Source organism: Homo sapiens, chromosome 20 (assembly GCF_000001405.40).
Source record: "Homo sapiens chromosome 20, GRCh38.p14 Primary Assembly".
Classification (NCBI taxonomy): Eukaryota; Metazoa; Chordata; class Mammalia; order Primates; family Hominidae; genus Homo; species Homo sapiens.
In genome coordinates, this window is record NC_000020.11 from 59,102,272 (window position 1) to 60,134,608 (window position 1,032,337).

At 45.2% G+C, this 1,032,337-nt stretch overlaps 7 protein-coding genes, 3 long non-coding RNA genes and 3 pseudogenes across 64 annotated transcripts, besides 40 other annotated features; 8 read left to right on the plus strand and 5 right to left on the minus strand.

Moving 5' to 3' along the window:
• Positions 3,792-4,293: an enhancer, noted in NCBI's record as "NANOG hESC enhancer chr20:57681118-57681619 (GRCh37/hg19 assembly coordinates)". NCBI's record gives its function as "activates a minimal SCP1, AML or CMV promoter by ChIP-STARR-seq in primed H9 embryonic stem cells {active_cell/tissue: H9 hESC(primed)}" and the evidence as "EXISTENCE:reporter gene assay evidence [ECO:0000049][PMID:30033119]".
• MRPS16P2 (mitochondrial ribosomal protein S16 pseudogene 2) lies at positions 10,804-11,661 on the plus strand (annotated as a pseudogene).
• Positions 19,756-20,305: an enhancer, noted in NCBI's record as "OCT4-NANOG hESC enhancer chr20:57697082-57697631 (GRCh37/hg19 assembly coordinates)". NCBI's record gives its function as "activates a minimal SCP1, AML or CMV promoter by ChIP-STARR-seq in naive H9 embryonic stem cells {active_cell/tissue: H9 hESC(naive)}" and the evidence as "EXISTENCE:reporter gene assay evidence [ECO:0000049][PMID:30033119]".
• On the plus strand, positions 21,117-156,842 carry ZNF831 (zinc finger protein 831). Of its 12 annotated transcripts, none has more exons than XM_047439881.1 (8): positions 21,117-21,234; positions 43,960-44,103; positions 57,119-58,624; positions 88,713-92,486; positions 93,598-93,734; positions 104,634-104,785; positions 150,707-150,867; positions 151,627-156,842. In XM_047439881.1, exons 4-8 carry the CDS (start codon positions 88,749-88,751, stop codon positions 152,470-152,472), a joined length of 5,034 nt encoding a protein of 1,677 aa, XP_047295837.1. In that variant the 5' UTR covers positions 21,117-21,234; positions 43,960-44,103; positions 57,119-58,624; positions 88,713-88,748; the 3' UTR covers positions 152,473-156,842. The 12 variants fall into 12 exon arrangements, with proteins under 12 accessions (XP_047295837.1, NP_001371283.1, XP_047295836.1 ...); NM_001384354.1 differs by having other exon boundaries at positions 57,381-58,624; XM_047439880.1 differs by lacking the exon at positions 21,117-21,234 and having other exon boundaries at positions 43,769-44,103.
• Positions 47,641-47,863: a silencer, noted in NCBI's record as "fragment chr20:57724967-57725189 (GRCh37/hg19 assembly coordinates)". NCBI's record gives its function as "represses an EF-1alpha promoter that drives an FKBP-Casp9 reporter gene in an ReSE screen in HepG2 liver carcinoma cells {active_cell/tissue: HepG2}" and the evidence as "EXISTENCE:reporter gene assay evidence [ECO:0000049][PMID:32094911]".
• Positions 57,075-57,900: an enhancer, noted in NCBI's record as "H3K4me1 hESC enhancer chr20:57734401-57735226 (GRCh37/hg19 assembly coordinates)". NCBI's record gives its function as "activates a minimal SCP1, AML or CMV promoter by ChIP-STARR-seq in naive H9 embryonic stem cells {active_cell/tissue: H9 hESC(naive)}" and the evidence as "EXISTENCE:reporter gene assay evidence [ECO:0000049][PMID:30033119]".
• Positions 93,288-94,487: an enhancer, noted in NCBI's record as "CDK7 strongly-dependent group 2 enhancer chr20:57770614-57771813 (GRCh37/hg19 assembly coordinates)". NCBI's record gives its function as "activates an origin of replication core promoter dependent on BRD2, BRD4, P300/CBP, MED14 and CDK7 cofactors, with strong dependence on CDK7, by STARR-seq in HCT116 cells {active_cell/tissue: HCT116}" and the evidence as "EXISTENCE:reporter gene assay evidence [ECO:0000049][PMID:35650434]".
• Positions 120,321-120,390: a silencer, noted in NCBI's record as "silent region_13089". NCBI's record gives its function as "represses an Ori minimal core promoter by ATAC-STARR-seq in GM12878 lymphoblastoid cells {active_cell/tissue: GM12878}" and the evidence as "EXISTENCE:reporter gene assay evidence [ECO:0000049][PMID:35858748]".
• EDN3 (endothelin 3) lies at positions 198,340-223,721 on the plus strand. Of its 10 annotated transcripts, XR_936513.3 has the most exons (6): positions 198,340-198,593; positions 199,139-199,451; positions 218,746-218,922; positions 220,101-220,181; positions 221,395-221,452; positions 222,060-223,721. XR_936513.3 is itself a non-coding variant. In XM_011528655.3 (5 exons), the coding sequence occupies exons 1-5, from the start codon at positions 198,542-198,544 to the stop codon at positions 222,186-222,188; spliced, it is 735 nt and encodes a 244-aa protein (XP_011526957.1). In that variant the 5' UTR covers positions 198,340-198,541; the 3' UTR covers positions 222,189-223,721. The 10 variants fall into 10 exon arrangements, 9 of the variants coding, with proteins under 9 accessions (XP_011526957.1, NP_001411290.1, NP_001411292.1 ...); XM_011528655.3 differs by lacking the exon at positions 221,395-221,452 and having other exon boundaries at positions 220,087-220,146; positions 222,056-223,721; NM_001424361.1 differs by lacking the exon at positions 221,395-221,452 and having other exon boundaries at positions 220,087-220,146.
• Positions 215,678-216,178: an enhancer, noted in NCBI's record as "H3K4me1 hESC enhancer chr20:57893004-57893504 (GRCh37/hg19 assembly coordinates)". NCBI's record gives its function as "activates a minimal SCP1, AML or CMV promoter by ChIP-STARR-seq in primed H9 embryonic stem cells {active_cell/tissue: H9 hESC(primed)}" and the evidence as "EXISTENCE:reporter gene assay evidence [ECO:0000049][PMID:30033119]".
• Positions 216,723-217,017: a silencer, noted in NCBI's record as "tiled region #9189; K562 Repressive non-DNase unmatched - State 22:ReprW". NCBI's record gives its function as "represses a minimal TATA promoter and a strong SV40 promoter by Sharpr-MPRA in K562 cells {active_cell/tissue: K562}" and the evidence as "EXISTENCE:reporter gene assay evidence [ECO:0000049][PMID:27701403]".
• Positions 273,593-274,094: an enhancer, noted in NCBI's record as "H3K4me1 hESC enhancer chr20:57950919-57951420 (GRCh37/hg19 assembly coordinates)". NCBI's record gives its function as "activates a minimal SCP1, AML or CMV promoter by ChIP-STARR-seq in naive H9 embryonic stem cells {active_cell/tissue: H9 hESC(naive)}" and the evidence as "EXISTENCE:reporter gene assay evidence [ECO:0000049][PMID:30033119]".
• Positions 302,164-302,664: an enhancer, noted in NCBI's record as "H3K4me1 hESC enhancer chr20:57979490-57979990 (GRCh37/hg19 assembly coordinates)". NCBI's record gives its function as "activates a minimal SCP1, AML or CMV promoter by ChIP-STARR-seq in primed H9 embryonic stem cells {active_cell/tissue: H9 hESC(primed)}" and the evidence as "EXISTENCE:reporter gene assay evidence [ECO:0000049][PMID:30033119]".
• Positions 335,879-336,434: an enhancer, noted in NCBI's record as "NANOG hESC enhancer chr20:58013205-58013760 (GRCh37/hg19 assembly coordinates)". NCBI's record gives its function as "activates a minimal SCP1, AML or CMV promoter by ChIP-STARR-seq in naive H9 embryonic stem cells {active_cell/tissue: H9 hESC(naive)}" and the evidence as "EXISTENCE:reporter gene assay evidence [ECO:0000049][PMID:30033119]".
• On the minus strand, positions 358,348-358,566 carry PIEZO1P1 (piezo type mechanosensitive ion channel component 1 pseudogene 1; annotated as a pseudogene).
• Positions 373,679-373,840: a silencer, noted in NCBI's record as "fragment chr20:58051005-58051166 (GRCh37/hg19 assembly coordinates)". NCBI's record gives its function as "represses an EF-1alpha promoter that drives an FKBP-Casp9 reporter gene in an ReSE screen in K562 erythroleukemia cells {active_cell/tissue: K562}" and the evidence as "EXISTENCE:reporter gene assay evidence [ECO:0000049][PMID:32094911]".
• Positions 393,637-394,137: an enhancer, noted in NCBI's record as "H3K4me1 hESC enhancer chr20:58070963-58071463 (GRCh37/hg19 assembly coordinates)". NCBI's record gives its function as "activates a minimal SCP1, AML or CMV promoter by ChIP-STARR-seq in naive H9 embryonic stem cells {active_cell/tissue: H9 hESC(naive)}" and the evidence as "EXISTENCE:reporter gene assay evidence [ECO:0000049][PMID:30033119]".
• Positions 393,875-393,924: an enhancer, noted in NCBI's record as "active region_18188". NCBI's record gives its function as "activates an Ori minimal core promoter by ATAC-STARR-seq in GM12878 lymphoblastoid cells {active_cell/tissue: GM12878}" and the evidence as "EXISTENCE:reporter gene assay evidence [ECO:0000049][PMID:35858748]".
• Positions 412,030-412,866: an enhancer, noted in NCBI's record as "H3K4me1 hESC enhancer chr20:58089356-58090192 (GRCh37/hg19 assembly coordinates)". NCBI's record gives its function as "activates a minimal SCP1, AML or CMV promoter by ChIP-STARR-seq in naive H9 embryonic stem cells {active_cell/tissue: H9 hESC(naive)}" and the evidence as "EXISTENCE:reporter gene assay evidence [ECO:0000049][PMID:30033119]".
• Positions 412,867-413,702: an enhancer, noted in NCBI's record as "H3K4me1 hESC enhancer chr20:58090193-58091028 (GRCh37/hg19 assembly coordinates)". NCBI's record gives its function as "activates a minimal SCP1, AML or CMV promoter by ChIP-STARR-seq in naive H9 embryonic stem cells {active_cell/tissue: H9 hESC(naive)}" and the evidence as "EXISTENCE:reporter gene assay evidence [ECO:0000049][PMID:30033119]".
• Positions 455,691-455,896: a silencer, noted in NCBI's record as "fragment chr20:58133017-58133222 (GRCh37/hg19 assembly coordinates)". NCBI's record gives its function as "represses an EF-1alpha promoter that drives an FKBP-Casp9 reporter gene in an ReSE screen in phorbol 12-myristate 13-acetate-treated (for megakaryocytic differentiation) K562 erythroleukemia cells {active_cell/tissue: K562(+PMA)}" and the evidence as "EXISTENCE:reporter gene assay evidence [ECO:0000049][PMID:32094911]".
• Positions 465,677-466,511: an enhancer, noted in NCBI's record as "H3K4me1 hESC enhancer chr20:58143003-58143837 (GRCh37/hg19 assembly coordinates)". NCBI's record gives its function as "activates a minimal SCP1, AML or CMV promoter by ChIP-STARR-seq in naive and primed H9 embryonic stem cells {active_cell/tissue: H9 hESC(naive and primed)}" and the evidence as "EXISTENCE:reporter gene assay evidence [ECO:0000049][PMID:30033119]".
• Positions 469,819-470,360: an enhancer, noted in NCBI's record as "H3K4me1 hESC enhancer chr20:58147145-58147686 (GRCh37/hg19 assembly coordinates)". NCBI's record gives its function as "activates a minimal SCP1, AML or CMV promoter by ChIP-STARR-seq in naive H9 embryonic stem cells {active_cell/tissue: H9 hESC(naive)}" and the evidence as "EXISTENCE:reporter gene assay evidence [ECO:0000049][PMID:30033119]".
• PHACTR3 (phosphatase and actin regulator 3) lies at positions 475,238-745,440 on the plus strand. Of its 13 annotated transcripts, none has more exons than NM_001199505.1 (13): positions 475,238-475,346; positions 640,836-640,997; positions 645,487-645,564; positions 652,911-653,093; positions 664,915-665,124; positions 671,008-671,182; positions 671,972-672,219; positions 703,770-703,923; positions 734,234-734,289; positions 738,098-738,159; positions 739,124-739,264; positions 742,918-742,994; positions 744,844-745,440. In NM_001199505.1, the coding sequence occupies exons 1-13, from the start codon at positions 475,238-475,240 to the stop codon at positions 744,857-744,859; spliced, it is 1,671 nt and encodes a 556-aa protein (NP_001186434.1). In that variant the 3' UTR covers positions 744,860-745,440. The 13 variants fall into 13 exon arrangements, with proteins under 13 accessions (NP_001186434.1, XP_016883117.1, XP_016883115.1 ...); XM_017027626.3 differs by lacking the exon at positions 475,238-475,346 and adding an exon at positions 476,840-477,182; XM_011528525.3 differs by lacking the exon at positions 475,238-475,346 and adding an exon at positions 481,246-481,417.
• Positions 501,890-502,090: a silencer, noted in NCBI's record as "peak4290 fragment used in MPRA reporter construct". NCBI's record gives its function as "represses an SCP1 promoter by STARR-seq MPRAs in K562 erythroleukemia cells {active_cell/tissue: K562}" and the evidence as "EXISTENCE:reporter gene assay evidence [ECO:0000049][PMID:32103011]".
• On the minus strand, positions 524,193-526,018 carry PHACTR3-AS1 (PHACTR3 antisense RNA 1). Its single transcript, NR_040513.1, has 2 exons — positions 525,827-526,018; positions 524,193-524,678 (listed from the first exon to the last, which is right to left on the minus strand). It is a non-coding gene; the product is annotated as a PHACTR3 antisense RNA 1 (long non-coding RNA).
• Positions 620,479-620,528: an enhancer, noted in NCBI's record as "active region_18189". NCBI's record gives its function as "activates an Ori minimal core promoter by ATAC-STARR-seq in GM12878 lymphoblastoid cells {active_cell/tissue: GM12878}" and the evidence as "EXISTENCE:reporter gene assay evidence [ECO:0000049][PMID:35858748]".
• Positions 641,919-641,988: an enhancer, noted in NCBI's record as "active region_18190". NCBI's record gives its function as "activates an Ori minimal core promoter by ATAC-STARR-seq in GM12878 lymphoblastoid cells {active_cell/tissue: GM12878}" and the evidence as "EXISTENCE:reporter gene assay evidence [ECO:0000049][PMID:35858748]".
• Positions 648,333-648,834: an enhancer, noted in NCBI's record as "H3K4me1 hESC enhancer chr20:58325659-58326160 (GRCh37/hg19 assembly coordinates)". NCBI's record gives its function as "activates a minimal SCP1, AML or CMV promoter by ChIP-STARR-seq in naive H9 embryonic stem cells {active_cell/tissue: H9 hESC(naive)}" and the evidence as "EXISTENCE:reporter gene assay evidence [ECO:0000049][PMID:30033119]".
• Positions 650,057-650,386: an enhancer, noted in NCBI's record as "active region_18191". NCBI's record gives its function as "activates an Ori minimal core promoter by ATAC-STARR-seq in GM12878 lymphoblastoid cells {active_cell/tissue: GM12878}" and the evidence as "EXISTENCE:reporter gene assay evidence [ECO:0000049][PMID:35858748]".
• Positions 667,795-668,994: an enhancer, noted in NCBI's record as "CDK7 strongly-dependent group 2 enhancer chr20:58345121-58346320 (GRCh37/hg19 assembly coordinates)". NCBI's record gives its function as "activates an origin of replication core promoter dependent on BRD2, BRD4, P300/CBP, MED14 and CDK7 cofactors, with strong dependence on CDK7, by STARR-seq in HCT116 cells {active_cell/tissue: HCT116}" and the evidence as "EXISTENCE:reporter gene assay evidence [ECO:0000049][PMID:35650434]".
• On the minus strand, positions 750,396-750,457 carry RNU7-141P (RNA, U7 small nuclear 141 pseudogene; annotated as a pseudogene).
• On the minus strand, positions 761,300-831,366 carry SYCP2 (synaptonemal complex protein 2). Of its 12 annotated transcripts, none has more exons than XM_011528490.4 (45): positions 831,298-831,366; positions 829,791-829,883; positions 820,119-820,188; positions 819,039-819,179; positions 818,088-818,216; positions 817,222-817,326; positions 816,887-816,911; positions 814,215-814,300; positions 813,194-813,279; positions 812,894-812,928; positions 811,838-811,980; positions 811,704-811,756; positions 810,102-810,147; positions 809,479-809,574; positions 805,093-805,153; positions 799,391-799,539; positions 798,473-798,547; positions 797,867-798,013; positions 794,158-794,257; positions 793,166-793,326; positions 791,253-791,322; positions 790,871-790,928; positions 790,297-790,430; positions 789,719-790,155; positions 784,436-784,563; positions 783,657-783,693; positions 779,824-779,894; positions 779,674-779,731; positions 779,166-779,221; positions 778,695-778,752; positions 778,032-778,200; positions 775,737-775,774; positions 775,114-775,284; positions 773,000-773,198; positions 771,585-771,790; positions 767,527-767,712; positions 766,564-766,654; positions 766,142-766,297; positions 765,440-765,576; positions 764,224-764,318; positions 764,022-764,121; positions 763,536-763,594; positions 763,302-763,380; positions 763,117-763,173; positions 761,300-762,117 (listed from the first exon to the last, which is right to left on the minus strand). In XM_011528490.4, exons 3-45 carry the CDS (start codon positions 820,140-820,142, stop codon positions 762,040-762,042), a joined length of 4,590 nt encoding a protein of 1,529 aa, XP_011526792.1. In that variant the 5' UTR covers positions 820,143-820,188; positions 829,791-829,883; positions 831,298-831,366; the 3' UTR covers positions 761,300-762,039. The 12 variants fall into 12 exon arrangements, with proteins under 12 accessions (XP_011526792.1, NP_055073.2, XP_016883076.1 ...); NM_014258.4 differs by having other exon boundaries at positions 819,039-819,182; XM_017027587.2 differs by having other exon boundaries at positions 820,098-820,188.
• Positions 831,508-846,409, plus strand: FAM217B (family with sequence similarity 217 member B). Of its 3 annotated transcripts, NM_001190826.2 has the most exons (5): positions 831,508-831,582; positions 835,719-835,841; positions 839,927-840,038; positions 840,156-840,241; positions 841,669-846,409. In NM_001190826.2, the coding sequence occupies exon 5, from the start codon at positions 841,673-841,675 to the stop codon at positions 842,822-842,824; it is 1,152 nt and encodes a 383-aa protein (NP_001177755.1). In that variant the 5' UTR covers positions 831,508-831,582; positions 835,719-835,841; positions 839,927-840,038; positions 840,156-840,241; positions 841,669-841,672; the 3' UTR covers positions 842,825-846,409. The 3 variants fall into 3 exon arrangements, with proteins under 3 accessions (NP_001177755.1, NP_071389.1, NP_001177756.1); NM_022106.3 differs by lacking the exons at positions 831,508-831,582; positions 835,719-835,841 and adding an exon at positions 838,118-838,264; NM_001190827.2 differs by lacking the exons at positions 831,508-831,582; positions 835,719-835,841 and adding an exon at positions 838,118-838,264 and having other exon boundaries at positions 842,125-846,409.
• Positions 831,657-832,056: a silencer, noted in NCBI's record as "silent region_13090". NCBI's record gives its function as "represses an Ori minimal core promoter by ATAC-STARR-seq in GM12878 lymphoblastoid cells {active_cell/tissue: GM12878}" and the evidence as "EXISTENCE:reporter gene assay evidence [ECO:0000049][PMID:35858748]".
• On the minus strand, positions 834,392-838,034 carry PPP1R3D (protein phosphatase 1 regulatory subunit 3D). The gene has a single exon (NM_006242.4). The coding sequence runs from the start codon at positions 837,658-837,660 to the stop codon at positions 836,761-836,763; it is 900 nt and encodes a 299-aa protein (NP_006233.1). The 5' UTR covers positions 837,661-838,034; the 3' UTR covers positions 834,392-836,760.
• Positions 837,496-837,625: a silencer, noted in NCBI's record as "silent region_13091". NCBI's record gives its function as "represses an Ori minimal core promoter by ATAC-STARR-seq in GM12878 lymphoblastoid cells {active_cell/tissue: GM12878}" and the evidence as "EXISTENCE:reporter gene assay evidence [ECO:0000049][PMID:35858748]".
• Positions 837,923-838,217: an enhancer, noted in NCBI's record as "tiled region #25; K562 Activating DNase unmatched - State 1:Tss". NCBI's record gives its function as "activates a minimal TATA promoter and a strong SV40 promoter by Sharpr-MPRA in K562 cells {active_cell/tissue: K562}" and the evidence as "EXISTENCE:reporter gene assay evidence [ECO:0000049][PMID:27701403]".
• Positions 837,923-838,355: a biological region, named in NCBI's record as "Sharpr-MPRA regulatory region 25".
• Positions 837,976-838,355: a silencer, noted in NCBI's record as "silent region_13092". NCBI's record gives its function as "represses an Ori minimal core promoter by ATAC-STARR-seq in GM12878 lymphoblastoid cells {active_cell/tissue: GM12878}" and the evidence as "EXISTENCE:reporter gene assay evidence [ECO:0000049][PMID:35858748]".
• Positions 852,193-852,694: an enhancer, noted in NCBI's record as "H3K27ac hESC enhancer chr20:58529519-58530020 (GRCh37/hg19 assembly coordinates)". NCBI's record gives its function as "activates a minimal SCP1, AML or CMV promoter by ChIP-STARR-seq in primed H9 embryonic stem cells {active_cell/tissue: H9 hESC(primed)}" and the evidence as "EXISTENCE:reporter gene assay evidence [ECO:0000049][PMID:30033119]".
• Positions 856,152-933,663, plus strand: CDH26 (cadherin 26). Of its 5 annotated transcripts, none has more exons than NR_145482.2 (18): positions 856,152-856,524; positions 866,696-866,752; positions 867,793-867,915; positions 869,691-869,852; positions 880,652-880,799; positions 882,368-882,534; positions 882,730-882,858; positions 885,182-885,367; positions 886,633-886,892; positions 890,107-890,249; positions 891,979-892,218; positions 893,562-893,783; positions 894,360-894,490; positions 897,315-897,392; positions 899,072-899,319; positions 900,542-900,595; positions 904,442-904,516; positions 910,256-912,258. NR_145482.2 is itself a non-coding variant. In NM_177980.4 (18 exons), exons 1-18 carry the CDS (start codon positions 856,456-856,458, stop codon positions 910,457-910,459), a joined length of 2,499 nt encoding a protein of 832 aa, NP_817089.1. In that variant the 5' UTR covers positions 856,152-856,455; the 3' UTR covers positions 910,460-912,258. The 5 variants fall into 5 exon arrangements, 4 of the variants coding, with proteins under 4 accessions (NP_817089.1, XP_011527272.1, NP_068582.2 ...); NM_177980.4 differs by having other exon boundaries at positions 867,811-867,915; positions 899,072-899,140; XM_011528970.4 differs by lacking the exons at positions 856,152-856,524; positions 866,696-866,752; positions 867,793-867,915; ... (3 more) ...; positions 882,730-882,858; positions 910,256-912,258 and adding exons at positions 883,725-883,903; positions 928,960-929,155; positions 931,215-933,663 and having other exon boundaries at positions 899,072-899,140.
• Positions 891,961-892,493: an enhancer, noted in NCBI's record as "NANOG-H3K27ac hESC enhancer chr20:58569287-58569819 (GRCh37/hg19 assembly coordinates)". NCBI's record gives its function as "activates a minimal SCP1, AML or CMV promoter by ChIP-STARR-seq in naive H9 embryonic stem cells {active_cell/tissue: H9 hESC(naive)}" and the evidence as "EXISTENCE:reporter gene assay evidence [ECO:0000049][PMID:30033119]".
• Positions 934,239-934,740: an enhancer, noted in NCBI's record as "H3K4me1 hESC enhancer chr20:58611565-58612066 (GRCh37/hg19 assembly coordinates)". NCBI's record gives its function as "activates a minimal SCP1, AML or CMV promoter by ChIP-STARR-seq in primed H9 embryonic stem cells {active_cell/tissue: H9 hESC(primed)}" and the evidence as "EXISTENCE:reporter gene assay evidence [ECO:0000049][PMID:30033119]".
• Positions 934,741-935,240: an enhancer, noted in NCBI's record as "H3K4me1 hESC enhancer chr20:58612067-58612566 (GRCh37/hg19 assembly coordinates)". NCBI's record gives its function as "activates a minimal SCP1, AML or CMV promoter by ChIP-STARR-seq in primed H9 embryonic stem cells {active_cell/tissue: H9 hESC(primed)}" and the evidence as "EXISTENCE:reporter gene assay evidence [ECO:0000049][PMID:30033119]".
• On the plus strand, positions 953,654-970,682 carry LINC02910 (long intergenic non-protein coding RNA 2910). Of its 4 annotated transcripts, none has more exons than NR_161291.1 (4): positions 953,654-953,737; positions 956,636-956,715; positions 967,562-967,772; positions 968,326-970,682. It is a non-coding gene; the product is annotated as a long intergenic non-protein coding RNA 2910 (long non-coding RNA). The 4 variants fall into 4 exon arrangements; NR_161293.1 differs by having other exon boundaries at positions 968,717-970,682; NR_161292.1 differs by lacking the exon at positions 956,636-956,715.
• Positions 955,342-955,391: an enhancer, noted in NCBI's record as "active region_18192". NCBI's record gives its function as "activates an Ori minimal core promoter by ATAC-STARR-seq in GM12878 lymphoblastoid cells {active_cell/tissue: GM12878}" and the evidence as "EXISTENCE:reporter gene assay evidence [ECO:0000049][PMID:35858748]".
• Positions 955,402-955,581: an enhancer, noted in NCBI's record as "active region_18193". NCBI's record gives its function as "activates an Ori minimal core promoter by ATAC-STARR-seq in GM12878 lymphoblastoid cells {active_cell/tissue: GM12878}" and the evidence as "EXISTENCE:reporter gene assay evidence [ECO:0000049][PMID:35858748]".
• Positions 955,677-956,478: an enhancer, noted in NCBI's record as "NANOG-H3K27ac-H3K4me1 hESC enhancer chr20:58633003-58633804 (GRCh37/hg19 assembly coordinates)". NCBI's record gives its function as "activates a minimal SCP1, AML or CMV promoter by ChIP-STARR-seq in naive H9 embryonic stem cells {active_cell/tissue: H9 hESC(naive)}" and the evidence as "EXISTENCE:reporter gene assay evidence [ECO:0000049][PMID:30033119]".
• Positions 956,185-956,434: an enhancer, noted in NCBI's record as "active region_18194". NCBI's record gives its function as "activates an Ori minimal core promoter by ATAC-STARR-seq in GM12878 lymphoblastoid cells {active_cell/tissue: GM12878}" and the evidence as "EXISTENCE:reporter gene assay evidence [ECO:0000049][PMID:35858748]".
• A 14,732-nt stretch (positions 970,683-985,414) lies between the features above and the next one.
• Positions 985,415-999,116, plus strand: LOC729296 (uncharacterized). 3 transcript variants are annotated; one of them, NR_109917.1, is made up of 5 exons: positions 985,415-985,729; positions 986,326-986,450; positions 996,658-996,798; positions 997,900-997,948; positions 998,824-999,116. It is a non-coding gene; the product is annotated as an uncharacterized LOC729296 (long non-coding RNA). The 3 variants fall into 3 exon arrangements; NR_109916.1 differs by having other exon boundaries at positions 996,658-996,692; positions 998,488-999,116; NR_109918.1 differs by having other exon boundaries at positions 996,658-996,692; positions 998,821-999,116.
• Positions 1,000,227-1,000,382: a silencer, noted in NCBI's record as "fragment chr20:58677553-58677708 (GRCh37/hg19 assembly coordinates)". NCBI's record gives its function as "represses an EF-1alpha promoter that drives an FKBP-Casp9 reporter gene in an ReSE screen in HepG2 liver carcinoma cells {active_cell/tissue: HepG2}" and the evidence as "EXISTENCE:reporter gene assay evidence [ECO:0000049][PMID:32094911]".
• Positions 1,008,926-1,009,465: an enhancer, noted in NCBI's record as "H3K4me1 hESC enhancer chr20:58686253-58686792 (GRCh37/hg19 assembly coordinates)". NCBI's record gives its function as "activates a minimal SCP1, AML or CMV promoter by ChIP-STARR-seq in primed H9 embryonic stem cells {active_cell/tissue: H9 hESC(primed)}" and the evidence as "EXISTENCE:reporter gene assay evidence [ECO:0000049][PMID:30033119]".

A 1,032,337-nucleotide genomic window follows, 5' to 3' on the forward strand; every position in this document is an offset into this window, starting at 1 on the left:
GACTAGAGCCAGTTGGAGTTGGGTGTTTCCCTTCTCCCACGTGGAAGGCTAGAGTTGGCTGGAGTTGGTTATATCCCTTCCCGCAGGTCAGTTAGGCTCTGATAAGACCCTAGCTTGTTAGGCTCTGGTTAAATAGTTTCTCTTGAGGGCAGACCTTGTTAAGAAGAACATAATGCTCTAGAGTATTTTAAATGTTTACTTTTTTCCTTCCCCTGATGGAAACATAAGGGGATTTTTCTCCACTCTTGACTGTGAGAAACTGGTCCAGCTCTTGGAGGTAAAACTCATAAAAGTTTGGGTCCTTCTGGAGTTCTTTACTCTCAGACTTGTCTACACTGAGTCTCTAGCAATTTGTCACATACAGTTCAGGATTTCTAGTATTGGTTCCCATGGTAGAGGTTTCTGCTTATAGGTATCTGCTCCAATAGGTTGACATTTCTGTATCTGCCTGTCTGACTCCCCAGTTTTGAGGGCAGCACTTTGCTCTTTCACCTCACTTCTCTTATGGATCTAAGAGTTTGATTTTTCAGTTTGTCCAGCTTTGTATTTGTTGTTAGCTTGAAAGTTGTCACTCCAACCTCCTTACATCTTCTGCAATAAGGCTACAGAATGAAGTAACACAAGGCTCCTTCCTGCTGGGAGTTTCCTGTTGTGTAAAGAACCCAAAGAAGTAAACCATGATTACCCTGCAGTACAATATTGACCATGGCCAGTGTGTGGAAAACCAGTTGCCTCTGTCGGTACCAGAGCCTGATTCTGTAGGTTCAAATCCTTGTTGTACCACTTAATGTCTTTGTGGTCTTGGTCATGTGATTTAACCTGTCTAAGCCGTGGTTTCCTCCTCTGTAAAATGAGGATATTCATAGTTCCAGTTTCCTTGTGGGGATTACATGAGTTATCAAATGTAATGTGCTTAGCTCAATGCTTCATGAATCATCACTACTTGAAAAACCGTGATGGTGTTGTTGTTGTTATCAGTATACTCACGGTGTTAGGGAGAAAGAGAAGGGTACACCTAACTCTGAAGTTTTATAGAGGAGGTGATGTCTGAGAAGTGTTTTGAAGAATGAGTAGGAGTTTACCAGGAAGGTAAGGAAGAGAGTGTTCTGGGCAGAGGAAATGTTGCTGTGATTGTCATACTCATGGAAAGCAGACTGACATGTTTGGGAGCTATAGTCTAATCGGATTCAACATTGAATGAATATCTCTTCTGTGCCAGGCATGCTTCTAGATACTCAGATACAGTGGGGGAAACAGGCCTGGTGTCTGCTGACACTGCACTTAGATTTTAGTGAAGAGACAGTCAATGAACCAAGAAGCATAAGATACTTAAAATTTTAGGTAGTGATACATACTGTTTGCATAAATTTCCCTGGAAGCCCATTTTAATAAAATAGGGAGGTGGAGAGCTTATCAAGTAAAAGAACTCCCTAAACATTCTCTTGTCCAAAGGGAAGGGTGTGTGTGGTAGAGGATAGCAGTTGCAGTGAAAGAGCAGTGACGGGTGATGAAATCAGGGAGGAAGGAAGGCATCTCCCATAGGCATGAAGAAGCTTTCATAGGCAAAGATGTTGTCACTCTTAACTGTAGGTCAGTGATCCCCAAGCTTCTGTCTTTCATACATTTTTACCATATTTGCAGAAATTAAAATCTTCCCATTCAATTATTTATTTAAAGTTTCTATTTAAATTCACCTTTTAGCATTTAGAAAATAAATGCATGTATTTTCAGAAGGAAGCATTGTAGTATAGCTGTAAATGGAAGACCAGGCTTACCTGCCATGAAAGTAGCAATTGGAAAAATTAAAATTAAAAATGTTTATCTGTGCACTACCCAAAACCATCTTGAGTGGCACCTTTGGTGCACTCCTTGCATGCTTGGTCAATGATGAGGTGCTGGGGAGTCACAGAAAATGTTCAATAGAGAAGCAACGTGACTTTTGTTAGCCAATGGAGTCAGGGTGGAGAGGAGTTAGCAAGACATCAGGGATGCTGTCGCAGGTCGTGCCCCCAACTAAGGAAGTGTCAGGAGACAAAGCAAGACAGACAGATACAAAACATGCCTTGAGGTAGAATGGGATGGGGTGGAGGGGATGATGGAGAGGAACGAACCAAAGAAAATATCCAGATTTTTGGCTTTGGTATGAAGAAGCAAGTGTTTTCGTTTCTGTGTCATTTGAACTGTCTAAGGCAACATTACTGGCACCTGGGCTGATGAACAAACTTTGGAAGTTAAAGGGTGTTAGACCTAGAGCCGTGGGCTTCCATTCCAGGAGTGAGCCAAATATATTCATCCTGGGATAGGGCCCTCCCACTTCCTCTTCCTAAATGAATTATTTATATTCCAAAGGGCCTTAAGACATTGGGGAGCAAAGGGTTCTCTGTCTCTTTCTCTCTCAGGATGGGAGAGGTCCATAAGCTGTCATGTATAAGCTCCTAGATTCATAATTTTGGGGTTCTTCTCCTGCCATACAGATCCTGTCCATGAAGGGTGACAGCTGGTTCTCAGTGGGTCCCTGTAGGACACGGGGCACGGGAAATCAGCACAGTTACTGCTGTGAGTAGTCAGTTTGAGCTCTGCTCTAGGAACCCAAGTTTGCACTCAGGATAAAAATGAGTAACTATAGATATTAAAAACTTTTCAGGTAGCAAGTGACAGACCTCCCAACCTCTATAGATACAGAACTTCAGAGGTTTAAAAGCAATTTCCCGTGATGACCTCATTTGACCTTCTCGAAAGTTCAGAGCCAGCTGGGCAGACATGGGGCTCTTTTCAGATGGGGAACTTGAGGCTGAGAGGGGAAGGGATTTGCTAAAGGTTAGGCTGCTTGTACATAACAGAGCTGGCTTCTTCTAAGTCAGTGGTCCTCCATGGGGCTGATTCTGCCCTCCAGGGCACATCTGGCAATGTCTAGGGACATTTTTGGTTGTCACAGCTTTGGAGAGGATGTCATAGGCATTCAGGGAATGAAGGTCAGGGATGCTGCCGAACACCCTGCAGTGCATGGGATGGCCCCACAACAAATGTCCACTTTGCCAAGGTCGAGAGACAGTTCCAGAGACTTCCTGCCCCAGTCTTGTGCCTTTCTGTTACAGGGCAGCAGCCTCTCCTTTCTGCAACATCCACTTGGTCTTGATGAAAAATGAAACCAACCTGCCAATCATGTCTTACCGAAGTTACCTGCGGTGATGAATATAATAATTTTGAACTTTTCTTTAGCATATAAATAATCCCTGCCTTTATTATAATATTCTGCAGGATAATGTCTAACTCAGTCCTAACCAAGAGCATTATATTTGTATGTGTTTTCTTCAGGAGGCTATTATAATGAAATAAAAAGGCAGCAAAGCTCACTGGGAAAACAGCAGGCTGGGGCTGCCCTTGCGTTGGAAAGTGCTTAGGGGAGGGAAGGTTCATTCTTCTCTCACCAGCCTCCCACTGCCCTTCCCAGGGGACTCTCTGATGTGGAAAGCCCTAGAGTTCTCCAGCATTCTTCCCCGGGGCATCATGGCTCTGGCCATTCCTGTGATCCTGTCCTTCCATGCACAGCTCTTGGCAGGCCTCTTGACTTAGCCACGTGATCCCAACTGGGTGAAGGTGGATGTCCTTTGGCCCACACTTGTGGCTGCCAGGATATAGGTTTGGTGCAGAGATTTAATTTTTGGAGAGCTGAGAACTCGAAACTGGTGGATGGACATGGCTTCTTGGATGGCTGGCTTATCAAGAGCAGCTGGCCATTTATGATTTGTTAAGGGCTTTTGCTCTCTCCTGGCCTCAGCTTCTCTCTGGATCTTATCACAAACCTGTTATAGTTTCATTTGATTTGTTTCTTCGTTTATTTTTTTCCTCCCTTTTTGGTTATTGTTATTTTCCTGGGGTTTTGAGGATCAGACTGAGCAGGGTGAGGGAGCCAAGTTACCGCTTGGAAACCTCAGAGACAGCGAGATCAGATTTCAGGTCTAAGGTGAATTTGCTGTGGCCCAGAATATTCACTCTCTTTGTCTAGCAGCTCAATTCCCTAATTGCCCTAATTGCAGTGAGCTTCTTTTTATCTGCAGGTCAACAGGGATACCTCAGTGATGCATTTGACTTCTTAGGAGGTAAGATCAGCCCCCCACCCATCCCTTATTCTGAAGAGGAGGATGTTTTCCTTGAGTTCAAACCCTAGAGCCACATTCTACATCATAATTCCTTCTACACCATAATTCAACTCAATTCACAAAACAGGGATCCAGCTTCTGCTTTGAAAGTTCCCATGCTTACCATTAAGGACAAAACCACAATGGGCAAATGTGGAATCTTGGTTCTGGATTCTCCCTGCCCTGGGATGAAGAAAGGCATGGCGGTTGGCTGGAGAGCGCTGAGCCTCCCAGTTGAAGAGTTAGGGCCCTGCCAGTGACTATCCCACCCTCCCCTGTCTGATCCTTGCTGTCCTCTCTGGCTCTCATCCCTCTTCAACATGTCTTTTCCATCCTGTGCCACCATCTGAACACCTTGGTCGAATGCATCAGGCTACTGTCTGAATCTGGGACTCTGCACACACAGCATCTTCTGCCCAAGACATGTTCTCTTCTCTGGTCATTGACGTGACTCTTACTCATCTGTCGGGTGGGTGTCTGTTAGGGACTCAGCTGATTGCGTGTCACAGAAGATCCAAATAGGAGAAACTTCAGCAAGATAGGGGTTGACTTTTTTCTCTCGCAAAAAGAAGTCTGAGGGTAGACAGTTGAGGATGGTGTGCAGACACCTGGTCCAAGGGCTTTGCAACATTCCTGACCTTTCCCCCGCCTTTCTGTGTTGCAAGATGTCCGCTGCGGCTCCAACCATCAAGTTTTGGACTCAGGCAGGAAGAAGAGGAAAGGTAGGGGGCAAACCCGCAAGGACCACAAGCGTCTTTTAAGGAGGTTACCTTGAGGTCCATCCACCTGGCCGCTGCTGCTTACCTCTCATCTGCCAGAACTGTGGCACAGCTCTGCAGGGAGAGCTGGGAAATGTAGTTTTTCCTTTTTCAGCTGAGCACATAGTCCTTTCTTCCTCCCATTACTCTAAATATGGTTCTGCAAAGTATATTCAGAGAAGTGGAGCTTCTCATGTCCCATTCATGGCATTTTGTAAAATAGATTTTTATGACTTTACTACCTTTTAAAAAATAAATGGAGCATATTGTACATCCTTTTCTCCATCTTGCTTGTCTTTGCCTCACAATATATCCAGAAGAGTTCTCCCAACATGGTTGTGTTATTTTACATCCCCACCAGCAATATGTGGGAGGTGTACTTGGCCCACATCTTAGCCAGTATTTACTGCTGTCATTTTTTTTTTTTTTTTTTTTTTGAGACAGACTCTCGCTCTGTCGCCCAGGCAGGCGTGCAGTGGCACAATCCTGGCTCACTACAACCTCTGCCTCCCGGGTTCCAGTGATTCTCCCGCTTCAGCCTCCCGAGTAGTTCGGATGATAGGCGTGCGCCCCCATGCCTGGCTAATTTTTGTATTTTTTAGTGGAGATGGGGTTTCATCATGTTGGTTAGGCTGGTGTCGAACTCATGGCCTCAAGTGATCCGCCTGCCTTGGCCTCCCAAAGTGCTGGGATTACAGGCATGAGCCTCCATGCCCAGCCAGTGCTGTCAATTTTTAAAATTGTATTCACTCTAGTGTCTATAAAATTGTATAACACTGTGGTTTTAATTTTTATTTTCCTGTAACCTAATGATGTTGAGCACATTTTGATGTACTTTTTGACCATTCATGTACTTCCTTTTGTGAAGGTTCTGTTCGAGACATTTACCTATTTTTATTGGGCTGTCTTTTTATTACAAATTCATAATAATCCCTTAATTGTTCCTGAATCAGACAGGTATAGTATAGACATTTTCTATGAGTCTATGACTTGCCTATTCATTTTCTTACTGATGTCTTTTGAAGGATTGATATTTTAAATTATGATTAAATGTATCAGTTTTTCTTTAAAAAAATGTGGTCTGTTAAAGAAGGAGCTGTATTCATTTCCCAGGGCATCCCTAACAAATGGCCACAAACTGGGAGGCTTAGAACAACGGAAATGGTTTCCTTTGCAGTTCTGGAGGCTGGAAGTCTGAAATCAAGGTGTAGGCAGGGCTGTGCTCCCTCTGAAGGCTGTGGGGAAGGGTCTGCTCCAGACCTGTCTCCCAGCTGCTGGAGGCTGCCAGCAACACCTGCTGCTCCTGTGCTTACGGCTGTGCCACTCCAATCTCTGCCTCCATTGGCACCTGACCCTCTCCCCTGTGTGTCTTGTATCTTCTCTTCTGATAAGGATGCAAATCATATTAGATTAGGGCCTCCCCTACTTCTATGTAACCTTAACTAATTACATCTGCAATAACCCTCTTTCCAAATAAGGTCACATTCTGAGGTTCCAGGAAGAACATGAATTTTGGAGGGGCACTATCCAACCAAACATAGATATCAAGGCGAATGGCTAGGAAATTAACTGTCTCTTTATAAGGTTTCAGCTTAGCTTGTGAGCACTGAAAGCATCCCCTCCTTCACAGCATAGTAGCTAAATGGTAGTTGCCTGCTTCCTTGTCTGAATTCCTCGTGTGTCAGAGGGCAGGGAACTCTTACTTTGTTCCTCTCCCTGACCCCTGACTTTAAGTAACAGAAATCCTTAAATTGGCTGAAATTGTAAGGGAATTTATCTTCTTGGCCAACAGGAAGTCCATAGGTGGGTCAGCTCCAGGCTTCGGAGTTAGGGCCTTAGCTTTGCTCATGCCCTCCAGGATGTGTTAGCTTCAACTTCGGTCAGGAAGCAAGATGGCAGCTTCCATTTCAGATAAGCATTTGTAGAGGGGATATTTCCCAGACTTCCCCAGCCATGTCAGGCTAGGTCACATGTCCTTTTGTCAACCAGTTGCTGGTAAGGCCTGGCTTGGACTAATTACTTAGGGGTCACCTGACGTTGGGGATTCAATCAACAAGACCCTTTCCCTGTATGAATGACTATATTCTTGTTGCACTGTTGAGCCTGGGACACTGCTGTGCCCATGGTGGCTTCTTGATTGTGTGGTGACCTTGAAGGCTCCAAAGGCCCTGCTCAAAGCCCTAGAGGCATTTTGCAGGATCATGCGAACCAATGGAAACACGTTTTCCTTTGGCTTGGGCCAGCATCTCCTCATGACCACAGCTCCATGCCAGTACTCCTGGAGGTCAGTTGAGGGGACAACTTGATGTTCTTTCTTGGCAGGAACCAACTTTCTTTCTTGGAAAGTTACATGTTCCTGAGCTGGAGCTTCACAACTGCTCTGAGGTCAGGGTTGTGGGTGAACAGGCTCCACTGGGCTCTGAGTGAGTGTGGCTTGGCCTGGAATTAAGTCAGGGACAGACATCTGCCCCCATTAACTCAGGATTTTGGCTTTGACTGGTTAGCCGAGGAAGGGGTGTGGAGGACTGGAGATGACCAGTGATTTTTGCAAGCCAAGAAACTGCAGGACAAGGTCAGTCTTTATTTAGACCTATTTCTGCAGGAATAAAGAAGGTGGTGATGGTGTTTCTACTTCTAAAATAAGAGCAGAGTGAGTAAATTCTCTTTGGGGAACACTTAGCCATTGACCTATTACTTCCCTACCTGAACCTTTTCAGCCAGCTGAGGGGGGTGAGATGTTGATCCCAATTGCATGTCAGGGGTGTCTGCCTTTCCCTTGCTTAGAACAGCCCCCTTATTCATCTGGGCCCTCCTCGTTTTGTGATGAAAGATTCAAAAATTAGGAAAAAAAATGATGCTGGAAATTATAGCTAAATGTACAAAGCACTTACTATGTGGTCAAGGCTATATGTGGGATATCTCATTTACTCTTGACAGAAAATACTAGCACGAAGTAGATAGTCCTATAATTCCCCATTTTACAGTTGCTGTACTCAAAGATGAGAAAGGTAACGTCACCTGCTCAGAACCCTATAGCTGGGACATGGTGGGGTCAGGATTTGAACTCAGGTCTTACTGATTCTAAAGTCTGAGCTGTTGCCTCCCAAAAGCCAGCTGCCATTCTTTTGTCACCTCTCTAATTTCTCCAAATAGTGAATTTTCATGGGAAAATGGGAATAGTTCTTCCCACTGGCATCCTTTAGTTCAACCATAGCTAAGTAATAAAAATGTGCATTTTTCTCATAAGACACAACAACTCTTAATGTATTATGTGTAAGAGAGAAAGGTAGGAAATGACCAAATGTCCATCAATAGTGGACAAGCTGAGTAAACTATGGTAAATCCAAACAGTAGGGTACTATACAGTTGTAAAAAAAAGTGATGAATATCTTCATATATTTATATGGAGTAGCTTCCAGTGTATATCGTTAATTGGGAAAAAACCTGGTGTAGGATAGCATTAATAGTAGTCTCCTTTTGTGTAACGAGGGGAGAACATATATATATTCTATTCTCTATGTAAGAATATGTTTTATTCTTTTAAATATATATTAGAATACATTTTAAATATATACTTAATATATAAATATATATTTATAAATATTTAATATATTTAAATAAATAATATTTAAAACATTAAATATATTTTAAATACATTAATATATTACAATATATTTTAAAATATGAATGTATATAAAGAATTTTTATAAAAGAATGAAAAGATAAACCAAAAAATTACTTAACATGGATACCTAGATGGGGGGAGGAAATTGGGTGAAGGAGGCAGACATGAAAGAGACATGTGAGAAGGTACCTCATTTTATAGAATTGGCTTTGGAGCCCTGTACATATTTCACATAGTTAAACATGAAAATTAAAAAATAGCAACACTTAAAAATTGAAAACAAATTGTAATAAGTGAATCTAGGTGAATGTTAAAATGGTGCTCAATTGCACACACAAAAAATTATTTCAAATGACTTTTAAACACAGTATTTGAACTGTTTATCCCTGGGAGAATAATCCTTAAGACCAAGGGAACTGTAAAAAAAAATCTTAACTAGTATTCAAAAGCCTTATTTTAAGTAATAATATTGGCATTGCTGTTTTGAAACTATTATATGATAATGTAGGTTAAAGTAAGTGGAAATTATGTTAATAACTTTAGGAACCAAATTTTCAGTATAAAAGTAAATATATGTACATATAAAATCCAAAGATGTTCAATAAAGCCCTAAAATCTTAAAATTTAAATAAAATGTATCAGTATAAATTCATGAGTTACCTTTCCCTTTCTAAAACAACAACAACAAAAGCCCCTTACATATTTCTTTTTTTTTTTTTTTTTAACTTGTCACTGATGAAGCTCAGACAATCCTTTACGTATTTTTTAACTCTGTCCATGGAAAAGTCCTGGAAATGACTAACCCAGTAGTGTTTAGCAATCACATGTCCAGATTATGGTCTCTAAATATCATTTTCCACAAAATGAACCAGAGTTCCTTAGAGAAATAGCCAGTTCCAGGTCTGGAGCAGGACCTATGCAAGTTGGACATGTGAATTTTTGTTCTGCCAGAAAGCAAGAAAGCTATAAAAGATTAATGGAATCATGTCAAAAGGAAGTAGGAGCTAACACCATGGGCTTCCACTGGCAAAGAGGGGTCAACTTGAACAATAAAAAAGAATAATGATTGCAATTGTTTGAAGCAAATCAATTATTGCCAAAGTGATAATGAGAAAACAACTCTTTGGTTGCTCCTGAACATTGATAAGGCACTAACTTATTCTGAAAATTTATAAGCAAAGAAATAAGCTTTTATACTGCCTTATTGTGCCAACTGTATTTTGTGGTAAAAAGGTGATGAGGGAAAGTTCTTTGTAAAATAAATGAAGGAGGCCGGGTGTGGTGGCTCACAGCTGTAATCCCAGCACTTTGGGAGGCTGAGGTGAGCTGATCACTTGAGTCCAGGAGTTCTAGACCAGTCTGGGCAATATGGCAAAACCCTGTCTCTACAAAAAATACAAAAAGGAGCTGGGTGTGGTGGCATGCACCTGTAGTCCCAGCTACTCAGGAGGCTGACGTGGGAGGATCACCTGAGGCCAGGAGGTTGAGGCTGCAGTGGGCTGTGATTGCACCACTGCACTTCAGCCTGGTTTGGAGTGAGACCAGCCTGGCTGGAGTGAAACAGAGTGAGACCCTGTTTCAAAAAACAAGAGGAAGAAGAAGGAATAGTAGAATTATCACTGTTTGCTATCCCTAATGAAATAACACATCTAGGCAACAATCCTGGATGCTGCTGAAACCATTAGCTACAAAGCCAGTGGAGAGAATGGGGAGATCTAAGGGGGATGAACCAGGCTAACAGCACTTAAACCCACTTATCAATCTTAGCATCATTAGAAGTGAGGTATTCCAACATTACGCACCTCCTGATGGGATACAATAGTAAGTACGCAGCACCGCGTATATTCTTAAAGAAACTTGAACTTGAATCTAGCTTGAATCTCTCTAGTGCTTACTACCAGTCTTCAGAAATGTGGGGAATAGGAGAACAAGTGAAATGGCACTACAAGGAAGCAACCAGCTAAATTCAGAATGTGAAACTTGCTACAGGAGAAATGACCTAAGGTGGGGAAGGAGAGTCTCTAGATTAAAAAAAAAAAATGTAAGAGACATATTCAATCAACTGCAATATGTGTACCATGTCTGTATCTTGATTTGAGGAAATTAACTGTAAAAAGAAACTTTTGAGACACTTAGAAAAATGTTTCTTTTCCTGGATGTTAGAAGATATTCTTGCTAATTTTGTTAGGTGTGATAGAAGCATTGTGGTTATGTAAAAAGTATCTTCAATTGATAGAGATGTAATCTAACAGTAATGATGGTTAAAATAATACACTATCTGGTTGAGGCTTTCGGGCTTGGATGGCTGGGTGGTGCAGCCTAGTGTCCACCTGCAGCTGCCTTCTGTGTCAGTCCTCTGCCCCGCCAAGGCTGTAGAGCTTGTCCATGCGGGTAGCAGGATGCTCCAAGGAGCTGCGCACTGGCCACACCATGGTCCACCTCACTACTCCCCTCTGCAAGGCCTATTACAGGGGCCACTTAACGATCTGCCTTGCCCTGGGTGGCTGCACCAACCAGCCCTTCTACCGCATTGTGGCTGCTCACAGGTGTCCCAGGGATGGCCGTTTTGTAGAGCAGCTGGGCTCCTATGATCCATTGCCCAACAGTCATAGAGAAAAACTTGCTGTCCTCAAACTGGACTGGATCCATCATTGGATTGGCTGTGGGGCCCACCTCTCTAAGCCTATGGAAAAGCTAGTGGGTCTTGCTGGGTTTTTCCCTGTGCATCCTATGATGATCAGAAGTGCCGTGAGACTATGAAGGAAATGGGCACCTGAAGTCCTCTTAGCTTCTCAGAAAACAGATGCAGAGGCTACAGATACAGAGGCTACAGGAACACAAGTGAGCTGACTTCAGTGAGCATAGCAGTGAGAACAGGGTCAAGGTCCTCTTAAAATACTGTGCAGAGATCTTAATTTTGTTAGATTCAGAGGTCAATAAATGGAGTGTCCTGAGTCACCCTTGCTCTTCTGGCCTGGCCCGCACAGGGCCCAGGGAGAGATTTGTTCTTGTGTGACACAAGGCAGGGGCTAGGTATTAATTAGATTTTTGGACTTTGTCTTGGGAAAGACAGTGGCTACGGGAGGATTGGACTTTTGAGTTGGGCTCTGGGTCTCTTGGACACTTTACAATCTGCTGGGGTTTCCAATATTTACTGCTTCAAAGCCCCCAGCCAGACTGTTCATGTTCATATCTTCCATATCTTCATGTTCATCCCACAAGCGCAAGAACAGTTACCTTTCTTATTGATTTTGTAATTGGAGATTTATATTGTCTTGCTTAACACATATGATCAAATATACAAAAGGTAGATTTGTTGTGAAAATTGCTTTTTGGTTGTAATAACCTACCTTTTAAGAATGAGAAAGTGCTGGGCTTAAGGGAATTCAGAATGAATCAAGACTGAACCATTCAAATGTGGCTGCATTTTCTGCATGTATCATAGATGGGATCCTTCTGAGAATACTGGAATAGGGAATTATGACACCAAGCTAATTCAGCTGTGAACCTTATTCTTGTACTTTTCTTTCTTGCTGGTAATTTTATGGAGCAGGTAGAGAAAGCTGCTGTATGTTAGGATAAACTGTATACCAATAATTTTGATGACCTATGGTGAGTGATACATTTTACTTCTTGTATCTTTTCCTTCCTCCCTTGATGCCAGTAATTTATAAGGGGTCTGTATAGTTCGAATGTATTTGAATAACTTCAGTATACTTTAGCTCTACTTTTTGATTTGACTCAAAGAACCATCCATTGGTCTCAAGTATTCCATGTGTTTTAAAAGCCTGAAGTCAGTGAGATAAAATTCAACATCAAGAATTTGAAGTAAAGTAACTTGAAAGAATGTAAAGAAAACATACGGACAGTGGCTTATGCCTTTAATCTCAGCACTTTGGAAGGCTGAGGAAGAAGGATTGCTGGAAGCCAGAGTTCAAGACCAGCCTGGGCAACCAGCAAGACCCCACTTCTACAAAATATTTTAAAAAATTAGCTGAGCATGGTGGTGCTTGCCTGTAGTTCCAGGTACTCAGGGGGCTGAGGCAGTAAGAACACTTGAGCCCAGGAGGCCTGGGTGACAGAGTAAGACCCTGTCTCAAAAAAAAAAAAAAAAGAAAAGAAAAAAGAAAAAAAAAGAGAAAACATTAGGTAGTATTAGGTATTTGGCTAGAGCATAATAATTAATTTGATTTCCTGGTTTTCAAAAATTTGAATTGCAATAAAAGGATATTTCAATGTGCTAAAAAGTAATAATAATACACTGTCTTGGATTTGCTATAAAACAATCCAGAAAAGAGTGGGTAGATAAATGAGGTGGCAAAATACTAAAACAATCACTGAAGCTGGGTGGTAGGTACATGGGGATTTGTTCTATTGTTTTCTCAACTTTGGTATATGTGTGATCATTTGCATAATAGGTCTTATTATTAAATTTTATTTTATTATTAAGATAAACTAAAATAGTGTTTTATAATTAGACAATTTGTGGCTCATTTTAATAATTCCTTGATTGCAGGTTTTGATGCACAAAAATGTTTGGTTTACTTTGCTCTAAGACTTGGCCCAGATCTCACCACCTCCCTGAAATGAAGGGCCTTCCCTGACTGCCCTCCTCAGAAAGAATCTCCTTGCTCTGAAGTTCCAGGAAGATCCTGGTCCTTGTGTCATTCTAGTATGTATCCAGTATAGCCTGGTACCATCAGCTGGCTTTTTGTGCCCTAAGGTCAGGACTTTGAAATCCAGCAGTCCTGGGTTTGACGCCCGAGTCCGCTGCTTATTGCTTGTGTGACGTTAGAGACATTCTTTAGCCTTGGTTGTTTCTCTGCAGATGGACATGGGATAGTGGTTGTTGTCAAGGACAATGAGTAGTAGGTGTCATCTCTTCCTCTAAAATGTCAGGGTTGGTGTTGCAGGTTGCATTGTGCCTCATAACTTCATATGTTCAAGCCCTAACCCCCAGTACCTTAGAATGTGCCCTTATTTGGAAATGAGACCACTGCACATGTGCTAAGTTAAGATTATCCTGGAGTAGGGTGGGCTGTGATCCATATGACTGGTGTCCATCCATGTACGGGGGGAAATTTGGACCCAGTTAGGTATACAGGGAAAATCTCATGTGAACAGGAAGGCGGCTGTCCATAAGCCACGGAGTGAGGCTTGGCATGAATCCTCCCCTCACAGTCCTCAGAAGGAACTGACCCTGCCAATGCCCTGATTTTGGAGGCCTTGGTCTGGAGGCCTATGAGATGATGCGTTTCTACTGTTTCAGCTGCCCAGTTTGTGGAACTTTGTTATGGCAGACCTAGAAAACTCACAGAGATGGGGTCCCTGTCTTTGTGTTCCCTTCAGCACCTGCTCAGTGCCTTCTTCTCATCCCAAAGGGAGGCCACAGCCGTTGTTCAGGATGTTGATGTCACTGATGACAAGGAAGAGCTTCAGAACTGGGCTGTGAGCCCCCATTGCTGCGCTCCTGTCTGGGGTTCTCAGCTTGGCCACTCCTTTTTTGTCTGTCAGTATTACTCATGCATTAGGGTCAGCTCCCTCTCGCCCCTCACTCCATGTGTTCACGTACACACAGACACCATGCATGCACTCATACACAGGTACACATACCACACATGTACTCTCACACATGTACACACACACCATGCATGTACTGTCATATATGTACACATATACACACCATGCATGTACTCTCACACACACATACAGTCTCACCATGCATGTACTCACACATGTACACAGTCTTTATGCATGTACTCTCACATACACATACACACCATACATGTACTCTCACACACATACACAGTCTCACCACATATGTACTTTCGTACACATGTAAACATACACAACATATATGTACTCTCACACACATGCACACAGACTCACCAAACATGTACTCTTACACACACGTACACATACACACCATACATGTACTCATAGCCTCACCACACGTATACTGTCACACACATGTAAACACACACCATGCGTGTACTCATGTACATCTGCAGACCATACATGTACTCTCACACATACACATCATACATGCATGTGCACACACAGGTACAATGCATGCCATGCATGTACTCACATACATGTACACACATGCATACCATACATGTACTCATGTACACACATACATATGTACACACATACACATGATTTTGTTTCTACTGCTCTAGAGCAACAATCTTGAACTATTTGCTAGAATGCTCCTGACCTAGTAAAATCTCAGGAAAGGCCGACAAGTCCTTACAAGTTATAGAGAAATGATGTATTAACCTATTGGCCTAAACAAAATTCTGTGAGCCCAGTTGTACAAATGTCTGGAAGGTTAGGTCTGTGTGAGTTAATTCTGAGAAAAAAATGAATTCCTGGATTGTAGAAATTGATGTTACAGAGCTTGGGGCTGGTTGGGAGTGGAAGTCCCAGGAATGTCATCTCCGGGGGCTCCAGATGGTTCCATTTCTCCAAGGGCCCTGACCCTGTGTCATTGCTGTGTTCAGCCACCAAGGGGTGACTTTGACTTGGCAGAGTTCTTTGTGGTGGCTTTGGCAGCAGTGGTTCTAACAAATTCAGCCTGATGGTTTGAGGGAGCTCCAGTTCCTGGGTCCATTCTAACTTCCTAACTTTGCAAATTCCTGGAGTGGCCTAACTAACTAAAGGAACCACTCCTAACTACAAATGAGACCTCAAGAACAGGAAGGGGTGCAGAAACCCAGCTCCAGGGTAATGGTGAGCAGGTCAGCACAGGGGTCTTCAATGCCTGTGTACGTGGTTTTTGGCCAGTGGCCACAATCTCATCCCTGAAAGTTTTGGGAGACCAGTTTATGTTACCTTGAAGAACTAGGGATTTCTTGTAACTATGGAAACATAAATCTCGGGATTAAAGAGTCAGAGAGAAAACTGCTATTGTTGCCTTGACAACCCATAAAACCCCAAGTCTTTGTGGTTAGGAGTAGAGATAATGTACCTTCAATCTTTTAAGCTAATTTACTTGTGGGAAGAAGTGGAAGTGGGCTTGGGCACCCTGTGGAAGCAGATGCTGCCCTGACTGGGTGTGTGTGTGTGGGTCTTCCCAGGCCCACCCTGCCGAGTGGCAGGTTTCAAATTCTGCCTAATAAATGGCCAAGATGTCCTGGAGAGTCTGTACCAAAGGACTGGCTCTCATGTTCCAAGGAGGCCCTTGTTTCTTGACTCTGTGGGTCTGTAAATGGAATGACTTCCATTCCTGTATTGCAGAAGTTATGTTTTGAGCTGTTTTTGGAGGGGATGTGGCTACCTGAAGGGAGCCGAAATCTTTTGTTACTGGGACAGATACTCAAAAGCTCTTTCCCTCTCCAAGTTCCTGCCCCTCACTTTTTGTAAGAAAGGCTGGGAATTTAAGGTGTGCAGCTTCAGATGAAACTAAGGGTTCTGAATGCATGGCACAGCTTCTGCACCTGAGGCACTGTCACCCTTGAACCTGCTGATAAATGCCCATAAGCACTCAGAGCTCGGGGCCACATTTAGGTTTCATTTCTATGTTCCATCAAGAGATTATTTTTTCTTCCTTAATATCCTCAGCGGATATTGTGCCTCAACGTGGCACAAAAATTTCTGAGTTGATGTCCAGATGAAATTTGCATGGAGAGTGTCCTCATGGCAACTCTGGGGAACCAGCGAGAGGCTTCCTGTTCCAACTAGAGAACAATGACATCGCGTCTTCTTGAGGCTGAATTGCCAACTCTCTTTGTTGGGGAAGATAGCAGTGATAGATGAAAGGAAAATTGGAGGAAAGGCTTTTTCAAAATCATTACATTGCCAAGTGTGGGATTTTGGATCCCTATTCAGTGGAGAGAACATTGAGTAAAATGAGAAAACAGCACACACAGAAATGCCTGTGATGTGGCTGATGAGAGGAGCAGGTGGAGCAGTTCCTACCCACCCTACCACTATCCTGGCCCTGTCTCCACAAGAGGTACCTTTCAATAGTTATCCAAATGTATTACATTCGGATGACGTGTTCAGACACCTGAAGAAGTTAACCAAATGGCCACTCCTCTTTGATGTGCTGAGGGTTGGTCTTCTAGCCCGACCCTAGCTTTCTCCCCATGATCTGAGAAAATGGCTTCCCCCTCTCAGGGATACTTCAGGAAAGCTCAGTGTGGAGAATTCGGGATTACACAAATTTATCAATCCAAGGACTCGTCATTAAAACACTGAAGGAGGCTTTTAGGGGAGATTTCACTGATTCAGCAGTTATTGGCTGCAACCTGCTCTGTTGGAAACACAGTGTTGGGGATGTGGCCAGGGACAACGCCGGTCCCCATCCTGGGGGAGCTTCAGCTTGGAAAGTAAATATCTTGACTGTGCTACAACCGTGATTTAATTCCCAAATGTGGACATTTCACGAATGTGTTATAAGATGTGAAGTGTACCTTTATCACAGAACAAACAAGAAGAAGCCAACGAAGCCCGTGGGGCTACAGAGCTTTAAACTAGATTAAAAGCAATTATTTACTGAAATAGCCAATAACACACTCCCTGACCTACAAGGTGTCCGAGCCTCCTTTTCTTTTATCGGTTCAATTTCTTCATATTAAATGTGGACAAACACGGAGCATTGTCATGGAAAATCAGCACACTGGTGAATTAGAAAATGATCTGAAAGCACTAAAAGTGCAGGCGATGAATCCATTTTGACATGTTGCTTTCCTGTTGACTTTCCAGCCATTGAATTTGCTGCTGATCTGAAGTATATTTCATAAAAAGCTGCTTCACTAATAATGATCAGACAAGGATTTCTCTTATTAAGTCTTGGATAACAAGGGAAGCTGTGTACGGGTTATTCTGGGTGATTTCTAACTGCTGTTTTTCACACATGAATGAGATTACATACATAAATTAATCATCACTGCCCCTGATGCATTTTGCAAGTTACCTTAAAAACTCATTTTAAAAAAGCATGCAGAAAGTCTCATCCATCATCCCCATCTGTTGCTTTTTCCCTCCATGGCCTGGCATGGCTTCACACTGTGATATTCTTTTTTTGCTTCTGTTTAAAACAACCACCTTTAAAAAATAAGTTTTCAAACTAGGGATTAGGGAATTGATTACGTGGTGACATGGTGCTCCTTACATTTCAAGAAGTGGGAGGAAAGCGGGAATTTTAAAGCGGATGAATCACCGGGGGATTAGAGGGAGCCACAGCACCTAGAGATGTAAGCGTTCGTAGTGGATTGCATGGCTTGTTCTGAAACACTTATGCTTCTGCTCTTTGAAGGCCAAATGGTGGAGAATAACTTACTTAGCTGATGCACGGAGAGCAAAAAGAGGGATGATGGGTGACAGGGTGCAGATCGGTAAAGGAGCAGACGGGTCCTCCTCTGACAAGTGGGTCAACCTTCTCCTTGCTTCTGAGGGAAATGCTAGGGAGGAGATACCTCAGGCTCTGGCTCAGTCCTTCCTGGGTCTTTTCCTGCTGGAGCCAAGTGCATATAGAATGGTTTTCAAGTTCCCAAGTGGAAATGTCATGTTGTCCAAGAAGCTGTTATGCACAAGACATTTCTTTTTCACAGTCATCCATTCCCTAGTTTGTTTTCCAAGAGCCCAGTAGATACTGGATAAAATTGTAGATGCTGGGGTCTCTGTGAGGGACCAAGACATCCTATGAATGAAGTGGTATTTGGAACAATATTGCTGCTGATCAGAGGGTCCAAGGGAGATGTAGGTGCCGACGTCACTGAGATCCTGATCTGGCCACGTTTGAACGAACTATTTAAGCCCGACCTCACTTCCTCAAGTTCCTAAATTCCTCTTGACAACAAACAAGCCAGTCTGGGTTGAGTTTCTGTCACTACCAAAAAGATCTTGGCTAACAGGAAGTGAACTTTGGTTAAGTGAGAGCAGCTCCTGGCATGTGGTTAGGACACATTTGAGGGTCATTGTGGTTTTTACTGTCACTGTGGTAATTCCCCAGGGGCGGTGACCCTCCACCTTTCACCATTCCGGAGCACAGCCTCCTTCACCAGCCTCAGGAAAGAAGCAGGCTCCTGCAGCAAAGTGGAAAGCTGCTCCTGCTTTCCTGGTCTAGGATCAGGACAGCTGAAAGTTCCAGGTTTTGTTTTTAGAAATAGTTTTGATCAAATCCTGAAATTTTCCAGGAGTTCACAGTTGGAAGAGGTTTCACCTGATAAGAAATCACTCCATTCCTCATGCTAAAGAAGTGACTGCTGATGCACTGTGGATTTTTGCTTCTCGGCGAGTGGTGGCTGGGGGAGGACTACAGAGTCATCTGTTGTTTTTGGATGTCTAGCACTCAGTGTCCCTTTTTCTGGTGACAGCATCTCTCTTTTCCCCTGGGGACCCATGGTATTCTCAATCTGTGAGGTTCAGGTGGACTGACCAACATGCATAGACGGAAGCTGTGCTACAGCTCACACCTGCGTCATCCCGAGGAGGAAGAGCACTTTCCAGAGGGAGCAGGGAGAGGTTTGAGAATTCTGAGGGTTCCATGTCATCTCTGCTAAGATTGCTTATTGGCTGTTGAGGCTCCATTCACATGTATGTAGTGCCTGAATATTTCCACAACAAATGTGGAAGGATGATGTGATAGATTGTTTGTAAAAATGGCCACGATTCTCCATCCCTCCTCTCTCATTCTCTTTGCAATGTGACCTTTCTGCCATCCTCCCCACCCCCATCAAGAAGTGAGGTCCACTTCTTTACCCCTTGAATCTAGCCTGGCTTGGGGCTTGCTTTGGCCAATGGAATATGGTGGAAGAGATGCTGAGCTTGTCCCAAGCCCAGGCCTCAAGCGCCCTTGTGGCTTCTGTCTGCTCACACTCTCCCTCCCTTGTCCCTGCCTCAGCAGCCTACTGCCTCTGTGTGGAAAAGCCTGGTATAGCTTAGTGAAGAATGGGGACCATGTGGAGGAGAGCCCGATTGTCCTGGATGAGTCCCTCCTGATCCAGCCTACAGCCAGATGCCCCCCAAACACGTGATGGAGCTCAGTCAGGTGAGCATGAGCAAGCCCAGCTGAGACCAGAAGAACCACCCAGCTGACCTCTACAGCAATGATAAATACTTTTCAGATTAAGCCACTAACTTCTGGGGTTATTTGTTACACAGCAAAAGCTAACTGTTACAGACGTCATCAGTTAGGCTTATTAGGTACTAAATTGGTAGCTGTGGTAAAAAATTGTCTAAACATAATTTAACTCCACACATCCCAGGAAGCTTTGGAAGGTCACTGACTTTGAAAGCGCAAGGTATTCTTGTTGCCATGGATACCCCCATTGAGACATTAGAGTGCAAAGAGAGAAACCTAGTGTTGCCTTGACAACAGGTTTGCAAATCCGAGTCTGGTAAAGCAAAAGACTACAAAGAACAGGAAGAATCAGGAGGAGGGGGAAATTAGCCTAAAGAAGCTTCCCTTCTCCCAGCAAAACAACAACTTGCCTCCATGCAGTTTGAGAGTCTGTTAGAAGAAGCACTGCCTGAATGGGGAGCTATAAAGTGAACAACAGGAAGCCCTTCTCTTTTCATGGCCCATCTCCACAGCAGGAGAAAAGTCTCACAGCCAGGGAGCAGCATGCGGCACTGTCACTAAGTGCCTCCTTCAAGAGTTCACAATTTGCTCTCAGCCAAGCTTCATTCCAAGAATGAGAGTTTGCTCAAGCTGGAAGGGGTCTGAACAGCATCGAGTCCCTTACTCATCCTCTCCATCAGCTGGGAGGGAAGCTGAGGTCCTGAGAGGGAAGAGGGCTGCTCGCAGTCAGTCTAATGTGCCATTAGGATTTTAGTCTAGTCTAGTGGGTAAGCATTCAGGGCCCGGAGTCAGACAGACCTGAGTACAAGTCCTAGTGACACCATTTACTAGCTGTGTGACATTCTGCAAACCAGCTGACCTCGTAAACTCTTTCTGTAAGATGAGGATCTCACTAATGTCAGCCTCAGAGGGTGGTGAGAACTCAGTGAACTAATGCATGAGAAGCACTTACACAGTGTCTAACCTGCAATGAGCTTGCAATAAATTGCGTGTTATTCTTTCTACTATGATCATGTCACTCTGCCTCTACTCTTCAGACTCATTGAAGTAGTACCAAGGAGGCTCAACTGGATCCAGAATCTCCCTCGGGAGGCTTGGTGGTCCATTTTCAGATGCCCTGTGTCATTTTCTGTATCATACAATTGGATGTCACAGTTTCTAATTTTCAAAGCCATTGCATTTTCTATTTCCTCTTCCCTACAGCTTGGCTGGGCAGGCAGGTGGGGCAACACTAGCTTCATTTTTTTTTTTTTCACTTTGTCAGGGAGGAAATTGAACCCCGGGGAGGTTTGACGATCTGCCCAAAGTCCCTGGGAAGTTTCCGGCCGTTCTAGGGCTAAAGCTCAGCTCTCTCGACTGCATCTCCTTCCCACCCCCATGTGGCTACCCCCATAGAATGGCGCATCCACGTAGATGGCCCAGATGTTGGGTTTAAGGGAGAGAGAGAAAGGAAGTTTGGGGCATCTGTTTATGAGAGAAAATCGTCAGCCGTGCGTGGAAATCTTATGCATAGCAAATAAATGATGGGCAAATACCCACTTGCATATTCAGAGGCACATTTCAGATGTGAACATCCTGTCTCACCAAAACAACCCCAGCTAAGAAGTTCCGTCGGGGGTGGAGGACTTTTTCCAAGCCTTTGTTTCTGTGGAGTCTCTGTGCATGGCCTGCTGTGATGAGGTAGGGGTTGACCCAGAAGTCTAAGGAGGCCACCACCCCGTAGGAAAGAGGAGCCAGCAGACAGCAGCGCCGGGGGTTATTGGGGACCCCCAAATGGGGAAAGGTAGGGGTGTAGACAAAATCAGCAGCCCTGTCTGTATTTGACAAGCAGGGCAAGGAGGAAGAAAGCTCAAGGAGAGCGATGTGGAGGTGACTCGATGACAGGGTCAGTGCAGGTGAGGGGAGTGGGCTACCCATTAATTCCCAGGAGCATGGTGGTCTTCCCAGCCCAGCCACACAGCTGCTAAGGGATCTTGCTTTCTGAGGAGTGTCTCTAATCGGGGCATTTGATTTACAGCAGCATTTCTGGGCTCCAATCAGGCATCTCATCCACAGAACATAAACCAGATTAAGAAGCTCTCTGAAGCATATTTGAAGTCAGTGACAGTTGAAAGGATATTAAAGTTTTGACTTCAAACTAGCTTAGCCAGGGCACACGGAGCAGGCAATACAGGTCTTCCTCCTGCCAGGAGAACCTTTACCATTCCCCGTGAAGGTCAGGATTGTTGGTTCAGGTGCGGGGACAAGGTGGGGTGGACTCCTACGCAAAATAATCTGTGTTGGTGGCAATGTCAGGTGATCCTCCAGCAGCTCAGGAAAAATAAACTCTTCCTATGGCCGTTTCTTTTCCCTCGGTTCTGAACGGGAGGAGGACACTGGGATGCCTGTTTGTGTTCTATGACTCTAGCCTCTAGGGTCATTCCTCAGGCCCCATTGCCAAAGAAAAATCATGGCTGTGTTGGTGGTCTCATCTGGCCTCATATTACCATAGGCTGGCTGGAAGCACAGCTGGGTACAGAGTCTGATTTTGAACAAAACTGTCACCTCTTTTGTCCCTTGGCAACATCCCTCAGTGCCACATAAGGTTTGTTTTTGTGTACCTGATTCACCATCTGTCTCAGGGTTAGCAATCCAAGTTCTGAAATCATCTGGGCTTCACAAGCATGATTAGCTGTTGATCTGGCTTCTGTTGACTCTAAACCCCGGGTTGGGGGATTACAGATGTACCTAAGCAGCCTGTGCAGTGGGGCCAGACGCCTCCGTGGGTACAGCATGTCCAGGATCGTTGCTGTCTGTTGCTGGGCTCACCACCCCAGCAAGGAGGAGGTCACGCAAGGGAACACAGAGCTTGTAGTCAGAAAACAGGGGTGCTTGTCAGGTCACCTCTCTGAACCTCAGATCTCTCTCGTGTAAGGGGCTGGCCCCTTCGAGAGGCTCAGTGTGGAATAAAATGGCTCTTATCGCAGTGGGCTTGGCAGCCCGCCACTCCTCATCTTTGCTGGTGGAACCTCTAGTTGGTTTCGGTGTCCACCCTCCTCCACGCTGGGAGTGTGTTCAGGATGAGGATCCCATCCCCGTGCACGGGGTCAAGTCTGATTGGAGGCGATCATTTCTGGCTGTCACATTCCTTAGACCAGGGCTCAGTCTAGAGCGAGCAAGTATTTTAGGCCTGGCCAGTGAGGCAAAGATAATGCCTGCTGGGGCCTTCTGAAAAAAATTTCCTTAAAAAGAGGCTCAAAGAAGAGAGATGTCTCTTTTCTTTGGCTGGACGTTATTAGGACTAGATGTGATGCCTGTGACTACGTGAACCATCTTGTGAATGTGACAGCCTGGGGACAGAGCTTGCACACTGGGGATGCAAGATCAGGGAGATATTAATAGAAAGGACGTGGGTCACTGCTAGGAGCTGTGGCTCTTGCGCACTCGCCATCCCTGGCCTCACCCTGCTGTAGAACTTCTTGATACGTGAAATAATACAAAGTCCTTATTGTTTCAACAATTCAGAAGTGCTGGCTTCTGTGACTTGCAGATCAGTTCACCCTAAATGCCCTGCTCCTCCAAGTGGCCCCAGCATCATCAGCATGGGGAGCTTGTGGGAAATGCAGACTCTGAGGCTCTCCCCACCCCCCCGCAGCATCACCCTCTGTTCCTTAGTGAGATCCCCAGGCACTTCGTGTGCATACTGACGTCTGAGAAGCTCCGCCGATGGGTTTACTTTTTGTCCAACGTGTTCTGTGGAGGAGGACTTGGGTTTTGACAATACTGGGTTCAATTTTTTCTCGAGACAGAGTAGGAGGTGTTAGCTATGCAGATTTTGAAATCTCAGCTGTGTCAAGGAATTGGGGAAAAGCTCAGGGAGGAAGGTGGAGGGCCTAGCTGGTCTCTAAAATAAAATTATGAGAGAGTTGTTTATTAGTTTCTGCTTTACCCAACCATTTTTCATTGACTCGTGTTTGGGTACCACATCGATTTTAATCTAAAGCCGTGACTACAGTAAAATCTCATTAATTCAGGCCTCACCAATTTTGAAGTGATAATTTAAATGGAGGCTGGGCTGGCTGGCGTGAGAGCAGGATTGAGAGCAAACTGTTCTGAAGGACTTGGGCCCACCAGGTGGGTGCAACGAGATGCTTCCAATTATAAACGACCCTTGGTGTGTTTGAGTTCAGCAGGAGCCACACTTGGAAATCAATCCATCAACAAAGAGTTATTGAGTGTCCCTTATGCAAACGTCCCCGGCTGGCAGAACACACTTGGTTAGAAGTTACTTTTAATCATTACCCATGCTGGAAGTATCAGATTTCTTTAGGAAATGCCATTTCTTAAGCAGCCTGTGTTCCTATCCTAGGCCACCTTCCCCACGTGTGCCAGAGCACTTTGCTCTTGAACAGCCCCCTCTCTCTCCCCCGTGTCAATTCCTCTTTACCCTCCAAGGTGTTTATAACTTGCTGTAGGAACTCTTGGATTGTAAAATAACATGAAGTCCCTATTGTTTCAGCCATTCAGAAGTGCTGGCTTCTGTGACTTGCAGATTAGTGCACCCTAAATGCCCTGCTCCTCCAAGTGGTCCCAGCAGTGTCACTGTGGGGAGCTTGTGGGAAATGCAGACTCTGAGGCTCTGTTCCTTAACAAGATACCCAGGTACTGGGTGTGCACACTGAAGTTTGTTTCTATCCTTTTAGAAAGAGCTCTCTGATCTTGATTCTATACTCTCCTCCAGCCACACCCTATTTTCCTGCTTCCCTTTGTCTCCTCTAAGAGTTGCCTGCTCCCGTCTCCAGCTGTCCTCCATTTTCATTCAAACACACTGAAATTCAGCTTCCATGGCGCCCCGTTTCCATATGCATGCATGGCCTGAGGCCACGCACTCATAGTCTCTCCTCTCCGCTTGCTGTCCGCATCAGCCACCTTGCACATGCTTGGTCACTCTCCTTTTCTGGAAAGACTTTCTTGCTTGTCCTCTAGGACAAACTCTTGATTCTCTGTGAAGCTCATGGGTCACTCTGGCTCCGTCGTCTTTGTGGCTTCTCCTCTTCTGAGCTCTGGGTGTTGGGCTGCAGGACCCGTTCCTCCCTCTCTCCTGGGTAAGTGGTGGAGAGTGTGGCTTTGAGCGCCTGTTGGAATGCCGATGGGCTCCATGTTTATATTTCTGCCTGGGTTGCTGCCCCACCCAACTGGTCCCCTCACTGCCCCACTGCCCCTACCTACCTCATGACTTCTCGTCTGAAGGGGTTCATCCCAGGAGGTTTGCTTCTTGGGTAAATTTCAACTCCATTCTTCCTTGGGCCCCGGGCAAAACTCTCGGAGGATCCTTTCTCTGTCTCACACCTTACATCTAATCCACCAGCAAGTCCCCTTGGGCCTGCCTTTGAAGCATAGTCTGAATCTGGCCATTTGTCGCACCTCCATCACTGTCTCTTGAGTCCACGTCACCATTCCATTTCCCCTGATCATAGACCATCCACTTCTCATGGCTCCCCGGCCCTGTCATCTCACCCTAGAGGCTTTTCTTTGCCAGGTAATCCGTGGGATCCTGTGAAAACCTCAGTCAGGTCATGCTGCTCTCTGGTCAGATCTTCCTATGGCCTCCCTCTCACTTGGGGTAAAGTCCCACGTCCTTCCCGTGGCCTCGAGGGCCTGCACCTTCCTGTTCCCAGCCAGCCCCACGGGGCTCCCTGCTCTTCCTCCATTGCCACAAATGCGTGTTTCAGCCCAGATGGTTGACACGTGCTTTCCTCGATTTCCATGACTGGTTTCCCTCCGACGGGCTCACTCCTACTTTATTTGATCTCTACTCAAAGGTCTCCTACTTTATTTTCCAGCGTGATGGTTTTGCCACCTTGCCTGTGAGATATTTATGTGTTTCCTGCCTGTGACTCCTTCTGGAATGGAGGAGCTTCAAGGGCAGGGCCTGGGTTGTTTTGGTTCCTGTAGCACCCTCCACCCCCAGGAAGCATTTCTCAAATGAGCAAGTATGCCTGCCCGTGGAACTTTTCTGAATTTGGGCTGAACTTTTCTGGCCTAGACAAAAGAGGAGGACTTTGGAGAGGATGCAGAGTGGAGCCTTCCATTCTTCCCTGGTGAGCTCTCAGGGCAGTGCCCATATGGTGTGCCAAGCCTAGGAGACACTCCTTCGCTGTAGCCAGCCTGGCACTGGCTGGATGCTGGGCTGCCTATCCTGGGGGCCGTGGCCCAGTGTGAGGCGTTTGCAACCGTGCGTGTGCAGCACATGTGCGTGCCCACACATGTGGGGTGTGGTCTGCATCCAGAAGCAGACATTTATGTAAATTTTCATTTATGTAAGCACATAAATGAAAAGATGATCACAGATTGTGACAAATGCCACAAAGAAAATAAATAGGGTAATGCAATAGTCACAGTGAGGAGGGATACTAATTAGGTGTTTTTTAAAAAATCAGGTATAATTACATATGGTAAAATGTACAGACCAGGTGTTTACTTTGATGAGCAGTGGCCAGCGTGCATACTCCTGTCCCTGCAAGGGTATGGAACACTTCCTCTTCCATCTGTCTTCCCTGCTGTCCCTCCCCAGTCATTCCTAGAAGGGACCCCTAGATGACTGGCCAGGGAAGGCCTCTCTGAAGAGGTAGCATCTGAATTGAGCCCTGAAGGAATAGGAGGAGGTGGCCACAGGAGACCTGGGGGACAGTGCCCAGATGGAGGATGGTCCAGGAGGCAGCATGGCAGAGAGGAGTGGCTGAGACAGAGCCGCAGTGTGAGCTGGCTGGTGGGCAGACCACGTTGGCCCTTGCCAGCTAGGGGGATGCACCTGGCCTTTATTCTCCATGAGATGGTAGCCACTTGTTGGGGGGCTGGGGATGGCAGAGGCAGTGTGACCAGGTCAGAGGTGGTGGTGGCTCAGGCCGGGGAAGTGGTAAGAAATGGATGTACTTTAAAACACTTTTTATTTTGAAATTATTTATTTATTTATTTGAGATGGAGTCTCGCTCTGTCCCCCAGGCTGGAGTGCAGTGGTGCAATCTTGGCTCACTGCAACCTCCACCTCCCGGGTTCAAGCTATTCTCCTGCCTCAGCCTCCTGAGTAGCTGGTATTATAGGCGCCCGCCACCACACCTGGCTAATTTTTGTATTTTTGGTAGAGACGGGGTTTCACCCGTTGTTGGCCAGGCTAGTCTCGAACTCCTGACCTCAGGTGATCCGCCAGCCTTGGCCTCCCAAAGTGCTGGGATTATAGGCATGAGCCACCGTGCCTGGCCTATTTTGAAATAATTTTAGACTCACAGGAAGTTACAAACGTGGTGCAGAGTTTTCCCGTGGTTCCTACACCTCTCTTCTACTGATAGCACCTTATGGAAGCACAGTGCCTTATTCAGCTGTCATCAGTTTTTGCATGCATTTGTGTGTGTGTATGTTGTGTATGTATGTGTGTGCATGTGCATGTGTGTATGTGTGTGTTGTGTGTGTGTATCTAGTTCTGTGCCGTTTTATCACCTGTGTAGATGCATGGAACCCCCAACGCTAACAAGACACAGAACTGGGCCTGGTGTGGTGGCTCACGCCTATAATCCCAGCACTTTGGGAGGCTGAGGCGGGTGGATCACCTGAGGTCAGGAGTTTGAGACCAGCCTGGCCAACATGATGAAACCCTCTACTAAAAATATAAAAATTAGCAGAATGTGGTGGCGGGCGCCTGTAATCCTAGCTACTCAGGAGGCTGAGGCAGGAGAATTGCTTGAATCCGGGAGGCAGAAGTTGCAGTGAGCCGAGATCACGCCACTGCACTCCAGCCTGGGTGACAGAGTGAGTCTCTGGCTCAAACAGACAAACAAACAAACAACACAGAACTGTGTAGCCCCGTGAAGTTGCTGCCTGTGTGGCCCCTTCATGGTCGTAGCCCACCTCCCTAACCTCTGGCCAGCACTCATTGGTTCTCCACCTCTGTAATTTCGTCATTTGGAGAATGCTATACATTGACTCACACGGTGTGCAGGATTGGCCTTTTTCATTTCACTCAGCACAAAGTCCCTGAGATTCCTGTATGTTATTGGTGCATCCCATGCTCGTTCCTCCTTCTGGCTGAGTAGAACTCCATGGGGGGCTTACCTATCCACCTGTTGAAGGACATTTATACCATTTATCCTATTAACTAGACTCAGACCATATGCAGACTTCAGGATTCCTGATGGACGTTGGACCAGAGCCAGCAGCCCTTGGGTTGGGTGTGGTTAGAGCAGAAATGAACCACCTGGCCTTGGTTTCCTCATTTGTAAGATGGGCATAAGAACAGTACTTCCCACACAGCCTTGACGATGGGATTCAGGGAGCTAGGAAGGGCCTGGCACTTGGTAAGAAGCTGACCAACATTTGCTGTTATTAAAGAGACAGGGCCATTAATATGCTTGGAGGAGAGAAGGTTCTCTTGGGTGGGTGTCGTGAGAGGCATAGCATTTAAGCCGGGCCTGGAAGCACATTACTGGCTTCAGCATCGTGTTCCTTTTCTCCCTGTGTTTTTCCAGCAAGATGTGAACTGTCGTAGCCATTGGAAGGTGTGAGGGTTTGCAAAGTGTGAAAGGGCCCCTAAGTTTCCAGGGTGCACTGAACTGCTGGCATCCGGCCTGGCACTCTGAGCAAACAGACACCTGATGGTTCTCTCTTCACCCTACACATTGCTGGGGCGAGGCCCAGAAAAAGAAGTTTGAGGCGTTTGGCTTCCCTCCCCTCCTAATGAGCAAGACAGGCTGTGTGAACATGTCCTGTGGATGTGGGTGCACCTTGGGGCTTCTAAACGCCAAAGGCACTTTGGAAAGGCAAGGTGCTCTGTCTGGTGGCGCTTGATGGTGATGTTGGAAGCTGCTGGTAATGTGATTAATCCAAATTTGAGTCCCAGAGATGAAAAATGCCCCAAACTCACCCTGGGTATGGACACATCTGTGCCTTTGGTGTTTAATGGATATTCTGAATGGTTCTTGGGTGGGAGGTCTGGGAGTTGGGGACAGTTTTCTAGCCTCTGCTTTCAGGACTCAGGAACCTAGTGTCTGGGTGGGGCGCTTGGCCCTGACACTTTCTGCCAGTGGGACTTTGACAATGGCTGAGCTCTGTGAGCCCCTGTTTCCTCATCTGAAAGGAGGGCTAGTAATCCTCTTATCACAGCTGGTTGTGAGGCCTGAGTAAATGGGCGTGGAAGCATGTGGTGCATGGTAGGTGCTCAGTAAACATGAGATGTGTCTCGCTCAGTAAACATGAGATGTGTCTGAATCCATCTCCCTTTGAAACACTCTTTTGTGGGCAAGGTTGAAGGAAATGCTAGACTCCCAGCATTAACCTTCCAGCATCCATCTTGGGTCTTGGGACCACTTCTTGGTCTGGAGTTGGAAAAGGCGTCCTCTCTGCCCCTTCCTTTCATATGTTTGAAAACAGCTTTGTGGTCATCAGTACCCAAGTCACCATTTCTGTACTTCACGTTCATCTCCAGCTCACATTCTGATGTCCTCGGAGGACAGGAACCACACTCCTAATAAAGGATTCCTACTAATAGTCAGCTCCCGCACTAAAGCCAGGGTCCTGGTCCAGGTGTGATAGCCTTCATGTGTGTCAGCTCAGGGGGTCCTTGGGAGAGCTTCTCATGGTGGGTGTCATCACCTCTGACTTGACAGAGGGGAGGTGGAATTCCTTACTTACTGATACATGCCAGTGTGTCTGGCTCCAGAAGTCTTGGCCTCGAGGGGTTTCTTGCTGCCTACTCTGCCCTGCACCCCATGGTGGTCCTTTCCCGTTTGTCTTCCACTCTACAGACCCCAGCCCCGTGCAGGTGTCCCTCTGAGCACCGGGATCCTTAAGGAGTGGCCTGGGCTAGAGCAAGGAGGCCTGCTCCTTGGCACATTTTTAAGGGAGTAAGGGATTGAGTGGGTGATGGGTACAGCCCCAGGGAGGTGTGAAGCAGCACCTGCAGGCATGGCAGGGACCGCCTTGTGAGCCCTTGTCTCCAGGGCGTGAGACAGATTTATCTCTATCCATCCAGGCATGGCCAGGTCTTTAGAGTGCTGGCATTCTTTGTGCCTCATTAAATTGCTCTTTTCTTCTTAAAATGAAAACTGTTTTCATTGTACTTTTTTTCATTATAAAAATGGTACATGATCACTGTAAAGAATTCAAAGCACACAGGAAAGCATAAAGATAAAAATTAAAATCCCTCCAGTTCTCTCCACATAGGGGTAACATTCTGGATGCCTCTTCTTTGGTGTCTCACTGTGCACAGCACACATACACCCCATTGTATGAGAAATTTCACACAAGTGGGAACATTGTCCTGTGCTGTTCTGTAACTTGCTGTTTTTTTTCTGCACAATAATATGATAGAGTCATCTTTGTGAGTTAAAAAATAAAAACTGTAGCATTCTATCAGCATTTTAAATGACTGCCTTGCATTTCAGCGATGTCCCATAATTTAGTTGCTCAAGTTTCTTCTTGTTGGAGGTTTAACTCTTTTTTTTTTTTTTTTTGGCCATTGTCTGACTTCAGTAAACTGTCTTGTATATGCCTATAGTGAATGTGTTTGATTATGTTGTCAGGAAAAATTTTCTAGACGATTAATCGCTGTGCCCATATTGCCAAGCTGGTCTCCAGAAAGTTTACTATTTCACATGCCCATCAACAGGGCTGGAGGAGGCCTCTTCCCTGCAGCCTTGCCAAGCCCAGCTTTGGCAATATCTCACCTTCTTCTCAGTCTGGTGGATAAAAAATGACATCTCATCTTCACCTGCTTTTCTTTTGATGATCAGAGAGGTGAAGTATCTCTTCATAGGCTCCTTGGACATTGGCATGGCTTCTGGAAATGTCTTTGCCTATTTTTTTTTCAATTGGGCACCTTGTCTTTTTCATACTTTTTTGTAATCACCAGATTGCTACACTGGTGAATTAACTTGAATCCTCAGCAAACTTTCAACTTCATCTCAAGCACCCCTCAGCTGGAAGAAGGTGAGCTGGTCAGGGCTGAAGGCCGCTTCTCCAGCCTTGCTGGCCCGGGTGAGCTGTGCCAAGAGCCAGCTGGGCTGAGGCTCCACTCTGCTGAGGCTCCCAAGGCCTGACAGTGGCCCATTACACTGCTGACCACAGCTGGAAGCTTCTCAACTGACCTGTTAGGGTATGTTCAACCTCTGGTCCTGCATGACGTCCGTAGGATCACTTTGGGCAGTTGCTATGCTCCGGTCCTGCATGACGTCCGTAGGATCACTTTGGGCAGTTGCTATGCTCCGGTCCTGCATGACGTCCGTAGGATCACTTTGGGCAGTTGCTATGCTCTGGTCCTGCATGACGTCCGTAGGATCACTTTGGGCAGTTGCTATGCTCCGGTCCTGCATGACGTCCGTAGGATCACTTTGGGCAGTTGCTATGCTCCGGTCCTGCATGACGTCCGTAGGATCACTTTGGGCAGTTGCTATGCTCCGGTCCTGCATGACGTCCATAGGATCACTTTGGGCAGTTGCTATGCTCTGGTCCTGCATGACGTCCGTAGGATCACTTTGGGCAGTTGCTATGCTCTGGTCCTGCATGACGTCCATAGGATCACTTTGGGCAGTTGCTATGCTTGTTTTTCCAGTAGGAAAACACACCTCCCCCGTCAAGTTCTTATCCAAACTCAATTTTTGTGATAATTTAAAGCAATGTATATGAATGCAGGTCTGTCCATAGGCATCTCCATGCAGAACCAGATGGCCCTGCCCATGGGCAGAACAAGTGGCCCCGTGTGTGCCTCAATTTGACAGTTGCCAAGGAGGAAAAGGGAATAGAAAGCATGGATTTTGGGTTATGGGTGTAGGGCTGGGGACACAACAAGCAGCAGATAAAGGCTGGTTGACCAAGTGAGGAAGAAGCACATGCTGGAGTCCAGGGGTCAGAGACTCAAGAGCTCATCTCCCTGCATTCTGTCATTTTCCAGCTTGGAAACAGACACTCAGAGAAGGGAGGCAGCTCAGCGGCAAGGACGAGCCCTGGAGCAAGAGTGCATGCCTCCCCCTGGCTCTCTGCTCCTTTAGGCCCTACTTGACTTCCATGCTGCTCACTCTCAGGTCCCAGAGAAGAGCGCATCATTGCCATCAAGTGCAGGTCACTGGTCAGCAGTGCCGTGGGATAAGACGATGATAAGCACATGCCTTCTGGGCTTGGCCCATGGTGGGGCTGCTGCTCTTTGGGGCCCTGATATGGGAACACCTCACAGCTCAGATGCTCCTCCTTGGTTCCCAGCAGATGTCTTGGGCATGTTTCTGGGTCAGCTTCCTGCTGGCTTCTCAGTGGCATTGAGGACCACCCCAGAACCCTCTAATGTGGACTATCATGCCCAGAATCTTGCTGAATGGTGGACAGAAAGCAGTGGCTGTAGCAGCCAGCAGATCCCCTGCTCCCCTCCTGCTCTCCCTCCCTACCAAAGAGGACTCGAAGTAGCAGAACCCAGGCCCAAAGCAGTCCCTCTATCCACGGTGATCTTGTGTCCTTGTTCGGTTATTTTCTTGTCTCTTGTCTGTATTTCCTTATGGGGACTGTGCCATCCTGCTCATCACTGTCACCCAGCACCAAGGACAGTGCCTGACATGTAGAACGTCATTGATTGCTGAATAAATGAGGAACAAGGAGACTGAAGGGAAAACAGCTGCATGGGTCTTTCTTTATCCGCTTTTCTCTCTTGACCTTTAAGCAGATGGAAACTGTGGGCTTTCTCTTTAGTCTACTCTGAGAAGCTACAGGTGAGATACTGGACCTCTCAGAGACCTGAGAAGGACAAGAGAAACCCAGCGGTCCCACCATGGGCCAAGCCAGAAGGCATGTGTTTATTGTCGTCTTGGCTCAAGACACTGTTCTCACATGCTTGGCTCCCCATAGACTGGCTGCGTGGTCCTTCTGTTCCCAACCTCTCTGTGCTCATCTGGGATGGGAGCGTCTGTAGTCTTCCTCACAGAGCCCTGGAGCCACATGGGTTGGGGTGGAATCTCAACTTTGCTTCTTACTAACCGTACAATCTTGGGGAAGTCATTCGATCTCTTTGTGCCTCAGGTTCCTCTTATAAATGAGACTAATGAAAGCACCTGGCTTAGAGGGTTGTGGTGAGGATTGAGGAATACCATGCATGACAGGTATCCACCTCCACTGGCCCCTTCCCCTCCAAGATGGAAAAAAAACCATCTGCATGGCAGCAGGAACATTGATTACTGGTTCCTCTACACCAGCTACCCCAGCAGTCCTCTTTCAGCCTCTCGGTAGCTCTAAGGAATAACGACTATTATTATTCTTGTTGACCCATAAGGAAAATAAGCCACAGAGAAGGGACTCACACAAGATCACTGGGCTCATGTTCTACTGTTGCTGTAGAAAATTACTACAAATTTAGCAGCTTGAAGCAACACCCATTTATTATCTCACAATCTGTTTGTCAGAGGTCCAGGAATAGCATGTCTCAGCTGGTTCCCTGCTCTGAGTCTTACAAAGGTAAAATCAAGAAGTTGGCAGAGCTGGGTGTGGCAACTCATGCCTGGAATCCCAGCACTTTGGAGGCGAGATTGGGAGGATCACTTGAGCCCAGCAGTTTGAGATCAGCCTTGGCAACATAGTAAGCCTCCATCTCTACACAAAATAATAAAAAAAAAATCCAGGCAGCTGGGCGCAGTGGCTCACGCCTGTAATCCCAGCACTTTGGGAGGCCGAGGCGGGCAGATCATGAGGTCAAGAGATCGAGACCATCCTGGCTAACGTGATGAAACCCTGTCTCTACTAAAAATACAAAAAATTAGCCAGGCGTGGTGGCGGGTGCCTGTAGTCCCAGCTACTCAGGAGGCTGAGGCAGGAGAATGGTGTGAACCCGGGGGGCGGAGCTGGCAGTGAGCCGAGACTGTGCCACTGCACTCCAGCCTGGGTGACAGAGCGAGACTCCATCTCAAAAAAAAATAATAATAATAATCCAGGCATGATGGTGCATGCCTGTGATCCCAGTTATTAGGTTGGTGCAAAAGTAATTGCGGTTTTTGCCATGACTTTCAGTGGCCACAGTTACTTTTGCACCAACCCAATACTTGGGAGGCTGAGGTGGGAGGATTGCTTGAACCCAGGAATTTGAGGCTGCAGTGATCCATGATGGCACCACTGCACTTCAGCTTGGGCAACGGAGCAAGACCCTGTCTCAAAAAAAGTCAGTAGGCTGTGTTCCTTACTGGAAGCCCTGGGGAAGAATCCACTTCCAAGCTTATTCAGCTTGTCATCAGAATTGAATTCCACGTGGTTGGGGGACTGAGGTCCCTGTTTTCTTACTAACTGTGGACTGAATACATTGTCAAGGTCTAGAGGCTGCCTCATTCCTTGGCTCATGGCCCCCTTCAAGGCCAGCATAGGCTGTCAAGTCCTTCTCATGCTTCGAGTCTCTCTTCCTTCCCCTCCTGCCTCATCTCCTACCCTCTGCTGCTGCTTCATTGCCCTGCCTTTCTCTTCTGCTTTTAAGGGTTCATGTGATTACTTCAGCCCCAACTTTATAATTGAGAGTATTTTTCCTATCTTAAAGTGAGCTAATTTGTAACCTTAATTCCATCTGCAAAGTCCTTTTGCAGCGGTACCTAGATTAAAGTTTGATTGAATAACCAGGGGATGTGGTTAGAATTCTGCCTTCCACATTACCCAGAAAGTAAATGGTGGGACAGGACACCAGCTCTGTCCTGAGATCCTGGAGCTCAAGATACCCTCTGACACCCAACTGTTGCTGCACCTGCATGTTCATGTTTAAACCTGCCATGATCCTTTGCGGTAGATACTGTAGCTCCCTCTTGATTGCAGTCCAAAACCTCCCCCCTCCTCTGAGCTTTCATCCTGATATTTGGCTCATTCTAGGATAAAATGTTGGAATTTGGCCATATTCTTTTCTTCCTCACCAGACTCCAGATTTCTGTAAGGCAACATAGCAGAGGCTACAAGTTGTCCCCCAAAATCTTTTTTCCTTTCTATCTCATAGCAACAGATCCCCCAGGTTTTATCTGGGCACGTGGTTACCCGGAATAGAAATAAAACTTTCTACCTTCTCTTGCAGCTAGGGATGGCCTGATGACTAAATTCTGGTGAAAGAGCTGTGATCAGGAAAGAGTTATGCAGTTTTCATGTCCCAACCTTAAAGGGAAGGGGTGCATCCACCTTCCACCCCTTTGTTCCTCCTGGAATAAGCTGGTGAAGCACCTTGGACTATGTGGGCAAGGGCATTTGTTAGGGAGAAAGAGCAACCAGTTAGAAGGAGCCTGGGTCTTTGACTTTGTGGATCCATCACCCACCTCTGGACTGTCTGTGTTGTGATTATTATACAGAAGAAAAATAAACATTCATCTTGCTTAAGCCACTGTTATTTGGGGTCTCTATTACAAAACCCAAACTTTCATCCCAAGACAGGCAAAATCCAGATTTTTTAGAAGTTATATGCACTAATATGCCTTTAATATGCTTCCAATACATCTTTTTTTTTTTTTTGTGATCAATGAAGCGCTGTATACAAGATGAAAAATACCTTGCCTTTCTCACTACATTTTGTGTAATCAGTCTCTATTTCTGTTCACCAATGATGTCAGGTTGGAGAACAGGGAGTGCCAAGATGTTACTTGACATCTCTGGGTCCTCAGAGGTGGTCAACTTCAAACTCAGACCTTTTTAGGTTCTCTTGGTGGCTCAAACTTTATGGGGTTATCAAAGCTGGAGTCTGCATCAGCTCTCTGCCCCTGGAAGAGTTTCCTTTAATTCCGTAGAAGTTGAGCTGACACAGGGTTAGGGATTCTTGTGTGGAATGGAAGTTGCAAAGCCAGAGTCAACCTGCAGTTTTTAACCTTTGGTTTATGGCAGTATCATGAACATGGCCACATCCTGGCAGAAGCTCCAGGCAGGTGGGAGTGGTGCCAGCAGAGCATTTATAGCAACCAGCACTGGGTGGAGGGACCTGGCAGTGCCCATGTGTTCCCTGGGGCACAGCTGTGTTATTCTAAGATAGGCCTACTCTGACCCTGTGTCACATCCTAAGCCCTTCATTTCAATTCCTGTGTCATTTCTGCACCCACCCCCCAATTCCAAGACTGTGGCCCCTTCCTCACTTGCTATCCCAGAGAAAATTGCTAAGTTCCTTTGGACTTCATGCATTGGTTACCTGCTTTCAGAAATGCATTATTTCCCAAATCCCAAACACCAGGTGTTAAATGTGTATGAATTACTTGACATATTTAATTGCAGGATTAATGCTGAGACACAGTAATGTATTTAGGGACACATTAGATGTATTATTTTAAAACTGTGATTAACACCGATTTTGGAGCATTTTGGAAGACTAATTAAATGATTGAAAACCACATTCTGGCATTGCAATGTTTGTTCAACAAAAACATTTGTGGAAATTAGGTGTAATTCAACCACCTCATTATACAATTAGTTGTTTAATTCTGTCTGCAGGCGTTTGAGGTCATAATCAGGATGAAGCTGTGGCTTCTGGGGCATGACTGGGCTTTAGGATGGGTCTCCCCGCTTTCCATGGTGCTGACAGGCTCCTCACTTTCAGGGTGCTGAGTGGCTCCCCATGTTTTATGGTGCTGTCTTCCCCTGCCACTAGTCTCTTCTGCCATCCTTCAGTCTCGCTGGCCCCCGTCCCCTGATCACTGTGCTTGTTTGCACCTCACTGCACTCTTGCTTGCTCTCTGCTCTGCCTGTGAGGTCATTGTTACTGTTGTTCAACAAATATTTTTGGTTTTTCTCACAAGCACATAATAGATTATGCTCCATTCCCACACCCCCTCAAAGTTAGGTCTCCCTAGTAACTAAGGCGATGTGGGCAGAGGGACACGTGCCATTTCTGGGCAAAAGCTTTTAGAACCCTGTGGAAGTTACACCTTTTCTTTTCCTTTGCCATGGCAACTGGAGATTGTCCAGACAGCAGCTTCTCCATCAATCTGGGGTCTTGAAGTTACCTGCTTATGGACCTGAAGTATAAAGCAGAAACAAACGTTTATTGTTTTAGGCCACTGGGACTTGGAGTGGCTTGATTCTGCAGCATGATCTAACTGGCCCTGATGGACACAGCCAGTGGATGTTCCCTTGGATTTTTCCTTGATCTTTACTCTCTTATTTTTCAGACTGTTCGCAAATCCCCTCCTCAGAGAGGTCCTCTCCGTCCATTTCCCCAGAGCCACTTTCAATTCTGTTTCCTTCTCTTTTTTTTTTGACAGCGGTTACTGCCTTCTGACATTATTTTATTTACATTTATAAATAACGTGACAATTTATAAATAAAGTGTTTCTCTATCTCTGTAATTTTGTCATTTGGAGAATGTTATACGTTGAATCATACAGTGTGCGGGACTGTTATTTTCTGCTTAGGCCTTGAGGTTCATCCAACTTGCTGGGTATAACAGTGGTTCCTTCCTTTTTATTGTTGAATAGTATTTCTATGGTGTGGATGTACTATGGTTTATTTAATCATTTACCTGTTGAAGGGCATTTATTTATATCTATAAATACAGTCCACTTACTGTATTTCATTATCTCTGAGATGGAAACTTGAAATAAAAATAATTTTTATTTTCCATTCTTGTTTCTGTTTTTCTGTTTTTACTCCACCCAGCCCCCCTAAAGTTTTTAACATGATTGCTTTTCTGAAATCAGGATGGCTCTTAGAGTCCACAGTGTGCTATTCAGGCCATGACACAGGTGAATTACCTGTGCAGGTGTGAACAACCAAATGACCAGTGAACACATGTAACTAATACTCAACTGACCAGCATCAGTGCACTGGAAAAGAATCCGAGATTGGACAATGGAGCCCTCTTTTAACCCCTATGAATGTCATGGATGTGGGGACAGACTGGAGGACTGGAGCAAGTCAAATATGTTTAGTGACATTGCTGAAGTCAGAACCGAAGCAGAAAAACTGTATATAATTTTAAAGAGTCCTCAAAGCCCAGCACTCTTGACTTTCAATCTTTTTATGGATTCTTTGAAGAAATGCCGTATAATCAGTGCTCGTGGATGAATGCACAGAGGATGATAGAGCATGGAAAAACCCCAAACATTGATGAGTCTGAATTGAACAGTGATTCAGAAGAATTGGACTCAGTGTAAAGTAGTTTGAGGAATAACAACCAAGTTATTTCACTTGTATTTTCATTTTTATGTATGCACAATAGTAATATGTGATAAAAATCTGTCTAATTAAGTCTCAAAGAACTCTTACAATAAGTAAAATTAAAAATTCTAAATGATAAGAATGCATTGTGTCATGGTTTAATTGGCAGTGTATTTTTCTTTCACAGGGGAACAAAAAATAATGGTGCTTCTTGCAATTGTGTTTCTCAGAGGTGATGAAATGTGGTATTTCTTTCAGAGACTGCCCTTATCACAAAGACATCTGCTGTGTCATTCAGTTCAATTTTAGTTGAGTTTAACAAGGCCTCTGGCCATTTAGAAAGCTGGCTCATTTGGACTCAGAGGCTACCGTGATTTTAAATTTGACCAGATACCTGGACTGGAGAAGAGCTAGAGTTTTGTTTCTAGCAAATCCATTGGGTGCCTAAGGTAGGCTGGCCAGAGAGTCTGCTCCTGGTTGAGACTGGGCCCTCCACCCCATGGGAACAGTAAACCACAGAACTTAGGCACCATCACAATTTTTTTCTGCATTCATAAATCACCTGACTACTATTAATATTCTTCATTTCTGAAGTCTTTTATTTTTCGATAATTATAGATCCACAGGAAGTTGCAAAAATAGTACAGAGAGGTCCCAGGGACCTTTCACCCAGTTTCCTCCAATGCTAACGTCTTATTTAACTATAGAAATTGCCAAACTTTTCAGAGTGACTGTCCCATTTTACATTCACATCAGCAACTGGGTCTGGGTGACCCAGTTTCTCCACATCTTTGCCAGCATTTGGTGTTGTCATTTTTAATTTTAGCCATTTTGATAAGTGTGCAGTGATATCTTATCATGGTTTTACTTTTTCATTTACCATTGAGTTTGGAAAGTTCTTTATAATATTCTGTCTGGATATTGGCCCTTTGTCAGATATGTGGTTTGTGCAGGGTCTTTTGCAGAGCAATAGTTTTAAATTTTATTTATTTATTTATTGTGGCATCTCACTCTGTCATCCAGGCTGGAGTGCAGTGGCACGATCTCAGCTCACTGCAACCTCTTCCTCCCAGGTTCAAGCAATTCTTCTGCCTCAGCCTCCCGAGTAGCTAGGATTATAGGTGCGCACCACCACACCTGGCTAATTTTTGTATTTTTAGTAGAGACGAGGTTTCACCATGTTGGCCAGGCTGGTCTTGAACTCCTGACCTCAAATAATCTGCCCACCTTGGCCTCCCAAAGTGTTGGGATTACAGGCATGAGCCATGGCACCCAGCCAGTTTTTAATTTTAATAAAGTCTAATTTATTGATTTTTTTTCTTTTATTGATTGTGTTTTTTTGTGTGACATCTAAGAAGTCTACTTTGATCTTGGGTCTCAAAGTTTTTCTCCAATTTTTTTCTCTAAAAGTTTTATAGTTTTACATGTAAATCTATGATCCATTTTGAATTACTTTTTGTATAAGGTGTGAGGTGTAGAATAGATTTTTCTTTTCTTTCTTTCATTTTTGCCTACAGAGTCCATTTGCTCCAGCACCGTTTGTTGAAAAGATTATCCTTACTCCGTTAAAATTGCTTTTGCACCTTTGTCAAAATCAGTCAAGCATATTTGTGTGGGTCTATTTCTGGGATCTTTATTCTGTTCTATTGATTTAGGTGTTTTTCTCCATTACCATGGCCCTCTCTGGATTACTGTTGCCATAGAGTGAGTCTTAAAATCAGGTAATGTGATTCCTCCAACTTTATTCTCCTTTTCAAAATACTTGAGCTATTCTAGTTCCTTTGCCTTTCCATGTAAATTTTAGAACAAAATTAATGATTTTCTTTAAATTGATGGTTACAACTTTATTTAAAAGGAAAACACATAAGTTTGCTATGTCAGCTAGAGCTGTACTGTCAAAGTCAGTTAAAATAAAAATATAACAATTATAGTTTAAAAAACTATCTGTGAACCCTGTGAAATGATCCCATGAACCCCCAGATTGGCCTGGACCCTCGTCTCCCAGCACCCCTGTGTTGGGAAGAGCACTCTGTGGTGAACGGCTGGCTCTACGTGTCTGGGGAAACTCACATGGCTTGGCCGCCTCATTCCGAGCTGGCTTAGTGGTGTCTGTGTGGCCCCACAGCAATCCTCTATGGATGGCTTGCGGCTAATGTATTGACCGAGAGGGCAAGCTCTGCCCAACTGTGAGGCTCCATATGGACTAAGTGAACCAATCAGATCCTCCCTCAACACAGTTGAGTGATGGGTAGTAGAGAGTCAGTAGTTGGCAGGGGGAATAGGGTGGAAGCTATGAAGGAGCAGAGCCATGAAGGAGTGAGGCATGAAGGAATCAGTAGACTCCCATGGAAAGAGTAACTGATTCCTCATGGTGGGAAGCACTTGAGCTGGGAGCCGTACTTCCTTTGGTCTGCCAGCAGCCTGGGAAGGATGGGAAACTAGCCAATGGGCACTGGAGCTGTCCTAGGTCCTGAACAGCCTTCTTTCCTCCGTGAAAGGCCTGAATCTGGTTTGTGTTCTCTTCTTCCCCAATACCCCCTACCCCCACATTTAAGGTAGTGTTTCCAAAGCTTGGGATTCGTAGCCGTGGAAGAGCACAAGATGACGTTAGGGTGCGCAGAACCTGGGATTAAATAACAACACATCACAGAATCAGCAAGCTACCCCCTTTCCAGTGATCTCAGCGGAATAGGTTGTTAACACCTGGTCCTTCCTAATCCCTTTTAACAAAGAGAGGTGGCCTTGGCTTTACAGCATTTGATGAGGAATGCCTCTAGCAAAAATTTCATAGTGCTTTTCTGTTTTCATTATGGTTTTTGACAGTAATTTGCCTACTCATATTTTCAGTGCCTAGCACATTGTAGAGGTTCAAACTCTCAGCCATTGAATTAATTTGATTATTTTTCATTATTCTTTGATTTTTGTCTTTTTAACCTCAACTGACTATGAACTCCTTGAAGTCAGGGACTGTGCTTTTTATTTTTATTTTTTTTAGACCACGGTCTCACTCTGTTGCCCAGGCTGGAGTGCAGTGGCACGATCATAACTCACTGCAACCTCGACCACCACCTAGGCTAAAGGGATCCTCCTGCCACAGCCTCCAGAGTAGCTGGCACCACAGATGTGCACTACCACACCTGGCTAACTTTTTAATTTTTGTAGAGATGGGGTCTCGCTCTGTTGCTCAAGCTGGACTTCAACTTCTGGCCTCAAATGATTCTCCCACCTTGGCCTCCCAAAGTGCTTAGATTACAGGTGTGAGCCACTGCACCTGGCCCTGCTTTTGTTTTTTATTTGCCATTTTGCTCCTAGGGCCTAGAAAAGTGCTCAAATACACAACCATTGCTTGTTCTGGTGAGTAAGTAGGCAGGTGGAGAAGACACAGGAAAGTTGAGTCTAACAGGCTGGGCTTGGTCTCCATGCTGATACCCAGAGGTAGCTGATGGAACTGGCTAGTGTGAGTCCCGTTCAGAGTCTATGTCAGAAACTTAGCTGGTCGTCCCTTCCTTGAAAGCCTTATTGGAAGAACAGTGAGCTGTGTACTTGTTCTTCACACAAGCCTCTCTCCCTTCCCTCCTGGGCTGGGCCTTGCCTTCACTCCAGCCATGGCAGGCCTGGCCCTACCTGGCTCTTCAGAGCTCTCACCCACCTGGGACTTCTCTGCCGTGGAAGAAAAAACCATGTCCTGGGCCTGTGGAATTGGAATTGCACCTTCGGGGTCCTTCTGGGGAGGAGGATGGGTTTCCTGATCAGAACATGGCCAGATTTTCTTCTTAAAGGCTGGATGGTTGGCCCGAGGATCAGTCTGAACTTTAACTTCACTTTCTCCTTTTCTTGGCCTCTAATAATTCAGTGTGTGCTGAGGATTGTATTGCAAGTCTGGCCAAGGATTTCTTTAAAAGAAAATCCCCAACCAGGCTGGACACATTACTGTTGTCAGCATGACCGTTAGCCTCCTTCAGAGTGAAGGTCAACAAATAATTTTCAGCTTTGTTTAAAGCCACTTTAATGGATTCTATAAAATGCTCTAATTACCAGTGATTATCCGCTGAGTGCTCGCAAGCTTTTTAAAGCTTTTCTGTGCCCATTTAACTCTGTTCACACAGAGTTCAAGTTGTCTGATGTACTTAAGCAAGAGGAGGCATTTTGTTTCTTTCTATTTCTTTTTTTTAAAATCATGTAATTTGGAGTGTTTTTAAGGCAGGCTAGCTTTCTCTTTTTTTCATCTGAAGCAGAGTTTTTACTCTGCTTTCCATCTGTTTCCATCTTGTCACCCAACAAGAAATTAAATGCCATTTAAATGATATGACAGTCGCTTCCTTACCACACACAGTAGAACATAACTGCCTTCAATGTGCACAGGATTCTCACAGGTGTCGTCTCAGTTGAGCCCCAAAGAAGGAGGCTGGAGGGGTTGCTGAGGCTGGGATTCCTCACCTTCTGCACTCCTGACATGGAAGCCTTGATCAGTTCTCTGTGGTGGAGGCGTCCTGGGCATTGTAGGGTGCTTAGCAGCATCCTTGGCTTCTACCCGCTAGAGGCCTAGCACCCTGCCCTAGTTATGACAATTAAAAATGTCCTCAGACATTACCCAATGTCCCCAGAGGGGAAAAAAAAATCACTGTTGGTTGAGAACAGTTGACTTAACCCATTTTCATATGAGGAGATGGTGACGGGAAGGGCTTGCCCGAGGCCCTACAGTTGGCGTGCTGTGGAGGGTCTGTCAGCCTCTTCTGTTGCTGCACTGATGACTCATAGAAACCCTCAAACCCAGCAGAGGCACCATTCTTTCCTCTCCTACCCCCTGTGTCAACCTCCCTGCCTCTCGTCCTGGTAGAGTCACTGCCAACATAAGTGCGTCTTTTCAGCAAATGTGTCTTCTGGAGTTGATGTGTTTCAGGCTTCTGTTCTTCTGCCTCCTAAGTTTCATGTCCTAGAGGACATCTCATTTAATTTTTATAGTGTCCAGAAGACTGTCTGGAGGGCTCTTGGGCAGGGAGGGCCTGTGAATTTGTCCCACAGTGCTTGTTCCTGTTACCTGGCCACAGGCTGCCCCCATGCACGGGCAGGAGCAGTGAGGAGTAGACCTGCTGGGGTGGGAGGGAAGATGTACTGACAGTGACCCACAGTTCTGAGAAATTATCTGTGGATGGTCCGGTTCACGCTCTGTTCATGAACCACAGCCACAGTCTCATGTTCATTGATAACCATGTGTGGCACCTTGGTTAATTCCCAGCTGATAGTGTCCTTAGATGGTGAACTTTGACCGGACCCTTTCCCCACATGTATCCTTTCTGGCCCAATCTTGCTCTCTGGCTAAAATAATTGACTTGGGTCACGTTACCATTGGGCTGAGGGACGGAAGATTGTGTGTGTGTTTGTGTGTGTCATTGTCTTTGTTAAGGGAGAGGAGGGGTCGGTCCTTTAAGGTCTTACCCTTTTTGAAAATGTTGGATTAAACAAAGTAAAACAAGATTCTTTATTGCAGGACTTCTCAGAGCCTTTACCTGGTAATGTGCTCTATGATTATTCCAGAGCAATACAGGATGCAACATTTCCCAAAGTCATTTGACCACAAGACCTCTTTTCTTTTCATGGAGTATCACATTCCACTGTGTGCATGATGTTCTGTGGGAAAAGTGTCACCTAGATGTGAAAGGACACCTCACCCCACTTTGTGTTTGGCCATTTCTAAGGTGGCTTTGAAACTAGGAAGGATGAAAGAATGTCAGATATGGAAGCCCACACCCTCTTTTGGTTTGGTGGCTCTCAGTGGCTGGATTCTGAGCAAGACCCTGGAGGAGAGAAAATCCTTCTCACATGACTGGACATTCCCAAAGCTGGGGGAGTTGGTCTGGAAGACCTGATTTCCCTGTCCATGTGAGTGGCCGTGGGAGTGGTATGGTCGGAAAAGAGGGGACCAAGGGAGCCCAGACAGAGAAATGCCCACCCTCACCCTCCTCCTCCTCAACTGAAGAGGAGAGGTGCAAGGGGAAAGAGTGCAGGAAGAGAAAGGAGAACAGAAGTTTCCATTTGTACCGGATGGTTTTGTTTTTTTATCTGTTTGCAAATGTTCAGTGTAATGGTTTGAAACCCAGCCGTGTAGCTGCCGCCGCCCACACACAGAGCTGCCGTGGCACTGAGCTTCAGCAGGCAAACCATATCACCAGCGTCGGCCATTAAACCCGAGCCCACACCAGGGCAGGCTGCACACCTACCCCCGGTGTCCCTCTGCCACCCCCGCCGCCCCAGCAACCCCGACACCCACCACCCTCCACACACACAATTTTTCTTTTTTTAAATTTCCAGCAGTCGGTTTTTCTCTAGAGAAGGCATAAAGAGAAGCAGAGGCAGAGATGGGACGAGCAGGGAGAATGCTCCTGCCTCATCGGAGCCACCGGTTTTCGGGAGAGAGCGGCAGCCCCCACCTGCCTGTGGACTGAGCACTTAAAGGTGAGAGAGGACTTTGTGATTTCTTTGTGCACCTGGAGTTCTGGGATGCAAGGCCAGATGAAGGGATCTTAATCATTGAGCCTGGTCTGTTGCCTCCCGAGTGATTCTATCAGGCAAGCATGATGGATGATTCCTTCCAAGCACACGCAGTTATCTCTGACACGAGCCCCACTCAGGTCCCCTTGAGATCTCTTGAACCAAGGGGCTTCTAGCCCCTCCTCCTCACCTTTCAGCACAGCCTTGTAAACCTCAGATGTGGATGAAGGTGCCGTCCTGCCTTTGACTTGACCTGTTGATTTCCAACCGGGGCTGCTGGCCCTTCCTCTCTAGAGTGAGTAGTGACTCACACTTTTGGGGCCCTATGAAATGGTCCTCCATCCAAGGGGCTTTGGGAAGCCTGTTTCCCTGGTGGCCCCAAGCCCAGTAACCAAAAGCAATCAGACCCAGCTGTCCAGCTAATTTTTTTAAAATAGGCTTCCTTCCTAGTAGAAATCAACAAAGTCTAAAATAGAAGGGACTCTAATAGGAAATGAAGCTGCAGAGTTCTGTGTGGAATGCAACAGGCAGGGACCTCGGCATGGAAAATACTAAGTGCAGATTACATGGCTGACAACCATGGGAGCAGGAGAAGGAGTAATCTCCTTGCTTATCGAGCATGTCTCTGGGTCGGAGGGGAGCTGAGTGGGGACATCGCTTCTGGAAGGTTTAGACCTTTCACCAAGAAGGAGAGGAAAAAGGAAGAACAACAAAGATGGAGAAAAGGGGGAAAAGAGGCCGTAATGTAATGTACATGTAGAAGAGAAGCAGACAAAAAGCTCCAAATTCTGTGCAGTCAGGGGATGAATCAGTTAGTAAAGATCTATTTTTAGTTTCCAAGATCTGCTGTTACATTTTGCCTGGCATTAATTAATGTCACAGGCATGTTCCATGCACAGGCTCTGAAGGGCCCTCGCGTGTCACTCTAGCTGGAGGTACCAGCCCTTCTTAATGGGAGCTCTCCAGTCCTTTGGGGTCTGGTCTCTGACACAAACATGTGTCCAGAATGTTCTGCTCTCTGACCTTGTCCCCTCTGGGTGTATCCGTTAATCTCCTCACTCTGGCCCTTGGATGTCTGGCCAGTGGCCAAGGGAGAATTGCAATTGTTATACTTTGTTTTTTAAAAGGAAAGGCTGTACAAGCTGAAATTGGGAAAAGGCAAAGATGTTGGATCATGGCTTAGAATTTAAAGAAAAGGCTTTGAGGGCAGCTCTCCTACCACAAGGAAGAATGAGGCCCCCCTCATCTCCAAACAAGGCTGATTTTGACTAATCAGATATCATAACTGGAGAACATCTTCCAATATAGTTTAGGCAAAGTGTAATATGTTAGCAAGAACTAATGATATGACTGGGGTTGATCAGATGTTGGCTGAAGTTGTGTGTGAGACTAATTATCTCCAAAAAACCTGTTCATATTTCAGAGGCGAGGCTGTAAATCTGAAGAGCAGCTGAAATGCAGGCATGATTGTACGCATGAAGCCTTGCTTTCTGAGGTGGTAAAAGGGGGGATTACAGGCCAGAATGAAAAACCCAAGGCCACGTGGCAGCACACTGTTGGGACAGCTGTTTTTGTACATTTGCACCAATTATTAGATCAATAAGAAAGTATGACTACATCATGGACCCTAATTAGAAGAGACGTCCCTTATACTCTCTGAAATGCTTGAGAATGTTCTCCTACTAACCTAGAGCCTGATGGGGCCATTGACGCTAATTGTTAAGTGCCGTTGGTCAAGGCCAATGCATAGTCTTCGTTTAGTTCCTAAGTCATTTGTGGTCGGCCCATCCAAGACAGGGACACGGACAATCTCATCAGAGTAGGCTGGGAGGGTTTCCATGATGGAATGGGGCTGGCCTCTCTGTTGAGGGGGGATATCCAAGGGGTGCACATGAGCTCTGAGGACCAGTGGCAAAGTCCCTGTTCAGTCCTTGGGAAGCATCACCACTGCTACATTTCTGATGTTCTGAAGATGGGTTAGAACAGAGCGGCCGGGCGCGGTGGCTCACGCCTGTAATCCCAGCACTTTGGGAGGCCGAGACGGGCAGATCACGAGGTCAGGAGATCGAGACCATCCTGGCTAACACGGTGAAACCCCGTCTCTACTAAAAATACAAAAATTAGCCGGGCATGGTGGCGCGCGCCTGTAGTCCCAGCTACACGGGAGGCTGAGGCAGGAGAATGGCGTGAACCCGGGAGGTGGAGCTTGCAGTGAGTCGAGATCGCGCCACTGCACTCCAGCCTGGGCGACAGAGCGAAACTCCGTCTCAAAAAAAAAAAAAAAAAAAAAAAAAAAAAAAAAAAAAAAAAAAAAGAACAGAGCGTGAGAGCAAGCAGGGTGCTGACTCTGGGTCTCATGTCTTGAGGCTCAATTCCATCCTGTCACCCAGCCAGGAGATTCAGAGGTCCTGCAGCCTCCTACCTCAGACCCACATACCTGGTGTGAGTTCTGCCCTCCTGACCACAACACCCCTGCACCTTGGACACAGCTTACCACATCCTTCCCCAGAGCATCTTGTGCCTTGGAGAGCAGGTGCAGTTGCAGCGTTCTGGGCTGCGGGCACTCGAGTTCAGCCCTGGCCAGAGGCTGTGAGGGGCAGAGCCAGGGGATGGTGTCTCCATTGGTAACGAGGGTCTCCATCCCTTCCAGGCTGGCCGTGTCTGTGGCCACAGATGAATAGGATGGGTGCCCATCTTGATGGGTCAGACAAGGTAAGGGCTCTCAGACCCCATCCTCTGTTTGAGATCAGACCAGAGGTGCCATCAGAAAATCAACTGAAGATTAACCAGCTTCCTCTGGTGCTCAAAACCTAGACTCCCTTTGCTGCTTTGCAATTTCTTTCTGTGTGTGGAGGTCTGATAAGCCAGACGAGATGAAGGGATGTTAATCCTTGGGCCCAGTCTCAATGGCAAACTTCCAATTAAAGAAGATGTGACTGTGGCCTGGGGCTGTGCCAAAGAAGGGCTTTGCTTATGTCTCTTTGTCTAATCTCTGTAATGGCCCCATGTGGTTGGCGCCTTCCCCAATACCATTTTATGGAGGAAGAAACGGAGTCTTATACATTTCATTTTACTTTTTGCATTGTATCTTAAAGATATAAAACTTTAACCTTATACTCCATAATATATCTATTGATCTTACTATAAAATAAGATCTCCCTCCTCCAAAAAAAATCGTGAAGGAAAAGGGTTCCCTCCTGAGTGAGCGCCAAAAGCCTGGGCTTGGCCTGTCGGAGAGAGAGGCTGCAGAGCCCCTGTATGGAGAGCAGACACCATCCACAGGGCCCCCAACACATGTTTCATGCCTGAGCCTTGTCCCTGTGATGTTGACACTGTGTGGATGGCGGGGCTGGAACTTGCCCTGAGGGCCCCAGGGAATCCGGCAAGGCCCAGTCTCCACTGCCTTTTTCTGTGGAATGTTCCAGCTGGCCGGTGTGCACAGGGAAATCTGAGCCGAGGCCCTGAGGGGGGCTGTCGTCCCACACAGGGCTAAGGCTCTCCAGGGAGCCTCAATGGCTGGACCCCCATCCAACGCCAGCGCCAGCCCCCTTTGCCCCGCCATGGCCCGCCTTTTCCTCTGTGACCTGCTACGGGCCTCACATCCTGAGAGGAGCCCTAGAAACGGGCTCTGTTGATAAAAACACACATACCCTTTGCCACAGGAAACGTGGCCTCACGTTCACAATGGTAACCACCAGGCTCCTCACAGAAACCAAAGAGGAACAGATTTTAGATTTTTACCTCAATTAGGAAACACATGTTCTCTCTCTCTCCTTCCCTCCCTCTCTCCTCTCAGCAAGTCTCAATTTTCCTCACATGCAACCTCTGCCCTCCCTATCCTAGATTGGGAAGCTGCACATTTAGGAAACAGAGACCGTGTTCCTTTGAGTTTAGGTAAAAACTGTGAGAAAACAGGATATAAGTCGTAATGGAAACCAGTGGACCTCGGGTCACAGGTAGGGTTGTCAGATAAAATACAGGATGCCCAGTTAAAATGGGAATTTCAGGTGAACAATGAATACTTTGTTAGTATAAGCGTGTCCCAAAGCCTGCACAGGATATACTTAAACTAAAATATTTATTATTTCTTCGAAATTCAAATTTAAGTAGGCAATCCTGTATTTTTATAGATCATCTATGAATAGTAACCATAGCATAGGGGACCCACCGTATGAGACTCAGAACCATCATCTGGGAGGAACGTTGAGGCAAACTTCTCCATCCAGATTAATTCCTGACCTTCTGAGAATAACAAACAGCCCACTATGCTGTGGCCAGTACTCCGCGCCAGCACACGCTGTCATTTTGTGGGCAAGGAGCTCTCCTTGAGTCTGCCCAACGGAGGTGTGTAGTGATTTGTTGTCCAGGAGAGAAACAGAGGCTCAGGGAGGTTGGTGTGGCGCACCCGAACGCTCAGTCAGCTCCTGGCCTGTCTCTCTGCATAGTACTCGCTGGCTGTGGGCGGGCGGGCCGTGCCAGCTTCAGAGGAGCAGTAATAACAGGTTAGCTTGGAAGTTCTCCTTGCAGAGATGGGAACGGCTGTGTCAACCATGCAAATTATATACAAATACACTTGGCCCGCCTGCCCAGATGGGAGACCCATGAGCACAGCCTCCAGCCGTCCATGGGTTTCCGATAGTGCAGGGGTACCGGGCTGATAGCGGCTGGGTCTCTGGAGAGGCCCATGTTCCCGGTACATGTGGGCTGGGACACATGCACACACTTACTTTCCTGGTGTGGATGAAGATGCGAGGGGGCTAGCATGGAGGTGGATGCCTAAGGCTGGAGGGGGTGTGTTGATGTGTGCATGACCTGCCACCCTGATCTGTGTATTCCCAGCAAGCCACATGGCTTCTGTCTCCTGGGATAACCCTTCCTGAGGCTCCAGCACCCATCTCTGGACAGAAGGAAATGGCCCTTTCCCTGGGCACCCTCCTGCTGAGATGCCACAGGACTGCAGACCTTTGAGGAGAATAATCCTAACCACAGTGATGCTACTGTGAGCGTTGACCAGGTGTTTATGATACACCCGACCCTGTGCTAGCATCTTGTGCTTAATTCTCCCATGTGCCTGGGGCTCTTGTTGCCCTGACTTGACAGATGAAAACCTCGAGGCTTAGAAAGGTAAAATAACTTGGCCACAACTGGTGAGATACCGAGCCAAGATTCCACCTGAGTTCTGCAGGCCGGTCAGGTGAATCGCTGCCAGGTGAATGAGGGATGGCTTTCAACACCAGCTCCTGGGCGTGGACTTTCTGAAGAGAGCACTGTTTTGAAAAGTCCTTTATGGAGATTTGTAGTAGTTTTAGCTAAGATTGTTTTGTATTTGCGCTCTTAGAGTTAGTAGGTTTGCCTCAAATACTGGTGCCGGCTGAGCCCCATGTATTGGAGATGTTCTCCACGAGGGAACGCTGAACCTTCGGGAGACCCATAGGAGGTGGCTGCCCAGCCCCTCTGTCTAGCGATGCTGCAAGGGGAAGGTGTACACCAAAGGCAGGGCTTGATTGAATGGTTGAACATGCTGGTGTGGGGGCCATATAGCCTCAGCCACAGGTTGTCTTTGCCAGTCTCTGGCTGAGTGGTTTGGGGCGAGCTGCCTCACCACTATCAACCTCCTTTCCTCATCTGTTAAGTAATATTTGTAATGACAGCACCTCCCTCACACCCCAGCTTGGAGGTTTCACTAGTCTGTTGCCTGATCAATCATAATAGTTATTAGTCATTGCTGTTTGCCAGGTACCAGCTTAGGTGCTAGAAAGAGCTAGTAATGAGAAAAAAAGTACAGCGCTCACTTTTGAAGATCTTAGGAGTCCAGAGAGCTAAGCTAAATCCACTACAATGTAAGACAGGCATAAATTCACCTAAAAGTGTCACAGGGACTCTGCTGCTGAGGTTCGGGAGTGGGAGATCACCACTTACAGGGGGTTGGGGGTTTCCAGAGGCCTTGGTTGAGGAGGCAGCGAGTAGGTGGACAGGTGGATTTTGGGTTTGTGGATCAAGAGAAGGAAGGGAATTCCTGGCTGAGGAACAGCATAAGCAAAGTGTGGAGGAGAGCCTGGGGGCCTTTGGTTTGATTGGAGGGTGCACGCATCCATCCGTGCATGCCGGGGCAGTGGGCTTGGAGCTGGCGAATAGGGTACAAAGTCCCTGCTCTTTTGGGGATTGCAACGTTAAGCAAGTAATGATACATTTAATTTTTTAATTGCAGCTGTGATGAACTCTGGGGAATCTGAGCTGCTCAGGGAGCAGGTGCCCGAGGCTTCCCTGAGGGCATAAGTGAAGCTTGAGTAGGAGGCAGTAGGGAATGGAAAGAGCACTTCAGGCCTTGAGTACAGCTCCCTTGGGGCCCCTGACATGGGCCAGCATCCAAGGAGCCAAAAGGCCAGTATGTGGCTGTGCTGCAGGCAACCAGAAGTGGGGCTTGGGAAGTGGCTGAGGAAGTGGGCAGAGGCTGGCCTACATGGGCCCTGCTAGGTGGAGGACATTACTTTGTTCCAAGAGTGACGAGGCTACTACAAGGTTTTAGCTAGAGTGGGGATGTGTGGGTGGACTTCTGTGTTTAAAAAAGATCCCTCTGCTGGTGGTGGAGAAGGCTTTGCATGTAGCAGGGGTGAAGGTGAAGGGAGGAAACTGGACTTTGGCCAGCTCTGGACTGTACAACTTGACCAAAATCCCACTTTGCCATCGCCACCATCCTCAGTCCAACAGACTCAACAACTCACTCTTTCCCACCTGAGCAGTGTCTCATACAGTCCCTGTTCCTGAGCTCAGCACCCACCTGATTTTCCCACCACCCTTGCTGCCGAGCACACGTGCATTGGCCCCCAGCCCGCATGCTCTGTGTTCTTCCCAACAGAGCCAAATCCTGTGGAACTGGACCCGGAGAGAACAGGAAGGAGTCAACAAGATCTTAAGCCTGCTCCAGACCCCTTGCCTGACTTTTGAGAAGGTCAGGGCCCGATTTCTGTTTGTCCCTCCTCCCTGGGCTGGGCGCATCTTCCTGGGACAGCCTCCCCCTGGGAGCGGAAGGCTTGGCAGGAGCAGTGGATTGCCTCATTGAGGGAGTGAGTGCCAAGGCACACAGGGCCAAGCGCTTATTCGTGCTGGAAGCTGCCCTGGCAGCCTGGGTGCCCCGCTGCCAAGAGCTGATTGGAAGGCTGGACGGACATGTTCAATGGTTCCGGGGGCTCACCAGCACACCCTATGAAGGGCAAATGTGGTTGGGGGCTGGTGACCCCATCAAGCTGAACTCCAGGAGGTCAAGGACAGGGCAGGAGGAGGCTTTGGCCAGCATAGTCTTGGAGAGGGAATTACTGTCCTGCTACTTTGTACTGTAGCAAACTCTTTGAAAAAGCCACAAGCAATTTTTGCTCTCCCAAAATAGCTGAGAGATTCCATTGGACAATTGCTTACCAAGTACCTAATTGGAGCTGGGCTAAGAAAGAGAAATTTTCATCTACTCCTTCAAGGAGCACATGGTCTGATGAGAAAGCCTGACGTATAAACCAGTCATTACAGGGCATTGTCCTGTTCAGGTGGTGAGGAGTGACTATGGTGGCACAGGACCCTAGAGGTGGTGGAGACTCCTGCAGCCTGGTGGGTTGGTCATGCTTCACAGAGGATGCTAGAAAGAGCTAGTCATAAAAAAAGTGCAGCTCTCACTTTTGAAGATCTTAGAGTCCAGAGAGCTAAGCTAAATCCACTACAATGTGAGACGAGCCAAGATTCACCTAAAAGTGTCACAGGGACCCTGCTGCTGAGGTTTGGCAGTGGGGAGATCACTTCTTGCAGTGGGTTGGGAGAGCCAGATTTGGTTTTCCCATGTAGGATTGGGGAAAGACATACATGCAGAGACTAAGTGCTTCTCCAAGAATGCACACATGCTCATTCACAAGTGTTAGTAACCCACGTAGAAGGTACACATAACCGTGTTGGGACAGGACCCAGGTGGTGCGGTCCCAGAGCAGTGAGCAGAAAGCACCATGAGAACTCAAGCTCTCTGCTCGAACCCTGTGAAGCCGAAGCGGTCTCTACCCCAATCCCCTGCGATTGGTACCTCCTTTTCCTTCCACTTTCCTCCCATCCTGCAGCAACTCCAGTGTCCCTCTTCTTCAGACTCCATGAGGAGTTCCTCCTTTTGCATTGCCCTTGCTGCTTCTCTTAATGACTTTCTCTCGGAGACAAGTCCTATGCCACTTGGAACAAAACTTCTCCTGTGGCCTAAGCTCTATGTCATCTGTCCCCGGCATGCTGCCTGGCTTCTCTCCTCGCTCTGCCCACTTTGTGGGGACCCTGACAACTCATGAGCCTTCTGCTGGTTTCTGCATTGCAGGGAAGAGTGCCCATTTAGCGCCTTGGCACTCACCGCACCGTCTTTTGCCCTTTGCCCTCAGATGTGCCTGGGGCTGAATCTTTCTTATCTCCCAGGTCTGTCTTCATAGACGGCCTCCTACCCCTCCCCTGTGACTCATCATACCACTCTATTCCTTTTCCTTCATTGTGATTTTCTCTAAAATCACTTCACTCATGTACATATTTTCCTATTTATACCCGTCTCTCACACTGAAATGTCAGTCCCATGACGGCAAGGGGGCCGCTTTCTTATTCTCCCCTGATCTTACAGCCGTGAATGAAACTTGGGATGTGCTGGGGAGTCAGTCAGTATTTGCTGGACAAGTAACTTGAATACAGTTTCCCTGACACCTGGGAGGGATAATGTCTTCCTCTTTCATAGCTTTTTTTTCATTACAATCTGCCTGTTTGGCTTTTGTCATTGTTTCCCAGTTATCTTGATTATACATCATACAAAAGACTATAGAACAGTCTAGTAAAGGCAAAACCTCTCAGAAGTAGGAGGAAGGGAAGGAAGAGATTGGACAAAGTCAGAACACTTGTTAGCAGGCAGGAAAGCAGGCAAGGCTGGGCACATGAATGCACTAATATTTTTGTCTGTGTGCAGCTGTGTCTCTGTCTGCACATACATGCCTAGAGCACCCTGATGTGAATGGGAGCAGCTGGGATTTGGTGTTTTGGGTGACTGGCTGGGCTCTGGTGAGAGGTGGGTTTGTTCCCATCTTGCTCATTAGCTGGTCAACTTTTCTTGCTCTGTGATCTTTAGAATGAGGGGGTAGCAAATTGGTTTTAGCTCAGGTGCTAAATCTTACTGGGAATGATTGCCTTGGAAGTCCAGGTAAAGCTGGCTTCCGCTGCCCAGCGCAGCAGGGAGGAGTGCTGGGGCCAGGCCGCACTGTCTACCCTGAGTGTAGGAAGGAGAGAAGGGGCACCGTATTGTGATGTGGCTGCATTAGATAATCCCTGAAGCACTGTTGGCTCTAAAATTCCAAAAGTCTCCCCTCCTTTGGGAATGGTAAGAGATGGGTTGGAGACCCTGAGTGAAAGGAACAATTCTCCTCCTCTGGGAAGACTTCATCTTCAGAGTCTGGCCTTGAGACACGTGCCAGAAAGCCCCTCCTAGAGAGGAAGGAGTAGGGTCCACCCAAAGGTACATGATGAGTTGTGTGCTCCCCCTCATGCTCAACCGAAGACTAAAGAGGAAGAAGTAGGGTCCACCTAAAGGGTACATGATGAGTTGTGTGCTCCCCCTCATGCTCAACCGAAGACTGAAATTCCCAGCGCTTAGAAGCAAGTCCCGTAAAAAGCTGTATGTATTTAACATACACTGTATGACTTTAGGGATAAGTATGCACCTGTGAGACCATCAGCACCATTAAGGCCGTAGACATATTCACCTCCCAAAGTTTCCTCTCGCCTCCTTTATTATTATCTGTGGCCAGAAAACATAACCTATGATCTACTGTCTTAGAAAATTTTAAGTACGTGGGCTGACTGCAATGGCTCCCGCCTGTAATCCCAGGGAGGCTGAGGCGAGCGGATCACCTGAGGTCAGGAGTCTGAGACCAGCCTGGCCAACGTGGTGAAACCTTGTCTCTACTAAAATAGAAAAAATTAGCCAGGCTTGGTGGTGGGAGCCTGTAAACCCAGCTACTCGGGAGGCTGAGGCAGGAGAATGGCTTGAACCCAGGAGGTGGAGGTTGCAGTAAGCCGAGATTGCACCACTGCACTCCAGCCTGGGCGACAGGGTGAGACTCTGTCTCAAAAATAAATAAATAAATAAATAATAGAAAAGAAAGAAAATGTTAAATAGGCAAAACGGACACTCTGCTGTGTACTAGGCCTCCAGAACTTAGCCATCTCGCATAACTGAAACTTTGTAGCCTTTGACCCTCACCTTCCCCATTTCTCCTCCCCTACTCCCTGGTGATCACCGCTGGACTCTCCGCTTCTATAAGTTTGACTGTTTTAGATTCCACATAGAAGTGACATCAGATAGTATTTTTCTTTCTCTGCCTGGCTTATTTCACTGAGAATAACGTCCTCTGGGCCCCTCTGTGTTGTTGCAAAGGCAGAATTCTTAAAAGGTGGAATAAACATCTCAACTAAATATTTTTTTAAAAAGAAGAAAGAACTTTAAAACCATTCTTTAAAATTTTATTTTAATTTTTTACTTTTTATGGGCACATGGTAGGTGTATATATTTATGGGATACGTGGGATATTTGGATACAGGCATGCAGTGTTTAATAACCACATCAGGGTAAATGGTGCATCCATCACCTCAAGCATTTATCATCTCTTTGTGTTATAAACATTCTGATTATACTCTTTTAATTTTTAAATGTGCTATAAATTATTGTTGACTGTAGTCATCCTGTTGTGCTATCAAATTCTAGCTTATTCATTCTAACTATAGTTTTGTACCCATTAACCATCCCCACTTTCCCGCCCACTCCCCTACCCTCTTATCTCTGTGAGTTCAATTGTTTTAATTTTTACCTCCCACAAATGAGCGAGAAAGAAGAAAACAAAATTAAAAACTAAAATGAAAACAAGTCCTACTGAAAGTGTGGGGGCGGATCCGTGTGCTAAGGGAAGAGGGAAATGAGGCTAGGCTCACTCTTTCCTCCGGCTGTGGATGGGATTCTGAACTCTGGCTTGGGAGGCGAATTGGGTGGCTTATCATTTGAGAGCCCTGCCACCTTCCAAAAAGGATTTGAGGGGACTTACAGTGAGAACATACTCAGAGGATAGACAGTGAGAAATAAAACCAGAGTGAAAGGTCATAGGCCACCAAAAGGAAGAGAAAACCAAACCCTGGGAAGGGCCAGGGTCTCTCAGACCAGGACTTGGATTCAAGGAACAGTCATCATTTGGTTTCATAAGGACAAAGGATTCTTGGCTTGGAGAAGAGTTGGCAGAGGCTAATATACAAATCTGTGTTTAAATCTGTTTATTGAAATGTTTAAACATATTGTTTTTGTAAATACATCCAACAGACACTGATTAGCCAGCCCCCCAAGTGATGGGTGTGGCAGGGTCCCAGCCCTGCCATTTTGTTCCCCATCTGGGCCAGTAAACTCTTCCCTTTAAAAAAACAAATAAGAAAGCAAACTCCTTACATAAGAAACTTCTGGGGCTGCAAGGAGGGGGAACCAGCTTTTCTTGTTGTAGCTGAAATATAAACATTTTTTCTTTCTGGTCCTGAAAAATTAATCTACAAAAACAGTGGGTGACACCAAAGAAATCACTTCAGGTGCTGGAAATGATTTCATTTTCTCACTCTATGATTAAAAGTCGGTAGCCAAGTGCTCAGGAGCCACATCACATCTTCCTAAGCAGGAATGTACCACACCCTGCTCTCCTCTGGCTTTGCTTCTGTTCCTCAGGCGCTTTCATTATCTGTGATGCAGTGAGACTGGCCCGTGGCGACAGGGAGCTGCAGAAGGCGATTACTCCGGGGGAGCATTGGGCACTGAGAGGTTGTGTGCCTTTCCCCCAGGACCCAACAGTCACAGCCTGGCGTGCGCAGGAAGCCAGCTTGATGGAGCCATCTCCGTCAATGTGACGGGAGCATTTCCAGAAAGGGTCCAGGGGGCATTTATTTCCAAACAGTCTGTGCTGCACAGGGAGAGGGGACGAGGCAACAGGTCAGCAGAGGTGAGGGGAGGACAGGATGCAGGGAACTTGTTTGTGGGTCAGGAGGACATTGTCTTGGCAAAGTTCTGCCCACTCTGTGCCCACTGAACCACAGGTGATGGTGACGTGGATTGTCTGTTTTCTCTTTCTCACTTAGCCTTCCCTGGAGGAGTTTGGGCTGGAGAGATCAACCCAAACCCAGGCCATCCCTTTTGTTCAAAGTATCAGACCATTCAGACCTGCAGTCAGCCCATTTCCCAAAGGCTGGTATGCACCCCCTGGGGACACTTTTGTTTGGTTTTTAACTTTTTACCTCATTTATTTGACATTAGGAGGGACTTTTTCTTTTTAATAAACTTTTTATTTTGGAATCGTTTGAGATGTACAGAAAAGCTGCACAGTTAGCACAGAAATTCCCACATCCCTTCAGCCAGTGAACCCCCACCCCGCAGCATCTTACATGCGCACGGGGCATTTGTCATGACTAAGAAACGCAGGTGGGTACATTCCTATGAAGTAAACTCCAGACTTTATGTGCACGTCACCAGTCTGTCAACTGATGTCTCTTTCTGTTCCAGGATCCAAGCCAGGGTGGGTGGTGATTTTTCATATAACTTTTTTCAAGTGCCATAATTATGGAGTTATTTTAATGAATATTACAAAAAATATCACATCAATTATTATAGCTTGGGACAAATTAAATGATAAAAGCAAGTCAATTTGAAGAGGTGTGTTATGAAAATAAATACAGATGACTTGTGGTACAGCCCTTTACTTCACAGACCCACCAAGAAGCTCAGGCTTGCTTAACACCAAGCAAATCCCTAACAAAGTCCTGGTGGGGCTGAGATAAGGACTAGCAACCCAGTACCCCTTCCATGGCCCAACAGCGCCCCTCTCCCTGTTTGGATGCTGCAGAAGGGAGGAAGGAGGTGGAGAGGAGAGGAACTCTCAGTGGGAATAAAGTTTCCTTTTCAATTATTCAGCTGATCCTTGACCCCCATTACCATGGATAATCAAAAACGGGGTGGATGCATCATGCCTTAAATAAAAACATCGCTGAGGTGGCCCTGAGGATGTGCAAGCAGATAATTGCATGGGGTGTTCATCCAATGACACTCCAGGGGGAGGTACTTTCCTATATGCACGGAGATGAGAGCGGTGGCCCTCAGCACAATGTCGCACATCTGAGGAGTGTTACTTCCTGAGGGGGGCTCCTCAGGTTCAGCTTCCTGTTCCCTCGCACAGGGCTGGTGATGATCAACCTCTTCTGACAATGGAGAGAGCATGCGGTGGATGTTAGGGGAACCAAACCCCAAGAGGGAACCAGCTTCAGTGGAAAGCGGAGTGCGTGCCTCCCCGAGGCAGGGCATTGCTGAGCCCCAGAGAGGAGCCCTGGGTTCCGCTGCCTCCCCCACAGGACAAGGCATGACAGCACCTGCATTGGAATATAGACTGTGCTTTGGAGCCTTTGGCATCAGCTTCCACCTGGTGCGTAAGTCTGTGGTCTCTCCAGCAAGTTCAGGGAAGTGAGGGAGTCGCAGTTCTCTGTCATTCAGCAGGTGTGGACTGAGGGCTGGCTCTGTGCCAGGCCCTGTGCTGGATGCTGGGTTCCATTGTGAGGCCAGGCACAGCCAAGGCAGAGACGAACATTCCTACAGTCGCTCACGACACCAAGCTCCACAGACCAGAGAATGGACGGATCCACAGGAACGAAAGACAGGCTGTCAGGTGCCCAGCCCTGGGGAGACTCCAGAAGAGGAGAGAGGACCACCCATCATGGCTGACCTTGGGAGGACTTGGGTCTTCACAAATTGTGTTCCTTGGTATATATAAGAGGGTTAAAATAGACACAAGAAATATCCATCTATTCCCATTCATTTATTTGACACATACTCTTGGGGCCATGAGTTCAATTCCCAGAAGAGGATCATGATGGTGGGGGGAGGAAGGATGTGGCGAGGGGCCGTGCAGGAGCCCAGGGGGCTTGTCTCATGGACGCTCTTGATCGAATTCCTCTGAGGCCCCAGAGGTGCTCCTTCATCCCCAGCTTGCTTGTGAGGCTGCGTTGGCTCCCCAAGGCCGAGTTTCCTGCTGAGACCCAGCCACACACTTAGCCCTGAGTGTACCAGGTGGCTCCACTCAGAGCGCTGCTCCAGCCCCTCTCCCTGGGGCTTCCTGCCACGTGACTGCACATTTGGGGTCTGGAGAAGGGCCCAGGGACTGAACTGCAAAGGTGAAGGGTGTCCCTGCTCCTCCTGACCACAGCTTCTGGACTGGCATGTGTGTCTGATGGTGCAAGACCAGAGGGGCATGGCCAATGAGAGAGTTATTCTTTCTACCCGTGAGTCTCCCTCGGACACACAGGATTTCTCATGTCTCCTCCTGGTTTTGCTGCTTTTTTTTTTTTTTTCTAGCTGCATGAGGTAGTTTTGTTTGAAAGAATAGTCAATGCAGACTGCAGTTTTCCGAATGAGGCTTGCTCTTGGCAAGTGAGTGAGATATCTTTGTGTTTGTTTGTTTCCTTCAGAAAAAAGGGCCTGAGAAAGCAAGTTAACAATTCTTTGGAAATGATTTTTCTTTTTCTTTGGTGACTGTTGCCACATGCTTAGTTCATTGGTTATTGGTTGCATGCTCTGGAGAGTCTATCTGTACCATGGTGCTTAGAAAAATTAGAATGGGAGTGATGGATTTATTTGTTATATTGAATTGATATAACTCACATACCATGCAATTCACCCTTTTAAAGTGTCGGATTCAGTGGCTTCTAGTATATTCACAAGGTTGTGCAACCATCACTGTGATCTAATTCCAGAACATTTTCAACACCCCCAAAGAAACCCCATACATTACAGTCACTCTCACTGTCTTTGTTTTTTTTTGTTTTTTTTTGAGATGGAGTCCCGCTCTGTAGTCCGGGCTGGAGTGCAGTGGCATGATCTCAGCTTGCTGCAACCTCTGGCTCCTGGGTTCAAGCTATTATCCTGCCTCAGCCTCCTGAGTACCTGGGACTACAGGTGTGCACCACCACACCCGGCTAATTTTTTGTATTTTTAGTAGAAATGGGGTTTCACCATGTTGGCCAGGCTAGTCTCAAACTCCTGGCCTCAAGTGATCCGCCTGCCTTGGCCTCCCAAAGTGCTGGGATTACAGGCATGGGATTACATGTTGCTGCATGGATACATGATTTTATTATTTTTATGGCTTTGTATATTCCGTGGTGTATATATGCCACTTTTTCTTCATCCAGTCTACCGTTGACAGGCACCCAGGTTGATTCCATGCCTTTGCTATTTGTGAATAGTGCTGTGATAAACATACGAGTGCAGGTGTCTTTTTGGTAGAATGATTTATCTTCCTTTGGGTAGATACCCAGTAATGAGATTGCTGGGTCGAATGGTAGTTCTACTTTTAGTCCTTTAAGAAATATCCAAACTGTTTTCCACAGGGGTTGAACTAATTTACATTCCCACCAACAATGTGTGAGTGTTCCCTTTTTTTTCTGCAACCTCACCAACATCTGTTATTTTTTGACTTTTTAGTCATAGCCATTCTGACTGCTGTGAGATGGTATCTCATTGTGGTTTTGATTTGCATTTCTCTGATAATCAGAGATGATGAGCATTTTTAAAATATGCTTGTTGGCTGCTTGCATGTCTTCTTTTGAGAAGTGTCTCTTCATGACCTTTGCTCACTTTTTAATGGTTTTGTTGTTGTTTGTTTAAGTTCCTTATAGATTCTGAATATTAGACCTCTGTTGGCTGCATAGTTTGCAAATCGTTTCTCCCATTCCATAGGTTGTCTGTTTACATTGTTGATTATTTCTTTTGCTACATAGAAACACTTTGGTTTAATTAGGTACCAGTTGTCAATATTTATTTTTGTTGCATTTGCTTTTGAGGACTTAGTCTTAAATTCTTTGTCTAGGCTGACATTCAGAAGAGTATTTCCTTGGTTTTCTTGTAGGATTTTTATAGTTTGAAGTCTTACATTTAAGTATTTAATTCATTTTGGGTTAATTTTTGTATATATTGAGAGGTAAGAGTCCAGTTTCATTCTGGAATTAGAGTGGCACTAATCACTCTATTCAACATTCTTCTGCATATGGTTAGCTAGTTTCCCCAGCACCATTTATTGAATAGGGGGTCCTTTCTTTCACTGTTTATTTTTGTTGACTTTGTTGAAAATCAGTTGGTTTTAGGTGTGCAGCTTTATTTCTGGGTTCTCTATTCTGTTCCATTGGTCTGTGTGTCTATTTTTATACCAATACCATGCTGTGTTGGTTATTGTGGCCTTGTAGTATAGTTTGAAGTCAGATAATGTGATGCCTCTGGCTTTGTTATTTTTGCTTAGGATTGCTTTGGCTATTCGGGCTCCTTTTTGGTTCCATATGAATTCTGGAATAGTTTTTTTCTAATTCTGTGAAAAATGACATTGGTAATTTGATAGGAATAGTGTTGAATTGCTTTGAGCAGTATGGACATTTTAATGATATTGAGTCTTATAATCCATGAGCATGGAGTGTTTTATCATTTGTTTGTTTTCTTTCAGTAGTATTTTGTAGTTCTCCTTGTAGAGATCTTTCACCTCCTTGGTTAGATGTATTCCTAGGTGTGTGTGTGTGTGTGTGTGTGTGTGTGTGTGTGTGTTGCTATTGTAAATGGGATTGTGTTCTTGATTTGGCTCTCGGCTTGAACATTACTGGTGTATAGAAATGCTACTGATTTTTGTACATTGATTTTTGTATCCTTAAACTACTGAAGTCATTCATTGGGTCTAGGAGTCTTTTGGTGGCAACTTTAGGGTTTTCTAGATATAGAATCATATCATCAGTGAAGAGAGATAACTTGACTTCCTCTTTTCCTATTTGGATGCCTTTTATTTCTTTCTCTTGCCTGATTGCTCTGGCTAGGATTTTCAGTACTATGTTGAATAGAGTGATCAGTGCCATATCTTAAAAATAAAACCTAATTCAAACAAATCCATGTTGAACAAAATATCACCATTTTACATAAAGACAGCATCGCAGAAATCTTTCACTGGGACCTCCCACCATAGTCAATTGCAGTGGAAATGCTCATTCTGGGCCCTCAGGAACCTCTGGGGTTACATGTGGAGGTTCTGCAAACACTTGTTCCATCCACATCTCCAGGAAAACGACCACCTAGGCTCTAATTCTTAAACTTGCCTGCACAGAACAACCTCATCTCTAATGCAATGTTTTTTTGCACACCTACATTTCTGGGCAGCAAGCTCTTTATAGGTTGTTAGGTCAATAGTAACAATTACTAAAGAGCTGAGCGGTGGCTCTTTTTTTTTTTTTTTCGTGTCTGCTTCTATCTCTTCCTGTTTTCTAAGGGTTGCTACCGTGACGTTAGGTAATGTATAGGAAATAATTTACTTCCTATTTCTGGGCCATACCAAGTTTTATCTCTGCTTGAGTCTCTTCCAGGTTGCTTGAAATGGTGCTTTTCTCAGTTAAACGTGGACTTGACATAAAGGCCAAGCCACAGGAGGCTGCCCTCTTTTATTTTATTTTATTTTCTAAGGCTCAGGGAGCATCTCTCCGTTCTCTGAGATGCTGCCTGCAGAGTAGGAACTGGGAGAGAACACTAAAATGCCCTCTCAGCAAAGAGTAGCGAGCTCCCTACAGAGAGTGAGAGCACGGGCTCTTGAGCTCATCTCTTCTCTGTGGGGCCAGCCCAGTGGTCCTTTCTGGACCTGTGGGTGTCTTCTCTGGGCAACCAGATCATTGTGTTTGAATCAGAGCATCATTGGCTGAAAACACTCCACTGTTTATAAAGGTATGTAACATGCTCCATGACATAAGCATATATAAAATGTCAGTTAAAAAAAAACTCTTTTACTCTATGTTCTTAATGATATATTTATCTTCAAGCACGCAGTTAAAGGGAAAATGCTACGTAAAACTGTGTGTGACCCAGTTCAAGTAATTCTCTCATGTGCTTAATACTGCTGTTGCTTTTGTCAAAATATTTACTACAATTCAAAATGGCTGTCAGAAACCAGGTCCACAATCCATGTTCTACTAAACAGAAAAACATTTATAAGAAAATTTATTGCTTTATAAACTGTTTTTTTTCCCAGTGATGAACCTAATTAAACTGAAAGTGTGAATTGGTTAGAACATATTAGCCCAAGTATGTGTGGTATATATATACACATATATATGTATGTTTTATTAGGCCAAGTTTTTTATTTGTATATAATATAATTGAAATATCAAGGTATTTGATAGAGCTACTATTTATAGCAATTCTACTGATCAGCCACCCAAGGGTAGCATTTTTCAATGAGATTTACAAGGGCCAATAGTCCATGTATTTATACACATATCTGACTTCCCAGTATCCAAAATAGCAAAGAGCTGGAGGCTATCTCAGATCAGCCATGGAAGCCATGCTCTGAGAGGTAACGTGTTTCTCCTTTCCCGTAGCAAATCTTTCTGTAAGAATGAAACCAGAGATGTTATCTACCAAAATGCAACGAGGGACAGGATGCAACTTAGAAAAATGGTAACATTAGCTGACTGGGAAAAACAGAATCAACGTCAGGGCCAGTTTAAAATAATATGCCTTTTAACCACCCTCGCTTTATTGCCCCAGCTAAGAGCAAGTATTTAGGACCATAGGCTAATATTAATCAGAGAGAACACTTAGGTTCTGTGGCAATGTTGGGGTCTGTGAGATTTGCTTCCTTAGCTGTGCTTCCGCTGGGAAGCTGGGGAGGGTTGGTCCTGAAGGAGGAGTGCCATGTGAGCAGGGTTACCCAAAAGCACCTGCCTAGGGGAAATGGGCTCACTATCAGGCGCCGTGGAGTTACCAGCTAGAGAGACTTTTCTCCTGGTAGAGACCATGAACATCATGTAAGCAGAGAACCAAGACTGTAAAAGGGAGGTAGGGTAGGCTGTTTGGTTAGGGGAGTGGGGCAGGAACAGACACAGGGAGAGTCTACCACGTCTGGACAAATCACATCTATGGTTTTATCCAATCCTTTGAACAAATGAACATGAGCCCCACTTTTCAGATAAGGAAAACACAGCATGGAGAGTTTAAGTGACTTATTCCAGGTTACAGGGTTTATAGGTAGCAGAGCAAAGGTTCAAAGACAGGTCTTATCTCCAGGGTCTGGGAACTTTACCCACCATGCTGCCTGTCTGGGTGTGGCATGGCAGGGAAGGCTGAGTTATGCTGGAAGGTCACACTCAGGGATTTCTGCAGAGTGACTTTGGGGCATAGGTAGGAAGCTTGTTCTCAGTACTGGCTTGTTACCAAGTGAGAGATCTTTGTATGTTTTCATTGCTTTCCTTGTAGTTCCTTTTTTTTTCTTCTTTTTTTCTTTTTTGGAGCTGTAATCTCGCTCTGTCACCCAGGTTGGAGTGCAGTGGCATGATCAGCTCACTACAACCTCTACCTTCTGGGTTAAAGCGATTCTTCTGCCTCAGCCTCCTGAGTAGCTGGGATTATAGGTGCTCACCACCACAACTGGCTAATTTTTTTGTATTTTTAGTAGAGAAGGGGTTTCGCCATTTTGGCTAGGCTGGTCTCTAACGCTTGACCTCAGGTGATCTATCTGCCTCGGCCTCCCAAAGTGCTGAGATTACAGGCGTGAGCTACCACACCCAGCCCCTTGTAGTTTCTTTATGATCACTTTGTATTCATAGCAATGTTGGAGCTTTTCCAGATATGGTAAATGGTAGTGATGTCAATTTTCCTTTGAATATATAAGGGTACATAAGAAAAAGTGAGTTGATATAAAGAAAATGAAAGGAAAATGGTCTGTGCAGAGTCGGTGTTTCTCCAAGGGTAGGCTGTGGTACTCGTGGCTAGGGTCGGTTCTAGATACACTATGGATGCTGCAGTAAATAACATTGACTCACACACTGGGAAGGTTGTTCCTGTTTTGATTCTATTTACGTATTTATTACTTTCATAAATTAGCCTCTTTGTTTTGAGAACATTGCAGATTCACCTGCAGTTGTAAGAAAAAAATACAGAGAGATCCCATGTGTTTTTTACCCAGTTTCCTCCAATAGCAACATCTTGCAAATCACAATCAAAATATTGACAGTGATATAGTCAAGATACAGAACATTTCTGTCACCGCAAGGATGCGTCGTGGACACCCCAAATCCCTCCTGCTCTCCTCCTCTCTCTCTCCCCCCCAACCCCTTAACCCCAAGCAATCACTAGTCTGTCCTCCAGTTTTATAATTTGTCATTTCAAGAATGTTATATGAATGGAATCATTCAGTGTGGTGTGTAGCCTTTGGGGACTGACTTTTTTCATTCAGCATAATTCTCTAGAGATTCATCCAAATGTTTCATGTGTCAACGGTATGCTTCTTTTTATTGCTCAGTAGTGTTCTGTGATATGGATGTACCACAGTTGGTTTAAATATTCATTGTTGAAGGGCATCTGGGCTGATGCCAATTTTTGACTATTACAAATAAAGCTTTAGAAACATTCATGTACAAGCTTTTGTGTGAACGTAAGTTTTCATTGTGAAATAAATGCCCAGGAGTGCAGTTGCTGGGTTGAATAATAGTCCCATGTTTGATTTGTTAAGAAATGGCCACCCTTTTTTCCAGAATGGCTGTGCCACTTCACATCCACACCGAAATGGATCCTGGCAACGTGGGCAGTGTTTCCAGATCCTCGCCAGCATTTGCTGTTTCACTATTTTTTATTCTAGCCATTCTGACAGGTGTGAAGTGATATTTTATTGTGGCTTTAATTTATATTTCCCAGGTGGCTAAAGATGTTGAACACCTTTTCGTGTGCTTATCTGCTGGCTGTATACCGTTTTTGGTGATAACTTGCTTCATGTGTTTGCACACTTTCTAATTGGATTGTTGTTGGTTTTTTTTTAACTGTTAAATTTTCATAGTTCTGTATAGATTTTAAATATAAGTCCCTTGTCAGATATGTTGTTTGTGAATACTTTCTCCAGATCTGTAGCTAGTTTTTTATTCTCTTATTATAAGCAGGGGTTTGCACAGAGCAAAAAAAAAAAAATTAACTTCGATGAGGTCCATTTTATTATATTTTCCTTTTATGGCTCATACTTTTTGTTTCAAGTCTAGGAACTCTTTCCCACTTTAGAAGTCCTAAAGATTTTCTCCTGTGCTTTTTTTCCCCTAAGCTTTTACAGTTTTATATTTCACATTTAAGACTGTTTTAAATATTTTGAGTTAATTTCTATATAAGTAAGATGTGAGGTTTAGGTCAAGGTTTTTTTTTTCTTTTTTCTTTTGCCTGCGGAAGTCAATTGTTTCAGCATCATTTGTTGAAACATCTACACTCTCTCTACAGAACTGCTTTCAACCTTTGTCAAAAAATCAGTTGGCTGAGGCAGGAGAATTGCTTGAACCCAGGAGGCAGAGGTTGCACTGAGCTGAGATCGTGCCACTGCACTCCAGCCTGGGTGACAGAGCAAGACTCCATCTCAAAAGAAAAAAAAATCAGTTGGGTATATTTGTGCAGATTGATTTATGTTTTTTTTTTTAATTATTTTGTTCTACTCATGTCTGTGTCTATTCTGACAATACAGTCTTGATTACTTTGGCTATATAATAAGTTATCAAGTTAGGTAGACTGATTCTTTACACTTTATTATCTTTCTTCAAACTTGTTTGAGTTATTCCAGTTCTTTTGCCTTTCTATATAAATTTTAGAATAATCTTGTCTATGCCCACAAAAATATCTTACTAGGGTTTTGATAGGAATTGCATTAAACCTGTATATCAATTTAGGGAGAATTGACATTTTTACTATGTTGAATCTTCCAATGCATGAACACAATATGCCTCTTTATTATTTAGACTTTATTTGAGTTAGTTCATCAGTGTTTTGTAGTTTTCAGTGCGTAAGTCTTGTACATGTTTTATTAGATTTACAACTACATATTTCGTTTTTCATTTAATTTTGGTTTTCAACCATTCATAGCTAGTATATAGAAATGTAATTGACTTTTGTGTGTTGATCTTGTATCCTGTGTCCTTGCTGCACTCACTTATTAGTGCGAGGAGGTTTTTTTTTTTTTTTTTTTGTAGATTCTTTGAGAATTTGTATGTAGACAATAATCTCATCTGCAAGTAGGGATAGTTTTATTTTTTCATTTCCTGCTTGCAAGTCTTTCCTTTCCCTGTATTTTGTATTTCTTTCTTGCTTTATTTTACTGGCTAAAACTTTCAGTCATCTTCTGAATGAGAGTGATGAGAGTGGACATCTTTCTTTTTCCTGATCTTAGGGAGAAAACATTCAGTTTTTCACCGTTAAGTATAATGTAAACTTTGGTGTTTTGTAGATGCTTTTAATCACATTAAGAGATTTCCGTCTATTTCTATTTTCCAACGAGATTTTATTATGAATGGGTGTTGAATTTTGTCAAAAGCGTTTTCTACATCAATTGATATAATTATGTGATTTTTCTTTTTACCCTGTTAATATGGTGGATTATACTGAATGCATTCCTGGAATCCTTGTTCAAGGTGTATAATTTTTTTCTTATCACAGAATTCTATTTGCTGATATTTTGGGAGAGGTTTTGAGTCTGTGTTCATGAGGGATATTCGTCTGTAGTTGTCTTTTCATGCTGTCTTTGTCTAGTTTGGTCGCAGGGTAATACCTAGGTGCTTAAAATTAACTGGGAAGTGTTATTTCCTTTTCTGTTTTCCGGATAAAGTTGCGTCGAATTTGTGTTAATTCTTCTTTTAAAGTTAGAATTCTCCACATCAGGGCCTGGAGACTTCTTAGCAGGGAGCTTCAAAATTGCAAATTCAATCTGATAAATAGTTATAGTGTGATTCTCATGTGATTCAAATGATCTGTTTCCCATTAGGTGGATCATGGTAGTTTGCGCTTTTTGAGGAATTGGTCCACTTCATCTAAGTCATCAAATTTATGTGAGCTGAGTTATTTACGGTATTCCCTTAAGGTCATTTTAATGTCTGCAGGGTCTGTAGTGATAGCCCATTTTCCTTCCTGACATTGATAGTTTGTGTCTTCTCTCATTTGTCCTTTGTCAGTTTTTGTAGAGATTCTAAAGACCAATTTTAGGCTGGGCACAGTGGCTCATGCCTATAATCCCAGCACTTTGGGAGGCTGAGATGGGTGGATCACTTGAGGCCAGGAGTTCGAAACCAGCCTGGCCAACGTGGTGAAATCCTGTCTCTACTAAAAATACAAAAATTAGCCCGGTGTGGTGGTGCGCACCTGTAATCCCAGCATGTTGCAAGCTGAGGCAGGAGGATCAGTTGAGGTCAGGAGTTTGAGACCAGCCTGGCCAACATGATGAAACCCTATCTCTACTAAAAATACAAAAATTAGCCGGGCATGATGGCAGACACCTGTAATCCCAGCTACTCGGGAGGCTGAGGCAGGAGAATGTTTTGAACCCAGGAGGCAGAGGTTGCAGTGAGCCAAGATCATGCCACTTCACTCTAGCCTGGGCAATAGAGCAAGACTCTGTCTCAAAAAAAAAAGGTGAATTTTATTAATCTTGTCCAAGAAAAAGCTCTTTCTTTCATTGATTTTCTCTATTATTTTTCTGTTTTGATTTGACCTATTTCTTCTCCTACCTTTATTATCTCCTTTCTTCCGCTTGCTCTGGATTTATTATGCTTTCCTTTTACTACAGTCAAGTGGGAGTCTAGAGTCTTGATTTGAAACCCTCCCTCTTTTTCTTTTTCTTTTTAAACAATTAATAGCAGTTTATTTTAAAACATTTTTGTGGGTACATAGTAGGTGTATATATTTGTGGGGTACATGAAATGTTTTGATACAGGCATGCAGTGTGAAATCATCACACTGTGGGAAATGCTCCTCTTTTCTAATGTAAACATTTAGTGCTATAAATTTCCCTCCCAGCACTGCTTTAGCTATGTGCCACAAATTTTGAGATGTATTTTTGTTTTCACACGTCAGTGTATTTTTTGATTACCCTGGGGGCTTCCTCTTTGACCCATGGATTATTTAGAACTGTGTGCCATTTTGTTTTCAAGTATATGAAGCTGTCCTGTTATCTTTCTGTTGTTGATTCATAGTTTGATTCCGTTGTCGTCAGAGAACATGCTTTGTATGATTTTAATTCTTTAAATTTGTTGAGGTTGATTTTATGGCCTGGAATGTGGTCTATCTTGATGTAGCAGTCTGGGTCCAATCAGGAAGTAGGAGCCATACAATAGGCTAAATGAGAGAAGCTGATGATAAGAATTACTAACTATAATGAAGAGGGACTATAAGACATAAGGGAACTCCATGTGGCACCCTAGGATTGAGATTCAGCTTCTCAACTGAAAGAGACAGCTTCCATTTCTCCCAGCAAGGACACACGTGGAAGGAGTCAGACCTCCCTGGAAGAGATGTGATTTGCCCACTGGATAGCAGAGGAGTTGGCTGGCTTAGCAAGACTGAAGCTTATCTGGAGTTGCTGGGCAAACAATGGGCAACTTTCTGGAGTACAGGTGGGAGGTGGCAGGCAATCTACAACCAGAGACGTGGGTGTGTTATGGGAGTCTGGCACTAGTGGGACAGAAGTCTCCAGAGCTCCCAGAAAGACAGTGTGCCGGCTGTGTGGTTGCAGAAGGAGCAGATCCATGTGAACCCCCCAGCCACAGGCAGGCTGTGCAACAGCTTTGGTTTTTATGTTGTGGGGGCTGCAGACAGATTACTGCTGGGCTGAGGCTGCAAGGTTGCAGAGGGAGTGAGTCCTGGGGCCTGTGGCTGGGAGGGGGAACTCCATGGCATGTCCTCATACCCACACCACTGGCCCTCTCGTGGGCCCCTCCTGGAAACTGCAGGAAGCCTCTTCCTCCTGCAATGACCCTCCAACATCCTCTGTTGGAAAAACTTAGCACTGTGTCCACTTTAAAGGAGAAAATCTTTAAAAGTTTGCATCCCTTATCATACAGCATGTATTGAATGGCATTTTTTGGAGCTGAGAGGCAATAAATTTCTATCTGGCACAGTCTATCCCTTTGCCTGTGCAGCCCCATGTGTACCCTTTACATGCATGTGAACTTTCTTACAACAGAATGGCTCTGTATTTCCACCTAACAAGATACATCCATGCTTCTAGCAAGTGAAGAGGTTCTCACTTGTTCGAAATGAGCAGATGCAGTCATTGTACTCAGCACAGGCTGTATCAATTGCTCTTCAAATTCAGTCAAGCTCTCACTGAATATTCTGTTCCCTAAAGCCTAAATTGTAAAGTTAACTTCCAATAACTCATATATAAAAATTTAAAACATGAAGTAGGAGAAAGAAGTAGAGAATGATTAGTAAAGATAAAATAAAACTCATTCATATAACACACATAGAGACCATACACAAACCCCCTCCAGTCCTCGTTTATATAATTGATCATGAAGTTGTAGTTCATATCTGTGACTTTCTTCTTCCACCACCCATTCCACATCTTCCTTGACCTCAGCTGCCCTGGGTTCTTTACCTCTTGGAATATCTACTAACTCCTGAAAAGTATGAGTATGTACTTTTCTCCCAAATTGCAGTTGTTCCACTATGTGGCAACAGGTCCCTTTGAGAAGGCATAAAGAAAGATTTACAGTGTATCCTTTTGGCAATAGTAGAGTGTCCTTTTCAAGGGGACCTGGCTTTCCCTTCAATCAAGGGCCTGTAGGTCTGCAAACTGCCTTAGTTCTGAAAACTGGGTAAAGGGCCGTGAGTCTCCATTTGATGACTGAGTCACGTTACTTGCCACCACACTTAGGACTTTTCCTATGATTTCCTATGATATCATAGTAGACTGACTGGTCTTTCCCTCCGAGGGACAACGTGATCAGTTAGTTACTGCTAAGATCTCTGCGAGCCAAAGAATTCGGATTCCTGCCATTCCCTGTTGCTCCCGTGGCACGCTCACCTTCTCTTTGGCAATGAAGTGATGCCACTTGGTCCTCTGCTATTCTGGGACCCCCCAACAACCACAGTGAAATGAGGGAGCCTGTCTCAATAGTGGTGTCCCCTACAGCTCTTCCTGGCCTGGAAAAAGAGCAACCACAGATCTTTTCGGGGATGCGGATGCTCCCCTCATTAATGCATTTCTCAGCGCCCTCCTGAAGAGGGGCCTTCTGGGTCTTCTTGAGGCATGCCGCTGGGAGAGTTGGAGGTTGCCTGTGATACACCCGGCCCAGCAGGCATATTTCCCATAGTCTTTAGAGCCCCTCCTCTGTGTCATGCCAGGGAAGCTCCAGCATTCCGGCCTCACTAAATGCAGGTCACCATCATTTCCAGATTTCAGTCAACCAACCTAGGAAGCTGTTAAAGCCACATCCAGCTGCACAACTAATACACTAAATTGAGACTCTCTGGTAAGTGCACTCCTGTCAATGAATTTGGTCCAATGGCTGGTGGTGTTTTCTGCCCTCCTTGGTATAAACCCACAGAATCCATTTGCACACACATGTTCCCTAGGATTCTGCTGACATATTAGCCAGGGCGTTCAGCTCTTCTGGTGTGTGAGCCATTTCCTTCTGGGTCATAGTGAGCACCTGTCTCCTTGGGCCATGCTGAGATTTGACTCAGTTAAATCTAGTTAAGTCTAGAGGGAGCAGGGGCTTGTTGTGGTGGGTTCTGAGAAGGATCAGTATTCCCTTTCAAGGCATCTACCCTAAGTGAAGGCATCATAAGGTTTTCCAGCTCAGGAAGTCTGGCCTCTGTGGACAGTGGAGGGGAAGCTGCTGCCACTTGTACGGGAGGCTCAGAATGACCTGGAGGTCAATGTTGTCAGTTTCTCTAGGTCCAACAAGATGTCCTCACCTCGAGTTTTAGGATCCCCTTTTTTCCTGATTAGTGCCCAAATTTTCACATGAGAAGCTTGGCATGACTGTGAATTCAACTGCCATTTTAATTCAGTAACTTGCACCATTAATTTTTTTGTTTGATTTTCAGCAACATCAGCCCTGTGGCTACAAAAATGAGACATTCTTTGAGGGCTGTCATGGAGGCTGTGTGATCCTCAGATCATGACTCAAGGTGGGAATTAATGGACCTGAGCTTGTCATTTTCTCTCTGTAAGTGCTCAAGGACGCGAAAAGAAATCCATTTCATACCACATCCCTTATGGTCATCATTCCTGCCATACAGCAGGAGCAGAAGCCACTTGAGCTTCCAAGGCACATGTTCTAAATTGGCACTTTGCCGCAATTGACCACAGGTGATGGCTTTATTAATTGTGATGCTTTTGTACCTCACAGGTTACAAGAGTCACATTTCTCATTGTCAAGGAGCTCAACACTGTGCTCACATCCAAAAGCACAACCACACTAGTCCCTAAATCCCATCATTAGGGATCTCTTGGGACCATTCCCAGAGACAATTCTGTAGACTTCTGTGCCCAGTCAGAAGACAGAAACCACCCAGTGGGTTATGCAGGGGAAACTTGGCGTAGGAATGATTAGTTACAATGAAAGAGTGACTATTAGGTACAAGGAAACTCTATAGGGTACCCTAAGATTGAGGGAGAGTACTCAAGAAACAACACACTTGGAAGGCATTCAGGTCTCATTGGAGAAGCTGTGATTTTAGCCACCAGAAAGCAGAGAAGTTGGCTGATTCAGCTAGACTTGAGATTGTGTGGAGTTGCTAGGCAAACAGCTGACAACCCTCTGGGGTGCTGCTGGATAGCAGACCATGCACAAGCAGAGATGTGGGCATGCATCTGGGAGCCTGGGCACAGCAGGACAGAAGGCTTTGGAGCTTGTGGCATGCATAGAGGAAGTGGGGCTTGCAGAGGAAACGGCCACTGTGTGTGGACTCCTGGCCACGGGAGGCTAGCTGGCTTTACGCGGCTTTAGTTTCCCTGTCTGGAAGGCTGCAGATGGATTATCCCTGATCCAAGGCTGTAGGCTGCACAGGGAGCACTTTTGCAGCCTGCGGTTCAGGCTGGTTCTCTCAGATACCACCGCATAATGGTTGCTCTAGGTATTACATTTTATATATATGGAACTTATCATAGTCTGCTGGTGTCGTTATTTTACCAGTTGGAGTGAAGAGTAGAAATCTCACCTCCATTTATGCCCTCACATTTAGAATTATCTTAAATATTTCCTTTACATACATTTAGAACCATATCAGACAGTGTTATAATTTTTGTTTCAGCCACCAAACATGATTAAGAAAACTTGCTCGGGAGTGTTGGCTCATGCCTGTAATCCCAGGACTTTGGGATGCCAAGGCAGGAGGATTGCTTGAGCCCAGGAGGTTGAGGCTGCAGTGATCCATGTACGCACCACTGATCAATGTATGTGCACTCCAGCCTGGGTGACAAAGCAAGACCCTGTCTCAAAAACAAAAAAAACAAAAAACAAAACAAACAAAAAAACACCCCAAAACAAAAAAGAAAAACTCAAAAGGGAATGTTTTTACCCACTTTTTTACTGTTTCCATTGTTCTTTTTTCCTTCCTGATGTTCCAAGTTTCTCTTTTTGTTACATCCTTTCTGTTTAGAGAACTTTCATTCTTTGAGGGTGGGCCTGCTGGTGACAGATTCTATTTGTTTTCATTTATTTGCGAATATCTTGATTTCCCCTTCATTCCAGGAGGATATTTTCACCGGATATAAAATTTTGGGCTGACACTTCCTTTCCATCAGCTCTTGAAAAATGTGATACCCTTTTCTACTTGCCTCCAAGTTTCTGATGAGAACCTGCTTTCATTAGAATTGTTTTTTCTGTAGCTAAGGCATTGTTTCTCACTTGCTTCTTTCAATATTTTTTATCTTTAGAGTTCAGGAGTTTGACTATGACGTGCTTTGGTGTGGATTTCTTTGGGTTTATCCTGGTGGTGGGGGTGGGGGTGGGTGGTTCTCTCAGCTTCCTGAACTTGTAGCTTTATGTCTTCTGCCAAATTGAAGCTCCTGAACATTATTTGAGCACTTTTTAAGCTCATCTTCTTTCTCTTCTCCTTCCCAGGCTCTGATGATAGGAATATTAGACCTTTTGTTAGTGCCATGGGTCCCTGAGGCTGTTCATTTTTTTTTTATTTTTTTTAATTTTCATCCTGTTTTCTCTCTGTTGCTCAGATTGGGTAATTTCCATTGTCCTATCTTCAAGTTCACCGATTCTTTTTTTCTGTCCTGTCCATTTTGCTGTTGAGGGCATCCACTGAGTTTTTACATTTTTGATTATAGTATTTTTCATTTCTATTATTTCCATGTAGTTCTTCTTTTATCTTCTATGTCTTTGCTGGGGCTTTCTATGTTTCCTTTGTTTCAAGCATATTTGTAAGTGTTCATGGGAACATTTTCATGATGGCTGCTTCATAGCTGTCAGGGAATCCCAGCACCTCTTGCATATTGGTGTTGGCATCTGTGCATTGTCTTTTTCCTTTCAGTTTGAGGTCTTCTTGGTTCGTGGTATGACAAATGATTTTTAATTGAGACTTGGACATTTTGGGCATTATGGTATGAGAGTCTGGGTTTAGTGACCCTTCTGTGTTAGCTGGCTTCCTTTGCTACTGCTCTGACTGGGGAAGAGATGAGTGGAAGTTGAGGTTCCCTACTCAGCCTCTGTTGGTACTCATTGGGAAGGCCCTGTTACCTCCTGGGAAGGATAGTAGCACTGGCTTTCTGCCAGGCCTTTACTGACATTTCCCTGTCTGGAAGAGCTAGGAATGCCTTATTATTGCCTCCCACAGAAAGAGGGAGTGGATTAACACACTGTGGCACACCCACACCGTAAAACAGGACTTGGCAAGGAAAAGGAATGAATGATTGGAGCACACAACAGCTTGGATGGCTCTCAAAGGTATTGTCCTGAATGAAAGAAGCTGGACCAAAAAAGCCGCATAATATGTGGTTGCATTTATAGGACATTCTGGAAAAGACAAACTTATAGGGACAGAAAACAGATCTGTGGTTGCCAGAGGCTGGAGGTGGAGGAAGGGATTGACCAGAGAGGGAGGCATGATTTGGGGATGTGATGGCCTTCTTGATTATGTTGGTTGTTACACGACTGTATTTACTTGTCAAAATTCACAGAACTGTACACTAAAGAGGGTGCATTTTACTGTATGTAAATTGTACCTTAATTAAAAAAATACATCCCATTGAGAGATGGAGAAATTTGAGGAACATGATCTCTTGCCACCTGTCAGTCTGCAGCCATAGAATCATGTTGGGTCCTAACTGACATACCTTTTCTGAGTAACCCCCCTAGACCCACTGTAACACGCATGTGTATTTCGCTTTAGTGCGTACATTATGTCCATTTATAAAGAGTGCCTATCCATACCTTGTAGTTCTGACATGGGCAGTTTAAGAGGTAGGGTTAACTCATATAATATTCTGAATCACGTCAGTATTTGGGACGCTTCTTCCTACCCTTTATTTGAATTCAGCACTGCATCTGTTTGCTATTTTCCTGGATAATTATTGTAATTATATAAAAGAATAACCATCATCAATACAATATTCTGAATTCATTATTTCACATCCTAAACAAATCTGTTGATAGCCTGCTAGGCAATCACGAATCGTGGTGCTATGTAACATTTTATTTTGTGTTCTAAGCCACGAGGAATCAAGATAAACCTCCAACACAGCCAGGCCCATACTGGAAAGATCTGCCCTTGGCACACAACAGCCAGCAGAGGTCACCTTCCAAGTGGCCCTCAGTGGTGGAAGGAGAGCAGTTCTGGATGGCAGTTCTCATCCTTGTGCTGGCCTTGTCTTCTGTCCAGCAATAAAGCTTTAGGCTTTGCTTTCTCCATTTGCCGTGGAGGAGAGTAACAGTCACAGCAGTAATCAAGACAGGCGTCTTGTCATTTAATTAAGCATGGCATCCCTAGTATCCATAATTTCAGGTCATTAGGTACCCAGACATTGTTCTCTCCATTTTGCAGATGAGGAAACAAAAGCCCAGGGAAATAGTATACTTGCCCAGAAAGAATTTAAAAAAATATTGTTGAGCAGGCTAGCGTCTGTGGGTGCAGTTCCTCTGATTCAGTGTGTCATGCCGCAAACATGCCAGGCACATTCCCACCTCAGGGCCTTTGCACTGGCTGTTTGCATCCATTGGCCTTTGCATTGCAGGAAACACTCTTACCCCAGGTACCAGCATGGCTCATTCCACCACTAGGTTCCCATGTTAAAACCAGGCAAGTCTAGGACAAACTAGGACGAGTTGGTATACAGTAGACCAGTAAATGAAAGAGCTTGTGTTATGGAGCTGACATTCTTGTTAGGGATGCTCACCTGGCCCATCTCATTTAAAATTGCACTCTTCCCTCACTGGCTGGACGAGGACGGTCTCTCCTGGGATTGCTTGGCTCAGCTCCACATGGTCGCTCATCCTCCTGGGAGCTCATCTGGGCTTGTTCTCATGGCAGAAGCAGAGCAGAAGCGTGCAAGCTTCTTGGGACCTAGGCACACCATCCCTAATGTGACACGATGTTGCCTGGAGTTGAGGAGTGGAGAAAAAGTCTCCAGATCTTGATGGGAGGAGTAGCAAAGTGCCCTTGCAGAAGCCACAGAAACAGAAAGGTGTGAAGAAGCGAGGCTGTTTTTCCGATCTGCTCACAGTACTTCTCAGTACCTCCAACTCAGCCAGTTTTTCTTTTGGTTTTGAATTTTGTCTTATTTCCTGGTTTAATCAACAGATGCGGCGAGAAGCTTGTATTTTTGGCACATGTTGTACCAAAAATACTGGAAACACTGGAGTCGTGTTTAGCAGTAGCTGTGAGGGCCATGTGGGGCTGAGCCTGCTTGAGGGAACCAGGGCTTCAAGCCCCCTCCTTTCACTTGGGCATTATGAGTTGACAGCTAGGAGCATTACCAAGTGGTGGAAATTGTTATTTTCTTATGCAGCCTGTGAGGTTGAATTCAAGTGAATTAAATTTGCACGTTAAGGGACTCTGCTGTATAAACCTTTGGGAATTTCTGAGAAGTAGACCAGAACAGCATGGTTTGGCTCAAGTAAGTGAGGAACCTCTTCAGAGGAGTTTCACATAAAAATGCCTTCCCTTTTTCTCAAATGTGATAATTTAAGTCAGGCCATTTCTTTATAGTCTTATCTAAGGCTATAATTCATTCACTCAACCAATATTTATTGAACACCTGCTATGTGCCAGGTAGTATACAGGGCCCTGGGCCATCCTGGGTCAGTGATGGATACTATGCAGTCATTCAGTATAATGGTTCAGAAAGAGTCTCATGCCTTGAAAAAAATGTATTAATAACTCACTCTACAACTTGGATATACTAAAAGAAAATATTCCTTTACTTTTCCATAGCTGATCGGATCTTCTCTAAGATCAGTGGGAGTGGAAGAAAAAACATGTATTTATTGATTCCATTAGGCTTTTACTTTGGCCAGGCATGTTTACAGTTCATTTGAGTATCACATGATGCCATGGGGGAGGTGTCAATATTTTTCCATTTTACAAACAAGAAAACCGAGTCCTAGGGAGGCTGTGCAGCTCATCTGAGTCACAGGACTTGGAAATGCATGGTGGGATTTGGGTCGTCCTCCAGAGCCCGCTCTCTTTTAAACACTCTATCAAATAAACACCCAGTCTCCTTATGTCCCCATATGTCGTGTCCTTTTACCCATCCTCCACCCCCAGCATGAAGGACTTGAAGGGCGGGGGGTCCACCCTGGAGCCCTCATTACAGAGCACCTCTTCCCACTAGTTGTCCCCACCCTGGCACACTGTGAGCTCCACGACAGACTCTGTTCATATCATGGGAGGACCACAGTGGCTCAGGACAGTGCAGCCCTGGGGCACCCACTGCCCGACCGTGCCTCACACCAGGTCACACATGGACAGCCTGTGAAGACGACTCTTTATAGAGTCCATCAATGGGAAGTTGGGGGATAGCCCTGGTGTTACCCCCGCTTGTACCTGCTCCTCTCTGGTTGAAGCCTGACCCTCCCACTTGCCTTCCTCCTCCGCACCCATCCGCTTCTCACTACAGTCCAGCGAAGGGCAGAGCTTCCTTTCACATCCTGGATTTGTTTCCTGAGCCTGCAGTAACAAATGACCACACACTGGGGGGCTCACAGCAACAGAATGGATTTTCTCACAGTGCAGGAGACCAGCGGCCTGAAATCAAGGCATCCTTGATTTTTAGAGGGAGGGGCCACCCTCCCTCTAAAGCTCTGGGTGGGAGAGGGCAAGGGAGGGTCCTTCCTGGCCTCTTTCAGTTCCTGGTGGCTCCAGGCATTCCCTGGCTTGTGGCTGGATTTTGCCCCATCTCTGCCTCCGTCCTCGCGTGGGTCTTCGCATGGCCTACCCCCTGGGTCCCTGCATCCTCTCCTTTTCTTATAAGGACACCATCAGTCACTGGATTTAGGGACCCCACTAAATCCAGTGTGATACCATTTTGAGATCCTTAACTTAATGATATCTGCAAAGACCCTATTTCCAAATAAGGTCCCAATCGCAGGTAGTAGGGGCAGGACTTGGATGCTATTTTGGAGAATACGATTCAACCCACCATGCTTCCCTTACATAAAGCTGCCCTCACCTATCAGGCAGCTAGGCCCATATCTTTGCTGTGCCACTGTTAGAGGGGCATCTTCTCTACAGGAGAGTTGTGGGCACAGGTCCTCCCTCCTTGGAGCGTGAAATATTAAACAAAGAGTGAAGGTAATTTTGAAAAACTCTTCACTCTCATAAACAATATCTGGCTTTCTAGACGATCATTTTATTTTATTTTATTTTGAGACAGAGTGTCACTCTCACCCAGGCTGGAGTGCAGTGGTGTGATCCTAGCTCACCGTAGCCTCAACCTCCTCAGTTCAAGCGGTTTTCCCACCTCAACCTCCTGAGTAGCTGGGACCACAGGCGTGTACCACCATGCCTGCCTAATTATTTATTTTTTGTAGAGATGGGGGTCTCACTATGTTGCCCAGGCTGGTCTCAAGCTCCCAGGCTCAAGCACAGATGATCATCTTATGAGAAATCTTTTTTATTTTTTATTTTACTTTAAAAGTTCTGGGATACATGTGCAGAACGTGCAGGCTTGTTACATAGGTATACATGTGCCATGGTGGTTTGCTACACACATCAACTTGTCATCTAGGTTTTAAGCCCTGCATGCGTTAGATATTTGTCCTAATGGTCTCCCTCCCCTTCCCCCCCGGCAACCCCACGACAGGCTCTGGTGTGTGATGTTCCCCTCCCTGTGTACATGTGTTCTCATTGTTCAACTCCCACTTATGAGTGAGAACATGCAGTGTTTGGTTTTCTGTTCCTGTGTTAGTTTGCTGAGAATGATGGCTTCCAGCTTCATCCATGTCCCTGCAAAGGACATGAACTCATTCTTTTTTATGGCTGCATACTATTCCATGGTGTATATGTGCCACATTTTCTTTATCCAGTCTATCACTGATGGGCATTTGGGTTGGTTCCAAGTCTTTGCTATTGTAAATAGTGCTGCAATAAACATATGTGTGAATGTATCTTTATAGTAGAATGATTTATAATCCTTTGGGTATATACCCAGTCATGGGATCGCTGGGTCAAATGGTATTTCTGGTTCCAGATCCTTGAGGAATCGCCACATTGTCTTCCACAATGGTTGAACTAATTTACACTCCCACCAACAGTGTAAAAGCATTCCTATTTCTCCACAGCCTTGTCAGCATGTGTTGTTTCCTGACTTTTTAATAATTGCCATTCTAACTGGCACGAGATGGTATCTCATTGTGGTTTTGATTTGCATTTCTCTAATGACCAGTGATGATGATCTTTTTTTCATATGTTTGTTGGCCGCATAAATTGTTTTCTTTTGAGAAGTATCTGTTCATATCCTTCGCCCACTTTTTGATGGGGTTGTTTTCCTCTTGTAAATTTGTCTAAGTTCCTTGTAGATTCTAGATATTAGACCTTTGTCAGATGAGTAGCTTGCAAAAATTTTCTCCCATTCTGTAGGTTGCCTGTTCACCCTGATGATAGCTTCTGTTGTTGTGCAGAAGCTCTTTAGTTTGATTAGATCCCATTTGTCAATTTTGGCTTTTGTTGCAATTGCTTTTGGTGTTTTAGTCATAAAGTCTTTGCCCATGCCTGTGTCCTGAATGGTATTGCCTAGGTTTTCTTCTAGGGTTTTTATGGTTTTGGGTTTTACATTTAAGTCTTTAATCCATCTTAATTTTTGTATAATGTGTAAGGAAGGGGTCCAGTTTCTGCTTTTTGCATATGGCTAGCCAGTTTTCCCAGCACCATTTAATAAATAGGGAATCCTTTCCCCATTGCTTATTTTTGTCAGGTTTGTCGAAGATCAGATGGTTGTAGATGTGTGGTGTTATTTCTGAGGTCTCTGTTCTGTTCCCTTGGTCTATATATCTGTTTTGGTACCAGTACCATGCTGTTTTGGTTACTGTAGCCTTGTAGTATAGTTTTTCTCATTCTGTGAAGAAAGTCACTGGTAGCTTGATGGGAATAACATTGAATCTATAAATTACTTTGGGCAGTATGGCCATCTTCATGATATTAATTTTTCCTTTCCATGAGCATGGAATGTTTTTCCATTTGTTTGTGTCCTCTCCTATTTCCTTGAGCAGTGGTTTGTAGTTCTCCTTGAAGAGGTCCTTTATGCCAATCTTATTCTGCATGCCAGCCCAGGCTTCCCTGTTCTCTCTGTCTTTCTTCACTGGAAGGAATATACTTCTCAACTCCTTGATCTTGGGTGAATCCCTCCATCTCTCAGCGCCTTATTCCTCTTGTTAGATTAATAACAGCACCTCCCTGCTGCGTGGATTAGATGGCTTAGGGCATGTGTAGACCTTGGGCCTGTGGCCTGGACATGGTGTCACATAAAGGTCAGCTCCCTGTGCTGTGAACCTGCAAAGCTTAGGCAGAAGATGTCTCAGGCAGATCAAGGTAATACTGATGGGCTTGGGAAAAAGAAAAAGAGAAAATTAGCTGAATAATTTTCAGCAGATTTTTCCCATTTTGCATTATGCTGTGATCAGTGCTTATAGGTAGCATCTGTTTAATCCTCGTTATCCACATTTTACAAATGAAAATCCTGAGGTTAGGGAACTTGCTGAGCTTCACAGGGAGGGGGTAAGTGGCAAAACCAGAACTCAAACCCAGGCTTTTTTCTTCTTCCACCAAGAAGACAGGGGACGGGGATGGCTGAGCGCAGCTGGCAGGCCCTCCCTCTTGCCAAAGCCAACCTGACATCAAGCTTCTCCTTCCACACATCTGCAACCGATTGACCATCTACAGGGAAACCACGTAATTTGTGTATGAAAATTAGGCAATTGCAGGGGACACTCCTCTCCTCCAACTTGCCTAAGCTTTCTGCACACTGTGTGTTTGTTTGTAAACTCTCTTCTGGCCTGCTCCTTTATCATAATTGTTTAGGCAAAACATATTTTGTCACTAAACAGAATGAATTTGGGTGAAGTCATAGTGGGAACTAACATGTGTTTGGCCCTGACAGGAAGTGGGCAGCCTCCCCTGCTTTTAGGGAGGCGTTGTTTCTAACCAGCTATTCTCACCCTCAGAGACCCTTCCAGACCCTTCTAGAATCTGACAAAAGTTAGGGCTGCTCTTGCTCTCTGGGAACATTCACCTGCGCACATAAGGTAAGTTGTAATTTCCCTTTGGGTCCTGGCTGGCCTAGATGCACATTCAAGTGGGTGGGCGACTGAGAGGGGTTTCAATGTGGGGCCATTTACCAAGTGTGGGCCTGGTTCTGGGAAGTTGGGGCACCTGAGGGCTGGCAGCAGTGGGGGAGTGTTACCCACTCCAGGCATGAGAGGCCAACGTGGGAACCGTGGTTGGACCTAGAGAGGGCCACCTAACGAAAGTCTGTCCCTGAGTAGAGGGACAAAGGCCACCTTGGAGCCAGGCCTGACCTTACCCTCCTGCCTGGACTTGCCAGCACCTCCCTTTGGGCAAGCCTAGCTGGGTGCTAGTGGACTAGGGAGCATGTTGCTGCAGCCTTGCAGGTACAGGGTCTACACCAAGGGTGTATCAGGTGAAGACTGTAAGTTAGGCAGGTGCTTTTCAAAGTAGAGGACCATACCACTCAGGTGTGCGAGAGCATGCATGGTGGCCTACAGATACATATTTGAAAAATTTTAATAGGTATTTATGTTAATGGTTCGTAGGGAAAATTGATCTTCTCTTTTTGGTGATGATTGATTCAGTATCCCCACCGCCCGCTTTTATGCCCAATTATTACAAGTATTTATTTCTTTTGGCCCCCTCGTTCCTGCAGTAGGCAAAACATGACATCATGGTTTATACCTTGCATTTCTTGGCTGATGAGGATAACTATCTTTTCACATCTCTTTTAAAAAACTGTTTTGATTTAAAACAATTTTCGAAGTTAATAGACAATTTTTAAGAGTAGTTTTAGGTTTGCAGAAAAATGAGGAGAAAGTACAGAGACCTCCCATCCACCTCTTTCAGCCTGTGTCCCCACTGTTTTCCCTGTTGTGAGCATCTTGCAAATGAGGGTGGTGCATTGGTTGCAACTGGTGAACCCACTGAGAGACACCAAAGTCCATAGTCTACACTAGGGTTCTCTCTTGGTATTGCATGTTCCATGAGTTTTGACAAATGTATAGTGGCAAGTATTTGGTATTACAGGATCAGAACAATCCCTTTCACTCCACCCACCTCTTCATCCCCTCCTCCCCCAACCCCTGGCAACCCCTGACCTTTTCACTGTCTCCATAGTTTTGCCTTTTCCAGAAGGTCATACAGTTGGAACCACACAAGACAAAGTCTTTTCAGATTGGCTTCTTTCACTTAGGAACATGCATTTAAGTTTCCTCTCTGTCTTTCTGTGGCTTGCCAGCTTATTTGCTAGCTTATTTCTTTTTATCGATGAATAATATTCCATTGTCTGGATGTGTGTTTACTGATGTTTACTGAAGGACATCTTGCTCACGTCCAGGTTTTTGCAATTACAATGCTGATGTTTACATCAGTGTGCAGGTTTTTGTGTGAATGTCAGTTTTCAACTCACTGGGCAATGATATAGTTCCTCTTCCTCCCTCCCCCCTTTTTTTTTACTTTCTGAAAATTGCGATACAACATACATAAAATATAACACTTTCACCATTGTGAAGCATACAGTTCAGTGGCATGAAGTGCATTCACATTGCATGCATCCCTTTTAAAGCAATGGTGTTCTAGGCATGAGGCTCTACACAGGTAGGGTGGGGACTGAGTAACAGCGTAAGTGGTCCCCATACGTGGCGGAGTGGGTGATGGTGGTCCAGGATGAACGGAAGTTTGGGAAACTTGTAACTACACCAGCCATCTTAGTACCCAAGTTCTATCTGCTAAACGTATCCAATATGCTTCTCCATGGCCTTCTCTTTCGGGGCCCTAAATGTAAATTCTAAAAACCTACTTATGGCATTTTCATGTTCTCTCTTTGCCCAGGCTCATTTGTGGTTTGCTTTTGCAAAGGAGGGCTTGGGAAATTGTCACTTCTTCTCTTCAAGTTTCTCCCACCTCTTTGTTCCCCTCTCCTCCATAAAGCTGCACATTTGCGCCAAAAGATATAACTGTTTGTGGGGGGGAATTGGGAGGAGGTGGGGAGCTGCACACGCGGCAGATGAGGGATGCGCCAAGTTCCCTGCGTGTGGGAGCCTGGGGATGGCAACAGGGTGAGGGCTTGGCATTCAGTCCAGGTGACCAAGGGGCTGTCCCGGACCCTTCCCTCGCTCAAAGAGGTAAGCCTTCTAGCGAGCTGCTTTCCCAGCCCCGGCCCCCAGCTTCCCCATCAGTCCAATGGGGACAATAGGACTTGCCATCTCCTTGATTCAGAGTGAGCAAAATTATCTGCAGCTTTTTGAGGTTTTCCTGAGAAAAGCGTCATCTCCCTCGAGGAAGGTGTTAGTCAGCTGTCATCTTGCCAGCAGGGATCAGCTGTTACTCAAAGGCGTCAATTTCGCAGTGATCACAGAACAGGCTGCAGAGAGCACAAAATGATCATCGTGGCAGGTGTGTCGGAAACATAGCGCTCTTTTCCTGGCATTTCTACTTTGAAGCCCCAAGCCTCCCACCCTATGAGAGTCAGTTCTGGGCTCCTTTTCCTCCTCCCCCTACCCCCAGGTTGGGCTAAAGTTTTTGGGGGGCACATGATACTCAGCCCTCAGCTCCCCAGGCAGGCCCCCACTGAGACACCCCTCGGGTGACAACCCCCTCAATTTGGCCCCATTTTCCCAGTCACTTCAGGGCCTTTCTGGGTGCTCTGAAATTCGTCCTGCAGCGAGAGCTCTGCGTGTGCCTCGTCCTCCTGCCTGGACGCACACTCCGGGCTGTTGATGCTCTGTGTCCTGGCACCCCTCTTTCCAGACTGCCCTGGGGAATGGAGCAGGAATTGCCACTGAGGCAGGAGCTGGACGGACTTATTTCTCCCTTCCTCCCTTCCGTGACCTCCCCACCCATGACCATTATAACCGGGGGATCAGGACAGGAGGCTTGTACTCATCCAGTTTCCTTAGGGTTTGGGGCTTTTGGAATTAAAACGCCTTTACTGAGTTTCTGCCACAGGAAGACAGAAGCCCTGCTCACCTATTCTCCGACTCAGCATTTAAGAGCCAACTGCAGGCAGTGCTTCTGTGTCTGATGGCTCCCTGTGGCCACAGAGCCTACCCCGTGCATTCATGCGTGCAGCTGGAAATGCCAGGACATGGCTGCTCCCACAGGCAGTCCCGATGCAGGCAGCTCACTTGCCCCTGGGGTGCATGTTCTACATGATCTCCTGGTGTCCCCCAGTGGGATTAAGCTCCAGTCACCCACAGTGGGGACTTGCTGGACATTTTGTAGCCTCCTTCACCCCCAGCCTTCCCATTTCCTTACAAGTGTTTCCTGGGATCACCTCCCAAATAAAATACTTGGGAATGGAATCCTTTTCTCAGGAACCCACCCCGAGACAGCATCCCTTGCTAGAGGCGATGCATGGAGACTGCTGAGCTGACGGATGGGGGAAGAGACAAGGGTAGGAGGAAGACAGGGTGGGGGAGGAACCGGTAGTTAATAGTTCAAAATATTATGGCGTATAATTGAAAACTGAAATAAATGGAGCGCTTACTCTGTGCTGGGCACAGCACTTGGTGTTTTCACATAACTTATTTCATCTGAACCTCCTGGTGGCTCTGCCCCAATGCCACTGTTCTTAGAGATGAGGAAACAGTCTCAGGGCCACCCTCTAGCAAGATGGTTAAGCAGAGACAGAAATTCAGGCCTACTGGTCTCCTGGGGAGGTTCCTGAAATTCTCAGCTAGTAGAAAGGTTGCAGCGTCTTGAGGTAAGCCTTTATCTTCCATTCCTATTAGCTCTTATCCGTTCTGGCAGCTACCTGTTAATCTCTAAAGATTCCTGCCTTTACATCTTTCCTTAAACAATTAGAACGTCTCAGATTGTTTTGAAGCCAGGGGCTCTTGCAGATGGCCTAGTGTGGTGAGGTTCATAATGAGACCAGAGGTTTAGGAGAGGGACAGAGAGTGGGTGCAATGGTCTTCTGGGTCCTCCCTTCTGCTCAGTGATGTGCTGGTAAATGTTGAGACTGGCTTTCAGGATGAAAAAAAAAAAAAAGGACTGACTTGTAGCATTTGCTGATTTTTGTGGTGTCAGTGCTTCCACTGTGGCCAGTTCAAGCTGTGAACATGATGCTACTGATGCTGAGGTTGGGAAGAGCCAGAGGTGTGACGTTCCACACTGCCAGGAAGCGTTCCCACCACACCAGCACATCCCACATAAATGGCCCCAAGATCCCTGAGAATGGAAGATGCCATAGAATCCTTAGCAGTGGTGAGCTCTGAGTATGTAGGAGCTGGTGTGAACTGGATGTTTCTTCCCCCCAGCTCCAAATCTACATGTAAAATCCTCACTCCCCATGTGATGGTATTAGGAGGTGGGTCCTTTGGGAGGTGGTCAGGTCATGACGTGGAGCCCTCATGAGTGGAATGAGTGCCTTATAAAGGGGACCCCAGAGAGCTCCACTGGTCTTTCCGTGATGTGAGGGGGCAGCAAGAAGACGGCCATCTAGGTACCAGGATGCAGGCCCTCACCAGGCACTGAACCTGTCTTGGACTTAAACTTGATCTTGAACTTCCCGTCTCCAGAGCTGTGTGAAATAAATATTTGTCATTTAAGCCACCCAATCTAGGGTATTTTTGTTATAGCAGCCCAAAGTACTTTTAAAAAATTGAGTACCTTTGCTCAATGAAGACAATACTTTAAAAAAAAAATTGAGACAGTACCTGTTTACAATTGAGGTAAAATTCACATAACATTAAATTCACCATTTTAACTATTTGAAAGTGAACAATTCTATGGCACTTAGTACATTCATAGTTTTACAAACTACCACCTCTGTCTGGTTCCAGAACATTTTCATCACCCCAGAAGGAAACGTTGTACCCAGTTAAAGCCTCATTCCCCATTCTCCCCCTCCTCTGGCAACCACTATAATTTGTTTTCTGTTTCCGTGAGTTTGTCTATTCCAGTTTCTTCATACAAATGCAATTATAAAACACGTGATATTTTGTGTCTGGCTTCTTTCATGCAGCATGACGTTTTCAAGGTGCATCCATGTTGTAGCATGTGCAAGCACTTTGTTGCTTTTTATGGCTGATTACGATTCTACGGTACTGTATATTGCCGTTTGTCTATCCACTCATCAGCTGATGGACATTTCTGTCATTTCTCTCTTTTGACTATTTTGAATAAAGCTACTGTGAACATGCACGTACAAATTTTTGTTTGAATACCTGTTTTCAATTCTTTGGGGTATATACCTAGACGTAGAATTGCTGGATCCTATGGTAATACATGTTTAACTTTTTGAGGAACTACCCAGTTGTTTTTAAAGTGGCTGCATCATTTTATATCCCCACCAGTCGTGTTTATGGGTTCTAAATTCTCCACATCCTCACCAACACTTGTTATTTTATTGCTTATTAGTTTATTATTATTATTTACCATAGCCATGGTTGGTGTGAAGTCCTATCTCATTGTGGTTTTGATTTACATTTTCCTAATAGCTGATGGGATGAAGCATCTTTTTATGTGCTTTTTGGGCATTTGGAGAAAAAAAATCTATTCAAGTCCTCTGCTCATTTTTAAATTGGGTTGTTACAAAAATTATCTGGGTGTGGTGGTGCACGCCTGTAGTCCCAGCTACTCAGGCGGCTGAGGCATGAGAATCGCTTGAACACGGGAGGCGGAGGTTGCAGTGAGCTGAGATCATGCCACTGCATTCCAGCCTGGGCGACAGAGTGAGACTCCATCTCAATAAATAAATAAATAAATAAATAAATAAATTGGGTTGTCTTTTGTTATTGCATTGTAAGAGTTCTTTGTATATTCTGGATATATCATGCATATAATTTGCAAATATTTTCTCCCATTCCGTGGACTGTTTTTTCACTTTCTTGAAAGTATCCTTTGATGAACCAAAGTTTTAGATTTTGAAGTCAAATTTATTTTTCTTTTGCTGCATGTACTTTTGGTGTCATATTTTAAAATCCATTGCAGCCGGGTGTGGTGGCTCATGCCTATAATCCCAGCACTTTGGGAGGCTGAGGCCAGTGGATCACCCGAAGTCAGGAGTTCGAGACCAGCCTGGTCAACATGGTGAAACCTGGTCTCTACTAAAAATACAAAAATTAGCTGGGCATGGTGGCGCACACCTGTAATCCCAGCTACTCAGGAGGCCGAGGCAAGAGAATAGCTTGAATCCAGGAGGCAGAGGTTGCAGTGAGCTGAGATCGCACCACTGCACTCCAGCCTGGGCAACACAGCAGGACGCCATCTCAAAAAAAAAATAAAAAAATAAAAAAATAAAAAAATCCATTGCTAAATCCAAAAAAGTCATGAGGTTTTAATCCTTTGTCTTCTAAGAGTTTTATAACTTTAGTGCTTACATTTGAGACTGTAATCAATTTTAAGTTATCCAGTTGTCATTTATTTGTTTTTAACATTATTTGATTGTAAGTTTATGTAACGTATCTTTTAATTAGGGCTGTGTTTCACAGCTGGCTTGCGCAATTTTTGAAAATTTAACAATCAGCTCTCTTGAGCCAGTATGAGTGGTATGAGCCAGCTCAATGTGCTGCTACTTCTATGTTTTTTATTATTTTTAAATTTTTATTTATATATTTTTTGAGACAGAGTTTCACTTTCTCACCCAGGCTGGAGTGCAGTGGTGCGATATTGGCTCACTGGAACCTCCACCTCCAGGATTCTAGCAATTCTCCTGCCGTATCCTCCTGAGTAGCTGGGATTACAGGCTCCTGCCACCATGCCCGGCTAATTTTGTATTTTTAGTAGAGACGGGGTTTCACCGTGTTGGACAGGCTGGTCTTGAACTCCTGACCTCAGGTGATCCGCCCGCCTCGGCCTCCCAAAGTGCTGGGATTACAGGCGTGAGCCACCATGTCCAGCTGTGCTACTACTTCCGCCACACCCTGCTTAGAACCCCTTACTGCTAACGGCTGGAATGTGGTTGTTTTCTTGGGGAACGGAGCTGGGGATGGGTGAAATGTGCTTATGGAGCTCCTTGGTGATGGGTATCTGTGGAAAAAGGATCTGGGGACCCCTGATTCTCTAGTCACAGGCCTGTCCAGAATTTCCTTCTTGCATCTGGCTTTTCCTTTGTGATGTGAAGAGCATAGCTGGACCTCTCTTGCTCCCTCCCCTAGGATTTGCCAAGCTACTCCTCCTGGCTTAGAGGGAACCAGTTTTGTCCTAACTCAGTCTGGAGGGGCTTTGGAAGCCCCACCTTTGAGCAGAGACCTAAGTCTTGTCTTGAGGCTGAGGAAGTGCTCCTTTTCCTAGTGGTGTCACCAGATCAAATACAGGATGCCCAGCCACATTGGAATTTCAGATAAGCAGCGCTCAGTGTTTCCGTATAAGCATGGCACGTGTGAGATTTGGGACATACTTATACCAAAAGTAATTCTCATGCAATATTTGGGACATACTCCCACTAAAGAACTATGCATTGTTTATCAAATTTAACTGGGAGTCTTGGATTTTTGTTTGATAAATCTGGCAAGCCTTTCCTTGCGTCAGTTTTTTTTCTTGCTGTCTTCATCCTGCAGCAGAGACTCAGAACCTCAGAGTGGGAAGGCCCTGATTCCTTGCCCATTTTGCAGATCTGGAAACAGTCCCAGAGAAGAAAAGGGATTTGTGCAAGTGCACGGAATCACTGTGAACTTCGAGGACCTTGAACAAGCTGCATGACTTTTTCATGAAGTCAGCACACTTTCTGAGTGTCTCTGCATGTGGCACTGTGCTGGTGCCAGGGGATGATGGTGGCAAACCTGCCATGGACCTGTGCAGATGGCATGTTAAATAAGAGACAGGATTCAGACAGATCTGGGTCCAAATCCCGCTTTGCCACATGTCAGCTTGCATGACAAGTTACTTCGCTGTCTGAGCCTCAGCTTTCCCTTTTGGATGAGAGTACCTTCCTCTCGCTTGGGATGAGAGTACATTCCTTAGGGGATTGTCAGGCTTCCGTTGGGTGATGAAGTGCTTGGTGCAGGGTAGGCAAGATTTACTGCATGAGGAGAGAGGAGAGGTGCCCATGGTAAAGTTTGGTTGTTGTCTGCAGGTTTTCCAGCATTGTGGGCCATCCAGATGATGCGGAATGGAGGTTCCAGAACCCACCTGCCCTGCCCCTCCTGCGAGGGACCAGCCAGCTCCCACTCCTGGCCCTCCAGGGGCCCCAGGTGGCCAGGCCTCACCTCACCTGACCCTGGGCCCTGTCCTTCTGCCGCCAGAGCAGGGCCTGGCCCCCCCCACTGTGTTCCTGAAGGCCCTGCCCATCCCACTGTACCACACGGTGCCTCCCGGGGGCCTCCAGCCCCGCGCCCCGCTAGTGACGGGCAGCCTAGATGGGGGCAACGTGCCCTTCATACTCAGCCCTGTGCTGCAGCCTGAAGGGCCTGGCCCCACCCAGGTGGGGAAGCCGGCGGCCCCTACGCTGACGGTGAACATCGTGGGCACTCTGCCTGTCCTGTCGCCGGGCCTGGGCCCCACGCTGGGCAGCCCAGGCAAGGTGCGGAATGCGGGCAAGTACCTGTGTCCGCACTGTGGTCGCGACTGCCTGAAGCCCAGTGTTCTAGAGAAGCACATCCGGTCCCACACGGGTGAGAGGCCCTTCCCGTGTGCCACCTGCGGCATCGCCTTTAAGACCCAGAGCAATCTCTACAAGCACAGGCGGACGCAGACGCACCTCAACAACTCCCGGCTGTCCTCAGAGTCCGAGGGCGCCGGGGGCGGCCTCCTGGAGGAAGGGGACAAGGCCGGAGAGCCCCCCAGACCAGAGGGCAGGGGCGAGAGCAGGTGCCAGGGGATGCACGAAGGCGCCTCGGAGAGACCCCTTTCTCCGGGTGCCCACGTGCCCCTACTTGCCAAGAACCTGGATGTGAGGACCGAAGCTGCTCCCTGTCCAGGGTCCGCATTTGCCGACAGAGAGGCTCCTTGGGACTCTGCCCCCATGGCGTCACCTGGGCTCCCAGCGGCCAGCACACAACCCTGGCGTAAGTTGCCAGAGCAGAAGTCGCCGACCGCCGGGAAGCCGTGCGCCCTGCAGCGGCAGCAGGCGACGGCAGCGGAGAAGCCCTGGGATGCCAAGGCCCCCGAGGGCCGGCTGCGGAAGTGTGAGAGCACCGACTCGGGGTACCTGTCGCGCTCCGACAGCGCGGAGCAGCCGCATGCGCCCTGCAGCCCCCTGCACAGCCTTTCGGAGCACAGCGCCGAGTCCGAGGGGGAGGGCGGCCCGGGCCCGGGGCCAGGGGTCGCAGGGGCCGAGCCCGGGGCGCGAGAAGCCGGCCTGGAGCTGGAGAAGAAGCGGCTGGAGGAGCGCATCGCCCAGCTCATCTCCCACAACCAGGCGGTGGTGGACGATGCCCAGCTGGACAACGTGCGGCCCCGGAAGACCGGGCTGTCCAAACAGGGCAGCATCGACCTGCCCACGCCCTACACCTACAAGGACTCCTTCCACTTTGACATCCGCGCGCTGGAGCCAGGCCGTAGGAGGGCCCCGGGCCCCGTGCGCTCCACCTGGACGCCCCCAGACAAGTCTCGGCCCCTCTTCTTCCACTCCGTCCCCACTCAGCTCTCCACCACCGTGGAATGTGTCCCCGTCACCAGGAGCAACTCGCTGCCCTTCGTCGAGGGCTCCAGGACGTGGCTGGAGCCCAGGGAGCCCCGGGACCCCTGGTCCAGGACGCAGAAGCCTCTGAGCCCCAGGCCCGGCCCAGCCCGCCTGGGCTGCCGCTCGGGACTAAGCTCGACTGACGTTCCCAGTGGGCATCCCCGGGCCCTGGTCAGACAGGCCGCGGTGGAGGACCTGCCAGGCACCCCCATTGGCGATGCCCTGGTGCCCGCAGAGGACACAGACGCAAAGAGAACTGCTGCGCGGGAGGCCATGGCCGGCAAGGGCAGAGCGGGCGGCAGGAAGTGCGGCCAGAGAAGGCTGAAGATGTTCTCCCAGGAGAAGTGGCAGGTGTACGGGGATGAGACGTTCAAAAGGATCTACCAGAAAATGAAAGCCAGTCCCCATGGAGGCAAGAAAGCCAGGGAGGTGGGAATGGGCAGTGGGGCAGAACTGGGCTTTCCTCTGCAGAAAGAGGCAGCAGGGAGCTCAGGCACAGTCCCCACCCAAGACAGGAGGACCCCTGTCCATGAGGACATATCCGCAGGGGCAACGCCAGAGCCTTGGGGAAATCCACCAGCCCTGGAGGCCTCCTTGGTGACTGAACCCACTAAGCATGGGGAGACGGTGGCCAGGAGAGGAGACAGTGACCGACCCAGGGTGGAAGAGGCTGTGTCATCCCCTGCACTGGGTGGCAGAGACAGTCCCTGTTCAGGCAGTAGGAGCCCCCTGGTCTCTCCAAATGGGAGGCTGGAACTGGGGTGGCAGATGCCCCCAGCACCTGGCCCCCTCAAAGGGGGTGATGTAGAGGCTCCCAGGCCAGTTTGGCCGGACCCCAAGCTGGAAGGAGGTGCCCGAGGTGTGGGGGATGTTCAGGAGACCTGCCTGTGGGCCCAGACTGTCCTGAGATGGCCCAGCAGGGGCTCAGGGGAGGACAAGCTCCCCTCAGAGAGGAAGAAGCTGAAAGTGGAGGACCTGCACAGCTGGAAGCAACCAGAGCCTGTGAGCGCAGAGACCCCAGGTGGGCCCACGCAGCCTGCCTCTTTGTCATCCCAGAAGCAGGATGCCGATCCCGGGGAGGTGCCAGGGGGCTCAAAGGAGAGTGCCAGGCAGGTGGGCGAGCCTCTGGAGTCCTCTGGAGCCTCCTTGGCTGCTGCTTCTGTTGCCCTGAAGAGGGTGGGGCCAAGGGACAAGGCTACCCCACTGCATCCTGCAGCCCCAGCCCCCGCAGAGCACCCCTCGCTGGCCACCCCACCTCAGGCTCCTAGAGTGCTCTCTGCCCTGGCAGATAATGCCTTTTCCCCCAAGTACCTCCTCAGGTTACCTCAGGCAGAGACCCCCTTACCACTGCCCATTCCCTGGGGACCAAGGCACAGCCAGGACTCTCTCTGCAGCAGTGGGTGGCCTGAAGAACGGGCATCATTTGTTGGGTCAGGACTGGGGACCCCTCTTTCTCCCAGCCCAGCCTCAGGCCCCTCCCCAGGTGAGGCGGACAGCATCCTGGAGGACCCCAGCTGTTCCAGGCCACAGGATGGGAGAAAAGGGGCACAGTTGGGGGGGGACAAGGGGGACAGGATGGCCACTAGCAGGCCAGCAGCCAGGGAGTTGCCCATCTCAGCACCAGGGGCTCCCAGGGAGGCTACCTCCTCCCCGCCCACTCCAACGTGTGAGGCACACTTAGTTCAGGACATGGAGGGTGACAGCCACCGTATCCATCGCCTCTGCATGGGCAGCACTTTGGCAAGGGCCAGGCTCTCTGGGGATGTCCTGAATCCCTGGGTACCCAACTGGGAGCTGGGGGAGCCTCCTGGGAATGCCCCAGAAGATCCTTCTTCAGGGCCCCTGGTGGGCCCCGACCCGTGTTCCCCCCTCCAGCCTGGCTCCTTCCTCACTGCCCTCACTCGGCCTCAGGGTGTGCCCCCAGGCTGGCCAGAGCTGGCCTTGTCTTCCCACTCAGGGACGTCCCGGAGCCACAGCACCCGCAGTCCCCACAGCACCCAAAACCCCTTTCCCTCACTGAAGGCTGAGCCGCGGCTCACGTGGTGTTGCCTGAGCCGCAGTGTCCCTCTGCCCGCGGAGCAGAAGGCAAAGGCGGCATCTGTGTACTTGGCGGTGCACTTTCCTGGTAGCAGCCTCCGAGATGAGGGTCCCAATGGCCCTCCTGGGAGCAATGGAGGATGGACCTGGACAAGCCCTGGAGAAGGAGGGCCGGCGCAGATGTCCAAGGTAAAGCTGGGCTTTGCCCCAGGGCCCGGGGTTGAGAGAGCATGTTGTTATCCCGTAAGACCTCTCATGAGGGAAGGAAGTCTGAAGCCGTCCCATGTAGCATCTGCTGTTCACTGCTTGCTTGTTCCTGAGGGAGGCTGGGGATACCACATAGACAGCAGGAAGGAATAAAGGCCCAAATGCAAACCAAAACAGAGTTGCGGAAAACATAAATTCCAAAGGAAAGAATTACTGTACTCAAGACATGAGGTGAGATAGTCTTCATAACCAAATGTAAAATTTAACTGAGCTTCCTGGTAACAGAAGCAAAAAGTAAAATGAAACACTCCATCAGAGAGGTGAGCTCTCTGGATCATTCTAAGATTATAAGCCAGAGACTCCCAATAATTGAGAGAGTCTTTATACTGGGGATTCTGGAGAAGGAATTACTGTTGATTGGACTCAGCCCTCTCTCTGAGGTTCCTGGGGGCAGAGAGAAAAGGGGGAAATGTGGTGGATGCTCACAGGTGTTCTCACTTGGTGAAGAAATGATAATGCAGAGCTCCACCTTGAGAGGGGGTTCACGCACCTGGTTGTGATGACTGAGGGCTTAGTCCTGCTCTGGAGTGGCTTGGGCCGCGGCCACTGAGGACGGTCCTGGAGGCTCAGCAGTCATTTAACCTTTGTGGACAGTGACAAAGGCCCGGAGACCAGAGTCTTGCAGGCTGTTCGGCTTTCCCTAGGTGGAACCCAAAGTTGTGGGGAGTGCTGTTTTCATCTTGAGAGTAGCGGGTTAGTCAGTAGGGCCCCAGGGGTGTGGGGGCTCCCGGGGAGGTGGATTTAGGGGATAGTAAAGGGGCTGGTCACCGTGTTTCTTTGGCCTCCAGTTAACACCGATGGCATAGGCTTTCCTCTGCGGATCAAGCCCAGGCGGGGTTTCAGGAGGTTCTGTCCAGGAACGCTCTGCCGTTGCCTGGTTGAACTTCTCAGGGGCTCAGCCCGTTTAGCAATGCAGTATTTCCGTTTTGATTTCTGAAGACAGGCATCTTGTCTGCAGAGCGAGAACCCTTTGGAGTTTTCTTCATCATGAGGACTTTGAGTAATGTGATGCCAACATGCTTGGTGTTTTCAGTTCTCCTACCCAACAGTCCCAGGGGTGATGCCCCAGCACCAGGTGTCTGAGCCAGAATGGAAGAAAGGCCTGCCTTGGAGGGCAAAGATGTCTCGTGGGAACAGCAAGCAGAGAAAACTGAAGATCAACCCTAAAAGGTAGGATGAGTGGCCACCTCTGTCATTTCCACAAAACCCCAAGAAGAATTTACTATGGGATTTGAAAGGTATCCGTGTGCTCCAGAGAAAGAGTTCCTGTTTCCTAGGGTTTAGAGCTTCATGATTAAAGGACTGAATTTGTTTCCCACCCCTTGCAACTCACCGCCTGTGTATTTTTTGATGGCACCTTTCTAAGGCCAGGAATCCAGCAAATCTTTGAAATAACTGGGTTGAAAACACATCCATTCAACTTAAGTCTGGAAGAGAGAGAGCCTGTTAATTATTTACAGCTTTTATTGTGTTTTTAATTATGCAAGCAATGAATGTCCTTTGCAGAAAAATTTGACAATACAGATGAGCAAAGAGAAGACAATAAAACATCCTAGTAATCTCGCCACGCAGAGATAATCACCGTGAACATTCAGGAGTGTGCCCTTCTAGACTTTTCTTTGCGGTATGTGTTTGCACATATCCACCCCCAACAAACAGGAGGCCCTGTGGATTTTCCTGCCACTCTTTCATTGTGCCTTTCTTGGATTGTCTTTCTCCTTTGCTTAAAACCCTTCAGGCTGCCCGTTGCATACAAGTTGAAAAGCGAATTCTCTAACCCCTGCCCTCTTTCTACCCTCATTTTCCCTGTGATCTCCTCCTCTCCTGCTCGCCCTCCACCCTCATCCCATTCTCTAATCCACATTCTAATCCCAGATCCCTGAAGCATTTATACTCCACACCTCAGTTGTCAACCTGTCAACATTCTCCCCCAGACTGTCAGTCCTTTTTTTTCTTTTTTGAGACTGAGTCTGACTCTGTTGCCCAGGCTGGAGTGCAGTGGCGTGATCTCGGCTCACTGTAACCTCTGCCTTGGGGGTTCAAGCGATTTGCCTGCTCAGCCTCCTGAGTAGCTGGGATTACAGGCATGGGCCACCACGCCCAGCTATTTTTTTTTTTTTTTTGTATTTTTAGTAGAGACGGGGTTTTGCCATGTTGCCCAGGCTGGTCTCAAACTCCTGGCCTCAAGCGATCCTCTCGTCTTGGCCTCCCAAAGTGCTGGGATTATAGGCGGTGAGCCACTGCACTGTCAGTAATTTATCCAAAGCCTGGATATTCTTCAAGGGGCGATCCAAATTCCTAACTTTCCCCTGTAGCTGCTCAGACCCTCAGTGGCTAGAGATGGCCTCTTCTCTTTTGGTTCCCCCTCCTGCCCTGCCTCTATCAATGGTCTGCCGGGACCATGTGTCCAGAGCTAACATTATGGGGCACTTGCTGTGTGCCAGACTTTCCCTAATCGCTTTCTGGCATGCATTGTTTCAGGAGATCCCACAAGGTACTGCCCATGATGTGGATGGTATTATTAGCCCCATTTTTCTCATGAGGAAATGGAGACACAGAGAGCTTAGATAACCTACCCAAGGACCCAGATTTGAACCAGCCGGTCTCCTTCCATAGCCTGTGTGCCAGCTAGTCGCTTGTCTTGGTGCACCCCAGCCTGTCCTGGGCACGCTAGCGGCCTGGCATTTTCTAGATTTTTCTTGCAATGCTTGAGATTTTGCATTTCTGACACAGCCAGGTGATGGTGCTGGCGTGGCCCCCAGAGCAGGCTTGGGGGAGTGGGGCTTTCCTTTCCAGCGTCCCTCCTTTCTCATGGATCACTCAGGGTCCTGAGACAGAAGCCTGACTCAAGGTAGTCTGAACAAAACAAGGCCTCCCTGCCTGTGTAATGGGGCCTCTAAGCCTCATCATCAGCCCTGGCCCAAACTTGGTGGTGTGGGAAGGACAGTCTTCCAAAGGAAAATTCGAGTGCTGCTCTTGGAGGAAAGGGGAATGCATGCCATCCAGACGGAGGAGCTGCATGCGGGGCTCTGGGAAACAAGGGACATCGGCTAGTGGTTGTGGTCCTCCTCAGTATCTCACCAATAAGGAGGAAGTGCTCAGTTACATGTGACTGATAGTTGATGAGCCTGAAGCCTCCAGGCATCATTGGAAAGATGTGGGGAGAGGGAAGAGGATGGGTTGCCTCATTAACAGCTCCCACTTTCCCAAGACTTCAGCTTGACTAATTCGAAAATATTTACCATGTACCTGCTGTGTGCCTGGTGCCCACACCTGGAGGTGGCCGAGGAAACTTTCTTAATCCAGGGTGAGGGTCCCAGACTGGAGCCCAGGAGGCTTGGAGATATCACTCCAGGACACCTTGCAAACCCACTAGCAGCTCTTGGGCCAAACACAGTGCATGTAAGACCCTTATTAGGCCAGTGCTCTAAAACTTTTGGCACTTAGCAGCCACATAATTAGATGTAAAGATTTCTCATAAAAATCTGGATTTCTAACTTTTCTTGAAATATGGGAAGCTCTGAAGACACTGGGCCTGCCTCCTTACATGGCAACAGCCAGATGGAGATGAGCAGTGGCCACCCCTTGTGGGTAAGAGCTGTGTTCCCTGCTGCGCTCTCTAGCTCACCTCTCCCTAATGTCTTACCCTCGGCCAGCCTCTCTCAGTTATGCTCTCTGCCTGGCCCCCATAGCATTTGAGTTTGCAAATTTTGGCCTTACTAGCTGGCCTTGTGGAACTAGACGGCCTCTCCACTCAACAAATCACGACAAGAGCCCATGGATGGGCACAGGAAGGGGCAGGGGCATTGCAGAACAGGGAGGAGTCTGAACAAGGACTTAGAGCTCTAACCAAGAGCTCCTGGCTGGGTCAAATGAGGAGGAAGCTGTTGAGCTTTTTATATGCACAAACGTTTATTGGTTGATAGTGATTTGTTTATCATTGGTCCTTTTGTTGGCTCATGACTGTCTTTTGAGTTAATTCCAGCTTCAAGGCCTTTGCACCTGCTAGTCCCTCTACCTCCATCTGCACACTCCTCCTCTTGCTCCTCACATGGCTGGCTCCCCTGTCTCAGAAAAAGCATCAGCACCATGAGGGCATGGATATCTAGGCATGGACGTCTTTGAGGGGAGGTATTACTCTGCCTACCACACTGTTTATCCAACCACCCACACACATATGTTTGTAGATATTTATCTGTCCATCTGCCCACCCACCCACCCACCCATCAACTTACATATCTATCTATCTATCTATCTATCTATCTATCTATCTATCTATCTATCTATCTATCTATCTATCACGTAACCCTTGTGTTCTCTCCTCAAGAAGGAAGCCTACTTCTTGATTCATTTTCCCACTTTAATTTCAGTTGTCTTAATGTTCTACAGAAAATGAAATACTGTAGCAGAGATTGCTCTATAGTCCTTAGCTCACAGAGAATGATACAGTTCTCTTCTAAGTAAAATATTACCTTAAATGTTATATAACAATATATAGAAAAGAAAAATTTAAAAGATTATTATGTTGTTTTATGTATTTGGCACAAATCATATCAATCTGTGTTTTCATACTTTGCAAATCACCAATAATATATAATATTGTTTGGTGTCTTTAAAGTACACATAAAAGTATCATAGTTATTTATCATTTATCATTCTTCAGCTTGATTTTTAAGGTCAACATTGTGTTTTTGAAGATCTCATCGTGTCAGGACATACTGATCAAATTCATTCATTCTGATTGCTGTAGAGTGTCTCATCCATGAGTAAGAGTTTGCCCTTCATTCATATGCTTCCTAATATTTGTTGTTATCAGATTTTTTAAGTGATGAATATAATTTATAGGATTCTATATATATCCTAGATTTGTATGTATTATTTGCCTGTTATATATACTGCAAATATGTTTCCAAGTCTATTACTTGTCTTTTTAAGCCCCTTTATTTATATGTACCCACATAATTGCCCATCTCTTGTCTTTTCATTTGTTTCTGCATGTCAGATCTTCCTTCTGGGATTATTTTCTTCTACCTAAATCATATTCTTTAGAATTTCCTTTATTAGAGAAGGAAATTCTCTTAGTTTTTATTACTCTGCAAATATATTTATTTCATCATTGTTGTTGAAAAATAGTTTGCTGGGTACACAATTCTAGGTTGACTGTTATTTTCTCAGCACATCAAAGCTACCATTGCACTATCTGTCAGCTTCCATTTTGTGGTAAAGAAAGCCAGCTGTTAGACTACTCATCTGTCTTTTGAAAGTCTTTTATCTCTGGCTACCTTTAAGATCTTCTTTTATCCTTTGGTGTTCCATAGTTTTACTTTGATGTATATAGATGTATGTTGCTTTTTATTTGTTCCATTAGGAATCCACAGGGCTATTTTGATTTGTGGATTGGTGTCTCTCTGTAAAAAATTCTTAGCCATCATTCTCCAAATATTGCCTCTGTCCTGTTCCCTCTCCTTCCTTTCTGAAATACTGAAATAATATATATTAGTCCTTTTCTATCTTTCATGTCTTTTAATACTTTTAATAACCTTGTTTCTCTGTGCTATAATCTGGATACTTTGTTCAAATCTGTCTTTAAAATTTTACCAGTTTTTAAATCTACTATTTTTTGTAAAGCTTTATTAAAGTATAATTAAATTTTAATAAATTGCACATATTTAAAACATACAATTAAATAAATTTTGACATATATATATACCTGTGAAACAATATAACCAGGATCATGAACATATCTGTCAAGCCCAAAAGTTTCCTCCTATCCTTTTGTAATTCCTCCCTTCTGCCCGTCCTGAAGTCCTTCCATCCCCAGGTAACCGCTGATGTGCTTTCTGTCACATAGGATAGTTTGCCTTTTCTAGAATTTTATAGAAACAGAATCATACAATATATGCTCTCTTTTTTTTGCCTGGCTTTATTCACTCAGTATTACTATTTTGAGGTTCATCCATGTTGTGTTTATCAAGAACACATTCCTTCTTATTGCTAACTAGTATGCCATTGAGTGAGTATGTCACAATTTGTATACATGTTCACTTGTTGATAGACATTTGGTTTGTTTCAGTTTGGGGCTATTACAAATAAAATGACTATAAATATTCATATGCAAACCTTTGTATGGACATATGCTTTAAATTATCTTGGGAAAATACCTAGAGGTGAAAAGCCTGGATCATATGGTAGATGTATTATTAACTTTTAAAGAAGCTGCCAAATTGTTTTCCAAAGTGGTTGTATTATTTTACATCTCCACTATCAGAGTATGAGAGTTCCATTTCTCTACATTATTGCCAACACTTGGTATGGTAATTTTTTTTAGTTTTAGTCATTTGAATAGTTATGTAGTGGTATCTCTTTATAGCTTGAATTTGCATTTCCCTAACAAGTGATGATATTCAGCATCTTTTTTTGTGTGCTTATTTAGCATTTGTATATCTTCTCTGGCGAAGTGTCTCTTCAAATCTTTTGCGCATCAAAAATGGGTTGTTTTCTTATTGAGTTTTGAGAATTTTTTTAATATACTCTGATTATAAGTTCCTTATCGGAGATGTGATTTGTAACTATTTTCTTTCAATCTATGGCTTATCTTTCTATTCTTTTAGTAGCATCTTTTAAAAAGCAACTGTCTTTCACTTTGATGATATTTAATTTACCTTTTTTTGTTATGTTTTTAGTGTCATAGTTTAAAAAAGTGTGTCTAAACAGAGCTTCAAAGCTTTTCTTCTAAATTTTTCTCTAAAGTTTTATACTTTTAAGTTTTATATTTAGGTCTATAATTCATTTTCACTTAGTGTTTACATATGGTGTGATGTATGGATCGAAGTTCTTATTTTTGTGTGTGGATATCTTATCTAGTTGTTCCAGCATCATTTGTTGATCTATTTGTCTATTTCAATGCAAATACCACACTGACTTGATTACGCCGCTTGACTCTGAGACTTATTATAAAGCTAAAGTATTCCAAAGAGTGTGGTTTTTGCATCAAAATGGATACAAAGATCAATGGAGCAAAATAGAGAATACAGAAATAGACCATGCTGTGGTCAATTGATTTTTCATACAGGCTCAAAGGAAATTCAGCGGAAAAAGTATAGTCTTTTCAACAAATGGTTCCAGACCTGGAAAATTTCTCCATCAATAAGTTGAGGTGTCATCAGGCTTACCTCATCTGTTTCTCTTCTTTCATGGATCACTGCCTTTATTGCTCAATGTCCAATGCCCTGAACACTATTGTTTTGTATCTTTATTCAGTTTTTTACTTGGGATGGTAAATCTGGTTACTTTTGCAAAGTCTTGGTCAGAAGTCCCTGGCCTATTGCAGTGCCTCCTAGTTGATCTCCCCTACTTTTATTGGTCTGCTAAAGTTTAAGTTCAATTGTTGATGTGAATTATATTTTATTTCCAAAAAGTTTTATTTAATTATTTTTTTAATTTGCTTGATCATTTTATAGTCTCTTGCACTTGACTCTTATTTTCAACCTTTTTTTTTTTTTTTAAAAAAAAAAACACATCTAATGTTTTGCATCTGACAATGACAACCTATGAAGTCTTGGCACATCTGACTCTGTTTTATATATTTGCTCTCACATATGTTAACTTATTTCCTTGTTTGTGTTAAAATTTTTGACTGTGAGTTGATATTTTTGGAACTTTGAGATGTGGGTTGAAGGTGGATTCCTCCAATAAATATTTGTTTTGCTTCCACTGGGTGCCTGGGGGTGCTCGTTTGTTTGTTGTTATGTTCCCCGGGCAGGTGGTGGGGTAGGGAGTATTTATTTCTAATTCACCCACATACTGAGAGTATGCCTTTCAGAGGTCTCAGCTTTATGCAGGAAAGGAGGTTGGGTCTTCCATGTGCCTCTCACTGAAGAACATTCTGGGCTTTGAGTCCTGTACCCTCAGCTGCACCAGAGCATGAAAATAGGAAGGTCATCCTCATCTGGTTTGGCAGATTCCTCAAAGTGAAAGCAATCTCACTTTTCCAGGGCGCAGCTCTCACTTGGTTTTTGCCTTTGAACTATTTCTTATCTTTTAATCAGAACATACGTAAATTTAAATATAAGTTTAAAAAATGTTTACATTTTACGCTGCATTTTTAATTGTTTTCAGTATAAGGATAAATTTGGTGGTAATCAGTCAGAGTATTGAGTCCACTGTGCTGTTGGAAATGGAGTTCTTATTTTTTAACCTTGATAATGATGGTTTTTTCATTAAGAATTTGTAAATTTTGATGTAGTCAAATGGGGCTGTCTTTTCATGACTTTTTGGTATATCTAAGAAATCTTTCTTTACTCTCAATTTCCTACTTTCAAAAATATGCAGATATGTTATCTTATGTTTTCTTCTTGTATGAATTCATATATATAGAAGGATTTATTTTTATTTTTGTTTATAAAGACAACTATGGACCACGGGTTAAATATGGTTTTTAACTTATTTTAACCATGAGCAACGCATTATTTATATACATATATATTTGATCGACAGGGTCTCACTATGTTGCCCAGGCTGCAGGGCAGTGGCTATTCACAGGTGTGATCATAGCACACCACAGCCTCACACTCCTGGCCTCAGTGGTCTTCCTGCCTCAGCTTCTGGAGTAGCTGGGAGTACAGGCATGCACCACCATGCCTGGCTTGGTTTTTATATTTTTAAAAGCTTATCCATATAAAAACAGAAGAAGAATACGTGGCACAGATTGTCTGTGGCATACAAAGTCTAAAATATTTATTAGCTGGACCTTTGCATAAAAATCAAGCAGACCCCTGCATTAATCCACTTTTGCCCACTTACATGTTAAATTTTAGCTTCCCGTTTATACTTGAAGTTTTTTTCAGGGCCTTTCATTCTGCTTTCATTCATCTCTATGTTTTTTGCCAACTGCAAATACCACACTGTAATGAAAATGGTTGTTTTCATTAACAAAACTACATGAGTTAAAGAAGAGAGATTAGAAAATGCAGGATCCACTTCCAGAGTGGAAATGGAAAAACGCAGAAAATTCATACTCAGAAGCCTAATTGCCCTGACATTAACTAGAGGCATAGAGATCCGGAGCACTCACAAAATACCTCCCTGCCTTGCCCAAAGCAAGCGCGGGATCATGGAATTAGATTTTATTGATTAATTTATAACTGTGTACTGTGCTGTATGAAGCATGAAACATTCAGAGACTTGTTCCTAGGAAGCTTCCAACAAATGGAACAATGAATTGTGAAGCCCCAAGTGAATGGAAATGAGCGAGGAGAAGATTGCAGGTTGTATGGGAGAAGGGCACTCTATAAAACCCTAAAATATACATTAGTCGTTGAAGGGGAGAGTGGAGAAGAAAAAAATCCTGGGCTTTGAGAATGCAATTCTATTAGCAGATAGTGTTTTTCCTTATGGAGCGGATGTTTATCTGTCTAAGCCATGTGTCTATTCACTTTAGTCATCACACAATTTACTTATTCAATGAGATAGCACTCTCAGTAATGAGAGCACAATCTCTGCAGTGAGGTAAAGACAAAGACCTACAGATGTGGCCCTGAGTCCACGTGGCCTCTGCTGCATGTGACCCCCACCACATGTGGCTGAGACTCTTTGTCACGTTGGCCACAGCCCCAGAGCTTTGACAGCAGTCCCAGGTCCTGCTTAGCAGGATACAGAGGCTCTGCCATCCACACCTCCACTGCTCTTCTCTTTGCTTTGTTCTTCTCTGTGGGGTCAAGAGAGGAAAGTGAGGGAAATAGCACGTCAGATCTCATAGTTTCGCCCCAGAAAGGAATGTGTGTGGAGTGGGCTGTGTACACCTGCAAGAGCCACTCCTTGGGTCTACTGTCCTTCCCTGAGAGAGCCTGACAAAGGTGGCAAGGGGGTGACGAGTGTATCACCCTCACAGCCGGGTGCGGAGGTGCAGCCTGACGAAAGTGTCCTGGATGGGGCCCCAACAGCACTGGCCACACCTTGAGGGGACTTGCATGGCTGGTGATGGAGATGAGCTTGCAAAACCTTCCTAAGCCAGGATGCTGCTTCTCCAGGAGGGGCTGCACACAGAACGTTTTGGGAGAACCAGGAGAGAGAGAAACGTACCCTGCCCATGACTAAACTAAACAGTCCTTTGAAGACATTGCCAAGGTCCACTTGGGCTGTTCTCGAAGGCAAAAAGTTTGAAATTCCACCTTGATGAAGTGCGAATTCAGAGGCGGGGCCTTTCCTAGCTCTCTCCTTGTTATTTTGCGTGAGGAGAAAGACCCCCGCTTGCTAATTTTCTGAAAGTAAAACCTCCCTGCAGTTCAAACTGTGCCGTTCTTAACACCTGCAAGTGTGTGGCAGCCACCCACTGACTTGCGCAAAGGTGACCCAGCAGCAGGTGGAAGAAGAATTCTCTCCATGTGCCACCCCTTCCTTCCTCCCTTTGTCTCTGCACTTTGAAATCTCTCTCCACCCAGGCCCTGCAGGATTTGGTTCAGGGGTTTGTCGCTCCCCACCCTGGCTCAGATAGCTCTTTCAGGAACCTGTGTTCTTGACAACTGCTTCAAAGAACAAACCAGCCACCACTGCCTCCCCCACCAAACTAACCTCCCCTCCCCCCAGCCGGGGAATGACAGCTCCTGCCCCAGACAGGGGAGGCAATCATGCCCAGTTGAGGGGAGCTTCTCCCAAACACAGAGGCCGGAAAAGATGAACAAAATGTCACTTTCTCATTGTTGCTGCCAGGAAAAACCAGTGCCCAAGAGGATACTGCATTCTGTAGATCTTATTTAAAATTTTGTGAGCGGCCCTGGTGATTAGGGGACTGCGGCTGGATCTTGGCGGTGGCTCAGATAAATGAGAAAGGAAAATAGCCGGTTCTGAGGAGCACTGTGGAGTAGAAATATTGTAAACTGAGGCTTGTAAAGGGAAGGGATTACTTGTGGCTTGACCAGGCAGTTAGAAGCAGTGCAAAGATCTTCTAAAAGAGCTTAAGGCATATTGCAGGCCTGGCTCTTCGTCTCATTCTTTTGCCTATATAATGGGGGTGCTATACTAGGTTGATGGCCTGTTTGTGGTTGCACATTCCTATTAGTAAAATAATTTGTAGCCTGCACCTATTAAATGTGTATTTGTTCATTTACAAATTATACATATATTCTGCTCTATGACATGAAACAATAGAAACAAGAAAGGACATGAAACAATAGAAATAAGAAAGACTAGATGAAAATAAATGTAAATAGAAGCTCTAGTGTTTTTCTTTCTCTACTGTCATCATGCCTTCCCTCTGAGATGTAAATACTTCGTGTTGAAGACAAATAAATCAGATGATCTGGTAGGGCTCCTCCAGATGGAAGGTCTATGAAGAATGTTGTCCAATATGGTGGTCACAAATAAGAAAGACTAGATGAAAATAAATATAAATAGAAGCTCTAGTGTTTTTCTTTCTCTACCCTCATCACATCCCTCTGAGATGTGAATACTTTGTTTTGAAGACAAATACATCTTATTTGAAGAAAATTTATTTGAAGACAAATAAATCAGATGATCCAGTAGGGCTCCTCCAGATGGAAGGTCTATGAAGAATGCTGTCCAGTACAGTGGTCACTAGCCACACGTGGCTATTTAAATTCATTAAAGTGAAATACAATTTAAGACTCAGTTTCTCAGACACACTAACTACATTTCAAATGCACAATAGCTACATGGGCCTAATGGCTGCTGTATTTGTCAATGCAGATTACAGAACATTTCCATCATTGAAGAATAAACTGTTGGACAGTCTGTGAAGCAAGTAGTCAAGACCACGTAGCTTAAAACCTAATTGCAGCAACTATCCTTGACTAAGCCCTTGCTATGACTAAGCATCCTGGGAAGCATTTTGTGACCACCTCATTTAGTTCCTACAACAACCTCTGAAGCTAGGCGCATTATCCTGGGGAGGTGGGGGATGAGGTATGGAGGGATCAGGAGTTGCTCAGAGCTGACCAGCTAGTTAGAGGTTGAGCCCCGTGTTCTCCTGGGCACCCCACAGTGACTTTCCAGATTTTTCCAGGCATGTGCTCTCCAGGCTGGTTACTGCAAGCATGCTTCTCTCTTCTACAGGTACAAAGGGAATTTCTTGCAGAGCTGTGTTCAGCTGAGAGCCAGTAGACTTCGCACACCAACCTGGGTGCGAAGAAGAAGCCGCCACCCTCCCGCACTTGAGGGACTGAAGCCATGCAGGACCCCTGGGCAGACCTCTTCAGAAATAGCAGGTAATGCTCTCTTTGGAGGTGCATCCAGACTGGGCACTCGAAGGCACCCGCCCAAGGCATAGACACTGGGGATTTGGGATGGGCAGGAGTCAGCCCCAAGTGCCACAGGGGTCAGGCCCAAAAGGGAGAGTAACAGAGGCATGACGTCTATGAGACAATCAAAGTGACCCTAAACTAGTGGGGAGGGCATGTGGTAGAAGACGGAGAATTCAATATTGAGAAGTCACCAATATCCTTGAGTACTGGCCACCTGTGCCAAGCTCTGAACCAGGTGCAGGTTCCCTCCAGGACCCAGGAGAACATGAATCACAGCTCTTGGTGCCTCTAGTTTCACTATTTCTAAAAAGAAAGCTCACTCAGTTCTCTCTGCAGGGTCATTGTAAAGCTAAAGTGGGTCTGTGGATGGGCTTAAGAGCCCATGTGAAATAGAAAGATGAGTAGTTATGTGAGGCTGCAGGGTACATTGCTTACATGTGAAGTGGTAAGAGGCACACTCTTCACCATGCTTGGAAATAAATAAAAGGCGAACTAAGTGGGGCTGCTTCCTGGAAAAATGGCTATTTTAAGCTGCAATCACTGGGCAACCGGGGCAAATGGCTCAACTTCTCTGGATCTCAATTTCCTCTTCCTTTCTCCCCTCTCCCCAGCATTAAGGAGCTCAGCCTTAGCCTTGCTTGATTGTTGATTGGGAAAAATGAATACCCTGTGGGAAATGCTGCAGGGTCCCATCTGGCCAGCAGTGCCTGAATTACCATCCTTCTGTGGTTCATTGTTGTCTGTTTGGCTCAAGAGCTAACCCTTGGCTCTGTCTCATGCCTGAGGTCTTTGGCCCTGGGGGATCCTTTGCTGGGGCAACTCTGCCTCCACCTTTGTGTAGCTCCAGTGCCCCCTACAGGCAGATGGCACTTGAGTGCTCTCCCCACACCTCTGCTCCCCAACCCCCAGAGCCTTCCAGGGTAGGCAAGGACATGGAGTAGTCTTGTTTCCCAGAGAGAATTTAAATCCAGGCAAGAATTCATCTTACAGTTGGGGCCAGTTGTTGAAGAAGAAAGGTTGTTTTTGTTAAGGAAGGTCAAGGGTCAAGCCCCATGTGGGAGAGGCTGGGATGCAGGGGGTTGGGTAGGTGGAAATTCCATCAAGAAGCTGGCTCTGAGCTCTCTTCCTCATCTGTGGCTCTCAACCTCACCTCCATCTCCCTCCTCTGTATCCAGCGAAATTGCCCATTGGGCTGTGCTTGATACTGCCACGCCCCATGGAGGGCATCTCAGGGCTAAATGCTGGTCTGTACCACCAGGACAAGAGGATGTCTCCCCCATGCAAAGGCCAGGGGACCATGCAACTCTCTGCTTTCTCGTTGGGCCGTCCTGTGACAGGCACAGGTGCCATCGATATCACCTCTGTGCTCTCCAGGTGCCCTGTGGATGCCCCTCGTCTCTCCTTAAGAGTTTTCCAATGTATAACCCACAGCTGGGAATCCAGGTCCAGCCCAGCACCCTCTGAAGTGCCAACTCAGGGTACCTGGGAATTGTGCACAGAATTGTGTGTGTGTGGGTGACTTCCAGAGGCATGGGAACTCCAAGTACGAAGTGAGCCTCGGGGGTCATGGTACTTGCTGGCTGACTCCTCGTTCCCTGTTCCCATGGACTCTTCCCTCACTTTTGCCCCCATCAGCTCCAGTTCTTGAATTTTCCTTTATGGGGTAGAGCTTGGATGGAACCCCTGCTGAGACGCTGGCAGAGAGCTGGTAGCCCCCGCTACCTGGGAGGTTCTGATGGTCACTGGTGGAATCCAACAGAATCAGCCAGAGCTCTGCCAGTTGCCCCCATGGAGGAGCTTACCACCAGCTCTCTTCCCAGCACCTTAAGGACAGCCAAATGGAGCTGCTCCTGGAACTCCCCGTCAGCCTCCCTGCTTAGCTCCCCAGGCACTGGACTCGGCACTGTGACAGGGAGGGGAACTAAGGTGACCCCTGGTCTCGATAAATGTGGTACAGGACAAAGACAGACAGACTGACCCACTGTCCACCCCTTAGCTCAGATGCCACCGGGAACGACATTGGCAGATCTGTTTGCTTCCCCGGGACATCTCGTGTCTGTCTGTCTAGGATGTCGACGGTCTGTCAGTGTGAGATTCAAGGTGCAGCAATGCCTTGCAGACTCCAGCATGGATGACCAAGTATCATCATATGCTCAGCATTATAAACACATGTGCATGACAGTTAGCACATACTGAGTGCCCATGAGTGTGCATGTGGGTAATGAGTGTTTTCTTGTTGTTCAGCAGAGGACGAGGTCATCTCATTAGTGTTGGGGGAGGAAGACAAAAAGGAGGCTCTTTCTGGAAAGATGGGGGTTCTTTTGGAAATCTGGATGTAGGGAGAACAGACAGAGACTTTCTGGACTGGGGATTGAGTGGATAAAGTCTCAGGGTCAAGAAGAGGGAACATGGGGAGTTCAGATAGAGTGTAGGTGGGCTGGGCACATGCTGGGCCCCCAGAAGATGTGGGACAGCCATTGATGACAGTGTCTCCACTTGGGTGTCACCTGTATCAGTTTCCTAGGGTTGTTGTAAGAAATTGCCACAAAGGTGGTGGCTTTGAACAGTAAAACTGGATTCTCTCCCAGTTTTGGAGGCCAAGAGAGGCTGATGCTCCCTCTGGACTTTCTAGGGGTGATCCTTCCTGGCCTCTTTTGGCTTCTGGGGCCTCCAGCTATTTCCTGCTATTTCCTTGGTTTGTTGCCTCATCTACGTCTTGTGGCCTCTGCCTACATCTTCATGTGGACTTCTCCCTGTGTCACTGTGGGTCATATCTTCTTCTGTCTTTCTCTTATAAAGACACTTGTCTTTGGATTTAGGAGCCTCACTAAACGTGGGCTTATCTCATTTCAAGATCCTTAATTTGATTACTGCTTCTGAGACCCTTTTTCTAACTCAGGTCATACCCATCCACAGGTTCCATGGACTAGGACCTCAGGGCCACTATTCAACCATCCTTACAGGTTTTATCCTATCTGTGAACCAACAGAAGTGGCCTTAAAATGTGTTTGTAAACAAAAAAGGCAGGGACACACACGGACACTCAGTGCACAATAATGCACATCATCTGGGCTCTCATTGTTTGTAAATCATTTTTGCAGGAAAGTTCTATTATAAACCTAATACAATTAAAACAGAATTGCCCCGGCCACTGCCAGCAGGACATGCTCCACACTTGGGGGAACAGTTGTCCAAGTGACCACGGGTAGCCTCGATGCTGATAGCTATGGGGCCCACTGGCTTCCCTTCAGGAAGAAAGCCCAGTGGCCGGCGGGATGGGGCTCCGCGGAGCCGCCATATGTGAGGATTGTGTTTGTTGGAGCTGAAATCCGTCTGTGGCCTGACTTGTCTGGCTCACACGCTGGCCCTGAGCATGAGGCTGTGTCAGCTGCAGCAGGGACACCTGCTCCTCTCTCCCCCTCCACAGGGGACACAGTTCCCAACGTGTTCCATGGAAGTTGGCACCCCTGCCTCATCTGCAGCTTATCCTGCATGCTCATGGTGACCCTGGGGGCCTCAGTGAGCAGAGAGCCCAGAATGAAAAGCCCTTTCACCCCTTCTTCCCTTCAGCCTCAGGGAAGGGTCCTGCACGCTCACCCCATGGACTAATGGAGGAGTCCCAGAGATCCTGAGCTCCCTCCATGTGGGGGAAATCCCACTTCCATAAACATCCTGTTTCAACATCAGCATTTCATTGCTTTCTTCACACCTAAATCCCAAGAGCAAACTGGGGGCACCAATGAATGGTGAATAAAACCAAATCCCCCCGTCTCTACTAAAAATACAAAAAATTAGCCGGGCGCGGTGGCGGGCGCCTGTAGTCCCAGCTACTCGGGAGGCTGAGGCAGGAGAATGGCGTGAACCCGGGAGGCGGAGCTTGCAGTGAGCCGAGATTGCGCCACTGCAGTCCGCAGTCCGGCCTGGGCGACAGAGCGAGACTCCGTCTCAAAAAAAAAGAAAAAAAAAAAAAAAACAAATCCAAGGAGAAAAAAAAATTCAGAAACAAAACCTGAATATAGATCTAAGAAACAAGTGGCTTTCCATAGCTCAGATTCCTGCTGGGAACACAGCTCCACCACCCCATCCCCTTACATAGGTAATAAGGCCCCAGCAACAGCCTGGAATGGTGACAAATATCTATGCTTTCATGTTTGTTATTTGAGCATCCAGTTGAACCAGGGGCCTAGGTCCCTGGCTCCCATTTTCAAAGGCCCTCCTCTCCAGCAATTAGGAAGGACATGGAGAATGTCCACTGCAGGGCAGCTGTGAGCTGCAGGATGTGGTAGAAGCCCTAGCCCAGAGAATATCAATCACTGCCTGCTCCTTATTGAAGTGTCAGAGAGGGAACCGGGAAGGCTAGTAGGGCAAACCAGCAAGCTGGGGTTGACAGATCATGATGGACACCATGGAGTTGGAGGGTGGAAGAATGCTTTAAAATAAATACCACTGGAAATCAAAGGGGCACAGGGGTTTTATTACCAGCACTTGCCAATACCAATATTTCACAGTAGAGTGACAGGCACTCTGAGGGCACTGGGTGTTTGAAGACAAAGCACTGTCACTTCAAAGGAACCCAGAGTTGAGCCTGGCGGTCCACCACTTATAAACAACTTTCTCGGGTCTCCTTTGACCTGGCGCGTCCTGGATGGAGAGATCAGAGCTGCGTCCTCGGTGAGGGAGCTGACCTTGTGTGTGTGTGTGTGTGTGTGTGTGTGTTTGCTCGTGAGTGTGCCTGTGTTTTTTTCTTTCTGAGGAGAGATGACCTGTTTTCCATGGCAGGACAATGATGGGGTAATCTGTTTTGGGTGACCCAAAGGGCTGTAACTTGGGGAAACTTGGTAGAATCCAACAAAGAAATTGAGAATGACCTTTGTGTAGGTGGAGGTGGGTGGGATTTCTCAATTTAAAGGCAGAGAAAAACTTTAGATACTAATCCTTTTAGGCCAGCTAGAATCAGCAAAACATTCAGAAATAAGAAGTCATGAATACTTGTGTCCAGGGACTGAAATAAGATGTGATAACTGATAATTTTGTCTTCTTTATTTTTTGGAGACACTTCCTGTCAATAACTTGGGAGGATGATGGAGAGAGAGTTTTTTAAAAAAATATTTTTAAAAAAGATGTTTAATTTCCCTCTCTCCTAAACTATTCCAAAAGCATGGTTCTAATCATTTGAATTAACAGATGGCTTGGCAGTGAAGTCATCTGTAAGCAGAAGGCCAGAGGAGTTATGAAGGATAAAGACCTACCGTGTAAGATTGTACATCGATTGGAGTCTGTGAGACTGCCCGGACAACTGAGTCTTTTTTCCCTAATCCTAAATCCGGTAGTCCATTCCATCCAAGTTTCCAGCTAGTGGGTGCAGGAAACTTGAAATTTCTTTTTAAATATCAACTAAGGTGTATTTCCCAGGCACCCCAGGCTGAGTGTGACTAAGAATGGACAGAAGTTTTGCCGTTTTAAAGAACATCCTTCCTCATTGCATTTGCTTTAGGATCAGGGCTGAGGGGTGCACTTAATCTCATAGACTGGGGCTGTCTCATTGAAGGGATTGGTAAGAAAGTTCTTAGATATCAAGTCATTGATGTACCAGGGAAAACAGGCATCTACCTTATAATCCAGATGTTCTTTATGGAGCACTCCAGTCATAAGGTTGGCTGGTTAGGTGGGAACATGAGAACTTTCCCTAATAGACTGACTGCTGGTAAATTTAGACCCCATTCAATTCTCTCTCTCCTTGCCTACCATCACATCCATCCATGCCCTTCAGATTAATTTTCGCAATATCATGGAAATTGATTGCTAAGTGAAATTGCAAATTGTGCTCAAGATGTTGCATTTTGTGAAACTGATAGAAAAGACCATTGGCAGCCTGCTGATTCACACCCATTGGCAGAATCAGACTAGGTGACAAATGAACAAGAGAAAAGTGACAAAGATGATAACTCTAGGAGAGTGACTTGAATATCAGAGGCTTAAGAGAAGTCTTTGGAAAGATTGATAAAGCTCTATAATATTTTTTTGGGGGTGGGAGTCCTTCTTGATGACCTAGCAATTAAAGTAAATGCGAGGTAAATAGTCCATTGGTCTACCCTACAATTTTATGTAAAAATGTATGTCCTCATCAATACTTGACTACGTTTTGTTGATTTTTAACAATTAGCTCATAGTTTGCCATTATAACCTCCAAAATGGAGGTTTATTTTTATTTTATCGTTGTGGGCATATTAGCTTATTTTCACAACTTTTGGTTTTGTCGTTTTTCCAGATAAATTCTCAAAGTCCTTAATACTATTCACTGTGAAATTGTGGTATTGCGAATTAATTGTGAATGAATTCATTTTAGGTGGCCTTTCCCCTGTAGCAATGATCTCAACTAAAGAAGACCTTGTTTACCAAGCTGCTAGGTCATCTCCTCCATGTTTGCATCCAGGGGCCTAGCAATGTAGCCGGTCCTCAATAAAGTTTGTTGAATGAACAATTTAACAAACATAAGTTTCTTTACCTTGAGGTTCCTGAAGCTTAGTTTCAGGTGAAAGCACCAGCAAAGACCAGCCCCCAAATCTTTGAGCATGAACAAGAGCGAGCATGCCACTTGGAGTCTTGGTTTCTGATTGTGCGTTGTGTCAAAAATGGAAAAATCCAGTGGGTTACCAGTGGGATGGCAGTGGAGTAACCGCAAAATTCAACTCTATGGAATCACCATTTTCAACCTTAGGGGTCATCTTATGTCACCTCCGTTTTATGGATGGAAGCTCTGGGGAGGTAAAAGTAGTAACCGAACTGCGAATGTCCTTTCCATGCCTTTTAACCTGACGTCCTCTCTCTCCCACACTACAGTGGGGCCATGTTGTAAAGGCTGGTGAGGTTTGTTTCCAAAGCTGGCCCCCAAGGCACAATCCCTATTGTCAAAATTATCTTTGAGAATCCTGCAAATCTATCATAAGGGTACGATTTGTTTATACAACTCTGAACAGAAATTCTCGTGCACAATATGCGTGAGGACTGCTGAGATGAAAGAAGGAAAGAAAAAAGGCCATCCATCCATGCAGGCAGCTTTGAAGATAAACAGCAAATCCTCCCACTGAAGAGAGGTTAGAAAAATTCCCACGTGTCCCTGCTTCACTGCATGGTGTGTGCCATTTGGTTTTAGCATTAAGCCTCTAAAACTGCTGTGACATCTTAATGGATTGAGTTGTTATGGTGAGGATTAAGCAAGATAGTGGAGTTGTGTCTTCTTGGGTCAGGGAAGGGTGAGCTTCAACAGTCAGGGTGTAGGTTAAATGCATGTGTGATGGGACTGTGCTGCCGTTTCATTTCTCACTTGGAATGCCTTTCTTACTCTAGCATAGGAACTGGGGGGCAGTTTTCCACTGGACAGCTACTCCATGTCATCTTGAGTCAGCTGGTGCCACTCAGTCAAAGACCGTCCCTTCTAGCCCAAGGAGAAATTCACAGCAAATCATGTCTTGAAAATGCTCTTCCCACTATTTTCCCAGTTAGAGTCTCACTTAGGAAGACAAGCTTCGCATGTATGTGTGTGTGTCTGCACATGTGCTCACATGCTCTTGTGTCAGTTTTCCATTAGAAAAAGCAATTGAAAATTACACATCCATATGAAGGGTGATGCCACCTAAGCAAAAGCTGCCGAAGATTCTCTGTTGTGGTTACACAATTTCTGATGAGGTCACTGATCTGAAATGATTATTATTCAGAATGTAGGGAGGTAGGGGGATGAAGGCAACGTCATTGATTTTGTTTGTATTTCAACTGGGACATCCTGTTCTCTGTGATCCTAATGCCCATCAACATACAGCCTTATTATCATTCTCCTAATATGACAGTTATTGACCCTTGGGCTGCAAAAAATAATCTCATAAATAGATTTTCCCTGTTTTTATATTTATCTGCACATCTCTTTCTAGCCGATGACATATCAGCTTTGTAAAAAATTATTATTATTGAAAACCTCTGTGCTAAAAGTTCCATTAACTGAGACCTGTTCTATTTACTCGAATGCTTGGGTACATTAAAACATTCCGTGGTATAAAGAGTGCTCTTATATATTTCCTTAGAAACACATTTTGCGGAACTGAATGGAGAACATTGATGTGGTTGAGGTTAATTATTTGGGCTTTTGCTGGGCACATTGGAAGTCGTGCCGCTTCTCCTGGTACACAGACTAAAATTGGAACAGTGAAGAGGAGCTGAGCATGGCCCTGTGCCCAGATGACACATCTGAAGTCTTATTGATTGAGGGAGATGTTTTATTGAACGATAAGAACTACATTGAGTTTATGGTTTTGCAATTTCCTGCAGCTGGCATGGTTTATAACAGTAAACACAGCAAGGTTCAGGGCTATATTTCCAATGGAGATTTTAGAAAACTCTCTCAATAACTAAACTCAGGAGGCACTTTCGATTTAGGAAGCTCATATGCATTTATTCCCTTGGACACACTTGTGATGAGTGACTTTTATCCTCTTTTGGCAGATGGAGAAACTGAGGCTTAGAGAGTTGTCCAGTGACTTGCCCAGAGGCACCCAGATGATTGATCTGGGGATCAGCACTGAGGCCTAAATTGAAATCATCTAGGTGCCACCTTCAGAACTTTTGTTGCATCTACATGTCACCTATGTGATTCTTTACTTATTTTTTCTCCTAGGTGCACTTACAAAAAAACTTAAGTCCAATTATTTCAAGAGAAGCTGTTTATCGATACTGAAAATGAAAAGTTAATATTATGTGCCATTAAGGGAACATGGCAAAAATATAAACCCTACAATGTTTTTGGTAAATAAGTTCTAGCCAGAATCTGTTGTGAGCTGAAGTCCATGAGCCCTAGGAATACCCCTTCTGCTAAAAAGAGATTTGGAAGTGTTAGGGAAGCATTCAAGATGCATTAGCACCTAGTCGAGACTTTCTTCTCTCCTTAATCAGAAGATTAAAAGAGAATAGAAGAGAGAACAGCTTCATCATTGTGCAATTCAGTTTTATTTAACTTTTTGCTTATCAATCACCTAAAATAACCACCAACCCCCACACCCTTCCCTGGGCCCCTCTCTTGGAGAGCCATACCCCCTTTTTTTCTGTCAGTAGGATCCTCATTGGCTTGCATTGTCTCATCTAGAATTTTCTCAATTTTTGTAAGGCTTTGACCTGTATGGATTTAAACCACTGAACCAATTCAGCAGAATTGACTGCAGAGGCCATGGGCAACATTCTGCAAAGACCCTCCTGGAAGAGCCTTCCCTTCTCTGCTTCACTGGGCTAGGGTGAGAGGCACTTGCCAAGAGTTTCGGAGGCAGCCTGAATCCCTGCATTTCTTATTGATTGATTGACTGAGATGGAGTTTCACTCTGTCGCCCAGGCTGGAGTGCAGTGGCGTGATCTCGGCTCACTGCAACCTCTGGCTCCCGGAAACCCTGCATTTCTAAGATTCTGGGACACTGATTGGGAGCCCATGGTGGGCATGCTGCCTGTGCCAGGAGGAAGTGGTACACACATGATAGAGAGATGGCCAGTGTGCCAGGGTGAGTGGGGGACAGGCACATGTGCAGTGGGGGCTCACAGGATGGAATGCGTGATAGACAGATGGCTAGTGTGCCAGGTGCATGGGGGACGGGCGCAGGTACAGTGGAGGCTCACAGGACAGGGCATCACCTGCAGGACTTCTCAGGCCTCAGTCGGGGCCTGAAATTTTTTTCCTGAGAACAACAGGATTATGCAGATAATCCCATTTAGGTTTTCTAAAGATCACTCTAGACACAGAGTGGAGCAAGAATTGGGGTAAATAGAGTGGGTATGAGGTGACTGATTAGAAGACCACTGACAGGTGGGGCACTTTTGTTCTTAAAAAAAAAAAACTTGGCAAAAGTGATGCTCCACCTAGAGGGGCAAAAAAGTTAATTATTAGTTTTTAATTACACGTGTAATCATGAATAATACTTAACACATAAAAATGCAATAGATAAGGCTGATGTTCAGTTTCACCACTACCCCATCCCAATACCATCCTCAGGTAAAATGACAGTTTGGAGTCTGGAGTACATCTGACAGATCTTCATCTCTGTGTGTGTGTGTGTGTGTGTGTGTGTGTGTGTAACACAGCAGCAGCACACTGCACATCTCATTGCACAACTTGCTCTTTTTACTCAAAAATGTTTTGTGGTTCCACACTGTGAAAACATGTAGCTCTGTCTCAACTTCCTGAGCAGGGACAGAGTCCCTCTGGGTGGGAATACTCTTATTTATGAAGCCATTCTCCTATTAACGAAGAGTTTGGTCATCACCAGTGTTTCACACTTGCATCATGCTCCTTGGACACACTGTTTATATCTCCTTAGCCCAGGCAGGGTTTGCTCTAGGGAATAACCAAGAAGAGAAATTGCTGGGTCTTTGAGTGTTGTGTTGCACATTTTTAATAGCCATTTTCAAATTGCTTCCCAGTTTATACCCCTACCAGTAGCATATTAAATACCTCTCTTTTCCTCCAGTTTATAAAACTTTTTCTTCTTTTCCCCTTGGATGAGTAAAAGATGCTACCTTCTATGCCTGTGGATGGGAGGGCCTTTCCAGCCCTCCTTGATTCTCACTAGGGGTCTGTTATCCATTCTGTCCGTGGAAGGCTGGCATTCTCTAGTAGAAAAAAAGAACATGGAGGGACGATAAGACTCGTTTATTTATTTATTTATTTTTTTAAATCACAGAGAAGTAAGTTTCTCTTGACCAGATGTTATGTCCACTGGGCACAATTTGATATTCTCACCAAATATTAATAGATGTGTTCCTCAGCAGAGGCACGATGGATCAGCCTGCTCTGGGGGGACTCTGTCACTGCAAAGGACATCAAGGCCTTCCTCTGTGCCCAGCCAATTCATTAGACCCAGTTAGCAATTTGCAAAAGAGATGAGTTGATCTGCAGGCTGCCAAGCCCCAGTGTTACTCAGCTACCTCCCAGAAAGCTCAGAGAAGCCCTGGCCTCCCAGGAGCCTGAGAGAGCAAATAGTAATATGTGAGGCTTTAGGCAGAGGCTGAGCAGAGTCATCATTCCTCATTATAAACAGAAGCCAGAGAGATGAATTTCTCAGCCCTTCCTGGGTTAGGGTGGGATTTGGGGCCATAGTCCAGACTCCCGGGATAAAATGAGAAGGCTCACAAAGCTGGGGCTCCCAATATGAGAGCAGTGTTTCTTTTTTCAAGCTTTTATTATTCCCAAACAGATTCCCTGGTTATCTTATTTTGAAATGTTGCTACTGGAGGCAGAACTTTAAACTCTGCATGCCTGTATTAGGAGGGACTCTTTGAGGTGTGAGGAAAAGAGGCTTGATTCAAATTGGCTTAGACAAACAAACAGAACCCAATTCATTATCTCACAGAACAGAGAGAATTGCTTCAAGCTCAGCTGGGTTCAGAGGCTCTGCAGGTGGGTGTGTTCGTCTCTCTCCATCTCTGGGCAGCTCTGGTCCTGCCCAGCTGTTCCATGCTTGTGTTAGCGTGACTGTTTTTTTTTTTTATATATATAACTGAGTCCCTAAACTCAATCTAACTGGCCTGGTTTGGTCATGTGGCTGTCCTTGACCCTGTCACTGGGGATGTTGAGCGGCCAGGTATGGGTCCTGCACCTGTCCATGTACTGAGGGTTGGGTTGGGGCCATCTTTTTGCTACAGCCATTAAGAGGAGGCCAAGGAGGGCAGATCACCTGTGGTCACGAGTTCAAGACCAGCCTGGGCAACATGGTGAAACCCCCTCTCTACTAAAAATATAAAAATTAGCCGGGTGTAGTGGCATGCACCTGTAGTCCCAGCTACTTGGGAGGCTGAGGTAAGAAAATTGCTTGAACCCAGGAGGTGGAGGTTGCAGTGAGCCAAGATCGCGCTACTACACTCCAGCCTAGGTGACAGAGTGAGACTCTGTCTCAAAATAAAAAATACAAAATAAAAAGAGTAAATGAGAGATGGTTCCCCCTAAAGAAGTGGGGGTCAGGCAAGTAATCACAGCAGATGTCCCCTCTTCCTCCATGCAGACATGGGGAAACCATCTTACTCATGGCTTAATGCAATTAGGTATGCATTTGTGAGCCACTGAGTGTCTTTTGAAGCCCCATGAGAGGAGAGGAACAGAAGATGGCTTGAGCCCTCACCTCAAGGAGGTTAGGAACCGGTTGGTGGACCAAGACACCTTTGTGAGACAGATGAGAGTCACGTGGCCTGAGGGTCCCAGGTAATTACTGGGGCCTGTTCTGTGCCAGGCAATGTGTGGGAGCAGGAAGAGAGGCAAACAAGAACATGACATGGCCCTTGTCCTTAGGGAGAGCCCAGTGTGGCAAGGGGAGCCGGCACAGACTGGTAAACAAGTCATTACAAATGCAGTGCGGTGAGCTCGCTGATATGATTAAGCTTCCAAATGAGGGATCCTGACAAGGCCTGCTGGAGCGGAGAGGGGAGAGTGTGCTAGCATAAACAGGAGCATAGCAGGGGGTGGGGCATGCTTCCGACGCTCACCCCAAAGGCTTCTCCATTCGGCCCCCCACTGCAGAAAGGAATGTCAGCAGGGCATGTGGGAGAACCGAAGGCCGTCACTCTTTATCATGCCTTCTTTCATCCCTCGATCATAAAGAATTTTTGCCATATACTCTAAACTGCTGGGAATGGAGCACTTAACTACTATGTACTTATTTATCTAAAATGCTAAGTGTTTCCCTTAGCAATCACTAATAGATTCCTGTAGAAACGGAGTGCCATGATTAGAATTCTGATGTCTGTGCCGACAGAAGGTGGGAAGGCAACAATAGGTAGTGCACTAATGATGGGTTCAGTGGGCAGGTGGGTGGGTAGGACGATATAGTCATTGAAGGAGAAGGTTGAAATATGGGCATTTTAAAGATAAATATGTGTTTATGTTAAAAGTTGAGAGAGAGAAAAGAGGAGAGGGAGGGAGAGAAACTCTCATACCTTCAATCCCACACCTGAAATGGGGACGGTTCTGCTTTTGAAAGACTTTCTGAAAACCGTTCTCATATTTGAGTTGGAAGACCCCCTTCTCAGCAGAGGGCCACAAATGAATCCTGAGTTTTGTTCTGGAATTTTCCTATGCAACGTGCTGGAACCAGTAGCCAAATAGAATCAGTGGATGAGGCAGGAAGAAAAATGAGGATCTCAGGGATGGAACTCAACAGGCTACAAATGGGACACAAAAGGCAAGACTCACTCTCAACAAAATCACGGAGGCACCAGGTGCGCCTTGCGGGGTCTGTTTCCCCGACACCCACCTGCTGCCTGGTCTTCACAAGGGGCCAGGCCCTTTTGGTTTGGAGGCAGATGAGCCTGTAGGATTAATTCTAACTAAGGTGTGAGTGGAACCTAGGGGAGAAGTAACTTTAGGGGCTACAGAGAGAAACCTTCAGTGACACTGACTCATAATGGGAAGGTGATTCTCCTCTCAACTCCCTCTCCAGCCTCTTGATCATGCCATGGAGAAAGTCTTGTTTTGATTCCATCTTTAACACTTGCCTAAACCCCTTCCTAACCTCCCTTTTAATCAGAGAGAAAGAGGTTAGGTCTCAACATCTAGCTAGAATTTGAGAACACAATTCTGTTTTTATTGTTTTTTTTAAAGAAGAATCTGCTCCTTCTGATGCCAGACACTCCAAAGTCTCCTCAACCACCTTACTCCATTAACCTTGGAAAGCCTAACGTTTCCCTTTCTCTCTCAGCCTCCTTTGAGGCCAAGGCTGGTACAGGATAAATAATTTTGCTTTCTGGATTTAGAGGAATTGGTTTGAGTCTTGACTTTTACTAGTTCTTTGGGCAAAATTTGTTCCTTCTCATTGTCTCAGGTCCTCATCTGTAGAATGGGGCTGGAGTTTCTGAGTCCATAATTCATTTAATCTGGTGCCCAAGAACCCCATGAAGCCTGTCCAGGAATACCTGACTCATTTGCCCTTGAGATTGAGGAGAGGCTCAAGTTACATGAGACAGTGACTGTGAAAGTGCTGTGTGAACTACAAAGGACTTTACAGTGTGTGGTTATCATGGCTGGGAGGTGGCAGGGGTGAGCATACACTGAATTTTCCCCCCAGGTCTGGACAAGACGTCTTCAAGCCAAAGGAGGGAGGCAGTGAATGGTGCAGGTCCATACTTTCCCCAGCAGGGAGCTCGTAGGGATTCGGGAGTACATTCTGGGCCCTTGAGTTTGTGCTACATGCATGCCTATGGTGCTCTTCCTGCCGGGGTGAGACTTGCCCTCCAGGTTGAGAAAATGACGAAACTGGAATAATCCTCCAAGCTCCAACTCGTCCCAGAGGCCTCCCTGGCAATACTGTGCTCTTGTAGGGACCCCATCGTCCTCTAGGTAAATAGTTCACACTGGCCCTCACCCCACTGCTGGCTGCTGGCAGGGAGCATGGGGAATCTGCTCCAAAAACAACCATTGCTTCCTGCAGTAGCATTTTGAGAGTTTCCTCCAAATGTTTTTCCTCATCTAATTTTCAGTATGGCCCCGTGGGGTCAGGAGGTGATGTGTGGCCAGCCCTGTCCTAATTAGGAGTCTTGCCCAAGTTCATACGTTGAGGAAAAGAAATGCAAGCTCAGTTCCAAGGTTTTTCCCTTGCTAAAACTCTTAAAATTTTGGCTTGCTTATTTCCTTAACTTCCAAAGGACATGAACAAGTGATTTTTGTACCACCCTCCACATAGACATTAGCGATCATTTTCAGTCATTTTCAGCTTTCCGGTTTTGCTAGGAGGCACCTGGCGTGCCGGGAACGGACAAAAGCCATTTTTCTAAGTACTAGCGTTTGAAATTATTAAGTGTTCGTTAAGCACCCCCGGGTGCAAAGCACTCTCAGAGATGTTTATTTCTCAATTTTCCATAATTTCCTTATTTTTTTTCCCCTACCTAAAGGCAGATTGAAAAATGAACTCAGTGCATTGGAGTCTGAATCATAGTTAATGTGCGACGCCCCCTCCCTTAACTGCGCTGTTTTCTTTCTGCCTCCTCCTGTCTCCCAGCTTATCAATCTGATAAAGTTCTTTTTAACCCCTACTCAGGGGCTGTAACTTTTGCTTTATTCCCACGGGCATGGCAGGAAGCGATCAACGCAGAGCCCCGAACCCCACTCGCCCCACGGGCTGGGCTGAGCTGGGCTGGGGGTCGAGCTCAGCGAAGCCTCGGGAAGGCTGCAGGGTGCCCGGGCGGGCGGCGGGGTGGGTGCGGACCCCTGGCTGGGCGCTCCCGAGACCCCCCTACCCTGGTGGGTGGGCGCCCGGGGGCCTGGAGAGCCGCCTAGCCACGTGGATGCTTCTGGAAGAACACAAAGCCCGGGCCCCCTCCGCCCCCGCCGGCGCCAAGCCTCAATCTTGCAGGAGCAGAGAAGAAAGGCTCTGTTTTTCTCTCTCTCTTTTTTTTTTTTTGTGTGACAACAACCTCACATAACCTCAAAAGTTACCCATGAATTTACCAAAACTTTTTATGAAACTATTTTAACCTCTGGTGGGGGTTAAAAAACAAGCCTTGTGAATTTATTACCCGGAAGAAAGCGCAGAGGGCTGGGATTTACAGCAAAGCCGCCTTCCAAGCTCCGCGGGGGCCCCCTAGCGCCCATCGCGGGCACCGCCGAAGCCCGGCTCCCTCCTCGCTCCGCGGCGCAGCACGGCCTGGAGTCCGGTCTGGGAGGGAGGCGGGCGGACCCCAGACTCGTGCAATCAGGGGCACCTGCTCTGAACACCAGGGACCTGGCGGTACAAATTTATTTTATGTTCGTAGGGGTTTCCGTGGTAGAACCAAGGGAGCAGGCTGAAGCCGAAGGAAGGGAGAGCAGGGTTTTGATCCTAGTTCCTTGGCTTCTGCAAATCGGCTGGGACCCCCCGCTGAGCAAGCGACTGTCGTCACGGCCCCCGCACCAGACGACCCCAGCCTGTGGATGATGTTTCACTGCCCTCACATAAACGCCACCCAGAAATGCAAGAGTAAGAATGTTCACGAAGAGGGGAGGCAGGAGCCCCAGCTGATAACAGGAGGAGGCAGGAAGGGGGCCTTGGAGGAGGTCAGAGGGGGGACATTATTTCAGTTTCCCAGGACCAGGGTGAGAGATGGGGGTGAAAGAAGAAAAAGGACAAAACGAGGTGCCGAAGGCTCTATTGGGTGCTCTCTGTCCGCAGGGATGTAAAGCAGAATCCAGGATTCTGCCGCAAAATGCAGGCTCCCAATCGCTGCACGGTGACCAGGACTCCCGGACCCTTCGCTTGCCAAGTGTGTGCGATGGTTCCTTCCTCTCCAGCTTGCAGACACACTGGTTCTCTTTCAGAACTAGCCATGTTTTTTAAAAGCACATGGAAAAATGTTAATAAGCAAACGTTTTAACAGAGAGATGCAGGAGGAACGAGCCGGCAGCAGCCTCCCAGCAGAGGCAGCGGTGCTCCAGCGGCTACGGGAACGGGCCTCGGAGGAAAGCACTCGGGCTCGCTGCCGAGTTTCACCACCTGTAGTCATGTCATCCTAGGGACGTGTCTCAGCTCTTCTGTGCCTCGGTTTCCCCATCTGTAAAATGGGGGTGATAGTAACACTACACAAAATATATCTAGAATTTGAAAGAGTGCTTTGAATCATATAACCTTGGCTGTTGTGTGGTGAGGCCAGCTGGCTGGTATTCATCTAGCTCTACGGGGAAGGCAGAACCCAGATTTCACGTTAAATAAAATCTCTCAATTTTTACAGGGTGCTAATTTAAACACACATACACGCACGGACGTGCACTTGCACACATACCCCATCTGGGCCCAAATACAGTCAGCTAGTTTGAGACCTTTACTTCAAAGGCTGCCAGGAGGCCACGGGACAGGAGGGAGGAAGGAAGGAGTCATCTCTCCCTGTCATCCACCACCCCCACATCCAGGCCACTGGAGCCAAACACTGAAACCGGTGTGGCCAGCGCTCTTTTGGGGGTGGATGGATTACGGGGAAACACGTCCTTCTTTTCCGTTCCCCCTGGGAGAATATAGCAGGGCACCCACTTTGAGTACCCTCGCACCAGGAGGCCTTCAGAAGCCACCTTGGAAATGTGATGGTGCGTGGCGGGTGGGGGGACTTCCTCTTGTTCCTGGAGACCTGCTTCCCCTCCCAACAAGTGCGTGCTCTGCACGCCCGGCTTCTCACCAGCCCAGGTACCTCGCCGCCTGGGTGCTTTGAGGTGCCCATGGGCTTCTCATCCGTGGTTTGGTAGCATCCTCTTCCAAGCTGACTTCTCATGTATTCCAGGAGGCCAACACTCTCCTGCACCCTAGGGCAGAAGAGCACTGGGTGGGGGGGCGCCTCTTCTGCCTCGTCCCATCCCAGCCTTCTTTTGTTCCCTCCTGATGGCTTACCCTGATGCCCTGATCATCTGATATACTCTAATTGCCCCATTGCCTTGACGAATCCGACTGTTCTTTGCACTTCATCCAGCCCTGCTAGCTTCACTCCTTCAAGCATCCATGCATTCAGTAGCTGTTTGCTGGGCAACTGCTAGGCATTAGACATTGTTTCTTGAGAGGCAAATCAGGCACATTCCTCTGACTTTCGATTGTTTCTTAAAATGTTGAGGTTTTACAGTTGAACAGAGAAGGTTTAATAGTCGTTCAATCTAATCGAGAAAGCAACAACAGGAATTACTTGCTACAGTGATTCCAAAAGGGCAGCCCAGAGAGAATACTGAGAACCAAAGACATGTATTCTCATTCATCTTTGTCCAAACAAATTAAATATGTTATTGATTTTTAAAAGTCCCTGCATGAATGGTTGAAAAGTAATTGGTTTTGTATGTTTTAATATGAAAACAATATTTTTAAAAATTGCTTCCTGGATTTGTAGGGTTTTTAAATTTTGTGATTTTTTTTTTTCCTTTTTCATTCTGTAGAGTAGAATACTGCATGCTTTTAACTGGTGGGGGAAAAGCTCTTTATTAGTCTTTTCATTAGTCTATATCTGTTGTGTTCCATTGTGTTTAATTTCAATTAATCTGGATTCATTTAAGTAATATTCCATTATAGGTTCAATGCATGTATATTTTTTTTAACTTAAGAAATGGGGAACATTTTTTGGTCAATTTTAAGTAACTCTGCATTAAAGCTAAGAAAACCCACTTAACGTGGTTTACTCTGGAAGTCTCCTTGAAGAAGAAGTTGTTCTTTTTTATTTTGTTAGGTTTTGTGTTTACCTTTCCCAATCTCGCCTTGGATTTTCCACGGCTGGTTTAGCAAGACTTGCTTTGGTCCTGACAGCTCAAGTCTTTCAGTGCTTCTGAGGACGCAGGGCATATTTCTTCTTTGCTTCCAGTTTCACTACTCAATAAATTTGTGGAGTCACCAAGCAGTCATCTGTGTAGTTTGATAAGGCAGAAAATGATGATTTCTCTATTATTTTGCTTAGAAGGATGAGAAACTAGATTAATCAACGTCTGTTGGAAATGCCTCTTTATAGAAAAGACTGGCTTCTTTCATCAGAGTCATGATCTGTGGCTCATATGCAGACACATTAGATGGTTTTCCAGGGGACAGGAGCAGACGATCAAACTCTGAATTTTAAGTCTGTCATTAGATGACGTGAGGTAAACTTTAGTCAACCTTTATTATGGTTAGGAGGGTGGTGGGGGCCAGCAGGCCTCCATGGAGTTCACCCATCTCATTCTCTGGGGCATCAGGGAAATCGTGCAATGTCTGTAAGAGTTAGGAGAATGGTGTGGGTTACCATTCTTGGTAGAAAGAGACTAAAACCCAGCTCAAAAAGGTTTAAGCACAAAAGGGAATTTGTTTGCTCATGTGATGAAAGAGCCCAGGGTAGCTCCAGCTGGATCCAGGGATGTAAACAATGTGACCAGGTCTCTGTTGATCCCTCTTCAAATCAGAGTAGACGTTCCTTTGGGTTGCCTTCATCCCTAGGCACATGGTGGCCTCATGGCCCTGGCTTATATTATACCTACTTTCTGTTCAAAATCCCATCATCAGTGTGGGTCTTATGCCTGGCCCCGAACCTTCTACTTGGCCAGGTGGGTGGAATATGCTCACTCCAAGAGATGAAAAGGAGTGGTCATAAGTCACCCAGCTTATATTGAGGAGGGATGTTCTCTAAAGGAGAACTGAGGTGGGGCATGGCTGCTGAACACACAGCACAGATGTCGATCACAACCTGACCTGCTTCCTAATGGGTAGAGGTGCTCAGTGAGTTGCTTGGCCAGCAAGCTGCCTTCTCCATGTTTTGTGCTACAAGTGATGTTGGTAGTGGATGCTGTTGGTGTCCTGTCTAGAACCCCTCTCCACCAGGCCAGGCCTCCACCCATTCCCATCTTTTTCTTACCCCTCCCTGCTTCCCTTATTCCCTCCACATTTTTCTTGAGAGTACCCCTTTAATAAAGCACTTTCACAAGAGCCCAAGTTATATGTAAATCATGAAATGCAGCTCTTTCTCGTTCATGCCCGATATAAGGCTATCACCTATTTTCTCAACACAAAGACTGAAAATTTTGGGGCCAACCCGAAATATATAAAGATGTAGAAGAAAAAGGCAAATTTCTACTGTAGTTTATTAATCTAGTTGCCTCTGTCCCTTTAAATCATGTGTTACATAAAATCTTAGTTTGGGGACATTATGTTTTCTGCTCACATTTTGCAAAGCAATTCTAGCTGAACTTGTAGCATGCATCTTTGATAATGTCTTTGTCATCATCACCAGAGCCACTTGTTTGAGTCATCTAATGGAGTTTTCAGAGCGTAGCATTTCACTTTCATCCCAGCTCTTTGAGATTTAGTCCTTTTAGAATCCAAGTACAATGTCATAATAGAAATCTATCCATAGCCATAAGCACCCATTCACCTGACATTAGGACAGTCACTTTCATTTCTCCCGTAGGTGCCTATTTGCAATTTCCAGCAAATAAACATGTTCTCTTTTACTTTTTAAATCAGTCTTTAAGAGACTTGTTTACAATAGCATCCAGTGCTCGCTTATAATTGTATCCCAAATGCTCAAGAATAATGACTAAATTTGTGTTAAAGGTTCCCCTTCCGTCACCTTTTTCTAAACCAATTTTCTCAGATGATGTCTATAAGTGACCCAGACCAGCACTGAATGGCGTCATTTCAGGCTAATGTATCTTCCCAAACAGTATTATGTAATTCAAAATGAAGTAATTGAGAGAGTTCTCTGTAAAATGGGAGCCTTTGTATGAATTTGATTTTTAAGGGAACTATTTTCTGAGATAAATTTTGGAGGAAAAATCTCTTACACTGAGACATATCTGCTCCTTAGTGTCATAGGTGCTCTGAGATCTCATTAGAGGGATTGAAATGGGACCAACTCCACTTGCTTGACTCAGATGTAACATTTGGAAAGTAAAATAACATTTGGCTGGATATGGAGAAATGCCTTCTTTATTTTAATACAAACAGAAGTAGAAAAAGACCTAGTATCTAATTGGAGGATCCAGTCATACAGGGATATTTGGGAGCAACTCTATCTTCTCATGCATTATTTTAAACAAGCATTTGTTTTAACTTTCATTGTTTTGAATACCCTCAAACTTCAGTTATATTGATTCCTCATCCATATTATAATTGGTTTCCATTGTCTTATATTATGTAATAAGAATAGTAGTAGGAATAGTCTTAGCTAACACCATCATAAACACCTCAGTGGGGTTTATGTTTCTGATGGATCAGTCACTATTATGGGCCCATTTTTTTTCTCTTTTTGAAAAAAATACAAGCGCCATAATGATAGTCACTTTAAAGATGAAAAAACATGCATAGAGAAGTTAAGTGACTTTACTGGAGGTTACAGGAAAAGCAAGAGCTATGAATCTAGGAAGTTTGACTCCAGACCCTTGTTAGGAAACACTGGGCTTTCCATTTCAACCACATAGGTTATAGTGATAATTGCAAATAAATATTCAGAAAAAATTTTCATAAAAATATGCATATTAATCATCATAAATATATAACATATGCATGTTATATATCAAAGGGACCATAGGCATATTTGTAACACAGCAGTATCTGCTTTCTATCAAATGTATGTTTACCTGTGATGTAAGTTAGATATTGTTGTGTAGCAAACCACGCTAAAACTCAGTGTCTCGTGGCAACATGTGTTTATTACTGCTCATGGATCTCTGAGTCACCTAGGTATTGGCTGGTTTGAGCCAGGCTCAGCTGATCTTGCTGGGTTTGCTCATTCATCTGTGGAGCCAGCTGGGGGAAATGCTGGCAGGTTGATGGGAAATTGGCTGGTCTAGGATGGCCTCACTCACAGACATGGAAGTTAGTTGGCTGCTGACAGCCAACTAACTTCCATGCTGCCAACCAACTTCCATGCTGCCAACCAACTTCCATGCTGCCAACCAACTTCCATACTTGTGAGTGATGCCATTCTAGACCAGCCAGTGGGTGTAGAAGACCAGCCAATGGGAACATCCTAGGCCTAGTGAGGCCATCCTAGACCAGCCAACGGGGGTGAAAGAACTTTATGTCTTCCATCCTCCCACGAAGGCTGGGCATGGTGACAGAGAGAGGAGAGAGAGAGGGCAAGCGAGTGAGCACAGCAGCACAAAGGGCTCTTTAAAAAGTGATATATATTAGTTGCACATTTTTTGCAGTCCATGTGATATTTTGATACCTGCATACAATGTGTAATGACCAAGTCAGGGAAATTGGGATTTCCATCACCTCAAATGTTTATCTTTTCTTTGTGTTGGGAACATTATAAATCTTCTAGCTATTTTGAAATATACAGTAAATTGTCATGTAATTTGAATTTCATTACTGTACTATCAAATACTAGATTTTATTCTTTCTGACTATATTTTTTGTACGCCTTCACAAGTTTTTCTTTATCTGCCCCTCTCCTTCCCTTCCCAGCCTCTGTTAACCACCATTCTACTCTCTACCTCTGTGAGATCTACTTCTTTAGTCTCACGTGAGTGAGAACATGTGATGTTTTTCTTTCTGTGCCTGACTTATTTCACTTAACATAATGACCTCCAGTTCTATCCATGTGGCTGCAAATGATAGAATTGTATTCCTTTTTAATGGCTGAATAATATTCCATTGTGTATACATACCACATTTTCTTTATCCATTCATCCAGGTATGGGCTCTTAGGTTGATTCCACATCTTGGCTGTTGTGAATAGCGTGGCAGTAAACATGGGAGTGCAACTATCTCTTTGGTATAATGATTTCCCTTCTTTTGGCTAAACACCTAGCAGTGCAAGGCCCTTGAGACCTAGATTGGGAACTGGCATGGCATCACCTCTGTTGCATTCTGCTGGCCAAGGAGAGTCACAAGACCAGCTGAGATCTGAGGCATGGGAAAATCAGCCCCACCTCCTGATGGTCCTGATGGGAGACCCTGAAAATCACATTGCATAGGGCATGAATACGGGGAGTGGTGAAGAATGGAAGCTCTTTTTCCCCAAGCAGTCAACCATACCTTCTACTTTAGGCATGTGTAGCAATTTAGAACACATTTGCTAGAAACTTTTAATAAACAAGTGATTTATTTTTCCATATAACAAGGCGTCTGGGTATAGGTGGTCTGGTTACTATAGCTGGTCCAGGATATTACCATTGACCTAGGACCTTTCTCTGTTCCTGCCCCACCCACCCCTACTCTTTTCATTTAATTTTTTGGGTGGCATGATCGCAGCAGCAGGGTGAGGCACCATGCTTGTGTTTCAGGCAGGGGGGAAGGAAAGAACCTGAAGCCCTAAGGGGTATGCCTTTCAAAAGCTCTCTGGAGGGCTTCCAGCAATTCCTCTGTACAGCTCATTGTCTAGAACTGGGTCACAAGACTAGCCTGGCTTTGGGGAATGCTGGAGAAAGAATATTCTAGAGGGGCACTAAACATCACTGGAGTCTTACTGGTGAGAAAGAAAGGGGAGAATGAGGGTAGGTTGACATCTCACAGTGTCTTCCCCCAGCATGTAATACTAGTTTTCCATCTGAGACAATAATATAAAATTAATTTTTAAAATAATCTTATTTAAGTGAAAAAAGGAATTCATTAAACACTTGAATGTAATTACTAGTCTAAATCATACGTTGGCAAACTTTTGCTGTAAAAGACCAGATAATTAAATTTTTTTTGTCTCTGCTAGCCATGCTGTCCTGTCGCAACTATTCAATACCATTGTGGGGAGAAAACAGCTACAGACAAAAATGTAAACAAATGGAACCCCACCTCTACTAAAAATACAAAAATTAGCTGGGCATGGTGGCGGGTGCCTGTAATCCCAGCCACTTAGTAGGCTGAGGTAGGAGGATCGCTTGAACCCAGGAGATGGAGGTTGCAGTGAGCTGATATCAAGCCAGTACACTCCAGCCTGGATGACAGAACAACAGAGTGAGACTCTGTCTCACAAAAATAAATAAATAAATAAATAAATAGAAATAAACAAATGGACATGGCTGTGTTTCAATAAAACTTTATTTAAAGATAAATGGACATGGCTGCATTTCAATAAAACTTTATTTACATAAACAGAATGCAAAAGAGATTTGGCCTGTAGGCTATAGTTTGCTGATGCCTGGTCCAGATAATTTGCAGATATAACAAAACAATGAAGGCTTAATATTTGGTGGTTGACAGACATAGCAAATTTACCAAGGAGATATGGGGATAGCCAAAGTTTAGGAACTAGGCTAAAGTTTAGAGCTCACACTGTAACCTTTCACATTACCATGGTATTAAGTACAATACAGTTTTGGCACTCTCATGAAGACTGAAAATGCCAATGAGTTTAAATAGATACATAAAGTTTGTTTCTCTCACAAATAACCACCGGGTGAGAGCAGTCTGGGTCTATTATGGAAGCTCCATTGTGTGCTGGAGGCCAGGTTTCTTCTGTCCTGTTCCTCTGCTCTCTTCACCATAGGTTTTCCCCTTATTTTTTTGTGGTCAAGGATGGCTGCTCCAGCTCCTGCCATTAGATCGGCATTCCAGCTGAAAGAAAGAAGAAAAGAGGAAGGAGAGAGTACCTACTTCCCTGTAAGGACATGCGGTGGATATTGCATGTATCACTGCCTCTCATATCGCTTTAGCCAGAAATGAGTTACCCGGTCATACTTAGCTGTAAGGAAACCTGGGAAATGTAGTTTTCAGCAGAACAACAATGTACTGTAGCTGGAAAATAGGTTCTTATTACTGAGGAAAAGGATCAGAAATAGGCAACTTGCATGCTCTGCCACATGAGCTAGAGATCTAGATAAGGTGAAAGTCCACATGTGTTTTTCCTTAGAAAGACTAATTTCAGTTTGTCTTCATGCCAGAATGACATTTTCCAGGCACCACTTTCAGGCTAAGATTTCCCTTATGCTTCAACCATTAGTCTCTCGAGGCAGTAGTAAAATCTTATTCATTATTGTGCTCCCCAGCACGGTGTAAAAAGTCAAGTTAAAAAAAAATGACAGACTTTTAAATTCTAGTTAGAGAAGAACGTCTTTTTGCTTGTTTGTCTGAAGAAAGTAAGTGATACTGTTTCAAGAGTCTTATGCCTAAGCACCCATGTTCCATGTTCATGTTTATGAGCCTGGAGATGCACACTGCTCTCAATTTCTTCCGCTTTCAAACATTTCTGTTTGAAACCTCTCTGCACTTTCTCCCCACTGTCCGCCCCTTGCCGTTTGTAAAAGAAGGAGCAAGGTCTCCCCTTTGTCAAGGCAGCTATGGGTGCTGCACCTGGGGAGGTTAGTTTTCTTCCTTGTCACTTCCAGTCAGTTATGGCTGCTTTTCCACTATTGCCCACTGAAGAATTCTCAAATTATATGGTGAGCTACGGTAATAACAGAAGTAAAAACACCTTGCTGTGATTTACACAGAACAAGGCGTGAGAGATTGTCACCACTGCATGAAGTGTCCCATTATTTGTATATATTTTGCTGTTCCTTCCCAGTGGACCCCACTGATCACTGAGGGAGATCTTATGGATAGACCCGTACACCCTTCCAGAAAGTTAATAGTGTATGTAACGAGAGAAGAGAAACTCTGGCACAAGGAATACACAAACCTGGGTTGGCTCTCACTTTCCGTTACAGCAACACTCCCTGCTGAAACAGGGCTGAAATGTATGGACACCTTTAATCCATTTCTTCTTGGAAATACCTTCAAAATTCATATTTAGCTTTTAAAGGGAACTACCTTTTTAAAGAAGAAAAAAACCGCTTGATAAGTGCAAACTGACATTAAATGGAGTTTAAAAAATGATCAGGGTTTTAAAATATGATTATAATCAGTGAGAATAGTGGAGCAGAGTCAAATCATTATTGATCTCGCTCATGGGGGTAGGAGGAAAGAACTGCTGTGAATTAATCAGAAAAGGAGATTTTCCGTAAAGCCTGTCCATCTGTGAATTCTCCCCAGAGTCCGCCTCAGCCCTGGGACCCCCGAGACACTGGGCACTTAGTTAACCCTTTGATAGACCTTCCAACAGGATCTACAATCATATTAAAGGAGAAAACATCTCTGTGCAGGGATTGTATTTGAGATTTTGAAGTGGAAAAATAGTCAATGGTATAAGTTTTGGAGTCAGACTAGTTTTCATTCATTAATTTCAGTAGCTATCTCATGAGCATCTATTTTGTACCCCACACAGTGTTTTAGGTGTTGGAAAAACTGATGATCATGGCAGATGACTCTTGGAGCTGATATCCCAGCTAGTGGGAGATGAGCCACGGACCACAGATGAGTGAATCAGATAACAACATACAATGATGTCATAAAGACAGCACTAACAGGAATAACAGCCCCACATTTTTGGAGCACTACGTTTCAGATCCTAAACTCGGTGCTTGTAGTATCAACTCATTTAACTTTCTCCATCTTTGTTGCAGGAAGTTCTGGGATTCCTCTCATTTTATAGGTGAGGACCCTGAGGCACACACACACACACACACACACACACACACACACACACACACACACACATAGAGAGAGAGAGACAGACAGAGACAGAGACAGACAGACAGACTTGCCCCAGGTTACATGGCTTGGTGTTGGCAGAGGCAGGATTTAAACCCAGCAACTGGCTCTGAGGTCCAGGTTCTTAGCGGTTGCATTGTTACCTGCCTCTGCATGAAGTTGAGAGTCATCATTGTTTTTACAACCCAGAGGCTCAGGAGCTGTTGTCTCTTCCCTTCCCATTCAGTACTGGGCACAGGACAGTGGCTGGCGCAGTGAGCTCACCCAAATCATGGCCAAGGTGCACCATTTTGGCCTAGGTTCTTCTCCCAACATTTGCCTTTGGGTCCCTCCTGGTGTGGTGGGGGAAAAAATCTGAGTAGCAAGAACACAGGTGGCCTGAGAATGAAGGGGAACTCAATAGGGTCTGTTTCCCCACTGGACAATAGTAAAGCCAAAACGCAAAGCAAATGACAGACCAACAAACACACACAAGAAAAAACCTCAGTCTTATCAGGAAACAGCAAAGAATTGAGATTCTGTGAAAGCCAAAGCCTCCATAAATGATTATTTCAGTGGAAGGAGAGTAAACAAGTGGCCATCCAACCTCTTCTCCATCCAAAATACCTTGCATTCAATAAATATGGAAGTATCATGTCCCCTTTAGGGGACTGTGGCCATTTGAAAGTTTTATTTTTCAGACCTACATCACTCCTCTGCTTTATCCCAAACACATGACAGGAATCAGGACAAGAACCTTAAAGAATTTTCTCAAGCCCTCTCTAATTTTCTTGGGGATCAGAGCTAACAACTCTGATCTGACAATTGCATGCCTGCTGTTGAGGAGTTGATCCTAGGGTGGGTCACGCATGCATGTGCACACAGGCATGCAGCCACCCTCATCCCCACCTACTCGAAAGGAATAGAAGAGAAAACAACCCCGATGGGCCATCCTCTCCTGTCTGCTTCTTCTACTTCTGATGATGAGCAGCTTTTTCTACTATGGGCTTTTAGGTTCCTTTCTAAGAAGAGAAGTCAGCCAGGGCTCATGGTGGGCCACCTTGGGGTAGCCACAGAACGTAGAGGGGTGCAGTGCTGTTGGCAGGTGGGGCTTGTCTTTAAGGAACAGCCTCACCTTGCTGCACATGCTTTCATGAGAGTTTCATTCCTTGGTTCTTCCTGTCTTTGCAGAGTTGTTGGATTGGTTGTCATGGTTGGTATTAAGAACTGCTTCATAATAAGCAATAAACATCTTCCAAACTAGAGTTTAGAACAATATCCAGGGCCATCTTGATGGGTGTGTGACCAAGGTCCCATGCTCAGTTTGATGCTCCCCTGTGTGGGCCTGAAATTCTTAATAATGTTGAGTAAAGGCCCTCCATTTTCATTTGCATTGGGCTCTGCCCGTTAGATAGTTTGTCCTGACAGTACAATACCCCAAATACTGTTAAAGAAAGTGGCTTGAAATGAGAGAACTGAAAAAATAATGTGTTGATTTCACGGCCTATCAGGGAAGGAATGATACCCTGACGGTAACATCCTAGAGGAAGAGCTGTATTGTCCAAGTCCCAGAGAATAAGGGAGACAGTGTAGACTTCCAGAAGGGTTTTAGAGACAGTCTAGGTTTTGAGACACTCAACGCGACAGAAGTGAAAGATCCCCCCTGCAAACACAAATCCCTTCCCCAAGAGAAAGGAGTTTTCATGATCCTTTGAAGAGCACCTAAGGAATTGGGCAGTTGTTGTTTTTAATAAACTTTTAATTTTATAACAGTTTTAAATGTACAGAAAAGTTGTAAAGATACTACAGGGAAGTCCCATAAACTCTGCACCTAGTTTCCCCTATTATTAACATCTTATATTCGTATGGCACATTTTTTACAATTAATGACCCATTAACTATTGACCCATTATTGTTACCTAAATTCACCGTTTGTTGAGATTCCCCTGGTTTTTCCCTAATGCCCTCTTCTTGCCATTCAGGGTCCCGCATGACATTTTGTCATCGTGGCTCCTAAGGCTCCTCTCAGCCCCGGCTCTCAGTCACTGTCCTTATTTTTATGGCACTTTGGAGGACTGGTCAGGTGCCTTGTAGGATGTCCCTCTACTGGGATAGGTCTGATATTTTCCTCATGATGAGTCTGGGGCTGTGGGTGTTGAGGAGGAAGACCACAGGGATGAAGTGCCATTTTCATCGTGCCACAGCCAGGGTCCCCGCTGCCAACATGATGTTTCCCTGTTGTGATGCTGACCTCGAGCACCCGGCCACAGTCATTTTCTGCTTCTCTTGGGAGACTTTTGACCCACAGGGGTTCTGCTTTTCTCTGCCAAAAGTATCTGGTACCTGCCTCATCTCTCTGCTGCTGCATGCGTTTCCTTTCGTTGTAACCTCTGCCCCCTGCCCCCAGGAGTTTCCCCACTCACCCCACTTATGTTTCCTGTGATGCAGGGTGCAATTAGTGTTTCCAGAGCAGAGTTAACCTAGGCCCTTATCAGAGCTGCTGTGTGAGACTAAGTTCATTATAGTCTTTACCCAAACCAGAACTTTATTGGAGACATAAATTACTTTTATTTTCATTGAAAATATTTGAGATGAACTATATTAGAATCCTCGCTGAGAAAATATACCCTGGACCTATAATCAGTGGAGAGGTGCTACCTATAAAAAAAAGAAAAAAGAACCGTAGGGTAGACTTTTGCACTGACACCTATTTTATATTTTATTATTTGCCCTGTACTATTTCGTCAACTTCCATCCCCTCTCCTGGTATTTATTAGCAGATGGGCATAGCTTTCTCCCCCTCAGAGAACCTTCAAAAGAGTGAAGCACATGGCAGATTCTCTCCCAGTGAGCAAAAGGCCAGCTGATGCTCAGTGCTGAAAGACAGACAGCCTTGGGTCCTCACATGTAGGGGAGAAATATTTCCAAGGTAAATAGACTAATAATTTTTAAGATAGAATTTTTGAAGGTTGCTTTTGCATAGTGAGGTTAAAAATGTCTCAGACAGGAAGGATAGAGGATACCAATTTTTCACCCTGGACCTCTGTCAGTCCCTTGCCTTCTGTTGATGTACTGTGGCCTCCCAAGTGTGTCTGACATCCTCGTAAATTCATTCTTCCTTCCTGTTCTGTTCGAGATCCCTCCAAAGTCAGGAGACACTGGTGATGTGGCTGCATCTTTCTCTGCCTCTGTGCAGCCAGGTGAGGAACAAAAAGCACAGGATGTCTGTCCATCCCTGCCTAGCCAACGAGTCTCTTGGGCCAAACATGCCCTTTTGTCCTCTTATATTTCATCTCTCTCCTCTCCCAGGTACAGAGGACAAATGAATATAGAAGGGTCTTCCTGGCTTGCTTGATTTCTCCCTTTGAAGAGCTTTCACCTTAAGGGCCGATTCCTCTCCTCTGCATGAGGGGCCATTTTCTTTTATCCTTTTTTTGTTTTTGTTTTTTGTTTTTTTGAGACAGAGTCTCACTGTGTTGCCCACTCTGGAGTGCAGTGGTGCAGTCTATAGGCATGCACCACCACGCTTGGCTAGTTTTTTGCTTTTTTTTTTTTTTTTTCAGAGGTGGGGTTGCACCATGTTGTCCAGTCTGGTCTCTAACTCTTGGGCTCAAGTGATCCCCCTTCCCAAAGTGCTGGGATTGCAGGCATGAACCACCCACCATGCCTGGCTTAGGGCCATTTTCTTATGAGCCCTTTGCCTTCAAGTGGATGACAAAGATGTTTTTTGTGGAAAAAAGTCAACTCCTGCCCTTCTCTGAAGTCCATGCTATTGACAACTTTAATAATAAAAGCCAAAGTTTATGCTCTTTTTCTCCCCCATCCCAGCTTAAGACAAGAAGAAAAAGATTTTCCCCCCGTTTTTTTCTTCCTTTTAAAATTGAGGGAGAAGTTATGAGCATAACAAAACTCTCATCTAGAAAATGTTCCCGAACCTGCAATTACTGGAGTGTGGCCACCTCATCCGGAACTCCAGGACGCATTTCCACATAATGTCCCTTTTAAAGGTTATTATCTACATCATGCCATTTCTGTTGCCCTCATCTTTTCCCAGTCTCATTTCTTAGAGGCTACCTAAGGTTTCTCACCCAGAAAGAACCTTCATAATAATGAACTATACCTAATAAGCCTTTCCTAGTTAGGGGGCCATTTGGGGAAGAAAATGGATAGAGTGGGAGAAGTACTTTTGAGATGAGATGGACTAATGATTTTTCAAAGTAGATTTTTAGAAGGTTATTTTTCATGGTGGTAATAAAAACTTCCTAAGAGGATAGCAGGGCTGTGGGATGCTGGTTTTCTCCACAGACCTATCCCTGTCTTACCTTTTGCTTGTGAGCTTTTTATTTTGAGACAGGGTCTCGCTCTGTCACCCAGGCTGGAGTGCAGTGGCGCGATCTCAGCTCACTACAACCTCTGCCTCCCAGGTTCAAGCGATTCTCCTGCCTCAGCCTCCCAAGTAGCTGGAATTACAGGTGCCCTCCACCACACCCGGCTAATTTTTCTATTTTTAGTAGAGACGCGGTTTCACCATGTTGGCCAGGCTGGTCTCGAGCTCTTGACCTCAGGTGATGCATCCCAGGTGTTGGGATTATGGGCGTGAGCCACTGTGAGCTTTGTCTGCTGAGTTTCGGGAGCTCATGGAAGTTATTCTCCTTTGAGGGCTGTCAGGACCATTTCCATGCTTGGGATATTTGTGAGGTGCTCCCCCCATGAAGATGTCTTTATTGATGATAATTACTCATCCCAAAACATAGCCCGCAGCCATCCTTGGATGTACAGCTTGTAGTGCTGTAGTGCCTGGAGCTGGGAGGAGGTGCTGACTGCCAGGACTGACGTCTTCAGACTGATTCGTCTAAGCTCGGCCAGCCCCTGCCCTGCTTCCTCTTCCACCTCCCTAAAGTTGGATGGCCAGATTTTGCAAATAAAAATACAGAACTCCCAGAATACGTAATTTTTTTTTAGCATAAGTATGTCCTGAACATTGCATAAGACATATTTATGCTAAAAATGATTTGTTGTTCACCTGAAACTCATATGGAACCAGTCATCCATATTTTATCTGCCAACCCTTCCCTAAGGCAAAGCGGTAGAGACCTCGGACCCTCGTCCTTTCTGGCATATTCCTCTCTGGGGGACTTCATCTGCTTGAAAATTTCCCAAATCTGATTTTTTCTTCTTAATCCTGATCAGTTTGGGCATTCCTGTTCATCCCTGCTCAGTCGGCCTGGGGCCTTTCTCACAGCTGGGTTGATTTCTGGGCCTTCTGTTTTTCAAACACTAAACTGGTTACCTCTGAAGAGCTGGGAAGCTGGTTCCCATCCACCAAGTGTCCTGACCCCCCAGTTTCCTCTGGAATCAGTGCATCTCGATTTCTCTCTCTCTTCCTCTCTACTTCTCATGTGGTCTCTGCCCACCCCTCTGCCTGGGGTTGCTTGGCTTAGGTAAGGCCTGGCCTTTTCAAGACCTGGGGCACTTTAGCCAAACACCCTGACCAGAGGAGAGGAGCAGCCAGTCGCCTAGATTGTCCAACCTTGACTTTGCCACAAAGGAAAGGCCACATTTGCTTTCTTTGTTTTCAAAGCTAATACATGGAAGAAGAAGGCTTAACTTTCTTTTCTCTTTGAGATTCGTGAGGGAGACAGCATCAAAGCTGCACCCTTCTGGCTTAGAAAATACACCCAGAAGCTATAATGAGCACCAAGATGAGATCTTATATACAGGGTACATTTCTATGCTAAAACTATTTTAAATTTTATTATCCACCTCATGCTATTTCATCTCCTCTCGTCCTCTCCCCCTTGTATCTATTAGAGCCTGGGTATGGATTTCTTTCCCTGAGATAAGTTTCATAATCACGAAGCATACTTGACAGTCACACACAGCAGACGCAGGGCCGGAAGAGGTTCAGCAAGGAAAATGGTAGCTGTGTTTTCCTCTCTATGAGAGAAATATTGGAATATTGGAGGTAAAATGGATGAATACATTCCCCCAAATAGAAGTTTTGAAGGTTGCTTTTGCATAGAGAAGTTGAAGACTCCATGAAGTGATAGAAAGCATGTAGATATGACAATTATTTTTCTTTTGTTCCCCTCACCCAGCATCCTTTGGGGTACAGGCCCACTTCCCATTTTTCTTCCCCTTTCTCCACATTGACTTTTTTTTTCTTTAATAAATTTTTATGATGGCCTGAGTGAGAAAACCAAACCAAACCCATTCCCAGCGCTTCCAGCCCTCAGGTTTTGTTGGATGTTCATGCAATTTTCTCATTATTTTTCTGTCAGTGTTCATAGAAACAGTGTAAACTACTTGATTTCAAAACCATTATGTTAGTTTACTGCATTATCATTTAAGCTGTGTATTCTTTTGTGATTTGAATTTAGTCATAACATATTTTAAAAGATAAGCCAAGAAGATTTCTCGAATACATTTTTGATGACAACTGCTTACGGTTCAAGTTTCCCCCCTTCTTTCATCTTTTATGTGACTTTCATTTTACATCCTTGATTTAGTTATTCTTTCTTTCTGTAAACACTTTTTTTTTTTTTTTTTTGAGATAGAGTCTCGCTCTGTCGCCCAGGCTGGAGTATAGTGACCTTGGCTCACTGCAACCTCTTCCTCCTGGGTTCAAGCGATTCTCCTGCCTCAGCCTCCCGAGTAGCTGGGATTACAGGCGCGCGCCACCACGCCTGGCTAGTTTTTGTATTTTTCGTAGAGACAGCGTTTCACCATGTTGGCCAGGCTGGTCTTGAACTCCTGACCTCAGGCGATCCGCCCACCTTGGCCTCCCAGAGTGCTGGGATTACAGGCGTGAGCCACCGCACCCGGCCATCTGTAAGCATTTTAAGCAGACCTTGTGACTTCTATTGAGAGAAGATTCTGGGGCAGCACAGTCTTACTTCTCCAGTTTTGTCTCACTCAAGAAAATACCCAGGTAGACAGCCCTGTGCTATGGTGAACTGGTTCCTCCAGCCCCCACCCCTGCCTAAGACCACCCCCAGGGGAGGATTCAGGGAAGTGGAAGCGTGGAAGACTCTAAAGATTACCTTCTCTCCCCTTGGGGAAGGTTTGTGTATTTTTTATTCTGTTCTTCTCACCCCCACCCCCACCTACCCCCACAGTCCCCCAGCTGCTGTCTATCCTCTGTGCGGAATTGTGTGCCTGCCACAAGATTCCCCTCCTGCGGCATTCTCCACCCCTTCTGCAGTTGGAATTTTCTGGATGCTTGACATTGTTTACACTCTTCTTCGGACAAGGGTTAAAGGCTACCTCCCATTTTCTGTCAGATCATAGATGTCCTTTCCTCTATTGCTTTAGAATTGCCAAAGAGACTCCTTTTGTGAGTGGTAGAATAGAATCCTTCAGGAAAGATGTAAAGGCTTTTTCTACACCTCAAAAATGGACTTTCTAGGCAGTTCTAATAATACATCAATTGCTGCTCTTTTAAAAACATCTAGAAATGAGATTTACTGATTGATTTGGTTGGTTTGAAAATTATTTCTAGGGGCCGGGCGCGGTGGCTCACTCCTGTAATCCCAGCACTTTGGGAGGCTGAGGCGGGCGGATCACGAGGTCAGGAGATGGAGACCATCCTGGCTAACACGGTGAAACCCCGTCTCTACTAAAAATACAAAAAAATTAGCCGGGCGTGGTGGCGGGCGCCTGTAGTCCCAGCTACTCCGGAGGCTGAGGCAGGAGAATGGCGTGAACCCGGGAGGCGGAGCTTGCAGTGAGCCAAGATGGCGCCACTGCACTCCAGCCTGGGCGACAGAGCGAGCCTCCGTCTCAAAAAATAAATAAATAAATAAATAAATAAAAATATTTCTAGGGAAATACTCTTCCTTTTTATTCCCTCTCTTTCCTAAATGTTGCTTTTGTCGTCCTACCTGTATTTTCAGGTAAGCTTTTGGGTTTGTGTGTAACTGAGCTTGTAAATTTTTAATGCATTTTAACCAGACTGAAGAAATTTACAGGAAGATAGAGATGCTACTGTGCGTCTAGGAGATAGTTTCTGAGGTAAAAAAGAAAAAAAAGTCCTATAATTAAAGTTTTATATTGTAAAATAATTTCTACAGCTGGTGTGAGGACAAAGGAGAGACTTCTTAGAATTCTGTAAGAATTTGGCCCCTCTCTTCCTATTATTCCTCCATTCCTCTTTGCTACCCCACGTCTCAGCTTCCAAGTTACATGCGACCTTGAGGTTCAAGTCTCCATGATCTCTTCATAGCAGAGCAGAGCTAAGTCTTGATATTTTATTCCTTGCTTTGGTCTAAAAGAACTCATAACCGGCCCCCTCTATTTTTTTTTAATCAGAACCCACAGAAACCATTGAGAGGCTTTTGCTGAAAAAAAAAAATGCCACTTGAGCTGCATTGCTAAGGGTTGCAGTTCCCGAAGTACTCTCTCTTTTGAGGTGGAAATCTTGAGAAAAGAAGCCAAGTTGAAAGTATTTCGGTGACCCCACAGTCCACCCGGTTGAGCTGCTTTTATTACAAACTTTTATACGTTTATAAGAAACATATATAAGAAAACTTTTGTAAGAAACGTTTATAAGAAAATGACACTTGTAAAATAAGCCAGAAAGCGTAGATTCTTGAGTAAATTTCTGTATGTGAAAGTTTTTAAAGAGTATTTTGGGCAATGTTTATTTCTTTCCTCTTTATCTCAGTCCTCTTGTCTTAAACAGTATTGAAGAAATGCTGTTGAATTTGGTACCTGAATAGGATTTTATATTACTGAAATATTCAAATTGACTGTTCCTTTAGTATTGTTTAGAAGAAATATCTGGGTGAAAGGAAGTTTTCTGCTTTCCAAATGCTTCACTTTCCTCTACGCCACAAAAAATAAGAGAACTGAAAGAGAAGAAAGAAAAGTACAATCGCCTAAGTACTCCACGAGATGGAATATCTAAACACGTTATGAAAACAGAACAATATTCCCCCATCGTCTTTTGCTGGTTTTCTTGTCGAATTAAGTTTTACTCGTCTGAAGTCTTGGTTTGAGCGAAGCCCTAAATGCTCCTTCAATATTTGTTGCTTCACAAAGGCTGGACTTAGAATGTTTTCTTTCCTAAGGTGATTAGAAAACCAAAATTGATGACGCCAACTCTAATATTTTCTTTCTTGTTTCTGTTTCTAGTTTGACAAGAGCCCATTTTTCCCCCCTCAGGATTAATGAAGGAGAGAAGGGGAGATCTTTCTTCCCAGCTATTATTATTGAAATGGATCAATTTCTCCTTTTTAAGGATGCAAATCTTGAGGAAAAATGAGCTCTCTCCAATACCTTAATTATATTTCAAGAAATGGGCTGTTGTTTATGAACTCATCCAGTATTGAGAAACATTGAAAATAATCATTCAAACAGTAGATACTCTTGATTTCAATTTTGGCATCATATATTTCAGAAGGTATTTTCACTAATTATATTTTTTCTCCTCATATATCCTTTTGCTGTCTAAATTTTAGATACACACTTGTGGTCTAGGCACAAATATTAACGATTGATTTTAAATATGACTTTCCGCTAAATATTGTTTGGAAAAAGAAAAACAAATCTCTAAATGGGAAATCTTAAATTGATTACCTTTTATCAAAGAAATAAGAGAAATGAGTACCACTAAGAAAAGTAATTTCTGAAATAAAATGTATGATTACTTTAGAAGAGACAAACTTTCAAAAAATTGCACTAGGAAAGAGAAGTACCCTGGTATGGGTTGCTAGATTTTGATAAATGTATTTTTCTGCTCTTTCGATGAGTCCTTCAGCCACATCTCTCTGAGGAACCAGGGCTGAGGCTTCATCACCAAGTCAACCCTCCTTAGATGGTTTTGTGAGGTGGCATTTTAGCGATTCCTCAGGCTGGTCACCTCAGACTCTCAAAGCAGATGAAGCGCCCTGGTGGTGTGGAGATGGGATGATTCATAACCCATCTCCTCTGTGGCATTTACCACAATACCAATCATTGTGTAATTCTGTCCTATTTTGTTTTATCTTCAGCTACGTGTATACTACAACAAGTACATAGAATAGAGCTTCTTAATTATTAGCAATAAACCTGTATTTAACTCCAGGGCAAGGCAGGGCAGGGGATGAGGGAGACCTCTATTCTTTCCCGTTGTCTTATTTACTTTCCCTCTTAATGGAATCTTTTCTTTTGAATTCAGCACATACCTAAGGTTTTAAGTGATTGAAATATTTTAACTGGATTTTTTTCCCCCACTAACATAGTTTAGGAAAATTCCTCTGAGGCTGAAGTTATCAACGCAGCTGCCTTTCATTGAAAAAATAGAAAAGCAAAGAAAACTGCTCAGACAGGTACTTTTAGAGGTAAAAGGTTTACCTAATCACGTTGAAGAGGTCGAATAGCTAAGTATTATGTGAGGATGGTGACGTAATTCTCTGAAATCAAGTAGATGAGAGTTATTTCTTCTTTTTATCCTTTGCACTTGTGTTACTCTGCCATAAGTAGACAGAGGGAGGTGGGAGGAGACACCCTTGGTGTTTGTTGTGCCCCATCTCTCTGTCACAAATCGCCTCAAAATGTTTTCCCAAGGAGAAACAAAATGGCAGCCTGAACCCTAGGACTCCCTCATCCACTCACTCCCTCCTTGTTTCTCTGACTAGAACTAATGGCTCTGTACCATTATTTTTCCTGTAAGAATTAATAGGGAGATATTCTTTTCCTAAAGCCATTAGTTAAGTAATATTGCTTACAGAATTGCTGAAACAGGATAACATCTCCTTCCCCAGAGTGTAAATCTTAAGAAATGATGAGGCAATTGCTTAAACACATCAATTATATCCCAAAACCTGAACTTTTCTCTCTACAATTTTCATTTAGAGTTAAGAAAGTTTGAAATTAATGATCCATAAAGTAGATTCTCCTGATTCAATTTTGGCACTGAAGAATGCAAATAATATTAACAATTTTTTTTTCCCTTCATTTAGTTTTCTTTCTTCCTCACAATTTATCCTCTCTTTATTTTAGCGCATTCTCTTCTTGTCTGGGCATGATTAAAGTTTTGACTTACCAAAAGATTTTAAGCATACTTTCCCCACTAAAAATGTTTTTTTGGAGAAAATGGTAAGTGAAGTGTTCTTCAACTGATTGCCTTTCATCAAAGAAAGAGAAGACGAATGAGAACCATAGAGAAAAGTGGTTTCTGGGAAAAAAAACAGATTTAAAACTATTACTGAGAGAGGCAAAGTTTCAAAAAAAATAGGATAGTACAGAAATACTCTAGATTTGGCTAGAGGTGGAAAAAATATATTTTTCTCTTCCTTTCATGAATCTCTCAGTTTTTCTGTGCCTGAAAAACTAAATTTTAGTTACTGGTGTGTGAGGATTTATCTCTGTCTTTCAGCAACCTGTTCTGATCTTCTGGTAAGAGGACTGATTTGACTTTTAGTTTTGCCTGAGCATATTCAGGTATAATACACTTTGGGGGTTTTCCTCATTATTTTGAGTTTGAATTTTAGAACCAATATGATTATGTGTCTCTTATTTTTCTTTCCAACTGATAACGCAATATCATGTTTGTTGCAAAAAAGAAAGTAGCATTGACTTATCCAAGGAAAGCCTGACAACTTCCAGCCACACTGCCCCTGAGGCCATCAGAGTTAGGTTGGCACACATCCTTCTACATCTTTCTCCACTCATAAACAAATACAGACAGACACCTTTTGTTGTTGTTTTTTACACAAAGGCTCATACCAGATGTAGTAATCGCCAATTCTTTTCTTCTTAATATGTTTTGTATATAACTCTAGGCCGATACGTATATAGATTGTTTTAATAGTGGCATACAATCCCCTAGTTTGGATGTACTACTATTTATCTGTTCATCCCTTCCTTTATTGATGGATGTTTATGTTGATGCCTATTGTTTTTCCTACCACAACTATTGCTGCAGTACACATTCTTGCCTGATTTCCCAAAGAGCAATTGCTGGATCAATGGTTTTATACTTACTTATTTCACCTTATAAGATACCACCAAATTACTTTTCAAAAACGGACTTACTCTCCCATCAATATTTTTAACAGTATTTTTAAAAAGAAACTTTGCTTCAGCAAGAGAGCAAACAAAGCCACGGTGAAGCTTTGCTATCAGAGTGGGCGGCGCATGTGAGTTTCTTAAATAACAAGAGGTCACCACCAAGCGGCCTCTCATTCAAATTCAGGCCACAGATGTGTTGGGTAGCACAATGCTACTGTCGTTTTGAAAACTAATTAGTTATGAATGTTTGAAAGCATGTGAAATACAGATTTTGATTTTTCTCCTGAAAAACAAACAGATCTGGTGAGCTGGACCCTCCGGCCTTCATTGTCTCAGTTGGCTGGAGCTAGGGGTCAGCCGCCCCTGGGGCCTGGGCTTGCTGTTTGGCCATCCCCAGGCAGGCACCCGAATTAGCAATTTGTCTGGCTCCTGTAGCATTTGAGTTTGTGATCTTTGGTTTAAACTAGGGTTTCTCAACCTGGGCACTGCTGACATTTGGCGACACTCCATTATTTGTTGCAGTGTGGGATGTGTAGCAGGGTTGCTGGTCTCCACCCACAACATGCCAGGAGCATCCCCTCCACTCCGAGTCAGGACCACCCAAAATTTCTCCAGACATCACCCTTGCTTCGGAACCACTGGTTTTTAACAAACCCACAAAATGCATTTTCCTCAGTCAATTTTGAAATAAACTTTTCAAAGACTGTTCCTGGGCAGTTTTCATTATTTCATTTGATGAAGGAACACTGTTGAATTCTGTACACGACCAAGCTTTAAAGTCACTGAAATGTTTCAAATCAGCCCCATTCACTGAATTTGGAGAAAGTATCTGAGAGGAAAAAGTGATCAAAACACGTTCATCTCAGGAACAGAAATGGAGAGACAACGGTGATTACATATGGTTTCTGAAGTAAAACCTTTACCTAATTACACACACATAAAAGATACAATTTCTAAATACTGTATGAAGAGGGTTGAATACATCTCTGGCACAAAGGTAGACATTGGCTTTGTTCACTTTGGTTTTCTTCGGTGGTTTCTTTTGTTTGTTCATCACGGGCCTGGGCCAGCTCACCTCTCCCTCCGCAGTCTGTCTCCTTGCGCTCACATAATCCTCCTCTGAAGGGATTTCTGAGGTATTTGGAGCCAGCAAGAGGCCAGGGATGGGTCTGGGGGTCTCTCCAGAGCCCTCTTCTCTCTCTGTGCCTTCACTCTCCTTCTCTGACAGGACTTCCGACATCTTTTCTCATTAGAATTAATGGAGAACTATCCCCAAAGCTATGAAGTCATAGTGCTCTGAAATTGCTGAAACAGAATAATTTCTCCTTCATTCTAGGGTGTAAATCTTGAGGAAAGATGAGAAGCTGTTTCAGGTATATCGATAATGTCCCAGGGAAGAGACCCACATAGACAATTTTCATTTAGCAACAAGAAACTTTTAAAAGAATGTTACACAAAGTATATCAGCCAGTTTCTGTTTTGGCTTTCAATCTTTCAAATGGCATTTTCTTTTTTATTGTCTTTTTTCCTTCTCTAATTTCATAATCCTATTTTCACTCTGTATTTTAAGGGCACACACTTGATGTCTGGACATGACAGAATTTTTAAAGCAAAATTTTAAACACCGCTTTGCACTGAATTCAGGATTTCTGTGAGGGGAGGGTGGTTATCTTGATTGCCTTTCATCAGAGAAATAGAAAAGAGATGAAAATTACTAAGAAAAATGGTTGTTGAAGTAAAAGATTAGTTTATGATTACTTAGAGGCAAACTTTCAAAAGATTGCATTAGGATAGTGCAGAAATACCCGAGGCTGTACTTGATAAATCCATCTTTCTGGTCCTCTCCCCCAACCCTCCCTGCCTGTGCAGCTGAAGTCGGAGCTGCTTCTCACTGCTCACCGCCCACTGACTTCTGATTATTTTTTGATTGGCATTGACATCCAACGTCTCCCATTCTCTCTGCCTGAGAGGAATAAAACCTCTTTCTTCCATCATTTTTAGCCATTTTTTTCGTAAAGAGGCTTCATAAACAAAAAATGTAATAGGATTGCAGAAACAAATGAATTTACTGTCAAAGAAACTTTAGCATAACGTCAGGTATGCAACAGAGACTTAAAGAAAATTGGTTGAATAATTACATGTATAGATGATTCAGACTTAGAAAGCCATCCAGGACAGGGGTGATGTCAGATGATTTACTGTGTGCATAGTTTTGCTCTTTTCCATAGATACAGGTTGGGTTGGGGTCCTATTTCATGGCCACCCAGCACCTTCGTGCTTTTTCTTTCATGCTATTTACTATATTTGCTTGGTGAATTTTTTATATAATTATTTGCTTACTGAATTTCTCCCCCGTTGAACTATAATTATCATGTGGGTGTGTCTGCCTCGTTTTCCACAGAACAAATGCCCTGTGTTTAGCACAGTTCTTGGCACGGTTGTTGGTTGTGCTTGGTGCTCAGTAAATATTTAGGCTCAATAACATAGGCTCGAAAACAGGCTTAAAAATATTTGAATAAATAACTGTCCACAAAGTTATTACTTTTAGAGATCTGCCCAGCTTTCTATAAGTAATTGCTAGCACATTGTGGATCTGTTAATTCCCGGGATGCTTCTAAACAATTTAATCACAGATTAATTAATAGTCTAGGAAATTACTCCTATATTCTTGTTTATATTTGCAGCTTGCTTAGAAGGTTGATTTTATAGACTCATTTTTAACCCTTTTTTTAAATAATAATTCAGTCTTTGGAATCCACATTCATGGAGTTTTGGTGTATTGGGACAAACCAAAAGAAATATATCAAATTACTTACATTTTTAGTTAATGATATTTGAGCAGTGCGTTTATAGCATTTTAATAAGGCCTAGACATTAGGCAGCTGGAAGAAGATTTGGCATTAAAGATGTCTACAGTTATGTTGTAAGTTTCATCATGTTGTTTATTTATTTCATTTTCTTTCTAAGTATTTTACAGTTTCCTGTAGCCTTTTCAAGATGGCCACATTTAAAATTGCTGTAACACTTTAAGTGGCCTCTTCCTCTAAATGCAGTCTGGCAATTATTTCTGAGGGAAGTTATTAAAAACACAGCCTTTAATCAGGGAAAGAACAGCACGGCACAGAGAGCTGTGATGAGAGATGGTCTCTCTAATAAGAGTCCCATAATTGTGTAAGAGCGATCGAATTTCTGAAGATGGCATTAAGACAGTGGAGTTTGTAATTTCTGAGGATGTAGGAAGTGATTCATACAGTGTGATGCTGAAGCCTCAATGGAATCACATTCTGTGATTTAAAATTTGGCCAGGGAACTACTTCCTTTTTGAAAAGGGCCATTCATTTAAAAGCAAGTTAGTGTCCTTCCTCAATAATCCAAATCAGTTTAACACACTTCAGTGACATTATTTGAGCATTTTTCACAATTATTAAAGATAATTCACTTTTCTCTGTAGACTGCAGGGTCAAAAACAAATTAGATCAGTGGATTTTCTTCCTTTACTTTCATAGATGAGTCAGAAGTTATTGGTCAAATGTGCACATGACCTTTCTACTTAAGCTTAAAAACCAAAACAACCTGTTGGGAAGACATTTGGCCAATCTGATTATTTTCTCTACACTAATTGGTTTTACTTCTTCATTGAATTGAATGAATTGCATGGTTGTTTTGTCACTGTGGGGACAGAGCTTAATTCACTTAGAGTGAGCACTTGTGCTTGGTGAACGATGAGGCTAAGGAAATGCATATCATCACCATTAATTTTTGATAATTTTTCATGGGTGAGAATGAAAACATATCTTGAATCCACCCCTTTTTTCCCTTTCTATTTCTGGTGCCCTAGTCAAGCCATCTCATCTGGCCCCTGGATTATCCTAGTAAGCTTGTAACTGTTTTTCCCACCTCTCCTCACCTCTCTCCCGAGTTTGGCTTCAAAATTTAAACTTCTTACCACAGTCACTTGTACCCCACAAGATCTGAGTCCTTGTTGACTTCCCCACCATCATCTTGCCCCTGCCCCTGCATTCACGACTGTCCTTCCACATTGGCCCCCCATGGGTCTCTTGCTCCCGCAAGCTGCTTTCCCCTTTAAGGTCTCTGTATTGTTCCTTCTTTTGTCTAGAATATCCTTTGTGGACTTGTTCTTTCTCACTCTGAAGGTCTCATTTCTGATGTCGCCTTTCTGAGAAGTCTTCCTTGACTATATAAAACAGTCCTCCCTGGCTACTCTTTGGATTAAGCCCCCTCATTACTCTCTTTACTACCCCCTGCTTATCATGAGTCTGTAGTATGCTCCCCTCCATTTCTCATTAGTGTCTGGAATAGCCTCCTGTTAATTGTTACTGCCTGTAATACTCTCATTTTCACTCTCGGTAATATCCCCGTCCTCGATTTATTTCCTTTGCGACCCCATCACAATAGGCGTCTGCTTCCTTGTCTTTGCTTCTCTTTCCCCATTACAGTAGAAGCTCTTGAGGGCCAGCGTCACCTTTGTTTTGTTCTTCTCAGACTCTTCAAGGTGGAGCATGGTGCCTGGGTCATTGAAGGGGCCCAGGATGTGGTTGTTGAACAGGTGAATGGAGTACCAAAAGCCTGGTTCTGTGCCATTAGATTACCTGAGTACACGGGAGGGTCAAGAAAGATTGTGTGGAAGAAAAAAGCATTGCTATCTTTCCCAAACTGTGCACTTCTCTACGGATTTTCAAAGTTGATTTGCTCAGGATTAGCACACTTGGTAATCTAGTAACTTACCCCTTGAGATATAAGAAGTGGAACTGTTCTTTTGGTTTAAGATGGAGGATGGAACACATTTATTTACCTCAGCTTTTCTCTAACAACCAACAAGAGGTTAGTAATTAAAGGTGTTTTTAATATATAAGCTCACAAGGAGAAACGACTTGGAGAAGAAATGATGCCACCAGTTTGAAAACTGGAGTGCAGAGTCTGAATGGGAACTGATGTAGCTGACCCCAAGGAATGGAATCCTGATTTAACAGTGAGAAGACTCCCCACAACTCAGACATTCATGGTACCAGGTGTGGCTGAAAACAAGATTGATTGAAAGACTAAGAAGCAATCAGACTTCATTCCCACTCCGTTTCTACTTCTCAGAGCTTGGTAACTTCCCTCACCCTTGGAGAAGACTAGGGGCTTAGTCTCTGGACAGCATACAAAATGCTGGGGGACACTTGGCATAATTAGTTCAGCAGGGGAGTGAGGGGACTAGATTGAAAATGGGGTTTGAGCAAATGTGAATACTGCATATGAGCCCCCAGAATCTCTTCTCTAATTTTGACTCCAGAATGCCGGCAGCCTGGCTTCTATTTTCCAGTCAGGAGACCCGAGGACTCTTCTTGTAGAAGCTGACCAGTACACGTGGAGACCTGCAGATAACTACTTCAGGGTTCCCACTGAAACAGGGCAACCACATAACCTAACAGTAGGGCCCATGGTTGACAGATTGCACTTGTAAAGAACACCAAGTCAGCTTTTTTGTGCCCATTTCCTAAACATAAGCAGCGAAGATTGCTGTATTTCTCAGGAAAGCCACCAACCTAAAGAGAGAAATAAAAACAAACCAATGGAAACAAAGGAACTTGGAAGAGGGACTATGTAGGGGGAGGCAAACTTCAACAACGACAACAACAACAACCCATTATTAACATTGCCGGGGGTAAAAGAGAGGATGTTAGAGCTATGAAGTAAGAACAGGATGCTATAAAAAAAGAACATGGGAAAGAACTCTTAGAAATTAAAAGCATAATAGCAGAAATAGAAACTCATTGGAATATAAAGTTGAGGAAATTCCCCCAAAAGTGAAGCAAAAAGACCAAGAAACAGAACATCACAGCGAAAAGATAAGAAAAATAGAAGATTATACTAGGAGATCCAATAACCCAATAAGGGCAATTCTAGAAAGAGAGAGAAGACAAAACAGAAGGGAAAAAAAATCAGAAATAACAGGTAAGTTCAAGAGTTATATTGTACAACATGGTAACTATAGTTAATGACAATGTTTTGTATTCTTAAAAATTGCTGAGAGTATAAGTGTTCTTGCCAAAAAAAGATAAGCCTATGGGCTAATACATATGTTATTAATAATCTAATTTAGCCAACCTACAATGTGTGTATATTTCAAAACAATGCATTGTACATGAGGAAGGAAAAGGAAAAAAGAAAAACAGAACCACATTTTTCTAAAACCTGAGGACATGATTCAGATTGAAAGAATTGATTGAGTGCCCAGCCAATGAATGAAGATCGACCCAGGCTGTGGTGACACCAGAAATAAAGAAGAGCCTCGGGGATTCCAGAGAACGACATACAAAAAGATTTCATCCAAAGGACCATGAATCATAAATCATATTGTCTCCAGACTTTTCAACAACTGGAACGCAATAGAGCCGTGTCTGCAACCCCAAAGGGAAATGATTTCCGATTTTGAATGTCATACCCAGCCAAGCTGCCAATGACATCTAAAGAGTTATACTTCATGTACCCTTTCTCATGAAACTACTAGAAGTTTTGTGTTAGGAAAGCAGGAGTGTAAACCAAGAAAAAAGAAGTTGTAGAGGTTCAGGAACCAGGAAAGAGGCGAAGAGAATCAGCACAGCGGGGATGAAGGGAGACCCCAGGGGCACAGCCATGCTGCAGAGAAACATGGTCCACTTGGAGCAAATCAGAAAGTTTCAAGGAAACATTTCTCACAGAATGAAATGAAACCTCAGACAATTGGAGAGGTGGTTGGAAAATGATTTTAGAAATGAGTCCATAGAAAACTCAGCAAAATTTTTAAAAAGCAAAATCGTCATTAATCCCAGGGAAAGCAGTTTTCACAAGAAAGGCAACGTAATCGTAGTATACTACAAGATTCAGTGCTGACAGGTATTCTCCTAAACATACTAATATAAACATGGAATATTCGCCTAAATGAAAACAGGCCATAGGGGTTAGAGAACTGTTGAGAAGATAGAGAGGTGGAATGTGTGCTTGTGTGGGGGGTCATGAAGTTTGAAGAGGAGGAGAGCTGGAAGAAGAGGGAAACCCTCCTCTCTCCCCATGAGAAGTCACAGCTACTACTTCCACAAAATGTAGTTCTATAACAATGTTATCAGACATGAAGGAGCTAAAAGTCAAAAGACTCCCGAATGGGAAAAGATGGATGGGTTGGCAGGGGTTGCAGTTTTTCTTAATACACAGTTAGGCTTGACTTTTCAGACTGCACATGTGTACCTTTCATCAAAATAAAAGCAAATTTAAAAGTGGGTCTAGTGCTTCTTCTCTAGTGACACAGTCGTTTTAAGATATTTCTCTGATCTCATATCATGATGGAACCTGCCCTCTCTGAAATTTTGTGATCCTTTTGACTGGTATGCCAGGTCATCAGTGCGGGTGAAGGATGAAGGAAAGACAGGTATGAGAAGTGCTGTTTTGTGGATATTGTCAGGGCCCTTCTTTCCTTCCACAATCACAACAATAACCACCACAACAAAACAACAGCATCACAAAAGCCAACCTCATCCCTTGCTGCCCAGCACTCTAGTGGGAATTAAGACCTGGTTTATATTTCTGGGTTCCCACCATGCATCGAGTGAAACGTCTATTCTGACTACTTGGTAGTATGTCAGAGAATTCAAGCTGATCTAAAATTTACCTAAACAGACATGACCAGGAATACAACTCTGATGAGAAGAAGCAACATGAAATATAGATATATTTTATGATATGTATCATTCAGGGGTTTTTCTACTTTGAGAATTGGTTTTGCCATTTCCTTCCTTCATAGAGTGGATATATTTTATTTGACCAAATGTGAATTGGTTGGAGATAAATTGAGTTCTTGCACACACCCTGTGAGATGAGGGTTAATGAGCTCAGAGGCGATCAAGAAGTCATGGACAACCTCCCAGGAAATTACTCTTTGCTAATTTTATAATTCCAGTCATATGTAAATGTGCCTCTCCCCTTGCAGGTCTGAATCTGCAAGAGGAGCCATCTTGTGCCACCTCAGAATCACCTCCTTGTTGTGGGAAGGAAGAGAAGAAGGAAGGTGACTGCAGACAAACCTTAGGAACCCTCTCTCTTGGTACAAGTTCAAGAATTGTCAGGGAAATGGACAAACGAACTGTGAAGGTGGGCATGATGATTTTGAGCTGCCTCTACCTATTCCTGGTCTAGATGTATAGCCCTGCTTGTTCTTGCTGCTCTTGTTCAGTGTGGCAGAACTTGCTCGGATCACCTTATGAAGATTCGTGGCACAGAAAGCCCATTAAGACAAACAAATAACTCAAAACATTCTGTATCGAATGAGTAGCTTTGGTAGTGCAAACATTGGGATGATTTCTGATGGTTTCTTTAAAAAAAACCCCAAGTATGTTATTACTGCACACCTGAATAGAGAGATGGCTGACAGATGCCACTGCAACATGAAGCCCCCCCAGACAGACTGTGGGGCTGCGTGTTGAAAACCACTAAAATATGTATCCAGACCACATTTGGAAAAACACTCATCCGGAAAAAACCAAAAAACCAAAAAACCCTTCAATACACAGTCCTATAAAATAGTACATCCGCTTCATGAGCGGTAGTGACTTAAAAAAGGAAGCTGAGAACTGGTAAGATAATTGAGTGGTTTTGTTTTTCACAAAGCCAGATAAAAGCACAGGACGTCAGCAACCTATTTTGTATCAATCAGGAGCTTTATTCGAGTTAATGCACCAATTAGTTATTAATGGAAACTTATTGAGGGCGTCATATTGAAGTTCACCCTTGGTAAAGAATCATTAAGACCTCAAGACCTGTTTTCATTGAGGACCACGTTTCTGACCACATTTTTCTTTGTACCAATTAACCTCCCCCCCCACTTTTTTTTTCCTTTGCACTTTGTTGCAGGATATTTCTCCATCTGCTGGTGAGCATGGTGACTGTACTACTCACAGCACTGCTGCCACATCAGGATTATCTCTGCAATCTGACACCTGCCTGGCAGTGGTTAATGACGTGCCTCTACCCCCTGGCAAAGGTCTTGACCTTGGGTTGCTGGAGACTCAGCTGCTGGCCTCCCAGGATTCAGTCTCAACAGATCCCAAACCATACATCTTCTCAGATGCTCAAAGGCCTTCTTCCTTTGGGTCCAAAGGAACTTTTCCCCACCATGACATTGCTACCTCTGTGGCTGCCGTTTGTATTTCTCTGCCAGTGAGAACAGATCACATAGCCCAGGAAATTCACAGTGCTGAATCACGAGACCACAGCCAGACTGCAGGGAGGACTCTGACATCAAGCTCCCCAGACAGCAAAGTCACAGAAGAGGGCAGAGCACAGACCCTCTTGCCAGGGAGACCTTCATCTGGACAAAGAATTTCAGATTCGGTTCCACTGGAGTCAACTGAAAAAACTCATCTTGAAATACCAGCTTCAGGACCAAGTTCAGCTAGTTCACACCACAAGGAAGGGAGACACAAGACGTTTTTTCCTTCCAGAGGCCAGTATGGGTGTGGGGAAATGACTGTCCCCTGCCCCTCTTTAGGAAGTGACGGTAGGAAACGTCAGGTATCTGGATTAATCACTCGGAAAGATTCTGTGGTTCCTTCTAAGCCAGAGCAGCCCATAGAAATTCCTGAAGCCCCTTCTAAATCCCTCAAGAAGAGGAGTCTGGAAGGAATGAGAAAGCAAACTCGAGTAGAGTTCAGTGACACCAGCAGCGACGATGAAGACCGATTAGTTATAGAAATATGAAGCTTCCAGAGAAACATGGTGTCTGGTCAAAAAGACTGTTGACGCTTCACAAGTAAATGTTGTCAGGCTGGCGGAAGAACTAAACTCTATCTGTGAAACACCTACAGATTAGGAAAGCCATTTTGAGTTATTTACAAGCCAACTCCAACCAACTTCTGACCCCCAACTCAGCCGCAGCGTTCCCCAGCTCCCCTTGGGAGTGCTCTGCTCATCTTCAAATGGTGCCAGGCAGGGCAGACATGGCAAGGAAGCAAACTCTGCAAATGGTCAACGTGCACAGTGACTGGGCCTTGACTCCCAGCCTCGTCTTCTGCACCTGTCCCCCACTGCCTCTCTGCAATCAAATGGCACTAACCAAGAAAGCCACCATCAACACATTTCTCCACAAGTGGACCCCACACAGTCGAGGCAACTGGCTTTCTCCATTAGTAAACTGAGGATTTGCTTCCAAGGTGGAGAGCACACTTGGGATAATTGGAGTAGCTTGACAAAGAGACGGGGGTGTGAACTGGGCACAAAGATACTTCTGTTCATTTTGGAGACAAAATTCAGATACATTAAAAAACTGAAGCTTGTTCAGAGTAATTCACGTCCTTGGTGGAGTTGTAAATACACTTCAAAATGCCTATGATCCGGTGACATGCTGATTACTTTTAAATGTTGCACAAATGGTCAATGCTTATTTATGGTCAGATGATGCAAGCACATGCTCTTGTGCCTGGTGCGTTTGCTGTGGAGATCTCTGAGACTGTCGGTTTTTCTAGTTCTTGCAAAGGAACGGTGTTAAAAGTTAATAGAACTGTCTCTCTGTAATGAGTCATTTTTTGAGAGGGAAAAATTCACTTATTTTCCTCTGATTCTTCTTGTCATATTGTGCTCTGAGCAATTTCAATTAGAGGGTTACATTTTAGTAATCTGTACAGCTTCAACTGATGCCTGCTCGTCGTGACGGGAGCCTTTTAGATTTCCTTCAGAAGCTTCAAGGATACAAAACTAATTGGAGTTTTGACGCTGTTTTACATCTCGGTAATTTTATTTTCGGGGCTTAGTGTTACTTTGCTGTCAAATTAAATCAGCCTCTGTATTGTGCACGTCAGAACTGCACAGAGAAAATTCCCCAGTATTCCAAGCCGGTGCGCCCCTGTGCAGAAGAAAACAGATCTACGTCAGCCAGCCCGGGGGGCAAAGCCTCAGTTCCACTGCCTTCCTCTCCCTCTCCTTCCACGGGAGAGGAGAAACTTAAAGAGGTTTACATTGCTGCATTTCAATAAAATTTTATACTTGCTTTTGGTATGATTTTGTACAATTTGAAATTTGTAGCTGAGCTCTTTTGGTGTAACTTTGATGTAATGATGTTCATATGACATCTTGTACTTCAGAGACACAGCAGCAATGCAGAGCATCTCACACATGTGAATACACTTCAGTCAGTCTGTGCCTGTGACTAAGTATGGTCAAATTTCAAGTATCTTCATGTGAATTTTCCAATTTTGGTGTTTTTCATAGAAAACTTCAATGCCAGACCAGCTTCCCTGGTTACTTAGCATATATTTGTGACCATTTCATATGCACTCATAAATATCCAAGGATTTCAGGCCCAGCCAAGAAAAACATAAGAAGGGAGGTAAAAAGGATGTTGGACATTGACTTAGTGTACTTTTTAAACCCAACAAAAGCGATGTGGTGATTATCTCCCTTTTCGAAGGATTCATGCCACTGTAATGAGAGAGGCAGTGTAGGCAAATGGTCTGAGCCTTGGATGGAGATTGAAGTCCTGACTTTAGCTGGGAAATCTTGGTTAAGAGTCTTTCTGTACCTTAGTTTCCCTAAGTGAGAATAAGAGAGTTGGACAAGACGAATGTATCTCCAGGTTCCAATTTTTCTGAGAATGGTTGATAGAGAAGCTGCTCTCTCCTTAAAATGCATGGACTCAATGGCTTGAAGATATTCCCCATGGGGAACCATTGCCACGGAGGCCTTGCATGCAAGAAGTTTGGGTGGGGACAGTGAGGAACTGAAACACAAGCACCTTCCACCAATTATTGCTGTGAAGAACCTGAGCCTGAAGAAGCTCCATCTAATTTTTTCCCCAGAGTTCCAGATTTTAGGGTGCAATCATCCAGCCTATACATGTGGCTCATAGTTCAAAAAATTAAAAGCAAAACCAGAACTCTCCAGTAGGAATGGAGAAAACCTATCTGTAGGCTGAACTGGCTCCTTTGTCTTAGGAGGCACTGGTCAGGGGAAAAAAGCTGTCTTCCAGACCCCTCCTTTCTGGGTGGCTACTGTGGAATCAACGGGGTCACTGGCTGTAAATCAGTAAGTCATAGCTCCAAACAGCACCAACTTCAGGATGATGGTGGAAGCTCTGTCCCTATAGGAGCCACCGTTGCCAGCTGTCACATCCCAACCTAGGTCAAATATGGCGGAATATTGATTTCGTCTCTAACTCCCTGTATCTCTTACAAAGGTAAAGCAGGTAGCGAAGCCACCTTGCTTCCCTGGTCTTTGCCTAGTGGCTGGCAATGTTTACAAGTGTACCTTACTTTATATCAACATGAATTTGTGAAAAAGCTGTATGTCAATGGATTTTTTAAAAATTAAAAATGTATTTTGAATGACCCTAAGGGAGCTGGCTCTTTAAAAGCATCCTAAGGTAAAGATTTTTTTTAAATGAAGAATCTTTTTATAAAGCAATGAACAATCTCTGATTTTATAAATCTTAATTTTCCTATGGGTTTTCTTAAAGTGAAATACAATTATAAGAATACATTTTAAGGGTAACATTAACAACCTAGAACCCAGTTTGGGTTACTAAAAATAAAATGTCAGTATTATCAATTGATAACTACCACAGTTTTATACTCTGCAAGTGTGTACTGCATGATGGTTAAGGAAAAACAAATTTATTTTAGAACAAAGCAAACCAGAGTTTAAAGATCAGGGATTTCCTTCTTTCCCCAGTGCTAATTTTCCCAGTGTTAATTTTATTATATCTTTAGGTAAGGGTCTTAACCAACTGATGCCTCAGTTTCTTCCACAGAGAATAGTTAGAGGGATGCTGTCATGAACTAAGGGAAGGGCACTGAATTTTTTTTTGCCAATATCAAAAGTGACATTTCCCCATGATGTTCAAGACTCACCAGGTTTCTCTCTCCACCTGTACCTACACCCAGCTAGATCTTGTCGTTAAAGATGTATGGAGGGAAGAGGTTTCAATCCTTCCCTCCTTGGCAACCTACATTGTTAAGTGACTCAAAGTCATGTGATTTTTGGTGGACAACTGGAATCCTCCTTCTTGTAAAACACATTGAAAAACAGCTCATCTCTCCTGTTAGGCTTAACCCTTGAGATTTGAGACAAAGCTAATAATCCCCTTTGGTTCACATCTCACAGTAACCAGGAGAACCTATGGTTCATTTGCCAAGTGATTAAAAAAAAAGATGGAGGAGGGTGTCTCTGAATTTTAATGGAAACACTGCCAATAGCATGGTGGGTAACCTAGGGCAAGACAGACTTTTTCTTCCTGAAATCACTCTTCTAAAGCTGAGACCGGAAGAGGAACCTTGCAGAAGTGCACTGTGACCACAGTTCTTGGCATGAAAGATAAACAATTTGCAGTCTCATGCCAAAAAGTATTTCCTTGCATTTACATTCATTACTTAGAATGATCACATTATTCATTTTTTTCCCCAGCACAGAAATTTGCATTTTGCACAGAATTTGCCTGGTGCAGCAGATCTTTATAGTTATGGAAACTGTCATCATTATCGGAATGTGCTGCTGCTCAACTCCCCAGACATAATTTAATATGGTGAGGAGAATATGACCTGCCTGGCTCTATGGGTGATCATATTTCTACTGCTGCAGCAAGCTGGGCTTGTGTATTTTTCCTCACTTCAGTTGTTCTTCCCATAGTTCATGTAGGGAGGCACTTTGGCTTTTGAAACACTACATTTCTCAATATTTAAGCACAATTTATTGTCCTTATTTTTCAGAACCCATTAAATATAAGGGTCAGAACCTAGAAAATCTTATGTGCTGGATTTCTACCCTGTATGATTCTTTTCATCCATGCTTTGCACTTACGTAGGAATATACATAATTTGGTCTGAAGAAGTATAGGAACAGTTGAGCACATTACTTCACCACTGGAAGAATAGGAACCAGGGAAAAACATCAGCCTCTGCCACTTGGAGCACTAGAGGATGACGGAATGTCTTGTATATGCGGTCAACTGTTCAGGATTTACTACTCAATTGGTTGTTCACAATCAGGGAAATGATTGGCTTCTTGGTTGTTTGTTGAACTTTCTTTCTTTATATGGTTAAATTATTTTGTTTTGATAAAAATAAAACTTAAAATGCAAATGTCTCACGTGATTTGTTAACATTTTAACCAAAACCCCTGCAAATCATATGCTTTATGAATTGGACATCTGATTATTCCTAATCATTGACCCAATGCCTCGTTGGCCGTATTGGTATCCCATTCCACTCAACAAAGGGATTAGGTCATGTCAAATGATCTCACTTTCTTGTGGTGCTTCCTTTTCACACATAGCTCGTTTGTCATTATCTGCCATATTTTATAGTCTGTAACTTAGGAATCTGGTTTTAGATTCTTAAATGTAGCGAAACTCTGAAGCCACAGGAGGGCACGAACCACAGTGCAATAATCCAGAATCTTTTCCCCTTGGATTTGATGTTTTCTGGACATTTAGCATTATTCATTAACAGAGAAAACATCCTTAAATCAAAATCATAGCTTCTTATGAAGGTGATTTATGTACTCCTTGCAAGAATAAGTAGACTTACTTTTACAGCCCAACACAATGTTATTAGTCTATTTACATACCTCTTGAAGACACTTGAAGTCAGTGGGGCACAATTCATTGGAGGGAAAAGTGGGATCGAGGATATGGAAGGAACAGGTATACTAATTGATGGCAGTTAATAGCTTTTTTCCCCAAACTCATCAAACTGTAATCGCCGTTATTATAATTAATCTATTTGTTCCAAACTTCAGTCATTTGAGAACCATCTTAATGCTTTTTGCCATATGTATCAAGATGCCACATGTGGGTATATTTTTTACTTAATACTTTTATTTAAATTATCTCTGTGTTAAAGAAGCAATTATTGCCCTAAGCAATAATGTCTATGAAAACTTGTTGAATTTTCGAGTTAAGTATATTTTCAAATATGCATTAAATGTAGTAAAACTATTAAAAATTGTTCATGTGCCAGTTAAATACCATCTTCATATTACCAGTGGTCTACCCAGTGCACTTGGGGAAACATCGAGCTAACCTAAACAGTATGTTTGCTGTTAGGTTTTCTAGTTATTCTGGCTTCTATGAAGCAGAGCTCTGTCTCCATTTTTTCTCCAAGACAATAGAACTGGTGACCACAAACAGAATTGTGGGATTATTGGGTAAGTTTCTTTGGTCAAACTGTAGAGTTAAATAACTGACATTTCAAATCAAAGGATTTTGGTCTCAAAGGAATAATCACATAATGTTTTGTTGCATAAATATGTTTTTTGTTTGTTTGTTTGTTTTGGTGTTTTGAGTGTTGGCTGATTAGTCGGTGAGTACAGAATGATGTATAGGAATGCATAGTTAGGAATTCATGCCCAACCAGAAGCACCGACATAAGTTCTGCTGAAATAACTGCTTCCATACTTCTAAATGTGAGGGAAATGGATTTGGCTGTACTAAGAACCACAGAGAGCAACTTTTTAAGTCTCCTTAGTGTCAGCTTGTTGATCTTTGGGCTGTGTATGCAGAAAGAATTGCTCAGTGGCATCTGTGACCTTTGTTTCCAGCGGTGACAGACACAGTCTGCCTTCAGTTTCCTTCAGTTTCTGCCAGAGGCAAATTCAACAGCCTCTACCATTGAGCATCTTGGGATTAGTCCATGGCCATTTCAGCCCAGAAATAGGTGAATTATTTTTCCGTGTGAGGTATGAGTGAATGGATATCTCATTCCTATTGGGAATGAGAGGTTTGTACCTGCAGCACCTGGGAAAGAGTGGCCCAGTTCTGTCTGTGGCCACAGAGATCTGGTTGCCTTCTGTGTGTATATTGTGTGCAATGGGGTATTAATGCAGCATGATTGAGGCTTCTTGGCTCCATCATACATGAAAGGCCAGATATCTAGCCTTGCTTTTTCTACATGATGTGTAAACCACAAATGCGAATACTCTAGTTGGACATATTTGCCTGAAGGAACCCTCCTTACATACATACACACACACACACACACACACACACACACACACACACACACACTGAACATATTGAAAACTTCCTCAAAAGTCCTCCCCTTGTTAAAATAACTGGGTGGACTAGGGCCGATGAGTTAGGAAATGAGATGACTATGTATATGGCCCAAAAGGGAGCTCCCTGGAGGCAGAGCCCATGGTGTCTTTATCTTGGTTTTCTTAGCTGCTGGAAGAGTGCCTGGCTCATAGCAGGCATTAGTGCACTTTTGCTGAGTAAACAAATGAAAATGGCTCACCGAGAGTAAATAGGGAAGAAAGAAAGAGTCTAAGATAAATAATATAGCCCAACCCCTTCCTTCTTTTTTTTTTTTTTTTTTTTTTGAGATGGAGTCTCACTCTGTTGCCCCAGACTGGAGTGCAGTGGTGTGATCTTGGCTCACTGCAACCTCCACCTCCCTGGTTCAAGCAATTCTTCTGCCTCAACCTCCCAAGTAGCTGAGATTACAGGTGCACGCCACCACACCGGGCTAATTTTTGTATTTTCAGTAGAGACGGGGTTTCACCATGTCCTTAAACCAAAATCATAGCTTCTTATGAAGGTGATTTATGTACTCCTTGCAGGAATAGGTAGACTTACAGCCCAACACAATATTATTAGTCTATTTACATACCTCTTGAAGACACTTGAAGTCAGTGGGGCACAATTCGTTGGAGGGAAAAGTGGGATTGAGGATACGGAAGGAACAGATTTACTAATTGATGGCTCTTAATAGCTTTTTTTCCAAACTCATCAAACTGTAATCGCCATTATTATAATTAATCTATTTGTTCCAAACTTCAGTCATTTGAGAACCATCTTAATGCTTTTTGCCCTATGCATCAAGATGCCACATGTGGGTATGTTATTTACTTAATACTTTTATTTAAGTTATCTCTGTTAAAGAAGCAATTATTGCTCTAAGCAATAATGTCTATGAAAACTTGCTGAATTTTCGAGTTATTTTCAAATATGCATTAAAATGTAGTAAAACTATCAAAAATTGTTCATGTGCCAGTTAAATATCATCTTCAAATTACCAGTGGTCTACCCAGTGCACTCGGGGAACCATCAAGCTAACCTAAACGGTGTATTTGCTGTTAGGTTCCCTAGTTATTCTAGCTCCTGTTAAGCAGAGCTCTGTCTCCATTTTTTCTCCAAGACAATAGAACTAATGACCACAGATGGAATTGTGGGTTTCTTGGATAAGTTTCTTTGGTCAAACTGTACAGTTAAATAATTGACATTTCAAATCAAAGGATTTTGGTCTCAAAGGAATAATCACATAATGTTTCGGCCAGGTTGGTCTTGAACTCCTGACCTGAAGTGATGCATCCACCTCGGCCTCCCAAGGTGCTGGGATTACAGGCGTGAGCCACCACACCTGGCCGCAACCCCTTTCTTTATGAAGATCCATCTCATTATCAGAGATGAACAATGGCATTATTGATCCATTTCAGAATTTAGCAACTATTTCCCATTACTTACTCCATCTTGTTAATTCAGCCAATAGTTGTTGAGTGCTTAAGTCTGTAGTAGGCACATGAGGACACAGGAGTGAAAAAGACATACAGGATCCATGGAGCTTTTATCTGGGGGCCGGGGAGGAAGTGTCATTTCAGGAGTCAGGCAGACACGTATGTAAACTACATAATATCAGATGGTGCTAAGGGTGAAGAACGTGAAGGGAATGTTAGAAAGTGTATCTTTACCCTAATTCAAAACAATGCAAATAAAATGTTTAAAAATTGTCCTCAGTAGAGAAGAAGAAATCATTCTGTGCCTTAAGATGTGGCTCCTCCTCTGTTTCATGCCAGCAGCCTCATTTCTCCTTACGTGGAGCACAGAAGCTTGAAAGATGCTTCCCATTAGTCTTGTGCTTATAGTTTTTATTATCCTCCTGGTAGCTTCAATCCATGTCAGTGTCTTCTCTACCTGAGCATCGTAACTTGGGACTACTTTTGCTAAAAGGTAATTTCCAGGCACCTCAGCACAAAGGAAATGAAGGCATCTTTGATCCCACATAGCAAAGAAACCCAGGTCGACACTATTTCAGACCTAACTTCCTTGGGAGGAAACATCAAATATTTGATGACTGATGTTGTCATTCCCAAATTCTTTTTCTCAAGAAAGATTAAGATATCATGCTTTAAGGCAGTGGTTCTCAGAGGGGGCAATTTTATTTCCCAGGCATCTGTATGCAGAGGGCAGGGATTCTGCTCAACGTCCTGCAGTGCGTAACACAAGGCAGTTCCCATAACAAAGATGTATCCAGTCTATAGTGCCAGAGGTGCTGAGGTTGAGAAGCTCTGGTCTCAGGAGTTAGGGTGACAGTGTAGTGCTGGCCCCAGAAACAGCTCAGCCCTCATGCTGACGATGAGACTGGAGTGGAGAGAAAGACGTACCCTGGCAGGACCAGAGGCAGAGTCCAGGGCCCACAGTCCGGTATTTCTTCACAGCTGCATTAGGACATGTTTCTAGAGCCTACACACAGCAGGACATTAACTGATGAAAATTTAAACCCCAAAATCATCCCCCTGCCCTGCTCCATTCCACCTCGAGGAGAAAGAGCCAGGAGAAAGGATGACACGTCTATGGGAATAGATGCTGTTTATTGCTTTACCATCCCCAAGCACACTTGAACACTGAGTAGACACTAAGGAAATATTTACATAGGGAAGGATAGGATTTTGCTGTGAAAGTAGATGCAACCCAAACGCTCTACAAACTTCTATAGCCAACTGGAATGAAAAAGAATGAACACCAATGCTGGGCATCAAGTTGAGAAAATCGAGAGTATCGGTTTGCTCCTTCTTCCTTTTAGGGGAAATCAAGGACCAGAGGGTTTTGCCCAAGCTTGAGTGAGAGGCAAAGTGGTGACTGACACCAGGACTTCACCCCTAAACTCCAACATTTTTGCCATGACACCACCACCTTCTGCTTCCAAAATTTTCCATTATGCTCTACTGTCTTTCCTAGAAGTGGAAAGAAGGACATTTTTGTCAAGATTTTCTGCATCAGGGTTTGAAAATTTTGATGACTTTTTGGTTAACTGAAAATTACCCAGAAAATCAAATTATCTAGACTGCTCATCCCCCAAATGTTCTAGTTAATCAAGGTTTGATTGTGTTTGTTTTGCAAAAAGAAAACTTCTCTCCTAAGACATTTAGACTCAAATAGATGTGCCCGGTGCTTATGTGGTCTCATAATTTATGCACTTGAGTTGCTGTTCCGTGGGCAATTTGGCAGGGATCACAGGCATAGACAAAGAAGATGTTAACAGCAAAAAAGACATCACCAGAAAGCCTTTGGAAGACAAACACTTCACATCTTCAATTACAAGACAACCTGATGCAGAAAGAGACTAAATTAATTTAAAAACCTCCTGCACAAAGAAAATAATGGAAAAATACATCACAAGTAGTTATCCCTTTTGTGCTAAAAACAAGTGATTCGGAGAAAATAACTGCATGGGGCTGAATGTGTTAGTCTTATAATCTTCTAGTTTTAAATTCTTAGGGGAGAAACAGAGAATAAGAAAAAAGAAGCTTTCATTGTTGCAACAAACATTTATTGGATATTTAGTGTATTGCCAGGCACCAGGCTACACTTTCTGTGACTTTTTCTACTCTTAAAATTTCTTTCAATCATGTGAAAGAAACTTCTAGATGTCTCATTACTGATTCCAACAGTGGCTCTAGAAAGGCCATTTTTTTCTGAGGTTTTTGCAAAAACTGTTTTGGCTCAACTTAGAAGTGCAGCTGGGAATATCACTTGGTGTTATTCCCCCTGGGAGCCTGAGTTCTCTGCGACTGGTTTATCCTAAGGTTTGGGGGCCACCCATTTGCAAGGAGAGGGCCTTAGATTACTAGAGATTATGAATATTTCAGGTTGAGTTCTCTGGGAAGTAGGCTCTGAAATGGAGCTCGGTGTGCCAGGGGTTTATTAGGGAGTTACCATGGACAACCACATCTGTGTAGAGGAGGAGGAAATGGATACAGGCAACAGCAGCCTTGGCCAACCCATGGGATGCTCTGCAGCTAGAATGGGCCTTTAAAGTTGGCTAGACCAGGACTTTAGACTCCTGCATTCATCAGTCACTGGATGTGGGCTGCCTGGGGCTACCTGAGAAAGTTGTGACCTTGAGGGAGGCAGCTCTTTGCAACTGAAGCAATCTCTGAAGGGACAGATTGCTGAAGGCTGCTTGCTGACAATCTTTCACTAAAGGGGCTCTGGGTGGCATATCATAGCATTCACTACTGTGAGGCTCCATTGAGAACTGACCTGCCTTCCTTCCCTCCTTCCTTCCTTCTTTCCTTCTTTCCTTCCTTCCTTCCTTCCTTCCTTCCTTTCCTCCTTCCTTTCTTCCTCCCTCCCTCCCTCTTTTCCTTGCTTCTTTTCTTACTTTCTTTCCTCCATTCTTCCTTTCTTCCTTCCTCCCTTCATTCCTTCCCTCCTTCTTTCCTTCCTTCCATTCTCCCTCCCTCCTTTTCTTCCTTATTTTCTTCCTTTCTTTCCTCCACTCTTCCTTTCTTCCTTCCTTCCTCCCTTCATTCCTTCTCTCCTTCTTTCCTTCCTTCCCTTCTCCTTTCTTCCTTCCTTCCTTCCTTCCTCCCTCCCTTCCCTCCTTCTTTCTTCCTTCCTTCCTTCTTTCTTTTGTTCCATCCATGCATCCAACATGTATTTATTTTGTGTCTGCCATCTGCCAGGCACAACCTGATGGAGAAGATGTCATTAAACAAAATATTATACATTATTTATTTACAACTTGATGCATACTAGAAAGAGACCACACCAAGTGAGATGAGAGAAGATAATTGGGGGAACCAGGAACCAACAGAATCAGGGAATGTTTAGGCTGAACTCTGAGGAATGAATTAGGATGAAAAAGAAATGGGTTTTCCAGGTGGAGGGAGCTTTGAGTTGGAGGAATTGGCAGCACAATGGGGGTGGCCCAGGGATAGTGGGGAGGGGAGAGAAGGAAGAGATGAGACAAGATCTGGGGATTGCACAGGCAGAGCTCAGGAGTTTCATCCTAAACACTGGGACCAAAAAATCTATACTGTGTCTGGAGATCTAGGAATGAGGTTCTGCTGGGACCAGAAAGCTAGAAGTTAGTTTAAAATTGAAATGCACGCTCCTACCTACAAGGTTTATATTATTCTTGAAAATGGGAGCTAACTAAAATTAAAATAGCTTCATTCAGTGTGAGCTGCACAATATTCCACACAGACTCATTGGGTTTTTGTCTCAGTATCCCATTTTCCTGAGCTTTGTAATTCTCAAACCTCATCTCCATGGAATAATCCAAACTGTGAAATGAAACACTTACAGGGCCAGTCAACCACAAGATTTGAGAACTGCAGTCCATTAACCCTTGGATGAAGGAGTAGATGACTTGAATCATCTTGTAATTTTTGCCTTCCTGTAGGTGAAAAGATAAAAAAAGTCTCAAGACCACATCCAGATGAGTCCAAATACCTGCTGAAAACTGTTGGGTCTATGGAATTTACAGAGAAAGAAGTTTCTCTTCTGACTTACTTAGAAACAGAATTTTATTTTTTCTTATTTTTTTCAAATAGATAAGATGGTAAATTTTATGTTATATGAATATATGTGAATGTATATGAACATATATATAATATATATTTTACCATTTTATCCACTCTTAAGCATATAGTTCAGTGATATTAAGTATATTCATATCATTGCAAAACCATCCATCTCCAGAACTCTTTTCATCCTGCAAAACTGAAGCTTTGTAATCATTTAAACAACTCCCCAATCCGTCCTTTCAGGAAGAGTTGACCTCCCTCTCCTTTCAGGAAGGAGGGGTTGGGGAGTTGTTTAAATTATTTCCCTGGAAACCCCTATTCTACTTTCTGTCACTAAGAATTTGACAACTCTACTCCCTCATGTAAATGGCATCATATAGAATTTGTCTTTTTGTGACTGGATTATTTCACTTAACATAATGTTCTCAAGGTTCATCCATGTTGTAGCATATGTCAGAACTTCCTCTCTTTTAAAAATTGAATAATATACCATTGTGTGTATATACTGCATTTTACCATTCATCTGTTGATGGACAATTGGGTTGATCTTCATTTTCATGATTGTGAGTAATGCTGTGAACATGGATGTACAAATATCTTTTCACTTTCAATCTATTTGTGTCTTTGGATCTAAAGTGAGTCTTTTGTAGGCAACATGTAGATAGATCATGTTTTTAATGCACTTTGTCAATCTCTTTGATTGGAATGTTTATCCATTTACATTTAAAGTAATTACCAATAAAATCTACCATTTTGTGATTTGTTTTCTATATGCCTTATAGCTTTTTTTGTCCCTGATTTCCTGCATTACTATCTCTTTTGTGTTGAGGTATATATATATATATATATATATATATATGTATATATATTTTATACAGAGGGTCTCCCTCTGTTACCCGGGCTAGAATGCAGTGGTGCAATCATAACTCATTACAGCCTCAATCTCCTGGGCTCAAGCTATCTTCTCACCTCAGCCTCCTGAGTAGCTGGTACCCCAGGCATGTACCACCACACCCACCTATTTTTTTATTTAATTTTTTTTTTTGTACTGGAAGTGTCTCCCTGTGTTGCCCAGGCTGGTCTCGAGCTCCTCTTGCCTTGGCCTCAAAGTGCTGGGATTACAGGCTGGAGCCACTGCACCCCACCTGTGTTGGTTTTTTGCAGTGAAATGTTTTAATTCCCTTCTTATTTTCTATTTTTTTTTTTTAAATTTCTGTTTCCAACTTTTACTTCAGATTCAGGCGATACATGTGCAGGTTTGTTACATGAGTAAATTGTGTGTCATGGGGGTTTGGTGTACAGATTATTTTGTCACCCAGGTAATGAGCAGAGTACTTGATAGGTAGTTTTTTGATTTGCACCCTCCTTCCACTCTCCACTCTCAAGTAAACCCTGGTGTCTATTGTTCCTTTTTTTGTGTCCGTGTGGACTCAGTGTTTAGCTCCCACTTATAAGTGAGAGCATGTAGTATTTGGTTTTCTGTTTCTGTGTTAATTTGCTTAGGGTAATGGCCTCCAGCTCCACCTGTATTGCCGCAAAGGACATGATTTCACTCTTTTCTACAGCTGTGTAGTATTTCATGGTGTATATGTACCACATATTTTTTATCCAGTCTACTGTTGATGGGCATCTAGGTTGATTCCATGTCTTTGCTACTGTGATTCATGCTGTGATGAACATATGCATGCATGTGTCTTTATGGTGGAATGATTTATATTCCTTTGGGTATACACCCAGTAGTGGGATTGCTGGGTCAAGTGGTAGTTTTGTTTTAAGTTCTTTGAGAAATTTCCAGACTGTTTGAGGAAGAGAATTTAAAGGACTTGGGATCTGATACAATTTTAGAAACTTTGATTCATATTTGGTGTTTCTCCCTGCCACTCTCTACTCCCATCTTGTTGTCTCTCACTCGCTGTTCATTCCGAGAGAACAGTGGAGGAACATTTGAAAAACACACCTCTTCCGTCTTGAGGAAGAACAGGCTGTAACGACTTTGCAACCTTGCTTGGGCTTCACTCGGAACTCCTCACCTGCTTGGGCTGCTTTATTTTGTTCATCAGTTGCGGTCCTTATTTAACATAAAGTTTGAAAAGCTTAAACTTTTCAATTAGTAGCTGAGCTCTCCCCCATAGAGATCATCCAGTTAAAAACCCAATTCCTGGGTTGGTGTCTACGAGTTGTCTTTTATTTGGTTCTTATGAAAAAGGTCCATATCCAAGAAGGAGCACATCAGGGAAAAGCACCTCAAAATGTCCTGTCCTGAAAGTGTCTTCAGAAGATAACATTTCAGGCTTGGAGCCTGGGAACAGAAGGTGCCTATTGGTCTTTAATTAAGGAAACTGTTGCAAATGAAGGGCATTTAACATCTTAAACCACCAGTGGCTCAAAGGCAGCATGAAGCCCGTGGGTAACAAAGATGCATTTGTTGTCCCAGCTGTCCTGGTACCTGCATTGGCCTATACAGCTGACCTACAGCTAAATGCTTCCCAGCAGGGCAGATTATAAGTGATCTTGGACTCCCTGGGCTGTGACAACTCAATTTTCACAAGTGGCAAAGAAAGTCAAGCCACCGTCCCCTCCCGTGCAACACATCTGCCACAATAACAGAGCTGGAGAGGAAGCAGTCCTCTGTCAAGAGAGACCCCTAGACATGGGGACATGCAAGGAATGCTGAAGAATCAGAATGGCATTGTGCAGATTTCATTACTATTTTATCTGGGGGAGAAAGAGCCTATAAGGAGCAGGAAAGAAAACCCCTACAGATTGTGCTCTGATTTTATAACCAGATTGTTGGAAATTACTGACAGATTGAATAAAATAATATGCTTTGGAGCAGGAGGGAACATAAAGGTGGAAATTTAATTGACTTCTATCCTAAACCTAGGAGCTAGGGGGTAGGGGAAGGTATATTATTAATCACCACTGTGGTCACGCCTGGTGGTTTCATGTGCAGTGAGAGGAAATGTAGCTTTCAATTACATACATATGAATTTCAAATGACTACCTGGTGCACCAGAGAGGAGAAAGCGTGCAGACCAGGAGCTGTACCCCATGTGTGTATGCACTTGAGCAGAACCACACTACCCTGTAAAAAATGCAATTAGAGAACGGGGGGGTGAGTGCCATGGGTGGGGGGTAAAGCCGTAATCTGTGAGGGCCCCACCTTATCTGTTCTCTTTGAAGCACATGTTCTTTTTCTTCCTGCAAAGTGCTTGCAATAGCCCTGGCCTGAATGGATTTCAGATCTGCCTTGAATATGAAATACCTCTGGATGCATTCAACCATTTTCTACCCTGAAAGTCAGAGGGACAAAAGGTGGATTGTGTGTGGCCTTAAATGATATTTCAGGAGTTCACTAAATGTCAAGATAAGATTAGGGGTAGCCTAGGAAGGGAATTCTCCTAATTAATGGGAATTCTTTAGCATACAGTGTTGCAAGATCCTCCTTTGTTAAGCTTCCAGAGTTTTTTCCTCTAGTGTTCAAACAAAAGACAAGATTTTTGTGTTGGGGTTGTTGTAAGAATTATTGAGGTTTTTCTTTAACAAGAAATACTTTTACTTTCACGGAGAAGAGACCCCCCCCCCCAAAATTAAAAAAAAAAAAACTTTGTCTTGCTTGTTTGCGTATTGAATAGCTACTGTGAGTCCAGCCTGTGCTGGACATCGGAGTCCTAGAGGTCAATAAAGACATGTCCCCGGTCTCAGAAAGTGTATTTCAGTCCCAGTGTAGGCACAAAATAAGGTCTGCTGAATTATATTGCCTAAGCTGGAACTCTAGCACGTTCATTGATTCATTCAACAAACCTTTCAAAGGCCTCATATAGGCAGACTAATAGTCAACTAGCCACCAGATTAAAAAAAAAAAGGATTGAATTAGAATCAATTCTATCACCGGATTAAAAAAAAGGATTGAATTAGAATCAATTCTATCTGTGACTAAACACGCAGGCTTTTTACTCAGACAGACCTGGACTTGAGTTTGGCTCTGCTGTGAATCTGTTTGGCTTTGCAATTTCTCCATGCCTCAGTTTTTCCTTCTATACAATGGGGACAGGAAGAACCATCTCCCAGGTTTATTGCATTAAATGAAATACTAATGCCTACTGTTTAGTACTGTTCTGAGTGCTTTGCATCTACTGTTAAATATGAATGACTTATTTCCTCAGCTGCTTCTGATTGAACCTGGAGTGTTTATTCATGATTTGGGGGCATACGGCTCTCGGATACCTTAAAAGTGATTGAGAACCTCAAAGAGTTCCTGTTACACAGTCTCTATTACAAAATAGCTACCCATATTTATTGTATTATAAATTAAAATGGAAAGCAGTTGAAACCACTTGTTAATTCATTAAAATATAACAATAATAAACCCATTACATGTTTTAAAATAAAAAACATTTTTCAGAACAAGGATTTAGTAAAAACAGGGCATTGTTTTCCACGTTCTGCATATCTTCTTTCATGTCTGTTGTAAATCACATTTCATGTAGTCTCTCAAAAACTCCGCGGTGAGCTTCTAAGAGAATCTGAGTATAAAGGGCCAATATCTTAGCATTATTGTGACGATCATGAGCCAAACTCCCCGACAGGGTCTGGGGGACCTCAGGTCACACCTTGAGCAGCCCTGTATTAAGTCACTTGCTCCTCAACACAACCTTCCAGGGTAAGTGCTATTTTCATTCCCATTTCATAGATGAGGAAATAAAGGCACAAACGTTTAAGGAGCTTGCCCAAGGCTACGTCACTAAGAGTAGCAGAGCTGGCGTTGAGACCCAGCTGCTTGTCCTCAGGGTCTGTGTCCCCACCACCACACCATGGTTCACGCAGAGAACCCAGAACAGTGCTGGCCGCAGGAGGCTCTAGGCCAACGTGAGCAGCTGGACGTCCTTCTGTGATGAAGGTGATATCACCCCATTCTCCGATGGTCAGTTCACTTCCTACCGAAAGCACTGGCATAGCTCTTTGAAATCCATGTACAGGGCTTTGGAAATAGCCACTCATAATCTGAACATTTCTTCGATTGCCTGAGTGTTCGTTCTAAAGCATCTACAGGGCCTGCAGCCACTCACAGAGGAAGACTATGTCTGTCTGATCACCTAGAAACCATTAGAATCCCCCGGCTATCAGGGCAGCTCTCCTCACCTTGTGGTGAGGCCAAACCATCATGCACGTTTGCAGACAACAAAGAAAGCGGGTACATTGAAGGGAGAATGTGGAAAATATAACTTCAGCGTAGACCTCTCCTGCTTTATCTCATGTGACCAAAAAGGTTGGGAGTTGATTGAAATGACTTGCATCTGGGACTACACCAGGAGGCCGAGCAGACACAGGAGTGTTTCTCACTCTTAAAAAAAAAGTCCATATACCATTTACTCTTTTCAGCTCAAAATACTCCACAGACTTTGCAACTTACCTCTTCCCATTTGCCCTTTAAAAAGGGAGTGGGGGGAGAGAAAAGGGAGAAGTGGGGGAAAGCCACATTAGAATTCATGGGAAGAAATGAGATTGTTTTTAAGACACAGGCACCTGGATTTCTTTGTTTAATTAGCATCAGTGAATTATTAATTCAGCGCAAAAAAGCATAGCTCTTTGTCATATAAAAAATCATCAATACCACAAGAGACCCTCACAAACCAGGATGATGATAACTTACTTATATTTGCACAGTGCTTTGCAATTTACAAGGCCCTGTTCTGTACTTCACGGATTTAACTCTGTTAACTGTGTGGAATGGAGTTTTTGCCCGGGCTGGAGCCAGCAGGACAGTACAGAGATTTTACTTCCTCACCATCACGCCCCAAATTATGGAGAAACACTCCAGATTTAATCAGAAGTGCCTGGGACAAGAAGTCATTAATATTCAACAATTTTTAAAATTGCATTCCCAAACTATGTCAAACTTTTTGAGAATTCACCTTGAAGAATCAAGAGGTGCAGGCCCAGCTCTGGGGAGTGATCCAAGCAGGGTCTTCTGTGAGCTTCGTTCTTTTCCTTAATTGGATGGAGCTATTCACTACGGTGAGGTGACCCATCTGTTCTGATTTGCTTAGGACTTCCCCACTTTTAGCACTGAAAGTCCAGTGTCCTGGGATCCCCCACTTCCAAGTCCCAGGCAAACCAGGATGATTGGTCATCCTACGTGCGACAAATGCCTGAAAGCATCGCATACTCCGAGTCTACACCCCTCTTTTCTTCATCTCCGTGGTTTTTCTCCTGGCAGAGTTGCTTGGAGCTTCACATTTGACAAGTGCATTTGGTTTTGCTGGCCAGGGCTGGCCTTACAGCCTAACCCAGGACCCGTGCACCTCCAGTCTTCATTTCCCAGCTCTGTCAGAGCAGTGGGGCACACTCATCCTCTTTGGGGGATATCCCCTTAGTGTGTCAGTCCCTACCAGAGCCAAGGGGCAGTAGAGGCTCTTGTTCCTCCTCTGCCTCCCTGTGGCAATGGCTCAACCGCCTGTCTTTGCTTGGCCAATCTTATACTGTCAGTGAGGACTTGGAATCTTGGGAGTGACAGGTAAAGACTTTGGGACCACTGGAGCCTGCTCGTGACATGAAGGTGGAGTTCTGAGTGTACAGCAGAAGAGCCGGCTGCGGGGCCCAGATTCGTGGTCTCTGTGGCGACTCAGCTTCCCTGGAACTGGCTTGCTTTCTGAGTCCAATGCACGAACATTTTTGTCAGTTCTGTGAGCTCATTGATGTCCTGCTGATCCATTCCTTCAATGCTTAAGCAAGTCGGAGTCAGTTCTGATGGCTGCAACTTAGAACCCTGCCAGCTATGCTGGGTCAAGAATGGTAATATTATCCGTCTCCACCAACTAGTTTTATCTATCAATTTATCTATCCACCCATCTATCCATCCAACCAGTCATCCATCCTTCTATCCCTATTAATATCCTACTCCAGTCCCTTTTCCCTCTGCCCCACTGACCACCATACAGATGCGTTAATCATTTGTTTTCATTTTTGCAAAATGTGTATTATTGCTTTGTATGCATATACACATAGATATACAAATATTAAGTGTATCTCTTGATGGACCTCACATATGTCTATACTCACAGCCACCAACAAGATCAGGATACAGAAGACATCCAGTACCCAGAAAGGTCTCTCATGCCCCATCAGTACATTACTATCTCCCCCATCCAGAAGTAACCACTTTCTGACGTCTATCACCATAAATAAATTATGGGCATGTATTTTTTATGTACATACATGGTCTTGTTATATATCTTGCCTGTTTCTTCATATTTTTCAAGCCTTATGTTGTTAAAACCCGATGTGTTGCTAGGTTTTCACCTTGGCAACTCCTGACTTCTAACTCATGTGTACTACTCAGCAGGCAAGCTTCACCTGCTTAGCCTCGTCCATCCCCCAAGCTGCCTCCACGGCTGGTCATGGCGTTGTGGTCATCTCCGGAGTCCTCATGCGTGGGAGTCTGCTGGATTTCTCAGTTTGCCGACACTCCAGAAGGTCAAGTTTTAAACCTGGGAGATGTGGGGGAGGGAGATTAATGGGTGAGCCTTTTTTTTGTATTACGTCCTTGATGTGTTTGCTGAATCTTCAGTACCTCCCAGACAAGGGTGGTGTGGCCACATTCTGGATATAGAATGCTCCTCCCAGCCTTCTATCTGATGCATGGCGCCTGCCACTTCCTCTTAGGCGTGCTGCAGGATGACACTAGTGAGCCACAAGAAGGTCAAGTGTGTTCACTGGTCCTTCCTGTGAGGGGCTGCTCATCCTTCCTGACACAAAGCAGCTTAGAAATCCTAAGAAAAGTAAAGAAAGCCGCAGAGAGGAAACAAAAGTGAGGGAGAGTAAAGCCAAGTTTGCGTGTAAAATCTTTCATGTTTTCTCATTATGTGTCTTCTGGCTGGGAACATGGTTCTCACAGCCCAGGAGGGCACAACTTGCTTTTATTTGGCTTCAGAGGCATCCAGTTTGTGAAAGTTTATGGGAGCATTGCAGAAATGTGTTTTCTCTGTGGAGCCAAAAGTTTGTGGACAAAATAGACCAAAAGACAAAGACCGTGGAAGTGTCTGACCCACCCCAATGGAGCCGACTTGCTTAGGAAACAGAAAATCCTTCTCATCCTGTGCAATTTTAGGAAGATCAGGAAGGCTGTACTGAGGAGGATTTCAGAGCTGAAGCTGATACAAAAAGAAAATAAATGAATGAAAGAAAATAATCACTGTCATCTGAGTACAGCATGAAAAATATCAACATGACCCTGATTTCATAACTCAAACCAGATGAAAAAAAAACTTCACACCCAACCCCATACCAATTCCTCTGATTTCTTTCTTTTTTTTTGGTTTCTTGAGACAGAGTCTCACTCTGTCTCCCAGGCTGGAGTGCAGTGGTGTGTCTCGGCTCACTGCAACCTCCGCTTCCCGAGTTCAAGAATTCTCCTGCTTCAGCCTCCCAAGTAGCTGGGATTACAGGCACCTGCCACCATGCCCAGCTAATTTTTGTATGTTTAGTAGAGACAGGGTTTCGCCATGTTGGCCAGGCTGGTCTCTAGCTCCTGACCTCAAGTGATCCACCCATGTCAGCCTCCCAAAGTGCTGGGATTACAGGTGCGAGCCACCGCGCCTGGCCAATTCCTCTGATTTCTAATCAATTTCTGTGGAGGTGGCATTTACAGAGTTCATGGGGATGGAGGGGACTGTGACAGTGCAACCAGCTCCAAGGCACACAGCTGCCAGGAGGGACAGTGGGGGTGATGGGCCCGGGCTCCAGAGTTAGGCAGGAAGGGAGCCGAGTCTGTATTTTTCCATGTATCATCTACGTGATTTTGGGAAAATTACCTACCTTCCCAGACCTTCAATTCTACATCTGTAAAATGGGGTTATAATTGCAGGTCCTTCACAGAGTTAAACACTCATGAAATTCTAGAAGCAAAGAGGCATCAGAGAGCCTGACACGCTGAGGTGCCCACTGAATGTGAGCTCTGTGTTCACAGGACAAGCTACAAAGTCCCAGTGCGGAGTGACCACGGAAACCCTGGGTCAAGGTGAGTGATGCTGGAGCCACTTGAGGTCTGTCCCCAGGGAGGTACTGCACATTTTCCCTTTCAGGTAATATGGCCATCCACTTCTAGACACTTGTCCTACAGAAACAAGCACGCGGAGACTTTTGTAGGAGGATGCAGCACTGTTTGTAACAGTGACTGAGTGGGAATAACCTAAACGTCCATCCAAAAGTCAGTGTTAGATAAGCCATTGTGTGTTCATTCAATGGATACTCTGCAGTGTCCAAAAGAACAAGTAAACCCATAAGTATGGCACGGAAGGGTGACTGGGTCCAAAAATAAAAGTGTATACAAGTATTAATGAGATGTCTGCATTTTTTTTTTTGAGACAAAGTCTTGCTCTATTGCCCAGAGGCTGGAGTGCAGTGGCGCCATCACAGCTCACTGCAGCCTCGACCTCCTAGGCTCAAGTGATCCTCCCACCTCAGCCTCCTGAGTGGCTGGGACCACAGGTGTGCACCACCATGCCCAGCTAATTAAAAAAATTTTTTTTTTGTAGGGATGGAGTCTTGCTATGTTGCCCAGGCTGGTCTCAAACTCCTAGGCTCAAGTGATCCTTCCACCTCATCCTCCCAAATTGTTGGGATTACAGGTGTGAGCCACTGTGCCCGGCCCAGATATTTGCATTTTTGTAGAAATAAGGAAGAAACAATACTGTGTTTAAGTTGAGTATAGAAGAACATAGTGAGAAGAATGTTTATCAAGCAGCTGGTGGTGATTTTCTGGGAAGAAGGTGGTATCCTAAGTAACATGGTCATGTAATTGGTCCACATGGGGTACTTTGGGAAATGAAAGAGGCAGGCACTTCGCTAAAGCTGTGCGATGGGTACTGACCTGCAGCCACGCAGGCAATCTGGGAGACATCATGGAGGACTTACCCTTTGTTCGCAGAGCACTCAGGACTCTTGTTTGTTAGTGGCAAATCCAAGTCAAATATGCTTGGTTCATATTCCCTTTCCCTGAGTCCAGCATTCACTGGGACTGTGAATAAGCTGGGACTGGACAGGGGAGGTGGGACCTTTTTTATGAGAACCTCAGAGATGAGAGCCAGCTCATGGGGGATGCAGTGTTGACCAAGTTGCTGTGGGAGGCAGGGAGAACAGATGTTGGGAAGGTCAAACACAGAGACGTCTGCCTTGCAGTCCACTGTGTATCTGGATAGCATGCGAATGTATAAGGCTGAATGTTATGGGGAAATCTAGCTGGTAGAGGTGAGCACTGGGACAAAGGGGACCTTTCGTGAAGTCCCTGTGTGTGATGCCGGAGGCATCTGAGGACTTGGGGAACCCTCCCCCCCGCCCACTATGAGAAATGCAACAGCATTATCAAAGAGAGGAGAAGAAAGGGAGGAAGATGGGCCAGGGATCTTGAAAGGATGTGGTTTTTTCCCTGCACTGGGTGTGCGAAGGAACTGTGCTTGAAGGGCCAGCAGTGGGAATGTGTGAGCATGTGGTGCCCTGGATAGTTTGCTTTCCTTGATTGGAAGCAGCTGTGGGCCTTTGACTTTTGAGAGGGACAGAAAGTTTGGTGTCTTTATGGTGTTAGAGGTTATGCCCGAAGATTTCCTGCCTTCTGGGCCCCACTGAATTGGAACCATTTTTCATCCCACTCAGACATCCAAGACTTACAGGGTTCTAAAGAAGTCCCCGAATGCCCCTCTAAATCAATCTCCAGACGTTTTCTCCCTGGGAGTGTTCAAACGATTCAATTATGGTGTGAAACTTTCATAGCCAGACCTCACAAGCTCCTTCCCTCTCTCCCCTCCCAGCGATTTGGGTCACTCATGATTCTGAGCAGAGAAACTATCCCTTGGAAATCTTTCATGATCTAATTCTCAGGGGCCCTGGTGTAAACAGGAGCCTTAAAGCAGGGTCCCAGAAGATACTAGAATGATCATCAGCTTAGGAGACAATGATTCTGAACTCACCTGGACCGTTTCCTTACCTGTCAATTGGGAAAAACAATAGTAGCTGCCTTAGAAGGTTATTTTTTCTTTTTTTTAACAAATGTTTTTACTTAAATACATTTTTAATTTTAAAGTCACTTTAGAGTTACAGAAAAGTTGCAAAGAAAGTACAGGGAGTTCCTGTAAGCCTCTCACACAGGTTCTTCTCTTGTTGTATATATGTCATCTTACATTTCTGTAGTGCGTCTGCCACAGCTGCAAAGCTAACATCGGCACATTACTATTAACTGAACTCCATGGCTAATTCAAACTGCACTCATTTTTTCCTAATGTCCCTCTCTGGTCCAGGGTCCCATCCAGGACACCACCTTACATTTAGTTTTCTTCTTAGGCCTTTTTGATCTGTGACAATTTTCTCAGACTTGTCTTGGTCTTGATGACGTTGACAGTTGTTTGTTTGTTTGTTTGTTTGTTTGTTTGTTTTTGAGGTGGAGTGTTGCTCTGTTGCCTGGGCTGGAGTGCAGTGGTGTGATCTTGGCTCACTGCAACTTCTGCCTCCCGGGCTCAAGCTATTCTCCTGGCTCAGCCTCCCGAGTAACTGGCATTACGGACACCTGCCACCACGCCTGGCTAATTTTTGTATTTTTAGTAGAGACAGGGTTTCTCCATGGTGGCCAGGCTGGTCTCAAACTCCTGACCTCAAGTCATCTACCTGCCTTGGCCTCCCAAAGTGCTGGGATTCAGATGTGAGCCACTGTGCCCGGCCTACATTGACAGTTTTAAAAGGTATAGTCAGGTGTTTTGTGGAATGTCCCTCAATTTGGGTTTTTGCAAGATGTTTTCCTCGTATTAGACTGAGCTTATTGATTTTGGGGAGGAAGATGTCAGAAGGGAAGTGTGCTTCTCATTAGCCTATCAGAGGTCCAGGCTGTCAATGGTAATGTTGGCCTTGATCATATAGGATTATATTGAGAATTCAGTGACATCACCCAAGTAAGGTGCTTAGGGCACACAGCAAACCCATGGTTAGACAAATGGGTTGAGTGAGTGGTTATTGAGGATTTTGACTTTGTCAGGTAATGTGTCGATTTCAGACAAAGAAGAATCAGACCTGATTCCTGTCTTCAAGGACCCTTCGGCCTGAGGTGTCGATGCATCCTTCATCTCCCATCCAGTGACCTTGATCACCTTTGCTTTGTTCAGCTGCTTTCCAGCGGTCACTTCCTGCTTGGAGTTAGGGCTATAGCTGTTGGCAACTGGGGTGTGTAGAAAACCAGAAAGCGAAGAACTGTGGCAATTTCTGGCTGGGGATGAAAAGCCCAGTAAACAAAGGGACAGAGTCTTTCAGAGAGTGATGGCTCAGCACGCAGCGGGGAAAGTGAACCACAAGAAGGGAGGAGATTCTCAGGGGAGCAATGTGGCCCAAACAGACATCTGCTGTGGATCTTTTAAGACCTTCCTATGTAATGTGGCAGGATCCCACCAAACGCCAATTCTTGGTTTTCTTGTATGGACAATGAGGACAGTGACATTTGACTGGCTTTTCTCAGAAAGTTCTACTCAACCTAAGTTGATGTCCAAGACCTTTGGGTACACACAGGTGCAAAGCCAAAGCCCCAGCCCTCAAGAAGCTCACAGTCTCAGAATGTTGCAAGGCTCCAAAGGCCCAACGTATGGCCATGGAAGTCCCGCGGCCACTGAGTGGCTGGCTGTGCAGAACGAGGAAAAACCTCCTTCATTTTTTACAAGAAATAGGTGCTTTTTAAAGGACAAGCCTCCAACCAAGCCAACAACATGGTCAGCGTGTCTCCTCAGAACTCCTATGAATCATGTCCTCATGCTTTTCCATTGAAATCTCTTAGGAAACAGCTCAGCAATTTGCTTCAATTCTGCAAATTTCATACTTTCAAAGAAGGCATCTAAAGAATTCCTGATGCTTGTTTTGTTGGGTTCTTTTGCTCCAATGAACTTCTGGTTGAAGTCCAATGGTTTCTGTGGCTGAGGAAGAAGCAGTGATGTGTATGTGTGCACATTGCCTTTTGCTCTTTTCAATGATTGGAACATATTTAGTCACACCCTTCTAATCAGTAAAGAGCCCACAGCACATTTAGGGCTGTAGGTGAACCACGGAGACAGGGAAAACCAGTTTTGTTTTTTTTACTTTTGAGGAAAAGTGGAAGATGCTAGCTTAGCACTACGCTTGGCCTGATCTCTTAGGACTTATAGATGCTCCAAATCTTACCAAAGAGCCTCTCAGCACTGTGCTGCCCAGCAGGGCTGTATGCAACATCTCCAAGTGGCACCATATTGCACAGTGCATGTGCTCAAGCTCCAGAAGTTTTAAATTTATGCTGTTTACAAATTGCATTTATGTTAGCCACTGTTTTCCATGGAAAAGTTCAAACCCCAGAGGAACATTAAACAGTCTTACAGCAAATCTACAAGATAATAGAAAATCAGAGGGCTCTACGCTCTTTTTTCCTCCTCCTCCATTGATGAGAAACACAAGTTCTGCTTGGAGAAGGCAGATGGCCTCAAAAGGATAACACACATGAAAAGGTGCAAACCTGAGCTTTCATTTGTAGACATGTTGGTGCATCTGAACAGAATCCATGTGTGGAACCAGGTATACTTAACTCATTAAAGGTTCCTGCCATGCGTATTAGTTACTAGGGCCAATGGATTCCCCGTTCTGTCTGAGCTTATGAGTTGGGTTTTGTCCTTTGTAAGCCACGGTCTCCTCTGAGTATTATACACAGTGCTTGGCGTAGAAAGGGTTGCTCAGGAAGGTTTGTTGTCTGGCCCGCTGAATGCTCTAAAATGCACAGTCCACTGGACAAGGGTTTTCCAACCTTGGCATATTGACATCAGGGCCAGATCTTTCTTTATAGGGGCTGTCCTGTGTGTTGCAGGATGGTGAGCCGGGTCCCTGGGCTCTACCCTTTAGATCGCAGCAGCCAGCAACACTCCCTCCATATTAGTTGTGACCATCAAAAATGTTTGCAGACATTGGTAAGCGTTCCCTGGGGGTCAAATCATCCCCAGCTGAGTACCACTGATGTACATAAATCTACAATTCTAATTTTGAATGATTTATTGACCATCTTCTATAAAAAAGATTGGATTGGATGAGAACACCAAAACATGAAATAAGATGAAATGAAAGTCAAGATTTTGCTGCCCGAACTACTTATGATTTAGAAGAGATTTGCCATCCTCAAATGCTGAAGTGGAGCCAAGCCATGTGCATTCCAGGGGCTTCTGGGAGATAAATTGGTTTCACTCATCCAAAGCCATCAGTCACCATTCACCCACTTTTCTGTTTGGAGTTATTTAATTTCTTCTTGAATGCTTCCCATCTTGCTCAAATTTGCACCCTGTCTCTGTCCTTCTCTCTCTTCAAAATGAAGGAGGTTGAAGTAGGTAGAAGTTTGCTCATCACCCTAATCGCACTTATTTATTTAGAACAGCAAAATCCTCTCGAGATGACGAATTTGCTTTCTGCCAAAGTTATGCAGCTGACTGTTTATAACAGATCCTGTAATTAATTGGATTTTGTCACTAGAATGCATGCTTTTTTCCCTTTGCTTTGCAGGTGTGAAAATCTCAGAAATGGCCTTGCAAGGTTGTAGCTTCCAGCCACGTTAGCCAGAGGGGACCAGACCTTCATCACCTTCATTTTTTAATTGGCTTTTGATGTTGGACATAATTTCTTAATGACACAGCCATCTCCTCTGTTGAATCTGCACAGCTTTGAATGTTCATTACGCTACAAAGTTGGTCTCAGCTTATTTTGGAATTATTGTTTCTCCAAGCTTACTTAGACAACCTCTGGCCTCCTTTTTGGGTTATGTAATTATTTCCTCATGCAGCCCATAGCTTGCTTCCCCACATGTCTAAGGCTACTGCTAACCATGAGATCTTATTCATAACTCTATTGTGAGACAGAACAAAGGCACCCAGTCTACATAACCTCACCAGAGGTAAAAAGCAACTCTATCCTTACCCAGCCTTTCCCACAAGGCTTTTCTGTTTGCCAGAAGTGTCGGCATTCTTGACTCCATTGGGGAAATGTACCTATAGCAAAAAACAAATCTAAAAATCGCATAACTGACTGCACTCGTTCTATTTTGTCTTAAATTTTATTAACCCTGCTTTGCCCAGAATTTTTTTAATCTCTTGAGGTAAGTTTCCAATCATCTCTCCTCCCTCCTTCCTACCCCGAACACACAAACTTTGGGGATAAGGGAAGGAGGGCTGTATCAAGAGAAAATGTCAGGCAACAAGAGGAGGTGATCATCTATCCCTCAGTGCCACATACAAAGACTGATTTTAAATTAATTAGCCAATGCAGGAAAACAGCAACAACAACAAAATCCCCAGCAAGATCAATTGCTCAATATGCCCTGTTTTTAAACTGATTTGATCAAATCAGTGGTTGATCTGAGGTCCTGCTTAGACGAACCCATGTAAACATACATTACAAAACAGATTTTTCAAGGAAATCTAAGGGGCTGATACACAATAAATATTTAAGTTAAACCCCAAACTGTGTAAATAGTAAATAATTTTGTTTCCTGTCACTCACAGCTCTCTGGAACAGTTTACTATTTAATGTATCTGAACATCAAAAGAATCCCTTAACTTGAAATATTTTCCAAAAAGTCATTAAATAACATATTTCTTCCAAACAAAACCCAAGCTGGAATGGAAACCCTCACACATATACCTATTGGTTAATTAAGGTTAGGATTCCCTCAAGAGAAAAGAGCTGGTCAAAAGAGGTTGGTTCTGTCCAAAGACAAGTTTAAACATTATAATTCAGGTGACCCCAAAGGAAAGGAGAGGACCTGCTAGAGGACTCTCAGTCAGAAGTTGGCACAGATGTTTTTTCTTCTGCTGCAGGTGTGAAACGGAATGGTAGTATCTGCTTACCTTTGTGCAGAGACCATTCCTCCCAGGACATCAGCCTCTATGCATCTATTGAACCAACACGACCCAAGTTTGCGATGTTCCTCCCAGAGAAAGAAAGAGTTCAGTCTGTAACAAAGTGGCGTAGTTTGATCCTTGGGGTCATAGCCCCACTGCGGCACCTCGGCTTCGCATTTGCGCAGAGAGGATGCTGGCAATCTGATACAGGACTTAAATGCAAAATGAATGCCACCTTGGGGTTTGTGCCCTTCCATTTCATAATCATGTGACCTTTATTTCCTTTCTTTTCTGTTGACAATTTTTTCTAAGAGATTTGGAGCATCTCTTTCGCTTGAAATTTTTATGACCTTTAAAACTCCTGCCTCCATTCTCCCTAAGACTGCCTTCAGAAAAGCTGCAGCTGATCCCAGCACATGACTCACACAGCATCTACCTGTCACATTCCAAGTGCCTCGCTGTGTCGTGGGCATCAAGTGGCAAAATGAACAAAGATCGAATGTCAGGAGGCCCTATCCAGGGTCACATGCTTGGCCGCACTTCCCCTTTCAAGAGCTGGTGGGAGAAAGATTTTGAGCAGGGTCACCGAAGACAGGTATGCTCTGTAGGAGAGCAAAGAGAAGGAAGAAATGCTTTGCCTTAATGACTTTTTCAAAGACTCAGGATTTCCCTGGATGCCTTTCTGGCTTTGAACTAAAGTGCTCTGAAAGATCAACTTGCTTGGCTATATTGCCCTTGGTAACTTTTCTTGGGGAAGACAGGAAGCTTCCCCACTACCCTTTTTTTAAAGAAAAGTATTTTTTAAATTGTGGAAGCCAGGCGGGAAGCCAGCCTCCTGAGTAGCTGGGATTACAGGGACGCACCACCACACTCAGCTATTTTTTTATATTTTTAGTAAAGACAGGGTTTCACTATGTTGGCCAGACTGATCTGAACTCCTGACCTCGTGATCTGCCCGTCTTGGCCTCCCAAAGTGCTGGGATTACAGGCATGAGCCACCCTGCCCGGCTGTCATTATTCTATTTTTAGTCTTCTGAGGAGCTGCCATACTGTTTTTCACAGCAGCTGTACCATTTGCATTTTCACCAGTGGTGCTCAAGTGTACCGATTTCTCCATATCCTCACCAACACTGGTTACTTTCTGTTATTTTGATAATAGCCATCCTAATGGGTGTGAAGTGGTATCTCATTGTGGTTTTGATCTGTTTTTCCCTAATAAGGAGTGATGTTGAGCGTCTGGTCCTGTGCTTATTGGCCATTAGTACATACTCTTTGGAGAAAAGTCTTCAAATCCTTTGCCATATTTTAATTGAGTTTGCTTTTTTGTTGTTGCATTTTGGTTTTTTACATATTCTGGATGTTAATCCCTTAAGAGATAAGCAATTTGCAAATACTTTCTTCCAGTCTGTGGGCTGCCTTATTACTCTGTTGATGGGTCCTCTGATGCACAAGTTTTTAATTTTGATGAAGTCCAATTTGCCTATTTTTTCTTTTGTTGTCTGTGCCTTTGGTGTCAATAAATCATTGCTAAATCCTTTGTCATGGATTTAGCATGGAAAAAGCTTTCTCCATATGTTGTCTTCTAAGAGTTTCAGAATTGTAGCTCCTACATTTAGGTCTTTGGTCAATTTTGAGCTAATTTTTGTATGTGGTGTTAGCTAAGGGTCCACTTTTATTCTTTTGAATGTGGATATCCTGTTTTTCCAGGACCATTTGTTGAAAAGATTGTCTTTTCCTCTATTGAATGGGTTGGCATCCTTGTTGAAAATCAATTTCACATATATTTGATGGTTTATTCTTGGGCATGCCCTCAGGAACTTTTACTGTATTCATGCATTCTTTCTTTGAATTTGCCATATTTTTGTGTTATCCATGTTCTCTGTGCCTGTCTCACTGTTCCACCAGATTACAAACTTCTTGAGAATGGTTTCTAGATTGTTTTCACTAGTTTGTGTGTTGCCATTGCCTAGTGGCTTTATTTATTTACTGGGGCTAATCTGATCAATGTAGTCAGGCTGGCTATATTAGCATAAATGACCTGGCAAGTGGGTTTGCATTGATCCCCATTTGAAGCTTGCCCATCCTGAGCACGTTGTAGGACGATTATGAGTATTCTAATGATTTTGCTCTACCAGCCTCCTTCTCTAGCCAGTGAGCATCTTGGCAGTGCCTGGCCCATTGCTCACTTCTTAATAAGTGTTTTGAGCAAACAGATAAGCCCGTGGATAAATAGCTGTTGAGAATGTGGAGTAGCCACTGGAGTCTGCTACACTCATCGGGGGAGCGTGGCCCAGAGGGGTTGAATCACAGGTGGATTCTCCTTTTCAGTCCCCTTTTCTGGATCTTCTTTCTCTTTCTGGATCTAAACTTTGGATCACCTCAGGTCTCAGCCTCAGATCTCTTCTCCATCCACATTTATTTCCAGGCTAAGCTTATCCTGAAGCTTTAAATGCAATCCATTTGCTGACAACTGCTGAGTCCAAATCTCCAGACCCACCCTCTCTCGTAAGACTAGTGAAGCCACTGAGCCCTTCTGAGCCAGTGTCCTCATCTGCAAACAAGGGATACTATGATCTTCCTTGCTGCTGTGTATTATAGATACTGTGTGCCAATGCCGGGCACCTAGAAGTGGTCAGCATTATTTCAGTTTATCTTATTAAGAGTCAGCTGTAGGAAGCCCCTAAAGACTACTTATATTATCAGATATTCCACAATAAAGAACATTTGGAAAAAATTAAAACAAGAGTTAAAATGTGGAAATCTGCATGCATGGCAGGCAGCTGAAAGCCACCCTAGACTCCTCAAAGTGTGGAGGGTGTATACTGTTTGTACTTTTCCATGTTAATCTGTTTTCCCAAAGGGTTTGTTTTGTTTTGTTTTGAGGCAGAGTTTCACTCTTGTTGCCCAGGCTGGAGTGCAATGGCACGATCTTGGCTCACCACAACCTCCACCTCCCGGGTTCAAGTGATTCTCCTGCCTCAGCCTCCCGAGTACCTGGGATTACAGGCATGCACCACCATGCATGGCTAATTTTTGTATTTTTAGTAGATATGGGGTTTCTCCATGTGGGTCAGGCTGGTCTTGAACTCCTGACCTCAGGTGATCCGCCTGCCTCAGCCTCCCAAACTGCCGGGACTACAGGTGTCAGCCACTGTGCCCGGTCCTCCCAAAGGGTTTTAGTTTGTCGATTCCTTTTGTCTTCAACCAGTTGAGAGCAGCCATATCAACAGAGGCCAGAGTGATTTCAAACTGAAAATGACTGTGGTGTTGAGCTATAGGCCTGGTGATGCTGCAGAGCAGGAGAGCCCCAAAATTGGGGCTTAGCCCTGGAGGGTTCTTGGCTTAGCCCAGGAAAGACTTTAAGGGTGAGCCAGTGGTGTTCAACAACAGCTTTGATTGAAGGGGCCGTGCACAGCAGTGGCAGAGGGACTGCACCTTGTAGAGCAGGGCTCCCCCATAGGCAGTGAGCTTAGAGCAACAGCTCAGAGTTCTGTGGTCATAGTTATACTCACTTTTAATTATATGCAAATTAAGGGGTAGATTATGTAGAAATTTCTAGGAAAGGGTGGCAACTTCTAGATCACTGGGTTGCTGTCACGGAAAGGGCGATAACTTTCAGGTGCTGCCAAGGCAATGGTAAACTGACATGGCACATTGCTGGGCATGTCTTACGGAAAGCAGCTTCTACCCTGTCCCTGTTTTAGTTAGTTCTCAATTTGGTCTGGTGTCCAAGCCCCACCTCCACAGTGGAGTCCCATCTCCTACCTCAGTGAAAAATGAGTGGGTTATGTAACCAACGCCCGGAGTCCATTTGCTGGGCTGGTGGTAGTGGGTTGGGGTGGTCCAGCCAAGAAAAGTGTGTCTAAAGAATGAAGGTGGGATGGGGCAGAGGGCCCAGCAGCTGGGGGAAGGCCCTCTCAGCATGCTGGGTTATGGGGAAGGCCTCCAAGAATAACTCTTTTCCTCTTTTTATCCCCAGAACTCTTCTATGGGAAATGGCGCTTTGAGTTTGAAGTAGAGATGAAGGTTGGAATAGAAACTAGTTGAGCACTAAAGGAAAGGCTTTTGAGATATGACCTTATCTTGCATGTAGGGGCTGCCTACTCTCTAGCTGCAAGGACTATGGGGTATGAAGAATTCCCTTCACTCACACAGAACTTCCTACATTTTAAAGAACTTCCACATCTTTCCCTCTTACCAAGTTGCCCACCAAAATCCTAGAAGGCATTTTGATTCCTTTTCATCAGTATTCTCCTGCCTCTAAACTTCAATTTGTGCAAAATCCAGTTGGTTCTGCCCCCAAAATATTTTCTGAATCTCAGCTGACCACAATGCTTTTTTCCCTATCACTATAACCCCAGGTTAAGCCATCTCCTATTGGCCTACACAAGCATCCCACCCAGTTTCCTGGCTTTTATCCTAGATCAGTACAACCCATTCTCTATATGCAGCTAGAGGGCCCAGAGGGCAGAGCTGAGAGTCACAGCAGGTGGGGCCTGGGCCTGGAGGATGGAGCTAAGAACCAAAGAGGCAGAACCTAGCCTAGACAAGGGAGTGGAAAACCACAGAGTGCTGTTCCCAAGTCCTTGCAACTTCTTGAAATTTGTCCTGCTGCATCTCTAATTTGGTTGGGGTAAGTGACCCCTTTACTTAGTACAATTTCTCCCTTGTGGATTGGAAATGTCTACCCTATCCTATCATTGTATTTTGCCTGTCCTGCCACAGTATTTTGGAAGCAGGTAGCTTGCTTTCTAGGTTCACAGAGGCACAGATGAAGAGGAATTTTGTCTGAGGATGGACCGTACAAAATGTCTCACCCATACTGATTTAGATGAAGACATTTGGCACTTTTGACCTGATGATATTTAGATGAGATTTTGGACATAGAGTTGATGCTGTAATGAGTTGAGCTGGTGGGGATGGGATGTTTTGCACATGGGACAAATATGCATTTTTGGGAGCCAGAGAGCAGACTCTAGTGGACTGAAGTGTGGTCTCCCACAAGATATCCACAGGTTCCACCTGGAATCTGTGAATGTGAGCTTATTTGAAAGAAAGGATCTTTGTGGATGTAATTACACTAAGCAATGAGATCATTCTGGATAGGAGTGGGACCTAAATCCAATGAAAAATGTTCTTAGAAGAAAAGAGAAAGAGAAAGGATGGGGAGGAGCAGGCCACGTGAGGATGGTGGCAGAAATTAGAGTTATGCTGCCCTCAACCTGGAACCACTAGAACCTGAAAGAGGCCAGGAAGGCTTCTCCCCTGGAGTCTCTAGAGCAAGTGCAGCCCTGCCGACACCCTGATTTCATATTGACTGTGAGAGAATACATTTCTGTTTAAATGCAGCAATTTTGTGACAGTATGTTATAGCAGCCATGCTAACACACTCCCTGTCAGCCTAGGAAGGGTTGTCAAATGTCAAGCTTGATTCCAGCCCTGCCTGGGGCTTCGCACTTGCAGTCTCCTTTGCCTGGAATACCTTTTCCTCAGGGATGTAAATGCCTGGCTCCCTCCCATCCTTGGGACCTGCTCAAACCTCAACCACCTTTGAGGCCTTCACAGACCACCCATTGTAAACGGCCCCCCCTAGTTACTCGATGTGGCCTCACCCTGTCCAATCCCTTTATGGAAACTTTCAGAGTCTGTAGTTTTGTTCTACCATGTTATTTACCTGTTTATTGCCTCTATTCCCCAACCAGAACCATAAGCATCACAAGGGCTGGGATCTTGTTCCCTGGTGCCAAAAACAGTACCTGGCTCACAGATGGTCTTTAGTAAATTTGCTGATGGAATGAAAGCAGGGAAGACCTCCTTCTTTGCAGAGCGCATCTTGCCTTACCTTTGTGTACAGAGGAAGAAATGGGCTGAAAACCATCAGCAAGACTGGGACAAAGCTCACACTCTCCCCTCCACCACCCTGGGGGCCCCTGGGTTCTTGCAGGGCCTCTGCTCCGTCACTGGGCTCTATTCTTTCCTTTTCCGGCTGTGGACTTTTTTCTAGGGACCCAGGGTCCCATCTTGCTTTGTCCCTGGCTCTCCTGTGCCCCTGTCACCCACCACTGCCCTGGACTCTTGACTGTAGGGTCCAATGAGGTCCTGCAGGTGTTATTTGCCCCTCCCCCAATTCTGGCCTCAGTCTTGTTCTTCCTTCTTTCCTCCTCTCCAGGGGCAGGCTCCCTCAGGGTCCAGATCACCTTTGTCAGCTTCACAAAGTCATGGTATCAAGGGCCTGTGTTCTCTCCAGGTCTGTGTAGCTCTGTGTTGGGTGGGCCATTGCCAGGCCCCTGTGTGGAACCCACAGGTAAATGAATGAATGAGTCAACAGGACCAAACCTGCAAATAGCTCAGCTATTCACAAAGCATGTGTGATGCTTGGAAGTCATGTAAAGTTATGACCCATTGACCTTCCACCTCCTGGGGAATCCCCAAGTCTAGCCAGGAGGTTGGGGAGCCCTCAGGCCTCTACAGAAACCAGAGACATTTCGGCTGGCCCCAGTAGCTCCACGGGCTTGTAGCTGCCTTACAGGTGGTGTGCCTTGCTTCTGAACAAAGACCCAGAGGCAATGGAGGGGAGGGGTGGCCGGAGAAAGCCTCATAACATGAGGCAGCATTGCCATAGGGTCCTTTGATCCCACCTGCATGCTCCCAGCCTCTGCTCCCAAGGTGGTGCCCTTGTTAAGTTGGCTTCAGGTGGTGACAGGCACACAGATCCCCAAGGCAGGGGATTCCTGCTTTCTCCTCTAGAGAAGGGGCTGGGTTCATTTCTATTTGAAAGAAACCCCATCTGTTAGAGGACATCTTGACACCAACCACTCCTTGTTCACATGCTTGCAGATGTTTGCTCAGTTCAGCAAACTCATTTGATGAGCTTCAGTTGGGTGCCAACACCTGCCAGATACTGCAAGAAGCTGAGGACATGAAGGTGTTGATGGCATGTACCTGAAATCGAGGGGCTCCCCTGTCGTCAGCGGGATGTGCCAGGGCAAGGACATGCTACCACAGAGAAGGGAGTGCAAGACAGCGATGAAATGCCTGGCATTGGCATCAGATAGACCTCAATTATGGCCCTCACACCCCCATTTACGTAGCTTTATGACCCGAGTCCAGGTACTTAATTTGTCCAGACCTCAGTTCCCCAGATGGCGACAAGGGATTGTAAGAGTACCTATCCAATGGTTGACATGAAGATAAAATGAGATCAGATATGGAAGAGCTTAGTGTGGTGCCTGGCACATAGTGGAGACTCAAGAAATTGTGGCTTTTAAACACAATAATGGGTTATGGTTCATCTACAGATTTGCAGAAACCCACCTCCGGTGTTTTCTATCTGGCCATGTGGAAGGTAAACTGCATCCTGCCTGTGCTTGCGTCACACTCAGGAATCACTGCGTGGAAAGCTCCTCCTAAGATGTCCTTCAAGAGCCAAAGTAGAATTCTCAGCTGAGAGACGGACTGTTGCTAGAGCTGCCTCCAGACTGTCTCTCGGTCTCCTTGCAGCAGACATGATACAAAGTTTTTCACTTTACAAATAATTCCTCTACTTTGCAAAAGGAGTGATTTTTTGCAAACTAGGGTTGCTTTAGAGTCAACCTCTAGTAGTGCCTGACAGCTTCTGTTGCTCTGTAGTGAACAAGGAGCTCTTGTTGGGGGAAGGAGGCTTCGTTGGGCGATGGGAACAGAGGGGTGGTGGCAGCGCTTCACCACTTCACTGGGGCAGCAGCCAGGCAGCACTCAGGTAGCCCTTTGGAACGTGGGCCACACCCTCAACTGTGATCACCCAGGTCCTGGTGAGACCTGCCTGGCCTTTGCCAGAGTGGAGGGACACTGGCTGGAAATCCTCAGGCCTGAAGCTGAGTCCTGCCTCAGAAGCAGCCCCACCAGCCAGCCAGATGCTGGCAGCTGCTCTCCCACTGGCTGCCCAGACCTGCCCTCCTATGTAACGGGATGTTCCCTCTTACCTGTTCTCTTCTTCACCTCTCAGCACTGGAGCACTTCCTCAGGGACCAAGGTTGCATTGCCCTGTTCTAACACCTTGGACTTGTCCTTCCAGCCACTGTCACATTTGTCATTTTACTTTGGCCAGACAAATGTTGCCTCCCTGCTAAAATATAAACTCCTAGAGGGTAGGGGCAAGGCCTGTCAGCATTGTGCCTGATACCGAGGAGGTATTCAAGTGTTTGCTGGATGCATAAACATGGAACAGAACTAGGGCCAGCCACTCAACCAGTCAGGTGGAGCGGGGTTGGGGAGGGTGGGTCCCCAAATATTTTTATCACTGTGGTCATTGTAACAAAAATAATAACAGCTTATTTTTGTACAGTTATTAGGATGTGCATATTATCATACACATGTATCTCACTTAAGGTCCTCCCAATCAGGATCTTAGCGAGCTAGCTAGTATCATTATGGTGATTATTTTTCCAAGGAGGAAACTAAGCAATATGCTCACAGCGAATACTTTGAGTGGCATCTGAACCCAAGCTGTGATGCACAGGCCCTTGCCACCAGCTACCCTGCAGGCAAGCTCAAGAGTGGAGCCTGAGATAATGTTATAAGGTGCATGGACATGACACTGATACTAAATCGCATAATGACAAGGCTGCTGCCTCCTTCTGTTCCAATCCCGACTGCCCCAGGACAGCCTCCCTTTGATGAAAGCATATTTTTAACACCTCCCCAACACAGAAAGAGAAGGCCAGCCAGGAACTCCACAGCCCACAGTCATATCTTGTTAGAATGTTAATGATGGAGTTCTGTGCTTTCATTATATGTATTTTTATTTTTGTGAGACAGGTTCTCACTCTATTGCTCAGGCTGGAGCGGCAGTCACTCATCTTTTGTGGGCTTAACTGCCATCATATGCCTGACTTTAGCGTCTGGCATGAATTAATCCCTTATTCATGCTATTGAGGAAAAGGCAGATATGGGCTTAGAATTTTCCTATTATGAGCCTCACCAGGCATCTCATTCCTTCTGGGCTGATTTGGTCCTGATGGCCACAGCAGGGAGTGGGGACAGCTGGTCTAGCAGGGTAGCTAAGCTACATATGGAGAAGACTGGAGAACTAGGGCAGAAGAGGAAACCAAGGGTAACCTCTCTAGAACACTTGATATATAACCAGCTCTGGTAACATATATGCAGTACGGCCATATTTTAACCTACTTTATGTGTTTAATTTCCATAAAAACAACCACCCCAGTGGTGATGACAATAACCAACACTAACATGTTTTATCAATTAGAAAGTATTGTTGTTCCAAGTGAAAGATAGATGGAAATGGGCTTAGAACATAGGGATTGGGGTGCCCGGATGCATGTCTCGTTCAGGTGAGGCGTGATGCAGTGCCTCCGACGATGCCACTGCAGGCCTGATCCCCTCCAGGCTCTGGTCCGTCTTCCACGGCTTCGCCTTCAACCCGAGGCTCTCCAGTGGGGCAGATGGCATCTCTTTCCTGGAAGCTCCAACCAACGTTGCTGATGAGTCACTGGCTCTGACTGGGTGACATGCACATGCCTGTTTAAACACCTGTCCAGAGGGTGAGGCATGCTGTTCGGACTTTGGAGTCAAAAAGACCTGGGTTAAAATCGTGATTCCCACCATTCTCCCCACCCCTTGCCTACCTGCCTGGCTCTGGCAAGCCACCTCCCCTTCTGAGTCTCGGTTTCTGCATTCGGAAAGTGGGGATAACGGCAGCACTCACACAGTGGAGCTGTGAAGATGAAACAAGAGAATGCGGGGAGGGCAGCGAGCACCTCTGTGGAGCATCTACCACCTGTCAGGCCCCAGCCTAGGTACTGGGACCACAGCGGTGGACAAGGAGATGGTGACCTGCAGCTTCTAGCAATGTCGCAGGGGTGACAGACACTCTCCACATCAGCCCAGAAACAGGATCAGAGAAAGTGGTATCTTCAGAAATGCTGAAGTATGCTCTAAGGAGAAGTCCTGGGTCTTCTCCGGAGCATCAGCAATGGGTGACTCAACCTAGCCTGAGAGGTCAGAGTTTTCCCCAAGAAGCTGTCCTTGACCTGTAATCTGAAAAGAGAGTTGATGGTGCAGCGGAGCATCCCTCATAGGGTCGCCGTATTGCTCCTCCCAGAACCCAGGAAGTCCATTCCTACCGTGTACTTCCACCTGTGTGGAACACTTCCCATGACTGCGTGGGTTCGCCTCTTTGAGTCTCTGCTCAAATTTCCTCTTCACTCCAGTCAAAATGGTGCCAGTTTCTTCACGCTACACATCTTTCTCTGCCCTTCCCATTACTGTCTCTTTCATCAAGCCCAATGTCATATTAGTTAATTCTTTGTTTTGTCTTAGTTCTTGGAGGCATCTCATGGAGGCACCATCTTGTTCCCAGGGGTAATCTTAGTACTTAGAAAAAGTGTCTGACTCCCAGTAGGTGCTTAATAAGTAGTTGAATGAATAAAGGGACAAACACAGAACCCTTTTACATGACTTTCATAGTGATGTGAGTTGCGACATCTCAGTAACTAAGAGTTTAATTCTAAGGTTTTTTTTTTCTTTTTTTTTTTTTTTAAAGCCAAATGATTCCCATTTCCTCCCCAATCCATCAGCACGTTCCGGCAGGAGATTTTGCTCTCTCGGAGTCCTACGTCTCTGAGAAGGTACCAGGTCAAATCCTGCCCCCCCTGCATTTCTGAATCTGAATTATGACTTCCGGGCTTGATTGTGTTACTCTTTTGTTTAACTGTGTCCTGCTAAAGTGGTTTGAGCTCATTAAAAACACAATTGTGAAATTTCTTTCAGAAGAAAATGCGTCTGTGCCCTAGCTTGAGAAGTTCTGTGAAGTCCATTCCTTATTTTAGGTTTTGAAAGTTCCAGAATCCGGCAGCCAGCTTAGATTTCTGTTCTTCCTTCCCCCACCCGCAGTGGCTTCTCCTCCGTCCCATTGGTTTTTGCTGCCCTCTCACCGTTCATTTCCTTACTTCTCTTTCAAGTTTGAACTGTTCCCAGGTGTGAGGGAGGAGGAAAAGTAGGTGACATACTAGGAATGCAGAACCTTCAATATCTTTTTTTTCTCTAGCGCTGGGGACAGAAGTTTAAATAGTTTCATGTAAGGAAAAAAAGCTAGCTGTTTTTTTTTGTGGGGGGGTGGACCCACAAGCCTCAACAACAATGAATCACCTGCACTCTATAAATTCCTCTATTTTTAACCACTGCTTTTGATGTTTAAGAGTGGCAACTTAGGTTTGGAGCCCAACTTCATGTTCAGCTCAGCCAGCATCTACAAATGGATTTCTCAGGACCACGACAGCACTTTAGGCTGTTGTAGGACTTCATTTCCTGCTTGTGGTAGATTGCAAATAGCCCCAATTCTTCACACCTCTCTTACTACACCCTTTGCCATGGTGTGCCCTCCTGAGTCACAACAGCTTGGCCATGGGACTTGGTTTGGCCATTGGGATGTTCATGGAGCCAACAGAGGCTTGCATGGGGCCCGTGTGTTAAGCTTTCATCTCTGGAGCCCCTTCTCCTGCTATGAGAAGGACATACCTGGCTGGCCTGCTGGAGGAAAAGAGACTTGGGGAGTAGAGGTGAGTAATTCTCATTGTCTCAGTCAAGGTCAACCCGGATCCTCCAGCAGCTATCCCCAGACAAACGACTGAGTCCAGCAGGGGGTCTAGGCAGTCCACAGAGCTGCCTAGCCACTGGATGCTTTGCTGACCATCATTGCAGTTTGAGGAACACTTGTAATGCACATTACGTGGCAATGGATAACTCATACACCATCCTCAAAGGACTTCCAATCTGGTGAGAGGCAAAAGTTTGCACATAACCATAATTACTAAAACTACTATCACTGCTGGGTAACATTTATCCAATGCTTATTTATTTTGCTCCAGGTCCTATATTCAATGCTTCACTGTCATTTAATCTGTGCGACAACGCTTATCCTCAGTTCACAGATGAGGAAATTGAGTCTCAAAGAGGTGCAGTGACTTGCCCAAGGTCACACAGCTAGGCAAGGGGGATGTCAGTATTTTGATCCAGGTCTGTTTGACTTCAAAGCCCATGAGTGAGGCCATTATGCTTTCCTGCAAGTCTAAATGTTTGAGCAGCTACAGGAGGATCTCAACATATTATTTTTTTAAACAGGCAAATCAGGTTGCTAGAAGGGGCAGCATTTGATCTGGGACTTAAAGTGGCTTTGGTCAGGATTTCATGCAATGAGGTGAGAATGAAGGAGTGCTTATGTGAATATTTTTATTCTGCAAACAGATCAAGGTATTTGGCAGCTGCTGGAAAGTTTTCCACATCCAGTGATTGGCTGCATTTGGTGGACACAGGGACTCATCACTATATGAACTTTAAAGGGATACAGCTTGTGAAAAATTCCTCTGATAAAAGTCAAGGCTACTTCAAGGTAATTAAAACACACAGGTGTGTTTGTGGCATGTTGACTTAACTTATTCAAAAGCATCTCTCCCATGTATCTGCTGAGATGCTTGAAATTCCCAACTTTGGCTGAGGCATTGAAGGCTCCAGTTAAAGTACACACATGTTGTTTGAGATAAGTTGAGACTGTGTGTGTGTGTGTGTGTGTGTGTGTGTGTGTGCGTGCATGCGGTCTGGGTCAGGGCTCCTGGGAGGGATGGGAAAGGTATGAGTTAGAGGCATTGCTGAAATAAAACAAATACCAAAATGCAAGAGATTCCAAAAACAAATCGACTTCCTTTACCTTTTTCCCCCAAGGGCTGGGTGCTGTTGAGAGATGGAATCTGTGCCCTTCCATCAGGAAGTGGTCTGTCTATGGGTATGAGGCTCCAGGTTAGCATTGCATTGGATGGTTGTATAATGTGCTGCTTCGGGGTCCAAATGGCCACTCTTTCTCTCTTCCCTGCATGGTTTCTACTCCCACCAGAGATGGTTTTGAACGAGCACTTATGTCTTGCCTGCTAGAACTGTGAAATTTCAGACTTTCTAGAAAAAAACTAAGCATTTATTTCAGTAGCTCTTCTCATTCCCTGACCAATGAACCAACATAGCCATTCTGCTGCTGGTTCTGGAGACAATTACCATGAGCAGCATCCATGTTCTTTACAGCCTACTCCACTCTCACAGTAAGTTGAGACAAAACACATCGGGATGCTTTTGACTGCGAGTGGAAGAAACCTAACTTGAACTGGTGTCAGCAAAGATGGAGATGTCTTGGCTGATGTAGGTGAAAGGTCCAAGGAGCCATGTTGGGTCCAGGGCTTATGACTTAGCCTTGATTCCCTACTTCTACTTTCTACTTTCTACCGATTACTCTGTGTTGGCACCATTCCCGGAGAGACTTTTCACCTCATGATGACAAGTACTGCTGGCACCAGCAAGCTTTCATCTGATTTTCTCAGCGGCTCCCCAGAAAAACAGAAGAGCCTCTTTTCAAAGTCCCAGAACTGAATCTCCTGGGTCCTGAGCAGCCAGGCTTGGCTCATGGGCCTATCTCTGGACAAATCACTATATTTAAAGTTGTATTAATTTCTTATTGCTGCTGCAACAAATCATCATGAACTTAATGGTTTAAAACAATACCAATTGATTATCTTATAGTTCTGGAGGTCAGCAGTCTAAAAATAGGTTGGAAGGGCTATGTGCCTTCTGGAGGCTGAAGGAAAGAATTCATTCCCTTGCCTTTTCCATTTTCTAGACATTGCCTGTGTTCCTCTGCTCATAGCCTTGTACCAGCCCAACTTCTGTTTCCATTGTCACAGCTTCTCTGACGCTGACCCTCCCCCTCCCTCTTAAAAGAACATTTTTAAAAATTACATTGCCCACCGCCCCCCACCCCCGATAATCCAGGGTCATCTCCCATCTCAATGTCTTTAATCACACCCTTAAAATCCCTTTTGCCATGTTAGTTGACATATTCACAGGTTCTGAGGATTAGGACATGGACATCTTTGGGGATACCATTATTCTTCCTATCTCAAAGATGATGTATGGTCTGATTAGTTAATCCATAGTCACAAGCCTGGCCCTGGAGCGTCCCCTGAAACCACTTGGACAGAGAAGGGGAGGGGTGGTTCCCCAGGGGAAGATGTGGTCCATTACCAGACCTGGAGGGATGGGGATGCTGGCAGGGCAACAACAGCAAATGTCCACAGCAGAAAACACAGGAAAAAACTTCAGGACTCTTTTGAACAAGTTTTGTTGCTTTTGGGATCACCCGATTTCTCTTAGGCTTTGAACACATTTTATTGATAGCACTAAAGTTCAGAATGCATTGTGATCATTTTATTTCACGGAGAATATTATACACAGTGTACCTCATTTGTAAAGCAAGGGATTTGGAGCCTGGCACTTCCTCCAGTGCATCTTAGAATGAACCACGTGCCAGTGAGGGAAGACACAGCTAAGAGTTGGACAACATGGAAAAGCACTTAATTACTTGGTTTTTGAGTAAGTCCAGAGTTCCTGCTGCTGTGGGTGGGTGGGGAGAAGAAATTCCAGCATGATGGAAAACTACATAATGTATTATGTTACTCTCCCTTAAATCCCTTAAATTAAAGGAAAAACAATCTTCAAAGAATCATAAAGCACATAAAGAGACAACTTGAGGGGATGCTTATCTGAGATAAATTGCAACATTCTTAATGGCTGGGTTTTGAATCAAAATGTAAGTGGTAAGGACTCAAAGTATCAGTCGCACATCTGCTGACTTGGAAAAAGTTGAGGAAAAATAAACACAATGACCAAGCCGTGCACTTGGCCGAGCCCCAGCAGTGTCCTGATACATGACTTCTCCTAGGGGCACATTGGATGCTGAGGCAGTGAAGGAGGATCAAGGAATATTGGCAGACGTCTGCGGAGAAGAATGCCTATTCATTCGTGTCCTCTGTAGAGGTCATCATTCCTTTACATGACCTTCCATCAGAGATTATGGAATGGAAACTAGACAGATGGAGAGGCAGTGAGTTGTCAATGATACACAGAAGAAAATGGGAACCATTAAAACCTTGGGTATGAGTTCCAGAGGCAGCGCTGCTTAAGCATTATGAACTCTGTCCCTGGAATCATGTGGAGTCAAATTTGAATCCTGATAGACTGCCACTTAATAGATGCATGGTTGTAGGCTGGTTACTTTGACCTTTTCGAGCCTTAGTTTTTTAATCTGTGAGATGGGGATAATGTTAGCATAAATTTTGTTGAGTTGTCACAAGGGCAAAACAATGATGGAAACCACCAGCTTGCCATTGAGTTACATGAATTGTATATTTCCTTTGCACATTTCTTAGCCTGGAACCCAGAAGGCTTTGTGATCTTGCCAAGTCTCCAAGCCGGCTTTACAATGAATTACTTCATATTGTAATTGAGGTTACCTTTACTTGACTTAAGTGTATTAATTTAGAAAGGAATTTTATGTCAATCACTACCATGCACAGTAAGCCCGATTCCACAGCCTGACAAAGGCTCCAAGCCTATGGCCTGCTATCCCTTTGTACAAGCCTATGGCCTGCTACATTCCTTTTGTATCCCTTTGTTCAAAAATCCCTTTGTACAGCTCTCTCTCTGTTCGAGAGCTGTTAAAGACACATCGAGTCATTGCCCTGGCCATCGTCAGAAGCCAGAAGAACAGTAGGAAAGGGAGCTCTTTCGCTTGAGAGCTGGTGTTGGCGAGTGTCACTGCAGGCTGCTGCCTCAAATCATGGCGCCCGGCTTGCTTTAGGGACCAAGGACAATGCTGCCTCCTCTGATCATCCAGCTGAACACACTGTCTTCTTCTCTTAGCTCTGTGCGGCGTTTTATGTTCTCAGCATCCTGGATCCTTGGCGATCTATTTCTGAACTTCCTTACCTCAACTAGAGTAGAAGACCCAGAGGGCAGGGCCAGCTCCATCCTGGTATTTGGCTAGCACCTCCTGGTGCCTGAGAGGCTCATCCAGGGTTTGTTGATTTTTAGTCCCAGTGAAGACAAGTGGTGGTCGGCTTCAAGCTACTGAAGGCCATAGACCCAGAGAGTGGTCTAAGCAGCCATGATACCTCCTGTGTCTGAACATGGTACCCGGAAACCTCCTCCTACTCCTTTTCTCCTTTTAGCTGATTAGTATATTTTCTATTCCTCCAGCCATCCCCCAATCCAAGAACTTTTTATTTTGTTGAAGATGGAAATTTTAATTCCAAAGAGATAGTAATTATTATGGTCTGAATATTTGTCCTCTCCAGATTTATCTGTTGAAATCCTATCCATGAAGGTGATGATGTCAGGAGGTGGGGCCCTTGAGGGGTGATTAAGTCATGAGGGTTGCAGCCCTCATGAATGGGGTTGGTGTCCTTAGAAAAGAGACCCCCAGAGAGCTGCCTTGACCCTTCCACAACTGAGGATGCAGTGAGAAGTCACCATCCATGATCAGAAATCGAGCCCTTATTAAACACCGAATCTACCAGCACCTTGATCTTGGTTTTCCAGACCCCAAAAATGTGAAAAATAAAACTCTGCGGTTTATCAGCCACCCAGCTTATGGCGTTTTGTTATAGTAGCCCCAACAAACAAAGATAATACTAAAATGATCCAAATTCTAGCCCAGCAGGAACAGAAGATATTGTGAGTCTTGGGTTTTTCTTATTTTCAAAGCATCAAGTGCAAAAACAAACAAATAAACACTTGGATTCAAGGGCTAGGCAGGATGGGATGGGAGTGGGGGGATGGAGAACTTCAGCATCAGCTTCAGTGCTGGAAGCTTGAGTGCTACTCTAGTTACTGCAGCTCTGTACCAATTTACCCAGAGTTTAGTGCTGTAAAACAACCATTTATTATGCTCATGGATTGTGTGGGTGGGAAGTTCGGACAGGGTACAGCGGGACAGCTATTCCTCAGTTGGAAGTCTTGAGGGCTGGGAGCTCAAATCATCGGAAGGCACATTCACTCAGGTCAGTGGCTGACACTGGTGGTCGGCTGGGAGGCCTCGGTTTCTCTCCACGTAGGTTTCTCCAGGTGATCTCTCCAGGTGGGCTTGTTAGGGCTTCCTCCTGGTACAGCAGCTGTGTTCAGAGGACAGGTGTCCTGAGCTATCAAGCCAGGGGGATGTTGTAGCACTCTTTTGGACTGTCCTCAGAAACTGCTCTGGTCACTTCAGCTGCTTTCTAGTTTTCAGAAGCTGGTCGTTAAGGCTAGTAGAGGGCAGGACCCAATTCAACCCCATTTTTTAGAGATGAGGTCTCGCTATGTTGCCCAGGCTGGTCTTGAACTCCCAGGCTCAAGCAATCCATCCACCTTGGCCTCTCAAAGAGCTGGAATTACAGATGTGAAGCACTGCCCCTCCCCCAACCCCATCTGTTATGAAAGGAGGGTCCTTTGACCACAAGTGCCCTGAGAAGTCAGGAGGACTTCCCAGTCTCAGACATTTTTATCTGAGCTGGAGATGGGGACAGCCTCCCACACACAGGACTTGGAAGGCTATGAAGGAAGTAGGGGGCTCTCTTGGGAGGTCATTTCCCTTGGTAGGGACGGTTGTGTGAATGAACTTGGCCTTTAGGGAGAGGAGCCCGACTCTCACCTGAAGCCACCCAACCTGTGCAGATGGCTGAGGAAGCCCTGGACACCACAGGACCGCTAACCCAGGATCTTTGTTGACTTTGCTCCCAGGCCACTGCCCCACACGCAGGCTCTGAACTCCTGGGAGAGGTAGGGAGCCAGCCCGAGGCGTGAGTCAAGAGTGTAAAGTACACCGAGTTCCTTGGCAAGCAGGCTCTTCAAGGGGAAGGTGTCACTCGGGGAACAATGAGAAATGTGTCTTTCCCTCAGCCCCTGATAGAAAAGATAACACCCCTTGAGCACAGCCTTTTCTCATCTGTTCTTGCTCTTGGATGGGGGGCTGCTACTCCGGAGCGGCGAACTGGCGGGCGGGGGTGCGCCTGTGAGTGTGAGCGCGCGTGTGCGTGTGTGCGCGCGCTCTCGTGGCCTTCCGGCAGCTGGCAGCTGTCCCGGCCCCCACCCCACCCTACCCCACCCCACCCAGCCGCGCCACGCCACGCCGCCCCCGCCCCTCGCTGTCCTGGGTGCGCCTCGGGCCGCTGCGCTCCTGGCCAGCTCCCCCCAGCGCCTGGGAGGCGACCCCCAGTGCGCCCGGGTTCAAAGGCCCGGCGAGGCAGTTCCAGCCCCTCTGGGGGGCGGGGAGGCGACGGGGGTGGTGCAGAAGCCAGAAAAGCCCGAGCCACAGCCGGCCAGCTCCGCGCAGGGATGGGCAGCGCGCTCTGAAAGTTTATGACCGCCGCAGCCAACTCCTGGCCGGAGCTGGAGACGCAGCGAGCGATCGGCCGGCCTCGAACCCCCACAGCTGGAGGGCGAGGCCAGCTGTACCCGGCCCCAGTGCCCTTTCGCGGCCACAAGCGGCCGTCCTCCTGGTCCGGTGCTCCGGCGCCTGATCTAGGTTCATGGAGCCGGGGCTGTGGCTCCTTTTCGGGCTCACAGTGACCTCCGCCGCAGGTAAGCGCACGGGGCGGCGCGCCTCTCCTGGCGCGAGCGCACACAAAAGGACCCAGGGCGGGGGACCCGAGGCGCGGAGAAGATGTGCGTCGCGGGGAGCAAACTCTTGCCTGGGCTCTGCACTCGTGAAGACGCCTGGGGGAGGGCTGGGGAGCAGAAGCGGCGCGCAACGACTACCCGCACGGGCTCCGGGAGTTGCAGCCCGCGCACTGGCTGGAGACCTGCTGCCTGGGCCGACTTGGTCAATTTTTCATGAAACTGGGGACTTTTCAGAAAGTTTGCGAACTATTCAGAGGCTGTGCCAAACCCTGGCAAAGTTTGCAGAAAGTATGCAAAATGCATGCAAGTTTTCAACGGGTGCAGATAGCTTGCAAGCTTTTCACAGAGTGTGCAGATAGCTTGGAAACTTTTCAGAAACTGCGCAGAGCTTTGGAAACTTTGCAGACATTTTGCTTGCTCCACCCCCCTCCTCAGGTGTTTGGGGGTGGCGGGTGTTGAGGGGTCTGCACACTCAGCTTAGGAGCCCCTCAATCTGCCTTCTGCAGGATTCGTGCCTTGCTCCCAGTCTGGGGATGCTGGCAGGCGCGGCGTGTCCCAGGCCCCCACTGCAGCCAGATCTGAGGGGGACTGTGAAGAGACTGTGGCTGGCCCTGGCGAGGAGACTGTGGCTGGCCCTGGCGAGGGGACTGTGGCCCCGACAGCACTGCAGGGTCCAAGCCCTGGAAGCCCTGGGCAGGAGCAGGCGGCCGAGGGGGCCCCTGAGCACCACCGATCCAGGCGCTGCACGTGCTTCACCTACAAGGACAAGGAGTGTGTCTACTATTGCCACCTGGACATCATTTGGATCAACACTCCCGAGTAAGTCAGCCTTTTGTGGTGAGGAACGTGGCTCCCGGACCAGGCCCACATCTGCTCATTCCCAGGAGGACCTCACTCCACCCCAGCCCCGCTCAGTTAGCCCAGAGCCTGCCCTGGCACAGCCTTTAGCTCTTGCTGGGGCCTCTTGCCAGCCCAGGTCTCTTCTGCAGGTCAGGGGTGTGACCCACATCCCCCCTGAGGGCCTGGCCCAAGAGAAACTCAATCCTGAGTTTGATCCTGTGGAAGGAGGAGCCCTCCCTCTGAATGAAGTGAACTGACCAGGGGGATTAGATACCTGAGATGTCTCTCTGAGCCTCTTTTCTGAGATAGAGAAAGCCCCGAAAGTTTATCTCATTCCCCAGGGGCCAAGGGGGCTCATACTCACTGTTGACCCCACCAGGATCCAAGGGGTTTAAAATTCCTTGAAAGCATCCTGGTCTCCAGGGAGTCTAAGGGTGGGTTTAGCTGAGCCTGACAGAACCTGCACAGTCCACTCGGGGTAGAATTCCCCTGGGATGGGCTCCCTTCCTTCCTGTGGGCCCCCCTGGATGCCAAGGCAGGGTGAATTCACATCAGCTCGTCCTTGGGCCTTCCACAGGCTGGCTCCAGTCACCCACTGCCATGGTCACAGAGGGCCTTCCCTTCTCTCCTGCAGTCCTTAGAAACTCTCTTACCCTAGGGCCTAGACAGCACCATCCTGAATTTGTCTTGGGGTTCGTCCAGTGGGGAAGTCAGCCTTCTCCTGGGGCCATGTGGAGAGAGTGTGGCTCTGACAGGGGGAGGCTTTGATGACTCCCAGTGTTCAGGGAACCCCTCCTGCAGGCACATCATCTTGCAGGCCATACAGAGGGCTTGACCTTGCCTGGGTCACCAACTCTCTGGCATTGGCTTCCCCATCTCTAAGATCTGGGACTTGGATCAGACACCTCTAAGTTCTGTTCCCTGGGTGTTCATGGGATCTCTTGGGACTCTTGCTTGTACCCTATTAGGGATTCTTAGCTGAGAACTCAGAGATGGTTGTGAATGCAAGCCCCTGGAAGCCTGGAAAGGCACCTTTGCCACCGTGTCCCGGAGCCGTCTTGATTCAGGTTCCTCACGGTCACCTTTATCCCCAAGCCCCATAACCTCTGAGCCCTTGGTAGCAGCTTTCATGGGGCTCACTTACCTACCTTGTGTCATCGGCACCTCAAAAATGAAGTGCAGACGAGGGTAGTAAACCTGAGGGGTGGAATGTCTTTCAGACCAGGGGACAAGACCTCTAATCACATCCATGATAGATCTGGAACATCACCCCACCATGCTTGAAGGGCAGGCAGGGGCTTCACATTGAGCCAGCAGGACACGTGCACAAAGTCCTGCACTCAGAAAGACTCTGGCTCGGCTTAAAGTCCTGCTGTCACTGTCTTGAAATCCTTAATACTTTCTGAACAAAGAGCTGCACATTTGCATTTTCTCCTGGGTCCCATAAATTCTGTAGCTGGTCGTGATACCCTGATTTGCTGGCTGGGCTGTGTCCACCTAGAGGATGGGAGGTGCCTCCCTGTTTCTTTCCCTTTGTGGGGAAGATAGAAGCTGTGAGTGTTGGGCCATCATCAATTGCCTCTTATCCTCAGATAGCGAGGGGAGTCACCTTTCCTTGTAGCCCCTGCACCTTGGCACTGCCCTTTCTGATTCTTATCCTGCATCATTGTGCTCTGATCAAATTCACTTCATAGAATGGAGGGCACTGGGCAGTCACCAGGAACCGAGTTCTTGTCTTGGCCAGAATCCCCAGCTGTGAATCTAGAAGGAGAAAGAAGAAAGCTAATGGAATTACAGACAGGAACCTGGGGTGGTGGGCAGGTGGGAGAGGATTTGGAAACCATCTCTTTCATTCGTTGCCTGTTTACCAAACCCCGGAGCACTGGCTGGGGAGGAAGTGATGACTTGAGACATGTCTGAGAGTCTCAACCAACACCCTGTGATCTGTTTAAAATTCTGTCTCATGCATCCTGCGATCTGTTTGAAGTCCTGTCTCATGATTTCGAGTTTGTCCTGAAATGAAGCTGTGGCTCTCTGACTTTTTCCAGGACAGCCAACTTGATAACTTTCCCCCTGAAGTGTGATTTACCTCTTCCCTTCCTTCCCGACACTGGTTCAATTTAAACATGATGAAAGAAGGATTAAATCTGGTGTTTGGGCATCCCCTGAGCTACTTGGGAAACAAAAACGACAATAGCCAGACTTGAGCATTTTGAAATTAGACAGGTAAAATAATTTTTATGAGGCAGAACTTCCCAAATGGCCTCCTTCCCTCCCTTCCTGCCTCCCTCCTTTCTTTCTTACCCTCCAAACTTCCTCCTGCCCTCCCTCCCTCTCCCCCTCCCTTCTTTCCCTCTTTCCTTTCCCTTCTTTTCCCTCCCTCCTTCCCTTCCTTCCTGAAACTCTGTAGATGTGTAGATAGGTCTGTTGTCATCTTTAAAATATCTCAGGCAAGACTGCAATTTGAGAAAATGGGCTGTGGTGACAGGGAACAGGAGTGATGGGGAGGAATCTAAAAAATCACTGAATTGAGCAAAAGAGGCACTGGAAGTGAGGGACACAGTCTTTTCTAGTGGTTCTGTCTCCCCATTAGATCACAACCCCACCTGTCACATGTTCCCCTCTCCTGCTGTCACGCCCTCTTCATTCATGGACTGGTCTCCCTCTCCAAACTTCTCCACCAGGTGTGATTTCTCCCTGTCCCAGCGGCAGCTGTTCTGGGCACGAGAAGGAGCCTTGATTCTTGTGCCTCAGTCAGGGGTCTTGAACTTTGGGTGCTTTTCACCTTTCAGAGCCTTTCCTCCCATGGCGCATCCAGCTGCGTGAAGACAGAATCAACACTCCTAGTTGATCTTTGATGGAAATTGCTCTGAGTACGGTCATTTTTGCTCCCTTCGAGGATCTGAGATGCTGCAGGAGTCATATTGGGAGTTACTACCGAGACCCGCTTTGCATCTCCTCAAGGGAAGTTAACTGTCTAGTTCAGGCTCAAGAGACTAGTTGGTCTCTTAAGTCTCTTTTGGAAAGAAGGTCTGAGATTCCTCGGCTGTCCCTTTAGCCCTCCTGCTTTTTTCCCCTCCTTAGTCCTTCCAGACCCGAGCTTGGTCGGCCCTTTCTGTTAGCACCCAGCATGGCATGGATGCTCAGGAAATGCTGGTTGACTTTTGGCTAAGTCCTGCCACCTGGGTACTCTGGCTCATCTTTGCTGTTGCTGAGCCCCTAAATCTCCAGTGCCTTCTCCCACACAGGAGGCCTCTTTCTCCAGGTGCCTGGCTGCTCTTCAGGGGCCTGCACATCCCTGTAGACAGGGGTGGGCAAGAGAGTTTTTCTTGGGGATGTTGCCCATAACTTCTGTGATATCTTCCCAAAAGTCCATCGCCCCAAAGAGGAACCAAATTTATACTTACCCTGTCAAGGCTGCTGGGATCACAGTTCATCAATGGGATAGCATGATTTCCATTAGCCTTTCCTTGGCTGTCCCCCACAGTCCCCAAGCCATCCCACCACTGCCAACAAAATCAAAGTCCCAAATCAGAGAAAAACATATCCCATCCTATTGTCATGGATAAGTTGCCAAGAATAAGATAGTAAGGGGACAGGTGGTGAACAAGGGGTCCGTGTGCTGATGTCCTTGTACACTGCGGCTGTCCTCTATGAGCAGACTGAAGAAACAGATACCAGGTAGCTGGGGCCTGTAGGAGTCAGGGTTCTCTAGAGAGACAGAACCAACAGGGTGTGTGCATGTCTGCAGATTATGCATATATCAGAAGTGCGGTTGCCAAAGGAAATATTTGGTTGCTCTTGGGGGCCATGGACTTTTATGGAGGATAAACAGAAGTTATGGGCAATGTCCCTCCAGAGATATATATATGGAGAGAGACAAAGAGCAATTTTCAGAATTTGGCTTACATGATTGTGGGGGCTGGCAGGCCAGAAATCTGCATGCCACCAGGCTGAAAATTCCCGAGGGAGTTGATGTCAAGGAGGTCTGGAAGCAGAATTCTTTTCTGTTCGGGAACCTGTCTTTTCTGTGAAGGCCCTCAACAGATTGGATGAGGCCCACTACATTTTGGAGGGTCAGCTGCTTTGCTCAAAGTCTACTGATTTAAATGTTAATCACATATCAAAAATACCTTCAGGGCAACATCTAGGCTGCTGTTTGACTAAACAACTGGGCACAGTATCCTAGCCAAGTTGACACCTAAAGTGACCCATAACGGGGATGTCAGCTCGAACCACATTTCATGGCGGACCAGCCCCTCAGAGCCTGGCTGAAGACTGAAAACCTGTTTATCCAATGGCTGACTGAGCTGTGAAGCACCCAGCAAAGAGCCCCACTGTGCTCCTCCCCGCCCCATGAGCTGAGGGATCCTGCCATCTGTTCATCCCTCTAAGGACATCTGAGGGAGGCATTGTGATGCTGGATGGTGACTGTGTTTTCCAAACCAAAATCTGACACACATGGGCTGGCAGATAGGAATGTAGTTATGAAAAGAACAGGGCAGGATGTTGGGAATCATGATCATGGTGGAAAATTTGGGATTTGCAGTCCCGACTTGTGGAGAAGACTCCAGAACCCAGAAGTGCTGCCCTTGAGTCCTGGCCATGACTATCTGTGTGGCCTTGAGCCAGGAGGTGCTGTTGCCTCTCTGTGACCCTCTGGAAGGTGCAGACATCAGCCGCTCCAGGACAGTGAGCTGCCAAGTCTCTCCTAATCCCAACAGTCTGATCAGCTCCTATCAAGATGCCCAGGCCGGCTTCCCAGGCTGCCCTGGATCAAGCCACACTAAACTTAATCCAGCAGGAATGCCATTTCTTTTGAGTTTTTTTCTCCCCTAAATGCATAAAGAGTAAAAAAAAAAAAAAAAAAAAAAAAGCATTAACAAAACATTTAAACTTGTATTTTAATGTATTCTACCACAAAAGGGCAGCATCACAGATTCTGGCTTTGCCTTCTGTGTTCTTCAAGAAAGGCATCTTGGCATGGTCTCAAGAAGAGATATTCCAAATTTTAGAACATCCCAATAGAACGGTTGGATCTGGAACCCCAACTTCCTGCACATGAGGAGCCAGCTGAGCACCAGAATGTGATTTTGGGATCCCGATAAAAGTCACCCTGGGCCAGGCGCGGTGGCTCACACCTATAAACCCAACACTTTGGGAGGCTGAGGTGGGCAGATCACTTGAAGTCAGGAGTTTGAGATGAGCCTGGCCAACATGGTGAAACCCCGTCTGTACTAAAAATACAAAAAATAGCCAGGCATGGTGGCATGTGCCTGTAGTCCCAGCTACTGGAGAGGCTGAAGCAGGAGAATCACTTGAACCCAGGAGGTGGAGGTTGCAGTGAGCAGAGATCACGCCACTGCACTCCAGCCTGGGTGACAGACCAAGATTCCATCTCAAAAAAACAAAAGTCACCCTGACCTGTGAGCCACACCTGGCAGTATCATTGTTGGACATGTGGCCATATGAGGCAGAGGGCCAGTCTTTCTGCCATCATGGTTTTGGAAAGGGGTCATGAATAGTCTGCTACTAATCATGGATGGTGAGGATGGCTGACCATGACTGTGACCTCATGTCATCTCATGGGATCAGCTTGACAGCCCCATTAGTTGGATGCTATTGTCCCTGTAGTTTACAGGAAGAAGCTGAGCCCAGGAGGCGGAGTCAGTTGGCCAAGGTTGCAGAGCTTGTGAGTAGGGACTGGGCTGCCAGCCCAGAAGTTTGGCCCTGAAGCCTGCCCTGTAAGCCTCCTCCTGTGTGCATGTTCCCAACATGGGCTTCTTAGGTGACTAATATGCCATCTTAGATGACTCCTGCTTTCGTTCATTTAATATGTTTTCCCAGAGTGCCTCACCTGGGTCAGTATTGAATGGGGCTCTGGGACCCAAGAATGAATAAAAGACATGGTTCCCCATCCGTGACTGATTAAGGGTGGTTTTGTTCTTTTTGAGACAGTGTCTCATTCTGTCGCCCAGGCTGAAGTGCAGTGATGCAATCATAGGTCACTGCAACTTTGAACTCCTGGGCTCAATCGAATCTCCCACCTCAGCCTCCCGAGTAGCTGGAACCACAGGTGCGTGTCACCATGCCTAGCTAATTTAGTAATTTTTTTTTTTTTTTGTAGAGATCGGGTCTTGTTACATTGTTAGGGCTGGGGTTTTGTTCTTTTTGATAGTGATGATTCATATATATAATTCTATGTAATCATATATTTACCCTTTTGCAAGATTATTTTTATTAACATATGTTAACACATGGGCAAAACCCAAATCCTTGGTCCATCACAAGTCCTAAATTTTATTCTGGAAATGTAGCCTTGGCTTGCATAGAAGCATGTGATTTTCCTTTAGCCTACCAGAGCCCTTGGTGGTTTCTCTGTGGGTAAGAGGGGCTGGTTGAGTGTGCACTCCAAGCAAACCAGAAGGTTTGTCCTGATGTCAGAGATGCTGGGACAGAGGGGGCTGAGTCTAGGCGAGAGGGCGAGGGACCCCCAGGCCATGAGTCTCATTCCTGGTGCAGGATTTTTCTTTTCTTGGCTGCTGCTCTGTGCCTTGTTCTGTCTTCTTGCTTCTTGGTGTGGTTACGGGAGCAGGGCAGACATAGGAGGTGGGACTGCTCAAATCCATCTCTTCTTGCAGATCCAGCTTCACACTTTGGTTTAGAGACTCCTGGGGTTTAGAGAGGAATGGGGCCTGGGGCCCACTCATCCAAATTGTCACGTGGAGGAGGAACAGATCCCTTTGTAGGGGTTAAGAGCTCAAACTGTGGGCTCGAATGCCTGGGCTGAAATCTGGATCTGCCACTTAGGAGATGTCACCTCTGAGACCTTCAGTGTCCCCATCTAGAGAGTGGGGGAATAGATAGCACTCTATGAGGAAAGATGTTTTCAGGATGACACAAGAAAGTACACAGGGCGTGGTTAGCACAGCGCCTACAATCTAGTAAACACTCAACGTCTTGAAGATGGTGGCCACAATGATAACAACACAACCTCCAGCCCTGCAGAAGCCCTTCCTGGGCCAAAACCAGTCCTCCTGCCATATCCAATCCTGTGATTGGAGGATGCTGGCTGGTGAGTAGAAAGTCCTTGCTCAAGTTCTGCTGGGGTCCACCTCTTTGGACCTTCTGACTCTGATCTTAGCTCCTGGAGTGCCCCGGAGCAAACCTGTCCACCCTGTCCCCTGCAGGACGGTCTGTTAGCCTCAATTAGCAGAAAGCTTACAGACTCTGGGAAAAGGTGTGCCTGGCTGTCTGCTGTTGCTGATAAGCAGCCTGATAAAGACTCTGTGGTCAAAGGTTGCTGGGCTGGGCTGAGATTCAGTCCCGCCCTTCCAGCCCCTCCTTTCTGCTTTCTATTGCTTCCCTCTCCCCTTGGTAAATCACTGAAAGTTTTCAGTAATGGGGCATGGCGCTCTTTGCGGGCACCCGTCTGGGGCTGTGTCTGTGAAATAGGAGGTAGGGGTGGTGATTGGGGTGATTAGGGTCTCAGTTCAGGAGAACAGGAATGATCTGTTTACCTCTTTGTTAAACACCTATGCTGAGAGCTCTGTGAGGCATCTGTGGCTCTCATGTCCTTGGTACGTCCAGCAGAGTAGATATAATGCCTTGTAATTTGCAGCTGAGGACCCCATGGGGCACCAGTAGCCTCACTTCTGACTTCACCCAGCATTGCCCAGGACCTGAAGTGGGTGTCACCAACTGGGAGTCACCAGGAAGCAATCGAGGAAATCCCACAGACATCTATTTAGAAAACATCATTTCATGATGTGCTTTTGAGACGGGCATGTGAAAGAAGAGGGTGTTGGCCAGATTAAAAGGGACCCTGAGCTTGAGGTTCTGACTGATCATGGTTTCAGGAGGTTTTTCCCCTCACATAACCATTTCTATCTCTTCCTTAGAAATTAGCACACTTTTGGGTACCAGTTTTGAGTTGGAGTGGCATATTTCTTAGAACACTGGACGGCAAGATACTTCTTTAAAATTGGGGAGACTTAGGGCTAAGTTTCGCAGTTTGTTGGAAAGGTCAGTCCTACGAGGACTTTTCTGTTGGGGATGCACAGGTAGAAAGCCCGTTTTCTGCCCCAGAGTCAGCAGGAAGTGTGAGTGGTCCAGGAACAAAAACAGACTTGGTGGAATGCAACTAATCTCCACTTGGGAGACAGAGGGACTTGAGGCTGGAAGGCAGTTTGATTTGTAGCAAGAAAACTTGGTACAAAGAGGTTGTGACCCTGTGTGACCCCGAGGGAGAATTTGGATTTGTGCTAGATGAAAGGGCCATTACAGTGAGGAACTTGGCCTTCAATCTGAAGGCACATGAAAGGCTCTGATGTGTCTGGTCATGTTTGTTCCTGCAAGAATTTAAAACAAAGGAAGCTGGGAGGCAAACAATGCTTCTGCTTTATAATTCCAGTTCCAAACCTCAGAGGGGGAGCTGTAAAGGGTGACCCTGTCTACGGCACCACCCCGCGTTCCAGTGTATTGGAAGTGGATGGTCTCTGTTTTGCATGAGAAAGTGACCTGGTCTCCTTCCTTGTCATGTTTCAGTTGAAACAGAGTTCCTCAAAATTGGAAATGCACACACACATACACACAGACTTTTGCCCACTTTGGAATAGAAATTAATTGCACTCGGAAAATAAATTGCAGAGCATGGCTGAGTACAGACAGCCACATGTGAATGAATTGTTTGTCCGCATAGTTTTGGGGGCTTCGGAATCCTGGCTCACCCACCAAACCTCCCAAGAATAGACAGACAGGATGAGGCATCAGCTCTCTTTCTCATCTGCCCCACCTCAGAGTCTTAGGAGGGCCAAGAGCTTTGGGAGACCTTGGGGACATTCACAGGCTTGGAAGCACTGGCCTCTTCTTCTTTTGTGGCCTCCTCAGGGCAGACTTGGTGGGAGCTCTTAATAAACAGTAACTCAGGAACAGAACAGTCAGGGAGGCCTGGTCCCTGGCCCAGTAATTGAAAAACCAGAAACAGCTTCATTTCATATGCATTGATGACAAAAGTACCGACAGACGCAACCAAAAACATGACTGGCCCGCTGGTGGACAGTTTCGCCCCACAACTTGGGGAGCGCAAATTGCTTTGCCGAGAGTCAGAAGCAACTACATGAGACAGCAGAGGTCCATGTAACTTTTCTGGATTTTTAGGAATCTGATTTCCATGGGTCTCTTGCAGGGCTGAGAATAGACTGGGGTGAGTGAGGCACTCCCTCATGTACAAACTTTCAGGAGGCACCAGAAAGTAGGAAAAAACAAGTAAAATGTAATGCACTATTTTCAGAAAGCCAAAATGAGTGCAAAAAAAAATTCATAATCGACCAAATATTGTTTTTAGTAAAGGCAGGATCCAGCCCTGAGCTTGCTCCACTTACCTCACCTGCCTCACCCTAATCCCAGCCCTGGCATCTTGCTTGAGGATAAAGCCTGTGTCTCTAATAGAGACTCAGTAGTTTGAGGTAAGTGATAAATCTATTGGAGCTATTACTGGAAAGGGGTCCCGATCCAGACCCCAAGAGAGGGTTCTTGCACCTCGAGCAAGAAAGAATTCAAGGCAAGTCCATAGAGTAAAGCGAAAGCAAATGTATTAGAGAAGTAAAGAAACAAAAGAATGGCTGCTCCATAGAGCAGTGGTATGGGCTGCTTGATTGAGTATACTTACAGTTATTTTTCGATCCTATGCTAAACAAGGGGTGGGTTATTCATGAATTCCTGGAACTGAGGTTCCCCCTTCCTAGACCATATAGGGTGACTTCCTGATGTTGCCATGGCATTTGTAAACTGTCATGGCGCTGGTGGGAGTGTCTTTTAGTGGCTAATGCATTATAATTAGCATATAATGAGCAGTGAGGACAACAGAAGGTCACTTGGGTTGCCATCTTGGTTTTGGTGGATTTTGGCCATGTTTTTTTTTTTTTTCCACGTCCTGTTTTATTAGTGGGAGTCTTTGTGAGCAATGTCTTGTGTGGACCTCCCGTCTCATCCAATGAGTAAGAATGCCTCACCTTCTGGCAATGCAGCCTCATTCTACCCAGCCCCTATTCAAGATAGAGTTGCTCTGGTTCGAACACCTCTGACAGAGCTACCAAAAGGGCATTACACAAGGACACAGACAATTAGGTTAGGTGGAAGATGAGCGTATCTTTACGGTCATTGTGATGGTAAGCATAAGTCTTGCTCATGAAGATCTTTTCCATCCTTAACCTGGTATCTCCTGAAAATTAGCAAGAGTGTCTTCTCTTGCTTTCTTTAAATTATTCAAAGCATGTATCATGGTGTCGGCATTTTTTTTAATCCCTTTGCACATAACCCCATCCTTATGAAAATACTTGCTCCCTGTTTTCCCTCTTCTCTTTCCACTGCTGGGAACTATTTTGAGCCCTGTCTGTCTGCAGCTTTGCATAAAGTTATAATGAGGCTGGGCCAGGCAGCCATGGATTTCTCATGCCTACATTCGGCCTGGAATTCAGAAGGGTCACTGGGGGCTGGGGAGAGAAACTCTAGCCTAACTCGTTTGATGCATTTTGGTTGTACCAGATGGAGGGAAACTGCTAATCTGTAGGATTCCATAGACGGCTTAATTCCCCAAGTTTTGGAGGAGTTTGTTTCTCTAATTTTTTTTTTAGCCATAAGTCTTGAAAATCCTGCACCACATAACAAAAACCAGAGGTATTTTTCTGTTGTTCTCCTTTCCTTTGACCCCCTGGTGCTTCCTCCAAGTATCCTTAAGTGTGCAGGTGCCTGTGTTAGGGGAGGAATAGGTCTATGGTCCAATGAGCTGATGAGATGATAAATGCTGCGACTTTGAGATTCTTTTTAATCTCAGCCTTATGGTAATAGGCCATGGAAGAGTGTAAACAGTTTGGGCTAAGGCTTTCTAAATACAGTTGATGAGATCCTGGGAACCACTTATCTTGGGTGGAGTGGAGCACCTCACTTTGAGTTTGGTGTTAGCGCTGGGGCAAAGGTCTAAGGCCTTCTCCAGTGATTGTGCTATTTAAGGATGTTCAAGGGATGGTGAGGGCCTTTGGAAACATCTGAGTGGAGTTTGGAGCCAGAGGGACCCTGGAGAGACCCAGCCAGCCCTTTTGTTTCTCAGGGCCAGAAGGAAGGTGCCCACCTTTCCTGTGAATGAGTCATCCTTGGGACTAGAAGCCTGGGTCTTCCAGCTTAGTAAAGCCTCTGTTTTGCTCTGGTACCTTACCCATCTACGCAGCCTAGTTTGTCCACCAAGGTGCTGATGTGGCCTGCAGGAGTTATTGCCAAGACATAATTCTTCCACTTCAAGTAATCTAGAGGCCACAAGTAATCTAGAAGGTTTTCTAGGAAAACCCCTCAAAGACCAGCTGATGAAGGACAAAATAAGTAGAGATCCATTGAGTCAGCCAAGAATGTCATATGTTTGGGACACTGGGTAGGGCTGTGCAGTGATGGCTCATTTGGACCCTATTCATTCATTCGTTTAACAGGTATTTATTATTGAGATATTGGGACTTGATTTTGAGCCAGACATGGTGTCAGCTGCCCTGGATGGAGAGGTGAATGGGGCAGACACAACCAGTGGCTCCGGCTGGACAAGGTCCTGCTGTTGCTGAGCCAGGGGGTTGTGCCTGGGCCAGACACCATCTCTTAAATGAAACGAAGGAACTGGCCCTCATTCTTAGATCTGATTGGTAGGGGATAATGCTCAGTATTCTTTTTGAAAATGTATGTGATACTGTTAAAATTCTCAAACAGCCAAGTCCTGGGTAAATCCAAAGGTTTTTTGAGGGGGAAAGGAGGGGGATAGAGTAATTTTTTAAAAAGGCAACAATTAACCCACAGCACATTGCTCACTGCTTTTGGTATTTCCAAATATTCTAGAATCATGGGCTCTTTCTGAGGGCTGCGGGAGATGGACTTCCCACCTTGTGGGGTGGTGGGATGAACGGTCTGCCTTGGGTCCTCCCAACTTTAAGCCGTGAGAATTTTCTGCAGCAGAAGGAAAGCTATGAATTGCCGGTTCACTGTTCTGATGTTTAGGAAGCATAAGCTTTGTATAATATTCTTTAGAACCAGAAAGCGCCTGTGTGTGTTCTCTGCTTATATAATGAGGTCACTGAGGAGCTATGTTTCCTGGCCTATTTTCTTTCCTGGAAGTTGGAAGGGCACCCCATGGGCTGTCTGGCATAAGGCCTGGCCCACAGCAGACTTTCATAAGCATTTGATGAGCGGGCAAGGAATAAGTTCAGTAGAGGACGAAACTTCTGAGGTGGTCAAATGAGCGTCCGGGGGTGGGCTCTGAGCCTCCTGGGAAGGAAGGGATGGCATGCCTGCCTCCACCTGCTGAAGGACAGACAGTGGGCAGCGGGCACACCTGGGGGAAAGGAGGGGCATAGCCTGCTTCCACCTGTGGAGGACAGACATTTCACAGTGCACACACTTGGGGGAAAGGACTCCAGCCAGCTTACTGTGCTGGGTTTGTCCTGATTCTGAACATGCTTTTCTGTGTGTTGTCGCAGTGAAGAAAATTTTTCCTTGTCCTCAACAGCTGGGGAGACTACAAGCCTTCCTCTTATACCCAAGAGTCTGTGGTTGCCATCTCATGAAAGTGAGGTCCAGGATCAGCCAGAGTTCACTGGTCACAAGCAACAGAAACCTAGTCTAGCTGGCAAAGCACAGGAGGAGTTTATTGGAAGGACACGGGAAAGCTCACAGACTGGAGGCAAGAAGAAGCCCTAGGCTCTGAAAGGAGAGGTGTTAGGACAGGATTGGGGGTCTAGGGGTGCACCAAATGGACAAGGAGGGGCGGGGCTGCTTGGCAAATTGTAGCTCCAGAGTGTTTTCTGATCTCGAGTTGCCCCTCTTAGGAGTCTTGGGAGAGAGTGGGTCCTATTGGCCCAGTTTAGGTCTCCTGACCAGTCCTCAGGCAGTGGTAGGTGAGGCCCATCAATTGACTGCCCCCCAGAGACCTCACACAATGGAAGGCGGATAATTCTCCAAAGAGAAGGTGGCAGACTGGATCCTAGGAGACAAAAATAACCAATGCTGGCCTCGGGCTCCAGAGAATTCCCTGCTTCTCAGTCCTTGGAGTGCAGGTGCTCCTGTTCCTGGTCCTATCCCTCCCCTTTGTCTCCATGTGTTGTGCGTAGCAGTGTCTGCTGGATGTTTGCTGAAGCAAAGGGTCACTTTCATGGGCCTTTGAATAGTCAGCCACTTCCACACCAGAGATTGCATATGTAGGTGTGCTGGAGGGCATTTTGTTTTTTCTAAGGGTATTTGGATTAATCTTTCTATTTCACCCTGTCTTAGTCATTAGAGCCACGTTCTGACTGGTTCAGATTACAGATGGTAAATAAAGGTGATTGACATTTTCCTCCCTGCCCAGGCAGACATTTCTAAGCTTGGGAGAGTTGATGAGTGGTGCCTTCTAGGGAATGTAATAAAGTCTGAAATTGAGCTGTAGTTAGAAAGCATGCGAGGGTCTAGAAGTTGTTTCTCCAGGGAATGGCAGGAGGTAGTATCCAATGACTGCTGGTGCCTGGCAGCTGGGGGCTGCCTCCTGACTGTCTGCCAGTGGGAAACAGTTGTTTCTCCTCCTCTTGGCCACAGGACAAGTCACAGAGCCATGCTTTCTGTACAATATGTCCCCTGGGCCAAAAGGCAATATTGCCTCTGCTTTCCCAGTTCAGAAGGAAAAATGTGAACCGAGGAAGCAGATCATCAACTTGACATGTATCCTAAGTGTGACATGAACATGTTCTATTTGTTGGGGAGACACTCAAGTCACCAGCTGGGCTTTTTAAATGAAAACAACACCTCTATTTAAATGAAACAACGCCTCTATCTGTAAAGAGGAAAATAGTATCAGGTACTCATTTTGTTCATGTGTCATCTGACCTATCTGCCTTCGCTTTATGGAATAAACCACTAGACTAGGAGTTGTAAACTCAGATGCTCCTGAGGGCCAGACACATAAAAAAGATGAGCGAAGGGGGCCAGGTATAAAACTACTGAAAATGGTGGGGACTGGGGCAGAATGGAGGGTTTACGCCCAGTCTCTGAGATCATTACCCGGCTGCCATGCTGGAATATGAGGTTGGTATTAGCACAACTTCCAATTCTTCAAGAAAAGCTGGAAATCGGGATGTTTATGTGAAATTTCCGGATTTAACAAAAAACACTATGGTTCACGCCTGTAATCCCAGCACTTTGGGAGGGTGAGGGGGTGGATCACGAGGTCAAACGACTGAGACCATTCTGGCCAACATGGTGAAACCCTGTCTCTACTAAAAATACAAAAAAATTAGCTGGGTGTGGTGGTGTGTGCCTGTAGTCCCAGCTGCTTGGGAGGGTGAGGCACGAGAATCGCTCAAACCCAGGAGGCGGAGGTTGCAGTGAGCCAAGATTGCGCCACTGCACTCCAGCCTGGCGACAGAGTGAGACTCTGTCTCAAAACGAAAACAAAAACAAAACACTGTTGACTGAAAAAAGCTGACAAAAATGCCAATTTGCTGACCTCAGTACTGGATTAAAAGTGTATGTGTGCAGGGCAGGGCCCCGCCCCTTGTCTGTCTTTACATAAGTTTTACCCGGAGTCTAGTCCAGCGCCTGCATGTTGAAAAGCAGTTGGCAAATATTTGTTGAATGCTATTCAGTTGTGGGGGGTGGAATAAAAACTGGGTTTTCAATAGGGAATGACAGTTTGATAAGCTTTCCTAAGAATTTAGAATCTGGTCAGTGGGAATATCTGTGTCTCTTCTTTAAACTTCAGATATACAGGCCAGTCTCCTGATCAGAAAGATGGAGAGTGTTAATTCATTCATGAAAAGGCAACACGGAACTTAAAAACAGAATCTTTAAAACAAAAGTCAGCTTTCCTTATTTAAAAACTTCTTGTAGAGAGAAATAAAGCGTTTTCAGTGTGGTGTTGCAGATGAAGAATGAATATGAGAGATTGGGGAATTTAATATTTAATAACACTTATACATGATGTTTGGGAAAACGTGACAAATAAGAAACATTTGATAAAAAAGACTCTGTTGTCACCACACCAATCAAATAATGAATGTTCTGAATACATAAGTTGAGTGATAATTTATTGGATGAACACACACAACACCAGAGATTGCGTATGTAAGTGTGCTGGAGGGCATTTTGTTTTTTCTAAGGATATTTGGATTAATCTTCTCACCTGCTTTTCTTTTGCATGGAGCTTTGTTTTATAACTGAGACATGAACAGATGGAAGAGCTGCCTACTTGTATAAAGGATTGTATTCTGAAAACCCCGTTGTATTATAGAGCGGTAGGCCCCAGCCACTGGGCAGGGCATGCTGGTCAAAGGTTCTCCGCCAATTTCACTTCACGTTCATGGTCCACCGTTAGGTCTTTCCTGTTCACTACTCAGTAAACAGCCAGCGATGAAGCAGGCCACAAATGAAATATGAATGCTCATGAGATATGAGTACGTTATCACTACTGAAATAGAAGTGCTCATGAGCTGGTAATCTGGCGTCAGAGCTCGGTGAGAAGGTGGTGTCGAATGAGGTGACCTGTGGCCTTGGGCTCCTTATTACCCTTCTTTATTGCTAAGTCAAACATCTCAAATGCCAAGCTTAGTAGGTGGGACTTTTCTGATACAACTCACTTGACCTCCCAGACCAGATAAATAACAATAGTAGCTACTGTTTGCTTATGGCACTTTGCTAAGTATTTTCCATGCAGTATCTCCTTTGCTTTGTCCAGCCACACTTTTGTCGACCAGGAAGTTGTTGAGAGGGTGAAGTGATCATCATGTAACATAAGAGCAGTATTACCAGGTCATGTGTCTCTGTGTGTACCTTGCACATACCTGTACCTACTGGCCTTTTTTCCTTTACCTGTTTTCGTAGTCCAACAGCATATAACTCCTGAAGGCATGGACACATAGGGATGTGCCTTTCTGTGTCCCTGTGACACTTACATTGATACCACGTATATAGTGGATGCTGAAGAATGTTGGAGATTCTTTCAGTGATTTTTGTGGTTATTGAACTCTTTAGGGTGAAAAGAATCCTGTCTCGCCAGACTAGAATGATCTCACCATGAATTACCAGTTGCTCAATCAATAATCTGTTCGCCTGGCCTTGTGTGAGGCCCATGGTGGGTAAAAAAGAAGTAAAAGACCTGCCCTCTCTTTTGAGGATCCAGTAATCTGCCTTTAGACTTGGGTAAGAAACACTGCAACTCTGGGCCCTGTGGGTTAGAGGACTGCCTCTGACGCCACTCTGGCCATGCCTCCCACCCCACTGTAAGAGTCTGGGACTCAAAGCCATATGCTCCCTCTTCAAGACCATGTTCCAGGTATTCAGGGGCTGGAATTCCCTACTCACGCATCCCCAAGACCACTTCCAGGGCCTGACACTTGGGGATGAGCAGGGCTCCAGGTACATATCTCCAGGCCTGCAGGGTGACAGCTGCTTACAGGATGTAGGGTGGAAGGAGCTTGGAGGAAGCAGCCTGGGGCATGCACGGGGAGTGCTTGAAGCCAGCGCTGGTGTGGGATGGCGCAGGATAGCAGAGAAGGTACTGGGCCTCCACCACATGTCGATACGGAGTGGCCAGGAGCCCAGGATTCTAAATTAAAAGCTGGACCTGCAAGGCAGCATTTGGAAGCCACATTTGTCCAGATACAGGAGATAACACTTTTTCGTTTCAGGGCTTATCAGATCGATTGAAACCTTTAAATGATTAGCCCTGTGGGAGGTGGGCCTCCATCGCGAACTCTCATTCCAGACTCTACAATGTCAGCGGCAGGCTCTGCTGGGCCGTCAGCTTCCCTCACCTCCGCACGGGTCGGTCAGCAGACTGCACACCCGGAAGGCCCAGGCCTTGGTGGAGGGGTTTCTGTGCCTCAAGGCTGTAGGGCAGGGGAGGGGGCCGTGCCTCTCTAAACTGCCAGAGCCTGTTTGCACACCAGCACTTTACCGCGCTTGGCGGCCGGGGAAGTGCTAAGCCTGTCTTCATTAACAAATACCATGTTGCCTTGTTTCCTTACTTAAAACACTTTGGAGTGTTTTGGCTCAAGTTGAGGGGCTCTACATGTGCAAATGCATAATCAGCTGACAGCAGTTTCAAAATTGCAGGTCTCACTATTGATGGAGAAATGGGAGCGTTGTTATTCCTTGTGTGTAATTTTCTCCAAGAAATGGGGGGATTGATTTAATGTCAACACTCAGAGATTTAATGTGGCCCTGTTACTGGAAAAATACACCTTTGCCAAACTCTGCCTCAAAACAATGTCTACATTGTCTTGCTGCACTCCCTACCCCCATTTCCCATTCCTGAGAAAAAACGGGCTTGAAGGAGGGTTCAGCTCAATACAGGGCTGGATCCTGCCCTCTGTCTCCGTTTCCTGAGCACAGATGGCTCATCAGCGGGGCCTGTCTCTGCCTGGAGGGATCCCACCACCTCTGTTTCTGAGGAACTTGGGTGGGAGGGAGTTAGTGGGGAGAACAAGAGTCAACGAACAGGGTGGGGTCAGTTTTAGGCTCTTGTGTTCAACCCAGCAGGGAGGCGGGGGCGGGGGACTCCCTCCAAGCCTTAGGTCACTATGGGGCTTCCTGGCCCAATTTGCCCTCACTGTCGCAAAAAGGCTTTATGGTGTGTGTTTCAAATGAAAAGAAATTCAATTTGATTTTATTTTGAAAATGCAGCGAGGGGCTGGGCATGGTGGCTCACACCTGTAATCCAGCACTTTGGGAGGCCGAGGCAGGCGGATCACAAGGTCAAGAGATGGAGACCATCCTGGCTAACACAGTGAAACCCTGTCTCTACTAAAAATACAAATAATAACAATAATAATAATTAGCCGGGCGTGGTGGCACATGCCTGTAGTCCCAGCTACTTGGGAGGCTAAGGCAGGAGAATTGCTTGAATCGGGGAGGCAGAGGTTGCAGTGAGCCGAGATCGTGCCATTGCACTCCAGCCTGGGCGACAAGAGCGAGACTCTGTCTCAAAAAAAAAAAAAAAAGAAAAAAAAGAAAAAAAGAAAAGAAAAGAAAAAAGAAAATGCAGAGGGGATGTCAGGACTCCCTTTGAAGTGGATAATTGGTACTACTCAGTGGGGTTCATGGAAACCAAGGTGGTTCATCTCTGGGGACTAGCAAGAAAACCAATGTTTATTGGAAAAGTGGCTTTGGCCACATGTTTCTTCTAGCTATTAGTAATTTGTTCCTCAAATCAAGCTAGTAAGTTAAGGATCTGCTTTCAACTTCTTCCCGCTGAACTGCCTGGCAGGCACCCCCTTTTTCTCTGGCAAGTGATGATTTGGATGTGCACACTCACTAGAACCAGCTTCCACGGGTTTTGCTCTGAACCACACCATCACACTCCTCCTGCCAACGCCAACCATAAACGAAATTGGTCAATGGTTTCAAGCCTTCTTCATCACGCGGCTCTTCTGAGGCTGGTTCCACTTTCAGCTGCATGGCCAGGCCCTCACCCGCCTCTCAGAGGTCACGGAGTGTTCCTTCTGATGTTTGTCTCTTTGAGGAAGCAACTTTCAAAGGCCGGGATGCATCTCTAATGACTGTAATTGCATTTCCCATCTTCTCATTAGCACAAACTGCTGTGCACATGGAAGAAATTCAGTCAGAAACCTCAGGTCTGGCCTCAGGCTGCGGGGTAGGCAGGTGATCTGATCAGGGCGAAGACCCAGACCAGCACGTAGGTTGCCCCACATGCCCTTGGCACAGGAAGAAAAGCCTCTGGAACAGGTGCTATGGTTGTCTTTAATTCTTTCTCGGCTTTCCATGGAATGAGGAGGAGGCCCAGATGGTACTTCCAGAGCCGAGGAGCAGAACCCGGCCCGGAGGAGCTAGGCCGGCCGTGGTTTGGTCTTGAAGAGAATGAAAGCCCACCCATGTTCACAGATCGCAGAGCCCCAGGGCGTTCAGGCCACACCTGCAGCTGGTGCCTTGGGTGAGGCTAAGGGGCTCACAAGTGCAGGCACACATGCCCAGACGCCTGCTGGGCTCCAAGAGTGCTGGCTGCTGCCCAGCTACCCAGACCCTCCATGTCCTTCCATGCCCTCAGCCCCAACTCTCTTCCTGGGGGTTGTGGAGGGCAGGGGGTGCACAGTTCACTCCAGAACCTTCCTAAGACCCAGAGCTGTAGTGGGGAGGGTTGTGAACACCAGTTTCTGAGACCTTTTCAGCCAGGCGGTGGTTCTCGCTCCACACCCTTGGGGGCCCCTGAGCAGGGAGGCCTGGGTGTGCTCACCTAACATTACCCTGTGCTTTGCAGACAGACGGTGCCCTATGGACTGTCCAACTACAGAGGAAGCTTCCGGGGCAAGAGGTCTGCGGGGCCACTTCCAGGGAATCTGCAGCTCTCACATCGGCCACACTTGCGCTGCGCTTGTGTGGGGAGATATGACAAGGCCTGCCTGCACTTTTGCACCCAAACTCTGGACGTCAGCAGGTATGACACCTCCTCCAGTTTCACTCATTTGCAGATATGCATCAACCCTCGGCAAGGCCAGGCCAGGGGCTTCTCAAAGGAGGGTGTAGGATAGTTCAGTCACATCCTGACCTACTGTCGTCCTGTGGGCCAGAGAAAGGAGGTGCTGAGCCCAGAAAAGACCCAGGTCCTCAGCATCAGGAGGGCAGGAGATGCAGCGTCCCCACCCCCTTGCTGCCTTTTGGAACAGAAGCTTCACAGTGGCCGTGGCTACATCTGGTTTCCAGACATATGTTTTTCTGGCCTGCACAGCACTTTGTGAAAATCTGAATAAGTTGCCAACACTTAAAAGATTGAAGAATTAACCCCTGCCAAATGCGTATTTTTAGCCTTCTCGAAAATAGCCCATGATAAGAGTGCAAAAGGCTTATTGGGAGGGGGGGGAACCCAGCACGTAGGACCATCTGGTCTCAGAGCCCCCCTTCTCTTTGGCCACCCTCAGCTGGAACTGAGTGGGGGCATCTCACGTTTGAGTAGGATGTGCAATATCCATTTACCTGTTACCAATTTATCTTACTTTGTAGCCCCTGGAGGCCCCCAAGTTTGAGACCCTGTGGTCTGTCCTGGCTGCCTTAGGGAAGCTTGCAAATCACGTTGAATGGAACCAACAGGCAGACTCCATGTTTGACCCAGGGGCTTTGAGCTGGTATTCACATAACAGGTATTCCTGTTAATGCTCCTTACTCCATCTTTTTCTTAACTTCGGGCCAAGATTCATGAACCCAGTGAGGCAGATTGGCCCTTTCAAAACCCTTCCTGGAGCAGGCGTAGGTGAGCTGCCCTGATGCACACAAAAGACACATAGGCAGGGGTGAGCTCCCAACACCCCAACAAGGCAGACGGTAGCGCTCAGGACCCCAGGATCTGCCGTCTGTGAAACCCAGTGTGAACTGCATGGTTTTTCCCCCCTTCTGGGCTTTTAAACATCCGATGAATAAGTGAGTGGTGAGTATATTCTGTACTTTGGTAGAAATCCACCCACCGAGTGCTCAGCCTTCAGAAACTGTGCCTGAGACGCAGTCCTTGGGGAACGCACTAATGTGCTCATTGGTGGGGAAGAGGAAGTCATAATTTGACACCGAAAAACCAGCCACAGGGAAAGGCAGGTTGATTGATTAAAACCAGCTCTCTCCCCACAGTAATTCAAGGACGGCAGAAAAAACAGACAAAGAAGAGGAAGGGAAGGTGAGAGGTGCCAACAGAGGCCTGTGTCAAAGGAGGTGAAGATGTGACGTGTCATTCCTTCGGGGGTGGGTGGAGGGTGTTTTGAGGGGATGGCATCTGGTCTGGTCCAGTGGGAACCCCAGATCTCATGGGATGCTGCACCCACAAGCAATGGTGCCTTTGGTGGACCGTTTCTGGGGGCAGAGCGGGCTGAAGCTGTGGACAGCTGCTGTCACTTGTCGGTCCCTGGCCACCCTGCTCTGTGTCCTGGGAGCCAGCCCTTGCATCCCTTGTAGCTCTGGGCAGTGATGTCCTGCCTGGATTTCACCTGGCCTGGACAAAGCTAGTCAACCACCGCTCTCAGAGGCCCTGTAGGCTGCTCTGCCCAGACCCACACTTCGCCTCTGCTTCCTTAGCAACATGTGGTCTTTCTCGTCAAAAAAATCATTTATTCTTTTCAGCAGCTGATTCTGGGCAGAGGTGAATTACAGCAGCTTGACAGCAGGGTCCCTTGGTTCTCCAGTTCATTGTATTATTTTTTTTAACCCACTTGTCTTTTTTGTATGAGAGATCCTGAGGGTTTCCTGCAGTCAAACTGGGTTTATTTGTCATTCTATCAATCAGAAGTCATTATTAATGACTCCGCAGCTCATCTGCAATGGGATGGTAATTTATGTTCATAATAATAGCCTGGAGGTGGCTTGGGTTTCTACAGAGACTGATCGAGGGAAGATGAAACCATGCTCAGTATACAGGAGCTTTCCAAATTGGTGGCAGATCGCTTCTAGTCTAGTCCAGAGAGGGATCTGTCAGCAACCATAATAAAAATGGAGCGGGAGGAGGAGGGCCGAGGCGGAAGAGACAGAGCCCGGGAGAGCATGAGTCAGACCCAGATGGTCCCACTTTGCCTCTTCATTCTTTTTCCTCTTTTTCTCTTCCTCACCCCAAACCAAAGCTCCTCTCAGCGAGGGCGGGATGTAATTAAACCCATCCATCCATTGCATCATTTATTCATTCGCTTATGCATTCGTTCAGCAAAGACTTGTTGGGCACCTGCTACGGGCTGGGCACCATTCTCGATGCTGGGGACATAGCAGGAACAAGGCATAGGATCTCTTTTATAGAGCTTAACTAGTGGGGATGCAGACAGCAAACATGTACAATTTAAAGTGAGATTGCAAAGAATAACAGAAAGACACGGCAAGGGTAGGAAGCGTGGGGTGGTTGCAGTTTGAGATGGGGTTGACGTGGCCTCATCTTTCTCACCAGGTGACCTGAAGGAAGGCTGGGAGGAGCCATAGGGATGAGTGAGGGAAAGGGATTTCAGGTAGGGGAACCGGTGAGTGCAAACGCCCTAGAGTGTGCTCAGGGAACGGCCAGAAGGGAGCCCTATATAGGAGAAGCACACCGGTCCTTTTGCTGTTGTGGTGATTATTACTGTTCTATGTCACATGTTCAAAAGATGCAATTGGTGGTGCAGATGTCCCAGCAGGGCCTGGAAAAGTGGTTCTTCCAGGTCTCTATGAGTCATGTAAAGCTCTAGTAAGAAGCTTTACTTGGGAAGAAAAAGTCTCTTATTAAGCCAATGTTCTTGCTTTCTTGCAAGATTCAAGTTAGTAATTCCCAGATTCACATTCTCAGAGTGGAAGCTGTCACCATCCTTAGCTTGTGGTAATCAAAGATGGGGCCAGGCTGCGGGAGGGCCCCTAGCAGCCTTGTCTGCTGGTGTTATTCTTTTCACACTTTTCCAGTCTGGTGGTAGGCTCGGAAATTGCTGAGAAGCACTGGGAAGAGGGTACATACAGTTCCAATCAGGGAACAGGCTGGAGAGGCAGTGGGAAGACGTTCCCTTTTTCAGCTTCACAGAACTACAGAGCTACACTTTCATAACATACCTTTCTTTTTTTTTCTTTTGCCCCCTTTCCCCAAGACAGGTTGAAGTCAAGGACCAACAAAGCAAGCAGGCTTTAGACCTCCACCATCCAAAGCTCATGCCCGGCAGTGGACTCGCCCTCGCTCCATCTACCTGCCCCCGCTGCCTCTTTCAGGAAGGAGCCCCTTAGGAGGACAGGCCTGCAGCATCCTGGTCTCGGGAGGCTTCTGTCATTGCTCACACACAGTTCAGATTTCCACCTCTTTATAGACAAGAAGTGAATTTGCCTGGGGCAGAACACCCACCCAAAGAGTCCCCACTTAACAATACCCCCCCCCCACGGCAAGAATGCCCAAATCCGAATGACCCCAGTTTTCCTAATGAGTAAAATGATCCCAGATGTGCCCCAGAGCATGACGCCTGCAGCTCCGGTTTCATGCAGGAAATTGGTTTTGGAGAGTTTTGGCAAGTTGGAAAGCCACTTACTGGCTTTTGACATGACTTCTCTTGGAGAATAAGTGGACTCCAAGCTAACTCTTTGCAAATGTAAACACATGTCCATCTTGTAATAAATGCAAAATGCCCGTGCAGCAGAAGCATGCGACTTTCATATCCTTGCCTAGAATAGGCTGCATGGTGTATGTCAGTGAGGGCCACGAGGCGTCGGCTTTAGACACAGATCATAGCTCTACAGGAGTTTATGAATTTGAAGCTTATGGGATTTTGGCAGAGAAATTTTCAGCTGTGCTTGATACCCACCAAAAGAATGTATCTCGAAAGAATGAAGGAAGAAGAAAAAAGGATCCTTGATGTTTGTGACAAGAAAATGAGAAAGTTAGTATCTGCAATACAGAGCTTGTTCCTGTTCAGTGACTGACCCTCTGTATTCTGTATAGACACCAGGCCGATACACAGTGGAGTTCCCAGGCCTTGTTTGCAGGAAGCCGACTGTAAAGACAGCCCCAGCTCAAGGCTATTAGGTTGAATATTTGCTTTCATGAGTAAATGTGGATCTTTGGGGAATGGCTTCAAAATAAGTCACGAACACAAATTCTTTGTAAATTATGTAAATTCCTGTTTATATAAATTGGCAACAACTTATACCGTCTGACAGTTCAAAATCTCTTTCAGCTGCGCTCTTCCCACCGAGCCGAGCTTACTGTGAGTGTGGAGATGTTATCCCACCATGTAAAGTCGCCTGCGCAGGGGAGGGCTGCCCATCTCCCCAACCCAGTCACAGAGAGATAGGAAACGGCATTTGAGTGGGTGTCCAGGGCCCCGTAGAGAGACATTTAAGATGGTGTATGACAGAGCATTGGCCTTGACCAAATGTTAAATCCTCTGTGTGTATTTCATAAGTTATTACAGGTATAAAAGTGATGACCTATCATGAGGAAATGAAAGTGGCTGATTTGCTGGTAGGATTTTGTACAGTTTAGAGAAGCGATTATTTATTGTGAAACTGTTCTCCACTCCAACTCCTTTATGTGGATCTGTTCAAAGTAGTCACTGTATATACGTATAGAGAGGTAGATAGGTAGGTAGATTTTAAATTGCATTCTGAATACAAACTCATACTCCTTAGAGCTTGAATTACATTTTTAAAATGCATATGTGCTGTTTGGCACCGTGGCAAGATGGTATCAGAGAGAAACCCATCAATTGCTCAAATACTCAGAAAGTACTGTCAAAAGCCTAATAAAAAACCTAAAGTTTGCTCTGATTTGTGGGTTTTTTTCCTCACTGTCTTTATGTGCGGGGTTGCGCATCAACTTTTCATGGACCTCTGGAGAGGACGGGAAGAAGTTGTGGTTTGGGAAGTGGAATCCATCTAAAGTCAGTTATGGAGCTAGATGAGGGGCTGCCTGAATATTAAGGAAGAAGTGGGGTTTGGGGACCGTTCCAAGAAGATAAAACATTCACAGCAGTCAGGAAGAGAGAAACCTGGGGAGAGAGCTGGTTCTTCCCCTAGGCCATTGTGCCTTCCTAGCAATAGGGAGGCTTCCTTGTGGCCCTGCCAAAGATGCCTGTGCAGCCCAGGATTCTAGGGAGAGGGCACTGCTGGGGGGCTCAGGATTCTATGGAGAGCACTGCTGGAGGGCTCAGGATTCCAGGGAGAGGGCACTGCTGGGGGGCTCAGGATTCTACGGAGAGCACTGCTGGAGGGCTGAGGATTCTAGGGAGAGCACTGCTGGGGGGCTCAGGATTCTAGAGAGAGGGCACTGCTGGGGGGCTCAGGATTCTAGGGAGAGCACTGCTGGGGGGCTCAGGATTCTAGGGAGAGGGCACTGATGGGTGGCTCAGGATTTTACGGGGAGAGCACTGCTGGGGCGCTCAGGATTCTAGGGGGAGAGCACTGCTGGGGGGCTCAGGAGTCTATGGAAAGCACTGCTGGGGGGCTCAGGATTCTAGGGAGAGCACTGCTGGGGGGCTGAGGATTCTAGGGAGAGGGCACTGCTGGGGGGCTCAGGATTCTAGAGAGAGGGCACTGCTGGGGGCTCAGGATTCTAGGGAGAGCACTGCTGGGGGGCTCAGGATTCTAGGGAGAGGGCACTGATGGGTGGCTCAGGATTTTAGGGGGAGAGCACTGCTGGGGCGCTCAGGATTCTAGGGGGAGAGCACTGCTGGGGGCTCAGGATTCTATGGAAAGCACTGCTGGGGGGCTCAGGATTCTAGGGAGAGGGCACTGCGAGGGAGCTCGATTCTAGGAGAGGGCACTGCTGGGGGGGCTAAGGATTCTAGAGACAGGGCACTGCTGGGGGCTCAGGATTCTAGTGAGAGGGCACTGCTGGGGGCTCAGGATTCTAGGGAAAGGGTGTGGCTGCTGAGTTCTTGATAACCAGAAGACAGCAATGATCACACCTGCAAGTCTTTAAAGCTTATAAGACGTCTTGGGGGATTGGGGATGTTCGGAAAGAGTGGGGTTTCCTTCATTTTCTTTCTTACTTCCTTTCCTACCTTCTCCACCTGCCTTTTGAATAAAGAATCAGAGACCGTGGGAGGCAGGGAATTGGACAAAGACAGGCCCAGCCAAAGAGCAAAGAGAAATCCAAGAAGAGGAGTAGGTTTGAGTTTGATGGCTACCTGATCTGAGAAAACCCAGGAGCCTCTTGTTTTAATTAAAGTCATCTTAGAGAGTTTTGACTTTGATGGACTGAGAGCGTTGGGTTTTTTCTGCAGGATGTGGGGCAGCACACAGCAGGAGCTGCAGCGTTCACTCGAGGCACTAACAGGTCCTGGAGTCCAGGAGCTGCCCAGGTGCCACGGAGGCCCCAGGCAGAGGAGGACAGCCAAGGACTTCCAGGAGTCATGGGCAGTCCGAGGCCCAGACGTGGCAGGCTTTTCTGGCATCTGGGTGGAGGAATGAAGGAGCAGTCTATGGATTTATGAGCAGGATTGGCTATGGAAACTGTAGGGCCCCTGGCTTAGAAGGAGTAAGAACTTCAGATCGTGCATTAAACCACGGGCGTCCAGCCCTTCTGAGCCCGGGATCCTGTTCACCTGTGAAGGTTGCCTCAGCTGAAGCCCAGCAAAAAAAGGCTGTGGAGTCTGGAGACCTGGATTTGACACCATGTCCTTTAGGGAAACCAGCTTTAAACTCTCCCAGCCTCAGTTTCTTTCTTTTACCTTTTCTTCTTTTTTCTATGTGTTTGTCTATCTGCGAATATCTTTATTTTGAAATTTATAAATGATAGTTTTTCTGGGGAGAGAATTTTAAGTTGACAGTAGTAGCCCCTTAGATGGAGGATGTTATTTCATTGTCTTTTGAGGTCAGTTATTGCTGGTTAGAAATTTTCTCTGAGACAAATCATAGGTTAATTTCTGGTGGCTTTAATGTTTTTCTCTTTATCCTAGACATTCTGCAGTTTCAGTATAAGGTGTCCAGGCAGAGATTTCCATTCAATTTATACCAGATAGAATTGGTTTGACTTTTCAGTTGAAGGGCCTCTTTCCTCCACTTGTTTCTGGAAGACTTAGTGTCCTCCTCCAACGTTGCCACTCCACTGTTCTCTGGCATCTCTGGAGTGCCTGTTTAAACTACTTGAAGTGCCTATTTTCTCCATTTCTCCTTTGCCTGAATATTTTGATATTTTCTTTTTTCCCCTATTTTTGAGTCTGAGTTTAGTATTGAAAACCCGGGACTGTCATTAGAGACAGTTGTGGGTTATCGAGGGGTTACATTTCTCCGGGAAGCTTGTTCCTGTCAGTCAATCCACGGTGTTTCCTAGGATCTCTCCTTGCACAAGGTGTGTGTGAGGAGCCCAGGACACACAAGAATAAGTCTCCAATTTGTTCGAAGTATATGCAATTGTTTTAAGCCCTCAACGTAATTCCATGATGTCTGTATTATTTGTGTCCTCATTTTATGGATTATGAGGAAAACCGGGGCACAGAGGGGTTACCAGCCTATGGCCACATAGCTAGAAATTGGTCCTCACCTGAACACATTGTGCCTACCTGTACTACTGTATAATTAGTTAATGGCAGCTGAGGGTGAGGAATGAAGGCTCAGAATAATTTTATGGAGAAGGTATTTTTAATTAAAACATTGAGCAAGTAAAACTCTTTGATTGAAAAATTGAAACTATTAAAACATTCTACGTAGGGACTTCTTGCCCCCTCCCTGTCCTGTCCTCCCTGCCTCACCTCCACCCCCAGAAAACCACTGTCATGACTGTCTGGAGTACCTTTTCATCTGCATTGTGTGAGTAGGAGCAAACAGGAACATGTAGTCTTGCTTCTCACTACTTTTCCACACAAGTTAGCATATAACACTTCTCACTACTTTCTCACACAAGTTGGCCTATAACACTGTCTTCCTCTGACACCACCTTTGCCACCGAGGGTGTGGGTTTTTTTCCTGACACCAAATACATGTTGTTTTCCCACACCAGTTATCCAATTCTACAACACCAACCGAGTGTCCAACAACTGAACCCAATTCTGACTTTATCTATGTGGAGTTAGCATCAGAGCCAGCAAGCTAAGGTCTCAATCCTGCAAGATTGCCCCTACTTCAGACACCAGCCACACAAGTGGGGTTTCCAGCAGATCCACATTTCTTCCCAGCCTACTACAAATTTGGGGGTTCCATAATCTAAGCTATACCCCCATGTTTGAGAACTCATCAGAACAATTCCCAGAACTCAGGGAAGTACTGTGCATACAACTTCAGCTTTCCTATAAAGGGTGTGACCCAGGAACAGCCCCATGGAAAACAGGCAAAGAATGAAGCCCTGGGAGAGGAGGTTTCCACGCTCCAGTACATCCATGGGTTGGCCATCGTCGAAGCTCCCTGAACTTACTTAAGGCTTCTTATGGCGGTTTCATTACCTAGGCCTGATTGATTAAATCATTGGCCATTGGTGACTGAACTCAAGCCAGAGGTCAGGGTATGGAACAGAAAGTCCAAGGGCAGGGGGAGAGCTTTGTCCCCAGTTACTCCTGTGTAAGTGCTGGCTCCATTGTGATTGGGCCAGCGTGGGTACTGTGTCCATCCTGAGCTAATCAATGGGCTTGAAGGTTACCATGTAAGGAGTGGCCTAGGCTCTCATACTCAGCTTTTGGACCCAAAGGAAGTTTGGATGCTTTTTCCAGAGGAAGGGAAAATGGATAATGAGCAGCAAAACCCATCAAGGGCCATTGGGAGGTACCTGGTAACCCAAGAGCCTTGACTAGGACAGTGTGCCTGTCTAGAATTAACGCAGATTAAATGCTTCTTCCAAGAGAAGCCATGGATGGTTTCCATCAGTATCCAGCCTCCAATATGAAATGCATCTCAACAGGCTTATCAGATACTTCTTTCCAACCATATGTGTTGTCCATGTTTCTCACTAGAGAAGACCTGGTGACATCTTCCTTTATTTCTCTCTGTAACCTGTGGTCCAGCAGACAGCCTAATGTTATAAGTAGGGGAAAGAGATGATTTTTTTTTTTTTTTGAGATGGAGTCTCGCTCTGTCACCCAGGCTGGAGTGCAGTGGCGCTATCTCAGCTCACTGCAAGCTCTGCCTCCCAGGTTCACGCCGTTCTCCTGCCTCAGCCTCCTGAGTAGCTGGGACTACAGGTGCCCGCCACCTCGCCCGGCGAATTTTTTGTATTTTTAGTAGAGACGGGGTTTCACCGTGTTAGCCAGGATGGTCTCAATCTCCCGACCTCATGATCTGCCCGCCTCAGCCTCCCAAAGTGCTGGGATTACAGGCATGAGTCCCCACACCTGGCCGAAAGAGATGATTTAATGGGAAAATTGCATTCTGTTTTTGAAAGTGTCAGAGGAGACTTGCTCCCAAATCACAATGCAATGACAAGCCAGCGGCCAGTGAGCGAGTGACATCATGACAGGGATGCCCAAGGAATTATTATCACAACCATATCCCAGTCATACCTGAGGTCAGAGTATCTGGAGTTCAAAAATTCAACCTTAAATATCTTAAATGTGCATTCACTTGGTTGCTAGGATCAAAAACCAGGGGACCCTTCTTCCTGGTAATTAATTGATTAACCTTGGGACCTGGAATCAGGGATCCCTACTTATAGGTATAGGTTTCAGATAAGGAAACATCAGTCTGCATTGGAATTGCTATTGGACATTCTCCAAAGTGATTTAATAACAGAGGCACTTCCTAGTGGCTCAGGCAGCTTCAGATATGACTTGAGTTTAGAACTGTGGTGGATGAGCCTTTTCTCTTGGCAAATACTAAGTCAGCATTAAAAAAAAAGAAAAAGAAAAAAGCCAGTTCTTAAGAATCTCCTATTTCCCAAGCACTTAAGTCAAAGTGAGGGTAACTCCTTCACAGGGCTATGAGGCCTTCCGTGATCTGGCCCTTGTTCATCTCTGCAGGCTCATGGCACCCGAGTGCTCCTGAAACTCCAGCCACAAGAGGCTCCTTGCAGCTGCCGGAATTCCTGTCCACCTTGTGACCTTCAGTTAGATTGTTTTTCTGCCTAGAACGCTCTTCTTTCTTCTCCTCCTACCTCCACATCCCCTGGCTAGCATAGATTCCATCCCCTCCTGGTCTGGGTCCAGCCCCTCCATGGCTCTGTGTTTGATAGCACTTATCACAGGATAGCATGGCAGGCCATCGCCCACTGTCCAGTCTCAAAGCCGAGCCACACAGAAGCACAGTCCAGGCACCAAAAGGTGACGTGAGGGCTCTACTTAATCTCCCACATGCTGCAAAGAGAGAGATGAAGATGATCCATGCTTGGTAAAATTTTCCCGTTTTCTCTCTTGCTTGCTTCCTTCACCCCTGCAGCTGCTCCCCCCTCTCTCTCGACACCTCTTTAACCATGTCTTGCAGAATCCTACCGGAGAGCCTCTTGTCCTCAGCTCTTTTCCCCAGTTCTACCTCCCAGAGGGTCTGGAGAGCTGGCCCAGTGTGTAGAGATCCTCTGGGGTGGTGGGGAGGGTGAGGCAGTAGAAAACAAAGCCAAAGGGAGAGGAAGGCCCAAGGCTGGAGACCTCGTGGTTAATTTGTAAATAGTTTATCTTCTGCATACTTATTTTGTCACTTTAAAACATAACTTATCCCCTCTGTTCGTCTCCCCTGGGAGGGTAGAGTTGATGTCTGTTGTGTTTGCTGCTGTAATCTTAGTACTTAGACAAGTACTTAGCACTTGATTGCACTCCGTAAACATTTGTTGAGTGAAGGAAGACACAAAGATAAGCACCACATGGTCTGTGCCTTGAGGGACTCACAGTCTAGTGAAAAGGCAAGCAAACAAACAGACCGATGTCGGCCCAGGAGCTCAGGGACTGACAGAGTGCAACGGAACCCAAGGGGAAGCAGGTCCCTGCTGGATCGGCGCAGTGTAGACACCTGCTACCTGACAAGGCTCTCCTGTCTGGGGACGTAGGCTCTAGGAGCCACCACATGTGTTCATCAAAAGGCATGCTGGTGTTTCTTGATTCAGATCAGTACTAATTGTCTCCTCAGGGGAACTCGCAGTTCTCATTTTCTCAGCAATCGGGTGCAATGAGCCTGCAGAAGAAGCTTTTCCAGAGCTGTTGTAAGACTTCTGCAGGCCCTGGGCGCAGTCATTTTCAGAGGTTTCAGGCCACGGCACGGCGATGCCATGAAAACGCGGATGCATCCCATGCTAGGTAATTATCGGAGGACTGTAAGATTTTCCAAAATGTTTACCATATTTCCTGGGAAAATTATGTGGAATTGGGCTCAGTAAAAGTGACAAAGAAAAAAATATATATATATATAGGCTGAATCTTGCTCTGTTGCCAAGGTTGGAATACAGTGGTGTGATTTCAGCTCACTGCAACCTCCACCTCCCAGGTTCAAGTGATTCTCCTGCCTCAGCCCCCACGAGTAGCTGGGATTACAGGTGTGCGCCATCACGCCAGGCCAATTTCTGTAATTTTAGTAGAGACGGAGTTTCACCATGTTGGCCAGGCTGGTCTCAAACTCCTGACCTGAAGTGATCCGCCCACCTCGGCCTCCTAAAGTGCTGGGATTACCGGTGTGAGCCACCACGTCCGGCTGACAAAGATAATAATAATTTGAATTTTCTTATGATTTTTAAATTTTTTGATTTCATTAAAAAGAAGTTATTTATTTTGCTTGTGAGCACAAAATTATACGTAATTCATATGGTTACATATTAATAGAGTCACAGTTGACTAGTTGACATAATGTTTTGTTTTGAAGGCATGTAATGAGGCAGTTATCAGTTTTATTTTGCAAGGTTGTTTTTGTTTTCACCTTGCTTTGCTTTGTTTTGTATTTTGGAGCCAATGGATTCTATTTGTTTCGGCCCTCAGATACAGGCCCTTGGAAGGCTCCTAAGCCATAGCTTTGTTACTGTTAGGAATTGTCTGAGGCTAAAGCAGCTCTGGGCTGCCGTATGGTTCTTTTCTGTGTGGGTCCAAGTGTTGCCTAAATTCAAATGATCAATCAAGAGAGAAAGCAAAATGCTTGATGTTTTGTTAGCTTTGTGTCAGTGAGCTATTGCTTTACAGCAGATCACCCCAAAATTTAGTGGCTTAAAAAATAATCTCCCTCCCACCACTCCCCCATAAATGAGTGTTTCTGCTCATCTGGGCTGAGCTGGGCTGATCTTGACTGGGCTAGCTGGTGCATCTGCCGTCAGCTGGTAGCTTGACCTGGGACTGGCTGGTCTGGTGTGGCCCTGGCTGGGGTGACTTGGCTCTGCTCCACATAGTCACTCATCTGCAGGGTAGCCTGGTTTGTCCTCATGGGTAGCCTGGCTTGCCCCCACAGTGGGGGTGAGGGGCCCAGCGGGGGAGAAAAGTGTTACGTTCAGAGACTTGGGTCTCCAAGGCCTGGCTCCTTTATGTTCTATTATTTGAAGCAAGTCAAAAAGCAGCCCAGATTCAAGCTGCATGGGAATAAACTCTACCTCTTGATAGCAGGGGCCATAAAATCACATTACAAAGGGTGTGGATGTAGAACGAGGGGGAGAATTGGAGTTATATCTTCGTCACAGCTGACTAGCAAATCTATGATTTATTTGTGTTTCAATATTACAAGGAAATGTTTAGCCCTCACAGAAAATATTCCTTTGCTATATTCAAATCCTGTCTGTTCTATACAACGTAATCGATGTTACCTTGATCTATGTCAAATGGCAATGATGCAAAATGCACATTTGCTAAAATGCTCTTTTACCACATGGAGCGGCGTGGCATCAATGTGCGCACCCTGGCCCTCGTGTTTTATCAGAAGCCTCGAAGGCTGGCGAGTGAGAGCTCGGGCTCCAGGCTCTGTAACTCTGGTTTTCCCCAGTTGTTTTCTAGGTGTTGTTTGAGTAACTAAGTTAGCCTCTCTGAGCTCTAATACTTTTGTGACCTGGAGAGAGCAAGGTTACCTTCCTCACGGAGTCGTCGTGCGCATTGAATGCACATCAAGCGCTTGGCACAGGGCCAGACAGGTTGATAAATGTTTGCTCTTATTGAGCTCAGAATCAAGTCTGTGTTCAGGGAAAGTTTGTTGAATGAATCAATTAATGATGCAAGCCCAGCTTTTCCAAGGGCAGAGAATCTGTGAGGAAAAGAAAGCATAGAAATGTATGCACCCTTTTGGGGTCTCTTTCAGAAGAAAACTGCTTCCTCATCTCCTGTCTTATGTTGAGTGCCTGTGTTGTTATATAGCTAACAGGTGAATAACCAAGACAATTGAAGGATGGGAAGAGGGCTTTTTCTCAGATCTCTAAAATGCTTTTCTTCCCCTGTTAGAATACTAAAGCCATGATGACAGCAAAGGGTGACAGAATATGATTGGAGGAGTCCCAAGCTCTTTTTGATCCAGGCTTGGATGGGGCTGGGGGAAAGCTCCTCTTCTGATGGACAGTCATTGCTGGAAGACAGATGGGACATAATTGTGGGGGCCCCTGTGGGAGAGGTTTGAAATGTCTCAGGGAAAGACGGGACTGTGAAGGGATCCCCTGAGGACACTGGTAACATTTGCAGTGGGACACTTTGGCTCACAAGGAAGCTTCTGGGCATGGGAATTTCAGAGCCCAGATGGTGGGAAAATCCTCAAAAAACCTTGGGATTTGGGTCTCTGCAGCTGGGCAGCAGCTGTGGGCCTGGAATTAGCGCCAACCACAGGTGGTACCACCTGTTCCAGTGACCACATGTTTCCCACCCTCGTCACGGAGGCCCAGCCATTTCTCCCTCAGAGTTTTGGGAAATGTGGAAGAAGAATGGGAGGAGACCATTTGTTGAAAGGATTAGGGAGATGGGTGTTCAGCCTGGAAGCCTCCCAGAGGCTCAGGGTTAGTTACCAAAAAAGCCCAGAACAGCAGAATTTGTGCTGTTTTCCCTGATGCCTCAATTAAATCATCCTCTGACGTCACATTTTCTGCACCTGCAGGGTTTGCGGTCAACACATGGTAATGTGGGCTCCATAAATTTAGAGTGTATAATTGTTCTGACACGGCATGGATTGGAGCTTCTTTCTGAATTATCTATGAAAAAGCAAATTAAGAGCATAATCCTGACTGCATGGGATGTGCCCAGCCTTCTAACAGGAACAAACTCTTTCCTGGCCTTTTCAAAGTATCTGTTACTATGTAATAAATTAATAGGGTAATTACAAATGGTTCTTTTCCAGGTCTACCAGATTTCTGATGGACCATATTCTCTTAGTTCTTATTGTACTTGAAGTAATACTTAAGGTCACACACGGTAGCACTTTAAAGTAGCTAATTACAACTGTTTCCTTTATGATGCACATGGAAAAACTTCTTCACCTGCGATGAAACTGAATAGCTGTTAAGGCTCGTGTCTAGATTCAGGCAGCTTTGTTTTCTACCCCAGCTGGCCTGGTTGGTTCCTTAATTTCTCTGAGCCTCACTTTTTCTGCCTGTAAAACGGGAATGATCATATACCCAAGGCCTCCTGCCAACAGTCAGCACCAATGTGCCAGGTGGACCACTGGAGGACTGCAGCCTCATGAAAGATCCCAAGCTAGAGCCACCCAGCTAAGCCTCTCTAGATTTCTTGGCCTGCAGAAACTTTTAAGATAATACATGCTTTTGTATTCTAAGTAAATTAATACTACTTATAATGGTACTGACATATAGGATTACCGAGGAAGACATTCATCAGCGAAGAGCAAGTACTGAGTACGGTCTTAGCATAAGTATGCGTACATGGTAAAGGTAGGAAGTTTTACACTAATGTTTGAAAGGAAAATGTAGATAAAATGTACATGCTCACAAATGGGAATTGAGGTAGGGTTGCCAAATTTCACAAATAGAAATCCAGGAAACCCAGTTACATTTACATTTCAGTTGAACAATACATAAAATGTTAGTAGAAGTATGTTCCGTGTAATAATGGGATAGTCACTGAAAAATTATCACGACTTACCCAAAGTTCAAATTTAACTGTGTTCTGTATTTTATCTAGTAATCTAGATCGAGGCGACTTACTTCCTCATGATCCAATGGGCATCTGTCTCTGATGTGGTTCATCTCTTTATTCCCTAATTGAAAAAATATAAATTTTTTAATACTAACATGAATTTTGGCATTTTTTAAAAACCTGGCAATAATACAGAGGAATTGACATTCTCACAGCATACCAGTAGAAGTGTAAGTTGGAATTGGTTATTATATAAACAGTTTGTCAAAATGATTGAAGAACTTGAAAATGTTCATACCCCAAGTTTTGATTACAAAGATATTTACCATAATGTTACTTAAAAATCACAAAATACCCGGAAAAAACCCATTGCTTAAATGATAGTAATAATCTGACATATTTCTCTACATTTGCCAGCAAAAATCAAGACATCCTCTGAAGACTGTCCATGAAGATTTTGTTGGAGTGAGAAAAAATAAGCAATAAAAATGTAGTCTTCTTGTTTGGCTATAGTCTGGCCTGGAATGGATATTTTGGAAGTGACTCCTCACGTGCAGGAAGGACTCTTAGGCCGTATGTGTGGGCCTCTCCGAAGTTCAAAGCTGATTTATAGAGCATCAGCGCTGACTCCTTGACAGAGAGTCTGCGGGTCAGAGGAACTTGAAGTCAGAATGTGAGACTGAAGTCTCAGGAACACACAGAATTCATATCAAGTTCCTTTTACACATAACTTGTTAAGAAGAGCATGTTTGCCTAAAGTGGGGTGCTCCTCACAGATTCTGGGAGTACAGAAGAGCTCAGGAAATGCTGGGGACAGAGTGGAGGCTGCGCTGGGAGGACCCTGGTGTGGTTTCAATATCAGCTTGGTGCCAGGTTCTCTGTAGCACCTTCTTTCTCTGTGAAAGTGGCCAACTGTTGCTGAATCCTGGAATGTTGGATGGGCGAACGGGAGCCTGACCAAGCCCAGGCTGGAATTCACAGCCTGATTCTGGGAACTGATGGGTTATTGATTCCCTGTGGCATTGACTTACATGAGCTGATACCCCTTGGCCATTGGTTGGGGGCTCAAAGAGTTTAGGGCGAGGGTACCTAAGAGGACAGAGAAGATGGAGGAGTACAGCATGCAGTTCATCCCTTCCCTGTCCACCGCTGTGGTGTGATTTCAGCCACTGAGGTTGATTGAGGTGGACTGTGAGCTCCTCCCTCCAGCTAGGCAGACATGGGGCCTACAGGAGGCAGACAGGTGTCAGGCTTAGGAGAGGGCTCTGTGGTTCCTTCTGCTGCAAACCCTGGCGCAGCTTCAGGGCCAACTTACCCGCTTGGCACAGTGAGCACAGGGCCTAGGGCCCATGAAACTTTTAGGGTCCTATGAAAATGTTTTAATTTCTTTTTTTTTTTGAGACGGAGTCTCGCTCTGTCGCCCAGGCCGGACTGCGGACTGCAGTGGCGCAATCTCGGCTCACTGCAAGCTCCGCTTCCCGGGTTCACGCCATTCTCCTGCCTCAGCCTCCCGAGTAGCTGGGACTACAGGCGCCCGCCACCGCGCCCGGCTAATTTTTTTCTGTATTTTTAGTAGAGACGGGGTTTAATTTCTTTTTTTTTCCTTCTTTCTTTCTTTCTTTTTCTTTCTTTCTTTCTTTTTTTGAGACAGAGTATTGCTCTGTTACCCAGGCTGGAGTGCAGTGGTGCCATCTCGGCTCACTGCAACCTCTGCCTCCTGGGTTCAAGTGATCTCCTGCCTCAGCCTCCCGAGTAGCTGGGATTACAGGCATGTGCCACCATGCCCAGCTAATTTTTGTATTTTTAGTAGAGACAGGGTTTCTCCATGTTGGCCAGGCTGGTCTTGAATTCTTAACCTCAGGAGATCCGCCCACCTCAGCCTCCCAAAGTACCGGGATTACAGGCATGAGCCACTGCGCCTGGCCGAAAATGTTTTAATTTCTTTTAAAATCAGATGAAAAAGTGAACATTGTAATAATACTGAATATGGATCTCCTCCATAATGTGATGGGCTATGTGACCTTGGGCAACTTACTTTGCCTCTCTGGGCCCCTGTTTGGCTGTCTGTAGTTAAACGGACCACCTCATCTCTGGGACTTCAAAAGAGGAGAGGACGGTCAGCAGGGGTGGCCTGCTCAGAAGGGCCATACTTTGTCCCCAACATCCCTCAACAACCCCAAGGGCAATGCCACCCCAGACCTCACTGCCAGGCCTTCCAGAGTCCAATAAACTCATGTCCCATGACCACAGCTTGTTCCCTTGATCTATGTGCACCTGGGGATGCTGGTGGCTGGGAGGTGAGTTCATGAGGCCTCAGATCCGCCCTTGAAGTCAGTACTGACATTCACCCATTCTTCAGACGAGGACATAGAGGCCTGGGAAGAGTCAGCAAGGACAGAAGCTGGGTTCACAGCCCCCCAGGCCAGCTCCAGAGGCCTCAATCTTCACCAGCAATGTGCCTCTGGGCTTGAGAAGATTGGACAGGAAGAACACAGGAAGCTCCAAGAAAAAAGAACTGAAACTGCACCAAGAGTCAATGATCTGCTGCCTCCTCAGACGTGCAGCAATCTGACAACATCCATCAAAATTAAAAGCGCGTGCACCCTTGACTTCACAATGGCCTTCTAGGAATTTACCCTCCCAACGCACTAGTGCACGTGTCTAAGATACAAGGTTCTGCCGTAGCAGAACTGCTTACGGCAATGAGTTTATGGCTGCCCACACCCCCAGCCTCAAGTGAGGAGGCTCCAACTCCACAGCAGGTTGGCAGGGGCTGAGCTGTGCCCCTCCACTCAATGGAAATATTTCCTGGACCAAAACGGAACTGCACCAGGGACCAAGACAGACAGGACCTCCTCCACCCCGTGGAAGGTAACATGGAGAGAGGTCCCAGTGGATCCACCAAAGAAAAGGAATGTCCATCTTATCTTTCACCTAGAGTGGGATCCAGTGCAAACCAGCACACACAGGAGGATCCACTGTAGTTGCTGGAATGTAAGATGGACATACCGTGTGTGTATGTATGGGAAACTTCTGGAAAATGCAATGTTGGGGTGAAGGAGGTAGGAGGCTTTTTCTTCCTATTCTTATGTCCTTCAGTCATGGTTCATTTGGTTTTGCACTCTCATGAGCATATATTATTTTATACTTAAAAAAAAGGGATTGCATTTCAAAACTTCCATGACCAGCTCCGAAGTCAGTGGGTCAGAGGGAATTCCCTGCTCACTCCTGGAACAGACCCATCCAGCCCCCTGCCACCTTCCTGGGCTCTGCAGGAACCACATTCACGCCAAGTTTGGAAGCAGCTGGGTTATGTGCTCTTTACACCAGTGCTGCTGGACATAGACTTGGGAATCCTTTTTATGGAGGAGAGGGACAAGGAAGGCAGAAGCGCCTGGGGCCCAAGCATGTTACCTTCTCAGCAACCGCTGTACTCTGCACATTTGTTTTCTTGTGGAAGTTCTGGAAGAAGGTGGAGGAGGCTTGTCCTGAAAAGGCTGGTGGGGCCAGAGGATGGCCAGTGGACCTGCTATCTGCACTCCTCGAGATGGCCATGGGGAGCCCCAGAGATTCTACCCATGTGGGTGGGGGTAGGAGCAGCAAGTTAGGTCTGGTAAATGTTAACCCTCCTTTAGTTGCACATGCAGGCTGGGATCATTCAGAAGAGACTTTAGTATTTGGAAGCAGTGTTAATCCACCACTAGCAAGAGCCAGCCCTCACCCCACACATGCATGGCACCATCTTTGCCGGCACTGCCTGCAGAGGCCTAAGTGCTCTGGGCTGGAAACTTGGCCCCACTCCTCTGAATGACCAAGGCAAGTTCTTTGATCACTGCCTCAGTATCCCCATTTGCACTGTAGGGATAGTGATAACACTTTCTCATGGGATGGTTGTGAGAACTAAATGAGATAATGCATTATATGTTCTTAGAATAATGTGTGCTAGGCACATGTTATCAATAAAAATAATGAGAAGGAGACAAAAAGAAGGGGATCTGCCTTGCAATCTTTTCATGTGTCTGCTATGAAACAATGTCACATCCATCATGATGGGCAGCCCCATTGTGTGGAGCATAAGTCACTTTGGGGCCTTTCCAAATCTCAACGGGGATGCAAGCTGGCTGGAGAAGGACTCTCTGGGTTACTGAGACATGCCCTGTGTCAGACTGGGTGGCCCAGAGATGTCATCTTTGCAAAGAATGGTGTGTTGCAAGAGAAGAGATGGGACGCTGATGAGCAGGGAGGGTGTCAGGGTTCAGCTATGTGGGGACAAGCTCACTGTGTAGCAAAACAACATCTGCACCCAGCATGGGGAGACTGAGGGTGTTTGCTAGGGAGCAGCTGGGGAGATGGATCCTGATGAAAAGGAAGTCTTCCAGCCAGTCCTTCAGACAGCTCCGAAGGACACCGGAGCCAAGAGGGCCTTGTGGTAACAATTTTGCAGAGCCAATGGAGCACGGCCCTGGTGCTCTGGGGTTGATCCTCGCTTTCTAGAAGCTGATCCTACGGGTAGCGGCATCCAGGAAGCCTTCTGCAGCGTGGTCAAAGCACTAAGAGATGAGAAGCTATTGCAAGAGCCCTAGGGGGCTAATCCATTCTAGAGACCACAGCACATGTGGCGATTAAGCCTGCAGGCCTAGAGGAGGGGCGTTGGGTGCAAACCCTGGCTCCTAACCAAAAGGCTTTTTGACTTGAGGCAAGTAATTCAACCTGTCTGTGCCTTGTTTCCTTCTCTGCAGTTCTTGTGAGGGTTCGATGATATGATAAGGGTTTTAAAAGCAGGTGCAAGCTCCCTGTGATCATTCTTTTGCCTCAGTATCCCGGCAGGCATTGAGAAGGCTGCTTGGAGGAAGGAGCCTTTGAGTAGGGCCTCAAAGGATGAGGAGGTGTACCCCAAGACGGAGGGGCGTTGAGACAGAGGGAAAGCATGTATGCAGTCCCATGGCTAGGATTTGGGGGTGGAGTGTGTTTGAGAGTGTGAGTGTGTGCATCTGTGTGAGTTTGTGCGTGTGAATGTGAGTATGAGTATGTGTGTCTGTGTGTGCATGTGTGTGAGTGTGCATGCATGTGTGTGCTTGTATGAGTGTGAGAGTATATGTGTATGTGTTTGAGTCTGTGTGCTTGTGTGTGTGTGCATGTGAGTGTATGTGTGTTTGTATGTGGCCTGTGTGTATGTGTGTGTGCTTATATGAGTGTATATGAGTGTGTGCTGTGTGAGTGTGCATGTGTATGAGTGTGCGTGTGCTGTGAGTGTGCATGTGTGTGTGGGTGGGTATGCATGTGTGAGTGTATATGAGTGTGTGCTGTGTGAGTGTGCATGTGTATGAGTGTGCGTGTGCTGTGAGTGTGCATGTGTGTGTGGGTGGGTATGCATGTGTGAGTGTATATGAGTGTGTGCTGTGTGAGTGTGCATTGTGTGAGTGTGTGTGTGACTGTGTGGGTGGGTATGCATGTGTGAGTGTATAAGTGTATGTGCTTGTGTGTGCATGTGTGTATGGGGGTGTGACTGTAGGCATGTGTAGTGTGTGAGTGTGTATGTGCTTCGTGTGCTTGTGTGAGTGTATATGAGTGAGTGCATGCTTGTGTGAGTGTGCATGAGGGGGTGTGTAGGAATGTGTGAGTGTATGAGTGTGTATGTGCTTGTGTGAGTGTGTGTGCATGTGAGTGTGCATGTGTATGAATGTGTGTGCATGCATGTGTGTGTCTGTTGCTAAGGGAGAGGACTTAGCATTAGTGAGCAGCAGGAGACGAAAGGGGAAGCAAGTTTGGGGTTCATGCAGTCATGTGACAGGCTCTGGGGCTTCCTCTGCAGGCCTTAGGGAACAAGCCTGGTTTGGAAGCACTGAGGCTGAGGTGGTGGTGACAGGCCCTCACTTGGTTTCACCCTGGGGGTGTAGGTGGGCACAGGAACAATAGCTGAGCAAGCAAGAGGGGACAGAGGCTGCATGCAGGGCCTGAGCCACCTAGAAGGAGGCTGCTTTCCCAGCCCGGCCCTCCCGCAGCGCCTGTGTGCTCATAGGAAAATCCTCCTCCCGAGAGATTTATGGCTGGCGGCTGCGACAGCTCTCGTGTCCTTTGCAGGGGGAGCTTGGCTACTCCTGCCTTGGGCTTAGGCAGAGCGCAGTTCTCTCTCAGAAAGTCTAGAGCCTCGCAGCTGAGCAGAGCTTTGGGGCAGCCCCAGGTTGCTCTGTGAAACAAGGTGCCACCAGGCAGCCAAGGTGACAAGGGGCCCGCCATCTGACAGGGTGGCTTGGATTTGGAGGAGGTCACTGGACGTCCGTGCGGATGGCCCGGGGCCCTGGCGTGTGTCCTCCTCTCATCTGCACCTGGTCCTTGCCCCAGCAGCTGAGTGTGTTGTTGGGGAAGGAAATGAGAACAAGGAGTGCCCTCCTGGGGATGCCGTGAGGGTGGCGCAGCATCTGCTTTGCACTGGGCCCATGTCGCTCCTTTGCCAGGTATGTGAGCTGGCTCAGCCCTGTGGGGAGCAGACACTTGGGCATGTGCTTGGAGACATGGCTTTTGACACTCGCCGTCCTTTACTGAGCTCTGCGCACTGGCCCTGGGCTGTGCACTCAGCTCGCCTTGTCCCACTGAACCTCACCACATTCCCCTGGGGAAGGGACGGTCGCTGACTCCCTTCTGCAGATGTGGGAACTGGGGAAAGTAGTAAAATTCAGGAGGAAGTGGGCGAGGCTGACTTGGACTTTGGACCTTTGTCTTGAGAGTCCACAAGCTTGGCCTTGTCGCCATTTCTTTGGGCAAGGGTTTCTCAGCCTCAGCACTCCTGACATTTTGTGCAGATCGTCCTCTGTGGTGGGGCCATCCTGTGCATTGCGGGGTGTTCAGCAGCATCCCTGGCCTCAACCCACTACATGCCAGTAGGTCCCTCCAGGTGTGACAACCAAAGATGTCACCTTGAGGGCAGGTGTGACAACCAAAGATGTCACCTTGAGGGCAGGTGTCACAACCAAAGATGTCACCTTGAGGGCACAGTCACTTCTGGCTGAGACCCACTGCTTTAGGGAAAGGCTAAGATGACCTCGAAATGTCACCACCTTCCCCTTTTCCTCCAACCCCAGCCCTAGTGCCAACCCTCTCTGCTTTCCTAACCTGCTGACAGTGAGCTCTCAGATTCTGTCGCCTGCATGAGGGTGAGCCTCCATCAGCCTGGAGAGACAGTCCTGGAAGTGGACACTTCTGCCTGCCTTTCTGGTCACTGGTGCTGCCTTGAGCAGAGTGCCTGTGAGTTTTGGGGGATTGGAACGAGCCTTCAGCACCTCCCCGTGCCACTCTAGCAAGCCTTGGGTCACACTCAGGCTAAGTTGTCTGAGGGATTGAGAGGGTGACAAGATCCCAGGGATGTTGAAAGTTGTCTGTAGAACACTAGTGAGAGCATGGGGACGTTGGCGCCCCAACACTCTGCCGGCAGAAGTCAGAACAAAGCCTCCTGTCATTGGGAGCTGGGGCCCAGACTTGAAGCTCATGTGTTCTTTGATCCAGCTGTTCACCTCTGGGAAGAATCCCACAGAAGTGTAGGCATGTCTGCTGAAGGCTCTTCATTCCAGCCACTGTGTGACAGTGTGAGGAAGAGGAAATGAGTGCTGAACAGCAAAAATACAAAAAAGAAAAGCCAATGGCTGCTGTACAGATGACGATAGACTGGTTACCAGTCTCTATGGTTTTCCTCTCTCCCTGTAGCTGTAAAATTAGCAATGTGACTTCGTGGCATCTCCCATCGAGAAGTGCAGACCTTGAATACAGGCTGGTCTGGGGCTTGCTCTGGTCAAGGGGCAGAATGAATGACAGTCAGCCTAAAATGAATGACAGCCAGCCTAGAATGAATGACAGCCAGCCTAAAATGAATGATAGCCAGCCTAGAGTTCCACACATCGGGAGACTTGCTTGATTCTGAGCTCTCAAAACCCTGTCTAGCCACCATGAGAACAAGCCTGGACTGGGCTGCAGAGGGTGAGAAACCAGGAGGAGGAGAACCCAGCTGTCCCAGTCAAGGCCAATCTCGTCTGCTGACAGCCAGCCAAACCCCAAACACAAGAGAGAGCCCAGCCAAGTACAGCAGAGTTGTACATCTGAACTACACCTGACCACAGATGAGTAAGTCCAGAGAGTCTAGAAGAACCACCCTGCTTACCCCCAGACTCACAAACAATCATCAGTGTGTCTTGTTTCATAACATTAAGTTTGGGGCTTGTTTGTTACGCAGCAAAAGCAGACTGATAAACAGTGAATAGATCAAGGCTCAGATGGAAGAGCTGGTTTGCTTGAAGTCACATTACTAGTTGATCTTGGATCCAGAGTGTAGACCCTGGCCCTAGTGGAGTCAGTTCCCGTAATAACATAACCAGAGTCAATAAGGGGTTTAATGAAACAACCTTAAAAAACTTCCGGTAGAAATAAGCTTCACGTCATGACTGCACGTGGCCCAGAATCTCTGCAGTGGCCCTCAGCTTCTAGGCTGAGCAGCAAGAGAACATCTGGGCATGTTTATAGCTCAGACTCTATTTCTTAGCGCTTTGTGGGGGTTCCTGGCTCATGGAAATGAACATCTTGGGCTGCACTGAGGCAAGAGAAATGCAATAGAGGCAAGGATTCCAAAAACAGCTCTAATACAAGTAACAGCAAAGCTCCCTTCATGGAACACACGGCTGGGAGGACCTCGCCATTCTGGAAAGGCAAGGCTCAGTGGGGGAGATGTGAATGCTCTTCCCTGATTTGGGGGCTTGGTCCTAGGGAGCCAAGGCTGTGCATCACGAACGGAGGCCTTGGGGGAAGGTGGGCAGTGGAGTAGCAGCTTGGACTCAGTGCCATCCTGCAGAACTTCTTTGATCTCAGCTTTCCCTTGGTAACATAGGGGTAATAATTGTCCTTCCCCATTAGGCAAAGAAGCAAGAGAACAGTGTTCCTGAAAGAAAAAAGGCTGTGCAGAAAACTGTAGCATACTTGTCAAGTCTGTGCACTTTAGGTCAGGTATGGTTCTTGCCTCTTAAGAACCGTGTCAACCTGGATAAGTTGCTTAACTTTTGGAACCTTGTTTTTGTCATTGTAAAAGGGAGGGAGCATTTGACCATGAGAATACAAGGACAGTGATCATGGACGGAGGCCATGGTAAGCTTCTTCCCCAGATTCCCCTACCCTAGTGCTTTAGCCCGGGACCTGTCATGTTATAGGCTCTGGATAAATCATGGCTGAATTCACTGAAAAAAATAGTCACCATTCACTGAATACCTACTACATGCCATGTAGTTTATAAAGGAAAGAGGTTTAATTGACTCAGAGTTCAGCATGGCTGGAGAGGCCTCAGGAGACTTAACAATCATGGCAGAAGGGGAAGCAAATATGTTCTTCTTCACATGGCAGCAGGAAGAGAAGTGAGAGCGAAGTGAAGGGGGAAGCCCCTTGTGAAACCATCAGATCTCAATTACTTTTACCATACGGGGGAGACTACCCCCATGATTTAATTATCTCTACCTGGCCCTGCCCTTGACACATGGGGATTATTACAATTCAAGATGAGATTTGGGTGGAGACACAGCCAAACCATATCACAGACCAAGTAGGATATGCATACACATATAATGAACTGGCTCCCATGACTGTGAGAGCTGGCATGTCTGACCTCTGCAGGGCAGGCCAGTAAGCTGGAAACTGAGGTAGCAATTCTATGTCACAGTCTCAAGGCAGAATTCCTTCTTATTTAGGAAACCTCAGTTTTTGCTCTTAGCTCCTTCAACTGATTGGCTGAGGATCATCCCCATTATTGAGGGTAACCTCCTTAAAGTCAACTGATTGCAAAGGTGAGTCATTTCTACAAGTATCTTCACTGCAACATTTCAATGAGTGTTTGGCCAAACAACTGGCACCATAGCCTGGCTGCCAGATTCTGGTTTGTGCTGCTGGGTGACAGCCAAGACCACCTATACTCCTTCTCTGCATAGGTGTGCAGAGAAGGAGCAGGTTTGGGGGGCCATTATCACACACCTCATATTCTAAAGGCAGGCTGTTTCCACACCATGACACTGTTTCCACAAATGTGCTTTATAAGCAGCTTACTTTGTGGCTGGTGATTCCCTTCTGGGGGAAAATTGCCTCCTCTCCCTCATTCTTTCAAGATTGATCAAGACCAGATGTGTGTGTGTGTGTGTGTGTGTGTGTGGTGGGGGCAGTGAAGGGTGACTGGATAAAGATGTGAATTTAGACCCCAGCTCCATTCCAGAGCCAACCAAATTGTAATTCACTCTCAGCTTTTCCTAATATTAGGTTTGTGCCAAAGCAATTGCGGTTTTTGCCATTAAAGTAATGCCGGTAAAGTAATGGCAAAAATGGCAATTGCTTTTGCACCAACCTAATAGAATAGAGTCAAATGCAAAATCCCACGCCAGTAGCAAACGGTCCCTCGCTGCTCTCCCAGTCTCCCTGGGCAGCGGGACCCACAAGCACAGCCCTCTCCTCCTGTATGCCATTCTGTGGGATTCTGGAAAGTCCAAAGGGATGATCTAGGGCAAAGAATCACCCATGGCCCGGCACCACGAGGGCCGGAATAGTACATGCCTGAGGCCTGGGTCCAGGACTTGCTTCCAAAATTGCACTCAAGGCTCTCTTGCCTTTGGGATAAAAGACCAATTCTCTGATAAGGCTTGTGATATTGATTTTTAAAAAGTCAAAAGAAGAATATTTTTTTGATACAAATAATGATATGAAATTCAAATTCTGGTGTCCACAAATAAAGTTTTATTGGAACACATTCATGCCTGTTCATCTGCCAATTGTCTGTGGCTGCTTTCTTGACACAATGGCAGAGTTGAGTAGTTTTAATAACCATGTGACTCACAAAGTCTAAGATACATACTACATGGCCTTTTACGGAAAGATTTCCTGTTCCCCTACCCCCGTTTAGAATTGTGCAGCCTTCCCTGCTGGTTATTAAATAACCACCACCCTGAGCTCCCAAAAGCCCACTTCTAACCCTCCCCAGGAACCTTCGGGACCTCTCCCAATCTATGGATAAAGCTTGTCTGTCTGGAGAGCTCTGGAACCCTGTGAGAGCCTACGCACGTGTTGTTCTCATTGATGGTGCCCACTTTGTATCTGTGCATTGTAGTTTGAGTCCCATCCCTGATTTTCTCACTGCTCCTTCAAAGATGCTTCCTCCCTGCCTCAGAGTCTTAGCCCATGCTGTTACTTGTGCCTGGGATGTGCTTCCCTACATCTCCACCACCATGCACCAAGTCTGCAAATTCCTTCTCATCCTCAGATCTTGTCTGAAGTATCAAGAGGGCCTCTTGTCCTCCAACATTAGGTCTGGTCCTTCATTACACACTTTGGAGGAAGGTCACTGTGCAGCCACACTTAAGAAGTAGCCGGTCATCCTCCATCTCCCCGAGGGCACAGTATCTACATAAACTATTTGGAATTCTTCTGCCTGGGAGATTTATCTCTGTTCTCGAATTTATTTACTTAGTCAATCATTTATTTAATCAGTGTGGTCTCATGGATATTTATTTTTACTTTGGGTTACAATTCAATAACATTTTATGTATTTTATTGCACAAATTGTCCCAGCTTTGGGCACGGGGAGCTCTTTCAGCTGGCTCCTGTGTCCCTTTGACATAGTCTCATCGTTGTTAGTGGGATCTTTATTACTTGCTTTACCATTTCCTTACTTTCTGGCACTATAAGACACCCCAAGGTCATCTTGTATCAGTCCTACAAGAAGCTACTTTCCCAAGGGTCCTTTGTTCCTTTTACTGGACAATGATATTAGAAACCAAGATCTGGGTACAGGTGGGCTCATTGCTATAGGGATGCTGTTGCTTGTAGACTATCTCAGCTGACAGAGTAAGGGGATCCGATTGTGCATATTAACCCATGTATATGCACAGATCTATAAATATTTTTATTTGGAACCACCTGTATCCATGTAAAGCTCAACGTGAGTTCACACTAATGTCTCCAACTCTAATCCATCACCACATGGATCATTTGGCCTCCACCCCTTGCTTATCTCACTCCAGTGGTGAAAAGCTGGTGTTCACCATCTTCTGTCCATTTACTTCATTATTCAGTTGCCAGGGACATGGATATTAGTAACAGAATTATTCAATGGTGCCTCTCTTGACCCTGTGGGAAGCAACCTTATCAGCTCGAGTCAAGTGCTTCTGTACAGTTCCTTTTGTCTTTAGTGTTACTGACTTCACTCATTTCCAAAGTTACTAAAGTCAGTACCTTTCCTTTTCTGTGGGGTTGTCTCAAACATTTGCAATGCATTTAGATTGTTTGGTCACATTGTGCCCTTCCTTTTGGGATGAGGGATTCTTTTCATGAGTTAAGCACTGGGGCTCTGGCTTTCTAGAGAAGGGGCATGGAAAGTCTGTGTGGGGTACTTAGCAGAGGAGAGAAGGAGGATGACAGCACCCTTGATGGTGACACTACCTCACTAGCCCCCTGGCCTGGATTTAAAGTTTGGATGGTGAGAGGTTTTAAGGCCACAAACAAAGGACATTGATTTCCACAGGGATTTTGCAAGACTCTGGGCTCAAGCAGCCCCATTTTTGTGCCCAGGTGATAAATTATGACCACAAGTTGGGGAGAGGAATCCATCCTAACTCTTGGTTTTCTAGGGTTTGTGGAACTGGGGTTACTGGAAGGCAGCTCCTTTGGCAGATGCATCTATCACCCTGGCCAACATCGAGAGTCCCTTGGGCAGCTCCTGGAGAGGGAAGACACTGAGATGCACAAGAGGTGGCAGAGACAGAAGGGCCGATCAGGGAGGGTCCTTTGAGAGGACTGAAGCTGGCAGGCTCCAGGGTCATCCAGACATACTTGGGGCCTCTGTAAGGGGCTAGATTGGGTCCTGGGTAGGTACTGAGGTTCATAACCAGCATCACGTCTCAACACAAATGTTCATCTGCCCCCATGGGTGTCTACTATAGGTTGATGAGGCACAGGAGAGTGGAGGGGGTTTGGACCAGAGCTGTTCTTATTCCTGCTCTGCTGCCTGCTAGCCCTGTGGCCTTGAGCCAAGCATGTAACTCCTTCAAGCATTAATTTGCTCATCTTTAAAGTACGGAGAAATAATAATCATAGTACCTGCCTTAAAGAGTTGTGGTGAGGATCAATAAATTAATTCATTTCATTAGAACAGTGATTGGCACATAGTAAGGGCCCTGCGGAATGACAAAAATAGTGATATTGATGATGATAATGATAATAGTGATGGATGATGATTATGGTGATAATTGGTGATGATGAAGATGATATTGATGGTGATAATGATAATGATGGGTGATGATTATGGTGGTGATTGGTGATGATGATTATGACAATGATAATGGTGATGATTGATGTTGATAATGAAGATGATGATAATGGTGATTAATGATAACAGTGATGATGATGATGATAATGATGGTGAGGATGATGGTGGGGATGATAATGAGGAAATGATGGATGATGACTATGGTGATGATTGATGATGATGGTAACAATGAGGATGATTGATGCTGATAATGAAGATGATGATGGTGATGATAATGATAATTAATGATGATGGTGATGATGACCATCATCACCTCAGGCTATTGGGGCCTATGATATTGGGGTTACATTTGGAAGAAATTCATGATTTTCACCTTGGGAGTATTTATTTGACTCACATGCTATTGCTGAGTGGGCCAGGAAGCATGTGCAGAACTGGAAATTGAGAACTTGAAGTTTGGTTTTGGTCAAGTTCCCCAGAAGCAGCCCCTAAAATGAAGGTCTGTGCATAAGTGATTCATTAAAGGGGCACTCCCCCAAAAAACTGGTCAGGTAGAGATAGAAGGTACAGAGAGAAACTGGAGAGGGAAGGGGAAGAGACCAAGGAAAGGTGAGGCTTCACCTGAGTCCCAGCTTCAGCCTGAGCCTGTGGGGAGCTCTGGATCATAAATCTTATCTTGAGGTTCGTCTTGCTCAAGACAAAGGAGCTGGGCTTCTGCATTTCTGCGTCAATCTACCCTCGGCTGTGACCTGCCCTGGGGGATGAGGGTTTGAGAAACCAGACTCCCAGGCACTCCTGGCCCTCAGTCCAAGTGAGCCATTCCAGTAGCACAGGCATCATCCTCTAAAGAAGACTGACACTGTGAGCTGTTAGAAGCAAACACACAGAAGCCGGGTGGTGGCGGGTGGGGAGGGGACACACATTAGGGAGATCAGAGGCATGCGGGTGGAGCACTGATGTGTCTGTGCACCACGGAGTTCACATCTACTCTTCCAGTAATGGCATGTGATCTCGAGCAAGACGCTTCATATAGTCACTCACTCAAATGTTTTCAGGTACTGACTCCAAGCCAAGCACAGTGGATGGGACTCCTTGGAAGCTGAATGTCCAGCATGTGCATCTGACTGACTGACAGCTGTCACCTGTGTGACACTGGGGAACCGCCTGGAGCCCTGGGTCCTCCCCCTCACAAGAGAACCTGTTGGAATATTCCAGGAAGTGATTTTGTTTAGACAGGTAACCCTGAGCCTACTCTAAATTCATTTGAAAAAGTGAATCTTCACACACTTTGGTATTTCTTGAGTGACATTTTCTTGAACCTCACCACACAGTTACACCAAGTTTACCGTAGGACTCTGGTCCAGGAAGCCTTGGCTCCCCCATCTGTAAAGCTCAGGGCTTAGATGAGGAGATCATCAAAGCTGCTTCTAGCACTGACTTTCTAGGACACCAAGTTAAAACAAACATGAGTCAAGCAGTTGATTAACCCCAGGTTCTATTTTTCCATTTGAACACTGAAGGTTTTTCCTAGTGGATCTTAAAAACAAACTCCGGAAGGGCCTTTTACCTTTTCCAGGGATAATGTCGTAATCTAAACAAATATGTAAGAAGCAAAAAACAGAAATGGTGAGATGAGAATTTAATGTAGCGTGCTTGAGGCCCTGGATGATTTATCACTGTCCTCGCAGACTGCACAGCCTCACAATGGGTTCGTGAATGTGTCTCTCCTCTCCTCCCCCAAGGATCTTAGGCCAAGCAGGCCCCTTTAACGGAGAAACCATTTAACATGCCAGAAAAAGTATGGGTCTGTGGGCCACCCAGGAGGCAACCCAGCCCTTGAAGATGTCAGCGAAGACACAGAGACTCAGAGAAGGGCAACTTCAGAGTTGGCCTTTGGTTCTTTTATAGGAATTCCTCCCCGCAGGCTGCCCTTTCAGGGTGTGATAGTGTGGACAAATCCACTGGACCAGGTCACTGTTTTACAGCTATCGGGGTGACCCTGAGCCAATCAAAGCAAAGTACATAAGCATCATGGCAGTGGAGTCCAAGAACCATCTGGGTCATCCCCACACCCACCCCTGTCCCTGCCCCACCATGTTGATTCTCATCTTAAACTCATCCGTTGCATCTTGCGCTGCTTCATAACCTTACCCAGTGGCAGATCATAAACCAGTGACTCATGTGCTTGTATATTTAGTGCCCATCTCCTTCCCCATGAGACTTTAACTTCTTGGGATAGTGATTCATTCAGTACATAGAGAGATGAGGGCTCTGGGAAGGTTTCCAGGAGACAGTCTTCGTGGGACCTGGGGTCGTGTTACTTCACATCTTCTCATCTGTGAAGTGGGGCTAATAATAGTCCCCAACTCAGAGATGTTCTTACTATTTTTATTTTAGAGATGAGGAATTTGCACTCTAAAATGTGATAACCACCCATCTGAATTATTGCCAAGTCATCAAGTTATCCATTAATCATCCATCTATCCATCAATTTATCTTTTCTCCCTCCCTCCCTTCCCTCCATCCAGCCGTCAAACCATCCATCCATCCATCCATCCATCCATCCATCCATCCATCCATCCAACAATCACTAAGTATTTTATGAGGGAAGTCGGTGTATGAGGCTCTTGGGAACACAATAGTGATCGCTTCAGGAGATCCTTAGCTAATATAGTGGGAAAAGAAAATCAAATAAATACCTATATTCCAACCCAGTCGGATTAAGGGTGCTAACAGAGGATTTTGGAGCCCAGGACAGGGAGGGGCCTATTGTCCTGAGCTGGCTAAAGGGAAACAGGCAGGAGAAGCAAATTGGGTGAGTCTCATGTGCCAGATCGTGGAGTTGGACCCAACTTGTTAGCCCAAGGAAACTGTAGTGCAGGACATAGAAAGTGAAACTAAGTTTTAAGAGTGAAAAAGAAACAAAGAAACACGCCTGTAATTCCAGCACTTTGGGAGGCCAAGGCAGGAGAATTGCTTGAGCCCAGGAGTTCAAGACCAGCCTGGGCATCCTAGCAAGATCTGGTCTCAAAAAAATAAAAAAATCAACCAAGCAAAGGTGGTGCCTGCCTGTAGTCCTAGCTACTTGGAAGGCTGAGGTGGGAGGACTGTTCGAGCTCAGGATATTTGAGGCTGCAGTGAACTCTGATCAAACCACTGCACTCCAGCCTCGGCAACAGAACAAGACCCTGTTTCCCAAAAATTAAAAGATGAAAAAGTGATTTTACCTTCCTCTGAAACTGCAGCAACTCTTCATGATCCTGAGGGCTTGGGAGAGTTTAAACTTGCTTTATCTAATGGGGCATGGCTATAACAACATGGGCACGACTCTGGAAATCTTTCATCTGAAGCGATGCAGACACTGCCTCCTTCCTTTCAAGGCAGAGCTTTATGCACCTGGGTCTTGACATCGGTGTGGAATCTCAGAGGAACCTGGGGCTGATATCACTGGAATTAATCTGAGTAATTAGTAATTAGTTCCCAGGAGATGGCAGAGCTGATAACATCTTTCTTGGTGGTGGAATTTTTCCCTCTTGCCCTGTCCCAGAGCACAGTTCATCCTGCACCCCTGAATGGCTCTATTTCTTTCCAGTGATGGTTCACAGACTTTCGGGGTCTCCCGCCCTAATCATGACGTGCCCTCCTCTGCTCCCCTTGGGGTTGGCCTCCCCTGATAGTGTGACAGGTTATTTCTTTAGTCATTCAAGCTGGTTTTCCTCATATTTTTGCTTGCCCCATTTCCGGCAGCTCACTGGGCCCCTCTGTGTCCCTGCAGCTTTAGGCAGCTGTGTTACAGGCGTCCAGGTGGAAGCCACCTGCCGGAACTTCTTCCCTTCCCGAAAAACAAGCCCGTAATGAATTGGCTGTGTGCATTTCACAGTTTTCACATAAAACCCAGGATTCCTGACTTCTCCCAAGGAACTGGGCAGTCTGGTCCTGTGTCTCCACCTGGCAACAATGGGCTGGAGCTGGGGACCAACTGCCGCCTTCAGGAGGCATGTTCCTGCCTGCTTGCCACTCTCCCCACCCAGCTGTGGGCATATACAGAACTAAAGTGGGGTGTCCTGGAGGAGAGGGGGAGGGGGAAGGGGAAGGGAAGGGCAAGGAGCAATTCGGCAGAGATAGGAAAAAGATGGGGACGGTGCAAGGCCATTCATTCCTCACTCGGGGACCATGACGGGCCACATGAGAGAGGTCAGATGCTTGTAGGAGCAGTATCAGCCTGGTCTCAACAATGGGGCAACGGGCACCTCTCTGGTGAGCCGTGTGGACAGGTGGACCCAGCCATAAGGACCTCTCCTATGCTTTGGGGCTGGCTTGGACCTCAGCACAGCCCTGGGGGAGTCCCACAGTGCCATCCAGCTGGCATATGGACACGTGGAGGTGAATTTCGTCCATGGGGAGAAGTAGGAGCCTGGCTAGTTCTTGCCCCTCTTGAGATGTGGCCTGAGATTCTCCCTAGCTATGAGGAGCTTGACAGCCTGGGGAACAGGCCCTTTTCCCCTGCTCTGGATCGCCCAGGCTCTGCGCCTGGCAGCCATGGCTTCATTTATTGATCAAGGTGGCAGCAATTTTCTCATCACAGAATCTAACCCAGTGCACGCCCCTGGTGTGTGTGTGTCTTCTGCTTGCTGTCAGTGACAGGTGAGGCCTGGGGTGGTGGATGGGGCCAGAAAGGATGGAAGCCTGGGGAGGAGACGGTTCCCAACCCTCATGCGGCTTTCCTCCACTATTCCTCTGGGCCGACTGGGCTTCATGGAACTCTCGCGGCTGCCCCACTTGATGGATGAGGACACCAGGTCTGAGAACTTCCCAGGTCACAGGGCAGGGATTCAGACCCTAGGCCAGGCCTGAATCGTGCCCACTTTAGAACAGGGTGGCCTTGTTGCTGGGCATTTTCTGCAGTGCCATTGTGCCTCATTTGCCTTGTGTACACGGGGCCGACCGGTCATGCCTGCGTGCGTGCACCCAGCAGGGCCCCGCAAAGTCCTACCTGCTTTTCTGTCTGCCTGGAGTGCGCACCCTCCACTCTCAGCTTACCACTTATTGCCTCATCCTAAATACCCCCTTTAGGCTTTTTGTTTTGCTCTTTTAGATGAAGAAAACTTTGAAATTAAAATGCAAAATCGGATCTTTGCCTTTTGTGATAAAAGCCCATTTCCTCCTCAATCAAGCACAATTATACAAAGGTATTCATTGCATCACCTGGTAAAGCTGAGATCAATATGAACAGGCTGGGTTTTGGCTTCCGTAACTCCCAGCACCAAGCCTGGGGGCTGTCAGGAGCCTGAGGCTTCCTGGTTTCAGGTGCAGCCACTCTAGTGCAGGAGGCAGGCCTTCCTCGTGACTCCTCCTAGGAAGATGGGCCCCACCTGCTGTGTTTCCAGTCACGTAGTTGCTGCGGCGGGTGGGTCTCCTCCCAGTGGACAGTCACCCCAGAGAGCACAGACCCCAGCACTCCCAGGCCTGGCACCTCCAAGGGGCCAAGTGAATAAAGTAAATGAGACGGGTGAACACGGCTCCACGGGCGTTAAGGCCATGGGCTCCCACGCTGCACGACTTTAGTCCTGCCTCTCCTCGCTCTATGACCTTGGGCGGCAGCCACGGAACTCACGGAGCCTCAGCTTGCTCATCTCAAAAGTGGACGCGACCACGCAGCCTCTTCCCGTGGGGCTGAGGTGAGCACTCAGTGGAATGATCACCGTGCCTCAGGCAGGACAAGAGCCACGGGGACTGTGGCTATTTCTAATATCCTTAGTAGTAGTAGTATTAATGGTGCACAGGAGTGGGGACAGCGGGAGTTCTCAAGGGACCCTCCTTGTCACGGATGTTATCGCTGGGACTTGGGGATGGCTTCAAGAGCCACAGGAACATTCACCAAGTAACTGCTGGGATCCAGGAAAGCAAGAGGGAGATGCCGCTGGGCCTTTCCAATGACCTCTGCCTGTCTCCCCCACCACACTCAGCTACTGTGGAAGTTGGGAGTTTGAGCTGGGCCAGGCTTCCTCTTCTCTGCTTACCGTTGTCTTTGTGATGAATGCAACCCTCTCTGTCTCTCTCCCCATCTCCCCTCTCTCCCCTCTCTCCCTCTCTCTCACTCCCTCTCCCTCTCTCCCTCTCCCTCCCTCTCTCCCTCTCTGCCTCTCTCCCTCTCCCCTCTCTTCCTCTCCCCCTCCCCTCTCTTCCTCTCCCCCTCCCCTCTCTTCCTCTCCCCCTCTCCCCCTTTCCCCCTCTCCCTCTCCCCCTCTCCCCTCTCTCCCTCTGTCCCCCTCCCTCCTCTCCCTATCTCCCCCCTCCCTCCTCTCTCCCTCCCTCCTCTGTCCCTCTCCTCCTCCCTCCTCTGTCCCTCTCCCCCCTCCTCTCTCCCTCTCCCCCCCTCCTCTCTCCCTCTCCCCCCTCCTCTCTCCCTCTCCCCCCTCTTCTCTCCCTCTCCCCCCCCTCTCTTCTCCTCTCCTCTTTTCCTCTCCTCTCTCCTCCTCCCCGACTCCCCTCTCTCCTTCTCCCCTCTCTTTTCCTCCCCTCTTTTCCTCCCCTCTCATTTCCTCCCCTCTCTTCTCCTCCCCCCTTTTCCTCCACTCTCTTTTCTTCCCCTATCTTTCCCTCCCCTCTTTTTCTCTCCTCTCTCCCCCACTCCCATCTCTCCCTCTCCCCCTCTTCTTCTTCCACTCTCTTCCCTCCCTCTCCCCTCTCTCCCATCTGTCTCTCCTCTGTCCCCTCTCTATCCTCTCTCTCTCCCCTCTCTCCTCTCTCTCCCCTCTGTCCTGTCCTGTCTCTTCTCTCTCCGTTTCCTCCTGCTCATAGGAACCAGGGCTCACATTCTAAGGAACTAAAGGCCATGAAGAAATACCAGGGGGTTTCCTCCAGAGGGTGGAGGTTGGCCCCTGTGGCTGCCACGTGGTGTCCTGGGGGTGGGCTTGGAGTTGCTCTGTGAAGATCCAGGGGACCTGCATCTGGGGTTACTTATGGCACAGTGCTAGAATTCTAGAGGGGAGCCCTCTGGGCACTCCTCCAAGGCCACATCCCAGACGTGGTGGGAGCTGCAGGGTCAGGTCATCGATGGTGTATTTCACGCTAACCAGATGTGGGCGGGCATGTGCCCTCCAGCAGATCCTTCAGAAGGAAGGAAGGAAGCTGTCACTGGGCCTTCCCAAGGCAAGCCCAGGCTTTCTCACACACCATCTCAGTCAGTCCTCATCCCATCCTGGTGGAGGGATCAGGATATCGTTTCTTCATTGTGTTGTGGGGGCAAAGGCGTAGCCCATCATGCAGGTTGCTGGGGTGCCCCACAGGGGCAAGGCACAGAGAGGGCTTAGCAGACAGCCAGGCATGCAGTGACACTCAAAATGGCAGCTGTTTCCATCCCAGTATTCAAATAAGGAAGTAGAGGCCCTGAGAAGTTAAGGGCAAACAAGGTCCTGGAGAACTGGAGTCAAGGAACGTGTCCCCAAGGGAGTGCCAGTAAGCACTGGCAGTGTGGCAGTGCTGGAAACAGGACAGGAAACACCACCTGCAGTGGTGTCAGTGCAGCCCGGGATCCTATACTGCAGCCCCAGGAAGCTGCTCAACGTCTGCAGCTCCTTGGCAGCCCTCTCTTCCATCTGGCCCTGGCTGTTTGCCTGTGCTGGGCACCATTTTGCTTCTGGCACTGCAGTGGAGGTGGGGCGGGAGGCAGGGCAAGGGTGTTCACCAGGAGCTCTGGTTGCACTAGGGAAACCCTTCTCCTTCCCACTGCTCCTTCACTGAGCTGAGCCCTGTGGGGAGAGTGTGTGTGTGTGGTGTTTTTTTTCTGTTTTTTTTTTTTTGGAGACAGGCCCAGGCTGGAGTGCAGTGGTGTGATCTCGGCTCACTGCCACCTCTGCCTCCTGGGTTCAAGCGGTTCTCCTGCCTCAGCCTCCCGAGTAGCTGGGATTACAGGCATGCGCCACCACACTTGGCTAATTTTTTTATGTTTAGTGGAGACGGGGTTTCAGCATGTTGGCCAGGCTGGTCCTGAACTCTGGCTTCAAGTGATCTTCCTGCCTCGGCCTCCCAAAGTGCTGGGATTACAGGTGTGAGCCACTGCGCCCGGCCCCATCTGATGTGTTCATCACCAGATTCCCCAAATCCAGTCCAGTACCTGACACTCAGCAGGAAATTTATTAGAGTTGAGGAATGAATGACTGAATGGGCTGACATGTCAGAGTCACTCTGTCCTTCCCTCCAGGGCATGAGCTTGTAGAAGACAAAGCCATGACACAGCCTCCTGGAGACAGAATTCACTGGCTCAAGCAGAGCAACTTTGTTGAGGAGACAAAGCTTGGCATGGAATGGGCACCTGGTGGCCCAAGAAGGCTGAGTGAGGGGTGCAGTAGGCAGCCTGGATGCCGTGGCAAGCTTTGGGTGTTTTCTAAGCACAGAGGGACATTCCTACTAGAGCTGCACAAGTCTCAGCCCAAGCAGGAGTGTCCCCTGGCTGTTAGAAAGCCAGAGCTTTGGGAGAGCATGGCCTCTGAGTGTCAAGGCCCATGGGGATGTGACTCTACCAGGCTTCAAGCAGAACCCCAGGAGAGGATGGAGGCAGAAAGGCTATCTGCCTGGGAAAGTGATGGCCTCTTCATTCCCTCACCAAAGTCCCATTTTTTAAAAAAGTTAAAAATTGATGGACAAAATATTGAACATGCAGACTTGGCAGCAGAGGGATAAACACAGGTGCACTTTGTCACAGTGACAGAGTCAATGGGCATTCATTTCTAACACGGCAAGCATCATTTGAATGAAGACAGCAGCCATCAGTTAAATAAATAGTTATGCTGTCCTAAGCTTGAGTGCTAGCTAGGCTCAGAGCACGGACTTGGGGCTCACTGACTGGCATCTGTCAGCTTCTGAACTTGGTCCTGGTGTGGTTCCCTCAGAGCCCAGGGAGGTCGGGCAGGGGGTCTGTTCCAGGAGTGAGCAGGGAATTCCCTCTGATCCACTGACTTCAGAGCTGGTCATGGAAGTTTTGAAATGCAATCCCTTTTTTTTAAGTATAAAATAATATATGCTCATGAGAGTGCAAAACCAAATGAACCATGACTGAAGGACATAAGAATAGGAAGAAAAAGCCTCCTACCTCCTTCATCCCAACATTGCATTTTCCAGAAGTTTCCCATACATACACACACGGTATGTCCATCTTACATTCCAGCAACTACAGTGGATCCTCCTGTGTGTGCTGGTTTGCACTGGATCCCACTCTAGGTGAAAGATAAGATGGACATTCCTTTTCTCTGGTGGATCCACTGGGACCTCTCTCCATGTTACCTTCCACGGGGTGGAGGAGGTCCTGTCTGTCTTGGTCCCTGGTGCAGTTCCGTTTTGGTCCAGGAAATATTTCCATTGAGTGGAGGGGCACAGCTCAGCCCCTGCCAACCTGCTGTGGAGTTGGAGCCTCCTCACTTGAGGCTGGGGGTGTGGGCGGCCATAAACTCATTGCCGTAAGCAGTTCTGCTACGGCAGAACCTTGTATCTTAGACACGTGCACTAGTGCGTTGGGAGGGTAAATTCCTAGAAGGCCATTGTGAAGTCAAGGGTGCACGCGCTTTTAATTTTGATGGATGTTGTCAGATTGCTGCACGTCTGAGGAGGCAGCAGATCATTGACTCTTGGTGCAGTTTCAGTTCTTTTTTCTTGGAGCTTCCTGTGTTCTTCCTGTCCAATCTTCTCAAGCCCAGAGGCACATTGCTGGTGAAGATTGAGGCCTCTGGAGCTGGCCTGAGGGGCTGTGAACCCAGCTTCTGTCCTTGCTGACTCTTCCCAGGCCTCTGTGTCCTCGTCTGAAGAATGGGTGAATGACAGTACTGACTTCAAGGGCGGATCTGAGGCCTCATGAACTCACCTCCCAGCCACCAGCATCCCCAGGTGCACATAGATCAAGGGAACAAGCTGTGGTCATGGGACACGAGTTTGTTGGACTCTGGAAGGCCTGGCAGTGAGGTCTGGGGTGGCATTGCCCTTGGAGTTGTTGAGGGACATTGGGGATGAAGTATGGCCCTTCTGAGCAGGCCACCCCTGCTGACCGTCCTCTCCTCTTTTGAAGTCCCAGAGATGGGGGATCTGTTTATTACAGACAGGCAAACAGAGGCCTACAGAGGTGAAGCAACTTGCCCAAAGTCACACAGCTGCTTACATTACAGAAGAAATGCCACTCTGCTTTTTACTTTAAGCACAAAATTTGTTTCTCCTTGCATGTAATAACCTTGCTGTGGCTCTGATTCTTCACGGTCTGGGTTTGAATTCTCATCTGCTGATTTCTGACTGTGGGCAAATTCCTTTACCTGTCTGTGCCTGCAGATCTCTGAGATGAAAGCGGAGATGGGCGAGCTCACTCACAAGCAGGGCCGCGCTGGTGTCAGCACCTTGGGCAGCCTCAGTCCTTCCTCTTGGATCCGGCACTGGCAGGGCACCAGTGCGAAGAGGGCTGCCTGTTCAACTCCCACTGAAGCTACAGGTGAGTCCAGGCCTCGGTGCAATGCATGCTCTTGTGATGGCCCCGGAGCCAAGCAATTTTATCATCGTCTTGTAACTCATCCACTACATCTGACCTTTGGATTCACAGAATAATTAATGGGGCACTTTGGGTGGCGCTTGAAGTGTCAAGTTTTTAATTAATGTGCCGGACTGAATATACTTAGCTGGACCATTCTGCCCAGTCCATCCAATTACCCAGACTCATTATGCAACTCGATTGCGTTTTCCATTACTCAGTGGCTTTGCTAAATGGGAATCTATGCTGCAGACAGACAGCCCAGCGCTGATATTGATTAGAGAGCACAGTTTATTACCCAGTGGAGGCAATGCTTGGGGTTGTAAATCTCTTGCTGGACACAGCTTTTCTGCAGCCTCCAGGTGGGAGACGGAATTGTATTTGGATGAAGCATTTCAGCCATCGACCCTCCTTCCAAACTTCCTCTGTGTCCTGCCCTTTGTTTAATGGAATTGCCTTTCCCTCGCCAACTCCCCCCTGTAAATACACTCAGGGACTCCTCGTGCTTTAATAGCTAACATGGATGCATGGTATTTTTCACCTTTCCCCGAGCTCCAGAATGACACAAAGCATTGAGCTTGCCAGGGAGCATTATAGCAGGATCAGCCACAGGGGAGGATGCTGAGCCTTCTTTGTTCTCGCTGGATTTAGGATGGATCTTGTGCCAGACCCACCTTGTCTTGCTCTGCAGTGGCCTCCAGCCCTTGGTGAGAGAGGGAGGCAGCAGTCAGTTGGCGGTCGAAACTTGTGTTTAAGGTTGTGATTATAATTCCAAGTGGAGAAACACTCCTCTCCCCACTGTATCAAGGGTACTGTTTCATACTCGATAACCTCCTTCCACTCCTATTGCCCCTTCAGCATTGCTTCAATGTGTTTTCCTAATCTGTGGCACAGGCTGCAGCAGGGAAAAGAAAGAGAAAGAGTACAGGCTGGCGTGATGGTTGGGCCGTGTCCCTCCACTGTGTCAAAGCTGATGAACACCTATTCCATGCCGGGCACCGCACATTTGCCATCTCCAGTCCTCAGAAAGCCTAGGAAGCACGTGTTTGGGTTTGTTTTTTTTTTTAAATCTTCTAGTTTAGATTATTTCATATTCACAAAAGAGTTGCAAAAATAGTATAGAGAATTCTCATAGACCTCCACGCCCAGCTTTCCCTTGTGTTAACACTAAAGTAAGTGTTTTAATCAGCAATCTGTGGAAAAGAAAGCTGAGGCTCAGAGAGGTTAAGGAACTTCCACTAGGTCACACAGCCATGGTGGGATTGGAGCCCAGATCTGTGTTTAGCTTTGCCTGGGTCATCCTGTAAGCATGAATGACTATCTGCCAAAGGACTTAAAAAGAAGGAGCGGGTGCTTATCCGCAATCACAAAATTCAAGAACAGAGCTGTAGGTGTCCGCAAAAGGGAGATGTCTGATGCCCAAGCCCAGAAATCAAGCCAGAACCTCATTTATGTTCAAGATGGATGTTGCTTTGCAAAGGCACAGAGGAGATTTGAATTCCTAAGGGGTAAGAGGGAAAACAAGAAGAATTTGAGCACAACACTGACCAGCAGACCGCACGCTTCCTCCCTCATTTAGACTTGGGTAGTCTTGTTTCATGGACCCCAAACTGCCTGAAGGACCGGCTTCCAACCCACCTTGCCAGAGCCAATCAGCAATCAGCACGTCTAATTGGGCTGGTGTTGACACTCCTGTTGGCAATGTAATAGTGCAATTAGCAACAATTAACCTTGAGAATAAATGAACCATCACAAAAGAAAAGTTTTGCTTTTGCCAAGCTCGACAGACACCCTTTCAACAAACACCATTCTGATTCTCTGGACACTCCTAATGAGAAAAGGAGCTGCTGGGGGTTTAAACAAATAGAGTGATAGATCACAAATAAATCCTATTTATTAAGCACACATGGATGCCAGGCTTGGCGGTAAGCACTCAACATTGACTTAGCTCCCTAAATTCCCTCTAAAAACTTGTGAAATCAGTGCTGTTTTTATGCCTTTAAAAAACCCCAACATTTTAATTTTGAAATAACGACAGATACACAGGAAATTACAAACATAGTAGAGGGGTCCCATGTATCCTTTCCCCAGGTTCCCCCAGTGGTGACACCTTATGTGATTGTAGATTATCAAAAGCAAGATATTAGCATTGGTTCAAGCTACAGCTCTTTTTCCGATTTCACCGTTTTCCATGCACTATTTGTATATGTGTGTGTTGTTCTATGCAGTGTTGTCAGTATTATTATCCCCTTTTCATAAATGAGGGAACCAAATCGTAGAAAGGGGTAAGGGACTTGCCTAGGTGACCACACAGAGCTGCATGAAGGTCAAACTCCAAAGCTGCACCCCTGCCTGCCTCTCTAGGTTTTCAAACACCCCTATCCTTTGGGAATGTGATTAATATGGGAGAGACTTCACTTGTGGACGAAGTTAGCCCTTAAACTACACTTACAGCTGGTGGTAAAAATGTTGTCTTGCTAATTTATCTCTTCTAAAGATGATATACAAAGGGCAGAGTGCTCTTTCATGCTCACATTCGCTCTCCTGCTGCGTGTGTGTGTGTGTGTGTGTGTGTGTGTGTGTGTGTGTGTATCTGTATCTCACAGAGTGCCTTCCTGTGTGTGGACCCTGATGGAATGGGATGAGTGGGGAGTCACTGTGACTTCCAGTCTGGTAATGTGGGCAGAAAACACGTGGCTGCCTGACCTGGGACAGCCGGGGCAGGAGAGATCTACTGACAAATGGAAGCCCACCTCCCACCACGTACAGGGTGGGGGGCACCAGAAGGCCCCAACACACCGAAGGGAAAGCTCTGTGACTCTTTACATCCGATGGCTTCAAATTAATAACAAATTGCAAAACTAAGGCACACTGGGGATTTGGCTTTGTTCTTGGAGCTGTTAAGAATGTAAAAGGTCATCGAGCTACAATAAATAATGAAATGTGCCTGTTTTGTGCTTGGGAGACGGGATTTTTTTAGGGGGGAGGGGTTGCTTTAATGGCTCTGGGGAGGGTCCTGAAATCATCCCGCTTCCCTCTGGGTGGCAGTGGTGGTGGAAATTTACTGCAAGTTAAATTTTTAAAAAATCAATAGCATTTCAGATGATTGCGAATTAGGGGCTATTTGCTGAGGCTTAAGGGGATTAAGGTTAAAGCCTGAAGATGATCAATGGGTAATTACCACAAAGCAGTGGGGTGAGGGAATGGAGCATGTCTGTGGTCTTGGGGTCAGGGCCTACAGGAATGAAGAACGCAGCCCCAACAGGACCCCTTTTAACATCCACAGCGTGCAGTATGTCTGCACATGTCAGACCTGAATGAGCCGGGCTCAGATGCATTGGGAAAGCCATTTGCTAGGTCGTTCACCCTTGAGGGTGCCCACCCTTCGCCCTTTCTCCTCACCACCCTCGCGGATACCCCCACCCACCACGGAGGAAATGCTCTCCATTCAGACTTGGAGCACACAAAGGCCGAGGCGCGGACCTGCTGTTCCTTTCATGCCAATCAGTCCTGGGGTTGTAATGACTACAATTTTCTGATTTGAAGTCAAAACCAAATGGCCCAGAAGAGTGATTCAGACTCCACGTGGCCCTCTTCCTGAGAAGAAGAAGCACAAATGGATTTTTCTTTCTTAAGCCCAATTGTGTGCTGCTCATCGACCCCTCATCATTTCTGAGCTCTATTTTCTTCCCTCCTGCTTGAGGCACAATTAACGGAGGCCCAGAAAGTTTTTTGCTTCCTGTGTCTTGGCTTTGTGGGTATAGCTTGGCCTTGGTGCTGAGAAAATGCCGAGGAGCCCAAAGCCCTGGAGTTGCCTTGGGAGAGTCGCTCACCCTTCTGGGCCTCAGGATGGAGGGTCCAGGGGCTACAGAGCTGTCAGCCTATGCCCTGAGCTGGGACTCTGTGGAAATGTGGGTAGCCCAGTCTGCCCAGGGTGACTGACTCAGACTCTCCAGGGGTCATTGACTCTTTGGGTCAAACATCTGCTCTTCACCATGTGAATTTTAAAGTGTAAACCAGCTGGGCACAGTGGCTCACACCTGTAATCCCAGCACTTCGGAAGGCCAAGGCGAGTGGATCACTTGTCAGGCGTTTGAGACCAGCCCGGCCAACGTGGCAAAACCCTGTCTCTACTAAAAATATAAAAATTAGCCAGGCATGGTAGCATGTGCCTGTAATCCCAGCTACTCAGGAGGCTGAGGCAGGAGAAACGCTTAAACCCGGGAGGCAGAGGTTGCAGTGAGCTGAGATTGCACCGCTGTACTCCAGCCTGGGCAACAGAGCAAGACTCTGTCTCAATATAAATAGATAAACAAACAAAAACAAACAAAATAAAGTGTAAACTGGCTCAGAATTCCCCAGCAGCTCCCCCAACTCAGAGTGAAACCCAGAGTTGGGACTTTGGCCGCAGGATCCTCCTCCGTCTTCGTCCGCATGCCAGGCTAGTCTTTCCCAGACTCTGCTAAGTCACCCTGGCCTTCTTTCAGCCTGTGCTACTCTCACGGGAGTGGCTGCCCCAGGGCCTTTGCCTATCCTGTTTGTGCTGCCTGGATGCTCTCATCCGTCCATGCTCAACCCCATGGTCCTCTTCAATTCCCAGGCCTGCCATCACCTCCCCGGGCCGTCATGTGCGAGGCAGCCCCTGGTCTCCCTCCTATAGTATCACTTACTTGAGTTTCTGTGCAGCCCTTATCTCAGCCTGAAGTTTTATTCTTTTTGTTTGTTTACCTGCTTACGAACTGCCTGCTGCACCAGGATGTGCTCTTCCAGCCCTGCATCTCCACACCGAGCCCCTGGCCTGGCACGGAGTAGGTCACGTGAGTGCATGAATGCATGAGAGGCAGTGCTGTGGAGCCCGCTCAGCAGTGACACTTTGTGAGTCTGGGTTCAGCTCTCTGGAGCTGCTCATTTTACACATGAGGGAGCAGAGGTCCTGGCAGGCTGATCCTAAAGTGAGTGATCCTCCCATAGCTATTAGTGGAGTCCTCAGGCTGCCCTTGTCCACGCTGGGGGCACCTCCAGGCAGCTTTGGATTTGAAAAGAAGGTAGCTGGTGCCATGAGGCTTCTGAGTTCAGCCAAAGGGCCCTCTGGGGCAATGGGACAACCTGGCCTTGTCCAGAACTGAGGCCCCGGAAGCGAGGGGTTGAAACTGGTGCCATGAGCTCAGTTCTTTCAGCTAAAGCTGTGCATGTTCCCAAGACAGAAAAGGTCAGAGACAATGCAGTTATTCTGGGGCCATGGAACTCTGCCTGGTGCTTTCCAGGCTCTTAAACGTGTCCATTTAATCCTTCATTAAGACCTGTCCATCAGCTCATCTCTGTGCATTTAAAATATTTCACAATCACTTCCCCCCTCTGACAGGGGCCTGACTCTGGAAACTGAATTCAACCTGCCCCTACCCCGCACTCCCAGTATGGGGTCCTGGCCCAATAGAGCCAGCCAAGGCCTTGCGGTGTAAGTCTCGGCTGCTGCCTCCGTGTTGGGTGCGTCCAGTCCACTGGGATATATGGCTCCTATTGGAGGTGAGCTGTCCGGGTCTCTGTAAATCTGTTCCCTTCTCTTCCCCCACCATCAGGGACATAAGGCAGAGAAAATGCCAGACATGGACATGGGACATGGACACTTTGATCTATGTACTCATTTTCTTGTGCTCCAAACTTTTCCCTTTATTTGACTTCAGAGGTGACCACTGAGCCAGTTGCTTGCAGTCCATTCAGAAGCCCTTTCCATCAGCTTCCAGGCACAAGTGTACCCTTCACCTCCAAGAGCGGGCAGAGCCCTGTTAGAGGGTGGTCGGGGCAAAGCCAAAGGCCCAGGCACACCGCAACCCCCCCGCCGCCACAGCCGGAACTGGCACGTCGGAGGCACTGAGGCCCAGGGGCCTGTGCCCTGTGCTGCACCCCGCCTACCTGCCGCAATGCTGGGAGACAGCAAACAGGAACCACTTGAGGGGCCATCAGCCGCTGCTGATGCGAATCAAAGAGCACGCGGTCCCCAGCCCAGGGCGGAAGCACGCTGGCCACCCATTAGTTGTTATGGAAACTCATTACCCCAAGAGGTTGTTCAGCTGAAAATATAAACAATTTCCCGAAAGGTTTTAGCAAAATTCATGGGTGACAGCCGTAATGGCACTATTAAGGGAGAGGAGGATGTTCTCTCCTGCAGCTGTGGGTTGCGGCCTGCCTTGTGTCAGGGGCACCTGCTCTCCCATGTCTTTCCACTGCCACCCACCCAGTGGCATGAGGCCAGACACGCGGCAGGTCCTCCTCAAGCCTCGTGAGTCCTCCTGTCGGGGGCTACTCCACGTCACTCAGACACTGTCCTACACTGGGGAGAGAGAAATCCCAAGGCAATGTGCCTCTTCTGGGCTCCCTGAGCAAATCCCTCTTACAAAGCTGGGTGCAGAAAAATATCACCTACAATGATGGCGAGTTATGACAATTAGAATAGCTATGTACTATCAGCAATGATTATTATTACATGGTATTATTTCATTATTGTGATCAATTATATTACTTGTAATTATTAATAAAAACATCAAGTATCATTATGTTCCAGGCCACTTGTGTTTTAAGTGCTGTAATTCTGGTCACAGGCATATAAGGCAGGTAGTATTACCATCTCATTTTAGAAATGGCAAACTGTTGTTACTGAAAGAGACCCTGTGCCAAGCAGGAATTTTAAGTTTCCTGAAAGTTCTGTTCCTCTCTTCATTCTCTCCCTCTCACCCTCTCTCACTTTCATCCAGCATTCATTCCACAAATTCTTATTGATTCTACCATGTGCTACATACTGTTCTAGACACAGAGTGGCAGTACACATGCCTGTGCTTCCACTACTGTGTTTTTACTTGGCTTCTTCTACTCACCTGTCAGAACCTAGACGTCATTTCTCCCAGCTAGCCTTTTTGGGACTTGCTAGTTGGGGTTAGGGGCTTTTTGATGCTTCTACAGATTCTGAACTTCCTTCATCTCCATACTGGGAGTTCTATGACAGTTGCTTACTTGTATCTGTCTCTTCCTCTAGACTGGGAACCCTTTGCCTCCTGGGACTGTTTTTTGTCTATGTTTTCAGGGCTCAGCACAAAATAGGTACTGAATTTTTGTTGGATTTTATCACTAGGAAAATAGTTCCAAGAAGGCCAGGTCTGTCTTTTCTACCCTTATATCCACTAGAAGTGTCTAGTCTATAGTGCTTGCAAAATATATATTTGTATGATGGATAAATGGATAGATGGATGGATAGATGGATGAATGGTTGATTGGATGGGTGGTTAAGTGGATGAATGGATTAATGTCTGGATAAATAAAATGTTGGTTACTAGAAGGTTGGGTGATTGAATGGTTGGATAGATATTCGGATGTTGGACAGATGGACTGATGGATGGATGGATGGATGGATGGACATATGGGTGGATGGTCAGATATATGGTTGGATGGATAAATGGAAAGTTGTTAGGATAGAGGTTTGGATGACTGGGTAGATAATTGAATATTGAATTGATAAATGAGTAGCAGATGGTTGTTGTCTGAGGTCAGTTTCCCTGGGCAACAGATTCTGAGCTGGTGTTTTACGTGCAGAAAAATTGCTGAGATGTGCCTTCAGGATCAACACCTATGGAAGAGTGAACAAAGAATGATCAGGCAGCAAGAGGAGTCAAACTGAGACAGAGTTGCAACCTCTGCCGATCCCATGGGGAGCTCTGGAGCTGGGATAGCCATTCAAGTTGTCTTGTCTTGAGGCAAGGAGTCTGTCTTTATAGCTCTCATTATCAGTCATTGGGTGCACACTGTCCCTGGGGGAAAGGCCTGATTAGGGATGAAGCATCTTTTTCAGCCAAGGGCAATGCCTGGAGAGGGACTCAGTTGAGAGCTCTCACATTTTAACACTTGCAGCAGCTGGGAGACTGAGGGCTTCTGTCCAACAGGCCCAAAAGGCAGGCCCCAGGTCATGCACCAGAGCATCCACTACGCTTCACCCTTCTGATTCACTTACTTGGCTCCTCCAGGATTCAACCATATGCCTAACACCAGGCATTCAACAACCATATGCCTAACACCAGAACTCCTTTTCTGAAGAGTCCTTAGTATAATGTGATATATGCGGGATCCTGTACTGTCAGATCAAATACTGTGTTAGCATTCAGAGTGTAGGGCTCGCTGAGGCACAGTAAAGGCAAACCCATATCCTGAATATGTTAACCCCAATCAAGAGAAATTGCTGCCCTTTTGAAGGTGGAAAGTGTCCTGTGGAATCAACTTGCCACCAAGTAGCTGGTTGGTGGTGTTCTCAAGGGCATATTAGAAGCTAAAGGGCATATTAGAAGCTCTGTGTGTGTCTCCCCAGATGATTGAGCCACTATACTGATATGGGTAGATTTTTGTAGGATGGATATTTGGTGGTAGCAGTAGCTAGATCAACCTTGGTAAGTGGGGAGTTCATGCTGTTGGGCTCATGTGTAGCTTCTACCTGTGCTACCATAGCTATTCCATTAATGAACTCATGGTGCCATCAACAGTAGCTGATGACAAATGCTAGCTGATGTCAGCTGGCCTACTCATTGTGTCTACTTGGCTGTCTAGTGGCTTCCAAGATAGATGCTCTAGTGGCTTCCAAGATAGATGCTCTCTATCCTGAACATATAGTACAACAATCTTAGCACTGTATGACAACTTTCACGGGTCCTTCCAGAAGCCTCTTTTTCAGACCTCCTTGTCCCAAATGTTTAAGTCTTTGTTCTCAAGACCTCTGACTGACAAGTCAAGCTATTTACCTCAGCCCCTGAGTCCATGTATATTCTTACATTGAACTACTGTTTTTTTCAAACAAAAATGGATGGCCAGGTGCACTGCCCAAAGCTGTGCAGTTTTGCTGTACCTTTGGGAATATTTTCTTTCACTGCTGTCTTTCAGGGTCACTTCTGAGTGGTGATATGGTGCACCTGGTATCTGTTTTTGGTTTTCACTCACATGCGATTAACCCACTCATGAACCAAACTCAGGATTTTTTCTCATTTTTCAGCTCATCATAAAGGAACCACCCCCGTCTTCAGCTGGCAATGCTTTGAGCAAAGGGAGAGGGGCTGGTGCCACCATGGTAGATGACAAGGGAGTCTAGACTTCCTCCTGCTCCTGGGGCTTACATGTGCCCCCTGCTCCTGCTTGTGCTTGATCCTCGAAGTACCACTTCCATCTTGAATACATTGTTCCTGGATCTTCCTGACTTTATGACTTGATGGATCTAAGAGAACCCAACTTACTGTGGGTAGTTCTGCCTGAGGGTCACTTGATGATCCATAGTCAGGCTCCACATCTCCACCAGGGCTGAGGAGGTCACCAGGAGCTCTTCTTAAAATGGTCAACAATTCTCTATTGCAGTTGGCCTTGCTCCAGCACCCAAGTGGGCCTACACTGTGACTCTCTTACTAGGATTTGCCATGCCATCTTTTCCTGTTGCTGACACCTCTAGTATAATAAGTTCAGCTGGGTCATATGATCTGAGCAGCAGGGCCACTTATGCTGCAGCCTTGACCTGCTGCACAGCTTTTTTCTGCTTTGATCCCCACTGGAATGGGCAGCCTTGTGTACCACTCACTAAATTAGTTGGAGTAGTTTTCCAAAGTATGGAACATGCATCTTCAGGTCCCACAGAGGTCTTCCAGTGTTATCCTTTCATCTTTGTGGTAAAAAGTATGAGATGCAATAATTTGTTTTTTATTTGGAGAGGATGTGCTGTTATGCCCCCAGATGACTGGACCACTCTACTGGACCACTGTACTGACATGGCTGGACCTTTGTAGAGGTCAGGCTCTCCCATCCTTTGGAACACATGTGCCTTCCCAAGAGTTCCAACTTGCCGTTTCTTGCTCATCCAGTCCAATTAGCATGATATGTCAGATATCACGGAACCAATGTGATGTTCAGTGGAATATCCCTATAATCCAGGTTCCTTCAGAAGGACAGAGAACAGGAGAATTAATATAGTGCTCAGGCAAGACTGTAAATGTACCCTGTTGTCCATGCCAAGTGAATGACAAACTATTTTTGATCTTCCTTCTTGATGGGGATGAATGCATTCAACAAATTAATGACTACATCTCCCTCTGATCCTCTTGCTTAATATAATATGTACTGTTTCAATTTGGCAATGCCCAGCAGTAAAATTTGAAACTGGGTTCCCAGGTGAAATAAGACTTCTTGAGCCTAAGCTATAGTGTCCCTTGAAACTCTTCCAGAGCTCTGCATTGGGAGGTATTAGACGCTTGCCCAGGTAATAATAAAGTTTGCCTCATCCTCATTTTAATGGTATTCTTTGTATGTGTAGGTCCCCTTCAGGAGCCTTGCTGGGAAGGGGTAGTGGGGCCAAGCTGGGATATGGATAGACCATGGCTATTATGCCATCAAAACCGCATTCAAATTAATGAAAATTTTGCACAAATCTAATAGTCACCCTACTTCTCATCAACTTGCTACTGAGAGCCTTTCATGTACTTAGAGATACAAGGCAAGGGACTGGCCATTTAGCTGGGGAGTATAAACAGTGCATGACACAGGCTTTCCAAGGAGGCAGGGCAAAGTAGACCGGAGAGTCCTGAAGCTTCCCTGGAGGGAGAGTGACTTAGGCGAGGAGAGAGCCTGGCCACCCCTGACAAGGAGTCAGGAACGGTAATGCCTTATTTAAAGAATCATGCCTAATCTATAATAAGTAATATAATAACTGACAACAATAATAAATGTGACATTTATTGACAAGTACACAAAACCCATTGGTGTCTATTATAAATTTCACCCTCAAAACAACCCTTCATTCATTCAGTAATACAACAATTATTTTTCAGACACTGAGGGTACGATGGTAAGCAAAATGATACGATTTCTGCCTTCATATGGCTCCCCATTCAAGGGAGCATGTGGGGACAGAGAATAAAGTCAGCCAATAAATAAACATGATAATTTCAGATAGCAGCTAGTGCTATGAAGAGAATAGAACAAGAGAATAAACAAGATGATGCGGCTGAGGGGTACTTGCCTGGATGGGGGGTGCTTCAGATGGGAGGTTAACGAAGCCTCCCCAAGGGAGTGACAGTTGTGTTGGGACTAGAGCAACATACAGTTCGTGCAGAAGCATGTTGCTGGAGGAGGAACAAATGCAAGGGCCTTGAGGCAAGCATGCTCTGGGATGTTTGAGGAGGCCAGGGGAGGCCCCTGTGGCTACAGCACAGCCTATAAGAAAGGTGGCTGGGAACACTGATGCTCAGATCATGTCTGGGGATAGACAATCCGACTCCCAATTCAGGATGAGTCTTCGACACTCAAGAAGGAGAAAGGAAGGCCGGGCCACACTGAATACATGTCCAAGAGTCAATTAGTCCCTGTGTTTAAAGATCATAACCTCTCTTGCTCCCACATTCACACCAGGAGGAAGCGGTGACACATGCTGTCCCTTGTCCTGGAGGAGACCCTGCACCACCAGTCCTGTGTCTGCGACTCCCAGAACCGGATGGCCCAGGCGCTGTGTCCACGTAGCCCTTCGTGTATTGTATTGGGCCTCTTCAGTCACTGCTAGATTTTCCAGTATTGACCAACAGAATCTTCCCATTGGCTCGTTTCTTGGAAGAATGAGAAAGAGATGGGAAGAGGGGGAGAGAGCCTAGCTCCCCACATGCAGGTCTCTTTCCTTCCTCTCTCCCTGACCTCTTCCATGCGTGCTTCCGATATCCCCATGTTGAGAAGACAAACCACAGATAAAGTAGCCTCTCCTGGCCCACAGCCAGGGGCGTGGGTGCCTCCGTCCTGTGTGTGCAGACAGCTGAACAACCAGATTGTGACCTTGGCCTGGACTTCCTCAGCTGGCTGGAGATGAACTTGTTTTCAGAACTGTGAAACTTGACATCCTTTATCCCGATACCTTCAACTCCCAAGTTTGCTTGGCCAAAACAAGCCATATCTGCTTAATCTTTGGGGCTCTTTCTCATGGAAAAGGAGGCTGCTGCTTTGGCCATTTCCAAAGGCCCAGTGTCCACAGAGCCTTTCAGCACCACAGTCACCCCTTTGGACCCCAGGGGGGAGTATCCTGCTGTCATTTCAGTCACATTTTTAGACAATGAAACTAGATGGTGAGGAAGGGCCACTCTGTGCTGGCGCTCAGGCGAATTCAGGAGGGGAGCAGCCTGCGTCACTGCCCCAGGGACTGCTGGTTAGCCCAGGACTGGAGACCCATTACATTCCCAATTAGAGGCTCTGCCACTGAGCAGGTGCCTTCAGCTTCAACCCAGAGAGGAGCCCTGCTCTGCCCTGGAGGGGCCTAAGAAGCTTACATTATTTACAGTCACAGTTCACCTTTTATTGTTGATGTTGGTGCTTCCATTTGGTGTCAGAAATTTGCACGTTAAGGACTTTCTAAAGTGGGGGTTTTCTTTGGGCATGGGGTTGTGGGGAGCTACTGCCTCGTGCCCCCAATTTCACTGGGTCCCACTTTCCTTACAGCCTTCTCTCATCCTCTTCTTCCATGCATTTTAATTTAAGTTTGTATTTAGGGTCAGCATTTTGAAAGAAGAGTTAGCATCATTTTTAATTTTTAGCATCACGAATCTAATTTACTTGTTCCATGAGTTAATAGTGTTGGCTGCTTGAAGAGCACATGCCTTCTCTGTGAATTCGGCAGCTCCATCTGGGGTGATGGCGAGGGATGAGACCACTTTGCTGGGCCAGCCAGGGCCGGCCTGGGCTGGGCTGTGGCTCATTCAGGCTTTGGTTTAAGATTGAAGTTGGGGCTAGAGCTGAAGACGCCACCAAGGTCTGAGGTAGAGCCACACTTGGCCTCTATTACATGGCAGGGTTATTCCCATTCACAGGGTGGCACCCTTCTGCTCTGTCGGCTTTCCCAAGCACATGGATTTTTAAAAATATCAAGAAAGGAAAATAATAACAACCTATGGTACTGACAAAGTAGGAGGAGGGTGTTGAATTAGAGGCAAAGAAGGAGACCCAGAACTTCAGAAACCCAAGCACCTGCTAGAAACTTCATGGCGTCAGGACAAACAGAATGATTCCAGAGCCATCTGTCTCTACCCTCCCCCCATCCTCCTACTTGACACTTTAGGAGCCTTACTTGAGTGATAAGGATATTTTACCACAGCATTTTTACTTGGGCAACATACTTTATTGTTTAGTTCCAGGGAGAAAAATGGTCGATAGATTGATGAAGGCAAAATGACCTTGTTGTTGAGCAAAACCCTCCAGATCTCATCACCTTCAGTAGCACTGCCTTCACCTAAATGCTAGTGACCTTATTGTAATTGATTTACACAGGCTCTCCCCAGTGTGTTTGCATTGCATGTGGCATTTGACATTTCACAACTTGGCCTCTCAAAACTGGGATCCAGGATCAGCATGCACACTTCCAAAGCAGACAGTAAACATTCGTTAGAGCTTGCTCTTGAGCTGACATGGTGAGATCATACACAGCATCCTTAGTTGATGGAGTAAAAATGCTAATCAGGAAGAGTGTATGCCCCAGGAGACTCATAAAACAGGTTGCCAATAGGGTATGAATCAATCAGTCAATCAATCCATATTATTAAGCATTCTGTGGCCCCATTCCATCCTTCTCCCCAAATCAGTTCAGCTCTGGGAACTCAAATTCAGGAGCAGATTTCAAAAACGTTGAGAATCAACCAGGTGTTATGAGATGAGCTCACATCAAATGGTAAACAGTTCAAGGAATTGTACTATGGAAGGAGGCAGACAGAGCTTGGACAGAGACATGAGTAGAGATTTCTGGAGAAAAGCAGATGGAGGATTTGCATAGTTGGAGGGAAGTGGGCCGGCGGGCAATGACGATGGAGGCGACATGCTGAGTGGTTGCCTGGCTCAACCACTCTTCACTGTTTGAGCTTCACGGGTTCTACTCAGCCACTCTGGAGCCTCACCATTCTCCCTGCATGATGGAGCTAGTGACCCCATCTCTCAGGGCTACAGCGAGGTTCTAACAGGCAAAAGAGGTGAGACTTCTTTGTGAATTTTTCAGGAAAGAGGAGGAGATGCCTCCTCCTCCTCCTTGGGGGTTGGGGGCAGGAGTGGGGCTCACTCCTGTAATCCCAGTACTTAGGGAACCAGAGGTGGGAGGATCACTTGAGTCCAGGAGTTCAAGACCAGCTTGGGCAACCCCCAAGCTGGCAAGACCCCATTTTCAGGAAGAAAAAAAAAGTGTTGTGGGGTAGGAGTTGTGGTGGGGTAGGGGGCAGAACAAGCAAACTTTCAGTGATGGGAATGGGCAGCAAGGTCAAGACCAACTCCAACAAACTCCACAGAGGTGTTTGTGTTCTGGCTCTGGAGGGCTCAGCCCCTGCTAGGGCACAGCCAGCACATCCAGCTTCTTGAGCAATTAAGCCATTTCATCAATCACCTGAGAGCTGTTCCTTACACCAGACTACCAGGCAGGCTCCAGGGTACCTTTTGCCCCCATAAACAAAATTCCATCACTGATAACACAGACTCTCCTCTGCCTCGATATATTGCTCCAACAGGAATTCCAAGGCTGAGAAATGGCATGTATAACTTTCTCCTTATTAGGCAATAAAACATCCAGAAGTGTGAATGTATACAGAACAATTCCATGCATGTCAACCACATCTTCAGAATAGCTCTAAACTATTCTCAGCTTCCTTTTTCCTGCAAATGGTTTAAAGGATGCACTTTTTAAGTCCATACACTTGAAAGATAGAAGGACCCTGCCAGTGGGGTCTTTGCATGCAGAGGGAATACAATTGAAATTTCAGAGACATTGATAAAGAAGCTGGGTAAAAATCTGGCCTTGGGAAATGTGAAGTTCTTTCCCCACTTTTTTGTTTGTTTGAGGTATATTTACATTCAATAGAATACTCAAATTATAAGTTTACGGTTTTATAAATTCTATGTATATACTCATGTAATCACCATCCCAATCAAGATGTGTGGTGTTTTATCACTCCAGAAAGTTCCCTTGTCCCCTCCTCCTCCAGGTGATATCACACCACCTCAACCCTGGCTACTCAGAGGCAAACAATATTCTGATTTCTTTACTACAGGTTAATTTTGCCTGTTCTAGAACTTCATATGGGTGGGATGATGCAGATGTACTCGTTCATGCCTGGGTCTGTCACTCCACCTAAGGCTCTAAGAATCATCTGTGTTGTATTAGCAAGTGGTTATGTCTTCCTTTCTCCCACCCACCTGCCCTTTTTCTCTCCCCTTCCCTTCCCTTCTCTTCTTCCATTCTTCCCTTCCCTTCTTTTCCCTTCCATCCTTCTTTCCTTCTTTCCTTCTCTCTCTTTCTTCCCTTCTTTCTTTTGTTCTTTCTTTCTTTCCTTTCTCTCTTTCTTTTCTTTCTGCAGAATCTCAGTCTGCTGCCCAGGCTGGAGTGCAGTAGCACAATCATGGCTCACTGCAGCCTCAACCTCCTGGATTCAAGTGATCCTCCTGCCTCATCCTCCTGAATAGCTGGGACCACAACAGCTGTGCAGCACCATGCCCAGCTAATTAAAAAAAATTTTTTTTAGAGATGGGGTCTCACTATGTTGCCCAGGCTGGTCTCAAACTCCTGGGCTCAAGCAATCTTTCTACCTCAGCCTCCCAAAGTGATGGGATTACAGGTGTGACCCATTGTGCTTGGCCTGTTATTTTTTTTCTCGCTAGCATTTTATTGTATGAACATCCCTGAATCTGTTTACCATCCTGCTATTGAGGAATATGTGGGTTGTTCGCAGTTTGAGGCTGCTATGAATTAAACCATCAGGAATTTGTGCATATGTTCTGATTTCTCTTGGATAAACTCCTAGGAGTGGAATTGCTGGGCTGCACAATGATTACTGTATAGATTTTATTAAAAACAGAAAGCTCCAACGTGGTTGTGCCATTTCCCATGACTCTCAGCAGCTTCTGAGAGTTCCTGTTGCTCCAGATCCTTGCCAAGGCTTGGTTTCAATGGTCTTTTTAATTCTTGTCATTCTTATGTGAATGTAATGGTGTGGCATTGTGGTTTAATTTATGAAACAAAGGATAGTATTGTATTATGATTAAGCTTGGTTGCTTTCACCTGGGATACTCTATGGACAAAGTCAAAAAACAGCTGGTGGCTCCATGAGTTGGGATGAGTGGGGAGCTGCTAGCAGGGGTCTCAGTACACACAGCAGAGGTCACCTTAGAAAGAGAAGTGCCGCCAGGGAGGGCAGGGCCATGTGCCACTCAGAATAGCCCTCGTGGGAAGTCCTAGCCCCTCAAAGCCCTCAGTTTCTGGATTAAGCAGTCCGGTTAGGGATCAAGCAAGGACAAGGGGAGGTAGCAGGTCCTCTGTTCTCCAGGTTGACTCCTTTGTCTCCATTGAACCACGTGTCAGGATTGCAAAGGCCTTGCCTCACAGGGCCCACAGCCAAGCCCCACAGCTGACTCCCAAGGGCCTGGAGTCTCCATTCAGGTGTGTGTTGCAGGGATCTGCTCAGGCAAGTCGGCTGGGCCAGGCCACTTGCTGCTGGCTAAGATGGCCACCACCTGGCAAGAAGAGCCTCAGCCGGGCATGGGGAAAGGTTATAGTGATTGATGCAAGATCGATTTATTTCCCCACTGCCCAGTGCAAGGTCAATCCTGATAGACAGCCCTGAGCCACAGGGGGGCCACCCCTCGACCTCAATATCTCACTCCTTAAAAATCCCAAAGCGCAGGGAAAGGTCAGCTTGCTGGTCTTGGCCTCGTTCACAGCAGCTCCCTGGCACGCTGCCAGAGCTCTGCAAATCATGTCGTGGGTTCCTTTTGCCCCCTGCCTGTTTCTTACTCTCTCAGGCTCCCATGAGGGACATTTCAAGCCAACTCACTCATAATACATTTTAGAATGATGAGGAGGGTGACAATAGTGATGGCGATGATGATGACCATTTCTCGATTGCTTGCACAATGCTAGACTGACTCCATCATTTAAGTATCACAGCCACCAAGTTTGAAATCAGATCTCCAAACTACAGTGGAGAAGTGGAGCTAGTAGCTGAGAAACTTGCCTAAGATCACATTGAACATTGTCTGCAAAGGAGATCAGGGGAGCATTCTGTGAATGTCCTCAGTGATGGACGGCCTGGACGCGAGATGAAACGGGCAGAACAGTGAAGACATAACAAACAATCCTGGAGTGTGGTCGAGAAGTCACCAGGAGAGCTCTAAGTCCAGCAAAGAGGAGCAGGAAGCGTCTGTGGAGCAGCTGAGACCATGTGCTTCCTGGAACAGATGAGGCCTTGCAATCCTCAGATCTGCTTCTGACCTTTAAAAGTAAAACCATGTCAGACACCTCAGCTGTCTGAGTGTACTCACATGTAGGCAAAGAAAATCACCCCCGGCTGCTTCCACAAGGGCAGCTGGCAAAGCAACCACCATTCCCTGTGTGCTGTCCAAGACCCAAGCCTCCTGCACACTGAACTCTCGGCAGCTTCGTGAGACCAGGATTCTCCCTATTTGACAGATGAAGAAACCGAGACTTGGTCACCAGTAGGCATGAAGTGGTAGAGTTGGCCCTCAAGCCAGGCCTGTCTGATTTTGAAGGCCATGATCAACTTGGCATGCTATATTATGCCATGTCAATGTGTGAATAAATGTGTTACGTGAGATGTGCAAGCATATGCTAACAGCTTCAAAAAATAGCAAAAGAGAGACACCAAAATCCATTTCTATCCTTTCCTGGTTCTCCCGTCCCCCTTCTCAGAGACAATAGATAATAATCTTTTGAACATCATTCTAGGGATATTCCATTCATACACATATTCTATGCATAATTTTGCATAATGACCCTCTTACTCTTTATGCAAATAAGTACATATAATGTGCATTTTTTTTTCTGTACCTTGCTTTTCTCAATTAACAGGGTGTTTGACAAACAGTTCAGCATGAGTGCAGATGGACTTGACTCATTCTCAGTGATGTCCTGTAGCTTTGTATGGGTGAACCCCAATTTACAGAGCCATTACCCTTTTACTCTGCATCTATAGTGTTCTTCTCATATCTTTGGGCAAGTGTGAGAATGTTTGTGGGATGAATTCCTTGACAAGGAGTTGCCAAGTCAAAGGGCACACCCCTTTTTAGTCTAGAGGGATGCTGCTGACAGCTCTGCATGAGTTGCTCTTTCTACTCCCATCAGCAATGTTCAAGGGCATCGAGTTTCTCATGCAGAGCAATCACAGGGTGTTGTCTGACTCTGTAACGGAGCCAATCTGATAGACACCTCATCTGCATCGCTCTTATTATAAGTGAGGCTGGGAAACTCTTCATAGACTTTCAAAGCCAACTGTAATTTCCTTCCTTGTGATGTGGCTGTTCCCATCCTTCATCAGACACTCTTGGTGTCCTCTATCCTACTCTGTAAAGCTCCTTGCAAGAGGGCGATGGGTAGCGGGCTGGGGGTGGAGGCCATTGAGGGCTGCAGGAGTCTTGGACTCTAAGACCAGCAATGCATTTACCTCTCCATTAATCTTGTTCAAGACATTTGATCACTTCGGAGTGTGGTTTCCTTCTGAAAGGGGTTTAGATCAGAATAATGCTAAAAATCTATGGATCTCTAGTTATTGCACAGACAGTTGTGGCTGGCAGTTTATTATCTACTCAGAAGGAAATGGATCTGAGCTTCAGAAGAAAGAATTTAATTTAGATACTGTGGACAACTTCCTGATGTCTCAGGATATTAAACTCTGGAATGAATGATGATAATCTGGGGTAGAATATCTTTGTAATACAAAGAACTTTGAAAACAAGATGACTCATTTGTCCTAACTGGAAAAGTTTCCTTCTGGCCCTGAAGGAAACCCCTGGCTGGGGGTTTGAAGCCAGTGTGTACACAGGGGTCTTTGAGGGCCTTAGTGTGTGGTGGGCTTCATGTTCTTGTAGTTGGGTGCCAAGTTTATTGGCAGTGTTTGGCCCAATTACCTGTTTGATCCTGGAGTTCATGAGTTATCTAATTTCATGATTCAAGTCATTACACATGTTAGGAGCAGACACATTGTCAGTTTTAACTTAATTCCTAAAATTAGCATTATTGAAAAAGTGAACTGCAAGGGGAACTCCTGATTTTAATCAATAGTTCAAGTGAGCATGGTTAAAGAATGTCAAAATTCAGCAAAAGCATCCAGAGCCTCCACAACAATGACCTCTGTCAGACATTTGAGGCCACAAAGTGTTTGGGATAAGTGAGTTGTCCAGTGAGGGGAAGCAGAAACTGCTCTGAGCACTGAAACTTCTTTCCTTTTGATGGACATCATTGCCGGATACTTCGCATAGTTTCTTGCCTTAGTGAACAGAACATACTCAGCATCGTTTTGCCTTTTCTTAATAACTCAAGGTCCTATTAATAACATCCAATAGTAATTCAGGCAACTGACCCTGACCTCTCTGGTTTTGCAGAGCTCTCGAATACTAGCATTTGGGGGAAATTAAAATTGTCCAATTTGGCCTCCTTAACGTAGGGGAGCACTTTTTAGTAACCCAAAAAAGAGCCTAAAGAACTTACATTGACAGGTCTTTAGTGTCTGGGAGACCCTGGACACTGGAGCCAGCTGTACAGTGGGAGTCTTCGTTAGCTAACCACCACCTCCTCAACAACTGCCCTTTTGCCTTCTAATCTTTACCAAGTGCCCACCAAGCACCTACCATGCCCAGGCACTGTTCTCCCTGCTGAGGAGTCAGTGATATGCCAGGAAGCAGATGTGGTTCCTGCCCTCAGGAAGCTTGAAATCTATTGTGGTGACAGGTATCCAACAGAGGCCACCACAACTACACCTACAAGCATAGGTTGTTACATGCATGACCAAGGAACTATGTGGGGTCCCAGAAAAAAGAAGAGCAGGTGATGGTGGCAGGGAACCTGATCTTTGTTCTGGTTTCATAGATGTTTTACCAGGACATAGTTTCCCATGATTAGGGGGTAAATTGCAGTTCTGCTCTTCCTGATCATGTGAACATGGATGATTTAAAAGTCCCACCCAGAGCCTCCCACCGGCGGAAGCTCCGTGCTGGGAAAGAGCAGCAGAAGTGGGTCTCTGAGTGCTTTGCATGGAGTAACAGGTTCTTGAGCACACTGGAAGCTCCCAGAACATCACTGCATTGTGGGGAGAACCCAGGACTGTCCAGTGGGAACATAGAGCCTCCAACACCCACTTCATCCTCAGAGCTCTGCAGGGACAGGGGAGGGATCAGGGCCAAGATCCCCCAGGCACAACCTCATCCCCTTTCCAGGACCTTTATTTTGTGCTACAATTATAGGAAGGGAAAGACTAAAGGAAGAATCTGGTCATTAAACAGAGGGGTGATTTCAGGCCCTTGGAGCAAGAACGGTGCAAAGAATCTCTTTAGACTTGGAGGGAAGATTGGTTCCCTGCAATCCAGAGATAGAGGTATGTGGGTCAACTGTCCCAGAGTCCTGTTCTTATGTGTCCCGAGAGAACCTGCAAAAGGAGATGCGGCTCAGGGCTAACATGTGGTACAGGACCCTCAGGGAGCGGGGGAGGAAACAGGCCAGAGTGACCGCAAACAGCTAGCAGGCTATAGGAACCTGAGAAGGGAGCAACGCCAACAAGGTACGATGGGAATATGGAATATGGGGAGAGATTAGAGAAAGTCCTGGAGAAGACAATTCCCAGGTCCAGATCGGCTTCCAAGGCCTTCTTGGTGTCTATCTTACAATTACAGAAGAAGCCCCATTTATGAAGTGCCTACTGCATGTTGGCACCGTGCTAAGGGTTTCCAATACAGCCACAACCTGGGTCAGGTCTACACACCACTGGTGGGAGATTTCTGATGGATTGTGGGCAGGTATTTTTTGTTTTCATAGCTATGGGTTTACGGACCTTGGTAGGTATTAGAAAATGTTTTATTGCTCATGCAGTCTGGGATTTCACGGTCATTATTGACTAGGAGTGGGTTAAATTCTATAAAGTAAGTCCACCTAGAGTTGATTTAGAGAAAACAGTCTTGCAAGTGGTAGTCTGGGTAGGATGAAGAAGGGGCTGAAATCATAAAGGAGCATGCCAGTGGCTGTGTTTGGGAGACATTGAGCCTGCGTGAGGTTGAATAGCATCCTTCGGAGTGCACGGCTGTGAAGAGGCTGTGGGTTCCCATCCCAGGTCTGGCTGGGTCCAGAGCTGGAGCTGAGGGTGCCTGGGCTTTTCTTCCTGCTCAAGGTGTTGGCCCTGGGTACTCAGTGAGGAGACAAAGCCAGCCCACCCCTGTGCCTCAGCCCCTCTGGACCTCACCTTCACCCTTCTCTGCTCCCTGGACACCACAGTGCAGCTGAGACAAGGCAGCCTCAGGGGCACACACCCTGTGTCACCGGGTGGGTGGACAGAGCCCAAGAAGAGCCTGGAAGCACAGCTCATTCTTTGAGTGGAAAGGGTAGCAGGCAGGTTGAAGGGCAGTTCAGAGCATGAGCTTTGGCGGCAGGACTGGGATTCAGTTTCAGGTCTGGCTGCTCCTAACCCGGTGGTCTCTGGCCAGTCCTGCCACATTCCCGAGCTCCAGGCCCCCCTTTTATAAAATAGGGCAAGTTATGTGCTCCCTGGGCTGCCTTGGAGGTCAAATGGAGTCAAGGGGTTGCCCTGTGCCCCAGCCTCAGAGCAGTGTCTGCAGGGCCCCAGAAAAATAATCCCTTCCCCACCAATCGCTGGCTGATGGCCCCTGCCCGCCTTTTCCTTGGATGAGGACCTGGAAACTGGAAAGGGCCAGGTTTTTGTCAGCCCTTTGGTTTTGGGCAGTGCCTGGCACCAGAAAGACATTCTTGGGACAGGCGACAGGCCAAGGCTCTGAGGAGTGACCCTCACTGTGGGGTGAGCCCTAGGGATGGGTGCCCAGGAAGGGGCAGAGCCGAGGAAGGAAGGCAAGGCAGCAGGGCCAAGGGAGAAAGCTGCTGCGCCCCAGGCAGGACAGAGGCCAGCCGCTGGGAGAGCAGGGCTTCCCACCCCTGCCCAGGCAGGAAAGGGACCTCTGCTCCCTGGCATCTCCTCTGTCCTGTGCAGGAAGCTGGGAGGGCCAGGGCCCGGCAGGCAGTCATCACCGCCTCATTCCTGCTTCACCCCGAGTCTGACAGGTGAGGACCCCATCACTTTCCCCGGGAAGATGAGCCCGCTAATAACCAAGTTCAATAAGAGAATCAATTAACATGCCTAGTAGCAGAGCTGCTTACCCTGCCTCTTCCTGGCAGGTGCCTGCTAGGGTCAGATGCAGCCCATAATTACAGCGTCAGGTTTGCAGCCTTTTTCATGGTAATTTGTATATGTATATATATGTCTGTGTATATATAAATATATAAAGTGTGGTTAAAATGGATGCTGAGCAGAGGTCCGGGGTACTGGCAAAGACGGACGCGTTTAATTTCCTGCATGCTTGCTCTGGCTTGAAAGCCTGCAGCTGTGTGGCTGCTGTTTCGGAGCGAAAAACACACTGTTCTAGGAAACCACCTTCTCCGTGATTTATCAACCAGCGTTGTGGGAGCCAAATTAGTTGTTGATTGTTCTATCGAGTAACTCAACTTCGGCATTGAAGGATCTGGCGCAGGGAGGTTGGAGGTTTGACGACCAGCGGCTTTCTCAGAAGTAGTCCTTTCTGGAAGCAGAGCCCATGCACAGGGGAACCGGCCGATGGGCTAGAAACCCGGGCTGCAGAAACCATTAGCTTATGTTTCTAGAGAGAGCCTTGCGGCTGTCTCTCAAATGTCTGCAGCTCCGGTGGCCCCCCAGGGTGCCTTACTGGGCTGCGGGCCTGGGCTGTGCTTGTGTCTGCCTGTGGGCATCTGTCTACACAGCTCTGCCAGGCATCTGGAACTCTCTCTGGCATCCTCCCTCTGCAACCCAGGCCAATTTGAGAATCTGGCCTCACCCCTGTCGATGTTTCTCCTGCCCCTGTGCCCCTACCACAGGTGGGGCGGATGGGAAGGCACAAGGGGGTTTTCCAAGGCTGGAAACGGGGCCATGATAATTCAGGAGGTGGCTCCACTCCAGATGTCTCTGGCCATCTTGCTGTTTGGTGCGCCTATCCCGCTCTCAGGCCACACTCGCCCTGCCTAGTCTCCAGGCCTCTTCCTCAGGCTGTGCCCACTATTCAAGGTATTCCCCCTCCAGGCCTGAAACCCCCACTGCTCAGGACCCAGCTCCCAGCCCACCTCCTCTGGGAAGCCCTCTTTGAGGGGGTTCTAGGCTGGGACTGTTATGACCTCCCACTGGCACGTTGGCTTGGCTCCTGGTACCTCCTGTGTCCCCATGTGGTGAGAGACAGGTGGCAGCCTCCCCACATGTGTGTGTGCATCTCCTGAGGTGCTGAGCGCATGGGAGGAGGGGAAGCAAGCTCACCGACGCTGGGAAACCTGTCCTCCAGGCCGCCTGGTTAGAGTTTGCGGGGCAGGTGCAGCCCCAAGGCCCGTGTCTCTCAAGTGAGGTCTCCCAGCTCCCAAAGTCGTTTTCTCCTGAGGAACCATGCTAAAAATGCTGGTTCCAGGGCCCTGACAGAACCATGCTCTCAGGAGCCAGCACTCAGGGTGCCTGGGCTTTTTCTTAGAAGAGGTCTGGGATCTATTTCTGAAATAAGCTCTCTCAGAGAAATCTGACAGGTGCAGAATTTCAGAGCTACAAGCTGAGACAATGGCAGGGGCCTCCAGTAGCCGCCTGTCTCTGGGGCCCCTGGCCCACATGAGGCCCCTCAGGCCCGCACACGGTCTCCCTCCAGCTCACATGGCTCCACACACAGTCCCTCTGGCTCACACACAGTCCCTCTGACCCACACACGGTCCCACTGGCCCACACACCTCTCTTGGCTGCTGAGGTTTTGTGCTTCCACCAAGCCAGGGGACTGTTCTGTGGCCCTGGAACCACCGTGAAAGCAAACAACCCTCGGCTGTGTTGGGAGACAGCTCCAGCTCCTCCATCCTCAAATGTGAGAGCTGATGATTGGGGTGGAGGAGGAGGTGAGTGGGGAGGGGGTGGGGGAGAAGGAGGTGATGGGGAAGAGATGAGTGGGCAGGAGGTGAGCAGGGAGGAGGTGAGCAGGGATGAGTGGAGGAAGGAGGTGATAGGGAGGAGGTGAGTGGGCAGGAGGTGAGCAGGGAGAAGATGAGCAGGGGGGTGGTGAGCGGGGAGGAGGTGGAGGGGAAGGAAGTGATGGGGGAGGAGGTGGGGGGAAGGAGGTGATGGGGAGGAGGTGAATGGGCAGGAGGTGACTGGGGAGGAGGTGAGCAGGGAGGAGGTGAGCAGGGAGGAGGTGAGTGGAGTGGGGATGGGAGTGGAGTGGCGGGAAGGAAGTGATAGGGAGGAGATGAGTGGGCAGGAGGTGAGCAGAGAGGAGATGAGTAGAGCAGGGATGAGTAGGGGAAGGAGGTGATAGGAGGTGAGTGGGCAGGAGGTGAGCAGGGAGGAGGCGAGCAGGGAGGAGGTAGAGGGGAAGGAAGTGATGGGGAGGAGGTGAGGGGGGAAAGAGGTGGCGGGGGAAGGAGGTGATGGGGAGGAGGTGAGTGGGGAGGAAGGTGGGGGGAAGGAGGTGATAGGGAGGATGTGGGGGAGGTGGGGGGGAAGGAGGTGAGGCAGAGGAGGGGAGTGGGGAGGGAGATGAGTAAGGAAGTGATGGGGAGAGGGTGAGTGGGGAAGTGGTGAGAGGGGAGGAGGTGAGGGGGCAAGGGAGGCGATGCGGAGGAAGGAGGTGATGGGAAGGAGGTGAGTGTGTAGGAGGTAAGCAGGGAGGAAGTGGGGGGGAAGGAGGTGATGGGGAGGAGGTGAGTGTGTAGGAGGTAAGCAGGGAGGAAGTGGGGGGGAAGGAGGTGATGGGGAGGAGGTGAGTGTGTAGGAGGTAAGCAGGGAGGAAGTGGGGGGGAAGGAGGTGATGGGGAGGAGGTGAGTGTGTAGGAGGTAAGCAGGGAGGAAGTGGGGGGGAAGGAGGTGATGGGAAGGAGGTGAGTGTGTAGGAGGTAAGCAGGGAGGAAGTGGGGGGGAAGGAGGTGATGGGGAGGAGGTGAGTGTGTAGGAGGTAAGCAGGGAGGAAGTGGGGGGGAAGGAGGTGATGGGGAGGAGGTGAGTGTGTAGGAGGTAAGCAGGGAGGAAGTGGGGGGGAAGGAGGTGATGGGGAGGAGGTGAGTGTGTAGGAGGTAAGCAGGGAGGAAGTGGGGGGGAAGGAGGTGATGGGGAGGAGGTGAGTGTGTAGGAGGTAAGCAGGGAGGAAGTGGGGGGGAAGGAGGTGATGGGGAGGAGGTGAGAGGGGAGGAGCTGAGTGGGGAAGGAGGTAATGAGGACAAGGTGAGGGGAAAGGAGGTAAGGGAGGGGAAGGGGAGGGAAGGAGCTGAGCGGGGCAGAGCATGTCTCCTCTCTTTAAGCATCCTCTGTATTCTGCAGAGGCCAAGCAGTCTGGATGTTGGCCTTCCTCAGTGGCCCATGAAATAACTTTGCTCCCCAGATTCTGAGCATGGGTTAGAACACCAAGCCCCTGAGCAGCCCCATCTCTGGGCTAGGGCAGGGAGGGCAGGGTCCCCTTTCAGCCTCACACCTGGGATGCACTCGTAGGAACCCGCCAGGTGTTCTGCTCAACTTAAGGTCTCAAACACCAGCCCAGGGCATTGCCACCTTCCCACAGTCATGGTGATGACGAGCTTGGAGTCCTGCAGATGTCAAGGAGGGACAGGGCTGCACCCCTCACCCTAGCATCACTCCTAGGTCTGCAGGCCACAGAGGGTGGTGCTGGATTCGGTGGAGAAATGTGCATTTGCACTGGCTGTGCTCTTTACCGTGCACCTCTGGGCAAGTCCTCCTAGGGCCAATGGGAGGAATCGCAGAGGCTTAGACATGCAGCTGTCTTCACCGCATTCCTTCCTGCTCCCTCTGCTGTGACAGGCTGCTTCCTGCCTGGGAGCTTTGAGTTCAGAAAGCTGTGAGCTGTTTTCAATTCAAGGGGCAGGTTCTCTCTCTCTCTAAGGGTCCCTGTAGACATAGGAGGGAGGGCTGGGGGTGAGTTCAGTAGGGAGGCTTCAGACAAAACCCAAAGAGATGAGCTAGTTTCCTTCCTAGTTAGCCTAGGTGGCCAGCGCCCTGTGGCCACTCGAGCACGTGTCTCTCCTCGTCTGCTCCAGCATGGGGCTGAGACTCCTGTTCCAGGATTGGGGCTGTCGCTGGTCTCGCGTTCCTTCTTCTTGAAACTCAGACAACCCACCCCAACCTGACCTTTGGACGTGCAGGGCATCTGCTCAGAACAGGTTGTCCTCTTAGCCTATTGTTCAACCTTGCCTGGTTGTCCCAAACCTTGAGCCAATCTCTGTAGCCTCAAAGAATCTTAGACTTGGGAGGGAGGGTGGCCCGGAGGACCTCATGTCCTGCATTTGGGGACACAGACACAATCACGGCCTAATTAGACACAACTTGGCTCCCCTTCCATAAAGCTTGTTCCGTTTCACTTCCACCTGTGCTATTTTCATGTTTGTTTCTAAATAAATTCACCTCTTAAAAACATTAAATAGATTTCTTTACGCAGGGTCAGAAGTGGGAAATCATTACTCCTTGCCGTATTTAATAGACGGTAACTGAAAAACAGAAACCAAGTGTTACTAGCTGGAGACCCTTGCCTGAAGAGGATTCCGAGCCTGAGTCCAGCTTTGTTCACAAGGAAGGTTGTGAGTGTTCAGGGCCTGTGGATATATTAGACAGAGATTTTTCCTGTCATCGTAATGCCACGCTTTAGCAAATTCTGACCAAGTGCAGCCCTTCAAACTCCAGGGGGGAAACTGAGACACCAGGTAGAGAAAGGAGAGACACCAGGTCAAAGGGGAGTCTGATAGCTGGGCTCAGACACCAGCTGGAGCTCTTCTCCACACCTTTCCATTTCACTCACCCCCTCCCTCTGTGCCTCAGTTTCCCTCCTCTCCATTAGTCCAGGCTCAATAGCCATACAGGTGGCAGTGGTGGGGATCAGGTGTCAGAGAGGAGCAGCAAGCTCTGTCTCAGCTCCATGGTGGTCATTGGGGGCCCTCCAGTCCTCTCCCTTTGGCTGATGATGGCTGTCTCCACGTGTCAGCCACAGCAACCCTGTCCCCAGACACTAGCTGCTGTTGGAAGAGAAACATGCAAATTCCATCCATTCTCCTCAAACACAAAAGGGAATGTTTAAACTGGAGCCAGTCAGGGGTCGGGGGTGGAGGGAGTGGCCTCCATGAGGAATGCATGATAAATCCTCTCGCCTGGCTTCTTGGCTACATGAACAGTTTTATTTTTTCTCCCAACCCCTCCCAATTGTCCTCATGTTGGGCACTGTTTTGTGTGCCAGAAGGACAGGGAGAAGGACAGATGATGGCCCCACCGTCCATCACAATTCTGGCAACGCAGAAGGCCTAGAGAGGAGGCTCGGGGGGGCTGGGGTGCAGGGCTCCAGGGTTTGTGGGGAAAGCTGTTTGGGAGTCACCACAACATCCATCATCAGCTGTCATGTGCATGCTGTTCCACCTCTCTGTTTATTTTCTGAGCATCTCCAAGAGCCTGGGACACCAGGACAGGGCATGGCGGGAGGAGATGTTTGTGTTTCTCCAAAGAGAGCTTACCGTCTTGTGAGGTAGCAAGAGAAAATGCTGAGGAGGTGCTGATCATCAGGTGGGAGCTCCCTGTTTTGGTTCAAGAGGGGCCATAACAAAGGGTACAGTTAACTGCAGCTGTGTAGTGACAGGATAAGGAAGTTTCCTTCTTTCCTTACAAAGACAGACTAGGCAACAACGCGAGACCCCGTCTCTACAAGAAAATAAAATAAAATAAATTAGCCGGGTGTGGTGGTGCATGCCTGTTGTCACATCTGAGGCTGAGGCAGAAGGATGGCTGGAACCCAGGAGTTCGGGGCTGCAGTGAGCTATAATGGCACCACTGCACTCCAGCCTGGGTGACAGAGTGAGACCCTGTCTCTAAAAAACAAAACGAAGAAAGAAATGCCCAAATGTCTCACCCCCTGCACATTTTTAGAGTGCTTCTCAGTTTTTCACTGCCAACTTGGTGTCCCTAATGGGTCTTGGCAGTAGGGATGGAAAGAAGGGGTGTGGGAAGTCAGTAAGAGAAGATAAATTGCCCCAAAGTTATTAATTCCATTAGTTCATAGGGCCATACCCCTTTCCTTTCTCTCCTGAGCGGCACTTCAGCTCGGAAGGTACAGGTAATCCCTTAAGTGCTTCATCAAAGAGAATAAAGAACATGGAGCAATCACTCCTTGGCTGAGATATTAAAAGAATAAATTCAGGTTGGGTGCACCACCTTGGTTGTCAAAGAGAGGCCATATATCACACCTAAAGGACATTCACCAGTGTCAAAAAGAACGAGCTGTCTTTCTCCCCAAGGGAAAATTGCCTGTGGTGGAGGGAGATTCATTCAACTGGGTTTTTGCAAGTCAGGTCAAGAAGAGGAGGGTGCGACCAGGTTGATCACATCTGAAATATGATTGGCAGACAGCTAAGTGACCTCGGTGAGAAGGGAAGTAAATTACCTTTTGGTTTCAGGTTTTCTGAAAAGCTGTGAGCCAGGCCCTTTGGCACAAAGTACATGCTAGGGGGTCACCTCCATCATGGGGAGCATCATCTGGGGCTGCTGGGGTGGTCAGGACCCTCACAGGGATGCCCCTACCTGCTCAGAGAGCTGCTGGCTGGCCCAGAATGGGCGCTGGATGCTGCAGATGCAGTTGTCAACACAGATGTCCGTCATCAACGCCTGCCTGCCCTGGAAGCGAGGTTGGCAGGAGCAGCTTAGGGTCTGACCTAGGCCTTCCCTGGGAAACCTACCTTCATCCCAGCTCTGGTCTGCATTTTCCACAACAACCAGAGACCCTTTCCAAACACAGCTGGGAGGCCAGGCATGGTGGCTCATGCCTATAATCCCAGCACTTTGGGAGGCCAAAGTGGGTGGATCCTTTGAGCCCAAGTGTTCGAGAGCAGCCTGGACAACATGGCAAAACCCCATCTCTATAAAAAAATAAATAAATAAAATTAGCTGGGCATGGAGGTGTGTGCCTGTAGTCCCAGCTACTAGGAAGGCTGAAGCAGGAAGATCATTTGAGCCTGGGAGGCGGAGGTTGTAGTGAGCCAAGATTGTGCCATTGCATTCCAGCCTGGGTGACAGAGTGAGATCTGCCTCAAAAATAAAAATAAAAACACGACTGGGCCATATCACGCCTTTGCTTGAAATCTCTCCCATGGCCCGTGACTTTTCTTAGGGATAAAATTCAAGTGAACTGTGAATGAGTTATAACCCCAATACTATACCATTGCCCCAGGAGTCTCCCACAAGACAGAAGACAGCTCTAGGAGTTTCCTGGGGGCTGCTGTACCAAGTGACTACAAACTGAGTGGCTTATAACAAGAGAAATGTGTTCTCTCACCATTCCAGAGGCCAGAAATCCAAAATCAAGGCGTCAACAGGGCCAAGCGCCTTCTGAAGCCTCCAGGAGAGGCTCCTTCCTGGCCTCTTCCAGCTTCTGGTGGCTCTGGGTGTCCTTGGCTGGTGGCCGCATCCTCCCATCTCTGCCTCCATCCTCTGCCTCCGTCCTCACGTGGCCTTCTCCTCTTCTCTGTGTGTCAGGCCTCACTCTGCCTCTCTCCTGCAAGGATGGCTGTCATTGGATTTAGGGTCTGGCAGGATAATCCAGGGTGATCTCATCACAAGATTCTTCACTTAATCACATCCACAAGGACATTTTCCCCATAAGGTCACAATAACAGATTCTAGGGATTATGATGTGGACACATCTTTTGGGGGTTACCATTCAACCCATAATAGTAGCTGGTTGTTTAAAGCTGGGGTCCCCAGGAAGCAGACCCTAGACAAGGCTTTGAGGGCAAGCAGCCGCTCTGGGAGGCAATCCCAGGTAACAGCCCTAAGACCCCGAGAAAGCGGTAGAGAGGAAAGAGTGAAGTAATGCTCTCAGCGCATCACAGCAGCGAGTGACCCAGGCTGGTTCTCACCAGGGGGCTCTGGGAGATGGTGCCGGGCAGGCTGTGGGGCAAGGAAACTGGGGTCTCATTCAACTCCCACCATCCTTGGCTCAGGGCTGCTTCTGGGCATGAGAACTCCATGGTGCCTCCAGTTATGGGAGATCCCAGAGGAGAGTCGCTGGTGTTCACAGAAGGACATTGTTGGAATGTTCTGGAACTGAGTGCCAAGGGCATATGGGCACGTACAGCAGCATCCCTGACCCCAGTCCTGGCGAACTCCCCTTTCTTTCTTCCTCCGGGCTCCAATGTCACAGGATGCTGCAGAAGCCCGTGTGGGCAGGACCCAGCCCAGATCCTCAGGGCTTCCCTGGGACCCCACACGATTCCTCTCCATTCATAAGCTCCCCCTCCCAGCCTCTGCCTCCTCCAGCCTCCTGGATGGATCTAGGTGGTCTCCGATTGGTGTGCTCGGGACACCATATTAGTGGAGGGAGGGAGGTTTAGATCCTGCTGGGGACAGGGAGAGACAGAGGCCGATGGTGGTCAGAGGGGCCATTTGCTGTTGCCTCCTCCCCCTGAAGGTGCCAGGGCTAGAGGTAGCTGGAACATCACCTGGGCTTCAGGTAGTGGTGTGGCCTCAGCCTTCCAACCCCAAACCAGATATGCCTTTTCCCCTGAGCTGACAGTGGGAAAGTTGGCTCGGACCCAGAGGATGGAGTCCCGTCTGTGTGAACACAGCAAGCAGAGATACCTGCGGCCCTGGAGGCAGCTTGGTCCAGGAAGCAGAAGCCTGGGCTACACATGGTATGAACAGTGATCTGCATTTCATTAACTCTGCCCCCAGGCTATTGGCTGCCACCAAGTTTGCTGTCCTGGTGAGGAGCAGGCAAGGGGTACAGAGATGGGAAGCAGGGCCCCGTCTGGCATTTTTACCAGGGGTGACGCTGCTTCTTCACTGAGCCAAAGTAGAAACTGGGCAGCAGAAGGAAACGGTTCTCCCTAAATAACCTTGGGCAGCTCCTGAGCTGGGTACGTGGCTCTCCGATGCCACATCTGTTCTTCCTGCTTCCAGCAAAGACTCCAGCCCTGCTTTCCATCTGCGACCTTCAGAATGGGCTTGACTCCCCACCTGGAACCACAGTGGGTGCAGGACCCAGGCTGGGTAAATCAGAGTCAGCCATGGGTCAGAGATGGACACATGGCCCAATCAGGCCACTGAGTGTCAAGCCCTGGGCTCCTGGCAGAATCTGTGCAGAAGAATCTCTCTCTTTCCTCTGGCCGCTAACATAGGCGACACAAGCCTGGAGCTCTTGTGGCCCCTGTGGCCTCCTGAGCAGAGCTGGGCTGGGAATGAGGCCTCAGAGAGGGCACTGGAGCCGGGAGGTGGAGAGACAGGGGTCTGATGATATTCAGCAGCCAGATCCAGATGTGAAGCCCAGCCTCTCCTCCGGGACTTTCCGGTTACATGAGCCAACAGATTTGCCTGCTTCGAGTTGAGTTTCTGTCACTTGCAACCTAATGAGTCCTGACTATGGCAGTTACTTAACCTCTCTGAGCCTCAGTTTCTGAGTCTATAAAATGGGAATAAAAGTGGTACTTTATATGGTTGTTCTTACATACGATGCTCTGAGGATGTAGTTTGTGAGAAGGCAGTGGGAATGCAGTAAGTTTAATCAAGGTTTGTTGAGTGAGGGAAATTCAGGAAACTTCTGTCAGTCACTTTAGCCAATTTGAAGCTCTCCCTTTTTTGTGCAAAGACAAACTACAGCTTACTCAACTGGTACTAATTTATCTAGGTTCAGCATTTGATTTTATTGGGCCTTGGATTTTCATCTATTTTGTGTCTATCTCATTGCTCCAAACTAGTACAAGCTCCTGAATTGCCAGGGCCACTTCTTATTCCTCCTGGGATGATCAGGTTGGGCGGGCCAGGGTGCTGCTTTAAAAGTCAGATTTTGCTTCTTTAGTCTTCCCTATTGTTAATGAACAGTTTTTGGATGTCACTTTGTGCCTAGCTTGTTCTAAGTGTTTATGTTAGTTAAGGGTTTTCTGTGTCTATAGAAGGAAAAATTCAAACTGAGTTAAGCCCAAACTAGACTTTGTTGGCTCACATAGCTGAAAGGCCCCGGGGTAGCTGCCTTCAGGCCTGGCTGGACCTAGTAGTTCCAGTGTCATCACAGGACTCTAAGAACTGTCATGGCTCTGCTTTTTTATGTGCTGGTGCCAAGACTATCTGTTCCTGGTGGATCCCAGCAGCCCCAGACTCATGGGAAAAAATGACCATGTCTTTCCCTTGGTCACTCTAACAAAAGTCTCAGAAGTAGCCCTGATTGGACAATCTGGGTCACATGCCCATCTGTCAATCAATCACTGTGGTCAGGATTATGCTGACTGACTGAGGGCTGAGTTGCAAGCCCCACCCCCTGCCCTGCTCAACTACAAGGACCAAGAAGGGGAATGAATTCCTCTGGGAACATCAGCATGCAGCTACTAGAAGAAAGGCTAATGGATGCCGAGCCACCTCTGTGGCCCTTGTCACTCAAATACTAACAAGTTGCAGAAGTAGGTACCATTACATGTTGCATATGAGGACAGATGAGGCACAGGGAGGGTAAGGGACCTGCCCAGTGGCACACAGTTGATCAATTGATAAGAAGACTCCAACCCAACTACAAGGTTCTTTGTAATGACCTCAAAAAGAATTTTTGCTGTTGTTTCTCTGCTTTCCTCTGTTTGTGATTCCCTCACACCAGCACAGTGCAAGACACACAGTAGGCCTGAAAACACTGCTCATTTGAGTCCATGGATGCCTCTTTCTGGTGTTTGTGTGATTGTTTACTCCTCAGGGTTTCCAATGACTACAGAGTACGGCCAACAGCAAAACACACCAATTTTTACTGCAAATTAGTTTTTGAATAAATGATATATAAGTTTATGCATCCTAATTAACCAAAAATTATTTATTACAGCAATTAAAATAAAGTTGTGTAAATGACTGCAATTTTAAGTTCTTGACAAAGCAATAAAGTCCATTACTATTTCTTGCCCTGCCGAGGCTCCTGGAAATCCTGCCAGCTGCTCAGCTGTCCCGCCCCCCGTGAAGATTGCAAGGAGCAGAGTCAGAGAATTTATTGAGCTGGGTCCCCTGGGGAACTGACTTCAGGCTGGAGGCCCTCAGGCAACAATCAGCATCTTCTGACTTAGTAATGCCAGGGAGGGTATTAGAAACCACTAGACTCCTCAGCCACCCAGACACAAAGATACAAGGTGGGGTGATGTGCATGTCTCTCTTCAGGACAGCCCAGAACAGCCAAGTCCGTTCTGCCTCTAACTCTCCTTCCCCTTTTGCTTTGTCCTGTGACTTGCTGGGACCAACCTGAAATGCCCCCTCTTCCCAAACCAACATTTATCCATCCATCCATCTAGTCATCCATCCGTCTAGTCATCCATCCGTCATCCTTCATCCATCCATTCATCCTTTCTTCCATCCATCCATCCATCCATCCTTCCATCCATCCATCGTTCCACCCACCCAATCATTCATCCATTTATCACCCATCCATCCATCCATCTGTCATCCATCTAATCATCTATCCTTCATCTACTCATCTGTCCACCCATCTCTCCAATCATCCATTCACCTAATTGTCCATACATCCTTCCACCCATTCATTCAGTCATCCATTTATCCATCCAATAATTAATCTAATTATCACAATTCATCCATCCATCCATCCATCCATCCATCCATGTTACCATCAATGTACCATACCCCAGGTGCATGTTTCCCATTTAAGTGTCCTTGGGGGCATAGTGACTACTGCAAAACTCCAAAGAGAGCTGTCAGCCATGGGCTCAGCCAGGGATCCTGGGGAGTGCCAGGAAAATTCCCCTGGGAAACACCAATTGTTGTCCCATCCCTAGCCCTACAAGTATTCTGGGGGAGGCTGAGAATGAGTAGATTCCTTTTCTCTATGTGGAGAGGAAGAATGCAGGCAGGAGAATGGCATAGAAGAAATGAAAGGCATTTTAAAGAATTTTGGGGCCATAATCCAAGGAAGTAAAACTGGTGTGGAGCCTGCTTCTCATCATTTTCCAGTGGAGGGGAGCACGAAGCATGGTTGGATTTCGCAGATATTGGATGGGACATACTTGTATTAAAAAGTATGTTGTTTATTTGAAATTCAAATTTATTTCTCTTCTTTTATTCTTTCTTTAGCATGATCTGACAACCATAAGCTTGCAGACCCACCTGGGTTCTGCCTCTTGTGAACAGGTAACCTTCGGTGAGTCACTCTGACACTTGGTGAGCCTCTCTGACACTCACCTTTCTCACCTATAAAATGGGGATAACAATAAATACCTCGGGGAGTGTAACCAAAATTGCCCACCACTGGGACCACATAGGTGGTGGATTGTGTAGAACAGAAACATGAAGGGCTCACCAGGAATTCCAGGTCTGTAGACTGCAGGACAGAGGCCTCAGCCAGAAGTGCTCAGAATCCAAGTTCGACAATGCTCCGCCAGTCACAGGAAACATCTGTGGGGCAACTGTGGTCCCTAGGCTGCTATTTTGTAAGCTCCCATTTTTCTAGGGCTGTCCAAAGGATGACATAGGATAACATGGTGATATATGAACCCCAAAGGTTCGGCGCACCGAGCCGGCATTGCACAAATGGCAGCTCCAGGGCTCTCGGGGCAGAGATCAACTCTATTGTTTTCAGCCCCTTCTCTTGCTCCCAATGCTCCCCCCTGCTCTCTCTCTTTTCAGGACCTCCCCTCTCCCCTACCTCATCTGTTGCAGCAACTCCTGCATCTACAGATGTCCACTGACTGCTTCCAAACCCTACAGCTCTTCACATATGGGAGAAAAAGACTTGGCAGTTTCTTAAGGGATACTCACAAAAGACCATGTTGAGACTTGGGTTTTGGAATGAGACAAACTTGAACATGGACTTGACCACTAACTCTTTCAGCAACTCATTCTGTGCCAGTGGGCAGCTCATTCAGCACCTTCGCATGCAGTGCCTGTGAAATAAGTACTGAAATGAGGTGAAATAAATACTGAAATGAAATAAGTGTGAAATAAGGTCTGGAGCTCCGAGAGCTGTGGCCAGTGCTCCATAAATGCCAACAGTGACCAGCAGGACCAGCAGTACTACATGATTCTCAGAGCCACAAGGGCCCTCAGAGCGGACTTCCTCTAGCACAGTACTCATTGGAGGAGAGCTGGCTTGATTTGCAGCTTTCTCTAGCTCTTAGCTTCTGGGAAACAAGAGGTCAGAACAGGGTGACTGCTTGCTCACCCTGTGTGTAAGAAATTTTACAAGAATGGGAACTCCATTGCAGACTTGTTGCTTGTTTCAAAACATTCATCCATCTACGGTTTTTCAGGATGCTGACTTTAATCCACTATAAATGTGTCAGTCAAAATCCTTTTAGTTGCAGGTGATAAAATTACCAGCTCTGAGTAACTAAAAGATGGGGGTTGACTAATTGTGTACAACAAGCAGCCTGGAGAAGGGGAGTAACCCGGGGCTCCTGTGTTTTGCATGTTTCTGCCTTGCCATCTTCACAGTCACAAGAAGGTTGCCATAGCTCCAGGCATCATGTGCTTACACCATAGTATCCTACACAAGAAAGAAGGAGGTACAAGCCAAAGATCTTTCTCTTTATAAATCTCTCTTTATTCTTGGGGATAAGCTCTTCCAGAAGCTTCCTAGCAGATTTTCTTCTGCAGTTCAGTGTTGGGAAGTAGGTCACACACCCATCCCTACACCAAAAACAAAGAAAAATAAGATGGCAGTGGCTTAGACCGATTTGCACTTTCTGTGATTGCTGCACAAAATCAGTGTTCTAGTCACAGGAACAATGGAGGAATGACTACTGAGTGGACGGTCAGTATTTCTGCCATTTGTAATAATAATGCAGATAAAAGTAGCTTCCATTTGCGGAGGACTTACTATGAGCAAGTCATCCGGTTAAAGGCTTGACTGAATGACATTAGTTTCTCACGATAGCCCCATTTTGATCATACAAGAACCCACTGTTCTTGTTCCCATTTTCAAGGGAGGCAAGTGCATTCTGTGGGGCACCTGGTGCTGGCTGTCCCTGAAGCTGTCCCTGGTGCTGGCTGTCCCTGAAGTTATCCCTGATGCGTGTCCCATCAGTCAGCCGAGGGTGGAACAAAAACTATGAAGCCACCAATGACCCCACGCTCCCCCTCCACTTCCCAGATTCCATGCATCCTTGCTCAGGTCTGGCAGGAGAAGCCAAGAATAGACCCTGCCTTGCTGGTGCCCAGCAGCAGCTGCAGGAGGAGGCATGGGTCTGCCCTCTAACTCAATTGCATGTTTCGACCATGTTGCAACATTCCAGGCCAAAGGCAGTGATTTCTAATCAACAGGATTGTGTCCTTGGTCCAGGCCTTTCTGGAGCACTTAAAGTGACTGGTGACAACTGTTTCTGTGGGTCCTCTTTCAGTCTTCATTCATGTGGGACATTTTGACTGGGGAATGGTTTTATGCCTTGGGCCTCAAAAACGTTCCAGGCGTTTTGGTCACAGGAAAGTGACCGCCAGAAAAGAGGTGGGGACAACTGAGACTCATGTGAGTCTGATGGAAACTTGGGGGGAACAACGTGTTAGTACTTGGACCTATTTCTGAGCAATGGAGAGGAAGCACGCAAACACACTTGTAAGGCACCTACACCATGCCGGGTCTGTGCAAGGCAGGGAGCTGAGCAGTGGCCACTCACCTGCTTGGGCCTCCCTTCTAAAGCTGCAGCCTGTCCACTTCTCTCTGTTGGCGGAAGGCAGAAAAACCTCTCTCTCTCCATTTCTTTCTGTCTCTCCATCTCTGTCTTTCAGTCTCTGCCTTGCTGTTTCTGCCTTTCTCTGTCTCTGTTCTCTGTGTCTCTTTGTCTCTGTCTCTGTCTTTCTGTTTTTCTCTGTGTCTCTGTCTCTGTGTCTATTTCGGTCTTTGTGTCTGTCTCTTTTTTCCATCTCTCTTTGTCATCTGTCCTTCTCTCTGTCTCTGTTTCTGTCTTTGTCTCTGTTTCTCTGTCTGTGTCCATCTCTGCCTCTCTATCTCTTTTTTATCTCTCTTTATCTTTCTGCCTCTATCTCTTTCTCTATTTCTCTCTCTGTGTTTTTCTTTTATCTCTGTTTTTCTGTCTGTGTCTGTCTTTCTCCCTGTCTCTGTCTCTGTGTTTCTTCTGTGTCTCTCTGTCTCCGCCTCCTTATTTCTGTCTCTGTCTCTTTCCATCTCTCTCAATCTCTGTGTTTCTTTTTTATCTCTGTCTCTCTTTCACAGCATGCACACACACACACACACACACACACAGGTGGGTCTTTAGGCAGAAATGATTCTTTTTATTTAACCAAGAATGAATTGGGCTGAAACACACACATTTTTGCCATTTTCAGTTTATCAAAAAGTATATGTACATATGTGTGTGTGAGTGTGTATGCATATGTGAGTGCCTCTCTAGATAAAGTGCTTCTCCCCCTCCCTACCTTCTGCCTCTGGGTAGAACACACTGATTTCTAAATAGCACCAGGAGACCCACACACTCTGACCTGCCTGGTCTGCAGGGCCAGACTTGCAGGTAGCTGTGTCTGTACAGACACAGCTGTATGTGTGTGTGAGGCCCAATCCTCTCTCTCTAGCAGAATGAGGAGATGTATCTTTTTTTTCAGGATGGAAAACTACTGCTCTCTGAGCCGTGCTCTCCTGTGTGGGTAGAAAGATGCCTCTCTATCAGGACCAGCTCTAGGCCGCGCGGCCTCTGTTTTATTTGCTAAGGATCTGCCTTCTGAAATGCAAAATCATCTTTGTTTATTTGGGTTGGTTTGTTCCTCCCTGCAATGAGAAAAAAATATATAGTCTTTATGCACACAGAAAAACATATCTCCTCTCTGTCTCACACTCTCTTTGATACACACACACACCACACATGCGCGTGCGCGCACGCGCGCGCACACACACACACACATTTTCCCTTCTTTCACTATGTGCCACTGGGAAAACAAACCCTTCATTCCTCGTTATTCCACACACGTAGAATAATGTGTGTGTCTCCAGGCAGAAAGTCAGAAAGTCTTTTCTCTCAATCCCTTTCCTTTTGGCCCCCCATTCTTACACATGGTGCACACACACACGCACACACACACACACGCACTCACAGGCTCCATCACTGGAAAAACTGTCTCCCTTCTTTCACTAAAGATGCACCACCCAAAAAGCCAGCACTTGATCTAGATGCAGATCTGATTGAGCCAAACTTGTGTGCACACACTCTCTCACGCACATGGATGCACACACACACTCTCACACACTTTCCTGCATGCTGAGAAATGAATCCCTGAAGAAGGGAAGTGTGTGTGTGTGTGTGTGTGTGTGTGGTGTGTGTGTGTTTGTCAAAAATTATTCTGTCTCAGAGAGTGGGTCTCTGAAGTCTTTATTACTGGATGGAAATACTGGCTCCTTTGAGAAAGTTTGTACTAGGGAGAAAAACATACGCATAAATTCTGTCTGTTGAAGAGGAAAATTGTGTGTGTGAGTGTGTAGAAGGTAAATGTCCTTTCTGTGTTGGTTTGTTTCTCTCTGCAATGAGAAAAAATGTTTTTATCCATGAAGAGAAAGTGTCCCCTTTTCCCCCCACACCCCCTCCACATGCACGCACATGTGTACACACACACACATTTTCCCTTCTCTCACTGAATATGTGCCACTGGTGAAACAGACTCTATTTCTCAGTATGCAGAATAAAGTATGTGTGTGTCTCCAGGCAGAAAATCAGAAAGTCTTTTAATCTCTTCCTTTCTCTTTCTCTCTCTCTCTCTCTCTCAGAAAAGTCTCTCTCTGAAGGTTTCTGACACTTGGCAAATAGGCACCTCCCCCACCACCGGACAGAAAAACTCAGTCATGCTGTGACAGCAGGAAGATTTTGTGTGTGTGTGTGTGTGTGTGTGTGTGTCCACGTGCATGCAGGAAGATGTCTGTGTCTTGTTCTGTCTGTGTCTCTGAAAGCAGACATGCAGCAAGTCTCTCTCTCTCATCCTTACACACACACACACATTTCACAGGCTCTATCCCTAGGGAAAAATCCCTCACATCTCCCTTTTCTCAGTAAAGATGCACCACCCAGAAAGACAGCACTCGATCGGATCTGCGTTTGGACTGGCAGAAAGCTGCCTAGCAGGAGTCTCTGGGGGTCTCTCTCACTAGCTCCTCATCACCAGCAGCAGCGACGCCATCCCCAGCTAAGCAATCCCCTTGGAGAAAGCCCCTGACCACAGCCCCCGCCTTTCCACCTCGGAGACTCGTGTGTGTCTGGGTATGGGCAGCAGAGAGTCGCTGTCTGTGAGTTGTTTGCTCTTCCCGAGGGCAGGAAAATCTGTATCAGGCAGAAAAATCTGTTTTGAAAACACGCATGCACATTCATGCACACAACACACATACGTACCACACACATACCACATGCATGCACACACAGGCAAAATGTCTTTCCTTCCTTCAGGAAAGGTGCACCCCTGGAAAGCCCAGGCACTCTTTCTCAGTTTCCAGAAACCTGCCGGCATTGCTTGTCTTCAGAGACAACGTGTCTGTCAATGAGGAAAGTCTCTCTCGGAGGCCCTTATCTCTAGGAGAGAAAAACACACAATGAGAGAAACTCACTCTCCCTCTTCCCACACTCAGAAATCCGTGTGTGTGTATGCACTGCGCAGGAAAAACAAGCAAAACAAACCAAAACCAAACCTCTGTGCTCTGGCCCGTGATCTCTCCGTACACAGGAGAACGTGTGTGCCATTTTCCAGGCAGAAAAAACGATTTTGGACACGTGCAAGCTCACTCGGATACGCACACACTCATGCAGAAAGGCCTCAGTTTGCACCAGAAAAACAAGCTCTATTTCCTCTTGGTACCTGGCCCTCAGAACAGTCTGTGTGCACCTCCAGATAGAAAATGTTTTTTCCCTTTCACTCAGAAAAGGCTCCATCCTAAGCTACCTGTAATGAGGCAGAAACGACCTCCACCATTAGTAAAAGGCGCAACTGAGTAACTCACACGCACATGTTACTCTTTCCACACTGAGAGAATCCTGCATGTGTGCCTGCTTGTGCAAAAAACCAAAACGTGTCTGGTTTGAGGCTTTCTGTGAGCTCAAAGAGACCTATCTTTTTCCAGATAGAAAAAAAACCCTGTCTTTCCAACACACACACACACACACACGCACACACACACACACACACGAATACACGGCACTTGGGACAGAAATGTCCCCCTTGCCGGCCCCAGGGTGCACCGCCTCCAGCACACGATGCTCATTCCCTGCAGTTCTTGGCTCATGAGCAATTGCCAATTTGTGTCTGTCTTCAGGCACAAGACATTCTCTCACCCAGAAAGGGCCCCCAAGAAAACACAATTCAGATAACACACACATACACACACACACACACACACACACCTTTCTCCAATTCTCACTAAGGCTTCACCACCTAGAACATGATTTCTCAGTTCTTGGAATATTTTGTGTCTGTTTACGGGCAGAAAATGATCTGTCTCACTCAAATGTCTGTCCCTGAAGCTGCCCTCTACTCTCTCCCGCACCAGAGAAAAGCCCACTCACACTCGCCCGCCCTTTTCACACTGAGCAAAGTCTGTGTGTGTGCACCTGCACACACTCTCATGTACGTGGCCAAAAAAATGTCCGTTGGTTCATCTCTTTCTGCAAACAAATGTGTCTTTTTCTAGGTAGAAAAATCACACACACACACACACACACACACACACACACACACACACACACACGTGTTTCCCCTTCTCTCAATAACTTTGCACCACCTGAAAGGTCATTATCCAATTCTTGGCTCTTGAGAAATCCTTTATCTCCAGTTAGAAAATACTGTTGCTCCCTGAGAAATGTCTAAAGTGCTCTGTCACTAGGCTGAACAACCTGCCGTGCCCTCCCCTGCACACACACACACTCACACCAGTCAGCAGGCGCGCACACACTCACAACCAGAAGAGCACTGTGTGCACGTCAGTACACATCCTGTCAGCCTTTCCATGTCTGCGCACACACACACACACGCGCGTGCGTAGGCAGAAACCTTCCCCCTGCCCATCAAGTGTCACCACTTAAAAATCACTTCTTTTTCTTCTAATTCTCAGCTTATGAAAATCTGTGTGTGTGTGTCTCCAGACAGAAAATGATTTTTTTTCCTCCTAAATTGCTTCCTCCAGAGCACTTTCTCACTGGGAGAAATGATTCCCCTCCCCAAGAAAAACACTTTAGAGAAGACGATCACTCCCACTCTGACTTCCTTTTCATATTGGAAAATTGTGTGTGTGTGTGTGAGAAAAACTGTTCCCTTTTGGTCTGTTTTTTTTTTTTGCAAGCCAAAAAACCACGTATCTTTTTTTTCCAGGCAGAAAAACTACTGTCTGTTTTTCTGTCTATCTCTCTCTTATATACACAGATGTACACACATGTGCACACACACACACACACACGCAGAATGTCTTTGTTTTCTAAGTATTTACCATCTGAAATAACCAGCACTTTCCAATCCCCAGCCCTCAGAAAAATATGTTTCCAGGTAGAAAATATTCTCTGTCTCTCAGAAAAGTCTCTCTCTAAAGGTTTGTCACTGGGCAGAAATCTCTCTTTCTCTCTCACATACACACACACAACAAGAAGGAAAATGTGTGTTTGTGGTTGTGGTTGTGTGTTTGTTTTTGTGTGTGTGTGTTTGTGGGTACAAGCCGATGAAAGTCTCTCCATGTTGAGCTGCCTCCCTGCAAGCAAAAAAATACATGTTCTTTTTTTTCCAGAAAGAAAAAATACGCCAACACACACACACACACACACACACACACACACACACACACACAGACATGTGGCTCTTCTCTATGTACTACCTGAAAAACAAGCAAACAAACACTATTTCTGGGCTTGCAGAAAATTATGTGCTTGCTTGTTTCCAGGCAAATAACAATATTCTTAATCTTCACTCAGAAAAGTCACTTTTCAAAACTCACTGGGCAGAAATACATTCTTCCCTAAAAAATAACAACCTACTCTCACCGTCTTTCCACACTTAGAAAAGTGTGTGTGTGTGTTTGTGTGCACGTGTGTAGTGGGAAAAAAACCCTCACTTTGTTAGTCTATCTCTTCCTGCAGGCAGAAAAATATACGCATCTTTTTCTCTGCGGGAAAACATGTACGTGAGGTGCACTGGCACACACACACACACACACACACACACACAATCTCAGGCAGAATGTCTGTTTTCTCACTAAGTATGCACCACCTGAAATACCAACACTTTTGAAATTCTCGGCTCACAGAAATACATGTGTCTCCAGGCAGAAAATGTTCTTTTTCCCTCTCAGAAAAGTCTCTCTCTAAAGCTTTTCATCACCGGGCAACATAACTCCCCTCTCCCCAAGAAAGCACACACAAAATATGAAAAACACACGTTGGAAAAGAAGAAAACTCTGTGTGCATTCATAGGTGTGTGGTTATAAGCAAAAATGTCTCTCTGTGTGGATTTGTCTCCCTGTAAGCAGAAAAATACGTATGTGATTTTTCCAAGTGGGAACAAAATTCTTCTCTTTCTCTCACTGTCTTTCCCTCTCACTGTCTCCCCTCTCTCTCTCTCACACACACAGTACAGACACACACGCGCGCGCACACACACACACACACACACACACACACGTCTCTTCACCGGGCTCCCCTGCTAAGCAAATATGTCTCCCATTCTCTAGGGAAGTGTGTGTGCACCACTTGAAAAACACTATTTTGTAGCTTGCAGAAAATTATGTATACGTGTATGTTACAGGCAGAAAATGCCCTCCCTCTTTTTTTCTTTCTCTTCTTCTTTCTCTCTTTCCCTCTTGGAAACGTTTCCCCTGCCACAGCCAAGAAACACACACCACATTAGGAAAACATAAGTACCTGCTCACTCCCCAGGTAGCACATGTTACGGGTGTGTGCACACGGCCCTGCCTGTTGCTCTGTCTCTCCCCGCACACAGGAAAACACGTGCTTGTGTGTGCTTTCTCCAAGAAGAAAAATCAATCTTTCTCTCTCTCTGCCTCTGTCTCTCTCTCCCTCTGGTGGAAAAATCATAGTTTATTGCTTTTTCCCACCAGCAGAAATATCTCCTACCTTAACCCCTTACAGGGGCTGGGGACCTGCACGCACTCGCCCTGCAAATCTGAAAACCCGGCGCTCTCCCTCCTGCTCTTTAGAAAAAGGGGCATGGGTCACTGTCACCCATTTTCTTATCACGAGAAGAGAGTGCCTGTGTTATTCTCTCTTTAGCTAGGAGAGCTCTCTGTCTTTGTCACACGCACCCCCTTTCCATGTCTGAAAAGGGTGTTTGTGTCACTGTCTGGGCCCAATGTCACTGTCCATTTACTCTGCACCCTGGGCAGGCAGTGCCTTTCACTAGGAAAGAAGGAAGTTTCTCCCACTGCTCCGTCCCCAGGGTCCTCTCAGGGACCTTCCCCCTGTCCCCGCACCTAGTCCAGGTGGGAACCGGTCTCCCCTTGCAGGGAGGCGCTCTGTCTTCTCCCGGGCCTGGATACACAGGTGTCGCAGCAGGAGTTCAATGTACCCCGTGACGCCCTCGCGGCCAGACGCCCCTGCCCAGAAAGAGGGGACCCTCCACTTCACTGAACCCAGCCCGTGCCAGGCCCCCGAGGACACCGGGCCACAGTCTCCTAGGATGCTCCCAGGCCTGGAGCGGGGCAGGGTATCTCGGTGCCAGGCAAGTTGGTCCCCAACGAGCCACCCCAGCGGGGGTCCCTCCTCCAGTCCCCTGAATCCCTTGTCTCTGGGACCACGTCTCATCTAGGCTCAATCAGGGGCGATGACAACAACCATGACTTTGCCCCAGGAACCTGAGTGGGGGGCACGGGGCCCGAGGAAGAAGGGGCCAGCGGGCTGTTCCCCACGCTGCACCCCCACTCTGGCGCAGCGAAGTCTGCAGATCTCTGGGCCCCGGCGCTGCCGAAGCCTCCCCCACGCGCCGCGCTCACTCGCTGCACAACAGCGCCACCACGAGGCCGCGGGCGGAACTGCCGGCAGCACAGCGGTCGCACCCCCCGGGCCCCCCGCCGGCTGTGCGGATCCCGAATCCCTGCTTGGCTCGGAGCTGCCAGGTCTAAGCCGACCCTCAGAGACGCACGCCCCTGACCCACTGGGCAGCTGTGGTGTCTTTGTATACAATGTTCCCTTCCTTTCTCCTCTTCTCGTAGATGTTCAGATTCCAAGGGACTTTTCCAGAAGCTTCCAGAAAACTTTCCTTTTAGGGGCCCAAGAGACCTTGATTTCAGGGACACAGTGAACCCCACTTAGGACCCCAAGAAAAGGGACTTGTCTCCAATCTCCTGTCCTAGAATGTGCAGACTTAGGGGGCTCTCCTGTACTCCTGGGTCCCGCACATCTGTCCAGCCCCGCCTCGTTCACCAGAGGCAGCAGAGACAGGCTGAGCACACAGACGTGGGCTCAACTCTCTGCCCATCCACTCACTGTCTGGGGAACTTGAACAACTCACGTTGCCTTTCTGTGCCTCAGTTTCCCCATCTGGAACTGGTCTAAAAGAACACCCCCCGGTAGAGCTTCTGGGAAGATCACATGAAGTATGAAGCTTTGAGAGCTTTTGTACCCGACAGGCTCTCAGGAGGCAGCAGTCCAAACGGTGGAGGGATCATTATGACTAAGCAGGCACAGCTCCCAGCCGAGGGGGAGCTGGATCTCCCTGGCATCGACCACCCCAGGATGGTTATGGGATAAATACCTCTGCAGACGTTCAAGTGGAGAGGCTCAGGAGGATGCCGGGAATGTCTGCTGTTGCTGGGTGGGGAATTCAAATGATTTGTGTTCACTGTATCCCAGCTAAGAAGTTCTGGGCCGGGGCAATCTTTCTGATGCCCTCTTGTCTCCTGTTAACAAGGATTAGCTCAGCAGTATAGACAGGACCATAAAATATACCACCTTAGCCAGATCCTGGGGAGGCCACTAATGGAGCCACACTGGGCCAGGTCCACGGGGGCCTCTCAGTCACAGCTGGGAGATGAGGCAAAGCCACCGTCGTCCTCACCTGCCCATCCACCATCCCGGTGAGGTCAGTGCTCAAAACCTGTCTTTATCCCAGTCCGGTCTCACAGGGAGTATTTGTGCTGCTTTAAAGCCCTTCCCGGTGTCCTACTTACTTCTCCCTCTCAACCCGCCGGCTGAGATAGGCTAAAGAGAACATCGTTTCTTCAACAGATGTTTATTGAGGACCTGTTATATTTCGGGAGCCGTGCTGGCCGCTAGGGACACAGCCTGAACAAGATAGGTCCCTCTTCTCTCAGGGAACTGACATTCTGGTGGAGAGAGGACAAAAACCATGTATTAATAAGTAAACAAGACAATTTCAGAAGACAAAGGCTGTGAATGAAGCAAAATAGGATAGACAGTAATTGGAGAGGGCTCCTTTACACAAGGGGCGGGGGGCGGGGATAAGAAGAAGGAGCTGGCTGAGTGCAGAACAGCAGGAAGGGTATTCTAGGCAGAGTGAATAGCAGGTTGAGGCCCGGGGTCAGGGGAGAATGAGCTCTGCCCGTTTGAGGAATGGCAGGAAGGGCCCTGGGGCAGGTGCGCAGTGGTCAGGGAAGCGGCCAGAGCTGGCTTGTGCTGGATGCAAAGAGAAGGTAAGGGATTGGAGTACTTAATAAATATTTGTCAAGTGAGTGAATGCATAATTTGATCTATCCATGTACAGTTGACCAGGTGGCGAAGGTTTGCCGAGTCAGCTTCTGTCCATTTTCTCTACTTAGTGGTGTCAGCTCTCAAAGACTTCTTGCTTCAGAGCCCCTCTCCGTGCTCCTGTGAGGGTGGGGATGAACCCTGAAAAGCCGTCTCCTTGTGGGCATTGCTGTTGTGTTCTCAGCATTCTTGCACGTTGACTTAAAGCTATTCAAACTCCTTATGAGCATCTGAGGGAGAGGAGCTGGATCCACACTCTGGACTCTTGACTCCAACTTTGAAATAAAATATTTAAACAGCCCATCTCATGATATTCAAAACAATAGTCTGAAAAGTATTCTGCAATAGTCATTGAAACAAAATGCCTAATTCCCAAATTACCAGTCTACAGAGTTCCCAAGGAAGAAGCGTGGATGTGAAACAGCTGCAGACTCCGTTGTTTCCTGGATGGCCCGAAACAGTTGTTCTCACTCAGTTTCACTTGAGAATCACTTTCAAGGAGGAGACTTTTTCAATTTGCCATAAATCTTACCATGTTTATTTTTAGAAGTTTCAGCTCCGTGATAATTTGCAAATGAGAAATGTTTAGAACCCATGTTGAACTGAACTTCCCCAAGAGGAGACTGGATTACATTAGATGAAATGGAAATAGAAGTCAAATTTTGGGGAACACTGACGTCCTTGCCATGAAACCATCCATTGTGGATGTGCCCTCATTGTGGAACCTCACCTGCAATGTTTATGTGCTGGAAATAGAATTATATCAGCCATTCACACTTTAGTCTAAACATGAGGCACTTGTTCCTGCTCTCCATCATGAATCCATGTGAATCCTAAAAAATAAGATATCTTTTGTCCCAATTTCACAGTGGACCAATGGAGGAGCAGTGGATGTGTAGCCACCGAAGTCTCAAGATGGCTTTGGAGGTTCTGGGTGATGATGGGGGCTCCAGGGTTTCTAAGAATCTTTGAGAAGTCCACACTTGGGAGCTGGAAAGCCATCCAGAGCAAGGCAAGTGTTGATCCTCACAAACAAGAATTTCCCAAAGTTGCGAAAGAAGCCCTGCTGAGGAAGCAGGAGTACTAAGCTTGAGTCTTGGCTCCCGCTCTCCCTGTGTGACAACAGCCAAGCTCTAGGCCCATAGAGGAAAGAGTCTGAATCCCCAATCCAAACCTTTCACTTCTCAGCTAGGAAACGGGGGCTTACTGAAAGAGGGCACTGCCAGGTTGCCAGTGCAAAAGTTGTCCTTTCTGAGCCTCAGTGTAAACCCACAGGGGGTGTCTTCCTCACAGTCACGTGAGCAGGCCAAGCCTTCCTTCTGACTCCCAAGTCATCTGTGGACAGAGACAGCTGGAGAAACGGTTTCCTAGAGCACTAGCAAGCCTCTAGCTGGACATACCTCCATTGAGTTTCATCAGAAACGGGTAAACCTGGGTGCAGAGTTGCATAAACTTAGGCAGGTGCATCCAGATCCCAGAGCCTTATTCCTGGATGTAAGGTTTCTTGCGAGGTGTGGCTTCTCTGCTTGCTGCAATCCAAGGAGTGAAAATGTATTTTGTATCTTCTCCTCAAGAAGAGAAGAAAATAACGAAAGAAGGAAAAACAATAAAAGAAGGGTAAAAAGAGGAGAGGCAAATTGAGCTACGTTGGGTTTATCTCAGTCATAAAATGAGGGATGACTTCCGTAAAGTTCATATTCTTTCTGCCTCTTGTCCAACTGTTTAAGCAATTATTGAGTGTCTCCTATGTTCTGGGGGCTATGCTGCAGCCTGAGGTTACAAAGAGTGGCAGGACCTGGCTGTGTCTTCAGTAAACCCCTACTTTCTACACTCAAGTTAGGGAGATAATGTCAAGGAGTTTAGCTTTTGCTTACTTGTTTCTTTTCTTTTTTTCTTTTTCCCTTTTCCATTTCCCTAGGCCTGTTTCTGTACCTTGCTCTTTCCTTCCTAGCTCTGCTCTCTCCATCCCTCTTTGACCACCACGTACAGTAATACTTTTATTCACTGAGTGTATTACGTTGAGTTTTATCTCACATGTCCTTTACTTTAGAAATGAATGACTCTGATTCATGGAACCTCTCTCCACACACAGGATTCATTTGCTTTTTTTGGCGTGTGGGACTCTGGATGGAAAAAATTTCTTGTCCTTGAATTCAGGAGCACTTCTATCATGCCTCCTATAATAAGATTGAAAGTTCTATTGGCCACATTTTTGGAGGACTGATTTTAGTCATAAACATATAGGTTCAGCAAGACACCCAGAAAAGTAGGATGTTTTTTTCAGGGCTCCTAGGCTAGTGCTCGGGTGAGAACACAAGTTGTTTAGATTCGGGGGCATTATGGTGCTCAAAGTTGACTTTAAATGAATGATAGAGTGACAGTAGCTTGCTGAAAGGTTTGGTGATTGGAAAAGGTCTTTCTAGCTTCACCTTTCTCAAGCAGTGTGAAATATGCATGGCAAGTCTTATTTTCTATTTAGGCAAATCCATCCCTTTGCTGTCGATAAGAACGAAACCAAAAAAGGTCACAATTTTTCACTGTCAACAAGAAACAAAGAGCAAATGAATTAGGGCTGCAGCCTGGAAAACAGGAGCCAGGGTGGGAAAAACAAGAAAACGAGAGCTGGCCCTCATGTATTGCTTCCTGGTCCCCATGGGCCTATTGAGGACCCCCTGCCCTGCCCCCAGAGGTGAGGCCTTCTCATTTTTCATATCTTTGTGACCTTCAAGCATTGTTTCTTTGAAAGGAAGGGGGGCAAAGGAAGCAGGGATAAAATAGAAGATGGAGGCCCCCCACGAGAAGAGGAAAACCAGAATTGCACTCACCCAAGGAACCACAATCTGTATTTCTTGAGCAGATTTCCTTGAAACACGTTTATTTTATTTATGTATTCGTTTGTTTATTTTTTTGAGGCAGAGTCTTGCTGTGTCACCCAGGCTGGAGTGCAGGGGTGCGATCTCGGCTCACTGCAACCTCCGCCTCCCGGATTCAAGTGAATCTCCTGTCTCAGCCTCCTGGGTAGCTGGGATTACAGACATGCGCCACCACACCTGGCTAATTTTGTATTTTTAGTAGAGATGGGGTTTCACCATGTCGGTCAGGCTGTTCTTGAACTCCTGACCTCAAGTCATCCACCTGCCTCAGCCTCCCAAAGTGCTGGGATTACAGGCGTGAGCCACTGCGCCTGGCCTTGACACACATTTATAACAAACTGGAGTATTTTCCATGCTCCATGACGTGCTTAATAGGCATCTTTAAAAATGGCGATGCAGGAAGTTCACTCACACAACAAACAACCCTATATTTTGCAGCTGAATTCTCCTCTGCGCTTCATCAGGCATAACTCACTGTGGGGGAGCACATTCAGATGGCAAGAAGAGATTTCCCAGACCCTGTTGACTGCTAGGTACCTGCTAGGTACATGCGGTCTAAGTCCTCATTAGCATGGGAAGTTTGGGAGCAACAGGCAGAACTTTCTCTGATCGTGCACACCGTGAGGAGGACCAAGCAGACATAGGAGGAAACAAGAAGTGGATGCATGGTCTCCTCACCTTGGAAGCAACAAGCAACTCAGCCACATGATAAACCAGGAAGGAAAATGTCTGACTGATAATAGGTGACAGAATGAATCAAGGGAGGAAGGTCCCTTTGGGTCGGGGTCCCCAATCCCCGGGCCATTGACCTATACTGGTCCCTGATGTGTTAGGAACCAGGCTGCACAGCAGGAGGTGAGTGGCAGCGGAGCGGGTATTACTGCCTGAGCTCTGCCTCCTGTCGGATCCGCAGTAGCATTAGATTCTCATAGGAGAACGAACCCTATTGTAAACTGCATAGGCGAGGGATCTAGGCTGCACACTCCTTATGAGAATCTAATGCCTGATGATCTGTCACTGTCTCCCATCATCCCCAGATGGGACCATCTAGTTGCAGGAAAACTAGCTCAGGGCTCCCACTGATTCTACATCATGGTGAGTTGGAGAATTATTTCATTATATATTACAATGTAATAATAATAGAAATAAAGTGCTCAATAAATATAATGCACTTGAATCATCCAGAAAGCATCCCCCTCCACAGTCTGGGGAAAAAGTGTCTTTCATGAAACCAGTCCCTGGTGCCAAAAAGGTTGAGGACTGCTGCTTTGGGTTATAAACCCCAAATGGCACCTGTATGAAACGATAGGGAGGTTTATATTATTAGTAATATTAATTTTTATTTCATAAACAGTTGTCATCGAGATATAGCCATTATTAATTTTTTTAAAAAAAACTTGACATCTATTTTCAAGTTCTTTTAATGAGGTTACTGCAGAAAAAATGAGGAATAGACAGAGATGGGGTAAGGGGCAGACAGAGGAGAGAGAGAGAGAGAGACACTTTGGAAAGTAGATTTAAGCTAGGTGATGGGTTGGTAGGTGCAGCAAACCACCATGTCACACGTTTACCTATGTAACAAACCTGCATGTCCTGCACTTATATCCTGGAACCTAAAATAAAATAAAATTTAAAAAAAGAAAGTAGTTTTAAAAGGCAGCTGTTTGAGAGGCAATGAGAGTCTCTGTTGAGAGTGAGAAAAAATTGCCAAGAAATTCATGTTGGCTCAGCAAGTAAACTACCCCTGAAGAAGCTGATTAATGTTTAATTTCCACCCACCCCAGTGTTCGGGCTCTGGGGACTGAAGGAGGCCACCCGAGATAAGCATGCAGGGCCCCCTCATGAGAGACACACCATCTCCAGCTGTCACTCTATTACCCCATTTCATGGATTCACTTTGAAATTACGATGGGAAGTTGATGCCTCGAAGTGTCTGCCTTTTGGACACCAACTTCCTCTTGTGTCTGGAGCCATCAGGTACACATTCACTGTTGCCCGGATCAAGGGCCTCTCCTTGGGCCCTGGCCCCAGGGCCAGAGCTGCACCAGCGCTCTCAGCTCCCCCAAGCCCCCTACGCCCACCTTCCACCGCATGGGAACACAGCCAGCATTGCCAGATCTTTTGACTTTTCCAGAGAAGCTGCAGATGACAAATTGTAGCTCCATCTGGGGCTTCATAATTCAACTCCTAAGTTGCATTGCCAAAGGGTGGCAAATGCCACGGCCCTCTTCTGGAAGGGCCCACGTCTTTGCCCACAGACAGTATTTACCAAACATGCCGACGTAGCCTCCTAAGCAGATGTGAGGGCCGTCTGGCCCAGCCAGGTGTCTTCTCCCACCCTCTCCTCCCTTGCCGGCCTCCTCCTTCCCGTCCTTGTCGCCAGGCTGTAGCTGGCCTCGGGCCCCATCTCCAGTTGCCATTTCAGACCCTTTCCGTTGAGGGATTTCTGGGCCCGTTGAGGTATTTCTAGGCCCCGTTGCCTCCAACATTTCTTCTTCCAAGGCCATGTAGAGAATGGCTTGGTGTTTCTAATTAGGGGAGCATTTTGTTCCTGGGTTTTTGTTATTGCAGAAGGAATTTCCATTGCACTTAGAATGGCAGAGACTTTGCACAGTGTCATTGTGTGCCCTCGGGCGGAAGCCGGGCCTTGTTAAGGAGACGCCAGTGTTTCTGCAGTGCCATCACCAGGCCCAGAACAAGGGCGTCCTCAGCTTCCCAGAAGAGGCCAGTAAGTGTCAGGAAAGAACGTCCCTCCCCCTGAATGTGAACTAGCCGGAGAGAGAACAGGGCCGGTGGCGCACAGCCCCTGGCAGATCATCCGAAACCTGACGTCTGCTGAGGGGGAACAACTTTGCCCTGGGCACCTGGGAAAAATGAGAGCATAGCCTGCCACCTGGCACTGTGACCGTCAGACACGGTGGACACCGAGCAAAAATAAGGGTCCCGGGAACAGCTGGGGCTGTGCAACTCCACCACCATCTGGAAGTAGCGAGCCATGGGCCCTGCGGAGTGGGAGGAGCAGCAGGGAGCTTTCGAGTCTCGTCCATCTTCTGAGCGAGGCCTCCTTTGCACTTCAATTCTGAGAACATTTTCTAAAAGCACCTCCCGTGCGAGGTACTGTTGTGAGGGTTTTGCGTGTATTCACCTATGGAATCCCCGTGAACACCTTTCCAGGTAGGGCAGGGGTGTCTGACGATGTCTAGAGACATCTTTGGTTGTCACAGCTGGAGGGAGTTGCTGGCCTCTGGGGACAGAGGTTGAGGATCCCTGAGGCAGATATTGGTATCATTAGCCCCATTTTACAGATGGAAAGACTGACAGAGAGAGATTCAGGGCCCCACTTAGGGGCACCCGGGACTCTCTGTGCAGGAACCTCTGCTTCTCCGTGGCCCACTGTGTGCCCCACTGACCTGGGTGCATCCCTGCCAGCCCCCACACTCATCTCTCCACCTGGGCAGAGACCATCCTGTTGAATGCTCGAGAGATCCCTTGTAAGAAGGCTGCATGCACAGCACACGGTGTTGGGACCTCTTGGTTCCCCGAATTAAATGATTTGGGAGAACTTTCCAAAGCAGCAGTCAGAGAAAACCCCACCCTACCGATTCGGTGTCGGGGGAGCACGGGCCAAACTCAATAGAGGCTTTTTGTCTAAACCTCACACTCTTGGATCATAAAAAGAACATCTGCATTTTCATATATTTTAACGTTTAATAATCCAAGAAGTGTGAATAATAAACACTTGGATAGGGCCGATTTCTTCCCTTCTCCCACCAGACAGGACTCGGTCAGAAGCTTCCAGATGCTGGAGCTCTCATGACCGTGCCAGGGACCTCTTTCAAGAAGGAGGAATGGCACCGAGGAGCCCAGCAGGGCGTCTAGCTGCTTCGCAGAGTAAGGCACAGATGGCAAAATTTCATGCCAGGTTACCAAGGGTGCTGTAGGTTTCATAATTGCAAGAGTCTGTTTTTTTTCCCTTGATCCTGCTATGTTGGGCAGTGACCACCATCTGTTAAATACCTTGCAAAAAGCCTTCTCAACAGCTGGGCCATTCTGTACATTTCATCTCTGCCTGGAAGGAGGAGGGAGAAACAGCCTCATCAGTAAACACCAGCAAGCCACCAGCTGCTACCACCGTGTCCTGCAAGAGTCCGACCCCAAATTCCTCTCCCTGGAGCCCCTCCTTCCTGAAGCCCCTTTCAGAGGGATAGAATGTTTTCTTTACCAGTTAGCACTCAGGAGTAAAGTGCCTGGGAACACAAATGAAAGGGTTACTCTCTTTGCAGCATTTTGCTGACTTGCTAAGGTGCATGAAGATAGACCCCACTCATTTTTAAACAAAAGGGAGAAATGGACTCCTCTCATACAGGCAAGATCTGGGGCCACAATCCTGTTTTCAGCACTTGGCTTACACCCTAAACTGTGATAAACAGTTCTTTTGTCCTCAAAATTCAGATGAGATTGAATCTCTTCCTGCAACGCAGTTCACCTGCAGCCTGGGAAAGTGTTCTAGTGCCATCTTGAGCTGCTTTGTGGAAGGGACCCGAATGATCCAGAAACTGCTGGACCTTGTTTGCAAGGCTGTCACCCAAGGCATCAAGCTGCTGTCTGTCTCCAGGTTTCCAGACCCTTGGCATCTACTCCCCTTTGAATTCTCAGGTGACCTTATTGACCCCACATCAAGTGGGAATGCGCTGAGACCTTTGGAGGTGGCCGTTTGAGAGAAGCCAGCCACGCTCACCTCCCTCCTCCCACCCTCCCTGAGGCCCTGGAGGCACGACTCACTCTAGCAAAGGAGGTAGCCCCTGATGGGAGCAGGCAGAATTAACTCAGGGGTCAGCCCTGGCCCTGCCCTCTTTGAGCTCTTCAAACATCATTTAACAGCAATTAGGTAATTGGGGAAGGTAGATTTCCTGAGAATTAGTCCAGGATTGGGGTTAAGAGGCCTTGTATGTGGAATAGAAGGGAAATGGCCAGGCAGAGACTTCTTGTGAACAAAAGCTGTCCCTTCTACTCTGTTTTCCTTCCAGCTAATCAGCCACCCACACTCCATCTCCAAGTCACTGCCTGGGAGCTTTCAGCATCTTGTATGGGCCTCACATTGTCCAGGCCCAGGTGCCCCACTCAGCAGGGCTCCAGTTTCAGCAGCCCCAGGCAGAGTTCTGTCTAATTTATGCAATTCCGTTTAACACGGCAGAACCCAGGGCGAGTGGGGCCTCTGCAGCCTGTCCTTGGCCAGCTCCCACACCTGCAGTGCCTCAGTGCGCCCAGGGTACCCCGAGTCCCTTATAGAGGCTGGCACATCCTCATTGCATGCCACTCTCTGCCCTTGCCCCACACATGGGAAACCAGGGTGTTTTCCGGATGCTGCTGTAAGATAATGCCAAGAGACTCCTCTCAAAGCTTTCCTCGAAGGAGCAGGGTGATCTGTGTCTTGGGTAAAAGTAAGCATATTCTGTGGTGCTCTGATTAGGGTAGGATTAAAGTTTTTATTTTGTTTATTTTACATGGCATTTATTAAACATTGCTTTATAATGAAGAATAATACTCATATGGCACTGGTTCACAACCAAGGGAGGTGGTTTGCCCTCCAGAAAACACGTGGCAACATCGGGAGACATTTTTGGTTGTCACAATTGGGTGGGAAGTTGGGTGCTCCTGGCATCTAGTGGATATAGGCCCAGGACGCTGCTAAACACCGTCCAATGCATGGGACAGCCCCCTACAACAGAGTCACCTGGCCTGTAGGGCCAGTAGCGCTGAAGTCAAGATCTGACCTGACATGCAGCAAATTGTGAGAATCTTAAGTGTGTATGTCAGTGTGTTTTTACATATAGATACTCTGGGTTAGTTTCCTAATGCTGCTGTTAAAAATTACAAACTTAGTGGCTTGAAGCAACACAAATGTATTTGTTGTTAGTTCTGGCGTCAGAAGTCTTAAAATCAAGGTGTCAGCAGGAGTGCATGCCTGCAGAGGCTTTAGGGATGAATCTGTTTCCCTGCCTTTTCCAGGATCCAGGGGCCACCTGCATTCCTTGGCTCATGGTCCCATCCTCCATCTTCCAAGCCAGCAGTGTAGCATCCTTAAATGCTCCTCTCTCTCTGATCCTCCTGTGTCCATCTTATAAGGCTCCTTGTGATGACATTGGGCCCACCCGGATAATCCAGGAGGATCTCCCCATATCAAGATCCTTAACCTAATCACATCTGAAAAGTCCCTGTTGTCATGTAAGGTGACATGCCTACAGGTTCAGGGTTTAGATTTAAGACATGGACATCTTTGGGGCTGTTATTCAGCCCTCCACATAGACTCCAATCAAAGTGAACAGTACGTCTGTGATCCAGAGGCTCCTGTGTGCCTCCTTTCCACCAGAACCTCCCCAGCACCATTCTGACCTGTATCACCATAGAACACTTTGCCTGTTCTTAGGGTGAATGATTTTTAAAAACAAATCTCTCTTTATTAAAGCCTACATTTGAAACATTAATACAATTATGAAGAGATCCCACCATTGGATCGCTAGAAAGCTACAGAGAAATTCTTAAGCTGAACATTCAAACCCAGGTTAGAAACAACCAGAACTTAATTAGAGTGAGACGTGGTTATTTTACAGCGAGACAGATTCACATTAATCATGGGATGGGAGGGCCGGGGAAGGAGGAATGAGAGATGAGATGTACATTCCAGTAATTAAATATGTTCTCAGAGGAGCAAACCGTGGCGGAATTGCAAAGATGCTTAACGTAGCTTTCTAAGCCACTGGCGCCAGTGTACAAATTGTCCTCTGGGTGAGGAGCACGGAGATTCGGCTACTCCATGGGTCTAGAATGTTAGGTTTGATGATGGCCAATTGCACTTCATCCAACAAATACTGCAGTGGGACTTATTGCCAATCCCCAAGGTTCAGGGAGTAGGGGGTCAGGGCCGGAATGTGAAAGTGACCAGACCTAGGCATTATCGGAGCTCACTATCTGTGGAGAGAGGTGGTCACCTAAATGGTGTGTGATACGTCATGCTTGGTGCCAGAGCTTCGGGCTGGGAGGGCAGGGGCATCTGTGAGGGCCATAGGAGAGAAGCAGAGCTGGGCACCCCAGGGAGAGGCGCGGGTGGGCACATGCGGCCCCACCATGAAGAGCCCCGTGTGCCTGGCAAGTAGTTGGCAAGGCCTGTGCTTGGTGGGTTCTGAGCAGGCTCCTACTGTTCTAGACCAAAGCAGGAAAGTTGAAGGCCCACTAGGAGGTAAAATACAATGCCTGATAGGAGAGGGTGGTGCCTGAACTGGAGAAGTCACAGGATGGAGAGAGCAGGTGGAGATGGATTCAGAGGGTTGGGGAATGATTGCATTCTGCAGAGCCAGTGAGGCCCATGGCTGGGATGTTGGGGTGATGGTGATCCAGACAAGAGCTACTCACAGGGAAGTGGAAGGGACAGCGATGAATCTTGCTTCAAAGCACATTCCCTAGGATTGGGTTTTTTAGAGCAGTTTTACATTTAGGGAAAAATTGAACAGAAAGCACAGAGAGTTCCCACACATGCCCCATACCCCTCCCCCAATAATCCTATTTTCATTAACATCTTGCCTTAGCATGCTACACTTGTTACAGTTGATGAACCAATATTGATGCATTATTATCAGTTAAAGTTCATAAGAGGGTTGACTCTTGGTGGTGTACATTCTATGGGTTTTGACAAATGTATAATGTCACGTGCCCTCAATTACAGGATCATACAGAGTCATTTCACTGCCCTAAACATCTCCTGAGCTCCACCTGTTCGTCCCTCCCTCCCCCTTGAACTCCTAACAACCACCGATCTTTTGACGTCTCTATAGTTTTGAATTTTCCAGAATGTCATCTAGTTGGACTCACACAGCATGTGGACTTTTCAAACTGGCTTCTTTTACTTAGCAAGAGGTGTTTTTTTTTTGTTTTTTTTTTTTTATGGAGTCTCACTCTGTCACCCAGGCTGGAGTGCAGTGGCACGATCTTGGCTCACTGCAACCTCCACCTCCCAGCTTCAAACAATTTCCCTGCCTCAGCTTCCTGAGTAGCTGGGATTACAGATGCATGCCACCATGCCCTGCTAATTTTTGTATTTTTAGTAGAGACGGGGTTTCACCCTGTTGGCCAGGTTGGTCTCAAGCTCCCAACCTCAGATGATCCACCTGTCTCAGCCTCCCAAAGTGCTGGGATTACAGGTGTGAGTCACTGCGCCAGGCCAGCAAGATGCTTTTACGGTTCCGTGTATGTCTTTCTGTGGATTGCTGTGTCTTTGAATTTTCAAGGTGCTGTGTTAGTATGATGGTTGTGAAGCCTGAGATGAGAAGAAGCCATGAGACACCAGATAAAGCCATCAGAGGAGCAATGTTTTGCCAACCAATGGCTCAGAGCCCACCCTGTCCCCACCCTGCCACTAGGAACCCTTGCCCAGTTCTAGAGGAGGCAAAATCATGGATGTGTCACTGGCTAATGTCCTTGTCCAAGAGTGACACAAAGGCAGGTAGAGTTTCCCGGAAGACCATGTTACCTGCCTTCATGGGCAGAATAAATTTCTCCTTTACCTATCTAGAGAGTCTTACCCAGGCAGCTCAGAGACCCCTGTGCTCAGGCTGCTCCTGGTGGGGTGAGGGGTAGATGGCAAACACCCAGCCGAGGGTCCTGTCTCCCCTCCCCGTGAGACCCCAGGGCCCCACCATCTGGGGCACGCTGGCTGCTTTCCCTGCCCAGCATGTCCAGCGGGCTGCCTTGATGAGCTCACCCTGGAACATACAGAGCCTCTTCACATGTTTTTCTTTTTCTCTTCTTATTAAAACAATAATAGCTTGACTACAAAACTATTAATCTGGCAGTAAATTATGGGAAATTTATTGCTATGGTTGTTTTTCAAAAATTGGCCATATTATCCCAGAGGAGGTACAATTAAACATTGAAGAATAAAAGTCACAAATGATTTGGACGGCGCCTCTTGTCTGAAGGTTTCAGAGACCGCCTATCCTTTTTCCATCAAATGCTCTGCAGATGGCCTCAGATGCTGAGACGTGGCAGAACTCAGTCCAAGGATAACCATGAAGTTGTCCATGGAATGATTGCGCCTCATTCCTTGCTGTTCCCTGTTGCTCTTGCAGCCTCCTGTTTGTGTTTCAGAGCATGCTTATTGTGTGGTAGGAACTAGGAGCCAACAGGGTTCCTAAAGGTAGCTTGATCTTGACCAGCGGGCTTCCAGTACAGTCAAGATATTGCCAGAACCGCCAGGAATTGGGTAACTGATGAGAGAAGAGAAGAAAATCTTGTAAATAGAAATGCCGAAGATGGTGAGAAAATGAGAGAAAGAATGACAGTGTAGGTTAAAGAGGGTCCCAATGACAGAATCCTCCCAAAATATGTTCAAAGAGGGAAAAGTACACTTGGATTCTGGAGAAGAGGGTTCTTTACTGTGCCTGGGGTCGTGGTAGTCATAGCAATCTGGGACAGGGTGTCTACATATTTGGGGCCCTGGGATCGTGCAGAATCATGGAGAGTATAATCCCAAATAAAGGCGCTGGACAACACCACTTGTAGATTTCAGGGAAGGAGAGAGATGGCAGCCACTGGTGTGGTCCAGTGCAAAGAGTGGCTGAAGGTCTTAGGTAGGGGAGATGCTCCCCAAAAGAGCAGGCACTGGGGAGGAGTGTCCTGTGGTTGTAGCCAAGGTGAAGTGGAGACAAGTTTGAGTAGATGCTGGGGGTCTTGAAAGCCACCCAGAGAATGTCATTTGTTCATTCCTTCCACCCACATCCACTGGGCACCCACTATATGCCAAGCACTGTGCAGGGCAGAGAGCAAACCCTGCCTTGGGCCATTCAGGCTTTGTTCTGTAGGCAGAGCCATGGAGAGCTGATGAGTGACGGAGGGCCAAGGTGACTCTGGGTTCTAGAGAGACGCTCCAGGCACACTTCTTCCCTTCACCCGGTCATGTTTCCTGACCTCACATCTGGTGTTATCTTTGTGGGGAAGAATTCTTCGTCTCCCTGTCTCATCCCAACTCAGGATGGGTTCCTTGGAGTAGGCGTGGAGACCGTCTATCCAGACCATCCCCTGGATGGACCTTGATTTGTGCAGGAGGGGCTCCATGAACATCCTAGCCCCATGAGCCTGCTTTGGACGTCTGCAGATCCAGGTTAGAGTCCAGGCTTTGCCTCCAGCTCCCCCCATGACAGAGCAAGTCATTTAGTGCCCTGGATTCTAACAGTAGCAGCAGCAGCAGCAGCAGCTCTCACCAGGGCAGTGTTCAGACTCATTCATTCCTTTCTCTTTCATCGCTGGGTCAGCCCCCTGCTCACGATCACCTTTGAAGTGGACACTATTAATATTCTTGTTTTACAGAGGAGGAAACTGAAGACTCAAGAGGTGAAAGAAGTCACTTGCCCCATGGCCACCCAGCCGATGTCACAGATGGGGCTTAGATCTGGGGTTGTCAAGTCCTGCAGCCTTGCACCACCTCAACTAAAGGGTTGGCATGTGCTGGGTGAAATGCCAGTTCGGAGTCTGTGACCGTCCTCTCCCGTTTGACATGACTCGGGATGACACTGCAGACGGAATGAAAAGCCCCACCTGGCTGGCTTTCACATCATGCTCTTCCCTGGTAGCTTCCCAGCCCTGGAGAGCCACAAACAGCGAAACTGTGAGAGAAAGAGGTTGGCATGGCTATTCCACCACTCTTTCTGTCCTACGTGATTCACTTCTCTCTTGCCCTTCCTAAGCCAGAGCCAGGCCTGTAACTGGAAAGTGGCATCTCCTTAGTTTTTGACACTGGGATAACTATTCTGGCAAGTTTATTTCTCTGTGAGTTTACTTTTCATCCTGATCTATCCAGTTGGTCTATAAGGACTCTGAGAGGAGCAGCTGACAGAGAAACAAGAGGAGGGAGGCAGGGCCTGGGGTTCTGGAAGGAGATGGTCGCAGTGGTGGGACAGGAAGATTTTAGTCTGCCCATCGAGGCTGTGACATGTTCCAGCTCTCTGCTTTTCTAGCATTAGGTTGTGATTAGCCTTGTGGTGAGTCCACCTGGGTCTTTCTGGAAGGTTGCTGTCCTTCCTGCTTGGGCTATGTATCCAGGATCCTTGGAAGAAACTGTTCTGGTCAGCTGTGAGGAAAGGGACATATCCTAGGCTTTTTCTGCTCGTGGTCACCCCCAGACAGCCCCAGCTTCTTCAAGAAGCCTTCAGAGCAGCGAGAAATCATGCAGGAAAACACCTCCTCCCAGCTGTTGGGAAGCCCGGCATTCTATACGAGGATTTGTTTCATTTTTTGGATGTTGGTAGAAATACGTAAAACGATGCTCGTAAAAGGCTGGGAAGACGGCTGGACTGCACAGCCGGCCGGGACCGCAATGAAATTAAAAATAAACAAGGACAAATGGTGGGAAATTATTGCAAAAATATTTTCTCCGAATTGAGGAGGGCAGTAGGGAGATGAGAAGAAGTAACTTATTGGAGGTTGGGGAAAGGGCAGGACTTGCTTTAATAAACATCTTACAAGAAAGCCAAGGAGCGTCTTTCTTGGATCCATAACAAGTCGTGCACTCAACATGCTCCAGGAATACGGCCTAGTGGAATTAACGAAGGAATCTGCGTCCTGTCAACATGTGGTAGCAGGCACTAACGAGCTCACACCCTAAAACGAAGCAGATGGGGCTTTGTTGGAAGAAAAAGCCTTACATTAGGTTTCAGAGGTATTATAGGATAATGATAATAACACCTATTTTCTGCTTTGTCCAAAGCTTCCCCATCTTTGTCAATCGGACAGCATCATGAGGATCCTCAGCCACGCTTGATGGACAGGAAGCTGGTGGCTCAGCTGTGAGGCTTATAGGCCTGCCCAGGTAGACGGGGTGGGAACAGGTGCCGAACCAAGGCTTCCTTCCCTGAGATCCCTTCCAGAAGAAGTAGCTTTTCTGTGACTTCTACATGACAATTCCTTGTTCCTATTCTCCTCTGGAGTTTGAAAACCAGGGCCAGATATGTTCCATAGGATGCCAAAGTGATCCCTCCCTCCCTACCTCCCTACCTCCAGCTCCTTCCTTCCTTCTTCTCTTCCTTCCTTCCTTCCCCCCTTCCTTCCTTGCACTGAATTAGTTGCATTTGAAAATGGAGAGAATTCATGTTACAATCCAGATACACAGCTTCTCTGGAAAAGTTAAATCTGTCAACAATGGCTGTGGTGCTCATAGTAAGACATGGCTGGATAGAGCAGGTGCTTTTCCATTGACAGTCAACCCCAGCCCACATCCATCCTCATTTCCTCCTGCCTGCCGCTCTAAGGTGTTGGAGTCTGTAACCTCAGATTCTTGGCCAGAACCCACCTATAACCCACCTATCTGGGGCAAGCACTCTGCCAAATCTTCAAGGCAAATGAAGAAACAGAGATGGAGAGAATGATCTGGATAACTAAAGGGGGAAGTTTTAGTTCTTGCCAGAATTTGGTGGACAATATGCAATGATGTCCACATTCAAGTTCAAGCTCATCACATTCCCACCAAGTCCTCCACAGCTTGAATTTACATGAAACAACTTAAGAGTTTATGGGTGTAGTTCCAATCCAGCTAGACTATGTCAAGTTCAGCTCACCTGTTTGGTTATGTTAAGGGTCTTTTAAAAATATCAGTGGAAACTAAATGCTCATCAATAAAGGACTGGCTAAATGAGATATTGCATAGAGGGAACTCTAATTCGCAGTTAAGATGAATGAACTGCAGCTCTGTTGATATAAATTTAAACACACACACAAAATGATGTTCTATAATGGGAGCTGGCAAAGTACCATCCGGTGCTCGTTTTTGTAAATAAAGTTTTATTGGCACACATCCATACCCATTTGTTTACATATCGTATGTGGCTGCTTTCACACACAGTGGCAGAGCTGAGTAGCTGCAACAGAGACCATATGGTCCGCAAAGCTGAAAATGTTTCTCAGTGGGCCATTTACAGAAAAATATTTGCTCTCCACTACCCTGTGTTATTTGGACTACATACGTACATATGTATGTATATATACACATTATATATACATATGTATGTGTGTGTATACACACACAGAGAGATATTTAAGTTCATGGCAGAGGTTGATTTTGAGTGGTGGTCCAAAGTTAGATCATAAATAGCATCAACTTTTCTTGATCTGAAAATTCTATTTCTCTAGTTTAAAATAATACTTGGAACAATATGAAGAAATGTTAACAGCTGTCAAATTTCAGTTAAGGATTCACAGGTGTTTGTTTTATTATCTTTTAACTTTTCTGTGTTTAAAATGTTTTAAATAAAAAATTATTTCATAGAACAAAAAAGTTTTAGGACTGGAACAATTACATCTAAATTATAAAATTCTTAGAGTGACGTTTATAATTACATGTTTAAAATGATCTACCATAGGGATCTTCTTAACTATTCGGTGTATTATCCCTAGTTTTAGTCTACATTATATGGGAAGACAGGATTTCTTTTTCAGATTTTCTTATACGTGTATATTTTACAAATTCTCTTCTATATCTTTATAAATAGTTTCTAGGTACAACCGACAAATTATCTTAATTCAGGCACCAATTTTCCCTCGTGGTCCTGTTTCACTTGCCCTCAACACAGAAGCAACTAATAGGCCCATCCAAGAACAACAGTCAGTTATGCAACCAGTGCCTTCCAGCATGTAAATAACCCCGTCTAGAAATCCAGGAAAAATAACCAGCCCTGAGTCTCGTCTCACTTACTCAAATCACATGGACAATTTACGTCCATGAATTGGAATTTCAATTTGATCTCAGAGTTTACTTGCGGGGGCCAAGGCACATTATAGTGGGGAGGAAAGGGAGCTGCTGAAGCTAAGAAGAACTGGAATTAAAGTCATGCAAAGCAGATGCCGGGACTAGTGGGTGCCAATGCAAGGCAGGTGCTGGGTGGGGCCAGGTGACTTGGGAAGAGTGGGCTCCCCAACCTGGGCCAGCCTTTGGGCAGCTTAGGGGACAGTGGCCGAGCAGCGGGATCTGGGGTCGGCAGTTGCTCCATCTCCAGCTCTTTCAAGGAATTGAGCGTGGAGTCTGGCAATTTCAACAGAGTATATCTTCTTCTATACCTGAATGAAGGATTATTCTCAAACTGCTGGGCAGCCAAGTGGGTGTCTTTCGAAAACAGACTTCTGGAATTTCCCAGACTTCTTGCAAATAATCCACAGTACTTTGTTGGGGTGGAAAAACCTGAATTTCTTCCTACTATGTCTGGAATATATACAGTAAAGTCTTTATGACTTGACAGGGTGTGCCTGGCCGGGAAGACCTCTGCTCTTGGCCAGGCTGTGTGGCAATGAACTCGGTGATCTGGGGAGATTGGGCCCCTCCAGGGGTCTCTGCCTGAGGGGTGGGGGGGCTGGGAGTGTCAGGGGCCCCAGCCTTTGTCCTTAGATTTCCTACAAGTCAGATGATCTTGGACGTGGTTTGTGATCACTGCAGATGTTGCCAGGTTGGCTGCCAGCTTCTGAGAGGCCTGGATGGAGAATGAAGGAGACAGGGAGAATGAGCAACTGGCTCTGAGACCCAGAGCGGGGCAGGAGGGGCCCCTTTCCCTGTGTGGGTGTGGCCTCCAACCGGGGGCCCTATGAAGGCCTCTCCCAAGACTCTCTGCAGCCGTATAGTTCCATGACCTCACAGCCATCTAGCCTGGCTGGGAGTGTTCATTCGTCTGGCAGCATGAAGTGTCCTTCTCCAGTTCTAATCTGTCTGCAAAGTCCTCAGAACCCAGCTTTCCACACCATCCCCCAGACCCGTCACAGCTGCCTGCCCAATCCCCCACAGAGAAGTCTTCAGGAGAAGGGACTCGGGTCAGACATAAACCTGGGCTCGAGTCCTGCCTGCCACTTGCTAGCTCGGTGACCTCAACAAGTACTCAACTTCTCCAAAGCACACATTCATCACCCAGGAAACAGGGATGATCTCAGTTACCGCCTTCTAGGGGTGTGACAAAGACTCAGGGACATGAGGACCAGAGTTCTGGGCCCATGGCTGGCCTGTAGCACTCAACCTAGGATGCCTCCTGAGACCAGAGATGGTTCCAGTCCTTCTCTACTGGGGAGAGGCACTTTTGCTGATGCCCTCTGTTGGCCTCTGCAGAGCCCCCCTTAGCCTCTGCCCTTCCCAACCGGGGAGGCTGCCAGGCACAGGCAAGGTCAGGGTCCCGGCCTTCCCTACCGACCCCAGCTGACAGGGGTGAGTTCCAACACCACAGCCTACCTGGGGGTCCTGGCCGGTGGCACGGCTCCCTCCTCCCTCCCCCAGTCTCGTAGACAATTCCCTTTTCACCCAGGGACCCTCTCTTGCACGCCCCGCATGGCTCCGCTCACTCATATGTGGAGCCTTCCTCTGTGCTGACACCGTCCTATGGGCTGGAAATGGCATTGGCCAAGGAGGCCGGGATGTTAAGGAGAAGGCATTTGGGGGGAGGACCACAGAAGGAATGGAAAGGGCGTGCAGGCAGGGGTTAGGACCTCAGCTGAAATAGCACAGGACAGTGTCGGGGTGGCTAGGCCATGCTTCAGGCAGGCTGCTCAGGGAAGGCTGTCTGGGGAGGAGGGGGCGCGCGGGCTTAAACCTGGCTGGGCAGAAGGAGGCACCTGGCCAGGAAAGGAGGGCATGGGTTTCGGGCCTGGGGAACAGCCGCTGCGAAGACCCAGTGGAGGGTTGGGGAGGGGGTGTGGGCAAGCCCAGGTCAGGTCCCTGAATTTTGGGGGAGGAGTCAGGATCCACCACTAAGCGGCCAGAGTGCTGGGGGTTGTTGGAAGGTCTGAGTTCCACTTTAGAAAGCTCACCCCACCCCCCCAACTGGGTGGAGAATGACCTGCAGTGGGAGGGGGAGAGTAAGAGGGGAGAGAGGGTGATGGCTTGGTCCGGGGTGGGAGACCTGGAAGGAAGGAGACGGACCGCATGACTCAAGTCCAGGAATGAGTCTGCACTCAGTCTCTCCTGCCCTTTACTATGGGGCACGCTTTCTCATTTCAGCTCAGGCTAAATTAAACTAATTTAGCTTCATGGAACCTAAGAATGAATGGATGGCCCAGTGACCCCAAAGTGGCTGAAATAAGAGAATCAAAAAGCCCTCTGCACCGAGGGCATAATGGAAGATGCTTCTGGGCCCCAACCTGCTCAGTCACAGCTGGGTTGTAATAAATGAACACATTTGGGAACTCTGTTGTATTTCGCTTCGTCAAAACGAAACAATGGAATGTGCCACCCTGGTTCCTATTGAAAGGCACCCTGGCCCCCAGAACTGCTCTGAATACCTAGGACTGTATTATCAGGATTTCTCAGAAATCTCTTCCAAACACAGCTGCCGCTCTTTAGGGAATGGTTGACTTTAATTATTGAGAATTACTTTAAGATTCATGTTTTTCCTCATGTTACTGAAAAGTAATCATTGTAATAATGAAGACCACATGTGTCCTGGGTCTAATTATTAAATCATTATATTGTTATATCATTCCTATTAGTTGCTTTGGCGAAAGGGTCAAATGAAAAAAGTCAGGGCATTCTTTTTTATGTCGACATTTTATTTTCTATCAATACAATTCGCTCCAGCCCGAGACATGGCAGAATGGGACGTGAGCTGGCCTGCATGGGGGCTCGGCTTTGGCCTTCATGGCGGTTGGGTCCGGAGGGAGGTGAGCAGTGCCCTTGACTGATGCACTGTCCGTCGCTGCTGGACTAGGGCTGGGACTGGGCCCCAGAGCCAGGGTCTCCAGCGCTGGCAAGGGGGAGCTGCTGGGTCCTTCCTTTCGCTGGGCCTTCTCCTTGGATCCATTGGCCCCTGTAGGTACTGCTGTCCGGCCTTCCTGCTTTCCCCAAAGTCCTCAAAAAGTGTTTGGGCTCTAAAAGATAAAAACAAAACAGCGAAAGTAGAATGAGTAAATGTTTGAGTACACATCTAGAAGTTTCGATGACTTCAAGTATAGTAAACTGTAGTCGCTTTCCTCGTAATAAAGTGTAAGTCATCAGAATAAAATGAGCAAAACAGATGTATCTTAAAATGCAAACTAAAACATTATAAGAAAATGGTAAGGACAAATTACAGTAATTTGTGACTTTGCATGTGAGTAAAATCCTGAATAATCGAGAAAGAAAGATGATCAAAATCTTTTCAGAGATTCTTGCAGCAAAAAAAAAATCTCATGTGACCTGGTAAGAGTTGTTGCAGGGCTCGGTGTGGCCAGACCCAAGAGGCCCTGCAGCACCTGTCATGGGGGACTCGTGCTCTGTGTCACGTAGTAGCTGCTCAATAATTCCTCCTGGAGGGGATTGCTGATGGAGTCCTTGCTTTTCCCTGGAAACAGTGGATTGTCAAGCTCCAGACAGAGGAAACTTAATTTGATTTTGTCCCCTGAGTCAGTACTGATTAAGGCTATCATAAAGTAAATTGGCTGAGTTGGGGCCCGTTTCAGGAGGAGCTGGAGTTGCTCTGCAGCCCAGCCTGGTTCTGAGGGCCCCAGGTGGTGGAGTCTGCAGCAATGGAGGAGGGGAGATGGGCACTCTGTATTAACCCAGCTGCAGGCGAGAGGGTTTAGGGGGGGATATGTGAGCCTCCAGGGTTGCAAGTCTGCCCTGCCCTTTGCTCAGACCAACACGTCTGAGTTGCCATGCATTCGAAGAGTGGGTGCCATGGTTCCCAGCAGACATGTGGCTCAGGACTTGGCCAGATATGCCTGGGTACCCCATGTACCTGGCCTATGCCGGTACCTCATGTGTGAGCTCTGTGACCCTGCATGGGGATCTCCCATCTCTGAGTCTCTTCATCTCTGTAGTTACTGTGAGGAATTCAATGTGTGCTAAATGCCCAGAAGCGTGTCCAGCACACCTTTTATGATAGGGCATGTCGGTGCACGTGGCACTGCACAGCTGGTTTCCCATCTCCTCTGCTGGGGGACGGGGCTGAGTCAGTTACCTTTGCCAGCATGTTTCCAGCACTCAGCAAAGAGTGTGGCACAGAGTAACCTCTCAGAGGTGGTTTGCTGAATGAGCACACCAACCCTTAGCTCATGTGACCCCCAAATCCCAGCTCAGGATGGAAAAGGCAAATTGGGAGCGGGGCCAGAGCTAGGAGAGGTACAGGATGGAGAGAAGTTGCTGGGAAGGGAGGCCGAGGTAAGGCCGGGCCGGTGAAAATGGGAACATGTTACTCAACCTCTGCCATGCTGGGGCCTGGGGAAAAGGATGCCTGCAGCTTTATGGAGGATGGGAGGGAGCTGGCTGTAGTTGTGTGAGGGCCCTTGGGACTGTAAAGCTGGAGAAACCTGAGGAGGGTTGTCAAAGGTGTGTTGGCCTGCTGCCATTAGATTACTTTGGTTGCAAGTAATGGAAAACCAAACTCAAGTTGACTTAAACAATTAAGGCAAGTTATTGGTTCCTGTAAAGCCTGAAAAGTCCCAAAGTGGATCTAACTTCAGTTTAGCTAGATCCAAGGACACACAGCAGTGGCACCAAGGACCCACTTTCTTTCAATCTTGTTGTTCAACCTCTTATAAAGTCAGCCAGGGCATTTGCATGTTGTCCCAACATTTGTCACTTGCAAATGGCTCTCTCTACTGCACAGGACATCATAGGAAAATCCCAGAGCAAGAGGGATGGGACTGAGTCCTGGTGCTGAGACTCTGGGGAGGGACAGACTACTTTGTGATTACTCAAAAGGCGAGGAGGGGTGATGAAATAAGCCATTTCTAAACTGTGCTTCCCAGACCTCAGGGTCATCCCAGAGGAAGGGGCTGAAGGGAAAGGGAAGGAGATGGGTGAGCTTCCAATTCACTCAGAAGGGCTCCTCTTTTATCCACCTTCCATGAAGGAGTTCAGACACAGAAAGGCTCAGGTGTAAGCCTGAAACTCACCAAACGAGCTGGTCCGAAGCACATTTTACTTTGAGTGCTCACTGTGTGCTCTGTTGAGTGTATTAATGGCTTCATAGCAACCCAGGAAGTGGATGCTATTACAACCCTCCCTTTATCTATGAGAAAGTGGAGGCCCAGTTAGCTAGTGGTAAAGCCAGAAAATCTGACTCCAAAGCCTGTGGGACAAACCCATCTCTCCACCGAGCCATCTTCTGTACACAGCCACCCTTTTAAACACAGATGCAGTAATGCACACAGTAGGTGTTCAGCAAGTGTTTCCTGACTGAATGACTGACTGCAGGTCTGCCTGGGTCCATGGCTCATGCTCTTTGTACACTTCATTTCTCTCAAGTAGGACAATGTTTAGCATTCCTCCAAAGAACCCTGCTGTCATCTTTGGGAGTTAAGAAGTTCAGTTCTTCCCTGTTTTTGTAATTACAGGATGACCCCAGGTCCATTTTCCAGGAATTCTTTGAATTGAGAGGGACCAAACTATGAAGGAATGCTGATGAGCCTTAGAATTGGTTTCTGTCTGCGTCCCACTTCTTGCAAACCCCTAGTTATTAAACACTGTAATTCTTGCATCTATAGGAGCCCTTTCCCCAATTAGTAAATAGATATGCCTGACTGCAGTCACTTGACTTGGCTGACTCATTCATTCCTTTACTCACTTATTCACTCATTCCTTCACTCACTCATTCACTCATTCCCTCACTCATTCATTCCTTCACTCATTCATTCATTCATTCACCCATTCACATATTCACTTATTCATTCACTCACTCATTCACTCATTTATTCACTCACTTACTCATTTATTCACTCACTTATTCCCTCACTCATTCACTCATTCCTTCACTCATTCATTCATTCCTTCACTCATTCACCCACTCATTCATTCATTCCTTCACTCATTCATTCTCCCATTCACTTATTCATTCATTCACTAAGTCATTCATTCATTCACCCATTCACTAATTTATTCCCTCATTCACTAATTTATTCCCTCATTCACTAATTTATTCCCTCATTCAGTCACTGACTGACTCATTCATTCAATCACTCATTCACACAGACATTCATTCATTCACTCACTCAATATATTCATTCTCTCACTCAGGCATTCATTCACTCAGTCACTCATTCATTCACCCCCTCATGTATTCAGATATTTTATAGAGCAGCTCCACATGTTCATTACAGTTGTGGGCACTGTAGAACATGATGTTGAACAAGGTAGGTCCCTGTTGTCATAGAACTAAATGCCCACAGGGGGCACTGGACCTGCAGACAAATAAGCAATGCTAACGGTGGCACCAGAAGAGGGTGAGGGGTGCCCTGGCAGTAGTTCCAGCAGGACCTGCCTTTCTGGGCATCACAGGAAGAGATCGCCCTGTGGAGGAAAGGAGTTACCGAGGAAAGGAGTTACCAAGGCAAGGGGAGTGAGGTTGGAGGGAATGGAGAGAAGTGTTCATGTTCCAGGCAGAGGGTACAACAGGGGCAAAGGGCAGCTGGACGTGGGTTCCAGAAACGGAAAGCAGCAGTGAAGTGGGAACATGGGAGGGAGCCAAGGGAGCGCAGGATCCTTGCCATAGTGTCAGTGCTGCGGTATCGCGAGCCATCTCCAATTGCTTCTCTCATGCTTGGACGTGTAACTCTTGCATTCCTGAGAGCTGCAAGCCCTACAGGAACTGAAGGTAGGTCATCCCCCTCAGGAATGCTGCAAAGAGCAGGAGCATGGCCCTGGGGAAAGGAGGCTCCCACAAGACCCACTTGGGTACCAGTCGGGGGACCCAGGCCCCCATCACGTCCCAACAGCCCCACAGACCTGTCCCTCTGGAAAAGCAATGGTTTGGCGAAGTGTCAACAGCATAGCCCAGGAAGATTCTGGAGATACCTAAATTAAAGCAGCATGAGTGTAGGGGAGCCCCTGTTTCTCAAAGCCGGGGGTGCCAAATGTTATGGTGGAAGCATCTGGAAGCTATGGATTGAGGCACAAGAGCAAAAATGAGATGAATTCAGTGCAGTCCAGACTCTCCTGTCTCCTGCCCACAACCCCCAGGGCGCTCAGTGGAGACGGACCCCCGCAGGTCCTTGAAAAGCAAGGAGTGGCTCAATAAGTAGGTTGATTTGCATTTAATAGGGGCACAAATTGCAACAACAACTAACCGTGGTGACAAGCAATTATATTCGGCTGAAATTAAAAATGAAAGTAAAAGAAGGAACACATAAGAAATTCAGCCATTTCCTTCTTGGTCATGGGGATAGAGGGAGGATGACAGACAGAGCTCTGGCTCACAAGAACTCACACTTGGTTGAATTCAAGGCTGTCACCGTCCTGAAATTCTTAGCGATGTTGAACAACGGGGCCAACACATGATGCGGCTGGGCCCAAATACAGAATCTGGCTGCCATATCTGGTTTGTGCCTCCATGAAATTGTCCTTCCCTCTGTCATACAAATGTATTCCATCCTATTTCTCAGATGATTTTGTGGCAGCATTTTCTTTTTTTTTCTTATTTACCCAGCCTTTTAAAGTATGGTATAGCATGTGATCAGCAAAGTTTACAAATCGTATGAGATGACTTTTTAATATATGGTCCAACTCTTGTAAAAGTATTAAAACTTCCGTCCCCCACAGAAGGTTCCTGGCACATATTTGGAGTCACCTGGCCAGGAATCCACCAACCTGATCACTATCACCATGGGTACATTTTGTGGCACTATTTCACCTCAGAAAGATTTTCTTTTCTTTTTTTCTTCTTTTTCTTTCTTTCTTTTCTTTTTTTTTTTTTTTTTTGGAGACTGAGTCTCACTCTGTCTCCAGGCTGGAGTGCAGTGGCGTGATCTCAGCTCACTGCAACCTCCGCCTCCTGGATTCAAATGATTCTCCTGCCTCAGCTTCCCGAGTAGCTGGGATTACAAGTGCCTGCCACCACGCCCAGCTAATTTTTTGTATTTTTAGTAGAGATGGGGTTTCGCCATGTTGGCCAGGCTGGTCTCGAACTTGTGATCTGCCTGCCTTGGCCTCCCAAAGCACTGAGATTACAGGCATGAGCCACCGTGCCTGGTCAAAGATTTTCTTATCTTTTTTTTTTTTTTTTTTTTTTTTTGGCAGATTCACTCTTGTAGCCCAGGCTGGAGTGCAGTGGCATGATCTCAGCTCACTGCAGCCTTTGCCTCCCAGGTTCAAGTGATTCTCCTGCCTTAGCCTCCTGAGTAGCTGGGACTATAGATGCCCGCCACCACGCCTGACTAATTTTTGTAGTTTTAGTAAAGACGGCCAGGCTGGTCTCGAACTCCTGACCTCAGGTGATCCACCTGTCTCGCCCTCCCAAAGTGCTGGGATTATGGCATGAGCCACTGTGCCCGGCCAAGATTGTTTTATATAATTTCCCAACTACTCTTGTGGGTTATTCAGGCCCCTGGGAATCCAGGAAATCCTAAGGGGAGAAATAAAACATAGAACTTCAAGTAACTCTCACTATGGCAAAAGCACCTAAAGTTGAAAGATGTTCTAAGTCTTTCAAATAATGTAAGACATAATTCCATTTTGGAGGTGCATTTCTGCAATGAGATTCTTGGGTCTTTTAGGCGGTGCTTTCAGGGATCTGGAATCATATATTTTGAGATGATAGATTATCTTAAATTATCTTAATTGTTTCATTAACATGAACTTGATATAAAGTAGCCTCTTGAAGTGCATTGTAAGGAGGGAAAAGAGATTAATAACCTAATCAAGCATTTGGAAACAACTGACATGCCTCATGGAGAGAGTACTCTAAAAATTTCATTTAAAAATGTAATTATATTGATTGGAAAGATGGATTTCTTTGTTTCAGAGAGCAGATCTTATAGTTTGAGAGCATTTAGCTGAATTGATAGAATTATATTTAAAATGCTATCTTCTTAATTGCATCAAAACGTAATTTTCAGGCTTTTACTGCAGAAAGAGTTGGGTTTCTGGAGCCTTCTGCCCTTTTAATGTTGATTTCAGGTGACCACTGGTGTTCCTGGGAAAAAGAAACATAAAAACAAAAGGATTTATATTTACGGTATTTTAGTTCAGAGCCAACCTTGTGGTAGGGAAGGTGGCTGTGACCTTTGTAGGTGGCGGTGCAGGTGTGAGGGGATAAGGAGGGGGCGCTCTGCCAAAGCTCTTTAAGGAATGCACCCCAACTCTGGGTCCTCGGTGACCTCAACCTTCCTCCCTGGATGCTGCCTTTTCTTTCTGGAGTAAGACCTTGGCATATTTTTAAAAATCTTCTTGGCAGTGTCAGATTTTCGTTATTTGAGGAAGGTTGCATTTTTCGAAAGAAGTCGTTTGGAGCTAAGACTAGGTCATGATACGCAGGGAAATATCACTCTGAGATAATATTCCAGACAATGAGTCAAGTCCCCAAAGCCAAGGCTGATCTTCTCACATGGCTTCAAAAGCCCCTGGACTTTCGTCCTGAGGGTCCCCTTCCTCCGGGCCATGCACGCATGAAGATGTTCAAGCACCTTTTTGCAAATAGCTGCATAAACAAACAAGGAAACAAACTAGAAAACTACCTAAATGCCTCGGATTGGGCCTTGCGGAGGCTCCTGCCACCTGTGCCCCACAAGAGATTTTCACTATAAAGACACTGAGAGATATGAAAACATTTCTGAGAGAATGTCGGGTTGGGGGATCCCAAGAATCAAACTGTAAGTACACACGACAGCTGCAAAAATAAAAAGAGCTGCTGTGTCAGGGTGTTGGGATTGGGGGACTTTTCCTCTTGTTTTCACCTAAAACTGTGTCTTAATGAAAACCAAAATCCAAAGAACAAAGAGAAGCATGTAAAAAGTTCTATAAAAAGCAGGCTCCTGTGCAATGTATTTCTGAAGGAGAAATGACAAAGTTTGGGCCGGTGATGCTGTCTTTAGATGCTGTCTCAGAATATATCATAATCTCTTAAGGTAACCTTGGCTGGAGAAGACACTGTGTGTTTGGAAGCGTATGTTTCCTTACATTACTTACTAATAGTAATAAATAGCATTTGTGGAGTTTACAGAAAATATTCCTGCAAAATAACTCACCCCATCCAGTGCAACCCAGAGAGGCTATTGCTCCTATCTCTACATGACAGGGGGGGATAAGGGATGCTGGGAAGGCCCTAGATGATGTTACTGAGGGTTCACAGCAACAGGATGGGACCCCAAGTAAGTAGCCTGTCTCCCCATCTGAGGCCTCATTCAGGGGGAAAAGGACTTGAGAAGATACCAGTCTGTTCGTTTTTTTTTTTTTTTTTTTTTTTGAGACGGAGTCTCGCTCTGTCGCCCAGGCTGGAGTGCAGTGGCACAATCTCGGCTCACTGCAACCTTCGCCTCCCGGGTTCAAGCGATTCTCCTGCCTCAGCCTCCCGAATAGCTGGGATTACAGGCACGCGCCACCATGCCCAGCTAATTTTTGTATTTTTAGTAGAGACGGGGTTTCACCATGTTGGCCAGGATGGTCTCGATCTCATGACCTCGTGATCCGCCCGCCTCGGCCTCCCAAAGTGCTGGAATTACAGGCGTGAGCCACCAGATACCAGTCTGTTCTATCCTCTGACACAGGGAGGCTCTCTTGTCTACACTCCCTCCCCATAGGTTTCCCAATTTTGTTCAAAATTGGTTTCACTCAATCCCCATGGCATCCCTCAAAATGCCTGCTGACTATTTGACCGGACTACCTCTTGCAGGTAGGAGACGAAATCCCAATTTGAAGTCAGGAGATCACAAACTCAAATTCCTACAGGAGTCAGAGCTAGGGATGACAGTCCCTGTTCTCATATTAAATACATAGGAATCCTCTTTACTCTCTCATAGAAAGGTCTATTCCCTAATTTTTTACTCAAAACATGAAACTCTTTTGATTTATCTGTTCCCATTATTTACAAAGCCTGAGATAAAGAGAGATATTCATCTAATTTAAGAAAAGCACCATGCAACCAACTGATAATTGGCAAGAAAAAATAGACTCAGGGAAACAATAGAGAATGGTGGGGATTGTGGCAAAATTGGAGTGTTCACATTTTATCCAAAGGGAGCTCAGTTACAACTGATAGCTGCCATGTGAAAAAGAAGACCCTATGTTGTTATGTTTTCCTATTTTCAAGAAGAAGCTGGAGACCCAAATATGAGAAATTTCGCAATTTTGAAGTATATTGAAAGAGAGAGTCTCATTTTGAAGAATTTCAAGAAATTATATCAGTTAAGTGTCTTGGTTTGGGTTTCCCCAGAAACAGACCATGAGACAAGGACTCAAAGACAAATGGTCTATTTGGGAGACAATCTCAGGAAATACCCCTGGGAGAGTGGGAAGGGAGAGTCGGGGAGGAGAAGAAGAACAGATATGCTCTCGAACAGTAACTTCTGGAAGCAGCAAAGGTTCAGATTGGTCAGAGATGGTATAGAACAGTGCTTTCCAAATGGTCTATGGTGAAAGATTTGTTTCTGTTGCCAAGCCATGGAGGGTTGATATTTTTGTAAAATAAGAAATGGGAACAGGCCGGGCATGGTGGCTCACACCTGTAATCCCAGCACTTTGGGAGGCCAAGGCGGGAGGATCACAAGGTCGGGAGTTTGAGACCAGCCTGGCCAATATGGTGAAATCCCGTCTCTGCTAAAATACAAAAATTAGCCGAGTGTGGTGGCAGGTGTCTGTGGTGCCAGCTACTTGGGAGGCTGAGGCAGGAGAATTGCTTGAACCCAGGAGGCGGAGGTTGCAGTGAGCCGAGACCATGCCACTCCACTCTAGCCTGGGTGACAGAGCGAGATTCTGTCCCCCGCTCCCCGTCAAAAAAAAAAAAAAAAAAAGGAACAAAGCCATAGAAAATATAAGCCCCATTTAAAAATTATTAATTTGCTTCAACAGTTGTAAATTAATGTTCCAAACTGCTGTAAAAATTTCTAAATGCTTGTGCTCAATTTCAGTACTTAGCCCATCACAGGCTGGTAATAAACAGCTGAGAAAACCAGCCCACACTGATGCGGACCCATGCTTGGAGTACTGGGACGGGTGCAGATAGCTCATGACTATCCCATCTGAGGGTGGAGGAACCTGGGATATTTATCCACCCCGTCCTGCTTGCACACGATTAGGGGCTGTTTCCAGGGGCAATTCCATGTGTGCTAGGTAGGCCGGGGGTTCCTGCAGCCAAACAGCCCCGCAGTTGAGAGTTGCGAGGAATGCTGGAAGCAGCCTTTCGGGGTAGAGGTGAGTGCTAAGGGAATGTGGACGGGGCGGCAACAGCAACTGCTAACTGAAAGTCTTGATTCCTCTCAGCTCCATCGCCATGGTTCTCAAAGTGTGGCACCTGGGCTGGTAGTGCCAGCATCACCTGGGAACTTGTTAGAAACGCAAATTCACAGGCCCCACTCCAGACCTACCAAAGCAGAACCTGTGAGGGTGGAAGCCCAACCATGTGGATTTTGACAAGCCTCCCAGAGAATTCTAATATATGCTCAAGTTTGAGAACCACAGCTCGATTGCATTTTAAAGCAATTAGGCCAAGGGGAAATATCCTTGTTCTTACATAAAACCAAGATGACCTTAACTAGCATTGGCTCCTTTCTTTCAACAGGCTCAAAGTGAACTCATTTTCATAAGAATTGCATTGTTTAAATAAATATGAAGTTTAAACTGTATATATCCTGTCCCATGCCAATAAGTCCAATGCATACAAATCACTTTAAAATCCACCCATGGAGATCTGTACTCAGTGATGTTGCTAGAATCACTCCTCTGTTAGATATCAATAGTGGCAGATGATAAACTCTCTTCTGCAATGTGACACCTTCTTTACTAATAGACCATTACGCTGTCTGAATCAGAGTTTCACTGATTAAACAGGAAATGCCATCTGTAGAGTCTGGTATCCTTCCAGGGTCTGCAAAGGTTGGGACCAGATAAAAAATAAAAAGCCTTTTCTTTGCTCAACTTTTAAAACAATTATTCTTATTTTTCAAGGCGTATTCATATAAACAAAGAGAGCCTGGTCATAACCTATGAAATAGGCCAAATAATAGTAGGGATGTCAGTATTCTGGGGACAAGGAAACAGCAGCAGGATGAGGAGGGACTTGCCGGGTGCATGTGTTTGCTGAGGGTGGGGTCCCACCTCCCCACCTCTTCACCTCCTTCCCCACCCCTTCCCCACCTGGTGCTGTTTATTTCCTTTAACAAGAACCAGAACTTGGATGGTTCTGCTCAAACACAGCAGCTCTGACACCCCTAGAAAGGCTGGGAAACATGGAGGTTCTGTTTAGCTTTCTGTCCCTGCTGTCGTGAAATAGCCCCTCGTGAATGAAATTCTGCGCACAGCGTCACCACCCAGCGGAGCGTCACCTGCTCTAGGCCTCACCTCCCAGGTGGTCAGGGTTTGTTGATACCTTGGTGTCGCCAATGAGTCTGATGAAGACAGAAGGTTTTCATTAAGTAGATAATTGCTCCTGAGAATAGAAATGCAAACGGAAGCACAACAAATGTGCTTTGCTATTTGTAGACATTTGTCAAGTTTAAGAGAATGGGCCACATTAATTTGAAGGTTTAATTTCTTGGCATTTGTGGCTGTCTCTGTTAAAGTGGTTCTCATCTGGGGTGATTTTGGCCTCCCCCCGCCCCCCACTGTGGGTACATTGGAAAATGTCTGGGGACGTTTTTGGTTGTCACAAGCAGGGGGTGGGGAGGTTGCTGATATTGAGTGGATGGGGATCAGGGATGCTGCTATACATCCTGCAATGCACAGACCTTCACCACAGAGAATGAGCTGACCCAGGCTAAGAAATGCTGCTCACATGTATACATATGTAACAAACCTGCACATTGTGCACATGTACCCTAAAACTTAAAGTATAATAATTTAAAAAAAGACAGAAATTCTGCTCTATGGCTTTAAGCCAGTACAATTTTTCACAATCAATCATAATAAACCAAACACACTAGAAAAATAGAAGAAGTTGGGGGGAGGGATTTTTAGCATTAAAAGTACAGATTTGCTATAAGTGAAGCTGGATGTCTTGGTTTTGTCCCTCTTTGCCTTAGGAAGGGTTATGCCCACTGAGAGTTCATTAGTTAGTATTTTTCGGGTCTATTTTAGGCAACCAACCAACCAATTTATTTTTTTTAATGAAAGTTTAAACCCTCACCTTGGGCGAACTGTATCGAAATATGGATTAGGTGTGCACAGGCTTTTCCTGCTTTGGCCAGCCACTGGCCTGAAGAAAATGCTAACCTTTCTCACTCGAACAGTTCAGCTGCCTTTGATGGATTTTTATTGAGTGTCTACTCTGTTAGCCACCACAGAGTTACTGTTAGGTTGGGGGGAACTGGGAGAGAAGAGGTTCAGGCCAAGTAAAAAGTACAATGTCAGAAGGAGACCAGCGAGGAGCTAATAGGGGTGAGACTCAGAGGAGCTGAGGAGGGAGAGAAAGGGAGAGGCAGGGTCAGGAAGGTCTTCCATGAGCCCCGGCCCCCAAGAACACCAGGTTTCTACCAAGGCACAACTACTCCAAAGCCCTAGAGAAAATTCTCTGAAGTCACATGTGGTAGAAATTTCACTGGAATTCAGAAGTGGGTCTATTTGGTTTCCTTCTTTCTACTCCTTCATCCTTCTACCTGCTTTCCCAAACACTGGCACCAAGAAGAAAACAAAAGTCTCCGATGCACAAGCTCCCTAGAGCCCAGAAGCAGGTCTTCCAGTTTCTTAACTGGAGACATAAAGGCAATCATGCCTGCCTCCTTCCTCCTGTAGAAATGAATACATTTTGGTAAACTATTTGAAGATGCACAGGAAGACGCAATCATTCCCAGCTGAAATGGACCATTGCAGACTCACCTCATGAAACACATCTCATCTGCCCCCTCTCATAATCGGATTATTAGTGTGAAAATGGAGCCCACGTGCCCGGTTAGGGATATACAATAATGTTAATAATATTTATGATGTCTAGAGGGCCTTCCTTTGGTCTGGTGGTTGGGAAAGGGGTTGGAGTGGTTCTAACATAATCTTCACAACAGAAGCCTGGGTCCCACCAAGAGAAGATGCCCTGAGACAGACGCTGTCCTGAGAGTCCATGAAGGAATGACGCTCCTTTCCAGTACTAGGCAGACCCAGTAACTCCTACTTCCAAGCATGTGACTGGGACAGCCCCATTTTCCAAGGAGCTGGTGTGATGGTTTTTGACCTGATAGTGGTGACTTGGTTCCAGTTGTTTCCTGAATGTTTTTACAGAAATAACCAATGTATTTCCGGTGCAGTGTTCTATCTTAGCTGACAAAACAAGAGGTGAGGCTCAGCCTGGAGTGATTCCATTAAACCGGATGGGCACAAGATACGGGCCAATCTGGTTACCGTCCTGGAAGAGATTTCATCTAGAGGCGGCTAAACAGGAAATTGGAATTTCTCTCCTCTCAAATGATTCATTATCGCTACAGCATCTTAATAAAACAGACAAGGGGTCAGTAATTCGAGCTCGGTAATTAAGTGGAAAAAGAACAGCTTAGTACAACGGTTGAGCACCGTAATAGATTCTGACATATAAATGAAGGGAAGGGGAGTGGGGATGACAAGGTAGATGAGATATTAGACAGCTGGCCCTGAGCTTGTCATTTTCCAGTTGGTGCAGAACGGGGCTTTGTTCAGGTAAAATGGCTTTTGTTGGCCGGGGCCACTGTTGCGGCCTTTGACAGGCGGCCCAGGCAATTTCATTTATCCAGATTATAAGACAATTAAATGAAAATGAAATGTTTGTGTATTTCCATTTCTTTTAATACTGGCAAATGCAAAGTTTCCTAAGAAGCTTGCCTGGAAAAAGAAATTCATCTCGGCTTTCAAAGTGGGTGGAGTGGAGAAGTAAAATTCCTTCTGTGATTTTGGGGCCTATACGAGGAAGAAGGAATTTCACAGGAAAATGGAAAGAAAGAAAAAAAAAAAAAACACCTCCAGCTGTCATCTTCACTGTGCTTATCTCTTGCCTAATTATAAGATTGAGAGACCATTGCCCCAGGCAGTGCAGGGCTTGGTTTAAGAAAGAGAGCTGTAAGGATGCTTGGTTTACCTAAACAATAGGCTTTGTCAAATACCTATGGAGCGGGTGAGCTGTCATTCCAGGAGCTGGTTTTCCAGCACTCTGAACTGTCTTGTGCCTTCCAGCAGCCCTGCTCTGTAATTAAACAGCCAACCTGGAGATTAGGGGCTCCCGTGAAGGGATTCATTGCAGGTACCGCACATGTCTGTAGCTAGAACCCAGTTTTATGGACCTTCTGGTTGTCAAGTTTTGCTCTCATTTTCCCTTTCCTCTTCAGAGATAATCACACAAACAATTTCATTTGTCTTTCATGCAGAGAGAGAAATAGCAGGTTTAACAGTCCTGAACACCCATCTATGGTTATCTCAGTGTTCTTTATCTCTGAGTCAGGGGAATTTTCTACCTGTTGACATTCATGTCTTCCTGAATGCCCTGGCGACTCCTGTTCTCAGGGCCACCCAGCGCCACTGCCACGACTTCCAACAGATGGTTGTTTCTTCCTATACCTCTGTCCTGGCCCCAGCTGTCCAGCCAGGTCCTTTTTCCCTTCCAGGGTTGGAAAGTACTTCTGCCTGCAATTTTCCAAGCCTTGAGCATGTTAATCAGTTGCTCCAGATCTGCTGGTTGAATTTTAGGCCACCAGCACAGAGCACAATGGCTGGACTCAGGTGTCAGATGCCCAAAGAGGGGCAGGGGCTGCGAGAACCTGGCGTGGTACAGCACAGTGAAAATATCGAGTGCCAGTCAGGTCTCGCGGCCTAGGCACTTGCTTTACAACAAGCTAATTATTTTATCGGTTTCCTCTGCATGTGGCAAAGGACGGTGGAGCTGCAGGAAGCACTTCGATTCTTCTGTTCTATCAAGGTTCAAGTTGATGCACAGAAACGGGAAACCCACCAGGACTCTCTCCTTCTTAGACAGGGAAGGGATGAGAGTCTCGTAAATGGAGTCCTGGTCAAACTCTGGCTTACCATGGCCCACTGGGCCCCGAGACTCCCCAGGGTCACTGCCTGGTCTGGTCCGGGTGCATATTTTGGGCTGCCATGCCCGGCAGGTGGAGCCATCCCACATCAGCTCTGTGTTCTGTGTAAGAGCACTCTCAGTGGGGAAGGTCAAGTGTTCCCTCAGCAGCTTCAGCCTCTCTGGTCCAGATATCCCATCTCAGGAGGCAGGTCGTGATGAGTACCAACCTTAAAAATCTAAAAGATTCAGGGATGAGGGTCCGCTTCATATCTCTGTGTGCTTCACCTATCTAGCCCCTGCAGAAAGGGACTGAGTCCTGCAGGATGACCATAGACCACCATAAGCTCGCCCAGGTAGTATAGTATCCCTGACTCAGTTTCTGTGCCTGGGGCGTTACTCTTGCGAGAACAAATGAATTTGGCCTTCGGTACGTGGTCTGCAGTCACTGATGGAGCCAATGAGTTCTTTTCAATCCCAATCAGAAAAGAAGACCGGAAATAGTCCGCATTATCCTGAGATGGACAACAGTATGCCTTTACAGTTTTACCCATAAGTTTGCCAGTTAACCATCCTGCCCTCTGTCATAATAAAAATCCGGGCCATTAGGTTATCCCTAGGATATCACCTTGATCTGTCACGCTGATGACATGATCTTGATCAGGCCAGAAAAGCAAAAGGTGGTGGCTGACATGCTGCGGCCCTTGGAAAGCCACACACGCACACGCTTCAGAGGGTTGGAGATAAACCTTATGAACATACAGGGGCCTGTTACATCCCTAAAACTTTTACGGGTCCGGTGGTCAGAGGCATGCCAAAACATTATCATCAAAGTAAAAGACAGAGAACAGCATCTCTGTCTGCACCTAGTAAGAACCGACTCGGCCAGGCACAGTAGTTCATGCCTGTAATCCCAGCACTTTGGGAGGCTGAGGTGGGAGGATCACCTGAGGTCAGGAGTTTGAGACCAGCCTGGCCAGCATGGGGAAACCCATCTCTACTAAAAATACAAAACTTATCCGGGCACGGTGGCAGGTGCCTGTAATCCCAGCTACTCAGCTGGCTGAGGCAGGAGAATCGCTTGAACACGGGAGGCGGAGGTTGCAGTGAGCTGAGATCGTACCATTGCCCTCCAGCCTGGGCGACAGAGTGAAACTCCATCTCAAAAAGAAAAAAAAAAAACAAAAAAAAAAAAACGGATTCCTGGTGTGCCTTGGTAGAGGTGGAATGCCCAACCATGGGACACCGTGTGACTAGGAACACCATGTGACTAGAGGTCAGAGGTCATGCCTGCCCATCCTGGGGTGTGTTCTGTCCTCACTGAGTCATGAGGTTGAGTGGGCCCAGCAGTGGTCCATCATAAAACGGAGGTGTCACAGGATAAAGTGCAAGCAGGACCACAGGCTACCAGCAAGCCTCATGAGCAGGTGGCTCAAAGCCCCTTGCCTCTGCCTCTGCTGTGCCACTCCCATTTTCTAATGAAAGTCCCCTAGATCCCCCTTTGAGGGAGGCCTTGCTGCCTGGCTGCCGGCAGGGCAGTCTGTAGAGAGCCTTGAGCTGACATTTCCTCCAGGGTCGGCCTCAGCTGTGGAGAGCTGCACCCCCTAGTCTCTCCTTTCTGGGAGCCAATGACATGAGGTGACTAGGCGAGGCCTGGCCATGTCAGACTGACGAGGATCACCCTGACCACCATGCGGTGTCTCATGCACTTCGCTGGATGCGCCAGGGTGTTGGGGGCCTGCATAGTTCACCTCTTCCCTTTGCCCAAGGCTGCCACCACCCTCCTCCTTTAACAAGTGCTGATCTTGGATCATCATCTCCCACTTCACATTCCTCTTCAGCATCTGCTTCTGGAAAACAACCTTCCCAGAGACCCAGCAATAGATCAGTGATGTAAATCTCCACAAATGTTCTCCTTGCTCAAATAACAGGTCTGTGTAGCTGAATCGTTTGGTGAGATGGTTTCATTTCCAGGCTGGTGATGGCTCTGCCATCTGCAATACTTGGGTTCCAAGGGTATCCTGCTCATTTCTCTGCCAGTCCATGCGGGTAGGGGTGGAGAATGTGAAAAGGAGACGCATCTGCTTCTTAAATGCTTTGGCCTCAAAGTGACATACTGCACAGGGCCACATTCACTGCACAGGGGGTGGGGCAGCCCTGGTTGGGTGCCACCTGCTGCCCACATGGTCTCCCCTTGGTCTCATGTGGGTCCTGGCAGAAGCTGACATTGATGCTAGCAAGTGAATGTAAGCTGTATGTTTGGGAGACGATCCTAGGAAACACTAGGAGAGGATGGAGAATGACAAGGAGGGAGGGAGAAGACCCATAACAGGTGTGTTTTCAAGCAAGTTGCCACCTTGTACAAGCAGAGCTCACACCAGCATAACTCGGGGAGGAGGCAGGGTAGACCATGCCTGAAGTCAGCCCACCAGGAAGGAGGTAACCGCATCACCCACCGACCCTCTGCTCGTGGTCACTTGAGGCTGACCCCAGCAGCATCAACTCTCTGGTCCTTTGGGTGTTCTCTGTGTGGAGAGTGGCAGTGACTCAGCCGGCAGCCCTCAGCCTGTGGGTGCAAGTGCAGGGAGGAAACCGCCGCATCAGCCTCGCACCCTTAGTATGGAAGGGAAGATAAATTTTGGTGGACAGTTAGCCCAATATTACCTACTTAATATTGTTCTTCGAAGGTACTCACTTAAAAATGGATTTACTTTTTGAAGTATTTGGGCTCCTTCCTTCCCTGCCTCCCTCCCTCCTTCTCTTCCTTCCTCCCTCCTTCCCTCCCTCCCTCCTTCCTTCCTTCCTTCCTTTCTTCCTTCCTTCCCCACCCCGTTCCTCCTTCCCTTTCTCCCCACTCCTTCCCTTCCCTCCCTCCCTCCCTTCCTTCCTTCCTTCTTCCTTCCTTTCAAAGCACTATGTTCCAGGCACTGTGCCAACTACCCAGATTGTAGCAGTGCAGGAGGCTCAGGACCAGCCCTCAGAAATTCCTGTTTGATACAGAATGACAGAAGAGTTAGGTTGAAGCCAATGGTAAATTCCATAGAACTGAGGGGATACCCATGACCTTTCCGTGAATTTTTTAAATACACATTTTATTTGTAAACAAGGCATCTCCAAATACTGTTTTTTGTTGTTGTTGTCATTCAGGAAAAATGCACACGTGCAAGTGGAAATGATCTCTGTGTTCATGTGCGTCTGTGAATACGTGCCTGTGCCTGTGTGTGCCCGTGCATGTGTGTCTGTGGTGTGGTGACACTGTGGTCCTGGGGAGCCCTGCACATCAAAGGGCCACTGGAGGAGTGGTTCGCTTTGCCTTTGAAGAGACTTTCTGCCTCTTGAATGCAAACACAGCCTATCCACCTTTCCTCCAACTTTAATAATAGTTTTGTGAAAGCCCCAGGGACTCTTTGCCTTGCCTAACCTTCAAACCAGATTTACAGTCAAGGAATGTTAGACATGAATTAATTACCCCACTAAATACAAGCAAGACACAAGTGCACATAAAGGGGAAGAGAGAGCTCCTTATCTTCCGTACAGAAAAGATTACCAGAAAATGCTGCTGCATGATTCCTCCTGCCGTCTCACCTCCAATGCATTGGGAAGCCACCTGCTCCGAGTCATTTTCTAAGGAGAATCCCTCCCTCCCCCGACTCCCCCTCAGCTCCAGATCCACAACCCTGCATCCAGGCATGGATCCCTCACTTTCAAGGAGGCAGAGGGGCAAAACCCCTGTCTTTTCTATTCTGGGATGAGGTTTTAATTGCCTCTTGTTGCAGATGTGATTTTTCTGCTATTAGTTCTACCTTCTGAGAAGGTAAATGCTTTGTGTTGTGTTACAGCTGCTGTGCATTTTGTCTTTTAAATTGACTTTCATTTGCCTCAGCTGTGATTTCACCAACTCCATCAGTGCCATCTCTGGAAACTTCTCAGGGAAATAATAAAAAAGTTCAAAACAAACAGACAATGAAAAACCAAACAGCTCTTTATTGCCAATCTTCCTGTGAACTGGCATGACTTGGGATGCCTTGGGTATATAGGATTAAAAAAAAAAAGAGAATGTTAATTGCTCCCTTTTCAATTTGACTTGAAACTTATATGATAAAAGTATTTCACTTGAAACTTACATGATAGATAAAAACACTTTAAATACACACACACACACACACACACACACACACACACACACACAGAGAGAGAGAGAGAGAAATTGGTACCAAATCTTCTTCACATCAAACTGCACTTTCGAAGTTCTGCTTGTAAATAAATGCTAGAAAAGTAACTTCACAGCTGAGGGCAATGTTATGACAATTCTGTAGACTTGGCCCCTTTAGAATGAAAGTTTCAAGATGTGACAAAAAAAAAATGGTGATGGGTAGGGGAGAAAAAAAAGGCCCCTGGAGCCACAGTTTATTCAATATATTGAATCCAGATTTCATAAACCACAAAAATGTCACCCCAGAGAGCCTATGCAGAAATGTGTTTTCTTCAGAACTTCTAAAGTGGAAACTGAAATATACAATGAAGACAATTAGATGAAATTTGGAAAATGTCAAACCTAGGAGACCTAGGACAGCTTTAGTCTGGGACAGCTCAGAAGGGGATTCATGCCTGTATACATGGGTTGGAGCGGGGTGGTGTTCCTAAATGAAGGACTGCAACTGCCCGGAATGACAGGATCCAGAAGTATTTGAATCAATTAAGTCGGGGAGAGCAGAACTTTTTTGAAATTCTGCAACGTTGCTTTGTAGGTTTTTAAAAAATCAAATCTTGATAATTCCATGTCCAGGTGACCCTGACTGTGCTAGGAGGCTTTGCCTTCCAATTCCCCGTGCCAAGGTCAGTCTTGTGGGATGTTTGCAGCCACAAGGGAGGGAATAGCGGTTTGTAAAGTTTGGCCTGGACACAAATCAGGAGGGAGACCCTCCATGGGCATGCATTTGGAAATTCAGGCTGACCCAACCTAGTTGGGGGTGGGCGAGCCCAGGGCAGAAGAGAATGGGTGGTGTGGGGAAAGGCCCAGGGGTCAGCAGCCTGGCTCCAGACCATGTCTTCCTTCCTCTCTCACTACGGTTCCTTCAACTTCTTGGAGTCTATTTATTTGCCTTCACTATAAATGGGGAAACGATGGCCGCTTTTCCAGCTTGTGGTGAGGTTTACAGAGCAAGCCTGTGCAGTGAGCTTTTTAAGAAATTGGTTTGCTTGGTGATTACTGTGGACCTTTGAATAACCCCTCATTCTCCAACACCTAGAATCACTTGTCTCTTGTGTATTGACCAGGTCACTTCTAGAAGGCAGCGTTTTCATGAGCCACCCTAAGCATTGCTGAGGTTGACGGGGGGCATGGCTGTTGATTCCCGTGCTGAGCACCACACAGGGAGTAACTTAGGGAATCCTCACTGCAAAACAGGGAGCGTGCTGTCTTCAAGTTTTGAGTGAAGAAACTAAGTCACAAAGAAGTTGGAAGACCACACCTCGAGAAAGGGGTCTGTCTCCGTTGTGCACCATCATGCCCGACTCTGTGGTCCCCACAGTAGCTGCCAGCCCTAGGAGCTACTTACACGTAAATGAACTAACATTTAATTTAAAATTCCATTCCTTCATCACAACAGCCACATTTCAAGTGCTCAAAAGCCACACAAAGCCCATGGCTCCCATACTGGTTAGCGCTGATGTGGACCATCTCCATCACTGCGGAAAGTTCCACGGAACTGCACGAGTCCTTCCATTTAAATCCCAACCCAGGGACAGAGGGCTTATAAAACAGGGTAAATTTGGTAGTGATTATTCACGTGTGAAAAAAGAATTGTAGACTCCCAAAAGGAGTTGCCCAAATGACTTCTGTTAACCAGAGGATTGAAAAGTCTATTTCCAGATCATTAACTGCTTGACAGAAGAGGCTGTTCAGGGAGAGGGGAGAGAATTGGTGATGAGGCTCTGGAGAACATCTTCGAATATTGGGAGATGCTTTTTCATGACAAGGGTCCAAAATGCAGATGGAGCAGAGTCCTCCTCTGAAGGGGACACCCTCAGGCCAGCAGGTTCCAGGTCACCTCCTCAGCATTTTCCTCCGACTGGAATTCAGCTGCAAAAATGGGATGCCCAGCCTCACAGAGCAGGTCAATAGTGAGTCTGGAATGTTCCATCTGTAGACTCCCACCTCTCTCCCCACTTGGCTTCTGGTCCTGGCTTGACCACCAACTTGCTGTGTGACCTTGAGCCTTTGACTTTCTATGCCTCCACCTCCCCATCTGTAGATGAGAAGGCTGGGTAGCCCTGCAGCACCCTACACATCCCCTTCCATGCCTTTTCTCGGTCACTCATTATTTGTGTGAGGTGAGGGCAGAGCTCAGAGCATGAACAAGACAGCATGACCCACTCATCCCACGCTGTTGACAACATGACCCACTCATTCAATGCTGTTGAGATGCCTACCTGTCCTCCAAGTTCTCCAAGCCGGCCAAGTGTGAGGTGCTTGTGGGTGAATGATAACCTGGGTGAGCCACTGAGTTCGCCTTAGGGTTCAGTGTCCCTGGGAGTAGAGTAGGAGCCAGGGATTCTTGTTTAAGAAGAAATGCTCTCAGGAGCCACCTGTAGGGGAATGAAAGAGAGGGCTGGAAAAAGAGCCAATCAAAGAGGTGGGTTCAGGAGGATCCACTCAGCCCCACCCCATAGCAAAGTCTGGAGCCTGGGTTGCTCCTCAAAGTCTCTCCACTCCTGAGTCCCAGAGGCGAGAGACCTAGGCTGGTAGACTCCCCCTATCAGGCAGTCACTGACTCTGCTCATTCATTCACTCCATATCTCAATATTCCCCACCCCTGTAGAGGAGGAGATACAGCTTCTCAGGCACCCCCAGGCGAGGTGGCTTCCACTGGCCAATAGCAGTCTTCCAAAGATTGGTGCCTGTGTGAGCCATGAGTTGTTGTGGGGAGGGAGCGAGTGTATCAGGCACGTAATGGGGCTTTGGGCAGACACCCATAGCTTCCCCTACACAGTTCTAGCATCTTTGTTTTCACAATTATTCTATTGTTGAAAGGCAAGGAAAGGGCATTTGATTTCTGTTTGAACTTCTCTCAGTCCAGGTTCTTGCTTTTGCTTTGCCTTTTTTCAAGTAGAGGTACATTTTCATTCCTTCCACTGTTTATTGCGGTCCCTCAAATAGCAGTTATATCTCCTCCCCGGGAAGAAATGAAACCATCTGGTTTTGTCCCCAGCTAGCTGTGCCATGATAAATGACAGCTCAAAGGTTTCAGCCAGCACAGAGCACAGTGGAAAGTCGCCTCATTAACAAAGTGTATCATTGCATGTTCTGGAACAATCCATCTCAAAGGGGCCTGCATTAATTAGGAATATTTTCATTCAGCATGAGGCTGTGGTAGAACATTTGGCCGAATGGAAACAGGAAAGACATACCCAATTGCCCAGTTCACCAACATGTTTTGCAAAGCCTTGGTATTTAAATGTCTCTAAATAGACATTGCATTTGGCTTGATGCAACCTCCCCATTTAAGATTCCCATTTAAAACTTTTGCCTTATACATGTGATACTTTTCTCATTAGTCAAAGTGTTTCCTTCTAACAAGGTAAGGTGGTCGGGGAGGTTGAAAAGAATTCTTTTCTTGCCAGACCAGAAAGAAAGGAAATGTTTTGAAAGACTTACTGTTTTTTGTTTTGTTTTGTTTTGTTTTGTTTTGTTTTGTTTTTGAGACGGAGTCTTGCTCTGTCACCAGGCTGGAGTTCGGTGGCACAATCTCGGCTCACTGCCACCTCCGCCTCCTGGGTTCAAGTGATTCTCCTGCCTCAGACTCCCGAGTAGCCGGGACTACAGGCACGCATCACCACGCCCAGCTATTGAAAGACTTACTCTTACCTTTTATGATACACTAGGCTTGTGTCTGTGTCTCAACAGCTGAGAGAAGCCTCTGGCTTCAGCTTATGCATCTTCAAAGCCTCAGATGTCTCAATGCCCTGGAAGTAGCCAAATTAAATCTGACAATGATTAGGAGAGTAAGAATGTTACAGTACATGCTCTTCCTTGTAAAAGGCCGGAATTAGGTCTGGGTTGCCCCTGGCTTCCCGTTTGTAGCACAGATAGATTGGAAGTGGTGTTGGAAACAGCTCAGTAGGTAGACCATGAGTTGGGAGTTCGGATGGACCTGAATTCAAAATCCCAGTGCTGCCACTTATTGGCTGTGGATTTTGGATAATTCATTTAAACTCTAAGCCTCAATTTCCTCCTCTGTAAAATGGGAAAAATAATATAAATCTTATAGCATTGCTATGACAATTAAGTGTACAGAGTAAATGCCTAATACACATTAGCTATCATTATTGTTAATGACAATATACTGGCCTAAGGTTCCCATAGGGCTCAAAGGCAAAGTCCTTGAAGAAGGGTCCTCCTTCCTGGAGGGAGTTTATTTCACATGTATTTTCTGGAGCTTTCTTATCAGAGGGTATTGACATTTCAGTTTCTGGTCTTCACCTCAGAGAAGAGAGTGTGGGTGGGAAGACCCCTCTTGGGAGCTGGGCTTGTCTTGACTCCTACTTGGGGGAATTTCATACTAAGTAAGAGAGGTCAGCTTTCTTTATGGAAACTCAGCCTTCTCCCTGGACTGGGCAGCTCAGAACAACACAGGCTGCAAGAGAGCTTTTGTGTCTTTCTCCGGAAGGCAACAAGGCTAAGAATGTAAGAGTGTAGGTCAGTTGGTGACCTCAGAGCTCAGAATTCTAGTGGACTCTGATGGTCCTGCTGATAAGAAATAATGAAAAAAAAATTCTAGAGATAAGGGTTAAAGAAGATTCCCACGCCAATCACTTTCCCTCCCAATTACGGAAGAGAAAGACGTAGAATATAATATCATAAGATTTAGAAGATGACAAAATAACCTTGCCTTTTCTCCTCCTTGGGTGAAATTTCTTCCATTTTTGGACCCATTTCTACTTCGCTTACCAGCTCACATATGTCTGCATGAGTTTAATTAGGATGAAACATCCATGATTCAGCACACTCTTTGGCAAATGAGGGAAATAAGCACAGAAATAAAGACAGGAAACTACACTTGCATGCAAGTCTTGATCACCTGGGATTCATGGCAAATCTTCCCCTGGGGCTCTCAAGGCTGCGTAGGATACAGATTTAAAGAGGGAAGCAGGAGATGGCCTGGAGGGGGTGGCGAGGCTCTGGTGGTGAGGCTCCCTGCCTGGAGAGAGAACACAGAAGTTCCTAGGAGGGAGAAGTTCCTCGTACTGCCCTGCTTACCACTGTCGTTTTTTTGCAAGAAGGAAAAGGCATTTAAAAGTGCTTTGAGACAGTCCTGTAATGGATCAAACAATTAAATTCAACATGTGTCTCTTTAGCTCAGATATTTTGTTGAAACGTAATGAGCGTTCGCCTCTTATTGTAAATGAAATATTCCTCAAGGCTGCCGTAATTTGGAGAAGGGGATTCATGAGGAGCTTTTCAGCTTAGCCAGGCACAGGGTGGCAAGTGACTGTCAGGGAAACTAACTCAGCAGAGGTCTGAGCAGATTGTAGGGACTCAGAGGACGGACTCAGGGCATGGGGTGAAACAGAGGAGGCGCCGTGAGAATTTGTGAATGTAGGAAGACCGCATGGGAAGGCGGCCTTTTTAATTTGCCTGTTTCCTAACCAGATCCTTTCCTTCCCTTGGAGTTAGGAATTTTTTAGAGGATTCTGAAATGAATCAAGGCATACTATTAGAATGATACCATCTACAGGACACGGATGCCCTTGCTTCTCTGAGTGTGGAGGGAAGACACTCTTGGTGCTTCTTATCACTCATTTCTGGCTTCTTTGGAGAGAGCCTAAGAGTTGTTCCCATCTCCTGTGAGCAAAGGAGGCTACGTGTCTGGGTGAAGCTGTAGAAGCCCCCAGGCTCAGAATTACAGAAGCAGGGGTTCTCTATGGCATCCCACGGGAAAATGACTCATGACAAAGCCATTTCCAGACACAGAGCTATACACGTTTCTCATTCTTACCGTTAATATTCATGTTTTATTGAAAAGAAAAGTGAAAAACAGATTGTTCTTTTTCCTCCAAGAAGGACCCCGTTTTTGTCTATGAAGGCATGAGACGTTTATAGAACTTCCTGGGAGGTCCCCTGAAATAAATCCTGGACAACAAAGCCATTAAAAAATGGAGTCAATGATATAATTTTAAAAGCAACATGTGCACCAGGCGTGGTGGCTCACGCCTGTAATCCCAGCACTTTAGGAGGCTGAGGCGGGCGGATCACAAGGTCAGGAGATCGAGACACTCCTGGACAACATGGTGAAACCCTGTCTCTACTAACAATACAAAAATTAGCTGGGCCTGGTGGCAAGTGCCTGTAATCCCAGCTACTCGGGAGGCTGAGGCAGGGGAGTCGCTTGAACCCAGGAGTGGGAGGTTTCAGTGAGCCAAGATCGTGCCTCTGCACTCCAGTGTGGTGACAGAGCGAGACTCCATCTAAAAAACAACAACAACAACAAACAAACATGTAATACCCACAAAATGGAAACAAAGGAGATTTTGCTCTCAGATAAACAGATGTCCAATGTACATGTTTATCTATGAGGGTTCATGCAATAAACAAATAGCAGAACACTTGTTCACTCACCTAGAAGCTGACATGTGTTGAGCATCTACTGCGTGTCAAGTCCTTGCTGAGTTCCAGGGATGTGGCTGTGAGGGAGACACCTTGACCTTCTCAGAGCTCACAGCACAGCGCTGAGGAGAAGGATGATGAAGTGAGGTGCCCATGTGCCAAGAGAGGAATAAAAAGGAATGGGTGGTGGGTTCTTTGGGGTGCAGGGGAAGGGGTTTGGAGAGACTCAGAACTGGGGAGAAGCTTGAATTGGATGGAGAAGGAGTCTCCCCTTCTGGGCAGAGCAAGCAGCACAGACGCATGGCCACATTGGACGTGGGGAAGGGATGCCAGGTCAACCCTGTGTGGGAGCAGAAGGATGGAAGAGCTGGGACAAACTCACGAGGAGCCTTGGAAACCATGCTGGAACTTTAGGCTTCACTATGGAGGCAGCAAGCGGTTAACGAAGCCCATAAACTCATGTAGAATGTGAGCTGTTCTTCATTTTTTAGTGTTCACTCCAGGCGGGGCAAAAATTGGACCAGAAAGGGAAGAGACCAGGCCCTGGGAAGTCAGATAGAGGCTTTAGCAAGAGACAGTTGCCAAGATGAAACTGGCCCAGATGAAACTCCCTGATTTCCTGACTTTGACACATGTCAGCACACATCTCTCATCTTCTAATGAGAGGCAACAGAAGAGAGGTGCAGGGAAGGGGCATCTCCCCATCAGCAGCATTTCTGACCCCACCCTATCTGGGAAATCCAGAGAAATAGCATGGGAAGTGGAGAGGGGGGGATGAGGCCTCTCTACATGGAGGAAACCCAGGAAGAGAGGGCCTGGAATCCCTTCTCTCCATCCTCTGGGATTGGCTCTCTGGAAATGAAGAGAAGGGTGAAGAAGCCCTGGTGTGATTTCTCAGGGGATGAGCTGCAAGAATAGGTAGGATCCCTGCAAGACCAGTGTTGATAGTGGAGATGGAGGTCTTAGGAAAATCATTTCATCGCCCTGGATAGAGTGGCTGCCTGTAATGAACATGACGCTCTTCAATTCACACTGAATAAATTAATTGATGGAGAGCACATGGCAGGATGCATACATTCCTCATTGATATGCGTCATTGGAAACCAAGAACTAATATGGAAAAAGATTGTGTGAGCATCTTCAGCAGCCCCCAGGTAATCATGAGGCACGAGCAAATCCAGAGGTAGCCTTAGGAAACGTTCTAATCCCCTTTCCCCTTGCTGCTGCTGCTGCTTCTACTTTAATTTTAAAAAGTTATTGATGGCCTGGCTCAAAAATCCCTGCTTTTCTATTCAAGCAGCTTTCTTGAAGTTTGGAAAATAGAAAATACTCTCCTGGGTATAAAGAACACACATTTCAAGAGTGAGTAACCTGGCGAAGTGAGATTAAAAAGTTGGCCGTAGATACCACAGTTGTCAGACACGGTGTTTTATTATCCAGGTTCTTAAAAGTAAGTGCTAAGTAAAGGTTTCTTCCACCAGTATGCACAGAGGACTATTAGCTTGCTCTCAGATTCAGTCTTCTGGCGCTTCTTAGACATCGCCTCCAACACCTGCTCAGCTGAATACCTGATATTGCTTTTTTCCCTCTCTCCACCTTCTCTCTCCCCGAGCAATCAAAGCCCAAACAAACACTTGTCATTTGCCCTCTGACATAGCTAAGATTTAAAATGTCAACAATATCTGAAATATAAAACAAATCCACTGCTTCTAAAACAACAACCACAAAAAGCACTAATAGTTACAGAGTGTCCCTGTCAGTCCCTATTTATGAGACACTAAAGCATTCCCACCACAGACGTGGACCCTGGGGCAGCTGGGGAATGGGAGAAGCTATGCCATGATATAGGGTGACGGATGATGGAATGACACTTAGAAGTTGAGTGTTTTTTGAATTTCATAGGAAATGATGATTGCTCTTGGCATGGAGACACTTGGATCTCCTTTCTCTCCCGAGGATATAGTTATCCTCAGACTGAGCTGGAGCAAACATTCAGCCAGGGATAAATTTATGACTTTAGCTCATACAAGATGTGATACATTTGCACATAGCCAATTAGCATTGGGCTTCTCAAGCGGATGTCCAGATTCACCCTTGGGTCCTCAAAAAACTTCCAAAAGACAGCTGGATGTGAAGCTGGAATGCCCCAGTTGGAAAAAGCCTCCACTATTTATTGGCTCTATTATTCAGAGGGCAAGCTAAGCCATCTTGAGGCCTCACTTTCCTCATTTACAGAAGGAATTAACACGGTTTACATGTGGTGTCAAGATCACACGAAAGCATGAACATGCAAGTTTCCAGCATGGTGTCCAGCCTTCCTGTCTCTCTCCAGACCTCCCTTTCTTATTTGTTCACTCATCCATCCATCCATCATGGACTCCCGGTCATATACCAGACACCATGCTGTCACTGGGCACAGAGCTGTCAACAAGAGAGATTGTCTCTGGCCATGTGCAACTCACAGACTGAAGAGGAGAGAGAACTTTTCCAGACTTTGCTGGGAAGAGAGCAAAGCAGCGATGCTTCAGAGAGCACTGGGCAGGAGAGCCGGAAGTAGTCAAGGCCGGCCGCTGTGGGGTGGGAGAGAGGGGACAGTAGTGTTAACACCCCTGCAAGGGCATCTTTTTGAGCACCCCATCTGTACCAGACACCCTGCCAGCCTCTGAAAACAACATTGATTAAAAAGAACATCCCTGGCTGCCACCCTCATGAAGTTCACGATCTAGTGGGGGATATGGCTGTTACCCAAAGAATCACACAAAGAAGTAGAAAATGATGAGATTGGTGTGGGCAAAAGGAGGGGCTCGGTGCCAAGACGGCCTATGTTAGGGGGATTTGGCCCATTAAAGGGTCTGGGAACATGGCCCTGAAGCAACTGTGTTCGAGCTGAGCCCTAAAGGTGGAGTACGGCCAGGGCAGAGGGAACTACTAGGCCAGGAGTGCCTGGGGTGTAGGGCAGTGGAGTGCCTGGGGTGTAGGGCAGTGAAGGCCCTGAAAGGAGGCCGAGGGCAGGGTGCAGCTGGAGGAGGTGCAGGTGTAGGAGAGCCTTGTGGGAAAGCCTGGCCAGGCTGGCTGCCCAGGACTGGGCCAGGCTAACAACGCAGCATGGTTCTGCAGATCGCAGGAGGCGGCCCGGGTGCCAAGCAGCGCATGAGTGACCCGAGCATCGGGGGAGGTGCATCTGCCCTCAGAAGGCAGGCAGAGTCGTTCTCTAGTCTCTTTTGCTCCGTTTCCCATCTTACCCCTCCTTGTCTTCCCTGGGTCGGGAAGGACCGAAGGGGGCCCAGCCCAGCGAGTTGGGAGCCCAAGTTGGAGGTGACTTCCACCTTAGTTTGCTGCCCTAAAGGTACTGCCCCCGGGATTCCCTTCCAGGGGCATCTTATGTATGTGACTGTGTTCTGCTCCTTCCTGGTCACCTCAGTGGTACCGCACTGCAGACACTGGAGTACATTTTACTGATGGCAGGACAACCTAGGTTGAAAATTAGTTTTTGCAGCAATGTTTATAAAGTAAAAGATTGAAAACCCTGTGTCATGTCCATCAGTAGGGAATGGGTTGAACAGCTCACAGCAGGACTCCTTAACTCTGGCATTATTGACATTTGGGGGGTGGGGAATTCCCTGTGGTGTGGCCTGTCCTGTGCATTGCAGGATATTTAGTAGCATCCTGGAGGGCAGAATCACCCCCCAGTTAAGAACCACTGGATTAAGATTCATATACGCTATTGTCTTGTTGCTCAGCTCAAGAAAAGAAGGGAGGGTCCCTTTTCTGATTAGGAATCCCAAGCAGACCCAGCATGAGCAGCCCTCCCTTGAAGCCAGCAGCTCAGTGTGAAGAGCTCCCAGACAGCCCTTGTCAGGCCTGGGGACAGAGGAGGGTGAGGACTTGAAAAATCACCAGCAGAGAGTAGAAATGGAAACCACCTGTGCACAGTTTTCCTCTATGCGGGCTGGCTCTGCAGCTGCAATAAGAAACATCGAGAAAAGCTGATGAAGTGGGGAAAAGGATCCAGAACAGATGTGTTTCCTGTACACATTTCAAATGTGCCGGGCAGAGGCCGGCGGAGGCCCTATGGGACGCAGAGAGGCCCTGCTGTGTTGAGGTCCCAGCTGCCATTTTGCCTGCCTTCTTGGGCTCCAGGATGTTGGCCTCAGGCTCCCCGCTGACCAACCCTGTTTGGGGTTAAGTGAACACCGCTGGACAGACGTCAAGTCATGAGAAAAACTCCATCCTGAGAGTCATCTTAAGCTTCTTGGGATTTCAGTATGCCCAATTGATTCCAGCTGGTGTCAAATCAGCATATTTTGCCTAATTACATTCATTTTTGCAGGTGGTCGCCATCGGTTTCATTTACAAGAACTCAGAGTAGCCCCAAGAAATGAACTAGATAGCTGGCAGAGCAGTCCACAGTGGGGAAAAAGTCTGTTTTTGTGAACACTGAATTGACATATGCTTTTCCATAAACCCAGGCTTGCAAGGAGTCGTGCTCATGGCCTCCTTGTCTACTTTCCATCCCTCAGTCTCTCTCTCTTTTTAAGGCATAAATGTGAAAAGAAAACAAATCTCTCCTCTCCTATCTTCCCCGGCCCGACTCAGGGATTTGAACGCTGCTCATTGCTGGCCCAGCTGAACCAGGGGGCCCAGACCTTAGCCTCCTTTGGAAGACTGCCATGTAAATCAGTGGCCTACACCAAGTTTTCTCAGTAATGTGAGTCCTTCCTTTCCCTAAAAATGGGAAATGGGGCCTCCACAGGTCATCAAAAATGTGGCTTAAGCCTGGTGTGGTGGCTCATGTCTGTAATCCCAGCACTTTGGGAGGCTGAGTGGGTGGATCACCTGAGGTCAGGAGTTCGAGACCAGCCTGGCCAACATGGTAAAACCCCATCTCTACTAAAAATACAAAATTAGTTGGGCATGGTGGCACATGTCTGCAATCCCAGCTACTTGGGAGGCTGAGGCAGGAGAATCGGTTGAACCTGGGAGATGGAGGTTGCAGTGAGCTGAGATGGCACCACTGCACTCCAGCCTGGGCGACAGAGTGAGACTCCGTCTCAAAAAAAAAAAAAGAAAAAAGAAAAAAAAAGAAAAAGAAAAAATGTGGCATAAAAACAGAACATCTGGCCAGAGATCATTGTTTAATGGAATCCTCTCCAAGGGTTCTCTCTCTTGCAGACCCGTCCAGGGCATTTCAGAGAGAAGAGCCTCGAAGCCCAGCCCGGAGAGGCAGACCAGAAACAACTGAAAGCAGGCCGGGGAAGATAGGAGAGGAGAGATGTGTTTTCTTTTCGTATTTAGGCCTTAAGATCCAGCCCATGTCAGCCTATCTCCTCCCCAATTGCGGGAGTCAGACACATGTCCCCCGGAACAGAACAAGGTGTGCAGCTGGGGAGGAGACGTGCCACTGTCTAGCTTGGGGCCCACCTGCCATGTAGCTCCCAAATAACATAGTGAAGTGGTTAAAGGGCACTTGTTCTGGAGCCAAGTGGACCCAGGTCCAAATGACAGCTTTCTGACTGACTTTCACTCACTTACCTGGGACCTTAGGCAAGTGACTGGTAGCACTGAGGTCCTGCAACATGTGGGCAACCCTATCTCCCCCGGGGGTGACTGTGAGATCAGAGGAAATGTGTGCAAAGCACTAGCACAGGGTGAGGCTTTGGCACACAGTGCACTGGGCTGGCTGTGATACATGGTAGCTGGCACAAGGTCAGGTCTCAGACTGCTGCAAGTATTACAGGGCAGTGAGACATTGTAGCCATTGCAGTTATCATCAATATTCCCTAGCTCTGATAATTCTCTCTCCTCACCCCAACCTGTGGGAGTATAGAAAATGGGTACTAGCAGGAAAAAAAGCCCAGGGTTTGGCAGGATTCAGGCCATTTCAGGGCTGTTTATGGACAGAAACTTCTCAGTCTTTGGATCACGGCAAGGAAATTTTTTTCCAAATCCTTGGGTAGCTCATTTGTGAGGCAACAGCACCCTCTCTGGTCGGAAAGCAGCATTTTCTCTAGAATTTTCTCTGGGGGCTTCAGGGCACCTACACCCAAAAAGTGAACAGGTGTGTAAATGAGTGTGGTGTGGTCTTTATCCAAGGAGGTCAGGGCAACCTCAGCATCTCCCCCTTATCTGTGGGCGACTGCATCCATTTCTTCCCCCTCATTCTTCCCAGCTTTCATTGCTTCTGAACTGCTGACAGTGGGGACAGTGGGGACAGTGGGGAGGGAAGTATCTGTGTCTGAGGAGCCCGCAGTACCCCCTCTCAGGCTTAGCCACACTGGCTGCCTGCTCCAGTTCCACCCTCGGGGCCAGCACTTACTCGGCATATCCGAGTTTTGGTTTGTCCTGGCCTTTTACAGTCCTGGGAACTGTGACTGGACCTCCACTCACACTGACCTCTCCCCAGCACCCTTCTCCACCACCACTACAGAAACTTGCATGCTATTTGGTTTGGAAAATTCCAGAAGGCCCGACTCTCCTGTGGGTCTGTGTCACCCCTGACCAAGTCCCAGCTCTGAGGTCTCAGGCAGGCCAAGCTGCCTCTCTGAGCTCCTAGAGCCTCAGCCCCGGAGGGGCAGTGGTGGGGCATTCACAAAGTAATCTGTGGTCATACCTGGCTCCAGCAAGCCCACAGGCTGTGCCTGCCATGCCGACACGCCCCTTCACACTGCCAGCAAGTGGCTGCGTGGTCCTGTCTCGGGGGCTTCCCCCACCTGTGGTCCGGGTGTTGTCCCATTCAGCCTTGTGACATCTCTGCGAGCTCCCCTTCTCGTTGCCAACCTACCCTGAGAGATGCAGCTCAGAGAGAGGAGCGGGCCCAGCCTGCTGGGGGTGTCCCTCCAGTCTAGAGCGAGACTCTCACCCAGGCCCCCCATGGCCCAACAGAACCCTGGGGGCTTCCAGGCCCCACACCCGCTGCTCCTCACGACCCCTTTTCTCTGTCTCCATGGAAGCTTGGAGATACAAGTTGGAGAGAACAAAAGCTCGGGGGCCCTTCCCGGCCACTCCCAGCCCGGCTCCCTGGGCCTCCGCCCGCGGGCTGACAGCACAGAGAAGCTTCAGGAGCGGTTCAGCTTTGCTCTCACCTGCTCTCTTGAGCAATCTGTGATGGCTGTCAGAGAAACGCCTGCTTTAATTAGTTCTTCACTGATTACTATTAAGTGGCACGTTATGTAATTATCCCAGGGCAGGCCCCAAATGGAGTCTATTTCAAGCAGTTACCTGAATTTTGTGAATGAAAATTATGGTGATTCCATCTCGACTACACCACCCGGCACCCAATCAACACATATAGTGGCAAACCCAATAACCCTCCAACGGGCGGTGAACAATGCCATGGCTCCTGCGTCCAGGCTGCCTGGCAGCTCACGGGATGCTCACAATGGCCCTGACAAGTGTTTGTCTCACAGGTTGGAAAACTGAGGTTCAGAAAGAGTGGGTAATTTGCCAAAGTCACACAGCTGGGAAGTCACACAGCTGGGACTGGAGCTCAGGCAGTCCAGCTCCAGAGTCCCAGCTCCTAACCTCTATGCAGTTTAGTTAGTGACTACAACTGCTGTTTATTTAGTGGCTTATGTTGTTAGTTAACCACAGAGATAGATGATTTGTACGCATCATCTTTCCTAATCCTCACTACCAAGTGGAGGTGGTATTATGCCCATCGTACAGATACAGAAACTGAGGCACAGAAAGATCTAGCTAGCTGGAAGTGGCAGAGATGGTTTTCTATGGCTTGACAAGCCTCTTAGCACGTACTCTTAGCTAGGAGGCAGTACTGTGGAAAGGTTTGCCTTTGTCCAGAAATAGAAAGTGTAAGACCCCATCAGAGCTAATGCTCATTCAGCACCTGCTCCGTCCAGGCACTTCCCTTGGATCATTCAATGCCCACATCACCTTTGTGGGATTGGTCCAATTATTATCCCCCCTTTCACAGATGAGGAAACTGAGGGTAAGAGGAACTGGGGGAAAGACTTTGTGAAGGTTCCACAGCTGGTGTGTAGCAGAACCAGGACATAAGGTTGCTAAAACCACAGCCTAAGCTCTTAGCTGTCACTCTATCAGTTACCAGGATTAATATCACCACACACGGCCTGACCTCTGTTTAGGAATGTGCTTTGGCCAGAAAATGAATTCTAAATTATTGTTCCTTCAGGATGGGCAGTAGGGTACTAAGAACACACTACTTCTTCACTGGCCTTTGCTCTGAGAAGAGGGATGTGCTGGACATGTAGTTGCCTGGGACTGGGGCGCTGGGAGGTGATTGGCTCATGGAACTGGTGGTAAGAAAACCCAGGATGTACATTTTTTTTTTTTTGAAACAGAGTCTCTCTCTGTCGCCTAGGCTGGAGTGCAGTGGTGTGATCTTGGCTCACTGCAACCTCTGTCTCCTGGGTTCAAGCAATTCTCCTGCCTCAGCCTCCCGAGTAGCAGGGATTACGGGCACCCCCCACCATGCCTGGCTAATGTTTGTCTTTTTAGTAGAGATGGGGTTTCACCGTGTTGGCCAGGCTGGTCTTGAACTCCTGACTTCAAATGATCTACCCTCCTTGGCTTCCCAAAGTGCTAGCATTACAGGTGTGAACCACCGCACCCAGCCCAAAATGCAAATTCTTATTGCTTTCCCCGAGTCTGCTGGCAATCCTGTCCTTCTTTCTAGACTCCCATCCTTCATCTTTCATATCTTAGGTCCTCTGCCTACTCCTCCAGCGACACCTCCCCAGAGGACAGAGGCTTTTGCATTTGTGGAGAAACCCCTCTATTTCCTTGTCTGCTCAGCATCTAGGCACCCTTCACTGGTAGCAGCAACTTATTCCACCTCGGGGAAGAGCCCACACTCACTCTCAGTCCACATGACTGCCATGGGGTTTACCCTTCCTCCTCCCTGACCTAGTGGGTAAGCATGTGACTCAGCCTGGCCAATCAGAGTCACAGTCATTTGGTTAGTGATGGGCATGTGACCAAATTCAGGCCAGTGAGATCAGGTCTGGGAATTTTGCTGAGATTATTGGGAAGGTTCTCCTTTTCTCCTGCTGGGATGGCAGTCTGGAACTGCTTTTCTGCAAGGCCTGAGAAAGAAGCTGTGGTTATAGTCTTCAAGATGTCCCCTCATGAGTCTCACCTCCTAGTATTCATGTCCTTATGTAGTCCCCTCCCACCTTGGATAAGGCTGGCCTGTGTTACCATAGAAGGTTGCAGGAATGACGGAGTGTGACTTTCAGGCTAGTTCATTAAAGACTTGCAGCCTTTACCCTGATGTCTTGGATCTCTCTGTCTGTCTGGGAAAACCCTGTGGCCATGTTGGGAGGTCACTCAAGCAGCTGTGTGGCGATATCCACATGGAAAGGAACTGGGGCCTCCTGCCAATAGCCATGGGAGTGAGCCCTTTTGGAAACAGATTCCTCAGCTCCAGCAAAATCTTTAGATAACTGCAGGCCTGGTTACTATCTTGACTACAGTCTCATAAGAAACCTCAAACCACTACACCACTTCTAAACTCCTGACCCACAAACACTGTGAGATAATACATGTTTATTGTTGTTTTAGGCAGCTCAATTTTGTGGTTATTTGTTGCAAAGCATTAGGTAGCAAATACAGACACAAATACAGAACACAGCACTGAGAGGTGGAGAATGAATGTCAGATTCCTCATATTTCAACCACCTAGATCCAGCCATGCCTCAAGTCAGCACGCTTTGGTTTGCCGGTTACATGAGCCAACCATTCCTCCTTTGGCTCAAGCCAGTGTGGATTTCTTTGCAACTAAAGAGCCCTCGCCAATACAGAGGTTGTCACGAAAATGTGTGCCCCAGGAGCCAAGAAAAATCTCAACCACCAGATCCCAGGAAGGGCAGGAACCACAGGAGAGGACTTGGGGGTGGAGGCAGCAGGTGGTGGAGGCCCTTTACTCTAATGTCTGCCTGAGGACGCCGCAGCCCTTGCTGCAGGACCTTCCTCCTCACTCACAGTCTCACCCCCTTTACACTAATGTCTGCCTGAGGATGCCACAGCCCCTGCTGCAGGACCTCCTTCCTCCTCACACACAGCCTCACCCGGATTCCCATCTTCTCCTTGTCCTTCTCCTCCCTGACTCACGCTTCCTGCTTTCTTGTTGTTCCAGCTTCTTTGTGGCTTCACCTTCACCTTCGCCACAGGCTCCCCTACACTCAGGCTTCTCCGGGGGTTCAGCCTATAGGGACCCTCAGCAGGAGCTCAGCCAGGGAGAAGAGACTGAGGTTGGTTGTTTATCCCCCTGGTCCCCCCAAATAAGGATCTAAGTGTCAATGGCAGCCCTCTGCTAGCCCTCAGGTCACTGGTGCTGACATCAGATTCCAGTAAGCATTCCTTCCTTTTGCCCCATCTGGCACGAAGGTGGTCATGTCCTCCCACCTGATCTGGGCACACACAATTTTTCTTTCCAATTATATAAATAAAACATTTGTAATTTTAAAAACTCTACAGTTTGCATGGGGGAGGGCAGGGACTATAGCACCAATCAGGCCGTGGGGACACAGTGTCCTCTGACAGCAGCATCAGGGTTCAGGCAGGCCGGGAGGACATATCAGAGCTGGTGGCCTTGGACGGGGCAGCAGCTCCTCCAGCCTGAGGAGTGCCACCCCCTGTGTGGCCGTGCTGCCCAGCAGGCCGGCTCCCTTCCCTCTAGGGTGCCAGCAGCAGCTCCTACTCCTCACGAGTCCACTTGATCATGGTCTCCAGTGAGCGATAGAGGAAGATGAGCTTGGCAGACAGCTCCTCCTCCAGCTCCAGCTCATGGGTCTCGCACGCCAGGAAGATGTCCTGGCAGAGCTTGAGGATGTGGTCCCTGCATGGCAGCTCCTCCAGTGTGATGGAGTGTGAGATCTCGCTGAAGAAGCTGCACATGGACTTGCCCGTGACCAGTGTGACCCCCTCGGCCCACACCTTTATAAACTGTCCCTGTTCTCAATTCCCCTCCATTTTCACCATCTCCTGCCCATGCCCTGGCTGATACAGTGATCGACTGTCGTTGTCATATCTGTTTTGCAGGGGAGGAAGCTAAGGCACAGAGAAGTGAAGCAACTATGCATTGTCACACAGCGAGAAAGTGGCAGAGCCAGGGTAGCCAGGCAGTGTGAGTCCAGAGCTTTTCAGCTGTGTTCCAAAGGCAATGTAGTGACAGGCTTTGATCCATGGTTTAGAACAAAGGCTCGGGTTAAGGTGGGGATGCTGGGCTGCAGGGAAAGACCCTGGCATCTGGAACTAAAAGGCTGTGGCCATCATCCAGGTCTGAGATGAGGCAGTGGGGTGCAAAGGAAGAGCAGTGGACACCACACTGGCAGAACATGGTGGAGGGGTCCGAGATGGGGCCTGGGCTTGTGATGTGGGTGACTCGGGCGATGGTGATACCCTCCCCTTCGACGGGAACAGATATGGAGGTGCTGGTACAGCTCATGGCTCTGAGGGCTGGGTTTTGAGATGCACAGAGCATCTTGGAGTCAGCCTTGGCTTCAGCTCCTGGGAAACAGGATGCAGACCCCCCTCAAGCTCATGGACTTTCTTCATCCACCCCCTGAAAGCTGGCAGCATCTGTGGCTCCCATCGTGGTCGTGGGCTGTGTCTGATCCTGAAGGCTGGGCTTCAGCCTGCCCTCCACCCCCACACGCATCTGACAGCCTATTTTGCGTTAACACCGAGATGCGTCAATGGGAAGCTCAATGCAAGCCCCTGCTGGGAGCCTTAACAGTTTCCAGCTAACTAACCGTGCCTCATGTACGTTTAAAATAGTTTTTGCTATTACTGCAAGGCCCGCAAATCAATTTCTTAGTCACAGAGTCTGCTTCATCTCCCAGCACAGGTGAGTTGAAGCAGGATGCTCATTAAAAGAAACAACGGGGTGTAAACGCAAGCGCAGTGGATGGGAGCCCCAGGGAGGGTGGGTCGGCGCTGCTGGCAAATGTTCAAGATCAACCTGAGACACGTGGTCCCCAGGGAGGTGCAGAGTGCACCGTCCCATACGCAGAGCCGGACACCGCCCCAGGCCCTTCTCCTTTGCCATCTCCCTGCCTTCCCACACTGCCAAGGTGGCAAGGGCGCCTGTGTCCCCATCCTACAGAAGGAAACATGGAGGAATTAGAAGTGGAGCCACTCCAGCCAGGCAGCATTTTGAATATTCCTTGAGCACCTACTGTGTGCTTGGTTCCATGCTAGAAGCTTGGGCCACAACGGGGAAATAAGACCACAGTGTCACTGCTCATGGGGCACTGGCATGCAGATGGGGAGACAATCAATACCAAAACAAAGAAGGAGACAGCCCAGAGTGTTAATGCTCTGGAAAAAAATAACAAAACAAGTCAATGTGATATTAAAAATCTCTGGGAGGGAGCGGGGGGTGCATGTCAAAGACGGTCTGAGGCCCAAGTCCCCAGAGTGAGTGCCTCACGAGGGTCTGGGAGGAGCCTCTCAGGCAGAGGGCAAAGCACGTGCAAAGGTGCTGAGGAAGGAACAAGCTGAGGCATGAACAGGAGGGCACGGCGGGCCAGGCTCTGTGCACCGTGCTGAGGGACGTGAGTGAACTGAGTGTGCTGAGATGGCACAAGCCAGAGGAGAACAGGGTGCTGCTTTTCAAAGCCCAGGCATCTTCACCACTGTGGGCCAGGTTCCTAGGTTCCAGGGCTCAAAACGTGGACGTATCTTTTGGGAGGCCACTATCCACCCCCCACAAAATGGATATGAACATGTGTAGAGATGCAGACACTGATATGGATATGGGTGCAGATAGAGATGTGCATACAGATGTAGCTAAATGTACAGTGACCTCGTGACATTGTAATTGATGATGATTGAAGATTTATCATGAATGATAATGACAAAGGCAGCCAAAGATGCCATCTGGGCCAGTCGTGGTGGCTCATGTCTGTAATTCCAGCACTTTGGGAGGCCAAGGCAGGAGGATCACCTGAGGTCAGGAGTTTGAGACCAACCTGGACAACATAGCAAGACCCCATCTCTACAAAAAAGTAAAAAATTAGCTGGGCATGGTGGTGTGTGCCTGGACTCTCAGCTATTCAGGAGGCTAAGGTGAGGGGATTGTTTGAGTCCAGGAGTTTGAGGCTGCAGTGAGCTAGGATTACACCACTGCACTCCAGCCTGGATGACAGAGCACGACTGTCTCAAAAAACAAAAGAACAAGCCATCTTCACAGATCCCATTTCTTATGGAAACTGATGCCCAAAGCAGCCTCACCACAAGCATCTTTCCCATGGAGCCAAATCGAGTGTGTCTTCTTTGCCCCTAATCCAGAGAAGAGTGGTTGTGTTAGCATCCACTGTTGCCTGTTGCCTCCGAAGGCCAGGCCTGGAGATGGCCTTCTGGTTGAGAAAGGTCCTGGTTTTATTTTTTGCAGATGGGGAAACAAGACTGGGAGAGATCACCATTGATTTCATAAATGTTTATTGAGTATCTATTACATTCCTGGCCCTAAAGATACAAGAGTAAATGAGAAAGATGAAGTCCCTCTCCTTGAAGTAACTTGTTCAAGGTCGCACAGCTACCAAGGGTCTAGGCTGGGATTTGCATTAGGTCAGCCTAATCTCAGAGCCATTGTTCTCTCTCCTAGGGCCACCTGGCCATGATCAGGGACCTCTCAAAAGCCAGGGGATTTTTAGCAAGAAATCTCCAGGCAGGGACATGGCAGTTCACACCTGTCTGGGATTCAGAGTCCCAGAGTCAGCCCGTGCAAGACTAGTCTCATTGGGAGGGGTGTGTCTTCCACCTTGGGAGCTTGGCCACTCCCAGCTCAGGCCCCATTTGGTGTCCCCCACCCCCAGCACTAGTGGAGGCACCTGGTCCTCCCTCTACCTGAGGAGGTGGCCCTTGGACTGGCTAGTGTTTGTTGTCTGGCCTCTTTATTGCCTCGTGATATGGTTACACTCTGTGTCCCCACCCAGATCTCATCTTGAATTGTAATCCCCATAATCCCCACATGTCAAGGAAGAGAGTAGGTGAAGGTAATTGAGTCATGGGGCAGCTTTCCCCATGCTGTTCTCATGATAGTGAGTGAGTTCTTATGAGATCTGATGGTTTTATAAGGGGCTCTTCCCCCTTCAACCTGTACTTCTCCTTCCTGCTGCCTTGTGAAGAAGGTGCCTTGCTTCCCCTTTGCCTTCTGCCACGATTGCAAGTTTCCTGAGGCTTCCCCAGCCATGCTGAACTGTGAGTCAATTAAACCTCTTTCCCTTATAAATTACCTAGTCTTGGGCAGTTCTTTATAGCAGGGGAAAATGGACTAATACACCCAGAGCTGGCCTCTGCCATGAACCCTTCCTGTGATCTTCCCTCTACAACTATTCTGGTATCATCTTGTCCTGGAGGTCTCTCCTAACCCATCACCGATTGCTCTTGTGCCACCCTCTGCAGATCCATGTCTCAGACCATCATCTGGGACTGTCCATCTGTCTCCCCTTCCAGACTGGGAGCTCCTCAAGGGCCAGCTTTAATTGTACCCAAGTCCCAGTATCTGGCCCTGGGGCAGATCAACAGCAACACCTTGTGACCCCTAGGCATGGCCTTGAGACCAGCCAAACCAGCCACCTGCAGCTTCTTCACAGAGGCCATGCTCCCCATGGCCTCTGGAAGTGCACAGGATCTCTCTGTTCTTTCCGTTTCTTAGATGCATGGTTCTGAGCATGCATTTACTTTTGTGACTCCTCAGTTAATGTCTGGCTTCCCAAAAGCCATGTAAATATCATGACAGGTGCAATGGTAGCCTAGTTCACATCTATATCCATTGGGCCAAAGGTAGTGCCTGGCATACAATATGCATCTGATATGGCTTGGTTCTGTGTCCCCACCCAAATCTTGTGTTGAATTGTAATTCCCAGTATTGGAGGGAGGACCTGGTGGGGGTGATTGAAACATTGGGAGACTTCCCCCTTGCTGTTCTCATGATAGAGTTCTCAGAAGATTTGGTTGTTTGAAAGTGTGTAGCCTCTCCCCCTGTGCTCTCTTGTGCTCTCCCTTTCTCTCTCTCTCTCTCCTGCCTTGCCCTGGCCATGTGAAGACCATGCCTGCTTCCTCCTCACCTTCTGCCATGACTGTCAGTTTCCTGAGGCCTCCCCAGAAGCAGAAGCCTATACAGCCCACAGAACTATGAGCCGGTTAAACCTCTTTTCTTTATAAAGTACCCAGTTTCAGGTATTCCTTTATAGCAGTGTGTGGAGGGACTAATACAGCATCCAATAAATATCTGTTGCTTGGTTGAACGAATGAAGGAATGAAAGAAAAGATGACACCCTGGTGTCTTAGTGGACCTCTGAATGAAGGCCAGCTTACTCCACAGGGGTCTGTGCTCAAACCATGTGGGAATTTCAAAGAACACCTTCTTCTGCTGTTCCAAATCCACCTTCTCCAGACCTGGAAGACCCTGGGACCCCAGAGCCCTGGTGTGACTGTCTCAGCCTAGGTTGTCCTTAGCCCTCTACCCCTGGCTCTTGTATTACCCCGCTGACTTTATCTTCTGGAACTCAACCCCACACTGGGCCCAGCATGATGGCCCTGCTCCCTTCCTCTGTCTCCCTCCTCCTTCTTCCTCCTTCTGCCCCATCTGACACAGCCCAGGGCCTTCAAGGTTCCTATCTGCTTTGCCAGCAAGGCCTGCCCAGCTTCTTCTCTGCCACTAAAGGGGTGCTGGGACCCGGTGTCCCCAAGTCTCCCATCCTCTACAGCCCCCACCCACCTGTGCTTTGGCAGGAGATGAGCCTTGAGTGCTCAAAAGTCACATGTCCCCCAAATCCCCAGGGTTTCAAGGAAGGGACCTTACAGCCTCCCTGTGCCAAGGCCAACATCTCACAAGAATACCCGGTTCCCGAGGCCGAGGCTGGGGTCCCAGGAGATGTGTTGCAGTTTTGTTTTTTGTTTTTATTTAACCCATAAATATTCCAATACATGGCACTAAAAAATAAGAAATCTGCCAAATAAGGGTGGTCACACATGTTACTATTAACAGCTAAAATATTAAAAATTATTAATATCATGAAATATCCAATCAGTATTTAAGTTTTGAATTGTTATTTTATCTATATGTTTGAAAGAGGATATATAATAGGTCTATACGTTGCCATGGATTCACCGAAATAGATCAAAACTCATCCAATATGTTTACATTTAGGAGTTCATAGTGACACTATCGGTCACTGCTGGAGGATGTCAGGGAACCAACTTATGATTTTGAAAAGTGATCAATGAAGAGAAAGAAGGAGGATTTGACCTGTCTTCCCCATGAAGGCCATCCGAGCCCCTGCGCTCCTGACTAGTCAGTCCTCGGAGGGGGCGGGAGTGGGTTTTGGGGACCCGAGGCTGACACCCTACTCCAAGCAGTCCTGGTCATCTTCGCATGGCTTCATCAGGCTGTGGTGCACCCTGACCTCTGCCCTCCAGGGGAGGAGAAGAAATCTTCCTCCTCAGTCAATAGGGCCGCCCCCGTTCTATCCTCGCTTATGGATTCATCTCTCAGGGCAGCTGCAGAATTTGCACGCCCGGGGCCACGTGAAAATGCCTGCCCCCTTCCTCCCAAAGTATGAAGATTTTGAAGACAGGACAGCAGAGCATTAAACTAAGCATGGGCTGTCTGAGCACAGCAGGCTGCACAACCACGGGGGCTGCCCACCCCGCACAACCTGCAGGCCTCATCTCCTGGGGGGTAAGGACTGGCAACATCAAGAGAAAGGAGGGGAAGGGGCTGGGATGAAGAGGCTGCCCAGGCCTATTTTACAGGCCACATGGGAAGGAAGAGAAGCCATCTCCAGAGACCTCATGAAGAACCAATCGCCAAAGCCAGAAACCAGACAAGAGCTAAGAGAGCCCAGAAAGAAAATTCAAAAAGCCAACATCAGAGCCGTAACCTTTCCTCTGTCACCAAAGTGTCTGCTCTTGGCCCTGGCTGGTGCCAAAATGTCACCACTCAGAGTTGCAGCTTCAGACCCAAGCGGCTGGGGCTGCAGGGGCAGGAGGGGGCCTGGGTGCCAGCCCAGCCCTCACCAGGTCCCCAAGCCCTTCACACCAGCTGCAACAGTGAGAATGAGGATGTTTGTGACATTGCCAGATGAGATGGTAACTAACGGCCCTGCCAGGCCCCAGGGATGCAGGGCAGGCTCCATGCAGCAGATGTTCTGTGATTACGAGGAAATTGAGGCAGGCGGAGGTTCCTGAGTCCAGAGGCTCTCCACCTCTGGCAGGCTGAGCCCAGCCTCCTTAAGGATGCAGCTCTGCTTGCACCAGGGAAGGGGAATGGGGAGGGAAGAGGGATGATCTTGTTGGGAGCAGGCAGTCTACAAAGAGCCCCACGCATCTGCTTCCAATTCATGACAACCTGGCTCTATTGTTGTTGTTTATTTTCCTTAAATGAAGTTAATAGTTTTAAAATTTGCCATATGTTGGCTTCGGTTAAGTTCTTTGCAGTGGTTTATGTAACCCAAGTGTGAGGGCCAAGGCCTGCAAGCCCCTGGAGTTGACTCTGACCACCTGGCCTGTGTCACACCCTGAGGTGCGTGTGTCTGAGGGAAGTGGGTAGGGTCCCCATAAAAAAAACTGAGGGGCCATTTCCAAGGAACGAAAACACAGGCCAGTGGGCAATAGTCCCACCCAAGGACAGAGGAGGGCTTGAAGAAATGCAGACGGCTGGGCCATCCTGGGGCTCTCTTGGTCCCAGTGTAGCCTGGGAATCTGCATTTTAAAACCTCCCCAGGGGATTCTAATGAGCAGTGAGAGAACTGCTGCCCCACCCTACCTCTGAGAGAGGCTGGAAGGACAAAGGGCTTACAAATTCTGCTATTATGCTGATAACAGTAATAGCAATTATTATTATTTTCAGTGAGAAAACTGCGGGCTCAGGGAAGTCACCTGGTACAGCCAATCTGGATGGAGGGCCCTGGCTTCTGCCATGCCAAAGCCTGTGCCTTGGAATCTATTTTAACTTAGCCAAAGTAAGAATATTTGCATGATTTCTGTTCTAGTCCATAATCAGCAGTCACTTGATGTTTTTTGTTTTTCAAGCAGTAGGCAGTTCACAGGGCTGAAAGAATTGGGAGGTGAATTATAAACTTTCTGCTTGAAGTGTTCCCAAATTCCAGACTCTGGAGCAATCGAGGGAGCCCTTCACAGCTGAACAGGAAACCCTGGCAATGGGGGCACAGAGGCAAAGGGCAGGGCCCTCCTTGGCACTGCAGCAGTTAGCCTGGGGAGAGGCTGAGAGGCAGGCGCATGACAGGGCATGGATCTCTCGGGGGTCACGGCCGAGTGCTCCTGGACTGGGAAAGGACAAGAGGGAAGATACCATGACCTTCAACAGGGGGCCTGAGGCCACCTGTAAGTTCTTTCATAAAGAACAGCCTTGAACTTCTGCAGGGAGGCAGGGAAGGGAAAATCAGGCCTCCTGGAGGCAGGAGGAGAGGGCCCCAGGTCTTGGCTGTTGGTACTGCCAGTAGCTCCCCTTCGTCTCTCTGTCTTTCTGTGTTCCCTTGACACCTGTCACCTTGTGCCTGTGGCAGAGCATGCGTCTGAATCAGTGCGAGGGTTTGTTCAAACACAGCGTGCTGGCCTCGCCCCTGAGGATCTGATTTAGGAGATCTGGGGAGGGGGAGAACTTGCATTTCCAACATGTTCCCAGGTGAGGTGGATGCTGCTGGTCCAGGGGCCACACCTGAAGCGCTTCTGTCTCAATTGATGTTCTCGGCAGTTCTCTGAGGGCGGAGGAAGAGACCAAAGCTTAGAGCTGAGAGCTAACATGCCTGAGGCCACACAACTAGCAACTGACAGATGCAGGATTCGAACTCAAGCTCAGAGATCCTGGAGCCCACTAACCACAAGGTACCCTCTTCTCACTTTAAACTTTCCCCCTAGACAGTCTGAGTCAGGGCAGCCTCTTTGGAGACAGGGGCTGGAACTTGACTGCACATTGGAGCCCCTGAGAAGCTTCTAAAATTTCCAGTGCTGGGGCTGCCTCCAGACCACTGAAATCTGAGTCCCTGGGGTGGCGCCCACCAGGTTGGCAGGACTTCTTTACGTTTCCAGGTGATTTCACGGCACAGGGGCTATATTTGGGACTCTGGGCTTCGGGAGATCCAGAGTGGCCTTAGCAGCAAGTCTGGGGTGGGGTGGGTGCTGCAGGTGGCAGGCACCTGCATGGTCAGCTGCACCCTGGAGGGGGCCCTGGGTGACCCAGGAAAGGGTGACTGTCCTCCCTGGAGGCAGTCGGGGAGAGGCCTTGACTGGGGTTGTCAGGTAAAATACAGAGTATCCAGGTAAACTTAAATTTCAAATGAACAGAGAATAATTTCTTTAGTATGCCCTAAATATTACTTGGGACATACTTAAAATTAAAACAATTATCTTAAATTCCAACTGAACTGAGCATCCTGGATTGTATCTGCTCAATGTAGGGGCAGAGGTCCCAGCCCCCAGCACCAGCAGCTGAAGGTGTATTCTCATTCATTTGATCAAGCGTTAGGAGCCGTGGTGTGTGGCAGGGCAGGGAGACTGGATCTCTGCTCAGCAGGCCCAGGCTGAGGGGCAGGTGAGATGGAGGCCCAGGGACCCTCTGCAACCTACAGCCCCAGCTGTTACTCTTGCATGGTGGAGTTCCAGCCCTGCTGGGCAGATGTGTTTCTTTCCATTTTTCTGTGAGGACTGCAGCCCTGGGTTTACTTGGGGAAAGAGGCCTCCGTGCGGGACCGGGGGTGGGGATTCTAAACAATGGGGAGAGTAGAGAGCGCCCTCTCCCCAGCAGGCTGTTCGAAGGCCCCATGCAAGGCGCTTGGACCCTCCCCTCTAAATGCCAGCGCCTTCCAATGCAGCAGCCGCTGGTGGTCGCTGTGGAGGACAGGGCCGGGCCTACCGGGAGGCCATTGATCAATGGGGCCGCTCCCGTTCCATCCTTGCTTCCGGGTGCAGCTCTCGCCTGTTGCAAGATTACGCTTCTGCTTGGGTTCTTTGTTTGATTTTTATTGACTTTGTCCCTTCTTTTGTGTTGTGGCATCACCTTGTATCTTCCGTTGCTGCGGTAACAAGTCACCGTAAACTTAGCCGTTTCAAACAACAGGGCCTTGTTATCTCACAGTGCTGTAGCCAGGAGTCCAGGTGGGCGCAGGGAGGTCCCAGCCTCGTGCCTCACAAGGTTGAGCGGGCAGTGTCGGCGGGGCGGAGCTGCTTCCTGTAGGCTCTGAAGCAGAACCCTGCCCCGCTCACTTGGTGGTCGGCTGAATCCAGTTCCTTGGGCTTACAGGGCTGAGGTTCCCAATCCTCGATGGCCGTGAGCCCCGGCTGTTCTGCGCTCCTGGGGCCTGCCGCGTTTCTGCCTGAACTCTCCACACTGCCCCTCCAGCAACAGCAGGTCAAGCCCTCCTCACGCTTCGAATCCCTCCGCCTGCAGCTGGAGAATGTTTTCTGCTTTTAAGGGCTCATGGGATTAGACTGGGCCACCCAGATAACCCAGGATCATCCTTTCTTGTATTGTCAAGAACCCTAATCACATCTGCGAAGTCCCCTGTGCCACTAGTAGGGTAACACAGTCATGGTTCTGGGGATTAGGGGGTGGCATCCCGAGGGGGCCGTTCTGCTCACCACAAACCGCCCTATATAGCACAGGGTGGCCATCCCTAGTGGGCTGCTAGATGGATCTTGCCCTGTGGGCACACTCCTGCCACGCCAGGCTAGGACGAAGGTCCCTCCAGGCCCCAGCAGACTCCCTGTGCGCCTGGCCTTGGAGTGCGTGTCCCGCGTGTGTCCTGTGCCGGTTCCCGCCTTGCCTCCTTACCGACGCGCCTCCCTTCTGGCCTCCAATCCCCACGGCGGCACTGTGGCCGCAAACGGGTCCACCAGGTAACCTCGTGGTTTTTCTTTTCAATGCACAAGTAAAATGTCTCCCCACCGTCTCATCAATCTGAGGGACAGGAGTAATCAACACAGAACTGTGCTGCAGGTAAGGCCGGGGTCTGGGCCCCAGGATGCCCGTTTATCCCTAGCCCACACTCAGGGCTATTGTGGGATAAAAAGAGAAGGGAACTGAATGGGGGAGGTGAAGGGAAGGAGAGGAGTCTGGTCGGAGGGGCAGAGGTTGATCCCTCCTGACATGGTGTTAGGGGTGCACTGGGGCCTAGAAAGTGCCCTTGCAAATGCACTGTGGGACAGGAACACTCTGGGGGGTGGTGTGTGTTGGGATGTGCAAGTGTGCAGGGGTGGGGTGTGTCCAGGAGTGCCGGGAAGCAGCAGCTGCAGTGAGGGCCCATTTCCTGCACTGTCGTGTTGGAGGGGGCACGGGACAGCCCGCCTGAGCTGGCTACCCCAGCGAGTTAGTGGAATCCCTTCTTTGATTGTGTTTGTTGGCTTCACCTGTTCATGGGCTCCTGGCTGAGAGAGGACACACCTAGGATATTCACAAGCCCCAGAGCACTTCTGAACACCTGTGAGAGATGCTCAAGGGATGAATGCTTGGGCCTTTAGGGTACCTTGAGCTGGAGATGGGGCTGGGGGCAGATGCCATAATGGTCTTCTGCTCCCTTCTAGGTACAGCCAATTAATGACAACACTTGTTCCTGCAGAACAGATCCAGCTTCATGATCTTTTAGAAGAGAGTTCTAAAATCAAATCCTTTACCTCCCAGCCTGATTACTCTTCAGTCAACAGAAACTTACCAAGCACCTTTTTTGTGTGTGCCAGGCACTGTTCCAGGCACTGGGATAGTGTGAGATCCCTTTCTCCCACCCCACACCCCACAGGACAGAGGTTCTTGACCCCCACCTACACATCAGAATCCACCAGGAAGCTTTACAAAATTCCCGGAGAGATTCTGATGTCATTGATCTTGGGGGTACAGCTTGTTAAAAGCTGCCCAGTTGATTTGAATGTTCAGCTAAATTTGAAACTGCTACACCCCAGGACATCTGATTAATTACACCCACAGCCTTCAAACCCAGCCCAGTTCCACTTAAAAAGTTTTTCAAAGATGCATAGAGCATGACTGAGGATTCTAGATAGGAAAAGGAGAAATTTTAGGCTATTAAAGTGCCTATTACAATTACACTTTAACATCGATATAGAGAAGCTTTGTCATTAAAACAGTTTTTTAAGGTTATTGTGTGAATGAGAACACTAAAATCGAAAATTTAAAAATACCTGCTGTTCCCTGCCATCCTCCTGGAAAACTTCCAAGCAGCCCCAAGTGTCTGTAAAGACTCCTTTGTGAAATGTCTATTCAGATGAGCCGCCGGGTCCCTATTGTAAAGCCAAACTGTTCCTGTTTTTCCTGCTGTTGTCACTGTCGCTCTGGCCCATGCAACACCACCCCCCGACCGACAGGGAGGGCAGGAGCCACAGCCCGGGCAACTCCTCGAGGGGAGGGATCTTTGTTTTGTTCACTGAGGTAGTCCCAAGACCCACTGCAGGATGAGCGCTTGGCAGGTGTTCCTTGTGAGTGAAGATCTCTAACAGTCAGCGGATACAGTAGGTGTGCTGCACCCTCACACCTCTTGCTCCTGCCAGCATTGCTAATGAATCAATCACGACCATCCTTCCCTTAAGCCTGGATGCAGTCCTGTAGCTCTCAACCCCACAATCCAGGGACCAGCAAAGGCATCACACAAATTCAGATGATGTCCTTCTATTTCCAACCCACATCCAGTCTGACCTACAGTCAGAATTCTCTCCTCCCTTCCTTTCTTCATTCATTCATCCCTCCCTCACTAAGGGCACACAGCTAGCAGGCCATTAGATCAGCAGTCCCCAACCTTTTTGGCACCAGGGAACAGTCTCCTGAAAGACAATTTTTCCATAGACAGTGGGAAGTGGGGTAAGGGGGATGCAGGGGTGGTTTTGGGATGAAACGGCTCCACCTCAGATCATCAGGCATTAGATTCTCATAAGGAGTACACAACCTAGATCCCTTGTGTCACACGTGTCCTGTGAAGAGACAACCAAACAGGCTTTGTGTGAGCAATAAAGCTTTTTTAATCACCTGGGTGCAGGCAGGCTGAGTCCGAAAAGAGAGTCAGCGAAGGGAGATAGGGGTGGGGCCGTTTTATAGGATTTGAGTAGGTAGTGGAAAATTACAGTCAAAGAGGGTTGTTCTCTGGTGGGCAGGGGCGGGGCGGGGGCGGGGGGTCACAAGGTGCTCAGTGGGGGGCTTCTGAGCCAGGAGAAGGAATTTCACAAGGTAGTGTCATCAGTTAAGGCAGGAACTGGCCATTTTCACTTCTTCTGTGATTCTTCACTAGCTTCAGGCCATCTGGATGTATACGTGCAGATCACAGGGGATATGATGGCTTAGCTTGGGCTCAGAGGCCTGATAACTTGCACGTGCAGTTCACAGCAGTGTTCACGCTTCCGTGAGAATCTAATGCCACTGCTGATCTAATAGGAGGCCGAGCCCAGGCGGTAATGCTCACTCATCTCCAGCTGTGTGTCCCGTTTCCTAACCCCCACACGGCCTGGGGGTTGGGGACCCCTGGGTTAGATCACATACAGCTTTGTAGACCATCTAAAGACATTTACTTTTACCTGAGTGGTGTGGAGATACACAAAGACCAACCAAAGGAGAACAAGCTAAGGCAATTTATTCAGAGCTTGCTATAGCTAGGGGATCACCACCATCACATTGGTTTGGCAGAGACTCAAAGGCAGGCAGGGGAGTGGAGACAAGGGAAAGCTTCACGTGTGCCCTGATTGGAGGCTGTGCGCACAAGGAAGCTGAGACAGCTAACTAGAAGGCCATGCGTCTCCTGTGATTGACTAGGGATGCGTATTTGGCTTTCTCTGGTTGGTCCTAAGTTGCAACTGGGGACAGAAATTAGGGAAGCTGTCGGCTATTAGTCAAGTCCTAAAATCAGTTGGGGACTGATTGTTACCTGGGTTATTGTTTGACTTCCTAGATTATCTGCTAGAGATAATGATTCGACTTTCTACAAGTCTGACTTGTATGTAGTAGCCTGGCTTCCTGCACCAGTTGCCACCAATTATGGGCCAGAGTTTTGTATTTACATATGGTCAGGCCATGGTCCATTTGTATATTCAGTATCTCAGTGAGATGGAGCAAGAGGGTTGTTTTTCCTTAAAATATGTATTGAAATGTAATTCACATATACAATTCACCCACCTAAAGTGTACAATTCAGGGTTTTCTAGTATATTCACAGTTGTGTTGCCATCATACAATTTAATTTTAGAACATTTTTATCCTTCCCCGAAAGAAATCACATGTGTTAGAGTCACTCCTGCCTCCCTGCTGTGCCAGGCCTAAGCAACCACGAATCTACCTTCTGTCTCCATAGATACTTATTCTGGACTTTTCGTATGAATGGAATCATAAGCAAAAGCTTGATTTTCCATTGAAACAGCAGAGCCCTTAACTGCCCCCTCCCTGCCCATGGACGGTCTCTATCCTTGCCTGGAAGTGCCTTATGACAAACAGCTTCTGTTTACAGCGTCCAGTTCTCTGAGTTGTAATGCATGTACCCACCTATGTAACAAATAATGCACCTATAACCACCACCACAGTCAGAAGAACAAACATTTCCATCTCCTCCAAAATATTTCCTCTTGCCTTTTTGAGGCAGACAATGATACGCTTTTTGTCACTATAGATAAATTTTGTTTTTTCTTGATTTTTCACGCAAGTGGAATTATATGGACTTTTGATGTCTGCCTTCTTTCACCCTGAAAAGTGTTTTTTGAGATCCATTCATGTTTTGAGTGTATCTGTAACTGGTTAGCTTTTTATTGCTGAGCTGTGTTCTGTATGGAGATATGGGTACTTATTCACTCATCTGTTGATGGTCTGGTTTTCAACTATGAATTCAATTTCTTAGTTGATATAAACCTCACCTATTGATCTCTACTTTCCTTTGTTTCCAGTTTGGGCTATTATAAATAAAGTTGTTGTGAACATTCATGTGCTTTTTTTTTTTTTTTTTTTTTTTGAGACGGAATCTCATCCTGTCGCCCAGGCTGGAGTGCAGTGGCACGATCTCAGCTCGCTGCAACCTCCGCCTCCCGGATTCACGCCATTCTATTGCTTCAGCCTCCTGAGTAGCTGGGGCCACAGGCACCCACCACCACTCCCGGCTAATTTTTTTGTATTTTTAGTAGAGACGGGGTTTCACCGTGTTAGCCAGGATGGTCTCGATCCCCTGACCTAGTAATCCACCCACCTCAGCCTCCCAAAATGCTGGGATGACAGGCGTGAGCCACCGTGCCTGGCTGCTTATCTTTTTTGTTGACTTATGCTTCATTTTTCTTGTGACAACACTTAAACGAAGCCTCATGAAAATTAAAAACTTATTCATTTTTTATTTGTGGTCCGTGTATTTTGGATCAGATCTAAGACCTATGCTAAAGAGGTGATAAAGAAAAGCTTCAGCTGAATTAAATTTAAAATAGTTTAATTGAGCAATGAATGATTTGTGAATCAGGCACCTCCAGAATCACAGCAGATTCACACGGACTCCCGCAGGCAGGTGGTAGAAGAAGATTTATAGACAGAAAAAGGGAAATGACATCCAGAAATCGGCACTGAGGTACAGAAACAGCTGGGTTGGTTACAGGTTGGCGTTTGCCTTATTTGAACACAGTTTGAACACTCAGCACTCTATGAGTGGTTGAAGTATGGCTGCTGGGATTGGCCAAGACTCAGTTATTGTTACAGGCACATACTCCTAATTTAGGTTGTCAATCTTGTCTGACTATTAAGCTGGGTTACAGTTCACCCACAAGGACTCAAATATAGAAATCCAAAGTCCTTCTCAGGCCATATTTAGTTTGCTTTAACAGAGGTAAAGATGTTCTCCTTGGTTTCTTTTATTTATTTATTTTGAGACAGGGTCTCGCTCTGTCATCACGCAGCTGCAGCGGTGCGATCTCAACTCACTGCAACCTCTACCTCCTGAGTTCAAGTGATTCTCATGTCTCAGCCTCCCAAGTAGCTGGGATCCACAGCTGTGTGCCACCAGGCCTGGCTAATTTTTTTTGTGTGTGTGTTTTTAGTAGAGACAGCGTTTCACCAGGTTGGCCAGGCTGGTCTTGAACTCCTGGCTGCGAGCAATAAACCCACCTTGGCCTCCCAAAGTATTGGGATTACAGGCGAGAGCCATCGCGCCTGGCCCTTGGTTTCTTTTAGACACTTGGTAACATTGGCTTTTATATTTAGGTCTATGGTCAAATTTGAGTTTATTTCTCCATAGATTTTATGGTAAGGGGCCAAGTTTCCATTTTTTTTATATGAATATTCAGTTTTTCCAGCTCTGATTTTCTAAAAGATTATCCTTCCCTATGGAATTCCCTTTGTTCCTTACAAAAAATCAGTTGACCATGTATGTAAGGATCTAGTTCTGAGCTCACACTTCTAGTCCTTTGATCTATTTGTCTGTCTTCATTGCAATACCGCATTGTCTTGATTACTGCCTTTCAAAAACTGGTGAAGTCAGGTAGTTTAAGTTCACCCATTTGTTCTTGTGTTTCAAAGTTGTTTTGCCTATTCTAGGTCTTTTGTATTTCCACATAAATTTTAGACTTAGCTTATTACATTTACAAAAAGAGTCTGCTGAGGTTTGGATTGGGGTTGCTTTAAATCTACAGATAAATATCAAGTCTTTAATCTATTGTGAAAAGAAAATAAATCTCAGGACCCCAAAATCACTGAGCCCAAGGGAAAAGTCAAGGTGGGAACTGCCTCCCATTCTATACCCAATTAAAAGTTCCAGTAGACTTTTTTGGTAAAAATTAGCCATGGTGATAGATTTATTTATTAGGTACTAAAACTGATATAGAGCTTTTCTCTAAATATAGTAAAGCCTCTGATTCCCTGGAGTTTTCTAACATACACCAATCATGTTACCTTTGTGGTACGGTTTCCAACTATGAAAGATAGAAAAGCTACATACCTCCCTCACAGTTTGCCCACAAGGAAATTCCTTGTGGAGGAAAGACAGACAGAACTCAGTCATCCCTCTGCTCAGGTGAGACAAATCCATATCTGATTGTTTCCTTTGCCCTGTTGTTTCACTAAGCCAGACTAAGGCATAAGTGACTATTCCTAAATAGTCTAAATTGTGCATTCATTCATTTAGTGCGTTCACTGCATACACTAAATTGTGCATTCAGCGAAAGCTTAATCAGAAACTCAAAGGAATGCAACCGGTTGCATACCTATGACCTGGAAGCCCCCTCCTCACTTCAAGTTGTCCTGCCTTTGCGGACCAAACTGATGTACATCTTATATATATTGATTGATGGCTCATGTTTGCCTAAAATGTATAAAACCAAGCTGTGCCCTGATCACCTTGGGCACATGTATGTCATCAGGGCCTCCTGACACTGTGTCTTGGGCACATCCTAACCTTGGCAAAATAAACTTTCTGAATTGATTGAGACCTGTCTCAGATACTTCTAGGTTTACACTATGAGAAAGGTCTCTCTCTCTCTGCACTTATTGAGGCCTTTAAAAATTTCTCTCAACAAGGTTTTATAGTTTTCAATGTATTGATCTTAAATCCATTCTGTTCAATTTATCACTATTCCATGCTTTTTGATGCTATTGAAAATATTTTAAAATTTCTTTTTTCAATCGTTTGCTAATATATAGAAATACAGGTCAGGTGTGGTGGCCTATGCCTATAATCCCAGCACTTTGGGAGGCCGAGGCAGGCAGATCACGAGGTCAGGAGTTCAAGACCAGCCTGACCAATATGGTGAAACCCCATCTCTACTAAAAAATGCAAAGATTAGCTGGGTGTGGTGGCGTGCGCCTGTAGTCCCAGCTACTCAGGAGGCTGAGGCAGGAGAATTGCTTGAACCTGGGAGGCGGAGGTTGCAGTGAGCCAAGATCACGCCACTGTACTCCAGCCTGGATGATAGAGTGAGACTATTTCAAAAAAAAAAAAAAAAAAACACAGCTAAGAAATATAACTGGTTTTGTATATTGATTCAAACCAATCCCAATCAAAGTTCCAGTAGATTTTTTGGTAAAAAATAGCCATGGTGATAGACTTATTTATTAGTTACTAAAACTGATGTGGAGTTTTTCTCTAAATATAATAGAGCCTCTGATTCTCTGGAGTCTTCTAACATACACCAATCATGTTACCTTTGTGGTATGGTTTTCAACTATGAATTCAATTTCTTAGATGATATAAACCGATCTCTATTTTCCTTTAATCAGTGTTGGTAACTTTTTGCCTTTCAAGAAATGTCTTCATTTCATCTAATTTTTCAAATTTATTGACATACAATTGTTTCCACATTTCCTGACCGTCTCTTTGATGTCTATGATATCTGCAATGCTGTCTCTTTTTCATTCCTGATACTGGTAATTGGTGTGTTATCTTTTTCATGATCAGTCTACAAATAGCTAAAGATTTACCACCTTTATTGATCTTTTCAAATAACTATTTTTTGGTTAATTGGTTTCTCTCTTTTTTTAGGTTTTCTATTTTTCTTGATTTCCACTGTTATTGTTATTATTTCTTTCCGTTTACTTACTTTGGGTTTAATTTATTTGTTTTAGTAAAATGTACATGACATAAAATTCATCATGTTAACTATTTTTAAGTGTGTAGCTCTGGTAGTAAGCTGCATAGCTGTGGCACTAAGTACATCCATACTAGTGTGCGGTCAGCCCCACCATCCACCTCCAGAACTTTTTCATCGTCCCCAACTGAAACGCTGTCCCCATTAAACAATAACTTCCCATTTTCCCTCCCCACAACCCCTGGCAACCGCCATTCTCCTGAGTCTGACTACTTTAGGACTTCATATGAATGGAATAATATAGCATTTGTTCTTTTGTGACGGGCTTATTTCACTTAGCCTAACATCTTCAAGGTTCATCCATGTAGCATGTGTCAGAGCTTCCTTTCTTATGAAGTCTGAGTAGATACCACATTGTGATTATTCATTCATTCAGTGATGGACACCCGGGTTCTTTCCACATTTTAACTGTCATGAATGATGCTGCTATGAACATGGGTGTGCAAATATCTACTCAAGTCCCTGCTTTCACCTCTTTTGGGTATATATCCAAAAGTGGAATTGATAGATCATATGGTAACATTCTACGTTTAATATTTTGAGGACTCACCGTTCATTTTCCACAGCAACGACGCCATTTTATATCCTGCCAGCAATGCACAAGCGTTCCAATTTCTCTGCAATGCACAAGTGTTCCAATTGCTCCGCCTCCTCGCTAATGGTTTTCTGTTTTGTTGTTGTTGTTTTTATAATAGCCGCCCCAACGGGCGTGCAGCTGTCTCATTGTGGTGGGTTTGATTTAATTTTAATTTTTGTAGCTTCTGAGAAGTAGAAGATTAAGATGGTATTCTTCACCAGAGTACTTTGCTACTCCATTTTACTGAGGTTCAATTTCACCAAAGATTTGGAAAAGTAATCCTTTGATTAAAACAAATGATTGTATCATTTAATAGTCACAAACCTTAAGTGTGTTTTACGGGAATGCAAGCACTTCAAAAAATTGCTTAAGTCAAACTACTTCAAGGCCACCTCTTCTAGTGTTTTAAAGAGCTGGTTAGCACAGCCACACACCACATGGGGAAGTTCTGGCTGATGGCGGACCATGCATATGACGATGGTGCCATAAGATTATAATACTGTATTTCCATTGTACCTTTTCTATGTTGAGCTATGTCTAGATACACAGATTCTCACCATTGTCTGACAGTTGCCTACCCTATTCAGTACAGTCCCATGTTGTATAGGTTTGTAGCCTCGGAGCAATGGGCTCTACCATGCAGCCCAGGTGTATAGTAGGCTGTACCATCTAGGTTTGTGTGAATATGCTCTACGATGCTCACACAATGACAAAATGACCTAACAATGCATTTCGCAGAATGTGTCCTCATCATGAAGCAATGCCTGACTGCAATGTCTTATCAGAGCTGATGGTTACATTTTCAGGAATTTCGTAAGCTACTTGTTAACCACAGCCATTATTAAAAATTAAATAACAAAGTTATAGTTAAATTATATTTAAAATGCAAATAATTACTTAAAAGTCATCACTTCCTAATTAGTTAACTACATTTTACAGTGATCTATTCTAATTATCTGTGCCTACTGTATCAGCTTGGTGGGAATCCTGTGAGACACTGTGCTCACCTCTCCCCAATGCTGGCTGTTTTCTTTCTTTCTTTCTTTCTTTCTTTCTTTCTTTCTTTCTTTCTTTCTTTCTTTCTTTCTTTCTTTCTTTCTTTTCTTTCTTTCTTTTTCTTTCTTTCTCTTTCTTTCTTTCTTTCTTTTTCTTGCTTTCTTGCTTTCTTGCTTTTTTTTTTTTTTTTCCAGAATCTCACTCTGCCACCCAGGTTGGAGTGCAGTCGTGTCATCTGGGCTCACTGCGACCTCCGCCTCCCAGTTCAAGCAATTCTGTCTCAGCCTCCCGAGTAGCTGGGACTACAGGCAAACACCACTAGACAAACGCCACCACACCCGGCTAGTTGTATTTTTAGTAGAGACAGGGTTTCATCATGTTGGTCAGGCTGGTCTCGAACTCCTGACCTCAGGTGATCCACCCACCTCGGCCTCCCAAAATGCTGGGATTACAGGCGTGAGCCACTGCGCCCGGCCACCAACGCTGTTTTCGGTAGTGACATGTGAGGATCTTACAGGCAGCTGTGCAGGGGGCTTTACGCTATGGAAATCAGTCCTTGATATATGGTTTTGTTGATCGTCTAGACTTTTTGTGATTTTTTCATCACAATAGTGATGGAAAATGTTAAGAATGGAGATTACCTTAAATGCATGGTCTATCTGTGGCTGTTGTATTGCGAATGGTATCAAAAAGTTTGAGGAAATATTCTTCCAGCATTTGAAAACTTGTCTAATTTAGCAAGACAGTTGCTCCCATCATTATCAAATGAGTGAAATTGAGACATGTCTTTGTTATTTCACTTTTGTCTTAGTAATTGACGGATATGAAAATATCAACCAAATGTTCAGGTTGGAACTATAATTGTTTGTCAATGATACAAGCCAGTTTCTTTGCTGAATTGGATATCATTCAAGCATTTATTCACAGCGTGATAATGTCACTCTATTGTTGGTGATAGAATTTTAAGAGCTGATAATGGACTTTGCAAGAAATAGAAAGTTATGCTGAAGTTATAGGTGTGTGAAACTTACAATAGAGCATTGTAAGTCTTATTGTCTATGGGTTCTGTGCTACACACCCTTCGTATCAGTGGTATGTAGACCAAGCACACATGTGTATGCATATGTGCGCATATTTTTATTTTCTGAAAAGCCATCTGTTGACATTCACCAGCACGTTACCACCCCAACCCCGCCAGGGCTCACAGGAAGTCCTCAGCTTTGAGTGTCTCTGGGAAGGGATAGGAGAAAATGTGGAAAACCACAGCCCTGAGGTTTGTGGCGGCCACGGGGGAACCTGAGCAGCTACAACTGTGTTTCGTAAACCTGTGCCAATTGTACCTGCAGGAAACTGGTTATTTAGGATGGCTAGCACGTGAGTCCTTAGAGGACTCGGCTTAAAAAACACCGATTTCAGAATCTAAAGCTGAGACTGCAAAGGGTTTCCATTGTGAATGAACACCAACAACAGAGGTTTTCTGCAACCCTTTTAAAAGATATGACGACGGCAAAAAAAAACCCCACAGATTAAATAGCTCGTGGTCACTCCCTCCAGAAAAGCCTACCCATCCTCAGGGGTCCAAGTGGCCGGTGTGGGCAACACCAAACCACGTGGTTTGCAATAGGCATGAGGTCAACACAGGCTCAGGAAAAGGAGGGGGGGGCAGCGCTTCAGATTCCATACTGTTCCCAGCATTTTCATCATCACTCCTCTGCTGCACCCACCCTTCCCTGCTCCAGCCCACATATGCAGCCTCCCCCTAAACCACCCGGGAAGGACAATGGCCGCCCTTCCTGTAGATCAGCCTCAGCTTACAGAGGGTCCCTGGGATCTAGGCTGACCACTGGTCCCAGTTTGCCTGGTCCTTCACCGGCTTTAGCACTGAGTGCCCCAGGTGTCGCTGTGTTTGTTCCTTATTGTTGCTGTAATAAATGTAGTGGTTTCAAACAACACAGATTCATCCTCTTGTAGTTCTGGACTTCAGAAGTCCTCAAATCAGGCTTAAATCTTGGTGTCAGAGGACTGTATTTCATCTGAAAGCTTTAGAGGATAATTTGCTTCCTTGCCTTTTCTAGTTTCTGGAAATCTCCTGGTTTCCTGGGGTCTGGGTCTCTTCCTCCATCTTCAAAGCCAGTGACCTAGCATCTTCCAGTCTCTCTCTGACTCTGGCCCTCCTGCTAGCTCTTGCAGGGATCCTTGTGATTATAAACTGAATCACAGGATAACCTCCCCATCTCAAGACCATTGACTCAATCCCATCTGCAAAGTCCCTTTTGCCATGTAAGGTCACACATTCATAGGTTCTGGGGATTAGGATGAGGACATCTAGGGGCGCCAACTGCACCCCAGAAGCCCCTCAGTCCTGGGCAAACCAGCATGGCTGGTCACCCTGCTAGGGTCCTGAAGGCTCATTAAAGCATAGCCTAGAAGCAGGATGCAACCCTCATCCTGCTGTGGCCAGTTGACAAGTACGCCAGAGGCTGGGGGGGATGATTTACATCCAAACCTGGGGAATGCCTGTATCTTTCCGCCCCAGATAGGGCCAGGATGATTCATCTCAACCCAGTGGTGTGCCCTTGTGAAAATTAATTAACCTTTTTGGACCACAATGGCCTCTATCAAATGACAGTAATAAAGCTTCACCTTGTGCGTTGGCGTGAGATGGAGTGGGAGGGGGTGTGCAGCCCCTCACGAGGCATATAAAGGAGCCTCGATAACTGGGAGCTCGTGTTTTAATCAAAGCCCCATTGTCACGGGTTTATTCACATCCTCTTCTCATTTCAAAGAGGGTTCCTTGGGCTCACAATGGCTCATCAGTTAGAGTGGCAGGATCGGAACTGCAGTTTGGAGGAGGAAAGAAAAGGACAGGCTGGGAAATGAACAGGAAGTGAGAACAGGAGCAGGGCCCAGGCGGGGCTGGTGCACAGGACGTCACCCCCAGGCTGGGATGCGCCCGGGGCTACAGGATACACGCTGGGCCCGGAGCCTACACCTGGGCCACTGACTCCCAGGGATCCGAGTCTGTGTGCTGGGCCTTATGTAAAACCACAGGGCAAACCAGGGCATCTCTTCATTAAGGATGAAAAACTTATTTATGAAAAACTTATTTATATTAAAAGATGCAACCTTTAGGACATTATACTAAGTGAAATATGCCAATCACAAAAAAACCAAGACTGTATGAATCCACTTCTACGATGTCCCTAGAGGAGTCAGTTCAGGGACAGAAAGTGGAATGGGGGTTCCAGGGGCTGGGGAGAAAGTGGGAAGGGGGACTTATTAACATGTTCAATGGGGACAGACTTTCAGTTTTGCAAGATGAAACAGTTCTGCAGCTGGAGGGCGGTGATTTGTGCATGGACTTAACACCACAGAAGTGTACGTGTGACAATTGTTAAGGTGGCCGATGTTAACTGAGGAGAGCTGGTGGCCGTGGTGCCCTCCCAGGTGATTGCCTCTGTAATAGTGCTGCTGTGCTGTAAGTAGGGTGACCAACTCATCCTGGTCTGCCCAGGACTTCCCCAGTTCCAGTTGGAACATCTCTTGTCCCAGGACATCCTCAGTCCTGGGCAAGCTTGGAGGGTGGTCACCCTGCTTGTGAGGCACATGCACGTGCCGTCCTCTGATGGGGCAGGGCTGCCCCTGAGGCCCAGGGTTCTCAGCCCTGACTGTGCCAGAGAACTCACCAGGAAGATTCTGGAAACACAGGTGCTAATTTAGCCCCGAACCTAGGGAGCCTGATTTAATAGCTCTGCAGAAGGGCCTGGGCTGCTTTTTCACTTTAAAAAAATATGCTTCTTGGCTGGGCGTAGTGGCTCACACCTGTAATCCCAGCACTTTGAGAAGCCGAAGCGGGCGGATCATGAGGTCAAGAGATCGAGACCATTCTGGCCAACATGGTGAAACCCCGTCTCTACTAAAAATACAAAAACAAAAAAACCCAAAAAATTAGATGGGCATTGTGGTGCTCGCCTGTAGACCCAGCTACTTGGGAGGCTGAGGCAGGAGAATCGCTTGAACCCGGGAGGTGGAGGTTGTAGTGAGCCGAGATCATGCCACTGCACTCCAGCCTGGCGACCAAGTGAGACTGTCTCAAAAAAAAAAAAAAAAAAGCTTCTCTGCAGCCAGAGAATCAATTTCCTAAGTGGAAGTGTGGGAAGGAGCGGCTGCTGGGCCACTGCCCTCGGCTCTTGTCAGATGTCACCAGTTGACCACCAGTGTCTTGGATGAGGCTCGTGGTCTGCCCCATGTAGGGTAGCCCTGGGTGAGATGGGCCTGTGGGGTGAAGCTGGAAGCTGGTGACTACCCTCCAGGCCAGTGTGTTCACCCATCCTTTGGGGCTCACTCACGTCCCAGACCCAAGGCAGTGTGAATGCATCGCCCAGTCGCAGGCATGTTCTCTTCCATCTGGGGGATCTGGATGAGGCCTCAGAGTGAGCAGGGAACTGGCATGACCCTGGTCTGGGATTGGTGGGACAAGTGGCAATTCTCTCCTTGTCGAGGCCTCCTGGACAGAGGTCACTCACCCACAGGGCACTCAGCCATGTGTGGAGGGCAGAAGCCAGCACAGCTGGTGTGTCTTCCCATTCAAAAATTTGGAAAAGAAAAACACTGGTTCTCTAACTTTGAAAGAAGCAGCCTCATATCGGGGAATGCAGTTTTAAATCTCATTTTTTTTTAAGTGAAGTAGAAAATAAAATACATGTATTTCAATCCCAGGAAAATGCTTAACCAATCTTCACGTCTCCACTAATACGGCATCTTTCTCTAATGAATAAAAAAAATATATCTTTGCCAAAGGAAAACGTTACGATTACTTTTTATATGAACAAACTAGTTGTACTTAATAAAGACAATACTATTTGACAATTTAACTTTTGAAAATTTATTAACCACACACGCACACATATATATTTTAAACTATCAGCATTTACTATGTGATTTGTTCACAAAAGATAAATTCAGCAAAAGAATGAAAAAGAAACAGACAAACCCCACTGGCAGGCATTCGCCCTGCACTCGGGACCTGTTGCTGTGCCTGGCTCCGGGCCGCTGTCTCTGCCCATCTTACAAGACTGTGCATGGACCCCCTGAAACCCCTTGTAATCCACTAGCAGCCACTAGAAGGAGACGCCATCATTTCTGAGCTTCACCATGGCTGGGAGAAGAAGCACAGCAGCTGCTCGGATGTTGAATAATTTCTGGTTCTCTTTTTTTTTGAGACGGAGTCTTGCTCTGTTGCCCAGGCTGCAGTGCAGTGGCGTGATCTGGGCTTATTGCAACCTCTGCCTCCCGGGTTCAAGTGATTCTCCTGCCTCAGCCTCCCAAGTAGCTGGGATTACAGGCGTCCATCACCACACATGGCTAATTTTTGTATTTTTAGTAGAGACAGGTTGGCCAGGCTGGTCTTGAACTCCTGACCTCAGGTGATCTGCCCACATCGGCCTCCCAAAGTGCTGGGATTACAGGCATGAACCACTGCACCCGACCAATTTCTGGTTATCTTTAAGAAAAAATTAATATTGTTGTTGTAATTGTCTTCTTGCTCCTCAGTCCCACCAATTTGCTGTCTCCACCATATTTCAGGGGCTCTGAAACGATAGCCCCCATTACTTTCTCCCCTTGAGAAGGGCTACCTCTTCCCTCACCAATGGTCCCATACCTGATTGCTTGTTGGAAGTTCCTGGGATGCTCTGAGGACATGCTGCTGACTGGGAGTCACCGCCAGGGATTTGGATGTCATCGGATGGGGATGAACCTGTGCTCAAGGGTGATTTGAAACCTCAGGCGAGTCTGATGATTGACCGAGTGTGAGATACCTGTGCCTGGACAAACATTTGCACACATCAGGGCTGGTTCATTTGCACCCCCAAACACTCAGCCTAGTTTTGCCTGTTATTTTTAAACTTTATATAAATGGGATGTGTCTGTTTAGGATGCAGTCAACACTGTGATGTCATTCATAGTGCGCCTGGTCTGTAGCAGGGGTTGGCAGACCTTTTTGGTAGAGGGCCACATGGCAAATGTTTGAGGCTTTGCGAGCCACCTGTCATCTCTGCTGCACAGTTTGCTTTCTTTCTTTTCTTTTCTTTTTCTTTTTTTTTTTTTACTTTTATAATCCTTTAACTATCCTTAGTTTGAAAGCTATGCAAAAGCAGGCCCCAGGCTGTAGCATGTGTTGACTTCCTGCTCTAGTTGATTCATTATCATGGTATATTTCCATTTTATGAATATACAAATTTATTCTACTGTTGAAGGATATTGGGGCTGTTGGCAGATTTGGCTGTTATGAAAAATGCTGTTATGGGCAGCATGGAGCATGTCTCTTGGGATACAGTTGTGTGTGTCTGCTGGGTACATACCTAGGGATAGAACTGCTGGATCGTAGGGTTATGGTATCTCCACCTTTAGGGGATAAGGCCACACAGTCTCCTGACATGTTCATAGCAATTCACACTCCCACCTGTGTGTATCAGAATTCCAGTTGCTCCACACCCAACTCGTGGCCTGCCATATTTCCAATTTCAATATTGCTAATGGGTATATAATGTTTATTATCTCATTCTGGTTTTCGTTGGCATTTCTCTGATTTCATTTGCATTACCATGTGATTTGTTCACAAAAGATAAATTCAGCAAAAGAATGAAAAAGAAACAGACAAACCCCTCTGGCAGGCATTCGCCCTGCACTCGGGACCTGTTGCTGTGCCTGGCTCCGGGCCGCTGTCTCTGCCCATCTTACAAGACTGTGCATGGACCCCCTGAAACCCCTTGTAATCCACTATACTAATAAGGTTAAGTATATTTACATAAGTGTATTGGCTCCTTAGAGATCTTTTATAAATCACCTGGTCAAGTCTCTAGCAAAGCCTCCACCCCTTCTTTTCAGCTTGCTTATTTATTTATTTATTTATTTATTTTTAGTAGAGATGGGGTTTCACGGTGTTAGCCAGGATAGCCTCGATCTCCTGACCTCGTGATCGGCCCATCTGGGCCTCCCAAAGTGCTGGGATTACAGGCGTGAACCACCGTGCCCGGCTGCTCTGTTAATTTTTAATCAATGGTTTATAGTAGTCATCGCACATTTTGAGTGTGAGCTTGTCATCATTTACATGTGTTCCAAATATCTTCTCTCACTCTAGACCTCACGTTGTACCCTCTCAATGCTTCCTGTGAATGATCAGAAGTTCCTAATTCACGTAGAAAACTTTATCAATCTCTTTCTTCTCTGCTTAGTGCTTTTTGCATCCTGACTTTTAGAAACCCTTTCCTACTTTAAGGTCATGAAGAATGTCTCCTATATTAGCTTTTAGAAACTTTGTTTTAGTTTACAGAGTGTGTCTCTTGGTGCACTTGTCCACACCTTTTTGCTGGAATTGATGTTCGCCTATGGTGTGAAGCAGTGCTGGAGATTTGTTTTTCTTTTTAATGTGAATATCCAATTGGGATGGCACCATTTATGGAGAAGAAGATCATTACTGGCAGCTTTCAGTATCACTCTTATTATAAATCATGTGTCCATACATGTGTGGGTTTGTTTCTGGTTTCTCTTTTTTCTTCCGTGGACCCGTTTATTTCTCACATCAATACGACACTGTCTGAATTCCTGCAGCCTTATCATTAGTCTCAGGGTCCAGCACAGCAGCCCTCCTCCATGATTGTTCTTTTTCATAAATGATTTGACCATTCATGGCTCTCTGCATGCCATACACTGGAGTCAGCTTGCCCATGATCATGTTACTGGAGAAAAATTGTCTTTATTTCTACCTTTTCTTATTCCATATTGATTTACTGTGTGTTTGTTCCCTGGCTAGCACCCCCAGGACAGTGTTGAACAGAAATGGTGATAATTTGGGCATTCTTGTCTCATTCCCAATGTCAAAAGGAAAGCTTTCAAATATTTCATGCACAAATGCAGTGATTGCTCTAAACTTGTTTCTGTGTGTGTTCGTGTGTCTGTGTGTGTGTGTGTGTGTGTGTCCACTCTTTATTACATAAAGATTTCTTTCTATTCTTAGTTTTCTAAGGATTTTTATGATGACCAGATTTTTATTTGCATCAAAAGTTTTTCTACTTTATTGAAAGAATCATGTGATTTTTCCCCCCGAAAATGTGGTGAAGTCTGTGAATTTAATTTTCAGATGGTATGCCAGCCTTGTATTCCTGGAATAAACCAACAGGTGTGTATGTAACACAACTGCATTTATTTAAATGGAACATTTGTTTGATTTCATATAAAACAAGTTTCTCAAAGAAATCCTGCCAGCACAGCAGTGTATGTATTGATTAAGAGTCCTGGTTTAGGAGATGCACTTCCGGAGTTCAAGCCCTGGCTCTGTGTTTCATTAGTTCTATTTTTTAAAGCCATAAGGAAGAGTCCTTAACCTCATTGTGCCTCAGCCTACCCACCCTGGTAACATCAGGATAATAGCCGTATCTATATCACAGGACCGTTGTTAGAATGGAAAGCAATCATTCATGTAAAATGCATAGGCCCGTGCTTGGACAGTGTGAGCCCCGTGCACAACCATTAGTGATGTCTGTGTCCTTGGAAGAGGCACCACTTCATCCTGCAGCCAAGACCACCCCAAGGTTTGGCGATTTGCCAGGGATTTGCTAGGGATCTACTCAGCATACAGTGATACTCACAGCTATGATTTATTACAGCAAAAGGATGCAGAGCACAATCAGCAAAGGGAAAATGTGCATGAAGTAAAAGTCTGGGTTTTGTTGGGGGCTGGTGCTGTAGGCATGCTCTTAGCACATACCAAATTTCCGAGTCCCAGGAGGAAAGCAGGTATCCAGCATATACCATACTGTTTGCATAAAGAAGTTGGGTGCAGTGAGCCAGTCTTAGCAGTTAATGGTGGGGACTCTTCTGAAATCCAAGTCCCCAGGTACCAGCCAAAGGCCTACCTTGCAAGCAGGCCTTTTTAAGCACAGCCGTGTAGGCCTGCTGTGTTGACTTTTCCACACGGTGTGATAGTCTCCTTTCATGTATCATTGGATTCAGGTCATTGTGTCTCCTTTCATGTATCATTGGATTCAGGTCATTGTGTCTCCTTTCATATATCATCGGATTCAGATTATTGTGTCTGTGGTTCTGGTATCTCTGTTGCTAAGTGAGATTCAGCCATCTTGAAGGTCTGTGTCAGGCTTTAGTGCCCATGTTACGCTGACCTCATCAAACACGGCAGGAAACAGTCCTTTTTAATTCTCTCCAAAGGCGTAGGCAATATTGGCATTATTTCCTCTTGCTGAACTTGGTAAACTTCATTAGTGATGCCACCTGGGGCTAGGATTTTCTTTTTAGAAAGAGTGTAGGAGTATTCACATTTTTCATTCTTTTTGAGTCCGTTTTAATAACATATGTGTATTTAAAAAAATTGTTCATTATCAAAGTGTTCAAGCTTCTTAGCAGAAAGTTTTTCATAATATGCTCTCATCTTTTTAATATCTGTATGATAAAAATGTTCTAATTTTTATTCCTGATATTGGATATTTGTGCTTTCTCTCTCTCTGATTGATGCCTGATGTCTGCTACTTCTCTAGGTTTTAATTCACAATATTTTGGTTTTTAAAATGTGATTTAATAGATTTTTTTCTGACTTTTTACCTCTGCTACTTATCACTGGTATGACTGTGGGTAGATTACATAAATGCTTTGGGCCTTTCTGATCACTGTTATAAAATAAGGGCAGTGACTTCTACATGAGGCTCTTGTGTCGGATCTATGAGAGAATGAATGGAATGTACCTAACGTGATGCTGGGTAGACCTTCAACAAAGGCAAGCTGTAATTGTTTTAAAGCTGGCTAAAGGCCGGGCATGGTGGCTCAAGCCTGTAATCCCAGCACTTCGAAAGGCCGAGGTGGGTGGATCACCTGAGGTCAGGAGTTTGAGACCAGCCTGGCCAACATGAAACGCCATCTCTACTAAAAATACAAAAATTAGCCAGGTGTGGCAGCGCATGCCTGTAGTCCCAGCTACTCAGTGGCTGAGGCAGAATTGTTTGAACCCGGGAGGCAGAGGTTGCAGTGAGCCAAGGTCGCACCACTGCACTCCAGCCTGGGCAACAAGAGTGAAACCCCGTCTCAAAAAATAAAAAATAAAAAATAAAGCTGGCTAAATTGGAATCATAGGAAAATATATAATACAGCAACAGAACAAAAATTAGAGGTGGGGATAAAAAATTAAAAATGAAGCAAAGGAAAAAAATAGAAAGTACCATAAACAGAAACCATGAATGAGAAATACATACTTGCTAGAAGCGACCACTGATTTGCTTATAAACTCATTCTCGTCAACCTGGAGTTTGTCCTGTAGGGAACCCCGGGCCGCGTGCCAAGGGCTGAGAAAGCTGCAGGATGAAGTGGTGCCTCTTCCAAGGACACAGACATCACTAATGGTTGTGCACGGGGCTCACACTGTCCAAGCACGGGCCTATGCATTTTACATGAATGATTGCTTTTCATTCTAACAACGGTCCTGTGATATAGATACGGCTATTATCCTGATGTTACCAGGGTGGGTAGGCTGAGGCACAATGAGGTTAAGGACTCTTCCTTATGGCTTTAAAAAATAGAACTAATGAAACACAGAGCCAGGGCTTGAACTCCGGAAGTGCATCTCCTAAACCAGGGCTCTTAATCAATACATACACTGCTGTGCTGGCAGGATTTCTTTGAGAAACTTGTTTTATATGAAATCAAACAAATGTTCCATTTAAATAAATGCAGTTGTGTTATTTAGTGGGATACAAGCTCTGAATGCATTTTGAAGAAATAACAAAAATGTTGGGACTTCGCACCACTCCATGGTGCGTTCCCTCTGCGCATCCCAGACTTCCCGCAGGAGCTCGGCTTTTTCCCTGTGCCTCTGGGACACTGAGGTGGAGAATGTGGATGGAGAAAGCCGTCCGTTTTCTCTCAGTCATTATGGCACAGTCGGATCCATTCCATCAGCATTTCCCCAACTTGAGCCGATTTTCTTTTAGAGAAAAAGAAGCTGCAAAGAGCTCTAAGTCTGTTTGAGGACCCTGTAGGCTGAAAACTGCGGATTTAAAAATCTCAAGTTTTAGAGGATGAAAATATCTTTCAATTTTATTTCCTTTTTATTTATTTATTTATTTTGAGACAGAATCTCGCTCTGTCACCCAGGCTGGAGTGCAGTGGTGCAATCTCGGCTCACTGCAAGCTCTGCCTCCCGGGTTCACACCATTCTCCTGCCTCAGCCTCCCAAGTAGCTGGGACTACAGGCGTTTGCCACCACGCCTAGCTAATTTTTTTTTTTTTTTTTTTTTTTTTTGGTATTTTTAGCAGAGATAGGGTTTCACCGTGTTAGCCAAGATGGTCTCGATCTCCTGACCTTGTGTTCCACCCGCCTTGGCCTCCCAAAGTGCTAGGATTACAGCCATGAGCCACTGCACCCAGCCTCAATTTTAAATTAATAATTCAACAGAGCAGATTTATCTTTCAACTTGTTACAAACAAAACAAAACAAAAACTTTTGAAAAATTACCACTGAAAAGAACCCAGAAAAAGAGAAAACATATCATGAAACAAAGCTCTGGCCTAGATCTCCCACGCATCCCCATGGGTCTGCAGTCACCAACAACACTGGGATGGCTGATGGGTTGTGTTCTTCAGGATAAAGCAAAACTATTGCTTAGGAGTATAGCCATGCTGTCCCTAGTCAAGGCTGCCTTTGTTCACCTTTTTAGCCGGCAACTCTCCAGCGCCCAATGCACAGCCCTCTCTGGAAGTCCGAATGGATTGGATGGCATTGTCTATCTAGAGCGGGATGTGGGTCCCAGCACAGCCACTCCCTCCCCATCTCCCCAACCCATCTACCCAGCAGACCTGAAGGAAACCCCACCGACTCCATTGTGTTCTCCTTGTAGACAGAGCCTGTTTCCCTCCCCAACTACACAAAGGACTCAGATTTCCACCCTGGTCTCTGTCTGGCCTGCTGGCGAAGGTGTCTGGACCAAGTGCAACTCAGCCAGCCATGGGAGCTCCTGGCTATGAATGGACCTTTCTACTGTCCACTTCCTCTCAGAGGGCGATGGACACCCACAGTGGGTGTTGTTGGGTGGGCTCAACCCTCACACCATCCCTGCCGATGATGGTCCCTTATACACAGGAGCTCCTGTTTCATCAAATTGCTGTTGTGATGTGTTTGTTACATTCTCTCCCTCCATTCAGAGACGGACTCAGAGGCTTGCCTCGGACATAAACTCAAAAGACAGGGTAAGTGAGAAAGTGAGACAACAGGAATGAACTCAAGGGTGAGGAACCCAGGCAGCTTGGGAGGAGGTGAGAGTACAAATCACCTTCTCTCCTCCCCGGGTCCTGTCATCCCTGGTCCCTGCCAAAGGCGGGTGGACCTCACACTGGGCTCTGAGCCTGTGCTTTCCAGAGCGGGGGCCCAATTACCCTTGGCTCCTGGCTGTGGACTGGGATAATATAAAGCCCCTGGCACATCTTCTACCTTGAAAACTTAGAAAATAAAAAAGACCATTATTTCATACCCCAAAAGACATGCATAAATAGGGAGAAAAACATCAAATTTTAATTAACTTTAAAGCTCAAGGAGAAAAAAAAGTGATCGAAATTGAATGCTTTCATCCTATCACTCCAAACTCAGCAGGGTACATGGGGACCTTCTATTTGTTCAACTCTGGAAGAATTTGATAGAAAAATTGGTGAAGACTTGCTGTAGCTCCTCTTTCAGCTGTTAGAAACCTAATCACATCCATGGCCGGGTGCGTGGCTCACGCCTATAATCCCAGCACTTTGGGAGGCCGAGGGGAGCAGATCACCTGAGGTCAGGGGTTTGAGACCAGCCTGGCCAACATGGTGAAACCCCGTCTCCACTAAAAATACAAAAAAATTAGCCAGGCATGGTGGTGTGCACCTGTAGTCCCAGCTACTTGGGAGGCTGAGGCACAAGAATTGCTTGAAACTGGGAGGCGGAGGTTGCGGTGAGCCGAGATCACACCACTGCACTCCAGCCTGGGTGACAGAGCAAGCAAGACTCTATCTAAAAAAAAAAAAAAGAAACATAATCACATCCACAATTCACAGTGCAAAGCAATTACACGGCAGCACGACTATTCTGGACATTTCTGGATGTTAGTATCTTTGCTGTTGATATTCTCCTTCTTCTTGTTCTCAAACCAGCTCCATGCTGCTCCATGCCAGCGCCTTGCCCGCCTTCTTCCCTCGCTCCCTCCCACATTCTATCCTCTGAAATTCCATGATTCTGCCGTTCCCTATGCCAGAGGAGGCTGTCTCATTAGACCAGTGGTTCTCCAATCTGGCCACTCAGGAACCTCATGTGGGGTGTGTTTGAGAATATACTCATGTTGCCAGAGATCCTGACCTAAGTGAATGGAATGGGGCTGAGCATCAGATTATTTAAAGGTCTGCAGGTGGTTCTGAGGTACAGCCTGTTAAAAAGCTGCTGTCCAAGACCCATGTGTGTGGAAGGAATGGCTGGTGGACCCGCCACCCCTCCAGGAGGTCTCTGTACCAGAAGGAAGCGTCTTAGGGTGAATGCTGTACTGCGGCAGCTGGTACCACCGGGGTCCCGCGCACTGTGGGCTGACTCACCATGCCCCACCCTTGATGAATTATTTGCCAGTTCAGATATGGTCATCCATGAACCAAAATCTGGACTAGGCAAAGTCTAATACAAGGCTACTGTCTCCTACACTCAAATATCCAGAGAGTGGTGTCTTAAGCTCTCATATGTTAAGTTTGGGGAATTGGTCTTCTTCCCTCTGGAAATCTAGATAAGACACAAAGTGAGCATTACTCTGAGGATACCTTGCCCTGGGAAGTTTGGAGATTGATGATGTTTCTAATGGCTGAGAAAAGGGCTTGGAGATTGGGGACCACGGGGACAGACAGGTCTCATCCAGGCAGCTCCTGGGGCATCACTCCAACCAGGCTCTGGCTTTCAGGGTCCGAGAAACCCAGCCCAGGGCAAGCCCTCTCCCTGGGGGAAACAGCTCAGAGCCCTCAGCACCACCATGCAGAAGCAGTTTTTCTTGCTCCTGGGGAAGAGGCCTGGGGGCTTTCCTCTCAAGTGCTTACCCTCCACCTGGCTACCTCCAACCAAACAGCAATTCCCTCCTCATTCAGAAAGTTTAGAACTTTCTCCCAGCTTCTTTGAATGGCGCTTTCTTTGCATCCATCCTCTTCAGGCCCTCCGCTTTCACATATGGGCTCCCCCTTTGTCCGAGTCCTGTGTTGGGGTACAGATATACCCACAGATGGCATGAGCCACTGTTCAAATAATGGACCATCCAATCTGTCGTGACACTACTGTGTGACAGCCCTCAGACACCGCTGTGTGTACATGTCTCTAGAAGCACAGGGGTGAGGCCGCTTCTCACATTTTATAGGACAAGGCACGGAGATAGGAAGGCATAAAAGGAGAATTTTAAAAAATTACCTGCACTGAGATCTTGAACCCCCAAGAACCCAGTGCTCCCCAATTGCTGTGTCCCTCGACACAGAGAGGGTGAGGGATCATGACCTGGGAGGTGCTTGTGGTATGGGGGGATCGTTGTGCACCCCTGCTCACCCACCAGCCTGGGCAGCTGCAGGGACACCAGGCCTTTGGAGGGGACTGCCGTCTCCGAATTCAGCACGCGGGTCGTGGAGGCCTGCGTGTCCTCTGTGTACACGAATGCTCTTCTCCCGCAATCATTTCCTGACCTCATTTAGACGGGCGTGACTCACTCTCCTCAAAACACGCAATCCCCTTCCTCCTCTGGGAACTCTGGATCTGCCGGGAAGCGCTGCCAACTGGACTCTAAAGAAGAGGAGTGGCCAGGTGCAGTGGCTCACGCCTGTAATCCCAGCACTTTAGGAGGCCGAGGCAGATGGATCACTTGAGGTCAGGAGTTCGAGACCAGCCTGGCCAACATGGTGAAACCCCCGTCTCTACTAAAAATACAAAAATCAGCTGGGCGTGGTGGTGCATGCCTGTAATCCCAGCTGCTCGGGAGGCTGAGGCAGGAGAATCTCTTGAACCTGGGAGGTGGAGATTGCAGTGAGCTGAGATTGCGCCACTGCACTCCAGCCTGGGCAACACAGTGAGACTCCCTCTCCAAAAAAAAAAAAAAAAAAGAAGTGACCACTTCCCGACATCACATGGGCCTGTGGTTTAGTCTTTGGGTTGAAATAGTGCATCTTCCTCAGTGTGGATGATGATGGCTGCCTCTGGCGTTGGAGGCCTGCTGAGTTCCTGCACTGATCCTGACCTCCTGCTCCACCCACACAGCAGCCCTGTGTCCCGTGGTGCCCAAGAGGGGACCGAGCTCCCACACCAAGGCGCTGCGCTGGGTGGCAGTGTCACGGAGTGGACATGATCCAAGGACTTAAAGGAATACTTTGTATCCACGTGCAAATACAGCTGTAATATTTTTGTAGAATACCAAATTCAAATTTATTTTTCTTAGGGAAAAGAGTATTCCAGAGGAACTGGGGTTTACATTCAGGCCACCTCAGTCTCTCTCCTTTTCCCTGCCCATGATGTCCTCACAGGTGGGGTCCCCTCAGTCCCCTCTGACCCAGGAGGTCTTTGGGGGCGATGTGCGAAGGAACAGTGTTCAGCTTTGTCTCAGCACTAAGAGAAAGGGAGATGATGAAAACTAGCCCCTGGTTACACTGCGTGCTCGCCAAGCCCCAGGGCTGTCCTCACACTCGCTTCTCAACTTGGGGTGATTCTGCCCCCCTAGGGGACAACTGGCAGCGTCTGGAGACATTTTTGGTTATCACACAAGGTGGGCGCGCCCCTGGCATCTATCGAGTGGAGATGGGGTGCTGTGAGACACCCTGCAGTGCACGAGGTGACCCCCACCACAGAGGGTCACCAGCCCACCCTGGCAATATTGTCGAGGCTGAGGAGCTCTTCCTGTGGCTGCTGAAACGACCACACATTGGGTGCTTGAAAGCAGCAGAGAAGTACTCTCCCTTCTAGAAATCTGAAATCAAGGTCTGAAATCAAGGTCCGTGCGCCCTCTGGTGGCGCCAGGGGAGAAGCTGTCCCTGGCTGCTCCAGCTTCTGCCAGCTGCCGGTTCCTCAGGGGTGCCGTCCTCACTCCAGTCTCCAGGACCCACATCTTCAGGTCTGTCTCTGCTTCAGCTTCACCCTCTCCTCTGTATGTGCCAAGTCTCCCTCTGCCTCCTTCGGATAAGGATACCCATGGCCGCATCCCGGCCCAGGGATAATCTTTCCTCTTTCAGATCTTAACTTCATCCCATCTGCAAAGTTGCTTTTTACCTGTAAGTTCACATTTACAGTTTCCAGAGATTAGGGCATGAATATCTTTTGGTGGGGGGTATTGTTATTCAGCCAACCACACATATATTGACAAAATCCCCACAGCACTCTATAAGGTAAGCGCCTAATAATGGCCCCACATTACAGATGGGATAACTGAGGCACACACAGGTTAAGTCACCCACTCCGTGCTGGGGCTGGGATGGAACCTGGGCTACGGGATCTGGAATTCACCCTGAGTTTCTGCTCAGCTCTGACTGCCTTGGTGGACACAGAGTGGCAATGCAGCTCCTCAAACTCAAGCAACTTCACTTTCTCATGGAGACAGCACTCAAACCCTCAGGACAGATGTGAAGATCCCAGTGTGAAAGACTCGGATTTAAGAATCGCGATCATTAAATCAGGAAGATGTCTTTCCATTCGGATTTTGCAGGATGACTGTGCTTTTATATTTGTTAAGATAATGTAAAACTTCTCATTGATATGAATTTTTAAAAATATGTGACTTGTTGGGAATTTTCCTCCGGAGTGCTGTGCACACTGTCTTGGATCTGAAGGTGGGTTAGTTTGCCGGAGCTGCTGTAACAAAGCACCATGAATGAGGTGGCATAGAACAGTGGAAATCCATGGTCCCACAGTGCCAGAAGCTGGCAGTGTAGAATCAAGGTGTCGGCATAGTTGGCACCTTCCGAAGCCTCGAGGAAGGATCCGTTCCAGCTTCTCCAGCATCTGGTGTCCCCAGGTGTCCCCTGGCTTGTGGCAGCCATCCCCATGTTCCCATGGCATTCTCTCTGGATCGGCACAATATCTTCTCTCCATGCATCTAAGTCCAAGTTTCCCCCTTTTATAAGGACCCCAGTCATATGGATTAGGGGCCTTATCTCAGGTATGACCTTATCTTGCCTAATTGCAACTGCAAAGGTTCTATTTCCAAATAAGGTCACTTTCTAAGGTACTCGGGGTTTCAGAACTTCAATGTAGAAATTTGGGGGGACCACAATTCAACTCATTGCAACAGAATTCTATATTAAACATTCTTCAGACAAGTTTTACTATGTCTATATAATAAAAGAAAGTGTTTTAAGAGAGGTGCAACTTCTCTATGCTTACTACTTTTGTTTTTATTAATATTATCATTACTTGTTGTTTCATGTCTGAACCCCTTTGGTCCTGCAACAGACCCGGCTGCCCTGGTGCCTGTGGCCTCAGCCACTGTCATCCTCAAGTCCTGGCTGTGGGTGACCATTTAGTACAGGCCATTGAAGCCTGTGTCCACATCCTCCAGCCACAGATCCTCAGGAACACACTCATTGTTGAATGAATTGGGTTTATTACTCATTGCGGTGAGGGAAATGCTTGCTATAGAGAACCACAGGGCTTCTCGGTAAAAGGGTGCTATTAAAACCTACTACATCAGTTATTTGCCTGGGGATGGGGAAGTAGGGGCTTTCAGGGTTGGCATGTGAGATGGGAGAAAGTGTCCTTCAGATCTCTGCTCCAGATATAATCTGACCTGGGGTCAGACCATGCTGGATCAATGACGTGGGACAGCTGCATGACCACTCATCAATTAATTAAACTTTCTGACCACAATGTGCTCAATCAAGTAAGAATAGGCCGGGCCCGGTGGCTCTTGCCCGTAATCCCAGCACTTTTGGAGGCCAAGGTGGGCAGATCACCTGAGGTCAGGAGTTCGAGACCAGCCTGGCTAAAATGGTGAAACCCCAGCTCTACTAAAAATACAAAAATTAGCTGGGCATGGTGGCAGGTGCCTGTAATCCCAGCTACTTGGGAGGCTGAGGCAGGAGGATCACTTGAACCTGGGAGGCAGAGGTTGCAGTGAGCTGACTGTGCCATTGCACTCCAGCGTGGGCAACAAGAGTGAAACTCTGTCTCAAAAAAAAAATGAGAATTTTAGCATGTACCTTGCAGGACTGAGTGGGAGAGAGCATGTGAAGTGCCCACAATGGCCCCCCAATTAATGGGAGCTCCTATTTAATCAGATCACCACTGTTGAGTATGTATTCATACACCTTCTAGTCTCCATGAGACTTTCATGGGTCGCAGTGACACACAGAACAGAGCAGAGCAACAGAAAAGTGCATGTGTTGGGACGTGAAATGGGCAGGGGTGAAGCTGGAGCATGGACCGCCTGCCCTCTGACCTGGGCACATGCAGAAGGGCTGCCTCTTGGGTTCAAGCCCTGGATGAAGGTTGCTCACCCTCAGGGGTCCTTGTCCATGTGCTGGAACTATGTGAAGTTTAAGGGCAGAACTGGTGTTTCCTATATCTTACAATTAGACCATTAAACATGTCATCATTTTACTCATCACAAATATGTCTAACTTAGGGAAACTAAAATATAAGGATTTTGAAAGATAAAGCAATATAATTCAAAGGCATTTAGGCAATGGACCAAATCCCTTAATCTTAAGAGCCTGACTTCTGCAGGGACCCGGAGCATCTCTTCCAATAAAGGTGATAGACAAAGAACTGGAAAAGTTGGGCTGTCATCTTTGTAGCATCTACCAGAGAGAAATACAGTTGCTTCCCATGACTGACAATTGTCTCTGAGTTAAAAACAAAGTGATTGTCCAGCAGCAAAACCATCCCTGTTTATATTTTTATTGGTAATGTTGCTACTATTTTGATTTCCTCTTCAGTTCAACTGAATTGGGCACCATTCCCTGCTTGTCCACACTTTACAATTAGCCAGGCAGTCTTTAAAAATATCCAATACCAAGAAGCTCTCTTCCTGCTTAGGCTGTAGAAAGTCACAAGAGATTGTTGCTCCCACCTTAACCTGAATAATCTATGAAATTATAAGTGTTTTGAGCCCATCTGAAAGCGGAGGCTACAAGGCAACCTAGGGAAGTAGATTCCAGGAAGTGACAAGCCCCTCTGAAGACAGAGTACATACACACTGTCTTACCTTGGGCACAGATGGAAGGAATAGGTGATCACCCTAAAAGTGCTAGGGGAAAACAGGTGAAATTGTAGCAACTCTTAAAGGCTGCTGACACAGGCTAGCATGACAGTTTGGAACACCCGGGAAGCCTAGACTCAAGGGGTTCCACACCCTCTTGTTAGCTCTTTTCCCTGGATCTCTGCTAGATGCTGCTGAGAAAGATCAAGAGCAGGGCAGGAAACAGAGCCTTATGAGGGGCTGCAAGAACAAAGCCCAACTGTTTCTCCAACTCTCCTCTCTCATGACACTATAGCCTCAAGATGCAGAAGAGCTGGAAAGCTCCCTACTCACTCTTCTAAAGCAAAGATCTATTGCCTTGAGGGGAGAGGGGAGTGTGGAAAATAGATCAATGGAACATTTCCAACTGAAACACAAAGAAGAAATTAAAAAAAAAACAAAAAACATAAAAGAGCATTCAAGAACTCCAAGACAATAACCAATGATCTAAAATATCTGTAACTGGAGTCCAGGAAAGGGAAGACAGAGAGAACAAGGAAGAAGATATATTTAGAAACTTCTCAGCAATGACCTCTTCAGCATTAATAAAATACAACAAACTGCAAATCCCAAAAAGCCAGAGAACACAAAGCAGGATATATGCAAAAGAAAATACACCTTGATGTATCACAGTCAAGCTTATAAGAAGTGAAGATAAAGAGATCTTAAAGACATCCAGAGAATGAAGAACATTACATACAGAAGGACAAAGATATCAATTACAACAGACTTCTCATCAGAAGCTATGTGAGCCCAAGACAATGGAACAATATTTTTAATACTGAAAGAAAGAAAAACCCCTATCAGTGTAGAATTCTACATTCAGTGAAAATATCTTTCAATAATGAAAATGAAATAGACTTTTTCAGAGAAATGAAAGCTTAGGAAAAATGTGACCTGTGTACTGCACTGAAGAAATATTCATGTTCTATGTTCTTCAAGAAGAAGGAAAATGATATGAGTTGGAAATTTGTATCTACACAAACAAAATAAATGATACAGTAAACATATAAGATACCTCCAAAAGGTATGGAAAAGTAGAAAATATTTGACTGTCTAAAGCAAAAATAGTAAAAATATTGTGTGGCCTATAACATACATACAAATAAAGTTTAGAACAAAGGAAAGGCAGCACAAAAAATGGGAGGGAATGTACATACAATGTGGTAAGGCTCTTACCCTATCTGGGAAGTGGTATAACATTATTTGAAGGTAGGCAATGGTAAGTTAAAAATGTATATTATAAACCCTAGGGTAACCACTACAAATTGAAACAGTGAGGTGTAATTGATTACTTCAAATAGGACATTTTTTAAAAGATAAGAGACATAAATCTAACCACATTGATAATACATTAAGTGACAATAACCTAAATACTCCAATTAAAAGGCAAAAAGCAAGACTCAACTATTTTCTCTCTACAAGAAATTTACTTTAGCTATAGAACTGTTAAAAGTAAAAGGATGAAAAAAGACCTACCGTGAGAACATTACTCAAAAGAAAGCAGGACTGACTATATTAACATCAAGCAGTGTAGATTTCAGAACAAAGAACATCAGGAACAAAAAGGGACATGGCAAATGTTAAAGGAGGCAATTCATTGAGAAGATGTAACAATCCTAAATCTGTATACACCAAATAAAAGAGCTTCCAATTACATAAGGCAAACATTGAAAGAACTGAAAGGAGAAATGGACAAAACCAAAATGTTTTGAGTCGAGTAAAGGCAAATCCAACCACGTGGCTGATGCACGCTGTCCCTGCCACCCGTTTCTGTCTCAACTCTCTCCTCCACAACCTAGAGTTTCCACCAGCCCAGGGCCCCATGTGACATCAAGGGATTATGTCAAGTTTTGGAAGAAAACGAGGGCAGCTTTCTGCAGGATAATAATAATAGCAGATATTTCTGGTGTCCTTGCACTGTGCCAGCTATTATTATGTCCTTTGCTTGAATTTCCTCATTTCATCTTCAAAACAATCCTGTGTGTTCAATCCTATTTACCACAGTTTTACAGATGACGAGACTGCAGCACCAAGAAGTTAAGGAATGAGCCCAAATTGCCAGGAAGACAGAGGAGCTTAACTGCTGGACAGGGCTACACTGCCCTTCTTTTTTTTTTTTTTTTTTTTTTGAGACGGAGTCTCACTCTGTCGCCCAGGCTGGAGTGCAGTGGCGCGATCTCGGCTCACTGCAAGCTCCGCCTCCCGGGTTCATGCCATTCTCCTGCCTCAGCCTCCCCAGTAGCTGGGACTACAGGTGCCCGCCAACATGCCCGGTTAATTTTTTGTATTTTTAGTAGAGATAGGCTCTCACCGTGTTAGCCAGGATGGTCTCGATCTCCTGACCTCGTGATCCGCCTGCCTCGGCCTCCCAAAGTGCTGGGATTACAGGCGTGAGCCACCGTGCCCGGCAATGCCCTTTTTTTTGTGAAAATATACAGAAAGGTGATATTTTCAATGTTAAATGCATAAATGTTAAAATAAATGTATCATTTCGTAGAATACAAATCTGATGGCATTTTTAAGAAAAATTATGAACATCCTCTTAGGAGAAAGCAAGAAATCTAGGAACACCAAGGATCCTGTCTTGCTCACCTCAGGCTCCCTGAGAGAAGATGCAGCCTTCTGGGCCTTCAGGAAGATTTCTGGAGCAAAGTGTGAGGGATTCAAAGCAATTCCAATGATAAACTCTAAAGTTCTAGTGTCAAAAGTCGTCTTTCAATTGTGATTTTACATTGCAATGGAGTTTTACATTTTACATTGCAATATAAGTTTTAAACATTTTCTTGTGGAATGGCTACATGGTGCATTTCCCAGGGTCTGCAGACTCCTATGAAGAAATACTGAGATACGTGGCCAGGCACAGTGGCTCACACCTGTAATCCCAGTGCTTTGGGAAGCCGAGATGGGCGGATTGCTTGAGCCCAGGAGTTCCAGACTAGACTGGGCAACATGGCGAAACTCCACCTCTACAAAAAATAAAAATAAAATATTGAGATAAGAGATTCAAGTAAGATAAGATTGTTTGCTTATTGGAAAATAAGCAAACAAATGTTTAGAAGCACAAACTCCCCACATCAGCATCCTTACTTTTATTGTATATGGCTGCTGTTGTTTTCTCTATTTGTCCCAGGTCACTCCCTTGCTCTGCCTGGTCCTAATGGGCAGGACAGTGTCTGTCCACTTAGAGCAGAGGCTGTTGATGTGACATCCTTCCACCGTTCTCTCCTTTTTGGCCCTCATCAGTGATATGATCAATCATCATCTTCCCACCCACTGGGCGGAGTCCTGCCCTCCAAGCTTGCACTCCCTATTTGTCCTCCAAAGCTAGATGATGCTCTTCTATTCCCATGCTCCTATCTGGTATGATCTGATCAAACATTTCATAGCACAGGTGTGTGATTTGTATAAATTAATGAACCTTTCCAGACCTCTGTGTCTTTTATCAAATAAGAGAAACACTCCTATTATTCAAGATCTAACAGGAGCGCGAGAAGACTTCCTGCAGTCCCTGGCACATAATAGCCCCCGTACAAATGCAAGCTCATGTTTAATCAAATCACCTTTTTTTTTTTTTTTTTGCGTGTTTCAGGCTCACTCTTCATTCAAAGAGGGTTCAGAGACACACAGTAGCACATAAATTAGAACAGCACAACAGAGATTTGGAAAGAGTGAGAAAGGAGAGACAAAGGGAATGAAAACCAGGGTCAGGTTTTCCATGAAATGGACCGGAGGTGAGGCTGGGGTACAGAACGTCCACCGTGCAGCCCCGAGCACTAGCCAGAGGGGCTGGGCTGCCTGGGCTCCAAGATCCTGCCTTGGACACTGTGCACACGTCCAAGCATGTCCCCGGGGTTCTTGGCCACATTCTGGGCTTATGTAAAGTTACAAGACAGACCTGATGCACCTTATACCTCAAAGCTCCTAAACTTAAAAATGTAGCCTGGCGTGGTGGCTCATGCCTGTAATCCCAGCATTTTGGGAGGCTGAGGCTGGCGGATCACGAGGTCAGGAGATCGAGACCATCCTGGCGAGCACCATGAAACCCCGTCTCTAGTGAAAATACAAAAAAAAATTAGTCGGGCATGGTGGCAGGCGCCTATAGTCCCAGCTACTCAGGAGGCTGAGGCAGCAGAATGGCATGAACCCAGGGGGTGGAGCTTGTAGTGAGCGGAGATCACGTCACTGCACTCCAGCCTAGGTGACAGAGCGAGACTCCGTCTCAAAAAAATATATATATACATGAATAAATATCTTCTATATCTGTATATCAGTTTTTGTATTCAAAGTAGCAGGCATATAATAGGGAGTAAAATATTAGTGCCCCTTACAACTTAAGGCACAAGAAGAACAATTCTAAGAAACCTAATTCCTGCACCCCAACCTTGATCCTGTGAACCAGGCCTCTGAGAGTTCCTGGTAGTTTTCCTCTGTCCCCCTTAGAAGGTCTCTGGAGGGACTTGGGGGAATTCTATGGTGACCATGCTTCTTGGGGGTATGCTGACTGGAGGAGTCAGTGCCTAGAAGTGAACACAACTGGTGGGAAGCGTTCCCCTTCCTGTTTATTTCTGTACCAGCTTGTCACCTCTGTTATTGTGCCCCTCTTCTCCTTCTCATCCACTCCACAGTTTTGATGCCATTTTGTGCCCTAACCCTCACCACCCCCGGCTGTGTTCCAGCCTCTAGGAGACAATCAATGGTTCTTTCCTCTAGAAAATAATAATGCAACCATGGTGGTGTGTCTGAATTATATGGTATGTGCAGGAGGTGCTTTTAAAATATGTTGATACTTAGAACCCTTCCCTAGCGATTCTTATTTAATTGTGCTGGTGTTAACTGGTATAGACTTTTAAAAAAATCAACCCGATTGATTCTATTTTATAGCTTGGGTCAAGAAATACTATCCCAGAGCAAAATAGACACAATAAGCAGCTTGTATACCACCTCCCTCTTGCAAGACAGACATCTCTAATCAATCACTGTGCTTGGCAGAATTCTAAGATGAGCCCCATGATCTCTGTCCCTTGGTGTTATACCTTGAATAATCTCCTTCCCTTCAGTCTGTGGAGAACTGGTGACTTGCTTCTGGTCAACAGAACATGGCAAAGGTGATGCGCTGTCATTCCCTTCATAAGGTTACGTTATTTTCAGGCGGGAAAGAGACTCCCCAGCTGGCCTTGAAGAAGCAAGCAGCCATGTTGTGAGCTGCTTCCCAAGCAAGTCACAGGGCAGAGAGCTGCAGGCACCTCTAGGGACCTGAGGGCTGACCACCTGTAAGCAACTGGAGTCCTCAGCCGCACAACCAAAGGGACATAAATTCTGCTGATCATCATGTCAGTGAGCCTGGAAGTGGATTCTTCCCTAGTTGAGTCTCCAGTTGAGAACTCAGCCCAGTGAGGCCTTGGTTGCATGCCAGTGAGACCCTAAGCAAAGAACCCAATGAAGTTGTGCCCAGACCCCTGACCCATGGAATCTGTGAGATAATAAATGAGTGTTGTTTTAAGCTGTTAGATTTGTGGCAATTTGTTATACAGCATACTATATGGATACAGTAATGAACGTCATCACCTAGGACAGGAGGAGGCCCTGCAGTCTTTAGCACTCCAGTCCAAGAAGCTATGACCACTAGCTAAATGTGGCCTCTGAGATGAAATCTGTTGAAATTTGTATTAGTTTCCCATTGTTGCTATAACAAATTACTGCAAACTGAGTGGCTTAAACAATACGCATGTATTATCTTACAATTCTGGAGGTCAGAAGCTTGAAATGGGCCTCAAAGGGCTGAAATCAATGTTGGCCGAGCTGTAGTCCTTTCTGGAGGCCCTAGAGGAGAACCTATTTTCTTGCTTTTTCCAGCTCCTGGAGGCTCCTCACAGTCCTAGGCTCATGGCCCCTTCCTCCATCCTCAAAGCTGGCAATGGCAGGCCATGTCTCCCTCAAACCACATCACATCACTCTGACATTGCTGCCTCTTCTGTCTCTCTCTTCACTTTTGAAGACCCTTGTGACTGGCTACATTGACCCAACTGATAATCCAGGATACTTCTCCTGTCTTAAGGCTTAATTAATTCCCCTTTGCTATGTAACTGAACATACTCAAGGATTTCAGAGATTAGGACACGGACTTTTGGGGTGCCTTCTGCAGCACCCCAACCCTGAATAAAGAATGTACTCATCATCCCCCTTTCACTGCATAACCCCTGCCCCCAGAGGGCTTGGCCTGCAGCTTTATGCCTGTTGTCCTGGCATAATCATTAGCAGCGCCTCACTTCTCCAAAATGTCTATAAACTGTATAGTCCACCCTTTTTGAGTACTAGAAGTTCTCAATATAGCCAATGATTCCTTAATGACATCAATATCCAGTTAATGCTGCATTCCTCTGATGGTTCCAAGTGATTTTTTTAATTTTCAAATCAGGACCCAAATAAGCTTTCATCCCAATTTGTTGATATGTTTCTACAGTCTCTTAATCTGTAATCAATAATCCCTTTCAATATGTTGTGAACAAAAGTTCTCTGAAAAAGAATTTGGAGGAAAGAGACTTTATCTTAGTGAATAGTTTGCAAACCAGGGAGTCACAACCTTCCGGGTAAAATGAAAGATGCTTTACAGAGAACAAAGGGAGGGTTGGCTTTTATAGAGAAAGTTCTCAATCAGGTCCATTTATGTAAAAGAAGGATTCAAACTAGCTTAGTTCTGATTCGTCAACACAGCTGAGTTCTGATTGGCCAATATAACTGAGCTCTCATTGGTCAAGCCAGGTGGGCTCTGATTAGTTGGCTGGGGTTAGCTCTGAAAGTCACAAAGTAAAACAGAGGTGTGGGTTTTGGGGGAACTTGGAGTACACGTGTGGCCTCTACTGAGCAAATGACTGCCTGGCTCTATTTTAAATGTAGGCCCAGTTAGCCACTCAAGATCCTCTTGAAGGACTGGCTCTTTCAGGTTCACATTTGTTCACACTTGATTTTAACAAAATCAGATCATTTGTCCAGAAAGTTTCCCACATCTGGACTTTGCTAACCACACACTGTGTGGTTTTGTGTTTGTTTGTTTGTTTGTTTTTGAGATGGAGTTTCCCTCTTGTTGCCCAGGCTGGAGTGCAATGGTGTGATCTTGGCTCACTGCAACCTCCACCTCCCAGGTTCAAGCGATTCTCCTGCCTCAGCCTCCCAAGTAGCTGGGATTACAGGTGCCCACCGCCACACCTGGCTTTTTTTTGTGCGTGTGTATTTTTAGTAGGACAGGGTTTCACCATGTTGGCCAGGCTGGTCTCGAACTCCTGACCTCAAGTGATCCCCCCACCTTGGCCTCCCAAAGTGCTGGGATTACAGGCGTGAGCCACTATGCCCGGTGCCCTCCCATGTGGTTTTTAAACACACACTTTCCTTCTCTTCCTCTTCCTCTGTTTTTTTTTTTTTTTTTTTTTTTTTTAAATAAAGTCTCACTGTGTTGCCCAGGCTGGAGTGCAGTGGCACGATCCTGGCTCACTGCAGCCTCCGCCTCCCAGGTTCCAGCAATTCTCCTGCCTCGGCCTCCCGAGTAGCTGGGATTACAGGCATGCACCACTATGCCCAGCTAATTTTTGTATTTTTAATAGAGATGGGATTTCACCATGTTGGCCAGGCTGGTCTCGAACTCCTGACCTCAGGTGATCCACCTGCCTCGGCCTCTCAAAGTGCTGGGATTACAGGTGTAAGCCACTGTGCCCGGCTGACTTTTAAACACATTCTTCTGTTCTCTGTATTTCCATATTTCCTGTAAATGGATAGCTATGCCCAGAGGCTAGATTATGTTCAAGTTTGATTAGTTTTTTTTTTTTTTGGAAGTGGGGAAACAAAAGTACTTCCTAGGAGGAGTGATCTACACCCATCGGGAGCATATCCTGCCTGTCTCTCCTTTTCTGATGTTTGGAGCCATATACAGCTACTGCCTAAATCTGTTAACTTAATCAGGGGTCACAACATAGCAATATTTTAATTCTATCAATTCTTCACTTATTACTTGGAGCTATAATGCTTTTATAAAGATACATTTTTCTTCACTGTTTGGTTATCATGTGGTATAGTTTGTATAAGAAAAGCAGGAAGATGATTGAACCTTTTTTTTTTTAAATCAATTTCCAAAATATTGAGTTGGATCCTTAAAACATGATCAATGAGGTTTTTTTTAGTAAAATTATGGTTTTTTAATTTAAACATTGTATGTGTGTCTCCATTCATGGCAGTTATCACTGTTAGTGGTTGCTTACCTTAGCCTGTCTTTGGTGGGATTTATCCAAGTTGACACCTGGGTCTCTCAGATACCACCTTAGTAGGCTTTGATAATGTCCTCACTTCCTGTTATGATAAAATGCTCCAAGATTATCTGGAACATTTCTTGCCTGAGACAAATAATCAGTTATTTCTCTAAGGAATCCTGGTTCCTTTTAGAGAAAAATGAAGTAGCGACCACAATCTATGTGCTGGGAGTATGCATTGCTACTGCAGTGGTCATTGTTTCTAGGCCTTGTCAGAGGATAAAACTAGGAAATATATATATATATATATATGATAAAATATATCCTGAGTTTATACTGATCCTTTATAATTAGATTCAGAATTCTTGGGACTTACTGAACCTCATTGATCTCACGTCTGCATCTTCTTCCTCCTACTCTAAAGACTTCAGCGGCCAGTGGCAAAGTAATTATCCCATTGCTTTCTCCTGCAATCTACCCAAGACACTGCCACAATGGAACACAGCATTACCAGCAAAATCAGTGTCACTAAAATCAGTTTAGGTTTTTTTTTCATGTTCTTTTTGATTTAACTTACTAGGAACATACAGTCAAATATCTGTGTTTTAAAGTCAACCGGGAGAGTCCCTATGTCTGGCTATTCTACCAACGATACAGTGTTAAGTTTAGTTGTTTCAGCTTGACTGCAATTATTAGGGATTGCTTTTAAAAAATGTATATAATTTCATTACTATTTATGAATTAATCTTATATAATTAGAACTGATTTTACATAATTATGTCAAAATATTTGCATGGCTCTAGAGTCATGTTTACTGACAGGATATACCCTGAGCAGTCCGGCTCCCATTCCTGCCCCTTCTACACTGGTCCTTGACTCTTTCTGCAAGTAGATATATTTTAAACATTTTTGGTTTATTCTTCCTTTTAAAAAGATAGGACGGGTGCGGTGGCTCACGCCTGTAATCCCAGCACTTTGGGAGGCCGAGGCGGGTGGATCACGAGGTCAGGAGATCGAGACCATCCTGGCTAACATGGTGAAACCCCATCTCTACTAAAAATACAAAAAAATTAGCTGGGTGTGGTGGCAGGCACCTGTAGTCCCAGCTATTCAGGAGGCTGAGGCAGGCGAATGGCGTGAACCCGGGAGGTGGAGCTTGCAGTGAGCCAAGATTGTGCCACTGCACTCCAGCCTGGGAGACAGAGTGAGACTCCATCTCAAAGATAGGCAAGTGTGTTTCTGTCTTAGTCTGTTCAGCCTGCTATCACAGAATATCGTAGACTAGGTGGCTTATAAACAACAGAAATGTATTTCTCAGAGTACTGAGCTGGGAAGTCTGAGGTCAAGGCACTGGCAGACTCAGGGTCTGATGAGGGCCACTTCCTCATTCATAGATGGCTGTCTTGTCACGTGGTGAAAGGGGCAAGAGAGCTCTCTGGTGTCTCTTTTCCAAGGGCACTAATTCCATTCATGAGGGATCTGCCCTCTTGGCCTCATCATCTCCCACCTCCAAATACAATCACATTGGAGATTAGGTTTTAAATAGAAAGTTTAGAGCGGCACAAACTTCAATGTGTAGCAACACGTGCGCGCACACACACACACACACACACATATTTATATCCCACCTTCTTAGATAAATAGAATGTCATATGGCCGGGTGTGGTGGCTCATGCCTGTAATCTCAGCACTTTGGGAGGCCGAGGCAGGTGGATCACCTGAGGTCAGGAGTTCAAGACAAGCCTGACCAACTTGGTGAAACACTGTCTCTACTAAAAGTACAAAAATTAGCTGGGTGTGGTGGTGCATGCCTGTAATCCCAGCTACTCGGGAGGCTGAGGCAGGAGAATCCCTTGAACTCAGGAGGCGGAGGTTACAGTGAGCCGAAATCATACCATTGTTCTCCAGCCTGGGCAACAAGAGTAAAACTCAGTCTCAAAAAAAAAAAAAATACCATACATACTTTCTCCCACTTGGCATTTTTCAATGAATAACACTGGAGTCACTCCATAGCTATATGTAAAAACACTCATTCCTTTTTCTGCTGAATGATCCTCCATTGTGTGGGTGTACCATAGTATATTCAACCAGTCCCCTCTTCATGGGCATTTAAATTGTTTCCAGGTATTGCCAAAAAAAGAAAGCTGCAGCGATTAGCCTTATACAAATACCTTTTTATATTTTTGCCCATGAATCTTTAGAATGAACTCTTAGAAGTGGGATTGTTCGGTTAAAGGATAAAATGAATATACCATTTTTTCTTTAAAAAAATGTCGGCAGGGTGCAGTGGCTCACACCTGTAAGCCCAGCACTTTGGGAGGCCAAGGCAGGAGGATCACTTGAAGCCAGGAGTTCAAGACCAGCCTGGGCAACATAGGGAAACCCTGTCTCTACAAATATAATAAAAAATTAGTGGAGCGTGAGGATATGTACCTGTAGTACCAGCTACTCAGGAGGCTGAGGTGAGAGGATCACTTGGGCCCAGGAGGTTGAGGCTGCAGTGAGCCATGATTGTGCTACTGCATTCCAGCCTGGGTGACAGAGCAAGATGCTGTCTCAAAAAAAAAAAAAAAATAGAAATGCTTTCTCATTCTATTTTTCTTTCCCACCAGTGATGTATAGGAATGTCTGTTTCACAGTGTTTTCAACAGAGAATGAAGTCCAACTTTTGGATATGAGACAAATGGACTAAAGAGAAATGGTATATTAATTTTAATCAGGATTTCTCTTCTTCTGAACAAGCTTGGGCCACATTGTTTATTGAGGGCCATTTGCAATTTTTGGTGCCTATTCTTAAGCTCCTTCTGTTGTATAACCATCATCCTTCTCCCCTGCATATACTATTTCACCCCCAGTGCAGACCTGTCATCTAGGTGTTGGGATGACTCACATGCTGGATTCGGGTAGTTGCTTCCTTGGGCTGCAACTTAAACCTTCCCTGTGTATTCTGCAGCTTGTAGAGATATGTAGATCAGAAGTTTATTAGAGGCAACTCACTTTGGTTTTGTTTTTTGTTTTTTAAAGTCTGAGGCACAGCAATAGCATTTATTTAATTCATATTATTCTATAGGTAATTTTAATGACATTTTTCAGTGGCTCACACCTGTAATCCCAGCACTTTGGGAGGCTGAGGCGGGCAGATCACGAGGTCAGGAGATCGAGACCATCCTGGCTAACACAGTGAAACCCCGTCTCTACTAAAAATACAAAAAAATTAGCCGGGCATGGTGGTAGGTGCCTGTAGTCCCAGCTACTTGGGAGGCTGAGGCAGGAGAATGGCGTGAACCCGGGAAGCGGAGTTTGCTGTGAGTCGAGATCTTGCCACTGCACTCCAGCCTGGGTGACAGAATGAGACTCCGTCTCAAAAAAAAAAAAAAAAAAAGAAAGTTGTCATTCATAAATCTTGAAGTGTGAAGAACTAATTGTCCCTAATCATTAAATATTAGTGATTATTACCAGATCTATTTATTTTTTAATTAAATTTTTTTTTATTTCCATAGGTTATTGGGGAAAAGGTGGTGTTTGGTTACATAAGTAAGTTCTTTAGTGGCGATGTGTGAGATTTTGGTGCACCCATCGCCCCAGCAGTATACACTGCACCCTGCACCCTATTTGTAGTCTTTAATCCCTCACCCCCTTCCCACCCTTTCCCCCTGAGTCCTCCAAGTCCACTGTGTCATTCTTAAGCCTTTGCATCCTGATAGCCTAGCGCCTACTTAGGAGTGAGAACATATAATAGTTGGTTTTCCATCCCTGAGTTACTTCACATAGAATAACAGTCTCCAGTCTTATCAAGGTCTCTGTGAATGCCATTCGTTCGTTCCTTTCGATAGCTGAGTAGTATTCCATTATATATATATATATATATATGTGTTTCTTTATCCACTTGTTGATTGATAGGCATTTGTGTTGGTTACACGTTTTTGCAATTGCAAATTGTGCTGCTATAAACATGCGTGTGCGAGTATCTTTTTTGGATAATGACTTGTTTTCCTCTGGGTAGATGGCCAGCAGTGGGATTGCTGGATCAAATGGTAGATCTACTTTTAGTTCTTTAAGGAACCTCCGCATTGTTTTCCATAGTGGTTGTGCTAGTTTACTTTCCCACCAGCGGCGTAGAAGTGTTCCCTGTTCACCGCATCCATGCCACTTTGTAGGGCATCTTTCCTAGGTGGGCTTTGCCCCACAGGGCGTGTGGCTACGTCATTTCACCTTCAGTGATGCTGAACATGAGCAGTTGGTTCGCACATTGGTGGCCTGGGCCTGATGGAGCCAGTGTCATGGTCCCACCAACATTTCACTTCCACAATTGAGCATCCATTGATAACTCTCACCTAGATCTGTCATTCTCTTTGAAATCATTAGCCAGCATTCTCTCTTACCACCAATTTGGTTACCCTGAGATTTTCATATAGGAAAGTCCAGATAAATATCTTATTCTTTCTTGTTATTTATCATTTTTCAGAATAATGCAATGAAGGATAGTATTTAGAGGGTAAAATCTGGGTGTTAGGTGTGTGCTCACTTTAAAATACTGCCAAGTTGTATTTTTCTAAAGCATTTTAGTAGACAGAGAATGAAGAAAATATCAAAAAATATCAATTTAACCTCATAATATTTTTTAAAATATTTCTATATTTAAAATATTGATATGTTGATATTAATTGATATTTTCAAGTTCAACTGTAAGATTATAAGGTATTCCTCAATTTCTTTAACATTTTCACTTCTTTTCTCTTTAGGCTGAAAATCTTGGTTCCTAACAACATTAATATAATCACTTGCTTGATCCTGTAACTGTTTCAAAATAACCATGCCAATCATAACTCATTTTAAAATTTTTAGGTGTTTTCCTTTTTAGAATACGTCCTATTAGGCATAGCTCACAAAAACTGTGTTTTTAAAGTCAGTTGAACCCGTGATACTTTCCATGTGGTGATGCTACCACCAGTCTGATAGAATTTTAGATTCATTTGTTTCTTTTTGTTTTCAAATTTCAGATTGCTTTTCTACTACCCATATTTAATATTGCTTTGTAGTTATACAAAAACATGTACATGGTTCCAAAACCAACGTTATATAAAAATTACATTCAGAGAAGTTTGCATCCTCCCTGTGTCCTCCACTCCAATCCATCGCTCTGCCACAATTCGCCATTTACTAGATTTTGGCTGGTCTTTCCACTGCTTATTTTCATGATGCAAGGGACTAAGTAAATCCATTTATATTTCTCTTTTGCATGATTCCTTTTATATTTTTCCAGTATTTCTTTGGAGAGAGTCTTAGAAGTAAGATCAATTGGCAAAGAATAAATGCGCATGGAATTTTCCGGTGAGTTGCCAAGTTCCACTCTATTAGGGATTTGCATTCTCACCAGACGGATAAAAGACTGACTGTTTCTACACAGTGTGCAATCCAAGTACTGAGATTTTTTCAATTTAATAAGTGGCCATTTTAAGTTGTATTTCTCATATTATTAATAAAGATGAGCATGTTTCCATACAATTGAGGGCCATTTACATTTCTTTTCTTGTGGATTCTTTGTTTATATCTTTTGCTTGATTTGAAAAATTTGATTTTTGCTCGAATTCTTCTTTGCTTATGGCTGTTTTCTGTATAATACAAATATAATGATTTTGACATTGTTCCATGTTTTATATATTAACATTTTCTTTATTTTTATAGCTGAGTAGATTTGGACATGCCACAATTTGTTTGCTTGCTAGTGGTTGGAGATTTGAATTGCTTCCAATTTGGGGCTATTAGGAATAATTCTGAACACAAGTAATTCATATACCCTTGTAAGTGTGTGTGTGTGTGTCTACGTAAGTCTTCATTTCTCCTGGGTAAGCACCTAGCAGTAGAATCACGGGGTGGGTGACTAATCCATGTCTGACTGTAAAAGGTGATCAATGAATGAATGACTGTATAAGGTGATCAATGCCTGTTTGACTGTACAAGATACTGCCATGCTATTTCCAAGGGACTACACCATTTTGCATTCTCATCAACAATGTAATGGATCTATTATTAATTTTCATAGAGTAACACAAACATATTTGCGAATTAAGTTTTGATTTCCCACACAGTATAATATCTCTATCTGTCTACACTGAATAAGCACATATGTATCTCCTGCATAAACCAAAGCTTTTTTCAATCCTCAACACATTTGAAGAGTGCAAAGTGGTCACAAGACCCCACTATTAGGAACTTCTCTTTCAGAGCAGCATTTAGAGATGGAAGGTGTCTGTTTTCTAGCAGCCGCGAGGGGTACCCATGATCACTTCTGCGTTTCTCTAACTGAGCAAAGTTCATTTTAAAGGACACAAATCCTCAAAGACCCCCAGAACACGTCCCAGGACACCACTTGAAAAGCACCAATTCAAGAATATAAAATTCTGGACTATAAAAATCTCTTTCAGTGGTGCATTAGCACTGCTACAGTGCGATTTTGTCATTAGATGCTAAAGCTGTTTTATTGGTTTTTTTTGTTGGTTTTTTTGTTTGTTTTGTTTTGAGATGGAGTTTCGCTCTTGTTGCCCAGGCTGGAGTGTAATGGTGCAATCTCAGCTCACTGCAACCTCTGCCTCCCGGGTTCAAGCAATTCTCCTGCCTCAGCCTCCCAAGTAGCTGGAATTACAGGCATGCACCACCACACCCAGCTAATTTTTTATTTTTGTTTTCTGATAGAGATGGGGTTTCACCATGTTGGTCAGACTGGTCTCTAAGTCCTGACCTCAGGTGATTTGCCCGTCTTGGCCTCCCAAAGCACTGGGATTGCAGGCGTGAGCCACCACTCCTGGCCTAAAGCTGTTTTTTATTGTTGCTGTTTTATATTTTTCATCACAAACTGCAAAAGTAAAAATTTTCTACTGCCCCTCCTATCCCCAATATTCCCCCATGTCCCCAATGGATGTGAAAATGCAAATTACAGAAATGCAAACTTGCACAATTCAGCATCCCTAAGGTAAAAACAGACTAATTGTTCTGGAGCAACACAGCCTGTCCATACTTGCTGCAGGTCACAGCCCTCAACCCTGCTGTGTGGCAGGCAGCCCCTCCTGCACTAGGAGAGGCTGGGAGACCTCTATCTGCAGCCCATGCATTAGTCATCCAGGACTCCACCTGGACGAGGGCAGTTCCTGAGCTGTGCAGCCTGGGCCCTCCCTGTGCGCCTGTGCTCTTGCAAATGGAGAGGGTGGCTCTGCCTGCAGCACGGGTACCATCCAAGGCCAGGGCCAGGGCCAGAGTGCACAGTGGGGAGTCCTCAAAGCAGGTGAGGACCTGAAGTATATGGGCTGCAGGGCAGGCAAACCCCGAAACTGGGGCTTAGCCTGAAAAGGTCTGGCTTTACCCAGGAAAGAATTCAGGGCTGAGCTGGAGGCGTAGTGCTAAGCTCTGTGACTGCTCCTACACAGCAGGTCTACCCACCAGGCAGTGTGTGGAAAGCAGCAGCTGTGGGGCAGTGGTGCCGCCATATTTATACCCACTTTTAATTACATGCAAAGTAAGGGGCGGGTTATTTAGAAATTTCTAGAAAAAGGGTGATAACGTCCAAGTGTTGCCATGGCAACGGTAAACTGTCATTGTGCTGGTGGGCGAGTCTCATGCAAATGAGCTTTTGCCTGTTCCATGTTTCAGCCAGTCTTCACTCTGGTTGGGAGTCAAGTCCCGCCTCCTATATCGCATTCATACTCAGCAGCTTTAGGCGCTGAGTTGGATAGAGGGCGACAGAAGCTCAGAGCAGCACACACACTAGGGCAGAGGTGCAGAGAGGTGCGGTGCAGAGGGGCTGGGTGGTGGGTGAGGGGGATCTGGGCAGGAAGTTGTTCCCGCCAGGCTAGAGCGCAGGTCACCCAGGGTCCCGGCTCCACCCGGGTGGGCGCTGCAGGCTCTGAGCCGTGGCTCAGTCCGAGGGTCACTCACCCACCTCAGGGGAACTGGACGAGCCCCAGGTGACAGGAAGCTCTGTGCACACCTGGTGCCTGGCCAACCTGTAACATTTGAACATTTCAATATCCATTTCTATTTTTTTAAAACAAGCATCACCTTCTGTCAGCCATTAATATAGAATCACTATGGAGCGATGACTACATAACATTTCCACGACTTTTGGAAAGTTCCCATGAGTTTGGAAAGAGCCACCCAAGGAATCTCCTCTCCCGAGTTTGCAGCCCGCGCCTTCTGCCGGGCGTTTGGCGCATTTCTTCCAGAGAATACGGATCCGAATTATTCCAGAGGAGCCTCGGCCGCAGTCTCTCCAGCCGCCGCCAGAGGGAAACCTGATCCCATGCAGGATTCCTAGGGGCTCCCAGAGAAGCCCTAGGCTGTGCTGCTGCCTGCTGGTTCTGGGAATGGGTGAGCCTTGGGAGAGCAAAGAGAATAGAAAGTAATTCTCCATGTGTCTTCCTCCAGCTCCAATCTAGTTTAAAACCATCCCCCTATAGCCTGCTTTTTTTCCTTAAAGAATCTTCAAGCAAATCCCAGACTTTGTATGGCTTCACTTGTAAATAATTAAGTATATCTCCCCTCAAGAAAAGACTTCTTACATACTTTACGTAAACAACTTTTCCATCCTCAAACCTCACAAAATTGCCGTCAATCCCCTGCTATCATATGATGACCAGTTTTCAGCTTTTACGGCTTCTTGGAGATCTCGTAAATGCCTCCTGGCAACCGATTTGCTCAAACTCATTTCCAGACAAGACCGGTTACCAAAACACCAGGGATCCCTCTAGGACCTGATGCTCAGGGCACAGGAAGCCAATCGCTGAGACCATGGGTATTGCCAGGGAAGAAGGCTTGAAGCAGGTGCTATAGGCAAGGAGATGGGCGCTCAGTCTCAAGTCCATCTTCCCGACAGACTAAAATTAGGGTTTTATATTGTAGGGAAGAAATGTAACAATGTGTGGGAAAACAGGAACTCGGAAGGAGCCCGGAAGCAATCATGATAAATGAGGGGCCTGGCAGCATCTCCTCCTATGGACATGGTGATCTGGCGAGTTTCAGTTCTTAATACTTTTTGAGAGGCCTGGAGTCCTTTACTGAGGAAGGAACTCAGATAAAACAAATGTAAGTTTCAAGCTTTAAGACCAGAAGGGTCAATTTCTATGTGTGTATTTATATATATCTGTCTATGGGCCGGGCGCGGTGGCTCAGGCCTGTAATCCCAGCACTTTGGGAGGCTGAGACGTGCGGATCACGAGGTCAGGAGATCGAGACTATCCTGGCTAACACGGTGAAACCCCATCTCTACTAAAAAAAATACAAAAAATTAGCCAGGCTTGGTGGCAGGCACCTGTAGTCCCAGTTACTCGGGAGGTCGAGGTAGGAGAATGGTGTGAACCCGGGAGGCAGAGCTTGCAGTGAGCTGAGATCATGCCATAGCACTCCAGCCTGGGCGACAGAGCGAGACTCCGTCTCAAAAACAAACAAACAAAAAACTGTCTGTGGGACTACTGGGTTGCCTTCAGACCTATACATTTATGTTTGTTGGATAATATATTTCTAAAGAGTTTTTTACGTACGGGGTTCCTTCCTTCCTTTGTTTTCTTTCTTTCTTTTTTCTTTTTTTTTGACAGAGTCTTCCTGTGTTCCTTGGGCTCCCAGGCTGGTGTGTGGTGATGTGATCTCAGCTTGCTGCAACCTCCACTTCCCAGGCTCAAGTGATCCTTCCACCATAACCTCCCCAATAGCTGGGACTACAGGCGCACACCAACATGCATGGCTAATTTTAGTAGTTTTTGTAGAGACAGGGGTTAACCATGTTGCCCAGGCTGGTCTTGAACTCCTGGGCTCAAGGGATCCGCTCACCTCAGCCTCCCAAACTGCTGGAATTACAGGCATGGGCCACCTCGCCTTGCCCCTTCCTTTCTTCATTGCTGTTTGTTTGCTCATTTGTTAGCTGTTGGGGTTTTTGTGTTATTTTGTTTTCAGTATGACATTTATTTGGTGAGGACATTTCACACTTACGTTAGAGGGCACCTGGCTGTGAGATAACCGCCCCAACACCCCTGTATTCCTGGGAACTGGTCCTCATCAGCGCCAGGTTGGGTCCTCTGGGAAAGCCTGCAGATGGATCAGGGGTGCATTCCTGTTGCTCCACCCAGAGGCAGGAGGGTCAGGCTGTGTCTCTCTGGGCTGCTGTGATTGTCAGTGCAGTCGGATCCTTCATCATCTGTTCACCGTCCATGTTGCTGCTCATGGGGTGAGCAGCCATTCATGAACATTGCCAAGTTCCTTCCTTCCTTTCACAAGAAATTGCAAAATGGTGACGTTCTATTTGTACCATTCCTTCAGTATTTGTAAGCCAGATTCTTCTATTTATAATAACAGGAAGAACGTTTCCTCATCAATATTTGGTTTTTCTGGTATATGGTTTGGATAGGAAAGGCGGGATCAATGCTTTTCATTCCTTCAAGCTGCATCATAAAAAGGTGGTGTTCGAGCATTTTGAAAGCCCTTTTTAAAATTACAAACTCACATTCTTTTCTAAAATTGATGTGTTTCAGTCACCTGCCACCGTCATTCTTCTGGATGGTCCATGCCCTCACTCAGGCCAGGGGAGCCTCTCCAGGTCAGCTCCTGCACCCTCAGGCCAGCACCCCAGAGGTAGAGAGTGTCCTTGCCTCCTGGTCGACAAGATGCTCCTGGCTTAGCTTATGCATTTACTGCCCCAGAGTGGAATCAGCCCTTTCTTCCAGGAGACCTGGTCCAGATCTGTGGGTTCAGTGAGGGTGGAATAGAGACAGTGAGGCACCCCCAGCCCGAAGCACCTGGCAGAGAACAGACTGCTACAAACAGATGATCATACATTAATCAAATTGCCGTCGTTACACACTCACTCAAACTCCTTCCTGCACAGAAAAGGCTTCAGAGCCTCACCATGGTCCCTGAATTTCAGCAGCAGAACAGAGATTTGCAGTGGGTGAGACAGGGAAGGCACAGAGGGTGAAACAAGAATCTGGGCAGGAAGGGGTCCCAGGTGTGAGGCTGCTGCGTGGCCTGCCAGCTCCAGTCCCAGGCCCTCTTGTGGGTCCCTGAGTCCCAGTACCTCTGACTGGGCTGTCACCACCAGGGCCCTTGGCTGGGTGCTGGCCACCTGTGAGGCCACGGATGAACCTTGGGCTCTCCTCACTTGTAGTAGGAAAATAATTGGAACACCACTGTTCTTCCCAATACCCAAATCCACATCCATACAGTTGAGAAGAAAACTTCCATTTCTAAGGGTGAAGTAAAGGACCGTGGATAGATGTTGGATTGCACCATACAGGGGGCTGCCCTCCTCTTCCTTTGCAGCATCCTCACTAGCCTCCCGCATTCTCAGTGGGATTGTGTCTCAATGTTGGAGAGCTCTGGAGGACATTTTGTCCAGCAAGCGCCAAGGGAAAATATAATTTAGGGAATTATCAATGCCCATGAGAATCATGAAAGATAAGCAACAGTGCTGCCCAGGACAGCCACAATTCCTGCTGGATTGTGACTGTAATTGACATTCTTATCACAGGTCTCCATCACAGCTAGCTGTCATCACTGGCATTGTCCTGCTGTGTTCTAGAATCTACACAATGCATCTGCCTTGCCCCTCAAGCCCTCATTCTACCCTAAAGCTCACCATCCAACAACCAGCATCTGTGTGAGGCCAATGCTCAGCCAAATCCACAGGCTGTGCAGTCTCAGCCTCCAGAGCTCTGCCCAGGGCACTGTCCAGCAGCCCCAGACACCTCAGCCCCAGGTGCATCTGAGCCCTCCCTCACGCTCATCACACAGCAACACCAAGCCACCTCCAACCTCTCTCCCCAGAGCCCTTGGGAAGACTCATGACCTTCCAAGTTGCACTGCAAGGGATTAGAGTGGCATCTTAATGAACCCTTTTGCTCTCTTGCACCTAGACACCTAGATGTAATTTTACACTCCAGGGCTTGTCTCCCTGGAAACACAGGTGTGATTGAGGCAAGAGCCAGCTCAGGGCAGGGAGTGCCAGAGAAACTCACACACAGGTGTTTCAGCACTGACCCAAGGCTCAGTCCTGGCCTCTCAAATTGCTGTCTGTCCCTCTGGTGGTTACCAGAAGAATTGCAGGGCTTCTGCTTTTACACCCGAGGCTCTTAAAGGGAGAAGAACCTGCAGCAGGTTCCCTGAAGGGCTGTGCAGGGGACCAGAGAGGCTTGGCTGGCAGAATATTGATGGTGCAAGCCCCTTGATCACTGACGGTGCCCCTTGTAAATGCATAAAAATGATGAAGCATTTGTGTTTTGCCTTGGGCTCAATTCTCAGCTTTTGTTTTAATATAAAAGCAATCAATTTCTCCCTGAAATCTAGTAAAATGTCCTAGGAAAATGTATGATTTTTATGTGAGAGCTGCACTAACACCCAGCCCTCAGCTCAGGACCCTGTGATGACAGAGGCTGGCCTGGAAAGGATACAGCTGGGCTGGGAGCAGGTGTTTGCCCACCTGAGCCCTTGTCCCACTTCCAGATCCTGCCTGATTTTCCCTGTTAGAATGGCTATGATCAAAAAGACATAAGAAAAGAGTTGATGATGATATGGCAAAAATGGAACCCTTGGACTCTGCTAGTGAGAGTGTCAATTGGTATAGCTATTATGGAAAATATGAATTTTCCTCAAAAAATTAAAACCAGAACTACCATATTATTCAGCAATCCTCCTTCTGGTATATATCCAAAGGAAATGAAGTCACAATGTGAAAGAGATATCTGCACTCCCATGTTCATTGCAACATTATTCACAACAGCCAACACATGAAAAGAACCTATGTGTTTACCCACTGATGAGTGGATCAAGGAAATGCGGTAGACATATATGACATGGAATACTATTCAAACTCAATAGAGACATCCTGACCTTTACAATAACATGGATGAACTTAGAAGACATTATACTAAGTGAAATAAGCCAGGCAAAGGAAGAAAAATACTGCGCATTCTTCCTTATATGTGGAATGTAAAAATGCTGAAGTCGGGCTGGGCGTGGTGGCTCACACCTGTAATCCCAGCACGTTCAGAGGCCGAGGCGGTTGGATCACGAGGTCAAGAGATCGAGACCATCCTGGCCAACATGGTGAAACCCTGTCTCTACTAAAAATACAAAGAAATTAGCCAGGCATGGTGGCAGGCGCCTATAGTCCCAGCTACTCGGGAGGCTGAGGCAGGAGAATCACTTGAACCTGGGAGGCGGAGGTTGCGGTGAGCCGAGATGGCGCCACTGCACTCCAGCCTGGTGAGAGAGCGAGACTCTGTCAAAAAAAAAAAAAAATGCTGAAGTCATAGAAGCAGAGAGTAGAATGGTGGTAGCCAGGGGCAGGGTTGAGGGCAATGGGGAGATGTTAGTCAAAGGATACAAACCTTTAAACAGGAGAATTAATATCTGGAGATCTGTCACACAGCATAGTGACTACTGTTGATAAAATGTAATGCATACTTAAAATTGCCAAGACAGCAGATCTTCAGATCACCACACACAAAAATAAGTATGCAAGCTGATGGATGTGTTAATTAGCCTAATTTAATCATCACATAATGTGTACACATATCAATACACCACCAATACATACGATTTCTATTTGTCAACCAAACCTTCATAAGGCTGAATACAAAAGGAAAGTGGGGCCAGGTGTGGTGGCTCATGTACGTTGGGAGACTGAGGAGGGCAGATCATCTGAGGTCAGGAGTTTGAGACCAGCCTGGCCAACATGGTTAAACCTTGTTTCTACAAAAAATACAAAAATTTGGCCAGGCGCGGTGGCTCATGCCTGTAATCCCAGCACTTTGGGAGGCCGAGGCAGGGGGATCACGAGGTCAGGAGATTGAGACCATCCTAGTTAACACAGTGAAACCCTGCCTCTACTGAAAATACAAAAAGTTAGCCGGGCCTGGTGGCATGCACCTGTAGTCCCAGCTACGTGGGAGGCTGAGGCAGGAGAAACACTTCAACTCAGGAGGCAGAGGTTGCAGTGAGCTGAGATCGCGTCACTGCACTCCAGCCTGGGTGACAGAGCGAGACTCCATGTCAAAAAAAAAAAAAAAAATTAGCTGGGCATGGTGGCGGGTGCCTGTAATCCTAGCTACTTGAGAAACTGAGGCAGGAGAATCACTTGAACCTGGAAGGCGGAGTTTGCATGCAGTGAGCTGAGACCGCACCATTGCACTCCAGCCTGGGCAACAAGCGTGAAAGTCCATATGAAAAAAAAAAAAAAAAGGAGAGAGAGAGAGAGAGAAAGAAAGAAAGGGAAAGAAAGCAGGCTGGGTGTGGTGGCTCACACCTGTAACCCCAGCTTTGGGAGGCCAAGGTGGGTAGATCACTTGAGGCCAGGAGTTTAAGATCAGCCCAGCCAACATGGCGAAACCCCGTCTCCACTAAAAATACAAAAAAAATTAGCCAGGCCTGGTGGCATACGCCTGTAATCTCAGCTACTCGGGAGGCTGAGGCATGAAAATTACTTGAGCCTGGGGGGTGGAGGTTGCAGTAAGCTGAGATTGTGCCACTGCACTCCAGCCTGGTTAACAGAGGGAGACTCTGTCTAAAAAAAAAAAAAAGATAAAGTGGGCTTGGGTTAGTTGTAAATGTATACTGAAAACTCTAGGGCAACCACTTTTTAAAAGTTAAATTAAGAAGTATAACTGATATGCTAAGACATGAGGGAGAATGAAATAATATTAAATGATAAAATCATAAATGGCTGAAAAGGGGTGGAAGACACAATAGAAACAAAACACAAGGGCTACAAATAGAAAACCGTAACAAATATGGAAGAATTTAATCTATCTCTATAAATAATCATTTGAACATCAATGGTCTAAATGCACCAAGTAAAAGCCTGGGATTTTCAGAGTGGATCAAAAAATAAGACCCAACTATATGTTGTCTCCAAGAGACCCACCTTAAAAATAAAGAGGCATATAAGTTGAAAGTAAATGCATGGAGAAACATATACCATACTAATGCTAATCCAAACAAACTAGAAGTAGCTATGTTAATTTCAGATGGAGTTGACTTCAAAGCAAGGAAATGTATTAGGGATATAGAAGAGCATTGTATAATACTAAGAGGTCAATTCTGCAAGAAGACATAATTTTTAAAGTGTATGTGCTGAAAATAGTGTGTCAAATTACATAAGGCAAAAAGGGATAGAACTGTAAGGAGAAATAGATGAATCAATTGTTTTAGTTGGAGACCTCAACACCCCTCTATTGGAAATAGACAGAACCAGCAGGCAGAAAATCAGAAAGGATATAGTTGAACTCAATACCACTGTCTACACTGCCTAAAACTGCCATCTATAGACTACTTCAACCACAGCAGAATACAAATGCTCCTCAAGTTCATATGAAACATTCACCAAGATTGGCTACGTTCTGGGATGGTAAAATTTACCTTAAGGTATATAAAGGAATAGAAATCATGTAATGTCTGCTCTCAGATCTTAATTAAACTAAAACCAATGACAGAAAGATAACTGGAAAATATCAAAATTTACAGAGATTAAGCAACACACTTCTAAACAATACATGGGTCAAAAGAAACATCTGAAGAAAAACTTAATATTTTGAAAGAAGTTAAAATGAGAACACAACTTATGAAAATGTGTGGGATTCAGTGAAAGCAGTGATTAAAGGGAAATATATAAAATTGAATGTGTTTATTAGAAAAAAGAAAGGTCTAGGCTGGGCATGGTGGCTCACGCCTGTAATGCCAGCACTTTGGGAGGCCAAGGCAGGTGGATCACGAGGTCAGGAGATCGAGACCATCCTGGCTAACACGGTGAAACCCTGTCTACTAAAAATACAAAAAAGTAGCCGAGCGTGGCAGCGGGCGTCTGTAGTCCCAGCTACTTGGGAGGCTGAAGCAGGAGAATCGCTTGAATCTGGGAGGTGGAGCTTGCAGTGAGCCGAGATCACGCCACTGCACTCCAGCCTGGTTATGAAGTGAGACTCCATCTGAAAAAAAAAAAAAGAAAGAAAAAGAAAAAAGAAAGGTCTAAAACCAGTTATCAAAGGTTCCACCTTAGGAAGCTAGAAAAAGAAGAGCAAATTAAATCTAAAGTAAGTAGAAGAAAAGGTCTAATAAAAATTAGAGCAGAAATCAATAAAATTGGAAACAGGAAGTCAACAGAATCAATGAAACCAAACACCAATTATTTGTAAGGATCAATAAAATTAATAAGCCTCTGGCCAGTGTAACTAAGAAAAAAATAGGGAGGACAAATGAGTAATATCAGAAATGAAAGTGGGAACATCCTAAGTGCCCATAGATATTAAAAGGATAATCAAGGCATCCAATGAATAACTCTATGCCTACAAACTTAAAACCTGGATGAAATACACCAATTACTTGAAAAGAAAATATGCCAAGACTCTCACAAGAAACAGACAATTGGAATAAGTTTATATCTATTAAAGAAATTGAGTAAATAGTAACTTTCCAAAACAGAAAGCAGCAGGCTGAGATAAATTCACTGGTGAATTCTACCAAACATTTAGAGAAGAAATTATACCAATTCTCCACAGTTTCTTCCAGAAGATAGAAGGGGGAGATAATATTTCCTAAGTCATTCTATGAAGCCAACAACACTCTAAAACCAAGACCAGACATGATAAGAAAACTACAGACCACCATCTCTTGTGAACATGGATGTAAACATTTTCACAAAAATCAGCAAATTGAATCCAACATGTATAAAAATAATTTTATACCATGACCAAGGGGGATTTATGCCAAATACACAAGGCTGGTTTGGTATTAGGAAATCAATTGATGTAATCCATTACATAATGAAGGTTAAAAAAAAAAAAGAAAAAATCACATGATTCTATCAATAGATGCAGACAATGTATTTGACAAAATCCAATTTATGATTAAAAAACTCGCAGTAAACTAGGAATATAGGAAAACTTCCTCAACTCGATAAATGTATCTATAAAAAAACCCGACAGCTAACATCACCTATAATAATGAGAAACTTGAAACCTTCCCTCTAGGATCTGGAACATGGCATGGATGCCCTCTCTCAACATGCCTTATCAATATTGCACTGGAAGTCATAAAGAATACAATAAGAGAAGAAAAAATGTGTACTGATTGATAAGGAAGAAATAAGACTGTTTGCAGATGACTTGATTGTCTATATAGAAAATTCAAAAGACTCAACATAAAGTTTTCTGGAACTAATAAGTGATCCTAGCAAGGTTGTAGGATGCGAGGTTAACATACAGAAGTCAATCATTTTCCTTCACAGTGGCACTGAACAAGTGGAATCTGAAATTAAAAACACAATACTGTGTTTATTAGCACCCCGCAAAATGACATATCTAGGTGTAAATCTAAATGGAATCTCAGTGCCACAGTTATTTTTCTGTTTAGAAAAAAAGTGTTATGAAGGAAAATGATGTATGCCCCAACTACAGTGGATGGTGAAAGACGCAAGGTGAGGAGGAAAAAGCAAACAAGTTGAGGAAAACCAGTTATCATTTTTAATTTTAAATATCATACCCACCCATTTCTACCATTCCTGAGTCGGTCAACATTTCTGTAATTTGAAAAACATAGGCCTGGGTGTGATTTCATCTGTCTTTGGCATTTATCCTACCTGGTGCTCTCTGAGCTTCTTGGATCTATGGTTTCATGTCTGACATTAATTTGGGGAAATCCACAGTTATAACTGTTTCCAATGTTTCTTCTGTTCCTTTTTCTACTTCTTCCCCTTTTGGGATTCCCAGGAGGCATTTACGAGATCTCCAAGAAGCTGTAAAAGCTGAAAACTGTCGTCATATGATAGCAGGGTATTGACGGCAATTTTGTGAGGTGTGAGGATGGTACAGTTGTTACTTAATGTATTGAAGAAGCACTTTCTGGAGGGGAGTCATATTGAATTATTTGCAAGCGAAGCCATGCAAAGTCTGGGATTTGCTTGAAGATACTTTAGGAAAAAAAGCAGGCTATAGGGGGATGGTTTTAAACCAGATTGGCCAAATGCTGAGCACTGTTGGAGCTGGAGGGGGACGCATGGAGGATCACTTTTCTCTCTGTTTTCCCAAGGCTCACCCATTCCCAGAACCAGCAGGCAGTGCTTGCTCTGGGAGCCCCCTAGGAATCGCGCACGGGATCAGGTTTCCCTCTAGCGGCGGCTGGAGAGACTGCGGCCGAGGCGCTGTAATAATTTGGATCCGTATTCTCTGGAAGAAATGCGCCCGATGTCCGGCCGAAGGCGCGGGCTGCGGACGAGGGAGAGGGTAGTCTTTGGTGGCTCTTTCCAGACTCGTGGAAACTTTCCAAAAGTCATGGAAATTTTACATATTCATCGCTCCATAGTGATTCTATATTAATGGCTGACAGGGGGATGCTTGTTTTAAAAAGATAGAAATGGATATTGAAATGTTCAGATGTTCCAGGTAAACCATGCACCAGGTGTACACTAAGCCTCCTGTCGCCTGGGTCCAGCCCAGTCCCCCAAAGTGGGTGAGTGACCCTCGGACTGAGCCGGGGCTCGGAGCCTGCAACGCCCACCCGGGTGGAGCCGGGACTATGGGCGACCATCGCTCCAGCCTGGCAGGGGGTTGCTTCCTGCCCAGACCCCCCTCACCCACGTCCAGCCCTGTTGCTGGACACACGTGCTCTAGTTTATGTGCCATTTTGATCCTTTGTTGCCCTCTGTGAGAAGAAAGGAGCCTGGACAAGCGTCTAAAGCTTCTGGGTGTGAATAGATACCCACGCACTTCAGGCCTTACCTGAGTCCAGGTCGCCTCGCTATGCACGCCCTGGCCCTCTCCCAGGATGGCGCCCGCGCTGCAGGCAGAGCCACCGTCTCCATCTGCGAGAGCGCACAGGTGCGCAGGGAGGGCCCAGGCTACACAGCTCAGGAGCTGTCCTCATCCAGGTGGGGTCCAGCCTGGGGTCCGCCCAGTCGGGGATGAGCTCATGGACTGCAGGTGGAGGTCCCAGGGCCCCTCCTAGAGTCCTCCCTCCACGGAGGGTCTGCCTGCTGAGGGTCAGAACTGAGGGCTGTGGCCTTTATCTGGTGTAGACAGGCTGTGTTGCTGCAGAGCAATCAGTCTGTTTTGATCTTATGGATACTGAATTGCACAACTCAGCATTTCTGTAATTTGCATTTTCACACCCACTGGGGACAGCGAGAGTGCTGGGGATGGGAAGGGTGTGGAAAAATTTCACTTTTGCAGCTTTTGATGAAAAAGGTAAAACAATCAGCATTAACAACAGCTTTAGCAGCCTAATGACAAAACCCTGCTATTTCAATGCTAATGCACCATTAAAATAGATTGTCATAGTCCAGAATTTTATATTCTTAGCTTGATGTGTTTCAATGAGTAGGCTGGGACATGTTCAGGGGGTCTTTGTGGATTTGTGTCTTTAAAAATGAACTCTGTTCAGAGAAACGCAGAAGAGATCAGGGCTTCCCCCTTGTGGCTGCTAGAAAACAGACACCTTCCATTTCTAAATGCTGCTCTGAAACAGGGGGGTCTAATAGTGGGGTCTTGTGACCGCTTTGCTCTCTTCAAATGTGTTGAGGATCCACAAAAGCTTTGGTTTATGCAGCAGGTACATATGTGCTTATATGCTGCAGATAGATAGTGCTTATACATATGTGCTTATATACTGTAGATATTATATTATGTTGGAAATCAAAACTTAATTTCCAGATATGTTTGTATTACTCTTCGAAAATTAATAATAGACCCATTACATTGCTGATGAGAATGCAAAATGGTGCAGTCCCTTGGAAATAGCGCAGCAGCACCTTATACAGCCAGACATGAATTGATTGCCTTATACAGTCAGACAGGCATCGATCACCTTTTACAGTCAGACATGCACTGGTCACCCACCCAGTGGGTGATCCAGTGGGATCTACAGCTACTGATATGGAAGGGGGGCAGGGCAGTGCTGGGAATGGAAGGGCATGGTCCCTGGCTAGAGCTCCACCCCTGGGTCTGTGCTCCCAGACCTAGGTGAGGACGGGCACTCCTGCCTTCACGCTCAAATGTTGCATTTCCCAAAATCACCCTGGCCCATTACACCCCCATACTGTGCCTATAAAAACCCCAAGACCCTAGCAAGCAGACACACAAGTAGCTGGAAATCAAGAGGAACACATTGGTGGCAGAACACACAAGTGGCTGGACGTCGAGGGGAGCATGTGGCAGAAGAGCACGCTGACAGACGTGGGCAGGCTGGCAGGGCATCCACCCGTGGAATGATGTGGAGTTTGGCCAGGGTGGTCAGAGGAGAGCCCAGGCCGCTGAGTGGCCCAACTCCAGGGGAAAACCACACCCTTCTGTCTCCCCCATCTGCTGGGAGCTGCTTCCACTCAGTAAAACTTTGCACTCATTCTCCAAGCCCACGCGTCCTCCGATTCTTCTGGTACACCAAGGCAAGAACCCCAGGATACAGAAAGCCCTCTGTTCTTGCGATAAGGCAGAGGGAACTGAGCTAACACAAGCCACCTACAGGTGGCTAAACTAAAAGAGCACCCTGTAACATACGCCCACTGGGGCTTCAGCTGTAAACATTCACCCCTAGACAGTGTTGTGGGGTCGGACCCCACAGCCTGCGGTCTGCATGTTCCCCCTAGAGGTCTGAGCAGCGGGGCACTGAAGAAGCCAGCCACACCCCCATGGCCCGCCCTGTGAGGGGGATAAGGGAACTTTTCCTGTTTCACTAGGTGCTTACCCAGGAGAAATGAAGACATACATAGACGCACACACAGACACAGTCTTACAAGGGCATACAAATTCTTTATGTTCAGCATTATTCCTAATAGCCCCAAATTGGAAGCAATTCAAATCTCCATCCATTAGCGAGCAAACAAATTGTGGCATGTCTCAATCTACCCAGCTATAAAAAAATTTTAAAAATGTTAATACATGCAACATGAAACAATCTCAAAGTCATTATGTCTGTAATATATAGAAAATGGCTATAATCAAAGAAGAATTCAAGCAAAAACCAAATTTTTCAAATCAAGTAAAAGATATAAACAAAGAATTCAGAGAAAATGAAATGCGAATGGCCCATAATCATATAAAAGAGGCTCAGCTTCAAAGAACTACAAAGTAGAGAAATACAAATTTAAACACAACATACCAAAAACTGCAAAAAAAAAGCAGTACTAAGAGAGAAGTTTATAGCAGTCAGCATCTAAACTGAAAAAGAATAGAGAAAACAATGATACACCACAACCATGCGGAATTTATCCCAGGGATGCAAGACTGGTTCAGCTTTCAAAATCGTAATGCAATCCATCACACCAAAAGGTTAATGGAGAAAAATCACATGATCATATTAATAAATGCAGGAAGAAAGCACTGGACAAAATCCAACATCCATTCATAATAATAAAAAGAATTCCCAGCACGCCAGGAATAGAGGACTTCCTCCTCAACTGGAAAAAGGATAGCCATAAACAAGTATAGCTAACATCATAGCTAATGGTGAAAAACTGGAAGTTTTGTGAGAAGGTAAAAAATAAAGCAAGAATGTTCTCTCACCACCCTTTTCTAACATTGTACTGGAAGCTCTAGCTAATGCAATATAACAGCACAAGAACACAGAAAGTACACTAATTGGGGAGAAAGAAAAAAAACTGTCTGTTTGTAGAGGACATTATTGTCCTTGGAGAAGATACAAGAGTCTATAAAAATATCCTGTAATGAATAAGCCGTTATAGCAGTTACAGGATTCAAGGTTAATGTAAAAAACAAAACCAAACAAAAACAAAAACAAAAAAATGGCAATTGCTTTTCTAAATACCTAGGTATGAATCTAACAAAATATATACAAGATCTTTATGGGGAAAACTATTAAACTGTGTTAAAAGAAATGAAAGAACTAAATAAATGGAGAGATATTTCCTGTTTATGAATAGGAAGACTCGATAGTGTCAGGATGTGAGTTTTTCCTAAGTTGGTCTATAGATTCAATGCAATGGCAGTCAAAAGCACAGCCAGTTATTTTGAAGACAATGGCCAATTGATTCTAAAGAGGCAAAGGACTACAATACCTAACACAATATTTTAGAAGGACAAAGGTGACAACTGATACTACCTAACTTCAAGATAAGATATAAAGCTACAGTAACCAAGACAGTGTGGTAGTGGCAAAAGAATAAGCAGATAGACAAATGGAGCAGAATAGAGAGCCCAGAAATGTGTAAACATAAATATTGTCAACTGATCTTTGATGAAGGAGAAAAGGCAATAAAATAGATAGTCTTTTTTTTTTGAGACGGAGTTTCACTCTTTTTGCCCAGGCTGGAGTGCAATGGCGCGATCTTGGCTCACTGCAACCTCTGCCTTCTGGGTTCAAGTGATTCTCCTGCCTCAGCCTCCCAAGTAGCTGGGATTACAGGCACCCGCCACCATGCCTGGCTAATTTTTTGTATTTTTAGTAGAGACGGGGTTTCACCATTTTGGCCAGGATGGTTTCAAACTCCTGACCTCAGGTGATCTACCTACCTCGGCGTCCCAAAGTGTTGGGATTACAGGCGTGAGCCACCATACCCGGCCAAGATAGTCTTTTTCAACAAGGTGCTGGAACAACTGGACATCCACATACGAAAAATAAATTTACACACAGACCTTTCACAAAAATTAACTCAAAATGCATTACAGACTTAAATGTAAAATGCAAAACTGTGAAACTCCTAGATGATGATATTGGCAAAAATCTAGATTATCTTGAGTTTGGCAAGAACTTTTTTAGCTATAACACCATAGGCATGATCTATGCAAGAAAAATTGAGATTCTGGACTTTATTAAAATTAAAAACTTCTGTGAAACACATTGTCAAGAGAATGAAAAGACAAGCTACAGTCTGGGGCAAAATAGTTGCAAAAGACATATAAAGGACCATCAACCAAAATACACAAAAAGATTCTTAAAACTCAACAATAAGGAAACAAACAACCTTATTTTTTTTCTTTTAAAGCCAAGACCTTAACAGACACCTCACCAAAGAAGATCTACAGATCGCAGATAAGGATTTGAAAAAGTCCTCCGCATCATATGTCATCAGGGAAAAGAAATTAAAACAACAATGAGATACCACTACACGCCTTCTAGAATTGCCAAAATCCAGAACATGGACACCACTACATACTGGAAAAAATATGGAGCAAGAGGAACTCTCATTCATTGCGGCTGGGAATGCAAAACGGTGCAGCCACTTTGGAAGACAGTTTGGTGATTTCTTACTAAACTACATAAACCCTTACCATATGATTCAGCAATCACACTCTTTGGCATTTACTCAAAGGAGTTAAATACATACTTTCACACAAAAAACCTGCACACGGATGTTTGTTATGGCTTTATTCATAAGTGCTAAAACTGGAGAGCAACCAAGCTGTCCTGCAGCAGATAAACTGTAGTACACCCAGAAAATGGAATATTATTCAGGGCTAAAAATAAATGGAACCATTTAGCCATGAAAAGACATGGAGGAATGTTACATGCATATTACTAAGCGGAAGGAGGAAATCTGAAAAGGCTAGATATAGTATAAGTCCAACATTCTGAAATTCTGGAAAAGACAAAACTGTGGAGACTTTTATACCTTTCATAACAATTAACTCAAAATGGGTTACAGATTTCAATGTAAAACACAAAACTATAAAACTCCTAGATGATGGTATCGTCAAAAATCTAGATTATCTTGAATTTAGTGAGAATGTTCTATACCCAGTTAATTGAGGGCTTTTTATCATAAAGTAAAAAGATCAGTGGAGGCAACGGGTTGGAAGAAAAGAGGGATGATGAATAGACAGAGCACAGAGGGTTTCTAAGGCAGTGAAAATATTCCGTATGATACTGTAATGGTGGATACATGTCATTATACATTTGTCCATATCCACAGAGGTACAACACAAAGAGTAAATCCTAATGTAGAGTGGGCTTTGGGTGATAATCATGGGTCAGTTTTAACAATTCGCCTCCAGTGGGCGATGTTGATAATGGGGGAGGCTGTGCATGTGTTGGGGCAGGGGACATCTCGAATATCTCTGTGCCTTCTGCTCAATTTTGCTGTGAACCTAAAACTGCTCAAGAAGTAGTCTTTAAAAAGACAAACAAATAAAATCATACTTTCTCCCAGATTTTAGGGGTATGTTTGATTATTTTTATACTAAAACAAGAACAGAGATATTGAGTTAACAAAATTCAATTTTTTTAAAAAATTTATTTATTTACTTTTTTTTATTTTATTATTATACTTTAAGTTTTAGGGTACATGTGCACAATGTGCAGGTTAGTTACATATGTATACATGTGCCATGCTGGTGCGCTGCACCCACTAACTCGTCATCTAGCTTTAGGTATATCTCCCAGTGCTATCCCTCCCCCCTCCCGCCACCCCACAACAGTCCCCAGAGTGTGATGTTCCCCTTCCTGTGTCCATGTGTTCTCATTGTTCAATTCCCACCTATGAGTGAGAATATGTGGTGTTTGGTTTTTTGTTCTTGTGATAGTTTACTGAGAATGATGATTTCCAATTTCATCCATGTCCCTGCAAAGGACACGAACTCATCATTTTTTATGGCTGCATAGTATTCCATGGTGTATATGTGCCACATTTTCTTAATCCAGTCTATCATTGTTGGACATTTGGGTTGGTTCCAAGTCTTTGCTATTGTGAATAATGCCGCAATAGACATACGTGTGCATGTGTCTTTATAGCAGCATGATTTATAGTCCTTTGGGTATATACCCAGTAATGGGATGGCTGGGTCAAATGGTATTTCTAGTTCTAGATCCCTGAGGAATCGCCACACTGACTTCCACAATGGTTGAACTAGTTTACAGTTCCACCAACAGTGTAAAAGTGTTCCTATTTCTCCACATCCTCTCCAGCACCTGTTGTTTCCTGATTTTTTAATGATTGCCATTCTAACTGGTGTTGGTATCTCATTGTGGTTTTGATTTGCATTTCTCTGATGGCCAGTGATGGTGAGCATTTTTTCATGTATTTTTTGGCTGCATAAATGTCTTCTTTTGAGAAGTGTCTGTTCATGTCCTTCGCCCACTTTTTGATGGGGTTGTTTGTTTTTTTCTTGTAAATTTGTTGGAGTTCATTGTAGATTCTGGATATTAGCCCTTTGTCAGATGAGTAGGTTGTGAAAATTTTCTCCCATTTTGTAGGTTGCCTGTTCACTCTGATGGTAGTTTCTTTTGCTGTGCAGAAGCTCTTTAGTTTAATTAGATCCCATTTGTCAATTTTGGCTTTGGTTGCCATTGCTTTTGGTGTTTTAGACATGAAGTCCTTGCCCATGTCTATGTCCTGAATGGTAAAGCCTAGGTTTTCTTCTAGGGTTTTTATGGTTTTAGGTCTAACATTTAAGTCTTTAATCCATCTTGAATTGATTTTTGTATAAGGTGTAAGGAAGGGATCCAGTTTCAGCTTTCTACATATGGCTAGCCAGTTTTCCCAGCACCATTTATTAAATAGGGAATCCTTTCCCCATTGCTTGTTTTCCTCAGGTTTGTCAAAGATCAGATAGTTGTAGATATGCGGCGTTATTTCTGAGGGCTCTGTTCTGTTCCATTGGTCTATATCTCTGTTTTGGTACCAGTACCATGCTGTTTTGGTTACTGTAGCCTTGTAGTATAGTTTGAAGTCAGGTAGTGTGATGCCTCCAGCTTTGTTCTTTTGGCTTAGGATTGACTTGGCGATGTGGGCTCTTTTTTGGTTCCATATGAACTTTAAAGTAGTTTTTTCCAATTCTGTGAAGAAAGTCATTGGTAGCTTGATGGGGAGGACATTGAATCTGTAAATTACCTTGGGCAGTATGGCCATTTTCACGATATTGATTCTTCCTACCCATGAGCATGGAATGTTCTTCCATTTGTTTGTATCCTCTTTTATTTCCTTGAGCAGTGGTTTGTAGTTCTCCTTGAAGAGGTCCTTCACATCCCTTGTAAGTTGGATTCCTAGGTATTTTATTCTCTTTGAAGCAATTGTGAACGGGAGTTCACTCATGATTTGGCTCTCTGTTTGTCTGTTGTTGGTGTATAAGAATGCTTGTGATTTTTGTACATTGATTTTTATCCTGAGACTTTGCTGAAGTTGCTTATCAGCTTAAGGAGATTTTGGGCTGAGACAATGGGGTTTTCTAGATATACAATCATGTCATCTGCAAACAGGGACAATTTGACTTCCTCTTTTCCTAATTGAATACCCTTTATTTCCTTCTCCTGCCTAATTGCCCTGGCCAGAAATTCCAACACTATGTTGAATAGGAGTGGTGAGAGAGGGCATCCCTGTCTCGTGCCAGTTTTCAAAGGGAATGCTTCCAGTTTTTGCCCATTCAGTATGATATTGGCTGTGGGTTTGTCATAGATAGCTCTTATTATTTTGAAATACATCCCATCAATTCCTAATTTATTGAGAGTTTTTAGCATGAAGGGTTGTTGAATTTTGTCAAAGGCCTTTTCTGCATCTATTGAGATAATCATGTGGTTTTTGTCTTTGGTTCTGTTTATATGCTGGATTACATTTATTGATTTGCGTATATTGAACCCGCCTTGCATCCCAGGGATGAAGCCCACTTGATCATGGTGGATAAGCTTTTTGATGTGCTGCTGGATTTGGTTTGCCAGTATTTTATTTAGGATTTTTGCATCAATGTTCATCAAGGATATTGGTCTAAAATTCTCTTTTTTGGTTGTGTCTCTGCCCGGCTTTGGTATCAGGATGATGCTGGCCTCATAAAATGAGTTAGGGAGGATTCCCTCTTTTTCTATTGATTGGAATAGTTTCAGAAGGAATGGTACCAGTTCCTCCTTGTACCTCTGGTAGAATTCAGCTGTGAATCCATCTGGTCCTGGACTCTTTTTGGTTGGTAAGCTATTGATTATTGCCACAATTTCAGATCCTGTTATTGGTCTATTCAGAGATTCAACTTCTTCCTGGTTTAGTCTTGGGAGAGTGTATGTGTCAAGGAATTTATCCATTTCTTCTAGATTTTCTAGTTTATTTGCGTAGAGGTGTTTGTAGTATTCTCTGATGGTAGTTTGTATTTCTGTGGGATCAGTGGTGATATCCCCTTTATCATTTTTTATTGCGTCTATTTGATTCTTCTCTCTTTTTTCTTTATTAGTCTTGCTAGCGGTTTATCAATTTTGTTGATCCTTTCAAAAAACCAGCTCCTGGATTCATTACTTTTTTGAAGGGTTTTTGTGTCTCTATTTCCTTCAGTTCTGCTCTGATTTTAGTTATTTCTTGCCTTCTGCTAGCTTTTGAATGTGTTTGCTCTTGCTTTTCTAGTTCTTTTAATTGTGATGTTAGGGTGTCAATTTTGGATCTTTCCTGCTTTCTCTTGTGGGCATTTAGTGCTATAAATTTCCCTTTACACACTGCTTTGAATGTGTCCCAGAGATTCTGGTATGTTGTGTCTTTGTTCTCGTTGGTTTCAAAGAACATCTTTATTTCTGCCTTCATTTCGTTATGTACCCAGTAGTCATTCAGGAGCAGGCTGTTCAGTTTCCATGTAGTCGAGTGGTTTTGAGTGAGATTCTTAATCCTGAGTTCTAGTTTGATTGCACTGTGGTCTGAGAGATAGTTTGTTATAATTTCTGTTCTTTTACATTTGCTGAGGAGAGCTTTACTTCCAAGTATGTGGTCAATTTTGGAATAGGTGTGGTGTGGTGCTGAAAAAAATGTATAGTCCGTTGATTTGGGGTGGAGAGTTCTGTAGATGTCTATTAGGTCCGCTTGGTGCAGAGCTGAGTTCAATTCTTGGGTATCCTTGTTGACTTTCTGTCTCGTTGATCTGCCTAATGTTGACAGTGGGGTGTTAAAGTCTCCCATTATTAATGTGTGGGAGTCTAAGTCTCTTTGTAGGTCACTCAGGACTTGCTTTATGAATCTGGGTGCTCCTGTATTGGGTGCATATATATTTAGGATAGTTAGCTCTTCTTGTTGAATTGATCCCTTTACCATTATGTAATGGCCTTCTTTGTCTCTTTTGATCTTTGTTGGTTTAAAGTCTGTTTTATCAGAGACTAGGATTGCAACCCCTGCCTTTTTTTGTTTTCCATTTGCTTGGTAGATCTTTCTCCATCCTTTTATTTTGAGCCTATGTGTGCCTCTGCACATGAGATGGGTTTCCTGAATACAGCACACTGATGGGTCTTGACTCTTTATCCAATTTGCCAGTCTTTGTCTTTTAATTGGAGCATTTAGTCCATTTACATTTAAAGTTAATATTGTTATGTGTGAATTTGATCCTGTCATTGTGATGTTAGCTGGTTATTTTGCTCATTAGTTGATGCAGTTTCTTCCTAGTCTCGATAGGCTTTACATTTTGGCATGATTTTGCAGTGGCTGGTACCGGTTGTTCCTTTCCATGTTTAGTGCTTCCTTCAGGAGCTCTTTTAGGGCAGGCCTGGTGGTGACAAAATCTCTCAGCATTTGCTTGTCTGTAAAGTATTTTATTTCTCCTTCACTTATGAAGCTTGGTTTGGCTGGATATGAAATTCTGGGTTGAAAATTCTTTTCTTTAAGAATGTTGAATATTGGCCCCCACTCTCTTCTGGCTTGTAGAGTTTCTGCCGAGAGATCTGCTGTTAGTCTGATGGGCTTCTTTTTGAGGGTAACCCTACCTTTCTCTCTGGCTGCCCTTAACATTTTTTCCTTCATTTCAACTTTGGTGAATCTGACAATTATGTGTCTTGGAGTTGCTCTTCTCGAGGAGTATCTTCGTGGCATTCTCTGTATTTCCTGAATCTGAATGTTGGCCTGCCTTGCTAGATTGGGGAAGTTCTCCTGGATAATATCCTGCAGAGTGTTTTCCAACTTGGTTCCATTCTCCCCGTCACTTTCAGGTACACCAATCAGATGTAGATTTGGTCTTTTCACATAGTCCCATATTTCTTGGAGGCTTTGCTCGTTTCTTTTTATTCTTTTTTCTCTAAACTTCCCTTCTCGCTTCATTTCATTCATTTCATCTTTCATCGCTGATACCCTTTCTTCCAGTTGATCGCATTGGCTCCTGAGGCTTCTGCATTCTTCACGTAGTTCTCGAGCCTTGGTTTTCAGCTCCTTCAGCTCCTTTAAGCACTTCTCTGTATTGGTTATTCTAGTTATACATTCTTCTAAATGTTTTTCAAAGTTTTCAACTTCCTTGCCTTTGGTTTGAATGTCCTCCTGTAGCTAGGAGTAATTTGATCGTCTGAAGACTTCTTCTCTTAGCTCGTCAAAGTCATTCTCAGTCCAGCTTTGTTCTGTTGCTGGTGAGGAGCTGCGTTCCTTTGGAGGAGGAGAGGCGCTCTGCTTTTTAGAGTTTCCAGTTTTTCTGCTCTGTTTTTTCCCCATCTTTGTGGTTTATCTACTTTTGGTCTTTGATGATGGTGATGTACAGATGGGTTTTTGGTGTGGATGTCCTTTCTGTTTGTTAGTTTTCCTTCTAACAGACAGGACCCTCAGCTGCAGGTCTGTTGGAGTACGCGGCCGTGTGAGGTGTCAGTGTGCCCCTGCTGGGGGGTGCCTCCCAGTTAGGCTGCTCAGGGGTCAGGGGTCAGGGACCCACTTGAGGAGGCAGTCTGCTGGTTCTCAGATCTCCAGCTGCATGCTGGGAGAACCACTGCTCTCTTCAAAGCTGTCAGACAGGGACATTTAAGTCTGCAGAGGTTACTGCTGTCTTTTTGTTTGTCTGTGTCCTGCCCCCAGAGGTGGAGCCTACAGATGCAGGCAGGCCTCCTTGAGCTGTGGTGGGCTCCACCCAGTTTGAGCTTCCCGGCTGCTTTGTTTACCTAAGCAAGCCTGGGCAATGGCGGGCGCCCCTCCCCCAGCCTCGCTACCACCTTGCAGTTTGATCTCAGACTGCTGTGCTAGCAATCAGCGAGACTCCGTGGGCGTAGGACCCTCTGAGCCAGGTGCGGGATATAATCTCCTGGTGCCCTGTTTTTTAAGCCCGTCGGAAAAGCGCAGTATTTGGGTGGGAGTGACCCGATTTTCCAGGTGCCATCTGTCACCCCTTTCTTTGACTAGGAAAGGGAACTCCCTGACCCCTTGTGCTTCCCAAGTGAGGCAATGCCTCGCCCTGCTTCGGCTCGCGCACGGTGCGCGCACCCACTGACCTGCGCCCGCTGTCTGGCACTCCCTAGTGAGATGAACCCGGTACCTCAGATGGAAATGCAGAAATCACCCGTCTTCTGCATCACTCACGCTGGGAGCTGTAGACCGGAGCTGTTCCTATTCGGCCATCTTGGCTCCTCCCCTCCAAAATTCAAATTTTTAAAAGAATAAGAGGCATCAGGCTAGGTGCGGTGGCTCATGCGTGTAATCCCAGCACTTTCGGAGGCTAAGTCAGGCAGATCACTTAGCCCAGGAGTTCAAGGTTAGCCTGGGCAACATGGTGAGACCCCATCTCTAAAAAAAAATATGAAAAATTAGTCAGGTTTGGTGGTGCAGTACTGGTAGCGCCAGCTACTCAGTGGGCTGAGGTGGGAAGATCACCTGAGCCCAGGAGGTTGAGGCTGTAGTAAGCTGTGATTGTGCCACTGAATTCCAGCCTGGGCAACAGAGTGATATCCTGTATCAAAAAAAGTGGTACCAAAATATTATTGGTCGCATTATTAATATTTGATTATAATGTTGCATCATACTAATATATAACTACCTACCTTCCTTGCCACATCTCTTCAGGGAATCTGTTAAGTTTTCTCTTTTTATAGGATTTACATATAGGTCTTATATTTAAGTGTTTAGTTCATTTTCATTTGATTTTTGTATATGGTGAGAAACTGGAGTCTACTTTTATCCTTCTGCACATGGATATTCAGTTTTCCCAGCACCATTTGTTGAAGAGACTGTCTTTTCCCCATTATATGTTCTTGGCACATTTGTCAAAAATAAGTTGGCTGTTGCATGGATTTATACCTGGGTTATTAATTTTGTCCTATTAGTCAATCTGTCTGTTTTAATGCCAGTACCATGCTAATTTGGTTACTATAGCTGTGTAGTATATTTTGAAGTCAGGTAATGTGATGTGTCTGGCTTTGTTCTTTTTGCTCAGAATTACTTTGTATACTCAGGGTCATTTGTGATTCCATATATATTTTAAGATTGTTTTTCCTATTTCTGTGAAGAAAGTCATTGGCATATTGATAAGGATTGCATCAAACCTGTATTGTCATTATAACAATATCAGTTCTTCCAATCCATAAGCATGGAATATCTTTCCATTTTTTTGTGTCCTCTTCATTTTCTTTCATCAGAGTTTTATAGTTTTCCTTGTTTAGATCTTTCAGTTCTTTGGTTTAATTGATTCCATCATTTTATATTCTTTGTAGCTATGGTAAGTGGGATTGCTTTCTTGATTTCCTTTTGAGATTTTTTGCTATTGGTCTATATATACTAGTGATTTTTGTATGTTGATTTTGTATTCTGCAACTCTACTGAACTTGTTTATCAGCAGTAATAGTTTTTTGGTGGAGTCTTTATGTTTTTTTAAATATAAGATCATGCCATCTGCAAACAAGGCTAATTTTACTTCGTCCTGTCCATTTGGATGCCCTTTATTTTTTTCTTTTCCCTGATTTCTCTGTCCAGATCTTCCAGTATTATGTTAAATAACAGTGATGAAAGTGGGCATCCTTGTCTTGCTCCAGTTCTTAAAGAAAAGACTTCCAGTTTTTACCAGTTCAATATGATGTTGGCTGTGGGTTTGTCATGTATGGCCTTTCTTGTTTTGAGGTATGTCCCTTCTATGCCCAGTTTTTTGAGGGTTTTTTAAATCATAAAGGAGCATTGAATTTTATCAACTGCTTTTTCAGCATCTATTGAAATAGTCATATGATTTTCGTTCTTGGTTCTATTAATGTGATTTGTCATGTTTATTAACTTTTGTATGTTGAACCATTCTTGTGTCCCTGGGATGAGTCCAAATTGATCAAGATGAATGATCTTTTTAATGTGTTGTTGGATTCAGTTTGCTAGTATTTTGTTGAAGATTTTTGCATCCATATTTATCAATGATATTGGTCTGTAGTTTTCTTTTTTGTTATCATAGTGTCCTTGTCTGATTTTGGTATCAGGGTAATGTTGGCCTCATAGAATGAGTTTAGAAGTATTTCCTCCTCGTCAGTGTTTTGAAGAGTTTGAGTAGAATTGGTACCAATTCTTTATTAAATGTTTGGTAGAAATCAGCAGAGAAGCCCTCAGGTTCCAGGCTTTTATTTGATGGGAAACTTTTTATACAGCTTCAATCATGTTACTTGTTACTGATTTGTTGAGGTTTTCTATTTCTTCATGCCTCAATCTTTGTAGGTTGCATGTGTCCAGGAATTGATCCATTTCTTACAGATTTTCCAAATTGTTGGTGTATAGTTGTTCATAATAGTCTCTAATGATTCTTTGCATTTCTGTGGTCTCAGTTGTTATGTCTCATTTCTTGTTTCTTATTTTATTTAGTTGGGTCTTCTCTCTTTTTTTCTTAGTTAATTGGGCAAAAAAACTAGGTTTGTTGATTTTGTTTTTCTTTGCAAAAACCAACTTTTCACTTGTTGATCTTCCGTATTGTTATTTTAGTGTCAATTTCATTTAATTTTGCTCTGATTTTTATTAGTTCTTTCTTTCTACTCATTTTAGGTTGGTTTGTTCTTGATTTTCTAGTTTTTTTTAGCACATCATTAGCCTGTTTATTTGAAGTATTTTGTTTGTGATATAGGTATTTATTGCTATAAACTTCCATCTTAGTGCTGTTTTTGCTGTATCCCATAGGTTTTGGTATGTTGTGTTTCAATTTTCAGTTGTTTCAAAATATTTCTAAATTTTCTTCTTCATTTTTGTATTGACTCATTGGTTATTCAGGAGGATGTTGTCTAGTTTCCATGTGTTTGTATATTTTTCAAGGTTCTTCTTTTTATTGATTTCTAGTTTTATTCCACTGTGGTCTGAAAAGATACTTGATATGGTTTCAACTTTTTTGAATTTGTTGAGATTTGTTTTGTTGCCTAAGATATGGTTTATTTTGGAGAATGTTTCATGTGCTGAGGAAAGGAATATATATCCCACAGCAGTTGAGTGAAATGTTCTGCAAATGTTAGTTAGGCCTATTTGGTCTACTGTGTAGTTTACCTTCAATGTTTCTTTGTTGGTTTTCTGTCCATTACTCAGAGTCAGGTATTGTAGTCCCCTACTATTATTGTATTGTAGTCTACCTCTCCCTTTAGATTTAGTAATGTTTGCTTTATATACTTGAGAGCTCCAGTGTTGGGTGCATAGGTATTTATAATTATTATATCCTCTTGCTGAATTTACTCTTTTATCATCATATAGTGTACCTTCTTTGTCCCTCTTTAAAGTTATTGACTTGTAGTCTATTAAATCTGATATAAGCATAGTCACTCCAGTTCTTTTCTGATTTCCATTGCATGGAATATCTTTTTCCATCCCTTCATGTTCAATCTATATGTGTCTGTATAAGTGAGTGGGTTCTTGTAGGCAGCATATAGTTAGGTCTTGTTTCTTGATCCATTCAGCCATTTGATGTTTCTTAATTGGAGGGTTGAGTTCATGTATATTCAGTGTTATTATTGATAAGTAAGGATGTACTACCGCCATTTTGTTGCCTGTTTCCTCATTGTTTTGTAACTCTTCATTTTTGTACTCTCTTTCTTTGTTGTTATGTGTTTTAATGTGTATGTTTTAACTTGTTGCTTTTTATTGTTAGTGTATCTATTACAAAACAGATCTTATGGATATAACAATTTATTTTAAAGAGATGACAACTTATCCTAGATCACAAAGAATAAAAACAAATAAAAAATTTTAAAAACCTCTACACTTTAGTTCCACCCCCTTACCCCAATATTTAGACTTTTGGTTGTCTCAATATAAATATTTGATATATGTACGGGTTGATGTAACTATCATTATTTTTGATAGATTTGTCTTTTAGGCTTTATACTAGAGTTATGAGTGGGTTATATACCTCAATTACGGTATTATTCTGGGGTTGTCTGTGTACTAAAACCTACTTTTACCAGTAGGTTTTAGATCTGCAAATACATATATACTTTTTTGCACTTCAGTATTTTTCTTCTTTCATACTGAAGAACTTTCTTTAGCATTTCTTGTAAGACAGATCTGGTAATGGTGAGCTCTCTCAGCTTTGGTTAATCTGGAATACACTTTATCTCTCTTTAATATTTGAAGGATAACTTTACTGGATGTAGTATTCCTGGATCACAAAGGTTTGTCTTTCTTTCCTTTCCTTTCCTTTCCTTTCCTTTCCTTTTCTTTCAACACTTTGAAAATGTTATCCTACTTCCTCCTGGTCTATATGATTTCCATTGAGAAGTCTCTTGCCAGGCAAATCGGAGCTCCTTCTTATGTTATTTGGTTCATATCTCTTGCTGCTTTTAGGATCCTTTCTTTGACCTTAACCTTTGAGAATTTGATTATTATATGCCTTGGCTTGGTCCTATTTGAGTCAAACCTGCCCTTCCTGTACCTGGATATTTATCTCCTTCTCAAGTTTTGAGAAGTTTTCTGTTATTTCTGTGAGTCAGCTTTCCACTGCTTGCTCTTGCTCAACTCCCTCTTGAACATTAATAATTGTTAGGTGTGATTTTTTTGAAGTAATTTTCAATATCTTGTAGATGATCTTCATTCCTTTGCATTCTTTTTTATTTTTTTCTCTTTTCTCTTCTGACTGTGTATTTTCTTTCTTTCTTTTTTTTTTTTTTTTTTTTGAGATGGAGTCTCACTCTGTCGCCTAGGCTAGAGGGCAGTGGCTCAATCTCGGCTCACTGCAAGCTCTGCCTCAATGCAAGTTCATGCCATTCTCCTGCCTCAGCCTCCCAAGTAGCTGGGACCACAGGCACCGGCCACCACGCCCAGCTAATTTTTTGTATTTTTAGTGGAGATGGGGTTTCACCGTGTTAGCCAGGATGGTCTTGATCTCCTGACCTCATGATCTGCCCGCCTTGGCTGCCCAAAGTGCTGGGATTACAGGCATGAGCCACCGCGCCCAGCCCTGACTGTGTATTTTCAGATAGCCTGTCTTTGAGCTCACTGATTATTTCCTCTGCTTGATTTGTTCTGAATTTTCAGTTCAGAAAATGTATTCCTCAGTTCCACGATGTCTGTGTTTCTTAAAATTTCAATATCTTTATTAAATTTATATTATAAATTTCTAAGTTGCTTTTCTGTGTCATATTGGAGATCACAGAGTTTCTTTAAGACTTCCACTTTGAATTATTGGTCAGGGAGCTCGTGTATTTTCATCTAGCTAGGACCAATCACTAGTTCTTTGCTTTGTCTGTTTGGGGAGGTCATATTTCCTGTTCACTGTTGTTTCTTGTGGATGAATGCCAATGTCTTTGCATTGAAGGATTAATTATTTATTCCAGTCTTCTCTGTCTGATTTGTTTTCTTTTTCATTGAATATGTTTGCTGAAATATTCTTTGTAATTTATAATTATTTCTTTTTTCTATTACCACTGTTGTTTGCACAGTATATCTTTTTCCATTCTTAACTTTCAACCTATATTTTGAGATAAAAGTAGGCTTTTGGCCAGGCACGGTGGCTCAAGCCTGTAATCTCAGCATTTTGGGAGGCTGAGGCTGGTGGATCATGAGGTCAGAGATCGAGACCATCCTGGCTAACACGGTGAAACCCCGTCTCTCCTAAAAATACAAAAAATTAGCCCTGCGTGGTGGCGGGCACCTGTAGTCCCAGCTACTCGGGAGGCTGAGTCAGAATGTCGTGAACCTGGGAGGTGGAGCTTGCAGTGAGCTGAGATGGCACCACTGCATTTCAGCTTGCAGAGGGAGACTCCGTCTCAAAAAAAAAAAAAAGTATGTTTTTTATATACAGTATAAAATGTGTTAAACAAAAATTATGGGAGGCTATTGTTTTGGACTGAGCTTCCGCACTAGGCCCTAATAGACCAGACCAAATCAAACCAAAACAGAGTCACTCATGCTGAATGACACGTGATCAAAATGACACTTTGAGGAAGCAGGTATTATAGAGCCTCAGACCAGTTTTTCCTAAAACCAGGAGCTTCTGGTCTACCTCAGTCAGTGTAATAAAGAAGTCACTTCTCCTTTAACTTTTACCAAAAAAAGTAAGTTGAAGTAACCTGACATTAGCCAATCAGCTTTTTATTCCTGACATTAGCCAATCAGCTTTTTATTCCCCCTATTGTTCCGTTTCCTTGTTCCCACCTATTGTCCCGTGGGAGCTTTGATTCTATTTTGTAGAATGGAGGCTGCCCTTATTTATGAATTGAAAATAAAAACAACTTTAAATTTGTAATTTTGTCTTTTGACAAGTTGAATCTTATTTTTAATCCAGTCCAACAATCTCTGGCTTTTGGTTGGACTGTTAAATCTATTCACATTTAATGTTGTTAGTAATAGAGTTGGATTTCCAACTGCTATTTTACTTTCTGTTCTTTCTCTCTCCCTCAGTTTACTTGTTCCTGTATACGTTCTTCTTTTGCATTAAGTGAATATTTTCTAGGGTAACATTTTAATTTCTTTAATGATTTAGCTATTTTTTTAGTAGTTGCTCTAGGGTCTGCAACGTACATCTTAACTCGTCAGCATAGATTTATACTAACATAATTCCAGTGGGATATAAAAAATTTACTCCTCTATAGTTCAATTCCTTCACCCAAGTTTTGCATTACTTTGTTATGTATATTATTTCTAAAGATGTTACAAACTCGGCAATGCATTGTTGTCATTATTTTTATAATTTCATGTCTTTTAAATAATCTCAGAGAAGAGAGAAGAGCTAGTATATATTTATAGAGTTTGCTCTATTATTATTCTTATTGGCCATTTTGGATTCTCTTCATTTCTCCTGTGGATTCAACCTCCTCTACGGCATCATTACTCAAGACAGCTTTGTTTTCCGTCTCCTCCTTTGTGTTGTTATTGTCACATAGATTACATTTTTATATATGATAAACCTAAAGTGTAATGAGATGCATATTGTTCTACATGATTGCTTGCTAAATCAGTCAAGTGAAAAAAGGAGGAGAAATATGCAATTACACTGTCTTGTACAATTATCTACATAATTACCTTAATCAGTGCTCTTGTTTTCTTAATGTAATTTTGATTTCATACTTGGTCTCACTTGCTTTTAGTCTGAAGAACATCTTTTAGTATTTTCTTATGGCAAGTCTGCTAGGAGGAAATTATCTTAGTGTTTATCTTAGAATACATTTATTTTTATTTCAGAGAGATTTTTCCAAACATGATATTTTATTGTTGACAACTTTTGCCCCCCTAGCATTTCGAATTTGTTATTCCACTTCCTTCTGGCATTGATTTTCTTGTTCTGATGGGAATTCCACTGTTATCCTTATTGAGGGGACCTCGTATGGGATGAGTCATTTCTCCCCACTACTTTTACAGTTTGTTTTGGTCTTTATTCGACATTTTGATGATAAAGTGTGTGGATCATCTTGTGTTTACCCTATTTGGATTTTTTTGTGTTCCAGGATGTGTATATTAATTTTTTCAGGTTTTACATGAACTGTTCTATTTTAGCTTAAAATAATAGTAAAATAATTTTCAACCACCAAGCTATTAGAGGGGCAAAATGAAATACATAGAATTCTTGATTAGTTTTTTAAATGACAAGAATGAAGATAATACAAGTAGGGCAAGAGGGAAACCAATGGTAAGATGATAAAAATAAACCCAAATACATATCAAAATATATTTAATATAAATAGAAAAATTATCCAGTTAAAAGACAAACATTGCTAGACTGGACCGAAAGAAATAAAACAACATAAAACTAAACAAAGTGCTTTCTGCTTTCAAGGTCCATTAGGAAAGAATGAACATGAACTCTTGGAAAACATAGACCAAATATTAACCAAAAAAGAAAGTTGGCTTATTTATACTAATACTGTATATCAGACAGAGTACAGTTTAAATTATGATACATTACTACAGGTAAAGGATCATTTCATAATGTCAATAGGGTCAATCTACCAGGAAGGTATAACAACATAAACGTTTATGTACCTAATAATATAGGTTCAAAATATGCAAAATGAAAAGCTCCTGCAAGGTTCCCCAAGGAAGTTATCACAAAGTTACCTCATTGCTGATGAGCGGGTGGGGTATTGTTGAGCAGATGGAAAAGGGGCAAGTGCTTTGTCACAAAAAGGAGCTGGATTAGGGCCAGATAACTCAATAGAGATAAGCTGATTTTGTCTTTGATTAAGAAAAAAGTTAAGTGGAAGGGCTGGTGTCTGTTAAAAATTGAATGTACAGTGTGGATAAACAGAGAGTGTCCTGATAAAATATCCAACTTCACAGATGATGAAGATTTCTTCCAGGTGGCAAAATGCATGCAATTCTACGAGGCAATTCTGCTGTAAGCCAATTAAAAGATGGCAGGGGAGTCTTGGTTACATTTTCGCATTAAGGAAATAAGTAATCCTGACTCTACATATTCAATGATAACTATGAGCAATCAGTAACAAAACAATAAAGAGCCATTGTGTATTGTTACCACAGACATTGGCTTGATCTGCCGCCACAACTGAAAAAGCCAACAACATCTGGCCAAGCACCATAATGAAGTCAATTTTAGAAACAAAGTGAGAAATATAAGCTTGTATAAAACCATGATACAGCTGAATGCTAAGTTCTGCACATGCTTTCCATCACCATACATCCAGGGACAAAGAAGACAAAGAAGACCCAAGGACAAAGAGCTGTAACAATTTAGGGAATATTATAAAAGACTTTACTTAAAAACAATTGGACTCTTTAGTCTGCACAGGTTAAGAGAATAGGGTGGAATCTGTAAAACTATGGATGTTGTAATTAGGAAAAATCCAGACTCCATTCAATCCTGGTACATGGAGTAGTTTCCTGTGGCTGCCAAATTACCACAAAATTAGTGGCTTAACCACAATAAAAATATATTGTCTTTGAGTTCTGTAGGAGAGGAGCATGGGTCTCATGAGGCTAAAATCAAGGTATCAGCAGGGCTGGTTCCTTCTGGAGGCTCAGAAGAGCATTTTTTCCTGAATTTTTTAGTTTCCAGAGGCTGCCTCTGCACCTTGGCTCATGGCCCCTTGGCCATCTTTGGCTAGCAGCAGCAGGTTGAGATCTCACATGGTCTTACCCTCACCTCTCCTGCCTGTCTCTTCTACTTTTGATTGCACTGGGCCAACACAGATAATCCAGGACATTCTCCTCAGTTTAAGTTTGGCTGATCAGAGACCTTAATTCTATTTACAACCTTAATTCTCCTTGGCATATAACATGACTATTCATACCTTCTTAGGATTAGAATGTGGATATCTTTGTTGGCGGGGATTATCCTGCTCATCACAATATACAAAGGTAATGAGTAATAATACCCTGAGGTCTGAAAGTAGCAGTGTGGTTTTTTTTTTAAGGACAAATAAAGGAGGTACAATTTTTTCAGCAGGTGATACTGGCTGAAAATATACTTAGCTTAAAAACTTCACGGATGATAAATGCTTGACAGATCAGCAAAGGATGCCAGAGATTCTGGGGATGCATTCTTAAAATTTTATGCTTTATTTTTCTCATTTACAAGAATCATATAAATATTTAAATAGAAATAAGAAAAATGGTGGGAAGAGTCAAGATGGCTGACTAGGTGCAGCCAGGAAGAGCTTATTCTATGGAGAGACCAGACCATCAAGAAGACTGCCACACTCTGAGCAGATCTTTGGGAGGAAGGCATTGAGAGCGGACAGAGGGAGGACACAGCCTCTGGGCTGAATGGGAAGGAAACCGCGAACCTTGCATGGGGTTGCCAAGCACGAGGACTAGTTCCTGGCCCCAAGCAGCTCCTGGGGAAGGGGCAAGTTAAATGGGCATCAAGTGGTCCACTCCTGCCACAGACCTCCAGAAGCCTACCTGCAGGAGAACCCATGACCTACATGGACATTAGAGCTGGCAAGGAGAGCTGCTTGGAGAGTTGCTAGGAACAGCACTTCCGCCTGTGTGAAGCCCAGAGGATTTGGCACGGGAACGTCTGCAGTGGAGCAAGCCCAAGGGTGCGCATCTTGGAAGGCTCACCGTGCTTCTCTAGCTGGCTTGGGTCTTTGTCGATTGTCAGACCTGGACAGAATATCTTTCCAGTGGGACAGGGCCAGTCTGATCTGAGCACGCCTCTGCCTGCCAGCCTCTCCAGGGTTCCTGCGTGGCTGCACCTACATCTAGCACAGCCTGAGATGCCCAATCGGTGCACTTGCCACTGGCTACTGCCATAGCTCCTTTACCCGCAGACCCCACCTAACAATCAGAGAACTTCTACAAACAGGCCACTGCCAGCATGCAGCAACCTGCAGCCCTACCCACTGCTTTGTCAGGGCACACTCACCCACAGCCTCCCCCAACTGCTTTGCTGAAGTTCTCATGCATGGACCACACCATTCTACAGCGATCAGTGTGAGCACATGGACCACACGGCACCACAGCTCTGCTCTGCTTTTGAGACGCAAAAATCATACAAAAGATCAACAAATCCAAAGGTTGCTTTTTTGAAAGATAAATAAGATTGATTGACTGCTGGCTAGACTAATGAAGAAAAAAGAGAGATACTCCAGACAAACACAATCAGAAATGACAAAGCAGACATTACCACCAACCCCACAGAAATACCAAAGATGCTCAGAAACTATTCTGAACACCTCTATGCACACAAATCTGAAAACGTAGAAGAATTAAATAAATTCCTAGAAACATACAACCTCCCAAGATTGAACCAAGAAGAAATTGAAGCCCTGAACAGATCAATATAGAATTCTAAAACTGAATCAGCATTTTGGGAGGCCAAGGAGGGTGGATCACTTGAGGTCAGGAGTTCGAGAACAACCTGGCCAACATGGTGAAACCCCATCTCTACCAAAAATACAAAAATTAGCCGGGCATGGTGGCACGCACCTGTAGTCCCAGTTACTTGGGAGGCTGAGGCAGGAAAATCACTTAAACTTGGGAGGCGGAGGTTGCAGTGAGCTGAGATTGTGCCACTGCACTCCAGCCTGGGTGACACAGTGCGACTCTGTCTCAAAAAAATAAAAATATAAATATAAATATAAAAAAAAGAAAAAGAGTAAAATTGAATCAGTAATAAAAAAAATCTACCAACCAGAAAAAGCCCTGGACCAGATGGATTCATAGCTGAATTCTACCAGATGTATAAAGAAGAGCTGGTACCAATCCTACTGAAAGTATTCTGAAAAACTGAGGAGAAGGGATTCCTCCCTAGCTCATTCTATGAGGCCAGCATCATTCTGATACCAAAACCTGGCAAAGGCACAACAAAAAAGAAAACTTCGGGCCAATATCCCTGATGAACAGAGGTGCAAAAATCCTCAAAAAATACTAGCAAACAAAATCCAGCAGCACATCAAAAAGCTAATCCACCACTATCAAGTAGGCTTTATTCCTGGGATGCAAGGTTGGTTCAACATACACAAATCAATCAATAAGTGTGATCAATCACATAAACAGAACTAAAAACGAAAGCCTCATGATCATCTCAGAAGATGCAGAAAAGGCTTTCAATGAAATTCAACATGCTTCATGTTAAAAACCCTCAACAGACTAGGTATTGAAGGAACATACCTCAAAATAATAATAAGAGCCATCTATGACAAACTATGAGAACAGGACAAGGATGCCCATTCGCATCACTGCTATTCAACGTAGTACTGGAATTCCTAGCCATTGTAATCAGGCAAGAGAAAAAAACAAAAGGCATCCAAATAGGAGGAGAGGGAGTCAAACTGTCTCTCTTCACAGATGATATGATTCTATACCTAGAAAACCCCATAGTCTCTGCCCAAAGAATCATGGATATGATAAACAACTTCAGCAAAGTTTTAGGATATAAAATCAATGTACAAAAATCAGTAGCATTTCTATATATGAATAATGTCCAAGCTGAGAGCCAAATCAAGAATACAATCCCATTCACAATAGCCCCCAAAGGAATAAAATACCTAGGATTACAGCTAACCAGGAAGGTGAAAGAGAATTGAATGCAAACACTGCAAAGAAATCAGCAATGACACGAACAAATGGAAAAATATTCCATGGCTCATGGACTGGAAGAATTAATATTGTTAAAATGGTCATGAGGCCCAAAGCAATTTACAGATTCAGTGCTAGTTCTATCAAACTACTGATGACATTTTTTACAGAATTAGAAAAAAACTATCCTCAAATTCACATGGAACCAAAATGAGCCCAAATAAGCAATAAAATCTTAAGCAAGAAGAACAAAGCTAGAGGTGTCACACTACCTGACTTCAAATTATACTACAAGGCTACAGTAACTGAAACGGCATGGTAGTGGTACAAAAACAGACATGTAGAGCAATGGATCAGGTTATATAACCCAGAAATAAAGCTGCATATCCACAACCATCTGATCTTTGACAAAGCTGACCAAAAAAAAAAAAAAGTAATGGAGAAAGGGCTCCTTATTCAATAAAAGGTGCTGGGATAACTGGTTGGCCACATGCTGAAGATTAAAACTGGACTCCTTCCTTACACCATATACAAAAATCAACTCAAGATGCATTAAAGACTTAAATGTAAAACCGAAAATGATAAAAACCTTAGAAGAAAACTTAGGAGATATTGTTCTGGACTTAGACCCTGGCAAAGCTTTCAAGACAGACTCAAACATCAATTGCAACAAAACCAAAAACTGACAAGTGGGACCTAAATAGACTAAGGAGCTTCTGCACAGGAAAAGAAACTATCAACAGAATAAACAGAGAACCTGCAGAATGGGAGAAAATATTTGCAAACTGTGCATCCGACACAAATCTAATACCCAGAATCTGTAAGAAACTTAAATCAACAAGCCTAAAACAAATGGCCCCATTAAAAAATGGTCAAAGGACATGAACAGATAATTCTCAAAAGAAAACATACATATGGCCATCAGGCATATGAAAAAATGCTCAACATTAGTAATTATTAGAGAATTGCAAATCAAAACCACAATAAGATACCATCTCACACCTGTCAGAATGGCTATTATTGAAAGTCAAAAAATAACAGATGTTAGTGAGGTTGTGGAGAAATGGAGACACTTATACACTGCTGGTGGGAACGTAAATTAGTTCAGCCACTGTGGGAAGCAGTTTGGAGATGTCCCAAAGAACTTAAAACACAACTACCATTTAACCCAGCAATCTCATTAGTGGATATATACCCAAAGGAATAGAAATCATTCTACCATAAAGACATATGCACGCATACATTCATTGCAGCATGATTCACAATAGTAACAACGTGGAATCAACCTGCATGCCCATCAGTGGTGGAGTGGATAAAGAAAATGTGGTACAATGCACCATGGAATACTATGCAGCCATGAGAAGAATGAAATCATGTCCTTTGCAGCAACATGAATGGAGGTGAAGGCCATTATCCTAAGTGAATTGACGCAGGAACAGAAAACCGAATACTCCATGTTCTCACTTACAAGTGGGAGCTAAACATTGACTACACATGGACACAGAGAAGGGAACAATAGACACTGGGACCTACTGGAGGGTGGAGGAGGGGAGGGTGAGGATCAGAAAACTATCATCGGGTACTATGCATATTACCTGGGTGATGAAATAACCTGTACATCAAACCCCTTTGTCACACAATTTACCCATGTAACAAACCTACACATGTACCCCCTGAACCTAAAACAAAAATTGAAAAGAAAAATAAGAAAAGGAAAACATTCCACCATGAATACTTACTTCAGTTTTTAATGTTGCTTTGAATCTTTTCCATATACAGACTTTTTTTTTTTTTTTTTTTTGAGACAGAGTCTTACCCTGTCACCCAGGCTGGAATGCAGTGGCACGATCTTGGCTCACTGCAACCTCCGCCTCCCGGGTTCAAGCGATTCTCCTACCTCAGCCTCCTGAGTCCCTGGGACTACAGGTGTGCGCCACCATGCCCAGCTAATTATTGTATTTTTTTTTTTAGTAGAGATGGGGTTTCACTGTACCAGGACAAGCCACAGACAAAACTCCTCAGACACTGAGTTAAAGAAGGAAGGGGTTTATTTGGCCGGGGGCATCAGCAAGGCTCCTGTCTCAAGAGCCAAGCTCCTCTAGTGAGCAATTCCTGTCCTTTTTAAGGGCTCACAACTCTAAGGGGGTGCATGTGAGTGAGTCATGATCGATTGAGCAAGTTGGGGGTACGTGACTGGGGGCTGCATGCCCCAGTAATTAGATCGGAACAAAACAGGACAGGGATTTTCATGGTGCTTTTCTATGCAATGTCTATAATCTATAGATAACATAACCGATTAGGTCAGGGTCGATCTTTAACTCCCAGGCCCAGGGTGCGACACCGGGCTGTCTGCTTGTGAATTTCATTTCTGCCTTTTAGTTTTTACTTTTTCTTTCTTTGGAGGCAGAAATTGGGCATAAGACAATATGAAGGTGGTCTCCTCCCTTACTCCCCCTTTTGAGACTCTCACTTAATAGTGGGAGTTCTCACTTTCATTTTTACTACCCATGTCTTCTTGCAAGACAGATCGATAGTGATTCATATAGTACACTTGTGCTGAAGGATTTTGGTGAACTAAGGTAGCGATGAAGCTTTTTATCATTTGAAGAAGTACAGGTAGCAAACAAGGGAGCAGTAAGTAGGTTCTTATTACTATTATAACTCTTATTATAAGAGTTTTAAATCCTCTTAGCGCTGGGAACTGTTTTGTAAACAGGGCCCTAGGATCAAATCTATGCCACACTTGCACGGGCACATGTGCCAGTTTTGTCATATCTCTAACTATGTCTTCAACTACTTGCCTTTGATTATCTATGTGTAGGCAGCAATTAGTAAGGTTAAATTTCCTACAGACTTCTCCTTCAGCCGCTAGCAGAGCTAATCTATTTTGATAGATAGGATTTCTTATCTGAGTTTCTTGCCAGACCAGAATAGTCAAGGCTCTGCCAGTTTTATTAGTGATTATTTTTAAGACAGCTTGTAATCATATGATTCAGTTGATCATGTAAATGGGGGTCCGGTATCTTTACGAGCCATCTTGTGCCTAAGTAGCAGGCCTATAACATCATATGATTCTCTCAGGGGGCCATTTATCATTTTTCTAATTTCCTATAGCTATGCTTTTCTTTTCACAGGAAGTACAGACAGGGAAGCCTAGGAGTTCGCCTGTTTTTATGGGCAATAGGAAGAAAGATGGTTTAATAGTGCTAATAACACAACTACCTGCCTACTGGTCAGGTAATTTGGCATAAGCTCTATGCCTACATATTCAGTATAATCCAGTGGGGGCTGTCCAGGCTCAGTGGGACTCTGGGTGGGTCCACACGGTTTGCAACTTTGGAAATTTACTGAATGGATTTCTCTCTGTGTGACTTGAACTCCACCAAGTGACTGTTTTTGTGGTACTATTATACAGTTTCTGTCCTAGACAACTAAGTCGTCCTACAGGGTGAATGAATTCTTTTCCTTCTCTAGCTATGCAATATTGTCTAATAATTGAGGATTTTAGGACTTAGAAACTATCAGGGTGATTTTTTTGAGTCCAGAATTCATCAGGAACTGGATCTGTAGGTACTAATTCTCGGGCTTCCTATGGCCATTGATCTCTTATTATAGTTTCTTCATATACATAACATTGAAGTGACATTGAGAGACTGGGCTACATACTCAGCTAATTGCAAAAACAAATTTCTTGTTTTTCCTGGAATTTCTGGTACTGGCACATTTAGTTCATCATAGAAAGTTTGAAACACCAGCTCAGGAGAACGTTTGTAAACTTCTCCTCGAACTAAGATATTTACCCAAGGATCCAGTCCGGCCTCGTCACTTCCTAAGGTCACATGCTCCTCTTTCTTCCAGCGAGGATCAAGGGGATTGGTTATTACTAGCTCTAAGGGGTTACATTGTCCTTTAGTACAGGAAGGGCCACTTTTTCCTTTCTGAAGGTGGCCTGGATCTTTTTCATTTTTTTGTTTTATCTAAGTGGCCTAAATGACACAAGACCAGTATTTACATTTATTTCTACACAGTCTTAATTTATGACAGATGTACTTATTTTCTGCCATATAGCCTCTTTTCTAATTAAGAAAACTATAACTTATTCTTAATTATTACTATTAATGACAGCACAAGCATCAAATTTTAAGGTGACTTGTTTGGGCACCTTTTTTTCTTTTGTTTTGGTTAACACGTTACCGTATCGTTTATGAGCCTTCACCAGTCCTTAGTCTTTAATATTATTTTAAAAACTGTGGCCATGGGAGGCTCAGATGGGTCACAACACACATCAGGTTGGTCATTTCCTAGGCTACATACTTTGTATAGAATAACATTATATAAACAAGTTCTTTTTAGAGTTCCAGTATACTTAAAATAACTATAAAACAATAGGACTGTAGCAACTTTTTGTCCTACCTCAGTGACTTGATGTATACACTGGGAACAGGCTTCAGTCTGAGGAAGGACAGTTGAAGTCTTTACTGTACAAGTCCAAATTTTAAGGAAAATGAGTCCTGCGATGAGTTTTCTTATGCTTCGGCCGTGCGTGGACCAGTCAGCTTCTGGGTGTGACTGGAGCAGGGCTTCTCATCTTCTTCAGAGTCATTTTGCAGGGGTCGGTGAAGCTGCTCCTGTCCATGTACCACTCACAGTCTACTGATGTTTAAGGATGGTCTCTGGAGGTTGGGCCTGCTAGAATAAACTGAGTCTAACACCTCTACACAGTTATGTTCAACTGGGCTCTCTGATACCAGGAGCAAGGTGGTGGGGCTTAGGGTGTTGCAAACTTCAATGGTTATGTGGGGATTTTCACATAGCAAGCTTTGGTACTTGGTTAATCTAGCATTTGTTAACTAATGATGTCTTTTGGTAGTCATTAAAGTTACTACATGGGGGGGCCTTTATATTTAGGTTTTGCCTAAGTGTTAGTTTATCTGCTTCTTGTGCTAACAGGGTCGTTGCTGCTAGGGCCTTTAGACCTGGGGGCCAGCCTTTGGAAACCTTGTCTAGTTGTTTTGAGAGATAGGCCACTGGCCTTGGCCAGGGCCTTACAGTCTGGGTTAAAACTCTAACTGCTATTTTTTCTCTTTCTGACACATAGATTGTAAAGAGTTTTGTCAGGTCAGGTAGCCTCAGGGCTGGGGCCGACATGAGTTTTTCTTTTAACTCATGAAAACCTTGTTGCTGTTGGTTGTAATAGATGTAGTTTATCTAATCTATATTTTTATTAACTGTCACCTACTAAAATATTGACTTAAATCCTGCAGCTATTTGATTTCAAGCTTTAAATTGATCTGGTATTCCTCGTGAGACTCCAATTGCGTCTAAATAGACATGAGAGTCGAAAGACTTATAAGGGGCTTCTCTCGCTTTACGATGTCTTATTTTTTTTTCCTTCTGGTTGATGAAATGCCAGGGTGAAAGGGATAGCCAACTGGACTAAAATACAAGTGCTACTCCAGTTATTCGGCAGAGTGCCCAGTAAAGGTCTACCATTGATACTACTACACATCCACTCAGGGATGAACAAGGGCTGACTGACTGATAAGCTCTTGAAAATTCTTAAGCTCACTGCATCCTTTCAGGTCTCTAAGGAACACTAAGTTTCCTCGTTGTCATAAGAGACACAAAGTGAACTTAGTGTTGGGAGACGGAGGCTGGATGGCCCTCGGGGGCTGACCCGCAGGGTGCCGGACTTCGGGATATAGCAGAGAGAACTTGGCATGACTTATTACTCCAGGCTGTAGAATCCTGGAAAAGAGCTACTATGCAGCCTATGCCTGGTCGACTGGAGGACCACCTTAGTGGAAGGGGGACAATCAGGGCCTCTGGCCTGCCATGTGCACAAGCATAACAATTGCTTTTGTTTAACGTGCAGGTGGAATGTTTGATCTATTTTAACCAGCCATTTGCATCTTGGTATCCTGTCTTAATTGCTAAAGTTTGTTTTAAGTCTTTAACTTCTATGATCTTCTAGTAAAATGAATGTATGGTTTTAGGAAATTACAAAAACTGGTTGGGGCAGTCCATCCTTGCTCTTTAGTGGTCTACAGAACGTTGGACTAACTGTGGCATGAAAGCTCTACATCGGGGGGCAAGATTCCTGGTTGGCACTGGGGTCTTTATTGAAATCTCCCTGGATTAAATGGTCCTAGTTTACTAACGCCCAGTCTGAGGAGAGTCAGGAGGGACAGATGTAAGTTTCTGAAGTAGAGAGCTGTCTTTGACTAGGCAAGTCCTCACAGGGTATAACAAGGCAAACATTAAATGCAGTAGTTTGAGGCGGCGAAATTGACTTGGTTATGTTAATAACTAGATGGTTAGCAACAGAACAAGGAAAGAAAAAAGAGTAATAGAATAGATGAAAAGAGTTAAATTTTTCTTAGCTTTAGTTTGGTAGGGTTTTCCCCTGGGACTATGGCCTACAACTCTGGAGGGGGTGGCGTTTTCTTGACTCGGGTGTAATAAGTCCATTCTTTTTTTTTTTTTCTTTGCTGTGTGAACAGCGGTCTTGGTGGTTAGCAGCACAAGGTAAGGTCCTTCCCAGGCTGGCTCGAGTTTTTCTTCTTTCTACCTTTTGATGAGAACGTGATCTTCAGGCTGGTGCTGGTTTACTGGAAATTCTAGGGGTGGTACATGTGCTAAAAGACTTTTAGTTTTTGAGAGAAAAGAAAGTGGAAGATAAACTAAGTATATAATTTCTAAGAAATTGACCGTTTGTTTTAAATGTGGGGACCTTGGTGGTGGACTTTATAGTCCTTAGTGCCTTTTTACTGAAAGATTTCCTTTAGCACCTATTTTTATTAGTTTTTAGACTAAAGAAAGCCAAATACTATTTTACATTTAACAATGCTTCTCGTATGATTTTTATACCAGATAAGCTAAATTTTATCTTTATATTAGTGTGTTACTAATGTTAAACTTAATTTTAATAAAACCTTGTAGACATATTTATCTAATTTTTAATTTTGGCTAGAAGGTAAGATTTTATTTACAGGCAATTTTTTTGACATGCCTCAACTTTCTGACTTATTACAAATATTTCTTTCTTTAAATAACCAGTTAATTTATTTCAGGACAAGAATTTATTATATAATACTCTTTTTATGTAAACTCTGCCTCCCCTTTTTTATTTTTTTCTTTTTTTTTTTTTTCCGAAGATGATAACCATTCTTTTCTAAAGTGAACTTTTTTTTTATGTCTGTGGACTAGACTGTCTAAGGCCACAAGATTAGAAGTTACTATAATACACGTTACACTGTTAACTTTTAGCAAACTTTACTTTTGTTGAAAACCTTGTAAATTTGGGATTTTATTTATCCTTTGATATTAATAAGACCTTGTTTTGTCCAAATTAGAATTGGTATAGATGGCTTTTTTTTTTTTTATCAATTACCTGAGAGGAACCATCAATCGTCCTGTCCGGAAGGGAGTTCCTCCTAGGTCTGGTCAGACCTTTGTATGGTAATTAAGATTTAGATCCCCTGTTAGGAAACCTGCTGGGTTAAGGGAATTTTCAGTGGTTAATGTTAAATCACCTTTCTTTCTTTCTCTTTTTGACTTTGTCTCTCTCTCTCTTTGACTTTCCTTTTGCCTCTGTCTCTTTCTCTCTCTCTCTGCCTCTCTCTCTCTCTCTCCTTGACTCCTTCTTTGTCTATCTCTTCCTCTCTGTCTCTTTCCTTTCTCTCTCTCTGCTGCTCTTTCATTGCCTCTGCCAGCCATTTATGCTGCTGTTCTCTCAACCACTGTGTGTTGGGGGCAGGGGGTCTAAAACCAGCTGTAACCAAGTGTCTATGTACGGGAGCTGGTCTGGGTTCCCTGGCTTACAGGGAACCTTGTGCCATACCTTTGAAACAGGGGACCTGTCCAGGCTTCCTTCTAAAGGCCAACCTACCTCTAATGCTGGACAGTCTATCTTACACAAAGTTTTTAAGTTTTCCTTGTGTCATAGTACTCCATAGTCTCTCTTAAATCGCCCCCCCGACCTTTTTTTTTTTTTTTGAAAATTTTCAACATAGTTCCTAGAGGGGTGGGCTTACTTTGTGCCTCACCTATGTTTCCTCGAGACAAAACATCACGCTCACACCACACACACACCACAAAACAATGGGTAAAAAAGGCACACACGCACTTTCGTAGTTTACACCAAACCAAAATCAAAACCAAAATCAGAGTATCCAGAAATCTAAGCCAGGTCAAAACCAAAACCAAAATATCAAGCAATCCAAGTCAAGTCAAAAACAAAAACCAAAGTGCCGGTACAGGCACGCCATGGGTGATCAGGCCACGCTTCCACTCAAGTGGCGTGGGCAAGTTCCCAAGACCAGTCCTGTCAAGCAATTCAAACCAAGTCAAAACCAAAACCAAAACCAAAGTGCCGATAAAAGGCATGCCGTGGGTGATCAGGCCACGCTTCCACTCAAATGGAGTGGGCAAGTTCCTAAGACTGGTCCTGTCAAGCAATTCAAACCAAGTCAAAACCAAAACTAAAACTAAAGTGTCGATAAAGGCACGCCATGGGTGATCAGGCCACACTTCCACTCAAACAGAGTGGGCAAGTTTCAAAGACTAGTCTTACCAAGTTTTAGATGTCCAGACTCCAAGTGCCCATTCCTTCCTGGTGTTAGCCACTGCGTTGATCCTCCACGGGGGCCTGCCACACACTGCTCTGGCGAGGCGTCCACCGGGGCAAATGCCTATCTGGGAGTGCTCTCAGGATCCGCGTCGCTCAGGCTGGCCGGAGTCCCCCGCAGGGATGTTCCACAGGGCAGACTTCAGCCGCCTAAGGAGCTGCCTCGACCATCCACCAATCACCTCGCTTCCCGGTCAGGGAACCAAGAAATGTAGCAGGACAAGCCACAGACAAAACTCCTCAGACACCGAGTTAAAGAAGGAAGGGGTTTATTCGGCCGGGGGCATCAGCAAGACTCCTGTCTCAAGAGCCGAGCTCCTCGAGTGAGCAATTCCTGTGCTTTTTAAGGGCTCACAACTCTAAGGGGAGTGCACGTGATGAGTCGTGATCGATCGAGCAAGCAGGGGGTACGTGACTGGGGGCTGCATGCGCCGGTTATTAGATTGGAACAAAACAGGATAGGGATTTTCACAGTGCTTTTCTATACAATGTCTGTAATCTATAGATAATATAACCAATTAGGTCAGGGGTTGATTTTTAACTACCAGGCCCAGGGTGTGGTGCCGGGCTGTCTGCTTGTGGATTTCATTTCTGCCTTTTAGTTTTTACTTTTTCTTTCTTTGGAGGCAGAAATTGGGCATAAGATAATATGAGGGGCGGTCTCCTCCCTTATCACCATGTTGGCCAGGATGGTCTCAATCTCTTCACCTCATGATCTGCCCACCTTGGCCTCCCAAAGTGCTAGGATTATAGGCGTGAGCTACTGCAACCAGCCTACAAACATCATTTTTATATCTATACACAGAATAAATACATGCTCACTTCCTTTTTCTCCTCATGTATGAAACAAGCATTTTCTGTTACTCCCAAAGTGTTGTGATTAAATTTTTAAGTGTGTGCTGGCTGTTAGCTGCAGGGAGGATGTGAGCAGAGAGTGAAGCCGTGGCCCGAAGTGTCCACAGGTGTGTGCACAAAGCCTGGTGGTGTGCATGGGATGGGGTCTGGAAGGGCGTGGGGCAGGGACAAGGCTGGGCTGGCCTGGGCCACCATGTCCTGGCAGGGAACTGAGAGGTCTCTGGGAATTGCGAGGTCTCTGAGTACTGTAAAGGCCAGCATGGCCTGGCAGATTGTCAGGAGGGTAAGTGGGTCAAAGGAGGAGGACAGAACATATGGCATTTGGCTGTGTGTGAGCCAGATCTAGAAGTAACATGTAGACTCTCGTATGTGGGCCTCTATTGGACCCTTGTCCCAGGTCCAGCATGTACCAGGTCAGCCCTCAGATGGAAGGGGCCTGCTGTGGGAGGAGTGCAGGGGAAGGGGGCCGCGCTCCGCTCCTGCGCAGAGCCCTGGGGTGGCCTAAGCCCCGGGGAGAAGGCACATGGTGTGACTGTCAGCATTCAGGATGGAAAGTCCAAGGCCCATAGGCAGTTGTTTCCCCCAAAGCTTGGGATGGATGGGAAGCAGCAGCGGAGCCTTGTATCTGGCAGGTACATCCCGGAAGGCAGTTTGGAGACCAGATGAGGTAGAGGATGCGAGGGCCATCCTGGATGCCTCGGCTCTGCAAATACCCTGAATAGACATGACCTGGAGGTGTTGGATTCTGTCTCGGCCCTCCCAGCAGGAAAGGGACTTAGAAGAGAAGCAATCTTGATTCATAATAACCATGTCCTTTTTCTTGTATATCTGGTTTGTGAACTGAGGTTCGTGTCCACTGAGGCTCTTGTTCCCTCCCTTCCTCCAGCTGGGTCATGACCTTAGCTCTTTGACCCCTTGGCTTAGGGAGGCCTGGGGTTGGCCTGAGCAATGAAACCCCTTGCTAGAGTTGGCTCAAGGAGCCGGCACGGCCATCAACCTCACTGTGGGTTGGTTTGGACCCCACCCCATTGTTCCCCAAGGTGGAATGCAGGTGCCTTTCAGTGACGGGTAAAACACAGCAAAGCGGCAGAAATTTTAGGTGAGAGGGAAAGGTGAGGCCAAGGAACGGAAAGAGAGGACGGGGGTGTGGCATTGGCCCCCCAGGACTCATAACATGATGAAGCTTCCAGATGTAGCAAATAAAAATATAGGGCGCCCAGTTAAATTTGAAGTTCAGATAAAGAATGAACATTTTTTAGTATAAGTCAGTCCAAATATTTGCATAGGATATATACTGAAAAGTTATTTATTAGGTACCTAAAGTTCAGATTTCACTGGGTGCCCTGTGTTTTATCTGGTGACCCTACACAATCAAGTCCTCTCCACTTCCTTAGAGAAGGGCCAGGAACTGAGCTCTCAGAACCTCCTGGCCAGGCACCAGAGTGTCACCAAAGGTCCCCTGAGGGGCTCAGGAACAACATGGGGCGTTTTATCCCTGTAGAGGGTAAAACAAAACGGTGTTTTATATTTTTAAAAACATGGTTATATTTTGGACGAATATATGAAATTAAAGTGAAATTTAAAATATAATGCAATTTATAAAATAGTTTTATCACACTCCTCACCTATATCCCAGGCATCTGTAGTCCTCTTCTTTGGGGAATATCTGAGATTCTCAGTTGAAACACTTGGGGTGGCCACTAGAGGGAGGCTTACAGACTTCACAATTCACAGCTTCCCCACTACGAAAAAGTTTTTTCAGGGTAGTACAAGTAATTCACGTGCTACTATTTTGTTGTCCTTTCTTTTCTGATAAATGTTATTGTCTTTCTCCTCCTTGGTGTCTTTCTTCTCCCCTTCAGCTACTCTGAATTCTGTGTCCTTTTTTTAACCCATTCAAATATCCCTGCTGTGTAGCTACTTAAGGTCCCACTCTGAGACCCCCTGGCCCAGCAGTGGGTTGCTTGCTCCATAATGACAAGGGCTGCCATTTTGTGAGCTTTCGCCGTGTGTCAGGCATGGGGCTATCAGCTTGGCATGTGGTATCCATCAAGAAACAGTACCTGGGCCAAGTGTTTACCCCACAGGGCATTTAAGGCAGGGGACTGGCTAGTGGGGGTGGCATGGCTGTGAGCCAAACCCAGGGACGCAGAGAAGCAGCAAGCTGCCACACCTCAGCTGGAGGGACAGAGGGTGGAGGTGGGGTGGTGGGAACCTGGGGCCAGGTCACTGGATGGAGGCTGCTTCCTGCACTGCTGAAGATGCTGTGTAGGGCAGAACAAGGGTGGTAGGGGAACATCCCGGCCTCCTGCCAGGGCCTTCAGGAGCAGCTGATGCAGGAAAGGCAGCCCCGCCCCCTTGCCATCCAGAACAGAACAGGGGAGACAAGAAAGGGCGTGAGGACACGATGCCCTGGAGCCAGCACACATGCCTCATCTTGTTGAAGTGTGCTCATTTTACAGCCAGGGAATCTGAGGTTCAGAGAGTTTAAGTGGCTGAACTGCAGTTGCACAGCTTGTCAGAAGCAGAGCTAGGATTTGAACCAAGAAGCCTGCCTGAGGAATCCATGCTCTTGAGGACTGCCATATAACAGAAGAGACAGTTCTGGTATGGCCAAGTTCACTTTTGCCCTCAGCCTTTGCAGACATCACTAATCAATCAGAGCCTGGGTCCTAGTGAGCCTTGAGGCAGGTTTGCAATATGGATGGTGCCATCCTGGCAGACATGACTCACCAAAAGTGTTCATCCCACACAGAATCGACAGTGTCAGGCAAGATTCACTTGCAAGAAATAGAAACCATGTCCCAGTTCTGCACAGAATGGGAGTTACTACAGGGGCTTAGGTGCTCACAGAAGTACTGGAAGGGCTGGAGGAAGAGACTCTAGGAGGACAGCTCAGAAGTTGTCCCCCAGGCCGAAATCGTCCTACCTCTGCCTCAAGCAAGAAAAGGCAGTGCCAGGAGGTTCCCACTGGCATCGTTTACCTCTAGCACCTGTGCTGCAGTCCAGGGACAGGAACCACCACAGCTGCCACTCAGCACTTGTCCATCACAGACCCCAGGATGCTGTGGGGGAACCAGCATCTCCAGCAGCAGCTACAGGCGGTAGAAAACAGAAAGTGGAAGAGAGGTTCTGGGGGCCAGGCAGGTGGGAACAAGGAGTTATTGCTTAATGATGAGGGGCTAATGAAAAAGTTCTGGAGGTGGATGGTGGGGATGGTTGTACAACACTGCAAATGTACTTAATGCCAATGCATTGTACTCTTAAAATGGTTAAAATGGCACATTTTATGTTGTATATATTTTACCACAAAAAATTTCAGAAAAGAATGAAAAAAAATCTAAAAACATAACCACCTCACATCCATTAGGATGGCTATCATAAAAACAAGACAGGACAAAATAAGTGCTGATGAGGACATGGAGAAATTGGAACCCTTGTGCACTGTTGGTGGGAACGTAAAATGGTGCCATCGCTATGAAAAATGATGCATCCTCAAAATAACCAGAAATAGAATTACCATAGCCTCCGGCAGTTCTGCCTCTGGGTACATACCTGAAAGAACCGAAGGCAGAGACTCCAACAGATATTTGTACACACGTGTTCAGAGCAGCATTATTCACAATAGCCCAAAGGTGGAGGCAGCCCAAGAGTCTATGGATGGATAGACAGAGCAAATGTGGCCTGTACACACAACAGAATACGATTCAGCTTTAAAACGGAAGGGTATTGTGACACAGGCTACACCGTGGGTGAAACTTGAGGACATTACGCTAAGTAAAATAAGCCAGATGCGAAAGGACAAATACTGTGTGATTCCACTCATAAGAAGTCCCTTGCATAGTCAAGTTCTCATAGAGACAGAAAGTTCCAGGGTGGTTGCCGGGGGCTGGGAGGAGGGAGAATGATGGGTAGAGTTTCCGTTTTGCAAGATGAAAACAGTTCTGGAAATGATGGTGGTGATGGTTGCATGATGTAAATATTCTTACCACTGCTGAACTATATTCCTAAAAATGGTTAAGATGGTAAATTTTATGTGTATTTCACCACATTTTTTAAAAGAAAGTAAACCAGAAGAAGATGAACAGGAGGAGGAGAGATGAAGGAGAAGGCGAAGGATGGGGAAACCCAGGGTGGGACAGATATAGAAAGCAGATGAATGAGACAGGGTGCTGACCACCCCCCATGCCAAGGGAAGCCCCCATCTTGGCTCCCCCATCAGGGGAAGCCCCCATCAATATTGCCATCAATATTGATGGCAGCATCAATATTGTGACCCAGCCTCAGGGCTCACTGGGACCCAGGCTCTGGTTGATTAGCAATGTCTGCAAAGGCTGAGGGTGAAGGTGAACTTGGCCATGCAGAAGCTGCCCCTTCTGTTATATGGCTGCTGTCAAGAGCATGGATCCTGCAGGTCCAGGAGGCCCTGGAATGAAAGAGAGCATTTGTGAGGATAAGGAACGAAAGAAATCAGGTTTTTTAAATGTTAAAGCTGTTAGGAAAAACTGTGGAAGACTTACTGGGAATGATTGCAATGGAGAACTAGGGTTCCAGTCCCGCATCTGGGTTATCTGATTCGGTGGGGTTTCTGTGCCTTTGACTGTCTCTGAGCTATTTCGCAGCTCTGTACATGGTAGAAATGGATGGAGTGCAAATTATCCTGGGTTCATAGAAAGGTGGATGAGTCTTGGCTGGTGGAGGTACACTGGGCCCCTCTCCGGAAGCTCATTTTGCACTTTCACTGAGCGAATTCATGTCAGCATTCCTGACTGGCTGCCCTTTGGATTCTCCTTTGAACTGGTTTTTAATACCTTATTGGATTCCTCATTAGTTAGTGAGTACAAAAAAAACAGATCTTTGACACATGTTCATTTTATAGATGTTTGAAAGTCATCATTTTACCTTTTAAAAAGTTTCACATTAGCAGAATCATAAAGGATGGAGAATAGAATAGACCGGAAGATTCACACGCATGCTGAGATCCACCAAGGTCTTCAGAACCTGGGAGGACTTCACCCCACTCAGATGGCGACCCCAAGAGTGACATGGGGGAGGCAGAGTTTCAGCCTCTGTCTTCACAAGTAATTTGATGAAAAATGACAGGCTCACACTATGACCCGTCTGCAGACCTGAGAGGGAGCTGATCGGCCCATTGAGGAGATGGTTGGAGTCAGGGCGCGCTTGAGTTCCCCGGTCTCAGGAAGCTGGAGAGCTGGGCTGGGCCCAGCAGAGACTGCCATGGGCTGGGGCCAGAGGGGCCTATGGCACCAAGAGACAATGCGGACGGCTCCTTCCCTCTGTCCCCTGCCCAGGCCCACAGCTCTGGACTTCGACCACCACTCAGATGAAGAGGATGAGTCCAAGGAACACCCCGGGCATGGGGGGAAAGCAGCGTCCGCCCCCAGGCCAAGGGCAGAGCCAGCCTCCCCTGCCTGCCCTGATGCAGCATGTGGAATCATAGCCTCTTACCACAGCCACGGAGAGAAAAGGGTGGACAGGGAGGGGGACGCAGCGAGACACAGAGAATATAGAGCATGATCAGACATGCCAGAGAGACAGAGACAGACAGAGACAGAGAGACAGAGACAGACAGAGAGAGACAGACAGAGGGAGACAGACAGACAGAGACAGACAGAGAGACAGTGACAGAGAGACGGAAACAGACAGAGGGAGACAGAGACAGAGATAGATGGAGAGACAGAGACAGACAGAGAGACAGAGACAGAGAGACAGAGACGGAGACAGAGAGACAGAGACAGAGAGACAGAGACAGACAGAGGGAGACAGAAAGACAGAGACAGAGACAGACAGAGACAGAGGGAGACAGAGACAGATGGAGAGACAGAGACAGACAGAGGGAGACAGACGGAGGGACAGAGACAGACAGAGGGAGACAGACAGAGACAGAGACACAGAGACAGAGGGACAGAGACAGACAGGGAGACAGAGACAGAGAGACAGAGGGACAGACAGACAGAGACAGATGGAGAGACAGACAGACAGAGGGAGACAGACAGAGACAGAGACAAACAAAGGGACAGACAGAAACAGAGAGACAGAGACAGACAGAGGGAGACAGAGACAGAGATAGAGACAGACGGAGAGACAGAGACAGAGACAGATGGAGAGACAAGGACAGACAGATACAGGCTGAGACAGAGACAGAGAGAGACAAACAGGCTGAGACAGAGAGACAGAGTCAGACAGAGACAGAGACATACAGGCTGAGACAGAGACAAACAGAAACAAAAACAGACAAGGAACAAAGTCTGCAAAGATGCAGACAGAGACATGCAGAGGGACAAAGATACAGAGACTGAGACATTCAGAGGGACCGAGACATAGGGACAGAGAGATATAGAACAAAGTCCAGAGGGACAGAGACACAGGGACAGAAAGATATGGAACAAAATTTGAAGAGACAGAGACATACAGAAAGAGCTGGAGACACAGAGACAGAGACATACGGAACAATGTCCAAAGAGAGACAGAGGGACAGCCAGAGACATTCAGAAGGACAGAGACACAGAGACAGAGAGATATGGAGCAAAATCCAGAGAGACAGAGACATAGGGAGAAACACAGACAGTGAGATATGGAACAAAGTCCGGAGAGAGACACATAGACACAGAGACAGAGATGTATGGAATAAAGTCTAGAGAGATGCAGAGATCTGCAGAGAGAAAGGGGGAGGGAAATATGGAGCAAAGTCCAGAGACACACACACACAGATACTTAGAGAGAGACAAAGCAAGAGGCAGAGACTTCGAGACAGAGAGATGGACAAGGAGAGGCAACAAATGAGACAAACCTGCTCGCCCAGCAGGGGCCACCTGTCACATGATTGTCCAGGTCCCATGCCATGGGGCCAGGCCAGGCTGGTGCCTGATGGAGCCTCCCACCCTCCTCAGTGGGCATCATCCCCCGTAGGGCCTGTGTGAGGTTGGTGCCAGGCTGTGGTCCTGTGTCCAGCTCAGCACTGGGCACATGTGCAGGCTGGAGAGGGGCTCTGAACGACTAAGACCTTCCCTTGGCGATTTGCTGTTAGCCATTCACTTACACCCAGGGAGGCTTGATCACCCAAACCAGGAAACTTTAGAGAGGGAAAGGAGTGTGGTTAACAGTCATCCCTGGACAGCAAAGCATGCAAAGGGGCTGTCCCAGCGAACGGGAATGTGCAGTCCCAGGGCTGACGACTGTCCCTGTTCCAAAGTGGGTCCCATCACAGGAGTCCAAGCATAGGCAGGCCCTGGCTTGTGGGCTGCCATCGGTCACGCTGGCCATGGCCATGTTGACCACCCCTGAGGGACACAGCTGCTTGGGAGGGGAAGTGATAATTTTTAACCTGGGTTGTTTAAATATGAATACAAAGAGGGCTGAGCGCAACACTCTCATGACCTTAAAAGATGAAACAAGAACTTTAAGAAATTCCATCTTTGTTTCCCACTGCTTCAAGCTGCGCTGTGGTCCATCTGAGGGCAGTCTCTTCCATCTTCCTCCTGAGTCTAGGAGCCCCTGGCAGAGACATCTCGAACTCTTGTAACTTTTCTGGCAACCACAGGCGGACACCTGATCAACGCCATGAGTCAGATATTCCATTTAAAGAGCAACATAAATTGTAGAAGAGAACAGTGATTCCCTGTTGTATTGCTGTCAGTGTCAGAGGTGAGCGTGATGAGGTCTTTGCCACCGTCGGGGACTCTGTCCCCTCCTCCCTGCTGCACCCCGGCACCGACCGTCCTAGGCCCTCAACACGCATTCGTCAGATCCACTTGACTCAGCCTTTGACTCCTGGCTACCATGGAACTGACACAAGACTGATGTCGTGTTTTAGGTCAGGGGTCAGAACTGTGACCTGTGGGCCAAGTCCAGTCACCAGTCTTATAAAGTTTTATTGGAACACAGCCACGCCCATTTGTTTACATATTATCTGGGGCTGCTTTGGCACTATAGGGGCAGCGGCCTCGTGGCCTGCAAAGCCTGAAATATTTGCTATGTGGCCTTTACAGGACAAGTTTGCCACCCACCCATGAACCAGATGCTAATGAATGGCGTCCTCCCCCTGCCTGGACGAGGAGCTGGTGCGACTCTGACCACTGCCAGCCCTGCCCTGGCCAGACTCACCGATCCATCGCCCCTTCTCCATGTTCCCCAGGGCAGTGTGGCTCCTTGGTGGGAACCTGCCTAGGGGGAGGGACCCATTTGCTATCAGGACTCATTCCTCAGCTGTGATCTTCTATGACAGGTCTCAGGCTGGTGTCAGCGATGGGGACCCACTGCAGAAACACCCTGGGCTGGGCTCAGGGACGGCGTGCAGCAGGTACTCTGTAATCCATGTGTGTTTCTGGCCCTGGGGACTTGGGTCCCGGGCACCCTCTCCTGGCTGTGCAGCAGGGGTCCTGGCCCAGAAGGAGGCCCAGCAGCTCTGAGGATCCAAGCCCCAGATTTCTTGCCAAGCCCCTCAGGCAGGTCTCCCCTGTCTGCAGGGCCTCTGAGCCCTAACTGCTCTCACTCTGCGCGGGCCGGGGGTCCCAGCCCTCATCAGCTCTCCAGGTTCTCTACTTCTCTGCCATCCCTTCCCCACAGCTTCCCTTCCCAATGTCATCTCTGTGCCCTGCTTCTTTGGATTAATGCCTCACCGGGGCCACTTGGCTGTCAACATTCATTTGACAAACAGAGTTGAGCGCCTGCTGTGTGCCAGGTGCCCTGCTGGGCTCGGGGGCTCAGTGGGAATAAGATGCAGCCACTGTCTTCCTCGAGATCTGAGCTCACTGCAGGGGCAGGTGAGCCAGTGGCTGCAGTGCAGCGTGTGTGTGAGAGAGTGTGTATGAGTGTGAGAGTGAGTGTGTGAGTGTGCGTGTGCATGTGAGTGTGTGACTGTGTGAGTGAGAGTGTGTGAGTGTGCGTGTGCATGTGTGTGACTGTGAGAGTGAGTGTGTGTGAGACTGCATGTGTGAGTGTGTGAGCATGTGTGTGTGTAGAGTGTGCATGTGAGTGTGTGTGACTGTACATTGCGTGTGAGTGTGTGTGTGTGTGTAGAGTGGGGGTGGGGCTGAAAGCTCCAGAACGAGAGGACCCAGGGGAGGGGAGGAGGGATAGGGCATCTGTGGCGAAGGCACAGCACACCTGAGGCTGGGCAGGTGGGCGGGGCCTGCCATGGCTCCTCACTGAGGTTTTGGAGCCTCTCTGCCTCATAACTGTTGTCTCGGCCTCTGCTGTGACTTTGAGCTCTATGGGGGCTCAGCCCTCACCTGAAGTGCCTTGCCACTCCTTGCTGCCCAGGCATCCCGGAGGAACTGCTGTGGACCCTGCTCTGTGCCCAGGTGGAGGAGGGTCAGGGGAGTCAGGGCCCACTGGGGTAAATCTTCATCCAACAGGAGACGGGAGGATGCCGCCTCCCATCAAATCCTCCTCCTTTCCCGCCTCCAGATGGGCCATCCTCAGGGAGTCGCCATACACAGGGTGGCTCATGTCTCAGTTTGCCTGGGACAATCCCAGGTTATACCTGTCACCTTGGTGTCATTAACAGCGAGTGTCCCAGATGATGAGATGAAGGATGTGTTCACCCTGCACCCTCATGTGTGCCCCTGACATCCAGCAACTGGTTTGCCGTGAAGTGGTGGCTGCCTCTTCCCTCCCTTCCTCTGGCTCCTGGCCCACACTCCCTAGCCCCAGAGGGTCACCTGTGTCTGGGCCTCAGGCTCTGTTTCTCGGGAACTGAGGCCGGAGCCTTTGAAGGTGTGAGGAACGGGAGTGTCGCAAGCACGTCTGGGTTCTAGGGACAGACCAGTTTCAACTCACGGAAGGACACCCACAGGGAGCTGTGATGCAGAAATCAAGGGAGAATAATTGGCCCAGACTGCTGGGGAGGGGCTTTCTGAGGAGTGGACATATAGGGAGATTTGGGGAAAGAATTGGCAGGAGAGGGGGCCATGAGTCGTCCAGGCAGGGGGTGGCACAGGCAGAGTCTCCGGTAGAAACGGCTGAATTCCAAGATTTGGGGAAATCCCAGAAAGAATTCCTGCCCCTCTGTTTCTTCTCAGCCCAAATCCTGTAGAGCCCCTTGTCAGTGGCAGATAAAGTGGGGAAGCAAATCCTAGGAAAGGCGTCCAGGTAAAACAACGGAAGAAAGGCCATAAGAAGCACTGCACTACCGGGACCATTTCATCCACCCGCACTTTGCCATGAAAGACTCCATCCATGGGGCGGGGAAGCACCCTCTGATCACTGCAGCTGCAGCGGGGAGAGCAAGAAGGACACACACTGAGGGAGAAACTGGAACAGAAACAGAGAGAGGAGAGAACAGAGAGAGTCAGAAACAGAAACCAAAGCTGATGGAAACAAAGGCAGCAGGAGAGAGGGAGTGGGGAGAGAGAGAGAGAATGGATGGACAGATGGATGAATGGATGGATGGATGGATGGATGCATGGAGGATAGATAGATCAGAGATGAATGGATGATGGATGGATGAGTAGATGGGTGGGTAAGTGGATGGACGGATGGATGATGGGTAGAGGATGGATAGATCAAGGATGAATGGATGATGGTTGGATGGAAGATGGATGGAAGGATGCTGGATGGATGGATAATGGATGGGAAATAGATGATGGACGGACGATGGGCAGATTCCAGCAAGCACCCTTATCTTGCTGTATCAGTTGTAAGGGAACTGGTTCACAGCATTGGCTTCTGGGGCCCCATGACCTCCTGTTTCTTTCCCTACCCAACCCCTGCCTTCTTCTCACACAAGTTGTAAGGTGTAGAGCCTGTTCCCAAACCAAACACTGCAGCTTTCTTGACTCAGTGTTCTTCCTGTAAGATTTTTTCTCCCCCCAACTTCCAGAGTTGCTTGCTGGGGTGGGAAGGGTTGACAGATTACTTCTAAGCATCTGGCACACGGTAGACCCTCAACCAGGTGGCTGTATTGATGACTTTTTTTTTAATTGAGATATAATTTATGTAGTCTAAATTCACCATTTTAAAGCATACAATTCAGTGGTTTTTAGTATATTCACAAGGCTGTGTAACTATCATATACTATCTGATTCCACAGCATTTTCACCACCCCATAAAGAAAACCATTAAGCAGTCACTCCCCATCCTCCCCTTCCCCAGCCCTTGGCAACCATTAAGCTACTTTATGTTTCTTTGGATTGGCGCTTTCTGCACATTTCATGTAAGTGGTGTCATTCACGATATAGACTTTTATGATTTTTTTTTCACTTAGCACAATCTTTCCAAGGTTTATCTGTGTTGTAGTGTGGATCAGTACATCATTCCTTTTTATTGTCAAATAATATTCCATTGTATGGGTATACATCCGGCCCTCCAAATTTGCTGATTCCACATCCGTGGAATTCAACCAACTGCAGATTGAAAATATTTTTGAAAGAAAGGGATGGAGTATCTGTACTGAACATGTACAGACTCTTTTTTCTTGTCATTATTTTATAAACAATACAGCATAATGACTATTTACATTGTATCAGGTATTATAAGTAATCCAGAGATGATTTAAAGCAAGCTTGTCCAAAGGGCAGCCCGTGGGCCACATGTGACCCAGGACAGCTTTGAATGCAGCCCAACACAAATTCATAAACTTCCCTAAAACATTATGAAAGGTTTTTTTTTTCAATTTCTTTTTAGCTCATCAGATATCGTTAGTGTATTTTGTGTATGGCCCAAGACCATTCTTCTTCCAATGCGGTCCAGGGAAGCCAAAAGATTGGATATCCCTGATTTAATGGATACAAGAGGATGTATGTAGCTTATAAGCAAGTAGTACACTATTTCATATAAAGAAATTGAGCATCTGTGGATTTTGGTATCCCTGGGTGTTCTGTAATCAACCCCCCATGGGTACTGAGGGACTAGGGTACTACCCCTGACTTTTTCATTAGCTGACAGATATTTGAGTTGCTTCCACTTTTTGACTATTATGGTGAATGCTGCTATGAACAGCCATGCACTTGCTTTTCTGGGGAAAAATATTTCCAGTTCTCTTGAGTACATACCTGGAAGTGGAATTGCTCGGTCATATGGCAACTTGATGTTTAGCTTTTCGAGGAATTGCTAGACTGTTTCCCAAGGCAGCTGCACCATTTTACATGCTGACGATTTGTTTTTAACAATTTATGGATAGTCCCACAATGTGTCAAAGACGGTTCAAAGCAGCTTAGACCCACACCTGAATTCAGCAGGTGACTGTCAGAGAAGTGAGAAGCATCGGGGCAAGGACGGGGAATTGGGACAGGACCAGGGAGTGGGGAGAGCAGAGTCCTGCCCGGCACAGGCCATAGCTCTTCACAGGAGGCTCTGGGCCATGCTGCAGGGTGGGTACCCTGGGGTGCTCGGAAGTGGCCCTTGAAGCCCCTGGGTACACACCGTGCATCTTCCAGAGCATTGATTTTTACTTAACTGTTTGGTGAGAAAGTGATGTGTATGAAAAGAATATAGACACATGTTGACTAGAATGAAAAACTGGATGAATTTTAGAAAGCTCAAAGGGATCCAGCACCTGCATGCCTCCGCTGCAGGCTCCTTTGACCACAGCCCCCACATCAGAGAACCCCTAGCAGGGGCACCTCCCACCCACCAGAATTGGGGAGAGTTGGGCAGGCTCGCCTGCACCCGTCCTAGTGGCCACTAGAGGGCGTCTGGATCCTCCCTGGGTTGCAGATTCCAGGAAATAAATACCCAAGGTTTCTGCCCGCTTCTCCCCAGTGCTGCCGGCAGAGCTGATCCAGAAACCCACCCCGGGCTTCCCAGGGGGAAGTGGACCGCTCAGACTCCTAACTTCAGTCAGCACGCTGACGAAGGAGAGAGCGGTTGAGAATCCTACAGCTGGAGGCAGAGCTCCGCCGAGGGTCTGGCCTTGCAAGGCGTCTCCCACAGCCCGGGGGACCTTGGACCTGTGTCCCCTCCTACAAGATGCTGAGAAGCCCAGGGTTAGGGGTCCCTGAGGCAGGGTGGAAACGCTGCCAGGACAAGCCCAGCCCACAGTCCACAGCGCCTGCCCCAGAAAAAACAGCCGTCGCTCCTGGATATCTGCCACGTGACTCAAAGAGGATTTAAGGCAGTTTAGAGCGATTCACAAAATTCAGCAGCAGCTGCGACCTCGGGGACCCAGAGAGACGGGGATGACGCAAGGAGAAAGGAACAAGAGCAGGGATGCGGGATGGAGCCTGGGATGAGGGGATGCAGGCCGCTCACGGAGAATTCTTCTGGGGTCAGGCCCAGGTCTGGGTGTCTTGCGTCCTGGGGCCCCCGGGGTGCAGCCCAGGGGCTGCTTAGAGGGGCTGAGTGTCTTCTCCTCTAGGGTCAGTGCCCCTGGAAGATTTGGAGGGAAAATTTGTGTGTGTGGAGAGAAGGCAAACGTGTCATTGATTTTTATTATAAAAGAAAAGACTGTACTGCACTGTACTGGAATGATAATGATGAAGAAGATGGGATCATTCCAGTCACTCTGAGTAACTTACAGTGGCTTTTTTTAAAAGGAGGATTTCTTTCCTTTATTTTAGTTTATTTTTTAATTATGTGTTTATGATTTTTAGTGATGGGGTTTTGCTCTGCTGCCCAGGCTGAAGTGCAGTGGCATGTCATGGCTCACTGCAGCCTCAAACTCCTGGGCTCGAGCAATCCTCCTGAGTAGCTGGGACCACAGCCTTGCGCCACCAAACCCAACTACTTTTTAAATTTTTTGTAGAGATGAGGTCTCGCTATGTTGCCCAGACTGGTCTTGAACTCCTGGCTTCAAGCGAGTTGAAGCTTGAAGCCTCCTGAGCAGCTGGGGTTATAGGCATAAGCCACCCTTTCCTTTTTTTTAAAAAAAAATAATTATTTGAGGTGATATTTGTGTAATACCAAATTAGCCCTTTTAAAGTGAACAATTCAGTGGCATTTAGGACATTCACAATGCTGTGCGCCCACTACTTCTACCTGTTCCAAACCATTTTCATCATTTTATGGTAAAACCTCATCTTTGTGGTGCCTTTTAGATCTTTCTTTATTAATTATTTATTGAGCATCTACCATGAACCGAAGTCTGTGTGGTACTGGGGATTTTGAATGGTGATTACACACAGTCTCTGCCCTCAGTGATAGCCAGCCTTTACCCCAACATGTTCTTTAAGTGTTCTAGCTCTTAGAAGCAGAGTCCTCATTTCCTCCCAGACAGCAGAAAGATTGGTAACTATGTAGCACCCATGCCCCACTCTGCTGGCCCTTGCCCTTATCAGACATTGCCAATCAATTGCAGCACTCTTACTGATCCTTGAGGCAGCCTAGTGACCCTGTGGAGCTCAGGTACATTGCCAACCAACACTGAGAAAGCTTTGGGTCATTCCGAGCTGTGATGTTGTACACACAGAGGTCTGTATCATATATACATACACTGGGTTCCATGAACTCAAGTCTCACTTGTCCACAAGTTGCAGGGCAACCGGGTTTTATAGGCTTACAGGAAATCACCCCTAGTCCTCACTCCATGCCTGCAGGGAAAACGTTGTGAAGGTATCCTAGCTGGTTCCTGCGGGTCATAAGGATGCTGAAGAAACTCCCAGCATAGACAGATACAGTGAACCTGGCAAGTCACTGCTGTTGGGTTGGTGTGTGTCCAGGGAGGTCACTCACAGCCATGACCTGCTACGGAATTTGCCAGGGGTCTAATGCAAATGAAAGTACAGTTCCCTTATTCAAAAATTATGAAGAGCTGCAAGGTGGTGGTGGTAGGGCGGGAAGCCAAGTCTGGGCCCTTTTGAGCCTGGGGCCCTGTGCCTGTCCAGGCAGCTCTCATCGCAGTCATTCTGGCCATTTACCCCCACTCGGGCTCTGCATGAGGAGCTGGCCTGGCCTGGAAGCGCAGTGTCGTGGAGAGCCTGGTGTCTGCTCTGCCCCAAGCTCTCCCCCTTTCTAGGCAGCTGCACCAAAGCAGCTTTTGGAGAACCTCCTCTCCCCAGGCCTCAGCAGAGGAGGTTCAGGTGAGCTGATCCTACCCCACTTCCATCCTCCTCCGTGCCACCAGCCTGGCTAACCCGTAGTTCCCATCCCTTAGTGACGAGGACCAGTTCAGAGTTGGGGAGAGGTGCTGTGAGGAGGTCCAAGCAAACTCGGCTTGGTGCTTTCTCTGGAGCTCCAAGGAAGGAGGTGGCCCCTTGAAGCTTTGGTAGTGGAACTCTCGGATTCAGCCATGTCTGTCACCACCCCTCCTCCTGGTCTCTCCAGTGGCCAAGGGGTACCTTTTCTGCTCCAGCCAGAAGGACTTGGATTTCAGCCCATTGGAACTGAAAGAGTCCCTGGAGTGAGTGGGGCTCAAACGTGGGGCTAGGTGGCTTAGCCAAGTGGATGCCCCACTGCACGTGGCTGCAGGAAAGACCAATACCCCTTGTCCCTCATGGCCCTTGCTGTGTCCTAGACTTCAGCCCTACAGCCGAGGGGGATCCTCTCAGCAGGACTCCTGCTGGTCTGTGTTCCCATGGCCCAGACCAACCCATGGACATTCAGGACACCCTGGAGGGTCCTCACAAAGAAGGGATGTTACCCACAGGGCTGGCCCTGAGGGTCCTGCTGGGCCCAAGGGAGCAGCTGATGGGGTGGCCTTCAGCCCTTCTGGATTCCTTGCAGGGGCTGGGCCTGGCCAGCCTGTCCTCTGCCCTAGAAGCACCCAGGGGTGATGTGGCTCTGGTGAAGCGCACAGGTCCTGGAGTCCAGTTACGAGGCCTGGAGCTTGGCTTGTCCTAATATTAGCAGCAGGGCCTCGGGGAGCCTCTGAGAGCTTCAGTTTTCTTAGGGATAATGAATAATGCTGTCTTTAGATTTTTGTGAAGATGAACTGGGATAAAGCAGATGGAGTGTTTAGCACAGGTCCTGGCGCATCGGAAGTGTTTAGTGAGGATGAATGATTAGGCTTCATCTTCCCCTCTGCATCCTCTTCTGAAGAAACCTGCTCAGAGTTCAAAAGGCCCAACCCAGGCCACACCTAAGGAGGCCAACAGTGTCTGCTGGCCTCAGACGGGGTTAGTCAGCGTCCTTGGTAGTGTGTACTTGAGAGGGCTGCCATGTGAAGCCCCATTCTGTAGGTCACCAATAGATCCATGTGCAAACAGATCAGGGGCCACGAAGGCTCTGGCCCGTGGACAGGCGGCAGGGCCGGCAGAAAGAGAGACCTTTCCTAGCACACCTCGAATTTGTCTTCATGCTAACATTTCTGTCTCCTAACTCTTTCCTCCAGTGACCTCTTCCCCACCAAGGCTAGGGAGAAAAGGAAATGGCAAGGAGGGTGGGACTGAAAATTCCAGTCCTCCATAGGGCTGCCTTCGGGCACAGCTGGAACCAGCTGCTCACACGGACAATGCCAGCAGCCCCTGATACCTCCCTGTCCAGGCTCCTCCCTCTTCTGTGTTCTTTTGATTCTGAGCCATGTAATGGCCCTGGACGTTCAGACCATCCTTCTCAGGACTAGTGGATAACATGGGCTTCTCTCTCCCAGTCCAGCAAAGTCCCAAATGTGTGCCTCTGTGAACCAACTTTTCTGGCCCAGCCCCTGAGGTCAGGTGGATGATCTATGCTGGTTGGTTGGACTAGGTCATGAGCCCTCCCCTGGAATTAGGGAGGGGCCCTGGGTCCACAGAGTGGGGAAGGAGGCTTCCAGCAGGAAATGGAAATGCTATTCCCAGCAGAGTGGGACAAAGCCTGCAAAACACATGGTCCCTGAGTGACCAGGACCAATGCCTGTCCTCTCAAATTCCAGCCCAGTGTGGGGCAGGGCAGATGGGTGGACAAATCATCTCAATGGGATGCAGTGTATGGCCAACAGAGTGTGCACCCAGTGCAGGGGGCCTGCGGAAGGGAGAGCCAAAGGCCTGGGGAAGACAGGCAGGGAGACTGAAGGATTAAAGTCTTCAGAAAAGAGGCAAACACTTAAGCCAGGTCTTGAAGGTTGGGTAGGAGTTCACCAGGGCAAACCAATGAGCTGGGCACAGAGCTAGGAAGCACCGCAACACTGGCCAGGTGTTGAATCCAGACGCTGCACCTTTCTCACTTTCTAGGCAAGTAACTTCACTTCTCTGAGCCTCAGTTTCCTCCTCTAGAAAGGAGGGCATGATGATAGTGCCTCTCTCCAGGAGCTGATGGAGGAGCAAACAGGATGAAGTAGGAGGGGATTGGAGCAGTGGACTCAGTTTCATCTTTCATGGAGCTTGCATTTTCTCATCCATAAAGTGGGCACAGTAACAGCGCCCTCCTCAGTGAGTTTTCTAAAGGTTCAGGGAATGTATGCTCAGCGCAGTGCCACCACGTGCTGGCTGCCGACTGTTACCACCGTTAAGCAGTTCTGAAGATGAGGCTGAGAAGTCTGGGCGGGAGACGCGGGAAGCAGGCAGGCTGCCAGGGAGGAGGCAGGTGGCTGGGAGGCCTGGCTACATCCCAATCCCAGCACTGCCCTGGCCGCTGTGTGGCCCACTGATTGCACCTGCTGGGGGAGCCGCTGGGGGATGGAACGGGGGTTCCTAGTCCCTCAGCAGAGTGCACTTTGAAAGCCTTCAGTGGTGGAGGAGGGGAGTGGTGTTCCTTTGGGGCTCTGAGGACCTGAGTGTCAGGAGGAAGGTTACCCGGAACTCTGCTGGGGACGTGGCTGTGTGGGTGCTGATGGGGACCCTGAGTCCATCTCAGGCCAGGATCCTGCCTCAAGGGCAGGGCTGTGGCTACAAAAACCCCAAAGTCAGTAGAGGCTGCTGAGGCCTCTGGAGAGTCACCCCAACCCCTTCAGGCCCAGGTGCTGGTGGGTGGACGGGCGTTTTGTGAGAGGGCGCTGGGAGGGTCAGAGGACGGGGCCGGCACAGTTCTAGTTCTGGAGCTGGTTGGTGGTTACAAAGGTGTCCCCCAGGCAGCACTCATTAAGCTAAATACGAATGTTTTGTTTCATAGCAAAAAAGGTAAATATATGGGGTTTATTCGAAAGGCAGCAGTGCCTCCCACCGCCCTTACATTAAAGGCAGCCAAGGAGTCTCCAACTTAGGGAGCGCCAGGCCCGGCTCAGTCTCGGCCCATCCCACTTCAGCCCCAGCCCATTTTACACACCAGACCACTGAGGCTCAGAGAGGCCAAGCGACTCGCCCGCCGCCCCACAGCGGCTCCAGCGCTGCTGCCTGTTTACAGCGCGGGGAACCGGCGGCTACACCTCCCGCCCGGCTGTCCCTTTAACGTTTCTAGGGCATCCCTGGAAGGCCCGGGCACGGCGCTGAGGTCTCCGCTCCCGCTCCCGCTCGCCCGGGCGAGGCTGCGGCTCCGGGCGGGTCAAGGTCGCAGCGGAGCCCCTCGGAGCCCCCGCCCGGCGGAGAGGCCGGCCTCGCGTGGCGGCGCCGCCCCCGGCCCTGGTCCCGGTCCCGCCCCGCCGGCGCCTCCCCGCGGCCCCGGCTCCGCTCCGCGGCCCTCCGGCGGGATGCGTGGCCGTGGCGGGGGGCGCGCCCGCTGTCCTGCGCCCCTGCGCTCGCTGCTGGGCGCCTTCGGGGCCCGGGACGCTGCCGCCGCCGCCCGAGATCCTGCGCAAGGTAAGCGCGCGCTGCGGGGAGGGGACGCGGGACGTGGGGCCCGGGGTGCCCGCCGGGCACGAGGCGCTGGGGGACGACTCCTCCTGAATCCCTTGCCCTTGGCCGTTGCGGGTGGCCGGGAGGCCCGCTGCGCCCCCAGCCACAGAGGTGGGCGCCCCGGGTCTCGGGCTTACCGCCCCCCTCCTCCCCCTCGCAGCAAAGTCACCAGAGTCTCTCCCTAAACAAGGGCAGTGTCCGCAGGGTCAGAAGCGCTGGCGTTGGGGTCGACAGTCTGGGGTTTGGAATTCCCCTCTGCCCGCTGTATGAGCCTGTGCGCATGGCGTTTGACCTTGCTGCGCCTCAGTTTCTGCATCTGTGAAATGGGGGATACCTGTGTCTTGGGGGCAGCAGTTGGGATCGTATGGACAGCGCTGGCCACCCAAGGGAGGGCTCTGTGCTTGATCGCCCTTCTTCCCCAGGGAGGGCCATGGGCCTCCACCCACGTGGGACTGGCCCCTCGCCCCCTGCTGGGCAGACACCTGACCCTGGAGAGGGTCCAGCTGCAGTTCAAGGGATGGGATCTAGGAAGAGGGGCCTGAGGAATCCAGAAAATGGCCAGGGCCCCAGCTGGGCCAGGGAAGAGGAGTTGAGGACGGGGAGTGGCCTCAGGCCTCCTGGTGACAAGGCTAGAGTTTTGCCTGTGCTCAGTGGCCATGGGTGCATGAGTACCAGGTGTCCAGCAGGCAGAGCCCGGAGTGGGGTGGAGGAGAGCTAGGCCAGTGTTTCCGCACTGGCCCTTGGTGAGGATACCGGGGGCACTTATTACAGATTGTTCCAGGGGCCCCACCCAGGCCTGCCCCTTGCAATCTCCTGGGAGAATCTGTGTTTTTAACCAAAGCACCAGGAAACTCTGGTTTAGATCCATCCGTGGTTCTTTTCAGTGCCTCGAAACGGGTTGATCCTGCCTTCCCTTGAAGACATTTCTGGTTGTCACACCTGGGGGAACGCCACTGGCACCCAGTGGGCAGAAGCCGGGGACACTGCTAAGCATCCCGCACTGCCAGGAGCCCTCCTTCCCCACGAGGCGGTCATGGTGTAGTCCACAGGCTAGTGCTGGGGTTGGGAAACCCTGAGATACAGGGATACATGGAGTCACAAAGTCAAGAAAGGAGGACATGGGGATTTGGGGGACACTTGAGAGCCCGCTATCTGCCAGGCCTTCTGTGGTGCCCTTGGAGGAGAAGCTCGTGGCAGAAGCTGAGCTCAGGCACAGAGGATGGGCAGCTGAATCCACTCATCAGGAATATTGAGCCCCTACTGAGCGCCAGTCCCAGTGCTGAGCTCCCAGGGTGGAGTCGGGAGAGGGAGATGAGGCCCCTCTAGGGTGCTCCCCTCTAATGGGGCAGAAGCCCCTCCCCCAGTGCCTGCACAGAGTAAGTGCCCACAAGTGTCAGTGCCCTCCCCTAAAGCACCCCTGTTTTTGGCAGTGCATGAGTACTAAGAACAGTGGGGCATATTCTGGGTTGGATTTTGGGAAAGGGCGTTCCCAGTCCTAACCTTCGGCAGCTTGGCAGTGTGTTCAGGGCCACCAGGAGCCCATGTTCTGCCTGCAGTAATTACGCAACTCCTCACCTGTTCCTTGTGCTCCTCAGTCGCTGGGCATTTTTAAAATAGTTCTGCGGCCTCTGTCTAGGCCTTGATGGATGGATGGCAGGGCTCAGCCACTGCTGACCCACTTTCCCCAAGGAGAAAGCGGAATATTTTGTCAGTGGGTCAGCAAATGATTATTCATCATTGAAAATGCTTCAGGCACTGATCTAGATGCTGGGATGCTGCGGGGAGCAGGGAGGCCCTGAGGTGAGAATTCACTTGATGGCACTGGGGAATAGGAGGGTCCTTGAGGCTGGAAGCCCATCAGCTAGGGGACTGGAGGGAGCTGAGTTTGGGGAGGTGGCCCATGGGCCTTGGCCTCCATCAGAAGTCCCTAGGGGTTCTACATGTGCAACCCGAGGCCAATGGCAGGTTCTAGGCTGAAGAATTGCATGTCCCTCTGTGTCTGAGAGAAAGCTCCTCATGGCTGCTGTGTGGCCGCAGGTTTATTTGGAGGCTATGGCAGCAGAGTTGCCAGCTGCTTGGAGGACAGGAGGGTCCATCAGAGACGGAGAAAGTGGGAAGCACTGGGGGCTGATAGGACCTGCTCATGACTTGGGTACCCCAAATCCAGGATGCCCTGTAGGTTTGGGGTCTGAGCACTGGGTGGATGGTGGTGCTGTTTATGGGGGTGTGGAAGGCTTGGTCGGGGAGGAGGGAGACTGGCCGGAGGCTTCTGCAGTGCATTCCTTCACTTTCCGTGGGAGAGGGGAGGTCTGGGAGAGGAAGCGCGCATTCCGTGCTGACCATGGTGATTTGGAGGGGCTGTTTACACTGGGCCATTGCACGTCTGAGTCTGGAGCTTGGGGCGGTGGTTGTTCTGGAGGCTCCAATCTGAGATTCATCAGAATGGGGCTGGCACTTAAAGGAGGTCACTTGGGAGGGGGCTGAGGCAGAGAGTGTGGCTGGGTTTCTTGGTTTCAATGTTGCATTTCAATGTTGAGTCAGATAGGACCCCAGTGCAAATGCCAAGTTTTGGGTTGGAGCAAGGGTCCCGGCACCCAAGGAAGAACCAGGCTGTGTGCCCACAACTCTTTGGGCACTGTGATGCCAGACCTCAAGAAGGTCCCTTTGACTTCATTCCTTTTGGAACCAGGAGGATCTGTCCAGCTGCCACCTGAAGCTCAGCTTCCATGATTTGTGTGGCTACTTCCCGGAGCTTGCTTGGGAATCTTAACTCTCACCCTTAAAGGGATAATGTGCTATTTCTGGGGCCAGGGCTGCATTAATTTAGGAACAAATTAACCACTCATTCTTCCAGACTTCGAAGTCTGATTTCGAAGTGCTGACTCGTAGTGGGTTATTTCTGCACTAAATGAGTTTTTTTTTTTTCCTTTAAAATTTTTGTTTGAAGGGAAAGGCGTGATCAATGATATCATGACATGTCCCAGCTGATGCTCATTAAAAGTTGTGGCTTTAGGGGCTGCAAAAGACAGTTTGAAATTTAATGCCTTGTTTCCTGGCTCAGCTCAGAGTCGGGGCTGGGCAAGGCTCCCTGGAGGCTATAACTCTGAAGACCCAGATTGGGTCTGGAGTTGCCCAATTCTTTTGAAATCTTAATGACAACCAGCTGGACTTAGCAGGCTTTTCTGGTAGCAAGTGACTGAAATGGACTAGACACACAGAAGCAAAAGGGCCATCTGTTAATTCAGGAAACTGGGCGTCTGTAGCTCCAGCTAGCCTCTCCTTGTCTGTCCCAGACTCAGGGTGGGTCATATAGCTGGCCCTTGAACCACTTACTGGAGTGAGGGAGTGGGGAGGACTGGACGGCTGAGACCTAGCTGTCTCCTCCGGTCCAGAAATGGAGCTGGCATCCCCGCCATAGCCAGCCTGAGACTTCCAGTAGGAAATCAGGAGGATCGCAGAAGGACATGGGTACTGGGGGTCACAAACGCCAGCATGGCAGTGCAAGAACCCCACAGCTGTGCCCACCTGACCTGCAAAACCTGCCGTGCATTGCAAATCACACTGCAGCCTTCAGTTTTCTTTCCTGTGACCAATGGGTGCTTGGAGGCAAAAGGCAGAGTCATGATGTCCCGGCAGCTCGAGAAGGCCCTGGGAGAGGTGTGACCTGGCTACACATCTTCGTTTCTCTCCTTTCCCCCCAGGGTGCTCAGGGCACACCTGTGAGAGCCAAGCACCTCCCCACAGCCAGTGGCCCCTCAGGTCTGCTTCTCCTTCACCTGCTCCAAGCCTCACATTTTTCTCACCACTTAGTCCAAATCCCCACGCAGCTGTCACCCCATTACTTTAAGGACTGCTGTCTGCTGGTGAACTTTGCTGATGACTAAGTTGATCGCTCCGTTTTTGTTTGAAGGGAAAGGAGTGATCCCCAATCTTTAGAAATGGCCTAGGCTGGACGTGGTGGCTCACGCCTGTAATCCAAACACTATGGGAGGCTGAGGCCAGCAGATCACGAGGTCAGGAGATCGAGACCATCCTGGCTAACACGGTGAAATCCCGTCTCTACTAAAAATGCAAAAAATTAGCTGGGAGTGGTGGCAGGTGCCTGTAGTCCCAGCTACTTGGGAGGCTGAGGCAGGAGAAAGGCGTGAACCCGGTAGGCGGAGCTTGCAGTGAGACGACATTGCTCCACTGCACTCCAGCCTGGGTGACAAAGCGAGACTCCGTCTCAAAAAAAAAAAAAAAAGTCCTAGCCTGTAGTTGGGACTCCATAAATATTTTATGGGATGAATGGATAATGTGGTCTCCAGCTCAGGGGATAAGTTTTTCTGGAAAAAAAATTACTCACTCAAACACATACACGTATATATTTAATTACACTAGTATGTCATGAATACATCCTCCAAGTGAGCAATTGAAAACATTGCAAATAAGGCTCAAATCCCTCTGGAACATGAATCCTCCCCCCGCCCGCCACCTTTCGCCCTTCCCCAGGGAAGCCACTGTTACCATTCATGGCATTTCCCACCAAACTTTCTTGACATAAGCATGTGCTTTTTAAAGAAATGGCATCACACAGCACTTCTCGCTGTGAAGCTGTTTTCACTCTGCAGTGTATCTTGGAGATTTATCTGGCTTCATAGGTTCTGTCTAATTGCTTTAGAATATTCCATGGCTGTTTTCGCCTTTCTGCTACCGATGGCCATGGAGGTCCCTCTCAGATCCTGTCACAGGCTGTGCTGCAGGGGACAACCTGCGTGAGGCACTGAGCACGTCTGTACAAGTGTTTCTCTATAAGGCACATCCGAAGAATGGAACTCCTGGGGCTTAGGATGAGTGCATTTTAAATTTAAGCTGCTATTGCCAGACTGTTTCCCAAAGTGGCTGTGTCACTCCCAACAGCAGTGTCGGAGGTACCCGTTTCTCTCGCCAGCACTTGATACATTCACATTCTGAAATTTTGCCAATCCTCCAGAGAAGTGAAAATTACATTGTTCAATTTGCATTGCCTTGATTGCTTGAGAGTTTTTCTTATGTGACTTGGCCATTTGGATTTCACTCTCTGAGCGTTGCCTCTTCATTTACTTTTTGCCCTCTTTTTCCAGGGGGGTCGTTCGTGTGTTTCCGAGTGGTTTGTGAGCGCCGTCGATCTGATCTGGAACCCGATCCTCCGCTGGCTGCAAATATTCGTGTCCTGTCTGTTGTGTGTCTTTTCACTTTGTTTATGGTGTCCTTGGTTGATAGAAGCTTTTAGTTCTGATGTGGTAAAATGTATCCAGCTTTTTTTTTGTTTTTGCTTTTTGTGTCTTAAGAAACCCTCTTCTGCCTCGAGTTTAGAGTGAACAGTTTTTCTCAGTGTGGCAGGGAGGGTCCTGGTTTTAGCTCTGAAAGTCCTGCATCCTGAGAAGTCCTCAGCCGGGGGCATACCAGGATGGCTGCTCAAAAACACATCCCTCTGCGTCTCCTTTTGAGGCTTGTATAGCTTTTTCTTTGCATTTATTTTTCTTATCTACTATAACGTGTGTGAAAGAACAGTATGAGGTAGAATGCAGGGTTTTAATAAGGATTACAGGAGTCACTGGGTTTAACCCAGGGATCTGTTGATTCTGGTGGGGATTCCTAGCCCTGAGGGAGCAGAGGGAGGAAAGGTGGTCTGGGGGTGGGGACAGATCCAGTCAATTTACTTTACCCCTAACTGTGAAGTGGACCATGGCTTCCAAACCAAAACTCAGAGCAGATTTTGGGCAAAAATTGGTCTGATCTGGTAGCCTACATGGTTTTATTAATACGATTGACAATTGGCTGTACATTTCCCAAGCAGGGACCAGCTGTGTGGAGAAATTTGGATGCTCCTTCTCGCAGCCTGGCTGCTTTCCCAGGGCCGGCCCCAGGAGGGAGGCTCCCCGCGTGCCCGCCTACGCAAGCAGCCTCGGACTGACTCCCAACAACCCCAGGGTGCTGGCTTTCCCGGAACCCTCCTCTGATTCGGGATTTCTACCAGACTTCGGTAGCGGTTTATTTTAAGGAAAACAACAACGGTACACTTCCCTTGCATAGGACTCCTAGCCTGGGCCGGGGCTGGCTGGGATGAGGGGATGGGAGGACCGGGGGTCTGGCCCAGGGTTTGCGTTGTGGGCTTTGCATTGGGCAGGGGGAGTTGCCCTTTGGAAGCTGGTGACCTTGTGGCCTAGATGACCTGGAGCAATGTCGATTTTGCGTGATTACAGTATTTTCAGGAAAGCTACTTAGGTGCACCAGTCACCAGGGACGGTTCACGCGTGGACATGTGGAAGGCCTTTCCTGGAGGGAATTCAGCAGCTCTTGGGCCTCACACTACGAAGTGGGCCAGACCGGTGGGCTCGCTATGGAAGGTTCCTGCACCAGGCATTTTAGTGACAAACTGTGGGTCAAAGGAAACACAAGTGAGCGCGTGGGCAAGAAGGTGTCGTACTGGTGCCCGTGTGTGCAACGGGGCAGCCCTGACTCAGTGCCTCAGTGCCTCAGTGCCTTGGGTGGTGCCCTTAAGGACAAGTGTGTGTGAACGTGCATGAGAGTGTGAGGATGTACATGAGTGCGTGTGCCTGTGTGTGCCTGATTGTGTGTGTGTATGCATGTGTTTGTGAGGCCGTGCAAGAGTGTGTACGTGCCTGTGTGTGACTGTGTGTGTGAGGGTGTGAAGCTGTGATGAGTGCATGTGCCTGTGTGTGCGTGATTGTGTGTGTGCGTGTGAGGGTTGAGGCTGTGCAGGAGTGTGCGTGCCTGTGTGTGTATGCATGTGTGTGAGGGTGTGAAGCCGTGCAGGAGTGTGTGTGAAGGTGTGCGTGAGTGTGTATATGAGCAAGTGTGTGCATGAATATTACATGCATGAGTGTGTGCATGCACAAGTGTGTGCATGAGTGTGTACGTGCATGAGTGTATGTGTGCATGTATATATGGATGCGATCTCCCTCAACCTAGTGTGCCAGCCTCAGCACAGCCCTGCTCTGACCAGAGGCTTAGGAGGTCCTCCAGCTCCCAGCCCCTAACACTCCATCTAAGCCAGGCCTCCACCTTCACTCCCCGGCCTTCACCCGTGCTGCTCCTTCTGACGGAAGGCTCCTGGCCTCCCGTGGAGTGTACCCATCTGTCAAGGCCCAGCAGCGAGACCTCGTCTGTGAAGCCTCTCACCCCCTATTCCGGGGGGATCTTTTCCCCCTGTAAGCTCTTATTGTCCAAATCTCTTCTTCATATAAGGACACCAGTCAGATTGGATTGCCCAGCCCCCACCCCCTCAGCAGCCTCATTTTAATGTAATCACCCCTTTAAAAAACGCCTTCTCCAAATATTGCATTCTGAGACACTGGGGATCAAAACTTCAACATATACATATTAGGGGGAGTACAGTTCAGCCCCTGACAGCTTGGCTGGGAACGTGAGCGGGGCCTCGGGTCCTTTCCACTCGGGCTTTTGCATAGGCAGCTTGAGGTGGAGAAGTGAGCAACCCGAGAGAAACAGACTCAAGTTCTGTCACCGCTTATGATCTGGCTTTGGACATCACAGTCCCACTTCTGCCTTAGAATCGGCCTTCCCTGACTCGGGGTCGGCATGAACCCACCTCTCAGTGGGAGGGTGCAAAGCCACGTTGCAAGAAGAACATATGAGGTTGGAGGTGATGTTGTGGCCATTTTTGGGGAAAATCCCCCAAAATGTGACTGCACTGGGAGGGACTCTCAGATGCTTGTGCCTGGTTTCTGGCAGATTTCGACCCAGGCACGTTTTTCTTTGCTGGGTGTGCTTTGCCTGCTGCTGCTATAAATCACAGTTGTGAGTACAGCTACAGCCGAGTCCTGTGAGTCCTCTAGTGAATCACTCAAACTGGGGGTGGTCCTGGGGACCCCCAGCACAGTAATCACCCTGTTCACTCTCTTGTTAATGATCCATCTGCTCCACCAAAGGTAAACCCAGGGCAGCAGTGACTGGCGCATTTTTGTGTGCAGGGCATGCACTCCGTGCCTGGCACCTAGCAGGTGTGCTGTAAGCTCTGTGTCCAATGGAGAGCATGATGGGGAGGCGATGGTGGGGAGGTGGGGTTGGTGGCAGGGAGGCCTCCTCTCCTCACCCGCGTGCAGAGGCCCTTGCGGCTCACAGGAGTTCCTTTAAGTACTGTCGCTCTGACATTGAGCTTTTCACCTCTCCCTAAAGGAAAGCCATTTAGCAAAAAGAATCTCCTAATTTAGCAACATTATCTCTGTCAAGTTACAGGAAGTGGGCATGTGGCCTCTTTGCGTGAGTCTCTCAGCGGTGGAAGCTGGCTCTTCCTCCTGAAAACATGTCGTATTTTTAGACCGTCTTGAATGATTTACACACCTTTTCTACAAGCAGACCTGGAGATGGGAATGCGCAGGCCTGCCCGGACATCTTCTCCAATACCCACCCTATGTGTTCGTGCTGTCACCTGACAGGTGCCCTTGGTAGCCCTTCTCCATCCAAGCCTCCCTCCAGGTGGCCTGCCCTGGCCTGCTCTGTGGTCATTCTGCCTCCTGGAGGCCGGCACAGACTTCCTGCCTCCTGCACATTGCACATTTGGACCTAAGTTCATTGCCACTCCCCCAGAGGGCAAACACTAAAAATAGACTCTTCACTGGATGAGGTTTCTAATATAAGCTAAGGACTGTGTCTCTCCACTTACGAGTGTCCGAAACAGCTGTATGAACTGCACATTCTCCGTCTTCCATGACTAAATCCCCTTAACGACCCTAATTCACTCTAATTCCAGTAACAAGGACGCTCCAGCACTGGAGGCTTGGTGCATGTTCGATTTCTATTTTTATTTTAATGGCTTTGCTATCTGTGCCTTTTCCTATAATCCATGACAAATCATGATAAATTAACTCCATTTTTTTTTTTACTGTTTGGTTAAACATTGGGATGATAAAAAATAAGGCGATATTCCTCTTATTTGTAGATTACTGTGATTTCTGACCTAGAGTATTGTGGTCACGGGTGAAAGTGCAGAATATTGTACACTGATCATTTGCGTTTGCTTGGGAGTCACTGCAGTGGGGGATTGGAGAGGAGCCACTCTGCAGTCACTGGACAGTGATAGTCACACCAGCCAGGTCCTGTCCTCAGTCCTGCTCACTCATCTACACATCTCTGTGGGAGATGAGCTCCACTTGGTGGGACCCCATTTGACAGGTGAGGAAAACCGAGGCTGAAAGGGACAGAGTAACGTGCCCAAGGTCACAGCTGCTGAGCCGAATTTGAGCCTGGACAGTCTGCTGGATTCTTGGTCGTTCTGTGATCCTGTCTCTCATGAACCTGGATTTATATTATATCCCATTGGTTCTGGAAAGTGTCTGACAGCAGGTCAATGCTTGTTGTTACTGCCTGCTTTGGAAGCCCTTAAAAGATGCCCCAACTCTGGCTGTCCTTGTGGGGTGCCTGTCTTGGAAATGAGCAGGCTGCTGACTGAAAAGAGCCTTTCCCTGTAGGTGGGATGTGGTGCCCCACAGGTGGGACCCCGTGTGCCCTACAGGTGGACACTGGGATGGTTCTCTCCACCTGTCCTCATCTGTGGCTTCTTCCCTTTGTTAGAGTCTTGAGTTGATGTTGGATATGAGCGCACCTTTCTTCCGAGGATCGTCTAAGCAGGGTGGAGGAGATGCAGGTTGCACAGAGGTGGGAGAAGGACCCTTGGGGCCAGGAGGCAGATGTGGGGTGTCCCCAGCTCTGCCCCGAGTCCCAGTGTGACCTTGTACATGTTCACCCTTCTCTGAGCCTGGCTTTCCTCGTGGATGGAGTGTAATTCTGAAACCCAGTGTTCATGGCTGGTCAGGAGGATCACAGGAGAGATGTCTATTGCTGCCAGAACAATTTACCACCAACTCAGCAGCTAAAGCATCACCGATTTATTGCCACACACAGCCTGTGGGTCAGGGGTGCAGGTGGGCTTACCTGCTTCCCTCTCTGGGTCTCAGCAGCGCTGTGCTGTTTGCCAGATGCTCTGGGAGAGAATTCACTTCCTGCTCGTTCTGGTGGTTGTCAGAATTCAGTTCCTTGAGGCTGTAGGACTGAGGTCCCTATTTTCTTGCTGGCTGTCAGCTGGAGCTGGGGCTGGAGCCGGGGCTGGGGCTGGGGCTGGGGCCTGGGCCCGGGTCATTTTGGTTCTCAGCTGTAGAGGCCACTGCCTTCCCTGGCTCACGTCTACCTTCAAGGCCAGCAAGGGTGGCTGAATCCTCTCAGCCTTCAAATCTCTCCTCCCTCCCTTCCACCCTGTCCACTCCTGCCTTCCCCTCTGCTTCCTGAGTGATTCCATGAGGCCCATCGGGTCTTCCAGGTTCATCTCCATATCTTCAGGTCTCCTGATTATAACCCTGATCCCAGCTGCAAAGGCCTTCACATTGGTGCCTGCATTGGTGCTTGATCAGGTCACCGGGGGTCGGGAGTCCTGAGGGAATGAATGGCTCTCAAATTCTGCTGTCCTTACTGTGGGTAAGTGGCTGAGGGCTGCTTGGAGGAACCTCACAGTAAAACAGACAACCTCTCACTTAAACAGCACATAAACTCATATGTGAGGCTCTGATTTGTAGCAGTAATAGTGCACAGGAAGTTTTTTCATTTATTACAGATTTAGCTGCAGGGTGCTTTTGATAAAAAGACCCGGTTGAATATAGTTAAAACAAATCTGGGATCCGCCCCCTTGCTGAGCATTTCTGTCGCCCCTGTCCCAGTCCAGGCTGCCCCATCTCTCCCTGTCCGATGCAGCAGCCCCGTCCCCCTGGTCCCTGGGGCCATCTCTGCTGTCGTCCACTTTATCCTCTATCTGGCGGCCCCAACACCCTTCCAGGAGAGGTCAATCTGCTCTCAGCTCTTCCTGGCTGAAGACCCTCCTGGGTTTCCTGTTTCTCCCAGGATAAAATCCACGCTTCTACTCATGCTGGGGCAAGAGGCCCTTTGAGTCCTGAGGCCTGTCCCCATCCTCAGCCTCCCGCCATCTTCCCGGTACTGCCCCACCCCTCACCCCTGGCTGCTTCTCAGCCCCTCCAGCTGCCCTGTGCTTGCTAGTCTTGCCCTACCACCTCCCACCCCCGCTCCCTGGCCTCCATGCCTGGCACAGGCCCTGTGCTCAGTGAATACTGGTTGAATGAGTGGACACGTGAATTAACGAATGAGAGACTCAAATGATCAAATATAAAGCAGGGCCTGTGTCTCAGGGACACTCCTCCAGCCTGGCAAGTCTGTGGTCTTCAGGCCCGTTGCCGAATGAAGGGTCTACTTCCCATCTTTGCTGTGAGTCCCAGGTTTCCAGGGGAGCAGGAAGTGCTAATGTTCTAATGTCTGCACCTTCACTTCCAGCTGCTGATGGCCCCCCAGGCCCATCCCCAGGAACAGGGAGGCTCCCTTTATGCCACAGTGTATAGACTCACAGGTCCCCCAAAGTAGCAATTGAAAAGAACCAGCAGGGTCCGTGACCGCAAACTGCAGCCTGAAGTACCAGGGTAATCTTTGTTACACCCCAAGTTGCGGGACGGCAGAGCCCTCTGCCAAATAGAGAAGTGAATGTTATTCTCCCGTGGGCTTTGGAAGACCCTTGCACTATTATTAATATCTCAGGGCGAAGGCCGGTGAGGGCGCCAGAATTTAATTGCCTAAATAATTGCTTTCCCCAAATGCGAAATCCCGATGGACCCACCAGCTTCAGTGTGCGCATGGGTTTTAATGAATGGTGGGCGCCGAGAGATCACAGCTTCTGTGCAAACACGGACGGCCGTTACTATTTATAGGTTTGTACAGGTTGATTCTTGGGATCATCATTGCTACGGCTGCAGAACGTAAGATCTATTTTTAAAGCACTACCTATAAGCCTAGTGCTATGGATTTTCTGTAATTTATAGCTCGGGCTACGAGACTGCTTTTGAATGGTTACTCTGTAAAGTACTTAATCTACAGTTGCTGCGACGGGGTGCTGGTGGCATGAATCTGTGCTGTGGTGAGTCCGTAAGCCCAGCTCCACGGACTCTGCTGGGAAAAGAAACAACTCTCTTAAGTATATAAATCCAGTAAACATAGGAAACGTCCACATTGAACTGGCAGAAGGAGAACATGTTTGGGTGACAAGGGGCATTATTTAAACATGAAAGATCTTCCTTTAAAAGTGAAAGAAAAGAAGTAAACACTAATAGTGTGCACAACAGTGCCAATTCTAGAAGAGGGTATGGATTTGCTCTTTTATTTATTATTAACATTCTAACGATCCAAGTATTTCATGATCTCCGCCTCCTGGCAAAAATGAAAGCATTTTGAGTAGGGAGCTCAGACAGCCGCCGTCGTGGAGTCTAGGCTCTTCCCTCCGCTTCTGTAGGCAGCTGTTTCACCACGGAGGGCAGAGATGCCCAGAACATCCGCCCTGTGCTTCCATAGTCATATGTGTCTGTGGGAAATATATGGTACTGGTGAGTGTGTGCACTCACGTGTGCATGTGTGTGCGTGCTTGTGAGTGTGTGCTCCATGAGTGATTATGGCATTGTTATGTTATGTACTAACCCAGGAAATAAGAGCTCCAATGATGTTAGACTACAAAGATCTTTTGCAGTACAAGGAAGCCGCTGAGTGCTATTCCCTAGTGTGGATATACCGTAGGGCAGCCATTCTGCTTTGAGGGACATTTAGGTTGTTTCCACTTGATCGGCCTCATGCATACCTTCCTGTGTTTGGGGTTTCTCTGGAGTAGATGACAAGAACTGGATGAGCTGGGACAGGACATTTTCTATTTGGGCAGATGCAGCCAGTCATCCTGGTTGCCGGTTTCAGTCCCACCCAGCATTCGTGGTGCCTGTTTCACCACATCTTCACCAGCACTTGGTGTTAGACTTTCAACTTTGCCTGTTTGTTTGTTTATTCTTTTCTTCACTGGGGTCAGGGGCTAAAGCCTGGTGGTTAAGAAGGAGGCCTGAGGGGACAGATCCACGCCAGCCCTCCTGCTCCCTGGATCTGTGGCCTCAAGGAGCTCTACTGGTTCCTGTCTTAGACTTTTTGGGCTACAACAACAAAATATCTTAGATGGATAATTTAGAAACAGCAGAAATTTATTGCTCACTGTTCTGCAGCCTGCGAAGTCCAAGATCAAGGGGCCGGCAGATTTGCTGTCTGGTGAGTGCCGGTTCCTCAGAGATGGTTCCTTGCTGCTACATCCTCACAAGCAAAAGGTGTGCACAGGGGCTCCCTGGACCCTCTTTTATAAGGCACTTATCATTGATGAGGGTGGGGCCCTCATGACCTAATCACCATCATCTCTGAGCGCTGCGCTGTCCTGTGCAGGACCCATGTCCCATATGTGGCTGTTGAAATTTATTTTAATGTTAAATGAACTAAAATGAGATGAAATTAAAAATTCAGGTCCTCTGCAGCATGCACCACATTTTAAGCACTCTCAACACTTGTGGCTTCCATGATGGGCAGTGCCACGTACATCATCTTCATTCTCGTAGAATATTCTAGCGCATGGTGCAGCGCCAGGGATGAGGCAGCCTCCCCAGCAATTTGCACCAGCCCCAGCCTGCCCTTGACAGGGCTCTGGCCATTCTCGTCCCTCGCACGGACACATCTCATCCTCTCCGAAGGCACCTGCTCCTCCCTCCAGGCTGAGCCATCAGAGTCCCTCCCACGGGGCCCCAGTGCTTCAGTTCCCCACTTCCAGTGGCTCCCGTCAGCATCCACTTCACAGGTCTCCACCCGGGCAAGGCTCCTCACTCATCTCCCAGCTCTGGCCTTGGCCTCCACATCTTCCTGAGTGACACCATGCGGGGAACTTGGTGGGTATTTTAGGGTACAGATGAGGAAACTGAGGCCTCAGGAAGACAGCTGAGGTGTTTTTGGGTGAGGTGGACCAGGGACCGCTTTGTGGCACCAGCAACTCCAGCTCCTCATCATGGGGGCCAGGGCAAATTCCTTTCTTTAGGGGATTCTGCCTTCTTTTTCCCACAGTGCAGTGCCACTGGGGGAGATCTCATGGCTGGTCTCACCCGTTGAGACCCATTGAGATCCATTGAGACTCCATTTCTGCAAAGCTCTCCAGACCCTTCGCCCATGGCCTTGGGAAAACTGTGAATGTTAAAGGGCCAAGAGTGTCACCGCAGAAACCATGTGGCTCCCCGCAGCAGGGCCAAGGCGTCTGTTACTTTATTTTGTGTTGTTTTTCTATAAAGTGATAGATATATATGGTAAAAATATAAAGAATACAGTAGGATGTAAGGCAAAAATCAGCTTCTCTCGCCCCTCAACTCTCCAGGCCTCTGGGTCTTCTCTGGCTGCTCCCAGAGAAGTGCCGTGGCTCTAAGAGGTCACCAGTGTTGCCTCTGAATCCTTCTGGAAAGTCTACATAAAACTTTTGTGCACGGCTTTTGAAATACACATACACACACACAGACACAACATTCCCATTCTGTGTATGCTCCCGCACACCTTGATATTTCTATTAACAGTGTATCACAGCAGCTGCTGTCTATCAGCCTACAAATGTCTTCCAAGCAGAACCCATCTCAGGGCCTTTGTGTGTGCTGTTTCCCACGCCTGGCATGCTCTTTCCTTAGAGAGCCCTGTGCCTATGGCTGCTTCCCTTATTCCACTCCGGCCTTTGCACCAGTATTTCTAAACCATGACCTTTCTTTCTAAGACCAGTGTTAGGTTCACAGCAAAACTGAGAGGAAGGTACAGGAATATTCCATAGACCCCCGTCCCAACATACATAGCTCCACACATTATCAACATCCCCCACCAGAGCAGTACATCTGTTACAACTGATGCACCTACATGGACGCAGGAAGATCACCCACAGTCCCTGGTTTACATTAGGGTGCATTCTTCGTGATGTACATTCACTCATTCTTTAGACCAATTCATTCATTTTTTTAAAGACAAAATGACTAAATTTTCAGACCGATTTATAATGACACCTACCCCTCATTATAGTATCATACAGATACTGCCCTACAAATCCTCTGTGCTCTGCCTAGTCATTCCTCTCTTCCTTCTCTGCAACCCCTGGCATCCACTCATCTTTTTATTGTCTCCATAATTTTGCCTTTTTCAAGAACAGCGTAGAGTTGGAATCACACAGTGTGTGGCCTTTTCAGATTGGTTTCTTTCACTGAGCAATATGCATTTACATTTCCTCCATATAATTTCTTGGCTTTATAGTTCATTTTTTTTTGTACTGAATAATATTCCAATGTCTGGATCTACCATAGTTTGTTTGTCTACTCACCTGCTGAAGGACATCTTGGTTGCTTCCAAATTTTGACAATTATGAATAAAGTTGCTATAAGAATCCATGTACAGGTTTTTGTGTAGACATGAGTTTTCGACTTCTTTGTGTAAATACCAAGGAAGGCAATGTCTGGATCGTGTGGTAAGAGAATTTTTAGTTTTGTAAGAAACCACAAAGCTGTCTTCCAAAGTAGCTGCACCATTTTGCATTCTCAGCAGCAGTGAATGTGAATGAGAGTTCCTGTTGCTCCACATTCTCGTCAGCATTTGGTATTGTCAGTGTTCTGGACTTTGGCCATTCTGATGGGTGTGCAGTGGTCTCTCATTGTGGTTTCAGTTTGCATTTCTCTAATGGCATAATGTTTGGAGCATCTTCTCATGTACTACTTAGCATCTGTAGGTTATTTTGATGGGTGATCTATTCAGGCTTTTGGCCCATTTTCAAATCAAATTGTTCATTCTCTTGTTGTTGAGTTTCAAGAGTTCTCTGTATATTTTGGATAACAGTCCTTTTTTAGGTGTCTTTTACAAATATTTTCTCCCAGTCTTCAGCTTCTCTTTTCAATCTCTTGACAGTGTCTGTACAAAGTAGACTTTTTTTTTTAATGAAGTCCAGTATATCAATTATTTCTTTCAAGGATGATGCCATAATATTGCATCTAAAATGTCCTCACAAAACCTAAGGTTTTCTAGACTTTTCTCCTGTGTTATCTTCTAGGAGTTTTACAGTTTTATATTTTACATTTAGTTCTATGATATATTTTGAATTAATTTTTGTGAAGGGTGTAAGGCTTATGTCTAGATTCAGTTGCTTTTTTGCATGTGGATATCCACTTGTTTGAGAACATTTGTTGAAAAGACTTTCTTTTCTCCATTATATTGTCTTGGATCCTTTGTCAAAAATCAGTTGACTATATTTATGTGGATCAATTCCTGAGCTCCCTATTCAATTCCACTGATTTATTTGGCTGTTTTTCTGCCAGTATCACACTGTCTTGATTAATGTAGCTTTATAGTAAGTCTTAAAGTCGGGAATGCCAGTCTTCCAACTTTGTTCTTCTCCTTCAACAGCGTGTTGGGGATGCTAGGCCTTTTGCCTCTCCATATAAACCTTAGATTCAGTTTGTGAATAGTCACAACTGATTTTGACTGAGATTGCATTGAATTTACGGGTCAAATAGAGAAGAACTGACATCTTGACAATATCCATGAACATGGATTCTCTCTCCATTTATTTGGTTCTTTGATTTCTTTCATCAGAGTTTTGTCATTTTCCTCAAATCTTATACATATTTTGTTAGGTGTATACCTAGGTATTTTATTTTTGGGGGTGACTTGCTCATTGCTGGTTTATAGAAAGAGATTAACTTCTGTGTGTTATCCTTGTATCTTGCAACCTTGCTATAATAATTTATTAGTTTCAGGAGGCTTTTTGGTCGAGTTTTTTTTTTTTTATTTTCTACATAGATTTTCATGTCATTTGTGAACAAAGACAGTTTTATTTCTTCCTTCCTAATCTAGGTACTTTTTATTTTTCCTTTTCCTGTCTTATGGCATTAGTTGAACTTGAACAATGTTGAACAGACACACAATGTTGAAAACCTGTCTGAGTTTTGTCAGATTGTGTCTTTCAAGGAGTCGGTTCATTTCATCTAGGTCATCAAATTTGTGGACATAGAATTGTTCAGAGTATTCTGTCATTATCCTTTTAATGTTCATGGGATCTGCAATGTGTGTTCCCTCTTTCACTTCTGCTATTAGTAACTTGTGTCCTCTCACTTATTTTCTTAGTTAAGCTGGCTACAGACTTAACAATTTTATTGATGTTTTTCAAAGTACCAGCTTTTGGTTTCATTGATTTTCTTTATTGATTTTCTATTTTGAATTTCATTGAGTTATGCTCTAATTTTTTATTAATTTTGTATCTGCTTGCTTTGGATTTAATTTGCTCTTCTTTTTCTAGTTTACTAAGGTAGAACCTTAGATAACTGATTTTAGATCTTTCTTCTTTTCTAGGATATACCTTCAGTGTTATAAATTTCACTCTAAACATTGTTCTCACAGCACCCACGAATTTTGATAAGTTGTGTTTTATTTTTGTTTAGTCCAAAATATTTTAAAATTTCACTCGAGATTTCTTCTTTGACCTATGTGGCACATGAGGTGTGTTATTCAATCTCCACATTTTGAGATTTTCCAGTTATCTTTTTGTTACTAATTTCTAGTTTAATTTCACTGTGGCCTGAGAGCAGATATTGTATAATTTCTTTTAAATTTGTTAATGTGCCGGGCGTGGTGGCTCACACCTGTAATACCAGCACTTTGGGAGGCCGAGACGGGTGGATCACGAGGTCAGGAGTTCGAGACCAGCCTGTCCAATATGGTGAAACCCCATCTCTACTAAAAAATACAAAACTTAGCCCGGCATGGTGGTGCACGCCTGTAGTCCCGGCGAATCGGGCGGTTGAGGCAGGAGAATGGCTTGAACCTGGGAGGCAGAGGTTGCAGTGAGCCGAGATTGCGCCACTGCACTCCAGCCTCTCAAAATAAAAACAAAAATAGTAAATAAATAAATAATTTGTTAATGTGAATTTTGTGTCCCAGAATGTGGTCTATCCTGGTGAATATTTCATGTGAGCTTGAGAAGAATGGGTATTCTACTGTTGTTGGAGGAAGTGGTTTATAGATGTCTGTTACATCCAGTTGATTGATGGTGCTGTTGAGTTCAACTCTGTCGTTACTGATTTTCTGCTTGATGGGTCTGTTCGTTTCTGATAGACGGGTATTGCGGTCACCAACTTTAATCATGCATTCATCCATTTTTTTCTTTGAAGTTCTGTCAATTTTTACCTCATGTATTTTGACGTCTGTCATTAGGTGTGTACGCGTTAAGGATTATTATGTCTTTTTGGAGAATTGACTCCTTTATCGTTATGTAATGCCCTTTGTTGTCCCTGGTAGCTTCTCTTGCTCTGAAGTCTGCTCTGCCTTTCTTCTTTACTTTTATTTTTTTACTCTTAATTGTAAGATACCTGTTGAAAAGTGCACATACCATAAACGTTCATCTTGATGAATTTTCACCAAGTGAACACACCTCTGTAGGCAGAACGCAGTTCAAGAAGCAGAATATAACCTGGATCCCAAAGCCGCCTCGTGTCCTCTCTTAACAAAACCCCTCCTCCATGGGTAGCTATTCTCTGCAGTCTAACATCATCAAGTAGTGTTGTCTGGTTTTTATTTTTCTTTGTTTTCTTTTTTCGGACAGAGCTCACTCTGTTGCCCAGGCTGGAGTGCAGTGGCATGATCTTGGATCACTGCAACCTCCACCTCCTAGATTCAAGCGATTCTCCTGGCTCAGTCTCCCAAGTAAATTACTACAGGCACACAGCATCATGCCTGGCTAATTTTTGTGTGTGTATATTTTTAGTAGAGACAGGCTTTCACCATGTTGACCAGGCTGGTCTTGAACTTCGGACCTCAAGAGATCTGTCCACCTTGGCCTCCCAGAGTGCTGGGTTTATAGGCATGAGCCACCATGCCTGGCCCTGGTACTGAACCTTCTGTAAATGGAATAAGATAGAACACAGTCTTCTTTAACAGAATATTGTGATACCTACCCAGGTTTTTGTCTGGTTAATTTCACTGTTGTATGGTATTTCATTTTGTGAATGTAGCTCAATTTAATGCCTGCTCAAATTCTTAGGTTAAAAATTTCAAAAACATTTTATTGTCTGATAACTATCTTTGATTTGGATGAGTTATTCTGCGTGTAACACCTCTGGACATTGGCATGCATAGCTTGTGTGTCTGCTCAGCAAATTCCTCTGTGTCCTTCCAAGCTCTGCTCAGCAGGGCGGTGGTGTATTTTTGCATCTGTTTTGTGTACTGCTGGATTGCCAGTGCCTGGTGCATAGCAGGTACTCAACAAATATAGGTCACGTGCAGGCACCAGTGAAAGGCCATTTCCTGGAGCTTCCCTGAGCTTCCCAGCCTGGCCAGTGGCTTCATACACTACTACCTCTCCATGCTGTGATGGTGTTGGACACGGCTTACCCCCTCACCATGCAGACTGGGCCAAGCCATCCCGTGCCTGACAGCACACAGGACAGGGCCTGGCATGGAGTCAGTGTTTGGTGCATGTTTGTTGAGCAAATGTCTGCTTTGTAAGCCGGGGTTGCTGGTAGAGATTTTGGTGGGTTGGGGAGGCCAGAGGGATGAGCTGGAGCTGGTATTATGGAAAGAATGTAGGAGCCCTTTTCTGTCCTGTTGGTAACCCTTGTTAGATACCCTGTCTGAGCCTCAACTTCATTGTTTGTAAGAAAGAGGATGATTATTCCAACCTCACAAGATTATAAATCAATGCATGTGAGGTCCTTGGTAAGCTCTAGGCTCTATAAAAGTGCTGTCAGCATTAATCTTGTTACCTCCTCCTCTTCCTTTCATACTTCCTCCTCCTTTATCATCATCATCAAGTCAGTGACTTTTCGGGGGACCCAACAAAAGCATGAGGTTCCTGCCTGTGTGAGTTGGGGTATATATGATGCAATAACAGCCTGAGCTCTGGAGCTGAGGACATGGGATCCAGTCCTGGCTTTGCAGGTTTGTGACCTGGGGCAAGTACTTAAGAACTTTGCCTCTCATTTTCCTCATTGGCTAAATGGGAAAATCACAGTTCTACCTGATTTGGGTAGTTTCAGCCTTAGCCATGGCAATCATTGTAAAGTTTTTAGAACAATGGCTGGCACATGGTAAGAGCTAAGTGTTAAGTAAATGAAAACCCTACTATCAGAGGCCTATGCCAGCAGGATGTTTGGTCCCTTTATAAGAGATCAGGAGGGAGACAGGTGCAAGGTCTTTCTCTGCTGTTAGCGTTTCATCCTCCTGTGTGTTGCTGCAGGGTCACAGGCTGGCTGCTGCTGTTCCAGGCCCCACAGGCACTCCAGAGCAGGAAGCAGGAATGCAGTCAGGACTGCAAACTGCACCTGCAATGGTGACAAATGCTTTTTCTGTAAGTGGCTCTCTCTGTCTATCAGCAATCTTTCCCAGAGGCCCCAGAAGCCTGTTCCTCTCCTTTCATTAGCTAGAGTCGGAGCATGCAGTATCTGTCACTGTGTGGGGGGACCCAGGATGGAGGAAAAGTCACCTGGAGGTCTATAGCTTTGTGCTGACAACATACAAGATGGGTCAGTGGCCCATGACACAAGAGTGCAGGGGCCAGTGGGGCTGCTTTCTGCCTTCCCTGTCGAAAGCCTCCCTGCCCCGGGTTGTGTTTCTCTGCTCTGGGTTCTGTCTTCTATCTCTGCTGCCTCATAGATAGGCCCCTCTCCCAGTCACCTGGATGTGCTGGGGGCACGGAAGGAGAATATCAAAGGGCAGGTGGTCTCTCTCAAGGAACTTTTTGTTCTGCTAATGGTGAAAGCGTATTGAGGGCTTCTGTGTGCTGTGTCAAATGCCCACACCCTGTAAGGTAGGTTATCTTCTTCTCACTTACACACGGAGGCTCAGCGGGGCCACACAGTCAGAAAATGTTGGGACCTGATCTTGTGCCTGGGTCTGTGGCTCCTGCCCTAGACAGCTTGAGTGGACTTGACCCCAAGGAGGGCTAGGCATATCTCCAGGAAGCCATGGGATGCCCACACCACATTTTTTCAGGGCGACTCTAGCTACCAGTGCCTTTCAGGGCAGAGGCCATGAATGGTGAAATCAGGGATTTGGTTCTGGAAGAGCTGGGTGTGTTGTTTTTAAAAAGCCTTGGTTGGCATTGCATTGAGCACCACTCTGGGTAGTCTCTGGTCACAGCTCTAGGTAGAGAGTCCCTCAGGGATGTGGTCAAAGGTGCAGGAAGTGAAGTTCAAGGCTACGTCGTCAAGCCAGGTCCAAGGACCATTCCCACCCGCCACTACTTCAGGTGTTGTTTTTCCAGGTGACCAGCAGAGGGCGCGGCTGCCCACCTGACGAACCTGGCCTGTGTCAGAGTGGTGGTTTTGCCTTCATCTTTCCTTGGGTCCTGGAACTCCCACACTGGTGTTTTGCCTTCTTGTTTCTCTTTAGATGGTTCCCTATGAGTTTAGCCTGAGATCGTGGCTTGAGCAGTTCTTCTTAAGCATTTGAAGTTTGCTGAATGAGTTATTTTTACATTAAGCATGAAGAAGAGTTCCCTGGAGCCCCAGAGAAGAAACTAGATTGTCCTGGGGGACTGAGGCAGCAGAGGGAGCATGAGCCCCTCAGTCCCACAAAGCCCGGAGCCAGCTTGGCCGTGGGGAGGCTGAGCCTTCACTCCTGGAGCAGGGCAGTTGCCTGGCTAGGCTCCGCCGTGCACATTCATTCATTTATTCATCAATGGATATGTATGTACTGGGAGACTACGACCTCCCAGGCACATTCTTGGGTGAACAAACACAACAAAAATCCCCGTGCCTGTGAAGCCGACATTGCCACCATCCAGGTCCTTGGCCCATCAGCTCCCCAGGGAACTTCAAGGCTCCCAGGGCCTTAGGAGAGCAGTTGGTAGCATAAGAAGACGGCGGAATTGAGCTAACCGTCTAAGTGCCCGCAAGAAGTAGCCTCAGGCCAGTGGTTGGTTTCAGTTTACAACCCCATTGTGATGGGCAGCAGACTCTTCCACATCACCCCAAAGGCTGCTTGTCAAACGGGGCTCCTCCTCTTTGCTGCCTCCTCCCTCCCTGATCTGATCCTCCCCACCCAGGAGATAGCATCACACCCACCCTGTTGTCAGTATCAGATTTGCTGGTAACCTCAATTCTACCCCCCTCATAAATAGTTAACTAGAAAACAAAACAAAACAAAACAAAACAAACCCTGGAGGTATCCTTGACTTCTCTCTCTAGTCCCCCGTAGCTCATCCATCACAAACCTGTGGGAGCCACCTTCAGAGAACACCGAGTCCAGCCTGCTGGGTGCCTCTGCCTATTCCTGCTGGGCCAGGCTGCTGCTACCACTCACCAGGATGATTTCCAGCCTCCTGGTCCATCCTGCTGCTTCCTCCCTTGCCCCACATGTCCCTTCTCTGACAGCAGCCAGAAGGATGCTCTGGAGACCCACCACTGCCTCAGTGGCTTTCCACCATCCTTGGAACAAAATCAGGCTCTTCCTGAGGTCCATGAGATGTTGCATGGTCTGGGTCATCCCCTCTTTGTGGCTGCAGATCCTTGCTCTGGCCTCTTTGCAGGGACTTCAGGGCTCCATGCTGCTCCCACCTCATGGTCTTCGCTCAGGCTGTTCCCTCTGCCCGGGGCGCCCTTCCTCCCTTGCATGTCCAGTTGGCTTCCATTTGCCCTTGCACTTCCAGAGCATCACTTCTTCAAACCAGGCTCCCTCTCTGCTCCAGATGAGGCATGCTGCACTCTGTACTCATTGAAATTAATTGATCCTTTGATTCATATTAGTCAATCTTGTCTTCTGTGCTAGACCTCAAGCTCCACAAAGCCAATGTGCAATCATGTCTCATTCATGGTGGTATTCCTGGCAAAGTGACTGTTTGGGCACAGAATAGATTCTTAGGAAATATTGGATGGTTGGATGCATCCATTGGTCTGTACCTGCTTTAAGAATGAGACCAACTTGGGAGGTGTGTGGGGGTGGAATTGGTCTTGGGGTACCATTCCTCACCACTCCCTAATGAGCAGGGGTGCCTCATACATGCGCTGTGTGTTGGAGGGGTTCTGCCATCCCTGAGCCACCTTTGCAGTGATGTGCTCCCTGGCTGCCCCTGGGCAGAGGAAACTGCCTTTGCCTTTGCGGTTTTGTGAGTTTTGAAAGGGACTTGGGCAATTTGGACTGACTCTGTCCCATCTTTGTGGTTCTTCAGGGAGCAGTGTTGGGTTATCGGGGCTGCCCTGAGTCAGGAAATGGCTTTGGGTTTTCGGATCAAGGAGATCAAGGGGCAGAAGGGGGGTCCTTCGATGAGCTTCTATCTGATCTAGAATCTGGGTGGAGACAGGGAGGGTTTCAGTGTTGATTATGCCCACCAGGGCAAGAGGCAGAACCCAATCCTCCAAATTCAAAGCTCAGCCTAGTGCCTCTACATGCTTTTTTTTTTTTTTTAAAGCTTTATTGAAAGAATTTACATATCATTAAGTTCACGCATTTAAAGTATAAAATTCAGTGGTTTTTAGTATATTTACAGAGTTATGAAACCATCACCATAATCTAATTTTAGAACATTAAGAACATTTCTAGAACTCAAAAAAGAAACGGTACCCATTAGCAGTCAGCCCCTCTCTTCTCCCACTCCCCATCCTCGGCGTCCACAGATCTGCTTTCTGATTGGATGGACATTGCATATAACTGGGTTCATGTGGCACGTGGCCTTCTGCCACTGGCTTCTTTTACTTGCATAATGTTTTCCAGGTTCATCTGCATGTGATTGTGGCACATGTCAGTACGTCCCTCCTTTTCATGGCTGCATATTATCCTACAGTTAGGATGGACCACATTTTATTTACCCATTTATCAGTCCATGGACATTTAGGTTGTTCGTAATTTTTTGGCCATTATGAAGCTTTGTTCATTCCAATAGGGTTTCTGCAATGGCCTTCCAAATCCACCCCTTGCCAGGGATCTTGTTCAGGAGGGACAATTGGTGACTTTCACAAAAACCTGTTGTGGGCCCTCAAGGCTGGAAACCCTCCTCCAAACAGGTGCCTTTCACACACCTTGGGGACCAGATCCTCACAGGGCTCAAGCCAGTCATGGTCTGGAGATGACCGACTTTGAAGTCCAAAGTCTCTCCGGCAGGCAATTTACCCGGAGACCTTATTATCTTCTATTGGTCAGTAGAGGTGGGATTGCTAACTTTTTTTAAATTTAAAACTATTTTTAGTATGGAACATCTCAAAGCCAAAGAATAATATAAGGAAAAGCTCCAGCTCTACCTACCTTTAACAAACCACAGTGCTTTGCTAAAATATATACTTCTAAGAAATAAAACTTGGTTGCATCTCATCTTCTGCTTCCCCACTCCATGTGGGCTCCTGAGCTCAAATGCCAAGTCTTATCCTTTTATATGTTTTTAACCCTCATCCATACACAGTTTGGTGGAGTAGGTGAATGGGTGCTGCTGTGTAGACCATCTGAAGGGACTAGGGATAATTTTTGGTGGTGCACGGACAAGGCAGGAACATTGGCTTAGATAGAAAGTTCCTTCCATTCTTTGTCCTTATGGTAACATTAAGGAGGATGTCTCTATTCGGTGCCTGCCTGGCTGAACTCCTCTCTCACCCTTGGGCCCTTTTTAACCACACAGGAGACAGCTCAGGCCAAGAGTGGACTCAGGTATTGAGTTAGTGCCGTGGTCCCCCCCACCAATGCCAGCCAGCGAGGCTGTGCTCCATCAGTCCTATTGAAGGCTTCCTTTAACATGCATGTCGGCCCGGTGTGGAGGTGCACACTGTACTCCCAAGTACTAGGAAGGCTGAGGTGGGATGATTGTTTGAGCCCAGGAGTTTGAGGCTGTAGTGCACTATGATTGCCCCCGTGAATAGCCACTGCACTCCAGCCTGGAAAACAGAGCAAAACTCTTTCAAAAAAAAAAAAAAAAGAGAGAGAGAGAGAAAAGAAAAAATATGTTTAAGTGCAAAGAGTTGATTTAAAGACAAATCTTAAGGGATGGAAGGATAGGTTTTAAATAGGGAAGGCTAAAAATCATAGGGATGGTTGGCAAATGACAGACAGCTGGAGACCTCTGGTGTGATCTTTCTCCTCCCCCCCACCTATAGCCAGTCTCTGGGCTCTATCCCTTCCTGCCCATCCCCACCATTTCTGCACCTGCCGTGGCTGGGTCAGCTGCAGGCTTCCTTCCAATGGAACTGAACTGTCTCAGGTGTTCACTCACCCAGACTCGGAAGGGGCCCAAGGCATGGTTGGGGGCAAGGATTCAGAAACCTTCCCATGGGGCCAGTACTCAGTGTGTCAGGACAGCCCCTGGGGACTTGGAGTGGGAGGTGTTGAAGACCCACTTGGAGAGACCCTGGGCCAAGAGCATTGGCTGTGGCCCAGCTCTTCCACGTGCTGGCTTGTAACCTGGGCAAGAGTGCTCACCTCTTGAAGTTGCCTTCATCTCAAAAGTGGAGACCACAGTAGCTCTCACCTACCAGGGCAGTTGTAGGAAGGAATGAGGTCCCCATGCAAAATGCTCAGTCCAAGGCTGGCAGGCCACTTCACCATCCAGCCAGCACATTTTTATGTGGATAAAACGTATCTATTCCTAGCAGTTTCCCACCAGTTTCCTCTTTGTTTCCTGATCTTAATTGCCAACTGTAATTAAATGATTATTTGGGCATCTTATTAGTGTGTTGGTGACCATTCTCGGCTTCACCCTCCCCCTTTCCCGGAAGACTCAAGGAGTTGGGGCGTCTCTGTGTTTGTGCACTGCTAGGTCCCTAATGCCTGGTGTGGTGCCTGGCACACACTCGACTCTGCACACAGTCTGAATGAATGAATGAGTCCTTTCTTTAGAGGTGACTGATGCTGCTGAAATAACTGCTGCTAAGAGCCCAAAGCTCTGTGTGGAGTGAACATCCACTTTATTCCCCCTCCCCACCACCACCCCGCTCAGTTCTGTCCTTGGCGCTTAACCGGGATTTCGTCCACACTGCCAGCGCTCACACTGCACTCCCAGGCCCTGCTGTAGGTGCTAATCTGATGGGGGCAGCCTTAGGGAGGGCTCTGTCCCCAGCAGGAGGACCCTTGGTGAGCGACTCTCCCCGCTTGCCCCCACCCCTTCCAGCACCTGCAAAGGGGGCTTAGAGCGGGGCTGCCCCATGGGGTTGAGAAATTGAAATGGGGGTGTCCTCCCCCAGGTGTCTCTGTGGTCCTTGAATCCTGGTGTCTGTTGAAATGCCTCCTCCTCTGGGCACCTTCCAGGACCAGGCCAGGTGACACCACCATTCCACCCCCGTCTCTACCCCTTTCCTGGACTTTCTTCCTTCCCTGCCCTGGCTGGGGAAGCAGCGGCTGCCTGCCTGTGTTCACCCCACACCACCGCTGGGGTTGTGAGAATCGCTCCTTAGCACCCTGGAGGACACCTCTGTGAGTGGCAGCCCTGGGGGGTGTCGCCTCCCTTGCCTGGCCCCTCAGGTTCCTAAGGGCGTCTGAGGAAAAGCCTCATTGGAAAGCGCCCGTGCCCTCCTCCCTCTCCCCCGCCCCCCCGCCCCCCGGCAGGGAGGAGGGTTCGGAGCGAGGGTTCGGAGGGTCCGGGGTGCCCTAGCAGGCCCAGGCCAGGTGGTTGCGGGGAGGAAGCCTCAGGTCGCTCCCCTCCGGTGCCGGGGTGGGCGCGTCGGGACCCACTGGCCTCCCAGTCCCAGGAGAGGAAGGACCAGGGAAACCAGCTGTCTGCAGCTGCTGGGGAAATTAGGGGCTCTCAGGGTTCCCTTTCCTCCGGGAGGGGAGGAAACGGGACTAGGAAGCTTTCCTGTTTCTAGAGCACGGCTTGGTGGGGTGGGCGGCTCCTAACCCGGGGTCCAGCCCCTCCTCCCCCACCCCGGCGCGCGGTCCAGGTATGTGCGACCCCTCCCAGTGGCCACGCGCCTTCTCACGCCCCTCTCCCGTGACGTCATGCTCCTCTCGCGCGGCATGATGGGAGAATCCTAATGTTTTCCAACAGATGCTCCAAGAACAGCTTTCAGATTAAAGCAATTGCAAGAGCAAAGATTCTTCCTTTTCCCTTTTTTCCTGGGGGGGTGGGGGGTGGGGTGGGGGGAGGGAGCGCCCCCAGACATTCCAGGACATCACCCCCTGCCCCAAGCACGCAATAAACACTGACAAGAAAAAGTTTTTATTTCCTGGTTCAACTTTTTTTTTTTTCCCTGGAATATAGACTGAAGAATGGGAATAAACACGAATAAATAACAAAGCGAGGCCGCGCACGCCGGGATGCGCCTGGCTGCAGCCGGCGAGGCTATTGTCTCCCCGCCCTGAAGCCAGCCCCGGCGTCTTTCTCCAGCTCGTTTCCTTTCCCGGCCTTTTTTTTTTTTTTTTTTTTTTAATTTTCTTTTTTAAAAAGACGCCCCCTCCAGCCCCCTCGCCGGTGACCTTGGCCGCCTCGGATGCTCTGATTCCACGCGGCTCGCTCTAACTTGCCCCCGCGCCGGCCGGGCCCATGGCCGCGTCGGAGGACGGGAGCGGCTGCCTCGTGTCGCGGGGCCGCTCGCAGAGTGACCCCAGCGTCCTCACCGACTCCTCGGCCACCTCCTCCGCGGACGCCGGGGAGAACCCAGGTAACGGGCTGGGCGGGGGCGGCGGGCGGGTCGGGGAGGCCCGAGGCAGGTGGCGCTGAGAGCAGGACCCCGCGAGGCTCCGCGCCCCGCCTGCATTCGGGGAGCCGCGGCAGGAACCCGCGCTCGGCCCCGCGGTTCCTATCCCCAGTCTCGCAGGGCTGGGGCGCCTCGGAGCCCTTTGTCCATAAAAGAGCTGATTTCCTGGGTAGAGCCGGGCGCTGCAGCTTCCCCTCCTCTCCGGCTGGTGAGCTCTGCCGTCCCCTCGAAGGAGGCTTCCTTTCCTCGGGTGCTGACCGGCTGGGGGAAGAGAGGCAGACCCGTGGCCGCCTCCGCCCAGCGCCGGTTCTGGGCCATTCCCTCCCTCCCCACTGCCGGGCCCCAGCTCCGGACGTCCCCGCTTGGGCATCTGCTCCTGGAAGGCAGCGCTCCGCAGCTGAGGCCACCGCGCTGAGGGCTTCCACCAGGCGCCTGACTCCAGCGGGGCCTGGCGCACCTGGGCGCGCTAGCCCCCGGACAGGTGTGCTGGGCAGAGCCGCCGGCAGGGAGACGAAGGGCGTGCGCCAGGACAGAGCCCGGTTTCGTGACAGCGTGTGGACTCCGTCCACTCTTCCACCCCCATGGCAGCGTTGATTGTTTAGGTGATAAACCGGTCACAAAGGCGTCTATAGGGCTTGATTGATTACTTTCCAGAGAGGAAGAAAGGCCTAATAAAGCGGGGGGGGAGGTGGGGGGGGGGGTGGGCTGTGTGCGCCTGTCACCATGGAGACGCAGGAAGCAAAGTGATCATTAAAACCTCTCTCCACCAGAAGGCAATTTTCACTTCACAGGGAGAAGTCTGGGCTTCTGAAATGTAGGGTTCAAAAAAAGAATCAAAGCTGGTGTTTTGGTATCAAGCCACAGGACTCAGTTTTGTATCTTAGAGAAGCACAATTCCTTCGTAGATTCTGTTTTGATAACAAGTTGCTTCGCCTGCCTTTGAAGACTTATTCTCTCTAAATGCAACGACCCCAGATGGGGACTTGATGATGTTAAATGGTGGGCATCAGAATCCCTGGGGCCCGGGTGAAGGCTGGCTTTGTGGGGAGGGATTCCTGCACTGGAACACACCAGAGCTTCCCGATAAACTGCCTAGAGGACTCATTACAGGCAGCTGTGTGGGCACTGGATCCCTCCCCCCCCCATTTGAAAATTTAAACAATAAACCCGGGCAAGTATTGGAAGATTTCTTTGTTAAGACTATTGACACTGTGTCACTTGGTCAAACTAAGGTACCGGCCTGAATAAATCTCTGACTTTTCTTTATCTGGGAGGGCAGGTTAATTTCCTTAGAGTTTCAAGCAGAGGCTGCCATGGCCGACCCTTAAGGTTTTAATTAATCCTTTTACTAGGAATGGGGGATTCAGCCTTCAGCACTCCATGATGGATTGCCTTTCTCTGGGTTGGAGAGGCGCATCCACAACTGTTCCAATCATGGAAGTTGAGTGGCTTCTCATGAGAATCCTTCTAAGCTCCCTTTGTCTCCCTGGCAGTAAGAGGAAGCAAACTTGAAATGGAAATTATGGAGGACTTGGCTTTTTGGCTGTATGTGAGTTTATGCCTCTGTGGGTGGGAGCGGAGGGTTGGGCAGGTGGTGCCGGTCCATGAGAGAAGGAGGAGGAAGGGCTGGGATGCCTGTGATTAAGTTATGCGTGGGAGGGCACAGGCTTGAGCTCTCCTCTGGTGCAACTGGTCTAAATGGGACCCAGAGAACAGGTGTCAGAGGTGAAAAGTCTAAAATATGTGCAATTCTGTGAGCAGTAGAACCTTACTAAAAAGCACCAAGCAATTAAGTATTTATGGATTGTGTGAAGCAGATTGTGTTTCTGTTCTGGCAGAAAGAGAATCAGAATCATCAAGTTGGAGGGAACTTGGGAACTTGATGGAGGAAGGGCGGGCTCAGGGAGTATTTTCTGTAAGCACCTTGCCTGGCTGGCCTGGTGTGTGCCTGCATACTTCTTTTGATGGTGGACTCAGTTCTTCCTGATGTAGTGCATACTTGTCTTTGGGCAGATCTGTTTAAGAATTCTTTTTCCAATGGTTCCAAAGGGTCTGGTACCCATCAGTCCTGATGGGATCTTCTCCTGCTGGGTGTTACTCAGGGCTTTCAGAGAGCCTGGGGTTTTAGGTATTGAAACAACCTCAGTCACTTCTTGGAAAGTCTAGGCCCTTCACCTGCTCTTCCTAGATAGCCTCCCTTATTTGTCCACCTGCTGCTCTAATGTGAGACTCCTGAAAATTGAACCTGAAGCTCCAGCTGTGGAATAACCTCACACAGAGTTAAGAAGCAGAGCTGTCTCCTCCCATCTAAATTCTATAATTTAATGAAAGAGTCCAAGGTTGCGTTCACCCTTTCCCCTGCAAAGGCATTTTTAATGCATCAGTATTTGCAAAGACTCAAAGCATTCTTCAAAAGGTGAGCTATGTTTTGACACCTCTTTCTCCCATTTTCCAGAGGTTACCCCTGCTGGGAATTGAGGGGCATCCTTTGGACTTTTCCTAATGTTTTATATACTTGTGTTGCTTGGAAAATGGCATATGGGAATGTGCTGGACTCATGGCTCTTCCATGAGTGGTTCTGCTCCACACTGGGTCTCGGAGATCTTGCCTCATTGCAATATCCATCTCCCTTTCCCTTTTAACACCCACACAGGATGCCAAGAAACAATTTTTCAGTTTAGCCATTGGATATTTGTATTGTTTCCAGTTTTTACCCACTACAGACAACACAGCTGTAATTACCTGGGCACAAACTGCCTTGTACTCACCTGAGAATTTCCTCTAGGGTGGGTGTGTGCCAGCTCTTGGGATGTTGAGGCCACAGGGGACCCACATATTTTATTTTAATGATATTGCACTCTCCTAGAAAATGTACGAATTCACACTTTCCGTAATCTATGAGAGTGCCCTTTCTCCAAACCCTTGCCAACACCTGAGATCATCAATCTATTTTTCTCTAGCATGAAGGGTGACAAATGGTTTCTTGTTGTGTTAATTTGCAGTTCCCTGATTGCTAGTGAGCATGAGTGTCTTTTTGTGGCCTTATTAGTTCATTAAATCTCCCATGGCCGGGTCTGTGGCCATGGACTGTGTGGCGGGGATGAAATATTTCCCCTAGGCCTGACCTTCCCGCCACTTTCACCACTGCTTCGTTAATGGGCCCGTCTGTATCTACACAATGTGCCTCTCTATAAATCCGCACTCTACACCCGTGAGCATGGTTAGGTGTTCTTCCAAAATAGAAATTTAATCAAAGGTAAGGAAGCATCCCCTGATCTTTCCTCCTTCAGAGGAGCTCATGGTCACAAGGGGTTTTGCTTCCTTTTCTTCCATCTGCTCTCAGGCTCTGGGACTAGGCTTCTGCCCGCTCCACATCCTGGGGCCAGCCCCTGGCATCGGCCCCAGCACGATGGTGGCCTCCTTCTTGTCGGGTCCCAGGCTGCCTCCTGGGCCTTCCTCAACATGATCCCATCACTGCTCCTCACCAGCCATCCCCTGTCCCTTGGCTGTCGCTGCCTTGCTCTGTCCTGGCTCCATGCCTCTCCAGCTCCTTTCTCCAACTCTCTGGCTCTGAGCTCCAGACCTCTGTGTTCTGCCCGGTCCTTCCAGTCCTTCAGACCTGTTCCCCACCCCAGGGAACTCTGATCTCATTTCTGATTTGCTCCTGGCACTCTTCAACACCTGGGGTTCTTGTCAGTTTCATTCTCTGTGGACTGTCCCTTCTAGACTGGGAGCCTCTTGAGGACAGGGGGCTTGACCATCACCTGAAGTGCTGCACCCCTGAGCTCAGCACAGAGCTCAGATGCAGGAGACTTTCAGTAAGCATTTGTAGGACGAATGGGCACAAGCCCCAGGCGCTGGTGTCTCAACCTATGTGGCGGTGCCTGGCCAGGCAACTGGCCACTCCTGCCAGCTGGATGGGGCCAGAGAGTGCTTGGAGGGAGAGCAAAGAGGAGCCAGCAGCTGCATCCTTCTGCAGGGCCGGGTCCAGGTCTGCTTTACTGCCTGGAGAGGGAGACCCTCTCAGAGCATCCTCTCCTGTCATGAGCTACAGACGGATGCACAGACACATTCCCCAGGCCCTGGGCTCAGGGCATCCCATGCTGGCCCCTTCCTCTTTTATGCCACTCTGCCAGCAGACAGGTGTGGGCTTGTGCTGATGGCCACTTCCTTCATCACCTGTGCACCCTCATCACCCACACACCGTCAACACCAGGCTCTGTTCTTGACACCTCCCTCTCCCAAGGTCACAGGTCTGCCAGACACGGGCCTCCTGGAGCCCACCCCACTTGTTTCAGGTCTCCCACCCCCACCCCCACCCTCACCCCCACCAGGGTTTAGCTCCTACCTTCCCTTTCCTGGACAACCTCAACACTGAGTCTTGGTTCTCTTCCTCTTACCGGTTTTCCTGCAGAACAGGAAGTTTCCAAAATGCAAATGTGGTCTAGTCTCTCCTTTGCCTCAAACCCTCTAATGCTGCCCCCTTCCTGGGCGTGGGAGAGGGCGGAGGCAAGAGCCTCTTTTGTCTGTACCATGGCTCTTTCTAGCTTCCTTCCTCGAATGTTCTCTTATTCTGGAGTCCTGGGTTCTGAGGATCTCCCTCTGGCTCCTTGTAGAGTGTCTACATGGCTTAATTAGTAGTAGAACTATGCAGTAATTACCTTGTCAGCTTCTTCAGGGTTATTAAAAACATAAAAGCTAGATGCTTAAAAAATACTGAGTTTAAGAACTCAGAGCTTTTTTTTGATTATGAAAGCATTGCCTGTTCATTATAGAAAATGGATGCTTTAAAATTCCTTTTCCTAGCTGGGCATGGTGGTCACACCTGTAATCCCAGCAGTTTGAGAGGCCTAGGTGGGCAGATTGCTTGAGCCCAGGAGTTTGAGACCAGCCTAGGCAACACAGTGAAACCCTGTCTCTATAAAAAATACAAAAAGTTAGCTGGTTGTGATGGTGTGCTCCTGTCGTCCCAGCTACTTGGGGGGCTGAGCCGGGAGGATCGCTTGAGCTGGGGAAGCAGAGGTTGCATGGAGCTGACATCATGCCTCTGCACTCCAACCTGCGTGACAGAGGTAGACCCTGTCTCCAAAGAAACAAAATTCCTGTTCTCTGCCCCCTTCTCACCCTAACACCACACAGAAGCCAATGACAATGGACCCCTTTGTCTTTAGGATCTGCCAGGTACCTGGCGAAGCTGTCAGCATTGGAACAACAGACATGAGGAAGTCAGGCCCAGGGGCACCGTCCAGCCTCACCTGCCTTCCTCATGGTCACAGGAACCTGTTTTCAGTACCTCACTTGGTACTCCTGGAGATGATCTCATTTGTTTATTAGACAAACTTGTTTATGGTCTGTCCAATACAGTAGCCACTAACTACATGTGGCAATTTGAATCTGAATAAAATAAAATAAATTAAGATTCTGTTTCCTCAGTTGTAGCCACATTTCAAGTGTGCGGGAGCCCCATGCAGCTGTGGCTGCCATACTGGATAGTGCAGATCTAGAACATTCCTTCCTTGCAGACAGCTTTGTTGGACGGTGCTGCTTGGATTGTAAGCTCCCTGAGGGCAGGGCCTTGCCTGTGGTCCTTTTGGCTGTGTCACCAGTGCTAGCACTGTGCTAACACTTGGTAGTTCCCCAATGAATGCTGACAGAATGGATGTGCCAGAGTGACTGGTGTGGTCTTGAGCTCTCCTGCGGGAAGGGACCCTCAGCCTCCCTAGTCTCATCATCTCATCCTCTGAAAGGGAGGGTACCCAGCAGAGATAATTTCCTATCCACACAGAACTCATTTATTTCAATTTAGTGAGCTTTCCCAGAGCACCTGCAATGCAGCACACTTGGCCCTTGCCAGAAGGGCCTCTTTGGACAAGAGAACAATGAGATGCAAAGAGATTCTTTCCCTGGGGCTAAATAAATGTGTCCAAGTCCTGGCTCAGCCATGGATAAGCTGTGTGACTTTGGGCAAGTCACTTTACCTCTCTGAATCTCAGTTTCCTTTAATGTAAAATGGTAGGCATTATTGTCCTTAAGTTCAGAATGAGTGAGGATAACTGAGCTGTTGTCTTTAACAATGAGTAAATTTTGAGACACAGCTTTAGGAGGCAGACACCTCCCCAAACATTCTCCAATCCCCTTGAGGTAATTCCATCTTCTGTTAACAAAGTCATGGTGGCAGTGACCACAGTGATGTATACAGCAGGGAGCGGGAGGAGGCGCAGCCTGCAGGTGGACCCCAGCCCTTCTGTGTGCCTGGCTGAGCTGGTCAGCCTCTCTGAGTTCTGTGAAATGTGAGTTAGAGCAGGACTGATCTGGCTAGGGGCCAGGCAGGAGTCATGGGACCGTGTCCCTCAGTGACGCAGAACAGCTTCAGGCACCAGGGCCATTCTCAGCAAATGGTGGAGGAAGGAGGAGGAGGAGGAGGATGTGGTTCCTGCTCTGATTCTGGATTTTGGGCCCCTGGCTCTAAAAGGCTCCTCCCCTACACTTTCCCACTCTCACCTTTTGTGGAGGCTGTGTCTCCCCTACCCCTGCCTCCCTCTCCGGCCCCAGGTCCACCCAGCCTCGGATGTTGTTCCCCGGCTCCCTTCCTGGCTCCCCAGCTTGTGAATGGAAATCTCCTAGGGTCCCCCACCTTCACAAGTTATTCCCTCTGGTCTGGTAATTTTGGGATAGCACACTGGTTGTCTTGAAATGCGATTTGAATGTGTATTTTGCGGGGATTGTTTTACTCTGATGAGTTTGTTTCCTTTGCAAGTATATCTTCAGGGAAGGTGCTTTTTAGGGGAGGGTGGCTGTCTGGAATGACACAGGTGAGCCTTGTTAATGCTAGTCCTGTCGCATGGCCAAAGCGTGCCGGAGGGGACGGTGCAGGTAGTGGGTGTGTCCTGGGCCCTCCCCAGAGCTTTAGCCAGGGCAGCATATATGGGAGGATATGAAATGTCACAGGAACAGAGGCAAAAAGAAAAAGTTTGAAAAAAACTAGTATATTAGTTTGAGACCTTTTCTTATTGAATTTGAGAGCTGGGTTCTATTCCATGCACTAGAAAACTCTTTAACACAGGGCACCAAACTGCAGCGTCTGCAGGGCCGGGACTTCCGCTGTGGGAGGGTCAGGGTGTGTGCCTGCTGGGGCGGAGCTGCTTCTTGCCCTGTGGAAATGTGGGCCCAGGTTGGTGAGACCATCTTCATCTTTTTTTTTTTTTTTTCCAGGACAGTGTCTCACTCTGTCGCCCAGGCTGGAGTGCAGTGACGCCATCTCGGCTCACTGTGACCTCTGCCTGCCTGGTTCAAGCAATTCTTGCCTGCTGGGTTCAAGCAATTCTCCTGCCTCAGCCTCCCGAGTGGCTGGGACTACAGGTGCGCGCCACCATGCCCAACTAATTTTTTCTGCATTTAGTAGAGATGGGGATTCACTATGCTGACCAGGCTGGTCTTGAACTCTTGACCTTGTGATCCGCCCACTTTGGCCTCCCAAAGTGCTGGGATTACAGGCGTAAGCCACCGCGCCTGGCTGACCATCCTGTTTTAAGAGTGACACTGGGAATCCAGATTTTTATATGACATGTTGTGTTAGGATTTTGTGTTGCTATAAAGAAATACCTGAGACTGGGTAATTTATAAAGAAAAGAGGTTTAATTGGCTCATGCTTCTGAGGGCTGTGCGGGAAGCGTGGTGCCAGCATCTGCTCCTGGTCAGGCCTCAGGAGGCTTCCAATTATGGCAGAAGGCAAAGGGGGAGCCAGCACATCACACAGTGAGAGTGGAAGCAAGAGAGGGATGAGGAAGGGAGGTGCCAGGCTTTTTTAAACAACCAGATCTTTTATGAACTATCAGAACGAGAACTCCCTCAGCACCAAGCCATTCATGAGGAATCCGCCCCCATGATTCAAACACCTCCCACCCAGCCCCACCTCCAACATTAGGGATTCCATTTCAACATGAGATTTGGAGGGGACAAATATTCAAACCCTATCGGATATGATTTTTAAATATTGACAAGTTTATCTATTAGGGATTGGGTTGACTTTATGTAATAGAAAACCTAAATAACACTGGCTTAAAGAAGATAAAGGTTTTCCTTCCACCAGAAGTCCAGACAGCATGATGGCGTCCCTGTCGTAGGGTGGGACGTTCAGTGAATTTCATACTGAATTCTGGTTGCAACATGGTTGCTTCACCTCCAGCAACAAGTACATTTTCTAGGCAGGACAAAGAGGGTAGGGAGAGGCACAGGGGTGTCCACCTGCCGAGTTTGACATTGCCTTCTTGGGAGCACTGCCCAGTGACACCCACTTATACCTCCTTGGTCTTAGGACATCAAAAGGCTACTCCCAGCTGCCAGGGAGCCTGGGAAGTGTAGCTTTTTCTTTTTGTTTGTTTGTTTGTTTGCTTAAGATAGGTGTATTGCTACTCTAACAAGAGCAGGTTCCGCGGAAGGGGAGGGTGAGAATGACTATCAGGTAGTGAACTACAGTCTCTGCCATATCAACTTTATAAAAGCACAATGTGATCAAAACAAAACATGTCTGGGAGCTGCATGTGGCCTGTAGTTGCCCTTTCAAACCTCAGATAGAAAGAATCTCATGGGAAGACTGAAGCAGTTTTTATGTTTTGTGCCATTACTAAGAAATTAAAGGTTGGACTAAGATATGTGATCCAAGCCTAAACATTATGTCCATTCAAATTTTATTTAACAATATCCAGGGAACAAGATAGGCAGGGTCACTGTTCCTCACAGAGCCAATCATCTGGTCAGCGATCAACGGCTGGAGTGAAAATGTGCTTATTGTCAACTCTTGTTATAAAAGGAGCCATCATACTTCCTTTTATTGAATAGTCCTCTAAACCCTTGAGGTAGGGCCAGAAAGCTAGCGAGGCTGAGTAACCGGCCCATGGTCACATTTATATAAAGGGGAAGCTTAAAGAGGATCTTGAATCCAAGTGAGTCTGAGGCCTGGCCCATCCCTATCTGCACCACCCAGCTTCTGCCTCCCTCATCCTGCAACTTACTGGAAAGCGGTCCTCTGTCCTTTACATGGAATAGATATGTGTGTTTCACCCCCATTCCTGGCTCCAGCCATCTAGCTGACAGACGTATACATACCTGTAGTCACAAAAGCACACAGAGGCAGATGTACTCTTTCATTTCCCAGTTCATTTAACCAGAATGGCCACTGGGACAAGATTTATGTATTGAAAGTCAGGCAAGGCGATGGCAGAGAATCAGCTGTCTGTAGAGTTGTTGAAGGTCCCGTCTTTAATGGGCTGGGACTCGTGTTCCTGTTTGTTAAAGCAAGTCGGTTGGATGGGTAGCTTGGCAACGCACCTTATCTAATGGTCACGACATCTGTAGACTTTGACGTTGATTAGTTGGCAGCCACGAAATGGATCAGCCCTGCACTGAGAAGACGGGAGCTGTGGCTATACGACCTAAGAAGTGTGTTTATTATACATACTATGCTCCTGTTTGTAATACAACCCTTTTAAAAAGTCACCATTGGTCTTGCAATACTCTTCCTAATGAGTTGTATTGTTATGGCATTACTTTTTGGTTCAATTATCTCTTGAAAGTTTGTATCCATATATAGAAAAAATTGTTGCCTTATTGTAATCACTAGCTCTGGAGTTTCAATGAAGTCAGGAAGATATGCCAAAAATGATCTTTCTGCTTCCCTTTGGCAGGAAGGCATTGTCTTAGGCAGCGTTACTCCTGGGGTGACTCTGCGTTTCTTGAGTCACGTGAGTCAAATGGTTGCTGACTTTGGCACGTTTATTGGCCGGGTTTTTTGTGCAAAGCTTCTGAGATCTGATGACCTCCACGGTGTCAGGACTGTCTTGTCACCTGTTTTTCGGGGATCTGCCTGGCCCCTACCCCACATTCTTTATTTTCCTGTTATTCTCTATATACAACCAGAGATACAGGTTTTCCATCAAGAGGGGGCCTATAGAAGTGTTCTTTCCAATCAAGCTTATTTACATAAAAAAGAACATGACTTGAAAATAGTAATAATGTAGTGGTGGTAATACACAGAAATATGCGAAGAAACCATGAAGGTAGTGCTTGGAAGACACAGGCATGCCAAAAACCACAAAGCTGGTGTACAGGTTTCAGTGAAATGGGGAAATGCTGTTATAAATTTTCATCTTGGTCTTGTGGCCCGGCCATGATTACTTACCTATTTGCTGACGCATTAAGCACTACAGTGTGCATGGAGCATGGTGTGAGGGTATGCAAAGGGGCATCGTGCATCCGGGAAGCTCATGGTCTGGCTAGGGGCATAACATTTTGACAAGTAAAATGACAGGGCACATATGTAATAAGTGCCAGGCCTCTCAAACTTGTCCCCTTCTGTGCTGTATCCCATTCATTCTCTGCCAGGTATCACAGGCTTCTGCAAAAGCATTCTCCAGACCTCCGTGGCCCTACAGCATTGAGCTTTCAGTCCTTGGGTTTCTGAAGGTTGGCAGGGTCGAAGGTCCAGGCTGGCTCTTCTCCGTGCATCTCTTATCCTTCTTGGACCTGCAGTCTAAACCAGCCATGTTAGTCTTGTGTAGTGGTGAAGATACATGGGACCTCTTAGGGCCTAGGCTGGAAACCTTCACTTATGCTGATTCTGTTAGCCTATTGGCCAACTTCAGGTCAAAGAGAGGGAAATACACTTGACCCCTTTGGTTGGGGGAGCAGGAAAGTCATATGTAGATACAGGAGAGGTGGAGAATTGGGGCCAGTCTTGTAATCCACACATTAGGCTTATTTCCCTATGTAGTCTGTGGGCTCCTGGAGTCAGAATCACCTTGGAATCTCCTGCCACCTCTGATAAGGTGATGCCTTGACATTGGATGCCAACAGACAAGGTCTGTGGGGTGCTTGCAGATGTGTGGTCTCTGGTGTCAGACTGCCTGGGTTCACTGTGTGGCTTTGGAAGATCTACCTAACATCTCTGATCCACAGTTTTCCCATCTGCAGAATGAGGATTACTTTACTTATATTAATACCCCCTTAGACGAGCAGTTATGATGCTGAGATGAGATGAATTCTGTAAAGCGTTTAGCACAGTTCCTGGGACACAGGAAGATCCTGGTCACCATGAGCTAGCATTCGCCTCCTCCTATCACTGTGGAGAAGTTTTCACCAAAGGCCATGTCTTGGTGGATAAGAGCAGGAGGTTCTGATCTGGTGCAGTTTTGAGGCTCCCAGATGCCCTTGTCTTCCTTTGGGCCTCAAGATGCAGGAGGGAGGGCTTTCCTGGTCTGAGCTGCTGGGTGAAATCAGGCATCCCTCTAGAACTTCCTCCCTTCACCCTGTACTGCCCTGGAGCTGGTTCAGGAGACTGCTGGCATGCACCGGGAAGCTCCGCTCAAGGCGTTGCCCCCTGATTTCCTAGTGGGGGAGCTGGCTTGAGGCAGTCAGAATACTGAGTTGGGTAAAAGACCCAGGGTCAGAGGCTGAGTCTCATTCCAGCTGGGACGTGAGGCTGTGGCTGCGCTGAGCTGACCACCAGCCCCTGGGTTCCTTAGGGTTGCCTCTGGGCTCAGGAAGGAAACTGCATGTAGACACTGAGCTAAGGGAGCACTAGCTGTTTGCTTTGGTTAGTTCTTTCCCCTAATCCTTGCAAGTAGCTGGTTCTGCTTTGATGTGAAATAACAAAAGATTTAGGGAGAATTTATAATTTAGCTCATTTTTTTTTAATGGGAAGGGTGAGTTTTGGAGCACATTTAATACCATGCCATGTGGGGTAAGCTCAGAGCGTTGCCTGCACTCTCATTCACCTGGGCTGGCTTTCCCCGCTCGCTTCCCCGTTGGGAGTCTAATACAGCCTGCCTTTTCCTTAAGATCATTACTTCAAACAGTGTTGACATTTTAATGTGATTATTTTCCTGTAATATTTTTCCAGCCCTTTTCTACTTGGGGAGTATATTTGCATCCTTTTTCTTTAGGGATTTGTGTTGTTCCAGCTCCATCCTGGTCTGTAGAATAGAGCTATGCTCATAGTAGGTGCATGGTAAATATTGATTGACTCTTGGGTACGTGATAGTGACGTCTAGCACCCCTCCTCATACCTATTCCCATGTTCCCATAAAAAAATTAAAATCGAGGGAGAAAAACCCAAAAAAAACAACAATAAACAAAGAGTTCCATGATGGCTTCAGGTTAAATAGTCTCACCCTGTTGGAAATTCCTGGAGCAAATGAGCAAGCCAGTGGGCAGGAGCCCGAGTGTGAGTTCTCAGGAATATACATCACTGAAAGTGAGCCCACACATTTGTTAATGATTGGTCTCTGTGTGGTGTTAAAAAATTAACTAATAACAATTTATTCCAGAGGATATTAGTGTAGAGCAGCTATTTTCTTATAGGAAAAGAGGGATTCCAGTCATTTTTTTTTTTCTGTTTTGTTGAACTGATGTTTGCATCTTGCCTGGTGAAATCTTTAGCAAGGAGGAGGTGGAAGTTGTTCACTTTAGCACCCAGGGGCTCAGCTAACATTTCGTGGGGCTGACATTCTGGGTGCCTGTGCTAGGTGTGGAAGGAGAATTAAGCGGCTTCTGTCCACAATTGAGAGTCTGAGTAGAAAAAAGAGGCATAGCTCACGGCACGTGTCATTTCTCCCTTCGTCCCTCCTTCCATCCCTCCCTCTGTCCTTCTTCTTTCTCCTTCCCTTCCAGCAAATTTAGTGCCTATGATAATGTCAGGGGTGAGGCTGGGCTTGGGGAATAGCGCAGCAAACCGACCTGTTGCCTCATCCTCGTGGTAGATCGTCTGGTGAGTGATGGGCTTGGATCACATCAGCTCATAGGCGAATGCCCCATCCAGCTGTGGGGAGGCTGCCCTGGAGCCCTGCGGGCTTGTGGAGGGGTTGGCATATCTGGGGATCTGAGGGAAGGGTCCAGGGGAGGGCACTTGAGTTAGAGCCAAAAGGTGGCTTCGAATTAACTAGCCCAGCAGGAAAGGGAAAGGTATGCTAGGCCGAGAGATTGGCAGTGCAAAGGCCAGGTGGTGGGGGCAGCTTCGGCTGGAGCCAGAGGCAAGAGAGAAGCAGGAGTATGGCGGGATGGGGCTGCAGGGGAGCTGGGAGCCAGACGGTTGGGGCCTCCTGGACTGGGGAGGAGCTTGTCTGCCATGAGGGAACCATGGGATGTCTGAAGAGAGGGATGTGAGTGTGTGTGTGCGTGAGTGTGTGTGACAGAGACCAAGAGACAGTGTGATCGGGCACATTTCCAAGCCGTCACTCTGGCTGGCCACCCCGGGTGGAAATGGGTCCCAGGAAGGCAGCAGAGTGAGACCAGGGAAGAGGGTGTGGCAGCCACAGATGGTGGGGCCTGGGCTGGGGTTTGCAGAGCTCATTCAGAAAAGGGGCTGGGACTACATTGCCCGGAGGAAGATCTGTGCAGGAGAGGAGGCTCAATCTCAGCTTGGAAGGGAAGGGCAGGAGAGGGAAGGGAAGGGTATGTGCCATGAGGCACCTACGTGGTGTCTGGGCACCCCATGGTGCAGCCAAAGGCTCCTCCCAGGATCCTCATGCAGGAGCCCTGAAGGCTGTGCAAGAGGTGCTGTCTCACCCTGAGCAGGGCCGAGAGCCTGAGAGGTGCTGTCTCACCCTGAGCAGGGCCGAGAGCCTGAGAGGTGCTGTCTCACCCTGAGCAGGGCCGAGAGCCTGAGAGGTGCTGTCTCACCCTGAGCAGGGCTGAGAGCCTGGAACTGTTTAGAGAGAGTCTGGGGCAGTGCAGGATACTCGGAGAGATTGCCTGGGGTGCCCTAGGATGGACTGTGTTTTCTTCTTTATACATGAGAAGCTGGAAAATGGGAGTTGGACGTGGATTCCGTGGGCAAAGGTTCTTTTCCTGGCACAGTGGAGCAGGGATGCTGGCAGGGGTGGATGCTCACTACCTCCTGTGTGCTTTTCCTACTGTGAGCAAATGTGGAAGGGAGAATTGCTATATGAAGACCCTCCATGACCCATATCCTGTATAGCCCCCTCCCCTGAGTGTGGCAGGAACCAGTGACTGTGACAGGTTTCGCCTGCATGCCTAGGCTATCTTATATGCACAGGAGACTTTAAGAAAGTATAAGCCTTGGTGGCCCTGCCCTAATCAGGGAAGCCCTAAAGGGGACAAAATTCTTCCTGGAGATTGAGACTGGAAGCACAGGATGGAAGCGGGGGATGCTGGTTTGAAGATGGAGGGGACTATGTGGAAGGGAATGTGAGTGACCTCTAGGAGCTGAGAGTGGCCCCTGCTGATGGTCAACAGAGAGATAGGGATCTTAGTGCCATAGCTGCAGGGATCTGACTCTTGCTAACACCCTGAGTGAGCACGGAAGTAGAGTTTCCCCTTGAGGGAAGATGAGAAGGCACCCCACTGCTACACTGATTTCAGCCTTTCGGACCCCGAGCAGATGAGAAGGCACCTGGGCTGACACACCGATTTCAGCCTTTGAGACCCCAAGCAGAGGACCCAGTCCTGCCATGTCCTGACTTCTGACTTACGGAACTAGGAGCTAATAAGTGGGTGTTATTTGAAGCCAGTAAGCTTATGGTTTTGTGTTATGCAGCAATAGAAAACTAATACGGGGAGGGAAGTTTATTGCTTCCATATTACAGGGGAAAGCCTCAGGTTCAGAGAGGTGAAGGGATCGTCCTGGTCACCTGGCTACCCTGGCGGAGCTGAGAAGCAAAGCTGTGTGGCCAGACTCTGATGCTCCTGCTGTGTGCTGCCTCGGTTTCCTGATCTGCGAAATGGGCTGGTCATGGCATTGTCCTGAGGCCGCAGGAGGAGTGGCCTGGAGGCTGTGCCAGCTGTGAAAGTGTCAGGGCCCTTGTGACTGTTTTCACCCTCCCTGTTGGCACACAGGACCTGGAGGGGTGCCCCTCCGAGGCCCTCCCTGGCTTCTCACACTCACCCTAAACCCGGTGTGTTTCCATGGTTACTGGTGGCTTTACTAGTGTGACTCTCAAGCTGGCCCCATAGCCACTCCTTTTTATGTGTATTTCTAATTTCCTTTAGAGCATTTTTAAACTTTTCGCTTTGAAATATTTTAGACATCTAAAAATGTCACAAAATAGTAAAAAAATAACTCCTGCGTACCTTTCACCTATATTCCCCAAATAACATCCCACTTAACTACAGTAAGTCATCAAAAAGAAGAAATTAGCTTTGGTACAATACAATTAACTCATCTACCAACCTTATCTGAATTGAGTCCATTTTTCTGCTAACATGCTTTTCTATCCTGTGATCCACCCAGGATCCCACGTGGCACGCGGCCAGCATGTCTCCTTAGCGTCCGCCAATGTGGAACAGTTCCTTAGTGTCTTCATAGCCTGATGCCTTTGAAGAGTGCTTTCAGTTATTTTGTAGACTGTCCCTAAATGAGGGGTTGTCTGATGTTTCCTTCTTTTTAAATCGAGTATATGCGTTTTTGGCACAAATCCCCCATAAGCGATGTCGCTGGAGATCCCTAGGTCAGTTGGACCAATCCTGGTGATGTTGACTGTGGTTGCTCAGCCAGGTGCCTCTGCTCTAAAGTTAACACTTTCTTCCTCTTTGTAATTCGTCAGCGTTTTGTGGGAAACCTTGAGACTGTCAGACATCGTTTCTCATCACACCCTTTCCCACCCTGGGAATCCTCGCCTGCCAGTTGTCACCATGGTGCGTGTTCAGGGGTGGCTGTCTTTCCGTCATTTCTCTTAAATGTATTAGTGAGTTCCATTACTCACTAATAAGGGAAAGCTTCCCCCACGCTCCCATGTATTTATTCACCTGTTTACTTACACTAGTGTGGACGCCTGCATGTATGTTTATCCTGTGGAGTAGAGTCCACTGCTGTCATCTTCTTGTTGCTGGAACTGTCCCAGACGTGGCCACTGGGAGCTCCTTCGAGTCGGTGTCTGTGCCAGTGGAGTGCTCCCATCATTGTCTGAGCTCTTTCTTGCTTTCTGGCAGCATAAGACGCTCCAGGCCCCCAGGGCCTCGCCTCTGCTGAGGTGCTTGCTGTGCAGGATTTGGGAAGGTGCTCTCAGGGGCTGTGGGCTCCCATGCCTGCTTCCGCCTCATCCTTGCAGACCCCTGTGCAGGTAGGTTATTTGTAGGTGAGCACCCCAGTGCACATAGACTGATGTAGCCGGGTTCCCCAGGGAGCAGGTGGCAGAGTTGGGGCTTGCCCAGACTCCTGCTCTTGCCCTGTGGAAGGACCTATGAGTCGGACCCCACACAGGGATTAGGTGGGGCCATGCTGGGCAGCCCATGTCAGCCTGGCACATCTTGGGGACTGTCCACAGTGTCAGGGCTGGGAGCATGGTCTTGGCACATGTAACATGCCCCGTTTCTCTCTTTCTTCTGGGGTTCAGGCATATTTCTGGTCCATGATAAGATCTTTGCCTCCTTCCTGTCTTTCTTGCCCTCGTGGATGGCCCAGAATCCTTTGTAGATTTCCCACAGTGGCCTTTCCCAGGCAGGCACTGGCTGGCAGTGGCAGTCTAGACTTCCTGCCTGCCTCAGTGGCCTTCCCTGAAGGAGCTGTACAAAAGTGACAGGGAGCACAGGCCACTGGCCCCTGGGGAGGTGTGGGGCATGGTGAGCCACGTCCACCACATACTGTGTGCCAAGCTGGAAAAGAGTTTGGGGGTGCAGAGGACAAAGGAAGGGAGGTCACCTCTACAGAATCACATGGCACTTAATTTGTCTTTCCTCTTCCCTACCCACTCCCCTCCTTTCTTCCCAGAGACAAGAGGCAGCTCCTGGGAGAAGGCACAGCCTCTGAGACTCACAAGCAGATCTTTTAAGGTCAACTTTGCCATCTGTCTTTTAGGCAATAACCTTCACTACAGCTTTTTCTGCTTATTTTTGTCGAAAGTCATTGGGAGAATGAGTCATTGCGTGTGTATGCCTGTGTGTTTGTGCATATATATATGTGTGTGTATGTGCATGTACAAGTATGTGTTTGTGTGTGCAGGTGTGCACGTGTGGGTACTTCCCCTGATTTTTTTTTTTTTGTGACATAACTTCCCCTCATTTTTTTGAAAGGCTGAAAGGGACTCAGGGTCAAGGCCATGGTGCATCCCTCCTGCAGGGAGCTGGAGCTGGGTGCCTGGAAGCTGGCCTTTGGGTCAGGCTTCAGCCTCAGCCGTACTGACTGTGCCTGGCCAACCTCTGTCAGTCCCTTCATCAGGCCATGCTTTAAGGTCCTCCTCTATAAACTGGGGGCAATGCTAGTTCCTACTCCTGGGGTGGGTATGAGTTCCAGATGAGGCACGTGACCTTTGCAGGATTTTAACATTACAGTGACATAACTGTAATTTACCTACTGGTAAATGCTCTGTTCATGTCAGTTAGTAGAATAGAAAGTGCTGGCCCTGCTGACACAGCAGCCATCTCCTGGTTTGCGATGGACACTATCTCAGGAGGAGGCTGCCGTGTGCCTGCTGCGAGGGGTGCTCCCTGTTTGCTAGGGAGGCCCAGAGACTGCCCCGGCACCTCGCTGCACACAGAGAGGCCGTGTGTGTCTCTTGACCCTTCAGCTCCACACTGGGAATGAGGGAGACCAGGGGTTAGAGATGCCTCGGGACCTGAGCCGGGCACCAGCTCCCATCTGTCCATCTGTCCTGGGCTGCTGGGGGAGCCGGCTCTGGCCAGGACTGATGATTCCTGGCACCCACCAGGAGATGCACATCCTGCTTGAAAGCTGTGAACTGCTATCCAGAGTGTCTGGGCTTATCCTGTTGGAGCAAAACCCCTGGGCTAATATGTAATCCCATTGTGAAATGTATTTCAAGGAGGGCTTCTACAAGGATTCTAATTTTACAGCAGCTTTAACCAAAAAAAAAAAAAAAAAAAACCCAAATCTTCAGCAAACACTCAGAACCATGGTTCCTGTATGATGTATAGCTTTCAAAAACACTCCCCCACCCCTTGGAAATATAGGCAGGGAAGGGAAAATAAATGTTTTTTTGTGGGAGGCAGGAGCATTATTGAAAAAAACTCAACAGGCTTTTTAAAACTGGAAAAGTAGAACGCGCGCATGTTGAAAAATTCCAGGGCGGCTGGAGACAGGATGGGGTGGGGCAGGTATGTCGGCTCCGCATGGATCAGGCTTGGTCCAGCCCGTGTTATGACCTTCCAGCTGTCTGCTTCTCCTCTTTGGCCTCAGTTTCCTCATCTATAAAATGGGAACTATAGTATTGTACGCACCATGCAGCTGTTGTGGGGGTTAAATGATATGATCTGTCACATTCCTGTTACATGTATGTATTCAACAAACATCGACTGTCTTTTTCATTAGTGAAAACCAGGTCTCTCTGGCTGTGCACCCGTCTCTCGTCCCACGACAGCTGCTGATGGCTTTCTTGTGTACGCTCTCAGGAAATTTCTATGCATTCTTTTCTTCTTCGTTTGTTTGTAATATGAAGGGAAACACGCTAGCCCCTGTTCTGTGCCTGGCTTTTCCCTCTTAAAACTGCATCTGTGGGATGTAGATATGAAGTTTGAAGGATACGTGGGAATGGACCAGATGAAGGTGGGGTGGGGATGGTGACCACTGTCCCTGGCAGAGGAACAGCGGATGTGGTGGCCATGTGGTGGGAGGGGCACCGTGTGAGCATGGGCTGAACGGCTGGTGCGTGGGGATGGGGAGGTGGCTTGGGCCTGCCACGCGGGACAGGGAAGACCAGGTTGAGGGTTTTTGTCTGTATCCTATGGAGTGATGGAGACCTGCTGACACTTATGGAGCAGAGGGTGACCCACTGATCTGGGACTCGGAAAGGTCACCCCACTTCTGCTTTGGTGCCCATGGGCGTTGTGTAGAGAAGGTGTCCTGTTTTGGTTTCCCAAGAGAGGAAATGGACCTGCTGGCAGGAGAAGTGGGGGAGAGTGGTTGGGAGCTGCTGGTGTGTCGCCTCTCGATTTGGAGGGTGGGGACATAAGAGTGGGAAATGGCTGGGGCAGTGTCTCTAGAGGGTGGCTTTCTTCGATGTGAGCCTGGAAGTTGGTGAAAATTGCCCCTCTTTTGGTGCTCTCATGGGTGTTTGGATATTTTGATCCCCAGGTCATCTTTCAAGCCAAGTACAGCATGCACCAACCCCTCCGTGGCTGCATCCTACAGCCCCTGATCCACTGGTGGACTGCTCCACACCTGCTCCCTGTTGGGGTCTCTGTCCTCCTGGGTGATCTTCTAGAGCAGGAGTCTCAAGCTTTAGGGTATATGAGACTCGCCGGGGGTCTTGTCTATGCAGCATGCTGGGTCCCTTCCCAGAGCTCCTGACTTGACGCATCTGCCATGAAGCCAGTATGAACATGCATTTTTAGCAAGATCTCAGGTGCCGCTGATGCTGCTGATCTGAGGACACCCTGCTCTGGAGACTAGAAACATCTCTGGCCTGGTCTCCCTCCCATGCTGCTCCTGTGTAGCCTGCAGGAGACACCTCCTGGCAGCCGGGTGTGCAGGCTGGTCCAGCGCAGCCACCTCAGTCCCTACCGGAGTGGTCTCTGGCAACTCGGGTACCATTCTCTGGGCCTACCCAAGGAACATATTACAGGGGCTGGAGCTGACCTGCTGGAGCCCCCTAACTCAGTCTGATGGAAAGAAGACTTAAAAAAAAACTTGTGATGTTAATTTAAATTTTACAGAAAAATTGTGAAGCTAGTACAAAGACTTTATGTAAACCTGCACCCTGGTTCCCTTTCACTCTTATAGTAGATTTGTATCACTAATGAACCACTCTTGAAACATTATTATTAACTCAAGTTCATACTTTATTCCAACATCCTTAGTATTTTTCTAATGCCCTTTTTCCATCCCAGGATGCCATCCAGATCCCGCATGACATCTGGACATCATGTACCTTCAGGCTGTCTTGCTGTGACGCCTTTTCTGACTTTGCTTGTTCTTAGTGACCTTAGCAGTTTTGAGGAGCACCTGTAGGGTGTTCTGTAGAATGTCCTTCAATCCAGAACTTCTTTTTAAATTCCTCTTCTGCTTGCGGGGCATCTTGAGTCATGGAAATAGATTCTCATTTGTTTTCTTTGTAAATTCTGCCTAGAGCCAGGGTCTGCAGAGATCTCTCTGGAATCTGATAGCTAGAGGCCTCAGTTGACCCTGAGGCAGGCCCCATTCCTGTTAGAGAAGGTGCGTGGAACTGGTGTGGTTGGGAGGAGTGGTTGAGAATGGTCTCTGTGGGCACGGGGTTTGCCCGGCAGGCAGCTGCCCAGTACGGCTGCCTGTGTGGCTGATGTCATGTTCTCATCCCATCTGATGCACTCTCCGCAAGTCACTTTCAGAAACTGGAAGATCCCACTTAATTCTGCTCTGGAATATATTTAGAAATCTATTCATGGCCCTCTCCCAAAGCTGATGTTAAAATTAAGAGATATCATTTGTAGGATGTCATGGCTGTGCAGGAGGAACATGCTGATGTCTCCCTGGCCGCCTTTGGTTTCTTCTCTTGCTTAGGGATTTGCCCAACTCCCATTGCCCATCTGAGCCCAGCTTTCCCCCTCTGAGCCCAGTTTTCCTCCTCTCACCCCAATGTCAGAGTGGGCACATCCTCCCTGCGGAGGCATGCAGGCTTTTCCTCTGCATGCACCGTCTCTGTCTTGCGTGACAGCCCGGGGCTGTTTCTCACCCTTGTTACGCTGGGGTTCTTGGCTGAGAGCTCCTGGGCAGGGGCTGACTTTGAGATGAGGCTTCTCTGTTCGTTTCTGGCTGGTTCTAGATCTGGGTGGCATTTGGAGGGTGCACCGCTTGTATCTGTGACCGAATACCTCAGGGTTTGTGGTGAGGGACGTGGAGATTTCTGTGCTGCAAGAGATCTTAGTGCTTCTATTGTGCTGGGGAGAGGCCAGCCCATCTTGGGGTACCAGGGCTGGACCAAACTTTAGAGGGGGTCTGACCCAGGTGTTCAGAGCCAGAAATATTATTTGCAATCCTCTGCAGGGAATTTAAAAATGAAACCATTCTGAACTCTCCCTCCAGAATTCATGGTCGTCAGCCATTCAACAAATATTTACTGGACACCTGTTTTAAGCCTGTCACCGTTTTTTGAGTATGCATATAGCTATATATGGCAGGTTGCAGTGACGACTCATGTCTCTGCCTTCATGGAATGAGTAGTCTCGTGGGATGAGGGGAAACAGACAGCATAGAAATAGATGTATGATGGGACTCTAGGTGGTTATAGATGCCTGGAGTGATGATAAAGTGAGGCTGGAGGAATGAGACTGGCAGGGAGGAGAGCCCAACTGTCTGTGATAGATGGTCAGAGAGGACCTCAGAGCAGGGCATCTGTGCAGAGACCAGGCAAAGTGAGGGAGCTGGTCATGTGACTACCCTCGAGAAGAGCACTAGGGCAGCAGGAACAGCAGGTGCAATGGCCCTGCAGCAGGCATGTGCTTGGGTGTGGTAGGAACAAGGAGACCAGTGAGGCTGAGTGAGTGATGGAAAGGGGCAAGTTTTTGATGCCCACAATGCCAAGAGGTGGCCAGGGGAGGATCCCAGGGAGGTGCCGAGGCCTGGGGGAAGACTTGGGCTTTATTTTCAGAGCTGCCCGTTGAAGATTTGAATGGCTGCAGAGTGAGATGAGATTGTGCTGGAGGATTCGAAGGTCATTTAGTCAGAGATGCTGGTGGTTTGGAGCAGGTTGTTCACAGCAGATGTTCTTTGTGCCTGCATCACAATTCCTTGGACCAGCTCTGCCTTGGTCTTCAGCTGTGGCTTCAATCAACCAGCATGTTGGGTGATGAGCGCTGTATTGGAGCAGGTGGCTACACTTTCAGGAATGCTGCAAGCTGGCTGCAGTGGGAAGTATTTACACCATGGCAATTGGCAAATGTACATATCAGCTCCCTTATACCACCCAAACACTTTCCAGCACAGCACAGCCATGAGCCCAGTGCTGTGGATATTCTCCCAAGCATCAAAGTGCAGCCAGGACATGAGGGGAGCTAATGTCTGAAGGACAATCCTCAGCTGACGAAATGGGAGTAAACATCCCAGGCATGCATCCTTTAGGTGGGTGCTTCTTGGAGCTTTCAGAGAATGCAACCTTGCTGCCTACAGCTGTGACCCTGGAAATGCACGTGTGTGGGTTTGCCCTTCCTCCCTCCCTCACTCTCATTGCTCCCTTGCTTCTGCTTCCTGAGATACCTCCCAAATAAGCTACCTTCACCTAAGCCCGCCTGCAGCTCTGCTTTTAGGAGAATCCAATTAAGATGGTGGTAGAGCTAGATGTGGTGTGAGAGGGATCAGATGGCTGGGATGAGACAGAAGAGTCCTGGATGACTCCAAGCGTTCCAGCCTGAGCAGCTGGAAGGATGGAGAGGTTCTGGCGGCAATGGGGAGGAACCATTGAGATGAGCAGGATGGGGGTTGGGCAAATCAATGCTCTGTTCAGCTGTGGACAGGTTCTGTTTGAGAGACCTATCAGATCCCCAGGTGGAAATTGTACCTGGAGTTAGGGAGAGGTGTGTGGTTGGATAGAGATATCTGGGACTGGACAACACTGATTAGGTCAGGTGCCCACCTGCATCTGTGATTCAGTTGTGCCCTCCTGCTTAGGAAGCGTCTGTGTATCTATGTATGTATCTATCATCCATCTATTTATCATTTATCTCTCTTTTTTATTTATCTCTCAATATATCTATCATCTATAAATATATGTATATTCTAGCATCTAGTCATCAATCATTTATCTATTTTTATTTATGTATCAATATATCTATAATCTATTTTTCAATATATCTATAATCTGTCATCCATCTGCTAATCGATCATCTACCATTATCTATCAATCTGTGTATCTATCGTCTCTCTCTCTGTCCATCCATCCATCCATCTATCCAGGCAGTGCTTGCTTCCTTCTGCCCCCTCCTTAGCCCATCCCTGCCCAGGAAAATTCTCGTCCCTGCTCAAATGCCTTCAGTGACAGGAAACTCACCAACCTCTTAAGGCTTCGGCATGGAAGTTTCCAACTCATGTGGCCACTCCAGAATGCTGTCCTCCAGGGACTGTGTTTCTCTCTCATGTCCTCCTCCCAAGATTTATTTACACTCCTCACTTGCCAGGAGAGAGTACTTGGGAGCTCCGAGCCATGCGTGTTCCCTGGCAGGGTCGCCTGTGTGCTGGGGAAGAATGGGCCCAGTCATGGGGTGGAGACGCCCCCCAGCTGCAGCCCTGGCTCCCGAGCAGAGGCGGCTTTGTGCTTCTCGGGGACAAGGGTTGCCATTGAGGCAGGCCAGGGATGCTGTGCAAGCTAGCGATGGCTGCAGGCTGAAATCGGGCATTTCACAGAGAGCAAGCACTGCACTGTCCCCGCAGCCTGCACGTGAATGGAGGCTTTGGCCCTCGGAGTGCAGCCGTGCATGGGGCCACGTGCAGGCATTTCTGGCTCCTGGCTCCCAGGGAGAGAGGCGAGCCCTGTTCTCTCCCCGAGTTCTGTTTGACAAAATTCACAAAAACACAAAGAAACAAAAAGTACGGGAGAGGATCAGTTCATTCTCCTGACTCCTGGTTGGTCTCAAGACCTCCCCTGTTGCCTGTGCTCTGGAAGATTCCCCATAGTACCTACTAGGTGGGCCAGAGAAGGATGGATTTGTGGGACCCTGGAAGGCTGGGAAGAGGACTGAGAAGCCACAGCCCTGCGCTGGGAAGAGCCACGGAGGTTAGATCTTGTTTTTTGTTTGTTTTTAATACAATTGTTCACACTTTCTAAACTTTTTTGAAATAATTTTAGACTCACGTGGGGGTTGCAGAGCTTCCCTCAATGACAGCATCCACCTTTCCATGGTTCACTGGTTGGCACCAGGAGGTGGACATTGGTACAGTGAGGTTAACTAAACCAACTAAACCAGAGGCCTTAGCGAATTCCACCAGGTTTTGCAAGCACTTTTGCTGTTTTTTCAGTGAATAATTGAATGAAATTTTATCACACCTATAGCTTCACGACAACCAGGTGAGACTTGACTTTTAAATAATGAGGCGCCAGGCCCCTTGGCTCCTGAAGTGGCATGGGCGACGTGTGTGGATGCTGACTGGATGCCCACCTGCTTCCTTTTCTCTACGTTGTGCCCCCACCATGCTCCAGTGGCAGGGGCAGCCTCCTCCTGGCCCCCAGGCCTCTGCTTCTCTGGTGCCTGTGGAGGCTCAAGCCTTTACCCCACCTCCCTTCTTCCCAGGAAGGCCCTGGCTGCCTGAGAAGGCCCAGCCTTCCCCTTCTCCCTCCGCTGTTCTGGCTGAGCTCATCTCCTGTGGCTGCCCTAGCATGTGCTGCAGACTGGGGGATTCCACAGCAGAAACCTACTCTCTCGCAGTGCTGGAGGCTGGAGGTCTGAGATCAAGGTGCCAGCAGGGCGGGTTCCTTCTGAGGGCTGTGAGGGCAGGACCCGTCCCAGGACTCTCTCTGTGGCTGTGAGTGGCCGCCTTCTCCCTGGTTCTCTTCACATGATCATCCTGCCCTTCCAGGGTATGAGCTCCATGCCTGTCCCCAGAAGATCTGGAGGCTTCCATCTTCTGCTCCTTATCAGACAATGGAGCGGAATAAACACGGTTGCCTCTCTGGAATTGGAGCTTAGTGCTCATGAAATAAAATTCTCTTAATCTCACAATTGTCCTCAATACAGTTGCAGTGGGTGGCACCGAATGAGTGTCGTGCTTGTCAAGACAGCCACTGTGGCCTTCCGTCTTCCCACTGACTGATGGCAAGTCACTAGAAGGAAGCACCCAACTCCCCGTGATGGCATTAAATGACACCCGTGGGTGTGGCTGTAGACCAGGGGTTCTAGGCAGCCAAGGGGGTTCCATGCAGCCAAAGGAAAGAAGAAACTTTCCTGCAGAATGCATGAATATAGGGCCAGGTCCTAAAGCCCAGCCCACGGGCAAGTGTGTCCTGGTGGTTGCCACTTTCCAGTCAACTGATTAGTGTCAATCATGACACTGATTTCCTGGCAATGTGTGAGATGATTTTAGGTGGTAAATGAACTATTAATTTTATAAAGAACGTTCATATCAGGTATATGTCTGTTTAATTTTTCTTTTTTCTTTTTTTTGAGATGGAGTCTCACTCTGTCCCCCAGGCTGGAGTGCAGTGGTATGGTCTTGGCTCACTGCAACCTCTGCCTCCCAGGTTCAAGTGATTCTCCTGCCTCAGCCTCCCGAGTAGCTGGGATTACAGGTGCCCACCACCACACCTGGCTAATTTTTATATTTTTAGTAGAGACAGGGTTTCACCCTGTTGGCTAGGCTGGTCTTAAACTCCTAACCTCAGGTGATCCGCCCGCCTAGGCCTCCCAAAGTGCTGGGATTACAGGCTTGAGCCACCGTTCCCAGCCTGTTTAATTTTTCATTAGAAAAATATTGCATTTCCATTAAAGTAGACGTCAAGTTTTCATTTTAAACTTTCTTAAGAAAACATTATATTCATTTTAGACCAAGTGGTTCTATTAGAGCAACATCCATAAGAGTGGTGACGTGTGAGTGAAGTTGGGGAGACACCGGGTGGTGCAGTTACCCAGCACCATCTAGAGGAAGTACCACTGGGGTGGGCGGTTACCTGGCACCATCTAGAGGAAGTGCCACTGGGTGGGGGTCCCTTCACAGAGGCAGGGTCCAGTCCCGGCCACCCTCAAGGAGCTTGTACTGTCGAAGTGGGGAGGGGGACATGAGAAATGTTGACTCAGGGGCAGAGGGTTCTTAGGCTTATCAAGGAAGCTCTAGGATTCTCGGTGTTCTAGGGGATTCGAGGAGGAAAGTTACACCTGATGGGTAGACAGGGGTGGTTGGAGGGATTTGGTAAAACGTTCATGAAGAAGGGGTGGGTCTGTGGGGTTTCTGGAGTTGAAGTGACCACCACCAGGGATGCTGGCATGTGGAGCTAGCTTCATGGCTGTTAGCTGTCATTGTGGAATGGAAGTTAAAGTGTGCGTTGAGCAGGGCTGAAAGAGGCATAGACCTCCCATACTGGGAGAGAAGCCATGCTCAGGGAAGAATGCCCAGAGGCTAAAAGTCAGGGTCAGATGCCCATCTTAGGGGCCCTTGGTTGCCATAATTATCAAGGCAAGGTCCTTGGATAAAGTCTGGTCCGGTGCCTCTGAAACTTCTATGTGCATACATGTCACTGGGAGTCTGGTTAAAATGTGGATTCTGACGCTTGGGTAGGGCCTGAAACTCTGCATTTTTAATGAGCTCCTGGGGGATGCTGCTCCTCAGATGCCCCGCTCTTCTGTCCCCTAGCCCCCAGCAACAGCAAACACTTAGTGCCTGCCTTTCTGCAGGGACAGGGGAGGGAGGTTTGTTTGCAGTGACAGTTTTTGGGTAGCTATGGAGGGAGGAGAGAGGTAGGACTTTGTCTTGGTCCAGTTTACAGGGGCCTTGACAGAGGCAGGAGGGGTGGGCAGGAGTTGCCAACTTTTATATTTTGGTCAACTAGGGATGTTTAAAAACAACAATGAAGAAAAACCCGAACATCCTTGGTTTCACAACAGTATAATAATAACACTATTAACACCAGTATTTCCCAAAAGAAATGGAATTTCAAATCCAAAGAGTCAGGAAGGCCATATACTCCAACAGAAGACAGTCTTTTCAAGGACACAGAGCCAGCCCCCAAAACACCTCACTGCATTGTCCTCATTTTTCAAAGGACTTGGGAAACATCACCCCAGGCTGGCATGGATGACTGGGCTGAGGCTTGGGGGCTGCGGCTGTATGAACGGGAATGCCTGTGGTCCTCAGAGCTGAGGTCTGTGTTCCCAGAAGCCCCTGTAGAGTGGCATCTGGCCCCGGCCTGTGGTAGCCTCTGTCCTTTCCCAGGAGAGAGGTTGCCAGGGCCTGAGCAAACACTGACCTGGAGTGTCCCTGCTTCTGAACCTGCCTCCCTATCGTCCTCACCTTGTGGTGTACGGGACGTGTGGGGACTGTATCATCTGGGCTGTGGCTGGCGGCCTCTCGTCTAATGCTACCACATGCCCTTCATAGGCCATGATGAGCCATGGCAGTGCTGACTGTGTTCTACCACTGCTCCAGGTTCCTGAGATGCTCACATCCTGGGATGTGCTGGGGTTGAGCACCAAAGCTAGGGGAGGTCCTAGTAGCCCACTCCTGTTCCTCAGTCCCCTTGCGTCTGGCTGGGAAAAGGTGCACCTCCTCCGTCTCTGTCCACGTGGAATTGACCATCATCCTGCACAGTCTCTGCCCCTGGTAATTGGTTCTCAGATGGGCTCATGACTCAGGCTTCACGAATGAGAATCTGTTCTAGGACTTCAGTTGAAGCGCTTGGAAAGAGTTGTTTTCCCTCCACAAGAAGTCACAGAGCTGGTCGGCTGTGGGCTTGGAGTGCTGGTGGCCATTTTCCCCAACCCAGCTGGAGCCTGAGAATGGAACTAGCCCAAAGGAAAGCTGAGCAAAGACAATTTTGAAGGTTGATTTCCCGATGGCATTATTTGCATCCCTGGATCCAGCGTGTGTGAAGCTGGCGCACCCCCGGGCTTCTCAGTTAAACACTTCCTCCCTTTCAGGCTTCAGCAGCTTTGATTGGGCTTCTGCCATTTCTGATTATTACAGGGACTTAGAGGAAGGAAATGGCTTTGCCCAGATCACAGGGCTCATGAAAGTGCCCAGGCTGGAATGCAAATGCCCACCTACTTCCCCTCACATCACTCTCCCTCACCTGCTTTAAGTGCATGCCCAGTCCCAGGGAGATCTTCCCATCACTCTTTGGGGATTCTGCCTCACTGAAAGCTCTTGAAGCTGCTTCAAAGTGGAGTATCATGGTGTTTCCCGGGAGGGTGGTTGCCGGGTGCTGAGAAAGACTGGCCTGCAGTGCTCTTGCTTTTGCACTTCCGTCCCCCACCTTGATCCTGGGGTGCACGGGGGCAGGAAGGAGAGGAGTGTGGGAGTTGATGGGGAGATGAGAGGAGACATCTACCCATGGCCTCTGCTTCTGGGAGGACCTGTCACACTCCCAGTGACACAGCGTGTGCTAGAGATTAGGCTTTTCTCGTGAAAGTAGGGTTTTGAAATATAAATCATTCTATAAAGACATATGCATACGTGTGTTTATTGCAGCACTATTAACAATAGCAAAGACATGGAAACAACCCAAATGCCCATCAATGATAGATTGGATAAAGAAAACGTGGTACATATACACCATGGAATACTATGCAGCCATAAAAAGGAATGAGATCATGTCCTTTGTGGGGACACGGATGAAGGTGGAAGCCATCATCCTCAGCAAACTAACACAGGAACAGAAAACCAAATACCACATGCTCTCACTTATAAGTGGGAGTTGAACATTGAGAACACATGGTCACAGAGAGGGGAACAACCCACACCAGGGCCTGTTGAGTGGTGGGGGTGAGGGGAGGGATCTTAGAGGACAGGTCAATAGGTGCAGCAAGCCACCATGGCACATGTATACCTATGTAACAAACCTGCACGTTCTGCATATGTATCCCGCTTTTCTTTTGTTTTTGTTTTTAGAAGAAATAAAAGAAAATAGAAGCTCACTTGCCTGGATACTTTAATATTGCCTGGGTTTTTGTGTTGTGGAGGGCTCTGTAAGTCATGGAAAAGGTATTCTCAGGAGCTGCTAATGACATATTTAATTTTAATAATGAGTCACCCATGCCCACAATTTATTACCTCCTGTGGCTCTGGACTCTGGTTCTTTGAGTGGTATAATAGGGCGGAGGTTAATGGATAACACAATTAATTATTTAGGAGGTTCTTACAAAGCCAAAGACTTTGTAACAGATTAACTAATAGGTTCCTAACTTCATTATCATTTTGATTTTTCCAAAGAATATTTTCTCCCAAACCACTCAACTGTATAACATTACTGGGAAATGTCTAATTTTTACACGATTCCTCTGCTCAGTTTAAATACTAATGTTCTGCTTACTCCGTCACTGTTCAGCGCCCAGCTTTCGGTCTTCACCTTATTGCCTGGGAGATAGATATAATGGATTCAGATGTTATGAGCCCTGGAAGGGTTTGTAACATAAGGCAGTATTTTAATGCTTTAGGGGCTGGAAATATTTAAGGCAATATTTTAATTCTCATGAGGGACGAAGTGTTGTGGTTGCAAGTGCAGCCTCTGAAATCAGGCGGAGCTGGGTGTGAATCCCAGCCTCTGCACTTAGGTTGGTTACATCACCTCTCCAACTCCGTTCCCTCCTTCATAAAATGGGCACACTAGTAGTATTAACCTGGTTGCATTGCAGTGAAGATTCAATGAGAAAATGCAGGTAAAACACTTAATGTGGTGTCCAGCACAGAGTAACAGGTTAGGAGTGTTGGCCGTGAACGGTGGTGATGGTCATCTAATCACAGCATGGAATGAGGAGGAGCAAGCCCTCACCCTGGCCTGCTGCTCCTTTGTTGATGAAATGCCTGTGGTTGTTTTCACACCGCAGCAACAGAATTGAGCATTTTCCCAGAAAAATTTCCCGGTCTAAACTGTTTACTCTCTGGCCCTTCATAGAAAAAGAATCGCTGCTCCCTGCCCTCAAGGCAGCCTCCTGTGCTTTTATCTTCTCGGGTCTCCTTTCAGAGGCCTCATTATAGGTGAGCGCCATCCAGCAGAACGTCCTGTGATGATGGAAATGGTCTAGGTCTGCGCCATGCCGCCCGGGATTGCGCCGCTGGCCGCAGATGGTTGCTGAACACTCGAAATGTGGCTCATGCAACCTCAGAATGGAATTTTTAAATTTTACTTAGCTGTAATTGATTTAAATTTAAATAGCCACCTGTGGCTAATGGCAACCACATCGGGCAGTGCAGTGACACCACACCGGCTCAGAGTAGAGAACCAGTCACCTCCATTCTAGCATCCTTTCTGAGAGTGCCGGGTGGAGGGTGCTGGCTTTGGCTGAAATAAAGGAAAGGGAGAAGGCTGCTCCTTGCATTTTCTTTTTCTGTTCTTTTTTCTTTCTTTCTTTCTCTCTCTTTCTTTCTTTCTTTCTTTCTTTCTTTCTTTCTTTCTTTCTTTCTTTTTCTTTCTTTCTTTCTTTCCTTTCTTTCTTTCTTTCTTTCTTTCTCTTTCTTTCTTTCCTTCCTTCCTTCCTTCTTTCTTTCTTTCTTTTTTTTTTTTTTTGAGATAGAGTTTTGCTCTTGTTGCCCAGGCTGGAGTGCAATGGCGCAATCTCGGCTCACTGCAACCTCCACCTCCCAGGTACAAGCAATTCTTTTGTCTCAGCATCCCAATAGTTGGGATTACGGGCGTGCACCACCACACTCGGCTAATTTTTTTGTATTTATTAGAGACGGGGTTTCACCATGTTAGTCAGGCTGGTCGTGAACTCCTGACCTCAGGTGATCCATCTGCCTCAGCCTCCCAAAGTGCTGGGATTACAGGCATGTGCCATCGTGCCCGGCCTGCTCCTTGCTTTTTATTATGTTTTTGCTGATTCAAAGCATCTGTAAATATAAAAATTGAACTTACTCTTTTGTGTGAACTATTTGGTAAACATTCACAAGCATGAAGAAGGAAGTTAAGATGTCTTAATCCCATGCTGTAGAGATAAAGGATTTTGGGCAGTACATTTGCTGTCACTTTCAAATATTTGTATGGCGCGTAAGAGGGGAGTCATAATGTCTGCATGGGGTGTGCCCCCACTTTTCTGCTGGGACAGGGACTACACAAAGCTTCATATTATCCTGATTAATGGCTGCAGGGTGCTCGGTGTGCAGTGGCCTCTCTGGGCAGGTCTCCGGGCTGCACACAGTTGGGGACTGTTTTAAGCTGCTCAGTGATGAGTGTCCTTGCTGTGAAGTATTTCTGTGTTTTTCATGTTTGTCCAGAGTGGCCACGAGGTCCTCCTAAGAGACTTTGATCAATGTATGTTTCTACAGAAAATGTTAGAAGCTGCTGCTCCTTCACATTAGCTAATGCTGGATCTTGCCCATCTTTCTTCCTTGTGCCAATCTGCTGGCGAAAAATTGCTTGTCTATATTTTCATCACTTTTATGTATTTATTTTTTTAAAAAAGACATGTTCCCAGAAGTCACTGCTTGGAAATATCTCTGGTCATTTCTCTTGCTTCTTTTAGTTTCTGGGTGAGGCCAGTGGTTATAAGCCAGTTCCTGAGTCTTTGGACAGTTTAATGGGGGCATGGATCAGGTCGCAGATAGCAGACTTTGATAGCACTTTGATTCAATGAGGGCCTACTATGAGCTTTGCAGGTTTTATCTCATTCAATATTCATAACCACCTGAGGAGCTGGGTGCTATTTATCCCCATTTTACAGGTGAAGAAACTGAGAACTCTCTCAAGTCCTGGTGGATGAGGGACATAGTCTGGATTTGAACAGAGCATGTGGCCACCTGAGCTCACACTCCTGGTCAGCACACCATGGGAGGCATGGGGAGGGGAAGGGGTGTGGGAGATGGCCAGGAAGACCTGGTCTGGATCGGGGCTCTGCTTACTGGCTGTGAGGCTCTGGACAAAGTTATGTGACCTCTCAGAGCCTAAATTTCCCCAGCTCTCAAATGGATATCAGGATATTTACCTTGAGGTTGTTGTAAATAGAAATGGAGATGTGTATGAAGGCCCTGGCATAATTCCTATACTTCACTGATGCTTGATAAATGATGGCTGTTTTCTGTACTATTAGCAATGATTATTAATACAGTGATGAAAAATACAGAGCAAAGATGATAAACAGAAAGTGTCTAGAAGATAGTTGCTACCTGAGAGTTAGCTATTGTTTATTCTGTTAATGTGTTACAGTGTAGGTATTTCTACATTCAGTAACATCATAAGCAAAGAAGACTTTGCTTGCCAAGGGCCCTATTGAAAGCCCTCGATGGGTACAGGCTGTTATCTCACCAACACAGACTCTGATCCAAGGTGACCAGGAGAATTTTAGAATGATCTAGGCAAGGAAATTGCCGTGCTTCCAAAGCAACCTGCTCCTCAGGCTCCCTGTGGGGCTGTCTGCCCCAGCTTGCCACACCTCTGCAGGTTTGTGGCTTTGTTTCCTGTATGGGGTCTGAAGGTGAGCAGTACCTTTGTTTCCTGTATGGGGTCTGTTCTGTGTTCAGAAGCAGGACTCAGGGCTGCTGGAGCTGGAGCTGGAGCCTCTGAGTCCTCAGGGTTCTCCACAGCTCTCCTGACCAGCTCTGCTAGAGCGATGTCTCTGGCAGATGCCTTTTCCCTGTTGCCCTGTGGTCTGGCCTTTCTGCTGTAGGTTAAAGAAATCACAGTGTGGGCAGGTGGCCTAGTCTGTAAGTGTGTCCTCTAGTGACCTTTGTTTTACCTCTAGCCATGCTTGCTGTTTGTCCTTTCTTGGGATTACATAGTTGGCCAGGCCAAAACATCTTAGCTCACATGAAATCCAAGTTCACAGCTGGTAAAAATGCCACAGATTAAATGCTCCATAGAAATTCATGTCTATAATGGATGCATTTCTCCTGGGAATTCACTCCTTAAATAGGATGACCTTGTCATTGACTCCTGTCCCTACCCTCAACCCTAACGTGAACAAATATGAAATGATCCTTAACCAACCAACATGCTAGAATAAAGACACAAAGCATTAAAAAAAAAAAAAAAACCAACAAACAATGAGGAGGGAGGAGTAATTCTTTTGGCAAAACTTGATTCCCTATTGTGGTTGATGTGGCTGCATTCTTTTTGCTCGTTGAGAAGTTGCTAGAAGACAGGGTCAGTGGTGGTTCTATGAGGGTGGCTACCATTTTTCTTGAGGGACTGCTTTTATCTGCCAAGCACATAGTTCTTTACATACTTTATCTTCCTGAAGCCTCATGAGAGCTCTAAGAGATTCCCATTATTATTATCCCCATTTTGAGCATGAGGAAACTAAAGCTCAGGGAAGTATGGGAATAGAAAACTACATGGCCAGGGTCTGAATCCAGGCTGTTTTGCTGCTGGCCCCAAGGTCTTAGCCCCAGTGCATACTATTAAATGCTGCCTGAGTTCCTTGACACCTGCACCACTACCCCTCCTTCCACCAACCAGGTGGGGTTCACTGGTATAAGCTGTCTTAGCATGTTGAAAGTGCTCTTGTAGTACTTAGAAACACTGTCATTTAACTGCTATTTAGGTTCTTAGTAGTTGTAGCTATGTTAGATGGATGGGCCAAGCCATAGCCTTGTGAGGACAGGGACAGTATCCAGTTTGTTATCCATCCCTTATCTATGCCTTATACACAGTAGAGTCTCCATAAGTGCTGGGTGGATGGATGGGTGGGTTGGTGGTGGATGGATGGATGGATGGATGGGCAGGTGGGTGGGTGGATGAATGGATGATGGATGATGGCTAAGTAGATATATGAGTGGATAGGTAGATGGGTGGATGGATGGATGGATGGATGGATAGATTGATTGGTAGATGGGTGGATGGATTGATGGATGATTGCTAGGTAGATATATGAGTGGATAGGTGGGTGGGTGGGTGCGTGAGTGGATGGATGGATGGAGATTGATAGATGGATAGGTGGATGGATTGGAGAATGGGTGGATGGGTGGGTGAATGGATTGACGGATGATGGCTAGGTAGATATACCAGTGGATAGGTGGGTGGAGGGATGGGTGGGTGGATGGATGGATGGATAAATGGGGATGGATAGATGGATGGATGGATGGGTAGATGGACGGATGGATAAATGGAGATGGATAGATGGATGGATGGACGAATGGATGGGTAGATGGATGGATGGGTTGATGATGGCTAGGTAGATATATGAGTGGATAGGTGGGTGGGTGGGTGAGTGGATGGGTGGATGGATGGAGATTGATAGATGGATAGGAGGATGGATTGGAGAATGGGTGGATGGGTGGGTGAATGGATTGATGGATGACGGCTAGGTAGACATACCAGTGGATAGGTGGGTGGGTGGATGGGTGGGGTGGATGGACAGATGGATAAATGGAGATGGATAGATGGATGGATGGATGGATGGATGGATGGATGGATGGATGGGTAGACGGATGTATGGGTTGATGATGGCTAGGTAGATATATGAGTGGGTAGGTGGGTGGGTGGGTCTGTGGATGGATGGATGAGTGGGTAGAAATCCAGGCAGCTGGAAGGACAGTGGTGGAAGGACAGGTATTTGGAAGGACAGTCATTTGAAGAGGAAACAAAGACATAGTATTTGAGGGGGGAATTATCTGCACAGCCCCCAATTTGCTGACATTAGCTCCTGGAGAAAGGAGCACCTGCAGGATGAGCATTTCCCACCTGTCTGTTCTTTTCTCTTGGCCAAGAGGACCTCACAGCAATGCTCTGGTTACAGTCAGGGGAAGGCTGTACTGACCACACAAAGTTCCAAGAGGGGACAAGCATGGTGTGACCTCCAGCCAACTTGACTCTCTCATCTTCTCCCCACGTTCCTACCTTGGACCTCTTCTGGGCTGGCCGATTGAAAGAGAATATTCATAAAGCTGACTTTGAGGAGTGTTTTGGGAGGCAGGCACAAAGATTATTGGTATTGAGTCCCAGTTCTATAACTTACTAGCTGTGTGGCTTTGGGCAAGTTAATCCCTCTCTCTGAGCTTCAGTTCCCATCCTGATGCCAACCTTGGGTACTGCTGAGGGAGGAGGGGAGAAGGGGGATGGATGCACATGAATGGAAGGCAGTAGCAGTTGTTAATTCCCCTTATCTGACTTTCCATTTTACTACCTTCATTTCTTTTCTCTTAGACTCTTGGAAGAGATGTACTGTGCTGGGATATAAATTTTTGAAACCTGTTCTCTTTCCTCTTCCATGTTCTCCGTGATAATGCAGGAAAAAAACTCGCAAACCTGGCCATGATGCCCCTAGGCCGACAGAGGCTTTCCTAGTTCCAATTCTGGCATTGTAAGAGAGAGCTCTATGGAATAGCAAAAAACAGGCACACTTCATCCTGTGCATGCTGGGGTTGAGGCTGTGAGGTGTGCAACAGGACAGTAGAGCATAGCAGATGGGTTGATGAGCTGTGATCTGGATTCAGACCTACTTGTCTCAGACCCTGGGTCAGCCCGTCAGCAGCTGAGCAATATTGGGAAAGATTCTTAACCTTGGATGGTTGGTAGGATCAAGTACAGTCAGTGTAGAAATGCTTAGCTCACCACATGGACTCAGGACATGTCAACTCTCCCTGCTTTGGCTATAATTACTATCCTACTGTCAAGGAACTTTCTCTCTAGTTGGGCTAGGTCATGTGCGCAGAAGGGTTGGAGGACAAGGTGTTGAAGAAAGATTTCTCCAAAGATCCTGGTTGGATGTGAGCTGGATAGAGCAAGGCTGGAGAGTGCAGATGCCCCTGGGGCCAGGCGGTCTTCAACCAGTCTTGGTGAGAAATAGTAGCTCGACTCAGCTTTGGGGTGCAGAGACACTGGGGAGGGGCGGGGACTGTAGCAACCTAAAGTGCTCCTGCCCTGCCTGCAGAGGATGATCTGCACAGCCCTGCTCATTATGATGACATGGGCATGTGCGTGACTGTCAGCTCTTTGGTTTTCAAGAGAATTTGGAAGTCTAGGTTTCCATGCATCAAACCAGTAGTAGAGAAGGCAACCATGGGGAGAACCTAAGTCTTGTTTCTAGAGAGATCATAGGGTTGTAAATTTTACCTTGCATCTCAGAGAAGGGCAGTGCTATTTTAGATTAGGGAGGTTGCAAAGGTGATGAACTCCAAGAACACTGACAAATACCATTATCATTGCAAAAGAATCTTAAATGTGTCTTTGAAAAGCAAGCATTTGGCTTCTAAGTTGTAAAAATGGACCAAAAATGAAGCAGTAGAGTAGGGACTCATAACCAAGTTTATGCCATTATTGTTACAGGTTTCTTTTACTGTGTTTCTCTCTATATATATGCACATCTATATAAATATAGATACATAGATATATGGGGAGAAGATATAGATAGAGATAATGTATGCATATATATACATATTATATTTGTCTGGGTTCTCCAGAGGAACACCATCAATAGGATATAGAGATTTATCTATTGCCTATCTATTCATCTATTTATCTATCTACCAATCCATCCATCCATCCACCTCTGTTCATCTATCCATCCATTATCGTATCTATCATCTATCCATTCATCCATCCATGTATGTATGCATGTATGTATGTCTCTCTCTCTCTATCATTTTCATCCATTCATCCATTGTCTGTCTATCTGTCTATCTAGATGTATTAGAAGGAATTGGCCTATGTGTTGTGGAGTCTAAAAAGTCCCAGCAGTCAGCAAGCTGAAGACCTGAGAGAGCCAATGGTGTAGTTCTAGTGCGAGTTTGAAGGCCTGAGAAACAGGAGAGCTAATGGTGTAAATTTCAGTCTGAGTCTGCAGAAGACTGATGATTCAGCTCGAAGACAGATAGAGAGAATTCTTTCTTATTCCGTCTTCCTGCTCTATTCAGTCCCTCAATGGATTGGATGAGGCCCACTCATGCTAGGGAAGGCCATCTGCTTTACCCAGCCTATTGATTCAAATGTCAGTCTCATCCAGAAACTCCCTCATGGGCACCCAAAATAATGTTTCACCAAATGTGTGGGCACCCTCAGGCCCAGTCAAGTTGACACATTAAAGGAACCATCCCATGCATATCTATAGATTGTGTGTGTATGTACATTTGTGTATATATAATATATAATTATCCTGTTAAGGATGTCTCACAGCCTTGAGGCAGAGATTAATTGTGACCTGGTGGTTTCCAATGTTTCTGTATATACAAATAAATTATGCAGCAATGATACCCTAGTCTCATTTTATTAATTGCTCTTCTATTAGTCTGTTTAAAGTCAATTAAACCTCCCAAGGCCCCTCACGGAGGAACCTCTCACAAAATCAGTCTCTGTCACTTAGGAATCCTGAGTGGATGTCACATGGCTGTCCTAGCTCCTGGGGAGGGTGCAGACAACATCTCTGTTGGAACTCCTGGGTCTGTGGGTGATCATTGGCTTGCATTTTGTAGTGGCATGGCCCGTGGAGGTCCGGATGTAGAGAAGGCAGCCTTTCTGCAGAGCGTTAGAATTTGGGAAGAAGTGGTCAGGATTAGAGAGGAAAAAAAAGACTTAGACATGGACAAGGATGCCACCCCAGCTTACCCTTCCTCTAGTTTCCTGGACTTTTGCAGGGTTCGGTGGATAATTAGTTATTTGCTTGCTTGGTTGGTATCTGTTCACTTTTATTTCTTTTAGACTTTTTTTTTTTCTGATTAGAACAAAAATTATATTTATTATTGAAAATTCAGAATACATAGGAGATTATCAAGAACATCAAAAGCATTCACAAATCCCCCCACCCCCACCCCAGAGATAACCCCTGTGGCTACTTTTGTGTGTGTTCCTCCAGTACTTTTCCTATAGAAACATTTTTCCCGTGTCGGGATTGTTCAGCCTATATCCTTTATTAAATTAATACATCAGAAGCTTTTCTCCACACTGCTTAGGACACTTGGGACCAAATGCTCCAGAATAGGAATTTGCCACCATTTATTTTCCCATTCTGCTTTCATTGGAAACTGAGTCTGGCTTGAGGCTTTTGTTTGCTTCTTTCTTGCTATAGTAATTGGGATGGACTTAAGGCTGCCTGCCTTTTTGTGTACATCTCTGATTATTTCTTTAGGCTAAATTCCTAGAAGCTGGAACCCGGGGCAGAAGGAATGAAGATTGGAAACCCTTGGTGCATGACAGCAACTTGCTGTCCTGCCAACATTGGGGCGTTTGCCTACAGAAAGAGCTCTCTGGTTGAATCAAAGAATTTTAAGAATTTAATTCTTCTTCTTGTTTTTTGTTTGTTTGTTTGTTTGTTTTTGAGACAGAGTCTCACTCTGTCGCCCAGGCTGGAGTGCAGTGGCACGATCTTGGCTCACTGCAAGCACCACCTCCCAGGTTCACACCATTCTCCTGCCTCAGCTTCCTGAGTAGCTGGGACTACAGGTGCCCGCCACCATGCCCAGCTAATTTTTTGTATTTTTAGTAGAGACGGGGTTTCACCATGTTAGCCAGGATGGTCTCGATCTCATGACCTTGTGATCCGCCCGCCTCGGCCTCCCAAAGTGCTGGGATTACAGGCGTGAGCCACTGCGCCGGCCTAATTCTTCTTTTAAAAGTTGGGGATCAGAGTAAGGTGAGAAGGTATCCTGCACAGCATCAATGCACACAGCGCACATTAAATGAGTGCTATTCCACTTCATTTGTAGTATTTTTTTTCCCATTTGTAGGAACTACTTTTGTGCCTGACTTCCTTGTTCCTTTAAATGAGCCTTAAGGAAGTAGTGTTGGGGGAATTCAACACACACAGAGCAGTTGGTCTTTATTATGATTTTAAGCATCTTGTTTTCATGTGAGCACCCCAACTTTGCCTTTTGCTAAATTTTGCAACAAGTTTTGAGTAATTCTGCACAAAACAGTGCCCTTGCTCCAGGAGGAGAACAGACATTTGCTCGTTCTTCACAGGATAATTAGACTCTAAAATTAGAAGTCAAACACTGCATGTTAAAATGCATCTGGATAAAATCCCAGTGGGAGAATTAATCCTTCTTGGCAGTGCAGGGGAACTTGGGTGCACGCCTGATGGAGCGGCGAGAAGCTGAGAGGGAGTGAGGCAGCCCCTCTGTGTGGAGTGTTCAGGGCAAATGCACGGGTGCTGGTGACGCAGTCCCTTTACTTGTCTAAAAGTATTGGATTCTAAGTGAAAAGGGGGGTGGGGATAGAAGGCCTTCTGCCTCGCCTCCTGTAGTCACAGTTTGGATATCCTGTGAAAGTAGCACTTAGGCAGGCATTCGGTCCTGCTTGGCGTTGTTTGGTGGACTTGTTAGAGAACACTACTGACTGTGTTTGAGGAAGGAGGTGGAGCAGAGGGCTCAGGGCTTAAGCGGCATCTCCTCAAGGGCAGCAAGAGACCTGGAACGTTCCAGAGTAACCCCTGCCTGCATCCGTCGGACTTGCCAATACACACTGAGAAACTGCTAAAGGTTATGGATGCAATGGAGGCTTCTGGTATAGTGGGGAGGAAAAGCCTCCATTATGAAGTCAAAGGCCATTGCGTGCCTGCAGTGTGCGACAAGAGCTAGTGGTTGCAGCACCCTGATGGGCAGAAGCTTCCCTCACAGAGCTATGGTGATGGAGAAGGCAGCTGCAAATCAAGTCATTACCAGCAAGGTTATAAAATTATTTGATTGCATTTCGAAGTGAAAAACAGTTTTGAATTAACTTCTATTTGTTGTGATATAAACAACAGATATAAAAAGATATAAAAGGAAATAAACAGTGACCATGACATTGGTTGTTCAGTTTCAACACTATCTTCGGGTTCCCTGGTCCTTGTCCTCCCTCATTCGCCTCCCCCACCACTGAATTGTAGACTCCAACAGGGGGCGGGAGCTGAGTTTGTTTTTGCTCCCAGCTGGGACTCCAGGGTCTAGCACTGGCCTGGTGCTTAGCAGCCTGTAGCAAGTATGTGTTGAATGGGCAAATGTATCCTTTGGCGGTACGAGACAGAAGCTGGTGGTCCTGTGCTGCCTGTGGCCAGAGCACTTCCAGCATACGGGGCCAGGACACATTTGCCCTGGTGTCCCAGGTTGCTCCAGGCACAGGCTGCACCTCCTGGGGGCTCTCCCTGCACCAGCCTGGTGGTTCTCTGTCGCTTCTCCTGCACCCTGCGCCTTCCCTTTGTGTCACATCCCTACCTCATCGCTACTCATTTGTTGGCCAGTGTTTTTTTTAGAGGATCTCTTTTTATAAAATTTCAGTTTTTATTTTAGGTTCTGGAGGTACATGTGCAGGTTTGTTACCAGGGCACATCGCCTGATGCTGAGGCTGGGGCTTCTGTTCATTCTGTCACCCAGATAGTAAACATAGGGCCTGACAGCACGTTTTTCAGCCCTTGTCCCCCTCCTTCGCTCCCTCCCTTTCTCTTTCGGAGTCCCCTGTGTCTGTTGTTCTGTATGTTTGTGTGTACTCAAGATTTAGCTCCCACTCATGAGTGAGAATAGGCAGTATTTGGTTTTCTATTTCTGCGTTAATTCACTCAGGATAGTGGCCTCCAGCTGCATCCATGTTGCTGCAAAGGATATGATTTTGTTCTTTTTTATGTTAGCAGATCTTTTTTTTTTTTTTTTTTTTTACCCACTCTCTGATTCTCCATGCATCATGAGTCCCCCAAAGGCAGGGCTGGGTTAACCTCCCTGGGCCCAGAGAACAGGTGCTCAGTATTTTTAGAATGAACAAAAGTTCTCTTGTGGAATCATGAGGGAGGTGGAGGGAGGAAGGAAGGAGGGAAGACCTCTGCCCTGGCTCTTTCTCCTGCCTGAAACAGCCTCCCTCAGATCCCAGCCTGTGGCGCCTTTCTCGTCACGTGTGTGTCCGCCCCACACTGCCCTCCCTGGCCTCGGAGGCTAAAGCGCTGGCCCCTGCCAGCCTGGACCTCTCCTCGTCCTGCTTGATTTGATTCTGAGCGTGCTCATCACCATCTGGACATATGTTATTCACGCACAATTAAATGTTGCTTATATTGCATATAAAACATAAATTTATATAATGATATACATGTACATATGTGTGTGTGGCGTGTGTGTGTGTGCATATCCCTGTCGACACCACCAGAATATGTTTTAATGAAACCGTCATGTTTTAATGAAAACAGAAAGCCTTCTGTTTCATGTCGTGACGCTGGAATGAAAACAGTCTCTCCCAGCATCTAGCTCAGTGCCTGGCACATCATGAAAGCTTAATAAATACGGCTAGAATTAATGAATGAGTTTCTTTCCCCTCCCCTGTCCTGTATTTTTAATAAGGCTGTTGAGCCTGGGGCCTCTGCCCTCTGCTGGTCACTATCATCACACAGCCTCACTCAGGAGGCCCCTGGCCCCGTTCTGCCTGGAGTGTTGGCAGGTGGCAAGGGTTGTAAGCTCCTGCCCAGTCCCGTGGGCAGTTCTAGGATCTTACCCCCAGCCCCTGCGATTCTGAGGGGACGTGTCAGTCATTCAGCCTCCAGCCAGTCCCTGGGGATGTCTGAGGGAGGAAGTAAGGCTCAAGTCCCCTGAAGTGGGCAGCTCCTGTCATCCACAGCTGCTGCTTGTTAGTGGGAGCCCTGGGGCCCTGGGTAAATGTCCTGCCAGAGCTGGGCTCACTCTGGCCTCCTTTGTATACCTGGGGGCAAGGTTTAGCTATTCAGCAAGGGCTGTTTTAAAAAATTGGGTTGGTTCTGGATATTATAATACCTTTTTATAAAAGACCACGAAGAAAACTACATTTTCTTGGTGACTTTTACAATAGGAGCAAGTTAAATTTTCTTTCTTCACTGAGTTGTCATTGTTGCCTTTTTTTTAAAATCAGTTTTTCCCTGTCAAAAGAAAGTACCTTACCATGTGATCTACTGAAATATAGGAGTTACACTGAACGAAGTGAAAATGAAGCTTGTTTGTCAGTCCTTCCTGCTGACTTTCTCAATCTGGGCCCAGTGTACCCTGGGAGGCACAGCCAGAGCCCAGGGAGTGAATCCGATTGTTCAGTAGATGCAGTTCCCCAGTTCAGGCCCTGCAACTACCAGTCCAGGCCTGGAGGGGAGCATGCATCCCCCAGGAACATGACTCGGAGCTGGAATCTGACTAGGCATAGGAGTTAATTGGGCCTGAGGCAGGGAGGGTGCTGGGAAGAACATTCTAGGGAGAGCAGACAGCATGTATGCATGCACACATGTTCTGTGGCAGAAGACTGTGTGAGTGTTTGGGGAGGTATGAGTGACTCTGAAAGGGTTTTTCCCAGTGGAGCACAAAGATGCCCGTGTTGTGGGAGGAAGCCCAAGGTGGGACCAGGCAGGGCTCATTAAAGGGATTTTTGTCTTTAAATGAAGAGCACCAGGAAAGCCTCTGAGGATTTTAAACATGGTGGTTGCAGTCGGGCAGATCAGCTTGGCAAAGATTTGATGACTAGGGTATTAGTCTGTTCTCATGCTGCTAATACAGACATATCTAGGACTGGGTAATTTATAAAGGAAAGAAGTTTAATGGACTCCACAGTTCCACATGGCTGGGGAGGCCTCACAATCATGGCGGAAGGCAAAGGAGAAGCAAAGGCATGTCTTACATGGCAGCAGGCAAGAGAGAGCTTGTGCAGGGAAACTCCCATTTATAAAACCATCCAATATCGTGAGACTTACTACCATGAAAACAGTAGGGGGGAACCACCCACATGATTCAATTATCTCCATCTGGCCCCACCCTTGACATGTGGAGATTATTACAATTCAAGGTGAGATTTGGGTGGGGACACAGCCAAACCATATCAACTAGCATGGAGAGGCCAGTGTGGAGTTTAGGGTACCAGGTGGAAGGCCCCCTGAGGTTGGGGAGGGTGGTGCAGGGCAGCAGGTGGCAGCCAGGCCCTTGGAGGTCCATTGGCAGGACTGAGCAGCAGGGTGTTGGAGTGACATGCAGGTGGGGGTACAGTCCTCTTCATTCTTATTCACATCTTTTCTGTTGATCCCTTTCCATCTCTTTCCCCACTAGTTTCCTGTGTTCTTTTGATCCACAAGCTCCACATTTCCTGAAAGAAATGAATGCCATTATTATCACATACAGCCACACACACACCCTGTACAAACTCATCTCCCACAACGCCCAACTCCCTAACATGGTTGCCTAAATCAGAATTAAGCTCCCTGGATTCAGGTCCCAGTCCCACCCTTAATGTGCTTGTGAATCTCAATGAGGTGCTTGGCCTTTCTTGGCTGGGTTTCCTCATCTGTGAAATGGGGGATTTTGCACTGTTTTATTTTTCTACTTTTTGCCAGCCTTGCAACTTTCCATAGGACTTTGCTTCATCTAGACTGTTGGTGTAGGAAAACATCCTTTTGGTTAATGGATAGATGTTATAGGCTAGGTGCCTTCCCTCCAGGAGGTTCCTCATCTTATTAGTGAAGATTCTGTAGTTGCATATGGCTTTAGTTGCTGTTGAGAAACCTACCCAGACTGGCTTCACCATCAAAGGTATTTATTGACTGACACCGTTTTGTGATTAGTCCAGGGGGAGTTTGGCTTCAGGCCCATTGACCACAGGGTCTAATTATACTGTTCACCATTGCTTCTCGTCCCTCTCACTGCCTGGTTCTCTGCTGGCCTGCTGTGAGGCCACATTTCCTTCTCCTCTGTTCCCCCAGGCTCCAGCCATTTTGAGGAAGGAGGTGAGTTTCTCTTTCCTATTAGTGAAGAATACCAAAGCTGTAGGAATCATATCTTACTGGCCTGGAGGTGGTCAGCTTCTTTAAAATCACATGGCCTGATTGGGCAAGGGGTAGGTCCCTTGAGGGAAATCAAGGTGCTGAACCAGAAAAGGTGGTGATGGCAATTGGGTAGGAAAAAATAAGTCCATCTCAGAGTCTTTAAAAAACATCTTTAAAATCTCCTCGTGATTTCTTAATCAGCAAGAGGGTGGCTTAATCTGTTTATCCCAGAGGCCAGGGATGGAGGGTCAGGGAGGGGTTGACCTTCTGGGGCTGATGATAGCATTTGTTTTTCTTCCCAGTCCAGGCTTACGCTGACCTTGGTACTTAAGGCAGGGCCTGTCCTTTCCTCTGCTCAGCAACATCCATCACTGCCATGTCCTTTTGGCACTAATTAAAGAGGACACACTTGGATTAGGAAAATGATGGATTGGGTTGATGTGATTTGATGTGAGGTGGAGTGAATAAGTGACAAGCTCGCCCTTAGAGAAACCACCTCGGAGTAGCCACAGGCAGCCTGTGTCCCCCATAGGAGGGACTGGGACAGCTTGGCAACCACCTACCCCAGAACACCTGCTAGGAGGAGAGAGTCCTGTTGTTCCGGCTTGGGAATGTCTGTGTTTACATGATGAGGCTGGGAATATAGGCATCGAAGCATCAGTTTCCTTTGCTCCATCTAGATCAGCGTTGTTGATGGATGAGTATGGTAAAGAGTTGGATGATTTTCCCCCAGAGTTTCCATGCTGGACAATTGTTTATTTACTTGAGCTAATTACTGAAATTTTTTTCCATGACTTGGCCTAATATAAAAAAAGACACTAATGAGAGTGAGGTTTTATGGTAAGCAAATTGAAAAGCAAATAGCAAATAACTCATCTATGAAATAGTTATAAGAAAAGTTATTATGGTAATGGTTAGGGCAAAACAACTCTATTTAATTCTTGATGCTTATGGAGATTCCAGCCAAGATATGTGTATTTTCCTTAAAAAGATTTCTTTAAAGCATGTGTCTTAATTTAATCCTGTTATACACAGGCACATCTATTAATGAAGTAAATTCAACAAAGAGTTAATTATAAATAGCAGCAACATGTTTTCTTTCTTTAAATATTGTATATATTTCATGTTGTAACTCGGGGGATAAATTATACTAGGTGGATTTTGTGGTAATATAAAGGACGGTTGGAATTTTATTGAGTATTTACTTTTATTTGGTTTTGAAGAAGAGCTTCTCCATACCTCAGACTATCAAAAATCATTCTGTTAGAGTCACAGAAATTCCAATTAAGAGCTTAGATGCCAATACAGACTGATTATTTTGAAGACTTTTTTCAGTTCATGACTCAGTTAATATTCAGTGGTGTATTTTCTGTAGTTTAAAAGTATCACTGATAAGTTGGGAGTATGCCTTCCATATGAGATACAAATTGTCCCTAACCACTCAATCAATGTTTACTTTACATGTTAAAAATAAGAAACTAAGACCTCATAATGTGGTTTTAAAGGTTCCTGTTTTTTGCCCTGAAGGTCCAAAGGTAAATTTGGCACATTTGTCAAAATATAGATGAATAATTTATAGATGTGCATCCATTTTATTTTTATAAGTATGGAAATAGATATAAAGGGATTTGCTGGAAGAATTTCTTTTGGCAAATGAGCAAAAAATTTAACTATAAAGAATGAAATACTAGGCTCTAGATATAAAATAATATTCACAATGCAATACAAAATGTGCAGGCATTTTTGGTCATATTTTCTATGACAGGTTTCTTAGAAATCTGTGTTTCTACTATGAAACACATGAAACAAAGAAATATTTATACATCAGCAGAACTATAAATTCAAAAATTCAGAGAAAATTCCAAATGGGTGTGATGTTGATACTTGCATTTTTCTCTAAAATTAATAAGGTATGTGTGTATATATCTGCATATACCTATGATTCATGTAAAGGGTTGCAGATACAAAGATTCTAAGTTCATAGGTATAAGAATAAATATATGAAGCTGTATCCTGTCTTTTGCATTATATTGATTGTTCTCGTTGGGGGGAGGGCGTTAATTTTAAAAAGTCAAGTGAAAGTAAATTTTCCCATCAAAGGAAGGCACTATTGCTTTCAAACATCATCATATTCAATACAAATTAAAACAATGAACTACTGTATCTACCCATCAGACTAGCAAAAATCAAAGCATATAACAATGGCAAGTGTTGCCAAAGGATGGAGACCTGCTGATGTTAGTGTAAATGGGTGTGACCGCTTTGGAGAGCAATATGACCTATCCCGTTGAGCTGGGGACACTATGACTCAGCAATGCTTCTCCAGGCCTTTTCCCTGGAGAAAATCACATTTGTAAGTGGCAAGAGAATTATCCAGGAATGTTTTCCAATGCGTTGATAGCAAAAAAAAAAAAAAAAAAAAAGTCTCAGGGGTTGGGGGTGGTGGGACAGACCGTTGATAGTGGAATGAGAAATCGTAAACAAGAAGGATCTACCCAGAAGTTGCCCTAGTTGTTACCTCTGCAGTGTGGCAGGGTTGGGGGCTATGATAGGGCTTCTGAGGTGACTGTGGAGGCTTACATTTGATCTATAATGTTTTGTTTTTTTCTTGTGTCTTTTAACAAAAAGAAAACCTGATTTAAGCAAGATGTCAAGATGTTAATCTTTGTTAATTCTGGCTGTTGAATGCATGAATGTTGTGTGTGTGTGTGTTGAAACTGTTAAAAAAAAATCATCTTTGGGTTGACCATGGTGGTGTACACCTGTAATCCCAGCACTTTAGGAGGCCAAGGTGGGAGAATCATTTGAATCAGGAGTTCGAGGCTGCAGTGAGCTATGATTGCACCACTGCCCTTCAGCCTGGGTGAGAGTGAGACTTTGTCTAAAGTAAAAAATGTAAATGAATAAATACATCCTCCCATTACATTACATTTTCTAAAGTAGCGTAACTTTTCATGTCAGAAACTAGAATAAATTAAGTCACTGAATCATGTAGTAAATTATGAACTATTGCCTCTATAGTTGGTTGCCAAAATGGCCTGCCAGTGTCTATTAATCAATATAAAATATAAAAATAGAACATTTAAAAATTAAAGCATCATGTTATATTGCCATTACCAGCTAGCCATATGAACCTTATGGAAGGAAATCTGGCTATATTTAGCAAAATTACATAAATAGTCCCCCTTTGGACCAGTAATCCCACTTCTAGGAATCTATCCCAAAATATCTTGGCAAATGGTAAAATAGCACACAGGCAATGGTATTTGTTTTGCCATTATTCATTATAGCAAAGTGTTGGAAACAATGCACATATCACGAAGAGTGGACTGGCTGGATAAATAATGGCATAGCCAGACAAAGGGGTATCGGAAGACAATAAAAGAAATGAGCGTGTTCTCTCTACTCACATGGAAGTCATCTCCAGGATATATCATAGTATTCATTAGTCAGAGTTTTCCAGAGAAACCCAACCAACAGGATCTTTTTGGTAGGTAGGTAGGTAGGTAGGTAGGTAGGTAGGTAGGTAGGTAGGTAGGTAGATAGACGGATAGATATGGAGATACATACAGATATAAAAGGAGATTTATTATGAGGAATTGACTCAAGTGATTATGAAGGCTGAGAAGTTCTACAATCTGCTGTCTGCAAGATGGAGCTCCAGGAAAGCTGATGGTGTAATTCTAGTCTGAGTCTGAAGGCCTGAGAACCAGGGGAACTGGTAATGTAACTTCCAGTCTAAGGGCAGGAGAAGGTCCCTATGCTAGCTCAAGCAGGCAGACAGGAAGGAAAAAAGGCTGACTTCCTCCTTTATCTACCTTTTTGTTCTATTCAGGCCTCTATCAGGTCGGATGTTGCTCACTCACATGAGGGAAGGCATGTGCTTTACTGAGTTCACCAATTCAAATGCTAGTCTCTGATAGATGTGGTGGCTCACACCTGTAATCCCAGCACTTTGGGGTGGGGGCACCTAGCAGGGAGGATCACTTGAGGCCAGGAGTTCCAGACTAGCCTGGGAAACATAACAAGACCCCATCTCTGAAAAACAAAAGTAAAAAATTAGCTGGGCATGGTGGCACACACTTGTCTGTAGTGCCAGCTACTCAGGAGGCTGAGGCAGGAGGATCCATTGAGCCCTAAAGTTCAAGGCTGTAGTGAGGTATGATTGCACTTTGTGCCACTGCACTCCAGCCTGGGCAACAGAGTGAGACCTTATCTCTTAAAATAAAAAATGCTAATCTCATCAAAATTAGCATTAATCTACTCTATAATTTCCATTAGATTCTTTTAAATAATTAGATAATTTCTGTCTCTTTATTGACATTATCTGTCATCATACCTTCTCTTTCCTCTTTAAGAGTGTACATTTTTTCATCGAGATTAGCATTTTTTAAGATCTGGAAATACCCTTGTAGACACGTCCACAATCCATAATATCATTTAATCTGGAAACCTGTGGCCAGATTGACACATAAAATTAACATCACAATCATTGAGTGAAAAAAAAATCGGGATATTTTTATAGAATACTGCCTTTCATGTAAAAAAGAGATGTGTTCACGTGTGCATTTTCATGTGTGTGTGTACTTAGATTGTTTAAAATAAATGCTGGGAGTAAAAAGCGAGCACTAACGGTTGCCTATAGTGGAGGAAGTAACAGAGGGGAGGGCAGAAATAGAAGTGAGACTTCTATGAGTGTACTTTGTTATATGATTCTGAATTTTAAAGTGTGTAAATATTTTTACATATTCAAAAAATTAAAAGGGAAAATATTCTTATAATTGAAGACAGATGGAAATAATTGAACCTAACTATATATCAAGTTGGTAGCTTAACCCGAGAAAGTAATTTTTTTTTTTTTTTTGAGATGGAGTCTTGCTCTGGCACCCAGGCTGGAGTGCAGTGGCACCATCTCTGCTCACTGCAACCTTCGCCTCCCGGGTTCAAGCGATTTTCCTGTCTCAGCCTTCTAAGTAGCTGGGATTAGAGGTGCTTGCCACCATGCCTGGTTAATTTTTGTAATTTTAATAGAGACGGGGTTTCACTATGTTGGTCAGGCTGGTCTCGAACTCCTGATCCTGTGATCCACCTGCCTTGGCCTCCCAAAAGTGCTAGGATTACAGGCGTGAGCCACTGCACTCGGCTGTGAGAAAGTAATTTCTTTAAGTAACACTAAAACCCAGTATTTTAACTGTATATCCATAGTGGGGTGGAATTTAAGGATGCTAGCATATGTAAATAAAAAGAATCATATATTTCATGATTAGTGTTATTATTAGCTGTAATATGGATGTTATTATTTTGAAATTATAGGACTAACTTGGAGAAAGCAATTAAGCAATATGTTAATGTTGTTATGAATCAAGATTCTTATTATGAAAGAAAAGAGATAAGGTATAATATTTTTTAAAGTTATCTGAAATCCTAAAATCTTACATTTAAATTAGAAATATTAATATTCATGATATTCTTTGCTCTTAAAATATCTATTTCATAACTCTGTCTACTGAAAAAGCCTAAAAGCAGTGAAAACCCTATAGCAACGAACGCTTTCTACACCCAGATTTTGTGTACTAAATACCATTCCCCACTAAAACGAAGCAGAGTTCCTTGGAGAAGTGACTGCTTCCTGGTCTAGGATACTTTATTATGCCAGAAAGCAAATAAGCTATCAAAGGTTAATGAGATGATTGCAAAAGAATTGAATGATTTTCTGCTGGCTAAGAGGAATTGCTTAATACATTTCCAACAGGATAATGACTAGAATTGATTGAAACACATCAGAATTATAAAAATCTGTGCCTTCAGATGGTACTTCAAAAAATAATTGGTCACCGTTGTATATTGCTAGAACACCAGCTCTCTATTCTGAAAGTTGCTAAAAAAGGAATAAGAAACAAGCTTTTATTCTGCCTTCCTGTTTTATTTATATTTCAGGGTAACCAAATAGCTGATGATTGAACGTCTTCTTTATAGAAAAATTTTAATTAATAAATGCAAAAGGAAAGAATGAGAAAATTACCATTTGACAACCCAAATGAAATAACAGGTGTAGGCAATTATTATCAATAGGTGTTAACAGCATTAGGTAACTATCAATGGGGAATTTTATAATGGATAAATCAGGCTGATATAACCTGAATGTACTGATCTCATTTTACCTCTCTAAAGGTAGGACAACCAGAAGTTATATGCCTCCTAATATGTAATTGGAAATATAAACCACTGCCTCTAAAGGATTCTTTCCTAAAAAATTAAGCCTGAATGTGACCAAGCTTTTAAATTTTACTACCAGTTTTCAGGAAATATGGAGGCTAAAGGAACGTGTTAACAAATTGACCAGCTTCTCAAATAAAATATGGAAAAGTCACATCACTCCAGAAATTTTCCCAGTTTACTCTTCGAGCCAATTCCTCCTTAGCTCACAGAGACAATTACTTTCCATAGATCTGTCACCATAGATTATCACATAAGTGCAGTCATACAGTTGGCATTTGTGTGTGTGTGTCTGGATTCCTTCACTGAACATAATATTTTAGAAATTCATTCAGTGTGTGTATGTGTGTGTGTGTATGTGTTGGTTTCTTTGTTTTATTGAGTACTTCATTGCATGAATATCCCATAATTTGTCCAGTCTCTCGTTGCATATTTGTGTTTTTTCCATTTTCTGGCTGATGTAAATAAAGCTTCTGTGAGGATTCTTGTACAAGTCCTTTTGCGGATCTATGTTTTTATTTTAATTGTGTAAATTATAAAAGTGAAATTGCTGGAACATAGGGTAGGTTTATGTTTAAAAAGAACTTCCAAATAGTTCTAAGTGGCATGAGTTCTAGTTGCTTCACACCTTTTTCAAAAGTGAGTGTTATCTTTCATTTAATTTTCCCAGTCAGGCTGATATGAAATGGTATCTCATTATGGTTTTTAAATTTTTTTATATATAGCTTTATTGAGATACAATTCACATACTATACACTTCACACTTTTGAAATGTAAACTTTAATTGTTTTAAATATCTTTCCAGAGTTGTGCAACTATCATCACAATTGGTAGTCTTTGGCTTTCTAGGAGTTTGTCCATTTCATCTGAGTTACTAATTTATTGGCATGCAGTTATTTATAGTATTCCCTTATAATTTATTTCTGTGATATTGGTAGTGTTGGCCCCTTTTACACTCTTGATTTTAGTAATTTGAGTCTTCTCTCTCTCTTCTTTATCAGTCTAGCTAAAGATTTATAAGTTTATTGATCCTTCAAAGAACCAACTCTTTATTTTATTGATTTTCTCTGTTGTTTTTCTATTCTCTATTTCATTAATTTCTGCCCTAGCCTTTAATTCCTTCCTTCTGAATGTTCCAGGCTTAGTTTGTTCTTCTTTTTCTACTCTTTTCGAGTGGAGGATTTGGCTTTTATTTTGAGATTTTTCTTTTAAATATAGGAATTTAGAGCTATAGGCTTCTATTTAAGCATTTCTGTGACTCTGTTTCATAAATTTTGCTTCATTGTTTCTTCATTTTCATTCATCTCAAAGTACTTTCTAATCTCACTCATGATTTATTCTTTGACTCATTGGTTATTTAGGGCCATATTGTTTAATTTCCATATGTTTGTGAATCCCCTAAGTTTCTTTCTGTTATTGCTTTCTAATTTCATTCCATTGTGGTCAGAAATTATACTTTTTATGATTTCAATTATTTTGAATTTATTGTGGTTTGTTTTATGGCCCAGCCTATGATCTGTCCTGGAGAATGTCCCATGTGCATTTGAGAATGTGTATTCTGCTGTTTCTGGGTAAAGTGTTCTATAGATGTCTGTCATATGGTATATAGTTCATTTATACTGTTGTTCATCTTTTCTTTTTTCTCCTTAATCTTCTGCCCACTTATTCTATTCATGAGTGAAAGTGGGATATTGAAGTCTCCGATTTTTATTATTGAGTTATTTTCCCTTTAACTCTATCAATATTTGCTTCATATATTTTGGGGGTCTTATATTAGGTACATATATATTTATCATTTTTATGCCTCCCTGATGGATTGACTCTTTCATCACTGTTTCACCATCATCTCTCTATATCTATATCTCTAGTTTTAGAGTAGCTTTATCTGATATTGGAATAGCCACTCTAGCTTTTGTATGATTGCTGTTTGCATGCTATATCTTTTTCCATTCTTTACTTCAAACTGTTTGTATCTTTGAATCTAAAGTGTTTTCTCTTGTAGCTAGCATATAGTAGTATCAGATTTTTATTCAGTCTGACAGTCTTTACTTTTGTTGGATTGTCTAATCCATTCACATTTATTGTTATAATGGATATAGTTAGATTTGCATCTACCATTTTATTTTTCATTTTCTATATCTCTCATGCCTTTTTTGTTCCTCTATTTTTCCTTTACTGCTTTATTTGGCCTTAAATGAGTATTTTTAGTGTAACATTTTAATTTCTTTAATCATTTTTTAAAAATTTATTTTCTTAGTGGTTGCTGTGGGGATTACCATATACATCTTAACTTATCAGAATTCTTCAGATTCATACTAACTTAATTTCAGTTAGATATAGAAACATTACTCCTGAATAGCATGATTTTTTCTTCTACCTCATTTTTGCGCTATAATTTTATACATATTACATCTATATGCTACAAACTTTACAATACATTGTTACAATTAATTATTACTTTATATGAATTTATGTCTTTCAAGGAAGCTGAGAAAATAAAGAGCAAGTGCTCATTTACAGAGTCTGTTATCTTAACCTTTTAATTTACCATTTCCGGTTCTCTTCATTTGTTCTTGTGGATTCAAGTTACTGTCTTGTGTCATTTTCTTACTCCAATTCATCTTTGCTCCCATATACTTCCTTTGCGTTATTGTCAAACATTTTACATTTCTGTATGTTATAGGCACAATGATAGAAGTGTGTTGTGTGTGTGTGTGTGTGTGTGTGTGTTTGTGTGTTATTTTATGCAATTGTTTATTAAATCAGTGAACAGAATAAAGCAGAGGAAATATGCATTCAGGCTGTCTTTCATAATTACATCATTACCTTTACTGGAGCTCCTTGTTTTGTGTGTGTGTAAATTTGAATTACTGTTTGGTGTCACTTGATTTCAGCCTCAAAACTTTCCTAGCTTTTCTTATATGGCAGATCTTTTAGCAATACATTATCCTATTTTATTTATCTATGAATGTCTTGAATTCACTTTCATTTTTGAAAGATACTTTTGCTGGGCATAACATTCTTGGTTAACAGTTGTTTTATTTTCTCCTTCAGCACTTTGAATATATTTCATCCCACTGCCTTTTGGACTCCATTACTTCTGATAGAAGTCTGCTGTTAATCCTATTGAGGCATCCTTGCAGTGACTAGTCAGTTTTCTCTTGCTATTTTCATGATTTTTCTCTTTGTTGTTTCTCAACATTTTGATTTTTATGTGCTTGGGTGCAGGTCTCTTTGCATTTATACTATTTAGAATTTGTTGAGTACCTGGGATGTATAGATTAGGGTTTTTTCGCACTAAATTTGGTAGGCTTTAGCCATTATTTCTTTGAAAAAAATTTCTGCTTCTTTTTCACTCTTCTCTTATTCTGGTACTCCCATTATACATATGTTGGTCCACTTAATGGTGTCTACAATTTACTAAGCCTATGTTCATTTTACTTCATTCTTTCCCTCTGCTCTTCAGATTGAATAATCTCTGACTGTCTTCAAGTTCAATGATTCTTTTTTCTACCAATTCAACAAAGCCACTGTTGATCCCCTCTAGTGAATTTTGAACTTTAATTATTATAATTTTCTACTGTATAATTTACATTAGATTATTTTAAATAATTTCTATCTCTTTATTGACATTATCTATTTGCCAACATACCTTCTCTTTCCTCTTTAACAGTGTACATATTTATAATATTTTGGACATATTTATAATAGTTACTTTGAAATCTTTCTAAGTCTGACACCTGGGCCCTTTCATAGGCAGCTTCTTTTGAATGCTTTTTTTTAAATGTATTTGTTGCACTTTCCTGTGTTTTTATACATACTAGATTTTTTTCAAAGCTGGACGTTTTAGTAGATAATATATTTTAGCAACTCTGGATACTTGTTTTCTTTTCCTCTGAGCTTGCCATTGTTGTTTGTTTATGTGTTTTGTGACAGGAATAGGCTATTTTAGTGTTTATTTCTACCCACAGTGTGGAGCCTTTGGTGTTACTTTTCTGACGCTGCAGCCTTGGGAGTGTGCACAGTCACCTTGAGATGATAGTAGTTTTAGCATGTGTCTCTTTGACTTCTCTCTTCTGCCTCCTTCCTTAATCTCCCTGTTAATCTGTCTGCCTCTGTTGGTATCATACCAAGCTATTAGGCTCCACTAACTGCCAAATTATTGCTCCATTATTTTTGACAATGTCCAGGGCGCATGCATTCCTCTACAACCTGATCCAGTTAAATTTGAACCCCTTTGCAAAGGTATTTTTTGAGGTCAGTCTTTGAGGTTTGACCAAGAGGGCTCTTCTTAGCTGTCTTGCTCTGATCCTCTCTGATAAACTATCTGGCCTACAATTTAGCTTGTTGCCATCATGGAGCTGTCAGCCTTCTATACCTGTTTTCATGCTTACTTGTCTTTTTTTTTTTTTTTTCTCTGCCTATTCTGTCATTAAGACCATCTAATGAATGTTTTAAATGATAATATATTTTTCATTATAGCATTTCCATTTGGATATCTATTGCAGTTTCCATGTGGTTCATTTTAAAAATCTCTTCATACATGTTTACCTTTCACACACTATTTTTAAAAACTGCTATCACGATTATTTCAAAGTTGTGTGATAATTTCAATAGCTGGGCTATTTATGAATCTTCTTCTATTGTCTGTTTCCTCTTTTTGATCACAAATCAAATGTTCTTGCTTCTTCAGGCATCATAGTTTATACTACATGTCAGGCATTCTGTGTCAAATAACAGCACATTCTTTTTCTTTCCACTTATCAGAGTTGGAACACTGAGTCAGTCGTACCTGTAGATCAGCTGGGTCTGGGACTTTTTTTTTTTTTTTTTTTTTTTGAGACAGTCTCGCTCTGTCACCAGGCTGGAGTCCAGTTGTGCAATCTCAGCTGACTGCAACCTCTGCCTCCTGGATTCAAGTGATTCTCCTGCCTCAGCCTCCCAAGTAGCTGGGACTACAGGCACGCACCACCATGCCCAGCTACTTTTTGTATTTTTAGTAGAGACAGGGTTTCACCATATTGGCTAGGATGATCTGGATCTCTTGACCTCATGATTTGCCTGCCTCAGCCTCCCAAAGTGCTGGGATTACAGGTGTGAGCCACCGCAACTGGCCGGGTCTGGAGCTTTTTGTAGCTTTAGTTTCATTCCATGTATTACCAGCTTCGAGTGCTTAGAGGGAAGGGTCAGGATTTTTCCCTTACCATAGCTTAGGCTCTGAGCACTGAGTGGTTTCTTTGTACTTTATATCTGCAGTACTAGCTTTCTGAACCTTGGAGTGCTTTGACCATGCCACAGCCCGGCCAGCAGATGCAGGGGTCACAGAGAGCTACGTTTGTTTTCTAGTCCCACTGGAGTGCTCCCTCTGCCCTGCTACTCAGACTTTGTAGGGCATCTGTCCTGCCCTCAGTAAAGACTTGCAATGCCCTGGAGAGGTTTCTCCCAGCTGTCTTCCCTGCCCCCAGCCTTCAATAATTGAATGTCCGGAGTTCCCAGGATAGATTTCTCTTGAGTTTCCTCCTTAGCCCCCCACTTTCAGAGGACACTGCCTTTTACTTAGGTGAGGCCCCACATATCTCTGGGGTTCTTGCAGGTTTCTTGCTTTACCTCCAGGAAGACCTGTACAAAACAGTATCCAGTGGTTAAAAACTCACTCTGGGCTGGGCGCAGTGGCTCACGCCTGTAATCCCAGCACTTTGGGAGGCTGAGGTGGGCAGATCACGAGGTCAGAAGATCGAGATCATCCTGGCTAACATGGTGAAACCCCGTCTCTACTAAAAATACAAAAAATTAGCCGGGCATGGTGGCGGATGCCTGTAGTCCCAGCTACTCTGGAGGCTGAGGCAGGAGAATGGCGTGAATCCGGGAGGCGGAGCTTGCAGTGAGCCGAGATTGCGCCACTGCACTCCAGCCTGGGGGACAGCGAGACTCCGTCTCAAAAAACAAACAAACAAACAAAAAACTCACTCTGTGGCTTGGGCTTCTTCACATTCTAATCTGTCATCTGGCCACCAGAATTTCATTAAAGTATCAGCAAGTTTCTCCTTCCTCCAATCTATGGCAATTCCCTGTTATTGCACTACTGTCAGGGGTGAAAGCAGTCAGCTGGCAAATGCCTTAAATAGTGTTTTCTATCACTTCATCTCCATAATCTGGATTTCATACAAAAGTTAGTCATATATAAACACTGAGTATCTACAGCAAGAACATCATTCTCTTGGAGAGCCAGAAAGTGAGTTGTTTTATGAAACATTTCTAATTTAGTCAATTTTCCAAAAATAGGGAAATTATACAATAGTCATTGCCTTTGCCTATGAAAAGTAGAAAGAAGGGAAATCAGGAGACCATTGCTTCATCTGTGGGAAACACTTTCTATTTGTCCTTACATATATTCTTTGTTTTTCCATAATTCTGAGGGATAAGGAAGAGAATGTGGCAGCCTGAATGTCTGTTTGACTGTATCTCTTCACACTGTGATTCTCATTTTCCTAATGTCTGTTTCAGAATTTTAAAGTGGGCAGTGGATTATGCCAGTTTCTAGATCCTCCTATTACCTTCCAGGGAAAGGAAAATTGGATTCGATTCTAGGGGCATGATTAGCAGAAGGGCACGCCCGGGTACCGTGACTTTGTTCTGAATTAAGGAAGTTTGAGTAAGAGAAAGCACTTTTTCCTGCTGGACTGGGCTGCTTGTTGATGGCTGTGCCGTTAGGAGTGTGGAGCAGGATGGTGTTTCAGACAGAGGTCCTGAGCAGGAGAGAGCAGGATGTATGGACCAACGACAGGCCCATGAGTCTGGAAGGTGGGGAAGGGGGGAGCATGCACGTTGCTAATGGAGAGAGCACGTCTCAGAGGCTGCATCCTGGCGGCTTTGTGGTCATTTGTTATAACAGCCCTAGGAGACTCACATACTCTCCTTCACCCTCTCACAGCCATTCCCTGTGAGAACCAGACAGAGTGGCTGAGTTCATCCTGATACTCAATGGACAATGGACAGGACCCCCTTTTTAGGACTTGGTTCTTCAGCCCCATGGCACAATGTGTACCAGCAAATGGGTTTGGCCAGGTCCTCTTAAACAAGCTTCAAAATTGTCCAACTTGGACTTCCACAGGGCTTCTTTCTGTGGCCAGAGATGCCAATACATGTGATTTTCTGCATGCATGTGGTCTTGGCTCCTTGGACTCCAGGTTGGCCACGCAGCGACAGACCTGCCTCTCGGTGGGAGTTCTCAGGAAGTCAAATCAGATGGAAACCTGATCTGTGTGCACGACTGGCTTCGGCAGTTAGGTGGTGTGAAAAATGAAATTTCTACTGGCTTCTCTTGTCCACAGGGTGACCGCTAGTGGCAGGGCTGCTTGCTGCGGCTCCTAATCTCCTTGTGGGATGCCTTGGGTTGGATCAGTTTCTCTTGGCCCCTGTGAAAGGAACTCGCGGTGGAATATTGTATTCGGTGCTGCACAGGAGACCCCATTTAGAGACAGGAAACTTGTGCTTGAAGGGCACTCTTTGTGCAGCTACAGACGATTCATTCATTCCTTCATTTATTCTGTCACCCCAAATCTGTCTGCATCTACTGTGTTCCAGGCACCGCACAGGGCACTAGGATTCTGGTGGTGAACAAGAGGCCGGTCTCACCCTCAAAGGCATGTAGTCTTGAGAGACACAGACACTAGACAAGGAATGACACATGGGTGTATGTGAAGATGCTTAGGATATGGTGGGGGCATTTAGCAGGGAGATTTGACCCAGCTTGGGGTGGGGTGGGGGACACAGAGGCGGATTCTATGAGGAAGCAGCCTTTACCCTGAGACCTGCAGTGGGGGAGCATTCCCTAGATGAGGAATGAGAGGTGGAGAGGAATGTGGAGCAGGATGGTGTTTCAGACAGGGGTCCTGAGCAGGAGAGAGCAGGATGTATGGACCAACGAAAGGCCCATGAGTCTGGAAGGTGGGGAAGGGGGAAGCATGCACGTTGCTAATGGAGACAGCACGTCTCAGAGGCTGCATCCTGGTGGCTTTGTAGCTTTGTGAAGAAAGTGGGATTTTATCCTTAAAACGAAAGGGAAGAAGTTGGAGCTGTTAAGTAGGGAGTGACATGATTTGATTGCTTTTTTAAGAGAGCCCTCTGGAGGAAAAGGGGCTGGAGGGGGCAGGGGGTACAGGGCACGGTGGCCGTTTCTGCAATCGCTGAGGCAGGAGGTGCTGGGGGCCAGTCCTGGGCTGGAAATGGGGAGTGGGTGAGGGAACTGGACTAACCCAGAGTGTTGCATGAGGTGACATTCATGCCACATGGTGACGGACTTCACAGGGAGGGTGAAGGAGAGTATGTGAGTCTCCTAGGGCTGCTATAACAAATGACCACAAACTGGGGGGCTTTAAACCATGGAGATGTGTTCCCTCGCAGTTCACGGCTCTGCAGGCCAGAGGTCTGAAGTCAAGGCATCAGTAGGGCTGAAACCTGCCCTTGAAAGTTTCTGGGGCAGGATGCCCCTGGGCCTCTCTAGCGTCTGGGGGCTGCAAGCCCTGCTTGGCTGCAGCCGTGTCACCGCAGCCTCTGGGCGCCTTCACGTGGCCTTTACTGTGCATGTCTCTGCACATCCTCTCCTCCTCTTAGAATGACACAGTCATTGGGTTTAGGACCCACCATAGGCTAGCATGGTCTCATTTTAACGAATGACATCTGCAAAAATCCTACTTCTAGGCAAGGTTCTGGGTAGACATGAATCTTGGCAGGGGAACTATTCAACCTGCTACAGAGAGGGAGGCGGATTTGCTAAGGATGGCTCCGGCTGGCTGTAGCAACTGGGTGGAGACGTGGAGGACAGACCGACGCCAGCAGAAGGACATCAGGGCCACTGAACCAGAAACACACATGGACGTGTGAGTAAGTGAGGTGACCAGACCTAGTGAGGCCCCCAGTTCTTTTCAGGTTTTTTGTTTGTTTTTAACAAATGAGACTGAAAATGTTTCGGTTCACTCTTACTTAGTGAAAGCCGTTCTTGTGAAGCTGACATGTAGTCCAGCGACAGTGACTCAGGTTAGTAAGGGTGTGTGCTTTTCATGGCGTGTCGACACCAAGCCCTCACGCAGAGCAGGCTGACTGACGATGCCGCGTGCAGGAGGTTCCCTGGCTCTGGGGCCGGCTGACCTGGGCTGTCACCTCAGTGCTGCTGCTTTCGAGCTGTGTGGCCTTGAGGAGGGTTCTGGGCTTCTCTGAGCTGAAGTTATTTCCTTGTGCAACGGAGATGAAAACACTTGGGAACAAGGCTGTGGAAAGACTTATAGCATGGTTGCACGTGCTTGGCAAAGAACCAGTCTGTTTAGCTTGCTTGTTTATTTTACTGAAGGCATTATGTATAACGATTATATTGTATATTCTACCAAACATACCAACAAGAGTGTCCAAGATGTTGATGCATATTGAAACGTCCATGTTACTCTTTAGCATAATTTATTGACAACTGCTTGTTTTCTTGTGATTCTCCCTTTTTCCTAAACACTTATGAGAGAAAAGCCACACTTAACTGTAAGTTCTTACTTATTAAGGATAGTCTTTATTTAGTAGACTGGGAAAGTGGTGGTAGATGGATAAGTAATTAACAAATGGATAAGAAAAATAGTAGGCTTCCCCACAGGAAGGAGATAAGGCTGTGAACAATCCACAAAAGGAGTGAGTGTAAGGACTTTTTAATTTTGAGAGATATTGGATACATAGTTGTTATCTTTCTGTTTTCAAATTCCCCCAGCAACCCACCTCCATGGCCATATCCTTGTTCCTTGCATCAAGCAGAATGGCTCTTCCTCCAAAGTGAACCTTGGGCAGCCTACTCTGGTTACAGTCCTGCCTGCCACCGCCTCCTTGTGACCTTGTCCTCCCGCCCTCCTGGAGGCTCCTCCAGGGCTGCTTCTCGTAGCCGTTTCCTGGTGTGGCTTCAGCCACTTGCTGACCCTGTCTGGGTCCCCAGGATCATGCTTGGCTTCACTCCCCATTGGACCACAGCCTTGACCTTCTCCTACACCTCCCTTCCCAACTCCAGACATCCCCCTCCTGATCCCGGGAGCCAGTGCCTCACTGCTGGCAGAAATCACATAACCAAGCTTCAATACATTTTCCACAGCCTTGGCAAAGGCCAAAGGGCTGCTTGCCAATCCTTTTGTGTATCTCAGTGTGGCAAAGTTGTTAAGACCGTGGTTCAAGTCTCACCTCCACCCCTCACTGGAGGCACCATACGTCTTCTGCCAACCTGCCAGATGCCGCCTTTCACAAGTCAGCCCCTGAAATCTGACATTGTCTGTGAAGCCTTCTGTCTGATTCATCAGACGAAAGTGAATACCCGTGCGGTATCCATTGCGGGCTGGGTGCAGGATTCTCCTGGACCTTTCTGTGATCTCAACCCTCTCGCTGGAATTAGGCACTTGCTCTTGTCTCCTTCCCTAATAGTATACTATGCTTACTTTGCACCTGATTTATTTGGTTTTATTTTATAATCAAATCAAATAATTTATTCCAAGTAGTCTAAATTGAAGTTTTATTTTCAAAACTACAGGCATAAGCAGTCTTTCAGTAGAATACCCACTGTAGAAAAACTTCCTTAACGGTTCCCCTTGTGTTGCAGATTTTCAAGGCTTCACCATTTTCAGTGTGATTACTAATATAGCAGGAAATCCTTCAAGTATGTGGCTCTCTCTCTACCTAGGATTCTTTCTCCAGGACAGATTCTCAGACACGAATGTCTGCAGTTAAATGCCCTGTGCTTCTTGAGAAATGATGCAGAATTGCCATTTGGAAGGGTCGTGCTGACTTGTGATGCCACCAAAGATACTCAAAGGTGTTTGATTTCACTGCACCTCTGTGAGAATTGGGAAATGGGACAGAACATCATCTGGGGATACTTAAAGAACCCGAAGGTCCTTAGCACCTTGCTCAAGCCAAGTAAAATGAATTTTTCATATTACGATTTTTTTTTTCCAGCAGATTTTAAGCTATCTACTTGGGGGCAGAAATAAGAAAAAGCAGATGGTAGGGGCAATGAGGTTGTGGTGGAGTTCGAGGGAGTGATTGAATCTTGGGTGCTGGTTGGAAATACTGCCCATGGGGGTCTGGGTTGAATTGGATGGAAACAACACTTGGAGAAGCCTGCAGAGGGGCTGAGAGGGGAGGGAGAGCCTGTGTGGACTGGAGGCTCAGGAGATGAAGGGCGAGAGGATTGGGTGCACGCTGGGACTCAGAGGCTTACATTCTTATGTGTGGGGAGTACAGAACCCGCCACAAGCTAACTCTATGTTGGCCATGTTTATGGTTATCAGAAGTGGGGTTGGCGTTGAGGACATCAAAGCTTCATGATGCCAGGGGACTGCAAGAGTCCCCTCCGTGGGCATTGGGCAACCCAGGAGATGGCTAAGGAGACTGAAGCCAGCTGCTGGGCACTAGTGGTTTGAGTGAGGAGGAAGAGACCAGAGAGGACTGGGGCCCAGGGGCTGGGACTTAGTGGTGGAGGGGGCTGTGAAGGTCTGTCCAGCTTCCATCTGCCTGTTGTGCATGCCTTGCAGGGAGGCATGGCGGCCTGAGCTCTCTCCTCACTTGGACTTTCTGTGGCTGAGGCAGAAATAAACAGAGATGGACATCAATATGCTGGTGTGTGAAGGCACCCCATGGGGTTAGCTCCAGGCAGACCTAGGCATTGTGTCCTGCCATCTCCTCCCTGCGCCACATCTCCTGTTCAGCTCTATGCAAGCCACGGCCCCACATGCCCTGTGAGTCTGCCCTCTCCCACCCTGCCTAAACCAGGCCACTGGTCTATTTTACAGAAAGATAGGGTTGGACATAGCATCAGGGGTCACTTGAAAGTCACAGGGCTGGAATGTCAGGTGGATTCAGGGCCTGGGGCCACCATTCTGTGACAGCTGAGCTGTGGGCACATTGAGCTGTGGGCAGGTGGAGCAGAAGGAGCTCAATTTCAGAGGAAGAGAGAGACAGAGACAGAGGTAGAGAGAGAGAGACAAAGAGAGACAGAGACAGAGAGACAGGGAGAGAGAGAAAGGAAGAGAAAGATGGAGAGAGACAGAGACAGAGGAAGAAAGAGAGAGAGAGACAAAGACAGAGAGATAGAGAAACAGGGAGAGAGAGAGAGATAGAAAGAGAGTGACATTTAGAGAGACAGAGAGAGGGAGAGAGACCTGATTTCCACATGCAGACTGAAGCAGGGGCGGGAGCCCACTCCCGGAGAGGAAGGGGACATGCAGGGCAGGCTCGCGGTCCAGGTCCTGAGATCCAGAGAAGTCCCATCACGCCCCTTCTGATCAAACTGGTCTGAGTGGGCTTCTGGTCCTTACACGGTGTAATCTTTAAAACAGTAACTGTTATTATTATCACATGAAACTGCAGCACTTCCCTTTCATTACCTTTGAGGGTCGTTTATTGACCAACAGAGAGACCCATGCTTGGGGAGCAACGTCCAAGGTGCCCAGCAGAGGCACAGCAGTGCTGACAGTCCTGACAAGTAACGTGGGACACAGACCACCTGGAGATCTCAGCCTGGAGGTGCCTCAGTTGCTCAGGGTGATGAGATTCTATTTTAAGTTCCCAGGTTGTCATTTAAACCTCTCTCTTCTGTCTTGGGATGGGCTAATGGTGAGATGAGGTGATCGCAGGGCATGAGGCAGGGGAGGTTGAGGTAATAACATCAGAAGTAAAAGTAAAAAATCAACCAACCCTCTAGCCCAGTGGGCGTGGCTGGCCCAATGAGCTGTGGGGCTCCCACAATAGGAGTATAAGCAGCAGGCCCTGCCACCTGGGCTGCTTTGCCACAGGGCATTTGCTCCAGTGTACTCTGCCTCCCAACTAGCCCGTCTCATTGTCTCATTTATTGACTTCTCCCACTTGCCTTTTCATGCATGTGACTTGAAGACCCTTGGTCTAAGCTGTGAATCCTGAACACATGAGGCCTTGTGATAGATGCCCCTAAACATCACAGGAAACAAAGCAGGGACACCCTCGCCATGTAAATTCAGCTTTTCTGATTACAAGACAGAAGGGATTTTTCTGACTTTCCCCTGTCTCCAGAAATTCATGCAGAATCCTGATTTCATCACAACTCACCAGATTTTCCTTCCAGGCCAGCCTGCCTCTGGGGCTTAGGTTTTAGACCAGAGCGGGTGGAAATACAGAGGTGGCTCCATTGCCAAGGAAGTCCTGAAAGGCTTCCTGTCCTGCTTCCTTTCTCTTGTGCTGTGGATGGCCTTTCTGTCTAAGCAGATGTGTGTCACGAGAAGGGGCAGGTGTGTGTGATGGCCATTCAGGCACTGCTCATGCTTCCGAGTTAAAACCTCCTACTTAATCACTGGCTGGAAATAAGCAGTGAATTCTGCAGGGCGAGCCACAAGGGCAGTGCTAGGAAAGTCGCTGTCCTTCCTAGAACCACAGTTGCTTTTGTTAGTTTTGTAAAGGTGAGTGTATACACCTGTACCGAGGCAGAGGTGGGCATGTACACCTGTACACAGATAGAGGTGGGCACATACACCTGTACGGACTTAGAGGTGGGCACATACACCTGTATGGGGTTAGAGATGGACACGTATGCCTGTACGGGCTTAGAGGTGGGCACATACACCTGTACGGGGTTAGAGGTGGGCACGTACGCCTGTACAGGGTTAGAGGTGGACATGTATGCCTGTACATGGTTAGAGGTGGGCACATACTCCTGTATGGGGTTAGAGGTGGGCACGTACACCTGTACGGGGTTAGAGGTGGACATATACGCCTGTACATGGTTAGAGGTGGGCACGTACGCCTGTATGGGCTTAGAGGTGGGCACGTACACCCGTACGGGGTTAGAGGTGGACATGTACACCTGTACATAGGCTCCAGGCTCTTCCTCCTGCAACAGTGAGCTGCCTCGTTTGGGTCATTGGCCTTTCTCACAGTTTGCAGGGGTTGTGCAGATACAGCTCCTTGCTCAGATGTCATTTCAATTTGTTTCCTGGGAACAAAGCTCTCCACCATTTAAGATACATCTCTTTTCTCTATGGGACCCTTTGTCCATATTAGGCCAGGTCCTCTCAAAGCTCCTTCCAGTTAGGCAGTTCAGGAAATGACATGTGCCTTAGATGACAATTCAACAGAACAATTCAATGCCTAAGTTTTTAAAAAATTATTACTTACTTATGAGCCAGAGTTTCTTTCTTGTTGCCTAGGCTGGAGTGCAATGGCATGATCTCGGCTCACTGCAACTCCGCCTCCTGGGTTCAAGAGGTTCTCCTGCCTCAGCCTCCCAAGTAGCTGGAACTACAGGTGCCCGTCACCACACACAGCTAATTTTTTTATTTTATTTTATTTTATTTTATTTTATTTTATTTTATTTTATTTTGTATTTTTAGTAGAGACAGGGTTTCACCATGTCGGCCAGGCTGGTCTTGAACTCCTGACCTTAAATGATCCTCCCACCTTGGCCTCCCAAAGTGTTGGGATTACAGGTGTGAACCACTGCGCCCGGCCCAAAGCCTAAGTTTTAGTATAAGACTGATGTGTCTTCAGATGCTGCCTCTGCCATTTGCATGCTGTGTGACTTCAGCCTGGCAGCTCAACCTATCTGAGCCTCAGTTTCTGCAGCTGTAAAATGGGGACCAGAACTGTCTCTACTCCCTAGGGTTGGAGGGAGAGCCCTCAGTGTGACCCCCGGTGTGGAGTAGGGAGGGTTTCAGCACTGAGGAGTTTTCTCAGCATTCCCTGTCTCAAGACTGTGTTAACTACTGAAGATGGGGTCAATTACTGACCCCTGGGGACTTAAAATAATCAGTGCCGCTTTTCCTCATTGCCTAATTTATTATACTCAAGAAGTGGCCTCCAAATGAGGAAAACCTGATCCATGGCCAAGCTGCCTTGAAAGTTTTCTTTCAATTCTTTTGGTAACAGCTGTATTGAGAGATAATTCACATATCGTGCAGCTCACCCATTGGCAGTGTACTGTTCAATGGTTTTGAGTATGTGAGCAGTGTTTTGCAACCATCATTGTGGTGAAATTTAGAATATTTTCTTCTCCTCTAAAGAGAACCCTGTGTCCATTAGGAATCACTTCCATTTTCCTTTCCCCCGGCCCCTGGCCACCTGTAACCCGCTTTCTGTTTCTTTAGATTTGCCTATTCTGGACACTTCATAGAAATGGAATCACATGACATGTGGCGGTTATGACTGGCTTCCTTCATTTGGCATCATGTTTTCGAAGCTCATCCGTGTTGTAGCATGTGTCAGCCCTCCATTCCTTTTTATGACAGAATGATATTCCACTGTCTGGATACATCACACTTTGTTTCCCCATTCATCAATTGAGGGACGTTTGTGTTGTTTCTATTAATTGTTTTAACCTAAATTGCCTTTCACAACGTTCTTGTTTTGATGTAACTGTCTGCTTATCAATTGTAGAGTTCATTAATTCATCTCTCTATGTGCCCAGTGAATATTTATTGAGTGCCCAGTAAGTCTTGGGTGCTGTGCAAGGCATTTTGATGAATCTGTGAACTAGGCAGGTAAGACTCTTGCCATCACGGAAGGTCCCATTCTAGTGGGGGCCATTTAGGTGCTGCTCTTTCTTCTGATCTTTAGTGGATGACCAACAACAAATAGCTATTAATACACACCATGATGTCGGTGATGACGAATGTGGTGGGAAATGGAGCTGCCTACAGGGAAGAAGGAGTGATGGGTGCTGTTTCAGATGTGGGCACTGGGAAGATGTCTCTCTGGGCAGGGCAATGGGTGCAGAGCCATGGATTTCACTGGTCTGGGTCAAGTTCAGAAATGGGTGGACTATGATGAACCTCTGAAGACCTGGAGATGGGGCCACCTTTTGAGGCAGAAACCTCTCTTTTGTCCTGTGAGAAGTCTGACTTGGCCTCACAGGGTGCAGTCGTCCCCTGCCCTGGACAAGCTCATGTGAATGGCCAGAGTGTGGACACACATCCACCAACCTGCATTCTCAATTACGTGGAAGCCTCCATGTTCTCTCTGCATTTGACCTTCTCTGGAGGGTAAATGAGGACAGGCATCTGCCGGGGGTGGGGGGGGGGGGCAGGCACTTTTACTGTTTCCATCCTGCAAGGTCCGGGGAGACCCCAGGCTTTTCTGTCGTTAAGGTGTCCTAGAGGGAGCATTCAAGCTTATGTTTGTTGGACCTGTGACAGCACGTGGTGCTTGTGTTTACAGCCTGCTCCATGTTCCATCTTCTACTGCACTTGGCTATTTACAGGTCCATAGACCCAGATGGTGCTGTGGTTTCTGTCTCCAGAACGCCTCCCCAGTCCGGCACTTATTCCCACTCTCACTGCCATCTCCTGGGCGTTGCTCACCAGCACCTTAAATGTTCTTGCCACTTCTCCTCTGCAATCTCGTACTTTCTGCTCCCAGACCAAGGGCTAGAGGCATGCTTTCTGTGCTCATGTGCGCATGCTTTCTCAGCAACCTTGTGAGGCTGCCCCACCCCCTCCACAGCTCCTCCCTGGTCCAATGGGAGAGAGCATTTGGTTTCAGAGAGAACCATGTGGTTCTCCTTCTGTTTATTCTGAGCTTTTTTTTCTTCATTTAGCATCAATTCCTGTCATGGAAAATCACAGGAGCCAACTGAAGGGGGATTTCCAGAATATTTGGCCTTCCTTGGGCCTTGGTGAAGTGGCTTCCTTGGCCTGGGCAAGTGGGGCTGTGAGCATCTGTACATTCACAAGAAGGCTGGGGGTGCGGCTCCATGCTGGGTGAGCCTCCTCTCTCCTTGCCGGGGAAGGGCTAGAGTAAGAGTCGGTTTCTCCAAAGTGATGATGCATTCTTTCTCTTATGGGTCTGGCTTGGAAGCCACAGAATTCAAAGGCAGTGCTGGGAGGTGGCTTAGCCCTCCTCTGCTTTAGTTGGTGGAAAGGAAAGGTAGAAACCTGAGGTCAAAAACAGGTGGCCCGTGGGCCTAGGTCAGCCTGCAGACTTGGTTGGTTTGAACACAGTGTTTGTGTGTTTCATTGAACCAACATTTAAATGTAGGGAGATTTCACACCAATATCTGGATTTTCTTTCTGGCTTGGCTTGAAATACTCAGAGCTCGGGTACTGCTGGCTATTGCCAGGCTAGAGGGTTCATGAGGATGGAATTGTCCAGCTGTGATATTGGCTGTCTCCGGGGCCTGCACCATGCCTGGTAGATGAGGTCCATCCACTTAATGAAGGAACGGACTGGCCATGGCTCTTGCCAGGCTGCGTGGCTGCTGCCTGCTCCAGGCAGGACCTGCCTTCTCCAGTTAGGCCAAGTCCTTGACTACCCACGTGGAGAATCCACACCTGGTTCACCTCACCTACTTACCTGTGTATCCAGCCTGGCCTCTCTAGGACATCTGCATCTGGTCCTTGGGAGCAACCGTAGGCATGAGGAATGTGCTGAAAGGGATCCTCCTTTATTCTGAAATGTGGCCCATCAGGCCTCAGCTAGAGATTCTTCCCTAAGGAAGTCTGGAGTCCCGTGGCTGTAACCACAGCTTTCAGAAGCGGTTCTCAAATGTGGGCAGTTTGGGCACCGTCTGGAGGCATTTTCAGTTGTCGCAGCTGGGAGGCATGGTGCCACTGGCATCTCATGGGCAGAGGCCAGGGATACTGCTAAGTACCCCCACAGTGCCCAGGACGGCCCCCGCCACAGAGCATCATTTAGCTTCAAATGTCAGTATTGCTGAGGCTGCGCATCCCTGCGTTGGAGTCACAGTGCCCTGAGTCCCTGTCCCAATGCTGCACTTGCCCTTGACCTTCCTGCCTCCTCGAACCTCAGTTTCCCATCTCTAAAGTGGAGTGATCCTCACATGCACCTCTCTCAGCTAGATGGAGAGGAAACGCCATGGCCTGCATGTAGAATCACACTCAGTGGTCGGGGTTGCAGCTCTGATATTTGGGGAGGCCCTAGCCATGGGGGCTAGGATCTGGGCTGTGGAATCCACCTGTGTGACTATGGGTGGGTCGTATGTCCTCCTGAGCCTCAGTTTCCTCATCTGGGCATCAAGAGAGGAATAGGGCAGCCTCTAAGGATGTGAGGATTAAATGGTTTAATGTCTGCACTCGGCACATGGAACCTGATAAACGTGCGTGAGCAGCGCCATCCTGACTCAGCGGTGTGGTTCTGGGGTCTCCTGAGACACCACTGTGTGCCCGACACCCAGCTTGCGGCCTCCTTCCCTCCACCATCTCTCTCCTCATCCACGAGTCAGGTTAATCCTCCCCCTTGACCCCACACACCGCAGCAAAGTTTTAGGAAGTTGCCTGTGGTTGCCCTTTGGTGTATGGACTCCAGGGTGGCTCCTGTGGAGGTGGGAAGAGCCTTGGGGGCTTCCAGGCAAGAGAGGTGAGTGGGGCTTAGCCTAGGCTGTGGTGGTGGGGTTGGTGAAGAGGGAAGGAATTGGAGAGAGGCCCTGGACACAGAGCCCAGAGGAGTTGCCTGCAGGTTGGATGTGTCTGTTACGGTGAGCTGCAAGCAATCTGAGGGCAGGAGGGTACCTCATCTCCCTCAGCGTCTCTCTAGTGTGTGAGGCTGTGTAGTTTGTGGATTTGAATAGACTTGGAGCTTTTGGGGCATCTTCCTGGGACAACCTCAATTTATTTGGCATCTTCTCAGAGTTTATCTGTGGGCATGGCAGGAGTGACCCCAGACTGGGTTCAGCCCTCTCTTCCTGGCTGAGCCTCTTTGGGTCTTAGTCTGCTCATCTGTAGAATGGGAATAGAATCCTTCACTCTGTGGCCTGTTGTTTTAAGTTTTCAATAAGACCTGGTATTGGAAGCCCCCATCAAAGTGAGGAGCTCATGAAGCACAGGCGTTGGGCACCAGATGCAGGATCTCTTCCTGATGGCCGAGCAATGTGGCGCTAAGCGGGGTGTCTGCGGTTCGCCCCGCCCAGGTCAGCAGCACGACAAGGGGCAGGCCTTGGATTCTCTTAGACCTGCTCACAGCCTGGGCTTCTGGGGCCCTGAATGTGGCCAGTGCTCAGGTGGTTGGGAGCTGGCCTGGCAGCACCTGGGGCTCCCAAACACAAGGGAAGACAGGCAGCTGGGATGGTGACCCTGGGGACCCTGCTATCCTGTGGAGGCCCCAGGATTCCGACTTGTACCCGGGCTTGCTTGGTGCTGTCTTGGGACTGTCTCTGGGCTGGGACAGTGAGCTCTTGGATGGGCCCTCGGCTGTCAGTGCCTCAGAGCTGCAGAAGGTCAGAGCCAGGCCTGGGGTGGACCAAGTGGTATCTACACCCCTCCCAAATGTGTCCGAACTGGGTAGTTTTGTGCAGCTCACTCTGCCTCTCTGAGCCTTGGTTTCCTCACCTGACCTGCACAGTGGAAGAGGAGAAGAGCCTGACAGGAAGGCCGGATCAAGCTGGTAGGGTTTCAGTGCAGGCCCTGGCAGAGCAGCCCCGAAGCTTGGGAAGGCCAGGAAATCCCGCGCTGGTCTCCAGACCTGCCTGCCCGAGGAGTCGAGCTTCTGATGAAATTCAGCTGAGATTTCGGTTTTTTGTGCTCTGTACCCTGACAAGGGGCAGGAATCGGGAGCCAGCCTCGGCTGTCAGTGTCCTGGGCTGGTTCCCTCCCACCTCCCGCTTAAAGGTGTCATTAGCAAGGGCAAGACGTCTTCTAACAGGTGGAAACAACTTGTCAAGACAGCCTGTGGCTGCTGCGTTTAGAGACCCAGAGACCCTGAATGTGGACTAACGCCCCCAGAATGTTCAGAATTAATGTGCTGCCCCAGGCAGTGCTGGGGCGGGGGGCATGGCTCTGACTCCTGCCCTTGGGTTTGCCCCACTCTGCCCTCTTCCCCTTCTCCTGTTCCTTCCCCTTCTCCTGTTCCTCCTTCTCCTGTTCCTTCCCCTTCTCCTGTCCCCCCTTCTCCTGTTCCTTCCCCTTCTCCTGTCCTCTCTTCTCCTGTTCCCCCTTGTTCTCGTTCCCCTTCTCCTGTTCCCCCTTCTCCTGTCCCCGCTTCTTCTGTCTCCCCTTCTGTTCCCTCCTTCTCCTATTCCCCGCTTCTCCTGTTCCCCCCTTCTCCTGTCCCCGCTTCTCCTGTTCCCCCCTTCTCCTGTCCCCGCTTCTCCTGTTCCTCTCCCTTCTCCTGTTCCCCACTTCTCCTCTTCCCACCTTCTCCTGTTCCTGCCTTCTCCTGTCCCCCCTTCTCCTGTTCCCCCTCCTCCTGTTCCCCCCTTCTCTGGTTCCCTCCTTCTCCTGTTCCCCCTCCTTCTGTTTCCCCCCTTCTCCTCTTCCCACCTTCTCCTGTCCCCCACTTCTCCTGTTTCTGCCTTCTCCTGCCTTCTCCTGTTGCCCCTTCTCCTGTCCCCCGCTTCTCCTGTCTCTGCCTTCTCCTGCCTTCTCCTATCCCCCCTTCTACTGTCCCCCCACTTCTCCTGTTCCTCCCCCTTCTCCTGTTCCTCCCCTTCTGTTCCCCCCTCTCCTGTTCCCCCTTCTCCTGTTCCTCCCCATTCTCCTCCCTGTTCCTCCCCCTTCTCCTCCCTGTTCCTCCTTTTCCCCCTCTCTTTTCCTCCCCTTCCTATTCTTTTCCCTCTTCCCTTCCCCCTCCTCCCCTCCACTTACCCCTCTCCCTCCCTATTCTTTTCCCTCTTCCCTTCCCCCTCCTCCCCTCCACTTACCCCTCTCCCTCCCTGTCCTTCTCCCTCTTCCCAGCTAATTGTATTGAGGCTGTACCTTGTGATAGGAACTTTGGGTAGCTCTCTTAGCTCATATCACACCATCCCTGGGGAAGGGTACCCCATTGTACAGGTGGGTACACAGAAGAGGGGAGAGATGCCCCCACTACAATGTGCTGGGAGCAGAATTTGGACCTGGATCTGAGTCCAGCTCCTCCATCCCCTGCAGGAAGGATCTGGGCTCTTGGGGTGTCAGGGGGCAACTACCTCTTCATAGCAAAGCTTCATTCGTTAAGTTCCTGGTTCTGGGCTATTGTCCCTGTCTCCGAGGATCAGAGAGGTGAAGTCCCCTGCCTGGGTTCAGATGGTTATGGAGTAGGGGTCCTGGTTCAGACCCATGGCTGTCTTTCTTGCCAGCAGCACTTCTTTCTTTGGGGTGATTTTTCCCCCAGGGGACACTGCAGTGCCTGGAGACATTCTGGTTGTTATAACTGGGGTGGAGGGTGCTTCTGGCCTCTGGCATGTAGCTGTCAGGGATGCGGCTAAACCTCCTGCAATGCACAGCACAGCCCCCACCACAGAGAATTGTGTGGTCCCAAATGTCACCAGTGCTGAGGCTGAGAAACCCTGCACCAGGCCCCTCCCCAGCTGACCCTATGTTCCTGCAACTAAGCCAGCAGTAGACATACCTGCAGCAGCAGGTGTTGGTGCTACAGGTGACCCTAGGTCCTCGACCTCCCCATCTGTCTGCCACCTGGGCCTGGGCCTGGGCCCGGAATAAAAGGTGCACCAAGGGTCCCTGGCTTCAGCATTTTTTGTTTTCAGGTTGCATATCAGACTCCTTCTTGCCTCCTGAGGTCCCTTGGGACTTGGCTCCAGGCAGCCTCCCTGATCTAAGACTTCAGCAGCCGCCTCAGGACTCTGCATGGCCAAGGTCCCCTCTGCCCCAGGTCACCAAGGTCATTGTGGTAGGGAAGGAGAAGAGAGGGCCCTAAGAAAAACTCCAGTCCCACTAGTTCCTGGAACTTGCCTAAGGCCAGGAGAAGTTGCTGCCATCGTGGGTTCTGTATATGGGATTCAGGACTTTGGTTCAGGTGGTTTCTGCCAGGCTCTGGCCAGATGCCAGCCTAGGCAGTGTCCTGGCAGTGCTGAGTGACACGTCTCGGGCACAGAGAGGAGTGGGCGCCTGGCCCTGAGCAGAGGGGAGGCTTGTTGGGGGCCAGCACTTGATCCACTGAGCCGGACCCTCAGACCCTGGGTTGCCCTCCTCACCCCCACCCCCACCTCATCTCTGCTTCCTGCAACATCTATATTTAAAAATGTTGACAGATAATAATGGTGTTCAGCCCCAAAATGCAGACAGGAGCTTCCTGACAATTGCAGTGCTGCGCCGGGTTGGAGGTTTTCTCAGGGAGCGGAGCGAGTCCCCAGGAGCAAGTGAGAGTGCCAGGGCTGTGAGGGCTCTTTGCCAATCTTGACCTTTCAGGGAGATTTGAGAGAAAGACTCCAGAAGCCCGCGGGGAGAGCAGGGGTTCTGGGGAAGATAAAGCCCTTCATCCAGGATCCCTCTGTGACCATAAGGTGAGTTGCTTTGCCCCACATCTCTGGTGAGGCAGAGGGCAGGGACTCTGCTTAGGGAGCAGGCTTCTTAAAGGCAAAGGGTTTGCAAATTCTAGCAGCAGCAGGGCCCTAAGAGAATGGCTTTTTTTTTTTGTTCTTGAATCGGATGACTGCATTTGGAGTCTGGGGTGAGGGGTGGGGGCTGCCCCTCTTGGAGCCACAGATGGGTCATTTTTATGTATCAAGGGAGTCAGACCAGGATCAGCCCTGGGTTTCTGGCACAGAGTCCAGAAAGAGTCACGAAGGTCTTTTGTTTGCATGTGAATGGTATTTTAACCTATTACTTCTGGGCTAAAAATAAAAATTCCCCTCAGATGCCTTTTTGTCTGTAGATTGTAAGATCGTTTCCAGGAAATAATAGATTGTCATTGATGTGCGTTTTGACTGCATGGTGTCCTATTCTTAAGCCAGGTTTTATAAAAATTCAAAGTAGAGGAGGTTTCCCACAGTGGAGATTGAAGCCTTCATTTAGTGTCAGGAACATATGCTCCACTATCAGGAGTCATTGTCCTTCCGGGATCTCCACCACTGAACCCTGGGTGGGAGTGTGGGAGTGGGTGAGGGAGAAGGCACACTTGGCTTTTGTGTGGTTTTACATTTGGTATCATTTGTGGACTTTTGGTTCTGAAAAATGGTTTGCAAGTGAAGTTGGATGTCTGGAGTTGGGGCCCAAGAAGGCGATGGAGAAGTGAATTCTAATTCACAGTTAATATGGGTCATGGTTAAGTTCTTGGAAGCAACATTGGTTTCCAAAGGTGCCTGCTGCGTTTTTAAGCTGCAAGGTTTTATGTTTTTTTGACCCAGTGGAAAATGGCGATTCAGGATCCCAAGGACTTCAGGAGAGGTTGTCTGAATGCTAAAACCCCTTCCCTGAAATGCTTGCTTTCTTTTTAGAGGACAGGAAATATGGGAAATTAACAGTCCTTTTGTGGAGTGTGGTTTGCGTGTTGTTCTTTGAGGAGGAATTACGGAATTATGTGCGTGTATAATGATGGTAACCACATACACAATCGAAGAATAACAAGTCAGAAAAATCCATGGTGAGGTTCATTCAGAAATAATCAAGAGTGTATTGTTTAATTAAGGAGAGGATCAGAGGAATGCAGTCCCAGAGCCACCATTTCGGTTGTCACCTAGGTGCAACTCTCAGCAGAAGGAAGCATTCCCAATAAGATGTTCTGAAAACGTACTGCCGTTGAATCTCACAACTTTCACCCCACAAGCTGCAATAAGAGGCCAGTATGAAAATGCGCTCTTTCTTCCCCATACATTTTCTTCTGTTCCTGAGCCGAGCCCATAGGTAGCTTGGCAGTTTGCAATTCTCTGTCTACACGGAATAGATATAGATTTTTTTTTCCTGTATGTTTTGGGTATTAACTCTTTGGTTGCCAAGCTGTTGAGCCCTGAGTCTATATTATACACCTTCAGCCCGTGGCTTACAGGGCTTCAACACATCGTTGTTATATAATGCAGTAGTTTTGCTTGTGGGGTGACTGTTCATATCGTGGATGCTCAGAAAATTCTATTTTTAAAGTATAAAATACCACTCTTCAGAGCAGCCTGCTCACTCCTGCCTCCCTGGGAGCCACACGCTTTGCACCGTGGAGTTGTTGGCATGAAGGCACATGACATATGGATGGGAGTGCGTTCCTCCTGTCTAGGGCCTCTTAGGACCCGAGGAATGGCTGGAGGCAGTTTCTCTCCAGTCCTGAGGTTGATGATCCGAAGCTCTTGGTGCTGAGCCTGTGCTGCTATTTTTAGCTTCCTTTCTTCCCTGCATCTTGACATAATTCGACATGTCGCAGCTGAATCTCATCTACTTGCAGAGCTTACCGTGTTTTGTAATCTGTGTTTTGTGGGGCAGAAATAGTCCTTGCCAGAGCATATTATATCATTATTATTCAGGGGGAAAGTTATGATACTATCAATTAACTTTAGAAGATGCAAAACACAATTGATCCTTTGATTTTCTTTCTACTGCTAATTTCCTGGCTGGGAGCACCTGGAGGGTAGGCACTCCTCCTCCTTCTGCCGGACCAGAAGGCAGCAAGCAGTGGTTCTCACATCTTGGGAACCTGTATCAGAAGCACCTGGAGGGGCTGTTACAAAGGCAATTGCAGCCCCACTGGCAGAGTTTCTGAGTTAGCAGGTCTGGGTGGGGTGGGGGGGCAAGTAATTTGCATCTCTCACAAGTTCCCAGGTGATGCTGACGCCGGTCCAGCACTGCACTTTGAATCACAGATGGAGATCACGGCAGAGGGTTGGTAAATATTTAGGGGGTGGACGATGCCTACATGCAGAGAGCCAATTTAAGAAATATACAGATGGTGGAGCAGGAGATTTTCAGTTGTTGTGTATCCTGTCCACGCGGTTGAAGATGGACTTGATTGAAAAAGAAATTAAAGTTGAAATAAAATTAGCTGACTGAGAGGATGGCTCCTGACAGTGTCCAATGCTGTGATGTTATTTAGGGAGGATGAAGCATCACGACTCAGACAACTTACTTTGAGATGGCCAACAGCACACACAGACATAAATGAAGTGCGTGTACATGCACACACACGAAACTCAGCAAAATATTAACTGCTGAAACAATAGGTGTTCATATTATTCTAATTTCATACTATTTCTATTTCTAATACTTTTCTTCATAACAAACATTGTATTAACATGGCAAACACAATAATAGGGCTTAGGACAGCTTTTCTTGTGTGTGTGCTTAATAGTAAATCAAGGTCACCCACATGTTCACAGCTGTGTTGCTCTGGGTGGCATGGGCATCGGTACTGTATTAGTCCATTTTTACACTGCTGATAAAGACGTACCCAAGACTGGGTAATTTATAAAGAAAAAGAGGCTTAATGGACTCACATTAAGCCTCTGGGGAGCCCTCACAATAATGGCAGAAGGTGAAAGGCATGTCTTACGTGGCAGCAGACAAGAGATAATGAGGACCAAGTGAAAGGGGTTTCCCCTTATAAAACCGTCAGATCTCATGAGACTTATTCACTACCACAAGAACAGTATGGGGGAGACTGCCCCCATGATTCAGTTACCTCCTGCTGGGTCCCTCCCGCAACACGTGGAAACTATAGGAGCTACAATTCAAGAAGAGATTTGGGTGGGGACACAGCCAAACTGTATCAGGCACACGCATCGCTTTAGGGAGTTCTCATTTCCTTCCATTCAACCTGATCCTTTATCTGCTTGTTCTTTCCTCCTTTCCCTTCCATTCTCTTTCACTCCCTCCTCCCTGGCTTCCCTCTCTTCTGCTCTCCCTCCCTCCTTCCTTCTTCCTGTCCCCATCTCCTGTCTTCTGGTGACTCTGGGTCAAAGGACCCTGGTCCAGAAGGGTTCCGTGTGGGGATGTGTTGTGCTGAACCCCTGTTAACCTCAGTAGGGAAGGTACCAGGTTCAAGAGGCCAAAGAAGAGACCTGGAGCCAGCAAACAAGACATACAGTTTTATTATGGACTTACATGCAGGGAAGAGAGTCCAGTGGTGGCAGGTTGAAGAGAACTGTCTTAACATACAGAAACGGTCCAGTGGTGGCAGGCTGGACAGGAGAACTGCCTTAATGTTCAGAAACGGTCCAGTGGTGGCAGGCTGGACAACATATCCACCTTCCTACAGTCTGGTGGTGGCAGACTGGGCAAGAAAACCACAACTGCAACCGCCTGCGAACATCATGCAGTTTACGCAGCATTTTCATTTAGCACCCTCCTCCTAACAGCCCTCACCTGGCAACCTTCATGTAACCCAAGCTTGTCCAACCCAAGGCCTGTGGGACGCATGCAGCCCAGGATGGCTTTGAATGCGGCGCAACACAAATTTGTAAACTTTCTTAAAGTGTTATGAGATTTTTTTTTTTAGCTCATCAACTATCATTAGTGTTAGCGTATTTTATGTATGGCCCAAGACAATTCTTCTTTTTCTAATGTGGCCCAAGGAAGCCAAAAGATTGGACACCCCTGATAGTAACCCAAAACTCAGGGCCTCAATCCCCTGTACAGCCCGTGTTCCACAGGACAGGCCGGAGGCTCAGATGTTGTGGTAGATAGGAACAGATCTCTGGGTGGGCCACTCCCGGATTCCCTAGTTTGGAACACACATTCAGGTGCACCTGTCATACAGGGTCATTCTAAGGGTATGCTTAAAATATTGATGTCAGGTGTGTTTACCCTGCAGGATGCTGTGGCATCTGCCCAGGAAAAAGTTGAATTATGCCAGTTATTGTTTTCCCAGGGTTTTCAGGCTGCCTCCTTGTTTTTTAAATAAAGTTTTATTAGAACACACTCACACCCATTTACTTACACACTTCTCTGGCTGCTTTCCAGCAGCATAGCTGAGGCAGAGACCATAGATCCACACAACTGAAAATATTTACTTCTGGCCTGTTGCAGAAAAAATTTGCCCATGCTGATTTGTTTCTGTGGGCTGGCTGTCTTGGAGATTCCACACGTACACACATGTGCACATGTGCATACATACTCATACTAAGGACATGCAGCAAGACGTTAAGGGTTGTGGAGTCTAGAGTACATGTGATTGTTCATTGTACCATTTTTTTTTTCTACTTTTTCACGTGTCCAAAAAATTTGTAAAACATTTTGATGACTGTGGCAGTGACCACCCCAGGGTCTCTAGAGGAATGCCACAGGGGTCCATCCCAGGTTCTGAGTCTTCAACATTTGCCTCACCCACTTGGCAGGTTAATCAAATGGGTAGATGACACAAATCAATAAAAGCATTAACAAAGTGTCCCATATATTCAAGAGCCAAACAGATATCTCAACAGACTGTTAGGGAGGCTGAGTCAACAAGGAGAAGTTTAATGTTCATAAGCTTCAGGTATCCAGCTCAGATTTACAAAGATCTTTGCCCAGGTCCTGCAAGGAGCAGACTTTGATAGGAATCAGGCCTCTGGGCCAGGCATGGCGGCTCACCCCTGTAATCTCAGCTCTTTGGGAGGCCGAGGTGGGTGGATCACCTGAGGTCGGGAGTTTGAGACCAGCCTGACCAACATGGTGAAACCCTGTCTCTACTAAAAACACAAAATTAGCTGGGAGTGGTGGCACATGCCTTTAATCCCAGCTACTCAGGAGGCTGAGGCAGGAGAATCATTTGAACCCAGGGGGTGGAGGTTGCGGTGAGCAGAGATCGTGCCATTGCACCCCAGACTGGGCAACAAGAGCGAAACTCTATCTCAAAAAAAAAAAAAGAAAGAAAGAAAGAAAAAAATAATCAGGCCTCTTGGCTGGACGCGGTGGCTCATGCCTGTAATCCCAGCATTTTGGGAGGCCGAGGCAGGTGGATCACTTGAGGCCAGGAGTTCGAGGCCAGCCTGGCCAACATGGCAAAACCCCGTCTCTACTAAAAATACAAAAATTAGCTGGGTGTGGTGGCGTGCACCTGTAGTCCCAGCTACTCGGCAGGCTGAGGCAGGAGAATCGCTCCAACCCAGGAGGCAGAGGTTGCAGTGAGCCAAGATCATGGTGCTGCACTCCAGCCTGGGCAACAGAGTGAGACTCTGTCTCAAAAACAAAAACAAACAAAACAAAAAAAAGGGAAAGAAATCTGGCCTCTTAATGGAACCAAAGTCTGCGGGGTCCCTAGAGTGTGTGCAAACTGTTCCAGTCACTGGGACATCAGTGTGCAAAGCCTCCTGGAGCTTGTGTGCTAGTGGGAGAGGACAATGAACGGCACCTATAACCAGTAGGGGATCGTCCTGCATGTTAGTAATAAGTGTTGTGGGAAATGAACAGGAGAAGTAGGGGGAGGTAAGAGAAGGTATAAATGTGGTAGGCTGTAGACATTTGAGTATTACATGGAGTGTCAGGATTGGCATCATTACGGAGGTGACATTTGAGCAAAGCCGTGAAGGCGGTGAGGAAGTGAGCCATGTGGATATCTGAGGCAAGAGCCTTTGGGGCAAAGGGAACCTTCAGTGAAGACGCCCCGAATAAGAGCCGGCCTGGTGGGTTCCAGGAACAGGGAGGAGGAGCCCGTGGTGGCTGGAGTCACATGAGATTGCTGGGGAGGGAGACGGGAGAGAAGCAGGGACATTGTAGGGAGGGGCCTCTGCCAGCACTTGGGCTTTTGCTCTGAGTGTGACGGGTCGGGGGGGACATTGGAGGGTTTGAGATTTAATTATGATTCATCAAATAACTTGAGAACAGGCTAGTGTCCAGGTGGACTGACCAGCCTAGCAGTCATTGCTGCAATCCAGGCGGGAGATGATGCTAACTGGCCACAGTGAGGTTGTGGACGTGGACACTTCTAGAAGGTAGAATGATGCAGTTGGCTGAGGGAGCAGATGGGGAAACAGGGACAGTGGAGTTTCAAGGGAGGACTCTCAGGTTCTGTCGTGAGTAACAGAAGGATAGAGCGTTGGTCCTGGCCTATGAGGGGAAGGCCGTGGTGGAGCAGGTTTCAGGGAGAGAGCAGTTCAATTTTGGCTACAGTGAATTTGGAGCATCTATTTGACATCCGTGCAAAGATGACAAATTGGCAATTGGCTGCACAACTCTGTGCTTGGGAGAGAGGTTTGGGCTGAAGCTGTGCATTCGGGAGGCCGCAGCTGAGCAGAAGCTGAATGTGAGCTAACGCGCTCTCTCCCTGACTTAGTCATTTGTCTGCCACCTGTAGTCTAATTTGCCAAATACTTTCTTTTAAACCAGGTCTTTTTTTTTTTTTTCAAATTTAAACTCATTTTAAAAGGATATCTATGTTGCACTTTTAAGTAGAAATCCAATATTGCTTGCCTTTGATAAAAGGTAACCATAAAATAAAACAATGACAACAAAACAACATTTAGTTCAAGTTAGGCATAGTCTCTCACTAAGGATTTTGAGCCAGAGGGTCTTATGTATTATCCAAACACAGAGATCAACAAGTGTCAGATGCCAGGGTCGTCATAATACCAAACTAAGACTCTCCTCTTGAAGTTCTTGGAAGATTGGAGGGAAATTGGCAAGAAATTAGCTTCTGTTGCTTTGTCCTGGGTCCACGAATCCCTTAAAGTCCCCTTTTACCCTGTTATGTGCCTGGCCCTTGGGGAGATGCTGAGCTGAGCAGCCGTTATAGTGGGTAGAAGAAGGAAGCTTGGGGTCCAGCTTGACCCTCTGCTAGAGGTTGGGTTTGCCTTAGGACTATGTATTTTCTGAAAGGCAAACTGCAATTTGCAAGAACGCAGAGAGGGGCAATGGCTGTTTATTCTAGAACAGACTTGGGGGATGAGAACCTTGGAAAGAAAGGGTGGGATTTTTCCTGCATGGTTCTAGGATGTGGCCCTGCAGCCAGCTGGGAAGGATAAAAGGATACAAGTGGGTTGGTTTCACTTCCCTCTGGGCACAGGCTTTCTCTCTGAGAATTCTCACTGGGGCTCATATCTTTTAAATTAAGTAGTCTGCTCCTGAATAATATCTTTCTTTGGGGCTGTTTCTTTTTCAGTTTATATATTGGGGTCCCTTTTTGACATTATAGGCTTTCCTCAAATGCCTGGTGAGCCAGGATCGACCTTGTTCATTGCAGAATGAAGCAGCAAAGAGCTGGTGTGTGCTCACGGTGTGTTTCAGCTGGTGGGTTTTGTTTCAGGTTGCCCAGGCCTGGAGGTGGCCTTGGTGCTGAGGGGCCTTTGCAGAACCTTCTCTTTGTGGCTGGTCTGGAGACAGGCAAGGATGCTCCTGTACTTTTTGCCTGGAGATGGGAGTTGTCCATGTTATCTGCAATCCACCCTAGGCTGATGGTGAGGGAGGGAGTCTGCTGTCATAGGAAGCATGTAAACAGACTCAGGCTTCTCTCAGCATGAGAAGGGATTTTGGATCTCTGAGGTCCTTCCTACTGTGGATTTGCAGTTTCCCTCCACAACCTCACCCGCAGGAATCCGGAAGCGCCTGATGCCTTCCCTGGGCTGGGAGCCCCTAGAGAGGAGGATCTGCTGAGCTGTTATGACATCGTGCCCACAACTGTGCAGGCATTTGGGAGATGCTCTGAAAATGCCCGATGAAGGGTTGTGAGGATGAAAGAATCTGCTGCTGAACACAAACTGCTGGGCTCCAGGCTACTGAGCCCAACTTATTCCATGGCCCAGCATGTCCCACGGCTCAGCATGTCCTGTGGCTCAGCACGTCCCTTGGCTTCCCATGGCTCAGCACGTCCCGTGGCTCAGCTCTCACTCCTTTGCTTCTGCAGGTCCCTTGGTCTGGCGTGTCCTCCCCACTCTTCCTGAGTTCTCTGAATTCTACTTGTGGCTCCAGGGCCCCCTCTTTCATGAAACCTTGACTCACCACCTCCACCTCTTTCCCCACCTCACCCACCACTGTCCTGCTCTTGGGGCCCTGCACCCACCTCCTGCTGGGCCCCTGCTTCTGCCCTGCAGTGCTGTGGCCCCCTTCCTGCCCAGCAGCTGGGAAGGCATCCTGAAGTGCATATCAGATCTTGCCCTGTCCCTGCCTCCCATTGCCTCTGGACCACAGCCTCTGAGATCCTGCCTGCCTTCCTCATCTTGTCTTCCATTCCTGGGGAACAGTGGCCACATAGCCAGGTGGCTGGCAGCACGGACTTGGGAGACCCTACCAGCCTGGGTTTGAACCCTGTCTCTACCGCCTGCTTGCTTTGTGACCTGGTTCCTCATTTTCCTCATCTGTAAGATGGTGGTGTTGAAAGGACCCGTCTGGTAGGGTTGTTCTGAAGGTTGAGATATTCAAATGCTGAGAACACCACCCAGCACAAGGCTGGTGAATGCTCCAGGAGGGTTCACTGCGCCGTTGCCATTTTCCTGTTGATCCTGGAGTTCCGGCCACTCTGGCCTCTGCTCACATAGCTGGAACTCGTCAGACCATCTCCCACCTCAAGGTCTTTGCCTCTACCGTGCTGTCTCAGGACACTCGTCCCCTGCCTTACCATTCGGTCAGCCCATTATCCTTCGGGCCTCAGGTTGAATGTCACTTGCTGAGAGCAGCCCTCTCTGACCATCCTTTTAGAGTGGCTTCCCCGCCTCACATTCCCCGTTACAGTCTGGCCTGATTGTATCTGCCAGTGGGTTCTGCTTCCCCCAACCACAACTTGCCCATCATGAGGGGGCAGCCTTGCCTGTTGTCCCCTGCACTGCATCAACACTGCCTGGACCAGAGGCCCTCGGTAACTGCCAGTTGGCTGAATGAATGCAGGAATGAGGCATGAACAATGCAAAGATGCTGAACCATGACATGAGGGACTGTTTCATTCATGTGGCATGGGGGTGGGCTACCCCCCCCATACCTAACTTTTCCAATGTGACGGTTTTCCTTCTGAATTTATAAGGTGCCCACCTTAAAGACAGGAATTCAGCTCATATCTTTTAATAGACCCTGCAAGGTATCCAGTTCCTAGGACACAGCATTTTGTTGGTTATTGAATGAGACTGAAGGGATGAGAAGAGTGGCCAATAGCATGGAGCTGGGGCCTAACTGCCCACGTGTGGTCTTGGTCCCTAGTATTTATTAGCCAAGTGTCCTTGGCCAACTTCATTTTATGCCACAAAACCTCAGTCTCCTCATCTATACAATGGGAATAATAATAATACCTTTTCTAGAGTTGGAGGGAGGATTAAATGAGTCAGTTATGTTTAAAGTCCTGGAACAGTGCCAATGCCCACCACATAGTAATTTCCATGTAAATGTGAGCTGCCATGATGATGGTGATGATCATGGTTGTGATGATGGTGGTGATGATTGTGATGTTGATGGTGATGATGATGGTCGTGATGATGATGGTGATGATGATGGTCGTGATGATTGTGATGATGATGGTGATGATGATGGTGGTGATGATGATGGTTGTGATGATTGTGATGATGGTGGTGATGATGATGGTGGTGATGATGATGGTGATGATGATGGTGATGATGATGATTGTGATGATGGTGGTGATGGTGGTGGTTATGATGATGGTGGTGATGATGGTGATGATGATGGTGATGATGATGGTGATGATGATGGTGATGATGATGGTGGTGATGATTGTGATGATGATGGTGATGGTGGTGGTGATGATGATGGTGATGATGGTGATGATGATGGTGGTGATTGTGATGATGGTGGTGATTGTGATGATGGTGGTGGTTGTGATGGTGATGATTGTGATGATGGTGGTGATGATGGTGGTGATTGTGATGATGATGGTGATTGTGATGATGGTGATGATTGTGATGATGGTGGTGATTGTGATGATGGTGGTGATGATGATGGTGGTGATGATGATGGTGGTGATTGTGATGATGGTGGTGATGATGATCATGGTGATTGTGATGATGGTGGTGATAGTGGTGGTGACGGTGATAATGATCATGGTGGTGACAGTGATGATGACGATGGTGATTGTGATGGTGGTGGTGATAGTGGTGATGACGATGATGATCATGGCAGTGATGGTGATGATGACGATGGTGATTGTGATGGTGGTGGTGATAGTGGTGATGATGGTGATGATGATCATAGTGGTGTTGGTGATGATAATGGTGGTGGTGAATGTGACGGTGTGATGGTGGTAATGAGGGTGATGTTGTTACCTTGTAGTAGATTTGAAAAAGTGGAATAGAGTGGAATTAAAGAAAACACTACTGAGTTAATAAGAAGAAAGGTAGGGCGCAGGAAGTGTTTGCTAGGAAATGGAAGAGTCCAGCTTATTCCAGTATCAGTTGAATGCAGCAGACTCATGAACTTTACTGAAACCAAAATTTACCGAAGCTGATGAGAGGATCATGATTTCCCAGAGTGTGGACTGAAGCCTCCGGGAGGTGTCAGAGATGATTTTGGAGTAGTGCTTTTCACACCCTCTGTAAAATAGGACCCATTTAAAAATTTTCAATCTGTTGCAAACTGATAATTTCATTAATGTGTAGAGAAACATTTTCACACTTCACCCCTAAGAGAAGGTTTGTGGACTGGTACCTGGAACAGATACTTATCTTGTAGCTGCCACCAAGAAACACTTTCCAGATGGGCACCGTAGCAGGACACTGTGCTAGGACACGCTTTGAGTAGTGCTGTTTCAGATGAAAATCACATCACATGGGGCTTTGAATTTCACAGAATCCTGTGGTCAGCTGGTTGCTCCCCTGTGAATTATCTTTCAGTTGTGTGGTTGTATATGGAGGAGAAAGTTGTAGTTTGTGGCTCATGTGTCACTGACTGGTGATGTTGGATGATTTCTCTTTTCTAACAAGCAGAGAGCAGCCTCAGGCACAGAACCCTTGACGGGCATGGGGTCTTGCCAGAATGGAATTACACTGACTTGTTTCCATTGCATTTATTTTGTGGCCACTTAATATTTTTGGATATTGATTCTGATTTTCCTATTAGAGCCAAGATGTAAAGTTTCTTTAATAGATAATTTAGGTGCAAAAAGTGAGTTGCCTTAAAACATAGTGTACATTATCATGCAGCTACGAGTGAATATATGACAAAAATCATGAAAGTGGTACAAGACAAATTTGCAGAGAACTCTAGTGGAAGGCAGGATAGAGGAGTGAGAATAGACCAAATGGATGTTTGGGGTCATTTGGGGGCCATGTAAGCCTCTCCCCCTTATCCCTGGTGGAACAGCATTAAGGACATCCTCTCCTTCATCCCAAACATCTGCTTTATGGGAAACCACAGGACTATATTGTTAGTAGTACTGGGAAAGCCTAGTCGGCTTTATCTTTTGGATTCTGAGAATGTTGTCAGTGATCATGTTTCTCTCTTCACTGGAGTTGCTAGGAGTTCCAGCATCCAATTTCAGCTCCAACCTCCAATCCTTGCACAGAACCCTACAGTACGTGTTTTGTGTATTGAAGCCACAGAAGCATGTATTTTTCCTCCTCATTCTCTCCCTGACCTTTTTTTGATTTTGTTTTTTGTTTTTTTTTCTTAACTGCAGTTACATTTTTGTAAGCTGTGTTACATCGTTGTTTGGAACACAGTGGGGGTAATGCATAAATGCTGAATAAATAAATAATGATGAAACTTTTTCCTCAAACTGTGAGATTGGGGCCACTCCATTGTTAGAGTTATTTTAATGTGATCAGGACAAAGAGGCCAAGAGTGTTGTAGGAAGTAAGCTTTGTTCTCGTGGGCTTGGGCTGGGCAACGCTGTGGTTGTTGGGAACGCTAATTTCTGTTATTTGGTGGTGCTCATATCTCAGGCCTCTGTTTAAGAAACAACATAGATTCCTCCAAGGCACATATTTGCATCCTGTGTGGGCCGAGGTGCCTGGCTTCATTCTTTCTCTAGATACCCACACTATCTCATGGGTATTTTTAAATGCGTGTCTTAAGAGCCAACTTCTCTGCTGTGTGCAGGCTTTTCATGATGCCGGGAGAGTTGCCACGTGGATTTGCAGGCGCTGAGGGCAGAAACAAGGAACAGGCAGCATCAGCTCAATGGGTGGGACCCACTGTCCTTTCAGCCCTTGGTGGGGCGGCCTTGGAGGAAGGGTCATTCTCCAAGCAGGGCAGAACTCAGTTCCAGGTTGGCCAGAAGGCCAAATGGACTGTGGGGCAGGTCTGAGGCCAGGTAGTGGGGCGACCCAGAAGCAGGAAGATGGTGTGTCAAATGTAGAGTGAGACAGAAATGGCAGGGGCTGAGGAGTTGTTGAGTCCTGTTTTTTCACACTTGTGTGGGGATCTTGAGGAGTTTCGTAGAGGTGCCGCAGGGTCTGCCTGTTGAGGAGCAAACCAAGCTGACCGGGTTACAGGTGCCATCCACTGTCCCCTCCCATCTGATTGGTTTGGATACTAGGATGTTGTGTGGATTCTCCTGGAGTCCAGACATAGCCAGTGAAACAATATTGAACCCCCTGCAATAGTCCAGCCCCATCATTCCATTTCATAAAGGAAACTGAGGCCTTGCCAGGGATCCCAAAGTGGTAATCCCTCTTGTAGAGTTCCAGGGGAGGGCACCAACCTCTACCTAGCTACTGAAGCCAGAAACCTGGGCATTCACCTGCCCTTTCCATTTTCCTCCTCATCCCCATCCCTGCCACATCCCTGTATCCTGGCATCTCCAGCCTTCAGCACCTCTCCAATTCATCTGCTTCTCATTACCCCCAGCCACACCAGGAAGGTCCAGGCCCCCTTGTCTGTGCGCTGGGAGGATACAGATGCATCCTGAGCCTTCCAGCTTCCTCTGTTGGGCCCATCTAATTGGGTTTCTGCTGGGCGATGGGAGTGATCATTTGAAACTTCAAATCTCATTATGACAGTCTATATCCCTTCCTCAATGTTCCCATCTTGTTTCACATCTTTCAGTGGTTGCTCATGGCTTGTAAAATCAAAACAAAACAAAACAAAACACCCAAATTCCTCACCAAGCCCCCTCCTGCACCTCTGGCCTCATGATGGCATGATTCTTTGAGTCTGGGGACCTGAGCAGATGGTCTGAGCTGTGCTAGAACTCTAACCCACACCACCGCCTACCATGCACAAACACAGATGTTTGCTGGCTGACTCCAGCTCATCCTCTCATCTTAGCCTCAGCATCACTTCTGCAGGAAGGCCCCTTCCAATCTCACCAGGGCCCATCACGTCATCCTGTCTGATGCCCTTTGGCACTCTGGGCTAATCCTTTGGGGCCCTCAGACGCCGTCCCCACTGTCTTAGTTGTCTGGTTTGCTCTCTCTCTTCCCCTACTGGATTGTCAACTTCCTGAGAGCCAAGGTCACATATAGCTTTAGCCTGTGTCCCAGGCCTTCAGCATGGTGCTTCTTTGGGCACAGGAGGTGTGTGCAGAGTGGAAGGAGACCTTCATTTGGTGGGGAGACTGTATTATAGAGAAGTAGTTTCATGTTCCAAAGAACAAGCAGGAAATATCTTCCTTCTCCTCCTCTTTCTGCTAGTAAATCCTCCTTCCTCCTCACTGGCTGGATGAAGCATCTCATGGTGGAATAGTTTCAGATCCAGGGTTCCCAGGAAAGGGAACCACCTCCAGTTCCCCATCCCCTTTCCTTTCCTGGGAGGTCTCTGGTGCTTATGCTACTAATAATGAACATTTAACTAATGAGTTGCTACCTGTTCATATTACCAAAGCCTCCCTGCCAAAGGCCACCAGAGACATTCCTGGGGTCAAATCAGATTAGATTTATGGAGCTTCCTGCATCACAGGGTAACACAGTATTGAGGGCCATGACAACATCCCAATATACAGGACTGGGAGAGGCTTTTTTACAGGGCTTGAGTATGATCTGGATGATTCTAGAAGAAATGAAAGAAGCAAGGGCCAGCTCTATCTGATACTATCAAGAAAGAGGCCTCCCACTATAGGATATCTCAGTGGTCTTTGTTCAGGAGGTTGGAGGAACTAGTTGAGGCTGGGTAAGTGCAGGATCCCTGCCCGTGGAGGGGACATCAGTCACGTTTGTAGCTTCCATGTGGCCTCGGGTGTCCTGGCGGAGACCTTGGCTCTCCTGTCAGAAGCTTCCTCTGATTGTCAACAGGGATGATTTTATTTTACTCTTTATGCTTTCATCTTTCATATTTAAAACTTTGATCAGTCTAGAATTTCTTTTGATATAAAATGTGAGGGACAGAGCCAACCTACTTTTCTATTTTAGATTGCCATCAATTGTCCCAACTCCATTTATTGAATGATAATCGCTTTTCTCTGATTTTCTTGCCTCCTTTATAAATATATTAGATTCTATACAATTTTGTGTCTATTTTTGGACTTTTCATTTTGTCCCATTGAATTGTGTCTATCCTTGCAACAAAGCCACATTGTTTTAATTATTATCACTATATTATATGTTTTAATAACAGAAGTCCCTTTCCCTCATACCTTATTCCTCTTGCAGCTTTTTCTAGTTCTTCTTGTTTATTTTTTATATAAATTTTATCTTATTTGCTATATGTCTTTTAAATATCTGATAACTTTAGCAGGATTTTAGTTGTGTAAGAATTACAGAATTTTAATCCTGGAAGGATGCTGAGGAGGTTTCTAACTCTCTCATTTTCTGGAGAGGATATGATTTTATCAAAGTGATGCTGTGAGTTTATGGCAGTGAGAAACCAGGGAATCCCCAACCCTGAACCCACCTCCAGATCCACTCGCCCCACCAAGCCTCCAGCTTTTGACCCTGCATATTTTTAGGTACCCAGAAATTACTTAATATTTAGCTTAGTGGACTGCCACGATTTAAATTTGACCTTTTAAATCCAAGCACCTCCTTCTGCTATGTTGCTTTTAGAAGAAAGGACAAAGCTGAGGAATTCAACCTTTGTTTCCATTTATCTCTTAGCCTTCCGAGACAGGACGCAATGTAGCCAACACCACTCCTTTGTCTCCATGGTCAAAGTCGGAAGGAAGTTCTTTCAGAGGGGTTGGCTTCATTGATCTTGTGGGGAAAATCTTACAAGTACCCAGGGCATGGTGTTTGATAAGGAAGTGAGTGGTGTGAAATCCAGGCTCAAGAACAAAAGCCCTACAAGCCTGTACCCAACGGGGCCACTGGCCTAGAATGGTAATAAATAGAATTGGGTGACAACCTTGAAGGTCACCCGTGGTTCAGCTCTGGAGGTGTCCTTGTTTGTACTCACTTTGAGTAACCATCAACTTATAAATAGCCTCAGGCCAATTGCCCAGTGATGATTTTGACTGTCGCTTGCCAGGGGCCTGGGCTTGTGGTTTGGTTGTGAGTCTGTCATGGTCTCTGTGACCTCAGAGGAGGAGGAAGGAAGATGATGATGGATGCTTCTAGTGATGCAAGCAACAAACATTTTTGGACAATGTGCCCAATACCATTCTCTGTACTCTGCATGAGTTAACCCTTCAGGCTTCAAACAACGCTTTGAGGTAGGTGAGGAGACTGAGCACTAAAAAGGTGAATGCGGAGCCAGTGTGAGCACAAAAGGCCTGGTTCCCTGCTAGACCGTGCCTCCTCTTGGCTGGAGCTCTATGGAAAGAGTTGGAACCAGGGAGCCTTGGTTAAAATATCAGCTCCATCCCTTATGACCTTGGGCAACTTACAAATCTCCAAATCTGTATTTTCACCTTTTAACTAGAATAATGTATGTCAATTATAGGGTGTTAGGATTAAATGAGAAAATGTACATAAAACTTTTGGGGCATTGTCTGGCACTGGGTAAGTACTCAATGAAAAAAGGTAATGGTTTTTTAACTTGTTTAATGTTTCTAAGCCTTAGGTTTTCCACTTATAAAATGAAAGCGTCATTATATATGGTGCGTGGCTGTCTTCTCTTTTGGTTTGGTTCGGTTTGAGGATTTGTCGGGGTCACATTACCGTCATGACCACCTGTGTGACCTTGAGCAGATTCCTTAACCCCTTTATGTTGCAGTTGCCTCCACTCTGAAGTGGGGGTCCTGATAGTGGCTGGCTCAGGGTTGTGTGATAATCAAATGAGAGATGCTTAGAGAATAAGCATCGGCGTCTGGCACAGACGTCCTCATCCTCCAAGATCCTGTGACTTGTTGCATCTATGTGCTTGACTTAGCCCACAATCCGTCCCCATCTCCCTTCTCTTCTCTTTGTTCTGGGAATCTTTAAAAACACTTGTTGAGCTTGGGGTCGGTTTGCAGAATCATCACCTACTTTTAGGGTAGTCTGTTTCATTTGGGGTAAACATTTAGGTTTCTAAGACATTGGGACAGTGATGTTTGACTTCACATCTATTCATGTGCTCTCACTGAGCTCTGAATATGATGTTTCCATTCCCCCATCTATCAGAGATGACACAGAATCATTTATATAGACTCAATAGACTCTTAGGGGAGGCACCAGCCCTGTCTGTAGCTTCACTACTTCTGAGACTGAGGTGGTACCTGGTGTATCAGTTACCTGTTTCTGGCAACAAATTATTCCAGAATTTAGCTTGTGATTTTGTTGACAATTAGGCTGGACTTAGCTGGGTGGTTCTTCCAATCTTGGCTGGGCCCCTGCATGCATCCGTATTCAACTGCAGGCTGGGTATAACACTGTCAGATTTTGGTGTCAGCTGGGATAACTGGGATGACTCAACCCTCTTCTGTACTCTTCATCTTGGTCCTGTTCACATGGTGGAGGCAGAGCCCCAGGCAAGAGGGAAATGTACAAAGCCCCGTTAGTCCTAGGCTCAAATCGGGCCCACCATCTCTTCTGCAGGCAATTGGCAACGTAAGCCCCAGTCCAGCCCAGATTCAAAGGAAGGGGGCACACATCTTCTCTTGATGGGAAGAACAGAGTTCACTGCAGAGGGGCCTAGTCTGGGGAGATGAAGAAATGTGGCCGTTTTTGCAATTTGCCTCACTGACCACATAGAGGGTGACTGGCCCTGTATTTTATGTCATATGTGACTCTATAGAAATGTGTCTCCTAGCTGGGCTTTGCAGAGATGCAGACTCTATCTGTCTTTCTGTTGTGGGCTTTCTACCTTGTCATGAAAAGGCCAGAAAATTCCTGAAATGAGTGTCCTTTTCAGTCCTTCAGGTGAGAGGCTCCTCAGGGATCCACAGACCATTGTTTTGGCTTCTGTCTCCCTCTGCTTGTCACACAGGGATCACATACACAGGTGGAAGTGAACTTGTTTGCTTCCCTTCCCAAACTGTAAGCTCTGTGAAGACAGGAATCTCCTTGACTCACTATTATATCATTGGCACCTAGTAGGTCACTGTAAGTATAAAATGAAAGAGGGCAGGAAGGCAGGAAGGGAGTGAATGAGTTAGGAAGTTAGGCATCTAGATAGGAAGGAAATGAGAGAAAGCCTCGATGGAAGAAGGAAAGAAAGACACTGGAGGTAAACAGTTGGGAAAGAAGGAGGTGAAGAGATATAAGGAATTTAAATTATTCTTCAACAAGCTAGGTATGGGGCAAGGCACTGGCCTTTCTGAACCTCATTGACTGCATCTGTGTGATGGAGTAATAGTAGCACCTACCTGGCTTATAATGAAATAATACATAGAAGCTTTTAGAATAGGGACCATCACTGATGGCTGCTCTAGTTGTTCTAGTTTCAGCTGATGAAGGCACTAGGATCCTCAGCATGGAAGACACAGCAGCAGGGACAGGGGGAAATGCTGTGGGTCCAAGGAGATAGTGCAGGTGCTCAGAGGGTCATGGAGAGAGAGAAGCAGCCCAATGATTGCCGGGTGCTATGCCATTCAGTGCTTCTTCTAGGCATGGCTTTGAGCAGCAATTGGCCAGGCTTCCAGAAACTTCAGAACAAGTGGACTGTGAACTCTCTGCAAACTAGATGCTGTGATATGCATTTTCATAATTCCCCCAAGGATGTGGACAGGTGGAAATAAACTCCCAGTCACACAAAACCCCACCACCCAGAGAGCAATCTGGTTGACATCCTGGCTGAGTTTATTACCATAATTTTTCCTACGGGTACCTGTGTAAATATAGAAACTGTAGACAAAATTGGAATTGTACCACTGATATGGTTTGGATTTCTGTCCCCATCCAAATCTCATGTCGAATTGTAATCCGTAGTGTTGGAAGAGGGGCCTGGTGGGAGGTGATTGGATTCTAGGGGTGGATTTCCCCTTGCTGTTCTCATGATAGTGAGTGTGTTCTTATGAGATCTGGGTAGCACCTCCTGCTTCATTCTCTTCCTCCTTCTCCGGCTATGTCTTGTGAGATGTACCTGCTTCCCCTTTGCCTTCCGCCGTGATTATAAGTTTCCTGAGGTCTCTACAGTCGTGCTTCCTGTACAGCCTGTGGAACTGTGAGTCAACTAAACCTTTTTTCTTTATAAATTACCCAGTCTCAGGTAGTTCTTTATAGCAATCCAAGAATGGACTAATACAACCACTTCTGCTGTATCTTGGGTTTTTAAAATTCACATTATTTTGTGAGTATTTTCTCACTGCCTGAGAATTTTGGGGTCAGGCATTTTTCTCTTCACCGCTTAGACACTCAATTTCTGTTTAGAAAATGGGGAGAGTAAGAGTATCTCTCTCCTAGAAGTTGTCTATTTTTTTTTTTTATTTGAGATGGAGTCTCACTCTGTTGCCCAGGCTGGAGTGCAGAGGCATAATATCAGCTAACTGCAATGTCCACCTCTCGGGTTCAAGCAATTCTCCTGCCTCAGTCTCCTGAGTAGCTGGGACTACAGGCTCACCTCACCACATCCAGCTAATTTCTGTATGTTTACTAGATCCAGGGTTTCTCCATGTTGGCCAGGCTGGTCTCAAACTCCTGACCTCAAGTGATCCACCCACCTCTGCCTCCCAAAGTGCTGGGATTACAAATGTGAGCCACCGCACCCAGACTATTTTGTTTTGACCTGGGGAGAGTTAAATGAGTTAATATCCTTAGCCCAGTTCCATAACATCCACTGTAAGCTTTTCTATATGTTCCTTTATTTAGGAAGAGTGAACATAGTGCCAAGTTTTACTTAGAGAGCAGTGCTCTGCATGCTTTGGTGCTAGCACACAATAAAATTAAACGGAGGTCAAAGCAGAGAGCACTTAGGGATTCCCAAAGCGTCCAGAACAACAGTAGATGGTTATAAAGGACAGCAATAGTACAATGACGCTGCCTCCAAGACGAAGTACAGCATTAATTAGTACTGGGCAGTGGATGGCCAGGCTCTTTCAGGGCTTTACTGAGAGCCTCTGAAGGGTGGCAGTGATGAAGAGTGGGGCCATGAGTGACCATCTCAGGCCCGTCGGGAAGATACTTTTCATGTGGTTGACCCATGGCAGAAGGAAGGACCTGTGTCATCCCTGAGTGTCTGAGCATGTTGGGGCTGTGCTTCGGGACATGGGGTTTTTCTCCCTGGTCTCGTTGGGATGCTCTTCACACCTAAGCAGGGTTTGCACATTCAAACATGGGCCGTTTGTATTCCAGCCAGCATTGCTGAGAAGGCCGGGGAGCAGCTTGGTGCATACTAAGGAGCAGCTCCTGCCCTGGCTCTGTCCACACCAGGCTCTCTGGGCAGCTGCCCATGGAGAACACAAGCCAGCAACCTTTGAGGAGAGCCAGGCCAGCATTTGACCATTTGAGGCTGATGGACCCTGGGTGGCAGGGCCTCGGCTCTGCTTTTGGGAGACCTTGAAGGCTGATGCATTTCCTCCCCAGCCCCACTCTTACTTTACCTGGATTGCTGCTGGGACTTTGAGACAGTCCACGCTTTCCTATTGTGGAGGCTGTGCCTTGCCTGGGGGATGGAGACTGAATCTATTGGTGATGATCCAGTAAAGGGTCTCAGAGTTCAGCAGAGGGTGCTGGGATTCACCCCAAATATTTGGGCAGAGGGAGAGAGACAGGCTGTGAAACAGAATGAAATAATGATGTGATAGGAAGCCCTGCAAGCATTGGCCCCTTTAATTCTCCCTAGGACTCTATGAGGTAAGGACTGCCCCACTTACCAGGATATGAAACAAAGGCTCAGAAGGCTCAGAAGGTGGAAATAAATCTCCCGGGTTTGACCAGGAGCCCAGCAGCCCTTCCCCAGAGCCTGTTGACAAACAGTGCAGGCATGTGCCTGTCTCAGGGTTATCTTCCGCCTGCTTTCTTCTCAGCATGCGATTGCATCATATTGTATTGATTGCTACTGGAAGACTGAATTCAGAGGCCTCACAGATCTATATCATGACTTTACGGAAATAGAAAAAGAAAAGGTATTTTTCATGGTGGCTCAGACTTACTTCTTATCCCCATCCTTGCAGGCAGAGGCCCCTAACAAATGTCAAAGGATGACTGAGGGGGCTTTGGAAGCCAGGAGACTTGGCTGTAGATCTCCTCTACCACTTCTTAGCCATGAGACCATTGGTAACTCATCGAACCTTCCTGAACCTCAAATAGCTGCTATTGCTATTTGTTACCCATGAGACCAAGGAAATAGTCTTCATCATGACCAAGGAATAGTCATGTTCTAGACAGTGCACAAGCTAAGAAAGGAGCAGAGATTAGAAGGAGAAAAGAGGAAAAAAGAACAAGCAGGACATTTTTCACCTAAGAGATTGACAAAAAAATTTAATTTAATCAATAAATTACCCAGTCTTGGGTAGTTCTTTATGGCAATCCAAGAATGAACTAATGCAACAACTTATGCTGCATCCTGTGTTTTATTAACTCACATTATTTTGTGAGCATTTTCTCATTGACAATATCAAGTGTTGGCAAACACATGTGGAAACAGCTCTTACAAGTCTCAGATATAAATTGGTATGGCCATCTTGCAGACACAGTTTGGCAATATCAAGTAAAATTGGAAAAACAAATGCTTTGACTGTCCGTGACTATTTCTAGGTAAGGAGGCTTGGACCAGGATGTTCATCACAATATCAACATTGTGTGTAATTATGAAAAACTGGGAAAAAATCCTAAATGACCATTAACAGGGGACTGAATACATCAAATGTGGCATATTCTTACAATGGGACACTTGGCAATAGTTAAAAGTAATGAACTAAATTTCTATGGGAGGAAAATGAAGTGGACAGTATAATACCATGTTTGTAAACCTACCCACCCCAACAAAATAATATCATATATAGCATGTCAATGTGAAATGAAAAAAAGACTGGATGGAGAGAGAGGGGCAGGGAGATGGAGAGACAAAGACAGAGACAGCAAGCAAGAGAATGTGAGAGCTGTAGGTATCAGACTAAAAAGACACATACCAAATCTCTGATAATTGTTCCTTCTGGGAGTGTTGAATGATAAAAAAAAAAGGATTTCACCTTTATCAGGAATGCTTCATTATATATTATAATAGTTATACATATAAACACACACCAGATGATAGCTTCAATACCCTCCAGTTTTGTGCATTTGATATATGATTCCTTGTGCTTTTAGGTTTTCTTAATGTTACTCAAAGAAATTGGAGAAATAATTTTTAAAACAAGAGATTTATTTGAGGAGCTTAGAGAAGGGGAAAAGTTTGGATATCTAATGATTTTTATTTTAAGGTCAAGGTATGATTTGACTTTGCTCTGTAAAGCAATTTTCTTTTCTCCGGGAGAATGTTTGCAGCAAACATTTATTAATTAGCTACCATGTTCATGGCCCACAGAACTCTCCATGGTACTAGTTCTCTACCAGGCACACAAATAAATCCTCAGCTAAGTAAGTTTATCTTGGATGACTTTTTCTCTCAGTTTGATAAGAATTCAGCTTGCCATCCTCTGGCCTAGCTGAGCCACAGGATGTTGAAAGAAGATCAATGCTGCCTGGTAAGTACATTCAGAAACACAACTTCCCCCAGATATTCCAGTGTTTCTGCTGATGCCCAAATCCCTAGGTCATGTCAGCTATGAAAACATCAGCAAATGTATGGAGTATTAACTGGAAAGGAGTGTTGTTGCTTCTTACTTTTTATAAGCCCAGAAGATTCCAAGAACAGGGAAAATATCTAAAACCAAGTCAGAAAAGGACGTAAGTGCAGAGCCCATTGGTGACTGCCGTTATCTGCTTTGAAACCCCAGGAGTTGGCGATGTTGTTTGCAAGGAGACAGCTATGCTTCCTTTCTTGTTTTAGTCTTGGGCTGAGACAAATATGACATTTCCTAGATTTGGGGCCCAGAGCTACAGAAAACATGGCCCCAAACCAAAAACTTCAAATTTTAAGTCATTCATCCTTGAGGAATATGCTGATACCTCATTTACCCCTTGTGACTCCTAAACCCTGGACATACCTTTTTATGCTATTAAAAGAAGGCTTCTAGTTTTGTTTACTCCAGTCTCCTAGATGTTGTCATTCCCCTTGAATCTCCTGAGAGGCTGGAGATTATATTTGGTCTGGCAAATGGTTTTCTTTCTACCCCCTTTCTCCTTACATTTATTGTAAAAATATTTTAATAGACAATACATGTATATGGTTACAAAATTAAGCAGCATGAAAAGGTGCACACTGCCATCATGAATACTCTTATCATCATCATCACCTTTATTGGATAGTGAAAAGTCTGTGGCCGGGCGCGGTGGCTCACACCTGTAATCCAAGCACTTTGGGAGGCCGAGGTGGGTGGATCATGAGGTCAAGAGATCGAGACCAGCCTGGCCAACATGGTGAAACCCCATCTCTACTAAAAACACAAAAATTAGCTGGCCATGGTGGCAGGCACCTGTAATCCCAGCTACTCAGGAGGCTGAGGCAGAATAATCATTTGAACCTGGGAGGTGGAAGTTGCAGTGAGCCAAGATCGCGCCACTGCACTCCAGCCTGGCAACAGAGCAAAACTCCGTCAAGGAAAAGAAGATGAGAGAAGAGAAGGGAAAAGTTAAGTTTGCATACTAAACTTGCTTTCTGGTTGACCAGTTCTCCTTCCCTGAGGCAACCACTGTTACAAGTTTCTTTTTCATGATTTCTTGTGGATTTATTCGTGTTATTCACGATATGTGTGTTTGTCACATGAATGATGGCAATCTACACATACTGTTTTGTACCTTTTCTTACTTTGTAATATTTCTTGGAGATCATTTCATGGAGATGGATGTTGGTCTTTCTCAGTTTTTTATGTGTTGCCTGATAATCTGTGGAAAAGGTTCTTCTCCACTGCCCTGTTGGTTGACACTGGGGTTGTTTCCAAACATTCATCGATGAATCAGTGCTACCTCGAATAATCTTTTAACCATGTATGCATCTTTATTTTCAGGTTTGAGTTTATTTGTAACATATGTTCTGATGACTGCAACTGCAAGACCAAATTATATGTGCATTTTAAGTTTGTCTAGATGTAAAACATTGGCCTGCAAAGATATTATATCAACTTATAAAAAGAAAAATTAATGGCAGCACTGTTTGTCAATGCCCTCACCAAACTAGGTCATTGACAATTCTAAAAGATGGGTCTACAAGGGTAGTGCTTAAAAACATCATTTTTGGTTTAGGTTCAAGCCATGTTTACACTTGAAATGGTATGATATCTTACATGGTATGAGAGTGAGCAGGTGGGGGCATATCTGGAAAGAGATCAGTGTGCTTTGGTAGTTGTTGAAGTGAAGCTGAGTGATGAGTGCATGGTAGTTCACGTTTCCATGCTCTGTACTTTTGTAGGTGCTTACTTTTTTTGTTTTGTTTTTTTGTTTTTGTTTTGAGACAGGGGCTTGCTCCATCATCTAGGCAGGAGTGCACTGGCACAATTATGGCTCTTTGCAGCCTCGACCTCCTGGGCTCAAGGGATCCTCCCGCCTCAGCCTCCCAAGTAGCTATGATTACAGGTGCACCACACTATGTCTGGCTAATTTTTAAAAAAATTTTTTGGCGACGGGGTCTCACTACATTGCCCAGGCTGGTCTCAAACTCCTGGGCTCATGTGATCCTCCTGCCTCAGCCTCCCAAAATGCTGTAATTACATGTGTGTACCATTGCGTCCAGCTCTTTTTCCTTTTTATAACAGGAATGTCCAAGCCATATATGAAACAGATCCGACCCACATAATAAAAATATGGACCATAAATCATCACGAGTTGTTTTCTCCTTGTATTTAGCAAAAGCTCCTCCTGTGCTCATGGCAGGCTGAGTGCCTGGCCCGTGTCTTCGTACTCTGCACAGTATCCTTGTGAGGCTGAGATCAGTGTTTTTATTTCTGTCTCACAGATGAGAAAACAGTGGTCCAGAGAGATTAAGTAGGTAGCAGAACCAGGGAATGCAGACTTCTCACAAAGCAATACACTGCTTCTGCCTGACCATCACTTTGCCTGGCTGCTGCCTCTTTGGCTACCATCTGTCTGCCAGTCTCTGGGGACACTAGTTACTCTGACAGTCTAGCTACCAGATAGGCTCCAGTAAGATGGGAAAGACCTGGATAGAAATAAAGGCATTCTATGAACATTACACCAGCAACTCTTTTTAAAAAATAGATTTTATTTTTTAGAGCTGTTTTAAATTTACACAAAAATCTTACAAAAAGTGAGTTCCCATATACCTCCTCTCCCCTTCCCAGTTTCTCCTATTATTAACGTGTTGCATTGTGTGCACATTTGTTACAACTGATCAACAAATGTTGATGAATTATTAACTCAAGTCCACAGTTTACATCAGGGCTTACACTTGCTGTTTACATTCTACGGGTTTTGACAAATGCATAATGGAATGTATTCACCATTACAGTATCATAGAGGATAGTTTCACCGACCCCCCAATCCCCTGTCCTCTGCTTCTGCAGAACCCCTGGCAACCACAGATCTTTTGGTTGTCACTATGGTTTTGTCTTTTCCAAGATGTCATATAGATTGAATCATGCAGTATGTGGACTTCTCAGACTGTATTCTTTGACTAAGCAAGATGCCTTTAAGTTTCCTCCATGTCTTTCCTGTCTCGATAGCTCATTTCTTTTTATTGTTGCTTAATAGTCCATTGTCGGGATGTACCCCAATTTGTTTATCCATTTACCTGTGGAAGGACATCTTGGCTTCATCCCATTTTTTGGCATATGGTCATTTTTCAGTATTTTCCAAATGGTTAGATTTCATACGTGAATCTCATTGCTCTTAGAAGGTCATTCAGATGTGCTCCTGACCTGGACCCAAATGGCCTGGACCCACTGTCATCACCTCCCTGTCTGGCCTCTTCTCCCACTCCATCTTCTTTCCCCACTCTGCAGACCCTCCAGCCTCCTTCCTGTTCTTTTGTGCACCATGTTGGATCCTGCACCTTCATCCTTTTTTCTTCTTTTTATTCAGAAGACTCTCACCCCAAGTCTTCTCACATCCAGATCTCAGCTGAAATGACACATCCTCTAAGATGCCCTCCTGACCCCCTTACTGAAAGGGTTGCATGCTGCCAAGCAAATGTCCCTCACAGACTGCTCTGGGATTTCCTTTACTGCACTTTTCACTCTCTGAAGTGGCCTTGCCTGTTTAGCTGGCCATCATCTGTCCCCCACCTCTGGAATGTCAGCTTCGCAGAGGGAGGGACCACATCTGGCTTATCCCTGGCTGTATCCTAGCCCTAGAACAGTGCCTGGGGCCTCACAGAATATTTGCTGGATAAGTAAGTGATGGATTGATTAGTCTGACTACTCCAGTGCTTCTCAAGTTGATGGCTTTCCATCTACACATATTGTATTCATCCGTGAAAAGAGAGAAGAAACCAGGAAAAGCACATCTCCAATGATGAGGGTTATGTCTCTGGCAGCCTGTATTTTGGACCTGGGTGGGATCATAGTGTGTGTTCTTGTAGCTTTTGCCTGAGTTTCGTCTACATGGCCCTACTTATGGAGTCTAAGATGGAGCTGACAGTGATGTATCATTCTAAACAAGCGTGTTGTTGCAAGAATCCATTTCAAAGAGATCCTCTTTTAAATGCTACTTCTCTCCCTTCCTCTTCATCTATTCTAGCCTTTGAAAGGTGTTTATGTTGATTCTGCCATTCTCCATTCCTGAGGCACAGATAAGCATCATAAATATGTTAGTTTTGAACAGGTCCTGAAATTTGCCGACATAATTCCCATTTTCTTGTCAGTACTTCCAAGCATGAATAGCCTTTTTTTTCGGTATGGTGAATTATCTACAGTTAGGGATGGTTTAAAGGTATTTTTATGAGGACGTTTAGTCATTGGGATCACTTGTTCCTGAGTCATGCATTTATTTTAAGTCTAAGTCTTTTGAAAGGTCATTTAGATTTTTCAAAAATAGTAGTCGTATCGTTGTCTCATATTCTTTCTCCTTGCCCATTTTTTGCTTTTAACAAAGGAAATTATTTTCAAGGAAAGCATCTTCAGATAATGCACAACCAGCCCAGGGGAAACCTAGCTTTATAGACACACTAGTGAGATCGTTGTGTAATTTGATGGGGGAAGGTTTGTAAGGTTTGTGTTCTGTGTAGAAAATGGTGAGATTTTAAACCAAAGTTTCATTCCAGTTATGAAAATAAGACATGTGCATGATAAATATTTTCAGATCAGTGAAAGAAATAAAATAATTTTTACCCATAGTTCTTCTAGATATCATTAATATTTTGGTGTATTTCCTTGGGGTGTGTGTGTGTGAGTGTGTGTGTGTGTAATTTCATCAGACTGGAAACTCTGAGCAGTCAGAGTTCTTGTCTGTCGTCCTCATTGCTCTATAGAGAGTACTCCTGAGAAGACACTCAGTGCCAATTTACTGACTGAATGAAAGTTAAGTGTGTGTGTGTCACATATTTCAAAACAAAGTCTAGATAGTTCTCTATATTTGATTTTGTGTCCCTCCAGCAATTTCTCATTTTTAAATTTTTCTTTGAAAACATGATTTCTAAATAGTGGGCTGTTATTTCATGGGATGAAAAGTTGTGTTGGAAAGCCCCTTCACACTGGAATCTTTGAAACCATCTTCATTCATTTCTTTACAAAAAATCTTTAGCAGTGAAATTCTTGGGTTAAAGGGCCTGAACACTTTAAAGACTTTCATACATTTTTGCTAAGTAACCCTCCAGAGAGAAGGGAACAAGTGGCCTTCCCATCGGCAAGGAATAAAATGACCCATCTTTTTATGTTCCCATTAAGAGTGGCTTTAAGGGTTCTCTTGTAATGATGCATTTTTGTTGTCTACATTAGACTTGTTGTCCCTAGTTTCTTAGTAGCATTCTGATTTTGCTATGGTATGTTTTCATGTTCAGAAGTTTGAAAAATTGTTAGGTCAAATTTAGTATTTTTTTCTTTAAGACTTCATTAATTGCTCCTATACTTAAGAAGGTCTCCATCACCAAGAGAAAGCAACCTGCTTTCTCTCCTGGATTATTTTCTTCTGGCTTTCTTGTAGGTTCCTTTTCTTTCCACTTCAGCTCATGGGAAATGCATTTGAATGTGAGGTGTAGCTTCCTGATCATTCTGGGTAGCCCAGTCACTCAGCACTCTCCTGAGAATAGTCTTTTTTTTTTTTTTTTTTTTTTGCCACTGATTGGAAATGCACGTCTTATAGTATTCCCATTTTTTACATTATACTAAATTCTCTTTCTGGACTTTTTATTTTATTTGTCTGGATCTGCCATGTCTTCATGTTAACTGTTTTGATAACTACAGCTTTATTATATATTCTAATATCCAGCCAAACACCTCCTTTATTATATTTTTTTCAATTTTGAGAGCCATTCTATTATGTGTATGCTACAAGAAGAATATTATGAGTTATATCAGATCAGATTATAAAATACAATGAGAATTACATAAAAGTTATACAATCATTTTGGAGAACTGATATTTTTACCAAATTGAGTAATCCCATTCAAAAGCCTAGTATGTCTGTCCTAGTATTTAAGACTTTCTCTTTTTTTTTTTTTTTTGAGACAGGGTCTCACTCTGTCGCCCAGACTGGAGTGCAGTGGTGCCATCTGGGCTCACTGCAACCTCCACCTCCTGGGTTCAAGCAATTCTCCTGCCTCAGCCATCCAAGTAGCTGGGATTACAGGTGTGCACCACCATACCCAGCTAATTTTTGTATTTTTGGTAGACACGAGGTTTTGCCATGTTGCCCAGGCTGGTCTCCAACTCCTGAACAAAAAGTGATCCGCCCGCCTCAGCCTCCCAAAGTGCTGGAATTACAGGCATGAGCCACCACTCCTGGCCAGTATTTGAGAATTTTAAAGTCAATATAATTCTAAGTTTAAACGTTATGGTTTCTTCCCAGGGAGCACAACAATTTATTACGAGTTTTATTTCTATGTGTTTAATGTTTTGCATTGGTTATTGCAGATGAGATTTTTGTTTTCCTGTTAAACTATCTGGTGATTTTGCTAACACTAGAAAAAAATACTAATTTGGATTCATTCATTTTGTAACCTTAAAAGAGTGATTCATCTTACTCTCTTAGTATTTATCTTATTACTTATTATTTAATATTTATGTTAAATACCCTCTTAGTATTTAAATAAAATAGTTTTCAAGTTGGTTCTCTTCAGTTCTCTGAGTGTAGATTGGTTCATCAGCTGCTCAAAGGGTGAACAATGAAAGGGGTGCTTCCTGTGAAATGTTCCCATGGGGCTCATAGTGCACCTGAGCCGAGACACTCCTGGTTCAAGGGCAGTTCTGCTGCCCTCTGTCTGTGGAGAAGGCTTGTCTGTTGAACCTCTCACTGCCATTTCCCTTCCTGCAGGCTGTGAGCCCAAGAATGAAGGGCTGCTGGATCACTGGTCTTTCTGTTTTGCTGTGAGAGGAATTGGTGGTGGCCCCCTCATGCTTGGCCTTTGAGCCTGAGGAGGGACGAGGATCTACCCTGGGTGTCCAGTTACTCTTTGAGCCAAGTGGTGGATGAAGACTTTGGGGGTGTGGTTGACTCAGAGGCCAGAGCTGAAGTGAGCAGAAAGAGCCCACACCACCTTCCAAAGCACCAATTCCAAGTCAGCAGGTGACCTTCCAGAAGAATTGTGCAATAGGCTTTAACTTTTATTGTGCAAACAAGTTTCTCACATAATTAACTCAATGGCCTCCAGATGAAAACAGTGACATTAAGACCCCACTGGCTTCCTCTGAATTCCCTGACGAACTCAAACTTTTCCCATACTGGCCTGTAGTATCTGGATTTCTGCAAAAGACAATAGGGTTGATTTTGGAGTTTCAGACTGTGGAACTCTGTCCTAGTTAATGAGAAGAGTCTGATAAGGCCACCCAGAGGGCAAGTGAGGTCTAGGACGCTGCATAAACAAATTAGGAAATGACAGAGAGGCACCAAAACTGCAGCACGTTTCAGCTGTGTGTTCCTTTCTGTGTCTCTCTGATTCAATGTGGCCAGTGTTTTCTGGAGACTTTTGCAAAGGTGGGAATGGGGACACATGGCACTGTGACCCCATCTAGGTGGTTGGGCCTGGAGGCTACTCATCAACCCACCACCCAGAGAACAGACCATGCATTCCCAGCTCCCAGGAGCCAGTGCTGCTCCCGGTTCCTGCCTGGATCACATTAGTGTTCATGGTTGTTAAGCTTGTTCCTATAAAGAGAGCCCTCTCCCCAAGAGCTGGTAATTGGGGAAAGAAGGGCTTTTTTTCTGCTTTGCTTGTTCCAATCTTGTGTTTTTGCTTAGAATATGAACACACATGGTCACACACATACATGAAAAGCCAGAACAACCAGAGGACCTTCTGTTTGAGCACCCAGACTAGACGCACAGCAGGGAAACCATGCCCAGCCTGGTTCCCTGGGGTCTGGGCTCTTGGTTCTTTCCTTTGCGATTGAGGAGGAGGCAACCTGCTTTCTCTCCTGGATTTAAAACACCCTCTACCTCTCAAGTCCTCACATCATCTGTGGACCTTATCCTCAGTGCTTCTCTAGAAATGTCTTATTGTTTTCTAACTAAAGAGAATATGAAATTTATTTGCATAAAGAATCTTTTAGTAATGAGTACAGGAAAAAAAATAGTCCGACTTGAGCTGGTGTAAATGAAGAGAGGCATTGATTGGTTCACCGAGCTGAAAAGCTAAGGGCATCAGGCAGGTGGCTGCATTCAGTGATGTGGACCACGCCAGCAGGGCTCTGCTGTCTTGTGCCTGGCTCTGTGTCCATCTGATTTGGCTTCATCCCCCATCAGGTTCTCCCCATAAGGGAGGAAATGACTGTGTAGAGCCCCTGACTCATATTCTCATAGCTTAGCAATCCTTACTTAGTGATACGGTTTGGAAGTTTGTCCGCTCTAAATCTCCTGTTGATTTGTGATCCCCAGTGTTAAAGGTGGGGCCTAGTGGCTTGGGGCCCTCCCCATGGTGATGAGTTCCTGACAGCTGGTAGCTAAAGAGTCTGGGGCCTCCCTTCTTCTTTCTCTCTCTTGCTCCCACTCTTTTTTTTTTTTTTTTTTTTTGAGGCGGAGTCTCTCTCTGTCTCCCAGGTTGGAGTGCAGTGGCAGTGGCATAATCTCAGCTCACTGCAACCTCTGCCTCCTGGGTTCAAGTGATTCTCCTGCTTCAGCCTCCCGAGTGGCTGGGACTAGGGGGCATGCCACCAAGCCTGGCTAATTTTGTATTTTTAGTAGAGACAGGGTTTCACTATGTTGCCCAGGCTGGTCTTGAACTCCTGAGCAAAAAACGATCCTCCCACCTCAGCCTCCCAAAGTGCTGGGATTACAGGCGTGAGCCCCCTTGCCCAGCTCTTGCTCCGACTCTTGCCATCGAACGTGCCTGCTACCCCTTCACCTTCCACCATGAGTGGAACTTCCTGAGGCCCTCACCAGAAGCAGACATCAGTGCCGTATTTCTTGTACAGTCTGCAGAACCATGAGCCAAATAAACCTCTTTTCTTTATAAATTACCCATTCTCAAGTGTTCCTTTTTAACAATGTGAAATGGACTAACCTGGGAAAACACATATTTTAAATTTTCCTAACAGTTCCAGAAAAAGTCCTGGAATGGATTCTCATTGGCCCAGCCTGGTCACATGTCCATCCCCTGAACCAGTCATGGTGGCCAGTGAAATGTGATGCTCTGATTTGATTGGCCAGGCCTACCTCTGTCTGTACAGCTGGGTCACTGGGGTGACAGATGGGAGCATCAGCTCCATCCAAGCCAATGGACTGCTGATGGGGACAGGGGGAGTTCATCAGGATAAGCTGGGCACGTGCTACTGTAGTGATCTGAACTTTTGAGGGGCTCACAACCATGGTGCCTGTGTCTCTCTAATTCGGCATGTTGATCATGGGATAGCAAAGGGACGCTGCTTATGGAAGTTCTCTGGGCACCAGCTGGACCGAGGCACCACATCCACATATCCTCCACAATCACAGAGGCAGGAAGGGGGAACATGGAGAACCGTGCCCTGGCTGGGAAAGCATCCGCCCAGAAGGGGCAGATGCCACTTGCACTCCTATTCAGTTGGCCAGAATAAGTCCCATGTGCAGGCCTGGGTTCTACAGGTGGGGATGTGTAATTCCCTCCCGCTGAGAGGCACAGAGCATTTGTGAGTCATAATAGAGTCTGCTTTCGGTTGCCCTGCTGGTCCCCAGATATTTAGGTCCTGCTTCATGGGAGACAGCCCCAAAGTCCCACTCAGTCACTACTCACAGCTCATTGTCTAGGATCTTTGGGTGATGAATCATTATCTTTACATCGTGTTTGGACATGGCTCTTCTTTATTCAGAGACTTATGACAAGTGATCTGCCCCCACCATCAAACACCTAAGATTTAATCTTGAAACAGGGATAGGATAACTGCAGTAAACGTTCAGAAAAGGGACGATGAACTGTCAAATGATCGCTACCCTGAAGTTCTCCCATGCAAATACAGTGACATTCCCTTCTCTGGGGGAAAGAGAGTTCCTTCATTGAGCTGGTTTGGCTCCATGGGACTACCTTCCAGTCTTCATTGGCCTTCTTCATTGGCTTTAGCGCCACCTTTCTGAAGTCTTCCCTTTTTGGTTATCCTTGCTGGCGGAATCAAAAGAAGATATTGGAAGACATGCTCTTCATAGAGTATGAGCAGGTGTCTCAGCCTAGAAAAATGGAGACCCAGGGATTATTTTCTACAACGTTCAGTCTCTTTTATTCAATCTGGTGATGGCTTGGACAATAAAAATCTCTCAAAACTTTTTTGGTCCCAGTTGGCTTCATCTGCCAAAACACACCTACAGTTTTTCTGAGATGTACCTTTTCCATAGATCTAAGACCCTGATCTTGTCAGGCTCCCATAAAAGAGCTATAACCATGGTCCCTTTGCCAATGAATTTTGTCCTAGTTTGCTAACACCACATAAATCCATTTGGGATTTTTAACCACAGGTGTGACAGCAGACCAATTCTAAACCACCCTTTGCCAGTTAAAACCTTTTTGGCTTTCTTTTGTTGCTTTTCTCATTGGTTCTAAGAAGCCAGGGTTTTTTTTCCAATCTTACAAAACTTTGAAGTTCTAGATTCTCTTTTATTTTTGCCAGACCCTGTTATCTGCATAGACACTTTCCCAGAAGTACTGGTTATATTATTGAATAAAGAGAGTAGTTTGTTACCTTCATCTTAGGAAGGGCAATTTGGTGACTTCAAATGTGAGAGTTAGCACCTACTTGGGAGTAGGAATTGTCCTTAGTATGTTTTAGGAAGAAATTAGATTTTTCATGCCTTGAGCCTCCCCTTTGTCCAGGATGCATGAAGGACCTGATGGGAATTCTGGGTGGTGTTGGGGGAGATGGTGCAGGTGGAACACTAGTTTCCTGAGGTTGACTCAGCACTTTCCATTCTGCTGAGTCAGAGTCTCGGTGCCTTCCTTGATTAGGTAAAGCCATCCCTTGGCATCTCTGAAGTGCAGCTTATAGGCTACTTGTAGTGATATGGGACATGGTCTTTTATGGGGTCATGTGTATTTTGTCATCTGGTCCTTTTGCAGAACCTGTTGTGTTCTGACATTCCTGAGTTGGCAGAGGAAAAAATCAGGTCTCAGGGAACATGTTGGTAAGTGGCAAAGTCAGGGTTGTTGCTCAGGTCTTCCTGGCTTGAGGTCTTTTCTTCTTTCTATTTTTGCAGATTGGTTTCTGGAAAGATTTATTTAAATCCTCTCTAGTTCACCCCTATTCTTGAATCAAAAGGCTTATCTTAACAAGCACAAAAAGCCCCATTTATTCAGGTATTATAAACAAGAATGGAAAAGATAGATGTGGCCTCATTTACTCATCCCATTCTCCTGCTTTTTATCCCACACCAGGAGTCTACCAGGCTCTAAGCAGACCTCAGGAAGGATGGGGCTGTCAGATGTGAGATGTTAGTGGTCCTCATTGGACTGTGACTGGGTCCTGGTTTTTGAAGCTTGTTTTGTTTCTTGGGAGGCAGCAATAAGGTCAAGCTGGGGCTCAAAGCATCATCGTAACCAGCAAAATGGGGACCACAGCAGCGAGTTCACTGGCTAGGCCCTTTAAAAGGCAGGCACACACTTTCAAATTTCCCACTATTTTTAACCAGCTTGCTTGCTTGCTTTTAAATTCATGTGTGGTTCCTGGAGGCACTTGACCTCTTTCTACAGAGCCTTCCCCTCTGCTATTTTAATGAACAGCTGCATCAATGACTCCCTAAATTCCAACTGCATCTTCTTCATCCTCATTAACCTTTACCTTGGCATTCAAGCCTCTTCCAGGCCTCCTCCTCCTTTTTCTTCCTCACCTCTCTTACCATGGCTTTCCCTCACCCACTTCTTGATGTTCCTGCATCATACCTTCCTTTATGGGAATGTTCTTTGCCACCTGTCAGGATCCTACCCACCCCTCAAGGTCTGGTTCAAATGCTACACCTTCAGAAAGATTTTGGGGGAAAAATAAAGTCTTTTTTCTTTTTGAGTCTAAAAGTATTGCACACTCATTATAGAATATTTATAAATAAAATTAAAGTCATTCCCAGTCATATCAACCAGTTAATCCCTACAAATATTTGCATATTTTCATTCATCTTTCATGTATACATATATACAGAAAATATTTATAATACTGATGCCATATTGTATATATAATTACATATCCCAATTTTAAATATAGCATGTGTCTTGAAAATTTTTTGGTATCATTAAATGTTTTTCAAATACATAATTTTCACTGGATACTTGAAATTCTGTTCTACCTCTCTTCTACAATTATGTAAACATTCCTCTTACTGTTTGGTTGTTTACATTGTTGTGCGTAAGGCTTTGTCTCTATCTCTGATTATGTATGTAGAAATATAAGTATTTTTGAACAGCGTAAACTTTTTTAAGCTCTTGACACACATTGCCAAACGTTTTCTCAGAAAGGTGGTATTTGTTTTCACTCCCATATGTACTGTAAGCTCATCTTTCCAAATCTTTTCCAATCTGATGAGTTGATTTTTAAGAAATCAACTACCAGTTTGGCAAAAATGGAAACTCATTACAGATTCCCCTCAACTTACAGTAGGGTTTTGTCCTGATAAACTCATCTTAAGTTGACAATATCATGTCAAAAATGCATTTAATATACCTAATCTACTGAACATCATAGCCTCGCCTGTCATAAATGTGCTCAAAACACTTATGTTAGCCTACATTTAGGCAAAAATCATCTACCACAGCCTATTTTATAATAAAATATCAAATATCTCATATAATTTATCAAATACTGTTTACCCCGTCAAAATTGCAATGGTTTCACGCCATTGTAAAGTTGAAAAGTGTTATGTAGAACCATCGTAAGTCAGGGATAGTCTGTATTTAATTTGTTTCTTTTGGGGTAACTTGTAGAGTTTAATTTTCTTTTTTAAGTTGTTTACTGCTATATTTTTTCTTCTGAAAACGATTGAAAACATTTGTACTCTTTTCAATGGGGTTAAGAGAAGAGGAAGATTTTGTGCTTCTTGTTCATTTTAAAGAGGTCTTTATATATTAAGGACTTTTTTTTCATTGATTGTGAATATATTCCAGAGTTCATTATTTTACTTTTTTATATGAATTTTGAATGAAAAGTTTTAAAAATTCTTATGTAATTTGGACTAGCCATTCTTTTGTTCTTGATTGGTTCTATTTCTTTTAAGCTTAAAAATTTTATCTTAACCCTGAATCAGTTTTTTTCCCTAGATTTTCTACAACTGTACTTTTCAAATTAAACTGAAATCTATCTTAGTGGGGGTATGAAAGATTTCCAGTGTGACTTTTCCCCAAATATCTGATTATGATTCTGCTATGCGTTGCATTGTTGAGAAATGCTTTTCCCATTGGCTTATGGTGCTTTTGTTCATCTTGACCTAACCTATCCCATATTTCATGTAGATGCACCCCATGATCTGAGTAATGACACTTCCACTGTGGCCATGCAGTTTTGATTATTATAGCTTTGAGATGCATTTCCAGGTCTGTTAGATACTCTTCCTTGTCATTTTTTTATACTGTGGTCCCCTCCCAGCCATAACTTTGCACACTCTCGAGAGTTCCAGTGACTGTTGCAAATGCCTTTAACTCTTCAGCTCACTGTGAACTTCTTGAGGACGGGACTCAATTTGTCCTAATCAACTACACATCCTCTGTATCATAGCCCATCATAGCATTGGCCAGATAGAATTCACTGAAAACACATTTGTTATGTTGATTGTGCAATTTCTTTCTGGTCATTTTCTGGGTGACTTGTATTTTTAGAAAACCTACAATCAGGTGTATTATTTGATTAAATTTAGGAAAGAAATATATGCTGTATTTAATTGGCTTGTGTTTCTCAGCTTCAACCCAAGTTAATTCAACTTTCAGTGTTGTTTGTAATTACCAGACATTTAGTACATTAATGAAGACTTCTTTCCAGTAGCCCATTTATATTTACTCTTGAAAAATGATTTACTTTTGATTTCAAACCAAAAACATTATCATTCTAATTTCTGGATTCTCTCATTTCTATTTTCAACCCAAAACATTCCGTTGAGATATGAAATAATATTGGATCAGCCTGGAAGGAGACCTTGGGTGAACAAAGCGAGTTTGCCTCATTTCTCACAACACGGTCTAGGGTCTGAGTTCTCATTTTGAATCAGGGTGGAGGTGGGAAAACAGCTCTCCTGGGTGCCTGTTGAATGTGTGCCTTTTTGGGCATCTGTTTACATTCATGAGGGTCCACAGAGGCCCAGAGAAATTCCAACTACTTGAGTTTTTTTTTCTATCTACATTTTAACACTTAAGTCGATTCCTGGACATATCTGGTACTTCTTGTGTTTTCTACTAGGCATAGGACATTACTTTGCACAGAGCAGGTGTTCAATAGACACGTTTCTTTTAATGTAAAAAAATTTATTGAATATGACCCTCACATAACAAAGCAGCCCAGTAGTCCCCTTGTGTACCCCCACCCAGGTATTCCCAGAGAGAACCACTGTCTTAATTTACATCGTCTTGATTAGTTTTACTTGTTTTTGAGTCTTACATAATTGGAACTGAACAATATGTAATGTTTTGTATCTGTCTTCTTTTGTTCAACATTACATTTCTAAGATTGGTCCATGTTACCGGGTTTGATAATATTTCATCATTTTCTTTGCTGTATAGTATTCCAATGTGTGAATATATTCTCAATTTATCCAATCTACTGTTAATAACATTTGTGTTATTTCTAGTATTTGGCTGTTATGAGTGATACCTCTGGTAACCTTCTTGAGCTCGTTTTTGTCTTTTGCTTTTTTTTTTTCTCCTTTTTTGGTAAAGAATTGCTGGGTCATATGGCTTGCATATGTTTGGCATTAGTAGATACTGTGAAACAGTATTCCAAAATGTTTGAACCACGGTCAACTCCCACAGCAGCATGGAAGTTCTAGTTGCTCTTTAATCTCCCCCACCCACCCTTGATACTGTCAGCTTTTTCTAAACAATTTTAGACATCATGATACTTGTATGGAAATATTGCATTGTGGTTTAATTGGTATTTCCTTGAAAACGAATGAGGTTGAGCTCCTTTTTATTTTTTCATGGCTATTTGTATGTCTTCTTTATGAAGTACCTGTTGAGTTTTTTGAAAGTTTTAAAAATTGAATTCTAGGAATTTAAAAAATATATATTCTGGATATGAGTCTTTGGTTGAAGTTCCTCAATGTGCTTTGCCTTTACATTCACTTAATTATATATTTTCAGGAAAAGAAATATTTAATTTTAATGTAGGTCCATTTAGCAATCTTTTTTCCTTTTTGTATCTTATGTAAGGAGTATTTGCCTACCCACAAACCATAAAGCTTTTCTCCTGTTTTCTTCTAGAAGTGTTATTTGTTTTGCTCTGAAATTTGGAATCAGAATTAATTTTATGTATGGTATGAGGGAGGGATCAGGAATCAATTTTCCCATATGGATATCCCATTGATCCTCCACCATTTGGTGAAAGGACCATTCTTTTCCTACTGCACAGCTGTGTTCTTTTCTCATAAATCAGTCAGTACACTGCGTGGGTCTATTTCTGGGCTCCATGTTCTGTTCCATTGGCCTGTCTGAACTTGTTCCAATAGCACATCATCATAATTGTTGGAGATTTAAAATCAGTCATGATATCTGATAGTGGAAATCCTACCACTTTGTTTTTTTTCTTCAAGATCATCTTAGTCATTCTTGGTTCTAGACATTTCTATATAAAAATTTGAATTAATTTACACACATACACATAAACCTTTTGTAAGTTGGATTGGAATTACATTGAACTTGTGGGTCAATTTAGGAACAAATAAAATCTTTAAAACATTCAGTAATTTGGTCTGTGAACATGGTATATCCCACCTTGTATTTAGGCTATTTTTCTTTTTTCTCAATAATGTATTCTATGTATAGGTCTTATGCACATCTTTGGCTAGATTTATTCTGGAGTATTTTATGCTGCTTTAATGACATTTAAGTTATCTCGTTTAAATATAATTTTCTAATTCTTTGGTTCTGGCATATAGAAATACAATTTATTTTTGTATATGGACTTCCTATGTAAGAAACTTGCTAAATTATTCTAATTAAGATTATTTTGGATTTTCTAAAAACATTTCTCTGGAGAAAAAAAGGAAAGCTTCATTTTTTCCTTTCCGATCCTTAAACATTTTATTCCTTGTTGTTCTGGTTAAAACCTCTAATACAATTTTAAATAAAGACCTTCTTGTCTCATTCCCAATCTCGGAGGGAAAGATTTGAATATTTCATCCTTAAGTATGGGTTTGCAATAGATTTTTTGTATATATTCCTCATGAAATTAAAGAAATTTCCTTTTATTCCTAATCTGCTGGCAGTTTCTAATCATAAGTGTGTTAGGAGTTTTATCAAATGCTATCTCTGTATTTGTGGAAGTGATCCTATAACTTTTCTAATTTATTCTGTTAATGTGGTGATTTCCACTGATTATTTTTAAATGTCAAGCTAATCTTGCATTTCTAGATTAAACCTAACTTGTTTTCCATGTTTTGTCTTTCTGCATTTCTCTGCCTCTGGTTTACTAATGTTTTCTTTAGGATTTCTGTATCTATGGTCACGAAAGATAGGCCTGTCATTTTCATTTCTAGTGATGCCCTTTTCTGGCTTTGGTATGAAGGTTATGCTGGCCTCTTAAAATTGATTCCCTCATGTTTTTTATTCTCTCTGACACTTGTGTAAGACTGGTATTATTTCTTCCTTGAGAGCTTGGAGGAATTTACTGTGGGGCCCATACATCCTTCATCAGATACTCAAATGTTTAGAAGAGGTGACATCCTTTACGTGAGGTTCCAAGTTAAGAAAAAAAATGTTAAAGGTAGAAGCAGAGGTGCCTGTCCATATTTTCTCCTAGTGGGAATGATTCATTTGTATATTTATTTATTCAGCAAAAAATATCCTAAATGTTTGTAGCACACCAGACACTGCAGCAGTTAAGGATACAGCAGAAGTGAAACACACATGCCTGCCTTCTAGGAGTTCACATTCTGGACCAAGGAGTGTTTTCTATTCCAGTTTGAGAGTGTGTGTCCATGCACCTGGCTGTGAGCTCTGGGTCCCTGTGTGCTGGCCCTGCCCCTCCTCTGGCTCATGGTGCTCACTCCACTCCAGGGCTCCACCCCATGTTTTCAGTCTCCACCCAGACATTGCTTCGGGACCTTCAGCAATGAGGTTCCCTGCCCCTGCTTTGCTCTTCCCTTCACCCTTTGTGTGTGTGTGTGTGTGTGTGTGTGTGTGTGTGTGTGTGTGTGTGTGTGTGTGTGTTGTGACAGAGTCTCGTTCTGTTGCCCAGGCTGGAGTGCAGTGGTGCGATCTCGATCTCAGCTCACTGCAACCTCTGCCTCCCAGGTTCAAGCGATTCTTGTGCCTCAGCCTCCCAAGAAGCTGGAATTATAGGTGTGTGCCACCATACCTGTCTAATTTTCATATTTTTACTAGAGACGGGGTTTCACCATGTTGCCCAGGCTGGTCTTGAACTCCCAACCTCAGATGATTCACACACCTCAGCCACCCAGATTACAGGCATGATCCACTGCACCCGGCCCTCTTCACTCTTCAACTGAGAGTCCTGCTCATTATTAATGTCACTTTTTTTAGAGAGGACTTTCTTGGTCCCTGGGCTAAAGGAGATTCTCCAGTCCCCTAAGCTCAGAGCCCCCATGCTCTTCTCTCCTAGCATTTACATGTTCATAATTCACACATTTATCTGTATGATTATTTTTGTTTTAATGTCATTTGTTGTCACCAAATTGCGGGCTTCATGATGAAAACAGTTGCACCTCTTCTACTCACCAATGATACTCTTGTGCCCAATGCAAAACCAGGCACACAGTAGGTGCTCAATAAATGCGCCTTGCTCTCCTTCCTTTCTAAAGGGTTCCAGAAGGCCATTAATAGGCAAAAAACGCAAGCGTGGGTGAAGGCTGAATCTATCATGCTCCCTGATGGGTCCCCATGCCCAGCACTGGGTGCTCTCTTAGTGTTAGTAAAATACATGAATGAATGAATGAGTGAATTAATGGATGGATGAAGTGCAATTGAAATTTATTATGCTCATAAACACAAAAATTAAATAGATTTACTGCATTAAGATTATTTTAAGAAGTTGTTTTATTCCTACATTCATTTTGTTTCCAACACAAACAGTACATAAAAATAATTATTTCTTGGATTCATGAAAAATTGAAAGGGCCCTTGAGTGTTTATTTAGTGTATTCTTTTTGGCAGAATTAATGATCTTAATAATGAAAACAGCACTGGGTGACTTTTTTAAATTGAAGTTTTTATTGAGATAATTGTAAATGTGCATGCAGCTATGACAAATGGCAGGGAGATATCTTGTGTACCCTTTCCTCAATTTTCCCCCAGTGCTAAACTAGAATATACACACCTAATTGGGATACTGACACGGATGAAATCCACTGAACTTATCCCACTGTCTAACTTAATTCACATTTGCAGCACTGTGCTGAGTGCTTTATCTCATTTAACTGTGACAACAGCCCTGTAAGGGGGATAGCATTATCACTCAGGTTCTAGAGCCTGGGACACCCGTGCTCAGAGAGGTGGAGCAACTCGCTCACAGCCTGGTGCATGCTCAGGGGTGGAGCTGGAATCCCCACTGGAAACCCACCCCCCAGCCCGTGTTCTTCCTGGTGCTGGCGTAAACCATGATATATAGATCTGTTCCTTGTTAGAGATCTCTAAAGAAGAAAACTACTTGCTTAACAAAAATGACTTTGCTATATAAAGGTGTGGTTTTTTTGACTATTCCTCCAGAATGGCATTTTTTAGAAGTCTGAAGTCTAAGAAAACCTCTGCAAAAATTCAAGGCACTTAAATCTTTGATGAAGCACTCAAATGTATTCATTTATCATCCAGTCTTTCAGTTTCATTGTAGACAGATTTATGTCCTTTGTGATGGTAGCTCCATGTCCTGGAATGGACCTCCCATCCAGGTTCACAGATACAGCTAAGAGGCTGGAAAAGGTCGCAAGTGGAAGGAAGCTTGGGTTTGTAGTTTCCTCACATATTCTTAGAAGCTAGGGGCTGGGGAAACCCAGAAGTTAGGTGGTCAAGGGCAAAAAGATTCTCCCTTTTCTGTCTTTCTTCCCCAAACCTTGTCACATGGAAGATTTGAAATGGCTCCCCCAGGCCTGAGTCCTGGGCAGCTGTGTCACTGTTGGTGCCCACCTCCCAGGCTGCTTGCTCTGCCCTGCTTGGAGAATGACAACTTCTTAAGTTGCCACACAGTACCCAGAGCCACCAGTTCCTCTCCTGGTTGCTGTGTGGCTGAGACTGACCCTGGATCATGAGGCATCCTGCTGCCCAGCCCATCATTTCCATCTGGTCCTGTTGGGGAGGAAGAAAATGCAGAGGCAAATGCAGATGCAGTATCTGTGGCTGGGCTCCAGCAAGACCCCTCCAAGGTCTCTGACCCCAGGGCCAGTGGTTTCACCCACCTGGACCATCTACAAGGGTCAAATCCAGTGTGTGCAGTGCCTGGAATTAGAGGAAAGAGACATGCAGGTACAGCATCGTGAAAGGCCCCTTTTGATGCTATAGAAAAAAAAAAAACCTCCAAAATAATTTTAATCATGTTCCTATCTTTGTTTATATTTCATTATGGAATGAGATCTGGTTTTGACTTATATTAAGGTGACCTGTTTGAAATTGCCAATTTTGTGGGTCGATGACAGCTGAATATTGGCAGTTTTAAATGGTTCAATCTAATGCGAGTTAAATTAAAACCTTGAGGAATATGCAACTTTTCACTTTACACGGCTCTGTTTTAAAAAGGGTGTCAACATATTTCAGCCTTGCGGAGATGGCGGCGTATGTCTATCCTGTGTTGCAAGCAGCTGTGAATGGTTGCGTCGTTTTGCTTGGCCTACGCATGGGCGTGTTGTCACCAGAAAGCGTCTCTGCTCCTCCAAGTGGTGGCAAGCCCCTCCTGAGAGCCATTCCTCATCCAGACAAGAATCCATCAGATCTTATGAAAATTTAATGTGTGAAAGTGTACAGTTGCATGAGGGTTTTTTTCTTTTAAATAAATTAGTTTGCAGCCCTTGCTAACACCAGATGAATGAATTAAGAATGCACCTCCCCCGGGGCTGTCGGGCTGCTAAACTGCATGCTGGGGCGAAATTCCCTTTCTCTTATTCTTAGCTTTTTCTTTTTTTTTGAAACAGAATCTCACTCTGTCCACCAGACTGGAGTGCAGTGGTGCGATCTCAGCTCACTATAACTTCCACCTCCCGGGTTCAAGCAATTCTCTGCCTCAGCCTCCCGAGTAGCTGGGATTACAGGCGCCTGCCACCACACCCGGCTAATTTTTGTATTTTTAGTAGAGACAGGGTTTTACCATCTTGGCCAGGCTGGTCTTGAACTCCTGACCTTGTGATCCACCCACCTCGGCCTCCCAAAGTGTTGGGATTATAGGCATGAGCCACCGCTCCCGGTCTCTTAGCTTATTCTTAAGGGGAATTTCCTACCTTTTATTTTTCTTCTTGAGAGAGTTTCAAATTTGCCAGAACCTGAAGGGTTGTTGTGCTTTCAGCCAAAAGGATGTCTCAGTAGCCTTTAGCCCACCTTCCCCCAGGGCAATGGTAGCATGGAACATGCAACCCCTAGCTTACTTGAAAGATTGGACTTGAAAAAAATCAGCAGTTCCTTCTGGAATCTGCAAGGATTGGGGAATTTGAAAGATTCAGGGGAATTAGTTCGGCTTCCCAAACTAGTTGGTTTTAGTGACCCCTTCTTCTTCCCGTTGCATCACTGGTGTGACTGATGTTAACATTATTGTTGCCCCGTTTTACAAATGATGACCCTGGAAAGGCTTGGAGGGCCCTGGGGCTGCCTAAGGTCATAGGCCAGGAAGAAATGGAGCCTGTCCGAGGGCTTGCGTCTCCTCATTCTGAAGCCCAGGCTTTCTCCATGTTTTCAAAATGCCAGCTGGTTGCATTTTGTTTTTCCAAATGATATTGTAGATGCCAGAAAGTGGGGCCTGTGTTTCCATTTCTTGGTTTTCCTGCCCTTCCAGCTCTCTCATAGGAGGCATATGATGAGCACAGGGAACAGGCATCTGTGCTGGGCAGACCTAAAACGAGGAAGGGGCACCGTGACCAGTTACCTTGCGGTGTGGCACAGTGCTATCTTGAAGACCATAACATCTCTCGAGCAGGCTAGCATATCTGGTCCGAAAAGTCGCCATTTCTTTGGGTGGGCTTGTACAAAGTGGTCCACATCTCACAGGGTGGTCTGCTGGGCTCTGCAGGCCCGTGTTGTGTCCATAATACATGATCAATAAACACAAAAGCTGCCCATCAATGAATCCAGGTGTTCACCCGGATGGGCGTGGGAAACTCAGACAGGCAGAGGCCACGGGCTCTTCTGTCTCTCAATTCCTGTCCCCTTTGCATACTGGGGGGGCACTTGCTGGGGGTAGTCCAGTAATTTTATCTCATGGTGCTCCACCAGAGACCATGGTGCTGATGGCACCTACTAAGCGCAACGCTGTGCTTGACTCTACCCTCTGAGTGTGCCCACTCAGGGCTGGTCTCCCTCATGCAGCCCGAGGCCTCCTGCCAAAGTCCACTTCAAGGGGAAGCCGAAGGTGCACACAATCCCCTACGTCTCCTTTGATCCAAGTACATCAGCTCTTCCAAATTGTGTTTGCCGTGCATTTTTTTTCCAGAATCCTCTTAAGAAGGATTTAAGAATCTTGCCAAAGTGGCCACTTCTCCTAAAAACATCTAACCCAGTCCTCGCAGATTCCAGAAGGAACTGCTGATTTTTTAATTTATCTTCAGTCATTTGCTTTCGGAAGGGAACATTTATTGTGTTGAAAATTAAAGACTTGATAAAAAATGTTTGCTTTTTGTGGTGTCCTTGAAAATCGAGTGATTTTCACCCAGGATTTCTGTAGTGGGTGTCAGGCACCGTGGATTTCTGTACTGGGTGTCAGGGACCGTGGTACACCACGGTGCTTAGAAAAATGGATGATGGAGGTGGTGCTGTGGCTGGCTAGCATTTATTAACATTGTTATTGCCAGGCACCATGTCAACCCTTTCCTATGCATTAGCTCATTTAATTCTTACAGCCACTATTTGTGGCAGGTACTAGTATTATCCCCATTGCACATGACAGGAAACGGAAGCTCAGAGAGGTTATGTAACTTGCCCAAGTTTGAACAGTTAATAAGAGCTTGCATTCAAACCCAGTCCATTCTGGCTCATGGGGCCCAAGCCTTGCTCTGCTGCCCCAGGCTGTGTAGGATGCATCTGCGGTGGCCATTCTTCTCTCCAGAGGTCCTTCCTAGGACTGACTTTGTGGAGATTCTGTGCTGGTAGGTGGCGGGGCAAGACACGCCTGTCTCTCCCCCTGGAAGGAGTCAGTCCAGCAAGAAACCTGATGAAACCAGTGACTCCCAGCTCTGGGTGAGACATGATGATGGGGCGATGGTGGGGGATGTGGCAGCACAAAGCAACTTTGTCCACTGATGTCGGGAACGCCTTTTGAAGGAAGAAAAGTGTAAGTTGTTACCCAGAGTAGAAGATGGCCAGGCCAGGAGTTGGGAAGGGGGTTCTAGAAGGCAAAGTGCGTGTAAAGTTCTTGAAACTAGAGATACCTAAGGAATCTAGATGAGGCCAGTCTGGTTGGAGCAAAGGGTGATGAGTCGGGAGGCTGGAGAGTGACAAGGACCAGATTGCGTGGGGAGGATACTGCTGCCTGGGGGCTTCCCATCCTGAGGGCGGAGGAACTTGAACACAGTAGTTATTTGCTATCAACTGAAATGTATTGAGCCCCTGCTGCTCTGTGGGCATACAATGGTTGGACAAACAGACAAAGTCCCCGTTCTCAAGGAACTTGTATTCCAACAGAAAAGAAAAGAAATACACAAGACGACGTCAAAGAGTGACAAGTGGCCCAAAGAAAGTAAAACAAGGGCCCAGTCAGGGTGACTCACGCCTGTAATCCCAGCACTTTGGGAGGCCGATGCAGGCAGATCACAAGGTCAGGAGATCGAGACCATCCTGGCTAACACAGTGAAACCCCATATCTACTAAAAAATACAGAAAAATTAGCCGGGTGTGGTGGCGGGCACCTGTGGTCCCAGCTACTCGGGAGGCTGAGGCAGGAGAATGGTGTGAACCTGGGAGGCGGAGCTTGCAGTGAGCCAAGAACATGCCACTGCACTCCAGCCTGGGCAGCAGAGTGAGACTCTGTCTCAAAAAAAAAAGTAAAACAAGGTGGCACCTCAGATTGAACTGAGGAAGGTACAGGAAGCCACTACAGTGGGTGGGCAGGGTGGGCACCTCTGTGCAGTGGGCATTCAGGGGTGAGGAGTCAGCACTGTGGCAGTGTTGGGAGAAGGTATTCCTGGCAGAGAGGGTGGCTGATTGGAAGGCCCTGAGGCAGCAACAAACAGGGCACGATCAGGGACTTCCCTGTGCAGTCAGCGTGGCTGGAATGGAGGGAGCATGATGGAGAAGGCACCAAGTGAGGCCAGAGGCTCCTCAGGGGGTTTGGATTGGATCCTTAATGGAGGGGTGGGAGGATGCCCTGGAGGGTTTCAGCACAGGACGGCAAGGCCTGCTGTGCATTGCTGGGGATCTCTTTGCTTCCATAAGGTCAGTGGACCGGGAAGTGGCCAGAATGGCAGCTGGGATGGGCAGGGGATGAGGGGGACACTCTTGCCATCATGCATGCCACACATGATGGGGAGTGGGCTTGAGGGGCAGCCATGGCGGAAGAGGAGCCCTCAGGGGTTTGGGAGAGGTTAGCAAATACTCATGCTTGTTTTGGGAGGAGCCTCTGCTCACGGTGGGGGCATGGGGGTGGTGGTGAGCACCGCAGCTTGTAAGAGGCAAGCTTGTGTGGCTGCTGGGTCCCACGTGCTATCAGATGGACTCCTATATGGTGTGCTGGGAAAGACGCCCTGTGGCTCTCAACCAGCTCAGCCTATGGCCCTGAGAGAGGATGTGGGCAGGCCCTGACCATCTTGGTTTTCTTCCCTTTTTTTCTTTTTTATTTATTTCTCTTTTTCTTTCTTTCTTTCTCTTTCTTTCTTTCTTTCTTTCTTTCTTTCTTTCTTTCTTTCTTTCTTTCTTTCTTTCTTCAGCTTTATTGAACTATAATTCACATATTATACAATTCACCCTTATACAGTTCACAGTTCTGTGGTTTTTGCTACACTCACGGGTTTGTGCAACTGCACCACAGTCTAATTTTAAAACACTTTCATCATCCCAAGAGGAAACCCCATGTCCATTAAGTGCTCCCTCCCCACTTCCCCTTTCCCTACCCCTGGCAACCGTGAATCTACTTTCTGTCTCTCTGGACACTTCATACAAATAGGATCGTACAGTGTGGGGTGTGCTGTGGCAGGGTTGTTTCACCTAACACCGTGTTTTCAAGTTCACCTGCATTGCGGCATTGCCAGTTTAGGGCTGATAGTATTCCATGATACATAGACCATACTCTCTTTATCCATTCATCCGTTGATGGGCATTTGGGTTTCTTTCCCACTTTGTGTCTATTATGAGTAGAGCTGCTGTGCATATTCACGTGCACATTTTTGTGTGGACACCTGTTTTCAGTTCTACGGGATCTACTCAGGAGTCAGATGGTTATATGGTGACCCAGTCTTCGGGGCAAGCTCAGGAGCAGAATCATCGTACGGTGACTCGGTCATTGGGGTCTACTGAGGAGTCGAATGGTCATATGGCGACTCGGTCTTTGGGCAATGGTAAGGAGTGAGAATGGTCATATGGTGACTCGGTCTCTGGGGTGTGGTCAGGAGTAGAATGTTCATGGTGACTCGGTCCTCAAGGTCTGCTCAGGAGTAGAATGGTTACATGGCGACTAGGTCTTTGTGGTCTGCTCAGGAGTAGAATCACTGTATGGTGACTCGATGTTGAATTATTTGAGGAGTTGCCAGACTCCTTCCATGTTGGCTGCCTGGTCTGCATCCTCCCCACTGTGTGTGAAGGCTCTGATTTCTCACCTCCTTGCCCACACCTTTTATTGAGCCTGAACACCTTTCACATGGTCACACCTGACCTGAGCAGCTGCCCGGCCATAGTGCCAACACATCCCTGGCCACGAGAGGTGGCGCCTGGGCTGGCCAACGTGCACCCTCAGGGTCGGGATGTGATCTAGAGCAGGGCTTCTCTCATTCTGTTCCTGCCCATGTTCATTTCAACCCCCAAAAGGACTTGAGCTCTCAGGCTTAATTTCATTTACTTAATGCATGAAGGAGGAAATGATTTCTGAGGCCAAGACCGGAGTGGTCCCCAGGGACTCCATTTCAACAGTGTATTTAAACCACCACGTGGAGGTTGCTTGCTAGGCTGGGAACTGTGATCAAAGAACTTCCAATATTTTATGTTCATAAAGGCAGTTTGAGAGTAATGTTTTTTAAAAAGGCATCTGAATGGGGAGGAATAGGATCATTGTGAGGTCCACAGTCTCTTTGCCTTTGAAGTTTGCAAGAAGCTACTGAATGAGTTCCATGCTTTGTAATACTCTGGTCTGGGCACCCTCAGGCGTGCGTGGCCGGCAGGGACCTGTAGGAATCCTCTTCACCTGGGGAGATTTGAAGCCTAGTGCATATAACCAGGGCCGTCACCCAATGCTGTGTGATCCTGGGCCAGTCAGTTAGCCTTTTGCAGTTAGCTGATCGTTTTCACCTCAGCTTGAGGCATCTCTTTCAGGAAGTTTCTCCAGTTCCAGTACACGCTCTCAAGCGACTCTCCCCCTCTCCTCAAAATGCTTACCTGCATTTTCATGATGCAGCTATGATGTGCAACATTCACTAATTGATGTCTGTGAACCCTGGTGGCTGTGTGCCAGGTAGGTATGTGCTCAGGTGTGCTGTGTGCTCAGTGAGGCTGTGAACCCACGTGGGTGTGAGCCCAGGTAAGCTGTGTGCTCAGGAAGCTGTGAGCCTAGGTGTGCTCTGTGCTTAGTGAGGCTGTGAGCCCAGGTGGGTTTGAGCTCAGGTATGTTGAGAGGAGGGTGGATGTGAGCCCAGGTGTGCTGTGTGCTCAGTGAGGCTGTGAACCCAGGTGTGCTGTGTGCTCAGTAAGGCTGTGAGCCCAGGTGGATGTGAGTTCAGTGAGGCTATGCACTCAGGTGGCTGCAAGCCCAGGTGTGCTGCGTGCTCAGTAAGGCTGTGAACCCAGGTGTGCTGTGTGCTCAGTGAGGTTGTGAGCCCAGGTGTCCTGTGTGCTCAGTGAGGTTGTGAGCCCAGGTGTCCTGTGTGCTCAGGCAGCTGTGAGTCCAGGTGGATGTGAGTTCAGTGAGGCTATGAGCTCAGGTGGGTGTGAGCCCAGGTGTGCCGTGAGCTCAGTGAGTCCAGGTGGGCTGTGTGCCCACCGAGGCTGTGAGCCCAGATCGGTATGAGCTTAGGTGGGTGTGAGCTCAGGTGGGCTGTGTGCCTTATTGAGGCTGTGAACCCAGGTGGGCTGTGAGCTCAGTGAGGACAGACACCACACCTGGTTTTGCTCATGGGTATCACCCCAGTACCTGGCCCAGAGCAGATGATTGTCTTGATTTGGGTTTTGGGGAGGTGACCCTGGAATGAGGATTTGAGAGCAAGTAATTTATAAGAAAGCTGTCCCAGGAGAAGCTGGCACCAGTGCTGGGAAAGTGGCACAGGGAGGCCAAGGAGGGGTAGTATCAGGCACAGCTGTGCAGGGGCAGTTGCAGCCTGACCCTGAGGGTACTCTGAGCATGAGTGTGTCAGAGTTTGTCTCTGCTGAGGCCAGGGGCTAGGCTACATTCTTGCCACCACCAGTCATTGGCTCTCGGCTCTGTGCAGGAGGACAGAGAGGCTGAGAGGCTGGGAGTTGGCCTGTAGGGGTGCCCTTAGGGGCAAAAGCACATGGGAGCTGGGAGGCTCCACAGCCTTGGACTGGAGGGGTGGGCAGAGCACTGACAGTATCCGCTTGGGGTCAGGCCATGTGGATCCAGTGTTCTACTCCGATCCTCTCCGACAGGCCTTCCAGAACAGGGTGTACCATGTGCTCCAGCACGAGGGAGACGTGCTTCTGATGTCAGCTATAGCAGTGCCTCCAGGGTCGATGGCACGAGCCCAGTTGACAATCCCCACAGCCAGATGCTTTGAAATATGTGATCCTTGATAAATTTTTAATTTAGGGTAATTTTAAGTTTGCATATTGCATGAGACTTTACTGCTCTTTGAAATCTGCATAAATCACAGTCATGCTGCATGTTTGGGTTGTCACTTGGCATACTGGCCAGCTTTTTGTTGGCCCCCCAATCCTACTTCTGCTAAGGGCTGGCCTGGTGTGTGTGACCAGAATGCCAGGCCCAGAAGCCACCAGCACTAAGTCAATGGGAAGTGCTTTGCTCAGTGCAGAGCTGCTGCTGCTGGAATCACTGCACCACTTATTCCCCATGACACTGGGCCTCCTCGCCACCAGGTCAAGCCAGACTCAAGACGCAGGCAAACGGAAAAATGCAGAACTGTTTGCTCCTTCTCCCTCCCTGGAAACCCCTGCTCTTATAGGTTGGCTTTGTTGGTCCAGCCCCAGCTTCTTGACTTGGTAGGGAGTTCCACAGGATGAGGACATGCTTTTTGTGTTTTTCTTTGCACTAAACTATGTGTAACATCAAATTTACCATTTCAACCCTTTTAAAGGGTACGATTCATGTGTGCCAATCATGCTAGATATAATTTGCATTTTCCTGAATATTAATTAGGGGGAACATCTTTTTTATATGCTGTTGACGGTTTGGATACCTCCTTTTGGAAGGTGTTCCCGGACTTTGCATATTTTCCACAGGGTTATTTGACTTTGTTCATTTGTGGGAGTTCTTTTGATATTCTAGAAACTGGACTATGTCCAGTTAAATATGTTACAAACATCTTTTCCTGCACTGTGTTTTGTCTTTTCATTTTACAGTGTTTTTGATTAAATTCTTAATTTAAATAACCAAAGAGTACAGTTCAGTGCTCTGTGCAGTGAGTGCAGTCACATTGTTGCAAAACCATCACTGCTGTCTAATTCCAGAACCTTTCATCACCTACAAGGAAATTGTGTGATACTCCTCATTCTCCCCTCCTCCAAGCCCCTGATAACTACGCATCTACTTTCTGTCTGTATGAATTGGTCTGTGCTGAACATTTCATGTAAATGGAATCATACGCTGTACGGACGCTATATGGACTTTTGTGGCCGGCTGTCCCCATGCAGCATCATGTTATCAGGGTCCCTCCACACTGTAGCAGGTGTCCAGGCCTCATTCCCTTTTATGGCTGGGGAATGTTCCATGGTCTGGATAGACTATACTTGATGTGTCCATTTGTCCGCTGATGGACATTTGGGCTGTTTTTGCTTTAGGTCATACTTTCTGCCTGATGTAAAAGTGCCAGTCGTGTATAAGGACTGTAGTCAGCGCCACCATGCCACAGCTTAGAGAAGGGATGGGGGAACTACTGGGTTGTCAGAGGCGCCGTTCTTGACCCTCAGAGACTTTCTGTCTCCTGGAGGAGAAGTGGCTGTGTTGGGCAGGTTTGAATCTTGAGAATTCACGGTCCCTGGGTTTGAGGCCTCGCTGTGCCACTTGATGCCATGTGACCTTGGGCAAGTCACCTCTCCCTCTGAGCCTCACTTTTCTCACCTGTTAAATGAGGTACTTATAAAGCCGAATAGCCTAATTCAAACATTTTAAGTCTGAAATGCTCTGAAATTCGAAACTTTTTTAGTGTTGACATGATGCTCAAAGAAAATATTCATCAGAACATTTTGGATTTCAAAGTTTTGGATGCTCAACTGGTAATGCAAATATTCCAAAATCAGAAGAAATCTGAAATCCGAAACACTTCTGGTCCCAAGTGTTTCGGATCAAGAATACTGCACCTGTAACACCTGCCTCCTTAGTGGTGTGATGATTGCGTGGAATGAGACATGAAAAGGGCTCAGCCCAAAATCGTCTGGCACCAAATACCCAATGGATAGGGGATTTTGTTTATTTTGTTGTTACTGTTGTTGAGGTAAAATTCATATAGCACAAAATTAACTATTTTAAAGTGTACAATTCAGTGGCATTTAGTACATTCATGATATTGGCATCTGCCACATGTGTCTAGTTCCCGAACATTGTCACATCACATCCAAAGGAGATCCCATGCCCATTCTCCCCTCCCACATCCCGCGGCAGCCACCACTCTGCCTTGTTGAGTGGTCTTCTGTGACTGGCTCCTTTCGTTTAGCACCATGATCTTGGGGGTCATCTGTGCTGCAGTGGGTGTCAGTGCTTTCTTCCTGGTAAGAGCGTAACATGGTGCAGTCATTGTGGAAAACAATTGGGTGGTTCTTGGAAATGTGAAATATAGGATTACTGTATGAGCTAGCAGCTCCACTTCCGGGTATCTAACTAAAACAACTGAAAACAGGTATTAGGGGGAAAAAAACCTGCACACGAATGTCCAATAGCAGCACTGTTGTTCACAATAGCCAGTATGTGGAGACAACCTAAATGCCCATCGACAGATCGATGGATTAACAATTTCCATACAATGGACTATTACCTTTTGTTATTATTATTATTATTATAGCTTTCTTAACTCCTATTGATTTTTTCAAAAGTGACCTCAGCTGTCATCTCTTTTCCACAAAGAGTCTTACCTGAGTCTGGAGACCATTCCTTTTTCTGACCACAGAACCCCGTCTTAATCTCTGTCCTGCCTCTTCCACTCATTAATTCATTCCCTGATTCCTTCCAAAGTATTTGTTGGGTGCCTGCTATAGACAAGGTCACTCCAGTGGGGAGGGACCGACAACACCAAGTCAGCTGAAATAACAGCACCGTGGAGGGAGTGTGTGCCATGCGGAGAATTTTGGGTTGGGTGGGAGGGTGCTTGGATGTCTCACTGTTGCTCTGATGGACCAGGAGGAGATGTTTGCAATGAAACCCAAGTGATAAGAAGGAGGCAGCTTTGCAAAGGTGGAGGAGAGCCTCCCTTGAGGGGCTGCTTACTAGGATCCGGAGGTGGGGATGAGCCTGGGGAGGCTGCAGAGAACTGTGAGGTTGGAGCTGCTCACAGGGAGAGGTCACAGGGCTTTGAGGGCCAAAGGGAGGCCTAACTCCTGTGGAAGCCACTGGAGGGTTTGAGGCAGGGTAAGGCGGGGTCAGGGGTGTATGCCATGTGACCCGAAGGGAGGGCATTGCGGGAACCTGGGAGCGATGAGGGAGACCTGGGCCGGGGGAGTCAGGGCAGGGCGGATGTAGCAAAGTCACATTGTCCTGAGTGACCATTCACTTGGCTGTCCCCGCTCCCAGGCCTCAGGACTGTGAGGGCAGGCACTGGGTCTCAGGCCCAGAGAAGATGCTCAGAAAAGGAAAAGGAGACCGGGGCACGAGTGAGCCAGTGCAGTGTGCAGAGTGAGGGGGCAGTGGGCAAAGAAATTGCATGGCCCAGATCACTCACTGGAGACCAGAGACACCTTAGTGTCCCAGGATGATGAAGAGCGAGGGGCCAGAGCTAGGGGAGTTAGTGATGCATCTGCTAGCCGGGCTGGCCCTCCCTGTGGGCACAGAGAAAGTGGTTCCTCAACAGCCATGGGTGACCTTTAAGGATGCCCACAGATGGTGCCATCTCAGGAGAAGGGTCCCAGAGGGACTGGCTCTGTCACCTGCTGTCAGCTGCTCCCGGAAAGCCCGCACTGCATGACTTGCTGGTTTGTTGGAATGGTTCCATCTTGCTGTGTCACTTCCATGACAATCACCAGAGGAACCAGGCCCAGGCAAGGGGCCTGTGATGAAGCGAGCAGCCCTGATGACATCAGAAATGCAGACAGTTCCAGACATTCAAGCATGATGTCCTTGGCTCTTGGGTGAAAATCCTCCTCGGTGTGTCAGGGAAAGTCATTGAATTCACGTTGGACCCGGACTTGGTAAATCTTCAGAAGCACGCTCTATTCTGCAGGATTTAAGCTTCAGATGGGCCTAGACTGGTATGCACAGGTAGGGACTGTGCACTTGAGCACAGATGGACCTTCAGCCCATCTCCTTTTGGTTCTCATATACTTGTTGAGCCCTGGCTAGGCCCTCCTGAGCTCTGTTTCAGGGCCTGCAGAGGCTGCTGTACAGGTCACACTTGGTCTCTGCTCTCACGGTCAAGTAGCCAGGATGGACATAAAACTAATGAACACATACATCAAGAGCTAATTAAAAATTGTGCTGAAGGCCATGGTGGAAAAATAACAGGAAACCTAACAGGTGGGTAGGAAGGGTGAGACCATGAGGGATGAATAGGAGTTCATCAGAGAAAAGTGTTGCCTCCAGAGGGAATGGCACAGAAGGCAGCCCTATTGTGGGAAAGCACTTAATGAGCGAGGAGGGCCATGGTGGTAGAGAAGCTTAAGAAATGGAGGCCAGGGCTCTGGGGTTACAGTGGGGGTTTTATATTTCATCCTAAGAGCCACTGTGATGTCATGTGGGGAGCAATATAAGGCCCTGTTTGCTTGCTTGCTTGCGGGGTAGGCAGGAGTGGAAGCGGGAAACCAGGGCAGAGGCTGCAGAACTGTACAGGTGAAAGTGATGCTGGACTGCCCCCAGGGGTTAGAAGTGAAATGAAGATAAGAGATCAGGATCCAAAACCATTTATTCTCTCCCTTTTTCTTCTTGGGGCACCCAGTAGTATTTTTTCCCAGAAGACATTTCTTAAAGGATCACTTAAGCCAGGAACTGTCAAATGCACAAACCAAATGCACTTTCTACTAGTTTTTGCAAATAAAGTTTTATTGCAACATAGCCATGCCCATTAATTTATGTCCCATCTGTGGCTGCTTCACACTACAGCAGCAGAGCTGAGTGGCGGCAGCAGAGACTGTGTGGCCCGCAAAGCCTCAGAGTTTTATTATTTGGCCCCTTACAGAAGACATTTGCCAATTCCTGACCTAAGCAAAGTGAGTGAGGGACGCATTTTCAAAACACAAATCTGTTGGCTTAAAGTCTTCCTAGCACTTAAATGCATTTAATCCCTCTGAAAAATGCTAGAGTAGACACAGTTTTTAAATTGACTTTTGTTTTTCTTTAACCTTTTGCTGATATTATATATAAGAAACTCACCTTATGCTTTAGGTTTAGAAAGTCAGGGTTGGAACTCAGACTTTGAAGATGTTGTGTGATATTATTTCTCTAAATTTCTACTACAATACTAAAGTCTCCTGATGTGTTATTTCACTTTTTGTCCTTTCTCTGAAATGCTCATTTTCCTCCTTTTCTGTAAAATATAATCTCAGGGAAGAAGTTTGTAAAAGCAGCTTTTAGCCTTTGCAAAGATATAGGTGGGCCTCTTGTACAATAATTTTTATAAGAGTTTGTTCTTTGCAAATGCAGATGCATCCTACTAAGCCACATACAAAAAAATCATCACAATGATGACAACAACAAAGCCAATTTTCCAGATTCCACCTTTCTCCTTCCTCATCCTCTTCATGTTTGAATTTGTGCTGCCAAATTCTATAGAGCATTTTCAGATCCACTTGATTTACAGATTTGAGCTGAATTTCACTTGGAAAACTGACCATATGTCTGGCAGGCACCAGCGACCATTGGCAGTACTATAGGGTTGATACTAAACAGATGGGCTTTCTAGTTAGATGTGCTGTTTTTTCCACAATACATATGAGAAAGAAAAGAAGCCACTTTAATAATGTCTTGATTTTTCCACTGGTGTCAGAGTCATCAATGATGCCCATTTATGTAGTCTTAATTTCAGCATCATTGCGTGCAGGGTGCCTTAGACAGCTAGAAGAAGCTTAATGACTTGGGAAATTTTGAGGCCCAACTTCTGCCTAGATCTTAGAGAATCTTGTTATCTTTGGAATACAGATAGTGGATAAAAGACTTTTATAGTCCAAAAATAAATTATTAACACTATTTGTCAGGAATACATTCAAAGTTCTTAGTCCTGGGTTTATTGCTCAAACTATTTGACAGCTTTTGTGGGGTTATTGCAGTCTAGGCAGCAAGGTGTAAATAGCGGTTGTCTGATAGGTCTGTTTAGGAAAATCTAGCTAAACAACTGAATACGATTTCTTCCTGCAGAACTTCTCAGAGCCTATACTATGCTAATATGCACTGGGGCTCTCATGAAGAGGGTTTTAGTACAGACAGCATTTTCTAACTACTTTAATCCTCTCAGCATCTCCCTATGCTAGAGTTCCATGGAAAACACTTTGGGAAACACCGGTGTCATGCCTAGATGGTAAACTGAAGAGCAGAGAGGCTGCGGCAGACCTGCCATTTACCAGCTGTGTGACCTTGAACGAGTGCTTTCGTGCTCTGAGCCTCTACTTTTTAAATGTAAAATGGAGCTGAAAATATAGGCCCTGCCTGTTAGGGTTGTTTGCCTGGAATGAACATGCAGAAGGTTTTGGTGGCCTCCCTTTGGGCATTAAAATATAAGTTCTCCTAAAATTAAGTATTTATTCAATTCACAATTTTCCAGGGGCCAATTATTCACTCTGAAGCTTAGCCAGGCTTTTGTCTTTTCTTCTCTGTGCTTCTTAGCACCTCCACTAACCAGTAAAGGAGAGAAAGGAGATGCCCTTTGAGTTAAGGGCTGCTGAGGGGGCAGCCAGAAGAAGCCATGGCCAACATGAGGTCTAGAGGTGGCTCGGGAATTGCAGTTACCTTCCACTGTCGGGAGTCAGTGGGACAGCTCCAGGCCATTGTTAAAAACCATTGCCCTGCATTTGATTCTGCTTCCATTTTTGTATCATGGGATCAATCCACTCATTCATTTATTCACTCGCTCACTCATTTATTCAACCCACCTGCCAGGCACTGTGCTAGGTGCCGGAGGAGGAAGCGGACCCTAAGTCTAGGAATTGCATTGTGCAGTTGTTGAGGTCTCTGTTTCCCCTATACTGGAAAAGTCAGCAGTTAGTCCATCAAACAAGGGCTATAATCAGATTACAGATTTTGATGAATGAACTTGCAGGGCTGTAGAAAAAAGCCTATAAGCTTTTAGGAATAGAGCCATAGGCATTTAGCAGTATTTTCTTCCCTTTTTTGAATAAATTCACTCCTTTTTTTTTTTTTTTTTGCATCCCTCCCTGCCCTCCACCCAACACCAGCAAGCAGTTTATTCCTCCATTATAAGCAGTGTGACTATAAGACACTTGTCAAATGGTCTCACTTTGTCCTTGGATGGTATGACCCTTGTTTTGTTTTTATTGATCAGCACACCCAAAATATCATGCTCTTCAGTCATTACTTAGGAATTTTCTAGGGGTGGAGGAGGTCAAACCAAGAACTTTTACATTTGGGAGATTGAAATCTATTTCTAAAACTTGATTTTGGAGGTTCAGCTCCATTCTGGTGGTCACTCTCTGAAAATGCCCAGCACTTTTTCTGTAGATGGCTGTCAAGCCACATCTCTTGCAGCCTGGCCACAGGCAATTGGATTTTCAGTGCTCAGTGCTTCCGTGTGAGGTTATTGTATGTTGCTTTAAAGGTTAACTTCTTCCTCCTCCCAGCCCTATTTCTCCTTCCTCCTCCCAGATCTTAGACAGCAGTGTTATCATCTGCTCTGTGTCATCTAGCACAGGACTGGGAGAGGGGCGGAGTTGTCAAAGAGGCTGTGGGGTTAAGATCAGGGCTTTTACAGCAGATGACCTGAGTTCTAAGCTCCACTCTGTCGCTAACTAGCATGTGCCCTGGGGTAATTATTTCACATCTGTGTGCCTCCATTGTCCTCATCTGTAATGTAGGTGATGAAAATAGTTCTTCGCTTGCTAGGGTCTTGATGGAATACAATGAGCAAATTCATGCCAGGTGCTCAGCACTGAGCCTGTTGCACAGCAAATGCTCAGTAGATGCTTCCGTTGCTGATGACAGTGATGACAAAAACAAACCTTCGTATTCCTTGGCTCTTCCATATGTGTGAGTGCCCCCATCCTCTGCCTTCCTGCCTTCAGCCTTGTTCCCCCTACAGTCTGCCATCCTCACCGAGATTCCACGTGGTCTTCTCACAAGGCTGAACTTGCTCCAGGTCCCTCAATGACTCCACATTGTCCCCAGGACTCTTATCACAGCCACACAGCTCTTCTTGGTCAGGTCCCCACACGCCTTCCTAAGCTCACCTATGTCAACTCTGTTCCATAGACCATAAGCTCCAGCCTAAGGGTCCTCAAGTTCCAGTGCACAGACCCACACCAGCAAATTAAGAACACTAAGAGCAATGCAGTTGGGTTTTCATTTACGAATGTAGAATCAATTAATTTTTTTAAGAGACAGGGTCTTGCTCTGTTGCCCAGGCTGGAGCACAGTGGTGCAATTCACTGTAACCTGGAATTCCTGAGCTCAAGCAATCCTCCTGCCTCAGCCTCCTGAGTTGCTGGGACTACAGGTGTGCATAACCACACCGAGCTAATTTTTTTTTCCTTCGTTTTTGTAGAGACAGGGTCTCACTACGTTGCCCAGGCTGGGCTTGAACTCATGCCCTCAAGCAGCCCTCCTGCATTGGCTTCCCAAGCCACTGAGCCCAGGCCTAAAAATTCTGTTTGTTTGTTTTTTTCTGAGACTATATTTTTTCTATTATGTGTACTAAGTTGTGATGAACATAGATGATTGCTTTGTGTAGTGTGTGTGTGTGTTGGCCATTACTGCCATAATGAACATTAGCATATCTGTGTGGATCCCAATTTTATATGTGGAAATTTTACTGGGTTTCTGAGCCTTAGAGACTGGGGACCTCAGACCTAGCTTCCCCAAATGACTCCCCATTCCCCAAACACCATGTACTGCCATGCATTTATGAATTTGCACGTTTTACTAAAATCCTACTCAACCTCTAATACCCAACTCAATTATCACTACCTACTACCTCCCCTAGCTTCTAGTAGCCTTCTTAGAGTTATCCCACCCTCAAGCAGGAAAAGTTGCTTCCTCTGCTATTATAATCCTCTTTCTTGATTCTTCCTGGTGGTTCCAGGTACCTTAGTTTTCTCAGTGGTCACTGAGTCCCCCGGGAGAGAGGGTACCTAGCACCACTTTGTCCCTCAGGCCTAACACTGTGCTTTGTTCAAAGACAATGGTCTCCACGTATTGGTGTTACAGGTAAGGACTCAAAGAAGAAATAGAGGTCATATCTCAGCTTCTTATTTGCTTCTATTGTGGCTCATGTCACATTATGAGGTTGCCTTACACTTTCTGTGTTCCTTCTTTTCTCCTCCATAAATACATGAGCTTCATGCAGCGGGAAACTGCAGGCATGTTGATGGAATTTACTGCTCTGTCAAAACTCAGAGCAGTCCTGACACACAGCAGGCCCTCAGCCGATATGATGAATGGGTTTGTGAGTGAATGAATAAAACAAACAAGGAAAAAATTATTTTGCAATATTATCTGATAGAGATGGCACCTTTCTTCTCTAAGAAATCAGCCATGTAGCACATGGCACTGAGTACCTGACCTCACTCCCCCAGAGATATGGGGCTTTCCTTCCAATATGTTTTTGGGGAATTTCGTGAAGTGGAAGGATAAGATAAGATATCTTAGTGGATGAAAGATGAGGATGAAAAAATACCTGATGTCACTAAAGGGTGGACATCAAAGTCAGATGGACGAGGAACAGACCCTGGCTCCAGCGTTTGGCAGCCCTGCACTCCGGATTCACAGGGTCGAGCAGGTGTTTATTTGGGCAGCCCCTGGGTGCCAGGAACCAGCAAAGATGCGAGACCCAGCAACAAGCACGAGAGTGACGGTTCTCATTGTCATGGAGCTTATGTTTGTTCTCATGGGAAATGCAGATGACAGTCAATAAATAGTGAATCCCAGGGCACAATCTGAGAGTAATCAGAGCTAGGATGGAAGGAAATGTGAATAAAGGGATTGGCCCTGCACCAGGCATGGAAATTAGCCTGTAAGCTCCATGAGGTCAGTGTTCCGTCAGTCCTAGAACAGTTCTTGCCTCATAGCTCTGTGTGGCTGTTGATGGGGGAAAGGGATGGAGTTAGTTACCCAGGGACAAGTATACCAGCTACTGTGAGCCTGAGAGAGGCCTGGGAGAGGGCTGGCTGGAGTTGCCAAAGAGGCTGGAGCTTGTCCCTTGAGTTGCAAGCATGTGACATCAGCAGGGGAGGGCCAGCTGCCCCATCCATCATCTGAGGACTGAGGCTGTGTGTAGCACTTCCTCACACAGATGCCAGGTGTGACAGACATTTCCCATTAATTAACCTCTAATGCCTCAGAGGTGGCAGAGGTGCAGTGGAACCTGGCACTACTGTTATTCAGAGGCTGGGGGGTGGCTGCTAATGTGTTTGCACCTTCCAGAGTCTCTCCAGTGTGAGAAGGCAGTTCCTCAGGAACTGCAGGGAGAGACGGGGAGAGAATTCCTGGAGTGGGGGGAGGTGCTCCCATCTGTCCCTTCCCTCTGTGGACAGGTGTGCATGGGCCACATGCACCCGCCCACAGATGGCATCCCACCCATGCAGGTGCACACCCACCCACGCCCATGCACACTGGCTCCGCAGGTGCTCACCCGCCCACCCGTGTAGGTGCACACCCACCCATGCCCATGCATGCTGGCTCTGCAGTTGCTCACCCACCCACCCTCAGAGATACACACCTACCCACTCTGTGCACACCTGCCCACCAGCATCCGCAGGCCACACCGTGCCGTGGATGACCACACCTGCCCCGCTGTACACCTGCAGTGATGGGCTCATGTCCTCTGCCCTTGGAGGGGTTTGTAAGTAGTTTTCTCTGAGCAGCACTATTTTGAAGTTTCTCTTCTTGGGCGGAGAGTCATAGCTCTCACAAGCCCTCCCCTGGCACAGTCCTGGGCTTGAGCCACCCCAGGGAAGGCAGAGGGGAGAGGGAATTTCCTCCCAAGGGGGATGCAGAGCAGCACAGCCTGGGGCCCCTGGGCATGGGGTCTTCACTCCTCTGATGACAGTTGAGCCCCTTGAGGAGCTGCTTAGACTAAGGCATCTGTCCTGGTCAATGCATTGGATTTTTGGTTTAGGAGCAAAGGGTCTTTTGAGCTGAAGACCCTCTAGTGGCTCCCTGCTGAATTCTGAATCAGGTTCAAGTCCCTGACTACGACCCTGCCTGCCTCCCCAGCACATCCACGCCTCTCAACCACTGTTTCCTCCTGTCTTGGACAGCCTGCCCCTTTCCCATCATAGCCCCTGTCCTGTTCCCCACTGGGGCGGCCCTCTGGAGCACCCAGTGCTGACCCTGTCACAGTCGGTCAGTCGACACCTGCCCTCGAGGCTCCCTGAGGAGGCCCTGGGTCCTGTCCTTCCTCGCGTCTGTGGGGATCCTGGTTCAGGGCTCTCTATGTCCCCCTGGCACGTGCCTGAGCTGTTGCTGGCACTGGAGATACAGCTGCAAACATCCATCAAGGGCCTGCAGTCAGGAGCTTCAGCTCGGGGCATGGGCAGGAGGAGTGGAGACAACTACAAACAGGTAAACAAATGAGTGTGTGCGTGCATGTGCGTGTGTGTGTGTCTGTGTGCGTGCATGTGTGCGTGTATGTGTGTGCGTGCATGTGCATGTGTGTGTCTCTGTGTGCATGTGTGTGTGCGTGTGTGTGCATGCACACCAGCTGATACCTGTGATGAGAAAAATAAAGAGGAAGGCAAGAAATAGTGAGGAGTGCCATCCCACATGGGGTGAGCCAGGACTGTCTAAATTCATACCTTTATTCATTGTTCATCTCCTGCAGGTGAGTACAGCCCCACAAAGGCAGGCATCGTCTCTTTTGTTCACCTCTGCACACCCTGTGCCTATTAGGATACATGGCACATGGTTGGTGTCAGTACGTATTTGTTGAAAGGTGGAGTGAGTGAGTGAGTGAGTGAGTGAATTCTTAAAGGGAGAGAGGAGTGCAGTCTCCTCAGTGGCCAAAGTGCTCCCTCGCCAGCCCTCAGCTCTGCTGTGAGGACCACTGTGTGTCAGAGACGGGGTGGGAACCCCAGAACCTGCTCCAGCCACTAGGGCAGAAGTGGGGGGAGGCAGCTGATTAAAATAGTGCAGGTAGTGACGGTGGTCCTGGCAGTGATGGTGGTAGGGAGGGGGAGGCGCCACTGCCCCTCCTGCCCACCTTCCACCAGTGGAAGCAGTCACATAGCCACAGCAAGAAGGAGACACCATACCCCCCAGCAAGGCCCTGGCAAAGGGGATGCAGGGAGTCAATGCTTCAACCTCCTGTTAGTAAGTGGCAGGGCCAGGAGGGGAGCCTGGGGTGCCTGGTCCCAGCCCCCATGTTCTTCACAGCTACGTCACACTGGCTTCCATGGCACATGGCAAGCACTAATGCACAATAAGGATGATAATAAGGGGGAGGGAGCAGCAGAGCACAGAGAGCTGCACAAGTTTAGTGATTAACTTGGATTTTGTCCTAAATGAGAAGGGAAGCGAGCAGGAAGTGATAGGGTTAGAGCTCTATTTCTAAGACATCGGATCACAGGAAGACCAGTTGCTGGGGCAGGGATGCTGGTACTGGACCAGGGTTGTTATGATGCAGGTGGCAAAGAAAGTTGGGTTCAGGGTCTGATCTGTAGTTTATTCTGTGTGCTACTCCGTTTTGCCTTGGCTGCTAGGAAGCTCAGGGCACACAAATACCCTCCTCTGGAGCCCGTGTGGTGTCTGTCGTGGGGACCCACCTAACTCCTTGATGCTGTGGCCCTCAGCAGACCCTGATTCCTCCAGATCCTTCCTGACACTCCCTTCATCCTTCAGCTGTGTATGTGTGTTTCTGGTGATTGCTGCCGATCCTTTGTGAAGGAGGTGAGATATAAATAAAGCAATGATTATGCTCCATCCTCGTCTCCTCTGCTCATCCCTGGAGATCTTCGTCTTCATCTTCAGCTGAGCTTGGAGGCTTGGGGAGACCTAGCCCATCCTTCCCCTCGTGCAAAGCATGCTCAGGACAGCAGGCTTTCCCAGGGCCATGTGGAGTCACAGTCTTGCTCCCATCTGGTGTCTGTAGGTGGAGGAAGGAAAGGAGAGGATGAGAACATGGAATGCATTGTCTCTGAGAAGAGAAGGATCCCTGTACATCCCTCTGCCTCCCGTGGCCTTGGGGAGAGGGTGGCCGGGAGGATCTGTGGTTAATTGGTGTTCTGCAGCTGCCCTGGTTCCACACATTTCCTGGGCTCCCACTGGGTACCAGGCACTAGGTGCTGGGGTCGCCTCAAAAACACAGTGGAGGATGCCATTGCTGTAGCTCCCTTAATGGTTTGCAGAGCCCAGAATGTCAAACAAGACATTCCTGGGCTTGTCTTTCCCCATGGGGCTGCTTTGTGGAGCATCTGTGGACACAGCACCTAGCACAGTTAACACTTGTATTAGTCCGTTTTCATACTGCTACAAAGTGCCCCCGATAAAACAAAAAAGAACTGCCCAAGACTGCATGATTTATAAAAGAAAGAAGTTTAATTGGCTCAAAGTTTAGCATGGTTGGGGAAGCCTCAGAAAACTTACAATCATGGCAGAAGGTGAAGGGGAAGCAAGGCACCTTCTTCACAAGGCAGCAGGAAGGAGAAGTGCAGGGCGAAGGGGGAGGAGCCTCCCTTATAAAACCAACAGATCTCAAGAGAACTCACTCAATATCATGCGGACAGCATGGGGGAAACCACCTCCCTGATCCAATCACCTCCACCTGGTCTTTCTCTTGACACATGGAGATTATGGGGATTATAATTCAAGATGAGATTTGGGTGGGGACACAAAGCCTAACCATATCAGCACTCTATTAGTAATGCCTGGAGAGAATGACCTCATGCCCCAACCCACCTAGGGTGGGCCTGGTTTATCCTCTTGTCTTGGTGTCCCATCCTTCTGTGTTCTGCTTTGGGTCCCCTCGATGCAGCTTTGGAAGGTGAGAGGGGCCTCTGGAGTCAGGGTGCTCAAGGTCCTGCCCTGCCACAGCATTTCCCAGCTCTGAGACCAACAAAAAAATGGCTCAGGGCTCTGATCTTCAGTTTGTTCATCTGTAAAATGGATATAAAATGGAATGATCTCTAGCTCATAGATTTATTGTGAAGGTAAAATAGGACAATGCCTTAGGATAGTCCTGGCCCTGCACAGGCAGTGACCAGCGTTTACTCCATCATCATTATTCTATTGCTCATATCATAGAAATTATTATAATATAAATTTTGACCAAAAGTTACCTGCACTGGCATGGTATGTTAATCAGAGTGATGATAAAGTCTAGACATATAGATAATATTATTTTACATGGATGATAACATGAACTATTAATAAACTGTGTATTGTGGATGTTTATCTTTGTTTTCAGATTGTTTTTCATTTTAATTTTTTTTTAGAGACAGGGTCTCTCTCTCTGTAGCCCAGGCTGGAGTACAGGTGCAAATCATAGCTCACTGCAGTCTTGACCTCCTAGGCTCAAGTGATCCTCCTGTCTCCGACTCTTAAGTAGCATGCACCACCATGCCTGGGGAATTTCCAAAAATTTTTTTGTAGAGGTGGAGTCTCTGTGTTACCCAGGCTGGTCTCAAACTCTTGGGATCAAGGGATCCTCTAGCCTTGGCATCCCAAAGCATTACGATTACAGGCATGAGCCACTGTACTGGCCTTCCCAGAATTTATGACCACACTGAGTCCTCCCCTCAACCTTACCTATCAGGGATGATTATCATGGCATCTTTTTTTTTTATCAACAGATGTGGAAACCGAGGCTCCAAGGGGCCGGGTGGCTTACTCAAAGGCCCTGGGTTAGAGACAGGTGCAGCCCTTTGGAAGCCAGACCCCGTGGAAGCTCTAGAGGCTGCCAGGCAGGCCGCCTGTCACTGGGGGCACAGAGGTCACTGCCATGTGGGGCCTTGGGCCCTCGGGTGCTGCCTCATATGGCTCTTCTCAGGCTGAGCTCTGCAGAGCCCAGATTCAGAGCAGGCCGTCCTGGGCCTCCTTGGGGCAGCCAGTGGCATGCATGGGTGCCTTAGGTGGGAAATGCGGGAGTGTGACCCCTTCCCTGGGTCTGAGGGGCCTGGCCCATCATAATCCCCGGCCCCTTGGACACTGGTAATGCCCCTTCCCCTCGAACACTGGTGGTCTCCTTCCCTGTCCTCTCTGACAAAGGTGACCTCCTTCCTCAGGTGAGCCCTTGTGTTAGCCACACCGTCCAGCCCTTCTCCCTGCATGTCCATGCTTCCTGGGGCTCTGAGGTCTGCATCAGCTTAGGGCTCCCAGCCCCTTCCACAGGTAACAAGGCAAATTCACCTGCTGGCTGTGGAACTGACCACGCGCTGACCATGGGAGGCTGAGCCAGCTGTCGGGGAGTGTGTATGTTCGCAGGGCGAGGGGTCCTGGCAGAGGTCTGGGCTCCTGTGGTAGCAGCCGTGCTGGGGAGCACCCCACGGGTCTGCGATCTTCCTCCCCCAGCGACACTGGGAGGTTAAATCGGAGCCTGGTTGGGACTCAGGTCCTTGTTGCTGCCAGAAGAAACGTCCCTTCCCTGTCCCAGGAGGCATCTGGGGCAATGTGCTCATCTATTCTCAGTCCTGCCTGGGTGACGGCCTGAACTCTGCTCTACACTGTGACCCTAGGATGGAGGTGACGCTGGCTTACTTTGTGAGCTTCTCTAACTTTACCATTTTGTTAGTTGCATTTTGTTTCATTCTAACTAATCTTTCCTACTAAGGGACACACGGCTTGTGCTACAAAAACAGCCTGTGAAGCACATCTCCCTCTCTCCCCCGCCTGCCAACAGCCAGGGCTCCCCATTTCTTTCTTTCTTTTTTTTTTTTTTTCTTCTTTTTTTGAGACAGAGTCTCACCCTGTCACCCAGGCTGGAGTACAATGGTGTGATCTTGGCTCACTGCAACCTTTGCCTCCCGGGTTGAAACAATTATCCTGTCTCAGCCTCCTGAGTAGCTGGGATTACAGGTACCCGCCACCACACTCAGCTAATTTTTGTATTTTTAGTAGAGACGGGATTTCACCATGTCGGTCAGGCTGGTCTCGAACTCCTGACCTTGTGATCTGCCTGCCTGGGCCTCCCAAAGTGCTGGGATTATAGGCGTAAGCCACTGTGCCCAGCCCCGGGGTTCCCCATTTCTTTGGAGGGCCCACAGACATTTTCTCTCCACACACCAGTGTGTGCCTGTATACCACCCCTGTTCGCACACTGGTGGCGTGTGCGTGTGAATTTGTGCGCTGGGGTTTTCTTTGGCCTGATTATCTCAGATCAGTTTCCTGTCCGTGCTTGGAGATCCACTTTCTTTCTTTCTGCATCTGCACACAGGTGGTTGACAGGACAGACGATGACTTACCCAGTCCCCCTGTGGACGGGTATGTAGGTCGGTATGAGTCTCTTTTACAACAAACAGCACTGCCATGAGCTTCCTAGGACGTTCATCTTCACGTGTCCCAGAGTCTACAAACATGGCCGTTTCATGGACAAGGAAGGGGTCCAGGAGCACTGCTTCCTCTGCCTGCTCACAGACGTGCTCACAGACGTGCTCACTCTGCAGCCGTTTGCTCAGAATTCTCACCGGCCTGGCTCTGCGTTGGGTTCCAAGGCTGCCCCAGGCCTGGGCTCTACCCTAGAAGAGGTGGCAGCCTGGTGGGAGGGCAGGCAGGCAGAGGTCTTTGCGGCTCATTGGTGCCTGCATAGGTAGCTTCATGGGCGTAAGACAAGGGAGTGACCCTGTCTGGGACAAGAGGAAGGTAAAGACTCTGGACAAAGTCCTATTCAATGGAGGAGCTGAAGTTTATGAGGCAGAGAAGCGGCTGGGAGGGAGAGCAGCGTGGGTGGAGGGCAGAGCACGAGCAAGGGTCCTGGGCAGGCAGCGTTTCATGCTGGAATTAGGAACATCTTCACACGTGGCGCGTCATATGGCGGAAGGCGAAGGCTTCTGGTGGCCGTGAGTGGGTCGCAGGAGGGAGGGTCTCACAGAGGGAAATTCAGCGCACGCTGCTGAGCTGCTGCGGCCACTGTGGGTGCACTGCTGGACAACCATCCTGGGGTCCAGGCTTTGGGGGGATCACTGGTGACCCCTTAGGGTGAGAGGTCATCACCTTGGGCCCCCAGGAGTCACATAGGTTTGGTGGCCACTTGAGGACCCCCTTGGTTTTCGTCTTCCAGATGAGATGGACCAAACGCCCCCGGCGCGTCCTGAATATCTGGTCTCAGGGATTCGAACTCCCCCTGTGAGGAGGAACAGCAAACTGGCCACCCTGGGCAGGATCTTCAAACCCTGGAAATGGAGGAAAAAGAAAAACGAAAAACTGAAGCAGACAACGTCAGGTAAAGGCCTGGTGACAGGCGCGGGCAGGCTGTGGCTGGGACCAGCGTCCTTGGCATGGTGCTGCGGCCCCTGCTGATCTGTGACTTCCTGGCCCCTACACAGGAGGGGCAGATGTGCTTCATGGCCTGTGATGGCCAGGAGCCATGCAAGTTACCCCGCTGGCCCCTCCAGGGCCCACCTGGCCTCCCTGAAGCCCTGGGGTGGAGTTGGCACCAGGCACCCCATGTGGGACGCTCTGCCCAGACCCTAAGGTGCCCACAAGTCCACTGGGACCTTGTTAAAAACGAAGCCTCTGATTTACTTAGGGCTGGGTTGGGCCGAGACACTGGCTTTGGAGCAAGGTCTCACTTGCTGGCTTCACCTGGGTGGTGAGCCCCCAGCCCACGCGACTCCCGCACCACCTCACCTCCCACACCTGCAATCTCACTTGGAGGATGCTGGGGCCTGGGTCGTACCCCCACAGATGCAGGTTTAGTTGGCCAAGAGCCTCCTGGGTGACTCAGGGTTGAGGCCGTCGGTTTGGCTTTGACACCTCTGGGCCTCTCTTCTTCCTGAAAGACAGAGGCTGCTCCCCTGCTCCTAAGCTGTCTCAGTGTGCCTTCCCTACACCCTCCCACCAAAGCATCCAGAAGGTTCCTCCACTCACCTCCTGCTGCCCCCTCACACCCTGCCAGCCCTGGCTCTGTGGGAAGCGGGATTGCGATGGCTGGTCCCGTTGCCCCCGCCTCCTCGGAATCCAGCTTGGGAACTGCAGCCATGAGGCTGAACCACAGACAGGGTGGACACAGGCAGTGATGACGGGACAAGCAGCCGTAAGGCACATAACGGCAGAACACGGCCCCCCAGCATTTGGCATGGAGGAGCCAACTCAACCCTCAGAACCTCCTGCTAGGCCAGCACTCCCGCAGGATCCTGCCCCATCGGAAGGGATGGGGAACAGGCCCAGAAAGGGAAATCACTCACCCAGGGTCACACAGCCAGCAGGTGGCGGGGCTGAGGCTTGGACCCTGGCAGCCGGGTGTGGTGGCTCGTCAGCCTGGGCTCTGCAGATGGCAGTGTTCTGAGAAGAGAGCCCGGAGGAGGCCGCATCTCCACCCCAGGGCCCCGCCTCCAGCCACATGCCTGTGAGCCACACCTAAAAACAATTAGTGAGGGAGCTGCTGCTGTGGAATCAGTCCCAGGCCTCAGGAACCAGCCCTGGCGAGTGCCCGTCTCAGGCTGTTGCCTCGGGGGGTCCCTGGGGTCCCATTTCCTTTCCAGCTCTGAAGAGGCGCAGGCTCCAGGGCTTTGAGGATGGTGGAGACGAAGGCCAGGTGTTACAGCGCCCAGGCCCACAGCAGGGGAGGCGGCCAACACCGACAGCAGGCCCTCCACTCATGCTTTTCTGTGTGCTTTACAAAATTATTATTATTATTTTTACCAACCAAGAAGTTGATAGATGAATTCTTGTTGAAGTGGAAACAGAACAAGCATCATCATTCGGCAGATCTTGAGCACCTCCTGTGTGCCCAGTACCAACAGGAGGGGCCCAGGCCCTGCCCACCCAGAGCTTTCCGCAGAGTAGGGAGTCGAGTGACAAAGTGTGGAAGCCACCAAGTGAACCAGCACGTGAGTCGATTGCAGACTCCGGCGAGGCTGCAAGGCAGCCTCCCTCACTGGATGCTAGGCTCAGCTAGGTGGGCGGGTTCCATTTGTTCCCCTGCATCTGGCAGGGCCCCTTGCACACACACGGCACTAATGGGCTCTTAGTGATCCAGGCTTAATGGCAGGATCACGGAGCAGGCCCTGGGGGGTGGAAATGAGCAGGGCGGGCACTGCTTTGGGCCCAGTGGTCCGAGAAGACCCAGGTGAGGAGGCTGCATTGAGCTGAGATGTAATTGGTTCATTGAGAAAGGCAGGGAAGAGCATGGCAGCAGTGGGAACAGCCCTCGAAAAGGCAGCGAGCTGGGGAAGGCACGTCTGTGCAGCAGTGAAAGGCCGGGGGACTAGAGCAGAGTGACCTCCGTGACCTCAGGGGGGTCTCTGACATTCTCCAGGCCTGCTGACCCCAGCAGTGGAACTGGAAGGCTGAGGTTTGTCTTCTGAGGACTCTGGGCTCTTTGGCCTACTCCAAGCTGTGCCGTGTGAGTTCACCAGCAAGATGCTCTGGGGACCCTGCAAGGGCATTGGAGGTCTCGAGGTTTTTACCTGCAGCATCCCCACCTTCAGGACCGCCATTCGGGCATCTGGAAATTCGAGGAACAGTGCTGCATTTTGTTTACTTATTCCAAACCACTATTTTCCTTTAAAGCAGGGGGTGTTATTTGTTTCAGCATATCAAATTCCTGATTTCACGGGCATCACGGGTTAGGATGAGTTGAAGTGAATGCAAAGATGATTGAAAGAGAAATATGTAGCAAACAGTGGTTTTGGTAGGCGAGGCTGGGGGAACCGGCTGAAGATGGCTCTCAGGGGCTGCAGGGTGGACCAGCATCTCAGTCCATGCCTGCCCTGGCAGGTGGCTCAGATCCACTCAGCCATTTACACACTGTACCACCTTCACAAGCTGCACCACCACTGACGTCCCCATCCCCGAGAGGGGGAGGGTAGAGCCTCGCAGCTGCATCTTTGGGTCATCGGGAAGTCCTTGAGTCAGTGCAGGCAAAGACCTGTGATGTCTGAGGCTAGCCACCATGAGCACCGCCTGGTGCCGGCCTGGGGACGGGGTCCACACAGAGCTCGAGGCCTCCACCCCTGTTCTTCTTATCTGCTTTGTGAGCCTGGCTGCAGCCTCTTTGCTGACACCTCCCAAGGTCAGCATTCACTTTGTCAATTTTATCCACAATTCTGGCACCTGGAAATTGGCTTGGAAATTGGGACCACAGAAAGGAAATTCTGTTTTCTCTGCCCAAAAATGTCCCCACCCTGCTGTGTTTGGGTTTCCCTTTTCATCCTTTGGCTTTAGGGTAAATATCCTCAGGGAAGCCACCCGGGAGGTCAAGGATGGGATGGGTTTCCCCAGACAACTGCCCCCCAGTCAGTCCCCCGCCCCAGGCCTGACTTATTCCTCCTCGCCCACTTCTAGACACTTGCCATCTGTCCTCCCACCTGTGCTGGCATCAGGCAGAGGCTGTGCCTGTCTTGCTCATGGCAGAATCTCCTGTGCCTGACATGGTGCCTGGCACACAGTAGGTGCTCAGTAAATGTGTAAGGGGTTTCCATAGATTGAACACCTGATCACCATGGCCTGTTCCCCCAGTGGAGCCCCACCTGTGAAGGCTGCAGGGCTTCTGCCCTCCGTGACTCCCCAGCACCCAGCTCAGCACTTGGCACATAGCAGGTGCTCAGGAAATGCTTTTGAGTAAGTGAAATAATTCCATTGCCAGTGCCTGTTTGTCATCTGCCTCCCCAACTAGACATTAAGCTAAGCCAGGTGGGCTGACTCTGTCTGTTCCCCGGCAGCTGGCAGGGCCCCCTGCACACACAGAACACTGATGGACTCTCTGTGATCCAGGGTTAATGGCAGGATCACGGAGCAGGCCCTGGGGTGGAAATGAGCAGGGCGGGCACTGCTTTGGGCCCAGTGGTCGGAGAAGACCCAGGTGAGGAGGCTGCATTGAGCTGAGATGTAATTGGTTCATTGGGAAAGGCGGGGAAATCATCACAGCAGTGGAAACAGCCCTTGCAAAGCTGCATCTTTCAAAGAAAGGGTTGAGGTGGTTATGTAGTCTTGTATTTGGAAATTGGGGCTCACCTGTAGGCAAACAGTTTTCCTGACGGAAGGAAGAAGATGATTGTGGAGCAGCCCGAGGCCTGCCTGTGAAAGAAGGGAGAATGGGACAAGGTGGTGGCCGTCGCTCAAGAGTGTTTTGCTCCGGGAAGGGGAGGCAGAAAGGGCTATTCTGAAGGCGGAATTGACAAAGATTTGGCAAATTAGGCTTGGTGGAAGGGGACTGGGGGCTGGCCTCCTCCCTTCCTGTCCATCTGGTAGACTGGAAGCTTTTAACCTGGGTTTATTGGAAGAAGCTCTAGTGGGAGAGCCGCACAGGAGAATCTCATCTGTGAGTGGATGTTAAGAGCGGCCAGGAGGCACTTCGCAAAGGCGAACAGGAACCACGGAAAGGAGCCCGGGGTGTTGGCGGCAGAGGGAGGGCACTTTCCTTGGTTGGTAATTTAGGGAACATTTGGTGAAGGGCAGGAATGGCTGGTGAGAGCTAGCTTAGAGAGGGGCGTTATATGTGCAGGGGCTTTCCAGATAAATCACAGAAATGATCGCTGTAGAATATCTACTGCGTGCACTGCTCTTTAGCTGTGGTTTATGCACATTGCTTAGCAGCACTCTTGGTAAGAAAGTTGGGCCTCGCCAGTGGACTAGGCCCCCTAACCCCGAGGCGCCTGCTAGCTCAGTGTTTTTGGTCTGTAAACTTGAGCCTGGCATTGGCTGTGGCTTGGACAGGGCCCAGTGACACCTTTGCCTGAGACTCACCTGTGTGTTTGTGTGTTGGGCAGCGCTGGAGAAGAAGATGGCCGGCAGGCAAGGCCGAGAGGAGCTCATCAAGAAGGGGCTGCTGGAGATGATGGAGCAGGGTAAGTGGGACCCGTCCCTGGCTTGGAAGGGCACGGTGCTGGGAATGCAGAATGGAAAGTCTCACATGAGCCCAGGAAGCCCATCAGAAACAGTGTAGAATCCAAGGAGGGCCGTGTTCAGATGAAGCCTGCAAGGTTGGAGAGACACCCCATGTCAGGAGCCATTCCATTGGTCCAGCCCCCAGGGGCACGGGAGACCCCATTACTGAGCTGAAGAGCTCCCCCTCATGGCACCACTCCTCTCTGGGGAATGTCTAACAGAGCTGGGTGTGCATGAATCTGGTGGTTTATCCCAATTCCTTTAAAGTGGTAGCAGTGGTTTTTTCAGCATTAATTTTTTTTTCATATTCACATTTCAGTCCTCCATTTGGGCAAATTATTTTTAATTCCACTATTACCTACTCCCCCTACCACCATGTAGGAAGCATTCAGGACATGCTGGGGCGGGGTGGGATATTGTGCACGCCCTGTCTCATTGGTCTTCCCAGCATCCCTGGGGAGAGAGGCAGCGGCTATCCCACTTGCAGACGAGGCGTGGGAGGGTCTGGGTGGTGACTGCCCCAAGTCATTGCAGCCTGAGAGCAGAGACACAGAACAAATCCTGATCTCTTGGTCTCTGGTCTAGAGAGCTTAATCTCAGTGGGGTCTACATAATCATCTTTGTTTCCATCTTTCAGAAAGGCCAGTTATTATCACTCATGCAATTAACTGAACAGAGTTCTTTAATTCCCAAGTCTTTCTCTTTGTGATGGATTCCTGGAGGTGTGAGGCCCAGGACTTAGATGCTGACACTAGCCCTTGGTGCCTTCCGGTTCCCTGAGAGGCTAAATCTTGGTTAGGAGGTTTCACAACACCTCACTGCCTCTGGAAGACTCTCTGGAGCTGGACCAAGCTCTGGCCTGCTGATTTGAGGAATCTGGCCATGCATAGCCAGTTTCCTGAGGCTTGCATGGATATATTGAATTCCTCTCTCCCCACTTCAGCCTTAAAATATTACTAGTGTCTTTGTAATTTGGCCCAAATATCAGGAATTAGGAAGGAAGCTCATGAAATAAACGAATCCAGATTTTATGCAGCCGGGCCTGTCAGCACACAAACCCGATTGTGGGCCCAGGCTTTTGTCATTGTTTCCTCTCTTTAGACTCGAAGAGTGAAGTATTTTGATGATGCTATTTTTAGGGGAAATCTACATGGGAAATTGCTTCATAGTGATAATAAAACCTTACATGTGCGAGGAAAGCTTGGTGTCAAGTCCCGTGGCACTCAGATGGTTAACGCCGTCGTGACGCTCGGATTTGGCGGAATGCGGTTGCTGAGCTAGAAATCTGGAGGATTTTCACTGGGATGGGACAAAAAAGTGTCAAACTCCGGCATTTTGAATATGTTGCCAACAAGCATACCTTTGGATCTTAGGGAAGGAGAAAGGAAGATGAAAACAATGCTAAGGCCTTTTCTCATCTATTCTAAAAAAAACACTACTTTTGTTGAGTAAAGAGTAAGTATATAGATTTGGTTCCTCTCAAAAATGAAGCTATAGTTTGACTAATTAAAGGGGAAAACTTCTAGGAGCGTTGGCTTTTTTCCACTCTGAATTTTTGCAAGATGACTTTGTCTGATGAAGTCATAGCAGAGGCTGGAGACGAATGCTTGGCCGCGGCCAGGCTGACAGTGTGGCTCTCACCCTGCTGCCGTGGGAGCCTGGTCTCTGGCTTCCGTGCCTCTGACGGCGACATCACACACCCGCAGGCTTACAGAATCACTTTAGATCAGGGTCGGCAAACCTTTTCTGGAGAGGGTCAGATAGTGCATATTTCAGGGGGACGTGCAGTCTCTGTTGCAACTACTTGTCTCTGCTTTTGTAGCGCAAAGGCAGCCGGAGACAAAACATGCATGAGAGGGCATGGCTGTGTCCCAAGAAAACTTTATTTATGGCCACTGGCCTTTGAATTTTATATAATTTTCATGTGCCACAAACTATTATTTTTCTTTTGATTTTTTTTTCTTTTGTCAACCATTTAAAGATGTCAAATCCAGGTGGGGGAGCTGGATTGGTCCCCACATTGTGGTTTGCTCATCTCTACCTTCCATACTCTCTCTCTTGCTAAATGATTGTGGACCAGGGACTAGAGTGGCCTGAAACACAGTCTCTTTCCTTGAGAGGGAAAATGCACTCCTAAATTGATGCCATGACATTTTATTGAGGGCCCACTCTGTGTCAGGGTCTGTGCTAGCTGCTGAGGACACAGGTGAGCAAAATACTGTTCTGAACGCACATCCAGTGGGGCCATTAGGTAATCCCACAAAAAGCCGGCAACTCACGACCACAGTGAGTGCAGTGAAGGATGCAGCACCCTAAGATCATGAGACAGGACCTGACCTGGTTCTCGGGGGGCCGGGAGATGTTTGAGTCAGGTCCAAAGGTGGGCAGGAGGACCTAGGCTGGTTCTCAGAGTCTGTTGCATATTAGGATCACCTGGAGAGATTTAATAACCCTCCACCGCTCAGGCAGCAGTTAAATTAGATGCGCTGGGCGTGGGACCCAGGCAGCAGTGCTTCCTCATCCTCCACAGCTGATTCCGACTTTGATGCAGGAAGGTTGAAAAGCCAAGAGACAGAAGGAAGCGGGGAGTGACTTCCAGCCCACAGGAGCAGCAAGCACAAGTCCCCGCGGTGGAAGGGACCTTGAGATGGTGGGTTGGGTTGGAGGAAAGGAGGAAGGAGGAAGCAGGAAAGGGAGAGGGGCTTGGGTCAAGACGCCTCCCGTCTTCCCTGCCCACACACCGGCTGGGGTGGCAGAGGCATGACCACGCTGCTGCGGGAGCCTGGGGCGGCCACAGTGCGAGTGGGTGGGATCTGCGAGGAGCCCGAGTGTCTCTGCAGGGAAATATCAGGGACCGGGCAGCAGGGGTTGCTCTGGGAGGGGACTTGGACTTGCTTTTCGCAGTCGACTCTTCTGTGCTGCTTGAATCCTTTACTGTGTGCCACCTGTAATCAACCTGTAATCAACGTGCTGTAATAACGGGATCCACGCAGATGCTTGGCCACAGGCTCCCGGCTAAATCCTTCCCTGCACCGCAGTTTCCGTCCTGCACTAGCTTCAAAAATGTCTTTTCTCACTGGGTCGACCTGAGGTCAGACCCTGTCTGTCCCTAATCCTCCTGGTGCTGGGTCACCGGGTCCTCTTGCAGGATGACTGGAATTGTTGGCGGTGGCTGTGCACCTGCCCTCTCCGGCTCAGGGGAGGATCAGGCTTGAGGGCTGTTGCTCTGGGGTAGGCACGCAGTGCCGCCGCCTCTGCTGTGGATGTGAGGACTCTCCAGGGTGAGGAGCAGAGGCGCTTTCCTGGCTTTGGGGTTAAGGAACCGGCTTCAGGGTTAAGGAACCGGCTTCAGCCACCGCCTTCCACTGCTGGCAGGGACGAATCTGCAGCCGGGGGCGCCCTCCTGTGGCCGGCCAGGCTCATGAGCCTCCCTGCAAGGTGGACGGGACTTCATGCAGGACAGGCCCTGTGAGGCTGTGGGAGTGGATTGTCAGGGACTCCAGAGCCTCATTTGAGCCCCCTCGAAACTCACATTTGAACTTCCTTGGCCAGGACAAACCCCAGGATTGCCCTCTGCCCTGCACACGCGCATGTATGCACACACACATGTACATACACATTGGACACCCTGGAGCTTGCCCTGAAGCAGGTGGGCAGCCTGGTGGAGTGAGCCGGACTCTGGGCAGGGCCAGCAGAAGAGAGCCCGCCAGCTCCCGGGGGTGAGGCAGCATCCAGGGCATGAGTTTGCTCCCTCTGGGGTGTTACTTTATGATCGATGGTCTGTTTTATGAACCACTGTGACCCCCTCCCCTCTCGTTCCTGTGACTCTAGTCGCCAGCTTGGACCTAGGAAGGACCCTGCTGGTGGCGTTATTACATGACTAGATGTGTGCAGTGGAGCCCGTTGTGCCCTGGGGAGGGCAGAGGGGACCCCTCTGATCTCTTCAGTGCTCCTTCCACCCTCGTCTCGGATATCCGTGACTAAGTGAGGCCAGACCAAATCTCTGGTACAAGGGGTCCCCTTCCCCAGCCCCCTTGCCCTGGTCCCCAGCCCACGTTTCTCTGTGCTAGACACTGTTTATGTTCTGAATGACTTTCCTCCATCTCCCTGTATGCGTTGACTTGGCATTTTCTTAAATAATTTAAGGAATTTCCTACCCCGTCATTGGGTATAAAAGAAGAGAGTTTATTACTCTGTGCTGTGTTCAGTGACTTGAGATTGACTAGGCATTCTTTCCTCAGGGAATTGGACAGTGACAAATCAAGTCTATCTGGTTTCCATGTGGTAGGAACGCCGGGGGACACATGTCTGCACGTGTGCACACACATGCACGTGCACCTGTGTGCACCCACCTGTGCTTGCACTGTGCACATGTGCCACGACACACGTGTGTGCCTGCGTGTGCATCTGTGAGTGTGTGTGCATGTCTGCAACACGTTCCCTCTCACTGTGGCTGCTCAGGTGCACTGCCCCGCGCTCCCCTCTGCAGCCCTCAGAAGGAGAGTGGCCGGGCGGAGGCTGGCCTTCCAGCGAGAGGAGCAGGGCCTGGGCTCCCACCGCTCCCCCAACCCCTCCCCAACCAGCGTTTCTTAGCAACGGCCCTGCCACCAGGGCTATTTTGGGAACTGAAACTTTTCACTGAACATGATTATGAGCTGGAGCTCTGACCGCAGCCCAGAGAAGTCCTGCAAGAAGTCCTTGCAGAAAACCTGCAAGAAAGCAGGGGAAGGTTCAAAGACTGTGGAGGGGCATGGTGCTTTTCTGAGTCTGGAGACCTCTGGGCCTTCCAGGTTCTATGTTCTGACCTTTTTATAGTGGCAGTTGTGATGATTTTGATGATGACGATGGAGGCATCCTTATTATTAACAGCAGTGACAGTCATGGCAGCAAAAGACCTGTGCATTCTAAGGTTTGGTGTCCATAACTGCAAGTGGTGGGTGGCAGCCTTGCCTGTCACATAGGGTAGGTGTGAAGCTCAAGCTGGCAGAGCCCTGTGCTCCCCTACGCCAGCTCTCACATTCCCTGTGTGTTGCCAGGGGCTGGGTAAGCTGTGCTGTCACGGTTGCACGTCAAATGCGAGTAAGTCGGTCACGAGAAGGGGCTGGTTTCAGTTTTCAGCTTTGTGACCTCTAATTTTGTCTACTCGGTGAGCTCTCTTGGCTTGTATCTGGGTTGGTGGGCTGTTATAGCCAAGGGTCAAATGTGGCTCAGGACCTGTTTTTATGTGGTCTTTGAGCTAAGAATGCTTTTTAAATAGAAAAGACTTTCATAAAAATTAAAAAAAAAAAATCAAGGGTTGCAGCACGGGGGATACAGCACGTGGCCCACAGAGCCCGTCACAATGGCCATCTGCGCCTTATGGGAAGAGCCTGCCAGCCTCGCCTGGACCTCTGGGCAACTGACGCGGCTGCATGGATGAGATCGTCCAGCCCTAAATCTCCAGACTTCTGGCATGGCTGACCTTTTCATTCTCCCCGGAGGAGACGTGTGCGGCAGAGGGAATATGATCAGCAGCGATGACAAGCTCAAATCTCTTCCAGGGTCCCAGGCAGGAAATGGGTCTGGCATGAGTCCTGGGTGTGGTGAGGACTCTGGAGGGAGAAACGGTTCTGTCCTAAGCCTGCTGTTAGCAGATGGGCCCAAAGGTGCAGACCAAGGGGCCAGATCACTCTTGTCACCCTCCTCTTCTCGTTGTCAGAAACCATCACCAACAACAATGACAGAAAGCACATGTAAAGTGCCTACCTTATGCCAGACACATTCCATACCCTAGCTCCGTTAATTCTCACTATGTTGCCATGAAGCAAGCAGAAATATTATCCCCATTTTATAGATAAGGAAATTGAGATCCAGAGGAATTTGCTATTTGGGCACAAAACACCGTTTGCAGGTGGTGGGACGCATGATGGGGTGACTGTATACTGTTTGTCCAAACAGGACACTTTTAGGAGTGAAAGGGACACTGTTGAAGGACACAGGGATGGCAGGTAGGAATCGGGACTGACCAGGTCCTATGGACCCTGACCCTGAAGTAAATGTTGCCTCCTCCTTCCACTGCCAGGATGGGACGTGTGTGGAAGGAGGTCAGCGTAGGCTAGCATCCCCAAACGGCCACCTCGTGGCTGTGTCGACATGTGCAGGTCACACTGCCCTCTGCACCGGGCCTCCAGGAACTGCTGTAGAGATTGAGAGGAGTCCTGCAGGGCTATGTGGAGGCTTTGTGCATGGGGCTGTAACGTGCATCTCAGTGACGTGACTGTGACTTGCTGGCCGAGGGCCCTGCCATCCTGCAGTTGGGTAACTGAGCCATTTATTTTGCTCTCCAAGTGCTGAGCCCCTCAGCATTAAGGTGCAAACCCAGGGATGGCAAGTGAAGGGCCAGACCCTCAGAGGCTGCAGCAGCCGAGCTTCAAGAGACGGAAAGCACCAGGTCCTTCCTTATGCCCTGCTAGTGCCTCCTCTTCTGGGAAGGCTGCCTGTCAGACCTAGGGACCCCCGGCTCTGTGGCCCCTCCATCCATGGGTGTGCCCCGTTCCTGGGCTCACGGTGCCATGTGTGGTCATCTGCGTGGCTTCCTCAGAGTGTGAGACCCCTGGGGGCAAGGACTGTATCTTACTAACCTCCACCTTGCCAGGGTTTATTACAGTGCCAGACACGTAGCCGGTGATCAGTAAACACCTGTTTAATGCCTGGCTGAGGGTCAAACGGTGGGTGCAGAGGTGAGTTGGTTCTCTGCAGCCATGACAACCCCTGCATCTCAGAGACCTACAGCAATCACCGTTTGTTGTCCCCTGTCTGGGTTGGCCTGTGATCTGCCCCGTGGGTCTGCTGACTCCAGCCAGCTGCTGGGCATGTCTTCAGGACAAAGGTCCAGGGAAACAGGAGGGACGAGCAGGGATGTGCAAGCACTTCTCATGCCAGTGCTGCATCATACCCACTGTGTCCCATCGACCAAAGCAAGCTCCAGGGCAGAGGCCGGGGTCAGAGTGGGGCTACTGCAAAGGTGCACGGCAGTGGGTGTGGACGTGGCTCAGGGGCACTGCAGTCTCCCACAGGTGTCGGAGGAAGAGTGCACACAGGGAGTGGAGTGTAAGAGCAGAAACCAGGCTAGGGTGTGCTGAGGTGCCCAGGGCTCCCCTGGAAAGTCCAGACTTGGAGAGGGACTCCTAGGGTGTGTGGTGAGGGGGAGAGGGGTGGGGGACCACCCAGAGCCTAGAATGGATACTTCTCAGAAAGACTCTTGGGACGACGGAAGGGATGAAGGAAGGGAGGTGCAGGCCCAGCTGACAGCTACATTTCCTTGTAGATGCTGAAAGCAAAACTTGCAACCCCGATGGAGGACCCCGATCTGTACAGAGTGAACCACCCACTCCCAAGTCGGAGACGCTGACTTCAGAAGATGCCCAGCCCGGAAGCCCCTTGGCCACTGGGACGGACCAGGTCTCCCTGGACAAGCCACTGTCCTCAGCTGCCCACTTGGACGATGCAGGTACTGGCTGGAGACCACGCGAAGTTGAGCTGCTCCTAGAATGGCCATACGTCCCCACTGTTGTCCTTGGCTATAGCTTAGGCAACAGCCCTCGTAGAACATTGTTCTCCAGAGAGCTGGGCCCGTGCTCTAAGCGCTGCCATGCTGTGCTGCCTGGCTGGGTTGAAGTGTTTGCTGGGGCACTTTTCTCTACTGTCTCTTTCCAAGTCTGGCACGGCTGATAAGTGAAGGTACTTAACGATGTTCATCTCCCTGGCACACCTACCCCCCCTCCCAGGGCGTCTTTGTGTTTCCCTGGGAACTTCTAGGCAGGAAAGTGCTCTCTGGAGGGGCAAGTGCCCAGTGGGGGGATTTTAGTGACCCTAAAAGGGTAGGAGGTAGGGTTGAGGGACTTTTCTGTGGCCGAAATCCTGCCACAGGGGGCCTCTTGGCCTAAGAGATGCTGAAGTCCCTGCATGTGTGCATGCCTGGGAGCTGGTCGGTGCTGATGCAGTCTCAGCATGCTGCAGCCTATGTGGGGCTCTTCCGCTGCTTCTTGAGGGGAGGTGGGCTTGGTGCCTTGCTCCAAGCCTCAGTTTCCCTCTGTTAAATGGGAAAAGTAATGGACCTACATCAGGGTTGTTTGGAGGGTGGGAGGAACTTAGCAGTGTCTGACGTGTAGAGTGACTATTATCAAAGGCAGTAGGGGCTTTGCGTAGTGGTGGTGGTTTTTATTTTAATTGAATAGACCAGGGCGCTTCCCAAGGATAGGGGAGAAGGGAGGAAGGATAGAGGGGAGGAAAGCAGGAACTGGCCACAGACACCTGCAGATGCTTCACCAGCTCCTCCTCCTCCTGCCCACCTGGCAGAGTGATTCTTACGGAGCTTCACTGTTGACTTGGAATCCTGATGTCTCGTAAAATTTCAAGCTATAAGCGAGTCTCACACGGTTTGGGGGTGGGAAGGTGAACGCGTCTCTCCGTGAGTGTGGGAGGTTGGAAATCCAGGCCCCAGGACAGCCTGCTGGGCTTCTGCTTCAGAGCGGGTGGACACCTGGTCCTCCGTGCCCGGGACTTCCTTCTGCCACACAAGGGTGGCACCACACACTCGCAGGCCGCCCGTCCACAACGCCCCTGCAGCGCTAGCGGCACCTGCCCAGAGGCATGCTCAGCCCTCTTCGGGGGTGGCCGTGTCTCTCCAGTTTCACTTGGCTTGGAATTTGGGGTCTGAGAGTTGTGACTTCTGGAGGGTCCCAGCTCTCACGCAGAGGCCCCCTCCACACACACAGGTCTCTGTGTGCCCCAGGCATCTGACTTTGGGGCTGGCGTGGTTCTTTTTTTTTTTAATACTTTAAGTTCTAGGGTACATGTGCACAACGTGCAGGTTTGTTACATATGTATACATGTGCCACGTTGGTGTGCTGCACCCATTAACTCGTCATTTACATTAGGTATATCTCCTAATGCTTTCCCTCCCCCTCCCCCCACCAAGCAATGGCAACAAAAGCCAAAATTGACAAATGGGATCTAAACTAAAGAGCTTCTTTGCAGCAAAAGAAACTCCCATTGGAGTGAACAGACAACCTACAGAATGGGGGAACATTTTTGCAATCTACTCATCTGACAAAGGGCTAATATCCAGAATCTACGAAGAATTCAAACAAATTGATAAGAAAAAAACCCCACCACAAAGTGGGTGAAGGATATGAACAGACACTTCTCAAAAGAAGATATTTATGCAACCCGCTGGCATGGTTCTTAAGGCTGAGCAGAGCCTGGCCTTCCTGCCGTGGTGTGGTCCCCACAGCCCAGCCCTTGTGTGTGGCCTGTGAGCCTCCCCAAGGGAGGCAGGGCTGCTGCTCCCAGCCCTTGATGGGGGTCACGCTTCTCCTTGGCAGTGATTTCTGTAGCTCAGCTCAGGGCCTGTGCCTGCTCCCCTCAGTGCCCTCTTCTGACCTCAGACACGCTCCCGCTCTCTCTCCAGATGCTGGGTGTGCGGATGGGTTCCTGAGAGCAGAGTGGGTCTGTTGAGATTACACATTTGTATCAGGGACCCTCTCCTGAGTGAGGCCTGAGGGAGGAGTGGGAATCAGCTGGGCAGAGAGCGAGGTGCAGAGCATCCCAGAAAGGGGAATGACATGCAAAGACAGGGGACAGGAACACACACGTTTTCTGTAAAGGGCCAGAGAGGAAAGAGCATGAGCTCTGCAGGCTGGAGGTGTCTGACACAGCCACTCGCCTCTGCCCCCTGGTAGCACAAAAGCAGCGTCGGTGGTGAAAGGGTGGGGCTCTTGTCGGTGGAACTTTAGTGATTAAAAACAATCCAGGGCCCGGTGAGGTGGGTCACACCTATCATTCCAGCACTTTGGGAAGCCAAGACAGGAGAATCACTTGAACCTAGGAGTTCAAAGTCATCCTGGACAGCATAGCATGACGCCATCTCTACAAAAAAGTTTTGTTTTTTGTTTTTGGTTTTAATTAGCTGAGTGTGTGGGCACACACCTGTAGTCCTAGCTACTCACGAAGCTGAGGCGGGAGGATAGCCTGAGCCCGGGAGGTCAAGGCTGCAGTGAGCTGTGATCACACCACTGCACTCCAGTCTGGGCGACAGAGCCAGACCCTGCTTCAAAAAAAATTCAAAATAAACAGCCCACAGAATGGAGAGAGAGAAGAGACCTGGCAGGTTATCCCTGAGGGCAGCTGGAACCCCCCAGGGATGGAGAGTCGATGGGATTTGCCTTGTAGGAAGCGCTCTGCTGGTGACCCAGCAAGACCTGGGGGAGACTGGAGCCGTGCATGGTTCCCTGGGGACTTGTCTCATTCCCAGCTTCCCCAGTGTGGGTCTTGTGCTCCTGGGATTTGTGAGATGACTTCTTGTGAATGGCATGTGGACAGACAATGAGAAAACATTATTAATGTTCAATTAATAATGAAAAAGTTTAAACATTAATAATGAAAATACTTTTCAGTAATTAGGGCAAGTAGTATTGGCTTCTCATTTTGGGCAATGATAGAGATTTGCTTTTTCTTATAAACAGAGATAAAAATATAAATTCACTTAAAGTAAAATATAGCAAACAAAAGTATAGAAAGTACAGAGGAATGTCCAAAATGTCTAAAGCAGGAGCCACAAGTCTGATTTAAGAAAGACCATTCCATTCCCTAGGGATGCAGCTGGCTTATTAGCAGTTAGTGACATTTGTCATCATGCTGGGGATAACAAGAGGTGACACAAGTGGCTGCCTGCATGCAGGGTTGGGGAGCGTGCTCTACTAATGACTGCACATTCATTTAGCTTACTTAGCCCTGGAAGCAGCCCCCGGAGATCTCACGCCCATGATGAAATGCTGGCACAAAAGTCGAATAACTGGTCCAAATGACTGGAAACAGAGGGCAATGTCTTTGACATCAGGCCGACCTGGGTTTGAGACACACGGCTGAACTCCTTACTGAGCTGTGGGACCATGGGCAAGTGACTTAACCTTTCTGATTATGTTTGATCAACTGTAAAATGAGGATAGTAGTCACACTGACCTCCCAGGGTCGCTAAAATTAAATTAAGTGATCCCCAGGAAAGACTTATCTCCCTCCTAACCCACACCGAGCACTTGGAAAGTGTCTGCTGCTGCTACTGTAGCATCACTGTTACTCTCACCATCATCGTTGTCATCGTCATTGTCATCTGTTGTCTTCATTGTCAAAAACAACCCTTGGAAAGGGACGCACTAACACGCATTATTTAGCTGCCTACAGATGCTCCCAGAGAGGCCATCTCTCTGGTAGCATGTGTGTTTTGGGATGTGGGGCCACCTGCAGTTTGCTATGGCTGGGACAACCCCGAGGCCTCATCCAGCCCTGCAGGCCTGGGATCCTGCGCCAGGGACCCTGCGCCAGGGACATCGGTCACCTCCACAACACCAGGTCAATGTTCAGAAGCTTGGCCATGAGCAACATCCCTATAAACGGGGTATAACTTAACACAGGGACATTAAATGCACTGGTTAAAAATTTGCAAGCCAATGTTTAAAAATCAGGAGTGTTCACAGAAATCCAGATGTGCAGTTTCTTTTCAGTCATCAAAGTTCAGGCCTCCGGATCCCTGTTCCCACACAGCCAGGGTCGCTGGAGCTGAACAGAGTCTGTCCCTGTAGATGGGTGTTGGAGTTTGCAACCCTTTCCATGAAGGTTAAGAGCCTAGTCTTTGGAGCCAATCCCTGTGTTACTGACTTAATCTTCTGCTTTGGGCCCCAGTATTTTGTGATAGAAGGAGTTAAAGCTTGAGGCCACTGTGAGGCAACGTGGTCCTAGGTCTCCGGTTTCTACTGCAGAGCTCAGGGGGACCAGCTGTTAGATGCTGTGTGTCTGATGCTGTCTGTTCTCTTCCCACATTCTGCACCTCAGCACCCAAGGGAACTGCCCACATCTGGGCCCAGTCGCTCTGTGTTGTGGGTAATTCCATGACAGACAGATGTCATCTAATGGCAGACAAAGCCAGATCCTCAAGTGGCAAATGTGTCACGTGAGTGCTGGAACCTGGGACCTGCTTCTCTCCTTGACCTTGGACAAGTTCAGGGAAACCTCATGGGGGCCCAGAACATGGTGCCCCGTGGGTGATGGTCTACACCTGCAGGAGCCCCTGGGGTGTCTGCAGTGGTGCTCATTGCTGTCCTGAAAGGTCAGCTGCTTTCTCTTAAAAAGCAAACCTCCCATGAGCTTTGCTGGGGGTCGGGGAGAGGGGTCATCAAAAAGCACAAGGGGCTGTCCTGGGTCACTCCTGGCATCCAGGTGGCAACATCCAGGACTGGAGTTGCAGCTTCCCCGTGCCCCAACCATGATGAGTGTGGGTGTCAGGGGATACATCTGAATATTGCAAATCTCTCAGGAGGAGGACACTGTCAATGATTTTGACCATTATTTTCCTTGAGCCTTTGGTTTGGTGATTTGGGTTGACTTTGGGCTTTTGTGTTTGGGGCGACTTTGCTTTTCCTGGTTTTGTTTGGATGGTGCCCGATATGGTTTGGCTGTGTCCGCACCCAAATCTCATCTTGAATTGTAGCTCCCATAATTCCCACGTGTGGTGGGAGGGACCTGGTGGGAGATCATTGAATCATGGGGGTGGTTTCCCCAGTACTGTTCTCATGGTAGTGAATAAGCCTCATGAGATCTGATGGTTTTATAAGGGAAAACCCCTTTTGCTTCGTTCTCATTCTCTTTTGTCTGCCACCATGTAAGATGTGCGTTTCGCCTTCCGCCATGATTGTGAGGCCTCCCCAGCTATATGGAACTATGAGTCCATTAAACTTCTTTTTCTTTATAAATTACTCAGTCTCAGGTATGTCTTTATCAGCAGCATGAAAACGGACTAATAAGTGCCACACCAGCAACAGAGCATTCCCTACAAAGCCCAGAAGGATCCGGTGTTTTGACACAAATGGGAACAGGGTCCTCTTCAGTGTTTCTACTATGGGACAGGGGCTGAGTTCTGGCCTTCCCACAAGTGCACTAATTAAAAAGGAGAGTGACACTCAGGGAGCGTGTTCTGTGTGCACTCTATTATCTTATAACAGCCTCATATTTTTGGATGAGAAAACAGAGCCCAGAGAGGTTAAGTCACTTTCCCAGGCCATAGAGCATAAAAACAGATCAAACCCAGTGGCAGGACTGGGTTTGATCTTCACCATAACAGTCTACAGCCTAAACTCTAGAGCCAAACAGGAGACAAACATTTCTTCTGCTTCTGGAATGTTCTGGAATGTGAGTCTAGAACAAGGACTGTCAAATTGCAGGCTTCAGGTCAGATACTGCCCATGTCTGTGTCTGCATGGCTGTGGAGCACTGCTCTAGTGGGCCGGTCCTGGGAGCCAGGGAGGGAGGGGTGCCTCCCTCCCTGTGCCCTGCTCCTGTCTTCCTAGCTGGTGGCTGCCCTTAACCACTGCCTGGGGCCTATGCTGGTCCCAGCTACCCCTGGGGCCTGGGCTCTGGGCAACTGCTGGGCACCGAGTGGAGGAACCTCATCTGGGAGTTGGTGAGCCACCTGGCCCACAGCCAGCTGCCCAAGCTGAGACCAAGGTTGTGCTGGGTGTACGGGGGTGGAGTACAAGTGACCATGGCTCACCACATCCATCCTTGGGCTGGCCACCCTTGAACTCCAGAATGTCTTCAGTGGGTGGTAACTGGCTGCAAAGTGTGTCCCCTGCCCTGGTAGCCCTCTTGAGGCAAGTGGCAGGGCAGAGTTTTTCCTCTTGTTTAAGTTCCTACATAATATTCTTGATTTTGCCTCTTAGCCTGGAAAGACAAAAATGTTTACTATCTGCATCTGAACAGAAAAGGTTTATCAGCCCCTGCTCTGGAAAATAAGTGGGGATTACACAGAAGGGTGTCAGTGGAACATGCTCAGCAAAGAGGTACCAGTAAGTCATGAACTTGTGGCGCTGTGGTTGAGCTTCAGGTATTTCCATTCCTAGCCCTGACCCCTGCATTGGGGTTTGTACAGTGTAGAAGCTTCTGGTTGAGACTGCATTTGGTAAGAGGGAGCCTCTGCTGGTCCAGCCCCAAGGGAGCGGTCCCCCAAATGCAGGGAACCAGTGTCTTCTTCCACTTTTTAAAAAATTGATTCAGCACTTGAGATGTTAACAGATGTTGCAATTTCAGTTTTGACAAGATTCCAAAATACAACGGTGGCTGCACACTCACGTGAGATGCAGAGGGCGGTGTCAGAGAGGAGAGGGAAGATGGGGAGGAGGGAGGGAGAGAGGAGATGCTGAAAACCGTCTCCTGTCCTTAGAGCCATCAGGCAGGCTAAGGATGTGAGGGTTCAGTGTGTGGTGAGGATGGATGTTTTGGGGGAGACTTTGGAGGAGGGTTTTGGTCAGCGTAGCTGGTGTGGTGAGTCTCATGGCCATCAGGGTGAAGGGTGGGGAACCCATAGTCCCACCTTGGGCAGGTGGAATGAGGGGACCTCAGAGACTTACCCTTTACCCTGTGCCTTAAGGCAGTGGCACTATGACCATTGACTCAGTCCTGGGAAATCCAGAGCTCCCCTGTCCAGTGCAGTAGCCACTAGCCATGTGACTGTTTGAAATAATTAAAATTTAAGCTTGTTTTTCACTCCAGCCGCTTGTCCAGTGTTCAGTGGTCATGAGGGTCTAGTGGCCACCATATGGACAAGGAAGAAATGTGTCCATCATCTCAGAAAGTGCTACTGGGTAGTACCGAGGGTCAGGGTGGCTGCACATCTACTTTGCTGTGAAACAAGGGCAGATGTAGTTTGGATTGGCTAGCCTTCCAGAGTTCTCCATACTAACAGAGACTGTAATAGCAACAGAGGCCACATGGCCCAAGCTGGAAATATTTTCTACCTGGCCCTCTGCAGAAAAGGCCTGCCAAACCCTGGTTTGGAGAATGGGTTTCCACTGGGGTGGGAAGCATTGCCAGGAGCTGGGAGGCTGGTGAGGAGGCCCAGGCAGAAGTTCTGACAGCTCACACTGGGAAACACGTGGGTATTTCTGAGAAATATTTTCGAAGTAGAGTTCGTGAGACTTGCCTGTGAATTAGATACAAGGGGTGGGTACAGGGTGGAGAGGACAAGAGAAGGATGGCGTGGGGCATCTGGTCTGGCTGGACAGCTGGTGGGTCATGGAACACTGAACCTGGTGAAAGTAGGTGATATGGTTTCGCTGTGTCCCCACCCAAAATCTCATCTTGAATTATAATCCCCACAATCCCCATAATCTCCACGTGTCAAGGGAGAGGCCAGGTGGAGGCAATTGAATCACAGGGGGGCAGTTTCCTCCATGCTATTCTCACAATAGTGAGTTCTCACAAGATCTGATGGTTTTATAAGAGACTCTTCCCCCTTCACTTGGTACATGTCCTTCCTGCCGCCTTGTGAAGAAGGTGCTTACTTCTCCTTTGCCTTCTGCCATGATTGTAAGTTTCCTGAGGCCTCCCCAGCCATGCTGAACTGTGAGCCAATTAAACCTCTTTTCTTTATAAGTTACTCAGTCTTGGGCAGTTATTTTTAGCAGTGTAAGAAGAGACTAATACAGTAGGGATCTGTCTGGATTAGTGCCATGTCCACAGCTTCTAGAATAGTGCCTGGAACCCATGGTTGTTCAATAACATTTGCAAGATGGGTTGATGGTTGAATGAGCAAGAGGGAAGGGAAGGCTCAGGAGAATTTTTTGTGGGGACCAAGATTCAAGTTTGGATGTGATTGGCCTCCAGATGGAGATGCCAGTGTGGCCAACTGGTAACATATGAGTCTGGAGCTCAGAGAAATGGTCCAGGGTTAACAGAGAAATGGAATCAGTTCTGAAGCCAAAGGAGTGGATGAGAATGACCTGTGAGAAGGTTAGACAGGGAAGAGGACCTAGGCCTTCATCCTGGGGCAGCCCAGGTGGACATTCAGATGCAGGAGGTGGGACCTGCCAGAGAGGCTGAGCAGAGGTGGCCAGAGCTCCAGGGGAGAACCAGGAGAGTATGTGTCGGGAAGCCAGAGGGGAAAGTGTTAAAGATGGTGGATGGCTGAGTGGGGTGGCCCTGGCTCAGTGAGGGGGCCAGGCCTTGCTGGGTGGAGATGCAGTGTTAAAGGTCATCTTTCATAAGTTTATTTTTCAAAGGAGCAGATAATTGTAACTAAGCTGGGAGTATACATGAGGTCAAGACTGTTTGGTTTGGTTTTGGGTAGAATATTTTAGATCTTGTTGGGATCCTGAAAAGAAGGATAAGTCAGTGATGCAGGCCAAGCGGGACAACCTGTCAATAGCTCAGAGGGATGTGGAACTGGCCCAAGTCAGTGCTTATCTAGTGAAGTCTTATGTGGAGATCAGACATAGAAGATAGATCCAGATGATTGGCTGGGGCTGACCCAGAAGTGAGGACACTGACCCCAGGCTGCCCTTCCTCCCTGGTATGAGGACACTGACCCCAGGCTGCCCTTCCTCCCTGGTATGAGGACACTGACCCCAGGCTGCCCTTCCTCCCTGGTAATGCTTCCTTTGGTGGCACCTCTGAGCAGACCCTTGGAGCCTGGTTCAGACGCTGGCCACATTGTCCTGGAGGAGATGAGTCAGAGGAGTGCTGAGTAGCTCTAGACAAACCTTCCCCACCATGGTTTCATGTTGGCCTTTCCATACTTGTAGTGGGCAGGTTCGGGTATTTTATACAGATTATTGTACAGATGAGGAGACTGAGACTCACTAAGCAAGGTGGAGGCCAAAGTCACTCGTCTGTAAATAGGTCAAACGTATGGAGGAAGGGGGCGGATGCTGGATACTGGTGTAATTGAGGCCGGGTGAGCCAGTTCCGTGACATCTCTGTCTCCCAAAAGCAGGACTTTGGAAATGTGCTGGGTGACCAGTACCCTGAGAGCGTAACCCATTCACAAAGAAGCGTTCAGGAACAAGAAGTCCTGTAAACCCAAACAATCAAAGCAGGGTGTGGATGCAAGGACCATATTAAAGGACTTCAGAATAATAGATGTGTGAATATCTGAAAAGGGGTGGGACCCCCCCAGGAAGAAACTTCCTAGAAGAAAACTAGGCCTGGGCTGGCTACTGAGAGCTCACCCCATGCCTGGTGGTCTTGGCCAGGAACTTGGCTGCCGAGGAAATGGGCTGTGAAGTGTGGTGTCCCAAGAATGAGGGTGTCCACTTGCCTGTGCTGATTTACACAAGACAGAAAACTCCACAAAGTTATAACTGGAACCTACATAGAGAAAATGGGCATTTCTGTGCTTACCTGTGGCTTAACAAGGACACCTCACAACTATTTTTACCTAGAAAGCATAAAATATTTACTTTGATGTTGTTATCAGGGCAAAACTTACTAAGTGAAACAACTAATCAGAGTTGTAGACTCTTAGACATTATAGGTTACAAGTCAGATGACATAATGACAGTCTCAAAGCATAGGAGTCTTAAACCCTTTTTAACAAGTAACACTTTTGAGGACAGTTTAATGTAACAAGAAAAATAAAATGAAAACAGCATTTTCATGTGGGTATCCATGCAGAACAAGAGTATAGAGCCAGTTGTAATGGTTGTTCTCAGTTCAGGCCAACTTCATAACACAGAGCTGAGTCTGCCGTCTGCAGCTGGAGTATGTGTTGTTGAGGGAGAACAACACATACTCCATCTCTGCTTTCAGAGATTTTGTTCTCCAGGCATTAGGAGGGCTGGCCTTTCTGAGATAAGGACTCCATTGTCATGAACTTAACATAAGAAAGGGCTGGGAATGAGAGTTTAAAACTTCCAACATAGCCAATAAAGGAACGGAAACTAATGATAGCTAATGGGATACAAGGAGCGTGCAATATTTGCATCTGGTGTTTAGCTGGAGGCTCTCTGCAGGCAGGAATTAGGCCTGTTGTAACACCCCCTCCCTGACCACTGTGTTTTCAGCACCATGGACAGCACCCAACAGCTCTTGGGTACCTCCAGAAACAGCAGCTGATAGATGAATGAACCCCATAGGAGCTAACACAGTGACCCAAGGACAAGCCCCAGCTCCACTAGGCTTTTCCCTTAGACATACAGTGGGGAGAGTGTTCGTGTGTTCTTCATTGGGTAGTTGTAAAAACTGAATAAGATGATGTATGCCAGGTGCCTTCCACAGGCCTTAGCACTCAAGAGTGTGCTGAGAGGGCAGGAAGTGAGGGAGTGCTGGTCCCAGGGAGACCATCTCTCTTGGATCAGAGGGAAGGAAGAATAGAGATGCTGGGGACAGCAGTTTGCATTTGAGTCAGAAATCCAAGAGGAGCCCCGGTCTGATGACCTCAGTTTCCCCTGTAAAGCTGGAGGTGAAGCTGTGTGGTGGGAGCAGGCAAAGGTGGGAAGCTGGAGGTGGGGAAGGGACAGAAAGGGCTTGAGCAGTCATGCAGAGCACCTGCAGGAGGAAGCTCCTGGCCACGGGTCCTGCAGAGTGACAGTTCTTCCTGAAGTGGACTCCGTAGGCTCTTCCTCCTGCAATAGTAGGCAAGGGCAGGAGCAGACAAGTGGCAGCTTAATCCCCAGATGAAACTTTTCCAGAGAGTTAAATGGAAAGGAATCCAGGCAAAGGACTTAGGGACTGTTGGTCCGATTGTTGTTGAAATAATGGATGATGGAACCCAAGCCAGGCAAAAAGAGAAATAAGAAAGGGAAGGATTGATAGGTTGAGGGAAAGCTGGGGATGGGCAGGCTGAGGGGTGGTTGTGAAGGAGGTGGATGGAGCCTGAATCAGCAGCTAGAAAGGGAGGGATGAGGGTTCTGGGTGGCCTGACCCTTCCTCCAAGTCGATCCTTCCTATCCTCACTCCCACTCTAGGCTGGCATGCCAGATGTTAGGGCTGCTGCAAACAGACAAATAAGAATGAGAGCTGCTGGACTGGAGGGTTACACTGTGTCATGGCCACTTCTTGCTTAAACTGAGAAACAATCCTGTGAGGGACTATTGTTAACACAATGCCATGCATGAGTAAATGGAGTTTTGGAGAGATTTAGTAACTTAAGGTCCAAGAGTAAATTCAGAGACCACTTGAGCCTGGGTGTGTCTGACTCCAAAACCTGGCATGGTGAACACTGCTCCTAGGTGAGGTGGGAGCTGTGGCATGGACCTCTCATGTGGAAAAAAGAATGGAATCCCTCATACTATTGAAATGACTTCCCTCTCTCCATATTCCTCTCTCTGCTTCCGATGGTTCTATTGAGAGTTGAACTTGCAGGAAGTCAAGTGCCTGTGTGAGGTCACTGCTCTGTATGCTCTTCACGATCCCATCCCACCAAACCCTCTTGCTTTGCTCTCTTACTTCCACTGCTGTCAGAGGAAACATGTTTTTAACTCTCTGCTTTGCCTTTGAACCAGCCAAGATGCCTTCTGCATCCAGTGGTGAAGAAGCAGACGCTGGCAGCCTCCTGCCCACCACCAATGAGCTCTCCCAAGCCTTAGCTGGGGCTGACTCCCTGGACAGTCCTCCCAGACCTCTGGAGAGATCCGTGGGCCAGCTCCCCAGCCCCCCACTGCTGCCCACTCCGCCACCCAAGGCAAGCTCCAAAACCACAAAAAATGTCACAGGTGGGTCCACATGCATCCTGCCCATTCTATTTCCTTTCTCTGCCCCATCCATCCATCTATCCTACATTCATCCACCCATCCATCATCTATCTATTTATTCACCCATTCACTCATCCATCCATCCATACCTTCAACCAGTCTTGATTGGGCACCAACTGTGGGCTGGTTCTCATCATTAGCTTCTGTGACTGGGGCTCAGGGCAGGCCCAGAGGAGTAGATCTTACCAAGGAAACTGTGGTTGGCAGGAGTAGACTGCCTAGGCTCCCTCAAGCAAACAGGGGAGTCTCTTTGCAGGAGTCAAAGGGGGGATCTTCCAGGACCTGAATGCAAGAGGTGCAGCCAGTTCCCAGGATGGGGCTTGGCTTTAGCTTGGCTTGGCTTTTCTTTTTCTTTTTTCTTTTCCTTTCCATTCTGTTCCTTTCCATTCCATTCCATTCCTTTCCTTTCCATTCCTTTCTGTTCCATTCCATTCTGTTCTGTTCCATTCCATTCTTTCTGGATGCTCATGTGTCTGTCTTTCTCTTTGTGCTTCTCTCTGAGTCTCAGTCTCTTTCAGTCAGTCTCTCTCCCTTCCTCCCTCCCTCTCTCTGCTGGTCTCTGTTTTGCTGTTTCACTTTCCAGTGAGTTCTGTCCAGCAAGGCAGAGCCAGGAGTAAACAGCAGACATTGGTGGTCAGATAGGGGTGCACAGCTGGACAGAGGCCCCCACAGTCATACACTTATGTAGCTTTTGTCACACTGGCAGAATAATCCTAGCAAGTAGAGATAATTACTTTGCAAGCTTAGGTATTTTTTATCTGGAATTGACTGCTACAAACAGGACACATTGATGGTCTCAGGGAAAAAGTAGGCTGTTGATCAAGAGATAATGACTTTTCAGAGTAAAGCCTTGCGTGCTGTCTTTGAAGGCTGTGGGCGTGAAACATGATGCATAGCAGGGTTTGACAGTTTTGTTACAATCACCTAACCAGTGATTAACCACCATCAATAATTGCCATTTGCTGGGTAGGCACGAGGTGCCCCATTTATGGTTGAGAAAACAGGCTCAGGAAACTCCAGTAACTTGTCCCAGGTCCTGGAAATGATTGAGACTTTTGAACCCAGTTTTTGGGCCCAAAGCTTGTTGCTACCACACGTGTGGCCAGGGGCTGGTGCCCTCCCCTCTGCGATCTCACCTAATCCTCATTGTGCTTCTTCCCAGTTTTCATGAAAGAGGGAACTGCCACCTTTTGGAAGAGGTGTCAGCTGCTGAGACAAGGAGAGCCCGGGCATGAGCTCGGGAGGGCTGGGTCCCAGCCCTTGGCTCTTTTCTGGGGACCTTACTGCCCCTTATGGGGTGAATGTTCAATCTGGAGGGGACTCTTGGGTGGAAAATGCTTTCAGTGGGGCATTTTCCTTGTACACCTAACACGAATTAAGTATTCCAGTCTAACTGATGATTCTCAGCCAGATACCACAGAAACGGAGGAGGTGAGATGCACCCCACAGGGGGCCTCTTTAGCTGGGACTGCAGATGTCCTGGATGGGTTAGATGTGGGGCTGTGGTGCCCTGTGGTTCCCCAAGTAGTATTGGTTTGTGGGAGAATGTGCTGCTGGGTGGGTGGAGGGATGAGTGAGGGGGCGCCCCCGCCACCCCACCACCCTGAGACTTGGCCCCAGCTGTTCTCCCTGACAGAACATTCTCCCTTCCTGCTTTGCCTGGTCAGTACCTTTGCATGCTTGGGACCACAGCTCAAGCTGTTTCTCCTCCAGGGGAGCCAGCCCTGACCCTTGACCTCATAGCACCATGCGCCCCATCTTCCAGCATTTACCACATTGCCCCACCTTGTTTAGTGGGTTGAATGGTGTCACCCCAAAATTCCCATCCACCTGGAACCTCAGAACATGACCTTGTTTGGAATAAGGGTCTCTCAACTGCCATTAAGTTAAAGATCAAGCTGAGCTCATGCTGGATTCGGTTAGGCCCTGAATCCAATGACAGTGTCCATGTGACAGGCAGGACAGGACACACAGGGATGGGACTGATGCATCCACAGAACGCCAAGAATTTTCCGGGGGAGAGGCCTGGGACGGCATCTCCCTCACAGCCTCAGAAGGAACCAACGCTGCCAGCATCTTGATTTCAGACTTCTGGTCTCCAAAACTGTGAGAGTTGTTCTGTTGCTTTGGGCTGCCCAAGGAGCCATACACGCCTTGTCTGTTGGATGGTTTGCCTCTCTCTAACCACCTGCCCCCCAGACAGTAGTCCCTGAGAGACGGCCACACGTCTGTGTTCACTGTCAAATCCAAGTGCAGGCATAGTACAGGGCATACAGCAGGCACTCAGCAAGTGCAGATGATGGTTGGATGGATGAATGAATGAGTGAATGAATGCATGCGTGCTCTGAACCCTGTCTGTCTGCTTTCTGCATCTTTCTACATCTCTGTAGATGAATCCAAATATTCAGTCTTTATGCAACATGGCCACATAAATTACAGTACAAAGTTTGAGGCAAAACTGTGCTACTTTGCATTTTGTTATTGTCTTTGTGATAGCTCCCTTTTTCCTCCATTGAAACCTAAAACCATTTAAAGTCCATTCAATTAGCCACCATCCACCTCATTTTATTCTGGCGAATGTATAATTTGTTCCTGGCCCTCAATAACTTGGTAACCCAGAGAGTTTCCTGCCTCTCCCAAGCTTGGGAAGGTCGAGCCTCAGATGGCACAGGTCTTCATTCTGACTCCACACGCCCTAAATTCTGGCGTTCTGTCCCCAGTCTGCGGACACTTCTGGCTTCCGCCCTGCCCTCAGTTGCAAGGACATCAGGGGATACTCTGACACTTATGCGTTTCCATAGGGACTGAATTGAGACTGGGAGGTGGAGGAGGGTAGTTCCGAGCTATGGGTCCTGGCCTGGCTTCTTCCTGCACAGACTACATTTTGGTGACTTTGATTTAATTTTCTCAGTTCCTCTTTTTCCTTTTCCTTTGGGAAAAGGTTCATGTGCTTCAGCATGTGAACACTAGATGGTAGCAAAGAAGAAAGTCTCCTTACCTGGGCTTCCCTTGCTGCAGGAGGGACCCTGGCCCAACTGAGTCTCCACCCAAGGCAGGACTGCAGGTGTCTTAGTTCATCTGAGTGACTTATAAACCACAGAAATTTATTCGTCACTCTTCTAGAGGCTGGAAGTCCAAGATCAGGGTGCCGGCAGATTTGGTGTCTCTGATGAGGGCTTGCTTCCTGGTTCATAGGCCAAATTCCTGGACTTTCTTGAAAAGTCTTCATCTCTGATCACCCTCTGAGTCACTACAGGCCCATTAAGGTGGGCAGGTTCTCCTCTGTGTGCTGTGGTCCCCACCCTGCCCCCATGGAGAAATTGCAGGAGGTCCTTTGCATTCCTGGGTTTCACCTGCCTGGTCCCTGGAGATGCGTTTACCCCTCTCCCTTTTACCTCTCCTTTACCCCTGCTGTCACCTGGTCCAGTTGGTAACGCTCAACTCTGCGGGATGGGAGTCCCACAGCCTCTGCCAAGTGTAAGTGGAGCTGGGTGCGATGTGCTGTTCTCAGCCCCCACCTTTTCCTGGCAGCCTGCCCCTGAGGTGGCTTCTGAACCTCAGCTTCCTCATCTGTGAAATGGGGGTGACAAGTGGTCCCCTGCACAAGCTGGGTGGGGCGAGCCAGGCAAAGCTCTATGGGGGCCGTGGGGGCAGTGCTGGTTGTCACATCTGTGATTGACAGTGGGGCAGAGACCTGGGTGGGATCCCAGCTCCACCAAGCTGAGCGAGAGCAGGCAAACCACGCTGCCTCAGTTTCCCTATTTGTACAAGAGGGCTAGTGATTCCTTCCTCATGGGGCTGGGGTGAGAAGTAGAGGCAATGATGGTTAGAGACAGAGGGGCTGGGGGATGCTGCGTGTCACCTGCGTGTGCTCAGGAGTGGGGCACTGTCCTGAGCAGGAGCAGCCTGGGGAGGCTGAGGCCAGTGGGGAGAGGACAGCGCAGTGTGCAGAAGCTGGGGATGGGTCTCCCTGCAGCCCCTGCCCTGCCTGGCCACTTCTTGCATGGCTGGCTCCTTGTCATTTCTCAGGTCTCAGCTCAAAGTTTCCCTCTGCAGAGCAGCCTTTCCTGACCTCCCTCTCCCAAACCAGCTACCACCTCCCCCCGACCAGCCCAGTACTCTCAGCCCACCTGCGTGGTGCCCTCTCGCCCCCCTCCCTCCACCACTCTCTCTCCCAGCCCTTTTCTCTCCCTCTCCTTCTGTCTCCTTCTCTATTCTACAATCATCTGCTCTCTTTCTGTCTGCCTGGCCTCTGTCTGTCTCCACCAGCTGACGGCAGGGCCTGGCCCGTTTCCCTGTGGCCTGGCCTTGTGTGGCCAAGCAGGTGCTTGTAGAGAAAGCGAAATAACTAAAGTCCTCCACGAGGTTTACAGTTTCCTTTTGGGTTTTGAGGAATACTTTTTATTGATGCTGTCCACATCCCAGGATTGTATTGGAAGTTTGTTTCTGGTTTTTAGGGAATGGGGTAGTTTAGATCTGGTTGTTTTGCTGGTGGGATTAAAGGGATCTGGTGTTTGCACCAGTCCTGCCAGGACGCTTTTGGAATGAGAGTTTGTGCTGAACACCTAAGAGCTTCTGGGCCTGTGCCAGCTGCTAGGCTCCTGAAAAGGAGCTGATGGTCTCATTTTACAGGCAAGTAGGCTAAGCCTTTGAGAGCTTCAGTGACTTGCCCAGAGTCTTGCATACTGGGAAATGGCAGATCAAGACCAGAGGCCAAATCTGCAGAAGACAAAGCCCATGCTCTCTGCTCTTCCGGGCACCTGACACCCTGCTGGCCCGGAGCACATGCAGGAGACTGTCATTGATGGAAGGAGGGGGTGTCCCACTCATTTAGACTTGAATGAGCAAAGCCTGTTTAGAATCATCTTCAAAGTCATTTCATGTACACAAGTGTTTATTGCCCGTGTTTTAAGTGCCAGGCCTGGGGAAACTGTAGGAAGGAAGGTGGACACAGGCCTGCCCAGGAGCAAGAAACAGACTGGGCAGCGTGATTCACTCCAAGTAAGAGGAAAAGTGTCAGGGCAGGCTCAGGTCCCAGGGGACAGGAGACGAGGGATCTGATCATGGCCTCTCTAAGGAAATGGTATTCTAGCAGAGGAGCGGGGAAGCATTTCAGGCAGAAAGAACAGCCCATGCAAAGACTCAGGTTGGACGGAGTGTGGTGCCTTCAAAGACGGGAGAGATCTTCACATGCTGGAGTGAAGAGAGTGAGGTGGAGATGCAGCTAGGGAGCCGAGTGGGGCCACCCCCAGGGGCCTTGAGACTGGGCCATGAGTTCGAATCATGTCCTAAGGAAGATGGGAGAGTGATCCAATTCACCTTCTGGGGTGATCCTCCTGGCAGAGATACAGGGAGAGGGTTGGAGCCCAGAAATTTATTCCTTACTGTTCTGGGGGCTGGAAGTGCAAGCCCAAGGTGCTGGAACAGATGCTGTGGGGAGGGCAGAGCGGACCATGGTGCTCATCCAGGCTGAAGGGTGGCTGCACAGATTCTTCCGGGTTTCCCAAGAACAAGAAGCAGCTTCAGGAAGCTGAATTCATAGCAGAGAAGCAGGAAGGAGGCTTTTCTAAGCCCAGCGCCCTGCAGGGAGGATGCTGGTGCTGGTGTCTGCAAGGCTTGGCCCCTAACAGGGTTTGCCCTACAGATGGAGCAGAACTGGACAGAGATGCACCCTGGCCTCTAGCTTTGGGAGCAGGGATCCCGGTCCAGCATCTTGGCATTAGTTGGGGCCCCTCCTGGAGGTGCAGGGGAGCGTCCTTTCCGCTCATGGTCCCCAGTCTCAGCAAAACCCTTGGTCCCAGCTCCTGAAGACCTATGTTCTTGCTGCTTCCTCCCACACCCCAGGCCAAGCCACACTCTTCCAAGCCTCCAGCATGAAGAGTGCCGACCCTTCCCTCCGGGGCCAGCTCTCCACACCCACGGGGTCTCCGCATCTCACCACGGTCCACCGGCCTCTTCCCCCAAGCCGCGTCATTGAGGAGCTGCACAGGGCGCTGGCCACGAAGCACCGCCAGGACAGGTGAGGCCCTGCCCCATGAGGGAGACCTGTGCTGCCAGAATCCCTGCCTGGCCAGCCTCAGGCTGTGCAGCTCATGCCACGCCCAGGGCCTTGGCTGGGTGTCCCGTTCTACAGTCACTTTCTGAACAAGGAAGTCACATTTTCATTTTGCACCTCGCTCTGCAGATTGCATAGCTGATCTTGGTTCCCACATTCTGGGACGGGGTGCACAGTGAATGTGCACTATGGGAACCTGGCCACAAAGTCCTGTGCGTGAGCCCCTCAGGACCCAGGGTGGGGTGGGAGCTTTGCAGGAGAGACTGACTTAGAGAAAAGTGGCCGTTCCACTTTGTCCCAGGACACTGAGGGCTTCATAGTTGTCACTGGGCAAGAGTGTAAGGCAGCCTGTGCCTGCAGCTTACTCTTATTTTGGATCACATGTGTCTCATGGACTGTGAAAGATTAGAGGTAAAATAGGTAATAGGAGACAGTATGGGTTGGAGGAATATTAGACAAACAAAATGTCCTTCTCAGTTTTTGTGAAGTCCTCGCCCTGAACATTGATTGCATGTATTTTGGCAGGTTTTATTACTTGCATGTTCTGTGCTTTTCAAAACAGCATGTTGTAAACAGCCATTTGCCTTGAACTCAAATCCTCATGCTCCTTCTGGTGTGTCCAGGATAAAAACCAAGAGGTCACATGCATTTTGGGGCTGCCTCTGTGATATTCATTATAAGCTCCAAAGTCAATCGTGCTGGGTTTCTGGGTGAAGGGGGTGACCTATAACCTGAACCATCTTTCTGGTTTAGTTTTCAAGGAAGAGAAAGTAAAGGGTCTCCAAAGAAGCGGCTGGATGTCCGTCTGTCGAGAACGTCCAGCGTGGAGCGGGGCAAGGAGAGGGAGGAGGCTTGGAGCTTTGACGGGGCATTGGAGAACAAGCGAACTGCCGCTAAGGAATCTGAGGAGAACAAGGAGAACCTGATCATAAATTCTGAACTCAAAGACGACTTGCTTTTGTATCAGGACGAGGAGGCGCTGAACGACTCCATTATTTCTGGTGAGGAAAGGATGGCCCATTAAGTGTGGGGATCTCGGCCAGAGGTCTAGTGTCACCAGGGGGTCGAGGACAGAGCTCGTGCCTGGGGGAGGAACAGGTCGAGGGGCTGCACCTGGGGAGAAACAAGAGGGGGGCTGTGTCCTCTGGAAATGAGCTTCTCCTGAAACAAGCTGGGGTGGGGGTGCACAGCCAGGCTTAGAGCAAGGAACTAGAAAATACCCCGGTGAAATTGTTTTGAGAGTTGCATATTAGTTTTCATGTGTATGTGAAAAAAAAAAACAACATAAAAGTGGTGAAGCAAGTGACTTAGAGAATGCCACCCCTGAGGATGCTGTGGCGAACAGTATATAGTTGGTGTACAGATGCTCAGTGTACAGAAGTTATAGCAAAAACAAAAACAAAAAAAAACTGTAACAAGTAAAGCAGGACGAGATGGAAGCAGGGGGAGAGGGAGGAAGAGAGATTGCTCTATTGATCTCAAATGGCCGTCTCAGAAGTGCTGTGGATGGGACAGGCAGCATACGCTTGTTTGGGAGCAGATGCTCACAGGGTCCTTGGAAGCCAGCTCCGTATTTGTCCTCATGGTGCGTTCTCCCATGAGGTAATTGCTCCATCCTACCCTTGAGGACTCCGGGGCTCGGGACGATAGAGGCCTGCAGACCACCCTGTGATGAAGGGAGAAGGAGGCTCAGGCCAGGAGGAGGAAGTGCTGAGGGGGTTTCCCTCCCAGCTGGTACTGGCTGTGCGGGGCCCTCTGATTAGTCCCAGGAAGGTCCAGGGCGGCCGTGGTGTTTGGCCTGCAAGGGAAGGATCAGGAAGCGTCCGTTGCTGTTCTTCCTGGAAGCATCTCATGGTGACTGTTGCGGGCATGGGCAAAGCTCAGGCCACGTCTCCCTGGGTGTCTGTGGGGAGCAGGAAAGGGCATCAGATGTCGGTGCTGACCCTGGCTGGTACTGAAGGCATGCGGTGGGTACTGTGATGGGTGGATAGACCGGCAGCCCAGGGCTCCATAGCCTCCCGCTTCCTGCTGCTTTGGAGCCTTTCCACCGGGTCCGAGGAAGCAATTCTGAGTATGTGGCTGCACAACATGAAAGGGGTGGGGGTGCTGTCACCTGTGCGTTTGGAGGAGGCTGACTGCCACCGCGGAACCAGTGTCTTTGTGGCAGAAACTAGGAGCTGGTCACTGGCCTGAGGGCACCAACCTCTCTGAAGAGGCTGGAGCCTGTGGTGTTCCCAAACTCGTTAGGCCCTGGAATCCTTGCCCTTAAACACCTGTGAGCCTCCAGCAGGAGGGTGCTATGAGGGTGCACTTCTGAGTAGAGCTGGTGTTGGGATGGTCAAGGGCTAGAGCACGGTCCCTCAGCCTCAGCGCTGGTGGCAAGAGGCCAGGCGATTCTCTGCTGGGGAGGGGGCTGTCCTGGACACATTAGGATATCCTGCAGCATCCCTGGCCTCTCCACACTGGATTCCCCCAGTGAAGACAATCTAAAATGTCTCCAGACTTGGCCAGATGCCCCTGAGGGGCAGAATCACCCCCAGCTGAGAATCACTGGCATAGTCTGTGCCCTTGGTTTGGGGGTGCCCTTCCATAAGTCCCTTATCCACTCCAGGACACAATGCTTTCATTGGTGAAGAGGGAGATGGGAACTGCTTCCTCTTGACATTGACAATGTCAGCAGCCAGGGCCCCTTACCGGGTGTTTCTTGTGTCCGGGATGCTGGTCTAAGGTTGTGACAAGAAAGGTTTTATCCTCACAGGAGCCCCATGAGGCTATGACATCATAGTCCTTATTTTACAGATGTGTAAACTGAGGCATAGGGAGGCCATGTAACTGGCCATGGTCATGCAGCTCGTTGGTGCCAGGCTGGGACTTGAACCCAGGCTGCCAGCGCCAGCTTTCCGCTCTGTGCTAGACCCTCTCTGAGGATGAGTGGATTAATCCATGTCAGCCCTTGGCACAGGGCCTGGCTCAGGGTGCACCTCGGAGAGCACTTCTTCCTGTCCTCACCAGCCACACGGGGAGGATAGCCCCTGGGGAGGACAGCCCCTGGGGAGGAGAGCCTCTGGCCCAGAAGGGTCTCCCGGCTTGACTTTCCTTTAGGGCATTGTTAGGCCATCCAGATGCAGTGTCCTCACGCCTGGCGTTAAAGGTATAATGCAGTCATTTTATTTAAACACAGAAGAGGATGGGAATCTGCATTTCACCTCTCGGGAGCCTCAGGCCTGGCCCGGATATGACCTCAAAACCCTCTGTGGCAGCGTGGTTGAGCCAGCAGCGTGGTTGAGACACAGAGTTTCTGCACTGGAGACGGCATCAAAGCACATCTAGCAGCACCCTTGGCTCCCACCTCTGTCCCTCCCGCCCAGTGCCTTCCTTCTCTGATTGAGTGCTCTGCACAGGGACGCCTCCTGCTCAGCCAGGTGGCCTGGTCACAGCCAGCTGTGTTAGCCTCTTGTGGCTGTTGTAACACCTTATCATCTGCTGGGTGACTTATGACCACAGAATTTACTCTTCTGCAGTTCTAGAAGCTAGAAATCCAAAATCAAAGTGTGGGTAGGGTCGTGCTCCCTGCGAGTGCTCCAAGGAGGAGCCATTCTCTTCCAGTTTCTGGTGGTTCCTGCATTCTTGGCCTGAGAATCCCAGCCCTGCCTCCGTGGGCACATAGCTGCCTCCTCTCCCTCCTTCCTCTCCCCTTCATATGAGGATAGTAGTATTGCAGGCAGGGCCCATCTGGATAATCCTGGATGATCTCCTCATCTAGAGATTAACTTAATTACTTCTGCAAAGATCCGATTTCCAAATAAGGTCACTTTCACAGGTTCTGGGGATTTGGACTTGGCACATCTTTTAGAGAACCCCCTTTCAACCCCCTGATTCCACTCCTCTTGGTTAACTCGTTCCTCTTCTCATTGAGCTAAAGCTAGGCTCTGGGATTTGACCCACAAAGTCCCCTCCATCCCTGAGATCTCTGTGGCTGGGCCGGTCCATGGCCTCCAACAGAATGTGCTGTGAAGCTTGGACTTGGCCCTGGGCAGGTCCCTCCCCTGTCCCTGCCCCATTTCCTTGTTGTCAGACGAAGGCCCTCATTGTTGGCTTCTATGACAACACTGAACCTTCCTTCCTAGCTGGGACACAGTTGCAGATTCACACTAATTCTTGTCATTCTCTATTCTCTGTCTCTTTGCTACCTATCAATTACTTATTGTTGACTGTCTAATTTTGTCTGTATGAGGGATCATGCTGGTATCTGTCTGTGTCCCGTGGTGTGTCCATCATCCCAGGGTACCTGGTTCTAAGAGTCAGTAAGCACCTGTTGGTTGTGTGGCTTTAAACACATCTGTGACCCTGATGAATCTGATTTGTCCCTCCAGCCGATGGCCCCTGAGCTCCAGGGTGTCTCTGTGGACTCTACGCATGCGTCCACGTGGGGACTGGTGTGCATTGCATAGCTTACATCTCCAGATCTCGGTTCCCATCTGCGCCCTGTGCTGGGACTCTTCTCCATTTCAATCAATACATCTAAGCCTCCTGTGAAGCTTTTGGCTTTGTGCTGATGTCCGGATGACCCTGAAGTCCTCTCTGTTCCCCTTGGAGCAGTTCGCGGGTCCAGCCAACTCCCTCTTCTCTGGCAATGGTTTGCTGTGCTCTCCTGCCTGGACTTGGCCTCCAGGCGGTCTCTCTGTGCCACCATTGCCCCATTTCTAGTTCATTCTCCACACAGGTGGCCACAGGACCAGGGTCTCATAGAAGTTGGATAATGTCACCTCTTGCTCAAATCCCTCCAGTGGCTCCCTGAGGCACTGAATGCCACATCCTCCCTAGTGCCTGTGGCCCCACCCCATGTGGCCTGCCTCCCTCTCCCGGCTCGCCTCTCCCTTGGACCCAGCCCATGGGCCTCTTTGATGGTCCTCACACCCCAACCACAGCCCCTGAGACTCTTGCTGTCCCTGGAGGTGTGCAAGGCTCCACCGCGTTTAAAACATCGCTCAGTGCAGGAAGCCACCTGGCCGCTGTGTGGCAACACTTGGCCCCTTCTTCTCACCCAACCTTATTTCCCCTACGGCAGCGTCCCTGACGCCAATACCATTGGCTTTGCCCATGCAGCCTCTCTACCAGCACATGGGCTCCGCGAGACCAAGTCTTCGCCTCTGTAGTTCTTACTGTGCGCACAGCTCACGAGTGCTAAGTGCAAAATAAATATCAGTTACATGAATGAGCCAGAATGGGCCAATGGGGGATTAGAGAAGCCAGTGCCTGTAAAGTACTAACAGGTGCCAGGTCCAGGGAGCCCTCATCCCTGGACTGTTTCTCCCATGGCGTGGCTCAGACCTGAGCCTCTTGTTATTTGTTCTCGAAACCCAGTGTCTGTAAGTGAACACGGATTTTGAGCTGGGGTCTGAGAGTGGGGGAAGGTAGCACTCATTGTAGAAACTCATTCTGGAAACTGCTGTCGTGAACGTGGCCCAGGCCCACCGCTGTCTGCACCGTGCAATGTGTTACATGGGGTGTCATCTGCAAGCCCTGGGTGAGGCCCCCTTTCCTCCATGGGCCTTTTGTGGGCCAAGGTCAGGATTCCTGTCTGACCCTGAGAAACTCCTTGTTGAGGGCTGGGCTCATTGCACAAACTGGCAGGTATGTCTGAGGTGCAACCTCCAGCCATTTGCAAATTGAGGCTTCTGTGTGCTGGTCCCAGGGTATAGAGTCTAGGGTCCCTGAAGCCCTGAAATCAAGTGCAGAAAGCAGTGCTTTGCTTTTGTCACATTCTCAACTGTGTCCCCAATGCTCCAGAAGTGATAGATCTCTGAGATAAAATGCTGTGGGAAAATTCAATATTGGTCATACAGAAAGTATATAAATGTTGCTTTTTGGGGGGAAAATTACTCACAGTAGGAAAGGCCTGTAAGAGTATTTTGCTTTGCCTGGTGCAGACAATGGTGAATAATGGTTGTTATTTGCTTCTCTCTGCAGTGTGTTGAGTTCAAACCCCATTCCCACTGTCTCGCCTGATACATTGTTTTCACATCTCCATGGGGTGAAAGCAGAAAGCACCAGGCAGCAAATTAATCAATTATTAATCGCAACAACTACTATTTTATTCATTTATTCATTTATTCTCCCTCTCTCCCTCTCTTTCCCCTGTTGAGGGAGGTTTGGCAGACGTTGTCTTATCCCATGTGAAAAAGAAAATTTTTGTTATCAAACGTTTTTGTGAACTTCAGTTCTCTATTAGAATGGAGAATGCATCTGCATGAGAATTTAATTTTTGGAAATGGTGGAGGCCCTATGCCCACATGCACATGCGTGCCCACACACACAGGCTTGCACATGGGGTGCCTTCGTGGGTATGCCTGGTCAGCGGTGGGTGAGCAGGGCCTTGCGCTCATTCTCCAGTCATCAAAAGCGAATTTTATGAGAAACAGTCTTTGTGTTGTCACTGCCCCAAGATTTAAGTTTTAAAACCTGTCAAGAAAAAGATGTTTGTGTTTTGTCTTTTCTCTGTGCTGAACCCAAGAGTCATGACCACACCTGTCTGGTTTTTCACAGTGTCCCAGCTCTGGGCGCAGTAGAAACACGTGATGAGGGGGAGCGAGGGACTGAGGGGCTGCTATGGGAATCCGGGCTGCAAGGGAAGAACCTACTGATGGAAGGAAGCTGACTTCTCCAGAGCCCCCCAGCTGCCTGTGCTGCTGCTCCTCCTGCAGACAGCTTCTCCCAGGTGCTCATGACAGCAAGGCTGCAGGCTAGGACTCACCACTGTGTCTCACCTGGGCCCATGTAAGGACAGCACAGGCCCTCCACTTCATCCATGCTGTAGTCTTAGTCCCTTTGAGCTGTCATAACAAAATCCCTAGACTGGGTGTCTTATAAACAACAGAAATTCATTCCTCACAGTTCCAGAGACAGGGAAGTCCAAGATCAAGGTTCTGACACGTGGGGTTTGGCAAGGCCCCACTTTCTCATAGGTGGTGCCTTCTATGTGTCCTCACATGGCAGAAGGGGCCACAGAGCTCTCTAAGGCCCCTTTCCTAAGGGTACCAATCCCATTGGTGAGGGTTCCACCTAATGATCTAATCACCTTCCAAGACCCTACCCCCCGAATACCATCACATTGGGGTTAGGCTTCAACATAGGAATTTTGGGGGACACAAACATCTGGCCCCTGGCATTGGGAATGTCACAGGGAGGGCTGTCTGTGCAGCTGGGTGGGCCTCCGTCTCTGGGGCTTACTCTGCGTAGAGAGACTTGCTGCAGGATTTGACCACCCCACGTGCCTCGACATGTTTCTTTCTAGCTCTGTGACCTTGGAAAAGTTTCTTAACCTCTCTGTGCTTCAGTTCTATCCCTTGTAAATGGGGGTGACAAGAAAGTTCTTATGAAGGTCAACAGGGGTGCTCACCGAAGTATAGCTTTGTCTCATTGTGCTCAGTGAGCGTTCTGGTTGCCGTGGTAATCAGCACTGTCACCCTCATCATCACTGTGGTTAAGGAGCATATAGGAACAAGGAAGCACTGGGCATCCACCGCTCATCAAAATACTGCCTCACAGGCATGAAGCAAAGTTTAGCTCCCAGTTTGTCAATGTTCCGTAGCTGATTTGTGCTATTCCTCATTCCTCGGCCAATTCATCAGTGAGAGTGTTGATGTCCCTGCCGCTGCATAGGTACATCTGTTCTCCATCCAGACATGCAGTTACATGTGTTTGTGTAACTGGCTGTGGTTTTGCTTGCCTGCTTAGCAAGGGACAAGGGCAAGGGGAATTAATCACCGGGGTCTATGTGCCAGGACAGGCTGGCGGGGACCTTTGGGTTGGTCAGGAGAAACAAGCCTCAAGAAGGCCTCTCGATGGCACCTGCCATGAGCCACCCGTCCCAGACCAGGTTGGGTAACCCACGGCGCCCAGCCTCAGATTACTCTGCCCATTGGGATGACCCTGGGCAGGTGGTGGCACATCTGGGCCCTGGCTGCCTTTCGGTAGCTCACAGGTGATGTCAGTGACCCCCTTGTCAGGTTGTCCTGGGGGCGGATGAGACAACGCTCATGGAGGGCCTGGCCTGTGTGGGCACATGGCGCTCACGTGGTAGCCCTGCTGCCAAGGTTTTCTGAGGGTGTGTCCCAGCGGCAAAAGAAAAAAATCTGATATTTGTACATTATTTATTTATAAACTATACATTAGGGGTACCATGCTAATATACTGTGTACTTTATAAAATATACATGCAAGATAGTAATAAAAGGTGACCCGAGAGAGTGACTATGTACATATTAATATGTTCTAGCACAGCCTGCCCCACTGTGTCCTAGGAGTAAGGCCCTAGGAAGTATATTTCAGCAAGCACAGGGGGGTTCTAGTGCTGGTGCAGGAGTGAAAGAGTAAATCCTAGCCCCCACAATCCCATGAGTCAATTCCAGTCAGCTAGGCGGTACAAGAGTAAAGGGACATACGGGATTTCCCGGCTTTATAGATTTTTTTTAAAGCTTCTTAAGACACACCCTTGCTATGTATTCAGCAAGTACTATATGTCCCAATCTAGGCCTCAAGGATTCTAAGGAGAAACTAGACACAGTCTCCAACCCTCTAGGAGCTCATGACTGACCTTAAAAGCTGATGTTCACCATAAACTCAACAACGCAAAAGAGGGCTGGGTCGGGAGTTGAAAGGTGTATTAGTCCGTTTTCACACTGCTGATAAAAACATACCTGAGACTGGGTAATTTATAAGGAAAAAGAGGTGGTTGTTTTTTTCATTTTGTTTTGCTTTGTTTTTTGTTTTGTTTTTTCTAAGACAGAGTCTTGCTCTGTTGCCCAGGCTGGAGTATCGTGGCACGATCTTGGCTCACTGCAACCTCCACCTCCGGAGTTCAAACAATTCTCCTGCCCCAGCCTCCCAAGTAGCTGGGATTACAGGTGCATACCACCATGCCTGGCTAATTTTTGTATTTTTAGTAGAGGCAGAGTTTCACCATGTTGGCCAGGCTGGTCTGGAACTCCTGACCTCAGGTGATCCACCCACCTCGGCCTCTCAAAGTGCTGGGATTACAGGTGTGAGCCACCACACCCAGCCAGAAAAAGAGGTTTAATGGACTTACAGTTGCACCTGCCTGGGGAGGCCTCACAATCATGGTGGCAGGCAAGAGAGAATGAGAACCACGCAAAAGGAGTTTTCCCTCATAAAACCACCAGATCTCATGAGACTTATTCACTACCACGAGAAAAGTATGGGGGAAACCACCCCCATGATTCAATTATCTCCCATTGGGTCCCTCCCACAACACTTGGGAATTATGGGAGCTACAATTCAAGATGAGATTTGGGTGGGGACACAGCCAAACCATATCAAAATCCTAAGACAAATGTGTGACGCCAAGAATGTGGTGACACGGGCATTTGATGACATGGAGAACGTTACACGGAGAGAGGCAACACTCAGGCAGTTCCTGGTACTGTCTAAATGTAAAGAAAGCCTTCTTTGCAGGCTCCGGGATCCTTTCCCCAGTAGACATACTTGTAAAAAGTGAATGCTAACGTGTTATTTGAATGCCATTTTAAGTGTGGGGAGGGTGTACTGAAAGGCTTCGTGCAGTGTATGCTTCTGTAAAGTGAAGAGCCACCTGCAGCGAGTGAGGACTCCCCCACAGTCGTCTCCATGGTGACTTCACAGAACAGCAGGCAGCCCCTGCCTTTTCTTGAAAGTTGGGGCTAGAGATTTGAAAGGCTGTGGAAACCCAGCCACTCCCTGCACTGACACCAGATGGCGCTGGAGATGCTCGCTGGGATGCAGGATGCTTGTGAGAACCTGGTCTCAGGACGACCTGGTGGGCGTCTTGCAGCGGAGGCAGGTCTGGCCCAGGGTGGTTCTGGCTGAGCACCAAGCAGCAGAGCTCTCAGAGTGGGAACGCACAGCCCCAGTGACAATCAGCTGAAACAGGGCTGCCCCCCGCCCCGCCCCACCCCGGCCCTTTTTTTTGTTTGAGCTATTATTTCCCATCAAGTACCTTGATAAGCACTTTTCATGCATTTTATTGCCTAAGTCCCTTGACAAGGTGATAAGACAGCTGCTATTACCGCTTTTTTTGTTTGTTTGTTTGTTAACAGTAGAGGAAAATGAGGCAAAGAGAGGGGATGAAACTTGCCCATTTTGAATCCAGGGCTTTCCAGCTCCACAGCACATGACTGTAGCCTACTGTTCGTCCAATGCGTAAGCACATCATAGGTGCCAGGCACTGCCCTGGGTGCTGTGGACACAGTGATACAAGCCAGGGTCCCAGCCCGCAGGTGCCTGCAGCAAGGGGGAGGCAGGAGCCCCCAGGAGGTGATTTCAAGATTGGGGCATGAGCACCAGATGGACACAGGCAAAGAGTACTCTGTGATTTGTGCATCTGAAAGCAGCTGTTCTGGGCCAGCCGTGTGCTCTTAAAAGCATTGGTAGGAACTGTATCCGTCTCCCTGGGGCCTGGGCCTCTGCACTTTGCAGGCTCCGCAAGGGTGAAGGTCAATCTTGTGTGTCCTCTTGGCTGAGCTGTTCCACCCAGCTATTGAAATGCTAGTCTGCATGTTGCTGTGAAGGTATTTTGTAGATGTGGTTGTCACCTGCAGTCGGTGACTTTAAGGGGCTTTGAGTGGCCCTCTCCAGTCAGTTAAAGGTTTGAGAATAAATTGGAGTTTCCCAGAGAAGAGGAAATCTTGCCTCAAGACTGCGGAATCCACTCCAGCCGCTGGCCTGCCCTCCAAATCCAGGACTGTACAGCCCCCGCAATCGCATGAGTCAATTCCTTAAAATAAATGTCTTAAAACACACACATATGCACATATATGTGTGTGTGTGGATGTATATATATATATATGTGTATATATAGAATGTGTATGTACAAACATGTATGTGTATGCATATGTATATGTGTGTGTGGTGTGTGTCTATCCCATTGCTTCTGTGTCTCTGGAGAGCCCTGACCCAAACACCAGGTGACTCTCAAGAGCTGCCAGGGTGGAGAACCAAAGCTTTAAAATGAGGAGTCCTGGTCATCAAGGTAAAGGCTTTCCACATAGGGACAGCTTGAGCCTGGGCGTGGAGATGAGACGCGTGAGGTGCACAGGGTAGCGTGGTTGTTGCATAGCCCAGTGTGAGACCTAGGGACTGGCCAGGGAGAGAGACCTTTATTCACCCTGTAAAGAAAGCTGGAATTCAAAAGACACCAAAGTGTGAAGCCTCTGAGGGTTGTCCCAAGTCACTCACCTCCTGGCTATGTGGCCTTGGGCTACACTGTGGGACGTTGTCATCTGCAAAATAGGAAAACTAAATCCTAGCACCTGCCTTATAGGGCTGCGGGGAGATGACATGGGAAACGCATTCAAAGGCTGCCTCTGGGCCTGGCATACCGCAAGGGCTCATTCAATCTTGGCTGCTCTTGCTGCCACTGGTGGGAAGCAGTGTGGGATCTCCTGCAGCTGAACTGATCTTTCTGGAGTGCAGACCTGATGCCGTCTGTCATGATTCAAGCCTTGGAAAGGGCCCCAGGACTTTCCGAGGGTGGGAGGGTGGGCTCCAGAGAAAAGACAGGGAGGGGCCATGAGGAGGCTCAGGCAGGAGGGGATGGGGTCTGCAGGGAGTGTCAGAGTCAGCTCCAGCTGCCGTAACAGGATACCACAGAGTGGATGCCTGAAACGACAGACGTTTGTTTTCTTACCATTCTGGAGGCTGAAAGTCCAAGAACAAGGTGATTTCCAGTGAGGCCTCTCTCTGTGTCTTTATAGGGCCGTTCCCCTGTGTGCTGGTTGGTGAGAGTGGGTGATGAGTACTCTGGCCTCTGTTTCCTCTACAGGGACACCAGTTCCATCAGATCAGGGCCCCGCTCTTGCAACCTCCTTTAACCTTAGTTACCTCCTTACAGGCCCTACCCACAAATACAGTCACATTGTGGGTCAAAGCTTCAACTTGTGAATTCTGGGGCAGAGCGGTGGTACACAGGTGAATCATAATGTGGGAGACTGAGGCAGAGAGGAGAAACTGGCAGGAGCTGGGGAGTGGGGATGGTGCTGCTGGACTCCATTCTTGCAGCTGTGGGCCCCTGGCTGCAAGAGAAAGCGCAGAGGGGAGGAAGCGGGAGATGATTCGCCAGCGACCTGAGTTGACTAGAGAGGGGCCCTGCCCAGCTCCACGCTGACAGGGACCATATAGTCAGTCAAGAGCGTTTATTGAGCACCTCCTGCATGCACTGTGAGGAAAGCCAAGTCACATCCACAGAGGAAGGCCGTGGTCAGCAGCACCAGCATCTGTCCAGTGGGTGTGTCCCTGGCATGTTGCACCAGCACAGCGTGTGAGGTCCGATCCTTAAAGCTGCTTCATTTTGTTTTCCAGCAGCCCTCTGCATCCCCTGCTTCTGCATCCCCTACTTCATTTTGTTTTCCAACGGCCCTCTGCATCCCCTGCTTCTGGTTTTCCAACGGCCCTCTGCCTCCCCTGCATCCCCAGGTAGCACTAGACTTTTCTGTTTATTTGCAGGTAGTGAACTGCCACTGAGTCTGAGTCGTAAACACTGTTTGGATTCAGAGGTCAGAATATCCTTCCCCTGTGATGCTCAAACTTCTGAGTCAGTTCGGTGTTTTGCCAGCTCCCTCCTCAACTGAGCCCCTCTGTGGCAGGAGGCCTGGGGCTGGGATCCTCCCCTTTGCCCTGCTCATTCCCCAGCTTCTGCGTGTGTGCCCCCAGGGAGTGCAGGCTAGCCTGGTGTCTGGGGGCCTTGGCTGGGCTCTGAGCTCTGTGTGGCCATTCAGTTTGCCCACTTGGGTCCCAGTCTGTGGGGCTGGCACCTGCTGGAGGTTCAATTTCCCTTCAAAAAAGGTCATGGTGATCCCTCTGAGAATTACTTTGAGAACCTGACAACTCAATGATGTGAGATTGCCTACTCCAAGGCCCTTCTGTGGGGGACAGCGAGGGCTGCTGTGGCCTCCTGCTCCTCTCTCTTTAAGATGAGCAGGTCCATCCACAGCAGCCCAGGGAGCAGCCCTGGGGGCAGAGCCATCAAGGACCTGGTGGAGCCATCCTGAAACTTCAACAGGTCAGGGTGGCCATTGTGCGCGGCATGGCACTTAGCACAGCTGAGCAGTTAAAGGGGTATATGGAGGGCCCTCTGTGCAGTTGACAGGTGTCTGTGGAGCACTCTCTGTGCCATTGACGGGTGTCCATGGAGCGCTGTCTGTGCAGCTGACAGGTCTCCACAGAGCACTCTCTGTGCAGTTGACGGGTGTCCATGGAGCTCTTTCTGTGCAGTTGACAGATGTCCGTGGAGCTCTCTCTGTGCAGTTGACAGGTGTTTACAGAAGTCTTTTTCTGTGCAGTTGACGGGTGTCCATGGAGCGCTCTCTGTGTAGTTAACAGGTATTTACAGAAGTCTCTTTCTGTGCTGCTTGTAGAAGTCCTCAACAATGGTGATCTTCACTAATCACTATTTTTTTTTCAGGAAGTATGCAGGACTTTTGCAATCCAACGTGCGTGTGTTATTTTAAATTTCATGGCTATGGTGGCAGTGGTGTCAGAGTAAGGGAAATCATGCAGAGTGGAAGCAAGAGGAAACCCTGTCACTTGTGCCCTATTCTGTTGCAAAACCATGTCCCAGTGCTGGCCTAGACACACGGGGTAGGAAAATAGACACCACGTTTTTGTAGGAAGATTGGAGAATAGTGGTCTCCTTGCACTTGACCTGCTGTGAAGAGTTGATGTTAACTTCTTGGTGAGTATGTAAATTACATCCATGGGCACAGGCGTTCTCGCAGAGGATGCCCCATCCAGGCCTGTGATGCAACTGCAGTGCCCTGGCAAGTGCACTGGCTTCCGGGGCTGGGCTGGGGAGGGCACTGAGCTGAGATCCAGAGGAGGAGCAGAGGTGGGAGGGTCTCACAGGCTCAGAAGCTCCAGGGTGGAAGGAAGCCCAGCCTTTGAGGGACGAAAGGGAAGAAGACAGGCAGAGATCATTCTGGAGAAGCCAGTAGGGGAGTGGCCATGTGCAGCCTTGTCTACTATGCCAGTGATCTCACTCTTTATATAAAGAAAATGCACAAGAGATATAGGGACATCTTTGTGGCTGTTGTTCTGCCAACAACCGTGGCACACACAAAAACCCTCACAGCAGGAGCCCAGGAGGAGAAGAGAGTCCCCATTCCACTCCTTAGACAGCCCCTCTGGCCAGGAGCTGGAGAGGAGAGTTTCCAGTGCCATTCCTTAGTCAGGCGCCCTGGGCTAGAGCTCAGGCTTTCAGACAGAGCCTGACTTTTCCACACCCACTTCCTACTGGTTTACAGCTACTGTATAAAGCAAAGCACCCTCACTTTCCTCTTTGTGACAGGTAGTGATGCTTTTTACAGAAACTAGACTTTATAGAAGCCTGGAGGTGTGGAATGGTAGAGATCCACAGGACTCTGTAGTGAACATGCAACACCAGCTCCCATCTGAAATACACACCCACAGATGCATTTTTCCGTTTTATTTTATTTCTTCCATAAGTTATTGGGGTACAGGTGGTATTTGCTTATGTGAGTAAGTTATTTGTGAGATCCTTGTGCACTCATCACCCAAGCAGTAAACACTGCACCATATTTGTTTGTCTTTTATCCTTTGCCCCCCTCCCACTCTTCTCCCCAAGACCCCAATGTCCATTGTATCATTCTTATGCCTTTGCATTCTCATAGCTTAGCTCCCACACATAAGTGAGAACATACGATGTTTGGTTTTCCATTCCTGAGTTACTTCACTTAGAATAATAGCCTCCAATCTCATCCACGTCATCGTACAGATGCGTTTTTCTCTAGAGAAAGTTCATCAGCCCAGAAGGCCTGCCTGGGCGCTTCCCTTTCAGACTGAGGGATAGTGACACTTCCCTTACCCTCAGGCACCCATTGCAGGGTCTGGATGCCCCCCACGCCTGGCAGCCCCTCCTCCCCCATTGTTGGCTCCCTCCTCTCATTAACCTCCAACCCTGCTCTCTCCCTGGCTCCCAGGACACCATCCCTGCCTTTCTTCCTGCCATCCTGGCCCCTCTTCCCTGACCCGCCCCTAAAGGTGAGCAGGCCCAAGCTTCCTGGCTCCTTCCTTTGCTGGCTCTGTGCTCTCTCTTGAGGCTCAACCTCACATCTGTCCCCATATGTGGATCGTCACAAATCTCCATCCCTGGCTCCAGCTCTTTCTGATGCTAAAACCTCACATGTCCATTTGTCCACTGTCCCTGCAGAGGCCCTGATGCACCCTGAGTTCAGCAGAGCCAAAGCTAACCTTGTCCTCTTTCCCGGGAAACCCGCTCAACTTCCCAGATCCTCATACTCAGCTAATGTCATCTCCATGTTTCCACATCAAAGCCCAGGCAGTCCCCTCCTCCAACATCACAGCCCCACTCATTCAGAAAAGATGTGCCATGATGTATGTGTCAGGCATGGCAGGGAGAGTTTGCCCTCAAGACCCCCAGAGTCTGGTGTCGGCATCTATAACAGTGTCACTGTTGTTTCAGAAAACGTCAGGCACTTCTGCCTCTGGCCATGATGAAGCGATGGTAGCTGCCCTCCCACTAAAATCAAACGAGAGACTGGACAAAATGAATGAGAGGACTGTTTCGAGGCATTGAACAGAAACAGTACATGCCTGTTATCCTTGAGAGAGTGGAGACCCCTGGGTTAGCCCATAATTGATCTCCCTGGTTTCTGGGGGAGGCATCTTCCTGCAGGGTGCAGGGAGGTGGCCTCTGAGCAGAGTGGTGATCTCACCGAGATGAGGAGGCAGAGACTGGAGTCTGGGCTACTGAAACAGCTGGAGTTTGTAGGACAGGAAGGAGCTATGTAACGGGTTCTGTGCAGATCCAGTTGGCCATAGCCTGGGCTATGCCTATATGCAGAATTCTACAGACTTAGCAGAGATTGCCTGTGAGCATGACAGCTGAAGGTCAGGGGGTGCTAGGAGATGTTGGGAGTTCAGCTCAAACAGAATGAAGAGATCTTGATGAATGCAACAGACTTGAAATCCCACAAAGACCAAGACTTAGGAGTAAGGGGCATACCTTAAGGCTTTGTTCAAAACCAAAATGGACCTGCAGTTATTATAAATATGTTAGAGGTCTTAGAGTGTCAACAAAATGATCACAATGAATGACCAGATGGAGAATCTTAGCAGAGAAACAGAAACAAAAAGAAAACCAAATGGAAGTTCTAGAATTAAAAGGTACAATATCTGAAAATGTCACTGCTTGTGCAAAACAGACTCCAGGACTGTTCTCACACAGGGGCTTATAAAGCCAGGACATAGGCCAGGCTGGGAGGAGTTGGGGAATCCCTGCCACCCTCCTCTTTCCTGGGATTCATTACTCCCTCTACCCAAATGCCAAAGCCTCATGCACATCAATTCATGCAGCCTGAACCCAGCAGGATCCACGACTGCCAATCCTGGCTTGCAGTTTGTGCTGGGAAATGGCTGCATTAGCAACGTGGAGACATACTTCCTTGTAACTAAGACTTTGTGCATCTCTGTAATTATGTCCTTAGGATAAATTCCAACATGCAGGCTAATTGAGAAAAAGATATCTCATCATGAGTTTATTTTAACTCCAAAGCCTCTTTGCCTTATGTTCTTATTTATATACATTTCCTTTTTTTCTCTTTTTTAAAATTTAACTTTAAAGTTCAGGGGTACATGTGCAGGTTTGTTATATAGATAAACTTGTGTCATGAGGGTTTGTTGTACAGATTATTTCGTCACCCAGGTATTAATCTTAGTACCCATTAGTTAGTTTTCCTGATCCTCTCCCTTCTCCCACCACATTGGCATCCTTTTTCTTCTCTAGAGAGTATCTGAGACTGGTTCTAAAAGCAGTAGCCAGCCCGGTGATACAGGGAGAAATAGCCAAAAGAGCTCCTGCCAAAACCTACAGTAATCAGAAACTTTGACTCAGGAATTCTCCCCTTTCTAGGGATCAAGCTGATGGAAATATTCATATGCATGCAGAGAAATGCAGGAATGAGGACATTTTCTGCGGCTTTGGTTAGAAGTAGAAAAACAAACACTAACCTAAGTGTCCATTCATGGTGAGCTGGACCAATAAATGATGGGATTATGTGATGTTCACACTGTGGGGTTATTAACAGCTATTGAAAGAGCTGGATTAAAACACCCTGCTTTGGAACCAGGACCAGCTGTGGTGTGGAGGAAACAGCATATTGCAAAGTAGTGTGTATGGTATGATCCTACTTTTGTAAGACATCAGAATTAAGTGGGAGTCTGTAAATTGTTAATTGTGTAGAAGTAGGTCTGGAAGTAGATACTGCAAAATGTTAGCAGTCGCTTTTTTTAGAGGTGAGATGTGGGCAGAGAAAGGAATACTATCTTTCCTTAATACTATTAGGCTTAAGTTGTTTGCAACGAGCATACATTATTTTTGTAGCTGAGGAAGAGAACATAGTTCTTTGAGCTTTGCTGGGAGGCAGTCAGCTCTCTGGTCTCAGCTATGACCTGGGACAACTCATATCTCCATGAACTTTGGTGTTCTTTTCATTAATTCACCAGGGAGGTGAGGGTAGAAGGAGAGCCTGGTGAGCACCTTTCAGCTCCACCATGGTATGAATGTTTGTCTCCTCCAAAACTCATGTTGAAATTTAATTGCCATTATAACAGTATTAAGAGGTGGGACTTCTAAAAGGTGATTGGGCCATGAGAGCTCCGCCATCATGGATGGGATTAATGCTGGTATAAAAGAGTCTGTCTGGCCCTCTCTCAGCCTCTCTTTGCCCTTCTGTTATGTTATGACATAACAAGAAGGCCCCTTGTTATGCTGGTACCTTGCTGTTGGACTTCCCAGCCTCCAAAACTGTGAGCCAATAAATTTCTGTTCAATGTAAATTACCCAGTCTTGGGTATTCTGTTATAGCAGCATGAAACAAACTAAGATGGGCTCTAATTCTGATGGTCAGAGCAAGCTCCCTGGTAGGTTGAAGGGTGGCTCTGACTGGGACTCCCCATTGGGAAGCAAATCACCCTACAGCCTTGTCCTCTGGGAAGTCCTGACCTCAAGGAGCACTGCCCAGAGGAGTGGCTAGAGGGTCACTCTGGAGAAGCATGTGAGCACTTTTCTTTTTTCTTTTTTTTTTTTTAACTGAAGTTTTAGGGTACATGTGCACAGTGCTGGTTTGTTACATATGTGTACATGTGCCATGTTGGTGTGCTGCACCCATTAACTCGTCATTTACATTAGGCATATCTTCTAATGCTATCCCTCCCCCACCCCCCACCCCACAACAGGCCCCGGTGTGTGATGGTCCTGTTCCTGTGTCCATGTGTTCTCATTGTTTCATACTGATTGTATTTCTATTTATTTTTGCAAACAGGTGGTATACTCAGTATACATTGCTCAAAGGAGCCCCAGTGCTACTGGTTTCTTATCTGTCCCATTGGGGCTGTTTTATGCTTATACAAGCGAAGATACATTAATATATGTTAAGCTTTTCCATCTTGGAGATTAGGTATCAGGGAGAAGACTGATGTGAGATCTGCCTCCTCTTCTTTGTCCCTTTCCTGTCTCCCCACTCACCTAGGAATAGAAGGGAGGATTCTGACGACTAGTCTTAGAGCCAGGCACCTCTCTTCACTCTAGAGAGGGCAGCTCTTCCTGGGATCAAAGTGCCATGTGTGGTCTTCTTGGAGTGGGGCTATCAGGAACAGCTGGGAACAAATGAGGGGCCTTGGAAGCATCAACCAGGTCTCATCTGTTGATGGACATATGGGTTGTTTTTAGTTATTACAAATAAATCTGTGATCAGCATTTGTGTACAAGTCTTTGTGTGGACATATGCTTTCACTTATCTTGGATAAATAGCTAGAAGTGGAATGGCTGAGTCATGTGGTAGGTTTTTAACTTTTTAATAACCGGAAAAATGTGAAGTGATCCTGCCATTTAGAGTGGTCCTCTGATATATTCTCACCATCAAGGTATTAGAGTTTCAGTTCCTCCACATCCTCTCCAATACTTGATGTGGTCAGTCTTTTTAATTTCATGTAAAGAACTCTGTGCAGATCCAGTTGGCCAAGGGCTGGGCTATGCCTATATGCAGAATTCCACAGACTTAGCAGAGAGTTAGAATTTAATTTTTAATTCTAGTGGGTGTGTTGTGGTGTCTTATTATGGTTTTAATTTGCATTTTTTCTAATAATTAATGATGTTGAGCATTTTTTCATATACTTATCACCATATCTTTGTTGGGAAAATATCTATTAAAATCTTCCCATTTTTCAAAATTAGGTCAATTGATTTTTATGTTTGAGAGTTTCATTGGTCTGTGTGTCTGTTTTTATGCTGCTTTAGTTATTATACCAAAATATTGTTTGGTACCATGCTGTTTTGGTTACTATAGCTTTGTAGTATATCTATTTATTTTATTTTATTTTTTTAGAGACAGGGTCTCACTCTGTTGTCCAGGCTGGAGTGCAGTGGTATAACCACAGCTCACTGAAGCCTTGACCTCTTGGGCTCAAGTGATCCTCAAACATTGGCTTTCTGAGTAGCCGAGACTATAGACATGTACCACCACACCCAGTTAATTTTTGTATTTTTTTTTTGTAGAGACGAGGTCTCACTATGTTTTCCAGGGTGCTCTTGAACTCTTGAGCTCAAGCATTTCTCCCACCTTGGCCTCTCAAAGTGTTGGGATTACAGGTGTGAGCCCCTGCACCCAGCCTATAGTAGTATATCTTGAAGTCAGGTAGTGTTGTGCCTCCAGCTTCGTTCTTGCTCAAGATTGCTGTAAATATTCAGTGTCTTTTGTGGCTCCATACCAATTTTAGATTCATTGTTTTCCTATTTTTATGAATAATGTCATTGGTATTTTGATAAAGATTGCATTGAATCTGTGTATCACTTTGGATAATATGGGCATTTTAGCAATGTTTATTCTTCCCAGCCATGGACAAAGGATATTTTTTCATTTATTTGTGTCATCTTCAATTTCTTTCAATGATTCATAATTTTCAGAATACAGATCTTTCATCTCCTTGGTTATATTTATTCCCATTTTACTTTTTTGTAGCTATTGTGAATGGGATTATTTTCTTGATTTCTTTTTCAGATAGTTTGCTATTGCTGTACAGAAACAGTAGGGATTTTTGTATGTTGATTTTTGTATCCTGCAACTTTATGGAATTTGTTTATTTTAACAGTTTTTTGGTGAGGTCTTTAGGGTTTTCTATATAGAAGTTCATGTCATCTGCAGACAGGAACAATTTAGCTTTTCCTTTCTAATTTGGATGCCTTTTTTTTTTCTGTAGCCTAATTGCTCTGGCTAGGACTTCTAGTATTTTGTTGAATGAAAGTAGTAAAAGTGGGCATCCTTAGCTGGGCATGGTGGCTCATGCCTGTAATCCCAGCACTTTGGGAGGGTGAGACAGGTGGATTACTTGAGGATAAAGAGTTCAAGACCAGCCTGGCCAACACAAAGAAACCTCATTTCTACTAAAAATACAAAAAATTAGCCAGGTGTGCTGGTGCATACCTGTAATCCCAGCTACTCGGGAGGCTGAGGCAGGAGGATCACTTGAACCTGGGAGGCCGAGGTTGCAGTGAGCCAAGATTGTGCCACTGCACTCCAGCCTGGGCAACAGAACAAGACTCCATCTCAAAAAAAAAAAAAAAAAAAAGAGTGGTCATCCTTGTCTTGTTTCAGATCCTGGAGGAAAGACTTTCAATTTTCCTCCTTCAAAATGATGTTAACTATGGATTTGTCATATATGGCCTTTATTATATTGAGTTACAATTCTTCTAAACTGACTTCATTAAGAGGTTTTATTATGAAGTGATGTTGAATTTTGTCAAATGCTTTTTCTGCATCTATGATTTAACATATTAATTTTTACATATTGAACCATGCTTGCATCCCTGGGATAAATTCCACCTGATCATGTTGAAGGATCTTTTTAAATGTGTTGTTGAATCTAGTTTGCTATTATTTTGTTGAGGATTTTTATATCTATGTTCATCAGGGATGCTGGCCTATAGTTTTCTTTTTTTGTGTCCTTATCTGGTCTTAGTAACAGGTAATGCTGGCCTTGTAGAATAGTTTGGAAATACTCCTTCCTTTTCAATATTTTAGAATAGTTTAGGAAGAACTGATATTAGTTCCTTAAATGTTTGGTGGAATTCAGAAGTGAAGCAGTCAAGTCCTGGACTTTCCTTTGATGGGAGATTTTTTAGTACTGACTCAATCTCCTTACTCATTATTGGTCTGTTCTGATTTTCTATTTCTTCATAAGTAAATCTTGGTAGGCTGTACGTGTCCAGGAAATGATCCATTTCTTCTAGGTTATCCAATTGTTCGTACTGTGCATTGTGCAGGTAATTGTTCATAATAGTGTCTTATGATTCCTTCTGTGGTATCTAATGTTCCATTTTTCATCTCTGATTTTCCTTCATTTCTTAGTCTAAAGATTTGTCAGCTTTGTCTTTTCAAAAAAACCTCATTTGTTAATCTTTTGTATTTTCTAGTCTTTATTTTATTTCTGCTCTAACCTTTATTTTTTTTTCCTTCTACTAATTTTGGGTTGAGTTTGGTCTTTTCCTGGTTTCTTGAGGTATAGTGTTAGGTTGTTTATTTCACATCTTATTTTTTGATGTAGGCAATTGTTGTTGCATGCTTCCTTGTTACAACTGCTTTTGCTGTATCTCATAGGGTTTGGTATGTTTTTACTTTTGTTTGTCTAAAGATACTTTCTAATTTCCCTTTTAATTTTGTTGTTGACTCCTTGGTTATTCAGGAGCATGATGTTTTATTTCCTCATATTTGAAAAGTTTCTGAAGTTCCTCCTGTTACTAATTTCTGGCTTTATACCTTTGTAGTCAAAGAAGATACTTGATATGATTTTTATCTTCTTAAATTTGTTAAGATTTGTTTTCTGGCCTAATATATTATCTAGGAGAATGTTCCATGTGCAATTGAGAAGAATGTGTATTCTGCAGCTGCTGGATAGAATGTTCTGTAAATGTACATTATGTCTGTTTTGTCTAAAGTACACTTTAAATCCAATATTTCTCTGTTCATTTTTTGACTGGATGATCTGTCCATTGCTGAAGTAAGGTGTTGATATCACCTGCTATTATTGTGTTGCAATTTATGTCTTCATTTAGATCTAATAATATGTGCTTTATATATTTAGGTACAAATTTGTATGCATATATATTTACAATGGTAACATCCTCTTGTTGAATTGATTTCATCATTGTATAATGACCTTTTACAGTTTTTGACTTAAACTCTAATTTATCAGATATAAGCATAGCTACTCCTGCTTTTCTTTGGGTTTCAATTTGCATGGAGTATTTTTGTCCTTCCCTTCACTTTCAGTCTGTGTGTGTCCTTAGAGGTGAAGTGAATCTCTTATAGGCAGCATACAATTAGGTCTTGTTTTTAAAAATCTATTTAGCCACTCTCTATTTTAGCTGGAGACTTTATTCATTTATATTCAAAGTTAGTATTGATGGGTAAATACTCCTGCCATTTTGTTAGTTGTTTTCTGGTTATTTTATAGATCTTTTGATCCTCTTTTCCTCTGTTGTTGTTTACCTTTGTGGTTTGATGGTTTTCTGTAGTGCAAAGCTTTGATTCTTTCCTTGTTCTCATTTGTGTATCTGCTGTAATTTTTTTGTTACCATGGGGCTTATATAAAAAATTATAAAGTTATAATACACTATTTTAAGTAGAAAACAATGTAACTCTGGTCACATACAAATACTCTAGACTTTTACCTTACCCCACTCCCACAGTTTTTAATTATGCTGCCTTAATTTACATCTTTTTAATTTTGTATGTTTCTTAACAACTTATTGTAGCTATAGTTATTTTTGACCATTTTGATTTTTTAATCTTCATACTAGAGATTTGAAAGATTTACCTACACCATTATCATAATGTAGATTCTGAAGTTGATTATGAATTTGCGTCTACCAGTGAGTTTTATACTTTCACATGTTTTCATGATAGTAATTATTGTCCTTTCACTTCTGGTTGAAGTACTCTCTTGAGCATTTCTTGTAAAGGCAATCTAGTGGTAATGAATTTCCTCAGCTTATTCTTGCCTGGGAAAGATTGTATTTCCTCCATTTCTCAAGGATAGCTTTGCTGGATATAATATTCTTGGTTAGTAGAGATTTTTTTCCCCCTCTCTTATCATCCCATTCTCTCCAGGCCTGACAGGTTTCTGCTGAGAAGTTTGCTCATAGACTAATGGGGATTCCCCTATATGTGACTTTGTTATTTTTATTTCCTTCTGCTTTTAGAATCTTTTCTTGTTTTCACCTTTTGGTGGTTTGATTATGATGTATCTGAGAGAGGACTTCTTTGAGTTAAAGTTATTTGGGGATGTTTGAGTTTCATGGATCTGGATGTCCATCTCTCTGCCAACACATGGGAATTTTTCACCTGTAGTTTTGTTAAATAAGTTTTCTGTGTTTTTATCTGTCTTCTTTGAAAATTTCATAATGCAAACATTTGTTTACTTAATGGTGTCTCATAAGTCCCATAGGTTTTCTTCATTTTTTAATCCTTTGCTCTCTCTCTTTTCCCCTCTGGATGGGTTATTTTGAGTTCAGAAGTTCATTTTGCTTGATCTAGTCTGTTGTTGAAGCTCTCAATTTAAAAAAATTATTTATTGAATTCTTCAGCTACAAGATTTCTGTTTGTTCCTTTTTAAATGATGACTCTTTGTTGACTTTCTTATTCAGATCATAAATTGTTTTCCTGATTTCATTGAATTTTCTACTGTATTCTCTTGTATCTTGCTAAGGTTTCTTAAGGTCATTATTTTGAATTTCTTCTCATGCGATTCATAAAGTTTTATTTCTTTAGGGTCAGTTACTGGAGAATTATTGTGGTTTTTTTTTTGGCAGCATCATGTTTCCTTGCTTTCTTGTTTCTTGTGTCCATGCATTGGTATCTGCACATATTGTGGTACAATCACCTCTTCTAATTTTACAGATTGGCATATTTTGGGAAAAACTTTTACCTATAGATGGGACCTAGGGTGTCAGTAGGGTAGAGTACATTGCCCTTTGTTCCAGGTGGGTGCAGTAATATAGTCTCTGTGCAGGTTTTTCAGCTGTAATCAATGTCAGCAATGCCTGTGAGTACCTCTGTTGCCTAGTCTGCAGAAGTCTGTGGCAATAGTGGTAGCAAGCTATAGTGTTAGTTTCCTCATTGGCTGCCAAATACTTTTTCTATGTACATTGAGGTAATTGTGTGCTTTCCTTTTTTCAGTTTGTGAATTTTGGTAAATTACACTGTTGCTTTTTGAGCGATAAACTAATCTTGCCTTCCTGAAATAAAAACTCCACTTGGTCATGGTGTATCACAATTTTTATAAATTGTTGGGTTTGATTTGCTTTTTTTTTTAGAGTTTTACATCAGTGTTTTTCAGGAATATTGGTCTTTCATTTTCTTTTCTTGGAATATTTTCTAGTTTTACTTTGTCAGAGTAAATTCTGGCTTCACAGAATTATTTGTAGTCTCTCCTGTCTTAGTTTATTCATGCTGCTATAACAAAATACCACAGACAAGGTGGTAATAAATAACACAAATTTATTTTTCCCAGTTCTGGAGGCTAGGAGTTCAAGAAGCTGGCAAGTTCAATGTCTGGTGAGAACCCATTCTTCATAGGTGGCACCATCTAGGTGTCCTTACATGACAAGAGATGGAAGGACAAAAAGATGTGAACTATTGTGAAGCCCTTTTTTAAGGGCCTTAAATCCATTCATTATGGAGGAGCCCTCAAGCCATTCATGATGGAGGAGACCTCCTGACCCTAATCACTTGCAAAAGTCCCTGTCTGTTAACACTATTACATTGGAGATTAAGTTTCAACATGAATTTTGGAAGGGACACAAACATTCAAACCATAAAAACTTCCTTTCACTTTTTTGAAATAATTTACATAAAATTAGTATTATTCTCTAAATGTTTTGTAGAACTCATCAGTGCATGTGTCTGAGACTGCAGTGTGTATGTGCATGAAGATTTTTAATTAGAAATTCTATTTTTAATAAATATAGGTCCATTCTGGTTACATATTTCTTCTTAAGTGAGGTTTGGTAGTTTGTGTTTTTTCAAGGAAGTTGTTCATTTTATATCAATTGTCAAATTTATTAGCATGAAGTGATTCACTATATTTTTTATATCTTCTTAACATCTGTAGAATTAGATGATGTCAGTGTCACCTCTCCAGTTTCTGATATAGGTAATTTGTGTGTTCCCTTACCATCTCTTTTTCCTTCTTCTTCCTGATGAATTATTTTCTTTATTATTTTTTAAATTTCATTGGTTTCTGCTTTGATCCTTATTATCTTTTTCTTCTACTCTTGTGGTTTATTTTGTTCTTCTTTGTCTAGGTTCCTAAGATGGAACCTGATATCATCGATTTGAGACCTTTCTTCTTTTTTAATATTGGCATTTAATGTTATAAATTTCCCTGTTACCATTATTTTGATATATTGTATTTTCATTTGTTTCAAAACACTTTCAAATTTCCCTTTTGATTTCTTATTGGAGCCATGAATTATTCAGGAATTTAATTTAGTTTCCAAATATGTGGGTTTTTTTAGAGGTATTTTTTTTTGTTATTGATTGCCAATTTATTTCCACTCTGGTCAGAGAACATACTTGGTATGACTGAGTCCTTTGGCATTTATTGAAGCTTATTTCTGGTCCAAATATGTCCAATCTTGGTAAATGTTTTGTGTGTACTTGAAAAGAATGCGTGCTCTTCTGTTGTTTGGTATAGTGCTTTATAAGTGTTAGATCAAATTGGTCGATAATGTCATTCATGTCTTCAGTAGCCTTACAAGTTTTCTATTTATTCTATGAATTATTTAGAGAGGGGTTTTGAAATCTCCAAGAAATGATGTGTGGATTTCTTTATTTCTTTCCTCAATTCTGTCACTTTTTGCTTTAGGTATTTTAAAGCTCACATAGGTTTGTCAATATTTAGTATCATTGTGCTCTCCTGATGAAGGTATCTCTTTACCATTATAAGATGACCCTTTTCAAAGAACCTGATGAGGTTTCTTGCTCTGAATTCTACCTTGCTTGACATTAATGTGCCCATTTCAGCTCTGTTTGATTAGTGTCAGAATGGTACATCTTTTTTAAGATTTTATTTTTAATCTATTTGTAACTTTATATATAGTTTTGTTGTTCTTTATAGGTTCTTTATATATAAGACTTGTTGGCAGCACATAGTTTTGTCTCATGTTTTAATCCATTCTGAAAATTTTTGCCATTAATTAGGGTATTCTGACCATTTGCACTTAATGATTATTTTATTAGGTTTAACTCTACCGTCTGGCAATTTATTTTCTATTTGTTCCATCTAGTTTTTTCCATCTTTTCTATCTTTCTGCTTTCTTTTGGATTGAGTGATTCTTTTATTCCACTTTATCTCCTCTGTTGGCTTATTAGCTATATACCTCTTTGACTATTTCCATAGTTATAATGGTTGCTTTAGTGGTTATAGCATACCTCTCTTATCTTATCACTGCCTACCTCAAGCAATAGTATGCTAATTCACTTTTAGTCTCATGACCTCACCAGAGTATACTTCTGTTCTCCTTTCCCAACATTTGTTCTATTGTTGTTGTCCATTCCACTCATGTTATAAACCTCATACTACTTTATTTTTAGTATCAAAGTCAGTTTTCTTTTAAAGATAAATAATAAGAAAACAATTATATATTTACACTTGTGGTTACCATTTCTATTACTCTTCTTTCCTTGGTATAGATTCAGGTTTCTATTGGCTATCATCTTCCTTTTGCCTAAAGGATTTCCTTTGTCATTTCTTATAATGCAGGTCTGCTGGTGATGAAATCTTCCAGCTTTTTTATGTCCAAGAAGGTACTTATTTTGTCTTTATTTTGAAAGATAGTTTTTCCAAGTATGGAATTCCGAGTTGTCTGGGGTTTTTTTTCTTTCATTACTTTGTAATTGTTGCTCCACTGTCTTGTCATCCACATTGTTTCTCTTGAGACATCTGCTGTCATTCTCTTTGTTACTCTATACAGTGAATACAGATAATGTCTTTTTATTTCTGTACACTTTTAATATTTTCTCATGGTTATAGATTTTGATTACCATGGCCCAGACACAGTTTTCTTTATGTTTCATGCATAAAGTTCACTGAGCCTTTTCCTGCTTCTTTGCAGGCATGGTAATTTTTTATTGGATGACACATGTGAATTTTACCTTCTTGGGTGTTGGATGTTTTTTGTATTCCTATAAATACTCTTGAGTTTTGTTCTGGGAAGCAGTTAAGTTACTTGAAAATAGTCTAATTCATGCCAGGTTTTGCTTTAACATTTGTTAGATAGAACCAGAGCAGTGCTCAATTATTGAGTTAGCTCAACAGCTAACTCCCATTCCAGAGGCAGAACCCCGTGTACTCTATTCAATGTCTGTACACCATGAAGTTTTCTGTCTGGCTGATGGGAACCGGCCCTCCGTCTAGTGCCATGTGTGCACCGGGCACTGCTATCTCATCATTTCAGAGGATTCTTTCCTCAGAGTCACATATTAATCCACTGAGGGTTCAAGGGACCCTCTGCAGATCTTTGGATCTTCTTACTATGCAACTCTCTCCTCTCCAGGTCTCTTTCACGCTAACTCTGGCTGCCCTGATCCCCTTGGCCTCTCAGGTTCATATTCTCAACTCTGGGAGTTTTCCAGGCTCTTCCTGGATTCCCCCTCCCTGGATTGTGGCCTGGCAACTCTCTAGAGGCAGTAGCTGGCCAGTCATGGGCCTACTCCATTTGATTCTCATTTTTCAAGAATCACTGTCTTCTGTTGCTGATTTCTAGCACGTTGAAAACTACGGTTTTATACATTTTGACTTTGTGTTTGAGGTTTGAGTGAGGAAGACAATTCAGTCCATGTTTGTCCACCTTGGTCAGAAGCAGAAGTTAATGTCATAGCTTTTTACTTTGAAGACTCAGACAAGTTTTCACAACACATTCCTTCTAGAGAATAAAGTTAGGCTCTGCTATTGGGTGTCCCCAGATGGGAACCCCACTTATTTTTAGGCTTCAGCTCAGACGCTACTTCCTTCAGAAGTCCCTTTCTGGCACACTACCTTCCTCATGTGGCTTATTTGTTCCTCTTGCACCAGATCACTCCGCAGCTTTTGAGTTTGTATATGGCAACAATGAACAAGGTATAATCCTCGCTGTAGATAAACTCATCATATTTGTTTTTCTCCATGGAGTGAAAATGTTTTAAGCTCATATAATGACTATGGTCAGGGAAAAAGCCACACAAATAATTAGGATATGTTGTGACAGTGCACAAATAGAAACACACATAATGTGCTTGAGAACATGATAAATGCCGGTTTTACCTTTCCTTCCCTCACCTGACCAAGCTTAGCGAGACGTGTGGCATCTTCCTCATCTTTGCTCTTCAGTGCCAGGTATGGAATAGGTCCATTATGGACAGGTGCCTTATTGAACTGAGCAGAGCCACGAATGTCAGGCTGGGAGTGTGGTCGCTGGAGTCAGGCCTTGGTTTACATCCTGGTTCTGCTTCTTAACCACTCTGTGCTTCGACAGGAGAGCAGGAGGTCCTACTTAGTTTTGGACGTGCTAAGTTTGGGATGCCTGCTAGAGATCTGGGGGAAGCATGGTGAAGAAAGCTGAATGTGCAAGCCTGGAGTTCAGGAGGGAGGTGGTGTCTGGAGATGGAAATCTCGAGCCAGTAGCAGTTGGTTCTTAGTGTCATGGGACACAGGAGGTCATATAGGAAGCAAATGTGGACAGAGAGTGAAGGGGTTTGAGGATTGGGTCCTGGGCACATCCACCTCTGGAGGTAGGGGAGATGATGAAGAGCCAGCAAAGTAAACTGAGACATAATCATTGAGGCAGGAGGATAGCAGGCTAGGGCAGAGACCTGCAAGGAGAGAGAAGAGAGCCTTTCACAAAGAAGGGAGTGACCGATGGTGTCCATGCTTCTGTGTGCTTGAGTACAGAGTCTGGGATTCTCCTGAGCATCCTTTGCTCCACTGGGATGGAAGATGGGACCTGATGAGACCGGGGCTAGGGGAATGTCCTGAGCCCCACACGTTTGTGTCTGTGTGCAGGGAGCGTGGAAGGCAGTTCCTGCTTGGTGAGGTGGAGCTGAGAGCGGTGCCACTTAGCAGCTATCTGTGCCACTCTGGTATCCGGAGAGAAGGAGCCGGCATTTGCCCATCCTTCCTCCTAAGCCCTGTCAGTTGTGATTGGAACGATGCCCCCGCCCACCACATTTGCTGGAGTTGGACTAGAGCTGGTAATATCAGGGTTTTACTTTTTAGTTTAATTTCTTGCACAATGCATGGATGTTTATTGAGTTTTGCCAATAAAGAGTTCCATAGGGTATTACTGAGCAGGACTGGTCTGAAGATAAATGAAAGTTGTGTACTTGGAAAGACAATGCTGTATTATTTTCAAACCCCCTTGAGAAAAAGGCCTTTTGCACTGGGTGAGCTCTGGATCAGGTCCAATACAGACAGCCTTGCAAAAGTGGTGTTTCAGGGAACACAAGATGGGTCAAATGATGACAGTTTGGGGGGAATGAGTCTTTGAAGAGCTCTAGCCCTGTTCTTTTCCCTCGGTGGCTGCCAGGCAGCTGGTCTTCACTACAAATGCAGACTGTCACATGTCAAGACTACTGCAGAGTTGAAGAATGGGGCACAGGACTGGAAAAGGTGAAACATTCTTCTCAAAATTCCACCAATTTTTCTGGAATAAACATTCCTTGTTTTGCTGTAAACATGTGGTTAATTTCAAGAATTGTGAAAAAATTGACTGCAATCTTTTTTTGCCAGTTTTCTCTTTGCTTTTACAAAGGAGAGATTTTTTTTTTGTCATTTTCTGTGATGTTACCTAACAATGTTCTTTCTAAGCAATGACTTCTTTTTTTATAAGGAAACTATATAAAAAATAAAATACAGTAACCAAAATTAAGTAAAATGATCAATTCTTGGCTTTTATTTGCCAATTTATTTTAATATATATTTACAAAATTGGACACATACACATATATATTTTGGCATATAATATGCATACTTTCTGTCATTTGCTTTCCTTAGCAATATATAGTGACTATCTTTTGTCATTCCGTAACATATACGCCACCATTTTTAATAGGTACACAATATTCAGATGGAACAGATGCATCGTAATTTAACAGGCATCCTCTGACTGGATGTTTACGTTGTGTTCAATTTCTTACTTTTATGAAAAAGTCCGGGATGAACATCCTTTCATGTACTTTTTATGTGTTTGTCCCAATCATTTTAGGAGACAGACTCCTAGAAGTGGGATTTCCAGATCAAAGGTTAGGATGAGAAAGTAAGCGTGTTTGGGGGCATTTGGGGAGGGTGATGTCTGTCACACAATCTAGACTGAAAGCTCTCCGTCCGTCCCTGCACCTGTTTCTCAGCTTCTACCTCCTGCTCAGTGCTAGGCAGCCTGCTCTGGGAAGGCATGCTCATTTAGATTAATTCAATCAGTGGGTAGAAGGGTCACTCAAATCCATGAAAAGTCCTCATTTTAAGCTATGTCTTTTGGAAATTTCCTCTTTTGGCTTTTAAGTAGCAAAACCTGGTAACCTTCTGATACCTTGGTGAAGATCAGTCAGATCTGTAAGTTTTTGTTGTGGTCCTACTGTGTATCCTTGCTGTGTTCATAGAGGCCGGATTAATAAGTAAATGAGAATGACTTGCTCCTAGCACAGATTTCACACAGAGTGAGTTTTCATTTATGTCTAGAAATCTGCAAAGAAGGGAACTTTTTCTCGGTTAAGAGCAAATACGATTGAAAGTATGTGATGATAAGCCTGAGACATTTGCAATGGGCTTAAGGACTTGGTTCATCAAAAGCTGAAAAGATTAAACCACGTTCAGTATAGTTTTATGTTTAAGCATACCATAGTTCTCTGAAAATGGCAGTTCCTTTTCCTGTATTAGTCCCTTAGCATTATGAAGGAATCTGTCCCGAGACCTTTGAGACTTCCTGCATTCATGAATGTCACCGTCGCATTCAGTCTCTCTCATAACATGCAGTAAAGGCCAACTGAAAAATGCCTGCAACTCCTCCAGGCTCCTGAGGAGACTATAAATACAAGACTGCAGTCATTTATAAAGCTATTAAAACAAAGTGGGGCCTGAGCCCTTGCTGAAATGATTTTCAGAGTTGTTTTCTCTCTAAAACACATGGCAAACAATCGCATGTTAGAAATTCAAGACTTGGCTGAGTTCCACTTTTTGTATCTTACTTTATCCCAAACTTCTGTGAAACGACCATGTTGTTCAACTGACTTTCTTGCTTTCTATTCCCGCCTCCACACTAGGAGTTGACTTCCTTTTAGGTACCATGTTTCTTAAGAAATAAAACCTGCCTTCATCTATGGAAGTGATCATATTGGATAACAACTTGAGCCCCCAGGAATTAAATCCCGGCCCAAAAAAACTGCAAAACCACAGACTGCAAAACTGCAACCTACATCGCATGTAGATACTCTGGAGTTACTTGCAGGCAGCAGCATCTGCAGTGGCAGGGCAGGTGGGGACTGTGCTGTTCGGAAAGCTGAATTAACTAGCACCCACATTTCCTAGTGCACTAAGGAATGACACTCTGCCTGCGAAAGAGCTAAACCCCATCTCTGCTCCTAAGTAAATATAAACATTCCATTCCCTAATACCTTCCTCTCATGCTGTTAACTTCACTCAGCTGATTCCAGACACACATAGAACACAAGGGCTGGCCTAGCAGACCTGGAGTCAGCCCACCGTTAAGTTCACGCAACAGTATTCACCAATGATCTGCCATCTCCACACCCTGCTAGGACATGGGCGGGTGGGGGAAAGGCTGTCACTTAAAGTCTCTGCAGGAGACAGATGGTAAACAAACTGAAAAGATATCAGTTGGTTGGGGGGAATTAAGATAAGTGGAGTGGTGGTGATTGAAGGCTCAGAGGGTTTCTGAGGACCTGGGTCCAACCCTGGATGGTCCTGGCAAGGCTGTGCGGTAGGCAGAGGAAGGAGATGACATGGAGACCCTAGCGTGGGATATCTAGAAACTGAAGGAAGAGCCATGTGGCTGGGGGGACAGTGGGCAGGGAGAAAGTGCAGGGACCATGTGGAGCTGGGTGGGGGCAGTGGCCACCATGGGGAAAGTCACTGTGTCATTTTTGGTCCAAACTCAGACGTTTTTGAAAGAAAAATGTAGGTGCTATTAGTAATCATCTGGGACAGCAGGTGTCAGCCGGGACTGTACCTGGAAACCCATGAGTAGGGGGCTTAGCGGACAGAGATGGTGACATCACCTTACCCCTGTGTTGCCCACTGTTCCACTGGAAAGTGCCGCAAGCTGGCGAGCGTGTGTCCTCTCAGTTCTAGCCACCATCACCCTGGTCTGGAGTCCTTCCTCTGGCAGGTGGGCGGCTCCATTGACAAGCCAGCCCTCCGCTAAGACCTGTCTCCTTTGTTCCCTTCTCTCCTCTTGCCCTGGATGGGGCTTTTAGGAACACTGCCACGGAAATGCAAGAAGGAGCTCCTGGCCGTGAAGCTAAGGAACCGGCCAAGCAAACAGGAACTAGAAGACCGGAACATTTTCCCCAGAAGGACTGATGAAGAAAGACAGGAGATCCGGCAGCAGATCGAGATGAAGCTTTCCAAGTAAGTGGCAGCTTGCGGGCACAGCCGGGCCTGTGCTCTGGCCTTGCAGGCGGAGCCCCTCTGAGATCCCACATCCTGGGTGTGCCAGGCCGGGACGCACAACCCACCGTCTGCAGCAGGTCTCTTGACCCCGCCACCGTTGACGTTTGGGGCCGTGTGGAGGCCCTTTCCTGTGGGGGCTGTCCCGTGCATGCTCAGATGTTTAGCGGCATTCTCGGCCTCTACACACTACACCTCCCGTGACAATCAAAACTGTCCCTGGACATCATCAAATGCCTCCTGGAGGGTGAATTGCTCCACTGGCCTGTAGCAGCCAGGCAAGGACTGGGCCAAACTGATGAGGACATGGCTTGTCAGTGTTAGAGACAGGGGCAGTCTCTGTTCACCTCTATCTGATCATTTTCCTGCAAGAAGGTGGATCCAGTGTTGCCAGATCTTCTAAATTTGTCAAGTAAAGCTACCCCCCCACCCACATACACACAGTTATGCAGTCACGTGTCACTTAATGACAGGATACATTCTGAGAAATGCGTCATTAGGAGATTTTGTTGTTGTGGGAACATCACAGAGCGCACTACACAAACCCAGAGGGCGCGGTCTGCAGCACGCCTGGCTCCACGCTGTAGCTGATGGCTCCGAGGCTACAAACCCGTACAGCACATGACTCTACCATATACTGTAGGCAATTCTAGCACGTTATGGTATAGAAACATTTCTCAACATAGAAAAGGTACAGTAAAAATATGACATACAAAATACAAAATGTCACCTCTGTATAGAGCACTTACCATGAATGGAGCTTGCAGGCCTGGAAGTTGCTCTGGGTGAGTCCCGAGTGAGCAGTGAGTGAACGGGAAGGCTAGCACGCGACCGTGCACCTCCGCAGACTTCAGAATCACTGCACACTTAGGCTACGCTAAATTTACATAAACTTTTTTTTTCTTTAATAGTAACTTTTTACTGGATAAACTTTAACTTTCGGACTCTTATAATAACACTTAGCACAAAACACAAATTATACAGCTGTATAAAAGTAATTTCTCTTTACCCTTATTCTACAAGCTTTTTATATTTTTCAATTTTTTAACTTTTTAAATGTTTTATTAAAAATTAAAACACAAATGCCGCATTAGCCTAGGCCTGCACAGGGTCAGAACCATCAATCACTGTCATCTTCCTCCTCCACAGCTTGTCCCACTGGAAGATCTTCAGGGGCAGTAACATGCGTAGAGCTGTCATCTCCTATGAGAACAGTGCCTTCTGGATTCCTTCTGAGGGACCTGCTGGAGGCTGCTTTACAGTTAACTTTTTTTTAATAAGTAGGAGTACACTCTAAAATAATCATTAAAATTATAGTGACTACATACAGCAGTAACATAGTCCTTTCATATCATGATCACGTGTGATGTACTGCACGGTTACACGCACTAGACTTTGAGAGGCCTTGGCAGCACAGTAGGTTTTTTCACACCAGCATCGCCACACACGTTAGGAACGCCTTACACCACGATGTCATATGACAGCAACAATGTCACGAGGCATAAGGAATTTTACAGCTCCATTTTCATCTTCTGGGACAACTATCTTATATGTGTCGTATATGTCGTGTATCATTGAAATGTCATGAGGTGCATGTCTGTGCATATATACACATACAGGTATATCCACATACGCATCATTTTCTGGACAATATGTGCACCAAGTCCACCCATCTGCCGTCTGGCTGTGACCCAGAGCCACGGGTGGGCACCTTCTGTGTTGCACCCCCATAAGTTTCCCTGGGTGGTCCCTGCTGTCTGCTGGGCTGGAGTTGGACTGTCTCATGGGGCAGGACAGAGTGGAGCTGCTGCGTCTTGCTGGTTGAGGTCTGAAGGGATCCAGTCATGCCCCTGAGACAGAATGGGGGCCTTCTTTTGGAAGGCAAGGCTACCATGAGCCGGGTGGAGCTGACTTGTGTGGCTTTCCAGGATCGGGCACCTCCCTAGTTGCTTTCCACATTCCAGAGCCACTGGAGTTCAGAACCCCTCGGAGCTTGCTGCGTACCCCAGTTTGCGCCCACGGACACTGCCCAAAGGTGCCAAGAGCCACTGAGCAGGCATCGGTGGGCTTTCAGAGGAAAGTCATGCCATTCTGGCAGGGTGGGCCTCTGTTTCCCCTTTCACCAGGCCAGATGGCAGGCTAACGTGTCTCGTGTGCGGTAGGAGAGGAAATTCTGATAAAGCTCAGGTGCACCGTCCCAGGAGCCACAGTCCACATCTCCTGCCCACCCTGTGAGGTGTGAGTCAGTCTGTGTAGGGCTGGGCTTGGTAGACAGTGCCCTGGACAGCCCCTAGTCCGCTCCTTCCCTCTTTAAACCTCAAAAGCCAACCCTTCCCTGGAGGGAGAGACAGTGCCCCAGGGGTGAGGGGAACCAGCTCCCGGAGCGCCAGTGCCTCTGTTGGTTTGCTCTGCACCCTTGCTGTCCCCAGGCCCCTGAGTCACTGGAGACCCTGGGAAAATGCAGGTTCTGATGCTGCAGGTGCAGGGAGGCCTGAGAATCTGCATTTCTAGCAAGCTTCTAGGGCTGCCGACACTGCTCGCTGCTGGGCTGCAGGCCACACTTTGAGAAGCGAGGGTCTACAGCAGGGTCCCCAGCCAGGGAACCATTGATGTTTGGGCCCAGATCGTTCTCCGTGGAGGGGCCGTCCCGTGTGTGTAGTGTGTTAGCAGCATTCCTCCCGCCTTCCACTAGATACTAGTAGTACACCCTCCGCTTCTGACCACCAAACGTGTCCCAGACACCGCCCAACGTCCCCTGAGGTCAGAGACAACAGAACGCTCCCCGGGTGAGAATCCATGATCTGAATGTTGGACTCCCGCTCTGGGCAGATTTTCCTCTGAGCAGTGGGGCTTTTCATTTCGAGGAAGGGTTGTTTCTGGTCTCCGCTGGGGAGCTTGAGCCCCAGTGTTCCCAACTCCCACCAAAATCCTTACTTGAGTGTTTTCACGGTGGAGGGCCGTGAACGTAAGCAGGTGAGGCCGGCCCGGGGTGGGGCTGTGGATAGAGCACGAGGTCCTACCCTTCCAGGTGTTACAGAGTTGTGCTTGGGGCGCAGGTGCAGGTTGCATTTCTACCAGCGGTTGGGACAGCCCTGCCGCTCGGCCTCTGCATCGTGGTGTCGTCATCCCAGGCTTTCATTTCTGCAAGTCTCAGTGATGGGACGTGTGTTCCTAAGGCTTGGTTTCCTGTTTCTCTGATTTCTGGTGAGGTTGAGCATTATTTTCAGCGTTTATCAGCTTTTTGGTTTCTTCTTTATGTACTTTGCCTGAAGTTTTCTTTATCTTAATGATTTTTAGGAGTTTACTTTTGAAGATGTAGCTTCTAATCCTTCCCCATTTTGAGTTACATGATTCTTCTCTCTGGGGCTTGTATTTTCAGTTTTAAAATACTTTTCTTTGAGGCACAAAAGTTTTGATTTTTAAGGCTGTCAGATTGCTGATCATAAACTTGAGGAGCTCACAGCCTTTTTCTGTGAGGACCAAGTTGTCAGTACTTTGAGGTTTGTGAGCCAGGCTGTCCCCGCCACCCCTACTCAGTTCAGGCGCTGTAGTGATGAAGTAGCTGTAGACAATCTGAGGATGAAGGGGCATGGCTGTGTGTCAATAAAACTTTATTTACAAAAATAGCCAGCGGTCCATTGGGTCCAGCTGGCACTTTGCTGACCCCTGATGTGCTTTATGGTTCGCACTATTTGTACCGTGTTTAAAAATCCTCCCCAGCCTAGAGGTCATCAGAATTTTATTCACTTCTGTTATTTGCGGTTGCCTTTACCTGTACCAGTTAATAATGGTTTTCTATTTGATAGTCAAACCAAGTTCTTTCAAATTAAAATACTAAGTGAATTGATCTAAACAACAAAAAAAAAGGTAAGTAATGGAAGATAGTACATGTGGTTCAAAAAACAACAAAAATTATGGTGGGGCTTGGAATGAGAGATGCCTGGGGTCCCCACCGCCGACTGTGAAGGTTGAGAGGAAGTTGGGAGAAGGTTGGGCTGCCGGGGATACCCCAAACGCCCCCCTATGTAAGAAGTACCAAAAACATGGGCCCTGTGGCTTGTTTTTACTCCATTACTTACTGAATCTGGAACTAATTTTAAACCTTGGACTGGAATGTAGTAGCTCCCTGCTATTTGTCACCATGTTTAAAAACCTGGAATTAGACACAGAGAAAACAGCAGCGGAGTAGCAGCATCCCAGGAGGTCAGACATGGCTTCCTGGAGGCGCCATTTGTTTTCCCTACAGCAGTGGCTTAATTGGTCTCCCTTTGTCTCTGCTCTGCCTCCTTTCAGAGATTCCTCCACCGTCTCTTGCTAAGTAATTCAGCCTCTGGTTGCCATGGCAACGTGCCATCTACTGTATCCCAAAGAACATTTGCGATTTCCTTTTTTTAATTTCCAGAACCTTCATATTTTATCTTCTGAGTGTTCCTGGGCCTTTTCCTGGTGAAGCAGTCACTGCTCCCCACGGCTACCCCAGAACACATCCGTGTGCTTGGTCTGGGACCCCCAGGAAAGTCAGGGTCCCATTTGAAAGAGTGAAGCTCTATGCTGATTTTCACCCCTCTCTGTGTAGGAGCTCAGCTTACCTTTAAAACCTGTGTGGATGCATCAGCAGAGTATGAGAGGCCCGCAGCTCCTGCACGGTAGGTGTGCACTGGAAATTATGCACAGAGGCACGGGCTGTTTTGCCTCCATCCTGTCTACAGCCACCATCTAAGGAGAGCAGTGGGAAGCACCTGCTGCCGGCTTTCAGCATAGGTGCCGGCGATGTGCTTGACGTCTGCCTTACTTTCTTTCATTTATCTAGTCTTCACAGTAACCCAGTAAAGCAGGTGGTACTATCATCTCCATTTTACAGATGAGAAAATTAAGCCTTGGTGAGAAGGTAACTGGCCCAGGGCCACGTAGCTTGCAGAAGCTGCCGTGCAGTGAGATAGGCCATTTGTTAGAGCCCTAGCCCTGGGCCTGGGAGAAGCATTCTAGACACGAAAGCACTGTGGCTCCTTGTTTATCTTAGGCATGGCTTTGAATTTTCTTATATTGGTTTGGCTTTGATCAGGGTATCAGCTGGCAACTGGGCAATGCACCAGGTGTCTCGGGCAAAGGACTTCACACTTGCTCTAAAGCAGTGCAGAATGTTGGCCGGGTCCGGTGGCTCATGCCTGTAATCCCAGCACTTTGGGAGGCTGAGGCAGGCAGATCACTTGAGGTCAGGAGTTCGAGACCAGCCTGGCCAATATGGTGAAACCTCGTCTCTACTGAAAATACAAAAATTAGCCAGGCGTGGTGGCAGGTGCCTGTAGTCCAAGCTACTCAGGAGGCTGAGGCAGGAGAATCGCTTGAACCTGGGAGGCAGAGTTTGCAGTGAGCCAAGATCATGCTATTGTACTCCAGCCTGGGCAACAGGGCAAAGACAGGGGGGTTGGGGGTGGTGGCAGTGCAGACTGTCAACACAGCATGGAGCAGTGGGGGGTTGGACATCCTCAGGGGGAACATATAGAAAGAGACACTGCCCAGCAAGGGCTCTGGAACAGTGCAGCAAGCAGGCTAGAGCCCCAGCCGTCTTTGTCTCAGCTGCGTGAGATAGGCCAGCACCAGTGTCTCAGAATCTCTCTCCTTGTTTGTGAAATGGGGATGGTGGCAATACCTGCCTCAGGGCCCTCTGGAAGATTCCACATTGGTCCCTGAAGAAAGTCATAAAAGCACATTCTCAGCAGGGGGTGCTGGGGCCAGAGCTGCTGCTGTCACAGTCAAGGCTGGATGCACTCCTGGGCGAGCTGTCACCTGCACGGGGCAGAGGCCAGCAGCAGGCCTTGTGGCAGGATGAAATGAATGCTGCTGCATGAACAGCGGTCACGATGCTAGTGGGCCAGGGAGTGCAGGAGCATTGCTGTTGATGGGGCTTGAGTGTCATTCCCATTCGTGACTGTTGTGTAATTTTGCCCGAAGAGAGAGGAATAGGGTAGGCACCTCCTAAGTCATGCACAAACTGTCATTCCCCTTGGGGCGTTCTTTGCTCCCAGGAACGTGTGTGAGAAGCTGATTAATGCTCAGTAGCATCTTTCAGGAGGGGGCACTTAGCATGTTCATACAGCAGTTAGCGGATCTCTGAGTGGCTTCTCTGCACGTTTTGTCCTGTGGCCTCCAGAACACGCTGCACCCTCAGGTGTCCTCCCGGGCTGTGGCCTCCCACTCCTGCTCTGTCTGCAGGAGCAGGACACAGCGTGCAGCGAGTTTAGACGCTCCCTCCTCTAGATGTGCTTTAGGCAAGGCAGGCCTATTTTTGGTCCTGGAGACAGAACGCACAGAAATGTGGAGACAGACAGTGTCCCCGCAGAGGCTGTGGTTTGGGCTGCAAGGCGGAAACCGTGCCTGGCCAGCCAGGGGACCAGCCTGTCTCAATGGGGCCTTCGTTCTGCTGTGAGCTTTTACCTGAAACTGCATGGACGGAAATTTTCACTTCCACAGAAATGGTGTTTGGTAAATTTCAGACACGTGGAAGCGGGGGAGGAATCAGCTTCCAATGCCAGCCTTCATAATGACACCACTAATAGCATCTGAGAGGGTCTGCCGTGACGCTGGGCAGGTGCAGTGCTGATTGCCTGTGATGCCGAGCAGGGACCATCATCCCTGCTCTGCAGATGAGGAGACTGGGCAGAGAGGCTAAGCAGTGTCCCTGGGTCTCACAGTTCATGAATGGCCAGGCTGTGGGCTCCAGGGCCCTCGCTCCCAGCCACTGAGCCTTGCTGCCTGAGGCCAAGCATCCGGCTCACACCTTGTGGACAGGGCCGGGAAGCTGATGATACACTATAGCTAAAGGCCAGTTTCCGGTGAATGTTTGTGTTAATGAGGTGGTTATGGTCCACGTTCACTGGGCTGAGTCCTTTGCCCGCTGATGTCTGCAACCCTGAAGTTCTGTGCTCGGTATGGTGTGGGTGCTGCACACAGGCTCCTTCATGGATCTTACTACCTTCCCCAAGACCCTCACTGAGGAGCGAACACACCTGACATGGGTCACTCCCGGAGCAGGGCTGAGCTGCCGCAAGCGCTGACGGTTTCTCTTGTCACAGTTATCATTGCCGCCCTGAAAAGGCTGCAAAGTTTGCCTTCTGCCTCAGGGTTAATCCATGGCTGCTGGGATGGAAGGTAGCATTTGAAATTACCTACAGGGGGAGGCTGCACCTGCAGAACGGGCCCAGTTGATCCTGTCACATCCAATGTCATTGCCCATCTCTTGGGGTGCTTACCCCCCAATTACAGAGATTTCGAATTCATGTAGCGTGCACGTGCTAGGCGCTGGGGTGCAGAGATGAAAAGATGCACTCACAGGTGATAAATTATTGTGTCTGGTGAAAGATGTACAGAGATAGATGTGTGGACCAGCTTCAGGAGGGAGGGTGAGGGTGTCCCAGGCAGACCAGCCAGTGAGAGCTCGAAGGTGGGAAGCAGCACCGCCTTCCCAGGACTACCCTGGGGGCTGAGAAGGTTCAGGGCTGGGTGAGGGTGGCAGGGCAGAGGGAGAAGACTGGAGGGGCCATGGGTCCAGGTGGTGGAGGCTCCTGTGCTGCCCGCTATGGGTTCCCAATCCACACAGACCTCCTCTTGTCATTCTGGGCTCAGCTCAGATGTCACCTTCCTGACCATCTCCCAGTGGCACAGCCTCGCCATTACCCTGTGTCACATCGTCCCCTGCTGTGTTTTTAGCCACTTCCACAGCTGCTGAAAGTGCCGTTTACTCATCTGTTCTGTTCGCCTCTTCAGGGTGTGCCCACTGGCGTGGCGGGGCCCTGCTCTGCTCTTCTGTGAGGGCCTTGCCCACCAAGGAGGCGCTGGCTAAGCTGGTGGGAAATGGCAGATGAGGAGGCCTGGCTCTCCCGAGAAGCAGCCAGGGCTCCCTGGGGGTCAGGAGCGAGGGCATGTCTGGGAAACGCCCCTCTGCTGCAGTGCAGGGCTGGTTTGGGAGAGCAAGGCTAGAGCTGGGTGGGGAGACAAGGGTTTCTCACATGCTACAGGCCCAGGAGCCAGCACCATCCTGGGGACGCGGGGCTGCAGAGAGGACGGCAGAGCTGGTGAGGATGAACGGCAGGCCTGTGGCTGAGGGAGGAGGGCCTGCCAGCCTAGGGGTGGGTGGATCTGCAATGGTGGAGAGGGAATCCAGGAAGAAGGCAGGCAGACACAGGGGAAAGGTTATATGTCCAAAGGGTCCCTATGCCGTCAGGTGCCTGGGGTTTTTGGCAGTGCTTCCATCCACTTGTGCAGGTGAGACTGCCCAAGGAGCACAGGGACTGGAACGGGAGACTGCCCGGTCCATGCTGGACTTGCTGATCTCAGCTGAGGTCGAGGGTATTCAGAGCCCGTCGTGGTGTTTTATACGGTCCTGTACTTCCTGTTATCCTTGGTCCATTTTCTTCTACACTATCTTCCCTCCAGTTTCACACACTTGGACAGAAGGGAGTGGTTGTTTTTCACTGACCGCCAGGAACCACAACAGGCTTCTGTGTGTTCCAGTGAAATAAGCCCTATCTGTCTCTCGGGAATGGAGCAGTGTTAAGCTTTTTTTAAAAGCACAATCTGAAGACACTGGGGTCTGGAAACCCATTTTTTCTTGTTCTGAAGCCTGTGGGGCCTCCGCGGTTGGGCCTTGCTGAATAATTTGGGGTTTTAGGTTGGGTACATCAAGGGTAAAGGGCTTCTGTTTGGATCAAACAGGAGGTGGGGGGAGGGTGAGATTCCCTCATATTGCTGAGAAGGGAGTTGGGGGCTGAGTTCCCCGACTTCAGAGGTGAGACATCTCACAAGCCAGACCTTGGGACTGTCCCTGTGGACCCAGGCTGGACTGGGAAGTTCAGGGAACCCTCGACTCGAAGAGGGTTCTTGTTAATGAACAGTCTTCAAGGAGCAAAGCCCAGACTGTTCTCCCAGTGTGGTGTACACATGAGGAGGGACCTCATCGGGGGGAATTTGGCTTCCTGATATTCAAAAGCACATTTGTCTGCTCAGTCTCTGAAATTGCCAGTGGGACAATTTCCAAAGGGATCACCAGAAAGAAGGTAAATGCAGAGACGAACAAGGAACTCATCATACCCAGGATCGTTCTTGATCAAAATGCCAACAGCTGGGCATCTTCAGCCAAAAGAAATGCAGTTGTGGCAGGAAAGACTCAGCTGTACTTGGGGTTCTGGTTTTTTTTTTTTTGTTTTTTTTTTTGAGATGGACTCTCACTCTGTCTCCAGGCTGGAGTGCAGTGGCGTGATCTCGGCTCACTGTAACCTCTGCCTTCTGGGTTCAAGCGATTCTCCTGCCTCAGCCTCCCAATTAGCTGGGATTACAGGTGTGCACCACCATGCCCAGCTAACTTTTGTATTTTTAGTAGAAACAGTGTTTCACCATGTTGGCCAGGATGGTCTTGATCTCTTGACCTCATGATCCGCCTGCCTTGGCCTCCCAAAGTGCTGGGATTGCAGGCGTAAGCCACCACGCCTGGCTTGGGTTTCCTGTTTTATAGTGAACCCCAAGGTTGCAAAACAGGCGATGAGGCTTGTGATCATTTATCTTTATGGATCATGGGTCTGCGAACTGGATGAGAGTTTTAAGCATGTCAGGTGTGCAAACATCTCCTATGGTTGTGGGAATTTCTCCTTGCATAGCCACCATTGTCTAGAGCAGCAGTCCCCATCCATTTTTGTACCAGGAACCAGTTTCATGGAAGACAGTTTTTCCATGGACCAGGGAGGAGGATGGTTTTGGGATGATTCAAGCACATTACCTTTATTGTACAGTTTATCTCTATTATTATTACATTGTAATATATAATGAAGTTATTATACAACTCACTGTAATATAGAATCAGTGGGAGCCCTGAGCTTGTTTTCCTGCAACTAGATGGTCCCATCTGGAGGTGATGGGAAACAGGGATGGATCATCAGGCATTAGATTCTCATAAGAAGTGTGCAACCCAGATCCCTCATATGCGTAGTTCACAATCTGCTGAGAATCGAATGCTGCTGCTGATCTGACAGGAGGTGGAGCTAAGGCAGTAATGCTTGCTCGCCACTACTCACCTCCTGCTGTGTGGCCAGGTTCCTAATAGGCTAGGTTGCCCCAGATGGGTACTGGGGTTGGGACCCCTGTTCTAGAGCAGTCTGCACGCTGGGGACTCTGGGTCCATGACAGTATTTCCTTCCTGTGTGATAGGCCTCACAGCCTCCACTTTGCATGTGAGGAAATGGAGGCTCAGAATTGTTAGTAGCCAGTGAGTAGCTGAGTGAGGACATGAACCTGAGTCTTTCCAGCTCAAAGTCCTTTTCCTTAGCCTATTTCACAACTCCCTGGAACTCATCCATGGCCATCCTCTGGTTCAAATTATCCTCCACCTAGGCAGTAGACTTTCCTTTAAGGAAGGAAGAAACTTCTTCAATGTTTTATCCTCAGTGCCTGGTACACAGTAGGCTCCCAGCTAATTACTGTTGAATGGATGGTTGGTTAGATGGATAGATGGATGATTGTATGATTGGATAGGTGGGTGGTTGGGTAGTTAGATGGATGGCCATCTGGATGGTGGGATGATTGAACAGGTTAATGGCTGCTGGGGTAATTGCATTATAAGATGCATGAGTATAGGTAGATGGAGAGACAGCTGGATGAATAGGTAGATGGGTGGATAAGTGGTGGGATGTTGTGTAGTTAGATGGATGAGGAGGTGAATGGAGACATTGTTGAACTAAATGGCATCCTATTCACTGTGCTTGATGTACCCTAATATCTGTCCATCCATCCATGCAACTGTCTCAGCACGCACAGTGGGTTAGATGGAATTTCCTAAGAGTTTATTTCAATAAAATAAGAGTTTAGTTCAGTACAATAAGTGTTTATTGAATGAATATCTCTCTTTGCATAGTGGGCTCTTTGGATACATTTAAGCAATGATTCCATTTACTACATTGATTATAACCAACCTATTCAGAAGTGTATTTGTGAATAGTGTGAGCCCTCAGGACCTCAGTGGCCATTGCCAATTTTGGAGACTGGTTCTGTGCTGTCTCCAGGCCAGGGTCTGCATACGCTTCTGGCGACACCACTGCCGTCTGGCTGCTGACCAGCCTGGGCTATTTCTGAGCTGCAGGTCCTTAGGCCCTCAGGTGAGGATACTCCAGAAGCCTCCACTTCACCCTCACTGGAAGGAAGTCTCTGGTGGAAACAAGCTACTCCTAAAGCTTTCTGAGCACTTGTCAGGAGGAATAGGAGAGAAAGCTTTATCGGAATGAGTAAGACCAATAGTATTAACCCATGACTCGCCACAGGAGGCGGGTGGGGGATGGTGTCTTCACAGCTCATTCAACAGAGTAGAAGTCACAGACCCAAATGCTCCATAAGTGACCTGGGCCAGGCAGGGCTGTGGCATCCTGGGGAGTGTGCACTCTTGCTCAAGAGGGCAGCTGTCACTCAGATCCTGTGGGCCATCACCCCTGGCCACATGTCAGGCCATTGTGGCCAGAATTTCCAAGAGAAACCGAAGATTTGATTTTTTTGGTGAAATAGCCTTCATGTAAATGTTGAGAGCCTCTTCCTATTTTTAAAAGCAATGTGTGCACCCAGAAAACATATTTGTGGACCAGATTTGGCCCGGGACCACCCACTGGCCACCTCTGATGTGAAGTCACTTATGCACTTGTATTGGGAGAAGTACATGTTTCTTTACACTGAGGTTAAGGGGATTTTCAACTCTTGAGTTAGCAGGGAAAATAAATGGGTCATCCTGTAAAGTGACTGTCAGCAGCGGAAGCCTCCAGGGCTACCACTGTCAGTATCCTAGGGAGCCTCAGCGAACCTGTCTCCTTCCTCGCATATGTGAGGGGGCCCTTGTGTGCGGCCCTCTCAGCTCCACCCTTGCTCTAAGGAAGCCGCACAGTGCACCGCTGAGAAGTCAGGATGGACAGAATGCCTCGGTTCCCAGCCAGCTCTGCAGTTTTCCAGCATGTGGGCATGGGGAAGTCACCTCCTGACATGCGCCTTACTTTCCTCCTCTGTAAAAGGGATGTGACTACAACAGAGCCTGTCTTTTGGGGCCACGGGAAGGATGCAATGAGCCGTCACACGTAGAATGCCTGGAATCATGCCTGGCAGAGAGGAAGCTCTCCAGGAAGAAAAGGAAGAAATCTGAGTTCCATGAGGATAGGGAATTTGTCTCTTTCAGTTTTAACAGCTTTGTTGAGACATAATTCACACACCACATGCTTCACGCACTTTAAGTGTCCAATTCAGGGCTTCCAACATACTCATAGAGTTGTATTTCCATCAGCACAATCGATTTTAAGATATTTTCCTCACTCCAAAAAGAAGCCTCTCCCTCTCAGCTGTATCTCCAGTCCCTAGAATGGTACTGAGTCCTGTGGGTACTCGGTGATTTTGCAGCTACTGCTGCAGGGACGAAGGGGAAACTGCATGGGAAGGCATCTCCTAAACATGACCAGTTATTGGTGTCACCATTCCCTTTGCTTCACCAACTTGATCTTCTTCAGATCCTTTTCTTCTGCTTCGGCATCTTTTCATTGTCATCATTTTATCTTCATCACTATCATCACCTTCACTGCTTGTTTATCATCATCTTTGTCATTTTCATCTTTTTCTTCCTCATTATCTTTCCATCATCTTTAGCAACAACTTTGTCAACATTTTTATCCTCATCATCATTTTCATCATTTCCATAATCACGAATTTGCCCCATCTTTGCTCCCTAGGAGACACTCGGGGAACTTGGGCTCTCAATCCCCTTGACGTCTGGGGGCTTGGCCTATGAAGGGAATGAAGCCCACATCTAAAGCAGGTTCCGGAGCCTCTGCTGAGTCTGATCGTGCCTGGAGTGAAGAGGACTCTTGAGAATGGTGGGGGCTGGGCGCAGTGGCTCATTCCCGCAATCCCAGAACTTTGGGAAGCCGAGGCAGGAGAATCGCTTGAGTCCAGGATCACTTGCTGTGTTGCCCAGGCTGGTCACCAGACCTGGGTGCCCACAGGCAGATAAGAGGAAGGTGCCTGAGTCACCAACTGCCCACGGGACTGAGGCACCTCCCTCTTATCTTCCTGCTATTTTCCAGATCAGCCTGGGCAACACAGCCAGACTCCATCTCTACAAAAAATAGAAATTTAAAAACAGCTAGGCATGGTGGTGCACACCTGTGATCTCAGCTACTTGGGAGGCTCAGGAGGGAGAGAGGATGGCTTGAGCCTAGGAGTTAGAGGCTGCAGTGAACTATGATGGTGCCATTGCACTCCAGCCCGGGCAACAGATTGAGACCCTGTCGTTAAAAAAAAAAAAAAAAAGAAAACAAAATGGTGGGAAGGTGAGTCTGAGCCGGGACCCTGCAGATCCCACAGGTCCAGCTCAGGTTGCCACCCCCGTGTGTGGCCTGGTTGGGCCGGTGCTGTCCCAGTACTGGCCACCCGTCAACTGAGGCACCTGGTTGGGCCAGTGCTGTCCCAGTACTGGCCACCCGTCAACTGAGGCACCTGATTGGGCCGGTGCTGTCCCGGTACTGGCCACCCGTCAGCTGAGGCACCTGGCTGGGCCGGTGCTGTCCCGGTACTGGCCACCCATCAACTGAGGCACCTGGTTGGGCCGGTGCTGTACCGGTACTGGCCACACGTCAGCTGAGGCATGCAGGGCTCTGCCATCTATAGCCTTCTTTGGATTCCGAGATCCCAAGAACAGAAGCTGTTGGCATTTAGCAATTTATGATTTTCTTCCTTTTTTTGATGCTGCAGATTTATCCGACTGACTTTCCCAGCCCTCCAGGGGGACCGTTGCTGGGGCTTCCGGTCTCTCTTTGTTTAGAAATCTCAGGGCAAGTGGAGATCAGGTCTGTTCTGCACAGATGCACCTTCCTGAGCTCTTGGCGTGGCACCACCTCCTGCTTCACCACTGTGGTGAGGGGTCTGCCTGTGAACACTGCAGAGCCTCCAAGGTCAAGAAGACCACCAAGATTTATGAGGGCACTTTCAAGGATTTGTTGCAAAAATGCGAAGGAGCTCACGAGGCAGTGCTGTGAGCAGGCTCTGTGTGGTATTGTGGGCAGAAATCAACCTCAGCCCTAAAGGGAGGGGCCTGGTAGTCCTGCAAAGGCCGGGGCAGGCAAGGCCAGCACGGATCAGGCAAAATGGTGGCTATCATGTATGGATCTTGTACGTTCTGCTTTTAGATGGAGGTAGCTAAGCAACAGAACACACAGCTTCCAAATTGGGACAAGTTTAAACTGGCAAATCTCAGCCCCAGAGGATATAAATATGACGCTTCATCGTCTTGGGTGGAAGTCCCCGTGTACAGGGAGGGAAAGCCCATCTGTGTGTGGCATGCAGGGTACAGGGAGTGGGTCCCGAGTCCCATCCTGTGCAGGGGAGAGGCTCAGGCCCCTTCTGTGCAGTGTCAATATGAAGTGGCCCTGTCCCTGCTGAGGGCTCCAGGGAGGGTCAGCTGCTGTTTGTTTTCCTTGGTTGCTTGGGAATCTGTAGAGGATGGTACAGCATGTTTTGTAAGAAAATGCAAAACAACATCAACCCCCATTCAGTGTCAATAAAACATGATTCCCAAACCAGGGAGCAGGTGGTTTGGTGGACTTGGAGGCTGCCTGGCTGAGAGCCATGGGCTGAGTGAGCCCAGGGAAGTCACATGGTGAGTCCAAGCCTTGAAATGGGTGTGTGATGTCTGCCTGCTCAGATGCTTGCAGGGACTAAATACCACACAGTCCTGCTTCACCCAGGATCGGGGCTTAGCGTGTGTGAGTAGTAGTCATGGTAATAAGAGCACAACCATAGCTCACTAACATGTATGAAACCCATGTTATGTATGAGGGGTGGTGTTTGCCTGCATTCATATAAACATAAGACGTAAATGCTATTATTGGATGTTCTTAGCAGCTAAGGAAATGGAGGCCCAGAGAGATTGGGTAAGATGCTCAAAGTCACACAGCTAGTAAGCTAGTGGAGCTGAGATGTGACCCAGGTGGGCCGACTCCAGACCGCACGTTAGAGCCACCCCACTCCCTGGAATAGTTGCACAGGCGGTCAGGACTGGCATGGTTGTTCCAAAATCAACAAGGACGCAGACTCCTCTTACCTTCCTGCTATTTACCCTTATGCCGGTGTTGATCCTCCATGGTCCAGGGTGGCTGCAAAGGCACCAGACATCATATTCAAGTCCCAAAGGGGCATACATCTCAGCTGAGTCAGCTTTTCCAGAGGGCTCCTCCCAGAAGCTCCTCCACACACATCTACCTACTGCTCCTTGGTTGGACCCTCCTCATGTGGCCGTGGTCAGCTGGAAAAGAGACTGCTCTGAATAGGACCAGCATTCAGGCATAAGAAGGGGAGAAGGGAGATGGGGTAGGAAACTCGCGGCTTCTGCTGCTTTAGGTGTTCAAGTTAATTTTGTTACATTAAAGGAAGAAAAGAAGCAACAAATGAAGAGATGGATGAGTGAATGGAAAGCATTCTGTCTGTTAGGTAGCAATGATTTCTAAGTGATTTCTGGAGCAGCCTGGTTTGAGGAGTGCATGTGGATCCCTATGGGCTTGGAGAGCACCGCCGGGGAATTTAAAAATGCCCCATTCCTGACCCTCCCACACTGGGCCAGGGAGGTGAGCAGCTGGCAGGAAGTTGAGGAGGAGGAGGGAAAGAGGAACCCTGAGAGGCGCTGAGAGTGATGTGGACAAACACAGCTACCCCCTCCCCAGCAATCCTACCCTTTCTGCAGCGATCCCACCCCTTCCCCAGCAATCCCACCCCTTCCCCAGCGATCCCACCCCTTCCCCAGCGATCCCACCCCTTCCCCAGCGATCCGCCCCGCAACGATCCCACCCCTTCTCCAGCGATCCCACCCCCTCCGCAGCGATCCCACCCCCTCCGCAGCGATCCCACCCCCTCCGCAGCGATCCCACCCCTTCCGCAGCGATCCCACCCCCTCCGCAGCCATCCCACCCCCTCCGCAGCCATCCCACCCCCTCCCCTGCCATCCCACCCCCTCCCCACAGTGATCCCACCCCCTCCGCAGTGATCCCACCCCCTCCCCAATATTTTAGTTCAGCAACAGATGTTTCCTGAACAGCCTCTGTGTGCCACTCTCCGCACTGGGCCTAGGATGGGGGGAAGAACAAAGCAGATGCGGGGGCTGCCTTCCGAAGCTTCCATTCCACCAGCAGGCGTGGGGGAGGGGAGGTCAGGTGAACATGTGTGTGGCACATGTGGAATATGTGGCTATGGCTAGACACGGGAAGGGCTGCAGTGCAGAGTGACCGTGTTCCACTCAGGTGGCTTCCAGCATCCCCTCCTGGGCTGGTGGGCGCTGGTGCACCTCAGTGCCATTGCTGATGAAGGTCTGGGTCCGGTGGAAATGGTGTGGTCTGCAGATGAGGTGCGCCTGTCTTTTCTTAAATCAAGGACACTTTCAGATGGATTTGGTTTCTCTCTGACTCGGCTCGTTCAGTCAGCCTGACGGGCACCTACCGTGTGGCTCGGGCCCCGTGCTGGGCAAGACCCTGCCTCCAGCTCCCAGCCTCACTAGGAGTGGGGGATGGGAGTCACAGGATGTGCCCAGTGGAACAGCCGCCAGGGCAGGTGAATCCTGGAGAGCGGCGGGCTGTTCAGGTCTGGGACCCTGGGAAGCCACAGGGAGGAGTGCATGGGAGTGACCCTGGAAGCCCAGAGATGGAGATGGGGAGGGGAAGGGCTGGCAGGGGCCCTGCCCGAGCAAAAGATCAGAGGCAGACAATGCTCAGCGTCCAAGGAGGAAAGCGGAAGGAGCTGGAGGGCAAGGCAGGCCCTGGTACCTGGCAGGTGCTCCATTGGTGCCTGTGGAATGGACCCCAAAGGATCTTAGCCCTGGGAGCAGGCAGTGGGGAGCATTACGTATTCTTTCCATTTTCAAAATTTGAAGAAGGGACTTATATACATGGTAAAAAATAAAACGGTACTTCTCACTCCCACCTCATCCATCTGTCCGGAGTCAGCCACTGTCCACGGGGCCATTTGTGATCATTCAGAAGTGGGTCTTTATAGGAGTCCTAACGCCCAGAACAGTAATCTGCAGATATTACCTCCCATGTGCTGTGCCCAGCTCGGGGTGAGCTGGAACCTGCGGTAGATCCTTCGCTCGGCATCAGTCTCTGGAGGGAGGTAAAGACCTGTCCTCAGTGCTCAGCCCCAGGTGACTACTCAAAAAGCCATTTGAAAGAAGAGATCATAAGCATGATTTGTTCATGCTTTAAACACAATTTTAAACCATACAGATGTCACTTGTTTGGCCGTCACTTTGAGGTAGAATCCAAGGACATTTCTTTGAGGAAGGATCTACCAACTTAAGTTATTTTTGCTCTAAACAAAGGCTGGATGTGTCTCCTCCAAGTTCCACTGACAGTTTCTTTGGAGAGGAGTGAGTATTTAAAGGCACTTGGAAGCAATCTCAGTGCAGAATCCTTCCAGAGTTTTAAGGCCCCACCTCCCCAGATCTCACTTCTCTCTCCCACGCAAACTGCACAGTGGTATTTTTAGCAACTTGCCTCTACTGACTCCAAAGCTTAGTTTTCATGGAATTTACATTTTCATTTTACACCCATATGAGATCATTTAATCAATGTGCATTAAAAGCTTAATTACATTTATTACAGAGACAAGTACACCTGGTACAAATAGGTTTGGGAACAGAAGCAACCAGTTCCTGATCCATGCACAGCTCAGCTGGTGTGGCCAGGCAGTTCTGAAATCAACAGGGAGGCCACGAAGTCAGCACGGGATGCCCAGCATGGCTGGAGCCACTGAAGGATTTCTGCTTCAAGAAGCCTCAACCGGTATCTAAGGCCTTCCCACTGATCAGATCAGGCCCACCCATTTCAGCCAGGACACTCTCCTTGACTTAAAGTCAGCTGATCACGGCCCTTGGTCACATCTACCAGACGCCGTCACAGCAGCACCTAGAGGAGTGTTTGGTTGAGTAACTGGGGACTGGGACCCCACCCCCCATACCATTCAGGTTGACACATCAAATTGACCCTCACAGATTCAAGGTTGGCAGAAAGCTCATGAGCAGATGTAAGATTGCACTCAGTCTCTCACTCACAGCCTCTCTCCTCAGGTGATTTGTAGAGAAGCCACTATTCAAGCAAAGGGCAAGTTCAAAGCTTAGACTCTTAATGATGATGTGGTTTTGCAGTTTCTATATTCACGTTTATTCCCTTTTATCTTCCCCAGAGTCTGGCTGGGAGAGCCTTCCACATAAGGGCTAATGGAGCAGCACCCGGTTCCTTTCTGTAATGGCATTGAATTCCACTGCAGGGTTGAACACAGGTCCTTTAGGCCCAATGGGCATTAAGGCTCTGCCCTGTGCTTGGCTATAATGAACATCCTCATACGTGTGTCTGTAAGAGGCCCATGTGGAAGGATGTTCACACACATCAGAAATCTTGGAACTGGAACTGGCAGGTTAGAGAATATATGCATCTGTCATTTTTGACCTGAGCATTGACCACCAGGGAATGCCCCTGATTGACAGCCCCACCAGTGGGGGGGCGGGGGGAGGGGCTCTGTCTACACTCCTGTCAACATTGTGGATTTTCCAACTTTCTGCCCTCTGCTGATCTGGAGGTGGCACAGTGACGTGCTGTTTGGCACAACCACACACTCCATGTGGTTGTTATTTCCATGGAGGTCTGTGAATGACGATGAACTTTGGACTTGCCCCACAACAGCAGCCCAGTTCTACTAGTAAGGCAGAGCTGTGTCCCACAAGCCCAGAACCATGCCCCCTGCAGCGGGGCCCCTGTATTGCCAGTGGCTTCTCTGTTCATTTTGCTGTGCCAGCTTGAGAGGCTGTGCAGGGGCTGGGGATTCAGCAGTGACCAGGTAGACAAAGTCTCTGCCCTTGGAGGGGTCCTGAGTCCCTAACTGGCCAGCTTGGTGCCTTGTCCTGGGTTGGCACACATACTGCCTTTTGTACTCTGGTGGCAGCTGTGCAAGCGTGGGACTGTGGTGTCTCTTTCACAGGCTTGGAGGGTGGCTTGCCCAAGGTTGCCTTGTTGCTGTCAAAACCAGCCTTTGGGCTCAAGTTTCTCAATGTAAACCTGGCGTTGCCTTGATGTCCCATTCATGTATCCACTCATGCATTCAGACACTCATTCATTCATTCAGTCACTTGTTCATTCATTCACTCGTTCATTCACTCATTCACTCATTCATTCATTCAGTCACTCATTCATTGGTCACTTATCACGGACCAGGCTTGGTTCCAGGGCCCTGAGTACACAGCATTGGGTACTACTGATGCAGTTCTTACCATTGAGGTACTCAAAACATAAATAATCAATTCTGGCCATGAAGGCCACAAAATACACAAATGCACTGGGGAGCAACCTGTGCAGAAAGGAGCCAGTTACTTCAGCTGGAGGAGTCGGGGTGGGCTTTCTGGAAGAAGAGGTTTAAGCTGAACCATGGGGAGATCTGGGTAACAACTTTCTCAGCAGAGGGAAGGGCCCAGGCAGAGGCGCTGGGTGGGAATCAGCTTGGCATGTGCTGTGGTCTGAATGTTTGTGTCCTCCCCAAATTCATGTGTCACCCCCAGTATGATGGTGGTTGTACATGGGGCCTTTGGGAGGTGATTAGGTCATGAGGGTGCAGTGCTCTTGAGCGGGATTAGCGCCCTCAAAAAAGGGACCCCTGAGGGCTGCATTGCTCCCTCCACCATGTGAGGACACAGTGAGAAGATGCTGTCTCTGGGAAAGTGGGTCCTCCCCGGATGCCGAATCTGCTGGCACCTCAACCTTGGACTTCCCAGACTCCAGAACAGGGAGAAATGGATTTTTGTTGTTTATAAGACACTGAGCTTAGGGGACTGTGTTGTAGCAGCCGCGCTGGGCAAGGGCAGCTCAGCAGGTCAGCATGACCAAAGGAGGACAAGGTATGGGGAGGAGGGAGATCAGTGGGGTGGGGGAGGGGAGGGGTGCTCAGGGGCTTCGAGGAGGCTGGAGCTCTGCTCCTCAGCAGGTTGTCTCCCTCCAGGAATTCCCTGCCACAGGCTCGGGCCTCTGGGTCCTGGTGGCTGAGCACAGATCTTCGCTGAGTGTCCCTGGTCTGGGCCAATGTGGGGCCAGCATCTTGGTTCTTCCCAGCTGACTCAACCTGGGCTTGGCTCACCCTTGGCTGGGACCCAAGGAGGCCAGGCAGGGTGGTGGGGCCCAGTGGGGTGTGGGGCACATTCCTTCCAGTGCGCTCCCCTGCCCCAGCCTTACACCTGGCATTACAGGGCACATGCTGTCCTCACCCTGCCTCTCACACCTGCTGTCTCTGCACACACCCTCCTGGCCCTGCCTCTCACACCTGCTCTCTCTGTACACACTGTCCTCACTCTGCCTCTCATACCCACTCTCCCACACACTCTGTCCCTGCCCTGTCTCTCATGCCTGCTCTGCACACACAGTCCTGGCCCTGCCTGTTACGCCTGCTGTCTCTGCTTCCCTCTCTCACGTCCTTCCCTGCAGGGTGCGTCTCTCCCTCCTCTTTGCACACATGTTCTTGGCCTTTCTTCCTCACTCCACTTTCCTCCTTTCAAAAGTAGCATTGGCAGGGCTGGGTGTCACTGTGAATGACATTCTCTGCGTTACCTTGACTGTGAGAACAGAAAGTGCCTCTCTACAGGTAGATGCGAGTTTGGTCCTGAAAGTCAAGGGCCTGGTTTTCCTCCGGAGGATTTGAATCCTTCCCTCTCCCTGCTCCCCTCCCTTCTCTCCTTCCCTCCCTCCTTCCCTCCCATAGTTCTCAGGCACCAGGTGATTCCTCAGTACCTCTGAGAGTCCCCAGATGGAAGGTGACCTGGATGTCCCTTGGTGTCCATGTTGCTGTCTTTAGCACCTGGAAGAGGAGGTAGAAGGGGCATGTTCACGGTGGGGTTGGGGAAGCCTCTCAGGGCAGCCCGGGAACCATCCGGAGAGACTGGTGCTGGTGACCAGCTGGCCTTCATGGGCGGGGGTGCACGTGATCTTGGTGCCTCACCTGAGCCCTTGGAACACCCGGCTCCAGGAGGCTGATTGGAGGCGAGACCCCTCCCCACCACCACTGGGGCTGTTCCTGGTGCAGAGGGTGAAGGACTCATCTCATCTGTATCCCAGGGGCACTAACCCAACCCTGGGCAGGGCAGTCTAGAGTCCCTTTTTGGCTTAGGGTGGGCCACAGAGCCAGGCTGACAAAACAGAAATAGCAACAGTGATGGAGACAGTGCGGTGTGCAGCTTGCGGAGCCCAGGGCACAGCGGCCTGGCTAGCCCCCTCACATACGGCTCTCTCCTTTCAGTCTCACCAGGTGAGACCATGGAGGTGCAGAGAGGAGACTGGCTGCACCCAGGAGGTGGAGGACAAGAGACACTGGAGAGTCTGGGAGGCCAACTCCACGTACCTGGAGTTCTTTTCTGTGCTGCCCTGGGAGGGAGCCCAGGCTCCAGGGGACATATTTCTCCTGCAGGGTGGGGTTGGGAGGACAGAGTAGGCAGGAGCCTTTGGCCTGAAGGCTTGTCACTGTGGGCACAAGAGGCATGGGACACCTTCCCGACATCAGAAGCCCCCCACTGCACCAAGCTTGGCGGGGCTTCCTGGTGGAGTTGAAGTTGCCCTGCCTCCTATGCCCTCAGGACACAGGAGGCAGGCCAGCCGTTCTGTTGCCTTTTGGAAACTCAGGGCAGCTCTGTGGATTGTCACAGCAACTGGAGCTCCTGCTGTATTTTCAGGATGGTCCCGGGAGGCAGGTGTTCTGCAGCCATGGGGCACTCCCTTAGCAATGAAGACTGGCCCCCCATTCCACTTGACTTCTGAATGTCCCTGGGACACTCATGAGAGTCCGAAGCCTGTTTATGATGACCTGAGCCTCATCCCAAGTGCATTGTGGACACACACAGGAGGTATTTTGGTGGAGCTGTATTACAGGTGGCGTCTCCTGGAATGCAAAATGCCAGAAACCTCTCCCACAGATTGGGGAGGGAACCTTGCTTTGTCCAGAGCTTCACCAAGAAGCATTCCTCCACTAGTGTCTCTCAGGGCATGGAGTGACCAGTGTGGCAGCTGTGGGTCTGTCTGCATTGGTGGCTGGCACTGTGATGGTGATTTTTCTGTAGCGGCAGCATTGGCATTGTGTGCTGTGTCACCCAATCCAGCCATGCCTGGCACTTACTTACCTATCGGAATATGTGTTATTTGATTAAAACTTAATTTCCTTTTTCCTCCTTTATATTGCAGATAGGGTGTTATGTTGTTTTTTTGGTTATGCGTGTCAGGGATTTGGAGGAAAAGGGACAAGACAGAACAATTGTAATAATGGGGGTGTGTGGGGTACAGTGGGGCTGCGGACCCGTGTGAGGAGAAGGACATCTTTGCCGGACAGGGACAGTGTGAACAGCCACTTATTGGTAAATGCAGCTCGACGTGGGGCCATCACCCGGCATGGAGTTTTGGGAGGGGTGGGAGTAGGAGGGGCTGCTGGAGGGGTCACCGTAAACTGAAAGGCTTTGCTGAGGGCCTTGGAGTTTGTCCTGAGGATGGTGGGAACCCGGGCTTGAGCTCATCGTGGGAGTAGGAGTTAGAGTTATGCTGCTGTGGGCAGGGAGGTGGACAGTGTGGAAGTCTCCATCATCCAGGGCTGAGGCTTGTGGCCTGGATCAGGGAAGTGGCCTTGGGGATGGAGAGAGGCAGATGGATGGATGGACGGATGGATGGATGCAAGCAGAACCCAGCAGACTTGGAGCTTCCTGGGGTGTTGGACGTAGGGAGTAAGAGGAGCCAGTTCTCCCAGGGGTCTGGTGTGTGCCTGGGTGGTGGCTGGAGCCAGCCCCTGAGCCCAGGATGCTGGGCACGGAGCAGGTGTGAGGAGGTGGGGAACAGGGTGTGAAAAGGTCGGCTTTGGACTCAGAGTGCCTGGAGTCACATCCTCCCCGGCATCCCAGAAGTCAGGACTGCTGGCTGCTGAGATGGGGCTTGCCCCAGGCATGTGGACCAGCAGCCAGCACCTCTCAGCTGAGCCCTCAGTCGGCAGAACATCCCTGCTTGCTGTTTCCTAGTGTGGACACACTCCATCCCCTCTGCCTGGATGCCCATCCCAGGTCTTTCCCTGGGCGGTTTCTTTCATCATCCAGGCCTCATCTTATGGCCTGGAGAGTCCTCTTCTCTTCCTGAACTTCTCTCCAGACACACCCACATTGCTCTGACGCTCTGAGACATAGGGTCAATGTGCCTGTCATCCGTGCACCCAGATGGTGTGCGCCTGGGGGCAAGCAGACGAGACATCTGCCCCATTCACCATCAGATGTCTGAGGATGCATCAATGCGTCGTGTGAATGGTGTGTGGAGACGCTGCCTCGCTGGGGAATCCCATCTCCAGGCGGGGGCCGCCAGCTTTTCTCAGTGACTCAAGGCGGCTGTGGGGCAGGATTGGCATTCCCAGAAAGGAGCCTCCCAAAATAGCCCGGGCGTCCCCTGTGGGTGTCGAGCTGTCTGTTCTCTCTAGGAAGGCATTCTGCCTTGTATGGAAGGAATTGCTTCTCAATTTCTGCTCCACACTGAGGTGACTTTAGATGTTGATTCAAACCTTTTCTGTGACATCTGTGCTGGGGTGAGATCAAGATTTGGGGGATGTGCGTTTAGTGGGGCAGCCTGGCTGGGTGGGGCTTCATTGGGGAAGCAAAGCTTGGGGAGCTGGAACTATGCTTCTCCTGACCCCGTGTCCTTCCACTTCCTGAAATTACCTGCAGCCCCTGCTGCTGTGCTCATCATGCAGGAAGGCAGTCAGCTGAGCAGTGTGTGCAGAGGACGATTCAGAAACTGGTACAAACTTGGCACTGAGACGGCGTCTGATGGGAGAAGAGGGGGTGTCTGATGAAAGAGGCTATGACAGACAGGAGCATGTGCGTGTCTGGTGGAAGAGGGTGTGCGTGTCTGATGGAAGAGGGTATGAGTGTCTGATAGAAGAGGGCGTGAGTGTCTGATGGAAGAGGGTATGAGTGTCTGATAGAAGAGGGTATGAGTGTCTGATGGAAGCAAGTGAGTGATGGACAGTGTGAGTAGATGATGAAAGAAGGTGTGAGTATTTGATGGAGGAGGGTGTGTCTGATGGAGACGGTGTGAATGTCTGATGGAGAGAGCATGAGTGATGAAGAGGGTGTGAGTGTCTGATGGAGGAATGTGTGGGCATCTGATGGAGGAAGATGTGAACATCTGATGGAGGTGTGAATGAGCAGATGTTGAAAGAGGGTGTGAGCATCCGTCTGATGGAGGAGGCTGTGAGTGTCTGAAGGAGGAGTGATTCTTGGGGATCCAGGCCTGCAAGGAGGCGCTGGGCAGGATGGAGCCTGCAGCTCTGCTGGCTGAAGGTGGAAGAGACCTGGGCTCAGCACGCCAGGTGAATAATATCAGTGCTATAGTAGTAATGATGCCACCTATTTGTGTGTCAACCTCCTCCTGTATTTAGTGTTCTCGACTCTCCCAGCATCCCTGTGGGTTTTGTTGGCAGGTGTTCACCTGGGGAATCAGAGGCTCAAGTAAGGGAGGGCGTGACGCCATCACCCAGCTGGCAGGGGTCAGAGCTGGAACTGGAATCCTAGCTCTGTGCCAGTGCTGGGGCACCAGTGCTGACTGTGGAATAGACAGTTGACAGCCTCCACAGACCTGGAAATGTGGGTGGCACAGTGGCATCATGACTCCTGGAGCCTCTCCAGGCGTCCTGACTGTCCAGGCTGTCGGCGGTCTCATCAGCTCCACCTCTAGGCCCCTTCCTCCCCATTGTTTGTCCCCTGCTCCCTGTCTCCTCTGTGCTACTCACAGCACAGGGCCAGGTGTGTCGTAGGTGACTGCTACAGATCTGTCGTGTGAGAGGCACTCGGAACCAGGAAGTGCCTGTGGGGTCACCTGTTTGGCTGGTGCCCCCTTGGCCCCCAGAAATGACTCACATCCACACTTGAACATACAGACATCCTTTTCCAGGGTGTGTTGTGCTCGATACCTTTAATTCCTGTCTGCATTCCAGGGCCTGCCCAGCCTCTTCCTGGCTCCCCAGCCCAGCCTGGTCCTTCCGGCCTCCCTGTCATCCCCACCTCTCGTGTGTGCACAAGCAGGGACCAGGTAGGGAGACCGGCAGATGCTGCTCTCTGTCCCTGGGGTTTCTTTTCTTAGTGTTGCTCCCACACCCACGCGATGCTTTAATTAACTGCCACACTCAGGCTTTCTCAGTGGGGAGAGTCAGAAATAGACTGTGGCTTCCCCAGCTCCAGGCGGCACCAGGACGTCACCAGCAGCCCCATTTCTGAATCAGGAGTCTCAAGCAGCTGCAGAGGGTGGGGAGGTTTGGGGAATCCCACAGGGGTTCTACACCCCCACCTACCCCGCCCCACCCCTCTGCAGGGCCTTCTGCAGCTTCCAAAGCCCAGCTATGCTCCGGCCACGTCTCTAGCGGCTCCTCGGAGAGCAACTTGATACTGAAGCTCAAAGCCCAGGAAGCCCTGGCGGCATCCCTGCCCCAGCCAGGTCCAAGCAGGCTATGTAGTGAGGGAGAGGAACCGGCGCCCATTCCTTTGCTCCTCGACACAGGCTGCTCCCCTTGCCTGCGCCGGCTCTGGGGGTCTGCTCTCACAGAGCTTCATGACTCGTTCAACCTGACTGCCCTTTTCCTGGCCATGGTTCTGCCTAGAAAATTTCCTGGGCCACCCTGGCCTGAGTGGCGACTGTGTGTCAGGGCAGGGGTCAGCACACTGTGGGGCAGGGGTGGTGGCCTGTGATGCATGCCTCTGCCTGGGCCTGACTCTCTGTGCTGGGAGAATGCTTCCTGGGCCTCATCCCAGCTGTGTCCCTGCTGGCTAGTTCCTGCCAGCTGGTGTTGCCGGTGTTCCTCCCTGCCTCAGCCCTCCCAGCATCTGGAACTGGCTGTGGGTTCTGATTCCAGCTGTAGTAGCTGCTGATCACATTCCTCTCTCTGAGCCTCAAGGGTCTCGCCTGTAATGTTGGCAAAGTAATTGTCTGTCCTTGGCATCAGGCTCGTCACCATTTTTCCTTTTGGAAGCCCCAACTCTGCATGAAGAGTTAGCATAGCTTCAGGTAGCAGGTGGACAAAAGGGTATCTTTTATGTATACTTAGGGTAACAAGTATTAATTTGGAGTGTGGGGTGTTTTTGCTCTGTGGCCAACTTCTTCCCCAAGTCTTGAACACTTCAGGGGGCCCTCACAGGCCTGCAGCACACTTTGTCCTTGGTATCTGGTGGGGGTCTGGGCAGGTCCGTATCTCTTGGTAGTGGGTTCATCTCCATCTCTGTTGGACAGAAATCTGGAAGAGTCCGGAGAGTGTTTGCAAATGCAAATCTAGTCCTGGCACGCCCACACCCCATCTCACCCAGGTCTGCTTTAAATCCTTCAGTGCCGCTCTGGGGTTCCAGGAGTGAATCCAGACTCTCTCTCCAGCGATGCCAGGCTGTGTGGGTCCTGCCCCTGCTCAGCCTCGGTGCACACACACCTCCATGCGATCTAAACGACCCCACCTCAGGACCTTTGCACATGTCCTCTCCTCACCTAGCGATCCCCAATCATCCTCTGGATCCCAACTAAAGTGTCACCTTCTGGGAAGCCATTCATGTGCAGATTAGAGCCTAGTCTGAACGGTGGCCTGGCCTTGTTGGGTTGGCAGAACCACCCTAAGACCCTGCTTAGCACCCTCACCTGGCAGTCAGGGGTCTTCTTGCTCACCTCAATCCCCTCCACTGGTGAGAACCACAGGGAGGGTCTTGGGGCCCACAGCACTGTCTAGGGTTCTGCATCCACCCTTCCAGGTGTGGGGTCCTGGCACTCTGTAAGTAGAGAGGCAGGTTGGTGACAAGCCAGTGGGGTCCTGGCCTGAGCACCCTTTTGCTCTGTTTACAACCCTGTGCCTCCGGGGCTGTGTCTACCCAGAGGACTGCATATTCTAGACCATTCAGGGGTACCCTGTTGACATTCAGTGAGAAGCTTGGCAGCTAGATGAAGCCCTGCAGTGAGCGATTGGACCACTACCAGACTGCCTCTGTGCCTTGGGACCAATTGCACAGTTTTTGCTGGCTTGATGTCCACGCTTTCCTGAGGTGTACCAGTTGGATGAAATGCTTTTCTGGGAACATGGTCCGCGATCAGCTGGCAAGTCACAGGTTGGGTTTTCTTGAGAAATTACTATATCCCAAGCATGCATTGTCACAAACATTTTTGTGCATTATCTCATTTAATGCTCATTAAGAGGGTCTGGTACTAATTCTCATTTTGGATGAGAAAGACAAGGTTCCAACAAAGGGCGGGGGGAAGCCTTGTTCGGGGGCCATGCCAGTGGACACTAGCCTCCAGGGACATTTGGGGTACTTCTCAGATTTGAGGAAATGCACAGCCTCACTCCTCAGGTGTCCCTATGGGTGTTCCTGGCTGGGCAGCTGGCTCAAGAATTGTCTTGAGCCACACACAAAATACAAATGGCTGGGGCCAGCATCGCGGACAGTGAAAGAGTTTACCAAGGCAGTTATAGGTAAAGAAAGGCAAATTTATTAGAGAAAGTATGAAGATCCGTTGCAAGGGTGCAATGGGCAGCACAGTAGAGAAGGGGCTGCTGGAAAGAGGCAGGCGCTGGAGGGAAGTTTTATAGGGTTGTGCCAGAGGGGCTTATGTGCAGATAAGATAGTACTGCTGGGTCTTCGAGTGGAACAAGGTGTTTGGAAATAGGATGTCATGCCAGTGGGTTGTCTGTGATTAGCTGGCTCTCAGAACAATTCTTCTCCCCCACCTAGGACCCCTTCCTCATTGTTGCTTACTTATTAGGACTCCACGTTTTACTTCCCAAGATCCCATTCCTATACACAGCCTCTCCCTCTTAGCCAGAGGAGCTGTGCAAAGGAAGTACCTTTTCATGGGTAAAAGACTCATGGTGCGCTCACTCTTGCTGGGCTTCAGGGATTTTTCATTTCTATTGCTCTAAAAGTGCCTGTGTGCCTTCCCCCTCCATCCCATCTCCTTCCTGCTTCCGAGCCCTTCTGTGGGCAGCATGGGGGCCAGGAATCTGGCTTGTTCCTGCTTTTCCTATGGTGGTCTGCCCCACCATTATTCACACACAGAGGCTGTTGGGTTCTCTTACCATTCCCTGTTTACAGAGACTCAGATACATTCAGAAGCGAGCTAATGCTGGGTGCCCAGCTCTAAGGGGAGACCCCAGACAACTCCAATTTCCTGATGATTTCTCTTCCTTTACCTAATTCCTTCTCCAAGACCCTTGCAGACACTGCTGTACCAAGTGGATTCTGTGTAACTCTCTCAGAAGTTTCCTCTTCCATGAAGCCTGCCTTGATTACCCACCCCCATCCTCACTCCCTCAGTGTTTAAGCCCAGTGTGTGAACAGTTAAGAGACGCTATGGTCTTCCCACACTGGTTTCTTCTCTTCATTTGGGTCTCAGCGAAATGTATCTCTGCCAGATTCTGAATGTATCTGCCCCTGCCCAACCACTCACCCACCATATCCGCCATTTCCTCCACGGCATTGACCACTCTCTCAGATGATTTTGTTCATTTGTCTGCCTTTACCTCTAGACCAGGGGCATCCAATCTTTCAGCTTCCCTGGGCCACACTGGAAGAATTGTCTTGAGCCGCATACATAAAATACACTAACGATAGGTGATTAGCTAAAAATAATTGCAAAAAAACCCTCATAATTTGTGTTTTCAGAAAGTTTATGAATTTGTGTTGGGCCTCCTTCAAAGCTGTCCTGAGCTGCATGCAGCCTGCAGGCCACGGGTTAGACAAGCTTGCTCTAGACTATGAGCTTCCCAAGGGCAGGGAAGACTTCCCATACTCAGCACTCTGTTCTGGGGGCTTGGAACAGTGCCTGGCACATAGCAAATATGTCATAGTCATCTCCTGAGTGCTTGAATGAGTGGCCTTTGGGGTGTTTTGACTAGACTGCAAAAGCAACACTTAAGTGAGCTAGGCTTTGCATACATTGTTTGGGACTGGGGAGGATTCCAGCCAGGAATTGTCAGGGGGGGAGGTTCAAGTCTCACTGAACATCGAGATATGATGTGGAAGCAACCACCCACAGAGCCAGAAGACAAAGCCCCCAGGGGAGCAGAACCACAAAGGGTTGTGTTCTAGTGGGGAGGGAGGAGTGGCTGAGCCCCGCAATGCCCTAGGCTTTCTGCTGGGACAAGGATTATAAATAGGAGATAAATAATTTTTAAATGGAGGCAACATCCTCACTGGGGCAAAATATTATGGCCCTAAATTCTAGGCATTCAAATACTGGGCCCTGTTGTCTCCCTGCTGTGGTTAGAGGATCTGGAAGTGGGAAGGTTTCTGGCTCTGGCCCAAGGACAATATTATTGTAGTCATAAAAATAATCAGAGCTTGGCATTAATTTTGGATGATGATGCCTCCTTCTCCTGACAAGCCCTTTATGTTTTTTGGTGGTGACTGTTGGCTGCATCCTCCAACTTCCTCAATGAGAGACCACTTGAAAAAGAAATAATAATTTGTCTTCATATCGCACACTCCGTCTGGGCTGATGGTGGGAGGGGAATGCGTGTGGGTGGGCTCAGCTCTGTTAGCTGCGCTGGCTGGAAGAGATTCCCAGTTTTTATTCAGCGCTCGAGCTGGGCTGCATGCTTGCTGACAAGAGGCGGGAGGCCCCTTAGACGTCTTTAGACACTCCCCCTGTGCTGGGCTGGGCACAGGCGGCTCTACTCAGCAGTTCAGCAGGCAGAAAGCCGGAAGGAGAGATCAGTGCTCCCAAGGCTGGTGTCTCCCGTGCTGACAACGGAGGCAGTGCTGGGAAGCATGAATCTCCCAGCATCTCTGGATCCAGAAGCCTGAAAACAGGTGGTGCTACCCACCCCTCCCTAAGCCAATGGGCAGGAAAAAGAATTTCCTGAACAGATCTCCTCGCTGCTTAAACACACTGCTCCGGTGAACAGTCCAGACCAGGCAAGGTTTGGGCGACAGATCAGAAAAATGAAGACCTGCACATGTGGAGCTGGAGCAAGGACTAGTCTAGTATTAGCTCTGTGACGGGAGAGCTTTGACTGTCACCTGGAAGTCTGACTTGATTTTGCCAGCAAGAGGCAACAACCAAAGGTTCACTTTCTCTCCTTCCAATTTTGGGAGGCGATCTATAGGGGTTTGCCAGCCACCTCTCATCCTTGCAGACCCCAGGTGGAATTTGCAGGCAGCCACTATGGTGCAAAATGTAATTTTAGTGTTTTTCCGCAGACGGCTGAGCCAAAGACCTGCCGTGGAAGAGCTGGAGAGAAGAAATATCTTGAAACGTGAGTAGCTGGTGATTCCTCTAGAGGTTTTCCTTCACGTGTGGTGAGGCTGTTGCACAAATCCTGAGTTCCCATAACCCAGCCCTTCTCTGCAAGCGGAATGCTCCATGCTCCCAGTAAACCTGAGCTGCTGCTGAATTCTGAAAGCAAGCCCCAAAGGAAAGCTGATATACCTAGAAACATTTTTTTTAATTTAAAAAAACTCCTTTCCTCTTAGCATAAAGATGTTTTTATTTTCAGGGTTAGTCCCATATGTCTAAGTGCGTTAGGTTTCAAGCAGGTCTTCCTGGCAGTTTGGGTCGGGGTTCTTCATGGCTATAGAAATCACAAAGCATGAACCGCATGAACACACTAGAGAAGGACACGCCCCTTGCCTGTTACACTTGGGAGGAATAAAGCAGTCAGCTCAGGGAAACGGTGAAGCCATGAGAAGCTTTCCTGTGGCTCAGGACTTTGAGGTTCCAGGACCCTCTGTTGCTCCCAGCCTTGCAACCCCTTGCATTTCCCGTTAGGTGGACAATTATAGCATATGCTGAGCATAGGTGTTCATGAGTAACCTCCATGCTCTAGGGCACTATATTCCATTAAATATTCCATAAAGTCAGTGATTTAGGGGTGGCCAAACCTCTTGAAAAAGTGTTTCTCCAATAGTTCTTTATCTAGTCATTTTCAGTTTTTAAAACATTTTCCACAGAAAGTGTCTTCTAATGGCTTGGATTTTTAAAGGACTTTTTTTCTCTTTATGTGATGAATACTGCAGACTTTCTCTGAGTTTGTTTTCTTATTTGTGAACATCTTTTTATGAAGTTATAATGGTACCAAGCTGACTTTCTGTCAGAAAATACCGCAGAGCCCCTTGTTGGTCTGGGTACTGAACTTGAATTGATTCCTCCCTCCTTTCTTTGCCTCAGTGCCTTCATTAACTGCCTAAAACAATCCCCTCCTTTATAGATTGTTGAAAATAACCCTCAGATAAAGACTTCTTCATTTTACTTTTTAAACTTAAGATATAGTGACTACTGTTCTATGTTAACTATACCATCTCTGAGGATTTAAAGAAAAGCTCTTCATTGATAACATGCTTAATTAAGTAGGCAGACAGAAAAGTCAAGCTGTTTCAGTTGCCAAATATTTGAATTTTTAAAAATTAAGTCACTTATTTATAAAGCTTGTAAGTTGCAGATGCTACTAAAAGTAGCAGTCCAGACTTGAACCAGGCAAGTTCAAGACACAGGAAGCACCACATTCCAAGTAGCCTGCTGTCAGCAACAGGAAGAGAGTACTACAGCCCAGACCTTTAACCCAGGAACCATGTCTTCTTTCAGTAGCAGCCTCTTCCTTCCTATCGTGGGCAACCAGGTCTTCCCATCAGCAAGTACTTCTAATTGTGTTAATCTTTGGAAATAAATATCAGAGCCTTAGAAATAGAACTATCTTTGGTGAATAGGGAGCTAGCAAATGCATAACTGAAACTGACTGCCCTTACCTTCAGTGCATGAAAGGGAAAATGGGTTTCCTCTGCGGTGGCCATGGCAATCCCGCCATAAACACTGTGCCTTCATCAGTGAATGTAGGTTTGTCCTTAGCTCGGAAGCCCTCTCTAGTGTCCTGAGTGGAAGGACCTGAGAATTTTACTGCTAGGTTTGTGGTGGGTGTTTGGTTTTACTTTTGTTCTGTGGAGATGAGAATAGGGTAACTATATATAGCCTAGTATGAAACATCATACTCATAGGCTCTAGATACACAGGACTTCAAGCACTCATACTGTATTGTATTTTCTTCTTGTAACCAATTCTTAGAATATCACTTTTGTATTTGCTTCAAGGGGGAACTCATGACTAACTGCAGTCATATCTGAGGAGCACTCAAAACTCCGCCCATATAACACTATAACGTGGATAGAAAAGCAGAAGAGCAGGGGTCCCTTTATATGGTGATGGTAATTCTTTATTAGGCCCAATCTGTGCCAGGGACTATATTCAGTACTTGGTATATATTCCCTCATTTAATCATTGCAACATATTTGTGAGGTTTGCACTTTTTAATAAATGAATATTGGGAAAAGGATAGCACTAGAGTTCAACCCCAGGTCTGCCTAACTCCATTGCCCATCTTCTTAACTACTGCATCAGAAGCAGTAATACATTTCTGGATATTCATGGAAGTCTCAGGTATAACTGTCCAAGCTGCTGGAGCTATTTCCAGAAAATATGAGTATAGCAGTCCTGATTATGGGTCCCTTGCTTTGTATAATGCAGAGGGTGTTCTGGGTCTGGAAATAAGAAATCCATAAACATATCACTAAGGGGAGCTCAGAAGGGGAGGTCTGTGGGCTTAGGCTAACAGGGAGGACTTCTTGGAGGAGGTCTCCAACAGAGCGCCTGGCACAAAGCAGCACTCTGACAGGAACTTTCAAAGATCAGTTCTCCAAAGACCCTGCTGGTGACCTTCGTAGTAATTATGGCATTTTTCAGGATTAAAAAAAAAAAAAAGATCTGACTTTGTTTCAATCTTTTCACATGGAAGCTGCACTTGGGAGCTGCCCATGGCCTATTTTAAAGAAATCTGAAACATTTTACGTCACGTAAATCCCTCATGGCTTGCCTTGTCTGGACACTTTCACAATGTCTCTCTAATTGTATCAGCTTTCTGATGATACCTTAAAAGTATGGTTTCTTCTGGTTTCTCACTTGTATAAAGAATTAAGCAGAAAGAGGATTTCATTACCTTTTCTAAAACACCCTAATCCAAGATGACTCACTTAAAAAAAATTACTGGAAAGCACAATATATTAAACTCTCATATAACCAATCCCACAAATGTATAAATATTTGAAACGCATCTTTTACATAAAGGCAGATAATGTGAAATTGTGTTAATTGCAAGTGGCAGGATTTCCCTTACCAAAACCTACCAGTGTTTCTAGGAGTGCTGATTGTTGAAATCTCTTTCCTAGGAATGGAGCTATGTTCAGGTCAGGGACATAAGGCTTTATTTAGCAACAGAGAACACCAGAAATAGGACAGCCATTATCTTGTATCCCAGGGGGAAGCTTACGTTTTATACTATATCTCAGCACTTTCGTCTATTTTTGGCTTCCAAGGGTAGGTGCGAGCACAGCTTGAATGTTAATAGTCACAACTTACCAAGCAAAGCTAATTTTGCTGAGGGACTTGGGCTCCTTTAAAAGGCACTGTCATATAACAGTGTTCACGCTTCAGCAATGGAGAGTCAGCGAGGTTCATAGATGTGTTAAGATTTGAAATATAGTCTGAACATATAAATTCCAGGCAAGCATATGCTGCCCAGGAGCTGAAGAAGGTGTTCCATGTTTTATGTTGGTTAAAAAGTCTGTACGCTTATTAAGGAAAAAAATTAGTGGCAGTGCTATTTATATTGAAATGTACATATACATTTATTTACTTAGTCTACTACAGCTTTTTTTATGTGGCATCTAAGTGCTAGATGTAAATATAAAGATATTTGGGGAGAAAGACAGACACAGAGGTGTCTACTTCCTTAAACAAACAGCAGCCATATCTGTGGTTGTTTCTAATGCACAGAAGGGCTGAGGAGACCAGGTTGGGATGACAGCAAAGCTTTGCTTAGTACAAGTATTTCTGTGTAATGAGACCATGATCTCCTGAGCAGTGACTGACAAAGTGGGAAGAAAACACCATGAGTGATGTGGAATTAACTTCAGCTCCCAGAAATATGGATATCTTGGGAACACTTCCCTGCTGAAGAGAAGAACGTTTCAACCTGTTTCTCTTTGTTATTTTTTTTTTCCTATTTTAATCTTTCACAGAAAGGAATGATCAGACAGAGCAGGAAGAAAGAAGAGAAATCAAGCAAAGATTGACAAGAAAGGTAGTATAAGCATTTTATTGCCTGAATAATAAAAGGTGGTCTAGAGAACAGCTGCTTCGGTAGCAGGTGGGATGGGTAATGCTAGGTATCACTCTGTGATCATGAATAATGTTCTCCTGGACATCATGGCATCAGTTAAATCAGGATATTTGCTCAGCAACAATGAATTAACTCCCTCTGACGTTCCCTATGGACGAAGTCCTTCCCTAGCACGGTAGCACTTGGAGAGGTGCACAATGCACATGACATTTTTTACTTATGTTCAGGTGGAAGCCAGAAGTTGATTGGCATTTTCTTAATTTACAGTGTCTAGGAAAAGCATACCTGGGTATCAGTGTTTTAGTCACATTTTACACTCATCGCTTTTGTTCACCTCCAATATGTCTAGAAGTTCCTCAGTTGCAGAAAGCTTTATTAGACTCAAAGGTTTGTTCTCTGTGACTCAAACAGTTAACATTTACTATGGCCAATACAGGTAGCAACTCTATAAATCTTAATCTACTTTTAAAGCCTTGACCATTTCTAAATTCAAGTGTTCTGGATTCCCCTTCTTCGTTGTGCTGCTCCATAATAATTCTCTTGAAATTAACAGAATATCCTTCCTAAGCTGGACATATAATAACTTTATTAGTACTTTTAAAAAGCTTATCTAATTGTATCTGAAGCCAGTGATGCCATAAAATCTAAGTTAATTCACTAACCATTCCTTGAGCTGGTGCTATGTACTACTGGGGGTGTGACTCCTTCTGATAAAATATGTTGGAGGAAGGGGGATTGTGATTTAAGAGTACAGTATATAATTTCAGCCCTTCACATTAGAGATTGCTTGTATTTGGGTTATATTTTCCAGTTTCAGGTTTTTTTTGTTTTGTTTTGTTTTTTAAGAGAAGTGCTGTTTGTTCAGAGTACTTCAAAAAAGCTAGTTTGGCATGTGATACTTAACTATGATGATCTTTAATTTTAGCTTAATCAGAGACCCACTGTTGATGAATTAAGAGACAGAAAAATTCTGATACGATTCAGTGATTACGTGGAAGTAGCAAAAGCGCAGGACTATGACAGGAGGGCAGACAAACCCTGGACGAGACTGTCAGCAGCAGATAAGGTACCTAACTGCCTGTGCTGGTGGGGGGTGTTGGATGATATAATAAAGGCAAAATATGTCATGCCAGGGAGTTTATTCATAGACAATGGGAGCCCTCAACTATTTAAGGGTATACTGCAGTAAATATTGGTTTCTCAAAGATAATTCAGGGTCAGATTGAGAAGTGGTTCTCAGCTAGGTGACAGTTTTGCCCCGAGGGACATTTGGCAATGTCTAGAGACATTTTTGATTGTCACAACTCGGGATGCTACTGGCATCTCCTGGTAGAGGCCAGGGACACTGCTCAGCATCTCACAATGCACATAACAGCCCCCACAACAAAGGATTATCTAGTACCAAATGTCAAGACTGTGGAAATTGAGAAACCTTGGTATAAGGGATAAATCAAAGGTGGGCAAGGCTGCCATAAGAGATCAACTGACAAGTTTAAACAAAAAGAGCTACAGTGGGGACAAAGAGGCATTCAAGAAAGCCTCTACAGTATAGAAAAGGTTCTAGATTCTCCCCCTGGACTTGTGCAGTTTGAGGTATCTCTGAGAACCTCCTAAGAAGTCTGAACTGAACAGCTAGAGAGGCAGGAAGAACACAAGGAGGTAGTAGGTCATAGAGTCTCTGCATGACATTTGGTGAGCACAGAGAGGGTCAGTTCTTGTCTGTGATCAAACACTTGACTGGCAAGATTTAAGCCCAAGAGTGTCCATAGAGTTTTGTCACCTTCTTGCTTCTATTAATTTTCAGAAGACTTAAAGCCTTTAGGAAGAGAAAAATTATACATTCAGGCAAGGAATTTGCTAATTGTTCTTCATTCTTCATATGCTGAGTATGAGTATGTACACAGATATTGCATCAACTTGGAGAAATGTGAACGTGTTGGACTAACTTGCCTGGTTCTTTGTGACTGATGTGCCCAGAGGATCACAGTGATGCGAGGAGAAGTATCTTTGGTGGTCTGCAGATGTGTTTGAGTATGAGAATAATATACCCCTAAAGTTCTTAAAGACTTTCCTTGTCCCAGAGGCTGTGTTTGATGTTTTCAGTCTCATCAGGTCCCTCGAGTGTTTATCTGAGAAAGAAGTACATGATGCAAGTGGGCCTGGGGAAGCCAAAATATTAATGTATGCTGAAGTTAGAAAGGCTTATTTCTAGATTATCTCTGATTATAAAATTCCAAGTTCACCAAAAGCTGAAGTTTACTCATTATCTTGGTGTTCCTGTTTCATTAGTGCCCTAAGCATGTGCTTGGTCCGTTTAGGTATGGAGTGAACGGAGTTTGGGGAAGGGTTGTCTTCCCACTACAGTTCAGCAAATTAATGAATGGAACACTTACATAATACTAGTCCTAGCCAGAGCAATCGAGCAACAGAAAGAAAGGGCATCCAAACTGGAAAAGAGAAAGTCAAGTTATCCCTCTTTACAGACAATATGATCTTATACCTAGAGAAACCTAAAGACTCCACCAAAAACTTAGATCTGATAAATTCACTAAAGCCATAGGATACACAAAATCACACAAAAATTAGTAGCATTTCTATAAACTAATAATGGACTAGCTAAGAAAGAAATCAAGAAGGCAATCTTATTTAAAATAGGTACCAAAAATACCTGAAAATGAATTGAACCAAGGAGGTGAAAGACCTCTACAAGGAAAACTACAAAACAATGATGAAAGAAATTGAAGAGGCCACACACAAATGGAAAGATATCTCATGCTCATGGATAGAAAGGACTAATACTGCTAAAATGACCATAAAATGACCAATGCAATCCCTATCAAAATACCAATGTCATTTTTCACAAAAATAGTAAAAGCCATCCTAAAATTCATGTGAAACCCAAAAAGAACCTGAATAGCCAAAGTAATCCTTAGCAAAAAGAACAAAGCTGGAGGCATCACACTAACTTCAAAATGTATTATAAGGTTATACTACCAGCATAATATTGGTATAAAAGACACATAGACCAATGGAAAAGAATAGAAAACCCAGAAAAAATTCACTTATTTACAGCCAACTGATTTTTGACAAAGGTGCCAAGAACATAAACTGGGGAAAGGACACTCTTCAATAAATGGTGCTGGGAAAATTGGATATCCATATGGCAAAAGAATGAAACTGTACCCCTATTTCTTACTATATACAAAAATCAACTTGAAGAATAAAGACTTAAATGTAAGACCCCAAACTATAAAACCACTAAAAGAAAACACAGAAGAAACAGTCCAGGACATTGGTCTAGGCAAACATTTTATGGCTAAGACCTCAAAAGCACAGATAGCAACCAAAATAAACAAATGAGACTATATTAAACTACAAAGCTTCTACACAACAAATCAACAGAGTAAAGAGACAACAGGGAATATGAGAAAATATTAATATCTGCAAACTATTCATCCAAAAAGGGACTAATATCCAGAATATACAAGGAACTCAACAGTCAAAAAACAAAACAAATAATCCCATTAGAAAGTAGACAAAAGACATGAGTAGACATTTCTCAAAAGATGACATACAAATCGCCAACAGGTATATGGAAAAAATGCTCAACATCATTAATCAACAGGGAAATGCAAATCAAAACCACGATGAGATATCATCTTATTCCAGTTAGAATAGTTATTAAAAAAATAAAAACATGCTGGAAAGGATTAGGAGAAAAGTGAACTTTTATATACTGTTGATGGGAATGTAAATTAATGCAGCCATTATGGAAAACAGTATGGAGACTCCTCAAAATATTGTTTAAAAACTATATGATCCAGAAATGCCACTTCTAGGTATACACGCAAAGGAAATCAAATCAGTACATTGAAGAGATATCTGTACTCCCCTGTTCACTGCAGCATTATTAACAATAGCCAAGATACAAAATCATCCAAGTGTCCATCAATAGATTAATGGATAAAGAAAATGTAGTGCGTGTATATATGTATATGTGAATACAGTGTGTATACACAGCCACACAAAATGGAATATTCCACCTTAAGAAAATCCAGTCATTTTTGACAACATGTATGGAACTGGATGTTATTATGTTAAATAAGCCAGGCACAGAAAAACAAATATCGCATGTTCTCACTCATGTGGGATCAAAAAAGTTGATGTCATGGAGGTAGACAGTAGAATGATAGATACCAAAGGCTGGGAAGGGTGGCAGGGTTTGGGGAGAGAAAGAGAGGTTGGTTAACCAGTAGTAACATACAATTAGAAGGAATAAGTTCTAATGTTCTATAGCAGAGTAGGGTCACTACAGTTAACAACTATGTTGTGTATATTTCAAAACAGCTAGAAGAGAGGACTTAAAATGTTCCCAACACATAGAAATGATAAATACTGGAGGTAGACATCCTAAATACTTGATCATCACACAGTCTATGCATATAACAAAATATCACATGTACCCTGTATATATGTACAAATATTATGTATCAATAAAATTTTTACAAAGACTTCCAGAATATTAGCTACATACTAGCTTGGTAGGACTATAATAATGAGTATGGCAGTTTTAATGATGAACCAAAAAATTGTTTGTTTTTTTCTGTATATTACATAATAGAGTCAACAAGGATTAGGAATGGTTAATTTATAAACACGATGCTAATTTCCTGATTTTTTTAATATCCTGTAAAACAATGTCTTGTTTTTAAATTTCAGGCAGCAATTCGTAAAGAATTAAATGAGTACAAAAGTAATGAAATGGAGGTACATGCATCAAGCAAGCACTTGACAAGGTCAGATTTGTTTCTGTGAATTTCATGGTACTTATTTTTGAAACACACACCGCCTTCCCCCGTCCCCCGCCACAAACCATGTATCCAGCTATACAAATTCAGCATTTTTCCAGAGAACTCTATTGAACAAATAGAATGTACCTCAAGTAAGAATGCTGCCTGCTCCCATTATTTCCTTTAGGACTTGGTGAAAGGTGATATGTATGGTAACAATATCGGTTTATTTAAGTAGTTAATGCATATTTAACAAAAATAAGCCTCAAGGCAATGAAAGTAATTTTTCTGTGTATTTAATTCCCCTCTAATATTCAGAATTCCTCCAATTTATAGAACTCACCTGTTTATACTTACAGATTTTTGTGAAATTAGTCACTCCCCACCTTCACATTTACTTTTTCCTATCGTAAATTATTAGTCACATCTTTAACACAGCCAGCGTTCTCCTAAAGCTGAGTATTTGTTTCCTCAGTAAATATTTGAGTAAGTGCTGAGAATGCAATAGTGAATATGATAAAGGAGGCTCCCATCTTCATGGAGTTTATGTCCCATTGGGAATATATTGGCTGATTCTCCCATAATCAAGACTTTTCCCATTAAGATGAATATATTCTCTGTCTATGCTATGATATGCAAGGGATGACACTGGGCTTCTTAGTGATGACGAAGTTGGGAAAAGATTTAACTCTCTTTACTTATTGAACTGCATATTTTTTCAGTATTTCCCCCCACTTCTTTTCCATGGCCATGACCGGTAGTAATTATGTGAAGTTCTCAAACATCTCTGATTCTAAAGCAGATGACTGTGATGCAACAAGCCTTCAACTGTATCAGTTGCTTTGTCTTCTCCTTTATCTGAAGATGCTCAAGGCCCACATACAAAGAGAAAGGAAATCCTGCATATAGATACTGCCTTAAACTAAAATAATAGCTTTAGTTTTCTGTTTGTTCCAAAGTGGCCACTGCAATTGTTATCTGAAAGATTTACTCTGTAAGATTAATGTGGCTATAGAACAGAAACTAAGTACAATGGAATTCCACCTTAACCAATGGTTTTAGGGTGAATATATCAAGGGGAAGGGAAAGTTGGATGAATAGGAAAAAATTATGCAAAGAGTTTGTTTTTTAAGGTTCCCTCCCATGACTAACATACTTTTGGGGAGGAATAGGTCATATGGAGGAATAGGTCATATGAATGTTTAGGAAAAACAGTTTCAGTAAATCATGCACAATTACATTTAATGTTCATTCTGTCTTAAATAGAATGAATACATATTCTATATATTGCAATCTCAATTTTGTACATTTTCCGATTATACATTATTAAATGTTTAGTAAAGATGTTTATTGTCCTAAGTTGATAGCTTTCTAAAATAATGACTCTAATACTTAAAATGTGGTATAAAGACCCTAAAATTATTTCAACAATTCAAGAGTCAGAACGGTATTTTTGGTTATGAGATTTTAAGAGTTTTAAAATTACTATGAACATATTACTCTACAAAAAGTCATAACTCTACTATAATTTTCAATAATTTATTAACAAATTCATCATTTCTACTGATTTAGCAAAGCCCTGGCCTTTCTGTGTACTTCAAGGGCTTTTAACTCACAGGTTTAAAACTAAGTTCTAGATAGTCCTAAGAATTCAGCATATAACAGGGGCCTGAGAGTGGGGAGCCCTCTGAGACTCTACCCTATTTTAACCAGAGTAGCTCCATCCTCATGTTTTACATATGGGACTTCTGAGAATCTTTTTAATAGCAGCAAATTTATTTGTATAAGGTTTTTGGCTATTTTAACTGCTAGAAATGAATAACCTTAAATTCTTTGTCTTTTTTATAATCTCTAGATTCCACAGGCCATAGAGATTTTCTTCTGAGAAGAATTTGTGTTTAATTTTTTGATACCAACACTGAACATTCATCAGGGAACTTTCCTGAAGTTCAGCTCAAGACTACCCTACCTGCTGTGTTTGTGAGAAGAGTAGGATCACACACACAGGTGCAATCTTGACCACACTTACCTGCAAGAGGAGTAACCAGAGGACACACTTCCTTCCTTCTTTGGTGTCTGAGGAGTGTGAACTGTTGGGGTCAGTTAAGACCCAACATAACTCTATCAGAAGAAAACTGTTGTTTGCCTTTCAACCTTGTTTTACAGTTCTGCAGTGTAATGGAGGACGGGCAACGTGCATGTGCAGGCTCACCACTCCCAGGCCTCTGACATGAGGGACATGTGACAGTGTCATTCAGTATTATGTTCAAAAGACATTTTTATCCTGATCATAATTAATTTGAAAACTCTTTAAGTTCATGTTATACAAGATGATTTACTGTATTATACTTTTCCTTTTTTATATAATGTCTAACAAAAAATACAGCTGCAACATTTTGATTCCTGTTAATTTTGTTCTTTAATTAAATGACTACTTATTGCAGGAAATTAACCCAGGCTTTACATTTTCTTGTGGTTGGGATGAGTGGTACTTTAGAACAGGGATCTGTGAAACAAGTCAATTTTTACTTGTGAACGATCAGAATCCAAACACATGAATGAGAATTCCAACTTTTTATGTGTTTGGTTTGTGCCTTAGAAAATCAAATTGAGTGCCTTTAACCAAGAAATAAGCAATAATTTGTTGAAAAATTCTATCAAAATGAAAAGTATGCCTCTTTAGAGTATTTTTAAGCTCACCTCTGCAAACACTGTTAAAGAAAGGAAATTTACCCCAGCACAAAGGTGAAAATCTTGGCACAAAGGGGGAAACTAACAATACATGTTCCCTGAAAAATATTTTTAATTGGCTTTCAAATAAGTGTCCTTACAGAGATGAGCCTTCCCTCCTCCTTCCCTCCTGGTATACTGGTGAGGCAGGAAGCACAGTAACTTGGAGCATGACTTTCAGAGCTTGCAGAACTTGTGCACAAATCCAAGCTCTGTGCTATTCAACAAGTTACTTGTTTTTTCTATAGTATGGTCATATCTCTCTCACACAACATTGCTGTAGTATCTAAATAAGACAAAGTAGCTAAAGTGCTGGCACATTGCTGAGGACGTTCTGGGAATCCAATAAATGTTAGCTACTGATATGGTTGCCAGGTAGCACCTGGAGCAACTGAGTGTCCTCTATGACTTCTTGCCACATATGCTACCTCATTGCTTTCCACTATTTTTCCTTTTCTACTTAAGACTGCTACTGGGTCAGACGCCCACAGAAACTGCCAAGTCTTTATGTTAGCACTTTGTCCAAAGTGACTTATGATCAGTCCTAGAGACTAGCAAAACACACTATTCATTGAATTATAGTTTTTTTTAATAAGAAATTGTTATGGTAGAAAAATTCCAGCTCTACCTCTTAGCTGCTCTGTAACCTTCTGTGAATCAGTTGACTTCTCTGAGCCTCAATTTGTTTGTGAAATGTATCTAAATCCTTTCTAATTAGAAGTCAGTTAAATTTAAAGGATTTGATATATATATATATATATACATTATATATTTTCTGTTATTCATAACCCATTATTTGTAGCCAAAACTTTACCTCTTTTCTATCTTAAGCAACATATTAGAAGCTCTCTGTATTTAATATTCAATTTAAAATATTAATGGGAGCCCAAATTATGTAAAACTAAGATTTCAATTTCCCTCACATAGAAATATTAATATATTTACTATGAAACAGAAAAGGAAAAGGTGCTACTGTTTAGAAACCACCTTGGCCCCCAAAGTACAAAAGATCAGTACTGCTTAACAAAAGAACCAGGCAGATCCTATAGTTAGAAATGACCTGGTTAGATGGGACATATATTTAGTTTTTTCCCCAAGTCCCATAACTAGTGGATAATAAAACTAAAAAGGTAAAGTGCAGGATAACCAAAGGAGGGTTTGGACTGGTTCAGACTCAAAGGTTCTAAGATATCCTAAAACCAGCAGACATATTCACTTAAATCAAAATTTGTGGCAATAGTATCTAACTTCTACCATTGTGTTTTTATTATGCACAAACTATTACTCTATACTTACATATTTCATGTTCTTATCAGGTATTATAAGGGTTAAGAGATAAACTAAAATTGAATCAAGTATATTTACTCTCCACCTGCACATCACAACTATCAAGTTAGAGGAATAAAATTAAAAAGCAATTCACAAGTCATATTACACTGATGACATACATGTATATGTACACGCATTTGCATATATTTATAATTTGAAGAGAAAGTTTATATACTTAACAGCCAACAGATTTAGAAAAAACTATTTGTCCTACTGAATAACAGTATATATGAATTATCAGAATTCTTCATTACTAGTATTCAATAATGAGCTTTTTATGCAATAAATTTACAAATCATTTGCCCCTATTTTCAGAAAAAATTATTAAAGCAACCATGAATATTTAAATCATAAGTTCTGTTTTTAAGGAGTTCAAAACATTTTTACAAGCATGTTAGTAATTTAGTGAGAGGAAATTAAATATCTTCTAGAAACATCTAGTAACTTTTAAGCTAATGTAATAGAGGAAATACTACATTATATGACTTTGTAAAAAGTATTTCTAAAAAAATTTAAAGGGGGCTGGGCATGGTGGCTCATGCCTGTAATCCCAGCACTTTGGGAGGCCGAGATGAGTGGATTGCTTTAGTCCAGGAGTTCGACACCAGCCTGGGCAACATAGCGAAACTCCATCTCTACAAAACAAAAAATTAGCTGGGCATGGTGGTATGCGCCTGTAGTCCCAGCTACTAGGGAGGCTGAGGTGGCAGGATCACTTGAGCCCGGGAGGTTAAGGCCATAGTGAGCCGTGATTGCACCACTGCACTCCAACCAGGGCAACAGAGCAAGACCCTGTCTCAAAAAATATAAAAATAAAATAAAGAGACTTTGAAATCATATCACCTAAGTAATTTTTTGACAATTGAAATGGTGGTGGGAGCGGGGAGGAAGAACCTAACATCAAGACATCCACCTTGTGGAAAGATATGGTAATTACAGGCCTACATTTATTATACATTGGAAGTAAAGTCAAAGTTTTTAGCTATGTACCTACAGTCCTTCAACAACAAATTCAAGCTCAGAAATGCAAAATCCTAATCGTACTATTAAAACTGCTATTACTATATGCTTCCGATACCCATTTGTCTAGTTTTTTTCCAGAGACCTTTTTCTCCATTTTTCATATGAAAACATCTCAGAAGATATTCGTAAGCAAGTGAACATATGAAACTGAATATATGAAAAATATTTTCAAAAAGTAGATTTCTATAAATCCCATTTGCTTATTTAGCTGCAAATTTATTTACAGTGATGATACTAGGAACATACTACTAGTTCAAACAAAAAATGTTTGTTCGAATGAACAACAGAAAGTACTGGTTAGCAGTTCCATAGTTCTATGAAAATAGAGCAGTATTTTTAAAGTAATAAAAATTTTCTTAAAAAACCTTTTCAAAGTTTTTAATCTCAACTGTAAATCTTAAAGATATAAATGGGGAAATTCTAAAAATTCAGTTTTCTTACTAAGCAATGGGAGGAAAGAAATCTGGATATATGGTACATATGACAATAATTTAATGTTTCAAGTTGCAGACATGTTACATATGTGTATTATTCCTTTCTAAATGCAGTTTATTATCCCTTCTCAAAAATACATACACTGAATGTATTACTACAATTCAGGTGTGTTCCCTAAAAGACTGGTCTATACCACCAGTCCATTCTCTGCTTTCCAGATAGCCTACTTCTTAATTATAATGGTGACACCTGATGTGGCAGAAAGCACAATCTCCAGAACCACCTATCATCTTGCTTCAATTTTTACATTCCAAGTTAGATTTGTTTGTTGATATTATTTGCTGGTATTTTATTTTGCTCAAAATTCTACTTGTTTATTCATAGCATATATGATTCTTCCATACTTTAAGTTTTAATTAGATAAGAAACTTATACACTAACTGTATGTGGTTTAACTGTTAATAGGTGGTAACAGAATGGTTAAAGAACTAACTCCAGCAACTGTGAAGCTCAACACTAGGCACTGAACTCAGAGTTGGCAGAATTTGTCACTGTAGACTACAAATTTCATGTTGAATTAAATGCTGTATGAAAACCACTCCATCTATTATTCATTTAAAGGATCTGCTGGCCTTTTAAGTTGGTGTTGGCCATCCATAATACTACGATTTGGTGGCAATGAGATCACTACAGTAATGGCTGTAGAATTTAGTATTTAGGTTTCTGCCTAGCTATACTAACGTAAAATTTCTTCTCTTCCATGTCCTTTTCCATGTGTACTTCTGGGACAGTTACCACCTTACAGCTCTATTTGGTTGAGGACATGCGGTAAACCTACACCAGGGTGTTAGATTACAATCCAGGTAAGAAATTTAAGTCATTAGCTACAATGATCATTTATTTTTAATATGTTTAAAATAGAACAATCAAGAATTTTAGCTATATTAATTAATATACTCATTAGCCTCTGCTATGCAAAATTGATTTAAATCACTATTTCTGTGAAACAGTAAGATAAACTAAGGAAAAATTTTATAATAAAGAACAGAGAGTTCTGATCTATAAGATTTCCCTTCCGAACTTGAAGTCTGCAAACTACAGCCCACAGACCAAATCTGGCCAGCCCCTGCCCTTTTAGTGGCCAGTAAGCTAAGAATGGTTTTTATATATTTAAATGGTTACAATTGAAATGATTATAATAAGCACCGACGTGATACTCTGAAATTTGCCTTCTGGGCCACAAAGCCTACGACATTTTCTGTATAGCCCCTCAGGACAAACTTTGCTAGATCTTGCTCTGAACTTAAAAAATTTAAATAAACATATAATAGAACATTTTAGAAATGAATTACACAGAAGTCAAATAGCTAAATTGTTTTTAAATAAGCTTAAAACCTTTTAACTTCAAATCTATTCCAAATTTCAATACTCATTTATAAACCCAATTGTCTTTGTATTTGACTTGTACAAAATGTACATCAAATTAGGTAAATAAAGCCTCATCATTATTAAAGGCAAGTGTTTCATTAGTGTGACTTCCACTCCTCCAAGTTCCTTTTATTTAAAATTGTTGCTATCACAGCATAAGCTAAAAGTATATTATCTAAAGCTCAAGATGGTACAACATATTGATGTCACTCAACACACCTGTATTCCTAAAATGTTGTTCTCCTGTAGACGTCAATTCAGAATATTTTCATGCGCCTTTAAATAGAAAAACTAAAGCTAACCATTACAAATACATTGTCTTAACAATGAAGTCTATGTACATTTGATTTGCCTATATGATTCCTCTAAGGGTCCAATGAAATGGAAATCTGTATGATTCTGCATGACATTAAAAGCACACATATCCTCATTTTTAAGTAGGGAGTTCATCTCTGTTTTGAGGTGGGCATTCTGGTGAAAACTGAAAAACCTGCTAGACATATTCTAAAAGAGCTGTAACACCATGGAAGGGTTCATTTATTACTCATTTGTGTATCTAGACTTGAGCTCAGTGCATATCATATAATAGATGTTCAAATGGCTGGTTAATACTTTATCAATTACAATGAAAATGCTGACACCATATAGGACTTGAATTTTAGGAGACACATTAGTTCGCTTTGAACTTAGTAAATTCCTACTTAAAACTGCCGTATTGGCCGGGCGCGGTGGCTCACGCCTGTAATCCCAGCACTTTGGGAGGCCGAGGCGGGTGGATCATGAGGTCAGGAGATCGAGACCATCCTGGCTAACAAGGTGAAACCCCGTCTCTACTAAAAATACAAAAAATTAGCCGGGCGCGGTGGCGGGCGCCTGTAGTCCCAGCTACTCGGGAGGCTGAGGCAGGAGAATGGCGTGAACCCGGGAAGCGGAGCTTGCAGTGAGCCGAGATTGCGCCACTGCAGTCCGCAGTCCGGCCTGGGCGACAGAGCGAGACTCCGTCTCAAAAAAAAAAAAAAAAAAAAACAACAAAAAAAAAACTGCCGTATTCATTACTTTGTTCATTCACATTGTTGTAAGCCTACTTTTCCAGACACTCTTTTAGCTTCTGAAAATTGTGATGAATAAGACATACAAGTTTCCTACCACACAGAATTTACAGAAGTGGAGTTTGTGGAGGCAAGGCAGAAATAAAGAAATTTCAGATACCAAAAACTGCTATATGATAGACAGAAATAGTAACATTAATTGGATGGTGAGGGAAGTGCTCTCTAAAGAATTACCACTTAAATGGACACGTGAAAAACAGCAAGAGTTTCCAGGAAAATGGAATCTCAAAACCAAAGAGTTAGAAAAAAGTGAGATTGTTCAAGTAATGCTTGAGGCATACTCAACAAGGCGGAAAGGAGTACAAAATAAGGGTAAAGGGAGGCAGAGGTCAGCTCATGTGGGGCCTTCTAGCCCGTGATATAAAGGCTTGGTTTTAATAAGTTTTAATAATTCAGATGAAAGGCAGATTAATAAAATAAGGCATTTAAAGTAGTATAATTCTGTGGCATTTAGTACATTCACAATGTTATGTAACTACCACCTCACCTCTATCTAGCTCCAAAACATTTCATCACAACATAACTTTTAAGCAGTCACTCCCCATTCTTCCTTTCCCTCATCCCCTGGCAACCACTAATCTGCTTTCTGTCCCTGTGGATTTACCTATTCTGGGCATTTCATATAAATGAAATCCTAAAATATATGACCTGTGTGTCTCATTCTTTCACTTAGAATGTTTTTGAGGTTCATCCACATTGTAGCATGACTATATACTCCTTTCCTTTTATAGCTGAATAATATTACACTGTATGGATATATACCACATTATGTTTATTTATCATCAGTTGACAGCTATTTGGGTTGTTTCCACCTTTTGACTATTGTGAATAGTATTGCTGTGAACATTCTCATCCAAGTGTTTGTTCAATCTGTTTTCAATTCTGCTATATTTTAGATATCTGTCCCTACCCCAATCTCATGTTGAATTGTAATACCCAGTGCTGGAGGTGGAGCCTGGTGGGATTTGTCTGGGTCACGGGAGTGGATCCCTCATGGCTTGGTGCTGTCTTCACAATAGTGAGTTCTCACAAGATCTGGTCATTTAAAAATCAGTGGCATCTGCCCCTGCAACTCACTCTCTTGCTTGCTCCTGCTTTTGCCATGTGACTTGCCTGCTTTCTCTTTACCTTCCACCATGATTGTAAGCTTCCTGAGGCCTCCCTAGAAGCCAAACAAGTGCCAGCACCATGCTTCCTGTAAAGCCTGCAGAACTGTGAGCCAATTAAATCTCTTTTATTTGTAAATTACCCAGTCTCAGATATTTCTTTGTATCAATGTAAGAATGGACTAATACAGAAAGTTGGTACTGAGGAGTGGGACATTGCTATAAAGGTACCTGAAAATGTGGAAGCAGGTTTGGAACTGGTTAAGAGATTAGAAGAGTGAGGAGGGCTCAGAAGAAGAAAGAAAGATAAGGGATCCATATGAACTTTAAAGTAGTTTTTTCCAATTCTGTGAAGAAAGTCATTGGTAGCTTGATGGGGATGGCACTGAATCTATAAATTACCTTGGGCAGTATGGCCATTTTCATGATATTGATTCTTCCTACCCATGAGCATGGAATGTTCTTCCATTTGTTTGTATCCTCTTTTATTTCATTGAGCAGTGATTTGTAGTTCTCCTTGAAGAGGTAGTTCATGTCCCTTGTAAGTTGGATTCCTAGGTATTTTATTCTTTGAAGCAATTGTGAATGGGAGTTCACTCATGATTTGGCTCTCTGTCTGTTATTGGTGTATAAGAATGCTTGTGATTTTTGCACATTGATTTTGTATCCTGAGACTTTGCTGAAGTTGCCTATCAGCTTAAGGGGATTTTGGGCTGAGACAATGGGGTTTTCTAGATATACAATCATGTCATCTGCAAACAGGGACAATTTGACTTCCTCTTTTCCTAACTGAATACCCTTTATTTCCTTCTCCTGCCTGATTACCCTGGCCAGAACTTCCAACACTATGTTGAATAGGAGTGGTGAGAGAGGGCATCCCTGTCTCGTGCCAGTTTTCAAAGGGAATGCTTCCAGTTTTTGCCCATTCAGTATGATATTGGCTGTGGGTTTGTCATAGATAGCTCTTATTATTTTGAGATACGTCCCATCAATACCTAATTTATTGAGAGTTTTTAGCATGAAGCGTTGCTGAATCTTATCAAAGGCCTTTTCTGCATCTATTGAGATAATCATATGGTTTTTGTCATTCGTTCTGTTTATATGCTGGATTACGTTTATTGATTTGCATATGTTGAACCAGCCTTGCATCCCAGGGATGACGCCCACTTGAAAAAGAGCCCGCATTGCCAAGTCAATCCTAAGCCAAAAAAACAAAGCTGGAAGCATCACGCCTACCTGACTTCAAACTATACTACAAGGCTACAGTAACCAAAACAGCATGGTACTGGTACCAAAACAGAGATATAGACCAATGGAACAGAACAGAGCCCTCAGAAATAATGCCACATATCTACAACCATCTGATCTTTGACAAACCTGACAAAAACAAGAAATGGGGAAACGATTCCCTATTTAATAAATGGTGCTGGGAAAACTGGCTAGCCATATGTAGAAAGCTGAAACTGGATCCCTTCCTTATACCTTATACAAAAATTAATTCAAGATGGATTAAAGACTTAAATGTTAGACCTAAAACCATAAAAACCCTAGAAGAAAACCTAGGTAATACCATTCAGGACATAGGCATGGGCAAGGACTGCATGTCTAAAACACCAAAAGCAATGGCAACAGAAGCCAAAATTGACAAATGGGATCTAATTAAACTAAAGAGCTTCTGCACAGCAAAAGAAACTACCATCAGAGTGAACAGGCAACCTACAGAATGGGAGAAGATTTTTGCAATCTACTTATCTGACAAAGGGCTAATATCCAGAATCTACAATGAACTCAAACAAATTTACAAGAAAAAACAACCCCATCAAAAAGTGGGCGAAGGATATGAACAGACCCTTCTCAAAAGAAGACATTTATGCAGCCAAAAGACACATGAAAAAATGCTCATCATCACTGGCCATCAGAGAAATGCAAATCAAAACCACAATGAGATACCATCTCACATCAGTTAGAACGGCGATCATTAAAAAGTCAGGAAACAATAGGTGCTGGAGAGGATGTGGAGAAATAGGAACACTTTTACACTGCTGGTGGGACTGTAAACTAGTTCAACCATTATGGAAGTCAGTGTGGTGATTCCTCAGGGATCTAGAACTAGAAATACCATTTGACCCAGTAATCCCATTATTGGGTATATACCCAAAGGATTATAAATCATGCTGCTATAAAGACACATGCACACATATGTTTATTGTGGCACTATTCACAATAGCAAAGACTTGGAACCAAGCCAAATGTCCAACAATGACAGACTGGATTAAGAAAATGTGGCACATATACACCATGGAATACTATGCAGCCATAAAAAATGATGAGTTCATGTCCTTTGTAGGGACATGGATGAAGCTGGAAACCATCATTCTGAGCAAACTATCACAAGGACAAAAAACCAAACACCGCATGTTCTCACTCATAGGTGGGAATTGAACAATGAGAACACATGGGCACAGGAAGGGGAACATCACACACCAGGGCCTGTTGTAGGGTAGGGGAAGGGGGAGGGATAGCATTAGGAGATATACCTAATGTTAAATGACGAGTTAATGGGTGCAGCACACCAACATAGCACATGTATACATATGTAACTAACCTGCACAATGTGCACATGTACCCTAAAACAAAGTATAATAATAAAAAAAAAAGATAAGGGAAAGCTTGCAGCTTCTTAGAGATTGGTTAAGCGGTTGTGACCACAATGCTGATAGTGATATGGACAGTGAAGTCTCGGTTGAAGAGGTCTCAGATGGAAATGAGGAACTTACAAGGAGCTGGAGCAAAGGTCACACATTTTACGCTGGATGCATTCTGTTCATGCCTTAGGGATCTGTGGAAGTTTGGGCTTGAGAATGATGACCTAAGGTACCTGGTCGAAGAAATTTCTAAGCAGCAAAGTGTTCAAGAAGTGACGTGGCTGCTTCTAACAGCCTATGCTCCCACGTGGGAACAAAGAAATGACTCAACATTGGAAATTATATTTAAACAGAAAATGGAGAGTAAAAGTTTTGAAAATTCACAGCCTGGCTGTGTGGCAGAGAAAGAAAAAGCTATTTTGGGAGAGGAATTCAAGCAGGCTGTGGAGCAACCACTTACTAGAGATAGTGGCATAACTAAAAGGGAACCAAGTGCTACTATCAAGACAATGGGGAAAAGGCCTTGAAGGCATTTCAGAGAACTTTCATTGCAGCCCCTACCACAAGGGGCCCAGAGGCCTAGGGTGGAAGAATGGTTTGTAGGCCAGGCCCAGGGCCCATATCCTGTGCAGCCTCAGGACACTGCTCCTTACATCCCTGACTCCAGCTCCAGCCTCAGCTCAAAGGGCCCCAGATACTGCTTATGCCACCACTCTGGAGAGCACAAGTCACCGTAAGCCTTGGTGGTTTCCACGTGGTGTTAAGCCTACAGGTGCATAGAGTGCAAGAGTGAATGAGGCTTGGCACCCTCTACCTAGATTTCAGATGTATGAGAAGTGGGACATGGAGTTAAGGATTATTTTAGAGCTTTAAGATTTAATGACTACCCTCCTGGGTTTGGGACTTGCATGGTGCCTGTTGCCCCTTTCTTTTGGCTGATTTCTCCCTTTTGGAATGGGAATATTTACCCAATGCCTATACCCTCATTGTATCTTGGAAGTAAGTAACCTGCCTTTGATGTTACAGGCTCATGGGTGGAAGGGATTTATTTGCCTTATCTCAGATGAGACTTTAGACTTGGGACTTTTGAGTTAACGCTGGAATGAGTTAAGACTTTGGGCAACTCTTGGGAAGGCATGGTTGTATACTGCAATGTGAGACGCATATAAGATTTGGGAGGGGCCAGGGGTAGAATGATGTAGTTTGAATATTTGTCCCCACCAAATCTCATGCTGAATTATCATCCCCAATGTGGGAGGTAGGGCCTGGTGGGAGGTGTTTGGGTCCTAGGGGCTGATCCCTCATGACTTGATGCTGTCTTCACAATAGTGAGTGAGCTCTCATGAGATCTGGTCATTTAAAAGCGTGTGGCACCTCCTCCTCTCTCTCTCCCTCCCTCTCTTCTCTTGCTTTCACCATATAACATGCCTGCTTCCTCTTCACCTTCCCTCATGATAAGCTTTGTGAGGCCTCCCTTGAAGGTAAACAGATGTCAGCACCATGCTTCCCATAAAGCCTGTAGAACCACAAGCCAATTAAGCGTCTATTATGTATAAATTATGCTGTATCAGGTATTTCTTTACAGCAATGCCAAAGCAGACTAATAGAAATTCTTTTCGGCATATACCTAATAGAATTGCTGGGTCATATGGTAACTCTTACGTTTAACTTTTTGAGGAACCACCAAACTGTTTTCCACTGTGGCTGCATTCTTTTATACTGCCCCAGAAATGTCCAAGAGTTCCAATTTCTCCACGCCCTCACCAAAATTTATTGTTTTTTTGATTCTAGGTATCAAGTGGGGATAAAGTGGCATTTCATTATGGTATTGATTTACATTTCCCTAATGACTAATCATGCTGAATATCTTTCTGTGTGCTTACTGGCCATCTGTAGGTCTTCTCTGAAGAAATGCTTATTCAAGTCCTTTGGCCATTTGTATTTGGGTTGTGTTTTGTTGTTTGGTTGTAACACTTCTTTATATATTTTGAATACTAGACTCTCAGAGATACAATTTGCAAATATTTTCTCCCATTCTGTAGGGTGTCTTTCCACTTTTTGGGAGTGTCCTTTGATGCACAAAAGTTTTGAATTGTGCTACAGTCCGATTTATCTAATGTTTCTTCCATTGCTTGTATCTGTATCATATTTAAGAATCCACTGCCAGATCCAAGGTCATAAAGATTGACTCCTGCATTTTTTTCCTGCGTTTCAGAGTTTTGGCTCTTACATTTAGGTCTCTAATCCATTAATTTCTGTACATGATCTGAAGTAAGGTTCCATCCTCATTATATTGCATGTGTTTGTCCAATTGTCCCAGAACAATTTAAGAAACTATACTTTCCCCCATGGAATGGTCTTATACCCTTGATGAAACTCAGGTGACCATAGATGGGTGGATTTATTTCTAGACACACAATTACATTCTATTGGTCTAGAGGTCTATCATTATGCTAGTACCACATAATTTCAATAATGTAGGTTTGTCGTAAATTTTGAATTTGGGAAGTATGAGTTCTCCAACTTTATTCATTAGAGTTTTTTGGTTATGCTGGGTCTCTTCCATTTTCATATGATTTTTAGGGTTAGCTTTTCCATTTCTGCAAGAAGACCATTAGGATTTTGATATGGATTGTATTGTATCTGTAGTCTATTTCAGGGAGTATTGCCATTTTAACATATCAAATCTTCCAATCCATGACCATGGGATTACCTTTCCACTTATTTAGGCCATCTTTAATTTCTTGCAACAATGTTTTGTAGTTTTCAGTCTTATACCTCCCTTGGTTAAATTTATTCCTAAGAATTTTAATCTTTTTGATGCTATTGTAAAGGACATTGTTTTCTTAATTTCATTTTTGTATTGTTAATTTCTATTATATAGAAATACAACTGATTTTTCTGTTGATCTTGTATCTTGCAACTTTGCTGAATTTGTATTAGCTTCTAATGATTTTCTTGACTCTGTAGGATTGCTTAGACATAAGATCAAATCACCTGTAAGGAGAAATAGTTTCGTTTCTCCCATTCCCACTTGGAAATCTTTTTCTTTTTCTTGCATCATTTCTAGATCTAGCTACAACTTCTAGTACAATATTGAATACAAGCAGTGAAAGCAGGCATCCCTGTCTTATTCCTGGTCTTGGCAGGGCAGGGGGGCTTTTAGTATTTCCCCATTGAGTATTATGTAAGCTATAGGGCTTCATACGTACTCTTTATCATGTTTTGGAATTTTCCTTCTACTTCCAGTTTTTTGAGTGTTATTATAAAAGGGTATTGGATTTTGTCAAATGCTTTTTGTGCATCAACTAAGAATATTTCTTTTTCTTCCCTCATTCTATTGATATGGTATATTACATTCATTTTCCTATGTTAAGCCACCCATGCTTGGCTGGGATAAATCCATTTGGTCATGGTATGGAATGCTTTTAATGTGAAGCTGGATTTGGTTTGCTATTTTGTTGAGGGTTTGTGCATCTATACTCACAGAGAATATTAGTGTGTAATGACGCCATTGTGTGGTTTGGAATGTTCTCTCCTCTTCTGTTTTCTGGAAGAGTTTAAGAAGGACTGGGCTGGGCATGGTGACTCATGCCTGTAATTCCAGTGATTTGGGAAGCCAAGGCAGGAGGACTACTTGAGGCCAGGAGTTCAAGGCCAGCATGGGATACACAGCAAGACCCCATTCTCTAGAAAATATTAAATAGCTGAGCATAGTGGCACGTGCCTAGAGTCCTAAGCTTACTTAGGAGGCTGAGGCAGGAAGATCACTTGAGCCCAGGAGTTTGAGGTTACAGTGAGCTAAGATCAGACCAACATACTCCAGCCTGGGTGACAGAGTGAGACTCTGTCTCTAAAAAATAAATAAATAAATTTGAAAAAATTAAAAAAACTGGCATTATTTAAATGATAGAATTCTTTGTTGGGAGGTTTTCGATTACTAATTCAACCTCTTTACATGTTATAAGTCTGTTGATATTTTTTATTTCTTCTTGAGTCGGTGTTGGTAATTTGTGTTTTTAGGAATTTATCGATGTCATCTAGGTTAACTAATTTATTGATATATAATTATTCATAGTATTCTCCTAGAATCCTTTTTATTTCCGAAATTTCAGTAGTCATGTCCCTAACTTTCATTTCTCACATTAGTAATTTGAGTCTTCTGTTTATCTTAGTCAGTCTGCTAAAGGTTTATTTTCTTGATCTTTTCAGAGGACCAAATTTTGTTTTTATTGATTTTCTGTGTTGTTTTTCTGTTCTGTTTATCTCTGATCTAGTTCTTCATTATTTCATCGATTCTGACAGCTTTAAATTTTTCTAGTTCTTTAAGGTATAAAGTAAGGTTATTGATTTGATACCTTTCTTACTGTTTATTGTAGGTGCTTACAGCTATAAATATCCCTCCGAGCACTGCTTTCAACGGATCACGTTTTGGTATGTTGCATTTTCATTTGTCAAAGTATTTTCTGATTTCCCTTATGAGTTGTCCCTTGACCCACTGGTTAAGAGTGTGTGTCACTGGAGAGTTTTATGTAAGGGAGTGACATGGTATGATTTATGCTTTAGCAAGACAGTGTTGGCTGCTAAGTGAAAAAAGTGTGGAAGGGAAAGTATAAATGCTGAAAAGCCATTGTAAGAGGCCGTTGAAATTGTCTGTGTGAGAAATTATACTGACATTGTCACAGAGACAGTGCAAGTGGCAGAAAGTATTCAGATGTGGGTCATATTTTGGCAGTAGAATCTATAGGAATTGTTGATGAATTTACTGTTTGGCTAAAAGGAAAATAATTCAGGAATTACTGTTAGGTTTTGGTTTGAATAGTTGGGTAGTTAAAAGTAACTTCATTGAGATAGGAAGACAAAGTTTACTTTTTCTTTGATGAAGAGAAAGAATGGTAAGGGAGACAAATCAAGTTATTTTGAGAGTTGAGATTCTTATTAGAAACGTCAATACAGCAGTATTTATAATGTTCTGATGTCCAAAGTGAAGGTCAGAACGTTTATAAATTTGAGATCATCAACACAGAAATAGTTATTATATGGGACTAGATGAAATTACTTAAGGTGAAAGTACTGACTGAGGAAAAGAAAGAGACTAGGAATGAACCCAAGGAAAAGACACAGAAGAGTAGCAAATACATGCCAGCAGAGGATTTTAAGCATGAAATGCCACTGAGAGGCTATGTTGCCAAATCTAATCTGTTTTTACTTAAATGACTGTTGATTTTGATAAAAGTAGTTTTGATGAAATAGTAGGGGCAGAGCTGCATTGAGGGAAGGAAGCAAAGAAGTTGAGATAGTAACCTGAGAAGATTATTCTGATATATTCTCTGTAAAAGTGAATGGATAATTATATGGGTAGGGCAGTGGTTTCAGGAGAACTTGATGTCAATGGAAGCCTATTTATTTACTTATTTACTTATTTAATTAACATGGACTATAAAAATCAGGAGAGGAAAATCAAAGATAATGGGATTAAAACCCATTAATCACTAGTAGGGTGATTGTTCTTAAATAAACAAATCTGCTATTGGACTGAAAGAGAAATCAGAAAATGCTGGTCTTGATGCAGGAAACATGTTAGATTTTAGGGTGAAGATGAGAAAATTATGAGGTTAGACAATCAGCTCAAAGGTAAAGAATCAAGGAAAGAGGTATTTATATGCAATAATACTCTGGAAATGTGGTAAAGCCAATTAAAGAGAGCAGAGTAAGGACTGTTGAGCAATGTTGAGTGCCCATTTGAAGTACGTGGCCATACATTTAAAGCCTGATTGTATTATTTTCTCCTGTGCTGTTCAATTGGTAGAATGACAGCTAAGAATTAGTGGATAAGGTTGACAGGAAGAGAAAGGGCAAGAGAGTATTATTTTGAACTCTGGCATCTAGAATGGGTAAGGAAGGAAGGACAGACAAGAAGGTAACAGGAATAGAGAAAAAGTATAAATAGCCTGAGACTACTATACAAAGCAAGTTGGAAAGATAGGCTGGAGTGATAATGTTGGAAATTGAGGTTTAGAGGGGCACAACTGCTGGTAATGATAGGATTTTAGAAGAGTTGGAAAGAATAAAGAACCTGGGATGGATTACACATATAGTACAGTATTGAAATCAAGTATGAGGTATGATTTAGGAGTCTTGGAAATTTGGCTGACGATGAGGTAAACAGGGTGATAAGACATGATGCAATTAGTCTCACAGGGCAAGATGGATTTGCAAGTCCTGAGTGGTATTTAATATTGTAACGCTGTCACTCTCTTAAAATAGCAACCCCGCTACTCTATCAATAAATCTTAGCTGATGCTAATAATTGCATAAAGCTGACCAAAATGAGAAGGGTTTTAAGAAGCCAGTTTTCCCACTGTTTAATTACTGGTATTATTTTTGAATAATACTCTGCTACCATTAAATAGACAAGGGATAGTAAAGCTACTTAGCATTATACTTTGGATCAAATAAATATCCTTCTTCAGATACCCAATGTTCACAAAATAGGAATATAATGATTTATATTTATTCAAGTGACATAAGCATTTATTTCAACTTCATTAAAAGCAAATCAAATGTATACTCATTTTTATAAATTAATCTAGCAAGATATTACAATGACTACTAGATTAAAAGTATTTGTCAAACAGCCTGGTTATGAAATAGGACTTCTATATTGAATTAACATATTTAGGCAATGTAGTAGCTTTTTTAGGCCATTTAGTGCTTCCTAATACATTAGAGCCATATCTGAATAAATGTTTCCAACAGTGTGCTGAAAGTACTGATCTACCACTCAGTTATACATTTTAAACTAGGGACTTCCTCCCCCTTGTAAGTGTGGCTAAATTTTTATTAGTTGAATTCTAAGTTATTAAACATATTTTAATTATATTCATCCCCAAACTGCATTGATTCAAAAACACATTTTATGTAATAATACATTTTACACAATAAAATTTAATTTATTAAAGAAACTCATTTTATGAGTATAATTAACTCAAAAAGTTTCTTAAAGCTTTTATCTCCAAAATTAAAAAAAAATATTGTATAGACAGAAGTCTTCTGGGCTTGGACTCATGTTATAGTGGTTCCCTCTCATCCATTAAAAGACATTTTTTTTTAATTTGAGGGTTCCTATAAAGGGTACACTTGCTTCGGTGACATGTATATTTTTCTCTTTGTAGGACTATTCTTATTTCCTCAGTTATATACAGAGAATAATAATTAGATAAAGTATGGTGATAAAAACTAGATTTCACACATTAGCATTTCTTTCATGAGACATGAATACTGACATCAGTTCTCTGCGTACATTAAGAAGCTCCTCTTCTAGCTATAGCCAAGAAAAAAAAAATCACACTTAGATTTCACATTTTCGCTGTAAAACCACCAAATAAAATAGAAAAAAAAAAATCAAGCTGTTATTAGTGATTCATTTTAAAACAACTTCTTTCATGAAGATATTGCATTCTAACAGGTCTACAGATATCCACAGAATTCTGTGATCATTACTGATATTCAAGACAATCAGTTGAGAGAAGGCTCTAATCTTTTAAAGCCCCAAATCAGTGAAATTTAGATTCAATTTTTAAAGGAAGAGAGTAAAATTAAAAGTCTAGAAAACAATTTCAACAAGGATCAACCTAGTTAAGTAGCTTGTTTGCTTGAAGCTAAACTAGCTTAGCCACAACATCTTGATCCTGTACTATGTCAGCATATTGAGGTTCTATCTTTGTAAGTACATTAATATACTGTGTATACAAAGATCAGTGTACTTAAAAATGCCTTTCATCTTTGAGAAAACTCCAAAGACATTATCACTTAAAACAGTACCTTTAGTCCCTTCCCAGGTCCATCCACATTTCCCCCCAGAATGCAGCTGCTGGTCTACTAGGCCACTGGAAAGTAAACTAATTTAATCCTCAAATCTAAGTAAATGACATCTTGTCCAAACAGACAGTAATTCTTCCACTAAACTACAGACTTTCTGGGAGTTTTGTCCTGCCATATTTTCTCCTTCAGAAGACACAGCAGGACAGACGCCTGCTGCAGTACCCAGTGTTTAGAAACTGCAAACAAATCATTCTTTCAGATAATTTTTCAATTTGCAAATTTATATTCTCTTTTACTCCTTAGGAGGGCCTGTTTAAATTACCCCTATTCTTTCACTATAAATATGCTCCCATTATTTAAAGAACTAAAAGTAATTGGGCTAAAACTATTTTCTCTCAACCCAAAAGAAAAAGAAAGACATAAAAGCACACACACAAAAAAATCAAAAACAAAAGACATTAAAGTATGATTATCCCATTTTCAAACTTAGTTGACTTACCATGTCCTTAAGAAGCCTGTCTTGCAGCACTTTCATATCTTCTTTCATCAAACACATCTGTAAAAAAGTAAATATATTTCACCCATGAAATTTACCATAAAGTTTTCACAGCAAAGACAAAGTTACATTAACAAATTCTTTTTGTAATCAAGAGAGGTAACCTATAAAAAGCATAAAATTTATACCTCGGATGTAAAAACAGTTTCTTCACTATCAGTATTACAGAAGACACTTTTAGCCAATGAAGTTTTCAAAAGATGAAGCCTAAGAAGTAAAATAATGAGTTAACCTTGTATTTATCAATAATTCAAATTAGAGTGCTATAATATAGTATATATAATTTTAATTTTTCAAATAGAAATTTATTAATTTAAAAATCTAATTTTATAGATTATAGCCATTAAGAATGTCATACTAACCTCTGTTGTTCGCTTTTTTGATATGCACTGAACTTCTGAAATATCTTTTCCCAAAAGTCCTAAATTAATTAATAAAATTTTATTTAGTCCTAAATATTTTAGTCCTAAAATAAAATCCAGTTAAACTTTAATATGATTAAAAATTAAAATCCAACAGTAGAATTACTCTATTTCTATTATTACAAATTTAAATAAACAGTATGGCTATATGTTAAAAATATTCCAGATGTCATATGCTCTTTCAAATTAAAATAAAATTGAAAGTAAAATCTCTCAGGATTTCTCATTATCAAAGATATTCATCATAAATTTAAGTTCGTACTTCAAAAGTGTTTCTATGAAGCTGATTAGAAATCTAAGATAAAACTAAATTATTTTCTGAACAAAAAGCTTTAGGATGTGCTCCCAAAAAAGAAAGTTTTTCCAAGTATAGCTCTTTAAAAATAAGGTTTTAAACTTATTTAAAAAATTTTTAAAGTAACAAACCACAAATTCCTTTTCCAAATCTTTTAAAGACTGTGAATCTTTTTCAAAATTCTCCAGCTCCTCTATGATAATGAATTGGAATTTATCAAGTTTTTTAATCCTATTACAGAAACAAAATGAGATTAATTTTAAAAACTGTAGCATTCAGAATATAGGAATATGTAGCATTCAAAAGTTTTCAGAACAGATTTTTATTACAGACCTAGAGTCCTGACTTTGATGATTCATTGTTCTCAGATGTTGCTGAGCTGTTTTCCAAGACTGCGTAGTAAAATAACTCAACATTTTATGTCGGATCTGAAAAATACTCATTTTTAAGTTAAAATATCTTTACAAAATAACACTCTAACCAAGACTACAGTAACAGCAAATAATTTTCCACGAAATGTAAATTACTAAGAAGAACTTGGAAAAGTGAAAAATTAAAAACTCAGTTATTTAAACTGAAGTGTTAATAGACACTGCTCTGAGTGAACTTATTTAACTCCATCAGTAGGTCTTTGACTAAGGGTTGAGTCCACAATTGTTTTCATAAGAACCCCACACTCTACAGTATTTACAAAAATGCTGATGGTTATAATTCTCTTCAAAGACACAGCCTAAAAGTCACACTCAGAATTTTTTAAAACCATTTTTTTCACAAAAACATAAATCTAGCTACAGACACATAGGAGAATATATAAGTCAAAGCTTCTCTATTCAGATTAGGTTGGCCTTGGGCCAAAAAAAAAAAAAAAAAAAAAGAAACAGAAAAAACAAGCAATTTCTAATTTTAACCCTGAATATAGGAGAAAGGAAAGCAAGACTGGGGGCGGGGGGGGGGGGGGAGGGTGTTGATAACCTGTGCCCAAAATATCTTTTATTCAAAGGAGGGCATAAAAAACTAAAAAACTATCGATTCCAAATAGAGGCATGTGAAAGAGATAGGCAGAAATATATTACTAATAATTAAAAACTGTTTTAAAAAGCATTTTTGCATTATCTCACTGGAACCTCAAAAACTAAGACTACATAACTATAATACAAAACTAGTAAAACAAAATGAAATGGTATTGCTCTGACTGCAGCTGCTCATTCTTTATACTACACTATACTATCTTCATTAATGCTCACCTAAATGACATAAAAAATGTCTTGAAAAGTGGCATGAAAACTGTCCAGTAAAAAAAAAAAAAAAATCACAGAAAAGCCAAAACATTAAACTGAAAAGGAAAATAGGACAAAAGAGAAAAAAGTAGTAGCAAAAGAAAGAATACGGGTAATATACAGATTTTATTCCAATTATTCACATATAAGGAAAGTTGGTTTCATGAATGGATATTTTGTTGCCAAAGGATCAAACAAGCCAATGGTCTAGTAGAAAGTGTGGCATATTATTATATTATTGGGTATAAATCATAATTTAAAGAATAACTCACATTATTCCTTCTCTTAAATTCTGAATTGAGCCTCTCGTAAGTCTCATAAGTCATCTCTATCCCTGCAAATTCATTTTGCCAGGTCTCCCAAGGAATAGAAAAGTCATTTGTTGATAATGAAGATACACTTTCAGACACTAAAAAATGAAAACAATCTGCTGAAGTTAAAATATGCATTACTCTAAATTTAGCCTTGTAATTAGGCTAAGAACAAAATCTATCTTATTTTCCGAATCTATGTGTAACCTAAGGATTATGAAATCAAAGGCAGAAGAGTTCCTTATGTTTTTTTTAATTTAAAAATCAGATTATTCTGATTTATAAAACAAACTTTTTGGTATGGCTATTACAGCAGAAATGACTACTTTAAGCTGGAACATTTATGGATTATTTTTAACTGCTTTTTAACTAGTTCCACATTATTATTAGGTATTTAGTGAGGTACTAGCACATCAGTAAATTCATACTCTAGTTAACCTAAATGTGATAGTAAGTGACAGAATGATGAGGGAGATCTATGGGCATCTAAGACCCTTACTACAACAATTATTCATATAAATGTGAACTTTGCAATAAAGCATCATCCATCTTGGACATATCCAAAGTTGTCTTTACAAATTTGTTTTGTAAATAGACTCATTCAAAATATAAGAACCACCCTCCAAATAACTGCATTTTGATACAGGCTACTGATCTACCTACTTTTGTGGATATGATGATCTGCATCTTCAATTTTACACAGTTTTTTGGGAAGCAAGTTTGCTCTCCTTTCTCCTTTCTCTTCCATTTCTACTTCATTGGAATTACTTAGATTATCTTCTATATATATTCTTTTGCGACTAAGATGTTGGGTGGGGCCTTAGGAACAGTTAAAGAAAGTTAAAAGCGCTGCAATTTTCATTAAAAATACCTCATATTTTCTTGCTTTTATTTTAAAAAGGCTTTGTTTCCACTAAGTATTTTTATTATGTTTTAGGTAATTATGCATTCAATTCTACCTAGTTTATTTTCTTTTTACATTAAGTTGAATAACGGTATGACTTAAAATACATAATTCCTTTAGTTGAAATGTCACGTAGCATTTCAGTAATCATTTTTTAAAAAGCAAGACTATGACTACAAACCTGATACATGAGTAGCATCACAGGGCATGTCAAACCACGTTTTCTCTCTTCCTTCACTAGACTTGGATAATGAAGATGCTAAATGACTTTCCTAAAATACGTATTAGAAATTAGAAAAAAATTCCGTAAATATATTTCAATTCACATTTTATCACCTTTCTCAAACCCAAAAACCAATAATTTTAAATGCTGTCAATTCTTTCTCAGATTGTTTCTATCCCTTCCTTTTCATCTCTAATATTTACCATGTGTTAACCTTGATTCTAAGTTGACCTCAATCTTCTTGTAATAGCTGTGATGTGAGCTACTTTTTTTTCTATTCCTGCTTTTCATTTCTTTATTAGGATTTCCATTTCTTTGAGTCAGGAAATGAGGAGCCACAGAAAACTAAAGTTTAAACTACTCGTCTTTCAAACCACATCTTTCACATCTAACCTTATGTTATACTATTTGAATATACAGGTTTTACTTAGTAACCTTTACATAGGTTACTGATTTTTCTCCACTTAATCTACATATACCTACCCATCCACTTAGGTCTAGCTCAAATCGCAGCCCTCTCCAAGTTGTAAAATTCTGTCTTGATTTTCTATATTTTACAGGTTACTAAAATATTTTTATTGATGGATGGATGGGCTTTTATGCTGGCAGGAAGTTCAACCAAATACCTATATATTCACGAAACCAGAAAGTGCCTATTGTAAATATGCAATCCGGGGTTCAGCAGTGGTATCCTCACTATTTAAGACCTTACTACTCTCATTTTAAAAGTTTCAACTTTCTTCTATCAAAAAATATTTTTCTATGATCAAGCCATTCTATATACTTTAAACATCAGATTTTCAGGTAATAACAGTTGAAAAGCATTAAAATATTATAATTACCACTAAAGGTCAGTAATCTGAGTCTTATAAGAACCATCTTAGTGTAAGGAAAATTTATAAGTTATAGTCCCACACTTACCTCTCTTTTGCTTTGTATATAATTTTCATTGATATGTGGAGATTCAATTTCCATAAACCGTTCTTCTGAACTATAACTGCTTACATCTGAATAGCTGTTACTGTTTTGTGTTTCTTGTGTAAGTACCAGAGAACTTATTTTTTTTCTATTTACAATAGTATTACTCTTAGTTGGAGTATGTCTGGGCTATGAATGAAGACATACAAAAACCCAATAAGAAGTTACAAAATTGTTCAAAGCCCCCCACTTCAAAAAGAGTTGAACATAAGAAACATTAAAGCAAAACTGCAAAACTACTAATTCACTGCAAAAATTCAATTCCAATTCATAACTAAAAATAAAAAATCCTTAGGCAAGTGGATTATTACTTTGATGACCAAAACCTGTAGATAAGGATCCCTGCTAGTACAGTTTCTATGCTCCAGAGGTCAAAGTCACCTTAACAAGAACACGAATAAGAATTTTTTGCATTTTCTGTTCTAATCTTCATGTGTAACAGTTTATATGGCTGTCTATACAGAAAAGCCAAGAGAATCTAGGCAGACAATCATGATAAAATTCAGCAAGGTTGTTGGAGATAAAACAATCAATAGTTTTTCTATATAAAAATTTTAAAACTCAGAAAATGTAATTTTTAAAAAAAGTCTTTTTTTTAATACAGCAAAAAGAAGACCCATAAAATACTTAAGAATTAATCTAACAAGATGCATAATTTCCTTTGTAGGAGACTTCACCCAACTTTGCAGGAAATAAGACAAAAAAGTGGAGAGAGAAATCATGTGTAGATAAGAAAGATCAACATCAATATTGAAAAATGGCAATTCTTCCCTTAGACAAACTAATTCTAAAATGTATATGAATCAGTAAAGGGCAAAGGAATTCTGAGGAATGGTGGGGCAGGGGGTATGTAACACCCTATAAATGTAAAATGACCCCAATTAAAGCAATGCTGGTATTAGCACAGAGATAGATAAACAGGCCAGTAAACAGTAAAATCTAATGGTGCCTAATCCAGGCCCATGTGATCACCCAGCCTATGACTAAATTAAGACTATTCCACTCCTGATGTCGCACTAATTTGATATCCATATGAAAAAGAAAGCCTGGAGAGACTCAAATCTAAAATTTGAGTCAAATTTAGACTCAAATCTAAAATAAGAAAATATTTTTATGACAATAGCTTAGGGGAAGATTTCTTAAACAACCCAGAAGATTGGTAAATTTGATTATGTCCTATCTTTTGTCATAGGGAAGTTGTGTAATTAACTGAAAATATACATACTAGGAAAAGAATGTTTACATTATATACAACGAATAAAGAATATCCAGAATATATTAAGAACTCATACAAATTTGTAAGAAAAATCAAGCAATGCAATTTAAAAATAAGAAAACAAACAGGAAATTCACAAAATGGCCAAAATCATGTGAAAATACTCATTGATGCAATGAGTCAGGAAAATGCAAATTAAAGACACAACTTTATGCTTACCAGACTGGCAAAAACAGAAACAACTGATAACATCTACTTAGTTAAAACTGTAGAGAAATGAGCACTATCTCATAGCAGTGTTGAGAGTGTAAGTAGGTTCAACTACCATATAAAGCAAATTTCCAACACCTTATTAAGAGTTGACAGTAAAGGGGCAGCATGGGGGAATGTCTCATGAGTGTCCAGCCAATGAATATGTAACTGTTAAAATTCCATCTAACACAGAGTAGCATCAAAGATGGTGGGTGGGGATTACCTAGGCTTGGAGATTTTGCAAGGTGGCATACTGAAGGGATTAAAGGATGCGGGGGAAAATAAGAATGACAGAAACAAAGGGATTGGTTCTAGGACCTCTTGTGGATATCAAAATCAGAAGATGCTCAAATCTGTGATATAAAATGGTTCAGTATTTGCATATAACCTATACACATCCTCCCATATACATAAGTAATCTCTAGATTACTTATGATACCTAATACAATGTAAATACTCTTAAATAGTTGTTATATGTGTTGTTTAGGAAATGGTGACAAGAAAAAAAAGTCTGTACATGTTCAATACAGACACAATTAAAAATATATATTGTTGTCTGTGGTTGAATCCACAGATGTGGAACCCACAGATATGGAGGGCCAACTATATTGATAAAGGATCACAGGAGAATTTGTGTGAATTTCACTAGTGTGAAACTGGGTTTCAAATTGTGGTCTGTAGAAACTCAGAGTTTTGAAAATATGCCTTGGGGATTATTTGGGAGAAGGAGGTGAAGGAGGCTAGGTAGATCTAGGGTTTAGATCTCCTACCTCTACTTTAAACAGCATAGTTCTACTTTTATCTTTCTGACACACAATGGTCCCTCTTAGCTGCAGTTTTGCTTTCCAGGGTTTCAATAACTCATGCTCAACCATGGCCCAAAAATATTAAATGGAACATTCCAGAAATCATTTATAAGTTTCAAATTGTGCACAATTCTGTGTGGTGCCATGAAATCTCTGGCCATCGGGTTGTCCTGCCTGGGATATGAATCATCACTTTGTCCAGCATATCCATGCTGTATATGCTACCTGCCTGTTAGTCAAGTAATAGCCATCTCAGTTATCAGATTGACTGTGGAGATATCGTAGTGCTCAAGCAACCCTTATTTTACTAAATAATGCCCCTCAAAAGCAAGAGTAGTGATGCTGTAGTGTATTGTTATAGTTGTTGTTTTGTCATTGTAATAATTTATAAATTGCATATTTATAAGTTAATGTTTAAATTAAACAATCATAGGTATGTATGTATAGGAAAAAAAGATAGTATATATAGCATTCAGTGCTATCCTCCATTTCAGGCATCTATTGGGGGGGTCTTGGAACGTATTCCCTGAGAATAAGGGGTGATTACTGTACAGAGTACAGGTAAGAGTTTTGTAACAGGAATGATCACTTCCTAAGAGATACTACTAATTGTTCTACACATTAGAACTACACACATTTTCTAGATCTGAATAGGCTTATTCCTGCAATGCAGGTACTTCTTTCAGATTTCACCATAATTTAAAGTCTATGGCCTTTAATAAACTTTAGTTACAAAAATTACAAGTTGACAAAGTAAATTGATAATTTAGTTGAAAACAGTGTAATTACAATATTTGGTTTAGGTGTTTATAAGGAAGTTTAACAGGTAAATGGTAGGAATATAAAAAGTAAATATATATTGAAAAGAAATTCTTCATTCTTCCTCATCTATGTATCACATTATATGTATCATTTCTTCTTAAAATATAGTAGACCCTCCTGAAATCACAGATAGTACCTCACCCTATTATACTATGCACAGATTTCTTTTTCCTAATTTCATGGAAAGATGATTCATTCTTACCATAGATCTTAGCAACTTCCACATACCTTATTTTTGGTTCCTTATTAAGCACAGAATATTCACCATTTCACTTAAAGGAAAACTTTATGGCTTCTCTTTGGCCTATCTGAATTGTCAGCATCAATACTCTTGCCCTTTGGCGGTATTGTTAAGTAAAATAAGGGTTACTTTAACACAAGCACTGCAATACCTCTACAGTTGATCTGATAACCAAGATGGCTACTATGTGACTAACAGGCAGGTAGGGTATACAGCAGCATGGATACTCTGGACAAAGGGTTGATTCACGTCCCAGGAGGGACAGAGTGGATGGCTCAATATTTCATCACACTATTCAGAATTACACACAATGTAAAACATATGAATTGTTTATTTCTGCAATTTCTTATTTAATATTATCAGACCACAGTTGACTGTAGGTAACTGAAACCTCAAAAAGTGAAACCACAAATAATGAGAAACTACTGTACTCTCCTGCTACCACATTCTTCCTCCTGTATAGCTATACATTTATTTGTCTGTTAGGTTCATCAAGACTGGCAAGTATCTCTCTCTTGTCATTATGTCCCTCTCCCCCAAGACCCTAGACCAAACCCAAAACCTTAAATAGACAAGCAATGTGTATCTGATTAAGATGATAGGGAAAATAACTTACTACCTTCAGATATATCTGATAAAGAGAAAAATATATATACATTCTCACCAAAAACAGTGGTCGTGGAATTGGTGAACAACTTTCACTTGCACACAGGAAGTTTTTCTCATTGTTTTTGGGTGACTTTATTGTACCTCCAACTCCACTGTTACTATTTAAGGATTCAAGTGATGAAGTTTTTGGATAAGGTGATATAGATTTTGTTATGCAGTCATAATCCTGAGTAAAATCCTTTTCTGTTATTTTCTCTATACCTATATTGCATCAAAATAAAAAAGAAAATAGATGGCAAGCGTTATCATTGATGTCTGCTTTAGAAATAGCACGATTAATTTAAATTCTAAGAATTTGTCAGATCTTCAAATCTTAGCTATAAAAAAGGATAGCTTTAAAAATATTAAGACCAAGTTATATTTAAAATATTTGTAAGACTGAAAAACAAAATGGCTGAATTTAAAATGTACTTGTAACCACAAGAACTTTCAAAACATTTTCCAACAAAAATATCTACAGTATGACCTGAAATATAAGGATCAACCTAAGTATTATCTTGAGTATTCTGACATCATAGCTGATTGTGTTATATATACACATCACAAAATTTTATGATTGAAAAAGGCTTGAGAAATCATCTGCTCTACATCTTTCACATAAAAATTAGAAAATTTACTGCTGGAATAAATCTTAATATAAATAAATCCTCAGACAATTTTCAGATCGAATCAGGGCATGTACATCTATCTCCTGAGTATGCGCTTATGTGAAATTTCATAGTGGTCCTTAGTACTGAGAACACAATAGCTACTTTAGAGGAAGCAGAAGTATACTAACTGATTTAAGTCTTGTATTTTAACTGAAATGATTAGCATTTAGAAATGCTTTAAAATGTCCTTACAAGGAAACAAAAATGGTATAAAAAGGGCAAACTTATACTTTCTATACTAGAAAGGCATACACATATACCAGAGCTCCAAAGAATATGAATTTTTCTTTAGCAATCATTTAAAAATAAAAGCATAACCTCAACTGTATACGGTATTAATCCACTGTGGGTCCACAGAATGAGCAAGATATTCTTTGGACTTTTGTTAATGAAATGTAAATAGAAAAAACAGAATTCTCCAAAAATTCTCATGTTATTAAATATATATTGAGCTAAAAAAAAGCACATTAAAATTAAGTACTTTTTTAAGATTAAGTTATAATTTGTGAATATATATTATTTTCCATATTAAAGCATTTGATCTTTAACTTCCTAACATGAAAAACATCAGTATCCTAGTAGCATTGTTCCCATGTTATCAAAAGTCAAGTTACTAGCATTAATTAGCTTAACAATGAAGTTTTAACTACTATAATTATAAATACCCCTCAAAATTAGTCTTAAAATTGTATTTTCCCATAATTAGAGTTATAGAAAACTATTGAATATTCAAGTAAAGAAAAAACAAAGTTATACTGACATCTCGTTACTTCTATAGATGATGGACTGCCAGATAAAGATCTGGGAGATAAGTCAAGGCAATTATCTCGTATAGCATCTTTTAGTAGAGATGAGTTTTTCCATTGTTTTGATAGTTCCTTTTCTGTTTCAGCACAGAAGACTTTCTGTTGTTTCTTTGGTAGCTTTACCGTTTTCATTCTGGAATGGATATTCTCCTCCTAAATGTATCAATAACTTTCAAATTATACTCAAGTACAAATATTTACACTTGGACACATAAAACAAATTATATTCAAATATTTATTAAATGTTGTATATTACCACATACAGGCATAACAAGGACCTAGACATGAGTAGTGAAAGACTTTCTAATATACTAGAAGCCATAAGACAAATTCACAGGAGAATATAATACATTTACTATAATAAATATCTTAAGAGATACAAATAGCCTTCTTTGAGGGTTCAAAGATTATATCCAGTTTAGGAAAATTAGAAAGCATTCCTAAATTTCATAGTATTTGAGATACTAAGGAGTTTGTGAAAGAAGGTAGAAAGGGGAAGACATACTGCGAATAGAGAAGACTTCGCAAGAACAGAGGGAGTTGAGAGGCACAGGTCTTTTTTGGGAGTCACAGGTTATACTATCTGACCATTTCACAGTTCTGGGCATACACTGGAGAAGGGTAGAAAAAAGCTTGGAATGGCATTTTGATGCTCTGAATATCTGACAATAGAGATATTTTTAGGGTCTTCCTTTGAAGAGGGATAAGATGAGAGGTGGCTTGAGAAGGCATGTGACTATTTGTATGGTAAACTTCCTTTAAGAAGTGACAGAAGGCTGGGCACGGTGGCTCATGCCTGTAATCCCAGCACTTTGGGAGGCCGAGGCGGGCAGATCATGAGGTCAAGAGATCGAGACCATCCTGACCAACATGGTGAAACCCAGTCTCTACTAAAAATACAAAAATTAGCTGGGCGTGGTGGCGTGCGCCTGTAGTCCCAGCTACTAGGCAGGCTGAGGCAGGACAATCGTTTGAACACTGGAGGCGGAGGTTGCAGTGAACCAAGATGACACCACTGCACTCCAGCCTGGTGACAAAGCGAGGCTGTGTCTCAAAAAAAAAAAAAAAAAAAAAAAAAAAAAAAAAAAAAAAAAAGAAGAAGTGATAGAAAATGTAGACCTAAGTTAGGAAGTCTTTAAAGCATTTTGGGTAAGAGATAAGATTGCAAACAAGAAGAGATGGAAGTTTATGATGTCAAATCAGCACACTGTACTGTTCAGAAACCTATCTTCAGTGCCAGACTCTCTGGTTTCAAATCCTAGACCTACCACTTCCTAGTTGTGTGACCTTGAGCAAATTCCTTCTCTCTGAGCCTCAATTTTCTCAGTTGTAAAATGGGATGACACTAATAGTACTAATTACCTATAGTACTTATGAGATTTTTAGACATTAAATCTGTAAAGTGCTTAATATAGCAGTTGACACATTGTAAGCACTACATATATTTATATACTATACACATACACTATACTAAAATAGTAATATAAGTATATATATTTTTCCCATAATTGGAGTTATAGAAAACTATTGAATATTCAAGTAAACAAAAAATGAAATTATACTGACATCTCATTACTTCTATAGATGGTAGACTGCCAGACAAATAAATAAATATTTAACTTTGCTTTCAAAAACAGGTGACTGGGAATGTTTCTGGACATTATGAGACATAAGGAAGAAGTCAGGGATGGTGACAGGTGGGCCAGTGTGTGGGAAGAACCTCAGACACCAATATTTTGCTTTCACTCAACAGACACACAGCTTCTCCATGCTATACTTTATTAAAGCCTAATTTTAGAAGATTAAGTACTTCTCCCTTTCAAAGATACTATCATCAAGTTATAATTTCACTAGATTCAGACATCTGTTTTGTAAAAAAAATGCCAACTTATTACAAAATTTAGCATTATATTGCCTAAGGGCAAATTTCTAGAATTATTATTTAAGTTTTGTCATAAAAGAAGTTAACTCTTAAGAAGTAACAGGATAAATTTGACATTTTTTACAAAAATATATATTTAGTATTTTAAGAGGCTTTTAGAAATTAATCTGAACTGTATCTATTTACCTTTACTGGTATGTTCTCTTTAAATGAATGTGAAAATTCTTGTTCACACTCTGATTCTGAATTTGAGAGATCTTTATAGTTTTTTTTTGTTTTGGTTGCTTTTCGTGGAAGTCTGATTCTTCCTTCCGGAATTGTCTTGTCCATCTTTTTTGTGATATTTTTACTGGGTGTCTTTAGGAGAAAAATTCCTGAATATTAGATCAATATTTGAGGTACAAGAAATACAAGCAATTTGCTATAAAATTGGCACTGTGACAAGTTTTACATAAAATATTTGTAAGAATGATTCTTGATTAACATACTTTAAATTAATGGATTTTATCTTCCCATTCCAGTTATCATCTTTACCATCTCTGTATCCCTACCATTAAGTCCCTGAGAAGCCTGATATATACTATCTAACTGAAGTAAAAGATTTTAAAAATACCTAAAAGCACAGAATAAAATGGAGTCAAAGGCCAGTATGATTTAAAAAGAAACAGGAGAAAGTGTGCAAAAGAAGGAAGAGGTACATAAAACACATAACTGATAACAAGGATAAAATTATGAGATGATGAATTATTTTTATATGGCAAGAAAAAATAATTTTAAAGGGATGTTTGAACACAAACTTCTTGGCTTACCATTTTAGAGCTTGGCTGTCCCTTTTCCAAGGATGATCCTGTAATTCAGAAAAATAAGGTTAAATTTTCACAGTAAATAAGAATAGGCATTAAATTTATTAGAACATCATTTCAGCATATTTAAATTAAAATAATAAAAAGTAGTAAGTTTTTAAAGCATGTGTTAGCATTTAATAAGTGAACCTCCATGTGGCCTCAGGCCACCAGGATACCAGCCCTCCTGACACCGTAATCTTCTCACCTCTTCTGCTGAAGAATCTGGCCTCACAATACACTATTTTGGAAGCTTTTCCTTTCCCAGAACTTTTTAGTAGCCCAATTGTACCACATCTCTGATTGGCACCATTTTTAAACTCATTCAAAAATGTAATTTTCAAGAATTGATAACTTTTACTGTAAAGTGTTTCTTATGATATGAATTGCCAGTTTTCCTCCCTCTCCTTTATTTTATAGAACTTTTTAAACATATAAGAGAATATGTCAGCATAAGTTAAAAAGTTAACACCTATAAATCTACCACTCAATTTAAGAACCAGATTGTGTATAATGCTGAATCTACTTACGTATGCTCTCTTATACCATCCTCCGTGTCCCTTCTGCTAAAAGGTAATTACTGTCCTGAAATCTGCAGGTCTTAGTTACTTGCTTTAAAAACAAGTTTTATTACATAGATATAAATCTCTAAACAATATAATGAGATTTATAAAATATCATGTCCTGTATAATATCCTACGATTTATTTTCCATACATCACAATGTTAATAAGATTTACCCATATTATTGATAGCAGATTTAGTCTCACTTCTTTTTGCCTTTCAAGCATAATGTTATCTTTCCAAATAGTCTCTGAAACCTAAGAAATAAGATTATCCAAGCAAAGGAAGCAAAGCTGTTTTGGAAGAGAGGTCCTCTAATCTTGGCAATAAGTCAACTCAAACACATTAACTTGTAGTTATTCAATAATTTAAACAAAAGAATTCATACAGAATTTCAATTTCGTAAGTTAAATTTTATAAATATTTAGTGATGACACTAACCTCTAACATCTTCGTGAGATCTCTAATCTTCTACTTTATGTTATAAATGTTTTTATTTGTACATCTTCCCACTAGACTGTAAGCTCCCTGAGGGCATGTGAATCTTACTATATTTATCTTTGGCTGCTTCAAGGTTCAGACTATGATGCAATCTAGCCTCACCTTTCACCATTTTCCCATAAATATGATCTATGTACCAAATACTTCAATACTGCATTCCCTGAATATACTATGCTATTCCATACTTCTCTCCCTTTTATATATGATAATCCTGCTGCTTTACTTCCTCATGTATCTGGTGACCTCTCACCTAAATTTCAAGATTCAGCTTCATTTCTAAACACATGCCAAAATTCACTTCTATTTTTAGGTAACTACTGGTTATTTTTAATCCTGAAATAAAATGAAAGCTGATGCCCTTAAAATAAATATACATTTAGTTGAAAAGCACAGAGTTAAGTCTTCTTTTAAAAATGCAACATATAAAATCTTTGTTTTAGCAAACATTGAAATTGATGTTCAGCTATGAAAATGGTAATTCTCTCTAGCCAAAACTTATACCTGAAACTCTTACCAACTGCTTCAGGAGATTCACTATCACAGAGAAAGCAGAAGCCACTTTCTAGGAAAATACTTTGTGGAAAACTTAGACCCAAAAAAAAAAATCTGGAAGAAAATTGTTTTCCTTTTGATATATTTTTTGTGTCTATATAAATTCCTAAAAAAGGATGCGTGTTGGGTGCAGCAAGAAGATGGGATATTTAGTAAATATAAATAAATATATATATATATATATATATATATATATATATATATATACACACACACACACACAAACATATAAATATATTTATTTTATACACACACACACAAATGTAAATACATGTAAATATATATAGATTAGTGTCAAAGTTCAAGCCTTGGTCTTAAAGGTGTTGGGTTCATGAGTACTTGGTATATTATTCACAATAATTAGCTAAATAACTGGATAATACTGGGCCATGAGTAGACAAGTGACGAAAATCATGAGCCAAGGATAATGATAAGTCATAATTTGTGTCCCTAAGGTCCTATTAAAAATAAATATAACCGTATTACTAAAATAAAACAAAAAACATAAAAACTAGTGTTTTGTCCTATCCATGAAAGTATGTAGTAATGAACAGTCTAAATACAATAAGCTTATATAAAGCATTTTCAATAATTGAAATAAACTGCAAAATCATTTGCAACATTTATCCAAAAGATAATTTCTTACTTGATTTTCCACTTTTATGATTCTTCACATTTTTATTTCTGCTATAGTCTATTAGCTGTGGTTTTGATTTCGGTTCTCTTAGCCAGCTAATATCAGTCTTGCTGTCATCACATCTGTACTCTGTTTCAGTATCACTAAACAGATTTTTCTTTTGATGATTTGTTATAATCTATAAAAAAAAGTTTGAAATGCATGAAGAAATACTACATCTCATTATGTCATGCAAGGTAAGTTAAACCAAAACAACAACAACAACAAAAAAAAACAAAACCCAAAACAGGAAAACTAACTTGTCATTTCTTAACATCCTAATTTAGGATGGCATTAATAACCTATCCAAGAAAGTCACTTGGAAAACCAGATCAGATAATGATATTTGTATTTTGGTGTTGATGTTGTTAATTCAAAGTTAAATCAAAACAACTTATTTCCAGAGAGGTATAACCTAATAGTATACATATTAAAAAAACTAAACGTGGCATTTCTTTTATTAGATGATTACAAATAGCTGAAAGACCATAAGAAAATTCATAATAGGAAGGTGGATAGTTGCATAAATAAAACAATCAAAATGTTTTTGTTTTCTTGTTTTTGATAATCTTTAACATTAAAAATTAAGAGAAATACTACTTCTAATAGACATATTGAGATATTATAACTTACTTTTTTATCTTTTGTTTTGACAGAAGATTTAAGTTCATCATGATTCCTTGGACCTACCCTTAAACAAAAATATGTATTAATTAAAAAATACCCTTCATACTTGTTTTCTTAAGGTAATACACAATGGACAATTAGACCTGAGTTTTCAGTCTTAACTTTTTCACTAATTAGCTATATTATTCTGGCCAAGCCACTTATCCTCTCTGACCTCAGTTATAAAATAACTATATTGGATTAAAGAACTACTAAGTCTTTTTAGCTTTATGATCTAGGATATACAACTAATATTCAAAGTGATAATTTGCATATTAATTTAAAGAGTAAATGTTGAAGTAACAGAATCATAATGAGAGTAATAATGACTAGCATTTTTATTCACTCTTCTCATTTGTTAAAAAACTCTAAGACTGGGAGGAGATATTTAAGAGAAAAAAAAAGATCAGAATATTTTAATCTAATAAAAATACCTACAATCTAATTGACCTATCCGCACAAGCTTCTTTAGCTGTAGCTTGAAACTCTTGGATCTATATTGTAAATAAACAAAAAAAAAGAGGTGTCAGTGTCAAAATAAAAAAGATTAAAAGGAATAAACATAAAATCTAGTTTTGCTTCACAAAATCATAAGATTTGACATAAAATTAACTTTACTACAATATTTGTATTTGAAAAGAAAATACAATACACTAAAAATAGAATAGTTTTTTTTTTCATCAATAAGAAAGGTGATTTTCTTGGTAGTGAAGGCTTTCTACCCCACAATTGCTTGTTTTTCTCTACCTTATTCCTAAACAAAAATTTAAAAAAAAAAAAAGCCACCTAAATATACGTAGGCTGGTTATCCAAAATATTATTATATATTTCTTAAAAATTTTAAAGCATATGAGGATGCACATTAAAAACATTCTATGTAATAACTGCATGGTAAATGCAATGTAACTTCTGAGTAAATACAAAGTATCTTGGTATTTTAGCTTACTCCAAGTTTTATGATAGGGTCATCAGCTCCATTCAAATTAAAATTGTAAACATCATTCCTGTGAAAATGAAGAGCAATATTAGCTCCACTTAAATATGTGTAGTCTCTTCAAATATGAAGAAAATGAAAAATATTACAAAAAATACTTACACTGGGCATTCAGAAGTAACATTAACAAAGGTAGTCTTCAGTTTTCTGTAGCTTTTTTTCTGAACTTTTTCCTGAAAAGAGGGTTATAAAAAAATCATTAAATGGCTAACAGGTATATGAAAAAATGCTCAACAGCACTAATCAGAAATGCAAATCAAAAAATGAGATGTCATCTCACCTCAGTTAAAATGGCTTGTACCAAAAAGACAGGCAATAACAGATGCTAGTGAGGATGTGGGCCTCATACACTGTTGGTGGAACGCAAATGGTGGTACAACCACTGTGAATAACAGTGTGAAGTTTCCTCAAAAAACTAAAAATAGAACTACAGTATGATCCAGCAAGTTACTGAGTATATATCCAAAAGAAAGGAAATCAATATACCAAAGAGGTATCTGCACACCCATGGTTACTGCAGCATTATTGAAACCTAAGTGTCCACCAGTGGATAAATGCATAAAGAAAATGTAGTATGTGTATATACAACGAAATATTATTCAGCAATAAAAAAAGAATGAAATCCTGTCACTTGTAGCAACATGGATGTAACTGGAGGCCAAAGTAAAGTGAAATAAGCCAAACACAGAAAGACAAATACCGCATGTTTTCACTCATAAGTGGGAGCTAAAAAAGTGAATCTTATGGAGATAGAGCGTAGAACGGTGATTATCAGAGGCCAGGAAGAGTAGGAAGGAGTAGGGGGGGAACTAAGGGATTAAAAAATATATATATTACCAGTGAAATGTACACTTAAAAATGATAAAGATGGTAAATTTTATATGTATATTTTACCTCAACAAAAAAACTTGTACATTACTCTGTGTGGCAAACAAATAATGTGCATTTTTAAATATTTTTCTAGATGTGCTTCCACTAACATAAATCTTACATTTGTAACATTCTCCTTAAACTGAATAAAAATATATGCAAAATAAATTAAATCACCACCCATATATATAATTGCATTCCTAGGGCTGGGCACAGTGGCTTACACCTGTAACCCCAGCACTTTGGGAGGCCAAGGTGGGTGGGTCACCTGAGGTCAGGAGTTCAAGACCAGCCTGACCAATATGGTGAAACCCTGTCTCTACTGAAAATACAAAAATTAGCTGAGCATGGTGGCATGCACCTGTAGTCCCAGCTACTCAGGAGGCTGAGACAGGAGAATTGCTTGAACCAGGGAGGCGGAGGTTGCAGTGAGCCAAGATCACGCCACTGCACTCCAGCCTGGGGGACAGAGCAAGACTCTGTCTCCAAACAAACAAACAAACAAACAAACAAAGGTATCTACATTCCTATGTTCATTGCAGTAGTATTTATAATAATCAAAACATGGAAACAAAGTAAGTATTCACTGACATATGAATGGATAAAGAAATTGTGGTGCGTGTATATATATGAAGAAATACTATTCAGCCTTAAAAATAGTATATCCTGAAATTTGCTATAACATGGATGAACCAAGACAAGAGGACATTATGCTAAGTGAAAGAACCAGACAGAAAGAAAAATACTGCATGATCTCCCTTATATGTGGAATCTTAAAAAAAAAAAAATGTCAAATCTATAGACATAAGATAATAAAACAGTGGTCACCAGAGGATGGCAGGAGGGAAGGAAAAAGGGAGATCAAAGGATACAAAGTTGCAGATATGTAGGATGAATAAGTCTAGAGATATAATGCAGAACATGAGGACTATTAATAGTATTGTATAGTACACCAACTATATATAATACAGTATTGTATTATATAATAGTTTGTTGCACCAACCTATTATATTTGGGATATTTGCTAAGAGTAGATTTTATGCGTTCTTGCCACACACACACAAAGCTGAATACATTAATTTGATTATAGTAACCATTTCACTATGTATATCATGTTATACACCTTAAATACATACAATAAAAAAACACTTCTTTAAATATCGAAGACTTAAATAGTAAAAATACAATAGAAAATATTGTAAATCTAATAAAATCCTTTAACCTTAATACTTACTGACATTGTTGTACGTAAATAAATGACCTCCTTACTGGAATTCTATAAGCTAAATTTTGGTGATGCCATCACCACAAACCAAGCATGCTTTTCCTTTGTTTTGGACTCTCATTTGCTTTAAACTCTTAAATAGAAAACTTTGAGAGAGGCTAAGGTTTATGTAAAATCTCATGTAAAAGAGTCAAAAAGCTATCAATTAACTAGTATTGTTAGGAAAAAAATATGTGTTAAATTATTTATACAGCCCACAACTAAAAATATATTCAACCAGATCTCAAAGTAGTGAGGGCAAAAAAAGAAGTTAAATAACATTTAATAAATTAATTGTAATATACTGTATTAAAGAAATGTACTATGATTAAATATCACTAAATAATTGATTACTGATCAGAAATAATTAGTAAGTTAGAAATATTAAAACCTAAAATATTAATTTTATGTTGTGATTCATCTTCAATTTCTTTCCGTTATTTTATATAGACGTATTTGCATTATTTTAAAAAGGTTATCTCTCAATATATTACTCCTCTGATCATTTATCTGACTTATCCTTCCCAGTATGATTTTTACCAGTGCTTGCATACATATGTTCATTCACCTGTTGCATCGTTTGTGTGCTGTTACAGAATATGTAAAAATGAGCAAAGATGTTAAAGAAGGTAAGCAAAAGGCAGCAATGGTATTATAGAGAATACAAAGATGAGCACAAAAATATTACAGAAAATACAAAGATGATTCAAAATATAGTGAAAAAACAGAAGAAAAAACCCATGAGTAAAATAGCAAAAATAAATAAAAATTTAAAAGGTACCAAAACACTCTATTGTACAGATTCAGAATTCTTGCCAAATGGGTTTTTGAGTCAGGGCATCTTGGAAAGTTTTCATAAGGAAGGTACAAAGAGAAATATTTTAATAATCAGATAAGAGGGTGAGAGAGCCTACTGACTCAGTTTAAAGTTCATTGCAAAGGGAGAAGAAAAAGAGAATACTTAGGAAAGACTTACTTCAGGAAACCTCAAGTTATGTTTCAGTTAAACATGACATGCCTAGAAAATTAAGAAACAAGACAATCTTTTAAAGGGAAAAGTGAGCCAGTCTATGTTTCCATTTAATTCAATAAGCAACAGGGACCAAAAAAAGGTTTCTGAACAAGTAAGTGGCATGATTGGAGCTGTGTGCCTTAGAAAGAAAAAAAGCTGGTAGTGAATGTGATGTAAGGATTGCCACAGAGAAATGCTAGAGGCAAAGAAAATTGTTAACACATAAAACCTATTGTAACAATCCAGAGATTAGAAATCAGAACCGAAACTGGGCTAATAGGAGTTGGCCTCGACAGGGGAGAAAACATTCAAGAAGAACTTACAGAGGGTGAACTTCAAAACTTGAAATATTAAGTGGACACAGAGAGCAACTGTGAGGAATTAGAAAAAAGATAATTTATATTATAAGCCTGGATAAAGAGTAAAGGTTTTTTTTAAACAAAATTGGAACTTCAGTAGGATCTAATTGTTAGGAGAAATGGGATTGGCTATTAAAAAAATACACACACACACACACGCGCGCACGCGCGATAAGGATATACTGAATCATATACCAAAAAGTAAAAATATTATGCTCATATGTGTAAAAGAAGCTTTTTATTTGAAAAACAGAAGGTTGGAGGGCTATTTTGAGTACTTGCTATTAAACCTGTCAGTGGTTATCATTCATTTAGCAATATTCTGAAAACATCGTATCAAATTCCATTTTACCACTATGCTATTTTAGTGTTTATGGTCAAATATTGAGTTTGACTATAGATTTGGTGAAGTTAAGTAAATAACACCTACCTTACTGAGTTGTACAACAGGTTTGTTTGAAAAACCACTGTAAAAAAAGATTTTGTCAAAATTGAAAAAGCAAATCAGTATCAATATCATAAAAGTCATTTTAAGATAAACCATGTTTGTCACTAAATTTATATTCAATGTTAAAAATAACCAAAATGTAACAGTAATAGTCTGATAGTTTTGCTACTTCACTCACAGTAAACAGCACTTATAATAGAGCATTCGAAGCTGAATCATTAATGCAGCAGAAAGTGTGAATTTAAAATGAATGATTCCACCATAAGAATCATTTATTCATGACCTATAGTAAGGCCAGAATTAACGTAAACTTGAATTAACCACCTAATAGACTATAAATAGACATTTTGTAATAAACAATCTTTGGAAAGACTGCAAAGAATGTACTATTTACTACAAAAAAACTCATATCTGGTTAAATTCTGTATTTCATTAAGCAATGTATTTAAATATATTTATTCATTATTAGATTCAGTAAGTACAATGTCTACATCCTAAAGATTTTTAAAATGGTATGTTGTATTGATGTGTTTTTTGATCCTATATAAAATGTAACTAGACAATAGAATGACAAATTTCAAATTTAGTTCCCTTCTTGTGTAATTTAAACACCTACTATTTATAAAAGTATTAAGTAACCATGTGTTTTCTACTGAAAAGTTACATTATCTGAACCTATGTTTAAAATTAACCTTTTTAAAATTGTGTAATATAGTTGTATCTGTCAGAAAAATATTCATGTCTGAAATTTAAGAACATACCTGTTAATCAAAGACTCCTTTAATTTTCTTGTAGACTTGATGTCATCTTTTGTTTTGTATCTTTTATTGATTTGGCTTATCAAGGATTCTGCTACATTGGTAAATTCTTTCCCTTTTGACTTTTCTCTCTGAAAAAAATTGTAAGTTACTTTTAAACTCTACCAGTTAATCTTTAAAGGAAAAATAAAGGCTGAAAAAAACTTTTAAGATAAATCTGGTTCTATTTATACCTGCGGAGAGAAATAAAGAGAGTCAACTGTTTAGTAAGTTTGAGCTTTGTTAGGCATTAAAATAAGATAATTTTTTTTATTATACTTTAAGTTCTAGGGTACATGTGTACAACATGCAGATTTGTTACACATGTATACATGTGCCATGCCAGTGTGCTGCACCCATTAACTCGTCATTTACATTAGGTATATCTCCTAATGCTATCCCTCCCCCCTTCCCCTACCCCACGACAGGCCCCAGTGTGTGATGTTCCCCTTCCTGTGTCCAAGTGTTCTCATCGTTCAATTCCCACCTACAAGTGAGAACATGCGGTGTTTTTTTGTCCTTGCAATAGTTTGCTGAGAATGATGGTTTCCAGCTTCATCCATGTCCCTACAAAGGACATGAACTCATCCTTTTTTATGACTGCATAGTATTCCATGGTGTATTTGTGCCACATTTTCTTAATCCAGTCTATCATTGAGGGACATTTGGGTGGGTTCCAAGTCTTTGCTATCGTGAATAGTGCCACAATGAACATACGTGTGCATGTGTCTTTATAGCAGCATTATTTATAATCCTTTGGGTATATACCCAGTAATGGGATGGCTGGGTCAAATGGTATTTCTAGTTCTAGATCCTTGAGGAATTGCCACACTGTCTTCCACAATGGTTGAACGAGTTTACAGTCCCACCAACAGTGTAAAAGTGTTCCTATTTCTCCACATCCTCTCCAGCACCTGTTAACAGAACTGTACAGAGTGCTTTGCAGACATTTTAAAAAATGTTTCTGCCCATAAGAATAAAAAACTGAAAAAAGGAGAAACCATTTCTTTGAAAAGATCAATAAAATTGATAAACCTTTAGTCAGGTTAACTAAGAAGAAAGAGAAAAAAAAAACAGAAATTACTATCAGAAATGAAAGAAGGGCCATCACTGCTGATCACATAGACATAAAAATAAGTCAATATTATGAATTCCATGCCCGCAAATGTGATAGGCTAGATGAAATGGACCAATTCCTTGAAAGACACAATCTACCAAAACCTATGTAAACAGAAACAGATCATCTGACTAGGCCTATATCTATTAAAGAAATGGAATGAATACTTGATATCCTACCAAAACACCAGAAAGAGTTCACTTGTGAACTCTATCAAACATTTAAGGAAGAAATTATGCCAATTCTCCACAATCTTCTACAAGATAGAAGAGTAGGAACTACTTCCTAACTTAGTCTATGAGGCCAATGTCCCCTTAATACCAAAACCAAAGACACTACAAACAAGTACAAACCAGTATCTCCCATAAACACATACACAAAAATCCGCAACATCAGCAATATCAGCAAATCAAATCCTACAATGTATAAAAAGAATTATGCAACTATTACCAAGTGGATTTTATTCTAGGTATGCAAGAATGATTCAACATTTGAAAATTAATGTACTCCATCATAACAGGCTAATTTAAAATAATCAATCAATCAATATAAATTGATACACAAAAAACATCTAACAAAATCCAACACAGATTCACGATAAAAAACCCTTAGCAAACTAGGAATAAATGGAAACTTTCTCAGCTTGATAAAGAGCATCTACAAAAACAGTTACAGCTAACATCACACTTAATGGTGAGAAACGAGATGCTTTTCCTACTAAAATCAGAAACAAAGCAAAAATGTCCCCTCTCATTGCTTCTTTTTAACATTGTTCTGGAATTCTTAGCTAATGCAATAAGACAGAAAAAGGAAATAACAGGTATATTGATTGGGAAAGAAGAAATAAAACTCTTTGTTCACAAATGACCTGTCTGTAGAAAATCTCAAAGAATTAGCAACAAAACTACTGGAAGTAATAAGCAATTGTAGCAAGATTGCAAATTACAAGGTTAATATACAAAAGTCAACCACTTTCTTATAAACCAACAATGAACAAGTGTAATCAAAAACACAATATAATTTACATTAGCACTGCCGAAAGAAATACTTAGATGTATATCTAACAAAACATGTACGAGAGAAAAACTACAAAAGTCTGATGAAAGAAATCAAAGGAGATCTAAATAAATGAAGAGATATTCCACATATATGGATAGAAAGCTCAATATTGTCAAGATGTCAGTTCTTCCTAACGATCTATAAATTTAATACATTCCTAGTTGAAAGAACAAACAAGTGGAGCACAGGGGAATGGTATGGCACTGAAGCTATTCTGTGCAATACTGTAATGGTAGATATGTCACTTCACTACATATTTGTCAAAACACACAGAATGTACAACAAAGCATGAAGCCTAATGTAAACTAAGCACTTGAGTTAATAATCATTATGTATCAATAATGACTCATCAATTCTACCAAATGTACCACAGTGATGCAAGATGTTAATAATAGGGGAATGGGTAAATGGGTATACGAGGAGTCTGTATACTTTCTACTCATTTTTGGGACTAAAATTGCTCCAAAAATGATTTTTTTTAAAAGTAAAAGGACTACAAAATAAGAATTATTCTCAGCATAATTTAGATAACTTAGTTTTAATAAAGTCCAATAGTATTCTTAAAGATATGAGGTCTCCTGATTTTATATTTACTTTTCTCTGGTTATCAGGCATATATAGGTTTTTTAGTTGTAGTAATATACACAAAAATCTAGTAAACACAAAATTTACTATTTTAACCATTTTTAAGTCCATATGTTCTTATATATAATAGGTACTAAGTTATTAATGTCCCCTTAAGATTATCGGAGTGGTTTACTTGTCTTGATAGAAATGTACCAAAAATGAACCTTCTCCAAAATACTGTATGATTTCAGAAATTCCAGTATAATTGGAGCCAGCCTGGGAAATCTGTGCCACTGAACTACCAAGGTTGCTCTGGGGTGATCCAATAAGTAGAAAGACAGTATCAGACAGATGGCTACCTTAGAAGACAGTTATCATCTAGCACCAGTTAGAATGATGATCATTAAAAAGTAAGGAAACAACAAATGCTGGAGAGGATGTGGAGAAATAGGAATGCTTTTACACTGTTGGGAGTGTAAATTTGTTCAACCGTTGTGGAAGACAGTGATTCCTCAAGGATCTAGAACCAGAAATACCATTTGGCCCAGCAATCCCATTACTGGGTATATACCCAAAGGATTATAAATCATTCTACTATAAAGACACATGCACATGTATGTTTACTGCGGCACTATTCACAATAGCAAAGACTTAGAACCAACCCAAATGCCCATCAATGATAGACTGGATAAAGAAAACGTGGCATTATACACCATGGAATACTATGCAGCCATAAAAAAGGATGAGTTCATGTCCTTTGCTGGCACATAGATGAAGCTGGAAACCATCATTCTCAGCAAACTAACACAAGAACAGAAAATCAAACACCACATGTTCTCACTCATAAGTGGGAGTTGAATAATAAGAACACATGGACACAGGGAGGTGAACATCACACACTGGGGCCTGTTGGGGGGTGGAGGCCTAGGGGAGGGATAGCATTAGGAGAAATACCTAATGTAGATGATGGGTTGATGGGTGCTGCAAACCACCATGGCACATGTATACCTATGTAACAAAACTGCACGTTCTGCACATGTACCCCAGAACTTAAAGTATAATAAATAAATAAATAGGTAGATAGGTAGGTAGGTAAGTAGGTAGGTAGGTAGGTAGGTAGGTAGAGACAGTGATTCATGAACTGGTGGGAAATTCTAAATAGGATACAGGTAGTGACTCTATGAAGGACTGAAGACAATTTCTGAAAACAGGAAGTTGATTTTTTTAAAAATCAGAGCACAGCTTAGAAAAGATTATTAGGTTTTGTGCTCCCAGAAAAAAAAAATGACTAGCTCAGGGAAATTATGTGAAATTATTCTAAATACCAAAGAAAGCAATTTAAAATTTAAATTTAAAGACAGATCTTTGTTCGGACAAAAAGAACCTTATTTCCCCTGGGACTGAGGGAAGTAAATAGCAGCTAAGATGAGAAAGAGAAAATAACATATTAGGACCCAAGAAAAAAAGGGACCCAAAAGAATATGATTAAAGAAGAAAACAGCCAAATTAGGCACAAAAAGTGAGCTGCAGGTGTAAAAAATATTTTAAAGGAGGCTGGTCAAGACAAATTAAATAATGCCTAATTATATACAATTGCAAATTATCTTTTAAATATAATTTGCACATTGAGAGGTTACATTGTGTGAACATTTTACATTGACTCTAGAAATTTGGCTTCCCAGGTATCAGCATTACTACAGAAGATAAATGAAAATAAAAGCCTATAAAACCTGGATTATTTCAGAAATATCAAAAAGCAGATTGCATTACCTGCAGTGGAAATGTATTCTAATTAAAAAATTTTTCTTAATCTGCATTTTGATAGTTAAGAAAAAATGATTTACCCGTAACTGTTACAAAAAAGTAATATTTTCTTCCCTGGAAGTCTGGTGGCAAAGTAGCTAAAAATGTCTTAGAGATGTTCTCCAGAGATGATTAATCTGAAAAAGAAAGTGGGAGCTCTAATAATGATGAGTAACAGTTACAATAGAAGACAGTCTCTTCTAACCCATTCACATACTTTCTTGCAAAACCTTGTCAAGGTTAAATGCATTCATCCAAAAAATGTTTGAGATGCTACTGTGTATAAAGGCTGTGCTAGGACATGCAGGAAAACAAATGTTGAATAAAACAGTCTATGGTTACAGTCAAAGAGAGAAAAAAAAACCATTTATTAAAAAGAAAGGTAGGAATTATAAGAAATGTACAAACAGTTCTATATCCAAGTCAAAAGGAAAGAGTGGGAGGAACCTAAAAAGAAGAGACAGGAACTGCATGGTTCATTAATTCTACACATATTTACATGTCTGATATGCACCTAGTACTGTTCTATCAGAGCTACGACAAGGGAGAGGTGAGTGAGGAATTCTGAGAGTCTGGGCACTGAATTAAACAAGGTATTACACATGTTAAATGTGTAGCAATTAATCAAGTTTCTTTCTTTCTTATGTTATCAAGTAGGCATCTTATGGATATGCAGAAATCAAAACACATTGAAAGCTCACCATTTTTTTTTGTTTCGAATCCCAGGAATTAAGCTCAGAAGTCAATTCTTTCTCTGCTTTTCTATGACTTTGCACATTTTTGCTAGCAGATGGATTTTTATCGCAAGTAGCAGTATTCACATCTTTTGACAATATGTATTTCTTCCTATATATCAGCGATTCTTCAATTGTCTTATTTAGGAGAACCGATTTAAAAGTAGTTTCAGATTCAACAGGCCAATCACTCTGCTTGGCATTTTCAGTATTTTTCTGCCCTGAATATTTAGGATGATTTTGTTGCTGATTGTGTTTCTTGCAAACTTCTACTTCTGCTTTATCTATTTTGATATGGTCGGTTTGTTCTTTCTTATATTTCACTTTTCCTGTTCCTTCAGAATTATGATCAGATATTGAAGAGGATGATTTTTGTTTAGTAAGTTTTTTATTTATAACAATATCTATTGGGGAAAATGAGAAATTAATTCTTTTTAAATTAATAAGTTGACATATGTAAAATTTGTTAAATTTGTTTTAATACTTGTTAGACATTTGAGGAAATTAACACTGAACTATTACATATAGATAAAACTAAGTTTCACCTTGATTCAATGTGTCTCCTGACGAAGTACTTGCTCTTTGGTTATTACATAGTTCAATGTTTGTTACAGGTGTCCAACATGCCCATTTGCTGTGTATTTTATTTCCACAGATGTTGTCTAAAACACCAGGTAATCTAGAAAATAAATTAATTTGCTTAATGTTACAAAACATTAGCCTGTGACTTTAAGACCTTGATTTTTAATGTAGTCAACGTTTACTGAAAGCGATTACTTATGTGAAAATTATGTGGAAATTTATCTTATCTTACAGTTCTACTGTATATTTATATTTCTACACATTAATTAATTTCTACATATTGTTATATTTCTACACATTCATTGTTTATACATTTTAAAAATCTCATTCATTTTAAGTCTCTCCACTTGAAAAGAGTTATATTGGACCACATGGGGAAAAAACCATATACATAATTCCCCATTGTGCTGTCATAACACTTGAGAGATGATTAATACTAATTCTAATCATATACAGTCCTTTTCCTCCAAATCTGTTACATTCACTGAAAACAGCATTAGTATAGACTAAATGATTTGATGGTTTTCTCATACTTACATAGTATGATCTCTTTTTTCCGCTGCCTGTGAATCTGGTATAACATCCTGGAGTTCACCTAAATAAAACAAATATTATAATATTTTCATTTTTTTCATGCAGTTGGCAGGGGGATAGGGAGGTTAGTATAGAAATCTATAAAGGTTCACATATTGGGATGAACGGATTGATCGATTTTGCATCCTCTCTCTTAAACCCAAACTTCTGGGGAACAAAGGTGGTATATTTCCTTGTAACCTCAAAAATTCCTTGCACAAAGTCAAACAAATTCTTTGTAAATCTTTTTCAAATCAATGAAAGCCAGTGGGGTTAAATGGTAATACAGGGAGAAGTATATACATTTTCTTAAAAAAATGACTAAATTAAACCACAAGGTACTTACTAAAATTTTGGTTTGGGAATTCAACATTCTTATTTTCTGTGTTTTCTACACACTTAGCAGTTTTGATATGCTGTAAACACAGGAAACAGGTTAACGTAAACTTAAGATGTTATATGAAAACCTAAATGTTACAGTATTAAGGTTTGAGTCTTTTAAAACAAATCTGCCTTGATATGAAAAGTTGGATACTATTTTTATATATTTCATAAACGTTATGCCCGTTTTTGAATATTCCCTATCCTGAAACACAAGAAGAAAACTGTCACTGCAGACGAGGCAGAATATTGCATAAATTTTCTGATCACATCCATAGCTAGCATAATAATTCAGTTTTCATCTGTAACTGACAATTTCTAGACTCTCCATGAGGAATCTCTCCTGCTGCTGTTGATTACATAGCCTGCTTTATCTATTTTGATATGGTCCATTCTTTCTTTCTTATATTTCACTTTTCCTGTTTCTTCAGAATTATCATCAGATATCGAAGAGGACGATTTTTGTTTAGCTAAGTTTTTTATTTATAACAATATCTATTGCATTACCCAGGTAACTTCTTTCCTACAGCAAGCTTCCCTATTTCCATAGCCAAAGATAACACTTAATCCAGATCAAATACAAATCTGCCACTATTATCAGAAAAATATTCCCTTTAGTCTAAGCTATTTTGCCTCATCCTGGCTGCCTTTCCTTCTTACTCTAGCCAGTGATTCTCCACACTAGGAGGGGAACATTATGGAAATATGCAGGTGTGGTTTGGGTTGTCACAATGACAGAGGGGTTCTCCTGACAATAGGTAAGCACAATCCTAGCTAGGATGCTTATCATCCTACAACATTTAGGACCATGTCGCACAACTGAAAAATAATCCCCTTATTAAGAAACACTTAGACAACTTGAACCATTACTTTGACTATTTTCTTTTAATATCTTCAACTCTCATACCCTTTATCTTTCTACCACATACCCATTTAAATTAAAAAAATAGAATCCATCATCTGTTCTCATCTTACTATTAACACCAAGACTACTAAGCTTTGAGAAAATTGTACATATTTATGAACATATTTATGCTATAAAATTCATAGTCATATTTAAACTGGGTCAACATTGTCTAACACTTATTCTTAGGCCTCTCCATTACCTTGCACATAGCTTTACATGTCCCTGAACCCTGTACTTCAACAGATCTCCAGGAGAAACTCACCATCTTCACACTTCAGAAAAAACAAAAGCTATTAGATGTTCCTCCTTTACAAGCTTATCTGCATCGCTGATCACCTCCTGTTTCTCCAAGAAACTATTCTCTCTTATCCATTCCTGCTTTGTCTTTTCAACTACCTGGAACAAATGCCCTTCTCCTCAATATCCATTTGACTCTTTATTGACCTTTCAAAAGTCAATTCATTCTCCATATTTTCTTAAAAAGCATCTCCTGATCTTCACCCTCACCTCTAGCTATGGGGTTAGGCACTTGACCCTCTAACTTGGTTCCTACTGCATCCTATATGTGTAAATCTGAGAATGCTTATGTAACTTAGTATCTAATTTTCATGCTAAATTTTGAGAAACTTAAGGACACAGTCCACTTGTACTTCGCATTCCTATACCAGAGTCTTCCCCATAGTAGTCACCAATTTGTATAATCAACTAAATAATTATGGCAGGTTCATTTATGCTCCCAAATGTGTAAATCAAGTTATAGTGAATTAATATTCATAACTTTTATTGTAAGCACAGTAAATGAGTCATATGCCAGAAGGACCCTACTTTCAAGGGCAATAAATATTTAGGGGAAAAAAGGTAATGCTTTAAACAAAATGAGACACTTGCAGCTTGCAAAAGGAGTTAGCTCAATACATATTTCCACAATTACTTGAAAAAATATTTTTAAAATACTTTCAAGGTAAAGTTACTTTGTCTATATTATCTCTTCTATGTCTTCCTTCTGATGATCTAGATTTCAGTGATGCAGCATTATCCACTCTATTTTCTGATGTTTGAGAAACACTAGGTTTCTCTGCAGAGCTCGTCATTTGCAGTGGTGGTTTAATTCTTCTTCTTCGTGGTGGTATTGCTAAAAAGGAGGACAAGGATTGCAGATTTTTCTTTTTTTACCTATTGCTATTATTGAGGTACTTTTCCAATGAGAAAGGTAAGAAACGAACATTCTTAGATGGTTCCCAGGTTTCTGGCTTAGATAATTAAGTGAATATAGATGCCATCTACCAAGATAATAAGTGAAGGAAAAATTTGCAGGAAGGGTGGAAAGATTAATTTAATTTTGGACCTATTACATTTGGGGAGCCTGTCAGATACTAAGCAATTGGCCAGTAGGCAACAAGATTTTTAGAACAGAAGGTCAATGTTAAGTTGTCATATAGACTAAGACTTTAACTAGTACACAGTATCAGGTTTTTTAAAACTTTTATTTAGCTCTTAGTATGTATCAGGCACTGTTTAAAGTTTCACTAGGTAACTTATTAAATGAGTGATTTTTATTTAATCCTCTAAACAACTTGATAAGATAGATACTTAAGTGCCACTTATAGAAAAAAAAACTGGTTCTAAATTTAGCTAGAGGATATCTGTACAAAGTACACAGCTGGAAGTGGGGAGCTAAGTCCACCTGGCCTGGTTAATTCAGTGTTTTAACCAGTAAGATATGCTGTGTCCTGCTTAAATTATAATAAATTATTAATGTCGAATATTAGTATTTTCAACACTGTTCTGTTCATATGTTAGCATTATACTTTTCTTCCCATTAGAAGACATTTGTGGTTCATATTTTATCAATTTTTATACACCAAACTTATCCTTTATGTAAATTATGTTCAGAATTGCCTTAAATTAAAAAATGCCTCCTTTAAAATAATTGTTAGAAATCTTTTAAAACTATAAAACTTACATGTGTTGCTGAAAAGCACTGGACTTCTCATAGTGTATCTATCTGCACCAGAAACAATCATTGATGCTTCAGACATTTTTCTTTTGCTAGGAGTAGTTTTCTGAAACCACGATGAAAAACAACCACTGTAAACACAGTCTTTTTGAAATTAAATATCCTACAATTTTACTTATAACATTTTGCCTTGATACATGCCAAAGATATATGTTTTTTAAATAAACAACACAATATTCATAAATTTCCATGTTTTAGGCTGATATGAAAGGTTCATCTTCATGTTTGGTATTAAATAAGTAGCTAAAACAAGTAAGGAACATTGTTTTAAAGAATATTTATAGAATATCCATGCCTATGAAGTACAGTACCTTTATATGCTAGCTGAAAATATTTTATCAATATTGAGTTTATCTAGTTAACCATAGCTTGCAATTTCCTATTCTATATCATGAGGATAATGTTTGGATTACATATTTATATGAAATTATTTTGAGTGCTTTCATGTTAAGCTTTCTTCAAAACATTCACACATTTTTGAAAATTGTACTAATAATCTGTGAAGACTAAACTGGAGTGAAGTAGCTGCAGGAATTCATAGATTCAGTGGCACATAATCTAGTGGTTCCAATAAAGATTTGTTTTCTCCCATATCATCTCACACTAATTTATAAGAGGGACAGAAGTAGATAAGCAGAGGCAGGGACTACAAGAGACAGGAGTTTCAGAGGATGCCATATTAAGAAGTAGATGGTGACATACTGCATAGAGGCATAAAAGAGCTGGTTTTAAGGCACCTGTCCCTAGAACAGGGGAAAAAATGATACAGTTGTGAGTGGGTATGTATATGAAACGTGAGGGAAGGATGGAAAGGATAAGATAAAAGAAAATTCTAAGATTAACTAGAAAACAAGCTTCTGAGCCAACAGATTTTTCTTAGAGAAATTAAGTTTTTAGTGGCATAGTGAATGGAACCTGAACAGTTACTTATTCATATAAATGCCTCAAACAGTTCATCCTTATTGAAAACAGAGCACAGGTATTTAACAGTAGTATGGTGTTTTTCGAACTTTGGTGTGCTTAAGACCTTTCCAAGAGTTTAAGATTCAACAGATTTAAGGTGGGGCTAAGAATCAGCATTGTTAATAAGCACCCAACATGATTCTGATATAAAGACACCAAAAATAGCTTTCATGTGCTAATTATCTCGGGGAAATAAATGACACTTTTAATTGAGAACAAAAGACTAAAAAACAAAATAGTAACATAAACATGCCAAAATATATGGAAGTGCCTGTGAGAGTTATAGTTACGTAAAGGTGAGAGATTAGTAAAAACTGAAATAATCAGGCAAAGCTCCACGAAGAAATCAAAAAATGGGCCGGGTGCAGTGGCTCATGCCTGTAATCCCAGCACTTTGGGAGGCCGAGAAGGGCAGATCACCTGAGGTCAGGAGTTCGAGACCAGCCTGGCTAACAAGGAAACCCTGTCTCTACTAAAACAACAACAACAAACAAAAACAAAAACAAAAATTAGCCAGGTGTGGTGGCAGGTGCCTATAATCCCAGCTCCTTGGGAATCTGAGGCAGGAGAATCACTTGAACCCAAGAAGCAGAGGTTCTGGGAGGCGGAGGTTGCAGTGAGCCGAGATTGCACCACTGCACTCCAGCCTGTGTGACAGAACGAGACTCCATCTCAAAAATTAAATAAAAAGAAAGAAAGTGGAAGACAGTGTGGTGATTCCTCAAGGATCTAGAACCAGAAATACCATTTGACTCAGCAAATCCCATTACTGGGTATATACCGAAAGGATTATAAATCATTCTAACATAAAGACACATGCACAGGTATGTTTATTGCAGCATTATTCACAATAGCAAAGACTTAGAACCAACCCAAATGCCCATCAATGATAGACTGGATAAAGAAAATGTGGCACATATACATCATGGAATACTATGCAGCCATAAAAAGGATGAGTTCATGTCTTTTGCTGGCACATGGATGAAGCTGGAAACCATCATTCTCAGCAAACTAACACAAGAACAGAAAACCAAACACCCCATGTTCTCACTCATAAGTGGGAGTTAAGAACACATGAACACAGGGAGAAGAACATCACACACTGGGACCTGTTGCGGGGTGGGGGCCTAGGGGAGGGATAACATTAGGAGAAATACCTAATGTAGATGACAGGTTGATGGGTGCAGCAAACCACCCTGGCACGTGTATACCTATGTAACAAACTTGCATGTTCTGCACATGTATCCCAGAACTTAAATAAAAGACTTCCTACAAAAAAAAGATATGTAAAATGTTTTAAAAAGGAAAGCAAAAAAAGAGAAAGTGAAAATGAACAAGACTTGCAAATCTAAGTATGCTTTAGATGGGTAAAGGTAAAAAAATAAATAATGTTAATGAAGATCTAGAGGCATGAATGAACATGGCATGCAAAGAGACAGTAAAGCAAACTACCTTACAAAAGGGGAGAATACATACTACAGTTTTAATAGAAAAGGTAAAATTAAATTATAGAAAGTCTCAGAACTGAGCCAAAATTTATTCAGTCAGTGGGATGAACACAGAAATCACAAAACTTTTGGAGTAGAAGAATGCTATCAAGATACTGATATTTAAGGAAAATCGCTGATTTTTCAGGTATCTCATAGGATAAAACAGTGGTGACAAAGTCCTACGAGGAGGCTACTGTATTAACCTAAGTGTGCTGAGATGAGTAATGGCAGATGAAACAAGAAAGAATGGATGTGAGACACAGATACTATGAAAGAATAATCACAAGCACCTTGGTTCCAGATATAAGGGGAGAAGAGGCTGAAATAAAGCATATTGCCAAAAAAAATGAACAGTAGTATTACTGAAATACAGACAGATGCAGATTTTAGTCAAAAGATAAAATGTTTGAGCTTAGACTTCAGGAAAGGTCTTGGAGAGACATACAAATGGAAATACAGAAAAACAAGTAGAGATGCAGCTATAGAATTTTGAAGAAAAGTCTGCTACATTTTAAGAGCTCACATTATGAACATGAAGGAAGCTCTCTAAGAAAGAAGGCAACAAGATGTTCCAAAAGCTGGATATCAAGGTTTTGGGTTTAGAGCAAACCTACCAAGAGGTATGGAGAGAAAGTTTTTCTAATGTAGTAATAGAAGCAGAAAGGGAACCGTGGTATACAATGGAAGCTGAAGGAGCGGACCTTAAGAAACAGGGGGCTATCGACAATGTCAAGTGTCACAGCAAGGTATGGTGGTAGGGGTTCCATTTATGAGAAATTATTCTCTTGGATGTGACCTAGAGGAGGTCCTTCAATGGAAAAGAAAAGGAGTAAAAGAAAGAACCTCATACTTTTTTTTTTCCTCATGCAAATAAACAGAACATTATACATTTCTATTCTACATTATAGCCAAATGCAATTATAGAACAAAAAGGATACATTCAAGAAGGTTATCTTATCTATCTCTAATCTGCAATTTACAACTGTAAAGTATGTCTTGTTCTAACCCCTATACATGTACACAATTTGCTAAGACACACACTATCTTTTGTTTGCATTTGTCAAAGGTAGGAGAAACACTCTGAAATGTGATTGATCAAGGCCAATAATATATAAATTCTAGATGCTTCTTTCAGTACTCATATATAACAGTGATTTGATCAATGGTAGTTTTATAAGCCAGTATTTTGACACCATCTTTACCTCAAGCTGACTATTATTTCTATTCCCTTTGTCACTGTTTTTGATATATTTTGAAGGTTTAGCAAATTCCTTTGGGGACTTTGATTTTTCCTTTAAACTAACGAGCTCTTCTCCGACTGGTGAGATTTGACTTTCTGGCACTAGAATCTGTTGGAGAATATGAAAAAAAAAGTATTTAAAACTGCAAACCACAGAAAGTAATCAACAATCACTGGATGTCTTAAGCTCCTACTCATCTCACATATTCAATTATTTCCCTTTTCTATCCATGTGCTGTTATAATTTTTACAAAGTGATCCAATAAAAAGTATCCATTTTTTCAAACTCTAATAGACATAAAAGAAGCTTGACATTAATGGAAGGACATTTACTGCTTTTTTAAAGTTTTAAAGTTACTAAACTGATATTTATTAATAACCCTACTCTTTACACTAAAATTATCATTAATAACATGTTTAAACATCATATACATTTTATTGGGGTACTGTTTATATTGAGACCATTTGTTTTCTATATATTCACCCTCCAACAACACCTTTATTACTGTTCCATTAGTTATGGTTAAACTTAGCCCAGTGATAAAAATCAAGTAAGTCTGAGACATACCTGTGATCCACTTGCGTCAAAAAGTATATGCAGCGACGTTTTGGCAACTGAAATACCTTGTTTTCTGATAGATTCCTAAAATTAAATCAATTCACAGTGATGACATTTTCTTCATTTTCTTTCCACTTTTTCATATGTCATTTTATTTCCATTTAATGTAATTATTTCCTGTTTTCTTCCAAAATTGCCAAATATCCCAAATTATTACTTTGCATATATGAATACCTTCTCAGAACACTTCAATTACTCCCCTTTAACCAGTCACCTTAGCTTGTCATTTGTGAGGAACAAGGGTTCCTCACAAATACATCTAATATTATGCAACATAAATCTTTTGCACTATTCAAATTTGTCAATTGAATATCTCCCCAAAACATCACATGAATTGTCACCTTAGATTCTCAGTTAAACAATATTTGGCTCATAATGTCTTCCACATGCCTGGAAAGTATTTTATCTAAATGCTTTCCTTCAACTTCAAAGGCCATTTCAAGTCCCATATCCATAACAATGCTAACCTCCAAACCTGACTCTTTATGAGCATTCTCTTTCTTCAATGTCTACAACTCATGTTCCCTATGCCATTATTTACTTCTTCTGATGTATCATGTGTGTAATTCTCACGATGTTTAAGATCTTGAAAACAGTGTTTTCTCTCATTTTACTTTTTAAACACCTGGCAGAAATTCATTAAATGTTTTGAGCAGCTGCTGCTAATTTTGTCATCTGAGATACTTTGTAATGGGTATCTCAATAGATATGACTAACAAGCTGATGACTCTTCAACAGTACAAATTTAAAGAACTAAAATCTACATTTTAAGAATTCTAGAAAGGAAAAAACGCAATAAAACTTATAACGCCAAACTGTTTCCAGAATTATGAAAATAGTAAATATTTATTAAGTTTAAAGACTTACCCTATGTTTAGTTGCACCAAAAATTTTTTGAGTTACATTAGTGATTTCTAGTGATGCGTCAAAATACAAAAGCAATTCTTTCCCTTCTCTTTTGCTAATTTTTACTGTATTTTTCAGAATTATTGTCAGTAGCTTCTTTGATTCTCTCACTGTATAGAAACAACACTGATTAGTTTACGTTTCTATGATACTACTCTGCAAGTATACTATAAATAAGACATGGATGTAGCAGATTAATTGAATCAAAATTCAAATTCTCAATATTGAACAGTGTTTAAATTAATCAATTCTGGCACTACTTACCTATGTAAATCAATCAAGTCAATTTAGCTTTCCTAGTCTCAGTGTTCTTATCTATAAAATACAGGATATGGCTATAACTAATAAGATAGAATCCTAAATACATTCTGGACTCTAACAAATTCTTAATAAAATATTCCTTGAACACATCTGAGAATACTATTTTCTTAATTTAAAAAAAGGCAAACAAAAACAATAACTTTAATTCCATATAATTACCATATTTCTAGACATACACATATAAACATTTCTATTAAATCCACAGTTGTTATAACATGCTGACAATAAACAACATTTGACAAAAATTAAGTGTCAGGAGATTGTGAGGTGAGAAGGATCTAGCACTTGGCCTCAATGAACTTACCAATCCAGTAAACAGAGAATACAGCAAGTACCAGCTTATAAGAAATAGTCACACTCTCCCTCCCTACAAAAGTTACCAAAAAATTACCTGGCCCCTAATAAATGCACCTGTATTATAGACCAGAGGCCACCATGCTCGTGTCCTACTTGTGGCAGGAATTCTATTGCTGAATGAAAAGTCTCCAACCCTGCCCACAATGTACTTTCGGGCAAGAGAAAAACACTCTGAAGGAGCAGGATCACACAAAGTAGGGAAATTTATCTCTACATCTGAAAAAGCTCTGCAGGCCACGCCATGATGTGGCCTAAGGGACAAATGTCCTATAGGCTATGAAATGTCCTGATTCTTATGAGGCCTGCCCAAGCAGAAAATGTTTTATTTGCTTTTGCAAATATATGCTCATAAAACTTTCACAGTAATGACCTTTGAAGGTACTAAGAATTAACAATTGCTTGAAAGTGGTAACCATAGTTTCAAACTCAAAGAGCGCTAGTAGTTTTTTAAAAGTTAAACAGTGACAAGTTTTCAGGTTTCAGAGATGCAAATTTAGGTGGCTTTAAAAATGATGTTTCATGTTTTGATGAAAATTAAAACATTTGTAATTCTTAGGTCTATTGCTGCTGATTGTTTTATTCCTCTGATATGCTTTTGACTTTTTTTCTATAGCTTACTGTAAATTATATTAAATGTAATATTTGCTTTAACTCCTTGCTTGCACATGGTATTAGAACTACTTCAAATTTATTATTTTGCTGAATGCTTTGTGCCTATTTGTACAAAAATTTGTCTACCTATGTTATGGCTACTTACATAGAAATTTATGAATATTTGTTATATTTTAATGATTGCTTTGTTGAAATTCCTGATATTTGCTCTGTCTGGACTATATAATGGCTTGGTTTCCTTTTTAATTAGTTAGTGTTACTGAGATACAAGAAAACTTTGTTTTGTTGCTTGCTATAAAATCCAAGTATTTATGGATATCAATATGTCAAGATTTTATAACATAAGAATGAATAGGAAGAGAAGGAAAGAGTAAAAACTATTCTCTCAAAATTAGCTATGAATGGGGAGAAAAAGATAGCTTCAGGAAGACATAGGATAAAAGTAGGCTTTTTGTTTTATGATGTAGACATTTGAGCCCATTGATATACTGAGAGAAAAGAGGTACTGAGAGAGAGGAGGAAGATACAAAAAATATGAACTGATGGAGCAAAGACTTGGAGAATGTGTGTGGAGAACTTGGAGAAATTACCCTTCAACAAGAGTAGACAAATATCTTCTGTTTACAGGAGAGATAAAGGAGGATACAGATACAAAGATGTTTGGAGACGGAGGGTCAAAATGTGTAAGTATTCTTACCTGAAAAATTCATGTTCTTCTGAATTACCACATCATAGTGAAAGCAAAAAAGGCAAGGTTAAGGATAACTTAAAAATTTAAATAGCAGCTGTTAGACAACTGGAGAGGGATGGCAACTATGGACATGGAAGACTGCCAAGTAGCAGTGAGAGTCCAAAGTTGGAAGCTGGAGACTTCCACTTCTGGGGAAAATGTAGGATATTGTGGCAGGCTAATATCCTGTTTTAAAAAATCAGAAGGATTAAAATATCATATGTTTAAAGGTGTCAGAGAGCTGTACATGTAACAAGATCTCTGGCCTTTTTTTCTCTAAGGAAATTTGCTAATTCTGTTTGTAGGCTTAAGAAGAGAACCTCTGCTGGAGAAAAGAAGACAAGCAAGTATTTAGTGAGCAGTAATGCCTGGAGTAACAAATAGGACACTTAAAAGCTTTAAAGGCATAACTAATTTTCCCTTCATTCTGGGGCAGCACAAGGAGCTGGACCAAACCTGATAAAAGGCAGTTAACTCTCTTATAGTCTCATGGGCTTGGAATCAATGTACTGCCTGATACAGGTATCATCCTCAGGCATATACTCAGTGTTCCGTTCAAAATATCTGCCAGATTTTGGACTGAGTAGAGTGAACGGCTCGAGAGCTGAGCTGGAAACCTCTAAGAGGCAGAACTGTATCTTCCACAGTCTCTCAGGTTCAGAAGACACAAATCTAATAGGCTCATCATCAACAGACTGGGATGGCCACACCTGAGTAATAGAGGCAAACAAGACAAAGAGTAAATTTAAAACTAGAACTAAACACAGACCAACATCCATGACTGGATCAGTCCTTCAGCCCCTCTGCCTAAGAAGAAAAAAGAAACTCTTCTGGTGGAAGGATTATCTGGAGCATCTATTGTTCCTGTATATGCATTATCTATCATAAAATTACTTGACATCCATAGAGGCAACAACATATGACTGATCGAGAGAGGAAACAACAGATCTTTTTAGAAGAAGACTATATTAGTCTGTATTAGTCTGCTATAATGGAACACCTGAGGGTGGGAAACTTATAAAAAAAGATTTATTTGGCTCATAGTTCTGCAGGCTGTACAGGAAGCATGGTGCCAGTATTTGCCTCTGATGAGGGACTCAGGAAGCTTTTAATCATTGCAGAAGGCAAAAGGGGAGTAGGCATATCACATGGCAAGAGAGGGAGCAAGAGAGAGATGGGAAAGTGCCATATAAATAACTAGCTTACCTGAATTAACAAGAGAAATTGTCACCATGAAATAATTATAGAAGAAAAAATAATCCCCTTCACCCTCAACACCAACATCATAAACTAAGCAAATATGTCTGCTCTTTTAATTTCTACTAACATTGTACTGAAAATTATATAGCCAGTGCAACAAGGCAAGATGGTAGGAGGGACTGACCATAAGAAGTGTTAGAAAGGATGTAGAACAAATGGAAGTCTTATAAACTGATAGTGAAAATATAAAACGGTAAAATCACTTTGGACAACACTTTAGAAGTTTCTTCAAAAGCTAATCATATGCCTATGGGTCTGAACTAACCACTGAACTTCTTAGTATTTACCTGAGAAATAAAAACATATTTTCAGAAGTAATTAATTATAAATGAATATTTACAGCAGCATTTCATAATAGCTAAAAACTGGGAACATTACAAATGCTCACTAACAGGTGACTACAGAAACCAGTTGAAGTATATCTATACAATGGACTAACACTCAGCAATAAAAAGAATAAACTACTGATACATGCAACATGCTTGAATCTTTTTTTAAAAAAGTGTTCTAAAAGAAAGAAGCTGGACAAAAATTGCTACGTACTGTATGATTCCATTTATATAAACTCTAGAAAATGTAAATGTATCAAAGAAAACATCAGTAATTGCCTGGGGGTAGAGTACAAGGATGGATAGATTAAAAGAAGTACAAAGAAATTTTGGGGGTGATATGTTTATTAACTTAATTGCCATGATGGTTTCATGTGCATAGACAAATATGAAGAGTTATCAACGTCCTTAATCTGATGAAGGTTATCTCTACAAAAGACTTTTGGCTAACATTATACTTAATGGTAAAATACTGAATGTTCTTTCCTAAGCAAAGATTGGGAAGTAGGCAAAGATGTCCACTTTTATCGCTTCTATTCAACATTGCACTGGAGGTTCTATACATTGCAATAAAGCAACAAAAGGAAAGGAGGGAGGGAGTGCATAAGGATCAGAAAGAAAGTAGTAAAACTACCTCTTTTGCAGATCCCATGACTGGTAAAATTAAAGATCAATTCTATTTATAAACATATAGACTGAATACTTGGGAACAAATTCATCAAAAGACTTATACAATGAAAACTATGAAACGCTGTTGAGAGAAATCAAAGACCTAAACAAATGGAGAGATACACCATGTTTATAAACTAGTTATGACTGTTAACATGTTATTTCTCCCCATATTGATCTAAAACCTGAGTCATAATTCCAGCAAGCAATTGATAAACCAATTCTAAAATTTATATAGAAGCTCAAAAGGCCTATAATTTCCAAAACAATATTTTAAAAAACCACAATGTTGGAAGACTTATACTGACTGACTTCAAGACTAACCACAAATCTACCATAATCAAAACAGTGTGGTACTGACATAAAGAAAAGTAGACCTATGATAAATAGAACAGATTGGAGGACCAAGAAATAGACACACTATTACAGAGTCATGATTTTCAACAAAGAAACCAAAGAAATCCAATGGAAAAGAAAAGCCTTTACAGCAAATAATCCCGTAATAACTGCATATCTATATGAAAAAATGAACCTCCAATCTCTGCATCATACCTTAATCAAATATTAATTTGAGATTATAATACTCCTAAACATAAAAGCTAAAACTATAAAATTTTTGTGGAAAAATAATAGAACATCTTAGTGATTTAAGAGTCGACAAAAATTTTTTGGGTCACGGAAAGCAATAACCATAAAAATAGATCAAGTAGATTTCAAAATTTAAAACTGCTCACCAGATATCATTAAGAAAATGAATAAGCAAGATACAATTTTGGAGAAAACATAGAACATATATATGTCAAAGGAGTGGAATCTAGGATACCTAAGAACTAGATAGTCCAATAAAAAATGAACAAAATATTTAAAATATATACTTTACAAAGGAAAATATATGAATGGCCAGAAAGCACATGAAAAAGTGCTCAGCATCACTAGTCATTGGAAAAATGCAAATAAAAAACATGAGATATTATTACATGTCTATTGAAATGATAAAATATGTCTTAATATCTAAATTTGTAATAGTACTAGTCTGATTTTGTCCACTAGCATTATGCAGTTCCAGTTATAGGATTGGAGAAACCAGATATTCAGATTTAATCAAGCAAATGGGATGGAAGGTCAGGAGCCTTAAACATAGAGACCAGAATGACAAACTGGATCACTGGTTTTAGACTAGACAGGGAAGGAGGTAAGTACAGGGGTAGAGCTGGGAGATTAGTAGGGAAACATGGGATCAAGGTGTTTGATGAATTTCTGAATGTGAACCTCTGAAAATATTGATTTTGCTTTCATTAGTCTGTTTTGTTAACCCAGAAAGGATGTAACATTTGTTCCATATGGTAAGAATTAAGAAAATTATTAGAAAAAAACAAGTTTAATACCTTCAATGCTGTATATTTGTACTTTTTCCTCTGGCACAGTAACTGCTTCCCATTGATGATCCTTAAATTTAAAAGCAGGTTTTGGCCATAAATAATTTATTTCTGATTTACAGTTTCTTTAAACATCAAATTTCAAGTTACAGGAACTATGAATTCTTTTTGCTAGTCACTAAGTAACTAGTTTATATAACACCTTTCTTGCTCCACCAATTAACTACATATTACACATGTTATATTTAATGTATTTGTTCATTATTAAAACGAAATGATGATTTTGACAATTTTCTATTCTTAACCAAAAAAAAGAATGACTGTTAATATTATATTTATTAGAGGATACCCTTTTTAAAAATGTTACCAAGTCTTTTTATGTTTTCTTTGAAATATTTTATGAAGTCATACTCATTCCTCAATTCCCACTCCTACTACCTATCCCAGGTCCTGTAACCACAATACTCATTAACTGATTGTCCTTTGATTTAAATATGAATGCGCATGAATAATAACCTAAAATGTTTGCCCCAAGTATTTTCACTGAAAATGTGTATAACTGAATGATACTGAATTCACAAAGTTATAGTAAAAATTAAATACCATTCCTGGCCAGGCACGGTGGCTCACGCCTGTAATCCCGGGACTTTGGGAGGCCAAGGCAGGCGGATCACGAGGTCAGGAGATGGAGAACATCCTGGCTAACACGGTGAAACCCCGTCTCTACTAAAAATACAAAAAAAAATTAGCCGGGCGTGGTGGTGGGCGCCTGTAGTTCCAGCTACTCAGGAGGCTGAGGCAGGAGAATGGCGTGAACCCGGGAGGCGGAGCTTGCAGTGAGCCAAGATCGCACCACTGCTCTCCAGCCTGGGCAACAGAGGGAGACTCCATCTCAAACAAAACAGAACAAAACACAAAACAAAACGAAAAAAAACTAAATACTTTTGTTATTTAAGGACAACTCATTCCCGAGAACTTCCTCTAAATCCTTACTATTTTCACCAATTCCCTTCTCTCCTATACCTTAATTGAAACCAGTCACACCCTGATGACATCACCACCTTTTTCCCTTACCTCAAAACCTCAGGATCAGGAGGAAAGGGACAGTATTCTAAGTTTTCCCCAAGGCTTTGAGCAGCCTCCTATTTCTGTGTGTAAAAAACTTGCTCCTTTGAGGAATATCTCAGTTGGCATACTCTATTCCCAATAATTGTTATCATCTACCAACTTAAAACTGATTCTTCCTTATATATCAAGGCACTTAGTTCACTTTTTAAAAAAACACACATAATGGCAATTTTCAAACAGATTTTTAATCAGAAATCATAGTATTATAAACCCAAAATATGCCCTTACCCAGATTCAACAGTTATCAGTATGTTGTAGCAATTTTGTTCCATTTTCACCTCCCACTCTCCATTATACTCCTTCCTCCTGACCTCAATTTTTTCCTTCAACCTCTCCCTATCTGCCCTTCACCATCAATTTATGAAAGCTCTTATCCTTAATATACCCAAAAAAACCCCTACATTGAATCCACATGTCACGCTCTTTCCTTAACTTGATGTCTTTACTTCCTTAACCGATATTTTAACTTTCTAGGAATGCCTAAACTCTTCACCATGTAAGTGAAACTGCTCTTTCATGGGTTACCAGTTTTTATTTAACCTCCCCTCTCAGGAATATTTCACTGTGTTGATCATTTCCTCTCATAAAACCTCCTTTCCTTTGTCGTCCGTAACACTATACCCTTTTAATTTGTTCCCTTTTGGCCGATTCTTCAAGTATCCTTCTGGCTAAAATCTCTTCTACTTATCCTGTAGAAATTTGTTTTTCATAGTTCTTTCATATAGGCACTCATTAAAACCCATGGTTCTGTCATTTATATACAGATAGCTTCTATATCTCTACTTACAGCTCAACTTCCATCCAGCTACCCAAATTTTAGTAATCCTTCTTTTTAAAAAATTACAAACAAATCACCAAGTTTGCTCAGTTCTGTCTCCTCTCAAGTCTTTCTGGATTCTATCAATTTCCATCCATGCCCATCGTTATATCTCAAAACCATCCCACAATTATTTCTCACCTGGATTATTGCAAAAGCCTCCTAACTGCCTCTAGTGTTTTTTCTTTTTATCCATTCTCCCCAGTCTATTTTTATCCATTTCCCCTACCAGGGGGGATCTTTTACACAAATGTGTTCTCCAGTGCCTAGTACATACGTGACACATAGTTCTCAATAGATATTCATTGAACTGATGTTACCTCCTACTTAAAATCCTCCTTTGGCTCCACACTTCCTATATTTTTGCAATCCCCTATGCCCTCTGTACATCTTTCAATTCTTTCAATGTTCCGTTTACTCATTCTTCCAACAAACATGAGCCACTGAATAGCTATAAACTAATCTTATACTCTATGCGGGAAAGCAGACAACAAACAACAAATAAACAAAATGATTTTAAATAATAACTACTATAAAGGAAATAAGACAATGTGGAATAATGTGGTTGTGAGGCTACTTTATATTGAGTAACCTGAGAATACTCTATGAGAAGGCAACATTTGTGCTTAAATCTAAATGGGAAGAACTAAGATGCAAGGACCTGGAGGAAGAGGTCTATGCAGAAGAACTAAGAAAGACCTAAGATGGGCATAATCTGTGTTAGAGAAATAGAAAAATAAATGTGACTGGAACACAGTCATCATAGAAAATATATGAAATATCAGAGAAACAGCCAGAGACCAGGCCACAAAAAGCCTTGTATGCCATGTCAGAGAGACAGAAGAAGGATTCAAGGAGCCACTGTGGAGAATGGCTTTTATGGAGAACAAGAGAGAATAAAGGGATAACATACTACAGCTACGGAAATTCAGAAGAGAGAGGATTCTAAATATAGTTTTGGAAAGAAGAGTCCCCCAGCATCTTGATCAGTGTCTGGAACACACTAGGCATTAAATACTTATAAATGCATTTTATACTTTCCCTATCATGTATACTGCTATAGTGTAATTGCTTATTTTTTTTTTTTTTTTTTTTTTTTTTGAGACAGTCTCCCACTGTCGCCCAGGCTGGAGTGCAGTGGCCCGATCTCGGCTCACTGCAAGCTCCGCTTCCTGGGTTCACGCCATTCTCCTGCCTCAACCTCCCGAGCAGCTGGGACTACAGGCGCCTGCCACCACGCCCAGCTTATTTTTGTATTTTTAGTAGAGGCGGGGTTTCACCATGTTTAACTGCTTATTTTCTTATCTCAATAATCCATTAGACCAAACTGAATAAAGGAACACTGCCCTATTTATTTCCTTTATAGTAGTTACTGCTATTTAATAACAATACTTTTCTCTTCTCCCAAAACGAAATTCTATTAGGCTGGTGCAAAAGTAATTGCAGTTTCTGCCACTGAAAGTAATGGCAAGAACCGCAATTACTTTTGCACCTGCCTAAGTAGCTCCTCGAAAAAAAATCAGCTTAAAACACTCCTACAAATCCTGCAGGAGAAATATACTAATGGAAACTGTCAGTGCCCCTGAGAAGCAGTGCTAGTCATTGGAACTCAATTTTAAGCATTCTAAGAAGGTACTTTAAAATAAAAAGCAATAAAGGCATGTGGAAATCCTAAAAGGCATTTGATTAATGTTCATCTATAAAATGTTTACCTGGAACAAATGGCAGGATTCTATAAGAAACAGACTAAAAAGACTAAAGCCTTATTATAATATCACCAGCCACAACCAGATTAGTAAATGCTGATCAACTCTTACTCAGATTTTGGCAAACGGACTGCATAATTTGAGCTAAATGTATGCAAATGTATCAAATACGAGGTGGTAGCTATTATGAAATAATGGCTCAAGGATTTTCCTCAGGTAAAAAATATGCAGGTCAGCAGAAAATATGCCACCTATTTGGAAGATCTGAGCACAGCTATGATAAAGCATAGGAAGAAAAAAACTAAAATTAACTCCCACTCAAGTCCTATTTCCAAAGAGAAGGTTTTATGAATGATTAAGTTAGGTCCACTTGTCACTGTCTGTTAATATTTTCAATAGAATGCCACTGTATTTGAGTAACTTCCCTTTTCTAAAGTCAATTCACTTTGTTTATGTGAATACAAAATTTTAACTGTCATAAATTAACATTTATTTTTTAAAAGCTTATGTTAAAAAATGAGCATTAAAACTCAGCATTATTTTTTCTTATACAATAAAACATCAGAAGTAGTTTTCATTTATAATTAGCTTGGTAGGTTGCTATGCTAATCAAACTACTAGAGCTAATATTAAAATCTAGGTAAAGACTGGCTAGAACATATAAAGAAATCCACATTCTTAAAGTAAGTAAAAATCTTATATATGCATATACATAAAGAATAATACCAACCAAATTAAACTTACATCATTATCTCCAGCAATGTAGAATGAGAGAGTCTGACTCCCAAGATTAAAATCAATCCAAAATTCCTCAAGTTTTTCATCTGATGGTATTTGCAGCTAATAAAATAAACATACAAAACTGGAATATACAATGATTTTAGAAATAACAGACAATTATGATGTTATATTCATGGCTAAAGCAAGAAAACAAAGCTAGAAGGAGAGAGAAGAGAAAGAACAGACAAGTATAATATTTAGATAAATTTAAAAACAATCAAATGAAATGCTACTTTAATATTTTATAAAAAATCAACTAGCTCCAAGAAATTATGAATATTCCAAGTGCTAATAAAGGTTGAAAGTACTAGTTTGAATAGATTCATACATGATAAATCAATAATGGTCTTAAGGAAACACGAGAAAAACTGGACTACAGCCTTTATTTTTCAGTTATTCTTGGCAATGAATATGCTGTTCCATAAAACTTCTCCTGGTTTCACTGTCAGATACAGAATACTAGACCAGCTACATTCATGATCTAATTACAACTATTTTTAGTGTTCTTATTCATTTTTAACTCATAATTCACTTGACTATCAAAATTCATGCAATAACTAAAATAATGTGTTAAATTAAAATTTTACCTCATATTTATCAAGAAATGCTGATAAACAAGGAAATGTAAAGACCCTGAAATAAAAAGTAGTTTAAGAAAAAAATAAATAAGCTTTCACAGCATAATCTTGTCCAGTAATAGAAATCATGCCTAGAATCAAAAGGAAATCAGGCAGTGGTCATAATAATTGAAATAAAATCATATTTCCCTCTTTAATACTTTTCAAAATACATGTTTAGTGGACATTTATGTAGAGAAAATCATATTACTTTGACAATACTACTCAATCTACCATTCTGACTAAAATGATTGCACCAAATGTTTTTGTGTGTGATATGGTTTGGTTCTGTGTCCCCACCCAAATCTCGTCTTGAATGGTACTGTCATAATTCCCATGTGTTGTGTGAGGGACCTGGTAGGAGATAACAGAATCATGAGGGCAGTTTCTCCCACACTGTTCTTGCGGTAGTGAGTAACTCTCACGAGATCTGATGGTTTTATCAGGGGTTTCCCCTTTTGCATCTTCCTCATTCTTTCTTTGCCTGCTGCTATCCACGTAAGATGGGACTTGCTCCTCCTTGCCTTCTGCCATGATAGTGAGGCTTCCCCAGCCACATGGAACTTTAAGTCCAATTAAATCTCTTTCTTTTTTAAATGTCTCAGTCTCCAGTATGTCTTTATCAGCAGTATTAAAACAGACTAATACAGTGTGCTATCAAATATGAGCAGAGTTTCCTAACTTAGCTTATTGTTTCCATAGAACTTAAATAAGAATACAAGTGAATAATTACATTAAAAATGGTTAAATTCACAGAATTCTTTCTTAGATACTATTTTACATAGTTAGCATATTATCTCATTTTAATCTATATCACAAACATATGAGGTAGTTATTAATATAACAGCTAAGGAAACTGAGGCATGTAAGGTTAAATAATTTGCCCAATATTAGAACAGGAAGAGAGGAACTTATGATTCAAATCAGGTAATATGACTCCTTGCACAACCCTTACAATACCGTTAATTTCTTTAGTAAGTAAAATAAATGTGAACTCATTCATCCAATAATTATGTTGAACATCTATGAGGTGCTAGGCATTGCAAATTCTGTTTTTCTGTCGTTATAAAAAAAAGATTAAAATTTATATTACACATCCTTTCATGCCCCTCAGAAAGATCCTACTTACTGTATGTTAATTATAAAGGAAGATGATTTGTTTGCTATATATTTACATTCCAGTATGTGGATGAAGGAGATGATTCAAGTAATAAATATGTCTAGATTTTTATTATCCCTCAAACATTAAATAATAATGGATATGCAACTCAGAAGTATAGTAAGCCAATTTTGAACATCTAAAGTTATTAATTAATATGAATTAAACAGAAATGAACTTTTCCCTCTAAAAAGTACAAAATAAAACAAGGCCAGTGCAGAATTATTTCAGATTACTGGTGTAGTAATTTGCTAAAATCATGTTATTGTTTTAAATTATCTATGCACATTCTACACTCCAACATAGTGTAGAGAACAAGAATAAAGTTAAATGTATAAAGATGCAACACTGGGTGCTCACTCTTGAGCTCTATTTATTTGACAGTAAATGGTTGTATCTTGCATTAAGTTTACCTTCTTTTGTCTCCAAGCATGCCATTTACAAGGTTGAGAAATATCCTGCAATCCTAATTTTAAAGAGAAATACTTTTAAAAATCATAATAATTTTTAAAAATTCACGAATTTCTGTTATTGTTATACAACTTACTGTTTCAAATTCAGAGTCCTTAATTCTTTTAAATGCCTTAGCAATAAAATCCATTGAAAACCACTGATGTGCCAGTTCTTGTCTTTGTTTTTCTGTGGTCATTCTACACAAAGCTTCTACAATGCCTACCTGTAAGTCATAATCTATTAAAAAAATAGTTAATGTTTGATTTACAATTATGAAAATTAAGTTTATAAAAGACCATATATTTTACAAGGTATTAGAATAAGCAAGAGAAATAAGAATATATTAATGTAATTGATTAATCTATTAATATTTTCTTCATATGGATTAGAAATATCTCATCATTTGAGGAATTAACACAGCCCAAATAACAAGTGTGCCAACAGAAGAAATAAGTAAAATTTAAAAAAATGTTGAGACTTCTAAATATTCAAAGACACTGCCATTTCATTATTATTAGAGATATAAAATGCAAAGTAACCCACACAGTTGTCTGTAAGTTACAAAGTCTGTTTTCCTCTTGTGTAACATGTTTACAGTTATCCCAGAGTACTTTAAACCATGATTTATTCTACATGTAAATCACCATATTAAAATTCATTCACAAAAAGCTTAGAAAATAAATTTTAAGTTATTTTAATAAACACATTGTTTAAAAACAAATCCATCAATATGAAGAATATTAGACACCCTAATTTCATAAAAAAATCTGAGGAATTTCTTAGCACAAGTAGTTCAGGTCTACTGAAAAATTAAGCCATTATATTAAGCTATTATATTAATCTATTAATTTAAGCTTTATTAATTAAGCTATTATATTAAGCTATTAAATTAAGCTATTAATTTAAGCTATTAAGCTATATTATTCATAAGTCTACCATTAGGCACAAATTGTATGTATCTAACGCCTACTGTCATAAATTATTTTTGTCCCAGACAAATTTCATGTATATTTATTAAAAATTGCTTAATTGTACATAATGTTTATAATTCCCTCAGTCTCACATTGCTATGCTAATATTTAAATTAAAAAGATACTATCTGCTATTCATAAATATGGAATAATTTTAGATTTGGAAAAGACATACTTACCTCCAGCATCTAAAATCCTTTCTCCCATACTACTCCTGTGAATTAAAATAACAGATTACAAAATAGACCAGTATCAATTAAATAGGAAGTCCACATGTTTAGGAGGAAAAGAAACTTCACAAAAATTTACAATTGGCTAATATCATCGACTTTTGCAGAAATTATATGCATACACTAAATTATATTAAAAAGCTGCAACAGTTTATCAGTTTCATTATTAATGCAAACTCATAGTTGTCTGTCTTATAAAACATTCTTATGGATTTTAAGAATAAAAACCATATAAGTACAGATTATTACATGAGAATTAACATTTCTTGGTTAGAGAGTATTTTCCGGGCATCTTGAGGCATTTTGTCAAGCATAGCATTCATTTTTTTTATAATCTAGAAAAGAAAAAAAGATAATGCATTAACTTTACATTCAGTGAAACACTATTAAGAGAAATATTCTAGGCACATAAACTTAGAAGCCTAATTTTTTCTTAATCACTGAGTTTTATTATGGGAATGGAGTAGGATGGAGGAAAGAATATATAAAGTATAAAATAGGCCAGGCATGGTGGCTCACTATAATACCAGCACTTTGGGAGGCCAAGGCGGGCGGATCACTTGATGTCAGGAGTTCGAGATCAGCCTGGCCAACATAGTGAAACCCCGTCTCTACCAAAAATACAAAAATTAGCTGGGCATGGTAACACGTGCCTGTAATCCCAGCTACTCGGAAGGGAGGCAGGAGAAGCGCTTGAACCTGGGAGGCAGAGGTTGCAGTGAGCTGAGATTGCGCCACTGCACTCCAGCCTAGGCAGATAGAGCAAGACTCTCTCAAAAAAATAAAAATAATAAAGTATAAAATAATGAATATAAAAACAACATAAACTATAGAATATCAAAAATAGAATATAACATGACTCCGATACTTAAAGCACTTGTACTTTTTGCAATAAAACTTGTATTTATTTTAACTCCATTATAAGATCTGAGGAAGCCAAAAAATGTTACTTTATTTTGTTCTTATGATTATAGTACATGTACACACATACATATACTAATACAGATTATTTTTAGCATTTAAATACTTAAGCACCCCAAAAATCTGGTTGGTATAATTTATTTCCACTTGAGCTATATGCACACATAAACCCATATGGTTATAAATTTTCAGTAAGTATTTCGGAAATATGTCAGGCAATAGATTATGATAGAAATATACTCCAAGCTAAGTAATTTTGTCCTACATGAAATAAATTGTCAATTTAATTGCTATTGATTTTCTTCACGTTCTCATTTTTAGTTTTTAAAACACAAATAAATGACTTTACCTCTTGCTGAATACAAATATTCACTCTTGAGTCAATAACCAGGGAACAAATGCGAGGTACGAAACTTTCCACTACTTGTTTTTTACCTGAATAAAAGTGTTAAATTATTGATAAATGTTCATTTCAAATCCTCTTAACTGTCAGTCTTTTCTTATAAGAGTTAGTGGAAAGGGGCCAGGCATGGTAACTCAGGCCTATAATCCTAGCACTTTGGAAGGCCCAGATAGGTAGACTGCTTGAGCCCAGGAGTTTGAGACCAGCCTGGGCAACATGGCAAAATCCTGTCTGTACAAAAATTAGCCGGGCACCTGTAATCCCAGCTACATGGGAGGCTGAGGTGGGAGAATCACCTGAGCCCAGGAGGTCAAAGCTGCAGTGAGCCGTGATCGTGCCACTGTACTCCAGCCTGGGTGAGAGTGAGACCCTGTCTCAAAAAATAAAAATAAATAAAGAGTTAGTGGAAAGGATATACTACTGCAGTTCAGAAGAAGGCCCACCAGGGCTTGGGGATGAGAAAGAATGAAATTAAGTCCTAATTCTACTTGGCCTTGCAAAAAACACCACTCAACAAATGTGACTGATTTTAATACTGTCAAGGGACAACTCTAGATCTAGTTTCTAACTGCAGGCACATAAGGAGGTATTTATTTTTTTTTTTAGATTAAGTAAATATAGTTCAAAATTGAAAACTTCAATTCTAAGGCTTTTACCAAAACTGACCTCATTAATTTTTAGTTATACATCAAAAATTTTTATACCCATAAAGACCAACACATCTTAACCCCAATGAAGTTCTAAATGATGTGAGCCCCTTTTACGTTAACGCATTTTTGAAAGATGAGGCTTTATCAATACTAAGTATATTCAGAGGAATGTGTACATGCTGTTTCATAATGCAAATTTTAAAAATAACTTTAAACAATGGAAATACTGTAACAACAAATGTACAGTTTTCCAAAGTGACTGCATAAAAAGAAAAAAGTACTCAGATGAAAAGATACAATTATTTACTTTAAAAATCAGGTGGATCACTTTACAATTGCTGGTGCTTTAGGATTTTTTCCCTAAAAACTTAAAAATTTAGACTACATTGTTATGTAGCAAAAACAATCAACGAAGAGGTAGGATTAATTATTATTTAAATCAATGGCAATCTGTTTAAAACTTTTTGGCTCTGAAGACAACAAGTACCTTTATTTATAAATAATTCACCAGCCTCATTGACCAATCCTAGGTAAGTCTTCTTCAATCAACACAGAGCTAAAATAAGTTGGATCTGATTGCTTGGCACAAGCAGGCCACAAGTCAAAGAATGAGTAGGAACATATTCTGTATTCTCAATTTACTATTGAAAATTTGTTCCATTAGATCAAAGGTTGGCAAACTATGGCCCACGAACTAAATGCAACTCACTGCCAGTTTTTGCATGACTGTATTACTCACCAGCAAGTGCTCTGTGAAAACTATTTGAATCTATCATGTTTTATTAAAACAGTAGTGTCAAAGGTGAACATCATTCACTCTTGTCAGTTTACCCATGGTCAGTTCTTTGAATTTTTGTCAGAAGCAGAAGCTGAGTATTCTGACTTTCCCTACCACACAGCAGTCCAATGGCAGTGGGGTTTTATTGTGACTTTTTGATATCCAGCACCAAGACTGAAATTTTTCTGAACAAGAGCTGTCCTCAACCTTTATTGCTGAATACTGAATGGCTTTGGTAATTAGCACTGGCTGCAGAGTTGACAATGTTTCTAAATGAACTGGGCACAAAATTACAAGATAAAATTATGCTTGCATCATGAACTTAACACTGCAGTGAAGTCATTCTGATAACTAAGGTGATCTGAAAGGCAAGCAATGCTATGCTGCTTTATACACTTCACAGACTGTCAAAACAGGAAGCAACATCTCCATTTCCACACAAATTTGCAGGGAATATATTTTTTCCAAACTCCAACTACAGGTCTAGCAGTGTTTTTGGGCTTTGTTGTAAGTACAAAGGAAATTTCCACATTTCAAAATCCATTTAATTGTGCAACTGGGAAGCTTCCACATAACCTTCAATTGGAAGTGATTAATTTGCAATGCAATGACATTCTAAAATGCAAATGTTAAGAACCTAACAATTCTATTAATGCCTTTCAAGTGATGAACACGCTCAATTAAAAGCATGCTTATGCACTGATATCAGTATTTGGCATTGTCTGCATGAAAAGCCATTTTCTAATGTGACATACATAAAACCTCATTATAGACAGGGATTAACAAATGAACATTTACAATCAATTTTGAAAACAGAACACTAACTCTGAACCCTAATTAAATGAAATGTTATTCTCTCGCAAAAAGAATGCAAGTTTCATTATTAGTAGACCTATATTACAAAAAATTGTACAACTATTATATTTTCAATGGCATCAATAAATTATTCATAGAAATTTGTTTTTCTTTCTTGTTATACAAGTACCCTACATAATATTCTTAATTGTTTTTCTCTTGGACTACAAAGTCTAAAATATTTATTATCTGGCCCTTTACAGTAAAAGTTTGTTGATCCTTGAATCAGATAATGAGTTCTTAATACTAGGACAACACAATGGGAATTGTAAAATTATACTAAAACTCTAACAGTAAAATTTATTGTTCCAATAGAAAATAAGTGTTTATTATACCTTCATCACTGACATCATGTATGACCTGAAAAAAAGTGAATAATATTTAATTTACAAGTTACTATATATTACAAACCATTACAATATTATAAACCATTACAAATGGTATTGAAATGACAGATTACATTTTAACTCAGAGCATAATTACTTTTTATTAACTAACCATTTAATTATATTTACCAGAATAAATGCTTTATACAATCTGAACAGACCAATCCAACCAAGTCACCAACCAATCTGTTAGTGACTTTTAGGCTCAGGGCACAGAGAACACAAATTGTTTTTTAAATAAACACATGCTTTATAAATATCAGTGTAATCAATGTGATTTTTACCAGCAGAAGATCAACTAAGTCTTCTATCATATTTAGAACAGCTTCATCTTTTGAATTTCCTTGACTCTGAATAATGTCCTTGGATTTTTCAAACCAGGCAACCATGTAAAAAAAGGAATGAACTTATTAGAGTTCCATTTTAATAATTTTAAGAATGTACTTATCTATCTTTGCATAAACAGTAAACCTAGGAATAAAGACACATCAAAATTAAAATTTTAGTGTTGTATCAAAATAAATTCATGTTTTTAAAGATCTTCCTTGTTTTTTTTTAACTATCTTTTCCCATTGTTTAAAATGGGAATAGATGAAGTTAATTTTGATTCCATGTAGAAGATCCTTATTTCTCCTTCAAATTCCTAGTTAGGGTACGTTTATTATAATAGAAGGAAGTAAATTATCATCACAATTTAGACCATTTTGATATTGTTACTATATGAAAAGTTTTCATATTATTTTACCTTAATTTAGATATTTGAGTACATACATCTCAGATACTATTCTAGGTGCCAATAATGTAGCAATGAACCAAAGAGACAAAAATCAATACCCTACATGCTAGCATGGGAGACAGACAAACAATATAAAAACAAAAAATGAAGTTAGATAATAAGAGTTAAAGAGACAATAAAGCAAGTCAAGGCCTTAGGGAGCTTAAACTCACATGATTACCAAGGAGTCTGTCTTTGTACAGTTTGTGATCTTTATATTTGTAACATATATCACAAGTTATAGAAATGTTTTATTCCCAAAATTGTACATAAAGTTCCTAAATTTATTTTCAACAATTTGGATAATTTCTTACTAGAAAGCATATCTTTTATAATATTTCATTCACATGAATATGTTACATATTCTATACTTATCTTTTGTATTAGTCCTTGTTTTATCATCGTTAGAAGTCCAGCTTGCCCCAATACACTGATATTTTTGCCACATCTTCCAACAGAAACCAAAATGGCTGAAACATTGTGGATATCCTCTTTATTAAGTTCCTGAAATAAAAGGTATACATTAAAATTTCTGTAAACACAAAACAGTATGAAATAGACATTGTACAAGGAGTGTTACACATATATTTTAATCTTCACAAATCCTGAAAGATGGTCATTTTAATCATCTCTATATTGCAACAGATGAAAATGTGGTTTAAGAATGTGACCTGCCCAAAGCCATACAGTCAGGGAATGACAAACTCAGGACAAAAATGGAAATCTGTATAAATCCAAGAAACTTTATACTATGATACAATGAATCAGCAACTTTCCATTCTAAAAAGCTCCATGTATTTAACTAACAGAAACAAGAAATTTTTATTCAATTTCTTGGATTCATAATGAATCTCAGATACTGGGGTAAGGGGATTATCAATAATCACCTTTTCTCATGTATGAAAATGCCTTAAATATGATTAAATTCAAAGTTTGGGGTGATTTTTCTATGTTTTAGTTTTGACAGAAGTAGGCATTGCCTATGTAACATCAAGTATACACTGATAGGTTTTTTTTAAAAATCTATGAACTTGTTTAAACTTCAAAGAGCTAAAGTATTTTTTCCCCAGTTTCAGCCACAGTTAATAGTAAAGCCCTTGTGAACACATATTTTTGTATATTTTATTTGGGAAATGACATTCCAATGTGTTGAGATTCCTCAAACAAACAAACAATAATAAGCAAATGGTGAAATAAGCATTTATTTATATAATTATGACTGAGCTTGCCCAAGCCTATTCATTTTTTTCTAATGGAGTACTTCCTTCTAAAACTAGAGTTCTATCTAATAATTGTAACAATCATTCAGCAAAAATGAATATTTACCCTGCATATAAGGTTGTCCACCTTGTGGAAAAACTGTTTGCTGCATTTAATCTTCACATCTTCACAAATATCAATTTGCAAAAGTGTTTTCAAAGGTTTGAAATCATTTTTTCTTAAAGCATCATCAATGCATTTTTCCAACTGCTAGAGAAATATATTTAATGGCACATACTGTATCAAAACCAAAATTAATTACCTTATGCAATCTAGTAATTTGAGAACCGTTTTCACATGAAAACTCTCAAATGAACTCATAAAATATTAATTCACGTATTTTTTAAAAATATGGCCACTATTAAATTTGGAACAACTGAATTAGAAATTACATTTCTTTGATAATATGATTAGAAAAAAATATTTTATTAATATTTCCAATTCATATCTTTTATTACTAAGGTCATCTTTATGTCAACCTCAACAGAAACTTGATGAAAAAAGCAAAAAAATTTTAAAGTAACGAACACTTAAACCAAGAATAAAAGCCTAGCATACCTGACTACTAATCTCTTAACGGGGTTGAAATAGTAAAGAAAAAAATACATAAAGACAGGCAAAAGCACCTTTTAGAAATTATGCCAACTAACATAAATTAAGCATTACCATTATATAATATTTATAACATTATTAAAATCTGCCATCCTTGCTATTAAAGTACAACTTCATTAATAACAAATGTTCATACTACAACCTGATCACTAAACAGGTTTGGCTGTGAACTGCATACATGTTGAATAGATTATTAACACTTACACTTTACCTAAATACACAATATCTTAACCTCTAAAACTTAATACAAAAATATCCAAGCATAAATTATGCATGAATCAGTGCATAATTCTTTTCAATGTAAAAGGTAGGTATAAAGAATCAGCATTTTTAATACTTTATAAATATTCTTAACATAGCTTTTGCAAACATCTAATGAATACATGAAAGGACACTTTATTTAAACTATTCTTGACCATTTCATAAAAACATGTAAGCTTTATCATTGCTAAAAACATAGCACTGAATACCTATAAGTAAACAAAAAGTGATTTTCAGAATGAAAATACTTACTTTTGGTCTAGGACTACATACCTGGAGATCTGGTCTTATTGGCATTTTGACTTCATTTAAAAAAAAAAAAAAAGCAAGACAAAATAAACACCTATAAAAGAAAACATATATTTTCTGTATCTCACAATCTGTTTCATGTGTTTATCAGTTTAAATATCTTACACACATAAATATGCATTTGTTATTTATACCAAAGGCAACATTAACTTCCTCACTAAACACCTGTTTATTAAATTACACATTTGAATATGATCAAATAAGTTTCTAGAGAAAAGCCTGAAGATCATTTAGTCAAGCTCTTCCTTTTTATAGATTACTTAAATTAATGTCAAATATCCTGCCAAAAGGTCACAAAGCTAGTTAGTGAAAGAATAACCTGGATCTCCCTTTCCAGTGATTCCCTGCTATACTTGTTCCACCTCTGAGAACAAGGAAAAAAAAAAACTCTTGAATTAATGTGCAAATGAAATTTGGGCTATTAATATTCAAGAAAGGAGGAATATGCAGATATACTAACAATGAACAGGATCAAAATATGCAAGGAAAGGAGTGAGGAAAAGATAACTCAAATGCATTTCATATGTCCACAAGAGTGTTCAGGAAAGAAAGAACTCCCAGTTTCTGGTTGAATGCTGAAATTAAGGTGAGGACCTCACTTTCCCAAAGTTATCTGGGTCCTTAAAGACCATGGGATGCAAATACAAATAACTGCCACAAATTAATATATTGCAATATGGCTAATAGAAAATATCCACCAGGTTCTAAAGAGAGATTCCATGCTTATGAAAACAGGACCAAAAATAGATTAAATCACTTCAAACAATCCTATCTTGTGTGTTTCTGACAAAGATCAAAGATAAACGTCATTGATTCTCCCTGCCATGAACACCTAAGGAATTAACATTATTTTGGTCAAGAAAATGCAAATCATTGCTGTAGTCTTCCTCAAAGCTCTGTATCCCTATTGTGTTTTGTAGAATATGCATAATTATTTGCCTGTCTTTTTTGGAACAAAGTACTAAGGTTATTCTGAGAGGAACCATGTGCCTGATAGTATTATTCATTTATAAATAATAAAGTCTGATGATTATGTTTCTTACCATCTCATTTTAATAATTATGGGAATTTTTTTTTTAAATATTGTATGTTACAAAACTCCATGTCTACAAAAAAATTTTTTTTTAATTAGCTGGGTATAGTGGTGTGTGCCTGTAATCCCAGCTACTCTGGAGGCTGGGGTGAGAAATTGCTTGAGCCTAGAAGTTGAAGGTTACAGTGAGCTATGACTACAACACTGTACTCTAGCCTAGTCAAGAGAGGGAGACTCTGTCTCTAAAATAAACAAAAAGAATGCATGTCATCATTTCTAAGGTAACCACTAAATGAGTAGTGAAAGAATACGTAACTACTAAGCTAAGTGTGAGGAGGGAGGCTGTAATGTTTTCATTTTAATCAATCCAGAGAGAGAGAGAGAAACAGAAAGAGACCCAGAAGAAGAAAGAAAAACAGACAACACAAAGTAAGGTGATAGATTAAAAGTTACATATCAATAATTACATTGAAAGTAAAATATATTAAATACTCTGAAGAAGTAAGAATGTCACCCTCCCAATATGCTGCTCTGACATATTGACTATTTTAAATTAAAGGCACTCAACAAAAAACAGCAGGTACAAGATCACTCCCACCTTCATTCTGTTTCCTAAAAGCAGGAAATGAAATTCCCATGTGAAAGATGTCCTCTCTATACCAAAAGAGAAGTAATCTTATAATTAAGGAGGGGAAGTTAAAATTAAGAAAATCTGTACAACCAAACTTTGTTAAACCCACTCCTATCTTCCTAGTCATTTCTCCACCCAATTAACTACCCTAGCCTAAGGCCTCTTTGCCTTATCTTAGTTCACAACTTACTATTCTTTGTCCAATTCAGTATATAACTGACCCTAACTACTTCTTTGGGTCTTCATGTTCTTATGAGGGATCCTGTGTCATGTAAAACATGTATTAAAGAAATTTGTGTGTTTTTCTCCAGTTGATCTGTCTATGTCAATTTAACTCTAAAAGGGAAGAGGTAAAGTTTTGCCTCCCCTACAACTCCAATTAAAAGGCAGATTGTCCTCAAAGGATCAGTGCTTGAGGGATGGATACCCCATTCTCCATAATGTGCTCATTTAACATTGCGTGCCTGTATCAAAACATCTTACATACTCCATTGACACCTACTATGTACCCACAAAAATTAAAAAGAAAAAAGTTGGATTGTCGGGTAGGTTAATCATTTTTAAAACTATATGCTGTCCAAAAATATTATATTTTAAGAGATATACCTTAAATAAAGGGCTACAAAACAGTTGGAAATAAAAAGAAAAGATAGCTACCACACAAACAAAAGAAAGCTAATAAAACTATATTACTGTTGGATTTACCATAAAAGTCCAACACAGATGGTACTGAAAAGAGAATCCAGAAACAGACCTATACACATGACTTGACTTATGATCAAGGTAGAACATAAAGCAGTAAGGAAAGGGTAAGATAATCTTTTCAATTAATCTATACTGTTCAACTGGATGTTCATAAGAAATATAACAAAACCTCACTACTTCATACCATCTCATACCATATGCAAACACCATTTCCAGGTGGAATGAAAATTGAGAACAATTAAGTTTCTAGAACATAATATATTAGAACATCTTCATGACCTGCAATAAGCAATAAGCAAGATTATAAAAAGCTCTAACCATAAAAGACAACTGATAAGTTGGACAACCTTAAAATCAGAAACTCTTGTTCAATGAGAACACATGGATACAGGGAGGGGAACAACACACACTGGTGCCTGGTGGGGCAGCAGGAGGGAGAGCATTAGGAAAAATGGCTAATGCATGCTTAGTTTAATACTTACAGGTTGATAGGTGCAGCAAACCACCATGACACACATTTTCCTATGCAACAAACCTGCACATCTTGCACATGTAGCCCAGAACTTAAAATAACCTATTGATTTTCTCAATCCATGAGCATAGGATTTAACAAAAGAAAGAACTCTGTTGGAAAACATCATTGAGAGAACAAGGCAGGCCACACAGATGAAAGTATTTTTCTCTTGTACATTATTCACATGTGTGAATATTCACAACTGTTACTAAGTTATCTGGTTATCAGTTAATGTAAACATACTCTTGGAAACATGAACTGAATAAAAGGGTCCTATTTTGGCACCTCAGCCTATTTAATGTCATAGCCTCTGACCTTCCACCTTCAAAAGAGTCTATAACTCTGACCAGTTGCCTCACTTGTTAACGTATTGCCCTGGTAACAAGGTTATAATTGACATCTTTGATTCCTAAATGTTTTAAATAGAGGGAAGATTTCCTCATCAAACAGAGGATTACTGGGACTACTACTGCTCCCAAATGCATGTAGGTACTATAATTTATTATCAATCTGTTAGATTTCTTTTTTTAAGAAAACCAGAAGTTCATGAGTGTTCATTTAGATGAAGTGAAGCAGAACAATACTGCCTGCTTTAAAACCTCACTAGTTTGTCAAAACCTCACAGAGAACTGTGGAAATAATAGCTCTGAATTTATGTTTGTCTATAGGCTCAGAATTCTTCCTAACCCCACCTCCTAGTATTAAGGAAACAAACTTTAGAAGTAACAAAAGCAGCTTCCATTCAGGAATCTGCTGGGAGACAGTCTCCAGCCAAAACAAATATGGATTGAAGGAGGAACCTTCTCCTGTAAGACAGGTTTCATAAATCCAATAAATTCCATAAGGGATGGAATTGTGCCAACTGCCTCTGTAACAAGAAGAAAAATGTTTGCTCACAGCTATGTGTGGACTCTCACTGTATTAATTTCCTAGGGTTGCCTTAACAAAGTGCCACAAACTGGATGGCTTAGAACAGCAGAAATTATCTCAGTGTGGAGGCAAGACGTCTAAAGTAAAGGGGTCAGTAGGATCATACTCCCTCTGAAAGTGCTGGAAGAAGGATCTTTAAGCTTCTGGTAGCTGCCGACATTCTTTGACTTGTGGCAGTATAAATCCACTCTCTGCCTCCTTTATCACATGGTATTCTTCCTTTTACTTTTCACATTGTCTTCTATGCATATCTGTATCCAAATTTCCCCTTTTTATAAATATATATTGGGTTAGGGCCCACCCTAATAACTTAAATAATAAGTTAATAACTTAACTTGGTTAAATGCAAAAGACCCTATTTCCAGAAAAGGTCACATTCTGAGATACTGGGAATTAGAATCTCACATATCTTTTTAGGGGAACACAATTCAACCCATAACAGTCACTACATAAAGCCCAAACTTAATATTGGAATGCCAAAAACATGGGATTCAAAGAAGAAATAAAAGTTGAGGTTTTGAATGTACTGGGTGGGGAAGGAAAACATGTCATATAAGAGCTAGTAACCAGGGCAGCCTGGGTTACCCCCTTGCACATAAGGCAGCAATGCCATTACAGGGTGACATAATTATAGAAATTTTCCTCAAATGTAGTGCCAAAATTAGCCTCTTGCTGAAATATTTTCTCCATTTCAATTAAAGTGAAACAAGTCAGATTCTGGATAACTGACAGAGACTGGTCTACTGGAAATATATACCAGAACTTTGGCATTGGACAAACAGTTTCTGAGAACATATAACTGGTACTTCCTTTCCATGGAAAACAGCTGAAGCTACAGCTGATGAAAGAACTCCAACTCCACCAAAGAATCTGACTGCACTTGAACGTAATGAGATTTGTTGAGAATGTGTCTTTGGGACTTAAAAGTTTTGGCCTTTAGACTTTTAAATTCAGAAGCACAAAAAAAGGATTCTGGACACTTAAATCTTTCAGTCCTTGGTCTTTAACTTGTAAAGGGTTTTAATCTTGCAACCTTAATGTTCCCTGAGATGTTCAAAACAGAAAATCTTTACATTCAAATTTGTTGGCATTTTACTGCTGAAACATCTTTATGTATTGCCAAATACCTTTGTTCAGTATAGTACATCAAAGGCTCTACCATATATCTAGAGATAATTTGGAATGGGAAGTAAAACAGTGACATTTCTGCCTCAGATATAGAGTGGCATTAGGTTTCAATTTTCTGTTCTAACCCAAAGTAGAATCTTCTTCCAGGGTCAACATCTAAAGTTCTTCCACAATCCAAAGAGAATACCCAAAAGAAGGTAATGGCCTCATGAAGAAAGGAAAAGAACCATCCAGATAAATCTCCTCCAAAAAACAGGTTAATAATTAAGTGAACAAAAAGCTAGGAAATGTTAGAGAGAAATACCTTTTCCCTACTCCTAGCTTCCGTGAGAAAGACTGAGTATACCATCGGCCTCTCTCTATTTCTTTAATTTACATCACCACTGAGGAGCTGGAAATATTTGATTGGTAAATTTGGGAAGGAAAATGAGCCAGGCTCAGCTCAGGCTCACCCTTTTGTTTACATGAAAACTGAAAGAGGAGTTTCATGTTGTTTTCAGTTTTGTTCCTTCTGGAAGCTCTGCCCCTGTGAGAAAGTCAGTATTTTGTTCTGTCCTTTTTTTCTGGAGTCAATACAGTAAGCTTTCTCTTCCAGGGTGGAAGGTGAAAAATGCAGGGCTGGAAAGGTCTAACTCAATTACCTTGCAGTGCCTTGGGCAGTAAGTTTGCTCAATTCTGGAGCTCAGTATTAGCAAATTCACTAGGCCAACAACCTAAACTCACACCCATGAACCTAGCCAATATAGGACTAATGAAGGTTACGTTTCTTTTCCTACTCTGTCAGAACCCAGGAAGAAAGAGGAATGCTGTTTATCAGAGGACCTTTGAGAGATTCCAGCGAGGCTCAACATAAATATCTACAGTGTTCCTTTTTATATTAGCAATAATCAGACAATTGCATTTTTTAATATAAATAACTAAAATGAATAAATCTAACAAAAAGATCTTAACAAGAGATATGAATACATGGAGTTGTTCCTATTCATTAATGGAAGGACTTAACATTATAAAACCATCAATGCTTCACTAAAATAAACATCTGAATTTCTAAACTCCAAAGCAATTCCAGTAAAAATCACAAAATAATAATTTGAGAGATTTGGCTAATTCTTTTAAAACATGTATGGAGGAATAATGCTGCTCTAATACTAAAATAACTTTTAAAATATTAGAGAAGAAAAATCACCTTATTTGATATTAAAACATATTACAAAGTCACAAGAAATAACTATAAACAGTGAAGTATTAAGAATGGAAAACAAATGGATCAATAAAACAAAACAGAATTCAAACACATAAGCATATATTGGAAGTTCATATTTGAGTCAGATGGTTTCGCAAATCGGGAAAGGTAAACTGGTCAATAAATGGTCTGGGAAAAGTGACTTGGCATGTGGAAAAAATAACATTAGAAATCTATTTTGCCATAAAAAAATAAGGTCTAGATAAATTAACTACATGAATGTAAAAAGTAAATGTTTATAAACTATTAGCAGAAAATTCAGGAGGCTATCACTAAGATGTTCCAAGAGGAAAGAATTTAAAACAAATGCACAAAACATAAAAAGTAATAGATTTTAACTTTTTGTGCATCACTGTTTGTAAAAGAGAGGCAGCATACTAGGAAGACATTTGCAATGGAATAAGAGACTAAGGATTAACATAAAAAGTATTATTATGAAGAACTTAACAAATCAAGGAGGAAAAAAAAGCAATAACCCAACAGCAAAAATGGAAAAGAAGAAGAGGTCATTCAGAAAGTAAAACTCAACTGGCTAATAAAGAAATGAAAATGCTACCTCCATGGTAATCAGAATGCTAGTAAAACAATAACCAGTCCCCTCTCCACCATCCACCATATTGGCAAAAACTAAAGAGACTGATACTACGAAGTCACAGTGGGAATAAAGGAAATTGGAAATCATGTATGTACTCCTGGTGGGAAGCAAATAACTGCACTTTGAAAAAGAGTTTGATAGCATTGGGTAAAAATGTAAACTTGAATACCATATGACACAGTAGTTCCACTTCTAATTTTACACTTTAGAGAAACTCAGAAGCACAAAGGGAATATAAAAATATTTACTGAAGCATTTCTTCTAATATCAAGAAACTGAAAACTGCCTCTGTCAGTGTGTTGGGTGAGGAGGTAAACATGAAATGTGGTGAGTGATGCAACTGAATTCAGTAGCTGAATATAATGAAGAAGATCTGTATCTCAGAATATGGTGCATCTCAAACACAATATAAAGCATAAAAAATGCAGAATGAGATAATAGAAATTCTTTATGTAAAATCTAAAGTATACTTAATAAAGGCTTATATGCACTGTTATTGATATGTGTATATCTGTGTAACACCAGAGGATACTTTATTAAAGAAGGATACAAATACTGGGCATATGAACATTGGATGATTTGCACAGGTAAAGAAAATAACCCTAGGGATAGGGAATAAAATGGACCAAAAGACAAAAAAAAAAAGAGAATTTTAATTATTTATTTAGAGGAGTGTAGTAAAGCATGGTGTCTAGACTGAGAATACAATTGATTAAATTAACTTAATTCTGTTTCCTAAGGTTCAACATACACTCATATATACCCTTTCAATCACCACAACCATTAGGACAGAGCAAAAGGGGCCCCTGCTATGCGCTCTATATAGTGTAATCTCTTTCTCACTATCTCTTATTACTGAGCACACAGGCATCTCTATTAGCTCAAAATCCAGGACTCAGCCCTACCCCCAGAAAGTCTATAACCATGAACACATTATTCATTCTCATAACTCTATCTTTCAGGCCCCTGAACTTCCTTTGCCTATGCCTATGAAAGAAGAGGACTGCAATTAATTACACTATTCTGCTTACTTTACGTATGTCCGAATTTTCCATAATAATAAAAAAAAAATGCTTAAAGAAGTCGGGGAGTGTGAAGCCACAATTGAATACAGAGAAGGTTTCAGATTGTGCTAATGCTAACATTTTAGTCTCTGCTTCAGAACAAAGATAGCATGTGAGCAAGTGCTTAGGTAAGAGAAAAGAGATATTGTCAAATCCTTCCCCTGCAAAGCAAGAACACAGATGATTCTTGCATGACAAGATACTACTTCTTAACAGTGCCAAATGCCCATCTTCTTCCTTCTCTTTTTACTCCAATTTGTGACTCTAGAAATACTAGCAAATTAGTGCACAGTATTTGCAACAGTAGCACATGGTGGCTGAGGAACATTCTGTAGTAGTAAGCAATCTATATTAATATATATGTAGATCTAGACATGAACTACGTGAACATGATATGGACTCTTTAGACAGTAAGCAAACACTAAAATAGTGAATAAATGTATTGTTATAATATTTAATAATATGCAATTATTCAAAAATAAGCAATTCCGGTGTTATTAAAATTTTTTAAGGAAACAATTACAATTCTACAATAATTTTAATATTTAAGAATTTTTTAAAGAAAAATACTTTTTACACCTATTTTATGTTTGTGATATAAACCCAAATTTGATACATTTTGAGTATAACACATTTTGAGTAATTACAGTTTTAACCCTTAGATCATGGCTGTCAATAGTAAATAAGTAAAAGTCTTCATTATAACATGATTTTTAAAATAAAAATGAACTATATATAGTAACTTATGAATTATGTAAGTATTTTATCACTTATTCAAAGATTACCAGTCCATCATCAGATATCCATAATAAATGCATTCAGTTATCTTTGGTACTTTTCAGGATTCAGTCATAAAAATAATAGCCTTGGCTGGTGGCTTATGTCTGTAATGCTGGTGGCTAGCACTGTGGGAGGCCCAGGCAAGAGGACTGCTTGAGCCCAGGAGCTCCAGACCAGCATGGGCAACATGGTGAGATCCTATTTCTACAAAAATAAAAGTTAGCCTGGCCTGGTGGATCGCAGCTGTGGTCTAGCTAATCAGGAGGCTGAAGTGAGGTCCAGGTTTCAGTGAGCCATGTTCACGCTACTGCACTCCCACCTCGGCGGCAGAGCAAGACCCTGTCTCAATAATAATCATCATAGCCATACATGTAGTTTTCTGTTTTGATGCAGTGAAGGTGTATTTGTGAAATTTGAGACTATTTTATTTTACAATGTGAAAACTTGATTTAAAACTTTAAATACTTAAAATATGTTGTGGGGGCTCCATTTATACTCTTACCCTAGGGCCAGCAACTGTTGAGGCAGGCTTGCCCATTAGCTATGCTTTATCTGTTTTCAGAACTAAAGCAATTTGAAACAGTGTATTTTACAAAATGCCCTGAGACATTAATTACAGCACAGAAAAAAGTACAGCCAAAGAGGCACATAAAGCTAACAAGATGGTTTTAGTTTCTAATCTACTTTTGCACGAAGTCAGTTGGGGAAAAACAAACCAAGGAAAGCAAACTGAATAATCAGGTTACACACACACACACACGCATGCCTCAAAGCTGAATGCATACAGGCCACAATAGAGTCAAAAGCACAGCACTATCCACAACATCAAACAAGTTAACATTTGCAAGTGAAAGAGAAGGCTAACTCTAAAAAGAAACAAAAGTTATACACTTATTTTTTCCAGCCTCATAAGGAAACAATTTAAAAGATCTTTAGGAACTACTACTATGTAACAGAACGACTTCGGAAACCGAGAACAGAATAATAATGTTTCAAGAGAAGCGTGGATTTACCTGACAAGTAAGCAGGCTCTGGGCTCCAGTCTACTGAACTGGGGGACTGGTTAGCGAGCAACACAGAGAACTAGTAAGATGATGATTGTGTATCTGCAGGCAGATAAAAGCGTTACGGATAAAAACAACAACAAAGAAAACAATTTGGCAGATGGGGGAGGCAAAGATTTTCCCCCAAAGGAAAAACTGCTGAATGAATGCAAGCAGCAGTAGATAATTCAAAGTCCCCTCTGCCCTGGTAACTAACATAGCTAAGGTGTCCAAAAAGACATTAAAGGTGAATGAAGGGGAGGGAAGGCGTCCTCCTCCTCCCATCATTACTAAAAAATGTAGGCCGGGCGAGGTGGCTCACACCTGTAATCCCAGCACTTTGGGAAGCCGAGGCAGGTGGATCACCTGAGGTCAGGAGTTCGAGACCAGCCGGGCCAACATGGAGAAAACCCGTCTCTACTAAAAATACAAAATTAGCTGGGCGTGGTGGCGCGCCAAGTAGTCCCAGTTACTCCGGAGGCTGAAGCAGGAGAATCGCTGGAACCCGGAAGATGGAGGTTGCAGTGACGCGAGATCGCACCACTAAACTCCAGCCTGGGTGACAGAGCGAGACTCCGTCTCGGGAAAAAAAACAACAAAAAAAAACCACGCTGCCGTATTCGCAGATGCTCGGCCAGCCTGGAGCCCGGTCCAGAAAAGGCCGCACGTGGAGCCACGTGTCGCGCATTGAGCCGCCGCGGGACGCATCAGGCCCAGCTGCGCGGAGGGGCTGGCGGCCTCAACCGCAAGGAGAGGCCGCAGGTGGGGACGGCGGGAGGGAGAGAAGGGACTGAAGGCGCCGAGCAGGAGGAAGGTTTTGCGCGCACTCCCTTCTTCCCTAAGTGGAACCGGCAGTGGCAACAACGAGGCCGAAGGCGAAGTCCCTGCTCCCACCGCCGGCACGGTGACCCTTTTCCCAGGGTCACCCCCGAACCAACAAAGCACACACACACCCGAGATGCGCCCCAGGCCGCAGCGCCAACCCCCCTTCAGATGTCCCGGAGACAGGCGAGCAGCGGTCCCCAGGGCTCCCGTCGCCACCGCTTCTCCCGCACCCCTCAGCCTCCTCGGGCCGGCGACGCGCGCAGCCCCAGGCCTGCTCCCCGCTCGCCAAGCGCACCGCCCCGCGCCTCAGCCACCTTGACCGAGTCGCCCACGCGCGGGGGCGGCTCCGAGCGCCCATTTCCCATCCCCGAGGCCGAGGCTGGCCAGGCAGGTGCTGATGGGGAGCCTCGCGCCTGCGCGAGCCACCCTCGCCGCGAACTCTGCACAGCCCACGCCCTGGCCCAGCCTCGGCGCCTCCCCTCCGCCCACTGCCGCAGAACCGCACCCCCTCCCCCTCGGCAGCTTCCACAACGGCTCCGCCTCAACCGTCGGAAGCTTCTCGCCTGCCGGCTTGAAAGGCCAAGCCGAAGCCCCACCCTCCCTCCGCGCCCCGCCGTGGGGGAAGCCCACCCAGGCACTCTGCTCAACCTGCCTGCGGCAGGAGGCGTCCGCGTAGTGTCGGTGGAGCCGCCCCCTATGCCGCCGAGCGTCGCAACTCTGCGCCTCAGGGACCGCCGCAGCGCCTCCGGCGAACGGCGGAAGGCGGGAAGCGCCCGTCCAATCCGCGCCAGGTGCGGTCGATAGTGCGTCCAATCGGCGTCGCCGCCAGCCAGGTCCCGCCCCCCCCATCCCCCCCACCCCCGCCAACGCTCGCCGGGGTCGCCCGAGGCCTGAGCCAAGGGGGACGCTGTGGGCGCGGCTCAGGCCAGGCCCTCAGGTTAGTGGGTCCCCGCTGTCCCCGCGCTTCGGCCCGTCCTCTCGCGCTATGCTCTCCTGATGAACGCCCCGCGAGCGGAGTCACCCCCGCCAGCGAGGAGACTCGCTGCCTTGACTGGGGCCCTGGTCCCGGGACAGGCGAGCAGGAAGGGATGGAAGGGACGGAAGCGCGGGCGGGACCAGGAGAAGCCCATCCCCGCGCTATGCGTCCCCAGAGCCACTGGGACCCGCGGCTCCAGCCAGCCCTGCAGGGGCGAGCTGGACCGGGGGACCAGGGCGCCGGGCCGACGACTCCTGGGTGAGGCCTGGCTCCTGCCGGCAGGGGGCGCAGGGCCGCCTGGGCTCCTGGGTGCGGGTGCCGGAGGGCGGGAGAGACCGCAGGTCCGGAGACGGGGTGCTGAGCTGGGTACCCAACTGTGTATTCCTAGGCTCTTTCAGACGCTTCCATTTAAGAGATCCGTTTAACTTATGCAGCCAGCGGGTGCTTGTGTAAAAAATCGCAGGCCCTTCTGAGACAGGCACAGCCGCGAAAGGGTCTCCTTGCCCCTTGGCTCGCAGAGGGCGTCGGTGTTCGGCGCTCAGTCTTCTGCGTGTTTTCCCCGTGCTCGCGTTCTGAGATGGAAACTGTTCCACGTGCACTGAGATGCAGCTCGGTCTTTCTAACAGCTTCGTAATTATTTAATCATGTGGATTAACTTCATCCGAGGAATTCAATCCTCCACTGATGAGCCTACACTTCTATTACAAATAATACTGCAGCAAACCACCTTTGGATTAATATTTGTGTCGGATCAATTTTTAAAAGTTGAATTGTATGTGTAGTTAAACTTTTATAGGTATCTTCAAATCAAAATTTAAAATTATATTTTAATAACATTTTAATTTCTTATCTAAAAGGCACTAATTGTTTAAAAATATGGGATTAAGATTTAAATGTGCGGTGGAAAGCACCTGAAAAAAATAAACACAAGGTAATAGAATCAAAGCTCAGTTGTGGACCAGAGCAGATCAAATCACAGTAAATAAGCTCTCAGAGGTGTTTTAAATATTCTGCTTAGCTAGAATTACCAACTTCTTGACAACTTTGTAACTACCCCCATTGAACTTAATTTTGATATCTTAGTTTTTTAATTCAGAGCTGACAGATTACATATGCAATCTAAGGTACACAGGTGTACGCAGGGATTTGAGGGGATTTTATATGTTCAAAGCTTTCAATGCTTTTGAATTATACGTTTAAGTACTAATAATGTATAACACAAAATGTAAGAAGATCGAAGAGTGCTTCAAAATTGTGACCTGGCAATTTTGCATAATTATTTTCATACCTAGTTTTCCGCCAATAGATCTAAGATCCTTCATGGTGGAGTTGCGAACGCACAGAAATTTTCCTAATACACTTCAAAAATTAATAGTGATGATTTTTTACCTTGCCGCTTTTTAGTTGAAGAAAAATGTTAGTCTTTTTTATTGCTTCATGTGTTCAGGAAGCCTGCGGATTATTTAGTAAACATCCGTAAACTACAACATGGAAGAAAAAAAGGATATCATTAATTTTACTGTTAATTTTTTTTAAAGGTTTTAGACCGTGGCATTTCATGAAAAACCTTCTCAATTATAATCAAAATTTGGAAACTATGTGCCGTGGTTCACACATATACTCCCTGCACTTTGGGAGGCTGAGTTGATGGGATTGCTTGAGGCCAGGAATTTGAAACTAGCCTGGGCAACATAGCTAGGCCCTATCTCTACAAAAAAACAAAATTAGCCAGGCGTGGTGGCATGTGCCTGTGCACCTAGCTGCTCTACGCCGGAGGCTGAGGTAGGAGAATTCTGCTTGAGCCCAGGAGCTGGAGGCTGCAGTGAGCTATGATTGCACCACTGCACTCCAACGTTGGTGACAAGGCAAGACCTTCTCTCAAAAAAGAGAAATATCATAATGTGGCGTTCAATTAATTTAGCTTTCTGAATCAACAAGCATTTATTTGCAATATTCTATATGTCATATAACAGGTAGAGAGAGCATTGACTTTGAAACAGGTTTCAATGTTCAATTTGTTACTTACCAGCTATGGGACTTTAGGTGAATTACAGTTATGTATTGCTTAATGATAGGGGTAAGTTCTGAGAAAGGTGTCCTCCTCAAGCAATTTTGTTATTGTGTGAATATCTTAGCGTTTACTTACAAAAACCTAGATGGTATAGCCTACTACACACCTCAGGTATATATAGTACAGTCTATTGCTTCAAGGCTGCAAACCTGTATACAGCATGTTACTGCAGTGAATACGGTAGACAACTGTAACACAAGGGTATTTGTGTATCTAAACACAGAAAAGATACGGAAAAAAATCTGGTATAATTCCATGGATCCACGTCATATATACAGTTACCCTGTTGAGTGAAATGTTATGTGGCCTATGGCTGTACTTACACCACTCTGAGCTTTATTTTCAGCTAAGAAAAAGGGGATATTGTCTACCAGGTAGCATAACATTCAGAATTAAATGAAATCACATATTTAAAGCACTTAGCACTGTGGCCAAGCAAATAAGGGAAGACAAAATAAATGTAAGTTTTCTTCCCCCATGTGCAAGACTTTGTACTTAGGTGAGGGTCACGATCCGGAAGGCAGACAGACAGACACTCATTACTGCCTGCACAGTGTCATTAACTGTTGTAAGAGAAGTACATTAATGATCACATTCCCTGTATTCCCCTAGAGCTTTCTTCATACCTCATGCTGACCTGGCATATAAAATTGCATTTCCTTTTCTCAAAGACACATACAACAACTCTGCTACTGACGCTGAGGCACAATGACAAAATTTATTTTTGCCAAGGCTCTACGTTTATCAGTGTTGTAGAAAGGATAAGACTTGCATGTGAAATGATTTAGACAAGAAGTTTCTAAAGCTTGGTCTTCTGTAATTAGGCCACAAGAAAAACATACTGAAGCATAATAGAATGGCTCACAACTGTTTTTGCACATATACTTTAATACTTAGGCTTGGGTAAAATCATTTTAAATAACATATTAAAATATGTTTGGGGGGACAACCCAGCAATTGCACAGCCCACTAGAAAATTTTAACATCTAAGTAATATAACTGTTTTAGGGTCTGAAAGTTCTCCTTCAGTTGTTCCACAGCCTCTTTATCAACTAGGCAAATATATTTAAGCTTTTAAATTTCATAATGTTGGTATTTTTTAAAAGGCACGGGAGGTTCACTTAATATTAAATATATAACATTCACTTTCATAACCAAAACCTTTTTGGCAAGTGACTTTCACATAGATTATGAGATTCTCTACATGCCTTAAAATAAATCTGGCAGCTCTTAACTCATATCTAAATTCTCTGGACAACTGTCTTGCTCTCTGTTTTGGGGCCAGGGGCGTAGCAGTGAAGGCCCTAACAGGCTTGCTGACCTAATTGGACAGTTTGTTAAATAGCAGGAAATGTAACAAGGCTTCTCTCTCTCTTGCATGTTAATGTAGTGAACAGTGCTAATAGCCAGAGATTGTGCAATTTAGTCACAATATTTCAAGCCAAAATTCAGTGTTCTTATATTAAAAGATACCGAAGAAAGCTATCCTTGTTCTTTGAATTATAAAAGCACAGAGGTTGCAATGATCAGAACCAAACTGGTTAAAAGCCGAAATGCATCCTTTCAGTATTGATTTGACAGATGCCAACAAGCATTCAAAAATTTAGAGTTAATTTCTTGGTGACAGGTAGCATAAAATTGATCAGACTGGTTTCAGCTGTATCATAAGCTTCACAAATTGGAGATCTTGTCCTTCCTGGCTGTTTTTTTTTTTTTCCCACACCTTAATTCTAGCACCTGTTGTCAGACCACTGTTCAGCACCAAAAGAACTCCTCAGCCTGGAGTTCTTTGGAGTTTTAAGTGATTGCCTAACTCAGCAGGGGACAGTGGTCTTGACTTCTTGGTTGACGGTTTAAAAACATAAAAGAATTTTATATTTTAAAACTGACAAACTAGAAAATGTTAGAAACTCTATCTGAAGGCAGAAAGTATAAAGTTGGTGGGTACCTGATAAAACATGATGTATGTAAATACAGTTCAAAACAATTTAAAAGTATAAATATTTGTCAATTATTTTTCCTCCAGTGCTCTGGCTATTGCTGAAAACACCTTCTAGTTCCACCTTGTAACTGGACTCCCAAAAGATGAATGCTGACATCTTCTGATGCTTAACAAGAAATAAAAATAGTCACCTTAATCATCAAAAAGGTAATTGCAAAGGGCACTGTTGCCTGAAATTCTCTAGTCACCTGAAAACTGAAATAACTGAGGCAAGACTTCTTAAAATGCTTAGTTTCAAACTTAAACAGAATGGCCTGATAATGATCAAACATGTACAGAGAAATACATGAAATCAGAATTGTGAATGCAGAGAAATAACTGTTTTGCTAGTTTAAAAGTCTGAAGCTTTTCCCTCCTCCCCAGCTGTTAATGTAGGAGACACACAGCCTAACCAGGACAGTCTCAATGCCCAGGAATGGTTGTGTGATGACTGATAAAGCAGAAATTTCTTGCCTATTAATAGTTTCCCACTGTTAGAAGGCTACAGCCGTTGGCAATCAGATGTGGGCTCAGGTTTTCCTTATCCTGGGGCAGGAATGCCTGGAGGGACCACGATGTGGGTCACACTGTACATTCTGTTTACTGTGGGCACAAACACAGAACTTTTTTTTTTTAGCTTATTAAATCGAGAATATTCCTGAGGAGGCATCCGCTATGGGCTAAAGGTCCCAACATCACAATAATAAATAACAGCTATGTTTACAGAGACACATTCAGGACACATGCAAAAGCTTTTCCTAGCAGGAGGACTTGGGCCTTTGCAAAACAAGCTGCTTGGGCCTCCCCAGAGGGCCCACCCTCCCATGCACCTACCCCACCACCCTGCCCCAACTCATTACACAACTCGGCCTTCTGGCCACCTGAGGCTACTTTTTAGACCAAGTGACTCAGACGTTTCAAGTAGAAGACAGGATGGGCCACTGCCAGGGGACCTTGCAGCAGAAAATTAGGTCAGAGGACTTGGAGGGTGGTGAAGAACAACCAGATAGATGTGAGAGCCCAGCAGGGAAATGACAGGAGGCGCAGCTTAGGTGTGGAGGCTCCAGGTGGCCGGTCCCCGCGCGGCTCAGATGAAGTGGATCCAGCTCTCTTCGCACTCCCCGCGAGGCATGTGCAGCGCGTGGTTGCGACATGTGAGGCTGTAGTCTCGGTGGTCGTTGTTGTCCCAGTACTCGGCACCCGCCACTTGGTAGCGCACCGCGAAGTGCACGCGGGAGCCGAGCTCCAGCAGGAAGGGCGGTACTGGAAAGCCGAAGGTGAAAACGTCCTCCGTGCCCTCGGGGCCTGCGGGCCCGCGCCACCGCGCCACCGCCTCGTGGGTACTGCGCCAGCCCGAGAAAGTGTAGCGCACAGCCACCTGCTTCTCGAAGGCCACGTTGCACACGCGCACCGTACCGCTGATGCCAAGGTCCGAGCAAGTGACACGCTCCAGGCACACGAGCTGCCGCTGCAGGCGCTCGCCAAAGTCGGCGGCCTCGACGGGCGGCGGGAAATCGGGCACCAGGCAATGCAGGGTGAACTCCAGGTCCTGGCTGCTGCAGCACAGGTCCGAGTTGATTGCGAGCCGCGACAGCACGTGCAGCGGCACGGACGGGTCGTCTCCCGCGTTGAACACCTTGACCTGTGCCAGCTCCAAGCCCAGGGCGTCGGCGAAGCGCACGCGGAGCTTCTGGCTGCAGCCCGGCCGACACGCAGCGCCCGGCGCGCCCGCGGCCTTCTGGCGGCGCTCGGGGGAGCTGGGCAGTGAGCGCGCCCGCCGCAGGATGATGGGCCGCAGGCGGGGGTCGCAGCCCGACGGCGCTGGCGTTGGCGGCGGCGCGCGGCCCGGGCTCCCAGGGGGCCTACAGGCCCGCGGCTCCAGGGCCACGCCGCCGTCCAGGTCCGACAGGCAGCTGAGGCTCCGGGGGCCGAGCTTCCGGGATCCCAGGGCGCTAGGCAGGACCGCGGAGCTCGGGCCTCTGGACATGGCCCCGCCGGCCGTCGGAAGATGAGGCAGGGATGAGAGACGACCTCCCGACCCCGCGACAGCTCCCTCCGTGCTCAGAAGCCGCAGAGAGTCCACCGTATCTGCAACCTGCGGGGGACCTCTCGGGCCCGGTGCGCCCTACCCTTGGTTCGCCACCTTGCTCCTCGAGTCCTTGTCCAGGTCCTCCGCTTCTTGCGGTTAAAGAAATTGTAAGAGTGGGGAGTTTTTCTCTAGTGGAAGCTTTCAGAGGCCTCCCGGGAGCGCAGGGTAGCGCCTCTTTTTTCTTCTTGCTTCCTTGGAGGTTCTTACAAGAAGGCTGCGTTCCGGGAGCGGCCCCTCCCACTTTCCCGGTCCGCGGCGTTACTTACAAGGCTGCAACTTGACCGGGTGCAACTTCCTAGCGAGCCTCCGCCCCGCCCCTCGTGACGCCGCCTGCAGGCGGGCCCCCGCCGGCCTCAGCTCAGCCAGGGAGCTCAGCGGAGCTGCGCGCCTCCGCCTCCAGCTCCCCTGCCGCAGCGCGCCGCAGCCGGGCGTCCCCGCGCGGGCGCCGGAGAGGAAGGAAGGCTGGCAGCCTCGTCACGTGTCCGCTGCAGTCGCGAAACAGGTCTGATCAATTTCTGTTTACGTCTGCCTGGATTGCGCGCCTATCGATCATAGACTTTGTCTGCACAAACGGAGGACAAGGAAAATGCATGCTGCGTGTCCTTAGATTTCTGGGTTGTGGATGGGGGGAGCGGTGGTGCAAAAACCGGCCTTGCCAGGAGCTGGTCTCAGGCTAATTTTAAACATCGAGGCCAGCCCACACTTTGGACAGGTTCACTGCAACCTGGACCCTTGGTCAGACCGAGGGAGCCTCACTGCGTAGAGGAGCAGCGTCATGTCCACATCACCCAGAATGCTTTGCCGCACCGAATGGCCAGCAGATTCCCTTGAGGGTGGGGAGGGGAGGTGCTGCTGTTGTCTTCCTGGACTCCGCGCCAGAGAGGAAGACAGGGGAACAAGAGTTATTACCCGCTGATGACTTCTGCAGCTGCCCTTAATCAGCCTCTGGCGCTTGGGGAGCATATTTGTAGCCAGAATCTCCGACTTTTAGCTTTGTTTCCAAGCAAGCCAGAAACACCAGCAAGGCCTGGAGCTTGTTTTCTGCCTATTTAGAACCCTGCAGGCATTCGTGTCTCTCACCCGGTAGCTTTGAGCACAAAACCCCACAGCCTTTGGTGTAAAGCATACCAGGTGAAATGAAGTAGAAAAGATGCAAGTGCACTTTCCAGAGAGCAGTTTGGGGCCAGCCATTCCATTAAGAAGGTTCCTTTTTATTGTCCAGAGGGACAAAGCAGAAAGAAAACCAGACTAATGAAAGGGGGTTGATTCAAGAACATTCGTTGCATCTAAAATGAGTCAAGGCTGTTGATTGTGGTATAATTCATGAAATGTGAGAGAATGATTTTATTTATCATTGGATGTAAGCTAACTAAAAAGGCTTACATGATTAATGTGGGAAAAATACAGGAAAGTTTCAGGAAGAAAATAAAAATCTTCTATAATCATCTCTTTTATTTTACAGAGACAGGTGATACGGGAAAGAGAAGTATCCAATTTCCATTCAGTGCACTTTTAATAGGCCACTCAAAATGAGAGGGGAATAACAGCAATATGTGGTATAGGTCAACAATGCTTCATAAAGAGATGATATATAATATGTAATATGTATGAATATATGGAAAGTCTTATAATGGATTGATGTGATAGAGAAGGCCGAAAAATTGAATGGGAACGTTCCTCCTAGAGTTTAAGCTCCTTCTGAACAGGGACGTGCATAATCATTGCCATTTTTCTGGGTACTCCTGTAATTATTTGTTGCATGAATGAATGATTGGGCAATGCAATGATTGAACGCTGTAATAAGACCTGACCTTATTTAGCCTTCCAGATTTCTTCAACATATTATTTCCAAGGAAGATTATACCTGTGTGTGAACAGGGAGAGAGAGAGAGAGATGGAATCCATTCACAGTATTTATAGTAGTGTGATCCTGTGATCCTGTCTCTAATATCTACTGTAATAAGCAGAAAAGACAAAGCTGTAAGCATAAGACAATGTCTCCCTTCCCCAGTATTTCATAACCTAGAGTGCAAACCACTATATGATCACAGCCTTAATATTTCAATATTATACAAGTATTAAAAAACAAGTGAAAAACCAACCCGATACTGGTGGTAGGACCATTTGCAATCAATAGTTACTGACAGTATTCTGTTGCTTCTAGTTCCGGTGGTGAGGAGACCTTTCCAAATATAAGAGGAATAAAGAAGTCACCTCCCCAGCTGTCATCATCTTCCAGCAGATTGAGCAAGAATATTTTGAGCACTACAGGAAAGGTAATGTAAACTTAGAAGAAAAATCTGACTTAGATTTATTCTGGGATTTTTGTTTGTTTGCTTGCTTGTTTCTTGTGTACATGTTCACAGTGTTTATTACTGCATCCCTGTTTTTAGACAGTCCATCAAACCCGAGATGATGATCAGCCACGTGATTTTTTCAAGAAGAGGAATAGGGTGAATGAATCTCATCAGAAAAGCAGGTAAATAGTTTTAGTATAATTGCTTTATCTTGCAAAAGACTCATTATCTCTGTTGTCCAGATTGAATATGTGGAGTGGGGAAAAAAGTATGTCTATAGATAAGAAATATACATTTATAATTTTTTTCTAGCAGAAATGAATAGAAAAGTGGTTTAAGCATAATAGTGGATAAGGATTCCAACGGTCATAATTCTGGCAGTTGTTAGCAGAATTATAATTTTGAGTAAGTCCTTTAATCACTTTTCTATGTTAGTTTCCTTTTATATAAAAGGATAGTGACAATAATTAATTTTTATGGATGCATACTGACAGGCAGGAACAAAATGTTTTAACAGTGTTATGAATTCTGAATAATGGAGATTCCTTCATTTCTTCATTTATTCAACATTTATTGAGCACACGTTGTACTATTGGCAATGATTTAATGTCCTGCATATTTATTAATTAAAATGTAGCACGTATTCAAATAGTTGCTTAGGTTGTTTGAAACCACTGGGCAAATGAACCTCTGAAGTTTCCAGAAAGCATGTTTACCACCCATTTCTATTCATTCTATCTGACTTATATTACAGAGAAGTATTATTAATCTTAAATGCCACGTTCTTGGTAAATAAATTGAAAAGAGGATATTTTCAACTCTGATGTGAGATTCAGCATCAGAATAAATTATGCCAGAGAGAATTAGTTTCTATACTCATAATGCACACAGTATTCATTATTCCCTTTACCTGCTATTCACAAGGTAACACTAAGACCCTGTGTTTTCATTCATATGTGTTACAGGGCACCATATGATTTTATTTCTGTTCTTTAAACACAATTTTCCCAAATGTGTTTTCTGTTTGAAAACATTGTAACAAGCTTTTGATTTAAGGTACAGGTTTGTATGTGCAATACTTTTATATATTAAAATTTCACTCAGCTCAGAATCGCCACCAATCAGTGATTAAACTGCAAAACTTGCATGTTTATTTGATATTTACACTTAATTTAAAATAGGTGTATAAAATAAAACTGTTTTTACTTCTGAATGTTATTAAATGCTTTTGATGGTAACAATTCCAGAGTTCTACGACTGATTTTTTCCAAACTAATGTTTTTTTTTTAAAGTACACACGAAAGTATGAAACAAGCACTTTGAGAAATGTTAATGTTTTTCCTAAATGCTAATATTTGATATAAAATGGAAACTGTGCATTCTCTTTTGTCACATGCATTATATAATGTATCTCAAATAGAGTATTATATGGGAAAATGTTCTGTAAAATTACTTATGCTTTAAGGAGTTTGGAAGCTGACATTTTCTAATGCCTACTAATAGCTGAGACAAAAAAAAGTACAACTAGAAGATTCTTTTTGTTTGTTTAATTATAGCCAGACCATTTTTTGTCATATGTGGTAAGAATTGCAGTTTTATTTTCTCACAGCAATATGAATGCTGGCCCATCTTGGAATAAAGTGCAACATTCAAAGAATTCTTCAGGAAAAAGGCAGAGTAAATCCCAAGTACCCCACGCTTCTTCCCAGCCGAGAAGCAGCCTCACAGCTGTCACCCAGCCTACTGAAGAAAAACTTAAAGAAAGCATTTCCCCGGAAGCAAGACGCAAAAGGAATCCACTCGGTTCCAGGTGTCAGGGGGCCTCAGGGAATAAACTGTTTCTTGATTTTCAGTCAATGAAAATTATTAAAGAGAATGCTGATGAGGACAGTGCAAGTGATCTCTCTGATTCGGAAAGAATTCCCATTCCTCCTTCTCCCCTCACACCTCCAGATCTCAATCTTCGAGCTGAAGAAATTGATCCAGTTTACTTTGATCTTCACCCTGGTCAGGGCCATACAAAACCTGAATACTATTATCCTAATTTCCTTCCATCCCCTTTCAGCTCCTGGGACCTACGAGATATGGCCCTGCTTCTGAACGCAGAGAACAAAACGGAAGCCGTGCCCCGAGTGGGAGGACTTCTTGGGAAGTATATCGATAGACTTATTCAGCTTGAGTGGCTGCAAGTCCAGACTGTACAGTGTGAAAAAGCAAAGGGGGGCAAAGCAAGGCCCCCCACTGCCCCTGGGACCTCAGGGGCACTGAAAAGCCCTGGGAGAAGTAAGCTAATTGCTAGTGCTCTGTCCAAGCCACTACCTCACCAGGAAGGGGCTTCAAAGTCAGGCCCTTCCCGAAAGAAAGCTTTTCACCATGAAGAAATCCACCCATCACATTATGCATTTGAGACTTCCCCTAGACCCATTGATGTGCTTGGTGGTACCAGGTTTTGTTCTCAGAGGCAAACCCTTGAAATGAGGACAGAAGAAAAGAAAAAGAAATCAAGTAAGAGTACGAAGCTGCAGCGCTGGGATCTGTCCGGCAGTGGAAGCAGCTCTAAGGTGGAAACCAGCGGTCACATTCGAGTTCCCAAACAGGCAGCTGTGATTCTGGACTCAGCAGATTCCTGTAAGGCCTCCAAAACACAAGCACATGCACATCCTAGGAAAAAGGGAAAGGCAGAGAGCTGTGGTCATGCCACTGTATCGAGTGAGAAAAAACTGAAAACAAACGGAGTAAAGCAAAACACATATAAACTAAAATAAATATCTAAAATGCTGAATTGCCAAGACCTGCAGGTACCTCAATGTTAGAGCGCTTCCAAAAGTCAAAATACTGTGAATTTTAAGGAATTTTACAAATACTGACATTTAAGTAGTTGACTGGCATTTTTGTCCACCTTTATTTCTACCCTGAGTGGGGTTATTTTCAAAGGGAAGTGTCTTTCAATAAGCCTTTCTTTGTATTGTCAGTCTTAGGCAAATGAGAGCCCTTTAGATAAAAATTATGTAAAATATGTGCCATATAAAGGAATAAAATGGCACCTCTCCAGGGAAAGTGTCAGTGAAACCTCAGCTACAGTAGCCGGTCTGTGTAGAGCAGCTAGTGGTGTTACCTCCCCATTTTCACATGCACGTAAGTATATGAAATAGTGCAGACTGTTTCAAATGGTGTGGAATCCTAAATGTTTAAAATAAGGTCCTTCTTGCCCACTCCCTCGCTTACTTTTTTATAAACTCCTCAAGCAAAATTTCTGTTCATTTTACCCTTAGGAGAAGCTTTAGTTCTTCCTCAAGTCAGGGAGTAGTGAGTTTGTATTTTGAGTAGTCATTTCTCACTAAGCTGGTTGCTTTCTAGAGAGACAGTGGAATCTAGTACTTTAATACATTTTCTCTGACATGGTTTTTTTTTTCTTTTTTGAGGGGCATTTTAAACTTAGAGGTGGTGGTAAAACCTACTTTTGAGTTCTCCGAACTGAGGTTAAAATAACTTGCAGAATTTTCCAAAGTCAATGGGCTTAGCATGATTACTGCTGTTTGGTGGGGCTGAGAATGAAATATTTGACATTCTGGAATTGCTGGCATGTAAAGCTTCTCCAGAGAGGCACCCCAGGGAAATCACTCTTTACAATTTGTAAAGGAAGGGCCTGTAAAAGGATCAAAACACATGGACCTACATTCAGTGTAATAGTTACAAAGTTACTGATTTGGGTTCCACACCCTGTGGTCCTTAGTCAAAAATAATGATCTGTTTCAGTTTGCAAGAGCAGGATTTTATTATTTTGCTTGGGGTGAGGGGCGGGAGAGTGGAATATGAGTAAGGTTGCTGAATGAATTCTAAACTCGCTTATCTGGTCTTCAGGCTTCCCAACTCTCTCCAAGCCTTCTTATTTCACTGCAGTTAAATAACATCTTCTTGTTCCTATAGTTGTGCTGTGAGTTTTCTGTTCATATTTGCGCAGTGTATTTTAATACGGCCCATGTCATTATAGTTGATTTTATCCCTTTAAACAATTACTGTATTTGTTTTTGACGTAGAGGTTTCAATTTTTTCACCTTGGGGGCAAATGAAAAACTTGGCATTTTTCATTTGGGAACATATAATAGCTTGTAAACTTTTCAGACAGCAGTAAATGTCTGAAAAAATATCAAAAACAGCATAAAGACAAGATTATGTAGCTCTAATTATACGTATATAATTATAAAAAACAATGTGCAAGGGTTATATTTTAAGGTCTTTTAAAATCTGATTTTGATCATACCAAATGACATAATATTTTTTATGGTAGCCTTTTACTTTCAAGACTTAATTTTCAGACTTGTACAAGTTCCTTCTTACATTCTTTCCCTCTCACACCATCCTACTGGAGAAAGCATACTTTTATGCTAAGATCTTACTTTAAGCTTTTTATGTGAACAAAAGATGTACATATAGTAAGTATTACTTCCGTAGTCCTCAAATTTACTATAACTTTTGTACTTAGTATATGTTTTATATTTGGAAAACAGCACTACGCTTAGTTTTCCTGTAGTTCCTGAGTGATGTCTGTGTGTTCCTTGCCTGCCCTTTTTTGTGAGCACAGATTAGTCTGTTATCCATGGCTGGCACTTCACTTATGATCCTTTCTCTGCTAGATTTTTATGCAGCTCTCTATGAAGTTTCATGGCCCATAGATATTCAAAAGCAAGATATTCTATACATATGTGTATATGTATATATACTCCTTATGTTAATACTAAAGTGTTTATGCTGAGTTGCTGCCTTTCCCCGTCATGTATCCATGTGCATGCTCTTAGAGACCTTGAATGGTTGAGGGTAAAGTGATTTATTAGTAATTCTACTTGCCTTGTGTATGTCTGAGCTGAAAACAATCGTGATTAAGAAATTTAGAGGTGGCTGGGCGTGGTGGCTCACGCCTGTAATCCCAGCACTTTGGGAGGCCGAGGCAGGCGGATCACCTGAGGTCGGGAGTTCAAGACCAGCCTGACCAACATGGAGAAACCCTGTCTCCACTAAAAATACAAAATTAGCCGGGTGTGGTGGTGCATGCCTGTAATCCCAGCTACTCGGAAGTTTGAGACGAGAATCTCTTGAACCCGGGAGGCGGAGGTTGTGGTGAGCCAAGATCGTGCCATTGCACTCCAGCCTGGGCAACAAGAGGGAAACTCCGTTTCAAAAAAAAAAGAAAAAGAAAGAAATTGAGAAGTAACGCCTCATAATATTTGTTCCCAGCTTTTTAAATTGAAGCTGGTTGCATAATCTGGGGAATAGTCATAATTTCATGTGTTATACAGTTTAAAAAGCCTGCAAAAGTGACTTTGCTTGTTTACTTTCTGCCTCAGATTGACTATTTTAACCAATATTGTCACGACTAGATCATAGCTCCTAGTGAATAACATGAGGTGTTTTAAAGTTAGGTCTATTACAGAATTAACATAAGCACAATTTTAATTTTATGATATCTGATATGCCTATCTAATACATCTTAATGCATTAAATGCTGCAGATAAGAATCTTGCTATTTTTCAAGTAGACAACATTAGAAAGTTGAATCATGAACTCATTCAATTCATCAAGTCAAAAGCACTGAGTGTTTTGCTAGTCTAGTGACATGGGTTATTGTATTTCCGAGAAGTGCCTCTCATTTCTGGGGAGTTGTTTACATATACCCTGCATTTAAACCAATTAAAACAATCCAAGTTTCTTTAAAAAAAAAAAGAAAAAGAAAAAGAAAAAGAAAAATATTTTAGGCTTAGAATTATCTAATGGAAAAAATGTAAAAAAGTACAAAAATGAACTAAAAGTATATCAGTATTTGCAGTATTTGCTGTGATTACTTAGGTTTAGACTTTCTCAACTTCTTAGATGACTAAATGGGCTGAAGACTTGTAACTAACTTGAATAGGATAGACTTCATACCCTGTGACAAAAAGGATGGGGAAGAGAATATCATTGGTCTTGCCATATACCTCCTAGCTAAAAGGAAAATGGTTTGTAGTTGTTCTTGGGCCTACTGTGTTGCTTTTCAGAAGGACATAAGACTTTCTACTTTATCTGATATGGATATCGTCTACTTCCTCATTCCTTTATGCTCACTTATGGAGTAGTTACATAGAAATATAACTCTTGGTGGTACTGTATTTTAAGGTAATTCAGAAGCAGTATGTATTATTTATGTACATGTACAGGACACCATTCAAAATGGCTTGAAAATATTCAGCATGTTTGTTATTTGCTGTTATATTGTATGTTTAGTTTTGTATGTGATAAACAGAATTGATGTAAGTTTTTGTGGACTTGAATTTCTCCTTCCTTGAGATCAATTAAACAGCAGAAAAATATTGTCTGGATTTTTCTGGTATTGTTTTGTTTTGCTTTTCATGCAGTTCTCTTCTGAAGCTTGCCTTTATTTTCTCCCTGGTTATTTAAAGGAATTGCCCAGGATGAAATGCTGTTACAACTCCTGTCTTAACACTAAGCGACATGGGTGGCCAAAGCACAGGTTAACATTACCGGATATATCAGAGAAGCATTGCAGTACATTTCTTGAGTCGCTCTTCCACTTACTACTCCATGTTGAGGATTAATTAGGGTAGCAGGATGCAAATTCAGTAAGCATAAATTAAGGTAACCTGTGATGTAATGAACTTGCACCTTTATGTACATATCCGGAAACGAGTACCATCTCTTTCAAGGAAGTGGCCTGGTTAGGAGATAGCAGTTTTGAGCAGCTCCAGCTGCAAACATTCTCAAAAGCCCTTTGCTCTTCTTTCTAACTTCACTCTGACAATAGGGTGCATTCTTTTGAGTCTACCAAATTGTGGCAGTAATGTTCAGTGGCTTAAAAAGTAAGTTTTTGGATATGTTTTGAAAATTAACCACGCTGGAGGTTTAAAATCTTTTTTTTTTTTTTTTTTGTACAGGAAATGTATTATTTTGGGCTGTTGCTGTTTTATTATCCACAAGGTGGCGACCAAACCCTTTCAGATAGCAGTGAATTTGGCCTGTGAGTACCTTCTAGTCAAATAAAAAGGTTTTTACTGGAATCAAAAAGAAATGGAGAGAAAAAGACTTTTTGACTTCAGGCCCAAAGCATGTTCTTTATTTAACTTCACTCTGCCATCAGAGAATACAGTGGTTTATCATATGCAGTTAGGTGCTGTGGAGGATTCTCTTTGATTCATTGAACAGTCTCACATCATAAAACACTGTATCCAGCATAGAATCGTCCTCAATGAAGTAACATAAATCATCAATTTATAAAAATCTTCACAGAGATCCCTGTTTCATAAAATGCAATTTGAATATTTTTGTCTTCAGCAATTTAATGTATAAGGAATTACTGTAATAATACTGGAAAATATATATGGAATTAAAAATGGAATAGTCATAAATAATTGCCCTAGCTTAAATGAGATTTTAGAGCAAACAAATAACACATATTTAACTTTAGATTACATTAAGCGAGGACAATTTCATGTGAGCTCCTCCCTAGACCTACTGAGTCAAAGTCTGCATTTTAACAAAATCCTTGGCACATTAAAGTTTGAGAAATCTGCTTTCCTGGTACTTAAGTCTGCAAGTTTGAGTGACTACCTTTATGGTGGGTGAGTAGCTGGTAGGCCCTCTCCCCCTCAAGCAAGCCATTTGCTTATCTAGCCCTATTTTCTCCGTAGTTTAAAGGCACTGGGCTGGCTGCTTACCTAACAGGTTGCCTAAATGAATGATTCACGGCCTCTGATAAAATCTGCTCCACAAGTGAATGCTAAGGAGTTGAAGTTTATTTATTTATTTTTTTCAATAGCTTTTAGGGTACAAGCGGTTTTTTGTTACATGGATAAATTATATAGAGATGAATTCTGAGATGTTAGTGCACCTGTCACCCGAGTAGTGTACATTGTACGTCATGTGCAGTTTTTTATCGCCAGCCTCCCTCCCAACTTTCCCCTACTGAGTCTCTAAAGTCCATATGTCACTCTGTATGCCCTTGCATATTCATAGCTTAGCTCCCACTTCTAAGTGAAAACATAAAGATTTGGGTTTACCACTCCTATGTTACTTCAGTTAGAATAATGAGGTCAGGAGTTCGAGACAAGCCTGGCCAACAAGGCGAAACCCTGTCTCTACCAAAAGTGCAAAAATTAGCCAGGCATGGTAGCATGCGCCTGTAATCCCAGCTACCCAGGAGGCTGAGGCAGGAGAATCCTGGAACCCGGGATGCAGAGGCTGCAGTGAGCTGAGATCGTGCCACTGCACTCCAGCCTGGGTGACAGAGCAAGACTCTGTCTCAAATAATAATAATAATAATAATAATGACCTCCAGCTCCATCCAAGGTTTTGCAAAAGACATTGTTTAGCTCCCTTTAATGGCTGAGTAGTATTCCACAGTATACTATATATATGTGCGTGTGTGAGTGTGTGTACATATATATCACATTTTCTTTATCCACTCAGTTGATGGGCACTTAGGTTGGTTCCACATCTTTACAATTGCGAATTGTGCTGCTATAAATATACGTGTGCAAGTGTCTTTTTCATATAATGACTTCTTTTTCCTTTGGGTATGTGTTAGTCTGTTCTCATGCTGCTATAAAGAAATACCCAAGCCTGGGTAATTTATAAAGAAAAGAGGTTTAACTGACTCACAGTTCCACATGACTGAGGAGGCCTCAGGAACCTTACAATCATGGCGGAGGGCACCGCTTCACAGGGCGGCAGGAGGGAGAATGAGAGCTGAGTGAAGGGGGAAGCCCCTTATAAAACCATCAGATCTCAGGAGAACTCACTCACTATCAGGAGAACAGCATGCGAACCACCCCCATGATCTAATCACCTCCCAAGAGGTCCCTCCCATGACATGTGGGGATTATGGGGACTATAATTCAAGATGAGATTTGGCTGGGGGCACAGCCAAACTGTACCAGGGCAGATACCCAATAGTGGGATTGCTGGATCAAATGGTAGATCTACTTTTAGCTCCTTAAGGAATCTCCATATGTTTTCCATAGAGGTTGTACTGATTTACATTCCCATCCGCAGTGTACAAGCATTCTTTTTTCCCCACATCCATGTCAATATCTATTGTTTCTTGAGTTTTTAATAATGGTCAGTTTTACAGAATTAAGGTGGTATCTCACTGTGGTTTTAGTTTGCATTTCCCTGATGATTGGTGATGTTCAGCACTTTTTTCACGTTTTTCTTGGCCATTTGTGTATCTTCTTTTGAGAACTGTCTACTCATGTCCTTTGCCTACTTCTTAATGAGATTACTTAGTTTTTTCTTGCTGATTTGTTTGTGTTACTTGTAGATTCTACATACTATTCCTTTTGTCAGATGTGTAGTTTGCAAATATTTCCTCCCATTCTGGGGTTGTCTGTTTACTCTGCTGATTATTTCTTTTGCTGTGCAGAAGCTTTTTAGTTCAATTAGGTTCCATTTATTTATTTTTATTTTTGTTGCATTTGCTTTTTGGGTCTTAGTCATGAATTCTTTGCCTAAGCCAGCGTCTAGAAGAATTTTTCCAATGTTGTCTTCTAGAATTTTTATTGTTTCAGGAAACTGGCAAGCCACATGTAAAGGAACGAAACTGGATCCCTATCTGTCACCTTATACAAAAACCAACTCAGGATGGATCAAAGACTTAAAATATAAGCGTTCGGGCTTCTTAGATCACCTAACCACCTCATCTGATTTTCCTTACATTCAGACTCCTAGATTTTCAAACTCCAGGTGTGGAACACTCACTCGACTTCCCTTGTCTCTTTCCTTTCACTCACTTGGTCATTTTGTCCAGGATTAGAAGAGTGTTCACCATCTGTCAGCAAGCTTTTCCTCTAAACCCATCTCTTGAGATACTCTGCCTAAATAAAGCAAGGAGAAAGAAAAGGAAGTCTTTGCTTTTCTCGCGTGGTGTTTTCAGTTTTCTAAATGCTGGAATGAAATGCTTTTTATTTGTAGAATTTATATAATATTGAAATAGCTTAACAAGTTTAATTGAAGATGTTCTGATTTTTTAAAGTATATATGTTCACCTTAACAGAACAGTTTTTGATGCAGGAAGATAAAAACAGCTGTTTAAATCTTCCCCTTTACTTTCCTTTCCTTCATTTTCTCCTTTCCTAAAGAAGCATAAACAATTTATGTCAGGGGTGTCCATTCTTTTGGCTTCCCTGGGCCATACTGGAAGAATAATTGTCTTGGGCCACACATAAAGTACACTAACACTAACAATAGCTGTTAAGCTAAAACAAAAAATGCAAAAAAAATTATAATGTTTTAAGAAATTTTATGAATTTATGTTGGGCCGCTTTCAAAGCTGTCCTGGGCCACAGGTTGAACAAGCTTGATTTACAAACATAAATGATAGAAGAAAGAGCATGGCGATTCATACCACTAGTATGATTAGCATTGGAATATACTTGCAAAAAGTGAAAATGCCTTCAATAAGTTATATCTGGCAGCGTTTTTGTTTGTTTTTCTAATTGCATATCTGCAACTACATATTAGTTAAAAAAATTGGGGCAAGAGATTAAAATCTCTCCAAGATAATTTTCTGGCCAGCTCTTAGTGGCTGACAAGATACCAAAACCTAAGTTTCAGTATGCACGCTCAAATCAACCCATGTGATTAGTAATCAGAATTGAAAAAATTCTTAGTCCTTGAAAAAAATCCAGAAACACAAATGATGGATTATTTTATTCTAATATGAAATCTAATGAACTTCAGCTCTTAATATATGTGACAAGATATTGGGGTACAACTAGAGATACACTATCAGGTATTGGGTAAAACTACACTTAATAATGATGAATGCATCATGAGGGCATCCCCGCCTGGCTTGGGCTTCTGCTTGGACAGTGGTCTGGCTGGTCAGGCCCCATGCCCAGCTGAAAGGAAGAGAACCGAGGTGGACAGCAGGACTGAGGGAAGATGACAAACACACTGGACTCTACCTGCATTTGGCATTTCCCATATGGATCAAGTAAACAACAGAGAAGTAAAGTGCTGATGGAGTTTTCCTTGATGGAGTCAAATTCACCTTCTGGTTTTTTCCCAATATTGCATTATAAATTTTTTCAGGCCAGGCACGGTGGCTTACACCTGTAATCCCAGCACTTTGGGAGGCCGAGACAGGTGGATCACCTCAGGTCAGGGGTTTGAGACCAGCCTGGCCAACATGGTGAAACCCCATCTCTACCAAAAATACAAAAATTAACTGGGCATGATGGCACATGCCTGTAATCCCAGCTACTCAGGAGGCTGAGGCAGGAGAATCGCTTGAACCCGGAAGGCAAAGGTTGCAGTGAGCCGAGATTATGCCATTGCACTCCAGCCTAGGTGACAGAGTGAGATTCTGTCTCAAAAAAAAAAAAAAAAAATCAAACATATACGAAAGTGGAAAGAGCTTCACAGTGAATACCCGCATGCTTACTCTCATAACCAGACAGTTGCCACCTGGCTGTGTCTACTCTGTCCATCCGTCTAGCCACCTAGCAGTCCCAGCTGTGGCCTATTCCAGGCATCAGTATCCTTCCAGCTTCTGCCTGCCATGCTCACCCTCCAGGGCCTCCACTGTGGGTAGCTGTTTTATACTATATATATATATATATATATATATATATATATATATATATATATATATATATATATATAGAGAGAGAGAGAGAGAGAGAGAGAGAGAGAGAGAGAGAGAGAGAGAGAGAGAGAGAGAAAGAGACAGAGTTTCACTCTTGTTGCCCAGGATGGAGTGCGATGGCTTGATTTCGGCTCACTGCAACCTCCACCTCAGCGATTCTCCTGCCTCAGCCTCCCAAGTAGCTGGCCATGTGTCACCACACCTGGCTAATTTTTTTGTATTTTTAGTAGAGACAGGGGTTCACCATGTTGGCCAGGCTGGTCTCAAACTCCTGACCTCAGGTGATCCACCTGCCTCAGCCTCCCAAAGTGCTGGGATTATAGACATGAGCCACTGCGCCCAGCCCTGTTTTATATTATGTTAATAGCTGCTATGTCTATGGCAGAGTTGAACCTACTTCACCACTACTGGAAGCAGAACTCTTCCCTGATTATTTTAAAAACCCTTCTCAAGAGTGTTCTGAGAAATTAAACTTTTCTTGTGACTATGAAGAAACGGGAATTGAATTCAGAAGTATTGGCTGGAAAATTATTTTTGTGTTAGTGAATATAGAAAGGTCTTGACTCAGGGGACATATAAGCATGAGCCATTTTATTCTTCCTTAATCTGAGCCTTCAACCAAACCATTTCAATCCCTCAGTTACAACTGGGGCTCATCATTACCCAGTCACGTCAGTCAGTAAAACCAGCCCAGCTTAAAACTTCGATGTCAGCCTTGATGGAAATCTAATCTCTTCCATCCACCCTGGGTGGGCTGGACTCCCAGGTGGGTGTGTGGGCAGGGGAGGCTTGGGCAGCCCCTCCTCACCTTCCAACCCAGCACTGAGATCCTAAGGCATGGTGGTGCTTTGCTGTTGGGACACCTCTGCTCCCTCCCTCTTCCAGGCTCTGCCTCCCCTAGCGTTGGTGACAGAAAGAGAGACTAAGGGAAAGCCTAAGGCCTGTCCTCTGTAACAGGCCACTCTCCCAGCCTTTCACTGCGGCTGGCTCACCTCTGCAGAGGAGGCATCGAATGCCAGCCTTCTCACCTCCCCAGCCAGGAAAGAAGGCTTGAGCCTAGCGCTTTACTTCTCTGGTGTTTACTTGATCCATATGGAAAATGCCAAAGGTAGGCAGAGTCAGGTGCATTTGTCATCTTCCCTCAGTCCCACTGTCCACCTAAGTTCCCCTCCTTTCAGCTGGGCATGAGGCCTGGCCAGCCAGACCACTGTCCACGCAGAAATCCAAGCCGGGTGGGGATGCCTCATGATGCAATCATCATTACTAAAAAAAGAACAGTGAGAACTGGAGGTGGCTGGGGGCACTCCTCAAAAACATGAGAAGGTTGACCCTGGGTAGGTAATTGTAGCTCATACCTCCCTTGCAATCAAGTAACTTTTATCTCATGAGCAATCTCATTTCTTCACTTGTCAGCTTACAGGGAGCTGGGAGCTGCCACCATGTGGCTATAAAGTATTACTGTACTTCCAAGGACACAGAAAGGAGCGCTAGACTATTGTCACTATGATCACATGCTCAGAATAGAAAGGGAGTGGGGACATCTTCAAGCTCAGGCTCACCCAAGATGTGCAGCAGGTGATGCCCAGAATCACCAGCTGAGTTCCAGGCCCCGTGGCCTACCCAAGTAGGGTTGCCGTGTGGGGAACTGGCATTCTGCTTAGTTATTTTAAACGCTTGAGAATGTTGAAAACTTGTTTGTTTCTAATATATTAAAATACCAGTTCCTATGGTGTTTTTTGTTTTGTTTTGTTTTGAGATGGAGTTTCACTCTTGTTGCCTAAGGCTGGAGTGCAATGATGTGATCTCAGCTCACTGCAACCTCCGCCTCCCGGGTTCAAGGGATTCCCCTGCCTCAGCCTCCGGAGTAGTTGGGATTACAGGTGTGTGCCACCATGCCCGGCTAATTTTAAAATACCAATTTCTTTTAAACTTAAAACGAATGTGAAAGTGGAATCCTTCACTGTTGTCCCCCAGCTCCGCCCAGACTAGAACATTGTGAGGCTAATGCCTTTCTAGCAACAATATTTTAGTCCCCAGCGCTATTCTAGCAGCAGGGAGTGCTCAACTGACGTGGTTTTTTCACATATATTTAACATGGTTTAGCTCACCTGACTTATATATTCTAAATTAGTGATTCTAACTTAATCAGTTTTTTAAAAATAGGCTATCATTATAGAAATATCCACTTTGAAAATAGGCACAAGGTATTCAGTTTCTCTTTATGCACAGGAAATATCTATAGACTTTAAAGTTGTATTTATTATTCTTTTCAATAATAAGCTATTAATTTCAATAAAAATAAACTATTCAAATTAAAATATTCAGCAGCATCTCAGAGCTATGAATGTTCAGTTAAGCAAAGAAAGTTTTTTTTTTTTAATTGGGAGATTTTTATTTTATATTTTATTTTTGATGAGTTCTTTTTTATTTTTATTTTTTAATTTTATTTTTCCATAAGTTATTGGGGTACAGGTGGCATATTGGTTACATGAGTAAGTTTTTCAGTGGAGATTTGTGAGATCCTGGTGCACCCATCACCCAAGCAGTATACACTGCACCATATTTGTTGTCTTTTATCCCTCACCCTCTTCCCACTCTTCCCCCCAATTCCCCAAAGTCCATTGTATGATTCTTATGCCTTTGTGTCCTCATAGCTTAGCTCCCACAAATCAGTGAGAATATACAATGTTTGATTTTCCATTCCTGAGTTACTTCATTTAGAATAATAGTCTCCAATCTCATCCAGGTCACTGCAAATGCTGTTAATTCATTCCTTTTTATGGCTGAGTAGTATTCCATCATATATATCTGTATATACACATATATATACATATATATGTGTATATATATGTGTATGTATATATATACATATATGTGTGTATATATGTGTATGTATATATATACATATATGTGTGTATATATGTATGTATATATGTGTATATATGTACATACACATATATACACATATATGTGTATATATACATATATGCGTGTATATATGTACATACACATATATACACACATATATGTGTATATATGTACATACACATATATACACGCATATATGTGTATATATACATATAGATACGCATATACACATTTTCTTTATCCACTAGTTGATTGATGGGCATTTGGGTTGGTTCCACGATTTTGCAATTGTGAATTTTGCTGCTATAAACGTGCATGTGCAAGTATCTTTTTCGAATAATGACTTCTTTTCCTCTGGGAAGATACCCAGTAGTGGGATTGCTGGATCAAATGGTAGTTCTACTTTTGTTCTTTAAGGAATCTCCACACTGTTTTCCATAGCAGCTGTACTATGTTATATTCCCCCCAGCAGTGTAGAAGTGTTCCCTGATTGTCACATCCACACCAACGTCTACTGTTTTTTGATTTTTTGATTATGGTCATTCTTGCAGGAGTAAGGTGGTATCGCACTGCGGTTTTGATTTGCGTTTTGCTGATCATTGGTGATGTTGAGCATTTTTTCATATGCTTGTTGACCATTTGTATATCTTCTTTTGAGAATTGTCTATTCATGTCCTTATCCCACTTTTTGATGGGATTGTTTTTTTCTTACTGATTTGTTGGAGTTCATTGTGGATTCTGGATATTAATCCTTTGTCAGATGTATAGATTGTGAAGATTTTCTCCCACTCTGTGGGTTGTCTGTTTACTCTGCTGACTGTTCCTTTTGCAGTGCAAAAGCTCTTTAGTTTAATTAGGTCCCAGCTATTTATCTTTGATTTTATTGCATTTGCTTTTTGGTTCTTGGTCATGAAATCCTTGCCTAAGCCAATATCTAGAACAAGCAAAGAAAGTTTACCTTTTATTTTATCTGTTTACTACTTTAAACAAGGTAATGTGATAAAAAGGTCATGTTAAGGTAATCAGGGTTAATGTATCACAGATTGTGTTTTAAAACTTGCTTACTGCAACCTTAAGTATTGGTATAATATAATCTCAAATTGTCTCTTTCAGAATTCTCATGCAAAGACTCCCGGGTTGCCACAGAGATCCCTGTCCATAGGGAGGCTCTTTCCCATCTCTCCTCCCTCCCACTTTAATTCCAAACTCAAAAAGGCAGATTAATCTAAGCTTAAAAAAGGTTTTAGTAGAAATAATTTGAAAACCCCAGAGCCCTGGGATATTGTTGGAATAACGATTTTTAGTGCTTTGGAAAGTAAAAGTTGATTTTTCTTTTCTTTCATTCTTCCCCATCCCTTCCCCCTTAATAAAGTTATCATTCTTGTCATTTTCTAGTTTTTTTTGTTTGGTTCAAGAGGATAAGATTATAGAAAATAGTCACTAACATATCCTGCTATAGAAAGAGATGATTGGACCTTCTATTTGGAAACCAGAACAAACAAGGAAACAAAGAAACAAATAATTCTGCTTTCCGATAGGTGCTGGTTTTACTTCCGCTGGCTGAGCTGTTGTTCCTGAGGTCAGACCCCAGCCAGTCTTTTGTGTACGTGCAGGACCATGGTGGCTTTAGTTTCTACCCCACCCTTCCTAGGAACTCTACTTGTGGCAAACGTATGTTCAAGCTTACAAGTCAGCCCACCCCACTCTGATAAATGCAAGAAAAGCTGAAAAGGGAGGAGCAAGATGGGATGAAAGCATCTGGGCCAAAGTGACCTGAAAACCTTTAGAGAAGAAGCTGCTGGCTGAGAAGGAGGTGTGTGGCTCCGGTGAGACCACCAGCTTGGAGGACTGGTCATCAGCTGCACGTTCTGGGTCTGTCTTGGGTATTCCCATATGGCCATGAGATCCGGGAGGCACCCCTCGCTGCTGCTGCTTCTAGTGCTGCTGCTGTGGCTGCTGCAGGTAAGCTGAGCCTGCAGCCTAGTGCTCAGGTGCAGGGAACTGAAAGCAAAGCACAAGCTGGCCCTGCCCCTTCTAGGCTAAGGGAGGGGAGAGGGACTGAGTGTGACCTGCTGGGACCCAGGGCTGGCTGTCTTGAGAATGGCTTAGGTAGCAGGGGCTCTGGATTTATATAAAGGGAAGTTAAGGGTCCCAGTCTGTTTGGGGCAACAGTGGGAGCAGGCTAAGGGACCTGTTTAAAACTAATTTATATAGTTCACACTATTTTTAGTGAGATTACATCAACACACACGTGTTTTCTTTCTTTGTTTCTTTCTCCTTTTGTTGAGACAGGGTCTGGCTTCATCATCCAGGCTGGAGTGCAGTGGCATGATCAAGGCTCACTGCAGCTTTAACCTCCCAGGCTCAGGTGATCCTTCCACCTCAGCCTCAAGAGTAGCTGGGACTACAGTAACTTACCACCACGCTGGCTAATTTCTGTATTTTTTATAGAGATGGATTTTCACCATGTTGCCCAGGCTGGTCTCGAACTCCTAAGCTCAAGTGATTTATTCGCCTTGCCCTTCCGAAGTGTTGGGTTTACAGGCATGAGCCACCTCACCCAGCCAACACACACAATTTTTTTTTTTTTTTGAGACAGGGTCTCGTCATCCAGGCTACAGTGCGTGGTGACATCTCAGTGCACCGCAACCTCCTCCTACTGGGTTCAAGCAACCTCCTGGCTCAGCCTCCCGAGTACTGGGACTACAGGTGCACGCCACCATGCCCGGCTAGTTTTTGTATTTTTATTAGAGACAGGGTTTCACCATGTTGGCCAGGCTGGTCTCAAACTCCTGACCTCAAGTGATCTGCCTGCCTCAGCCTCCCAAAGTGTTAGGATGACAGGCTTGAGACACTGCGCCCTGCCAAGTTTTATAATGATACTTCTGTTCACACTTTACATAAGATTGAGGAAATCTCAGTTGTCTGGATCCAAGGCAATTTGAGCAAACCCATGGGGATGGAATGGCTAAATCCATTGCCCCCAACTGCCACTGTTTAAATGGGAATACAAACTAGTGGAGTCAGGATTCGAAACACATGGGCTTGCTCTGTTTGTACTTAGAGTGGACAGAGGTAATGTTGCATGCGCTTGTTGGTTATGATCTGCTTCGTTGGCTTTCTGTAGGTAGGGAGAGGGAATCATTTCTTCCTTTGAATACCAGCTGAGGGTGGGAAGCAGCCCAGTGGCTGGTAACTGTGAGCTCTGGACTGGGCTGCTTGGCGTCCTGACCTAGGCTCCTTCACAGCCCGCTGGGGACCTAGGCCAGCTTAACTTTGTTCCTTACCTTGGATCAAGTTGAACTTACCTAGGGAGCTTCAAGGGATCTCAGTGCCTGGGTTTTGCCCCCAAAGGTTCAGGTTGAGCTGACCTGGGAGTGCACTGGGTGTCAGTGCACTGGTTTTAACATAACCTTGTTAAGCCTATTTTTCTTCACCTGAAAATGGAGCTAGTAACTGAATTTATCTGAGCCAGTGGTTGTACCAGTGAATGAGGAAATGCGTAAAAGCCCTTGGTACTGCGAAAGTTGTCAGAATCAGAATGGAGTTCCTTATGTTAAAACACACACACACACACACACACACACAGGCACAAAGCCTGATATATAGACACAAAGAAGGTTATGAAAAGGGGGTTCTCACATTTGTAGGCTTGATAACTAAAACTATCACAAAAGCTCTGCAAAAATAACAACTTTGCACAAAGGCCGTTAAAACCTTACACAAAAAATACTTTTTCGAAGAAATCTTCCCAGCAACTTTTTGTGCAAACTCAGACCAGTGTCACCCTTCTTATTGATCTTTGTAGCCAAAGATAATTATTTCAAAACAATGATATAATCCTTCTCATTTTTTCCTTTGAAAACCTTTATCTCCCTTTACCTCCCTGACTCTGCACATCGTTTACCATGGCACACATATTCCCATGGATATGTCCTTGCCCAGACAAACGTCATCTTCTCTTAGAGAGCCTCTGTCTACTATTAGGTTCACAGTTCAGTAACGACCCAGCCGTTTTTCTAATCACAGTGAAAATGGTTGGCAATATTCATTCAGAGCTCATGCTAAAACTATTTACTGGATACCTGCTTTGGGCCAGGCACTGGGAATACACCAATAAACATAATAGGGGGAAAACCCTGTCTGAAAGTGGATAACTTGTTTGGTACCAGTTGCTTGAGGTTTGGAGAATTTTCTTGGTCACATTTTGCCATATCAAGAGTTACGAGTTTCCTTAGTCAGACAGCACATTAATTTGATCTCCAATACTTCACAGAAGTCCTTTTTAGTAGCCCATGTTTGCATGGATTTGAATATAGTCCAGATCAAATCCTGTCCCCATCCTTCCCTCACTCCTGCTCCTACCCACAATGAGTCTGATCAGGAAACAGACCTGAATTCTCTTCCCTCTGGCGTATTAGTGCAGTGCCAAAGCAAATTAATTGACTTCTGAGGGTGGTTGGGTGGGGGTGGGCAGTGGGAATGGGTCTGTGGATTGTACTTCAGTGATTGATGACAGCAGCTTTATGTAGATTCCAGGGAATCAAGACAGATGAAGAGAACATGATTCAATAGATGTAAGAAGTTTTTAGCAATCAGAATGCTGGACCTTTAACTCTTAAAGAGCTTTACACCTGGCAGGTGCTCAATAATTGTCAAATTGGCTATGAGTAACATTCCGTTCCATTCCTTTACATCCCCGCCCCCTGAATTGGCTTATTGCCATCTGTGACATCTATGACAGATACCTACTTCCCCCTGTTCAGATCTCCATATTTACAAGCTGATACCATTTCTGCTGGAGAGCTATTGTGTCCACAATAGTTTTCCTCTGAAATCCCCACACCCTTTCTTTGTCATTTGGCCATGAAGCCAAATCACCAAGTCAGGATTCTGTTCTGCAGGTTTATGTCTTTGTTCCAGGTTCAGTGACAAGTAATGACAAGCCAAGGAAGAGGAGTTTTCTCCCCTTTTGTCATTTCCAGGCCTCTGAGCTCATATGTCCTCACCTTGGGGCTGTGGCAGGCTTCAAAGACCAGAGAAGAGGGAAGTTTTAAGAGAATGAAACTGTACAATGAGAAAAGCCACTTATGATTTTTTGTTGTTGGTGGTGGTGGCGTTGTTACCAATCTGGGAAATTCTGAATTGAGTTACATTTTAATAAATTGTTAGCATTTATGCTCTGACTGAATTACTCTTTCAGCCCTTCATTTAAGACCAACAGAGTGATGGGTTGCAGAAGGTGGGGATAGTGTGGTCAGAGGTGAAGCTGAGAGGGTCAGCAGGGGACAGAGCAGGTTGGATTCTGTCCTAAGAGAAGTAAAAACACTGGGGGGAAAGGGGTGTGAGATCTGTGCTTTTAAAGATCACTCAAGCCTCTGTGCAGAGAATGTGTTAGGAACATATATTAGTGTCCTCAGACTGCTGAAACAATGAACCACAAACTGGTACGTCGGCTTAAAATAGGAGAAATGTACTCTCTTGCAGTTCTAGAAGTCAGAAGTCTGAAACCAAGGCGTCAGCAGGGCCAAAATCCGTCTGAGACTGGGAGGACCCTCCCTGGCCTCTCCCCAGCTTCTGGTGGGTTGCTGGCAATCCCAGCTGTTTCTTGGCTTGCAGCTACGTCACTCCAGTCTCTGCCCCTGTCATGACATGGCATCATCCCTTTGTGTCTGTGTTTTCCTATCGAGACACTGCTCACTAGATTAGGGCCCACTCTAACCCAGTGTGACTTCATCTTAACTGTAATTCAGTTAAGAATTACATCTGCAAATAGCCTATTTCCAAATAAGGTCCCGTTCACAGGTACTGGGAATTAAGTCTTCAATATACGCTTTTAGGGACACAATTCAACCCACCACAGAAGGATGGAATGAATGGGAGAGACCAATCCTGTGGGTTCCCGAGGTGGTGGAAACTTTAGCTGTTTGGGGTGGAGGCAGAGAAGAGCTGGCCTTAGGAAGTGAACTTGACAGAACTTGGACATGGGGATGAGAGAAGCAGAGGCATCAAGGATGACCTTTGGAATGAGTAGGTAAGTGTCTTTTGTGGTTAGAGAGCCCCCAGGATGGGCAGGATTGTGAGAATACAAGCTATGCTATCAGTCTGGGACATGTAGGATTTGAGTTGCTTGTGGGAGATGCCAGTGGAAATGTTGCCTAGAGACTTGAATAGGAAAAAGAGGAGATACTTACGTAGCCCTTGCCATCCTGAGCACTTTGTGTGTGAGTGTTGTATGTTAAAAAGGAATAATAATAGTACCTTCATGATTGGGCTGTTGTGAGGATCAAATACATACAAACACTTATACATGTACGTATGTGGGGGTTGTGCATGTGTGTGCACAGATGAGGAAATGCAGACTCCAGAGCATAAATTACCTGCCCGACATCACATAGCTGGTGAGGGGTAGATAAGGATTTTTTTTTTTTTTTTTTGGCAGGGTCTCACTCTGCTGCCCAGGCTGGAGTGCAGTGGTATGATCTCAACTCACTGCAACCTCCGCCTCCCAGACTCATGCGATCCTTCCACCTCAGCCTCCCAAGTAGCTGGAACTACAGGCATGGGCCACCATGCCTGGCTAATTTTTATATATTTTGTAGAGACAGGTTTTTGCCATATTGCCCATAGAACAGGATTTAAACTCAGGTCTTCTAAACTTATAAATCCACATGCTTAACCAATACTTTATACTATCTGCATTGGCCTCTAGTCACATGTGGCAATTTAAGTTAATTAAAATTAAGCAAAATTTAAAATTCAGTCCTATACTAGCACTAGCCACATTTTAGGGGCCCAATTAGCCACATGTGGCTAGGGGCTACCACACTGGCCAGGACAGCAGGGACATTCTCATCTTCACAGAGATTTTCCTAGGACTGCCCTGGTCTAGAGCCCAGAAGAGAGATATTGGGTACGGATTAAAAGAATCTCTAGAGGAATCTCTCATAGGAAATTCTGTGATTTCTAGGGTCCAAATTCTCCCTGAATGAAAGCTTAAGAGGCTTTCCTCATCATCCAAAAATAAAAAAAAAAAAGAGGCTTTCCTCACTGTCCAATTTCATTATCTTAAAACCTCTCTCCTCCATGGTCTTTCAAGCCTGCCACAGACCCAAGCTGAGGACTCGTCGGCTCTCAGAACTGGAAATGACTGAAGAGGGGAGAAAGACTCCTTTCCTATGGCTAGTCATTACTTGTCACTGAATCTGGAACAAAGACATAAACCTGCAGAACAGAGTCCTTGATCCAAATTCTGCTGATTTTTAGGACTCGAATTCTGCTTAAATAAAAACTTGCATTTAAAAATGAAATACTTCCAAGCATTTTGGGAGAGAATGATTTCTATATAGGCCTCTTAGCTCTTTAGTATCCTGTATAGTCACAGATTACATCTTCATTCATTCAGAGAATTTTCTCCCAAAAGATGCCATGGCTGCCCAGCCAGGCCAGCCTGAATGATATTGGTTACATGCCCCAGGTCCAGAGCCATCTGTCAAATCATGTGCAGGGCGGACCATGCAATCATATGTCTGCCTGGCCCCCTCTGATAAAGTGGTTTGGTGGACATGGTAGCTGAGGGAACAAGCATCTAGAAAGAACCCCCCGCCCCCGACCCCAGGCCCACACCACCGCATTATAGAAAGCATTATGTAAATCTTTTGAAAGATTTCCTCTTTGGACAGACTGCCTAAATTTGGCACAGATGAGAAATATAATGAGAGCACTTACAAAATCATTACAGAAAATATAACAATTTCCAGTCTTCCTGCATCACCCAGATGAGAGATCTCAAGTTAATTTCTAAGACATGCATAAAGAGAGGAGAAATGAAACACACACAACAATGTGAAATTTAAGGCATCTCTGGCAAAGTATAAACATCCACCATTTCAAACCTCTTTTTGAACACTTCAGCCAGCTCTTACATGACTGTCAACTGTGCCGTTTATGTCTTATCATAATAAAATGAATTTACAGAGCTTTAGTGTTGAAAGAGCCCTTAAAGACACCTTGTCTCATACCCTCAATTTACAGAAGGGGAAACTGAGGCCCAGAGGGAACAAGAAACCTCAATATATTCCTTGTTAATAACCTTGGCCACCTGGAAATACACCTGTTTCAGAAACGGAATTAATTTCTTTATCTTTTGCAAGAACTACAATTTTCTCCATTTAAAAATTATACACCTGGGTAGGCCCTTAATTTAAAACTACTGACATTAATCAAGAAGCATCCATTGTCTAAAAAAATCAGTTTGAGATTTCAGACTTAAACTCAGAGTTTAAACATTCTTTTCCTTCAGGTAAATAGACAGAAATATAACCTGGCCAGGAAACAAATATTATCGTTAGCCCTGATGCTGACAATACAACCCAATAACATCACCCACCCACCACCCACCATGGCCTCTTGTATTGTAATGTGAATAAGGATAAATAATGATAGATTCTGACGCGGACGAGCCAACCAGAGTGGAGGCTCTGTCCCTGGTGATTTAGGTATCAGTCCTAGAGATTTAGCTTATGTGGGTTATATTTGCTGATACCATGATAGCTATTAAAACAGGGAAATTTTAAACATATTTCTCAATTCATTGGACATAACCATAATAAACCCATTCTATGTTAATAAAAATAGCACATATTTTGGAAACTATCCATATTTTTCAAAATTCCATTTAGTGGAAAAAGTGCCACTATCTATATATTTTTTGCAAATATTTTGAATGTCCGGCTTTAAAGAAAACAGCGGGAGTCTCCTCTCTGCTTCTGTATTCAGTCTGTTGTGAATTTGTTTGGTTGGAGTATATGAAGAAATTCTGGCCTCGAGCAGATATTTGAAAAGGGAGGAATATTTTAATAACCTGGAACAGATAATTGTGGATATTTTTCTTTGATATTACACCAAAACTCAATACACTGTAATGTCTTAACAGTTATTTACTGGGTGGAATCTGAAACCATATCACTGAATTTTCCCTACTCCGTTCCATTAAAATCCACTGGTCTCTCTTGCACTCTGGATGACTCTTTTGCCTGCACATGATTTTAGAACATGATGTGTTGATCATTAGGAAGCCATTGGCTATTGAGTTATGCAGGTATTTCCTGTGTGGACATATTTCAGCCTATAAAATTAAAAAGAAACTATTGCTATTATAGTAAAAATCTTTAATTATTAGGAAGCTTTCATGCTTATATTGGCAGACACAAGTTTTCTAAAATTCTGATTTTTGCTTGAAAGATTACATTTATCAGTGGGAACAGATACTGTGCATTGATTGATTTTCTCGAAGTGAAAGCTCACTTTGTTCATCATCAAGGAACCGTATATCAGATACCCTGGCGTGAATCATCACAGTTTCTTGGTTGTTCTTTCAAGTAAAATGGTGTTGCATTAAAAAAAAAAAAAAAAAAAAAAAAAAGTGGCCTGTTCAGCTGGAAACTGAAGCAATCACGCAAGTACTTTTCTTTGAGATAAACCTTCTGCCTTGATGTACAGCAGCAGTGCCTTGTACATACTTCCCATCCACTCACGAAGAGTGTTTAAAAGATGTACACTCAAGTGTTGCAATTTAAAACAATTAATATTTTTTACTACTTCATGAGTTCTCAAGCGATTACAGTAATTGAGTAAATTCACCAATTATTTCATTCTTAAATGAAACTAGTTTTCTTTGTGTTTCTTTTTGGTTTTTCCTGCAAGTGCGTGAGCAAGTGCATGGTGGTGAAGAATACAATGGGGAGTTTGGTACCACTGCCTTCATTTGTGCTGAGGCATCAGCAATTCCACTCACCAACGTTATTGTTTTGCACCATCAGTGCAAATGTCAGACAGCAAAATAGGCAAACAATGCCTTAGTGTTCTTATGAAAGAGTTTGGCCTTGTGGACTCTCTTACAGGGCTGTGGAAACCATACTTTGAAAATTGCTGCTACAGAGAAACTTTTCATATATACATGGATGTTTATTACCATAGCATTTTTGGTAATGAAAAACTGGAACCAACCTAAATGACCATCACTAGGAGAATGGATAAATAGATTATTACCTATTCATATAGTGAAATGTTCTACAGCAATAAAAATGAATGAACTAGAACTGTAGGTGTTAACACACACATCCTCCCCCAAAATGAAAAATCAATGATAAGTAAAAAAAAAAATAATAATGTTATGGGATGATGATTACTGTGAACCATTATTTAAAAGTCCAATCCAAAACCATAAAAATTACACATTGTTATGAATATATAGCCATATCTATGCACACAGATACATATAGTGAAGGTTTAAAAACATGCATTGAAATGCTAAGTATAATTTAGGATGAGAGTTACTTCTGAGGAAAAAGTGAGATGAGGGAGGGGTACACAGGAAGTTTCAATTTTATCTGTAACGATTTACATCTCAACACTTCGAAGCAAATAGGGTAAAAGTATGAAGGTTTGAGAGAACTAGGTGATGGGCATCATTATGTCATTCTCTATTTCTTTCTGTATGCTCAAAGCATTTTGCTATCAAATTTTCTTTTAAATAGGAAGACTGTATAACAAGAAAAGGTTTTATTAAAAATGTTTCATTTTTAAAGACAGACTTTCCCTTTTTATTATAACTGGCAAGAATCTTAGTGCTAAATTGAATACCCAATCTTAGTTCCTGAAATTGTCTTTTTTGATAAGTTTTTGTTTTGGTATAAAACTTATAAGATTTAAGGAAAATACAAAGAATTCCAAAATACCCCGTGTGAAAATTTACCAGTTGTTTATACTTTTTGCCCCATTTGCTTTATTCTAGTCATCCTGCGTGCACACTGTCTCTCTCCCTCCCCACTCCCACCCTTTCGTTTGCTGCTGGTTCTAATCATACATTGCAGGACCATTCTCTCTCTTTCTTTCTTTCTTTCCTTCCTCCCTTCCCTTCCCCTTCCCCTTCCCCTTCCCTCCCTCCTTCCTTCCTTCCCTCCCTCCCTCCCTCCCTCATTTCTTTCTTTCTTTCTTTCTTTCTTTCTTTCTTTCTTTCTTTCTTTCTTTCTTTCTTTCTTTCTTCCTTCCTTCCTTCCTTCCTTCCTTCCTTCCTTTCCTTTCCTTTCCTTTCCTTTCCCTTTCTTTCTTTCTTTCTTTCTATCTTTCTTTCTTTCTTTCTTTCTTTCTTTCTTTCTTTCTTTCTTTCTTTCTTTCTTCCTTTCTCTCTGTCTCTCTCTCTCTCTCTCTCTCTCTCTGTCTCTCTCTCTCTCTCTCTCCCTCTCTTTCTTTCTTTCCTTCTTTCCTTCTTTCTTTCTTCTCAGATGGAGTCTTGCTCTGTCGCCCAGGCTGGAGTGCAGTGGTGCAATCAAATCTCACTGCAACCTCCGCCTCCCAGGTTCAAGCGATTCTCTTGTCTCAGCCTCCCAAGTAACTGGGATTACAGGCGCGTGCCACCATGGCCGGCTAATTTTTGTATTTTCAGTAGAGATGGGGTTTCATCATATTGGTTAGTTGCTCTCGAACTCCTGACCTCAGGTCATCCACCTGCCTTGGCCTCCCAAAGTGCTAGGATTACACGCGTGAGCCACCGCTCCTGGCTGACTTATCTCTTTCTATTTCAACAGTCTTGTACATGTATTTTTTGGAGGAAGGGAAAGGATTGTTGAGATATAAATTATAAATAAGTATTATCACTCTAAGTCATTATGTAAATGTAAAGTGCCATGTCTATTATTTTATTAATTATTGTAAATAATGTCTTAGAAATAAGGGGCAAAAAAAACAAAAGAAAAGCCCACTTAAACCTCATCACCAATTAATATTTGGTGTTATTTTACATGTGTACATATAAATACAGCTGTGCTCATCCTGAATAAACAAGTTCTACTTCCTGCTTTGTTAACTAACAGTAGTATTTTATGATTTTAAACGTCTCCCCACCATTGGTAATAATAAATCAGAATTCTTTTCATTATTTCTCCTATAGTTAGAGAAGATAAGTGGCAATCATGAATTAAGATGTAGAGGATAAGAAATTCTATTTACCAAAACTAACTACAGAAGTTCTGTTTTCATCATTTCTAATTCTAGATTTGTGCAACTCCAGGTGGTTTCCATGTGATTCTGGTAAGAATATTCTCTACTAATTAATATTATTTTTATTTTTAAGGTCAGTATCATTGACAGTGTTCAACAGGAAACAGATGATCTTACTAAGCAAACAAAGGTGAGGTTTGGAAGTCAGTTTCTTAATATATAAAATCAGTCTCTACACTTGACTTAGAGACAGAATTGCAGTTTGGAGTTCTTTAGTGCCCTGCCAATGTTTGGTTTGCAGAAAATAAAATAGTAACTTCATGTGGCCTTTTAGAATCTTGAGGGACTGCCAGAGAGTTGCAGGTGATGCTTTTATGTCTAATTAGAATGTGAGCAGCCTGTGAACATCAAAATTCAACTGTACACCATAAGCATGGAGGTTTGTCCACATCATTTTATTCTTTATGGAATTAAAATATATTGAACTTCATATTTTCCATTGCAGCAGTCATGCACCTACCACTGTGAAGTTTTGCCATATCCTCATGCCACGTTGTGATTATTTACTTGGTATTGTTCTCTTGGTCAATTCACTCTATCATTAAGTAATTTTTTTAAAAAAGAACTTACATTTTTGTTGATAAAATTAATGTGGCTAGAAACCAACTTCACTTATAATAGATGGTAACTGTGAAAATATATAATGCAAACAAAACAATGCTTTAAATTTCATATATTCTCTTACCTGACAAATATCTGAGCCCAAGATCTGAGTCTAAGTCACTCTCTTTCTCTTTGTGTACATGTCTGCACATTTGTTAAAAGGGATAGTCATAGACAGAGAGGCATTAAAGGTCTGTCAGCACCTAATCATCAATAATTTCAGGAAGACTGAGAGATAAATGGAAGTGGGAAAACTTTCTCAACAACCGTTTGCATGTCTACTATAGGACAGCCATTGGCACATAGCAGACAGTCATCTTTAATGCTATGTCTGGATAGCTCCTGAAATTATCTCAAGAACCACGTCAAATCATCGGACAGCATCCACCCCGTGGTTAGAGATGACTCTACAGCTATTAAGAAGACAGGCACTTGGGTTTTCCAAGCTTAGGTGGCTGTTCTGGCGATGAGAGAATGCAGGCCAGGTGTCAGCACAGGGCCTTTACATGAAGTAAGGGTGTGATAAATCCTGGCTGTGAGCATCACTGCCATCCTCATTGTCACCAGTGTCACTATAAGTTCCAGGAAAAGATCTACCAGCCTCTACGGCGATCCAAGAGAAGATGGGTTATCACCACCTTGGAGCTGGAGGAGGAAGACCCGGGACCCTTTCCCAAACTCATTGGTGAGGTAAGGTGCCTACTCTTAAGGAATGACCCCATCATGCCCTCTAAGTAAGCACGCCCCTTTGGCCAGGAAGATTAAGTCTTGAAAGGTTATGTGCTAGTGAGGCCAGGGAGTGAAGTAGAGCAGAAGGAGCACTGGCCTGGGGTTCAGGAAGCCTGGGTTCTAGAACTCACTCTAACTCTACCTGGTTATGTGAGTTTGAACGAGTCACTTCTCCATGTGAGTGTCTGATGAGAATCTCATACAGCAACAGGGTGGTTAATTCCAACTGACAGGTCTGCTTTATTTGGCCCATGCAGAGGCTTTTTTTTTTTTTAAATATTATTTAAAAACAGGGAGATTGTCGGCCAGGCGCGGTGGCTCACGCCTGTAATCCCAGCACTTTGGGAGGCCGAGGCGGGCGGATCAGGAGATCAGGAGATCGAGCCCATCCTGGCCAACATGGTGAAATCTTGTCTCTACTAAAAATACAAAAAATTAACCAGGCATGGTTGCAGGTGCCTGTAGTCCCAGCTGCTCGGGAGGCTGAGGCAGGAGAATGGCATGAACCCAGGAGGCGGAGCTTGCAGTGAGCCAAGATCGCACCACTGCACTCCAGCCTGGGCGACAGCGAGACTCTGTCTCAAAAATAAATAAATAAATAAATAAATAAATAAATAAATAAATAAATAAGGGAGATTGTCTTAAAAATTTTGCCCTTCTAAAGACTTTTAAAAATGGAAAGTTCTGGCCACAAGGAACCCACATTCCCACATTACAACAATTAGGCGGGGCTTGAGTTACTCAGAATACCAGTTTCCACCCCTCCCTATTGCCTCCCTCATGCTGAGGGTGAGCACTGCCTTGAAGAAGTCACATGGTATTGGAATAGCAGAATCTTTACACCAGGCTCATGTTGTTTATTTCCACTACCTTCCTAGTACCAATGGGCCTTTGAATTAAGTGCTGATTAAGTTCTGCTATAGCTGTGGCATTCTATGATTCTTAGAAGAAGGAAATAGTGCACGCCTACTGTTAAAAACAAACATAAAGAGTACAGAAAGTTTTCAAGTCTCAGTGGTTAAAAGTGTATATGCCTAAGAGTCAGGGGGAGTGAGTGGGTTCATATTCCTACTGCACCACCTCCTTGCTGGGTAAGTTAGAGATTTTTAACGTGTCCTCATCTGTACAATGCGGTCAATGATATTGCCTACATTTCAGAGATGTTTTAAAGATTAAATAGGTTAAGGCAAGCAAGGCATATTGTAGGCCCACTCATTCTAAGCTCTTTCTAAATGTTAGTTGTGTGATCACTACTTCTCTTTCCTTCAAGGGATAATTGATATTAATAAATTGGTATGTGTGGTTCCAGATATTTCTCTACAGATTTTCTGATGTGAATCTGCATCCAAGAAATGAGATCACACTTGGTGTGTTGTTCTGCTTGCCTTTCTTGTTTAGTGATGTGTCCTGCTAGTCATTCCGTGGCAGTGTAAATACATCTTTAAAGGCTACAGAGTATCCCATGCTATGTGAAGGAAGTATCATTATATTATTTTTTTCATGTTGATGAACATTTATGCTATTTCCAAATTTTCACTGTTACAGACCAAACTGAAGCTAACAGTTCAACATCATTGTTCCTGCATCTCAGCCCATCTGTTTATTTCTTTGGCAGATGTGCCATTGCTGGGTATAATTTCTTAAAGATGCCATTGATTCTTAGCCTTGATACTTGATTATCATAGTGGCTTATTCTCATCCTCCTTTTTTCTTCTTTCCATTTTTCCTCCTTCCAGCTGTTCAATAATATGTCTTATAACATGTCACTAATGTATCTAATCAGTGGACCTGGTGTGGATGAATATCCAGAGATTGGTTTGTTTTCTCTAGAAGATCATGAGAACGGAAGGATATATGTTCACCGCCCTGTCGATCGAGAAATGACACCATCTTTCACGGTATCTAAAACTTGATATATTCTAAGCTCGGATTTAAAAGCTCTTGCAAGACTGTTGTATTTGGTAAGCATTATTTAAGCTGACTATGTGCCAGGTTCCGGGAGATTGAGAAATTATGCCTTGTGACAAGCTTTACGAGTATGCCTGAGACTTTTGTAATCTTCTTTTAGAGTTGTGGACTTTGGCTTTGTAATGATTTCTGCAATCGATGTGAGCTGCTATAGGTCTTTATTCTAATGACCAGTGTCCTAGCATGATCGGGATATCAGAAAGCATTTGGGTATAGGGTCACAGAATGTTTATAAAATGGGCTAATTTATTTTTTGATGAGTGACTTCTGAAATATGGAGACAAGCCATAACAGACCCAATGGGTTGCCCAATAACTGATGCATGAGCAGTTGCATACCTGTTGACAATGTCTTATTGTGAGTGCAGGTGTTCTTTACGATTTCATCACTGCAACACTGTGGTTTACTATGAAGTTGAAATTCAGGTTGTAAACTAGGAAAGGAAATTATAAAGAAAAAAGCCCTGAACCATGTATCACATTACTCACCTAACATCATAGGAAGTCCTTAGGTAGTCAAACTTTGTTCTATTTTGACTTCAGTGGAATGGAGCTGCTGGGAACTGGGCTTGGTTCTCAGGCGTGCTTGGCTGTACATTTGTTCATTAACTCTTTCAGGGTGGAAAGATGTTGATTAACATTCAAGAAAAGTAATAGTTGAAGCTTTTCTCCAGTGATCTCAAAGTACTTATATACACAATAAAAGATATACCCTTAACTCACTGATAGGCTCTGAATCTCTAATTTTTAAATCGGTGAAAATTGTTCTAAAACTCCAATGAACATGCAAAGATGACTCTCTAGGTCTTCCTTATCTGTATGAATGCATGCCTCCCTTCTGTGCAGAATTCACAGTGTCTGTTAAAAAGAAGGACTTTTAACAGTGCCTGTTAAAAAGAAGAGTAGTCATAAGGAGACCCTGAGATAGCACTTCTCAATCTTTCATGAGCAAACAGATCACCTAGGGATCTTGGTAAAAATGCAGATTCTGTTTTAGTAGGTCAGGGTGAAGCCTGAAAGCCTGCATGTCTAGCAAGCTCCAGGTGATGCCCATGCTGCTGTTCCTCGGGCTTCCACACATTGAGTAGGGAGGACCTAGTGATGATCATGGTCTGTGCAAGGATGGAACCAAACATTCAGTGCTCACTTGTTGTTGTTGCTTGTTTGCTTTCAATATTTTATTTTTTCCTTTCCTTTTATTATTATTATTATTTTTAACTTTCATTTTAAGTTCATGTACAGGTTTGTTATATAGGTAAACTTGTATAATGAGGGTTTAGTGTACAGGTTATTTCATCATCCAGGTATTAAGCCTAGTACCCACTAGTTAGTTTTCCTGATCCTCTCCCTCCTCCCACCCTTCACCCTCTGAGAGACTCCAGTGTCTGTTTCCTTCTGTGTGTCCATGTGTTCTCATCATTTAGCTCCTATCTATAAGTGAGAACATGCAGTATTGGTTTTCTGTTCCTGTGTTAGTTTGCTAAGGATAATGGCCTCCAGCTCCATCCATGTTCCTGCAAAGGACATAATCCCATTCTTTTTTATGGCTGCATAGTATTCCATGGTGTACATGTACCATATTTGCTTTATCCATTCTACCATTGATAGGCATTTAGGTTGATTTCATGTCTTTGCTACTGTGAATCCTGCTGCAATGAACATACCCATGCATATGTCTTTATGATAGAATGATTTAAATTCCTTTGGGTATATACCCAGTAATGGGATTGCTGGGTTGAATAATATTTCTGTTTTTAGCTCTTTGAGGAATCACCACACTGTCTTCCACAATGGTTGAAGTAATTTACACTCCCACCAACAGTATATACATGCTCCTTTTTATTCTGCAACCTCACCAGCATCTGTTGTTTTTTGACTTTTTAATAATAGCCATTCTGACTGGTGTGAGATGGTATCTCATTGTGGTTTTAATTTTCATTTTTCTAATAATCAGTGATGTTGAGCTTTTTTTCATATGCTTACTGGCCACAAGTATATCTTCTTTTGAAAAGTGTCTGTTTATGTCTTTTGTCCACTTTTTAATGGGGTTTTTTTTCTTGTAATTTTAAGTTCCTTATAGATGCTAGATATTAAATCTTTCAGATGCAAAAGAAACTATCAACAGAGTAAACAGACAACCTGCAGAATGGGAGAACATTTTTGTGAACGATGCTTTTAACATTTTAAATGATGTATTAAGGGTTGGCATTCATAATGTCTAAAATGGGACTTTGTGTCTAAAAGCTGATAATGCTAAAGCCAAATATCTAACAGCATTTCCTGAAACTCGAAGTTGAGTTGGAAATGCTTGGTGCATCACAGATAGATCCTAGGCACCATTTAGAGCAAAGAGTGACAGTGTGGGGTGGGGGGAAACACATGGCATCCCCATTAATTCTGTTATGTCAGGTTTTCAGGGCCCTATGCTTGGAGCTCCCTGGCTAGGCCAAACCCATGTTCTGATCCCCCAAACATTGACCACAGTTGTCTTTTAATATTGATTTAGGTACTTATTTGATCCGTGGCCCTGTCATTTAACTACAGACTTCCACAAGGAAAGATACAGGGTGGGGATTCTGAGGCATGCCCCAACCTTGCCTGTCACTCTCCGTCTCATTACCCTGTTTTATTTTCTCCTCAACACCACTCATCACCTGAAATGTGAATTTTGTGTTTAATTATCTGTTGATAGTTGATCTCCTCCATTAGAATGCTGATCTCCCCTCTTAGAATGTAGTTCTAAGAGGGGAGAGACTCTGCCTTATTGTTGACTTTGGGGAAAGTCTGCCATTGCCCCAGGGTCAAGATCAGGGCTCCTCACATAATAGGTTCTCCCTTAATCATGTTAGATGAAGGAGTAAATGAATGAACAAGCAGAGTAAAATGTAGCCTCGGCCTTGCTGGGTGTTGTGAGTTGAATTGTGTCTCCCAAAAATACATGTTCAAGTCCTAATTCATGGTACCTACCCCTGTGACCTTATTTGGATATAGGGTCTTTGTAGGTGTAATCAAGTTAAAATGAGGTCATACTGGATTAGGGTGGGCCATAACCCAGTGACCAGTATTTTTAGAAGAAGAGAGAATCTTTGACACAGAGACAGACGCAGAGGAGAATGCCAGGTGAAGGTGGAGGCAGAGATTAGAGTGATGCCAAGGAACACTGAGGTTTGCTAGCAACCACCCGAAGCCAGGAGAGGCCCGGAAGAGTCTCTCCTTCGGAGCCTCCAGAAGAACCAACCCTGCTGACTCCTCCATTTCAGCTCTAGCCTACAGAGCTGTGAGAGAATAAGTTCCTAGTGTAAGCCATGGGGGTCTATGGTATTTTGTTACAACAGCCACAGGAAACTAACAGCCAGGGGCTTACACACTATTTAGGAGCATATGAAATGGTCCAATGAGAAGGATTACCAACAAGGAAGGGTGGCATAAGACATGTCCTATAAATTAGGACGTGTCCTAAACACTACACAAATTGAGCATCCTAGCTTAACCATCTGCTCCTGTAAGAGAGCGTTTATTGTTGGCTTTGGCAGTCCATCAAGATAGTACATTATTAAAAATCAAGTAAGCCTAATGTAGTGGCAAAAAGACATTCTAGTAGCACTTCTTTACTCTTGAGCATCCTGATGGGGTCTCTAAAACCAGCCAAAAGAAAAATTGTGTTCAGGGGGTGGTGTGGGGGAGGCTAACATTTATTAACTCCATGCATGTACAAGAAAGCAGTAGCCCTGGTTGAGAATTACTGTAAGATTTGAGACAGAGGACAGCAACAGAAAAAGTTTCAATTTTTTTCTGTGTATGGACCTTATCTATTTATATCAAAATATGCTCATTTTTGTAGAATACAAAGCTACCCCAAAACCCATCTTTTTATATTTCTCAAAATAATTATTTGTTAATTTTTTTCACCACACAGTCTAACCTATGCAGTAGCGATTTTGTGTTGTGCATTTGGCGCTGAAGGTGTTCCTATGTGCTCATTTGCATGTAAGGCCGCAGATCTTGTGCCTGTAATTTCAAACAGCCATGTGATGTATCAAGTTAATGCACCATGGTTTGTTTATCCAAAGGTATAAATCTTGAGGCTATAACCAAAGGCTGGAAACACTTTCCAAGTGCAGAAAATGTCCATGACATTTCTTTTCTCCATTGTAACCCGAATCCCTAGAAATTCTTAGCATCTTGCCAAAGAATAAACAGCACTCATGTTTCTCAGGCATCTTATGGAACTAAAGGTCTCATACGTAGCTTTAGGATAATAAATGAAATATAAAATAATAAACATAAAACACACAAGTGGTTCTTTTTTTAAATGGAAGGAGTACAGTTGGCACAGTTTTACAGCCAGAAGTCAGGGTGATTAAGGAGCAAAGAGTTGCCAGCACAGTCATACATTATGGAGGAGAATGTAGAGATGGTGAGTGAGAAAGCCAATTTATTTGCACAAAAATTTAAAAATGTATGCTGGAGTCCCTGCAGCGGACTAGCTCAGTGGTAGAAGCCCTGAAGCCTCCCTCAGTCCTGCTGTGGGGGAGGAGGAGCACTGACCTGCGCTAGACGTAGGGGCTGCTGTGCTAGGATACCTGGTGGGACCACGGTGATGGAAGCAGAGGAATGAGCCACAAGTCTGCAGGGAAAGGGGGCTCAGGCAGTCATGCGAAACAGTACAGAGGGAAAGACATTTAGGCCCCTGAGGAAGGGGATGGAGAGAGTGTTGCCTAAAGCTTTCAAGGCCCTTAGAGGCCCCCTGGGAGGGCCACCGACCCTGGGCACTGAGTAGCCATAGAGTGAAGTGAGGAAGAATCGGCGGAAGGTGCAGTCTTGATCCCTGACTGGACTTGAATCTGGGCTACTCTACTTCCAAGCTGAAGGTGAAATAGTCACTTAGTCTCTCCATGGTGCAGAGCTGGACAGCAAGGGTGCCTTCCTCCAGGGCTTCCGCGGGGATGAGCAGAGGCCATCTACGGGAAGGGCTGGTGCTGGTGAGTCCGCCCTGGGCCTGGCTGAAGCTGGCAGCCAGGCTTCTGCAATAAACCTTTTTACCCCAAGCAGGATACTGTACCTGGCGACCAGTTGACCCTTGAGAATCCAGTGGTCTGACTGCAGAACAGGCCTCTGCCTGGACCACCCTCGTGCCAGGATCCGTGCCCTTTCCCACTCCCTTTTCTGCGACTCTGAACTCCTGCCTTTGCCCACAGCCTTTTCAGCCTTCAACAAACAAAAGCACCCTTTATACTAGAGCAATGAGAGATTCAGGAGCAAGCCTGATTCGACTTGCTTTTAAAAATATGTATATTTATTTAAAATACACATGTATATTTTCTTATAGTTCATATTTATTATATTTTATTAATATATATATTTATTTTGTAAGTAGGGACATCATTTTTTCAAATTAATGGACTTTATTTTTTAGAGCAGTTTTAGATTGACAGAAGCACAGAACAGAAAGCACAGTTCCCATCCTCCCCTCCCCCTACCCCCTCCCTTCAGATTCCCCTATTATGAACATTTTGCAGTAGTGTGTGCATTTGCTATAATGTATGTGCTACATTTGCTATAATTGTTGAGCCAGTATTTTACATGACTATTAACCAAAACCCATAGTTTACATTAGGCTTCACTCTTGGCATCTTACGTTTTATGGGTTTCGACAAATGTGTCCACCATGACAGTGTCGTATAGAATAGTTTCACTGCTCTAAAACTCTCTGGGCTCTGCCCATTCACCCCTCCCTACCCCCAGAACCCCTGGCAACCACTGGTCTTTTTACTGTCTCCCCACTTTTGCCTTTTCCAGAAGGTTATATAGTTGGAATCATACACTATGTAGCCTTTTCAGACTGGCTTCTTTCACTTGGCAATATCCATTCAAAGTTCCTCCATGCCTTTTTTTCATTGTATAATATTCTATTGTGTGGATGGACACAGCTTATTTACCTATTCACCTACTGAGAAACATCTTGGTAGCTTCCAGAGTTTGACAATCATGAATAAAGCTATAAACATGTGTGTGCAGGTTGTCAGGTGCACATACATATTCAACACATTTGGAAGGCTGATAGTTGGATTGTGTAGCAAGAGTACATTTAGTTTTGTAAGAAACTGCCAAACTGTCCCCCAAAGTGGCTGCACCATTTTGCATTCTCCCCAGCAATAAATGAGAGTTCCTATTATTTATACTTACTTTTTTTTTTTTTTTGAGATGAAGTCTTGCTCTGTCACCCAGGCTGGAGTGCAATGGGGTGATCTCGGCTCACTGCAACCTCTGCCTCCTGGGTTCAAGTGATTCTTCCACCTCAGCCTCCCGAGTAGTGGGATTACAGGCACCCACCATCATGCCTGGCTAATTTTTGCCTTTTTGTAAAGGTGGGGTTTCACTACGTTGGCCAGGCTGGTCTTGAACTCCTGACCTCAGGTGGTCCCCCCACCTCGGCCTCCCAAAGTGCTGGGATTACAGGTGTGAGCCACCACGCCCGATCTTATATTTACTTTTTACATATAAAATTAATAGGGCTTCTTACAAAATTTTGTACAATATATGAAAAATCTCACCCCACCCACAACTTTTCTCTCTGGTCTAATTCCACAGAAGGAGAAAATAATTACAGAGAAAATATAACATTCACTCTTCACTTATTAGATTTGATATGAAGTTTTTAATAACTTCTTTGACAATATAATGACCTGAGAACCCTCAACTGCCTTTATTCCTTCCAAATTTATATGTATTTTACTTTTAAAAATTTATTTTCAAAACTTGTGTACGGTAAAATTTGTATCTCTTGATGTATAGTTCTAAGAGTTTTGACAAACCCTCCTTCAACCCTTAACCCCTGGAAACCACTCATTTCTTCTCCCTCCCAATACATTTACCTTGTTTAGAACATCATAGAGACGGAGTCACACAATACATGGCTTTTTAAGTCTAGATTTTTTTCACCTCACATAATGAATCTTATATTCATCGATGTCATTGTGTGCATCAAGAGTTTCTTCTTCTTCTATTTTTTTTTTTTTTTTTTTGAGACGGAGTCTTGTTCTGTCGCCAGGCTGGAATGCAGTGGTGCAATCTTTGCTCACTGCAACCTCCATCTCCCAGGTTCAAGCAATTCTCCTGCCTCAGTCTACTGAGTACCTGGGACTACAGGCGCCTGCCACCATGCAAGGCTAATTTTTTGTGTTTTAGTAGAGATAGGGTTTCACCATGTTGGTCAGAATGGCCTTGACCTCCTGGCCTTGTGATCTGCCCACCTGGGCCTACCAAAGTGCTGGGATTACAGGCGTGAGCCGCCGTGCCCAGCCGAGTTTGTTCTGTTTTATCGCTGAGTAGTATCTTGCTTCTCACTTTATAAAACTAAAGGGTGCTTGGACTCTTTTCAATTGTGGTGAGATAAAGCTGCTATGCACTTTTTTTTTTTTTTTTTTTTTTTTTTTTTTTTTTTTTTTTTTTAGATAGAGTTTCACTGTTGTCGCCCAGGCTGGAGAGCAATGGTGCGATCTCAGCTTATTGCAATCTTGGCCTCCTGGGTTCAAGCGATTCTCCTGCCTTAGTCTCCTGAGCAGCTGGGATTACAGGCACCCACCACCACACCTGGCTAATTTTTATATTTTTAGTAGAGTCGGGGTTTCACCATGTTGGCCAGGCTGGTCATGAACTCCTGACCTCACGTGATCCACCTGCCTCAGCCTCCCAAAGTGCTGGGATTACAGGTGTGAGCAACCATACCCAGCCCACATATGGCTTTTATGTGAAAGTCAGTTTTCATTTATTGTAGGTAGATACCTAGGAGTGGCTTAGTTGGATCACATAAGTGTATGTTTAACTCGATAAGCAATTCCCAAACGATTTCTCAGAATAACTGAACAATTTTGCATTCTCATTAGAAACGTATAAGAATTCTGATTGCTCTGCATCTTTGGCTGCACTTAGTATTGTCAGGTTTTTTCAGTTTAGCTGTTCTAAAAGGTGTGTAGCGATATCTCATTGCAGTTTTAATGTGGATTTCCCTAGTGACAAATGATGACTTATTTACTATCTGTATCTCTTTTTTTGGAGAGGTGTCTGTTCAAACCCTTTGCCCATTTTAAAATTGTATTGTTTTTGTCTTTTTTTTTTTGAGATGGAGTTTCTTTCTTGTCTCCCAGGCTGGAGTGCAATGGCGCAATCTCAGTTCACTGCAACCTCCACCTTCTGGGTGCAAGCAATTCTCCTGCCTCAGCCTCCCGAGTAGCTGGGATTACAGTTGCCTGCCACCATGCCTGGCTAATTTTTGTATTTTTTTTAGTAGACACTGGGTTTTGCCATGTTGGCCAGGCTGGTCTTAAACTCCTGACCTCAGGTAATCCACCCGGCTAGGCCTCCCAAAGTGCTGGGATTACAGGCATGAGCCACCACACCCGGCCATATATTGTTTGTTTTCTTATTGAGTTTTGAATACAAATCCTTTGTCAGCATATGAAATGGAAGTATTTTCTCTCAGGCAATTGTCTTTTCATTTTTGTCTTCTCATTCTTACCTTTGTCTTTTCATTCTTTTAACAGCATTTCTTACAGAGCAAAAGTTATTACATTTTGATAAAATCCAATTCATCAATATTTTCTCTTCTGGATCATGTTTTTGGTGGTGTTATCTAACACATTGTCATCAAGATTTTCTCCTTTTTTTACTAAAAGTTTTATAGTTTTATGTTTTACATGTATGTCTGTGATCCATTTTGAATTAATTTTTGTCTAAAGTGTGAGATATAGACCCAGGTTTATTTTTTTTTGCTTATGAACATCTAATTGTTTCAGAATCATGTGTTGAAAAGGCTAGCCTTTGTATTATTCTCAAAAATCAATCAACCATACTTGTGTGGGCCTATTTCTAAACTCTCTATTCTGTTTCAGTGATGTATATATTTATCTTTTCATCAATACTATACTCTCTGGATTACTGTATTTTTATAATAAATCTTGAAATTATATAGTGTGAGTCCTCTAACTTTGTGTTTCTTTTTCAAAATGATTTTGCGTATTCAAATTTCTTTGCCTTTCTATATAATTTTCAGATCAGCTTGTTGATATCTCTAAAATATTCTGCTAGTCTTTTGATTGGGATCATGCTGACTTTATAGGTCAATTTGGAAAGAACTGTCATCTTGGCAATACTGAGTCTTTCAGTCTGTAAACACAGTATATCTTTTCATTCAATTAGGTCTTCTTTGATTTCTTTCATCAGTGTTTTAACATTTTCACTAAATAGATCCTATACGTATTTTAGATTTGTAAATGGAGCTGTTTTAAAATTTTTATTTCTAATTATGCATTGCTGGTTTATAGAAATATAGCTGATTTTTATAGATTAACTTTATATCTTGTGACATTGCTGAAATTGATTTTCGAAAGTTGAATCAGCCTAAAATTCTCAGGATAAACCTCATTTGGTCATAATGTACTATCCTTTTAATATATTTCTGGGTACTATTTGTTAGTATTTTGTTGAGAACTTTTAACTCTAGATTCATGAGAGATATTGTTCTGTAGTTTTCCCTGTAATTTACAAAAATTTGACTTTGTATTATGGTAATATTAGTCTCATATAATCAGTTGAGAAGTTTTTCTACCTTTTATATTTTTTGGAAGAGACTGTTGAATTGGTCTTTCTTCTTTCATATTTTGCTAGAATTTATCATTGAAGTCATCTGGGCCTGGAGTTTTTTGTTTTTATTTCTTGAAAGATTTTAAACTATAAATTTCACTTTAAAAAAATATATAGGACTATACAGGTTTTCTGTTTCTTCTTGAGAAAGTTTTCGTAGTTTTTCTTTATTAAGAATTTGGTCCATTTCATTTAAGTTGCTGAATTCATTGGCATAAACTTGGTCATACTAGTCCTTATTCTTCTTCTAATATATGTAGAATCTCTAGTGATATCCTTTCTTTCATTCTCGTTATTGATAATTCTCTCCGCTTCCTTATTTTCCCTCATCAGTCCCCCTAGAGGTTTATTCATTTTATTGATCATTTCAAAGAATCGCTTTTGGTTACATGCGATTACGTTGGTTACTTTCTCTATTGTTTTGTTGTTTTCCATTTTATTGATATGTGCTCTTACCTTTACTATTGCTTTCTGTTTGTTTGGATTTATTATGATGTCTTTTTAAAATTTCTTAAGGTGGAAGCTTAAACAATTGATTTGAGACCATTTGAAGTGAAAGATTTCACACATGCATATTTGACGTGGACTGACTTTTCTTATCCAAGTACAGAAGTAACTGCAGTGGCCATTTAAAAATATAGCATGTCAGTAGCTGTGCTAGTTACTATAAATGTTCACTTTCCCAAAAATCTTTAACTGTCTGCTCTCTGTGATGTTTCAGTAATATTCAGTTAATATATTTATTTCTCATGACAACACTGATAGGTTGTAGAAACGGAGGCTCACTAGCAACTTGCATGTGTTTGCCCAGTGGAGAGACTGAGATTTGAACCTAATAATAACTGATCATTTTTTTCCAAGCCAGAGCATTGGCTTGTTCTACACATTTGCTGAGCACCTAATCTGTGCCAGTACTGTTCTTGCTCTCTGGGGTACTTGGTAAATGAGGGCAGTCTGATTCCTGCCCTCCGGAACTCTCAGTCTAGAGGAGGAGACAGACGTAACACATAATTAGGATAACAGTTATTTTATTAGAGTGTCATCGAGTAAATGGTTCTGCAGGATTTTTACAGCTCTCTGCTTCCTAGGTTTATTTTGATGTTGTGGAGCGCTCAACAGGAAAAATTGTGGATACATCCTTGATTTTCAACATTAGGATCAGTGATGTGAATGATCATGCACCCCAGTTTCCAGAGAAGGAATTTAACATCACTGTGCAAGAAAACCAATCTGCAGGTGTGTGCGGCTGGGGGGCTGCCGGGCTTCCTTCTGTCTCTGCTCTGTTCCTTTTCATTAATATTGATGAGGAGCTTGATCCTAGTCATCTTCAGGGAGAGTTTTTACTGTTCACATCTCAAAGATCGCAGGCCTTGGATCTGAGCGAAATGCTTTGAGGTCCGTAAGCCTCATTTTGTATCGGCAATAAAATGATGTGGGAATTACATCAGTGGGAAGGGTTGATATGTAAATGCCATTCTAAAAATAAAGCCACATGCAGTGAGGGAGAAAGAGCTGGGTGATGAGCTTCTGCATATCTCTGCACATTTTTTGTCTGTAAAATGGCAACACGATCACATCTATAGCCTCCGAGTTACAGATACTGTGCATTCTTAAACCCAACCGACTCTTACTAGAATGTGGATTTATTTTAATAACAAAAATCATTTTTTTGTGTAATCATCTCTCCAAAAAATTCCAAGAAATGAAAAGACTGAAAAAGAAAGCATCTTTAATGTTACCCATGAGAGATAACAACCATTAGTGTTTCAGTTTGTATTCTTTCAGCATTTTTGTGTGCATTTTCTGTGTGTGTGTATACACATGCTGTGTGTTAAAATTATATATGTGTATGCATTCACACATTTTTATGTATAATTACAAATGCATATTTGTATATACATACATTTTTTCATCTTTATCATAGTACACATTGTATATGCGTATATGGTAAATATTTACACATATTTGGTGTGCTTTTTCACAGGTGCATATTTATAAATTTCCTCTCTAAAGGTGCAATTTTACTGTTTGTAACCTGATATTTTTCTAAAATACCCTGTTGTGTAATATTTTATGGATGTGCTTTAAAGTATTTGACCGATCTCCTATGGTTGAACATTTATGTTTTTTTGCCACTTTCTGTTATTTTCATAAAATATATTTCAATGATAAAATTTAAGCTAAATCTGTGTCCCAATCAAGCATTATTTACTTAGCATGAATTCAGAGATGTAGACTTGCTGGTTTGCACTGTGCATACAATGTAGGGGTCCTCATTTGCTGACCTGCCCCCAGTCCACGAAGATGCTTGGTGTGTTGTTGGTCTTTGATAACTATGTGCTTGAACATTTTGCTATGTTTCTTCACCATTTCCATGTTCTATCAGTTGCTTTTTCCTTTCTTTTCTTCATTTTTCTGTTAGTGTGTTTGTCATTTTTCTTGATTTTAACCTCTGCAGTCTATATTAAGAATATCTGCCTGCCATGTATGTTTCAGATATATTTTCCTGCTTTATCATTTTCTTTTAAATTTTGTCCACAGTTTTTTGCCAGAAATTAAAAGTGTAATCTGATCCACCAATGTAAGTCTTCTGCATTGGCAGTCATGATTAGAAAGTTCTTGATCTTATAACTAATTAAATATTCATCCTTATCTTTTCTAGTATGTCCATAGTTTATTTTATATTTAAACATTCCACTCATTTTGGTATATGCCCCAATGCCATTTAGCAAATAATTCATCCTCTTACTGGTTTGATAGGCTACCTTTATCTGATAGTAACAATTTTTAAAAATTCTTTCTAGGGCAACCTATTTTTCAGATGTTAGCAGTCGATTTGGATGAAGAAAACACTCCAAATTCTCAAGTCCTTTACTTCCTCATTTCTCAAACACCATTACTGAAAGAAAGTGGTTTCCGGGTTGATCGCCTTAGTGGAGAAATACGACTCTCTGGCTGCTTAGATTATGAGGTTATGTGGATTTTATTATTTTTTTTAAATGAAATGTGTGGCCCATCCTTGAGCCCCAGGCTTAGATTCTACATTTGTAGTGGGGAACCCTCTGTGGCTAGATTTGCTATTGAAATTCCTAAACAGAATATTTCTTTATTAATATTTTCCTTTCCTGTATTTGAGGGGCTTAACTTTCCTTTTCCTCCCACATAGACCGCTCCTCAGTTTACACTGCTAATCAGAGCCAGGGACTGTGGAGAACCGTCACTGTCATCCACGACCACCGTTCACGTGGATGTGCAAGAAGGCAACAACCACAGGCCTGCATTTACCCAGGAGAACGTGAGGCTCCTGGGCCGCCCCAACGTCTAAGCCCCAAAACAAGTAGCCCTTGGGTCCTAGGCTCAGTTTTTCTCAGAGAGGGTGTTAGGCTGTTATCATATTGCTGTGAAGAAATACCTCAGACTGGGTAATTTATAAAGAAAAGAGGTTTAATTGGCTCATGGTTCTGCAGGCTTTACAGGAAGCCTGGGGCTGGCACCGGCTCAGCTTCTAGGGAGGCCTCAGGACGCCTATGATCATGGCGGAAGGACGGGGGGAGCAGGCATGTCACTCGGTGACAACAAGAGCATGCAAGACACGGGAGGTGGGTGGGGAAGAATGAGGAACGAGAGAGGTAAGAGGGGCCACACACTTTTAAATGACCAGATCTCATGTGAACTCAGGGCCAGAGCTTCCTTATCACCAAGGGGATGGCCGGAGCTATTTATGAGGGATCTGCCCCACGATCCAAACACTTCCCACCAGGCCCCACCTCCAACACTGGGGATCACATTTCAGCATGAGATTTGGGCGGGGACAGATCTCCAATCTATATCGCGCAGTCACCCAAGATATGTGCAATTCTCCAAAGTGACTTAAGCTAGAATCAAGAAGCCAAATCATATTGACATAGAAGCAGTTCATAATGGTCACATGAGCTTACATTTTTGACTGCTGTATGCCAGAAACTATGCTAAGAACTTTTACATGCATTTTTTTCATTTTTGATTATTGAAACTACAACACGATTTCTGTTTTACAGATGGGAAAACTGAGGTCTAGGGGAAGACAGGGAATTCCTGTTTACTTGGAGTCAGGGGTTCCTATGCTCAGCCCAACTGACACTGGGCCAGATGATTATTTGGAGTGGGGGCTACTCTGTGTGCTGTGGGATATTCACCAGCATCCCTGGCCTCCGCCCAGTAGATGTCAGTAGCACCCCTCAGCTGTGACAACCAAAAGTGTCACCAGACATTGCCAAATGTCCCTCAGGGAGAAGAATCACCCTTGGGTGAGAAGTCTGCACCTGAGGTTTTCACACCGTGTTCAGGATTCTAGAGGGAAGGTGAGCAGGTAGGCTTTGGCCTCGCCTTCCATACCTTACCTTATCCAAGTACAGAAGTAACTGCAGTGATCATTTAAAAACATTGTATGTCAGGGTCCACATGGGATTTCCCAGGCTGCAAGACTCCCAGCCTTTAAGAAAGCATTGAAAACCGCTGTGTAAGATGGTTTGGGATGGGTGCCCCACCTAAGGCATGTGAGATGGCTAAGAGATAAAATAAGAATCACTCAAGATCTATTTCCAATATTTTATTTTTTACTATTCTATATGTATTTTTAAAAAAGTAAATATCCACCATATTTCCTTTCTCCTGACTCTCTTTCTTGACTACTGAGTTAAAACCCTCCCTCTTCTTTCCTGGGACACACTGTAGCTCCTTTGTGCTTTCTTCTGCTTAGTAGTGTTCTACTTAATCAGTTTTATTTATTTTATAAATCCCCCTACACACACACACACACACACACACACACACACACACACACACACTCAGCTCTCAGCTCCATCAAGGACGGAATTTTTGCCTGTCTTGTTCATGGCATCTGAAATGGAATGTGGCACATAGAAGCTGTTGTTGAATAAATGATGCAAACAATTATTTTTAAAAGGTGTCGTTTAATTAGAAAAAAAACCTGTATAAACCAAAGTGAAATGTTTGCAAACCAAAGCACCTCACCAGAAGTATATAATAACTACAAAATAATATTATGCTTGAACCTTGTTTCAAAATCTTTTCCTGGCTTGGTAAAAAGCAATGCTCTCAAAAATATGGCTGGAAAAAAAATATACCCTCTTATTTTGAAGTGCTTGTCTAGAAACATTGCCTCCAAAAGTATTGAATAACAAGCTATTTTGAAGATCTACATGTGTTAGAAAAATGATCACCTTAATCTGAATAACCACAAGTGTCCTATTTTAGGGGAAGAGCTAGGATTTTTAGAGAGCATAAACTAGGATTGTGTATTATTATTTTTAAAATTCTTAGAAAAAATAGGGCATTGAGTTGGATTTAAGAGTACTTTAAGAATTATTTAGCGAGTCACAGGTAGGAGGGGGCAGATATTCCAACGGATGCACCTTCTGCTGTAACAGACGGAGTTGCAAATCCCTTAGGGCAGGTTTAGCAGCATGAGGAATATCCAGGGTGTTGTGATGAGGAGCAACATTCTTTCTCCTTCTCTCTCTTGCTCTCTCTCTGCTTCTCTCCCTCCTTCCTCTCTGCTTTCCTTTTCAATTGTGTTTTTGTTTCCATGACATGGACATGATGATTGCTTCTTTCAGTATAAGGTTCAGATTCCTGAAGGCCGAGCCAGCCAGGGCGTGTTGCGTCTCCTGGTTCAAGATCGAGATTCTCCATTTACATCAGCTTGGAGAGCAAAATTCAACATATTGCATGGCAATGAAGAGGGGCATTTTGACATTTCGACTGACCCTGAGACCAACGAAGGGATATTAAATGTTATCAAGGTAACACCATACCGGTGACATACCAACCAGTTAGTGGCAGACGCTGAGGCCTCTTCTGTAGGATCACTCACAATGAACCAGGGAGCTAACGTCCGTGGATGCTGGGTGCTGAGCCCATTACGTACCACACGTCACCAGGCAAGGAAGGCAGGGTCTCAGTGCCACTTCTGTGTGTGGGCTGAGGACTCCTCCTACCAAAATGATATCAATAATAAAACTTATTTTGATATGACTAAATACTTCACCATTTAATTTTTTGTTGTTGTAGGCAAAATGTAATAGATTTACATAGGCCTTAAAATGATTATTCTTTTTCAGATGTGATTAAAAAATGAAAACATTTTCTTCAACACTAAAAGTTCTTTCTTTTCATCTGAGTTTTCAATGTTTAAGACTTTTAAAGTTTAAAACAAATGGGAGTGCATCTGTGTGGCTCCAAGAGTATGGAGAGCCCCTGGCACTGTGCCTAATGGAGAAGCTGGCCTGGAAGAAAGTATTAATATTACCATCTCATTTACTGATTAGGAAACCAAAGCCCAGAGGGGTTAGGTCCTTTACACAAAGCCACACAGCTTGAGGGGTGGAGTGGAGGATCCCACTGGGGCAGTCTGACCCCAGTGCCTCTAGTCTTCATTGCTCACAACCAGCCCTAGAGTGACCAGGGCCTCTAGTGCAGTGCAGGGCAGGTGAGTCACCTGGCGACAAGGCAGACCTGAGTCAGCAGGTCTGGCACAGAGCCCAAGATTCGCCTGCCCATTTGACCAGCTCCCAGGGGATGCTGATGGCCTGCGGACCGTGCTATGAATAGCAAGGCTCTGTAGACGCTGCACCAGATGCCTGGGGTTGAATTTTCAAAATATTCCCAGGCTTTCAATCCTTTTAAGTCAACTGACCACTTTGTACCCTGAATAACTATGATCATTAATATCTATATTTCCCTAAGTTCCCCTGATTTTTTTGCTGCATGGTTGTCTCATTAATGTTTCATTAGGCTATGGTTTTTGTTGCATTTTTCATTACCCTCTGAAGGATGGTGGCTCTTTTCAACCAGCAGAGGAGGAGGGAAAAAATAAAAGAGAAAAGAACTCCATAAATGATTTGAAAATGAGCTGTAGACTGTCTTTTGATCATTATCAAAGACAACGTAAATAATAAATGAAGTGCAAAAGCCACAAGCTCTGAGTTTGCAATGATGACTCGGCGCTGGGCTTCCTCTGGCCAGAGGAGCAGCAGGTGCTAATGAAATCCTCTCTCTGGGGTTCCAGCCTTTGGATTATGAGACTCGCCCAGCGCAAAGCCTCATCATTGTCGTGGAGAATGAGGAGAGGCTCGTCTTCTGTGAGAGAGGAAAGCTTCAGCCGCCAAGGAAGGCAGCAGCCAGCGCCACTGTGAGTGTGCAGGTGACAGACGCCAACGACCCACCAGCCTTTCACCCCCAGAGCTTCATTGTCAATAAAGAGGAGGGCGCCAGGCCTGGGACCCTGTTGGGAACTTTTAATGCCATGGATCCAGACAGCCAGATAAGGTGAGAAGAGAGGGCCAAGAAGGGCGGTTGTTTAAGTGGAAATAGCCACATAACCAAGAGGGCTCCTGTTAGAAAACCAGCTCGGCCGGGCGCGGTGGCTCACGCCTGTAATCCCAGCGCTTTGGGAGGCCGAGGCGGGTGGATCATGAGGTCAAGAGATCGAGACCATCCTGGCTAACAAGGTGAAACCCCGTCTCTACTAAAAATACAAAAAATTAGCCGGGCGCGGTGGCGGGCGCCTGTAGTCCCAGCTACTCGGGAGGCTGAGGCAGGAGAATGGCGTGAACCCGGGAAGCGGAGCTTGCAGTGAGCCGAGATTGCGCCACTGCAGTCCGCAGTCCGGCCTGGGCGACAGAGCGAGACTCCGTCTCAAAAAAAAAAAAAAAAAAAGAAAAGAAAACCAGCTCCTTGGACGTGTTCACGAGGTTGCCTCAGTCTCCGTGATGAAAATACAAGAAGCCACAGTGCATGACCACTGACCTGAGTTAAATGTCGTCTTCTATCCATAGGTTTTTCTGACCCCAGCAGAAGAACTCACTTGTTGGTTTTCCTTTGCATCTTCCATGTGTTCCTTTTGTATTCTTTCCTTTGTGTTAGAATAATCCGTTACATTTTTCTGTCTCCCCCTCTGTACCAGAAGTTATAAACCAGTACCTCTCTTGCTTCTGGGCAAGAAAAGTGAGGGTTTTTTTTGTAAATTGTGGTAAAATATACATAAAATTTACCATTTTATCCATTTGTAAGGGTACGGGTCAGTGGCATTAAGTGCATTCACATCGTTGTGCACCATCACCTCCCTCCATCTCCAGAACTCTTTTCATCTGGCAAAACAGAAACTCTGTCTCCATTAACCACTCATTCCCCCTTCTCCAGCTCCTGGCCTCCACCATTTGACTTTTTGTCTCTCTGAGTTTGATGACTCCAGGTCATCAAAGCAGAATCATACAACATTTGTCTTTAGGTGACTGGCTTATTTCACTTTGCATAATGTCCTCAAAGTTCATGCACGTTTAGCATGTATCAGAATGTCCTTCCTTCTGATGCTGAATATGCATATGTGGTATTGACACATTTTTGTTTACCCACTCATCCATCGATGGGCACTTGGGTGGCATATGGCCTGAATCTCTTGATGTTCTTGAAGAAATGGAAGAAATTGGCATTTTTGGGTCTATGTTCCATGAGACCATGATCATGGGGACAGAAAGGGGTCATGAGTCATGCCCCTTCTCTCTCCAGGCTGAGCTCAGCAGTTGGCCCCAGACCCCATTCCACCAGCTTCACTCATTTCTCGTGCTTACTTGGCCTTGGTCCACACTTCAGTGTGAGATTCCTCTCCTTACAGCAACACTTCTCAACTTATCTGTTGGGAATGGCTAGATTTTTTAAAAATTTACAATTCATTATGGAGTGATAAGTTTGCAAAATATAATGAAATGGAATTACTAGAAAAATTTTCATGCACTAGGTGGACATGACAATGCTGATGACTCTAAGGGCTTCTCAACACTTGCTCTTCATTTTTGCAGTTATCTCATTGTGAGCAGCCAACCAACAGCTCACAGACCCCTTCTGGTGCACAGTGGTGCACCTTGAGTTAGCAAGGCTCTTAAGAAGTAGCTGTCAAACTATAGTGTGTATCAGTCTCTGGGGGAACTTGTTAAAATGCAGATTGCTGGGCCCCACCCCTACAATTTCTTTTCTTTTTTTTTTTTCTTTTTTTTGAGATGGAGTCTCTCTCTTTCACCCACGCTGGAGTGCAGTGGCATAATCTTGACTCACTGCAACCTCCACCTCCCAGGTTCTTGTGATTCTCCTGCCTCAGCCTCCTGAGTAGCTGGGACTACAGGCACATGCTGCCACGTCTGGCTAATTTTTGTAATTTTAGTAGAGACGGGGTTTTGCCATGTTGGCCAGGCTGGTTTCCAACCCACCCATAGAATTTGATTGAGAGGTCTGGGGTCAGGACTGAGATTTGCATTTCTAAGAAGCTCCCAAGGGTGCCCATGATGCTGGCTGGGGATCCCTTTAGGCACCACCAACAGGAGCCTTTCCTAATTCATTGCTGTCTTCCTGTCTCTTGAGGATGGTTGGCTCATACTTAGGTCTCAGGAAATGTTTGGACTGTGCTGAAATCAAGAACTAACAGTCCATCATTTTAGCCTCAATATGGCTTTTTCCAGGAGGCAGGATGAGTGTCTTTTGTGACAGGGTGGAGGCATGATCTGGGTTGGGGGCAGCTTTGGTTTCCTCTAGTTCTGCTTCATCTGCATTAGCTGAGGGAGCTGCCTTTTGGCCTGAGATAATCCACAGAGGAACTCTGAGTTTCTTCCCCTCGTTTGTAAACATTGCAAAATCACAGTGCTTCTAAGGAACTTCTGGAACTTTCCCTAAGAGGTGAAGCAGTGCACAAAAAGCTTCAATCCCTTTAAAAACTGTGACCCACGCAACATGAGAGAGGGATCCTTGCTGACCCTTTGAAAAACATTTGCCCAGAAGATGAAGGAAAAGCATAAGGAGAAACTGCCCCTCTCCGCACCTTTCTGGGACCTGCACTTTTTGTTGTTGTTGTTGTTTGCCTGAGTCCAGGAGGTTCCTGCTGCGGTGCCCTCAACAGGTAGCTGGGGTGGCAACCTGGCAAGGTTGCAAAGGATGCAATCCAATGGCTGACAGCTCTCAGGAATGCTGGAGGGCTTGGCGTGGCCCACCCCTTACAGTGGTGTCAGGTTCACATAGGTGAGGGGGATGTAGAAGACCACTTTGAGGAATAGGGTTACCCAACTGTGAACTGCCAGGGCTCTGCTGCAAAGGGAACACACCAGGGGTAAAGTCCTAGGTTTCTGTTGCAAGGGCAGGTTGGTTTTTCACACTAAGCTAACATCATCTACAGGCCACTGAAGATGGGTTCCTTTCCAGGATGAATCATCTCCCCAAGGCAGACAAAACTATGTTCAGTCCAACAAGGAGGGGGACGCTTGGTCTTCTGGTGAATGTCAATTCCACAGACCTAGGAGAGTCTTTAGGCTGTCCTCCCTGTGCTTCCATTCCTTTCGTGAATTAAACACTCTCGTAGTTTAATTGCTCTTAGAATTTCTCAAATTACTTGTGGTAGAAATAGTGTTTCTATGACATATTTTGTTTTTTTATGCAACTTTTTTATCTTTTAATGTAAGTTTTTAATTTTAAAAATTGCTGTCCGTTTTCCTTCTACAAGATATGAACTGGTTCATGACCCAGCAAATTGGGTCAGCGTCGACAAAAACTCCGGAGTGGTCATCACCGTGGAGCCAATTGACCGAGAATCCCCTCATGTAAATAACAGTTTTTATGTAATCATCATTCACGCTGTTGATGATGGTGAGTGTTTACCCAAAATTGGAAAAATAAAATGCTCATTCTTGCTTCCTGCGGGAAAATAACCCTGGTGAGCGTCTTTCAGCACAGCAGAGAAAAGGATAAAATAAACCTTGTTATCACTCTGCATCCATGCTGGTGATTATTTTTGGTAATAATTCTTAAAATGGTAAACAAGGGACCAATACCATCGAAAGAGGGCAGTATTCATTCAGAAGAGACAATTAAACCAGCAAGGAGGCTGCAATCAAACCCAGCATCTTTTTCATCTGTTCATGAGCTAACTCTTTAGCTCTTTGTCAAAGCCAATGATGTGTGATAAATATTTAGCACAGCTTCCCTGTGCTTGGGATGGCATACGAGCTCAGATAAATGGGACTGTAAGGGACACATTTGTCATAAACCAGAATGGGTGGTTTTATAAGCCTGTTTCAGCATTTTTCTCTACACTCTCCTAAGGCTGAAACTTTAAACACACCAAAGCAGAGTTGAAGAAATAAAAATGTTCAAATAACTTTAAAATTGTATTTAAGAAAGTCTGTGAACTAAAACCCAAGCTCCAAGTGATATATCACTATACGTTCCATTCTGTAATTAACTAGTGGAATGTTGGCGGGGGGCAATGGAGATATGAAACACGTGTTCCTAATCAGCATTAAGGGAGGAGAAAAAATGGGGCCAGTGTTTCAGGGTTCCGTCATTCTGTTATGGATGATTTTATGATTGGTACTTTTTTTTTCCTTTATTTTTTGCTTTTTGTATTTCAAAAGCTTTTGGGGTACAAGTGGTTTTTGGTTACGTAGATGAATTATGCAGTGGTGAAGTCTAAGATTTTAGTGCACTGGTCACCTGAGTAGAGTACCTTGTATCCAATGTGAGATTTCTTAGCCCTTGGCTCCCTCCTCCCCTGCTTCTGGGTCTCCAGAGTTCATGATATCACTCATGCCTTTGTGTATCCATAGCTTAGCTCCCACTTATAAGTGAGAACATACAGTATTTGATTTTCTATTCCTGAGTTATTCACTTAGAAGAATGGCCTCCAGCTCTATTCAAGTGTCTGCAAAAAAACATGATTTCATTCTTTTTTATGGCTGAGTAGTATTCCATAGTATACATATGCCACATTTTCTTTATCCACTCATTGGTCGATGGGCATTTAGGTTGGCTCCATATATTTGCAGTTATGAAGTGATGATTGCCACTTTTTTGAATTAGAAAAAGTCGTTTTAGATAATTGTAGATTCACTTGCAGTTTTAAGAAATAATCTAGTGGATCCTGAGTATCCTTTGCCAGTTTTCCCCAGGGGCAACACCTTGCAGGACTACAGTGTAACCTTGTAACCAGTACATCAACGCGGAGACGCAGCGCATTTGCCTCCCCTTGGGGACCCCCATGGTGCCCTTCTTTAGTCACACCCATTTTCCTCCACCCCACCCATCCTTGATGCCTGGCACCATTGATTGACCTTTTGTTTTTTTAATGAAGCCACATTCTACCTTGTTCTACAAGTGATTTGAGGTGGTAAGTGCTTTATTAGCTTACCCAAATATTCTGAATGCTCATAAAAGCAGGAAAACAGATCACGTGCATGCCAGGAGAGCTTATGACGTTGAAAGGGAAACAGTTCCAGTATTTCAGGAATATTTTTTTTCTGAGAGACGGAGAGTGCTCATTCTCCAGAGCTGTGTGTGCACGAGATAAACAACTCCTGAAACTTCCTCCCCATACAAGGCTTCCCACCGCAGACTGCTACAGGGACCCTAATGCTCTTCCTGTCTGACATCAATGACAACGTCCCGACTCTCCGGCCACGTTCCCGCTACATGGAGGTCTGTGAGTCTGCTGTGCATGAGCCCCTCCACATCGAGGCAGAGGATCCGGACCTGGAGCCGTTCTCTGACCCATTTACATTTGAATTGGACAATACCTGGGGAAATGCGGAGGACACATGGAAGTTGGGGAGAAATTGGGGTGAGTTTTTGTATTGGTTACGGGCAAAGAGTGGAAAATGCCAGATATCCAATTCAAACAGATTTAGGCAAAAAAGGACTTTATTAGCTTAAAAAACCGGAGAGGTCTGCGTTCTGGCAGAGCTGGCTCTAGGTGCTCAAAGGATATCCCTGGATATCCTTCCCACACATGGTCTGCCTTTCTCTAGGTTCCTTCTTTTTTAGGAAACTCTCCTCATCAGGGGGTAGGAGGCTGCTGGGAGTCCCTGAGACATATTCTTGCATCTGGCAAGAAGGGTGTTTCCAGGGAAGCTCCAGGATTGACGTCACTGTTTGGCCTGGGTCAGCTGCCCTGTCAATCACTGTGGGTGGGACTTGGGAGGGCGGATGTGCTGATTGGCTGGTTCCCAGCCCACACCTGGACCTTGTTGGGATCTGGGCTCACCCTCTCCTGATTCATACTGAGAATTCAGGAAGTGTGGGCTTCCCTAAGGAAACACTGGGGCACTGTTACCAGAAGATGAACATGCTGAGCAGGTTAAAAGCAACTGGCATCCACTGTCAACACTCTCTTCTGTGCCTCTAGCCGTGGCGTCTGTAGACTGTGGCACGGTTTCAGCTGAAACTGTGTGCTCAAGTTTGTAGTTCTCAGACCTGGAGTGTGTGGTAAAGCACTTCGCCTTGCCCAAAGAGAGGTCTGGTCTTTGTCCTTGGGGTCTGGGTGATCTCTATTGGGGTATCATGTCTGACACCAGTGTCTCTTTACCTGGGGTGTCTTGGGCTGAGCCGGATAGGGGCAATGTGATTTACACTGGGGACTTCTGGTCACATAGTATCAGTCTATTACCAGAGAGGCTGGAGACTGAGGCCGCCCACCTGGGAGGCCCACCAGGTTGCCTGACCAAGCCCCAGGAGGACACTGGAGCCTGAGGCTCAGGTGAACGTCCCTGACTGCAGCATCCCATGTGTGCTGTCCCTCATCGATGCTGACCTGGCTTCTCGGGAGTGGATGATGAGAAGCTCTGCTACTGGTGCTTTTCTGGACTCTGCCCTAGGTGCCTCTTTCCTTGTGTGATTTACGTCTGTATCTTTTCCCTGTAAAAAACGGCACCATCACTGTAACAACTTTCAGTGTGTTCTGTGAGTCTTTCTAGAGAATTGTTGAACCTGAGGGTGGTCTTAGGAATCCGTGAACTTGCAGTTGATGTCAGAAGTGAGGGTACCCTTGAGGACCCCTCCCTCTAACTCTGCAGTTGGCTTACTTTCATACAGAGCTTGGCCCGTGCAGGGCGTTCAGTAAGCGTGTGTTGAGCAGATGAGCAGATGAGTGAGTCAATGCATGCCATGTTCTTTTTCCCTTTGCAGGTCAATCAGTTGAACTTTTAACCTTGAGAAGCCTGCCACGTGGTAATTACTTGGTGCCACTCTTCATTGGAGACAAACAGGGACTTTCCCAGAAGCAAACTGTCCATGTAAGGATCTGCCCCTGTGCCAGTGGGCTCACATGTGTGGAGCTTGCAGATGCAGAAGTGGGGCTTCATGTGGGGGCCCTGTTCCCTGTCTGTGCAGCATTTGTGGCTCTGGCAGGTCAGTGGTCTGTAGGGGTGTCCTGGGACTGTGGCTCCTCTCCCCAGGCAATAGGCCAGGGGTAAGGGGCTTGCTGGGGTAGGGGACAGCGGTGGCAGGATTGGTGGAATGGCTTTGAGAATGACTTCTGGGTGTACTCAGGCTCCTAGATGTAGATCAGAGGTTGCCATGCTGGCCAGGCAAGATCCCTGGCCAGCAAAAGCAGCTTCTACTCACAATGGAATCCACTGGTAAATATAGTCAAGGAGTGGCCCTTTGTTTGTAATAACCATGGAGACAGCAATGTACAGATATTCAGGCTCCTGGACTTGGCAAGGCTAATAAGAAAGCAGCTTTTCCAAGAAACAATACAATATTACTGGCCAGATAGTATTATTGATTAATTCAACAAACAGTTATGTAGCATCTACTGGTACCCTGGAACTGTGCTGAACTTTATAGCTACACAGATGACTAAGACGCAATTTGGCCTTGCCAGTTCATGACTGAGTTATACATGAACAGAACAAGATCCTCATGAAACCTCTGATATGGGTGAGCTTGTCTAATCTGTTTTTCCCCTTTGTCTTATAACAGTGGCTCTGCTTTTTCTGTTGCGATGCTATTTTGTGCTTGAACCTAAGAGGCATGGATGCTCTGTATCCAATGATGAAGGCCACCAAACACTGGTCATGTATAATGCGGAGAGCAAAGGCACTTCAGCCCAGGTAGTGGAATGTCATGCTTTGTGTCTTATGGCAAGGAATTCACTAATACACAGACATATAGCATGTATTTTTCCCCCCATTGTGCCACCTCTTAATTCTTCACTCTTACCCGTGTTTCAGTAGCAAGTGGGAAAAAATTCTTGCAAATACTATCTAACTCAGATAAATGAATTTATTCTTTTAGATCAATGGTTCTCAACCATGAGCAATTTTGCCCCATAGGAGATATTCATCAATGCCTGGAGACAGTTTTGATGGTCACAGTTAGGAGTGCTACTGGCATCTAGTGCGTTGAGGTCAGAGATGCTGCTAAACAGCCTACAACGCACAAGACAGCCTCTACCACAGAGAATTATCTGCCCCAGTTTCCTAAGTGCTGAGTTTGAGAAACTGTGCTTAGGGAAATAGTGTTTTTTATTAAGTAGACGTTCCCTAAATGGGATTGTGTTAGGCTCACTAGTTAAATGAGTCTGAGCTGGCTTCTTGGCCATGGCTTTCAGTAGATCATGGCAGAACCTGCTCTTCTACCATTGTCCGGCAAAGGCCAACCAGAAAGCTCACTGCCCTTGGAGGTACAAGGCCTAGGCTCTGTTTCTGCTTTTGCATCTCATTAGCTTCATCATTTAACCCTACATCCTCATCTGTGAACTGGGATGATAAAGTCAAATTCTTAGATAGGTTGTGGATCAGAGAGGATGCCTATGAAGGCACCTAACACAAGGCAGAGCCATATAAAGTAATTGGCCAATGGCCACTGGTTTTTCAAACTGGCTGCTTCTGAAATGGGCCCTACATTATCTTAGTCATCCTTGCAGCAACCCTGGGCTGGGGTTAGACAGACAAAGAGATGAAAGCATTGTGAGCTCTCCTGTTTGTCTTCATCTAGAATTAAGTGGTTGATTTAGAAAATGAACACAAAAGAAATGTCAAAAGGAAACACACACAGAGGATTCGGTCACCCCATCTTACACCTCCACCAATGTTTTTTTCCTGGAAGGGAGAGACTTATTGAATGAAGTCAGACATTTAGGGAAAAGATATTCCAATGAACTTGATATGATGCTCCTGTAATTAGAGAGTTTCTCAAAAATATTTGATTGAAGAAGCTGGTGCTCGCCCAAGGCTCCCAGGGTTCTTTGAATTTTGTCTTCCCTGCGGCATGAAGGAGGGAAGGGAGCAGCCACTTAGGCTCCTCTGGCAGGTATGTGCCTGTGCACCCTCCTGTGAGCCCTTCCTGGGTGGGGAAACAGGAGCAAGATCCAAACTCTCCAGATTGTGAAGTCCCCTGGAAGGAATCTCCGCATCCCAAATGTGAGAGCAGCAGTAAACTTGATTTGTTGTGTAATTTTAAGAAGAAAACCATCTGGACAAACAGCAGTCTTTGTGTAACAGTAGAATTTCTTGCCTTGGACAGTTCCAGTGGCTCAGAGGCTCAACCATGAAGGGAAACAGAAATGGTTCCCAGTCCCAGGAGCTGTGCCTCAGTCTCCTCCTTGGAGGGAGAGAGTGAAAGCTGCTGAGCTTGGAGGAGACTGGCAGGAATGTCACACAACCTGAGTTCAGGTTGTAGCTGAGGTGGAAGGGACAGTGGGGATGCCCTGGTTACCCTTCTTTCCCAGCAGCTTTGTGATTGTCTCTTGGAAAAGAGGAAGCAGCTATGGAAGCAGTGTGGGTGGAAAGGAACCTTGGCCCTTGTGATGCTAAGACCAGGAGGGTTGGAGGGGGCTTAATGACATGGTGGCACTGGTCAAAGACCAGCTATGCCAGTGGGACAAGAGAACCTCATGCTGGGCAAGGGGCTCTGTTCTCTTCTTGTACCAACAAATCTTTCTCTTGTTTCCCATTCACAGCTAAAGGCACATCTCCATTCCTGCTTCAGTATCTTAGGGCTCTGAGAAGTGGAATTCAACAGACCTGGGTGTAGATTCCAAATCTGTGATTGATCAGTTACATAATCTAACTGAATCTGACTTTCATATATAAAGTGAGCTTGATAGTCTTCTGTCTCTTAAGTTTTTTGGACTCTAATCAAATAACACATGTAAAATTTTCAGCACTAAGAGTCATGCAATAAAGGGTGGCCGCCAATATTAGCATTATTAGCAGTAATTACTGATTATATCTCTGTAACCTTGGTAAATAAGGCCATCTCTAGGTGCACTTATCCCTCTGTCCATCTTACATGAATATACCAGCTTACCTTGCACATCCACTCACCAGGAACATTCTGTGCTCTTGGGAAAACTCCATGCAAGATATCGTCACTAGCTGCACACATGTTGTCACATTCTACTACTAAACTATAGGGATGCCATCTGATGGTGATGATCTACAGAAATGCATAGATGCCTTCCCTGCATGTGGGGAAGCTAATGAGCCCTTGGCCAACAGAAATCCAGCACCCATCAACCTGAGTCCCTCAGTGAACATATATGTTGAGTGATAAATGAATGGGACAATGCACAGAATACCATGCAATGCTGGTGACCCCAAGAGCCATCACCATGAGCCCTAGGAAAAGACAAGCTTTTCAATTCTGAGAGCTCCTGAAATGAGCCTTTTACCATCAGTTTACATGGAACCCTGAACCATGAGAAGCTCAACCTCCCAGCGAGCAATTACAAAAGGCAAACAGAAATAACATTCTTTTCCCACATAAGTCATCCAGATTTACAGGAGAGGTGTATTTTTTACAGTCTGGACTTCTTCTGTGATGGCATAGATACAATGTGTTTTGGAGAAAATGTCATTCCTTTCCTTCTGTTTTTATTTCTGCTATCTGTGATTTCAGCCCTTGTCATATTTCTTTCTCTGTGTTCTACAGACATGGTCAGATGTTGAAGGCCAGAGGCCGGCTCTGCTCATCTGCACAGCTGCAGCAGGACCCACGCAGGGAGTTAAGGTAACATGCCCCTTACTTGCTTCTGGATTTCAGAGAAGTGACTTTCCTGGTGGTTTCCCTGACAAGGAACACCTGGGATGCTCCTCCCAGTGCCACATCCAGGGAGGTTCTTCTTCAAGTCAGCAACCCCAGCCCCTACTTGCAAAGCCCCATGGTTCCCTTAGCCTAAAACACCCTTGTCTTTCAGTGGCCAAGTTCTTTCTACTTTGCTGCGGTGTCAGATGACCCTGTGCTTCCAAATATCACTGTGTCCAGTGCCATATGGTGATTTTTTGCCATATGCATATGGCACTTGGACTAGTGTATTTCTTAAGACACTTTTTTCTTAAAATGGGCTTGTGTCCACATTAAGTACATTTATTTAAGTAGGAAATTTTATATTTCAACTGTAAATGAAAACAGTTTTACTTGTATAAAGAGCAGGCAAGTGTGAAGATAGCCATGAAAGAAGTAGGGCACAATGACTGGGTGGACGATGGCACTGCCAAAGGCCCGGGGCCCCTCTGCAAGGAAGGCAGAGCGTGGAAGCCAGGCTAGCACCAGAGTGACACTTCCTCCTGGATGTCATAAGGGTGTGGAAACAGAATTAGAAAGGGAATAATTTTCTCACCGTGCAAATCAGTGTTATTTAAAATTGTTTCCCAAGTAGCTAAATCTTCCATTCTATAACTAGTAGGTGTCCCCTACTTTGAAAACAAAGTTGACCCAGGATTGCCATAAATGAGCATGTGCCTGGCCAGGGCAGTGAGGAGGGCTGGGTTCGCCGTGCATTCTGACCACTAGTCTGTGCTCCTGGGGGAAGGGCTGCCCTTTTCTAGTTCCTACAAACTTGCCTCCTGGGCTGGCGAGAGCCTTCTCTTTCCTTCCTCTGAGCCAGTCTGCAAACTTCTAGAGGTCTAGGTGTTGCCCTGAGGGGCACACTATGCACTTTGCATGCCTCATCTTATTGAATTTTCACCAGAACCCATAGGGGCGTGTGTGTGGTAGGGGCAATCTTGCTTCCCTATTTTACAGGGGAGGGAACCAAAGCCTCCACCTTCTAGGTTTTGGTGTATCTCTGGGTTCCCTTCAGTGTCCTGCAAATATTGTAGTAAGTACATCTCTGGTGACTGCTTAAATAAACTGCCATTCACACACTTTCTCTAAGTGAAGCCGTCACTTATGATTTATGGGGTAACCTGATACTTTAAAATCTGCTGGATAGTGTGAAATAGCGTCAATGAGACCATTGTCAAGGTCCATTGCCTGCTTTATTTTCTTTGAAATATAACTTCATTATTGAAGCGTCACTATTAAAATAACAGAAACCCAAGGCAGAAAATGCCCACAATCCCATCCCTGAATCTAAACAGTTTCACCTGTGAGTGTCACCTTCTAGATGTCATCTGCGTGTCTATGCAGTTTTCAGGTGTCTGTGTCATGGAAAGAACATTAGCGTCTTCATGTTCAAACCTCCTCCTGCCATGCGGTTCCATTGTGCCTGCCCTTTTATCCCTGCATTCCCTGCCTCTCTTCATTTTCCTTTTCCTCCCACCGCGCCCTCCCTCTCATCGTGTTAATTTGTGTTTGCCTATGAATATATGAGCAAGGGGAAGTGGTGAGAGGTCACGCATGCCCACTTTGTTTCCAGCTGGAGAGAAATCCATTCTCTTTTGAGTAAATCAGCATTTTCCCTCTAGGATCTCGAGGAAGTGCCTCCATCTGCAGCGAGTCAGTCAGCCCAAGCACGCTGTGCTCTGGGGAGCTGGGTGAGTTCCAGAAGGTTGCTCCCTGCTACGGCCATCTCACTAGTGACTAACAGTTGGTCCCCCTGAGAGAGGGCCGTTGTAGAAGATTCGGTGATACTGTCAGAAAAAGGCACATAGTCAATGAAAATCTGAGAAGCTGGGCTTTTTCCACCCGACTCTATTTCCATCTATAGAACTAGGTATTATTATTGGTGATGGCTGCTGTTTTTAGAGTTGTTTGATAATCCTGATCAAATATGACACTTTTTAGAGCATCCACAAATAGATACATTTTCTCATGTCCTTCTAAGGGCACCAGAGATCATCTATAAAGTTAAAAGCACAGCACTTTGGCCCTGACTAAATTCCAGCCCAGTGACTGCATGCTTCCAGCGAAAGGGAGGCCTGACTTCCCATCTGTGTTGTGTCTTCTTGTACTCTACATACAAATTCCAGGACTATTGCTTTGTGAAATGACTTTTTCTGAAATAATTTTAGACTAAATAGAAGTTGCAAAAATAGTTTGGAGAGTTCTTGGGGGTCCCCCAAATATACCATCTTATGTAACCCTACTCCATGATCAAATCAGAAAATGGGCTTTGGCACAACACTGTGAGTACAGTTCTCAGTCACAGACCTTATTTGGACCTCACCAGTTTAACTAGCCATTATTTAACCAAAATGTACTTTTCTGATATAGAATTAAAAGAGGTATTCAGGGTCTAAAGAGCCATAGAATCATATCCAATTTTTATGAGGGAAAGCTTCTAAAATAAATTCAAGATCTCTATAATTTCATATCTTTGCACAGGCAGTATCTGAGCAAAGATGAAAACATGATGTTCTTCTTTGCACAAAGATGATGCCACAAATCCATCACTGAAGGGCTCCCGCATTGATGAATGTTGGGTTCCATGTCCTTGCAGCTGATCCTTCTGGTCCTGTTCGGGCCAGCTGCATGGACATGGAACACCCACCATGGCACAGGGCCTCCCACTCTAAAGAACCTCTGCTTGGTTTAATATTCTACTGTCACCATCTTGAAATTCTTAATTTTTGAACAAAGGGCCCCCAACTTTCATCTTGCACTGAGCCCTGAGAGTTGTGCCGCTAGGCCTGGGTCCTAGGAGTGGATGTGTGTCATTTGTTTGTATTCAGGGCATGGCCATGGCAAAAGGAAATCTTACTGGGTGTTAATGGACCCAAGATAGAGCTTGCAAATCTAATATTCTCATGTTCCTTCTTCACAAAGCAACTGTGAAACTTGTTCATGAATTTCTGCTATGAATATCTACACTCTTTAGAATTACTATACCTTTAGTACAAAAATGAAAGGCAATATGACTGCAAGAATTTCTAGTTATGTATTTGCATCCTTTGGTAATTTATTTGAAATCAGTAAATATTTCATCTTTCTTTAAGGGTTATGGCAAGCCCTTTGAGCCAAGAAGTGTGAAAAACATACACTCTACTCCTGTAAGTATAGATGTAGGTGTTACCGTGAACAAATTTACCTTATTGTTCTGCCTAAAAGCTGTGCAAATCCCTGAAAATTGGAAATTTGGAAGGAAAGAGGTGATAAAAAAAAATATGCCCAACATCCAAGCAAACTGAAGGAGAAGCGAACGTGAAGAGAGGTTGGAAGTAGTTAAGGCACATTTATCCCGTGACTCGAGGGCATAAGAGCTTTTCAGTCCCTGGCAAATTTCTTTTGCTGTTGAGTTGCTAAGACCTCAGTCATAGGCTGAGTTTTCTGCTGTGCTTTGTCACAGACCTATAGAAATTTTGAGCTAAGGGGGTCTTAGACATCATCTAGTCAATTTTTTTTTCTAAATATGTTTTGCACCAGAATTCTTCTTTTCAAATGAGATCCTACAAATAACTCCATTGTAAATAAAACATCTAAGTACTAATTTTGTATGCATTGACATTAATGACATATACCTATTACCAAAATAGCCAATAAAAATAATGATTCTGATGTAAACAGAAGGAAGTTGAATGTTGTGGATATAGTTTGCAAAATTATGTTAACTTAACACCTAATTCATTGCCTCGCATTATTATAAACTGGTTTTTAAAGTATCAAGAAAATTTTGATATATACCAACAAGCAGTTTCAAATCTTAATGGTTTTTGAATAGCTCAGTTTACAATGTTAGGATTCTCTTTGATTAATGAAACATGGGACCAAAAGCTTCATTTGAGTTGCATAAAAGCTAATTAACATGGCATCCCAAATTTACATGTTGGTGTGGGAGACTAAAAAAGATGTAAACCACTTTCTGTTATATTATAAAAATAATATTCAATATTGTTATTGAAATAATTTGTAAATAATGAAAATAAATTTCAAATACTCTAGCTGAAGTATCTTTGAGGAGTCGTAGGCCCTGGGGATAGAGTTAAACCAGTGGCTAAGTCCACAGAAGCCCAGAGAGGAGAGATAGTGCTCTCTCAGCCACAGTGCAGCCATACATAGTGTGGGGTTAGGACCTGAAGCTGGCTTGAGGCAAAATCACCCCAAGTCTACCTCGGGAAGGAGCCAGGCTGGAAACTGACACGGCGTCTTCCTCTGGTCCTGGATGAGCCCCATGCTTGGTCAGTGAGCATCTGGTGCAAGGGTACTTTGTACATAGCCCACATCTTAAGGGTCCTCCTCTGAGAGGCCCCTGGGGCTAAACAGACTGAGGGCACAGCATCTCCAGTCAAGTGCTCCCAGCACTGGGAACCAGGCAGCAGGGTCCCTAGGGCTGCTTGTAGTGGTCCACACCTTGCCTCTTTGGCTTAGTATGTTTGGTTCAGCTTACCTTGGTATGATGTGGCTTCACTATGTGTACACACATGTGTATATGTACAGTCATGTCTGGCTTAATGATGGGGATACGTTCTGAGAAATGTGTTGTTAGGTGATTTCATCACTGTGTAAACTTCATAAAGTGTTTTACACAAACCTAAATGGTGTAGCCTACTACACACCTAGACCTCTTGGTGTAGCCTGTTGCTTCTAGGCTACAAACCCGTACAGCATGTGACTGTACTGAATACTGTAGGCAATTGGAACACAATGGTGTTTGTGTATCTACCTACACAGGCCAGGGCGCCGTGGCTCACGTCTGTAATCCCAGCACTTTGGGAGGCCGAGGCAGGCGTATCACGAGATCAGGAGATAGAGACCATCCTGGCTAACATGGTGAAACCCTGTCTTTACTAAAAATACAAAAAATTAACTGGACGTGGTGGCGGGCGCCTGTAGCCCCAGCTACTTGGGAGGCTGAGGCAGGAGAATGGCATGAACCTGGGAGGCGGCGCTTGCAGTGAGCCAAGATCGCGCCACTGCACTCCAGCCTGGGTGACAGAGCGAGACTCCATCTCAAAAAAAAAAAAAAAAAAAAGAAAAGAAAAAAACACCTACACATAGAAAAGGTACAGTAAAAATACAGCATTACAGTCTTATGGGACCAGCTTTATATATACGGCCTGTCATTGAAATGTTATGCCGTGCATAACTGTATGTATGCATGTGTATATAGATAGATATGTGTATTCAGTTGACCCTTGAACAATAGGAGTTTGAACTGTGTGGGTGCACTTATATGTGGGTTTTCTTCTGCCTCTGCCACCCCCGAGACAGCAAGACCAACCCTTCTTCTCCCTCCTCCTCTTCATTCTACTCAGAGAGAAGACAATGAAGATGAAGACCTTTATGATAATCCACTTCTACTTAATGAATAGTGAATATATTTTCCTTAATGACATTTTCTTTCTTCTAGCTTACTTTGTTATAATATAGTATATAATACATATGACATACAAAATGTGCATTAATTGACTGTTTATATTATTGGAAAAGCTTCCAGTCAACAGTAGACTGTTAGTTGAGTTTTCGGGGAATCAAAAGTTATAGGCATGTTTTCAACTGTGCAGGGTCAGCACCCCTAACCCCCACATTGTTCAAGGGTCAACTGTATATGTATATGTCTATATGTCTATATGTATATGTATAGAAGCATGTACATGTACAGAGGCATGAGTATGCATATATGAACATGTGTATGTTTGTCTGTATATGTGCATGTGTATATATCTGTATGTATGTATGTATGTATGTATGTATGTATGTATGTGTATATATAGCCTCATGGACATACATAATTGCCCCAGGCTTTATCATATTTTACATATGTCTTCTGGAACCCAATAAGTATCCCTAAACCCAGGTAAGATCAGAAGTCATCTCAGCCATAAAGGCCACCAGTGATTAAAAACACAAATTGTATGTCACTCTCCAATTTAAGACTTCCTGTTGGCTTGCCATTGCACCTGGGATAAAGTCTACAACCTTATGACCTTAAGGGGATCCTCCCTCCAGGGCTGCTTTGCAGAACCCAGCCTAAGACAGACCTATGTCTTTAATGTCCTGTGAGACCCTCTATCACATGGCCTTTGCTCACGTATGGCTTCAACTTGCTCTGAGCCTCCCCCCACCTCCCTAACCATCCCAGCACCCCACCTCTTTGGGCTCCAGCCACAGAACACGCCAAGTTCCCTCCCTGCTTAGGGCCTGTGCTGTTTCTTCTCATTGGAATTCCCTTCTGTTCCATGGCCCTACAACTTCCTCCTCCTGAGAACTCCCTGCTCTCAACTGGGTGAGATCCCCTCTTAAACCTTCCCTTGGTGATCAGTCTTACATTTACCGCCACTCTTGGGTGCTTGCCTTGCACCTGCGTGAGCTCGACAGTGAGGCCCCAGGTGCTTTGCTTGCCTCCAGGCCAGCCTGACTCACATGATTTAGTGGTGGGATTTGTGAGCCCCCAGATAGCCACTCCTTCCAGTAGATGCCAAGCCTGTTTCCTACCACTGTATCCTCTGCCCTTAGATAGCACAGAGACCCAGATCCACAGACATGGGCCAGATGAGCAGGAGACTGCCAGCAGCCCATCATGGGAAACAATGGGCAGGTTCAGAGGAAGAGAAGCCAAAATGAGCGAGGAGGGGCAGTGTAGTTGAGGGGGTGCAAGGCATGAGTGAGGGTGTCAGCAGGAACAACCCTCCTGGCCGGGCTCACTTGGGTTCCTTCCTCACTGAAAGTTTGTTTCAGCCCAGGCATTGGAAAGTCTAGCCATGAGAGCTTGCAGGGCCTCCCTCTCTCCCCCAACACAAAGAGAGGAAACGTGAGCAAACTACCCTGGGCCTGGCTCTTCACCTCCAAGAGAACGGTGCTCAGTGTGCCCCATCTATGCTGGGGCCACTGACACACAGGGGTTGGGGGGTAGGACAAGGGCTCTGCTGTGGTATGAAGCTCTACTGGTTTGCTTGCAGGCTTACCCAGATGCCACAATGCACAGACAACTCCTGGCTCCGGTGGAAGGAAGGATGGCAGAGACATTGAATCAGGTAGGGAGAGCTCCCCTTGTGCTGTGCACTAGCTATGGGTTTTGCATCCCCACTGTGCTCCAGGCTTGATTTGGGGACACTTCCTCCTAAATCACTGCATTAGTCAGCTAAGGCTGCCATAATAAAATACCATAGCCTGACTGGTGGCTTAAATAACAGAAATATATTGCCTCATGTTTCTGCAGGCTAGAAGTCCAAGGTCAGGGTTCCAGCATGGTTGGGTTCTGGTGAGAGCTCTCTTGCTAGCTGGCAGATGGCCACTTTCCCGCCGTGTCCTCACATGGGATGGAGAGAGAGATACCAAGCTCCCTGGTATCTCTTCTTATTAGGGAACTAATTCCATCATGAGGACTCTACCCTCATGAGCTCATCTAAACCTAATTGTCTCCCAAAGGCTCCGTCTTCAAATGCCATCACATTGGGGTTAGGGCCTGAACATATGGATTTGGAGAGGGAACACAATTAAGTCCATAGCAATCACTTTCATGGAAATCCTCCATCCAGTGCTGCTTTGCAGAACCCAACTGAAGACAGAATTGACACAGCACAGGCAAGCCCCAAAACTGGGGATTAGCCCAGGAGGGTTTTGGGAAATAATTCAAAGGTGAGGTGGAGGTGTTAGACAGCAGTCTTCTATTCAACATTACTGCTCCTTGCAAGGCAGGGCTAACTCATAGGCAGTACACTCAGAGTCAGAAATGTATGGGCTGTTGGCAACTGTATTTATACCCACTAAAACCCACTTTCAATTACATGCAAATTAAGCAGCAGGTTGATGCAAACGGAGGGGCTGGTTATTTAGAACTTTCTAGGACAGCAGTGATAACTTCTGGGTCACTGCCATGGCATTTGTAAGCTGTCCTGGCACTGGTGTGAGTCTCTTGCACCAGTGAGCAATGAGGGCATCCAGGGTTCACTTTCGTCTCATCTGCTGGTTTCTGCTGGTTTTTTTTTTTTAACTTCATCCCATCTGGACCAGATCCTGTTTTGGTCAGCAGGGTTGTGACCAGAAAACAAGACCTGCTGGCCTCCTACCTCAGAATGAAGGGTCTTTTCCTGCAAAATTGTGAAAGATGTAGTTTGACTGCGCTGAAGGGGTCTATTATGTGAGATTCTGATTTTGGGTACATCCTGAAAGGTCCATCAACACAGCCACTGCGTACTCCTGGGAAGATTAGAAAGCAGCTTGGGAGCTGGGCAAACCCATGGGCAGGTTTACATGGATAGGGCAGAGCCAGTCCACATGCTCGTGTCATGGAGGCTCTGCATGCCCCCTGCTTGGGGAAGGAGGTACCAAGAAGCTGCCCAGGCCATTCTGACTCTAAGCAGCTCCTCCTGTTGCAGGGCAGTGGGAACTCAGGCCTATGGAATGATAAGCACAAAGGAAGACATAAATGTAGACAGTCTCTGTCAGGCCAGACTTATTTTTTTGGCAAACACGTGTATAATACTCACTTTGTTGTAGACTCTGTTCTGAGGACTTGAAAGATGTTAACTCTTAGTCTGCACATCAGCCTATTGGGGGAGGTGCTGTCATATGCCTTTTTATAACATGTGGAAACCCAGGAACAAAGAAGTTGGGTAATGTGTCCAAGGTCACAGCCACAGAAAGCAGTAGATTTGGGGCTCAAATACAGGCAACTGGGCTCCAGGGTCTAGGCACTTAGGGGGCTCATTAAAAAGCAGCAATCCCCAGTACCAACTCTGTGGACCCTGCTGTAGTGGGTCTGGGGTGCGCATCTGAGCCTCTGACTTGAGGTCCTGGGATCCTGTTTTGTGAAACCCATTGGTGAGCCTGGACGTCTCCTGCTGTGGTTGTCAGAGTGGATGACAGACAGGGCTGTGAACACTGTGGCCTGAGGAAGTGAGCCCAGACTGTGTCTGGATGTAGAGTCACTGTCTGGGGTTTCCCCAATGTTGCTTCCTCTGGTTCCTGTCACAGTCCCCAGGTGGGAGCTCCAGCTCTGTGCCCCAGTGACAGCCCCAAAGGTGCTGTAGGCTTGGCCCCTTCTCACTCCCACTCCTTAGCCCTGCAGAATGGGTGCTGCCTGGCACCTGCTTCAAGACAACACAGACATCTTCTCCGGGCCTAGAAGCTTTGCCTAAAAGCAGGCAAGCCAGGCTCCTGCAGAAGGGGGCTGTGTACCCACAGACTCAGGGCTGCAGGGCCCTTCCCCAGGTCCTGACTGCTGGTGAGGAAGATGAAGGATGAGCTGCGGGGAAATTTCCATGTGTCTCTCCCGAGCCGACTGTAACCTCCCTGAGGGCCAGGCTGTGTCATTACTGGTGCATGACACAGGGGTCACTGAAGAAGCAATGAAAGAACCATTTTCACTATAACCCAATGTGGTAGATGAATCCAAAAATGGAGGCTCAGACAAGTTGCTCCAATGGTAAAGGCACGAGGGACAGAGCCAGAAATGGGGCACAGAGTGGCCGACTACAGACGGGCCCACCTGATCATTAAGCAGGGTCAGGGAAGTCTCCTCTCTGAGCCTTAATTTCTCATCTACAAAGGAGAGTTGGGGCAGCTCTGCTACACTCTCGGGTGAAGCTCTGTGCAGACCAGATCATGTCTCTACAGAAAACGTAGCATGTGGTGATCATCACGTAGTATCCAGCTTACCCATTTTCACATTTGCGCACACACACGTGAACGCATGCACATGCACACATACCGCTCATGCCAAGTGGACTGTGTGGACAGTATCGCAGGTCCTGCCTGGCTGAGCAGGAGAGGGACGTGTTCCAGCCGCGGGCCCCCCTCCTCCCTCTGCGGGGCAGGGAGGCAGCTTTATTCAATGGAAGCTCGAAGCTCTGCTTGGTGGTGTGAGAGGAGGGAACACCAGATTAGAGGGCCCTGTTCTTTCCTTGTGAGCCCTCTAACTTGGATGGTGGTGTATGATGAATTATTGATCTGATGAGGCCTCCAAAGTTGCTGAATCAGGGTGCAGACATCCACTGCTCTGCTGTCAGCCTGGGGGTTTTGAAGTTGAATCCACCCAGCACAGCCCCCACTGCAGATTCTGTTTTGCTCTGCACACACCAGGTCTGTCGCTAATTATCTATTCAGCTTCACTGCAAGGACGTGAACCGACTCCTAACACGTAGGCCAGAGCTTGTGTATCTGCTGGTTTTGCCGTAAAAACTTTCTTTCCTCCCCCTGCCCCCAGCTCCCCCATGCCATATGGTCAGACAGTGACCACAGTCCCTGAGTAAGCAGACCCAGTCAATGGGCCAGATGTGCAGGTGAGCATTCCCGCGCTTCTCGTGGGCACCAAGCCTGACATAGCAGTAGACTGGGGCGGGGAGACAGCATTTCCCACTAAACAAGGGCCCAGGCAGGGCTCCTGAGAACCAGAGGAAGCTGGAGACAGCTTGTTGCAGTCACTGGGTGGGGCGGGGCGGGGGGCATAGTTAAGAGCTTGGAAGCCCAGGGGTCCCATCAGAATGGGGACACGCATGGGGTCCCTGGGGCCCCAGAGCTGCCCTTTCCAGGCCCTCCCCACCTCCCACCTTGGGCTTGAGCCCCAGGATTCTGACTGTTTTCATGCCCTACATGAGCTCACCCTCTCAGAATTACTATCAGCAGTGACGGATTAGACAGGCTCCCACTAAACCCATTCCTGCCAAGGTCTGTAGAACTGGCGCTGGGTTCAGATAGCACCCTCTAGAGGTATTAGAAGGTAAATAGGCTAAAGTCCCTCTCCCCTCCCCTCCCCTCCACTCCCCTATTTATTGAATCACTCAGGCCAGAAAAGTCTTCACAGAGAGATGACTTGGGTCCTGAATGCTGAGCTGGAGTTTGCTGGGTTGGAGATTGGCAGAGGAGGGCTGTCTAGGATTCTAGGCAGACAGGAATGAGCAGATATGAAGCCTAGGAAATGTTTCTGGGGTTTGTGCAGAGGGTGGACCTAAGGCAGGAGAGGTTGGGGAGAGGAGGAGATGGTGAGAAGAGGGCTGTTTGGAGGGAGAAAGCCATGGCAACCCCAGAGCAGGGTGGCTTAATGCGCAGAGCAGGCACCTCTGGCTCACGTCACACATCAGGGTGGGTGTCGAGCCGGAGCCTGCCCAGGGTCCTCCCACTCTGTGGCTCTGCCACCACTCAGAACTGGAAATGGGGCTGGAGGACAGAGAAAGAACAGAGGCTCTTGGGGAGGCTTTCATGGCCAGGTACGTGTCCCTGACATCCCTATTTCATCAGTCACGTAGCCACATCTAGCAGAGAGGCAGGAAATGTGATCTTGCCGGGTGACCAGAAGAACAAGAAATGAGTTTAGTGAACTTGCCACTCTCGCCCCAATGAGTGGAGATAGGGACCTATCCTCAGGCATTGGCCATGGGGCTGGAGGAGAGGGGACAGAACTAGAAATACTGCCGAGCATTTGAGAGGATGGGGCAGGGGAGAGTTGGTGATGACTCTAGGTTTCAAGGTTGAGCAGCTGGGCTGTAGGGGATGTCCTGACTTAAGTCAGGCTAGAGTTTCATGAACTTTGGTCATTCTGTCACTACTGTCACGCTTGTGTTTAACCCACTCACTATGATGTATTTAATGCATTTCTGTAAATCAGCTCACATGTTAATTAGCTTTTGGCTTTACAATCAGCTAGTGTGAAATCATGGATTTGGCGTGCTTGTTATTGTGTTTTGAAATATACGATAAAATGGCCATTCACTCAAATAAATATGTGTTCTGATACCATCGAAATCATCTAATGATGCAGGGGTCAGTGAACTTCCTATAAAGGGCCAGATAGTAAATCCTGTAGGATTTGAAGGCCAGTTCCCACAGCTCAGCCCTGCCATTGTTCCGTGAAAGCAGCCACAGATGATACACAAATAAACGGTCTTGGCCGTGCTCCAGTAGAACTTAATTTACAACAACAGGTGGTGTGCTGGATTATCCCCTGGCTTGTAGCCGGCTAGCCCCTGTAACAGGGGGTGCGCACTGCACTTGGCGAGCATTGAGGGAGGGACGTGGGAGGAGGAGATGTAGGTTGTGGGCAAAACCACAGTGGTTTCCAGGATGTTGAGTCTGAGGTCTCTGTGGATGTCCTTGTGGAGCTGTCTGGTTGGAATTCTGGCTCTGGATGTGACTGTAGGGAGTGTCACAGAGAGAGATGGTGACGGGGACATCACCATTGGTTAGGGATGGATGAAGCCATGGCCTGAGCATGAATGGGGAGACTGGAGGGCAGTGGTTTGAGGAGCCACATGGGTGAGAAAGGGGTGGCAGGAAGTGGTGGCCGCCCTTTCTTGCAGGGAGGCTGTGAAGTATGAGCAGATTGAAGGATAGACCTGAGCACATTTGTGGGTCGGGAGAAAGGAGCCCACAGCAAGAGGCCAGGTAAAGATGAAGAGAGAGGGGACAGTTGTCCAAACGAGGGCCGGGGGGTCATGGAAGGGGAGGTGTCCAGGGCACAGGACAGGGAAGGGCGAGCCTCAAGGAATGAATCTGCAAGAGGGTGGGAGCAGGTGGGAGGTCCTCCTGGGGGCTCCTGTCATACTCCTGGGGCGGCCACCACTGTGTCACAGTTCCCTCTCAGACTGTAAGGTGGGATGTCTCCCCTCAGCATGGCTGCCACTTCTGGAACTGTACGAACTCCTGTGTCAGCTGAGGACACGGGGCCTGAGTGCTGTTACTACTGCATTGATGTGTTCCTCGAATCAAACCTAGAGAAATGAGCTGGGTATGGAAGCACATGGCATTTACCTTCTCTTTCCCCCACTTTTCCCCAGAAACTCCATGTTGCCAATGTGCTGGAAGATGACCCCGGCTACCTACCTCACGTCTACAGCGAGGAAGGGGAGTGTGGAGGGGCCCCATCCCTCAGCTCTCTGGCCAGCTTGGAACAGGAGTTGCAACCTGATTTGCTGGACTCTTTGGGTTCAAAAGCGACTCCGTTTGAGGAAATATATTCAGAGTCAGGTGTTCCTTCCTAAAAAAAAAAGTCTATTTTGGAGAATTGAAATAATTCATGGAAGGGAATCACTATTCAGGGATTTTTCCCCTTTGCTCTTCTTTTCCCTCCTTAAAAGAAAAATTACCTTCTAGTCCTAGGATGAGGACACACTATTAGTTTGAATTAAATGCTTTGATATTCTCAGATCAGCCATCTTGAACCAAAGCAAAACCACAAGTTACACTTTCTTAAAATTTGATTTGTCATATTTTCTAGAGAAACTTGAATTTAATTGTGTTATTCTTAGCTTCCACTGGCAGCCTAGCTTTGAGGGTAAATGAAAATATAACCCATAGATTACCCAGCCACTTGGGAACAGCAGGTAATACTGAAGAAAAATAAAAATAGATTTTGAAAACGTTACTTACATTTCTATGATTATGATTCTGCTTCCATTTAAGGGAAAACTTAGGTAAATAGAGAAATTTTTTCTATAACATTTGTAGTCAGTATTTGAAGTGATTTTTTAAAAAATAAGTATTGGTCCCTGTTCACTTTTTGATTAGATAAATAGATAAAATATGTTATCTTGAGAAAAATGATTATGCTGAAAGCTTTATAAACAGTATACTCTTTAAAAAATGAAGAGCTGACATAATTTAACTTGTATGTATTATGTAAGTAAAAGAGTTAGGAGCCTTTGAATGAGTAAGTTCTGATTAGATTTTATCTTTAAACAAAACCACAAAATTTAATTGGTTTTTACTTGTCCACTTACTGCTAGTGTCAGTTTCAGGGGAAGAAATGGTTTCTTTTAAAAATCTTAATAGGGGACATATGCCCTAAAAATAGTCAGTTTTCTAGTCTGAGTAATAGATAAGAGACTGACTAAGCAAAGTTTAAAATGCTATTTGGACACTTTAATGCACATATTGGATATCTAAAAGTCTACAGCCATATAAAAATTTTATATAATTAATGAGCAAATGCCGTCTCTCATGCCCTAAAATAAATCAGTAGAAACATGTTTGCTGGTGAATCAGTGAAGCATTATGTTAAACAGTGAGTTACAGCTCAGAGTTAAAACTTTCTCCTTCTTTTTGAAGAAGCTGTGCAAATACTTCTTTTTAAGGAGATCTGGCCTTTTCCTACCTGGTTACCTCAGTCTTCCTCTGCTTTGGGAAGCTGAAAAAGAAGAAAAATCACATTTAAAGCACTGGAATGTCTGAATGGGACGCTTGAATGTGTAGAACAGCTGTACTGATCCTAGCATGACTCAGAGGACAGTCTAGGGCATTTTCTGGGTAATTCAGGATAAAAGTATTTTTTTTTTTAAGAAAAATACATGTTTTTGGACAACAAAACAAAGTAAACATTAGTTTATTCGATTGCCTCCTTATACTTGCCTCTTTCATTCTGTCCCCTGTAGATTTTTAAAAAATTATCTCATTTTAAAACTTTATTATTTCATTTTAAATAATTGACATATAATAATTGTACATATTTAGGGGGTACATAGTCATGTTTCAATACATTTACAGTGATCAGATCAGGGTGGTTAACGTAATCATTGGCTCAAACATTTTTCATTTCTTTGTATTGGTACGGAGCATTCAATATCCATCCCCCTTCTAGCTATCTAAAACTATGTATTATTGTTAACTATAGGCAACATATAATGGTATAGAGTGCTAGAACGTATTCCTCCTAGGAATAATTTGCTGTAATTTTGTATCCTTTAATAAATCTCTCCCTATCCCTCTTTCCCCCCACCCTTCCCAGCTGCTGTGTCCTCTGTTCTACCTTCTACTTCCGAGATAAACTTGGTTTTAGCTTCCACATATGTGTGAGGACATGTGATTTTCAACTTTCTGCAGCTGGCTTATTTCTCTTAACATAATGTCCTCCAGCTTCATCCATGTTGCCATAAATGACAGAATTTTTTTATTTTAGTGGCTGAATAATATTTCATTGTGTATATATACCATGCTTTCTTCATGCATTCATCTGCCTTTGGACAGCTAGGTTGATTCCACATCTTGGCTATTGTGAATAGTGGTGTAATAAACATGAGGTGCAGATGTCTCTTCAAAATACAGATTTCCTTTCCTCTGGACAAATGCCCAGTAGTAGGATTTTTGAATTATATTGTAGTTCTATTTGTAGAGTTTTTGAGGAACCTCCATACTCTTCTCCAAAGTGCCTGTACTAATTTACATTCCTACCAACAGCGTATGGGTTCCCTTTACTCAGCAACCTCACCAGCATTTGCTTTCTTTTCTTTATTTAATTTAATTAAAAATTTTGTTTGAGACAAAGTCTCACTTTATTGCCCAGGCTGGAGTGCAGTAGTGCAATCTCAGCTCACTGCAACCTCTCCACTTCCTGGGTTGAAGCAATTCTCCTGTCTCAGCCTCCCAAGTAGCTGGGACTTCAGGCATGAGCCACCACGCCCAGTTAATTTTTTGTATTTTTAGTAGAGATGGGGTTTTGCCATGTTGGCCAGGCTGGTCTCTATCTACTGACCTCAGGTGATCCGCCCACCTCAGCCTACCAAAGTGCTGGGATTAAAGGTGTGAGCCACTGCATCTGGCCCAGCATTGGCTATTTTTGACTCTTTGATAGTAGCTATCCTAACTGGGATGAGATAATACCTCATTGTGGGTTTGATGTGCCTTTTCCTGACCATTCATGATGTTAAGCAGTTTTTCATATATTTTTTGGCCATTTTATGTCTTTTGAGAAACATCTGTTCAGATCATTTACCCATTTTAAAATTGGATTCTTTTTATTTTGCTGTTGAGATATTTGAGCTCCTCGTGTATTCCAGATAATAACCCCTTATTGGATAAATAGTTTGCAGATATTTTCTCCCATTTTGTACGTTAACTTTTCACTCTGTAGTTTCCTTTGCTGTGCAGAAAATTTTTCGTTTGATATAATCCTATTTGATTATTTTTGCTTTTGTTGTCTATGCTTTCGAGGTCTTACTCATAAGTTTTTTTACAAGACCAATTTCCTGAAGCATTTTCCCTAGATTTTCTTCCAATAGTCTTATAGTTTTGGGTCTCACATTTAGGTCTTTGATCCACTTTGAGTTGATTTCTGTATAGGGTGAGAGAGGGGAGTCTAGTTTCATTCTTCTGCATATAGATACCTACTTTCCCCAGCACCATTTGTTGGAAAGACTATCTTTTCCTCAATGAATGTTCGTAGTCTTTTTGTCAAAAATCAGTTGGCTAAAGATATGTGTATTAATTGCTTGAGTCTGTATTCTGTTTCATTTATTGATGTGTCTGTTTTTATAGTACCATGCTGTTTCAGTTATTATAGTTTTGTAGTATATTTTGAAGTCTGATAGTGTGATCCTTGTAACTTTGTCTTTTGTGCTCAGAATTGTTTTGGCTCTTCAGGACCTTCTGTGGTTCCACACAAATTTTAAGATTTTTTTTTCTATTTCTGTGAAGAATGTCATTGGTGTTTTGATAGGGATTGCATTGAATCTGTAGATTGCTTTGCATAGTGTGATAATTTTACAACATTAATTCTTCTGATCCATGGGCATGAAATGTCTTTACATTTGTTTATATCCTCTGATTTTTCATCAGTATTTTGTAATCTTTTTTTGTAGAGGGTTTTCACTTCCATGGTTAAACTTATTCTTTGATATTTTAGTTTTTTGTAGTTATTGTAAAAGGGATTGCTGTCTTGATTTTTCAGCTAGTTTGTTGTTCATGTATAGAAATGCTACTGATTTATGTATGTTGATTTTTGTCTCCAGCAACTTTGCTGAATTTATTTATCAGTTCTAAGAGTTTTTGGTAGCATCTTTAGGTTTTTCTATATATGAGATTATGTCATCTGCAAACAGGGACAATTTGACTTCCTCCTTTCTAATTTGAATTCCCTTTTTTTCTTCCTCTTGTCTTATTGCTCTGGCTAGGACATTCAGTATTATGTTGAATACAAGAAGAGAGAGTGGGCACCCTTGTCTTGTTCCAGTCCTTAGGGGAATAGTTTCCAACTTTTCCTCATTTAGTATGATGTTAGCTGTGGGTGTGTCATATATAGCCTTAATTTGTTGAGGCACTTTCCTTTTATACCTAATTTTTTGGTATAAAAGATTTCTCATGAAAGGATACTGAATTTTATCAGAGGCTTTTTCTGCATCCGTTGAGATAATCATATGGTTTTTGTCCTTCATTTTGTTGATGTGATGTATCATGTGTACTGATTTGGGTATATGAAAGCCTTGCATTCCTGGGATAAATTCCACTTGACCATGATCTTTTATCTTTTTAATATATTTTTGGATTTGGTTTGCTAATATTTTTGTTGAGGGTTTTAACATCTATGTTCATTGGTGATATTGGCCTGTAGTTTTCTTTTTCTGTGTGTCTTTGTATGGCTTTGGAATGAGAGTTATGCTGGCCTCATAGAGTAAGAAAGGAAGAGCTATCTCTACTTGTTTTGTGGAATTGTCTGAGAAAAGTTGGTATTAATACTTCTTTAAAGTTTGGCAGAATTCAGTAGTGAAACCATCCGGCCCTGAACTTTCTTTTCTTGAGATAATTTTTATTATTGATTCAATCTTATTACTTGTTATTGGTCAATTGAGGTTTTCTATTTCTTTTTGGATCAATCTTAGTAGGTTGTATGTGTTCAGGAATTTATCCATTGCCTCTAGGTTTTCAAATTTACCGGCATATAGTTGTTCACAGTAATTAATAATTCTTTGTATTTCTGTGGTCTCTATTGTGACATCTCAATTTTTTGTTTCAATTTTATTTACTTGAATCTTTTCTCTTGTTTTCTTAGTCTAGCTAATGGTTTGTTGATTTCATTTATTTTTTCAAAAAATCAACTTTTTGTTTCATTAACCTTTTGTATTGTTTTTCTGGTCTCGATTTTGTTTATTTGTGCTCTGATCTTTATTATTTCTTTCCTTCTACTAATTTTGGGTTTCATTTCTTCTTGAATTTCTAGTTCCTTAAGATACATTATTAAATTGCTCATTTGAAATATTTCTAGTTGTTTAATGTAGTCATTTGTTACTTTAAACTTGCCTCTTACTACTGTTTTTGCTATGTTCCATAGATTTTGGTGTGCTGTGTTTCCTACTTTTATTTGCCTCAAGGAATTTTAAAATCTCATTCTTAATTGATTTTCTCACTCCTTGGTCATCAGGAGCATGTAGCTTAATTTCCATGTATTTGTATAGTTTTGAGTGTTCATCTTGTTCTTGATTTTTAGTTTTATTCTCTTGTGGTCAGATAAGATACTTTATATAATTTTGATTTTTAAAAACTTTTTGAAGCTTGTTTTGTATCCTAACATATGGCCTCTCCTGGAGAAAGTTACATGTGCTGATGAAAAAAATGTGTATTCCGTAGCTGTTGAGTGAAATGTTCTGTAAAGTCTACTAGGTCTATTTGGTAGGTTCAGTTTAAATCTGATGTTTCCTTGTTGATTTTATATCTAAATAATCTGTCCAGTGCTGAGAGTGAGATGTTGAAGTCCCCAACTATTATTGTATTGGGGCTTATTTCTGCCTTTAGATCTAATAATATTTGCTTTATAGATCTAGTGGTTCAGTGTTGGGTGCATGTTTATTTATAATTGGTATATTCTCTTGCTGACCTGTTCCCCTTATTATTATTTAATGTTTTTCTTGTCTCTTTTTACAGCATTTGACTTTAAAGTCTGCTTTGTCTGATATAAGTATAGCTACTCCAGCTCACTTTTAGTTTCTGTCTGTGTGGAATATCTTTTCCACCCCTTCATGTTCAGTCTATGTGTGTCTTTACAGGTGATGTGAGTTTCTTGAAGGCAGCATATAGTTGGGTTATTTTAAAATTCATCCAGCCAGTCTTTATCTTTTAAATGAGGAATATAATCTGATTCAAGGTTATTATGGATAAGTGAGGGCTTACTCCTGTCATTTTATTGATTTATTGATTGCCATGTTGTTATTTTGTATATCCTCTGTTTCTTACTTCCTCTCTTACTGCCTTTTTTTTTTTTTTTTTTTTTTTTTTTTTTTTTTGCAGTTGGGTGGTTTCCTGTAGTGATGAGCTTTTATTACTTTTTTTCCCCTTTGTTTTTGGCTTTTCCAGTGAGTTTTATAGTTTTGCATGTTTTCATGATTGTGGTTATTTTCTTTTCACTTCTAGATGTAAAACTCCCCTGAGCATTTCTTGTAAGATCAGAATAGTTGTGATGAATTCTCTTAACTTTTGCTTGTCTGTGAAAGATTTTACTTTTTCATTTCTGAAGGATAGCTTTGCTTGGTATAATATTATAGTCTGGCAAGTTTTGTTTTGTTTACAGTACTTCGAATATATCATCCAATTCTCTCCTGGCTTGTAAGGTTTCTGCTGAGAAATCCGCAGTCTAATGGGGATTCCATTATATGTGACTTGATGCTTTTCCTTTGCTGTTTTTAAAATTATTCCTTTGCCTTTAACTTTTGACAATTTGACTATAATGTGACTTGGAGAGAATCTATTTGGAGTGAATCTATTTGGAGTTCTTTGAGCTTCCTGGATCTGAGTGCCTATCTGTTCAACAGGAATTGGGATGTTTCCAGGTATTATTCCATAAAATATATTTCATACACCTTTTCCATTCTCTTCTCCTTCTGGAACACTCATAATGTGAATATTTGTCACTTAATGGTGTCCCATAAATCCTGTAGTCTTTCTTCATTCTTTTTTTGTCTGCCTGTTATTTCAAAAGACTTGTCTTCAAGTTCAGAAATTTATTATTCTGCTTGGTCTTGTCCATTGTTGAAACTCTCAATTATATTGTTTAATTTCATTCACTGAATTCTTCCATTCCAGAATTTCCACTTGATCCTTTTTAATTATATCTACCTTTTTGTTGAATTTCATGTACATATCAGAAATTGCTCCTTGATTTTGTTGAATTGTCTATTTGTATTCTCTTATATCTCACTGAATTTCCTTAAGATTATTATTTTGAATTCTTTTACTGGAATTTTGTGTGTTTCCTTATAATTGGGGTCTGTTACTAGAGAATTATTATGTTCCTTTGGAGGTGTCATGTTTCCTTGCCTGTTTTGTGTTTAATGTGTCCCTGCATTGATTTATACATATCTGGTGAAACAGTCACCTCTTCTAATTTTATGGAGTAGGTTTCATATGGAAAAACTTATTCATATAGATGGGTTTTGGGGTGTTGGTTTGATGGGGTGCATTGGCTTTGATTCTAAGTGGACACAGTAGTGTAGTCTCTATGTAGTGTCTTCAACTATAATCCATGCTAGTGATGTTTGTCTCAGTGGCCTGGGCTGAGAGAGTTTATGGCAGTGGTGGTGCAGCTTTGCTAGAGGTGGGCTCATTGGTTTGTTTCTTAGGTCAGGGGCATATGTGTGCACACAGTGGGTGAGCCAACTTGTGGTCTGGCTTTCTGGAGTTGGGACCGTGGGATTATTACTCTGGCTGGGGGCACAGACACACAATTGCTTGGCTGACCTGGGATCATGCCTGCCAGGGGCATCATATGGGGCTATTTCTCAGGCCTGGGACAGGGACACAAGGCCTCTTGGCCAGCCTGGAAGGTATCTTCCTGCAGCAGCCCACAGGGCTATTTTTCTGGCCTGAGATGGGGGCACATGGTTTCTCGGCTGGCCTGGGGATGTATCAGCTGCTTAGTGCCTCAGGGACCTCTCCCACTTGGGGTAGGGCATGCAGTGGTTTGGCTGGCTTAAGAGTGGGTTCACCCTGGGCAGGACTGCAAGGCCGTTTGTCCCACTGGAAATGTGGGCGGTGAAGGGTGGGTTTCTTTTTTGGGCTCATCCTGAGTCACAGCTAACTCTGGGCCTGGAATCTACACAGCTGGGGTTGTGACATTCAGACACTCATGTGGGCTTGGTGGAATGAATATGGAGCGCTGGTGCTGTAGAGGTACAGTTGCGACTGATCTCCAGAGCATAACACACTCCAGAGTGTGGCTCTGGTCTCAGAATGGTGCTGTCCTGCAGTAGCTTGGCTCACAGTGGGTGGGTATGTGTGGGTGAGAGCTTGGCTCACAATGTGGGGGGTAAGCACCTTGTGCTACTAATCTGGAACAATGCAGTTCAGTGAAATCCTTGCAGCTCTCCAAACTGGGCTCAGGGCTTTGTGAGGACTGTGGGAGTCTTGTATGTAAGGACTGTAGGTGTTTGCAGTGGCAATAGGGACTGTTAGTGATCTTCTGCTTACCTTTTTCCTGAAATGGAAAGTCCCTCCTGTCTCTGGGCTGATCAGATCCAGGCAGGGGAGATGGGGTGCAGATGCACGGTGCCTCTACACTGCCCTCCTGGGCTTCTAGCCGTCACAGGTACTTCTCCATTCCTCTGCTGCATGACAGCATTCTCTTTTCAACACTCCAGTTAAAGCTTAGTTATTTATTTGTTGCCATGATTCTTTCTTCGTGGGGGTCTGGGAGAGCACCAGACATCTCTAGTCAGCCATCTTGCTGATGTCACTCCCAGAAACATATACTTCTGAGTCTGAATTGTTGGTAAGGGCAATAGGTGGTTATTAGACCTTCTAGATTTGCCTTACTACCATGAGTCAAATATAGCACACTGTCTGTTCTTATAAATAAAGCTTTGTTGGCACACAACCATGCTCATTTGTTTAGGTATTATCTATGGCTCCCTTTGTGTTCCAGCAGCAGAGCTGAGTAATTGCAACAGAGACCCCACAGCCCACAAAGCCTTCATATTTACTTTCTGGCTCTTCATAGAAAAAGTGTGCTTGACTCCTTCTCTGGGGAATTCTATTTGGAACCTCTACATCATATCAGACATCTTAAGATGTATTCATACCTTACATTAAAAATGAACACATTGCCATACAAATTTTGAAAGGTTTTAAATAAATTTGCTTTTGACTATGGGTAACTTATTTAGCTTACTACTGGCTACAAAATGTCAGCAGTTTTGCTTATTTGTGAATTCCTGCATTATGAGATGCTCTCTGACAAATTGTTTTCAATAGTAATAAAATATTCATGCAATACTCATGAACAACAAATTTAACAATTAATGAGGTAACAAAATATCATGTTTTATAGATATTTAGTTAGACATTTATGAATTTTTAGTTTGCTGTCTTCTTTGTGTATTTTGAAGCCGATATCCTTATCTGTACACACACACACACACACACACACACACACACACACACACACACACACATATATATATATATATATATCCTGACTATTTTCATAGGCCTTTCGGTCTTGGAATTATAGTGTCCAGTGAAGAAAATGGTCATGTTGGCATCTTTATGAAGTACCCCTGGCATAGGATATTTCAGCCTTTCCCTTTACATGCAAGTCTATATTATATATTATCACCTTCCCCAACTGATGTCTGCAGGAGACATTCCTGGATGTCTGCTGGTCCTCCTCCCAAGTTCATTCTCAAGTCTACCTACATGCTTAAAGAAAGCATCCATTAGAAATATCAGCACCAGGAGGTTTTGGTGAAAATTCCTAGCTTGTAATGGAATTCACATATACTCATGAATTAAACTAATTCTTGCTAACGGCAATGAATAAGGCAATAAACAGAAATAGTAAATATTTTCAGAGAAAATGTGATTTTATTATGAACATTAGCCTCCAAATTACCCAGCAGTCCAAAGATAGCGGCAGTCTGAGAAGTTAAATATTTATTTTGCATTTCATCAATTTTGGTTTTTATGTGCAATAACAATCTGATTGGTTTTGTGGAGCTTTTCATCTAAGATGTTCATTGTGCTTACTTTTATGATTTACTAAACACAGCAGATACCTCAGTTGTTAAAACTTTCCTTTTCCCAAGTGAAACACTGACCGAGGAGACCTCATTGTATGTTTCTGTGAAGTAGGCATAGCAACGGTCCCCTCAAAGATGACCTGTGGCAGCCGTCAAGGATATCAAGACAGTGCCAAATAGAGGGCGTTTCTAAGATGGTTTCCTCTCATCAGAGAGTTTTTCTGTGTGGCAGAGACTGCAACCCTTGTCTAGTCATTGTCTTCTCTGAAATTTGTGTGTCAAAGGCCAAACAAATCTGCTATGAAGAAGGAGAAGGATAAAGAATTCTGGAGCCATGAAAACAGTCCTTTCACTGTTCCCAACACAAGCATTCTACTGCTGAAATTTTGTGCAAGTATGAGGCTGCAGAGACTGCTGATTGCCCTAAAACATGTTACCTCTTCTTCCCCAGTAAAAGAACCCTGATTCTTGCTGTGCACTTGCCAGGCAGAATGGCAGCAACATTTCCCATCCTCCACTTCAGCTAGGCATGGCTATGTGACTAAATTCTGGCCAATGGGAGGCAACTTCCAGGAAGTGTCCTTGAAGAGGGTGGAGATGTGTCTGTTTCCCTCTTCTTCTACTGGCTGGAATTAGAATGTGATGGCTGGAGGTGGGGCAGCCATTCTGGTCACTGCCGTCAGAGCTGATACACAGTGTAGTGCAGGATAGAAGAGGCAGAGGTGCCTGTGCACCAGGGAGCCCTACTCCACTCCTGAACCACCTTCCTCTAGACTCAAAGTGAGGAAGAATTAAATGTGTCTTGTTTAAGCCATTGCTCTTTTGGATTTTCTGTCATTCATGGCCAGGTCTAATCTTAACTGATACAAAATAGAGACCAAGAGAAGTGAGCTACAAGTAGCAGAACCGAAGCACGTGGCCTTGGCTTAATGGATGTGTTCAGGCGGCAGGGGCTCAAATATTGTGAGCTAGAGAGCCAGTGACCCTTGTTATACAGAAACAAAGCATTTGATAAAAACCACTGCCCATTGTTTTTTGAAAAGCAGCCCATGTCCTGAATAAGGACTGAGGCAGGAAATGGCAGGAGAAATTTATAATGTTAAAAAAAAAAAAGCATTAGCTGCTTATCACTGCTTTTAGCAATGTTCTACAAGAGAGAGCTGGACTTTGGCTACTGCTGGCCAGTACCTGAGCAAGAATGAAAGGAAACACAGTGTGCTAATGGAGGCACTCTACCTGCAGTCTGCAATTTAAGTTGACTGAGAGCTTGGTAATTTGGAGCCTTGCAGGGTTGAAAAAACAACTGCTGTGTTTCACAAACTATATCAGTCGTAGAAATGGTTTCTGCAAAGCAGCCTGCTTAGCAGAAAATAAAACTAGTGCCCCATCCTGCCAATTTGGAACCTTGTGTCAAAAGTCATTTGAAGGGTTTTGTCTTCCCAGCTAAGCCCTTCCTTCCCATGGCTCCAGGTGGGTACCATTATGCTGACAGAGGGAGAGAGAGAGAGAGAGAGAGAGAGAGAAATATCAGCAGAGCATGGAGGCCCATAAGGAAAAACCAGAAGTTTCAGCATTAAAAACGTGTCTTCACAGAAGAGCTCACCGGAAACAAGTAGATCTGAAGTCTTTATGTTTTTGAAAAACTGTTTTACCAAAGAAACCAGCAGTTTGGTCTGTCTGCAAAAGCTTGTGATTGTTTAACCCCAAAGTGATTCCTCTGGGGGGTTGGAACAACCAACCTTCAAAGCAAGAAGCAAACTGTGAACGCTGTGTAGCCTCAGGAAGGGCATACCCTTTGCCCCCCACACTGGGTACGGCAGGGGAGATAATAGTAGGGAAGAGCCTCTGAGAACACAAGGCCATGGCCATGGCGGGTGATGCTACAGAAGGAGACTCCACTCTTCCTGCCCACTGGGATTTGCTCACGTGTGTAGATGATGATGGCTGTGTTTATCAGCCTCCAACTACCAAGTGATAGTTTTAGTCACAGCTCTTCTGTTCTTACTCATCTCCCTTATGTTGGATGTATTGAGAGCAAGTAACTTATTACTTAGTTTGTAGTTTGTCAAACCATTAAAATCCTCATTCATATCTCAGAGAAAGGACTGTGCTTTACCCTGGGTTGCCAGATCTAGAGTCAGATGCAGTGATTGGATGGAATTTTGCAGATGTATCTCTTGGGGGCAAGAGATGAGCATGTTCTGTGTATGGGAAGAAAGGCTCACACAGGTCTGTGGGTGGCCAAAGGAGTGGACTGTAGCAGAAACTACTATCTCCCCACCCACTCCCATGATCTCTTCTTTCCTTATTCTTAAGAAATAAAACCCTGAATTTAGCCAGGGCTATGGCTTTCCCAAATGTACAATGCATTTCTCAGACTTCCTTGACCTAGCTGTGACCAGGTGACTAAGTTCTGGCCAATGGGATTCATGTAGTGGCAGCAGAGGTGGTCGTGCAAGTTCTGAAGGGTCCTGCAGAGAGCAGGTGCGCCCTCCTCTGCCTCTCCTCCCTCTCCCTGCAGGCTGGCTGCCGACCTGAAGGGGGACTATCTGCAGAGCTTGGGAAGGGAGGCATCCACAGTGGAATCCTGTGTTGGAAGGAGCCAGAGTCCCTCACACTGGCAGGCCAAAAAGGCCTGGATCCCCAAACTTTTACAAAAGAGAAATAAATGTAAGTCAGCATTTGTGGGGGCACTGTGTTCTGTCATTCATCGTCGAACTTAATACTAAGTAGCCCCAGTAATGTGGCCTAAAAAACAAACCAATAAATAGAAAACCACTGATGCATAAACGTGTGCTATGCTTTAGAGTGATTGCCTCGATGAGTTAAATGCATTCAGTGAACAGATTTTTCCCATTATGTTTAAACAAGTATATGTACAATGAGTGAGTTTCCTCCTTACACCGTGCTACACTATTGCTTAACAGATTCCTAAAATTCTCTTCCAAAATGCCTGTCACTGCCCCATGGCATATCCTTTTAAATATCCCTTTCCACTGACCTCACAATGTCACAGTGTCCTTTTGAGCTTGGATTTGATTTTTGGAAACTGCCAGAAGTCCTCCAGGGCCTTCGGGGTAAGCAGGTGGGTGATCAGCCTCAGCGACACCCTTCTGGGCTGGGAGCAGGTGTGGTGAAGGGCAGATGAACTCGTTACCTGAGGCACAAGGCCATTCATTCCCACATGGGCCTGTAGAGGGTTTGAGCCCTTGGGCATACCTGTTTTAAATGTTTTTAAAAACTTCCTCTCTCAGCCCAACTGAGAGGAGTATTAAGCAGTGGGGTAAGTGTGTACCTAGATCGCCAACCCTGGGCTGGCACTGCCAGTTTCCCCAGCACCTAGACTGCCAAGCACTGACTCCAGCTAACACTGTCCTTTATCAAAACACCCTTAAACCAAGAGTCTGAAAATACAATAAAGGTGATTAGGAGCTGCTTGCCCCTGATCAAAATGAACCCGGCGTAGTGTTGAATGCTTTCAATCTACCGAAATGGACCTTATGTGCTGGACACTATTTCATTTATGTGGAATCTGTGGTGTTAGCTTTCTCAGAGCCCAGAGCCAGGCACCAGGCCTCACTGGGATGCATGGCCCGAAAAAGGCTTCATTCTGACTTAGAATCTAGTAGGAGGTGAAGTCCCACAAAGTGACTGTTGCCTTAACCCGCTCTGGGAAGTCTGTGTTTGCTCTGGGGTTTATCGTTTGTTTCCCTATGGGGAGCAGAATGGTGAAGACATCCTCCCAAGATTCCTGAGGCCTTTCAACTCATACTCTAATCTGGCATTACTGTGAAGGAATTTGCAGAGGGGATTAAGGTGAATAACCAGCTGATTGTAAAATAGGGCATTGATCTTGCATCTTGTGTGTGGGCCCAGTGCAATTCTATGAGCCCACGAGAGTGGAGACAGCTCTCTGGCTGGAGTTAGAGAGAGAGAGAGAGAGAGAGAGAGAGAGAGAGAGGGAGAAGAGGAGGCAGAAGGGAGGTGAGGCAGAAGGGACTTCACAGAGACCGGAAGCAAGAAAAGCACTCACCCTGCCATTAGTGGCTTTGAAGGGGGCCACAAGCCAAGGAATGTGGATGGCCTCCAGGATCTGAGCATCCCCTCACCCCACTGGTGATTGCCAGCAAGGACACAAGAACCTCAGTCCCACAAACAAGGACCTGCATTTGGTCAAGAACCTGAGAGCGCTTGGGCATGCATTCTCCCCCAGAGCCTGTAGGAAGGAGTGCAGCCTGGCTGATGCCTTGACTTTGGCTCTGTGAAACTCAGGGCAGAGAACAAGCTGAACTGCACTGTGCCCACACTTCTGACCTACAGACCCTGTAGGGTAAATTTATGCTGCTTTTAAGCAGGGAATTTTCTGGTAATCTGTATGACATCAAACCTTAGCATGAATGTAAACTTCCACAGGGAAGCTTTGTCAAGGCATCTCCAGTGCCTGGAACAGTGTCTGGAACAGCATAAGTGCTCATTAAGTGCTCACTGAGTGAATGAGTGATATGGCGACTATTGGTATGCGGCTCCTGCAAGAAGGCTGGAGAAGACACGAGGGGCCACAGCAGCAAATGGAGCCAGGACAGCGTGTATGTGTGTGTGTTGAGGGGCATGCGGAGGGTAGGGGCAGTAGGTGGTCACTTAGCTCTCTGGGGACAGGGTTATGGTCTTGGGCAGAGGAGAAGTAGTGCTGATGTGATCACAAGACTCTGATTCTGTCCCCTCAGCCAGTAGGGGCCTCAAGGTCACTGCTTGTATATGGCTCAGGTGAAAAAGAAGGACAGTGGTGGGAGGGTGATGGTCATAGGGTCACATTTGAATCTCTGTTGTTTTTTTCCCTCGATATAGAAAAGTTGAAAGAATTGTACAATGAAGTCATGCATACCTATCATCTAGATTCTGTAGTTAACATTTGCTATATTTGCTTTAACACACATCAATGCATCTTTCCATCCCTCTTTTTTCTTTTCTTCCTCTTCCTCCTCCTCTTCCTCTATATCCTCTTTCTTCTTCTTTCATCCTATTCTTCGATGTGTTTCAAAGTAAGTTGCAGACATCAGTATACTTTACCCCTAAATACTTTGCCTAGGTAGTGTTGAGTTTGATACTTTTAAAGGTAAAATTTACAAATGAAATGCATAGGTCTTAACTTCACCATTCCATGAGTTTTGACGAACGCACTCAACTGTGTAACCCACATCCCAGAGAGGTATAGACTATTGCTGGCCGACAGCAGGATCTGCAGTGATGAAAATGGTCGGTGCTGCCCAGCACAGCAGCCACCATGGGTGGTCCCTGAGTACTGGAAATGTGTCTACCAAGCTGGAAGACCTGAATTTTTGATTTTATTTAATTTTAAATAATTTAAGTTTATATTCTATGTGGGTGACCTGCTACCTTTTAAAATTGAAATTTTGGTTGGAATAATGATAGATTCACATGCATTTGTAACAGATAATACAAAGAGGTCTCATACCCTTCACTCGGTTTTCTCTCAGGGTAACATCTGACCAGACAACTGGACAGTATCACAACCAGGACACTGATATTGAAATGCTCCACCTACCTTACTCATGCTTCTTGGTTTCACCTGTGCTCTTCTGTGTATGCATTAAGTTCTGCACTGTTTTGCCACCTGGGTAGGTCTGTGTAATCATCACCACTGACTGATGCTGAACAAGGTGCTGAGCAGGGCAGCACCCCCAGGACCTCCAGGCTGCTCCAGTATAACCACACCTGTTCTCCTCTTCCCACTCACTCTTGCAACCACTGGTGACCATCAGCTTTAAACATTTTTAAAATGTTTTCACTTATGTAATGTGATATAAATGGGATTATACAGTATGTAATCCTTTGAGATTGGGTTCTTTTGATCTGCCACGTTTTTAAAAGCCTGTCTTCCCCACTGGGACTGCAGGCTCCTTGAGGGAAGGAACTGGTTGTGGCTGAATCCCCAGGGCCTGACATGTAGTAGGCACTCTATGTTTATTGATTTAGCGAGAGGCAATCCAAATAAAAAAGCATTTACGTGCCAGTCCCTGTGATGCAGAGGGGGCAGTGGAGGGAGAGAAAAGCTTGCAGAAGGAGATGATTCAAAACGCTGAGCAGGGAGTTCATAGGCAGGAGACATTCAGAGGGACACAGCATGGGCAACAGCTGGGAGGCAGGGCTGATCAGGAGGCTGCAGCCTGGCCTGTGAGGATAGCGTGTCTTAGGCTGACATGGCAAGTGAGGTTGTGGAGACATCTGAACCCTGGTACACTGCTGATTGGAATGTAAAATGGTACTGCTGCTGTGACAAATAATATGGATATTCCTTAAAGAATTAAAAATGGAACTACAGTAGGATTCAGCAATCCCATTTCTGAGGATATATTCAAAGAATAGAAATCCGGATCTCAAACAGGTATCTGCACTCTCACGTTCGCTGCAGCGTTATTCACGGTCCCCATGGTGTGGAAAAAACCTCAATGTCCACAGATAAATGAACAAGTAAAGAGACGCGATATAGACACACAAGGGGATGCTATTCAGCCTTCCAAAAAGAGGAAATCCTACTATTTGCAACAACATGGATAGGTCTGGAAGACATTCTATTAAGTGAAATAAGGGGGACACAGAGGGATGAGGATTGGAAGGTTTCACCGATGTGAGTGATCAAAAAGAGTCAGATGAAAATGCAGAAGATAGAATGGTAGTTTCCAGGAGATGGGGTGGGGGAGATGGGGATCTGTTTGTCAACGGGTATAAAGTTACAGTTACATGAGAGGAATCAGTCCTAGAGGTCTGCTGCACAACGTGGCACCTATAGTCAACAACGTAGCACCTATAGTCAACAACGTAGCATCTATAGTCAACAACATAGCACCTATAGTCAACAACGTAGCACCTATAGTCAACAACGTAGCATCTATAGTCAACAACGTAGCACCTATAGTCAACAACGTAGCACCTATAGTCAACAACATAGCACCTATAGTCAACAACGTAGCATCTATAGTCAACAATGCACTTCAACATTTTACTTTAAGTGCTAGGATACATGTGCAGAAGGTGCAGGTTTGTTACATAGGTATACATATGCCATGGTGGTTTGCTGTACCTATCAACCCGTCATCTAGGTTTTAAGCCCTGCATGCATTAGGTATTTGTCCTAATGCCCTCCTTCCCCTTGCCTCCCACCCCGCAACAGGCCCCAGTGTGTGATGTTCCCCTCCCTGCGTCCATGTGTTCTCATTGCTCGACTCCCAGTTATGAGTGAGAACATGTGGTGTTTGGTTTTCTGTTCCTGCATTAGTTTGCTGAGAATGATGGCTTCCAGCTTCATCCACATCCCCGCAAAGGACATGAACTCATTCTTTTTTACGGCTGCATAGTATTCCACGGTGTATATGTGCACATTTAAACATTTCTTAAGAGGGTAGGTCTCATGTCAAGTGTCCTTACCACCAAAAATAAATAAATGAATAAATGAATAAATAAATAAATAATATATAAAAGCAAAGGAACACATGGTCACTGAGAGACAAGAGATTCAGTCTTCACTGAGGTTGAAAAACAAGGAAGGGAGAAAGAAAGTGAACTGGGGATCCCTTCTGCCACCTTCCCCCACAACCCCTGGTTTTATTGAGGTATAACTGATATGTTAATATAAAAAAAGACATATATTGAATATCTACAATCTGATATGATAGTATACCATCACCAGAATCAAGTTTTGTGGAGCTCTGCTACCTTTTTGCTGGGTGACTTCCCCAGTCTGGGCCTGTGTCTATTTGAAAAATTGAGGATTCATTTTGACTGGAGGGTTTTCCACCTGAGTTCTCCAGAGCCTCAGCATTCCAGGACATCAGGGTGATTTGAAGTCAATCACAGCAGAGAAACTTTGGTCTGTTGGTGTTTTAAGTATCTGGGTTTTTTTTTGTTTGCTTTTTTTTGTTTTGTTTTGTTTTTGTTTTTTTCAGTATCCCTTCACCTTCTTCTAGGAAAACATCTGGACTTCCTTTGGGTAGTTCCCCATCTCTTCATCCTCTGTTTCTGTAAGTTCCAGAGGCAGATCCTGGAAGATTTTAACTAGCTAATGTAGCCCACCCCGTTGGCCACCACTATTAGTTCAGAGATGTGCATTTTACCCAAACTGAGCCAGTGAGAGTGGGGCCCAGGGTCTTTCCAACTCTTTGGATGGACTTTGAAGCTGAGAGGCTGTAAGTGCAGGGGCAGTTGCAGCAACCTTGAGAACATGAGGGGAAGAGGCAGAGTGGTTGGGGGCCACCAGATGTGGGAAGCATGGAAGTGAGCTGAGAGGGAGTGGAGTGGGTTCTAATGACATTGCTTAAGTCCTGCACCTAGTTAAGAAGCCATGACTCCCCTTGGACAATTACCTGCACCAGTGAATTCACTTTTGTGCTTGATTCAAGTTTTTGGAAACCAGCCCGGAGTGAAAACATTTCCTTCAAAAGTTTTTGTTTTTCAAAGTGAAAGCAAGTTTATTAAGAAGGTAAAGGAATAAAAGAATGGCTACTCCATAGACAAAGCAGCCTCGAGGGCTGCTGGTTGCACATTTTTATGGTTATTTCTTGATGATATGCTAAACAAGGGGTGGGTTATTCATGCTTCCCCTTTTTAGGCCATGTAGGATAACTTCCTGATGTTGCCATGGCATTTGTAAACTGTCATGGTGCTGGCGGGAATGTAGCAGTGGGGATGAACTGGAAGTCCAGCTTTCCAGGAGAACCTTCTAATGAGCACCTCTTACCTGCTTTGTGTAGTCTAAAGAGAGAAATCGCTTCAGCCTCAGCAGGGGCTGCATCATCCCCCAGGGAAGAGCCACAGCTGGGCGAGGATTGCCACAAGACATTTACAAGGAGATGATGCCACGGAGACTAACGCAGACTGGTAAACGGAAACACGGGGCTTTGGCTCGAACACCCTCTTTCAAGAAAGTTGTTTATGACCACAAGGAAGGTTTGAGTCTCTATATTTTTGCATGTACTAGATTTCTCCTTTTAAAAAAGATTCAGTTATGAATTCAGGCGTTCAAGTTAATCCTTGAGAATTAAATCAATTGAATTAATTATTTGTAAAAACATCCTCAGTTTCTTCAGATGAAAGGAGTATGATCTTCACAGAATTCTGCTTGTAATTCCCAGAGCAGTTGATGTATTTTGTTGTATTTTGCTGATTGGCTTTGTGTGATGTGCAAAGTTCTTTACAGAGAGGCTGGGAGAGAGTTGGGGGGCCAAAGGTGAGAGGGCTGTGTTCTTCCCACGCTGGCTCACAGCCTCTTGGGAGTTTATCATGGAGCTGGGTGGCGGCCACTGTCTTCACTTTCCCAGTTTCTGGTTTTGTTTTTTAAAGTTTTCATCCTCCCACTTTGGAAGCCTATGGACTTCATCTGTCATGCGATTTGTAAATCAAGACCCCAACAGGCAGCTGTCTGCTTCTATTAGCTTTCATGACACAGGTGACACTGCATGGAAGGCCTGCCTCTTTCTTTAAGTCAGTTATTAATATGAAATGACACCAAGTTGTTTCTCAAAAGCCAAACAGCCTAAGAATAGTAAAGAAAAATCATAATCTCACAGTATTATAATTCAATAACTATCATTATTAAAATGGTGGCATAAAGCCCAAGCTTTGCAATGTGTGGGGGAAGTTGAGTGAGAAATTCACCCTGAAATTCATCTGTGTATCAGTCGGAGAAATTAATGCTGGCAGCTGAAACAGGTAAAACCACCAAGGCTTTTAACCCAATGAAGGTTTATTTATCATCAGGCAAAGTCCAGTAAGTGCACAATTTGGGCCTGTAGGTTGGCTGTGGCAGGGGAAAAGATGAAGAAAGCACAGTGGCTATTAAATTCTATTGGCCAGAACTAGTCCTGTGACCATGATCTATTTGCCAGGGAGACGAGGAGGTGAGAATGAACACATAGATACTGAATGCATGTGGTTCCTCTAGCAATGTAAGGCGGATTTCTACTGTTGTTAGTCAGAAATGAAACTCAAAACTCATTTAGATGATGGAATTACGAAGAACTTGAATGTGGGCCTAACATAAATCATGCTGCTATAAAGACACATGCACACGTATGTTTATTGCGGCATTATTCACAATAGCAAAGACTTGGAACCAACCCAAATATCCAACAATGATAGACTGGATTAAGAAAATGTGGCACATATACACCATGGAATACTATTCAGCCATAAAAAAGGGTGAGTTCATGTCCTTTGTAGGGACATGGATGAAATTGGAAATCATCATTCTCAGTAAACTATCGCAAGAACAAAAAACCAAACACCGCATGTTCTCACTCATAGGTGGGAATTGAACAATGAGAACACATGGACACAGGAAGGGGAATATCACACTCTGGGGACTGTGGTGGGGTGGGGGGAGGGGGGAGGGATAGCATTGGGAGATGTACCTAATGCTAGATGACGAGTTAGTGGGTGCAGCGCACCAGCATGGCACATGTATACATATGTAACTAACCTGCACAATGTGCACATGTACCCTAAAACTTAAAGTATAATAATAAAAAAAAAAGAATCACATTTCCAATCCTGGTGTCTCATAGAGGATCAAAAAACAGTGTATGAAAGACGCATGATGTGGGCATTTAGAGCATTGGCTTTGGTTTGGGAGGAAGCCAGGGCTTAACACCAGCTCTATTATTCACCTTGTGTGAGCTTGATTAAGTGTATTCAACACTTTGAGTCCTTATTGCTTTGTCGGTAAAATGGGGAAAATAGTAACACCCCTCTTACAGGTTTTTTGAGAAGTCATTGCTATTACTCTTACCACCATCACTGCCCCGGGAACTTGTCTTTGTAATAAGATTTTTGGTGGATCTGAAGCTGTGGGTTATTGTTTAACCTCCTTCGTGTACACAGGCTGCCTTCCTTCATGCATACATGCACGTGGCAAATACTTATCAAATGCTTAGTGAATGCTAAGCCTGTGTTACCATTTTGCCTACGTTATTTAATTCTCACTTTCTGTTTTCACCCCATTTTGCAGATGAGGAGAACAAGGCTGGGAGAAAGCAAAGGAGCCACTTGTTTAAGGTTATGCAGCTGAGAAATGAACAAGGTGGGGTTCGAGTCCAGAGTGCGCATTCCCCATCACCCCTTAACAAAAAGGCATGTTTCCCAGGAGACTACAGAGGAGAATCGGCAGGTGGTCACAATTGCAGGGCTGTCTCAGGCTGAGCAGAGAGTACGGTGGAGGGGCATGGGCCTGCTGTTGGCGGTGAGGGCCTTGGAAATGGCTTCCTGGAGGAGATGGCAATTATCCAGGTAGACAAGATGTGTGTGTGTGTGTGTGTGTGTGTGTGTGTGATCATGAAGAAGAAATAATGTGCAAAGCCCTGGTCATAAATAACTTTTCCTCTGCAAACTGTGGATGGCAGTTCACCATGTTTCTCACCACTGGCCTGGTCACTGCTTATCCAATATGCATGTAAGAATTACTTTTTCTCTTTTTTCCCTTCTATAAATTCTCATAGAACTTCCTTTAATGCATTAAAAAAGCAACTAGCATGTTCAACCCATGATATCATATATCCTATGTTTTAGGATGCAACTAAAGTGAATATATAGGTGAAGAGGGTGAATCAGTGCAGCCGGCAGCACAGGGAAAACCAGGAACTGTCAATATAGCAAAGGTGGGAAGCCCAGGGAGCTGAAGCTTCAGGAACCCTGGGACAGAGAGTGTCTCCCTGCATTCCAGCTTAGAAGTGCTGCTCTTCAAGACAGAGTGTCACCAGCTCCATTTGTCCATAAAGCCACATTGTTCGAAGGGAAGGCAATGTCCCTCTGCCACTGCTCACCATGAAAAGACAGTGCTGTGTCAGGAACTGTGGGGCCAGAGCTTTGTGCTCTGGGGGAAGGGTCATGAGGCAAAAGGTCACAAGAGTAGCCAGGAAAGTTCTAAATTAGCCTTGGGAACAAGCCAGGCCCAGAGCAGAGACCCAGAGTTCAGGAATGTTCCCTGGCCCTGCCCTTGAAGTCTCTGCTCATAGCCTCGGAGCCGTGGCTACCAGGGAGGGTGGCTAAAAATACCTTGGTCAGGGGCCTAGAGATTGCACTTAGGAGACTGCTTTCCAGAGGCAGCCCGGGGAGAGCCGACAGCAGTGTGGGCGCCAGGGCCCCCACCAGCTACAAAGGTCAGCCAGCCCCCAGCTGCCTTCAGGTGGGTGTTTCTGCCAGTTCTCCTTTAGTGTTCAGGCTCAAATGAAAGGCCACTTTCAGCAAGTTTTCCTGACATTGTCGGAGACTGGAGCCAAGGCCCTGTCTGTTTTACTTTCTGAAAGAGCCAGTCTGAGAGATGGATGGGTTGGCGACTGAACACCACAAACAACAGCAGTGGGCTTTAACCTGATGGTGGAGGCTCCGGCACAGGTGGGGAAGGCCAGTGGCTCAGAAGGCCTGACAAGGACAGGACCAAAGCTCCAACAGCTCAGAGCTGGACTCCTTCCCATCCCAGATCTGAGCTCTTTGGTTCTCCTTCACAGAGGTGATTATGGTTCATAGTATCTTCTAAATAGAAATGCATATCATTTAAAATTTTTAATACCAATGTGTAAACTGAACCACACTTTAATTTATTCACCTAACAATCCACCTAAGAGATCCTGCCCTGTCAACATAGGTATAGTTATTGCACTTTTTAGAGTTTTTATGTCATTGTTTGTACGACTGTGTTATAACTTAAGCAGTTTTCTGCTGAGAATATTCAGGCTATTTCTGGCTTTTTGCTACAACAAACAGTCCTGCTGAGAACATTCTAATTCACACTTTTTCTATGCATGCATGAACATATTGTTAGGATACAGTCCTAGCAGTGAAATTCCTAGAGGAATGGGAACATACGTTTACAATGTTAATACCTATTGACAAATTGTTTTCCAACATTCCCACCAGCAGTGTGTATTATCAGTTTTTAAATATTTACCAGCCTAAGTAAAATAACTTAAAAAGGGTCTGTAATTTTAGTCTTAACCTCCATAACTTTCATTATAAATGAAGCTGGAACATATGAAATTATGTTTATGAGCCACTTATTTTCCTGTGAACTGCCTGTTTTTGTCATTTACCCATTTTTTTTTTTCTGATAGGTTGGTGGTCCTTTTTATTTATTTGTAGGAATGCTTTGTATGTGGTATGGTTTGGCTGTGTGCCCTCATTCAAATCTCATCTCGAATTGTGATCCCACATGTTGAGGGAGGGAGGTGATTGGATCACGGGGGGCGGTTCCCCCATGCTGTTCTTATGATAATGAGTGAGTTCTCACGAGACCTGGTGGTTTTATTTGGGGCTCTTCCCCACTTTACTTTCTCTTCTCTCTCTCCTGCCACCTTGTGAAGAAGAGCATGTTTGCTTCCCCTTTCGCCATGATTGTAAGTTTCCCGAGGCCTCCCCAGCCCTACAGACTGTGAATCAATTAAACCTCTTTTGTTTATAAATTACCCAGTCTCAGGGAAGTTCTTGAAAGCAGTGTGAAAACAGGCTAATACAGTATATGAGGATATTAGCTCTGTTTGTTATCTATGTTACCTTTTTTTCAGTTTGTCCTTTGGTTTTTGATATCTTTTTCCATGCAAAAACTAAAAAAAAAAAAAAAAAAAAAAAAAAAAGATGAAGTCAAATGTATCACTCTTCTTTATGGCTTTAAGAGGACACTGATTTCTGAATGGTGAGAAAAGGAGGTGACAAGAAACTTCTGCACCTTCCTGCACCAAACCAGACTTGACCCTGGAACACAGCAATCTGACCTGGCTGCGTGTTTCATGTGTGGTGGGTTGATGGCCCATCTCTCATCCTGGTCACTGTCACCTCTGTTTCCTACCTGCTTAGCCTTTAAGCTGCGAAGTCATCCTGGACATGCATCACCTCCCCAAACTCTGTCTTGTCCCCATTGCCACCCTTCCCCCAGCCTCTGGACAAATCTCCCTGCTTCAGTGTCTCTCATCTGTTGGGTACAAACATCCCCAGAAGATCCCCCGCCACACATTCCCTGGATCAGAACCCATCAGTGGTTCCCTAGTGCCTGGGAATTTCCATTCAATGGCCTCCGAACCATGAGCCTGCCTTTTCTGCCTGAAGCCCAAAACCCCAGCTACAGATCTTTACCCCAGAGACCATCTTGGGCCTCCCTCCAGGCTTTTGCTTACTCTGTGCCCTCATCCTGGAGTCCTGTCCCCACCCCTATCTACAGAAACTCCACCAGCCCTCCTGGCTGCCCCGATGGTCCTCGCACAGGGAGACTTGTCTACCTCCCGAGGTCACGTGTGGGCTCTGGTCCTCTTGCCATCATGGCAGAGATTTTGCTGTATCTCCCCCTGGCTGCTGGTGCTCTGCTTACCTCCTCCAGAGTTGTTAACAAAGAGCTGAGGATGCTGAGCTGCCCAGGGACTTGGCTGCAGGTGGCATAGGGAGCAGCAAGGGCTGGCCAGCCCATGAGCTACACGCCCGAGTCAGCTGCCTCCTCTGGGTAATGAAGTGGAAACGTTGCTCTCCACCTGCCACCTCCAGGGGCTTTCTTGCTCTCTCAAGTGATTCTAACCACTGGTCATTCTTAGTTACCAACCACAGCTCCAACACTGGGCACCAGGGATGCTGAAGGGAGCAAAAACAATGAGCCTCCCAAGAGGTGAGATGGAAATTAATCTAATAACTACACAGAAAAAAATGCAATCATAACTACATTCAGTGCCACACAAAAGGTTTGTGAATCAGGAGAGTGTATCTCCAGGGGTCTGACGTAGTCTGGGGGTTGGGGAAGCCCCACAAATGCCCGAGCTGCCTGTGAGTATGAACAGCGAACTGGAGGGGGCAGTGTCCCAGTGGAGGGACAGCAGGAGGGAGCCTGGTGCACCCGTGACTCACACGGCTGGGGAGAGGGCTGAGGAAGCTCCAGCATTCCTGCTTCCCCTGATCTTGCCCTTCAGAGGGTTTGAGGCTGAACCAGTCCCTCTTTGAGGGAAGAAAGGGAAGATGTGTCCCCTGCCTGACAATTGACAAACAGAGCACATTCCTTTCTTGGTTCCAATGTCATTTGCTTGAGAACAAATGGACCAAGGAGAGGTGGCAGAGCAGGGATCCTCCAGCAGTGAGTTGTGCTGGCCCTGGCTGGTGTTTCAGGATAGGGTCCTGGTGAAAGGTGACAGAGGTACAGCCATTGAACCACAGGCTCCTCTCCCGATGGTGATCCTCAAAAGGGAGGCTGCTCCCAGGTGGGGTGCCAGCTGCAAGGGAGCCTGAGAGCATAGGCGAACACTGGAAACAGAACATCTGGGGATTCTTCTGTGCCTTGACTTTCTGTATTCTTAATATCTCGATGGCAGAGAAATCTGAGATCAAGGCTAAATATTTGCCTCTGCTTCGGATTTTGATTCCACTAGAAAGACAGTTGAAATAATGTACATTTCAGCTTCCGATGAAATAGCCAGCAATGGAGGATCTGTGTTTGTTTGCGAAGTTTACTCACCCAATAAATCATTCCTTTGCAGAGATGCCATTAACTAACAATTCAAGGTTGGTAACCTCCAATCAACAGTGATTAAAGAACTTTCGCTGAATGGCAGAGAGAGAACACGTTTTTCTGAACGCTAGCAGCAGTCGGCTTGCACCATCCATCTTTTCTTTGATAAACTGCTCTGGACTAATAATTCCAGATGGAAAGATTTTAAATCAAGTACGGAGGTTGGCAGGATCAGGGAAAACTCTGAATAATTGTAAAGACTATTTTATTGCAGACTCTTTTCAGATGGGAGACAGTCACCTAGGTTCTCAAGAGTGGATGGTGTTTCCAGGAGGGGTATTTCCTCCTCACCTCTTATTCATACTCTGTGGGCACTCCACGCCCATCGCATGAGAGTTTAACTGTGAAGTGTGGATTTCACATGTTGCATTCCTGTCATCATTGCCCCCAGGACGGAAGGCCAGATTCTGCACTTGACACCCTCAAGCCTATCTCTTCCACACTCTGCCTGGAATTTTGTGTCCCAATCATACTGAGGTTTTCCTGGCTCTTTCCTTCTCAGCCTTCAGGTGCCAGCAGGGATGGTCACTGGGCCAGATTTCTCCTCTGATCCCTGCAGTGCCTCACAGAACCACTGGAAAACACACTGCCTCCTGGCTTGTCTGCCCCTCCTCTAGGCTGTAGGCGAGCTCACTGGGGGCCAGTGATGTGTCTTATCTTCTTCTGTAGCCTCCATACTCAACACAGTGCTGGTGAGAGGTGAAACCTTCATCAATGTATGTTGCACTAAAGGGTGAACGAACACACCCCTTGATGTTTTATGCTAACAAAGGGTGGTTGCAGGACAGAAGTAGGTCATGAGGGGTGGAACCTAACCTACCAGGCACCAAAGTCTCTGGGGAGTGTGTTAAAATGCAGATGCTGGGGTCCCACCTCCAGAGGCTCATTCAGCAGGTCTGGGCTGAGGCCTTGGGAATCTGTTTTTCTGGTTTTTTGTTTGTTTGTTTTTTGTTTTTTTTGTTTTTTTTTTTTTGAGATGGATTCTCGCTCTCTTGCCCAGGCTGGAGTGCAGTGGTGTAATCAGCTCACTGCAACCTCCACCTCCCGGGTTCAAGCAATTCTCCTGCCTTGTCCTCCTGAGTAGCTGGGATTACAGGTGCCCGCCACCACACCTGGCTAATTTTTGTACTTTTTTAGTAGAGACGGGGTTTCACCATGTTGGCCAGGCTGGTCTCGAACTCTTGACCTCAAGTGATCCACCCGCCTCAGCTTCCCAAAGTGCTGGGATTACAGGTGTGAGCCACTGCACCTGGCTGGAATCTACATTTTTAACAGTCTTCACAGGTGACTGGAGTTCCTGCTGAAATTTGAGAACCTCTGCTCTTAACCTTTCTTCTTTGCCTCTAAAAGCCATGCCTGTGACCTTGAGCCTTGTCTTACCTTTCTAACTCTCTTGTGTTGAGGGCAATGGTGACAAGAGCCTCTGGACTTTGAATGCTCACAAATAAACAGTGGGAGGCATGTGGGAAGCCCTAGAAGGTCTGGATGGCCAAGGGAGCCTAATTTCAGATGGACTATAGTGAAAATTGCATATTCATTCATTCAGTCAGCATACATTTATTGAGCATCTACTATGTGTATCAGGAAGGACCAGGAGCTAGAGAAAAAGGTAAATAGGGATGACAGAGTCCACAGAAACCCGCAATCTGGTAGGCTCTGGGTTGTATAACTCAATGAGAAAGTGAAGAAGGTGAAGGCCTTACTTCACCACAGGCGGCAGGTGGGTGGGGGGGAGAGTACCCCATCGCCAAGGTCTTTGTCTGAACTCACTCCCTGCTCAGGGCAGGCAAGAATCCCCTTTCCAGAAGTAAGGCTGTGCTGACCAAAGTTGGCTGAGCTGTTCTGTAACAGCTGCAAAGCCCATGGTGTGAGGGGCTTTCTGTCTCATTGCAGCTTCATTGTGGGGATCCATGGGGAAATTTATTATGAGGTTTAGCAGACATTGCTCAGGCCACCCCAGACTTGCCTCTCAGTTTGGGCAATCTATTCAACCAAACTGCCGGGCAAACAATTGCACATTATAATTAGGAGAGACCTTAGGGGAGGTCTTCTATGAGGGGTTCATGAACCTTTGAACACCTTGCTACTCAACGTGTGGTCACTGGACCAGCAGCACCAGCATTCTCCGGGAACCTGTTACAAATGCAGAATCTGAGCCCCCACCCCAGGCCTGCTGCACCAGAATCTGCAATTCAAAAAGAGACCACGATCCCCAGGTGATACATGTGTACATTAAGGTTTGAGACCCACTGGTCTATTGAATCCATTGGGCAAAATGTTTTGCATTGTCTGTGAGGGATCCCAGAGTTCTCATGTGATTTTCACATTGACCTGTGACTACAAAATTTAATCGCTGCTTTGGAGATGTGTGAAGTCCAGGGCAGTGTTGATAAAAGGTTTTGCTTCCCTGATCAATCCCTGTGAGTGATTTGGAGCTAGAGATTTCTTCTAGGGTTATACATTATGCAAGTATGGAAGATGGTGAAGAAGTCTATGGAAGGCTGTTGTCTCCAAACCTGGTGGTTGGCCTGAACTCACCATAGATCAGCAGGGCTGAGAGTCTGAGAGACAGGAAGTAGGGGAGAATAAGGAAAACCTGGAATGCACAAGGGACAAGAAGAACCCAGATCTGTCACAGGTGACCTGCAGAAGGAAGCTGCCAGGAGGCTGCTCTGCTCGCGCACCTGGCCCAGGACTCACTGGAGCTGGAAGAGCTGCAGGCCTGGCCCATAATCAGCAACACCGAGCAGGTGCTTCAACATCGCCCAGCCCTTCTGAGCCTACTGGATGTGCCTTCACTTCTGCCTTCCAGTTCACTACAGGTTTCTTTTGTGGCCAACCTTGGCCTGGAAACATAAAGCAGAAAGAATTCTGGGAAGCACAGTTCCAGCTTAGATATTGTTGCTGCAGTACAAGTTGTCAAACTCAACCTTCTCCTGCGCTAGGTGAGTACTGTAACGAGCGGCGGGGCTGGGTGAGGTTGTGAGCACCTGGAGAGTGAATTGCTTTACCTAACTGTCTGCCAGAATAAATATGGACCTGGAGCTGCCAGATCTTTGAATTTTTTAGGATAAACTAGAATTTGGGGATATTATGTCAAATTCCCTTTTTAAAATGGTAGAAACCAATTTGATTTTTGAAAATTATTAACCAAGAAAAATGGTTCTGATGAAGGGGTGGCCTGCCCCTCACACCTGTGGGTGTTTCTCGTTGGGTGAGATGAGAGACTGAGAAAAGAAAGAGAAAAAGAGACAAAGTATAGAAAAAGAAAAGTGGGCCCAGGAGATCAGCGCTCAGCATACGGAGGACCTGCGCCGGCACCAGTCTCTGAGTTCCCTCAGTATTTATTGATCATTATCTCTACCATCTCGGAGAGGGGGATGTGGCAGGACAATAGGGTAATAGTGGGGAGAGGGTCAGCAGGAAAACATGCGAACAAATGTCTCTGTGTCATAAACAAGGTTAGAAAATGTGCTGTGCTTTGATGTGCACATACATAAACATATCTGGTGCATTAAAGAGCTGTATTGCCGCCAGCATGTCTCACCTCCAGCCTTAAGGCAGTTTTCTCCTATCTCAGTAGATGGAACATACCATCGGGTTTTATACCAAGACATTCCATTGCCCAGGGACGAGCAGGAGACAGATGCCTTCCTCTTATCTCAACTGCAAAGAGGCCTTCCTTCCTCTTTTACTAATCCTCCTCAGCACAGACCCTTCACAGGTGTCGGGCTGGGGGATGGTCAGGTCTTTCCCTTCCCACGAGGCCATATTTCAGACTATCACATGGGGAGAAACCTTGGACAATACCTGGCTTTCCTAGGCAGAGGTCCCTGCAGCCTTCCGCAGTGTTTTGTGTCCCTGAGTACTTGAGATTAGGGAGTGGTGATGACTTTTAACAAGCATACTGCCTTCAAGCATCGGCTTAACAAAGCACATCCTGCATAGCCCTAAATCCTAAACCTTGAGTCACAGCACATGTTTCTGCAAGCACAGGGTTGGGGGTAAGGTTACAGATTAACAGCATCTCAAGGCAGAAGAATTTTTCTTAGTACAGAACAAAATGGAGTCTGTTATGTCTGCTTCTACATAGACACAGTAACAGTCTGATCTCTCTTTCTTTTCCCCACATCTGTAAACTAGACTTTTATCATTTTTATTATGCCCATTTCCCTCATTTTATGGCTGTATAAATTGAGGCTCAGAGAGGGCAAGTGGTTTTCCAAACATAGAACAGCAAGTGTAATGGCTGGACTGGATTCAGAGCCACATGCCCTCCAAGAACCCTTTGCACAACCTCCATCTTTCTACTGAGGAGTTTCACTAGGCCTGGCCCCCAGCCTGGAGGGTAGAGAAGATTTATTTAGCTCTCTCACAGACAATGCGAAACATTTGCCCAATTAATTTCTTAATTGCTCCCCTTAAGGTAGTGCTTCTCGAACTTCAATATGCAGAGAAATCACCTGGCAATCTTATAAAAATGTCAGATTGAACTCAGCAGTTCTGGATGAGGCCTGGGATTGAGAACGTCTTGCATGGTCCCAGGAGGTGAGGAACACTGTCTTCAGGAGCTAACAGTCCCGCTGGGTCAGGGAGCTTCCATGCGATGACTAGAGCTGCACATTAGGATTACCTGGAGAGATTTAAAACTATCCCATTGCTGGGCTGCGCCAGAGACCACTGACATCAGAACACAGATGGGTGAAGCCCAAGCCTCAGGATGTTTAAAGTCCCTCAAGAGATTCCAGAGTGCAGCTAGGGTTGAGAAGCACTGAATTAGGGAAAGTTGGTATGAATTTTTTGGTGCTAGAGGGAAGTTCAGGGGTGGGAGGGAGGCAGGAAGGGCTTTCTAGAAGAGCAGCTTCTAGAGTTTCCCAAGGGAAGGCCCTAGAACGGCACTGTCTGGGACAGGAGCTATGAGCCCCCAGTTGTTATGGGTCATCTGAAACTGCATTGAGCAAAATACACACTTGATTTGGAAAATTTGGTATAAATAAAATAAGGAAAATATTTTATTAATCACTTTGATATTGACTATATGTTGAAATGGTAAAAGTTTGAATGTATTGGGATAAAGTATATCTTAAAAATTGGTTTCATGGTTTCCTTTTGATTTTTAAAAACGTGGCTATTAGAAACCTTACAATTACATATGTGGCTTACATTTTATTTCTCTTGATGATCTAGAATCTTCATCATTAATAACTCCTTGATGATGCTTGTATATTCAAAAGTCTAAACACCACTGAGGTAGTTTGGAACTATTGACATAACTTATTGTCTGTGGTCCCTGGACCGGCAGCATCAGCATCATCTGGAAATTGTTAGAAATAAAAATTTATCAGGTCCCACTGAATCAGAAATCCTGGGAGTGTGGTCCAGCAATCAGTATTGTAACAAGCCCTTCTGGTAATTTCTGATGCATGCTAAAGATGAGGAACCACTGGTTTACATTTGTCAAGGGGGAGCTATGATCATGCCATAGGCAAGCTTTCCCTGAGTCTTTTCCCGGAGGGGAAGAGTAGCATTTCCAGGCAGGCGAGCATTAGAGAGCCAAAGGGCCTGGCACCTCCCATCAACCCCATAGCAGGAATGGGGCGAACTTTGATTGATGTAAGAAAATGAAAATAGATTTCCTTTGTTGTGTAGAAACTTTTTAGTTTGATGTAATCCAATTTGTCTATTTTCACTTTTGTTTCTTAGACTTTTGAGTTCTTGTCCAAAATTCTTTGCCCAGAACAATGACATGGAGCATTTCCCCTATGGCTATGTTTTCTTCCAGTAGTTTTATAGTTTCAGGTCTTACATTTAAGTCATTTAAGTCTTTAATCCATTTTGAGTTGATTTTTTTGTATGGTGAGAGATAGGGGTCTAGTTTAATTTTTCTGCATGTGGATATCCAGTTTCCCCAGCACCATTTATTGAAGAAACTGTCCTTTCCCCAATGTGTTTTCTGGGTGTCTTTGTGGAAAATCAGTTGGTTGTAAGTGTGTGGATTTATTTCCATGTTTTCTATCCTGTTCTATTGACCTATTTTTAGGTCAATACCATGCTGTTTTGCTTACTATAGCTTTGTATTATATCTTGAAGCCAGATAGTTTGATGCCTCTAGCTTTGTTCTTTTTGCTAAAGATTGCTTTGGCTATTTAACTTCTTTTGTTGTTCCATATGAATTTTAGGATTTGTAAAAATTTCTGTGAAGACTGTTACTGGTGTTGTGATAGGAATTGCATTCAATCTGTAGATCGCTTTGGGGAGTATGAATATTTTAACAATATTATTTATTCCAAATCATGAACATGGGATATTTTTCCATTTATGTGTGTCTTCCTCAATTACTTTCACTGATGTTTTATAGTTTTCATTGTAGAAGTCTTCCACCTCCTTGGTTAAATGTATTCCTAAGCAGATTATTTTATTTTTGTAGCTATTATAAGTGAGATTGCATTCTTGATTTCTCTTTCAGATGTTCACTATTGTGTGTAGAAATACTACTAATTTTTATAGGTTGATTTTGTATCCTGCAAATTTACTGAATTTATTAGTTTTAACAGTTTTTTTTTTTTTGATGGAGTCATCAGGGCTTTCTATATACACAATTATGTCCTCTGCAAACAGGGACTATTTGACTTGCTCGTTTCAAATTGGAGGCCCCCCTTTTTTTTCCTGTGGCCTAATTGCTCTGGCTAGGACTTCCAGTGCTATGTTAAATAAAAGTGGTGAAAGTAGGCATCTTTGTCTTGTTCTAGATCTGAGAGGATAAGGAAATAATCAACAGAGTAAAGAGACCACCTACAGAGTGGGAGGAAATATTTGCAAACTATGAGACTGACAAGGAGTTAATATCTACAATACATAAGGAACTCAAACAACTTAACAGCAAAAAGCAAATACAGCCGGCCCTCCCTTTCTGAGGGTCTCACATCTGTGGATTCAACCAAATGTGGATTGAAAATGTAGTATTTGTGGGACTTGAACATTGGAGGATTTTGGCATCTGAGGGGGGTCCTGAAATCCTGAGGGATGACTGTAATAGATTAATAAATGGGCAAAGATCTGAGTAGACATTTCCCAAAAGAAGACATACAAATGGCCAATCGGTACATGAAAAAATGCTCAGTTTCACTAATCATAAGATAAATGCAAATAAAAACTACAATGAGATATCACCTCACCCAAATTAGAATGACTATATTATTAAAAAGACAAAAAGTTTCAAATGCTGGCATGGATGTGAAGAAAGGGAACACTTAGACACTGTTGGTGAGAATGTAAATTAGTACAACCATTATGGAGACACTATAGAGGTTTCTCAATAATTAAAAATAGAATTATCAAATGATTCAGAAATTCCACCACTGAATATTTATTTAAAATAAATGAAATCTGTATATCTAAGAGAGATTCAAACTCCTATGTCCATTGCAGCACTATTCACAATAGCCAAGATATGGTCAACCTTACTGTCTGGCAATGGATAAATGGACAAAGAAACACACACACATGCACACACACACACATACAAACACACACACCATAGAATACTATTCAGCCATAAAAAGAATGAAATCCTATCATTTGTGGCAATATGGGTGAACCTGAAGGACATTTGTTAAGTGAAATAAGCCAGGGACGGAAAGACAAATAAGGCATAATCTCACTCATTTGTGGATTCTAAAAAAGCTGCCTTCATAGAAGCAGAGCATAGAATAGTGTTTACCAGAGGCAGGGGAGGGTAGGAGGAAGAGGATCATGCAGACAGATTGGCCATGGGTACAAAGTTACAGTTAAATAGGATGAATAAATTCTGGTGTTTTACGGCAGAATAGAGTTTGAGTCGAAAGTATAATACACATATGAGTTTTACCTCTACTTTGGGGAAAGGCTTTAAAGCCATATTGAATAGCAAAAGAGAAGGAAAACAAACATCCTCTACTGGCTTTTGAATAAGCTCTATGAGACCTGCAAGTTACTGGACACCAAAGGAAAAGTGATTTTAAAACGTATCACATTTTGAATGCCTTCCAAGAAGAACGGTCCAGTAGATGATGGATTTGTGGCTAAGATCAAGGGGATTAACAGCTTCTTGGGAAGTCTCCCAGGAGGAAGGCTGGCCCGAGGGGATCAGAACTGCTCCCAGTGGAAAGTAGATGCCACAGTGATGTAGCTCTGAAAGAGAGTGCACCAGGACAAGGAGAAGTTCCTCTTTTAAAAACTAGACATAACACATGCTGGTTGCATGAGGAAGTGGAAGGAAAATTTATTGCCTAACAAAATAGCCATTCTGCTAGGAAAACGTTTGTTAGGCCTATTTGTCATGAGAGGTAAAGTATCTAGTGTTGCCTGGAATGGGGAAATATTGGCAAAGAAAGCCACATTGTTTTACACAATAAAGTAAATGTGAGTCCTCCGTGTTCCAGTGTGAAATGTTTTTCACTCTTTGAGACAGAAATATTCCTCAATTCTAGTTTACACTTCTCAGTCTTCTGAGAAGTAGCTCCTAAACACAATTCTTTGGAGTAGGCCCTGAAGATAGATTTGAGGCAGGGCATGGGGCCCCAAGGAAGAATGGGCCCTGTGTGAGAGTGGGTGGCAGGGTGGGCTGGCACTGGAGGAGAGAGCAGCTTGGGGCTCCCACAATGGGCTGTGGCTGAGGGGCTGAGCCGGCATCATCAGGCATCTTCTGGCATCTGGTGTGAAGCTGCTTTCTGCTCTGCTCTGATCTGCCTTCGTCATGCTCTCTACAGCCCTCCTACTCCAATTCATCATGAGATTTTATATCCACTAACTTGGTAGGTAAGGTTCACCTGGTGTAAACTGTACCAGGTGGTATATTGGGAAAAGAAACAGAGGCGCTGCCACATTTGGGACAGAATGGAGCAGCCACAATAGAAATAAGACATTAGTGACGTTGAGCAAAGCAAGAAGACAGGCAAGGTGACCATTGGAAAGCCCAGGGCCTCCTTCTCCCACTTCTTAGAATCTTCGGAAATATTCGGGAGGGGGCCAGATAGTCCACGGAGATTATGTGTGTTGCAGGGGGTGGGCGGGGGCCAGTTATTTTGCCTGGATGCTGAAGGGCTGGAGGATTGCAAGAGAAGAATGCAGCTGAAGGTTAGTCATGGTCACGGCTGTGGTGTTTCCAGCAGTGAAACTGACAGCCATGGAGGAATATGGGAATCCACTTTCCTGGATGTATAACCTGGCTTTTCATCGTGACATTCAAAGTAATTCACAGCAGGAAACTTAACACGCACTGAGCTCTGTCTTCATCATATGAAGAGGACAGCAGTTTGCCCATTTTATAGGTGAGTATCTTGAGTCCTTAGGAGGATCAGGGTAATGTATTGAAAGTCATCTTAGGAGTCAGTGACGGAACAACAATGTGTGTGCTCTGACGATGCAGGTCTAACCCAGCAATCCTTGTTACCATTGCCCGAGTGTAATACAGGAGGTTGGAAGTGGCTTTATAAGAAAAAAAATTATGATAATAATAATGATGATGGTGACGGTTATGACGGTGGTGATGAAGATAATAGCAGCGAATATTTCAATACATTTTAACAGCTCCTTATTTGCCATACACTAAGCTAAATCATCTACTTGGATTATTTCTTCAAACTGTCAACAAACTAATTTCCATCTAGCCTGAAATTTTTCATGCTCAGTACCATTGACATTTGTGGCTGGATAATTCTTCATTGTGGGGGGCCATCATGTGCATTGTAAGATGTTCAGCAGCATCTCCGGCCTCTACCCACTGGACTCCAGCAGCAACCTCTCCTTTCCTAGTTTTGATAACCACAAGTGTCTCCAGACTTTGCCAAATATCCGCTGGGGGACAGAATCATCCCCTGTTGAGAATCTCTGCAGAATCCCGCATTCTTTTCCATCTACCTACAAGATCTCACCCACATGGGGATGCAGTCTCTCCCCCAGTGCTTCCAGTACTTGCCCCTGGGCAGCCAGGTCCACTGTGAGGCCACTCAATTCATTACATCACTCATGTTGACCATGAAGACCCTAAGTCATCAAGGAAGGTTCCACTGGGTGCAGCAAATGCCACTCAGGTAGTCAGGAAAAGTATGTGCTACAGTTAAGAAATATCTCTACCCTAGAAGGGCCCTCACTATTTTGTGTTTATTTTTATTTTAGATACAAGGTCTTGCTCTGTCATCCAGGCTGGAATGCAGTGGTGCAATTATAGCTCACTGTAGCCAGTTTTATTCTTAAAGACCTAAGACGCGGTGGCTCACGCCTGTAATCCCAGCACTTTGGGAGGCCGAGGCAGGTAGATCATCTGAGGTCAGGAGTTCGAGACCAGCCTGACCAGTACGGTGAAACCCCGTCTCTAGTAAAAATACAAAACTTAGCTGGCTATGGTGGTGAGTGCCTGTAGTCCCAGCTACTTGGGAGGCTGAGACAGGAGAATCGCCTGAACCAGGGAGGCAGAGGTTGCAGTGAGACGAGATCATGCCACTGCACTCCAGGCTGGGCGACACAGCGGGACTCCATCTAAAAAAACTACAACAATGACAACAACAACAACAAAAAGAAAACAAACAAAAAACCCAAAAAACCTAAGGCCTTAGCTATCTAGAAAGTTTGAGCCCCAAAGTAGATACATTTTTGGAGTGTTCCTCATAATCAAGATCTTCCTGCATTTGCCTCTTCAGAATATTTTACAAATGTTTGTTTTTGATTTTCCTGATTGCCTGTCTTTCCTTGAGGGCTGGGTTGTATCTTATTCATTTGTGTGTTCCTGATCCCTATTACAGCAGCTGGTATATGGTAGGGACTCCGAAAGTATTTTTACATGATGGGTGAGTAAGTGCGCCAATGATTGCTTAGTAACAAAGTAACAAAGGTCTTTGACGATTCCAGGAGCTGCACTGGAGCCAGGGCTGCTGCCTGACTGATCAGCCAAGGTAGGAGCTGAAGTTTCATGGGCCAGCAGCCCAGGTGGGCTCATGAACACATCAGTCCTGGGTAGTGTGGTGGAGGTGGGGCTGCATGAATCCATCCCCAACTGTCATATCCCAGTGTCTGATATGTCTGCACAGCTGGAGGCGGCTAAGTTTGACATTGCTTCAATTTTCTCACTAGTAAAATGGGGATACAAATGCGTATCTGGCAGGGTTATGATGAGGATTAAATTGGAAAAAAACAACTATTTCAATTGTGCTTGACAGAGAGCAGGTGTCCAGGAAATTTCATTTTCCTTCTCTTCCCTTTCTGCCTTTTCTATCTGCCTAACACCCCTCATGCTGGGAACTTCTCTTCTGTCCATGTTGCTATTGAGACTGTTAATCACATGTTCCAAACTGACCAATCAGAATACTCCTTTGTTCCTGGTTTCAGTGATTGGTCCAGCAGTGGGCACATGACCTGGGAAAGCCAATGAGAGTCTTTCGGGGAGGGGGACTCGATATAAATGCAGGGTTTTCTCTGGTCTGTAAGGTGGTGAAAATCCGAAGTTGAGCGCAGGCGGCCGGTTTGCTCACATCAGGCCTGCTAACTGGGGCTAATGATAATAATGATGACAGCTTGGATTGACAGCACACCTGCCATGTTCCTGTTGCCTTACAACCACTATCTCCAGCCTCCCTACCGTCTAGCATGTGCCTTGCTCCATACCTGCCTTCCTGAGGTGCAGAGGACAGCAGCGTGGAGAGATGGAGGGACAATGGGTGCCGATACTATTGTTTCGACACCTGCATCCGGTTTTGCCTGAAGTCTTTTCATTTGCTGGATATCTTAGTTCCATGAGTCAATATTCTTCTACTTCTTTTTAATCCAGTTTATTTTAGGTTGTTGTGACTTCCCATCAAGAGGTCCTGACTAATATATGATTCATCTCTTTTCCTTCTTTCTTGTTTTTCTTCCTTCCTTTCTCTGCCCTCCCACTCCCTTCCTTCACCCTCTTGCTCCTCTCTCCCCTAGGGTCCTTGTCTCTCCTAGTTCCTAGCCTGGATCCCAATTTTGTCCTTGTCTTTCTGTCCATTCATCATATCCGTGGAGTCCTCAGATAATTGTCATACTGACTCCTAGACATTTACAGATTATAATGCAGATCTTTCAAGGCTCATAGGCACACAGCTCTATTAGGAGAAAGATGCGGTGATGTTGACATTTTGGATGAGGGGGTCAAATATTGTTCAGCTCCAGTCAGAGCCACACTTCATATTGCAGGCTTCTGCCTGGTTCATTTTCATTTTTATGCAAGCAAACCATCACAAGAGCCCGCCTGTGTTTACCCCCTGCCCAGGTGTATTATGAACATTGTCTCTAGTTCCTACCTGTGGCTCACATAGCTAAGGACAGCAGGGCTTACCTGGCTGGGGCTGAGCGTCTCAGGTGAAAAGTGCCACCTGGAGGTGGGGTTGAGAATGAACTCCGCCTGATGGCCATGTCTGGGTCTGGCACCCCAGGAGTCCACTAAGCAGTCATAGGCAAAGGATGCCATTTGTCTCTTGGGTTCACTAGTGCAGTGGGTGACTTCTGCCAGCAGGGAGTTGGTGGATATTGCAGGGTTGGACTGTGTTTTTCAGAGGAGCGGCGATGAATTAGCCCATTTATTTTCCCATGGTCTGAAACCCAAGGAACATCTGTCTGAGCCACAAGCGGCACGTTTTGTGGCTGGTGGGAGGACCCATGTTGCAGGGTTTGATTATGCCCATCAGCCGGGGTTGCTTGGAAGCGTCAGGGAGAGCTGGTGATTAATCACCAGGCACAGTGGCATGGATCCCCTGTGTAATTATCCCTATTGCCCTCAGAGCCGATTATGCTTCCAAAGGGTAGCGGCTTTCGGAAGGAGGTGAGTGCAGGCTGGCCCCTTTGCTCACACCAGTCCTGCTAACTGGGGCTAATGATGATAATGATGACAGCTTGGATTGACAGCACACCTGCCATGTTCCTGTTGCGTTACATCCACTATCTCCAGCCTCCCTACCGTCTAGCATGTGCCACCTTCAAGGTCTTGGCCGTGTTCTTCTAACGCTGATACTGTTATTTACTTCAGTTTTTTCTTTAAATCAACTCAATTTTTTATTTAAATGTATTTTTAAAGTGGGGTACAAAAAATTAGAAAGAATGAATAAGACCTACTATTTGATAGCACAACAGGGTGACTATAGTTAATAATAACTTAATTGTACATTTAAAAATAACTAATCAAGTATAATTGGATTGTTTGCAACACAAAGGATAAATGCTTAGGGGATGAATATCCCCATTCTCCATGATGTAATTACTATGCATTGCACACCTGGATCAAAACATTTCATGAACCCTATAAATATATATACCTACTATGTACCCCCAAAAATTAAAAATTAAATAAATTAAAAAATAAAAAAGTAAGATTTCCAACTCTCTTCCAAGTAGAAAACTAGTAAGGCTTTCTAAGAATGGAAAGAAACCATACAAAATATGACATAAAACATACAACTAAATGCTGGTTGGTAGTATTGCCTGTGAGGACCCAGCTGAGCCCTGCACCCTCTTTATTATGATGGGGTCTTTAATAGAGGTGAGTGCTGACCTGAGACTTTTTATGTAACCAGAGAAATAGAAGGGCAGTTAGAAAAAATAAAGCACTTCTCATCATGTCTCTACTGGTATACCTCAAAAAATCACCAAGGTCTGTGTCTCAGGCATCAGGGGTGTTCATGTATTTGACTTCCCATACTTCTCACTCCTCAAGTTGGGCTCTGTTACGTCCATTTCAGAGTTGAAGAAACAGAGCCAAAAAGAGGTTGCAGAGAGAGGATGTTCAAGAAGGGGGATTCCAGCCCAGGCTCTGGAGATAGACCATCATTGTTCTGTACTAGATGCCATGTGCCAAGTTCTGAGCTTGGCACTTCACCTTCATTACCTTGTTCTATCCACATTCCTGCCCTGTGGAACTGTTATGGTTTTCATTTTATGGGGGACACAGAGGCTCAGTGGGGTGCAGAGATGGTCCCAAGCTCTCCTGGCAGTAAAACAAAAGCAGAGTTCTTGACCAGGGCACGGGGTGCTGCAGAGGACACACATTCCCACTCTCAGATGCTGCTTGTTCTCTCCACAACCAGCTGTGGGGCAGCTGCTTTGCCAGGGGCCCTGAGTGTCGGCAACAGCCAGAATAACAGGGAAGCAGAGAGGGAGTTTGCTGGAAGGGCTTGGGGGAATGCACAAATGTAGGGCAGAAGCTGGAGAAATGGACCTAGAAAGAACCAGAGCCTAGGCACTCTGGTGTCCGGGAGGCCTCAGGGCTGTGGCCAGAAGACATAGGCACCTTTTCTACTCTTTTGGGGGTCTTCTCCTCAAAGGTGGGGACCTTGAGCAAGAGGGTCCAGTGGATCTGCTCAGGTTACGTGCCTCCCCTCTGGGCAGGGTGAGATCCTTGTTTGGAGAGTCCCACCCAGCAGGATTCACACAATAGGAAGTTGGGGCGGGGGGATCAGGGTGCTATCATAAAGGGTAAGAAGGCTAAGACTAACCTCCGAACATGCAGAAGTTACCCACTATATGCCAGTTGGCCCTGTGCCAGGGGGCCTTCTATCATACTATCCTGTAGAGGTAACAAGAAGTCCCAGCCTCAAAAAGGGGCTGGCAGGCTGGGTCCTAGTTCTTCTTTGCCATGGCTCCAGCATGGACTTATACCCTGGATTGGTTGTCTCATTTCAAAGCAGGGAAAGATCTCTGAGAGCTTTGCCCAGCTCCCTGGATGCTCTGCTCCAGGTGATCTTGGCACCCTCTTCTGGGTCTGGCACCCACACACTGGCACACCTTCCATGACCCTGAGGCTCATGCAGCCTCCAGACTCACCTACCAGTTCTCTTCCTGGGATTCTCAGCTTTCTAGCATACCCTCTTCCAGAGGTGGGAGACCTCCAGTTAAAAACAAAATTGTACACAACCGCAGCCTCATTTCCATTGTTTAAGAAATTAATTATCTTGGTGTATCTTTTCCAATAACAGCTTTCATTAAATTAAACCCAAGGCATTTATATTCCCTGGGAATAACAGGCTGCTTATATATGGCGGGAATGTGCTGGAATTTCTTTAGAAATCAGCACATTGGCTATTGAGGACTAGCTGGTGATCACAGGTATAGGTTTTGAAGTTAGATTGTCAGGATTAAAATCCAGGCTCTGCCATTGCTGGCTGTGTGGTCTTGAGCAAGTTACATTACCTCTCTGTGTCTCGGCTTGCCCATCTGTGCAATTTGGACAGTAAGAGTTCCTATCTCCCAGGCTTGTGGTAAGGATTAAACACGTTCATGTAATGATCAACAAGGTTAACTATGAACATGCTCACAAAGACACACATGGGCTCTTCTGGCGCAATAGGGACGTGGCCTGGAAGCTCACTGCCACGTGGCATTTGGGACCACAAGGGATCAGACCTCATCGTCTGTGCACAGATAGACAAGATCATAAAGAGGAAAAATTAGCATCGGGAAACTGGTTATTTATTTAAGATTGAAAGCGGGAGAAATCTGCCCTGGACATCTTCCCCTCTCCTCTGTTTGTTTTGTCTGCCAAACAGAGGCAGTACCCCCTCTCCACTCTATTTATTAATTGAGTAAACTCCGTGATCCTAAATGCAAACAAACATGGGGCCAGCACAAACAAGCACGTGCTTCCTGTACGCGCCACTTCTGAGTAGCAGCCCGAGCAACAGGTGGACTGGCTGGGAGACAGAAACGGCTGCAGAAGGCGCCTCCAGGATTTGGCGTGAGAGCCCTGCAAGGTCAGCCCATGTGCTCCTTCTTTGTTAGATTGTTTGTTCATTCATTTGTTTATTCATTCCTTTATTCAAGTGTTTAGTGAGAACTTCCATGTGGAAGACAAAGACCTAGCTCACAAGGGGTGCATGGTCTAGGGAGCTAGGTGTGGACAAAGAGCCACGTAGGATGTCAGTGCTGAGATGTGGCAGCCACGGGGAGCTATGGAAGGGGGCAGAAAGAAGACCCCAGAGCTCAGGGAAGGCCTGCAGGGCAAGTAGGGAGTTGTCAGCCCAGCAAAGAGCCAAGAGTGTGAGGAGAAGGTCTGCCAGCGCCTGAAGGGGAGAAGCCATGGTTCACCAGCTTCAAGAGTTGATACAGTTGAAAGCATCATCTCTCCATGGCCAACATCCTGGGCTGTGGCTTTAATTTGGGCATAGTGTGTGCCTGCAAAACCTCGGCTGTATTCAACCTAGTCTGCCATTGATGGAGTGAGAACTGCCCCCAAATTATTTACATTCAAATTTGGAAGCAACTGAAACCCAACAGTAGGAGATTCATTACAGTAATTCCATGGAAATGGAATAATACGCTGTCGTTAAAAGTGTTCAAATCTTTTATGGTTATGATAAATCTAATAATAAAATCGAGACAATATTAGAATATATATTTTAACATTTTCCTAGTTTTGTGAAAAAAGCCCCAAATATCTGTATGAGCCTAGATAAATGACAAGAAAGGAAAACAGTAAGATTTTTATAATGGTTATTGCTCAATGGTTGGATTTTTAAAAATACTCTTCTATAATTTCTAAATTTTATGCCCTGAGGATGTATTACCTCCATAGTCAGAAAAATTATGAAAGGTATTTAAAACCCAAACTGGCTTTGGGCATGCAGAATGCTTGGTTATTTCTGAAGTATAAAAATAACTCCCCCTCTGTCCCATCAGCACGCGTGTTGCAGGGAGTCTGACGTTGCTCGCTAAGTCTCTTTGGTCGTTTCATACTAATGCCCTTTGCTCCCCTGATTATCTCTCTGAGGTTGGGGCCGGGGGATGGGGGTGTGCTAGGCCTCCTGGATGTCTGTCTGCTGCCAAAACATCCTCTCCTGTCTCTGTCTCATTGGTGCATTTTGATGAACCTGTATTGCCTGGTCACTGCGCGCTAACCACCAAATTATGAAACATTTGTGCTGCAAGGGAGCTGAGAGATCCTTAAACTCAATGAACCATTAGGCATAAGACACACACACACACATACACACGTGAATACACACAAACACACAAACAGCTTGGCTGCTCTGGGTGAAGCATGTGTGTGTTTGGGGGAAATTTCCTTCCCCACCCGTGGTCGTCCATTTGCCCATGAGCAGCTTCCGAGGCAGGTCCGTGGACCCCAACGCTGTGTAACACCGTGTGAAAAACACAAAGGCTTGCAGCCCTCTCACTGCAGACGTGGGAACACGACTCTGTTTAAAACCCTTCAAAGCCCGCCTTCTTGCCGTGTGATGCTGCCTGGGCCAGCAGGGCAGGTCACCACGCTGTCTCTTCAAAGCAGCTCGCTCATGCCCACAGCGCTGGGCACAAGGGCAGCCACGAGCTGTTTGATTTCTGCGTCCCCAGCAGATGGCTTGGTGCACAGGGGCAGGGCTCGTCTGTCCCTCTCACTGCTGCGTCCCAGGCTATGTCTCCACCATGTAACTTCAGACAAGTTCCTCAGCGTCTCTGTGTCCTGGTTCCCTCATTTGTAACATCAGGATATTGATAAGGATCATAGTAATAGGGATGTCCTTATGGGGCCTCATGAAAATGAAGAGTTCTCTGTGATGTGCCTGGAACCACAGAGGGCAGCAAGTGGGAGCCACAGAAAGTCATCTCTTTATCATAGTTGTCATTGGTAACTATGACGGTTATCAAGGGCAGGGGTCTCCCACCTTCTGCATCCAGGCCTTGTCATTCCTTATAAAATTTTCTCCTTTCAAGGACTTTCAATGCCCTGAAAACGGAATGCTCCTCCCTGCTCCCCATCAGCTGCTGCAGAGCCCTGAACCCCTTGAACTTGCCTTGCTTAGTTCTTTCAGGGGCTGCCTTGGATGCCACCTCACTTCCCTCTTCTTGGCTCTGTGGCTGTCAGAGGGGCTGGGCACTGGGTTACTTCATCAGTTCCTGGGTGTTGATCGGCAGGAAACAGTGGTTTCCTGTTCATATCCTGCCTGAGCCTGGGCCGGGTGGAGGTGTCCTGCATGGAGTCTTGTGAAATCGCGTGGACTGCAACACCCAGCAGCGCGGTGAGTCCACCCTGAAATCCACAGTGACCCACGCGGCATGTGCTGGGAATTGAACGCTTGGGGAAAGAGCTGGGCTCCAGCGGATCAGCCCCGACCAAGTCGTTCCCACAGCTCAGGACCGGACGCTACAAGCCCACTTTGTAGCAGTTTGGCGGACGGCAAACTTTTGCAACACAGTGCAAAAACCATTTAACACCTTTAAGGGAATTGGAAATGGGTTTTTCATGTGTGGTGGTGCTGAAAATTGAGAATAATGACAGAATTATTAAAAACAGCCTTCTCGGCCTTAGACTCTTAATTGCCTCTGGTCTGTAAAACTGACAAATAAGCACTGTAGAAGCCACAGATGAAATATGTCGTCTTGGGAGCCCTGGAGAATTGTCTCTGAATTCTTTTGTTTATGGATTGTAGAAACTGCTTTGGGGGTAGTTGGATGTAGAAGCAGAAGGACAGAGTGGGGAGCTGGGAGCAGGAGGCCTGGGTTTGTCTCCTGAGTCTGTTTCCACTGGGGCCTGAGGCTCCCGTGTGAGGGAACATGAATGGGCCAGGCACATGGGCCCTGTGGGGTGACAGAGCTGTGGGCTCCATGGTGGCTCTGTGGGCAGCTAGCTTGGGGATGGCTGAGATAAAGACAAGTAGTTTTCCTTCCTGCAGGACTTCTCAGAGCCTTTAGTGTGGTTATAATGATAGAAAACAGTATTAAGTCCATACCCTGAACCAGAAACAATGCTAAAAGCTTTGCACTTGGCCTTTTTTTTTCTTTTTCTTTTATCAACATGTGTGAGGACGGAAGCTTAGGCTTACAGATATGGACTCATTGAGAGTGAGTGGACGTGTCTGATCTTTAACCCAGTTCTGTCTGACCAAAAAGCCTGTGCTCTAACCACTGTGCACCCCTGCCTGTCTGTCCTGTTGAGAGAACTGTAGGGAAAGCCTTGAGATTATGTATCCAGTGCTCCCCTCCTCCTGATTGGAAGATGGCAGCTCAGAAGGTTAGGGTGCCTTCTCCTGTCCTCCGAGTGGTTAGATGCACGTGTCCTCTTCTGTCCTCTGCTCTTCCCACATCCCTCTCTCTCTGGTGCTCTGGTGGAGCCCCTGGGATCAGGGGTCACAGGAGCACCTGGGCCATTTGCATGGTTGTTGGTAAAGGGTGTTCCCCCACCCCCCATTAAGGTGCCTGCCATCAAAGTGCCTTATTGCTTGAGTTCCAATCTCGGCTTCACAACTCTGTAGCTGTGTGACTTTGCACAATGTACTGAGCCTCTCTGTGCCTGAACATCCTTGTTTGTAGATAGTAAAGATAATTGTCCCTTACTCCTAGGTTTCACATTGAGTGTTTAGCAAGTTAACGTTTGTAACGTGTGAAGTCATAAGATGCAGGACTGGATGACTGCCCTACCCACAAGAGGCCTAGGATCTTCCCAAGTTGCACTACTTATGGGACAGGTCTGCCAAGCAGCCCTTGTGAAGATAAAGGTGGTGATGAGTTCCTCCCACAAAACAAGAGCCTCAGAGAGACTGGAAAATAACCCCCGGTGCCTTTTATCAACTGGCCAGCAGATGGCAGAAGCAAGCCAGGAACAGAGCTTGTGTGCGGCGGCTGTGGCAGCTACCTTTGAAAATCCCGTGGTGTTTGGTGGTCGTATTAAGAGATCTCTGGTGTAGGAGCATCCTTCATTCTAAGCAGGATTCTGAACAAACTCAGAACTGGCTTTGTGGCTGGTACCGAGGACCCAGGGGTCACGGCTGCTCCCAGTGGGTGCTGATGCCCATTTGTTTGTGCAAGTTGGTCCCCTGTAGGGAGGACAGATGGTCTGTCTCGGACTTTCTGGCCTGTGCACCAAGGCCCAGGGATGGAAGTGGGGCAGCATGTCCCCATCATTAAATAGGGCGTTCTTGATAATAATCCCATAAGGCCTAATGTGATGGGTGTGGTCAATCATTCATTCATTCTGTGAGGATTCAGTGAGCAGCTACTCCATGCCTCTAGGCTCTGAGGACGCAGCATGAGAAACACACGGAAGGCCCACGATGACCAGGGAGCTCGCCTTCCAGGGAGAGAGGAGAAAAATAAATGGTAGGGAGTTAAACACGACAAAGTAGAAAAGGGCCAGCTGCAAGAATGAAATTAAATAGGAGGCTGGTGGCAGGGGGGCAGGGAAGCCTGAAGCACCTGACTGCCCAGAACAAGCCGCACCTGTGAGGAGCTGGGAAGGGCACTCCAGGCAGAGGGAGCACCAGAGCAAACCCTGGGAGGGGGATGAGCCTCTTGTTGAAGAACTAGAAGGAGGCCAATGTGGCTGAGCAGAACACATGAGGCGGAAGGAGGAAGTGAGGGGCCCTGGGCCTGGCCACCAACCGGCAGATCAGGGGTGAGGACTCCACTTGGGAGAGTGTGAATGGCCCAGTGTGAATGACAAAGCAGTTTCATGCAGCTCAGCCTGTCTGGCTAAGTGCGCAGCCCTGAGGATTGGGCTCTGAGCGTTGCAGCCCTTCTGAGTCTGTGGGCCCCTCTCCCAGGAGGATCAGGTTGCCCAGGGCAGCTGGAAATGTCCTTAAGTGACTCCTTGCTGCTGCTGCCGCTGCGTCTTGCTGACATCATTTCCCCGCAACAAGCGCTGGTCTCCTGGGGCGGCTGCCCCCTCTCATCTGCACATCTAGCTCCCCTGCCAGGCCTGTGCTGTTTTCCGGGGCCTCACAGAGAAGCTCAGGCAGGTGGAGCCTCAGCAACAGGCGCCATCCTCCCCTTCAGCCTGTCGCGGCTCCTCCCTGGGGCATGCTTGAAAGCCCAGACATGTTCTTCACATCTGAGAAAGCAGTTAAACTGAAATTCCTGGCAGACTCAGGTTCAAATCCTTATTAGGCTGTTAAGTGAGAGGGGATTTCATTTCCTTGCAGCCGCCCTGGGTCCTGCCACTGAGCAGCTGTTGGTAGGCTCTGCTGTGAGGTCTCCTCTTCCGGCTTTCCCACTTCCCAAGGTAACCTGGTGTGGGGAGGAAGCCGGGGGCCTCTGGTGAATGGGAACCTGTGCAAAGAAGGAGCCGAGGGCAGGGAGAGGTGGGATAAGACCCAGCGTGGGGGCCTGAAAGTGAGGCCAGCAGAGAGTCATTGAGAGGCCCTCGGAGAATACGTTCTGGGGACGCAGTCAGGGAACACCTGTTTCCTGCTGTGTGACTCTCACAACCCAGCTGTGGACACACACGTATGTACATATATGCACACACAGGAACACATATGCACACACAGGAACACATGCACACATGGACACACATATACACACGATGAATACACATACAGACACACATTCATATATACACACATACCTATGTATACACATGTACACACATACACTCACATGCACATGCACATATAGACCTACAGATACATAAATGTACATCCTTATAGATGCGTACATATACAGTACACATGCATGTACTCACAAATACTTATGCCCACATCTACATATATGTATAATACATATATACACATATAGATATATACATATATACTCACATGTCTATGTATAAACACACACCTATATGCACATGCCTATACATATATGCACATACATGCCCACATACACCTATGTAAACATATACACACATCTATATTTAAATATGCTCATGCATGCATATATACACACATATATACACATTTATGCATGTGCATTCATGTACATATACACACATGCACTGACATCGACACATGCATGACACAATGATATAGATATACACACATATATACATGCATGAACACATCTATATGCATACATACACATATGTGGATATAGAAAAATAGCAGATATACACATACATGCACATATCTGTATGCACACATATATACATACAGATAAACACATGTACATTCATCTAGATTTCCACATTTACAAGTGCATATTGGTACACATATGCATACATATGTGTATGTATGAATCTTTTCTCCCTCTATATCACACACATACCTTTTGCTGAGGGCTTAGTATTTACTAGGTGCCAGACTCTGCTCTCTTAATATAAGGTCGCCCCAAAACAGACCCTGAGCTGAGGATTCGGGTGCAAGCGGCTAACATGGACGGTGATCCAGCAGCACCGTGAGGAAGTGGGGCTGAAACCTGGAAGGGAGCAAGGCCGGGGATTAGGGTGACCACAGACAAGGCCATCACTGAGGACCTTGGGGTTCAATTTCTCCAGTGGGGGTGTCTAAGCCACTATGTTGCGTCACGTGTCAGAATTGCCCTCTGGAGGACTGGAAAACTGGGTGTTGACTGCCACTTCCTGCTCCTGGCCATGAACTCCTGGTGCTTCTAGTTTGCCCAGCATAGGCCATGTGCTCCTGGGGCCAGCGAGGGTCCACAGGCAGAGGCTGGGGACCTGTGCTGCAGGTGATCGCAGGTGGGCCCTGGGCCACCACACGCTCCACACAGGTGCTGCCTCATGGGTCTTTCACAACAACCCCCGTTTGACAAGGAAGAATCTGGGGCTTGGGGAGGTCTATAGATTTGAGGGGTGTTATGGGCGAGGCTCATAGCAGAACCAGGTCAAGAATCAAGGTTGTGTGATTCTAGCAGGTAAGTCCTGACAATGACTGGCAAGTGTGAGCCATGCAGGGGCAGGACAGGCCTCATGAGTGGTGACAGGAGGTGGTTCAGGGTTGTTTTGCACAGCCAGGCATTCTTTGAAGGGCAGCTGCAGTGAAGGGCCTGGCTGCACAGCCAGCCTGCCTGGGTCCAGATCCCAGACTCACCATGTCCTGAGGGAGCTTGGGGGAACTGCCTGTTCCCTCTGGGCTTAGTTTCTCTTCAACACTAAGAAGACTCAGTTGAGTCATGTTCATGATGGAGTGCTTGCAACACCACCAGAGAGGAAGGGATTGTGAATGAGGCCGTCCTGGGGAAGCGCAGGTGTGTTGGGGTGGGCGGGTAACCAGGTATTGCGACAGGGGCACAAGGTGGCACTCAGCCTCCTTGTGTTTGTAGCAGACTTTTGAACACTAGACTTTCTGGTGGCACCTGTAGCACCCTTAAAAAGTGAATGCTGCTGCCCAAATTAAATCTGAGCAGACTGAACTGAACGTCCCAGCATAACCTCAACGTCTCTGGGGCCCCATCTGCCCTGCTCTTAGCATCCCACTAAGAGAAGCAGCAGACACTCAAAGCAATTGGAAAAATGACCTGAGTTCATCCAAACCCTTTAAGGAGAAACCTCTCTATGACTTTCCCTACGATTCTTTCACCCCGTATTTCTCCCCTCCCATGGTCTCACTCCAGAGCTTTTCCAGAGCCCTTTTCTTTCCCAGAGGCTCCTTGGAGCCAGCCCTCACGGCTCTGGCCTTGTTTTCTGCTCCACGTTTTAGCATGAGGCAGGCATGCTATACGGCAAACATGACATTTTCTTTAGTGGGTAGGGGAAGAGGAGGGCTGAACCTCTAGCGCCCGAATGCATTTGTCCCTGTCACACACAGTCATTGTCCAATTACCTTTTGGGAGGGAAAACCCAGTACTGATCACTCCGCCTACTCCAGTTTTTCCTGATCTGAATGATCTGCCTTAACAATGTGTTAACATTTTACCCAAGTTCACTCAGAATAAGAAAGTGCGTAGAGGTGCCCACTAGAGGGTGGGCGCACAGCAGTGGGCATCTCGGCTCTCTGCCCGTGGGGATCCTGCCAGGTTGTTCAGAGCAGCTCCTCAGTGTCACTCTCCTCCCCACCCTCCCTTTCCTTGGGGTCTAGCCGTTTCTAGCTCCAGTGTTGCCCCTCCCAAGCTGGATGTAACCTAGCTTCTGTCTTTTACCTGTTACCTCATTTGTGCAGTTAACATTTTATGCACGTCCCTTACAGTGTAGAAGGAAAACATAATTCTAATCTGACTCCATTCAGTGATGTTAAATACTGCATGTGAACATCCCCATCCAGAAGTTCATCCAATGTAGACTCATCAAAAAGCAGGAGTCCTAAATGTTTGCATTGTGCAAGCATCCTTAGCACATTGCTATATAGGTGTTTAAGAGTGTCTTAAGAGATATTTGGAAAATTGGTTGGGGATTGTTTTTGTTGGCCTGGGAATGTATTATTATTTTTTCCCAGTTCACATAAAGGGGTGAAGCCCTGATGTCTGGAAATTTGCTCTCCAAAGTGTTTCCAGGAATTGACAATATTTGGATAATGAGGGGTGTCTGTACTTTCCTTGACCTAAACTGCTGGTAGAGGGGGATATTTTTGTATGATTGGGCAAGGTCAAACACAGAATCAAATCAGGAAGAACAGGGTCTGACATGATGAATCCCTGCCTCGCCTTGCCATTGACAAGAGACAGAATAAATGCCCCCAAAGAACCCTGCACCATGAACGCTTGATGGCAATCCTGTCTCAGGGCTTTGCTGCTCGCTGTCAGGCAGCAGGTACACTACCCAGGGCCGTGGGGAAGGCGTCTTGCAGCCACACTGCAGCAGGAGGCTGGTCATATCTACGGGCTCCACCAAGCCAGGATGCAGAGCTCGGCCCGTCTCATGGCACAGGCTCGGGCTGCTCGGAGCTTATAATGAATTAGAGCCACAGCTGATTATTTTCAAGGCTGGCGCTCACGCTGGGTGCCTGAGAAGACGATGAATCTGCAGTGCCGAAGTGCTGCCTGGCCTCTCAGGAACCAGCTGCAGCTGGGATTCTCTGCAGCCTTCCCCGCAGCAAGCTGGGGTAGCCATGAGCCCTGCCTGTCCAACGTGGGGTCAGGCGGGCATGCCTGCTGTGTCTGGCAGCCTTGACACCCCCAGATTCTGCTGGAAGATGCTCGTGGCCTGAAAGCTCATTTTGTAGTCGCTCTACCCTGGGATGCAGCTTCTGCACTGGCAGGATTAACGCAAACAGAATCTGCTTGGCTCATTCCTCGCCGGGCCTCAACAGGCCTGCAACGCCACTGTCTGCCAGGGAGAGCCACTCGGTGATACTGTTAATTAAAACCATGACTCTGGGGGCAAGAAAAAATTTTAAAACGCTGAAGTCATCTTCCCTAATAGAAATCTTATTTTGAAGGTGCTCACGGAGGTCAGGCTGACCAGAAAAACCCACAAGCCATAAATAAGCTCAAATAGTTTTATTTAATTTACTTAACTCGGTGCCTGGAGTCCTCATGGGGAGAGGTGCCTGGCATCAACACAGGGTGGGGGTGGCCACCCTCATCTCTAGCCCCTGGGTCCCAGAGCTGAGAGGAGGGAGAGAACTGAACTTTCTTGGAAGAATGTGGAACTGCTGAGTAGATGCTTTGGAATTTGCTGACCCAGGCATCTGGGAGTACAGCCTGACCGGCCATCTCTGCGCCAAGCTATCTATAGTCCAATGGCTATTTTCAATTGGAAATTCATTTTAAAGTGGTGGCAGTGACGGGGGAGTGGCTGTATCTGTAATCCATTATTTCACACAGAGAATTCCCTTCTTTCATTTTTTTCTGGCCAAAGTTGCTGCTTTGAACGTGGGTGGGTCTTGGAGCCCAAGACTGAGCTGGCTGCTTGGAGAAAAATTGGAGGGATTTGAAAAGGCCCGAGGGAGGGTGTCCTCTGAGTTGGGGGTGGCAGAAAACATCTTAAATGTGCAGGCCCAAGCCTTCTGCAGTGAAGGGAATAGGACTCTGGCTTCGGCAGACCTAACTCAGTCTCTGGGTTCTTGGGCTAATTTGTGAAATTACCTCTCCCCTCAGGACTGGGAGAGAACGGCCTTAAATAAGTGCAATTTAATTCCCTTGATTGTGGTCCTCTTTAATGAAAAACCAAAATTTATTCTCTCTCCTGCTAGTTTCCCATTGAAAGTCACAAGAAATGAGGCTGGGGTGGAGGGCCTGGAGTTGCTATGGAAGCATGATGCCTAGAACCCACTATGGGATGGATGGTCATTGGTGTCACGGACTGTGGTGTAGACATTGTCTCCTGTGCCAGGATGTGGCCTGGTCCTGCACCCCTTTGCCTTTGAAGCTGTGCCTGCCTGTGATCTGGGAGTGGCACGAACCCACAGAACCCAGCCCACCCTGCAGGAAGTGGGAGAGCTCCCCGGGTACTCTGGTGCTGAGGAAGCACAGCTTAAAGAGGAAATTTCCTTGAAATCCACACAGACCTCCTTCCAGAATGTTCTGGAAGGAAGCACAACTTCAAGAGGAAATTTCCCTGAAATGCACACAGACCTCCTTCCAGAATATTCTGGAAGGAAGCACAACTTAAAGAGGAAATTTCCCTGAAATGCACACAGACCTCTTTCCAGAATGTTCTGGAAGGAAGCACAAGTTAAAGAGGAAATTTCCCTGAAATGCACACAGATCTTCTTCCAGAATGTTCTCTAAATCCTCCTCCAATTCAACTGTCATCACCACAGAACCCACACCCTATGATAAATGGCCAGAGCCCTTACTGTCTTTGTTTTACTCCAGGCGTCTCAGGCCACTAACAAGGAGGTGGAGGTCTCAAGGCTATTGTCAACTGATTCTGCTGGAGGCCAGACCAAAATGGCTTTCTTCCGTGACAGCGTCAGTCCAGTTACAAATCTCCCGGTTCCATGATAAAGGATTTGGCTGGGCTATGGCCCTGGTTTCTTGGAGGAAACCTCTAAATCCTTGAAACTTCCCGAGTGATAGGAGAATCTATGTTATTCATGGTGGGCCTTTCCAACCATACCTGAGTTTATGCTTATGAAATTACCAGGATGGAAGCTGACCACACCAGAAAGGTCAGCCAGGTAATTGGAGGCTTGGGGCTTTGACCAACATGACGTCAGTCCTTCAGTGAGTGGAGGAGGGCTGGAGATTGAGTTTAATTGCATGGCCAGTGAGTTAATCAATCATGCCTATGTAACGAAACTCCAATAAAAATTCTGGACATGGGCTCAGGTGAGCTCCCAATTAGTGAACACATCAAGGTGCCTACAGGTGATATGTCCTGATCCACAGGGTGATGCCATGGAACCTTCCAGGCCTGGCCCTATGCATCTCTTCACTGGGCTGGGCTGTATTTCCACCATTTGATAATAACACTGTAATCTTATCACTGCAGCAGTTTCCTGAGTTCTGCCAGTCGTTCTGGCAAATTATGAAACCTGAGGGGGTTGTGGGAAATGCCAAATTTTTGGCCAGTTGGTCAGAAGTGCCAGTTCTGGGGAGCCTGGAGCTCCTAGCTGGAAATTCTTGTGGACAGTGTACCTGGCCTCTGATGTCTGAGCCAGTTCTGGGTGTTGTGTGTTGGGATGGCACTGCAGTCCCTAAAGCAAGTTCTGGGGAATGGTAGGAAAGCATCCCTGCATCTATATTTCCATTTGGTCCCGGTCTAAAGCAGCTGGTCCTCAGAATTGTCTAGGGGGCTTTTAGAAAGAAGAGCCTTCTGGAACCCTTCCTGAACGATTCTGATCCCATAGTCCCGCAATGGGCCCTGGAGTCTGTATTTTTGAAAAGCTTTCCTAAGTAGTACTGAGGCAGAATCATATTTGAGACTAACTTTCCAGTGCAGCCAGGCATACCTCCCAAAAAGAGAAAATCTGTTTGAAAGAAGGGAAAATGCAGAAAACTGGGGAGGCCATTCCCCAGTGTTCTAACAAGTCAGGGAACAAAGGGACGGCAGATAGAAAGTTCCATGCCGGGAGGTCAGTGCTGCAGCCTGCGTCCTTACGCTGAGGTCAGTCTACGAAAAGGCATATTTGGTGACCCTGCATCCCTTTCTGGGTGTTAAGCTCTGGAGACACTTGCGAGGCCTTCTTCCTTCTCCATATGTCCCCCCTTGGACCTTTCAGATGTCCTTATGGTCCTGACATCAGTATCCTATGATGGGATGCACATGCTCGACCTCGGGGACCAGCTGGAAGCCCTAGCTGCTGCTGGCAGGGGCCAGGACCCTCAGCACTGAGGGTCTGGGTAGATGGAACTGCACACCTTGCATCTGGGGCGAGGAAGCATGTCCTAAGAACTGAGTGGCGCACGAGGAATTCACGTGACAGTTTCTCAAGCTGGTGGCCTTCTCCCTGTCTCCTAAAACTGCCCTGAGCTGCCTCTGTCTCCCACCGGGGTGACAGCCACATCTCCTCTCTGATCTCCCTGCTTCTCATCTTGCCCCTATGCAGCCTGTTCTCCACACAGGGCGATCCTTTAACAAGTCAACCATCCATGTCTTTCCCTTGCTTAAAATCCTCCGAGGCTCCTTTGCACTGTGAAAATTAGAGCAAGAGCCCTGGGGATCTGTCCTTGCCTGTTTCCTCCCCCTCACTTGGTCCTGTCATGCATCAAATCATAGCCACATGGTTTTTGCTTTCTGTTTTTCAAAGAATTTCAAATTCTCTTCTCCCACAGGGCCTTTGCACAAGCTTTTCCCACAGCCTGCAACACCTGCCCTTCTTCCCCACACTTGGCTTGTTCCCAGAAATTCATCATCCTGTCTTAAATGTCACACTCTTCAGAGAGGCCTTCTTTAGCCCAGATACATAGGTAGGTTGACCCTATTGTTGTCTGTGACATTATCTTCTTGATGTCTTTGGACTTAATCACACTTTTAAATATATATTTGTTTTTCCTGTCTCTTCCACGAGGCTGTTGAATGCTGCATGGACCTGTGCCCGGCACAGAGAATGTGCTGGTTTCAGTAGAGTAATTAATACAAGCAGCAGCAGTGAATAACCCAGACAACGTCAGTGGCTTATCTTGGAAAGGTTTTTTTTTTTTGAGACAGAGTCTCGCTCTTGTCGCCCAGTCTGGAGTGCAATGGTGCAATCCCGGGGCTCACTACAACCTCCGCCTTCTGGGTTCCAGTGATTCTTCTGCCTCAGCTTCCTGAGTAGCTGGGACTACAGATGTGTGCCACCAGGACCTGCTAATTTTTGTATTTTTGGTAGAGACGGCGTTTCACCATGTTGGCCAGGCTGGTCTCAAACTCCTAACCTCAGGTGATCCCCCCACCTCGGTCTCCCAAAGTGCTGGGATTACAGGTGTGAGCCACTGCGCCCAGCCAAAAAGGTTTATTTCTTGATCACATGACTCAGCCAGAGCAGGTGGGCATGGACCTCTGCTCTCCCCACTCCACCTAAAGAACCTTCTCCACCTCCTGGTCTCCTTACCTGGAATATGTGGCCTATGAGGTTTGCCAAAGAGGAGAAAATGGAGACACACTAGCTGTTATCAGCCTGGCAGCCACAGGCTCACTTCTGTTCTTGGCCCATTTGCCTGACCAGTCCTGTGGCTCCCACCACCTGCAGGAGAGTGGGGAACAGAGGAGGCAGGAAAGACACTAGGAAGAGTGGGGAGGGAGGAGAACTGCACAGCTGGAGAGGGTAGGAGGGATGCTGAGTGGGTGCTGCTGGGAGGAGGGTATGTACTACTGGGAGGAGGGACGCTGGGTGGGCACTGCCAGGAGGAGGGATGCTGGGTGGGCATTTCTGGGAGGAGGGGGGGAGGGGGAAGAGCCACACAGCCCGAGGTCCGTGGCAGGAGGAGATGACAAGCAGGGAGAACACCAACGGAATAAACTCTGCAGTTTCCTTCAGATCATCCCTGCATAGGTGTTTCTCGAAACTCATGTTCAGTGAGAACAGCAGGCATAGACTCAGGACAAACCCTCCATCTCCTTTCAGGTTAGGTTGGCCCATGGGCTGGAGCGTCTGCGTCTTGGTCGGCCCGGCAGTGTACATGTCAAGCAGCGCGCAAAGACTCCACAGCCATTCGTAGGCACTGCTGGCCTCATGCTCCAGACAGCCCTGGGACAATGGGCCACCAAGGGAAATCAATGATTGCGTGGGCGCAGGTGACCTCCAGCCTGCTTCAGGGCCACCCTTGTTCCCCATGCCAACTCCCTCCTTCCTATGGGCTCCCAAGAAATGGGTGGCAGAGACCAGCCTGGTGATTTACCTCCTGCCTTTCCGTGACTTCCTCCCAGTCCTGTGCATCTCATGTTTAATTATGAGGCTGTGGAAGGTGGTGATATTAATTATAGGGCTGAGGTTGTGTTACTTGGAGAAAGTCAGTGCACATGTCATTTGATTTTCCTCAAGAAGGAAAACTGTATTTTTTCCGATCTCAAAAATAATTCCAGGGAAATAAATGTGTACAATCACACTTTGGGGTTTAAAACTAACGAGTTTCAGTTTTAAAACATGTTAAAAACCTTTCTATTTGGAGAAAGCTGGAAGAATCCACTTTGGGGATCTGGCGGTTCTCAGGAGCTGTATTACCTCGGGATGGTCTCACTGGTTGGTAGCAGCTTTTGTATGAGGAGGGGCATGGGGTCCCGACTTAGGCAGAGAAGGCTTTGCTGAAGAGGTGCAAAGCCCAGCTTAGGGCTGGGTTTTCTACAGACCAGGAACAAAAGCATTGCTTGGCAAGATTTCTTCTCTGCTCAGAGAAAACACGCAGATTCCAAAGAGTGAGATGGAGAGAATTTGACATGTCTTGGTTTGAAAATAAGTCAAAAGAAGTCTAATATTAACAATAGCAATAATAATAACAACCATTAATTGTGCCTGCGTTAGGTACCAGGCCCTATTCTAAGTGTTGTGAGTGCCCTCTGTCATTTAATCTCCACGGAGTCCTGAAGGTGCTTCCCAGGTTTGTCCCCATCACACAGATGAGGCAATCGTTCTGTTAAGACTGTCCTTGGGTCATTATGTCAGCAATGAAATCGGTGCTGCCATTACTAAACCCTTACTGTGTGCTGGCATTTGTGTATGCATGCATGTGTGTGTGTGCACACGTGTGTGTTTGCGTGTACATGTGCATGTGTGTGTTGTGTGCCTGTGTGTGCACATGTAGAAAGAAAGTGATGTGTGGGAATGGAGAATTCCAACCCAGGAGGAGACTGTGCCTGGGGCTGCCATGAGAAGTGGTGACACTTCGAGAAACGGGTTCCAAATGCACGTTGCCTTCCAGTTCTCTGTGTGACCTTGGGCAAGTCACTTCAGCTCCCTGAGCTTTGTTTTTAAAAATATTTTTTAAATGTATAAAACCATGGACCATTACATATGAAGAGAAATGTGTGTGCAAACATTCAGTTAATAATCACAAGGTGGAGGAGTGCCTGCTCAGACCCAGAGCTGACACAGGGAACTCTCCCAGAAGGCTGCAGGGCTTCCCTCCCAACCCTCCAACGGCCCAGTTGCTGAGCCCGTGCTTATCTGTTCAGTGGAAATGCCATGTGCCACGTTCCTCAGAAGTAAAGCCACTAGGTAAGTGTGACACTCTGTGCCCAGCTTGGTGCAAAGCCTCTTGTGTGTGCTATCTTATTGACCTCCCAAATAGCATGGTAAGGTCAGTACTGTCACTTCCCCCACTTTGAAGATGAGGAGAGCACAAATTCTAGATGGAAATGGAGGTCACGCAGTGGAAATAGGATCCAGACAGATTAATCCAATCTCAAGCCTGAATTCTTCCATTCCACGCTACGCTTGAAGCTCAATCTCTCTTCCTGGTTGATTCTCCCCACTTCCCCACCCCCAGATATATCCCATCGCTGCTTGGTGGACAGTAGCCATGACTGGGTTTTGGTAAAGGTTGCTGAATAATCAGGCTGCTGGTTAGTTTTTACATTTCACCTTTCCCAGTGAAATGGGGCCCCATGAAAAAGGCAGCTCAAGTTGTAAATTACTCAAAGGAAGGACAGAAAGGTCTTCTGTTTGCACCTACCCTAAGGATTTGGGGTAGACACTGGGAATTTACTAATTATGAATTCCAGTGCTTTCCTTGCTGAAAGAGAGGCGTGGAATCAACGCTGAGTGAAGGCATCAAGTTTAAGCTGCTAATTACTTCCTGATCATGCAGAATAAAAGCTACGTCCCTTGAAATACACCAGGCAGCTAAACATAATCTTTGCGTTTCCGTAGTGTTGGTTAAGGAATCCAGATGTTACTGCAATAACCACTCCATAAACAAAAGGAACACCCAGCTGTGAGAACTGGCTTCTCAGCATTCGTCCCAGCAGAGGCTCTTCTGGGGCCAGCCCTGGAAGAACCCATCAGGGTTCTGATGGTTGCCCTGTTTCAGCACAGCCCTTATTGGCAGGCAGACGGCTACGGGCACAGCCACAGGCTGAAGGTGAGTCCAGCACACAACTTTCTGACAGTGAACAGGAGTAAACATGGGACCCACCCGAAACCTTTGTCTGTTGACTTCTTAGCAAATGGAGGCAGCTCTAGGCTCTGGAGAGTTCGGGTATAGGAGACCATGACTTGAGCAGACTGATATAAGTGGAATGCAAACATATTTAGATGGCACAACTTAATTTAGATTTATCAGTGCTAATATAGAAAAAGCTAGTATTTATTGGGGCTTATTAGATTTTTAGTCTGAATCCTCACAACTTACGAGGGGGTTCGTTTTACAGACTATGATCTTGCATGATTTCCCCAAAGATGCTCATTAAGTATATGGTGAAAGTAGAATTTGAATACAGAAGACCTGGTTCTGCTACTTTCTGTGTTTCTATTTGGTTCAAACCAGCCTTTCTTCTTTCAAAACAACTTCAGTGCAATTCATGGTTTTGGAAAATAAACTTGATTTTGAGATTCAGACAATAAGTGCATTTTTAATGTTTATTCTTTTATCTTGAAAAACTGATATATTTATGAAATGATATGTGCTCACTCAGTGTCAACACTTCAAACAACACAGACAGTACAATGACAAATTGGAGATCAGCTCTAATCTCGGCCCCCAATTTAATGCATTGCTGAATATTCTTCTGAACATAGTCCATCCCACACTGTCCCATGACACAAGACGCTCCAAGGGGCTGAAGATAGAGGGACTTCTGCAGTCAAGAGAGCTGGGAAACTCTTGGACAGTCACAATGTGCATTTGGGTATTAAAGGCTCTGCAAAGTTCTGCACCAAATAAACCCTTGGATTGGCTTGATCCAATGCCATGTTTCCAAAACCTACTTGCCCGTGGGACACCTTAGTCCATAACACAGGTTGGCATTTCTTCTAGAGAGTGTGCTGTGAAAAACACTGGTCTCACAGCACCGTGCATTCATCCAGCAGGTATTTACCAAGCAGGGACTTTGGGCCAGGTCCGTGCTAGGCTCTGCAGGTGGACCAGCCAGCCCTGACCTCCATGGTGTCTCTTCTCATGGGAGAGGCTGCACAGCAGTCATTGAGAAAACGAAGAAACACACAGGTACTTTCAGATGCTGATAATGACTACCATGTGCTAAAAGAGCTCCAGGTGTTGTCTGTTTTGAGACAATCTTCTCGACAATGAGATAGAATGAACCATGCAAACTTTGGGGGCTACGATGGTTTTAGGAAAGAGCTAGAGTGAAAAATCCTTTGACATATATACATACAAATAAAGATACATGTGTATAATTTTATGTAATTGACATCACATTATATGCTGGCACCTGCCTTTTTTGCTTAATGAAAATGTCAAAGGTAATATTACCAATCAATCAATATATTTCACCATCGTGTTTAATTTCTGCAGAGCACTTATTCAAGCACATACTGCATTTTTCTTAGTCACTCACTGGTGGGAATAGAAAGTTTTCTCAGGCATGCATTTTTCCCACTTCTGAAATGATCTCCTTAGAATAAATTCCCCAAATTGTATTGCTGGGTTCAAAGGCATGAACATTTTACATTTTTATACAATAATGTCAAACTACCTTCCGGAAATGATGCTCACTTTACTTTCCCTCCAAGACTGTGTGAAAATGCCCATTTTCCTAAATGCTTACTATGACTGGTTTCCAACTACATTTTAATTCTTGTTCAATCTGATAGGCAAAAAATGATATTTAATTTTTATTTGATTGATAATGACCTTGAACGTGCCCATTAGCCTTTTGCATGTATTCTTTTATGAAACATCTGTTCCTATCCTTCGTCAATGTTCCTCTTCATATGTTAACTTTTCTTATTGATTTGTTAGAGCACTTTGTATATTGTGAATATTAGCTTTTGTGATCAGAATTATGGAATTGTTGTTGTCTTTAGTTTTGCTTATCAAGTTTAAAGCCATTCAGAGATGTTGTAAATGTGTATGTTGTTAAATTTATGTCTTATTTTGTGTTTTCTGATGCTCATATGTTTAGAATGGTCAAGCAATCCCAACTTATGATTACTTAAATATTCTCCCATATTTGCTCTTAGCATTTTTTTTCTTTTCATGTAACCCTTTGTTCTTTCAGGAATTTACTTTGCGGTAAGAAATGGGCTGGCTTCCAGTTTTATGTTTCCCAAATGGTGATTCAGCTGTTCCATTTCCATATTCTCCCTTATTAGAAATGACCACTATATTATGTTCTAAAATATCTGCGTACTTGTGTCCCTTCCTATAATCTCAGTTCATCTCTTTGAGCTATCTTTTGATTCCTTTTTCAAACCACACTGCTTTACTGAACTGTCATCATCTTATACATTTTTAATACTCAGCAAGACAAGTTTCTCAATGCCACTCTTTTTCAGAGTTTTTCTGGTGGTTGTAAGATGTTTATTCTTCTGGATAAACTTTAGAATCACTCTTTTTGTCCAAGGTAAAATATATCCCACATTGAGATCATACTGAATATACAGACTAATTCAGGAAAAAATGTATGTCTTTATTGCATTGAGTCTTCTTATCCAATAAAAAAGATATGAATTTCCATGTATTGAAATCTTCACTGAGACTTATTTTTGGCTTTTCACATGTCCTGCAAATGTATTGTTAAATTTATTTTTAGGTATTTTAGGGGAAATGATTTTCTAAAGTTTGTATTTTCTAGCTTGTTATAATTTACATATGAGATAGTCATTGTTGTATATTATTTATAACTGATCATATTACTGTATTTGTATTGTTTTAATAGTTTTTCTATTATTTTGGGTTTTCCTGGAATACAACCTTATTATCTACAAATTATGATTGTTTTGCCTTTTCCAATGTTCATAACTGTTTTTATATTCTTGTCTGATTGCTTTGTTCAGCACTTCTAGAATAAAGTCATGCAATACTAATGATAAAGGGTACTCTGAACTTGTGACTCTCATAGGATGCGGACAGTATTTTTACAAGAAAATTTGATGATAATTTTTGGATTGGAATGTGCAGTAAAAAAATTCTACGGTGCTCACACCTGCAATCCCAGCACCTTGGGAAGACAAGGTGGGTGGATCGCTTGAGCCCAGGAGTTTGAGACCAGCCTGGGTAACATACCAAAATCCTGTCTCTACAAAAAACAAACAAACAAAACCCAAACGACAACAAAAAAACCCAACAATTAGCCAGGCATGGTGGCACACACCTGTAGTCGCAGCTACTCAGGAGGCTGAGGTGGGAAGATCACTTGAGCCCTGGAGGTGGAGGTTGCAGTGAGCTGAGATGGCATGGCGCCACAGCACTTTAGTCTGAGCGACTGAGTGAGAGCCTGTCTCTAAAAAAAAAAAAAAAAATCAAAAACCAACCAAACGAACAAAATCTTATAAGAAGGAGTTATTGATAATTTCAAGTATCAGAAATGGATGTTAAATCTTATCAAATGTCTTTATGACTTATAAGAAATGATCATATACTTCTTTATCCTTTGTCCTATTAACACGTTGAGAGTATTTTTTAAAGTTTCCCAAACCATATAGCTCCTGGATTTTGCAAATGAGTTCCGCATCATCATGGCGTGTTATTTACCAGCGCTTTTCTCAAGCTTTTTGGGTGAACTTTCTCTAATTACCTTTTCTGCGGGGAGTCTGTGTCAGGCCCTGGCATTCAGGTTATGCTGACTGTGGAGAAACCATTCAGTGACTTTTTGTCTTTCTCAATGTACTGGAATTGTTTCCATAGTACAGAAATAATCAGTTCCTTGAAGATTTGAGAAAATAAGACTCTGGCAAGCAGTAACTTCTATCCCACTGTTGGGAATATAAATGGTTTCAGCCACTTTGGAAAGTCTTTTGTTAATATCTAGTTAAGTCAAAACACTTGTACCCTATGCTTCCGCAACTCTACTCCTCTATCTGGGCCCTAGAGTCACGGTCCCCAGCGTTTTTGGCATCAGGGACGGGTTATGTGGAAGCCAGTTTTTCCAGGGACTGGGTTGGGTGGGGGATGGTTTCAGGATGATTCAAACACCTTACATGTACTGTGCCCTTTATTTCTATTATTATTAGCACAATACATTTATTGTGCACTTTATTTCTATTATTATATTGTAATATACAATGAAATAATTATACAACTCACCATAATGTAGAATCAGTGGGAGCCCTGAGCTTGTTTTCCTGCAACTAGCTGGCCCCATTTGGGGGTGATGGGAGACAGTGACAGATCATTAGTCTTTAGATTCTCATAAGGAGCACATAATCTAGATCCCTCGCATGTGCACTTCACAGTAGGGATCACGCTCCTATGAGAATCTAGTGCTGCTGCTGATCAGACAAAAGACAGAGCTCAGGAGGTCATGCAAATGATGGGGAGCAGCTGTAAATACAGGTTAAGCTTTGCTCACTCGTTGGCCGCTCATCTGCTGCTGTACAGCCCAGTTCCTAACTGGTTCCTAACCTGTACCGGTTCACGGCACGGGGTTGGGGGCCCTACCCTAGAGAAACTCTCTTATGCATGCCCAAGAAATCGTATGTGTCAGAATTTTCATTGCAGTGTTGTTCGTGCTGGTTAACAAATCAGAAATGACTTAAATGTTCCTTAGTAGCGGATTGGATTAGGTAATTTATGTAGTGGATTACTCTGCCACAGATGAAATGATTAAATTAGGTCTACTGATATCGACCTGGGAAATTCTCAAAAAATTAGTATGGGGGAGGAGACAGTGAGAAGAAAGTGAAAAAGAACATGTTCATCATGATACAATTTGTGTAAAAATAACAGGAAACAATGTTACATATAATTTTGTTATATAACAAATAACAGGAAATAATGTTATATATAATTTTGTTATATAACAAATAACAGGAAACAATGTTATATATTATTTTGTGCACCAAGTGTGGATAATATATACACATATATCATCAAAAGCACAGAAGAGAGGGGTATTAATCACCTTCAAGAATCAGGGTTTCCCCTGTGGAGGGAGGGAGCGGAGACAAAATGGTAACAGAGAAGTGGAGCTTCAAAGGTCTTGTAGTATTTCATGCATTAACCAAAAAAGGTCTGTTGTAAATACAGAAACACATGATATCTTTGAAAGCTGTGTGGTGGGGCATGGATATTTGTTATATTAACCACACTTCATTTATGGTCTTTATGAATTTCTATCTGGTTTCTCCATTAAGGATTAGAGAGGTATTTCAAAGGCTCCTATTGTATTTCTACCAATTCTGTCTGTTCATCTTCCTTTTAAAAATTGGAGATGGAGGCTGGACACTGACAATTGTTATTCTTTAGATACTTTGAGTTAGATAACACAGTGCTTGGCACGGGGCAGGTGTCCAATAAGCGCTAGGTGGCATCATCATCCTCTTGGACACTTTGGCTCTGTGTGCATCCCTCCAAATCCTCTGTTCCCTTGCCTTGGTGTGAAGCCAGTGCGCTTCAAGGTGAACCCCCGTGGCTCCCAGCTCTTCCCAGGCTGAGGTGGGCATGGCGCCCCATCGAGAAGTTGGAGCATAGGCCCTTGTGCTTGGTGAGAACATTATGTGTGTCCCTTTTTGACTCCTTTGACTTGCAACACTGATTCCTAGGTTACACTTCGGGACTGCCTGCCAGTTCGTGAAAATGACAGGGCTGTCCCTTCTCACCTGGGTCCTGCTGTTCACCTGACCTGCTGGGGTGGGGCACCAGCCCAGGCAGACAGTTTCTCTTTCTTCCTGGTAACCTGTGGTCCAGGCCCCACTCTCACATCTTCTCTTACTTGTCCATGAGCTAAAGTGACTCACCTCCTTTGCACCTTTCACTTTGACCTGATTTGGATTGCTTCTGGTGGATTTCCATCAGTGTGGCATGGCGGTGTGCTTTCCCCAGTTTCAGGGAAGGCTGACTTAACTAGTCTACTTGTGGATCCTTTGGGTCCATGGATCTTACTTTGGGGTGATTTTGCATGATGGGGATATTTGGCAATGTCTAGACACATTTTGGTCATCACAGCTGGGCAGGGACAGAGGGAGGGTGTGCTACCAGCATCTAGTGGTGGAGACCAGGGATGCTGCTGAATGTTTTAAGATGCACAGGACAGGCCACCCCCCTTTAAACAAAGATTTATCCTTGAAGTATAAATAGTGCCCAGGCTGAGAAACTCTGCCTTAGGCCCAATGAGCCAATTTTACTCTGGTATGCCTCACTTTGCTTCAACAGCTGGGCTTCGGAGAGACAGCATGCATTTTACATTGATGTGGTCTGATGTAACAAGCACCAGGCACCTTAGTATCATAATATGACTGATTAGATTATCATTTGCATTGTCATTTTGTTAATGTGTAGAGGAGGAAATATTACTGGAAGTCAGAAGATGGATCTTTGTTATGCCACCTTCTTCCATTCATGCATGCGTTTAACAACTATTTACGGAGCATCTACTATGTGCTGGATATCATGCCAGATGATGCCCTTTTAGTGCTCTCAGTCCAGTAGGAACACAGGGGAAAAAACCCAACCAAATACACAGATAACTGTATGTCTTGGAGATGGTAGCGTGTAGCAGAAAGGAAATAAGAGCATCAGGGAATCCACCCATGTAGGCGGTGTCTTAGCCTCCTGTGGCTGCTGTAACAAACACCGCACATTCAATGGCTCCAATCACTAGAATCATATTCTCTCCAGGTGTTGGTAGGGCCTTGCTATTTCTGGGGGCTTTAGGGTAGGATCCTTCCTTGCCTCTTCTGGTTTTCGGTGGCATCTCCTGGCCTTCCTCCCTGTGTAGCTGCATCACTCCCATCTCTGTCTCTGCCGTCATGTAGACTTCTGTGTCTGCATCTTCTTCTCTCCTGTCTCTTGTAAGGGCACGTGTCATTGATTTAGGGCCCACTCTAATCCAGAATGATCTCATCTCAAGATCTGTAATTACATCGGCAAAGACCAGGCCCTTCTTTCCAAGTAAGGTTACAGTCACAGATTCTGGGGATTAGGATGTGGATATATCTTTTGAGTGACACTTTTCAAACCACTACAGATCAGCAAAATGTTCCCTGGAAGCCCCTAGCTGATTTCTTTTCTGTTTTTTTTTTTTTTTTTTTCTCTTTAATCACCAAAAGGAGATAAATGGATTAGGCCAAGCGAGATTCATCCACTTTTCCTAAGCACATTGTTGCTCAAACATAGATTTCTAAGAATCAAGAAGAAGGCAGGGAGCCAGCAGGGTCTGCCCCAGAAGCTCTCCCTGATTTTCAGATATGCCAAACTCCATCTTCTCTGTAGGTTTTTTTCTTTTTGCTTAAAACAGCAGTTCTGAAGCTTGGGAAGGCATCAGCATCACCTGGGAGCCTTGCTAAAACGCTCTCTCCTGGAGTTTCTGCTCACAATGTGCATTTCTAAAAAGCTCCCAGGTAAGGCTGATGCTGCCAGTCCAGGGGCCACACTCAGAGAACCACTGCTCTGAAACATTCTTCCTGCTCCTGGCTCTTGTCACTCTTGTCTTCCCCCTTGAGGCTCCCTTTTGCCCAGAGCTTCCTGGTGTCTCCAACCCATGGGTTTCACCCTTTCCTTCTCTTCTGTGGCATTTACCACAGAAATCTTCCCTTCAGCTCCACACAGGGCACATGTCTTGCAGGCACAGATGTTGTCTTTCTGTCTCCATTTTCCCAGCACCCAGCGCCTCGAGTCCACAGGGACGGCAATGCTGAGCGTCTGTTGGATGAACAAGTGAACGAGATTCATGCACGTTCTTTTCCTTCTCTGCAGAGTGCCTGAGCCTGCCAGGTCTTATGCTGTGGTGGGCTCTGGACTGGAGACTGGGTTCAATTAGTGCCTCAGCAATGTGACTCTGGTTAAGCCACTTAAATTCCCCGAGCCTCAGTTTCCCCATCTGTAAAGTGGGCATAATAGCACTTACCCTAATCTCAAGGGTATCAAATGTGATAAAACCATATAAAGTGTTCATTGCATTTATTAAGTGGCTGATCTGTGTTAATTACTGTTAGTATCATTTAAGGCTGGAGGAGTGCACCTTAGTTTTCTCTTGTTGGGACAAGGCCAGTTGGTTGTGTGTGCCCCTTGGTTTAACCCTAGGGCAGAACTTCTTTGGTTTGGGGTGCAGGCCTCAGGGGTGCAGGGCTGAGAGGCAGAGGCTGAGTCAAGCCCAGGGAGAAGGCTGGTGTGTTGCCCTGGAGCACCAGTTTCCTCCACAGTCAGCAATGTCAGCCTTTGAAGACTATTAAGACAAATGCAGTTACATTACAGAAAGCAATAAAAATGCTTGTGAATTTTTAAGGTAAGATACCTAGATTTTAGCCAGGTCCTGGGCTGGGGCCCCCTCCTTGCAGACGTTCCCTTCCTTTGCTGCCTCTCCCATGGCCCCTGCACAAGGCTGCAGGATGGGTGGGGCTCAGGCCTTGCAGCAGTGAATGGATTGATGAAGCTGCCCTTCAAGGCACTTCTCTTTTCCTTACACAAATGCTTTTGCAACTCCTGTGCCCTGAGGCTCTGTCTTAAACTGGTGTAGGCCCCAGTGGCAGGGCTGACACCTGACAGCTAAGCCTGGGAGGAAATGCTTTTGATTGTTCCATGCCAGAATACTCCAACCTTCACCTCCCTGGCCTTTTGTGCTGGAACAAGGCCAATCAGTTCTGTCTGCTCCTTCCAGTGGTGATTTGGTTTAATCAAACAATTGCATGTCTGGGAGAGTTCCCTGTCCGCCTTGATTATACATGCATCACCCTTGCCCCGCCTTGCACATACTCCCCAAGTCACATTCATCCAATTTCATTTCATTGCAGATAAACCACACACAGAAATAGACAATGCAATCACCACAGCCCGTGTCTAGGAGAACATCTTGTCCAAGCGCAGGTGCAATTTTGCCTCCACTTGGCCGTGTCCTTGCTACCACCTGTGTGGTCTTGGGCCCTGCGTGGGGGAGCAAGAGGGCCTGGCCTCCTTCCTGTCTCATCTCACTGTTCTTCCACACACAGCAGGTAGCGCCCTCCCAGCCACCCTCCCCATCACCGTCCTCTGATTTGTGAGGTGCCTGACAGGGAGCCAGGGAAGGGCTCACTCCGCAAGCACAGTCTCCCAAAGTGGCAGCGTCTCAGCACTTTGCAGAGCTGGCATGATCGTTTCCGAAATGTCCACCCAGGCTCTAGGGCAGGGTTTCTTAGCCTCGGCGCTATTGACATTTTGTGCAGGATGCTTCTGTGTCATGGGGCTGTGCTGTGCACGGTACCCCGGCCTCTACCCACTCGATGCCAGTAGCACTCCCTCTCCAGATATGATAACCAGAAGCATCTCTTGACAAGGCTAAATGTTCCCTGGAAGTCAAAATCGCTGCCAGTGGAGACCCATTGAGAGACAGGAAGGTGCAGACAAGGCGTGACTGAAGAGCAGGTGGTCAGCCCCTGAGAGGCCTTGATGGAGCCTATCAAAGACCCTGCTCACCTGACCCCTGACCCCTCCGTGTGAGCTCTGCCCAGGCCTTGCTCTCAGCCTTGGGGTGCTCTGCATGCAGAACCCCTCCCGCCTGCACCTCTGAGGTGGCTCTTCCTCTGCAGGGTTGCTTTTGGCACAGGTGGAGGCTCTGACTATGGGGACAGGGCTCCCCCTCTGTCATGCTCAGCGCTGTCCCGTCTAAGTCTCATCGCTCATCAGGAACACCCAGGCCCTTGGCTCCCTTTAAAGCTGGTGTTGGGCCTCAATGAATGCCTCTCTCTTTTGGCTGGAAGCTCCAATATTATTTTCCTCTTTTTATTGGATTATCTTTCTTGAGGTATTCAAATGATAAGACAAAAAATATGTCAAAGCCTAGGCTGTCAGCTGCAGGGACTGGCAGTCCTCCATTCAGGAGGCTGAGCAGGTGAGGGCTTTTGATTAGGAAGCTATCATGCTCTGATTTTTTCCAGAATGATCACTTATAGATCAAGTGAACTAATCTGTCCCAATTTGCTCATCATGACTTTAGGTCTTTATCTGCATGTCTAGGCTATCCCTGTTCGATTTACAAAACCAAGAACAAGAAAGGTTGACCTTACAGCCCCTATGAGGCCTTGACCCAGACGGCCGCCTATAAAAACGGCCCACTCATTATGCGGTCACCCAAATGGCTCAAAGGTATAATTGGCACATTTGACTGCATATTACTCGGCCCTTTAAATATCTCTTCTGATGTGTTAAAATTAGCTTCTTCCCAACCACAAAAAGGGAAAGGAGTGTCCTTTTTAAGCAAATATGGGGAAAAAGCTCCTCTTTGTCTGGCTTAGTTAAAAATGACCCCATCTAAAGTCAAGGGTATGTACTGGGTGACCTTTCAAGGCAGCACCCAGACTTAAGATGTAAGAATTCTCCTTTTTCGATTGAAAAAAATAGACTTTCTTGACACTTCAGAGCCATCATAGCACAATGGGAACCGGAGAGAGGGAAGGGGCGGAAGGGCAGAGACCCCAGCTGTACAATGCCCCTGGGTCTAGGCTTGAGCGAAGGTGTGGGAGTGGGAAGGAGACCATGTGGCTCACGGTGCACAGAAAGGATTTGATGTAACTCAGCCCTCCTCTGTCCCCCAGGTGAGTATCGTGTGTGCTGGCTTCTGTGGATAGGGGTACAGCACACAGGGAGTCTCACCTGGGTCTTCAATATGCTTCATCTCCATTTCACTGCAGACAGACCCAACCTCAACCTCAGGGGTTAAACAGTTGCCCTGGGTCCCCCAGGGTGCAACGGAAAGAGCAGGAATTGGAACCCAAGTCTGTCTGACCCAAGGGCCAAGCTCGTTACAGTTTTCTGGTACTGAGGTTAAGGGAAAAATCAATCTTGCTTGATTTTCTTCCCTGACCAAATAAAAGCCCCCAAAGACCTAGAGAATTCATCTGAGGTTATAAAAATAAAGTAAAAGACAGCCCTTTGGGAACAGTCCTGGTCTTGAACTTGAGCTGGTGTTATTGCTGGTGGAGGTGCCCACAGTTTTCACTTGTGGACTCAAGCTCCTTCCCTGACAGCTTGCTGCAGAGAGCCCTTCACTGAGAGGATCCAGGTGATGCAGCCTCCAAAGTAGGAATGGGCAAGGTGTGCACCTGGAGGTGAGAGGCCGCTGTCCTGGGACACCGGTGGAAGGAGGTGCTGAGGAAGGTCACAAAAGACATGTTTATTTGACTTCATTAATATTTGAAGGGTGAGCTCTATGCCCCAAGCAGAGAAAAAAGAAGTGAGGAACTATTAGCATTTTTTATCATATTTAATGGGACAAACATCTAAGGGGCAGATGTCATAGCGGTTAAGAACACGGATCTTAGAGTTAATCAGATTGGGATCAAGTGCCAAATTTGCCAGTTTCTGGCTGTGAGACTTTGGTCAAGTTACTCTACCTTTTCAAGCCTCAGTTTATGCATCTGTAAAGTGAGGATGATGGTAATCATATCCATTCACTAGAGTGTGATGCCTGATAGCTAGTACACAGAGCATAAAGGAGAGCTGGGATCTGTGCACTCACGGTCAGAGGTTGTGTTGTTTCAGCTCCGTTCTGTTCCCTACTTGATGTGTGACTTTTCTTTGGTCCCTTTGATTACCTAAGCCTCAGTTTCCTCATCTGGAAAAAATAAAAACAAAAAAGGTCGGGGCAGAGGGAGAATCACTTCCCAGTTTGGCAAAGAAAGGTAGAGATGATGGAAAGGAAACATTTTTGTAAACTGCAAAATGCTGTCAAAATAGAAGCAGAGATTCCAGCGAGACAGGACTGATGAATGGCTGGGCATTGTCAGGCACCTCCTCGCAGGACCCTCAAACCATTAAGGACTTGACTTTGCTGTCCCCAGTTCTTCCTCTGTCTAAGACGTGAGATTCAGAGATGAAAAGTCAGGGCCCACTGGAAAGACGATGGAGGGATTCATACTGGCTGGAATAGCATCCAGGCTCTCTGTTCTTTGTAATATCTGGGTTATGGGTGGCATGAAGAGGAAGCTGGGAGAGGTGGCGGCAGTGCCCAGGAAGTTGACATAGAGAAGGGGTGGGTGGAGGAGGAGGAGGGGAAGAGAGGATCACTTTGGATATCAGGAGATTGATTTTGGGGTTTGGCAGGTGGGACATCAGGAGGATATAAGGTAATTGGGGAAGAAAGGAAATTTGGAGAAGTGATGCTTTGGGTTATGAATAGGTTTCCCATTAATGTCTGTGGAGAGAAGCAAGAAAAGATGGTAATTTATTGCTAATCATTTTTAGCTGTTGGAATGTGTGTCTTTGAATGTTATTCCATGCAAAGACTGGGCACTGGTGTGCATTTGTGCAAATTGCAAAGGTGTTTTAAACATCCTCTGCGAAATGAGATATTTCATCACGGGGCAGACAGTGTTTTGTAGTCCACAGAGTGTTTTTGAAAGTATTTTTCCCTTTGAGTCTCTTCCAAGCCCTCTGAAAAAGATATGGCATGAATTATTATTATTATTGTTATTATTATTTTGACAGTGCCTCCCTCTGTCACCCAGGCTGGAGTGCAGTGGCATGATTTCGGCTCACTGCAACTTCCGCCTCCTGGGCTCAAGCGATCCTCCACCTCAGCCTCTTGAGTAGCTGGGACTACAGGTGCACACGACCATGCCCGGCTAATTTTTGTATTTTTAGTAGAGACAGGGTTTCATCATGTTGGCCAGGGTGGTCTTGAACTCCTGACCTCAAGTAATCCACCCACCTCGGCCTCCCAAAGGAAATTTTATAATGTCTTCGTCCTAAGGGTTCACCTTTCCTGCTTGCTCTTAGAGTAGGATTCTGAGGCCTTGGTCATGCACGTTAAGCCTCAGCCATTCACTAACTGTTAAGCTTTATGATTGCCTCAATCATTTCATTTATCCATTTAGGGAATGTACATAAGCACTCCCCTGTGCCATGCACTGTGTTGGGCAGTGGAGGTACAGCATGCACGGTCAGACATAGTTTCCAGATGAAGTAATATGTAAGGAGATTATGGAAGGATGAACAGGAAGTAGTTACGAGGACAGTCAGGAGGCAGGTGGAGGGAGGCATGCAAGGCAGAAGCACCCAGTATGTCAAAGCCTGGCTCAGAAAAACACGGCAAGTTTGTGGAGATCTTCTCAGATGTATTGTTTTGTTATCAAGTGTTCTTTTGCGTTTCATATCTTAAACTGAATGTAAATGGCATACAGCCCACCGTATCTATCTGCAATAAATTGCAAATAATTACATGTTATAAGTAAAAGTTACCAAGAGGCCACAAGAAGTTGTTTTAATTTATTGTTCATTTTAACCCGATTTTCCCAAGTGTGTCATTGATTTTTGAATTTTTAATATTTTTTCTGGAGTTCATGTTAAGACATACCAGAAGCCAGCAATTCTGTTGTTCTATTTTACTAAATATTAGTTATTTTCCAAATAAATTATTGGCAATGTATGTTAACAAATATTAAGTTGACAAAGTAACTTATTGAACTATCACCATATTTTTATTCTTAATAAACTTCATCAATTACATGGTACATATATGCCATTCAAGATCGACATTCTTTTAGAATACTACAGAGTTATTTCCACTTTAAAGCAGAGAAAATTGAGGCACAGGATGATTCAATGATTTGCCCCTGTCCTCCTGCCAATAAAGGGTCAAACTGGAATCAGAAGTCAGCTTTTCTGATGGAGGCTAACTCCTGTAAAATCGCATGTGGAGAAAGGACTCTTGTGTTTGACAGTCTAAGGGCCTTTTCTGCCTAATCTAAGGTCTGTTTCCCTATATGCAGGCTGGGAGGGGTGATTGTGCAGAGGGACCCTTGGAGAACTGTTACATTATGCAAACTTGATTATCCTGTCTGACATTATTGATGTCAGCAGCCATTGTGAAATGAAGTTTGGGAGATGGAGTGTGGAAGGTGGCACTTGTAATTTTTAATAATCATCCTCTTTTACTTCTTGGGGGGAGGCAGTGGGGGAGAAACAGAGCTTCAGGGTTGTGGATGCTTTAATGGAATCTGTCTGTCACAATAAGGAAGTAGAGAAAGTCTTTTAGCGTTCTACAGGCTAAATCACAGGGCTTGAACCATGGTGTTTTTGGTGAACAGAGATGCCGTACCATAAAGGCAGATGGAGAATGACTGCAGGGTCAATGAGATTGTCACCCCCCGCGGCAGGGACAATGTTTATTCATCTCTGAAATCCTAGTGCCCTTCACAGGGCACTTAGCTGGAGCTGGTCCAGTGAGAGCTGATTCCAAATACACTCTATAAAGGACCTTGTCTGTGTAGAATTTTGGCATCTCAGGCACTGTGATGACCACTCCTCCCAGTTCAAAATCTCCATATCCAACTACCTGATGAATTTCTCCCTTTGGATCCCAAATGACCAGAACAGGACAGATAATGTCCCCTTCAAGAATTTTTTATCTTATGTGAAGTCCAGTGAATGGTGTTACTGTCTACCCAGTCTTCCAAGTAAGTGTGACAGCTTGGCATCATTTTTAAATTTCCATTCTCCTTTGCCCCACATACCAGATCATTCACCAAGCACTGCCTCTTCTATTTTCTCATGATCTCTTGAATTTGTCCACTTCCCTCCATCTCTACCAACACCTCCTTGGACCATGCCAACACCATTTCTTGCATCTGCAGTTTCAGCAATCTCCTAATTGGTCTTCCTGCCATCACCTTCATTAATCCATTCTCCATGTAGTAGCTGGAATGACATCTAGTTAACCTTTACTTAAAACCTCCATGGCTCTTGAGGTCAAAGTTCAAACTCATTACATGGCCTAAGGCTTTTTGGGGTATGATCCCAACGAATTTCTCCATCTGTCTCCCATCCTGCTCCCTGCCTCCCTATCTTCTTCCAGTTCCTCTAATGCCACACTTCCCCACACCCAGCCTCCACTCATGCTGTTTCTTCTGCCAAGAACATCCTTCCCTGCTCTTGCCTAGCCAAATCTTGCTTATTTTCCATGTCTCAGTCTCAGTTCTTCAGTGGGGACTTCCCTGAATAACCGTATAAGCAAACATTAATAAAGTTCTTGCTATGTGACAGATACTTGCCTTTACATAGATTAACCTGTTCAATCCTCACAATAACCCTATGACATAGATAACATACGGTCTACAGTTAGCAGATGGAGAAACTGAGGCACTAAGAGATAAATGAACTTGTCCAAGGTTACATGCAAGGTAGAAGAGCTGAGATTCAAATGCAAGCGTCTTGGTTCCCTAGTCTGTGTTTTAATCACTACACCCTGACTCCAGACTATGCTGAGTTGTACCTGCTGTAGCCTGGAATTCACTTCCACTGCACCCCTAATGCTTATGCGGCATTATTCTCCCTTCTATAGTTACAGCATCACGTGGACAGGAACTGTGTCTGTCTTGTCCACGGGTGTGTCCGCAGTACCTGCACAATGCCTAGCATGTCACAGGCACTCATGAAGATGTTTTCTGGTTGAATGAATAAAAGATTAAAATTCTCCCTAAGCATATCAGCTGTTGGAGCCACTCTTGTTCCCAGTGTGTTTCAGATTCATTTGGGGGCAGAGAGCAAAAGTGTCTGCATGTGGCAGGTGAGATGCCCCTATATGAGGTGTTTGGATACAGTCGTATGCTGAAGAAGACTTTACCTCTTGGTTGGTGTTTCCCTACTTCCACTCCCAATATGGATGGCAGCCAAGCTTTCATTTTGCAGGTCTAAGCCTCTGTGTCTAGAAAACGGAGGTTTTAGTGACTTGTCTTTTGCAAAAGTAAGAATTGGCAGACACCATGGCAGTGGGCGTCCTCTCTTGCTGAGGACAGGAATGGGGCTAGGCTGCAGCATGCCTGATGAGAAGCTGCTGTGGGTGGTTGGGCAGTTAGGCACTATTTCCCATGGCCTGGAGAGCAGCTGAGAGGGTCCTGTGGGTCACTCTGTACTAGAATGGACTGCAGCTAGGGGCGCCCTGAGCCCTTTCCCTGGAGCTGAGTGACAGCTTGAGCTCAGGGGACCAGCATGTAGAGTAGAAGACTTGGGCTGAGGTCCCGCCCTCGTGGCCCCATCTCTGTGGGGTGTCCACTACGTGTGAGTCCAGGCCCTTAAAGATACCATGGGGTCGGGGGAGTAATAATGAATGCAGTTGAATTTGCTGTCTCTTGGATAGTGGCGGTTATTTGCAGATGAACTTTGGCTTAAAGAAAATAAAGAATGTGGCATGTCTTTCTTCCTAATGTTGTGAATAGGAATTCATTCCAGCTATGCTTGTTGGCACACCTCAAGCACGGTCCAGGGCTCAGGAACATATCGGTCTTATGCAGCTCTTGGATGCTTACCACAAAAGGAGGGCTGGTTGTGGGTGAGAGCCATGGCAGAGTCTGGGGCATGGCAGGTGCATTGCTGCAGGATGAGCCTTTGCGAAGGGCTAGGCTTGCTGCTTTGGGGCAGCTCCCAGGATGGCCACCAGCAGAAAAAGCTCCAGGCCTGGTTCCATGTTCTTTCTCCGGTCCCCACCTTTCCTTCCTCCACAGCACATTTTAAAGTCTGATTTCAGGGGCTTGGGAACGTCCCTCTGCCAGATCCACCTGCATGCTTGCGTCTTGGGATCTGACCACAGTCTTCAACCTTCTGAGGGAGTAGTTACCACCTTTTTAGGTCAGGGAGTGGGTGATGGTGAGAAGGGAGCAAACAAGCCTCTTGGGAGAGAGTGCAGGGAAGTGCACTGATGTTTTGGAGTACCTTCCATTACCATCATTGTGCTTAACGTGTTCGTTACGAAGCAGCCTGGTGATGCTTGCTTCTCCTCCTATGGGTGACTCCTCCTCTGTCCAACAGGGGAGCCTCACGGTGGGTGCCTTTGCTCAAAGAGGACCCATCCTCAGGGAGTTTGCAGCCAGCCGAAGGGCAGCCAGGAGTGAAGAGTGAATGGAAGGTGAGGCGGGAGAGGAAAATCCACCTAAGCTGAACGTGGCTTCAATAATTAATAGCAGCGGGCAAAGCCGACATTACATTAGGAAAATTTAATTAGAACATGCAACTTATATATGTAATTGGATGCCTGGGGCAGTAATAATGCATTTTCACAGTACCTCAACCATCCCCCCAGGCTTGTTTTGACTCATAAAAAGGGATCAGTCATGAAGAGCTGTGATGCTGGAGTGTTATTTCTGTTGTCCTGGTGGTCACTTACGTAACCTAGTGTGTAGCCTGGGGCAGGCTGTAGCACCTAGTAGGTAGGTCCTCAGTTGATATTTGTTGACTGATTTAATGGGATTTTATGATGAGATTGAATAAATGAGGGCACACCTGGTTTTTAGGACTTCCCTGGATGGCTCCATGCTTCCTCCTGGACCAAGTGTGTTCAGATGAGAATGGCCCTTCCTTGCTGTGGGCACCCTCTTTGCTAGGGTGCCAAGGTCGGAGCTGATATTGGTTATCTCATCGGGCCTTGCAGCAGCGCCGCAGATATTCTGCCTCCCATTTTGCCCGCGGGGACGCCGAGGCCCGGCGCCGCATCCTGCCGCCCGTTTTGCCCGCGGGGAAGCCGAGGCCCGATGCCGTACCCTGCCGCCCGTTTTGCCCGCGGGGAAGCCGAGGCCCGGCGCCGCATCCTGCCGCCCGTTTTGCCCGCGGGGAAGCCGAGGCCCGGCGCCGTATCCTGCCGCCCGTTTTACCCGCGAGGAAGCCGAGGCCCGGCGCCGTATCGTGCCGCCCGTTTTGCCCGCGGGGAAGCCGAGGCCCGGCGCCGTATCCTGTGGCCGTTTTACCCGCGGGAAAGTCGAGGCCCGGCGCCGTATCCTGCCGCCCGTTTTACCCGCGAGGAAGCCGAGGCCCGGCGCCGTATCCTGCCGCCCGTTTTACCCGCGGAGACGCCGAGGCCCGATGCCGTATCCTGCCGCCCGTTTTACCCGCGGGAAAGCCGAGGCCCGGTGCTGTATTCTGCCGCCCATTTTACCCGCGGGGAAGCTGAGGCCCAGTGCTGTTTAATATCTTACTCATGTTCACTTGATGAGAAAGTGACAGATCTGAGACAAACCCAGGTATGAGGCTGCAGAGCCCTGCTCTGAACCGCTGAGTCTGTCTCTTTTCTTGGGACAGGGACAGCTTCCTGTGGTGACAGCCTTGCTCTTGGCTGCAGGGATTAAGGGAGGAATAAAGCTCGGGGCTACAGCCAGCCCATCCGGGATGGGGAGCTACCACAGGGCAGCAGGTTTAGCTCTCACTGCTTTTCTGACCTGAGTATGCCTAGAGAGGGGAGCTCAGAGCCATGGAGGAGCAAGGAGAGCCTTGGGTCCTACAGCGGCTACCAGACCTCTGCGTGCAGTTCTCGCCCTGGGCAAGCCCTCTGTGTGGGTGGGTGGGTGGGTGGGTGCTGCCAGGACAGGCCTCTGGGAAGACGTGGAACACTGACGGAAGGAGGGAGGAGGGCAGAAGCCAGGGTGTTTGCTCCTCTCTCCCGTGGCCTGGGATGGGGGTCTCGTGCACTGATGTGTTTCCCTCACCACTCCCGTGGCACAGCCCCTCCCCCTTTCTTCCCCGCTCCAGCCAGCACACCCCTGACTTGACTCCACCTTCAGCAGGATGGCCTTGGCGTCTGTGTCCTGGCAATGTCACCCTCCTCTCATTTCTTCTTTAGTTCTAGAGGTTATGACACCAGCCATGGAAGAGCAGAGAGGCCAATGAGGTGGGGAGGTTGGAAACAAAAGGCCTTCTCCACCCCAGCTTGACCAACCCAAAAGCTGGAAGGCAAGGAAGACCTAGGTGGGTTCTGTTTCCCTGAATAGACCTTGACTCATGGACCCTCCATATGGCCAGAAGGTGACCCAGGCCTGTTAATCAAAGGCCCGCACTGCCCTCTTTGCAGCCACTGATTCAGGGTAGGGCATGTGGGTTAATGAAGCCAATCATGAGCAATGGGACTGAGCTCTGAGTGTTTTGAGTGTTTTGGTTGAATTGAGTAGGGGCTGCCTCTCTCTGTCCACTTCCATGTTGTGACATGGTGACAAGGAGCTGAGGCAGAGCAGCGTCCCTGCAATGCTACCAGAACAAGGCTGGTTCTGAAGGCAGAGCTCCTCTCCCTAACTTTGCTGATATGCAAGCAAATAACTTCCTTTTTAAACAGAAGCCAGTAGCCAGTTTGCATGGGATTTTATCACCTGTAACAGAAGAGTCTTTTTTTTTTTTTTTTTTTTTTTTTTTGATGGAGTCTTGCTCTGTAGCCCAGGCTGGAGTGCAGTGGTGCAATTTCAGCTCACTGCAACCTCCGCCTTTCAGGTCCTGATTCGAGCAATTCTCCTGCCTCAGACTCCTGAGTAGCTGGGATTACAGGCACACGCCACCATGCCCAGCTAATTTTTGTATTTTTAGTAGAGACGGGGTTTCACCATGTTGGCCAGACTGGTCTTGAGCTCCTGACCTTGTGATCCGCCCACCTCAGCCTCCCAAAGTGCTGGGATTACAGGCCTGAGCCGCTGTAGCAGCAGAAGAGTCTTAACAGATATTGTTCACTTCCTCACAGTAGGAGTCACCCAGGCAATGGGATGATGTGGGAAGGGCATGCGATGCTCTCAGGTGAAACTGGTCCTGTGCCCACATCTCGCGTTAATTTGTTAACTGACCTTGAGCAATCCACTTCCTTCTGTGGACCTCATCTCCCACCCTCTCCTGTAAAACGAGAGGGGGGCTCTCCTTCCTTCCCCAGTCAGCAGCCCTACAATCTACAATGGCAGGAACGTGTGAGTGCTCCTGCTGCCACCCCCGCTCAGCTTCGATGGTGCCCCGTTGTCCACCACACAGCTCTTCTTAGATGCCCTTTTTAAAATGAAATGCTTGCACTTAGCCACACGTATCTTACAAGGAACAAATTCATTGATGGTTGCATTTCTTAGGGACTGGACAACAGTGTGTCATAGGCCTGGAATCTGAGGAAAGGGGGAGAAATGCAAAAAGGTGCAAAAAAGGTGCAAAAAGGGCCACTAGACTTGACCAGCCTCACCGTTTTCACAGAAACTAGACTGAACAAAAAGAAAGTGCTCACTGGCCTGATAGAAGACACGCACTGTTATCATCAATAAGAATGGACTTATGTATTGCTAATGTTTACTATGCAATTAACAATTTCCGTTGACTGTGTGAAGCATCTTAAGTGCATTTTAAATTTGCTCCTCCCAAAAGGGTACATGGGCACTGTCTTTATCCTCAAGTCACAGATGAGAAAATGGAGCCCCAGTCAGGTATTAATTAATTACTCAAGGTCACAAAGAGAGAAGCCAGGTGCCCCAGCAAATCGACCCTGAAGGCAGAGTCCCTGCCCTTCATCCTCCTCCTCTTCTTGGGGATTTTCACTGACTTGGAAACATTCTCCTCTGCTCCTGAGGATGGCCTGAGTTTATCAGAATGGGTGTATATTGGCAATTCTCCTAACATTTGCTGAATCTTCATCAAAGATGCCAATACTGTCTGTCAAGCCTGCAGTTCCAGTGTGGCCCCTCTGCCACCGCGCATTCTCCTCGGTTCACTTTCAATTGCCTTTTAATGGGAGAGAGATAAAGTGAAATTACAGCCTTGGGTAGCTTCTTACTTGGGAGGCTAGGAACAGCCCGGCCCTGTGCATCACTTACTAAAGCTGCATTTACAGTCCCGAGAGCGAAGGGACAGATCGCAAATCAGATCATTTATTGCTGCTGCTAGCTCAGCGAGGAGAACATTCCCAAGGTGAGAGAGGTGGAGGCTCTGTCCGTGAGTAAAACAGTTTGTGTGTCCTGGGCTCTGGAATCCCACCCATCCCCTGGTGGGTCATTTTAAGTGGTAAACTTCCCAGGAGCTGCTTCAGCAGAATCTGAGCGGAGAGCCTTGGAGTGCTGAGAAGAACACGTGATTTGGAGGTGGGGTCTGAATCTTGAGTCCTAGTGCTCATTGGCTACCAAATGCTTATTGATGAAATGTAATTTCAGAGGAACCTTCTTCTGCCATTTAAAAACAGAAATTTAAGGGAAGGACTCTGCTAACTCCTCCAGGTTCTAAGAGGAGGAGCATATGGCAGTTCTGAGCAGACACTTTGGAATCTGGCAGAGCCAAGTTCAGCTCCTGGCTCCCTGACTTATAAGCTGAGACCTTTGCTGGACCTCACTCAGATTCTTCTACTGCAAATTCGTCTTGTGATATCAACAAAGGCATTTACATGTGCCCCTAGCACAGAGCCTGGCATCCAGAAGTGTTCCATAAGCAGCAGCAGTTATTGTGATGATTATTACTGTGACTATTATTAAGAGTTTGCCATTCTGCAAATAGTTGCCTTTTTTCCATTCCTTTAGCACCAGGTGCCTTTGGGCCACCAGCTGCCCTTCAGCAAGCACTGCTCAAGGGTTCCAGGAGTTGCAAGCAGCCCTCATTCTCTTTGGTTCACTTTCAATTGCCTTTTAATGGGAGAGAGATAAAGTGAAATTACAGCCTTGGGTAGCTGCTTACTTGGGAGGCTGGGAACAGCCCGGCCCTGTGCATCACATACTAAAGCTGCATTTACAGTCCCAAGAGCAAAGGGACAGATCACAAATCAGATCATTTATTGCTGCTGCTAGCTCAGCGAGGATAACATTCCCAAGGGGAGAGAGGTGGAGGCTCTGGCCGTGAGTGTAACAGTTTGGTCCCAGGGCTCCTGAGGATCATACTGGGCAATGCTAGCGATATTGGCTGAGGAGAGCAGTAAACGATGACCCACAGAAGCTTGCTCTCTCTTCTCTCTCTGTGTTGTATCTCTCTATATTTTGCTCATCCATCAATCTATGTGTGAGATGGGGAGGCTCTCTGACCAATAGTCTTCAAAAATAAAATGCAATTTGCCAAACAAACAAAAATGACTGAAGTATATGAAAAGGCCCCAGGCTTCCTGCAGTATGTGTGACCTTCTGGGCTCTCCTAGTTTTCTTGTGGGGGAAGATATCTTAGGGGAAGCAAAACTGTTCTCCTCCAAGCTCCAAGGGACCTATTGCAGGAGGTTCCTTGCTTTATTTCCTGGTAGGATCTGGCCATTGAGTCACTGAGAGACCGTGGAGTCTTCATAGACCAAGACCATTCTCTTCATCAAAGTCTCCCTATTCCTGTTGGTGAGCATGGGGCTTGGGACAACACATAGTGCATTCCAGTAGAAAGTATTTACTGAGTAATTTTTGTGAGTCATTATTGAACAAGTGGTGTATTCAGAATTCAGAAAATGTTGTAGGTCCCTTCACTGTCCCCCTGTATGTTCTGTATGTTATACTTGTCTTATGTATGATATCTACATAGGGTGAAGACCCATCAGAGGTTATAATTGTTATTTTCCAACATCCAGCAGATTTTTTAAAACTCAGGAGGGGAACTGGGCTGGGCACCATGGCTCACGCCTGTAATCCCAGCACTTTGGGAGGCTGAAGCCAGTGGATCACTTGAGCTCAGGAGTTCAAGATCAGCCTGGGCAACATGGTGAAACCCACATCTCTACAAAAAATACAAAAATTATCCCGGTGTGGTGGCATGCACCTCTAGTCCCAGCTACTTAGGAGGCTGAGGTGGAAGGATCATTTGATCCTGGGAGGTTGAGGCTGCAGTGAGCCATGATGGTGCCACTGCATTCAAGCGTGGGTGACAGAGCGAGACCGTGTCTCAAAACAAGCAAACAAACAAACAAACAAACAAATAAACCTCAGGAGGAGAACAATCTGTTATACTTACTCAGATTGTTACCATTTCTGTTGCTTCTTCATTCCTGATTCTTCAAGTTTCCTTCTTTTTGAAGAACTTCCTTTAGTACTTCTTGAAGTACATGTTTGCTGGCAATAAATTCTCTTAGTTTTCCTTCATCTGAAAACATCTTTATTTTGCCTTTATTCTGGAAGTGTATTTTCTCTGGATAAATCCTGGTTTGAACATCCTTTCCTTTCAGCACTTCAAAGGTGGTGTGCCATTTCCTTCTGACCTCCATATTTTCTGATGAGAAATCTGTAGTCATTCAGATCATTGTTCTCCTACAGGTTAAATAGATTGCATTTCCCTGTCAGTTTCAAGATTATTATTATTAGTTACTTTAATTTTCACCATTTTGATTACAAAATAGTGAAATATTTGATTACAATTTGAATACAAAATAGTCTGGGTGTGGATTTCTTTGGGTTTATCACCTTTGGAGTTTGCTGAACTTCTTAATTTGCAGGCTTATATCTTTTGTGAAATTTGGGAAGTTTTTGGCCATCATTTCATTACATATTTTTTCAGCCCTGCACTCTTTCTCCTCTATTTCTGAAACTCCAATGACTAGAAAGGAGGCATCTCCTCCTTCAGAATTTTGGCTCTTGTGGGAACCTATTTCTGCCACTGATTATTGCTTGGGGGCTGAGAGAATGGAAAAAAGAAAAATGTGGGGATTTCTGCACTCTCTCAGAGTCCTAGGAGTTTGCTTTCTCACTCCCCAAGCCAGACCAGAGGCCTCCCCACTGATTTCTCTGTCTGAGTCCTGATGCCCATGTCCAGGTCTCAGGCTGTGCTGGTATCAGGCTCGGGGGTCCAGAAGGAGAAGAATGGCGAGCCTGCTGCCCACTCAGTGGCACTTCACATTCTGGTCTTCTTCTGGATTTGCCTGCCACTGTCTACTTTCAGAGCTCACAAATAGTGCTCCATGCAATTTTGCCCAGCTTTTATTGTTACACTCACTGGGAGAGACAGGGTAGAGCCCTGCCTTACCCAGGGTTCTTGCCTGGTTCACTTTTAATACAAAACCTATCCATGCCCAATGTAAAGTCAAGCTCAAATGACACAGAAGTAAGTAGAGTAACAGGAAAAAAAGAGGTCATTTTTTGCCATCTCGCCCCCTAAGGATAGGGCCTGTTGATGCTTTTGTATGATTTTCCAGACTTTTCTCTCATGCACATGCTGGCATCCTTGCAGGGAGCAGTCTGGCCTCTGATGGTCAGGGGTGCAGGCTGTAAACACCAGAACGGCAGGTTCCTGAATCAGTGCCTATAACTCTGGCAAACAACCTAACTTCACCAAGTCCAAATTCCCACTGATGTAAAGTGGGAATCATAATGCCTGCCCCTCAAGGAAGTTCTGAGGGTAAGAGGAGCAAAGGCACATTGTAGTTGCCTAATGAATGTCTCCATGTCATCTGATCTATACATAGAGAGAGCACATGCTCATTTCTGGGTATGGAGACAGACATCGCTTGCTGCGATAAAACCACAGACGGTTGCTCTTCTCTCCCTCTGCTTTGTCTTGGCCATCTCTCCACATTAGTAGATAAGATTGTCTTACTCTCTGGGACGGCTCCAGGTGACATTGTTGCATGGACATGAAGTCGCTTATTTTCTCTGTTGCCTTGGAAACCCCATTTCCTGAGAGTCTTGCCCTCTGTTCTCCCTCTGACAACAGAGGGGCAACCCTTCATCCTCTGTGTGTCCCCACGCTTTTCGATAAGCAGGGGTCATTGGGAAGAAGCCACAGGAGAGTGGGGCCAACAACCCCCGAGAGAGCTTGCCATTCTCTGTTTTAATTCATTGAGGTTCTTGGCTGATGCTGTCTGGATTGGAGGGAAGGGATTCATGTAAGTGTACATTAAGGATTCTAAGATGTGTGTGTTACATAAACTGCAGGGCAGGTATTGATTGGTTTGCTTCCAAGAGTGTGGGGCATCATCTTTTTCCTGGACCAGAAATGACTCCCTGTGGGGGGTTCTTGTTCATTCCAGGAGAAGGGTTGAGGTCCTTGATGGCTTTTCTGGGGTGCTTACCAGGGGTGCCCTGGTGAGTGAGGGGCACTTACCACCAGGAGGTGTTCAGAGACTTGGCATTAAGTAACCATCCACACAGTAAACGTTCGTTCTTCCTCTTCAGTTCCATTCAGTCCTGAGAGCCTCAGAGAGTGTCTCAGACTGGGGCTCAGCCGCCTCTGTGGCTCTTGCCATTTTCTCTTTCTTAACAGGGAGAATGGACCAGAGGCCCAGAGGTGTTGACAGCTGCAGTACCTCAGCAGAATATAATAATATTCATTGATTTTCATGGTATTCCTTTTTTTGATTGTTTTCTATTTGTGGCAAGTTTCATTTTTAAGTGTATTTATTTTCATTTGAAAGCTGAGATAATTTGAAGAAAAATATGAAGTAAACAATGTGGTCCTGGTGATATGCGTGTAGGGTATGATTCATATAGGGGTTCCCTAGACGATTTAAGTTTGGCAAACATTGAACTAACATGTGAATGACTGATAGCAGGGCTTTCCCTGAGAACAAGCTCACAAGGTAGATGGGAAGACTATGGGCAAATGGGCGCAAGAATGCTGTCCATAGATGGGGGGAAATCTCCATCAGTTTTATGCATTTTCTGGGAGTTGACCCTTTCTGCAGACTATCTGCTAAGGTGGGAGAAGAGGAAGGACACAAGCCAGGGCAGGGGGTGGACTGGACAGGTGATGGTGGCAGACAGACTGCTGGCTTTGCTGTCTTGTGGGAAACAGACTGGATAGGAAGAGGCTCACACTCTCCCGAGGGAGACAAAGTCTTTCGTAGCAGGTATCCGTGATTCTATTCTGTCTGGGACGCATTCCCCAATTTCTGGAGGGTGATCCTCTATTTTATCTCAGGGGAATATCCCTTCTCCACTCTTAGTCCATGTGGTGCACACATCACCCAGCTCAGGCAAGCTCACATATTCTAAACCCTTGGCCTCTGTGATTGGTGTAAGGCTGGGCTCCTTGCCCAACAGGGTCCCATGAGGATAAAGTCAGCAATGCTGAATGGCTTTCTGCCAGGGTTGCTAAGCTAGTGGGGGCAGGTGAGGAGCTCTCTGTGAACAGAAGGTCCTGAGATTGAAGCCACCACCTAGGAAGGAGGAACTGACAGAAGGAGAAAGGTCGAGTCCCAGGCATCTCCTTGGAGATTCTGGGCACAACTGGGACAAGAGCCCTCGTTTGCGTGAGCCAGTGAGTCCCTTGCATTCCCATCTTATTCTCTGAAACTGATTTGAGTTGAGTTTTTGTTATGAGCCACTCCAAGTCACATGTACCTACTGACCTACGTGGAGACTCTCTCGTGCTCTGCATGGCTGTAGCCATAGCTCCGCAGTCAGAGAAACAGGCACTGGAGTTGGGACCTGGACTCCCATTGCAGCTCAGCCATGTATGGGCCACAGGACCTTGAGCAAATCATTTCTCCGGTTGATGGGAGGGTGAAGTGAGGGAATCCATGCTAAGCTCCTAGTAAAATGCCGGCATAGACGCTCCGGGTGGATGTGAGCTGCTGCTGATAATGATGGTGATTAAAATAAAACCTCAATTATAATGAAATGTAATTCCCATGCGAATGCTGTTGCTCCCTTCCCCACGGTGAAGTGTGTGTGTGTGTGTGTGTGTGTGTGTGTGTGCGTGCCCACGTGTGCGTGTGGGGGAGGGGGCTTGGAATTGTGGCATCTACAATGCCAGGAGAAGCTTTCATAAGCCTAAGGCTGTAGTCCTTGTTCAGGGGTGGAAAGATGCCTCCAGTCGGTCCAATCTGAGTGACACCCACGTCTTTGGTAAGCAGCTGGGAAAGAAAAGCTCTGTCTCCTTCCAGATGGTGTGCTGCATTCCCATGGTTTTGGATCCTGCAACCACTCTTGTTCCACGCAGAGGCCAGCCTGTGGGTTAGAGAGATGCACAGAGAGGGACAAAGCCCGGAACAATCACAGAGAATCAAAGCACTCTGGTTATACCTTGCCTTCCCTAAGCTGCTGATGAATTAGCAGATCAAATTCCAGAAATAATTCAACCTTCCACTGTTTTTTTTTTTTCACGCACGTGTCCCTTTGCCAGGCAGCCTTGCTGTAGTGCCTCTGTTTAATATTCCATTTGTAAGATGGGCAGCTCCAAGTCTATGCTCACTCAGCTGCTCATCAAGAATAACAAGGTAAATGACAAAGGAGGTAAGAATGTCCTCGTCAAATGTCCTATGCTGTCACCTGCCAGAAAGCCCTCGGCAGTCAGTGTCCAAGATGGCTCCCCACGCAGGAATCTCTCTGAAGTGCTCTGTGATCTCCACAACTAAAACATAATTTCTGGCTCCAGAGAGCTCTGGGGCTCTGTTCCCTTGTTCAGCCCGTGCTCCTGGTCATCGTCAGCCCCAGGACTGAGGCTTGGACTGGCTCAGGGGCTGCTGTCTGTGAAAATCAGATTGATGCATCTGATTACATGGCCTGTTAACATCTGCAAAAAATAAGATAAAATAAGAATTATTTACCTGTCACAGCTTTGACACACCATCACAAACTGGAGCTGACACCTCTTCTGTTCACCTTGGAGAGGTGCAGAGTGAAGAGCAGACCGTGACACACTTAATAGATTGCTGGGCATTTACGGAGCTGCTTGTTACCCAGCTCAAGAGCCATGTCCAACTGCTACAGCGTTCATCAAAGACAAGAAGCCACAAGGAGCAAGTCAGTACTGCAATTCATTAAGGCAACTTGACCTCTGGGGAGAGGAGAAGAAAAAGGAACTAGCAGCATTGATTGCCTATGTTTCCTGAAGTGTGGTGTCATGGCATAAAATGACATTGAATCACAGGGTGAGAAAACCACGCATTTCAGCTCTTGCTTGGCCTTTGAAGACGACATAGGAAGTCTCTGCTGGTGCTAGTTGTCTTGAGCTTCTCTTTGACACCCTTTCCTAATGCAAACAGAGTGGGCCTCAGCATGGGAGCTTCTGCAGGTGACTCTGCTAAAAGGTTACTAACACTGTATAGTGGTGTTCCATCCATTTAAAAAATATACTTTAATTTTTAGAGTAGTTTTAGGTACACAGTAAAATTAGGTGGGAAGTGCAAAGATTTCTCATTTACCTCCTGCCCCCACCTACACACAACCTCCTCCATTATCAAGATTCCCCCTAGGGTGGTACATTTGTTGTAATTGATGACCTGACATTGACAGATGGATGACATATAGTTTGCATTAGGGCTCACCCTTGGTGTCATACATTCTATGGGTTTGGACAAATGCAAAATCACATATATCCCCCATTACAAGATCCTACAGAACACTCTCACTGACCTAAAAATCCTCTGGGCTCTGCCATTCATCCTTCCATCCCTGTAGTCCCTGGCAATCACTGGTCTTTTTATTGTCCCCATAATTTTGCCTTTTTCAAAATGTCATACAGTTGGAATCACACAATACAAAGCCTCTTCAGATTGGCTTCTTTCACTTAGCAATGTGAGTTTCTGTCTTCTCCACTGTCTTTTCATGATTGGATAGCTAATCTTTGTTTCATCTATTTTTAAGGTTATGCACCAGTTAAGGGAAGTGGTATAAGTTTTCCGTGTATAGGAGTGATATATAGTTTTCATGTTCTTTGATTTGAAAATTAACTTCCTTTAAATATATAATTGCTTTGTTTATTTTTGGCCAGATAGGACACTCACTCAGCTCAAAAATCAATGTAAATCAAAAGGTTTGTATTGAAAACTCTGCCTGCCATCTGTCTCCTGCCACCCAGCTCCTACCCACACTGTGTTACCACTGACTTCTGTTCATCCTTCCAAAGAGTTTATGCAAATACAACCTGTTATAAATATATGTTCTCCCTCAACAGTTTTCTACACAAATGGTAGCATACTTTATGAACTGTTCTGTATCTTTTTGGCATAACAGTATACCCTGGTGATCATTCCCTATCTGTATATTTCCTCATTCTTTTTTTCTGCTGTATAGAATTCCATTTTCTGGATGTACCACAGTTCATTCAACCATCCCCTACTAATGGACACTTAAGGTGCTGTGGTCTTTGATGCTGTAAACAGAGTAGCTGGGAATAGCTTGTACTTACATCGACCCACATGCATAGGAGCATATCTGGGAAGTGGCGTTGCTAAGTAAAAGAGAACATTAACTTCTAATTTTGGCAGACATTGTCAAATTGCCCTCCCTAAGGAAGTCATAGTTTTTTAATTGTTAAATGGTCTTATTATTTGTAGATCGACAGAAAAGAAATGAGTCAACGATGGTGCAGGTGATCTGTGCAGTGCTGTGCAGGGGATGGGTCAAAGCTGTGATGCTGGCATGCAACTAACTCACCATTGTGAGCCAATCACAAAAGCAGAAACTTGGCCAAGCTGGTATCTTTCTAGAAACAAACTTCAGATGTTTACATCTGTAACAAAGACAAACTTCAGATGTTTAATTTTTATTTATTTATTTATTTAGTTTTATACTTTAAGTTTTAGGGTACATGTGCACAATGTGCAGGTTAGTTACATATGTATACATGTGCCATGCTGGTGCGCTGCACCCACTAACTCGTCATCTAGCATTAGGTATATCTCCCAATGCTATCCCTCCCCGCTCCCGCCACCCCACAACAGTCCCCAGAGTGTGATGTTCCCCTTCCTGTGTCCATGTGTTCTCATTGTTCAATTCCCACCTATGAGTGAGAACATGCAGTGTTTGGTTTTTTGTTCTTGCGATAGTTTACTGAGAATGATGATTTCCAATTTCATCCATGTCCCTACAAAGGACATGAACTCATCATTTTTTATGGCTGCATAGTATTCCATGGTGTATATGTGCCACATTTTCTTAATCCAGTCTATCATTGTTGGACATTTGGGTTGGTTCCAAGTCTTTGCTATTGTGAATAATGCCGCAATAAACATATGTGTGCATGTGTCTTTATAGCAGCATGATTTATAGTCCTTTGGGTATATTCCTCAGGGATCTAGAACTAGAAATACCATTTGACCCAGATGTTTAATTTTTAAATGGACCAGTAGAAGTGGAAAGGAGGGACATGTATGTCTATACTCTGGGAGAGATGACAGATGCCCTCATTTGCCCCCAAATTGGTGCATGAGGGCAGGGCTGGGGTTGGGCTTTGGGTGCTGCATCTTGCACCCCTTAATGGGTGTGAAGGGTCCCAGGTGCTCAGGTGGGGCTGGCCACGTCTCCAGGGGACTTCTGTTTCCTGCTTGTCTTGCTGGAGGCCGGCTGCTTTGTCTTCTTCAATTCCTTGACATTCCTGATATTAAGCCCCTTCTTGGGCCAGTGTGAGTGGGCTTCCTCCCTTCTAAAGATCAGCCCGCCCTGAGACACTCGCTGTTTCTCCCTAGGTGGAAGCACCCTCAGTGGGTGATGCTAGAAATACCTGCCCGTCATTTCTACTTCTACTGGTCCCATTTTAAAAATTAAAAATCTGAAGTTTGTCTTTATTACCTTTCTAGAAAGGGACCAGCTTGACGAAGCTTCTGCTTTTGTGACTGTCTCCTAATGGTGAGTATTGAGAATTTCTTCTTATAGTCGCAGCAGTGAAAAGGAACTTTTCATCCAAAAATTACAAAACAGATTTATGTTGAAAATAATGAGAACTTTGTTGGTGCCCTGGAAAAATATTTGAGAGAAGCAGAGAGTGATTCCTTTTATTGGGCCAGAGTGTAAAATTCAGCTCATTGGTCTCAAGGGAAGAAAAAGTTCTTTTCTTCAGTTGGCAATTTGTTTTCAACAAAAGATTTGGAATGCCTTTTTCTTTTCTTTTCTTTTCTTTTCTTTTCTTTTCTTTTCTTTTTAATAAAGGAAGGATATAGTTAGTTGACCAGGAATTAGCTAGGGATTAAGAATTGGTTGGCTTGGCAATATTTCTACCTGCTTGCTGTGCATATACTTGAATTAACAACGGTCAATAATCAAAAGGGCATTAGAATGTGAGTTGGGCTGTGGAGGGACCACCCCAAATCTACTTCTCTGTAGTATTGAACCCAGGGGCCTCACTTTGCTTCGCTGCAATTCTGTGGTTTTTAATTTATCATTTCCAGGATCTGGGGGTTTCTTCAAGCTCCCAGACTTGCTCAGGCACATTGCAAATAGCCATGATTTGAGATGATTTTCTTTAATGCTGAAGCAGATGAAGAACCCAGGTTCTTTTTAGTGGCAAGGCTTGTTTATCAGCAGCTATACAGCTATGGGCACAGACACAGGTAAACAGCACAGATGCTGGGAGAGGGCTGGCATCTGACCGTGACCATCACGCCCATGTGACAAAGGATGTCACCACAGTGAACAGTTCTGACCACAGTGGCTTTTCACCTGCTTCGTTAAATTTAACTCACACCGGCTCAGAGGACAATTTGATTCATTCTGTATCTCAGCAGAAACCAGAGCACCTCAGAAGATCAAGGCTTCCAAATTCTCCTGGGGGAACAGACGTCAGCCATTCAGCACAAAGGAAACTTCCTTCTCTGTATGTCAGAGGAAGACATAATTGTGCCATTTCCTTCTTGAAGAAGTTTACAAACATTTGCAAGTTGTCAAAAATAATTAGTCTAAAATTGTTTCATAAACCGTGGAATGAAACAGGACGTGCCTTGTTGAGATCAAAGGGCTTCTGTTACCTTCTTGTAAACTCAAATGAAATTCTTTTGAAAGTAAACTCTTGGAATTAGCAGTGGTTTTTGTGGCACATGTATGGCAGGGGGAGGGGAGCAGAATGATTCAGATAGCAGAGTCCAGGGGAGAGCCGGGAGGAGTAAAGCCCTGTCCACAGAGAATGGGAATGGGTCTTGAACAGCCATGGTGATCTGTGCCAGTGGGCACAGGACTTCTTCAACGGGAAGCTCAGGCATTCAGGAAACACTCATTTCGGTGATCTTGAACTTGCAAGAGTGAGAGTGGGCATGGACACTCACAGTTCTACAAACAAAGTAAGAACTGGGGCTTGTGAGTCAGTCAGACTGAGTTTCCATTCCAGCACCGCCGGCTCCTACAAGCAGGCCCTGGAGAAGCCACTTCACCTCCGCGTCTCAGGCCACTCACCTCCAAAGACAGATGCAAACTCCGCCTCCCTCCTCGGTGAGAGGTAAGTGAGGTGTTGCCTGTGGGGGGCTCAGTTCAGTGCCCAGCCCCGAATAAGCTCTGGGGAATGGCCGCTCTGATACTTATGATTGTTCCTCATTATTAGGATGGAAACAAGCAGGCATTTACCGAGGGCTTATCGGTGGCAGATGCTAGAGGGGGCCTGGGACCTCGTTGAGAAATGCAGAGGTGTGCATCCTCTCCCTCAGGGGAGGTTGGATAGGAGTCCAGCTCCTAACATAACCGCACGGGGCATCAGCCCCACGGAATGCAGCTGTTGTGTGGCCAGGTCCTTTGGGCACGGTGCCCATAGAACTGAGCCTGGTGGCCTGGTGAGCAAGTGGGAGGGCATGTGAAGGCGGTGGTGAGAAAGCAGAAGCCTGGGGGGCTCCTGTGAGCCCTGCTTGAAGGGTCAGTAGGGGAGAAAGTGAGATGGTGGAGATGGTGAAGAGTTGCTTGTTGAGAGGAAGCAGATAAAACGGAGCTAAATAGCTGCAGTTTTCCCTCTGTCTGTGTGTGTATATCTGTGTGTCCTGCCCTTCCAAGGAGGAGAGAGAGGACAAGCAGGGATGAGAGGAGAGAATCAGGCTGGACTGTCAGTCTTTTCTCCCCTGGAGACCTTCAGGGTAGCAGGCTACAGGCCTGAAGCTGGCCTGAGGCCCTGGCTGTAGGACACGCTGTGTGGAGGAGAGCAGGTAGGGGAGAGAAACAGCATCTCTCCTATGTGTGCTGCCATGCAGGGGCCCTCAGAGAGGGCGCTTGGGAGACAGAAGCATCCCACACCACTCTCAGGTTGCAAGGACCCTGCTGAGAAGGGAAAGGTGGCCCCTGACAAGCACAGGTGGACACAGCCTGCACACAGTGGCCTGTCCTCCCCACATTGCATTACTCTGTCTGCTGGAGTCATGGCTCAGTGAGCTAAGGGCAGGGATGTACATTTCTGACCCTGTAAATCATATATTTGCTGTCACACAGGGCAACATTTATCCTTTTAATACAGAGTCTATCCCTTTCTCAATTAAACAATAATACTTTTTACCAGATTTAGACAAACTTCATCTGCTGAGTCATCAGATATTTACAGAACACTTACTCTGTGCTGGGTCCTCTGTGAGGTGCAGAGAGGAGAGCGGTGAGGAAGCGAGTCCCTGCTGCCCTCATGGGGCTCACAGTGCAAACTCCAGCTTGCAGGCCAAATCTGGCCCACTGCCTGATACTGTAAATAAAGTTTTATTGGCACACGGCCACACCCACTTGCTTATATAGTCTCTGTGGCAGCTTTCAGGCTGCAGTGGCAGAGTTTAGCAGGTCTGACAGCGATCATCTGGCCCACAAAGCCAGAAACAATTACTCTCTGGTCCTTTACAGAAAAAGTTTGCTGGCCCCTGGTCTACACCTCCCCTGTCCAAAAGAAATATAAAATGAGTTATGTGCCTAAGTTGATGTTTTCTAGTAGCCACATTAAAAAAAATAGAATGAAACCAGTAATGCTAGTTTCATTAATATTTATGTAACCCGATATGTCCAAAATATTATCATTTCAACATATCATCAATATAAGAATATAAATGAGTTATTTTGCTTTTTTTGTAAACTCTTAGAAATCTGATGTGGATTTTACACTTAAAGTCGATCTCAGTTGGGATAAGTCCCATTTCAAGAACGCAGTGGCACATGTGGTGGGTTTCTGCTAGGGCAGAGCTCAGAGGAGGGCCATTATATAAATCACTGCACACATGGGACCCCCAGTGAGGAACTTGGACACATACTGAGAGCCTAGAGTAGGCCCGGCACCAGGTACTCATCGCCCTGGAATTCTGTGGAGTAGGGGCGAGTGTCCTTCTGATTTTCTCATGAGGAAGCAGAGGCGTAAAGAGGTTTAAAAGCCTGTCCCAGGAGAAGCAGGGGCCAGCTGGGGGGCATAGAAAGGGAGCTGGGACCCAGCTTGAGGAGGTGGGGAGGCCTCCGGGGTAGTAGCATCATTCTTTCCAACCATAAAACATGCAGCCTGGGCTTCCTTCTTGAAGTTGTAGGTCCTGGAGCGTATTCACTTTGCATAGAGATCATTTGAAAAATGAAAATGAAAAGCAAATTGCATCCACGGTGTGCCTTCATGTACTCATCATTGTTTTAAAGCAGGGAGAAACAAGCTGTGGCCTCTTCATGTTCACTCACAGATGCTGCAGGTGGCTTAACTAGCAGAGTGGAGTGGCTCTTCAAGCCGCTAAACCAGCCACTACTTGCATTCAAGGAAGGTATTTCGATGGATTGAAAGCATTTTCTAAATCACTAAGGTTTGCTTTTCAAGTAGCAGAAAGCTTACCCCCGATTGCTTCAAACCATTAATACGCTGGGAAAAAATGTGTGTGAGCCACCGTAGCAGGCACGTTGTACTCTCCCCATTCCTCTGTCTGACAGCCGGTGTGAGTTAGTGCTCATCAAGTAACCCATATGGTTGCAGAATCCACCCATGGTCAGCACTGACCCTGAACCGGGAGCTGGACACATTGGTCTAGTCCGGGTGGGTTGCACAGCCCTGCGCTCAGAAGGGCCCTGCACTCCACTGAATTCTCTGCAGTTCTGACCTGAGATGCTCAGCACCTTTTCAACAAGGACCCACATTTTCATTCTGCTCTGGGATGGCAAGTTCTGTAGCAGGTCCTGCATCCAGTCTGTCCTGCTGCCCCTCACTGGTGGGGTCACTTTGGGCACCATGTCCAGCTTGTCACACCTCAGATGAGAACCACACAGTGCTGGGTGTTGTGAGCACTTGTGGAAGTGACAGGAAGGGCTTGGTGTGGTCCTTAGTGCACAGCAAACAGCTGGGAAGTGGTGAGGGCATGATGACACATGGTCCGCCTTGGAGTATGGCACTGAAGGGGGAGCTGGGCTGAGATGCTGTGTTAGTCTGGTTTTCACTGCTATAAAGGCGAACCTGAGGCGGGGTAATTTATAAAGAGAAGAGGTTTATTTGGCTCACAGTTCTGCAGGCCGTACAGGAAGCATGCCACTGACATTTGCTTCTGGTGAGGCCTCAGAAAGTTTACAATCATGGTGAAAGGAAAAGGGGAGCAGGTGTGTCCCATGTGAGAGGGAGAGCAGGAGAGAGAGAAGGAGGTGCCAGGCTCCCTGAAACAAACAGCTCTCACTCACGCGAACTAACAGTGAGAATTCATTCATTACCGTGGGGGAGGTCACCAAGCCATTCATGAGGGAGCTGCTTTCATGACCCAAACACCTCCCACCAGGCCCCACCGCCAACACTGGGGATCACATTTCAACATGAGATTTGGAAAGGACTCACAATCCAAACCATGTCAGATGGGCTCTCCATGCCAGACTCCTCACCAGCCCAAACCAGGCCCCAGCTCAGCCAGGCTGATTCTCCCTCTGGCCCTGAAGGACTCTGATTGCTTTACCCACTCCCACCTCCAGAATGCCACTGCAGCCTCTACCCTCTGCCTGGGGATTTTTCAAGATCTCTACCACTCACCGGCAACATTTGCACAACAGACGATTTCCTTTGTTGTGCAAACGTGATCACAAGCTCCTTGGGGCTTAAAACTCCCTGGGACTTTAAGTTTTCCTCAAGAGAAATGACAACTTTTTTTTTTTTTTTTTTTTTTGGTGATGAAGTCTCTCTCTGTCGCCCAGGCTGGAGTGCAGTGGGGTGATCTCTGCTCACTGCAACTTCCACCTCCTGGGTTCAAGTGGTTTCCTTGCCTCGGCCTCCTGTGTAAGAGAAATGACATCATTTTAAACATGGTTTGTAAAGCCCAACCGAAGGTGCCTCCTCCTCCACACTCATGTCTCTCTCCCTAACTCTCTGTGTTCCAGACAGACTGGATTTCCTTTTGTTGCCTTCCTTGCCCAGGGCCTTCATGCATGTCTATCTTTGATGACTCTCACTTCATCTAAGGCTTCTTCGGAAACTGCTCTCTTTTCAGAAGCCTCGTTTCAGAAGCTGCATTTAGCCTCCGACACATGGCCACAACCCTCTGCATCTTTCTCTCCACCACTCCTCATATCTGTCTTCCCTACAGGGCTCCAGGAAGACAGAGCCATGGGGCTAAACCTGCCAGTGCTGCTTCCTCAGTGCTTGGCACATAATAGCTGCTCAATAAACATTTATTTCATCACTGAGAAATGATGGCTTGAGATCTCAGTAATGTAGGAGCTACCCACAATGTCATTTTTTTTTTTGAGAGAGTCTTGCTCTGTTGCCCAGGCTGGAGTACAGTGGCATAATCATAACTGGCTGTAACCTCAACCTCCTAGATTCAAGTGATCCTCCCACCTCAGCCTCTCAAGTAGTTGGGTCTACAGCTGCATGCCAGTACCCTTGGGTGATTTTTAATTTTTTTGTAGAAACAGTGTCTCAGTATGTTGTCCAAGGTAGTGTTAAACTCCTGGCTTCTAGCAGTCCTCCTGCCTTGCTCTCCCACAGTTTTGGGACTACAAGCCTGAGACACTGTGCTTAGCCAACTCACCATGTCTTTTAAACATTCAACTTTCAGTTAAAGGGAACACTCAAGACATGTTATGAGGCTGGGCATAGTGGCTCACGCCTGTAATCCCAGCACTGTGGGAGGCCGAGGTGGGCGGATCACTTTCGGTCAGGAGTTTGAGACCAGCCTGGCTAACGTTGTGAAACCCTGTCTCTACTAAAAATACGAAAATTAGCTGGGTGTGGTGGCACATCTGTAATCCCAGCTACTCAGGAGGCTGAGGCAGAATTGCTTGAACCCACGAAGTGGAGGTTGCAGTGAGCTGAGATCGTGCCACTGCACTCCAGCCTGGGCGACAAAGGGAGACTCCATCTCAAAAAAAAAAAAAAAAAAAAAAGACATGTTACGGTGATCATATGAAAATGGACAGGAAAAGTGATACCCCCGCTCACCAGGGGACCTGAGGCAGAAAATCAACCACTCTGAGCCTGTTAACATCATTGGCGACAGGGAACCCAGGGTGCCTGGAATGGCCATCGCGCACATTCTCAAACCTTCAGGAACCACTGGCAGCAGCAGGGATGAGTCTCATCGTGTTTTATTTAATGCTGGTGTCACGGAGTTACTTATGGCCAAATACCTCAAGACAAATTGTGCATTTTGGAATTTAAAATACCTTTCCTTTCCAGTGTAAAACCAACACATCCTTATTCGAGTTCTGCAGCATTTGAATTTTTATGTATCCTGTAAAACTGAAAGCCCCTCCAATAATCCCCGCAATCCTCCAGCAACATTTTCACCATAGATCTATGCTAGCAGCAGGTTGTTAACGTATTTTACAAAATGAGATCAAACTATAACATTCTTGTACAGCTTGCTTTTTAAACTTATCAACGAATCATGGGTTCCTTCCTATGGGAGTACTTACCAACCTCATTCTTTTTAAGTTTTCTCTGTTACTCAGGACAATGAAATGACCATTGTTTACTTAACCAGTCCTCTGTTGATGGAGATATGGTTGTTTCCAATTTTTCATTATTATAAACCATGCTGCAAAGACCATTAAAAAAGTTTTCGCATAATTGAGTGAGGGATTCTGCAGGGTAAATTTCTTCCTGGAAATATAATTCATGGGCAAATGGCACAAACATTTTAAGTATTAATTGACATCGCCAAACTGCCATCCACACAAACTTGGGCAAAATGTACACTTTTAATGATCTGTGGAAACTTCTACCAGGGAGGATGCTTTTCAGTGGAAGTGGCAGAAAATCTAAATCAAACCAGTTTAAACAAACAAAATTGTATTGGATCACATAATGGGGAAGTTTGTTATAAGGGCATAAAGGATGCGATCAGAGCCTGGTTCTCTCTGGCTCCCTGCTTAGCTCTTCTGCGTGCTGTGTGTGTCTTCCTTCCAGGCAAGTTCTTTCCTCACGGTCACAGGAAGGCTGCCAGCAGAAGCTGGGCCACAGGCTCCAAGGTCCACATGAGGAGAATACAGCTTCCCAGCATTCCTGGCGCAAGCCCTGGGAGTCACTCTGATTGGACGTCTTTGGGTCACATGCTCACCATTGAACCAATCAATATGGCTGCGAATTGCAACGTAGGGGTTGGGTGAGCTCAGGGTCACATGATCTTGCATTTAGGGATGGATGTCGCCTTTGTCCACACCTTGTGGAGGAGATGGGGAGACTGGCCCGACTTCTTGAGTGTGTGGCCTGGGTGGCTGCATGGGGTCCCTGTTCTCAGAAGGGCCCTGTTCTTAGTTTAATTTTCTGCTGTCACCATCTTACAAATTCTTAATAGTTGTTGAACAAGGGGCCCCACATTTTCATTTTGCACCAGGACCCACAAATCGCACAGCCTAGTTGCTAGATGACAATGGGGCTGTTTCTAGAAAAAGGGGAAGATAGCTGAGCTGGGAAAATGTGAATGTCCTCTGCAATGGTCTGTGCTAACATGATTCAGATGGAGTTTCTCCTTGAGTGGTTTTGTCACTTGCCCTCTCTAGTCCTTTTAGTTCTTTTCCCTCTACATTAAATGGCAGGGTTGGGTGAGGTGGCCTCCAAGGATGTTTCGGCTGTGCTCTTCTCTGATTTATGATGTCTGCCTCACTTATGCTATGAAAATCCCAACCTTGCACCAAGTTTATGGACATGGTGATATTCTTCAACATAAGTTGCCTCAATTGTATCGGTATTAAAAAGTGACCATGAATTACAGTCAAGTGCTGCACAGTGATGTTTGAGTCATTGACAGACCCTGTATACCACAGTTGTCCCATAGGATTATAATGGAGCTGAAAAATGTCTATCGCCTAGTGACATGGAAGCTGCCGTAACATCATAGCACAGCACATTCCTCACGTGTTTGTGGTGAGCTGGTTTAAACCTACTGCACTGCCAGTTGGAGAAAAGTCTAGCACATACAATTGTGTATAGTACGTAATACTAGATAATAAATGACTGTGTTACTGGTTTATATGTTTACTATACTATAGTTTTAATCATTAATTTAGAGTGTATTCCTTCTACTTACTAAAAAAAAAACAATTTAACTGTAAAACAGCCTCAGGCAGGTATTTTGGGGAGGATTTCTAGAAGAAGGCATTGTTCCCATGGGAGATGACAGCTCCAAGCCTGTTTAGCCTCTGATGACCGTCCAGTGGGACAAGGTGTGGGGTGGAAGGCGGTGACATTGATGATCCTGACCCTGTGCAGGCCTAGGCTAATATGTGTGTTTGTGCCTTAGTTTTTAACGAACTAAGAGCGAAAACAAAACCAACCTTGTCTTTTACAGAAGAAAGCTTATAGAATAAGGATGTAAAGAAATTATTTTTATACAGTTAAAATGTGTTTTAAGGTGTTATTACAAAAAGTTAAAAAAATAAAAAGTTTATAAAGTAAAACATTTACAGTAAGCTAATGTTAATTTTTTATTGAAGAAAAAATTTTTTCTTTTTTTGAAAGAGAGTCTCTGTTGCCCAGGCTGGAGTGCAGTGGCACAATCTTGGCTCACTGCAACCTCTGCCTCCTGGGTTCAAGCAATTCTCGTGCCTCAGCTTCCCAAGTAGCTGGGATTACAGGAGTGTGACACCACACCTGGCTGATTTTTGTAGTTTTATTAGAGATGGGGTTTCACTATGTTGGCCAGGCTGGTCTCAAATTCCTAAACTCAAGTGATCTGCCTACCTCTGCCTCCCAAAGTGCTGGGATTACAGGTGTGAGCCACTGTGCCTGGCCTGAAGAAAGAAAAATGAATTTAAATGGATTCAGTAAAACCTAGGTGTACAGTGTTTATAGAGTATACACAGTGAACAGTGATGTCCTGGGCTTTCACATTCACTCACCACTCACTCACTGACTCACCCAGAGCAACTTCCAGTCCTGCAAGCTCCGTTCATAGTAAGTGCCCTATACAGGTGGGCCATTTTCTATCTTTTATACCATATGTTTACTGTACCTTTTCTATGTTTAGATACACAAATACTGTTGTGTTACAGTTGCTTACAGTACTCAGTACAGTCCTGCTGTACAGCACTCAGTATAGTCACAGGCTGTGCAGGTTTACAGCCCAGGAGCAAGGGGCTGCCCACATAGCTCAGGTGCGTAGCAGGCTGTAACCTCCAGGTTCGTTCAGTTCTCTCTATGAGGCTCCCACAGGAGGAAACGGCCTAAGGATGCATTTCTCAGAAGGTATCCCAGTCGTTAGGGGACGTATGACTGTAAAAGAAAAGAACCCAGCTTCAAGAATCAGGAAACTGCATTGATGAGTCTCAACTTGATTCATCTCTTAACAACCACCAGTGTCATGGAGAATTTCCAATAAGAAAATCCCAAGGTTTTGGGAAATGCTCTTTGAAGATTTTTGTAAATTGGTAACAGCTTGGTGTCATGGATTAGACATATTTTCATAGTTTGCTTTCTTTTTTACAAGTAACCCAATTATTTTCGTCTAATTGAGGAACACAGCAGACACTTAATGACATCTAAGTATTTCTGACGTGCTTCTTTCCTTTTCATCCTCATAAATGATCCGATCCATACATTTTGGAGAAAATTATGAGGTTGGTGCCAAAGTAATTACGGTTTTGGCCATTATGTTCAATGACAACAACCACAATTACTTTTGCACCAACCTAAGTATATTATGGCTCACATTCCAAAAAAGTGATTAACATTTAATTTAGTTATCAATACATGAATACACTCTTTTGTAAAAAAAAAAAAAAAAAGGAAATGGAAGCATTCCAGATAAAGGCAAAGTCCTTTTGGATCAAACGTCTCCCCGCTCCTGTTCTCTGTGATCCCTTCTCAGGCCTCACCCCTTCTGAGGTGACCATCTCCATCAGTTCTTTGTCTCCTTCCGGAATGTTTCCATGTGTTTGTATTATAGATATAGCTAGCTAGCTAGATTCCCACAGAATATCTATCAAGTGGTTTTGTTTTGACCTAAAAGGCCTCATCGTTGGCCCTCTCTTTCCCCCCTTCAACATAGCTTTGTGAATTTTCCGGTAATTCCGTGCAGACCTGCAGGAGAGTTTGTGCTGTGGAAATATTGCTCATTTTATACAGCCTCGATGGGTCTCTAGGTTGATTTATGGTTTTCACAAGAAGTGCTGTGATGAACAGCCTTGTGTGTGCCCGTGGGGGCAAGGTACCACCCTCTGCCTCAGTGAGGGTGCTGAGGAGGGGTAGAGGCCAGAGGGCATCCCTGTGAGGCCGACTGTGACAGGGTTTATGGGGCTGTTCTCAGGGTCACACTGCCAGGGAAGTGGAGGCAGTGAGGTTGGGCGAAGGAAGGCCTCAGCTGCCCCCAGGGTTGGGGTTGTGTCGTGGAGCAGGGACGGCTGCCCGGAGCTGTTCTGAGCTGGGGCCACAGGGTAGGGTGCCTGCACCCCCACATGTGTCAGTCATTGGATGTGGGTTGCCCTGGGGAGGGGGCATGACCTTGACGATCTTGAGCAGTCCCGGGGATGGGCTGGTAGGGGTGTGTGATAGGAACCTGGCTATGGCTGTCGGTCATGAGCACCGGGCAGCCTGAGGCCCCAGAGGTCTGGTTCTGAGAGAGGAAGTGTGCATAGAGCAGGGCCCGTGAGGTCTGCACATGGAGTGAGCAATGCACAATTGTCTTTAATGGGCCCATGCACTTGAAGAGTGGGCGCTGTCAGGAGATGGATTGCTTGCTTTTAGAGTAAGAAGACAGTGCCAGATAATCCGAGGCAAGCTCTGTGGCATTTGGGATGCATACCTGCATTTTTGGAACCATTTCCAAAAACAACCTTTGTTTGTAGCTGCCTACAGTTGATCTCGTTCTGTGTGTGTATCACCCAGTCAAGGGTCACTTTATGACATTGTTTTTTCCATGCAAATGATTTTTAAGGTAATCCTAGGAAGCTGGACCCTTTTTGCGTGTCCTTGACTAGTGACTCAGAGCCCAGTGGAAACCTCCAAATGGAAATGGCCACCCATTAACACACACTGCACCCTGCTGGGGGCAGCCACATCAGCTAGAAGAACTTGAATTAAATTGGGGTCTGATAACTTATTTTTATGCAATAAATTTTATTAAACATAAATGGAAATCATTAGCTGAAACACTTAATTAAAACTATGGCCAAATTAGATGAATGCTAAGGAACGTTCTCTGAATTTATTGCCCAGTGATCTATAGACTTGCTCAGTAATAGACTCCCAGAAACCTCCTTAATGAAGCTATTAAGTGCATAAATATCATATGTGCCAAATGGCAAAATTTAGCAATGATCTAACCCAATTTACTTGCTAAGTAAATAAGCCCTGTTGAGAGAAGCCACTAATTTATACTGATGACAGTTGTAGGACAAAAACCCCTTACCTGCCTGAAAACAGGCATTTTAAATAAGCAATTTATTGCATCTTGAGGCTGGGCAGCGAGGAGCTTTTCCACTCTTCTTGCTCCATTTCCTGAATTTTCCTTCTTGTGAATGTAGAACACACGCCATGGGCCACAGAGTCACTTTGGCTTTAATCTGCTTTGTGGAGTTTGAAATTCCTTCTCAGGGTCCCCTCTTCTCTGCTTGCAGATTTCGATGAGTTCTTGGCTGACTTCAAACCTGGAACTGCTGTGGTTTTGGAGATCCGGGTGGGCTGCAGCTGAGGCCTTGGACCCAGCCTCCCCACCCACTCCTACCCTTAGGATCTGGCTCATTTGAATGGTCAAAGCTTCATTGCTAAAAGCTGGGCTTCAGACTCTTCATTTAACAGCTGGGCTGGGTAGGTTGGAAGGCAAAGGCCCAGATCGTGGCCGCAGGTGGGCGTTGCAGAAATGGGCTGTCCTTTCCCTTGCTGACCTGTGTTGACCCCATCTCTTGATCTCAGCCTCGCTCCGGCAGCATCAGCAGCAGCACAGTGGCCTTTCCCTCCACCTGGAGTGCCCGTCCCCAAATAACCACACACTGCTCCCTCCCCAGCTGATGCCAGAGTGCAGCCTGCTCACCTCCTCTCATCATGGCGTCCAGCAGGGCCCCCTCTCCTGTCATCTCCCCTCCCTGGCTGGTGCTTGCTTCACAACTCTTGACACCACGTGATGTATTTTTATGTTTTTTTTATTAATTGTCCATCTCCCCTCCTTGAATGTAATGCCAGTGGAGCCAGGGGATGGTGTGGGTAGTTGTTTTGTTCATTTGAATTCCTAGTGCTTCATACAGTGCCTGTTTCCTGGTAGAGGCTCTCTAAATATTTTTTGAATAAATAAGTGAATGAACGAGTGGATGATATGCAGCAGACACTTGGAGTCCCCGCTGTGCACCAGGCACTGTGCTAGGACAAGAACCACACTTGTCCTTAAAATGGTTGCCATCTATTGGGGCTGGAAATGAAGTCAGGGGAAGTTGCACGAAGCAGGTTGATTCTCTGGTGGGGCCGTGCGTGGTGAGGAAGCAGCACAGGGAAGTGTGCCTAACCGGGTGGCAGATGGGGAGGGCTCCTGAGAGAAGTGAGTGCAAGCTGAGCTCATACCCTGGTAGTCTGTGCCTGTGTGTAGCGGGTGATAGCTGTGGGGGAGGCTCAGTCTCTCTGGAGCATCTGCACAGTGAGGACAGACCGCCAAGGAACTCCAGGAACAGGCATGGGGCAGAGGAAGAGAAGCCCTCAGACCCAGTGCAAGGAGAGAGAGTGAGCCAAGGGCACAGTCAACTACGTGACCTGGTGCTCAGCAGGCAAGAAGGAGCAGGAGAAGCATGGCTACTCACTGGAACAAGGAGGCTGTGCTGGGGGCCAGGTAGCCCAGGCCAGACCGCAGTGCAGAGAAGAAAGTATTAAAGGCAGAAGCAGACACAGTGAAGGTGGGGGCTCTCCAGGGTTGGCTGGCAAATTTTTCACATGGTCTAATCCCCACTTGACCCAGTTGAGACCCAGACTGCTCAACTAGACACAGGTCGGCCTGACTTCGAAGTGTGAGTTATGTCACTCTGATAGTGGGTCCTAAAGTGCAGATGTGTTTGGGTGATGCTTTTCAGTAGCCTATGGACATGGCACCAAGTGACAATGACTTCCGTGCCTAAGGAGTGTTCTGAATGCAGAACAGGGAGCACCTCCTCCGGGTTGGGAGAGATGCCTCTGCCCCCACCTGCCCAGTATCGGCCTCTGTGCATAGCAGTACTGGGCTTTCCTGGAACCCATGTTTCATGACAAATGAGGCTGGAGATGAAGTCAGCAGGAAGTTGCATGAAACCGGTTGATTCTCTGGTGGAGCTGTGCATGGCAAGGAAGCATCAGCACAGGGAAGTGTGCCTGACCGGATGGCAGATGGGGAAGGATGCTGAGAGAAATTAATGCAAGCTGAGACCATATGTGCACTGATAGGCTCCTCACCACTCTACTGGGTCGAACAGTGTCCCCCCTATAATCCATGTCCACTCAGAACCTCAGAATGTGACCTTATTTGGAAATAGAGTCTTTGCAGATATAACTGGTTAAGATGAGGTTGTACTAGATTAGGGTGGATCTTAATTGGCCAATGTCCTTATAAGAAGAGGAAAATTTGGATGCAGAGATGGACTGAGAAGAAGGCCATGTGAAGAAGGCCATGAGAAGAAGGACTGGAGAGGAATAGCTGCCAGTCATTGATATAAAAATGGAGTCGCTACATCAACCATAGTAAAATGGGGTGCAGCACCCCCACCACATGCCTGACTTATCACAAGACATCCCTGCTTGTATGCCTATGACAGGAACTATGCAAGGAACTCCTCAAAAACACAGGATTCCAGGTAAGCCACTTATGGATGCACATAACTTGTCCAACACTGGCTGCTTCCACCAATGAGCTAACACCAACTCCCGGAATAAGCCCCTGTGATCAATGGTCTTCATTTCAAAACAACTTAAGGTGGACTTCTCCCTTTTGTCTTTAAAAGCTTCTCCTAGTCCCAACCTCTTTGGATGTGCTTATGGCTCACCAGAGAATGCATATCCTGGATTGCAATCCTCTGCTATTCCCGAATCAACTCTTTGGAAAGTCTCTCTCTGTGTTGTTATTTTACAAGGCCAAGTAATACCAGGGATTTCCAGCAACCACCAGAAGCTGGAAGAGGCAAGGAAGGACCCTCCCTAGAGTCTCCAGACAGAAGATGCCTCATAGACACCTCGATTTCAGATTTCTGGCCTTCGGAAGTGAGAGAGAATAAATTCCAGTTGATTTAAGCCACCTGGTTTGTGTGCTTTGTTGGCAGCCCATGAAAGTCATATCATGACTTTTGCAAACTGACCAATTAATAATTAAGAAAAATGGCCTGAGATGGTAAACTGATGAGCATTTTGAAATTCACAAAAATTTGTTCTCACGTTTGTTATCCTGGGTGAATCTTCTGAAGCTGTATGTTAAACACACAAGATTCCTATGTAAACCATGATGTCTTCACAATATTGAGCATATTTTATCTTTTAAAAAAGTAAATTACCCATTCTTGCACAAAAAAGTAGATTTTTGTTGATCTATATTTTTATTTAGAATAAATTTGATGAAATCAGGTGGTGGGACAGCTGGCCCAGCTTGGAATAATGATCCCTCTGGATATATCCTTGTCTTGTTCTCATTTACAACTTTTGAGGCATAAAAGCATATTTTCAAAAAACCAACGCTTCTATATGAAAGCAGATTTATCATTCAGATCCATCATTAATTTCCCAATGACGTTCTGCCTGCCCATAAAAAAGACTTAGAGCTCGTTATGAAAATTTTATTCCAGAGAAAATGGTCTTGGGACATGGTTTGCACTGACCTCTTTTAACCTCTTGTTCCCTGTGTTATTATTATTAAGTAATAATGTTGCTTCCTGCCATTGCCTGCCAACATAACTCTTCCCTCTTTGTACTTCAGGAATCTGGGGACGGTTTTGGTTGCAGAGGGCAGATCAGCACTTTGCCATCGCCCTGTGCTCCTGGCCAGTCCCCATGCCGCTGCTGGGATGACAGTCTTACATCATCTTTTATGAGTACATCAACTTATTTGCAATTACGTTTAGATTGTCTAATAAAACCGGGTGACATTTTAGCTTACAGTTTATGTCCCAGTAAAAGGCTCCAAATGTTATTGCCATAAGAATCTATGTGGCAACCCAACATAAACCTTTTATTTCTAGCTGGACAGCTGACTCTGCGTTTAGCAACAGGAAAGCAGGGAATTGGAGGAGCGGGTTTCGGGGGGCGGTCGTGACAGCAGCCACCTCCTGCGGGTTTTGTTTTCTCTGTCAGGTTCCCCTTCTAGCACTCAAAAGCATCCAGCACTTTCTGAAAAGGAGGCCTGGGAAATGGTTGGACATGTCTCTGTTGTGGGCTCTGGGTGTGAGCCACAGAAGTGAGAGCTGAAGAAACCTCAGAGACCATCAGGCTTCCTCGTGGGATAGTTTTGGGTCCTTAGGAAATTAGGCCTTGGCACTCAGCTTAGATGACTTCCATTACAGTCCTATAGGTGTGAAATAAACATCTGGCTCAGAGGTTCTCCACTGAGGGCCACCATGGGTCAGTGTCTGGAGACATTTTTGGTTGTCACACCTGGGGGCAGTGCTGAGACTACTGTGTGCGCATTCATCTAGCGGGTGCAGGTGGGATGCTGCTGACACGTAACATGCACAGGGCAGCTCCGCCACAGAGAAAGATCCAACCCCGAATCTCGGCATGACGGAGGCTGAGAAATCCTGATCTAAGTGATAGCTTACTAAGCAAGGCCTTGGCGTTCAGAAGCGGTTGCCTGATTTCCTTCTTTCCTTTTTGAGTCATGGTTTTGTTGAGTTCTTGAAAGTGATAGACCTGCTGTAAATAAAATCACTGGATAAAGTTGGCGAGGGGTGGCCTGCCAGCCTCCAACCCCTGCCTGATGTGGGGTGCGTGGCCGGCCAGCCTCCAACCCCTGCCTGATGTGGGGTGCGTGGCCAGCCAGCCTCCAACCCCTGCCTGATGTGGGGGGCGTGGCCGGGCAGTCTCCAACCCCTGACTAATGGGGGGGGCGTGGCCGGCCAGCCTCCAACCCCTGCCTGACGGGGGTAAAATAGTGAAAAGCAAAAGCACCTGGTGTTTTTAGGAGACAGGAGACACAACAACTGAATATGTGGGCAGATTTGGGGGAAGAAAGAAATGAGCCCCAATGACCTGCTTCAGTTTTCTATTGAAAGAAATGCAACTTGGAAGCTTCATTTTTTTTTTTTAAGCACATCCTTTAAAAACATTGCCCAGTGCGTTTGGAAGTAGCCTTCCAGAAACCCTTGGGATTTATGACCCCAAAGTATGCTCACAGGTGCTCCCAATGAACCTTTAGGTGTAACGTGGATGAAGTGTGGAATGTGCCGTGACTCCTGCCTCTTAAAAGCTTACAGATTCCAGAAATGAAACCAGTTCATGCATAAAATATCTTCTCTCAGAGCACGGTCATTTTCATGCTTCCCCTTGTGTGATGATCAGGGTTATAAAGTATTGTGGTTATACCAGAAGATCCTCAACTGTGTGGAAAGAGGCTCTTCTATTTATAGCTCTCCCCATCGTGACTTACAGCATATGTGTTAATCTCCCTGTGAATTCTGAGCTCCCAAATGCTGAAGGAGATATGCTAAACCCTTTCCCCGTGGCGTTCTTCCAGACAGAATTTAAGAGACACCAGAGGATGGCACATTTATACTGAGCTTGCAGTTTCCTAAACATGAAGAAGATGAACGGCTCTCAGTTAAGCAGCACGGGTCAGATAGGAGCTTGAAATTGAATATTTGAGCTGACACGGGAGAGACATACTGTGAGTGGCCCCACGAAGTTAGCTGGATCTCTAAGCTTCCTAAGACACCATGATTAGAAATAGATTGAGGTCAGGGTATGCGGTCCTATTTGAATTAATGAAAAGCCAAATTGCTCCTCAGAGTGCTGGTTTTTGTGCTGCAGGTCAGACCACTGGGTTTTGTGGACCCTTTGCAGAGGTCGGGGGAGCAGCTGGGCTCTGTCCTTTTCTCACCTTTCGTCTTCTATCTCTTATAGTTTGAGATTCCAAATACGATTTCTGTGGAGAAAACAAAAAAGGACTCTGTTTTTAATTCAAAAGGTGAGGCATGGTTAATTAAAACATTGATGTGAACTGTTTTAAAAGAAAAAAATAATTGGTTTACTTTTGAGTGCTGAAGAGTCTTGGCAGAGTGGAAAGTAAATGGGCTTTGCTATTGATCAGACTTTGGTCAAAATCTATGTGCCACTTACTAGTCCTCTGACCTCAATCCTGCTGATTCTTAGTTTCCTTGTCTTTAACATGGGGATAGTAATTCATACTTTCAATGGGCACTGGGAGGTCATAGAGAATGACACCCACAGCTCCCTTTGATGGCAGCTGTGGCAGAGGGTCCAGACAACAGGTCTGCTTAAACAAAGAGGTGGGTAATGATGGCAGTTGGTGAATGGAGGTCTTGGTTCCCCTACCGCAGGTCCCTACTGACCTTTCTAAGCCCGGAATCATTTAGAGTTCTTTGGTAGCAAGCAATAGAAATGAGCTCTGTCTATTTTAAGCAAAAATGAATTTGCCTAAAGTCTGCTGGGTGGCTGGAATGGACAGGAATGCTGTAGGATCAGGCTCTCGAGCCAGAGAGAAACCAGGGCAGCCCCCTTCAAAGAACAGAACAGATGGGCGAGTTTGTTGGGCATTTCCAATGGAAATAAGCTGATGCCCTTTAGTTTTTCTTTCTTCCCTGATCTGACTCCTTCTAACTTTGTTTGGGTCACAAGCCTGGTTCTTAAGGGAGGACAGAGCACTTAGACTAAAATGCATGAAACCTCTGCACAGTGGGGCAGAGGTGAGCTCTCCAAGTACACCCAGATATTGTTAGGATGTGGGAAGGGATGCTGGGAACCAAAATGCTAACAGTGCACTGCAGGCTTCATCTGTCCCGAGCTTCAGAACACCTTGCCTACCCAAAGCCATCCTCCTCTCTTAAGTTTGCTTACTTCAGCCACCCTCGGCTGCCAACTGGATAAAAAGTATGGTCAGTCCCAAGTCATCTGCCCCTGCTTGTTTATCTGAAGTCAGGATTTTACGGAAGCATCGGCTGCCATGGCAAATATTCTTGTCATCACCAGGCAGATAAGTGACATATGCTACCATCTCAGGGAGTTAGAGAGTCTTTCTAATGATGCACTCCAAAAACTTGATCTGAGATCTCACAAGTTTCCAAGTTAATTAATAACCAGGGTCCCCAGAAACATGAACAAACATTCATTCCCAACATCCTTCCTAAGTAGGTCCTCAATATGTGGATTTGGGATGAAACCTGAATAAATGATTGGCATGCATGCTCTGATGCAAATGCCCAGCTCCCCTATGTGTTCCCTGTGCAAAGACAGCTTTAGTATTCTGTTGGGAAATGCCTCAGATTTGTTTTAATGGTATCTTATTCTATAAGACAGTATGAAGCGATCTAGGAAAAAATGAACAATACAGGCATATAGGCTAATTAAAAAAAGCTTGCAAAACTAAGAGAAACAAACAGCCTCTGAGTTTCATGCTTATGAAATATTTATTCAGTGCCAAAGAAGACACTGAAGTCAGAAATGAACTTTGCAAAGTAATTACTTTTGATCCCAGCAAAATCCATTCAAAGGCCTTCAGGTAAACATCATCTTTGATGGGCGGAAGGTGGGTTGTAAAGCAACATAATATTTTTAAAGGAAACAAGGAATGTGTCCAAGTAAGCCACTTGTCCAGGGCACTCTGGAAAGTGTTCCTGGGTGGAACTTCCTAGATGTCCTCCTTGCTAGCCGTGCAGAGATATAAATAGGAGGAAGATGAGATATGATCAGATGGCAAATAAGAAAGCCACAGGCAGCACGACCATGAGAGGGGTCTTCCTTAAAAGACTCTAAATGAGGCACACGTATTTTAAAAGAGAGTACGTGCCACTAATTTTGATATAGATCTTTAAAATGACATTAAAATGGAAATACACTCAAACTAGGCATCTCCTGGGAAAATGTCAGTAGTTATGTTACACTTGTTTTCCGTTTCGTTCCAGTGCTCCTGTGAAAATAGCTTTATCTTCAATACTCCCAGTGTGGAAGAATACAGTTGTAGGGAGAGGGGAGTATTTGTTTTTTTCAGTTTTAAATGAATTCTCCAGGGAGGGTTTGCTCTGTGTGAGACATGCAAGCCTTTTCAAGAACTGAGCTCACCTGGATATTGATTCCAGTGGCATGTGTTTGCCTGTATTCTTTTATCTTTAGATTTTAGGCCCTCTTAGAGGAGGCCAGGGTCCATTCCCAAGCTTAAGAAGTAACATCATTTACCAAAGAGCCCTGTAACAAAACAACCCAGGGTTCTAAGTTCACATGTGGCTCATACCCCGTAAGACCTAATTTCCCGGCTCTGAACCAGAGTCCAGCTGGAGATGACCTGATGGCTTCAGGGGATGTCCCAGGGCTATTCATTTCTCTTTAAAAATTTTAAATCTATTTATTTGTTTTCGAGTTGACAAAAAACGTATATATTTGCCATGTACAACATGGTGTCTTGAAACATGTATATGTGCCGGGCGCGGGGGCTCACTTCTGTAATCCCAGCACTTTGGTAGGCCGAGGTGGACAGAGCATGAGGTCAGGAGATCGAGACCATCTTGGCTAACATGGTGAAACCCTGTCTCTACTAAAAATACAAAAAATTAGCCGGGCGTGGTGGCAGTCGCCTGTAGTCCCAGCTACTTGGGAGGCTGAGGCAGGAGAATGGCATGAACCCGGGAGGCGGAGCTTGCAGTGAGCCGCACGCCACCGCACTCCAGCCTTGGTGACAGAGTAAGACTCCATCTCAAAAAAAAAAAAATATGTATATGTTGGGGAATGGCTAAATTAAGCCAATTAACATACACATTACCTCACACCCTTATCATGTTTGTGGTGAGAACACTTCAGATCTACTCTCTGAGCAAGTTTTCAAAGTCCAATACGTTGGTATAACCATAGTTGCCGTGTTGTACACAGGGATGCTTCTTATCTAGGTTCACGTACCCACCACTTCACCATCTCATTCCAGGGCCATGTCAGTGTCAAGTCTAATGGAAGTAGGTTCCCATCTATAAATTCCCCATATGGAAAAAAAAAGAGTAAAACATTCGAGCCCACCTCTTTGCTTCCATAAAACCCCTAAGACATTTTCTTATAACTCAAAAGTCATTTCTAGAATACTGCTCTTGAAACCCTCCTGCTGAAATCTTGGGGCAGCACTTAAAGAAAGAAAGAAAAAGAAAAAGAAAGAAAACCAAAACTCTCTTTTCCTCCTCAATTCATAGGGAGAAGTGAAATTCTACCTCACTTTTTTAAAAGAAGAGCCTGGAATTGGCCTATCCGTCTTTTTCCCCGTTGGATCACAGAGCAGAAAGGAAGGTGAGCAGAGATTCAGAACAGTAATAAAGGTCAAATCATCCTCCAAAGAGGGCTCGAGACTAATCTCAGCCTTTGTAATTGGAGCAGTTTTAGATTTTGAGGGTGTGCTTTGGAAGGTCTGGAGACAAAGCTGGAGGTGTTTTCTTTGGGGTTATCCCATAGAGCTGATCCTCACTACCCCTTCAAAGTGGAGGAGTGGTGAGGGCTGCTTCCATCTGTGATGAATGCTACCCAATGCCTAATGCAAACCAGCCCTGAGCACCAGCTCTGTGCACAGAGGAGACATTAGGAAGCTCCCAGGGGCTACTGGTGGGGGACCGGGACGGTGGGACAGAGGAGGCCAAGAGGCCAGCCAGGGTGGGATTTGCAGTTAGAAGCAAAAACACGAAGAAACCTGGGAGTGCAGGGCCACAAGCAGAAACAGTCAAAGACCAGAGGAGATCTGGATACATCTCCTATACCAAACATCACATCGTAAAAAGACAACAAAGTGTAAGAGGCTGGGCAGCCTCGTAAGAGCTTATGTTGTCCCAGAACCTCCTCTGTGGAGCTTCTGTGGTGTGCAGGTCACTTGCTGTTCTTGATACTTTGCCACTCGCCCCCGTCCTGATACTGTGAGGTAGGTCTTGCTCTCACCTCTCACAGATGAACTAACTGAAGCTAGAAGGCTGAAATCACATGCCAAAGGTGTTAAAGTCCCGTTGGTCTTATTGGAAGGGCCCCAGTCTCTGTGTCCCACCACCCTGCCTTTCAACTTCAGCCAAATGTCCTTATAGGCGTTTCGTTATAAGACACTTGGCAAAACCCATTTTCTCCCTGAGATTAAATAGATTCACTGGCTCACCTTGCTACTTTGTATGCTTTGCGGAATCCTGGATTGTTTGTTTGACTACATCCTTCTCTTCCACGAGGAAGACGAGAAAGGGCCCCGTTCTCCCCCAGCAGATGTGACAGTCTTGCTAAGTGACAGTGAGAAGTAATTAGCACCCTGAGTCCCACTGCCTGCAACCTGTCTGCAGCGGTTCCCACGTTCCCTGTCAAACGGGGCTTCTGAGCGCATGGATAATTCATGGTTACTTTCTGCATGCAGGTAGAGATTCTGCTTTGGTTGTTATTGGAAAAAGCCCAGCTTAGTGGGTGAGGCAGGTTTCCTTCTGAAAGGGGGTTTTGCACATAGAGCTAATAGGCTGATGACCAGCTCGGATGGGCTCTTTGGGACACACAGAGACACCCCAGCAACCAGTTCAAAGCAGAGCCCCAAGAAGGGCTAAATTGGTTTGGGGGTTCCCCCGTTCGTCCTTAGATGTGCTGCGGTAGGTAGCTTTTCAGGTTTATTCATTCACCTAACATGGTTTTAAGGAGCATCACTGAATGAATGATCAACCCGGGACTCCGTTCCACAGTCATCAATACAGACAGACAGACATCATCTCTTCTTCACTGGGACATTCTATATTTCACTTTACTTCTCTTGGGCCCCTTGCTATTCCCTCCCTCATGATTCAGTTGGTTGAGTACCTGTCTGTTTCCCTGTGGCTGTCTATATATTCCATCATCATTCTCCTGTCACTACTGCTCCAGCCTCTGCTCCTCCAGGTCCTCCCAAGCCACTTTGTAGACATGATCTCATTCACCACAGCTCTCCCTCTGAAGGAGACCTATCACCATCTTCAGTAGCCTAGGAGACTGAGGCCACAGTGCGGATGTAACTCGCTTGAAGTAACGTGGTAGCTCTGAGATGCAGTGAGCCCTTGAACCCAGGAAGTCAGCTCCGCAGCCCATGCCATTTCTACCTTCTGCACTGTCTTTCTGTGCCCAGCATCCTGCCAGGTGTGTAGGACACATTCAAATATCTATTGAGTATAAACAAGTCTATTGAGTATAAATAAGTCTGAGTTACTGGGTCTCTAAAGGCTAACATGTTACTCTTTCTAGGGATCTTTTGTAGGAAGTGATTTGTTTTTCAACAAAAAAGCAAGGGAAGGAAATGAAGAGCTTTCCCAGTAAAAAAATTACATGGGATCAAACACATCCTACATTGTTTTTGTTTTTGGTTATGTCAAGAGGCTCCAACCACTTGCCTATCATCGAGCACTGAGTCTGGGCCACGCACTGGTGAGCTGTTCACATTCCTCAGCTCAGCTAACCCATGAGGTCGTGCTGCTACCATCATTGGACACATGAGGAGGCCGGGCTCAGAGTGGTCAAGCTGGCCCAGCTCCCACGATTAGTAGCGGCGGAACTCAGAGTCGCTGGAGCTCTCCCCTTGGCATGTTCATTTATTGACCAAATATTGATTGAGCTGATACTGTGTGATAAGTTCAGGGACTATAGGATCAACTGAGTATGAACACCTTCACCCTCTTCCAGGTGGGCGTTTGTGTTCTGGGTGTTGTCCACGCTGGACGTGCCAGCATCTCCCACTGAGCCAGATGTTCCAGGGCTAAGGCCAGTTTCATTTGAAGGCACAGCCTTACTATATCATGTGAGTAGCAGGTGGTTGGCTGCAGGTCAGGGGGCTTATTTTCTAGACTCCTAACCTGTGAGTGGGTTGGTAGAACATCTGCCTGCAAATGTATTGAAAAGCTTTACCTAGATAAAAATGGAGTTGTTGTAACATGTACCCAATACCTTTCTTCTCTGTCTCACTACCTCTAGATTAATCTGATGCCAAGTTTTTGGATGTTATGAGCAACCACCTCATTTATTTTTTGTGGTTGTTTAACCACAATGAGTAAGGTAAATTTCGTTGAAGGAATAATTCATAGTATGGCTGTTTTCCCACTGGAGGGGTTTTACCTTCGTATTCTTTCTTACGTAAGCATCAATAAGGAAGAATGGGCAATAGAACACTCCTCCTTAAGATTCCGCATGGTTCATACTATGGGTCACATTCTCAATGAGCCTAAGTAAAATTTCCTCCACTTAATGTTCTTGCTCATTGGTTGTTATTTGGAAGAATAATGATGAGAATTTGAGAAGTCTTTCAGATGGAACTTAAAAATTCACATTTAATATTTATAGTGTAGAAAGGCCTAAATTGGAATTTCCAAAGTCGGGGTATATAGGAATGTAGAAACTGATTCTGGGCATTGTTCAACCTGATATAAATCAAAGTGGATGCTTTTTTATTTTTTTAATTGTGCATTTCATCAGGATGCAGGTTGAACCCAGAATAATAATGTGAATGCTTTACACTAGTTGCTGACTTGAACAATGCATTTCATTTACTTTAAATATTCTAGAATTCAGAACACAGACTTGATACTTATTTATGTTGTACATTTTATCATTTAGCTGCTTTTTCTAGCTCACTGAAAAAAGTCTGAGCTCTGAAGCCATGGGCTCAAATCCTGGGTCAGTTCCTTAAAAATCCTCTGATCTTGGACTGCCTCATTATCTGTGCCTCAGTTTCTCCATCTGTCAAATGGAGATCATAACCATATCCCATTCACAGGATTATGAGGATTGAAGGAGATAATTTACGGGATGTATCCGCATTGTGCCAGCCCCAAGCAGGCCCTGAATCAAACTGCTTGTTTTGATTATTAGCTGGAGAGACTAGACTTTCGTATAGCAAAGAAAAGGTGGTTGCAAAATGCTGTGTGTGAGATGGACCAGTCAGTATGAACAGGAAAGTCTGGGAAATTACTTCTTAGAGAAGTTTAGGTTTGTGGAAGAACTGGAGGCATAGGTGGGATTCAGACAAGCAGGGGAGTGGGGGCTAAACTGAGCTCAGTTCCAAGCCAGTGTGGGTGGTGGGCAGAGCACAGGCCATGTCAGTAGATTTGTGTATTCCCGTCTGCATTTCTATTGTGCAGGTTGGCTGATGTGTCTCAATGTATGTTTATCTTGTTCCTTGAGTCACATGGCCCCCACTCTGTCTGCATTTTGAACATGTCTTTCTGTTCATTTGTGTTCTGCATACAGAGCTGGCTCCAGAAAAAAATTCTGTATATTGGTTGCCTGCCACATGCTGATGAATGGGTCAATCAGAGGTGCAGGGGTCGACCTTCCAAGAATGGAGAAAGAGAATTCAGGCCATGGTTGCAGATGCAGTTAGGGTCTTGTAGAGCAGAGGCAGGGCTCTGTGCTGGGGGCGGGGGAAGCAGTGCTGTCTTTAAAGCCTGTTTGTTATTCATAGAGGAAAGCAAAATTTTGCAGAAATAAGATAAATGTTCCATGCAATTGCACAAGTTTTCTTGTCAAATTAAAAACACAAATGGTGTAGCAGCAGCCTAAATATTTTCTGCTTGTTGTGCCACCTCCAGCAAAAAATAAAATAAAATAAAATAAAATAAAATAAAATAAAGTGAGAATGGGATGCAAAGGGGAAAAAAATAAGAAAAAAGAAGTCTCAACACAGGTGAAGCTAAGCTTGTTGGCTTCCCATATCTACAGATTCTGTTCCTGTGCAGCGTGGAAGGCTGCCAGGAAAGGTGTGAGAGGGTGAGATTGTTTTTGAAAATCATCTGTCGCAGCTTCTAAGAGCATTTTGGTGCTGTTTGTTTTCATTATGCTGTTGGAGGTGAGAAAACTGTGATGCGGTCGACTGGCACCTAGCATTGCCCCCATCTGGAACATCTGCAGCCTAGATCTGTTCTGATGAAGTAGAAGCCGCAGATCTTATCCTGAAACAGGCCAGGTGCAAGTGTCCTCTTAGAAGGGATCAACCATGGGATGCGGCATTAAGAGAAGAGAGAAGGACATCCTTACAACTGTGCCTTTCTTTCAACTCAGTCGTGCGCATTAGGCTTGTATCAGTTAAAGTGCAGGCAAGAAATTTCAAGCAGAAAGGGAGTCAGGTGCTCATAGCATTGCTGGCAGAATTGAGAGCAGCGGGAGCCATGGGATGGGGGTGCTGCCTGGAAATCAGGAAACTGGAGAAGCCTGCTGGAACCTGCTGAGGAACCCATCACTGCAGCAAGAGACTGATGGTGGACTGCAGGGGCCAGGAAGGTGCAGGAAGCCCCTGCTGCTGCAGGAGAAAGGATGAAGGATGGTTATCTTCCACCTTCCAAATCTCACAGGAACACCTCTTCTAGGTGGAATCCAAACCAGATTCCTTCTGGAAAGGGATTCTGGAAAGTGTAGTTCTTATGCTTCCAGCCTCTGAGATAAGCAAGGACAATTGCTGGAGGCGAGGGTGTCGCTGAATACCAAGGAAGGATAGCAGGTGTAGTTGCCCACATGGCCACTCAGCATCCACATGGACATCCCACCCATGTTAATTTCCAAAGAGCCATCACAGAAACATCATCATGCTTCCTCACAAAGAAGAAATGCTCACCTCCACCCCAATAGAAAGGGTCCAGGTATCCATCTCTGAGTGATGGTCACCCTCCATATTCAGTAAAAAACACCCTCGGATAGACTGTGGTTGAAAGACTAAACCTTTAGGTTAGCCACAGTCAATATATCTTATATAAAATAAGAGAGGCGGGGAGAGCAGGGGAAAGAGATACTGGGTTATGTGTGTAAAAACATACACAATAAAGCAAACAAGAAACGCTGTGTAGTTCCTAGAGTCCTCATCTCTACCAGTGGTCACAAGGCTTTTGTGATGGGTAATTTTAGGTGTCAGCTTGACTGGACTGAGGAATGCCTAGATGGCTGCTGAAGCATTGCTTCTAGGTGTCTGTGAGGATGTTTCCAGGGGAGAAGGGCATGTGAGTAGACTGAGAAAGACCCCCCTCAGTGTGGATGGCCACCGTCAAATTGACTGGGGGCCCAGTTGGGACAAAAGGGTGGAAGGAGGGATTCTCACTTTCTCTTTTTCTCTCTCTCTCGGTCTCAGTCTCTGTTCCCCACTTCCTGAGTGGGACGCTCAGCGAGGATACAGTTAGCTGGTGAGGATACAGAGAAACTGGATCACTCCTACCTTGCCCGTGGGAATATAAAATGGCACAGCCACTCTGAAAAGCAGTTTGGCAGCTTGTCACAAAACTAAATATGCAATTCTCCTTCTACCTTTGAACATCAGATTCTAGGTTCTCTGGCTTTTGGACTCTGGGACTTGCAACAGTGGCCTGGGAACTACAGGGCCTTTGACCTCAGACTGGGGGCCACATGGTCTGCTTTCCTGGTTCTGAGGCCTCTGGACTTTGACTGAGCTACACTGCTAGCTTCTCCAGTTCTCCAGCTTGCAGACAGCCTGTTGTGGGACCTCTCTGCCCCTGTGATCATGTGAGGCAATTCTGCTAATAAACCCCTCTCAAATATCCTATGGGTCCTGTCTCTCTGGAGAACTTAACACAGCCCTATCTGGTATTTATAAATTCCTGGCAAGGCACAGTGGCTCACACCAGTAATCCCAGCACTTTGGGAGGCCAAGGCAGGTGGATCACCAGAGGCTGGGAGTTCAAGACCAGCCTGGCCAACATGCTGAAACCCTGTCTCTACTAAAAATACACAAATTAGCTGGGCGTGGTGGCATGCGCCTGTAGTCCCAGCTACTTTGGAGGCTGAGGCAGGAGAATTGCTTGAACCTGGGAGGCAGAGGCTGCAGTGAGCTGAGATTGTGTCACTGCACTCCAACCTGGGCGACAGGGTGAGACTCTGTCTCAAAAAAAAAAAAAGAAAGAAAGAAAGAAAAAAATCCTCTTCCCATGCTCTTGCTTCTCTTAGCCATTGCAGTTCCACCCAACATCTCATTCCTGAGGAGACTGTGCTCTCAGTGGTCTTTCCTGTTTTGAGATTGCTATGGTTTTCCATGTGCAAGTCCTAAGAAGAACCCCAGAGAGTCCCTGGGCTTCCACTTTTCTCTTTCCTTCCCCTAGGGCAGCAGCCACGTTTCTCTTTTAGAACTACCCTCAGTGGGCTCAGCCAACATGGGGCGGCTTCCTTTGCCTTTGGAGGCACAAGGAGTCTCAGATTCTTGCACCACAGTATTAACTCCCAACATTGTTTCTTTGGAAACCAAGACCACTAATCTACAGGGTTGAGAGTTTCTGAGACGAGAGGTAAAAATCTGTTGAGTGGAGGGTTCAGTGTTATAGGGACAGGGGCCACTTGCATTTTCACCCCTTAGTTCCCAGATCCACTTATTCTGGTGAGGGGAAAAACACTACTACATATTGATCACTGGTCCAGAGTTCACACTGCATCTTACAGATACAGACTTCAACTTAGCAAGGTGCTGCCTCCCATTGGTCTCATCACTGAGTCTTCAGAAGGCCATTGCTCACTCTAACTGATAATAATAAGACTTACAGTGTAGCTGCCATAATCAAGTCAGTGTGACACTGGCAGAGAGATAGACACGTGGATCAATGGAAAATAACAGAGAACTCAGTGGTTAGGTCCACATAAATACGCCCAACTGATTTTTGGCGAAGATGCAAAAGCAGCTCATAGTAGGAAGAAGAGACTTTCAAGAAAAGGTGTGAGAGCCATTGGACATCCATAGGCAAGAAGAAAACAAAGAAAAAGATAAAAAGAGAACCTCTACCTAAACCTCATCACCTTATGCAAAAATTAACTCAAAATGGATCATGGACTAATGTAAAACTAAAGCCATAAAACTTCTAAAAAAAACATAAAATAAAATCTTTGGAGTTGAGGGCTAGGTGAACATTCTTAGACATGACACACAAAGCACAACCCATAAAAGAAAGAATGGATACATTGAAGCCCATCAAAATACAAAACTTTTGTTCTGTGAAAACCCATATGAAGAGGATGAAAAGAGAAGCTACAGGCTAAGAAAATACTCAATAACTATATATCCAATAAAAGATTTATACTAAGAATATTTAAGGACTTCTCAAAACTCAAATGTAAAAAAATAAAAGAATCCAATTAGAAAATAGGCAAAATACATGAAGACACATTTTACTGAAGAGAATATACAGATGGCAAATAAGTATATGAGAAGATATTTAACATCATTAACCATAAGGAAAATGTAGATGAAAACCGCAGTGAGAAATCACTACATACCTGTCAGAATGGCTGAAGTAAAGAAATAGTGACCACACCAAATGCTGATGAGGATGCAGAGAAACTGGATCACTCACACTTTGCCCGCAGGAATATGAAATGGTACAGCTACTCTGGAAAGCAGCTCAGCAGTTTCCTCATAAAACTAAATATGCAATTACTATACCAGACATCCAACAGTTGTACTCTTAGGAATTTATCCTAGAGAAATGCAAACTTAAATTTGCACCAAAGCCTGTCCGTGAATCTTTACAGCAGGTTTGTCTATAATAACCCCAAACTGGGAAAAATCCATCTGTCTTTTAGTGGGTGAATGGTTAAGCAAGTGGTGATATATCATATCATGGAATACGACTAGACGATCGAAAGGAATTAATTGCGGATAGTCATAAACGTGAATGAATTTCCAGGGAATTATGGGTGGAAGAAAAGCCAATACCAAAAAGTTATATATTTTTGTATGCTCGAGTCTGTTTATATAACATTGTTGAAATGACAAATTTATAGAAATGAAGAACAGATTGCCGGTTGCCAGATGTTAAGGAGCGGGGTGAGGGTGAGAGGTGGGTGTGGTTATAAAGGAATGGCCCCAGGGATGCTCTGTTCTCTTTAATGATTTTGACGGTGGAGATGTAAACTTGCACACGTGATGCGATTGCATAGAACTAAACACACGCGTGCACACACACACATACCACCCACACAGGAGCACAAGGAAACTCATGAAACCTCAGTAAAATGGATGGGTTATATCAATGTCACTTTCCTGGTTGTGATATTTCCTTTAATTTTGCAAGATTTTACTACCAGAGGAAATGGATAAAGTGTACGCAGGATCTTTGCATTATTTCTTACAGCTGCATGTGAATTTACAGTTATCTCAAAATAATTTAATTTAAGAAAAAGGATGGTGAGATAGGTGGTAAGAACAGTCAATCTCTAAAGTGGCCCGAATGACTCACTTCTGCTATAAAAAAAAATCAGTGTTTCAGTAGCTATTTGTTGGATGGATGGATGATCATGGTAGGCTCACACCCTTCTCTCCCATTGTCTGCCAGAACCGTGCTTTTGATCTTGCTGGCAGACAAATCCTGGTGGGTCTGCCTTGAGTTTTAAATCTGATGTTAAGTTTAAATCATTTGGACAAAATAAGTGAAATATTTTTTAAGAATAAAAAGTAAATAATTAAATTGCATATAAGAAGGCCATTGATTGTTGTGTGATATATCTCCTGCCGCCTTAATGCATTATCTTATCATTTGCATTTCTTCCTTGGATATTCCTTTAAAAGGAGATTTGTATGAAAATAACAGCGTGGCTAGTGGAAATATAAATTTATATCCTTTTCTTGAGAGGTAACATGACAACATGAATAATTTAAAACACCCTGAAAATAACAATAACGAAAAACTGCTTAGTCTAGCAATTCAACATCTATGAATTTATCCTAAGAAAATAACTGGACAAGTGTGCAAAGATGTATGTGCAAGGATATTGACTGGTATTGTTTATAATGGTGAAGAAAATGGTAATAAGCAAAATGTCCAAAATAAACAAACAAACAAAAACAACTTGAATTGTGGTACAGTAAAACAATTGAGAAGGAAATAGCCATTAAAAACTTAAAGTATAATAAAAAAAGAAAAAAAAGAAACAAGCAGGAATACATGTTCCTAAAATTCTCAAAAAAAAAAAAAAAAATGGTACTGTGGTTCTGTATTTGCTAAAGTGAGAGGTTGTTTCAGAATAGTGATCTGAAAGAATCCATAGTTATTTGCAAAATACTGAGGTTGTGTGTGGGGGGATACATAAGCATGAAAATAGGACATCATATGAAAGGGTAAAGACCCCACTGCAATTGTGGAGGGGGGAGAGTTCAGCTAATTACATAGTTGGAAAATGTATCCCTTTGAGTATGTATACTTATTTTCTGTAATAATTGCTTGCATACATAAAAATATTCATGTCTCCTGAGTTATTGTGTATGAGGAATTTTTGTTTTGTTATCGTCTATATTTTCTAATTTGTAATAAATTTACCACAAGGAAAAACTGAATAAAAACAGCAACATTTATTAAATACGATGAAGAAAGACAACCTAATTCTGACTTCAGAATGAGCCATGCTGCCAACATCTGGCTGAGTCGGTCCCAGCTTCAGGCAAGTGTATTCAGGGGGCACAGATGAAGAGGTAGGGTTGATGTCCATTCCTAGGAGCTGGACATTTAGTTAGGCCAAGAAAAAAGGATGGGTCCAGAGCTCTTTGAGGGCAAAGAACATGCCTGCCTCATTCACTAGTGGGTCCTTGTATGGGGCTCAATACCAGGCTTACAAAACATTTGTTGAGTGAAGAAAAGAAAGGGATGTCACTTGCTCAGGAAGGACGTCGGAGTGCCTGCTCTGTGCCAGGCATGTTTCTTTGTGCTTAGGAAGACGCTGTGAATAGGGAAGCCACGGTCTTGGCATCCAGTGGGGGAATAAAGGGGCCAACCACAGAGAGAGGCATGGGAAGAAACTACTTGCAGCATGAGACAGATGGCAGTCCTGTGGGGCCACAGCAGGAAAGGACTTTCCGGAGAGGAAATGTTCAAACCAAGCTGGCCTGTTGAGTCACCACCAGAGATGGGATGACTTTGGAGGGGCACATTCTAGGGAAAGCAAAGAGAAAATGCAAGAGCTGCAAGGAAGAAACGACTTCAGGGCCTGGAAACAGAGAGAGAGGACGGGTGTGGCCAAGGTGCTGGGTGAGGGATGCAGGCTGCACTTGGCCTTGTGGAGTCTGGGCAAGTCCAGCAAGGAGTTGGACTTTATTCTGGGTGATACAGGAAACTGTTGGAGAGCTTTAAAAATCTTTTAATTTTAGAATGGTTTTGGATTGATAGAAAAATTGCGAAGGTAGCACAGACTTCCTACATATCCCTTACCCTGTTTCCCCCATTATCAACTTCTTGCATTTATATGGTGCGTTTGTCACGGTTAAGAAACTAACATAGGTGTATAACTACTAATGAACCCGTAAGCCTTATTCTGCTTTTACTCATTTTCATTAATGTCTTTTTTTTCTGTTTCAAGACCCCGTCCAGGGCACCGCCTCGCACTTAGTCATCATGTCTCTAGACGCCTCTGGGCTGTGATGGTGTCTCAGACTTTTCTCATTTTTGATGACCTTGATGGTTTCTAGGCATCCTGGCCAGGTGTCCTTCAGTTTGAGTTTGACTGATGTCTTTCTCAGGGTTGGACTGGGGTGATGAGTGTTCAGGGAGAGGCCCACAGAGGTGGCAGGCCCGTGATCATATCTGGGCTCCTGCTGTCAACACGCTGTTACTGGTGATGGGAACGTTGGCCACGTTGTGGGTGAGGGCAGACACTGGAGAGATTTAACAGGAGAGGTGACCTGGTTTGCTACATTTTTTAAAAGGGTCAGTTGGGCTGAGGGAATTAGGTAATGTGAGTGAAGCATAGTAGGATGAAACCAAAGCTGTGTTGGTGACAGTGGGTGACCAGGTGGACCTGAGATGCAGATTCGTGCAGAGGTGTGTGCAGGGGTGAGTCATCGAGAGGCTCTGAATGCCAGGCTAGGGAGTTGGCATTTTATCTTAGTAGATTTCAAGCACTGGCCTCAGAGTTCTCTCTTCAAATAGAACTTTACAAAAAAATAGCCAAAGGCAATACAAAACCTAAAGATGAACTTCCTGTGATGGAAAGTGAGACCCTGAGTGCAGCGTCACTGGAGGCTCTAAGATTCCTAAATGGAACCTCCTGGGTGGCTGAGGGCAAACCGTCAGCAAGGCATGTGACAAGCACAGCGAGCCAGTGAGGTTCCTCCCCTCCTCCAGGTAGGAAGCACCTGTACCTGGATCAGGTGGGCAGAATGGAAAGTGTGAGGAAGGCAGGAAGAGCCGAAGTCAGTGTGCCTGTTGGCAGAGGTAGGGGCCAGGACAATGCCGATATTGACAGCAGTGAGAAGCCAGCACCCCCACATGGGGAGGTAGGCATGGGCAGCAAGGTCCCTTTAGAGGTAAAGGTGGAACACCTCTGTTGCTGGGCTCCCCAGGCTTTGGGTGTCCTCTGGGCCTGGTCTCATGGAGTAGTTCAGGCTGGAGACTCAAGACTGCAGAAGACGCTATGGCGAGGGGAGATCCACCTTTGTGTGGAGTTTGGCTACCAGTGATCTGTGCATTGAACTGAGAAACCACCTCCTGGACCCACGTTTCTTTTCACGTGAGCATTTTTGTGATGTGGTGGTAGACTGAGCCAGATTATGACCACAAATGATTGCTCAAGAGGCGATCTGTTAAATATTTAATGTGCAATCACAGTTGCTTGCTGTGGAGCTCCTTCTCCGTCTGAGATGAGTAGGGTCTATTGGCGGGCAAGTTCCAATTTAGTAATGAGATCATTATAATCCTGACCTCCTCGGAAGGATCCTTCACACCAGAGCAAGCCACTTCTCTGAATTCTCTCCACCTCTTCCCAGCATGAATTTAGTTCTCACAACTCTCAAAGGAACTCCCATTTCCTGTTTCTCCCCTACTCCTGACCTCACTCTCACTCCCCTTAGCAAAGTTGTTCTGTCCTTCCAGACTCCTTCACGATGGCTTCGCTTCATCTCACAAATGAGACGCTGAACACTGCTACTTCCACACACTGTGCTTTGTCCCTTCAGGGACAGAGCTGGGGCCTGGTTTCAGCTCATAAAGAGCTCACAGTCTTGTGCTGTTTCTTGGACCAACAGAGTCAGAAATAGCAGAGGTTCTTGTGAGCACATAGAATGTTCTGGAGCCCATCTCAGATCTTTAAATGAGACACTTTGGGGTCAGAGTCTGGCCTCCTCCTTTTACTACACAAGACCCCTGGCTTGGTTAGGGGTTCACCCTTACACCAAACTCCTAGAGTGGTTGATGGTTTCACCCTCTGTGGTGGTTGATCTTAGGTGTCACCTTGACTGCGCCTCTGGGTGCCCAGGTTAAACATTGCTTCTGGGTGGGTCTGTGAGAAGCCTTCCCAAAGAGATTAGCATTTGAGTTGCTGGACTCAGCACAGTAGATTGACCTGCCCCACAGGGATGGGCATTACCCAATTTGTTGAGGGCCTGAATAGAACAAAAGATAGAGAAAGAAGGAATTCGCCTTTTTTCTTGACTCCCTGCTTGAGGTGGGACATCTCATCTCATCTTCTCCTGCTATCACAATAGGATTTACACCTCAGCTCCCCTGTGTCTCAGAGCTTTGAACTCCAATTATACCATGGGCTTTCCTGGGTCTCCAGCTTGCTAATGGCAGACTGTGGGACTTCTCAACCTCCATCACCACCTGAGTCAATTTCTTTTTTCTTTTTTCTTTTTGTTTTTTTTTTTGGAGACAGAGTCTTGCTCTGTCACCCAGAGTGGAGTGCAGTGGTGTGATCTCTGCTCACTGCAACCTCCGCTTCCTGGGTTCAAGTGATTCTGCTGCCTCAGCCTCCCGAATAGCTGGGCCTACAGGCATATGCCACCATGCCTGACTAATTTTTCGTATTTTAGTAGAGATGGGGTTTCACCGTGTTGC

Coding starts and splice junctions, on each gene's coding strand:
- CDH26 (NM_177980.4), top strand. CDS start 856,456: ATGGCCATGAGATCCGGGAGGCACCCCTCGCTGCTGCTGCTTCTAGTG. Junction 892,219..893,561: donor GAAGTTGGGGAGAAATTGGG/GTGAGTTTTTGT, acceptor TTCCCTTTGCAG/GTCAATCAGTTGAACTTTTA. Junction 904,517..910,255: donor TGGCAGAGACATTGAATCAG/GTAGGGAGAGCT, acceptor ACTTTTCCCCAG/AAACTCCATGTTGCCAATGT.
- PHACTR3 (NM_080672.5), top strand. CDS start 502,744: ATGGCCGCGTCGGAGGACGGGAGCGGCTGCCTCGTGTCGCGGGGCCGC. Junction 640,998..645,486: donor ACTGAAGCAGACAACGTCAG/GTAAAGGCCTGG, acceptor TGTGTTGGGCAG/CGCTGGAGAAGAAGATGGCC. Junction 645,565..652,910: donor GCTGGAGATGATGGAGCAGG/GTAAGTGGGACC, acceptor ATTTCCTTGTAG/ATGCTGAAAGCAAAACTTGC.
- SYCP2 (XM_011528487.4), bottom strand. CDS start 820,142: ATGCCAATAAGACCAGATCTCCAGGTATGTAGTCCTAGACCAAAA. Junction 814,301..816,886: donor ACATGATGTCAGTGATGAAG/GTATAATAAACA, acceptor ACTTTTATTCAG/GTAAAAAACAAGTAGTGGAA. Junction 790,431..790,870: donor GAAAAAAGAGATCATACTAT/GTAAGTATGAGA, acceptor TTTATTTTCTAG/ATTACCTGGTGTTTTAGACA.
- FAM217B (NM_001190826.2), top strand. CDS start 841,673: ATGAATGCTGGCCCATCTTGGAATAAAGTGCAACATTCAAAGAATTCT.
- ZNF831 (XM_047439881.1), top strand. CDS start 88,749: ATGGAGGTTCCAGAACCCACCTGCCCTGCCCCTCCTGCGAGGGACCAG. Junction 93,735..104,633: donor CTGAAGATCAACCCTAAAAG/GTAGGATGAGTG, acceptor TCTCTTCTACAG/GTACAAAGGGAATTTCTTGC. Junction 150,868..151,626: donor TGGACAAACGAACTGTGAAG/GTGGGCATGATG, acceptor ACTTTGTTGCAG/GATATTTCTCCATCTGCTGG.
- PPP1R3D (NM_006242.4), bottom strand. CDS start 837,660: ATGTCCAGAGGCCCGAGCTCCGCGGTCCTGCCTAGCGCCCTGGGATCC.
- EDN3 (NM_001424362.1), top strand. CDS start 198,542: ATGGAGCCGGGGCTGTGGCTCCTTTTCGGGCTCACAGTGACCTCCGCC. Junction 218,923..220,100: donor CAAACTCTGGACGTCAGCAG/GTATGACACCTC, acceptor CTCTCCCCACAG/TAATTCAAGGACGGCAGAAA. Junction 220,182..222,055: donor AGAGGCCTGTGTCAAAGGAG/GTGAAGATGTGA, acceptor CCTTTCCCCAAG/ACAGGTTGAAGTCAAGGACC.